Source organism: Chroicocephalus ridibundus, chromosome 2, assembly GCF_963924245.1.
Source record: "Chroicocephalus ridibundus chromosome 2, bChrRid1.1, whole genome shotgun sequence".
NCBI classification, from domain to species: domain Eukaryota; kingdom Metazoa; phylum Chordata; class Aves; order Charadriiformes; family Laridae; genus Chroicocephalus; species Chroicocephalus ridibundus.
The window spans coordinates 122,880,964-124,034,396 of record NC_086285.1 but is presented as its reverse complement, the minus strand read 5'-3'; the positions used below and the strand labels follow the sequence as shown (position 1 = coordinate 124,034,396).

General features: G+C 41.5%; 9 protein-coding genes and 6 non-coding genes across 50 annotated transcripts; 7 read left to right on the top strand and 8 right to left on the bottom strand.

Moving 5' to 3' along the window:
• Nucleotides 1-215,801: 215,801 nt before the first annotated feature.
• Nucleotides 215,802-297,807, bottom strand: LOC134510762 (chloride channel protein C-like). Of its 3 annotated transcripts, XM_063323997.1 has the most exons (16): nucleotides 297,404-297,807; nucleotides 296,366-296,495; nucleotides 292,115-292,195; nucleotides 290,963-291,138; nucleotides 288,606-288,698; nucleotides 285,551-285,794; nucleotides 282,404-282,598; nucleotides 275,723-275,820; nucleotides 272,170-272,270; nucleotides 271,508-271,679; nucleotides 269,759-269,930; nucleotides 252,054-252,220; nucleotides 233,538-233,717; nucleotides 220,423-220,519; nucleotides 219,322-219,417; nucleotides 215,802-217,187 (listed from the first exon to the last, which is right to left on the bottom strand). In XM_063323997.1, the coding sequence occupies exons 1-16, from the start codon at nucleotides 297,805-297,807 to the stop codon at nucleotides 216,936-216,938; spliced, it is 2,658 nt and encodes an 885-aa protein (XP_063180067.1). In that variant the 3' UTR covers nucleotides 215,802-216,935. The 3 variants fall into 3 exon arrangements, with proteins under 3 accessions (XP_063180067.1, XP_063180069.1, XP_063180068.1); XM_063323999.1 differs by lacking the exon at nucleotides 282,404-282,598 and having other exon boundaries at nucleotides 297,404-297,706; XM_063323998.1 differs by lacking the exon at nucleotides 288,606-288,698 and having other exon boundaries at nucleotides 297,404-297,706.
• Nucleotides 297,808-307,675: 9,868 nt separating this feature from the next.
• On the bottom strand, nucleotides 307,676-336,760 carry UBE2V2 (ubiquitin conjugating enzyme E2 V2). Of its 3 annotated transcripts, none has more exons than XM_063326841.1 (4): nucleotides 336,682-336,760; nucleotides 318,697-318,842; nucleotides 315,283-315,408; nucleotides 307,676-308,547 (listed from the first exon to the last, which is right to left on the bottom strand). In XM_063326841.1, exons 1-4 carry the CDS (start codon nucleotides 336,695-336,697, stop codon nucleotides 308,401-308,403), a joined length of 435 nt encoding a protein of 144 aa, XP_063182911.1. In that variant the 5' UTR covers nucleotides 336,698-336,760; the 3' UTR covers nucleotides 307,676-308,400. The 3 variants fall into 3 exon arrangements, with proteins under 3 accessions (XP_063182911.1, XP_063182912.1, XP_063182913.1); XM_063326843.1 differs by having other exon boundaries at nucleotides 308,414-308,547; nucleotides 315,270-315,408; XM_063326842.1 differs by lacking the exon at nucleotides 315,283-315,408.
• Nucleotides 336,761-342,788: 6,028 nt separating this feature from the next.
• Nucleotides 342,789-342,861, bottom strand: TRNAA-AGC (transfer RNA alanine (anticodon AGC)). The gene has a single exon. It is a non-coding gene; the product is annotated as a tRNA-Ala (tRNA).
• Nucleotides 342,862-351,450: 8,589 nt separating this feature from the next.
• Nucleotides 351,451-351,523, top strand: TRNAA-AGC (transfer RNA alanine (anticodon AGC)). The gene has a single exon. It is a non-coding gene; the product is annotated as a tRNA-Ala (tRNA).
• Nucleotides 351,524-352,452: 929 nt separating this feature from the next.
• Nucleotides 352,453-352,525, bottom strand: TRNAA-AGC (transfer RNA alanine (anticodon AGC)). Its single transcript has one exon. It is a non-coding gene; the product is annotated as a tRNA-Ala (tRNA).
• A 2,252-nt stretch (nucleotides 352,526-354,777) lies between these two features.
• Nucleotides 354,778-354,850, top strand: TRNAA-AGC (transfer RNA alanine (anticodon AGC)). The gene has a single exon. It is a non-coding gene; the product is annotated as a tRNA-Ala (tRNA).
• A 504-nt stretch (nucleotides 354,851-355,354) lies between these two features.
• On the top strand, nucleotides 355,355-355,427 carry TRNAA-AGC (transfer RNA alanine (anticodon AGC)). Its single transcript has one exon. It is a non-coding gene; the product is annotated as a tRNA-Ala (tRNA).
• A 6,389-nt stretch (nucleotides 355,428-361,816) lies between these two features.
• MCM4 (minichromosome maintenance complex component 4) lies at nucleotides 361,817-373,608 on the bottom strand. Of its 2 annotated transcripts, none has more exons than XM_063326839.1 (17): nucleotides 373,502-373,608; nucleotides 373,238-373,338; nucleotides 372,883-373,041; nucleotides 371,907-372,070; nucleotides 371,720-371,818; nucleotides 371,474-371,569; nucleotides 371,294-371,389; nucleotides 370,722-370,860; nucleotides 370,066-370,286; nucleotides 369,460-369,580; nucleotides 367,420-367,679; nucleotides 365,585-365,950; nucleotides 365,113-365,240; nucleotides 363,776-363,983; nucleotides 363,042-363,270; nucleotides 362,755-362,888; nucleotides 361,817-362,380 (listed from the first exon to the last, which is right to left on the bottom strand). In XM_063326839.1, the coding sequence occupies exons 2-17, from the start codon at nucleotides 373,305-373,307 to the stop codon at nucleotides 362,288-362,290; spliced, it is 2,583 nt and encodes an 860-aa protein (XP_063182909.1). In that variant the 5' UTR covers nucleotides 373,308-373,338; nucleotides 373,502-373,608; the 3' UTR covers nucleotides 361,817-362,287. The 2 variants fall into 2 exon arrangements, with proteins under 2 accessions (XP_063182909.1, XP_063182910.1); XM_063326840.1 differs by having other exon boundaries at nucleotides 373,434-373,554.
• A 537-nt stretch (nucleotides 373,609-374,145) lies between these two features.
• PRKDC (protein kinase, DNA-activated, catalytic subunit) lies at nucleotides 374,146-460,329 on the top strand. Its single transcript, XM_063326838.1, has 86 exons — nucleotides 374,146-374,320; nucleotides 375,396-375,472; nucleotides 375,586-375,678; nucleotides 376,505-376,579; nucleotides 377,556-377,664; nucleotides 378,960-379,072; nucleotides 379,737-379,836; nucleotides 380,380-380,435; nucleotides 380,528-380,558; nucleotides 381,557-381,714; nucleotides 381,938-382,084; nucleotides 384,280-384,444; nucleotides 385,247-385,415; nucleotides 386,469-386,518; nucleotides 387,126-387,263; nucleotides 387,551-387,700; nucleotides 388,147-388,262; nucleotides 388,990-389,149; nucleotides 390,690-390,776; nucleotides 391,154-391,273; nucleotides 391,637-391,796; nucleotides 392,231-392,337; nucleotides 393,351-393,441; nucleotides 394,808-394,971; nucleotides 395,641-395,793; nucleotides 397,033-397,140; nucleotides 397,947-398,173; nucleotides 398,604-398,698; nucleotides 399,696-399,795; nucleotides 400,957-401,090; nucleotides 401,636-401,890; nucleotides 402,853-403,079; nucleotides 403,937-404,145; nucleotides 404,284-404,416; nucleotides 405,487-405,645; nucleotides 405,968-406,171; nucleotides 407,157-407,342; nucleotides 408,283-408,387; nucleotides 409,360-409,527; nucleotides 409,816-409,943; nucleotides 410,960-411,167; nucleotides 412,707-412,885; nucleotides 414,003-414,171; nucleotides 414,717-414,782; nucleotides 415,197-415,269; nucleotides 415,489-415,637; nucleotides 416,861-416,998; nucleotides 417,189-417,308; nucleotides 418,261-418,404; nucleotides 418,623-418,774; nucleotides 419,379-419,510; nucleotides 419,941-420,052; nucleotides 421,502-421,626; nucleotides 421,720-421,869; nucleotides 422,301-422,474; nucleotides 423,374-423,472; nucleotides 424,148-424,358; nucleotides 424,938-425,127; nucleotides 425,462-425,677; nucleotides 426,985-427,097; nucleotides 428,515-428,646; nucleotides 429,849-430,028; nucleotides 433,407-433,615; nucleotides 434,011-434,149; nucleotides 434,737-434,925; nucleotides 435,413-435,637; nucleotides 436,275-436,383; nucleotides 437,095-437,206; nucleotides 438,768-438,957; nucleotides 440,101-440,275; nucleotides 440,363-440,553; nucleotides 442,087-442,267; nucleotides 442,789-442,949; nucleotides 444,454-444,665; nucleotides 446,066-446,153; nucleotides 447,259-447,402; nucleotides 451,012-451,216; nucleotides 451,754-451,821; nucleotides 452,085-452,305; nucleotides 452,620-452,712; nucleotides 454,641-454,730; nucleotides 456,012-456,083; nucleotides 456,171-456,372; nucleotides 456,812-457,000; nucleotides 457,586-457,725; nucleotides 458,725-460,329. The coding sequence occupies exons 1-86, from the start codon at nucleotides 374,179-374,181 to the stop codon at nucleotides 458,927-458,929; spliced, it is 12,411 nt and encodes a 4,136-aa protein (XP_063182908.1). The 5' UTR covers nucleotides 374,146-374,178; the 3' UTR covers nucleotides 458,930-460,329.
• A 6,471-nt stretch (nucleotides 460,330-466,800) lies between these two features.
• Nucleotides 466,801-468,570, top strand: CEBPD (CCAAT enhancer binding protein delta). The gene has a single exon (XM_063326836.1). The coding sequence runs from the start codon at nucleotides 467,024-467,026 to the stop codon at nucleotides 468,071-468,073; it is 1,050 nt and encodes a 349-aa protein (XP_063182906.1). The 5' UTR covers nucleotides 466,801-467,023; the 3' UTR covers nucleotides 468,074-468,570.
• A 1,395-nt stretch (nucleotides 468,571-469,965) lies between these two features.
• Nucleotides 469,966-675,262, bottom strand: SPIDR (scaffold protein involved in DNA repair). The gene is made up of 20 exons (XM_063326835.1): nucleotides 675,132-675,262; nucleotides 666,352-666,507; nucleotides 665,222-665,300; nucleotides 663,520-663,705; nucleotides 660,728-660,885; nucleotides 620,544-620,800; nucleotides 608,938-609,038; nucleotides 595,031-595,250; nucleotides 542,708-542,918; nucleotides 540,535-540,773; nucleotides 497,594-497,752; nucleotides 487,816-487,903; nucleotides 485,338-485,481; nucleotides 485,184-485,243; nucleotides 481,352-481,550; nucleotides 480,152-480,304; nucleotides 475,332-475,425; nucleotides 473,742-473,856; nucleotides 473,219-473,272; nucleotides 469,966-470,616 (listed from the first exon to the last, which is right to left on the bottom strand). The coding sequence occupies exons 1-20, from the start codon at nucleotides 675,144-675,146 to the stop codon at nucleotides 470,485-470,487; spliced, it is 2,820 nt and encodes a 939-aa protein (XP_063182905.1). The 5' UTR covers nucleotides 675,147-675,262; the 3' UTR covers nucleotides 469,966-470,484.
• Nucleotides 675,263-675,407: 145 nt separating this feature from the next.
• Nucleotides 675,408-743,518, top strand: LOC134511963 (ethanolaminephosphotransferase 1-like). 4 transcript variants are annotated; one of them, XR_010070013.1, is made up of 13 exons: nucleotides 675,408-675,506; nucleotides 683,634-684,138; nucleotides 699,972-700,040; nucleotides 706,015-706,123; nucleotides 708,416-708,490; nucleotides 712,266-712,534; nucleotides 720,764-720,872; nucleotides 731,234-731,282; nucleotides 733,797-733,977; nucleotides 737,806-737,988; nucleotides 739,133-740,338; nucleotides 742,623-742,752; nucleotides 743,386-743,518. XR_010070013.1 is itself a non-coding variant. In XM_063326828.1 (11 exons), exons 2-11 carry the CDS (start codon nucleotides 684,082-684,084, stop codon nucleotides 739,196-739,198), a joined length of 1,167 nt encoding a protein of 388 aa, XP_063182898.1. In that variant the 5' UTR covers nucleotides 675,408-675,506; nucleotides 683,634-684,081; the 3' UTR covers nucleotides 739,199-742,048. The 4 variants fall into 4 exon arrangements, 2 of the variants coding, with proteins under 2 accessions (XP_063182898.1, XP_063182899.1); XR_010070014.1 differs by lacking the exon at nucleotides 742,623-742,752 and having other exon boundaries at nucleotides 743,386-743,405; XM_063326828.1 differs by lacking the exons at nucleotides 742,623-742,752; nucleotides 743,386-743,518 and having other exon boundaries at nucleotides 739,133-742,048.
• A 109-nt stretch (nucleotides 743,519-743,627) lies between these two features.
• On the bottom strand, nucleotides 743,628-847,926 carry MAPRE2 (microtubule associated protein RP/EB family member 2). Of its 4 annotated transcripts, XM_063326832.1 has the most exons (9): nucleotides 847,856-847,875; nucleotides 846,977-847,021; nucleotides 820,846-820,907; nucleotides 782,910-783,037; nucleotides 770,582-770,727; nucleotides 768,382-768,595; nucleotides 755,733-755,872; nucleotides 751,148-751,306; nucleotides 743,628-745,771 (listed from the first exon to the last, which is right to left on the bottom strand). In XM_063326832.1, exons 4-9 carry the CDS (start codon nucleotides 783,028-783,030, stop codon nucleotides 745,700-745,702), a joined length of 852 nt encoding a protein of 283 aa, XP_063182902.1. In that variant the 5' UTR covers nucleotides 783,031-783,037; nucleotides 820,846-820,907; nucleotides 846,977-847,021; nucleotides 847,856-847,875; the 3' UTR covers nucleotides 743,628-745,699. The 4 variants fall into 4 exon arrangements, with proteins under 4 accessions (XP_063182902.1, XP_063182903.1, XP_063182901.1 ...); XM_063326833.1 differs by lacking the exon at nucleotides 846,977-847,021 and having other exon boundaries at nucleotides 847,856-847,926; XM_063326831.1 differs by lacking the exons at nucleotides 820,846-820,907; nucleotides 846,977-847,021; nucleotides 847,856-847,875 and adding an exon at nucleotides 804,048-804,288.
• On the top strand, nucleotides 840,299-840,372 carry TRNAN-GUU (transfer RNA asparagine (anticodon GUU)). The gene has a single exon. It is a non-coding gene; the product is annotated as a tRNA-Asn (tRNA).
• A 32,521-nt stretch (nucleotides 847,927-880,447) lies between the features above and the next one.
• On the bottom strand, nucleotides 880,448-1,107,879 carry DTNA (dystrobrevin alpha). Of its 25 annotated transcripts, none has more exons than XM_063326811.1 (25): nucleotides 1,107,602-1,107,879; nucleotides 1,052,489-1,052,562; nucleotides 980,335-980,402; nucleotides 975,237-975,317; nucleotides 952,593-952,806; nucleotides 944,716-944,801; nucleotides 943,003-943,157; nucleotides 938,309-938,414; nucleotides 935,615-935,781; nucleotides 933,014-933,138; nucleotides 927,845-927,925; nucleotides 925,847-925,936; nucleotides 920,222-920,299; nucleotides 919,506-919,598; nucleotides 912,641-912,728; nucleotides 910,077-910,174; nucleotides 908,595-908,708; nucleotides 905,214-905,310; nucleotides 903,725-903,742; nucleotides 898,584-898,743; nucleotides 895,695-895,784; nucleotides 894,984-895,152; nucleotides 894,120-894,252; nucleotides 890,776-890,822; nucleotides 880,448-883,980 (listed from the first exon to the last, which is right to left on the bottom strand). In XM_063326811.1, the coding sequence occupies exons 3-24, from the start codon at nucleotides 980,399-980,401 to the stop codon at nucleotides 890,805-890,807; spliced, it is 2,328 nt and encodes a 775-aa protein (XP_063182881.1). In that variant the 5' UTR covers nucleotide 980,402; nucleotides 1,052,489-1,052,562; nucleotides 1,107,602-1,107,879; the 3' UTR covers nucleotides 880,448-883,980; nucleotides 890,776-890,804. The 25 variants fall into 25 exon arrangements, with proteins under 25 accessions (XP_063182881.1, XP_063182882.1, XP_063182880.1 ...); XM_063326812.1 differs by lacking the exon at nucleotides 1,107,602-1,107,879 and adding an exon at nucleotides 1,063,529-1,063,671; XM_063326810.1 differs by lacking the exon at nucleotides 1,052,489-1,052,562.
• Between the last annotated feature and the right edge of the window lie 45,554 nt (nucleotides 1,107,880-1,153,433).

The window sequence follows — 1,153,433 nt, the reverse complement described above, 5'->3', positions numbered from 1 at the left end:
AAGCCCGAGTCCTTCTGCAATTACAGACATCAGTGGTTACCCATGGAAGTTTCTCTTTCAGCAGTATTTTGGTGAACAAATATTTGCTTGTCCCCCTGTTCACAGAAAGAGCATTAAAGAGGCATGTCAGTTAGAGTGTGGGCTGTCTTTGAACAGATATTATGAATACTGTTTTGCAGGATTTGCCCAGCAGTAGATGAGAACAAGTAATGAGGAAACTAGGAACATGGGTAACGAGGCCAGAAGGTGTGGAAGCTTTCCAGGAGCAGGGGGAGCTGGGTGGAGAAAAACTTGCCTTACCAACAAACATATAGCCATGAACCTTTCTCAGACTTTATTTGTACTTCTTAATGGTCACTCTCAAGAAAAAGCATTTACCAGGGCTCATTCTCTTGAGAATTAATTTTCCTGTGGCTTAAAGGTGAACACAGGAACATAGGCTTCCATATAACTCTTGTAATTCCATAAACATGGTACATAAGAGTGGGAAATTATTTGGGATTGATCTATCTTATTTAATATTTGTAACTGTAATCTCCTTATAGAGCCACAAAGAGCTCCTTCACCTGTGCACTTTTCAACCAGTTTGTTAGTTGATCTGTATAAAACATAAAAAGATAATTAATGGGCTGAATTGTAAAGCATTCTCCTTATCTTTTAGTGGGCAGCATGGGAAGAGGTAAAATGACCCAAATAATAATTTCAATCAGTGAATGAACAGATGATATCTCAGTTCAGCTTCAAGCTCTATCCAACGGTACTTTAGTAGAAATACCAGCAAAGCAGCACACAAATAACATGCATATCTTGTAGATTACATAATTTATTTGGAAATGTTTTCATACAGTTAAATAAACTTCAGAAAACTACAGTGGAGCCTTCTTATAAATTAGCTCCAGTGCCTAAAATCCCATGAGCTATGAAATGTTAAAAAAGAAAAAAAAATTAAATACATAGTGTTGCTGAGCAACACAGCTCACTCTTAAACAACTTTCCCTTGTATGAAGTGCCTCAGAAAGGAACTACTGTGGATTCTGTGTAAGTACTTGCCCTATAGGTAGTGAGATTTTCTTACAATCCTTCAAAAAACAGCTACACAGACTGTTACTGAATTCAATTATAAGGAGTCTCCAGGGTTATTCCATTACCTCTGCCTTTAGCTCACAGTCTCAAATCAAAACTTAAGCTATTCCTTTTTAATTTCATTCATTAAAAAAAAACATGATATGAACTTTCAACATGGAAATGGCTCAAAAATTCTTCTGCAGTTTCAACTGAATAGGAGTGCATTAGGAAAGTTCTACCTTTACAAACTTTTGCTAAGGGCAGGGTAGGTTTCCCGCAGCCCTGCCCAGATCCGTGCTGGATGTTCAGGGTCTTGGAAAGTGCAGAGCAGAAGGACAATGCCTGACGGGCTTTGCTCTGGAGCGGGTCTGGGCTGATGCTAGATTGCCGGCCCTGGGTTGCTGTGTGAGCATCAGCCCCAGGAGGACCAGCCCTTTCCCTGCCTTGTGGGGTCTCTCCTAGTAAGCCCAGAACCCCAAAACTGACCCAAACTATTAAAAAAAAAAAGGTTGTAAAGTTGTTTCCCACAAATCAGAAATCTCACTTGTTATTCTGTTCTCACAGGCACTGAGGTGCTTAGTGAGGTCACATTGAGTTTCTCAGTGCTGACTTCAGCTTCCGTACATCTGTGTCTCATCTGCATGCATCTACATGCGTCTGCAATGAGGTTTTTAATGACAAGGAAGGGGTTAACCCAGAGAGCAGGTGGAAAGCAACCCAGCTGCAAAAAGATTTTAAAAAGTGGTAGGAGAACCCAGCCTGAAAGGGAAAGAGGCTGGCAGGCAGGCCAGGAGAGGAGAGGAGAGGAGGGGATGAGCCGGAGGGGGGGAGGCTGCCAGGGCCACCCTGGGGCGGGGGGAGCTGGCAGGCTGTTGCCTTGAGTGAGGCAGGTGTCCGCTGGCAGCAGCAGATGTGGCTTTGATCTGTGGGCATACCCGGGTGGGGAGAGGTCTCCATGGGGTGGGGACACTCTCCACGGAGCTGACGTGTTTGCAGGGTTTGGTTCAGCTAGGCTTTAGCTCTTCTCAGCTTCTCCAGGACCTTGCAAGAGGGATACTTTACCTGGTTGGAGCAATGTTGTTATTTACAGATTGCTTTTTAAAGGTCTTTAGGGCTCTTCTGCCCATAAAAATGGCAACTGAGCGCTTAGATACCTCTTTAAAAATTGGGTCTTGCTAAAACTCCTCCCTCAGACCAGACCAGAGCCAAGCTTTCTGCTGAGGTTTGAAACGCTATAAATGAACCTTCTATATTGTTGCTTTATGCTTTCAACTTCAGGCACCTCATCCAGACAGAAAAGTAATGAAAGACCTGAAGAAAGTTGAGGGTTGGAAAGGAACAAAGCAGTCCTGTGGCCACAGCGCAGGACGAGGAATCGGTGGCTCTGGGTCCTGTTCCCAAACCTATCGCTCACTTGCTGTGTGGCCTTGAGCAATCCACTAACAGCCTGATCCAGCTCCCAGTAAAGTCACTGGGAATTTTCCCATAGACTGCAGTGAATGCTGGATCTGGCCCTTAGATTCCTAACAGTCCCCTCATTACCCCCCCTGCAAAGCTGGGATAACAATATCCTTGTCTCACAGGGTAGTAAGGGGACTAATTCATTAATGTTCATAAAGCTTTTTCAGATCTACAGATGGAAGGCATTATGTCAGCACAAATTATTCTTAGTTATTATCATTCTCATGGTATTTCCAATTGTCTCTTCTCACTAAAGCCAAGAAGTTCCAAAAATCTTGTGAGAAAGTTTCTTCTCTGGAGATCAGACTCCATTTCTGGCCCAATGACACTTGGAAACAGATACATTCAGATGGCACTGGAATGCGGGAATATTTACTGAAATAAGCCTCCAAATCTTTGGGGTTTTTGCATCAATCCTGGAAGCAGAGGAGTGTGCAATGCTGCAGAAAGGGTCATCCCTGAATTTTGTTAAAAGCCCCAAAAGCCAGTAGACTAGCAAGCAAAATGCTGAGGCCAAAATGTTCACATTTGACTCTCAAAGCTTACTGCCAGTGGGAATCCTGTAAGCTCTGCTCACTGGTATGTCAGAGCACTTTCAGAGGAAAGGTGGTCTCCGGCTCAAGTTCCTTGCTGAGAGCAGGACAGGAAGAGTCCTTTCTATCCCCACACCCCTATTACCTGCTATGGGTTAGTCAGGCATCAGGTCCAGGCACAGAAAAGCAACCAAGTCAGCTGAGTAAGCAGCAGATAAGGGATTTTATTGAGGGAGGTCAGCATGAAGAAGGGATAATGTATCCTTTGGGAAAAGGAAGAAACATGCTGCAAATCTCACATACACACACACTCACTCATTTGTATGTCTTTCTGTGTGTATATATGTGTCCCATAACACTCCCTACAGCTACTCTCTGTTCCATGTCCCCTGACCTGACTTATGGATCTATACGATTCTATGATTCTATACAGCTTTGTATAGAATTTAGCCATCCTCATTACTAAAGGTGGACACTGTAGAAATTCTACAGGTGTAAAAGTCATCTAAAGAGATTGCGACAGATGCTATCAGGAACACTGTACTGTAGAAACCAGTGTCATCTCACTCCTTCCCCACACGTAACCACCCCCTTGCAGGTAGAGAGCTTGCTACACTGCTTTGGGAAAGCAGGTAAATTTTAATGTTCTGATGAATCCAGCTCTTTTAGCTCATGCATTATGTCAAAACTGGTCAAAGACAGGAAATTATTCTCCCTCCCTCCCCCAACTGTGCACACACGCACAGACACACGCATGCAGAGCCACAGCCAAGGCCTTCGGCAAGCCATCTGATAGCAATCAGTATTTTGAGAAGTGATAGCTCATCTGTAGATTCAGCATTCTTTTGCAGCAGAAGGTATTATGCAAACTAGCCCCATTAGAAAAGCAAACATCAAAGCAAAACATGTTTTCGAAGAGACAAATGCATAAACCATGTGGTACCTGACACTGAAACAGAAATAGAATAATTACCCTTGCTCTCAATGGAAAGCATAGCTCCAGAGGATAATAAAGACGCCTCATACACTGTACCCCGTAGTTTCCTGTACTGTGCATGAAAGGGAGAGCAGTCAACTAGGGAGATGAAGCCAGGAAGACCCTGAAAGGGCTGATACCGTCCTCCTCCTCAGTGAAGGACAGAACATGAGCTAGGCTGCAGCTGGCTGTGGAGCAGTGCAGCTACGCCATGCCCTCGGCACCAGCTGGAATGCAAGGTGCCACTCCAGCCTTAGGGAAAAAAAAAAAAAAAAGAGTGCAGCTAAGGTTACACAATTACCTGTCTTGAAAGTGCACAACTTTTAAAAATATGCATACCTCCCTGACCATAAGTAGCCACGAAATATGCTCCGTGGGTCCTTTGACTGAAGTCTAAACAGAGGAAGCTCTCTGTAGGCAGCCTTTCACTTAGCAGTGGATGCTGTTTCTCAGTCACTGCCACTGCAAGAAAAAAAAAAGTCCTCATGGGCAGGATGGAAGACGGAAGGTGTGAAATCAGGCTTGGATGATGCTGTCACAGTGCTGGTAAAACAACACAGCCAGGTACCACTAATTCATTTAAATCAAAAGCGGAGTAAATCAGAGACTATCAGGAACTCTGCAAAAGTCAACAAACTTGCTTTAGGGAGGAAATGTTTGCTGAAGTTCCCGGGACAAGTTGGAAGTGCATACACGTGCTCTTTCTTTTCTTCTCCTCAGCCCCCCTCTTTTCGTCTTTCAGAGCTCATTTCTCCAGCGTGCAGATCAGCTATCAGGCCGAGAGAAAGAGAGAGTGTGAGATGGCCGACCTTGTCCTCCAGTGCCGAGGGCCTGTGGGTTTGGGCCAGGAACAGGAATTCCCTGTACAGACACTGAGTCTGCTGGAGGAGACAGGAGAGCCTGCTCCACAGAAGAGCACTTTGTTCACTGCCACCAAGGAAAACTTACACAACAGACACACACAACCATGGAAATATGAATATTTTAGAAGTGTGTTTTTTTCCTAGAATACACAGTGCTCTTATTTCCTTAGGGGGGCAGTAAAAATTGGGCAAGAGCATATTGCCAAATGCATAAGAGTTCGTGAGGATATTAATCCTGCATGCTGTAGTTACAGAGAGCAGGGCACCAGAGCAAGGTCTGAATAGATCAACAATTCAGAATGAATTACTGACAAATGAAATGCCCACTGATCATGTCTAGCAGAGAGATTGTTTAGGTCCTCTCTGTTTTTTAATATCTTTTCTGTCAATTCATCACTTCTCGAAAACTGCCAAGAGTTAAAATCTTTTCCCTTTGTGCCCCAAAAGTATATGTGCATCTGTGTTTGTGTGCATACATAATTTCTATGTGAAAAATTTGAGGCAGATATTGATACCAGATAGTGCTGTTCTGCTTCTGTTTTATGCTGCATCACTAGCGCAGAGCAGCCCTTAAGATGGCCGGAGCAGGCCCATGTTAATATAGATAAGATGGAGAGTTAAGACTGCAGCCTTTGTATTGGGAAACCTAGCCTAATTTCACATGCTCCCTAAGGTACCTTATTAAACTGTTTGGAAAGGAATTCCTCTTGCTTTAACCATCTAAAAGGTAGATGCCACACTGGACACTCAGGCTTACCATAAATGCAAGCAAGTGGTGAGCCACCTTATCTTCACAGTTACTCCATTTGTCTTCAGAGTTACTCCATATATCTTTCTCCCTTTGTCCTGCCTAGAGAGTGAGCCCAAATGGATAGTTTAGACTTGATAGCTAACTTTTAGATGTTTAATGTTAACTGATCTCTCTCTTCCTAGTCCATACTTCCCTATCTCACAGGGGTCATATGGGAAAACATTCATTAAAGATTATGGGCTGTTTCTCTTTTAAGAAGACACCTAAGGAGATCTTAGATGGTGTATTGGTAACTGTGAACATCCTGATGTTATTTTCCATGCAGCCAAGGTTACAGCTCTAAACAGCAGCAAAACACAACCCAGTTCACAAGGATATATGTCTGGATGTGGAGGCCACAAAAACACGCTGAGGCCCACGGGCTGGAGCGGCCCAGCACACGAGGCTGTGGAAATGGAGGATGGCTGGAGAAAGTTCCGATGGGGACACTAGGCAGGTATTCCTATTTCATTCCTAGCACCAGGTCTCCGACAAATACACTATGCCACTGTTTACTTGTGGTCTTCTAACTTAAATTGGGGAACTGGCCTAGCAAATAGTCACCACAGGAAACAAAGTCAGCTTTATATCACCTTTCCAAACCCAACCTCCTAGACCAAGTCAGGAGCTTCTTGGTGAGAACCTCAGCTGTGGTCGGTAGGGTACATGGATACATTACCCAGTGGTTACCATTAAAGTTAGTTTCTGAGAACCACTGCAACACTGTGTATGCGTGTATATGCACATACACAGAGACTCTGTATATTGTACATAGGATCATCGTTTCATCTTTACTCGGCCCTGTTTTAACTCTATCAGTGACAGATTTGCTCAAAAAAGAAAAAAAAACCTCATCTGAAATCATGTACAGTACATTTTAAAAATCTGTGACGATACTAGTCAAAGAAAATATATGCTGATAGGACACAAAAATACTACAGTCGTATGAAGACTGTTGTGTTGGAGATGCCCTTTGCTTAGGTTACAGGTATCTTTTTGTGTCACATCAGGCTGGGAACGTTACATATCTTCACCGTGCTAATGTAAATAACTGCACAATGTAGAGTTGCATCCCCCATTCTAGAAAAGTTTAACTTTGTCGATCTCAGACCTCTTGGCTTGTAAGAAGTTTTAGTATGATATTCGTTGACTCATTTTACTCTTGCCTTTCATGTCACCCGTCTGAGGATTTCAGTAGGGTTTTAAAAACATGACTTGCTTCCTCCTGCCCACCACTCCCCTGTCTCAGTCTTTCCTTCAAAGTTGTTTTCATGGATTGTAAAGGATTTCCTAATCAGTGTAGATGGGGCATTATAGTATGTGGTTGATCAGAGAAAGCAAAGAGCCCATTAGCTGTAGATGGAAATAAGGGAAGAGCATGCATTCAGTAGTTATGCTGATGGATCTATCAGCTATGAGGTTGTCCAAAGGCAAGGGAGTCACTGAAAAGGGTGATGAGAAAAACTGCAGAAACTTTCCAGTCAGCTGGAAAAACCTACAGATTTCAGTGAGTAGGAAACTGAGGAAAACCCATTGGACATCACACAAAGGAGGGGGAAGTCAGTGCACTGTTGAAAGGCAGTGGAAAAGTGGATGCCTGGGGTCAGGAAGACCAAGTCAAAGGCTGGAGGAAACAGATTGTGTGGTTCAAATTTTTTTTTAACCTAATAAATATTAATTTTGATTCAAGGAAAGGGCTTAGGTTCCAAGTTGGTTCCTATTTTAATTGGATCAATTCACATGTTTATAACTACAATAATTCGAAGGTATGTGATTTGTAAATATCAAATAAGATGAAATCTAGCATACTGAACACTTTTTGCTTTTTAATAATATCAGCCAAGTTTATTGGCTGTTGCATATAGTTGTATTTCAGATGTATACATAAAGTTGTCTTTCTTTTGTAGATTAGTATCATTACAAAACATTACAGATGTTTCATCCTAACATAAATTATATCATGATGGTCAAGATACAGTTGTAACATCCACACACTGAACAGTGAAGGGGTACATGCAGCTTTTTATCAAACTTAAGCAAGTTCCAAAGACCTGTGGAACCCTGTGCCCTCAGGTGAGTTGGCATTGACTGTAACACATAATTTGGAGTCTGGGGGAATGTTTAATATACGTAAAAAGTTATGCTTTCATTTCTGTTAATGCCAAAGCTCAAAACATGTGTTTTGAATTCCGCAAGTGTACCAGGTACTTGGAGATCATAGCCTACTGTTTTGCCTTTAATAGATGCCTTTTGCATGCGCCAATAATGCAGTTGGATCACAAATAGAAAAACACAAACAGAGAAGTGGAAAAAAAAAATCCCTTGCTGTTTTAGAGACCTGGCTGAAGTACGTTACAAGTAAAAATGCTGGGAGAATATCATACAGTGTTACATTTTGCACAACTTCATAACCATTCAGAAAGCAGCATTTCTGGAGGCAAACTGCTGCTAAATAGTGTTTTCCTGAGCATCACTAGGATATGCAATTATTCTTGTTTTCTAGGCATCATTCCTTCACTTTGGGTGGTGAGCAAAAGACCCTAATGTGTAGTTATAGAAAATACCCTTTTAGTGTTTTTCCCTTGGCACACACACAGAAAATTCAACTAGTGGCTCTGGAGGAATCTCAAGTCTGCTACATAGGTGGTCTGCTGCCTGATGAAGTCTGGATACCTTTATATTTGGGACATAATTTTTCTGTCACATTATGCTCACTGCTCAGAAATTCCAAACTCACTCTTTAAATCAAGCCTGAGTTTTCTCAAACACATAATTAGAAAAAATCCTGAGGAATCATTTTTAGTGCTACCACAGAAAGGTTCAGAGAATCCCCGCAGAGGTGAGGTTTAGCCTACGTATAGGTATGGCAGTTACCAGATTCCTAGGTGACTGTAGGTGACACATTTTCTGTAGATTCTCACAGAAAGTCTCATTTCTTCCAGTCTGAACTCCGCTTCAGTCATCGCAGAGCTAAATGCTATGTCCTTGCCAAAAAAGTAAAACAAAACAAAAAAAAAATCCCCAAACAGTAAGCAGGACTGAGACTTAAACCAGGATACTCGGGTTACAGAGTACATGTGTGTGAGCACGTGTGCCTGTGCGTGTGTGGCTGTACACTCTGACACATACACATGCACACACAGGCAGATACGTATATTGCACGCTAAAAGCATGTAGTATCTGGGGTGCACAGAAACAAAATGTTCTCTTTCACGCAAAAAGCAGCTACTCACCTTGTACAGAGTGCCTCTTCTGGGAGGCACATATCCCCTCCGACAAATAGAAACTGAAAAAAACCCCCAGAAAACAGCAGCAGAATCATAGCATAGCCCGAATGTATTCTGGTCTGGAGAAGAAGCAGTAATGCTGCTGGTTGGCATAGATAATTAATTCTGAGACAAAGAAACAAAGTCCTTACTATTCACTCCTGGAAAAATTCTAATTGTTAGAAAACACCAATATTCTTAGGAAATATGTTTATATTCTGTAAAAACCTGAAATATTTGTAGTGCCAAAACCACTGATGATTCTCTAATTATGCATAAAAAGTCAGTTTTTTTCTATTTCCTCTGCTCTCTCCAAAAGTTTTTGACAGCTTTTAAAGGTGTTATCCACAAGAGAACAGATTGTTTGTTCAAGACTTGCATCATTATATAGGTACAGACTGTGTTTACATTATATGTTAAGCTTGAAACCAAGGAAAGGTGCATCCAGTTGGGGATGGAGTAATCCAGAACTGCCAGAATTGTGGCACTGTTTCAACGAAGCCACACTCAACTATGACGCAGAAAGGAAGAGATCCACACAGAGAGAAAGAGTTCCGGCATGGAAAGTAATGAATCTTTCATTAACCTCAAGAAAGGTTAATTTGCTATGAGTAGTGCCATAAGTCTGATTTCAGTTGTATGGCTTAATCATTACATGAAGCACAACAGAAGATACCTGGCACTGAAAGAAAAATTCACATCTAAAACAAGTCTCTATTCAAGGATCCTAAGGAAAGGAAGGATCAACTAAGGAGAAATATCCAGGTGGAGTTACTTTTCTCAAACTCATCACCATTGCATCTAGAAAAGGAACATGAGAGCACACTCTCAGAAGCAGCTGATCAACAAAATACTCAGAAACCTATTTGCTCTGGTTCCACTTTGTTTACAGGCAAACCAGGTCAATAGTAGACAGTAAAAGGAGTACAGCAGAAGAAGAACAATAAACTGTGGTCATACACAGAAAAACTGAGGGTCCCTTCCTGTTTCTGAGCACGTATGCCAGAATATGTAGGTGGAGAGCATCTCTCTGTCCTCCTATTTTAGGTAATGTCTTCACAAAACCAACACATGACATATTGATACAATTCTGACAATTCCACAAATATCTCCCCCAGAGAAGCCTTCTGATGGGCAGTGTTTTTAGGAATTTACCTCCTTTAGTCCAGCATCGCTTCAGGTGACCCAGGAGAATATAAAAGCAATGCATGCTAAGCGATGGATATTTGGCTTGAAATACTAAGATTTCTCTGAAGTGGAGTCTGCTAGTCTCCCAGAAGACGGTGCAAAATCCCGTTTGAGTAGAACCAATCTCATAAACTGTAATATGACATCCAGTGGAAATAAACAAATGACTTCAAGGACCAATTGTTCAGATTTGATTCAAAAAGTAGGTCTGTAAAAATGAATCATGGCTAAAGTACCTGCCAACTTTTATTTGCATATATGTAGATTAAGAAATTAAATTTTAAAAGCAAGTATTCCATGGAAAAAATTACATTATTGCCTATACTAGTTAAATGCACCATTGTGCTGATTTTATTTTCTAGTCTATCAAATAGTAATATACCACATAGGTTATCAATTTCAGTATTACGTGCTCTTGTTCATGATTTTAAAAAAGGGAGAGAGGGGTCAAACATATATAAGCATGGTTTTAGCTGTTTGTGTGAGGTACTTGGGATTTTTTTTAATGCATATTTTTCCTATAGGATTTGAAAGCATAGTTGCTATCCAGTGAAATTATAGCATGAAAACCCTTATGGATTGTATGAGAGAAAGATGCCTAACGTAATCCATTTTGATAATCTCACTCAGTTAAAGGCTCTGATTCAAAGAAATCCTTTAATGACCACCGAAAGGCATATTCAAGCCCATTCACTTTGTCCATCAAGTAACACTATACTTAGTGCTAAGTATGAGCATAGCTGTTTTACTGAATCTGAACTGTGAAGAAAAAAAAAAGGGTTTATGTTATTAAGAAATTATTTTATATGAAAATAATAATCACCTAAAATCCTCTACATGGATATTGATACTCTTTTTCTAAAGGTGGACTTTTGCAAGGTTCTCAGGGTAACCACTAATAAGCATATGTTACAAATCCTCTGCATTTGTCAATCCACCCTGGATGTATGTTCCTAAAGCCCCCAGCTGCAGAGCCTTGGCTCTCAACTCAGGCGCTAAAACTTGGGCTGTTCACTTTGGGTCCCTGGTATGTCAGCTAAGAGGGCAGCTGACGCATAAACTGGGACCGATCCCAGACTCAGGCTGCTGTGGTCCCGCATACTTGGATGAGCCACCTTGGAGCATGTAACCGTCTAGTTAGTGTGCATTACAAACCCTCCCAGTCTCAAGAGCCCGATCTGCAGAGGTTGTGAGATTTTACAACAGCCAGCTTAAGAGCTTTGGCTTCAGTTTTATGGCAGCTTATGCTTTGTAGCTGCATTCAAACCCTTCATGTCAGTCTAAAGGAGGTTGTCACTTTGAGTGCTCTCCACTCCTGTCAATAGCTGTCAAAGTTAAAGACACTCAAGGATTCCTAGCTGCAAATCAAAGTGATGCTTTAACAAACAGAACTGCACTGAAGCAACATACAATTTGGGCTGCAGATCATAGAATCATAGAATCTTCTAGGTTGGAAGAGACCTTTAAGATCATTGAGTCCAACCATTAACTTAACGCTGACAAAACCACCACTAAACCACGTCCCTAAGCACCACGTCTACCCGTCTTTTAAAAACCTCCAGGGATGGTGATTACACCAGTCTTATTCTGTCTTTCAAATAAGCTTAAATTAGTGAAAAAAATTTGAACCTATTTATTTATTTGATGCAAGCCTGCACATTAAACCAACCCTAAGTGAATAATTACAAATTGCAGAACTGTACTCCCATTAGTCTCAGGCTACCAAGGTACCACACATGTGTGACAACTTTTATTCCATGTGCTAAATCAGGACGAACTCACTGACGTGTGTTCTTTTATTACTATAATTTGCCTCAAAATCATTTTGTGGAAAGAAACTGTGGAGAAAATCTGCAGGGCTGTATTTCCACTTGAAATTATAGAATGTCTTGGCTACCAGTACAGCAACACTTGGATTACTCTATCAGTGTCAGTGAGTTGCTGCTGGAGTCTTCAACTTGAATAAAGGAACAGAGAAGCTGCATTACTTTCAAAAGTTTGAGCACATCCAAGGTACACCCAAATAAAATATCTGTAAAGTAAAATGGGACAGGTATTCATACAACAAATAGGAATTAAAAAGGCCCTTCTATATGAGAAAAAGCATAATGATTAATGTTGCCAATATCTTGCCTTATAAACTGACATCATCTACCTGGACTTATGCAAAGCATTTGACACTGTCCCACATGCCAGCCTGGTCTCTAAATTGGAAAGACATGGATTTGATGGATGGACCACTCGGTGGATAAGGAACTGGCTAGGTGTCCGCACTCAAAGGGTTGCAGTGAATGGCTCAATGTCCACATGGAAACCAGTGACGAGTGGCGTTCCTCAGGGGTCAGTACTGGGACCAGTGTGGTTTAACATCTTTGTCGGTGACATGGACAGTGAGACTGAGTGCACCCTCAGAAGTTTGCCAATGGCAAAACGGAAGTTTGGCACGGTCAACAAGCTGGAGGGAAAGGATGCCATCCAGAGGGACCTGGACAGGCTTGAGAGGTGGGCCTGTGCAAACTTCATGAAGTTCAACCAGGCCAAGTCCAAGGTCCTGCACCAGGGTCATGGAAATCCCAGGCACAAATACAGGTTGGGCAGAGAATGGCTTGAGAGCAGCTCTGAGGAGAAGGACTTGGGGGTGCTGGTGGACGAGAAGCTCAACATGAACTGGCAATGCACACTTGCAGCCCAGAAAGCCAACCACTGCATCAAAAGAAGCATGGCCAGCAGGTCGAGGGAGGTGATTCTGTCCCTCTACTCTGCTCTGGTGAGACCCCACCTGCAGTACTGCGTCCAGCTCTGGAGTCCTCAACACAAGAAGGACATGCACCTGTTGGAACAGGTCCAGTGGAGGGCCACTAAGATGATCAGAGGGCTGGAACACCTATGCTGTGAGGACAGGCTGAGAGAGTTGGGGTTGTTCGGCCTGGAGAAGAGAAGGCTCCGGGGAGACCTTATAGCAGCCTTCCAGTACCTAAAGGGGGCCTGCAGAAAAGTTGGGGAGGGACTCTTTATTAGGGACTGTTATGATAGGACATGGGGTAATGGTTTTAAAATGAAAGAGGGTAGATTTAGATTGGATATCAGGAAGAAATTCTTTACTGTGAGGGTGGTGAGGCACTGGAACAGGTTGCCCAGAGAAGTTGCGAATGTCCCATCCCTGGAAGCGTTAAAGGCCAGGCTGGATGGGGCTCTGAGCAACCTGGTCTAGTGGGAGGTGTCCCTGCCCATGGCAGGGGGGTTAGAACTAGATGATCTTTAAGGTCCCTCCCAGCCCGAACCGTTCCGTGATTCTGTGGTCTGTCATTCTGTGACCTTGAAGTTCTAAGATAAAATAAAAACCTGCTACATTCCATTAAAAAAATAAAAAAGGAGGAAAAGAAAGGAGAAAGAAAGAAAAGTGGCAGCAATAACAGAATAGCCAACTGGAATAGATATTTCCTTTATGGAAAAACTGTGGTTTAGATTTCCCTTTGGAGTCCTCTTCTTAAATGACAATATTCAGGAACTGTTAGGAGAACACAGACCCCAAAAAAGTGCATTGAAAATATTTCTGTTCACTCTGAAATACTCATATTTATGCTCATAAAAAGTTCTCCTCCCTTTTTTATACAATGACCAAAAGAGACCCAAAAAAAGGAAGCAGTGTTGCTGTAATTATATTTTGTTTTAAATGACACCTAGAAGGGTTTTTTTCCTTCGCACCAGCTATGCACTGTATTGAGTTTGTCGGTTCTCCAGAGCACTGCTCTGAAGTGCATTTTTTCCTCTCCTCAAAAAATAGAAGCTAAAAATATTATAAAAAGAACCATTGCCATTTGGAAAATGAACAGACCTCATTTAAATAGATAAAGCCTATCTGGTAACAATTACACTTATATTGAATAAGTTAAAATGTAGGTCCTTCATCAGCCCTAGTTAGAGAATGGTGAGAATTGTCTTCCTTAATGTATTTGATGTGAACAACTTGTATAGCATGCATCTGTCGCTGCAGAGTTCAAAATTTCTCAGACAGAGAAGTATCTCCATCACTTGTTCCCATATGGAAGCTCTTTCTCCTCCCAGTAGCTCGTGGGACTAGGCCAAGCCAAGCCAAACACACCTACTTGGCTTTTACAGTTCCACCTGCGGCTTCATCACAAATTTAGTAAGTCACAACCATTGATGTTCACATAACAAAGTGGCTGCCACTGACCCTCATACTAACACAGGGTCTTATTTTCTTTCCTTACCCTCAGCTACAGAGGCTTCAGTCCCAAAATACCTTCGGGGACTGTCAACACCTTTACTCCCCGGTAACAAGAGCCTATGTCTAAAGAGCATCCCTATTCGCAGCAATTAAATGTATTTCAGATATTCACATGTGCTGTGGTTACCCCATAACATAAACATATTGGAGTATGAAGAGATTTAACTTTTCTGAGCCGCTGTCATCTTGCCACCCATTTCATTTTAAAAATAACAGTAGCCACACATCGCTTCATGGTTGTGTAGATCCAAGTTTAACAGGATTCCTTGGGGGACACTAAAAAGGCACATCAAGAGTGAGGCTTCAGGGACACAGACCGAAGGTTGATAAATATTTTCCACATGCTGGGTGCATTGGGGAAAAGCAGAAAAAACAACAGCAGCCTTTGTATCCTTGACCCTTCGCCTACTGTGCATTCTGGACAATCATATGCATGCAATCAGAGCCTAATGAGAGCCTGCATGACTTGCCAAAGCAAAAGTTTGACCTCAATCAAAAAGTGATTTCTGCAGAGATGAAGGAGGATTAGGAAAAATGTATTCCAATTTCTCATTAGGCCAATGTTAACCAAGCCGAGGAAGTTATCTTGCCCCTGTAGATTCAATATTTTATTAAAGAAACCCCTGCCGAAGTTCTGAATTACACAACCAAGTGCTGTGCCAAAAAGACTCTCAGTGGCACGGTCACATCAGATCCTTCCCCCCTATAATAGGGGACACTGCAGCTGGTTACGTCTGTGCTGAACTGCCACTAGAGTTGATTTTTGGCTGAATCCCAGGGGAGATTCTATAAGACTGACAACAAACATCTTGGTTGGTTGGTTTTTTGGGGAAAAAAAAAAGATAGCTACAGATTTCGACTGTCTAAATGTATTATGCAACTCAAAAGTTCTCAAGGTTTCATCAGCTCCAGATATTTCATAGGGCATTCTCCACATGTAATTTAAATATACTATTTCAGTTGGGAATGTAATCCTGCCCTCATACAAGCAGCAATCTGCAGAAGATGCTGAATATTCATCTCATTACTGTAGCATTGTAAATAAAATAACATGCCTAATATGCTTGCTACCAGCTAATTTAACATGATTGCAAGGAGATGCTTGGAAAGGGAGTAAACAATATTGCATTTTTCTTCACAGAACAGCAGATGCCTGCATCCGCAGAAAACTATTCAGCTTAAGAGCTGGAAACAACTTCTCAGGTGCACAGTGAGATGGAAGATCTGAACTTCTGTGCTCCACTTCTGCCCACCAAGAGAGCTAGCCTGTGCTACAGAAATGAGAACAAGATGTTTATGGCATGAACTCAGTTAACTTGTGGAGTGCTGAGACATAGTGTACATTCAAGGGTTGGGCACCATTAACGTTAATGAAAGGCTAGGATGTACTTCCACAAGTTTTTACAGATGATGCATTAATGGATATGTATCATACTTCCTAAGGGCACTAAATCAGCAAAACGGCAAACCCAAAATTAGACAGCTCTCACTAGAACACAATACATTGAACAACTCGTTTCTTTGAGCAAACAGTTTTGTGTGAAGGAAATCAAAATTTAGGAAAATATATATGTGGAATGAATATAAGGATAAGCAAAACAAAGGGCTCTGCTTGTGACCCTGTGTAATGAAATTTTACATTTAGTATTTGCAGTGTTTGCAACTTGCTGGGGTTCGGGTTTTTCGTTCTTTCCTTCTTTTTTTCTTTTTTTGGTGGGGTGGGGGCGGTGTAGGGTATAAAAGCCCAGAGGAAAATAAGGAAAACAAAAAGAAAAGAGAAAAAAAAATCATAAAAGCATTTGAAGAGGAAAATATGGCACTCAAACATAGCATGCCCAACAAAAGAAATACCATACAGCGTAGTCATATACCAGCATTAAGTGATTCAAGAGTGCCCCTCCTGACTGTTACTGTCACACTGCTGTAACAATGGCTTGGCATGAGGGGAGTGGAGAATATATTTTAATTTTGTATTCCTTTTTAGTGGGCCATAAGTCTGTCTTCAGTTACACATTTGCAACACTGCCGTTCTTCCATGGGGCCTTGGGTTGCATAGTCACCTGTAAATAATATTTCTGTTGAGGCAGCTAAACTGTTAAAATAGAACAGCAGAAGTAGTTTTCCTACATTTTACTGTTCAAAACAACACTCTTGAACTCAAAAGACAGGAAAGCAATTTAATTTATTTTATTTCTGATGTGAGGAAGGGTGTTTGCCAGCAGGTGGTTCAAGCCGTGCCCTGAGGTCCCCTAGCCTTTGGTCCCTTCCATCTGAGCTGCTGCTTTTCCTCCACAGGAGCAGCTCTCCCTCCCCCAGAGAGGGAAAGGGGGCAGGACTGTGGGTCTGCAGCTGCCTCCGAGTGCACCCCAGCCCACCACCTTGCTATGGACCTGATGCAGTGGGGGAGAGGGAATTTGGGGAAGAGGATCGTCTTCACAGATTTCTTCACAGAAAGGGTTATTAAGCATTGGAACAGGTTGCCCAGGGAAGTGGCTTAATTACCATCCCTGCAGGTATTTAAAAAACGGGTAGACGTGGTGCTTAGGGACATGGTTTAGTGGTGGTTTTGTCGGTGTTTGTTAGATTAATGGTTGGACTCGACGATCTTAAAGGTCCCTTCCAACCTAGACAATTCTATGATTCTATCTCAGAACTGTGGCCATCTCCAGAAAGGTCAATCCACCCTAAAATGCTACCATTGGCCAAATCTGGAAAACAGGGGATCTAATCAGTACCTGTTCACCCAGGCTATTCCCTTTAACCTGTCATGGACAACCCTGATCTGCCCACCAGGTATCTGTTTTCCTTTGGAAATTAATTTCACATTCTTTATCCAGGCAAAAGGGTCTAGGAGCAAGGGATCAAGAAAGCAAGCAAGCAAGAGAAAATGAAATAAGGGGAGAAAGCAAGGGAACAAGACAGACGGAGGGAGATGGAAGGAAGGAAGGAAGGAAGGAAGGAAGGAAGGAAGGAAGGAAGGAAGGAAGGAAGGAAGGAAGGAAGGAAGGAAGGAAGGAAGGAAGGAAGGAAGGAAGGAAGGAAGGAAGGAAGGAAGGGAGGGAGGAAGGAAGGGAGGGAGGAAGGAAGGGAGGGAGGAAGGAAGGAAGGAAGGAAGGAAGGAAGGAAGGAAGGAAGGAAGGAAGGAAGGAAGGAAGGAAGGAAGGAAGGAAGGAAGGAAGGAAGGAAGGAAGGAAGGAAGGAAGGAAGGAAGGAAGGAAGGAAGGAAGGAAGGAAGGGACAACCCTGGCTTAGACACTTACAACAAGTCATGACACCTCAGTCCAGCCCTGGGATCTACACTTAGTATCCACCCAACCCAGCCCCCCTGCTTCCCACCCCTGGCACCTGAGGCACCAGCCTGCCATCAGGCCAGAGGAGCCAGACATCTAGCCCTGCCGCAGCCAGCACAGCCGGGACTGGGATGGACACCATGCACAGTTCTGTGGCATGGCCAGCACCTGGAGCTTGACTGCCCCTTGGCTCTGGTCGGGCAGCACCACAGCCTGCCGGGGTCCCCTGAGCCTCCGGGAATAACAGCGACCACAACATCCCGAGAGCCTGAGAGACTCACAGAGGCATTAGGCATCCACCATGACATGGGAACTGACAGCACTCATTTTTTAGATACTAGGTTAGTCATCTGAGCATTCAGCCCAGCAGTGATCCTGCACTGATTTGAATCTACCCAGGTGAGGGGAGCTCCCTTACACAGACTTCACAGAGGTGGTCTTATTAACTCAGGGTCTGACAAGTGGTGTCTTCCTTTCCCTTGTTGAAGGTGACCAGCTATATATAAAGCCCTATGAGACAGTAAGACAAAGGAGCAAGTTGAAAATTAAGCCTATAAATCTATTAATTAAGGAACCTTGACAGTATCTAGAAATCCTTCCAGGCTCAGAGTCTCTGCTCTTAGAGGTATTCCTTTTTCTTATTAAATGACTGTCTAATGTAAAACATGCAAAAATGCAGAAGAGGGGACCAACATGGAGAACCACATATGAAACAGAAAAGGGTAAGCCCTGCATGGTTCTTTGGAAAGGGTACCACGTGCCAGTGTTCATGTTAAAACCCTCTGCAATGGGAAAATTAATCATCCAAGAAGCTGATGGGTTCAAGGTGATGGAGGTGCATTGATCTGGGCATTTAATCTCCAGGCAGAGGGATCATGGTTTCAGTGTTCCCTAATGCAACACTGGGAAAGAGCTGCACCCTGTCCATCACTGGGAATTTTGATCTCCCTTCTGAAGCCCCAGCAACAAACTTAGAGGTCCAGGTTTCACTCTAGGGGCCAGGCCTGTACAAATTAGGCATTACACTGTATAATGTGTAGACACATTTGTCCTCCTCGCCCCATCTCCCACAGAGCTAGTAAAGTTTGGTTTATTATTCAAACTTTTCCCTAAGGTCTGATTTTACTGAGAATTTTCTTGCTGTACATCTCAACTGCATTGCCTCTATTCAAGCTTGTTTATTACAGGGTTTCTCAATAAGATCTCTCCATTTCAGTTATCCCAGCACAAACAAAGAATTCATTTTCTCACCTTAGCTTACATACCCTTTGGTGCTAGTTGGCATGGTTTGTACAAAAGTACAAAATTTAATGGAGGTTTTAATATAAAAAATAAGTTGACTCAATAGAAATATATTTCTCTGTAGCATACACTAGTAATTTATTACACTCCTGGTATACTGCTACAAATATTGGAAAACACTTATCTCTGAGAAAATTTTATGAAAAGATGTGTGTGTAAGTTTTTACATAGGTTGCTGGTGGCATTTCTGTGGCTTCATCAAAACAATGCATGGAGACTGCAACATAATGTATCCTGCCTCATTTTCATTGGAATATCTGTAGGGAGAGGACTGTGATTTTCTCAGTTCTTTTAATGGAACTAAAATCCATTGCTTCCAAATGGAAAAACAATATCATCTTGATTTCCCTTGTGATAGCTATTTTATATAATAGAAGGGAAGTATTATTAGTAGTACCACTGTTATTAAATAAAAAACTGCCTCTGTTCTGTGGATGATTTTCTGCCTTGGAGGACAACAAAGAAGCAGAGTGGTCAGAAAGGAGTTTGAAACAGATGTGGATTTATTTCCATACTTTGGGCTTAACTGAACCCTGGTATTTAGCATGTATGGTTCTGTCCAACTGGGAGAGCTGTGCATCATCATGAGCAGCCAAGTTTACTCATGTTACTTCGAAGGGGTTAACGTCTCCGCTCTGACAGAGATTTTCCAGTTCCATTAATTAAAAGGGGCTTTGTAGGCAAGTAACCATTGTTTTAAAATGCCAGATTACCCTTGTAGTCGACAAGGAGATAAGATAGTCATAGACCAGAGCTAGTTTTCATTTTCATTTCCTCATTTTATTAGGTTTGAAACAGTGAGAGTGGGCTGCAGTGATTAGTACAAACAGGAGAGCCACACTTAAAAGCTGTTAGGGTTTTTGTGTATCTGTTTAAGCTCCCCAGGCTAAGAAACAAGTCTATCCTTGCATGTTTACAATGCCTGCTAAGCATAACTGACAAGGATTTCCAGGCCCAACTCTAAGGGCAGAGCTCTTGTCCAAGCCTTGGACAGCTTGTGTCAGTTTTTTTGTAATCCGCTCTGCTCTGCTATCAACAGCTATAAAAGGGTCCCCCTCGAGATAATTCAAAGCGCTGCTGCTAACCTCTGCTTTCCTACTTGTGGCTATGTGCTACCTTCAGTGTAAGCCCTTCCCCTTTTTCACCATATCCAGCACAAATTTCTTGGCCTTATCTTCAAAGCCCATCACAATTTCGCCCCACCCTACCTCTCCCTCTGGGTCCTAAACCGGGGTTAACTCCCACCTCACTTCACAACGCTACGCTTTGTGCTCTGTCCCACTCACAAGCCCTCACCAGCAAAGTTTCAAGTCAGATGCGTCTCCTGACACATAACCTTCACCCTCCCAGGCCCGCGGCTCAAAGCCCAATGAACAAAGCAGGACTGAGCCATATTTAACAGTCCAGGCTACTGGTTGCAGGGTTCCTTCAAAAGGAGGGTGTCATGTCACCTCCTTCCAGGGGGTACAATGTCCTGGACTCTGCGCTGAGGTGCTGCCGAGGGGTTGCAGGATCGCTTCTTCTAGCAGGAAGGCTGTCCTCTGCTCGCTTGAAGTATTTATGCAACTGCAGCCTCGCGTTCAATAGGTAACAGGATCTCAAGCAATGTTGGTATTATCAAGTCAGGTTTATTATAGTGCAACGAGGTCTGGGGATTTAGAGATTAGTGTGCAGAAGAATTTATTCTCTTGCTTTTCTATCATTTAGGTCAGAGTGTAACCTCGGTTATCCAGGGAGATTTCTCAACATGTACATTTATTATTGTTTGGCATCAGACTCAGCAGTCTGATCCTTAGCTGTCAGAGATCCCCCATCTATATCACTTTTTCCATTGCCGGGCAGTGGAGTTGATTGGCGCTCAACTTTCAGCTTGTAAAATAAGAGCACGTTACTTCACACTGTGCTTGTGCTCCTGAGCAAACTCCCAGCAAGATACCACGTACGATGTTTGCAGAAAATTGTTGACACTTCCCCTAAATGTGCTGGCTGCTAGTGTGGGCTTGCATATCTATCCACCTAATACTCAGGTTTGACAGTAATGTGTATTCAGCATGTCAGGGGAGGTGGTACTTAAAGATACTGGCACGAGCAGGGCAGGTGGAGACTAGGAGGCTTTTCCGTTGCCAACAACAGCTGCCCTTTTTACACAGTCTCTCCCTTTTTTCTCTTTTTTTTTTCTCTTTTTTTTTTCTTTTTGTGTGTGTGCGTGTGTGTGTGTGTACACCGAAGATTTGCTTCATTGCAAATGCTTCCAGGAAAGTAACATTTCTGTCTACAATCCAAGTGGCTTGTATAAGCATTGGCGATTGGCATTTCATACCTAATTACAGTTTTAATGAGATTCATATGAGCACCCAGCCAGCCAGTTCAGTGGGCTATCTAAAGCCTCATTCTGGAGACATCTTTTTAGCCACATCTATCAGTCTAACAGGAGCAGGATGCCAATGCTGGACGGAGAACTTCCACCTGAGCTTGCGTTACTCAGAATTAAAACTGAGATCAAATTTATAAGCGTAAATTCCATATGTGTATTCTATTTATCTTTTCCTTATAAGAAAAATAATTTAACTTTCAGGTTTCCTGTGCATGTCATACATGATGGATAATTTGGCCAAAGCAAGAACTAGGTCTGGCACTAAAGCTATGTGAAAAATAGCTATTCTTTTTGAACTCCTTTATGTGAGTAAATAGAAGCAAGTGATCTATTAATTCACTTCCTGATCCTATTTGTTATGTATTCATGGCAAGGACATGCAGAGGTTCAGTGATTAAGAAAAGGAAAAACTTACCAATCCAACGCTGTCTACAGTTATTAATTCTCACAGATCATGATTCATCTTGTCAGAGAACTTGTCCATGAGGACACCTGGCTTTGCTATGGCTTTTCTTCTCTAATTTTGTTTGTTTCCTTTGGTTTTTTTTCCCTGTCAACAGATATTTGCCCTCAATCTATTTGGATTGTAAATGCCCAGTGAGCTAAGACCTGAAATGGAAAGTTGATGTTACAAGATACCACCACAATGAATCTCACCAGAAGCAAACATGACACAACTTTAGACCCAAAGTGAGGCTATTTTATTGTCCTTTTTAATCATCATCACAATTAAAACACAGCCACACTGCCTCACACTTTTCCCACCAAACCCCAGAGAGACTCACTCTGCTTTTGATGTTTTAACGCTAGTGTCCCTCACCTGCACCAATGGTTACTGATGTTCTCCTGGCATTCACAGGGAGACGATGTATACTTGAAGGTGTAGTCTGGTGAAGGTGTAGTCTACCTGAAGGAAAGGATCAGTTATGAAGTTGCAACTTGCTGGCTATATGAAGTTGCTGGCAACTTGAACAGCTAGATGCGTCTTGATTTCTAGGTTGATATTCTCAACAGCACTTAGGCACTGCTAGATGCACTCACGCTGCTAGGAGACCGGTTTTGCCCATACTTAGAGTTTATAATTGAGCCTGTAAGCTCCACAGCAAGGGATACTGCTTTGTATGCTGCCCAGAAGCATGTCTATGATTTTAGGCTGGTACAGTGATCCAAAAGATGATAGAGTGTATATATACATGCGCGCATGTGCTGTGTGACTGAGGAAGATACGAGTAGCTAAACACTCCTAAAGTTACCTTATGCATTTGCCACTAGAATGAATCAGGATATGCATAGAAGATGGGACCTTTTAAATACTGAGTAGTGTAGTGGCAGACAAATCATACCAAATAGCACAATACTTTCCATTATACACTAATCACCACATTTAAAATTGTTATCATCAGATTATGTGGATGCATGATTCACAGCCCACTCCCTGTCTCCAAAGAATCGGTTTTTAAGCAGGCTGCCACGCGCCTACTGCACCTGATTGTTTCATCGGCACATTCCAGCTAACAAAGGCGGACGAGCCGGGGCAGAGCCCGAGACACTGATACACTTGTTCTATCCCCACAGGTGTAGCAGCCTTCTGTTTTGAAAGCTTCTGGGTGTAGGCGTTAGGGCTGCATTCTTTCTTTAATTTGTACTCACTTCTTTTGGAGTCAGATGGAACAGCAGCCAAGTGGGGAGTGCACAGAAGGAGAAAAACCTGCGTTCAAAAAGCCCTGCTAGGACACGGACCGTTACGGCAGACCCTGAGCTCTTGCTCTCAGCCAGAGGAAGAAGCAAAAGAAAGGAAGGGAATGATACCGGGGGGAGGTTAACACTAACAGCTCCTTCTTATCCTCGGTCAATATTGCTGGCAGAAAATATGTTCTCTATAACATGCAACAACACGCAGCCCCATGTGAATGTACATTTTATGTATTATTATTGATAAAAGCCATTTTTTACATGGTAGTATAGGTGTACATTCCATATATTTTATATATGATTTTTATAACCAGACGTTATTTATATGGGACTACAGATACATGTACTATTTTATCGTCAAACAAGCAAAGGGGAGACCACATTCTCCTCCCAGTTTACACCATCTCAGGCCAGAATGGACCATTGTACCCATCCAGTCTGACCTCTTGCACTCTTATGCACTAATTTCCTCAGTTGCACCAATTCTAACTCTGAAGTCCCAGTCCCCAAAAGCCAACAGTCTTCTAGATTAATGCTTGGGCAAGGTGTTGAATTGGTGGCACTAGAAACTGAAGTCACTTATGTAGCTGGAGGACAGCTGTGTCAGAGGTAACACGTCACTTTCTGAGGGGAGGGGAGAAGTCCCTGCCACTTCTACTAAGGTGGCCCACAAGATTTCTTGCAATGAGTCTTGTGACAACCACCTGTTCACCAGGCGGTTTATGGAGTTTTACCACTGTCTTGTAGATTAAGTTATTTTGCCTGCATTGCATTGGAGCCCTTAGCCAGCCAATTAGGAGATTAAATTAGCTCACCGATGCTTGCAAAGTGTCTGTGAGCAAACTGAGGTTTGTATGAAAATTCAATTTGAGCAGGAACAATTTTTCATGGTCCATAAAAGGTAGTGTAAGATGCGCAAATCTGACATTCATGACTCCTGCTCATAGCTCAGTGCTCTGTGTTTAATTCCCCACGGATGGAGCTAAGAAATTACCCTCACATTTATTAGAGAAAATATTCAGGAAGGCAGATTTCTTGCAGCTCCACCTGTTTTTAAAGCCAGCTTCGGATAAACGCAGAATTCTGCAATTTGAGAAAATAGCTTACAAATATCTTCTATTTCCTTTTCTTTTGTTTTGTTTTGTTGTGTTTTTTTTTCACCAACCTAGAGTTCTGTTATCTTATACTTATTTTGATAAGTTACCTTCAGCTTTTCTGTCTGCACATGCAAGGAAACAAATCCAGCCCCACTTCCAATGCAAGTTTAGACAACGTGGTTAAATTAACAGCTTGAACATTAGAAAAGAGATTAGGATAATTAATGCCAAGATGATAGAACTAGGAATGTTTTGTACTGTAGGTAGGGCCACTATTTGGGAGGCCAAAAGAGGAGTTTTACCACCAGCTTGCAACAGGTTCTAACAGTGAAACTTGAAAACTGGAATCACGTTTCCCCGAAATGCTAGAGTCATGCTTTCAAAAACCTGTGCCACAAGCTGGTCCTCCAAACTAGAGTAGAAGCACCTGAAATATGCCCTATTTTCCCCATTTTAACAAGAAGAGTTATTAGATTCCCACACTATTCTGGAAAATTAAGCATTTCTTTGGATTACTTTGTGTGCTTCAGCTCAGAGTTGGCCAAAGAAACACAGGTTTGACACCTTAAAGAACAGAGTAGCTACTATCTATCAAAAGCCCAGAAATTAAGTCAGGGTTTTTTTGGAATTAAAGAAACATTTTATTTCCTTGCTCCAGGGCCTGTTCAATGCCCTCCCTGAAGACACTGAGATCATGAAATAATTAAGAGCATATTTCTTGACCTGGAATTATTATTCACTGTCAAACTGCCAGGTTCTTCGCACAAAATGCACTACATAAAATTATACTGGGAATTAATGGCACTGGTTATACAGACCCAGTCAAATTTCAGGAAGACAGTTTCAAAGCCAAGGGGAAAGGGAGATGCTTGATTCATGTCTGAACCATTTACAATGTGCTAACATTGTAAATAAGTGAATAAGATGGACAAGAATTTTAGTATTTTAAGAGCTATTTTTTCAAGAAACAAATATAAGCTTTGCAAAGTCCAGTTTCAGAGTTCTTCAGCCTTCCCAGAGCGTGTAGCTGTAAAGGCTACTTCCTAAAAAGAAATAAAATCACAATTCCCAGCCTCATCATAGTGCTTGATTTGTACAGAGGTCCACTGATGCTTACCCAGAAGGTCCTCAAGGGGTGCTGTGTAGGCCAGAATCCCATAACAAAAGTGAATTTTCTCCGGAGAGACCCTCCAAATCCCCCAAAAAGGAACTAAAAGATGTGAATTTTTTTCATTAAAGTAATAAGTTTGGTTGTCCTCTGTCTTAAGGTGAAATTTTCTGTTACTATGTCTGCAACCTCCTGTGACAGATGCAAGAAAAATGGATTTAGAGAGAAGCATGTGAAACAGAGAAGCAGGAATGCTGGAAGTTAGATCCATGGTTAAACCGGTAGGTAGAAATGGCCTGATTCTGAGAAGTGCTGAGAACTCAAGGTCCTATTAGTTCCCATTCACATCACTGGAAATTTAATACGCTAAAAACATTTGAATTTACATTTCCATAACTGTCTTTCTTACCTTGGCACCGGAATACAGGTTATCAAAAGTTTCTGTTCTTCTGTTGTAATGCCCAACCTGAGAGGACATAAAAAGACTCATGGCTCAACAGGCTCAACAGTCCCCCAAACCCCAGCTTTCCTAATGTCTGGAGTTAGAGCTGCTCACCCTAAACTGGAATACCCAGAAGCATTCATTTCGTTTGAAAACCCAGACTTTCGGTTCCCTAGTGTCTGCACCCAAATGTGAACCTAGAGTAGAAGACAAGTCAGTGAATGGAGAAGCTGCTCCCTGAATCGCCAGAGCTGAGGCCACCAGAAACACATTCAGAGTCATTCTCCCATCTCTTCTCAGAAGAAGGTGCTGGAAAATCACTTCATCAGGGCCATTACATCCCAAAGCAACATTAGCTTCGTTTGATCTGCAAACTGCTCTGTCCTCAGCAATTTGTGGCTTTCTGTGTACCCTTACACCTCCAGCTTGAATCCATCCAAAAAAATATTCCTCCCCCAAAACACACATCCTTTTGTTTATTTTTACCTACCCTCCTGCGTGTTTAGCTGTACACTGCTCTATTATGTGGTCTCTGTGTTTTCCAGACAGATTTTCCTCATCTAAGGGATCTCTCAAATGAAGGCTGTTTGAATAAATGAGGATGATATAGCCCACCCGCCCTAAGCCCCCTATCTGTCTTCTGAGAGCTGGCCTTTACCAAGAGCCAAGAGCTTGTCTTTGGACTGCAAAAGCCTAGAGGGATTCCTTTACCAACAGACTAGCTCTAGAGGTTTGCAAATTAATAATTTAGATATATGTGTAAAGAAAGGCCAAATATCTTAGAAACGTAGACTTTTGAAGACTTCTTTTCTTGCCGCAGAACATGAGCTAACCCCAGAACTAATTTTATGATATCCACAAATCTGAAATATGCTTCTGGGAATCCTCAGAGTCCCTAAGTCCAACCATACCAAATTACAACATTTTAGCTTGTGTATGCACACAGAGAAGGTGTCTTGGGCCTTGTGGCTGTGTCTGTCCAAAGGAATACTTCCCTGAGATGTCCATGCTGATATTTCACTGGGCAGTAGATTTTGATTTCTCTATCAAACTCACTCATATCAGTGTTGCAAAGCTTATACTTGCAGAAGTAGGATCGAGTTGTGGCTGAAAGAAACATTGACAGGGAAAGGTTTTATGTATCGATACATTGAGCAGCTACAAGCAGGATCATGCCAAGTGATGCTTGGAGGTGGGGGCTGGGAGACGGAGGGGCTCTTTTTGTACTGAAGGAATTGCTGAATATCAAATGACAGGTATCAGAGTGACAGCTTTTGTTTCCATGGCCTATTGAAAAGTTAACGAAGTAAAGAAGATATAATCATTCAGGTAAAGCAGGATACGAAGCAGGCCAGGGCTTGCACTAAAAATGCATAAAGTTATTTCACTAAAAGACAGAGGCACTTGCCCATGGCAGGTGCAAAACTTAGGCAGTGCTCTGATTGCCTCGAGAAAGGAAAAAACCTGCAGAAAATGTTGGGACATGTTCTAAGCCTCCTCAACAGCCGTTCTCCTTTCCCTGCCCCCCCCCTTCTTACTTTTTTTTTTCCTTGTTGAATACTTTAGGTTGTATCTTTATTGTCTGCCAGCAAAGGCTGTGGTTTTCAGGGCTCCAAGCAATTGGGGAAGGAGAGCACACACAAAAATCTTGAGTGGTTTAGAGAAGTCTCTGAATCAGGAGATTTCTTTTCATGACAAAGATGATATGGCAGAGCTTTAAAGTAAGTGTCTGCTGTAAACCAGAGAAAGGACAATATTTGAGGCTGACTCACGTCTGTCTGACTCTGGTCATGGGCTGACGGAAAAATGTCAACCTCACCTCAGCTGCCGCTTGAAAACTCTTGAGTGTTTGGTTTCCTTGGTTTCCCCTTGCTGTTAGGTGTTCAGGCCCTGCTTCTTTTGAGACACAAGTGCCCCTGTTGCTCTCAGCATGTATCCATATTGTCATCTCACAGCATGCCCTGGTTCACACCAGGCCCCACACCTTCCAGGCCCCCTCACCTTCCAGAAGGTAAGCAAAGCCCCTTGCTTGGGGAAGCCAGAGCATGGAGCCAGTCCAGGATTCGGCCCCTACCTGCGGCTCAGGTGTGACCTGTGAGCCACCATCATCCCCATGGCATGAGTCCGGCCCCCACAGTAGAGCCCTGCTGACCACTCGGCTCCCGTGGGGACTGAAGGGTCTGTCATGGCCGTCAGGACACTCTCACCCCCTTGGCTTTCCAAAGAAAGGGTCTAGAGTTCAGGCCAAAGTGTTGCCACGGGACATGCTGCTCACCCATCCCCTTCCAGTTGGACAAGTTTGGCTCTCACCCGCACTCAGCAGAGACCACAGCCGACACCAGGAGTGTATGGTTTGTTCAGATCAATGCCTATAAAGCAAGGGCGAAAGGACACATGGGAAGTGGTGGAAGTTCTTGCAAAGTAAAATCTTAAGATTTGATGAATCATTGAGTGAAGAACCTCTCAAAGCTGCCAGAAAACACAGAAACAGACAAAGAAACTTGTCTGATATCAGAGTAGTCCAGAGATGCCAATTTGTTCGGCCAAGCCCATCACTGTGTGATAGCACATTGATATCTGTTTTGCTAGCTGCCTTCTTTTGAAATGGTTGGAGACTCCCACTGTAAGCAAGAAGCAGTGGGGATCGAGTTGAAAGGAAATTACTAATTTGGACTGGAAATTGAAGGTACTTAAAAACAAGTTCAACTTCTCACTATCATTGGGGGGAAAAAAAAATGGATGCAGCCAAATTTATGTTATGCCTTATTGCTCAAGCTCGGCAGTACCTGGAAGACTCAGAAGCAGGCACTGACCTGCATGCATTTTTCCAGTCCCAGCCCTTGATGATATGAGTAAGAGACAGGAAAACAGACGAAGCTTTGAAAAACACAGGCTCAGAGGACAAAAGTGCCCGAGTGAGTCGTTTCCAGCAGCAGCAGCCGCGCACTGAGGACTGTACAACCTCTCAAACTTCCTCCCAAAGCAAGATGGCACAGGCACTTCAGCCGGGAAGAAAATTCCCTCCTGGATGTATTTTTGTTTGTTTGTTTGTTTGTGTGATTCACCCCCACGCACGCAAACACACACCTGTCTCTCTCTCCTTTCCTCCCTCACACACACAGCCAGGAGCAGATTTGTGTAGGAGAGCCCTTCGGTAATGCAGCTCCTCCTGTCCCAGCAGCTCCTGACTCTCCCTGGCAGCCACCGAAGCAAATGGATCATGGAGCGCTTCCCCGGAGAGAGGAATTTTGGTGCCTACAGGTAGACGGTGTGCAGGGGAGAGGCAGGGTTATTGCAGTGGTTTCCTGTCAGCCTGCCGTTCACCAGCCTTCCAGGCACGCGCCTTTCCTCGCAAGGCAGGCCACAGCACACTTGATCTTTCCACATCAAACCCAAACGCTTCTTGACTTCTACCTCCCTGCTGTCCTTTTCCCCTCATTTCCCATCCCGAGTTCCTCTCTGCTCCAGGTGGGTGTTTTGAAAAAATTCGCTGATCAGAGTCTCCCTCTGTGAGCCAGATAAGCCACAGGGCCAAAGGAGAAAGAGATCAAAAATACCACTTTTCTTTTGGCAAAGCTCAACAGCCGGCAAGCTTGTAGCTACCAGCCGGCTAGAAAGCAATTGTGGTGACTGCTTGGACTTGGGCCGTCTGTCATAAGCCAAGGGCTGTAGCTGAGAACAGAGCTTCGGTGTAGTGCTAGGAGCAGCCAGTGGATGGAAAGAGCTCAGGCAAGTAAAATGAGAATAAAGGTGTACAGCCTACAGTCATGTCTATTTGAGGTAATGGAGTTGCTGCACTGCTGCAGGTCTACTCCGTGTAAGACTCGGTGCTTTTAAAGGCATGTAGATATAACCTACAGTCTTTGTGGGGTTTCAAGCTCCAACACTTTCAGACTCCAATTCAGAGTCACAAACCCAGGGGGATACACCTTTATTTGGCCAACCTTATTGGGAGAAGCACTTGAAACAAGAAAATGACTAAAAAAGTTGTGTTCGGTACTATCTTCACAGAGGTTGATAAGCAGTATGAAAAAAAGCATTAATAAACCACCAAAAAAGATACATAATAAATAAAGACATGCAAGAAAACCAGTGGGAATGACACAAGAGCTTAAAAATTATGGAAACAGACTGGCTGAGAACAGAACATCAGTGAAAACCTGTTTGCAGATGAGAGACAAACGTGTCCGTAACTCTAAAGGTCTCCTGTCACCTTTATACAGAACACTCTAGAGCGTAAATAAGATGATACGTCAGTGAGGCCTGCTCCAAGTAAGGAAGATGTGAACTCTTGCTGATAGCAGGGGATTTTTCCAGCACAAAGGAGGATAGCTTGGCAGGGGAGACACACGAAGATACTGGACTCAGAATTCCAGTGTGATCCAAGATCTTCTCAGAGCAGGATCTCCGTCCAGATTCCCAGCTTGCCTGTCCACACTCAGTCACTTGGGCCAAGGATTATTTTATGTCAATAAACTCAGCCCTTTTCCAGGGAATAGGAAATTCATCCAGTGTGGATGAGTTGGCTGAGATATGAAAGGAACAGCTCCAGAGAAAATCATTCTAATTACACTGTAGGAAAGGCAATGCAGGGAAACAGTAGAAAGTAAAAAAAACTCAAGGGAAAAGGAAAAGCTGATTCCAAAAGAATAAACCCAAAAGAGGAGCGTGTATCTGACGTGTCTTCAGTGTACTTTGCACTTCCCTAAGATGGAGGGATAAAGATGTGACATGTTAACGTGTTGTTGCCTTCCTCTGAATAAAGAGCGTACCACACTTCAGGAATCTCCCATCCTCTAGCCAAGGACTGACATCTGCAGAGACCACATATTCCACTTGATGATAGGTAAAAACAGAGTATCTGCATTTTTTAGCAGAAACCTTGAATCTAGAACTGCCTTATTTTTTTTAAAAAAGGCAGCAATCACTTATGCCTATTATACGGTGAGAAGGAAATTCCAGGGAAAAAACAAAGAAGAAAAAATTTCCCCATTTTAAGTCATAGATAGCTATCAGATCATTCAGATCCTGGGCTAGTAGGAAGTGGTGGGTATTCTGAGCTCTGTTTAAAAGGAAAAATAGACTTTCTCAAGCTATTCTTCAAAAGCAATGTGAGAGGACGGAATTTTTCTATGAAGAGCTGTTCTGACAAGCTTTTTACTACTGAAAGTGGCAGCTTACTTCTGAAATTTGCCCTGCTTTGCACTCAAATCTGAGGAAAGGTTTTTGTAAGAAGTCTTCTCCACTCTGCTGAGCGAGCGGTCTTAGCACTGGTTTAGCCTTGAAGCCACACTTTAACTAAAGGCCCAAATCAAACTGGCATCTGAAGAGTGCTTCCCTGATTTACTCATCTCTGACTGATATATTGCAGGGGTGAAATGCCACCAAATGGACTAAAAAAAAATTAGAAATTGTTTTGTAATTGTCTTGGCAGCACATTTATTGCAATTACGAGGAAATTGCATTTAACCATGTTTTATGGGTTTAATTTTCTGTTCACTTAATGCAATTGTTTTCCAGTTGCTAACTCTTAACTTTAGCTCAAATATTTAATACCAAGGCAGAACAAATTTTTTAAAGAGCTTTATGGAGCTGATTTGTTGTGTGTATAATAATGAGATCAGGTTGTTATAAAATGAAGGAATTCTTTATTAAATAGTCAGCTTTACTGATCTTAATTGCAAGCTGCATCTCTACATGGCACCTGTACATTCTCATGTGTTGTCATAACCCTCAGAGCTATGTAAACAAGCAAGTCCTGTCGTGTTGCTGGCTGACTCCAGCAATCACAGAGACAGACAAAGTGATCTCCAAGGAGTCAGGTATACCTACGTAGATAAAAAAAAAAAAAAAAAAAAAAAAAAGAGAGAGAGAGAAGAAAGAAAGTAAAGAAGGAAGAAGCAGTGGTTAAGCAATAGGACAATTTAAAAAATGTATATGTTTAATGGGGAAGACGGTGAATCACTTCAAAACTCAAGAGGAGTACAAGATGAACACATCTGAAGAGCTAAATTCCTGATTCCAAACCCAGTTTTCACAGGTGCTGTGGGATTCTGTTTTCCACAGAGGTAAAACTGGCACCTCTGGGAAAAAGCCCACTTCAGTGTCTTCACTTTTTTTTGTCCCGGTTTGAAACTGGGGCTTTCCTATTTTCTTGAGGCCAATTTTGAAACATGCGGCTCTCAGCAACAGTTCCTCTGGTTCATCCACAGGTTTTTAAAAGAAAGATTTATAAGTCAGTGCATCGCTGGTAGGAATACAAGCAGCCAGATTCTTAGCTGGCATAAATCAGCATCGTTCCACCAAGGTATATTGTGCAACATTGATTTACACCAGCTATGAAATTAGCCCTCAGTGCTCTGCCATGAAAAAAATATAACTCCCGGCAGCAAAGAGGTGAAAACCTTCAAGCTAGCCTGATATTTATCTGTCTGGACCAGACAGATTTTGATCACTGTCGCATTCCCCCTTCATTTATCCATCTAGTGCTGCTTGGCTCCAGAGATGAAATTTTCAGAAAAGACTAATATTAGGCTAAACTGCTTACACAGTGGGACCAGTGTGAAGCTGAAGCTAAGCAGTTTCCGAAATCTTGACACAGGCTACTCCTTCCCAAGTTACAATATGCACTGGGAACTTTCTGACAGAATATGATGCACCCAGAGGAAAAGTGGACTTTCAGGAAGGAGGCTGAGGCTGGTGGTGTGTTTGTAAGGGAATGACCGAAGAAAAAAAAAAAAAAAAAAACAGAACAAGAAATTTTGCCTGGTGATCTCTGCCAGAGTTTGAGTTGGACTGTTCATGTTCTTGTCGTTCGACCATTCGCATCTGAGAAGCTGGTAACATCTCCCTGTGACGTTCCCTCAACCCCTTGTGATACCAGCTTTGAGCTTCAGAGAAGCATAAAATTTTGGGCTGTATTTATTTATATCCGGCATTTTGCACTTCCTTTATCTGCAGCACTTAATAATCCAAAAGTACTTAAACAGAATTAAAATATTGAGGCAAACATCAAAGTTCTGACTCCTCTGGCTCTAATGTATGCATTGTAGTGCATGCTTTTATTTGATCAGACCATCTGTAGCAACAAGGAGAAACAACCTGATTGTAAGTTCAGACTATCCTTTGAAATAGCCAAAATTTGCCAGAAAGCAGTCTTTTGAACCAGCCACAGTGTTCTCAGACACTTCGGGAGTCACTGGCAGATAAACCCTTTCAAACAGCGATTATTCAGGCCTTGCCAGCAGTATCTGTCTGCAGCACAATTTCCTTTGCCTCACCGTGTGATCAGAGAGGAGTTTCCATAAGCTGTTTTCTTATTGATGGAAATCAGAAATGATGCCTTCACCACTCCTCTCTCAGACTTTCTCAATACTTTTTTCCCAGGGTCAAAACTCTTTAGCACATGCACAAAAACCAAACAGTGTTAGCAGACATTGCCTTTTTTTTTTTTTCTTCAGAGTTTCGCCTTTTTTTCAGATTTTGCTTTGTTTTTACACCAAAGGCAAAGCAAAATACAAACCAACAACTTGCTGCATGGAGACGCATGTGATGAAGGGTGGCTTCAGCCGGGCTCCCAAGCCCATACCTCCCTGCCAGCCCTCTCTGAGCTCTGCTGCACAGCTGTGCACACCTGCAAGGTGCTGTGCAGCTCGGGGAGGTGTACATGTTCATGTGAGTGCCCCCCTGTGGTACTGTACTGTCAGTTGAGGTTTAGGAAAGAAAAGCCACTTGTTACCCTGCAATAACCTGTTCCTGCAGAAAGCATCAGGTTTCACGGCAGGTTACCTTCCCTGCACTGTACGAGCAAAACAATTAGAATAAGCTGTTGGAATCACCCTTGGTAAAGCCAATCTGGAAATGCTCCTAGGAGCATGGGAACGAAGCGATGAAGCTCTTCACAGTGTTGAAGCTGTATTGAACAATGTCATTAAGGGCTGGGTTCAGCCGCAGTTGTGAGTTATTATGGTTTGTTTATTGTTAGCATTGCCTGGCCAGGCCTTTGAGGCACAGGAGCTTAGTGTGTGAATGGCAGCGCCTGAGTGAGAGTCACCACCGCCGTTCGCTTCTGATTTCAGCAAAGCTGTGCTCTTCGACACTGGGTGACAGGGAAAGGGGGCCCAAATGTGAAAACAGGTTCTAAGCAAGGGGAGCATCAGAATTCCTCAATCGACTGCGATACCCCGAACTAAGCTTGGGCAATCTTCTAGCTGTTTCTCTAACTGAATGTAATGGCAGCAGAAACAAGCTGGGGTAAAACAGTGGAGAATTGGGCCCCGTGCTTGGATGCTGCTTTCCTTTCCCCAGTACGGTGGGGAGCAAAACGTGGCCTGCCCCAATGGAAGGTTGTTTCAGCCCACTGGCAAAACTCCACCAGAGTCCTTCCCCTGAGGCTGACTGAAGCAGGAAGGGAGGAAGCTTGAAACCTTGCAAGGCTGTCACCTTTCACCTTTACTTCTGTCACCTGCTTTGGAAACCAAGGTACTCAGTTCCCCTTCTTTCTGAAGAGTGAAATTGCTCAAGTCTAGATCAACTCTCTCCCTTCCTGATCTTTCCACCCATTTGTGTTGAGGGTGGCTCTAGGTTCTGGCTCACACCTTGGGAAGCTGCAGAGGAACAGTCACTTCCATTCCTTTTCCTGGGACCTCTTGGTGATGATGTTCCTCGTGTCACTTGTTCAGCTGCTGACCTGTTCTTTGCTACCAACAGTCCTTTAATCCATGTCTCCAGTCAAGAATTCCAACAATAGGTTGGGTGTTCTCAATCAACCGTGTAATAACTCCGTTTTCTCTTGCTTTGATAATAATTTGAGGCTTTTTTTATGTGTAGTACAATGCAGTAAGAATAGGGTTTTTTTAGACTACACTTTTAGGCAATTTAATTTTAATTCTTAATCTCAATTATTCTCTGAGAATCGGGGCTGAGACCTTGAGCTTTCACTACTCTTAATGACAGTCTGTGTGAAAAACACCCCACCTTTTTCATATCTTCCTTTGGATATTGTGTCAAACTTTCAGAACTCAGTTTTGAAAATGTAGCCCATACCTATTTACTCATCCTTGTAATTAGATAACAGTGATGGGAGGAGTTCATCTTTCTTTTACGAATGCCTTCAAGTAAGGGCACGTCCACTACCTTTCTCTGGAAATTACTCAGCCTAATAGCCTTGCGTTTCAAATGTTTTTCTTGACAATTGGGTGACTTAAAAAGCTTGCTCTCTTTTCAATTCGAAAGACGTTTCATTCTCTGTTCTTAGCCTTTGTGAGAAGCATTTCAGCATTTGAAGGAAATAGTAGACCAATAAGTCTGGATTATGAACTCCACAGAGCAAGTTTCCTGACGTTGCTTTGCCAAAGTACCTCAAGTATGATTTGTAGAGGTTGGTTTAAAACTATTGTCTGTTGTGTCAGATCTCGCTCTACCCCTTCTTAGCACTTTATCTTTCCATTAGGCCCATGAAAGGGAGGGGGAGTGACTGGCTATTTTGTTGCATATATTAGGATATGGAGATCCCCTCAGGACCTGACTGCAACTAGTTCCTTGCCAGCTTCATTGCTCGAAATCTCCCAGATGGCATGTGATGTATTTTCAGTCACTACCAGACTAACTTCACTTTGAACAAGTGACCTAGAATGGTATCTCATCATCAATCCACTGAACCATCCCATCCCCATAAATACAGTTTCACTTAAAAAAATTGCATTTGATGATTAGTTAATCCAGTTTATGCTTTAATCCCTTTTGGTATTTCAAAGAAAAAAAAATCAAAGCAGCTAAATATTGAGGAGTTTAAATCACAACTGAGAACAAAGTAATGCTCTCCTGCTAAGGATTTCAGGAGAAACACATTTTGGGAAGGAAGAGAGGAGAGGAGAGGAGAGGAGAGGAGAGGAGAGGAGAGGAGAGGAGAGGAGAGGAGAGGAGAGGAGAGGAGAGGAGAGGAGAGGAGAGGAGAGGAGAGGAGAGGAGAGGAGAGGAGAGGAGAGGAGAGGAGAGGAGAGGAGAGGAGAGGAGAGGAGAGGAGAGGAGAGGAGAGGAGAGGAGAGGAGAGGAGAGGAGAGGAGAGGAGAGGAGAGGAGACAACTGAATTTATTCTAATTTAAAATGCCAGGATGGCAGGTATCCTTACCTCTGCTTTTACATCACTTATTCTTACATATATTAGAATTATAATGTCAGACCATTCCACAGTTGCATATCTTTAGCCAAAACCTGTCATATATTACAAAGAAGATTACAAACAAACAAGATATCTCCCTGTAAAAACAAATAAGGACTGACCCTTTTTAGGGTGCTATGCTTATAAGTATCTGTAAAAATCAGAGGTCTGAGTGCCCTTTCAGATCTGAGTATAAGCAGCTTGCCCAGAGAACGAACAAGGTTTTTCCAAGTCCCAGGAAAACACCTGAACCATCTTTCTGCCTTGCTAATAGTTACAGTAGTTTGAAGAACCATAGAGAAGAGTGATGCACTTGAACACTGTGGGTCCAGATTATTGGACTGGGGGTTTTTGGAGGAGTGGAGGAAGGTGTAATTATTCAATAAGATGTGCAAGAGAGAAAGAAGAAAATAAATCTTGAAGGATTTTGAGCACGATACAGATATTAACAGGGCAATACAAGACCAGTTTACAATACAAGCAAATACAAAGTTATGTGATATGTTTTGATCAGCAGGTACAAATGCAAATACTATTTTACAGTGTGTAAGGTAGAAGGCACAGGAGGCAAGATACCTCTGTGAGCCATCTACCTTCTGCTTTCTAGCTACCACTTCTTTCTAGCATGATGATAAGAAGCCCCTCCAAAACAACTTTGGGCCTCCAAGGAGGAGAGAGGTCATGCTTGTCATTCCTCAAACCCATCCAGCTGGTTTTCATTTCCGCATCGGAAATGTCCATGATGTTTTGTCTGACACTATGCTACCTGCACATCTATGCAAAAACCTGCCCTGCCCTTAATCAGAGAAGATTCACAATATTCTTGAGCAACACTGACTCTATAGGATTGCAAAAGGGAACCATTAAATGCCAGCCACCATCCCTTTGCCTGTATGCTAGAGGAGAGTGTTGTTATAGTATCTTAGATATGTTGGATGGAGGGAAAACCTCTGGGGTTTGTCTATGCCAGCCAGAATGAGACTGTAGCCAACACGAGGTCAGGTTGGCCACGGCTTTGATAGATGAGGCTTGAAAACCTCCACAGATGGTGATTCCACCACCTCTTCAGATATGCTGTTCTAGACCCACACTACCCACTGATAAATAAACTGTTCAAAATTTATGGTCTGAACCTCCATAGTCACAAGTTCCAATTTTTTCCCCTTGGAAGTTTAACTATTTGCTCGTGTAACTAGCCTAACTGACTAGTAACTAACAACTGGCTGTCTGGAAAGAGCTTGGCTCGTATCTTTATAACTTTCTTTTCAGAACTTGTAAGCTACATTTGATCATCCCTTTTTCTTCTCTATCAAATGAAACAAGGTCATGTCTCGCAGCCTTCTCTGACAGGCCATGTCCTCTACATCCCTAAGTATCTTTGTAGCCTGCCACTGGACCTTATCCAGTTTCTCAGTATCTCTTTAATTGGAGAAACCAAATTTGGCACAGTATTTCACGTGCAGCCTCACCAATGCCAAGTAGAGATAGTTCCCTCAATCTGCTGTCCAAGCTCCTCCTAATGTAGTATGTGGTTTCCCCTATTTACGCTGAGAGCACATTGCTGGGTTATTTGCAATTTGGCGCCTGTCATAACCCCCAGGTCCTTTTCCACAGCACTGTTTTTCAGCCAGCCGGTTCCCAGCCTGCACTGATGCAGAGGGTTACCCCACCCCACCTGCACAACTTTGCACTTCATGCAGCTTCTGTTGGCCCAGATCTAAAGTTCCCCTCAGCCCTTGCAGTTCGGCCGCACTGCTTGTCAACTACTCCCCCTGACATACTGCCATCCACAAATCTCCAGAGAGTGCATTTTGTCAAATCACCCAGGTCACTGATGAAGATGCTAAACAAGTAGCCCTAGTATCAACCCTTTGGCTACTGTACTTATTGCTGTCCACCAAGCTGGCCTCAAGATGTCAATTACCACCCTTGCAGCCTGCCAGTACTGCTAACTTTCAACTCTTCTACGAATCTATCCATCCCACATTGCCTCAAACCGCTATTGAAAATGCTGTGGGAGATGGTTTCACAAGCCTTCCAAGATATATTGCACTCACTACTCTTCCTTCATCCACACTCATTTTGTCATAGAAGGCAATCTGGTTGGTGAAGCATGATGGCCTTGGTATTTCTATGTCTACTGCTCCTGATTACGTTCTTGTCCTTCATGTATTTGGAAATGCAGTCTAGGAGAATGTACTCCATGATTTTTCCAAACGCTGAAGTAGAGCTGACCAGTAGTTCCCTGAAGGGATTTGGGTCTCTTCAGTCTGGAAAAAAGACGATTGAGGGGGGATGTTATCAACGGTTATAAATACTTAAAGGGTGGGTGTCAGGAGGATGGGGCCAGGATCTTTTCAGTGGTGCCCGGGGACAGGGCAAGAGGTAATGGGCACAAACTTGAACATAGGAAGTTCCACCTAAACATGAGGAGGAACTTCTTTCCTTTGAGGGTGGCAGAGCACTGGAACAGGCTGCCCAGAGAGGTGGTGGAGTCCCCAACTCTGGCGATATTCAAAACCCGCCTGGACACGTTCCTGTGCAACCTGCTCTGGGTGACCCTGCTCTGACAGGGGGGTTGGACTAGATGATCTCCAGAGGTCCCTTCCAACCCTATGATTCTATGATTCTATGATATCCTCCTCTTCCTTTTGTAAAGGTGGGCTCATTATTATGTTAATCTTTTTCCAGCTATCGGGGACCTTCCCCAGCCACCATGATTTTTCACTGAGGACAGACAGCAATCTTGAAATCATGTCTGCACCCTCAGTACCTTCGGGTGCATCCCACCAGCTTCTCCCTAACTTTTTGCTCCCCTGTTGTTGGCTGCCCCTCTCACTCTAATTTATGCCAGTACGCAGAGAGGTCTGGGAGAGAGCTCTACCTTTGAAGGATGAGGCAACAAATGTGTTGAGTACTTCATCATTTCCCATGCCATGAAGTCTGGGAACCTCAACAATTGTTTATATGATGTGGTGTTGCCACTCAGGGTGCACATCAGTCCTTACGTGATTTCCTAGTCCATGTAAGTTTGGAGATGAAAACCGTGATGGAGATGATCTTTTAGACCTAGATACTGCTTAGAGTGTAACAGCCAGTAGCCATTATCTACAAAATCCCCAAATTAAGGCAATAAATGTTAGGTGGAGCAGGAGGGATCACACAACTCTCCTATTCCACACAATACTGAATGTTTACATCTGTTCAAAGGGAAATTTTCAAAGGAATAAAGGAAATTAGGCTGCCACTTCCCCCTTTGAAAATCAGTAGGTATTGCCATTTTCAGCCATAATTTAGGTGTTTAATTTAGAAGATTGCAGTCAAAGGAGAGAGAGGCTTCCAGAAGGCAATTCAGAGTACCTTAAAGGTAGGTCTCTACTCTGAAAAAGCTGGGAGTTGGGGTGGAAAGCAAGCAGGGATGAGAAGGGGTGACTATCTCCTTAGATGTTCTTCATATTTTCTTGAAAGGCCTTATCAAGTATTTGTATCAATTGTGCAGTGTTCTTACTTCACTCTAGTCTCAAATGTCGTACACTCTTGATTGTGAAGCTAAACTCCTCTTACGAAGTGTTTAAACACAGTTTGTTGCTCCACAACTGTATCTTTTTTCCACAAGAGAGAAAATAGCAGCACATATTTAATGTGCTAGTGCCTAGATAATTTTTTTAAGGAGGGCTAAGTAAAAGAATGATAGATAAAAGCTGGATTTTCCCAGCATATAAAAGAAAAAAAATCCTTTTCATTTGTCATTTTTTGGAAAGGAGAACATGACAAGTATGTTTGATGTGGAAGAAAAGATTGTTTGTAGATTTTGGAGAAATTATTCAAGGACAGTTCACTCATATAAAAAATGACCCCTGCATTACTGCCAAGGTCAATGAGACCTAGAGCGACCTGCCACAAAATTGTAATTTTGTCTGCTTGTTTGGGCCAGTTTATCCCTTTTCTCCATTTCCTTTTGGCTCTTTGGAGACGACTAACACTCCCCCACTTCCAGTGTACTTGGCACTTTCCCCAAGATGCATGAAAATGCCTCAGAAGGATAATATAGGCCTTATGAGGTCATTTTTTCCCACTCATTCTTTGGAGGGAGGTATCAAGTGATGATATTACATTGCCTATACATCAGGTGACAGATGCCACCTTGTTTTTCACTAGTTCTCTCTCCAGCTCTTTTGCTAACTTCCACTAAGTCTTAGTATGCCAGCCATTGATGCTTCGTATGATCATAATTAGTTGCATCCTGCCAAGGGTTTATCTGCTGCTATCCTCTTAAGAAAATCTGTTCCCCATCTCATGGCTCTCAGATCTTACTTACGCCTGTATAAAATACTACTGTTGAGAACATTAGGCACTATACACTCTTTATGGTTAGTATTCTTGTGACAGCACTTTTGTTGCAGTGCAGTTCTGTTCTTTCCCCTCCCTCTAACTCAACGGAATTTGAAGCTGCTCCTTGAAAAATTCACAGGCCACATAAAACTACCAGTGACATCAACTGGAGCCGGTTAAGTACGTCAGAGGGATTAAAAGCTGATAAGAGGGGGAAAGAGTACGACTGCTTTGACTGCTTTTTCATTTGTACATTAATCATACATTCCTCATCACTCACCTTTTTTGAATTCTTCGTTATAGTCAAATGACCCTAATTATATGGTAGTCTTTGTTATCTAGGAAATGAAATACAAATCAGACTTTGTAACAAAGGACAAAGAAAACACCAGAAGTAATAATCACAAAGCAAAGACAACCCTCTTAACTACCCCCACTAAACCCCAAAGACAGAGTTGCTGCAATTTTATTTATGTTCTAGACTGTAGGAATTAGTAGGTGAAAATCAATGGAATGTGCCACATAGAGAGTGAAAACGCAAGAGCATATTCTTTCTCTCTGCCCGTAAGAACTATGAATGAAAAATTTAAGGTGGTAATCTACAATGTATTTTCATTCTCACACAGTATTTTAACCTTACTCAGGGCACAAAAATCTCTTCTGTTACAGTTCCATTTGCCTAGTTATTTACTCTTCCGAACATTGAGTACTTATCAAGTGAAAAATGTCATACAGAAGAAGCGTGTGCATGCATTTAAGTGTGTGGACATTCATCGAGGGCTTTGGCTTCCTCCTTAGCACTGATCACTTCAGCCTCGCTGTGCATCGTGTGTTGGGGTCACAGCTGCATGGCCCTCCCCTGCCCTTCCAGTCCAAAAGATCCCGTTGCTTCAGCCTCTGTCCCTGCATAGATGCATACGTACGCACACATATGGACACTTACTGCCTGCACGCACCCACGCATATACGTTGTGCAGTCAGTTTACCAGAGCCCACTTGAATGACTGCACAAAGATAGTATATGGTTAAAAGTGAACTAAGTGAAGTAACAGTCATTTGGAGCTCCAGGAAAACGAAGTGTTTCATATGGAAGGGACGGCATGGAGCAAGTTTTTATGTCACTAGTATAATATTAAGAAATCTTACCTCATTTCCTTAATTAGTCTTTTCCCTTTGTGCCTATAGCCCAAAAGGTTTACTTACTTGAGCTCAAAGGGGTGGATTGTTTTGACAGCCACATTAAGTTGCTTTTAATTGAGGTTTTTGGCTGTCTGCTTACATTTCTTTACTATACTTGATGTTGTGAATGTTACATAATAACTTTGGTACGATTCTTTTTTCTTGGTTGCTATATTCAGCTAAATCCAGACCAAAGTGCCACTGAGGCATTGAGAGTGACACAAAAACGTACATCAGTCTTCTGTCCATATGAGCATTTACAACTACTGCAAACTTTCAGACTTTTGTGGGGACTTAAAAGTGTAGAGATGATCAGGTTCTGGACTGACACCATCCAGTTATGAATTATTGGAAACACACTCTTCCCCCTCACCAGAAAGGCCACAAAAGCTTGTGCAAAAGCCATGTCGAGTGCAAAAGAAGAGGGCTTGTTACCAGTTTAAATGGACTATTCAAAATTAAAACCCAATTCAATTTTGTTAAAAGTGATTTGGTTTTTCAGTAGCTGAATTACGTGACAAAAATATTTTTTTAATAAATATCACTATCAACTCTACTGTTCAAAGAAAATTTAAAATATCATTGTAACACTTTGCAATATCAACTACTTATATGTTTTAAAAGTATCACAAAACAAGAACTAAAATGCTTTTACAAAAGTTCTAGGGTCACCTATTGGACATTTACGTTCTTTTTAAGACTTCAGAGAGAGACAACAGTGCTTAAGACTAGCTGCAGCTTTGAAAGGCATCAGAAGCAACTCCATACAAGTTCATGGAGTTAGATTAGTGTAAAACCAGATTCATAGTTAATGTCTACATAAGGCAGGTATGAGAAGATAGCACTGAGCTTCAGGGCTTGTATAGACAGAAAGCCCAGGTCTGGAGCTAGGGTATGAGTTTGGAGCACACGGTAGCAATCATGTGCTATCATAGCAGTATGGGCTCTCTTTGTGCACAACCGTGGGGGCTTTAAAGAATAAAACGTACTTCAGTTGCAAAGTATTTTTTCAAACTCATCCTGAGCCATATAAAACCTGCCTTAGATTCAGTACAACAGCAAAAGAAAACTTCAGTAGTCACCACCAAGTTTTACAATCTCAATTTGCCCTATGTGTAGTTGAGCCCGCCTTACCGAGCAAAAAGCACTTTCACAGAATCACAGAATCTTCACAGTTGGAAAGGACCCTTAAGATCATCGAGTCCAACCAAAAAACCTACAATCTCTGCCACTAGAGCATGCCCTGAAGTGCCACATCTAGACATTTCTTAAACACCTCTAGGGATGGTGACTCAACCACCTCCCTGGCCAGGCTGTTCCAGTGCATGACCACTCTTTCAGTAAAGTAATTCTTCCTAATATCTAACCTAAACCTCCCCTGCCGCAGCTTCAGACCATTTCCTCCGGTCCTGTCATTATTCACCCAGGAGAAGAGGCCAACACCCACCTCTCTACAACCTCCTTTCAGGTAGTTGTAGAGGGCAGTGAGGTCTCCCCTCAGCCTCCTCTTCTCCAAACTAAACATGCCCAGCTCCCTCAGCCTCTCCTCATATGACCTGGTCTCCAGACCCCTCACCAGCCTGGTAGCTCTCCTCTGGGCACGCTCCAGCACTTCTATGTCCCCCTTGTACAGAGGGGCCCAGAACCGAACACAGTACTCGAGGTGAGGCCTCACCAGTGCCGAGTACAGAAGCACCATCACTTCCCTGCTCCTGCTGGCCACACTATTCCTGATACAAGCCAGAATGCTGGAGCTACCAATTACGATATGAAATGTCGGCTCAAGATTCTCTAATTAACTTCTTCCCATCGTATCCTTCCTACTGGTATTATATTTATTGACATATATTTATATTTATTTGGGGCTTTTGCTTCTCCAGAGATAAATCTGGGAAGGCCTTATCAGTTAGAGAGAGGGGCATAAGTGGGGGCTCCTCCAAAAGAGGCATGTGGAAGGGACAGCTGGTTCCTCATAGGCTTCCTGCTTTCGTACAACAACAAAATTGGGCTATACCAAGCCTTTTCCTCAACTTTTTTACCTAACACAAGGGCACAAACACAGAGGTGTGCAGGCACACGCTGGGGAGAGGACACGCAGCAGAATGGGGTGTAATGACCCAATCTCAGACACACTGGCTCTCCCATCAGGTAATGCCATACCTTCCCCTAAACAAACTCATTGCTGCCTTCCTGCTTTCTGTAACTTTGTTGGTCTGCCTCTAAATGGGACTTCCCCTCCTGTCACATCATCTGCTCCTGGGGTTTCCCTTTTTGTTCCCCCTCCTGTTCACTCCTCACCAGTTTTATTAATGTGTAAGAAAACACTCTGTTCACCCTCTTGTGTCCTCAGTCTTTCTCCTAGTGACCCAATATGGTTTTCTACACCACTTCTACAGTCCCACTATGCACAGCTGCTTTTTCTCGTATCTTTCTCCTGCTGCCTGCTCCTCTGCCAGCGTCCCTCCTGGGATTGTCCCCTCTGTCCAGCTGTCCCACAAGCTTTCCCCTGCACGGCAGCTGTGTGTAGTTGCACACTGTATATAATCCCAGGGTGGGTTGCACAGGGATGCTTGCAGACATATAGCCGTGCTGGTGATTTTTTAAATTAGATGAATGGTTTCACAGAAATGATCCCCAGCAATGTGCTCCACAGTTAGCACTCGAACCAATGCTCCCAGCCTACCATTGCCCGTTTCTTTCCACCCCTCTTGCTCCAAGTTCAAGTGATAGTTGGTCATGGATGTGTTTTTTTCTGAAGTAATCAGCATTCTGTACAAGTGGAGGCTGTTAAGAGATAATACTTCTGTCTCTGAATCTTTTCCCAGCTGCTCCTTGCTGTTGTTCCTAGCTTCATAAATTGACTTCTAAATGTCATATCCTTCATTCTAGCCAGACTAAAGTTTTCAAAACAAATCTGAGCATATCTGGACTATTTAGTTGCTATATATAGACCAAAATAATCCCCAGCTACAGTGTGAGCTAGTGAGAACATATGGAATGCCTCACAGGCTTTAGAAAGAAACAACTATCTGTGGAAAAGTGTAATTAACTCACAGGAAGGCTACTGTAACGTGAGGGAACAATTTCTACCAGGTTTTGCTACTGGATATGATTTGGTCTTGTGGAAAACTATACTCTGATGTAGGGAACTTTTGAGACTTTTGGAAACTTTTACGTATACATACACACACACACACATATATGAGGCATAAAGGACAAAAATGTTAGAGGTGCTGGATTTGATCCATGACTGTAGATGAATCTTGGGGAGGAGGGGGGAATACCACAATTTTGGTAATGCTTCTGTTTAAATTATCAAGTCAAGTCTACCAAAATTCAAAGTATAGGGATATTGAGACTGATGCCTTGAGAACAGAATTTCGTTTTCTGTACTGAATCAGATCTGACTTGTTTTGACTCTAAATGAAATAATTGCTTAAAAAAAATCGTTGCTATTGCAACCAAAAATTTTAGTAAATGCATACGGTCACATCATTGTCATTTAAAATATGCTTTATTGGCCATGGTGCAAAACAGTGACTGAAGGACAGGACAGGACAGGACAGGACAGGACAGGACAGGACAGGACAGGACAGGACAGAATAATCTCAACTCCCAGAAGCTCTAGGATGGGTGGCTACACATACTGGCTCTAATCAAACTCTTGGCACAAGCGATGGAAGTATGGGAGACAGAACGAAAAATCGGAAGAGCTTTGAAGTGCCCTTTGAAGTGCAGATTTTGAATTTCAGTACCACTGCCACGTATTAAGGGAATCTTCAGAAATGCTGCTAAAGTTTGGCATAAGGTAAGACCGCATATGCATACTGGGAGAAAATATAAGCGCTGACCAACGGAGCAACCAGTGAAGAAAAGTTGCAATCAGTTTAAAAGCAAACTGAACAAAGCCAATGACTGCTCCACATATTCTCAGCTGTGATACATTAGTGCACAGCAAATAGGTATGAAATGTCTGAGAAGAAACACAACATAAAGAGGATTTGATGGATTAGAAAAGATCAGTGACAAAATTCATTTTATTAATTTCACCAACATCCCTAAACACTCTGAGCAGATCCTTAGCTAATTTGCAGCAGCTGAGGTTCTGCTCCCGAATTTTGGATACTAGGCACTTCTTAGCAATATTTAATCTAAGGTTACTTCCTATTTTATTGTTAATAATCAGCCGCAGCCCACTGGCTACGCGCCACCGATAGGTGAAAAGTCAACAGACTTTGCAATATGTTTGTCCTGTTTCAGGCTAACGTTTGCAGGCCGCACCTTGCAGGAATGTTATTATGGGAGTTATTAAAAATCTATTTTTGCTGAAAACAATGCAAACGGAAGGAAGTGAGCCTGTCAGGAGACTTATTTCCTATTCAAGCCGACAGGTAGTTGGAGAATGGCCATCTGGAGTTTAAAAATTGCCAGTCAAGCCTCTCGGATTTGTCCCTTCCTGGATTAACACACTCGCTCTGGATAGCGCAGCAATGTTGTCATGGCACGACAAACAAGAAGCGACTTTCTGGGGGGGGGGGGAAGGAATCGAAGGAAGTTAGTTAGCCATGAGAAAACTTCTTTGCTCTCGCAGCACTAATAGCCAAAAGGCAAACACTTGGACATGATCCATTCATCTGGAAACACTTTTGCATCGTGGGAGCACCGAGGTACCGAGGGCGAGAAGCCACAGGGCGAGGGCTTGGCTGCCGGCACGGCTCCCTCCCTTCAGCCCTCCTGCTCCCGGGCCCCCGCACCCAGATAGGCCAGCGTCCCGGCTCCCATTGCTCCTGGAAAGATCATTCCTCCCACCCGCAGTTCCGGGGTGCTAAATCTTCATTTCCTGAAGATTGGAAAACTCTCTGCCTGAAAGCCAGCCTTCGCGCTGAGTCCCGCCGCTCCTTCTGCGAGGAGTGGCACGGGGCCCCATCCCTCCGGTCAAGTGAGTCTAACGAAATCACAAACAATCAGCCTGGAGAGCAAGTGAAGGTTTCAGGAGAGAAAAACTCAGCAGCCCTCCATCGCCTCCCCCCACAGCTGACCACCCTTTTTGCACTTCACTGTGTTAACAGGATTACCCTACAGTTTTAGGCTTAAAGCAACATAGGACTGTGGAGATGAAGTTCATTTTTCTCACTGATGAGAAAATAGGAAACTACCCATGACCCTGGTTTGCCTGGCTTGTGGCAGTTCTTGTGCTAGCTCCAGCAAAACTTGTTTTCATCTACAGCATCCTTAACCTCGTGGCTAAGCAAAACGTCACACTCCAAGGGTCTATCACCAGAGCATGGTTTGGCAAATGCATATGTTGCAAAATACTGCCTGACCTAAAAAAGCTTTTACATAACAGTAAGGTGTCCCACTTTACAGTCTTATCTCTCCCCTTCATATGCATCATATGCCTCAGTAGTTTATACAATACACATAACACAAAGGCAGAGTTTGGCTTGTAGAAGCTAGAAAAAAGGCAAGAAATAAAGAAGTCAGAAAATTTTGGAAGCAATTCCATTGGACAGGGTTGAAAATTATGGAGGTTGGTGGGGTTCTTTTCCAGCTTTTAGAAACATAACATTTTGGGGGAAGATTACCCCTTTTGCTTACCAGAAACTGTTGTACAGCCTGTGTACTTGGGAAAGAAAAACATCTATCTTTGAAAATATTGACCAGCTCCATGAGAAAGAGCCTGCTCTCGCTCCACCAAACTTTCGGCCCCATTTCATCACCCCACTGAATCAAGGCCCTAGCGTGCTGAACAAGGGCAGCCGGCATTATTGAACATTAATGCGGTAAGGTAATCCCTCAGCGATCCACGACACTTATGTTTATGGTTTTACTTAAGTTGTAATTTTCAAAGTTGGACAAGCTTGGAGGAAAAAAACCACCTGGCAAACAAACAAACTTTAAAAATTAAAGGAATTTTCCAAGTTTGCTGGATTTGCAAGGCTAGGCATACTGCAGCTTAATTACTAGTCAATGAAGGAGAAACAATTACACACCAGAAACTAACATTTGAGAGCTCATGAAATGTGGCCCCAATGTGTTTCTAATTTTTTTTTTAAACATGAAGGACTCAGCTGCCATGGTGATAGGCAAATAAAATAAATAATTATAACAAATATTCCATGAATCGGAGTAGTGAAATCTGTGAACAACATGTTATTTTCTCCTTCCATCCTCTTTACTCCAGATTGGAGGAAAGAGCTGGTCAAATGTGCTTCCTTGAGCCTAAACTTGACTGATCCTCTTTTATTTTCTTCACAACTGTTCTGATGTATGCTGCCAGCTGGAAGGGACGAGGTGATGCAAGGTGAGAGTCTGATCTCAAAACTACTTTTGGAGAATGCTAGGAGACAGGATTTCTCACAACATCACAGAAATATGCATGAGGCTTATACAGACACAGTTCCTTACCCCAAAGAACTACATTAAGAGCTACCTACATGCTATGTAAAGATACTTAGACTGGCATGTAAAGTGTGTATTCCTTATCTTCTTTATTTAATCACATGAAAATTAATGTAATCAGGTGGACCTTAGGCTAGCCATCTGATCATAAAATCCATTTTCTTCCTGTATTTGCAGTGCAGAGATCCCATTCTGAACATTCCTTTTCATTTCAGTCGCCCCATTGGATTTTGCATGTGTAGTTTATACCTGGGTTATTTCAAATTCTGTTTATTGTTTTTCTTTTTAAAAACTTGTTCTTCACCCCAGTTGAATGATAATATTATTTGAATAGCATGTTCTATACTCAGCCTTGAATTCTTGGCAAACCGTTTACTCAAGATCCACTAAAAATATTTTATCCTTGTGGAGATAGTAAATTCCCTTGAGCTTTTTCTGTAAAGACAGATAAGTACCATAATCATTTGCCTCAATTACACCTGCTATGCCATTTGCACTTTGATTTTGAAAGGTGAATTTATTCTTTTTAATCATTATTAAGAACATATGTATTTCCTGCCAAGGCAGTCTTATAAAAACATTGGAGGCATATGAGAAAAATTCCTCTGAGGCCTCAGGCATATTGAACTGTCCTGAGAATGTGAAGTGAGGAGAGATTGATGCATGGACTACCTGTCCAGGAATTCGGTAGTACTGGATTGGATTTTCCATGGTTTCTCTCTCTCTCTATGAAATTATACATCATTCACATGCATGCATCCGTGCACGCATACAGATGTACGCATGCACACACAAAGTGCTCTTACATAGCAATGAGGATAACGTTAGACATGATCTGGCTGCAGTTTAGTTACGGAGGGAAAAACGAATTTCCACACCTTCATATATATTTTTGAGAGTATAATTTCTGTTTTAGCTATATGGTTATAGCTATTTGCAACTTAAATATTACATATGGTCAATGTCCCTCCAAAGTAAACTAGGTGAAAGGAATGAGTAGTTACCACTGGAATTATAATTGTCACTAAAGCACAGAGCCAAGCCAGGCAGTTCCAAAGAGATTCTTTGATTTTAAAAAAAAAAAAAAAAAAAAGAATCGTTCCATCTATTTATCTTTCTTTGTTATCTCCTGGAAAACATGTGCTGAAGCCCACTGATATTTTTTCCAGTGATGTGAATGAAGATGTATACAGAGCTACACAAAAGCATTTCAAAGTGAAGTCAGCTACTATTCCAAAAGTTCACCTTCTATTTTTGAAATTCCAACTTGGGACTGTAGCCACTTCTGGCTATTGGTACAAAATCAAGAACATGAATACCTCTTCTGCCTCTAGCAATATGAATTATTAAGGCCAGAAGACAGACAGTTATGAGCCTTTAGTCTGACCTCCTGCATAACTCCAGTCTTTGAATTTCACCCAGTGATTCTTGCAAACCCATAACTCCAAGTTGACTTCGATCATAGTTTTAGAAAGATGTTCATTTTTGATTTAAAGACTTCAAGGGATGGAGAATCCATCAAATCCCTATGGTAATTTGTTCCAACGGATAATTACCCTCACCTTTAAAAATATGTTCCTTATTTCCTCTCTGTATTAATATAGCTTCAGCTTCCAGCCACCTGATCTCTATTTTTCCCCCTTTATTATTCAGAATTAAAAAGCATTGATCTACATAGGTTCTTACAGATAGTGATTAAATCTTTACTTAACAAGGACAAAAAATTAAGAGTCTTTCTTACCTTGGATTCAAAGGCTTCCCCTTTCCAGTATGAGAAAGGAGTGAATACTGAGTGGAACTACTGTGAAACAGAAAAGACCAGACTTTTCTCTCAAGTGATTTTACTTGTACAGGCAGAAACAAGGCATCTAATCCATAAGGATCTATATTAAAATCAACAGCTTTATAATGCCCTACTTTGCACTCTATTTCCACGTGTCCCACTGTTTTGGTGTAGATTGAACAGTGAGCCTCGGCTCCAAATTTTCTGCATTCGTCAGACTCCCAGTATCACTTTAATGGGATATTTAGACCAGCAGAAACTTGTCTTGACTTCCTCACTTCAAAATGAGAGAAACTACCTCTCTAGACGTAGTAGCTTCTCCAGGTGGCGTTTACTTGAAGCCAGATTGAATCCTAGGGGACAGTTCCAGTGCTGCCTCGTACCCTCTACCACTCAGTTGCGTGGGGTGGCACAGGACGTACATCAGTACAAAACTTGGCCTACAGGCGCTGAATTTCTACCGTGGGCAAGGAAGCAGAAGGGACAGCGTCTTCAGCAAATTAGATTGTTGCCTGACTAACCGTTTGTGGTAAAATTAATGAATGGCATTCCATTTTTCAGCTTACATTTTCTTTGCAACCATCATGGTAAAAACACATGTTTTGTAGTCTACAGTCTTTTTTGGCACGGCTGAAACATTCTGCATAGCTTACTGATTTATTGTCTTGATGATCTTTTCTTTTGTCTTAGCAGTTCAAGATGTCTCTTGTGGCATTGCTCATGTCAACCTGATACCTGAGTAGAATTCATTCCCCTTTAGCCACTACCAAAAGGCAACGATATCAGTGGTAATTTAATGGCTAGTAATATATACATAAGCCGCACAGGCCAGATCAGGTGACATTCACATGAAATGCTAGCCCCAAAAGTTGGTCCCTAAATCCCTGTGTAATTACAGCTATCAATGTGTTTAGTGCATATGTATCCACCATCTCCTATATAAAAACTTCCAGTGTTCAGTTTGATCCTTTGCATGCGGATTTGCAGCTCCTGTTTGGTAAAGTCCAAGCTCAGACACTGTGTGCAGGAATCCTAAAGTAGAGCAGAACACAGCAGACTCACTCTGATGATTTTTTTGTTTAATTTAAAGAGCATATACACTGCCCAAATGTAAAATACTATTTTTCTCACTGGTTGGATAGCCTAAATTTATTGCAGATGAATTCCTTCTTTATTCCTAGTTAAGTTTGCCTTTGTTACCAGTGCCAGATTTGCCAGCTAATACACAAAACCATCACAGCCTTACAGTCCGTGGATCAAGAACAGATCCTGGTGCTTCCTTTTGTCATTAAGTTCAACTACTAACAAAATACAACCAGTAAACCACAAATAGACTCAAGAAATGTTCAGTTCTGAACTCATTAACTGGTTTTCATTCTCTTTGCAGCATTTGCCTATAAAGGCAACTTCCTAAAAAGTTGCATGGTCTTCTCTTTGGGAAGCGAAAGGTCTAGAGACATGTCGACTGGGTCCAAACATGAAAGGATTCACTCATTTGCACAGTTTGTTTCTATCTACCATACCTCAACACACCAGCGTTCCTTTCTGCAGTGCAAATTGATGTCCCAGTGCATTTTCAGTATCCCAGCTTTTCTGACAAGACGGGAATACAAACCATCTGCTTTTCAGAGAGAAAGGCGAGGGCTCTGCCTAATATCACTTCCTTACGGACAATCAGGTTCGTGCCAATTTGGGAGGGGGGCAGGAGGGAAACCTGCACTCCTGCCTTGAGCCCTCACATGCCAAGCTGCAGCCTGGAATTTTTACAGCTCCGTCCTGAACCTCTGACAAGAAGGGTTTACAACAGAAATCTTGCCAGACCCTTAACTATAGCGACGCCACTATAATATTTATAAGTACATTATACTCTTTCCAAACATATGTGCTTATTACTTATGTCTCCGCTCCTGCCTCTCTTCTAGGGGACTTTTCTGTATAAACAAAACAGATTCTCTTGCTTATACTTAGAAAATCTAATTGCTCTGCGTCTCTAGCTGTTATGCACAAGCCCAAACAGCCAAGAGATTCTTTCAGTGCATTTACACAGCAGCGAGTCTCTACAAAAAACATAAACTTCCTTTTCCACTTTGCTCTTCTTTGCTTTCATAAATCTGCCCATTTCACTAGTGTTTGGATAAGATTCTTCTTTTAAAAAAAAGAAGTAAAAATAAAAAATGCAAGTCTGAGGTGGATGGGCCATCGGTTACGCAGCCCAGCCTTACAAGAGCTGACAATTCTGGCCCATTAAGTAAACAGAGGAACAGAAAAGATACATAAACAAAAAGACCACTTGCAGGGCTGACAGCTTGTCTGCTCCAGCAAAAGCAGGTTCCCAGGGAAAGTGATTGCCTAATAGTAATAGGGAGTGACAGGGATTTCCTAGCTTTTCCGTGAACATCTCAAAGCAGTTTGGTCCTGGGCACAGAGATGCCCGTTTCTGCTGATGAGTTAGACCGATGTGGCCCGCAGGTGAGAAACTGCTGGAAAGCAGCTAACCCAAAGCAGCAGAAGTTCCCCTGCACAAGGTTTTAGCTGGATTCAAAGTCATCGGAGCTTTTAGTGAAGGCAGACCGGGATGTTCTTAGCTGCTTTTGGGTTGGGTTTGCGTCAGGGGTTCAGGTTTGGAAATCACAGTCAAACTGAGGAACAGTCTGAAAGTGCCTTCAAGTGAGCTTAAAGCAAAATGAAATCGGATTCAAAGCTGAAATAGTAGAATTTTACTGAGATCAAATGTCTCGTGAGATTTTAGCCATGTTTCAAACAGCACGTAAGATAGGTCTCTTCCAACTCTACACCAATAGGAAATCAAACATGTAAAGATATGAATATGTAGCCTGATTCTCGTCAGAGGTGCCAGGTACGTTTTTTACTTCAGCTACCTTTTTACCCTGGCTAAGAAATAGCAGTTGGATTGTTGTATCTATTTGAATGCTTAGATAATTCAGAAAATAAACTACTTGGAATTATGGTATGTATATAGCCTGTAAAAAGGTGTTTGGGGAAAAAAAAACCTTTAAGTAAGAAAGTAATACCTAGAGCACAGTATATAGAGGAATTGTCTTAAGTCAGGTACATGACTCCTGCCTGGGATTTTGCAGAAAACAGCTTCTCTGGTCTGTCTGCTGCAGATGCGGTCTCTCTTATCAGGAGATAGATCAGGAGAAAAGCAGAGTGGTCAGCATTTTTCTTCTGCAGTTCTTCTGTAGTCATAAACAAGTCATTAAAAAAAAAAAAAAGTGAAACTATTTTTTCAAAGAAGCTACTATCACATAACAAAAGCTCTCTGAAAATATTCTTTCCTGTTGCCATTTATTCTTTTTGAGCTTTCGTTTTCTCAAATAAAGGATTTAGTTTTTGATGAGTAAGCTATTCTGTCTACACATACATGACATATGTGATATGGCTGCAGAAAGAGTGAGGAAATGGTAGACTCAAGCTATCCTTAAATTATATGATGAGTTGTCTGTATGACCGATCTGATCATACCAGTGAGAAAATTATGTGATGTTGGATGAATGTCTATGTTTCTAACCCTGATAATTCTGAGGACATGAAGACGAAGTTACCTGTAGGAAAAAAAGAGAAGAAAAAAAAAAAACTAACCAAAACCAAAACAGCATTATGGAAGACCAAATATAACCCATATGTGGGATGAATTGTATATAAGATTGTTCTGTAAGTATATGGAAGATGTGATTCCTCCCTCGAAATATTTGCATTAAATTCTCGGGATTGACCTAAGTGAAACTTCCCACAAACCACCTCAGAACTCAGTCACTAAAGCAGAAACCTGGTGTTGATAGTATAAGTTAATTTTATTATCTGAAAATATTTCTGCTCACTCCTGATTCTTCTGAATTTGGGGAATTCAAATAGGAATTAAACACTGCACTGAAATGATAAGGCATAGGTATAAAGTCTAATAAATTGTTTTATTTTCCACTTATTTTTGGCATGGATTATGTCAGAGCACTTTAGCCTTGGATGAACTGTATCCTGACAACCAAAATCAGGAAGTCAGGAAATTCAGACACTATTAAGAAAAAGGAGACCAAGGGGGAAAAAACCATACAAATAGGTTTGATGACAAGGAACAAATTTCATTAAGAAGAAACCCACATGAGGAAAACCAGTTTTTACTTTGCTGTTTTAACGGACAAAGTCAGCAATATAAAAAGACCAGGTCATCCATCTATTCCTGCAGGAAAACCACTGGAGCCTTCAATATCATAGTGTCAGCTGCTTTTCTATAGCCTGACCTCATGAGCTAAGAAGCATGAACTCTGCTAAAAAAGATTCCTTTGGGTTCAGTAAGACTGCCTCCTGTTTTTAAGTTTCCTCTATGTGTGTGTGTGGGTATTGTGACACCTGCAGTCTGATAGAGCTGTTATTGCTCTAACTATGCAAACTAATTTAGGCACCCTGGGTTTTTTTTTAGTCATGCTTAAGTGGCTGATTTTAGCCTTTGAAAACAGGAAACAAGTGCTATAATTTTAAAGAAATAATCTGGCAATCAACCCATTAAGAACAAGAAATCAAGGGCGGCTTTTTGAGGGTGGGGGTTTTTTGAGTCAGAAGCTTAAAATTGGACACAACTCAGACACAACTTTCCTTAACTAACCCCTGACTCTGCTTACAGCAGTAAGGAAGCGGAGGAGGAGCATGACTTAAATGGACTGAACCAGAAAATAATAAAAGAAAAACAACGCTATTCTCTGGAGAAAAGAGTGTCATGATGAAAAATCAGTTTATTCTCATAAATAGAAATAAATAGAATAAATTTTGAAAGAAAGAAAACACAAGAAGATAATTTTCAAAGGAACTGCTCTCGTAAAAAATTGATGTGTGTATCATGGGGATAACTTTATAAAGGAAGCAATAATTTAAACACTATTGCCTTTCCCAGAACATTTGCTGCAAATTTGTAACAGAATAATCAAGTGCAGAGGTGTTAAGAAAAGCAGTCAGATTCACCTGAAAGTGATTTGGGCAGGTTTTGTTTTCCCCCCTTTTGTTAATTTATTTTGATTAACAGCTAAAATGTATTTCAGTTATAAGCAGATCTAAGTTGTTAAGTCAAATTTAGTAAACAACAGTAGCTAGCCAGGGGGAATGCTGAATTCAAGAAAATCTCACTTTGCCTTCCCAGTGCCCAGGACAAAATCAAAAGCTCTGCTTCTGCAGTCCATGGGTCAAGTCTTGACCTCAGATACACCTGTAATTGAAAGAGCAGTAGGAACTATAAGTGCATAGCTAATTAATAACTTTGGTCCTGGGTGTTAGAAGATGAAGCAAAGTTCCAGTAAATCTCACTCCTGAGAAATTCAACCCAAATTTTTTGAGAAACAGGATGACAGATGTATGTAGCCAGCTATGTAAATCCTTTACTTGGCTTGTCAGTGATGGCATTAGGCAGAGATCCTGGGCACTGTAGGGATACAGCCATCCCCTGTCTTATGCTTTGGACTCGAAGAACCCAATTTTACTCAATTTTTCCTTTAATGCTTATTTGCTGATGGACAGAAGCTGCCTCTAAACTCCTGCCTATCTTCTGGCACTACTCACCTGATCCGGTCTACTTTCACCCACACTGTCTCCTCAGTATTATTCGACAGGCATTTCCTCCCGCGCCACTGATACAACAGATCACATGAAAATGGAACAAGTCCTAAGACACTGAGTATTTCCCCTCCCCATCCTGGATGTTTACAAGCATTCTTTGCTGTCAAAACAATATTCGTACAAACCAGTGACTGTGCTGGGGTATTTCACTCTAAGCATGTGGCTAGATATATAGAGAAACACTCAGAAAACAACTTTCTTAAACAAATAAACAGCTCAGCTCTTGAACTTTATGCTCACAGTAATCTCTGTCATCGTTAATCACACTCAGTGTTTGACTTAGCAGCCGACGTGGTGGGGGGAGGGGGGAGGCAGGGGAGGAGGGCAGAAAAAAGTCACAACCCTCTGCTCAAACCAGCTGAGAACCCTTTTCTTAAACGTGGAATATACCATGGGCCTGATCCAGCCGCTGGGGAGCACAGATCTTGTGAGGAGACAGACCTGATATCTTTGGCATGGGTGTTACCACAAGAACACGGAGGACTTTCGTAGATAATTGCTAAAAGCCCCAAAGTCCCTTACGAGAACACTCCACAGACCAGCAATATGTCTGTGGCTGTATATTTGCTGTTCAGAGTCTGTTTCTGTTTAACAAATGATAAAAACACAATCCAACTCCTAAGACAGACAGTTTCTGCATTAAAAAGATGCTTGGGGAATAGGAACACTTCAGAAGCCTTGAAGAGAAGTCGGATAAGGAGCTCACAAAATACTCTTTCAAGCAGTACCCTTCTCCTAAAATGAATCTCTCACCTATAGTCACAAATCCAGTTGGAGAAGCTGAGGTAGTCTCTGTTGTCAACATTTATTGTTCTCATTATTCTCCTGTGACACCAGAACGTTCTTGATTTATATGCAAGCTACTGGAGTCATCCACATCATTTTCTTTGGGAAGGGTGAGGAAGAGAAGATGGCTGCTGGAGAGGTCGAGTGGGGAAAGAAGTGTGGGCAAGGAAAACTGATTATTCCTGCTCGCAAAGCTTGCTTTTTTTTCCCCATCATTGTCAAATAGTGCTGTTCAGCTGATGAAAACCAGCTGGGACCTCAGACACTTGTCGGAGCAATAAGGTCCACATGCTGAAGGCTAACATGAAGCAAAGGTGCTAATTACTGGCTTGTAGGAAAAAAAAAAAAAAAAAAGAAAAGAAAGGCTCCACCTGCACACTATAACTTCTGAACCTTCATTTTCCCAGGAACAGGAAAACTATAATTTAAACAACCTGTCCCCCTCATTGTTCTTTTATGAGGGAAAATTTGAATTTTAAGGCAGATTATGACCCTGAGTGACAGGAAAAAACTATGCAACCAGGTCTGCACATTGAACTGATTTAAGAATCAAACGGCTTCTAGATAGAGAGATTAGCTGACGTGCAGTGTGGGACCAGCCGTGTCCCTCATTATAGCCTCAGCCTAGACAGAAATAGATTCTGAAAATCTTTAGTCTCCTGTAAACAAAATTACCAGAGTCCCACAGCCTCAGCAGATGGGCCTGATTCCCAGCTGCTGTAAGTCAGCCGTGGATCCTGTTACGAGACCATGGACTTTTGCATCCACTAAGTTACTGCTGCCGACGGAGCTTGTTCTGCTGCTGAGCTTGTTTGCTTGTTTTCACAAACAACACGTGCTAACTGAGGAAGCTACAGGAGCCAGGAAGGTGACAGCCTTCCTTCACCTCCTCATCCTTACTATTACATCCCATGATGCCACCATAGCATGATTAAACCTTGAGTCAAATGATGTGCCGTTGGCTGCTGCTCACATTACCTTCCTTGCTCTGGCCCCTTTCCACACTGTCCCATTTCCTTTCTTAGAATCATAGAATCATAGAATTGTTGAGGTTGGAAGGGACCTTTAAGATCATCGAGTCCAACCTTTAGCCTACCCTGACAAGAGCCACTTCTAAACCATGTCCCTCAGTGCCCCATCTACCCTTTTTTCAAACACCTCCAGGGATGGTGAATCCACCACCTCCCTGGGCAGCCTATTCCAATGTTTAATAACCCTTTCAGTGTAAAAATGTCTCCTAATATCTCCTAAACTACCTCTTTGTAGTCGTCTTGAGTGGCCTGGCCTTCCTTCCAGAGGCCATAGATCCTCTTTTTTTCCCGAAGTTGTAACACTAGCTCCCTGTTTAGCCAGGCCGGCCTTTTTCCCCGACGGCTTGTCTTCTGGCACATGGGGACAGCCTGCTCCTGCGCCTTTAAGACTTCCTTCTTGAAAATCACCCAGGCTTCCTGGGCTCCTTTGCCCTGGAGGACTGCCTCCCAGGGGACTTGGACTGCCTTCTCTTGCCTTCCTTGAATTTTATTTCAGGAGAGGTTTCCACCTTCCTTCACCATTCATTTTTTCTTCTCAGAAGTCCCTACACCACAGAGACCTAAGTGTGGCTGAAGCAGGGATGTAGGTGAAGGCATGGGACCAGCTGGATGCGGATGAAACCCTACCTCCAGGGCAGTGCTTGGAGTAAAGGTAGGATTGCCTCTGGCCAGTTATCATTCAGCAGCACCGCCGTGTTGTGCCCCTGCTTCTGACACGCTTTCATTCAGCAGCTCTACATGTCAAGCTAGAGAGGTGGGCCCAAGCAAACCTTATGAAGTTCAACAAGGCCAAGTGCAAGGTCCTACACTTGGGTCGGGACAGCCCTCGTTATTAATACAGGCTGGTGGATGATGTGATAGAGAGCAGCCCTGCAGAAAAGGACTTGGGGGTACTGGTGGATGAAAAGCTGAACATGAGCCAACAATGTGCATCCAGCCCAGAAGGCCAGTCGCATCCTGGGCTGCATCAAAAGAAGCGTGGGCAGCAGATCCAGAGAGGTGATTCTCCCCCTCTGCTCTGCTCTCGTGAGACCCCACCTGGAGTACTGCATCCAGCTCTGGAGCCCTCAGCACAGCATCAACAGGCTTGATGAGGCTCTGAGCAACCTGATCGAGTTGAAGACGTCCCTGCTTACTGCAGGGGGGTTGGACTAGATGGCCTTTAAAGGTCCCTTCCAACCCAACACATTCTATGATTCTATGATGGGGAAGGCAGCAGCAAAAACATATTCATCGGATGTGCCTGTCTAAAATCAGCAGAGCAGCGCTCTCCTTGTCAACTTGTACCCAGCTTCCTGTTTTGAAGCACTATTCCCTGACTGCTATTTAATCCCAGTTTGGCTCTAAAAGATTGCAAAATACGTTTTTTGGCAATAGCTTTTTGAGATTCCTAGCAAACAAAACTCATTTTTGGGAAGATGCCGAATTTTAATAAAGCTCTTCAGGAGAAATATTTTCTAACTATAGCTACTATGACCACTTACTGCATTTAAGCACTGATGTCGAAAGTCAGCCGTTAAGAGACACATTGAAACTCGCTTTTCTGGAAATTATTTATTAGTACTGTTGTCACCAAAAAGACCACCACCCTGTGGGACAGTGTGGCCTCAGAACAAGATTAGACATGAGGCTCAAGTTGAAACAGCTCTTGAATTTGATTCAGAGAATTGTGTCCTTTCACAACTGAAACTACAATAATAGGAGACATAGAAGTAACAAGTGCCACCAAATCATTTCTCAGATACTACTAACTTGGAGATATTTCTATAATGTGGTATTTTAAGCCAAAGGAATCATATGGAGTAGATCTCTTCAGAGTCTGCAATACATAGGTATGCAGCTTCTGAAACTAGAGTAGGGTATATGATTTTAAGAAAGGTAAAATTAAACAATTACAGTAATATTTGTGATACAATCCTAATAATTTGTGGGGTAGGAAAATATACGGTATGAGAGTACTGCTCCACGGTTTCTGGTTGGTAATTTCATCTGGTTGGTATTATTTTCAGCTTGAAGGTGGTGGTGGTGGTGTCTGTCTTCCTTTTATTTAAGTTTATTTTTTGTTGTTTTTAAAGAGTTGTCACATCAAATAAAATTTCCTCTGATGTTTGTTAATGTATGGGTAAGATTATTCTGCAAAATGAATGTAAGAAGTAGCAACGGACACGCTCTGGATCCAGCACACAGCTCCCTTGGTCCATACAGGCAGAAAGATCCCACAAGGCATAAGTGGACTGAAGATCAGCACTTTCTTCATTTCACAGGTTTGCGAAGTCCATTGCATATTCTGAATTTTGCTGTAATTCAAGGGGTGCTTTTTAATCAATTAGCAAGATCTCAGAGGATTTCTTAGAAGCATAGCAGTGATAAACAGTGCTCAGGTTAGCAGGTATTCTGTTAAAACGTTTGGAAAGCAAATGTTCCTCATGTTCCAAACAATGTTTAAGGCATACAGTAATTAAAATCTAAATACAGCCACTACATATGATTCCTACTTTAGTTCTCTCAGAAAATGGTAGGAGACCAATTTGTATTAATTTTCACTTAGGACCCAGACTCTTTCTTTGTGGTACTCACTCTCTCCTAGGTCAGATCTAATAGAAATACAGTTGCATGGCAATACCTATTTTCTTATAAATCCACAAATATTCTACTTAGATAGCCATAGTAGAAGACCTTTTTTTCATTCTTCTTTTTTTTTTTTTGGAGGAAAGTCAGACTACTGATTCCTACAAAGGCAGGAGGTATGAGCTTCAAATAAAACAAGAAGTTTGCAAAGGTTTGGATAATTCCCATGTTAAAATGGCTGGGTCTAGTGCACTCAGATGCTAGACCATGTAAGATTTTAATATGCATAAAACTTTTAAAAGGCATTACAAATTGACTAATTAAATCTTGGAACTACTGACAGATATCATTAGAAAGATGTGTCTGAGGTGAGACAAAAAAAAGACCGGGAAAGAAGATGTGTCTGAGGTGAGACAAAAAAAAGACCGGGAAAGGACGACAACAGTGTCCACCTTTTAAAAAGAGGCAGAAGAGGAAAAGGGCGATTTTTACACTACAGCTCCAGGTTGCCTGAGAAATGCTAGAACAAATAAGCAACACACCATCTGTAAATACCTAGAAAATAAACAACGCGATAAGCATGAGCCTGTTTACATTTGCCAGAACAAACTGTGCAAAACCAAAGTAATTCCTACAACCACATAACAGAACTTGAGGATAAAGAAGTCATAGTTGTTATACAGCTCATCTTAAGAAATGTACCAGACGGTGTGACATGATGTGCTCTGGGGAAATTTATGAAGTGTGGAACTAGGTAAAAGGAAAATAAAATTCCCTTTTCAGGAAGGACCAATCGATGCTTAAATCGATGCTCCTACATCAAGTATTACTCAGTATTTTCACTAATGATGCAGGAAAGAAAAAAAAAATTATTTATCAAATATCAAAACCAACTTATTCTTCAAATCTGAAGATGACACCAAGTAAGAAAAACTCTTAATGTACTAGAGGACAGAAAAGACACCCTAATCCTCCTACATTAGTGTCGACAGTCAGAAAGCCATAGGACACTGCCCACAGGAGAGAGGACTATTTATCTCCTCTGTACAGGAATAAACTGCTGCAGGAACAACAAATAGAGAACAGGTGCCTAAGAAGCATTTAGGTAGGAAAGAACTAAGGGTTACGTAGGGGATCGTAGAGTGAACAATGACGCTGTTCAAATGACACACAGGAGTAGCCTGCAAAAGAAGATACACCGACTGCAAGAGACAAGATTCTCCTTCTTTCCCTTTTAGAGCTTGTGAGACCTCAACTACTGTATCCAAGTAAAAATATTGAGCATTGAAGACTCCACAGGAGAGCTACAGATCAAAAGTCTAGAAAATATGCCTTAGAGGAAAGATTGAAAGATTTGATGTTGTTTGTTTACTGAAAAGAGGATGGAGGGAACTTGGCAATTGTCTTAAAATATACAAAAGAAAGCTGCAAAGAGAATTAACATGTTTTCTGTGCCTTTGGTATATAGGACTAGATTAATGGAAAGATTTAGACTAGGCATTACCAAAGGCTTCCTAATAGTATGAACAGTGAAGCTCTGGAGTAAACACATGAGGAGGCTGTGGACTTTTCATCATGAAGCATTTTTAGAAAGGGATCCAACGCGTTGAAGACATGATATGAATATGGTTGACGCTGTCTTTCCTTGTCCATCACTTAGAAGTCCGCTTTATTCCTGCGATCATATGAAACCACAGTCCATAGCAAACTGATTGGTTCTGAGGTCACGGTCTCTAGACCCCTACAAAACAGTGCATCTCTGTAGTATAGTTCTCAAACAAATGTTTAATGGTAAGGGAAACAGTGGTCCACACAAAAATTTGGGGGTTGGCAATGGTCGGTTAGCTGAAAAACTTGGAGATACTGGCACAGGCCCTAGCTCAGAGTCTGAACTCATTTTAAATCCCACCTTTATTCAGCCAGAATCTCACTGAAATATGGTTAAAAAAAAAAAAAAAACAACAAAAAAACACTTTCCCCTCCCTCCCCCTTTCTTTTTTAAACTCATGGAAACCAGGAAATTCTCCCCTTTTTGCCAGCAGTACAGTGGTACAATTTTTATATTATTTTTTTTTTCACACAACTAAGGTGGAGTAACTTTAACCACCCAAGATGTATAATTATCACCCTGAAACGCACTGCCTGGAATGTATTATTGCTGTCATGAAATGGAATTTATACACAGTAAGGAAACAGTTAGCCCCACAGATTTACTGGACATTATTGTCAGGGCTATGACATCAAGGGCAGCCAATCCAACAGCTCCAAGCAAGCTCAGCACTCATAAGCTATTTCATGCTTCTAAGTACTTATTACCAATAAAACAAATGTTATGACTGTATTTTTAGATAGTCCAGTTGATTTGTCAGCCAGTACACTGAAGAGGTCCGTGTGGCACGGTGAGGCTAGCTTGGAGAACTTGAAGACAAGGTGTTTTCTTACGCAGCTTTGGTTCTGCATTTCAGGAGCTGCTTTATAGCAGCGCTGCTGAAGCAGAAGGTCACACGCAGAATAAAACCGCTGCAAAAAATCATTTCTGCTAATGGAGAACAAATCCTCATGCCATTTTGACTTTTCTGGGTATCAAACTGCAGCTGTGCTCAAAGAAGAGGAAAGAACTCCTGGATATTCCTGCTGCAGCCCCAACCACAGCAAGCCCCAACAGGCAGGCAGTGGTTGCGTGTGTCTCTGTGTCACCCACCCTGGTCCGATGGAGACACTCTGAGCAATATCTCGGAAAGGCTCCAGCTCACCAGCACCAGACAGACCTCACCACGCATTAGGAGCTGGCGAAGTTTTAGAGCCATGACACATTTTGGCAGGTTGGCATCCGGCGGTTCAAATGCACCTGCTTACAATTAGTTACAAGAAATTCCACATAAAATACCTCATTGCTTGGATCAGGGTACCTTGTTCACATACTCATATTTTAACCCTTTCAGTATCCTAGTTTTATTAAAGGGTCACCACAGAGGATTCCTTCAACTTTCCTTGACCTTCTCTTTGTCACGGCTTCCCTTTTAAGAGTTCGATTTAAGGACCTGATATTGAGGACAAAAGAGAATAGTCCATTAACAGCAGCGCAGGAGATTGAATTGGACTGGCTGAGGACAATTAAAGTAAACATAACCCACTGAACATTCTCTGTGATTCTGAGCAGAAATGGATTAACTCCTAATATGGAGTTAATGCTCTTCCAAAACATACAATAGCATTTCCTTGTACTACTAATTATGACAATAAAACAACTGTGTTTGGAGAGGAAATGAAGAAACACCAGAAATCACCTGGTCACCCAATACACGTGCATTATTGAGCTATAAACTTCCATTTTTGGTTACCACTACCATGTTCTTCTGCTACATCGATATTTTTAATGCCTCTCAATATGAACTTTAAGAGGGACAAATTGCCTGGTTTATATACTAGTGTGGGGAATAGAGATTTTTACTGGGACAAAGTAATGAACTATCAAACAAGCATGCTCTAATTGTAGCTAATAAATAGTCACAAAATCCTGTTAACTACAAATAGCCTGGGGCAAAAATTTATTTATTTCAGGAAAATAAGAAGTAAATTAATTTGGGATAGGATGCACCTGGAGGAAGTTTAGATCTAACTGTTGGCCCAAACCAAACATGAAGAATGTCTGGATCCAGTTCCATATTCATATTCCATCTTGCTTCTAGCTCTATAACATGATGGAATAGGAAAAGCCGAACTCCAGATCCAAGAATACAGAATATTTCAAGGATCAATAGAAACTCTTCTTCTTCTTCAGTGAAACATAGAACATCCTTGTAGTCATCATGGTACAAAGTGAATGCAAACATAAGCATATGAAATTTAACTGTCTTCATCCATGTTTTATTTCTTTTGGCAACTCTGACTTCACGTTATTCTCTCAAATGAAAGGAAAGATATTACACCCCTATAACAACAAGAGATACGGATTAAAGATTGAGTAAAAAACCTTACCCCCCTGCTTAAAAGAGGGTAAGGAGATTCATCACCACAAAATCTTTTGTGCTGCTGGTCTCCCATTCTTTTTATTTTTCACTTAGTACTTCAGTTAATTTGAAAAACTATCTGACAGTTAGACTGAATGGGCATTTAGAATTCAATATGTTGACAGTGAAATCAACTCTTTCATGTAAAACCATGGGATTAAAAACAAACTATACTGCAACAAACTTTTTTTTTCTTTTTTCTTTTTTTTTATTTTTTTGGAATCATTAAGGTCAAAATAATGTGGTATGTTTATCCTCCCCTACTCTAGCTGGCAACCCTCCTGCTTCCTTTCTCCAACTGAAGGGGAAGGTGAGAGGCTGCTTTGCATTGTCTGGCAGGGGACGTTTGTCTCATGGGAGAGAAAATGCCTTCCTACAGACTACAAAAAAAGTCTCTGTAGACAGGATATACAGCACACTCCATGTAAACTTCATTTTGATGTAATTAAGTGAGACTCGCGAGGCACATCACTTTATGTGTTACTAAGTTTGCTCTGGCATTCTCCAGGAGCTAAGCCCATCTGGGGCCAGAGAGCAAGGAAAAGGCTGAAGACTGCAGACTTCCGAGTGCAAAACCACCTGGTAGGTTTGGGATGCTTAAAGCAGATTGTCACATATAAAGGCACAAACTGTTTTAGGCCACATGGATCTCAATGGCATCAGTGTTAGAGAAGCTATCTGTTACACTTAGACAGGTAATGATAGATCTATAGGGGGGCACATAAGGAGGACTGGAAAGGACACGGCAGTCGCTTACAAACTTACACCATTAGTAATAGGGTTAATCCAGAAAACATCTCTGACACTGTAGAAAACTTTCAATCTATCAAAAAAACTAAGAATCACTGTTGCAATGTACCAGAGGAAGGGAGCAGGAAAATTGCTGTCCACAGCTTTAATCAGTTCAAACTTCTATATTACCAAAGCAACACAACCAAAGTATTTTTTCATATCTAGTCCACAGAAGCCAGATGCACTTAGAGAGTGTGTGTGTGTATATATAACGCTAATTGAAGTTGGTGAGAGTTGTGCAGCCTCACAAAAGGGGCACAGGCCTCTGACTTGAAGCACTTTAGCCATGGAAATTACAGAGAACTTCTCTCTAGTCTCTTGGGGTGCCTCTGTCTCCCACACACTTGTTCAGGTTAAGCAATTAAAAAGCTCTGTGAGGTTTTATTAAAGATTTTTATGTAGACTAGGGTTCAACAAGACGCTTGCTACACCAGCAAAGGTTTATGCCAACAAAAGCCAACTTGGGTCTTCAATATAAACCAAATCCCTCTATATTTACTGAGCTTAAAGGATTCAGTATCACATTCATGTGAATCTAATAGCTGAGAGGATGGAATCTATAACTTATATTTCTCTCCCTATAATTCTTGTTGACTTGACACAGTACCACTCCCTCCTAACGTATTCTTATTTCCCCAACGTTTGAAATTCTAGTGAGAGCTGTAACAGCATCTCAGTCCAACAGCTTTCTGATTGCTCCATCTTCATATAATGATTTCCCTGAGTTCTGTGCTTCCTTGACAGCTCTTTCTCATTACAGAGCTTTCCCTACCTCATCACTCAATATCCTAACCTAGCCTGTCCTATATTGTCCTTGAACACAGAGACCTCCCCCATTTCAAATCTCAGTAGGAGCCCATGAGTCATTTTTATACTCCCTCCCCAGGAACCATGAGTTTCCCAGGTGCATTTCACAAGGGAGAAAGCAAATGGTTGCTTAGGCAAAAACATCTTTCAGGTGAATGCACATTGGGGCAACAGACAAGCAGCACGGAGGAAGCAGATTTACCTTTCCCATTGTTTACTTATTCCCAAATCTAATTCCCTTCATAGGCTTTATCACCAATTCCTCCAGTTCTTCTTGTTTTTCACAGTTGGCCTCTGCCTTCCTATATCCTCTTCCCTCTTAATTTTAGCATGCTTAGGAGAAGCAAATCACCCCAAAGAAATTCCTGGGGGAAAGTCTTTATGCAGCTATGTAGTACATAAAGAGGAGCTTGTTTGCTCAGCTTATTGACAAAGTAGAAGCTTTGCCAAGCTATAAAGAGCAGGAGTGTTACTACTGATTACGGACAGCTGCTTCACACTGTTACAAAAGTCAGTTTTGCTGAATATTTGATTCTTGGCTGGTTTTTTTATAAGTACTCTGTAAATGCTTGTGAAAACCTCCAAAGCAATAGCCTTAACAAATGGTATTTACCATCCTTCTTTTCCTAGGGGAGTCATTCTTACGTTATCCTCACAGGTGTTTTCCTTATAGCAGCCCTGGTATGCAAAGTGGGAATCAGCAGCTCCGCTGCATCATTTTCATTCTTTCACTTGCGCAGTGGTGTCAAGATCATTCTGCCTTCCCCGCCTGCTGCCTTCTCTGATCTCTTTTTCACTGGTAACAACAGTCTTTCCTTTTAATTCCTCGTGTATCATAGAGGGATTTATTTTCAAATGTGCCTAATTTCCTGTCGCCGGTTGTGATGGATCTTCCTAGAAATCACTATGGTCAGATCAGCAAACTGTGGCCTTGTTCCCCTATCAAATTTCCTTGGCATTGGAAAAGAGTGATGGAGCTCCAACATGAGCAAAAGTACTTGGGCAATTTCTTAGCTGGTATCATCAAACAAATTAATTCCTCCACACTGAATTCTTACAGAAGTTGAAATTACGCAAGGGTTTGTACTACAAACTGAGAAAACTTTGATCTCCATCATTCCATCTGAAAGTAGCAGAAATATTTTTAATTTCTCCAGCCCTCATAGGTGGTTTCTGAAAGGCACAAGACTCAGCAGGAGTGTAAGAGAGGAGATCACGAAATGGAAAGGGAAAGGAAAGGAGGAGAAGAGGCCCTCTATAAGAACAGCTGGGGAGAGACAAACCCTTCAGTTGCCTCAGGGCGGCTGTGCTGGCTGCCTCCAGCCCTCTCCTCGGAGTCCGCCCAGGTGCCGGGGCCACTGCGACCTGTGGGCTGATGGCGCGAGTGATGAATCACATGCTGAAGCCGGTGCTGGCCGGTGACCTCCAGGTGGGAGCCCTCCCCGAGTCAGGGGTCCTTCGGCGGCCGCGGGAGTGCGGTGCAGACGCACGTGGCAAAAGAAGATGGATGAAATACATCTCGCCGGGGGTGTGAGGTATGCTGTATTCCCACGCACAGACCGTGCCGCTCTCTTAAAACCTAGGTTGGGTACGGCTCTTTTCTTCAGCAGGTTAATGAAGCACATTAGGAAGGAGGTCAATGCTATTCCTTATAGTTCTCTGATGGGGAAACTGGGGTACAGGTGAATGCAGTTACTAAGATCACCCCAATTCTAGCCCGGTGCCTGTGTATGGCTTGGGTACAAGATTATCCATTCTGGCCTGTCATGTATAAGAACAGATATTTTACAAGCAACCTTTCCTAACAAGATTTTTTTTTCTATTATTATTCCTCATAAAATTATCCTGCCGTTAAAACACAAGTGAATTCACAGGCATAAAACTCCATTTAAATAACATTACATTGACAGAACCTGACACAAAGCCTGGAAATTCAGAGTTATGGTTGGCATTCCCTGCTGAACTCGAGTCACTGTGCCTTTTATTTTCCACATGAGCATTAGTGTCAGCCTTAAGTGTGGATTTCCTGACTTTTTCAGCCTGTGTCACAACCTTCACTTTATTTAAACACTGAATTTTTCCTGCAAATATCTACTGAATAGGTCACCAGAATTACAGTGTCATTTTGCTGCTTCTAAAGTAAGATCTGGCAAATAAACTAACAAACAATACAAGTTTTCTTCCAAAAGCCTAACCAAACCCAGTCATAAATTTTCTGTCTTTATGAAGAAGAAAAAAGATGGGCTGTGGGTTTCCTTAAAAAGCAAAAAAAACAAGTAGTTTTTTTGTCTCTTTCTCTCCAGGACTGGAAGGAGAAATTAAAAATCAAAGGGTCTTCTTGCATTGCCTTGCTCTGCTTTTGCAAAGGCAGGAAGAGCAGACAGTTCAGTCACGGTCACTCATCTGAACAAAAGCTGTTTATCAGATAAACCCCCTGGAAGAGCTGCCAGGGCTTCCACCAGTGTGCTGAATTACTGGCCAGGGAGAACCAGCTGGGCAGTTACAGTTCCTGCTGCACACGAAAGGGAGATGTGTGGTAAATATAAGCTGTGGAATAAGTAATATGGAGGAGAAACGCATGCATCTTACTGTCAACATGCCACCCTCTCCTTGCTACTTGACAGGCATGTGTCCAGATACATGCCATCATGTGCACTTGGCACGTGCCCAGGTGATGTGCTGGGTACACAATCAGTTTGACCCAACAGACCTGTCTCATGAGGTGAGGACTCAATGTGTACAGTCGCGCCTGCGTACACGCGCTCTGTCACTTGTGCCTGATGGAGGTGACACCAGCAAAGAGCATACTGCCGCAGGAGTGAAATTAGTCCTCCAACCCCGTCTCTGCAGGACATGGTAAAGAAGGTGATGGGTGATCAGGCCACAGGTTGGCTGTTTGGTCCTGCAGTGTCAACTTTGGATCATGAGTGTGACAGGTAGAAATCATCCATCCACCAGCCCTATAACTTACCACCAATGTATCTGTAGTGCCTTCACTTTAAAGCTCCCTAATGCCAAATCCCCTAATTTGGACATTTGGCCTATATTCTACCAATTAAAAGTATATGTGTGCTGGGACCACTCAGCTGCACCTGTACAGGACTGAAGACATCAACAGGGCTTTCCTGCTTATAGCTTCACTGAGCCCTGGCCCAAATCTGGCCCACAGCCCAGAAGACTCAGGGATCAGCTTCTCCTTCACCAGACACTGACCCAGCACGCAAGCTCCTCTCCCTGTGATGGCCAATAGTCTGGTCCAGAGAGCTGGAGGGGATGAAGGAAGAGCTCAGAGCAGTGGCCAAGTCCCCTCCTCTGCTGGCAGCCCCCCTGAGGTGGGCAGCATCCCTCCTCCCCTGCACCCCAACCCTCTCCTGCCCTGGTGAAGCTTTCTATGGCACATGTGGATTTTATGACTGTTGGTGCAAGGGATGGAGATGCAGAACAGAGATCCTAAAACTTCAGTCCATCTTTCCAGGGTTGGATCATCCAGGTATAAGTCATCTTCCGCTAATCCTGTGGTGTAAATGCAGGGGAAAATCATTCTCTTCAAATTATGCTGAATTTCATATTAGCCTTTTAACCTATGAGTATCTAAGCATGTAACTTTATTCACATGAGAATTCCCAAGGAATTACATGAGTATTCTTACCCAAACATAAGTATGGCCAGAGCTTGGGCCCTTGTACTGCCTTCATCAAGCACATGTACAGTCTGCACTTGCATAGATTGCATTTGTACAAATCGACACAAGCAATTAACAGTTCCTCATGGAAACTCTTTACCACGTTTGCTCAGACTCTGTCATTACTGGCTGATTTCTCTCTATATTAAGGCCATATCTAAGTTAAAGTTCTTATTGCTCCGAGATGGTAAATTGAAATTTTTAGGTGTTATTTCAGGTTATCAGAATTTTTTTTGTTGCCTAATTCCCAGCTTCTCAAAAACATGGCTTTAGAAAGTAGCTCAGTGGTAGAAGACTGGGAAGATTATATCTTTATTTGTCTCAGACATAGCCTGGTATTTTGAAACAAAATACCAGATAAAGACTATTTCTATCACTTACGCAATTTCTCAAGTCCATATGAGAAACTACAGGAGAGGGTCCAGTTCATATAATCCTCTTTAAGACAGAAAATAAGACAAGTCCTTATCACATATTTTATATATAAGATCACCATATACTGTGTCTCATTTAAGGCTTGGTAATGAAGCTGCAAAGCTGAGATCAAAGTAGTATTCAAAAACATAATCTTCTTCTTTTAAGAAGGATCTGTAGATTATGCAGTGTTTTCTGGGTACACATAAACAACCAGCTTCATGAAACCTAATCATTTAGTAGCCTTGAGAAATGCTACGTTCTCATAAAGCATGTTTGTGACAACTCATTAGTATAGTAGAAAGCTAAACTAACACGTCCTTAGGCCTTACCACTGGAAGGTCTATTCTTAGCTTAGGATCACATTCTGTCTTACACACAAAGAACACAAAAAAAAAAGGTGCCGTATAGCCAAAAGAGAAAAACACAGCCCAGACTAAGGACAGCGTACACTTGGACTTACGTATGCCTACAACACATCCCAGTATGAGGATCCACAGGTCTATGAACATGATCCAGAAGGCAAAGAGGCCAAACGCTTTGCATCTCAGTTGTTTCGGGGCGAGAGAGGCGTGCAAGGCTGCTGGAACTAGAGCTGTCCCTGGGGTTTGCAGCCACACTTGCTTCCCCAGGGCCAGAAATGTGCGGCGCAGAGCTGGCCCGGCACTGCTGGCAACCGTGAGAAGTTCGAGGGAACGAGCAGCCATAGCCAGAACCGTGCATGTAGCATATTTTTGCAAGATCTCAAGACTTTACTCACTCTGGACCAAACCAGGGGTCTCAATGCCCAAATCCCATCTATTTGGTGAGGAAGCAGGCAGCTGATTTCCACTTCTCCAGGATTGGTTCATACAGGATTTGATAACATTATTTACTTCACATCTCTGTTAGTGCTAAAGCACAACTGTATACGTTTTGGGGTTTTTTTGCTGTGTGCTCCTTTTCTTTTTTATAAGCAATTAAAAAGGGGTAAGATCATCATACCATTAGTTTCCAAGATTGCTTTCGCACCATGAATAAAAAACTATATACAGAACCAAGCAGCGCACTGAACTCCATTCCTCACACGGAGGTCCCGAAGATGGAGCAAGCAGAGGAGGAACAAAAGGCCGATCCCCATCTCATTTTTCCACTGGGCCGGTGCACGGTGCCGCACAAGCACTTCCCACATTGCACAACGGCAGCTCCTGCTCGAACGCAGCCTTGAAACACTGCCTTAAAAAGTCATATTTGTGTTTGAGCGTCTGTAAAGGCTGTGAAGCCGCCGGCCAGGAAGGAGATAACACCTGTCAGTCGAATTCAAACCACCTGTGGGGACTGGGTGGGAGTGAAGCCTGTGCCCCCCAGGACCCACGCTGGCCGCGGCTCTTCTCCCACATCAGGAGACCCATTGGTAACCGGCAAGGGAGGCTCCAAACCACAGGCTCTCAGCTGGGAAAAGAAAAAGTGGCAGAAGTTTTTTAATCCGCAGGATAGCCTTTTCCTCAATACATAGTGTTGCGAAATCCAGTTTCGTGCTTTTGCAATGCAGTAACCCACATGCAGTGCTTGTTCCTAAAATTACATCGGAAAGACTTAAGGACACGATGCATAAACATGCATGTTAGAACATAAAGGCTGTTCCCAAAAAGGTAAAACAGAAAAAATCTATTTTTTCTCAAATCCAGAAACTTTGACATCACATGTATGCATAAGAGATTAAGCGAAAAGCCAAAAGTAACAGTTCCAATTGGATTTCATTACTCTTGTGATGAGGTTGTCCTCTGTTATTTTTGGTATAGCTCTTAATGAGCTGAGCAACCATGCCAGTCTAATAAGCATTTGCTTTACAGTCTTTCTTTAATATAGAAAAAATAGTTTTAAAAAGATCACAATTCATTCTGAAGAAGGAGTGACATAAAAGACTCGGTTACAGAGTAAACTTTCCTTTTGTGTTCACATTTGTGTGGATAAGAGGGTTATGTTGGTGACCTCCCTAACATTTCCTTTTTTTCCTTTCTTTTTTTCCTCTGGATTTCCGCAAAGAATGAACTGTTCTTTTAATGGTCTGGAACTAGAAATTTCAGGGGGTGGAGGTGAAGAAAATGGGAGAGAGGAAAAATGATTTCACACTTAATACCTGATAGGGTGGGTCATTTTTGCAGAATGGAATATGATTTTTTTTTTTTATTTCTTCACTGAGTAAAATACATTTGTCCCATGTTCCTTACACCTCATTCAGACATGAACGTCTCCTTTCTTCACGTACGCTGGAGAAAGATGTCTTCACTTTGGAAAAGACTAAGTTAGACAAATAAGAAGGAGATTCTCTGAGCATGAAATTGCTTAAGAAAAATGGCATATTTCATAACAGAAATGAAAAATCAAAAAGACCTCTCCATGTCTCTGGATGAATTCTTTGTCTAAATGAGTGCCACATGTCAGGGCTTCTCATGGAGAAAGGGGAATTTTTCTTTTGGAATCTCACATATGGTACACAGCCTAAATCAGAGGGAGATAAAAATGCAACCAAACTATGCAGTTTCATTATGTGGGCTCTTAGGATATTAATGCTGCCTGTTTATCAGAAAAAACAATTTTTTAAAAAATGCACAAAATACTCAATTTACAACGGCCAGGCCCACTCTTTGCTTTCCCAGTGAGATTGTTAGTGGTAAAGTAGAATGTAATCTCATTAAAGCATGATTTAATTTCCACTTTGGATGCTTTTCCACATGCTGCAAGCGATAGGCGTCATGAGACTTGAAAATCTGTAGAGTTTGTTTTCAGTACCTCATAAACCTTGTTATTTTCAAGGTCATGGAAGACCTTTTGATGTATCAATGCAGTGATGCTACTCTGCAACTGGAGGCCTTGGATGCAGGACCTCAAGTGCAAAAGACTGTGGGATTAGGTCCCAAATCTCCCTGTTTACCTCCTTAAACAGCTTCTTCAAAGAGACCTGGAAGTTCTTGGTGGGCTTAAATCCCTTGTTTAAAAATACAAAAAAGTTAGTAAAGGGGAAAAATTTTCTTTTTTTTTTTTTAACCAGCATTTGAGAAGCAAAACTATATAACTAAGAGTATATTACCTTAAAATTCTCACAAATAATGATGTTAACATATATCTTTCTAAAATAAAATTCATTCTGATATTCCGTCAGCACTAACCATATAAAAAAAAATAAAAAAAACCAACCCATGATTGCCTCTTGTTTAATAAATTACTTTTTCTACTTACCCTGCCTTTCAGTCTTCCAGGAATAGCCTGGCATATGCTCGGGTGTCTGTTATAAATGGAGATTAATAAAGCTTATGTTTTAAAGGAGTTTAATAAAGTCCAGAACAAATTAAACCAGAAGTAGCACAACAAAAAGCCTATTAATATCGCTCCACCAGGGACCTTTTAAAGGCACATAGCTTTGGTGTATTCCAAGTTTCATCTTGCACACAGTACCTTGAACAGGATGTGGGTTGAGAAGGATTCACAATGCGCCTGGTTCTCAGTAAATCAGTCATTAACTTTTGGGTTAGTTTTCACTGAAATTGTCAAATGATCATTGTTCCCAATGTGATTTCTAGAGCATTTTATTCCCTTATTAGATGTGTATTTCAGGGCACACAATGACACACACTGGGTTTTGTTTGATCTACCTCTACAGAGTCAGTTAGTAAGTTTAATTATTGTAATAATAACCCTCACAGTTAAGAAATGTTTCTGCCTCGATGCAGTACTTATACCCTCTTGGACCACCCCAAATAATTCCTTTTACCATGAAAATGTAATATGACTTTCAAGTTAGTAATTTGTTACTTTGGGAGTCAAAGAATAGAGTAGGATGTAGAATACATCCCTGGGATGAGAAAAGGGAGAAGAGAAGGAGTAATTCAGCCATGTTCGTTTTAATTATCTATTAATATTTAGGGCACTTCACTGAATTTGAGATGAAGAACAATTACATGAATCAAAATGATGAGCTAGTTAGCTGCTTAGTTTGCGTTTTCAAAAAGCTGAATATATTCATGAAAATTTAATTAAAGTTCAAAACAACAAAAGATAGAAAATAACTTTTGAATACGTGTCATCATTCACAAGTAGGAACAATCACGTAAAGGAAGCAAAAGCAAAGATGTCCATATCATATAGTTAATTTACTAACTCAGCAAAAAAGTATCCCATGCACAATCAGAGCTGTGTTAAGTCAGCTGGCTATTTATGGTTAGGTATCTGAGGCTAAATCCACAAATGGGTGTAGGTATGATGACTCTTCCTCTTTCCATAGCTAACTTTTGGGGCCAGTCTTAAATCACAGAATCACAGAATCACAGAATCATAGAATGGTTCAGGTTGGAAGGGACCTTAAAGATCATCTTGTTCCAACCACCCTGCCATGGGCAGGGACACCTCCCACTAGACCAGGCTGCTCAAAGCCTCATCCAGCCTGGCCTTGAACACTTTCAGGGATGGGGCATTCGCAACTTCTCTGGGCAACCTGTTCCAGTGCCTCACCACCCTCACAGTAAAGAATTTCTTCCTGATATCCAATCTAAATCCACCCTCTTTCAGTTTAAAACCATTACCCTGTGTCCTATTGCTACACTCCCTGATAAAGAGTCCCTCCCCCTCTTTCCTGTAGGCCCCCTTTACGTACTGGAAGGCTGCTATAAGGTCTCCCCAGAGCCTTCTCTTCCCCAGGCTGAACAACCCCAACTCTCTCAGCCTGTCCTCATAGCATAGGTGTTCCAGCCCTCTGATCATCCTCGTGGCCCTCTGCTGGACCCATTCCAACAGGTCCAAGCCCTTCTTGAGCTGAGGACTCCAGAGCTGCACACGATACTGCAGGTGGGGGTCTCAGCAGAGCGGAGTAGAGTGGTAGAATCACCTCCCTCGACCTGCTGGCCATGCTTCTTTAGATGCAGACCAGGATGTGGTTGTCTTTCTGGGCTGCAAGCGTGCATTGCCAGTTCATGTTGAGCTTCTCATCCACCAGCACCCCCAAGTCCTTCTCCTCAGAGCTGCTCTCAAGCCATTCTCTGCCCAACCTGTATTTGTGCCTGGGATGGCCATGACCCAGGTGCAGGACCTTGGACTTGGCCTGGTTGAACATCATGAGGTTCGCAGAGGCCCGCCTCTCAAGCCTGTCCAGGTCCCTCTGGATGGCATCCCTTCCTGACAGCATGTTGACTGCACCACACAGCTTGGTGTCATCAGCAAACTTGCTGAGGGTGCACTCAAATCCATGGTATTGACAAGTCTGAGTCAGCTGCCTTACACCCCTCTCACCATGAGCAGGAAAATGGGCAGCACAGAACAAGGCTCACAGGGCAGCAGCAGGGACACCCATGGAGTCAACATAGATTAAGGAAGGACAGAGCATGTCTGCTGTCCTGCCTCTCTCCTCCTCAACCTAACAGCACCGATTTAGGTACTTGTGGGAAATTCATCTTCAATTTCTTGCACTGGGCACCCACGGTTTCTGCCTATGCGTGTGCACCAGTTTTACGTTTTTTCTTGTATCACAGGTGGAAGAAGCATCAGCACAGCCAATCTTATATACAAGTACGTGAGCAGCAGGCCCTCCTCCTGGTTGCTAAGATGCATCCTAACTTGGAGCCTGATGTTCTTCATACCTCTTAAAGCTGGGACATTGCAGAATCCAGCATAGAAAATATGCTGGACTCACGCAAAGGCTGATGAGGAAGAAAAAACAAGACAATGCATTACTTGTGCCTTAACAGTGAGAGCAGTCTTGCTGGGAGAGGAAAGATGTGGATGATGGCCAGAGAAGCTTATATAACACAAATTTCTCTCCCATTTGGTTCGCACACACAGAACAATACATACCTACCTTTTATTGACCTTCACTTCTCCCCTTGGAGGCCCTTCTCAACTCTCCATTCACTCCCCATGAATTCTAGGGAGTTTTCCATCCTCTGTTATCTCATGCTTTTGGTAACCTTCCCTCAGCCTCTCTGGACTTAGCGCCCTCTCATTGTTTCTGTTTGAATGAGACAGACAAGTCACTCACTCCAGGTTGTTCCCTTCTTTTTTCCTCTCCCACGGCCTCCTTGCCTGAAGTGGAGCATCCAGCTCAGTCACTGCCCAGCCCATCTCAGCACGACACCGTAGCACACAGCTACGGACCAACTGTGAGCTATTAGAAAGCACACAGTGTGTATTGAATTCCTTTGCTGTTAGGGTCAAACTTTTATCCAAATACCACATTCAGCAAGAACACTATTCCTGGAAATCGTTCTTCACGTGAGACTAAAGACCCTGTTCTGCCATGTTTTCTTCTTTCAACAAAGAAAATTATAGCACGCTAGGAAATAGGTTGGAAGAGATGTCAAAAGATTCTTTGAAGAGATATCAAAAAATCCCAAATTTTTTCTCCTTGACACAGGCTGGAATCGATTTCATCTGAGCTAATCCTGATAGGATGTCTGTTCAACCTATTCTCAAGCATCTCCAGTATAGCAATTCTGCAGCCTTCCTCAATATTATATATAAGACCTAAGTTATCTTTACAACTGGGAAGTTACTCTGAATGTATTATTTAAATCACTCTGGAGTACAGCTTATTGTTTTCCCCTTCTAGATGCCTTTTATGTGTTTAAATACTGTTATTGTGTCTCTCCTCAGTCTCATTTTCCAGATAAACAAACTCAGTTTTTCCAGTCTTTCCCATATCTCAGATTTCCTAGCCTAGTCTGGATCCTTCTCAACTGTTTTATGTCTGTCTTGGCACACAGTACCCAAAATGGTCACAAGTCTCCAGCTGAGGCCTTAAGAGAGGAAAGATGGAGCGGAAGAATTATTTCAAATAGGCCCACTAAGATGAATTTGACTCATTTCACAGAGAAGTGTGGGCCTTGATGAGCGAGGCTGGCACAATCACAGTGAGATTTTAAAAAGTACATAGTATTTTCTTAACCCCTGTTATTTTACAACAATGGTAGAAGCTTTGGTACTTTTTGAAAATCAGAGATTTAAAATGCATGTAAGCAGCATTATGTAGAATCAAACTGTCATTTGAAATGAATATCCCTGAGTAAGGGATGGCCAAAGGCTGATGTCAGCTCTTATATCTGATACTACTAATCATTGAACGCGCTCCTATAATTTTTAGTTGGAGGATGAATTTCAGTCTTGATCCTGCAAAAGACTGTATACACCACCTAAGCTATATTTATGCCTAGTATTAAGGGGCACCCTCTGCAATGGGATTAGTTTCTGCTATGTAGAAAACCAGATGACTTTATAAGGTGGAAGGGAAGAAAGAAGAAATTTGGGGGTTCCCAGAAGCTATAAAAAAATTTTACTTTGAATATCGTCTTAGCCAAAAATAGTTCTCGTAGGAAAAAAGCATTCTCTTTTTGTCTAACACTTTCCAAAATGGAATAAAACCTTTAAATGCGCTAAAGTTTTTATACCATGGTATTCTACAAGGTTTTAAATTATAGGTTCCTGATTCTTCCATCCCTAAACAGTAGCCAAATATAATAATGTAGGGAATATAATGCCAGTTTAGCAGGTTTGGAAATAATGTTGTTGTGTTTCTTAATACAGAGCACTTTCACATGCTCCCTTCTGTGTGACTTTCAAGAATGGTGATGTGGCAATGTATAGTTGGCAAGGTACACTCCATGACAACGGTTAATTAGTAAATAAATGATCCCAGGCCCATTTCCACTGAGTTCCAGTTGTAATAGCACAGTATGCAGCTTTAAGCTCCAAGTTGACTAATTCTAATAGTTATAAATGAAATGTTGCTTTGCTTTGATATATCCTTTAATTTCTTCCCTTGACAAGCAACGGATCCAGGATCCAGATATAGTTCTGGTCTACGGTGCAGCGACTCTAAACTGTAGCAACAGCCAGTGAAACTTGTTGGGATGGTAAGACAATTTATACATTTACAAATTATTTTAGAGAAGCTAAAATTGCTGTTAATTCAGAGAAGCTGTTAATTCAGAGAAGATCTACATAAGGAGCCAGGACTGTCCCCCTGCCCCAGCCTGTTTTAAACGTACACAGGGAAGACTCCCGCACATCCTCGTCCTGACATCAAGCACAAGAAAAGAGGCTATAGGAGCTCACACAGGGATTCACCACATCATGTGGTCGTTTCTAGCAGGAATTCATGCTTTCCTCTTTGACTCTGCCCTAAGGCAGAGTAGGAGCACTTACACGGCAAGTTACAAAAGGGAGACAATTCAAGAAGTTACTATGCAATAACAGCCAAGGGAGATCTCTTAACACAACGGCACGGGAGGATTCAGCAGGCACAATTCCGTGGACACTGGCACGAATTTTGCACGCTTGCAATGATGGCGAATGTGGGCTGTCATCTCACGGGAGTGGGAATAACCTCAGGAAGAAAGGCTCACCTGGCAGTCTGGGATCGGAAGTCTCCGTTGGACTCCTTGCTCTTGTAAAAGTCCTCTGTGTGACCTGGGCAAGCCATCAACACTCACCGCGCCCAGCAGGACCTGTCTGTCCCGCTCTCTCCATCTCCCTCCCTTCTCTATGGGGGCACCTACCTTTGGTACCGTGCTGATACAACACTATCTTGGGTACAATGCTGACGCAAGCCTTCTATTTTAATAACCTAAACAGCAAAATCCCCTGCAATTTATAAAATACGGAAGCAGCTAGTGGCCTTTTTTAAATTGCTAAGCACACTATCTAGGTCAATTGAGCTTCATCACAGATTCTAGGTCAAGATTTTCACATGCTGAGGGAATTCATGTGTCTCTTTCCTGTCTTGTTTCTCTGGTCTCTAATAAGGGAGAAATTTATGCTTCAGCCTTAGGATACTTCCGTTAAAGTCAACAGCAAGGTACAAATGCCTTAAAAAGCAGGCTTGATTAATTTGTGTGTTCATCAAACCACTTGTTTGGTCAAATCCATATGCTAAACGTTGCTACCACCTTCTAAATAACAGAACTTAATAACAAGGAGACCAAATTTTCTGCTGCTGTACATCAGCAAAACATCAAGGCACTCAATGAAGATTCACACCCACTGTGAATCTGACTCAAAACACAGCATTTTCTGCATGTACAAGTCTGGAGGTTGGCTGAAGAATAAGATCCCCTACATTCATACACAGAATTTCTATTGATGCCAGTGGGAAGGCCCGGGATAGTATAAATATTTTACACACATGCTGGTATATCCTGTGTTTGTAGAAGAAAATGTTTATTTAATTTAAAGTAAATGCATGTAGTGGGTCACATCCTCAACCTGACTACACTGGCTTCTCTGCCAGAACCAGGCTATCTTCTGACACTGAAAGACTGTACAACTTTTTGGATGCTAAAAACCCCAGAGAAGCACGAGGATATTTTAAGAATCATAATATATAAAAATAGTTTTACCTTTCATATATTCTGTAACAATCATTGCCACGAAATATTAGAAAGGCTAAAAGGAAGACAATAGCATAGACACTTCCACAGTCTGCTTAAGATGAAATAGAAACTCATGATCATGCAGTCACATTCCTATACTTCTCTGAAAAGGATATCTTTAGGATTGGGGGGAAATTTAAATATTCAGTAGATGTTTTCCATAAAAGAAGATGTATGCATCGTAAACCTTGTTGTCAGAAAGTCACTTAGGTAATCTTCTAACTCTCATCAGCTATTACTCTCCTGAAAAGTGTGAAAAATCCACCTATTGCTATGTTTTCTAATAACTAATAACATACACAGCGACAGTATATTTCCCCTCCTTATGTTAACGTCAGCTGAATAAATGTAAGCACAAGTGATTTTTTTTTTAAAGTCTATTTTGTTATTTTTAAGGTGCAATTTCATTGAAAAGGTTTGTTTCCTAAGGCACATTTTGTAAAATACCCTTAAAAAAAAAAAAAAAAAAACCTTAGCCAAACTTCTCTGAACTTCATCGTACCAAAAATCACACAAACTACTTGACAAGATCTGTTTTCTATCTCCAATGGCCAAAATTTCTTTCTCTTGAGTTGATTTCAAATATATAGCACTACTTCGTTGCAGCCCTGCTTCGTCTGTGTGAAAAGCAGGTGCAACCAAGTAAAATCTGAAAGACTGTCATGAACTATCTGCAGTAGAGTTCTAAGCAATGGTTGGCTTTGATTTGTACCTCTGCCCATGCTTATTCTCCAAAGAAAGAAAACATGCAAAGGATGCAAATATGCTGCTTTAAGATTAGAAAAGGCATCTTTGAGTCTGATCTCTTCCCTATCTCTGGTCAAAAGATTTTTCAATGTAGGCTGCTTTTTTTAAGACCAGCAGCTGTTTGACTAGAATGTATCTTTAGAAGAATAGTGATCTTATTCATGTCAAACAAGTCTATAGTCTACTGATAGAGAATGTAAAAATGTAACTCGTCTCTAATACCAGATATCCACAGTTAAACGACAGGCCTTATTTCTACTTGATATGTGTTTGATTTTAACTTCAAGCCTTCGGATATTGCTAGAACTTTCTCTGCAAGACTGAAGAGTCCACTGCTGATGATTCCCATTGCTTGTGTAGGTATTTCAGAGTATCATCAAGTGACCCTCTAACCTTTATTTTGGAAATAAATGAATCCCTGCACTGCCTTTGTTGTAAAAATGCTTCTGTAATGTTGTTTTCATCTGAAACTGTACAGTTTGTCTTCGGCCTTCTTGAGTTGTGAATACTAGAATTGAACGCTATAGCTGTAGCAGTGCTTCTCCACCAAACACAGAGGTAATGCAACCTCTCAGTTCCCAGTCACATACCACCATTCACATATTTTTTCATCTCTTTTAGCCAAACGTTAAAATGAGAACCCAAGGCCACAAAAACAGAACTTCTACAATTTTCTTACTTCCCAAGATAGACCACTCAGCCTCAATACCTTTCTGCAAGAGTGACATATGTTTCTTGATGTATGACCTTAAATACAGTCGCACTAAAAAAATATGGCCTATCTTTATAATTCATCATTCCTGTCTTTTTTTGGCACCAACAGTTATTATTAGCATGAAATTCATAGGGCTCCCTGCAAACCATTGATGAAATTGTTAATGTTAATGAACTTCCATGGGAACATTGTCACGCAGTGATGATTTCCCATTTCAATTTATAGCTGAGCCCTATGACTTAATGAAATCTTCATCTATTTCACATATGACACATTAGTTTTGAATCAGCCTATCTTGTTAATAATCACTATGCCATGCAATCCCATGTCAAACAGCTTACACAAGTCTAGCTATATTCCATTAACATTTATTCATTCCACTAACCTTTATTCAGGGCCAAAGGAAGAAAGTTAAAGACAGACTGAATCACATTTACTAGCACGAAATAGTTTTGCAAAGACCCATAGGCTGACATCTACTTCCCATCCCAGGGAACCCTTAATCTGCCATGCTGGAGTCCAAGTCCAAGTTTCAGGTCAACTTTTGGACTCTGGCTGTCAGGCTGGAGTCACTTGCTTTGACCAAGGAAGGGTTGCTTCTACCATTGAATGCCCATTGTACCAGTTTATTCATTTTCAACCGTATTATCAAATGTTTTCATATTAACCAATTTTTCAAACTTCCAGTGGGTGGTTGGTACGGCTGAAGAAGCCTAATGTAATTTTATACAAATGGTATGACAAACAGTTAAAATAATTGTACTAAACCTAATTTTTTTTATGGTATTAATGGTGATGGTGACACATTTGTAAATGAGAGAAAAAATGGGGAAGGCTCAAAATGGAGATGGTAGCCATGGGGTGGATTTAAACACAGACTCTATTGAGAGCATTCGCACTATATTGTGTCTCACTCTGTGCTGAGTGGGCACAGAGTGCTCTGGGGCAAAACATTTATCAACATAGTGCCATAGTGATTTACTCTTCAAACAGTGCTACTTCATGGAATAATACTTGGGTAGTAAAACAATTGGGTCCAGTATGGAGAATCACACAATCCTGCCTGGAAAACCATACCAGTAAACTTACCACACTTTCCACACCCACGATACCATTGATCCAAACTGTGTGAGGAGGCCTGCTGAAGTCAGGGAGGAAACCCATTCAGTGGCAGCTTCTGCATTGCATCTTTGCAGCGTGGCTGTTTTCCCAGCGGGTGTTGCTGCACTGTTTGAGGAAGATTCGGCCAGCAATGCCACAGCAGTGTGGGGCCAAACTGTCAGAGGTGTGACATTGCATTCCTCAGTGTCACAGCGGGAGGTATCATTGGTGCAAGGAACTGGGGAGTAGCAGCGTGTCCTGCATAGCTGGCCACTGTCCTTGCTACCTGAGCATACTGGTACCTAGCACACGTTCAGCAGCCATAACTCAGGGATCATCCCAGCATAAAGTAGTCTTAGGCTTGCAAGAGTTCGGAGATGATTTTTCCCTCTCCCCTTCAAACTGCTTGATGAGCAGATCAGCCAGACCCTGGGAGCTGGCATTGTGTGCACATTTATTCAATCTTCTCTGTATCTCTTAACTTCCCAAGAACCTCCACCCTACCCCTGAGAAATGCCTTTGTTAACAGGATTTATTTAGAGATTCAGGTGCCAAAGCCACTCAGCAATTCCGTCATCTTGCTGATGCACTCAAGCTCTCAACACCACTAAAAGAAATACACAAAAAAGTATGATTTCAAAATCTGCACCCTTAATCTCTGAAATAAATACAACACAGTAGAGAAAGTCCAGTAGAAAAGAAAAAAGCAAAAGCAAGACAAAGAACAGAGTAAGTAATGGGGAGCTGACCTCCTTTCAGATGAATTACAGACCTTTGGAAAAGAGGAGGGAGATGTAGTCATACAGACATCCCAGAAGAGTCAAGCTCCACACCCAGGACTGGAAGTGTCTGTCACCTACAGATCATGCATGGGTGCAGACATCAGTAGAGATTAGTAAGCATTAAGAGAAGGAGAATTTTGTGTGATTTTTGAAGTTAAAAAAGCATACAGAGTTCATGAACAGATTAATGTTTTATGGGGAGAGATCTAATTTATCAGCCTAGTATATTATGGTTTACCCCTAATGTCTCTGTCACAATGCTGCGTTAAAAATCATGTGCTATGCATACAGTAGGATTATAATTCGCAATGCTCAACGCCACCCTTCGTATATAAATGCATGTGGTGTTTTGTGGAAAATATTCTGAATTCAGGACAGCATGAGTCAAAGTATAGGAGGTGCACAAGTAAATGCTCAGCGCAGCGGAGTTCAAAAAAGTGGCAAGAATTTACTCTGCCAGCTCTCGCAAGGAGGCGAACGGTGTTACCAGCTTCAGCTGCCTCTACCGTCCCTCTGATCACGGTACTCATGCAGAGCAGAGCTGCCAGCAAGGAACATGTGCCTGAGCTTTAGCTTCCCCAATTTACACATCTGCAATAACAGCATGCTTGTGTAACCACAATTAACATCCACATGGGTTTACTGAGATGGTATTTGAACATGGAAAAGAGCAGCTTGTGGGAAGGAGGTCCAAAATTGATCCCGCCATGACCTAATTCTGAAATTACCCCAAGCAGAATAACAGTCTAACGTCCAAGGTCCTGACGTAATGGCTAAATTATGGTTCAAACACCAAGCTCCTCCTCTGCAGGTACAAACGACTGGCCTCGCAGCCTACTTCTAACAGTTTAGCGGCCACAAATTTCACACGCACAGTTAAGAGCGCTGAAACGCGCTGGCCTCTCTCCACCTCTTGAAAAATGGTTACCAAGCACCTGAACCTTACTTAAGAGTATTAAGGCATGAAGGAAGAAAGAGAAACGTGGATAAAACTACGTGAGGCTTTAGTTTCGCAGTCAGAAATTAATTCTCTTTTTCAGTGTTCAGGGAGCCTTGACAGCACCCTGTGAGCACACACCTATGTAAGAGAAAGACACCCTTCAGAATGGAAAAATAGATGCATGAAGAATTCCTCATCATATCTGTCTGTGAGACCTGCCCAGGATCTCTGAAAATTGCCTGTGTCCAGTGACCATCTCCCCATGGCTGATCTTGGCAGTGGCCGGGAGGGAGGGAGGAGACGGGAAGAGCCACGACTCCCAGCTTTTCACACAGGCGCAGTCCCAGCACGCTGTGACAGCAGAGACGGGGCTGCTCCAGGGACCTGGGAAGTGCAAGGCATCCCTGGAGACGTGGCTGGCACCAGCTGGCCAAGCCCAGCAGATGCACCAGCTGCAGGCAGCCCAGAAAGTCCCTGTGAGACAGTGGCTCCACAGCTAACAAAATATCCACCCTTTTGTCCACGTTGACGCTTTCCTTTGCTGCCCCTTCCTCACTCTCGTCAGTCGCGGTGAACCCCCCCTGCAAAGCTGTGATGGCTGAAAAGAGTCAGGAAGAGCTGAAAGGGATGGGGCAAAGTTTCCCTGGGCAGCACAGAGGGTGCTGGCACCAAACAGGAGTCTGCCAAGGCAAAAAAAAAAAAAGAAGCTTACGCTCCTTTTATCGCTAGACCCATGGGAACTGCCCTGGGCTCCTGCCTCCTTCCTCCCCCACCATCTTGGCAGCCCCCTCTGTGCTGTCAGGCACAAGCAAACCCTCCATTAGTCAGAGGAAAAACATTCAGAAGTACTTGCTATGGATTTATTCAGTATAGCTTGTAACCGTATTTTGAAATGCGAGATCAATGGCTCTGTATATATACCATTATTTTTTATACGGAACAGATTCATTTTCACACTTGGCATGCAATTAAGCACCAGAGCCATGAAGAAGCACAATTTCTAAAGGCCAGCACATTTCATGCTGGGAGAGCACCATATAGCTACCCCTTAATTACATGCAATACAGACCACAGCAAGGCACATACAGCGTGTGATAGTTTGATTAAAGTGAACACCGTGGCCAATAAACGAAGTGCCTAAAACTGTAAATATTACCTAAGCTAAACACATGAAAAAAAGAAATGCAGAAAACACATCTGACAAGTCCTTGAACAATGTCTCAGCTTCTCATGGCTTGAAATCATTTTCTCATGTTGGGACTGTTATTTGCTCTAAAGTGATTCTTATGCGAGGGCAAATTCACTGTAACCTTTCCCACACGCCTGCTCTGCAGCATGTACATGGCTTAAAGAGAAACTTCCACGCTCTGGGAAGCTCACCAGCGCACCGGCATTAACTGCGAATTTCCTTCACGTCCCTCACGCTTTTCTTCATTAGTCTCCTCAGAGGTGCTAATTACCCACGCTAGTTGTGTCCAAAAACAAGCTGCTTTCTCTTGCAAGCCCATTTTCTCTCCTCAGCTGAGTTTTCACAGACAACTGCAGGAAGAGGGGCTGCGTTTTACCCAGAGGGTACATTTAGACAGTGAGAGAGACCCTCGCTTCTCTGTTCTTACTCCATGGAGCTGGTCAGGACCCAGTTGCATCCCAAAAGTCGTATGGCTCTGTAAGCCCAGGACTGTGGCAGGATGAGCCTGGCATGTGGCCACTGCCATACCTGACCAGCCTGGGGTACAGCAAAGCGAGCTTCTGCCTAACATATGGCCTGAGCAGGAGTGGAAGGGATTTCTCAAGGTCCTGCCTACAAGGGGCACTTGAGCTGCACGCTCCGTTGGCGTGTTGAAATCCTTTCCCCTGGGAGCACTCAGCCTGCCCCCTGCACCGGAGCCCATGAGGGATCCGTCACCCCGCATTCATTCACCCATTGCTATATGCTTTGGGACAACTTCCCACCACGGGGCTACACAGAAGATGTATTACCTCTGCGACCCACAGTGCTGTCTTCTTTCACTTTTGCATAAAGTGTGCAAGGTGATGGGGAAATGCTCTGTTTGCTCTCACCCTAAGGACCCACATTTCAGGCTGAGACAATCTGGCAGTGTCGCCTGGATGTTTCAGGGCTTATGCAAATCTTCTGAAATTTCTTTCTTCTATTCTGAATTTATTCTTCCCAACATAATCAGAGTCTTTCTACCCCCTCCTCATCCTCCCCTCTGCACCTAAAGTGGCTCCGTCCCTACAGCTTCCAAGAGCTCCCCTCTCCAAGCCATATTTTATCAGGGGAGTCTCAGTTTTGGCATGTTTTCCTCTGGTCTCAGCTGGCTGATGTCTTCCCATCCCATGCATTCCGTAGGTCAAAGGTATACCCCAAAATGTACTCACTCCCTCTAACCCAAGGGAAGCATTGGAAATTGTCAGATTTGAGGACAGCAGCTGGATCAGCGAAGACAGCCAAGACTGCGGAGTCCACATGATTAATTTCAGGGAGGTACTTATTGAAATCATGTTAGCTTTAAAAAAAAAAAGCCCGGGGGGGGTGCAGGGGGAGCAGAGAGAGAGTTCAAAATTTGGGCTGAGGTTCATGGCAGTTGCTATTTTTATTGAAGTAGTTTGCCCATCCCTGGTGGATTTGTGCTATCACAATCTTTTCTATGCTGGCAACAGCCTTGCGATGTCAGAAGCCCAGAAGTATGATTTCACTGCAGCGCTAAGCCAGGGGAGAATCTGGATCGTGAAGGAGCAAGCTCTGACTGGAACACAAAGAGTTTAAGAGCTCACAAATACAGTTTTAGTGAAGTAATTTTGTTTTCCTGAAATGCTCGTTCTCCCCACTTCCAGCCCACTTCCAGTATTACAGCACGTGGCCACCTCTTTTGTGCCTTTACGCTCCAGCCTTTGGAAGAGGGGGCTGAGGGTGACTCACCCTGGGAACAGCAAAACGGGTAACAGAGAGGGGATAACGTTTACCTTCAGTCTTCAGAAAACTGCACTGTAATCTTCCCTTTTTGATGAGTGAAATAACAGCATAAAATACCATCTCTATATAACTGAGATTCCTGCTGCAGAACCTCACCTATGGTAAAGCCTTTTGTCTCCTGGGAAATAAAGAAAAAAACCTTCTATAAATGAATATATGTTTAAGGAGCATGGATGAAATTAGTACAAGGCAGCAGAAAACTTATGGAAAATACGTGTCTCCTGCAATCAGTTTTCCATGAAGGAGGATCTTCTGAGGCAGCAGAAGCAAAATGGAAAGACTTGAGTATTGCTGGAAATAGAGATTTTATTTCAACATTGAAGAAATTAATTTGTGCTAAAAGAAACGAAACTCCTATGTAACCTGATGATGATGATGCATAAATTATCTGTGCCCTACAGACCATTTAAAAAACAAAACCTGACTTCTTTTGGTTGATTTCACTCTTTCTGGTGCTGCAAACACAAGTGTCAACTTACATGAAGCGGAAAAGGTGTTTAGTGGTCAGGAAACGTGTTCTTTCTAGTGCACAGGGAGTGCAACTCTCAGGCAGAAATAACCCACACATAAAAAAAAAAAAAAGGCTTCATGATTTATTATTTTGATTTACAAGCATGACAACTGTTACCTTTTGTAAAAAACACACCACTTGCACATCATTGCAGAAAGCTATAAACACCAAAGAACAAAAAGCAAAATTTTGCTATCTTGCAACAGCAAAGTAAATTAAAGAGTGCGTTGAAAGAAAAAGGACTATGTACCCATTTCTGCTTCTGAAAAGGTGTAGGAAGGTGCTGTGCTTACATTATGTCCGAGTGATCTTCTCACCATGGCCAACCTCAGCTCAGCTCCTCCAGAACTGATGCCGTTGTGTGTCGTGATGCAAATTAACAGGTCCTGCCATTAAAACACGCAGTGCCTCAGAGTTTTAATCAGCACGGTGCTTAAAACAGCAATGGCAGAGAGGGGCTTACTGCCGCTGCCACGTACCTGAGCCGCAGCTTGCAACAGTGAGAAATTTTGAGAATAAGCCTTTGCGCCAGGGTCTTCGCGAGCAGAGCGCAGCTTAATCTAAAAGGTAGCAGGGATGTCTCTCCAAACAAATGCAAACTGCAAAACGCAGGAAGTCCTACTGCGAGGAACCAAACAGCTCAAGGACTTGCACAGGCATCTGTCAGAAATACTCAAGATGAGAAGCCTTGGGTCAGAGGGCTGAAGCAGATGTATTCCCTCCTAGTTCTATTTTTCTACCATTTTTCTTCACTAGGATGCAGGGAAATTCTTTACCACCACTAAACGCAGTCATGTACGTACTGCGGAGTGGCTATTTTTTTAATAAATATTCCAAGAAACCTTGTGTTAACATTTTTAGGATTATGAAATAGTAATATAAAAGACAAATGTATACTTTAAAAGTTCTATATGCTGTCAGTACCTTGGGAGTACTGAAGAATTTTATCATGAAATAATGAAAAATGAACATATATGATGATAAAAAAACCAGCTTTGATTTCTTGACAGTTACCATCCACCATCTAAAGGTACGTAACGCAATTGTGAACAAAGCAGTAGAACAGATACCATGTGCCACAGGTTTTCTCTTAGTTGTTTTTCACGAAGTTCACAGATCTTTTCTAAACTAACAGCAAATGTAACTTGACAGAGCCATATGTCTCCAACGTTTTGCAAAAAGCCAAACACCTTCGTAGATGAAGTAGAAATGGAGCAGCTGAGGTCTCCTGGCAAAAATTTGGGGGACATAATATGAAACTTCGGGCCTAGTTCAAGAAGACTAGAATGGACAGTCACTTCCGTTTATTGAGATATATTCCATTTCATGGCTTAGTCTAAACGCTATTAGAGCAGCTGCTGAGTACGAGAGTAAGCTGATGTACCGGACCAGCCCCAGTGTCAGAAAGGGCTGGAAGAAACTTTTTTTTACATAGGTCACGTTAGCATTACATCAACAGTAGTCACTCATCAAATCCCAGCTAATATTATTTGGGAACATGTCAGAGCTACTATAATAATGCAAACATTTTGGCTGCATTGGGAATACACTAAGTATACGAAAAACTATTCCCAGTACAAAAACCATGTGGGCAGTTTTCTGGCTGAATCAAAATTAACAAGAATAAAAGGAATTGAACCAAAAAAAAAAAAAAAAAACCAGCAGCAAATCTGGTTTAACAGCTGCACAGCAAATACGTTAATAATGTAAAATCATTGAGTACATCAATCCATCCACCCCTCTCCTAATGTTTTCCTGTCACATGATGGTTAATTTTCAGAAAACTACAGAAATCATCTACAAAAGTCTGTTACAAAGCCATTCATGCTGAAATGCACAAATACAGCCTGACTTGCAAACAGCAAGGGAAGCTAATAATAGGGTAATAGAGAAGGTGCAAAAAGCTCTGATCTCTTACGAGCTGCTGAGTCTTTTTATTCAAATTATATTTCATATATATGTGGCAGGAAGAATGTAGGTGGTTTCTTTGACCCCGGCTGATCCGAGGACCCAGGTGTTTCTGATAACAGCAGAATCCTTTTGTCCTCATACCATTTCATCTCTCTTGCTTCGATATCTGGTTTCTCGCTAAACATTTGCCTTGAAATCTGTCCCAAGGGTGCAGAGCGGTGTGATCCCCCGTGACAGCAGCTGTAAGGTAGCGTGCAGAGGGTTAGCTCGATTACTGCGGGGTACAACTTCCCCAGACTCTGCTATCCTCTGTCCTCTTAAGGAAAAGTCAAAGCCTACTGGTTTCTTGAGAGGCTCTCCATTAGCCCTCCTTGCTGCATGAGACCAGGGGGAGGTTAAAGCCAGTTTCTCCCTGCAGTGACAATGGGAATCAGAACAGCAGCTGCACTCTTTAAGGAGACAACTTGGTTTTAACACAAAATTATCACAAAGACTTTTAAAAGGTGAAGAGAGAGGACAAAGATAGGACTGCATTACTACACTGGCTCTCAAGATGAAGCTACTAATAGTTGTACTATTAGAATAGAAAGGAGACAAGAAAAAGGCTGATTATATTTAAAGAAAGAAGGAAATGTGATAGAAGACACACACACAAAAGCCTGAAAACCAAAAAGCCTGCAAATCCTCATTTCTTTCAGTGAACAAACACTTAGCCAAAGATAATCGGGGTCCTTTGACTGACTCCTCCTTGCACACTGCCGTTGTTATCTCCTCCTGCTCTTGCAAAGGTTTTTCTCTTCCCTTTCTCAGCAGCTGTTGCTGCAGGCAAAATCAGCGTCTTCTTCACCATTTGCAGGAAATTACGGCGCTAGACATCACTCCATTCACAAATCGTGGCTCCACAGTGACTACAATGATGTGAAGCCCGAGTAGCCCAACTGGTTTTAATTTACATCAGGTAACTGGATTTGCACTTGTGCCAATGGGAACAGTACCCGGCCCAGAGAGCCAAGCCATTAACAGGTGGGAAGAAGTTTGGAGAGAGTTCATCACCAGGGATATGAGAAATGTGCGCGTGAAAACAGTTTAGTCAGCAATCAGTCACCTCTAATTTTTTTTTTTTTTTTTTTAACCACAACAGGTTTATCCAAGAGCCTCGTAGACTTTAATCTGGGTACATTACGCAACTCTGTCTACTCCGGCATTAAAAGGCAGGTGTATTCAGAGACGCGCACGCAGAGATCATTCTCAATCTCTGAATCACAGCGGTGTTTCTGCTGGCTCTTTGCTCTGCCACCTGTACACTCATCGTTAAGTCAGAGAACAGACCGACCGGCCCATCGTACAAGTTCAGAAAATCAAAGCCAGGCAGACGATGGCGTGGGAGGCTGAGCATGAATTGTTGCAGGGCTCTGACTAACGCTCCGACAGGGAAGCGCGCAGGAAGCTGTGCAGAGCCAGGAAGGACACTGCCCCGGTGCTTCCTTTCTGCCACTTCAAAAATATCGACTAACAGACCTCTTTAAAAAAAAAAAAAAAAAAGTGCTTTGGACAGATCCTGACGTTAGCTCTTGGCCTTTGCCTCATATTATCTTACCGAAAAATAGAAGGAAAGTACTGCAAGTAGTTAATAGCTTCTCTTAAACAGGATGCTGAGGATAGCGATTACAAGGCACTCTGTAGAAAAGACTTTGAAACATGCAAGCTGTGTATTCACAGTCTGGGCATGAATGCAGTTTGTACAAGTCCTTGTTGCTGTTTTGTGAACACAGAACACAGTGTTTTCTTTTACTTACTCCCTTCCTAGTCCCTCTTCATGTACTCTCTCTCCACATATTATTTTAAAAGAGAATGTCAAACAATAGAAAAAAAAAGTCTTTGTACTGGTTACACTATACGCAGCCATTTGTATTGCCTTTATTTTGGGCGTTCAGAGAGGCTGTGTTATCGGAAAGTTGGAGCCATGCTGAAATCCAAGTTTGAGACAGAGCCACCGAATCGATCTGTGACCTTGAGCAAGGCGCTTGATCTCCTGGTGCTTTGATTAGTCATGTCATAAAACTGGGTAAAAAGCAGCACCCGATGAAACACAGATGCTTCATCAGAGATGAAGCTACCTTCCTGAAATAACACACGGAGAGGCACATGCACAAAAGGGTTTCATACTTTCTTGCCTCGTTTTGGCAGCCGCTTTGCTAAACTTCTGCACAGCTTCACACCCGTCCTAGTAGTATTAGAATATTGAATTTATACACAAAGGCATATGTGACTCACGGCTGAAAACTAGCCCTGATAAAATTCAGCTCTATGCAAAGTGCCATCCTAAGCCTCCCTGAGCACTCAGCGTAAGCCATGGCAAGCAGGACTTAAAGTAGCAGGAAGCTTGAACTTAAGAAATGGCAGCTCTGTTATTGCTCCTTGTTTTAAAATTGATAGGTTTGACCTTTTACATTTATCTTCTGTGGTCATTAATCAGCGCCGAGGTGAAAGCTGAAGTTACAACATACTACGTCCTTTCACTATTCATTTTTAGTTAAAATTCTGATCTTGCACTTTGTTTAATATTGCACACCGAGGGTGGGGTGAAATGGTCCCCAGGAGCTCAGCAATCCATGCATACCAAACCAAGTGCCAGGCATTCATTGTTAAATTAATTAACAAAAGTGCACACCAAATTATATTGTCTTTTAAGGCTGTAAAGGGATTTCACTCCTACCTACCAGCTACCTCCAGAAAAAGCTTTAGGATTTATAAACACTATTCCAGCCACTGTATCCTCTACAAAATTTCAGACAGAAAACCTCAAAATCCTTCTTCATAAATTCTTGAATCTCGGACCCTTTGATCAACATCAACTGTACCATTCAAGGATTTTTGTAAATCCTGAGTGCCTTGGGAAATGCACTGTACATGTAGCAAAAAGGCTACCTAATGGCCATATGGAATGTAGTTTATTCTTGCCCACTTGCAAGTAACACAGAAATGCCTGTATGAAACCTCTCCGGGGGCCTGGCGCGAGACAGATGAAAATTCAGGAAATGGGTAGAGAGGGGAACAGAGGAGTAGCTTTGAATGTTGAACTGCCATTCACATCAGCAGGTTTTGAGTCAAAAATGAGGACAGAAATGGATTATCACCTTTTATAAAGAGCAAAGTCTCTGACATGATTTAAAGTTTGCATCGTAGGTACAATCAGACCTCAGTCGATGCACGCTGCGCTATCTGCGGGGCTGCGCACACAAAAACATCTAAGCAGAATTTAGGAGACTTAATAATACACAAGATTCATTGCATGACCTTCATATTTATTTTTCAACCAACAGCCATCTAAAAGAATGAGCGTTAAAGAAGTTTGATGTTGATTAACCAGGTCTGACTGTAATTAAGTTTATGAATAGAGAGAAAAATGCAAAATTTTATTAACTGTGGAAGGAATGTTAGGTCCTTAACTGCCCAGCAAGTTCGTGAAGACAAAGGAGATCAGTTTACAAGGGTTAAGTAAACATAATATTTTATATTACAGTTCAAATGAATCCAATTTCAACAAGACTGTGTAAGAGTCTAAAAATTGGTTTACCAGATTGAACATTTTTATGAACATTAAAACCCATTACATTGCTCTGAAGTACAGCTACCGAACAGCCAGAGCCACATAAAGAAACCATTTGTTTCTTAGCCCTATGGCTGAATTGCTTCTAGCCTCTTTGCTATTCATGTCTGGTGGGTTCCCTGTATTTATTTTTACACGCCTACATGTTGTGCATTTTGTATTCCATTAAGTTTCCAAGGTCATGTCAAAACAAAATGCATTCCTGAGTGGGTCAGCATAGGAATAGCCGCACCAGACGTTAACGTAATAACTTGATGCTTACTGCAAATCTGAGAAAAGTAACCAGCTGTTGTGAAACACAAATTTCTGGTAAGGGAAGGAGGCAGTACATGAACACAGTGCTCTGAAAAGTGCTGGTTTAGCAGTAATTGACCTTAAGGTCCTTTATTTATCTATAGAATAGACGTGCGTTTATAGCCGCCTCAGTCTGTTGAGCTAATCACTGACTCTGATGAGGCTGCAAACAAAGCTGCCAATTAGCACTAATTATGATAGCAATATTTCATTCAGATTAACAAGTCTGAACCACTGAACTCCCTTGGAGAGGAAAAGTCCTTTTAAGCATTTTTCAGAAGATTTCCGGCACCCCAAAGAACTAGCCCGCAGACACTATAAGCATGTATCCAATGGTGATGGCTCACCATTTGAGGGAAAATAAGCATTAGATAATGGAGATACTGTTATATAGCGTGACACAGAGTGGATCCTGTGTACCTCCCATAGCATGCAGAACCATTCCCCATCAAACCACAACTACCTCTGCATAACACACAACTCATTGGGAGCCATAAAATTCAAACAGGCCTCCTCTTTCAGCCGATCATTCCTTTTCCGCACTGCTGCTGGTGTTACAAGCGTTATCAGTTGTCTTGGTCTTCATTAGGCCACGCCTGCATCAAGGCCACCTCTCACCCCACTGAGAGCCGATGGGCCAAACACTGCCCTGCCATACGCACCAGAGGCGGGTCCTTTGAAGCCTATGTCGAGGAAAAAAAATTGACCTTGGGCATTTTGAGCTATGCTTTTTTATGGCCGAATTCCAGGGCAGATAAACCTTTAATGTACCTCATGTGCAAGGCACACCATTAATCCAGGCCTAAGGCTGGTGGATGAAGAAAATCAAGGAAACGAAAAGGTGTGGGTTATACCGCACGCTCAGCTACGCCGGCTCAAGCCCTGCTACCCCAGCAGCAGCTCTGAACATGGACGTCCGTGGCCATACCTGGTCCAGCACAGGGGTCTGTTTGGATGCACTCTGAGAGAAAAAAATCAATGTCGTCACCAGCAGCTCTGCACACCAGGAAGGAGCCGTGTTTTATTGCACCTGAAACACAACGCTTGGCTTCCCAGGATGTGTAAGCAACAGATTTGTCCGGTGAGCCAAAAGGGATCCTACCCTTTGGCAGGCCAGCAGAAATGAATGTCAGGCTTGTCTCGTCCAGGACTCACTCTTGCAGCTCTTACACTGAAAGGATGCATTGTGAGAAGTGAATTAACACATTGGCATCTGTATTAGCTATATTAAAACCACCCAGAGCATGGACAGGATTGCCCATACCATGTATCCAGAAAGGGAAAAGCATGGTTTTGTTTCATGATGAGCTGTGGCTCTTCCTTGCTCTCCTCGAGGCCCTGCTGGAGCAGGTTGGTGATGGGCAGGCTGCCTACCTGCACGGCAAGAGCCAGGCTGGGAAAGGGTCCAAAATCCAAAGAAGAGCTAGGGAGTAACCCAGTGACTGAAGGTCTGGTTTGACCAGGAAAGCGCAGCCTTGCCAGTAAAGAGGATGATGAGTTGCAATAAGAGTGGGTGGGTAGGGTGGGGCGAGAGAAGGCTTGAGAGAATTGAGCCCAAATGACTCCCACACTCCGTAGAGCTGGAGACTGGGAGCCGTCCTTTCTGGAAGGCAGCGTGCTGGGGTGTGCGAGTAGCAGAGAAAGACATTACTCCTAGCAGAGATGGGTGGGAGCTGCAATGTTTGGCCTCCAGTTTTCAATACCACCAAGTACAGAACGTGTACGGGTCTGAGCCTGTGGACCTAACAGACCCATCTTAATTTCCTAAGAGTCGTAAAGGCAAACTTTTAGCAGCGTAAAACATAAAATGTAATTTGGAAAACCTGTGTTGCTGGGGGAGGCAAAAAGGCATGCCTTAGCCTTCATGGAAAAAAAAAGCTGTTTTGGCAAGGCCGATAATTAATGAGCCAGCGGTCATTTAAGGTGGGCATAAATATTTGCATCCCAGAAACATTTGCCACCTTCTCCACGCTCCCCTTCTCTCGGTCTGTTTTTTCCCTTCTCTGCAGCCTCCTCTCTCACGCGCTCTTTTTCTCTCCCCTCCTCTCCCTGCCTGCCTGCCTATCATCTTGCTCTAATTGTTTCCAGATTTGTGTGGGAGGTCAGGGCCCGGGAGTGCTGCTTCATGCCAAGTTTATAAACAGAGCAGTGTTTCCAGATGGCCACTGGCTCCAGCCTGGCTAGCAGGTTGATTGGGACCAGAATAACAACAGGTGGAGAACAGACAATGAATTCCTTGACACTTATTTTACTCCCTCTGCTTTTTCCCCCATTCCCTCCTCCCTGCAGCCACCACGGCTACCACCAGTAGACCTTCAAGCACTTGAATCAGAGCAGGGAGTCGGGACACGGGGGAGGGAGAGAGGAGGAGGAGAAATGATGAAAGAAAGCGCAAGTGACTTCCTTGACCGAAGAAATGGCAGGGCAGGAAAGACGACACACGCTGCTACCTCCCTGCCATCCATTACTGCTGCTGTTAATTAAGGTGTCCTTCAACCCCTCATGGAAGAGACCCTCAGAGATGAAATACAGAGAATAAACAAGATACCTTGGACAAATAGAGATAATTATAAGATTGATTTAACAATGCTCCTCAGGCAATTGTATGCTCTCAGTTTTTGGCAAGGCCACCAAGCCTACTGGCAGCGACGACACTTCCTCAGTCACAGTCAGCTCCGTACTCTTATTTTTCCAGACAGATCTAGTCTCCCCCAGGCTCCAGTTTGCCACCACCCCTCCCAGGCTCCTGCCCTTCCTAGTCTCCGTCGCCTCCTCCGAGCTGATGTTTTCTTCCCAGGCTCCACACCAAAATCCCACTTTCCTCATTGGAAGCTGTTTATAGAAATGATGGGGCAGGGAAAAGAGGTTCTGCAAGGCAGTAGCAGAGGTGCTTTTCTTTCTATTTCCTTGTTCTTTCCAGTGCATTTAGGGGAGCTGTTTGGCACTACTGCATTGCTCCAAATGACTGGGTTTAGAGCAGATCAAAAGGTGGCCACAGATGACACAGAACTGCAGGTTCAGGTTCAGGAGAAGCCTCACTCCAGCTGAAGGAGAAAAAGGCATAAATTAAAGCAGACAACAGCCTTGATTTTGGGCCTACAGTAACATGAAGGCACATTTTACATGCATACACAGAGTACAGGCAACCCCTACTATCATATTTCTCCTGGAACTTCCCAAAAGGAAGGCAGATCCTGGGAGCGGATGGGAGAGAAAGAGCCTGGGTCACAGGAGTAAAGCTTAAACTTTGAATGCCCAGGCTGCTTCAAGCTATGCTCAAACCTCTAGGAAAGCATGCACAATAATCCATTAGGAGACATTTGCAACAATGCATTTTGGATCTGGTGGCTGTGATTGCCACCTCCTCTGTCCCCAAAGACACCACCAGGATGCAGGAGCTGGATCTGGTTCCAGGTGTACGCCTGGGTGACGGGGCTGCTCCTCATCCTCACTGAACCTCCAGTGGGAGAGACTGGGAGGGATGCACACGGTTCAGAAATTCATACGACCGGGACCTCAACTGCAGAAGGAGGAGATCAGGAAAAGGGAACGAAAGGGGTACTAATGAGGGGAAATAAGGAGAAACAATCAATCTTCCAGATGAATTCATTTTATATTACCAAACTGCAAATGTTCCTATTTCCCTGCCTGGCCCAGTTCTGCACTCCTTAGGGTAAGATGGCAGAACCAGTAAGAAGCAAAACCGTAAATGATCAAAAAACATTATAATCTCAAGAGAATTAATGAATAATGAGACTAAATTATTGAAACTGCTGGACATGACTCACCAGGATAGGCTCGACACAGTTGCTATACACAAGGGAAAGAAAAAAGGGTAAAATTTTCTCTCCATTTCCCACTTGTGCTTACACTCTCCAGATGGCTAAATTTAAACTAGGATGAATATGCTAGCAATAAACCCATAGAGAAGTATAAGGATTGCAAAATTAAAAGCGGCTTTCTTAGGAAAATTATTCCTTAAAAGTTCAATGGCTGCTTTTAACAGGATGTTATCCAAAGTGGGTAAATAACCCAAGACTCCAAAGTGAATTGTTTATTTTCTTTCTATTTGCTGCACTCCTCACATGTAAATAGAGAAATTCAAAAGGCAGTGAAACAGCATACACAGTCTTCTGTGTTCAAACAAAGTGATCAGTAAACTGACTGAATTGCTCACATCGGTGAAGCAGACAGGATTTACCCCGTTCATTACTAATAGCATATTTTCTTATTTGTAACCTTATATTCAGATCCTTAATGGTTGACACGTACTCTTGGATTGTCTATAAAATACCCCCCAAAACCATTTTCGGCACAAGTGCCAGCATAAAGGTGAACTGAAATTCAATAGGAGTACAATTTGCTGCTACTCAGAAAGCTCTTATATAAACGGTGTGTGAAAAGTGAGCATCATTTAAAAAGCATTTGCTAATATTTGCAATGCAAAAGACTTCAAATTCTTGCATATGAATACCTGGAAGCAGATTTGGAAGTATTTAGGGGTTTTCATGAATGTCAGCAAATTGTTAACAGGTTTTTATTTTCCTGGAGAAATTTCATGACTAGTCTTAGCTGTCAAATTTTATACTGCGTAAGTTCTACATCTACAAATAAACACAAAAACATATTAAGCCAGTTAAAAAATCTTTGCACTTCCAAAGCTTCTTATATCTCAGGATCTCAAAATACTTAAATAAACATTGTGCCTAATCCTCAGGATTGGTTTAAATGAGGTCACTCAGCACCTCTTAAGTAGATGCTTAGGATATTTTGCCAGAGCAACTTTTAAGATGGATCATTTTATAGCAATAGAGTAAACTCCAACAGTTTGGAGATTCTCCCTGTTTCAGACTGTAAATTCTCTGGGGCAGAGAATGGCTTTGACCGTATGCTTGGGCAGTAGAGTCTTGATTTTACTGGCAATTCTGGACATAACTGAGATGCAAGCAGGATAATAAAGGAAAAGGATAGGAAGTGTGAAAGACAAGATGCTCGCCAAAGCAGGATTTGCATCTGATCAAATATGCTAATTATTATGTTCATATAACTTCCAAAATTCTACCTATACGCAAAATTTCCAATTATTTGTGGAGCATTACTGGGACTGTAGACTGATCATTCCTCATGAGGCACTAATGCTACCACTTTGGCACAACACTATGGTTTGTATAACCCAAAAACTTTAGGCCGTGCCTTTCCCGTTACTTCTTCTGTGTTCCACAGAAATCTGTGTACTAGGTTTTTCAAAAAGTAATTTGGTTCTTTGCTTGGTTCATATATGTTTTGCAATCTCTTTGTTTCTCCTGAACAGAATTATCAAACTCTGACATATCAAACCCAGGACAAGTAAACTTGAGAGCTGACTGCACACCAAACTCTAAATTTCTGTACTGAAGGTATTGAACTGACGCTGAGCTATGGATACTTATCTGCCATCTTGGTTTCTCTTTCAGCAGCTCGTCATTGACAGGGATAACTAGTCACTTGTGGACCTCTCTATGGAGATAAGGCAAACGACATTTGTATTTTAAACCAACAACGAACAGCTTTCAATAGGTGGAAAGCTGAATGATAGGCAGGCCTAAGAATTACTAGCATAAGTGATTCTTTTAAGGAGAAGAGTTTGTTTGCATAATGCTGATTTGCAGTGTTGATGTCCACATGAAGACAGCATGGTAAGCAGATGTTCTTGTTCTGGATGTGACTCCTTGCAACTTTTCACACCCAGGCAGCACAGTGGGAAATGCCAGGGAGTCTGGCTTCAGTCACTGGCTCAGGTATCAAGTTAAGCTTGAAAGGTCAGGTTCTGGGAATCCACATTTCAGAAGATTTATATGCAAATGTAAGCAGAAGGATTCATGTCACCTAACTTCCTAAGTCTTAAAGTTAAGCATCTCCTGGAAGAGGCTTAAATTACAGGTGCTTCTTCTATAATCGGTAGAGACAGACATCTCCACAGGCATCTTCAGTGGAAGGATCTCTCACTTGCACACTGTTGACTGTAGAAGGACTTCAAAAAACTAAGATACTAGACACATAACTTCTTTTAGATGCTAAAATACATCCTACTCCATGGATGGCAACAGCTTTTTTGGACTTTGCCAAAGATTAAGCTCTTCACACAGACGTAGCTATTGAGATCTACTGGTGCAAGCGCATTTCCAAATGTGAATGTTTCTGAACATTCCCGCTGTAGAGAGATTACATAAATGCTTCCTGAAATGTAGCTTATTTAGAAGCGAGGTGCATACCTGAGCTAACATTCCTGCAAAAAAAAGCTAAGCTTCTCCTCACATAACTTTTGAAACACCTCAAACCAGAATGAAGTTATTTTTCCCTTCAAGAAGTTGGCAGAGTAGTGAAAAGACTTGTGTGGAGGAGGTGAGAAATACCATTTCTAAATGCTGAGAAAACCAAGTAAACTGTCCACAGTGACAGCCCATATTCAGTGACTGTGGATTATTTATTATGCTAGTCTGAACTGCTACTCTAAACCAATGATACAGGCAGTGCTGTGACTGAAGATGGGAGGGAAAACATGCAAATATTGTTCACAAATGCTCCCCTAAATTTTTTTACTTAGACTGCAACTCATGTTTGCGCAGTCACAGAGTCCACTCACAAACATTCAAGTAGTTGGGTGCACTCTCCTGAGACAGCAAACTATGGCCCTGTAAGAGCACCACTGCAAGGCCTCTGAACAGTGCAATGTATACAGACTCCTCATAAAAGCTTTTTTACAGGAAGCACCTTACAAATTCAAATAAACACACAGAGGATGAGATAATCGGACTGGGTGAGTAAGTTAGCTTCACTTGATGGTGCCCAGTGACCATTACTCTGAAGAGCAGCCTACTACCTTGGGCATTAAACTATCAGATTTCTGGACTTCTGCTAGCCAGAGTCCAAATTCCCTGGGCAAAGAGGCACAACATGATCTCAGCGGGACACCACAGTCCGTCCCAGGAGGTCTGAGAGCTACTCAGTAGGTGCAGCAGGTCCCGGAGATAAGTCTGGCACCTACCCCAATTTGTGTGTTTTGAAAGGTGCACAAATGCTCTAAGCAATTTCATTGCAAGGAGTCCTGCTAATGAGCACAGGACTAATTAATAACAGACGTTCTTCTGCTATGTTTTCTATATAGGAGCTCAACCAAGTCACCTCAGGCTGTTTTTCTTTTCTGTTCTTTGCAACCTTAAAGATAAGAGAGCAAACAGATCAAATACACTTGACCAAAATGGACAGTATCTTAAAGGAAAAGCAGGTAACGGTGGGAGCGGCTCCATCATAGGAAAAGGCAGACTAAAGAGACACAGGCAGAGAGACTATAACTATGACCACTAAACATCGGATGTAGCAAGCACACTTAGTAAAAAAGGTCAAAGTGAATTGTGGATTGCGGGGAACATAACTGGTAAAATTTAGATAAAGCTTTAGCTACACAGGAATTTATTGATTACAAGGTCTGAGCAAAAGGAATCACCTGGGAGATTTTTCCCACATGTTTAACAAGATATTAACTGCAAGATTTTGTGAAAAAATATGTAAAGAAAAAAAATAATGGTGCTTTGTTTACTCTAAATTGCAATACCTATATAAATACTCTGATGATAGAATAATCTGCTCCAACCCTTCCATCTGTATTAGTACAACTGTTGCACTGGACTGCTCTTTTGCTGAACACTACAGTATGTCTACAAGCATTTGCATATCTCCTACCGCCAGATCTTCTAATGATGCAAGACTCCAGTTGAAGGAGTAAGTTTGTGGCAACATTCTGCAGTACATAGTGTCATAAGGGCATATATGGTATGAACGCAATTTAAAAAAAAAATAAAATGAAATGAACCTCAGATATTAATTGTAATCCCCTACTTATTTTCTGATTTAGCTGCAAGTAGAGTGGTCGGGAAACTACTGACGAATACTGACTGTATAATAACTAGCACGATGCTGTTCTTGTACCTTTTGCATAGAACAAATTGACATCAATGGAGTTCTACCTAAGAGTTGCTGTGATATCATGGGCTGCACGGCAAAGCCCTAAGATGAGCCACTAATGTCTGTAAACCATTATAATAGTAATACTTTGTCTAAATCATAGAGCCTAAAAGGTCTAATAGATCAACACGTTCATCTGTCTGCCAGAGGACTGCCCATTTTCTGAACCTTCACAACAATTCAAAGGAGAGCAAATAATAGTGATTAACGAGCAAAGAACAATGTAGTTATTGCAGTGGAGTTGATCTCTGAAACAAAGCAGAATTTAGCAGCTAAATAAAGTGGAAGCTATTAACTTCATCTTTATTACTATGCAAAGGCAAGTAGCAACTGTGTAATTTAAATAGGTCCATTATGTAACACTTTTTTCTAATTCATTCCTGATCTGCTAAACTAATCTCTATTTTTTAGGGGGTTTGAAAATGAATTAAATGGATGAAAAATGCAGCTGAAAGCCAGGATTATTTAAGGAATGGAGAACAATAGGAAAGCATGACAAGGAAAGATCAGCCATTTGACAATGAAGCAACATCCTGAGCCTGAAGCACAATACTATTGAGTAAGCATCTGAGAAAATGTTTTATTTCTTCACCCAGGATGTGTTCTCTTTCCTCTTTCTCCTCCCCTCCTAGCAGTGGAGTTTGACTTGGTGTTAACCTAGAGAAGTTTAACTTGAGGTTTCCTAGACTGGACTAAGAACTCCAATTGTTACATAGCTCTGTAATTCCACAACCTACATTTATAGTGTATATTGGAAGTCCCAGTTTCATCCCACCCAAATATGGGCACTGAATGGAGGCAGCTACCTGGGGGCTGTAGGACCCCTACATGCCCTTTATAGTCAATGGAGGGAAAGAGAGACACACCAGCAGCCGGCAGTTCAAAGAACCAAAATATGGCTCACCTTCTGAAGATCTCTCATCCTCCGCTGATTGCAAAGGAAACCTAAAATAGGTACGCTCTTAACACAAGTCGCTAAAGTAAAGCGGGAAGATTTCCACCCCAATTTAAATGTTCTTGTGCTTTTCCAACTCCTCCTCCTTACTAGACGTGAAGCTTCAAAAGGTTCTTCTCTCCACAACATTTGTTGTATGGGTTTCAAAAGCTGTTCCTGTCACAGTTTTCCAGGCAGCATGAGCAAGGATGTTTGTCTGGTTACAATGCTAACTTCCTCCAAATAATGTCTTGTAACATAGTTATCAGAAAAGAAATCCTTGTCTATCCAAAGATTTGGATATGGTGCTGCATAATATGGTATGATAATGGTGCTGCAATCATGCAAAATTTTTATTTTCCGAAGACACCGTGGTGCCTATCAGGATTTAGGTAATTTTCACCTTTTTTTTTGGTCGCACACACTAAGCTGTTGCAATACATAAGAGTAATGCAGCACTGACAGTTAATTTAGTGCAGCATTTCAATAATGAAAGTCAGGGACTTTTGAAGATTTGGAAAATATATTCAAAGGCTATATATTTAAAACTAACACCTTTTCATTTAGGCATGTAAAACTAGTGTTACCCTTTTATCTAATTTCCTGCCCCTTTTACTAGCGATTCAGTTACAGCTCTTTTCTGTTAGGAACTGGCAGTTCAGTAGTTCAGTGGACCAAAAAGTAATGTAATATTTTGCTAGTTTTGTTGGAAAAGTAATATAGTAGTGCTATTACTAACGAGGAACATGTTCATACTACAACTGGACTTTACTTTAAAAAAATAATGAAAAATAGCAAGTACAGCTCTGCCCACTGCTGCACTTGTACAATCCTTTGTCATTAACGAGAGCTGTACATGCTTACCTAGAGATACGACTGAGTCCTCTGGTGGCACTGAATCTACTAAAAAGCACCAAATTTGTTCAAATTCACTTCCAGGAATAATTTAGACTCACACATTATAGTCACGCTCTGCATAAGAGGTCCATTATATTTTCTTCGTTGGTGGACAACAGAATTAGAGATGGATCCGGCTTGGAGCCCCAGCCAAAATGCATCTTTGTTTTACAGAGGTTCAAAACACAAACCTGTCCCTGTACTAATTAGATTCTCCCTGACAAAAACAGAGCTTCCAAGTATCATTTCTTCCTTCAGAAAAATCTGAGAAGGGGATAATTCTTTAGAAAATTGCAATTCTTATTTGTATAACTCAATTTAAACTTTACAGAGAAAAATGCCTGGCCTGATGCAATTACTAAATCATCGTTTGATGATCACTGAAATTCATTGGAATCTTTCTTTAATCTTGGGCATTTAAAAGCCCTTGGGTTTTATTTGTTGTGTTTCAGGACACCTGACTTGACTGCAATGGCTGCAATCAGAATCTCACCTGCCTGGTAATAATAAATTGTGCTTTTGCAACAATTTTGTGGATAGTTTTCTTTCTCTTAACTTCATCTTTAAGCTCTTTTTTCACATCCACTGTATTACTTAATGCCTTCATTTTTATTCTTGTGGTTTTCTTTCTACTTTTCTTCCCCTTTTTTCCTCTACTTCATTGTTTTGCTGTTCTTCATTTTTGCTTAGTCTAACATTTATTGTGGTTTATTTTTAGTATACATGTATATTTGGGGTGGAATTATAATCTGAACCTTTATAGACTGAGTATATGTTTTTGTTGGAGAAATATGTAATTGGCGACTGTTCTTATTCTTCTGAGAAATGCCAATAACAAATGGCAGGCTCCAGTTCAATGAATCGTCTTGTGCTTTAACAAAACAAAGCACCAAGAGCAGGCAAAGCAAGTACAATAAAATAATTTTTTAAAGTACAACAGTTTATCCGGGGGTCCAAAATATTGCAAATGTTGGTGTTTGACTGTTTCGCATCTGTCATAGTCTTATGCTGAAATACCATTTAAATGTCAATTACATTTTTTGCAAAAAACATGGAACAGATACACTGTAAATAATCACACGGAGAGGAAATAACACACTTGAAACTGGAAATTCCTTTTTTACTTCTAGGCCGATTTCTCAGTTTATTTAGATGTTAAAGAGATCTATTGCCCTTTAAAGTACAGTATTAATAGCTGGGTTAGTTTAACTGCCCTTTTCCCACACACATATGTTTTTGCAGACTAACACCTACTGATACACTTTTCAAACCCTTAAATCTCCTCTGATTCTCAAAATACTCTTCTGTCTTCATTTCTGGATGATGGTCACGAAGCACAAAGCCTACTGGAATAAACACAGTTTGGGAATGCAAGTTCCAAAGGTTTCGCAGCTGCTTGAGCATGCACATAGGTCCCAAAGTTGCGCTTGCTTAAAAAAAATCCCACTGCGTTAAGGCCTCTTTAAAAATTGATTATTATTTGCCATCAACAATCCCCTTTTAAATCTAATGTAATTGAATAGGATTCAAAAGAGGCATTACAGAGTAAGTGAGTGAGTAAGGATAGGCATGGGCACATATTTAAAGTGAGGCACCCACGTGAGCCAAAGGGACATACCAATACACAGGCAGGCTCTGGTGACATTAGTGTCACCACTCAGCTCTAGTAAATTTTTTACTTTTACCTTTGCTACATTAATCCACAACGTTTATATTTTCACAACTGCTCTTTTGTTGTTAGATGTAGAACATCTACTATGAAGTAGAAGTTTCCAAAAGAGAGCACTGGGGAAGGGGGAGGTTGTTGAGTTTTGGAAGGGGGTTGTTTGTGTATTTGTTTTCTTACAACTGGCAAAACCCCAGCAGCTATTCTCCAGAAATTTCACAAGAAACATTCATATGGGCAGGAAATCTACTGGCAAGAAACGGCAGATGAAAGAGTTATGTACTGCTGAATGAGAGTTTTGCACCTGCACGTTGCTTAAGTTGGAGAACACGCTATTAATATAATCACAATAGCATAACCAGCAGGATGCGTAGTCATCCACTAAGAAGATTTCATTTCGAGACTTCATGGACACTTTTGGCATTAGTGCAAAACAAGGAGTTGAATCAGTTTCAAATGTGCGCTAAATGAAAAGAGGAAAAAAAAAAGGTTAAACAATTACTATCAGGATATTATGTTTAAAATTAAGACAAGAACTGTGTAACTGAGCCCAGACCAGTCTACTGGAGGTCCAAGGGCACCAGAGATGTCCAGTAAGTAGGATCAGAGGAACCCTGCTTCACACTCATTCACTAGATTCTGTTTTGTTTGTTTCTACTTTTTTTTGGAGAAACCATTTTTTTCCCCCTCAGGGTCATTAAACTTAGACTGGAATAGAGCTATTCAAAAAAATCCTATGGAACATTTTTTGGGGTCAGGATTTGGTAATTCATTGAAATCAAAATATTTCCAATGCATATCAAAACATATCAACAAAGTTTCAAAACAAGTGTTGTCCCAGTTTCAAAACCTGGAAGCCCTGAGGTCTCTAGCTCAAAGGTAGGCTGCTTGGTGGGCCATCCTGCAATGACAGGCCATCAATCCTTTACCCTGGCAGTCAGAGGGTTGAGCAACGGTCTGCCAGCCAGGCAGGACTCCTCCAGAGCTCTGCAGGCTTCCAGAAAAACTTAGCCAAAATTCAACTGTCCCTGCAAAAGTCTAGATTTCAGTCAACTGCCAAAGTCTCTCTGATGTTTGCCAAACAGCTTTACTTTTGAGACTGGTTCCATCAGCTTTTCTGTGTAGAAATGTTGGGTTTTTTCCAAATAAATCATTTCACCCCAAAACAAACCATTTTATCTCCCTCGGTAATCACCTAGATCATTCAAAATGGTGTACCATCCCTGGATTTGTCCCTGGACCCATGATGCTGCTTCAGGTTTCAGGCACAGAAAGGCTATGTGCAGTTCAGTCTTTCCAAGCTGAGCAATGGCTCTGCCACGCAGTCAGTCCTCTCCTTACTGAATTTCACCTCCAGTGGTTTTACACAGCCATAGGGAGATAATGCCCAGTGCTTTCCTGGGTGAAAAGGCTGTGACCTGGCCAAGGTGATTCATGAGAAACTTTGGCCCTTTCCTACTGGCATGTGAATTGCCAGGAATGTAAGAGAGAACATAATTGTGAAGAAATTGCTAAAATCAACTAACGGTATACGTTAAAAACAGTAATACAAGAGTATGCAACCTATATTGCTATCTCTTGTATAAGTATTATAGTATACCAGGACACAACATACAACAGCAATCGTAAGAGCCCTGTCGGGGGATGCACTGCTGACACTTTGCACTACCATGGTGCAAGAGCTGCTGCCCAGCCACACTTGCTGCCCAGGCCAAATTTTCCCACATGATAGATAGGCTAGCCTCCATCAAGAGTCATAGGGGTCATCTCCTCATCTGGAAGGTCACATTTTAATCCACCAAAAGGCTGAAATACCAAGCATGGCTTGTGAACTGAGGGGAGACAATGAACCAACATCCCTAGAAAACTGTGCTGGTGATCAAAGAATTTCTACTCCTACAGACAAAAATGTTTTGGGGGCTGACCCACGGTGGTTTATTCATAGATTTACGGTGCAAGATTGTTCAACAGTCTCCATGCCGGGTAAGCCACTGTTTTCGTCTGAAGGACAATTTTACTACGGCTTTTAAAGATAGCTAAATCAACATACTATGCGTCGGTATGTTATCAGCAGTGATGCCTTCTGAGATTTGTTTTCACTCCTTTATCCACTGCAAAATCCTATTGAGTTGCAAGGAATATTGGGTGGGAAAAGCCATTTTAAATTGCATGTTTATCATTTTAATGTCATTTGAACAACTAACCTCCAAGCTTTATCATTTTTCTATTAGAAAGAAGAAATGAAAACTATATAAAACTTGTGAAGAATCGCAGAGTACTTGTACAGACTGCAGACAGTCAGTCAATATCTCAAAAATCTCTCCCACTTCTTTACAGAGACTAAAATTCATCAGTCCAGTGAACTGGACTATAAAATCAGCGTATCTGCCCCAAAACGAGCATGCTTTTTCTTTGCAGTAACGTAACTAAAATGCATTTGCGGGACAGCAGGCTGGCACTGGGCTGTGAAAGGTATTCGCCATTTTGTAAAACAAAGCAGCTATCCATAATCTTTTTCTTTTCCAGATAAAAGGAAAGACTCATTTTGTGACTATAAAAAAAGTTAAAGCAGTACAGCTGTAAGCAGAAATCCAGTCCACTTGTGGTTTAAAGAGCTCCACGCCTACTGTACATAAAATAATACGCTGGTATCATTAGCATAGACAACAGCTTGTTTTCAATTTGGCTGCAGATAATGAAATTATCCCCCAAATTACCATAAAGTGGAACAAATAAACACAAAAGCAAACTCTTTCTTTTTTTTTTTTTCTTTCCCCCCTTCAGCAGCGCTGGCTTTCAGCTATTTAGAATAAAAGCAAAGCTTCTGTTTTTCCAGAGCTCCGGTTTGACCTCGAGCAGATAAAGAACATGAGATGACAAACACGCAGCAAAGAGTTACTGTGTCCTTCCCCCCCTGGCCTCTGTTTACATTAGGAAATGTACCCGGGGAGGAGGGAAGGGGAGGCAGGAGGGCTGCCTTTCAGCGCCCCGCTCAGCTCCGCTGGCTCCGGCTGGAGCTGGCCCCTGTTTCTGAGTAAGCTTACTCCACTCCAGATGTGCCTCGGCTCCAGTGTGGCTGCCATGTACAGTAAATCGGCATCTGAGGGCTCGTCAATCTGTGGGGTAGAGCAATTGCGGTCTCGCCAGGCCGCCCCACTGGCACAAACAGAAATTTGCGCCGCTGAACTGGAAAAGGAGAAGGAGGAGGAGGAGGAGGGAGAGGAGGCAAAGGGGCGACGGGGAGGGAAGGAGACAAAATAACGGGAGAGCAGTGTGTGAAAGGTGAGGGGCTGGAAGGTGTCCGCTCCCGGGAGGAGAAGGGGAAGAAATAAACCCTAACAGCCAACGGGGGAAATGTTCTTAATGCATTTGTAAATTTACTTGTAAATGTTTTACACTTAGAGAGAAAGGGGAATGCTGCGTATCATTTGGCAATGTTGGCTGTCTATAGGTCCCTGTGGATATACCGGTTTAGTACGACTTGTAACCAGGGCAGGAGAAACATAAAATAGCTGGGAAAACACAGCCAATTAGTCATTACATGTAGATTGTAAAAACAAGAGAGAGAGAGAGACAGAGAGAGAGAAATAAATACCCTTAGCAAATTGAGTCCCTCTTGTTTACGCCCCTGCAACATGAGTACGAAAAAGCAGAGGCAATGACGCCTTCTAATCAAAGTGCAACCTGCAAACCAGTCAGTGCTCCCATTCAAAATCCTCCAGGATTTCCTGACGCTCACAAGATTTACCTATTTGCTGTCATTGTAAAATACAAATTGTCTCGCTAATCAGGCAGTTTGCTTTGGACCTGACCCCAGTTGTACAAACTCCAAGTTGGACGCTCATTTCTGATCTCCTGCCGCCTACGCAGCCGTTGCTAACTGAGTTTTAATAGGATGAGAAAACGATCTTTTCTTTTATAGTGGGTTCAAATGAGCTACCCAGCTTCAAGCTGACTATAGCTGTGTTTTCCTAATCACCATTTTTTTATAGCAATTCTGAGGACCAAAATGCCTGCTCCCCCTCCCTTCTCTTCCAACAGCGCCAAGTCTAAGAATGTAAATAAGTGTTAAATTGAAACACAGAACAAAAATGGGTCAGATTTAGTGTAATTGAGTCATAGTTAAATTTAGGCTGCTTTTATTTGCAAATGTGAACTTTAACAGCGGTTCTATACAGCATCTCTGGGTAGAATGAGATGCCTCATTTATTTATTATTTTTATTGTGGCTGTGCCTGAAATTCTCAGCAAAGGTTCCCAAGTCCCATTGTGCCGTGCACTGTAAAAGAGGAGCTGTGCATTTTAAAGACTCTCCTTTGCCAGAGAGCCCATCCTCTGGGTACCATCTGGATTACGTGGCAGCACCTTAAATGGACAGAAGTAGTGTCGGCTGTTCCAAATTTTCAAAAATTGTGAATCAAAGCTGAAAAAAATCATGAGGCTGCAGGAAAAAAGTCGTAAGACTTTCCAAAGGGTATATACAGCAACCTTTCCTGTCTCTTGATTTGTGAGTTTTCAAACTTTCCCAACACACTGTAAGAGTATGAAAGCTACTTTTTAAAAAGAAATGCTCAGATTCTTGCAGTGTCCTGCAATTTAAGGAAGGAAGGCTTAAAAGCATCAAATATCATTAGATTTGAAATAAAGCCGTAAGACTTGGCAATACAACAAACAGTTGTAGATGGGACTTGATTTTCCTTAGCTCCCATTGACAGAATAGTAAGCTCTCTTCCCTCTAGGTTAAATCGATCCTGCAATGTACGAGGTGCTCTGATTCAGACTGCAAAGAACACATGTAATCGTCTATGATCGAACAATTAAAGTCAATGTGATTATTCTTATGCATAAGTTTCTTACTGGGTTTTCAAACACTGAAGGCACTGAGATCATTACCTTGGATGCAGGGCAACAGAGAAGATCAACCAGCCCTGTCGACCAGGAGGAGTCGATCTGCCTCCCACTTCTTCCTCTCATCTCTGTGTCCAGCCCGCGCCCAGCTAGCCTCCACGCAGAGGGGACTTTAGGCCTTCTACAGTCATTTACAGCCAGAGAAAGTGGACATAAAACAAGTGTATCGAATCAGGGTGGCAAGATTAGGATCAAAATTACCTCAAAACCTGATTGTTTAAAATTAGGCTGGCCAAAGCACTGGTAAACGTACAACAGGGACTTCCCTGACACTGACAGAAATATGAACTGGATGATCGAACAGGTGTTTTCAACGGCCGGCATTTCCATGCAGAAAGGCAACACAGATGGGTCTCATTAGACAGTAGCTGAGTTTAGTGAGGAATGTGACTTTTTCTACCCAATGTTGAATGAGTGGCCCAAGGGAAATGCGATACTTAGAGGACACCAAGAGCAGCACAGTTCTTAGCTCATCCACCACAATAATGGCACTAATTTGAGAATAAGCCAGAATAAGTCAGCATAAAGCTGATAATAGTTGTCTGTAAAGAACCGTGTACGATGGTAAGATGATATCAGACAATGCTAAGTGACCATGGAGGAATGTATCTAGAAGCCAGGACACAAAATGAGTGAAGCATGAAGAGGGTGTGGAAAACAAATCCCTGAGAGAGATAAGAACATCAGAGCAAATAGCGCAGTCCCTCCTCAGAACAGCCCCTTTCGGTATCATGCTCCTAACTCACAGCAACAAGCAATGCTCTTCCATTTAATTTTAGCCATGTTTTTACAATGTAAAGTCAAGTCCATGTTTACATGTGTATCGCAAGTGCATCCACTTAACCTCAGGTTTATCATGCATATGGTCAGAAAGGACAATTTCCCTGACAAAAGTTCAAAAAGAGACAACATCAACTGATCATCTCACTAAAATATGATAACATCTTCTTTCTTTGATGGCTCAACTAATGCCATGTGCCCTCTTACAAGACAGCAGCTACTCAAGAAAAATTGCCTGCAAAAGAAATTATGCTTCATATTTCCAACTGTAACCACCTTTTAACTGTGCATTAGAATCTTGGACCTACTTTTTTCTTTGGTTTTTCTTCTATACGCATTCCAATGCACCTGACAACTGAAGGAAGGACAGTGCTGTCCAGCCATTGTGTGGGCAGATGTTGTGTAAATTTCCACAAAAGATTCTGCCAAGCCTCCCTCTTACACAGACCTCTGACACCTGCATTATTTGGAAGGATTACTTTCTGTATCAGTGAACTCCCCCCAGGGACTGAGACAAGATGAGCAACCAAGGACCTGGCTGCAGAGCAATCCTGTGGAGTACTGAGGGGTGCAATTATCCTTCCTACTTAAGGAAGGAACCTGGCTGCAGAATAGGTAGGGATGCAATTACCGTTCCCTGCTTAAGGAATATGCGGCCATTCCATCTGCCAAGGAACACAAACATGGCTCACTTCATGCATCTCCTAAAAAATTGGAGATTAACAAAAGTTTGTTAAATATCCTGTCCACAATCATTTAAAAATAAAATAAAATCTAAAAGGACTGCAAGAATAGGCTGTGTTGTAATTTAAATTGTCTATAACAATTGTCACTTCTGTTCATAAAAGAACTATCAGTAAGTCCACCAGCCAAACATTTAACATCACAGTAGCATGCTCTTTATGATGCCTTCGACACCTGCAGAGAAATTACATCAAATCTGTAGCAGCAGTATTAGGTAATGCAGCAGAGTTCAATGTTCAAAACATCCTGTTCTTTACATAGCCTCTTGTCTTACACAAAAGCAGTTAAAAATAATAGAGCTTGTTCAAGCGCCAGATTTACAAGATTGTGTTCATAGACTCTGTAAGGCTCATCTTGCAAGGTTGTTTTGTTTTACCTGTAGGCTGGGAAGGGGGAGGCAGGGGAGAGTACAAGAGGAAGGAAAGCTTTGTGAATGGATGGTTTCAAGTTTTCAGGAAAAAATGAAAAGTCTTCAACCACTCTGCTTTTATGACAATTAATTTACTTTTCTGAAAAGTAAAATTAATAAGAAGTGAAATTTGTAAGAAGTGAGTAACAGAATACGCATCCTGTAGCTGGATTGGAGATAGATTAAAGTCACGGAATATTTATATTTGTAGTTTGAGATCTGGAGGCTTGGATCAGTTAATTAGTAAGACAGATGCCATTTGCAAAACTTGGATGCTGATCCTGATGCAGATTTTGAGCTCATCAATCTTTTGAAATGTTTAGAGGACAGGAAGCTTGGCTCTCCTCTCAAATTTCACACTAGAAGGCTCTAGCTGGACTCAGCGCTGAAAAAAAAATCGGAAAGAAAAAATAGAAAAGTAAAAAAGAAAAAATGGCTCCATGTAGGCTTCTACGGCCTTGCTATGTAACATGTACATTGTAAAAACCTCAGTGTTGCTGTTACAAAACTGTGTGAGTAATAGGCGCTCTCCTTATTGGGATCTGGGGTTCCTGTTGTTGTTGAGGGAAATCTGAGCAGAACAATGTGATCCACCAGTGCCTTTATGTTCTTGTCACATTCATGAGTCTTATGACTAATCTCTTTGCAATTAAGACTCAAAGCTATAATTGATCACTTTATTCTCATTTTCACAAGCTGTTGAGAGCTTTGCTGTTACTCATTCTGTTTATGAAACATTCATTTTCACTGGGAAGCAACATATTGATAGTGTGTTGGATTTTATTTACAGTTGTCAAATCTAAAAGCTGTAAAGACCTTCATTATTGCTTAATAAGGTTCTTTGAGATCACAGATGAAAAGCGCCAGGAAAAAATAACAGTAATTTGCACCCAAAAAAAATATCTCAGTGACACAGAGTGAAGCACCAGGTCACAAATAAGACGAATTTCACACTTCCATTGAAAAGTCTTCAGCTTCTACCAGATTAGATTTGAGCCCAGCTATTTTGTCCAAACACCTACATACAGTCTATTTGTAACGCATCCCTCATAAAGCTCTTCCTCTTACTTCCTGTGAATAGGAATATTGCAAAACTGCACAGAGGAAGTGGAAGTTTAAAAGCTTTGCAGAGACCAGATGGAAAATGTGATAGGAAAGTGAAAAACAAACATTTTGTGTTTTCATATATATTAATTACACTTAACAAAGGTTAACTTCCACTCGTATCTTTCCCTCAATTTTTTTTGCTCAGAACTTTTAATTCTTGCACTAACAGTTATACATTGTAAGGGCTTCTACCAATAACAATACTAAGAGTCTGGTAAACGTTTTATTATCAAAGGCAGAAAAAAGGTCTTATTTTATGTGGAGGAAATAAGCCAGAATCAATAAAGATATAACCTGTTGCCTTTATTAAATCCCTGGAACAGTACTTCTCAATTAATCTTTACCAAAATGCAGTTCCCTTTATTGGGGTTCTCTGGGTGATTTTTACCAAGGTTTTCTCTGCCGGAAATAGTGGATGAACTCCAGATCTCTGAAAGAATGACAAAACCGTATGAAATACAGTGTCTTCCACAAGAATGCTAGGGACTTCATCTCTCGTGGACCTGGGAAACACCAAACAAAATTTACACATGGCCTGAACCCAGACTGGGGTCTGGCATTTGAATAATCCTGGAGTATTTTCAATCCATCTCATTCTACCTTAGTAGCTGCTATATTTTATAAAGCGGGCAAAGCTCAAAAGATCTTACTTAGGCCCCTGTTAAATCAGCTGACTTTCTAATTCTTAGCATCCACCAGAACACCTGAAAATCAGAATACTTTTTTTTTTGTAAATTGTGAAATAAAATTTTTACCATTTTAAGTCTGTAAAATCAAATTATTCAGAATGTTTTTTCTTTTGTAGTTACTGGCTACTGAAGACTGATGTTGTCCTGTAACTCCTTGCTGATTAACACATTCCTCTGGATGCCTAATTTGTGAGAGATTTACACTGTGCAAACATAATTTACGGAGAGCACTTGATTCTCTCTAAATCAATTAGATATGCCTTTTCAGGCGCATTTTCTGTTGGAGACTGCTAGAAGAGGGTTCTCTATTTTACCTGCAATGGGATTCCAAAACCACGTCACCTCTGAGAAGCCACAGGGTGGCTTGGAAATAAAATGGTCCTGCCAGGGCAGCCTCCTGTATAATTGAAATGCAATTTAAGGGGTCTTCAGAGGAATTTCTCCAACTCTGGAGGAGGCCGATCAGCAATCTGACCTCCAATAAAGACAACAGAAGGAAGCTCCCTTTGAAAGATAGAGGAAACTTTTTTTTCTTTGAAAAGCATTATTAGGTGCTGTCTGCTGGTACAGCACAGACTTATCTCCTGAGGTCCAGACAAGTCTGTGTTACTGATTATGCCAATACACCTCATGCGGTTCTCACTGCCCTTATCTAAGAATGGGAAAAGTCAAGGAGAGCAAGTGAAAAACAAAACAGAACCCTACCTAACGGATAGGTTTATCATCAGAAGTGTTCTAAATGCACCCAGGGATATCTCCCTGCATACATATGACGTTTAGGAATTTTACTGTTTTATTGCTCTCTGGAAACAATGAGGCAGTCAACAAAATTAGCAAAATATGTCTATAACATGGTGGATACATGTACAAACAGGTAATCATATTTGTAATTATTCATTGTGTGGGCAAAATGAGCAGCTGTACCTAAAGGTATACATGAGTTCATGATGTTCAACAAAGGCAAATACTAAGTCCTGCATCTGGGATAGTCCAGAGGCCAACTGATTAGAAAGCATCTTTGCAAAAAGGACGTGGGGCTCCTGGAGGACAAAATGAACATGAATCAGCAGTGTTCCTTTGCAGCATTAAAAGCCAACCTCATACTGGGCTGCTTTATTAAGAAAATAACCAGCAAGTCAAGGAAGTGATTATTCCCCTCTGTTCAGCACTTGTGAGGACACATCTGGAGTTTTGCATCCAATTGTGGGACACTGACAAACTGGAGCAAGTAAAGCTGAGGGCCACCAAGGCGGACAAAGGGCTGCAGTACGTGACTTGAGAGGACAGCTGAGTGAGCTGGGTTGGTTTGGCCTGGAGAAGAGAGAGCTGAAGGAGAGGGTCTCACCACCATTGTCACAACCTGAATTATTCAAAAAGTACATCAAAAATGTCACAAAAGTTCATCTGTTATCATGGCTAACCTGTCTTCCATCTCACACGAGGAACAAAGTGCATTGTCTGTGAGTTTACCATTTGTGGGACAAAGACACCCTGCTGGGGCAGAGTAAGACTAAAGAAGACCTGGAGTCAGGCCAGCCAGCATGCCTCAAGCAAGCCAGAGCAGTGCAATAAACTAACCAAATCCATCCAAACACACAGCAAAAATTCCCATGACTCAATGCCTCCGTAGCCTGTCAGCTCTACCTCCCACCTCCACAGCCCTATCTAACACTACAGCCCAAGCTGCCGGATACTTCAATCCAAACATTGTGGTTATACAGGCCCCCTCCAAGCCCAAGGCCCAGATCCATGAATCCTGCTTTAATCCACTCCTGAGAATGTGTGTATTTTTTGGTCAGAATTTTGGTTGTCTATATTTGGAAAGTCTCACCCACAGTCTTCAGCTGACTAAAGGAAGCCAAAGAAAATGCAAGATGTAGTGGTTACCAAAGCTGAAATCCTTCCTGGATATGACTGTTCCTTATGTATTTGTGCACTGTATATGTGCCTATCAAACCTCTAGGAACTCAGTCTGCTCCTTATTGCATTTGTAGGGAAGGGATGAGAACAAGCCCATTTCTACAGAATCCCCCAGATACAATCTACTGCAGAGTACATCATTAATAAAGGATTTTTCTATTTATTTGTTTCACCCAGAGCAGCTGGCCAGTCATATCTCTCTGGGGCATGTCAACTAATACATATTATTTCATAAGCTGAGAATTTTTGAATACTACTATCTTGTCCCTTCCATTTGTATTACATTACATGGGAGTAAGGAAGTATGTTTGCATTATACTGTAGAAATTTAAGGGGGAAAAATATTTATAAAACATTAGAAAAGGATTGAGCAGAACTGACGATTATAAAAATGCTGATAAACCTTTGTATAAGAGGTTATGTTTCATGCTGGTAAAGGAGAAAGCTAGGAATAAATCTGAATCATGCTCATGTGAGGTAGAACTAGTGAATGACAACTGAGGAAAATTATTAAAAGCAACAATTAGCTTTTTTTTCCCCACAGATCTCAAAGCACCGGCGTGCTACTGAACTCAATAGGAATCCATTATCGATTTCAGTGAGAAATGCTGGCCCACTAGCCTCATTTTCACAGTTGGAGAAACTGAGACACAAAAATGTTAAATGAGTTGCAGGATATTACCCAGCAAATGGCAGAGCTGGGAATAGTACTCAGCTCCCCTGGAGGCCAGTCCGTGCGTCATCCACTGCACCGCTTCCTCATACTAGAAGGCAGTAACAGAGCACAAATTTCAGGGATTTTGTTTAATGAGAATGGGAGATGGGGAGATCTGGAAGCTCACCTCTAAAGTAAAGGAATGCCAGGCTTGTTTAACTGTTACATCCAATGCGCAGCTGCTGACACTAAAATATGAACAAGTCTTTGCTCTTATGCAGACTATTAAGGGAAGAATCAGAGAATCAGGGAGTATCACAAGGAGAAAAAAAATAATTCAATTTATTGTAAAAACAAACACACAGCAATGCAGATTCTGTACGTACTGAGTCAGGAGGCGAGTTTGCAAATCATAATCAAATCTGATTTAAACACTGCTGAATCAACTAGTCGGTTAATGTAAAAGGAATACAAGGCAGGGGTCTTACTTTACATCAGATGCCTACCAATCCTGTTTTTATGGATGACTTCTCTTCAGCTTGAAATGGGTGATATCAGACTCTTTAATAGAAGACATGACTTGTAGCACTTTTATTTATGTCTCTCTACTGTATGGGTGGCATATCACTTTACTTCTGAGACAGATGCACTGACTTTGCAGCTTATCCTACAAGGATATTTTAATAATTTAAAATGATGAATATTAATTCATTTTCACAGAAAGCGCTGCTCGACAATTTCCTCTCCCTGTGGTCGCTCCTGCAGATGATTTGGTATTAGCCTCCCATCCTAGGAGGTTCTGCATCCTCAGAAGAACACAAGGGATGGGACAGGACCAAAAGACACCAATTTTTCATTGCCTTGCTGAATGATTTCAGGCCACGGACACAGAATATTTCAGGCTGACAAAATGCACATAGTTGAGAAATTCCCCAAAGATATGCCAGTCCCAGGTGGGGATCCCCTTCCTTTTGCCAGCAGGTCATACCCCTGGTTGGATTCTCCTGGTACTGGGAGAAGAGCAGCAGCTGCAGTGCTGACACAGCTTTGGAGCAGACCCACCAGCCCCAGCGTGGCTGATGGCTGCACTTACTTACTTGTGCTCACCTGTGCAGCGCATTTTTTCCAGAAGGTTTCAAATCACTTTACCAAGCTGACTGCCACACTTTATTATTGTGATGGTTTTGTGAAAAGGAAGGTAGGAGTTATGGCCATGACTATCTGAGACGGTTGCTAATTTCAAGTGATACAAATCGAAGGGCAGTGTAAATATTTAACATGCTACGTTATGTGTAGGCAGTGTGCGAATGGCAGAGCAGCAAAAAGATTATAGAATTCATATCTTACAGTTCAGCAAACTTTCAGATGGACCACACCAAACACAATGATTCAGGGGCAGAAAATCCCTGCTCTTTAATTCACTTTAAGCCTTCTGACTTTGTTGCTTTAATACAAAACAACTACATAATTTAGCTTCATGACTGCTAGTAGGAAATAAATATTACTGAAGCTTCAGACTTTGAACATTTCAACCTTTTCTTCTGACTTTAATCTTTGAAATCTTACAAATAAACTTGTAACTTTGACATTTTAGCCGTTATACTGTTCCCACCTACCAGGAGCTTCACTTCTGGACTGGGTTTGACTTTTATTGTTTTGTTTTTAAAAAAAAAATCTTGCCATTATGCAGCTGTGTAATATATGACAATAGAGGGTGATAAATACTGCACAGCTGAAGCTGAAAACAAGTTGAGTTAATGGAATGAAGTGAAGGTGATGACACTTTTTTTTACACAGAAAGTCATGAGATACTTTAAACAATATGTTTTGCACAAACACAAAAATAATTCCTTCATTTTTCCCTGAAGATTCTCTGGTGCAAAATTCGTTCCCACTGGAGAACACACACACAAAAAAATAAATCCTAACCTTTATTTAATGACTTCATGAATTCTCACAAAGCGGGACAACATTTATGCTTCTAAAATCCAGGTGAAGTAGCAGACCTCCATTCTGCTGTTAAAATCCTCTGTTGCTGGTGGATGTTAGAAATTAAAGAGTTAAAGTGGAGACCATTGAAAAAGAGTAAAGCATATGTTATATGCAGCACGTTACTTGCTCACTGGGCTTCCCATGGGCCAGTGAAGGTTGGGAACCACTTCTGTAAAGGAAATATATATGGTGTCAAGTTATAGACAGCTCCATCTCTGCAACTGATTAGTCCCAGAATGACTTTGGCCTCACATAGTTTCTTACAAACATTATTTAGTCAGCCTTCAAAACTTAAGTAGGCAACCCTGTTATTCCCAGTTTACAGACAAGTTATAAGTGCAACAGGGTTAACAGCTACTGCAAAGGGACACATTAAATGAGCATCAGGAACTGGAATAAAATTCAGTTTCCCAACCCTTGCCCACTCAACCATAATGTCCACAGTCTAAACCACTTAGATGAAAAAAAAAAAACAATAAAAATTAAACTCCTTCACTGAAACTATGTCCCCTGAATCCACTTCTGTTGCCTAAGTAAGCATTATAATTTTTAGAGCTGCTGTGCACCTGCAGCTTCCGAATAGTTTCCAAAGGTCACCTACCTATCCTAATTTTTCCAAGCCTCAGCTTCTTAGTCTTTCAAAACATGGAAAGAATAGCTATCTGTCTGCCAGTCTTCCTGCCCACTGAGGTCAATGAGAGACTTTTCTTTGATTTCAGTGGCTGTAAGATTTCCCTCCCATATTCTTTTGCTTCAGTTTTGGAAAGCAATTGTCTCAGGGAGGGTAAATGTCTGCTTCAAGAGAAACTGTTGTGTTGAGAATCACTATCTAATCATTACCACCCATGCACCACACAATACAAACAGTAAAAATTATGAGCGAATAAAACGGCATAAAAATAAAGAATAAGAAAACAGCACAATCATCCTAACAGCAATGGCTGGAAATTCATCTTGGAAGGCTTAACTGTTCCTGTGGCACAGAAGCTAAGAGTGATTGTTCTGTGCCATGATGGCGTTGCCCAATAACCCATTCTGTCTAAACTAACAGAGCTGTCTAAATTATCCTGTCTTGTGTTCTCTTTTAATTAATTGTTTAGTTTAAAGAGAGGATAAAAAAGGCTGGCTGAGATCCAATTGCCTGCTGCTATGACAGAAAAAAGTACTGATCAGAATATTTCTCTGCAGAATGAAATGTGTATCTCCTGGGCTTTTAGCAATAGCAAAACAAGTTTACATTTCTGTCTCTAATATGATTCTGTCCTCTAAGTCATTAACAGTTCCTTGATCCCTTCTCTTATTCCTGCCCCCTTTATCTTATTTATTGAAACTTGTAATATAAACAGCATTTCTTCACCTACTGTCTTTCTGAATTGTTGATTGTCTGGAAAATGGCACTAGCGCAAGGTTTCAGGGCATTTCCTCTGCATAGCAGTGGTGTTTCAGTTGCATGTGGGTACTGTCAGACACCAGCTATCATTTAGGGCCATCAGGGGAAACTCGGGGAGCAAATTATGGGACCGGCTTCTCCTCCAGCTTAAACGAGCACACCACACAATGTGACCTCAGGAGCATCGGGCAGATTCGCACAAGGCTGACAATCAGGCCATGTGACTGTTTCCAGCTAAAATCACATTCTTCCCCCACCACACACTGGAAAATTAGAGACTGCAAATCTTTATAAACATGCTTATGGATGTAGAAAACCTTTTCATAAGGCAGGGGAGGGGGGAAGGTTTCTTCTGCAAGGCAGCATAGGAAGGCATTGGAAGTGCCAGCACTTTTGCCCCCTCGTTGTCACATTCCTTTCCCAGGCCCAGCCGATGAGGCGGTCTGCGAGCCGCGCTGGCTGGGAAGGATCGCATTGCTGAACGGGGACGGGAAAGGGAATGTGGTTTCCTGAAAGGTTTCCAGCAAGTACATGGGAATGGAGCTCTTGAAAGAGACATGGAGCTGGAAGCACTTCCCTTCTGAGAAACACTTCCAATCCACTCCCTGGGCCAAATGTAATAACAGCTCTGACATTATTATTACAAAGGGGGGAAAAGTCATTCTTCCAGCTCGCTGCTGAGATTTCTCCATTTTGAAGCCACACCTTCTTCAAGACCTGGAAGTCATGTGGTTTAACAGGAAAGCCTGCTCACAAGGGATGCTTCTTGGGCACATCTCTACCAGTACTTATCACCAAATCTTTCTGGAGGTGCCAGGAATGCTTCTGGGAATGACAAAAAAAAAAAAAAAAGAACTTAAAGATGTGTTTTCTACTTGGGTCCCTACTTCTATCTCTTTTGACTTATGTGTAATATGTTGCAACAAATTGTCTGCAGTATAAGACAAGCTTTTTCCTACTGTCAGTCATGACACAATATATACATATGAGGGAAAATTCTGTGTGAAAATCAGCTATTTTGCCATTTGATATGGCAAATTTTAAGTTTGGTAGGATCTTTCTACAGCTGCAGTCTCTGCCTTTCCTTACTTAATACACCACACTGCATAACAAATTAAGAGAAATTATTTGAAACGTCTCTCTAAACAAGCCTATCGGAGACTATGCAAACAGGTCCTTACAAGTGAACACTAATGGAGTCGTGCTATTCAGACTATCACTAGAAGGGTTAGGAAATAACGTATGAAGGAAGAAATGAAGAAGCAAAAGCAGCAAGGGACCCAGTTTCTGTTTTACCGTCCAGGAATATGCTGGAATATGCACAGAAGAGTTACAAAACAAGTGCTGTTGACAGTACAAAGGGGAAAATAAAGCCATTAGAAACAGCATAAATTGTGTTGGCATGCATAATGTTTCTCCCCAGACTTCATTCTAGAAAAAAAAAAAGGGTGGCATTAATTCAGCAACCTCTGTTTCTAAATAGGTTTAGTTAAATTGGTACAATTTTTGTTTAGATTAGGCCTCAGACTCACTGACTCTCTGGAACCCCCTCTTAGTCTTACCTCTAACCACTTTTTCCAGCCCATGGCAGGGAAAAATGTACCACAGGAGGCAGAGCCAGACACCAGTAGTATCGTAAGAGCCTCAACCAAGAGTGTCTCAGCAAACACAGGGCCAGAATCCACCCTTGCTCACAGTAAGCAATTCATTTGATTGGGACTACTTAAAGAGGCAACTTTTAAGCTGCCAACTTACTGACACCTGACAGCCATCAGCCTGCAGTGCCTAAGCTGCTATAAAACATGAGTCAGTCAGTGAATTACATGATTTTTGGAAAATAAGAGTCATTTAGAACATTCTATTCACATTTCTGTGTATGGATCATTTAACCTCGTGGGTGAGTTTTTTTTTATTATTATTTTGTTTTAACTAAGTATATAAAAGGAATAAGAACACAAAAGTTCTTACTGCAGGAAAAAGTAAAAGACCATTTTTTACGGTGTTATGTCCATATTCTAAGTAAGGGCTCTTTTGGCTTTTGAGAAAATATAGCTGTAACTATACAACCCAAAACTGACAGCATACTTTTCTTAAAATTCAAAATACAGGATTTTAAACGGTTGATGGTTAATTTTAGCTGATGTTAAAAGTTCAGGTAACAATCGAGAGAGCCATTTCTGTAGTATTTCTGGGTTTGTAGCTAACTCATCCATACACTTCACAGCCTCATTGGCATGGAAATTTTTTTTTAGGAAATAAAACCAGTACACTTTGAACAAGTATTTCTTCTTTCAGTTTGGTTCTTTCAGTCAAATAGAAACAGAAAAGAATACAGAAAATACCACTAAAAATACCAAGTAGCAACAAAACTCTCATAGGTCAAAGAACTCCTAAACCGCAACCAATTTATGCAATAGGCTGTACAAATATGCCTGAGAACACATGTTCTAGCAGTCAGAGGTAGGTGGATGTGAGGCACCTAAATCCAAAACTGACAAAAAAAAAACCATTTAATCTTGAGGATGGCTAAAGTCACTGGGAACCCTTCTTAACTGAGGTGAAGTACACCAGGTTGCAGGAGATTGCTTCCTCAAAAGTGCGGGATTGCCAGAATCTGGGTTGACAAACACCTCTACTCCTGAATACAGTCATGATTTAGAAACAAGGTGTATCTCCGTTTGCATCCTTCAAGGAAACAAATTCAACAGGTGCTTTCAGAACAAGCTCAGCATACGCTGATAAATTTGAGTCTCCACAAAAAGCCATTTGTGGACACCGTGTTTAAATGGAGCAGGAGGAGGAATTTGTGTCATTGCGCTTCTCATTCAACACCAGGTTAATAATATACAGACGGGGGCTTGGAAGTAGGATTCCTCCCTCCCAACAGAGCACCCTAAGCTCTTAGCAGCAGTGTCACGCTACCTTTTGCTCACTTTGGTTCAATGAATCTCATGGTCCTTGCAAGCAGCCAACAGTGGCACAAGAGAGAAACTACACCAGGTCATCCTGTCTCACACCTCGTAGAAGGACACATTTTTAGAGGGGAAGCCTAAGAAGAGAATTCGATTCCTTCTTCTCGCTCCATACAGGCTAGGGAGAAGACAGAAGCCACTTGTCCCTCATCCAGACAACCACTCTAACCTGAAAGCTTTCCCTCTGGTTACACTGTGGAAAAGCAGTTGATTATTTGCTCTTGCACACTTCAAAGAGGATGCTGGGTTCTGGATCACAGCTAGATAGAGGAATCTTCCCGCAAACCCTGCTGAGGCTTGGGGATGCCTATGATTTCAGGCACATCCCAGCTAAGTTCAGTGCTCCTTCTTGGACGCTCTAGACAGCTGGTTATTCAGTGTCAGGGTTTTCCGACTCATCCTTATGAATCACCACTTTTTGGTGTACAGTCTGGCGTACTTAGACTGATGATTTCCCATCTGGTGAGGAGATTTCTGAGATCATCAGACAGCATTAATTAACAATGCGACAGTTACAGACACACTCTTCTGGAGCCATAAGCAGCCCTTCACATTTGCCTTGCTTTCTGACTGACTTTTCCTGATGCAAAGGCACTGGAACGGCACGTTATTAGCATCCTCTGTTTTATTAGTATGACGGTCCTCATGTACGTCAACAAGAGATTTACATGGCAGGCCAGCATGAGACTGACATTCTGAATCACCAGCAACCCCATCTGTTTTTTGCAGAGTCTCATAAAACCAGCATGTGTGCCCATAAACTCAGAAATGCCATCAGCACCATGGAGGAAGTTGCCACTCAGGCAGAGTTACCTTCATGTGATCTTCAGGGTTGCAGAGCTGAACATAATTTTCATCAGATCAGGCTCAAAAATTCTGACAGTGCAGCCTGTGCACGAACCAGAGGAAGGGAACCTAGAGGGCAAGCCATCAATAATCATAAAATGCAAGATTAAGTGACCAAGCAGCAACTAATTTAACCAAGTTTAGGAAATTAAGGTCACACATTTTGATCTTGTATTTGAATATTTCCTAACGTCTTCTATAGTTCTGCTTCAGCTCCCATCATGCTTTTCAGCGAATAGTCTGTAGAGGCCTCACTGTTTTCCATCCCTGTGCTTGACACTGTGCTCCCTGGTGAATTAATGTGGCATCCCTGCTGGGCATGCTGGGCCTGCCACTCCAATTAAATAAAAGGAGCTGAGATAACGCAGCCACCAAACCTAGCAGAAGTCTGTCTGAAATGATTCTGAAATGCTCCTGCCATTTACGCTGCTCCCTGCCAAGTCTCCCCACCCTCTGCTGTCATTTTCTCCTCTCTTTTATAAGAGGAAATGGATGCTAAATCAGCAAGTTACATTTGCTCCTTAACATAACAATTACTAACAATACACCTTTTCCCCTTTGTTATAAATTACTTTAGTGTGTAATTCAGCCAAATGAGAAGACAGGCACCACTTATACATACTGTCTCCATCCTTTTGTGTAAGGCCAGGACTAGGCACATTCACCAGCCTAGAGATCTGCAAAACAAGAGCTTTTTCCATCCACTCTGGAGGCATCCGTAGTTCTCCTTCTGCTACTACCTCTCTTCATCCCCAGGGAACCAGGACCCCAAGAAAGGAACTGTTGCAGACAGAGGGAGGATGAGACTTCAGTCATTCAAGATGCTGAAGACTAGAGCTTAACCTCCAGTTATTCCACAGATTATACTTCTTTCTGTGAGGCTGGACACAAAAAAAACCCAACATATTGACACACTGAACTCTATTTATTTGAGTTAAAAGAATACATATCTTTGGAGACTGTCCTTAGTTTCTTCAAGCTATATAAAACATGCCCTGTCAGGTCACTCCAGCAATGGTGGAGTGCACCTACAGCACACTTAGGCACAACATCAGTCCCACAAAATCCGGTGACATCCTTGATAACCCCTTTCTAGCGCCTACCTCACAACCCTAACACAGAGCACTACCTTGACTCACGCTGCTGATTGCTAGCCCTGTAGCACAGGGGGACCAGGGGCCATGAAGGGAAAATGTGAGCCAAGGGAAAGTGTGGGTCAGTCACCTTCCAGACTCCCACCCCAGCCTAATGATACCCCTACCAGGCAGCTTATGTAGGAGAGAGGAGGCAATACCTGCCTCCATAGGCTTCACATGCCTTAATGTCTGCATGGAAAAGGGCTATCCTTCCCCAAAGGCTCTGTACTGGGTTACACATGCCTATGTGTATTTACCTTGTTTCCTTAACATATTCTCAAAGGCTTGGATGTCCTCTTCCTGTAGGGAACCTACACAGCTAGATGGGATCAGGAGGACTCACCAACACCCATGCGTATGGCAAAGCCCAGATGGAGACCTACCTCAGAGGTTCTCAGAGTTGTCCCCAATGGAGAACTTCCTCAGAGTATTATGTCTGCATGTGCACAGGGGATTGGGAGTGAAGGCCTTGCCTCCAAAAGTCACACAAAGCGCTGGACAAAGGAGACAGCCTTCCAGCCCATCCTGACCTGCTTTGCAGCCAGGCAGCTCACATGGAGTCTGGCTTATGCTACTAAAATCCTGATTTGTCAGCTTTGGAAAAGATAGGAGACATCAGGAAAAGTGTCTTTGTCCATGGCTCTGCACAGATGTTTTGTCAAATCTCTGGGCCAGCAGGATTTGGCTCTAAGTCTTGCACAACCCACTCAAGAAGGACACGTGCTCTCTGTTCTTCACAGGCAACCTCCAAATCAAAAGCAGTGATGATCCAGGTTCTTGGGCAGATGACCTGGAGAGAATAGCACAAAGGTCCTCCTAATGCCCACTTCCTGACAGAATAGGAAGGAAAAAGGGACACGTGCTCTGTCCTGCTTTGTGGGGACTCGTTTTCTCCAATGCCTTGCACAGAGGAGCCACTGCAGTGGCTATGGTGCTGCCTGCAGGACACAGCAGAAAACACAGAAGGGCTGTTGGGAATTTGGCACAAGGCACAACTCCGATCTTCAGCTCCTGCCAGCCCTCCCAGGTGTTTCACTCCAAATCTGATTGTTTGAAACCTGTCGGCAGGCTGAAGAGGTGAATTTCACACAGCCTAGGGATACCAAGTGACGTGGATGTGACAATGCCTGCATAGTTGGGCCCTAACTGACACCATCATAATTACCTGTAAGAGCTGAACAACGATCTATAAAAATTAGGAACACTTGGGGCATAATTACCCACTCTGAATAGATCATGAGAGCAAGTTTTTCTGAGGACTTAATTCTCAGGTGAATGCACACACTGCAGAGGCTGTTGTCCCTGATTTGTTCAGATTTCAGGTCCTACACTTCACATTCTTTTCAGAATTTAGTCAAATTTAAAGGCGATTGTTGTTTCCAGTTCATTTGAGAGAGCAAGTCTGAGGTTCACAGCTGAACACATATTCTTTATGTGCATACTGTGTAATTTTGACTCCCTCTTGACTTGCTTAGTTGCAGATTCAATTGTAAGAAATGAATGTACATTATTAAGTGATTTATTACAATATTAAACATTAAAGGCCAGGTCCACAATTGATGTGATCAGTGTAGCTGCGCTGAAGTCCTTGAATGAACGCTAATTTATACCAGTGGGTAATCTTGCACTTACAGTATCAAGATTTTTAAAAAGCTTAATTTTATTTTTCCATTTGTCCAGCTGAACTGGTGTAGGGAGGGAGCAGTGTCATTGCTCTTTGGCAAGGCTCTTTCAGCTTCATATCTGTTCTCATGAAGCTACCAGTCAAGTTTTTGCAAACTCAGACATTTAGTTACTGTGATTTCAATGCACACCTCAGCCTATAGATGCTCAGCTGAAGAAACCACCAATTCCAATCCTCTGGTAGTTCACCTATCATCAGTAGTGTAAACCAACCCGCCTTTCTTCCACCAGCAGCCTAAATTCCCCGAAGCGCTGTTTCCAGATGGGGAAACTGCCTTCACAGACACCTGTTACATCTCATAATATCAGATAGCACAACGTCTGTAATTCTACCTCAGACTCATCCTACAACTTTGTGAGTCACACTACATGTTTCATGTACCCACTGAACTAAAGCAAACAAACAGGAACTATTTGTATTCTTCTTATTTATGCCAGGACTTATAATAAACCCCTTTGGAAACACTTCCGAACAGGTAGCAGCCGGCACACAAGTTTTGCCAAGGATTTAAACTAGTCGTTACCTGTTGCAGCTGTTGGGAAATTTCTAGCTGTTGCTAGAAGCGTACTTGTACCTGCATGCTGGGATTGGGAGGGTGAGCAGGTGTTTGCAAACCACAGTTATATTGCTAACCATGCTTACTGTCTCAGACTCAATACTAATCATACTAGCAATGTCTGGTACCTGCAACATCTTGCTGCAATGATTCTCATTCAATTTGTCTTACAACAGCGATCAGAACTGCTCTAAGCTATAAAAGCCTCTCCAGCTAATTTCTGTGTGCAGCGCGATGCTCCTTACCCTGAAGGCCCTTTAAGATTTGACCCCTTTCACTGTTTTTCCTGCTGTCAGCCAGGACAGCAAAAGAAGAGGTGGTATGCGAGCTGAAAAGCCTAGCAGTCCTCAATCAGCCCTTTGTCTTTCATGACCAGCTTTTTATCCAGGGGCAACAGTCTTTTTCCATTACCAGTAAAAATGAACCCCCCAGTAGGGGTGATGAAGAAACAATAAAACTAATCATTAAGCAGGCCTGCTGAGAAGTGAATTCCACTCCCAGGTCAGATCTAATTGCATTCTGACACTGAAGCAATGGTCTGGTCATTTATATTAGCAATGTCATGTTTCTTTTTATTTATTTGTCTCCGTTCTGCTCTCCGTCCCCATAAAGAAAGAAATATAAACGTATAGATCAATGAAAAGATGTACGTAGAGATCAAAATACACATACTGTCCTGTGGTGTACTTTGCAAGCTTTCAAAATACTCTCTTTTCAGCCAAGATCAATTGTGGAAAAACCAAAAACAAATATAGCATTTTGGAAAATGATGAGCAACTCTAAAAGGGAGATTTAGTAAAAATTATGGTAGTGTCATGGCCTATTACCAAGGAAAACCATGTACACAGGGGAGGAAAAACAAATTTAATCATGCATATAAGCACACAAGATATATATGTGTAGCTGTGATTTTTGAAACTATGGAGATTTAGATACCTACCTTTGAGTAATTACAAGAGAAATATGCTATTTTTGAGTTCAAGTAGAGCACATGCATGCACGTGGCATACACACGCATTCCTGAAATGATAATTGTCTTTAGGTCGCTTTCCTTGCTTGCCACCTCCCTTTTACTGCTTTCACCATTAATGATGTTGTTTTGCCCCCCGGTTTGCATCCTCAGCCTCCTCCCCCACTGTTTTTTGCCCAGACTCCCGGCCAGCCTCCCAGCCCGAGACTCTTCCTTCGAGAATCTAAACAAGATGCCTTTGCATCTGACTGAACACAATGGGCTTCTCTTCAAAGCCAAGCAACATTTTTCCTATCATTGTTTGCAGGGGAAGAGTCACTCTGCACTCTGCTCAGATATTACGGTCACACAAGCTTTATTAGCTTACGGGTAGATTTGCTGTCATAAGAGGGTTTGTACAACTAACAAGATTGCTTCATCCCTTCCTAGGTCCCTCAGCATTTGTAACAAGTTTTGTAATTGCTTTTTTAAAAAAAAAGTGCCCTTGGAAATTCATTTGCAAGCCAGTTCAATCCTCTGGCTTTTTTTCCCTTCATATAGCTTTTATGACCTCTCCTATCTGGATATCAAGCCCTTTCTCAGAAGTATCTTAGTCCAATCCTCTTGATGCTAACCAGAGCTAAAAGCCCTCAGCATGTGCTTTGGATCTGATCCCTACCTGGCTGCTGTGCTTAGAGGGGCGTTGATCAAATCTGGTAACGACAAATCAGGGCCCAGAAAATGTATTTCTAGAACCTGGAGTTGTTCCATCTAATTGCAAGCAGGCTTTCACAACTCATTTACTGAAGAAAACTTCCTTATCAGGTGAGGATGTGACTAACTTCCACCCAGATTTCATGTTGTGGTTCTTATCAAAAACACTTGAAAAGATTTTTCCTTTATCCATGGAATCAGCTTTCAAAACTTGCTTTATTGAAAGCCACAGCATGGCACAGTGACAATTTTGCCTAGTATTTGTGAACATCAATCATTGTTGGGGCAGACATGCACTCCCTGTTGCATTTGTGTGCCCATACTGGCTTTTTTTTAGTTAACTGCAGTGAATCTCTTAAAAGTCACCCATGGATGCCAGGCTGAAAACCTCTGTGTTGCTCTAGGGCACTCCAGTGCTCTCATGTAGACATGCCGTAAGAGGCTGGAGTGCCTGGGTTCTGCTTCCACCCCTGCCACTGAATCGCTGAACAAATTTGAACAAATCACGTAACTTCTGCTTACGTTTCAGCCTTTCATCTAATGTATATAGGGGAGTTCCTTACTTGGCTAGGGTATTCTGTGGCTTAATAAACACTTACAGGGTGGGCTGGATCAATGTGTAACAAGGTGTGAAGGACTGGGACTTGCATCTAGAACTACTAACCTACCGAGGATCTAAATCACATTAAAAGCTACGAAGATTTCATTCCCAAGAAGGTCAACATCTAAAACATACCCAAAACATTATAGACATTACTGAAATGTAATTAAATAGTAAATATTATTATAGTAATAACTTAGCACTTTGCTTTCCAAGACTGAAAAAACATTTTGGTAAACTCTAATTAAGACTCAACTCCTGAAACACGGCCTCTTTGCAGCGGATAGCAGTATACGTGTAATGGTGCGCGGCAACATGACCCAACAGATGAGAGCAGGAAAGCGAGGAAAATACCACATCCAACCTGCAAGTTCAGAGGGAATTAGGTAAACAGAAGGATCCCAGGTGGAACTGGGATTAGGGCAACCTGAAGTAAATTAACTCTACTGCCAGGGAAACGATTACAGAACACTTAAGACCAGCAATTGTGAAGAAGCTTTTTAATATCTTTTCCAAAAAATACTACCCGCATCAGCAGTGTTCCCTACGTCCTATTGAGACATGCGTACTGACTCAGGTGAGGATGTGCCACCTACAGAGGAACTACTGCTGACTGCAGCGCTTGAGGGCTGCAAGAACTACCCCAGCCCTGCTGAGACATCAGAACAGCACCAGGCAGCAAGAGCCTCTTGCACAAGGGGCTTCACAGGATCCTCTCTCTTCTCAATATCAAGTTGCCCGGGACCTTTTTCTCCCATAGTCCCACATATCTCAAATGTGCAGAGGCACTGAATTGCAAACAGACTCCATTCCTCTTATATCCATAACTATAAGCTGCTATTATATTTTATACCTTGCATAAGTAAACTACATTCATTTTCACCAGTTATTTTCCTTTAATCTCCATGCCATTCCCTAATCTTGATAAAAATGTTTGAAACTTTAAATCCATTTCTTTTTTCAGTATTTGTCATTAGCACCATGAGATTACTGTTTTTCCTGAAATTGTAAATTGTATCTTAAACTCCTTTTCTGTTATAATTTTCAATTTTCTAAAATGTAGTTGTGCACTGGAAGTTATTTGTTTTTATACTAAACACACCAGTTAAAACTCTTACATATTATTCATAAGAAATAAATGAAAAATTGCCATTTCATTATTTTTACTAAGCATGTAACACATCGCAGGAATATATCTACACAAATGTGCCCTAGCACTGAAATTTCAACCACCTTCAAACTCAAGACTACTTATACTTCAAACTGAGTCTGTCAAGTCTTGATTCAAAGCTCTTTGAACCCATAAAGAAACAATTCATTGATTTTATTGCTTTTGTTCTACACTTTTAAAGGTAGCATCGGAATATTTGGAGGTAGTTAGAGATGAATTTTAACACACAGCTGACCTCCAAAGTCTGGGAAAGCCAGGGTTTGGGAATGACAACCACAAAATATCCATATACATGGTCCCATGTAGCTGGAAAAAGTTGGCAATTCCTTATGTCCTCTTTCTCCAGACCATCTTACCCCAAAGAAAAGACTATTGGGAAGACTTTCCATGTGCCATATAAAATCTGTTTCATTTTGTGGACATCTCACCAGCATCTCCCATCCAGAAACAGGTACCTCCTCATACATCAGAGCACCCTCCCCATTTCACTTGCGGGCTACCAGCTGATACCAGTGGTAGACTGAGCTCAGTGGAGTTATGTGAACTTCAAGATACATCACTTAATAGATTATCATCACTCACACAAATCACTGAAAACCTCTGCTACGACACTTGTGCTTTTAAATAAAATCGCTATGCAGATGGAGATTGGTAGACCGTACCTATGCGTCTTTAGTCAGACCCTCTTCTCCCTCTGCTGCTGAATTTAGAAATGTCACCTCTATAATCAATGTCTTCAGACAATGGTCTCATACATTGTCTCCTAAGCTACCTTGAGGCCCTTGAAAATTCATATCAGCTTTACTGAAGGGAGAAAAAAAGAAAACCAACACATAAGTGGGTTGTCCAACATCTATCAGCCCTGAATTCAAGAAAACTCCTTTTAAATGTACCAGTAGACAATCAGGAATTTTCTAGGAGCTCTGAGAACAAACCTTTCATAGAATCATAGAATCTGTTGGGTTGGAAGGGACCTTTAAAGGTCATCTAGTCATCTAGTTATCTAGTTTTACTTGTAAAAGCTTGATTACAGCTAGATTACTAAAAATCTATTTTGTAGGACAGCTATTCTGACATTTTCTTGTCATTTATGATATTTATTAGCATTCATATCAGCTTCAGCTCACTGTCATGGACTGAATTTCCAGAAGCTCCACTTCATAAGGTTTGTTGAAGCCTATTGTATACAAGAAATGACCTGGATAAAAATGCTGGTGTCAAGACAGAAGACAAAAATCCTCCTCTCCTCTTCCATCCTCCAAAAGATTTCCAGAGACTCAGTGTAAAAGCATATTTTACTAGTAGTTTTCTTACTCAGGAGGAAAACTAATTTAGTAATCCCATTGAAGAATTGACAAGTCTGAATGTCTCTGGGAGAGAAGTGAAGGAACAAAGAAACCTTGTCACATCATGTTTTTTTGGATTATTCAAGCCCCACACCCTTGCCAGCAATTCCTCATGAATCATTCTCCTCTAAAAATGCTGTTATTGATCTTCTATTGAGACAATGAAATCTGACTGATTCAGTGTCTGATTCTGTTCAGCTGGCCTTTCACAGAAGCAAGAAAATAGTATCTAGATGCATATAAAAATAGGAATGTAGTAAGAAGGTTCTGGGACAAGTTGTTATGCATAAGTATGATGAATAAACAGAGGGCAAAAGTTACGGAGGAACTCAGGTTTCTTCCAAGTCTATCTTTTCTGTGGAAGCAGCAGAGAAAGAGACTGAGGCTGACCTTGATCAGAGAAAATTCAAGTTGCAGTCTGTTATCCGTTAAGATCCACCAGACCATGTTCACTAGAATACCAAATGCTCCATCCCCAGCAGCTATGTGTTAATCCACTGAGGATACCACCACAGAAAAGAAAAAAGCTTTTTTACTCTCCGTACACCAGCTAAGTACTCCCAGCCACTTGAATTAGCTATTGCATGTCTACAGTAATACCAGAATGGGCAATTTTAGAGCATGATCTTGCTTGTACTGAAGGCAACAGTAACCTGATTTTGGTGTGAGGCCCCTTGGGCATCACCCTTGCTCAAAGAAAAGCCAGAGGGTAAAGGTCACTAGAAGCAAACTCCAAAACTGACTTCAACAGGGGTGAAGAATAATGAAAAAATGAGGACTTTAATCCTAGGTGCTCCACCAAGATTCACTGTGAAGCAGACAATCTGCTGAGCATCCCTATACTCCTTGCACAGCTCCAAGCCTTCAGCCCAGCTCTGAAAGAGCCAGGTTCCCTCAGGCACTTTCTGCTGCCAGAGAGAGCTCTTGAAACCTCGCTGGAGCTTGCTCCCTCTCCTGAAGCACCAGGTTATTAAAGGGCCTGTATTCCTCTGCCTGCCCCCACAAACATAAATCCTCATTTTACATTGCCTTTCCTTTAACACTGAACATAAAAGAATGTACTTTTTATTGGAGTTTTATCTTTGCCTGGGCTTCTAACAACACATACTGAACACAGTTATTATGGCCCCTTCTGGATTTAGAGGCATATAAGCTGTTTGTGCTTGGCTGCATACATTGGTATTTTTATGTTCTTACGTATCTTTATCTGTACAGTATCTCTGAATATGCTTAAAACTATTTCAAAAAAACACTCTAAGACTTCATTCAAATAAAACTGTAGGAAAAGTGGTCTGCTACACGCATATTTCCTCATCACTTGAACTTTCACATTCAGCGAGGGCTGGAGTGTTTAATTTTGGCCATTTGTTTTAATTTGGCCATTACAGTTAAAAGGCCGTGCCCCAGATTTGGCCTTGTGAAGAGGTAGTTTGCTCCAGTTTAAATGGGTATGAGGCATAGCTTTTCACATCATAGAAATGCTTTTCTCTCGTCTTCTTTTTTTCTTTTTCCTAATGTAAATTTTGCAATGCTAATTCCTTTCATAAGAGACGTAGGGATAAGTGGTGGTTTACAGTTCAACCTTCCCCTGGTACCCATAAATATTTATTGTTTCTTGCCCTGTTTCAAGGCGCAGATGAAATTCATCTTCCTGGGGGGGAGGGAAAGGGGGGTGGAGAGGGAAGGGATGTGGAGGGGCGAACATCATCTTTAAAGTATAAACGTGAAGAAAACGAAAACAGATGCGTGGAGAGGAAAAGAGAAGCTGGTGGGAACACGGCAGGGCTGGAGCACATTTTCCCCAGGAGACGGCGGCGCTGCGAGCTTCCACGGGACGGCTCCCCTGCGGACAGCTTCCCGGGAGGAGGTGGGAGGCCGCCAAGGGCCAGAGAGGCGAGAGGCAGGCTGGGAACCGGCCCCGCTCCCCAGCCAGTCCCCCGGCACCACGTTTGCACTGTCTCCTCTCTAGTTAAACCTCAGTCCCTTACAACCAGGGAGGAAAATGTCTCCCGGGCGGAAAGCAGGACGGCCTAGCGCCGTTCCCTCACCCGGGACCTCGGTGGGGCTCTGCAGCAGGGCGATGGCAGCCTGCCCCAGCGGGCACCGCCATGCGAGGACAGGGCTTTGAGGGCCGAGCGGCGGGCGGGCAGCAGGGAGGAAGGGGGAGGAGGTGGTGCCGGGAGGGAGACCGGGAAACTGTAACTCATTGTGGATGGGCTGGACTGGCCAGGGTGGCGAGCGCTCGCAGCCCAAGCTCATCCATCAACCTGCCGAGCGGCCCGACAGGCTGGAGCCGTGGCTGCTCCCTCTCTCTCCCTGTGTCAGGCGTGATCCAGCCCAACTGCGCCGAGGCGGCGGGGCCCAGCCAGGCGAGCTCCGCTCGGCACAAACCATCGCAGCCCGGACGGCTGCCCGACAAGCTCAGCCACGACCGCCACGCTCCCTGGGCTGTCTGTGGGGCTCAGCCACCCCCTGCGCCCCGGCTCTTACATGGACAAAGTGATCTGGAGCCTAATCCCCTTTCAGTCCCTGAAGTTGCACCCGGGATTAATTAAGCCCAGTCATGTCCACTTGCATTAAAAGCCCTGTTTGGTCTCACATCACCTTTAAAAATTGGCCAAACACCACCAGCTCCCACAGCCTCCGTGTGTGTGAGGGAAGGGCCAGGCCCTCGGGCTTCCTCCAGTACTTCAAACCAAGTGCTCTGTTTTCTTCCATTTTATGAGGTAATTTGGGTTAACTTCTTATATTTATTTTTGCAACCCTGCCGTAATGATGTTGCTCTCTAGCACGGGGCTATTAAATGCTTTTCAGCTCCCCGTCAATGACTTGCTCGGCAGAAGTACCGTGGCCTTCCCCAGGAGCTGCCGCCATGGCGTGGTGCAGTTGCCATGCTCCCACCGCTGCCGCCTGCTCCTCCACTCCAGGGCACTGCCCTTTCTGCTCGCTGGTAAGGCCTTAAGAGCCACAGAAAGCCAAAATGCCCGGGCATGAGGGTGAATCGTCATTTGCAGCTTGCCCCTCCACCCTCTGGCTGGCCAGGACGTGAAGGCGCTGGCCTTGCTGCGGTGCCTGATATGGATCAGCTGCAACACCTCGCCATGTCACCCGGCCTTCGCTCACAGCTCCCGCTCTAAACTTCCTGCACTCTGTCTGCTAAAAGCAGAGCCAGAACACTGCTTTACTGATGGGGGCGGTGAGAACCATTTGTCCCATTTCAAAGTTTTTGCTTGAAGGATTTCGGGACTTTTTAATTGAATTTTTTTTTTTTTTTTGGTAGAGGCATTTTGAAAATATGTATAATAGTATTTCTTAAATGTATTCAATTTTCCCAGCATGGTAGGCCAGCTAAATGTGATACAAACCCATCTCATATATTTTCCACATCATTCCCAAATTTTCATTGATCATTTTGTTTTGTTGGAGCTCATAAGTCCTAGCATGCCCACACAAATTAACAGATTTCTATGCTATTATTACTTATTATTCAATAGTGTGGTTTTTGTCCTACGGGAGGAGATACAATGAATCATGAAAAACACTTCTTTCATCTCAACAATTCTGCTGCAGTTTATAAGCTTAGGTCCTGCACTAGGAACACATCAATACTCAGGAGAGCAGTTAGCATATTTTAGCTTTAGATATGTGCCCCCATCCTCTTGAAGTCAAAGGTACTTAAGTTCACTATCAAAATAGGGGAAGGGAGTTTTTATAAGAATAAACCTCAAAATACCCAAAGTGCTTTCCTGCAAGTGTCTCTTAAAGGGCATTTCTGCCTTTAAATTATTCCACCATCACCAAAATGCAAAGAAGGAACAAAATAAGTAGTATATCAGGGGAGAAAGTGAAATGGGATCCTTCATTCAAATGAAATGACAGGCAGAATTGTAGATGGGCTAATAGATTCTTCAAAAAGGAGTTCTACCAGGAAAAAAGGCTTAATATCCCTGTACTTAAAGAAATACATGGTCAATAGCCCAGTACAATATTCATCCAGAATCTGGAAGCTTTAATGGTTCCATTTTAAGCTTGCTCATCCGTGCAATATCAGCTCAGGAGGGCTGGTACAGACATAATGATTATTTCATCATGATGTCTATATTTTGATATAACATGACAGTAATGCATATTACCAGGACAGGAGAAAAGGAGGAAGTACAGGAAATCTGATAAATTCGCCTATCAAACCTGAAAGATTAGTACTGAAAGCACTTGCAACATTTTAAGTGTTTTCCAAGAACCCTCAGCCTCTGATACCAAGCCAGTCCTGCCCTGTTCAATGTGCTAGATCTGACAGGATAACACAACAGAATGATTCCCACTGCCTCCGATATGAAATACTATATGTATGATGCGAAAGGTGGCTCTCATGTTTATGAATGAGCACACCTCTGCAGAGGCAGGCTCACCTCCAGCACCGTCATCTTTCTGCCCATGTAATTAGCGCTATCAGCCTAGCATTTTTCAAAATGATCCCTCTGCATTCTGAGGACTGCGTTTTCTGTTCTCAGCATTCATACAAGTGGAAAAGCTACAGCTATTAGTAGCCAATTTAAAAAGTATCTTTATTGCAGTCAGCAAGGGCAACCGTTTCTGCAGCGAGGCAGGTGGGAAACCAATGGAAGAATTAGATTTAGGGTGGTGATGTTGCAGTTTGTAGTGTAGCTGCCGCATTCTTAAGAAATAACATCAGGCTTTCGCTGGTGTCTGGAAAACATCATCTGCTGTGCAGGTACTCTCTCTGTCAGCTGTTGCAGGACAAAGGACAATAATGAAAAATTACATATGATGTGCCACGCTGAAAGACTACTGTTCCATCAAACTTTTCCACTTCCAGCACTACATAATGTCAGAAAACACAGTCGGGAAAAGAAAAAAAAAAAAAAAAAAAAAAAAGAAACCAAAAAACCAACAAATATCACCTAGGAAATGTGAAAGCATAAAGTTATACTCTCACCAATTTAGCATTCTCATCAATGCAGCAAATCTGCTAAAATTTATGGAAAGAATGAAGAAATATACATCAGAGAAATAAATCCTGTATTATCTCTCAAAAGTGACCATACATGTGACAACTTTGTTAAATCATTGATTGTTGATTAAAAGGAAGTCAAAAATCTATTAAAAGAGAAACATGTTTTCCTCAGAAAACCCCTTCAAAATGTTTGGTGAAACTGCTGGCTTAAAGTGAACCTATTAAAAGATGAGCATAGGCAACTCCTGAAAAATATTTAGGGGTTAAAAACGTTTTACCGAAATGCCAGCAGTCACACAGCAGTATTTATGCTAGGTGGCTGCCCTGTATTAAATGATACAGGTTAAAAAGACTTCAGCTAGTCAGATAACATCCAAATTATAATTGAATCCAAGCCAAAATCCTAGATCCAGATACCCACAAACTTAGATACTTATGAAAACTAAATCCAAATGTAACATGGCTTCATAGCTAACAAAAGAATAACAAGTAGCTGTTGCTAGTTACTGGACCTGTCATACATTATTAATTGTGAAGCAGCCTTGCCAACTCTCATGGTCGTTCTGTGCTCGGGTCTTACAACAATCAGTATTTTTCTTGAAGTACTAGTTGCTGGAGTCATATCAATATATACAAATATCACCTGTTTCTCTATATTCTTTTAGCATGTCCTAATGAATTCTCACGATAAAGTACTACGTCTTTTCTATACAGAAGGGGAAATTCAGGGCCTTGTCTTACTTCCTTTAAAGTCTACAGAGAAACTCCAGGTTTATTTTCATTAAACTTTTGGCACAATACCCGGGCCTGCAATGCATGTCTTACGTAAGGACACACAACCCAAACTGACTGAGATACTGCATCTTAATAAGCTACTTATTAAGTGGTAGTAGCTCTCTGGGGCAGTGCTCCTACCATGTCCAACCTGTGAGGTACTTTCGAACTAAAAAGCCTATTCTGCAGCTGACATCGAAAGTGCCCCAACCCAGGAGCTAGAGGAGATCATAAGCAGGAGCAGAATTATCAGCAGAATCAGAATCCATTCCGAACGAACATTTTGTGATCTTTAATTTAGTAGATAAATGGTCCTCCATTTAAATGAAGTAGACAATAAAGTACACTTGGCTTCTGGCCACGTAGAAAAAAAAAATTGCAAATATTGGTCCACTGCTTCCACATCCATTTAGTAAAGCAGAAATAAGCCCATTGTAACAGGAGATTGCCATAGGATCCGTATCTCCAGCTTTGCAAATGAACATGCCTTGATGTTTAATTTTCCGTGAGTTCCTCTGCATTTAGGTAGCAGCAGGAGACCATTATACTGTGACAGCACTCAGTTCTGATGACATTATCTTAAACTTTTCCCAGTTGTCCGTCCTCACCCCTGTTGTGCTGCCGCCATCTATTAACATTCCACTGACAACAATGAAAGATGTTAGAGCAGAGCACGTTAACGCAGTAGCCAAGCTGGGATGCTTTCACCTGGATGTACATGAATGTTTGGCAGTAGCTATATAGTTAATTAGCTGGTCGCATCATGCCCATTCCTCACAAGGTTCGTCTGAGGTGCTTTGCATTTATAATTCATGGATTCATAGATTTTTATGGCCAGAAGAAGTCATTAGATCATCTGGCCTTCTCTTCTCTACTCTAAAGGCCATACAATTGCATTCACTTACTCCTGTTGTTAACCCAATTACTTGTGTTTCACTGTCTTCCAAAAAAAGACATCTAAAGACTTCAAAAGATGGCAAACCCACTTCTCCCTTGGAAGTTTATCCCAACAGCTAATCACCCTAAGTATTACACAACTAATGTAGGCTTGGGACTAATAAAGCTTAGTCCCCTATGGATTCGTGTTTCATGGTTGATTGACTTCGATGCCTAACAAGCTGTGAGCTCTGATTAAAGTTTCTTCCCATATGTGGAACATTTTTAAGGTCTTTTCCCCAACTCCTTGTGGATCCTCAACTCACATTACCTCAGACGATTATAGGTCTCTGTCAGGATTCTTCTAAGAGAGATTTCACCTATTCTTGACCACATACTTTCATGAAACCTGTAGAAACATAATTGCTTTTCAGACCTTCCCTCCCCCCTGCTAAAAGTGGCTGCAGAGAAAGAAGTTCAGAAGTTATTGGAGGCACCTGTACATGTACATGCATGCACACATACACACAGCATGGTTACCTGCATCTCTTTTTTCTAAACAATTGTGCCTTTTTTTCTTATTCATTTGCATTTGTTGCTCTCTTCCTCACTATGTCTTTCTTTTCCGCCTCAGTACGACTTTCATCTCTGATTCAGAGTGCCTACTAGCATTCAGAATTTGCTCTGTACTGAAGACATTAATGCACTCAGTATTCTTTTTAATATAATGAACACCTTGAGTTACTTCTCTGTCTTACTCTATTGTACTTTTTTCACAGGTTGGAATCATTTTTATTTCTCTTTTCTGTACTATTGCCAATTTTTCCTAATGCAGATGACGTGACGTGAAGAAGGGCCCATATACCCAACTGTTTTTCCATATTTTTCCAAGTATGTTAGCTGGTCCAATTAAAAAAAAAAAAACAAAAAAACAAAAACAAAAACAAAATCAAAAAAAAACCGCATCCCTTCCTACAAATCTCCCTTGTATCCTTAGACCACCATAGTTACAACAACATTGCTAAGAGACAGGAACAGTATGCAGTATTTTCAGTGTTAATCTCCCCAGTGTCAGATAGAGGTAAAAACACCTCCTTATGCTACTCACAACTCCCCTTCTTATATATCAAAGGACCACATCAGTCTTTTCCCAGAACATCTCACTGGGAACTCATGTTGAGTGACTTGTCTTCTTTGACCTCTAAATCCTTTCCAGAGCTTTCTAAGACACAGTCTTCCTATTGTTCAGAGAGAAACTGCTAATGTTCCCAAAAATGCTATACATATTACACTAGAAGAAAGGCTTGTTGCAAATGATTATTTTGGATGGAAGAAGAGTCCATAGCCAAGTTTCCCAAAATCAATGTAAGAAATATCCACCAGAAAATCCAAAAATTAGGGAGATGATTGAAATCTTAACACATTAAAAATCTGCTTTGATAGTGTTGGAGAGACAGAAAGAATAGAAATTGGAGTTCCCCTGCCAATTTTAATGATTTTTTTTTTGGAGTGAAGGACAGAAAAAATATGTCACAAAGTTCTATAATTTCCCCTCTTCTTTCCCAGGCTTTATTCAGTAGTACTGACAATCAAGTCTTATATGTCTGAAGGTAGTGAACTGGAATTGTGCGAACCAAAGTTAGAGGCCATTTTGAAAACCAGAGGCTTGGCTTCCATCTACCTTGGCTTCCCTTTCAGTAATCATGATAGTAAAAATGAATTCGTATCTCATAGAGGTGTTGAAAGACACTCAGATTACAGCCTTGACAGTCTCAGAGAAAAGCAGATCTATAACCACTGAAAACATGTTTAAATACTTTTTTACTGTTTTGCATATTACTTGTAACTAAATCATCTCTTCCAGAGTTCTTTTTATTATTCAGTTCCATGCCACCTAACCACTGTCAGTTTTGCTAATTAAAAAAAGTTATCTGTTTGACACTATACTCTTTTGCATCTATAATGAAATCTAATGAAGACTGAGGAGAAAACCAGTCATTTTCTTGTGGGAAGATTAGGGCTAACTTTCACTGGGTCATTTGACAAGAAAATAAAACTTATCAATGCTCATTTTGGTAATCACACACCAGGCTCTGAAACAACTATTCTGCTTGCCGACCGGCTCCTTGAAGAGCTATCTGTCTCCAGGAAAGGACAGAGAAAGCTCAGCTCACATCAGATAAAAAGGAACTTGCTATGCCAAATCCTAAATTTGAGGAAACTATTCAGGGAAAAACCTCTGAGCAGGAAATACAGTTAGATGGTTTTTAGAGACAGTCCTGTCCATCTCTTGTACCTTATCTTCTATCAAAGATAGAGCTAGGTTTAAAAAATAAGACGATGACAGTTAAGAAAAGTTGTTGTTCAAAGGAAGGGTTGATCAAGTTGCATTTGACAGAAGCTTGCAGACAAGAATTAATTTTAAATATAATCTTTATTACAGTAGTAGTAATAAAGCAGTAGTACGATGCACTAAAGATTTGATTTTCCTTTATACCTTGTTTAAGAATATGCAAATGACCCTCAAGGAAAATGAGAATCAAGCCTTTTAACTGAGAGAAATTAATGGCTATTCTCTGTCCTGATGGTTCTAGCTGAGTTTAATGGTTGCAAATATCTGATTCTGCAAACACTGATGCATAGAAATTACTTACCTGCATCAAGTTATTTTCATGATCAGAACCTGATAATGGCTCGTTTGTACAGCTGTTAATATCCAACAACAAATCCAATAAAAGATGAAGTTAAAAAAAGTCTAAGCTGAACCTGAGGCAGTACATAAATCTGCTGAGACTGCAAAACCAGCACTCATGGAGGAAGAAAGCCAAGGGAGGCAAACTAGGCTTCTAACTATGGAAGTTAATTAGCCCTATTTTTAGCTAGAAGGGGATTTCTCTTTAATATTCACCCAGGTTTTAAGTTACAATGATTTAAGATTACAGACAAAAAAAAATTTACCTGGAAAATTTGGTTTAAGGCCTTAAACTAAAAAAGAAAAAAAAAAAACTAGATAAAATTCTAAAGCAGCCTTAAGGATGCACCCATGTGCTCCTTCCAGCCATACTTGAAAAAATATTTCTCATGAGATTACAAACAAAGATGGATTAATTAGTAAGAGATAATTCTCTTGCATTGCACAATGCATTCATCTCTCTCAACTCAGCACATTTTACTGAATGATAATGTCAACAGCATAGGTTCTTACTGGTCAAAATTACATATGCATGATACCTCTCAATTTTAAGACTATAATCTTAAGCGTTTTGAATCTATGTCAAGGCATAAGAGACATCAGTAATGCAAAACAATTTCTAACATGGATTCGTTCCTGGTCTGAACAGTTTTTAATTAGAAGTATTGATAACGAACACGGGGGGTCTTGCTTTTGATTTTGTCAGCTTTGGGAACAAGACCGTTGGAAATGTCATCAATTAAAGCTGCAGGTGCACATCCCCTCTGAATATGATTAACTAGAAGAAATGCTAAGATCCCTCTGAAGTCAATATGTTGTGAGAGTTATAGGAGGAAAGTTCAGGTACAAACTTTCAATAGGAAAAGCAAAACTTTTATCATAACTTTTAGATGGAGCTACACTGGTTCATGAAAGTGTTCTGCGGTGCGGTTGCCAGGACAGCAGAGGACTGCTGCCCTAGAGGTCTCCTCCAGTCTTATATTCCTGCATTCATTGGAAAACACCTATTGACATGTGTCCTGAATCTGATTGGAAGTCTAGCCCTTCAGATATCAAGGTCACATTTGAAAATACAGCTTTTAAATCTTCTGCTTCTTTAGTTATTAAATAGGTACACCAAGATTTATATGTACATTTGCAAAAAAAATCAGTGATAGGGACAGAAAAATGCTATGTCACTGTGCTGTGCCTAGACACAGGGACATTTAAACACAAAACAAAATATACAGCAAAGGAGGTTTGAGAAAGAGCAGCCAGTCCTAGCAGTCATTGGCTGAACAGAAATCTCTGGCAATCTGTAGCTGGGATTGTCAGACAGCTCTAAGGAAATCAAGGATAGGTATCTTTATCATTGAGCAATTAAGCTCAAAGGCAGAAGAATATACTTGTGTATACCGTCTCTCTAACCATCCCTGATAAATTGCCTTCACCACTTTTCCCACTTCTGTTCTCCACCCGTCCCATCTTTTCTTTAAGTGACTACGCCCTTTCACCTGCTTCACCCTCACCCCTTGCCAGCTTCAGTGCTTAGAGCAATTCAGAGAGCCCTGCCAGCAAACCTCCAGCTCCGCTCATTGCTGCACTGCTCCACCTCCTATCTGCTGCTCCACGGCCTCTCTGAAGAGCCAGGGATTGGCAAAGGGGCAGGTGAAACACGCTGAGAAGGCAGACAGAGGGAAGCGGCAGGTTCCCAGCTGGTAGCAGACAGAATAGGACTTAACTTTTCTCCCACGAGACCTGAGTAACCCATAGCTAGATGGAGTTGCCCTCCAGTCACTATTCATTTTCCAGAGAACATCAAAGGTCTAGCATGCTACATTATGCACTGCCTCTTCAAAAAAGTGAGATGCTATTGAAAAATCTGGTAAATGCACAGCATTTTCGTGATAAAAAATTATAATTGCCAATGAAGTAGTATTTAAGAGTAATAAAAAAAAAGCTCTGAGGCATTCTAAGAAAAGAAATATAGGAGTAAGAATCCTCTTGTAATATAATGCAAACCCCTCACTCAATAATATATTAACAAAATGTATTTAATTAATTAATGGAAGTTAATGAACATTTAAACATACTGTGCCTTTGGCTATCAAAGGGAAGTATTCTGGTCAATGAATGCAATCGAATTACTTGAGGAACTGCAAAGAATTGGTTTTTTTAAAGCAAGCATGAAAAGTTATCTATAAAAAAATTATGCCTCAAATATGAAAAATAAGTACCTTGTATGTGTAGTGCTTGTGTCTGAGGTCACTCTCATTTAGAAGCTCACTAGTTAATTGCAATTATAAATGAACAGCTTTTCATTAACACTCATCTTTTTGGACATAAATAATTGCATCGTAAAGCTAGGGAAAGCCCTGGCTCCAAACCTAAGTGGGATGCAGACGAGTGGTCCCTGGGATCATAGCAACTAAGTACAATACTATCCACAATATCTATGATGATAACAACAACCATACACAACATTTCACACCAAGTCTCATTTGCCTGAATTTGCTAGTGCACTAAAACAGCAAAAATTTTCACCATGTTCTTGAATTAGCAATGTATAGATATTTTTCCAAGTTTTATTTTCCAATTGAATTATTAGAAAGAAAAAAAAAATAAAACAACCAAAGAGTTACAATATCTGAAGGAAAACATATGGGTCTCATAGGAAAAGTCTATCAAAAGCATCAGTTTTGCTAGAAATTTCAGATAGGACAAACCTCCTAGCCTTTTGCTTGCAGCAAATAATCATCTCAGCCAAAATCATAAAACTTTCTGGAATGCCAAGTTACATGAAGAAAAATGAGATATGAATCATGTTTATTTAACTTTTATTTAAAGATAGCAATAACTCCTTTGCACTCTTTGGCAGCCTAGGGCTGCTTACAAGTTACACCTGTAACTTCCATTAGGTTAATAAGATTATACCTACTCATTAGCCCTCAGTGTATTACTGGCTAATTATGTGTCTTATTATTTAAAAGTGGATGCCCCCATGCAGGTTAAGGGGGTATGGGAGAAGAAGGGATGACCTAATTAGAGAGAAAAAGTTTATGTGCGTGAAATGAAAAGGTAATCTACAAAGGGTTCTTAGAGGTTAAATATTTCAGGGTAAGAGGATATTCATTATAGCATATTTAGATTAAATGAATGTGCAGGTGGAATAAAGACAAAGCACTGATACTGTAACTTGCAGCACCCATTCACTCCAAAGATGCTCCTGATATCACAGTGAATTTCTTTAGTGCCAGTTTAATCTTCTCTCAAGAGCACTCTTATATGCCCTGTAGCATGTAAAAGCACAAAATGTACAAAAAACCTATTCCCAGTTTGCCCTCTGAGACAGTATTAAATACAGGTCATTCTAACTGGAGTTAGACAAAATTTGCAGCTACAGCCCCTTTTCAGAATAGAGGTGTCGAAATATGCCATGTACTGTGCAGCCATTTTACCTAATTGTTTTGTGTGGAGGGAAATTAAGGATATTTTAAAGCATTTAAGTATCAGTACAACTTAAGCATCTTCACAACATTTCAATGTGAAGCATTTTGATCTCTTAATTAAAGAAAACTTTATTATGAAATTCTCTTGAAGTTATTTCTCAAATAGTAAAAAAAATCTTCCTCAAAATCTTGTCTGACCCCTTTTTATTCAGTTTTTTGAAACTGATAGCAAGCCAAATAACCCATCCTTCACAAAGTCTTTTCTCTTAAACACAGAACTTCTCAGACAGGGCTTAGCCTGCTGAACCCCATTTAATCACTACCACCAAAGCCCAGTTATGGTGTCATGCAAAAGATAATGTCACTGAGTATGAGAAAGATGATTTGTTTGGCTTGATTTTTTCCTCATAGCACTGAGAAATCCCTTTAGGCGAGAACTTTTTTTTTTTTTCTTGCTTTGTTTTAATTTTTCCTTAAGCAAAAAGGAGTGGGACTCATTTGTTAGGTGTGTGAGACTTTGCAGGTCTGGTTTTACAATACGCCATTTAGTCTTTGGTGAGGCTTGTTAAACCCTGAAAGAAAAGTCATGCATTGACTGAGTGACGCCACCCTGAGGTTGATTCCCAAGGGAAAATAAAGACTTGGTCCTGCCTTAGAATCGTTAGAAGGTGACCGAGAACACCTTCTAGCAAGTGATAGCGTACCAAACCTTGGCAAGCTGCATAATAACATTAAATCCAGTGATCTAATTATTCACCTCTAATATAAAGGGCAGGGTTCCATGGGAAATCAGGAGCCGGGCTGAGAAATACACCCAGCAAATACATTTCACAATACAAACGGAGGCAGTTTGTCAAGACTCTAACCTGGGAAAATTAACTTACGAAGCTGTCCTATGCATCCACTGTGCCCAGTTCAGGATGATTTCACATTTATGCAGGGAGGCTCTTTAAAGTGCCAAATTATCAGACTTGAACACCTTGTTTAAAATATCACTTTAATTTGTTGTGGCTCGGGGATCTTTAGTTTTTTATTAATCATGGAGATACATAATGTAAATATCTAGATAAATATAGCGTAGGAATTTAAACTAACCCCTACTGACCTGTGAACATAAGAGAAAGTCACAGGTGGAAAAGCATCTTTTATATAAGCCAATGAGAAAGTCAGCAGCACTCAAGATGATAGTATGTAAGGCCTTTCTCCAATGTTATACTTCTTTCTCATGATTGCTTCTTCATTTTTTATTCTCTGTAGTCTAGTGTGTTGCCATGTACCAAATTTTTGCCGTGTAAAGGTACAAATTTCCAAATATGTCCCTAAATACACACTGAAAATATTTGCATGTTCACTCATTTGTACACCTAAGACCCTGTATTTGTTTGCAAAGGAATAGCTACACATGCCAAAGAAGTGACTGTTCTATACCCTCTGTACACAGAAAAATAGATTTTTCTGCAAGTATATTTCAAACTGTGGAATATTTGAACTGCAGCCCAAGTAATTACCTGAGCAGTCTACTGGGAATGTACACATTAGAACAAGTTGTAAAATAATCTCTTCGAAATAGCTATTAAAAACAAAATTACAGTTCCTGGGCCAGATCCTCAGCTGTTACAAATTGGTGGCTGTTACAAGTCTCTTTGACTTCATGTGTGCAAAGTTTGAGCTCCAAGAGAAATTTTACAGTAAAACTACAAATTACTGAAAAAAGAGGTTCAGAGTAGAAACACAGGTGGTATTCACACCATCCCCTGCAAACTCCTTTAGGCATTGAGTTTGGCTTCTCTGAATCACGCCTGCGTTCTCTACATCGGCCATATGAGGAATCTCGGTTCCTCCAAACTGCACCTGAACAGATGAGTAAAGTAGCCTCAGCCAGATAATGTAAATGCCCCGGATACCACAAAAAAAGGTCATGTCTTCTGTCAATATATCTGAATTGCTAGAGAGACCCTGCTTTCAAGCAAAAAAAAAAAAAGTATCAAGCCATTTCATTGTAGAAGTTGTGGTTATTTGCAAAACCAAATCAGTTGTTGCACCAATTTCTGCATCACTTTCTAATTTCTTTGGGGTTGTCTTAATTAAAAAGTGTTCTGAATGATGTCTTGCTGTCTATAATAAGAAAGATTTTTATTTTCTTCTAATGATGGTCTAAATCCCGTGTAGTAACCAACTGACTAACACAGGGAAATCCCAATCTTTCAGCTCCATTGTATAATTTATACAATATGTTCAACACTTTCCCACATAATAAACGTGGGAATCCCTTACAACCAGTCCAAGGTCTGAGGTTTTTTCTATGAATCATGTTCACTGCATCCTGGCTTTACCACACCCCCCAGTCCTTCTGCTGGGAGCCAAAGAGTTACTGCAATCACCACTGGTAGGAGATACCATGTGCAAAAGCATTATTTACAGTAGGATGCAGTGAAGATGAGAGCCAGAGTCTGATAACTTTATCTCAGGGGTTACCTGGGAAAGACTCCTCTAGGTCTATTTAAAAGAGTAACTTTAAATAATGAATAAATTAAGAGATATTATCATTCAAATATTACTTCTTGCTATGACAAATCTTTCTCGTAACCCTCAGCCAGGTTGTGTTTATTTAAGGTGATGCTCATTTGAATAGTTTGGGAAAGAAGTGCTTTCACCGTACCTGTTATTCAATTTGACAGTTCTTTGCAACACGGGAAAGAGTCATGTTTGAACTTGTACTGAGAAATGTCATTGTCTTGTCTTTAGAAAAGATATTCAAGATACCTCCGATAATGTTCACACGCATTTAGCCTCCCTGACTGGCAAATTTACTGTCTGGCAGCAGTTTTTATGTAAGTGGCGGGGTGGGGGGGGCAAAAAACAACAGGTTGCTCCATTATTAATGCAAAACTAACAGTCTTAATCAGCCCTCAAAAACTAATGTACACTTTCTGAGTTGCGCTCAGTGCAGGGAATTGAACTGGAAGGTTGCCTGTAACATATATATCTCCACTATACATTTAGTCCTACCACCTAGAGCTGTCATAGGCATAGTCCCCTCTTGGTCTTTTCTCTGTCATATGTATTTCACTTCTTTTATGCTGTATTATCAGATGAATCCCAGCTCCACCTATTGCAATCTGGGAACAAGAGTTTGTCAAGGCTTTAGGAACTCAGTCAGCCCAAATCTGAGCACCTGACTTCTGCTCTGAATCATCCTCTGGAAGAACCTCTTAGATACGTACCTGTCTGTTGGCTCCAGAGGGAACCAAATCTAAAGACTAACTTAGCCACCTAAGTCAGAATCTGAATTCTGAATGTTAAATGAACTATTATGGGAAAAAAAAATTAAGAGCAGAAAGGGGTCTGTGCTACACCTATAAGAGTGAGTTTTTAGGGCATTTTCCCAGTCATTAAAGCTATTTTTTGAAGGGGTAGGAGGAATTTGTAAAAGGAATTGCTTTTGCACTATTATGCAAAGGTGCACAAGCCGCAATCCAAACACTTGTTCTGTTAAGTATTGGGAGTTTGCCTTGTCTGCATTTACTGTACAAAGCAAGGGGGTCAGAAATAGGGATCCTGAGTTTGGTTCTTATCTGCATCACTCATTCAGTTTGTAATACTAAGCAAGTCAAATAAGTGGTGTCAGCTAGGCATCACAGATTTTCCCACATCACAGAAGTGCTGTTTGGCTGAATTAATTTATGCTTATGAAGCACTTAAACTTTTTTTTGAGAAGGCAGTGTAGTAGTATGAAAAGGAGTTTCTCGTGGGTTCCAGACTAGCTGGGATCTGTAACACTGTGGCAATCAATCAGCGCTATTACAGAGTGAGAGCACTGTGCCTCCCTGAAAGACAAGCATACACAAAAGTTAAGAAATTGTTTATTCCAGCCGTAATAGGAAACTTTTGTATATAATTTCCCTGCTTACTCAGAGGCACTGTAACATCTGTCAGGCCAGGCCTAGCACTTAGCGTACAGATCTGAGGAGAGGAACACATACCCCATTTCCTGACAGCAGCTCACCCGCCACTGCTGCCAAACTCAGTGACCACGCATGAGACACCACGCTCAGTTCCACCAGCGCACAGTTAGACTTCATGGACCAAATCCAAATTTGCACAGGTGTAAATGAAAGCCACCCAATCCGTTCAATGCCTTTAAATGACATTTCAGCTCCGGTTGCATGGCACTCTCTTCCTTTTAACCATTCAAGAAGTGATAAGGACTGAAGCCAAAAGCTCATTACCTTCCATTCCCTGCTTCTTCGAGACACACAGTGTTCTGATCAGCATCATTCCCTAATGTATCAGCAACTCTGAACTTCATTCCCCCCACCTCCCTGCCTATTCAGACAGTGCCAGCCAGTTCAAACAGCAGTCACCGCAACATTCAGAGCTGTTCATGGGAAAGGTGTTTTAAGGGGATCCACACTTTTCTTTTAGACTCCTGATTTCAGTCAAAATCTATTCAAGCTCTGTAACAGAAAAAACTGCAGCTTTAGCCCCAACATCACCAAACCACTCTTCCTTCTTGTATTTATTCATAATTCCTGTTCACTGAAGTTGTTCTCTTCTCCTGGGTTTATACACCTGCGCTCCTCTACGCTTCTACGCATAAACTCATAACCTTTGGGCATCTGGTAATGTCCAATGCTGCCAAGTTTTCCTAGGAGACCGAGTGAGCTCAGAGTGCAACAGTGACAGTAATCACTGTAACAGACAATTTCAAATATCATACCTCCCTCTTACACAACAGGGACACTTTTCCCAGCCTAAAAAAAGAAAAAAACAACCCCAAAAAAACCCAACCTGAAAAAGCTTAGAGTTATGTAAAAATATGCCTTTAAAGCCAGTCAGGAAAGATATGCAGTGGTTTTAATTTTATTCTTTACACCTCCAGACACCTAGATGTATTCACACACCTATACGTCACAGTATTTTGTCACCCCAGTCATATTTTAGAATTTTTAGAAGGCATGCAATGCAAGATATTATTGCAACTGATTGCAATCTATTTCTGTCACCCAAAGACTTTGGAAACATAAGCAATGTTGTATTCCTTATCTGCTATATTTCCTTCTCTTTCTGTATTACAATACATTTTGCACCCTGACAGCGGATTAATCACCTGATGGGAATACCACAGACTGCAGAGATCTGCTGGGAAATATATTTCTGAATGACTTCACACTAGTCAGAAGTTCATGATGTCTATGATTTATTGTCTCTGGTGAATTTCTCATTGCTGTTGAGAATTTAAACTGCTTCAGCTGCTCCTAGTGATGAGGCACAGAAGGCAAATACAAGGCCACAGTAATGTCTGTGAAGCTCAAATTTGGAAAGCAGCTTTTCCAAAATACGCAGAGAAATGATGAATTTAGACCTAAGGAGGAGAAAATCAGCTTACTTTTCAGCTGTTTCCACATTCCTTTTTGGCTGTGTCGTAAAGCCGTATATGTAGCAAAAAGATAGAAGAACTGTGGCCAAAAGCTGAAGTCCTCGTTCAGTTTTCATCACATTTTTACATGGCAAACTACCTCTCAGCATACTTCCATGTAATAAAATACACACATGGAAGAGCAGAAAAAAAACAAGCCCGAGATGTCAGGACTGCTCTTTGGCATGTTGAGGAGGTACCAACTGGAAGCTGAAAAAGAGACCAGCTCCGGTAACTGACACTGTTGGACAGATGGGGTTTATATACCCAGGAGCATAGAAAGGCTCAGTGGGATCAGCCATAAGCAAAGGCAGACGGCAACATGATACAAGTTCTACCTTGAATAAGGATTTCAGGTACAGAGCCCCGAGCAGAAGGAGTGAATATAGCTTGACTGACATGGCTCAATGTTTCAATTCATTTTTAAAGCAATTTGTATTTCTTCATGTCTTCCTCATTGTTCAGTTTTGACGTTCAGTGCTATGCCTTCTCTTCAGCCTTTTATACAGTTAGCAATTTATTTGGGATCATGAATCACTAAAAGCAGCGTTTATTCATAAAAAATAAGCACTTAACGTTTTGCAATCTCTAAATATACTTCAGTGAGATATACACTATCGGGTTTGGCCCAAAAAGTTTTTAAAGGCTGTCTTCACTCAGCAACGGTATAAAAGAACTAAAAGTATTCAAGATACTTGCAGTGGTTTAGGGCTTAAAAAGTAAAACACATTTGATCATTTGCAAATAAGCTAGGGTCTGACTCTTGGCTGATTTGCCCCTATGTAAAGGGGACATAAACCCTTACCGTCCTGATGCGAACAATTTCAATTGACAACTCTAAGTGAAAGTACTGGAAAACTAAGGTTATTGACCAATCAACCAAGCTAGTGAGTCGAGCAGCTATTTCTCCATAGTTGTATTCATATAAATGTGAGAGTCTTATAAATCTGAGAGCCCAACAAAAGCAGAGAATCGACCTAAGGCTTGACCTAGGAGAAAAGAAACAGGAAAGGGAAGCACACTGGGAGATGAATAGGTTAGGCTTTCTTCCCTCTGTCGTTCCCCTACAGTCTGGATGTGCCTGTCTTCCATTTTGAGAATTTATGTGTTCCCCTGCAATGAGAGGTTTCGTCTCCTTTCAGCTATCACATTCACCGCTTTCAGAAGGTTTGCTTTGCCCAAATTCTTTGACAAGGAGTGAGTGAAATCGCAACCCCACTAAAGTCAGTGGGAAACTTGCCATTCACTATAACAGAGCCAGGATTTCACACAAAGTTTATATCCATAGAAGACCAGACTGAATCTAGTCCAGTGTTTGTGAAGTGCTTTGAAGTAGAGAGTGTTGCAGCACTGAAAGAATTGCTCTTATTATTATTGCTATTGAGTGCATGACAGAGAAGAAAGGTAGAAACCTCAGAGTGAACTGGAAGGAAATACTGATTCTGCAGATCTTTCTCAAAGGTCAGTACATGACATTTTTCTAAACAGTTTCCTCTAAAAGTGTCTAGTAAAATTCTCTTTCAACCTAAGTACTTTCTTGGCATGTTAATCAGAAGCAGATCTTCCTACCAAGTACAGCCATCCTGACTGAAAACGTCCTATCTTTTCCTCTGCGTACTTTTCCTAGAGCTTTATTATTGCTCTCTAAGGATTAACTGAAATACTCTACAGAGAGTTTAAAATCTTTTCAGAAACACTGCAAAAGCCCAAGCGGGAAGGTAGAAACAATGGTTTCCTTTCAGCCTGTCTGTTCTTCCTCTGAACTACAGTGAGGCCTTTGCACTTCACTGGTCCATGGAAACGAGAGCCTGGGATTCAGAAAAATGTTGGCGATGATAAGTTATTTCACTACTTGTGGCTGTCGTGTAATACAACCACCAGACAAGACAACGGTTGATCATCAAGGAAAAAAAAATTCTCTCCCATGATCTCATTAACTAGTTTATTCTGCCACAGATTCATTCAAAATTCTTTTCAAGTTACATGGACAATACAGCAGTCAGGAAATGTGTTAGCTGCTACCAAAGGAACTAGCATTTGGGTCTTGGCTGTCGTTTTCCGTCAGGCTGCAGCAGAGGTCTCACCCTCGTATCCTCAGATCGCAGTCCCTGCAGTTCCCCCGAACATCTTGCTCATTAGAAAAGAACGCTCCCTGTAGGATGCAGACACCCAGGGACAGATCTTCAACTGGTGCAAAGCGTCAGTGGTCCGTTAACCTCAGACAACCCAATGTTTTAGGCTGTAGAGGATTTATCAGCAGCTCGGCAGCTGTGAGAAGAGCACAGCGTTAGGTCAGAGAATGAACAGGCCAGCAACTGTGATTCAGCCATTGGCACACTCAGCTCAGCTGAGAATTCCCAACCACAGCCTACAAAAGGGAGTTGTTACATCTTGATTAATTTCAAATTACACTGTCTTCTTTCAGACTCTACCTTTTTTGGTTATCTCAGTGCGCAGCAGTGGTCCCAATGGTTGCAATCTGCACAGTCGAGTTCTTGACTCTGATCTTAATCATGTGGCCTGTGATGGAAACAGTGACAAATTACTGCTATCTGTCAACTACAAAGAAAGGACAAGCTTGTATCATCTCCTAAATTTAATCCCTGGCACTATAATCCAAATAAAGGCAGTGATAGAAAATTTGCTATTAAATACTTCACTAAATAGTAGGTATAATTGCAGATAGAAAGAAACATTAAATACCATAAGCTAAGAACTTTTTGAAAACAGTTTCTACATCTGTTCTTGACCCAAGTGTCACTCATTTAACAAGGTATTGCCGCTGAGCCACAGCATGTTAAATGTCTGCTGTGCTTGGGAGACTTGCCTGCATTTTACTTCTCTGGGCACCATCCTTAATTCAGGACTGATACTCATATTTTTAAATATGTGTGACAAAGCTAGGTTCTCCAGTGCAGATATCTCAATGTAGGTAGGCCTTGACGAAGACAATTCTATAAAGACTTACCTGTGTAGGCAAAAATCATGTCTTAATAGCTTCATCACTGCATCAATGCACCTATACGGTTTCTGGAATGGAGTCTGGAATGGAGCTGGTTTCTATATGGACAAGTCCTTTTGCAGCAGAGTAGCTCACATCTATGTGCATGCAATCATGTCAACACCTCACTTGATGCTCATTCAATTATTTTTCAAGAAGTCTCTTAGTCTTTCACTACTTTCACTTTGGAAAATGAGACCACTTCTTTGTAAGTTGAAATACAGATGCAAGTGCCCAATTTTATACACATAGATTTTAAAACATTGGCAACAGTGACTAGTATACTAAAGACAGCAAAAGCAAAAATAACCACCTATTTAAGTATTTGCTATAAGTATATATATATTCCCAATTTAAATTTACCGGTATGAAATGCTAGATTCAGACATAGCACTGCAACCAATAAACACGTTCTTAAGGGAAGATATGATATGCGTTTCTACCACTCATCACATTAAAACACAACAGCTGCATGTGTTCAGGACAGTTCATATCGCACTTAGTTCTTAGTGCTACTTTTCATGGCCAGTGACATAAAAAAGGAGATAACTAGGCCCACTCTCCTTCCTCAGCAAGAGACACAACACTGCACAAATCAGTACTTCCTTCGCACAGCTCTGCTCTTAGGCATCTGTGTGTGACTTCAAGAATGCAAATAGTTTTTTTACTCCAACAGAACAAGCAAGGGCAGAATTTAGAAAAGGAGAAAGTCAAACAGATAGGTATCCGTCCCTCTCTGTGCCCTCACAAACCACACAAACTGCTTGGGCTAGAGAGACTTGGCAAAAAGGATGGGTGGTTTGAAGTCAATAATCTAGTATTTTACCATTCTCTGAAATCAACTGTATCATCCTTATGGATTTTAGTGAGATCAGGATTTCACTCGCTCTGGTTTTGCCTGACAGAGGAAGCCTAATCTTTTGCTAAATTAACTTCCTAATTGGGCGCTTCTCCCTTTTCTGACATTTGGGACAGTGAAAGACCTAGTGCTGCTAACAGCCCTTTGGTGTGACAGCCCTTTACAGCTTCCAGGTCCATCCCGCCTTTGGGGATCACACCTGCTCGCAGCCCCATGGCTGAACATTACCCTCAACGCGTCTTCCCTGCCTTCCCTACTGCTGGGAACACACAGGCATCCTCCAGAAATGCATCTCGCCTTCCCAGCAGCACTGAAGGCCTGTGGTGGGTCGGCTCCACTGATCAGCTGGAGATTTTGTTTAGAAGGCTTCTTTATGCTGTTTATGTTGCTGTCAAGTCTAGCTCACCACAGACCTAACACCGCCACCTCTTTGTTTACATACCTCCTCTCCAGGACATTATAACCCTCCTCTACTAACACTGCCCAGTGTGTGAGGGCGCAGCTTCTCTTTTTTTATTTTTATAAGGTTTGTGAACCGCATTGCTATAACATATTCGTTCAAATTCCACCCAAATAGACCTCTTGCTGTCAGCATTTAATTATGCTTGCATTCCTATGTAAATAGAGCGTTAGCCAAAATAGAGCCTATTATAGAAGATAAGGTCAGGCACATCTTTACAAGAAAAGGAAGCTTTGGAAGCTTCTGTACTTTTGACAAGAATAACTTTCTGAACGTAAGAAAAAATGTGGAGAACTGAGCACGTTCTACTGGGGATAAATCATGCTATCGAAAGCAGTACTCAACCCATCTTTATGCATCTTTCTTAGGAAGTTTAAGAGGGCATATTTAATATGTGTATATAAAGTATGTCCTTGTAGGACTACAAGGTCTTTTCAGACTTCCCTTGAAAAATAATATACACTTAAGGTCATTCCTTTTAAAGATTCACAGCTCAGGAAAGATTTCAACCAAGGTTTTCTCCCAGGCTGCGTATCAAATTATTTGACAGTCGTCTTCTCAGTTTGGCTTATGTATGTAAACATCTGGGGAAACATTATGTTCTAAGTTTAACCACAGACTTCATATCATAAGATAAGCGTACACTTTAAATCCTCATTTAAATCTAAAAATACTGAAATCTCATAAATTCAAATGGGTCCCTGGTCTTCCAGGTATAAATGTCCATTTCCCTTTCAAATAGGTTTAGAAAAATAGCATAATCCTTCAAACAAGAATATCAGACCCCACTGTATTTAGATTGACAGGAGTCACAGCAAGCCTCATGATTTTTCGTCACCAACATGAGTCTTAACTCAATTGTCAGGTTTTCTGTCACCTCCAATCTAGATTACTGTGAAAGGTCATACAGATCTAATGCAGTGGCTCAGCTTTCATTGTACTGGGACATCGTAGTTGACTTCAGACTGCCAGCTAGCATTCGCAGTAACCATACCGAGAGGTATAACTGAAATCACACTGATCAGCTACAGAGCTATTTCCATGACAGTAGCTTTTGAAGTTAAACTTGTGCAAGTTTCTGGATGATGAAAAACTGCATCAACTATATCAGCATCTGTTTTGGTCAAATTCCATTCACCTTGAACAGGAATTAAATACCAATTAACCTGCTGCTGCTCCAGAAATCCTTACAGAACACAATTCAGTGTACTCAAAATTAGACTTGGCCCTAAGATTCATTTTACATGTTATTTTCTTGTGACACATTTGCCTTGACAATACAATCTTAATTTATCCAGAGGTTCCTATGTTTCTAGTAGTGTCAGAAGTAAGTATCAGAATAATTTTTACTATAATAGTTTATATGGATCACCCACATTCTTTTTTCTGAGACCCCAGAAGAAAATAAGTGCAGAATTTGGCTCACTGTATTTTCACTTGTAGACCTCTAAATACCCTAAAAATGCTTCACAATGAAGATAATAATGAAGCGTTTGCAATTAACTTATTTTATTGCTGAGCACCGCCCTAGCACTGTGATGTAATTCCCCCGTGCTGTTTGACCTAAAGGTAACTTTGGCAGTTGAAGCTGCAATGTTATTCTCACAGACCTGCCCTGTTACCTAACGTTGCCTACTGCTGTGTTACAGAAGTGTAAAAATGATTTACATATAAATATAAAATCAATTTTATACAAAGCACTCTGAGCAAATGTCTTCTACTATATCCTTTAAAAAAAAACCCCACATTTTATTTCACTGGAAATGCTTTGATAAACAACAGGTCTCATTGACTGCAACACTGAAATGCTCTAATGAATTTTTAATGTCTTCAGTTGTTTAACTGGATCTTATTACAAAGAAGCTGAAGACACAGAAGCATGATGTTTCCTCCACTGGCACATTTAAGAAATCAGCAAAGGCATGCCAAGAAAATGTTCTGCTTTCAAAACAAGGCTCCAAGACTGAACTCAGGGGAAAAAATAAAAAGCATTTTGTCGTGGTTTCTAGAATTAAACTACTGCTGTTAATTTGAAATCTATATTACCATTTCCTCAAACTGACTACACTTTGTTCTGTCCTTTAACTCACTGCTGGTACGGTATTGCATCTGTGACTGGCTGGCAGGTGGCAGAAATCGATCACATTTGAAAACAAATTAAAGGTCAGAGATCTCTGATTGCACAGACAGTAGAAGGGAAATTCTCCTATTATAATATGTGTGCCATTTCCCCATGAAGTTAAAAAATGATTTTCAAGACGATGCTGTCCTTCACTGATCGCTATTATTGCACAGGCCTGCCGACTGCAGAGATCCTTCCTCTCTCTTCACTAACCCCGTACCGATTAACAAGATTGAACTGGGAAAGTTCACCTTAAAAATTTTCCTCCGGTCCCCCATTCAGTGCTATTGCATTACCAACCACCCCATGTCTGCTGCAGGTTTTAAATCTCACACGCAGTCCTGGGCGACAGAAACCCACGCACATTAAGACGATAAATCGTTATAGAGTCCTCAAGCATTCTGCTCTCTGTCTGGCAACCAACCCATTCTGCTTTGGAGAAGCCTCCCAGCTTGCCTGGAGGCTTTCTTTGCTGGAAAAAACCTGTGTATTATCATCACCAGCAAAACAATGGAGTTGGCTGCCGGCATGGTGGTAACACAAGCGCGCAAGCCGAGAGCAGAGCCCCATGCAGAGCTCGCAGAGCAGTGATCGTGAGGAGCGCCACACAATGAGGCCCGCAGAGCGCTAATGCACGTTGGGGTTGCTGTGCCAGCGCTCCACTCAACAGGCTGCATCTCCTGGCAAAGTGACAGGGTAGTATTAGTGCTGGTCAGAAAGCCAAGCTACTTGCTCAGCTTCCTCATGTAAGGAGGAGACAAGTAATACAGCAGGGATAGAAAGAGCTCCAAAGCATACAAGAACTGCTTCCATACTAAAATAAAAAAAATAAAAATTCCTGCAATGCTGCTTCTGAGCACAGTGAGGAAGGTCCCAAAGTTCACCTGCCCATAGATTTCCTTGAATGAGAAATAACACGTAGAAAGTGGGTGTCTTCTTCCCAGAATACACTCCACAGTGTTTGAGTGTCTACCTCATCCTCCCCCACATTTGTTTGTTTTATCCATCTGTTATTGCCCTATATTTGATTATGAATTGAAAGCATTCTCCCGGAGCTGCACTCTGAGCTTTTTAAACTGAAGTGTTTGAATAAGGCTTGTCACTACAGGAAGGATGTAGAGGGCATCGCATTCCCCAGCTGCCTCCCATCACCCTTTCCCCCTCCCTGCACCTCAGAGCCAGTGAGCAGCTCGGATGCAAACGGAGAGCTTTGAGCAGCTGCCACTTCTTCCCTGTTTCTCCTGCTGAGCAGCTTCCATGCAGAAGACGAAGAGAAGAGTGGCTTTGTTGCTTGCTTTCAAGCGAGTTGAAGGAGCCTGAGGGCAAACAGAATGGTTCACTGGGCTCTGTCTAAGCCCACAGTGACACATTAGTAGAGGATGGATTCCCCCATCCTACACAGCCACGAAAGAAAGCCAGGCAAATATGTGGAAAAGGGGGTCCCTGTTTCTCCCTGCCTCAGCCACAAAGCCTGGATAAAGAAATTATGCTAATTTTTCCCAGATGAGTATCCCAAGGAACCGTGCATGGTCCTACAATGTATTTCTTCTGGAAGGGTTTGCAGAAGTGGGATGTTTTGGCAGTACTCTAAAGTTGGAAGTCCCCGCTTTCAGAGGACTTTCCAGGAAGGAGCATTGTGGGGAAATTTCCACTCCCTCTGCACTGGCTGAACTGACATCTGAAATAACCTGCTGAAGTCTTGGGCTGAGCAGGATCTTCCCTGCTCCAACCAAGCACCCTGCAGAGCAAGCTAAAACTCCTCTGCTCGGCCTCGAGCTTATCTCTCCGCCACTGACAGAGTGTGACAAAAGCCATCAGGCTGCATGGCAGCCAGCAGAGCTGGGAACATCTGTATTTCTTGTGCACTGTTCTCGAGGGAGCAGAATATAAATCTTTTAAATGTATAGCCTGTTCCTTAAGAAGTTGTTTGGATTTTTTCCTGAATTACTCCAGTAAGCCATTTGCATTTGATAATTTAACTGATACTGGGGCTGTTTCAGGTAGCAAATTTGTTGCTTTGTTCTTCACAACATGAGGAAATTTCATTTTAAAAACAGGTTTTCAACTTCAAAGCTTTATAACCTGACACGAAACACACCATGCACAAACTACCTGCGCTTCGCGTTTTGGCCATTTGCAGAGCCCAAAAGCGGCGTGGAGCCAGCCGACACTAAGGGCGACTGAAAAAGAGTTTCTGTGTGGGCTTCTGCAGCAGCCAGATTAGATGAGGGAATTAGAGGCAGGGTGCGGTTCCCACCTAGAATGCCTCTCCTGCAGTTCACAGACCTTCACGCTGTCTTATTAACACGCACTTCCCTCTCTCCCTCCAAATATGCAAACTGAACCCTCTCCCAGGTCCCTCCTTAGCTTAAGGGTGCTGGCATGTTCTCTGCTGACTTTCTGGAACCCAGGGATTTCCAATTATTTCCACATCCTCCTCCTGTTTCTCTTCTGGCTCCGGTGCCTCTGGGCTGCCTGCTTAACTTCCCACTCTGCAGGTCTGCAAGGCAAGGACAGAAAGGCCAAAAATTAGGAGCGCAGAGTGATATTCGCACAAGGTAGAAGGGAAGAGGAACAAATAGAAATTGCCTGGGGCCAGATCTGCTTATTCTCTCTATCTTGCTCTTCTCTCCAAAACGGCAGCCTTCATGTCTCCTCAGGTTCTCGTTAAGTTTCCCAGCTGTCTTTTATTCAGCATCCAGCTCTGTTAGTTCTTAGGAAGACAGGAGTGTCTTCTTTGCCTTTAGGCACAAAAGGCTGCATCAAGTGAGGTACAGGCAGCATGTTTTATTACAGCATGTGGCATAACACAGTGCAACACATCTGAGAAGTCTTGAACATAATATTGCAATGTTTGAAATTATTGCCTTAGGTGACATCCCCCCAGATCAAAAGTTGATCCCAATCTAGACAAGCGATTACAGTAGAGCCTGGACCTCAGGCCTGTCCATCACTCTATCTAGCAATTCCCTCACCCAGTTATCAGCTCAGCCCAACTACACAACCCTAACTCACTCCCTTGGCTTTCCAATGCTTGCTTAACTACTCTTCCATTTTGCAGCGTCTCAGAGATACTCCTCACTCCACACCTTCCAGACTAGAAAGCTGGTGGCTGCGGGCAGTCTCCACCAAGCCCTTCCCTGGCCAAGGTTACAAAGGACCTCCACCCTCTTGCATGCTGTGGGTACAACTACAAACAACCCCCTTCACCCTGTTCCCAGGCCAAGTATTGCAGGGAGGGAAAGGGAAGGAAGGAAAAGGAGATAGCAAACTGACTTATTGTTCACAAGAAGGGTGGGGGAAGCATAGAGAAAAGCTGACCTGAGATGCAAAGCCCTTTTAGTTTCCTTTCTCCCATATGGACGATTTCTGCTGTTCCCACTCTTCCCCACCCCACTCCCCATACTGTAATCCAACTCCTGCCCCTATAGGAAGGGGAAGAACTGTGCCTTCCTTTTGCAGAAGTCCTGGTTTGATGCTTTTCTGTAGGAAGTCAGTCAACCAAAGCAGCACTTCCCACTACCAAAGTTGGGGATCTCATGAAGGCCTCAGGTCAAGATATTGAGAGCATTGTAGGTCTTTATATGTCTGCCTACTAGATTGCCACGATAAGAAAGGAGCCAAGCATTTATCTGGTTAATTACTCCCTTCATTTCCTACATTATTCCCATTTCAAAATCTGTACGTATACATTTGCGGGTCCTAACAATGGCATGTTTGTGTGATTCCAGCTGACCAAACAACAGAAGTTATTTATAACTACGGATGACCGGACCCTGCTGTATTTTCATTTATGTAGTTTTCCTTAGATCATTCATTGGAAAGTGGTCGCACTTTCATGTTTCTCACACGCAGAGGCCCTGTAGGTTAGCACACAGGAGATTAACCTTGGCAGTCTGCACTGCTGGACTGCCTGAAGAGGAATTCTCGCTGCAGCTGCCTGACCCAGCAGCCCACCGGGCCTGGGGGGTTAGATAGCTCTTCTCAGTGCCACGCCAAGCAGCAGGTGGCTGCAATGGCAGTACTGATGATTTTCAGATATAAAGCTTTGTAAACCTGGTACTGGTTTGTGTTTTTTACTTTTGCCAAGGCTCACTGGCAGTGCAGTGGAATCATAGAATCATAGAATCATAGAATCATAGGGTTGGAAGGGACCTCTGGAGATCATCTAGTCCAACCCCCCTGCCAGAGCAGGGTCACCTAGAGCAGGTTACACAGGAACACGTCCAGGTGGGTTTTGAATGTCTCCAGAGTTGGAGACTCCACCACCTCTCTGGGCAGCCTGTTCCAGTGCTCTGCCACCCTCAGGGTAAAGAAGTTCCTCCTCATGTTTAGGTGGAACTTCCTATGCTCAAGTTTGTGCCCATTGCCTCTTGTCCTGTCGCTGGGCACCACTGAAAAGAGCCTCGCCCCATCGTCCTGACACCCACCCTTTAAGTATTTATAAGCGTTGATAAGGTCACCCCTCAGACGTCTTTTTTCCAGACTGAAGAGACCCAAATCCCTTAGCCTTTCCTCATAAGAGAGGTGTTCCAGTCCCCTAATCATCTTTGTAGCCCTCCGCTGCACCCTTTCCAGCAGTTCCCCGTCCCTCTTGAACCGGGGAGCCCAGAACTGGACACAGTACTCCAGGTGCGGCCTCACCAAGGCAGAGTAGAGGGGGAGGATGACCTCCCTTGACCTGCTGGCCACGCTCTTCTTGATGCACCCCAGGATGCCATTGGCCTTCTTGGCCACAAGGGCACATTGCTGGCTCATGGTCAATGGTCAATGCCGGAGAAATTCCAAAGTGAGCGAGTGGGATATGGAGAAGTGGCATTAATGAAACAGGATAAATGACCGTAAGGTGAAGCATCTTTTTCTTAGACAGTAAACAGAGCCACAGCATGCCCATCCATGCTAAGAGAGCAGCACTTCCCATCCACATAAATGCACTAAATTCAAAAATGTTTTTAACATTTTCAGCTGCTTCTCTCTGTATGAGCTTAAATGGAGACAGGCATGAATTATGATGACAGTTGGATATCAAAGGCTACCTCTTTGAAGCCATTCTACCTACAACCTTTCCACATTATAGGGAAGGGTTACAGTAGGTAGAGCATGGTCTATAGACCCTTCGCTAGCTGATAATGCTATCCAAGGCAAATTCATTCAAACAAGCATATAACCAAAACAGACAATTTGCAAAATCTCTTTTTTCTGTCTAGCAAGTAGAGCGGTTTTCCACAAGGCTCCTACAAGAGAAGTGAAGTTCAGAAGAGACCAGGGTCACAAGGGGAACTGCAATGTCCAAGGTCTCCTCTTAGGGTTGCACATCAAGATTTGGAGCAGCCAGATAGAGACAGCAGCATATTTTACAGTATACACTGTATGAAATAGGCCTAACAACTAATCCAAGCAGACACATACCCAGCCAGAGCAGATCTACTAAGTAAAGCCCCAAGATCTTTTCCTTAAAATAGAGAGCATTAAGGAATTTGGTGATTAAAAATACACAATAAAACTCATAGCTGGCAGTAAACAGGACAGAAATGAAGTCATGGAGGTTGAATTCCTTTATCTTAAAGCAGCATAGGCCTTCTTATTTGGTCCAGCCAAAATACCGGAGAAAAAGGTATTCAAACACTCAAAGAAAAAAGCAGGGATCTTCTTTGGGGCCTTGAAATATTAACTGGCACTGACTAGGCTGTGTCCATGCAACAGAATAGCAGTGCTGTCCTCTAGAAAAAACCTTTTCCTACTTCCCATCTTTTCCTTTTTATTTTCTTTTTTATTTGTGGGAAATTTATGCGTTTTCTGAAGAGTTCAGAAAAAGGAAGCCGGCTGGTATTGGGAATTCTGATATCACAGCCGTGGAATGCCACACACTTATTAGCCAAGTGTTTCCATCCCTTTGTATACATGACTCTTCCCTCAAGCTAATCATTTTCATAACCTTTTGCCCTTTCCATGGCATCATAGCTATTTAGTAATACTTATTTTTTTTCCCATCTTGTAAAACATGTGACCCCATTGCCTTCCTAGTTTGTGGCTGATCCCCACGTAGATCAGCTCAAGAGTAGTTCACACAGAGTCTGTGTTCTCTGATATACTTCCTTCCAAGTATGTTAGTCAATACGCGCAAATGCTCCCTAACAAAAAAGACATTCAAATGATTAGGAAGGAAGAGGAGGTACCACAGCTTTTTAAAGCTGTTGTCTGGTGCCTTTCGTCTCAGGCCCAGTCTCACAACTGAATTTTCTGGAAGAGCTTTTCTCTTTTGAAAACCAGTGCCTTCTGGGCTAATACTGGGAACATGTACTTGGCACCATATCCAACATAGGGTTGTAATTAGCAGCCAGTATAGCACTTCTGTTGACCAAACAACCAGCTGCGTTTATTGCTGAGGACCTATTCACAATATTACTATCTATTAAAATTAGACATTATTGTAAGTGCTATATGGTGTAGGCCGGATAAAGTTCTATTCTCTTCCTCATGCCCACGCACAAGAACCATGAACACTACCTAAAGTGCCAATATTCATCAACGAGTTAAAGACTTTCTTTAGAGAAGAGCAGAAAAGATCCAGCTGCAGCATTTACATCAGGAAGAAGACTGAAGGTACTTTTATCCTAATCCCAAATGTAGAATGGCATAAGAACAATTTTTTTCACCATATGTATTAAAATGGATGCATGTCCAGAAGAGTTGAATCAATTAATCAACTTAAGTGGCTACACTTTCAGTAAAAGAAAACTATGTTGACTACTGACAGTTGAGAAAGCATCTTTTAAAGAATAATAACAATTTAAGAGTATAGTTTGTATTTTTTCAGATCCTGGAAAATCCATACTAAAAGAAAAACTGATTTGAAATATGCACACCTAATTTTTTACCAAGACCAGAATTCTGTCTGCAATAGTACGTGCTATACAACATCTGTTTTGCCAGGAAACTCCAGGAGTATACACCTTCCATATTTCAAATCAGAACGGAAGTGTCACAAACCTGCCAAAGCTCCATGTGGTGCCATGTGGGTATCTCAGAAGCTTTGTGCTTTGCAACTTCTCTCCTCTGCGTGGGGGCATCTGCAATCTCTGCCTCTGAGGAAGGTCCTCTGTGGCTTCTACTGCCTCTAGGAGACTCATACAAGGGATCTGAAATTCAGAAGCATAGTTTGTGAATAGAATAAACCAAAGTAAAACTCCTATTATCTCTTTAGTGCATTGGATTTTCGTAAGTGTGAAAACTTTCTTAGAAATCTTACAGACTAAAAAAATGTATAGAATGAAGTGTAATACTGACCCTTAGTCCTTCTTTTAGCCTTGAACAGAAAAAGTGAAGAAACAGTCCATTTGGGAAAGCTTACGACAAGAAATGCATTTCTAAAATGTTTCTAAACAGTCTGGACTTTACAGAATTTCTGCACTCCCTGGTAACCTTGTCTTGGTGATGAGTCTCTTCTTTATCTATTAGAGGTCAGTCCTACCACAGCAAAGCAATCATTGGATAGTCACTGATTATGTAGTGAAATCAATGCAAATGCAATAATTTTCAGGTGAGTGAAAGAATAACAATATAATAAATTAAGAAATGCTATGTTCGGAATTCATATATAAACGTCGAAACACTGCAGAGAATATCAGCAGTAGCCAAACATCAGGAGGAGCACAGGCTAATTAAGCAGAATTTAACACATGTCCTTCCCTGCCTGTATGGGATCTCAGGTGTTAAAAACGTAGTTTTCAATCAGGGTGCTGGTGCTGCTGTTGGGATTTGAGGTTAGCAGTTCAACTGTTAAATGTCAGCCCAGCTTTCACAGACTTCTTTCCTGAGAAGCGGGAAGAGAAAAAGAGAGTTGTGGGGAGGAAGCTGTAAAGAACAGGACCTGCGTTCTCCTCCAGGATGTTCACACTGTATGACACGCTGCCCGCAGCATTGCTGCTAGAGACATTCCTGAGAAGCCTGAAGGAATGCAACAAGTGTCTGGTAAAATATGCAAAGATCTCTGCAAGATTCAGGCCAAGCACTGATTTTTTTTCTTCCTGCAACACTGCTGCCCTTTTGTTAGTTTGATGATAAAAACTGTAGTCATTCTTCTCTGGAGGATCACAGCAACATAAAGGCGGTTTAGACTACTCATCGAGTATGGGAAGCCTTGGGTAGGGAATGTGCCGTACAGGTTTGTGTAGCACCTCTCCCCCAGCTCCAGAAGTTGGAGGGGAAGCCATACAAGACAGTGTCACAAACCTCTTTAGTATGCTTGGTCTTGTCTATCCCTCATCCACCACCAATGCTAACGCGGCAGATCTGTCCAACTTGGAAATCCGAGTTCAGAAGCCTCACCACTCTCTCTGCTGACTTCTATGCAGCTGCTAAGCTTGTGCTTGATATGTTTATGTTAAGGATTTGCTGTAAACAGGGCTTATTTTGCATAGCTGTCGGAAAATGTCTCCCCCCATCCCCTTTTCAAAAACGGGCAAAAGACCAAATATTTCTGTAAAGCTTTTAAAATCCTATAGTCTACAGAAAACCTTAAATCTTCTATACCAAAATTGAACATTTGCAGAGAAAGCAGGCATTTTTCTGGAAAAATGTTATATTATTAAAAATGATGAGTTTAAGGGCATTCAGATAATTCTTATCACTAAACCCAACTAAAAACTGAAGAGAGCGATTCTGCATGAATTCTGCAGCTTTCAAATGGTTATAGGTTCCTTTAAAGATTTGCCTAACAGAGGCAGTATAGTGTAAATTCTTAGTAGAAAAGAGGATTAGTAACAGTATTGCACACACTGATGAGTTTGTAATGTACCTCAAATTTATTTTGGTCTCAGATCCAGCATGAGAAGAGAAAGAGCTTGTAATTTCTTGACGAAGTAATTTAGTGAATGGGGGGCAAAGAAAGTAGTTTAATGACCGGCTTAAGGAATTTATGTGACGGCCATGTAGTTCTTTTATCCTCTGTTACACAATGTGTTCATTTTTTTATGTCTAATGCTTCAACACAGTGTGTCACATTGCTAAACCCAAGATATGCGGAAGACCCAGGGTCTGCGACAGAGAATCACACTGCAAATGAATGAATTCCTCCTTTGCTGTTTGGGATGGGGACTGGTAGGCACAGCTTTTCCCAAGTTTTTTTCACCCTGAACTACGTAGGTGTATTTAGGCATTTTCCAGCAGCCAATACAGTATCGCAGCAACACTCGCACTGGATGATACTGAAGGGCTCCAGAGACAAGGTGGGGAATGGTTTGGGCTGGGCTCAGCTCAACGCTGATGTGCCTTTCTCTAGGCAGTCAAGAAATCTGGTGATGAGGGCCACATGCAGAGCTCAGTCAGACCACCTATGGGGATGCTATATCACCTTAAGAAAATGCCACAGGATAATCCAAGGCCGCAGGTGGCTGGAATCTCAGTTTGAGTCTACTCATTGACGTCATTAGGAACATTCATCTCCAGCATTGGTGAATCTGGCTTTCTTTAACTCCGAGACCTGCAGAAACATTTAATAGCCTTTTTGACATTTCTGGCCCATGGTTACAGCACTTATTCTGAAAGAAAACTGACCTTTTCTTCATACAGATTGCATTCAGAAGCTCTTGTTTTTCAAGGATTGAAAATCACAGAAGTGGAACACGGGAACAGGTTGTTCACAGAGGTGGTAGATGCCCCATCCCTGGAAACATTCAAGGTCAGGTTGGACGGGGCTCTGAGCAACCTGATCTAGTTGAAGACGTCCCTGGTCATTGCAGGGAGAGTGGGGCTAGATGACCTTTAACTATTCTATGATTCTATGAAGTTGAAAATCAAGGACAAGAAGTAATCCGGTGTTGTTACCTCTCTTCGAAGACCGCATTTATCTTTTAGGCCAGAAAAAAATGAAGAACAAGACATAGGTGAACCAAGCCCCTTTACTTCTCAGAGAAGATTACATGGGAATTCAAATGTCCTGGTATAATTCACAGATTCCTGAGTTCACATGAACAGCAGCAAAAGAGGAATATTGCTCCATATCCTGTAGAGAGGAAATGAAAGGTATCAGGAAGAGAAGAATGTGCTGTGTGGTGCGAAAATGCTGTTTTGATTCCTGATGCTAAACATCTGCCATATTTTTGTGCAGAATCACTTGACTTAGTGAGAGAATAGCATCTTCAGGATTGTGCAAAGCCTATTCCAGACTCGAGCTGTCTGAATTGGCAGCTGTGGGAACACCCACAGGAAGCATGGGACCCTGGAAGAAAAAGTGTAGGAGTACATCCTGTGGGGATAGATAAAAGTCAGAGCCGGGCTATGGGAACCTCTTCAGAACAAACATGCAAATACAGTTTCGCAAGACAAAGTCCCAACTGTTTGTTTAGGGATTTTTTTGTTATTTGTTGCTTTTATTTGGCTTTCACAGAACAGAAACAGAAAAAGAACCTCAGAAAAAAGATGAATGAAATCAAAACCTTAGATGTTTTCTTTATTGTTTGGTGTGAGCTCATGTGCTTCATATGCAGTGCCACGGCTTGCTTTTTTTGCCTTGCAATAGAAAAATGCCATAACATACCTATTTCTGCTCCACCGAGTTTGATAGTCTGTCTCCACACACAGCCGGTAAGAGTAGTGCTAGAGCAGAGCTGCCCGTAATTTCTTCACTGTCACTGGTTCATGGACAAATACCTTCCCTCATCCATACGAAATCTTATCACTACCTGCTATAAAACTGATTGTGAGGAAGAGTAACGGGAAGGAATTCCATCCATTTATTAATTATTAAGTGCTCCCAGTCACTGAAATCAAGTAGAAATTGATGTCATGCAAACAGAAGGCTCACCATTAATACCGACAGGTGACCGAGACACTCTCTGCCATAAGAACACAGGATCCCTTGTACTCCCATCATCACGGTAATGTGCTCATCTTTCTTTTTACCTTTATATGCCTTGCTGAATAAAGCTAGATGGATTTATTTTTATCTTACCTGGATGACAGGTAAGATTTTCATTTAATATTTGTTTCTGATATTTTTCTCAGTCTTTCAGCCAACTTTCTGTTATTCGTACAAATTATATTCTGCCAAATCCATGCCCATGGATGGATTACACATTGTGTCAATTATTATTTCCTTTTGTGTCTGAACGTTCCTAATTCCTGTATCACTGAGAAGGTTGAAAAGGATTTTTAAAGTTGGGTTTCTGCCTGCTATTTATTATTTCTTGCGTGACACGTGCTGTATGTTCTCTTGTTCTTTTTACTTTCCTGAGTAAATAATCCTAATCTTTTCAATTTCTTCCTACGAGGAATATGTTCTCTGTAGTTCTCTGATATTTTCACTACCTGCCTGGAGTTTGTTGCTAGTTCTGTGCTGGTCTTTTTTTAGATGAGGTTACTGAAACCAAATGCAATAATCAAAATGAGGACATGGCATCTTAGATGCAGCATGTACTACTCTCCATGTGATTGTCTGCCCACTTCTAACGTGCAGTCTAAAAAGTCATTTTTTTCTGTCGCACACCCAGAACAGACATTCACTGTGTTGTCCATGGTGACTCCTAGGTCATCTTCTTTCCCAGGAGGTTACTACTACAGTCAGAACCCATTCATATGAAAGAATAATTTAAAGTGTATTTCCATGTCCTTCTGTTGTTAGTTTCTTTAAAAAATAAAAAAAAAAAAAGAAAGGAAGAAAGAAAGAAACAAATAAACCACCAGCTCGGTAGAAGTTTAAAGAAGTAAACATTTTACAAGTTATCATGCAGTGTGGAGAATTGGTGACCATCTCTCAAAGCGCCTTTTGATTCCCCAAATGCTGATGGGAAATATTCTGGAGGCACAAATAGACTGCAGATGTTGGAGAATACATCTTAGAATTCTGCTGAACATATTACCCTACTGGGAGGCTGTTTCGAGTCTCCGGGGACATTCCTTTGAGAGCCCAGCTGATTGTCTCATATTGAAACAACATGTCCGAGATACATTCCAAGTAAAAGAAAATAGAACAGGGGTACTCTGACCAAATATAAATCATGGGGCTAAAGGGCAGTTTATCTGCCTTCTTTCTACCATTCCTTTTCTCCCCCAATGAATACTCCCCCCAGGGAAACAGACCACTGGGTAAATGACTGCCAAACATGATGACTCAGACATTAGGCACTGTCCCCAAGTGCTTCACAGATGGTGTCTGGATGGGAAACCCAGAGCTTTCGGCACCATAAGCCTTGCTACTTTTTTTTTTTTTTTTGGTCTGTTTTTTCAAATTCACTGCAGCATTACTTCTGATCTCATGTCAAGCCCTTACAGCACTGTTGCCCCCCACAATGAATTCTGATCCTGACCTTATAACAACCGATGTCATTGGCACATAAAAAAGATAGGAGAGAAATCCTAGCAGACCTAGGGGAGTGGGAAAAAAAAAGCTAAAATAAACACGTTACTTAAAAGATTATCTCGTGTCTAATTGACAAAAAAGAATACTAGCATACATTTAAAAGGAAAAGAGTCTGCTGTAAAAGACAGGCATACTGTGAAACAGAGTACATTAGCACAATTGCGTAATAGTAGGTACTATGAAAGAAAATGTTCTCTATACAGTTTTTATTGGTCTGCTTCTTTTTGTGGAATCCTGTTTGTTTCAGTAAAATCCTGTTCCTTTCGGTTTGCTTTATGTTCCCTAAAGCTAGCACATCTTGGGATGCACATCTGGACATGGGCAAGCCTGAAAGCAATGGCAAATTTCTGTGCTTCTCCAGTACTGCATGGTCACATTAGACACTGGAAAAGTCCTCCATGAAAAAAAAAACACCAACCATTTCTCCTCCCATGAAGAGAAGCTCAAGAAAAGCCCTGTGAAGGCCTGCAGATTATGCACAATGAATCAAGCTATCACAACCGTAAACAAAACTTATCATGGGAAATGTGAAATAGCCCTTCCTCTCTCTCTCCCTCTCTCATACACACATGCACACACATGCTCACACACACACAAATCCAGCTGCAAAGGATAAAAAAGGAGGAATTGCACATTGAGAAGAACCAGGTCCAGCACGTATTTTTTTTTCTTCCTCTTCTTCCTCTCTGTTTTTTTTTGAAGATTTACCACCCTTATCATGCATAAAAAACAAAAGAAAAAGGAGAAATAACTAGGTATTTTGCGGGGTTTCATTGTGTTTCAAAGATATGTAGCAATTCATTTAACTTCTCCAATTTACACAAATTCAGCTGAGTAGTAATTCCTTTTAAATCAATGGAGTTATCTGAGCGTGTGTATAAAAGAGAGAAAAATCAGACGTTTTGCTTCCAGATTCAAAGTAAAAGGTCCCAGAATCAAAAGCATCAACTCTTAGGTCAGCTAATTTCTCTGTTATTTAAGAAGGAGCCTCTGATAAAAGTTGATAGCATTATGCAGAGCCAGTCTCCCCAACCCCTGGCTTTTATGAGTTGCATGAACTCCTGCAGCACTCTGCCTGGTGGACCAAGCCAGGGTTACAGACAGAATCACAGAATCTTCATGGTTGGAAAGATCTTTGAGATCATCGAGTCCAATCAAACAACCTACAATCTCTGCCACTAGAGCATGCCCTGAAGTGACACATCTAGACGTTTCTTAAATACCTCTAGGGATGGTGACTCAGCCACCTCCCTGGCCAGGCTGTTCCAGTGCATGACCACTCTTTCAGTAAAGTAATTCTTCCTAATATCTAATCTAAACCTCCCCTGCCGCAACTTCAGACCATTTCCTCTGGTCCTGTCATTATTCACCTGGGAGAAGAGGCCAACACCCACCTCTCTCCAACCTCCTTTCAGGTAGTTGTAGAGGGCAGTGAGGTCACCCCTCAGCCTCCTCTTCTCCAAGCTAAACATGCCCAGCTCCCTCAGCCTCTCCTCATATGACCTGGTCTCCAGACCCCTCACCAGCCTGGTAGCTCTCCTCTGGACACGCTCCAGCACCTCAATGTCCCCCTTGTACAGAGGGGCCCAGAACTGAACACAGCACTCGAGGTGAGGCCTCACCAGTGCCGAGTACAGAGGCACGATCACTTCCCCGCTCCTGCTGGCCACACTATTCCTGATACAAGCCAGAATGCTGTTGGCCTTCTTGGCCACCTGGGCACACTGCTGGCTCATGTTAAGCTGGCCATCCACCAGCACCCCCAGGTCCTTTTCTGCCGAGCAGCTTTCCAGCCACTCAGCCCCAAGCCTGTAGCGTTGCTTGGGGTTGTTGTGACCGAAATGCAGGACCCGGCACTTGGCCTTATTAAACCTCGTACAGTTGGCCTTGGCGCATTGATCCAGCCTGTCCAGGTCCCTCTGTAGAGCCTTCCTACCCTCAAGCAGATCAACACTCCCACCTAGGTTGGTGTTGTCTGCAAACTTACTGAGGGTGCGCTCAATCCCCTCATCCAGATCATCGATAAAGATATTAAACAAAACTGGCCCCAAAACTGAGCCCTAAGGGAGACCACTGGTGACCGGCCGCCAAGAGGATTTCACCACCTTGGCGTTCCTCACTTGGAGACAGTCACTTGATGGGATGCTTCATAGCCATTACACCTGGAAAGACACACTTCTTAACAGCCAGTTGGTGAACCGCTACAGAACCAACGGTGTAAATCAGCAGAAAACTAGCCAGGTTTCTAAAATGTGCCTGGCAGGCAGTTTTCAAGCTCTGCCTGGTTTTGGAAGGAACTTTGTCAAAATTGGACCCTCTCCACAAAGTGCTTTGATGTTGATGAATCGGTAAATTCCAACAAAAACTTGTTTAGTCAGAATTTTTCTGACCAGCTCTACTTCCTCCTTCTGCCAAGTCTATTTACTAATTCTCAAACTTTCTGCATGGCTCCAGGCGAATGTTTTCTGCCAAGACCATCACGGCTGGAGACCCCTGTGCTCAGGGGTCTGCAGGCACAGCTGACCCCAGGCACTCGCCCACTGGGGTCCTCCCCTTTCACATCCTCACACGAGAGCAGCCCCATGCAGCAGCACAGCTCTCCGCCTCACTCTCCATCCATAGCACAGCTCCAGCCAGACCTGTGTATCTTGGGAGGCTTTGTCATGGTGATTAAAGTACCATTACCCTCATTTTACAGGAGAGAAACTGAAGTGTAGAGAAATAGCCAGTTAGAAAGTGTCACAGCCAGCAATGTGCACTCACAGCCCAGAAAGACAACCACATCCTGGGCTGCATCAAAAGAAGCATGGCCAGCACGTTGAGGGAGGTGATTCTACCACTCTACTCCGCTCTGCTGAGACCCCACCTGGAGTATTGTGTCCAGCTCTGGAGTCCTCAGCACAGGAAGGACATGGACCTGTTGGAACAGGTCCAGAGGAGGGCCACGAAGATGATGAGAGGGCTGGAGCACCTCTCCTATGAGGACAGGCTGAAAGAGTTAGGGTTGTTCAGCCTGGAGAAAAGAAGGATCCGGGGGAGACCTTATAAAAGCTTTCCAGTACTTAAAGGGGGCCGACAGAAAAGTTGGGGGGGGACTCTTTATCGGGAAGTGTAGCAATAGGATGAAGGGTAACGGTTTTAAACTGAAAGAGGGTAGATTTAGATTAGATATTAGGAAGAAATTCCTTACTGTGAGGGTGGTGAGGCACTGGAACAGGTTGCCCAGGGAAGCTGTGGATGCCCCATCCCTGGAAGTGTTCAAGGCCAGGCTGGATGGGGCTTTGCACAACCTGGTCTAGTGGGAGGTTTCCCTGCCCATGGCAGGGGTTTGGAACGAGATGGTCTTTAAAGTCTTTTCCAACCCAAATCATTCTATGATTCTGCGATTAAAAGAAGGCTCCCACTCCTGATGCTTGGCACCATATGGAGCCCAACAGTTAGTAACATCTGTTCACACGTTTAGATTCACGGCTACTGTTGTGAACTTGAGTCCAGCGTGGATGTGGCTGAGCCTGAGTGTAAAATGGGGAGGGAGGCTGGGAGGGAATAGGCCAAGATTATATTAAACCGTTTCCATCCCGGGCTTGCAAAAACAATGCACTGCACTGGGACGAGGTGTTATTGTCTGCTTTTAAGTGTACCCTCCCTTTCAAGTTTTTCTTTCTTAATAAAGTATCTGAGGTCATGCTATTGTCATTAGAGCTTGGCGGGTGCTCAGCAGCTGTCACCGTGGCAGCAGGAGTGTGCCTGGTGCCAGTCCCCTTTGTCACGACAGCCGCAGCAATGTAAGGAGAAGGGCCTTGCAGGATGCAGGACAATACTGGGAAGGAAAAGGAGGGAATCCTCGACCTTGGGCCAGGGCCTGGTGGCAGACTATTGAACCCTGCGCGTCTCGACAAACCACAAGGAGTAAAAAATTCTTGGAAGCTGCAAAGGTTGCAAGTGAAAACAAAAGATTCTATCGTGTAGGAAATAGAACAAAACGCAGAGAAATTTGTTTTGTTTTCAGAGATAAAATAAGCAAATAGCACTCTGCTAGGGTCAGGAGTGCTGCACCCTGCATGCAGCACTCACGGCAGGGAGGAGAGCAGAAAAGCTGGGGTGAATCTGGAAGCAGGTAGGAAAGTGCTCCATAGCTTTCCAGATCTTGCACTGCGGGCAAGGGACTCCCTCACCAAAAATAAACGACGATGACGCTCTCTACTAGAATCTAAGACATAAAATCATCTATCCAAAAAAAACCCTGATGATGTAATACAATCAAATAATTGTCTTTTGAGCCCATAGTGGAGGCAACTGATAGAAGCAAATGAATCACCGCTACTGAGCTTTGCTGGTTGGGCGATCGGAAAAGCCCAGTGCGGGATAATTGGCACTGAGTTCCTTACACTTCAGTTAAAGCAAGAATAAAGCCTGCACCCGTAAGTGGCTGCAGGAACAGACACTGAGGATGGTGTTATTGGTCCATGTAGACTTGTTAACTTAATAAATGTTTCACAGCTGACACGTTGGAGCATTTTGTCCCCTTTTTTATTTGTGTTTATATCAGCAACACCCAGAAAAGTGGCCTTGACTAGGAGCTCCTTAGCTATTTCTTTCCTGCTCGCTTCTGATCTAAGATCGGCTCCAGAAATACCAGCAATTCCTCACCCACACCTAGTAATCAGTGCAGCCTCTTTTGCACCAGAGATCCCAGCGTACTCTGTGTGCACAACTTTCACAACTTTGTGGGTGTTCCTTTAGGACAGGAAGCAAAGAAATAAATCATATCCCAGTGGAATTGCCAGTGGAGCTCTGAGCTGGTGGGACGCTGCCCAGGCTGCAATTTGGCTGGGATGCCTGGGCCAGCACCCCTGTATTTTGAAAAATACCGTGGCGCTTTGAACGACCGCAAGTGGCCAGAACCTCAGCTTTATTCCTTATCCAAAAGAAAAATACCTTTTGGAGCAGAAAAGCCCCGCAGCGGGTGAGCAGGACTCACAGTGCCACCTGCTGAAGCACCAGGGCTGCTCAGAGTGGCAGCTGACACCCCTTTGAGAGGCCGGGGAAGACCTGGCTCCATGGCCGTTGCAGTCAGCCCGATATTAGCACCAGTTTGTCCTGCCCAATTTCCTAATGTGTAAAAATCTCCCCTTGGAAAAAAAAGCGCACCTCGGCAGATGGCGGGGGGAAGGCACAGGATGCTGTGGCACTGTGGGAAGGTGTCAAGGGATGGGGTTTTGTGACGTGAGAAAGATGCTTGCCTTTCAGCAAAGCTTTGGGTCACAGCAGCCTCCGTGCCAGCAGCCAGGCTGGTTATTACCCTGAGACAATACAACTTGTTCTTTTTCTTTCTCAGTAATTTTACAGTTTCCAGCCCCAGCTGGAGTCCTTTGCTCCCCTCCTCCCCACACTCTAGCCTGTGGATCCATTGAAAAAAGATGCTGGTAAAGCTCCCTCATACTTAAAAGGGGGCGGTTAATTGCAACAAAGGACGCATCTTTTAACCAGCTCCTTTTGCCTTTTTCTTGTCTTCTCCCTTGTCAGTATGGGACTGCTAGCAGCTAAGACCTGAAAAAAAGAGCACCTGATAGAGAGTTCCCCCCATCCCGATAGCGTTGTGTAGTCAGTCACCAGCTCCTAGGAGCTCACATCCAGGAACAGCAGTAGGACTGACCCATCAATTCCCCGACAGCAGGTGCATTATTCCCCTGAGCTATTTCCATCACAACAGCCCTCATGTAGAATGTCCCTCTCTGGCATGATACCACTACCTGAAATGATACAAAGCATCTGAAGAAGGGGAGAGTGTCCCTGATGCATTCAATAACAGAGAGGAATGACGCCTGGACGTGAATAAACAAGGCTGGTTTTGTCTAGGCTCACGTACTGTAAGCCTTTCAAGATAAAACCTCAAAAATGAAGCAAGAAGGTAAACATACAGTATCTTGCCTGTGAGGATAAACCAATCGCATGGACAATCTACCGAATAGGCTGGTGCAGGGAAAGGGGGAGTCCAGTTGGTGGGCAACAGAGACTTTGCACAGTCTGAAATGACTTTGGGAATGTGTGTGGCATGTATTTTTCCAGGCATGCCAACAGCAAAGAGGTTCACAAGGTACTCACAAATCAGCCGTCCTTTCCTTTGTACCCTGGTTAACCTTATTTATGCTTACCATCTTTTCCACTTCTTTTTACATTACTAGTAATAAAAAAAGAGGGGGAAAAAAAAACAGTTACTCGTCTGCTCATAAACTCTTCTACAACCTTTCTGTCGAGAAGAAACAGAAGGGGGAAGGGACGAGCAAATGTGGCATTGGCTCTGTGACTGTGGTTTTTGTTTCCATAAACCTTAGAGCACAAGAATGCATGAGATATTTACACAAATCTTTCCACAATTCCTGTGGCCTTTGGGAGCATTGCATTTGCATGACTTCACCACTGTGGCTGGTTTGTGCTTTCTCAGCAGCATTGCCTGCAACAGGGAGCAATCCTGGCCATTCCCAGTAGTTCTCCCTCTCCCACCCTCAGATACGATCACACCAGTGCATGTTTAATACAAGCTATGTTAATGCAGGAGTTCCTGTCCTGCTTGTTGTCCAGTTTCCCAGGGATGGTACAGGAAGCTTCCCAATTCATCTCATAAATACAAAAAGAGAAAAACGTTATACTCGGAGAAAGTGGTGGTCATTTAGATCTTGAGGGAAATATAAAGGGATATGAGAGGGAGGAGGATGCTTCTGAAAGGTTACTGGAGCAAGGCAGAAGTTGGTCAAACATGTAAGGAAAAATGCAAAACATAGCCCAGGTTTTGCATCAACAACTCACCTGACGCCTACTTGCCCTTCACCACAGGATGGTGGGAAGCCAAGTGCCATGGAGACAGGCTGAATGAGAACTTGGCTACCTGGGCTCCGTCCTCTGACGCCCTTATTGGGAACTTCCAGCAATCACTTTGGTCTGTCTATACCTCATTTTTCTCAATCTAATAAAGGGATGTTGCTCAACCTTTACAAAATTCTTTGAGTCACTGCACAAAAAGTGCTGTGTGAGGACCGAAGCTTTTTTTTCCCACTGAATGGGAATATCGGGTCACTCAACAGACAGGCTGCCAGTGGGGGAAACAAAGCCACGATGTCTACAAAGCAAGGCAGTCTTGCCCATTCTCACTATTGCAGCTGGGACCATTTGGCTGCGGCAGCCCTGGCTTCTCCAGTGCTAGTCGATGTCTTTAAAAGGGAGGTTGCACCCTGGGTGTTTGCTCTGGAGGGCTTGAAGAGTGAGGGGAGGCTAGTGAAGGAGTGCACACGCCGCAACGCCTAAATCTCAGGACTGTTGCTGTGGACTTTACAGGGCAGCCAGGTTGCTTGAAACCATGTTCAAAGCCATGCCGCATCTCCCTTCCTCACCCTGGCTGAGCCTGCGGGAGATCCAGCCCAGAGGCAGAATAGCAGACTCATTTGCAGGAGTTTAACACTTGATATCAGAAACAGTGTGCAATGACATAAGGCAGAAGCATAACCACAGACGGCTTGTAAAAATTCAGCTTTGTCCCTCGCAAGCGAATCCATAATTAAAACTGCAACTATAGCCCATTGTACTTATCCAGCAGGAGGACTCACTCCCGCTATCACTTGAGTCAGCAAGTTTCTCTATTTACAGTAATCCTTTACTTTGTCTTTCTTTCATTATTATTAAAACAATTTTAAACTCTTTAATGTCAGCCAAATGGTGTTTCGAATTATATTTTCCAGGAAAAAAAAAAAAAAAAAGACAGCTGGGTGTTCAGGGGGGAACACTTAGTTATGTTATAGTTCAGCCTGAGACACTCTGGTGACTCTTAGAAAGTGTTGAAATTACAGGTTCATGACGTACACAGTGTTGAAACTCCCTGTTACTGCAACACTTGGTCCAACACGAACTTGCAATTTCAACACTTCCTAGGTCTTTTGTAAAACTCCGTAACTGACCAGAACAAATGTAAATTCCCAAAGTCTAAAGCAATGTGCTGTATAATAGCACAGAATGGAAAACCCATTTAATTTCCAGCGCTGCTACCCTTACACAGGATAATCACTCTCAAAGTATGTTTAATTTGTAAAAAAAACATCATCTAGAATTAGCTGCTCTCACAGCAAGATACTGGTCTCAAGGCACTACTGGTCTGATCCAGTACGGTATGTATTCCATATTCTTCCAACTTGTTCACTTTTTCTTTGGTGTCACAAAAAATCCAACAGGAAAGTACCTGCCACAGACTAAGCAAAGAATATTTATCAGCGACCTCCAAAATGTGCTGTCCTGGAGCTTAGCAGAGACCATAATAACAAAACGTTAAACACAGGGATAAAACCTTCCCAACCAAAGGGAAGCTGCAATTCAAAAACACAGCAAAATTTGATATTTAAAAATACACCATGGCATTATTTCGAAATACCATTTGCTATACAAGCAGGAGACAGCGGAGCAGGCAAGATCACGGCTCGCACGGTGTTTGTTTTGAAGATGAGGAGAGTACAGGATTTGTGCTCGACCTCTTCACAGGTTACACTTAGCTCATTCGGTTTCATTTACAAAAGAAACGAGTTTTCACTCAGGGGAGCTGCTGAGAAACAACAGCTTTATGCCCCGGCTCCTGTAAGCAGCTCGGATGAGGAGACTCCTCCACCTGAAGCCAGCAGAGATGCAGCCACCCGGAGCGCCTGGCAGGACGGGGGACATCCGGGTTCCTGCCCGTGCAAGCAGACAGGGGACGGTCCATGTGTGTCACCACTCAGGAACGGGGAAAGGGATGGAGTAAAACAAACCCTCAGGCTGAGAGTCCACACAAAAGCCAGGTCTCATGTGTGGGTTAAGTGTGACTGGCCGGGACGCTGGCCTGCTGGAGGGGTCCCACCGCTAGCAGATACCCTCTTCAGCACTCAGGCAAAGCACCCTCCAATAGTGGAGATGAAAGGGGAATTTTAACAATACATTTCCTTTTGTTTATCTGGCTCCGTTCTGAATATTTAACGCTAATTGTAGTACTTGGGGGCAGCTGGCAAGGGGTAAAACAGAATATACGTGTTGTGTGTATTGGGCTGTAAATATATAGCCCCCTACATACCAGCTTGGGTTTCTCTGCATCAATCAAAGCTGGAATAACAGCAGAAGCAGCATTTTTGGTGTTATATACAACTACAGTTCTCATTTATTTTTAGAGAACATAATTTCTTAAGATAGCAGAGAGCTTACTTGGAAAAATCATGATAAATTATAATAGTCTCTCTTCTCTGTGACTTCTTACAGAAGCTGCTTTTTTTTGGACCGTTGCAGTGTGCTGCATACTAGGAAGAAGGTACTTACGATAGGATTTATTTGTAGCTCTGAGCCAAAATACATATTGCCTTAGACGAGAGTCAGTATTATCACAAAGAACCATGCTGACTGGGGTTTAATGAAATTGGACCTGGGTGTCAGACTTTAGCTTGGTAAAGTTAGCAGCTGGGATGAATTGGACCAGAAATGTGCTGTGTAACAGGATTTCACTGGAATTCTTGTGCAAAAAAAAAAAAAAAAAAAAGGTATGTGGAATATGTCACGCTAACAGTTGACAGTGTAGCTGCAACACCAAACATTAAATAAATAAATTCCATACGTAACACGGGCACAGAAAAACTTTTCAGGAAAGCGCCTCAGAGCTGCATAGCCTCGCGTCTATAAATCTCCATTAAATCAGTTTGAGTGGGGCGAGTGTTAGAGACAGAGCTGCCAGAAATAGCTCTTTTCCTGCAAGATGTAGAAAAGATTACAGCTGAGATTGAGACGGCGGGGTGGGGAGGGAGAGCCGGGCAGGGGTGGGGGGGTGGGAAGAGAGGCAAAGGAGGAGGCGGGGGAGCTGTGAAAGGCATCTCATAAAAGTCCCATTTGTTGGAAGGCTGCAGGAAGTGGAGGCAGCTTTGGCACACGTGTCCACGGTGCTAAATTAACTGTTAACACAAATAATCAAAGTGCAAGGCCCATCAAGCCGCTGGCGCCAGCGAAATGAGGGAGCGGGCAGGTCAGCGCTGCCTCTGGAGCGCGGCGGCGAGCAGGTGGAGACCAACCAGGGACCCGACAGGATGGAAGTGCTTACAGAACACACTGACCCACTGACAGAGGAAAACACGGCTGCACTCCTGCTTTCCACCTATTGTGTGCGGAGCCTCTTCCTTGTGTATTTTTATTTTGCATTTGTTTATTATAGTTTAGGTAAATTTTTTTTTTTTTTGCTATTTTATTTTATGTCTTTTTTTTTTTTTTTAAATTAATTTATTTAATTTTTTTCGGCAAGGCCCTGCAGTTGAGAGGTTGGACACCCCCCAGGGTGAGTTGTAGCACAGCTCAGCCTTTATTTGTCAGCAGCGATGGAGGAAGAGCTGAGCAGGGCAAAGGAAGAGTCACCGGGCCCAAAAGCAGCAGTTGCCCTCCAGCGCTACCCCTGGGAAGAAAAAGCGCTGCTCTTCAGAAAAGCAACATGGGCAGGGGTATTTCTGCAGGCTTTGAAGAGTCCATAACCCCTTCCCGTTGCGCAAACATGATGCAGACCCTTGGGCAGGTATCAAGGCAACCCAACCGCGAGGTGCAGGAACCCACCGCAGCCCCACGCCGCTCTCTGCAGCGTGGGGGCCAGCAGCGAGGCCTACTCGCCCCCGCTGAGTAGCATTAGGCTTGTAAGCGAGCCGGGCTGCTCCTACAATCAAATTTTGACATGCTGAGGTTCACTGAAAGTCTCAAATGATCTCATTGTATTGTACTGTGGAAGCAGAAATCGCTGCAGCTATCACCCCGCTTGGTGGAAAGGCTGCCTGGTGAGCGGCTTCCACCACACCGAAACAGTCGGAGTCTTGTGCCGGATTCATCGCCTGCTTTGCTCCGCTTCCTGACACAAGACAGCCGTAAACCCACTTTAGCTGCCCGGCAAAGCCAGGTTTACAATTATTTCGCACGACCAAAGCACTGCAAAACAATCACAGTGCAATGGTGAATCAAGCCCTGGAATTACCAGGACCTTTCACCTCCTTGCCCACGTACAATACATACAGCTAGGTGCTATAATAAAGCACATATATATCATATACATGTGCTATGTACATACATATTTACATCACACACTTTGGTTTGGTTTTTGTTGGATATACATGTATTCTCTACGGGTACAGCTGCAGGCGCATATATTCACAAAAAAAACCCCACTTGCAGTTGTAAGGTGTTACAATAGAGGGCATGTATCATTGCTTACCATAAAAAATGCCCCAGAAAACAAAACACAGAAATGAGCATTCGTTCTGAATCAAATTACTTACAATTTATAATTACATATAATATTAAATGAGTAACATGATACAAAAAGTTATCGTTTCAGTGAGGATACACATCTTCAGAGCATCTCAACCTTAATTGTGCCTTTAATTCATAACTGAAAATATAAAAATCTCATATACCTTTAAAAAATTCTCAAATTTCTCTCAGCCAACACATAGTAAAATGCTCAATAAAAATATGGGGGGGATGGGTGTATAATCTTATCATAGGGCATAATCATTGCTTTTAATGAAGAAGTTACTAATAACTAAAATTACAAACAAATCCATCATTAAGTGTGGAAGTAATATTCACACATCTAGAAACAATGTTTTAGTGAGGTTTAAATTTACAGAAATGATATGTAATCTTTCCTATATTCCATAGGGTCACTTTGACATCTATCAGATACGAAGTTTGTGGTAGATCCAAAGATGTATCACAGTTGTAACAGTATTTTAGACCAGTGCCTTTAATATAGGACATCATCCTTAGCTAACTGTGTAAACCTGAACTGAACCATAGCCAGTCGCATGATCTGTACAAAGAATATTCAGGAACTTTATCAGAAGACAAGTGATGTGATCCAAGGCGCAGGTATAAAGATTATTTGCTCATAAGTCAGTTAGATTTGTGTAGACTTCTACAGGACAGGAAAATGTAAGACCTTCAGGAAAAGAAATGTGGAGAGAGACAGAGACAGAAAAACAGACATAGAGAAAGAAATAAAAATAAAATAATACTGTCATAGGCCAAAATTACTTATTATTACCCTTTGCTCCCTTCTTGATAAGGGTTAAACTAACTTCAGTGAAACCTTCCATGTGTAAAAGTCAGCCTGACACAGACAGAAGTTTTCTGCAAGGGGAGTGGGCAAGGTGACAAAAATCTGAGAACGGTGACTTACACCAGAGGCTGGGTGGCCCCTGTTGTATGCAGCGCTATCACGTTTACCTCTATGGACACATTATGGCCCCCCTTAAAGATGCCACTGAATGTGAGTGGGTGGGTGGGTGAGTGCACGCGTGTGTCAGAGATGGCAAGTGCTATCACAGACACGGAATTAATGGAAAAGTTATAATCACTTTGAAAAATGGAAGCCAAGCACTTCCTGAGTAGGCAGGAAAAAGGGTAATTGCAAATTTTTAAGACTGGAGAATCTTTGTTAATTGAAGAATAAAATTAAAAGAAAAGGCCCTTAAGCAAAACGTGTATGATTAAGAGCCCCTTTTCGGACCCTAAGCCAAGGTAGAAAAAGAATGTCATTGTTACAGTTTGATAAAAACTATTGAAGATACAAAGAAACCAAGTCAGAAAAACAAAGTTCCAGACATATAAAGATGAGATCGCTCCAAACACATCAAGTTTGAGTAAGAGCTAACTTGGCCCCTGTCCTACAACTCATAAATCTAGTCAAAATTTGTTATTAGAGTTTTCAGAGTATATTATAGTTAGCACTAGCTGTGTAAGGTTCAGCATAGCCGTTAAATGGCTATCCCTTTTCCAATACGCCCATTTGTAGACGCCCCAGCGTTGGGTCTGGTGTTCCCTATGCCCAGGCCTTGGAGTAGGGGTCTCCACAGCACTTGTCTACATTATCTGCCTCCTGGTTCTTGTGGGACCTGCTGAAGCCTGCCACTGCTTCATTTTGGCCTGGGTTTCCTCCCAAAGAATGCTCTGCCATGAGAAGAACAGTCCAACAGGAATTTGGGACATAACTGAGAGGAATTCCTGTGAGAAAAGATGGGCATAGGGGCAAGCAGATTTCCTGTTAAGTGATGCAACATATATTACTCTGACCCCACTGCTGATTTACACCGGTGTGATATAAGAATCACACCCTCCTTTACATACTTATATTTCTGAATTGTCTGTCCTTTCAACTGTCAAGAAGGAATTTCTCCTCCCCACTGCTCAAAGACAACAAGAACAAGACCTTCACTTCTGTGTGAGAGAGGGGGAACAAAAATTCCTGCTTCTTTTTACGAGGACCTTAGACAAAATAACTCAGGAGACTGCTGTAGATCCAGACTGGGAAGGAAACCAATCACTCCTTAACACATGGGAAAGAATGTCTCCTAGCCTTAAAGAATAAAGGTCAGATAAAAGGGGAAAGTGAGCCTGGGCCCATTTAAAAAGCCTTATCCTGGGGCTCAGAGGCTTTTTTATTTAACTAACATCTAAAAATCAGGAACCCTCCACCAACATCTGTAGATGAAAATCATAGAAATTCTCATTCCACCCATTCTTTTCAGTTCTTAGTAAGACTCAAAATATCCAGAATAGGAAATATCAATGCAGCAAGACATCCAAAACCGTAACAAACAAGGAAGAAAGAAGCAGAAAGTGTTTACCAGACACAAAGAAGTGAGTGGGAAGACACAGACAAAGTATCCTGGGCAGAGGTATGTTCTTCCCACTCCCCATTGTTTGTTTAAATCATTTTTGTGTACCTTTTGCAAGCTCAGTTCTAAACTCTCAAGAGCCCAGAGTTGTAACTGGAGAACACCCAGTGTAATGTGACCAGTACTTTTGGGAACAATCTGTGATTTGACCCTTATCTTCACAAGTAAAGAATACCTAGTCTGTGGAAGATGAGAGTCACAAGTCCCACATGACACCAACATTGTGTAATGTCCACCCCTAGTGAAAGCTCTTACATATGACCCCTAGCAACCAGGCTCCTGAAGCACAGGGGTGCACAGACTGCAGAATTAGTTAGCATAGTTTGGGACAAAGGCCATCTACCAACACATTCTCTCAAGTAGAAAAAAATGCGGTGGTTTTCTGCTGCTTACTTCTGTGTTTAATTTCCTTCAGTCATTTTCCAGACAGTATCAGTGAAGCATCTTCCTCTACGGGGCACTACAAGACCGGTGGGCTCCTATAAACTACGTATGTTAAAATTGGAAGTCCTCAGACTTACATTAAATCCTTCCGCTCAGCTCATCCAAACAAATGTCAGTTCATACCACACACCATCTAATGCAAAAACATTTCCAGATCTATTTCCAAGCAAATTTTTGCCAACCTCCTTCTGACACAGCATCGTGCACCATCACTAGTTCAGACCCTACAAGCAGTAGTCATGTTAGTACTCTATGGCACCAACGCAAACTAGCCCTGTGTCCTTCTCCCAATCCCTAGGAGGACTAATTAACTCAGCTCTAGAGCTAGACTACAGCTTTTGGATCTCAAGCTAGCTCATCTGATGGTGGTTCAGGGACGTCTACGCTGCTTTACACCAGCGATATGCACTTTCATACCCCTGCCTTTCTTACGGACATGATTGTCCAGAAATGCAAAGCTCCATGGGCACAATCAAATTGTCAGATAATAAATCTAAGAACATCAAGAGGTCTGACAGAAAGCCTCCATCTATGCAACTCACATCCATGTGGTAACAGAATAAGCATGTATCTCATTCCAGCAAGTTAATAGCTCATTTCTTCAATTTCAGCTTTCTTGCAGCAAAGATGAAGTGACACTGGCACACTTGTACCAGTCCAGAACTGGAGACACACAGCATTTAGAACCTTTAGCTGATACAGAGAGAGCAAAAGCGAAAATAAGATACTCCAAAGGCAGCTCCTGTCCCGGCGCAGACATGGATGCATCCCAGGGTACACTCGCTTAAATTCTTATTTCCCCCAGGTCCTGCCAGGCTGTGAAATGTGTTTCCAAGCAGCCCTCCAAAGGCTTGAGAACTGTTTGTATTTGACCCACAGCCTTTAATGAACATGCAGGAAAACACAGCAGAACAGATTTGCTGAAGAAAGCTTTCCCATTGTTCTGAAAGGGGTAACAAACCCAGGCTACAACTTTCAAAGAATTTACAACTCCCAATTCGGCCCCGTATCAGTACACAGAATGAAAAGTGAACTTGATTTAACTTTGACTTCTTATATCTTCAGCAGAAGTCCACTGAAGGTGGAGGTCACTGAGAGCGGTCACTAAGATACTATTGTCTGGAGCATTGGGTAACATACTACTCCTATGTGCCTTCAGAAAGGCTGACTGCAAACCACCACTTATTTCATATCCGTCTTTGAAACAAGCAATTCTAGAACTACTGACAAGCAAACCCCACAACTCCCTGTTTCATAACCTGGGTGTTCACCTACACCAACCTAATGTGGTTTGCTGCCTTCGGTTTCCAGGCTACGTGTGATCCTAAACTCACACAATAGGCAGTATTTAATATTGCCCAAGTGGCCTTAAATAATCCTTTCATTTTCAGTTGCCATTAATCCATGAAAGGAAAGAAGAGGCCGCCTGAACTAGCACTTTCTCAGTTTGTTCTATCATGAACTGGTTTTTCTCAATGGAATTGTGCACAAGCAGTAAAGATAGCCATGCCAGAAGTGGGGGGGGGGGGGGGGGGAAGGAAAGAGGCTTTTTACTCCTGAGGGCTTTTCCTCTTTCCTCATCGTTTTCTGCATGATATAGCTCCTCTTTTCATTGCCCAGCAGGGAATCCCAGAGGCCAGAGGCAAATTTTCCCTTTGGTCTTAGAGCATTCATGATGGATTCTTGTTTTAAGAAGAGGTTATTAGTTGTTGGCTCTTGAGTATTATATCATCACCATTACAGCAAAACTGGTCTCATTCTAAATTTCGTTTATTCTTTGGCACACACGAGGTATCTTGGGTTACACAGCTAACATCCCTTTATGCACCAAAGTCAATGAAACCCTTTCCACTGGCTCCAATGGTGCCAGATGAAAAGTTGCAAAGGTGCTGAAAAAATGATCTCTTTTGGGCTTAACTCTGTTTCCACTGGTAAAATTCCCTCTGACTTCAACAGGAGTTGCTTTAAGTCCACTGATTTAAACAGATTTTTAGAAACCGTGCAACTATTTAGTTATCATATAAGCTGCTTCTTGATAAGGAATGCTCATAGACCTTGAGGTCTGTTTATGCTGTGCTTTGTTAATAGAAGTTATCACTTAAAAATGTCTTGGCTTCTGTTTATATTTTCCCTACTTATACTACAGTTCATATAAGTTACTGTAGAAATAGCAAAAGGTACAGGATTTAGAAGAGGTATCCAGTTAGGGACAGTATCTAGTTAATTTTTTAAAACATCATAGCACTTCCAAGTTCTTGGTAAATAATGGGACATTGCTGATCCTGATCAGAAATTTTACCAGTGAGTATCTATTACCTTAAACAGCAATTTTCAGCCCCATTTTTATCTGTTACACAGTTTGGGAAAACATAACCTAGCCTCATCTCAGTACTTAACTTCCCAAGGCTCATACAGCAAGCAAAAGATTCCTTTGATGCTTTTCCAGTTTTGCAGTAACACTGACGTGCAAAAAAAAGATCCATTATTCAAAAAGACTCTGTAGTAGCCATATGCATGGATTAAACACTATTTTTATAATTTTTCTTTTTTCAATAAGTTTTTGCTTAATAAATTAAGACATTTAATCATGAACAGAGAAGATCAATTTTTCATATACTTAGGGTCTGGGTAGGAGGTGCTCTCTCTTTATTTTGGTTTTTTGTTGTTGTGCCTGAAGGATTTTTTTTCCCGTCCCAAAATAGTTTGTGTTATCATGTATTAACTTCAACAAGTTCAAGAAACTACAACCAGCAAACTCTCAACGTTCAAAGAAGAAAAAAGGCACCTTTTATCTTATCTGTTGCACACATACTTTTAATTCTGAGTCTGACATCATTGCTGGCAAAACCTTCATAGTTACCAGAGAACTAACAAGTTCACTGCGGTAATGAGCTTCAAAAAGTAAACTTACTGAATCTCTGTTTACAGATGTCAGCATCGAAGAGTTAGAAAATTCAGGGTGTTACCTGATATTTCTCAGAATACTGACTTTAACTATTCCACTCCCCGTTGCTTTGCCACCTCCATTAGCTCTGGGGATGGTGTGTAAGAAAGCCAATACAAATGGCCAGGTTTACTTTGCAAAGAGTTTCAGACCCGAATACAATTAAAATCAACCTAGCTGATTTCAAATTCCTTCAAGCTTGTCTGTACACTTGATATGATAAAATTAACTAGCCTTCCCTTCAGTTCTGCTCCCACCACCACCCTCTGGGACCGGAGATTCCCATATTCCAATACTTTAATTCATAATGCACAACAGAAGAGAAATGAAATGCAGGTTCTTGAAAAAAATATAATTTTACCCAAATATTTCAACAGCTACTTTAAGACGTTTCGCTCATCTCTAGGTTTGCCACTTGCACCAGAGCAGGATCTAGCTATGCCAGTTAATTACTTGGATAGACCGTCCATATTTATTAACCACCTAATTTTTGCAGGGAGTGTCAGCTATTGATGCCTGATATTTGTGAACAATTGTTTCCACAGAAGAAGCGTTTGCAATACCTTTGAGTTTTCTTTTCAAAGTTAGCAGGATGAGATCATTAAGAGAAGTCTGTGTCCTGTTATGCATAACAGAGTGCTCCCATCTGCTTTCTCTGCTTTTGCACAGTATTCCTGTTCTTACACAGGTAATGCATACTGCAGGAGCCAACAGCCAAATATGCCTTGTGTGTTGACATCCCAGCAGAGGTTTGGCCAAAATTTTCAAATGTGAGCACCTGCCATTAGACCCAAAAAAAAAAAATAATCATTTTTTGAACACCTACTTAAGTGCTGGGATCATCAGAGGTGCCAGCAAGCAATCACAAGGTTACATCTTGCGCCCTTTCCTTGGGCTGTGAAACAACCCTGTGCTCTCTTCTACCCACAGCTAAGGCAAAGCAGAAACACTCGCACAAAGGCCAGCAAAGGCAGAATTAAGAGCGGCCTCCGGGGCAATGGGGATGGCACTGCAGCAGAGCAGCAGGTGTTCGGCTCGTCCTCTCCTACCCCACGACAAAAGCTCAGTTTCTGTCTTTATTAATTTCTTTCTGAGTTAGTCACGCTTCATCTTGACTTTGTGTTTGTTTGTTTTGAGGAAGAACAAGGCAACAGCCTCGTCAGGGCTTCAGATGCTGCCATTATATGCCACAAGTGGGAAGGAACTGGTTAGTTGGTTGGCAAGGGAGCCGCTTGGGGAGGAGGGGAGGGAAGAGGGACTGCGGACAGGAGGGAGAAGCAGGATGGTTGCCACTGGGCCCCTCGAGGCCATTACACAAGCTCTCCTGCACTCTCTAAGCAACATGACCTTCTCTGGGTATTAAAAAGGGCTGTTTTGTTTTCTTCAAGCTAGGATGATTCCTGCCACGTATTTGATATTAGAATCTCTCTCTAGTGGTTTGCAAGTATTTGATCCCCTAGGGCTTGTGATGCTGGATCCACTAATGATTCACACAATGGCATTAATGTCATTCATGGATGAAACCACATTTCCTTACCCTACAGGGTGAGAGCGAGATGGGAAGACTGTGGCTAACATTAGGAAGGGACTGGGTGGGAAATAAAAATTGAAGTATTCAGGTCAAAAGACAGTGGGTGGCTAAATAAAAATCCGTGATTTCTGATCATTTTGGAGGTGGGGTGAACAATAGAGATTTCACCCTCAAATGCCTGAGGACCCAGCACTAAAAAAATAGACAATAAATGACCCCCCAAGTGAGCAATTTAAAACCATTCTCTTTGAAAACAGTTCTTGAAAACGAGTTGGCAGAACAGTTAGATCTCCCCACAGCAATGCATCATGAGATCACGTACAAGGAAACAGCAGAAGTATCAAAGCATGCTTTACTAGAGCATGCCCTTAGTTGCTCTGCTGTCTTAAACTCGGCAGCCCAGACTAGTGCCTAATGGCAGAGGCTGCGTGAGGAGCTGGGTGGACATTGCCAGCTAAATGGTGGCTCGAATCCTTCTTGCCTTTGAGTGGGAAACAGGGCTTTTAATTTTAAATTAGTTAAAGTAATCACAGCAGACTGGAAGTGGGAACTCACATTTAATTGCTAATGTGCATGCAAGTTTTGAAGAAACATTTCACACACTCATTTCCAGGGGAGCTTCCACCTATAAATGGTATGAGGAAGGTTAGAAATAACACAGGAATGTAGAAAACAACAACTTCCAGGAGGATGGAAGGACTGAGCCAGCCAACTAAGGCCGGCATGCAGGAACACCTTTACCCAAAACACAAAGAAAAAAAAAAAAAAAAGATTGAAACAAAAGCAAAAGACACAAAAAAAAGAAGTCCCTGAAGAAGTGCATCGGAATTATCTGCTTGGGGGAGGATGCTGAGAGGACCAGAGAATTCAGCTCAGAAACACATTCCAGAGAAATTTCCAGCAGAAAGCTCTGTTCCAAGGCTGGGACAGACGTAGGTGACTCAGAGGGCCTTCCCAGCTCCGGGGTGGAAGAAAGAGGAAAGATTTCCAGTTCCTCGCAAGAAGAGAAACAACACTTGGATCAGATACCAGCCTCATAACCAAGGTGCACTTTTTGTAATCTTGAAATGTCCAGACTGAGAAAATATACATTGTTCACTGGTTAACAAAACACAGTAACTGTCAGAAAGGGGGCTTGCATCTTGATTTGTGGATATAATTTATACGCAGGAGCGTCTCAACTCCAGCTTCAGTTTTGTGGGTGCCAATCCTACAATTTAAGGATTCGATCTCGGAGACAGCTACTCCTCTGAGCCACGCCACTGACGTAATTTCCTGGTGAAGTCCCCTTACACCCACAAATCAGGTGCTGAAATCCCTTTGTGGGATAGTAAAAATGCTGGCACAACTAACCGCCAATGTAAAATTATTCCTGAAAATGAGAGGGACAGGTCAAAGCCCCTTTAAAAAAAAACAAGTCTTGGTGGCTATGCAGAAAAGGATTATATTATGCTTAGCTAGTGCGTGGGCGTAGAGAACAAGGGACAGAGACAGTCTTCCTCGGTATGCCTTCCCCGCAGCCCCTTGTGAGGCAGAACGCATAGGCAACATTTCAACCTCAAATCCACAAACAGATTGGGATACACTAGAGGAGAGAGAGGCGGGTTTCTTGTTTTTTAATAAAAGGTAGGATTAGGAAAAGACGTAGGTGGGGAAGGTGTAAAACAAGCAGGCAGCCCTTACTCAGCTTCTCTCTCTTCTATTCATTTCTCTGAAAAGTGGACAAGCCTTAGGAAGAAATAAGACACATGGCTGTGGGTAAAGGAGGGAGGAATTAGAAACTGTAATTCAATCTAATATTTGAGGCTTGGCAAATGCACCTATGGGATTTCATGAAAACCCCCGAATCTTTTTCATTTCGGAGCAATTAACCAGATCCCAGCATCGCTGGCTCCAGTGAGCCGCTTAGCTCTCTGTTTTATTACCCATTTCCTTTCCCCCTCGCCAGCACTAGCTCCCATCCTCGCACTTGGGAAAAAAAAAAGGGGGGGAAAAAAAAAACCCCACACTGTTACAATGCCACAAAGGGGCCACCACAAACAAGTGCCAGCCAGTGCATTTCAGAGCAAACACAGAACACACATAAATGAGGCTCACATTTGGATTAAAACGCTGTTGTGTTCAGGCATTTATGTGTGGCATAATTAAAAACATCCAGCCGTAATTTAATAGTTCCCACCAAGCACAGACATAAAGTCTAGCAATTTTTTCCCTCTGCATATTTAACCCTTAGAGACAGAAGGAAGAGGAGGCGGGGGGGCAGGGGGAGGGAGCAGGAAGCCGGGGAGAGACAGAGGTCTTTTGGACACGTTTTTTTCCCCTTCCTTTGTGTTACTCTAGTTTGCTTTTTACCTTCTCTGATCTTTTGCTTCTACAAAGAGAAAGCAAGTATCTTCTGGATGCCATAGAAATAGGAATCACATTCAGATAGCATTTCTGTAGTTCAACGGCTGGGTACGCGATCCTCAATTTGCAGAGGATAACATCTGTAGCTGGATGCACTGATTCACAATTTGTGAAGATGCCAGATTTTTCAGGCTTAAAAATCAGCTACTAAAAAGACAGACTAATTTCACCACCATTACTCACCCTGAGTGCAGCCTTCCTATTCAGAGCGGCCCTTCTAAATCAAAGGCAGCAGTGACAGGACTAAGTACAGTGTTAGGAGAGGAAGGATAAACCAGCATTTGCAGCACTAGCTAAGCATCCGGGACGCCAGGGTGGGTTCAAGTCCCTGCTCTGCCACGTCGCTGATTTTCAGCAAGACATCTCTAGGGGCATTTTTAAAAATGCCTAGCTATCGGCTATGAGAGTGAGGCACCTGAGTAAGGTCCCATCTGTACCACTGGAAACCTGAATGGTTTAAATTTTTTCACCTCTCCCCATGTCAGTTCCCTACAGGCAGATTTGGGAAGCTGACATTTTCCTCCATCCCAAAGCATGTTACAAAGAGAAACGTATTAGAGATTAGGATGTGCTCAAATCCCACAGCACAAAGAAAGTTAATAAAGAGTAGAAAATCTGCTTGGCCCTATATTTCTAAATGCTGCAGTTTTCATTCAGGCAACAGCCCATTACCTTGACTCAGCTGCACAGCAGGACTTTGCTTGAGCAAGAAACACGGAATCCCACCCTTATTCTGGAAGAGTGAAAACTGAACTAAATGCTCTGCATAAGTTCATAATCATGGTCAACTGTGTCCCAGTTTTCCATCAGGTATAAAACAATTAGCCTAGGACCTTAGATCTATTAGTCTCCAGAGGCAGACTACCTATGCATATTTCTATCCCTAGCTGTTCAGCTCTGCCCTCTAAACATGTTCCTGCCCAACAGAAGATATGTGCAAAACTACAGAGAGGGGAAAGGAAAAGGGCTTACAGAGCAGTTATGTAAAACAGAGGAAACTGGGAAACAAGCCTCTTCTGTGCATTTGATTCTGAATTTTAAGATCATTCAATCCTCTTTTCAGCCTTTCTTCGCCACATCCAGGTCCGTATCTACTGCCATGAAAACCTGCAGAAAGTATATGTCAATCTTGCCATCCTGAAGAATAAGAGAAAGCATCCAACCTGTCCACCCAGGATTGTAAAAGCAAGTAATGCTGTGAACTGGTCTCAACTAGGTCAGAAAAAAGACCTTGAAAGTCCTGGTACCTAATTGCAAAATAGCAACAAACAAGGCTGGTGATGCTCACAGAATGTGAGAAAATTATGACCAGCTCATACACACCTTGCTTTTATTATATGCCTGCCAATAAAAGATAATACATCAACCGTATTCTGAACTATTTTCTCAGCTGTACTACCAGGTGAGAAGCACTGCTGTCAGTGTCAGGTACTGTCCTACTATCGGTATAGCCAACTAACCACAGCTGTGGGGTGAAGGAAAGGATTCCCTCGTGGCTGCAGCAACAGCTCTGGACTTGTGAAATGTAGGATAACAGGATCATACAGTAATTCAGGTTGGAAGGGACCTCAGGAGGTGCTTTCAGCTGCTGTGAGGCAAGTCACTCAGAGCACCCAAACACTGACAACTCTGACCCCCGTGGGCACCGTTTGGCTGCAGGGCAGCACAGCGTGGTGCAGACATGGAGAAGCTCTCACTCAGATGTGGTGGCAGGACAGCCCCCCAGTCCCAGCACATCTCTGAGAAATACGGGTTTCTTCTAAGGAGGGTCAGTTAACCTGGTATAATGTGATGCTGACGCAAGCGTATTGGCTGGCTCCAGAGGCATTACTGCCATCTCTGTACTCCCTACCTGCAGTGCCCATATACCTTTACCTCTCTGCGCTTCCCCTTCCCAACAATAAAGCCTTCCAGGCTGATGTGAGAAAGAACTAAACTTAAGATTCTGGTGGCCTCAAGTATTCCAGAGAGGAGACTCGTGTAGGTGCCTAGGACAGATAGCTGTGTGGGAGGGGGTTAGGTAAATAAGTTCCAAATGAAATCCCACAAACTGCGGCTCAGGACTACTGAAGCATTGTTTTTGATTGCCACTTTATTACTGCCTTTATTGCCTCTCAAATAGATTGCAGAGAGCATGGCATGCCAAGAGAGAAGAATGAGCCCCCCTGTCCTAGTAAAATCATGGGTTTCTTCCAACTAGAAATCCTAACCCTGATCTCTTTTTATATAAATAAAAGTCAGAGCAGGTCTTGCACTGTAGCAATTTCTTACAATGTCATTTTAAAAGTGCTCTGCTGCAAACCTCTCTGCAAATGAAAACAATCCGTCTTCCCAAGGCATCCTGCAGAGTGTGTAACTTTTCAGGCAAGGCAGGAGTGGGTGATGCTGAAATGAAGATGGAACAGGGTGACACAGTACACCAGCACTTCATGAGATCTGTTTTCTGCATACTGACTCTCGCTAATGAGAAAAAAGCTCCGCTGTGCCTTAAACTCATGAAATCGCAGACAAGAACAACTAGCTGATGATGTCTGCCAACAGCACTTCTTTTCTTTCTCTGTATCTCCACGCTAAGCAGAGAGTGCTGGGCTTCAGTGACACATGTAACACGGACTAATGACATGGGGGCACCCAGCAGCAAATCTGCCAACCTGCTGCTTTTGGTGTTCTGCTATAATGATAAAGTCCCCAGCACGCAGTGGAGGACAATAATGTTTTACGTTGCAAGATATTACTGTCATAAAGCTTCCCAGGTTAAAAATACTTGAAAAGCACTAAAAGTGGGGAGAGTCACAGAATGAGCAGTTTTTATGCCTGACTGAGCCAGAGCTGATGCTGAGGTTCTAGCCAGTCCTAGCAAAAAAAAAAAACAAAAAAAAAAACAAAAAAAAAAACCCCAAAAAAAACCCCCTTTGTCTTAGTTCCAATAATATGGGCAAATTGGAAAGCTGCCATCTTTCCCACATAGCTGTTCTGCTCTATCTTCCATCCACCTTCACCATTCGGCATCATTTTAATGCAATAGATTGAACCTGTATCTAGTACTAAGGGTGACAACAATGTTACGAATAAAGAAAAAAGCAATCCTATCTGTTCTATACATCTTACGTCACCACAGCACCCCAACAACACTGTGATAAGAAGCACTTCTATCACACAAGCTGAAGCAGCGAGCCCAGCCAACCTAAGGACGTCAGTAAGGAGGCTTCACCATGTAACTCACTCACTGCTCCAGAAACCTGCATCACCACCAAAACACAACCACTGCTGGACTGGAATGAGTCAACTGACTCATGTCTTGCTGCCCAACGGTTACTGTGGGACACAATTATAGTCAAGAACTCTGCTACAAACCACTACTCTTAGGAAATAGCATAGCGACGTCTTTAATGTCCTCACAGAGCAGATGGGGACTGGGAGTCCAGCCCTGCAAGCTTGACTAAGCACATTGGAGAAGGCTGTGAACCACACCATGAAGCTTCCTGGCACAGTGGTAGCAGAAAATATGAGAGTGAGTTGTGAGGAACTGAATTCACACACAGAGTATGGCTCGCCAGCACTGCGAGGCCATAGGTACGACTAATTCACACTCATTTGGGAGGCCCTTTCCCTCTGCCAAGCTGGTAACGGTATAAATAGGACTCAGGATCCAGGGCTTGAAAGAATGAACCATTGTTTTTCTTAAGGCCACGTTTAAAAAAAAAAAAATAATAATAATCCCCCTATGTTTTTCTCCTGCGCTTTGCATGCTAGTCAGAATGCACTTTCCTGGGAAATGCATTATAATAACGGGCAATGTTTAGCATCACATTTGAAGTGCGCACATCCCAGTGATTAAAATCCAGGCAACAGAAATAAACACATCAGCAGGACATGCTGCACAGTACTGAATTGGGACTTCTTTGTTTTATGACTTTCTTGAACGTTAAATACTGTGTGAGAAAAACATTGTTCAAACTTAACCATCTGTATTTGGTTTCTTTTGAGTGCATTACAATCATCAGTAATCATTTTAAGCCTAAAATCAGAAAACCTGGTTGTACTTGTGGGAGACTAATTGCGGCAGTAAAAGGTGGCTTATGTAGCAATAGAATTGTTTTATTTATTTTTTTAAGTGAATTTATTAGAAACTTGTTGTTTTTAAATGAGGCTACTCCATGTTAAAGTGGCACAGTCCATTATGTTAAGCTGAGAGAGAATGGTAAATGGTTTTCTAGATATCAATATTTTTTTCCACACTTCAAAGTGGGAGGAAAGGTTTAAACTATTAAAACTTTTGAAGCTAAAGACCTAGAGCAAAGAAAAAAAAAAAAACCACTGGAGTTCAAGGCCAACATTTTGCTTTGACAATTTCAAAACATATCTTTTCAATGCAACTTCTTAAATATGCTATTAAGTTTGATTTTCAAAACAAAAAGTAATTTTGAATGAGAAAGACATTCAGTTAGAAACTACCAAAACATTCTGACAGTTACAAAACTTTTTTTTCCACAATAGTTTTCAAGTCAAGATAGTTGTGAAAGCCAACCCTTTCCCACAAACGGTCTCAGTTTCTGTGAATCAGCATGTTCCGTCTTTGAATACTTTATTACCAGCGTGACACAAAGGCTCCCACCTCACAAGACCTCTTCCCCAAGAGCCTGTTACTCTCGCACCCTCCTGGGAGGTGCCACTGCAGCGAGCGCACTGGGCTTAACTTCTGCCTCTCACTGAGAGACAACACCCTGCTGCCAGCTGCAGTTCTCAGCAGAAGTCTTCTGTCTTGGCAGAAGTCTTCTATCTCTCCAGCCAAAGGCCAGGAGATAACAGAGAGGAAGAACACAGGGCAAGAGAAACGCTGCACCTGCAAGCATTGCCTCATATCCACCCCTTGGGTAAAGGTTCAGATGCTTAAAAAGGTCACTTGAAGAAGATCAGCATGAAGAGAGGAAGAAGCTGGCCATCCCACCCACAGCTCCTTGAAATCTCACAGCCCCATGTACAGAAGTACAAAAGTAACAACTACCACTGCATAGTACCACTTGGTGGTATCACAAACACGTTTTAATCATCCACACTGAAAAGCATTGAAATGGTCTCACTCATCATTCGTCCCACTCACTGGACAATGTAACTCTGGCTTCCAGCTCATCTTCTGGGCCTCTCTGGCCAAGTCAATGGTCACAGGATCTCTGCTACCCCAGACATGTCATCTCAAGGCTCCCCACCCTTAGCCTCAGCACAGACCCCTCGGCAGTTCAGCTTACAGCATCCCAGGGATCCTCTCAATTTCCCAGTTCCTTGTTCCTTGTACCAGACTTAGTAACTGTTCTCCTTACTCTAGAGCTCTACTCATGGAAATCCCAGCCCAGGCACAAAGGCTGGGAAAAAAAGCCTTAATCCAGGGTAAAACCTTCTGCTCCTCACATTAGATCTACTTGGGTTCTGAACAAGCGACTAGCTGGTTTGATGTGCCAGCATCATTCTGCAGTCCTAGTAGGTCAACCAGTTCAGGCCATGCATAGCAAAAGGCACAGAGGAGATAAAGACCGCTCTGTACCCAAATAGGATAAAATCAAAACTTGGTTTCTAAACAGCATGCAGAAAGACTGCCCACACCATCCCACTCTTCTTTTCTCTAGCACTGTCAGCATTAGGGGTTTTCTGTGTGTCTTGGGTGATTAAGGCCATCCAATCTTTGGCCTCATGCCTTCTAACTCCACCCAAGGCATGTTGTAATTCCCTAGAAATGCACTGTTTGTCATGTTTTATTGTTTAAGTACACTCTGGCTTTATTTTATTGATACATGTCTGTTTCTTGACTACCTACATGTGAGTTTTTATGCCCCCGAAGGCAAGACTGGGAGCACAGATGCCCTACAAGCACTGCCGTTAGAATCACAGTGCTCAGCACTCGTCCTCTTCTATTTGCCAGCCTTGCTCCTGCTCCCACTAGGAGAAGCATGGCCCTACCAATTAGCACAATGCTAACAGCAAACTCTACATGGTTCATTTCTCAGAGTGGACAACGTCATTGTGTCACGTTGTACATCCCCAGACTCCCAATTATGAGTTATCCTTTACAACACCTTGCTAATTCCTTAAATAAACAGAAGTGAGCAAAGGAAGCAAATGAGCATTTACTGGAAATATTGTCATTTTGATGCAAGTAGGGAGGTATTTTTCTTCATAGATTTTTATTCCAAGAAGTGACATCAGCAGACACAAAAAAGAACAAATGAACACCACATCTAAGATGGAAAAGAGAGGGGGGAAAAAAAAGAAAAAAGGTGAGTGATTTGGTCAGTCGTTCCCAGGTCTAGGAATGAAGTTCGCACTTTCTAGAAGTGTACACTCCTTAGGATGGAGGAAAAGCAAACATCATGATGCAGCTTCATTTCTCAAAGCTTGGCCTAGCCGAGCACACACAGAAATCTCTGGTAGTACTAGACAGGCTGACAAGGTAGCATCCAGTAGGAGTATTATTTCCACATAAAGAATCCCAAGGTCATTATTCATATAAATTCCCATGGAAGTTAGCTGAGCAAAAGTTTGAAGAATTCCCCCAAAAACATGAAAGCATCACAAGGGTATTTACAGCAAATTGCAAAACATAATCATAGCTGGACGGTATGCTCTAGCATCACTCCCATTCTTATTAGCCGTGCTGATCCTCTCTTTATTTTCCTCCAGTTTGATCAGTTGCGAGATACTGAAGTCTTACCTAGCTGAGAAATCCTTTCCAATAGGAAACTGTGTATTTAGAAGTGCGAAGAAAGGAGGAATAACAAGCACTCTGTAAACATCCCTCACCTCCTTTCATTTTGCCCTTTCAAAGATGGGAATTTGCCATTTGGAGCCAGCAATGTCTTTTCGTTGCCTGTTTCTGGGTCCCAGTTGATCAGTATTTCCCAAAACACAGCGCTGCTGTTTGAGAGTTGCATGTTAGGCATCTAAAGTTCAACAATAACAGAATTCTTTCTGTTTTGGCAGGGCTTGTCTCAGTTTGGAAACTTTCAGCATGAGTTTGATGTCACTTACAGCAGTCAACGTGCCCATCCAAAAAAATAATACTAAGCAAATAGAGTTACTGCAACTTCTGCTAAGGCAACGGACATCAGTATGTGTTTCCAAAACTTTTGGTAGTCTGGAGGTAACAAACAAATTGTACAGCTTTCATTAAATCTATATGCATGTATAGATATATTATACATATTTATTTAAATTAATGGAAACTATTAAATCTGTGCAAGTCAGATGTCAGCCACAGGGAAGGCCAATTGTCCTCATCATTTCTGCCAGAGCCTATAGAATCTATGCTGACATTGACGAAATAATAACAACCTAGTCCTTTTGGCTAGCAGAAATCCTTCTGAATGTGAAATTGCCAACCATGAACCAGAATACTTTTGTGAGTCTGCAGAAAGAGAGGCTGAAACAATAACTGACAATGTGTGTCTCCTGCGTTAATTGTTAACTCAAAGGACTGCCCCAGGACATTGAAAATGCCCATGTTGTTAACTATTTATTGCACAGGGAGGAGGGGGAGACACAGCTCTCTCTCTTCAAATCCCAGAAAGCACAGGAATGAGAAAAGAAAGTTAAGGGAACTCTTAATAAAACTCTGGCTAATATGCGTGACATTTTCATGCCTGTATACCTCTGTTCCTCTCACAAGAAAACATTACCTCTGCTTCTCACCTTGTGTCTTTTTTCCCTTTCATCCCTAATAAAAATTAACATTGAAATATTCTGCCTTTAATCTAAAGATTTGCACGTGAAGTGCCATTTGCTACAGATTGATTTTTAGAGTTAGCTTCTAACCTCTAACATAAAACATTATTAAACATCACCCCATACCATTACAAGTCAAAAAGCCTAATGATGTTTTCCCATTCAATGATCACGGACAACTTTACATGCTAAGAGATGTTGAAATGGCTCCATAAGCGTTGTAGGCTGCTCACTGGACTGTTTTCCCTGATGTTTTTTGGTAGTGATGGTATGACACATCAATCATGACACTTTTTAAGTATAGCCAACTTACGGAGCCTGTAAATCCCACAGCTGCAAGGGCTTGGAGAACTAATTCGCAAAGTGACTTCAAAAAACTTAATTTTTGAGGGGAAAAGTTTCATTTAGACATTTTGACACTTTTATCACCCTTTGAGCCTGCTTTTTTTAAATTGGATTGGCTTCCTATGAAATCAGTCAATACTTAAGTAAATGTACATCTATTTACTTGGCCTGTTACAAATAACAAGAAATCTATCCTGTATTTAAGCAAAGTCAGGGATGGTTTCTGTTTAGTTGTCTGTCCCCTTCCTATTCATTCATAAAATTTATTTATCTTTTTGTCTAGCTGTGAGCTAACGTTTGCACAGACCTGCCTGCAACTCTTTCAAGGTCTCTTCTCTGAACAGTAACAGCCAATGTAGAGTCTAGCATTGAATAACATACAGTCGCAGCTGGTTTTCCTCCCTAAGTGGATTATTTTACATTTATTAACATAGAATTTCATCTGCCACTTTATCTTTCAGTCATTAAGTGTTACAACCTTTTTCTACTGCCCTGCAAAGGACTTTCCTGCTTGAATAAGCCAACCTTGTCCATCCTCTCATAAGACAGGCTGAGAGAGTTAGGGCTGTTCAACCTGGAGAAGAGAAGGCTCCAGGGAGACCTTAGAGCAGCCTTCCAGTACCTGAAGGGGGCCTACAGGAAAGCTGGGGAGGGGCTGTTTGCAAGGGCATGTAGCCATAGGATGAGGGGCAACGGTTTTAAACTAGCGCAGGGTAGGTTTAGATTAGACATTAGGAAGAAGTTCTTTACAATGAGGGGGGTGAGACACTGGCACAGGTTGCCCAGAGAAGTGGTGGAGGCCCCATCCCTGGAGACATTCAAGGCCAGGCTTGATGAGGCTCCGAGCAATCTGATCTCATTAAAGATGTCCCTGCTTGCTGCAGGGTGGTTGGACTAGATGACCTTTAAAGGTCCCTTCCAACCCAACACATTCTATGATTCTGATTCTAAATACAGCGATAGGCCCACATACGCAGACTAACATAGTAAGATCCTAATGGTAAAATCTCTATACTCTGCAAACTTAATTTTTCACTTCTCAACTTGTATCAGTTCTAAGTTCCTCCATACTGAATATCAGTACAATGCTACCACATTTCTTTCATATACTTTCATATACAGACATACCAGTAGAGTTTCAACTTCTAACGTGTTTGGAACAGGAGAATAATTTATTTTTACTTTTATGTCTTTCATAATTTTCTTCAAGATCATTTTGGCCTACCTTACTACGGTTTGACATGCATTTTATGAAAGTTTATTCTCTTTTATATGTTCCTTATTTGGAATAACTTACACATACTAAAATATGTCCTTTTTTTTCTTTTTTTTCTTTTTTAGTCTGTTTAGAAACTAATTTTCAGGGAAAAAATGCACACTACCTATCAAAAAGACCCTAAATCCACCCCCTACACTTCATGGCACTTCAAGAAATTTAACATTTTGGTTATTTTAATTTCCTTTCAGAGAGGTTTCCTCAGTTTTATCTAACACCTCTGTGGCTCTTTCACTCCCACAAGAATGTTGAGCTCCAGTACATGGTGATCGCTACTGCACTGACTCTTTGATATTTACCTTTTGGGCCATGTCCAGCACAGTAACTCAGGCCTAAGTCACAAGCTGTTTCTCCTCGTTTGTTCTTTGGTCATTTACTCTAAAATGTAATTCATGGTGTCAAACAAACAAAAAAAAAGGCTCTGTCTTCTCCGCCCAGATGATGTTTACACTGTCTATATAAAAACAAAATTTTTCATTATTATTTTGATTTTTTTACTCTCTCAGCATATCATATTCATTGTTAGTTGCCCAAGTGATCAATATTGTAACCACAACATTATAATATTCCTTCTAATTGAAATACACAGGCATACTGTGATACAGTTAATTTATTTAGCTTCTTTTAACCTGTATTTTCCACTTGTCCACCAGCAAAATTATTCTGTTATTCCTGTATGTTTTCTAGTCTAAAATTACAGCTGCTTTTGCTCCTTCCACCTATTGGCATACTTATATTAATATAATTTCTGAGCTTCTAAGTATGCCCAACACAAAGAGGATGCTTCCAGAGGGCTGAATAAATTTAGGGCACTTCGTTGTGGCTGATGAGGGCTGGTGTGCCAGCTCTGCCTACGCTCCATAGAAGTGGGAGAAGAATTTCACAAGCAAAACCCCATATTAACATCACTGTCATCATTCAGGAGATCCATTATTCCTGCTTCCTGAACTGACAGTGCAAGAGGAGAAAGGATGAAGTCTTTGGTGTCTGCACAGCAAGGCACGCCCCCAAATCTGAGGTCAGGCCTTGACAGTCCTGAGAGAGGGAGAGAGCTTTCCTCTCCTACCCTACAACCTCAGAAAAGTCTCTCAACACTGAAAACTAGCACAATTTAACAATTTTTAAAAATTAGAAGTTACTAACATGGCTGTTTTTCCTGAAGAAAGCCTACCTTTTCAGTTAAGAATGAAATACAGTAAAAACCCACAGAGTTTAAACATTTGTCATTCTTGTCAAGATACAACACATCTTTAATAAGGTTTATTTGACAGAAAAGCCAAGAGGTATTGGTAACTTTAAAAGGAGCAACAAGTCCCTTCTTCCTTACTGCTTTTCTGTGGTACAAGCTAGAAATTCAACAGAAACAACCATCGCCATTTGGACCAGTCTCCTAATCACACAGGCTATAAGTTCTGGTTGATTTACAATGCATATCTTTTAGAAAGATATCTTTTTTCAAAGACTTCCTTATGGATAGTCCACTATATACCTTAGCAATTTTCCAGTAATTACTTAGCCTTGCTTAACTTATTTTTCAATTTCTTCCAAGGTTAAATCAGATTAGCTTTAAACGTCCAGTATTTAGATTTTGTAAATCCCCTTTGCCAAAGTAAAGAACCCTAAAGTATCACTTACTTTTGCTTAGACACATACTTAAAAAATGGAGATCAAGCCATGTTTAGTCCTTTTTTTTTTTTTTTTGCACAGACCAAGTTATGATGCTCTTCTGCTGTCGCATTGAGGAAAAGAAGTGAGAAGCTAAAAGGAACCTGAGAAGAACTGAAGTGGGAGTGAAGATGAATGGTGATGATGCCAGCGTTGATTTTCTCTCGCTTCCCTGAGGCAACTACTGTCCCAGTGTCCCATGATGCTGTGAGATGTGGAACACAACCAAACCCTCCAGCCTCTTCAGTAAGTCCTCCAGGTATCAAAGCCAAAAGCAACATCATGGGTGTGTCAACTTCATTAGCGATGATTCAAATGATCACACAATAGAAGCGTTTTGCATGGCTCAGCAAAAGATTATTCGAAGACGTAAATCCAAATCAAAGACACAGACATCTTTGTTTTACTGTTAACTGTTTGGCTATTAATAATTGCTTATATGATTCCACAAGTGAATGCAGTATTTGAAAAAAAAAAAAAAAAAACCAAAAAAACCAAAAACAGGATAAGACCTGTTCTTTACAATGAAACATGATTTTAGCAAAACACCTGCAAAACAGACATGCTTCTTCATTCAAGGAAACTAGTAAGGAACCTGGCAACTTAACAGAGCAGATTCTGGACATAAAAACAAACACAGGATTTAATTTCTCCCAATACTACAGCTCATGCATTATGTGTACATGTGAACAGGACATTTCCACTCTACAGTCCATCACTTGAATAAAGAAGGCACCTTTCAGCTGCTGAAGCAACACACAAGCCAATCAACAGTAGACTTTTTTGAACTTGTCTGTCAAGAGAGCCGCAAATACACTCCTAATGCCTCTTCCTTTGGGCCCTGAAAGGAGGGCACTGACTTTGCAGTCTCCCTTTACCGCTCTGACTATAATGCAAGTAGCCTGATGAGACTTCAGTAATAAAGCAAATTCAAAGAGCAGTTCTGGAGGGCCTGGCTGATGATTGAGATTTTGGCTTACAAGTTCAGATTGTGACTGGACAAACCATCGCAGTGATTTCAGCTGCATTTCTCTAACAGACATGATGCATTCAATACAGCACCACCAAGAGCTGACTCCAGGAGACCACCTGTTGAAGTCACGAAGGCTTTTCTCCAAAGTAAGGACTAAATAGAAACTGCAAGCTTAATCCAAGGTACAAAAAAGGAATATGAACTTAAACTAAGTTAGAACGGATGACCATAAAAATATGGGTTTGGAAAAAAAAAAAGGAAAAAATAAAAAGTGATAGAATTTGTCTGCAAGTATAAGCAAAAGGCAGAGAAAGGACAAAAGTGTACCACAATAAATGAAATACGCTTAAGCATGTTCCCAGTAGCAAAACAGAAAGTGTACTTCCTTTTCTATCAATCAGTCATGCTACAGCAAGCAACAAATCAAAGCAGATAAAATGTCGTATAAGATCTGCACTGATTTATTTCTTTGATTTGTTATTTTTTAGAAAATAGGCATTCACAAATAAACCCAAACCAACCCTGCTATTGCCCTTCATCAGCAGGAGGGCGGACTGTAAGATTGGGAGCTTTTCAGATGTTATTTCCCTGCAATGCCGGTGGTCTTAGGTTCCTGGCCTTTTTAAACTCTTTGCGCAAGCCAGACCAGCATAACAGAGACTGGGAAGAATTAACACCATCACAATAGTAAGAGTCCAGAACATTATTAGCTACACCTAAAGAAACGGATCGTATTTCCAAGTTACATTGAAATATAGGAGTATTTCATGGCAATGTGTAGAATCTGTTTAAACAAAAATCATCAGTCACCATAAAGCATATTGTTGTTTTCAAAAACTATAGACTGGATAAAAAAATAACATGTAAGAACATGAAATTTAGCTAAGCAAAAAAACATAACCAGGGCTTCTGAAACCCCTCTTTAAGACCAACATCTAATTTACAGAGCACAGAGACACTACATTTATCTGCTAATTATCTGCTCATGAAAGCTTAATTCTGCTTGACTTCAGCATATGTAAGTCCCAACAACAACAATGGAGATCTGTTGGCATATCTTGAGAGAACAGACAGTATTGTAAATAAAATATTCATACAAATGTTCAGCTTTCTAATAATTTTCCCCCTCAAGATACTAAGTTTTATGAAATTCTTTAATTGCTTATATTCATCCTTGGATATACAGCAGATTTTAAGGACTGTAAAAGCATAAAACTAAGGAAATTAAATTCTTGAGCATAAACCATGTGTGCCAAGGTTGTAAGAATGACATAAAAGACAACCATTGTATACCAATGCCTTACAATATCATCGTAACTTCAGAGCTGTCGTTTGCTTCCTATGTATATACCTCTTTCTAACAGCACAGGCAAGTTGTGCTGAAGCAGCAGTGCTTATCTTGTTATGTGCACTGTGTGACTCTAAAACTGTCATTTTATCCTGATTAAAAAGCAACATAAGAAAATTTATTTTCACACTCGGCACTCGTAGACCTAAAATGATGTGCACTGAAATACAGACGTGCCCTATTACTTCTACATGCACTGATGCCTTAGAACAAAGATGAAAGAATATTGAAATTATAGCTCAAATTCCTGGTATCCTAAACTGTAACTTCCTTCACTGCTTTGTACAGGCTTATGTTTTAGGCAGATGGGATTCTGGCTTTTCTATTTCAATTCATGCAAACTGCATATTTTCACAAGATTTATCTTAAAGTCTCAGACAAAGATTTGATAAAATGTCAGCGATTTGATTTTACTAATTATTCACAAGTATTTTAATGAAATTTCATTCAGGTGATTACTGATAGAAACTAATAATCTGACATTTCTCTCATTTAAGCAGTAGCTGAAAATCAAACACCAGCTCATTACAATAACCAAAATTTAACTCATGTTCATGTTTTCAAAGGCCATTTAGAGGACATTTCATATGGCCAAAAGGTATGCTTGGTTTTCCTACCTTGTTCAGAGGGCACCGGTAATTGATCCAGATTTGGGGCTAAACCACTAAGAAACGTACCAGCAAGTCTTCTCAGAATTCTTCTGCTATCCTTATCCTACATAAACATCCTAATCATGATATATTATCACTAAAAGCTAGACAATACTGAATTATTTTCTGCCCAACAAGCAAAAATAGATAACAGACTAATAGTTAAGACACAAGTCCTCTCTAAATCTATGCCTGTTTTAAACACAGATTTCCATTGTCAAATTGCTTGTCATTTTTGATATCTGTGGAAAGTTTCTGCCTATCCAGTGCATGGAGAGTCCAGACAACCAACATAAAATAGAAAATAGTGAACTCCACTGTGGAAGGTGGAAGAATAAAAATTGCATATCCAATTGCAATGGGCTGAAAAACATTGCCGAATCTGGACCCGTGTATGCTACTTGCTCCAAATAAGGTAGTTTCTTCAAAAGAGAGGCTAAGCAGCAAATGCACAAAGAAAGCTGATATAGGAATCCTCTGGTCTTACTGCTCTCTACACCATCAGTGCCAGAGAAATGGCTTCACAACAGCCACATCAGGAATATGAATGAACAATCTCTGTGCAGTCACTAGAAGAGAGACTAACCACAAAAGTCCCAGCATAATAAGACGTATTTAGTAGAAAGCTGGATTTTCATCATTTTCCTCAAAAGATTTGGGCTCTTTGGAAGTTTTTGGTTTTCGCTTCTTTTAAACATAAAGGAAAACATGCATCTCTTAGATGCCTGTTTCTCTAACAATGAGAAACCACTGAATTCAGATAACTTCAAATCCGCTATTCTCAGTTTCTCCCCCCAAAGAAATAAGAATAACTTGAAAAGGAAACAGCTATGTGGAACTAGTGACCACCTGCATCTAAGCAGGTATTACAGTCTACTAATTTAGACAAAACCACACAATGTTATTCTTACCATGTCCTCTCATCACCTTGTCTTCCCCACTGACTAGTCTAACCATTCCTTGGTCAGATGGCTAATACTAGATGCCAATTCCACAGAGGATGGGACTGTCTCTGACTGTTCCATTCAGTCGGTGTTTACAGCACAGAAAACACACTAGAAATAATTATGAAAAAAATCATTAAAATCATCTTTTATACTCCTAAATGACCTCAAGGGGAAAACTACTACAAATATCAAAATTCAGCATCAAGACAAATGACATGCTTTTTTGTTCACACACCAAGGTTCCCTGGCTCTCTAACGAAAATGCATCTGACAGACGTCCTAACCACCAGCAGAACCACCACAAACACGCCAGAGTCTGACCAAGTCCTTGCAGAAGATGGGAAAGCAAGAAGTTCCCGGTTCTGACTTCCATAGTCTAACTTTCTCCTGCCCGTTCTTCCTGATACCTGGGGCTTATTTTTTTTCTGGATTACAACTGGTGAGGGACAGCTGATCTCCCTGAGCTGCCCTGCTCACTGCAGCTGGGTAGCAGAACCGTGACTCCTTGGTGGGCTGTCAGAGAGCTCACATGGGGACCGAGGTCTCCCGGGCAGCTCGCTCCTGCCAGTTCTCCAGACCGGCTGCGAAGGCCAGGAGGGCAGACCACACAGGCTGTGTAAGCACTGCCACAGCAGACGTCTTTGCTCTTGCAACACACTAGATTCCCATGCCTAGGGAGCTGCTGGTGTAAGTAGCCAGTCGCTTTTCATCCTTAGAACCCTACCTCAGCAAAACATCCATACGCAAAGATGTGCGTGCTTACACACACTGCTGTGCTGCAAAGCGACACACTGAAGACTGTTCAATCAGAGATTTACGTAGAAGTAGGTTAAAGTTTCAAGTATTTTAATTTTTTTCCGGAAAAATTAAAACTCAGAAAACAGAGAAAACACCAAAGGGAAAAAAAAAATCCATAAAAATACAAAAAGACCTTTCATCCAACCAGAATCTTGCAGTAATTATTTCAATATTGATTGAAACACTTCACTGGATATTGGAAATTGGTGTGAGTATGCAGTTGGTCTGGTAAGCTTGTCCACCTACACTAAGCTTTTAATGTCTGAAAAATTTGGTCTTCAGGACGAATACCCTAAAAAGCCCTGGTTATTTTGCAGCCTCAAAATAAATTAGCTCTTCATCTGTCCCAAGTACTCCTTGAACATCTTGGGTGAGCTGAAGGCAAGCCTCTTATTTGTTTTTTTACTCATGGCATTTATAAGAGGAGACAAAAATCAAAATACTGATGTTAGTTAACAATTTATGGTTTTACTTATCATAGACTTGAAAGTATTTTATATTTGCTATATGAGCTCTTTCATTCTTATATATTTGTCTTATCATACACCACACATCATTTCATGGCTACAACAGCACATGGAATCCACAAATATCATAAACCATTGCTCTTTGTCTGCAAACTGATGTGTGCCAACTACAGCGTATAAGATAATGAAACACTTCACATATTATTGGCAAAGTATATGAGCTGTTAAATATGGGACCTCACAGTCTTACAGCCAAACACCTGGCAAAGTTCAAATGAATTCCACAGGTTTGGTAAAAGCTTATTTTTCGTCACTTATTCCGTGTCTACTCAGAGGCATTCTGGTTGTATAAAAGTCAAATATTTATAGTTCAGTGCCTGGGGAAGAAGCATCTTTCCCATCAGCCTCCCTAAATGAAAAGCAACCCAAAAAGCATTGCTTAACATTCTGCCAAAATAAGCCTTCCTTGGAGGCTGAAAAGGTTTGGCAAGACCGCCATCCCACAACCAGCATTTTCTCTCCTGTTTTTGCCCAGCCACTGAACTCAGCTTGGATCAGCAGAACATAATGAAAAAGGTCCTTCTAAACACCTTCTGTTCAAGGCAAAACAGGAAGCTCTGTCTTAAGTGAACCTGCTCATCGCTTCCTCTCTTCAGCCTGAGAAGTTCAGGCAGCCTGGATGAGTCACAGAGAACTTAAGATGACTGCTGGGATATTCATCCAAATAAATCCCAAATTTCAAGTGTCTTGAAGCCTAACCATCTGTATGAGCAACTCTTCAATGAGGCTGTTTCTCGAACTTCATTAGAAGGCGCTCTCATACATATGGACAGCCTGCTCTGCGGGATCAAGTGGTTTGAAATCCCCATTTGACTTCAGAAAATCTAGTCAGTGCTCAATGCACCTTTTGTTTGCTAAACGCATACTAGCATATGTGAAGAGCTTTCTTTTTCCAAACCAAACATTTCCAAGTCTATGGTATATTTCGCTGCACAGGTATGTTCACTCATATCCTACTGTCAACGTTGAAAGTGACACGCATGCCCACATTGACAGAAATAAATTCTCAGAGATCTCAGCTCATCTGCCATTACAGTTGCTTGTAATGCTATCCTGGGAATCCTCTTTTCATAGTTTTATGATTTTAAGATGTAACCTTGTACAGCATAATGCATCCTGTCAAAACTAATACCACAAAGTCTCTTAGAGATAAGACACTAATGGATAGGAGATGCATTGAAGTGAATGGATCCATAGCAATCCAATGAACTCAATACTCCTGTCTAATCTACTTGAGCTCTTTAGGAGGATAACATCCAGGACACTCCTGTGTATTATTTAAAAGTGTTGTAAGAGACTCAAAACACATAGCTGAGAAGGATTCATCCCAAAACCAGCAAAGTCAAGCAAGGATAAAGGCATTCAGAACCTCTTGTATCGAGGACATTGGTTAAGACATGCGATAACCAAAGTTATTCCCATCTGACAGCTGTTCGGTAGCCTACACAAAATAAAATGGTGGTTTCAGTGCAGTTATAGATGGATGTTTACATTATAGATGGAACTATGTGGCAAGCTCAGCAGAGAAGCTGAGCAGTTTTGCTAGGTTAACACACCAGTGATAACAGAAGAAAGCTTCCAAGTCCAGTACTGCTCATCCCCCACTTGCTGTTCGTGGGGTCAGTCCAGGTCGCAGCCAAGAAGCCCTGCAGGAAGCGCTTACACTTCTGCTATCTGCTCTGTTTGCAAATACAGGAGCCCAGACAATACAGCATTTCACACAGTCGCTAAATTAGCAATGGTAGGCAATTTTTAAGCAATACAAACCTCTCCCTCAAAAAAAAAAAAAAAACAACTAAAAACAACAAAATGTGACAATTGCTTATATTCCTTTAGCCCCTAAACAAATTTATATTGCAAACTGGCTTTGAAATACGAATAATCCCAAGTCTCAGTGGCCTTGGCCTCCTTGAGAGCCAGTCTTGAAGTGTGGACTAACTGTTCCTGGCTTTTTCCCTGATGAATGCACGCAGCCAGCCGGCTGCTACAGCAGGGGCCTGTGTTCTTCAGATGATTTTGCTCCCAGAAATCATGCATGCAGTCAAAAGAACCAGGCAGTTCTTTTAAGGAGAACGCTCGATGAGGGAAAACTGAAACACGCACGGTTCAAAAGGGCAACACCAGGCAATTGCCACCAAAATCCCAACAACCAAACTACTCCCTCTAATCCATTTGAGGGCTGCTTGTTGTCGGTTTGTCTCAAGGAAAGTTCGTTAGAGAACCCCTCTAACGAACAGAGCGCACAGTTTCAGTCACTGGCACCTACCCCTCTGTCACCATGGGATGACCCCCGTCCTGGCAGCTCTGCGCTCCCTGAAGCAGCCTGATGAATCGATGCCAGGGTCCCTGAGTGCTAGAATTCAGTGGCCTTGCCCAGCCTCACCGGGGGCCACCTCCAACCCTACCCGTGGCCCAGGAGCCCCATTTCCCCTCAGTTCCTGTCACAGCCTCCACCCCCCCCCGCTCCCCCAGCCCTGCCCTGCCGACCCGTGAGGCTGGTGGCCCGGCCTGGCCTCGGCCAGGCCATCTCAGGGCGGCGTCTGGCCCCGTCTCCCCTCACCCGGCCCGACCCTGACCCCCCGCGGGCTGGCCCCGTCCCCAAGGCCCGGACCCGCTCCGGAGGAGCCGAACGCGACAAGCGTCCTCCTCCGGAAAACACGGCGAGGCGACGCAGGGCCCTGCGCCGTTCCCCGGGGCGGAAAGGCGGCACCGCCAGCGCCCGGCTCGGCGCAGGCGGCGGGGAGGCCGCTCCCCGGGCGGCCACGCCGGGGCCGAGAGGGCAGCCGCCACCTCGCCGAGCCGCCGCCGCCGCCAAGCCGTTGGGCAGGGCGGCATCTAGCGGCCGCTGCCGCCGCGGGCAGGGGCCCCTCCGGCCCGGCGGCAGCTCCGGGCCGCGGCGGGGGACGGAGCCGAGGCGGCGGGCGGGCTGCGGGGAAGCGGTTGGGGGGGTGGAGCAGGTGGTGCCTTCCTGCCCCCCTTGGCTGGCGTCGGTGCCATCTGCCTCCTTTCGGGTCGTGATTCACCACAAAGCCCAACTTCATCCCCTTAATCAAAAGCGACGCAGGTAGGAATACTGGGCGCCGTAAAGTGCCTGCTCCAAGCTGTGCTCTGAGCGGCGGCCCGCCTGACCGCTCGCTCCGCCAACCCTCCTTCTGGGCACCCCCGCAACCACCAAGGAGTGCTCTTCACACCCTGACTGAGGCCTCTTCTGTTCCTGATAAACCGATCAAACATTATAGAAAATAATGAGCGTGTGACAGGAAATTACAGCTATTTAGCAACCGTGCAAGGAACTTCTGGGTCGAGAGCTACGCTGTGGCTTTGGTGAGATGCGAGGCAGGCACATAACAGGGCTCGCGGCACTGGGATGGAAAGCCGGGCCAGGAAGGAGACAGGGTGCATCTATGCACGCTGCCGGGAGGGAATGGTTGCACAATACCAGCGGCCACGCTGGGGATCAGACCAGGATCTGAAATCCGTGCTCTTGAGAAGACCCGGTGCGTTCTGCTTAACGACATCAAATGGTCACGACCTAAGCTTGAAACCTCATCTGGAGGAACAGCATCTCCACTAAATCCAATTCCTGCCATGAGCACACCAGGGCAGTGGTTCAAGGATGACTCGGAGGGAAGGCTGCCATTTCCTGACTCACCATCCCCGCTTCCTGGAGCCTGGCCTTTCAAGTCTCCGTCCCCGTTACCAGTTCCTGAAGTGAACCCTCTTATCGTGTGAAGCGCGATGAAGTCACAGGCCCCCACAGACTGTGTCTATACATACTCTTCCCCCTCCTCCATGTTTTTGTCTGGAAATTTGTTGCTCATACTGTTCACATGAACATTTTTCTCACTAAGATCCAAGTAAAATTATTCATAAAATGATTCAGGTTTGCCAGTAACTGCATGGATTGTGAGAGCTGATTAAGTTTTTTTGTACCTGTGGATTCTCTGATGCTATGAAAAGGCTTCCTATTAGGTTTTATTCATAAAAAGTTGAAAACTCACCTGATACTGCTCTCCATGTCAAAAATACAAGTAGAATGAACGCAGAAGTATTTAGTTAAAAACCCACCCATTAACAACAGTGGATTTGAGATAAGGATGCTACTCCCAAATGATAAAAAAGTATTCCTCACTATTTCAGTGATACGGTGCATGCTTTATCTGCCTCCTCAAAAAAAAACGGAAGAACAGACCTAAACAAGAACATACACTGAGACATTTCACAGTGAGAGGTCACGATCTTTTAGCTATAATCTTAACCAATTAGCTCTGTCTGTTTTAGGCTGTTCAGGCAAACCTAATTAACAACTTCAAACAGCATTTTGCAAAATGCTAGCTCTAATCTTAAAATACATAAATCACTAGGGAAAACCGCACACAGCCCCTGATCTGTTATGTTTATTTCTGCAGAGACGTTTCACACAGCCCTACTCAAGTTCATGAAAGTGTGCAAAACACTAAGGAAACAGGTGAAATTCACTTAGGTGACATCTCACCCCAGTGGGGCCGTGAGCTTGCCTTGCGTAGTCTTAAGGAGGTGTATTCTGAGCCCACTTGGGCTGGAGCTGTGTAGTCGTTAGCAAGCGAATGGACTCGGAAGGAAGCCATTCTGACCACACTTGCAGTGCCAAGCAATGGAAATTCAGAGCCCTCTGTTTTAAAAGTGAAAACAGGAGCGCTCAAAGCCTGGCACAAGCCTAGAAAACTACTTTGTAACAGGGAAAAGCGAGGAGAGACCAAAAGGGATTCGTTTTCTATGCCAATATCTAGGCTCTGAAGTTCAGCAAGGAAAATTTCCTGATATTCTGCAAACAAAAGAATTCCCATGCGAAGCAATGAGCAAGAGGCAATCAGTAGCAATGACGAAGAAATAATGCCCCACAAACTACAAAAGAAAGAAAAGAAAACAAAGCAGAAATATATAGAGAAAATAACACAGTGAAGTTCATTGTCGAAAAATGCTGTTAATACAACTGCCTTGCAACTAATGTACAGCTAATAGGAAATAAAAAGATGCTGCATGAGAGAGAAACAGCAAATGCTCACAATACGAAAGAGAAAGTGGATGCAAATGAACTATGAACTGACGGGGCATTAAGGCATCTGGCCTGCAGTACTCAAACGTAGTTTTAGGTCCCTGGTACATGCACCAAAGTCCATGCCATGTGAAAACCTTAGTGAGCACCAACCCTACACAATAATTTGGTCTCGCAAGAAGGAAATGCAGACGGAGAGGCCAAAAGGGCCCTACGGAGCCCTTTGACCTGGCCTCCATCTATGCCAGGAGTTTGCTTTTCAGGGAAAGCACCTTACAGTATGCAGCTGCTGCCATAGGTCTGCTTCCTCTTGTGGTGCTTGGTAGCCTTACGTTCCATCCCGCACACTGGAAGGACCCCATTTGCAACATTCACCGTGGATCTCTTATTTATTTTCTTTGGTCTTCTATCTCCATTGCCACCAATATGCAAACAACTTACTTAAGGAGAATTCTTTCTGGCTGAAGGAAGCAATATGACAAAGCAGGGAATAAGAGATAGAAAATGAGCGTCTGTGGCTGAGGAGGGCTCCACACTGGGCAGACGTAAAAATAACAACAGCAAACAAATACAGAATCAATTAACCCATGCCAGAGAAATTACCCAGGACTACATGAGAAACAAGATGCAGAGGTACAAAGCTCTGCCTGTCCTCCTGAGAAAGCCAGAGAAGCTGTTGACAAGTGAGTTTATCATTCTGTGTCCCGCCAACCTCCTATTACAGCATCCAGCAACCATCGGCCCACCCAAGTCCTACTGTCAAAAGAGCTGTATGTTCTCACTGAGAAATGTAGAGAGTTGTGGAAAAAGATGTCCAAACCCCAAAGCCTCACACACAGCACCTTACGTTTTTTGACTGTTATGAAACCGCCCTGAGTAATTTCCAAAATCATGGCCAGACCCTAATGAATAATTTTTCAAAACAATGTTGTGAATGTTTCTGTTAACATGTTGAGTGTATAATTTTAATTTCTTCGTTTGGAGTTACTCTGTGCTAATAGGCATTATGTTCCTTTCAAGAGACAGCAGAGAACAATGCGGCTGCACTCAGTCAGGGGGCATCTTCTGGAAGGAGAAGGAAATTGTGCTTTTCCAAGAGCAATTGAGCAACTTTGGGGGGGAAAAGCTTTCTGGAGTGCAGAGCAGGTCAGACAGAGTGGAGAAATGCACAAGGAGGAGGAGCACAAGTTAGTTTGGGGGTGGTGGGAAGGCTCCACAGTACAGGAAAAATACTGACATACTAGGGCAAGTCCAGCAGCAGGCCACCAAACTGGTCAGGGGGCTGGAGCACAGGCATATGAGGAGAGGCTTAGAGAAATCCTTGAAGCATCCTGGGCTGCATCAAAAGAAGCGTGGCCAGCAGGTCCAAGGAGGTGATTCTGCTCTCATGAGACCCCACCTGGAGTACTGCGTCCAGCTCTGGAGTCCTCAGCACAAGAACAACATGGACACATTGGAGCGAAGGGCCACAAGATGATCAAAGGGCTGAAGCACCTCTCCTGTGAGGACAGGCTGAGAGAGTTGGGGTTGTTCAGCCTGGAGAAGAGAAGGCTCCAGGGAGACCTTATAGCGGCCTTGCAGTATCTAAAGGGGGCCTACAGGAAGGATGGGGAGGGACTCCTTATCAGGGAGTATTATGATAGGACACAGGGTAACGGCCTCAAACTGAAAGAGGGTAGATCTAGATTGGATATCAGGAAGAAATTCTTTACTGTGAGGGTGGTGAGGCACTGGAACAGGTTGCCAGGGAAGTTATCAATGCCCCATCCCTGAAAGTGTTCAAGGCCAGGCTGGATGAGGCTTTGAGCAGCCTGGTCTAGTGGGAGGTGTCCCTGCCCATGGCAGGGGGGTTGGAACTAGATGATCTTTAAGGTCCCTTCCAACCTGAACCATTCTGTGTGATTCTGTGTGTGTGTGAAAAGAGTCCATTCAACTTGGAGAAGAGGAGGCTCAGAGGAAACCTGACTGCTGAAACTACCTGACCTCAGGCTACAGAGAAGACAGAGCCAGACTGTTCTTGTAGGTGCACAATGATAGGCAATGGGCACAAGCTGGAGCATGGGAAATCCTGATTAAATATAACAAAAATATTTTACGATGAAGGTGGTCAAATACTGGAGTAGGCGATGTGGGCTTTCCATCTTTGGAGGTGTCAAGGGCTTGACTGACTGGGCATGGCCCTGAGCAACCTGATCTAATTAGACATCCTCTCAGCAGGGGGTTGGACTAAATGACATCCAGAGGACCCTTCCAACATAAATTTTTCTGTGAGACTGTGAAACAGCTTTCTAGATTCAAAGAACTGATGTTTTTAGATGTTCTTCACCTTAAAGACAAGGTAGAAGAAAGATCTCTGTCAGAGACCCAACCCATCCGGGCTGATAAAAGAAATATCATGGCATTTTTGTGAATAATATTTATGTTTTACACAGTTGTTGGGATTTCAGATAAATAGCACTCCTTCTTATTTGTATGCCCTGCAAGACACTGCTGTCTTAGGCACTTAATTCACCAAGCTATTTTAAATCCATTCTGTCTGTTTTACCTCTGTGCCTTGCTCTTAACCCATAACTTGCATCAACACTAGTCCCCTGAGGTAAAGGTTTCTACAGGTATCAGTCATATGATTGTAGGGTAATGAAGCTCAAAAGATATAGTTTGTTTCGGTTTTTTTTCCTAAAAGGAAATGCATATCCTCATCCAGTGCTTAGCCTATCTCCCTACCTTCTATATTACAAATGATAGTAGCAAAATTATAAGGTTCCTTACCTGCATATGCACACACACACACATCTGTACATATATACACATACCAGACATATCAAGTCTTGTGCATTTACCGTTTTCCATCTCATGCTTTCACAGAATATCTATACCTTCTGCATTTACAATGCAGTGACTCAGCAGTGGTCCCATCTTTTGCTGTGCTGACCAGCTCTACCTGGTGTATCTCAGGGAGGCTTCCAGGCTGCATTTTCATTGAGAGCACTTAAACGGGACTACAGTGCCTCCTGCATAGGTGCGGTCTTCACAGCCTTCCCTGTTGCATGGGTGGCTTTGCTCTGTAACCCAGGGACAGCCCTATCACACAACTGGAAACAGTTCTCTCCTGCAAATCAAAGCTGACAAAATGTGAGAGGACAAGCAAGTCACGCAACTCGCCATGCCTTCCCTTAATGCTAGCTTTTGTGTTTACCTTACATGTAAGAGATTGATACCGAGAAGAAAAGAAGTTACGAGTCTGAAGTTCTCCTTCTAGATTTGACAGACTCACTTTCCGATCCTCAGTAGGCTACTTCATATCCACATCTGAGCTCCACCACATACAAGAGGGGTGATTATAGCAACATCACAGCAGAAGCCGTGGGACTTCACACCTACAGAGCTCTTTGCAAACATAAACTGCACAAAAATATAAATTCTTTTCTAAAATCCCTTCAAAATAAAATATGCAGAAACTGGTAATTCCTCACAGTCTCTCTGCTGGCATGGAGTAAGGAACGGCCTCAATGGCAGAATGTGGAGCCTTTGCGCACAATCTATGATCTTAGACAAGCAAGATTCACCAGTTTAATGAGATACTGCAAGTTATTCAACCGTTTGATTGCTTTGGCCCCTCAGAAGTGTGGTAGGCATTGATTACAATCACATAGTGTAAGTTATTCTGGTTTGTTCAGTACCTCAAGTAAGCAGCAGTGACTCCTCATGTGTTTGAACTCTGATGCTGGCATTCCCACGCCATACCGTGTTAGACATTCAGACAACTGTGCTGATCACATATTTCCTTTTGCTTTAATAGGCCTTTCAGGAATGAACAAGCATTCCCTTGTATACTACTATGGTTCCCATCACTTGATGGTCACACTTAATTAACCACTAGTTAAGTAAAGAGCTGGTTACACTTCATTTCATTAAGTGATTTCATGATCTCCAGAGGTACACTGACAGCTCTGTTAGCTGAAGCTATGTGAAAAGGGGCAGCAGAGACAACAGTAACATTTTGCAGCACTTCCTCATCAGTGATTTTCCAGGCACTACTCTTACAGTATATGCTCTTACAGCATTCCCACTCCCGTTTAGCTTTTTGACTCGAGGCCTCGAGGTAAGATAGACCATATCCCATTACTAGTACCTTTAGCAATGTTGGTCCCCACGTCCTTAAAGTCATTATTTTAATATGACGTATATACTAACAATTTTTCATCTGTCTTCCCTCCTTTAGGCTTTCCTGTTCGTGGTCAGCAAACAAATGTGATTAAAGGGCACCATCCCATTTGAAAATGTAAGCAAGAATCAACTGGAAAACAGAAAAATGTTAAAAGGTTCTACAGCGGGATAAAACCAGGCAGTTTAAAAACACCAGGCAATTAACTATAAAGTATTTAAGTATCACATGACCGGAAAAATACCGCCAATGTTACATACATTAGCATAAGAACATGCACATTACAGGATACATGTAAAACTGTACATTAAAGCTGCGCACCACAAAAACCTTGTCACAACAGTTTGTGCTCATTCATAGGGATATGTAATGGACGTGGCGTAATGTTTCTAATGTGAAAACATTTTCTTCTGATTGAATGGGGAGAATCTTGCCTCACTGTACTTGAAACCTAGATCTAAAGTTCAGTCTGCCCATGTTTTAAGCGATATTTCAGTGTAAGAGAGAAAGTGTTGGGAAAACACCATCATAAAGTAGGGTGAGATGAAAGAGTTACAGGTGCATAGCACAAATCAAAAATAATGCCAGTGACTTGACTTTTGTTGTGAAGCCCTGTCTGTCACAGATTTGTGTTCAGAAATTGTGAAAATTCATAAGCAAACTGTATTTCATACAAAAACAGCATCTTTGCTCTACTTACGCAGACTTTAGTTCAAATCACATGAAGAAATAGCAGAACCATTCACTATAAACAGACCAGAAGAAAAACAGAAGTGTCTTGTGCCAAAGTCAAATGATGTGTCCACTTGTTACTGCCATTCCTTAGAGACCTGACCTATGTAAGGATCGTGAGAATCACGTATTGACGAAAAGCTTCCTATAAATTTCATCTGTTTTTACTTTCCTATATGTGTTATGCTATTATGGTTTGTGATGAGACAGATTTGTCATTGGAGTCCAGAATGTAAGGGAGCTACTTGTTTCAGGAAGTCCTGGGAGGAATTCTTCATGAATTCACATCTATTACCAAAAAGAGCCCTCATCTAGCTATGGAACTAGACAAGAATGTGTGGAAAAATGCAGCATGCCATTCCCCACCCAGCTCACAACACAGTTACAAGAAGTTCCATGTATATTGTGTGAACTTTTGGTTAGAAATTACACTTGTTACTGACAAGGGGGGGAAAAATCAATCCCACGTTGCTTTTTATAACTGGCCTGCACAAAGTATTATTATAAACCATTTACATTCTTATAATATTTTTCACACATATACTTTTCACAGTAACTGTGGTGGACCCATATCATTATTCCAACTTTAAGGCAGAGTAAATGATATGCCAAACGTTTAAGTGACTTGTTCAAAGTTGTGTAACGAGTTACAGATATTCTGGCTATCTCCAGCCCTCATACTCTGCGGAGTACCCCCCAACTACGGTTTGTACTGAGTCATTTAGCCACAGATATTGTAAGTAAAAAAGAAATTACATTACTCGGGTCTTAGAAGGGTGATACTTTGTGTACTCAATAAATCAAGGAAAAGGAAATCAGCAACGGGCTTTGAACCAAAAATGCAAATTTATGGCAAGGTTATTCAGATTCAGTTATCAAGAGAGGAAGACATTCTCACTGCCTTAAGTTGTTCCGCTAGCACACAAACCCTAATTCCTTCAAGAAAAACTTTGCATTTCACAGGTGAGACATAGATCAATAGTGACAATGACCTTACTAGTGTACTAATTAAGAAAAGATTACTAATTGTAACAGGATCTAAATAAACATCCGCCTCCATGTCTCTTGGATGGATGATTTGCAAAGCGTTTCTCATCCTGCATATGACATATTTTAAGTGACCATTTAAAGAGCCTTTCTCAAGTACCTTCATAAGTTTCTGGGCTGCCAAGTATTTGCATTGATGGGACATTTAAGTTTGAAAGTGCTGTGCATTCGCATTCTCTGTGGTGCTACAGAAGCAACATTACTGATAATAAAGGCAAGATCCGGCAGGGAAAACAGGAGAAAACCCAACAAATCTTTGATTCATAGGAGACTCAAAGCTGCATGATTCAAATACCAGAAATTCACTTTCAGGAATTTTGGCAAGTTTTTATAACCAGTAAATTATTACTAGCTTTCCTTGGTATTCATTATAACAACATTAATAGCGGTGGATTCCTTCGTACATGTTTGATTTTAATATCCAAATCTGTGGGAATCCCTCTGGTATTTAACAGAACAAAATTAAACATCAATTGCAAAGTCACAGAAGGAAATCTAAAAGTGTCTTTATCCAAAAAATTGTTCACATTAGTTTATTAACAAACAACACTTTCCAAGGCTTCAAACATTGTATGATTCCAAAATCATGAAAAATTATTTCATTTGTGCTCAGTTTGTAAATATGCTGCTATATAGACAAAAACTACTCCCACAATTTATCATGTTGCTTCCCCACTATTAGAATTTGCCCCATACCTCACTGCACATGAACTTAACTAAAAATGTTATTGTGTCAAGTGGAAGGAGGGAAAGAGAGCCTATTCCAGGAGTTGCAGAAATTGAAAGAAATGTAGGCAACAGAAAAGCACGGCGGGTTTCTCCCACTGAGAAGTGTGATGGGAATTTGGCAGGAGCCCCACAGTCGATATCTTTCTCTTGCATACAATTCTTCCTTGCAATTTCTAATACACGCAGGCCAATAAGAAAGGTCAATCCCTTGTTCCTTTCAGTTGCTCATCTACCTCAAGGTGGCATTTCCTCTCAGTTAAACATACATATTTCCACATAAACATGCTGATATCTCCTTTTTAAAAGACAGATACTCAGAGGTTGAACATTTAGTCCTCACTGAAGGACTTTGACAACATAACTTTGCTGCTAAGGGTCGTGACATTTTTTCATCGGGAGGCATATACACAGTGTGAGAAAAGCATTCTTGACATCCATCCTTCACATCTGATTTTATGTACATCTTCCATAAACACATGAATTCTTATTTTGTCTCACAAGCATTTAAATTAATGAATTTTGCAGTCACCAAACAGCTGAAGAGACATAGCTCTGGGCTACAATCCCACATGTCTAGATACAACAGCTTTTAAGCATCTCTTCTCCAGAAGGGATCAAGCGGAAAAGCTCTGATTATTTTTTCTTGAAGAACATGTGTTCAAAAAGAAGCGGCAAAGCCTAAGAACACATCCATGGCCTCGAATCCAGGGGCTGCTCACCTGCATCAGGGCTCTGTGGTGCCAGATGGAACCTGAGCTTCTCCTCCAGCGGGAAAGGCATCAGGTCCTTCCTGGTGATCACACCAACCACTTGATTCTGCTGGTCAACAACGGTGAGGTGGCGCAGCCCCAGGGTGCGAAAGATGATATAGGTGCGTTGCAACGAGAAATGAGCTTGAACTGACATTGCCGATTTATTTATGTATGGCTCCTGTAAGACAAAGAGACAAGACATGGGGAAAACGCAAAAGCATGAGTGTATCCCTTGCCATAGGGTTGGGAAAGAGAGGCAGAGAAAGGAAGCCGGGGAGAGAGAAGTAGCAGGCTTGAGGGACAGGAGCCAGTAAGAACATTAGGTCTTCTCTCCCGGTTCCCCATCCCCAATTATACCTAAAACATCAGGAAATACCATAGTAAAAAAACACTTTCTTTTTTGGTAAACCATCAGGTTCACTCTAAATAAACTATTATGACTGGAATGTACCCAAATCTCACAGGCTAAAACAGCAAAGTTGAGCCCCATTGATATGGTCTGAGTTTCTACTTGGAAATCTTTGGTGACCCCAATATTTACTAAGTCTTAAGATTTTTTATAGCTGCTATCTCATTACACAACCATTTATGACATCCTGTAATATTTTGCAGTAAATGCTTATAAAAGTAAATTCACATAGAAGCATAGTCTGCGAGGAAGAGGACAAAGAAAATAATCATATGGCTCCGAGAAGAAGAGGGCCTGCAAGTACTAAACTTTGCTCACTGAAAACTATGAGGGCTATAACTGTTTCTTGACAGGAACAGAGCTAAAGACCTTTTTATTGTTAACCAAGCTGGTCTTTATAGCTTATATAGGTGTTCACTAAGTTTTTATTTCTTGCATACTTCTACAGTATCCTTCTTATGACTTGACCAGTTCTGTCAAAGGAGGTGTATTATGCTTCCCAAGCGTATGCTTCCCCAGACAGAGGAAAAATTAAACAAAGACATGATAAAATAATATAAATAAATGCACAGTACAGAGGGACACGTCTCTTCTCCCTCTTTCATTTACAGGGCTGACAAGACATTCAAAGACATAAGGAAGAAAAAAATTAAAGGTAAAAAGGTTTCCTCTTTCTGTACTAAATACAATTTTGCTGTGGAACAGGAAATCATTAAGCCTAAGAACTTCACAATGGATATTTCTGTGGGTACCAAAAACAAGCTTTCGTGAGTAATAATAACGAGTTGTTGGAAAAGATACTCAACCTTTTGCTACAGGGATCATATCAGGTCCTAAAAAGTTAGGTATCAATGTGAAACCTAACTGAGTGCAATAGGTTTCCCATAACAGAAAAGTTGTGTGGCCCAATGGCACAAGCACTGGACTGGGTCTCAGCTGAGCTGGCTTCTACTCCCGTGTATGACCTCCTCTTGAACTTTGGAATGCCGTGTTTCCATGGGGATCTCCACCTCAGTTTCCCCATCTATTAAAAGGAAACTCTTAAACCAAAGTAGATAATGGATATTAGGAGCATTGTGGTTTTTAACACTTGTCACTCCCTCTAGCAATTCTCAAAGCAAGGAATTCAGACTAGGGGGATCTCAAACTTAGCCCCATCTTCTTTACACATGAGTGAATAGGAGCAGATTTTATATCTTTTTAAATAAAACCTATCTGGCTTAGGCTCTCTGGCCTGGATTTCCCAGTGTCCCCCCAACTTAGGTTCAATGCTGTAGACTGGAAATTCACCAAGGCAGAAACTACATTTATTTTGTTTATAACATATTTATTTTAGGCCTTATTCAGTATACCAAACACATTATTGCTTTTGGACCCGATATTTCAGTACAGTATTTAGGAAATAAATGTGGCAATGTCATAGCAGGGATTAAAAAAAAAAAAAAAAAAAAGGAAAGGGGAAAGAAATATAGTTTTATTTATAAGTTGATGTATAGGCACTGTACGGTAATGGAGCCTAAAATCTCAGAAGTGTTGCTTTATATTTGCTTTATAGGACTATAAGAGCCAAATAATGACATTTAAATGATCTATTCCATTAACATTGTATCATTTTGTCAATCTGGAATGTATTTTAATCAAAAGTCCCCTTGAAATGGTCTCCTTTGTTGTATTTTCTTTTTGGCTCATTTTATCAACATCTGTTATGTTTATACAATATGAATTAAAACTTCGGAATGCTGTTTGTACTCAGCTACTTTTGTTGAGAATGTAACGTCCCAGGATTGGCAGTGTTTATGTAAATCAGTGCGGCTGACACAGCCATCATAAACAAATGAGAAAATATAACAAACACATTGTTCATGGAGGAAATGTTTGTTTTTAGAGTTGGCTTCAGTCTTACCAGATTGATGAAGAGTTGCTGATACTGGGGATCTGTAGTGTAGCGATTCAGCAGCATGGTTAGGCGCGACAGATTGGGCAGCTTCTCCACTGTTATCTGGAATAGGCAAGAATCCATTTCTCTTTCCCTCTGCACTGCACGTTAGAACCCACAGCTCAAAAGCCTTCCAGTTTGACTCCTAAGAGATAGTTTTCTAGCAAAACTACATTAGCAGAGCCTGTCCAAACATTAAAAATTATTTTGCCAATAAGGTTTAAATTAGCAATTTAAAATAAAACACTCTTTACTTACAAAAGGATTTTTTTTTTCCTTTAGCGTAACTGTATCTCTATGAAGACAACATAAGTTATATTGGCTTAGGGGTGAGGTTTTTCATGCTGTGAAAATTCACACACTAAGCGGTAATTACATGATCACATAGTGCAGAAAAAAGCAACAAAACTGGCATCAGCTGAGCTTCAGCCCTCGTCCATAGGAGTACCTGTTTGTATCCTGGCACCTCATCCCACACATAATTGCTCTGCTCCTTCTCAGCATTGTTTTGCCAGCCAGATTTCCCTGTGCAGACCAAGCTTCAGTAATATATGATAACTTTCCAGTTGTGCCTCTATAAATTGCTCAAACCTGCATTACTAGTCTTGCCTTGGTAACACATGATTTTCTTCTACCACACTTAATGTTTACTATTCCTAAAAATCCTTTAGTCATCTATCAAAGGGAAGAACGCTACATGCTTTTCAAGTTTGAAAGCTTTTATAAACACTCGTCATTCAGAGAGGTGTTATCCCGTACAGAATTAAATATTATAGTAATTCTGCTATCCCTGGAGAAGTTGAGAGAGAGAAGATTGGAACAGCCTATCAGAGCAAGGAAATTCTTTGCCAGCAGTCTTACACAACTTTCAGACTCTGAGTGGCATTATAGCTTATGACAGCTGTCCCTGGAAGGTCTCTGGTCATCCTTTAATTTAAATCGTACCTGACCACTTCTTTATGTCAACCACATATATTACATCATCTCTTCGTTCATGGAGAGCTCATCCTAAACCACCCAATACACATGCTGATTAAACAAGGGAAGAGCTGAAAGAGAAGAGGTTACCTTCTCATAGGAGAGAGGATGAGAAGAGGAGAAAGTACCATCGTTTGTCTCTGGTTCAAAGATGTCCTCATTCTCCAGCAGCATGCACAGCTCTAACCTAAAGTTAACAAAGAAATAAGACACAGAAGAGGGAGAGAGGAAGACTACAGTCATTATGAGGGGCAAATTTTAAAAAGCAAGCTCACAATGCTTTACAATCAGATATATGATGGACAGAGTATTAGTGGGCTGACCACATATTTCACCTTCCTATATTTCCATCAGCAGTAGCAGCATCACACAGGTGTTTTCTGGTTTAGGTTTGGCTGATTAGATCATAAGGACATCAGCTATCCTACATGTTCTTCTTGACCTGGATCAACCTGCTTGGCAGGAACAGCTCATGCACTGTCTAGTTTGCACCCAACAAGACCATACAACTAATAAGCAAATACAATTACCTGAATATACCCACATCCTTCTTAAGTAACATCTACATTAAAACACAAGATCTGCCAAAAATCCATGTCATATTTTAAATCATCAGTGAAACCTTCTGTCACAGTATTGCACTCTAGAGTTCATTAAGGCGTTTAATATTCTTGCTAACTTAGTCATGTGAAAATGGATATCTTTATCAATTATTACATCATTCCAAACCTTCCCTTTGTCCTCCCCCTCTGCATCACACATAAAAAGCCTTGACAAGCAATATATTTCAAATTATCATTTATATCTTAGTGTTTCATTGCTTACATACACACACACACTCTATCTATGCTATCCACTTCCAGCCTTCTAACTTATATTTAGATAACAAACACCTTGGAGACCACCACGAAGCTTTTTGTTTTGCATCATACTTAATATCATGTTAGCCCTGGTCTGTGATTACAACTAGGAGCTACTACAGTGGTACAAAGATGAGCAACACACTGCTAAATGATGCGCTGGAGGGACCCAGAGACGAGCAGACATGCAACCTTCATTAGGGCATCAGAGAAATACAAACGAGGTACAAAGTGGCTTTTGTGAATGGAACACCAAGCCTAAGCTGGGAATATTTCAAAGAAATATTTCCGTATTAGAAAATATTGATTCGTTCAAACCAAAACTTGTTACAGGAATTTACTAGTTTTAACATAATGTCTCCTGGGAAAGATTAATCAGCTTCAAGGTGGGATTAGCACTCCACAGCAGAGGACTTACAGTAAAATGACGTGCCTGCCAGCTCCAAAAGTTGGTGGTTAGAGCCCTCCCTAGGGACAGGATATGGAAGAACTGGGTTCAAGCCCTTTCTCCACACTCTCCTTCATAACGAGCACATTAGTGGCTATGAATGGCATGTCTTAATTTCTCCTGTTGGAGGGGTTCCGTGCTGAATAAACAGGGATCTGTACAACCAGGTCCCTCCATTCCTGCTGGCTGCCCTGACCAGCAGGCTATTTGCCGTTCCATTATTTTCTTTCCAAACAGTCTCCCCTTCACTATTCCGTACTTCTTTGTCCTGCATTTCATGAAGGTCGATCAAAACTATAAGGAGTGCAAAAAAAATAGTAAACTTATTATGAAATACCATTGAGCTCTCACACATGAAGACGTAACATTAAACTAGTTTCCAATATACTATATTGATCTGTCTGGAGTTTCACACATTTCAGGTCCATAATATAGTCCACCTTTTCTCCAACTTAAAAACAAGATACTTTAGGAGCATCTACCTCCACGTTTTAGTTCAGATCGGGAACACACTTTTGAAGGAAACAATCCTATCACCTCCACCTCCCCTGAGTTGGTTAGCATCGCAGAGCAGTCCCCTTTCTCCTGCAACAGTCAGCGTTTCACTCTCTAGGTCCAGTCTCAAAATCTGTATTGTGTTAATGCAGACACAGCCTTGATCTCTCTTCTTAGATTCTCAATGGGATTTATAAGTAAGTATGCCTGTGGCTGGGATACAGGTATCATCCTTTTACAGGTGAAGACCTGAGAGTGAAAAGAACTTGCGGGGGAAAAAAAATTTAAAAACAGTTCTGAAAAAAGTCACCGCATAGCTGGGAAGACTAAGGGTCTGTCATCTGCTCCCACCTTTAAAGCACATTCCATTCACAGGACAAACAAGGAATACAGTATCCTTCATAAATATTGAAATGTTATTTGTCTCAATTCAATATCTAGCTGGCTGTGGTTTTCATAAAATCTCTCTCAGATTACTAAGGAGAGCGCAACGCTGCAGCAGAACGAACTGCTGAGAAAACTCCACTGAGGAAATACTTTGTCCTGAGTTCACATCTCCCTTCCTGGGAAAATCACTGGCTTGCCCTCAGACTCTTGCCATGTGCATGCCAGCATATGGACATGTCGCATAGACAATTAATGGACTTGGGTTTGAGGACAATCATGAGAACACACTAAAAAGAATAGTATAGGCATGCTACAACAGGCAGGATCTATCCCCCTCAGGCTACATTTGGAGAAGGAAAGAGAGGAAAACACAATATACTCATAATATATTCGCTACAGCAGAGGACATGGAGAAGAAATTCATCCAGTCATGCCCTATGAATTACGTTTGATGCATTACACTCTTTGTTCTGCAGGGCGCTCTAAAGGTTCACGTTTTATGGTCTTTCACAAACAGGTCTGTAATCATTCTACGTGAGATATAAATACACAGATCTAAATTCTGCTCCGAGATCATCACGTACAGCTCCAAGAAGTCAATTTCAAGCATGATCACTGGGCCAGGAATACTCTCAAGACCTTAATCCTAGCATGAATATATAGACGTCAAGTGCAAAAGTTATGATCCACCCTGATCCTTTGCCAGGCTCTGTATGCTCACATCCAAAACACTGTTCAGGCCTGTCCATAGTCCAGACTTTTCTATTTTCCACTTGAAAATCATGGGGTAGAATTAAAAAAAACAGCAACATTGACCGTGAGCTGAAAGAGCAGAAACATTTGCTCATCACCAGTGGTTTGTTGGCCAGTTTTGGCAGCTTGCAATTTGCTCGGCACCGCTCTTAACTAAACCCAGCAGGGAGTCACTTAACAGGGCTTTGGGAAGTGTGAGAGAAATTTGGCTAGTCAAAAAAAAAGCACATGCAAACACAATGAAGGAAATCGTTGGAACATTTCTGATAAGAATCCAAGCCTATTAAAAACTGCCATATTGAGGAGAAAAATGAACATACATTATTTCACTTGGACTTCCAGAAGTCATGCTTCAGAGGTATAACACCACCACTCTTTGATGTTACATACAACATCCTTCCTATCACATCATCAAGCCTTAGAAAGCAGACCAAACATGTTTCTTGCACTATTTTGTGAGGTTTAACAGGAAGTGCTAGGATTCAGACTTGGACTCTGCAATTGTTCGTTTACTCTTTATTTATTTAAGAAGGAAGAAAACCCTTAAGTAGGGAATCTCATTTCAAAGATACCCTGGCAAGGCATTGCAGTAGTTTCATATGCTCTATCTGTTATAAAACATGCATCGTGAAGATACACCTAATTAAGATAACACACTATTATCCCAATATCCACATGTCAGATTTGGCATGGAAGTCAGGAATGAAAAGTATCTGACAGCTGATTGTGTCACTCGTCTTGTCAAGATGGCCAATTATCTGAGGAAACTGCAAATTCTAAATATTGGGGGAGTGACATAAAAGGAACTGCAGCTCCAAAGTAGCTGCAAATGAACAGAAGGAAGATTAAAAGGTGATGTCACTGGCATAAGCATTCAGGGCAGGACTCTTCCCAAACTGAATGGATAAAATAGGTACAGAGTAGGGTGGGGGGAGAAGGGAGGATTAGAGAACCTGAAGCATCACTTTTAGCTTGCTTTAAGCTTTAGCCTTATTTCTCCTGCATTAATCCACCAAAGGTACCTGCATTCTTTTTAATCTTTAACTGATTATATCTGATGTTTTGGCCAATATCCAACTCAGTGGGGGCCAGTGATTAATGTATTCTGACCAGAATAAAACAAATGTCCCTTCCATGCATTCAAATACTGTCTCAGGGCTTCTCTCAGACATGTTTAAAACCCAGTGACATCAATTACTAAATTTTGATTGTTGTCAGTCAGTTTGAAATAACAATAAAGAAGAACCGGAACAATAAATTGCAAACTAAAATAACCAAATATGGCACCCTGAAACCCTTCATGGTCCTTCCTCATTGTGATACCTGGCTGGTGTAAATTATTTTACAGTATCAACAAGGTTTTGAAAACTCACTGCAGCTAAGACTTGGGGTCTTGCACCTTCAACTTTCACAGCGGTCGAAACAAAAGGAGCGTTTAGGGGATTGTGCAGGGTTTGATCACTGCTCTGCTCTCACCAGAAGTTCTAGCATAAACATGCAACGCTTCCAAAAGGGCACAACGAGAGGCATTTTTACCATAAAATGCAAATTCTATTTAAGAATAGTTGTTACTTTATGGTCTTGGTAAGATAGCCGCTAGTATATTAAATGCATTTTCCCTGACTTCAGATAGCATTATGCCTTTTTTTAACTGGTAAAAGAGAGTATGATGCATATGGTGAGCTAGACAGTAGATAAGGACTAGATCATCACATACCAGGAACTGTTTTAAAATCCACAAAATCTTCGTCTGTCACAGCAAAATCTCAGGGTTACAGGGTTGTTTCAGGTTAGGCAGCCTAAATCATTACTGTTTACTTAATATTTTGTTCTTCAAATGAAGAAGGAGCTTTGCAGGAATTTTTGCCATTTTACCTACAAGATGATAAAAAGGTCATTATCAAGTACTGGAGTTTTCCAGTTTTCCAGAGGAAAGATCAAATCCAGTCCATGACACAGCCTTTCAAAGGATGCTGAATAAAAGTTTAATCTCTGTACCTCCATTTTCAGATCTACAAAACAGGGATTTTGGTTTTTTCCACCCCAGAGCTGTTTTGAGGTCAATATTCATTACTTGAGTTGCCAGAGGTCTGGTGTTATGGGCACCATCATCAGGATGAATAAGCAGACAGTAAGTCCACAGCCTCAACATGAAAATACAAAGGCAACTGCAAATAAATTGTAAATGCAAACCTAGCCTTTGAAACCTACAGAAAGGCTAGATTTTAGAAAAGGATAAAGACTTAGGATCTGATTTGTATTTCCTTACAAGCTGGCTTGTAAGATTTTCAATTTCAGAGGAACCTACCACACATTTCAACGACAGGACAAGTATGCGATCAGTCTTTCCATTCACACACCAGTTTTCCCCATGCCTATATTTGATTTCGACATTTAACAACACTCTGCACTTGCCTAAAAGCCACCCACATGCTGCAGCGAGGCTGCATACGTTTTTAATTTAGCTTTTTGAGTTAGCACACAGCCTCTGCACCACTCCGGTTTTCCCTCTAAAGGGCTCCGTCACAAAGTCCTACCAGCACCTGCACAATTATTTGTATGGCCAAACAGGCCTACTAATTTTAAAAGTATCATATAATGTTCTTGGGAAGAAAAGTTTCGCACTTTGGATACAAAATAAAACCACTGCCACAGACTCTATAAACCTTCCTCCATCTGTGTTATTCATGAGCTGCAATGCCCCAGGACCCTGACAATACATGAGAGGATCATAACGTCAAGGGCTTTTGTTGAAAGTGCTGGATTCCATTTATTTTAATAGGCAAGATTGCTGTATAGTGTATCATTGAAATTAACTGCATCAGCTTTTCAAAAGCAGAAGTCCGGACAGTAAAAACAAACAATGTGCTGACAGACTCTACCCTCTCACAAGAAAACCAAGTAATCACAAAAGCACTTTGATATTACCGTCAGCTCCTTCGTCTGCACACCTAAAAATAGTTTTCAGGTCGGTAACGTGCACCCCCTCCCCTTTTCTTCTTCTTTGCTGGCTGAGTTTAGACGCAGCCTTCAAACCACTGCCAACGGTGTTTCCAGCTTTGATCAGACCTGGTAGAATCACCATGGCTCAGAACTCAGGGCAAAGCCACAGGGAGGAGGAAGGGGGAAAGCTGTCCATGATCCTCTAGTAAGAAACAAAACCTCATTTTTGTCTCCATTTATTGCATGAACTTTGCAGACTCCTGTGTTTGATTGAGTAACTTTGCATTCCTGTGATCTATACTTAGCAACCTCTCCACAACAGTGCCAGAAGGAAAAGGCTCTCCAAGAAGCTTTCAAATCTGTATCAGTTATTTCAAGAGTGCCAGCAGCAAAGGCTGTTGCAATATTAAGGTAGATCTCGCTAAACTCAGTGATTAATTTATGAATTAAAGGTATCGGGTCTCAATTTGTCTTTAACTTTCTCCATTTGTCACTAAGCTGTTGCACCACATTGCTTACTGAAGGCAAGTACTTCTCCTCTTGCTAAGAAAAATAAAGGTATTGCCTTATTAAACAAGTGTGTGTGGACTCTCTGCACACGTGTGCGTGCACACGCCTTGAGAGTAGTGTTTCATTAGTCCCAACTGGGAGGGCAGATTAAAGAAAAATACCAGAAACCATACCTACAGCCTGACATCTCTACGATATGTTGCAATGCTAGATCTCCTTTCCCACGGCACGTATCAATACGCTCTACTCAGTTTTACTGAAGCGCTTGGCAGAAAGCATTCCTGACTCACAACGGTTTCTGTTCACTGGACTGACCAGAGGCGAGTCATACCTAATAAACTGCCATAAAATACACATACACACACCGCTTTGGATCAATGATTTCTCTGCTAAAGGATGTTACTAGTGTAATACAGCTTTAAGTTTTCAACTTTGTCATATTTTCTAAACTCTGATCTCTTCAATTTACTTTCAGTTATGTGACATTCCCCTTTAGCGGAGTGAAAGCATGCATTAGCTAAACAATGTGGTTTGGATTTAGTGTTCCCATGCATCATCGTGAAAATGTTTGTCTCAGCAATAGTGTCATTATTGTTACTGGGAACAGCTGCTCTACCATGTCTTCTGATTGTGGAGAGCAGAGTATCTCCCTTCCCATACCAGTTTACAAGCAGGGCGACTAAAGCAGGGCCACAGAGTAGGAGGTTTATGAGTACACACTGTTCCGTACCTGGCTTCCTCCTGCCACGAAGGAAGCAGAAAGTGCGGCGCAGCAAGAACAGCAGCAAAATAAATATCGCCAAGAGAAATGTAGTTTGGCTCCCTCCACTGGCAGTTCTTCTGACTCCGGACCGGGGACTAACCTGAGGCAGAAATCCTCCTCTCAGCTCGGCTCCATTAGCTGTGAACATCCTTTGAGCGAGAATTAGAGTGGGGAAGTTGCTGCTATCAAGCGGCGGTTTAATATGTCGCCCCAGTTCGTGAAGTGGAAAGATGGAAGCCCTCGGCGTTCTTGCCAGTGCTCCCAACCTCGCTGAAATAAGTCTCCACATCCAGCGATGGAGCCCTGCGGAGTTCGTCGGGAGAGTGGCGGCAGCGATGCCGTGCTCTGCCAGCCCGTCCAGCTTGGGTCCAGCCAGCCGCACGTTGTTAAGGAAAGCTCACAAAACTTAGAGCTATTTGGGTGATTGCAGAGAGGAGCAGGCTCTAACCCACCTTTCAGAACAACATCTCCAGAAGCTTTGCTTTCCAGAATATTAAACCTTTTGAAATGTCTTCAGATGGGGAGCCATGCTTTCAGTCATTAGGCATTTATGAAACTCCAAGCCTTGGTAACTCTTCAACTACACAAAGACCACAGCTTTTAAATATATTTCTTTTATGATTTAGGGCACAAAGTTCTATTTTTTGAAAGGATCTCAGATTCCCAACTTTGTTGCAAAAATGGGAATTAGGCTCTCTGAACACTTCTTCACTTCACTTGTATCAAACAAACTTAGTTTGAGTAAGGCAATTACATAGCCAATACATTCCCATATAGCATATTAAAATGTGTAATAAAACAGTTCAAACAAACATGGCAAACTACAAGGATTTCTGACAACTTTGCCTACAGTATTTTTATTGAAATTTCTTTTTGGCCCCAAAATAAGAGTTTCCATCGACCACAAATGCTGAAGTTTCAGTAAACTTGATGGGTGGGAAGAAATGGGGTTTCCTAGGTGAAAAAATACACACAAAAATGTAGGCACAATGCCAGAAATGTCACATCCTGTACAAAAGTAGCAGAAAACCAAGTTTTACCCATTTCTGCTTAGACAGATATATTCTGTACAGTCTGCTTACAGTCAGAGATATTGTGGTTTCTGCATAATTACTTTCTCCCAATCAAATTAAATCAAGCACAAAAAAAAATAATTTTACTTCAGCTAAAAGATAGACAAACAAAACGCAAAGTAATGGCTAACAGCTGTGTAGGTAAGAGTGCAAAGGCAAAAACAGGGAATGCAGCCTTCAGCCTTACAACAGGAGAGCTATGTATGGTACAGATCTGAGAGGTTCAGGCATGAACAAAATGGCTTATTTGTTATGGTAAAATTCCCAAACAGGCGACTCAGTGGTATTTGTCAGCCCAGTAGTTTCTCCAGAAAAATTGTCTCATAGCTGCGTCCAAGGCAGAAATTAAGATTGCCGGGCAGCGCTCCAGCTTCTGCCTCTCTGCTCAAAGGAAACGGAGGGGACAGACCCTGGCCTAACAAGACATCAGCATCCACCTGCTTTTCTTCACTGAATACCGTGAGGATTTAACTGCAGTCCAGAAACTCTGCTCCTTCATTTTCCTTGGCAAAAGTGAAGGCAAGAAAAGCCACCAACATCAGAACAGGCCCTGGGAGGAACATGGGTGTTCATCAGTCACAAATATGGAGGAAATCTACATATAATGAGGGATAAACAGCACCTCTGAAAAAAAGCATCTAGGTAGAGAGCACATTGTTATCCATTTTGGTGGGCAAAATCAGGGAGTACATGAGTGTCACGCACGCATGTGGAGGGAAGTGATCATGCGTGGGAGGGTGTGCAGCGTGGCAACAAAGACTTTGCTGATGACCATGAGGTACCATCACCCTTCACGTTATATCCCAGCCATATCCACTGCCAGGGAAAAAAAAATTCGTTACCTACAGCTTTCCTCCTCAAATCCTCCATGTCTTCTGTTTGTACTGTGGTTTACATTATAAAGTAACCTCTGGCAAAGAAGATGGAGCAGCAAAACACAAGTGATGATGTGTCTAATCTCTTCATCATGGCAAAGAACCACTTCATTGCCCCACAATGGCCCTACACCAGTACATTGTAACATATGTGGAAGTGAAAAAAATAGCTCTTTTTTCAGTTTTGGTCTCACAGAAATTAGGCAGAGGCATAACTCTATCTTTTCCCACTGGAGAAGGATCTGGAGCCACAGACCAGAGCAGACAAGGCAAGAGAGAGCCAGGGGACCTCCCAACAACTCCTCAATATGCATTTACAGCCTCACGCAGTGTCTCTGGCAGAAACTTCCTGGGAAGGGAGGCAGTGGTCCTATCCTCGGGTCTCTCTGAAGAATGAAATCCACCTAGCCAGGAGGGCATGCCATTTAGGGCACGACATTTATAGCTCTCAGCAGACTCTGGGCTAACACATAAATAACAGCCCGGCTCCCTTCCTGCAGCCGCTGGGGGGAGATGGGGGAGGCATTTCAGCTGCAGCGCAAAAGAATAGCTTGTTTTATTCTGATGTGCAAGTATCATCATTGCTGTGGGAGAAACAAAGAGGGGAAGCCAGTCCCTCAGTCCTCTGCCTTGCACACAATACGTTGATGATCCCCATCAATGCTGTGCATCAAGTTCACCACTCGTTCCTCAAACCGAATTCTGCGAGGGTTTCCCAGGCATGCACAGAGCGCTGCCTGTGGCAAAGTGTCAAAAGTATTACTCTAAGGAGATCTTTGTTTTGGAAACTTGCTTCTCAGCTACAGTTTGCTTCCTCTTTAACAATGTTAAAGCCAAGGAGCTTTCTTTAGTAGTTGCTTTTGTTTTCAGTCTCTACTGCTTACTCAACCAGGGAAGATAACATCTTCAGATTTAGGTCACCCATGTAAAAAAGTGTTTGGTGATCTCATCTTGATCCCCACTGGGTAGCCATCCAGATCACAAAGAGTAGGAGAGAAATCTGGCCCCACTAAGCAGATCTGGAAGATTTGGGGGTTTAGTATTTTTGCTGTTTTTTTTTTTTTTTTTTTAGCAAAATTGGAATATCTGGGTGTTTGCTGCAGACCAGCACTGAGGTGCATTTGTAGGCCCATGCAAGTCCCAGCCAACATTGCTTGGCCACAGTCCTTGCTTTTGTAAGAACTGACATTGATCTTTTCTCTTCAAAGGGTCAGAATCATGCGTACATATTACATAATGTAGTAACACTTTGTCCTTGTACAGCAACTGTCATCACTACAGTTTCCAAGCGTGGGCAGGTACTGAATAACTTTTACATTTAGTCCAAATTTACAATGTTTCACCCATGCTTATTTCATGAGAAGAGACGGTACAGAAACACATATAAATGAGAAACAATATTAAAAAATTATGAGCTGCTGCTGCTGCCTTCATGCAAGCTTAGCATTAGCATACAAACTTAGTTAGCTTTCCCTTCCTTAGCTTGTTGCCCCCTTTTTATTTTTAACATTTTTGTACTGAAAGAAAAATAATCAAGAACCAATAATAATGCCCAAAGCAACTCTCAAGAAAAACATCACAGCAATTATTCTTGCATCTTCCCTAATCCACCTTTTTTAAACCATGCCAGGCAAGCTACATTTCCTCCACTTCAACATTGTTGATGTATAAGATGGAAAAAAACTTAACTTGTTCTGCCTGTGGTCATGCCACCTCCACATGGGATTGCATTGGAACTCATAGGGTAAGAAGCTGAACAGCACCCTTCTTTAAGGAGTTCACAGCATCCCTCATCTTGGTCTGAACAGTTATGTGCTGCAAGAACTGCAATTGTATGAGTGAGACGGAAAACCTGAATCCTAACTACTTATGGTTATGGATACACTAATTCCATGACACATCACATTTTTGGTGGGTTGTTTCAGAGGATGGCTGCAGAGCATTCCTTTCCTGCTGCTGGTGAGAACAGCAGAACAGCGAAGTCACCCGTGGTCCTTGCTGGGTCAAGGCACATAGAACTCAACACGCAAGTACCCAGGCTGCTGGGCACGCACTGAGGCAAGAAGGGTTGTCATCGGAGCACCCCAGAACGCAACGCTTGCTCCCAAGAAAACCTCTCTGTACGGGTTTCGCTGGAGCAAGCAACTGACCAGCCAAAAAGAGCCATTTGCTGCTTCTTTGTAAGCCATCTAAAACGTTATTTTATTTTTACTCAAAACAGTCTAACACCAGCTCATTTATGCTGAAAATGGCAGGGAAACAAACTTTTTCATTCATCCCTGTTAAGGCTCTAACAGAATGTATCATAAAAGAGCTCTGGGGATTAAGCAAACCACAAACCTACCAGAGTTGTCAGGTAGCATCAGCTTTTGTCTAAAGGCCCTCTTTTTGGGATGTGCTAATGACCAGCCATCTGTCCCCGCTTTTTGCTTGCTCCCACACACTTTGCTCTGCATTACAAAGCACAGCGATATTTGCATAAACTCAGCAGCCTGGGATGCTTACTGCAAGGTGATTTGTTGAATTCATAAGGAAATGATGAGACTATAAATTGAATTTAAAAGGAACTTTGGCTGTATCAGTTGTTAGGGTGCTTTCTACTTTTATTGCCTTGGACATCTGAGAACTAGAAGCACACCAGTTTATGCTATATAATATCTTCAGATTGGTGCACACTGCAGAATATCACTCAGAAATTTAGGGTTTAGTGCCTTAGCACACTTCCTACTAATAATGTTTATGATAGCGTCACCGTGAGGGAACAAATATACACATCATATACAAGTATCTGATACTGCACTTATTGATGTCATTACTCCTGCAGGCCGCTGTGACCCTAACGATTTCCTCTGTACAATTCTCATTCCAAGCAGATATTTCTCTTCCTAAAAGGTTCATACAAACTGTTTCGCTTGTCAATGAAGCAAGTTCACAGTTTTCTTTAAACGTTCACTCCCTTCCCGTTGTCATGCTCCAAAAGGGCAGCTGACCACATTGCTATGAGGTAAGTTCTTGTGATCCAGCTGCCAGCAGTTCATCCTTGAAAATTTGTTATAAAGCAGACAAGCCCTAACCAAATTTCCACTGATGATGCACGGATAACATTTTTCCCCATCCAGATCAACAGAAGAAAATACTTTTATCCTTGTTTGCTCGCAGATAGGTCCCAACTGCCACGCGGTTGAGGCATTAAACCAGAAGCGGATGAAAAAATTCTCTACAAGAAAAGCTGTAAGAACACTACGGTCATTCAGGACAGAAGACACCATGCAAATTATGAAAGATGATGATATTACAATACCTAGCTGGCCATGCGTTTGGATTATAGTTATTAGAAGCATAATTCCTGGGGCCCTGCTGTGTGAACTCAGCTCCCCTGCAGTAGGAGTTGGGTGTGCATCTTCTCCTTTCCTCTAGGATACTCAAGGTGGAAATTAAGTCACCGCCTCTCCCACTCACGACCCGCAATTCAAAGGACAGTTTTAAGATACCTTCCTGAAAGGATGAATTCACTCTTGTAGTCATATGAAATACAGTATCATAAATACTTCATTTATCAGGAGGTTTTATATGCCTTTTGGGAGTCCCCCGTATGGCAAGGATTCATTTAGTCTAATTCTTGTTTACCCTAGCATGTTACTTCCAGTGACTTTGTTGCTTATCTCGTCTGTGATATGATTTATGTTAACTCATTTCCTGTAAAAGCATACACTAATAAAATGAAAAAAACTGGGAAGAAAGAGCAGGCCAGCTTTAAATTGGCATGGGACATTTCATAAGTAACTAGATTTTATCCTTTTAAATTATTGTTTCACTGAATCTTTAAGGGTCTGAAGGGCAATTTTCCCTTTTTCTACAGTTCCCATAAGATCATTTCATTGGTGCTGTTTCAATAAAACCTTGATGCAATAGGTAACCTTGTACTAGAAAAGACCTAGGTCCTTTCTTTGAAGGACACCTGCTGTTCATGCCAAAGAAAGTAGGAACAAGTTCCATATTCATCCCAAATAATCTTCACCAAACAGATGCTTAAAGAGAAAAAAAAATCTGATAAATGGCCAGAAACATCACATGACATCAATTTGATAGCATTTTTACCTTTTAATAGTTCCCTGGAACACCTCTGCATGGTCTGGCTTGGGCCTGCAAACCACTGGGAATCCGCCATGGCTTGTACTTGCAAGAAGCCGAGCCAAGGAGGCAATGTTTTCCTTCAGGTGAAGGACTCTGACGCCAGGCTCCATGACGTCCCTGGCAGAGAACAATTCCAGGTTCAACCTGAAAGACACAAAGCAGACAGCCAAAGGATTATTTAGTAAACAGGAAATGAGGCGTACTGTACCACGTTAGCGTTTGACGAGTTTATAATGTGTTAGTAAATTACTTCAAGATGGAAATCACTCCGCTTCACTTGCAAATGTAAAAAAAGAAATGTAATTACCCAATAAAACTGCTTATCAAGCATTGCCTTTCTTTGTGTGAGATACATGATAAATTCAACCATATGCATGACATGGTCATCCCAGGCAGGATATCGTAAGACTCATTTATCAATTTTCATGACTTTTCACATTAAAAAAAGACTTTTAATCTGAGCTGAAATCCTCTGGAATTCTGGCTGATATCAAATAGTTTAGAGTTAAGCACTTTGGAGAAATCCAGGCTTACACTTATCGTTGCAACAGGGTTTTTTGCGGCAGTAGCAGCTAGAAAGATAGCCACTTCAAAGACAGCTTACAAATCATATACGTATTTTCCAGTTCTTTTTAGTTCTTTTTAGGTTCTAAGCAAAGTTTCAGGAAATATGAACATACAAAATTGAAAAATGTGTGTACCCACTACTTCTGACAGTAGGGTGAAATGAAAAATAAAGATACTTTCTGCAAAATTCAGGAGTAATTTCTAGGGAATTACAGTAGGCCAGATTCTTACAGCTGAAGTAAATGAACTGCTCTAGTTTTAATCTTGTTTTATATCTTTTATTTAAAAAAAAAATACATTAATTATTCTGACTATCATCTGGACACACCATAAGCCAGAATCTCCTGTTCAGACACAGGCTGACACAAACCACAGAGACAACTGGAGCACAAATTTGCCCACATCCTGTTTTACCAATGTACCTTTCATCCCTGTGGTAAAAGCAACTCTATCCATATGCTGTTAATTACTGTCCTCCTTCCTGAGAGACACAAGGTTATTTTTTCAAGCCGGTTACTCTGATGGTTTGTGATGTGACCAACCTGCCTAAGAGTAACCGAACTGAGACGACATGGCACCTACACAGCTGTGAAACAAGTTTCTTCTTCTTCTAAATGGGGATGGATTTAAATGAATCCTGAAAAAGAACAGTCTTATATGCGTCCAATCACGTCATACCCATCCCCGGTTATATGAAACAGACTGCAGGCAATGAAAATTTGGAACGCCATCTTATTACAGATCCATGTTTCAAGGGACTAGAACACACACCAATTTATGGAAAAACGAACCTCTCTGAACCGCATTTTGTTTCTCAGTTAAAATGAGCAGTAGTTTATCTTGCAAATCAAAGTGGCTGAGTGCAGAATTCAGTACTAGTGAAAACAAAACCTAAAAATCCCAGAGAGATGGATTTCTTCATTCTTAATCTCACTGAGCGCTACCAGTTGATCCAGTACAAGTGAGGGAACTCAGCGGGAACCACAGATGCTGCTCAGGATGAGTTGCTAACAGAACTGTGTCGCTCTGGCTGTTTGTTGGGTAAAACACTCCCCCAGAGGAATTTCACTTTTCCTAAATGAGTAGATTCCTGTTCATCCTCTGCCTCTTTTCCAGCTCCATAGGTGAGATAAAAATCCCTATTTGCCTGCCTTAAACTTTGTCTAGAAATACTGTACACTGGTTTACTATTAAAAGTACTGTACCTAGCAGAGTGGACACAATGTGAAAACATGAGTAATGATAATAGCTACTTCCTCAACTGCATGAAATATATGCAAACCTTGAATGATTTTTTAAATAGGAGCAATGTGAATATGGTTACATTCCAGCAGTTTCTAGAGTGTATTTCTTAGCAGTACATAGGTTTTTCCATCTTCACAGTTTTGCTCTGTTGCACAAAAAGGAAATGTTCCAAATTATTGCAAAAGTCCATGAAACATCCTTAGGTTTTGTCAAATCAATCATTTGTATAAAAGCGAGGGATAGCGCCTTATACGGTTTTGTGATCTTGGCTTTGTCTGGGATTATAAAGTGCCTGTATTGTCTACATTAACTATAGACCTTGCGTTATCACCGGTCAGCTTCTTCAGATGTAACAACACAATAAGGACTGGCGCTGATTCACTGTTCACTGTCAGTGATATTTCTTTCAATTAGTCTTCTGTCTGTTGCTGTAAAGAATAACCTTGCTTTGGGGGTGGAGGAGAAAAGCAGGCAAAAGAGTTGTTTTATGAAAGACTGTTAGAAGGCCAAGACATCTTTAAATAATTGGCTAAAGAAAGCCTTTACCAATATATTGCTTCTCAGAAAAACACCATGCCAAACTGGAGTTGTATCTATAGGATCATAAGAATCAAGGATTGTTCAAGTCAGAAGGGATCTCAGCAGTTCTGTAGTCCAGCCTCCTGCTGAAGCTAGACTCAGCCATGAGCTCAAGTCTTAAAAACCTTCAAGGATGGAGACTGTGTAACCACCCTGTGCAGCCTGTGCCACTACCCCACTGTCTTCATGGTGAAACGATATTCCCTCATATCCAGTATGAGCATCTCTTGTTTCAAGTTGGGCCTGTTGTTTCTTGTCCTCCCACCACGCACCATTGTGAAGACCATGGCTCCATCTTCTCAATGATCTCCAATAGTTACTGGGGGCGGGGAGCACACTGTTAGGTGCCTCCAAAGCCTCCTCACCTCAAGGCTGAACAAGGCCCAGTCGTGCAGCCTCACAAGGCAAGTGGCCCAGCCCTGACCATCCCAGTTTGGCAACATCTGCAAGTCTGATGAAAGTGCACTCCATTGTCTCCTCCACACCATTTATGAATATGTTAAACAGTCCAGGTCCAGGGATAGGCTCTGCACTGCTCCACTTGTTAGGCCTCCAGGAAGTGTAGAATCCATTAGCCACCACCCTCTAAGGCCAACCATTCAACCAGTTATTTTACCATCTGGTTGTTCAGCCTCTAAACTATAACATCTTACCTTGGACGCAAGAACATGATGCAAGACAATGTCAAAAGCCTTGCCAAAGTCATGGTAAATGACATCCACTGCTCTCCCCTCATCCACAAATCAAATAATTTCTGCATAGAAGGCAATCAGGTCAGTCAGGCATGGTTTACCTTTGGTCAATCCATGCTGGTTGTTCCAAATAATCACCTTCTCCTTCATGTGCCCAGATACCTGTTCCAAGAGGACTCACTTCATGATTTTCCTCAGTGAGGATGACTAACCTGTAGTCTTCTAAGGCTGAACTTTTGGTCTTTTTTGAACACAGATGCAATAGTTGACATTCTGCCGTCACTGGGGATCTCCCCCAGTTTCTACAACCTTTCCAAGATGCAAGACAGCAGCCCTCTCTGCCTCCTTGGATGCAGCCTATCTGGTCTCATGGAGTTTTATGGCTCAAGTTCTCAAAAGTAATCCTTCACTTGGTCCTTACCTATTGCTGGTAGTTCTCCTTGAATCCTTAAACTACATTCAGAGATTTAGGAGTCCTTGTTGGTAGACAGTGAAGCAAACAAGACATTGAGGCTCTTAGCTGTGGCTGCTGTCACTAAATCATGTGTCCTCATCCATTTACTACCAGACCACTAAACCTATTCTGCAGTTGCAGACCAAAAGTGGAGAAGGAACAATTTTCTTACTGCCAGGAGTCACAGGTCTCTAGCCTTCCCCATCATTGCAGTCTCCATTTGCCACCCACAACCTACTGTGTTCTCCTGGGGCCCCTCCTTCTGTGCAGCTGGGGGTTCAGGCTGTTGAATGGGTGCACAACGCGCCTTTACAAGGATCAGCCTTCCCAGCAGCATCCAAGATCCAAAGATGGCAAAGAAAACTCACAGAAGAGCCAGAAGGAGAGTACAAACAGTGAACAGGAACCTAAAAACCATCCGAGGCACCTACATGTGCACTAGCCCACAAAGAGCCATGCCAGCTGCCCAGGCCATGCTCACAGCCCTCCAGGTAGCAGTGCTGCCCATGGACCAGTTAGACAGGAAATGTATGCCGTGCCCATACGGCACAACCCCCGTCGGTGGGTCCCTTCTCCCGCACAACTACGAGCCTGCCCAAATGTCTCCCAGGGACACTTTGCTTAGCTGATGAGTGCCGTTGCTGCTGCACGCTTGTGTTTGCATAACAAAGCCCTCATTTTCACAACGCAATTTCAAGCAAGTACATTTCATTTACCATTTTGAAAATGCCTTTTTGTGTGGAATAACAAGAGTTACTTGCAGTTGGATTTTATCGAGTAGATCTTTCTTACATGATCAGATTTACCTCAAGGAGAGTCACAGAGCCGTAGCCACACTACTAAAATACATCTAGCATAAATTTTTCTTTTATAGGACATGTGAGAACATTTTCTACCAAAATGTAATTCACTATATTAGCGTAACATGTTAGAGTATTAAGGCTATTTCACCAAAGTTATGATATCCAAGTTTCAGGTTCCTTTCAAGAGCACATCCATGAGACTGGATATAACATGGAACGAAGACAATCTGCCTTATGACCTAAATAAGACGGTCATTTGGTAAGAAGCCAATATCCCTGAATGGTAAACTGTCTTGAAATGATTCATGGAAATGTAGTTTGGGCCCTGTTGCTATTAAATCAAATGGAAGTTTTCCCACTGAAATAAATTGTTAAGGATCTAACCATAACAGATCTAATCATAACATGGAGGTTTCCTTAGACAACACGCAGTACAAGAGAACTTTTCTTCAAATGGGGTTTACTCTATATTTTATGCAAGTTCCAAATGATTAAAAGGACTTAAAGGGGGGGTGGGAGAGAAAGTAATCCTAACTCAAATACACTTCAAGGACCAAGGTGCATGAGAACACAGGCAGTGCGGCTTGCTTGGATTTATTCACAGACTTGCCCTCGTCTTTTTTAGCTGTCGCTCCCGTCCTCCTCTTTCTGTGCTGAGAATGTTTACCCACTGACTCGCCACAGGCCGTCCTCCTCAGGACAGCTCCAGGTTTTATTTGGGCTTCTTGTAAACCATTGTTTTATCGCCCTGACTGGCCATCGCATCTTGTATAAATAGTTCTCAGGAGGTTGTTTTGGGGTTTGCTTAATGCTTGTGGTGATTTTTAGTCTGAGCATAGTCAGGACTCTAAACAATTGAGAGGGCAGGCTAGTTAGGTCAAGGGAACATTATTGGGTTGGAGGTCATTAAAATTACTTACCTGTGTTATAAACATCCCCAAGCATTAGAGCTATTCAGTTCTAGTTTCTACTGTTCATGCGTTTTCTGAGATAGATAGAGTGGGTTTTTTTAAATACACTTCATTTGGGCAGAAAAAGTGGACATATTTATTTCCTACTTTTCATCATTTCAGAATTTTAATACAGAACCAGCCTCACTGCTATGAAGCCCTGTAGCTGCTACTACATTATTAATATAGTTTATTTATATTAGCTTGCTTTCACTCTGTTGTCTTTAAAGAAAATCCATTGTGAATAAATTCACAAAGTTGCAGGAAATTGCTTACATTTAAATCCAAATAAGTTTTTTTTTCTTAAAAAGTTATAAAAAAAGGTTTCTGCATACTTGTCACAGGCCCACCAATTTTCTTTTCAACAAGACATTTGGTAAAAGCCAACTACGAAAAAGCTTATCCAAAAGTTACATGCCAATATTGATCTCACTATATATAAGAATAGTATATATATATACACTACAGAAATGTTAATCATGTGCAGATGACTGAACTCAGTAGTTTTGCAAGTGAATTCTATGAAAAAAAAAACGGTTCTTTAAGTATGCTCACAGAATACCATTGAGATCAATAAATGGAAACAAAAAGCTCTATAAAACCTCCTTACACTGGAAAAGGACACGACTTAAATTAAATTAATTTTAAAATTTATTTGCTCCACTCAGTGCTAACCCCTGAAATAGACACATTTAAACTGATTTAAAGTTAAATTAAACCAATAAAATCACTGCGTGCATTGATGTAAGCACACGCGCGCTAGCGATGTGCTTTCATTTAATTAGATCTATTTAAAATCAGTTTTCAGTGGAACTTTGCACGGCAGACAAGGCCTATGACTCCTTGCTGTCTCTATTTTAGTTGCATACTAAACTGAGTGAGAAATTCTTCTGGTTAAATCAGGAGCCAAAAGTTTGGCACAGTTCAGTCTCCATTCAGTATATCTACAAATATTTATATTGACTGTAAGATGACAAGCTTCCCAGCATCCCCTGGTCCTGGCGCCCTCAATATCCTTAAATGAGGGGACATTCAGCTATTCAGTCTAAAGGCCTTTGATAGTACAGCACTTACTGTGAAATGCGTTGTTTGGGTTAGCTGAATGTCTCTGTCACTTATTTCCCAGAGAGGATTTGAAAGTTATATATGTTTAGCAACTACTGTATGCTAAAGACAAATGGATTTCCACATGGTCTCATAATCTGCTGGGAAACTGTCTCTCTCTAACGCTTGAAAAATTGCAGAACAAAAAAGAAACAAAGGAAACAGATAAGAAAGCCTTTGTGTTTTGGAAAAGAGATGGATTGGGGGTGGGGGTGTATGTTGAATGTTTGGGGGGTTTCTGCCAAGAGCTTGCTTCTCCGTTCCTTCATCCTTTATGAAGTTTTTCCCACCAGCTCTGTCAGTATAAAAAACTACTAAGTTAGAAAAAAAACAGCTCCTACCCACTTTGCATAGATGGAGCTGTTTATACAAGGGCATTAACTTTAAAAAAAAACAAAAACAAAAAAAACCCCAAGAATTAGGTTGTGCATAAGACCTTGGGATAAGCAGGTAAAGGATCGTGTGAGTGGATCCACGCCACGCACCAGAGTTACTCTAACAGCAGCTTAAAAACTACATCCTCAGCAGACCACATGCAGAACTGTAGATAAAAACATAAAGGTCATAGTTCTTGACTTCGTTTTCACAGTGCAAGTCCAAAAACAAAATTTACAGATTGTATCTAGCAGCCTGCTTTAGCCATGTCAGTATTAAGGGGAGTACAGGCACCTAAACATGCAGAGCTATTGACAGTGCCACTACTTCCACCCTGAAGGCATCTGAACTCACTTGGTGTCTCTATTCAGAACCATGCATTTCCCCACATGAGTAGTAGTATGTGTGGAAATATCTTAGTCCAACAAGCAGCTGCCTGGCACGCACCTGCTCTCAGCCTTTATGGGCATATTGACAGCTCTGTGAGTCCATCACAAGGCACTGCACCATGGCCATTGAGGAGTGGCATCCAACAGACACGACCTGTAGGAGACTACATTTCGTTGAAATGTGGGAGATCCGAAATGGGTTCTCACCTCAGCCATGGGTGATCTGAACCCTAACCTCCAAGATCTCCAAGACACGGGGGATGGTGCAGCACTCAGGCTCTCAGGGGGCCTGAAGCAAACACCCCCCCCACTGAGGATGCTCAGCTGAATGGTCAGGAAAGGAGGACCCCCACCAGCAACGCCTACCAGGCTCTACAGAGAACACACATGAATGTGTATAAACACGCACAGAGAGAAAGATCCAAAGACAGATTAGCTATCTTGATGTCTAATGGGTTAACCCCGATGGACATACTACTTATTATTACTGTATTCAGAATGGGAATGATTCAGCCATCCTTGTATTTTCCAAATTATTATCTGAGCCTGTAGGAATCTTTTCTGGGGGAAGGGAAAAAAAAAAAAAAAGGAAGAAAAAAAAGTGTTAAGCTTGTGTTAAATCCATCTGCCCTGGCATTATAACCAACCAGAGGCAAAAAAAGTAATTTCTCAAAATAACACCAGTACAAGCTATTTAAATTCAAAGCAGCAAAGAAGTGTTTCAAACAAACTTCCATAGGAATAAAGTGAGAGAAGCAAGTAAATACCTCGTGATCTTGCTTATAACCAAACAAACGGGGAAACGCATGTTCTTTGGATAGATCATTGCAGAGCAATTTCCAAGGGAAATTCACAAAATACTAAGCTGGCTCTTGCAGTTTGAATGCAATGACATGATGAGTTTCTTGCAAATGTATGCCAAAAAACCTAATCCAAACTGGAAAGAGGAGAGGAAAGCTCCTATGAGACAGTTTTTATAAAAGCTTCATTCAGGGCCTCCACCCTCATGGACTGTACCAGCCACCTTCGCTTTTCCGCTCTGCCTGGTCCAAGAAAGCACCGACTAGTATATTAAAAATGCTGGCTTTAAAATGTTTGGGAATGGACAGTGACAGCAATATATGTTTTAATAATCAGACACAGATTATCAGATGACCTTTTAGTCAAAATGAGGTATGGAGATTTAGGTCTAACAGATTACAAAATGAATAAACTAAAGTAATATGGATGGGGAAAAAAATATGAAAAGATTTCAAATTGCTCAGTCCCTCTGAGAATCAGGGATTTTTCTAGTGGAAAAGTGTAGTCAGGTTATTAAAACATAACGTTGATTATCTGGAGATACAGGTTATACCCTGTTCCCAGTCTAGTAAATAGAAGTTTTTGACACTTATAACTAGGATTTCAAGCAAAGGCACTTCTTACAGCTGTACAATCAACTTCCTTAGGAAAGGCATTTAACCCCTCAAACTTCAGCATTCCCATTTCTAAACCAAAGCTAGATCATTTCTTACGCCACAAGCACATTGGGAACCATAACTAATTTTTCATAAAAAACTGTAAGCTACAACTTTCTACATATAATCATCATTTTAAAAAAATACTTCTTTAACTAACCCCCCTGCACTCTAAGTACCTTTCACGTGCACCACAGGTTTTTTTCCTCAGTTATGGCTTTATAGCAAGGACCCACCACTACAAGCGGAGAATATGCTTGTACTTAGATCCCAGTTAAAAATAAGATCACGAACACTGGTATGACTTATCTGCTCTTCCAGAAAATGAGTGGTCATCTATCTACATGGTCAAGATACACAACCGAATCTCTGGGAAGGGATTTTCTGTGTCTGACTTGCTTTCTTTCTCTCCTTCCTTATCCCCAACACCAAGACTTGGCTTCTTCAGGCTCCTTCCATCTGCTGCAGCTTTCATCTCCCATTCACCTGCTGTCACAACTCTGTGTATTGAATGGCAGCAGCTAATAAAACTATGCTCATGGCTTTATAGCCTTTCATAAAACTACTCCATTCTGTGCCCTTTTTTTGCCTCATTTCTGCTGTGGCTCTGTGTACACCCAGTGTATTGAAGAACAAACCTCCCTTGTGACTGTGTGAAATAGCACTTAGTGGCTTCACAAAACTGGTATTATTTTTAAAGGGGTATTTCATTTCTCAAACATGCTGAAATTCATTGAAGTGTTTTGTGCCATCTGTTTCCTCTTTGTAAATAAATAACTCTTTCCATTATGACAACCACTATGACAAGCTACTAATATTTATGAGGCTGTAGCAACACTCACAGGAAGGGAAGAAGTAATGTATATGTGAACAGCAAAGAGAATCCCTTGCAGCTTTAGGTGAACTCGGAAGCAGTCCCCAGCTCCAGAATGAAGATGATATCCTCATGAGTAACTCGGGAACACCGAGGTGTAATTCTTACATAAACGGATGTCTGTATTCCCATATCCACCAAAGACCCCCAGGGGATTTCAGCCCGCTTCGAGTCAAACCCACCCTTTCTTGAATGAGTTCAAACAGTGGTTCAGTGACATCTCCATGAGATCGGCCGCTCTGCCGGCACAGCTGGCTTTCCGGTGAGGTTGGCTGGCTTTAAGTGGAAACTGTCAGTATCTGCCAAATGGTGGCCAGACACTGGAGCAGACTTAACCAATTAGTGGAATACCCCATCTAATGGCTGGATGCGATTTCCCTGGGTGTGTGTGTGGGTGTGTGTGCACGCTCCACCTGCGTGCTACCACATCTGAAGGCTGCGGTGGTACCCGCACAGGCAGCCTGTCCTGCCAGGTGAGCCAAATGCCAGGCAGTCTCCTCCTGGCTGGGCCAGCAGAAGCCGTTTCAAGTTTGCCGCAGCTGAAAAGTCGCTGTGTGCATGTTTTACGTAAGGGCCTGTAGGAGCCGGAGTGGCTCGCTCGCTGCCCACCAGTGAGCTGTGAAACACAGGTGATTAGTTCCAGATGCTGTTTCAGCGCCTTTCCTGCTGTGGAAAGTGTGCAGAAGTCACTTCTTTTGGTTTCATGGGACTCCCCAGAAATGGAAAACACAGCAAAAGTCAGGGTGGATTTGTTATCCCTCCCTCAACATCAGGCAGACTGCAGCGGCAACAGAGACAGCTGTGGAAAGACTTCTCCATGTGCTGCGGGATCTGTGTTACACTCACTGTGGACCTTACAGCTGATTCACAATGGACCTTACAGCAAGAAGCAGAACCTGATGTTAAGTTCCTATCCATTGTCACAGCATGCCCAATGCTTGCAGCAGGTTTGCCAAGCCCAGGACAGTCCCATTCACACTCTAACAGGGACCTTGCTTTGGACAGGTAAGAGAAGTGCCTTGTAGCAGAAGGCACAGGAACAGGATAACTGCTTCAACACTCACTAGATATGATCCACCTGTTCATGCCTCCAAACTTTCTCCGTCAGGTTTTGACCAACTGCGCCAGATCAGTCTTTCAAACTTCTTCTAAGTTTGTTTCTCTTTAAAAAATCTCACTACAGGAAAGCCATTTTTCTCACCACTTCTGAATTATAATAAAAGCATATCACGTAGCTGCATCTGATAACTGACTGTATAACAATCACTTGTAAACTCAAAATGTTTTCTTCCTAGCACACTGTGATCACAATCAACATGTAATCTTGGTAGAACTTGCCGTTTACATTTTGCATATTCAGGGATGGGAGAGAATCCGGGGGAAAAAATGGGGCTGAGCCTGCAGTTTTCAGCCATATCAGAAAATATAGTTTCTTAGAGCCTGAAAACGTTCCAGTGTAAAACATTTTGGGCTCATGGAAAGGTAATTGTGCAAATATACAGGCCCTGTGTAAACATTAATGTATTTACAGGCTTCTCGAAGGATTTCAATCAGGCAGCTTGTTGGCTCGTCTTCGCTCTCCTTGTCGTTATTTTTCTGTACTCGTGCTTCTATTGTATACGCTTGGTTATGAGGACTGCAGTCAACTACCAACACAGTTCCAAGTGCAGTGGGTCAGCAGTGAGCTTTTACTCGCCTCCAGCCCTTTCTCGGGAAGGAGGGTGCTGGTGGCCCAATCGCTGGCAGCCCTCCTCTCGGCCAGCTCCACACTTGCTCCCCTCATCCACTGCTCCGGGTAAGCCTGCAGCTCCTAACCTTGAGGGCACAGCGCCAGCTCCAGCTCTCATCCTGGACATTTTAGGAAAGGGAACGGCTAAGGGTGGGAAAGGTTTATTTTAGGTTGGAGGAAGGGTTATATCTGCTGGTATTTATTGTAGCATGGGAAGTTTAATTTGCTTTATTTGTTCAGATTCCGCTCTAAAAATAAACAGTAATGCAACCAGAATCTTGGGCATCTTTTTATATCGCTTTACCAATCTAAAGAAATAAAGTCATTTTGATTCATGTAGTACCTTTAGGTAGTAGCTTCATTAAACAGTCAAAATTAGAGCAGGTCGAAAATCATCTTCTAGAGTTCACAAGAAATTTTGCCTTTACATAAGGCCTTTCGTTTAAGAACTTGACAATACTCGCAAAGACAACAGACGCTGAAAGCCACATAAGGTACATAGGCACTATTTTCTTTCTGTAACTGAGAAGACTGAAAAATAAATTGGTTTGGCCAAAGCAACATAAAGAAATGGGGCAGACCCAAAACCAGAACAGCCATTCCCCCCCAGTCTCCTGCGTCCCTCCATATAGCCGACCTCTTCCTATCTCACATGAAGACTTATATTAATATGATTATGCTGTTTGCATTGACTTTTTCCCTAAGAGACATTATTCTGATTTTGACACTGAATCACTTCATACTGAATTTTGAAATTTTGGGTGAAATTTAACATTAAAAAATTCTAAGAAAACTGTGTCTCTGAAGATTAAGGCTGAAGAGGCCCGTTAGGTCATTTCTGTAGATCACTCAATGTCACTGAGTCATGTTTTTCCCCAAAATCCTTTAAGGGGAGATAATCAGATCTCCTGAAAACTGCACAGCTAAGTTCATCACCACCTGTGATAGAGCAAAAAATGCATCAACAAGGTAAGTATTGAGGTTAATGTACCGCAGTAACTCTGCCCAGCTGGAAGTTCACCGCGTTTCATGTTTGCATTAAGACAACCTTCTTCACACAGATTCACGTGCACCAAGTCTTTCCCTCTTTTTTTTTTTTTTTTTTTTTAGGAGCAGTCCTGGATAATTTGGAGCCAAGCACGGTATGAAGGCCTGAGCACAGTGAAGCAAGTGAGGATCAGCCTCTTCCCAGGTTAAAAGGATTGCGAAGGGAGACACGCCGGACTTCCCAACAGAGATCTGCGGGAGCTGGTGCAGGGGCAGGAGGGAGCAATAAGTCCTTTCAGTCATCCCATGTGGGCACCACCAATCCCGCGTTAAAAACAAGGCAAGGCCATGCTGCTGTTCTTCCACGCGCATAAAACGACATCTGGCTCTGCCATAGCATTTTTGTCAGGGGGTCAACACCGTTTATGGCTCCGTACAGTTGCTGCTCAGGTAATGGGATCACACTAAACTCAAAACCCAGCACAGGAGAATAGGCAAAAAAATGGGACTAAAAACAGTTCTTTGCCATGTTTTCTTAGCCTGACATAGAGGCAACTTAAAGCCCAAATGTAATTTTAATAAATCTCACCCACATCTCAACACCTTTCCTCCATGTTTTCTGTAGCACCCCAGGTTCTCCCCAGACAAAGCGTGGCCTTGTTACAGCAGCTCCCTTTTTCCTTTGTGCAGCCAGAAAAGGATCCAGCTTCCACTGCAAACACTCTACAAAAGACGGGCTGGATGCCCTCTGATGTGAAAACATTGCCAAGTCCACCCCCTAATGATGCCTCTCAGGATGAAAGTGCTGAGCAGCCATGAAACACGCCGGCTTCTTGCTCAAAGAAGTGAGACGGGATGCACCACGCGTGTCTTGGTAAGATGTCTTTGAATGAACACCTGTGTCAGCAAGACGGGTAAGGAATCTTTCAGTGTAGTAGCTGCTAGTCTAGGCCCAAACCAAAAACACCTTCCTCCCTCCGCAAAGTCTGGTGATTTTCAAAATCCAAAGCCTCATCTAAAAAGTTTGCTAATTACCACAAATTTTATAACAGGCCAAACCAGGACCTTGGATCCCAAATAACCCTCAAACTCAGGTTGTCTCAAATTCTGGATCCAATGTCTGCGGTGTGGGCTAAGGCAAAACGAGAAGGGAGAAACAAAAAAAATCAACCTTGCTCCATGGATCTTTAATACAGGGCCACCTCTGATACACTTTAAGAAAATATAATGAGACCACTATAATATATATTCCAGCCAAAATTCTTCCCTCCCCAAAACAGCTTTATATGGTATGCAATACAGAAACACCCAAGAGACGCTATATGAACTTTGACAAGGCTAATATTAAGCTAGAACAAAACAGAACTACTGGCACCAGCTCCACTCAGCTCTTAAGTAAACTTGTCCCATTAAAAAGTAGCCTCTAAGATATTTTCTCTCTGAAGTGTATAGTAGCTTATAAAAAGCAGGAAGGGTTGCCAAGTCGTAGATGTGTTCAAGTACTCCTTACCCTCATTAAAGAACATTGCCTGGCAGCCAGCAGCTTGGAGTGTTCCAGTGAACCAGATTTTATAAGGGGGGTGTTTACAGTGGTGTGCAATGTAGCTGGAAATCACGGTGCACCGTAGCAGCCCTGTACTAGATACAGCTGTGTTTGGAGCATTATCAACCAAAGCACAGAATACAACAGGCAGGGTGATCAATGAGGTTCCAAAAAAATAATGAGTATTAAGAAAACTCAAATCTCAAGCCTCTCTGCTCCACAGGAATAAAAGCATCCAGAGATGCCAGCGCCTAAATACAAATTAGGTAGTGAAATACCACTGAGGGTCTAGGTCTTGCTTCCACCAGTTTCACATAGAGCAGTATTTACAGAGATATCTTCATAGTGAGCATGTACGTAACTTAGCTTCTTAATGTACCCACTGATTTCCACAGCAGTTAGGATTTAAATTCTTTTCTGGATCTGGGCTTTAACACCACCCCACCCCCTCCTTGTTCATGTAAAGGCTATTTTCTCAGCTCAGTGTCTAACATATCTTCCCCCTAGGGACACTATCCAGCCCTGGAAGGGGAATTGACAAATGGTCAAACACAGGTCTTTTCATCCTTAGCACTGATAAAGAACTGGGAAAGAGAAGACATGCACTGTCTCTCTAACACTACAAGTGCCGAGGACCTAAAAACATGCGTTCTCTTCAGTTTCTCCTTTTTCCTCCCTGCTACCAACCAGCCGCTGTTTTCCAAAGGCTTTTCCATTTCATTTGAAGGATTCCAATTTGTGTGGCTTAAGCAAGCTGTTAGTTATCCAAGTCTTTCACTCTGCGTACACAAATACAATTTATCACCTATTTATAAACACATGCTAGCTACCAGTTCCTACACAGCCGACCTCTGTCCCTGTTACGATTTGGGGAATCCAGAAATGCATAGTTTATACATTTGCGATCTTACAGAGTAATTAATATGGAACAAAGAGGTTGTAGAACCTGCCACACATGTAACTGTGCCGCCTACACTTTTCCAGAGCAGCAATAATGCGGTTGCAAACCCTCAACCCATCTGACACAACCAGAGGAATAGGATAGCCTGCGCAAAATGACATCTGGGTATAGGCATCTGAAGATAAAAAATACTCCCAAAGTGTAGCAAATAAGTGGAACTTAACAGCAGCAGAGCCTCACATACTCTGGGTGGTCACTCTGAGATAAAAGAAAGACTAGAGAAGCAGATAGGCAGGCTCCCACAGCATCGGCCAGTCAGAGAGAAAACAAATGAGAAATCTTGGTCTGCAGGGAAAATACATGTAAAGAAAAGCCATGGCCAGGCACCTTTTTGTAGAATTTTGACTCAAGTTTCAAGGATGCTCAGAGGTGATGAGGAAGCAAAGATAAGGAAATATGTACAGAGACTATTTTTTTTTTAACTGTCTTGCGTTAATCTGTGTATTTCTCATGCTAGGTAAAGTAATAGGATCTTGGGTTTAGAATTCTTATAAAGACTCCATGTTGGGCTTTGTAATTTGTTTCAATTATGAAGTTTTTGACTTTAAGAGGCAAATTATAAATCCAGAGTTCCCTTGAGTCAATATTCAGGGTTTGGAATGCCTAAGCTATAAGACAGATCTAGGGATCAGTCCAAGCCCTGGAGGTCTAAAGTGGCTGAATGGTGAAGGTTCATTTCTTTGAGGAGATAACAAGGTAACAGAGCATCCCAGAAGTATGCTGCAGAGACCAAGAAATGGTCCGGTGCCATAGAATCACAGAACCATGAGAACGGTCTGGGTTGGAAGGAACCTTTGGAAATCACCTAGTTCTAACAGCCCAGCTGTGGGCAGGGACATCTTCCACTAGAACAGGTTGCTCAAAGCCCCATCCAGCATGACCTTAAATGCTTCCAGGGATGGGGCATCCACAACTTCTCATGGCAACCCGTTCCAGTGTTTCACCATCTTCATCGTAAAAAATTCATTCCTTATGTCCAATCTAAACCTACCTTCTTTTGTCCTGTGTCCTATCACTATAGGCTCTGGTAAAAACTCTCTTTCTTTCCTATAAACTCCCTTTAAGTATTGAAAAGCTGCAATTAGGTCTCCCCAGAGCCTTCTCTTCTGCAGGCTGAACAACGCCAACTCTCTCAGCCTTTCTTCACAGGAGAGGTGAAGATCATTTTCGTGGCCCTCCTCTGGACCTGCTCTAAAAGGTCCGTGTTTTTCTCGTACTGGGGACCCCAGAGCTGGATGTAGTACTCTGAGGTCTCATGAGAGCACAGTAGAGGGGGAGAATCACCTTCCTCGACCTGCTGGTTGTGCTTCTTTTGATGTAGCCCAGGATACGATTGGCTTTCTGGGCTGCCATTACGCATTGCCACGTCATATATAATTTTTCATCTACCGATATCTCCAAGTACTTCTCCACAGGGCTGCTCTCAATCCATTCATTACACTGTCTGTACTGATATTGGTGATTGTCCCGACCCAGGCGCAACTGGGTTAAACTTCATGAGGTTCACAATGGCCCACTCCTCAAGCTGGTCAAGGTCCCTCTGGATGGCATCCTTTCCTTCAACTGCACTACTCAGCTTGGTGTCATCCGCAAACTTGCTGAGGGTGCAATCCCACTGTCTACATCATTAATAAAGACATTGAGCAGTACCAGTCCCAACATGGACCCCTGAGAGACACCACTTGTTATTGATCTCCATTGGGACACTGAGACATTGACTGCAACTCTTTGGATGTGGGCATCCAGCTAATTCCTTATCTGTCGAATAGTCCATCCATCAAACCCATATCTTTCTCCAATTTAGCAACAATAATGTTGCGCATGACTGTATCAAAGGACTTACAGAAGTCCAAGTAGACGACGTCCATAGCTCTTCCCTTGTCCACTGATGCAGTCATTCTACAGTAGAAGGCCACTAGATTACTCAGGCATGATTTACCCTATGTGAAGTCAGATTGGCTATCTTTAATCACCTCTCTGTCTTCCATATACCTTAACGTAGCTTCCAGGAGGATCTGTTTTATGACCTTACCAGGCAGAGAGGTGAGGCTGACTGGTTGGTAGTTCCCAGGGTCCTCCTTTTTACCCTTTTAAAAAATGGGTGTGATGTTTCCCTTTTTTTCCAGTCACTGGGGACTTCACCTGACTGCCAAGGACTTCTCGAATACGATGGAGAGCAGCTTAGCAACTCCATCTGCCAGTTCAGATGTGTATCAGCCTATTCAGACTGTGTCTAAGAGGATTTAGACTAAAACTTGGCAGTCTGTAAAGTGTCTAGCTATAAAATCTTTACCAAGTTGTGATACTATGTATTTTGCTTTAGAGTATCAGTATATTCTGTGACCAAGTTATCCAGAAACTTTCTTTAATGATCCTGGAGAGGAAAGGGAAAGGAGTGGGAGGGAAATGAAATTTTATATATATGAAAATATATATGTATTTGTCCTTCAAATGAGTAGGACCTCACTCTGAACCAGGAAAGTAGCTATAATTCTTACCATGGACTTGTCGTCTAACTGGAATACCATGGGAAATTTTATGACTTCTTCCTCTCTGTTTTATCTGCCATGGTACATATAGAAGTCATCCATAATGTCACAGATTGTTTTTATTTCCTCCTACCACATTGCTGGCTCTTTTTCCTCTCATGTCAAATGCAGTTAGATTATACCCAGCATTCAATGTGCCTGCTAAAAACTTTCAGATATGGCTACATTTGGAAGAAAGTTATAAAGTGTGGACAGAACAAGTCACCAATATTTTATTCTTCTACAGGGTCATTTGAAACTAAAAGATTGTCCAGTAGACCTTAATACTGGGAGAAATGTCAACTAATGTCCTGCAAATAGCTTTGGTTGTGGATATATACCACACAAATATGCCTTGAGAAAAACAAAAAGTCTTTCTATAGTAAATAAATAAATTATTTTTACTTGTATTTCTTCACCACATTATCTAATTAATTCTTCAGGAATATCTTAAAGAATCAGCATTTCTTCTAATTTTATAGAAGACAATAGTACAGAGTTCTCACTACCTACAGATAAATGTAGACCTAGCACGTACATTTAGGAGAGAAAACAGTTCTTATTACTGGTTATAAATCCCCACAAACAGCCTTAAGGTTTTGATACTGGCTCATGCACTGGAAGATACACAGGATAGGTTGGATTAATGTAAGTTAAAAAATATACTTTTTTACAGCTATTAATTTAATATACAGTCAGTGGAGGCACTTCCAGAAGACAATTCATCCTACCTGCCTTAAATTGCTACCCTGGGATGGCAGGAATTGTTGCCTGAAAACGTCATTTTATGGTACCAAACACGCAGGAATCCTAGACTACTAATCTAGAAGTTGGTTAAGGCAAACTCCACCATAAGGGATGCTGCACACCCTGTTGTTGTTCCTTTGCTCTACGGCATTGGCTCACAAGAAACAGTCACAACTGTCTGTGAAAACCTCTACTAGATTCTCCATTGGACCAATTGGACCACTAATAAACAGCATCTCACTAGGCACTATAGAGCACTTACTGCTCTCAGGACTCTGGTGACAGTGGTAATTCAGATCCTACCAGAAACTCGAAGAGAAAGGCAGTCTCTTTTGTTGTATTTGTACGGCACGTTGCACTGCGGGGATGTCATTCAGGATCAGGGTCTCCTTTTTGTCCTCTGTCCCTACAAGATCCAGGTCTCAGAGAACCCACACAGTCTCTGTGCAGAACTTAACACAGAAAACTTACAGATCAGCAGTGTAAGAGACCTCACCATTTTCTCCTGTGATGAACAAAAGGTTCCACGTCCAAGTAGGGAATGAGTTTCAGCTTCAGGAGGGAACTGTACAGGGATGTGTTGAACAAGTCACCAACCATCTTGGCCACCATGACAGCCAGCATTATCAGCAGCAAGGACTGGACATCATTTGTGATCTCCACCTAAGGAGAAAAGAGAACAAGGGACTTTCCATTTTTTCATACACCTGGAGAAAATGGCGATGGTCCAGGCAAGGGACTACCTACTTCTTTCACAAGGGAACAGGAAGCGATTGAGTCTGCTAAAAGTGGAAGGGCGCTCCCCCTCCTTTCCCAGGGATGGGTAATCAATCAGCACTTCCACCAGAGAGTCTTGGCTGGTGCGGTGACAGCTCCCCCTCCCGTTCCTATCAGCTTGAAGCACTGCACTTAACATTAAAACTCACATCTGATTCCCATATTTCAGGTGGCTTGTGATAATTTTGAAGTATCAGAGGAGGGTAAGTAGAGATGGAGTAGCCAGATTGCTTAAAATAGCTTGGCATTGTGACAAATAATAAAAAATGCAAACAAATCCAAATATTTTTTCTTTCTTGCTGAGCTCAGGAGATATAAAATTGTTTTCCCATACTGCTGCTTCCTGACAGAACAAGCTCCTTGTACAAACATTGTCTTGAAGAATGCCAGAAAAGGGAACAAGAAGCTTTTAACAGAAGTCCAGCTCAGGAGATCAAGCAGCAGGAACATCACACAGTTACTGTGCTGAACAACATGCGGCAGCAGAAGGCATGGTGCAGGCACCCCTCTCCCCACGATCACGAATCTACGGATGTGGCACTGCAGCGCTTGTTGTAGAGAAACACGTGCACAAGTTATGGTACCTCAGCCAAAACACCTTTCCTAAGTACACTTGCACTTTCTCCCTACGTAATGAGGGTTTGGTCAGATGAGTGGCAAAGCACGTAGCATGTTTTAATACTTTATCCCCCTTCAGCTATTTGGGTTTGCCTGTGCAGTTGGGCACGGCCATCACACCGGTACTGCCCAAAGGTAGGCTGAGTTCCCTTGACTGCACATGTCTAACAGCTGCGGGGGCAGCGACCTAACAAAGCACACCAGTACAACTGCCTTTGAATAAAGCATTCAGAGTGAATCCTCATACACAAAGTAATGTGAATGCACTTCATGCTATTTATGCCCAACTCACAATAAAGTCACATCTTTTTCTTGGTGAAAATGACTGCACAGAAATACTCTCTTTACGCTACCTTAATAAGACTTTTTAGTAAAAACTGCTACCTCCTTTCACTTCCCACTATTTCCCGTACCATTGCATCCTATTAAGAAGGGATATTCATTAGCAGATACCCTGGGATTAAATACACAAACTTTCCTCATACCACTAAGAGGCTTTGGCCCAGAAACTTCTCTCCAATTCAGACAAATTGAATTGCAGCACACTGCCGTTTAATAGACCTCATTAGCTAGAGATTGTTAAGTAGTCCAAGAATCTACATTCAAAGAATGCCAATAAACACATTTCTGCCTGATAAGCTGTAGCAAATTTATCCAGGCCTATACTTTCACCCTCCTTCTGTCTCTGTTCTGCGTTTGGAAAGATAATGTCCAGGGTGATTTACAGTATATCCCAACAAGGGACTCACATGGCACGGTCAGCCGTGTACCACAGGATCATGTAACTGTCCTTTCTGCTTGGACATAGCCAGGGATTTCTAATAACACCACGGCATTCTTTGAATGTCTCCTTAAACCTAGTATTCAACTGTTTTATTTAAAAACACCAGGAACATGTCAGTTGAAAGGAAAAGAGCAACTGTGGGATTTTAAGAATTGCTTCATCATATCTGCCGCAACTCATTCACACAGATGGAGACTCCTTTATTGTGGATTCCTTTTGGGTTTTTTTTTTAAAGAATCTTGCTATGGGCAACTCTTCTGGAATAAAACAGGCATTAAAAATTAATATAAAAACACTCTTAAAAGCTATAAAAGCACTCTAAAACTCTAAATTTAAAAACTCTTGAAACTCAAACTCTAAAAAAACACTCTCAAGTGATTGCTTTAACCTATACAGAATATCTTCAGAAGAGCAAGAACCAGAGCCGGGCTTTCCAGGCTCCCCTCCTTGTTTTTCATCCCATTTTATCCCTTCCTCCTATCCTCCCATCCTCTAGTGGGAACAGTCAAGCTGGCCTGGCCCGGGCCCTCATCCTTTATTGTCACAAACATTCAGCAGCATTTTACATCTGCTATTGAGAAACTCTGAGGCTTGTGCTGGTTTTTCCCCAGCCCTGCAGCCCTCCTGAGTGCTGGGGTCTCGGGGGGAGGGTGATGGCTCCTTTCTACAGCAGCACATTGAACGCTGGGAGCAAGTGCCTCTGGGTTCGGCATCCGACTTCACTTCCTGCAAGAGTTAACGCCTGGCGAGCAGAAATGCTGTTTATCTTTGGCAGGCTAGCATGGCTGAGGTCATTAAAGAAAGACACGTTAAAAGCATTTTGAGCAATATCTTTTGTATGGAATTAAATTGAAACTTTGGCCAAAGTAGAGGTGATGGAGCTGTCCTGAACTCTCACTACAGAGGGAAACTGGAGAGGCAATTTTTGTGATACGAAATTTTCTTGGAAATAGGCAGTACTAGAGCAAAAACCATAAAAGCGAATCTGCAGATGACTTAGAAATCAACTATACAAAAGCATGGAAACCAGATAAAATAATTTTAAAAATTTCAAGAAAATTTTGCATGAAAATTTAACCCATTGTGATACCTTAAGATAAGGTGAAGCTGACCAGTAATTATAAATCAAGTTATTCATGAAGCCCAGCCTAAAGCAAAAGTTTTATTAAGAAATTGATTTGATTTCACATCCAAGTATTTGGAGAACTACAGAAAACCTTATTTCTTTCTTACTGGGGGTTCTCAAGTTGTGGGATAATATTTATTAGCTATAAAAGTCTATCAAATACAAAAATAAACTCCAGAGATCAAATAAGAAATTGCTGGGTAAGGGAACTGCAACAAAGAAAGATTCACACACAAAAGATGCAGTCACTCACGTAAGAAGAAGAAAAAGTATGATGCTCTTGGCGCAGAAGAAAAAGGAAGAATTCATCAAAACCTGCCCAAAACCTGTAGCTAAAACTTAAGTCCCCTAATGACAAGGATGATGGCAATGCAGCAGCAACGCTCTCCTTAGGGTATCTTGATAAAAATCAAGGAAGCACAAGTTAATCCAAGAACCGCGATAAATTCAAGTCATCTTATATAAACATATGGACCCACACAAACCTACACACACACACACATATATATATGTGCTCTTCATAAGGCTTTATTCCCTCTTTAGATAAGGGCCATCTGCTGCCTGCCGAGAGAGACAAAGTGCAGAGCCTCGGCACGCGGCTGCATGAGGAAGTTAGGTCTGGGTGAGCTTGGGTGTGAATTTACTGAGTATTAGCTACTCCACACCAACTGCCCCAGCGGGTACCCTCGGTGCTTGGGAAGTGAAAAACAACACGCTACACCTCCAAAGAGGAGCCCACCTAACCCACGCAAAAGCACTCTTAACGCTAACCTGCACACAAGCCCTTGCAGTAGGTACTAGAAGCATCCACCCAGGGAATTAGTGCCAAGTAACCAGCAGGCTGTAAATTCACGCTGGAGCTCCCCGCATACTAATTCTCCCCGCAGACAGGCTCTTGTAAGCCCAGAACAGCAGCCAAGCAAGCCCAGCCACAGCCCAGCACCATTAAGGAGCCCAGGGCTGGAAGGTCACGCAGCCTCTCCTTTAAAAATACCTATCTGTTCAAACCAGTTCCCAAGGAATCTAAGGAAGGAACAAATTATACAGAGTGTTAAAGAGGAAGAGATAAAATAAAGGTGACACAAGCAGAGAAAGGAAGGGGGGAAGTTGGGGGCAGCCACCAAGCACCTATAACTCTTCAGCCATTAAACGTGATGTTTCATTTCTTGATATTCATTCCAAGCGTGCATTTTAGGGGCTGCTCTTTAGGATGCAATTTACCCTCTGTGCACATTGCCAGACTTTTTTTTTTTTTTTTTTTCTTTTCTTCCTTTTGATCCTACGGGTGCAGCAGGCTGTGCCAAAAAATGTCTTTGCCTAGGGCACCCGTCTATGTAAAGCCAGCAGCGTTAATAGGCGCTGGAAGCACTCGGTGCTGACACTTCATACATCAGCAGCCTAGTAAATTGCACCTATTTTTTTTTTTCAATATTCTCTCTATATACAAAATCTTGAAAAATGTCGTTTACACACATACACAACACAGCCCACAATTAATTTATTAGCACAGTTATTCAAACCTCTTTAAATATCATCTTTGTCACTGGAGGCACTTTTCAACAACCCCCATGGTCCTGAGTTTCTCAGGCCCCCACATCATTATAATCTATTAGGCACCTTCATGTTAGCTCTGTTTTATTATATAACACATAATTATGCATTTCATTAACAGCATCACCAGGCACGGTACATCAAAGGGAGAAAGGCAGCTGCCCAGGAAATTCAAAAAGATGCAGTTTACTTAAAGCTCACTGTTAAAAACCCTCCCCCTACTTTTCAATCAAATTGTGGTTAACATGTTTCAAAGGTTTTACCCCAGCTCACAGAACAGGGTCCAAACAAGCTCATTAGATGCAAGGCTGCTGATACAGTGAATAGTCCCTGAACCCTGGATATTTCCAATAATGTAAAAGAAAAGATGGTCAGCCAGCTACACAGTACAAATCAATTGTCTTTCTTCTACTGAAAAAACACTTGGCAAGAGAGCTCCCTTGCTACTTGCAGCCTACAATGACAAATGCAGAAGAGAGGGCCTATCAAAAAAAAAAAAAAGAAGTAAAAAAGATGTATTTTGTAGTCAAATTCGTTTTTCAAGATTTGTTCAAACAAAAGACAAAATCTCCTTCCCTCCCACAACACACAGACCATCATCCTTGCTAGAAGAAAACTCTCCAAAAGAAAATATTTTTGTCATTCTTCACTTAACTGAAAGGCTGGAATTTGGAAAACATTTGGGGGAAAAAACAAGCAGCTACCGGACAAAGGTACAAGGCAATATGTCTGAGAGCGAGTTTAAAGAGGGAGTAGACGGGAAGGGACATGAAGTCTTGGTACTACCATCCAAACCCAGTAGTTTTGGAGTTGAGGCTGCAGCTGGCACAAAACACCAGCTCTGGCCACAGTTTCCTGGTCTCCATGCCACCAGATTTTGTGGAAGAGTACACAGTCCCCCAGGAAAGCACCTTTTGTTTCTCTCACACACAACCAGAACTTCTCTCATTTGAAATTTTTGCTACTGTTGATTAAAGGCACCAAGAAAAAATTGTTCATGATCAACAGAACACTTTCAAAGGGTGGAGGGCTTGTAGCCAGAGGAAAACTTTTGATCATTTTTCTCTTGGAGCAAATGCCAACAAGGTTGCAAGCTGATCGCTTGACGTAAAGAAGGGAAGGAGAGAACAATTCCCAATTCACAGCAGTAACAGAGCTGTTCATGCAGCTTTCTTGAGAACAGGAGTTTATGGAAAAACATCTCCCAGGATTAAGTTATTTATATTGTCACAGCCGTTTCATAACAATGCAGATCTGCATTTCAATTTCTTTAATCTCTGGATTATGATCTGCTGGCCCTTAGCAACCTGTGTGTTGAACACTTGAGTCACTTTACTTCCCACTTAATAATGTCATGACAAACCATGACTTGAAATGCTGTTATCATGGTCCACTATTTTCATCTGGGATTATGCCAAAAGAGGCACCTTTTTCACGTATCGATCCAGCTCAATACTCCCTCCCTGAACTTCCATGAATCTCACTCTTTAAAACTGAGTGAAAAATATTCCTTTCCTGTGCACTTCACCTTTAAAGAAATCATGTATAGTCCTAGGACTACATCCATTAACTCAACTCACTTTACTGTATCTCCTTATCACTCACCACCACCATTGCTGGAAATTTTTGGAAAAGTGGGATGCTGCAATACAGTAAACATAAATCTCCTAAAAAGACACGATCGTCACGCTAGGCCCAAAAAGTTATGCATTCAAGTTCCCCTCACACTGTTGAAAATGATTATTTCTTGCAGCCTGAGGCACATGAAGCTGTGCATCGTGCTCTACAAAGGGCGGCACACCCAGCGTAGGTTCACTGTGAGGACGTCCTGCCAAACCCCAGTGCCAGGAGGGTTGCACAATTAGTGGGATTCTTCCTCTTCCAGAGCTCAACCCCATTAACTGTTCCAGGCCATTACGAGGAGCAGGCAGCCTCTAGCACCCTAGAGCTTAATTAATGCCAAGACAGAGCACGAAAAAATACCTTAGCACAGGGCGCGTACTTTTTCTCTTTAAGCAAAGTAGTTCTAATTAATCACACTCGTCCACCACTTCTTAATTTACCTTAATTCATAATGTTCCGTGAGATCTCGTCCCAGTTTTCTCTGATGGGGATTTAAATATTTCTGTGAGCTTTTCTGAAGCCAACCAGCATTTTGTCGATGATTTCCTTGTTAAAAGAGAGAACAATTTTTTCTAATTCTAAGATCTAGTACGGCAGCAGGAGATTGCTAAAGAGAACATAGAAATACCCAGCACAGCTAAGTAATCCCTGGAAACATATCAAAATCCTTCAAGCCTCGGTCCTTGGGAACTTGGATGGAAGATGCTATGCAAATGTTTGATTTCTTGTTTCAGTCCCTCAAGGCCTATAAATACATCTGTTTTGACAGGTTGTGGCAATGGATGCAAGTGATATCGGAAACAGTATAGGCGATAGCAGCAACTCTTGCCAAGATCCCCTGGAAAGATATCTATCAGTGATTTTTTTGTAATCTGGCTCTTTATCTTACATACATAGCAGACACCAAACCCTGAAAGGAGGTTTCAAAGCCGCCTAAATCTGTGTCTCAGGAAGGTAACACTGGTGCGTGTTGTGTCAAGTGAACCTTCTATTAATAAAAATAGCAGCATTGTGTATGTCTGTTGCTGAATATGCCTAAACATTCAGCAGACTCACGTATTAAATCTTTTCAAAACAAGCACTGCACTGTATAACAACCCAGCTAAGCAACCTTGTACTTTTTTAACCCACAGTATCGCAGAATTCTTTAAGTCGTGATTCATGAGGATTTTTTGAAATAAGATAGACAAGTGCAATGAATCTGTGTCATAATCAAGCAGCGCTAAAACCAACATCTCCAGAATGCCACGATTCTCATGGCCCCAGCTCCTGAGGTCTAGACAAGGCTGGAGAAGAGAGAGCCCCATGCCTACAGACAGCTGCAGACTGGACAGTGGATTTACCGAGGCTATTTGATAAAAGCTCTACACCACGGGCTTCAGACTTCATTTCAGCTTTAACTTCAGTCGGAGATTAGACCTTAAATATCAGAATAGAAAACTTACAAAAGCTTGTTTTCTCAAAACAAGCGTAGGTATTCACTCCCTGAACCTCCAGTTTCTTAAAGAAGTGCATTACGAAATCTAAGGACCTGAAACCATTCCCCATCCTTCTCCCTGAGAGTACAGTTTCACTTGTTTCATTTTCCAGACAAACTACTGCCAAAAAACACACAGTGCTCTTCCCCTAGTTGGGGCAAATTCAACAGAAAATAGTAGGACTTAATGTATTTAACAGTTTGCTGATCATGCGTTGTTACTCCAATTATTTTGGGGTTAATTTGAATAAGAATAGGATCAGTACAATGCTACTCTGCATCTCCCCTTCTTTGTAAAAAGGTGACATCGCTTGCAATCTGAAATAACTTTAAATACACCATTCAAACACACCGGGCTCCTCCTGACAGGCAGTGTAAGTAGAGCAAACACTTAGCCTGTTAGGAATAACTGTAGGCTTGGAGATTCTGAAAAATTGTTTTGACTAGGGTTTAAACTCTTCATTAGAAAAAAAAATCAGGCAGCTTAGTAACAGAAAATTAGGCCCTGTCAAAACAACTTCTGTGAACCATCTCAGGTGTAATCAATAACGTTAAGTGAGCCCTAAAGTATTTAAGTATGACGGGCTGATGCATTAAACAGCCTAGCACTGGGAAGAACCTGCCAGATGAGTTTCCAAATAATTAAGCACTTCCTCTGCCTGCTTTGAAGGAAACATGATGTGAAAAAAATCTTCAATACTACACGTTTGTCCCAGCTTCTGCATAAGATTTTCCTTTCCCCACTAAAATCAGGTGGAAAATCAACCACGTGGCATTCTTTCCTGGGGAGTTAGAATGAAGACTGTGGCTGTGCGAAGAATCCTGACCAAAGCTAAACTCAGTACAGAATAACCCTGCTTGAGTAACTGTTCTGAACTATTTTTAAGCATCTAAGGAGAGAATAATTTGAACCTGACTGTTGAGTGGCCATGTACGCCTTCCTGCCCTTCTAAGTAAGGACCCCATACTACACACCTTATAAAAGAGCAGTGCAAAAAAATGCTCCCTGATCCAGAGCACGTACCTGCGTACTCATTCTAACGCAAGGGTCAACATCTTCTCTCGCCTATACCAATGTAGCATGACAGATGCTGACATGACCTGTCATGAGCCTCTATTACTTTCTCACATGGGAATGGCTGTTCCGACAGCTGTGTGCTCCTTATATCATTTTCTCTCCAGAGCACTGGGCTATGTTTGCCCCAGGAGCCCAATGTCCCTTTCACGCCCTTCCATCTTAAGCAAGCCAGAGGAAGGCACGATCAGGGATCTCCCAAGGTCTGTGCTGCCAAAGTGCGCCGTGAGGATGCATTCATTTTTTACAGTCAATGCTTTCCCTTGCCTTTGTCTGTTCCCTCCCAAGTATTGCATACACTCTGTTAAACAAGGAGGAGAAAGCAAAAAAAGTATGACTCGAGCCTTCCAAATAAATTCTCTTTCCTTTGAACAAGGCTCAGGCTGAGGAAGAGTGTGAGATGGGAGCAGTTTAACCAGAGTAACCGGAGGTCAGTCTTCATGCTATATAATCTGAAGTACCAGCTAAGTCCAACTCCCACCATCTCCACAGCTGTGCAACTTCATCCTTCCTAAAGCCAGGCACTGCTGGTTCACAAGTTGCACCAGCAACTGCAGAAGCCACCTGCTGCTGCATAACTCACCAGTGGACAACCTGGGTGGCCACTGCCAATTTGGGATAGGTTGTTTTCTTTTAGAGATGCAAGAAGTCAGTTCAGGTCTGGCTCTGCAAGCTTGCCTGAGACACAGCCATCAGGCACTCAAGAGTTTTTCCACCATCACTCTTTCATATTTCAAAATGAGAGAAGAGCTGTCATTTGGACAAGTCCCACTGGCTACCATTTATGCTCCTCTTTTCTGCAATGCTTCTATTTTTCCAGATGCTTTTCACAGCTTCTCCTCAGTGCCTGCCTCCGTTCAGTCTTGCTCACAACAGCAGCCCAACTTTCACCAGCATTCGCCACCACCACTGTGTGCGTGTCCTGGACCCAGTCTTATTCCTCTTCCAAAAAAAAAAACCTGGGGAAAACATTGAAACTTCAACAACAAAATGCGTTGTCCTGCCCATCTTGAGCAGAGGGGAGGCCATGCTCTTCCTTAGGGATTTGCCTCTCTGAGGACCTACAGTAGGACCCTCCTTCCCACCGACAGACCGTGTTCGGCCCAGCAGCTGCCGGGCTGTGCAACCACTTGCTCCTGGTTCAGCTGGGTCCAATAATCAAACAGGGACTTCTGGCCCTGAGCCCCCACTTATTAGAGCGCCCGGTTACATGGGGTTTTTAATTCAAGATGATAATAAACCTCTCAGGCTGGGGAAAAAAAAAAAAAAAAAAAAAAGACATAGGATTATTGTGGTAGCTTTTGTCCCAGAGATAAATCATTTTCTCAAAATTTGGAAAAAACACTATTGGCAAGATTCTGAAGGTTTTAAAGTTAAAAATACAACAAAACTTAATGGTTTCAGATGCTTTTCGTGACAGTGTAACTGAAAAATGTCTTTAATTTGGAAACAAATTAAAGTTGGCAAAGAATTAGTACATAAGACAGCCCAATTGCATTTTGTAATTTGAAAAAAATTAAAAACAGATAAGATACTGTGAATTAAAAATAACTTTTGCACATTAAATTCTCATTAACTTTCATTAAGGTTTGTCTTACATGTCCCAAATGTACAATTGTATGTTGTAATACACTAGATCACTTTATTTATAAAATACCTTTAAAGCTACTGAAAGCTAGAGCCAGAAAAATGACTATATAATAATGTTATCTTCTCATATTACAACTTAATTTCCAATGTGTGTATTTAAAACACAGATGCAGTCTCAATTTCAATATTTCAGATGCACAACTGAACTTTCTAAAAGTTCAATGCCAATTGAACCCATGTACAATTCAGTCATGTCTGTTTATTTTACTGACAAAAAGCTGGTGCCAAAGCTGAAAGATATATTAAAGATAAAGCTAGATTCTCTTCTAATTTGTGAATTACCTACAGACTAACCAACCGTCCCATAGTTGCAGTTCTTCTCTACAGACAATGAATGAATGAACCAGAGGGGACTTGTTCTGACTTTCTTGGGCTGGGTTCACAAGGCTACCATCCAGAAAGGCAAAGGATTTTCTTTCATTTTTCCCTACAAGCATACATTTTTTTATGGAACGTTCCAGTGACTTGACAAATTGTTTATCATCCCTATAGAGCAGTATTTTTTAGGTTACAACCCAAAAAGCTTTCATTTGGAAGGTTCTTGTGGCGTCTCTTGAGAATTTTAAATTTGGATTTGACTTGGCCTCTCAGATTAAACTACATCTCCCACGATGCACCATGCATTGCCCCCTCCTTCCTCGAAAACACCAAGAAAGTCTCTGGTGTTTCATGGGAAATATTTCATTCCTTGCAGGAAAATGCTGGCATGAAACAACAAAGCTTATAGCAAGACATTTTAAAGATTTTTTCTTTATTTCTGTTTTTCAGATGTTCAACTTTTTGATGAAGTGTCCCAGATTTTTGTTAAAAAAAAAAAAAAAAATCTGCAGGCCTCATTTTCAGTCAAAAACAGAGTAGAAGGGAATTTTTTGAAATCATTCTAACCAAGGTGATGCTGAAAAAACAAGTTATTGCAAACTTCAATATTTATAGTCACTCCCACCACAAAGCTAGGCACTGAAGAACATTTTGCTGTATTTGACCATAAAAATCACATTGATCTTATTTGACAATAAGACTTTTCACATGAACAAGAAATTCGTGTATTTCAATCAGCCTGTTCTGCTTGCTGGTACACCAAAAGCATACTCAGCACTCAGAGGAGTTTTCACACCTATGATCCTTATCAAGGACAGGACTGCACTTTGGATGGCATTACAAGTTTGGAAAGGAACCCCTTTCTCTTCAACTAGTCAGATGTTACACCACATTTTATGTGTTGGAAACAAGACTGGTTTCTTTTAAGACCAGAAGGACTGATTAAATTTGACATCTTGCAAAATATCCTGCTTCCTGTAGTTATTCATGCTGTAGGACTTGCCCTGAAGAGCTGTCATGGACCGAAATCCAAGAGCCTCCATTTTCTGAAGCCCACCCCACAGCACAACAGTGACACAGCTCCTGAGCCCCGTCACTTCGGAGTCGCCTGCTCCTCTGTTTGGGAAGAACACGAGGGCACCTGCATGCACACCCAGCTTTGTGCCAGTGCTCATTTTGTGCATTTAATAATTTGCCAAGAAGAAGTAAGACAAACTAGGTGGGAACTGTGCATTACAGAAAAGCACCCGCACTGTATTTGGGAGTTAAGGGTGGTTTTGTCGTGGTTTTGGCCGGATTGGCCAATCAGAATGACAGCTGGCCCTTCCCTGCCTCTCTCCTCAGAGAGAAGAGATAAGGAGATTTACGAGTTTAGAAAAAGAACTAAACTACTTTAATGAAAATAATAATAATTAAGAAATAATAATAAAATAAAATAATTTTTTTAAAAAGTATACAATATATACAAAACTGTATCCAGCTCCCAGGATGACAATCGCGTCACCAGCAGACACAGGGAAAGTCCCAGAGTGGAGCCGGAGACGGACAGGAGCTGAATTCTGGAACTAGAGTCAGGAGCGCTCAGATCGGGATCAAAGGCAGACGAACAGACAGGGTCCTCCTCAGACATCGACCATTGAAGAAAAAGCGAGCCAGAGCCACCTTGCCCCTTTGATCCCTCAGCTTTTATACTGAGCGTGATGCAGATGGGATGGAATACCCTGCTGGTCAGTTTTGGGTCACCTGTCCCGTCCGCTATTCCCTGCAGGTGGGATCCCTCTGCACTTCTCCACTTCCGACCCTCCAACGGGGCAAACAGCGAAGTTAGCTGACCTTGGTTGTTATAGCAATAAGTCTAAGCAAGAGCCTCTGCGCATACCGTTCCTTGGTATAATCAGGTCTTATCACTCTGAGAGTGAACAGTTTCTGAACAATATGCTGTTAATTTCAGACTTTAGTCAGCTGGAAGAAGCCCAGCTAAAAAGTAAAATTAAAATCAGAAAATTGGTTCTGTTTTACCTCAAACCAGTACAGGTTTAAAAGTCCACTGTTTAAAGGGTATTTCTATTGTCCCCTCCTCTTACTAATGCAAGATCCTAGAAAACTGCAAGTACACAAACAAGTCTCACATAAGGCACAGTTTGCACTGAAGACCCTTTGCACCTCTGAATCCTGTCAGCTCTTCAGGAGCACCTCCTTAAGTAACATCCAGCTCCTTCGCAGGCTCTCCTTGTTGCCTACACAACAGCCCTAGGCATTCGCAAACCAGAAGGGGACAAACCCCAGAGAATGGTAAAACAAGACAACCATTTCATGCCATGAGCACCTGTCGTAGAATCACAGAATCTTCATGGTTGGAAAGGACCTTTGAGATCATCAAGTCCAACCATACACACACACACAAAAAAACAGAAAATACACACCCCTACAATCTCTGCCACTAGAGCATGCCCTGAAGTGCCACATCTAGACGTTTCTTAAACACCTCTAGGGATGGTGACTCAACCACCTCCCTGGGCAGGCTGTTCCAGTGCATGACCACTCTTTCAGTAAAGTAATTCTTCCTAATATCTAACCTAAACCTCCCCTGCCGCAACTTCAGACCATTTCCTCTGGTCCTGTCATTTCTCACTTGGGAGAAGAGGCCAACACCCACCTCTCTCCAACCTCCTTTCAGGTAGTTGTAGAGGGCAGTGAGGTCTCCCCTCAGCCTCCTCTTCTCCAAGCTAAACATGCCCAGTTCCCTCAGCCTCTCCTCATATGACCTGGTCTCCAGACCCCTCACCAGCCTGGTAGCTCTCCTCTGGACACGCTCCAGCACCTCAATGTCCCCCTTGTACAGAGGGGCCCAGAACTGAGCACAGTACTCGAGGTGAGGCCTCACCAGTGCCGAGTACAGAGGCACCATCACTTCCCTGCTCCTGCTGGCCACACTATTCCTGATACAAGCCCTTTCCAGCTCAAGGAGCAGAAGGGAAGAGGGAAAAGCAGGAGGTCCAGGTGGCAGAAACAGCCCCCCACCCAAATGGAGTTGGAGGCTGCCTGAGGCAAGCAGACGCTCCTGTTTTGCACGACAAAGGGCACATGCAGCACCAGAGCCATCCTCCCTCCCTTCTCCAGGAGACCTTGCCCTGCTAGCAGCCAAAACAGCTACGGGTAACAGGGAGCAGCAGGCAGGCAGGACCTGAAAAAATGAGGAAATGTTGTTCACGAGGGGTAGCAGTTTTAAACTGAAAGAGGGGAGATTTAGACCAGACATTAGGAAGAAATTCTTTACTGCAAGGGTGGTGAGGCACTGGAACAGGCTGCGCAGAGAAGTTGTGGATGCAGCATTTTGCATCCTATGACGACTGTGCAACACCGCTCTCCTGTGAAAAAGTTGCACTGGATACTGGGCAGATTTCACATGTATTTTAGAAGTCTTGTGCTTATTTTTCTAACATCTTATATCACCATTTTGCTCATCTTATGACTTCCCTCTAGTCAGTTGAACTGAATGGTGGGCTATGCTGTAGTCTCACATCACGTCTGTAAAACAAGATGTGTCTGTCATCTATGGTAATTGCCCACGGCTGATGTTCTACTAAAATTTCTTGTGAAAGGACTTAAGCTTCTCAGAGGTCGCTCTTTAAGAGGAAGTGAAAAGGGTAGCCACAGAATTTGCAACAATACATCCTGCCTATAATTTGAGGTAGGCACATTTTGCCTAAATTAAAAGTACTGAAGAAATACAGAGAGAGGGGAGAGATTAGAGTTTAATTGCTGCTACCTGCTGACACAGTTATTTTATTGCACTTATTCAAGACAACCTGTAACGCTGCTGTGAAGCCTGTCAGAAGTATACATTACAACGGAGGAATCCAAATGATGCAAAAAATAAATGTTTATTTTCATTTCTTAATGGAATGTGTACAACAAATATACCAAATTTCCTAACTATAGGACAGTGGTGACTTACAGCAGTGTAGTTTGTTATAACCAGTGCTCTACCAGCGTGCCTGTCTTGGTGTAGGCACCAGAGAGCAGAAAGCACAAACCAACCTCATCTCTGAGCCTTCAATGCTGTCTTATGAACCAGACGATTGTGCATACAGCATGTTATTTCTGCGGTATTGCAGACTCAGACAGACATCAACAAGCAAATTTTCATAATGCTCTGAACCCCCATGAGATGGTCGTTTTATTTCACTCAGTACCAACACCATGCCCATTTGCACAAGCCACTCATTCACAGCAGCCACAACTGCTATTAGCAAGACTCAAGGATAGGCCTTAGGCGATTTAATCCCCTGGAGAGATTTCCCTTTGGTTTATATAACAACATTGCATTTCCCCTTCCAAATCCTAAGGAATCCTCTATTTTCTCCTTTAGTCTACATCTGTCAGAAGCCTGATAGTGTTTCGGTGTTTCACACTCAGAGGAGGGTTTTTAGTCTGAACCTCTTCAGAATTAATTGCGTTCCCCATATCCATCAGAAGACATTTCTTGGAGAAATAAATTAGGCCGATAAACTGATATACTGCTTTAATTCTGTTTGAACAGAACAGGCAAGAAAGGGGAGAGAGTCAGGGCTATTTTCCATCTTGTGTAAGAAAGAACTCAGGAGACAAAGGATCCAAATCAGTGTAAATCAAGCTTCTCTCAGCTTGCACACGGGGGCGTCATCAGTTCTGGACAAGAACACTAATCCTAGGCTAGCCCAGTGCCACCTTTCCTCTTTAACCTTTCAAGGCAGTGTTATTGAGAGGTAAAAATACAAAAGGAATGATAAAAATACAGAATGACCCAGAGACAAAGCACGCTGTAGGAAGATGCTATTCCTCTTCCCGCATCTAGAGCTCCCCGAGGCCAGCAAGCTCAGGAGACGTGACACTTAAAAGGACGTGGGAGACAGAAGGCTGTGGGAAGGCAAGTCATAAGGCTGGTCCTTGTACTTGCCAAGGAAAATGTCGCCACATGTACCGTCTGCCGCAAAGAGCTGAGGATGAGGGTCAAGTGTCAGCATGGGGGGTAGAAAGAGGCAGCCAAGAAAGAAGAGGTGGGCAGATGCCTGTGGGGTCTGCCTTGAGAAAGGAAAAAGAAAAGCATCTTACAAACCTGTTCGCTACAAGTCCCACATTCATAACTGTTTCCAAATGGAAGGCTGCGTGAAAAGCCAAAGCAAACATTCTCAATTCTTTTTGAACCCATCAGACAATATAGGAAAAATATGTGCATTTTATGGTTTGAGGGCACAACCTTTTAATTATGTTTTTGCATTGTCATGTCCAAGACCTTTTTTCTCCTCAAAAATTAATATTTCCTCAAGCAAGGCAGCTATTTATCTTGGATGAACATGAATTGAAACACAATCTGCCTCTGCAGAGAGAGGTGCAGAAGAGTTATAACATGACACCTAGGGGAATTCAGAACACATTGCAATGCAATCCTCATCATTTTTCTAGTGCCTTTCCAACTGAGTTTCCTACAGTTCTCTTAACAGTTTCCAGCTATTGTTTTGCATGTGCCATACATGCACGCTCATGGAGGCATTTGGAAAAAAAAAAAAAAAAAAAAAAAAAGAACAAGTGCAGGTAATGGGGAAGGCAGGGAGAAATTGAAGCAAATGAACTGTAGGCTTTTTCTCTCTACTAGAGCCGAATGAAATCCAGTTCTGTCATCCAAGACCAGCAAGTGTTCTGGCACATAATCACCTCTCACTTCCCTGCAATGAAGCACAGCCTCATGAGCACAAAGCTAAGGAAGATGTCAATCAACTGCTTTTGCCACTAAGGAATTATATCTGCAGCAACACCATAAAGTAATGGTTTACAAACGATACTTAAATTAAGATGTATTGAGCCATTGCAAGAAAATTCAGGCCTACTTTGGAAAAGACATTACATTTAGTGGTAATTGAGGCTCTCAAAAAATGTACACCCAGCGTTCAGGCACCAACTTTCTCCCCTTCAAGTCTTACAGACTTAGAGGCTGGCCAACAAATCGTAAAGTAACTTCCAAAAGATGCATAACAGCAATAATAGAAGCAAAAACATCAGAGTACTTAATGGATAAGGAAGCGCTGAAGTGCCAAGAGGACACTGAAGGAGGAGTGTTCCCATAATCAATCTAATTATTATTTCACAATAGGGAAGTTTTTATGCACATACAACACCTTCCAAGCTAAAACATCAAAAAAAAAATGCTTCCTACACAATTTACACAACCTATGACTAAAATGAACCCAATTTGGAGCAAGTGCCGATAAACAGCTACTTTATCAAGCACTGCGCAACAGCATACTAGGAGGGAAAATCCTGGCTTGGTCACTCCGGGTAAATTCTTACGTCTGCAAAGATTTTAATGAGAGCCTTTTGGGCAAAGCCAGCTGGGCAGCCAAGACTGGGTTTAGTCATAGGTGAAATTTCCACACACTCATAGGGTTTGAACGTCCTGCCATCGAAGGGTGAAAGCTTCCCCCTTGTGACCTCAACGTCACTTCTCTGTTGACTAAGCTCAATTTCATTCACCGTCCCCAGGTGTTGCAACCGGGGAGAGCAAAGAACATCTTCTCGAATTTTAAGACTATTATCTGCAAATCCTTTAGCTTTCAGAGGTTTGCCTGGAAAGTGTTGTAGCGCAGACTGAAAATGTTCTGCTATAAAAGGACGGGGGCAGGAAACAGAAATATGAAACGTGTTCCAAGGGAATCTCAAAATTTTGAAAACTATAAGGCATAAATTTACCAGAGAGACCTGGGAGGCTTCCCATTGCATCACTTGCCTACACTACTGCAAATCCTTCACTTACTCCATCCAGAAGGCCATATTCAGCCCTAACATAAAAAGGTGCATTGTACAAGGCCCTCAGAAGTCAATTCACAAGCCAAGCAGCATGATCTACTATTTTTTTGTAATCCAGAAGAAACAAAACATAGCATATTCTGTTTTCTTGTTTGTAAACCACTGGATGCCATTATTGTACCTGTAACCCCCAAAAATTAAAAAAATAGGAAAACAGATAGATTTCTCAAGGTGCTATTTCCAAACTTACATTTCACAAATAAAAGGTCCCAGAAAAAGAAGAATTCTACAGGCAAGCTAGATAGACAGGACAATAATTTATTTCTCTGTGGGACCCCACCTGTGGTTCATTTAGCTGCAGCAGCAAAAGCTCAACTCAACTTTGGCCACACAAATAACTGAACACTTAACATACTTACCATTATCACAGTGAGGGAGATGGTTAGCCTTGACACACCACTGAAAAAGGAGGCAGCTCCAATCGCAGCAAAGAGACCTGGATCAATCCACGCTCCGTATTCATTAGTTTGAACACCAAAAATGGAAACAAGGATCAAACCGACTATCCTGCCGTACAAAGCTCCTGTGTACCTGTATGCAAGAAGAAAAAGAGCACTCCTCTTGCCAATGATAGCGTTTTCTCAAAATCCTTCTAATATTCTGCTGATCCCAGACTAATTTTGTCAACTTTTATAGCAGCTCCTTTCCCAAGGAAAGCTATAGCATCCTTCCTTAGGATGAGCATTTATTTAGTGCCAATCACTAGCACAAACCTGCCAGATTGACCATACTTTGAAGAAAAAAGACTATCGGCGTGTCTATTTTAATGTTCTTGAAAGCCAAATGAGAATGAACCTTACAGGAATACAGTCAAAAGTACGGGTCACAGACATACACACGGCGACATTTCAGATAAAAAGCCCACACTTCTAGAGACCCAGCCTTATATAATTTCTTAGAATTAAGTCTACCTGTGCCCCATAAACCTGGCAAGTAAAATATTACAGCCATATAACAAATGGGCAAAATGGAGTAACAGGTATTAATGACCTGCCCAAAGCTAACCAGGAATGAAGCTGTGAAAAGAACCTTGGAGTCCTCAAACCAACCTTATGCTACACTGAAGAGTAAAACCAAAATTCAGCATGCTTGGGCATATAATTGCTGGAATGAGACATTGGATTTCATTTCATATGCAAGGAATAAAACATATAGGTCCAAGTGTCAGCCAATGAACTGGATTTGTACAGACATTCACCTTCCAGAAATAGTGAATTATTATTATTTATACTATAGCCATATATGATATATATTATCTGATTTGGGGAGCATCATCTTGCACCATTACACAACTTTTTCCCATTTATTCATGCAATCGATTCATTTTATTGATGGATGCAGTTCTAGTAGTTCTAGAATGATTACAAAAATTATGGTATTGGGTCAGAAACATGAGAGCTGGCTGATAGACTTCACTATCAATATCTCTTCAGCCAAGCGTGCCATGTTTCAGCAAACACTGCATACTAAAAGCTGATTTAGACAACAGTTTGGGGATTTTAAGAGGTGAATACTCAGGGGTGGGGCAAAGGCAGAAGGCTGTACACACAACTATTTCTTTTTAGAACTTTTTCGGTATTAGAATTGCATTATGCTGGATACCCACTCTCCAGCCATGACTCCTTGCCTGCTGAACATTAAACCTCTTTGCTCTAGTCTACCACAGCTTTCTAAAAAGTACAACAAAAGACCTAACTGCCGTTTTCTCCGAAGTCTAGGGTGTTGATGTCCAAGATTAAGATTCAGGCTATTATGTGCATAAGAAACAGATGAAAAGTCTGGATCCGAATCCATATTTCTACAGTTACAGAGATGGAGCCAGCAGCCGAGACTCTCTCTGGGTCCCCAAAGGATTCAAATGATCTACACTTGGAAAGTACACGGTTTTGGCTATGGTCCTTCCACAGCTATTCTCAGATGATTTTTCTTCATTCTTTTCCACAATTTTAGCATCTCTTTCCAAGCAAACCATCCTGTTCCACCTATATAACCTCCTCCAAGCAATTACAGCTTTGCTATTGCCAAGATTTCAGCTTACAATTCAGATTGTTGCTGCTCAACACAGGCCTTTTGTATAGGAACCTCAAACCAAGAGGGGTGATGCTTACAGCATAGGAATAACCAGGCCACTGGCAACAGCAGAACCCGCCGTCCAACAGCTGAGGATGAAATAAAATGCCAAAGCAGTGCAGAGCGATGCGTATCCAAATTCCTCATGAGTCCCACGTTTGAAAAGATATGCGATCCCTTGCTTCCCATTTTCAACTAGAAGCGCAGCAGCTGCAACACAGAGGAAGAGATGTGGAGAGATACAAAACATTAAAAGGGTGAAAATATAGCATGTAGTAGTTCTCATCTGCCTAAACCTGATAAAGAATTAGCAAAGTACATAGATCAGTTAGTTGGAGTTTACATGACAGCTTCAGCATCTGGGGCACTTTCAGGAAAACAAGGAACATTCGTTCTTTCCAGTCTGGTCTGCGTGATCTTAATCTTGATCTAAACAAGGAGAAACTGCAGCCATTTAAGCCAAAGAAAGGCAACCGTAATACTTCGGCAGTGCTCTTCCCCCATTCCTTTCAGCGGTGATAACTCAGGAACTTACCAACACATTTGGCTCAAATATGGAATTCAGTTCTGATATATCCCTCAGAAGGGAGCACTGCATCACTTTGAAGAAAATCTACGTTATGAATAAATATACTTGGGTATCACCTCAAGTTACATAAATTCAGTTTGTTCCCAGTTTGTTCCACTTAGCTCCCCTTACCTTGATTAAAGGTTTGATTAGAATATCTGACTCCATCTGGACCAACCCATGTGCTTGATGAACAGCTATATTCTGAAATTTCCCTCTGGAACTGATTTATGCTTAAATATTAAAAACAAAACAAAAGTATTAAATGAATTAATATAACTTACTTAATGTGTCTATTACATATAATTTTACACAAAAAGCCTACTTTCCCTTACATCTCCCAATTAAGTTGTTTTATTAACTAATAAATCTAGTTTACTAGATCAGTTTATTAATTATTCTACTAAACTAATAAATCTGGTTTATTAGTGCTCATATTCCCCTGCATAAACCTCCTGCTGCTGAAACGCAAAATTTCCAAAAACGGGAATCACATTACACTGCCTAAAAACAGGGGAAAAAAAAAAAAAAAAAACTGATCAAAATGCCCAGCCTGGCCTTGATCTCCTTGTCCACACCTATCAGTGTAACTCCATAAAACAGGATTAGCAGACCAAAAATTTATCATCCCTGACGAAGACTTCGGTGGGTAAGCACAGCATCCCCAGCTGACAGATGCAGTTAGAAAGCTTTGCACAGGAGAGGGCCATGGAAGGACTTCAGAGGTTCCCTCTTCCACAGCAGCACAGTCTATTCCCAAACCACACCTAAAGGATGTTTGCCCAACACGTTCTTAAAAGCTCTTCTTCGGTAAATACTGGCAACGGTTATTTCAACCTCTGGCAACTTAGACTGCCGGTTATCGTGCTGACCGTAACCAGCCTTTCTGTACAGCACAGCTATTCCCGGACACTTTCACAATTTCTGTCATCTGGAGCAATTGCACTCTCCAAGCAGGTATGACTTCCTTCTTCCAGTTTGGAAAGCATCCAGCATGTTTCGGACATCACCACAACCTAAACAGTAACAATATGAACTCTGTTTCTGGAACAAAGAACAGGAGATCCATGGGATTTGACCCACCTGATCCCCACTCAGAACTACAAGGAAAACTTAAAATGCAGCCAACTTCTAGCGCAAGAAAATTTCTTCCAGACCCCAGATTGGCAACCAAAGGAACACAAGATACTTACCAATCTTGTATTTGCTTTTTATATTAATTTACGCGAACAAGAATATATTCCAAATTCATAATGGTCAATAAAAAATAAAACACTTATTTACTGCATCCTGCTTTAGAAATCATATGACTCTGTAATCCACTTAAAGCAAAGCTTCAAGTTCTATACAAATGTCTTTACTAGCAGCAAAGGAGTGCACACAAAAAAACCAGCACATCTGAGAGGTAATGTGAAGCTTGCAGCAATGCCAAAATAACAGAAAGAACAGAAGAAAGTTGGTTGGTTTTTTTCAATTAAAATACACGGTTCAGCAAGAAGAACAAAGCACAGAGAATGGAGAGGTAGGACTTGTTTACACACAGGGTTTTGTACCACTAACTCTTTCCGCTTGAAACCAGTGCATTTAGTAGAGAGAGATTTCTCCCGGGTGCCAATGGGAGGACTGGGCTGCCACACCGCGTGCTGCAGGGATACACGTGCTGTACCGAGACCTGCTAATGGAAGAAGCCCATCGCTTCCTCACCTCCTTCTCCTGCCTCCCCACGATCTCCTATTCCCCCTTCTCCTAGAAATATCGAGGCCTGCTGGAAGCGCTACCAAACGCTACTGAAAGCGCTTGTTCCAATATAAATTTGTGAGGATAAGCTATGCCAGAAGGAAGCGCTGACAGACTGGCATAGCCACATACAGCCTCATCTGGAGCTGCAACTCTTGTACTATCATGGTTTAAAAGAAAAAAAACATACTCTTCACCGAGTTGGATCAGCGCTAAAGACAAAATTAAGCATCTTAATTTTTTTTTTTATATATATATATAGTTCTTATTGGGTATCTTAAAGTGGCAAGGGAGCCTACTACCAACCTCTTGGATCTCCAAAGGTTAGTATTTACCTGCCTCTGGAGCACTGACGAAGAATCTCGGATTACGCTGAGATGAGCCAAATCTAAATGATCCTAACTAAAGTCTCACAACTGCAATCATAATTCCCTTTTTAAATTTCTAAGAACAGGAGAACACTGAACAAGCTTCTTTTCCACATTTAGTCTTGTACCTTATTACAAGCTTACTAGAGACATCGTCACTACCTTCAGCATACACGTGGCCTTGCAAACTCCAGGAAAATTTCATGCTTCATTCCCTTCAGATCTATCCATTTTCAACAGGATGTACTCTTTGTAACTTGTAGCCACACCAAATGAAAAATTGGCACTGAGACCATTTAGCCTCTAGGTTGGATTAGCCTGACTATTTTTGATTCAGAGACAGACAAAAAAAAAAAAGCCATGAAATTATCATGGCTTCAGATGTTTTTCCTTCAGAGCGAAAATAGCTTTGTTTTGAAAAATAACATTTTGCAAGCATTTAGTCCTTAAAATAAAAAAAAAAGGATGTCAGGCTGAGGAAAAAGGCTTTTTCTGTAGCAATTCAAACAGCCATAGTCACTGAGTCCTGGTACTAAGTAAGTGACAAAGTTTGCTTTTACAAACAGCATGTAAAAACATATTATAGCAAGCAATACCTGGATTGCAAACCAAATGACAGTCTAGAACTGGTGACAAGAATGGGAAAGTATGTTTGCTTTCTATACACTTAAATAAGCTGTTCAGAGCCCAGTCACCAATGGCAGGTTATTCAGTATTTACAGTGCATATTATGCAATATATATGATGCTGCACTGGGAAGGAGGAATTTGTAAAACTACAAGTTAGTAGTGATCATTTACAATGGCTGTGGCATCAAGTTGTCGTTTAAACTCAATCTGAGCAATTCTTTTTCTACTTCCTCTGGATTCCTCATAGGTATTTCTCAAGAAAGATACTCGGGCTGCAAAACCTGCATCAGATTCAAGGATCTCTTCAACTGTATCACCCATAAAACCCCCAGCCACTCAGCCACATATTCCCTGCTGGTTTATTAACACAATATTTGTCATTTCAAGTCCCCAGTTACAATTTGTGCTGTAGTGGCACAAGCCTCTGATTTGTTACCTATTGGTTTTCTTATATAGAGGATTGATCAAACCATGTCCCCCAGTCAATAGTAGCTGACCGAAGCTGAGAATAACAAAGGTTTTCATCAGTTTCCAGTTCCCGCTTTCCAGTTAAAGCACAGCCTGTCTCCTATAGCCTTACATACCTACCCATAAGGCCTATATACCTTTTAAAGCAAAATTAGGATTCTAAATTGAAAAACTGTTTGCATGACACAAGCCATGTTTCAGGTTCTTTTCATTTTTTAATTGCTTTTCGTTTCTTTCTCCCTTTTTTTTTTCTTTAATTTGTCGACACGGCAAATGCCTCTCACTGGAAAAATTTTAGTGTGAGTAAATTTCAGTGATTAAAAGATTAAGTGTGATTCCTGCCTCTACATGAATTCATTTTAAACATTCAGCTCTGATGCACCTTTGAATTTTTCCATCCCAAATCCTTGTAACAACTAACTGCGAGAAACAGTTAATAATTGTATTTACATAGATATGCTCCTGCTGACTCTCCCCACTTACATTTCTGAGTTGTTTCTCAGCCGGTAGTTTCTCACGCTCATGACTGGAGTGCAAGGGAAGAAATATGGTAAATATACTGTAACAGTCGTCGTACATACCTGCAGGCAGTAAAATAAGTAAACAGGCTATCATGAGATGTAGAAACAGACAAAAACAGAAAGAAAAGTGTCTAAAAATCACTAGTGCCAGCAGTTTACCGTAAGGAAATTGTTCTTTTTTTCTTGCCCATATATCCTAGAAGACGAGCGTTTGCTCATAAACAATGAGTAAAGCCCAGATTCACCTCATCTCTCTTCAGGGACTCAACCGTTGCAATTAGGTAATTGGCCTCCAACTCTGTAGCTACCAGAGACCACCACTACCTCCAGAAAGACTTGCAGCATGTGGGATGCTCGACAGATGTCCAGCCTCCCCACCATGTGCCATGGCAGTCAGTGGAGATGTGGCCGGCCACAGCTCCTTGCAGGCTACAGGCCTGAGACTGCAACTCACGCACCACCAGGACTCGGGATCTATGTGTCTTTCGTTAAGGACCTAGTTTTTTGGTTAGTACTTGAAATTATAGAATCATAGGATCATAGAATGGTTCAGGTTGGAAGGGACCTTAAAGATCATCTAGTTCCAACCCCCTGCCATGGGCAGGGACACCTCCCACTAGACCAGGCTGCTCAAAGCCCCATCCAACCTGGCCTTGAACACGTTGAGGGACGAGGCATCCACAATTTCCCCTGGGCAACCTGTTCCAGTGTCTCAACACCCTCACAGTAAATAATTTCTTCCTAGTATCTAATCTTTCAGTTTAAAACCGTTACCCCTCGTCCTATCATTACACTCCCTGATAAAGAGTAAAGAGTCCCTCCCCATCTTTCCTGTAGGTCCCCTTTAGGTACTGGAAGGCTGCTATAAGGTCTCCCCAGAGACCTCTTCTCCAGGCTGAACAACCCCACCTCTCTCAGCTGTCCTGATAGCAGAGGTGCTCCAGCCCTTTGATCATCTTCATGGCCCTCCTCTGGACCCGTTCCAACAGGTCCATGTTGTTCTTGTGCTGAAGACTCCAGAGCTGGACACAGTACTCCAAGGTGGGGTCTCCCCAGAGCAGAGCAGAGGGGGTAGAATCACCTCCCTCGACCTGCTGACAATACTTATTTTAATGCAGCCCAGGATGCGGTTGGCTTTCTGGGCTGCAAGCGCACATTGCCAGCTCACATTGAGCATTCAGTGACGAGTGGTGTTCCCCAGGGGTCAGTACCGGGCCCAGTCCTCTTCAATATATTCATCAATGACCTGGATAAGGGGATAGAGTGCACCCTCAGCAAGTTTGCTGATGACACAAAGCCGGGGGTGGGGGGGGTAGCTGACACACCGGAAGGCTGTGTCACCATACAGAGAGACCTGGACAGGCTGGAGATCTGGGCAGAGAGGAACCTTATGAAATTCAACAAGGGCAAGTGCAGGGTGCTGCACCTGGGGAGGAACAACCCCATGCACCAGTACAGGTTGGGTGCTGACCTGCTGGAGAGCAGCTCAGCTGAAAGAGACCTGGGAGTCCTGGTGGACAACAGGATGACCATGAGCCAGCAATGTGCCCTCGTGGCCAAAAGGGCCAATGGCATCCTGGGGTGCATCAAGAAGAGTGTGGCCAGCAGGTTGAGGGAGGTCATCCTCCCCCTCTACTCTGCTTTGGTGAGCCCACACCTGGCGTACTGTGTCCAGTTCTGGTCTCCCCCGTTCCAGAAGGACAGGGAACTGCTGGAGAGGGTGCAGCAGAGAGCTACCAAGATGATTAGGGGACTGGAACACCTCTCTTATGAAGAAAGGCTGAGGGATTTGGGTCTCTTCAGTCTGGAAAAAAGAAGACTGAGGGGGGATGTTATCAATGGTTATAAATACTTAAAGGGTGGGTGTCAGGAGGATGGGGCCAGGATCTTTTCAGTGGTGCCTGGCAACAGGACAAGAGGTAATGGGCACAAACTTGAGCATAGGAAGTTCCATCTCAACATGAGGAGGAACTTCTTTCCTTTGAGGGTGGCAGAGCACTGGAACAGGCTGCCCAGAGAGGTGGTGGAGTCTCCGTCTCTGGAGACATTCGAAACCCGCCTGGACGCGTTCCTGTGCAACCTGCTGTAGGTGACCCTGCTCTGGCAGGGGGGTTGGACTGGATGATCTCCAGAGGTCCCTTCCAACCCTATGATTCTACAGTTCTCGTCCACCAGCAACCCAAAGTCCTTCTCCTCAGGGCTGCTCTTAAGCCATTCTCTGCCCAACCTGTATTTGTGCCTGGGATTGCCATGACCCAGGTACAGTGTGTCAAAACCAATCCCTTGCTTCAATTTAAGTTACTTCCTGATCTTTGCAAATTTGAAGTCCCTGGTCAGTGTGAACAGTTAAAGACTTGTTTCTAACTTGCAAACTTAGTCCTTCCCTTTTAAGGAGGATGTTATGAAAGGACTAATATTCAGGTAATCAAAAGAAAGAAGTTCCCAGACTGCAATACTGGACAGCTATAATGCTTAAAGCAGATTACACGCTATACAGTAGAGACACAGACATTGCAATCCAAATGGATGAAGAGACGTTATCAGGTCCTTCTACTAGTTTTCCATATGCCCATTTGAAGTAAATATGAATGAAACCAAAAATGTTTGAAATAGAGCACAGTAGAAGATGTTTTCACTGGCTGCTTTGCATTTGCCAAAAGCAAAGGAAGTTTTTACATGAGATGACTGTATTTCAGTTATGCGTATTTTTCAACATATCATAGTTCAATATAACATCATTACATTTAATTCAAAACTAACGTTAAGGGGTTTTTATCTTAGTTGAGATCAATTTACAGTTCTAAATAAATGAAGATACACCCCACCAAAAAAAAAAGAAATTTAGAAAATATTTCAGCAGACATCTGGAGAGAAATTACTGGAACACACAGCCATAATAACAATACATTTTCCAAGCACAAGGTTTCCTGCACTCCGTGGATTGTTATAAAACATCTCAGGTAGCACATTTATAGAAACCCTCAAGCTGAGACTCAGCTGTGTGCAGTTGTGACGATTCGTCAGACAATCCTATCTCAAGCCTTTGTTTCCCTGTATCTCAAAGATTGTAAGTTTACGGGCAGAGCGTGTCTACAAGAGATAGATGAAACTGGGAGTAGTTCAGTCTTCACAAGGCTCAGGTCAGGTTTTGTTTCTGAAACCTTAACTACAGGACAGTTCAAACACAGGTCAAGTTTTTGCCAAAGCCCCGAAGTCCAAAGGGAGCTAGAAGGACAGCTAGCCTGGAGCCAGTGGCTACATATTTAAAGCAGTAGCCTATCTTCACAGCAAGGTAGAAAAAAAAAAAATAATCCTTTCAAGTAACCTTTTAAAGCTATGACAGTTTAATATATAAGTATATATGCATATATCCTTAAATTGTTCACCCTGCCCATGGAAACACTGAGCTTTTGGAACAGAAGCATTAGTCAATGTGATAAAAAAAATCTGAAAATGAAAGATAGCTCTGCCAGATTCTTGGCAAAACATTATCTACGTTGTGATTTCCTCACAGAGAGAAAGGTGATGAATTGAGGAGAAGCAAACGCAGGCCAAGGGGCAGAAGGGCACTTAGGAAGACGGCTTCGCCTAATCTACGGGCTGAAGATTAGATATTCAATTCCAGTCAAAGGAATGGTACTCCAGGTTATGTTGTGGGTGTGGAAGATACCGTGATGGGTTCTTTCCAAGTTTAAATGCAGACTGGTTTATACAAGATTATTTTTGGTTAAAGGCACTGTGACATACTTTCTTTCAGTTGCCTGATTATGTGAGTTTATGTAAAAGAAAAAAAAAGAAAAGAAAAAAAAGATAGTCGTATGTTTCTCTCTCAGATCAAACAGTTTCTTTCCTGCTGTTTTTTTGCCAAGTTATAATAAAATAAGGACTGTGACCTGAGTAGGATCTCCTAGAGCTAATAAAAAGGAAAAACAGTCCGAATAAGAGTTCATGATACAAAGTTAATGTAAAAATACAGCATTGTTAAAAAAAAAAATTTAAAGGATGAAGACAAAAATATATAAACAGGAAACCTCTTGTAAGCACTATAGCCCTGCAAAACACATGCTGTCCTCCCAGTTTCAGGTATGATCTGGCAAGGTGCTAACTGCTCCATGAACTTTTGGAGTCAGTAAGGCACCACTCCTCAACAACGTAAAATAACTCTTAGGAGGCATTTTCTTTTCGTCTGACACTAAATCTTTGCTAGCTGATCTTAAGTTTAATCCTACAGTATCTTCTAACATACTGGGTCTTGCTGGCTTATGTTGTAGCTTGTTTTGGGGTTGTTTTTTTCTGAAAATAAAGAGCTGTGAGGTTTTTGCGTGTTTGAGTAACTTACGCAAGGTTTTTGTGATGTACTATGAGAAAGCCAAACCTTTCCCAATAGTATGGGAAGCGGCTGTCAAACACAGAGCTCCGGCTCCAAATTGTTAAATAATAATTGTTACAAACCTGACCTCTCACAAACACAGGTCCTTCGGAAACCGTGGAGTGTACCCAGGACTAATGGGAGTCACACACGGGACTCTACACCCCATTCTGCTGGTTTGAATGATGGATTTTTGTTCGGATTTCTCATTGCAGTGCTCGGCAGCACAAAGTCCTGAGTCTTTTGCAAGACCTGGGAGCAAACCTGTAGCACAACGGAAGAAGGCTGGGCAGTGGGTAAACTCTCCCTAGGGCTGAGAAAACCCGTCTTCCCCCACCTACCTTACCCACTCCTTCAAACGTGGAAGCTACGAGCTCCAAGTGAGCTTCCTCAAGGCGTCTCCCCTCAGCGAGATGCTGGACAAACGCAGCTGCAAACCGAAGAGCCGACAACCCGCCGCTAAGAGGAGCTAAAATCCAGTTGTCATGGATGGCATGGTCCTGCTCCAGCGCAGCCCGCTCACCGGCATCCCTCCTCCTCCTCCTCCTCTTCCTCCGACCGGAGGTCAGATTTCACCTCTGATGTGCCCACAGAGAACCCAACCAGCAGGATGCTGCTCCGAGCGGGGCTAGGCGGAGGAGGGGGAGCTGGACTGCCATAGCACGCATAACTTTCAAGGACTAAATAAAATGCCTGCTTTTTGACCTTACAGAGAGGGAAAATAGTGCAACCTATGGGAAACGCGTGCATCTCTCTACCAATCTGTGGAGAGCTTGCAGAGAACTGACCATGTGCCTCAACCTATGGTTATTCATATTTTTAGCTCCAAGAGTTTCCCTTTTCATATTTAAAACACTCATCGTTTTCCTCCCAGTAACATCTAACTTGCTGATGCGAGCCAAGGGGATTGCTTTTCCCTGAAGCTTATGTCCTTTTTTTCTTTTTAGAGCACAGGCTGCTGAAGGAATGTCTGGGCTGATGGGAGGCGAGCATCTATATGGCCAACCCACTGGTCTATAATTGAGCAACCCTCTCTCCAGGAGGAAAGGAAGAGAAAGTATACAATAGTATATATAAAAATATATATATAGCATACATTAAATATACTGGCAAGTCTGTCTAAGAAAGGGCAGAAGAAAGGGGCTTCGGTATGCATTAATTTCCCTAAAGAAATACCATCTCAACACTTAAAAGGTCTAAAAACTCTTCTGAAAGACTTCCTCAAAAATGCCGGGGGAAAAAAAAAAAAAAAAAAGAAAAATTATGACAAGCAAGTATTCCCTAGAGAAAATTTGCACAATTTACTAAAACTGCAGCAGAAAAGCTCTGAAGGTTTCCTTCCTCAACATTTAACAACACACTTAAGTTATAACCAAAGCATAAAATTGAAAATTATTAAAATGTCCAAAACATAGGAACCTTTTGTCCATATACTTTTCGTTACAATGGCATGGCCCTCCTCAAAGCCATACAATGCCAAGTGGAAACTCCAAAGCCTAGGGGTAGGTAAAATGGCCCCATCATGCCTTATCAGGACATCTGAGGCTCCAGGCTGACCTCCATCAGCAACAACTAGGGATAACTGACTCCAGATACATACTTAGCCCAGAAAGTTTTCTGTACCTATCCAAAACTTTTAAACATTCTACAATATCTATTCTTCACACATCTATTCTTCTCAAAACAGGCAGAGATCTCCTTTGTTGTCTTGAGGCAAAAATACATATGGTTATGGTAATAGTCTCCTAGTTGTTCTTTCCAAAGTAACAGCTGAAAAAGTGCTCAGGTGCAGAGGTGCGGCGGAGGATGTCTGCCTGGTTCCGCTACACTGTGGGGGAGCAAGCTGTGTAGGGTAACGAGAGGGTCAATCACTAGCAAGGAAAACTGGAGAAAAATGGATGAAAACTACTTGTGACAGCCCTCCACAGATTGCAAATAAATGCAAATGCGCACCAACATAACTGCTACATGTCACTAAGTTGATGTAGTACCATAGCAGTAGAGCAGCAGTGGGAGAGCAACTCTACAGGTAAAAGGCTTCAAGTATTTAAGTGCAAAACAAAAAAAACCGAACAAACATGTCTTCTCCATTCTTATATACCCACCAACATTAAATACCTATACGTACTTTGGAAATCCATGTTTGTTGTACTCTGTTGCACATTATCAAGTACCAGCAGGCGAGGTCCATTTTTCCATCCAGCCAATTTATGACCTGCCCTCATTAGCCAGTTTAAATATTATATTATCAAGAGAACTGTATTATTTACTTACAAGGATGAGCACAGTTTCCAACAGCTTGCTTGTTTTTCTAAGGGATAATTTTGGAATCGAATTAAAGAACCACATGCGTAATTTATTAATCTTTATATTTAGGGAAACAAAGAGAGCTCCCAGAAGACCTCCAAGCATTCCAAGAAGGATGGTCGGAATGAAGGCCAAGACGTTCATGTCCAGCAAGTTCTTAACCTTAGTCAAAGAAAGAAGAAAAAAAGTGTTCCAAGCATCCTGTCAGTAACATGAAATATTACACCCTCTCTTACAAAATCTGATACCACAAAGTAATTTCCATACAGGAAACAAATCTACCTTGCGGTTTAGTGAGCTCAGCTAATTAATTTAAAGCTGGTCTCATGAGAGGTGGTGTACTCTTCTCGCACACCTCACAGGAGTGGAACCAGCAGGTAGACACTGACGCTGGCACACATAGCAGAAACCTCTATGATGCACTACAGTTACCACAAGGACTCAGCACTTCAGGTTACATCCAAATAACATGTCATATTGGCCTTAAGGAACACTTCAAAAGACTCTGCTGAACCAGAGCTTTGCTCGCTGTGTCTATACCTACATCATAATTTGGGAAAGTTCATTTATTAAGTCTCAACCTGCCTCCATGTGCATTGAGATCATTTACAAGTAAATTTATTTAAGTAAAACGGTGAAAATTGATGCTGATCTGGAACAACTCGCAGAACAACAAATCACAAATGCAGAATATAACCTGGCAGCTGGAATACTAATTGATGCTGATCTGGAACAACTCGCAGAACAACAAATCACAAATGCAGAATATAACCTGGCAGCTGGAATACTAATTGAATTCTCTGCTTCATTCCTCAACAGGCAGCAAGGATGAGAGCAGTATCGTGTTTTAATTTTATGTTCCAGCCAACAAAAAGGGGTATACGCATAGGTGGCAATCTATTAAAAGCTGTGAGGATATTATTTCCTTAGCCCAGACTTAGAGTTACACAGCTTTTTGCCAAGATTAGGATCCGGACACAGTAAGAAATCACAAAGTGCTCAAAAAGCTACTGGCAAGAAGCAGTAAGGGTGCATGTCAAAAGATACCCACAAAAAAGAGCCTGAACTGGTATAATCTTGGGGGCAGCAGATAGGAGAAACTGTCAGTCTTCCTTAAATTGTTTGAGCAAGTGCACAGGCCCTCTTACTGTTCCAAATATCTTGCATTATATTCTACTTAATTCCAATCCTGCATTAAAACTAAAAATGGACATACCTGGTTTTATTGTTTTCTCTCCCTACCTCCATTTGTCCCAAGGGAAAGATATACTGAGGTGTTTGTTTTAAAGTAATATATGCACACGATGCTGCGTGTGTGTGGCAGCAAAGTCAAGTGAGCACTCCACACGCTGGGAATGAAAGGTGGCAAAGTATATTGTTTGTTTTTGATGTAGTATCAACCACAGGCTTTGGCCAGTCATCAAGAAAAATCTGTAACCTACAGAGCAAGTTTCACCTTTACAAATAATCCAATGGTCCACGTAAAAACAAAGTGAAGCTTCCTGAAAATCTCACGCTCTGGAGTACAATAAATTCCCCTCGTAACATTATGTTAGGTGGAATGAAACTAAAGAAAACAAATAGTTTTCTTGAGAAACATAACCCACAAGCTTTCAACTCAGTTTATCCACTGTAGACTGTGTTGGTTAATGCCACAAAACATGAAAGGAGCAAAATTTCCCCTGAGCCCCACGTTCAGTGAAATGAAAATGTTTCTGGTTATCTGTACCACACTGAGAGCCAAAAACTACTGAACCCTGCCAGAAGTCATGATGGTAATAATTTTAGGTAGCTTTTCCCTCTACTGACACTAAGAGAAGACAGAAGGAGACAGAAACCACTGCTCTTTTCAGAAAACACCCTGAAAGGAGTGTTAGAAGAGCAATGCTTATTGTAAAATTGCAATTGGAGTGAATCCACCCTCCCCTGTGCATGCAGCTGTTCATTACACAATACTTTGGTGTCAGCAATGAATCTGGCTTCAGAAGGCCTGACCTCTTCCCTGTCCATGTCATCTCACCTTTCTGCCTCAAATTTTTATCTTCTCGGTTGTGTCACTGCGACTGCTTGGGGGACTGCACTGTGAGCTGGCTCACAAAAAAGGATCTGGGTTGAAAACCAACGTCTTCTCCGTTTGCCCCAGCTAAACTTCTGGCAAAGCAAATACACCTCAAATACTTTTGCATAGCACATGCAAAATCATTGTATCAGGCAGCATGCACACAAAAAAATATTGCCCGTTTTCCCAACCAAGGTATGCCTACATGTGGAAAACATCATAATCTCTGGTTTCTGCATTGCTAGAGAAATACAAGCCAGAGAAAGTTCAGAGATGAATGAAAGTGATCAGGGAATTACCTTAGGAAAAATTTAGCAAAAGAGTTGACTGGGGTTCATAAGACCAGGGTTTTATTTCTAGTTTTCTAATTGATCTTCAAGTCAAATATAAAGAAGGATATTTAGAAGTAAAGATCATGATACCTACACTGTTGAATCATCTTCCAATACAAATGAACGAAAGACATGACGATATAAGGAACTAGTTTTAGGTGGACACAAGGTAAAATTCAAAGATCAAGGTTGTGTTGTGCTGGAAGGAATAAAGTAAAGGTAGCTGAGGCTGAAGGTCACCTCCGTTGTGCAACCAGGAACAAACACTGTTTATATGTTTCCAAATGTTTAATCTGTAAGCACCGAGGAACAGGGGCGCAGTACAGCAATGCCAGCAGCAACAACGCAGACCTCAAGCCAACTACAGAAGGAGAGGACGCCCTATTTAAGAGCTTCTCTGCTTTTTCTTTTACTTCTAAGTATCCCTCTCCCATCCAGCACCAAAACAGAAAGTTACCTTAACTTATACGATTAGCTAATAAGCACACAGTAGATGCTCTGTCTACTTGTTCACTTTAATTTAGAACAAAACAACTCTGTGCTGTACCTAAGTGATTATTGGATGTAAAGTGTGAAGTCTTCCATATCCACTGATCTGATAATGGTACATGTACCATCTTTCCCCCTTCTCAGTCCTCCTCCCCCACTATTCCCCCAGCAACAATGCTGAAAGAGACCTAAAACGACTGCATCTGTTTCCTCCCACACCCACACAGTACGTACCCAAAATAGAATTCTTTTCTCCGCTTCAAAAAATCCAAAGTGACCTCTGTAAACAAACCCACAGAAAGAAGAGGACAGTAAATCCATGGTGAAGGTAGCCATCAAGCAGCAGAAGAAGGTTTGCCAGGCCAGCCTGATGTCCCAGAATGAAGACACTTCTTCTAACGTGAACAAGAGCCCGCCGATGGGGGCGCGAAATACTGAAGCTATCCCTGCTCCCGCACCAGCCGTAATGAAACTGCGCCTGCAACAGGTAGAAGAGTCAAAATTTAGGTAATGGGGGAAATAAACAGAACCAAAAAACTTCCATAAACATAATTTCCCGTCAAAGCTGGGTTTATGGGGCTGAATTTAAAGACCTGCTGGTTTATTTTGGGGTTGTTATAGTGCCTTGCACCTCTAGGATTTGAGTTCAGATCTGTCTTGACCTCTGGCCTTGACAAAACCCTCAATCCTCTAATGACGCATGGGGGACCACCGCACCGTGCCAGCGAGTTGATGAACTAATGTCGACCAGGCTAACGCCAGGCAGGCGTGCCACTTCATAACCTGGAAGCAGCGCAATGACAGGGGTGAAATACTGCAGGGAAAAAAGATAAGAAAATTTGGGATTCACTAGAGAATGAGAGTACAGCCTGTAGGCTCAACATGACGCCTCAAGTCTATACATGTCAGAGAAATTCCCAGGGAATACATATCCTCATCTTCCTCCCCTGTAAAGGCATGGAGCTCACACACACCCCAAAGGGCAACTGTTGCTGTGAGCTGCACTGGGAGCTCAAATGGCAGAGATCTCCACTGCAAGCCAGTTCCAGTAAAGAAAAAAAAAAAAAAAAGAAAAAAAAAAAGAAGAAAAAAATAGTGTTACAAAGGCAGGCGTTAATGCACAGTCTTCCTTTATACTTTTATTATTATTTATTTTCCTACACACAACATAATTTTCTTTCCAAAGCACCCACTGCATTATATGAAAACAACATCCTGCATCAGACAAACGTCACATTCTTAAGGAAGGCCACAGTGTGCAAAACAGAGGGAAGGATATAGAAAGAGGAAATAAAATTATGCTTGAATTCTGCCTTGGAAAATTAGATTCTAGTCCAGTTTTTGTGGGGGATACTGGGGTGATGTTGGTACATAGGATGCACTAATCACTAGTGCTCACCAGCTTCTAAAACTCGCATCCTCTGGATGTGCTACCGGAGACCTCAGGGATAATTTACAGAAATGCTGAGCATTCCGTACTAGCTGAAGTCAATAGGTATACAAAACACTTCAGTATTTTTAATATTAAGAAATGCCAAGTTCTCAGGAAAAAAAAAAAACAAACAAACAACAAAAAAACCCAAACAAACAATGGATCAGAGGCATCTTCAAACATTAGGGGGCCCTTTTGACTTCTCTGTGGCATCCACAAATTTTATTAGTAGAAAGATGGGTGGCAATGAGAATAATTGACAGAAAATAAGGGAAAAGATTAGAGAGTTCATGTGTCAAAGCCCTTAACAAAGCCCACCAGTAAAGCTACAGAGGCTACTTCGTGTCTGATATTTCCCAACTCACAAATGCTGAATTAGACGCTCTTGTGCATGGATTTTTACTTGTCTTATCTTTACAGTGACATTGTTTCCAGCAGCAGAGAACGCAAAAAGTACTGCACACGGCAGTAAAAGCTGGGCGAGCTTTGGTTGGACATCTCCAACTTCTTGTTCCGGTCAGTTGTATGTGCTACACGTCCCACTAGTAGTATCGACAATTAAACTGGATCCCTCTTCCCTCTTCCACATCTCTTACAGCTGCCTGATGGAGGGACGCCTTGAGGTCCTTCAACATCCTAATGCTTTGCTGAATTACTGCTCTGCCTATGACTGTACCTGGACAAGGTACATCTCCTGAGCCTACTTAACTCCAAAAGATAGAGGGGCGGTGGGAATCTTTCATCCTGGTCTTTGTAAAGAAGCGAGGTCTCACTTAGACTGAAGTTTGTCTCTGCTACTTACCGACAACCCTCTCTGGGCAGGGGACTTCCACACAACCTGTCTCTCCCAGGATGGCTCCTGACTGCAAGCTAAGGCTTCTTTCTAATTATACTATAACTGGATCCTGCAGAGAAGAACAGAAATTCTCGCTGCTCCTCTTACCGCAGTTGCTGATTTGTTCCATGACTAACATTTTGTTTAACCAGCACGTCTCAGATTTATTTAAATGAGTGATCTTAAAAGGCTAAAGGCAAAGGAGACCCCGTATCTTCCCTTTGGTGTTTTTTGATTTTCTTTTAAGCTACAGATAGTTCACAGTGGCTGTTCGTTTGAATTCTTTGTATTTCTTCAGGAAATTAACACACAAGAGTCTTTCTTTTCTTCCTTGCTTTAGGGAAAAAAAACCCAAATGTATTGTATAGGGGTTTTGTATGTCAACATGACAATAAATACCCTCCAGAAGACATAAACTAGTTTGTAATTTCTTTTTCTGGAAACTAATCTCATTAATTTCCGTAGCACTGTTCACAAGAGAGAGCTTACCGCAGTCATTGCACAGACATGCATAAGCAGAGAAGAGACAGATTGAAAAAGTGTCACAAACAATTTCCTTTTTCAAAACTAGAAAAACAAACCAAGGGCCTCTGTGCACATTGTGCAATCCTCATCGTCTCTTTTTTCCTGGGCCAGCATCATTAATTTGAGGATAAAGCCCATGTGTAAAAATCCTGCATTTTTCTCCCTCCTTATACAACCCAGAATGCAATGGGAAAAGGTCTTCAGAATTAATGTATTATTTCGCAAGCATTCAATAAAACAACTTGTGAACCTTCTTTTAATTAAAGAACTTTAAAGCTGCTTAATTAAACAACTTCCTTTTAATTAGAGTAGGTGGCTTCTTCCCCTGTTCCAAAGTGACAAGCAGCAGACAGGCTGAGTGATTGCTGCTGCAGCAGCATCTTTGTTTCCCTTCCAGACGCAACGGGCACATCAGCAACCTGCCGGACACCCCCAGGGCACCGAGGGTGGGCAGTGGGGTGCCCCCGCAGCGCCCCACAGCTCTGCCCATCACTTACTTATCAGCTGAATTCCGAAATCTGGTGAAGATGGGGAGGTGGATGCCAAGGGTGTCTGACTGCAGCTGGCTCAGGCCACAACCCAGGAGAGCACTGAAAGTGATGTTGTATAATTGAGAGCACTCTTTTGGTAAATTATTCATAAATCAGCCAGGGTTTAAAGGCAGGGGAGGACAGAGCCTTAGTCGGCATGCAGCAGCAAAGCTAGCTTGGTTTCAACAGATTTAAACATGGAAAATGTTGAACGTGTCTTTTAAATATGCAAAGTCCCGTTGATATAAAGCAGAAGGCTAGTAAAGACTTTCAGATTCTTGACTGAAAGACTTAAATGTCTCTTTTGCAAGGAGTGTTGCGATGATAGACCATGAAATGCCCTTTGAAGAACTGCATGTTAATGTCTGCCCAAGTGCGGTGACAACATCAGACTATAGCCCGTTGTTTCAATCATCTGTTCCCAGGTTAATGACCACGGCAGCCGGAACAGTCACACTTCTAACAGAAGATGTGTAACGATTTAAACTATTACAGCGTGTTCCCAGGCAGCACTTCAAACTGCATTTAAATGGGAAGGGGGAAATCCAAACCCTTAGTGAAATGAAAAATCTATTCATGGTATAATCTTGGAAGACTTTTCTACAAGACTTAAATTAGGACACTTAGCGAATCTCTTGGAGGCTTTTAGCTACTTACGTGTGTTTATGTTTAATAAAAATGGTGGAGGGTTCCAGATAAATTAAATTAAACTAGCCCTTAATTCCTATGTTTTGAAAAGGCATCATGTTAATACTGTGCTGACTTTCTTCATGGAAATGTGATTCAATTCTTTGGCTCACACATCTCTGTTACCAACCCAACACAAAAGAAAAAAAAAAATAAATCACAGCTGCAGTCTCTGAGCTCCCGGAGACGAATGTCTGAAAGCGAAGAAAACAAAAGAAACCTAAAGGGAGAGTTAAACCTTGGTAATCATTGTCTGGAAGGTTTGTGGCTGCTTCTGACTAACCATGCACTCCTATTTTTGAATATCTGAGTCATCCCTGAGGCTGCTGCACCTCTGTGCAAATAAATAAATAAATATAAACCCACGGAGTAATAGAAAATATGCAAGGGTGGTGGGGACGAGGATAGGTTTGGTCAGGGTGGTGAAGAGGAAGGGAACAAGCCTCAGGGATGAATACTTTCCAAAACCAAAAGGGATCAGAAATAAAACAGTAAACCAGCCAACAAATGATCTATAAGATATTAGCAGAGACCAATTTTACCATCCCTACTCAAGATACAGTTTAATAATGGTAATAAAGTGCAGTAGGATTCTCCTCTAAACAGTGAATAAAGAAATTATGTCACTTACCAAAACAGAAAAGCCCAAAATCTGGTCTGCAGTTACTAAGTTTGGCTGTATTGCAAAATAGTAAATTTTAAGAACCGCTCTGACCTACAGAGCAGGACTGGGCAATCCTCCTCTCCCCTTCTCACAAGGCCCTGGACCACCACAGGATGATGGGGATTCTCTGACTTTGTATAGAGCAAGCGGGGGGAATAAAAACATTATCCTTCAAAAAGACTATAAAGTCTACTTTTCCCTTCCTAGAATCATAGTACTGCACTACTGCATGAACAACAAGCAGCTCCAGCCTGACTTGCCATCGTCTGCAGGGCGTGCAAAGCAGAGCCTGGTTTGCCCCATCCCTGAAAGTGTTCAAGGCCAGGCTGGATGAGGCTTTGAGCAGCCTGGTCTAGTGGGAGGTGACCCTGCCCATGGCAGGGGGTTGGAATTAGGTGATCTTTAAAGTCCCTCCAACCCCAACCATTCTGTGATTCTGTGGTCACCCTTAGCTGACGCCAGCGGCTGCCGTGTTTGCAAGCTGGAAACAGGAACCCCCAGGTCCTGGCTGTCCATCACTGGCCACCTCGCACAGCCACTTACAGCATTTCTGCAGGTGGCTGTAAAATTTTCACCCCTTTCGTGCGCAGCCCCTTGAGACTGGCTTTGGTTTTATACAGACTTTGCATAGGTAAAAGCGGTTACATGAGATGCAAAGCAGCCGGCAGGCCATAGCTGCAGGACAGGTTGCTTTTCAGAAACAAAACTGTCTGCAGTTGTCCAGATAACTGCTTGCTGAGCCTCGCAAGGAATCATATTAGGGAACCAAACTTGTATTTAAAACACACAGCAAAAAACCTTTTGTCTTCACTGCATGGCATGAATAGTTGTGCTAATGCAAAGGAGGGGACAAGCACAGGTGCAAAGAGCTCCCAATGCAGGGTATTTTTTAAGCCAGTGCTGCCACCAAGACAGACATTGCAAACCCATCCCCTCAGCCTGTTAGCTTTAACTTTTGTCTGCCATTTCTTACCCCAAATGGATCATGGGACCTTCTGGCCCGCAGAAGAGCCCAGAGGCTACAGCCAGCACGCACGAGACAAACGTCCCTAAAAAGGTCTTGATGTTAAAAAGATGTCGAATAGAAGTGCCGTTCAAATACCCAATGATTTCTGGCAAGCCAGACGGTGAACCTGCTGGGCAAATGAACTGCAAAGGAAATAAAGAGGGGGAAAAAAAACAAAAAAAAGGAGAAAGAGTCAACAATCGTCAGATGTTGTGTTAGATGTGTCTATGGACACAGTTTTTAAGTCCAGCCCTCACCTTGCTCTGTTCATGAACAAACTTTCCCAGAATTAACAGATGACTTAGACACAGATATAACTTCTGTCAACACACAAAAATTCAAGCTCCCAATAGCATATTGGGGGTAATGAGAGAAGAAAAGGACTGATGAGGGTCCCTGCCCCATCCCCCCAATGCCTGAAGCCCACCAGCCTCTTGCCTTTGCACCGGCTGTCTCTGCAGGGCAGGGTGTGCGTGGGAACCTGCATCATTTGTCCAGGCAGTTCAGACTTTAGACAGCTTAAAACTGGTCAGTTATCACCCATATAACAGCAAACTCCCTTTTCCTACTCTTGCTGGATTTTGGGCTAAGTTCAGGAAAACATTCACTTTTTCTCTCACCTAGGCTGTTAATTGCCTGTCTGTAATTGAATTGAACACAGCAGGACAGTAAATGACAGAAAGGCTCCATGTTTTAGCCTTGCTGCCTCGTAAAAGTACTGATCTGGGCTACAAGCGAGACCCCCACAGCACAGCTAAAAGATCAATCTAAACCCAACAGTAATTTTTATATGGACTGATACTCTTTGGCTTAGGCCCCTTCCAAACACCAAATTTTCACAAGTTACACCAGCTGCCACTTGTATTTATTTTACAAACACCACATGCTAAGTGTAAATTACATCGCCACCACGACTGATTTCACCCCAGACACTTTTATACAAGTTATGGGTGGCGGAATCCAGCTTTAGGCCGAAGGCCAAGAAAGACCTCTCCAATTGGGTTGTGTAATAGACAGGGTTTTTTAAATAAAATACTGAATTAACCAGTGTCTGGAAGAGCAAGAGATTTGGTTTATCACAGCGTTATAGGCTTGTTGCGTAGGAGATGTAACACTTACCAGCACTGAGCCTGAAGAGAGAACCACCATGGCCAGCCCAAACCCAAGCGCACACAGCCAGGTCATGTGGATGTTCCCGTCCTGTCCGGTCAACAAATACAGATTACTACATTGGCACCTGTAGACCCAGGTCCTGCTTTTCAATGATCTTTTGTCCCCCAGATTTCTGCAGGCGCAAGGCGTACCATAGGGAAAAACCAAAACAAGCAGCGCAGGCTCAGTCCTCGGAAGGACAGGAGTGAGCAAGGGTAAGGTGAATGATGACTTCCAGAGTCAAGTCACGTCTTTTTTCCAGGACTTCCTGCCCATCTCTAAAAACACTATAAAGGATACATTGTCACCCATCAAGGCCCTTTTCAGGTCAGAAGCAGGGTCAAAGGACCCTAAGGACATGCACAAGAAAACACTAAATGGTGTCTTCGGGAGACATTTTGCCTGAAAGGAGGCTTCAAAGTCTTACATCAGTAATTACCTTTATGAATTTGCAGCTATTATTAGTGGACAGAACATATGTGGAGCAAGCTCTTTCCTGCTTTATTTTAATCAAAAGGACATCTCTCATACTTGGCCTTCTCACCTTTAAAAAACATGTTTCAGTCTCCGTGGGTTTTCGGTTTGTTTGTTTGTGCTTGGGCTGACCACAGCCATGCCGTCTCCAGAACTCCTCAAGCTCCCACACGCTCTGCCGCCTTCCGCAGCGCTCAGCTGTGATTCATCGTGTGAGCAGGTCAAACGCATCCCTTGCATTTCTGAGGTCACGGCGTTTCAGCCGGCCACAACAGCCTTCCCGGCAGCACATCCCATCACGGCTTTTCTGAGTGCCTCGTGCAGCGCAGCCAAACGGCAAAGGAAAGGGCACAAAAATGAGTTTTGCTCATCCGCAGCTGAAGGAGGCATTTAGATGCGAAGGTCTTCCAGGGCAGGAATTACGTGCTTGAACTGATGTCAGAGCCTTACCTCCTGTCCCTCTGTATTAGGTTAATACAATAGGACAAATTTTATAATGCAACAGGACCAACAGCGTGTGTAACAAGTCATGATGCCCTGGAGCCAAACTGTGGTTTCTTTCTATATATTATTTATTTATACTTTAGTGTGTGTATATATACACATGCATGTATATGCATACAAATGCATATATACATGTATGCATGTGTATTAATCCACTGTTTATATATTTTATAAACATACACGTAGTTTGTATATAAGAAACCTCAGGGAAATAATATTCCAAGAGAATTATATATGCTTTCCTCATGGAAAACCTAAACTTTTTCGTTTCTTGGATATTCCCTCTGACATATTCAGCCTCCATCTGTTCCACAGAATAAGTCTTCCCTTGCAGTTCTGTGAAGTGACTGAGATCTGTCCTTCAGCATTTGGCAGCATTATTCCATTATCTTGATTTCACAGGATAGTGGAGGATACATCCAAGTATCCTGGAGAGCCCAGAACTGGACACAGTACTTCAGACGCGCCCTCACCAGTGCTGAATAGAGGGTAAGGATCACCTCCTGTGATCTGCAAGCAACACTCCTCCCAGTGCAGCCCAGGAGGCTGTTGGCTGCATGGCAACATAATCATCTGGCCTACCAAGCACTGTTTCCTTCCAGTTTTGCTTTTGTCTGCAAGTTTGCTGAGGGTGCACTCTGTCCCACCACCCAGGTCATTGGTGAAGATATCCAACAGTGTTTGGCCGCAGTATTGACCCCTAAGGTACACCGTGGTGACCAACCTGCAGCTGGACTTTGTACCACTGATCATAATGCTTTGAGTGCAGCACTTCTGGCAGTTCTAAATCCATCTCACTATTCACTTATCTAACCCATACATTATCAGTTTGCCTATGAGGATGTTATGGGAGACAGTGATGAAAGCCTCGCTGAAGTGAAGATAAACAACATCTACTGCTCCAATCATCTCATTGTAGAAGGTTGTTATCCACTGTAAATCCGTGCTGACTACGCCTAATCATCTTCTTGTCCTTCATACAGTTAGAAATGGTTTCCAGGATTATTTGCTGTACCACCTTCACAGGGGTTAAGATGAGGTTGACTGGCCAGTAGTTCCCTGGATCCTTCTTCTTGTCCTTCTTGAAGATAGGAGTGACACTGGCTTTCTCCAGTCCTCAGGAACCTCTCCTCAATTGTCATGACTTTTCAAAGATACTTGAGGCTGGCCTCACAATGACATCAACCAGCTCCCTCAGAGAAGGCATCAAATACCTTGGCCCTTTTTAAGTCCTTTGTCACCAAGTCCCCTACCCAGTTCAATAACAAGCCCATGTTTTCCCTAGTCTTGGTTTTGCTGATGATGTACCTGTAGACACTTCCTTCCTTTCTTGTTGCCATTCAACATCCCTTATCAGATTCAACTCCAGGGGCACTTTAGCTTTCCTAATCCCATCCCTGCACACTCAGACAGTGTCTCTATATTCCTCCTAGGTCACCTGTCCCTGCTTCCACCTCTTGTGCGCTTCCTTTTTATGTTTCAGTTTTGTGAAGAGCTTCCTGCCACCTTTTACTTGATACACTGCTCATTGGAATGGAATGTTCTTCACCGTGGAGGAGATAATCCCTGCAAACCAACCAGCCCTCTTGGATGCCTATTCTTTCCAGGATGGTCTCCTCTGAGATTCTTCCAAGCAGATGCCTGAACAGACTAAAGTGCTCTCCTCAAGTCCAGAATTATGATCCTCGTTTTTGCCTTTTTCCACCTTATCTCAGGATTCTGCACACCACCATCTCATGGTCAACTGCTGCCCCCAACCTTCACATCCCTGACCAGTCTTTCCTTGTCTGTAAGCAGGAGGTCCAGCAGAGCATGTCCCCTCATTGGCTTCTCGATCATCTATCAGGAAGGTGTTATCAATGCACTCCAGAGTCCTTGTGGATTGCTTGTGCCCTGCTGGGCTGTTCTTCCAGCAGATACTGGGGTCGTTGGCTAAAGACCCCTATGAGGACCTGGGCCAGTGACCATGAGACTTCTTCCAATTGTCTGAAGACAGCCTTGTCTAATTCTTCCTGAGCTGGCTGACTATAGCAAACACACACAACCACATCACACATGTTGGTGTGCCCTCTAACCCTGATCTGCAGGCTCTCTCAGCTGACTCATCTGCCCCAAGGCAGAGCTCCATCCATTCCCACTGCTTTTGCACAAAAAAGAGCAACTGCCCCTCCTAGCCATCCCAGTCTGTCCTTCCTAAAGAGCCTGCATCCAGCCACTCCAGTGCTCCAGCAGTGTCAGCTACCCCACCATATCTGTGCAGACAAGGAGCTCATCTGCCATGCTCCAGCCAAGAGGTCCCAGACACTGCCTGCAGCCCCAAACCTGCAGAGCTGCACCATCCCTTGGGACGTTCCACTGGGTTTTGGCCTCTGCTGAGTCACAAGTAATGTCTCCCCTGGGTGATGGGGACCATCTCCAGCAGCTCCTCACCACCGTTGCTGAGCACAAAAGCACTGTCAGTCCAGACCCTTGCCCCTTCTGCACAATTTCTGCATCTGCTGGCTGCATGCCATGCTTGATGGTTGGACAGGCTCCCCCCAGCAACAGCTGACAGGATACCTGACCCTCCCTGGACAGGATTCAGCAGGAACAAAAGCTCAAAGGCCCTTTCTCACAGGAAGCTCTTCAGTATTCATACCAACTACCATAGGTACTACAAACCAGGTGAAAATTTTACCACCTGGTTCTCTCTACGGGTGAGAAAAATAAGCAGTCCGGGCCAGGTGCCTTAACATTTACATTGGTTTTAGCCATTCAGTGATTTTACCACCACCATCCCAATTATCACAGAGATAATGATAGTCATCAAGGAAAAATTAATCACTCCACTGCATTCTATTACAGCATTAGCAAAAGATAGCCGCCCCAGACATAGAAAGAAACAACATATCTCCCACCAGGTCCACAGTCACTAAGTGCCTTAAGAGAAACCTAATCCCTTCCCTTGGACATCAACAATACCTAAAGCAGCACGTGCCCCTTATGTACAAGGAGGAAGAGGAAAGCCACAATATTTTAAAGACCGCCTCCATCGATCTCATCACAAGAACACCATCAGATATTATATTGTACCTATAGGCTAAATTGTAGCAAAGGACACCAAAGCATGCCTACACCAAGCACCGCAGGAGATCTGATGTCCACACACATCTAGACAGGCAGCACCTCTAGTCAGTTAAAACTTGTGGATTTTCTAATAAACAAACACAGAAGAGGTCACTCTGACTTTCTCTTGCTCACCTGCAGGTAATTTTCCACCAGGTCCCATTTCAATTTGATGAGAGAGTCAATTATCTGATGAATAAAAAAACCCAGCATCCCAACAGCTGTTCCGATTAGCCCCATCAGCAGCCATCGATCCCACTCTTTTCTAGAAACAGGAAAACACAGTTACCTCTCAGCCTACAGGACAGGACTATTTGCCATGCTTCCTCTCACAAACAGGCAAGTTCCATTTTTAAAGCATTTTGCTTATTAACTGTGGCTGCATGAGCAAGAGGATGCTTTTGCCAATATCCCTCTAAAAAGTGTTCAACCAACGAAACTCTACCTTCAGGTGAAAGCCATTGCGATTTGGGAAAGCAACACGGTTCGTTTTGGTTTTTTAATATATAAGTAGCAGTGCAATCTGCTTTCAGATGCTGACTGCTTGGTGCCATCTCAGAATTCAATTATGTGACTCAGTAATTAAGCATTCAGTACAGCACTCAGAACTCACGTCAAAGTAATTCCTATTTTCTTGTACTGCAACTAATGCACTGAGCACCTATCATGTAAACGTGCAAACCTTTACATCTAGTTTCTGTCTTTCCTAAACTTATACTTCTAAGAATAATTGAGCACCAATTACAATTTCTGATTTATTTCTTGTATCTTCTAGGACTAGAGCACCCCTACTGAGAGTCAAACACCACTTTTCCTGCAGATTACACTAAGAGGCAGTGAATTTCACGAAAAGTCTCAGTAAGAGAACACTTCCTCAAACCTCTGCAAAATCTCTTCCTTTTAAGCTGCATACATTGAGCAGTTAATAACACTTTTTTTTTTTTGCATATTCAATAATTTTGCAAGAGCAAAGGCATAAGCACTTTCAAAAAACGCTTCTTCATCAAAGTTGCTTGCCATTTGGCCCCCTTCTACATTCTATTAAAGTATTTTCCCATCCACAGAAACAAAAAATAAAGTTTTCTTAATTCCTTCTGCTATCAGGCATCTCCCTGCATTGTCCAAATTACCCATCGTTTAGAGGCAACTTAACGGTATTTAAGGCAAATTTACCTGTATGTTTTCTCTTGTAGCCACTTCTTATAAACTTTACTGTGTGAAGGCAAATAATCCAAACTCTCATGGGCTATCGGGTGTTCTCTCTCCTCCTCCTTGCAGCGATAATATGCTGAAGTGCTCCTGCTGATGCTACGCTGCCTCCTAAAATCCTGAGAATGAATCAAATCAGGCCCGTGATCTTCTCCCATCAACATCTCCTCTTCACCATTTTCCATGTGCGTCCTATGAGAAAAAAGCGATGACATTACAGCAGCCTCCAAGAATCTTTGGGATGCCGACAAAAGCGATGTGAGCCCAAGACCATACTCCTTGAGACTGAAAGAGAGGAGAGTGGGAAACTGCATGAGGATGGAGCAGTTTTGGGGCAGAGATTGGCTGGCTTGTGTTTGGCCACACATAGACCCAGCACAGTCGAAGCAACAAAAACTTGTCTGAGCCAGAGCTCTCCGGTGAAAAAGTCACTCCAAGAACAGACCGACCACCGTAGCAAGATTATCGCCCCAGCTCCTTGCTGACTGCTCAGAGGACAAGGATCTTGAAGCCGTAGGGGCTTTGTCTGTTTTAAAGAGAAGATCACTTGCCGTGCTTTGTTCCGTCCAAAGATCTTGATCCACTAATCTAATCACACAATTTGATTAAATAAAACAAAATCTAGGTTGCAGTGACATTCATTTAAACCCCAAATTCTCAGTATCATATAGGCGCCCTTAAAAAAACCTTATTCTCTAACACAATTTCCTTTGAATTTACATGTCAAATTTCTTTCTAGATAGATAAAAAAAAAACAAACTCACTACGGCTTGCATACTTTACCCAAGGTAGTTTGCAAGTTGGCAATTCAATCAAAGTACAAAAAGACTGTCAAATATTTACTGTAAAGAAAAATTGGTAACATGCTGTGTGCTTGCCACCTCCAAGGTGTGTTTGTGGTTACGGAAGACAGAGCAGAGAAAGATTTCTGCTGCTCTCCACTTACCAGCATGTGGACCAATTTGGAAAGGTCTCATCTCAAATAATGAGGAAACAGAAATCGCTCCTGGTTGTCGGTCAGTGGGTACTAAGTGGCAAGAGAGAAAAAAAGATCTTTATATGAGCCACGTGCAAATTATCTGGAACCAAGCCTCTTGGAACCTATGGTTTTTGCAATGCTGGAAGTTTCTGTGTGGTCCACTGCTCACACTTCTCAAACGTAACGAAACACATCGTCGAGGCAATCCTGCCCGGGGCAGGGGAGCACCTCCAGATCAGGATGTAGCAATGGCCTAAGTCCAGTTTCTTATACCATGACTCTGTTTTTTTTGCCAGCTCAATCAGGCATTTCGTTCTAGAGATTTCAAAAGCACTATGCAAATTCCAGACCTGATAACTCCGGCTTAAGAAAGAGGAGAAAGGGTTAAAGAAGAGAAGAAAAGCTGTCTAGGTGGAAACCAAAGATTTTACAAAAGAATTGCTGCTGGAAACTGTGCAAATGGCTACGAGTAACAGTAAATGCATTAGAAAAGTTAATGTTCCTGTCCTTACAGATGTAGGGAAAGAAATTGACCTTTGCCAGCAATACATCCGTAGAGAAGTTATCCGACAACAAACACACATTGTGTGATCAATTAAATCTCTCCAGTCAAAGGTGAACTGAGGAGGAATAGCCAGGTTCTGACTCTGAGAGGTCCGATTTTGACCTTTTCTTAGCGAAAAGGTGCTAAGTGCTTTAGTAAACACAGCAGCTCAGACCTTAGTTTAGGGTTTAAGCACAAAAATTTTTTGAGATTAGACTGATAATTTGTGCTTGTACAAAAGTGGGGTTTAACTCGTCCTATTCCAAGTTTAAAGCAGATCAAAGGAAAGCAGGGGCCAGATGAGAAAAGCAGACACCTGAGCAGAGCGCCTGGCTGGACCCCGCCACCGCTTCCTTCAGGGATGCCCAATCTGGCTACTGTGAGGTCTCCATTTAGCCCATTTCTTTATTTCTGGAACACGGGAATTTATGATTTCATTTGCTAGTTGCGTTAGATCAAACTTGTATACATTAATAGAAATGGGTATTACAGAGACGGCAGCATAAACAGAAATCCAAAGTCCACTGAACAATACAGAAAAGGGGGGAGAAAAACCCACTCTGCAACTAAAACTACCTTTCTAGGGGAAAGGGATGAGGCCAAGTCACACTGCCCACAGACAACACAGATATCCCTCATTCCACGTCACGATGATTTGTTATGCAAACAGGACCGCTGTTTTTCCTCAAACAGGAATACCGTTGCCATCCGTAAGAGCACACCTGAGCATTTGCTGTTGCTGTCTCTCGTTGCCAGAAGACCGAAGCTGACAACTCCTCTTCCATCAGACACGGATCCAACTCAGTCTCTGCAGCAGCAGCTCAGCTGTACAGCAAATCCTCACTGGCACCCACTCACGCATTCAAATTTTAAAATCCAAAATGGAGTAAGAATGGGTTTTCAAACTTTGACCCCTAATTCTTTCTCCCCTCCCGCCCCCCCTCCCCCCGACTCCTGTATATTTAAGTTAAGCCCACCAGTACGCTCACTTATCTGAAATACATTCCAGATGCAGTGCACAAATGGCCAGGGTCCAAAAGCTAGAAGGCAAAAAGCAGAGATATTTGAGACTGCAGGGGGGCACAGCTGCACCCCAGGGATGCAGGAGTTGAGACAACTCTACAGAAGACAGAGAAGGCATTACAAAATACGTGCACACACAGCACATTCATTCATTATTTTCACAATAAAACCTGAAGACATTTTCCCTCCTTAACAGAAAAATAGTTATTTTCAGAATACTTAGGTGAAGAAGGCAAATACAGACTGGGGTTGTAAAAGCATTCTGTACCAGAAATCCCTCTGCTAGAAATGCATACTGCTTAATTGCCCCATCAGAATTTGACCCAAAACCTCTACATTTTGGCTGTCCCACACACGCATCTCCCAGTGCCAAAAAGAGTTTTCATCTTTCTTATGCCAAGTATTTTGGAGGGTGTATTTACAGTCCTGTAAAGTCTGCATAAGGACAGTCCTACTTTCTGCAATACGTTTTCATCTCCACACATCACACAAGGATCTCTCTGCTTATCCAACTGCTTCCGTAACTCAAATTTTGCCATGGATAAAGGCAACCAGAGGCAATGATGAAAGAATACCTTCTCAATACTGGAAGATGAAATTCCCCCCACTCCAAGGAGAGCAGAGAATCCAGGCTGTGACCAGTTCCCAGGTTTTCCACTCATTTCTGACTTAGATACCTGCTTCTGCAAGGCCTGCTACCTTACTTGTAGGTGTTCTTACCTCAGAGGGATCACAGCCTAATTGGGAACCGCTGCTTTGGAGAGAAGAAGGGAAAGGACCAGTCCATATTCAGCATTCATCACCACAGAAAGCTGGTGGCAACACACTTCTTTGAGTAAATGCTTTAAGGATCCAAGTTATAAATTGAATTTTACTTAGTTGGGGGAGGGTTACGAAATATCAAAGTGAGGAAAAAGCTTGCTTTCAAGCTGCCAAGACCCCACTTGGGAGCCACAGAGCTCCTTGTTCCACTCCAAAGCAGCTTCCATGCAGACCGTGGGACTCCTGGCACAAGGGCGAGGGCAGAGTAAGGAGGGTGGGCAGACACCAGCGCGGCATTCTCCTCCTCGCTGAGCATCAGCAGGCTGAGCTAGGCTGCCTCCAGCCAGCACCTGGAAAGTAGCTCCCTTGAAATGAGAAAGATCAGCAAAGGATGAGACCACTGCTACTGGGACACCTGGATGACAGGTGAGGCGCGGTGAACAGAACTGCAGCTGCCACACGATTCTGACTAGCTGGCCATTCCAACACGAAGTTTTTGAGCTACCCCATCTAACTCCTCTCCCAAACAACTGGGGAGAACAAGCAACACAATTTTATTTGCCTAAATGTTTTGTTAGCGTGAGAGTATGGGCGTGAATGCACACACCCATGTTCTTTATCCTTTAGAAGACCAGGGTGGAATAATCCCAACCAATACTGTGCAAATAACAAAATAAGTATCGCTAAATTACAAGCCACAGCAAATAAGAACCACCCACCAAACAGCATTAGCGATACGGCATGAGTTTAATAACAAAACATCTTGCCGCTCGTCTTTAAATAGTACAGACATAAATCATATTCCAGCTATTACACACAGAAGCACCTAGAACAGAACTCTAATTCTTGCTATAGTTGTGCGAAACTACTCCTACCTGGGCACAAATTACCGGTCACCCTTATATCTAGATGGCTGTGCAATTTAATTTCAGCTATGTAGTAGCAGGCATGTAAAAACCAAGCAAACACTCAGTTGGCACCCCAGTTTTACATAGAGAACAGCCTATTTTTCAAATGGTGTCAGGAGTCGTATATACTTAAATTATATTAATTCCTTCCCTCTCCACTGCCCCCTTTGTCTTCAGCTACGGACTTGCTAGCGCAGTGTATGCGGTCTGTGCATCTGTCAAGTAAGGCAGCGCACCGCTTTTATTGGCTTCTGTTTTGATACTAATTATCATACAGATATTACAAAATCATAAAATGCAAAAACACAGTAAAGCATTAGAGACTGAGAGTTAACGTTGTTACACTGAATGAACGACGCAACAATTTCAAACAAATCGGAAAGTAAAGCTGAAGAGTATTTGAAATTCTAAAAGAAATAGTTACTCCAAGGAACACGAGCAGTTCAGAATATTAATTTTTTTTAACAGATTGAGAGCATGGCAATAGAATGAAGAGCTTCCAAAGCAGTACTCTGTTCACAGCATCCCACCCTGAAGATCAAAACCATTACGCTACTAAGTGAGGTGACACTCAAAGATTTTAAATAACGAGTGTTTAATGTGCAATCTCAATGACAGCTCAAGGAAGCAAATAATTATCATAGTGGTTGAATAACGACATAAAAACATTGCTAAGTAGAAACATCATGGCCATAAATGTTCATTTCATGCTATTTCAGTACTTTGACATTACAGCATTTAAGGAATGAAAGTATAGGACTAACTTAGCGTAAGAATTTGCTATAAATGCAATGACTCGTACAGTTGATGCTGACTAAGGACACAGATGTTTCAAACATGTTCTGATAAAGCTGTAACACATCTAATATATTGTTACAGGTTAGTAGTACCATACGAGACTGTAAATTTAACCAGTGAATCTTCATACAGGGGAAAAAAACAATGTACATACGATAGGAAAAGGTTCCAGAGAACACAAACCAAGGTGACTGTAACCCTCTCCACAAATCCTGAAACCATGATGATGTGGCAAGGAATTATTTTAGAGATTTCTCAGAGGCAGATGGTCCCATAGTTCAAAATGCAACACACCGCCCAGAGATGAGAAATAAGGCTCTCTCCTGAAACTCCGCTCCAGCAAACAACAAACAGCGGAAGAAACTGTCAGCCAGAAAAGGCAGGAGTCAGCGTTGCTGGCACTTCGCCTGGTGCCATGACAAAAGCAAAGAGCTTTTAGTGTAGACTTGCCTCATTAATACTGTTGACTCTATTACCTACAGGCATGCATTTAAACTTAAAGCTGCCCATCACCAATCACTGAGATTAACCTGGGAACTGAAGAGCCAGCCCCAGCATCAATCACGCGCTTCCGTGCTTTTGGTTTACGCAGCTCCTCATGGTGGGAAGTTTTGCATATGAAAACCTAAACGAAATGGAGTCATCTCACCCTGCTGTACTTCACCATAATCTTTTACAATTTTAAATGCAGGAACATTGCATCTCACAAAAGGGAAAGGGATGAACAGAACAGTGCTAAGTCCTGTCAGGCTGAATTTAGAGAGTTCCAAGTGCTACTTCATCTCCCAAAGTCATTCTGCGAGGCTCAACCCTCGCTCCCATATTAACCCAATTTTCATGACGCTGATAAATTCACAGCTCTTGTTTGAGCTGCTCTCATCCTAATTGTAACAGCTTTTATTCCTGTGACAACTGGGAAAAAAAACAGCCAATTTTTCATGCTCTATTGTCAAGTCGGTAACAGATGTGTTTACCAGGTTTCTTCTTGACAATTTTTAATCAGTTGAAATTGCAGAGGGAAATCAAACCCCCACTCCTTTTCTCATTCCTACATGCTTAAAAAAAACAACAATAAAAATTCAAAATTAAAACAGCCAATGTGTTAGATCAGTATACCTACACATCTATAACAATCACCAGGGTGCAGAGTGGAAAAAAGCACAAAGCAGCTAATAAAAACCTTCCCTGTTTATGTCTGCATGGACATTCCTTCAGTACTTCTGAGTTAACAAATATACAATATAGTCTTTTAAACCCAAAACGCATAGTTTATACATTATAAAACCACGTTTTATCCATAGTACATATATTAAAAGCAGAAGGTTGGGATGCTTCCATTAAGAGATGGTGGAGAGTCCTAAATCAGTACAGAAAACATGCATTACATCAAGAGATCCCAAGCACTGGTTATTTGTGCTTAATCTCAACAGCATCCATGAAGTTATCCATTTAAATAGTTTGGCACTAGTATAAATAATAAAAGGCTTTTTATATTTATCACTATTTTAAAATGGTAAAGACTGAAAAAATTCACAGAACTCTTTGAATACAGGAATGCTACTTGAGAGCTGATATATGACACGTATTTTATAGAATGGAATTAACTACACATTCATCTACGACTGTTTACCAATTGAGCTGAAGGTATACATCCATTTAGTAAACAATAACAACAAAAACCAAACACAACCAAAAAAACCCACCCAACAAAAACTCCCACTTTAAGGTAATGTAGAAATCTGATATTATAAGCATTGAATAGGGTACTTCATTCCTATGGAAGTTGAGATCAGCTAGTAAAATGTGTTTCTTTGTATTTTCTTAAAGCAGCATAAGTAAGTTATTTTTATACTTCCAGCACTACAGGCCGTCCATTCTTCATATCATTTTAGCACATGATCAGTTGGGTCTTCAACAGCAGAGGTATAACACACTGTTTCAGGGAATAACGCAATCACCAGAACAGGTAAAAGAAGAAAACCCTCTCCCACAACCGTTTCATTATGTAGAGTTTACACAGATGCATTAAAGAAAAGCAAAACGCAAAACGAAAAAAGAAAGCTTTAAAACTTGTTAAATTGTTATTAAAGACCTCAGGCATTCATCATGGTCCTCCAATAGCTCCCCACCTCAGAAATCTTTCTAGGCTTCATAAAAGAGTTCTGAACACATTATTTGGAAAAATTTATGACAAACATTTTTGTCCCACTGCTTCACTTCTATCTAGAATTTTACTTGCACAAAAGACAGACCAACAGTAGTTTCAAGTCACTTTTTTCTATTATAGTAACACATTCAGACTTGCTTAATAACAGTCTCCAGGAGCTGAGACCAGCCACAGCAGGGGCAATCTGGCTGTGTTTTCAAAAACTAGAGGTCAGAATAAAAACAAGTATAGTCAAAAGATCCTGCCTCTGTCATAGGATGACTACCAGGTGGCCTGCTGATAGCGTAAGAGAAGTGTAATAAATATTCTTAGGCCCTGAATTATCGTCCCAGAAGCTAATAATCAGGAAATACATTTCAACAAACTCACCATCTAAGTAACCATGTAGAACACAAATACTTGTCCAAATTACAGTTTATTATCATTATAGTTGATCAACCGTCATAGGATGCACTAAAATTTTCCCTTAGGTGTCCCCTATACAATAACAAACATTTAGGAGGAATGTGCACTACGCACGTATTTCATCGTGGCTGAGGGATTCATTCCTGACTGTGTCTTGCTGGGCGTCAAGTATTCTCGACTCGCTTTCAGGAAGAGCAGCGCAATCAAGGCAGTCGGTAGGTGCACACCTTGCAACGTTTTACGTACTTTATTACCAATGAGTAAGGCACATTGTTTGTAACGTGGATATTTCCATAGGCTTGCTCATTATACCTTAAGTTTTATGAAGCATGAATCATACCATCTTTGGTTATTGGCTTTTTTCCCTTTGCTTCACAGTAAACCTATCCCTCCCTCAAACAACCAGAACACAAGAACTTTGGCAATGCTTCAGAGCACAAAGCCAGTTTCAATCACGGTTGATGACCACCACCATGACATGAATTTTCAAATGCAATTTGAAAAAAAACTTTATATTTAGAACTTTCGCACTTTGCCCCTCACACAACTGGCTTAAAACGGTGCTCTGCTTTGCAAGATGTACAAATATAGTTTTGAGAAGAAAAAAACCACACATTTGCTAACAGCAGCAAATTCAAATCTTGCCAAAAGAACACCCCACAAAATAAATACTTCTAAGAGGAAAGTTAAAATTCTGGCATCTAAGTGGGTTACCTAGAAAAAAACACAAGAACACGAGGAAACAAATTACTAAGTAAACACCGATCAGACACAGATACCTGTAAAACAACATAGCCCTTCTGGAGGAGAGTAAGCAGCAGTGCTTCAAAAATCTTCTTCAGGTAATAAAGAGTTTCAAGGAGGTTCTCAACTTGATGCAGTAGTCAAAGACATTCCAAAATCTCATAATTAATTACACTTAAGACTTGTTCCAGTGTGAGCAAAATGGAAAACCAACACACTTAAAATCACTGCAGGAGTATTTTTACAGTCATCCTTTATATTACACGCCCTGGTGTCAGAGATCGAGTGAACTCCCTCCGCCACTCTTTTTTTCTTCTGCAAAATGTACCTGTTCACAGATGGACATGCAGATTTTCACAGATGCAAATGGCTAAAGTACAGACACGGAGGAATAACTGTTGCGGGATCAACTTGCACCACATACAACCAAGCAAACAACCAGCCTTTTTTCACGCTCTGTGAATAAGTCAGTCTCTTAAATTATATACCAACCATATAACAAGTCCACGAGTACTTCTCATTCTCTCAATAGTTTATGCTGAAATTTTCCCAAAAATTCACATCTCAGAACTGCAGAGTTCCATTTTTTTAATTGATTAAATATAGATTAGCAGTGTTAGTGTAAGAAAAAAGATTTAATGGCACCAAACTCATTCAGATTAAACCAAGTAAGAAAATGTTGCAATGCACTTCAGCCAAACCATGACAAATGATACGTTATATAAATACACGGTATCTGGCAGCTACAAATACACCAATTCTGGAACTGTCCAATTTGTCTAAAAAGCATAAACTGACAAATGCTATTTAAACCTTTCCATTAAAAGAAAAGAATGCCTAGTTTATTGCTTTTTAAGATTCATTCTTTACATCAGAAATAGGCACAGGCATATCAAAGAAAGTTACCTGGCTGTTGATGGCTTTTGATTATATTCACTTTTTCAAAAGAACCACTAAATAAAATCTTGAATGCAAGTAGCTGACTGGCTCCCGATGTTACATGTTCTCACCAAAATGAATGAAGGCTTGCATTTTCCAAGAGGGAAAAGTTGGTATAATTTCCAAAAGGATAGCATGAACTATTTTCTTGTGAGAAATCAGTAACAGAACCTAAACCAGTGTTCCCACCAGACAGAATACACTGGAAAAACAGACCAACGATTGCAGTAGAGGCAGAAGGCATTCTAGCTACAAAGACGGGGTTGTCACAACATATGATACATGGAATGCAGATGGAAATACAATGATCTGTACCGCAGGTGTGATTTTTATTAAAGCTTCCTGAAGTTTCTATTTTTTTGTGTTTCAGAAAAGGCAAAAGTGGAACAGACAAGAAAAAAAGGTAAGAAGCATAAAAGAGGCAAAGATGCAAGAAAGCAAGAATTAAGGCAGTAACTGCAAAAGCAAAGACAAAGGACTGAGAAGTAGGACAGACTTCAGCAGTGTGGTCTGAAAACTGCTCAGAGGTCAAGTAAGCAAAGTGAAAGTTATGCTCATTTCTCAAAAGAATCTGGAGGGGAGGTGAAGGGGAGGTGGGTAGGAAGGGTTTTTTTGTTTTTATTTTGGGGTCAGTTTGGGGGGTTGGTGGTTGTTTGGTTTTTTTGTTTGTTTGGCTTTTTTTTTGTTTTTTTTTTTTTTTTTGTTTTTGATTTTGTTTAGTTTTTTTTTAAGTATATATACATACACACACAGTGCAAGCTTGTCAAAAGAAGTCCTACTACAGAGGACAGAACTTCCTCCCCTGCAACAAATGGAATACCTTGACCTCTCAAGTAAACTAAGCATACAAGTGGTAAGAATAAAAGGTGCGTGTAAAACCAGCAGCAATATTATGTTTGGCTTTCCACTACTTCTGCAAGTTACTGTACATATATTATATCACTATTATAGAAATGGCACAGCCTCAGACACTTTCCACATTTTATTTACATTTTAAGACTAACTTTAATCTCAATCACATATCCATACATTTCCTTTGTTTCACTAAAACTTAAATGCATGGTTTATTAGAACAGAGACTGTAAACAAATATTTGCCATGTCCGATACATGTAACACACAGGAGCTGCATAACAGAAATTAATCCCCCCATTTTATAAATACAGGTATCAAAACAATCTTGAACATACTTTGTGACACTACTAGTAGTCGGCACCCACACCCTTGCAAAATTAAACAAGATGAGCAACGGTATTCACTGTACCTGCTACTGTAAAACAAATTTAACTGCAGCTCTTTTACTAAGCAAGATGGATAAAGCATGCCATTTATATTTTGCCTTCTCAAGAGATTATTTTCAGAAACATATATTATTCCACAGCAATCTGACACTTTCTGTCATGCTTTCATCTTGAAAAACCTGAATTCCAATTTTAGGCTATTTCAGGCTTATACTTAAATGACAGTGCCTCGATAAGAGAAAAAAAAAATAATTGTGCTGCCTTTTTCTCCCATAGTGCCTGAAAACATATTGGGCATACATATATTATATATATTCTTACAAATGTCCAGGTCATGTATACCAGCTGAAATTCTTTTAATGTGTGGGTGTTTGCATTGTGAGATTTAATCAAGACATTAACATGAGTAGAAGGATGTTGTTTTAAGACAGAAGTTTGAGAATCAGCTAAAATTAATTGTTGTAAGTTTGTCCTTCTGGAGGTTGTGGAAGCTTCATATTTTCTTTGGACATCATTAGACGTCTTAGCTCTTGAAGTACAACTTTAATGCTATAAGAATTTTGCCATTTTGCTAACACTGGTATGCTCCGTGCGTCCACCTGGAAAAAGAAGAGAGAATTGTAAGTTATGATGAAATACAAAATCCCTACATAAATAACTGCTATTGACCTAATTGTTCTAAGAAATGGTCTAAGCATTCCCTGACACTTTCTCTGTGGCATAAGGTCCCAGTGTTCAGAAAATATTTTAAGAAAATCAATCATATACTTACACACAGATACATATTCTGCAATAAAAATCCATGCAGGTAGACCCTTCCATCTGTGCTGATACTAATATTAGTGAGAAGGAAAGGAGTCGGGGGGGAGAGGAGATCAGCAAACTGTTCACTGCAAAACCGGAGCTGTATTTTATAAAAAGCTATTAATTTGTTTCAAATTACACCCAAAAAAGAAAAAAAGTAATCACCTTCATTATGCCAATATATACACTTGGGTTTTCCTCAGTTCTTTAAAAGAACCTGCAACAAAAGAGTCTGTAGAATACCTTTCTAAAGGAAAATTTCCCTTGTTTTTCCCTTGCTGCAAGTATCGTTAGAGGTTTATTTCACATCACTATTACACGATGTTTCTAATACATCAAGAGTTACTAAGGATACTAATAAATAACTTGAAATATTGAAATAACTGATTCATAATGTCTGGACGTTTCTTAGTTCTTTGCATTCTTCTTACAGTAAGTCATCTTATGGAGCTGTGAAGATTACTGTACATCACTTACCAATTTGAATATGAACTGAAAGGAAAGGACATGGGACTTCTCCTATGCGTTTATAAAACCTGTGGGACAATTTACACAATTATATTATAACAGGGAGGTTTCCATAGGAAAGTCAGCAATTGAAAGTCAACTCGGGAATTGTTTTGGCAGCAGGTAAGTCCTGGCCACCCAGCCCCTGCAAGGAGGAACTTAATAAGACAGAGGGGCCTACAGCTGTGCAACTGCAAATCAGGCCCGTGGGCAAGAACAGGCCTATTGCACGATACTGAATTCCATTGGCAGAGTCGCACAGGCAGCTCAAGTGGCCATAAGAGTGCTGGAAAGCACTGCTTTATGATTTAGACAGCATAGAACATCAAGAAATTTCTTATCCCATCTTAATTAGGGCAAACTGAAAGAAAAAATAACACTGGAATCAGAAATAGGAACATTAACACAGATGTTTATTTCTAGATTCTTGGAAGTGAGGCTATTTTCAGAACACCAGATGAGTCTAAACCTTTCTGTAGGAGGAAACTGAGGCCAAGATTTAACAAGATGCTGGCCTGGGCAGCAATACTAGCCCAAGAAATTTCTGCTCCCTCTCACTAAGCACTTGTTCATCTGAGGTGAACCATGAAATGTATGTGGAGCTACTTTCTGACCTGAGCTGACAGAACCCACACACTTTAAAAAAACACCTTGGAAAGAAGTCCCTAAGCAGGGTCCTTGATGCAATTCACAGCTCAGCACGATAAGTATTTCTCTTCGCACAAATAATGTTCTTGCTCAGAGTCGGGAACCCCTTAACAGTCAGTAGAGCTGCCAAAGGCAGCATATCATCAAACCACAGTACAAAAGGCAGTCAGATTACTTATTGCAAACATTAATAAAATAGGACAAAAAAGAGCATCAAAAGAAAAACGCCATTATGCAGCAAAATCATGCCAGTTTAAAATACACGAGTATATGAGCTAACAGAAAGATTTTGAAAGTAACACTGGTCAGACCATCGCTGTAGTTCCTGGACTACTACTACATCTTTTTTAAAGGGGTATTTGGTTTAATGCGGCAGATAAGAGGCAATATCAGAGCAGAATAATCTTTGCAACTCAAAAACAGGTTCTCTTTTCTTAAAAAGCAGACTATTAGATAAAACCACCAGTGAGTAAAAGGGAAATTCTGATAAAAGATCACATGTGTTATCAAGTAGCATCTTAAGTAAGGCATCATTTAGCCTCAATCTTTGTTCTGAGGTACCGAGCTCTTAGAGATCTCTTCCTCTCCAATCCTTCTAGATATGATTAAAAGACACTCCAGAGTTTCTACCACACAAACTGGACCCAGCAAACTAGGAACAACATGAATTCATTTCAAAAGTGAGAACAGTAAATATCACACTACGCAAAACTGTTCTCCGTTTAGAAAATGGCATGAGAAATGCACAAGACCATAATTTTTCCTCATGGGATCCTACAGAAAGAAGAACAACTTCAGGGTGGTTAAGCATCATGGTAACAGAAGAAACAAGACCTCTGTTCTTATATTCACTTAGCATACAACTGCAGATGCTCAAGAGCTTACTTCCCCTGCCTCACACACAGACATGCTTACTAACATTTGTTAATACTTCACTGCGTCTAACCCGGCATCTTCTTCAACTTAGCAAAACAGAACAAATGTGAGAATACTCCCTGAATGCTTTGGTATAAGTCCTTTGGTAGATCAGTAGCTTAAAAAATTTCCACATTAGTCTGAATTACAATACTTTCTAACTAAAGTAGCTAAGAAGAGATCACATTATGTGTCATTGACCTGCATAAATAAATAAATAAATAATCAATAGTCTCCCTGAGAAAAAACAGGGGAGAAAGAAGCCACAGTACCAGGTAATGGTTGCAACAGAAGATTCCCAGCCAGGAGAGATGTGCACTTAGGGGTGGAAGCCTGTGTGATGATAAACTGTTTTAGAAGACCACTGGTAAACCAACATGGATAAGAAAAAAGAGATAGTTTTAGATTTTGGTAGGTTTGAGAAAGAAAATGAATATAATTATCTGTTCAGATAAAGACAGTTAGGAAAAAATGGCTGGAAAGGCAGTTGCTCTGACACTCCCCAAATGAATGTCTCCAGCCTGGCAATTCTGCTTTCATACCATCTTCCTTTTCCTCATTTCTCCTCAACTGTGCCTTTGTAGGCTCTCTGAAGTCTGGAGATCTGCCTCAATTACAGCACACAGCAGTCAGCCGCCAGTGCTGTTCAAACAATGCAACTCTACATACACTGGCTGTACTGGAATATGAGACCTGATCACTTAAAGTAAGCTCCTCCAGCTTTTCTTTCTTGGTCCCAAATTTGTAGCAACAAACTCCCAGACTGTAAACTCTGCTTTAACAATGTTATGAATCTTTTCTGAGCAAAGACTGCTAAACATGACATTTTCTTTATCATTTGTTTATCTCAAACCTCTTCTCTGTAAGTCACCAACTTTTTTTCATGACATCTTGCAGCAGTAGAGATTTTGGCTCAGGTTCTGTTTTCTGTGTCGCAGAATTTATTTCCAAGTCAGTGCACAATAAACTCATTTTATGGATAACAATTATGAGATATTTCGAAAAATGACACAAACTATATTCAAATCACACAAAAACATTAGGCAATACTCAAGTACACATCCTGGGTCACAGAGGCAGAAATTTCAAGGTCCCATAAAAGCTAATAAAGCTGAAAAAAGGAACCTAAAAGCTATTTTATTCTGGGCGTACACCATTGTAAATCTTTAAACGACAGCAAGAGAAGCAATATGCATAATGCATAACTTTTTCTAAACAACTGAAATCAAAACAAATAATTTTACACCATGTTGCAAAGTATTCAGTGTTTATAATGTTCCAAATATCATAACTTTAAGAACTAGCAAACTGCTTAGTCTACAATAAACATACTCAGAGCAATAACTGGACAACAGTTTACAGATTTATAGCTGACAGAGTCCCAAGTGAATTTAAAGGAAACAAATATTTCCAGCTGAAAATAGTATTTAAATGACAGAAGTGATTGCAAATCCTGCAAGACAGACTGCTGAAGAGCTCTCGCAGATGCAAAAATTAGCATCCTCAAAAGAGCATATAAATATGGTAAAATAAATAGCATGTCAGAATGCAACCTGTGTTTTATCAATACAGGATACACAAGCTGTCCAGAGCAGAGACGCTTCAGCATTAAGAATGATAATTTAAAAACAATTTTACAACAGTGATGCCATTGGCACATAAAGGCATTCTGTCCAGCCCTACCTAAGTACTTGGACTAGCTTTTCTGAACTTGGTACCCTAATTCTGTATACAAACGCAGTAGCTCCATAGGCAAACTGAAAGGCAGAAAAACAGATAAGAAAAGGAAGGCGATTTAACAGGGTGACTCAGAGCACTTAATTTCAGTCTTCAGAGATAACACACTCCTGAAGTAGTCCTCTCCTTTCCTGCACTAAATTTATCAAACAGCAATCTCTGGGATCCCTGAAGATATGCTGCTGATGGAAAAGTTACTTAAAAGCAGAAGTCCTCTCTCAGAATAATCAAACAAAAGGTCAATAAATTTGTAACTGCCAGTACAGATGAATTTATCACACACACGAGTGCACTTCCCATACAAAGCGTAAAGGGACTTTAAGTCAAGAAGGTTGAGAACCACTGCCAACAAGGCAGTTTGAGACTAGTTTTAGACCACCATAAACTCTAGCACATACCCATCTCCCCCCTCCACCACTCACACTCCAACTGAACAGAAGTTATCGCCCTCTGAACTCACGCTGGGGGCTCTACTTTTCCTCAGGTGTCAACAGGAACACACCTCCTGTAAAGTGTTCTTCAACAACATTACAGATGTTTTGAGTAGTATGATGATACTATGGCATACAATTTTGGTTGCCGTTTATCTTTTTTGCAAGTTACCAAATTTTTCAACTTTAAGTCATGTGATTAAAAGCTGGCCACGTGTCAAAAAAAACCAGGATACAGCAGCACGGATAGTAGGGCTTGTCAGAGGAAAAATCCTGTCATTCATTAAAAGAATGCAGCAAACTGCTTATGATCTATTATATGAAAGACAATCAGAAAGTGAGACAGCAGCTTGGAAGAAACATGAAGGAACTAAAATAGGAAGCAGCAATGTGAACCATTCCAGGGATGCTGAAGGTGCCCCCAGTTTATCTGACACATTTAGCACAACTCTAGTGGGCACAATGGTGAAATAAGCTAAACTGCAAGATACCAGGAAAATGATCACATTAAAAATTATATAACAGTTTAAAATTCATTAGATATGAAAACTGTTTTCATTACAAATCCTATCTAGTCCTACTTAAATCCATTAAAAAAATGTTATGCATTTGCATAGCAAATCCTTCATAAGATACGTTAGTTTATAGAACTGTTGGGGAAAAACTGAATGAAGGTTTTCTATAGCTTATAAACTTATTAAAATAAAATTTTCCTATTGCAATGACCGAGTTTTAAGAGTGCTTTTAAAACCACCAGGTGGATTTCCTGTCACAGTATTCACCACGGTCCTCAACAAGCTGAGTAGGAGTTTAGACTTCTCCAAACAAAAGCTCAAGCCAACTGGCTCCACAAACATGAGCCTTCACGCTCTGCAGGTCTGAGATTCTGCTTCCAGAGACCAACACCTACACTGTCAGGCACGCACAGGTGAAGCAACAAGAGCATACTTCTTTACTGATTCAGAATAATGCACGTTACTAGGGAGAGGTATGAAAATAATATTATAAACACACCAAAAGCTCTTTTGCATTCCAAGTTTGCAGCTTTTGCTAGTCACAACCTCTTAATAAACACATATACTTATAAACAAGCCACAGTTGTGATGAAGGGCAACAGCTGGTTTGTTGACAGCAATTTTAATACGATCTTCAAGTAGAGTAAAATTGTTGGCTATGCAAAAAGTATTTTCAAAATAATTTTAGACTATATCTGAAGTGTTAATGCGTTGGCTTTGGATGACCAACCAGTACGCTATCCCACCACCTACAACAGCTCAAATGAACCCCTGAGAACCTCTCCCTCTGCTACAGTCGTTGAGATACTTAAGCTTCACATTTCAGTACTGTTAATTACACAAATGTAGGTCCATCTTTCTTTAATATCTTTGGATTTTAAAATCCAAAGATGCTCTCTGACTCACCTTTAAGTATTACCTTAACCCAACTACTTTGCATACACTGAAGACAAACATACACACAGACAAGCGTGATATATTATTCTATGTCCTGCTGATATATGCATATACCATTGTAATAGCAAGACAGCTCACACCTCTTTTCACTGGGTAATGAGGTACCTCAGACTTACTCACAGGATTAAAGTACCTAGTGAATAACCGAGTAACAAACTTGCTTGAGCTGCTGCCATTGCTCATGTACATGAGCTCACCCCACCCTAAGTGCAGGATCAGTGAAAGTAACTCATTGCAAATTGATCTTTAAAATGAAAATGATTACCATCTATATCAAAAGATCTTAAGACCAGAGCTCAGAATCACCTTGGATTTGAATAAACCCAGCATAAAGAGAATAAGAGTTTAAATACATCAGTTCATTACAGTGAGTTACTGCATCCAGAGCGAGACTCATCAGGAATAACCTCCATTTTTAATTAATGGAAACATCAGATAAAGTTTGTAATACTCCTATTACGATATGAATCTAATTCCCTTTTATAAGAGTATTATAAGGGAAAAACCTACACATGGTTTAAAGATTTATTTTTTTTCTGTTCAAAATGAAAATCTTCATCTTCATTTAAAAGAAACAACTGTTTCAATACTACAAATAATGATCATCTTGTTGATAAGCCACTACGAACCACTAGCATACTGAAAATGCCTAAAGATTTGAAGTAGTAGGCAGCCAAAACTTGATTTAAACCAAGTACTTATATTGTAAAATTTAAATATGAAAGCTCTCTCTAACATGCATATTCCTCACCTGAGTTTTTCACAGAAATAATTTATAGTACAGATTAACAACACTGTTGATCTTACCATTTCAACTTACCATTCCATTGGAATTATTTATTCCATTCATATTAATTTTAGTTACAAATCTAACTGTAGGAGGTGCTTCTGGATATTTAGGTCCACACTCTACTTTCAGACTGTATATTCTGTTTTCATAGTTTGTCTAGAAAGCAAAGAGACAGACTAATGCATCTTACTGAAAGCTGAATATTAATTAGTAAAAAAACAGCAAAAAACAAAGCAAAGGCAAGAGGAACAATAAGAAATATGAAATAATTATCAATCTGTTATTATTACGTATCAACTGATGGTCTTGGATTACTGATTCATATTCCATTGGTTTGTACTTGATGAGTATGTATAAATCACACTACTTACTGACTATACCATACCCAAGTTTTAACAGAATGCAATTATTTTTTTAATTCACATATACTTTTAGCCTTCCTACCGACCTGCATTCCCAAAACAACTTTGGCACAGTAGGGGGCTGAGATAAAAATCAATAATCTTTAGGAAAATTACCGCTTTCCCCTGCAAAAACGTATCTATAACTGCAAAAAAATTGGAAATGGAGAAAGACAGAGATGCAATTAACCCAACCCAATGACACAACCAAGAACAAGATGAAAATAGTATTTGCAAAAAAAACATATTCTAGAAGTAATTAACACTCCAGAATACATCTAAGACTTCCACAGCGGAAGACTGCTTGGTTTACTACAGGGTTTATGAACTTTACTGTCATAAAGTGACACCTAGTTTCCAGAAAACATCACTCCAAAGTGACCATGGAACAGATCGTTCTAAGTGCAAATGTATTTTGAGAAAGGCCAATTAGAAACTAATACGGCTCTACCTTTTTTTTAATCTTGTCAAGTAGGCCAAGCATGAGTAGCTTTGCTGGTCACTGATGCACAAGCCTCTGTGCTCCGGAAGTTAGATAAACCCAGTTTCTACACCTGTTTTTCCATTGTCACTGCAAAGACAGCCAACATGAACCAAAACCAGTAACATGCCTCTGAACTTCCCAGAAGTAATGGCACTTCTGCTTTTCCGGTACTACTGCTTCTCCAGAAGGAATGGTACTTTAAGCTGTTCTGCATCAGCCAGGTGTCATTCTCTCCACGTAAAAGTATCAACCACGCAGTCAAGTTATCAAGAGACAGTCACTCTGCGATCAATTAAAAGGCAGAGTGGAAAGCAGACTACTGAAGCACCCTAATCATGTCCTATAATGTCAAGAAGTCACAGAGACCAAGCAGCAAGTCAGCAGCTCAGAAAGAAGACAAGGCAAAACCTTTTGTTAGAAAAAAAATTTTCTGTTATTTTTTCCAATTAAAAGCTAAAGGCCCAATAAAAGTAATCTTGTCCTGCTCCAGGTAACATGGCTGCTACCAGAGCAAGAAAGCACAGTAACAAAAATTCTCATTATTGACTCAGATAAAACAATTTACTTCCCCAGAGAGGGATGCTGTCAGTTATAGTGAAAATAGGCGAAAATGTCTACAAAGTGTATACTGCTTACAACTCTGAAAAATCCTAAGAACAGCACTCATTTTCCTTCCCTTATTCCTACTGAGGTGGCTTCTCAATTTTGCTCAGTTTTTCAAGTCACTGTTTTACTGCAAGCCAAGCATCCCTGGCCAGCTCCCCCAAAAGCCTAAACACCCATTCTTTTGGGGGGGTCAGAAAAATGTCTCCTTTAATCCAAAACAAATTTTGCCCTCCTCCCTCCACCTTGGCTCACCTTTCAAATGAAGCAGGAAAAAAACCAAAACGTGATAAGCAATTTTTTCACAGCTTTAGAGAAGCCACGCATGTAATGAACTTAATGATGTGGACAGTATTAGCTACTTTCTCTGTGTTCTACCTAACTGCACACTGTCTACATAACACAGACAATTCCAAAAAACACTCATCTTCTATGAACCCTGAAAGCAGATATGCAATTCTTTTCAAGGTGCCACCACTGGCTTGGGAGCTGGTGGCTTTCACTTTCCACAATCACCGTGTACTGCAAGTCACTCTATCAGCAAGACTCCATGTCCCTGAAACGGCCCAAAATATTACTTCTGTGCACTCCTTCATAAAGGAAATAAAATGACAACAATTAAATTGACCAGAATTAAAAGTGCATCCCAGGTTGCTTTGGTTTTGTGTTTGGGTTTGTTTTTTTCTAAACATATTGGTCCCTACATAATAATCATTCCTTTCAAAGATGTGTTAGGAATCTACCTTAGACTGCACCAGAAACTAGTCACAGGCAGTTCTGGAGGCTGTTTAGACAGTCAGGGAGACACTACTTTAGTCAGCTCACATTTGCAAGTTCTTTTCAAAACCCATAAGAATACAAACTTTCTTCAAAATGCATTCGAACACTGTGATTCCACAGAAGCTAGTACCTATAGCATACCGTCATTACGCTTATATTTTAAATTGGTTCTCTCTCAAATGCACCCAAACCTTAGGAGCTCAGCACAATTATGCAAATATGCAAAACAGTCTGCTTCAAGTTGCAACTAACTCTGACTTGCAGAAATTTGAATTACACTGCATCTAACTGTGGAACTCTGTTACTCTGGAAGATGTTATCTTCACTGAGGCCAAGCTCTGATCTCAGTTCTTGTCTTGAACAGTTCTTCCAATAAGCCCTGATGCTGAAGGACACACAAAATAGTAACCTCATGTTAGCAGTGACAGACATACGCTAACTTAGCACTACTTGAAGTATACTCATTTAAAGTTCTCATTTACACAGTGATCTTTCGTATCGTATTGTAACTTCTCATGAAAAAGTGTGCACAGAAGTCAAGGAAAGATGTGTCCACTCATATCTGATGAGGCTGATAGTCGTATCTCATGTCTGAGTATTTCTCTTGCAGGTTTTATCAGTCTAGATGACATTCTATAGAACATAAAAGGTCAGAAAGATTTACCTTTATGTACATATTTTATCTTACTAAAGGTAGTAAAAACCAGCTTGGACTTCAGGCATGATTTAACTGAAATGCACAAACCGCTACACTGCAAGACTACTTGGTAAAACTTGTGAAAGTTGAAAATATATTGCCAGTTTACTACACAATTTAAATTATTAGGCACATATGATAAACTGTGGAAAGACAGTTACCCTGTTTACTGTACTATCACCGTATACTCATGTGCAGTAATGGTGGAAATACAGATTGAATATATTCCTAACTCAGTAATAAGTTTCAAATCACAATTGGCTTATACAGACAGCTGCAGAAACATGTACTAAGGGAGGCTAGACTGAAAACACTAACATGCCAGGAAGCGATGAATTCTAACAGGAATATTCATTGTTTCTACAATTTCACCCATAGAATTCCAACTAATTCCTTTACGCTGTAGCAAAGTAACATTTTTTTGCATTTTGTATTGCCTACAAACCTAAAAAAAAACCTTTTTAATTCATCACACTTACCCTTGGTGGCCCAATAATCATTCCTGTCCACCTGGTGAGTGTCATATCTTCATCATCTTCAAGGCCCCAGCTTACTGTACCATCACCTACTCCTTTCTGCCCTTCTTCAAGTTCTTCCAACAAGCGAAAATTACGAGGTACTTTAACTAGAGAAAAGGGAAGAATGTAATTAATACTGCTCACATTAAGGAAAAGGTAAACAATTTAATTGCTTTTATATGCTATGCACTAGCAACTGCCAAATATACTTCCAAAGCCAAACAAATATTTCCTGCATTAATGTATTTAGCACTTAAATTCTTTAGAAGCAACTAACCACTTCACTGGAAGGTAGTTACTACCAAGTGACAGCAATACAAACTACAAAATAGAAAATAAGAAAGCTCTCTTTAGTTTGAGATGGCTTAATTCAGACTCTTTCCCAAGTACAGTACTGTTTAGAACCAGTACATTTAAAAATTAATTCACTGTCAAGTTCTACTCAACTACAATCCACATAAAATTGATATAGCAAAGCCCTCCAAAAATAAAGACGGCAACACTTAACACAAATGACCTTAATAAAGGTAAACTGCAAGAGAAAGACTGAAATATTTTCACTTGATTTCATTTGATTAAAAAAAGGTTTAGTATCAGAAAACAAATTAAAAATCAAGTCTTTTCTAATCTAGTTATTATTCACACTTAACACGGAAACACTGATTAAGTTATTAAAAGAGAGATAATGACATATTCACAAGAATATGAAAATGTACTGCCTCTAAAGAGACCCAAGTAATATTCACTTACTGAACTATAATTACTGGATTTTGATTATTACACATAAAAACAGACAGATATTGATAGGTATTAAACAACTGTATGCTTAATTGCTTTATATCACAAGCTAAAATAGTATTTCAGCACTGATGTAGAGAACAAATATAATCAACACTTGTGGATGTAATCATGGTGTGCTTTTATTTTCAAATAAAATATGCACAATGATGTAGTAGTAATATTACAATACAATGAAACTTACAGCTACTTACAGCTATACTGTTTTCCATGATACCTACTAAAGATCCTTTCTTGTACTGGAAGAATCCAGGTACCCTATAAAACTAAAAGACTATAAAACTCTAAGACTGGGGACATACAAAGTTGTTAGCAAAGAATACATACTATGCAAGTTTGAAAAAGATGAGGATCAAAGAAAACTGTTTTTTCTTATCAGTTATTTCATCACTGGGTTGTCAGGTTTTACATTATCCTAGTCTGTATTCCAAGTGGTCTCTATGCAAAAAATGAAGACCAATAGTATACAATATCATTATTTAATCAATATGTATGCATTTGGATCAGTATAGATAAACATACCCTTCAGCAACTATTCAATAGCTTATCTTGTATAACTATGCATAACTGTGGTTTCTCTTAAACTGTGTTTAAAACTTTTTTTTTAATTAGATATCACAGACTAGGGAAAGGCTCCTAAAAATTGCAGAAAAAATTGCCAAGTTCTCCAAATTCCCAGAGAAAAGCACTAAGATTATAGTATCAGGACAGTGCAAGGAAATTAAATCACTCATCTATGGCCTCACCTTCCTTCCTGCTTTGATACTGCCACTCATCTGAGCCCACAATGAGCTACTTCAGCTTGCTAACTGAGCAGAAAATTATACATTTTGGTTAGTCTCCTGACAGCTTAACAAACCAGCCCAGCTCACAAAGAGATATGACAAGTACTAGCATGAAAGTGCAGCCACGGCAGCAAAAAATCAGATAACCTCGATGTAAAAATATGTTTTAATGGAGTTATCCGGAAGCTTATTTTCACAGATAAGAGTTCACATCTGATTACCTGAAGGTACTAACACAGTGTATCGAGGAGAAGATAATTTCTCAATACTTTAGCATAGATCCTTTTACAAAGCTTCACTGAAATTTATTTGCCCATTCCTGTGGTCCCATCCTTACTTGTTATTAGCATTAGAACTGTACATTTACATATCTAATTCAGACTAGGGATGATAACTGACAATCACGCTTCTTTTACATTACAGAGCACAAGGTTTTTACTTTTGCTCCAGATTCATATGGGCACTGGAATGGAGTGTGCAAGTAAAAGGTTAATGCTAACCTTTTAAAACAAACCAAAAAAGCATCAGAATAGACCTACTAAACTTCTTGGTTTGGATCACACGACTGAATAGCTTTTGACTGGTACATGGAGCCTCAACAACCAAAGAAAACCCCACAAACAACTCGTATCCTCCAAACCCATGTACTTTAGCATACAATCATTATCTTAGCCTACTCCAGTGGCTTAAATACACCATTTCTCAGAATTCTTGCTCTAACTGCAAAACTTCAGATTTATAGTTTACCTCTTTAAAAAGCACATAAAAGATGGCAGCAAACAGGCTTTAAGTTTATTTCTGATCACTTGTCACCACCTTTCAGTGCAGCTAAGATGACCCAACTGTTCATTGCCAAGACAAGAGGTTCCATGCCTTCTCCCAAAACTCTGTTGCTCTTGCACTAACCAGGCTCCTCTATTAGCCAAACTGGCACAGTAATTTAGCAAAAAGCTGTTTTTCCTTTAGGCAAAAATCAAATCCAACCAGTTAATCAACTGAATTGACTCAGGAAGAAAGATCAACAAATACCAGAGCAGACTGTTGTGTCTTTCAGTGCCTTCCTTTGCAAAACCATGAGTGTGAAGATGAGGGAGACTTTGTGGCAAAAAGCCATTGGACTGGCTCAGTTGTATCATAAATTTGTAGGACATGACAGTTACTAGAAAATAACAACCCCTTATGACTAACTGTCCTGTGTTCATCACATTTTTTCCACTATGTTGCCTGTGCACACTGGTTCAGCAAGGGGAGCAGTGAAGAACTTGGGAAGCCTCCAGAACATCTCCAGAAAATAATTTAGATCTGCTCTGAAAAGAGACAAAAACATCTGACAGCAAGTGCTAAGTGTGCTCCCCACACTAACATTCCTATCAGTGCCAGAACTAGGTAGCAACACACTACTCTGGAGTTAAAAATAAGAGTCAAACCACTTAGTGTTCTTTTAAAAAAAAAAAAAAAAAAAAAAACAAAAAAAAAAACAACAAACCAAACAAACCAAACAAACAAAACAAACAAAACAAACAAAAAACCCCACACCACCCTACCGAGCTTCCAACCCAGGAAAAAAACACCCAGAAAAATAAGATGTTAGTTCTCAACTAAAACTGGACCAAACATATGTTCCAACAGGATCCCTTTCAGAAAAGTTACACAGTCCTACAAGATTTTTGTTGGGGTCACCAGAAAGGATTGTATAAATTAAGATAAAACCACTATTTCAAAAGAGCATTTCTATATTTAAGGTACTTCGGTCACTTCCGCAAACATATTCTATTCCTTTATTTATGAATCCGTAGGAAATGCACAAAATCTTTCTTTTTATGCAATCCTGTATTTAGGATCTGGACAACAATCTCTCCTACCCTATTTCCAAAGAGATACCCTGGTCTGTCAACTGACATTGAAGGGGCAGAGCAACAAGCTGTGCACATCTTAATTATGAAGGCCTATTAGAGCTTTTTGAAACAAAGGACTACCAAATTACTATTTCCTAGCTTGGGGGGGGGGGTAACCAAACCCACACACCACCCTAAAACAAAAAAAACCAAACACATACCAGAAAACCCCACTAAATTGCTTCTATGTCCCTGGCATATATGATTAATGTTTTATCCTCAATACTTTAAACTTCAATTGAAGTTACTACTGAATGTTTCATTAGAAAACCACTGCTCATAGATTTCTGACAAGTGACATGGAATACTTTAAAAATTAACACAGTGGATAAAAAAAAAAAACCACACCACAACCTTACCTTCATAATTACAGTCTTAGAAACTACCATCAAAATGAACTGGAATTAAATGCTAATGCTGTCCTGAGTGTCCACTCATGCACCTACGCACACTACTGCACTCTACATGTTTGCTTTGGTCATGTTATGACCTTTACATAATACAAATCTACACAGCTTGAAGAACAGAATACGTGCACAAGATTGCACCTTCGTTCCAGTAAAACAGCAAGAACTTCTATCTGGAAGATCAGGTAATGAATGGACCTTTTGGAAATTCAGTTTCTTCCTAGTATAAACTACAAAATTCTTGTTCTTCTCACTATTTCACGTATTCCAGAGGGCACAATCCAAATTGTATGTTAATGGTGCATACACAACTTGCAGTTTTGTCTCTAATCCAGACAATAAAATTTATCAAATATTTGCTAAAAACTTGAAATATTCCTGACAGAATCTGAATTAGAATCGGTCCTTCATTTACAGAATTTTGACAATGAAACAACATTCTTCTGTTCTAGTTTGCAGCTCATCAGCAATAGGAAATGACAGAAACCACCCCTATCCTTTCCTTCAGTTGGCTAATAGACCTCAGGTGTACCTTCTGGAACAAGTGGTGGCAATCGAGGAGAGCAATGCCTCTAGCCTTTCACCACCATGGGCCTGCCAATATTGTTCACCCCAATTCCACCTGCTGATGGGACCACTAACTGGCTCCAGGCAAGTGCAGACAGGTCATTTTTACTCCAGGTAACAGGCATCCCTCACCTAAAACCCTCTCACTTCCAAGTGAAGGGGATTAAAGGAGTCATGAGATTTTATCCGCGGCAGAGCTGTAGGAGCAGTAAACTCCACTCAGCAGGCTGGGATCAACAGCAGGGTACAGCACTGCATCCAGCACAGCTATTTGCTATCACAGACTAAAGGCTCTCCAGGTGAAAAATATATCTGGGTCCGTCAAGATTAAAAAACAAAACAAAAGCAACCTCCCCCCCAAGCTTTTTTTGATTTATCAGCAAAGCTTACCTCACTATGGATTTTACTGACAAATACCTCAGGGAAAGAAAAAAAAAGAATCTTCAGTATCCTCTAGTCGGACCAACAACTTTCAGTGGAGCAATAAAGGGGAATTGCCTGGATGGACCTGCTAGTATGTCAAGACATAGTTCCACAGCTGGTAATGCCAGATCACCCGCTAGTTTAAAGATTTAATCAGAATCAAGACAGAACACACAACTGCACTTATGTCAAATTTGACAAAGCACACTGGCTACACTAATTAAACAATTAACATGGACACACTCCTCCAAATACAGATGGAAGTCCCAGCTTCCTCACATCTAATGACTCTTTGCCATGTAACAGTTAAGAGTGGGACAACCTACACTGTAATCTTCTCCCTGCCGCTTATAAAAGGGAGCCATAACCCTAATTTTTCATAGATTGGCTCAGTGCCTAACGTGTGAGGTTTTCTTTTATATCCCAAACTATTTTTTATAATAATTGTCTATTACAGTATCTATACCAGCATTCAGTTTCTCTAAAAATCTTCCTTAGCTCTTGGCTTCAATCACTCCTGAAAGTTACAGCCATACCAGGAGCCTTTTATCATAGTAATACCAGCATATCCCATAGGGCCAGCACTCCCCAAACCAGCTATAAAAACAAATCTTAACCCAAATGGACCCAAAACCAAGTCATATCGGTAAACTATATATTAACACAGCTAGGATACTGTCAGGGAAGCTATTCTTCATGATTGAGATAGCTATGTCAGGAAAAGTCTGTGGTATAAACAATTCTGAATGTAGGAGTTATCTTTTCCCCATTGACTTCCAGCTAACAGAAACTGAAAAAGTATGTATAGCTGGGTAACAAAAAGGAAAAACTCCCAAACCCCACTTAACAGCTTCAGGGTGGCAGAAAAATAAGCATTTTTCGATGACAGGGAAGGGGACAGGGATGTCAGCCTTGCAAATTCTAAACCATAATACAATTTCTCCTGGGGCAGGGAGGGGAAGAAATGCAAAATTCCAAAGAGAAACACAGAAAATAACAGGTTCCTTTCAGCTTGAACAATTCAGAATTCATCTTACTCTGGACAAAATAAAGCAAGAAACCTGAAATACTGTACTAACAACAACAACAACACACCACACACCCACAAAAAGAACATAAAACAACAAAAGCCTTAAATAAGCCCTGAAATAGATGACACACAAAAAGGAGAGGAAAGAGAAATGTGAAATGCTAACACATTCTATTCTTTCTGCAAAAAAAATTCCTGTGGAATTAAGTTTTTAGAAGACACTCTTCTCTGAAAAAACTATTTTCTTTAAAAAACATTATCTATATTTTTGTTTGCCAGTTACCCTGCTCACATCACATACTCTTTTGCCTAGTAAAATATTCTGTGAATACACAGAAAAAAAAAAAATGTTTGACTTACTATCATGAACCTACTATCGAGAAGTATTACCGGGTTTACTGTAACTACCTGAGGTTGATCACAGTAACCTGGCTCCAAAAACCAGAGCTATCTCTAATACCTTGCCTATTAATGAAGTTGGACATGGGAATTTGTCTACAAAAGAACTCCATCACTATGGTTAGTAGTGGAATGCAGCAATTCTGTAGCGAACGTGGGCTTCCTTTTTTGTTTTAAATCAAGACTGTTACTAGATACATAGTAAAAGCTCTGTTTCCTATAACCAAGAAGACAACACGATTCTTGTTCAAGGCAAATACGCATTTTCAGTGAAAAGCAACACATTTTTTTCCAGTAACTACGAAAGCATCCAGCTGCTGCTGTGGAACTCAGTCTGTGAATCATGCGATACTGAATGTACAGTGAGCCTGCACTGAGAAAACTGTACCTTGATTAAATGGGCTTAATGGGATTAAATGGGTTTCATACATCTTGATATTTCTGATAATTGAAACTTCTGCTTTCTTAGAATTACGGGTACGTCCCACTTCTTTGAACTGCTTTCCAACCAAGCTTTGATATGCTTCAGTAAAATTAAAATTCAAAATTCTGTATATCAGTAGTATTCGTAAAAGCTACATTTACTATACCCTATGCACTATTTTTCTTCAGCAAGTATGTCCCAAAGCAATGAAATATGGGCAACAGAATACTCTGCATTAACAGTTTGAGTGTAAATTGGGAAAGTACTATGTTATCTAAACTGGTGAAATGAAGGTATTTAGCAGCAACATGTGACCCATACACGTTGATGAGGGTGGTGAATAAGGTACTAAGCAATCTGAGCATGTATGGATGAAAGATCCATATAACCCAGGTAAAGTATTTTCTATAGGAACACTCCAGTCATCACTGTTTTTGTCACATAAAAACAGACACATTTCTATCAATGATAACAGAACACAGGACTTTACTAAAGCTACTCAGTACAGATAGTTGACATAAAAAGAAAACAGGTAACAGAGACCCAGTAAGTGCTCTGTGCTTCCAAAATTAATCATGGGCAACTCCTCAAAAGCAACAGTGATCCTGAATGCTTTCTTCTCCATTTTGCTAGTGCCTATGCAATGTGTCAGACTAATTGAACAGTGTCTTGTCATTACCGTCTGCAACTGGCAAAGCTGAAAGCAACAACCGTTTAGATCTGCAGACTCATGAAGACTAACCTAACAAAGCTTACCCGTGGAAAATTTCTAGGAATAGAAGTTCAAAAAGAAAAACAAGTCTGACATAATCAGGTAAAAATACATTTCCACATAAAATGAAATTATTCATCCCAAAACAAACACAAAACGAGACTACTAACTTTAGGAATTAACAAGAAAAGAGATGAGTAGTGAGTAGGCTTTCACAGCTCAAGTAAAGATGTAGAACAAGGGGCACATATAGAGCAAATGGCCATTTATTCAACGCGCTCAATGTTTATGACAATTTAGAACCAGTTTTGCTGCAAGCCTAAACATGAGAAAACTGCCATCTCACAAGAACTAAAGAAATTTCCTGTAGTCAACACAGCTGGTAAGAACTGGATGGGCTATTCTGCTTCTTTGCAGGACTAAAACTATAGATAGAGAGATAGATAGGTAGATAGATAAATATAAAACATGATATATTTGATTACGTAGGAACTCTGTAACTGGTTAATTTCTTTTGCCTTTTACAATATTTAAAATAAAAAAAAATGACAGCACACAGGTTGGAAGACTTCAAGTAGGAGGTGCAATTCTAGGAACTACATTGGAGTTAAAGTATGCATTTCATCAGTTTTTGGTTTTTGTTATTTTTCTTCTTATGAAGATACATCACTTACCAAGAAATGTTTCTAAGCAGGAGCCAAGAGACAGTCACAGCAGCGTGAAAGTCATAAACCTTCATCTTAAAACCTACCTTTTGGTTAAAGCTAACTAAAGTAATATTCCTTTTCAGAATTACATTGGTGATAATTTCTACTTATTCCACTTAAGTGAAATCTTACATTTGTTGATATCTTAAGACACAGTTCAGAACTAAAGTCAGGCTTTACAAAAACAAATTCCACAGGCATTTCCTTTATATTTGAGTTTAACCACAGCCATAAACATTCTACGTACAGCTTATATTAGGAAGGCAGATAATGAGACACCATGTTAATATGGCAGAAGCCTCCGTCATTTATTGCAACCCACCATGCCCATTTTGGCTGAGGGGCATAAGGGTGTTTATATCTTTAGGGTAGGGCACAAACACTAGTGTTTAAAAAAAAAGAAAAAACACAGTAATTTCACTGAAGACAGAACATAGATTTAAGGAAGCGGACTTTTTCCCCTTACTTCTAATTTCATTATGCACATTCATGATATTAAGACACTGTCAGTTATCTACTAGCAACAATGATCAAAAATGATAAATTCTAAACAGAATGCTATTTGCATGTTGACCTGTTTTTTCAGTAGTTCTAGTTACACTGTGTTAAAATCTGCATTTAATACAACTTAAACTCCTCCATCTCATACTTTGGGTTCATCTGCCAAATACAGTACAACAGGTTTCCAAAGGAAACCAGAATTTACTTTATACTTGCACCTTATCAGCTGCACTCACAAAATAGAGAACACAGTATATAGTGATGGACAGCCTCATGAGGAAGGAGATGTGGCAATACCAGTTTGCCTTGCAAGGCCCCAGCTTACGTTTAATAAAAAAAAGGTGCATTTAAACACCAGAAAATCATAATAAAGCTTTTGCTACATGAACTGTGTTAAAGCCTATTTAGTTTGGGGGGTGGGAATGGAAGAAATTAATTTCTATAGATCTGAGCATTAGTAGTTGGGATGTCATAAACATATATCTGATTTACAAACACATGTTAAAATGGCTTAAACCACAAATCTTGATGCTGGAGTAAGAGATCTCAGCATATCAGAACTGCAAAAGCGACATCAGTTTATTCAATGTGTTCCAGTTGCTGTTGGTTTCACAGTAAGAATGATGAGACCTCAAACTTAAATTCTCCAGCAGAGCAAGGATTCCAAATGCATAGCTTGATAGGAAAAAGTCTGTCCAATTTTAGGTTTTATTAATTATGTTTTTAAGTGTGAGAAATTACTAGCAAAACAAATAGCTCCATTATCAAGGCATCTTCAATTAAGAAGTCCTCCCTTCTTTTCTCTTACCCAGACTCTTAGGTAACCAGAAGGAATTGAGCTAACTGCTCCTAGTAATTTTGAGTTCTATCAATTCTGTTCCATAATTCATCGGGTTATTTAGTGAAGGCTGCCTTGTGGACAGGACTCTTCTTGTGATGGTCAACATCCTCCATGAAAGTATCTTTTTTTTAGTTTTTACTCACTTCTAACCATGTTCATGGCCACTCCTCTCTCTCTCCTTCCCTGCTCCCCACTGTCACCCTTTTCCCCTTACTCATCTTTCTCAGAAGAGCAGCAGAGAGGGAGATGTGGCTGCCATTAACTACCCGATTCATCAGAGCTGCTCCACCCTCTGACCAGCATCCATGGAGAAGGCATTTCTCACAAATACCAGCAAGTTTTTGTCCATTCTGCACCATCTCTCCTTACAAAGGTTCATGTCTCCCTGAAAACCTCCATTCCCCTATTCCCTGCAGTCCAACTTTCAAAGGCCCTCTTCACTCTCCTGCTTTTGTATGTAGCAACAATACCCTAAGTATCCCAAAGTTGTACAAGGTACAACAATAAAGAAGCATCAGAGCCATCACATGCATGCCTGTGAGCAGAAGCACACAGGTAGTTAAGACTGGATACATGCACACATAGAATGTAGCCCAGATCTGAGAGAAACTAACTGGACCTAACTTTATTAGCAAGAATGCAACAACAGTTAGTTTGTGTCACTCTATCTTTGCATTTTCATGCAAATACGATCTTCTTGAGTACAGCTGCTGGCATGAAATTACTAATACTGCTCATATAAATTGTATTAATGAAAAAACTTGCTCTACTACAGATACAAACGTTAAGACTACAAAACAGTGAAGGCAAAAGCAAGCTCTTGATTAAAAAAAAAAATCAAACAAATACCCCACAAAACCTTTAAAAGCTCCCACAGAAGTCTTAAGTAATTAAAACCTTATCCAGAAAAAAAGAACCAAAAAATAGTTATCACACCAATAGAAAACTATAGTATAAAAAACACTAAACTAGACTGCAGTCCTAAAAGAAAATTGGCATAAATTGGTTAAAACTAATTTTACAAATTTGCACCAATACAAATGGCATAAAGGTATCAGTCTACATTACACCTAAGTGCAAGTCTTTTGTTATAAACAAGATCGTTGTTAACTCAGTTTAGTTATGTCAGACACTGCATGTCTAGTTGTGTCTAACCATAACAAAAACCGTACAAGAATTAAACAGTTAAGTCACTAAATAGCTCATCAATTGACAACCAAGCTGTTTTGGCAAAGGGTGGATAGGCTGACTAGGGTTTAAAAGTCAACTCTTTATAGGCAACCACTGAATGAAACACAGATGAGATATTAAATGGTTCAACTATCTTCCTGTATGCTTTAGTATATGAAGCAATAAGTTATGAAAAATGACACGTTGTAATGCTTATCAAATTCAAATTTTATTACTATTCCAATTTCGTACAAAACAATGTAAGGCGGGAAGACAGTAAAGAGAGTTTAGAAAAGATATCTGTCACTTCAAAAACAACCCGCAATATTAATTGTGATTTAATACTCCAAGGAATAGAGATTTTATCAGAAAAAGAAATCTTTCCATTTTTCTCTCCTCAGAAGCAAAAAAAAAAAAAAAAAAACAAACCAAAAACCACGAACTACCGAACCCAAACTTCCCAAACTTGTTTAGTACAAATTAACCCCACTATTACAAACATATAGCTATATAAAGGAAAAAAAGGCTAAAGGAAAGGTATAATGGCAGATATGCTCCATTTTTGAAAGCTTCATTTTAAACCTGAGATTATGCTGGCAGAGAGGAAAAAGGATTTCAAATACATACTTTTTAAGCTATCTTTTAAAGTATGATGACATTTTTTTTTTTTTTTTTTTTCAGATAAAGGGACAGGAGGAGTGGGAGCCTAGAGGAACCCAGCAGAGGCCAGTATCTCTTGCTATGAGATGGCTTTCACAGGGTCTGCTTTAATAGTTAAGAATACAATGTGTGACCCAGATAACGAGACCAGCATCAAGGATTTAGTTTAGCAAAGCTGTAAAGCTGTTTAAAACGGGTTACAAGTCATTGATTAGCAAACAGTTGTTCTGAGACTTGCACGAAGGTCCTTTCCAACATGACTCAGCACCCACCCTCAGTCCAAAACATAAAGATCCTTTATCTATGTAAAACAAATAATGTGATTCATTGTTATTCCTTCAGGTATACACATAAGCATACACTTATGGATGTAATCAGCAAATGTACCTATCACCACATATTTAGTAACATGATGTGCCATTAAATTATTTCCCTACATTATTTTTGTGAGTCATATTTCAGCCTGCTATTTTCTATATGCCATCGTACTCAAAAGTTCAGATTATCTGATATTTATATGATCACATATTCCACTTCATTGATAAGAAGAAAGCTTACAATTTCTTCCTTGAAAAAGTTCTAATTTATATGAATAAAACTGGACATTTTACTAAGACTATACTGGTATCCTGAGTAAAGGACACTATTTTTACATGTATTGGGAAAAAATGTTTTTTCATTTACTCAAGCAAATTGCAAACACACTTAGCTCTCCAGTTATGAATAGTCAGAAATGCAATGAAAGGAGATGATTTTTCTTCGTGCACTTTAAATATGTCTAATGCAACATTTTTTAAAAAGGGTATATTAAGTCTATCTAAACGTTGGACGTAATTTTTCGACAATTTTTTTTTTAAATCTAGTTGATGCTTCTCATCCTTCTGAAATAAAAGATTAATTTAGAACTCTGAATTTCTAAGCATTGAAGGTTACATTTGTTCCATAATGCTAACTAGGAATGATTTAGAGTCACGTACCTAAAGCACCACACATTTTTGAAAAGGCTGTAAAACAGAAGCTCATGTTATTCAGAACCAGTCTGACAGCTTCACAGTCATAAGTTTTTGCACTGATGTACTGATTTTATTCAAAATATTGTTTGAATTATACCTCATTAGTGTCTTCCAAATGACAAAGAAAAACACTGTTTTGGGCAGGATAGCATACAGCAAAACCCTTCTGAGTACAACCTAAATCAAGACCATTTTAAATGCTTTTTCCCCATAGCACCTTCTTGTCCTTCCACAGACCGCGCTAAGGTTCCCACAGGCTAGTTGAGAGAGCAAGGCAACAAAACCCAAGTGATATGAGTAGCTGAAGCCGATCTAGTACTTTACATATAGTTTTGGTCAGGATGAAGTACAAGTTATAGTCTAGGAAAAAAAACATATAAGAGTAGGGAGAGACAGGAGGAAGGGTCTGTCAACAAAATGAAGCTGAACAGTTTCACAGCATGTACTTAACACTGCCTTTGGAGAAATCTTCCACAAGGCAAAACACAAACACTAACAAGTATGTATGTAATTCAACTCCACCAACTTACTCATATGACTTGGAAATCTAATTCTCACACATGAGAAGCTTTCTCATCTGTGCTTAGATTTACAGTATGGACCATCTGCCTCCAACTGCTGAAAGGCATTATCTTCCTGAAACTGTGTGTTGCATCTTCTAGTGGGAGGTGTCCCTGCCCATTGCAGGGGGGTTGGAACAAGATGATCTTTAAGGTCCCTTCCAACCCAAACCATTCTATGATTCTATGATTTATCCAGGCCAAAATTTTCCAGGATTGTACAGAATAATTTAGGTAATGGGCTTTAATACTATGCCTGATAACATCCTTGAATTTCAAACAAACTCTTAAACAAACAGAAGATTACAAAGTAGGCCACGTATCTTGGAAGTACGGTGTTTAGCCTGTGAGCATACTCTTACACAGCTACTGTGGCAGAAAGACATAAGCTGGGGTTTGTATTTAAAGACAGAGTTGTAAAACACGACCAACAAAGATACAAAAACGATACAGGCAAAGGTCAGAGAAGAAATAGGGTATCTTGCCTATATATGCCAAAAAGTTGGGAAGAACTGATGGGCTATATATAGTTTAAAAGTAATTTGTACGCTAGATTGTTCGTAACCCATCTGAAGCATTTCTAAATTATATGTGGCTTGCCAAGATGTTTTTAAGCAGGCAGAACAATCACAGTTGCAATTCCTTGTGCATAGGACAGGATGGAAAAATGCCCCACACAGTGTTTGCTCCCTCACAGAACACAGTATTTTACTTCTTTTGTTTTGTCTGATTACTTGCAGCTTCAAGAAGTCTGTCTTGCAGAACTAAAGTTATAAATACACAGAACAGACTTTGAGGACTGTAAAATTCTAAACAGCTTTTAAACTGACTTCTCAGAGAGTCTGGGTAAGCCAACAATGTGATGAAAGCATAATAGAGAAAACAGGAGGGAGTAATACATCCTTGAAGGTAAAACATGCTAGATAAAAAAAAACCCAGACAACTATGTCCTCCATGAGGGAGAAAAAAAAAAAGGAGGGAGGAAACAGGCATCCAACAAGTCACAGGAGAAAAGAAGCCTACCTGTGTCGAGTTTAACACAAGTTTTCCAGATACAAAGCTTAAATTATACCATCTCCTATATGGAAAGAATAGTCTTTAAAACATTACTTCTACATCCCACTTATGAATAAATTCCTTTATTACTCCTCTGAATGGCTCTTAATATCTAGGAGTTTCCATACAGGCTGTGGTGATCCATCAATCTCTATCCCACTAAGCACAGAACAGACAAACATCAGCTGATTTTGAATGGAGAAGAGTTTCAAAGGATTTAAGAGAAAGTATTACAAGACCCTATCTCATATTATGGAATATTTTTCAATGGAGAATTTTAGGGAAAAAAAAAAGCAGCTTTAAAACAAAACAAAAACAGCAACAAAACCCCCAATCACCAGGAAAGATACAGCTAGTTCTTGCTTCACAGCTCAGAGAGTTAGACTGAATGCACTCAAGACCACTCGCAGCCCTTCATTTTTAATATCAGCTTGCTTACAGCTGCAGTTATGCACTCTTAGAACTGCTCTCACCACCATTAAATGTTTGCAAATAGAAGCAAAACCCAAAGTTAAGAAAACAAGCCACTGACATTGAGCCATTTTTATGCAAAGAATCAATCATATATAAATTCAAAGGGAAAGATATTTTTGCATGGGCAACATAAATCACGCAAAAAAGCCAATCCATCCTTAGAATATCTGGAAATGAGAAGTATGTGTTTTACAGAAAAAAAAATATGTTTGGGATCTAGCTGTGCTCCTTCAAAGGCATTAAGCACACTTTCAAAAAAGGTTGTTTGTGACTACATATTAGAAGTAAATCAGGAATCTCACATATAATTGCTGACTGTAGATCAGTTGATTTTTTTCCCCCAAGTACACACTTTCAGCAAACCAAGGGGAATTTTCATTAACTTAGCTCTGTTCGCCCACCCCCAAGCTACCGAAGCCCTTGGTCGAAGAGGAAGGAGACAAAAGGTTTAGCAGCCCATAGAGCACAGTATTAGACACCACTGCCTTACTTCTCATCTTTTCACACCTAAGTTCTAGCCACTTAGTGACATCATCACTGTTTTTAGGAAACATTCACATTTTATACAGATATAACTGTATCCTATACGTGTAAGGTAATTTTAAGTAAAATCCAAATTGTGGAAATGCAGAAATTAACTCCTTTAAAGACGTTACTGATCTGTTTATTTTTCTCAACTTACACAAGAGATCTTAAATGATATTATTTCTTTTAACCCGAAACTATGTTTAATTACATCCTCTGCTCTGTATTTTCAAAGAGATTAACAGAATGAATCTCCAGCTAATCAATATGAAATTGCCTGATTATATCAACAATAACTGTTCTCTTCTTTACAAAATTGACTTATTTTTCCCCAGACCTCCAGCAGTACCCATACAAAGAACCTAGGTCCAGCTCCAAGCAGGAGGAGATGGAATATCAGAAGATCAAACAAACTGTAGCTTACAAGCATCCATTTCTAGGACATGCAATATCTAGATGTAAAATTAGTCAATAGAGGTGATTTTAGAAAGCAGGTAAGATTGATAACTTGATAACAATATAACACATTAAAGACCGGCTATTTTCAAACTAAATTATCTGTTGTTAAAGGCTTGTAATTTTTTACATGATTTTTTCAAAGAACTAATGAGCTCAGGAGAGGAATTTCTGGGATAAAACTGAGACAGTTGACCTTAGTGAAAGTTTTGCTGTTGACTTCCTTGGGGCTAGAATTTCATTCCTGGACTTCATGCAACCAAAACATTCATTTTTTTTCTGAAATAAATAAGCATTAATTTGAACTTTATAGCAAGAGCAGATTAAATTCACAGAGATAGGTAGAGTTAAAGCTTATGTCTATAGCAAACCATTCCCTTCCCTCCTCCACAAATGAGTAAAACACAGCTGCCTGGCAAGAGCAGTTCTGGGTGAAGTCTTAAAAATCTAGATTTCTGACTACTATAATAAAAGAACAAAACAAACACCCCTCTGCCCCCCAACTCTATGCATATACCAATAAAAAGCCAACAGTATTTTCTCCACAGGAGTAGGTATTTTGATTTAGAAGCCCTGACTAATTTTCCCAGCAGTTCTGTTGATGATTCCGTCTGCTCGCTTCATTTTACTAAAATGATTTCATTTCTTGAACAATGCACACATGCAGCACTAGCACTTTACATTGTTTGGAGCAGATACGTGTATAAATAATTTTCTACATCTCCCACTTTTTTTGGAACTTTAAGGTGTGGCTATATCTCTGAGACAAACACAACCATGCTGGGTAAGTGTATATAGGAGGTTTTAAAACATCACATGTAAGACTGTGGAGAGCACCTATAGCAGTAAAACTATGAAAGTTTAGTCAAAAAATATTTCTTCTTACAGAGTTGAATGTTCTGTAGGAAGAAAATAGATTTTTTTACTAAATTTATAGTAACTGATATTCTACACTAGCTAGACTGAATGTACTGTGATGCCAAACACCAGTACTCAACACACATGACCTAAACCAACTTTACTTCCTGGGCATTACAGGATAGCCCAGGCCAGAACCCAGACATAAGCTGAAGTCTTTGTGAGTTGCTGCATAATAAAACTAATAATAAATCCTTTTAAATTTAGACACCAAGAAGTCAATAAATTTTAACAAAATAAAATGCAGCAGTCCACAGCCAAGTAAATACTCGTTTCTCTAATAGAACCCTTCTAGCTCAGTTTATCACAGCAATAATGTATCTTTTTGGACTGCCCTTTCACAGAGTTGCAAGAGCTGCTCTACACCCCAATCTGTTGTAACCTTACCAAATTCCACATCCCCAAAGTCATATTAGCAAGCAGAGAGGAGGACTCCTACCCCAAAAAATCTGCCCAAGCTCTCCTCACAGAATCAACAGTAAGGTACCATGGAGAGTTTCAATACACAGAAGTTTCTTTTGTTTTGTTATAGTCCCAATCCCTCAATGATCGAGGGGATTGGGACTAGAAAGAAATCAGTAGCAAGCGTTCACCCTAGACTGACCCCAGAGGTCAATTAATTCCTCTGTCCTGAGCTCTGTCAATGCTAGTTACAAAGTCTCAGAGGTGAAAGAAGAGGAAATGAGGCCCTGAAGACTTCAGCTTTTTGTACTGGGGAAAGATCTTTTTATATTTCAAGCCTCTCACAAAATAAAACTGAGACAGTATAATTGTGCTGCTTAAACTTCTGCATTTAGTACTTGAAGCAATATTCTTTGTCTCTTCTTTGCCACCACCTTCCACAATACTCTGCCATGCAAATGCTGAACACATGCTATATTGGTTACTGATATGGGATTCCTAGGATGACTTGCAGCCCTCTGCCCTCTCATTTGCCTATAAGAGAGACCCTTTGGCTCCAATGGCTGTCTAGTGAAAGACAGCAAGATGCTTTACTCCTCTTCCCTACCACACTGCAGTCACCACCAACCTGAGGTACCTTTGCCCCAAAACACAACACAGGTCTGATCCCTTTTCCCCTGCACCAAGGGGAAGAGACAATCCTTTATTTTAGATACTGCTATACCATGACTTCTATACTCTCCAGATGGTACACTGGTGCAAATCTTTGGTACAAATCTTTTTCCTCCAGCGTTTTTACCAGGCTAATGACATCTCCTCCACTCCCTATATGCACATGCATCTATCGATTCTAGTTATCCAGCAGATAATGTCTTTTCTTCTACATTCTACGTTCTTCTCTAGTACTTTCTTTACAGAAGTCGGAGCCCTTTCTCCCACCAATCACGCCCCAGGCCAGGCTTTCACAGGGCTGTCGCCGCCCTACAGACGGCAGGGACCGTGCCCGGCGCCCAACCTGGCCCGGCGCCCCTGTGGCTTCCCTTTTCCCTCTGTCAGAAGACACCTTCTCCCCGCTCCGGCCTCTCCCGCCGCAGGCAGCTCCCACCCCTCCCCGCGAAAGGAGACCCCCCCGTGCCCTGCGGGGCCGCCTCCCCAACGCCAGCCCAGCGACCCGCTCTCCCGCGCCAGCCCCAGGCCCAGGCCCACCGAGCCCCCTCACAGACCTGTGGATCCGGCCATCTTGTCCAAACCCCCCCCACCGCTACGGGCCTGCACGCGACGCGCGTCACTTCCGCCTGACGCAGCGCGTCACTTCCCATAGGGCAACCGCAGCTCTGGAGCGCGGGGGAAAGGCACCGGGGGGCGGGGCCAGGGGAAGGGGCGGGGCCCTCAGGCTGCGGCCCCCCCTATCCTCCCGGGCGCCGCCGCCGGGAGCCCCGTCCGCCAACGCCGAGGGCTTCCGCCGACCGAGAACCGCCACCACCGGCCCGCAGCGCGGCCGGCAACGCAGACAGGCGGCGGAACGAGGCCCGTGAGGGGCTGTGGGGGGCGGTAAGAGCGGCCTCCGTGAGGGACAGGCTCACCGCGGCCACCCGAGACGGGAGAGGATGTGCAACCCGCGCTGATGGCCGCGGAAGGAGGGTCGGGGCCGCCGCTGCTGCGGTATCCCGGAGTGTTCCAAGCGCAGGGCTGGTGCCAGCAGCAGTTCCTCACAAGCGCCTGTCCCGCACATGCCTCACTCACACAGAGCAACACCCATACGCTGTTCTCGACCCCCTCTCCTATTTCATAAGATGCCTAATTCTTTGTTTTACAATTTATACAGAGAGAGTCTTAAAGTCACTTACAGATTCTTCTGGGAATGATCAAAAAACAAGGATGCAAAATATTTTTCCTCCAGCTAACCTGAAAACTCCACCGACGAGGAATTTCTAACATCCTCGCACATACATCCCTTCATGTTCCCTTTGTTAGCTCATTATAGATCAAACACTGGTTGCTATCTGTGCATATATAAAAATGGTAAGTCTACCATAGATTGTAGTTGTTCCATTGATTCCTATTTCCTTTTACAGCTACTAGTTTTGACCAAAATTCTGTAACAGGAATAAGCAGAAGTTTCAGTATTAACACCAAGAGAATTAGATGTAAGCTTTTCAAGTACAGTGAAACTGTTTCCTAAGCTGCATTTCTGTTGTCACAACAAAATGATCATAGGGGTTCTCTTCCGTAACCTATTTAAATATTTCTTTTAGTGGAAACAGTAAGGATACTGAAAAAAAAAATCCTAATATTTAAAGATTTTTCTGCTCTGACTACTATAACATCACTGCAGAAAACATCGTGGCCTGGAACAGAAGGAAACATCACATGAGTTGTCCCTCTTTTTCCTATTCTTTGTGATCAAGAGCCATAAAGGAGCACTACAGCCACCCAACGCCCATGCGTTTATTTTTTCAGAAGGATTAAGCCATCTTTCTTAGGTGATCCTATACTAACAGTGAACAGTACACATGCATATCTTTGGAGACACCGTACAGATACAGCCGTAGGCTTACGAAACCAAAGCCGACTTGTATTTCCCCAAGTCTCTGAAAGCCCACAGCAGACTCTACAGTCCGTCTACGGCTACACCCACCCATTAGATGTAGGTGTCATCTTATGATTATCAGCAATCACAGGAAATAAAGAAAAAGCACAAGGCTGCTGACCTGGGTAAGGAACCCTGCACTGAATGACTCTAACAGCTGTTTTGTTTCACTCTGCTAATGTTGTGGGAAGTTTACTGGGATAAAATGTATTCTTCTGCAACACTGAACTTGAGGACAGATACCCAACAACTAGAAGGTGAACAAATTCAAAGTTTAACTTCCTTTTCTTCCAAGCTCTCAAGAATTTACACATAGTAATGAAGTCACCGCTCACTCTTCAAAAATAAAGAGAGTTCCTTGAAATACAATTTCTGCTTTACAACTTGGTCAAAATAGGGTAATGGTGATCACGGAATCACGGAATCACGGAATCTTCAGAGTTGGAAGGGACCTCTAGAGATCATCTAATCCAACTCCCCTGCTAGAGCAGGATTGCCTAGAGCACATCCCTCAGGGCTGCATCCAGGCGGGTCTTGAAAATCTCCAGAGAAGGGGACTCCACAACCTCCCTGGGCAGCCTGTTCCAGTGCTCTGTCACCCTCACTGTAAAGAAGTTTTTCCGTGTATTTGAACGGAAATTCCTATGTTCTAGCTTGTGCCCATTGCCCCTTGTCCTGTCACTGGGAACCACTGAAAAGAGCCTGGCTCCATCCTCCTTAAACCCACCCTTTAGATACTTGTAAACATTAATCAGGTCCCCCCTCAACCTTCTCTTCTCCAGGCTAAAGAGTCCCAGCTCTTTCAGCCTTTCCTCATAAGGGAGGTGCTCCAGTCCCATAATCATCTTGGTTGCCCTTCGCTGGACTCGCTCCAGTAGTTCCCTGTCCCTCTTGAACTGGGGAGCCCAAAACTGGACACAGTACTCCAGTTGTGGCCTCACCAGTGCAGAGTAGAGGGGGAGAATGACCTCCCTCGACCTACTGGCCACAGTCTTCCCTATGCAGCCCAGGATGCCATTGGCCTTCTTGGCAACAAGGGCACACTGCTGGCTCATGGATAATTTGCTGTCTACCAGGACCCCCAGCCCCAGGTCCTTCTCCTCAGAGCTGCTTCCCAGCATGTCCGCCCCTAACATATACTGGTGTTTGGCATTCTTCCTTCCCAGGTGCAGGACCCTACACTTGCTTTTGTTGAACCTCATTAGGTTCTTCTCTGCCCAGCTCTCCAGCCTGTCCAGGTCACGCTGGATGGCAGCACGGCCCTCTGGAGTGTCGGCCACCCCTCCCAGCTTGGTATCATCAGCAAACTTGCTGAGGATACACTCTGTCCCCTCATCTAGGTCATTAATGAATATATTGAACAAAATTGGTCCAAGTATTGACCCCTGAGGGACACCACAGGTTACAGGCCTCCAACTGGACTCTGTGACGCTGATCACAACCCTCTGGGTTCTGTCACTCAGCCAGCTCTCGATCCACCTCACTGTCACCTCGTCTAGCCCATACTTCCTCAGCTTCCTAATGAGGATGTCATGGGAGACAGTGTCAAAAGCCTTGCTAAGGTCAAGGTAGATGACATCAACGGCTCTCCCCTCATCCAGCCAACCCGTTATAACATCATAGAAAGCTATCAGATTGGTCAGGCATGATTTGCCCTTGGTAAATCCATGCTGACCACTTCCCATAACTTCCTGTTCCTCTATGTGTTTGGAGACGACATCCAGAATGAGTTGCTCCATTACCTTCCCAGGGACAGAGGTGAGACTAACCGGTCTGTAGTTCCCTGGGTCCTCCTTCTTGCCTTTTTTGAAGATTGGAGTGATGTCAGCCTTCCTCCAGTCCTCAGGCACCTCTCCTGTTCCCCATGACTTTTCAAAGACAATGGAGAGTGGTCTAGCAATAACATCTGCCAGCTCTCTCAACACTCGCAGGTGCATCCCGTCAGGGCCCATGGATTTATGAATGTCCAGCTTGGCCAAGTGGTCTCTGACCCGGTCCTCCTCAACTAAGGGAAAATCTTCCTCTCTCCAGACCTTCCCCCTTGCCTCCAGGGTATGGGATGTGTGAGGGACGGCTTTATCAGTGAAGACCGAAGAAAAGAAGGCATTCAGTAGCTCTGCCTTCTCTGTGTCTTCCACCACTAGGGCACCCGTCTCATTCATCAGTGGACCTATATTTTCCCTAGTTTTCCTTTTTCTGTTGATATACTGGAAAAATCTCTTCTTGTTATCTTTAACTGCAGTGGCCAAGCTGAGTTCTGATTGAGCTTTGGCCCTTCTAATCTTCCCCCTGCATAGCTTTGTTATATCTTGATAATCCTCATAAGTTGCCAACCCCCTTTTCCAGAGAATGTAAGCTTTCCTTTTTTTCCTGAGGTCCAGCCAAAGCTCTCTATTTAGCCAGGCTGGCCTTCTTCCCCGTCGGCTCGTCTTTCAGGACATGGGGATGGCCTTCACCTGTGCTTCTAAGAGCACCTGCTTGAAGTATGACCAGCTTTCCTGGGCACCTTTGCTCTTCAAAACTGCCTCCCAAGGGACACTCTCAACCATGCTCCTAAACAGGCTAAAGTCTGCCCTTTGGAAATCCAAGGTGGCAGTTTTGCTGGCTCCCCGCCTCCCTTCACCAAGAATTGAAAACTCTATCATTTCATGGTCACTCTGCCCAAGACGACCTCCAACCTTTACATCCCCCACAAGACCTTCTCTGTTAACAAACAGTAGGTCCAGTAGGGCACTTCCCCTAGTAGGTTCCTTCACCAGCTGTGTTAGGAAGTTGTCTTCCACACACTCCAGGAACCTCCGGGACTGTTCCCTCTCTGCTGTGTAGAAAAACACTACATGAAAAACCTTTTATAAGCTTTCTTGTCAAAAATCACACAGCATCCCCTGTAAGAAAACTTAAAACTGCAGTGTGCTCAGCTCAGAAAAATCAGTGTACTACAAGCATGTTGTGGAATACATTTATTTAAAAACAGCGTTTCACAGAGTTGAGATTTTTGAGTGCAGATTCTACAGACAGCCCTCTTGCTGTAAAGCACTGTCTCCAGAGTTGCTAGTGATGATTCCCAAGCTCCATCCCATCCTTTAAGTAATATTTGGAACAAAGTATTGATAAAACACAAGTAAGGAATAATTATTCCCCTTTCTCAGACTACAACACACACAGACATAGGACAACAGTATCTTCCAGAAAGTCTAGTACAAGAAAATTATTTTTCACAGAAAGACCAACAGATCAGTTTAACTCATTTAAACACAGTATTAGAGGGGACGTAAGTCTGCCTACAGAAGTAGGGACAAAAAACACCACATGGTATAAGACAAAGCTCTCACTTCTATTCATATCATGGTGCATTTACAAGTCCTAACAGACAGAAGAGACCCATTACAGAAAGCTGGGCGTAAATGTAATGAACGGTCATTAGTCTAGAGAGCTTACAGTCAGAAGCTGTAGTTCTGCAAGCGACCGCAGACTGGACCTGTACAGAGCCTCACTGAATTCTTTCATTTCAACTGTGCACAACTTGGGTCTGATTAGCCAAGAAGAGCAGCATTACTCATCCTTTTTAAAAGCACAGAAAGTGACAGGTATTAAGCAACAACAGAAACACAGAAAACACAGAAGTAATAATAATGACATAGAAAACTACTACAGAGTTTCATTCCAAGCAAATGGACATTTAAATCATTACCTGAGCCCAGAGAGGACTCTTGAAGACCGTAACATGCTTCTCTCCAATAGGCTTCATTTTAATGACAAGCATTTAGCAGTCTTAAAGTTACAAGACCTCTTTTCTCTCCAGTACACGGAGAATACAAGAGAAATAAGCAAAGTCAATTTCCATCCCATCCATTCAGAGGTTAACTCCTTTCTTGTCATGTCATGGGAGGCTCTTCGAGCACCTTTATTTTCTCCACAGGTGCTACTTGCACATCCATGCAGCACAGTATCTCCTCCTTCCTTAACTTGAAACCCAATTCATAGTTTTTATTTCCTGATTTCTATTTATTTTAGTATGTGTGCTTCCAAGATCCTGACTGCACAAATTCACTGTATTTATAGGAAGTACATTTTGTTCGTTTCCTCATGTTGCCTCAACCTGTAAGTACAAGCAGTTAAATACCTGAATGGACTAGTAAAAAAATAAGATTAGAATAATAATAAAAAAAATCTTATGAAGACTTAAAATGTGCAAGCATAGATTTACAGAGAAAATTTCCATGATACTTCATGGAAAATGTGAATGTGAAATGATGTGAAAATTCACAAGCAAAGGACATAATCTTGCTGCCAGGAGTGACAATTATAGAATATTCTAGCCCATTGCTTCTAATAAATAGCCTACACAAACAAAATAGAACAAAAATAAGAGTATTAGTCACAGCAGAAATACTAAATTTCATAAACTATACACTAAAATATAATATCAAATATAAATTTAACTAATGAAATCATAAACCAAAGGTTTAAGGGCACATAAAAAAAAAAACACTCGCTTTTCTCTATAATTTGTTCCTGTCATTTATTATTGTATTAAAATGTCAGTAAGTTTCATTTTTTCATGCAAGGATTGTGTTTTTTTCCTCCCCATATGCAAAAGAACAAATATATGATTTTGAAAAGATAAAAATGAAATATTCAAAACAATGTGTTAACGTTTTTTCACATTTGGTGTAGATAGAAAATATTTTTACATGCTGCAGTTTGGTTTATAATTAAATAAATGTTGAAAACATACACTGGAGAATGCGGGCATCGATCCCGCTACCTCTCGCATGCTAAGCGAGCGCTCTACCATTTGAGCTAATTCCCCACCTGAAAAAAAAACTGTGAAACTTACAGTTGGACATTTCAGACTTACTGAGAACTACAAAACAACTACTTTCAATTATAAATTCATTGTTTCTTGCTGAGTCATTCCTTCCACTCACCAACAACTGACTGCAACTCACAGCTGGAATCATGCAATACATCTTTCAGTGTATACACTACCAGAAAAAACCTTATTCATCTCTTTTGCAACGCAAGTCTTTATTATTTAGTCATTTTCATGCAAGAAGCTCTTCAAAAGCTCAAGCTATTTACATGAAACCAAATGTCTTATTGAAAAAAAAACCAAACTTTTATTGAACAACTGTTCCAAATTCAACAAGGAAACCCATGTTCTTTCCAGTTTTCAAGACATACACATGAAAAAACTGGTCCAAGAAATGTTTAATGAGTGAAACAATATTATATACCTGACTGAAACAGATTTCTGTAGTCAAAACTTATACATATATATGTGTATATAGATATACAGACACATCCTTTTGATAGGTGTCTGCCTTCTCTGGCGTGACAGTCAAATCAAATTAAAACATACCTGTATTTTCCTTATTAGCTTATTTTTCCTTATTTATTACCTCACCAAATGCACTTATACAATACATTACTTTTAACAGCCTTAAAACACCGAATTTTTGAAAAATGAACACACACAAGCATGACAAATGCTTGCATGACTTGACGCCAAGCATAAAACCTACATCACAGACCAGGAACGTAATGACGTATAGCAACAGTCCATTTTTAACATAATAATTGTCACCTTTACTTGCATACAGCACATATTTAACTCAAAACGCAGATTGAGAGTGATAGCTATCTATTACTACTAGCTCAACTGGTGCATTTGGAAAAAAATCCTGATTGCACAAATTCCTCTCCCAACATTTCTCAGAAAGTTGGAACAATTACAGCAACTTAATGAACAGGCCCACCCACACCCCCAGCCCAGCCCAGCCCACCACCCCGCTGCTCCTCACCATGAAGGGCAGGAGGGCCAGTGCCTGCATGGGGCCGCGGTGCCTCTACCCTATGCATAGGCCCTTGTCCTCAGTATTTCCCAGTCTCCCTGCCACCCACCCCTCTCTTCCATCCCCTCCTTCCCTGAGCCCAGCACATAGCCTGAAACAAGAAGGAAGCGGGTGTGGGACCAGGGAGTCAGCAGAACAGCATCACGCTTGAGCTCAATCACGATGTGCTGGAGTTTGTAACAACCTGCACTTGAACATAGCTGATGGACCCTGGGTTTCAGACCTCAGCCAAATGCAGGCTGCGTTTGACTGTACAGCTTCCCCCTCCCTGTTGTTTTAACAATGGAAGTTTCTTGTGTATCTCTTTGAAACATAAGCTTGCTGCCATGTATACAGCAATATACTCAGGGAGGGAATGGCGACTCTGGTTCTCTGTAGGGTGAAGAGAGTTTACGAACCTACCTGATTTGATGTGGTAGCATGCACTCCTCCTCCTCTCTGTAGACTCTATGTACCCTTGCATAAGCAGCCAAATTATACAGCCCATCATCTACCACACAGTGACGTTCTGACTGTTGCTTAAATTTCTTCATTTACAGAGGGGATTGTTCCTGTGCTGTCAGCACTACACCAGACGATGACTCTTTGCTAAGTTAAGACACATTTCTCACACCACAGGAGTATGACAGCAGAATGGGAGGTGTTACTCATCCATCACATCTCAGTCAGGCTACGTGGAAATCAAACCAGAACATGAATGGAGGTAAGATTGCTACCGGACTGGTTTCTAACTGGCCTGGCTTGTTTTCACATTGTCTTACTGGCTTCTGGTGACACTGAATCTGCTGGTTTATGTACATTAGCTCTGACATGTGATGGATGGCTTGGAACTACAGTACATAAAATGGTTAGAGTTGGAAGGGACCTTAAGGATCACCTAGTTCCAACACTCCTGCCATGGGCATGGACACATTCCACTAGACCAGGTTGCTCAAAGCCCCATCCAATCTGGCCTTGAACACCTCCAGGGAAGCAGATGTACAAATTCAGTTGCTCCCGGAGCTGGCTGCTTTGGCAGGTGACAAGGCAAAGTAGGAACACCTGAAAGTAACCCACTGTCTTTACCCTGCACAGCAACATTCACTCAGTGCCTGACACGCTTTAGTGTTGATTTGTTACAGATTTCCTGATGGTGCCAGCCCAAATAAAAGGAGAAGAAAGAATAATGGTATTCAGACAAAACCATAGTTATCTGTCAGCTCTCTAGAAGCATGAACGGTGCGAGTAATAATTACAAATAAAGCTGCTGAGGATTTATGGACATCTGTAAGTTTAAGCTATGCTAGATGCTGCTTTTTTTTTTTAATACTAAAGCTATACCAGCCAAAGTTAAAAAATATGTTTTTTTTTTTTTTTTTTAAGGTGAGTGAATGATTGTGTATAGTTTTTTTTAATGTTTGCAGACTGTTTTAAAGATTAAAACCAGCATGAAATTTAAGTATTCGTAACACTTGTGAAAGAAGGGGAGATCTTTGCCATATAAATAATTCATTTTTCTATGGCAGTTGCTAGAACATGCACAGAAGATTCTGCATATTTTCTGTGTTGAAAACACTGACCGGAAAACTTTATAGCTTTCTGTATCTCTAAAGTTCCTTTCTGAAAGTTAATTAAAACAACTGATCAACTACTGTTAACACGAAGCTTACGCAGACCCCCTGAAAGGCATCATCAGCTGCACATAACCCACAAGTGCAGTCTTCAGATAGTTACAAGGAAAGCTACAAAAGCCACAACCCTACTTCTCACTTGGGGAACCCTTCTTATTGCAAGCATTTAATTCATAATGGAAATTGCAGTACAAAAAATCTAACTGAATTAAGGTACATGTGTTTTTCATGTAGTCTTATTTGTGCAGAATCAACCACCTTTGGACTCTCATCTGGGCCTAACAGCACCTGCTTACTTGACCATCTGTAGGAATTTAGAGTGAGGTAGTTAACCAACACTAATTATTCCCTGGTGAAGGCCTATCATTTTTAGCAGTGATGACAAAGAGCATATTTAGACCACATTCCTGAGTAACTTCCTGGTTGGGTATTATTATTCTAAAATAAAGGGATTTTTTAAAAAAAATAATTTTATTTTTGATTTATCTTCAGAAAGATAAAGCTTTCCTCACAGAAAGTTGTTTTAGAGATGGCTACTATCAATTCAAATGCTGCTATAATCTTAAATGACTGGTAAATCAAAGTCTGCACTGATCTGGTATACCATTAATCTTAATACCATTAATATCTTTTCATAACCTTTTTGTTCACCTCAGAAGTGTTGAAGTAGCTGTGATTTTATAAACAATGTTTAGCAAAAGGAGCACTGATGAGCTGCAGAAAGGCATTAGCTTTGCCATCAGATAACCAGCTCAACTCTTGCCTAAAGAGAAATTTTCCGAATTTCCATTTTTCCTTCTTTTACTTTTTTTCAGGAAAAATATTTAGCAATACACAAAGATAAAGTTACAAATGTGGAGGAGATGAGTTATTCCCAAAACTTTCAGAGGCTCCAACAAACTGAGAAAGAAGGGAGCAAGCTGGAGCAGCTTATCCTACACAATTTCATCAAATCTGCTAGCAGGACAGATTAAAAGCGGGTTTTCCTACCCTATAGTGAAACTGTCTTTTCTTGCTAGCAGTCAGTCTGATGTCTGGTGTCAAAGGTTCAAAGGCCATGATTTTTTCTAAGACAGGAGAAGCTTTTACAGTTGCAAACCAGTCTGAAGTTTTTCATTACAGAAAAAGAAGAAGGAAAATAACAGAAAAACATATATTGTATATCCAAGTTATTTAAGAGTCATACCCTCAACTGCTAGAAACTACTAGGAACGTGGCTGTAACATAAGAACTCTGTCCTCCTTAAACAAAGATCAATATACATATTTTTAATTACTTTTTCCAGCATTCACTCTCAAAGCAATGCCTAGGAAAATGCATGAGCATAATCCTAATTATGAATTTACATACTGAAAAAAAACCCACATTTACATTCATTTAAAGGCACACACACCCTCAGATGTTACTCCTACAACTTACACGCATCACATCTGGGAAACCTAGGACAAAATCCTCGCATTCCAACACTGCCTTCTCCCCCCAAAGACGGAGCAGGTAATTTTAGTGCTGGGCAGCTCGAAGGGACCACCGGAGCTAGCCACCGGGCAGGCTCACCACTCGGGCGAGGCTTTTCTTTTGAGGACTTACCCAACGGCAGCCTCGAGGAGGAGGAGGAGGAGGAGACCGAGCTATGACATTTCCCCATTCACACGGCAGCAAACCTCCCAGCACAGCCTCTTCACCACACCATCTATATGTAAAGAAGAAGAAAAAGGGAGGCAGGGCAGGGATGCCAGCTGCCCGTGAGGAGAGAGCGGCCGCTGGGGGGGATCACGCGCCGCCGCAGAAGGTTCTAGCAGGGGGCGGGGCTGAGGAGGCCGGGCCCTGAGGGGGCGGGAAGGCGGGAACCTGCGGGTCCGGGGCGAGCGCTGTGGAGGTTGTTGTCGGCCGCAGGGAGCGAGGGATTGGGACTGTCGGAAGGCAAAGCTCCGGAGGAGGTTTGGTTTGTAGCCTTTTACTCAGGGGTATTTCTGGTCGTGATGGTCATCTTAGTGGGTCTCACGAAATCCAGTTTTGAGGCCTGGGGGGTGCTTGCCTGAAGGAGGAGGTGGAGCTGACGATGCTGCTTCTCAGGAGCCGGGGGTGGTTTTGTGGGCTCTTCTGGGGCGCTGCCACTGCTGTACTGTGCTGCCATGACTCAGGCTCCAGCTCTCCTTCGACCGCTCTCAGCATCTGCCACACCACCAGGCTTACGCTGTGGTAGTAAAAATTTGATAGCTGTTGTTCTCTTTCTCTTCTCATACTCTTCAGACAGAGTTCACTGGGTGTATCATTGAGCCCAAGAAAGAAGTGAAAGAATCAAATCAGAGGATAACATGGACTGAAGAACTTGTAGAAATGGGTGCTAACTTAAATGTCCGTGTTTTTAATTCAGCTGGGTTGTGATGTTTTTGTGCTATACACGTGTTCTGAGTACACTGTAAGCAGGTAGCTTCATCAGTGAATGCAGCTCTGGTCTGGTTTCTCTGTTCTAATTCTGAAATGGCTGCATAGTATGGTGGTGTACAAATCTAAAAAAGGCAAGCTCTCAAATTTTCATACGGACCTAAATTGTCCGATGCTAAACATACACTGAATTTCAGAGAGTTCCGTGTACCTGAAACCTCTAATCTTTGAACATCGCAGCCAAAAGTATTTTTCAGATCACTATATAACCAGTTTTTTGGGCCTTTTTCTGTTTTGTTTGTTTGGAGGAGGTTATTGTTCTTGAAACTTCTCTATTCTGGAGAAATTCTTATTTAGTGAGTAGATGTTATGTTCCTTAGTAAAATCCACAGGATGTAGGAATCTTAATCTTCTTGAATCTTCTTCTAAATTAGGGAAATCTTCGTGACTCCCATCTCTGTTAACTTTTGGACCAAAACTGAAAGATGGATAAAAATCTGAAAGATAAATAAATCGTGCAGTGTTTTGTGGAAGGCGATGTTCCTCTAAAGGAACATGAGGAAAATGCTGTATGTGCTGTTTAATGATAGCCTATTAGCCAGGTGGCCTGCACAGAGCTCAAGGCATAACCAGCACACATTCTCTCCTTTCTGGAGTTACAGGGAATGTGGAGAAAACTGGGATTGTTACAGTAGTGATTTAGAAGACAAAGGTTGCAAATCCATTTGGATTCAGGCATAGTCAATCTCACTGCTTTTGTAACAGATTTTTTTTACTATTATTAAACACTTTGTTTGGAAGGGGTATCTGAATCTGGATAGCATATAAAGTGAGTAATACAGTTTTTCTGTATTGCCATCTTAGTTAGTTCAAGGAGGGCATGGTACATGAACCCTATGAGGCTGAAACTTTTTTGAAACCATTATGGTAGAGATATCGGGTCTTCCAAAAAAATCAGAGAAGGAAGTTGTGATGTGAATACAGCCATTTTCCTAAAAAACGAACCAAAATGCATAATTGTATTAACACATTACTTACCGTTTTCCCATTTGGAAACATAATGAAATCTCTGCATATCTGGAAGCCTTTTGATTATCTGGACAGCAATTTAAAGCCCATTGATCTTTTTAGAGAAAGAGAATGATAACTCAGATGTCTTGCTCAGTACTTGCAACTTTGCTCTCAAGTATGGGATGTTATGAGTTGAAATCATGATGGTGATTTTTGTGTGGTCCATGTAGAGATCCCAAAGAGCAGCACAAAAGGATAATCTGGTCTCCCTCTGAGCTGAGATCATTGTCTCCTTAGCACTAGGGTAACTTAAATGCCAAAATGGTAAATACACACAAAGAATGTTATGGTTTTCTACTTCTTAGAAAAGCAGCGTATTTAATATGAATTACTTTGGGCCCTTGCAAGCTGCTGTTGTGGCTGCTAATGCTGATTGAAGTTACTTAGGTTGTCTGGGTAAGCTGTTTCCAATGTTGATTCTTTGATCGGTATTACAGCGTTTTGTACCTTCTAGGTAGACCACTAATTTTCTTCGAACAAGGTAATAGCAGCGGCAAATATTACTAAAAGTAGGAAATTTTTCTACATTGTTTTTTGATGAGTTTCTTTATTTTTGTTGGTTAGTTGTTGGGGTTGGTTTTTAGCATGGTTTTGTCATGTGGTTTTGGGTACAAAATGATGAATGGTGGTAAAATGGAGACAAAATGTTGTGAACAATCAATGAAATCTTCATCAACAACTGAAGTTTTATTCTTATTGTGGCCATTAAGAACAGAAGTAGTTCTGGGAGGAGGTTTCTTTTCACTGACGGACCTGCTGTGTGGCTTTTTGTGTGATTCACAGTACAATTTTTTTTTGGTTTGTTTAGTTTGCCCCAAAGGAGGGTGTTGATTTTGTTCCCTAATTCCATATTTTGATACTGATTTTCCATGAAATTATTCCTGAGGTCCAGAACACATTTCCTTTGATGCTTTAAATACAGATTTGGGTACAGAACTGGAGACATATATTTGTTTAATTTTAATGATAAAGCTATCAACTTGAAGGTTAGGCTATTTAAAAGAATGAATTAAACGTACTGTAGCCGTCCATAGGATATTTTGTCACTGCTTAATTTATAGTTAGTTCTGGGTTTTAAGTAAATTTTGTTTTTAAGTAAATTTTCCTCTACTTGCTGTGTTAAAGCCCTAAGACTACCAGTGCTTAGTAACAAATTAAAAAGTTTAGGCAGCAGTACTTGCCATTTTGTGTGCAGTTGTAAGCCTGTTTGGGGCTCCCCTTAATTAAGCCCTGTAGATGTGCTTTACCATTCAAAAGCTGGCATGATGAAACCCTGTTCCTGTCTGGGATGTGTTCGTACAAGCCTAATGCAAATACAATTAGAAGGGTTCTGTTTGTTTTATAATATAGGTGTTTTTAAGATTTTTGCTTGCTTTATTTTATGAGAGTGTGAAATCATAAAGAGTTATTTTCTTTTTCGTCTCTAAATGCTACTTTCAAAGAAAGATGACTCTAGTACAAAACTTCTAATAACAGGAAACATTGGACACCGTACATTCTTTGTGTTTTCTGACTCTGATCTTGCAGAGCAAGCACTGAACAGAATTTTCACTGCTGTTTCATTATAGCCATGATTTTTATTTTTTTTTTACATTTTAATTATGTATTCTTGATTTTTATATGTATGTGTGAGTGTCTGTGTCTGTCGGTCTAGTGGGAGGTGTCCCTGCCCATGGCAGAAGGGTTGGAGCTGGCTGATCTTTAAGGTCCCTTCCAGCCTAAACCATTCTATGATGTAGTGATATAGTCACACCTTAAAAATTCCTGAGAAATAAAGATAGATAATGTGAACTATTACTTTGTTTCCCATTGTTCTGTTTGCCTGGGTGCTTTTTTTTTTCCCTTTATATAACCTGGGCCCAGAACTCCATTGCACCAGAGAAAGAACTGGAAGAACTCTACCTATTCAGTCACATCTATTATATTGTAAAATCTGGAAATGAGTAAAGTCATTTAGCTGATTCTCTTCAACCTAGGGATTATAAATAGGAAAAATCTGTTTTAGAAAAACATAATCTTTATATCCATATTTCTCTAAACAGTCGTAATTGTTTGGTGCGAACATAAATCTACAGTTGCTTGGAAACACAGACCTTCTGTTGTCCAGATGCAGCTTAGCTGAATAAAACACATGCTGTTACATCAAGGAGTCCAGGTTTCGTGTTAGGCAAAATTCCCACTAAGGCTGTCAAAAGCAGTGTACTTTAAGAAAGACCAAATTGTTTCTGCATTTCACTGAAAAGTTGTGTTCTGTTATTGCCTACCATAAACTTCGGTAGGGGATTAGAACATGAGCAGTGGAGTCTGATTGCCCAGCTACCAGTGTGATACTTGGATAAAAAACAAATCGATTTCTGGTAGAAAGTTTTGTTTGAACTTGAGACAGCAGATCAAATTTCAGTATCATTTGTTGTGTTGTTCTGTCAGTGAGAAAGACGAAAGTACCAAGTGACAGTAAACAGAAAGTATAAGTCACAGGGGGAATTAGCTCAAATGGTAGAGCGCTCGCTTAGCATGCGAGAGGTAGCGGGATCGATGCCCGCATTCTCCATTTTCTACTTCTAAGTGTAACTTTTTCTTGCCACTGTGAACTATACTTCATTTATTCGGTTACCAGTTGTAATTTTTTTGCTGTTTTGGAAAAGAACAGCTTGTAAACTTCTGTTTTGTCTAAAGTTAGGGTAATTGCCTGCACAGAAACGAAAGAAATTCCTGTTGATGGGTTTTAAGGAATGAAACAATAGCGCACCGACAGATACCACCGTTTTTTCTGATTTTTGGCTGTGATATAGTTTTAGTGCTCTGTATATACTACCTTAGGTTGTGGGGTTTTTTTAAATTTAGATGTATTTTTCTGTGGCAGTTTTGTAAGCATTAAAATTAATCAATTTTAAAAAGCACATGCTCAATAGTGCATAGAAATAGAATATTTTCAGTTGTTAATGTTGATCAAAGATGAGCATTTTTTTTTTTAAAGTGCAAATTATTTTCTTATATGGAGTTGAAGAAGAAATTGAGTGAAACTGTGAGAAATTGAATGTCAGTTGAAACTCGGCTTAGGAACAAGTCTGTCATGCCCATTCTAGCTTCAACAAGTGCAAGGGAGCTGGAGAGACAGAAATTCTATAGTGAGCTGGTGATTATATAGACAACACATACTTTTACTTCTTATAGACAATTTCTCTAACTTTTAATATAATTAAAAGCTAAAAAAATATAAAAAATGCTCACATTAACATTCAGCACACTTGTAAGGGACAGAAGTTAATTTTATTTCATGTATTACAGAATAACAACCTTAGTTTTTCTGTTTCATTTTCAGAGAGCTCACAAGTGTAGTCTGCTAATTGAGATTTTTGTTTTGTTTTTGTTGCTGTATGAAATGGTGTATATTACTAGCTATGTATATTTTCTTTCAGAAACCTGAACAGTTTATGGAAGAAAATCTTACATTACCATACATACTCACTCTCAAAACACTGGAGAATGCGGGCATCGATCCCGCTACCTCTCGCATGCTAAGCGAGCGCTCTACCATTTGAGCTAATTCCCCTTGCTTTGTGACATCAAGGGCAGATTTACTTCTGCTGAATCATACCTTGGCCGCTTTCGATGTAATTACTTTGTTGAGTCAGTCTGCTTGTTTAATAACACTGAATCATCATTGTATTTATGTGGAAAGCCTGTTAGTGTAAAAGAATACTCACTTGACGCATGAGAAGCAGTAGTACTGATGCATTTTCTGCTATGTTACTTTGATAAAACAGTACTTACTTTCCTGAACAAAACCTCCTCTAGTGTTTATTCGGGAAGGAGAACTATTTTTTTCTTTTTTGCCTCTCTTAAAATGCAGATACCAAAATACTTGTAAATCTAGAAAGTATACTGTTAGAAGTCATTGAAGGGCAATAAGATTTTTCTTCACTGTGTTTTTCAAATCTCTTTATTTTCTTTTCCAACTTTATTTTCTAATTAGCTGTATGTAAATGAGAAATATAATAGCTTAAAAGTTCGTATTTATTGTAGTTTGTGGAGAGAAAGCATTTATTTATACCTTCCTAAGTTATATCCTAGATACTTCTACATTTTTGTATTGACTTTGATGATTCAGTTAAAATTGTATTGCATCTTAAATATATGGGTGTTTTTATTTATTTATATATTTATTTTTTATATATATATATAAATAAATATAAATAAAAGTTCCTAAAAACACTTCAGAAATGTAAAAATTCAAGTGTAGTCGTACTAAATGACATTGCTGTAAGAAGCACATTGACAAAGCTCTAGTCACAGGTTATTAAATCAGGGAACTTTCTGGGTTTAAAGAACAAAAATGTAGTTTACAGTGAGAGTGGTTACACTGATACACTATTAAACAACAAAGACAATGAAAATGGCATAATGAAAGATTTCTCACTTGCTGTTTAAATGCAGAAAAGTAAGTTCTGCTAGTGAAGTAAAACGTGTGCAGTAATGCAACAATGCATGTGCTGGTGGTTTTCTGTAATGGATTTAACTTACTGGATTGACAGCCTCTAGTCAAAAGAAAATAAATTACAAAATTAAGCATCAGCTAGTTACAACTTGTCTAAAGTTACTACTTCAAATCTAGCACAATCCAGATGTGCCCAAGATGTGAAACTAAAACCCTAGTATCGCTGCAAATATTCTCTTAGAATTTAATTATTCTCCTGCCTTACCTCAATCTCTGCACAACAATAAATGAGGATTTGTTCTTACTGTTTCTTGCAATATATTGTAACTGACTTTATCTACTTCACTGGAGTAAATTGTAGGGGAAAAACAAACATACAAAAGTGGTTTCAGTCCTTCTCACAGGCATATCGTAGTCTCAGTGATGGCTCACTGCACCCTGGGATCTTTCCCATATCATGTTTCACAAGGTTCAGCTCTATGTACAGTTTTGTTTATCTATCCTGTGCAGTCTGTGCCAGTATGAAAATGGCAGATTACCTCTCCCTATTTTTACCTCAGTCTGCTGCCACTGAAAAGGCCTAAAGCTTGCACAGTTTAGCTCACAGAAAAACAGTTTATTTGATGCTAAAGTCAGATAAGGGTGAGGAAAGACCTCTTCAATAGTACTATTTTCAGTGATTAAAGTGCGTATTTTGTATAATCAACAGCCTGTTGTTTTGTGATCTTGAATTTGTTGTGATGGCTAAGTTTTCATGTAAGATGGTGAGTAAAACTTTCTAATTTCTCCACTCGATTGGGAGAACTTCCTTACCTATGTGGCTGAAAATAACCTGACCTTCTTAATTCAATTTTTTCATTTCTCTAGGGTATTTCAGCTGTGAAGGCTTTGTGTCCGCATACTTTCATTTAACACAGATCACTTCAATGCATCTCTCTGGCAATGCTAATGTAAACTGATACCAGCTAATTTAATCAGGTTTGTCTTTTGCTTTCTAGATGGTCATCTTAGGGAACGTCTCTCCAAGCTGCTCCACTGCATTGTCGCTGATGTGACTTGCCTCAACACAGAAAAAGCAGCTGCCCTCTTCAAAGAAGGATAAATCTAGTGTGAGTTGGGTGGCACTGAATGGCTGCAGGTCGTTTGTCATGCAAGTTAGCAGTAGGAAGTGCCTTATCACATTACTCAGGGAGTTTGTCATCTTGGACGAAAAAAAATACAAGCTCAAGGTCAAATGCTAGTAAGTGTTCTGAACAACTGCCCTGGGGTTACCACACATGGTAAAGGAACAGATTTTGAAAAGGGAAGATAGTTTGTGTTTGTGGTTGTTAAACTCTACAGTTACAGGATAAAATAGTGTACTATGGGGGGAATTAGCTCAAATGGTAGAGCGCTCGCTTAGCATGCGAGAGGTAGCGGGATCGATGCCCGCATTCTCCACTGTATATTTTGTTTGTGGTGGGAGAAAAAACAGTTCACTACGAAAGACATTTTCATGTATCAAACTGAAATTTTGAAGTGAAATAAGCTCTTAGTTTTTAGATGTGCGTAGTTCGTTGCTTAAATGCTGCCATATGTTTGACTAGAATAAATTAAGATAATTACTCATATTTTGAAAAGAAATAAATAGAAACTGACTTTTTGGGGGGAGAAAATCAAATGCTGCAAAGTACTTCCTCTCAGGAATTGCAAGTAATAAATTTTAATTTTATACATGTCTTTTCTGGTTTGTCTTGTTTCTTACTACTTCATTTGGAAAATGTTAAATTAAATAGTAAGAATTCATTATCTGACACCTGTTTTGGAATTGCAGTTGAATGTGTTTTCATTTGTGAATGGACAGACCAGTACAAAACAGAAAATTGTATTACATGTGTGGAACTGCAGATTTTAAATCTGCCTTCAAGATCAGAATTTTGTGATGCCTATTAACAATAAGAGGAGGGGGAATTAGCTCAAATGGTAGAGCGCTCGCTTAGCATGCGAGAGGTAGCGGGATCGATGCCCGCATTCTCCAGTGTTTTGTTAAACAGGAATTGTTATACCTAGAAGTAGAAACTACCAAAACAGAATATGTAACTGTTTTGGTAAAATGTTAATTTTGTTTTAATTGGGAAGACTGATTTCCTTCCTTCCCTCCCCCCTCCCTCCCAAAATCAGGCTTATATAACTGTATATGTCAATCCTCTGTCATAACTGTTAACTCTTCTTGGCCAGTTTCAGTCCAATTTGGCAGAAAGAGAATTCTGCAATATAGTGTTTTTCCAGGTTTTATGAAAAACAATGGATGAATGACAGTTAGAGACCTGAATCAGCATGTCTTTTCTCCTCTTGTCCAACCAGCATACAGTTTGATCAGACAGTGGAAAATAGAAGCTTAGGAATGCTTGTTCTTCCCCACCTGCCCATTCTGGTCCCTGTCCAGAAATATAGGATCTTCTTTTCATTTACGATCTTTGTGAAGCCATTTTATGAACTGCATCAGTCAATTCAAGTTTAAGGGTAAAAGTCATCACTTCTTTGCCCCCAGGTCTGTATCCTAGAAAGCACGCTACAGCTCCTGTGTCTTTTAGCTATGGCCTGTGTGCAGGTTATAATTGAGCTCCTTAGCCTTCTCTCCGACTTCTGTTTTCGCAGAGCTGCTTTAAAGAGGCTAATGCCTGCCACACTTATGTAGAGCTTCAGAGATAACCTTGACCATCTAATTGATTCACTGACTTCCCCTAACATCTTACTAGTTTCTTCTGATCCTTCTCCAGGTGTTGTGTGCTTCTTTGTGGTGCACTTACCCCTGGCCCTTCTAGAAGCAGCTGCATAGCAAGTGCAGCTTTTTAGATCTTAGTGACGAGTGCTGCTAAATCTGCTGTGTCTTGAGTGTTAACTAAGCACTTTACAGTGTGCAGAAAGGCTTACTGATTTCCTCACATCTTCCCTCTGTTCATGGTTGAGCAAGAAAATGTGCATGAAACTAGCAAAACACTGCTATTATTCCACTTCTTGGGTGTGTCTCCTTGTACTTTGGAGGCTGAAACTTTCCCCTTGAACTCTTGGGCATACCTAAAAAAGTGTGTACCAGTCTTAGTGACTACTTCCAATGTGATCAGTAGACAGAAGATGCCTGGAACTGTCATACTTAAATGCCTTCCTTCTGATGACAGCCTGGGATGTGCTTACACCTACTGTGTACACAGTTATTTTCAGCAGGGTTGTTCTCAGTGCACACTGTGTTGATATTGGGTTCTTCTCCCACCAACATCCTTTACTAAACCTGCTCCATAAAAAATATTCCTGATCATTGTCTTTGATGTGTGATTTCTTACCTCATCAGCTGTTGAAAGGAGCATGGACAAAGATAACTTACACATCTTGTCTCTCAGGAATATCTAATGATGAGTCTTTTCAGACAAAGAATACTTTTCCTTCTTTTAGGATGACCACTGAGTATTCCCAGATCTCTTCAAATAAGTGAATAGAATGATTTTTTATTTTTTTTCCTCTTCATGAAGTGAAGGCACAGTACACAGTTTGGAATGTTTCTCGGTAACATCTATCTTCAAGTTTTGCTGAATGGATTATGCTTGTTGCACTTAGATAAAACAGCCGAGGGAGGTCTACATAGCATTATATTTTGCTATAAAAAATCACCAGTACCAGACACTTGGCAACATTATTGTTTATCCCAGGGGAAATAGCTTACCTATTGGGGTCATTCCCACATTTGCAATTAAAATGCTGTTAAGCCTGCTTTAGCTTCCTGATCAGCCTGGGGCTGCTCTTTTCAATTATTGAGAGGAAGCCGAGAACAATAAGGAAGTATTTAGATGGATTTCTACAGCTAGCCCCTGTATTGCTGAGAAGCTGTATCAGGCCTATAATGATGTTTACTTTGTACTCATTTGTTTATATTGATTTCAGTTTGGTTTGAGTGTTTATTTACCGTGTAGATTCTATGAGAGACTCTTCTAATAAGGGTCACAGAGGCAATTATTTTTTAAAAGTATGGACAGGAACTGTGTAATCCTGGTATGTAGCTGTTACACAGTGATGGAACGCTAGTAGAACTGTGAACCAAGCAGATGTTGCCAAGACTGCTTACCTAGAAAGATACTGTAAGGAGATGCCCGATTAATGAAAAAAATTGTCTATATAGTGTCCTTAGAGCCTCATTGTTACTGAATACAAGCTTAAGAGCTTAATGGGTGTTCTTTACACATGGAAAGATGGTCTAAGAGCCAGCTGGATGATGGAGGTGCCTCTCCTTTCTTCATCTTCCCACCCACGTGTACAAATATTGAAAAGCAAAGGTAAAGTACTGTGTGACTAAAGCGGAGGTAAGGTCATAAATACCAACGCAGGTACCCAGCCTAGCTTTACTATATTGTTTGAGGTTGGAGGCTCAGCTCACTTGATTGACATTATATGCCCGGATACTGAGGCTCAATTCTCTCTGGCTTTAAATTGAGGATGTAGTAATGTGCAATTATGCTCTGGAATGGTATTTGCATTCTCCTGGTTCACTGGAAAGCACTGGAAAGTGCTCCTAAGAACTAGAACGAGGAATTAAATCTTCCCTGGCTCCTAGCTCAGTAAGCTTGTGCCAGCCATTTCTTCATTGGGTGAGAAATGCCAGACTCCGAGGGGTGTGTTGTGGTTACTTCTTTTGGGGATGAGAGAAGGAAATGACACTTGAGTATACAGCATTGGGCAGTATGAAAGACTATGACAAGAAAAAATAATTTTCAGAACAGCTTTTTTTTTTTTTGGTGTCTGAGGTGTCCATCCAGGGTGTCAACCACACCATGTAGCTTGGTGTTGTCAGCAGACTTGCTGAGGGTGCACTCAGTCCCACTGTCCATGTCGCCAACATAGGTATTAAACAGCACCAGTCCCAGTACTGACCCCTGAGGAATGTCACTTGTCACTGCTTGCCACTTGAGCATCAAGCCGTTGACGCAGCAATTTGAGTGTGATCATCCAGCCAATTCCTTATCCACTGAGTGGATAAATTGATGTCTCTCCAATTTAGATACAAGGATGTCATGTGGGACAGTGTCAAATGCTTTGCACAAGTCCAGGTAGATGACGTCAGTTGCTCTTCCCTTATCCACCAACGCTGTAATGCTGTCGTAGAAGGCCACCACATTTGTCGGGCATGATTTGCCCCTAGTGAAGCCATGTTGGGTGTCATCAGTCATCTTGTTATTTTCCATGTGCCTTAGCAGAATTTCCAGGAGGATGTGCTCCATGATCTTGCCAGGCACAGAGAGGAGACTGACCAGCCTGTAGTTCTCCAGGTTTTACTTTTTTCCATTTTTAGAAATGGGGGGTATGTTTCCCCTTTTCCATTCAGTGGGAACTTCACCAGACTGCCACAACTTCTCAAATATGATGGATGGTGGCTTAGCAGTTTCATTTGCCAGTTCCCTCAGCACCCATGGATGAATCTCATCAGGTCCCATGGACTTAGGAACCTTCATGTTCCTTAAATGGTTTCAAACCTGATCTCCTACAGAGGCCGGTACCTCAGTCTCCCAGTCCCTGCCTTTGCCCTCTGTGACTTGGGCAGTGTGTTTAGAGCACTTGCTGGTGAAGACCAAGGCATAAAAGTCATCAAGCACCTCAGCCTTCTCCACATCCCAGGTGACCAGGTCTCCTGTTTCCTTACGGAAAGGGTCCACATTTTCCCTCGTCTTCCTTTTATCACTAACCTGCCTATAGAAGCTTTTGTTTTTCTTGATGTCCCTGGATGAATTTAATTCTATGTGGGCTTCAGCTTTCCTAACCTAATCCCTGGCTGCTCAGATAATTTCTCTGTATTCCTCCTAAGCTACCTGTCCTTGCTTCCACCCCCTGTACGCATCCTTTTCAATTTTGAGTTTCTCCGGGAGCTCCTTGTTCATCCATGCAGGCCTCCTGGCATTTTTGCCCACCTTCCTCTTTGTTGGGATGCATCGCTCCTGAGCTTGGAGGAGGTGACTCTTGAATACTAACCAGCTTTCTTGAGCCCCCCTTCCCTCCAGGGCTTTATTCCACCAAGCAGATTCCTGAAGAGGCTAAAGTCTGCTCTCCTGAAGTCCAGGGTGGCGAGTTTACTGTACACCCTCCTTGCTGCCCTGAGGATCTTCAACTCCACTATTTCATGCTCACTGCAGCCAAGGCTGCCCTTGAGCTTCACATTCCCCACCAGCCGCTCCTTACTGGTGAGAACAAGCTCTCCTTTGTAGCTTCTCTATCAATCATTTGCAGAAATAAGTGACTTCTTATAAAGTTCTTTTCATAGTAACGAATACAATGCTCTTGTTTTCCTTATCACTTTGGAGTCCAGAGATGCCAGTCACAAGGAGAGTCTGGTTGTGCTTATTGTATAGACAAGCTGTACTGTCAAAACCTTCCAACCCACAATTAACTAGCTTTTTGGTTTTGAGCATTAAATAATACAAGCTGGTGCCAGGCTGTCTGTAAACATTATGCTGAAGAGGCATGGATGACAGCTTCCATATTGACTGTCAGTTTACCTCACAGATGATGAATCCTATGTTTTTTAAGTAAACTATGCATGTATTTTTACAAGACTGCATGTGGTCTTGCCAAGTCAGGAAAAAAAAAAAATACAAAATGCTTACTTTCTTCAGTCTGTAGTGCTGTATCCAGGCAGCAAGTTACATAGCAGCTCTAATTATGAAATTACATACACTGCAAAAATGGGATACAATCACCTCCCTGATCAGCTATTTGGCATGCAATTTTCAGTGTGCTTTCTTCTTTTCCCGAGATAATCCTGGAAGTCTTAGGGCCTTCTAGGAAGATAAAACCGTGATTCCAGACTGACTGCCAAAAATAAGACTGAAGTTTGATGAGGCCAACTAGAACGTAGTCTTACAGAGTACATTATCTCAGTTATGATGAGCAGGGGATAATCTTGACAGATGTTTCTCACTTAGGAGTTTATGCCTCTTCCTACTGAAGCACCTAACATAACGGGATAACTAGGATTGAGTCACTTTCTAATCAAATCTGTGCTTGCAGAGAGATGACATAGCAGCTTTGAAACCAATAGCAGTGGTAGCAAAAGACATTTTTTAGTCTGTCTTGTACTGATGCCCTGCCCACCCTGAGTAACCAATGACTGCAGGAAAACGGAGGGTACCATTCAATTTCACTTCACCAGCAGCTTCTCTTTATAGTGTTAGTTTCCAAGACAGCAGATCACTTCAACTATGGTCTGTCAAAGTGACATTACAAATAATTTCTGCCAGTAGACCTGTAACTTTTTTTATGCCTTTTGTAGAATGTATAGAAGACTTTAATGCCTTTCTTCTGTATCATTTCCGGTGCTAAGAATATCAAGTTTCTGGCAGGAATGCTTTCGCCTGGTTGCATATTCCAGTCTTTAAGTGACTTGAGTTTTTTAAATGAACTTAATTGTAACTACGAGCAGCATAGGGTAAATACAGTAGTAAATTATGATATACAGTTTGAAACTATTACACAGGGTAAGGAAAATAGTCTAAGGAAGTTACTTTTATCTTACTTTTGCTTTGTGTACATTTCAAATTAACATAGGGATGGTTAAGATCTTTTAATCAGTGGGGTTTTTTTAACCAGAAGACTGTTTACAAGCACTTCCATTCTGTATTTACTTAATTAGAGTGGCACTTGCAGTCCTTGCTTACCTAGAAACCAAAAAACCACTACAGACTGAAAACAAGTCATCTCTTATCAGCTACTACCTACAGACTTTAAGAGCCCCCTAGTGGGATTATTCTGCAAGTAACCTTGTACACACTAAATACAGTAAGTCCTAATGAGCATTTTATTTTAAAAACCAAAACCAACCCCCCAAAAACTAGAAGATGGTGAATTAAGAGTCATCTTGAATTGGAAGGGAGCCAAAATCCATTTTACACAAAAACAGTAAGAGTACTAATTTCATCTTAAAAGGGTTAAGTGAGCAGTTGAGATAAGTCTGGTGCTGTCTGCACTGAAGTGAATTAGGGAACTGTTCTGCTAGCTCAGCCGTGAAAACAATAGCAGCTATTGACATGCAATGGCTGAGAGCATCTGCCCTGCCTTGAAGGAAGGAAGATTCTCCAGTCATGTGCTACAGGACCTTGTTCTTTCTGGACTGATTACATGAGATTACACTGAAGGTGGGTAACAGTTTATCCAGTCATGCTTAAATGTGTAGTAAGAAAATTTGGTTTCAAGTAGAATCTATCTATCTGCCTTTTTTACATTGAGGATACTACCAATGTACACTCAAGTATAAACAAAAAAAGGCACAAAGCTCCTTTCTGCTCCCACAGAGCTTACTAAAAATTGCAGAATTCTAGACTGAAAAGTGCCCAGCACAGGATATGTTCTTTTTCACTAGAAATGAATGCTAAAGCCCCTTTTTAAGTCCAGTAACTTTATTTCAGATTACAGCAGTACTAACAGTCAAACTGCATTTAGTAAAAAGTAATTTAAGATGAATTTTTACAATTCAATTTGAAATACATACAACATCGTTAGCATGTTCTACAAAACCTCATAAAAATACGTGGCACAGCATATTAGTAATTACATTTAGCTAAAATGTAAATAGCATTATTCAGCTGAGGATTTTTTTTAGGTCCTTCGTAATCTTTTGTGCTGACAGAAGTGCCACTTAATTGTCACTACACTTGTCATAGCAAATGATAGTCCCAAATCTTAAAAATCTTACAGATTGGCAATATAGTAAGGCAAAGTAAAGCCCTGAGAGTTGGCTTACAAGGAAAGGCTGTGCTTGTTATAGCAAATGATAGTCCCAAATCTTGAAGATCTTGCAGACTGACATTATCTTAAGTAAGGCGAAGTAAAGCCGTGACAGCTGGCTTGTAAGGAAGGGCTAACTTACAGCAGTCTAACAGTCTTTCCAGTCACAGTCAAGAAGTCATCATCAGCCAAGGCACGAAGCGCTTCTTCAAACATTTCCTTAGTGACAGCCTGAAAGAAAAGTAGTAAATTAAGTAAAAATTAGGCGGGGGAGAGGGGAAATACTTTAAAGGCTGTAAAAATGCCTTCCTTCCTACTGATTTTCTTCATAGGTTTTTTAAGCTTTAGTATGTCCTTTTCATAATTCATAATGTGGCCTGAAACCCTAAAGCTGCGTTTGCTATTTCAGAAGCCAGAATAAACTAATGTACAGTAAAGATTTAGCTCATTTATCCATAGAATTAGCTTTCTGGTCACGTCAGCTGAAAAAGGTAGTGTCTCCCTTTCCCCTCCATAATGCGATTTGAGAACAAGGTAATGTTGACTTGGAAAACCACCATGCTTTTAAAGTTAATGAAAATGTAAAAACAAAGCAGGAAACTTACTGTATCTGACTGTGCTCGGAGATCATCAAAAAGCTGTTGGTATTTCAAAGCTGGTGTTTTACCCTTTGACTGGATAAGTTTCCTTAAGGCTTGAGCCAACTCCTCTTTCCGCTTACGAGCTGTTGCACTCATTCCTTATAAAGGAAAGAGAACACCTTTTAGAAATAAACTAAGGAGGACAGGCTAAGTTATGTTTAAAAATTACATAATTTATACGTTTAAAAATTTATATAAAAATATATACAAAAGCCCAACAGCATCCCAGCTTTATCACTATGGAAACAAACCTGTAGTGAGAATGGAAATGTCCACAATTCCGGTCCTTGGATCAGTAGCAGACTGTTTCAGTGCTTCCCGATGGAGGCGTTTTGCTTCTTCTACATCAATTGTTTCAACTTTCTCAGAAAAGCGTACTTTAGCATGCGCTTCTGCCAGTCGGATCAGAGACTCAAGTTGTCGAGGATATGCAGAAACCATTCCCCTGCCACTACCAATCTTCCTCATGTCCACGTATGCCTGTCAAGAGAGTCATTAAGTATTTCAGTGAATCCTGTTATTTCTAATATTTTTCAGAGTCCCCTTTATCCCTCGTCTTTTATTTCAGAATATAAGCAATTCTGGCAAGCTGTTCCAAACACTATTTATGCTCATATCCCTTCAGAGTTCTTCTGCAATGCAGGATAACCACATCACGTTTATACATTTACCTTATAAAGCAATGAAGCCATGACAATGAGTCAATTTTTAAATCCCTTTAAAAACTTAGGACTAGTCTTACATAATAGTGCTTGTGTCTGTACTGACACATTTCATTTCAGTAGAATTTTATGCTTTTATTAATGTGATAGAACCAAAACCAACACATCTGAAAGCTAACAATCAGAGGGCAGAATGACTTTTGTACTGATTGCTCTCTCCTTTATAAATGCTGGTGATTTTTAGAGACGTTTGAAGAGTCTTATAGAAAAGTTATACATAAATAGGATGTATATTGGAACATTACTAACAGCTACTCCTTTACCTCAATAAGGGCTTGACTTGCTTCTTCACTTAACCTAGGATTTATGTAACTACGAGCATATGCAATGTAATCCCTCAATACTGCCATGTCCATGTATTCTTCCTCCATCTTTTCTTCACTTTGGTAGTACAGTGAAACCAAATGGCGAGCAAGACGTCTGTCATAAGCTTCATCACGTGGATCCAACATTAAAAAGATCAAGTCAAATCTGAACAGCATAAGAATCCAGTATTAGTACGTATACTTCCCTGCCATTTAAAGTAGTTTGATTGAGGGTTTTTGATTTACAAGTAGAGGAGTTATCTGACTGTTAACTTCCTACTCTAAGTAGGAGTTGCTCTATTACACTGAAAAGATAATTTTTCTGGAATTACGAAAGTACAGAACAGCACAGTGGATTTGTTTTCATCCTATAGATCTGAAACTTTGAAAGTGACATACATTCTGCTCTGCTAAAACTCAAGATCCCGTGTTCAAGGATGACAGTTTTTGTTTTCTAAAACAACAAAAACCCTCCACACGTATACCAAATACACAGGAACAAACTTGCTGTTAAAGAAAGTGCCCCAAAAGGCAGCAGGACATACCTATATGGTTATTTTATGCATTTAAAATCCCTAAGTAAATAAATACATGTATAAATAAAAAAGCACCTGTGATTTAATCCTGAAAAAAAAAGATTTCTAATTTTACAAACGATATATTCAACTACGCTTAACTATAGGCAGACATTTTAGCCAGCCCATCATGTATTTTCCTAAGCTTAAATCCAGTAAGTGATGGAACTGAGATGCTGCTCAAGCCTAGTTTCATTCAGTACACCCTGTACTAAGGTACCATTTGTCACTAAATGGCAAAATTAAGCAGGTATTAATTAAAACCTAAACTGTAAGTGTCCCCAGAATATCCAGTGTATCAGTGCACTCCAAATCTCCAGCTACTGTTGGAATTCCTCACAAGATGCAACTGCAGCACAAAGACAGTTCAGTTTTAGATCAGCAGATGCTAAATGTTGCTCTAACGGCTACCAGCCAAAAGGCTAGCACTGTCACCTCCCCAGCTGAATTTTACAGAACATGAAACAGTCACAGATCTTCAGAGAGAAAGAGATCCTACAGATCTCATCAGATCTTCTGTTCAAGGTCAATATGTGAATACGAAAAGGCAGTTCTCTGCTCACGCAGAAGCTGTAAGAACTGCATTTAAAATAAATGCTACACAAGTTTTCCACTACGCTACAAAGAACACAATTGTTCTGCTCTACTGTATTTAATCATTTTCACAAGGGGAAGTATAGCATCTCATAAAAATGAGACATGCAAGTGGGAGCTGAGTACCTTGACAACAGTGTATGAGGAAGCTGGATATTTTCAATAGTTGTCTTTTTCGGATTCCACTGTGATTCTATAGGGTTAGCTGCTGCTAGGATAGATGTACGAGCATTCAGTTGGCAAATAATTCCAGCCTGTCAAAACAAAAAACATTTCTGAAACCAGCTGCAACTATGTGCCACCAAACCCCCTCCCCCCTGCTGAATGAGACCAGCGGTGTTATTAAATGGGCTCTGTAGTAAAAAAACTGCATTGCAAAAACCTTTCAGAGCCAAGCAAGACCAAAACAATAAGGAAATACTACGGCTTCCTAAAAAAGCTGCATTCTTTTGTAAATGAGTTGTTATATAATTTAGGATTGATCCACTAACAACAACAGAAAAGTAAAATCCTTTGTTCTTCTGGTAACTTTTTGGTTTCATCTGCCTAACTGATACCATGCGTAGTGCAGAGAACCTGGAATTAAAGAGGGACTTACCTTTGCAATGGAGAGAGTCTGTTGTTCCATTACTTCATGTAGTACTGATCTTGTGCTTTCATTCATTTTATCAAACTCATCAATGCAGCAAATGCCATTGTCACTAAGTACTAGAGCACCTGTCTGAAGAACCAGTTGCCGTGTTTCTGGATCCTTCATCACATACGCAGTAAGACCAACTGCACTTGAGCCTTTGCCAGATGTATACTGGCCTCGAGGAACCAGGTTATACACATACTGGAGCAGCTGTGATTTACTAGTACCAGGATCACCACAGAGAAGAATGTTGATCTCGGCGCGAAAATTGCCTCTTCCCGTGTGAGTAAAATCCTTTCTTGATCCCCCAAAAAGCTGAAGCAGAATACCCTACAAAAATATTCTCTTTTAAGAATCAAAGCATCACCTCTTGTATAGTTAACAGAGCAAATCCAACTGCTGAACAGAAACATCTAATGAACTGAAACTGCTAAATTAACTCAGACATACAAGAAAACACTTCAAACTTTTTAGAAGTCTTTAAAAGGGTTCATTCTTTATAGATATCCTCAACTCCAGTTAATTACAGACATATAAGTAAACTGCTAGGTCCTACAAACTCACCTTGTAATTACAGTTTCAAATTAGAGTTGTTCCAAATCTATTCCAAAATTCCCAGTACTTTTCCCCCCCCCCCCCAGCATCATATATATAATAGGTAGTTAGGTAGTTAATGAAAAAAAGTGACAGTCAGTGACAATGACAGCTGGAAACAGCAAGGAAAAGAGCAAGGAAAACTGTACACTACTTCATGTAAAGCCTTGGCACAATTTCTTACAGCACAGAAACCTTGCAGAGGCATGGAATGAGCTATTTGTATTAGTCCCGTTCTCATTCACTTACAAGAACTTGCAGAGGTCAGTAGAACCTGTGCGGTAGTTACAAGAAGCATGACCTGCCCCGTTTTATTTTCCTCAAGGCCCCTGAGTATTGATGCTCCAATACATACGGGCTTCAAGCACTTTCAATTTTGTATGTTGTGAACAGATTTTGGTCAGAACCTGAAAATCTCCCTTGTTGAAGGATCCCTAGCTTTTCTCAACTCCACCCACTATAGTTGATGTGCCTTATTAGCGTGGTGAGGAGGTAATGACAAATGGAATTGTCATTATTGTGTTTCCATTTCAGCAGGAAATCATTATATGGTTTTGAGTTCAACTTTTAGCCATTTCAGAAACTTGGGAACTATGATAATGTACAAATCTATTTAAAAAAAAAAAACAAAACAAAACAAAACCAAAAAAGGAATATACTTGAAGTTTGGTGTCTGACATTACCTTGAGACACACTACTGACTGTAGTTTTTGCAATGATAAAGTTCTAGTACCTCGGTTGAACATTTTATTGGAACAGTCCCTTCTTGGACACATCTAAGTAATTGTTTTAACATCCGGTAAGCCAAAGTCAATCACACGTCATTTTAAAGCTACTGTTCTCTTGTGGATGCCTCTTTTCAGCAATCATTTACTGTGTTATAGCTACTTATTTTTCTTTGATCACCCATAATCTGAACATTCAAGAAGTGTTCAAGATGCATCCTGCATTTACATTTTCCCAGTTCTGCTGCTTTCCTACCTTTTCAGTATCTTCCCTCTGATTAACACTCCTTAATACCATGAAAAGACTTATGATACACTTATAACCAACTCCATCCTGACAAGACCATGGAGTTTTAAGACTGCTCAAGATACATTTTTTTGAATTTTGAAGCCTCAAGTCATTTTTATACCAAACACTAATTACCAAATTAATTGCGTATAAGTACATTTCTTTCAAGAGAAATACAGAATCTGATTTACCTTTTTGATATCTTCATGCTCATAGATACTTGGAGCCAGTGCTGAAGAAAGTCTGTCATATATGTCTGCTTTTTTAGAAAGCTCTTTTAGAATTTCCACACGTTCCTCTGTAAACATTTTTTGCTCCGTTTCCTCATCAACACCATGCAGGCGTTTTGCATCTGTCTTGCGATAGTGTATGACATCAATGTGGGTCTTATAGACAGATTTTACGTTGCTGACCCTTGGATTAACTCGAATTGGGACTGCCCTGTAGATACCTAAATACAGTTTTTAAATCACAGCATTAGATATAAAGAAATATAAGAATTCCAGAACTTGAAAATTTTACATTCTCCCTTGAAAATTCACCTTTCAAAACAGCCTAAATACTTTAGTCAGTTTATTTCCCAGTACCAGTAAGTCACGTAGAACTCAATGGAACATATTTCAAGTCATCTACACCCTATTTTTGCAGGTATATACATGTTTAACATGCCTATCACAGGTGTTCTCAACAAGGAAAATGCTGAAGCATTTTTGAAAAAAATTAAGGCTTGATGCTTTTGAAAGTCCTGCTGCGCTGTCAGCATTTCCTCCATTTTTGGTGCCAAATTTAATAGATTTCTAATGTATCTGTAACAGCTAGCAGTACAGCAGTTGTTTTAAAGCAAAGCGGTTTATAAAAATGTGGTTGCTGTATCACAAGACTTATTCTATGTTACCACTCTCCTGACAGCAGCCGCTATTTAAGATACTGCCTCTTCCTCACCAACATTCTCAGAATGACTGAACTGTCAAGGTCACAAGGGACGTCTGGTGATTGTCTAGTCCAATCATGGGCCCTAACTGTTATCAACTAGAACAGGTTGCTAAAGGCCACGTACAGTCACGTTTTGAGTATCTCTAAGGATCGAGACTCCACACAGCCTCTCCAGGCAACTTGTGCCAGGGCTTGACCACTCAAGCAGTAAAAAAATTCTTATGTTTAACTGGAATTTCCTGTATTTCAGCTTGTGCCCACTGCCTGCCACTGGGCACCACTAAGAAGAGTCTGGCTCTATCTTCTTGACCCCACTACCACCCACACCCCACATCAGGAATTTATGAACACACTGGTAAGATCCCCTTGGGCCTTCTCTCCTGAGGCTGAGCAGTCCCTCCCAGCTTTCTCAGCCTTTCCAGAGGCTCCAGTTACCATCATGGCCCTTTGCTGAATTCACTCCAGTATGTTCACGTCTCCCTTGTCGGGCGACAGCCCAGAACTAGACCCAATATTCCAAGTGTGGCCTCACCAGTGCTGAATAGAGGGGGAAGGATCGCCTGCCTCCACCTGCTGGCAACTCTTCTAATGCACCCCAGGAAGCTGTTAGCACCACAGTCATGAGGTCTATCAATCACTGCTTCCGTCCAGTTTTGGTTTTGTCTGCAAGTTTGCTGAGGGTCCACTCTGTCCCATCATACAGGTCATTAGTGAAGATATCAGCATTTGGCCCCAGTATTGACCCCTAGGGTACACTGATGGTGACCAACCTCCATCTGGACTTTGTACCACTGATCATAATGCTTTCAGCCCAGAAGCTCTGCCAGTTAATTCCATGTCACTGTCCACTTATCCAACCCATACACCATGAGTTTTCCTGTGAGGATGTTATGGGAGACAGTGATGAAAGCCTTGCTTAAAGTCAAGATAAACAACATCCACTGCTCCAGTCACCTCACTGTAAAGGCTGTTATCTACTGTAAATCCGTGCTGACTACACCTAATTCCCTTCTCCTTCATAAGGTTAAAAATAGTTACCAGGATTATTGGCGCTATCACCTTCCCAGGGATGAAGTTGACTGGCCTGTAGTTCCCCAGGTCTCCTCCTTGCCTAGGAGTGACATTGGCTTTCTTACAATATCTTAACCAGTCACCATGACTTTTCAAAGGCCATTGAGTGGCCTTGCAAAGACAGTGGCCAGCTCCCTCAGCACTTGCAGGTGCGTCCCATCAGGTCCCTTTACAGACAGTTAAGATCAGTGAAAAAGGAGGGTGCAAATACTCAAACCAAATTTTACCTGTGACATTAACTCTGTCACCTGGCTGAACTTTATCAACAAGGTCATTGTGAGCAAATAGCGCAACAGTATGCGGTGTCTGTCCAGCCGGCATATCTTCAGGAGACTCCTGCAGTTTGATCTAGCAAAAAACACTTAAAAGTTTTAGTTTCAGAAAAGCAAAAGTTTTCCACAGAGCATACAATAGAATCTTGCATTAGCAGTCTTAAGCATCATTTTGAATCAGGAACATTGCTCAAGAACAAGATACCCCCACCCAAACAGCAAAAATGATTGCTAATAGAAAGATTTGATGCAAATGAGAATTCTGCTGGTATGGTTCAAACGCTGTTACAGACAAGGCTCATCCAGTCCAGACAGAGACAGACATGCTATATATAACGGAGCTTCCATGTAGACACATTAAGATGCGTACAGACTTCATTTCCTCCTTATGTCTTCTCCAAAGTTTCGCTAAGTTGTTTCACCCATTTTCACGTTCCAAAACGCGTTTCCCTTTTTAAAACCTTCAGCTTCAAGATTAATGCTACTGATGATATTAGGAGGGGCGCGAGAGCAAAAACTAGAAACCGTTTTCATTTTAGCCACTACCTAAGCACAACATACCATCTGTTTGTCAGAGAACATGGAGCGATTGTGAATCAGTGCCATACTGTGCGTTGTGTTACAGTTCTTGCATACTGATGGTTCAGCAATCCTGCCACGATCGATTTCCACTCTGGTGGTGAAAGCGCAAACCTGGCATTTAAAGAATGCTTCCTGCATCTCAGGAATTAACTGGGAGCTTCTGATGACCATACCGCTGATGGTGATAAGTTGATCAATATCTACAAAATATAGAGACTCATGTCATCGCTTTGTACTCTTAAAATTTAAATGACCTTCAAATTTCATGTTATGTTTGGTTTTAGGTGATAGGTGGGCTTTTGGTTAGGTATTAGTATTTTGTATAAGACAAAGCATAAATGCGTAGTACAAGTATTCTAATTTACAGAAGCGTTTATATAAAAGAAAGAATCCTTCACATTTGCAGAACTAAGAACATCAGTAGCTGGTGCCAGGAAGGACTTCCTTTATGGATAGACTATTCTGCATTTGGGCTGTAAAGCATTTGCTTCTGAAACAGACTTACATAAGGAAAGGCATTGATTTGGATGGACCACAAGTACACTTTTACACAGCCTTCTTGTAATTCTATGTTAAGTCGGCAAGTTTATAGAAATCCTTAAGATTCTTTTCTAACACGGTAATCAGAAGTTTACCTTCGGGGTTTAGACTTCTCATATTCCTAGTCTTCAGTGCATTGTATGGCCTTACTTGAATTTGATGTTCTAATATTGAATCAGGGTAACGATCAAAAAAGATCTCATTGGCAGCCATGTCAAATGTTGGGATGACTTCCTGTATAAAATTGTTAGAAATAGTTGAGCTTACACATTAAATAAAAATAAAAATCATAGAATGAAGTATTTTTGCATGAAGCATTTTATGTGCTGCTGATCAGCCAGGAATGACTAAAAGTTATGCCAGCTAAGCATTTTCCTACGTAACAGAAAACTTGCTGTTTAGATCAGATTTATTAATTTGAGTATTGCAAAGGAGGGGGAAGTACAAGACTCTGGACATGGCAGTTTATCAGCTAGTTTTCCATGCATGAGGTACCCAGTGTAACATCTACAATGAACTACTATGAAACAAGACATTTTACGGTAAGTAAAATAAAGAAGCCAGAGATTACACTGACCATACAAACTACACATTGCATTTAAACAAACATATTAAGAGCCGTAAATATGAAAAGGGCACTTGAAAGCCAGAAAGCGCACCACTTCACCTGAGGATAGCAGATCAGTTGCCTGTAAAGATTTTCATCAAATGATCGTAGATGGTCACAATTTACATTCAGGAATGGTTCCCCAACCATGTTAATCTGCAAGATATTTGAAAAGAAATCTTTACTCAATGGCACACAAGACTAAAAAAGAAAAGTTGGATTTGGCTGTGATGCAAGTACCTCTTCAAGCCGTTGCATGTAGCGTGGCTCGTTAAGATCCAAGCCAATGTCTTCATCCTCTTTAGCCAGCGGATCAATGAAGCGCTGAAGGAATCTCTGAATGCCCAAGGTAACAAGGAGACAGAAGGGAAAGATGAGCAGAATTTAGTAGTACAAACACCTTCTTTGTATCAGATTCCACTAATGTTTGTTTAACTCAAACTAGCTTTTCATTTAAAAAAGGAAAAAAACAAGTTGTTAACCTACCTGGAATTTTTCTTTGCACGAGGCTACGTTAACATCGGTTCCCCAAATAACAAGCTTCTGTCCAAGAGATTGCTCGGTTGCTACTACATCCTCAGCTGGCTGCGGGGAAATAAATGAAGCATATGCAAACACGCCTATAGTCTTTAAAAAGAAGTTGTCTGATACGAGATCTGAGACGTCTACCTACCCCATCTGAGTGTAAATCAACTTGTCGGGCTTTACGGACAGAGCCGAGATCCGGCCTCTGCCTAACCGGAGTTCCTCGTACACCACTTCGTGGGGTACCCTCTACCCTGGAGCTGGGTGTGCCGTACGTCAGCGGGGAGCTGATGTCGAAGTCAAGGGGAATAGCTATAAAAAAAACAAAAATTCACAATTATAAAGACATTTTACATTTAGAGCAAACTAAAACTCAGCCCCTGCATTTGTCTTGTCATTCTTTTCACTCTGCTGTCATGAGTAGCACCCATCAGTTCCAGTGTCTTGTTAAAACAGAAATAATAAAAATGTCGCAAGTCTAGCCAGAACTTTTCTTTGCATCAACATCTCTTCTGAAAGATCCCAAGCTCCAGTAAAGCTTTGCTAGAAAGTTTTAAAGTGGTGCTGCATTTAAAACTGCATTGGTCTTCAAGCATAAAAAGTCAAAACTTATCATTTTAGATTAAACATTTCTCAGTATTTTTGAGGCAGTACAACAAGCGACAGGGCAATTACCAGCTATCACAATTAAGAACAAGCCTATTCATAAAAGCAAGAAAGGCTTTTTATAGCAATCAAACTAATTCTTTCTGCCCTAGTAATTTTACTCATTTTATTCTTTCTAGAAACACACAAGAGAGTAAAGTATAATCCGTGATATGTGCTCCCAGCACAATTTGAAGCTAAAGCAGCAGATCTGCACTCCTGACACCCACAACGCTCCTGCGCTAAACTCGAATGACAAACTTGAGGCAAAACCCAGTTTTTTTCCTCGCATGTTTTCCAGCCGGATCCATTCTCCCGCTCGCTCCACAGCGGCACCGAGAACCCGCACCCCACACACACACACCCCGGGGGCGCATCGCCGCAGGCCGGAGCCGAGGTCGGGGCCAACCCCAGTCACCGTCGCTGCTGCCCGGGCGGCCGCGGAGCTGCCCGAACTCCCCCGCCCCCCGCCCCCGTACCGGAGTGGCGGAACTGCGGGGGGCTGGAGAAGAGAGCGTCGGGGGCGGCGGGGCTCTGCGCGCCGGCGGCCGGGGAGGTGGGCATGGGCTGCAGCTCGCCGGTGGAGGTGGAGTCGTCCGTCCTGCGCTTCTGCGATGGAGGAGACCGAGCATCTTGCGCTGCAAGACACAAAGCGGAGCCAGCGTTTAAAACCGTCGCGCGGCCGCCGAGGATGCGGGCCCGGAGGACACCCCGGGGCAGAGGGACGGCCAGAGCCTGCCAAGCAGCCGGCGCCCACCGGCCCCTACCCAGCCGGGAAGCCATAGGCTATCTCCGGCTCCGGCCGCCTCCCCACCTCGTCCCCAAAGCACTTACGGGTCGGGGGGTTGCTGCCCCGGCCGCGCTTCCCGCGGCGGCGGCTGGGGGTGGAGGCAGGCGACGACATGGCGCTGCTCCGGCTCCCACGGCGGTCCTACCTAGGAGGGGGACGGCAAGAAGAGCGCGGGCTGCAGGCGCTCCGCCAGCGGCCGAGCCCCGAGCCCAAACCGGCGGCTTCCCTCTCTGTTCCCACCCCCGCCGCCGAGATAGAGAAGGGGGCAGCAACTGGCCCCGACGAACCGTCCCTCCGCGTCCCAGCACCTCTGCCACCCCGAGCAGACCCCGAACACTCCGCGCCAAGCTGGGCGGCGTGCGCGCGCTCTCGCGGGCTTTCTGGCCAATGGGTAGGGGCGATCGCAACGGCAGCGCCCAACCCATGCAGAAAGGGGGGAGTGCTGGGGAACGGAGAAGGAAAGGAGGAAGGAGGTGAACCCTCCGGGCCCCCGAGGGGAGGGTCGCGGCCTGTTTGAGCCGCTGCGGTACGGAAACGGTATACTGCTAGCCATCCTTGCGCTACGGGACGGAGGATGTCCCCATCAACGGCACATCCTCCCCCCAGCCCAAAGTGGAACCGCCTGCACCTGACCGAATTTCGCGGCAAAACTAGTCCTGCGGTCGGGCAGGGAGGTCGGAGCAGCCTATTCCCCGCGAGGGGGGGGGGGAGAGAAACTGTACGTGCGTGTACTGAGCCGATCCTACGGCAAGAGACACACAGATGCTCCCAAATCCTCTTCCCTGTCACCGCCACTTAGACGACCGTGCCTCCCCCCTCTGCTCGGAATGGTCTGGCCGAGGCCTACCCGCGTTTCTCGGAGCGATGCCACAGTGTGTCGTGTTCCCCCCCGGCTGGCCGTGTTGGATCCGGCCGGGGGCCGGCTCTTGCCGCCCGCTTCCGCCTCCCGCCGGTGCCGCCGCTTGCAGTGCCGGCCTGCGGTAGCATGGCTGGCGTCCAGGAGTGCCTGCTACAGCTGCACCGCTGCCTCCAGCCTGACGATGCCGCCGGCGCCGCCCTGCACGGCTACAGCCTGCTCCGCAGCCTGGGGGAGACCTGCCTCACCAGCCTGGCGGGCGGCGCGCAGGGTGCGCCCTCGGGCCCGGCCCGGCCGCGGGGGTGGCGGCGGGGACTGGGGGGAGGGGACTGGGGGGCCCTGAGGGGCGCTGAGCGGAGCCTGGAGAGGCTGGTGCCTCGCTGGTGTCTTTAAAACAGCTCCAAAATTGTCGGAGCAAGTCGAGAGGAGGGTCGTGAAGATGATCAGAGGGCTGGAGCACCTCTCCTGTGAGGACAGGCTGAGAGAGTTGGGGTTGTGCAGCCTGGAGAAGAGAAGGCTCCAGGGAGACCTTAGAGCAGCCTTCCAGTACCTAAAGGGGGCCTGCAGGAAGGATGGGGAGGGACTCTTTTATCAGGGAGTGTAATGATAGGACAAGGGGTAATGGTTTCAAACTGAAAGAAGGGAGATTTAGATGAGGTATTAGGAAGAAATTCTTTACTGTGAGGGTGGTGAGACACTGGAACAGGTTGCCCAGGGAAGTTGTGGATGCCCCATCCCTGGAAGTGTTCAAGGCCAGGCTGGATGAGGCTTTGAGCAGCCTGGTCTAGTGGGAGGTGTCCCTGTCCATGGCAGGGGGTTGGAACGAGATGATCTTTAAGGTCCCTTCCAACCCGAATCAGTCTACGAACTGCTGAGCTTAGGGAGGGCTCATCAATGTGAGGGGGATGCACGCCAGATCTCAGGTCCTGTGGGGTGTCTTTGCCCTCCCTCTGTCCTTCAGTTCTGAACACAACACCTGAGGGCTGCTGGCATGACATAAAAAGTTGATTTTGAGGGAAAGGTGGCCTCTTGCCCTAAATAACCGTTTCCCTCAGGAAAAATACTTAGGTCCGTGCCGCCCTCTGCCAGCCTGCCCCAGGTTATCTTTCCCTGGTCCCTGAGCAGGGGCAGGGGCAGGCCCCTGTGCGAGGCCAGAGGCACAGGGCCTGGGCCCGAGTCCACAGGGAGGTCAGAAGCACCGACATTAAGGGGTAGGTTTTTCTGGTGGCAGGCATCAGTCCCCTCCGAGGCGTCTTTCTGCACAGGGTGACACGCTGAGTGGTGTCCAGCTCTGCCTGCTTTAGAAAGGAAACCAACCCCCTGATGGTTTGTTCGCTTCCCCGCAGCGCTGCACCTGTCCCTGGTGTTCTCCCAAAAGCATGGCTTACTCGTCTTTATCCACAGATCCCTCGGCATCGAGGAGGTAAGTCGGTAAACTGTAGTTTTTAAAGAAGTGTTGAGATAGTGCTATATAAATAGCATATTGTGTTCTACCTGTTAAAACCAACTTTTTTTTTTTTTTTCTTACCGTGTCAGTTTCGAGATTGCAGGGAAGAAGCACTGAAGTTTCTTTGTGTCTTTATGGAAAAAGTTGGTGACAAGGTTCATCCTTATGCCTGTAATATTAAGGTGGGTAAAGGAAAATTGTTTCCTAAAGGTCTTTGCTGAATGGTTGAAACAATTCTGGTGGATCTCATACCGTAACAGATTCATAACTGTCCTTCACCCCTCCCAGTCTGCCTTTCCTATCTCTCGTGTTCTTGTTAAAGTTGAAATAGCTTGATTGACATGAAGTGTAATTAATACGACGGGGAAGTGTGGCATTGTTTCTTCAATTATAGACTTAATTTTATTAACTTATTTGTGTAGAACGTAATAGGTATTGATTTTTCTTGAAAAAAGTTATTGATATTGAAATAATAGTTATAACTTCTAATGTATATGGAGTAAATTAATAGTTTAGAAACATTTAAAATATTACACTTATAGGTGATGGTTAATTTTAAATATTGATTTTTAAAATTTTTTCCTGCAAAGTTGTTACTTTTGCAATGTATACAGAAATTGGTGGAAACTGTCTCTAAATATGAGATTCCTTGAGTCTAGATTGATGAATAATACCGCTTTGTGTAGAAATGCTTGACTACATCACTGCACTTTGATCTCAAATTAGTAGCTACATATTGTAAGGAATGATAGTACAGAGGCAGAAAATTTGTGATGTGTCCAGAAACTGCACTTCATTTGCTTGAGCTGGGATTTGTTATTATGTCAGACAGTGCTGCAATGTTGTCATTGAAGCCACTTGCAGGACTGAATATTTTTGTTGTTTTAGTCTTTGTTAAAAACCTGAAACTTGTTAGGAACAGATACTTTAAAGATGTAGATGAGTGTTATCTTTGAATTCCGTGCCCTACTTACGAGTATTATAATCTCCATTTTCTTTTCTATCTAGCAAACTTGTATTAGCGTTTATACAAAAGACAGAGCAGCAAAATGTAAAATCCCAGCGCTGGAACTTCTGATTAAGGTAAAATGCATCTTATAAATCTCTCTTTCTAGAAAAAGTAGAAAACTGTTGTTTTACTACAGTTGTGCTATATCGTGCAGAAAATCTGTAGTCTGCAGTAGCAAGAGAATAGTGACTGTGTAATATTTAGGTGTTAGTAAGAGATATGTCTTAACAATAGATTGTCTTTGATATTCCTCCGCTAGGTTGCTTAGATGTGAGCATGTCATTCCTTCATCTGCTAGAGCAAGATATGATTGTTTTGTGTGCAGTTGCAGATCTCTCTCCCAGTTTATTATGGTTCTTTAAGGAGAAATTTTGCATTTCTATTGTATTCTTACTTTAAAATTATTATGTATTAATATATAATATTATAATACAATATATTAGAGACAGCATGTGAAAGGTGTGGAGGAGGAGAAGGACTTTTTTCAGAAGTTGTATTATTGTGTGAGACAGTAGTTTCACAATATGCTTCCTTAGAATGCATTAGACCCTTGTTTTGCAAATGCTTTTGCACCTACTTAATTTTGTTTATGAGAAATAAACCTCCCTTCTGAGTTATTCTGAGTCAGTTCTTCTGTGAATTGGATTGGCTTTATAGCAGCAGGGAGAGAAATACAATATGATAAAGACTACTGCAGACTTGCTAAGCCTGTGCTCTTGTGCCTTTTTTACATACATTTACATATATAGGTATGTGTAAAAATATACTGTGTATAATTTTCATGTAGATTATATATATATAATATGTCTAATATAAATTTAAAATGACAAAATTTATATTTATACATCTATAGGAAGGTAGTTTGTTGTTAAAGCAGATTTCATGCCAATACTCTTTCCTGGACCAGTCACCTTAAATCTCTTTAATTGAATAGCATACTTCAGCTGAAGTTACACATATGAACTGTGATTTTTATTTAGACTGATTAGGTTTGGGGTAGTGATATTAATGATTTTCCTAAGTTTTCTTTTTTTTTTTAATCTATCTTAGTTGCTCCAAAGTTTACGACGTTCCTGTCTGATGGAAGAAATGAAAGTTGGGGAGATATTTAATAAATTTTATGGGGAGCTTGCCACAAAAAGTAAAGTTTCTGATACAGGTAGGCTTTACTTTTTCTGTCAATGTCCTTTGTTTTATTTACACTCAGTTTTTGTTGGATTATACCCCATGGAAACGTATAGTTGTTATTCCTATGGCAAATCTGTTTAAAAATGGTAGCTGTCATGTTTTGAGCACGTAAAATTTGTTCAGGTCTTCCAATCATGGTCATGCAGTTAGCTGTTTCTTAGCAGACTTGAGTATGCGTATGAGCTAACATGTAGGAGAAATCGTGTACTTAAATTTAGTGGCGGCAGTTCATCCACAATTTAAGCGTAGGTCTGGTTTAGGATTCCCAACGTAAGAGTATTTGTATGTCTAATCTGTTATTATTAGTCCCTGAATGCCTAAGTCCTGAAAGTAATTGAAGCTTTCTTGTTGTTAACCAATTTAACTTTGCTAGACTCTTAGATTATTATTTTTTTTCCCAGCTTCAGTGCTAGCCTGGTCTAGCTGAACCTTTGAAGTTACTCTTATGCCTGTTTTATAACTATACACTCACACCCCCCGCCCCCCCCCCCCCCCCCCCCCCCCCAACTTTGGGCCCTTAAAAGTACTCCTAGTCCCTCCAGTGGGTGCTCTTATCAAAAGCAGAGACTGCCAGTCCCTGCCAAAATTCCTGTAAACCCCAGCTCAGTTCCTAAAGCTCTTTGTAAGCTTATTCCAACCCTGGCCAGTTTTGTCCTCAGAGCTGCAGTTTTAGTACGTTAGTTCCTGCATTGGTCGTGCCTAATGTGAGCTCATTGGTTCCTGCTTTGCCTGATTATGTTATTTGTGATGTTAAGCATACTGATATGAGCTCGAGTTTGATCGTCTTGGCTAGTTCCAGCTGAAATCTTCACTTGGCAGGTGTAGTCCTCACAAAACTTGCTGTGCCTGCGTAGAACTCTTTAGTCTGAACTCAAGCTTAGAAACTTCTGCTAGCTGTTGACCTTAACCCTGATGGTGTTTAAAAGACCCAGCATAACCTCAAGGCCAACAGCAAACTTGGATTAGTGGTAAATGCTTCCTCAGTGGATATGGTCTTTATTAATTCAGTTTTCTAAGTCATGTTTAAAAAGAGTAAACGTATTTAACTTAATAATGTGAGAGGAGGATGCATATCACATTATAGTATATAGAGATATATATGTATGTACGTGATAAAGGGCTTTCTTTCCCACATGTTAATCGCCAATTAAAATTAATCCATCAGGGATGGGTTTGCGTGGTTGCAAGTTACATAGGAATAGCAATGGAAATATCAAAGTAATGGTTTCAGTAATTAATATTTAATAATATTAAATTACTTCCTAGTACTGGAGAAGATTTATGAGCTTCTGGGAGTTTTGGGAGAGGTCCAGCCTAGCGACATGATTAACAACTCTGAAAAACTATTCCGAGCTTATTTGGGAGAGCTTAAAACACAGGTATGATTGGAATTTCTTTTCCGACCCTTGTGTTGCTTTGTGGTTTTTTTTCCCTTTGATGTGTGTAGTGCTGTATGTTGGAATACTGTTGTAACTAGTACCATGTGTAGGGATTTAACTGGACGATCATAAATGCTTCCTTAAGGACTCTTAAAGTCTGTGTTCTCTGGTTCTGAGAAGTTTTCAAAGTAAAAATTCAAGGCCATCAGTGACAGTGAATTAACCAATTTGCTGTGAGAAAAGATGGCACGTTATGACCATTGCAGTAGCACCCAAGAAAAGTTATATGGCCATGCACTGGTAGTTTCTGATTTTGTCCCTACTAGCTGCAAAATCCTTGCTCTTCAGCTAACAGTTCCAACGAACTTTGCTTTCCTATATTCTGCACTTTTAAGACATTAGCATGTGCTATCTAAGTTTTGCTATGGTTGGTCTTGGTGGAGCATGTTTTATGCTTTTCAAAGGATTTCTTAAATCCCTCCCAAATTATATGAAACTTCTGAGTAGATGTTTCTGGGGACTTGTGTTCACAGAGGCGGGTGCTGATATAACTGCATTAAGTTGGAATATGTTATTTTACCTACACTTCTAGGAACTGGGAAGCCTTGGTGTGACTTTGTCTTAGCTTGAGCATAATACTTTTTTCAATTCCAACTTTTTTTAGATGACATCGTCTACAAGGGTACCCAAGCTACCTGTTGTGGCAGGATGTCTGAGGGGACTGGCTGCACTCATGTACAACTTTACCAAGTCTGTGGACGAAGGTATGTTCTTTTTCTATGTGAAAGACAGTTATACAATTTGATATATTCTAATTATTACGCAGCCAGCAAGCAGTACCATTTCTCGCTGTGAATTCAGAATGAAAATTTCCCCACTGGTAGATGGTTTATGCAGAAATAAGGCCTATCCAGCTACATGGTCCTTGTAGACTGTCTTTGTTTGGAGTGGCTTCATCGGTGTGTTTCTGTACATAAATGTTTGAAGTGCTATTTCCTAACCAGAGATTGGGCAGCTGTGAGAGCCACATTGAAGCTGGAATGCGGTTTATATGGAGCTGTATTTCCCTTAGAAGAGACATGTCTGTTAAAACACGGGTGTTCAGAAAAATCAGTGATTATAGATGTACAATTTTTTTTCAAATTTAAGAGTATTTCAGGAAAAAGCATCTCTGCCTCTTAAAATGAGACATGTAAGGCTTTCCAATATTGCTTCTTCATACCAAGCTTTGGGTAAAAATATCTTTGTTCTTCACTTTACCTCTTGGGTGTCAATAGTGAAATACTCATTATTGGATTGTTTCACAGATCCTCAGACTGCAAAGGAGATTTTTGATTTTGCAATGAAGGCAATCAACCCACAGGTAAATCTGACACGTGTTAATTGTTCTGCGTAAATGAATTAGCCCTGATGAAGAATACATCACATATGACAAACCTTTTTCTGATGTTACAGGTTGATCAGAAGCGATATGCAGTACATCTAGGTAAGGTTGTAAATTATTTCAGTTTTGCTGAGGTGGATACCACACATACAGTGGTGTCTTTTGTCTGGAGTTGTTTATTCTCTATGGGCTGTCTTTGGTCTTCTAAGCTGATTGGACAAAACTGGTGTACTTTAAGTTGGACTCTAAAGAATTAAGCATGTATTCGGTTAAACTAGGCAAGGTCTAATCAGCTTATGAACAGTAGCATTGCACTTGATGCCATTTGCCTCTCTGGAGCAGTACAAAACCCTGGTATGAGAAGGGAATCGTGGTAGGAGTAGAAATATGAGGAATGTAGCAAATTAAGATAAAAGAGAAGATGGTGGATTGTGTTAAAGGCAAAAAATAGAAAGAGAAGGGGAATTTCACTGGAAGAAGGGGGAGGAAATTTTGAACAAATTAGGTTCATGAAGAGAACGAGAAATTGGCCTGTGAAATGCAAGTGGCTTATGCACAAATTGCAAAAATGCAAGGCTTGGGTAGGGGGAACTGTGAAGGGGAAAGCCCTGTTTAAAGATGTCTGCCAAAAAAAATCATGCGGGATCTTGAAATTTCATTTATGCTTATGTCTGGGTTTGTGAAATTACCTATGTTCTGAGCTTTTTATTTGTCTGCATTGCAGTTTGGTGGAGGAGGGGACTTGGGCATATGTCCTGACCACAGAAACCTAATCCTTGTGAATTGTGTGATCAAGTATTATTACTAGTAACCAGTAGACTCCATTTCTTATTCACTGTTAATATAAATTACTTCAGAACACAGCTGTGTTTTCCATGATGGTCTACATTAAAAAAGAGGATTTTGAAGAGTTGTTTTTGTGCATAAGTTCTTAATAATTCGATACTGATACTGTAATGGCTAGAAGAAAACATTTTGTACCCTCCAGTCATGGTGCATATGCTTACCTAAAGTCTTAATGTGTGCTTTTATAGTCTGGTCTGTTTTTGGAAGGTGGAATATAAGTCTGGATTCTAATGAGAATTGTTTTTAAATTGCAGCTGGTTTACAGTTGTTTAGCCAGCATGCTGCTCAGTTTGGTACCTTACTCCTGGACAACTATGTCTCGCTCTTTGAAGCAATGTGTAAATGGTGTGGCCATGCAAATCAAGAGCTGAAGAAAGCCAGTCATGCTGCACTAGATTCATTCCTTAAGCAGGTATTGTAACTTCAGTGGGATCTCTGAGACTAAAGCAAAGTCAAATTTCTTGTAATAGTGAGTATACTTGGTGCTTGGAAGTTCAGTGAATCTGTTTAATAAATAATTATTTTGTTTGAAGTGCTTCGTATTACAAGCTAGGTATCTTTGAAGACTTACTGTAATTTTTTGTGGCTTTTTTCATGTTTCTGGAAATGCTGAAATCTTTGTATCTTCTTTACAGATTTCTTTAATGGTAGCTAAGGATGCGGAGCTACACAAGAGCAAGTTGCAGTTCTTCATGGAGCAGTTCTATGGAATCATCCGAAGAATGGATTCGAGCAGCAAAGAGCTGTCCATTGCCATTCGCGGATATGGGCTTTTTGCAGCAGTATGTGCAAGAAACTTACTCTGACAAAGCCTTAAAGCTTTAGAATCCTAAAAAGTATTTAAAGCTAGAATTCATATACCACTCATTTTACAATTTTACATAGCTTGCTCTATAGGGAATGCTTCTGTTTCTAGATCAAGTGTTGAACTTAATTAGCTACACTGCAAAATACATTGTGGTTGAAATTATTAAAATGCATACTGAATTTAGTGGGAGCATTTGCAGAATTGATGATTGTAGTTACTTCTGCTTGTGCACTAGTTCTGAAGTGGAAAACCAGGGGCTTTGTATACAGCTGTCACAAAGCTTAAGGATGTGCTTAATTGATTAGGTACAGACAATACCTTGTTAGCTCTGTCTGCATTTAGAAGGTAGAATCCAGGCCATGTCTGTTGTGGAAGCAGTTCAGGTATGTTTCCTACAGAGCAGGAATCTCAAGCAGAACAGCCAAAATGCACTGCTGACTGCAGGACACTAGGAGGTAATTTGTGAAACAAGTGCAAATTAAAACAAACAAACAAACAAAACAAAACCATGCTTATATATATATGTGGAGAGCAGGTATGTTTGTCAGGAAGCACCATTAAGAACCAGCTTCTGATTTTTGTCATATATTTTTGGAATATAACAATAACGTTATATAAAGAAAGGGTCGTGTTTATGTATCTGCAACCTATGTGCTTGATGGTGGTACCCAAACTTTTATATAACAGAACGCGAGATGTTCCTTTTTTTTTTTTTTTTTTGCCTCTCTCAAAGCAAAGATTAGGTTAAATAAAGGTTCTTTAGAGAAGATTAGGAAATGTGATAGAATAGCTGATTGCTAGCTGAATTTTTTCCATTTTGCTACCTTTTGAGCAGAGCGCATTTGTTTTGTAGAATTTTCAATATGCTTTGTTGAAACCTAGTCTTCCTCTTCTATGATATGAGCTAGAAAGGAATTGAGTTAAAGGTATCGTTTCCAGAAAAAATGAAGTATTTCAAATTTCTGAGAGAACCTTGTTAAAAATATCTGTTGTGGAATACAAGAATTAATTAAAATTCCATAATGTAGATACACACATAGGATAATACTGCAAATTATAATAGGAAAAGGGGATCTTAATGCTCCAATGCCTATAAATCTTTAATATGTTAAGACACACTAATAGTTTTTAGCCTGTTTAGAATAAATCTTGTCCAAGCATCAGATGCTAGGTTGTGAGGAAGCAGAGCCTTGCTGCTGCTGCAAATAGTGACCTTAGCTGGAACACAGGATCACTAATTGATTTAGTTTCAAGGCAGAATATTTCTTTTACTGTCTAATCACTAACATAATTTTAATGTAATACTTGCAGTTCTACAAATGATAAATGGTTAGTCTTAATTTTGTCAGTATGTTTTTAGGCATATTAGATTCAACCTTCAGCCTAACTATCATATTCTGTCGTTATCTAAATCAGTCCATTCTTTCTCCATGGTCAGTTCCCTTCTAGAGGTCTTGCCTGTGACATGTTTCCTTTACCACGAAGAGTGCTTTTTATCCTAGATCATGCTAAATACTGTGATTTACAAATCGTTCTATAGAAACCTGTATGTATTATTACCTACTGTCTAGTACTGTTTGGGATGCTTTCTGCTTGTTCATTAGTTTAGGAGTAGTCTTTATCCTCTGTTTCGAGAGATCCCAGCACAATAAAAGTTCAGAATTTGGGCTGCTGGGTTAAATGTTAAATAGTAGTAGCCTGTGAATGATAATTGGTTAAACCATTAAGGTTTAATCCTAACCCTTTAGCCAAAAATTAAGGTAAGCCACTTACTAACTTAATGCAGCTAGGTCAAAATATGAGTGAGTATTAGCAACCATAATGCCATATTTAAGATATTTACAGTGATACTTACAGCCCAACTCCATGCTTTTCAGGCTGAATTTGAAATCGTGCCACTGAAAGTTCAAGTATTCTTACAGTAAATTACACTGCGTCAGTGAACTATTGTTTTAGTTCATTGCAGGTACCATGTTTCTCGTACGTGTAGCAAGTAGAATACTTACTTAGTTCGTTCAGATGTATTGAGTTCCTGGCAAAATTTAAAAAATTATAAAAGATTATTCTTATTATGATTCAGTGAAGACTTGGCTGGGTTTTAGCGCTACAGAATGTGTTTGCTTGACTGTACAAAGCTGCTAAATCAGTATTTTATTTTTTCTCTGTAAGCCCTGTAAAGCTATACATTCTAAGGATGTTGACGACATGTATGTTGAGCTCCTTCAGCGTTGTAAGCAAATGTACCTCACAGAAGCGGAAACAATGGATGACCATCTGTACCAGCTACCAAGTTTCCTCCAGTCCATTGCAAGTGTGATATTCCATATAGATACAGTAAGTAGAGTATTTAAAGTACCAGTCATGTTTGGGTTTTTTTTTTTATGCAGCTACAGATATGTTAGGAGGTAGTAGCTCCAAACTTACCTATGATAGAAGGTATTTCTTTATCTGAAATACGATGACATTTATCTCCTAGGGGATGGGAAGAATATCAGGAGAATACTTTATTGGATTTTATTTGAATAAAGACAATACACAGAATATACTGAATAAAATACTACAGTGCATTGTAATGAAAACCACGATAGCCAAACGGGAATAGGATTTTATTTATTTTAGGCGAAGCTATTTATTTGGACCTAGCCTTACCCTTGTCTTTACGTGATTTATACCACTGTATTGCTGCTTTTTTTTCTGGTACTGATACTTAGCATGTTCCCTGAGGCTCCTACTTTTGTTTTCCTTTGCTGTCGGATTATACTGCTGTGTTATTATTATGTGAATTATTATGTGCGAATATACGGATTATACTGCTGTGTTATTATTGTTTAATTCAATTGGTGCTTTTCTAATAAGCTTAAGACTGGTTCCACTGAAGCACTAATCTATTCAGGAGCTACTTTCCATAATGTGTTCCAGGAAACTTTCGTATTCTGTTTGTTTGGTTTTGTTTTAGGTTTTTTTTTATATCTAAGATAAATTCATGTGCTGAGTCTTACTGTTCTCAGAGCAGGTCATGGTGTAAACTCTTGTAACAAAGCATCTTGCTGAAATAATTTAGCATAATTCTTCACATTGATACTGAATTATAATCATTATCCCTGCATGATGAGTGTTTTGGTTTTATTTCTTCTAGATTCCTGAAGTGTACACCCCAGTTCTTGAACATCTAGTTGTGCTGCAGATCAATAGCTTTCCACAATACAGTGAAAAAATGCAGTTAGTCTGTTGTAGATCTATAATAAAGGTATTCCTAGCCCTCTCAGGAAAAGGTCCAGTTCTCTGGAGTTTTATTAGCACTGTGGGTGAGTCTGATACGAACTTTGTTGTGGTTTTTGAGGGGGTTTGGTTTTTTTGGTTTGGATTTTTTTTTTCTTTAAATTTATTAACTGGTTCTAAGAAAGATTTGTGGAATAGCCATTTGGGATCAAAAATGAAGCTTTTTCCATCCTCTAATAACGGACGTTTAGGGTTCTCATTGTGTTGTTATTCAATATCCATTGTTAAAACACTTAAGGAGTACATTTTACAACAGATGACAGAGTGGTTATCATCAAGGGCAGGAGAATATATTTTTGTGTTAATCTGTTTAAATGTAAGACTTATGTTCCTGCTTTGAAGGAATGTGGGGAGTAGGGGATTTCACAGAAAACTGTATAAAAATCAGTTCAGTTACCCGTACAAATATTACAGAAAGTAGGGTGAGTGTCATCTCTATTAGAAAGGCCATCTTTTTATTTGGCAATCTTTTTAATTTTATTTATCTGGAGTTTGTACATAGTAAAAATGAAAATTCCAAATATGCGGTTAGTCAGATACAGTCCTGCAAATGTAATAATGGATGCGTAACTGACAATTCTAGTAGCTTCCAGCATGCTGACATTTCATTATAATAAATATTTTTAGTTTCTTTGTTATTTACAGTGGCTTTTCAGTATTGCTGTGGCATTTTCATTGTTTTCCATGTTCTCCATTTGGGATGTGGTGCACCCAAGCACCATGCTGGAATGGAGATCCTAAGGCCATGCCTGTGAGAGTCTCTGGGAGTTGTTGCCTTTTTCAGTACGGGCATTATCAATTTGTCATCAATGCATTCAGACTCAGGAAAAAGTCAAAGCAGTCTTGAGAAGAGTAGTAAGAAGCAAGTTCAAAATTGGTTCCCTGTGAAACATCGTAGTTATGGCTCTGCTTTTGTCTATATTTGTCCTTAAAGAACAAGTGTTCTTTTGCCTCTCCCTCATCATGACAGAATGTAGAAAACAGAAGACTGATTTAATTAATTGCTAATGTAATGAGTGATATGGATGCTGTGCCTTTTGAAGTCTGTTCAGGCAATTATTTTTTTTTTTTTGTTTCAGTGCATCAGGGATTAATCAGAATCTTCTCCAAGCCAATCACATTTTCAAAGGTAAAATAACTGTTTAAGCATGTTTATTTCATCTAGATTGCTAGAGTATACGTTCCAGTTTTTGAAGATCTAGTCCCGTAAACAGAGGAAGGCCCAAAGAAGCAAAAACAGCACCATCTATTTTGAGTTGTGGCTCAGTTGCTGTTAGTCTCTGGTCCCTGCATCTACTCAGCATAATGAGGATGTGCCTCTTGTACTAGGTGAAAAAAATAACATGAAGTAGACTTTTGTTCTCTGCAGTTCTTGTTTGCTTGGGTTGTCTGTAACAAAGTATGTTGTACTTAAGGTCATCTGTCTTTCTTCCAGGTTAACAAATTTTGGACACTTTAAAAGTTCTACTGAATGTTTGTATTAAGGGACAATTGTAAGCTTTTTAATCCTGTGCAGCAGGATAACTATAGAGTTTCTCAAATAACTGACCACTGGAAGGAGAAGAGCTTTAGAGATTTTTGAAAGGAGCTGGTTGTTTTGTGCTCTTTTCGGATTGGCAAAATGAGAAAGCTAAACATTTCCAGTTTCTACCTGCAGAAGTAATTTTACATTGTGTTTTGGCTTGAATCAGGTAGTTACATACGCAGTGTTTCTGAAAAATATTGTGTCCTTTCAGGATTTTTTTGGAAAAGAAACCTCTGGATCGGAAGACTCACGTGAAACTGGAGAGGTTGGGACAGGGAGATGGAAAGTACCAACATATAAGGACTATCTGTTCCTCTTTAGAAGTCTACTGAATTGTGACACAATGAAGGTAAAAGCATAGTTAACATGGAAATACAAAAGGAAAAAATAATTCTGAGTCTTACTGTTGCTTTTCTAACCCTAGACTTTTTCCAAATATCATGCTGCAGAAGAGCTTTTTCCTGGATTTGGTTGGAATCTGTGGTTAACGAATTAATTAAACAGGAATGAATTTAGACTGACATAGCTGGGGAACGTCTAAAGCCGAATTCTCGGAATCATTCAAATCTTAGTTTGTAAATTCAAGAAATAATTCTCATTGGTGTTTTGAAATGTGAACTTTTTCCTTCTACAAAGGAATGTGGCTTTGAAGATGAAAACTTTCTTACTGCAAATTCACCACTGCAGTCCCTGAATCGCTTGCTGTATGATGAACTTATAAAATCTATTTTGAAGATTATTGAGAAGTTGGACCTGACTGTTCAGAAACTGGATGTTAATGAACAGGTGAGACCTGATGACTTGTCCGTTACTTTCTGCTGTTGTAGAGGAACCAAAATCGCATTCCCTGCTTTGTGTTCATTATGCTTATATACCTCCTCATAGTATCCTTGAAGTAAGGTTTATACTAGTCAAAATGTTTTACTTCATGTTTCTGGATATTGCATTGCAGTGTTAGGAGATGGGAACATTAGAATCAGAAGAACTTCGTAGATTCTGTGATGCCTACTCTGGCACCTAGTAGTTTCTGTTTTTCTAGTGGCTTTTACCTTATGATCAAGCATCCCATATTATTTCTTTGAAGTATTGATGTGTCAGTTAGTCATTTGTCGATGTCCGACTAGCAAGTAGCACCTAGAAAAAGAGGAGGAGACTGTTTATCTGGAAAGAAGGCCTAAATGCTTTCTGTGTTGTCACAGGCTCAGTGTTCTTGCTTCAATATTTATTTTCAGGATGAAAATGAAACTGACAGTGTTTTGGTTGGTCCTACTTCTGACCCTGCTTCAAACCTTCAGCCAACGAAGCCAACAGACTTTATTGCCTTTATAAATCTGGTGGAATTTTGCAGGTATTAGTATGTTTTTATGTAGTTTGGAAATTACAAAATTATTGGAAGAAATTTAAAGTGAGATTTACTTAAGGTGCCTGTTTCTGACTTTATGATGATGTACTGTATTTCAAAATGCACAATGTGATTAGCAGGGAGACAGTAAGTGTGTTTCAGACATCTGGGTCATAGGTAAAAACATCCTAGCTCATCGGCTCAGTTCTTCTAAAGAGTACAGGAAACAAGTAATTCTGTTACTTGGGTGTAATTGTCTTTCAGTATATGTTGTAAGTTTTAGTATTATACTGGCCATATATACAAAATGCTTCAGAGACCAGGAATACAGTCTTCATAGTCGTATGGGGCATTAAGTGAAAGGTACAGCGTTGTTTGCCTGTGGAGGTCCAGTTGATTTTCCCTAGCAATACTGCAGTCTCAGTAATTAAATGTGCTATGTGAGTATGTGTGTTTGTATAAATTTAATAACGAGATGTAATGAGGAAGAAATGGCTTTGCACTGTTAAGCAAAATAAGAATCTTTCAATGCTTGTGTGAGAAGGCAGCATGTAATTATTCCCTCACTGTCTGTGGAGCTGCTCTGTTATAGCAATGCGTCTTTTTTTTTGTACTGACTTGAAAATTTGAAGGGGAAAAAAAAATTATTCAGTTTCTTTTTCCTTGTTTCTTTTATCTTTTTTTCCCTTTCCCCACCCCCACCCTCCTTATGTTTTCTGTGCATCTGTTTTAGAGAGATACTTCCAGAGAAGCATGTTGAATACTTTAACCCTTGGGTGTATTCCTTTGGTTATGAGCTTGTTATACATTCAACGAGACTACCTCTTATTAGTGGATTCTACAAGCTGCTTTCTGTTACTATGAAAATTGCCAAGAAAATAAAATATTTTGAGGTGAGATCTCTGTTTCCCAATGGAAGGGCAACATGTTGCATGAATGATGATGCAGTTCTTATATATAGTCTTTTATGCGCTATGGAAAATAGATCATCGAAACTGTTACCAAATTGTTTCAAATGTTTATAGCATCCTATGCCTCCGTAGTTATAAGCACATAGAAAGTCAACATTTAGACTAGAAGCCAAGTTTCTGAAGAGACACCATCCATGCGTAATGGTCTTTCCAAAATCCTGAGCTGAGTAAACAGAGGGTTGGGGATTCTTGCAGTGCAGACAGTACAGAAGATGGCTTGAGTATCAGAAACAATCTAGCCAGAACAGCAGAGGTACGTATGGGTTAATTACTCAACTTCTGGGGTATACTTGTATTCTGCTCGCTGATTTCCACAGGAAATAGGTTGCTCTGTTAGTGGATGCACTGTTTGCAGCATGGAAGCTATTGTAAAGTGGCAGCGCTCCATCCCACGTGTGTAGCACACCATAGAGCCTAGAACTGTCCCTGCCACTGCTGTTGACGGCACCAAATGAAGAAAATCTGGGAACTCATTGGTGTAGATGCTTGTACTGTAGAGACTGTTGTGAGTTGCCCTTTTCTTATTCTGCCAGTGTTCTTGCCGCATGGACATCCACTGTTAGGGATTTTTTTTTTTTGATGGTTTGTTAGATGGGAGATGTCAGGGTTTCAGCTGGGATGAAGCTGACTTTCTTACTAGCAGCTGATATAGTGCTATGTTTTGGATTTGGGGTGAGAAATAGTGTTGGTAAAACACTGATGTTTTGTGTGTTTGTTATACAATCAGGGCCTTTTCTGCTTCTCGTACCGTCCTGCCGGTGAGCAGGCTGGGAGCACACAAGAAACTGGGAGGGGACACAGACGGAACAGCTGACCCCAAATGACCAAAGGGATATTCCGTACAATATGACGTTGTGCTCAGCAGTAAAACTAGGGTGAAGAAGGAGAAAGGGAGGGAAGTTCGGAGTTAGGGTGCTTGTTTTCCGAAGTAACAGTTATGTGTGATGGAGCTCTGCTTTCCTGGAGATGGCTGAACATCTGCCTGCTGATGGGAAGCAGTGAATGAATTCCTTGTTTTGCTTTGCATGCATGCATTACGTTTGCTCTAGCTATTAAACTGTCTTTATCTGAACCCATGAGTTTTTTCTCACTTTTACTCTTCCGAATCTCTCCCCCATCCAAACTGAGGGGAGTAAGCAAGAGGATGCGTGGTCCTAGTTGCTGGCTGGGGTTAAACAATGACAGAGGGCAAGGAGAAAATTAAGCCATTGAAAAGATGTTTTTCAGTCCTATGTATCTTGCTTATTTGGGTAGTATTCCGAAAAGTTGACCCTCGAGGCACAGTATTAATGTTAATTATTAAAATTAAACTTTAAGAGAGCAAACCTACATGTCAAGTTTTCACTGATGCCAGTTTCATATTGGACAGTGATGTATATATTCTGAGTTGAACTTATGCTTCATGTTCATACTGTGTACTACGTTTTTCTAATACTGTTGTCTTGTGTTTTCTGTTTGGTAGGGTGTCAGTCCAAGGAGTCTCAGAAAATGTTCTGAAGACCCAGAAAAGAAGTCTTGCTTTGCCCTGTTTGTAAAGTTTGGAAAAGAGGTAAGTGATTTTGCTGGCTATCTTTCTTAGTTTGAATATAAAAATACATGACTCAGTCAAAGTTATCTCCTGACAAATCTTGCATATATAATAGAAATATTCCAGATCTTTGAATTATGCAACATAGTGGAGGTTTAAGATCTTTTTTTTTTTTCTGTTTTTTACTTAATGTCAGAAGAGGTCTGTTGCTCACCTATTCATGTACAATTAAGAAATAACTGTATAATTGTGCGTTAAATACTTTCTGGTAACCGTCTGCATGTGAATGAGATTCCAGTATTGGTTTTGAGTTGTTTGTTTTACATGGATATTGATATAGCTAAATCAAGATCTTAAAAAGTTTATGATTATTCTTGACCTATTTATCTGAATTTTAGGTTGCAGCAAAAGTGAAACAGTATAAGGATGAGTTGTTGGCATCCTGTCTGAATTTTTTGCTCTCTTTACCACATGACATCATCATGCTTGATATCAAAGCTTATATTCCTGCGCTGCAGGTGGGTCAAAGCGGGGTATAGCTAACACTCTTTTTTCTAAAACATGTACAAAAATTCTGGAGCAAAGTTAGTATCCTGTTGAGCAAGCCTTCAGTGAGATAGAATGCAAATGACTTGACTTTTTGGATAAACAAGTAAATTGTTAGAATGTGCTTTTGCACTAAGCTGACTCTCTTAGTGCCTGTGTTGCAATATAATGTATATCTCCTGTGCTGATCTTGAGTGAGATGTTAAGCAGACAAGTTATTAAGAATGAAGATGTATTATATGCTGAAAGCTTTCAAATATGGGTGGTTTTTTTTACCTTTAAACAACAGCAGTCAATAAAAATGAAAGACTGATAGTTTTATATTTGACGCATAGAACGCATTTAAGCTGGGCCTTAGCTGTACCCCAATGGCTGATCTGGGACTGGATGCTTTGGAAGACTGGTCAGCTCACATCCCCAGACATATAATGCAACCTTACTACAAGGATGTTCTGCCTCTTCTTGATGGTTATTTGAAAAGCTCTACATCTACAGGTACCTACAGGCAAAAAATTGTTAGTCTTGAGGGAGAGGAAACTAATTTTTATGTAGTTACATCTAGAGATACGAATGTGACATACTTCTCGTCTATATTGTGTGCTTCCTGCGGTTGGAACAATATAACTTCTCTTACACACCAAAATTTACCTTTTTCTTAAACTATAATTTGTTTGCTGCTGCTGAACAGTCACTAATTGTAGCCATTTCATATGCCACTTCTCTGTGATTTGTCTTTTGTATCCTTAAATCAGCTTGGTTTTCACTAATAGAGACTTATTTTCCTTAATAAAGATTTTAAGTGAAAGAATAATTGTCACATCTTAAAAATAAAAATGGGCAAAACCAGGGTGGGTTTTTTTAAGGAAACTATGCATAGGTCCATGAGGTGCAGGTACTAATATTAATACACAGGTTTTTTTGTTCATCAGCTGAATCCCAGAATAATTGGGAAGTAAGGAAACTTTCTCGAGCAGCCCAGAAGGGATATAATAAAGTTGTGATACAGCGTTTAAGAAAAGCAAAGACTTTTTCATTGGTAAGAACACTGTTTCTTTTTAGAGTTAAATGTGACTTAATCAATCCACACTGTTTCTCTTCCTTCTTTGGGTATATACGTTTTATCTGAGGGTTATTTCTGCTTTAGATCGGTTCAATGAATCCCATTCTACAGTGTGGCTCGAAAAGCTGTTAAGTCTGCACAGCTGGAAAGATGTCGTATTCTAGGAGTCAGCATCACTGCTAGACTGATATATTAGGGAAACAAAAATTTAACTCCTACACCTAAAATCAGGTCCCAGCTCAGCAGTGGTGCCATGTGCAAATACCATTTTGTGGAAGTGTAACCTTTTTTTTTTTTTTTTTTTTTTTTTAAAATATCTTGTGGATAGGTTCCTAGTCTTAGATGTCAAACATACTGATTATTTTGACTAGGGCTTCTCAAGTAGCTCAAAATAAGTGTAGTTTTATTTGTATGTTCCAGTGTGCAAACTGACTTAGAATAAACATTTTTTTTAGGTGTGAAACTAATAGTTACTCTCATATATACATATATAAAAATATATATATATAAACCTCTTTCCAACCTAGTGGTCTTTAAAAAAAAAATGAGTAAATTTTACATCCCATAAAGGCTGCTTATGAAAATCAATTGGCTGCTTACATATAGGTACAGGATCTAGACTTTAAGTTCTGGGATCAAAGCAAATGAAAAAGAGTAATTTTTACTTCAGATTTCTTTCCACTTTTCAGACTATTATGTTATTCTGTAGGTATGTGTTACCTGTGATGATAAAATTTTAACCTTTACTTGAGAAACAGGGCTTTCAATTGCTTAAAATGTGATGAAAATGCTTTCTGGTCTTCCCCTCTTCTGCATGTTGAACCAAAACTGTTCTCTTGTTTGATGCGGTTCTTCCCCACACGTTCTTCATTTTACCTTCTTCATCCGTACATTAATAAGTGCCATAAACCCTTCATTTACTATATAAACCAACTTATTTCTGTATAGTAACTCTTCCTTCACTAATATAAATCTGTTGAATTATTTAGGATGACAGTCCCTCCTTGGAAGCAGTAAGGACTAGAGTGGCACGCCTTCTTGGATCTTTGGGAGGGCAGATCAACCACAACTTAATTACAGGTGCGTGCCCTATCAGTGTAAATAAAAATATTTACATGCCTCTGCTGTCTCTCTTGAAAGTTGATTTCAGTGAAGTCTCAACATCACTTTCACTTTATGAGAATGCATGAGCTTTTTAAGGAAAGCTATTTTTTGTTGCGCTCATTTAAAACAAGATTGCTTTTTTTCAGTTCTGGAGTTTAGGAGAGCAAAGTATTTACTAACTTACAATGGAATGCAGAAAGTGTGTAGAAAACTTCCATTAAAGGCAAAAAATTATATACATCTTTGTTTATGGTTTTATTTATTCCCTTCCTTCACCCTCTGTCTGCAAAGCCATTTTAAAACTTTGCCTCAGTTTGTAGCTCTTTAGTGCTTGTTTCCACCTTTTTACTACAATGTTCTACAATTGTGCAAGTCTTGGCAAGTTCACTTATTCATTTGTGAGTTTAAGGTGCACCATGCCTTTAGTATGTCCAGGTAGTAGAGCTCCATTTGAGTGCCTCCTCAAAAAAAAAAAAAAATGTATGCTCTTCACTGTTCAGTGTGTGAATAAGCTTTATAATTTAATTATTAAATATCATAAAATCTAACTAAAACAAAAATGGAAAAGCATAGCGTTAAGTACCTGGCCATAAGATTTAAGGGATAAATTCAGCACAAAATTTAGTCAGTCTAAAAACTAATCTCATCCTATAGAAGTTTTGTTCCTTTCATTTAGTGCTTACGCTTGCTTTTACTGCCTTTACAATAAATTTTCTTTCTGCCAAGTACTTCTCTGTTGCTATTCAGAAATACTGTGTGAAGGGAGCATTATTCTCTGGAAATTAAATGCAAAGCGCGGTCAGACTTTGTTCACCAAATTAACAGATACAGGACTATAGGGAGAGAAGGGAGTTTTCCTTGGAGGATGCAGCCATAAATGGAGTTGTTTCCTGTGCAACTGCAGGAGCCTGTATGTTGGATCTTCTTGTCTGATCTGATCTTCAAGCATTGTTTATAACAGTAGAAGACAAAAGTTGCCTTATTGGTTGTCTTATTGGACATCTTAAAGAAGTATTTTAAATAACTGTGATTCAGTATCTTTATAATTGTCTCCAAACTTACCTGTATTGAAACTGGAGGCTGCTGCGGTTGTCTCCTGAAATGTCTGAGATTATTTTTTCCATGTCGCGGCTAAACGTGTGTTCAGATGTGCAAATAAAACCAGCCTTCTAACATACTTCTGGTACTTGTAACATCCAATAATTTATAAAACGTTAAAATTTTATGTCAATCTAACTGAAGTTGAAAGGTTACAGATTTTTTGACTGAACTATGGAAATACTTCCTCTATGTTTGTTATAGAAAGCTTATTTTTTGTTCTGGTCTTTTTCAAATGCATTAGCTACCTCTGCAGAAGACATGATGAAGAAATGTGTATCCTGGGACACTGAGAAGCGCCTTAGCTTTGCTGTACCGTTTGCAGATATGAAGCCTGTCATCTACTTGGATTCATTCTTGCCTCGTGTGACTGAACTGGCTCTTTCTGCAAGTGACAGACAAACAAAAGTATTGATGTTTTTTCTGCATCTTTTTTTATGCTAGCTGATAAGTACTGCATAAAATAGTATCTTCCTTGTTAGGAAAGACATGTTTTAATTAATTCATTGGTAGCAATGTGCTGCTTTGATGCTCTTTCATTATGAGGTTATTCTAGGCGTTTAAAAACGGAAGAGCAGAAATTGCTATAAGCTCTGTCGGACACCATTGTGCTTTGAGAGTTAGACTTGACATGGAAATGAAAATTTTAAGCTAATTGATCTTCAGTGTTGTTTGGCCTCCTTCTCGTGCCTAGCCCATGAGCTTGTGGGCCTGGTCCAGCAGAGCAGTTAAACAAATATTTTGCTGCTTTGCTATATTGGGATGTTGATATCCAAAGACGGTCCAGAATGGAGGTTGTCCTTGAACACACGATAATGGGTGACTTACGCGGTGATGATTTTTCTCCAGCTAAATAGTGGCTGCCCATGATAGAGACTAAAACACAAGGACAAAGGCCAGTTGGAACATGTGTAAATTATTTCTGTGGACATAATCTGTTCCTGGAGCAGTGATTTAGCATAGATTGGAATGTTTTCTCAAGTACATCCTTTCTTTTGACTCATTCTCTCCTGACTACAATTTTGTCTTCTCTGTGAAAGTAATGGATGCATAACCAAAGGGATTTTTAAATTTCAGGTTGCAGCATGCGAGCTGCTACATAGCATAGTCACGTATATGTTGGGGAAAGCATCTCAGATGCCAGAAGGACGTCAGGGTCCCCCACCCATGTATCAGTTACATAAGCGAATATTTCCAGTACTGCTTCGTCTTGCTTGTGACGTAGACCAGGTAAACAGATTCATTTATAAGCGTTTTAGCTTGTTTAGAATACATCTGAATTCGGGAATGAATGTATAATTTTATGTGGAAGTTATCCTGTTAGAAGTTATCCTGACATGTTGCCTTTTTGTATGCTGAAATTCTATTTTAGGGATAGTTTTTCGGGATTTTGCAGGGGGGGAGGGAAGGGAAGGGGGGATGTAGACCTTTTCAAAGACTTCAATAATAGAGCGTAATTCAGAGTAACTCAGAGGAATGTACAAATACGTGAGGATTTCAAGATTGAAGATCCATTCCAAGAGTTTGTGGTGGTAGCTGTTCTTTACTGCTGTATTTAATTTCCATATTTTTCTTTTCCTGTAATAAGTTAATATGAGATGAAATTGATCATGTCGGTATTGAATGAGTTCAAAGCTACAATCCACAAGAAAAGCATTTGGGAGAGAATTTGTAGCTGTCTCATTGATACCTAATGATGATATATTTAATTCAAACATCTGAACTTGGTATTTCTCCTCCTTTACACAAAACAGAATAGACACATAGGTTCACCTCCACTGAAACGACAGGTCTTGTGCCTTTTCAAACTGCTGTTTGGACCCAGCTGTCCAGATTCTATTTTTAGACCAAAGAGATTTGTGTCTGTTAAAATATACAGGAAACTACGTTACCAATTTAAGTGAAACCCTTTTTGCTGGCATATGGCTGAATGTAAACTATAGGTAAATGATGTCTGGCTTGGTCCAAACCAATGCATACAGGCATACACGCTGTATTACAAGCAAGTCTATTTAATGGTTCTTTCCTTTATGTTACCATAGGACAGTAGTTGATCAGGTTGACTTACAGGTAGAATTGTTGAAATCCAGCAAGTTAGAATAATGTATATGGTAAAGATTAAGAGAGATTTTAGATCAAAATACAACTTAAAACCAAACTTCCCTGTTTCCCTGGCTGTATATTGGCATTTCAGTCCATAGCATGCAATGTTTTTTTTGTCTATCTCAGAGGGTCTTACTGAAAGTAGGCTTGCAGATCATTTAAGACCCGTTGAATAGAAAGCAGCTAGCCAGATTTTTTAATTTTCTTTTAAATCCTTGATATGGAAATGTAATATGAAGCGGATTATTAATTTTATAGACCTTTTTTGAAATAAGAGGGGTTTTTTGGTTATTACATATTTTGAATAGCAAAATAGCATAGAAATATAGTAATCCTAGAAATGTAGTTGGCTTTTGCTCTTTTCAGGTAACAAGACAGTTGTATGAGCCTTTAGTCATGCAACTCATTCACTGGTTTACAAACAACAAAAAATTTGAGAGTCAAGATACGGTGGTGTTCCTGGAAGCTATCTTGGTAGGTCATAATTCTTTTTTTTTTCTGTGCCATATGACTTTATTTTTGAACTAGCATTATTTTACTACTGAAAGAACCAGGAGCACATAAACAGATGTACTGGCTCCTTATTTGTCTGAAAGAAGGAAAGCAGATTATCGATTTTTGTGATCTTTTAATGTTTCCTAACTGACACTTTGATGATGGAGTTCTCTATTTCTTTGACGGTCTCAAAACACAGGTAGTGTCTTTAGGGTGCTTATGGGATTAATGAAACACTATTTTTATCATCAGTGTATACAAGGAAATACTGAAATACATAATATTTCTCGCCCCATTCTCAATGAAAGTTTCTTTTGATGTGTGCTTAATCTTCCTCTAAGCTTATTTGCTTTCACCAGGCGCAAAAGTTTTAAATTTAAAACTGGCTTTTGCACTGACCTGAAGTGGATGGAGGGAAGATAGATCAGGAGGTTTTGCAGTACTTCTCATAAATTAAAATCAGTGTTGCCACACCATTTCTAAAGCAGAGGAAACTGGGTCATCGGAAAATGAAGTGATTTACACAAGGCTTTTACACTGTTAAGTAGCTGAGATGGGAATAGAAATCCAGATCTTTGAGGCATAATCCAGTGCTGTGAGGGCTGGAAATGCTGCCCCTTCCCTTGGACAGCAATAATTTCATGGCTTTCTTGCTTCTGGGAAAGTACGTTTTTTTAACTTACAAATAATACTGTGTAAATAAGCTGCTCTAGTAACCGCAGTGAGACCATGTGTTGGTGGGGTTTTTTTCTTTCTTGTAATGAAATAATGTTGTGTAATTTCAGAGTGGCATAGTGGATCCAGTTGACAGCACTTTGAGAGATTTCTGTGGTCAATGTGTACGTGAATTTTTGAAATGGTCTATTAAGCAGACAACACCGAGACAGCAGGAGAAAAGCCCAGCAAACACCAAGTCTCTTTTTAAACGGTTGTATAGTCTTGCTCTTCATCCCAGTGCTTTCAAGAGACTGGGTGCAGCACTTGCTTTTAACAATATCTACAGAGAATTCAGGTGAGCAAACAGAGCTCAGAACAGTAGCTAACTTGGACTAAAGGTTCAAGGACGTAAAAAGAATTGAATGTAGAACTCAAATAGTCGTCCACTGGCACTCATTCTATTAATGAATACAATAGCTGTAAAACTGAGTTACTCAGATTATTAATTTTTAATTATATTTTTGTAGTTCAAGCTTTCTGTAAGTGGAGAGTGTAGAAGTTTAAATTTCTATCACAAGTTTATGGGAAGTTACTTAGGCCTTTTAAACATGGTCAGTGAATCTTCATTGCTATGCGTTTAGAGTGGTTTGGATGTATTTTTTTTTCGTACAAACATTTTGTGTAGCTTATCTCTATAGTATTTGAATTTGGTTTTTAATTAGCATTTCACGTTCAGTGCTTCTTCTGCTCATGTTTCTCATCATATTTATTCCTGATTTTTAAAGGGAAGAAAATTCTCTGGTGGAACAGTTTGTATTTGAAGCATTGGTTGTATTTCTGGAAAGTCTAGCCTTAACCCATACAGATGAGAAATCATTAGGTAAGCTATAATTAATTAACTGTGAAATGAAGAAAAAAGCCATCTTGTTGAATCTTGGATTAAAAAAGAAAAACTAAACCAAACCTTGAATCCATAACTGGAGGAAAAGTAAATGTGCTTACTTTTGCAACAAAGTAAGGTTTATTTTTCATTACTGTTAGAGAGGTCATTTGATATCTGGTTAGGAACTCTTTGAATCAACTCCTTGCAACATATAAAGGTGGAAGATTTTGTGCTCAAGAGAAAGAACCTTTTCACACTTAAAACAATTTACAGTTTTATAGTTAAACTAAAAATGCTAGTGGTGCTTTTGATTTGAGTTCTGATTTTGCAGTTACACACTGTAAAAATGTAGCTTGATGAGAAGCTTGAAGTCTACTCTTTTGTAACAAACAAAATGCTTGAAAAATTGGCATTTCTTTATGTTCTGTGGAAGATTTCCACAATTTTGTAGTATCCTTTCCTGTTTGCCTTGTCATTCTTCTCTACAACAGTATGTAGCTGTGTGAAGAATCTGTCACCTCTTCCACAATAAGGATGATTCTTCAGTAAACTTGCTTTTCTCTACTTTTTTTTCATGCTCTGACTTTCATCAATTAATGGTAATTAGAACATAAAGCAAAAAACTGATGTTACAAACATTTGTTTATTTCAGAGAAACAGTTCAGGATATGACAGAAGTGGCCCTAGAAGAAATACTCTTGTGGGAAAGTTTTACAGTTTCTTTACAGTTTCCATGCGTGAGCATGGAAAATAGAATACACGGTTTTATAGCAGAGGTCTCACGGTTGGCTCAGGCCATGTTGACCTGTCTGCTATTTTATGATCTTGTTCTGTAGCCTTGAAGAATTTGCTGTAGAAACACAGAGTAGTGGGGGTGATAGACATTATCCTGTGTGTAAGTCTCTCGCACCAATTCTATAGTGATAATACCTTCATTCACTTAACCAAGTTACTAGCATTTATTTATACATGTTGATTTCTCTCTTTCTAACAGGTACCACTCAACAATGTTGTGATGCTATTAATCACCTTAAGCGCATAATCAAGCATAAAGCGCCTTCTCTGAACAAGGAAGGAAAACGGCGAGTACCACGGTTAGCAAGTTGCCATTCTTTTGCTTGTTAAATAGTACATTTTGGTTAACAATGTAAGTAGTTCCATTAATACCTAGGAGTGAATGGGGGGTTCATCCTGTGACTGTTGCTGATAGACACCTGCTGGTATGTCTGTTGAACCACTGGTGAGAAATGCTGCATATGATAAAAAAGGGTCGCGATGGTCATTTTTTATTCCAGCGTGGTGAGCCTCAGAACAGAGAGCTTGCTTTAGTTTGGCAAGGACAGAAGGGAAAGAAAAGCATGTGCCCCTCACAGCAGTGTTTATAAGGTTGGCACTGGTGTTACAAAGTATTTGGAGGAAACTCCTCCAAAGTTTTTTGGCGTGGGGGGTGTGTGGTTTTTTTATTGCTCTACTGTTAGCAGAAGTAGGACAAGCTGCAGTGGGACGATCATTGATTAAAGAGGGGTAGTGAAAAAGGTGGAAGAAGCAAGAATGGATTCAGTGTCAGGCTGGATATGCAAGAATGGATTCAGTATTCAGTCTCCTTCTCTGAAGATGTTCAAAATCTGACTGGACATGTTCCTGTGCAGCCTGCTCTAAGTGAACCTGCTTTAGCAGTGGGGTTGGACTAAGTGATCTCCAGAGGTCCCTTCCAGCCCCTACCATTCTGTGATTTTGAATGAAGCTCTGAGTCACCTGGTCTGATGGCATAGCTGAGCCTGCTTTGAGCAGGAGGCTGGACCAGAGACCTCCTGAGGTTACTTCTGACCCGAAATGTCCTGTGACCCTAAAGAAACAGGGAAGTGGAGTCTGGGAGTTAGCTCACTGCTGTGGCTTATGGTAGATTACGAAACTGGATAATTAGGGACAGGGGAAAACTATGTGGGCTTTTTTAAGCTTGAATCTCCATTTTTGTCTCTTTGAGTGTTACAAAGAGAAGGAAAGAGACCTGATTCTCCTTTTTAAAATTTTGCCGCAAAGACTGTGCTCTGGGGATCCACAGTACAGTAGAGAGAAGGAAAGCAGCACAGGATGTGCTTGTAAAACAGCTCTTCCTTGTAGCGCCAATGGTTGTGGCTAGATAGGTAAAAGGACATTCATAATGCTTCTGAAACAATTTCATTTTTTTCAACTGGAGGACCATGGTGTCATGGTAGATGTCATGAGGACTGTTAATCCCTAATATTTTTGTGCAGAGGATTTCCAGCTACTAAGTCAGTGTGTCTTCGGGACGTTGTCATGTGGCTCTTAGTGCAGTGCGGACGACCTCAGACAGAATGCCGACATAAAGCCATGGAGCTTTTCTATGAATTTATTCCTTTATTACCAGGTATTGTAAGTCACAATGCACTATTATCTTTGCTTTCTAAATACTGTGCATGCCTTCCCTCTCTTTGCTGTGCAAACTATTAATTACAAGAAAAATTATTTTTGTGGTAAATGTCTGTTCACTCAGTGCTGTTAAATAGCGACTGAGTAGTTGTTCGTATTGGAAATCAAATATTGTGAGAACTGCGAGGTTTTGGGGGATTTTGTGGGCATAGAAAAGGGTTTTATTGCAAACTTCCTTCCGGCCAGGAAGGAGAACTTACAGGCCGAGAACTGCTGCTGTATCCAGCTATGAAGGCAGTGCTTGCTGACTGGGAACTAGTGGGAGCATCTCACAAAGTGACCTCTTCCTTGTGGGTAATTTAAATAGTATGATCAAGGCTAGACCAGAACCAGTAACTTCTCTGCTAGAAGATCCAGTTCAAAACACAACGTTTGGGCGGTCTGTTTGCCCAAATCCATATCGGTCCATTTGCCTCTAATTCCTTGCTAGATGGAATTGTTTTTTTCCTGGACAATTTATATGTCTGTTTTTATTTCTATCAGGAAACATGCCTCCATCTTCTTGGCTGGCTGATGTTCTAAAAAATAGAGATGTTTCTTTCCTCATTAACAAATTTGAAGGAGGTGGCAGCGATGCCAAAAGTCCGTCTGGGATCCTTTCTCAGCCAACTCTCCGTGGTATGCAGGAGCCCTTCAGTTTACAGACTGTCATGCGGTGGATGGATATGTTCTTAGCAGCACTGGACTGCTACAATACATTCTTTGAGCTGCGAATGGTCAAACCTCATGAAATATTGGGTAAGCGATTAACTGTTGCATTATGTTCATTCATGTGTTACAGAAAGCCCATCCAAGATGAGTTCCCCCATCCAAGATGCATTCCTAACTTGGACTTTAAGCTTTTTTCTTAAATGTAGAGTTGATGAATTTTACAAACTCTCCCAGAGGTTTCAGTGACATTTGTTGTACTGGAAGTGTTTTGATGAAGTAGTACATTGTTAATAGTGTATCTTAAAATGTTTCCTTTTAGTCCTAGAAATATACCTTTAAATTTCTGTCTCTGTCATCCAGTCACCAGCAACTTCTTTTACTAAGAGATAGATTTATAATTTTGGGGGGTTTTTGTTTTGTTTTGTTTTTTAATCCTTCCAAAGCTGTTTACCTGCTCTTTATTAATGTCTGGAGGGAATGATTAGAAAGCAATGAAAGAAGTCCCCTTTTCATTTTGAGCCCTGTACATGTTACCTTCCTTGAGTTCGTGATGCTTCAACTGCATCAGGTCCAAAAGCCTTGTATTGCAATTTTGGTCAGGTGCATAATAATAACCTGTGTAGTCACTGGGTCTTTTAAAAAGTTCTTTTAATTATTCATGCAGGACTAAACAAAATGCTTTTTATCACTGATAGTGCAGTTGTATAGTTACTTCATATATGAAGTCTTGTACAAGTTCTAGGTAGCCCATCTGTCATAGGGCTGAATTATTCAAAACTAGGGATTTAAAATGTTTATCCTTTTTATTACACATGCCTAAGTCGTCATCATTAATAAGTGCTTGTGATGATAAGTGAGTAGAAAGCTACCCTTCACTGCCTAGAATGTTAATATTTGGAACTGGCATAGGACTTTCAGAAAATACTGGTGTGAGATGCACTGGATTTCTGTTTGTTATCTCAATTTGACTGTTTTCTTCTGAACACAAAATAATATATTTAAAAGTTGAGAGCTGCTGTATCATTTGAACTTAGTATGATTCTTCTTAGGTGTAAATGAAAGATCCTCATTCTTGGAAGCTGTGCAGTTCTTCCTTGAGACTATTGCTTTGCATGATATCCATGCAGCAGAGCAGTGCTTTGATTGCGGTTCAAAAGGCAGCGTGTTCAGTCCACAAGAGAGAGATGTGTATAATTACAGCAAGTGTACCATTATAGTCCGAATCATGGAGTTTGTCACCATGATCCTGGAAACCTGCCAGCAGGATTTCTGGAAGGTAGGTGCTGAAGTCTGTAGTGGATAAAAGACGCAAATTTTGTATGTAGTTAGAGATTTGGTTTTTTATTGTGAGGTTAGTTTGCTGGAGAACATCATCTTTAGTGGTACTTTAATTGAAATTGATGACTGAGTGTCGCAAACTGTTACGGTCTTCGCATCTCAGTGAAAAGAATTATATTGCACAGTTGAATTTTAGTGGCTTGTGTAGTTTTGATTAGAGAAATTAATATTTCCTGTATATTCCAGTTGTATATTGACTATGAGATTGTCATTCTTTATGGAGTACTTGCAATGAATATTTCTTGCATGACTTCTGATGGCCTTAAATGTGTGAAGGTGATAGCTGCTTAAAAGGCAGAAAGGCAGATTGTGGGAATTCTTTCTTGAATTCAGTATAATAATAGAGTCTCTCCATTTGCCTAGCTTTGGTGCAATATAAACTGTATTTAACTATATGCGGTATAGTCCTTTTGAGTCTGTTATGAAATTTACACTGTCAGGTTTAGTTCTGAGACTGTGACCATCTCTTGTTTTAAATTAATCTCTAATAGAGGAGTACATCTGGATTTCAAGGTGAAACAGGCCTGTGTGGACATAAAAGATCTTACGTGCAGTTTGATGAGACAGCATATATCCTATGTATATTTTTATAGATAACTTAATTTCTGCGTATTAGCACAATCGATTGAAAGGCAGACATTTCATAAAGATAATGTCACTTAGTGAGAATAGTTACTACTCCGTGTTTTGTTTCATTTTAAATACAAGGACTAATGATAAGTTGTGAAGAATAAAATAAGGAAATCTAAATGGATTTTTAAATAAAGCTGTTATTTACTGGTTTATTCTTTCTAGCTACTTGAGAAGGAATTGCTTAATGCAAGCCTTATAGAGCTTCTGGTGATGACAGTGTGTGATCCATCACACGTAGGCTTTAACACTGCTGATGTGCAAGTTGTGAAAAAGCTCCCAGATATCTCAGTAAGACTCATGAAAGCTTTGATGAAATCTCCCTATAAGGAATCTTTGAAACTGTGCATAAAGAAAAGAATCACACTGCAGAGGTAAGTAGGGGCTTTCTGATGAGCATGAATCCAGAACAAATGCCACTCACCATGGAAATGGAAAGTACATAATGTTGTGTACGGTTTCATGTGGAGCTCCCCACCAATGTAATGTTACTGCTTCTCTTTTCTCATTAGCTTTGAGGACCTTTGTTCTGTTGATCTGTTTAATTCAGACGCACGTTTTGATCAAGTTAGGTTTAGTGCTGTCCTTTCTGCCTGCAAGCAACTCCAGAGATCTGGCCTGCTTCATTCTGTTCTTCACAATCAGGTAACTGTTTACCCAGAAAATAATGGTGAATATTTTTATGCAGTGAAGAGCTTTTCCTGTGTGAAAGGCCAGTATGAAAACAGAGAGCAGATCAGATGCAGAAGTTGTGTAAAATGAGATCAACAGTGAAGAGCTGGTGCTAAACAGGGTCAGAAATAACTGTTTATGTTTACTCTACAAATCTGAGTAGTGCAATACTACGGTTTGAACAATCTTCGTAATTATGTCTGTCTTTTTCCAATTTTCAGGGTCAGGACGCAACCAGAATCTACCTAAAACTTTCTTTTACTGAGCTTCACAATTTTGAAAGCTTAAAAAATCGGGATTTACTATCCTACAAAGGAGGCATTTTTCAAATGTTTTGAACAGAGAACATTCAAAGTGATGGGGGAAATTAGAAAAGGAATACATTCTGGCTGATCAGAAGCAATATAGTGGGTCTGAGTTGCAGGAAAACAGGATGGAAAGCAGCTGGGGGATGGAGGTCTCAGCTATATTACTCAAAAGAACTCGTTCTAAGTTTCTGATTGTAGTCGGTTATTTTACTCTGGGCAATTGAAGGAAAACAGGCTATGCAACAGCCACAAGCTCTGAGAAAATTTGTCTACTCGTGAGCAAGGCTATATTTAGCAAGTAACAAAATCTTTAATTTCTGTGGGGTGTTCGTCATATATCCTCTACGTCTAAACAACAGCTAGAGCTGAGATTGTAGGATGGTGATATTCAGGGAGCTGCATGGTTTACCTTTTCTGGCCCACCCATTCTGACTAAGCTGTTTGTTTTATTTCTGTAGTAGCGTTTGTTATCTGCAAGCAATCTGGAGGAGGATCAGAATCTTGTGACGATTTTCAAATGACTATTGGTTTGTTCTGAACTTTGTATGCAGTGGGGTGGTTTGGTTAAAAATCTTTGTTCCTCAGTTACACAGATGTCTTGTCCTGGTATGTTTGCATTGCTTTGCAAGAAAATGACCTGGAGTTCAAGTGTTTTCATTAGCTATACAGGTGGATTGGAAGGTCTTTATGTTATTTTTTCAGGTTATATTAATTGTCACTTGTTTATTTCAACAGGATGAAGGGCCTCATTTCTCAGTTGGCTCTAAGCTTCTTTCAGTTGTTTATAAAGGTATTGCACCTGGGGGTGAAAGGATGTCGCTTCCATCGTTAGACATCAGCAGTAAGCGATTAGCTGATAGACTCCTGCAGCTAGCCTTTGCTATTGATGACCAGGTAGGATACTGTTCTCTGGTTTTAATACTGAATCATCATTTAATACTCATTATCAATACTTTTCTACCCATATTTTGGGTAGATGAGGCTGGTGTTTTATTCATAATCCTACAGAGGAACTGTAAGGATTCTTTGGCTTAATTGAGTGACAATTGTAGATAACAAGCATTTCAGTATTCTGTTTGTGCTTTATTTTTGTGCTTTCTGGTAACATAAAAGAGTTCGGAATGGAAGTTTTAAAAGAACTCATGGGCTTTTATAAGAAATGAGTGGAACTTTATGTACCTGAGATAACTCTGTCTCTATACCTTAATTTTCACAGTGTGAGGAGCTAGTAAGCCTGCTGTTGAACACAGTGGTGTTATCTGTGCCATTATCAGGAGCATCCCAGAAGAACCTGATCAGTTTCTCTCATGGACAGTATTTTTACAGCCTGTTCTCAGAAACCATCAATCAACAGCTGCTGAAAAACCTGGATGTGATCGTAGTCCAGCTTATGGAATCATCTGCCAGCAATCCCCAAATGGTACTATACTTCTTTAAAAAGACAAGGTCAAATGGGAATGTTAGAAGTAACAAGTTCTTTGTTGTTATAGATGGATGTAACTGAGTGCGTAGTGGGGGAAAAAGTGCATTTGGTTGCACTTCGGATAGCATTGCATTGATAGGTGTTTTTTAATTTTTTCGTGATTGCCTACTGGTGCTACTTTGATCTCCAACAACCTGACATAACTTAGGCTGTCTGATGTCTCATGTCAAACTAAGTGGAAGGTGCTTACCTGTTACCTATCCTGAAGTCTATGAATTTCAGGATGTTTTTATGTAGTACTTCAGATCAAGAATGTCCTTTCAAAGCAAGTCTGCTTGTTCCTATTTACTGTGCTTTGATTTTCATTGTAGAGTGGTCCCAGAGCATGTGGACTGGATTCGTTTTGGATAAAACTAAACTGGAAAATGAACTCCAACCAGTAATGGGCATTTAGTCCACAGAACTTGAGTAGAGCTAGATCAAAGTATTAAAAAGAGAGGCAAACACACACACAACCCTCTGTGACCTGAAATAAATACAAAGTAGATGTCATGTACTCGGTCTCAGCACCACTTGTTTTGTTCCACAGATTTTCTCCTGTTGGTCCACACTACTTAGTTAGGTAGAGCTCACCTTCCGGTCCACAAAGGAAGTGTGTTATAATTTAGAAACCTTCTTTCAGTGTTGCTGACAAACAGACGGGTCAAAAAGAAAGATCAGAAGTCTACTTTCCCTTTTGCTTACAAAGATGCTCAGAAAAGTAGATTATCCTTTTAAAAACAATTGGATCTCTTTTTTATGCTTAAAGGTGTTGTTTCCAAGTTTTCTTCCTTTTCTTTTAACAAAAGCCTTTCAGTCAGGTGTTAGGTTCTCCTGAATCTCTGATTATTTTTTTTTTTTTCATGATTGCCCATACCAGTGAAGAGATCCTATCATCATTTCACTTAGGATTCAAGAACCCACCTGTTGGTTTTCCTTCCAGGTTGGCAACATTCTGAACGGCATGTTAGATCAGAGTTTTAGGGAGCGTACCATACGCAAGCAGCAAGGAATGAAGCTGGTCACAGCTGTACTAAGAAACTGGAAGAAGCTTGACAGCTGGTGGGCCAAAGGTTCAGCTCCTGAGAGCAAAATGGCAGTCTTGACCCTGCTGGCAAAAGTTCTCCAGGTATGTGTTGCTTTATAAAATCCAGGTAAATTTTCTAATTCTGTAGGCATTTTATCTCTTTTTAAAGAAATGCTTTTCATTCTCATTATTTATGTTGGGTGGGGGGGAGGGGGAGGAAAGTTGGAGAATATCAGAATCTGATATCTTGCTAATTGCAAAGCACAGCAAATATTTGGATAGACAGAAATTACTAGATTTTGCTCTTCTCTCCCCCTGTCCTTCCCACCATTTTTTTTTTTTTTAACTGCTTTCATGCTTTAGCTTCATGTTTTCTTTCTGGAGAACTGGCACTGGTACAGGGAATAAGCTGTGAAAGTGAGCAGCCTCTAATACCGTTCTTTGTCATGTTGGCATCCAGAAAGTCAAAATGGGGGAGTTCTACTCATATCAACAGACTGCAGAAAGATCTTTATTTCAAACACCTTTAATTTCTGTTACACTGGGGTTTGGGTCTTTTGTTTTTTCTTTCTTTATGTTGAAAAGATATTTTATCCACCTATCCTATTGGTGGTTTTCGGGAACTTGTAAAAGTAGCTGTGCACAAATATACAGAAAGATCTCTTATTGAGATTTTTTTTTTATAATTAATTATTTTAAACTTTAATTGTTTAAAGGTAAGTTTCAGGACACAAAATGTGAGCTCTATTGCTATATTAGCTGGCAGTGAAGTGACCAATAGGAAATCTGAGGGAGGGAGCTTAATATTTTTTTGAACTGGAAAATATGCAACAATATGATTGTACTGTGTAGCTTTTAGAATTCTTTTTGATAGTCCTTTTAAAACTAAAATCACTCTGTATGTGCTTTCTGTTAATTCGGTGTGGTTTTGGAAGTAAACAAGTCTATAGCTCATGTTTTTATTGTTCATTAATACAATGATCTCTTTGACTAGTTTAAAAAAGAGAAAATCCTGATTTTTTTATTTCTTCTATTGTTCCAGATAGACTCTTCGGTTTCTTTCAATACCAATCATGAAGCATTTACAGACGTTTTTAATACCTATACCAGCCTACTTACTGATCAGAATTTAGGCTTAAATCTTAAGGTAAATTGCTCACTTCAGTGGTTTCCACACCCTCCCCAGATTAGAATGTTCATGACATTTCCTGTTATTCGGCTTAAATTTTACCTTAGTTTGCACAGTAACATGGACATCATTTCCATTTTTTTTATTCTGTTCAAAATCCTAAAAATTGTAAGTCATCCTTTTTGTTCTTTAAACAGAAGGCAGTATCACAGATCTGCTTTGTTTTTAGGTGTTCCTTTTTTTCTTTGCCCTACTGAAAGGCATGTAATTTTTAGGAAAAACCTGTCAGTTGCAAGTAGTTTAGAACTCTGAAGTGTTCATCTGAGAAATGACAGCTAATCAGGCTTTTAGCACGGAGTGGCATTTACTACATGTCAAATTACAAACCTATGCCATGATTTTAATGTCCATGTCTGCAAGCATGAGACCAGTACTAATGGATTAACTGCTATATGTGGCTTGGTCAGGAGGGGGAGATAAAGTACTGTGTACTGAAAGTGGAAGTTCTCAAAGAAGCTGGATCATAGGCTTTGGACTGGAAGAGTAAAATTTTGTACTTATGAAATAGCTTTGCATGGTTGCTGCTCAGTCAGTCTACCTTTAGCTAGACAGACTTTTGTACTTTCCTGTGCATTCAAAATAAATAAAGTTTGGGATCTTGCTTTAGCTGCCAGGTGGTGTGTTACATCAGTGACTTGTGTGATAATGGGTGCTTGCTTAAAAGAACAATAAGGTCTTATTGAAAGCCATGTCAGCCATGAGATGTTAATTGGTTTTTAACTCCCATCAGCAGTGACCAAAGCTGTTTTCTGAACTAGCACCTTAAAGATGAGCAGCTACATAGCTGCTCTCTGATCTTTATCAGCACACTGAGACATTGAATCAGTACACGCAGCCATTGCTGATTATTTTGTGGTTCTATTTAGCTTGCTTCGTAGAGGACTTTTTTTTTCTTTTTTTTTAGTGTAAAACTACATTTCTTTTCTTCAGGGCCAAGCAGTGATAATTCTGCCGTTCTTCACTAATTTGACTGGAGAAAAACTTAATGACCTTAAGAATGCTCTTGATCAATTTATTGCTCTCAATTTTCCCATGAGGTCAGATGAGTTTCCCAAAGGAACCCTGAAGCACAATAACTATGTAGACTGCACTAAGAAGGTCGGTATTTTTAATGAATGTGTAATTAGAAGCCTAAGTGAACTATGTCTAGAAACAGTGTTTCGTAGGATCTGCAATTAAAGAGAGACTCCCAGTTCACAGAAGAAAATTAGTTTTTCTGTTTCTGAGTTACGTCTTTATCCAGAAGTTTAATGTACAGAAACACATTAAATAAGCATATCCTTCTGTGCATCTGCTTCTGATCAGTACTGAAAAATAATTACATAATTGGATGGAATTGATTTGATCTAGTGTGGCTCCTTATGTTATGTATTACTCCCTTTTCAGTTTTTAGATGCTTTAGAATTGTCTCAGAGTCCAATGCTGTTGCAGCTTATGACAGAGGTTCTCTGTAGGGACCACAGACATTTCATGGAGGACTTATTTCAAGCCAGCTTCAAAAGAATTTCCAGAAGGTGAGTTTGGTCTATTGGATTTTGCTCTTGTTCTCATTGAATTTTTGCTGAAGCAAATTTGCTTCCTCTATTATGTTGTCCATGTAGTAGTGATGATTTACACAATAAAGTTTTACATAATGGTTTTAAGTCGAATTTTGCTTTTGTCTTCACATTTCCAAAATACTTACGAAGTGAGAACAAGTGGCGCCAACTTCCATATGACACTTCCAAAGCCTAGGCAAATTTTATAAGCCTCCTGTAAATTAGCTTGTTCTGGCAGAATTCAGTTAAAGATAGTAATTGTGTGTGATACCTATATTTGCTGTCCCTGTATAACCACACAGTCACTTAAGTAGATAGCACTTAAACTGACAGTGGATTACTTTATTCAACCCCTTTGGAAATACATCAGCACATTTATTTAATTGAAAGTTTCCAGGGTGATATACTGTAGACACAAACATGCTCTGTCCACAGAAGAGGTCTTCAGTCTCTTCTAAAACCAAACATTCCAATTCATGATGGGCTATTAAGTAGTGACTATTGGAGCATGTCATTTCCCGGACAAAGTAATTTACCTTAGGCCCAAATCCCATTTTTTAAGTTTTACCTTTTATAAAATTATTCAGAACAACAGTTCATCTAGTAGTGGAACACTTGATAGGCCACAAAAGGACCTGATAACAGTGAAGTCTCCTTTTTTCCTTCTTGTTTGCCCCCAGTCTTCACCTGTACCAGATAAATATTTTTTTAGGTTGTTCAGCAAAAAAGGGACTGAGAAAGCTAATGGTTGCTTTTAAATTAAACTAAGATGTACGAACAAGTTTACCATCTGTTGCAGAGTAAGAAGCTGAGATTTTCTTTAAAGAGCTCCCCAGTAAGTGGCAATTCAACCTGATCTTGCATGTGTTACAGGACGATAAACCAAGAGGGTATGAATGCAGACAACAAAAAACTTTAAATGTCAGGGGGTTTTGAAACATAAATGGAGTCTGGTAAAAGAGTTTTTATCTTGAGGTTTCCATCTTGTTTAGGAGCACCACTGACAAACAAGTGATACTGTTGGACACGGTTCACAAAATGTTCCAGAGTGAACACCTTCTTTCAAATACTACCCGTCAAGCCTTTATGGATCGCTCCCTCCTCACTGTCTTGTGGCACTGCAGCTTGGATGCACTGAGAGAATTCTTTAGCAAGATTATAGTGCAGGCTATGGATGCACTTAATTCCAGGTTTACAAAGGTATGAATTACTTTTCTTTAGGATTGGGGAAGGTCTAATAAAATGCTGGTGTTGGTATGTACATTTTGCTTAACTTAGAGTGAGGCACTGATTGAAATCATTTGCTCTCCAGTTACCTGTATTTTGGAGCAGAAGATTGTGCCAATTACATGGTTTAGTTATTAGTGAGAAACATTTCTTTATTCCCTAACACACTGTTGCGTTGAAGTTAATGTACGTTTGCATATCTACTGTGTATAAAAATCAAAGTTGTAATGTTATCTATATATATCTAAAGGGGTCTGAAGTTCTGTCAAAAGCAAAAACCGAGTCTAACTTTGAAATATAAAAGCTGTATAAAATTTTAGCCTGGTCCTATGCTGTTAAGAGAAGTATTCAACCTCAGTAATGAAAGCTCTTAAATTAGGTGCCTGCCTTCTAGAGAAAGAAACACCTCTAATCATTGCAAAGATCCTTTGGCAAGGAATTAGGAGCACAGATCATCCTTTGTCTATTTACAGCCTATCCTCCAATTTAAAGTATAGTTATAGCCAATAATTTTGTTGTCAGTGGAGGTCTCTGCTCTTGCTGTAGTTCTTGACTCCCATGTTTTTGCTGATGTGGCTGTTTAAAGGCAGCAGGGCAAACAAGATGCTGAAAGGAGGGCCATGACGGTGATCAAAGGGCTGGAGCACCACTACAATGAAGACAGGCTGAGACAATTGGGGTTGTTCGGCCTGGAGAAGAGAAGGCTCGGGGGAGACCTTATAGCAGCCTTCCAGTACCTGAAGGGGGCCTACAGGAAAGCTGGGGAGGGGCTGTTTGCAAGGTCATGTAGCAACAGGACGAGGGGCAATGGTTTTAAACTAGCGCAGGGTAGGTTTAGATTAGACATTAGGAAGCTCTTCACAATGAGGGTGGTGAAACGTTGGACCAGGTTGCCTAGAGAGGTGGTGGACATTCAAGGTCAGGCTTGATGAGGCTCTGAGCAACCCGGTCTAGTTGAAGATGTCCCTGCTGACTGCAGGGGGGTTGGACTAGATGACCTTTAAAGGTCCCTTCCAACCCAACACATTCTATGAAAGGATCCATATTTAGTAATAGTTATTAAAAACAAGACGCTAAACCCAAGACTTACGTAGAGTTGCCCCCACCATGTTTCTGTTGCTGTAAACGTTGGCACCAAAGTGAGGTGCTTAAAGAAAATCATGAGTGATACCCAGTATGGTGACAGGTATGTATGTTTTGCCTACAGTTGTCATGAGTCTTAGCTGTTACTTGGTATTCTGCTTATTTCACTCTGGTATCACTATAATGATTTAGGCCAATTGTAATTAAGACAACTCACCTGATAAAGAGCAGGTCATAATAGTTTTAGTAACTGTATTACACAGGAACTCGGAATCAGTCAGTCTTTTATTGTCATCAGCTCTTTTCTCTGTTTTAGAAGGTAGAGGTAAGCTGAAGGCTGTTAAGTAGCTCCACAGTTACTCTAATTTCTACTAAGGAATGGCAGGATCCAGGAAATCTCTTTTTGAGCTTTTTCGTATTTGTTTCCAGTCCAATGAATACACTTTTGATACACAAGTCACCAAGAAAATGGGGTATTACAAGCTGCTAGAAGTGATGTATGTGCGTCTTTCAAAAGAGGATGTTTACTCCAAGGACTCTAAAATTAATCAAGCTTACCGTGGCTCCATGAGCGTAGAAGGAAATGAACTTACCAAGACACTAATAAAGTAAGACTATTATTTCTTTTATTTCCTTTTAATTCCTAATTGGGTTTTGGGCAGATACAATTTTTAAGTTTGCCATATAAAGCAGAAGATTGATTTGCTCAAGGATAAATGTAATCTCTGATGTAGCTTTTGATTGTACATGGAATACACAATATTGAATTTACATTGATAGAATGATCTTTAATGTAGACTACAATCTGATGGCAGGATAACTTTTGCCTCCTCTTTTTGCCATTTCTATTTGTTAAGCTTGTGCTTTTAGTTTTGTTTTTCAGTATGATTCTTGGCCTTTAATTTGTGTTTTCACAATTTCAGTTTCAGTATACTTACACTTTCATGTAGAGTATGGTTCTGTGTTGTAAGATAGGTGTTGATATGATTGACTGAGAAAATGGGATGGATTTTCATTTACATTTCATAATATAGCAGCACACCTAGTAGGTGTAATTTTAATCAACACTGCAGAGGGGGACAAAAGATTAATACTGAATATATATGCTAATTAATATTTTTAGTTTGTTTAATGTTCTGAAAAAAAATAAGATGTCTGAATTGCTGTTTTGGTTTTTTTTTTCATTTGGGTTTAATTTTATTTTACAACGCCATTTTCTATGAGGACTTTAAAGAATTTCTTGGCTATGAATTGCAGAAGTTCTATAAGTGGTTATGGGCAAAAAACCTATAAAAATTGCATCTAAACTGGTTTTCTCTGGCTGACCTATAGCATAACTTAGCATGCCAGTCCATTCATAATTTCTTGGGAAAGGACCATGAGAGAGATTTATGCGTGCATTGGAACATATCTCCATCTTGTCTGAAAACGGCCTGTCATCGTTCCTGACATTAAGGACGGCCGTGTAAATACTTGAGGCAGTTGGCTTTGTCGTTGCTGAATGGTTCTGTTTCAGTGCAATATGCCCGCAGAGAACTGGAATAAGTCTTAGGTGGTTTAATGCTGATACTCCTATAATAATAAAGATCTCTTGAAGTTCTGTTGATTCACTGGTCTCTGGTTGGGGCCTTTCCTGTGCTTCCTGTAAAAAAAAAAAAAAAAAAAAAAAAAAAAAAAAAAAAAAAAGACTTCTAATGGTGTTTCCTTGCCTGTTTGTATTTTAAGGTCATGCTATGATGCATTTACGGAAAACATGGCAGGAGAGAGTCAGCTGTTGGAGAAGAGGAGACAGTATCACTGTGCAGCATATAATTGTGCTATTGCTGTTATCAGTTGTGTCTTCACCGAAAGTAAATTTTATCAAGGTTTTCTTTTTACAGAAAAATCAGAAAAGGTGAGAAGCTGTTGTTGCTGTCAGAAGGCTTCCAGAGCACGAACCACAAAGTGATTTTACTTGATTGCAATAAATGAAAGAATCAAGCCTGAATGACATGCAGTTATATTAACAAACTACCCAGTGAGGCAAGAGAAGGAGTCATAGCTGACTTTCTTGCATCCTTCATGCAATATCAATTGCTGATGAAGGTTTTATTGTCTGTTTGGGAATGAATGAGTAGTGATTTGTTTACCATGTTTTCCCTCCACTCTCAATCCATTTTCTAAAATATGAGAAAAAACCCTATTGTTAAGTTCTCCAGTGCTTGCAATATACTTGATTAAGAGAGAACCTCTTTATAGAGCACATTGTGCTGTGAATTCTTGTGTAGTTGAATAGCAGAATTTTCTTCAAAGTATTGATCTAGGGGAGTAAACATGCCATATTTTCTGTATTGTACATTGATCTGGGTTTTTTTAAGAAGAAATAAAATACGTTCAGAGCAATTTTTATTGTGTGCAGAAGTATAATTTTGCACTTTCCAAACATGCTTCAATTTGCAGAACTTGCTGATTTTTGAAAATCTGATAGACCTGAAGCGTCAGTATACATTTCCTGTAGAAATTGAGGTGAGTGGAATTTCTGGGCCTTAGGGTTCCTAAGGAAAAAATTAGTATGGCTTTAATAGTGTCACTGTAGACCAGGTCAATTCTCACATACAGAGAAAGAGAATTCTGTGGTGAATAAAAAATAGAGTACTCCTCTAATGTTTTAAAATACATTTTTCTGAGAGAAATACAGACTTGAAATTTAGAACACGCCTGTAGTACACATAACTTTAATACACTTTTTAGCACACTGACTCTAGTAATGAACAGCTGTAGGAATAAGTAATTTAGCTGTTGTTCTGTAGCACTAACTATAATAATTTATAACATGGGATTTCCATTCATGTTAAATGGTTTTGATAATTTTCTGGCAGTTCTGTAAATAAACTGTAAATTAAAAAAACTAATTTTCAAACTTTATTTCCTGCTGTTTAGGTGCCTCTGGAAAGAAAGAAGCGGTACATTGCTATTAGAAAGGAGGCCAGGGATGCAGGGAATGGTGATCGGGGTATGAAAGTCATTTATGACTATGGAAAAAAATGTCTTCTTACCTTTCAGTGTTCATTGATGTGTAGCTAATAAGCCTCTACTGTAGCAGGAACAAATAAAAGCATTTAATATACTTCATCTAACAACCAATTCCCATCCACCCTCAAATTTTAGTGGCCAATAAAGGCTTGTTTCTTGTAATTCCCTTTATTAATGGTCTATTCTTTTCCCTATTTAGATGAACCCAAGTATTTAGCTTCTGCATCATACATGATGGACAGCAGTTTGAGTGAGGAAATGAGTCAGTTTGATTTTTCTACTGGAGTCCAAGGTTTTTCTTACAGCTCCCAAGATGTTACAGCTAGCAGTGCTCGTTTCAGGAGAAAGGTAATTTAGTGATTTATATGCTATGAGGAGGAAGAGTTTTATGCTTTCCAGCAATTGCATACGTTTATTGGAGTTGAGAAAGAAAAATTTCCAGTTTCCTGTATTTGTTCTACTTGCCTGAAAATGTGTTTCTCCAGAAGACGAGGGAGGAGGACTAGAGCTGTGTTCTGTTGGTCATTTTTCTTCTTCCCTTTCTCCACTGTCTGTAGCTGGAGAAAAGCAATGCCCTACCTTGGCTTTCTAAAGTCGAGTAATGTGAGTGAAGTCCAGCCTGAGTTGTAAAAACATGGCTTTTGACTTTGAGTGTGCTCAGGATTATCCTGTGATGGTTGTATTTCTGTTAGGCACCTAGTTTCCTCATTTCCCTCTTCTTTAGGTCTGAAGGCACTTGTCCAAGCTGATTGTATCGAATGTATGGATTGTATCAAACGTATGGAATAAGTGATCAAACACTTTATTATTTTTGTATTGCTGTTGTGGCATCTTGTATTTAACTGTGGGTCTTGTTATCTTCCAAGACTTTAGGTTGTGTTCCTTCTGCGATCAAGAGATGTCTCATCAACAATAATGCTGATAGGACAGATAGTTGCTATAAAACAGAAAGAAAACTTGTAAAAGTGTCGTCAACATTGAAGATGAAATTTGTCAAAATAACTGTTAACATTGGGAAAGATAAACTGTTTCCATGTTTTGGAGCAAGGAGGTGTTTTAGCTGCAACGAGGTTAACCAGAAATGTACTTTCTATCTGCTTTGCGTAGTAGTGTTGCAATTTCTCACTGCGAACAATTTTTTCTTGTGATTTACTCTGTGTAGCAAAAGAGAGAGCTGCTGTGGTTGCTAGTCAGTGTGAAACAACACATCCATAAAAATAGGGCTTTCCCCCGTGGAAAGTGTTAACACATTCTCTCACCTGTGAAATGAAATAATTTCTGAGGTTCAGCTAACTCTTCCCACTTCCAGCAGTCGCCACACCTATCCTGGCAGGTAGTAAAGTCAAAGTAACATGAAGTTGACGTCTGTTGGCACAGAAAGTAAAAGATGTCCACAGTTGGTACATATATTTGGGAGGTGTCTGAACAATGCATTTGATGTATTCCCTGCTGTGCACACTGTGCGTGTAGTCAAAGCTGTACACACAGATAAGATCAGAATGACTCATGGCATTGTCATGATTTAAAAGAAAATACAGTGGTGTTATTAATCATAGTAAAATTTCTTTCAGGAGCCCACAGAATACATGGTTTTAAATGATGAGATGGAACTGGAAATGGATGAACTCAACCAACATGAGTGTATGGCTTCTATGACCACTCTGATTAAACATATGCAGAGGAACCAGATCACACCCAAAGTGGAGGAGGCCAGTATTAACCAAGAAATTGGCAGTTTTTCACTAATTATACCAAGAAAAGGGAGTCATGGTTGAATCCATTCATTTATTAATTTTCTTGGCTATGTTATAATGAGAGCTCAAGCTGGGGGCTTTTTGGCTTGGTAAGCCTGTTTGATCGAAGAAGTGAGTTGATTTTTGCTCATCTCTTAAATTTCAGGGGACGATTCCAGTAGATCTTCCTCTTTGGATGAAGTTTCTGCATGGCAAATTAGGAAACCCATCAGTACCACTAAATATTCGCCTCTTCATAGCAAAACTTATTGTTAATACTGAGGACGTGAGTAATTTTTTTTGTTATATTTTTTTCTGTTAACAGAACAGGTTGTGTTATAATATCAGCTGTGTAACTCCTCTGAGGTAAAATCACATCACCTCAGCTGACGCTTTTGCGGCATTCAAATTGAGTAGTGTGCTGTGATAAAAAGGAGTGCATTCATAGCCCAAAATTCCAGATAGTGCCAGTATTTTTAATGTAATACAAATACTTTTTTTCCCAAACTCTACTTCTGTAAGTAGAGTGTGTCCGCAACATGTGTCTTCTGTAAACCATAAGTAATTGATTCATTGATACTGAGCAAGAGGTATGGCTGATTATGTTTGCCATCTTTGCAGGAGCAGATATAATGGTTTTTTAATGGTCACAGATGAATCTTATGGAAAACCTTAGAGCTAAATGATGTTCTGGTTGCAGAAAGATATTAAGATAGAATAATGTGTCTTTGCCTGCGGAGCACGTTTTCTAACTCTTATTCTGGGGTAAAACATTCTCATCCTATTTCACACAGTGGTTTTAAAGTATAGTGCTTCTGTCTGAAATATTCCAAGTACAAAATACAAAGAGTCTGAATTTCAGAAGTAATTCAGGAAGCTTTAACACTTGCTTAATGCTACTTTCTTAGTAAAGCTGTCTGAAATGGGAGGCTAGATGAATGGCATGCTCTTTCAAATCCTTTAGGGACAGGTTTTCTGAGCGAGAGCCGTATTATGTGGGCTCTAGTGAAATAATTAACTTTATGTGAATACTTAGTTAAAAGTTTCTATGCAGAAGTGAGGAACGTGGTTATGGATGCTTTTTATTTTAAAGTTATTTTAAATTTTTTGTGGTTGTTGCTTCAGAGGTTAAGCAAAGTGGTAAGAGGTTGACTTAGCAGTCTAATGATTATTGAATGACAAGTTATTGAACAGTTGGATAATTTGTACTTGATCACTGATTCTCCTGTTTTCCATAGGTTTTCCGACCTTATGCAAAGCAATGGCTTGGTCCATTGCTGCAGCTGGTTGTTTCTGGGAATAATGGAGGTGAAGGGATTCATTACATGGTAGTGGAAATAGTAGTTACTATCCTTTCCTGGACAAGCGTAAGCACTCCCAAAGTAAGGAAATGTGACATTCCTTTTTATTATTATTGTAACTATTTGGTAAGGAATGAGTGAGGTTTTTATTATGCATTTGTAATGATTTGCTACATAAGCTATTTTTGAAGTTAATACCTAAAAGAAACAGTAGACTTATTTACTTGCTTGCTTTCATAAAACAAGGTATGTCTTCATGTTGGAGTCACTATATTTGTTTTTGCTTCTATTCACTGTAGGGGAATATTAAGGATGAGATTTTAGCTAACAGATTGCTTGAATTCTTGATGAAGAATGCCTTTCACCAAAAAAGAGCTGTGTTCAGACACAATCTGGAAATCATAAAGACAGTTGTAGAGTGTTGGAAGAACTGTCTCTCCATACCTTACAGGTAAGCATTTAGACAATTTCTTTCTTTTATCAGTATTTCAAGAACGTAAGTGAACATTAGCAAAGGAGATGAAAAGGTAAATTCAGCTGCGATAGTAAACTTTTTGCCCTAGTGTTGACAGTAGAACTTCAGAACTGAACTCTCCAAAGGTTGTAACTTAATTTGCAAAACAACAAGGAGACACAAGGAAAACAGGAGGTTTGCAACAAACAATAAAAACAGGAGTAATCTCTGCAAAGATTTACATTTCATTTGAAATTTGGGATGTTATCATTGAATATTGGTGCACTGTTAGTAAGACTTCTGTGATCTGCTGTGCTCCTGAACTTGTTGCAGAGAATTTGTGTGGGCTTACAATCTCTTTTTAGAATATTTTTTTTTTTTGTCAGACTTCTTCATCGAAGATAAATACTTACTTCGTTCTGAGTATATGCTTTCTACTGGTTTTGATGGGAGTGTGTATGCATATGTACATACTTTCTGCTGGTTTTGGTAGGGTTGTATGTGTGTATATATCTTTCTATACACAGAGAGTGAGTGATTTATGATGTGCATATTTTGGATTTTTCATGTAAATAATTACTTTCACGTTTTTATCCAACAGCTTAATATTTGAAAAGTTTTCTAGTGGAGACTCTGATACAAAGGACAACTCGGTGGGAATTCAGCTGCTGGGAATTGTTCTTGCTAACAATTTGCCTCCCTTTGACCCGAAGTGTGAAATAGATCGTGTCAGGTGAGAAATGCAGCTTTTTCGAGAATGATTTTCATAAAAGCTTAAGACAGATCTAACTTGTCAGCATGAAGTATGAGAACTGGATTGTTCGTTTATTGGAATTGTTTGTCCCATCACCCCTCTGCTATTGTCTGTCAGATGTAATGCTTTGCTAGCTGCAAACTGCAGACCACATTTATTTTGGAAAATGCCTAGAAGGATGTACACTTTTTTACAGTGGGCCCCAGGGTTACAGTTTTTGTGGGAATTAACAGAGTCAGGAATTGCCAAGTCAGGGATTTTGAGACACTGCAGGTGGAAATCCATGTTGCGCTGTATTCAGCTCTTCTAAAAGCAGTCACTGTTGCCGTAGGGAGCTCAGGTAAGTTTTTTGAGTTAAAAATTGGATGCTGGAGTAGTGGCTTACAGCAGGTCTACCTTTTTGTGTTAGGTATTTTCAGGCTTTGACCAGCAACATGGGCTGCTTAAAGTATAAAGAAGTTTATGCAGCTGCAGCAGAAGTGTTGGGACTTGCTCTTCGATACATTGCTGAGAGAGAAAATGTAAGTGAACTGTGTTGTGTGTTTGAACATTCCTGTCCTGATTCTGTGTACATCTTCTGTATGACTACTCGGTTCAGCTGCAAAAATGAATGTATTGAAAATTCAACAGTCTTTATCCAATAGATCGAGTTAAAGGTTTAAACTCAAGAGGAAAAGAATTTGAGAGCAGATTAAGCGCAGAGTTTTTGCCCTGCTATTTTGGAGCTGGCAGTGAATGGTCTCTTTCTGAGGCTTTCTTCAGCTTTTGCCAATCAGCAGCACTGGCATGGTACATTTAAAGTTGTTTTTCTTTTCTAAAGAAAAAAAAATTGCAAGGTGGGGTATTTGGGGCAACCTTTTGAATATGTGTATCTGAGGATGTTTAATAACTTGTAGGTTTTGGTGTAAAATTTAAAGGTATTGTATTTAATTTTGAATCCAGTTATTTTCTAGGTAGTGATAGGGTGAATGCAAAAACTGTTACTCACCAAATCCTACAGTACTAGAACTAGGGGACAGTGCTTGATGATCACAGAAATCAGTTTGAGACAGATGCTAGAAGTACTTCTTTACGCAACAGTTAGGGAACTTCTGGAATTCGTTGCCAGAAGAGATTCTAGGGTTAAGTAGCATCATCAGGTTCAAAGAGAAATTAGGCAAATTCACACACAAAAAAAATTCACGAACAGGTTTTAAAAACAATAGACAACAATCTACACTCTAAGATCCCTAATCTAGTGACAGATGCATGTTGGGTTGTATGAGAGAAAAGGACAAAGTGCAGCCAGGCTCATGTACTCCCCCTAAATATCATTCTGCAGCTGCTGTCGGAGACAAAGATACCAAGATAGTGGCTAGGTGAATTATTACTCTGACCTTGTAGGTTATTCTTACTTCTCTCCCTACTACTTTTACTTCTTTCCCCACTTAATTGCATTCTGGTTGTTCATGCACAGTTTGTAGGGCATATTTCATAAATTTAATTCCTGCAGTTTTCTTTTTCACAGTCTTCCAAGTTCCATTATAAGCAGTATTTTGAATAAATAAGCAAAGATGGTGCCAATATTTTATCCGATAGAAATCTTATTTCTTTGATGTTAAGTGAAAGTTGCTGATTATTTTTCACCAAAAATGTCTAATTTTTTACATTCATTAATTGGAAATCTGCCATACCGAATGAGAAGCTACTTATTTATGTAAGCACACTAAGCAACTTGAATTTCAAAATTAAGGTGTTGGTTCCAAAGCAATCAAACAAAGCTCACAAACGTATTGTTTAAACAGGCAATCATGTGTTTCAGCCAGGCATAGCTGTACGGCAGCCATGAAGCACCATAAATGTCAAGATGAGGTGGATGGATGGATCTTTCCTAGCGAACTGCACTAACAATACAGCAGCAGAACTATGTGTCTTTAAGGTGGTTATGAGTTTCATGGCTATGCTTGTCTTGCCGTCTGTCTCATTTTCAGGTACTTGAAGATCCAGTTTATGATAGTGTCATAAAACAATTAAAACATCATCAGAACACCCAACAGGATAAGTTTATTCAATGCTTGAATAAAGTCGTTAAGAATTTTCCACCTCTTGCTGACAGGTATGTCATAATTTACATGGTATGTTCATTGTAGATCTAGAGGAATCATAGAAAATAACTTGGTTTTCTTTCTGGGCTTCTGGTTGTGTTAAGGTTTGTGAACGCAGTATTCTTTTTGATACCCAAACTTCATGGTGTGATGAAGACTTACTGTCTGGAAGTGATAATGTGCCGGGCAGAAGAAATACCTGATCTCCACTTGCAGTTAAAGAGTAAAGACTTTATCCAGATCATGAATCACAGGTGAGTGGTCATGTCATTACAAATGCGAATGCATAGTCTAAACTTCTTGGTAACATTTTCTGTGCTGGCCACAACATTTTTACCTTCAGAAGCATTTATAATTCATGTTCACCTTCTGGTCACTGCTCTTCTCATTTGAGCTAATGGAATCTGGGAGTTAAGATGGTTAGCTCACTGTGAAAAGCAAGCAAAAACCCCTAATCACCATTAAGGTGCAACACCGCTAGAACGTGAATTTCTGTAGTATGTATTAGTTTAGTTATATTCTTACTCTTAGGTTGAACTCAAAAGTATTTTCCTGAAGCCTTTTATGCAAAAATAGATATTATTACAAAAAACTAAATTGATCTTCTGGTTCTGTGTGTAGCAGTGAAGAGAAAAGCAATGTAACTATTCTTTTTTTTCTTCTTCCCCCCCCCCCCCCGATTTAGGGATGATGAAAGGCAAAGGGTTTGTTTGGATATAGTGTACAAGATGCTGTCTAAACTAAAACCACTAGAACTTAAAGAACTGCTTCCTGGAGTGACAGGGTTCATTTCTCATCCTTCGGTAATATGTCGACAGCACATGTATGATATTCTGATGTGGATTTATGATAATTACAGGTGTGTATTCACTGCAGATGTTGTTTTCAGTGGTTTGTCACAGGCAGAGTGAAAGTGCTTGTAACATTGTCTTCCACCTTCATGTCCCTCGGTACAGAATTTTTACAGTTCTCAGAAGAGTAAAGCCCGTGGTTTCTCTAAGTAACTCCAGCCTTTGGTGGCAGTTTTATCATTTCCACTGAGGGACAAAGACTTAGATATGAACTTTAGCCCAGAACCAGGATGTTGCATCACCACAGCATGATGGGATAAGAGGTCTTTGCTCTGATGTCCCCCCTTTTTTTCTTGTTGCCAGAATTGGTAACTAGAAAGAATTGTACACTGGAGAAATTTGCTTATAGGTAGAATGTGGATTAAGGCACTTCAGCATGAATGATCTGGAGCCTTTTAATCTGCTTGTCTAAAGATGTTCTTTCTGTTTGACTCCTTAGTAGGGAATAAATATGTACTCAGTTTGACAAGCAGGTTGCTATTGAATCATCTAATTTAGTTGGGTTCTATTATATGCTTTTTCCCAAGATAATGTAACTATTTGAATGGACAGTTATTGTGAAGAAAAAGTACAGGTAGTTTTTACTCCAGCATTCTTGGGAAAAGTTAATTCTCTGCCTTTTTCTCAGTTTTAACCCTGCAACCTCAGAATTATTTCTGTTTGGCCTTTGTAATAACTAACTAACATGTATTACTTAGCTTTCTGATTTTTTTCTTTTCTAAGTAGTGGAGAGAGGAGACACTTTTTGGCAATGAAGACCTCATGTTGTGAAAAACACGTGATATTGTCATGCCAAGTTGAGATTTTTATGAGAAGGGAGTGTTCCTCCTTTTCTCCCACCATCCTCTTGTTTTACTGTGGATTGTTTGAGATGAGTCATTGAGAGACATTTTTCTCCTTCCATCAGTGACCCAGAAAGCCAAGCAGATGGTGATTCTCAGGAAGTACTCAAGCTGGCAAAAGAAATCCTGCTTCAAGGACTAATTGATGAGAATGCTGAACTGCAGTGAGTAAACTGTGTTGTGGTGACTGCCCGAAGTAACGCACCCCTAAATTGCTCTTTCTGTGTATAACAGAAGAGTTGATCCTTAGAGGTTTTTAAAGTGTTTTAATATACAAGAGTAACAGTGATGTAGCGTTGTTTCCTTTTCTTCCCATTAGTTAACTCATAAATTGTATCCCATAGTGTTACACCAAATCCAAGTGATGCACAGAGCTTTTGAACAAACTTCTAAACTGTGGAGAAGTTGTGTCAGTATGTTAGACCTAATTCTGCATTAATGTTCTAGAGTTCTTGAACAACAAGAAGGCCCTCGCTACATGCAAACACACAAAAATAGATTAAATGTTGGAGGATGTTGGATTTTTTTAAAATTTTTCAAGGAAGCAAAAGATAGAAGAGGAGATCTCTGTGCTTATCCACCCCTAGCACTTCTCAAGAGGAAAACAACTCAACAGAAAAACTTTTTTCAGAGTAAACCTTTAATATCAGTTGAATGGCATAGAGCGTGATAGATGAATGAGGAATTTGGTGTAATTAAATGGAAGATCCATGGCATGAAAGGATTAGTTGAAGCCTTTATCATCTTACTGTGTTTTGTTTTCTTAACTTGATTTTTTGATAGTGTTCTGTTTTCTGTTTGCAGATAACCAAGAATAACTTTATTCCTTGCCTTTACAGATTAATTGTTAGGAATTTTTGGAGTGATGAGAGAAGGTTACCTGCAAATATTCTTGATCGCATGCTGGCATTGTTAAATTCTTTATATTCCACCAAGATTGAAACACAGTACTTGAGTCTAATCACAAATTTTCTGCTTGAAATGACTAGCAAGAGCCCGGATTATTCCAGAAAGATATTTGAGCATCCACTGTCTGAATGCAAATTTCAGGTGAATTGTAATGTTTTATCCTGTGTGCAACCATGTGACAAATGCCATCCCTTGATGTAGTTACCACTTGAACAAGAGTGGCGTAGTGAAGGAGTTTTTCGAAAGCGCGTTTTGTACTCCATAGTTAACAGCTGCAACAGTCATGGGTTATGCACAGTATCAGAAGTTTGATGATTTTGTGGGGGCAATGATTTTGCTTTCTTTTCAAAAAAGAAAGGTTTAATTAAAATAATTATATATACCAAGTATAGCTGGTGTGTAGAGTACTGAAATACCTAAAAAGGAGGGTGGTGGAGAGAAGCACAATAAGCTAGAGAAAAATTTCTGAAGGAACAGCAATACTGGTACAAGAGCTGTGAATCAGTCCTCAGCTGACCAGTCCAAATTAGTGAGCTTTTTTGCTGAGCTATGGAGAACTTCTTTGTTTGGTTTTGTTGGGTTTTTTTATAGTCAAGTTCTGTCCCTATACCTGGGATGATGTTTTATTCTGTACTTCAGTTTCTGGTATCCTGTCTCAAGGAAGGAAGGCAAAAAGCCTGCATTCTTATTGTTCTTATTAAAATCCCTTTTTGTTTATAGGACTTTGTAATTGATTCCAGCTGGCGTTACCGAAGTACCATGCTCACACCTATGTTTGTGGAGACTCAAGCTTCTCAGAGTACCCACAGGAATTTATCACAAGAAAGATCCCTTTCTGCTTCTGGGTCAGTCGGTGGTCGAGTGAGGGCTACCCAAAGGCAATATGAGTTTACACCTACACAGCATATCAGTAAGTTATAACAAGACCAGTGTCTTCTGAAATCTTCTTGTTTGCTAGAGGAATGATTTCATTCTCTTCATTCCTGTTGCATATGAATAGTTAATGTGAAAGTGTAAAGGCATTTAATATTTTGTTTTCAAGGGCACTTTTTTTTTGCGTTATGAGAATAAACATCATCCGGTCACATTTTTATTAGTCATATATATACCTAACGGCTTGAAATCTGTTCTGCCCATAAACACTGGGAATGATATTTTTGGGGCAGGAAAATTACATGTTTCTTAAGTGTTTTCACTTGATTTATATGTGGATACATTACAGCTTTTTACAATTTTTTTTACAGGTGGTAGAAGTTCTTTTAATTGGCTAACTGGAACTAGCATTGACACGTTGGCAGAGTATACAGTTCCTTCATTCTCTGAATCCTTGTCTTCATCCATGCTGTTGGTTAACAAACAGAGTGAAAAATTTAAACAAGCAAGCTTTAAACCAGTGGGGCCAGATTTTGGGAAAAAAAGATTGGGTTTGCCTGGAGATGAGGTGGACAGCAAAACTAAAGGTCTGTAAGCTTTATGATGCAATTTATATAGAATTACATTTTTATAGACCATCTTTGTCAGTTATTTGGCCGACAGTCCATTATATTTAAGACATTCTAATTGTGGTTCAACTTGAGAGATTTGTGTTTGCGGTAATGTGTGGTGATACCTAACATGTGGCAAAAAGCTAGAATTGTGCTAGGAATTGCAAAACTATATGTTGCTAGACAAAAGAACTGACTGGCTAGAAACCAGGTGGTGTGATCTTTGCATTCCTACCTTTCCCTGAGACAATCGTAGCATGAGTGTTGGGCAGTTCTGCCCCTTCTGTTTTAAATTCAACTGCGTATCTCTTTAAAGAAGAGACTCTTTAAACATATTTTTTCCAAACCATTTCAGCTGTGCTGACACAATCTACAAGATATTGCAGTCTAGCATTAGAATTACCTGCTATTTTCTGAGAATGCTCCTTCGTCCACCCAGTCGATAACTGAAAAATCCAGTACTGTTCTGGAATGGCTTAGGCTCCTTCTCCCCGTTCGCTCCCCGTTTCAGCCTTGCCTACCTTGTCATTAAAATTTTGACCAGAAGGATGAGAGTAGGAGTTCAGGCAGAGAGTTATAAAGATTGACCTTTTCAATACCTGAGAAGTGTTTAAGGGCAGTTTTGAATGGACCATGCTGAACTGCAAAAAGAGAGAGGTCAGTGTACCTTCCAGGGAGTCCCTGATCTTCTACCACGAAAATGCCAGTTGTAGTGATGTGTTTTAGTTTGCTCATTCTTTTTTCCTAGGAAACGGACTGAACAATCTGTAAAGTGGCCTTTCTCCATGACTGTCCGGAGCAGGCGTTGATCCAGTGACAGTTCTGTAACAGTAACTTAAAAAATACAGTACTGGATTATTATTACCTAGTCTTGGAATATATTTAGCACCTCTTTTATGTAGGGAGCTATATACTTTGTGGAATGTGGTGCAAATGCCATACTTGCCTTTGAGAGCTTAAAATAAATCTGTCACATGGGGCAAATTTGTTCATGAATTTCAGTGCCTTTTCTGGTACAATAGTTTGACCCTTATACCTCATCCGTGTGCTTAAAGTTTCTATACAAATGCTTATTACCTCTTCTCCTAAGAACAACTTAATTTGTTTTAATTTGCGGTCCTGTTGAAAGGCCTTGCTTTGAGTTGTTGGATACGAAACTTACGAGACTAGCTGGCAAGCTAGTAAATACGAAGATTGTGTTTGTTATTATATGATGCTCTTGCCTTAAATCTGAAGTTTGCTTGAGAAAGGAAAAGCTGTGGACATGATCATGTGTTCCCTAGGTATAGAAGAACGAGCAGAAATTCTAAGACTGCGAAGACGTTTCTTGAAGGACCAAGATAAACTCAGTTTGATTTATGCTAGAAAAGGTGTGGCCGAACAGAAAAGAGAAAAGGTTTGTCAATCCAAATAAGTTTAAAACCTTAAGTGCCAGTGCCATTTGCAGTCTTGTACTTCATCTATAGAAGTAACTTTGTGAAGAAAGGGTAGGTGTAAGATTCTGGTCGCTACTTTAAGAGCTTTAGAAGGTTTTATCTGGAAATGGTGCTATTTATGTGTGTAAAGCTAAATGATGTTACTTAGCATGAGAGTGAAAAGAGATGGATGGTAACACTTCCAGCCTACAGCTTAGTATGTATGAAGGGATTTTATATGATGGAGTCCCAAACAGCTGTGGGAAGCTCTTTACGACCTTCCTGGAAACTAGGAGCCTCAAAGCTACAGTACTCTATGAAAATAGTTGGAGAACTTCATCGGTTGTCTGAAGACCAACTCAAAAACGTCATACAGCCGATGGACTAACCAGAACTGTTGTATAATTTTAACCTGAAGGAATGTTCATGATCATTTGCTGAGTGTTTATCAAAGCTAGAAACTTAGTAGTATGTGGGTTTCCTGGTTGTGTTATGTACTTACAATTAGTTTAAGTATTTTTAAGCTCTGTAACAGTTTTTCAGAGATTCACATTGCTAAAAATAACATATATTATCGTCCAAAAATGATAAGTTAGACCCAGAGCGAAGGAACCCAGGACTGAGAGCTATGATTTTGAGACACTCTTACAATTCTTTGCAGATGCAGACAACTGTGTAAACAGAACTTACGTCTAGAAGAACCACTAAAATCCCAGTCTCTGATTTCCTTATAGCGTATTAGTGCTATGAAAGGAGGAAAGGCAGAGGAAGAGATAGTTTTGCCTATATGCGGTAGTAGCTCTCGTTCAATTTAAATGTATTCTTTTAAGCCTCAGCAAAAGGCGGGGCAGCTATTTAACAACTGCAGTTTGCAACAGTTTTATTACAGTTTGGTTTAAGTTTTACTAGGAATCAAGTCTACCAGGTTTCGTCCTCCATCCTTCCATCTCACTGTGTGAAATACAACACGCTAGCTGTAGCAACCACATTTTACTTTGCACCTGGGCCAGCCTGAGAACCGTCGTATTTTGGACTACTGTGGCTCAGCTGGCAGGCAGTGAATTATTAAGCCATAGCAGCCCACGAGCTGCCAGTCATAATCCTTGTCTTAAAAAGTGACTTCAAGACTGCGTCCATGGAAGCAGGAATTACAAGGCATTAATATTAAACAGTTAATGGCCTAATTAAGTCTATGAACAAGACTTTGGAGTTTTCAATTGACTAAGATAATTTTGGGTTTAACCATAGTACAGCTTTATAGAAAATGTATTTGTTCAATAAGCATGGCAAAAGTTTATAAAACACTTCAGAAATGCTGTTGCTTATTTTGTCTTATCTAGATACAGCTCTTTCTAAGTAATACGAATCTCTTTTTTTAACATGAGCAATGCATTTCAGGAGATGAAATCTGAGCTGAAGATGAAGTATGATGCCCAGGTTACTTTGTACAGAAGTTACCGAGTAGGAGACCTTCCTGACATCCAGATCGAATACTGCAGTCTCATTGCCCCTCTGCAGGGCCTTGCCCAGGTCTGTCTGCTTTTCAAAGGTCATTCGTGAAGTTTTCTGTTCTTTCTTTTTCTTGTAGAAAATCATGTGTACCTGGGCAGCTGCTTTCAAAATTGATTTGTTGGTTTGTAGTCACCTGTGATACGCATTTAAAGTGTCTGTTTTGAGGGAGTGTTTCTCCTACCCCTTGGCTGGTGCAGTGGTGAGAGAAGATGCCTTGTACCTTGCCTCGCCTGAGCAGTTGAGTCGAACACTGAGGACCTGAGACATCGGCTGTTGTCCATTGCCTCTGGGTTCCTCTGCTTGAGGAAAAGATGGTGGTGGTCTTCACAGACATTATTGCAAAAGACATCTCGCTGTACAGCAACAAAAAAATCCATTTTTATTATTTTATGTGGCTACAGTGGAGTTGTAAAAATACAAATGAAGTTTCTGTGTCTAAGACTGGACTCGGACTACTCAGTAAAGCTGATCCAATATTTCTTTTCCTACCTGAGAGCATTAGAAACTGTAGGCTGAACCTATCCTATTTTACAGTGTTTGGGAAGTCACAGTGTTCCCAGTTACCTTTGTATTGAATTTCTTTTGATGTAAAGAAATGTGTAAAGGGAGTACGTAGCATAATTATGAGTTATCTGAATAGCACTAGATCAGAACTTAGACCAATCCCCAGTCCCATGATAGACCGGGATTCATGGGATTGTTACACATACAAACGTGTTTCTGGGTTGAAAAAGGGCCTATATATCTCACATGGAACTGTCTGTCTATACAGACAGTCTGTCCCTCCTTCAGTGTTAGATCCGGGTCTCCTCACACATTGGTGCCTTCTGCTTTTTCCTGAAACCCTCTTCACTGGCAGCGGTGTCCATAAGATGGTATCGGGTGTCTTTAGACAGAAGAAAACAGAAGAAACGGTTGGTTTCTGTAGTGGGAATTGTGAATATGTGAAAATTGTAAATTTCATCCTCTCTACCAACACTCTGGCCTGAAACCGACATTGTCTGGAGTTTCTTTATGAAGAAGAATTAAGATGGGATTTGAATGGGTAGTACGGTAATTACCGACATAGGTGTGATGCATGCCAGACTAATTATTCCACTCCCAAAGAGTGTCCACATAGGGATTAGGTACAGGGTGGGTCAAATCTCTTAATTTCATTTATTAGTTTATTGTGTCACAGCAAAATTCAGTTGCCTTATTGTTTTTGTTGTAATTTACAGAAAGATCCAACATTTGCCAAGCAGCTTTTCAGCAGTTTGTTTGATGGAATTTTGCATGAGGTAGAAAAATCTAAAAGTCCTTCTGAGAAAAAAGCCATTATCCAGAAGCTGCTGAACAACTTCAATAACTTCCTGAGTATGAGCCTGTCTTACTTCCCACCATTCATTGCGTGCATCCAGGTAAATCCTGCTATATGGCATGAAAGTGGCCGAACATTATGTCTTTGTCTGAATTGTGTGATAAACCCGGTGGTAGTGAAGCTTAAATACTGGAATTTAGACAGAGATGGAAAGAGAATTGTTAACCAAATGGATATTTCAAGTGACTCTTGTTAAGGTGAACAAGGTAATTCATGCCTCTGAACTGATTTTTTTCAAGATTTCTACAATTTCTGATCTGTAGAGTTTGAGTCACCTTTTAATGTCTTAATTGAGCCAGTAACAAGAAGAGACTTGACTTTAAATGAAAGGCACAAGAACAATTGAAAGGGTTATGTGTGGGTGTCATGTGCTTATCTTCCTGTTTCTGGGAAGTGATTACTGAGGAATACTTTGATGTCGTGAGGATATCAGTAGCTGTCAGACTGTTGTTAGCATCTCTTATTTATTTTTTCAAATTAGTCCCCTGAAGTTGTTGTCTGGAGATTTTCAGTAACGAGGCAAGGACTTGCTCCCACCAAAGGGTGAGTGGGTGCGCCACAGCTGTTTCACTGGAAAAGAAACACGGGCCTTTCTGCTATGAGAATATACTGACCTGGAGTACATTGTGAACTTCATCTTTTACCCCAGTTTTCAGGGAAATAAAAAAAACTTACCCAAGCACCTGTTACATACTCATTGTCACAGTATTTAATGTTTCTTGTCAACTTGTTGATCTTAATGTTGCATCAGATTTGTAGCTCTCAAAATAATCTTTTTTAGTGGTTTCTTCTTTCTGTTATGGAAATTTAAATACTCTGTGACAGTAGGTGTCATTCGTAATACAGGAGAAATGTCTAGTTTGGATGAGCTTTTTAAATAGTGACAAACTTTGCTTCTTAGTACTTGTATTTACACATCTGAAAAAATGTAATTTCTTGTTTACTTTTTTTTCTGTGCAGCTGCACAAAAGGTCAAATGCTATGGGGATTTTTCTGGGCTGTCTTGGTATTTTTCGAGCCAGCATCTTACAATAGCTATCTGTTAATATTCCCTCTTGACATTGCATTTGTTGGTTTTCTGACTTGATATTATTATTTGTATTAAATTATTTTGTCTGTTAGACCCTATTCATAACACTTTTCTGTTAGGCTACTTTTTTTTTTTTTTCTGAGTAGACATAAAATGAATACTCAAAAAATAGAAAAGTTAAAATTAGTCAAAAATACAGACTTTTTAAGAGTGGTAAAAGCATCTCATTGCCATCCCCGTTCAATAATAAAAGAACAGCAGCATGAAGGCAAGCTTCAGCCTGTGTATTTGAGCATCCTGTGTAACAGTGAAAGGAATTATTTTCCCCAACAGGGAACAGAGTTCATATCGATCAGGAGAGAGCTGAGAGGGTGAGCGAGAGCACACAGTGCTGAGGCTGTCATTTGGCTCACAAAGGCTGTCCTAATGGCTTGGCCATTTGGAAATACAGCTTCTGCTTCCTATATACCAACAATATAATAAGTAGTTACTTGTTTCAGAAAGCCTTCCTACTTCACTGCTATTTCTGTCTGGTTGTTTGACTTTTTAGTCTTCTACAGGTTCAAGTCCCATCAGGAGAGTAACTTGGTGATAAAAGGAGCTGTTTTTGTACACGGAAGTAATCTTAAAATTGGTTATAAGGCTCTGGAATTGGCTTGCAGGACAGATTAAAAAATCAGCAGAAATACTAAGAAAGAAGTTAACCCCACAACAAAAGTTTACATAGACTACATAGAGATACTTGGCCTCTGAAGAACATATAATTGTCTATAAATATTATAGCTGTCAGGCCAGCTTGGATGCCATTCATCCTAATTTTTGAACATGTGGTGCAAGTAAAGACAGAATGAATTGCACGCAGAGCAAGGAACATTCCTGTGCTTTCAGAAGACAAACGATCAAGTAGTCACCAAAATGCACTAAATGGGAAGATACCTCCTTTGATGTGGGATGGTGTCTGTAAATTGTGAGTTTGGGAGGGTATTCATTCTGTGCACGTACCGTTATATTTGCACAATTCTTGTACCTTTTCCTGGGCATCCTTGAGAAAGAGCTTTTGGTCTTACCTTAGCAAAGCGCTATTTGTAAGTTTCTAGATTGTGCAGTTGGCACTGCATCTCTGACACAAGCCCTAAAAGCTGGCAGGCAAGGCGTGTGTGCCTGTACGTAGGAGCATCTGGGGCACATGGGCAGCTTTGAGAGAAGCTGCTGGTTGAAGTTGCCTGAATAGCAGGCGACGCATGTGCTAACCTCTCGTTGGGATCCACTTGGTCTGTAACTCAGGAAGCTATGAGAAGCTCGAGAAGCTGTTCTTTAATTTTTTTTTAATGAATATGAATGTATTGGTGTGAGAGTCTCAGCTATACAAATTGTGTAATGAGTTTGCTTATGCCAGATGCCTGTTCTGCAGTTTTTGTGGTGGTTGCTGTTGATTAAAGAAGCGTAGCTTGGTTGTTCTCACAGCCTCCTGTCACCATTTCCAAATAGCAGTTTTTTTCAGTTAGTCTTCTTGAACATACTGGGTTGCAAAAATTAAACTTTAAATTTTTTGTCCTGAAGCTCGGTGCTGGTTTTTGCAATGAAAGTTACATTACCGTGCTTCCATGTTGTAGATTTTTGTTTCTTCCTGTTTGGTTAAAGTGTTATTGCAACTTTCCTTTAGGTTCTTAAGTGGCGGGGTGGGGGGGGAAGCCTGGCTTTAATAAACTTGTCTACGTCTTTCTTGATATATTGACCTGTGTTTGGGACAATGATTTAAATATTTAAAAAAACCTTCAAGTAAACAAGAATGTTTATCCCTGAAAAAGAGGTTGTTCTGTAGTTGGACTGATGTTAAATAGGATAAAGATCTGCTTAAAATATTGTCATGTCTTTAAATCAGGCAGGACTAGACAAGTGCAGTACTAAATGAGTCCAACAGGAAGCTGTGGTATGCTGGGTAACTGTGGCTAGAAAGCCTCCAGCTCAGAGAAGACATCGTGGTTAATCGTGCCTTTGGCTTCTGGTGGGGATGCACCGCTCAATAGATGAAGTGAAACGCAGCTGTTGTGTAGCAGGCACCATGCTGCCAACAAACAGAAGGAAAGACTGAGGCTGTGAATGTGTCCATCTACCTCTCCCCCGCTTCCCCTGTGTTTCTGTCGAGAGAGTTCCCCCGTGCCCTGGGGACAGACGAAGTCGAGGGGTTATTCTCTACTGCTCTCTGTCCAAAGAGCAACAGCACAGGAGGAAAAGCATTCCAGTTTTCTTAAGAGTGGGGAGCTTCAGGAGATTTAACCGCTCATTTCCAAAGCTTGCCCTGTAAGAAAAGGGATACCCAGTAGGTGATCTGTAAAAGGAACTATCAGTATAGTTTTAGACCAAGTAGACACTTGTTTTATTTTATAGGAAATGAGTTACCGGCACAGAGAACTGCTAGAGCTGGATTCAGCTAATGTGAGCACGAGCTGCCTTGCAAGTTTACAACAGCCGGTGGGCATCCTTCTTCTGGAGCGCGCCCTGATGGCTCTGTCCCCCGAGGAGCAGCCCCCGTCCAAGCGGATGCGCGGAAGGACAGAGCTTCCCCCAGATGTGATCAGATGGATTGAACTTGCTAAGTAAATTCTTGTTTGAGACAATTTACTCCCCTTTTGAGTTTGCCTTGTGGAGAACTCCACCTTTGTGGCTTATAGGATTTGTTTTTAGTCTTTCCCTCTTTTAGAATTAGATGTGCTTTTAATTTCTTGTCAGTTAATTACTGTCGTTCAGTTAGAGCTGTTAGACTTAATAGCCGTGCACCCTGATGGTGCTATCAGGCTGCTGAAAAACATCTTACTCATAGCTTTTCCACTGCAGGAGTTTCCACAGTTCATGTATTACCATACAAGATGAAGTGGATCTGGTTAAATATATATTTATGTGCTTATTGAATTATTATTTTTCAAATATCTTAGTTTGTGTTGATATACCTCTGTTCAACTAATTAAAAGATTTCACTTTTCAATTTTACTAGGCTGTACCGATCTCTTGGGGATTATGATGTCCTTCGTGGCATTTTCAGTGGTAAGATTGGGACTAAGGAAATTACACAGAAAGCGTTGTTGGCAGAAGCAAGGAGTGATTATGCTGAAGCAGCTAAATATTATGATGAGGTAAAATGACAACAAGATTTTTTTGTTTCATAAGTCTCTCATGGCTTAAAACTAATAAACCAAAATTAAACATTTTGAGAAACAGCATACTGTTTAAAGTGTCCTTGTGTCTTGCTTGCTTGATGGTTCAGTCTGTAAAGACATGGGAACAGATGAGCAGTCACAACAGAGCAGTAAGCGAGATACTTTTTACGGTTTGCTACAAAGCTTCCCATGTGCCATCACCTAGGCAGACAAGTGAAAAACACCACAGGCACAGTACCACCACGAGAGAGCAAACTGCATATGTTTGTGCCAAAGAAAATTTGAGTTACAGTGGGTAAATATGAAGAAGGATCTCTTTTAACCTTTTAAAGTCTTAGCTGTTTAAAAATGCAGGTTTATTGAAGATGGCTCTCTGAAATTAATTTATATATAAATACTGACAAGCTTCAATTTTCTGCATTTAATGTTGCTGTCACATTCTGGTAAATGGATAGATATTTTTATGAGACAATGAATTATTCTTAAGTTCCTGGTGACTTAGAATTGAAACTAGTGTCAGATTCCAACTGAGAGCCTTCCTCCCCCTTAAATTCATTCCCTAGGCACTCTCTAAAGAAGACTGGCAGGATGGGGAGCCAACAGAAGCGGAGAAGGACTTCTGGGAACTTGCATCCCTGGAATGCTATGACCACCTCACAGAGTGGAAGCCACTGGAGTATTGTGCTACCATTAATATCGATAGTGGAAAACCTCCTGACCTAAGCAAAACGTGGAATGATCCTTTTTTTCAGGTTTTTAGAAATTACTTTGTTGATACTGTGCTGTTTTTATTTCTGCAGGGATGTTCTACAGTAGTGTGATTGTGGGTGGAAAGAAACTGCATTATTTGGGTTACTTTTATTATGGAAATTAGCAGAGAGTCTGATATATACTGTAATTGAAGCAGTTACTTCTGTTGGTTTTATAGGTTGTTTAATTTTTACCTTGAATCTATGACTGATCATACAGCACCAGCTTTATAATCTTCTTCTTGCAGTGTTTTTGTTGCTTTTTATCACTTTTTGTTACGTGTTTTACCAAACCACTGGTTTTGAAACTGGTGGAATTTGCTGACAACCTTTTGAGCCTATAAGAAAAGGCTGCTGTGATTTGTTAGCAAATTGGAATTTGTCTAAAGAGAAAACATTTAAGAAAATAGGTCAAAATATTTTTAATGTATTTGAACTGCCACTGACAATGAAAACCTGATCATGTAAAGACTATATCTTCACCTTGTAGGAGACGTATTTACCCTATATAATACGCAGTAAGTTGAAGTTACTGCTCAGTGGGGAAAATGACCAGACTTTGCTGACTTTTATCGATGAAGCAATGAAGACAGAACAGAAGAAAGCCATTATAGAAATGCATTACAGCCAAGAGCTTAGTCTCCTTTACATCCTGCAAGATGATTTTGACAGAGCCAAATACTACATTAGCAATGGCATGCAGATCTTCATGCAGGTAACAATCTCTGCTATCTCTGATACGATTTTTCTGTATAAACTCATGGAACAATGAAACTGTTGTTCCTATTACTGCTGCTAGATTACACTCTTGAGAGAAACACTTGCCCAAATACAATGAAATCTAGAAATCTAGGTGCTTTCCAATCATATGACAAAGCTTCCTTTGAATTCACGGCTTGCAGTGATGAGAGTTGAGCGAGCCAGTGGAGTGCAGCCTCCCATTTTCATTTGTTTTATTTTGCTGATTTCATCTATTAGAAATTTTTCAGAGTAATTGTTTGTGAAGATTAATATCAGTTTTGTTTCATTCATCTTTTCAGAAGCCTGCTGTCCCCAGAACAAATTTGAAAAGAGAATATTACATTGAGAGGTTACGTTCCATCCATTACCAAGTTTTGATTAGACTGTAGGACTATCCTAAAACCTAGGATAGGAATTGCAGCTAGAATATGCCTCTATGCTTGTCCAAAGCAGAGTTGCTCTCAGATTACAGGTTACTAAATTACTTGTAAAAGGTTGGTTTTTAGAGCATAATGTATAGCAGCGTCAGATATATAGTTTGTAGGGCACTGAGTAGAACCATGTTGTAAATTCTGTATATGAAATCTTCCATTCTCCCCTTTTCTTTTCAGAGCTATTCCAGTATTGATACTTTGTTATATCAAAGTCGAATGACCAAACTGCAGTCTGTACAAGCTTTGACAGAAATACAGGATTTCATCAATTTTATGACCAAGAGAAGTAAAGATAATTTTTTTCTTAAGTGATTTTCTTTTCATTGTGTTAAATAATAGTGGTTTCCTGAACTTTGAATTTCTGTTTCCACAATCAGAGGACTGAACTCCTGTTTGAAGGAGCATATGTCTGGAATTACTTCTTACTGTCTTCTTGACAGTAAGGACTATTACAGTTGCGTAAGATAGGCTTGAAAATAATTCTGTGTTCTATTGCAAAGTTTTATTAGCCTAGCTATTGTGATAGGAGTTAGGTATTGCTTTTAAAAGTGTAAGTAATAGTTTTAAACAAAGGTTTTTGGTGAGTTCACTTTTGGTAGCAAATAGTGATCAGCAGAGATAAAAGATGAATGTGGTATATAATTTATAGCTAGTGAGGTAGGCGTAAAATATAAATTTATGTGCATAAACTGAATTATATATTAAATCTAGTTAACAATGCTACTATATGCCAGCATATTCCTGTATGGGAAGGTACCTGCCCAGTGGTGATTCCCAGTGACAGTTTGACATTGATGTCCTTATTGAATCTCCTGTGCTTAAGTAATAAACAAAAGCAATCTGATCACCAAGTAGTCTACTTAGTGCAAGCCTGGAAATGCAGTTGGGTGGTTTTATTGCAGTTTTGTGGTTTGAATGTTAGACTATGTTTGGTTTAGACTTTTTTCATGCTGTTTGGATTCAGATGCATTTAAAGTACTCTTTAATTGATTTCTAGGTAACTTAGCTTCACAGGCTTCCCTTAAGAGACTTCTCAGAATTTGGACAAGCAGATATCCAGATGCTAAAATGGATCCTATGAACATCTGGGATGATATCATTACAAATCGGTAAAACTGCATTCCTGGGTTAGCTTTAGTTCTGTCTGCCTGTTGAGTTCTGAGAGGTGCTTTTTCTAATGCTGCTTGTTTTCATATGGGAACATTGTTGATCCAGTATATGACTTCTCTTTTTTTTTTTAACTGTTGTAATAACTTTATCAGTATAACTGGTTTTTGCGTGACTAACTTATAGTGAGAAGCTAAAGGAGGCTGAGAAATGGACAGGGAATAAACCACATTTTGATATGGAAACATAACTTAGTTTAGGCATTTTCTTGCATCAGTAACTACATGCGCTGTACAAGCTGGCCCACTTCAGCAGCCCTTAAACACATCCACTTGTAATTAAGTAGATCAGCTGCATTTAGTTCAACAAAACACCACCCAAAAGGCCAGTCTGTTATGAATAAAAGTACCTACTTTCTAGGCAGTTCCAAAGTTATGGAGTGTACAAAATGAGCTCAGCCCTGCCACTATCAGTTTTTCACAAAGTTAATGACCAGTGCTGTAATTAGAGACTTCTGCTGTGTGACTGTTGCTAGAAAGAACAAAGGCTCTCTGGAGACTGCTTTGGATTAGCTCTGAAGAAGCTGGAATGCTTTTTTGAATTTGAAAGTTTTCTGTCTTCTCTGTGGTGTCTGTGTTCGTCCCAATCCATTCTTCCAGTGCACATCCAGATTCATTCTCCTTTTCTGGGGGACAAGTGCTTCAATAGCCCTGCTCATACCCACAGAGTTCTGTAATTTATTTTAGTATCTCTGGGTGTCAGGAAAGCATGTCTACGGAAGAGCTTATTGCAGTTAAATATTAGGTAGAATACAGGGTATGGCTTACTCCTTTATGAAGTCTCAAAACATTTATGACTTGAAAGGTTGTCAGTGTCTCAAACACTTCTATGTGCTTTTAGAAAACCTTTATCTCATCTTAAATGAGTGACAAAGGATGCACCTTTATTCAGTGTCTACCCATGTTCCACACTGCAGTGCTTTCCCCTGCATTAAATAATGGTCTACATAATCAGAGATGCTATTAAATTAGAAAGGACTAGTTGTAGAATGGAAAGGGTTTAGCATCGATTCATGGCAATTCCCTTTCAAAAGTTGAGTATGGTCACTGGTCTTTTCTGCAACACAAATTTCAATGTTTACATCTGTTGGTGTCGTAGATTTGAATTGCAGGTTGACATAAAATACAGCCATACGCACTATATAAACGAGACTCCTGTTTGTTTGCACTTGTGGCAAGTTGGACTACAAATTATGGCTTGGTGAACTTTGAGGTTGTAGTTATGATTTTAAAAAGAACAAACTAAGAAAAAATCCTACTCTATTATGGACATTTTCTAATACTTAATCTCATTGATTCAAGATTCTAGAATGCTCTCAGGGTCTCAGTCCCCAGTTGTGACTTTCCAGACTCTGAGGACTATGTCTAGCCCTTGCTAAAGGTGATAGCTGTAGCTTGCCTTTTTTTATTAGCTTTGTTTACTGTCAGACAGATCAACACTTGTGAATATCCATTCCCTTGAATTCATACCAGAGTGATTTGTACTTCTGTTGTCATCGTGCAGGTGCTTCTTTCTTGACAAACTGCAGGAGAAACTTCTCTGTGATCAATCCAATGATAGCATGGAGGTGGATGAAGAATATGGTGCTGGTGACCAAATGGAAGTGGATCAACAGGAGGAAGACATTTACTCAATGATTAAAAGCTGCAAATTTGACATGAAAATGAAGATGATAGAAAGTGCCAGGAAACAGGTGACTGTACTGTCTGAGAGCTTCCGGTTTTGTAAGAAAATATGTATAAACTACAGCTGGGAAAGCCTCGTAGGTGGTCTTGGGCACCTTTTTGCCAGGGCAGACCTTGTCTGTCTTTGACCTTGCTGTCCAGGACATTTTAAAAGCTCAGGAAAGTAAGTTCCACAGAGAAAGAAAACAAATGGATAAATGTTAATTAGAGACTTGATGATAATTTGTCATTACTGGAAACGTGCCTGAAGGCCTCTTTGATCCACAGATGGTTTCTGACACTCTAAAGGGTAGATAAATAAAGTATCTGAAATGCTTCAGCATTTAATGGAAGGGATGCTTGCAACAAAACATTATGCTTTCTCGTTTACAAATAATCTCTTTACAAGAAAACAAATCAAGTTCAGATTAAATCAATATAATTTACTTCAATCAGCAATGATGAAACATTTTATGATTTTTTTTTTTATGGTTTTCATTAATGCTGTTAGGTTAACACTTCTGTAAAGAACTAAAGCGAAGTGACTCAGAAATTTTGATTTCCATGTGACTGTTAAAATGACTGAAACAGCAGTCCTTGATAACGGGCCTTTAGTGTTTAAAGCTTGAGACAAGACAAATAATATTTGAGTAGAGGTTCTCCTCGTCTTCTGAGATGCTGCAGACGTCTGCAATCAGTGACAAAGTTTATTTCAAGCATTCTAATAACCAAATATAACATTAGTGCTGTGTGGACTATACACTCTTAAAGACGTAAATGAAAAATAAGATTTGCTTTAATGTTACTTACATGAAACTTTTCATCAGAACACAAACATAAGTCATTTGCTTAATGGTGCTATAAACCAAGTTACATTGCCCGTACGTGTTCATACTGCAGAACAGTTCATGCCTGTTCAGTCATTCAGGTAGAATTGTTTTAATTTCCTCAGTTTGTTAAACCTCTGTTCTTCTCTTTCTTTCTTTTCAAATTTCTCCATTAGCACAAATCTGGTTTTGAATATGAGACCCAACAAGCAGTGGACCTCTCTTCATTTTATTATAGCTTTACATGAGTTACCTAAATCCTCTCATCCATTAATTTGGTTGCAGAAAGCTCTTATTTCCTCTTCGGATATATTATCTGAAAATTCTGTCTTAATCTGAATATAGAACTGCTTCTCAGTCGCCAAGAAGCTTCTGAAAGACCTACGCAAAGATGCCAAAACAAGGGAAGACTGGCTGGTGAGATGGAGTTACGCCTATTGCCGCTTTACACATAGCTGCAGCCGGAACCAGAGCTGTCCTGAACGTGTGCTCGCAGTGTTAAAAACTGTCTCCCTGCTTGGTAACAGCCTTCTCTTTGCTTCGCTTTGTTTATTATACTAAGCGGCTTTGTTGTCAAATTACTGACTTTGTTTTTGAATTCCAACAGAAGATACCAAATCTGACTATCTTAGCAAGAACATAATGGCCTTCCGAAACCAGCATCTTCTTCTGGGTACTACGTACAATATCATGGCCAATGCTCTTAGTCAGGATCCAAGATGCCTTGAGCAAATCGAGGAAGAAAAAGCTGTAAAAATATCAGTGCTATCAGGAGAAAGTCTTGCGAGTCCTGGAAAGGTAAATGAGAGGGGGAAAGCTTTTAGGTATTTCAGTATTGTAATCACTAGTAGTGATGGATATGCATAGATACAGAGAATGTGAAACCCATCTGTTATTAGCAGTGATTTGTCCAGTAGGGAAGAACCAAACAAAAACTGATGTGGCTGCTATTTTGTCTGGTTTTTGCGCTCCTGGAGTTCTGCGCCACTGTAGCCTTTTTAATTGGGAGAGTGTTCTTGTGTTTCTATGAAGTTCCAGCATTTTGTGCAGAGGGGAAAGACATAGTCGTAGCACCTGCATGCACAGTGGCAAGACAAGGCTTGGGAACGTGATCCTCAAAGAATGCCTTTATTTCAGCTGGCCATTTCTGAGCTGCTTCATTCTGTCGGACTATCCTATTTCATAAAGAGATCTTATAATACTGATAATGATACTGATACACTTATTTTATCTAAATAATTTTAGTGATAGAGAAGAGTGGCGTTTTTAAGACAGACCATATGCAGGTCATCTTTGCCTTTTTTGGGGAGGTGCACATTTGAAGAATACAGTGACAAACTGTGCTGCGTCTGAAACCGAATATGTTGTCAGTTGTCCCAGATGCTGTAGCACTGACTTCTTGTCTATCAAATTGATTAAGAATTTGAAGTACTTATTTCTACTAATTTGTAAAGCCACTATGAAGGCTCTTAGATATGAACGGTGTCAGTATAAAACAGCAAAAAAATGTTCTTAATTTGTGGTTTTATGGTTGTTAAAGAAAAGCAGATAAAGAAGAGATTCATGCAAAAAAAAAAATTTTCAAGTGCGTAGGAACCTGAGCAAAAGCTTAAGCTTCATTTAATAACTAATTATTAAGAGCTTTCTTTGTAAAGAAATCTAAAAGATGAGCATAAAAGCTCTTCTGTGCCAGATGAGTCAGATTGGTATACCAGATATTTCTATAAAATTAAGGAGCTTAGCCTTATTTTAACTTAGTATTAAGCAGAACTCTGGCCCTGTTAGTTTACCTACCTGAAATTCAAACTATTTAATTTCAGTTACAGTACTTTTCAGTTGTTCCAACTTGTTCTGCAGCAGTTTTGTATTTTGCTTAATAACTACAGTAGGTACAATGTCTGAGGTTGGTAAGCTTGTTGGCAATACGTTCTAAGTAGCTGTGATGCAGATGTTGCAGATATGCCTTAATAGGAAAAAAATAGCATTTTTTATCATGTTTTCTGTTAACAGTTTGCCAAAGCTCTAGTAACGTTAACTTTTTTGCAGTTATAAAAAATCCACATAACATTTCCAGAGACTAATTTCAGTTAAAAGTGTGTTTTATATTTTTCCATTGAAAATTGTGGAAATCAAAATTGTGGAAATTGAAGTTCTGGAAACTACTGCTAGAAATAATGTCCCAGTTTTTTTCCTTTGTATCAGCTGCTCAAAACATTTAATACAGTTAAAGTTTTATCTATTCAAGACTTGCAACCAAGCTCCAGTTTCAAAAAGAAATGTGGAACGCTACTTGCTAACGGGTCTTTTTTTTCTCTTATGGTTGAATTTCAGGTATTGGCAGGTCTCAACAAGAAGGCTTTTCAATGTTTCAGTAATGCCGCAAGGAAGTCCGATGAGGAGGTGCAGTCGCACTCCGTGGAACATGTAGATGTGATAGGAGTTATCGATGCGTATATGACTTTGGTCAGTTTCTGTGACCAGCATCTGCGTAGGGAAGAAGAAGGCTTGCTTGGTGAGTCAGGATTTCTCCTAAGCATGTGAGGTGGATTTATCTGTGATACGTGAGCTTTTGTGATACCCAGGAGGTCTCCCTGAGCAACGCAGTTTGAGTCACAGTAAAAGAAACAGTTTGTCCTCCAGTTCAACAGTATTTATATTGCTTTTTTCCCCCAACTATTACTGCTAGTTTTGGTACAAGTGAATCACTCGTAGTCTCCCTCTCACTTGTGAGATATATATCACATCCAGCAAATGCTTCCCTTGTTCCTTCCCAGACTACAGCACTGCTGTGTTTAAAGCAGGCGAGATACCAGCAGTGGTGCAGCTTCCTGATAAAGTTAATCCTTACAGTCCCCAAGTACATGTGTTGCTGATGCGTGTGGTTGAAACAGATGGGAAGGAGAACAAAGTAAAAATACAAAATATACCGGGGAAAAAAAAATACTGAATTGTAAAGATGAATGTTCCAGATGATCAAAGACATGGAACAAGTGATGGTGTTTCTGATAATTCTGGTTTAATGTCTCTTGGCAGAAATTAACACTGCAGATCTGCAGCTATTCCCAGCTATTGTGGTGGAGAAAATGATAAAAGCTTTAAAACTGAACTCCAGAGAAGCCAGGCTGAGATTTCCTAGACTGCTGCAAATAATTGAAAGATATCCAGCAGAGACATTGGGTCTAGTGACACGAGAGGTTAGTTGCTTCCATTTTCCTGGCAGCAAATGCTGCTATAAATCCAATTTAAAAGGTGGGGGGGTGGAGGTTGGATGGACAGAGAGGTTAGACTGGTAAGTTTTGCTTCAGGTAAATCAGATAAAATTTATCCCATCATTGTTCCTTGTCTTTTCTCTAACTTGCTGAGTCTAATTCATATGGGCAAAACTTTTTTTTAAAAGTTTAACTTTTTACCATTTTTCTGATTCCAAATGCTAGTTTGAGAGCTGCTGGAGAAAAATTATGTTGCAGTTTTTCTTCCTTCTGAACGATTTAAGTGGGCTGATAAAGGTGCATAGGATTAGGGTGAAGAATGTATCTTATTTCTGTATGCTGAGTTTCCTGTATGCAGGAAGCCAAAAGCTTTTTCAGGCTCGTTTTCCCCTTCTCCCACCTCTCCCTGTCCTGCTTCGCTTCAGAGGCTACTGCAGCTTCTTCCTCCTTTCCACGTCCTCTCCCTCTGTGGCCGCTCCACAGCAGGATACCATGAGCCACGTTGCCTTCCCTGCCGTCCTTGGACAGATAAACTGAGAGGTCCTCTGTGACTCATGCCTGTTCCTGCCGTGGCCTGCTCACGTTTTCAAGCCTTTTGTGCTGGTGCTCACGGAGTGCCAGGCCCCGTCAGAGGAAGAACTGGAGAGAGGCCGAAACACAGCTCAGTTATCCCAAGAAACTGGGAACATAGCAGAAACAGCGGAGGTGCACAAGGTGTGGCCACAGTGAGACTCTGATGGTTCAAACAGAACCTGACACCTGGTCCAGTTAACAAACCTCACCCAGAAGATAGTTTCACCAGGCATTTCTTTGTTGTCTTTCTTTCTGTGAGATAAGTACTGGCAATCTGATCTTAAACTCTGTTAAAAAGGTAGGAAGGGATGAGACAGGAGGAAAGGAATCGGAGTCTAGTCTCTTGCTATCACAAGAAAACATATTGTAGCACTCCTTTCAAAAGTAACACAGCTTTTGGAATGACATGAGCATGAAGTATATTGTTGGGGGGTGCTCTACTGCAATTAATATCTGTCAGCAAGCCCAGACCTCTTTAAAGTTGAAGGAAGTACAAAACTGGTAGGAGTTCCAGGGTTCTCCTTCCTGGCTTTTTTTACTCAAATAGACTTCAACCCAATGGTATTTGAACTGTCTCTTCAAATTTTTGAGTTGTTTGTATGTGGTCATCAAACATTATTATATTGCACCCAGACAGAAAAGCCACAAGTATGAGTATAAAGCTTCCTCTTGATCAACAAACTGCAAATCTTTGGAAAGGAAAACCTATTAAGCAGCAGTAGTTAGTGGTGGTAGCGGTAGTGGTAGTAATAATAATAAAATCTGCTTTATTGGGGGATGGTTTTTTGCAACCTGATCGACATTCTCTGTTTGCTTTTCATGTGTTTCTGTCTGTCAGGCTGGGCCACAGAGCATTTGCTATGTTTGATATTTTCGAGGAGAACCAAAGTTGAAAGCAGTATCTGTGTTTTTGCAGCTTGCTTCGGTTCCTTGTTGGCAGTTCATCGGTTGGATTAGCCAGATGATGGCACTACTTGACAAGGATGAAGCAGTAGCCGTGCAACACACAGTTGAAGAGATCGCAAATACCTATCCCCAGGCAATCATCTACCCTTTCATGATCAGCAGTGAAAGTTACTGTTTCAAAGATACCGCAACTGGTTGTAAGAACAAGGAATTTGTACAAAGGTGACTTTGCAATCAGAGTAGCTCTTTTGTATGTTTTTCTTATTCAGGAGTGGAGAGGGTATGTATTTTTTTTCCAATGAAACTGTTTTCTTTAGAGGACATGAGAAACATTAGGGATAGTCCCATGCACACTGTGTTCTCATTTAAAGGCACGGGGAAAACCAATACATAAGCTTTCTTAGTATTAGACATACTTGGGTTGGTGGCCTGAATACTTTCTGAAGTGTTGGGTACATATAGTCCCCAGGCTGTGGGAAGTTAGAATTTTTTCAAAGAAAAACAAGAAGACCACAGAGAGGCAAGCCTCTTCTACTGGTAATTCTGCAGTAGTCAAAGTCTCTTTTTCCCTTTCCTACTTTGCTGAGGCTGAAGGGAAAGCCAGTGCATGAAACCCAGCTCTTTTCAGTGGTGCCCAGCAACAGGACAAGGGGCAACAGGCACAAACTTGGAACAAAGGAAATTCCACCTCAACATGAGGAAAAACTTCTTTACTTTGAGGGTGACAGAGCACAGGAACAGGCTGCCCAGAGAGTTTGTGGAGTCCCCTTCTCTGGAGATATTCAGAACCCACCTGGATGCGTTCCTGTCCAAGCTGCTCTGGGTGACCCTGCTCTGGCAGGGGGGTTGGACTAATGATCCCTGAAGGTCCCTTCCAACGCCTACAATTCTCTGATTAGGCTCTTACCGTAGTAGACGTCACAGCAGTGAGAGTCAGTACGCATCAAAGATGAAGATGAAACTAGCTTGGACGTTTGGAGTCTTTTTAATACCAAGAGAGAGCAGAGATATTTAAGTAGAATAGATACTCCTACCAGGCTTCAGAGAGGGATGCACGTTATCTTTTGGGGAATGACAGCTCTTTGTTGTCTTCTTTTCTACTTATTCAGAGTGCAGCACGCGCTTTCCTCTACAAGCCATCCCCTTGCCTGTTTTGCTGTGCAATAAAACCTGAGTTAATCCCCAGGCAAAAGTCAACTTTTATCATGCAGTGCTGTAGAACCACTAATGCAATTTTAGGTGTCCTTTTGCCTTTTTTCAAATCTCTGATACATTTGCTGAATTTCTTCACTTAAAATAAAAAGATAAATTTTCGTGCTTCACAGACTGTCACCCTTGTTTAACTGTTATGACAGGGTGTATAGTCTGGGTAATGCCCATGTCTGGAATTATGCTTTCCGCTCCCCCACCAAGCTCCTATTTTCATAGTGGGACACTACATTAAAAAAATTGGGAGCCACATGCCGCCCACAAAAGAATTCTGAGGGGGGGCTCCTACCTACCCCCAGATTATTTTGCCAGATTCTTGAATATAGTAGACAATCTGGATCGTTGCTTATATGCAGGCTGGGTGGTGATGGTAGTTCCTGTTGTGTTGTGATACGCTTTTTTTTCTTTTAAAGGATCAAGAATAAGTTGGACAGAGGAGGAGTAGTTCAAGATTTTGTTCGCTCCCTGGAACAGCTCTCTAATCCCATAATGCTTTTTAAGGTAAAGTGTGGGGGTTTTTTTATTCCCCCCTCCTCTTTCCCTTCATTCCTCACCCTCTATTTAGGAAAGAGAGTGCTGGGTGGGGCTTGCTTGCAGTTCGGTTGACACCGCAGCCGTGGGATGCGGTTCAACCCAGAGTCAACTGGTGATGGTGTCGGGCTGCTGTCAGCAACTTTCGCTGGTGATGGTGTTCCTCCCTCGTGCCAGCTGGCTTTTTTGCACTAGCCCTTTTCAGCTTTCTCCTTCAGAGTCTCTGTCCTGCCCCATGGTCAGTCAGTCTTCCTTAATTGGTTTCTCTCTTATGAAGAGAGGCTGAGGGACTTGGTTCTTTTCAGTCTGGAAAAAAGACGGCGGAGGGGGGATCTTATCAATGGTTATAAATTCTTAAAGGGTGGGTGTCAGGAGGATGGGGCCAAGCTCTTTTCACAGGTGCCCAGGGACAGGACAAGAGGTAACGGGCACAAACTTGAGCATAGGAAGTTCCACCTAAACATGAGGAGGAACTTCTTTCCTTTGAGGGTGGCAGAGCACTGGAACAGGCTGCCCAGAGAGGTGGTGGAGTCTCCGTCTCTGGAGACATTCAAAATCCACCTGGACGCGTTCCTGTGCAACCTGCTCTAGGTGACCCTGCTCTGGCAGGGGGGTTGGACTAGATGATCTCCAGAGGTCCCTTCCAACCCCTGCCATTCTGTGAAACTGTTACAGAATTCTTATCTGTGGCCATCTCTATAATTTCTAACTGCTTGCGTTCTTATGCCCTTTGCTGGCTCTCTGATGGGCTTCCCTGTCTACACTCTGACCCCATTGTTGAAAGGATTCTCATCTTGTCTTTGATACCACACCTGGCCCCACAGAGGCTTTCTTAGTTTGCACCAGACACTATGGTAGTAACCACAATTATGTTAATAAAGTAGAAGCATTTTATGGAGAGACAGAATGAAAGGGAAGTATTTCCATAGCCTTTTGATTGCTCTTTTGGTTGTCAAAAGACATGTTAATTGACTATTAATAAATACGGTAACCCAAATGCAATTTGAGCAGATTATCAAATACTGAGGGTCGGTAAACTTTTTCTCAGTATTCATCTGTTTCTTTCTGTTTGCAGGATTGGGTTGAGGATGTCAAAAATGAGTTGGTAAAAGCTCAGAGGAATAAAAATAAGCTTAAGGAAATGTATGAAGGAATGTACAAGAATCTGGGAAACTTAGAGGCTCCTGGCCTTGGATTGATGAGGAAAAGGTTTATTCAGGTATGTGTGATTACTGAGAAGTGCTGGCAACGCATGCTTTTCCAGAAGGCACTAGATAGTCAAAAGAGGGGACCAGATCACAGCTTTTACAGGTGCTGCAGGACTTGATGAGACAAGAGATCAAGTCAGGAGTACAGGACTGGGTTTTCTTTGCTAGAAGCTATGAACTTAGTATAGTTCAACTTCCACTTCCGACTGCCCCATAAAACTAAATGTTCCCTCTTACACAGCTTCTGCCTCCACTCCCTGCATGCTGGCAGGTTCTCAGGGCCTGGGCCTCTCTGACCATCCATGAACTTGCACAGGAATCTGGCCTTGGTTTTGTTGTTTTTTGTTTTTTTTTCCCTGCTGCCAAGGATGTATGAGCACTTTAGGGTGTTTTGCTGTACTATGCTACTCAAATTTGCTGCTGATACCAAGTTATTTAGGGTAGGTTGTTCAGAAGAGTTACAACTGTGAAGAATTATAGAAAGGACTTTACAAAACTCACGGAGATCTAAAATAGTGAAAGTCAGTGTAGAAAAATGAAGCGATGCATGTGGCAAAAAAAAAGAAAGCCCTAGTTTTGTATATAAATTCTTTGTGTTTGAGCTGGCTATTGCAATTCAAGAACCAAACCTTGATTTGTGATAGTTCTGTGAATACTCAAGAGTGGTCAGGAAAGAAAAGTGACTGTTAGTCGTTATTAAGAATAGAGAACGAAACATGGATTCATGCACTGATGTAGCAGCCTTCTCTGACTCCTGCTTCTTGAACACTGTAGTCCTCATCTGTAGTTCTCAATATAAGTATAAAGAAACCAAAGAAGGTTCAGAGCAGCAAGAATAATCAGAGGTACTGAGTAACCTCTGTACAAGGAACAACTTTAGCATTCCTCCAGTTAGAAAAGACACAATGAGGGCAGATACAATAAGGCTCTCAACATCAGGAGTGCCAAGCATGGAGTAAATAGTCTGTGGAAATGGCAAGTTCAAAACGCACGGGAGAAGTGTTTCTTCATTCAGTACCCACTGAAGTGCTGAACTCCTGCTGCAGGGTATTATGGATGCTTTTATCGGTTCAAATAGCAAGTAGACAATAGCGTGGGGAGGAGGAAAATGCTTGGAGAGCGTTTACATACCAGTGCACCCTTTTGGGTCCAGAAATCCCTGAGCTGCAAATCCCTGGAGGCCAGGAGAGATGCTCTTATAGAAGCACCGACATATGCTTGTACTGTATGCGCACAGCCCAGTGGCCAGGTCTCTCCCCTATGGCCACTCTTATGTCACATTAGCATCAGATAAACTTAGAATGCCTCTTGGGAGACTACTTTTCCATGAGCAGGGAAAAGGTGCAGGATGAGAGTAAGGCGTGGGTTCGGGAGGAGGTGACGGGATACAGCAGCAGGAAGGTCAGCTGGGAGTTTGGGAGCATACTAGCCCTTTGAATATGTCGCTGCAAGATAAGCTGGGTCTCTGATGATAATGACTTTAGAGTAGAATACAGGGATAAGAATTTGCAGGGGTGGGGGTGGAGGGAGAGGAGCAGCTGTAGGTTGAGCCACAGAGGGTACAAGCGCAGCAAGGGACCTAGCAGGCACAAGGACAAAGGCAGCCAGCGCTTGGTTTCTGGGATGGTTTGTGTCCACTTTGGCCCACTTGAAAAAATCCATGGCTCTCTAAAAAGCTGGAATGTGTGCCGTAGGAGACAATGCTGCAAGTAGTGCTGATGGATTTTTTTATTTTTTTTTTTTAAATTGTTATTGAATTAACAGAGTAGGGAGAGATGAGCAAGGGAGATGCTGGAAGGGGGGTGGTGGGGTTGTTCCCCTCTGTTGGAGAAGAGGGAGAGCAATATCCCTTTCACACACCAGCGGCTGCAGGAGAAGAATGTAAGGGGGTGGTGAACAGACTCTCAATTCTTTGCCTTCTTGCTTAGTGGAGAAACAGTGTGCTGTCAGGATAACTGTAGTTTCTTTAGCGTCCTTGCTGGGGAAAGAAAAAAAGTTGTATCTCTTGACTGACACATAAAATTGTTCTAATATGCCGAGCGCTTCAGGCTTGTAATCTTCACATTTATTATTTATATACAGTTTCAATTGTAATTTAAACAATAAAAAAATCTTGCTTTTATTTTTCACATGAAATTCCAGTAATGCATAAATTAAACGCTGCTGATGGATTGTGTTAATTAAAATACAGTATTAAGGCTATTAAATGTTTGCTGCCTTGAATTTTAAAGGAAGTCAAAGAACAGAGCAGAGAAAGCAATTGGATGATCATCTGGAAATAGATTTAAAGTGATAAAGAAGTTGACTGTAGCAGTCTTTTCTTCAGAAGGATAATATTTTCTGTATTTTCAGTTACTTCAGAGAAATAGCTGTGTCCTTCTTAGCTTGAGAGAAAAATGATCAGGCATTTAAAAAACAAGTGAGCTTACATATCTTTCCAAGCCATTAATACCAGTGAGGTCCAAGAGGGGACATCTGTTTTTTTTAGAACCTTGAATTATGAAGACAAGAAGTCAGTTCAGTTAACTGCTTGCAGATAATACTTACTTTGTTTATTAAATGGATCAGTATGAAATGTCTTTGCAGTTCTCCGTTATCAGGATATTTTAAATACTTTAAAAATATGGTTTTATACATTTTACATTCAAATTATCTCAAAGCAAGTCATGAATAATAAATGTGATAGTAAATAAAAAATTGAAATTGACACTTGCTAACACAATGCAAAAAAATTCTCTTAATACCTGAAGCTATATGGCATGCATTACATATACGTGTAATATATCTTTTGGTTAGCAAAAAAGGTATATATAAAATTAGCTAGGCTCTATTTGCTTGCTATTTAGTATGGTTGCTGCTAGTTTAAAAAAAAAAAAAAAAAAAGGCAAAAAAACAACAACCAAAAAAAACCCACCAAAAAAAACGCCTCAGACCTCCCATAAAGCACAGAGTATTCAAGTTCTAAGGGGGGAAGAAAAGGTTAAGTAACTTATCCATCTGTTTGGGCTTTTTTAGCATTTGTAAATTGAACAGTTGAGGGTTTTTTGGTTTTTTTGCAGCAGTTTGAAAGTGTGGTAACACCTAAAGACTGGGACGTCAATTAAATGTTCTGATAATAATCCTATAGTTAGCGTCATAATGGGATTTGTATTTGTTTAATAGGTACAAATTTAAATATTTGTATTTTATATTAATATTTTACTAGCTGTTCTTAAATTTTTGTAAGCAGGTGAAGTACACGTATTAAGTTTACTGAGCAGCATTATTGATATGCTCACTCAGAATCGAACTGCAGCCAGAGGAGGTAAGGAGGGAAAAGCTTCTCATTTTGGTATGGCAAAAAGGTTTATAATCTAATTCTACAGATCTTTGATATCACTGCATTGGTGAAATGTAGTTATTTCTGTTGATGATAGCTGGTGGGTCTACCAACAGGCAGTCAAAAAGTTTTGACAGACTAGAAATAATGGAGGAAAAAAAGAACTGGAGTGGAAGGAAGACTGATATATTTTGGGAGCTCAGATGAACTTGTGTTTGTAGATAGGAAGGTACCGTTTTGGTGTTCTTGGGGAGTTCCTAGCACTGTGCTAGCACGATTCCTTTCTGTAAATGAACCTCAGGCTTTTGGGAAGGACTTTGACCGTCATTTTGGAAGAGGTGGTTCAGAACTGTTGGATATGAAGGCCAGTGACTTTGACGAGATTGCAGTTTCTCTCCTCTTAAAAATGAACAAAAACCATAAAGAACCTGGAAACCTGAAAGAATGTTCACCGTGGATGAGTGAATTCAAAGCTGAGTTCTTGAGGAGCGAACTAGAGGTTCCTGGTAAGTTCCCCCTCAGTGTCAATGGTGACCCATCCCTTAGAAGAAAGTTGCTACTTTTGAGCTCTACTTCTTATGTTGGCTGTACGGCCCTTCTTTCTGTCAGAGGTAGATTTCATCTGAAATAACTCTGATCATTTGTCTCTTAAATCTGTTCTTAAGCTGTAGTCCTGATTTTTAAAATTGTATCTAAAATTTAAAAGGCTTGAAGCCAGGAAATCTGGTCTATAAATCTAATATAATAGGTCTATAAATCTAATATAAGTTTAAATCCAGTTCAAAAGGGATGTGTCCTCTTAAACCACTAAGAGCTGCGATACTAACAGCTTAAGAAGGAAAAAATATTAGTAATTCACAGATAAAGTTATATGATGTGTATAATGGATTTCTATGCATTTTAAAATATTTTCTTCGTAGTTATCATTCTGCCAATTTGACAAAGTATTAGGAAGTGTGTTCTGTTCTTACATGCTTTAAAAAAAAAATAAAATTGGCCTATGTAACGTTTTTCTTTTTATTTGTTTTCCACTACCACTTCAGGGCAGTATGATGGAAAAGGGAAACCATTGCCAGAGTACCATGCAAAAATCTCTGGATTTGATGAACGGGTATGTTTATAAGCTTGAGTCAAAATCCTGTTTGGTATAAATTTGAGTCTGTATTCCATTTGAAGAATTTGACAATAGCGAGGTTGTTGCTTGTGTACGCATCTTGGAGCCCATAAAGGAAATAGGCATTTGTTCTTCTGGTAGTAATGGAGCAACTTGATTATGCCATCTAAGAATGCCAGATATGCTTAATTTCAGAGATGATTCTGTAAGGCCAAGTCTTCTTTCACAAATATTTTGCTTTTTCCCTGTCTTTTTCCAAGATAAGCGTAATGGAATCCTTGAGGAAACCAAAACGTATAACAATCCGAGGCAGTGATGAGCAGGAGTATCCTTTTCTTGTCAAAGGTGGTGAAGACCTGCGACAAGACCAACGTATTGAGCAGCTGTTTGATGTAATGAACATCATCCTTTCCCAAGATGCTTCGTGTAGCCAAAGGAATATGCAGTTAAAAACTTACCAGGTCATCCCCATGACAACAAGGTGGGTGTTCTATCTTGAAGGGACAGAATGTTCACGTCTATTACTGTTGAGACATCGGAAAGTGAAATTTCCGCGTGCCAGATTCTGGTTCAGAGTGCTTTGAGTATTGGTTTTTTGTTTTGGTTTTTTTTCTTTTCCTTTTAAAATAACATTGAAATTGCTTTGTCCGCAAGCTGTTTTTCAGAGTGTATTTAAATTGGTAGCTTTCAACCTTCTTTTAGCAGGGCCTAGAACATGTTGCTTCCTATTTGTGGTGTTCCTCTAAAGTTCAACTCTGAGCTACTTGTTCACATCTCCGATTACTTTTGTTCCAGACTGGGACTCATCAAGTGGCTGGAAAATACTTGTACTTTAAAAGATTTCCTTAAGAATAGCATGTCTGAAGAGGAAGACATCAACTATAACAGGTGATGCCTGGTTTAGCTGTCTGCTCCTACAGAGACCACTACTAATGGCTTTCTCGTGATACCGACAATTTTGTGGCCGCATTTTCTTTTTTCAAAAGAAAGAAATGAAAGCACCTGTAAGCAAGGAGGCAGTTTGTATTTCCTGACCCAAATTAGTAATTGGCAACTGTTTGTTTAATGAGTACTATTGTACCTGGAATATCCTCCACCCAGCCTGTTTAAACAAGAGGCTTATAATCATGTGTGACGTCATCATCATCACCATTTCCTTATCAGCAAATTGGTTTTACAAGCAGAGGATTTTGATCTCTTGATTCGATCAGGCAGGAAATGGACGTAGGTCAGCGAGGAGGGGAGCAGAGGGGAGGGGAGCGGAGCAGAGACAGAGCTTTTCAGAACCCGGGCTCCTCAGTGAGTGACGGGGGAAATTGGCAGCAGATGCACAAATCACAACTGTAAAAGAACACAGTCTCTGGCTTTATACAAATACCGTGTTTGAATAAATCAGCTTGCTTTCTCTTGATTGTAATTGGGGGATGAATCTTTGTAAAATTGATTTAATTCTGGCATCTCAGCCTGTTTCTATCCTGGAATTTAGAAATGTGGTTTTATTTACCAACGTTGTTCTTAGTACATTGTCTCTGTTTGGGTTTGTCAAAGTGGTGATGTCACCATTTATTTTCACTAGTTCTCTTGTTTATGGGGTAGGTTGGAGGAATCTCCAGTGTGGAAGTTGTGAACCCCAAAGAGTCTTTATTTCTATAATAGCTACTTGGTTTCTGAGCAGTTTAGGAACTGCTATAGTTCCTGCATTACTGCTGTCTGCTTCACCTTTGTGTTGGTCTCAATTCATTGACTGGGAAAGTGAAGGAAAACTCACGTGGAACGAACATCATGAGGGGAGAAAATTTCTAATGTATTAAACGTAGAAGCTTAGTGTCTTTCTAAAGAAAGTTAATGAATTATCCCAAAAAATAACTTTATTATATTGTTCTATATAGACTTTAAATATTTTCCCATATGTTCTTCAATCAAGTCAATTAAGACACTTTATATTGAGCTATGGTTGAATGACAGCACTCACAAAGGAAAATTCTGATTAAATCCTTGCTGGCAATATCCCGGTTGGGGTGGGGGAAATAACTTTCTGAAGTTTTGAAATCATTTTCTTTAGCCCAAAGTGATGGGCTGTGCAGTCTGTAAATGATGAATACTTCTTACATGGAAAGGATCTCTCTATCTCAGAACATGCTTTGGAAGGAAGAGAGAAGGCAGGTGCTCTGCTAAGTTACTGCCCCTGTGGGATAGAAGTTTAAGGTCTAGTGTATTTAGTTAAGATGGGAGAAAAATATCAAATTATTCTATAAGCAGTGCGACTAATGAAGACTGGCTTCTTATGGATTAATAGTTTAAGTCCAAGCCCCCCATTTCGCCCCTCCTGTACACCCTGAGGAGATAATGGACTGCCTTTCTGTGCTCCCCACCTGTTTGGATGGACAAGCGGCAGCACGTACTGTGGTAGGCTACATAAGCCTTCTCAAATGGATGCGAGGCTGCGTTAAAAATATCTTTCCCTCCCTGGAGAATTTATTTCGGGCCTTTCTTCTCAAGGCAGCGTCTAATTTTCACGGTACCTATTGACAGATTAACACCTTTGAGATGTTCTTAATCTTCTGTCAGATATGACTGAAATGCATTCATGGCTGGGGGGAAGGAGGTGGATGGATCAGCGTATGCACTGACTGCATAAACTTCATTTCCATAGCAAGGCTAAAATTAATGTAGGCTGTAGCTTCCTGACTCCTGTGCATGAAAATCGCATGGGTCATAGCGGCACGCAGCCTGCAGGTATTCGAGTACAGAGTGGTAAGTTAATGAAGGGAAATCATCAGCCCCCTTTTTTTTTTTTTTTTTTTTTTTGCCCCTAGCAAAAGAGGACCTCGTGCCACCTATACGGAGTGGCTGTCCAAGATGGGGGGGAAAGCGCAAGGCATCTCTCGATACCACGTTATGTACAGGTAGGTTTCAAAAGAGAACTGCATGTAAAATGTAGAAAGTAGAGTGTGCACACTCAGAGTTGTAGAAATTCCAGAGAAATTCCAGGAAAAATATGATCTGCATTATAATACGCTGGCTGGATCTGATTTTTGCCCATTTTACTGCTTTGTCTTCATGGAGGTGCTCTGCAAGTGGAGTTATGTACTGCCAAAATCCCACCAGAGCACAGGGGTTCTTCCAGAAGCTTGCTCGCTTCCTTAAGAAAGTGTCTAGAAGCAGCTGCTCCTCTTCAGCTTTATTTTCTAGGTGTCTTGTTTGTGATGATGCCATTTGGTGGGCTGCCTCAGAGCCAGAGCCCCTGCTGAAGTTGGACAAGGAAAATCACTGTGATTCACTGAGAATTTAAGACTATTTGATCGTTTGGGTCACGACTTGAGCATCCTCTCAGAGGAATTTCCACACCTGCCCAGATCTAGCGCCGCAGGGGGGGAAGCGAGGTTTCCAGTGGGGCGTTTCTGATGAGCTCATAACCTGCTTAAGGAAGCGTCGTGCTTTTTAAAGAAAAACTTTGACTCGTTTAAATGAGTACATCTACATTAATACTTGTATTCAGAGCCAGAATGTGCTTCACCCGCACTTGCCTCACGTTGGCTTGCAATTGCGGAGCGGTCCCCTAGTACACAAAGTTGCTCCTTTCACACAAAGCTAGGCTGGCAAGGAGAGAAGGAGAGCACCCCTCGGCTGGAAGGAGAGCACCCAGCACATTCCAGCTGCTTGGGAGCATTCAGTTCCCAGGAGCAGACATGGGCTAGGGCAGAGCAGTCACCTTCCCTCCCCAAATGTGTGCAGCGTGGTTGTCCTCAGCACCAACCATTTAGTTCTGTTGCCTGCCCTGGTGCCGCGCTACTTTCTAGTACGGATCCAGCCCCTGCGTGCTGCTGAGAGATCTAATTTGGGCCTCGGCTTCTCTGCTTGGAAGAGACTGTCCAGTCAGAAAGAGCACAATTGTATTGCTCTATTAAAACTTAACCCAGCTACTTACTTTGGGGGAAACTAGGCAAGACTACGTACTGGTTTTTATTGAGGAGTGTCAGTCCTGGAAATAACTGTTGGGAGAAAAAGAGAGGAAGGGGTATTTTTAATATCAGATAAAAAATATGGGGCAAACGCTCTGTGCAACTTCCTGTACTGTGTACTGGGGTAAGCAAAACGTGCTAATGTGGTCATGTACACATCTTACCTTTTAACCTCCCGTGGGCTGGTATTTCGGTAGCTAACATTATTCCTTCATTAATTTGCAGAAATGCTAGCCGTACAGAAGCAGTTACGTCTTTCAAAAGCAGGGAAAGCAGTGTTCCAGAAGACCTGCTGCGGTGAGTGCGCCGTTAATGACTGCACCTTGTGAAACGAGTGCGTTGGCGTTTTAGCTGTATGCAGCAAGTGACTTCTGTTCCGTTTAGGCGAGCCTTTGTGAAAATGAGTACGTCCCCTGAAGCCTTCCTGTCTCTGCGGTCCCATTTTGCCAGTTCTCACGCACTGATGTGCATCAGCCACTGGATACTCGGTATTGGGGACAGACATCTGTCCAACTTCATGATTAACAAGGAGACAGGTGGTATGGTGGGAATAGACTTCGGATACGCATTTGGCTCAGCTACGCAGGTATTTGTTTTCTAATTAATTTGTTACAGCTTTTGCGTTTATTATGCGCGATGACACGTGTATTCTCAGTACTAAATTTGATGTTCCTCGTTTGCCATCGTTCTGATGCAAAGTAATCTTTACGAGTTATTTCTAGTTAATAGAATAAAATGTCTTTTTCCAGATATTGTCAGACAAGCAGGGAGCTGTAGAGTTTCACAGAGTCTATATGGTGGTGTTTTGTGTAGCTCAGCCATGCTTTCGACCGCTATCACTAAATATTCATGACTAGAGCTTTGATGTCACAACTTGGTCCTGTTTTACCGTGTTGCACGTTATTTTCAGTTACGTGACCAAGAGGGTTTCAAAGCTTAAAAAGAACAAAATATTTATTTCTCATCCTTCTGTTCCAAGGTTTCTTAATTCTCATTTTCTTTTGACTGTCCTTCCCCTTGGCTAGTTTTTGGGCGTGCCGGAGTTGATGCCTTTTCGTCTGACTCGCCAGTTTGTTAATCTGATGATGCCGGTGAAAGAGTGGGGTCTCATGTACAGTGTGATGGTGCATGCCCTAAGGGCTTATCGTGCCAGTCCAGATCTCCTCATCAGCACAATGGATGTCTTTGTAAAAGAGCCTTCTTTGGACTGGAAGGTGAGATTTTTCCTTTTTATTCATGTGAAAATTCTTAAACTGTGACGAGGATACAAATCTGGTCAAAGAGAATGTATTTCTTGATGCTCGCTCTCAGTGCTCTTTTTATCTTTCTTTTTTTTTCATCGAGTTCTCAGAGAAACTGAACTTAAAGGATTTAAAATGACAGAATTGTGTATTGATGGACAAAGAATTGCAGCACATGTCTGTGTTATCAGTGTACTGTTCTTTATCTGCGTGATAATCCTAAAAATGTGGCTATCTCTTGATCACGTTATGTCACTTATGGCAGCAGCATAAATATTTTCAGCTTTTTGCATTGACCCTCTTAAATTTACCTAGCAACACTGTATATATCAAACTAAAAATTACAGAGGAAAAAAATCTGAAACTAGTTGCACTTCAGTAACTCCAGTTGTAAATTAAATTTTAAGTCACAGGCAGGCTAGATTTCATCTCACTGCTTTGTCCTCTGTTGCGTCCGCAGTTAAGAGTTACTGGCTTGACTTGCTGTGATGTGGCAGCTTAAAGGTCTTTTTAAGTATGTGATTTATGATAAAGAGGGCGAATTTGTTTTCTCTTTAGAACTTTGAACAAAGACAGCTGAAAAAAGGAGGCACGTGGATTAAGGAAATAAACACATCTGAAGTAAACTGGTACCCCTTGCAAAAAGTCAGCTACGTCAAAAGAAAGCTCACAGGTGCCAATCCAGCAAGAATCACTTGGTAAGATGCTCTGCTTTGGCTTTAAGCTGCTCCACTAAGAGCTTTGGCAGTCTCCTCCTTCAGATAGAATGGCAGCTAGGAGAAGAGAAGAGGCAGACAGGGCAAAATTTCAACAAACCTCCTGTCAGAATCGTTTTGGTGCACGTACAAGCTCTCTGAATCACCCTGCCAGCCCAAACACCAGATATCTCCCTGTGAGTCGTCTTGCTCCAGCTCAGGCCTCCTGAGCAGTTTTACTGTTCCTGGCAACACACATATCTCCACCCTGGAAGCCTGCTGCACTTCTCACGCCTCACGCTGCTGTTCTTTATGTTCGTCTCCACAGCTCTTAGGCTAGGGGGTAGTATTTAAATGGATTCGCTTCTGCTGGGCAGTTGCTTGAAATGGAACCTGAGCCAGCTGTATGGGAGGCACGGAGGTAAACTGCTTCCCAAAACCATCCAATTCAAATCCGATGGCGTTCTCAGCTTATTTATGTCAGTCTGGTCGAGTCTGGCTCAAGCCAGAATGCCTTTGAAGTTCAGTTAAAGTACAATTAATCCCTTCCATCCTTTTCTAAAAAGACATTTTGTATTAATCAAGGAAAAAAAATAAATGCAAAGAAAGCAAGTCTGTTTTAAAACCATACAAATAGTGAAAAGTGCAGGACTTGGGAGGAGTCCCTTTTGCAGTCAAGGCTGAACTGGAAAAGGCAGCAAAACACTTCTTGCAGACGCAAATCAGCAGGACAGGTGAGGAGATAAACCAGCTTGGATGTGAACTGCTGCATCCTTCTTTCTGCTAGAGACCTTTGACAGGATTGAAACGGTAAATATTCAGGCACCTGAAATCACCGGGCTTCACTGACTAAGGCTCCTACAGCTCTTGAACAGTCTCCACATCTTGAAAAATAAAGCTGCTTGAACGCTGTTCAAGTACCGTTTCGTATTTTAAAATCAATGTTGGATTTTTCGCTTGTTTCTGTTAGTAAAGAGCTTATTTTTGTGTTCTCAATTTCAGTGACGAACTACGCCTGGGCCACGAGAAGTCGCCTTCTTATAATGATTTTGCAGCTGTGGCTCGTGGCAACGCTGATCATAACGTCAGAGCCAAAGAGCCAGAGGACGGACTTTCAGAAGAGACCCAAGTGAGGTGCCTGATCGATCAGGCCACAGACCCCAACGTTCTCGGCAGAGTCTGGGAAGGTTGGGAGCCCTGGATGTGAGGGACCGCTCTCTAAAGCCCAGTCTGCCAGGGGGAGCGTCCCCTAAAACACAGCTTTTAAGCCAAAAGGAAATTTTTAAAATCCATTTTAAGGCCAAAAAGGGAAAAAACAAAAGCTCTTAACCACTTTTATCATCATTGGTTAACTTGAATAAAATGGAAAATAATTTATTTTTTTTTATTAAAGCTGTATTCAAACCGCGATTTTTAGTGGCAACAAAGCAGCTTTATTGTTTTTGTGTTAAAATCAACGTAGAAAGAAATTGAGAGGCTCTAGAGCTTAAAGACTTATTTGAAAGGCACTGAGATTACTCGGAGGAAAGCACAAATTCATACTCTGCGAACTTGTAGGCGTCCTTCTGGTGAAAGTCTGTGCTTTTGTCTTTTACAGAGACCTCAATGACAATCAGCTGAAGCCATGCTGCAGACGTGTTATTTGTAATTAAAACGAGATTTTCCTGTCAATAGAAACGGTGAAGCACATGGTAAAATTAAACAGAAAAGGGCTTTTAGCTCTAGGGAACACCTAAAGTATCTGGATGGTTATTTCATTAGCGGATTATGAAAAGCAACGATTTGTCCCTGTTTGTCCCAGCAGATTGTTTTTTTTTTAACAATTGGAAGTTATACTCTGTTATCTCTGTCCTTTAGAAGTCTGCGCTCCTCGTGTTGTGTTCATTTCTTCGGCCAAAGCCAAAAGCCGCCCCTGCGGAGGCAGCGGAGCGCTGGGAGCTTCTTGCCGTAACCCGCGCCGGAGCGGCGGCTGCGCTCTGGCACTGCCGAGGCGGGGAAGCGGCGCCAGATGTGGCTCTTCCGCCCTGGCAGCCGGCGCGCAGGTAACCTTGGGGGCAAGTTCGGCTCAGCACAAGGCGGCAAGCGGGGAACGAGACGTCTCGAAGATATTACAGTTGTTTATTACCCACAATTCACTGTGGGAGATAGTTTCCATTGAGGCTTTTAATAATTGTCATAAAAGGGGTAATAAAAACGAGTCTTTGCCCTTTCCCTGCCTGGCAGCTTTCCCTGCTGCCTCGGTGGCCATGTGGCACTCCTGGGCTCGCTGAGGGCCACGGCTGCCCCTGGCACCAGGCTCAAATGAGTCTTTCAGCTGGAGAGCAGAGGAATCTGCCTCCTGGATACAACTCCATGAAAAACTTGGGATGGGGAAGATCGCTCGCTGAGGCCTCATCCATAGGGAGGGAGCGCTTTTATTTCAAATAGTTCCCAGCAACAATTACAGTTTGTTACCTTCCTCCTCAATAAAGATGTGCAATTCTTCATGTTACAAATGAAGAAATTCAGAATCTTGGCATCGGATTTTATTAATTAAAAATACTGTTTGGCTGTATTTTTGTAGAGGAAACACCTCTTGAAAAATAAAAATAAACTTTCGGATGTACACTTCATTTCAAAAGTTAATTTAGGGCACTTCAATCGCAGAAAACATCCACGTTTACCCATAGTGATAACTGAGGGGCAGCCTTTTTTTTTCGTAAGCGGGTGGTACGGTCTGTTTTTATATACACTTGTGTCTTGGTGTATTTTGTTCTTTTGATCTCTGGTGCCAGTAAGGACGGTGGCACCATGACTAAAGCTTGGCGAGGTGAGGCACTCGCCTTTCACATTGTCACTCCACCACTATAAGAAAGTTAAAGCACAATAAAAAGCTGCATGAAAAGGCTGGGGGCCCATCTGGAAATCAAGTGGCCGCTCGTACGAGGTGTTTAATTGCACTTTTGGCACATACCTCAGATATTTACTGGGTACTTTGCCCTGTACTGCGGAGGACAAAGTTTAGGTTTATAGTTTAACGAGGCTCTTCTCGTAGGACTTTTGATACCTTCGGCACCAATTGATGTTTGTGCGCGGCAGGCCTCCCTCCGCTGCCAACTGAGGTTTCCTTGGACTTTTGGAAGGGTCTGGAGCAGGAATGGAGCCCGGCTCTTACAGGGGCAGGGGCTCTGGTGCCTTCCTCTCCCTCTGGTCCATAGCAAAAGGCCCTTGGTGGGGGGTGAAAGGCTCTGAGACAGGGGAAGGTAGCCCTGATGGTGCAAAAGAGCTTAGAATACGTCCATGATACTAAAAATAGTTAAAAGCTCCATCTTGGCTCTAAAATAAGTGCTGTAACTGGAAGCCCCAGCTACATCAGTGCTACTGGTGGTGTATTGGTGGAGCAAGTGGAGTTGCCCTAACGGCGCTTTCCCTGTGCAGCCCAATGAGCCCGAAAATACCCTCCAACGTCTGTGGATCGTGGCTGCTCTCCCCAGCCCCGACGGGGGAGTGCTGCGCTCGATAAAATCCAGCCGCTCACCGGGGAGGTTGGAGCTGGCCCACGAGGCAGCAAGGAGGGCTCCGACGCAGGGAGAAAAGAATACGATGACGAGCGGCTCGGAGTCGGAGGCTGCTTCTGGTCTCACCATGCAAAACAAACCTTAGCGACTATCCAGAAGTACGGCAGAATTTTTCCTTCCCAGATTAAATAACCAGATGTGCACTATGTCCAGAAATTCATTAGTTGCATCTAAGAAGCAATGTCAACCATTAGCATATATTCTCAGTAGGTTTTTCTTAGCGTTTGGGGTAATATTCGTGCTCAAAGTAGTCATCACCGTCCCTGACATCTTATAATTTCTCCCTAACTAAAAATAATAACAGTGCTCAACGCAGAGGAGAGCTCTGCAGCTGCAGCCCCCTTTCCCAGCTGATAAAGGGGCTCCTGCATCCCGCTGCTTGTGCTCAGGGTTGTTCTTAGTGCCCACCAACACCCCCCCGTTTAAATGCTGTCTTCTCCCAAAACTTCACAGTTTTCCAAATCAGGGTGTTGAAATAAGGATTTGTTATCGCTGCTTTAAAATGCCTTTCCCCCCCTCCCCCGCCCCTAAATACTGAGGATGGGGGTCTGCTGAGTCACTTATATTAACACCGTGTGCCTCATTAGGAAATAACCTGGAGTTTAAAAATTTCATTTTTAAGCTGTGTTGCTTGTAAGAAATGGCACCTACGTGGAAAGGTCGCACCCTGGCAGCCACCCTCGGCACTGAACGGTGTCACTGGTCTTGTAGCAAAGCTACCAAAGAGCTACATCTCACGTTACACCAACAGTGTCCAGAATAGGGTGTTACGGTTTGGGTTTTTTTGTTGCAAAAAGTTTTGGGAAGGAGTGGCCATAAGGGATTGGAAATGATTTGGTTACAGTTTCCATATTATGTACAGGGGTTTTGGGTTTGCGTTTTGGTCACTTTGGGTTTTTTTCCCTTTTTGATGGGACAGGAGAGGGGGACGCTCATCTCCCTGTCCGTTAAACTCCCGGTTAAGGCTACTGTGCAAGATTTCATTTGGTGAGGCAGAAAGCGTAGCTGTGAATTTGAGCTCACGAGTCTCGTCCCTGCTGGAAACTCGGGCAAAACCTGTAGCAGGAAAAGGTTCAGAGCATCCACCAAAGAGCGTGAGAAACAGAGGAGCGCAGGGTCTGAGGTTTTGCTGCTGGGGCGCTGGGCCTTTTGGGAGCCCAGGTACGTGGAAGATTTAATTCAGCAGCCACAAGCGCAGCTGAACAAGCCGAGCTGGGGCTGGCACCGCTGAGCTCAAACGCCCGCAGGGAGTCAGAGCACAGAGTTTAAAAGAGCTAAAAAGAAAAACCTTTTCATTTACCAGCGAGTTCTTCAGCCGCTAACAGTGGGGTGGCCGCGGGCTGGGTCACTGCAATGAACTGACCCAAGTGAGCGCAAGTGAGGAGCAAAACGCTGTCAGAGCCCTCCAGGAGACGGAGCCGGCAGCAGCCCTGGCGATGGTGGGACAGGAGGCAGGGAGGGTCCATCCAGCAGCCACTGCTCTGGCTTATGATAGCCAACACCAACCTCGAGGAGGTTCTGTCCCTCCCCTAGGAGTGACTTGGCAGGTTTTTAACTCTCCCTGGACAACTTGCACCTCCTCACCTGTACGTCCCATTCCCCCAAGTCCCTGGTCAGCCCCCACGTGCCAGTCCTGGCTTCTAGCTCTTGAATGAAACCGTCACTGCACCCCCTGCTTCTTCCTGGGGGAAGGAGAAAACCAGGCAAACCACCCCCCCACACCTTTTTCACCCTTATCACCTGGCTCTTTCTCACCTTTCCCTCTGAAACCTGGTGCTGTGAGGTGCTTCCCCCAGACAAGGTGTCCCGTCCCCCCCCCACCAGCAGTCCTGCTCCGCAGCTGCCTCACCCCAGCCCAGGAGTCCCCCAGGAGCCGGTGTCCTGCTGGTGCTGCCTCAGCCCCGTCGCACCCCAAGAGCAGCGAAGGGCTCCGTGGGCTCCGCAGGACCAGCCCAGCCCCACTGGGCTCCCAGCCCCGCTGCCCCAAAGAGCCCCGCGCTTCTGGGTTGCCAGGGGCCAGCATGCCGGGAGGAGGACAGGGAGGCTGAAAGCCAGGCTGAAGCATTGCCCCGTGTCCCCACCTTCCCTGGGTGGCCTGGCTCTCATTTACCAGGAAAAACGAGGCAGAAATAACAGTGGGATTTAATTCCTGTCCCTGGAGGGCTCAGTGTCCTGGTGCTTCTCTGGGTTAGTGGAGAGGGACTCTATCAGGGAGTGTAGCAACAGGACAAGGGGGTGGTCACAGTTTTAAACTGAAAGAGGGGAGATTAGATACTAGGAAGAAATTCTTTACTGTGGGGGTGGTGAGGCACTGGAACAGGTTGCCCAGGGAAGTTGTGGATGCCCCATCCCTGGAAGTGTTCAAGGCCAGGCTGGATGGGGCTTTGAGCAGCCTGGTCTAGTGGGAGGTGTCCCTGCCCATGGCAGGGGGTTGGAACTGGGTGATCTTTAAGGTCCTTTCCAACCCAAACCATTCTATGGTTCTGTGATTCACAGCCAGCACTCTGTAGTTTAAAGTTTTGTCTTTTTTCTGCAAAGTTTTCTCAGAGAAAGGTTTCTTGTCCTCTCTCTCCAGGTGCAAATGCTCCTCTTTGCTTCATTTGGAGCAGGAACCTCAAACAGGTTTTAGCGAAAATATTCTGAAACTCAGATGCTCAAATATTTCTCACTGCTGTTCAAAACTGACTGGAGCTCAGAGAGAAGCCGTGATTCGGTGGGTCAGGTACTCAGCAGGACGGGTGAGGGAACTGAGGGCTTGGCTCTGCTTTGCTCTCCATGACATTATTTATGCAAATGGGAACAGATGCAGCTGCCGAGATGCCAGGAAACAGCACGGCGTGGATATAGTCCTGCCTTCAGCCCAGCGCTTCGGTAAGCGACAAGTATCCCTTACTCACCTGCTGCCGGCTGCTTGGCTGCAGGTGTGGTACTACCCCGGGGCTCCACACCCTCCTTGGCACCCGGGGGAACCCCCCGAAATGCGCTCCTGAAATCACACATCTCGGTTAGGCTCCGCAACCAACTCACCTTCCAGGGGATGGCTCTCGCCGCTCGGTTTTGGGGGCCGGGTAGTGACACCTCTGACCACGAGCTCCGAACACGCCTCCGGGTCCTGACGACACCACGAGCAAAGCTGCACCCTCCACAATGGGGCGTAGGTGTGACACGGGTGGCAGATATCGGGGCTTACACAGGGTTTCCATACCCAGCAGGTCGCTGTTTATCGAGGGATTTGGGACTCTCATTGCCATCCGGCGGGGTGCCCTGTGGCGGCCGGGCGACCTGGCTGGGAATTGCATCTCTTTTTTGGGGTAACACGTGATGGGTGTTCAATGAGACTGTTGGGGCTGGCGCAGTTGTGCACCGACACCATCTGATGAGCAGCTGCCCTCTGGGGCTGAGGACCTCAGTGAGCTGAAAGCACAACACAGTTCCACGCACAAACAGTTCCACGAGATGCGTTCCAGGACAAATTATACTTTTATGGCTACAACAGGTGAGATGTTATCGCCTACCAGCAATCCACAGACCCTGTCGCAGAGAAGGGGGGGAGAGAGTGGGTGTCACTGCTTCGCACGTCTGAACCACCTTCCCATGCTTGGTGCACCCATCTCTCTACGCTTCCTGCAGAGAAAAAGGTCCGGGAAGACCATGGGACAGTCGCAGTTCCCCGCTGGAGAGCCAGGCCAAGGGCAGGTGGCACAGAGACACAGGACGTGAGCGCACCCCAGGGCTGGAGGGCAGAAAGTAACAACAGGCAGAACTGGCTTTGGGGATATGTATTTTTGGACAACGTGGAACAGGAAAATTGTTTGCTCTAAAAAAACCCAAAAAAAAGCAACCGCTTGTTGTGTCACTAAGTTCAGTGCTAAACGTTCATGTAGATAAAGGTTGCGGGATGAAGCCTGTGATGAGCAGATCAAATCAAGTTTATTTAAACACAGCATCTCCCTGGGGTGAACTGCAGCGCCGGAGTTAAAAGCAAAGCAAACCCCCACCCCCCTCCATGCAAAACCTCAAACCTCACCTGCCAGATGCAAAACCTCCCCTGCCGGGCAGAGCACCCCAATCCCCATCCCACCAGCCTTCCCACGAGGAGTTCACGGCCAAAAGGCGAGCGGGTACCAGTCCTGGCCCCACTATTTATGTTAAAATACACACCCCTTTGGTAAGCAGCCGCGTTACTGCAACAGCTGCGGCAGCGGCAGATGGAGCCTGGCCCCGAGCCGGGCAGCGGGGCCTGGCACGAACCTGGCATGAGCCGCACGTCCCCACAGTCCCCAGAAAGCCACCACCTCCGGGCGGCACAGCGCTCCGCAGGGCACACAGCTTCACACCAGCGGTGTTAGATATCCGAGGGCTGGGCTGAAAAGTCAGCGGCTGGGTTAGTCTTACCGAAACGTCGTAAATTTAGCTGGATCTGCTGGAAAAAATATAAAAAATTAAAAAAAAAACCCCAAACTTAAAATAGATTTTTTTTTAAGGGTTATTTATTTATTTATGTAGTTAGTAATTCGGTCAATGGAGCACCTGAGGGTGAAGCCAGGGTTGTTTTTTTTTTTAAACAACCTGCTATATGTAACTGGAAAAGGTAGCATTTCACACCTTTGAAATGAAAATATTTTCATTTCTCTGGTACTTGCCAATTTGATAGTAGCAGTTTACTAGATGGGGGGGGACGACACACACACACACATAATCACTCACCATAAGTTTTTAAGGGAGGTTTAACTTCACGCAGTCAGCGTGAGGCAGCTCAAGATGCCTCAGCGACCCCTTTCCCACCCGAGCATCCTGCAAGGAGCCGACACCCTGTCACTGGGGGAGCCTCGGGGGGGGGGGGGTGGGGGGGGTGGGGGTGCGGAGTTACAGCCCTCTCGGGTGAGGCTGCGGAAGGGAGCGGAGCCTCGGGAGGGCGCTAGGGTGATGCGCTGGGAGACACGCGTGGGGCCGGCAGCATCTTTCCCGTATCGCTTCGTCCAAAGCGCCGCTGGGGAAAGTGGTGGTTGGGGGGGGGTGGGGGGGTGTAAAACGAGCCTTTTCCGCCAGCTTTTCCGCTGTCACGCGTGGAAATAAGCCAGGAAAAGGGAAAATTAAGGGTCAATCGGAGTGTGGCAGGGGGAAATGGGGGGCCGGTACCGGCGGCGGGGCGGACACCCCCCCGGGGGGACGGGACGGTGCGGGGAGGGGGCAGGCGCCCTTCTGGCGCCTGCCCCCTCCCCGCACCGTCCCGTCCCCCCGGGGGAGGGGGCCACCCCCGACCGCGGCCACCCTCCACCGGGAGGTGGCAGCTCTCCGCGGCGGGAGCCCAGCCTCCGCGGCCGCGCACCCCACCCGCTCCCGCCCCCGGGTCCCCGGGGGTGCCGGGAACAGTCGTTCCCCGTCATTGGGGCAGGAGGCGGGGCCGGCGCCGTATAAGAAGGGACCGAGCGGGCGTTTCGCTCCCAGGTCCAGAAGACGCCTTGTCCCATCCCCGCCTCCCATCGCGGCGTGACCCGAAGGCGGATCGACACCCCCCCCCCCCTCCACCCCCCTCCGGCAACCGCCGCACCCCCGCACACACACGCACGTCGGGGAGGCGAGGGGACGGCAGCGGCAGCACCAGCGCCACCAGTGCCCCCACCAGCAGCACCAGCACCGAGCCGTCCCGCTCCCCACCTGCCCGCCGGGGGAGGCTGGAGCTGCGATCGTCGCGGAGCGGCGGCTGGTACCCGCGGCCCGGAGCCCCCGCGTCCCGCTCCCCGATGAGCGCCGCCGCTCTCTACAGCCTGGACTCGCCGGCATGTTATAAGAGCTGGTGCCTGGAGCCCGCCAACTTCTACGACGCCAAGGTGGGCAGCGGCGGCGGCGGGCCGGGGGCCGCCTGCAAGCCGGGGGGCCGCGGCTGCGGGATGAGCGGCGAGGAGGCGGGGGGCGGCCCGGGGGGAAGCGGCACCAACCTGGCGGAGCTGAGCGCCGCCGCCCCGGCCATGTACGAGGACGAGAGCGCCATCGACTTCAGCTCCTACATTGACTCCATGTCGGCCGTGCCCAACCTGGAGCTGTGCAACGACGAGCTCTTCGCCGACCTCTTCAACAGCAACCACAAGCCCGAGCGGGGCGGGGATTACGGCGAGTACCTGCCGCCGGGCGGCGGCGCCGGCCGCGACCCCGCCAAGGACCTCGGCGCTGCCATGACCACCCTGCTGGGCGCCGAGCCCCGCACCGCCTCCTCCTCCTCCTCCTCCTCCTCTTCCTCCTCCTCCTCCTCCTCCTCCTGCCGCGGCGCCCTGAAGCAGGAGCCGGACTGGAGCGACAGCGACCTCTCCTCCTCCCTGCTGCCCTCCCAGATCGCCACCTGCGCCCAGACCATCATGAACCTGAGCGGGCAGCCCACGCCGCCCACCTCCCCCGAGCCGCCGGGCAGCAGCTCCCCCTCCAGCTGCAGCACCCGCTCCCCGGGACCCGCCGCCGCCGGGGCCGCCGGGACCGTGTCCGGGTCGGGGCAGGGCGTCCCGCCGCCGCCGGCCGCCGGGGGGAAGGAGCGGGGCGGCAAGAAGTGCGTGGACAGGTTTAGCCCCGAGTACCGGCAGCGGCGGGAGCGCAACAACATCGCCGTCCGCAAGAGCCGGGACAAGGCGAAGCGGCGCAACCAGGAGATGCAGCAGAAGCTGCTGGAGCTGTCGGCCGAGAACGAGAAGCTGCACAAGAAGATCGAGCAGCTCACCCGGGACTTGACCAGCCTCCGGCACTTCTTCAAGCAGCTGCCCAGCGCCTCCTTCCTGCAGCCCGGCTCGGGCACCGACTGCCGGTAACCGGGGGGGAACGGGACGGAGAGACGGACTCCGGGAGACCGTGGATAAATACCTCAGAGGGCCGGGCCGGGCCGGGCCGTGCCTGTGCCGCGCCGTTCGGTGCCGCGGCGCCCCGGGCCGGGCCGGGCGCGGGAGGAGGCGCGATGCCGCGGTGGGACCCGCCGGCCCCCGGCCGCTTTCTGAATGTTGTAGCGACGTGGGGCGATGCCTGAGGGGTCTTTCACCACGAAACCTGCAAAAAAAAAAAAAAGCTAAATATATTCTTTTTTTTTTTTTTTTCTCTCTCCCCTTAAATTATTTTTGTAATGGTAGTTTTCGTCTTTTCTACATTTTACGCATACCGATGCAGCTATGGTACATCTGTTAAAATGATTCAAAACCCCATGTATTTTAGACAGTAGTAGGATGAAAAAAAAAGACTTGAGCATGCTCAACCTTTTATATCAATTTTTACAGCATTTCTAAGAATAAAAAAAGAAATAAGCATTTTAAATCAACCCTGCTCTCGTTTGCTCCGTCTCTTGAAAGCAGAGGGGAAGTTGCGCTTCTGGGCGGGGGGACACGGGATGGGGGGTTCCAGCAGCTGAAAGGGGTGTGGGGGGATCGTGAGGAGAAGGGGGTGTGTGTGTGTGAGGTGCAGAGTGGTTGTTTTCTAAAGCAGCCGAAGGGCGATGCAGTGGTGGTGATCGCTGGGGCTCCCGCAAAGTCGACTTTTCCCCCCCGGAGTCGCACGGCGGTGGCAGAATGCTGGGTCCGGTGTTGGGCTGAGCTGGCTGCTGGGGCCGAGCAGCAGTTGCGCGGCAAGAGGGGCTGCTCCTTGGCCAGGAGTCTGCCAAAACCATACTATTTTAAAAGAAAAAAAAAAAAGTCTACATCAACACAACACCATCATTTAAAATTCCTGTTAAAACCCCTCGTTTTCCACTCCCGACAAGGCGAAGCTGCACCTACGCTAACGCGCTCCCAAGTTCCAGCCAGCCGCAGGCCCAGAGGAGATGCTGCTGCACACACGCGCTTCAGCCCGCTCTAGGCTACCATGGCAGTGCAGGGGCTGGCCACTTTCACTGACTGCTGCTAGTGAAAGTGAGAACAGGCAACCACACCAATCTCTTGAGTGAGTGAATAAATTACGAAAGGTTGGGCTACTTGTCTGAATTTTGATAGTGCGTGCACAAAGACGACAGCATCTGTCAGGCACTGGCAGAAAAATGGCCCGTCAGGACAAGCGTCTCCAACGGCCAGTGCTCCTCAAGAGAGAGAGGAATCTTGCTGGTTTCGAAGGCCCACTCTGGTCACGTACAGGGCAGCATCCCAGGCACAGGAATGGGCTGACGTCCCCTTCTTCCTTACGGGGAGGCAGGTAAGGAGACTGAAACACTTGGAGGAGGGGGGAGAAAGGGGATTCAAAAGCTGGGTCATTCCTGTAGTGCTTGTGACGTATATAATACTTTCCACTATCAGCCTCAGCCACAGGAATGATCAGTGTAGCAACAAGTTTGCTGTTCCTTTTCTGCTGGGACATGCACAAAACCATTCATTCCTCCTCCTCTGACCTGCACATTTTTTTTTAAATACCATGAAAGGGGAAGAAACAAAATACCTAATTTCTGACTGAACTCTTACGTTAATTGCGTCTCAAACAACACACACGTAGGAACATTTTGATATTATTTTAACTGATCTCTAATCCATGCCTCTGTAGTCAGGGTGAGGATAGTTTTGTGGCCTACAAAGCAGTTTACTCGTTACCCGTAACAGAAACTGTATAATGAGACACTCGCCTTGTGGGAAGCTACAGATAACATGGTACTTCTATGCTTAGAGACCAATTAGCTGTAAAACATTAACTTTATATATGCTTGACACTTCAAAATATAAGCTTTGTTCAAATCTCCGTCTTTATAACATTTATTGCAAGGTGATAACAAATGTTACAACTCAGAATTCGCGCACAACACAGTGTTTTGCAGCCGGTGGTACGTCTGGGATCCGCTGATAAAACTCAGCTTAGACCAATGTTTGCTGCCCATAGCAAAGTATTTATTTCAAAAATATCAGTAAAACATTTTCCATCGACACACAATAAATACAGTATTATAAAAAAAATATACAACCATTCAAAACTTCCAGAACAAGAGGTTTTACATACATGAATAGCAAACACGCTGAAGAACTGTATGACTGTATGCTTAAATTCTGAACTGATCGAAAAAAGAGGAGTTCAGAACGCTGAACACATTGTTTTAATATTTTGGCTTTTCCAGTGTTAGCACAATGTGCTTTTTAAATCACAGTTTTAATAAACTATCTCAATACTTATCACACTTGCATTATACATTATCTGTGTACTAGTTAACAGATAACCAGATTACAAAGTCCACAGATACTATAGTAGCTGACTAGAGTTCAGCTCAGTGTCTCGCTGCTGCTTCCAGAAGAACAATTTCCTCCAGTGCAACACAGTCGGGGTGGCTGGTTACGGAGTGGACGTAGCAGTTCAATAACCCCACCTCCTTTCCCAGCACGCTCTGCACCTCATAACTCTGCAGTGATAAAAGCATGTTGATTAAAACAAACAGTCCTGGACATTCTGTTCTAAGCAGCATTAGGCTCGGAAGATGCAGGGTGTAAGGTCCTCTTCCAACAGATAATTTTTTTAAGGACTCAAAAAGAAAGGTGCATTAGGACTGACGGAAAGAATGAATACATTACATTTTCAATAATTAGATCTCACTCCTGCTTAAAGTGCTGCTTCCTTAGCAGGCTTTTAAAATTAGTTGTTTAAAAAAAAACCCCAAAACGCTACTGTGTCGTTGAACTCAATTTTACTGCAGCGTAACCTGCATGTGCTGCCTTTATCTAGCTTTCTGATACTCGCAGGAATTCATATGCGCCAGCAACGTGTATATACATAACCTATATCAACTGCCTTAGCTAACAGATCCACTAAAAAATATTTTGTAACTCTCTTTAACACCCCCCCCCAACTTTGTGTTGTACCATTTACAACCACTGGCACTTACACAGTCCCTCCTGTTTAATGATCCGCCTGGCACTTTACCTACGTGAGCCGTGCCTGAGCAGATTTGTAGAGACTGTATTCTGCGTGAAGGAGAGGGATGCCAGGCTGGGATGGTTTCTCTAAGATGAGAGAGCACTTTAACAGAAGAAGTGGTTACAGTGACGGCTGACACCTCGCCCGAGAGGGTACCCATCTCAGATGGCAGGTTTACATCCATTTCTCTCCTCAATGGGACTTGTCGATGACCATGTCCCCGCTTTCATCCGGGCTGTGCATTTGTACAGGTATGCGACACCCACGTCTCTTGCCTGATTCAAGGTATAAACAACCCTTTTCTTTTTTTTTCTTCCTAGATTATTTTTACCCCAGACCGGTTCTGCAGTCCAATCCACCACGCAGCTGCACAAACAGCTACACTGGTGTAACAGAAGGGTTGTCACAAGGTAAGGAACAAGTGGCCAGGGGCAGTGACGGCCTAAACCAACCTCCCTGCCAAAAGAAGTGTTACAAAGCTACACCCTTAGAAACTTCAGCAGCACTGGCAAAAAAATGCCACATCAAGTGGTATTTCTTGTGATGAATCTTTGTTGAGATGTGCTGCTGTTTAAAATGCAGTGGTTCAGAGATATAAATGCTTATAAAAAAAAAAAAAAAGGAAAAAATTATCCCTGCATTTCAGCTAGGGAAAAAAAATATGTTTCTAAATTGCCAGACTTCTAAATACTAGCATTATAAATACTGAAACATGAAAAAGAGGTTGTTTGAATTCTTATAACTTGAAAAAGAACTATGTTTTGTCGGTCTGTAACCAAACCAGACACATCCTGTAAAACTTAGCAAGACTTAACGGCTATTAAAAGAGCAAACAAATTTTGGAAATTTCTTGTATCTCTTTGTTTAAATGAAATAAACACCCTCCAGTGCAAGGAAAATAATTTACAGTTTCAGAGAAGTGTCCCAATTTAAAAATGATCCACAAATTCCATTAAAACCATGGAGCACGTAATAGCAAAATGCTAGAAGACTGTATAAGCCTGGGAAAGCAAAATGACCCCAATACGTGTCACCTAACCAAAGATACTTAACTGGGATGATTAAGCGTGACAACGAGCTGACCTTTGCTCCCTTCCATGTGCATTGGAGAAGGGGGGGATCTCGGAATCCTAATTGGACTTAATCACCCTCTGAAGGTGCCGCTCCTTCGCTGCTGACCACCCGGCAGCCAATGCCAGCCAGGCACCTACTCGGGTGCCTCCCTCACCTGCGATAAATCTGGGTCACTGTGCCAAATGTCAGGGCTCTTCTGATATCTCAGATTAAAGGAATACCTACTTCACGATTACATAAACTGTACTTTAGCCCGTGGATCCCTGTGGCCTACACGTGTTTCATTCATACAACTATAAAGTATTATTTTGCACGTGTTTTGCAAATTTCTCTACTATTACCGCCTGCCAGTAATTTCATGGTTGTGCTATAAGAAAGTAGTTGTGGCTTACACGGTTTAGAAGACCAGCCCAAAAAGGTGGGATGCTTGGACCGTGTCTTTGCTGTCTTTGGATCTTCAGCCAGAAAATGAAGCAAAGCCCAGCACCTTTCATCGCAGCTCTGAATGTCTGGACATTCTGCCATTTGCAGATAGCTCTGCAGATCCACAGCTGAGCTAAAGCTGTCTACACATCCCACCTGCGGGATCCCTCTGCTAAAAAGGAGTGTGTCAGCCTGACGGCAGTCACGCAATAGCAGGGCATCAGCAGGTGGAAGGTGGGACTGACAAAGGGTCCAGCCAAATCCCAGGCTGGACACGAGAAAAAAAATCATTATTTCCAGTGAAATCTCCTACTGCTCCTAGTGCAGTTTTGAAATGAGCTGCCTGGAAAGGTGGTGGAACCTCCACCCTCGGAGCTTTCCAAGACCCTGCCAGCCAAAGTCACATCTGACTGGCCCACGAGTTGGCAATAGCCCAGTGTGAGGTGTGAGCGGTGGGTCGGATGACGACCTCCAGGAGTCCCTTTGATTTCTATAATTCGAGTATCTTCCCACCTGATCCATGTCTCCTGTACTCTGCTTCTACAGTAAGTTATGTAGTTTAACTTTCTTTAGTCAACATTCATTTCACCTACCCCATCCTCACTGGCTGCGGATGTCAGGAGAGAAGAGATTGTCCTTTGTAACAGCTGGAATGAGAAAACGAACAAGTTTTGTTTATGGCAAACATCTTGCAGGTTAAAACACTCATGTTAAACAAAGATTAATAATTTTAATATAGAATGGTTTTATGTCTCTGGCCAAGAGAGGCGAGGAGAGGTGGCACAGAAGATGTTCAGAATGGGAGTCTAAAAATACACGTTCCTTTTAGGCTGTGGAGATTGAGGTTTCTCGAGGGCCCAACCCATCAAGGCCTTCAGCTGGAGCACAAAACAGTTTGGAAACCTCAGGGTGAACTCAATGACTGTATTATTTGTGTAAGGTCTGGGAACTGTATTCTTAGTCCAATGAAAAACAAGTCTAGTATCAGATTAAGTTATGGGATACTCTTACATCTGCTAATTTTTCTTCCCAGCTGTTTATAAAAAGTGTGGCTGTATCTGTGTACATATCTAGTCTCTCTATAGTCAATACACCAAAGCTTATTTTATGCCATACCTTTACTTTTACTATACTTTGAGATCGGGATGGACAACTCAAGAAGACTTCCAGCTGCATTTTCAAAACTGGTGAAATGACAACTTCGGAGCACTGGTTGCAGTATACTAATCCTCTGAAACGTGCAAATAATGATGGAAAAACACAGAGAAATGTAAAAGTTATCAGTCGTAAAAACAAAATACACAAAAAACCAGTTACTTTGCTGGTAGACTTTTAGTAGGAAAACCCTGGTAGACATTCAGTTGATAACAGCAAATAGAGCTCTTCTGTTGGTAGAGGTGAGTAGTTCTTGGAAGACCTAAACTCTTCTAGCAAAAGGATCTTCCTTTTATACATTTTGGCAACATGGGGGCAGGTCGATATTTTTAGTCACCTCACTTAGGCAAATATTGATCTCATAACCTTCTAGAAGCTATAGCAAAAGAAAATTTGCAGTATAGATTTGGCCCAAGTGACTTATTGATTTAGGCCCTCGTTCAGCCAACATTCAACATTTTCAGCACACACTTAAGTCATGTGCATAAAATTAAGCTAAGCCATAAGTGCTTCTTGGAATAAAGTCTTAAACAAATATTGATGCTCCATTGTTCTCCAAATGAAGCAAAAGCGTCCTTCACAGTAAAGAGAATTTTTTTTATTGAACTACACTACTATGTGAACATACACACATCCTTCTTTTTTGCATGATAGTATAACATAGGACAACCTTTTTCTATTTTCATCCTTTTTCTCCCGGATGCTATACCCAACAAAGCCTAAGCGGTAAAGCTTCTCATATTTAGGAAAATGTTACCTATTTCAATGGGATCAAGCCCATCCAGCTTCTCCTTATGCTTTTTTTAAGCTTTTCCAGTAGAAAGAACCCCCCTTTCCTTCTTTTTTAGACTCTGACTACTCTCTTATCCTCTCGTGATTTTATCCCATCAGGTATCTCTGACTCCGCAAGAGCAAGCTGGCTAAGCAGCTGAAGGGGAGGCTTTCCAAGAGCACGCCAGTGTCGACACGGGTTTAGCAGTTCAGGCAGTAACAGATCCTGTGGGATCAAGTCTTCACATCTGGGACAGTCGTACTCCCAGAATTATTCAACGTCCTTTTTAGAAAGGTTACAAATTTAATAGGTCTGAAGTGATTCTCTTTCACACCTACATAAATTACAGTGAAGATCACAGTTCAATATAAAAATGAGGTGAATTGGTGGTACACAGGGTAACAAGGTAGGGCAGAGAAAAACAAGAAACTACTTTTCAAAGAGTTTAAAACCAGATCTGTGATTTATGTGGATGTTTATTAAAACTAATATTATAATGCAGTGGGTTATAAAATGTTCATAAGCAATACTTTAAGATTAGTTTGAAAAAAAATGTGATAACTGCAAATTAAAACCACTTCATATCTACTTGTATCTTTCTTAATAAATTAATCTAACCTTGCAGGTTTTATCAGTTCATCAGCAATAAAAATACTACGTCTTAGCTCTAGGAAGGAACAAAGTGCAGCCTGTGCCTGCAGGAATCATTGCATCACCTACTGCTGTTATGGCTACATCTGCAGAACACCTGGAGTGCTCTGGAGCATGCTGACTCTCACCTGTCCTGAGGACACAGTTCCAACTTTCCATTGCCACATCTGTCACACGCAGGCCAGGAGAAAGCAGTGCTCTCATTAACTCCAACAACAGTACCTGCAGAAGACGAAACTCTTACAAACTGCTAATGGTAAGGTAGCAAACGCAGTTACTCCTGGCTTCATAGCAGGTTTGACCCTTTCTGATACTCATTCTAAGAGTAAGACTTGTCGGAGCAAGCATCAGCTCTTCCAACAATCCCACTCCCTTTCTCCTTCGTCCCTCCAACAAGAGATGACAATAGGGCGAAGTGTGTTACATTATAAAAATATCACAAAGTAGATAATTGATAATTAACTTTCCAAACAGGTTCAGTTCTTTTGGTTTGCGTTTTATTGTTTTTCTGATTTGTTTTCGTTTGTTTGCTTTCTTTCTGGTCCTCTGATGTTTTCTTGGCAATAAATAGCTATAAAAATCATACGGTCAAATAGCTTGATATCGATATTTAGGAAACACAAACTAATGAGAAGACCCAATCCCTTCTGAAAACAACGATGCAGATTAAATTCCATTAACAATGGAGTTATTCTTCATTTATACTGATTTAACAGAGATTAGATCTGGCCCACAGATTTAAGTGTGTGCCTAAGAAGGGAATGCCAAAGATACTTTGGACTAATATAAAGGGCCTTGCTAGTCTTGGCAAGAAAAAATATATTCAGAGCTTTATGAGAAGCCAATAAAGAGTTTATTATGTTTTATGGTAACGATATGCTGAAATTATGAGCATTATTTATGGAGAAAATACTTCCAAGTATTTTGAACCGTACAAAGTGGATCACCTGTAAGAATGAAACTACACTAAAATAAACCCTCACTGGTACAACAGAAGTATAGACAAAAAATTCCAGCTCCCATTGAGCAAGAATCTCACAGTTTTATAGCACGTTCAATAAAAGAAACCCTTGGAGACTAGGGAGCATTTACACTGCCTGTAAGACAGGGGATGAATCCCTTGCTTTCCTGGTTCTCCTGGGACAAGGACTGACAGGAAGGAGGGAGCTCCGCATAAACAACAAAACTGTAATTTTCTTCGGGAATTCAAAGGACAGCAAGTCTGAAGATCAGGAAAGGTACTTCTCAAATACAACATCATAATGAAACAATACGGATTTCACTGACAGAATAAACAATTCTGTGTATTTTACCCTTTGGACTGTTACAGGAATAATTTTGATTCTTCAGTTTTTGTGATAAACTGGGAGTTTCCATCAGTGTTTGCTGTTACAAGGTAGGATGGTTTCTGCCACAGCATGGGCATGTTTCTCTTGTTCATAGAAAAGAAAAGCTACCAATTAGTTTGCTGAAGATGTTTCCTTCTTCATTAAAAAATCATTTTAAAAACAAAACAAAATCCCCCTTTTCTGACAGATCTGTTTCTCTAAGCCGTTTAACTTTCCCCCAGTTGTGTGCCCTATTGCAACTGCAGGATCACAGCGCACAAGTAACACAAGTACACTTGAAGAAAATGAATCAGGATCACAGTGACGAGATTATGCCTAGCGGAGAGGTTTATTCTGATCACAATGTAGAGTTCCCTTGAGAAAACCATCAGAGATCACTGAAGTCAGAACAACTAAAAGCAGCAACAGGTCTAATAATCTAGTGACAGTCTCGTGCGTCCTGCATGTAAAGTGATTTCTCAAGTTTAAGCTGCTGAACTGCTGCACATCTTTGTCAAGACTCAAGATTTTGCTTGACACTCACAAACCTTTTGGATATTCCTCCAAGATCCTTCTTTTAAATGGAAAGGCACATAGCCAAAATTCAATTTTTGCCACTTGTCTATTTTTCTAGGTTGTGGCTCACATCATTAAGAAGAGACTGATAACAGGACAACACCAGGAGAAACAGGTCTCTAGTGAGGAATACAAAGAAGGGCTGAGGATTAAAAGTAACATTCTGGTTGAAACGTTCAAAAACTGAATGTGTTTGTTAGTTGTTTGCTGTTTGTTTTTTTTTTCCAATCAGTTATCCTGATTAATGGACAGGAAGGGGAAAAGTTCAATCAAAAAGAGAAATCTAGGTAAGCTGATTGACCCCATTTTGTTCACAGTTAAGAGGGAAACTGAAAAAACCCCACTCCTGAGTAAGGGCTTAAATATGAAAATATCCAATGTCAAAATGCAATCACTGGTGGTGAGTCATATAGGCAAATATCATTAATCAAGTAATATTCCCACATAACGTATGTGGTATGGACTAACCAGAATTTGCTCATAAGCATGGTTAAGAGGAAAAACAGTTCTGTGCAGTATGACCTGCCAACATTTAAGTCATCCTGACTGCTACTACACAGCAAAAAAAAAAAAAAGGTTACAAATTACTTTGCAATGCATAGTGATAAGAAAATAAATCTATTAACCCTGAGCTCACAGGTGAGAACCACAAACTCATCTTTAAAAGAAGAATAAACTTTCCAGTAGAAAGCAACAACAGGGTTTCATTCCTCTGTTGAAGAGCAACACAATCCATTCCAGAGTTGATATGGCTGGAACTCTCTGTAACCAGGATTTCTTTGCTGGAATTGCAACATTGTCCTTTCAAAGCTGGGCCAGCTATAGAGTTGCACCAGGTTGCTCAGTTGCTTTGAGCAGGAGTGAGGAGTGGAAGAACTCCAGAGGCTCCTTCCAAATTAACTGACCCTATTTATACACCTTCCAAAAAATGATCAATCTACCTAAACCCCATCAGGCAGCATGGCCTGCCCCCTGCCCAGTCCCGGCACTCCTGGAAGCTCTGGCACTGTCACCAATTGCTCTATCTGGGGATGAGGACTTGAATGACCACCTGTATTTTTCACTGGTTAAAAAGAAGTTTTTACAGGGAAGTGTGAGCCTGCTGAACCCCTGAGAGCCAGGGGGAGAGCAAAGGAGCGGGAAGCAGCACTACTTCAAGAAGGGCTAGAGTAAAGCCTTTGCAGCTTTTCTGAGCGTTAGGTGAGAAGAGGCCCACGTACAGCAGACGTAGGTGACCAAAAGTACAGGAAGTGAAAGGAGGGCATGAAGAAAAAGAATGAACGAGGTAACACTGCTTCTCATTGAAAAGCCAGACTAACAACTGAGACAGGGACAGTGAGTGAATGTTAGAGATAATAAATTTTCCTTCATGTGTTACTCCATCAAATACATATTCTCCCACCAACAAAGTAGGGTCAATGCTATTAGTTTCACTTCTTCAGTAGGCAGATGGAGGCAATAACTAACTGAATTCCCAAACACTGGATATGTATCTTAAACACTATTAAATAATTTTAGTTACACATGAAAGTGAGAGCTATCATCTATATATGGCATTAGCATAGGTATAAAGAAGACACTTTATATTGGTACAAATGTGTGGGAACATTCTGATAACAGTTACCCTGGACAAATTTCAGATAAAGCAAGACAAAGTTGAAGGATTAATTTCGCCTTTTGTCATTCTTCCATCTGTAACACAGAACAGGGAAAGCATGATATGTCCCATGTGTGTAAAGTAAGTACTTGTTTACACAATAGATCATAAAGGTGTATTTTCTTTGCTCTACTGGAAAAAGAAAGGACAGAGAAATGTTTGCTTTATCCTACTATGTACACTGTCAATGGGACAAAAGCAGACAGGCACTTCTCATACTTAGTTATAAAACTAAGAGTGCAGAAACGATAACTCTTAGCGTAAATATTGGAGAGGTTAAAACAAAAAGCCAAAAAGTATTTCACACCCAGTGACAGAAACGCCTTTCAAGTAACTCACAATATCAATGTGAGATGTACATAGCAACCAAGGCTTTGAGGGAAGTGCTTGTTTTTCATTATGCATTGTTAGAGTTCAAGACTTGTCATTGGAAGGTGCTCATTTATTAATCACAGAGGCGTTGCTAACTTGCGGCTCTACCAGAAGAGAAGGTATGTTTAGTAACAGCTTTGCATAGTTCAAACTGTCTTTTCAGTGCATCACGTTATAGCTGGAAGGACTCACTTGTAACCATTATCTGCTATTACTTTAAAGCTCATTTCAAATGCTCCAGCGAATACTCGAAGGTGCAAAACAGTATCAAGAATTTTCTACAAGGGCTACTGGAATCATATGAGTTAAATCAAGAAAGGAAATTGTCTTTTAAAGCCAAAAGTTATTGGGCTTTTAAGGACTTTTCCCTATAGGCACTCTACAACTGGGAGGTTTAGAAGCTGACTGGACAAAGCATTAGAAAATACACAGTAGGAAATGTTTCTGCATGATTAGGAAATGTTAGAAAATACATTGTAAGAAACCTTTCTGCATGGTTAGTGGTAGGACTGAAATATTAGACAAAGCAATGATCCAAAGTGGATGGTGAGCAAATATTGGCCAAGTTATGCTAGATGACTATGGTGAAATATTAAATTGCCCCACTGCAGCAAAGCTCCAGGGAAATCAGACACTAACCCCTACCATTCGGGATCTGGCCAACATATCCATCTGCCTAAAAAATATTGGTATACCTTACTGCTGCCAACATCAACAAGACTGGTGTGAACAGAAGGCTCCTGAAAGAAGTCGGTGAAGGAAGGAATATAATAAAACAGATTGTGCATTAAACATTTATTCTGGGGTATGAATGAGTGGGAGCAGATCTTGGCCAGCAAAAGGCAAACAGAGCCCACAAAGAAGTATAAAAACTTAAATATCCTAATGACCCACAGCAATGCTGTGCTTTTTTACCCCTCCACGCTGTTCGTGCAAGAAATCAATACGAAGACACACAAGATTAAAGTGAGCACAAATAATTAACCACATTCATTTCAGGAAAGGCCATACAAACCTCTTACAGCACAAACGGAGTTGGCCTGTGTTGTAGAATCCAGCTCATCGAGTCTGACAGGGCCAGTCAGCTCACTGAGGTCAGCACCGGCAGCCGAGTACAAAAGAGGCTTTTGTAATAAGAGAACAGTACGTTCAACACAAATAATCCTACCTGCCAACAAAGACATTTCAACTCAGTACAGTAACAAGGAAAAAGGTGACCATGTTAATTGTCACCGCCAATAAAGACAACGATCTCTGCCAGCTACTAAACAGATGGATAGACTCCATCAAGTTTTCTCAATGACAAAATATTTTGCTTTCAGCGATACATGCATCATGCTCTCGTTACGCTTTGCAACTCCCAGGTAAAAAAGTTGTTTTAGAAATTCAAACATGGCAGGAGAGAGTCCAGTTCCACCTGGACTGCACTGCACCACACAGCTTCACTGTGCCTTCCCCGGTAATAAGCTGGGGCACCTTCAGGTGGTCTTACTTTGTTTTGAAGATTACAAAGTGTAGGTGCAGGCAATGCTTTATTCTCCGGAACAGAGATTTCTGCTTCAGGACACACAGCCATTTACACAGGTTGGTGCTTCCAGTCCACTTACATTTTGGAAGTGACTGAAGGTTTGAGATGTGAACTACCCACACAGGCACCATACAGAACCCGACCCGAACCTCAAAAAAGAGTGACTAAAAATGAATGTAAATTGAACTACCATCATTACATGATCTGTATGGTGGCAAAGGCCCATAGCTATGATAGTATAGGAGAGTTTGTAAAATTTCTGTATCTATTGACACACAAGTCTCTTTTGGTCCTTTCAGAGATCAATAAAACAAGTTTCTGCAAGAATATAAAAACAAATAAAACCTAGTTCCTTAATATTTGTGAGTCTTCTGTCAGACAGCAAATTTGATTGACACTGGTCATTAGATTTGACAGTCATCAGGGAAGACTGAGAGTAATATTGGTGGACATACAGCAAGATCACTGAATTTCTCATTTACTTTGGAGATCAAGCGAAAAAAGTATAAAAGAAACCTTACAGGAAAGCTCTGATTACAACCCCTTTCAAATTTCTCATCCCAAACTTGCAATGCCTCATCTTCATCCGAGAATGAAAGTCTCTGTAGGTCGCACATTGCAGTGTCAGAGGGTAGGATGCTACTGCAGTTTGATTCCAAGTGCTTCAGAACCTTGTGTAAAGCTTACCATTTCCCCACAGCGCATCCTTGAAGAAGACGAGTTGCGAGGCTACGCTGAGGGCTTCTGTGATTTCTGTACCGAGAACACACGGTGCAGCAACTGACACAGCAACAACTTTTGGAGTCATATGAACCACATTTTGCAATGTGGAGTCAGTCACAAACAACCAAATCTCTCTTTGATTTATAGGAACATTGTGTTTTGTCTGTGATTTAAAAAAAAAAAAAAGATACAAAATCAGAATGCAGTTGTTAATTTTTAATAGAAGGAAAGACTAAAACATCCTCATATTTAACTACCTAATAAAACTTAGAGAAATTATTATGTTTAGGACTCATACAGGATAATGAATCAAAGCTTTATTGGAATTTTTCATTATTCCTTATTGCAGATACAAACACTGCTACCTTAAATTAACTTTCTGGGGTTGACCCACTGGAATCTTGGCTTTACCTCTACAAACTATCATGCTTCATCATACATAACTCACTTGGACTGTCCTACCGATTTGAAAATATAATTTATTTTTTAAAATATTACATGTTATATATATTATATATTGTATATTTATATCATATATTCTGATATATATATATAAAAGTTAATTGGCTGTTTTTATGAACAAAGACTTATATAATTTTTGTCTTAAAAAAAAAAAGGCTAATGCTACTACTAATATTATTCCTGAGTGAGCAAACTTTCCAAGTACTGTTATCTGATTCCCAAGTGCACCAGTTCTTGTCTAATAGCTACTGTCCAGTCCTTGGCTAATAGCTACTGCAAGTCACAAAGCTGCAGTTTTTTCTTTCTGATGAACAAACATCTCTAAATATTTGAATGACGCACAGAAATAGGAAAGTAGAGAACTCATAAGTAAGAGACACAGGAGTCTGCAATGACAATGTAAGTTTTCTGCCTAAGACAGGTATAAAAATACTACGGTGTGACTAAATTAAGGTATATCACAACTACTGATGTCACAACCAAAATACCTACACTTCACCTCAGCCTTCATATCTGAAAATAAGTATCACAAACTCACTAGTATTTTTAAAATTTTTCACATTGTGATGATGAACAAGACAGACTAGGCAGACATTGCGTACACATCAGTGCTTATTCCACAGTCTCTAACAAAATCAGACAGGTTACAATTTGACAATCCATGCTTTTCTTCTCTGTTTTTTAACACAGCTTTTATAATATCTGTGTGCGTATGTGAATTTTCCCATGCTTTAGAAAAAATAGGTTTAAATAGAAAGGATATTTCACATTTAGTAGTCCAAGCAACTTGTAAAATTTTAAGATTCTAATATTTGAAAATATTTAACAAAGATTAAATTACTTTCTTAATTTAAAAAGTTTTTGCTACTATTTTTAATTAGTCTGCCAATTAAAAATTTATACTTAAAACATTTAAATAAGAATTAAATACTACAATGATTGGAGAGACACAGATCACATAACTACTTTATTCTTGAAGTTGCATGTCTCTAGTATAAGGTAATGCAACGAGAACCCCAACTTTCTTTAGTTGAATTCAAACCTTGAAACTGTTAACCGCACTAAAATTAACTTTTTGTTCACGCTAGCAGCTCTTAGAGCAAATACAGTAATTGTGGCAAAATTCGTAACTCAGGTATTAAGGGTATGCTTTCATACAATATATGCTGCCTATTGCATTGACGTCGTTTCTTTGCCTAGTAACTACATACATTTGAGTGCCTCCTCCGTGTAGATAGCACTAGGACAGCTTCAAAGAAAGAATTTTTACAGCTGTCCCAGGAGAATTACTAACACATTAAAAGCTGGCTTTCAGAAGAATCATCCAAAAAGTAAATAATAATAACAGCAGAAATCACAAGTTAGTATAAAATCATCATCTTGCTATGTGTGACAATTTGTTCTGAACAGAGAGGACACAACAGACAAATAGCAGCAGGATTGAGTTACAAGGAAGGACAGCTCCTTAACCACAGATGGAATATATTTCCTCATATTCCTTCTGTACCACAGTACAGATTCTGAGCAATAATAAAAGCATATTTCCATTTGTCCTTCACACAAATGAAGTATCTCAGAATACTGCAGCTACATAGAATAAATACTATTTTTTAAAGTGCATTTGAATTAGCTCACATAACAGACTATCTAATAATAATAAATCTGCAAAATAAACCAAATCATAGTCCCTTCCTCACTTATTACGACTTGATGGTTTTGCATGTGAAAGGATACGTCCTCTTGGCAAAGGCAACTGCAGTAAACAAGCTGCTGTTCGCGACCTTCTCCTGGGAGGATTAGGCAAGCAATACACTAACAGCAGGTTACAAGGATTGGGCGAGCAACGCACTAACACCTTTACATTCCTAGAGCAGTTATCCAGAAGCATTATCTATCAGTTATCCAGAAGTTATGCAGAAGAATATCTTCTATTGCTTTTCCAACATTACTTTCAAAAAATTTATGAGCGCTCATGTCGTTAACTTACGAAAACTTAGTGCTTACAGTTCAGTAAGCAAAGGGCCATTAAAAAAACAGCTAACAAACCTCCTAGTAGCAAGAAGAAATCATAGACCTTTTTTCTGCTAGACAAGCTTCCATTCTTCAAAATCACATCTGTTCCTGCATGCTTCATCTTTTCTCTAATTTAGTGATGAAGTGCTTCTACACAAGAATACTGATGACCCACAGCAGGTCAGATGTAGACATTCCTGAATATAAAAATGTTTTGCCTAGGATACCACTAGTCTGTAATTTCATTTTATTTTTTAATAGAATGGGTTTCTTGAAATAGGAGTTTGCACGTGTACGTGTCCATCTTTCTGTTAGCACCCTAAAGAGCCCATCAAGCTAGCCCTATCTTCACGTTTGCAAATGCTCTGTTAAATTCTCACTTAGCGTGGAGAAAACACAAGCCATACTCCTCATCTCAGGAGTTAAAAGTACTTCCTGACTAAAAATCAAATCATAACTCATTGGCTTTTTAAGCAAAAGGGCAAGACCTAAATTAAATTTATGTCTCACACTGGTGGGAAGCATGTCCAGCTCTTTCGCTGGCCGTTCTGGAATTTCTTTGTCTTTGGTTCATATGCTTTGATTCACACTTTGTTTCTTGTGGAGCTGGTGGACAATTGCAAATTATTCTCCACCAGAATTCAGTGCTGGCTGTACTGAGAATCCAGTCGCCAGGAAAAAATAAATAAATCAGCAACAAAAAATTCCTTTAACTACTGAGGGAGTTAGCAACATTTTGAAAGAAAATTGTAGCGCCATTCAGAAACAAATAAATAAAACATAATTATAAGCTTTCCAACACAGTATGGATGGCAGATGTATTTACCTAAGAGTTCCTCCTTTCTACTAACTGGGCCATAAAAGCCAAATTTGCCCCAGGGGCTTCTATTGAAGTCAACAAAAATAGTCCACACGCTTGCATGCAAAGAGCAAAACTGTATTTTTATATAACCTTCGTCTGTTCTGTTCTATCCCCAGACACTCAACTGCCTGGGAACTTTTCACTACGTATCTAAGGATAGCACTTAGCTATAAACCAAGTCTCAACGAACTTCCTGCAAGCTCCCTTACCAGGGTGAAATATTACCTCTGGTTAGATAGCTGTTTATTCAGAAACAATTTGCTTTCTAGACTGGATGGTATTGAAACTGTAGACGCAGTTCATTTGACCCATTCACAAGCATTTTAGACCTGGTGATAGTTCTGCTCATACAACTCTTGAAGATAATGCTAGGAAGGTTTTGGTTTTTAACCCTAAACAAGATAAACGCTGGCTTCTTCACATAAATATACAGAAATCATTGCTAAGAGGAAAGATTACCTGCAGCCTTAGATATAGCACTCGTGCCCAAAAGCTACAACGTTCATTACAGCCATCGATCTGAAAATAGTACAGAAACAGGGAATGAGACAAACATGACACCAGAAATCCAGTGGTACAAAGTATTTGTTATCCGAGTTGTAAAGCATATTACCTGAAGAATTTCCTTTAGAGCATGAACAGCTGGTGGCTGGTACAAATTAGAAATCTGTTCTTCCTCATCCACTTCCACACGTATTTCACCAGACTGAGCAGTAAGAATATAACAGAAGCTTGGAGGAGAAAGATGAGTTGTCATCTATTGAAAAGTAAGGAAAAGAAATGTGAACTTAAAAAATGCACTTTAATATGGCCAGTTGGGTTTTATAATAATAGCCAAAACAAACCACACAATTTACATTTTAAGAGACATGGGAAAACAGGATTATATGGTTAATAACAACAACTCTCTGAAGTAGAGGTTGAGTTAATAAACTGGCATTCACAAGTTACGAGTGAAATCAGCTTGTGCTTCTCATTCTTTCCATAATCTGACATCGATCCTCATCACAAAAACATCGCATGATTTGGCACACTTGGCAAACACTGCGACTAGTTCAAGGTGCTTGTTGTTATTTTTGCATTTTTTTGTTGTGTGGTAGGAGTACCCTGATTATTTATTTATTTTTTTAGCATCCATAACTTTTCTGAGATTTGAGGACTTTTGCATGTGGGTGGGTTTTTGTGATAGTAAACAGCTGACGAACTTTGAAAGATGCCAAATTAAATCCAGGACAGCACAAGGAGATAATGAAGAACAGGAATGCAACAGCTACAAGAACTGCTCTCTTTGTGCTATGCCAGATTTTTCTTTCCCCTTTAAAAAGTACCGTGACGTAACAACTTTATCAATCCCCACTTGAAGAAGTCCCAAACTAGAAAGGCTTCTCAGGAAAAAAAAGACAATGCTAGAAAATAATTTTTATTGCGGATATGGTAAAATATTCTTCTAGCGATGTTTGTTGTTAATAAAACATTTCATTTAATAAAAGAAATATGAATCTATTAAAGACAGCTGCCCACCCATTAAAAAAAAATCTGCATAAGGAGAAAAAAAGCGCAAAAGACATCGACTCAAATTCTGTTTGCTTCTGACAGCGCTACAGAAGGTATCCGACCGTACATATGTCTCAAAAGAAATGAGTTCCACAGATCTCTTCCCAACAATGTATTATCAGTGTGCTGGCAATATTATTTATGTACCTATGTATAAAACTGCTTCCATAAAACTGTTCATAAAACTCTACTGTTTGTATCAAGAAAAATGCATATCTCAACTGAAAAAACTCTACTCAGCCAAAAACCTGCAGCAGTAGAATGGAAGTCTTGATCCTCTGTGGAATGAATTAGTATTTCAAACCCAGGACAGAAGTGTAAATTGCATAATTATGGAAAGTTTCCTCCATTTTTAGATTGCTAATAAAATAGAGAAAATGAAGAGCAAATGAGAGTCATAACAATGCTAAACTACATTTAAGAGCTTTGGTCCATCTGTGGATATTCCCATTTTGCTGTCCACAGTATTTCAATGCACAAAACAATCCATTCCTCTGAGACTTCCAAAATGTTTAGATGAAAGGGAGAATCAAGGAGAGAACAGCCATTTCACTCAGTTTCTGTCTTGGTTTTATATATAGCCAACCTCTGAACTTTTTAGTCTTCAACACAAACCCCTACACAACGCAAAGAACACTCTACATTGCAGAGAAAAGATTCTCGGACTTTAGAAATAACTAGTAATATCTACTTTAATGTCCCCTACTTTTGAAACTTGTTTATTTTCTTCTTTTCTAGAATTTGCATCCTGATTGACTCCCCTAGGCTCTAACATAAATTTTTAATACCACAAACTTCTTCCCCAAAGAACAGCTATACAAGAACAGCAGGACAGCACAACCACTTGGTTACCCAAAAGCTTCTCAAATGACCTTGTATTACTAAATGACACGTGATATGACAGAACTCTTTTTCAATTACAAAAGCTAATTAAAGGAAAATTAAAGATGCAATTTTCGATTTGCAAATGTATAGTAACACACTTTAAATCCACTTTAATAACTCCCCACCCCTTAAAATCACAGAAACATTCATTACTTTTCAGGACATTATTTTTGTGTTCATCCTTTGCCTATCTTCATGAGAGACAAATATCAGTCAAAATCACCCTAACTAGTAAGAGCCCCAATTCCAGCAGTCAGTCTGTCCTCACAAAAATTAATGTTCAGAAAAGTGCTTTTGAATCTAAGGCTGAAAAGTGCTTCAAAGAATGAGTTAATGTCCTTGTATATAGGTTTCTAAGCTGGCTTATGCTATCTAATATCTCTTTCCACATGCAAGGAGACAAATAATCTGTCTGGACATCCTACCATTCTAGCTCTAGAGGATTAAAAAGGGGCTAATTGCATCATTTTGGAAAGATGCTGCTGATCCAGAGGGTTTCAGGTTAGCCTAGGAGGTTGCCAGAACTAGTAAGACAAAACTCAGTAGCTAAAGAGAGGGAGAGAATCTGATTCTTAAAGTAAATATGATTACACTACCAACAAAAATAGTAGTTGTGAGTGAAAAAATACATTTCCGTAATCACAAGACTTACCATTTCAGAGTCTTGGCTTTGTCCAGGAACTTTTACAGGCACTACTGGAGGCCACAGGCTGTCTATCAGACTAAAAAGTCCTAATGCCCTTCAAAAAGACCAATAAAATCAGGTTTAAAATGTTCCCCAGTGTTACACGTTATATTTAAAAGATTCATTGAGAAATATAATTTAAACCATTGCATGATTATGAAAACAATTTCAAATCATATTTGTTTTCTGGAAGCTGGTTGTGATTTTGTCTAATTAAACCTCCATCATTTCTGCTGCAGGGTGGAGAGGGAGGGAAGGGATGCATCACATTCAGTGACAAGCAAGTCATATTTAATCCTTTTCCACGAACAGCTTGCTACATGATAAAATTCAGGGGAAGTCGGGTAAATGCTAGCTTGGGAAGGACACAGATACCAGTACTTTTTTTTTTTTACATAAATGCTTTCAACTGTTTCAACTGATAGATTTAAAAAAAAAAGAAAAAGTTTTGCTTCTAACATTTTCATTTCTTGCTTTTCTCTAACAGCTGATTGTAACTGTTTTCAGGAAAGTCAGCAATTATCAGATATGGAGAAACAGGCAAGATTTTGTTATCTTAAGTACATGTGCAGAGGACCGTCTCCTTCCGACACAGTGTCTCATTTAGTTACCGGTTTTATTTATTTATTTTGCAGGTTTCCCACTTCTAATTTAGAAACAAACATAAAATCAACAGCCCATCATATTAAGGTAAAATGCTGCCAACTCTTTAGCTTTAGCATGCAAAGCTGTACAGGGGCTGCTTTGTGGGTTGACAGGGCACCCTGGCAGGACAGGCAGGAACACCTGAGGGAGAGGCCGAGAAAACAGCTGAGGCAGGGGAAAGAGCTACAGATAACCAACTTGAAGCAGCATGCATTTTTGAGTTACAGCTCTCAGTTATCTTGTCCTAGTACTCTGCTCTGTGTAGTGGAAGCGCAGAGATCTGGATTTTAACCCTGCACTGCCTCCAAGAATGGGCTGTTTGTTCCTCCAATTAAGAAAGCCACTATTTCTGAAACAGCTCTAAAAAATGAAGTCCAAAAGTTGCTAAAAGTAATACTAGCTTCTCAACTCAACTGTTTAGAAGAAGGAAAAGGCACAGAGGACTGAAGCATGCTGCAATATGCTGCTTCTCTTCAAGGGGTCACGGAAACTCTCCTTTAAAGTTCTGCTTTAAGCTCACTTCTGCTAAAGCTTATTTATTTCTGTATTTCCCTAGTCCTTCTCCGGATCCCTAAGCGGTGTCTACAGGCGGCGAATTTCTTCCCATGTTTTTTCATAAAGCGCCAGGTATCACCTATGATTCAGTGTTAATAGTGATGTCTTTGGACCGGCGTTGTAAGAAGTTTTATGGATGTAAATCTCAGTGTGGATCTTGTGGAATAAAGCTTGTGGTTCACAATTCACGTAACAAGCTGGTAGATTAAAAAGATGATGTTGCTATCTGTAGTCATGTTCTCCACAGTAATGAACAGACCAGAAACACAGATGTGCTGCTCTTTGACAAAAACGAACTTCCTGACTTACAAGGCATCATCATCGAGTCTGTAAAAGGAGAAGGCTGACCTCAGAGGCTGGGGTTTTTTTTGTTTGCTTTTTGTTTTTAGCAGTGAGAACATTACGACATACAACACCACACTTCTTGGGTATTAAAAAGACTTTACAGCAAATTGACCACTTCTTGAATCTTGGATCAGGGTGGCATTTCCTGTCCTGTATCACACAGAACGATGTCCTCTCTACAGTCACAGGAGAGCCAGTGTCCAGAGGAACAAACTGGTGTTACTAACTGGGACATGAAAAAGGAGAGTTACAAAAAGCGAGCACAGCCTTTGGTACAACTCAGGCAGTTACACAAGTGGCCTTCCTCACTCGACGTGCAGCAGGAGGGCAAGGGCAGAGCACGGGTATGAACATACCACAAATTCTCTGCATGTGTGCGTGTGCGCATACAGAGAGCTCTTATTTATCCATTTATAGCAAATAAGATGTGTTGTTGCAGTGCAGGTGTAATCACATCTCCACACGGACTGTACATTGATCCCTCATCTGTATTTTTAAGTTTGCACAAAGGACATGAAGTTGTCCCTTCTTTAGCTCTTTTGCAGATTGCTACCCATATCAGAATATCTAAGACATACGGTACATTTTCTGCAATTACTTGTGGTCTTTTGAAGAAGGCCATCTACTGCTTGAACTAGGAGCACTTAATTATTAGTAAATGACAGTAAATGTTTACAAACAGACAGAGAAGCAGCACTGTGTAAAGAGTGTCTCCTGAATATCTTGGCCCCATCCTTTTCTTTGACACCAGTCAGTGTGACATTTGTGACATTTGCCACCTGAAGGATTTGCATGCCAGGATCCTTCTCTACCAAAGGGGATGTTCTCTCCTGAAGCTGTCACTGTATCCATCAGTGTCCATGGTGAGGAGCTCCCCTCTTGCCCTACCCATTTGTATGCCATTTATATGTTACGTCTTTACATTTACGGACTTCAACTTAGCAGAACAGGGAATGAAGGGGGCAACAACAGTGGAGAAATGGCAAGACATTGTGTCCTACTCTGGAGAAAATCACAATCCTCACAGAAAGAATAAAATTCATTCTCTTTATTGGCCGAGAAACACTCAAATCCCACTTCAATCTGACTTGAACAATGGGTGTATTTTATCCAATATGTGTATCCTTCTTCAGCTATAGAGTTAGGACGAGAGATGAACAGCTGGCTCTGTGCTACAGTGAAGAGACATGGTTATACCCCATGTGCACAAAGAGCCTTTCTGGCTACAGAAGACAAAATAAAAACTTCAAAATTTTGCTCAGTGAGTGTAATTACTAGTCACTATTTAAAAAAAAAAGTTATCACAAAAGGACAGACTTCTAAAAAAGGAAAAGTACAGTATGAAATGAGAAGAAACATGTAAAGAACATGTAAGCTATTTTGAACAACATTTTTTTATTTCAGAGACAAGGACTTTATTGTAATATTTTAAAACTTTTCTTCAAAAAAAGAAAAAAGACTGAATCCCTACCAGGAGGGCAGAAATCATCTACCAGATTCTAAATGATAGATACAACCCCCTACTTCCCATGCTAAACTGAAATCTATGTTTGGTAATAAATACTAAATAAGCAGATGTCCACTGTTTATCACCGTCAATAGCAAGGCCACCAGTAACTCCAATGGAGTATTACAGTATAGACTTCCATAGAAGTATGGACTTAGAACAGGCAGTCCTCTACATACAGGTACTCTCCTCTTCTGTAAACCCACACCTTCAAGCTTCGCTTATATATAATGGTACTTTTATATATGTGTGTCTGTGTGTGTATACACACACAGAGACACAGGTATGTATACACAATATGCAAAATAATTCTTTTTAGTATCCTTAATAATTTTTGTTATCCAACATGCTCAAAAGGCATCCCTCTCAACATAAATTTTGCTTGCTGAACTTTGCTATGTCTTTTCTGTGTATCCATAAACGCAAACTGCCTGCTGCGTACCCAGACAGCAGTCAGAGAATTTTAAAGATTTCGTACTCTTAAACAGGCTAAATACATGGCTGAGAAAGTGCAAAATACACATGCAACACGTGCAGAAATTAATCCCGACCTATTTAACAAATTGTCTTAAACTACTCCGGAGAAAAATAACTGGAAGATAGCAAGTGATACTAATAAAATAGCATTTACTTCTCCCTCCCCACCATTCTTGCTATAGATGGTGACTGTGCTGCCCTGTACAGAAGAAGCTGCTTTCATTTGCTCACCTAACCACCTTCCTTCTCAGTTGTACAACTCAGCAGGGAACAGAAATCACCTTCTGCTTCTAACCTTCCTGGCTTGTTTAGCCCTTCACTGCAAAACCAAATGGCATACATTCACGTGTGCACACACGCATACACGTTTGCCGTATGATTTTTGATAAAGACATACAAACTAAAGAGAAAAGCCTTTGTAATTGTATTTAGACCCAGTAAAGTGATAAACCAGTATCTACAGTCTCAGTACAGCTAATCTGATCCTACAGAAACTTCATTCATTTCACACTACAAGCCATACTACAAAAATCAAACAACTTCAAATTTTGATTTTTCAAAACTGGATTTCACTGACTGATCTGACAACTTATTTCATAACTTAATAAGAAGATTTTGTTTATTTCTCTCAGAAGCATGAAGTTTCATCTTGTTCTGGTCCAAGAACTTTGTGTGTGACGTGCCTGGTTCAACTTTGAACATTACAGCTTACAGTTTGGGGGATCTTTCAATTGTAATAATCATACCACAGCTGCAGGAGAAAACTACTATAGGGAGAACATATCAGCGATATCAAAGAAAGTAGAAGGAAAACAATGCCCATAACTAAGAGAAGAAGAAAGACTAGCTAAGGTTTATGGCAGGGGACAGGAAGAAAGATGCTAAGATTCTCCTCCAATGTCTTCCACAGCTCTGCTCTGGGGACTTAAGACTTGGCACTTCTCTCTTTCCTCCTCTCCTACTCTCCCAATTTTAGTGTAAAATGAAAGAGTTTTCTTTTGGCAGTACCAGTATCAGTTATTAAGAACCCAAAAATAAAGCAATTTCTGGCCCTCTGTGAAACATCTCCTTGCTCAAAACTAAAAAGGAATTCAGTAATAATCACCTAGGCTGCATAAGCTTCAACTGTCAATGAACAAGCAACCCAACTATAAAGCTGATACTGTAGGCTAGCTCTCCCTTTAGTTGACCTATTAAGACATTGCGGAGCACAAGCAGACCTGAGCACTAAAAGCAACAAAATCATAAAGTAAAAATCTGAGCCTACTTAACCAGCATCTCAGTCAAAATACAAAGTACAAAATACAAGGGCTGCTGGCTTTTTTTCCCCTAAGTTTTCTTTAGATAGATGAAATTATTTTGTTGAATAATTTATTTAAATATGTTAATAACTCAAATTTCTACAGCACATTAGAAATTACACATACTACATTAAACCACCAAAATTATAATATAAAAGTACTTTTGATTCAATATGGATATGCCTATGTTATTCGCCAATAGTGGTTACCAAATTCATGAGAGAAGCACTGACGATACAAGCAGTAGTGAGTGCTTGTTAAAGAGAAGAAAACTCAGGGAAAAAAGTTAATTTCTGATACATAAGCAGTCATCCAAAAAAAAAAAAAAAGTAATGCAAATATTCTAAACTTTAATGCGATTACTTAAATTATGTTTTAAATGGAACTTGACTTTTAACCACAGCAATTACCAAAGTGTTTCAGGACCTCAAAACGTGAGAGACGTGGGTGGCTCTTTTAGATGGCAGTCTTTCTGGAGGAGGGAAAACCAAAGGAAGGAAGTTATGACTTCCTTGCTCTGTGGAGGGTTCTTACTATTACATTTCCTGTCAACGTCTAGCACTTGAAACACTTTCTTCTACAGCAGTTAGCGGTGGTCCTCTCTTCTGAATGTAAAGCAAAAAGAGAATTGTACAGTGAAGAGCAGAGGAAAAAGCAGAGAGACAGAAGCCAGAAAAGCATGAGACTTAATTAAAAGAAAAAAAAAGAAGAAAACTCTCAGTTGCAATAGTGACCAACATATAGACTGGGACAAACACAGGGAGATTTCATGTTTCAGTGCCTAACATTTGAAAGTTTAAAATTACAAACAACAGAAGCCAACTTTACTTGAAAACGCAGTAATTTCTCAGAAACATAGCACTGGTTGAACTCAATATTCAGAGTCTACTTACTTTAGAGGAAAATGCAACAAATAGTACAGCAAACTATTACAAAACAGTCTGCCATGAATTAAAGGTTGGGTCATGTGCCAAAGCTTATGAATTGATGTATCCTTCAAAGTATTTTACCCTATCCAACATAAGTATGGATTTTAGCACTACCCTTGCAACAGTTGCATCTTCTTTTGAAACTTGTTAAGCATTTTCCATTTAGGCACAAAATTGGTACTGACACACTGTGTTAATTATGTATTACCTTAAAGCATTTCCTCCCCTCCTCCTTCAATTTTAAAGTGCTGTCATCTTTCTGTTCTGCTGAATAGAAACTCTTCCTATTTCTACCTTATGAGAAAGCATAAAGAGAAGAAGGAGGACGGTCTGCTATACTCAGCACTAAAACAACTTAGTGCTTGGCAAATCAGGTGAAAAGACAAAAATTGCCAAAATTCAAATTATTATTCTGTGTGGAACTCCAGTCAAGGCTAAAAACATAAATGAATATTTCTGTTGATAAAGACAGATATCTAACTCCAAAGTTTATCCCAGCTCATTGAAATTAATTTCTGGTAGGAAGCAGCAGACTATGACAATTTATAGGTTATTTATTCCTGAGGCACTTTAGTGAGTGCTCAGTCCCTGCATCTAATTGCATCCATTTAGTTACTGGTTATACCGGACATACCCGAAACATGCCTGGGATCTATTAAAATAGGGGGGTTACGTTAGTTGTACTGCATACAGATTCTTAACCAAAATTCCTGCCTCTAGCAGTACACCACTGAAATCTCACTTCCTCTTTCTCAGGGGGCTGAATTTGTAAGACTGACAGATGAAGTAGTGGGAGGACAAAAGAAAGAACATACACCTCTAAGGGGCCAACACCACCAGCGGTAGATCAATGAAGATTTTTCAGTCTTCTCTCTTTAAGCCACCATATCTTTCTTTTCTGCTGATACTAAGTGTGCAGTTCAGGGAACAGTTGTAGGAAAGGGTAGGAGACAAGTATGAATGAGAGGGTGAAGAGAAATGGTGTCAAGAAACAGATACCGAACCACATCCGTGCTGTTAATTCAGCTGCTACAATACTGGTTCCTACCTTAATCAACAGCCCCATGAAAGACTAGAAGAACTGCTGGAAATAAGACACTGAACCAGCCACGGCAACTTTGCCATGACTCAGCCATGCCCATCTGTCTTACAGAATTGCCAGAAAGTGGACTGCAAAGGGAAACACCGCTTCCTCTGCTGGACTGCAAAGGGAAGGATTTTTTGCAGGGATGGTATGTTTTATGTGAGGGGTAGGACTTGTTCTGAAAACCACCTAAATCAATGAAACGCCTTCAAATGACCTAGTACTAGACCCTAGTACTTGTTAAAGCATACAGGTATTCAAAGACAATATTCAACATTAGCAGTGTTTCTCTCAGTGTAAGATTACTATAATTCTGATTTTTCACAGGGTTGATCTTGGTCAAGACAGGACATGGTTGTGTAAGTTCTTAGCCCATGTTTCTTCTGGAACGCAAGTGTCTTCTTATCGGGAGAAGAAATGGATTTAGTTTCTTTAGCACGTGTTACAGTACAGGTCCGTTCCAAAGATCAAGTCAGCTTTACAGCCTGTTTTTTGCCTGGATGTAAAACACACTTTATTATAGCTTTTTAGCCCTTGAAATGCAACTTCAGCTTACAACAGTGACCCTAAAATTGCATTTAATGGAATTATGTTAAATAGTACTTTAAATGAAATACTTGATGATAAGGATGGATGATGGTCAGGAAAATTTTTTGAACAATAACAGTGGCCTATTGAAGCAAAAAACTTGAGAACCTCTTGTATCTGTTAAAGGAAAATCTCCTCTTTCTCACCGAGGGGCTGAGGAAGCACTCTGTCTCTGTAAGAGAGATTTCAATTCATGTGACTGTGGGACAACATGCCCATGTGGGATCTTATTAGCCATTCCTGGCTTTCTCCAGATCATGTCCTTCAAAGGCACACAGAAAAAAAAAGTCATGACTTTTCCTTCGTATTTCCTACATTTTATTCCCTTTTATCCATTTTAAAAGTCACTGTTAGACTCCAGGAAACAAACAGTTTAAAAGCCATCTCCTTCCAAAAAGTAATTGGCGTTCTCAAAAAAAAAAAAAAAAAAAAAAGGCAGCAGTCTTTCTCGCAGGGCAGACCACATAGTTCTTATTCACTCATGTGCTGCACGCCAAGGTTGGGCACTCACAGGCATATCCCATCATGTGCTCGGATATACCACTGGCTCTGGAAACCCATTTATCCAGTGGCAATGAGTTCTACAGCCTAATTATGCTCTGTGTGAATAAGTACTCCCTTATATTCATTTCAGCTATGGCTTTACTGTGGTTTCCATCACACCTGGAATGACAAAAAGTGTGTCCCAACACTTAAAAGTAATAACAAGTTATAAAGCAGAACTTAGGCTAAAACAATTAAGAAAAAATAAATCCCTGAACAATACCCCCACCCACCCATCTTGTACAATGAAATCACGTTTTAACCACTGCACTGTCCCCGAAGCTACACTAGCCTTTTTCTTTTAATGTTTCCTAGCAGGGTTACCACCAGCACAGCTCCAGCTGAGCCACCAGCATTTTCAGCAGTGTGTCTTCTAATCGTCCTCAGAATAGCCAGAAGTAAGTTACTGCTGCTTTGAAACACAATTTACATTAGAAAAAGTCTGTCTCTTATTAGCTAGGCAGAGTACTGGAAACACCAGCAGCCAGTTGTAAAACTTCATTTGTATCCAGAATTCCAACACCATTATTTAATTTGTTTGGAAAAAAATGTAACTTGAAAAAAAAGCCAACAAAATAATTAAATAAGAAGACGTGTTTGTTATTAAAGATCCATAAAAATGCAAGTAGGCTTGAAATCCAAAGGATCTGAAAATTAACACTGCAAGTACATTAAAAAAAAGGCATACTGAATAGTGCTGGCTGGGAAACAACAATTCCATTTTGCTAAACATTTCAAGGCTTTGAAATTTGCTTTTGTTCCAATATGAAACAAAAACGAGACTTTCTGAAAGTTTTCATGAAATGAGAATGAGAAAGAGAGTATTCGCTCCCTCTGGACCTGAAAAAAACTTCCCAACAAAATTGTCTCCAAAATAGATAATGTTTCCATGAAACATTCTGGTTTTGATGAAACAGCATTTTTCAACAGGAAAAAAAAGTGTCAGCAGAAATATCATAGCCATTCTAATACCAAAGGCTTATCTAGATCGGATGTTTGTATGAATAAACTATGCTGAGAATTGAATCAATCTAATTATAAATATAATTAGGTCCCCATCTGAACACCATATCACTTTCCTTAGAAAGTTACTCTGTAGGATAACTGATCTATTTAAAGGGTTTTTTTCTTGATTAAAGATATTTTATTTATTCAAGGAATGTAAAAGGAATCACAGAATAAGCAAAATCTGGGAGGTACCACGCATCAATTTGTTACTTATCTGGGGGGATTTTTCTATAAACCTGTGGACATTCTTATCCGAAAGTAAGAATGGCTTTACAATTTGTGAGATTTTTTTTTAAAGAAACTTAAACTGTGTTTCCAAAAACCATACAAACTTAAATTAATTAAGCTGTCATATACTAAGGGAAAGTCTATGCTCGAATCTTCAACCTAGACTGGGCAGCACTGCATATAAACATACTGTAATAAACAGTTCTGCAATGGAAGGGAGGTGAACTAATGTTTTTAAGTCTTTGAATCTACTGAAGAGGAAGAAAACACTCATATTTTATGAAATATTGCATACAGTAATTCTTCTTTATCCCTTGCTCTGTTAAGTGTGTATTTATGTTTTAGCTTATTTATGCTCATTTTGGAGTATGGTTGGCTCAAGTACTATTGGATGCCCCAAAAATGGCAATCAGGCCATTTAATCGAACAAAGCCCAACTCAGTTGATCCAAAGAATATTGATCACAGAAATAAATAAAAAGACAGATCATCTCTGCCTGCCACAGCATGCACTACATTCTTCCATGAATTCTCACCTTCCTCTTGTGGTTCTTTGCAAAATTTTCATTCCAGCTAGGCAGCAGAATTTCCCTTCCCATCTGCTGCAACACCGCTCGATGTCATCTGCAGAACTCGGGGACTGCAACTGCACTTCACTGAACATACCATAGGCATCCTGGACAAGGAGGCATAACCTGCAAAACATTCCTCTGTTACTCATTGGCTCCTGTTCATAACAAACTAGTTAGCAAATTTCTGAAAATCACATTACAAGCTTCAAAAAAGAGCTTATCCTCTACAATATCTGGAGAATTCCTACCAAATGATGAATACCCGTATCAATAAAGAAACCTGCTATCGTTAAAGGTTTTCTTATGTATATTTGCAAGAGCTATCATGGCCATGAAATAGAGAAGCGTGACTGAAAAAGTGCATCAAGGGCTTGCAGTGGGGATTAGATGAACTAACGTCTACGCGCTATGTGGTTTGTGTACCTATAAAGAAAGAAGGCTGAGTTTTTGCCTAACTTGAGGTGCATTCTGCAATGCAGACAGAGCAATGATGCAAACATATATGTGTGTGTGTGTATAAATATAACAATTTTGCTTAGAAGTAAACAAAGCAACATATTTCACAAGTGAAAATTACCAACATTGAAACTGGCAAAGTGGCAAAGCAAGCATTACTTTTTCTATAACTTTAAAAAAAAATCCTGAGGAGGCAAAGAAGAGCGAAATGTCAATTTTTCTTAAAAAAACCCAAACAAACAACAATCCAGCATGAAACTACAGATTAGTACTTTCAACACTGCGTATGAAGAAGCCCAGAGGAACTATTTTAAGGAGGTAGTTAAAGAACCTGCTAAATAAACAATTCGATTAAAGTAATCTATGGAAGTAGGGGCTGTAGGGCTGGGAAGTATTGCTTAACCAACTTGCTGGCATTTTGAGAAGATATTACTGTCATAGCAGATAAGGCAAAATCAGTGGATGACATACATTTAGATAGTCAAAAACGCATTTCACAAGATTCTGCACCTGAGATGAGCAGCCGCGATAGCATGAGTCATGCAGTGCTGGAGGAAGAAGGCTGCTGTCTACAAGATTGGCGTAATTGCCCCAGAAAGAGACAGTTAAGCATGGAAACTTTTCAAGGGAGACAATAATTGCCTTTGAGGGTAGCACACACATCTGTATTTCTAAATAAAACTCAGGAGTGCACTAGGCAGCAGAATTCAGTTGCTTTCAAAGGTACATGCCAAAACTACCTTCTCCGGAGCAGTACCATTGTTAAGATCAAGCCAACTCCAACTGCTTTTGGAGCACACCATATAACATAGTATATGCATCCTGAAAGCATTCAACAGTAGTCATTATATCTTTATAAAACACATTTTAAATGAAATTAGCTCCTACGTTTCTCTGGAAGAAATCCATGTATTTCTTTGCAGGGAAGTTTAGGCGCATGGAAGATCATGAATCACAGTTTTCTTATTTATTATGAACCATCTAACTTTGGCTTACACCCTTGAGAGGGCTGTATTCAGCATAGGATACAACTCCAAAGCCTTTCAGACATCAGCAGCGGTGCAAGCCCCAGCTGAGAGTCCTCATTTTTCAGATTCTGGTGCTGGTTTTGCGAAGCAGAGAGTGGTAGGACTGAACACAAATTAAGGCTCCCATATTTCCCCGTTATCTCTGTCTACAAAAGTCCCACACAAACAGTCTTCACCAGGCAAAGAAACTTAGGTACAATTCCTCCACAGCCTCCCAGAGTTAAGAAGTCCTTTGGAGCCATGAAACACTGTTTCTACTCTGAGCAACGACAAATATGAGGAAACCAAACATGGCTGTGATGTGTAGGCTGGAAGGATATGTACCCTCACCTCTGGGATGACTGTTGTTCCCAGCCTAGAAAGCGGGCAACTGTTAACAATATAAACCTGTGTCTTCAACAGCTCTATCACTCTTTTCATTTTCTGTGTAAAATAATCCGCGAGATCCCGTCTGGATTCGTACCACAAGATCATCTCCAACTCAACAGAACAAAGACTGCTGTGCTATGAACACGACAGCCCAGAAGCAGAAAAACTAGAAAAACTATGGTTGCCTGCCACTTTCCACGTTAGGACCTTGCAGTCAGTTAAAAACTCTCCCAAGTAAGTTTTAACTGATTGGACTGAAACTCCTCATGCAATTGTTTTGTTTGGAAAAACAGAGCTAATATTCTCTGGACATTTCTGAAAATCAGATTGAGGGGAACAGGAAAAACAAAGCAAACAGTTTTGCCTATGTTAACAAAACATTCAGTGACTGTTAATTGTGAAAAATTAGGCTTTTGTATCTTGGAGCAAGCAAGGGCCAACTGAGTTAGCGTCTCAGATCTGATCAGTTCAGCAGTCTCTTAACTGATCACTGGAATTTCTCATATCTTTAGTGAGACATAACTGAACGCAAGTAAGTCTCAGACTGGCTGGCACCAGGCTCATATTAAGTCCTCTGGGACATATTAATTGCCCAAATAAAATTAGCTTGGTTGGTGCCGAAGACATCAGTCACTAAAAGTACATTTTCCCAGTCCTTTTAAGCCTGGGAGTCTCAACTCCCTGCATCCCTGGCTGCATATTTCCATCCCTTTGTGGTGGCAGCATACATGGCTGAGATAGGAAACTGAACCGACCAAAAAAATACTGTAGCCAAATAATCATCCTCATCCTCATCATCAGATCAGCCTCTTGAAAATTAACTCTGTAGAAGTAAACTCCAATTTGCATGGAGTCCTATTGTAGACAAGGATGCATTTTCCAGGCAGGATTAAGAGGCTGAAGCTCCCACTCCAGCTGTCTAGTGTATGCACCACAACGTCCCAGGTCATATGATGGGAGAATGGTCATCATACGACCAAGCTTCATATACAGAAGTAAAGAACTGTGTAACTTGAGGCTTATATCACTAATGTTCCCATTCACCCTAGTAACGTGTTGAAGATTATTGGCATCATGAAGAAACACAGAGCAGCAGAACCTCTTGCATTAGAGCCCAAGTACTTTTGCTCTATTAGGACTGTACACATGAGCAGACATCCGCTATGCTACACTTGTTCTAAGAGTATCCAAAAGGTAGTCATGATTTCTCTGCTATATGCATTTAAAATGAAATTCACTCACTTGGAAGACAGAGTTACACTAATAACCTTCAGATGCCCAACTTCAGACTAAAAGATGAGGAGCATCCCAAACTAATGCTTGTGAAGGGAACTTCACAAACACGTTCCCTCCTTCAGCACACTTTTAAAACAGCATGAATGAAATGATGACAAAAACTTGAAATATTCTCAGTATCATTTGATCTATCTCACACTACTTAACTAGGTAACGCTATAGGTATTAATGAGTGACAACTGATTTTCCTACTTAATGACTACAATGAAATCAGCTGAATCAATCCAATAACGGACTCAGTAGTGCATTTGGGGAGCTATTGTCATGTTCTCTGAAACCTCTAATGGATTTTAACATGCCGTTAGCATCACTAATGGTCGTTCAGCTGCTTTCAGAGGATGTTGATTCATGGCCTTAACTTCCTCACCAGCATTGGTTTTTCCCTTGATTTCACTTTATTCCCAGAAAAGCGCATTTGTATTATTTTCCCAGGTTACAGTGTTGCTTTCATATTGCAGCAAATGTTCTTGCAAATTAAGTTTCCGGAGCAAGTCTAACTGTGATTAAAGCAAAAGTTTGTCAGTTTGTCCCACGATTTTTCCCCCCTTTGAAGCTCATTACTAGGATGAAACCATACATCTAAATTATGAGACAAGCTGCAAATCCAAAATGAGTATTTGCCCCCAGGAACTCAGCATTTATGGTTTGTGCACATCTACCACAAATACTTTTTTTTTCCATTAAATGTGGTGTTTGTACTGAATCGGTTATTCAGCTAAAATATACCTTTACCAATGCCTTGTCAGTATGTATAGCAATGAACTGTTAAAAAAAAAAGAAGGGCAACATCTCCATTTTTATCAGCAGCGCTCATATAGGGAAGAAATAAGGGACGTTTTTATTTTTGGAACAATAGGATTCAACCCTGCGCAAGAGCTGAATTTAAAATACAGTTTTGGAAATTGAAATTTCTCATGCAGAGGAGCACAGAACTCACTCCAGGAGCGAGGGGTGGCAGGAAAGCCAGTAGAGGAGTGAGTGTGGGAGATGCAGACTAAGGAAAAGGTGAAGTATGACTCACTGGTAATAACAAAGGGGGCGAAGATAGGGAATGATAAGAAGTGAAGCAGAGATTAGTCTTTTTTTTTTGTCTTTTTTTTTTTTTTGGTAAAATAATGACCCAGTGAGTCTCATGCACAAGCTTGGGAAGATTTTGTTAATTTGCTAATAGCCAAGAGCAAGGATGGGGGCTGGGGAAAGATGAGACTGATTACTCTGCATTATTTCTATGACTGTGCTGATCTTTAGGACAAAATGTCTCGCAGTAGAAATCTGAAAAGGATTATAGGATTACTCTGCCATGCCCTTCTCCTAGTTAGTCACTTCTCATGGGTAAAGGGCAAAGTCTTCTTTTACTATTACTTTTTTATGCATGAAAAATCACATCTCTCCACACCGCTGCCTCATATCGGGCAGCTGACTTTCTGGATGGGTAATAGTGACAAAAACCTTCTTCAGCTTTGGTCACCTCCAGCCTCTTCAGTGGCTAGTGGAAAAGAATAAGAAAAAGAAAATCTGCCGGCAGAGATGAGAGCGCACGGAGGCCAGAACTGATCGAGGATACAGGAACTGCCTTTACTGAGTCTTGCGAAAACAAGCAGCAGAAATTTGTCACGAACAGATCTCAACTACCAAATAATTGTTTTACCCTAGGGTAGAAGGGCAACCATGTGTCCCAGAGCAGCTTTTCTCCATGCGTAGCTAAGCTGTGCAGTATGGCATGAGGAGCAACACAGCCAGGCAAATGCTAACACCTTCGCAGTGCTCAGCAGGGATTTCATTACTCCTTCTTTGGAAGGGAGGGAAAGGCGGGAATTGGGAAAATGCCTGAAAACTCATTGAATTGTATTAACTCTGATATTTGCTCATTCTTTATCTCAGCCATCCAAGAGACAGCTGCTGCTGCTTTGTTTGTCAGAAGGATTTCTTATCTCTTTGAGGCGCGGTCCTAGCAGAAGCATAAAGCACACGTACATAAACACACATAAACAAAAACCCCCTCTCCCTTAATCACCAGAGGCACAACACTACCTACACAACTCCAATTCAGCAACTTGTCTGGTCAAGTCTCAAGGTGGAGCTGATTAACTCCTGCTAATACGGCTCAGATTCAAATTGTAACCTGCAGGACACCACCCTACCATGATTTACGCACTCCTTGCCTTCACCATACCCATATTATCTCTGAAAAATCAAAGCTCAGGACACAGGTGTAAATGCGCAGGGACAATCATCCATCTCCCCCACCCCACTGTAACACCAGCAGGATTTTCCTATTAAAAGCACCTTATTCACCGGATCACAAACTGCTTCATGTTCCCATTTGAAGAGTATGTAGCTGCGGTAGCCTTCTTTAGAGAGACACAAGATTCAGAGTTTTCTGCTTAAAATCCATGTCATTTGCTGCCACTAAATAGTACAGAGAAGCAATAACCATGGATTGAACGATACAAATAGAAATTATTGATGATGATGACTAGCCCCTTCTATGCATAGGTAGCAGAGGTACACAGGTTCAGAAGAAAACACAGGCATTGCTGCTTCCAGTTTATTCAGGGAATGTCAAGCTCGAAGAAGAATGTTTATGACAACTCCCCCCAAGCACAGACATTCCTAGCACCCAGGCTGGTGCTCTGGTTTGAAGCACTGAGACAACCAAAATGGCAATCATTTGCTTTGAAAACTGGAGGTTTAAAATTAGTGAAAAGCAGAGTTTTTGATCATGTCCGTTTTTATTTGGTAATTGTGGAAGGACGCAGCAGGAAAGGAAGGAGAAGGCAGGTCAGGACTGCTGGACCTGGCGGAGCGGGAACAGCACATACAGTTAACACCAGACACTCCAGTTCCTTCCAGCGACAGACAGACTGTCCTTGCAGAAGTATTGGTGGAAACTGCACATGTGACAGGGAAATCAGCAAGCCTTATCTCAGCATCTCAAATAGAAAATACGTAGCAGAGGCCTCCCCAGTCTCAGGAAAGCAACTCTTTCTTTGCAGGCACTTCTTAGCATGTGTGTAACAGAGTATTTATGTAACACACTTTGCAAATAACTCCCTATAGTAACTATACCAAGCCCATCATTTTGGATTTTCCTTGTTTTTCTTTACATTTATATATATATGTTAAAAAAAAAAAAGGAAAAGAGCGAGAGAACTGATAAAATAACTATTGCTTATTTTTATTCACTTCCTTGAATAATCACTTACTTCAATACAAACTGGATTGAAATGCAGCTTCCACAAGGTCTTTCACGACTCCCCACCTGCTGATTGCTTTTTCCATTTCTTCATTGGTTAATGAAGAATCCTTCCACCTACTATTTTCTGCCTATGACCTGAAGAAGCAGCACTTCTGTGGGAAACAGTTTTTGTGCGTAGGAAGAGACCTGTATGTACGAGCCAAACACATCGGCAGGGCTACCTTTTTTAACGCAGAACATGCATGTAGAGAATGGAGCTCCACAGCACTGTAAACGTTCCCACTCAAAACACGGAACACCACCTGCCTGGTGGGAACTACGTACAACTTCTCAGGAACGGGTTTAGCGCAAAACCAGGCAGCTTTTTGTACTTGCAATGACAATCACAGCTTCACGCGTGACAGTTGTTTCAGCATAAACCATTTCTTCCATGAAGTTTTCACGCGGCACCAAATGAACTTTTTAAACTCCCCATCTGACACTGTCTCTAAGTGCACTTCCAAACTGAACTGCTGACGTGTATTTCATTTGTATGCAGAATTTTACTCAAAAGTAAACAAAAAATTTTAAACCTTGAAAAGACGTTCTTGACATCCACTCAAACACAATCTGGAGCCTAAGCTATAATTTCATACAGTTACAGAGTTGCATTTGAGAAATATTTTCAGTATCAGCCCATAGCTCCACTTATCTCAGATTCATAAATGAATATTGAAGTTGTTCTATATTAATAGTTTAAATGCAATGTAATTATGCCACGTAAGTAAAAATTTATAGTGACGATTGGTTTGGAAGATGCAGAAAGTTAAGGAAAAATAACTTCCCAAGTACTGCCTAGAAGTTTGTATCCAGGTTCAGTCACAAGAAACCAGTAAGGCCCTCCTCCCTCCAGGTGCCCCAGGCATCTCCCCTGTACAACACCACTCTGCACGTAATGAATGGGCCTTCTGCGAAGATCCATTCCATACAGCTTGTTATATACATGAAAACAATTTCAGGTGGTTAACAAAAAAGCAAGCACATCAGATCATCCCAGCTTGTTTTGGACTCTCTATGCCGTTAATTGTAGTTGGTAAAAAAAATAATGATGCACAGACTCCTCAGGTTCCTCAGTCTACCATTACTTCAGCATGGAGTCCCATTACAATCCCTTGCTTGTTTCACTATACAATTCGGAGAAAATATTATTTTCCCATACTTCATGATTTACTAATCAAGAGTAAAAATGTACATTCAAGAAACTCCCAGGCTCAGCTGAAAACTGCAAGTCTCTCTTATGGATGATCTCCAATAGAAAAATCATGTTCCAAATATAACGTGTAATTACCACCCAGCCATTTAAAGTACTTATCTATGAATCTGAGGAGGGGTTCTTTGTTTATTTTTTTAATCTTAAGACTTTGTAATTATTGTTTTGGCATCCAAGAATTCCAACAGTTGGTGAGGTCCTGCCAAAAGATCTTCTCTTGCAAGGTGCTCAGCACCCTCCTTTCCAAGAAAATCAGCATTCAGTTGCTGGTTCTGGCAACATTTCTCATCATCTTTGCCACACTATGTTTCCTCCGCGCCTCAGTTCCTTATACGTAAAAATCAGAATAAAAGTCCTGTCTTCAAGGGGTGATCTGAAAGCAACAGCTGAACAATACGGGGGAATTTAGGAGGGAAGGTCCACAAAGTCTATTCTGCGTGCCAGATCCCATTTGAGTTGGGGGAGGAGGCTACATATATGTATGTATATATACGTAGAGAGAGGGCTTCCTTGCAGTATCAGCCCATTTCTTCTGCACTACGGGGCTTGGAGACCTCTCAGCTGCCCCCCGCAATACCCACGATGAGGGCTTTACAGAATTACAGCATCTGGGATGAAGCAAGAACACTGCAGCAGCGGTACTGGGGTCCCTTATCTTTCAAGACCATATGACTTGTGGATTCACCAGATTTACTTCTGAACCACACAGACCATGAACAGGATCCTAGAAGATTTTATTTTTAAAATAAAAACAAACCCCAAAACCAACATGAGGCGAGTATTAAAAAAAAAAAAGAACTGTCTATTTCAGCGGGGACAGAACATCTCAAAACACATTCTTGGTAGGCTAGCACTGCACATGTGCTTCCCCAGTGCATGTGAAAGGTAAATGAAATATAATAACACTGCAGGATTTCTTACAGAGCTGCATCTGTATTCAATAAGACATTCTGCTGTTTCAATGCCACATCATCCCACTGAACCAGAACAAAAATATAATATTCATTGAAATATAACGCAGAATAAAGAGCAAAGAAGAAAAGCAGAAGTGAAATCATGTTGGGGCTCCTTTTCTGGCAGAAAGGCAATTTTCCACTCTTTCTCGCAGGGTCCGCTGGTTCTGTTTTTCACTCACGCTGTTTTTCTTTACTCTGCTTTAGTGGCTGCCTTTCCTAGGTGTGTTTCTAAATGAGGGAGAGGGAGCGTGTTTGTGTGTGCACGTCGCGTGTTTACAAGAGTTATGGTAGCAGTTCTCAGCAGTCCACTGAGAGTTCTAGGAAACGGCCCCTGTTATTTTATTCTGGGTCAATGTCAGCTCATGTCAGGCAGTAAAGATCACACAGGACAGCTCGCTCCATCTCGCAGTCCTGGCCGGAGGCCTCAATGGGAGAGGGAAAGGGAGCGAGCTGCGAGTGGGCGGAGAGCCTTCCCAGCACTCTACCAACCACCGCACGAGGAATTATGATAAACACCACTCTGGAAACCAGATACAACAGTACATTGTGTTCTTCTTCGGAAAAACAACCAGACTTCGGCTCACTTAAAGTAAACAGTTAATCCTGTTTATCTTTTTTTTTTTCTGCCTTTCTTGATGAGTTGTTAACAGAACAATCTCTTCTGCAAAGCAAATGAGAGATCCGTCCCTAAATTCATACTGATTTTCTCTTCCTTCAAGAAAAAAAAAATCAATTTGATATGTAAACTTTCTACTATCGGCAAACAGTGTGGAATAACAATCTTTCTTGGCTTAAACTGACTTAACAAAGCGATGCCAAAACTGAATGAAACCTTTCCCTCACTTACATATTTTATTTTGGAAAACTGAAGTCCCAAACAGAGCGTTCTATTCATCCCTTTTAACTATTCCTTTTCTGACAAGAACAAGCAAAACTGATTAAAACAGAAGAACTCGGGCTTCCTGGTGTCCTTGCAGCAGGAGAGCGGGGTGCCTGGGGAGTACCGATCAGCTACTGGGCAGGGGGAGGCTGTTCCCAGGTTTTCTCTGGGAGGTGGAAAGGCAGGAGTCAGACTAATAACTGCAACTGAGGTAACAAACTGTTATCCTCCTTTTCAAAATACTTACTGTGCAAATTCATGATGTCCCCGACTTTCAATATTGAGGATGATTAATTAGAAAAGCAGATGGAATTGATTATCTTGTTTTGCTGGACTCACCACAGTCTACCTATTAACTACTTCTTACTGGGGGCTCCAACCGAGTTCACTGAAAGCTACAAGCTTTTCCAAAGGGAATTCTAATTTTTAGCACTCAGGAGCTTCAATAGTTCTGAAAGTCAACAACAGAAGTGTGCTTAACATCCCCAGTCAGTAAAAGTTTGTTGATTTAGCTATTTATAATCATAAAAATACATGATTTGCAAAACTGAAAGAGGAGAAGGAAAATATTTCCCTGTTTTATTTTTACTTGTCTTGCAAGCCCTAAGATTCTGGGTTTTCTGTGCAACCGATGTCATCAAGTGCAAAAATGTAAATTCAGGTCTGGGGATGAAAATCTGATTTTCAGATATTTTTTTCCCCAAATATTTTACATTTAAAACTTTTATAATTTCTATGCTTTTTCTGCCTTGAGATCTTGATTTATTTTGCATTTATTTTTAAACCCTTTGCAGCAGTTGCTGAATTTACATCACTCTCATGAGCTCTAAAATGCCGGGGCAGGACAAAGCAACGCAATTTCCCATTGGGGAGGCAGCTGTCAGCAGGCTGGGGCCAGAACCCCAGAGGAGCAGCCTCAGGACTATTCCCCCTAGGTCCACCACTTCACCCACCATGGCCTCCAGCCAAGACTGGAAGAGCAAGTATGCCTCCAGCCAAGACTGGAAGAGCCAGTATTGGTAGGACGGGACTGCTGCTGAACACTTCATCTTGCTCCAAGTGCACCCTGTCGTTTAACCCCTTCCCTCCCAGTGCCGCACCTGCACAAGAAAAGCACGTTTGCTCTCTTATGATCATGGATTTGGCCTGACAAATTTGTCCCCAGACTGACTGACAGTCCACAGGGCTATCTATGTAAGACCCAACTTAGGCTGAGGTGCTGCAGCTCTGAGCAGAGTGGTTATTAGCCGCAGGACTGCAGGGAAGCAATATATTTTGGTAAAAGTTCTCTCTTGGCAAGCCAGAGGAGAATGTGGTGGTGCTATGGCCTCTGTTAGTTGGAGAAGAAAGCAATAAACCTAAATCGTTTAGGGTGCAGTTATAATCTATGTACAAAAGAAGACTCCCTTTGACTCCCCACATTTTGACCCCCACCATCACACCCTACACTTCAGGAGGTAATGTATCAGCCAAGAGGAATGCGGACGAGAGGCAAATCGATGGGAGATCGTTAGGAGGTGAAGCAACAGCAGGAGGAAGGTGAAGCAAACAAAGATCAGGAGGAAATGCTCTCTGATATTACCTCTTTTCCACTTCCTTTCTTACACCTTGCTCTTCTTCATGTCTCTGGTAGTCAGAGATTAGGGGAAAAAATGTCAGTCTGTGGCAACACTAGTATAACCCTGTGGATGACCTATGAGCATTCCTGATGGAGAATTTTCCCCAGATACATTTGGATTTTCTATATCAGAAATTATGGACACAACAAGCACTGATGAAAGGGAAGTGCAGATGGCAGCAGTTTTCCAATTTGAAAATAAAAAATAAAGTTTTGTTACCCTTTTAAGCTTCCATTGGAACTTTTCAAAATGAGAAATCCCATTTTTGGTTATAGGTCAAGTAAAGCCTTATAAATGACTTTTAAATAAGCAGCAGGTTTGAGATATTACCCAAACCTCACTCAAATTAACATCTTCTCATTGATTTCAATGATGAGCTTCATTTCATGCCGTGTAGCAGACAGAAAAACCACCTGAGCAGAACCACTAACATTCCTCTACCTTGATTTCATTCAATCATTCATGCAAACTCCATGTTTCTCTTTTAAAACTATCTAACTGAACACTAATAAAGGATCAGAAACTGAAGTAATTTTATAAACATCGCACTTAAAATTTCCTATCATTTCAAGGAATCATTTTTTGCAAGATCAGATCTCGGAGGACAGCACACAGTACATAAAAAAGAAACTTAAATCTGCCATATTCTGATGACTTTTTTTTTTGTATTTAATTGGACAATCTTAAAACATGCATTGAGAATCTCTCACTTATTTCATCACTTTGGTTATCTTTGGATGCATAGGGAGATTTCAAAAATTATGTGTACTAGTGGGAAGTGTCCTAAAAGAAAAAAATCTCTACTACAGCATCTTAATCACAGCTACTCTGTACAGATGGTAGTCTTTATATCTCATGCATATGGAATACTATTTTATTGTAATGACATAATCAGTTATTACACTGGATTTAATATAATAACCTTGGTCACATACTGAGAAACTACATGCATGGTATACTTGATTCTCATTTTCCCTCCCCCCTATAAAAAGAAAACAGTCATGAAAGTTAGAATCTGTACAGCATAGTTTGTTCTCATTATTTGTATTCCAAAGGAAATAAAAAAAGAGGACCAATCTAATCAAAACTACAGGAAGAGTTTAGAGAGACAAAAGATAATAATGTAAATTAGAACTGGATTAGGGCCCTTAGTAAACCTATCTATTCATGCCAAAAGAGGTGATTTAATATTCTGTGGTTAAGATTCTGGTTTTGTGTCTTATCCAAAAGAATATCAACAATAGCACATTGTTCTCCTACCATCACGCTGGTGTTACGGCCTCTGATGTGATTCAGCACAGACTTGAAGGGAGAAGCATCGCTAAACACAGTTTGGATTTTCCTGAGCTGTCACCCATCGCAGGCCAGCAGGAGATACAACATCACAGTCAAGATAACAAGATACCTTTTGTCTTTAAAACATGCAGTTTCCTGTTGATAGTATTCTGTATTGTCACAGCTCTTGTCTCATCCTCTTTTTCGTGTCACACATACCTTCTCTAATTGAGGCTTCTTGGTACTGCACTGAGGAAACATAAGGACAGGGACAACTTCTACATGCCTGTAGAGCATCTGATACAGGGTACAAGCCCTGATCCTCACAGGAGCATCTGTGTCACAAGACCAGATCAAAGCTTCGGTGTAGCCATTTACACATCAGTCTCTGCTGCTTATCCTTCTTAACCACAGGCAACAGGGCTAATATTTGTATTTTCAGAGTACTGTCAGCATCTTAGCAGTTGCATTTTCCCCTCTCAGGCTCCCCACTGAGTAGGATCTTTTTGCATCAACGGGTCTCAAACCAGGCTGCCAGACTGCTCCTCCAACCTGGCTTCACCCCCATCTCCAGAACAGAGCATTCAGGAACCACCAGAAGAAGGTGTGAAGGTTGCTTCAAGGGGGCTCCTTCCTATTGGATGTGTAATATAAGACCCAGAGAATCCCCAGCATACAAAAATTATGATATTTTACATAAATGTGGGCCACATTTTCACGCATTGTCTGTTGTCATGGGACACACTGTCCGTGGTGTTATCTCCACTGTCACGTACTGTCAGATACCCTTGATTTTGGATCATGTGACACCATGTAATTTACGTACTCCTAAAGTGAAGCATAAATAGAGCCTACGTTTCAAAAACGGGAATACTCTAAACCAAATACAGACAAAGCCTCCAAACGACATTTCAAGAATAGGAGACAAAATGCCTATATTTTTAATAAATGTGCTTTCTGACCAGCCATTTTTCAGACACGTTTCCTAACTTGCACCACTGCAAGAAGTGTGAAAATATCGACAAGACAAAAACGCACTAAATGAAAATGCAGGAAGTGAATCCCACTTGCATCAATCAAAGTATTTTGTTTTACCAATTTAAAAAACTAGCTTAAAAATCATAACTGAAATGGAATTTCTAAACAAGTGGGTTTAGAGTAGGAAAATGGCATTGTTTCAAAACATAGCGTTTCAGCAATTTCACAATTTTTCAATTGCTTGTACAAGCCTTTCATAAGAAAGATTTCATCTTTTTACAAGATGATCTGACAGAAAATAATTTCTTTGAAATATTCCCAACTATTTTTCCTAGAAATATTTTTCAAAACTGTAATGCAGTAACTATTCATTAATTTTCAAGGCTTTGTTTTGGAAAAACATAATTATCCAGCATACCGAAGAATAATTACCCAGTATGCCTGTTAAGTAGAAGCAGTGCTGAACAGGGAGAGAGATGTAACATGTATTTTTTCCCCCCTCTCTTTCTCTCAATTGCTGTAGAAATATGTTTGAGCATATAACTTCTTTTTAAGCAGAAGCAAAATTGTAGGTAAGGCTCTAAGAAAACCTCTCTCGCGTGCAAATTTTAAATTACAGAACTTACACAAAATGTAAGTGAATTTCTGTGCTTACATCTCTTCCTTGTTGTTAAAAATAGCCTTTAAAAGCTTAGGAAAAGTAGAAACCTAGTGGAAAAAAGGTAAACTTTAAATTTAGAAAGCAAACAAAAAAGCCCGGGTCCCCTACAGAAAAATCAAGAGGTTGAGAGTGCCGGCGTCACCCCTGGAGATCCAATGTGGCTACGTCTGTCCTCCTGGAGGGCTACTGGGGTGGGCTCTGGGCCCTGATCCTGAACAAGGTAATGGGAGAACAGACTGCTGCCTTCCTACGCACCTGAAACGAAGGTACTGGGCTGCGTGTGGGACCAGCAGCCTGCCTGAAGGCGACTGGGTATTTGGGGGCAGCCAGGGGAAAAGCCCGGTGAGGATCCTGAACCTCACTAAGAAAAGGGGTTTATTCCAGCCTCCTCTGCTGCCTTGCCTCACCTGGACTCTCTGCTAGGCGTGAAGCAGTGCTGACTGCCAACAGCAACTGCAGGACCTGATCTGGATTTTACAGTGTAAACGCACCTACGGATTTCAAAGGTGGTTTACGCACATTTCCAATGAAAAGGGGGAGAAACATTCATGAGAATTTTCTCGGAGAAAAGGTGGTAACTACCACCTGTACCTAATCCTATTTGGATGTGTCATTATCACCAATTTTAATTCCCAAATTGCAACAGGCATGAACTGTATTTCACTGCTCTTTTTAAGCTGGTTACCTAAATAGCTTCTTTTAATGGCAGTCCCACAAAATATGATAAAAATGTTCCACACATAGAACTAGATTTTTGATTTTTTTTAAATTTGTACGGAAGTCTCATTCACCACAAACTTTCCATTCTTGACCAAAAGCCATCTCTGTAAGCACAGTTACTTGTAAACAAATATACATGTATAAAAATACATTTTTTTTTCATACAGTGTTAAACCAAATATGTAATTGCAAAGGCACAAAAAAGCATTCTGTTTCAGGGGTACATTCCCAGGTTAGCTTGACCTGATATGACAAGACAGGATGCCCAAGAAAAGCTTGAAGACTGAGAAAGCACTGAAAGGTAGCAGAACAAGGAAATAGGAAGAGCTGGTTTTCTTTAGAAAGGCTAATGCTTTCCCAGTTGCCAGCCAAATCAATGTTGAAAATCATATACTGCATATTCAATATTTTTTTTAAAAATTGAATTTTTATACTCCAAAGAGTGATTTATCTACAGCACAGACAAGAATTTACATTCTTGTAGGGCAAACAAATGCAATATCATCTAATTTGGGATAAGATACCAAGAGAACATTTAATTTCATCCTACAGTTGCTTAATTTGAATTCATAACTCTGTCTTCCTGCATCCATTTCCCCTTTCTCCCCAATCTGCCATACAACGTATTTTTCACTGCTGCATATACTGACCTTTGTATATATACTGACCCCAAATTTCAATATAAGGTATCAATGAAAGATTCCCAGTATTCCTCATTTTTTCATTCCACAGTATGGACACTAGCATTTATTCTATAGCTGGGCTGTTAATGCGTTACAGCCCTTGTATAAACAGTGTAATTTTTGTATATTTTATATTATAATTTTTAATTATTATGAAATTGATATGAAGTGGTAGGACCTGGGACAAGTGAACTTTATAAATATAGCTACAGGAACAACATCCATTTGATGAAGTGGCAAGAACGTTTTGTAGAAGTCAGTTATATTTCCCTAGCGGGCAATATTGTTTTCTAGCTAAAATACACCAGTTAACAAAAGATTATGGTGAGCAGGGTAGGAAAAGAACCCAAAAGTGAACAGAGTTTGTTTCTGTTTTACATGCATGAGTCAACGAGAGAGTAACAGAAATCTTAAAGCATCAGCACAGGTTTGTCTTGGGACTCTGGTTAACTTCTCTAGTGTTAGTGCTTGTAAACCTTGGTCAGAAAGCAAGCAGCCCCCAGATGCCAGAGAGGAACACTGTCTGCAGTTATTCCAAAATCAGGTTGTAGGAACAGCTTAACACTTCTGAACAACTACTTCAACACCTAGATAGAAGGTGCTGATGCCAGCCTGGAAGAAGACACACTTGGGAAAAGCACTGTCCTCACCATCTCTATTTTTGCCTACCTGAAGAACAATAGAAACAATTCATCTACTTCAACAAGGTCTTATTTATTCAGGTTTAGAAACACATAAATGGAAACTACCGTTGTAACTGTTAAATTATGATAATTGCCACACTGATCTTCTTGTTCTACTAACTCAGTTTATTAAAGTTGCCAGAGAAGATTGCCTAACCCTGACCACTGCGTTAAGAGTTATGAAGTGGTTCAAACTTTGGGTATTTGCAGTTGTGGAATGGGTTGCACGATGCCAGTATCAGAGTGGGTGAAATGGTGTAAGAGGGAACGGATCCTCTGGATTTTGACTTGACTAACATTACATTGGAAAACAATTAAAGCATTGTTTGTCCTGTTCACTGTACAAAAAGGAATCAGACTGCACAATTTGTGAGGAATAATTAATATTAAAATAGACTGTATTTACATCAGAATCTTAAGATAAGTTCTTTACCTATTTACTTCTCCTTCATGGTCCTTAAAATCTCCAAAGAGATTTGGTATTTTAAATACCCAGAGTAAAATCTGCTAGAAATCATCTGGCATATATTTAAAGTAGCTCATCACATAGTTTTACAAGTATACAACCTTGCTGGAAAAATTAGAAATGGTAAATTGTGGTTTATAAAAATTATACAAGAACGGTTAGTGGGTGGCCAACAAAGCTGTGTGTTGCCAGCAGAGCATCAGTAATGTCTCCAGAATTCATCACAACAATCTTTGTGCTTTCCTTACTTTGTATGTTGGTGTACAGGTAAGGAGATGGTGCCACTACAGAAATATCTCCTACAGTTCCAACTCTCATGTAACTTACATCATGTAAACAGAAATTTCAAAATAATTTATCTCAAGCCTACACCAGGCAGAGATAAAGTACTACATATTTACACATCACATAAAAATTACTTAGAATCTTATCATGGCTGCTCACAACTTGACGCTCCCAGAAAGCAAGAATATTATCTTTTAGCGCTGCAGCAGCATTTTAATGTGCAGTAAGAAACTTCCACACAAGCTTTGCACTTCACCGGGTTTCAGCCAGAAGTTTTCCCAAGACACAACCATGCCAGCAGGAGAAGGCAAGGAATGCCTATCCATTGTCTTTCCAAGTCCTTTCCAACACCTCTGTAAAATCAAATCAAAATATAACAATCTGTGATGGGGCCAGTTTGCAGTATGTGGGTAAGACACAGAAGAACGCCATGTGAAAAGAAATAAAGACAGCTGCTATCTCTGATGACATAAGACTGTATTGATCTAAGTAAAATTGCTCAATACAACAGAAATCAGAATTTGCAATGCTCAGGGTCAGAATACTAGAAATAAAATCACCTTCCATGTTCAACTTGCTTTTTATAAGATTTGTGATATTAAAAGCGGTTCTGGATTGAAATTTAACATAGGCAATTTCAGGACACGGCAAACTTTTTACGTTGTTTTCAAATTTCTAGTTGAGTAATGAAAGAAATATTAACATCTCCACCTACACTTCCCCACAAGCTAAACTTCTTAATGACCAGACTCAGCTAGGCAAATGTCCAGCTTCTCATGACATGCATTTGAGTGCTCTGTAGATTTCAAGATAATTTTTGTTTTCTGTACTGTGTATTCTTAACTGTGACTTGAAATCACACCCACTGAAAGTTTTTTCTGTAAAATCATAAAATTCTGTATTTTTCATGCTCTGCAAGAACAGCAAAAGTTTAAACTAAGCATTTTTTCCATATGCAAAAATACATCTATATAAACACACCCATGCATATATATATATATATTTATCTCTATATCAAACCTGCAGGCTGAAAATACTATTTGTCAGGCGGCATCAACATTTAGCATCCACAAACTAGAAGTTCTGCAAATTTAGCATCCACAAACTAAAAACCAGTTTCATGTCAGGAAGCATTCAGTGGAGATACACCTTCATCTGGTCTCGGCCCTACACAATTGATTCCCCACTCCTAAGCTGTAGTACACTGTCCCCCCTCCTCCCTCATAATTGTGACGGCAAAACAAGTTGAGGCAGCATGAGAAATCAGATCAGGGAACTGATCTGGCTTTAACAAAAGAATCTCAGGCCCAAAAATCAATTTATTTACCTGGAGTCCTCCATCCAGCTCTGGAGTCCTCAGTCAAGAAAAACATGGACCTGTTGGAGCAGGTCCAGAGGAGGCCACAAAAACGATCAGAGGGATGGAGCACCTCTGCTATGAGGAATGGTTCAAAGTTGGGGTTGTTCAGCCTGGAGAAGAGAAGGCTCCGGGCAAACCTTATTGCAGTCTTTCAGTACTTAAAGGGGGCCTACAGGAAAGATGGGGACAAACTTTTTAGTATGGCCCGTTGCAAATAGGACAAGGGATAATGGTTTTAAACTAAAAGACGGAAGATTCAGACTAGATATAAGGAAGACATTTTTTACGATGACAGTCATGAGACCGTGGAACAGGTTGCCCAGAGAGGTGGCAGATGTCCCATCCCTGGAAACATTCAAGATTCAGGTTGGACGGGACTCTGAGCAACCTGATCTAGCTGAAGTTGTCCCTGCTCCTTGCAGGGGGGTTGGACTAGATGAGCTTCAAAGGTCCCTTCCAGCCCAAACCATCCTATGATTCTAATTTACTTTTGCATCTGTTTGCTGACTTAGCATCACAAACAGCTGTTCTAGCTCAACCGAATGGGCACCCAGGCACGTAGTGGTGACAAGACAGCTCACCAGCGCGAGGAGAGGTGGGGAGATGGAACGTGGAGTGAGACTAATTTTAAGCCAGTTTAGAGAGAGAGAGAATAATTTATCACGGACTTCCTCAACAAGAGATCACAGCTTCAGTCATACTCGAGATGAAGCAGAAAAACAAATGGGTCTTCTGCTGCTGGTTGAAGGTCCATCATTACCCTCCTGCCTCAAGTGGCTGTCTTTTGGCTTGGTTTTGATGGAAACATTGGTGTGAATGCCCCCACCTTGTAAGAATAACTCTTGTAAGAATAATTTTTACACAAAATATTTACATAAATGATAGCATACAGTGTAACATTAGAAAAAATATCACATTTTAATTTTCTAACTGCAGAAGAGACAGACCAATTTACAAATGTAAGCTGCATAAAAGGAACAGCATAAACACTTCAAAAACACAGAAAGCCAGTCTAATGGAAAACATGCTAAAAGCCCTACAAAAAGTTTACATTTTTGCATATTTTAAAGTTCATTTAGTCTTTTCAGTGTGCCAATGTGCATTTACAGCTATTCACTACTAAAACACACAAACACATAACCTAATTTCCCCTAGCAGAATTTGTTCACTAACACTGAATATTTAAAACACAGCCTTCAAAAGTGAAGTCCAGGCTTTCAAACTCAAATTTCAATTTGCGTCCAAGTGCCAGTCACTAGATTTCTGACTCATATTTCTTCTGATGTGTCTTCTGTATAGTTTACTGAATTCGTTTCAACTTATCTAAAACTTCAAATGTGGATGCTATTTAATGGACTGCCTTATTGACTTTCTATTTTCTTTCTAAATCAATTTCATAAAAAAATTGTTTAAAAAAATCCTCAAGTGATAGCTGCAACTGTTGAAATATACTAGAGTGAAAAATTATTCTGTTCAAATTAACATATTAACTTTAGCTTTTCTTTTTCTCAGACTGAGGCAGATCAGACAGTAAATGAGATGATTTCCTTTAGTTTATCACTTTGTACTTGCAAGAATTATGGACAGTTAAATTTTTATTTTATTTTTTCATAATAAGCAAATACTACCTATTTGAACGTTTTATAATCAGGAGGCAGTGACAAAACCAGCAACATTTTTTTTGCTGATTTAAAGGGAAAAAAAAAGAAAAGAAATCATGTTTGCTGTTTTTAAAGAGCTAAATGGATACAAATTGTCAGACTCTGGGTCATCACTAAGCATAGGCCAGAGCATTGGCACGAATGACTCTGCTGTGAAGCCTACAAGCTTTCTTTGGTTTTCAGTTCACATTCCTGTAGAGTGAGACATTCTTAATTCGGGAGAGCTACGGATAAACATTTATGGGAAAAAATTATTAAATATTTCCTTTCACAAAGGTAGCAGGCAAAATAAAAACATAGACAACCCCTCCACGTAATGCTAAGGGTGGTCTTTAACTACCAAAATTCATCAAGGCAAATGAGGTATCCATGCTCCTTTCTGACAGACACTCAGGGTTTTTATTATTGGGAGACTAATCTTCCCTCCACCGTTTATCCTTCATGAACTCATGTTTATTTTCAGATAGGGATAGCATTATCCATATATGAATATGCATATCAAATAGGCTGCTCCATCATATGGAGATAATAGTAATTATTTGGGTCCTATGTACACTTGCACTTAGATTTAGCATTACAGAGGAAGTGAAAATATTACAAGGGTAATGATACTTATTACAACACCTGATGTAATACGTAACTACTGGTCACTTCCCAAACCTCTCGCTGAACTCCAGTAGCCTTTGAGAGCTGTTTATTGCAATTCAGTTCATGACACAATGTTTTAAAAGTTCTTACTCCAAAAGACTCTTGAAAGATGAAGCCCATCTGAAGATTTTCTCTCTAAATACGAAACATGTTCTGCTTGCAGAAGATTTCAGAATTTTAAACAAATACGAAACACAGTTTATTCACCCCGATGAAAGAAGTCATCCCGCAGATGGGTCTGAGGCTGGAGAGGACAATATGCACAGTTGTAACAAAAGGCAGAATACAGGTTTTTCTCCTGGCTTTAGCCCTCGGCACTACAGCTCATTTCTCTAAGTTAAGTTTGAGAAATCTACAGGAACACCTAAGAACGGCTATCAGATGTATTTTGATCAGTGTGTACAGAGAACAGAACCTTACTCTAACTCTACAAGCAGGAACATGCTGGCCTGGCTGCGTGTGGATCAAGGATATCAAAGCTCTCTTCCTCCTCTGACCAAAGTAAGATACAAACTTTCTCTACAGAAAATTCAAAGGCACACACACCACCCCTGCTGCACATTAAACCTTATGTGATTTTTAACTATTAAAAGAATAGAAGATTGCCTCCTCCTCTTCCTTATATCTACAAAATTATGCATGCCAAATGGCTCCTGAGCCAAGAGAGACCAAATGCCATGTCCTGCTTTCCTGGGCAAGCAGATGGATTGCATTATCACTAAATTAACGGCTTTCACATTATTATTCCAGGATTAAACCTGCACCATTTACACCTCCTGAATTCAGCAACTCTAGGGCAAGACCTGCATGAAACAGACCTATTCCAAACATGCGGCTAACCCAGGAGCAGTTCCTGAATGTAGAGCGCATGGGTACACCAGAGAGTACATTACTTTCCCCAGCAGCAAATAATTTCCAAAGCTGTTCTTCTCTGGCTCCTCAGGAAGGGTGCTCCTCTCCTGTTCCCCCTCTCCTTGACAAGACTGAAGTCGAAAAAGTTTGCACTAAATGGGCAAATCTCCCAGAGCAACCTGGTAGCTCCTTCCAATCAGGCTGCAAAGATGAGGCAGCTTTTCCGAATTTTATCATGACTGTGGGAGGGCCAATGTTTTATTAATACTTCCAATATTTGATGCAATTTCCTATAAACTCCCCAATGTGGCTCAGAAATAATTCTGGGGCAACGTCAGTATAGTGAAAACTAGGGCATAAGTTTTCCTGAAATGTTAGGCAAATATCTAGAAGATTTCCCTGTGTGGTACCACCAGAATGGTGTCATACCTGAAAAGGAAAAGTCAGTAACAATAAAGCAAATTTTGCTCCTCAGATGTCCAATGGAACAATATGCCAAAGATTTAACCTTCCCAAAGAACAGACAAGGAATACATAGCAGAATTAGTTTCACAGCACTGTGTGCCACCAGAGCAATGCATAAAGGTGTCATACAGCTTGGCCTTTGAGGAGAGCACAAAATAATTCAAAACCAGAACCGACAGGAGGAAAGCAAACTACTTTTTCCTGGGAACTGAGCTATGCTAAATGACTGATCCTTCTCAAAAAGCCTCAAGTACCATACTTGTCTGACTGTTTCACTAGTCAAACTGTTGCCTGTTTCTCGGGGAAACTGGGAGTATTTATTAGCTGGTATTGTTAGTCATGTGACTTCAAACATTAATCATATCTGTTCAAAAAAGTTGGTGCAATAATTGCAGCTTCTTACTGATGAATGATAAAATGCTGCATTCCACTTCAGTTTACTGGAGATTTCAGAGCTCAGTTAACTGTTGCCTAATAGATCGAAAATATAGCCAAAATGAAGTCTTTTTAAAAAAAATGAAAAGTGTATTCGCATGTGGCTTACTATATTTATTTTAGGAAACAATAAAAGGGCAAAATGCCCTAACAAAACATGAAGCTATTATGACACGGTGAAACAGATAATCCTACCTGATTGCCACACCTTTTAAAATTATGCATAAGGAGTCTTTTGTCCCCTGGTTTTCAGAATGTCAAGCAATTCATAAGTGATAATCTGGACCTAAATAAACATATGCTGGTTAAAAATTCTTTATTTATTTAAAGCGTGAAATGAATCATTACTTCAAGTATTCAAATAGCAACTTCTTTCCTCAGTTTCTTACCTAAACTCTCTTTTAAATAGCCACCCTAAGACTATACTAACAAGCTAATGGCAAGCTGAAATTTTTCTCAACCTGTTTAAAACATTCACCAGACAGTTTTAAATGCCATCAGAAATGCTTAATATCACTATCATTATGCTAATTTAAAGCGAGAAGGTAGCTGTAAGTCCTTATGCCAGGAAAAAACAAATTATAAGGGTTTATTTTTTTTTTTTAGCATTCCCTTAATGCAATTACCTCAGTTCTTGTGTTTTGTCACTCTATCAGTAACATCAAGAATTGTTAGCAGAATTACAACAAGTGTAAAGATGAAGAAAGTAAAAACACGCTGACAATGTAATCAAGACTTAAAAAGCCCTACATGATGAAAGGTTTGGGTTTGTTTTTCTTTTTTTTTTTTAATAAGAGGAAAGTATCTTCACATAGGGGTCACTTCACCTTTCCTTCCCCTTCTCTCATAACACACCTATATAGGCTTAAAAATGTTCTTTTATTTAAAAGAAGGTTTCTTTAGTTACTCATAAAGAATTACTCACACTTGGCCAGTGGTTTGTACCAATTTAAGAGAATAACACGGAGAGATGTCTTTTTAAAGTGGGGAAATCCCAGCAACCCACAGACACGAGCAACGAAGGTGCACGCAGCCTCTGAGAGAGGAGATGAGGGGACAAAAAGGAAGCCAGGTCAAATCTCAGGTCAATTCACTATGAAAACCAGGGAAATCGGGATTGGAAGAATTCCTGGACAAAGAAAGCAAAACTGCAATGTCCAGTAGCCCCCTCCCTCCAGCCCCCCTAAGTAATAAGATCGTTGTTCTCAACCAAACCCATGCTTGTTTAAACATACAGTTTCTCTACCCTCCCTCATTATCTGGACAGAATTAATGATTATCTGATTAATAAACTGTTACTCAACTACCACTTAACCCAATCCCCATCAATTAATTCTAGGCACACCTGTCAAACCACAATAAAAAAAAAAAAAAGAATGTTCATCTCCTCCTCTTCTTTTCCCACATTCTCCTTCCCCTCCTCCCTTTTCCACTCCCCTCAGTTTAACACATTCTGGCATTTATTTTCCTGTATCAGATCCAAGAACTAGAGAGTCCTCTATACATTTTCGATACAGGGTGAATAGGAAATGCTGGTCCCAAGCCTACCCTCTGCACAGAGTATTCTGCTCTCCCCTTTTGGAAGAACGTCAGTGACTGCTGCAGGGTTTCAGATCTAACAGAACTCCTCAAAAAGGGGTCCCACATTGTCCAAAATCCCCTGACTCTCCTACTCCTCCAATACTACTTTTTGGGGTTCTTTTTTATCTCTCAGCTCCTTTCAGAGAAGCAGTTCCTCAACCCAGCTCATTCATTTGTTCAGAGAACACTTTATTCATCCTGAATGAACAAACTGCTTTAAACATGAAACAGTCAAAAGAAATACAAATTCCTGAATAATATTCTCATCACTGCACTGCCCTATTCCACATGCTCTCTACGTGGTGTATATTGTATGCCATATGCCAAAATGATTTATTTGTATATAGTGTTGACATTTTTCATGTTCCCCACAATGTTTGGAATACCACACTACACAGGGTGCAAGAAGATAAGATCATTTATGTAAGCAAAATATGACCTTACAAGTGTGCAAATCCCTTATTTGCGTATGCAAGAGAAATAACTGTGAGCACAAGTACTATTTGTATGTGCAACTATTTGCTTTACATGCCACATCAATTCTGCAAGCAAATAGTGACTATTTAGCAATATTCATCTCTTTCTGTTGTATAATACTGAACTAGGGAGAGAGAGAGATAAGACTTTAAAGTCCGTGGGTAAATAGTCTGGCTGCAAACTAACTAGTATAGAAATCTCAAGTTTGTGCTGTGAGAACAGAAATCCATGGCTGACAAAACAGCAGAAAAAGGAAAGAGCAGCCTGACCCAAAAAACAGAACTGCAAGAGGCTGTGCTGCTCTAGGAGAAAACACCAGTCTAGAAAGAAAACACAGCTTATATGTACCATTCATACATACAAATATACATATAAACCCCACACATTCTAAGTCCTTGTTGTTTTTTTTTAATCCATGAGGCAAATATAAATAAAACTTACTAAGGCTTCCTGCATTGGGAATCCGAAGGTGGCAAGGTTAAGCACTCTGAAATCAACAGATGACACATTCCATGCAGTTTTTAGTATATATATATTCTGCACTGTAGGAAATCTGGTATTACATCTCTTTTGAGTAGCTTACACCTGTGCTACTCAACATATGTTTAGAGAGTATCTATTTGTATGAGCAGGGTCTATAGCTTGAACAGTCTGTTTGCATTTGAATTGCGGGACATTTGAGTCCCACTACTGGGTAAGAGCGGAAAGCTGTCGGCCTTGAGTCTGACTATAGGTGAGTGCCTCCCACGCTGCTCCTTCACACATACGGAAAGTATCACGTGATGCCCCTACAGAGGTAGCTGGACCAGCGTGGTCTATGACCTAATTTGGAGGATGGTTTCAGAAGAGCTTTACTTCAGCTCTCTGTCTCATCTTGAAATATTTCCCGCCTCAGGTGGCATGAACCTCTTGGGCTGGAGGAGGAAAGTCTACCTCTTATCTCTCTCCCCCTTCTCCCTTTCCAACCCCAACTGTTTCCATGGTAGAGCCAGCTGTAGCTGCTGCCAAAGAAAACAAGGCATTTTCCTACCTTAAGGGCATTCCCCTTTGAACATCAAAAGTCTATAGCAAACAATGGAGTTGAAACAGCTTTGCAAATAAAAGGTCAGAAGAATTTTTCATAATGGAAAATTATCAGACTATCTACAGGCAGGGGTTGCTTCCAGCTCACAAACAACACTACACATGCTTGCAATACACTTCATTTTGAGCTGAACTAGTCTTTGCTGAGATATTGCACGGTCCCAGTGATGTAACTCAAATTCATCCTCCCTCTAGCCATTTTGTAATCACCTTAATTGTCAGGTCTTAAAAATAATGGATTTTTAGTTCTTTGGGAAGGGAATGCACTTACGGTAAGAAGCCAAGCAAACTGTAGGGTGTTCTGAAATAGCAGTTCACAAACTAAGCAGTGCACAAAGTAGGGGAAAGGAGAAAGGGCATGTGCTACTGGAGAGCTTCAGGGAGAAGAGCAGAGCATGTGATAAGCTGTTGATGGAGCTGTGCTTCGCAAGCTCTAGCCAAAGGACAAATGAGCAATGCAGAGAGCCCTTGGCTGCCAGGAGCTACTGAACCCATACTAGAGGCCTCCATGGAGAATTGGCAGGACGGGACTCAGCAACAGCAGGAGCCACATGTTTTCTGGGCTCCTGCTCTCTGCCCAGCCCTGCGAGCGCAGCAGTCCCCCATGGTGTCACATTCCCCCGTGGCCACCCTGGCGTACGCTCCCCGAACATCCCCTACATTCCGCTCCCCTATGGCATCGGCATCCCTGCCTCCTCCACAAGCACATTCTGGTGGTCTTCCCTCTCTCCTGCCTCTCAGAAGTGGAGGGGTTGGCAGGAAGTCTGTGATACCCAGTTTGAGTGCTGCTGCTATAAAGATGAATAGAGAACTCTTAGTCCCTAAACCAAGAGCAGAAGATGGAAGGCGACTCAAGAAGCATTTAGTGGGAAAAATGCAGGACAAGCTATGGCTGAACAACTTTTTGGCACTAACCCTTAGCTAGACTAAAATCCCTTCAGATGTGCATAACAACATAATTTTACCGTCGGAAATTAAGAGTTTAAATATGCACCCCAGACATTTGGCATTAATCTCCCTGTGAGTTCTGCACATAGGTAAGCCTTCAGTAAAGGGGGAAACTATGATTATATGCATTTTTCTGCATTGCTGGGGCAGCTGAGGAACAGAGTCAGGGGCATCGGTTGAAGGCTCTGAATTTTCAGGGCCACTCATGTTGAAAACCAAAATTATAATACTTTCATAATAAAAAGAGCTTGCTTCGGATTCGTCTCTTATTTTCCCACTCCCCTACTGTACAGTTTAGCAGACACAAGCCAGAAGAGCTAGTGACTGGAAGCGTAGTTGCACACTTGCTCATTGGAAGAATTACCCCTACCACATCTTTCACATATCACCATCCTGCCAACTCCCACGGGAAGCTGCCCAACAAGACCATCACTCTCACTTACTGCCTGCAGCTTCTCCCAAGATTTCAACACCTTTCTGTACATTTATCCTGGACCTGAAGTGCCCAGTATGGGAATACGCTTCCAATCTTACCTTCCCTTCTCCTTCCCCACCTAGAAAAGCCTGGTCAGCCACACTTTCTTCACAACAGGATGAAGCAAACACGTGAGTTTGACTACTTGCAAGAACACTCAAATAGACTAGAAGAGGTACTGCTGAGAACAAAACATATGTGGTTTTAGGTTTTAAATGTGAGGGGTTGAGAAAATGAGACTGGATTGGTGGAAGAAACTCGTAGTTAAAGGTCACTGACAACTGGGGTGAAAAAAAAAAGACTAAGTAAGATATTCTCAAAGTCACTGGTATATAAAGACAGTTTCCAGTTGATAGTTTTCAGAGCTCAACATGAAGCAACAATTGGTTTATAGACATTGTAACTTACGTTTTAGCAGAGACCATCAGTTCATATTAGTCTGGAAGCTTAAATTAGCTCAGCATTTCCAAATAGAAATAGAAATAAGAAACTGTTATTGTTAAATTGCTCCATATGAATTGTAATAGAGGGTTTTTTTTCACTCTTTCACCATAAGGTACACATGCTAATTATCACAGAAACCTCTGGAAACCTTAATCAGGTTCATGCCCCATCAAACTCGGCACATGAGATACGCAGCAGTTTGCTTAGGCTGCACACATGCTTTAGCAAATTTTAACAGACGAATGAAACAAATGTGTCTGTGTGAGAACAACAGGCATGAAAACAATCTACAGAAATCAATTTTTTTCTGCTACCTCTTATCTTTATTAATGTTGTAGTTTGTATGGATGGCTTTCCCAACCACACCAACAAGGTCTCCAATTCCAGTATCTCCTTAAATCCCCCTCTTCTTCAGCATCCAGTTCATTTGTACATCTGACCCCAAGACAATCACCTTTTTTTTTTAAGCAGGCAACACAATTATTTCTGAGATCGGAAATATACTAACATAATAGATATATATAAAGAGAGAGAAAAGGTGCATTACGATATTTTGCAAAGGGGCCAAGGGAGTTTTCTGGCAATTACTCAGCATAAGGAGTAAGGTATATGGTGAATAAATTAGATAAAATTAGTAATTGTCAACCCAGTACTGCCTGATGACAAAACTTGCGGCTTTCTCTCTCTCCTATCCATGCCTCCCACATATCGTGTGCCTCATTAGGATGCTGTGGACAGAAGATGCAAGAAAAAGGCCATCCTCTAGCCATCAGAAAAAGCCATCAGAAACATCATGGAAAAACTGCCAGATTTGGCCAAAAAGATTTTGTTTGGTTGCAGGGCTTAATTACGTACCATCCTACATTATCACAGCATTTGAGGAATGGGAAAATCAATGCTGTAACCAGGTGCCCTGCCAGGGTCAAAAATGCCTCTTTACCTCCAAACGCACATTCTTTGCGTGTTGGAAAACCTAGCAAGACCCATAAATTATCGAGAACAGACAACTGACTCAGGGAAGGGACTGATCAGTCAAGGTCTGGCTATGTTAAATTTGGCTGTATTAAATTAGATGTCACAGAAGCATGGACTTTGAGAAAACACTAAAAACAGCTTTGCCAAATGTTTGGAGAAGTAAGACATTGGTTTTTAGGCTACATGGTCCTCTAATACAGTATCTGCTACACTGATCTATGTCTGCAATATCCAAAGGTAGCAGCACGATGCTGACTGGCCCAGCCATCTTTGTGGGAAAACTGTGTTGGATGAAACTGCTTTTCCCAATTCTCCACATCCCTCCAGCACAGAGGTTTTCATGCTGGAGGGAACAAAGGAGCATGAGGAACAAATGAGAAAGGACCCAGAATGGCAGAACAGGCAATTCAAAACAAGCCCAGAGGCCTGCACATGATGACACCACATAGGTCATTTCCACATACATAATAAAAAACGCTTATGAAGCATTTAGGAGAATAGTAAATATGAACAAAAATGTTTTCTATCAGATCACAATGAACAAAAGTCTCCAGCAGATTTACCGAATGGTGCAAAACATTCCAGCACAATTTTGCTGGTTTGCATTAAAAGGAAGAATGTCAGCACATCAAAGCTTGACTTTGCCTGAGTAAGAAATGGTTCTTACGGCCCTCAAAAGACTAGCTGAGTTCGAAATTGGAATGAACTGAGACTTGACCCACATTTGTAAAGGTAATAAGGTGCCAAATCACAGGACATGCTCTGTAAGGAAGTGTCGATACTGGTGATAGAAGTTTTCCCACCTGTATTTTGATGGTACAGCTGTAGGCACTGAACACGCATAATTCATGAGCTGTGCTTCCACAGTCTCACAGGGCTTTCAAGAGCCTGTCACATTCTTTTCAAGTGGATCATTAAGGGTGGTGTACCTAAATGGAAGGGTGGAGGAAATTTATCTGAACAGGAGATTAGAAGTGATTCAATTTTGGGAGATAACCTGACTTTTTGTCTTGGTAAGACTATAGTTCAACCATGTGAGCTGACACTGGCATCTGAGGCTACTCAGCAGTTTCACATACAGATACTGTTGTGCAGATGAAAAAGAATAGCATTATAAAGCTGCTCTTTGTGAACCATAAAGGTATAATTCTGACATGATGATGGCTGATGTAATCAACGTTTTCATGAGGAGGCTAGGCTTAACAAGGCAAACTAAAGCTTTTTACAACGAACTTTTTGAATTCCCCTCGACTTGAAGAGTTCATCACTGACAATCGGAGGGGACTGTGACAAAGATAAGAGGAATGGAAATTCATGCTGAGATCACTTTACAATGGCTCAGGAATCTTCTCCAGTCTCTGTAAAACACACTGCAAGTAGACACAAAAGATCTGGGAAGAAGAGGAATAGCAATGATGATCTTCAGTGCAATCTACCTTCCTCAGGAGAAAAAACTTGAGCGGGAAGCCAGTCCTGAAACTTTCCATTCCAAAGCTTTGACTATTAAAATGACTAAATTATCTGTGAGAAAGCAATAAGCTCCTTCCACACCTTCTACAGAAATGCAAAGCAAAGGATGGACAAAATTTCCTGCTGCTTCTTTAGGCGCCTCTGCCATTGCCTGGACGAGCAGAGCTGTCAGAATTGTTTGGGCAACACTGACTGACCAGGAAAGGAAAGTGTTGTATTGACGCAAACGCCAGAGACTATGGTGCTTGTCATACTGGAACTCTAAAAACGGCACTTCTTATGCCTTGTTCATTCTCTGCTTTGCAGTTGCTTTTGTTATTTATTTTTAAATACCCTTCTGACTAACTATCTTCCAGAAGAAGAGGGAAAAAAAAGAAAAAGCAAGAACTGGGAGAAACCAGAGAAGGATAGCTGAGCCATCAATTCCTCTGGGTCAAACCCTTAGGTCCAATTCATCCTGTGCTACTGCCAGCCACTTACATCATTCATAGCAAAAAGTTTAGCGGTCTAAACTGGTGTGTTCAAGACTTGCAGAAATCCTGCTTATTCCTAACTCATTCTAAAAGCTAAACAGAAAGTATTTTTTGCATCCGTGTAGCTGTAAAGCATTATTTAAAAAGAATAGCTTTTAAACAAGGAATAAGTAAATCTTACGATTTGCTACGCTAAAAGTTTTTACACAAAATCTTCTTGAATCCTGGAAAAATTGTTCATTAAAAAGGTGCATGCTGTTCTAATATATATCCTATGTCAGCACAAACAGCCTTCATGTAAACACACGGCCGTGAGTACCATGAGTAACAACTCTGTTTCCATCAGAAGCCCTTTATCCTGCGTAAGAGGTCTGCACGCTAATAGATGTCCTAGGCTAATGTTAACTAGCTACAGCTGGCTCGCAGCTATAAAAAGCATTAATGAAAACATAAATACTAACTTCTCCACTTCCCTCAGCCCGTACGTCAAGGCTGCGCAAAGGCATCACTTTCCAAGTGGTCTGTGTGAATGAACTGGCTGCTCTGAACCAGCTCGCTCTGGTTCTCCGAAGTTTGTTTACTGAACAGCGTGTGCAGAGACACACTGAGCATGGGGGACGCAGGGGGAGAGACAAACCACGTGGCCACCCGCCTCGCCCAGCAAATCCTCCCGCAACCCGGAGCCCTGGGCTTTCAGTGACGGCTCGTCACCAAAGGAAGGAAATATCTATTAACCAAGGGACTGACCTATGGGCATAAAAATGTCAGTCCGCACTGAAGCTGAACACAGCCCAATTCTTGCAATATATTACTGTGTTTTGCTGGAATATTACTTTGCTTTGCTGTACTGCTGTTCTGAATTCGGTTATAATAAATAATGCATGCGGTGACATACACGGAGCAGAGAAACTACGCTTCATCCTTCGGCGTTCTGCGCGCTCTCAAAACTTACTGCAGGATTTATATTTTCACGGTGCAAAATATAAAACAAAACAGCAGAAAAAAGAAAGGGACTCAGATTTATCCAGTATGCATACAGAAAAGGAAAAAAAAAATCTATTTAATGGAAAAGAGGATGCATGCAACTCCAAGGTTACAAATTCAGAAACACGAGGATACTGAAGTGCTACAACACTCAGCAATTTTTATTCAGCCATGCTGCACACACACACGCATTCTTCATTATTCTTTGACTACTGGATTGTTTATCTGCTATTTTAAAATAGTTTTAGTTTTGTCCTGAAAAACGTTACTTTGTCACCGTCTGTTTCTATGCATTTCTTCAGCAACTGACCTCAGAGGGAGAGAAACCCTTCAGGTCTTTGCTGGGAGGGCAGGCACGCTGGCTTGCTCTCCGTGCTGCCAGGCTAATGACAATTCCTGCCAGTCCTGTGTTTGCTGGTTCCTAACAATTGTCACAAGCTGGCGTTGTCTGAACATTAGCCCACCTTACAGGAAAAAGGGGAGCCTTCTTTTAGAAGCACATAAAGCATGTAACGGTACTGCCTGTTTTCAGATTTCTTCTCCATTTCAAAATACTGGATGTGCATTTTAAAACCTCAGCTTCTGAAGTCCCACCAGTAAGTAAGAATCATACCCAGCTTTTTTTTCTTTTTCATTTTTATAGAGGAAATCCTTTACATGAGGCTGATGAAATGTTGGGTTCTTCACCCAGAAAGCTCAGAAATGCTCAGCATTATTTTTTTATTTTCCTCTGATTTGCACAACCTAAACAGAAACCGCAGCCATGTCAGTCACCCCCAAATCCAGCTTCTACGTATTTAACATGGATCAAACAAAGGTTAGAACACAATCTATTTGGCTATGCAGGAATTTCCTAAATCTAACATACAGATGTTATCCAACATTGGTGCAACCCTTCGCAAGCATTTAAAAATAAATTAGCCGATTGCAGTTTGTTGATTTGCTGAAGTTACAACCTCCAAATTACAGGTGGCACCTCTTTTTGCTTTGAGTTCTTGCCCTTCTACTTGGTGCGTATAACCTGATTTCTAACTCATTTCTTACAAATCTGTGACCTTTGCAGAGTCCCTCCCCACTTACACTACTGAAGTGCCAACAATCTGAGCGCCACCAATTTTCCTGACTGTCGAGGCATCCTCTTCAAATGCCTGTTTTCTCAGGAAGTTATTGCTACAGTTCTCCCCCAAACCCTGGCAGTCCAAATACGGATGATGACTCAGATACACAGAAGCACCAAGGTATAGATGAGCTCCTATCACAGATATTTTTAATCATGACTAAACAGCCCAGGCTGCAGGAGGAAAGTTTTTTTTTCAGTTTTCAGCTCCTTTGCAAAGGAAATACGCACTTACAATTAAATAATGAAATTAAAAACACTTTTGCAAAGATTAGGCACTGAATGTTTTTGCTAACAAGCTCTTCCACTTCCTATTTACATTATGCTACTACAGTTAATTTATAGCTCTATATTGAAGATGTGACATAACTTGTTGTTCCAATCAAATTAATTTCCTTGAACATTTTTCCTCATGTCAAAACAGAATTTACAAATTTTGGCACTTGTTCAGAGGCAGGGGAAAATGCATAATCCCATTATTACAGGACAAAGACAAGAACATCTGTATCTGTCATGACTAGATCATATTTGAGTTCAATAGTGGGGAAAGTTACAGGAACTACATAGGCTCAAGGGAAATTAATGGTCAGACAGAAAGGTAACTCACACAAAATGGCATTTAAATATCTTATGACCACTCCCATATTCCTCATATGAGGACCTCAGCTTGACACGTTACCTCCTTCTCCCATGACCCACCATGCACTCCCTCATGTGGGACTCGACTTCCATGATCCCAACCACGCTTCCCACCTCTGTGAAGCTGGGACTCCAGTGCAATCTCTTATCCCACCTCACTAATGGTGCATTCTTTCCAGTTCCCCTGTTCACTCACTCAGCAACAGAAGTGAACGTCTCCTTGCTGGTGGAGCGCCTGCAGCACATGCTGAATCGGGACCATGACTGCACAGCTGTGGAAGGGACCATAACCCACCTGCCAGGCAGGTACTCGTAAGTACGTGGCTGCCCTTAGTCTAGAAATTTGGGAAACTATGGAGAAATAGGGAATAACTTTATACTTTTGTAATAATTTCCTTAAAGCCATCTTCCTAGGTAAGGATGATGCTGCTGTACAGGAGAAGACAAGATAATATCATGCAGTGACAGCACAAGTTCCAAGTGTCACATTGCAGCACAAATGCATGGGAAGTGGTAATACCATAAAAACTTCACTGCGTCTTGCACTGAAACTTCACTCCTACCTGCTGTCTACATTTGTGTGCACGTGAAAGACAGCAGACAACACCTTCCTGGGCAGAGGACCCAGCACAAAGTCAGGGAGAGCCTGCCTGCTGCTTCCACTTCCAGCTTTGCCTCTTTCCTTCCTCTGCTGCAGACACAAGGAAGGCTACTGGGAGCAATCAACACCCTCACCCCACTCTCAGGTGGCTGCGTGAAGTCAGCTTTCAGACGTAGCCCTTGCACCTTTAGTTGCACAGGTCAGTAAGTGCCTCTGAACTGGAGTAAGCAGCTGCAGGAAGGTATTCAGTGTTGGCTGGTGGTTAACGGCCTGATGGCTCAGATTAGCACCTCCAGAAGGGCAGGATCTGGAGCTGCTTCTGTGGATCCTTCTCAATGACTGGCATACCACCAAAAGTAAGAGTGGCAAGAGTTGGGAAATCACTGATACGGAGAAATAATTTTTAAAATATGTATATAAAATCCTGTTAGCATGTGATATTGAATAAACCACAGCCCACAACGCAAACACAACCAAAAATTATACTCTGCAAGCTTCATGACATCATTCTTGGTCCATTTAAATGTGAAACCTCTCTGAAACATATTTTGCATTCATTCCTAGCCTTAAGCACTTGCAAAGCAGGCTGTCCAGGGAGCTCACGCTGCAGCCAAAGACAGGCCTCAAATCAAGTATCTAAATTCAGTGAGTTACAAAACTATTTTGAACATATATCAGGCATATGTATCAGATGAATCATTTCCTTTTTTCCTACTGGAGGACTAAAGTTACAAAAATAACTAAATCTCTCTTAACTACCATTCCACTCCAGTCCTTACACGGTGAAGTATCATACACGGTAAGTTCATCCCAGGCCTTTGCTCATCACTTTTCTCGTTTGAGGAGTATGTTCTTCTCCAAACCTCGTGAAACCCCCCTTAGCCAAAGAGGCGGTTGAGGCATTAACTGAAAGGAGTTTGAGGATTTCAGCCCAGCCTGTAGCGGATCCCTACCCAGTGTGGTGTTGCTGACTGCCTTTGGCTGCGAGAAATGGAACAAAACCAGCAGGCACTGCAGCCAGTCAGGACTGGCACATGAGCATAAGATAACTTTGTTAAGTGCATTTATAAGTCACATACTTATTTTAAACCACAATGCTTACTGAAAGAACTAATTAAGTTTGTCTTCTCTGAGGAACTTCTATTCATATTATTTGCTGTATCTTAATCTTTTGTGTTCTATAAAAGAAAGTGTATAAAAGCTTAAGATACAGACGTACAGGCCTGTCTCACAGGAATATTGTCCCTTTCAAAGTCTGTCTTGTCTTAATTATTAGAGTGTGCCCATAATTTTAAAAACACATAGGACAGCGTATTGCTGACTCTATACTCTTTGGGACAAAAGACCTCCTTATTCCCAAAAGAGTAAGAGTATGTTCCTAACACCTTTCCAAGGAGTATTGATTTGTTATATCCAAACAGAAGCTTTTACAAAGCTGATGAAAAAAGTTATTTCTAAGAATCTTCCTTTTCAGAAACCTGCTATTGTATTAAATCTAGGCTGATGTTTCTTTGCACGTCCGCTGATCTATGCAGATACTTAAGGCTGTGCACACAAAGAGTGTCTACCTGCCCAAGTTGCACAGAAATTATGTGCAATACTCGGGTGGTTAATTTTCTCTCCCAACTGTTAGCTCAGCATGTGTCCATCTAGGCATTTTTAACTGCTCATGGTCCTTGCCTTATGTACCGTGGTAGCAGGAAAACAAATCCCAGACACACAATCTGGCTTTTATAAAAGGTTCGGAGAGCTCCAGCACAACTTTAACACTTCCTCCAGGTCAGAACTGAAGTCATGTAGTCAGTGAAAGGGTATAAAACACACATGGAGGATTTCTCCTCTCAGTCCTGTCAACCACATAACTTTCAGAGATACAAAAATTCAAGTGGAAGAAAGGTCAAAACCAAGGGAAAGATTCCATACCTTTTACGTAGGCCATCTTAGAATAATTCTTGACAAATAGCAGGTGCTGGAAAATTACTATTCCTGGTTTAAACCAGTCAATGTACAACAGCACATACCTTGACTGTGGCTCTAGGGCTGGAAAACTACCTTTTCAAATTGCTCGCTTTCTACTCCCTAGACTGGTCTCCACTATAGGATAACATACGGGGGGCCACATCACTCTTCCCATTCCCCCCATTTACATACTACTTCAAAAAAGATCAGTTGGGTGGATACAGCCACAAACCAGAGAGCAGCGGGAAATGAGGTGTTCAGGTGCAATAAAGCTCCCCCAGCTTTCTAAAGCCCTGTATGCAACCATCAGATGTGGGAGGTGTGAAAAGGTACAGTTACAAGGTAAGTGGTGGTCAATACACAACTCCACGTAATGATGCTTCCATACCATTTATCTCTGTGTTATTTGGGTATCTATCTCTGCAATTTCTCTATCATGGGGAATACATCCATAACTAAGAGCTACTCCTCCTTCTTGACCAACAAAAGGTTTGGGCGTGGGGGGGTGGATGTGTGGCTATCTTCTGTGATCATATGGGCACTTTACTGATCAGTCTAAGCACCTGAGTGTGGAGGAAATATAAGGTAGCAATCAGTGTCTCCTTTTTGCCAGACTCATACAGGAGCCTGCACACACAGTGTTGGCCATCTGACAGTTGGCTTCTATTCTTGCCCATTTACTTTCCAAGGAGACCGAATACCTGTCACACTTGTGGACTATGACAGCTACTGTCTTCTTGAGACTCTTTTCTGTATCAGCACTTTTACCACTGCCCTGACATATTTTAGAACAACGGCAAATTATTTAATTGCTTATTCCCGGCGCAGGATCGAAAAACAGTAGTGTATGTTGAGGGGTCCTTTTTTTCCTTTGTACAGAGTATATCAAGATAACAGTGCTTTCACCTTGCCCTTGGACAGAATAAGATTATGTAAATATTTAGCACTGAAAAATAAACGTTAATGTCAAATTAACAAATTGTTGTACTACATTGGCACTGGAAGAAGCCCAAGTTCCATCTATCCATCTGCAACATCAGGAGCAGGGAAAACGGACTTTTAGGGCAATCTGGGCAAAAGCACAGGGAAACTACAGTGTTAAATATATAATACAATTTAATGTCACAGCTGCAAAATGTGATATCAAAGCTGTTTTTCCAACAGTCTTTTGTCCTTATTCTGTTTTAGTGGCTGCAGTTTGAGAATTACAAATAGAGCAGGGTGGAGGCAAAAGGGAATAATCCAAGTGCCAGGGAGTCTTAGCTGTGAATAAAAAAAAAGGAAACAAAAAAAGGGAGACTTCAAAGCAGAAACAGGTTACTAGACCCTGAACCACAGCTGTTAGAAGAACTACTACAAGTCTGTCAAGTAGCAATTAGACTACTTTGTAAGAATATTAAAAGCATGAATCTTCACTTCTGAGAAGGATCTGAAAAGGGGAAATCAGAGAAAACTCCTAGCTTATGGAGTACTCTCTACTGCACTTCAGTTACCTATTTCCTGTTTATTTCCCACTTGAAAAATCACATCCCAGAAACATAATGTAATTTTTAAAAACTTGCATTTATGACCATTCCATTTAAAATGTTTTGTTGAAAAAACACGAAAAACAAATGGAATGCTGTAAACAGATTTAAGTCAGCCACAAAAAACATTCTGACAGATGTTAGCATCTGTGAACATGGATCTTTCACGACAGTCCTTTCCAATCTGGGCTCTTTTCAAATAAGAAGACCTCCAGGGTTTCCTTTGTTGTTGTTTATTCAATATGCTTTATAAAATTTAAGCTAGGTTTTCCATACTGAAAAGGTGACTTTTCAATAGATTAGTCCACCTACTTGGAATTCTAGTTGTAGCACTTGACACTAAACTTTTAGTTGTGCATGCTGCCAGACAGGCTAATCCATTGACTAGATTTGTCTTAACATAAACAGCAAAGATCATTAGATGAAGAAAAAGAGGAAATTCAACTTTGAAATTAATTAGTTTTACAGGATTACCACTTGCCAGTAAAACCATTTTACACAGAATTACGTAGGAACAGACTACTCAGAAATTTGCTAGAGTATAATGAATCCCAGCAACTGACTATCATGTTTCTGGGGGCCTGCTCAGAAAGAGAAATGTGACTTTCCCCACACTTCTATTTTTTCCAGCCACTCAAACAAATCCTTGGCTCTTCTAAATATTTCGCTCCCCAAGGGTCCTGCTTGCATGGTAGCAGGCCTTTCCACTTCTCTAAGGTCTGGCAAATTGAAAACAAAATCAAGAGCAAACCCAAAAGAACTATTGATGACTAGTGCATAGAGGCGGATCACATTATTTTCTAAACTAAATGTACTGTCTTTCTTTTGTTCTTGGAATAGAAAGTTACAGCAGGCTAGAGTGCTAATGTTCAGGTAGGAAGTAGGTCAAAACATATGCCAAGAGAAGCGAATGGAAAATTTCTTTAGTCACCCACAAAGATTTCAAAATGTGGATTCACAGCTATAGCTAGCATTGTTTTATATTAGCAGTGGTTAGCTTTTCCTTCTTAACAGACAACACCCTTTTCTCTCCAGCCTCCTCATCCAAATCTTCTGAGTGCTCTGACCAGTTTAACTGCCTAATAGTCCTAAAAATGCATCTATTTTTGTTTCACCAACTACCATACCACCAGCCCTGTCCTTTAAGGCATAAAACTGACTAGCTCTATTTTTTACTGAACTCACGTGGCCCGCTCAAAACAAACAGATACTGGCAAGAGCAAAATCCAAATTATACACTGCTTTATCCCAGGAACACAAAGTACAAGGCCGACGCAGTGAGTCAGACACCTCAGCGCCAGCGAGCTCCTCAGGTTGACAGGAGTCTCTTTGGGATCCTCATATGTGTAAGCCAGCCCTTTTTCAAAAAGAGTCAAAATAATCGGGTTTAGACAAACATGTGTTGTGTCATTAGCAAAAGTATCTCTCTCATCAGAGAGGAAAAGGCAGCAAAAAGTATGAGAGGAATGCTGGAAATGGGCAGACAGTCACAGCGAGTCACATTTTCTTCTTTCTTTTTTTTTTTCCCCATGAAACTCCTTCAGCATGAGAAGTCCATTTGCGAGAGCAGTTAAGTACACGGGGGAAAGGCAAATGATTCGATGTAATGCAGGGAACATGGGACCAATTTATGTACGACAGAAGCCAGAGAACTTCTCAGTCTCTGCAATGATTTCTCAGCGTCCTTGGAAAATGCTTTCTATATTTCAGATAAACAGATGTAAACCTATCAGATGCATCCCTTTGTCTATCAGTAAAAGGCTAGATGCCTACAGGCACTACCGTAATTTCTATGCTTTACCCGTGTTAGTTTTAAACAATTAAATGAATCCATTTCCTTACTAAGAAAATAGAGATTTCTCTCACAATTTGCCAGTCTCTTTCTGGAAACTGGATGCCTTGAACAAAATGCATCACTTCCTCTGCTCCACGTTTAATTTCATGCCTCTTTTCATCTTACAGTGTATTTTATGCTTCCCTGTGGCAACAACATCTAGGTTATTGTGGAGTGCTACAAAGAAAACATAATAAAACAGCCTGTCTAAAAGACAAATCAATTAACTATTCACCTTGATATCTAATTAGAAACTTTTGTTTACAAAACAATCAATTATCTAACTCATCTTGCCTCATAAAATACAAACGTTGCTTTCATGGCAGTTTTACTTTACAAAACTAAGTTCACAGAGAAGAAAAGAGGTTTTTCTTAATTACAAAAGAATGAGCCATCATTTGGTTCAAAGGACTGCCAGAGGGCATTGGACCCTTTTGCTCACTATCAGGCGACAGACATTTTTGATAGAGGAGAAAAGTCTCTTGTGGATGCTTATCAGCCATGGAAATAGCAGCTGATAAAGCCGTATAAGGTGTTTTCCATTCCTCAGTCTTTAAAAAAGTGTTCGTTCTCTTCTTTGCAAAAGAGAGAGTGGGTTGATTTTTCTCTTCAGGATCCAAAAGACTGTCTGATAGCTGCAAATGGCAACAACCAAGTTCTTTTTTGAGCTGAGACACCTTAAAATTTCAGAAACTTCCAAGATGCCAGTTTAACAACTGCATGTGAGAATACCCAGCTACAGCATGTACTCAGAAGCAATGGACCCTCATTTTTTATTTTATTCTACTTCTATTTCAAGTTTGACATAAGAAGTGCAATCTGAGATTCCTGTTTTCTTTCACCCCATTGTTGTGAAGGGTGTGGGCTCAGGCAAGTTACCTACCTCAAATTTTAAAATTTTTAAAAAGGGTAGAAAGGAGGACGCTGGGAACTACCAACCTGACAGCGTTAGCTCTGTGCCTGAGAAGATAATGCAACAGAACCTCCTAGAAGCTACGCTAAGGCACATGGAGGACAGGGAGGTGATTCGAGACAGCCAGCATGGCTTCACCAAGGGCAAGTCCTGCCTGACCAACCTAGTGGTCTTCTATGACAGAATGACCACATCAGTGGACAAGGGAAGAGTTATGGATATTGTCTATCTGGATTTCTGTAAGGCCTTTGACATGATCCCCGACAACATCCTTCTCTCTAAATTGGAGATATGAATTTAATGGGTGGACTGTTTGGTGGATGACGAATTAGTTGGATGGTTGCATCCAGAGGGTAGTGGTCAATGGCTCGACGTCCATATGGAGACTGGTGACAAGTGGTGTTCCTCAGGGGTCCATATTGGGACCAGTACTGTTTAATATCTTCATCAATGACATAGACAGTGGGATCGAGTGCACCCTCAGCAAGTTTGACGAAGACACCAAGCTGAGTGGTGCAGTTGACACGCCTGAGGCATGGGATGTCATCCAGAGGGACCTGGACAAGCTTGAGAACTGGGCCCGTGTGAACCTCATGAGGTTCAAGGCCAAGTGCAGGGTCCTGCACCTGAGTTGGGGCAACCCCCGGTATCAATACAGGCTGGGGGATGAAGCAATTGAGAGCAGCCCTGCCAAAAAGGACTTGGGGGTGCTGGTGGATGAAAAGCTGGACGTGAGCCAGCTATCGCTGGCCCAGAAGATCAACTGTATCCTGGGCTGCATCAAAAGAAGCGTGGCCAGCAGGTCGAGGGAGGTGATTCTCCCCCTCTACTCTGCTCTGGTGGGACCCCACCTGGAGTACTGCATCCAGCTCTGGAGTCCTCAGCACAGGAAACACATGGACCGGATCCAGAAGACGGCTACGACGATGATCAGAGGGCTGGAGCACCTCTCCTATGAAGATGGGCTGAGACACTTGGGGTTGTTTAGCATGGAGAAGAGAAGGCTCCGGGCAGACCTTATAGTGGCCTTTCAGCACTTAAAGGGGGCCTACACGAAAGGTGGGGACACACTTTTTAGCTGGGCCTGTTGTGACAGGACAAGGGGTGATGTCTTTAAACTAAAAGAGGGAAGATTCAGCCTAGATATAAGGAAGAAATTTTTTACAATGAGGGTGGTGAGACACTGGACCAGGTTGCACAGAGATGGTCCATGGTACATGCACCATCCCTGGAAATGTTCAAGATCAGGTTGGACGAGGCTCTGAGCAACCTGATCTAGTTAAACATGTTCCTGCTTATTGCAGGGGGGCTGGACTAGATGAGCTTTAAAGGTCCCTTCCAACCCAAACTACTCTATGATTCTATGAAATTGTGTCATTGCAAGTATACTTTTGGTTAAAAGTTGAAAGGAAATACTGAGAGGTTATTGTCATTTGAACTCTGCTCGAATTGACAGTGTTAAAAATCACCCTGAATAATAGACTGTCAGCTACCCTGACTTTTGATCAAATCTAGCCCTCTGGAAGAAAATCTACATGGAGGAATGCTATCCTCAAAATCACATATTGATGTGGGGCTGATAAAGTACTTTTCTTCTCACTTTTTAAAAAATACATGTTGTAGCAAGAATGAATTAAATATAAAGCAATGAGTTCACTTTACCTTTTAAAAAATAATGCAAATTAAGGTCAATATAACTATTATATGTAAAGGAGCTTTTAAAAAATATTGGGGACAAGGCTGTTGATAATTACTTTTCTGTGGGTGATGAGCCCGCTTGCATTTTAGGGAAGAACAACCTTCCTAAATTCCTCCTGGAGGAATTTTATTGATCAATGAGTGCTGTAAATTATCCAGTGTCTTACAAGGTAGGAAGAACTGGGAGAATTCCAGTATTCCCAAAGCTCAGGAAGAAGGACCTGTGAACATGCTACTACCCACCAGCAGGGTGGCTTGAAGGAACTCAAATTATACAAACCTTTGAAGAATCACTTCAAAGCCTATTGCAAATTACATCTGTAGAGTTCTTAATGGGACCTTTTAAACTAATTGCATGTCTCCATTCAGGTCCTAAACTCTGCAGGAAGGTAGATCTCCTGATGTCCCAAAAGGCTGAACTTGGAAGCTTTATATAAGCTCTGCTGCTGTAACTCACTTTAATAAACTTCCTGAGTGAAACCAAAATTGAACGTATCTTACCATTCAAAATTTTAAGCCAGCATGAACTAAAAGTTAGTGCAAAACCAAAGGAAGGAAATTCAATAATAGATACAGTGATCTCTGATCCAGAGTTGCTGAAAAAGACTTTGAAATCAGTCTTTGGTCTTAAACCTTGAGGATCATAAAAGGAGAAGGAAAGGATTCAACAGTTCAGTACTGGTCAGAAGGGAAAACTGTGTCTGGCACATCTTTTGTACTTAAGAAAACAAGGTCCCACTCTTGATTCCCTACACTGAAAACAGACCAGTGTTAGGATGCAAAGACTAAAACAGAAGAGACTGAAACCACTGGTCTAAAGCTGTGTGCTCCAAGGGGTCTGCGTATAAGATTTCTGCATTGGTGTTAATGTTTTGACACCAGATCATTTTCTACTGCAGAGGAGCTGAACTGCTGTGACCTCCAGATTTCCAGAAGTCAACAGGAGTTTTTTCCACTGGCTTCACAAGGTAAGTTTGCATGCATACATCTGTTTCTCTAATGGCACCTGTGTGAAATCCACATTTCAGAAAAGCCGTTCATTTCTCCATCTGTCTACGTTATTTCTCTTTTGTTTAAAAAGACCACTCTATGAGCATAACTTACTAGCAGAGCATACTGGAGACTGAAATAGGTAAATGGGAACTAACAGTTATTCTGTGAAACTCAAGGAACAGTATAAGATGTTGATAATCATCACTGGTTTTAAATTAACTTCCCGTTAATTCATTTTCAGTCTTCCTGTCATCTGTTGAGGCAACACATGAACTATAGACAGATCCTTCCCTCCTCTGGGCAGGACTACTATTATGTCATACTACACTTACTAAAATACTACACCACTTCTATCAAGAGCCCTGTGCCTTGCTGAGCGTGCTTATTCCCCGCAAGCTGACAACTAAGAATGACATTTCCGAACTCCTTCTCTTTGGTTTCTCATACATCACGGCCTCAACAGGAAAATTTCCATGCATCTTATTACTCACCTAGCGTTTGGTGGATCTGAATTTATGATGGGTGTTGCACAAAGAGGCTTGTTTCCTTGAATGTGGCTTCTGTAACCTTCTCTTGCAGGCAAACAGTATACCCTTTGGATAACAACTCGTACCTGCGCTTCTCCCCATCCCGCTGCTCCCTGGCTTTCCACCATTTCAAGCAGAGAATCATTAACAGCACCCCGCTCTTTTGAATCACAGTTGTTATGGATTTGTGGAGCACAAGCAACCTGGTAAAGGAAAACCCATTAATAGAAACATTTCAGGGGACCTTGAAACTGTCTAGTGCTAGAGAGTAAAACTTCAGCATAAAAAATCACTGCAAGTAGTGCAAAACCAATTTCAAAATACTTACTGCACTTAAACTAACTCACAGACTAGTGGCCAGTATTTATTGTGGATTTTTAATGAACACTCAAGAGAGTTGTGCCCACAGCGCTCTCCTGTATTTCCCTGGTGCTCTGGACTGAGCTAACTCAATCCAAGAGAGATGAGGCTGACATTGGCAGGAAAACAGAATTGATATTAGTACTTCTGATTCTTCCCCTGGAACTGAGTTTCATTTTTAGTTCTTTGATGTTCTGTTCCTTCCTCTTTTAAAAAAAGGGGTAAAATCCATCTTGAATGCTTCCGAACTTTCAGATTAAGTTTAAAATGAACAGGTGACTAGTTTCACAGAACAGTGTTAGTTTTCAGACTTACACATTTCAATGTAAAATATTTCAGTGTAAAAGAACGAGATGATTAATGAAAAGTATAACACTTTAAAAGTACAAACTTTAAATTAAGGTTTGTAATAATAATTAATATTATTATTACATAATTAATTATATTATTTTTATATATAATTACATAATTAATATATATTATTAAAATAATAAAATATTATTTCATTACTCCCAAAACATATTTTATGAATAAAATGTTCCAAACTTTCAAAATAAATGTTATGAATAAAATAATGCTACATTTTGCCTTAATCTAAATGATTAATTTCAGTAATTTTAATTTTAAAATAAATCCCTCTTAGTAAAAGTTGTATGCAAGTATAGACTAACATGGTCTATATATATATAGGCTCCTTCCCAGCACGAGCCAAATTTCTACTTTCAGAATAAAAGCTGTTTTTATAAAAACTGTGTGCCAAGAAAGATTTTCAGAGTATTACTGACTGTGCCATAAGTACTATCCACCAATAGAGAAAGAAAATTGGGGTACGACACTACCCTTTGTCTACAAAGAGATTGCAATAAAACTTGTCTGCTGAGTTTTAAATGAAGTGGTTTTGTTTGTTAGGAACCATGAAGGGAACAAGTGAAGTGTTCTGGATTTTGGATTTCCACAGCAGAAGCCTTTAACAAGGTAGAGTTGAAGCAAGAAAGGAGATTAGGATTTGATTTATGTAACTTTTTCATTCCCAGGCCTATAATGGGAATTATATATAAGACAAATAAAAAATGTTGACACTTGGTGTTGTTCATCAAACTTGTAGGGCCAAAATTCTCAAAAATTAAGTATTAAGAATGATTTTGGGTGGCTAAGATAAAGCCTTTATAAGAGCCTTACTTTCAGAAAGTGCTGGCACAGACTAATAGAAAACCAGATCCCTTAAAATACCTCAGCTTGTACACCCACGGCTAGAGATATGCACAGTCAGTAGTCATTTTAATATAAACAAAGTCAAAATAGGAAAGAAAACAAATTGAAGGGACGGGAAGGGGGGTGGTGTTACCAACTGATGCTTTAAAGAAAGGATAGGATCAATTAGGAAATGAGTTAAGAAATAGGAGTGGGGAAAGGGAATGTTTATTTAAAATATCTTGAGCGAGTTAGCAGAAAACAGATTTTATTTCAAATAAAGCTTAGCTATTCAGCTATAAAGAATAAGAGAACAATCAATGAAAAACCAAGCTACAACTACTATTTAGCACAGTAGTGAGACTTCAGCAAAATAACCTCACAGCAGTTCAGCGTTTGGATGGGCCAAAAGCCTCCGCTAAGAAAATATTATTAAAATAAACACTGCATATTATTCCGCCTTGGCTAAATGAAAGTGGAAACTGAGCAGGTCAGTAATTTAGAATTTTTGGTTTTGTTATGATTTCCAAACATCTGTTCAACAACTTCTTACCAGGTGCTAAACTGTGAACCAAATGAACCTTACCTGATTATCTGAAGATTCCTGGCACAACTCAGCATTAAGGTCATCTAGTCTGAACGTCTGTGCCAAAGATATAATGTTCTTCCTAATAAGCATCTTCGTAAGACCGTATGTCTTCTCTGTTGTTTCTGAATGTTCACTGAGTAGCACCTTCTGACTAAAATATGTGTTCATAATAACAGGAACATCTGCATTTTTGAGAAGCAGTTTTTGCCTGGAAAAAAATAATTTAAGTGTCATCAAATCCATTACAAGCCAAACTACCGATAAGCACTATTTTAAAACATGTGTTATGTTGTATTTCTCTCCCTTTTTTCTATAGTTACCACTAAAACACCCAAAGGTGTATCATCCAAATTGCAAATAAATCACACCATAGGTACATTCACCTTGGATCAGCCTGTTAGCTCAGGCAGAGCTCTGGGCAAGTGGAACTCCACTGTACCCAGGGACAACTTACACGACAACTTACACCTGGAAGCCAGCTGAGCTGATGGCTCCTGTGAACCCCACCTGGAACCCCATCTGGCTTCACACAAACACTACTTGGTGTCTCCGCGTTGTCAGCGCAGAACCAAGAGCATAAGGAATCCCTGCATACGGATACCGAGGTAAAAGCCATGAATGAAACATTATTAATCCTGCTCTGTGTTAATTCAGACGCTGGCTCTGCTGGATGCAGCCTGGCTCTTGCAGATAGGGACGTCCCTTGCCCATGAGTGCTTTGCACTGACCCAAATTCATTCCTACTGCAGCCAGCCACAAGCTGTTCCTTCCACTTTCTCCTCTCTTTTTCTAAAAGCGAAGTCTTATGCTTTTCCTACGCTATGCCACGTATTATTTTGCCTGTATGTTTGATGATGTCATAAATGTGCTCTCCAAGACCCAGTTTTGGTTTCCAGAGACAATATAAGTTCCAAAACAGCTTCACATGCAGGGATTTCTTGCCTATTAGATTACGGTAATGGTTGCAGAATCTCTAAATACACAGTAAATTAATGCCAAAGCATGTATCAACTTTGGGATTATTTCATATGTTAGTATCACAATCATACATTTAGAAATACACTTTTTATACTCACAGGATAAAAATCTAATGAAGTCAGCTAACAAAAACAATCAGTAATCTCATTTTCTTGAGACCATCAAAACAGAAACAAAATTCACTTAATGATTTTATTGCAGGCTGTGTTTTTCTACTATTAGATTTGTATCGCTTAGGAGTAAAACAAGGCCCCCTGCCTTGGCAGCAAATCTAAGCTGACCTAAGTTCAGAAGTAACTTCAGGACTTCAGTCTTCAGACTGTTCAACAGTCATATTATGGAGATGAAGCAAGTTTTCACATCTATGACATTATTTGTCACTATGCAACGGTACAAAGTTAAAAAAACAAACCAAACCGAAACAAACCCCACTCAAAAATACTTATCTCTAATCTCAGTCCATACTAATTTCTGATCTCAGTCCATACAATATCTTGACCATGGTCTGTTTTATAAGAGACTCCTTCATTCTCTACAGAATGGATAGCTAAATGGAAATTAATGCATACATAGTTTCAGAAGAATAGGAAGAGTTGCAGCAGGTTATTAAATATAATCCCCAGTTTTTTATAATTAGGAAAATAATCTCTGCGTTTTCTCTATTAGGAAAATAATTAGGAAGATGATCTCTGCCTTTTAGAAAAAAAGTACACATTTAAAACTAAGCTTGCAACTTAAAACTATGACTCATACACAGAAATTATAAAAAAGATATATTGCTTCTATCTGTGAACACTCAGGGAAGTTACGATTTGAAACAGAAAATTCGCGAAATGTTGCAGCATAAAATGAAGTACTGAACTTCACCACGATGCCTTACTGCCGTCTGTGAGCTCTTCAGATCTAAGTGAGCAGTAGTTCATCCCTAAGGGACGCTGAGTCCCTTGACTCCAGGTGAATTTGCTAACAAAAGTCTCGGTTAGGCAGAGCATGACAGTAGCTCACAAGACTGCCAAACTGACACTGCCTGACAATTTTCTGCATTACAGGATTAAAACTGAGGAATTAGCTTGGTCAGCAAACCAAGACAACTCTGATTTTCTGAGATTTTTAAACTGTCACTACCCCTTTTTTTCTAAAGGACAAAAATATATACTGTCTGCTACCGACCTCAGAAGTTTGGGTTGTCTTTATATGCAGATGTGGAATGAAAATTTTAGCACCTACTTTCTTGAGACGTCTGCGTTCAGACCCAAAGTAAACAGGAAATCTCTCTGAACACGAGACTGTTACGTCACTAATGTCAGAAGAATGTTTGCTTGATCTAAATCATCTCATTCTCTAAAAAAATACTGACGTTAGTAGCAAATCATTCGCAGGAACTCTGAGGTTTATGGTTTTATTTTTATTTTCCTGTGCAGATATGTGATCAGCTTTTTTTTTTTGAGGCAGGTCGGTTTTACTGATACCCAAATTACATGTACCGTGGTTTTGCTATGCCTGGACTACGTTTATAACCACCAAGAGCCTTCTCGGCTGAGTTTTCATCATGTCTTGACATGGGTAATGCGTAAATTAATGGCTATGCGGCATTTCCACAAAGCAAAAAAGGGACATACATATACTGTCAGGAGAAGCCCCCGATTTCTTAGCTGCAACTAGTTCACCAAATGCACTCTCCTTCAGGAATCATTTGTTTTAGACCTGCATAGGTATCCACAGACTTAGCAGCAACTCTTCAGTTAGGTCAGAGGAATAAACATAGCAGTCTACTTAAATCTTCCCTCTTTCTCAACGGACACATTCCTCACAATAGGAAATGAAAAGGACCAGCAATAAATAGAAATAATAACCAATGAAATGAAAGAAACAAGAAATAAGTTTGTAATAAAGCTCACTATTTTGTGTACAGGTGGATGGCTAAATGGAAATATTCTATATTTATATATGCATATATGTAATATATATAACATATATTCTATCTAATATATAATAAAGATATATTCTATTATATATATTATTCCCAAATTATAGATATATATTCTTCAATATGAAGAATAGAATTATTAATATAATATGAATGAATGGAATGAAAACTCTGTCCTTTTCCAGAAATTCTTCCTAGTATTGCTCAGCTCAAACAAGCTCTGCAGGAATGGGAATTCTGCAGACATGGCAAAAAACTCTGCATTGCCATTGTATATTACTCATACTGTTCTCTTTGCAATAAAGGCAACCATGTTAGAAACGCACATCCACCCCTTAATTCTTTTTGTCTGCTTGAAAGATACAGACTGGTGCAAAGAAAGCCTACCAAGCTGGAACAGCTGGGGGGAAAAAAAATCACTTTCCCCAGCAATCCCTGCGTCCCTGAGCTGCATGTGTTGCCCCGGTGCCTGAGACATCATAACCGATCACCTCAACCTTCTGTATCTCTTTCAGCTGCAGACTCTCTACAGCCAGAAGCAGCCCTACTCAGTCAGATACAGAGTACAGCCTGTGGCATCCTCTTAACAGATAAAGTGTTAAATGGGTATTTTAAGTCTTCTGTGACCTCTCCTAAATGTCTTCTTTTCTATCTGCTTCATTATATTTAAAAGCTTATTTTCAAAGAATGAGACAGCATCTCATTCAGCAAATCACACACAGACAACAGAAAGAAAATAAAATTCACTACAGACTTTAAAAATCCCAACCCTCTCTTGTACTTTTCTGATTTTCTTCTTGCTCAGCAAAGAATATTTAAATGTTGGATTAGTAGTCAACTTCCTTAATAACTGCCTTTAGAGGAAAGGTCATTTGTAATGACCTGAAGTAGAGACTGTGAACTTTTTATACTACAGGGCATTTTTTTTCCTGGTATGCAGACAACCAGCAATTGCCGTAACTGGTCACATGCTAAAGGAACATGAGGCAATAATGTTATTTTTTTTGTTTTCCAGCAGCAGCTTGCTTCTCTCTCCAAGGACGTAGCTTGCTTTTTCTCTTCCTCCCTCCTATGATGAAATGGCTATCTGGCAGAGTAGAAACAGGAGATGTCCTTGCCTACGTCTCCGTTAATCGTGGTCTATCAGCATTCGAGTAGGAAACACTGCAGAAACGTACAGCACGGCACAGTGTAAAGTAGACGAAGTTTCAACTTGAGGCAGGTCTTCATCCTGCTGCCGAATAGTCGGCAGGTTTGCAGTGCGGTCTGCCCCGCGCAGCCCATCCTCAGGCTCAGCCAGCGAGAAGTTGTGACTCTATGGCAGCAGCAAGCTCACAAACCACATGCTTCCGCTCAGTTCTGCTGACATCAAACGGCGGTGCTGGTTCATGAACTTAAGATGACTCTGGATCACTTTAAATTAGAGAACATATTTTTTTGTTTGCTCTCCCTGGGTATTTTATTGGGCCTTTTTTTCTTTTCTTTCACAAAGTGTTAAATGCCTAGAGCATTTTTTGGAAAAGTACACCGCATTAACTGAATGCTCTTAACATTTCAGTGACCTACAACATGCACTGTAATTATGAAACAGGCTAATTTCAAGTCTCAGAACAATGATTTCTGCATAAAGAAGGTTTAAAGCCCACCAAGTAGAACAACAGTAGTACATGCAGGACAAGAGCATGCTAGAGCCTTACACTGCTGCCCAGAAGCATGAGGAATCATCCCCCACAGGAACACCATACAGGGCCCATCCCTAACTTCCTAGGAATCACTTATTTTATCTGATATGGAGGAAGTTGCTTATGCTGCCTCTCACTTGGGGTTGAATCCCATTTGCAATGTTTTACCTGTGAAAAACTGTAATATGTCCAAGAAATGTCTGAGCACCGAAATAATGATAATAACTAAAAAAAACCAACAAATTTCCCAGGTCCAGATAGATCTCTGCTCACCTACCACCCAAGGACAATAACTACCTTCCCAATATGTCAGCCAAATCAAAAAGCCATTTGGAACAGATCTACCTTCTGCCCTGCCTAGACATTGCCCAAGCACAGAATTTTCATCCATGAGTGAGTAATCTCACCACTCGCATATGAGCCTCCATCAGCATCATTTACCACCGCTTGAACGATGTGTATGAATACTGTGTTTGTGAGATCACACTTTCATAAAGCAAAACTTCTTCCCCTGTCCCAACCTCAAAGACAGAAAACAAAAATCAGCTGGTATCTCTTTCTTTGAAATTATCTTATTCAAAGCAGTACACTGTTGTGGAACAAGTTCTCAACGTTGATTGTACTCTTTTCTCCATGAAGAAATACTATTACCCATCTAGACCAATGTCCAGAGTCATACATGTCACATACACAACTGTAAACTGTGTCAGGTTTCCAAAGAAATGTAGCATCAGCACCTCAGAATAGCAGCTTTGCAGAAGATGTACCAACAAAAAGCTACTCAAGCTATGTCTGAAATGTCTACTTTTAGAGTATGATGCATTTTGTTTGTGAATAGCTACATATTTGTTTTGTTATCCTACTGGAAAAATATTTTGTCTGAGGACTCCTTCCATGAGTACAACACACAAAGAAAATAATACATAGCTTTTAAATTTACATATTGTTACAACCCAATCTGTTACCATTTTTCACTCAACCTTAAGTAAAAAGCAAACTCTTAAGGAAATTGGTAACACAACTCAAGTGATAATAATAAGAAAAATCTTCTCTATGGCAGCACACTGTATTTTTCAACAAAATTACTTGTAAACCTAAGAAATCACTCCAGCAAGAAATTACGGTACACAAAGCCAACACTTTTATCACTCTATCATTTTACTAATTTCAAAGTAATCATATAAACTAACCACTGGCTTGCCATAGCACTGCCTTTTGAAATGTGACACCCTGTAGCACAAAAAAAAGTTGCATGGAAATTTTCACATTGAAGAAGAGCACTGCTATAAAAAGCTTGTGGTTAACATCATGCACTATTATATCACACACCCAGTGCTCTCACCTCTGCAGGGAGGTGCGGTGCGTGCTAACTGAAGAGGATGTACAGGTCTTCTGATGTAGGAAAGCGCAGATGGATATCAAAGCAAATCTCATCCACCTCCAGAAAATTACTGTAATACCAAGCTTTACCAAGACTGGAAAGCAGGGAAGTTTCTCAGAGCTCCCCACCAACCACTTGCTTTGGCTATGAAGAAAGCACCTGAAATTTCTAGCATTCTGGACCACAATTTATCATGACAAAGCTTAACCTTTGGCACCACCAAACATAAAATTCCTCCCACAGGCTGCGCTTACACACAAACTGGCACGAAAACAGTCTCTTGAGCTCACTGGGGTAATACTTTTGAGAGAACTTGCTAAAATCTACTCCAACAGTGATGCTGAGATTTTTTTTAATACCTAACACGTCAGGCAGAAAACAATTTTTAAAGGATGTAAAGTTCTATTATTAAAATAAACTGCACACCATAAAGCATTAAACAAGAAAGTTGCTTTAAAAACAAAATAAAAACACTCCCACACGCACAGTATGAGGGTGTTACAAGTAACAAGGGAGATATAAATATCGTGGTTCTCTTTTCATAATCAAGACGTTATGAAAGAATTCCCATCTGTGTGTTTACCCCATATATCAACTTGTGTCTGACTGGCCACGAGCTCATTACTCAGATGACTTCTGCTCTCTGCTCCCAGTGCTAAACTGCACGTAGGGTTTGAGGTGGCTGAAGGAGGATGGCTGGAGCCATCAGAAAGTCCAGGGATATGTCAGAGGGATTCTGAAAGGTGAAAAAAGGGAAGCAAGCAAACTGCAAAGTGACATCATATTAAAACTTGTGGTGAATGTTAGAGATAACAAAAATGGCTGTACTGGTATGAGATCAGAGGCCCATCTACCTCATATTCTAGCTTACAGCAGCAAACAGCAGATGTTTGAGGAAGACTACAAAAATAAAAGCAAGCATCTAGTGAAAGTTCTCCAGAACACTCTCTAATAACTTCTAAGAACTTTCAGTTTAGGGACTTCCTAAGGCAGAAGTAATAACTTTGTAGTTAACAGTCCTTGGTAGACTTTTCTTCCAGGAACTTATATGCTTGCTTTTTTACCATTTGTACACTTACAACATCCTGCAGCATCCACAGTGCTCTACAGGCTAATTACACTCATGTGAGAACCCACTTCCTTTTATTTGTTTTGATCTGTCACCTAGTGGTTACATTACTGACCCCACTTCTTGCTTTTAAGAGGCAGCGAACAACCATCCTTCTCCGTGCACTTCCTAATACAAACCTTTATCACATCCTCTCCCAGCCACCGCTTTTTCAAGGTGAAAAGCCCTAGTCATCTTAGTCATTTCTCATAGGGAAGCTGCTCCACGCCTCTCCTTGTCACTCTTCCCTGATATTTTTCCACTTCTGCTACATATTTTTGATTTGGGAGACTGAAATTACAACCTAAAATTGCGCCATGAATTTCTACAGTGACATCATGATGTTTCTGATTCCATTTCTAGTAAGACTTACTATTCTATGTATTCTTCTGATTATAGAATCATAGAACGTGTTGGGTTGGAAGGGACCTTTAATGGTCATCTAGTCCAACCCTCCTGCAGTAAGCAGGGACATCTTCGACTAGATCAGATTGCTCAGAGCCTCATCAAGCCTGGCCTTGAATGTCTCCAGGGATGGGGCCTCCACCACCTCTCTGGGCAACCTGTGCCAGTGTCTCACCACCCTCATTGTAAAGAACTTCTTCCTAATGTCTAATCTAAACCTACCCTGCTCTAGTTTAAAACCATTGCCCCTCGTCCTATGGCTACATGCCCTTGCAAACAGCCCCTCCCCAGCTTTCCTGTAGGCCCCCTTTAGGTACTGGAAGGCTGCTGTAAGGTCTCCCTGGAGCCTTCTCTTCTCCAGGCTGAAAAATCCCAACTCTCTCAGCCTGTCCTCATAGCAGAGGTGCTCCAGCCCTCTGATCATCTTTGTGGCCCTCCTCTGGACCTGCTCCAATAGGTATACAGAGGTATATTGGAAAGATGAAAGTCCTTGCTATTTAAAAAAAAAAAAAAGTACACACATCTCTGTTTCTACATTTCTTTAAAATCTTCAACATCTACCAACCCAATGAGCTAAGTTTACCTACCACAATTCTCTGTGTTGCACAGTCATATGAATACAGCTCCTCGAAACTAATTATAAGCCAAGTTGAAAGAAGGGGGAAAATACCAGGCAAATCATTACAGAAATAAAACCTCAGAAGAATTTTTTCTGTATTTTCCTAGAGAACCAAAGAAAACAGAATTGCTTGAAGCACTATTATAAACATACTAAAACTTCTACAAGCCTGATACAAACACACCCACCAAAACAGGGGGCCATTGATAACGTTTAGAAACTGGGAAGAGTCCTGGCAGCAATGAGGTTGTGACATACGGTCATGCATGGAGGGACGGTTCTTGGACAACCCACTTCAGCTAAAGAGCTCTGCAGAAGCAACACCCTTACAAGAGAAAGGAGCATTTTGGAGTGTGGGTATCTCACTATTGCACCCAGCCCTCTCCTGCCAAAAAGAGCAGAAACAAAGCCTTTGAAGTTGTGGGAAAACACCTGTGAAAACATACAGATTTTGGAGAAAACCAGTGAGAGAGACAGAAGGGAGAAGGTGTGCCATCATGGAAATCTTGGCCCTGGCAAAGCAAAAAACCCTGAAGTGTGAAGTTAGAATGACATTCCAAGAACAATTAGCCAGTACAGAGAAATGTTTATACAATAAAAGGTGAAAAAACTCCTCTACACACATGTTTCCCAAGCAAACAACTGTAAGCTGATCAGGGGCTTAAACATATCGCATATTGTTTAATAAAGGATGTCAGCCCTATTCTCAGGCCTGGAAGCTGCATACCAAGTTTCAGAAGCAGGGATTTTGCAGCCAAATTTGAAAACCTGAGAAATATGAACCTAAAGAAGGACTGCTGACTGCCTTCTTATAAAGGAATCATCATGCTTTTTTTTTGTTTTTCCTTTCTATACTTTTCACTCTGTATGTACTTCAGTAAATAACAGCAAATACAATATCACTGTACAATATGCCAAGCTTTACAATACGTACACAGGATCAAACTGGCCCCTGCTTTTATGTAGAGTCACGTGCTATCACAGGCAAAACCAGGAGAAATAAATCTTTGACAAAACAATCAGGCTCCAGCAAAACTATCTGCCTTTCCTCCTGACTACTCCCACTATGACTGAAATACTATTGGTAAGAAACCATCTTCTAACTCCAAAGAGAAATATGTTTGTGCCAGCTGATATTCATTCCTATGTGAGCTGAAATTCTTCATTTTTCCCACTTTGGTGGCAAGACCCTCCCTGCTTGCTTATCTATTTATTTTATTTTTTATTTAAAAGAGTGTCCTCTTCTTGTTCAGCCAGGCCAAGAGCCAGCTTCTCTTAGTCTCCTTTCCCAAGGAGCACACCCTGGTCTGCAGCTACCTGGCTAGGCCCTTCCTGCGCTGCTCCTCCAGGTGCTGGCACTCTGCAAGGGAGGAGAGAGCTTCACTCTCATATTCATCTGCAATTCAAGATGGACCTAAATCAAAATTATTCTCTTGCTTGACTGCATCACTGAACAGGATGTGGAAAAAACGTATATAAATGCAATAACACTAGTGCATTCTTGCTTTAAGTTGTACAAGTAAATATATTTAGGATATTGTATTTTAACACATATTTATGCACCTGTTTTTAAAGCAAAGTTACTTGTGTTCTGTATTTTCCTCTTTATCGGTTGTTTCAAAAAAAAAAAAAAAGAAAAGAAGCATACCTGAAATCAGTGCAAAACTGTCTCGTACAAATGCTGTTTGAAGAGGAGTCTTTGGGCTCATTTCCTGTACGTAAAAGTGCTCAGCTGAAAAAACGTCCAGGGCATGATTCCTGGACTATGATGCAGAAAAAAAGAGGAGCTCCCTGACTTAGTTAACATCAGAGGGAAGACACAAGGGAGTCATCAAGGGAAAAGAGGCCATTCTGTGACTCTAGTATGTGCGTGCACATACACACAAAAGTACATACACATGTGTGCGCGCTCCTTTCCCTCCCCTGCCTTGCCCCTGCCCCGGTGGGGCGGGTGAGCTGGCGCAACATCCCCTCAAGGGAACAGCTCTTGAAAGATCTGATACGGCATTTTTACATTCAACTGACTGCATGCAACATTCCTTTCAAAAAAAATATTATCTGTTTGCTTGCTTGAAGCGTCACAAAGATAATATTCACGTCTATGACCCTGACTGTCTCTGGTCAAGAGGCAGAGAGATTGTGCAGACTGCGTTGCTTTCCAGCACCCCTGGGACGCCCGCCAGAGAACAGCGCTGCCGTCTCAGAGGAGAGGGTCAGACCCCTCGGCCTTTGGCTAATGCTGTTAGCAGTCCCTCTGGCTAAGCGCTGAGAAGGAGAATGGCATGCACGGGAGACTTGCCTTCCTCAGCCTTACACCTGTGATAATGACATACAGAGCAAAACCACCGGAGTCCTAAATTTGGGGAGAGAATATTATTTTTTTCTATAGAGAACCTTACCCTCAGATCACTTGTCTTCCCATTTCTTCTTTATCATTGTTGTCCTCCAAATTCCTACACTACCATCCTCTTTAAGTATCTGCCAAAACATTCACATCTGTTTTCTACATTGTGGCCACATGTACACGTGGGCTGAAAATCTTACAAAGAATCTTCTTTAAACACAACTTCATCGTTCAGATATTGTTTGGGCAACCAGCTATAGAGCAAACAGCATTACAGAATCTCATTTCAAAGCCTGATTCAACTACAGCAGCACTCATTTTAAAGTGAATTTAACTTACTGTCCTTCCCATAAAAACTTGCCTAAGTGTATTTTAAAAGAAATGTTGCCAAGTGCAGAAATGCAACCTCTGCCCTTGGAAGTCCTTGAACTAAAGTTTGCTGAAGGCTGGCAGGTTAATCCAGGGAAGAATCTGTCTCTGTTTGCCCAGTCCTTCTATTCCCCCACCAATATGCACTCCTGGAGATAGAGTGCCCAGATAGACAGAACCACTATCTCACCTGATAGGGCTAGTCTGTTCATCACACCCGCCCCGTTTTGCCTCTATGCCAATAAAGGCATAGCCTAACAGAAAAGCAGATCATGAAAATCAGTTAAGCATTATGTGCATTTTTAGTTTGTCTCAAGCTCATCCCATCAGGACACTGTTCAGTATAATACCTTCTGCTACCACAGAACACGACCACAACTGATCACGTATTGACAGTAATAAACCTATGTTTGTATGGCTATGTATATGACTACACAAATCCCTAATTTTATAAACTTGTCACGGAATGCATGAAAGGCTTGAGATTCAAGCAGATTTCACTTTATTTTATTCTAAACTTGTTCTGGCGCTGCCATTTTTATTAAAGTCTACTCTATAAAGGTTAAAACAAAAAGAGTTTGAAAAAATTCCAAGACCCTAATAAACCCAAGAGTGTCTGCCCAATAGAGAGCACCAAAATACGTACCACCCACAACAGCTCTCCGTAAATGTAAACCCTCCTAAGCCAAACCCTCCCCCTTTCACTTCAGAAAGTAGGGGGCCTTTACAGGGCGCCCTGAATGTCTGGCTTTGTCTGATCAGGAGAGCACACGTTAGTTTAGAAAGCCTCCTGAAGTCATCCAGGGAGTTTCTCTTCCATGCTGTCAGAGGGTATCCGGCACACACTAAACACAATTGTGGCAGCTTAGCAGTCATTTGTACGGCCTTTTCCAAGCTACCCTTTTCGGGTTCTTAAATCACCAAAAAACAGGCCTAACAGCCATCAAGCAATTTTTAACATGAGGTAAAATTACATGTCCATTACAAAATAAGTGCTTATGCGCAAGTTTGTCCGACTTCTATTTAGATAATGCAGCCTCTGGAGATCACTGTTGCATTTTAGTAACAGGATCCACATGAGGGGCAAAAACACTTGCAACTTTTTGAGTAGGCATAGAGAAGGAAAAAAAGGCCACGCTAGACCAGAAAACACAGCAAAAGAATATTGAAAATCAGTAATTCATGCAGCAGAATGAATGGCTGGTAAAATTTTAAGCAAACACTTTGCCTCTCTGCTCACCTGTATCATCGTCTCTGAGGCTGAGCTTTTACAGGCTTCCATCGCACCTAGGCTCGGACTGTATCAAGCACGCTGCACTTTCTGAAAGGGTAATAATATCTTTTCGCTACCATAACAGACTCAGGCGTACAGAGAACACTGCAGGTGAGAAGATTAAAAAAAAATAATAAAATCATCCATCTAAATACAGACTACTGAATGCTGTCTTCTGTTTTTGTTTTGTTCTTGCCTTTTTTTTTCCTTTCTTCCCAGAAAGATTCTTGCCAGCTGTTTCGCTGTTTCTCAGTATTCCAACAACGAGCGAACATCACCCCGTGGTGCCGGATCTCAAAGGCAGAGTTATGATTAACAGTGTCATGATTAAGCGCCAGCTGAACAGGCGCAGCCACGAAACCAGACTCTGCGGCTGAGAGCTCACGGTCCCACTCAGGATCCTCCCGAGCGCTGAAATTTTCACGCTCTTCCCCTGTGAGCCAGGGAAAGGGATGGCACTTCCAGAAAGAACAGAACACAGAGTCACCCTTGGATGACAAAAAGGGTTTCGACATTGAGACCGATGAGCACTGTCCGGTTCCCCAGTCAAAGGACATCGTTCAGCTCTATCCCGATACAGGCACAGGGAACCCATGCATGGGAAACACAGGTCAGGCGGAGACCTGCAGGACAAGGACTGTGGGTATGCACAGCCACGGTACCTCATGCTCTATACGGAAAACATTGCAGAGGCTGGCACATTCTTCAAAGTTTTGTGAAATAATTATTACTATTTAGTTCAGTATAATTTACAGTAAGTAAATAAATAAAATAGATAAATTCACTTGCTATGTCCCTTAACCTCACCTATTTACCTTGAAAACAAATTCAGTCAGTTTTACTTTCAGTGCTCCTTCCTGCCAGATTAAGGATGCTACAGGGCACACATTATTTGATAAAAGCAATTCTATCTACTGGCATATACCTATGTGTTTGTTTTATGCCACGGAAATATCCCTACGATTTTCACAGAAACTGGATATAAAAGTTACATATGGAAAAAGCAGTACCTGAGGATCCCCTCCTCCCAAACTGTAAACATAGCAAGAGACTTCTAATGTTTGTTTGAAAACACTTGTCCTAAGTGATAATCCTGATGGAAAAAAGGAAGTAATTTTGCTTACTCTCTGCCTTCAGGTGGCTCATTAAAACACCTCCTATAAAAGAAGAGGATATGAGTCTCTCCTGAGAACTTTATGCTTACACTAACCGTCTTTGGGGAAGGATCCTGGCAGCAAAAGAGTGTAAACTCAATTTCTTGTTTTAATTTTGATTTTAATTTGTCAGCAAAACCAAAGTTCATAAAGAAGGCAAATTTTGACAAATTGCAACTGCCACGAGCTCTGCTAAGAGCAGGATGTAACATGAATGTAATTCTTCAAGAGAACAAATTATAATCATTGCATCCAAACAAAAATGCTTACGTTAATAAGTTTATTCTATAGTTTGCCAACTCTTCAGGCTGGGTGCTAAGGAGAATTTGCTAATGGGAATCTCACTTTTCACATTTCATATGATAAAGTGATCTGCAGCACATCTACTACATGTCAGCAGTACAAGATGACAGTTGTCCTATCGGGGTTTTTTGGATTACAATTAGCCCTTTCTTTCTCTATAGTTATAACACCTTAAATCTGGGTGCATCTGTAAACAGAAAGAGGTAATATAAACAAAGCATCAGTCTTTCCAAACACAACCTTAGAAGCCTTGCTCGCCTACGTAACTTGAGCCAAAAAAGAAAATGATTGCTTATAAAAATAGTAATTTATTTGTATATCCAAAATAAAATACAGCACATATAATAGGTATATGGTAAGAATGCTTGCTGCTCACTTCAGCTACAGTACACTCATAAAATGAAACCTTTAAAATATACTATGTCACATGGATGAGCAGAGGCACAGTCTGCAGGGAAATGTGAAGTATTACATTAGACACTAAGATATCAGTAAATAGCTGGAGACGTTCCAAGCCTAAAACATTTCTCAGACATTTAAGACTGCGATTTGTCTAGCTAACCTTATGAACCGGTCCCCTGGCCTCTCTTTACAGTTGATGAGCAGAAGCGAACAACTTCAGAATGAGGTTCATTTGATGTCCTTAAGAGGAGAGGAGATACACTCCAGAAATGCCAATTTTCTTCTGTTTCCTACAGAAGGATTAGGGGCCCATACTTGCACAGCCGTACCACAGCTGCCTTGAGCTGTACGCTGCCAGCCATGCTGCTCGGGCAGGGCCAGCGCACCTTAGAGGCAATCTGTAACGCAGTAACCCCCTGCCAAAGCAGGAGAGATGAATTTTGCAGAGGTGAGATGTGCAGAGGTTCTCACAGCATCAGCTGCTCTCAACATTGCAAGCTCCACCATTACATCTCGGGAGGCTTCACTGGGTTGTGAAAAATTGTAACGAAACCTTACTACAAACCGGTCCCCGCCTCCTGTAATTAAATGTACCGCTTGCCCAAGAGGGAGATCTTCCTGCATCTCTGTCTCCTTGATGCTGGGAAGAGGGAGGTCTTCTCATCCACCTACTTTTGTGGATAGAGACACACAGCTAAGAGAAGAGATCTCTGTTACTATTTCTGCTTTCTTTTACTTTTCAACCATGAGAACACTGTAGTAGAATTGCATGAAAATTGAAGTAAATCACTCACAGACAAACCACACAGGTTTTTTCATGTCCCTGAAAGCCAAATCAGATGTCACACATCAAGGAAAACACCCACTGAGAAACCAGCATCGTATCACACCAAAGAATTACACACTACGTTCTCCTACGAATCTCCAAACTGTGGGAGCTAAACTGACAAATGGTTGCACAAACAGGAATAACATTAGCGCTTACCGCAGCCCCGTGCAGAAAAAGCACAAGTGACTCTGAAGAAGTGAACAGCACAGCAGATATGGTGAGGTTAAAGCCATGGCCATACAGCCAAGAACTTAATACATCCATGAGCATACGGTGTGCTGTAACCATTCATGCTCTTCTAGACCCAACTGCAGTGGCTGAACAGGATACCTACCCCTCACCCTACCCCTGGTCAGCACTGGGTACTGCCAGGACTTTACCACCCCTATCGCAGAGCTCTAATCCTTTCAGTGCAAAGCCAGCCAGGTTAGCATAAACTACTTTAAATCATCAGTTTCCACTCAGCTCTCAGATTTCACACTAATGTACATGAAGGACTTTTCACACATTCATCTCCACTGTCTGCTGGCATGGGGCAACGATCTCCATCAAGACGGCAGGCGTGAGCGGGCGTCTGCCACCCGCAGAGCAGGCAGCAGCGAGTGACGATCCGCACCACAGACAGACTCGCTGCAGCTCAAACCCGTCGCCTCACTTCCTTTCTGCCTTTTGCCCCTCTGCTACTCTAGGATATGCTTGATCCTGCTGAGCCAATGTAATGCATTAGAACAACAAAAACTCATACTCTTCCCCCCTCCCCATGTTTTTTTTTTTTAATTCTCTGATTAGTTTTCTAGTGGTTTAGTGATATGAACCACAAGCACTCAAGCCTTGCAAGAGGATTTCATGCTGTAAGCATCTGCAATGGCTAAACTTTACCCTATATCAAGACTTTACATAAGTCATAGAGATGTAAATTATGCTGGAAAGGGGTAAAAAAGGTTCTTCTGCATTTGTTCAGGATGAGCAATTAATTTGTCAGCTTTTTTCACTGTCAATCCACATTAGGGTGATAACTGTACATGCAGCTCACAGCATGCTTTCTGAACACTTCAAGCAGACATGACTTCTTGCTTCTGGGCTACGGTTTATCATCTTGTTTTTTTCTGCTCAATGCAATTATTTCTTTGAGAGGACAGAACAGAGTGAATGGGGATAAATCAGAGAAAAAAACAGGAGCCAAAATCCGTCACTGTCTACAACAAAAAACGCGTCACTAGCAACCACAAAGGATATTAAAATCAACAGATAAAGGTCAGATAAAGCACAAGATAAGGTAGTGCGTACATTAATATCTCAAAGATGCTATTACAAGGTTAATCAGTTATGCTGGCAAGATTTAGGTTTGAGTTATTTGGTGCCTGAGAAACAAAACCAAAATAATTTAGTTTTACTTTAAAAGCAAAACGTAGATCAGCCTCGAAATTACTACTTTACAAAACAAGATGAATACAATGCAATAAAATCAAAGTCTTTGAGGCATAGCTATCTTTAGAGATTTTTATACTAGTATGGCTATACACCATACAGGTAAGGGTGCTTTGCCTTAATTCAGCCCCAGGTCCCACCACTGTGCTGCCTCTCTTACAACCACGGGAAGTCAAACAGAGAGGTCGCATCAGAGTTTAGCTGCTCCAACGCAAAAAAGAAACCCAAATTTTTAACACAGAGAAGCCCCGTGCCGGCTGACGACAAATAGAAGAGTGCTTGGTTTATTACATTTTGGACCTTATTTAGTTACCTAGAATAGGACCTTTCCTTGCCTCCTTTCGGGAATGCTACCAAATACCACGAACTAGAGATTTATTTGCTTTTTCATCTGACAAAAATCAGAAGTTCAGGATTTGCATTAAGACTGTTTCTGCAATTTCTCTTCATTTTCGATCCTACTATATTTGTATGACTGAAACTTAAAAGTTGTGAAGAAAATAACAGCTGCCTGTTTTACCTAGAGGTTGGCTCCAGATTCTCACTGACTGTTCAACTCAAGGGTAGCTGATTCTTGAACTGAGGGGGAACTACTTAGGTTCATGCCATTACAACAAAGCAAAGAAAAAAAGCGATTGGCAGTATGTGTTCAGACAATCTCATTGTTGAAATGGCAGTTTTCACAGAAATAAATGTTGAGGAAGATATGCAGGTACAAACCAAAACACAATGCTTTTCCCATGGCCTGCCTTGCACTCATGGCAGTGTTCGCTTTTGAGCCCGCTCAGCGTAGCGAGCAGGTAAGTCACAAAGACAGGGTTAAGTCTAATTCTTCAGCCGGATACATCAAAGGGAAAGTTACCGTGAGTACAACGTAAGTCATATTTTAGTATTTAAGAGCCCATTTTAACTCCACCTTTATCAAACTATTAACTCTGCTACGTATTATTCACACAGCAAGTCTTAATCACCCAGACACTCTGCCAACTCTTTCCTCCCTGTTGAAATCAACCACACAAATCTAAAACGCCTATTTTCAACTAAAGTCTACTGAAACACACACTGCAGATGTTAGTGCCAAACGTTAAGCATAAAGTTTCATGTTTTACTAATTAAACATTTAGATGGCTCCGCGAGCCTGTCAATATCGGTGAGTCTCAGTGATATCAATCCCTCCCTGCACAGCCTTCAAGAGAAATGTCTTAGTCAGTTCATCGCTTTGTTGATTGTTTGTAGATGTATATGGGTGTATTGGCCTCTATCAGACAAAGAAAGTGCGTAAGGAAATTGAGGTAAAGCTAAACCGAAATAAGGACTTTCACATTTAGGACTGAAAACACTTGCTAGTTCCAACGCTTTCACTTAACTCACTGTAATAAAAAATGCTGCAGTGCAGCTCTGGAACTGCATTTCCAAAGTGCAATAATCTTGTTTTGCAGCTATTCACTTTGCAACAATGTTTTAAGAAGGTAATGGACAATTTAACTCCAAAATCGTGTATCTTATGCTATTAAACAATTACATTTTTTTTTTGCTCATCAGTGTTACTGCTCCACTGTAACTGATAAGCCACAGAAAATCTGGGAACAAGAGTTCGTTTTAAGCTATTCCTACAGATTTTAAGAGCACAACCATGCTTAGTGTAGAGTCAAAACAGAAAGGAGAACATCAGTGACATCTCTGAACCGCTGCTAAACTGAGAGATTTGCTGAACCAATTGAACATTTTTCTAAGCACGTAGCTTCAGTCCTCAGAACAAGAATGAGCTACTGAGATGATGACTGGGAACCCAGCAAGGGTAGCTCTGTGTCTAAGAGTGTAAGATCTCTCCTCTACTGAAAAAGGTGTTTTATAAAATTAAACCTGTTACTGCATCAACATCTAAAGATGCAGGTGGTAAGCCAGCTGAAAGCAATACCTAGTTCTTTAATAGTAGCTTTTCCTTGAAGATTTTAGAGCATTGCACAAAAATTAAAAAGCTCACCCAACAGTTTAAATAAACAGGTGTCTTATAACTCCTGCTATAATTAAAGTATTTCTCCTTTTATCTCATGAAATGAGAAATGAAGGTAGAGAGGATGGTAACTTGTCTAAAGCAACACAGAAAAGCAAGCTCTGGCTTCACAGTCCCCTCTCCCTGTGGTCCACCCCCCATCCCATCCTGACGTGTCTGTGGGTCGTGCTGCAAACCAGATCAAGAACTCATACAACTTGAAAAAGAAAGTAAATGAAAACTCCTGGCCTCAAAAAAATAAAGAAAAAAAAGAAAATCTTATAGCTGGAGCAGTCCCCTTGGTGGCTGGCAGAAGCGTTACGCTGGCAGAAGCGAGGTGTGCCATAGTGCGGGAGCAGGAACAAGCGGGAAGAGTTGGAGAAGGCTGGAATAGCCAAGGCAGGGGTGTATCATGGGCCTTGGCCTCGGGCGTCAGAGCGCCTGGCTCCCAGCAAAATCCTCTACCTCATACTCTTTACTGCCTTAAAACCCCCCACACCAATGAATACATTCGAAAGCCAACTTCCAAAGGAAACATGCTCTGCAATGCTTATGCTAATTGTGACTTGTTCCTTTGCAGTTGCGGTAGGCAGACAGGAACTGCTAGTGCATGCAATAGCTGTTTCCATCATTGTTCTTATAATATAACCTAGCTCCTGTCAAATCTGAAGCACGAAACGGTTCCAATCCCAAGCTAGCAAAAGTCAAAGAAGTAAGGTAGCACAAACACTAAAACTGCAATCTAAATGCTTTTCTCAAACTGTTCTGCCTACTTTCATGTCAGTGTAAGTCATTCACAATTTATCCAGAGTTAGTGTCAGTCTTCTTACAGCAAGGATTTACACTCTCTTTTCTTTAAAATAGAGCTTGTTATAAGGAAGCTCGTCATTACACCCAAGGCAGTGCTCTGAACCTTTCAGCAACTCCTGTCAAGTGTCTTGCGGCCGACAGAGAAGCTGTAGATATTTGTTCTATGGTAAAATGTGAGTGATCATGTCGAGAGTTTGATGGCCTCTCAGCAGATCACATTCAGGCTCTTTGATTAAAAAAAAGAAGACAACAGAAACCTTTGCCGCAGAACTGATGTCATTTCTTATACCAGTGTTTGGACACCAGCCTGGCAGAGACAGGTAAGCAAAGCCCTGCTGTTTGCTGTCACCATCACAGACAGCTTCTTGCAGGTAGCCAGCTCAGAACTAGCCAGTTACAGACCTGTGAGGTATAATAAAAACAAATAGTCCCAATCATAATATGAAGTATAGACAACAAAGCAAGAGAAAGAAAGAAGAAAAATAATGCATGCCAAACCACAAAAGAGTAAAGTAGGTGAAATATTCTACTGCTAATGCATTACAAAAGTGTAAGGGGATGATGCTGTCCAGAGAAATGCTTCTTGACTTCCCTTTCACATGAGAGGCAGGAAAAAATGCTTACAAGAAATCTAGAAATGGAGATGCTAAGTTTCAAACAGTAAATATTATAAAACTGAAACTGACAGGACTTGCACAGAAATGGTTCTGCTCATCATTGAGACAGTCCTTTAAATCACCAGAATAGACTGCACGCAGATGCACATAGTATGTTACCTCAACCTCTAACAGAATCCCATTTACTCTTTTGTTTTAAAGAGTTTTTTACTGTAAGTTGTGAAACCAAAAAAAACCCCAAATGCAAGGAGGCCAACCAAACCAACAGGCAGGAAATTACTTTTTTTTTTTTTTTGCTAAGCTTTTATGACAGTTCTTTACCCAGAATCACACTAGAGAGAAAAGCAAAATGGTTGCTCTCCTTACGATATCCTTTACTACTGCTAATGCAAAGAGAGATGAATTACCAATTAATGGTAAATCCTATATTGTCCAAGCAGAGACAAAACCTCCTTTCATTACGGGAAGTCAGAAATGGTTAGAAATTGGTGTGGACTGACATGATGTATTATCTGGATCGCAAGGAGATCAAAATAGCTGAAGTTCTTCATACCAGCTAAAACCTGAGCTTTGTGGGGGATACTCATCTTTGGCATACACATCTTCAAGTCAGCAAACTGCCTTCATTTGATTTTCAAAAAAACCTGTCAGGGTTTATCTGCTGAAGAATCCCCTTTTTCATTTAACACAAGGAATTAAGAAGTAATTACATTACGTTTACACATTTATAAATGATGGGTTGCCTTTTGTTAAGGGTACTGGATCCTTAATCCTTCCTTAATCTAATCAAAGAAGTTGGCAATAAATAAAGCACAAAGGGATGCGGCAGCCCAAGGGAGAAGTTGCAAGGAAAACGAAGCAAGTTTCAGACTGCTCCTCAAACCAGCGATGGAGGGCAGGCAAAATGCAATCAATCGGTCAGCTCCAGTGGAAACAGGGGAGTAAAGGGTGCAAGACAAATACTGATGGTTTATATTCAAAGTTGCAATGGTATAACTTACGTGGTTGTCATTAAGTCCCTATATGGTGATCACATGTATTTCCACTAAGATCATTACCTCACATACAGGTACGGTAATTTTTCCTTCTAAGCTTTCACTCAAAGGTTTAACACAATAATTCATGATAATACAATGCCTCAAGCTCCAGTATCAGACAGTGAGAGACCTACAAAATATTTGGATTAAAAGGCCGCCTTATTTTTTTAATGGTCCGAGAGCACACAGTTACCATTGGAATTGATCTTCCACCTCTAGGAGCGTTTGGTGTCCTTTTGGAGCCAACTGTTCAATAAGTGCTGAAAAAACTCCAATACGTTTGGGTCAGGAAAACAAATAAATAAAATCCCTCCCTCACTAGTATGAGGAAAAAAAAGACAGAACAGTGAAATCGTTCAAGTAGGTTCATATTGCAAATGTTTCAGTTTGGGCTACTGATGGCTTATTACACAAACCTTTCCATCAGCTTCCAGCAGAAGGACTTACTAAATGTAAAGATGCTTTAAGCCTTGGAGAAAAGATACAAGGACAGATTTTTCTCAAGCTGCCTTCGAGGTGAAGGAGAGAACCATGGCATTGCATACCTCACAGGCAAAATTGCATGCCCCCATTACACAGAGTGTAAGTTTTCAAGGGAGAGTAAGAAAGTGGATCACAAGAGGGATTTCTGTGCTGAAAATGAAGAGCCTGGCTTCTCAAAACCTTCAGCCAGAAGCCTCAGGACTGGGCAAACGCCCACCTCTCTCTGAGCAAGCACCCTCAACTCTGCTGAGGTTGGCACATATTAGTCCCGTATTAGGGCTTGCTAAAGCTTGTAAGGATTTCAGTTTCTTTCTTTCCCTTCAGCAGAAAGTTTATTTGCCCGGGCCAAAACCACATACAGCCAAAGCGAGCTTTGACAACTGTCATTTCTGAGCTTTTCTACTTAAAACCAAGCTAAGCATATACTACACATTTTATTTTTTCAGACAAAAATCCCAAGAGAGCAGACCAAGATGAAATGCAACACTTTGTAAATCAGAAAGGTTTATCTTTACTTGGAATTGGGTCAATTACAATGGTTTAAAGCTATTTCTTCGTTTAACTGTCATCCAGCCACCAGCTTTGAATTTCTTTGTTTAGAAGAAAGGGAGCTCCTTTCACCGTAACTGAAAAATCCAGCAAGAGCAAAAATTGCTAGGCATGTCCTTGGTTGGTAGCAGGCAACGAGAACTTTAATCATATAACAGATAAGTATTCGCTTTTAAAAATTTAAATGAAAAATGAATATAAACACGATCTCAGTTTATAATCCTTGATCACGCAAGATTCCCAGAAATGTGATGATGTTTTGCTTTAATGGTAACCATAAACCAAACAAAAATTCCAAGATTCTGTGATCAGCCTACGCAGACTCTTTTTTAAACTGTATTTTACTATTTTGCGATTAAGTCTCGATCTTTATGATACGCTTTTATTTCTACATAAACTCAGATACTGTTTCACAAATACAAGATAAAAATTCAGCTTTCCAACAACCAGAAACAAAATACGCCTGTTGCAGTACAACCTCCTAAATCACTTATTTAAAAGTACATGGCCACAAAGAAAAACAAGCAGTGATTTAATTCCTTTCTTCTTTACTTAGTTATTACGAAGAGGAGAAAATTATAATTTCTTCACTGAAATTTTAACACTTTGGCAGAAAACAAGCATTTTTTGTGTGGAAAAGGAACACATTGCTTCTAAATTAAGAAACAGTGGTGAAAATTATTTACAGTCTCCATTTTACCTAGACTCTAGTAACTAGAGTGCTGAGTCATAAATTAAACTGGTGCTCTGACCTTTAAGGAACAACTGAGATCATAATAAACACGTCTCATATTTTCAGTTGAGCCCAAGCAGAGAGAAGTCCCACAGCTCTTTGAAAAGTATCAGGAGATGCAGTTTCTTAAAGCACACATAAATCTGATTAGCATTCAAAGTAACTAAAAACATGTGAAGAAGAGAATAGACTTCATTTACTTTGAGTTTTCACTCTTCCCCCCCTCTTATATACTCTCCAAATTAGAAAAGAACTGATACCGCAAATTAATCATGCGTATGCAGAACCACCAGAAACATGCAAACCAACCTGAGAGTAGAGGAGATCAGACAGTACAATAGTTACGTGCAGCCATGCACGTAATTTAATTTTTGTAATTTAATTTTTGTTTGGGAAAGTAGGGAGATTTCTTACCCAGAAACAATCATTTTAGAGATGTATGTCCCCTGAAGGTATCCTTGAACATAAAAACTTATAAGGACAGAAAACTTAGGAACTACCATGCTTCACCAACATTGCATATGGAAACTTTTTCTCGTCGTTTGTCATACTGATGGTTTTCTCCTCTCAGCTCCATCTTCCCTCAGCCCAAGTAAAACTAACCTCTTTCTCCCGAAGTCAAATCCACTATGGACCTTCTAAGGTCTGAGTGCATGAACAAGTGCTATATCTGTACTGAGGCTCAATATACTTGTATAAGGGCCTCCGTTGACGCATGCCATTCAGCCTCTTATCTGTCAACATGAACTTGCACTTCTTTGCCTTTACCAGTTCAGTTACCAATGTTGTATTTCATTATACAGACACAGTTATATCAGTGTAAGTATACTTATTATTCTAATGCAATTTATTCTTAAACAGGGTGTACTACAAGCTACAGTATTGATAAGTCTGTTATGCTACTAAACAACATACTTTACAACAAGGCCTTCTTTTTTGGCTTGGTTGATGTTAAGTCATGTTAAGTAAGAGGTTAGTACTCCACCTGTGTGTCACCCAGTTGTAACAGGTTACAGTCAACTTTCAGTCAAAAGGATGTAAGTAAATTCAGAAAAGAAGATACAAATGTTTTCCTGAAACCCTTACTGCATCCAGAAAAAACGTCTTAGTGTAGACAAAAGCATAAGGTTAGGTGATTCAGCTAAGCCTATCTAAGGGCTGGTTAACCCTAAAAAGGGGAGGGAGGGCCCAGACCTGCTCCCCTCTGTGAGCTGGTTCACTTCACCAACCCAGGAAAACACTGGTGCAGAGCTGGTGAATGGAAACTGCTCCCAGAAGGGTGTGATGTGTGCTGGAGACAGCACAGGCGAAATGGCAAGAGTACGCGCTCCACCTCAGGGTAGCAGCAAGGGCTCTTTGCTCAGGAATGGAGTTAAACAACATAGAAGAATCCAGTTTCAAAGGCAAAAAAAAGTGTCCAAGCGGATGTCACAGCACAAGATGAACATCAACGTAGCTCATTTTAGGTGCTTCTGATCGCCCTTTCCACCTAGCTAAGCCATCAGCTAGACCGTAAGACTCACAGCAACACAGATCTTTAAGACAGGAATGATAACAAGTATATCAAATACTTCAAGCATTAATAGTAATGACAAGAACAGGAACAAAACAATAAACATCGGATATTGTCACAGCTCTCTGTTCTACTAAATGGAAAACCATGTTATTTATGTAATATTTATTTATGTTATGTAATTAAGTTATAAAGCACTTTCACTCTTGCTTGTGAATAAGAAATTTCAGACTTGGATCTCTGCAGTTTGAAATGCCTCTCAATGGCTTTAGCAAGTTCACCAAAAAGGTTCACTATTGTATCACGTGTTGAACCATGTGCTGGACCTGGCACAGTATGGAAATGAACTCACTCACCTCCTTGGGTTTTCCCCTTTCTTTTCCCTGATCTTTAATGAGGATATCGAGCTCACAGGGAGTAGCAGGCAGGAGTTTGCTCTGTACTTTCACAGTGGGAAAGAAGCCAAAATACAGACACAATGACTGGATTCAGCTTTTTCAGGCAAACGCAGCAGAATAGCATACATCCTCCTCCGGGAAGAATGCTTTCCACCACCGCTTTAACAGGAAATTTAGCTCAAAACCAAGGATGGGCTATCCCCTCATTCACTTTTCACACCTGGCTATTAAAGCTATTCTCCCACAAGAAACGCTTTCCAGTTAGAGAAGCTTCAAAAACTGCTTAAGAGCTATTTTTTTTTTGTTTGTTATGATGACTTCATGTGCTAAGATTCTAAATATTACATGCAGTCTTCAATATTTGTCTTTTACATTGAAGATTTTAGTAAAAACATGGTTAATGGTACCTACTCAGAAAATAACAGAGAAAGAAAATGAATGCAGCATTAGCCAGTAAAACACATATTTATACAAGAAAATGTCTCAGAGTTCAGTGTATTCATTTTCTGCTTTAAAATGTATCCCATTTGACACAGACTGTACATGCTAAATTCCAATTTTCTTTATGTTCCACCTACCCTTTCCTTAATTAGCCTCTCTTTAGCTGCTTACAACACAGACAAATTATTTGGTCTGAGCTGAAGTTCTCCTCTTTCCTCTCAAATCCAAAGCGAATTTCTGTGGCTAGTTGGCAGTAAATAAATTTAGATATGTTCTATATTCTCATATTCCATTTAAACAAATACATCCTAAGGACGAGTCTGCACATGCCTCTAGAGAGAAGAAGGACAAAATTCAGAGCTTATAAAGAAGCAGCCAGAAGCATCTTTAAGTCTCTGTCAACGTGTTGCTGCTCTTGGAAACTACAGCAGCCTCTGACATAGCTCATCCAAACTCCCTAAGAAAAGGGGATTTTTTTTCCACCCCTTTCTGGCCTTCCCTCAAACCCAGTAGGCCAGTGTTTCACTAACATTAATTTTATTTACTAATAATATGATGGAACTGAGAAGCACTATTATTTTTGTTTTTTATATGCCAAATCAAGGTTCACAACAGGTAACTTGCTAGAGGCTTTCTGAGAAGCCTGTGGCATAAGGCAAATGAAATCAGAATGTAAAGAGTATTTTGAATAAAAAGTCTGTTTTTCCTCATCTAGTAGTCTTGATTGTGCTCCTTTCTCATATTACAAGACATTCAAGTGTGTGTCAGGTCAAGATCCAACAGAGGAGGGGATGAGATTTTGACCACGTGAGTGGCATACGTCCAGCTGTATGACACAGACTACCATGGTGCGGTGGTAGCATACAAGGTCACAGCATATGATCCTCCTCTGTCCCTAGACAAACTGTGAACGCAGGAGGGCTTTGGCAGAGTTGAGGTTACATGCACTGTCTTAAATTTAGGTCTGCCTAAAGAGAAAACTGTGACCTCGTGCTGTCACAGTTAGGTATCCAGGCTAGCTGGCATCTCCTTTCTAGACCCCAAAATCGGGTTTACAGTATCTTAAAAATTTTTACATATATTTGCTAGACCACAGAATTGTCCATTTGCAATGTTACATTGTTAAGAAATTTGAGGTTATCACCCAAAATCTTTGTTCCAGGCCACTAACTCTTTCCTACCAGTTCAGAGAGGTTACAGAAAAGGTGTATCGATTCAGATAGCAATTATTTCCATGCAGGTTAAAACAAAACAAGTATGTTTAAGACAAATGGGACATTCTTCCTCAGAGAAACTCGTGGTCCTTAGTCAGAAGAGAATAAACTTGCACTTTATTACTCTTCCTCAAAACAAGGAGAGGGAAAGAGGAGATGGAGGACAGGGAGAGAATTAATCAAGATAATATTTGCTGATTTTTATATTCTGAAACAAAGGGAAATAAAAATACAAGAAGATGTATTACATGACTAAGATAGGAAGTAAGTTGCTACATAGTAGAATTACTGGAGCCACATCCCAGCCATAAGTCATGGATACAAACACAGAGATTATTTCAAATGAGGTTACTAGCGTTTCACTGTTAGGGAAATAGAGGAAGCTAAGAAGGAAGGAAAACTAAAAACATTGTTTGTTTTGAAGTTACTATATTCTGACCAGTCTGAGGGAATGCTGTCAAAAGAGGAAAGTTGTATATCCTGATAATAATTGACTCCATGATACCCGCTTACAGATGAGCAGATTCTGATCATGTTTGGTTTTATATGAGGCAAAAACCAATTTGCTGCTCATATTGCCGTAGTTTGAAGTTGCTTCTATAAAAACAAATATGACACAATGAAAAACTGCTAAAAGATTCACTGAGCTACGGAATGTCCTTCCTGCTCACCCTGGCTCACTTTTCACTTCGAAACGTAAAAGGAATGTCACGCATTTCTAAACTATGTCTGGGAGCGAAGCCTCAAGTATCATGAATAAAAACACTCGAGTTCTTCACTATACCAATAAAAACGCTACGTGACTTGTATTCGAGCGCAAGCTCAGATGTTTCTAAATACAGACGGTATCCATCACATGAAGGAAGAACATTAATTACTGTATTTGACATCTTTCTTGGGAACTGCACCCCTCCTCACTGAGCTGAACAAAGTCTGGCATACCAGAAGCTGCCAAGACTTTCTGTATCTGTGTCCTCAATGCAATGTGTACTCTCTATGGAAAGAGGAAAACAGGAAAAGGAAAAATTCGTAAGGCAACCATCCGTTCTGCATGGTACACCAGTTGTTTTCTCAGCACAGTTTTTATTACCTAAGGTTACTGCAACCCTGTCTCCAGGCAATTACATACTGAGGCACTTATTGACAACTCAGTTTTTCACTTGTATAAAATAAAAGTTTGTAAAAGCCTACTACTTCCAAGTTGGCCATTTGTAGCTTCTATTCAGAAGAGCAAGCTGTAACAGTGTGTTAAAAGCTGCCCAAACCTGAGAGTCTGATTGACCCATTGCTCTGACCTGCTTATACTGCCCAGCTCTAACCTGGCCCTGTAAAGGAACAAGGTGAAAGTCCCCACAAGCCTGCTTACTTCTGCTGGAAGGAAACTCGGCAGCTGAGCTGGATGCTGCGGAGATCAAGAGTCTGCAATTGCTGTGGTGTGTGCACTTTATTCTATCTAGGTGATACCTCTATCCTATCATTTCACCACAATTAAGCCTGAAAGAATCAGAAATTCTGTATTTACATCAACAGGGTAAAGGATCACCATCTTACATTCCTTAGCTAACATATACAAGTTTCTACTAGGTGTCCATGTCGCAGTAAGCTCTGAACTTGTTCCTCTATAAAAAGCTAGAGTGCTTAAGACTGGTTTCCCTACTTATCATTCCAAGTATCTGTTTGCTGTACCGTCAACTGTATAGTACGGCACAAGTTTTCAGCAATTTCTGGGGTAGCCACGGGAATGAAAACTTGCCTCTTTTCAAGTTAATACATACCAGCCACAAGGGTACAATGTTAGTATTTTAGCACAGTTTTAGAGACTCCAGAAGAGAAAGGATGCAGTAGGACAAGATCTAGAAATTTGTCAACTGCAACGATGGCTACTCAGTCACAATCACCAGACTGAGCAACACCCAGGTATTTAAAAGCTGAACATCTACTATTTTTTTTTTCTTTCTTTCTTCTTCGTGTTAAAAAAGCAGCTTATTGCCTGGGCTTTATCTGTTTACTGCTGTGCATCTGTGTATATGTATGACAATAGGAATTCTCAGTGGAAGCCAAACTGAGAAAGATGGATTGGTCTGATGTCTGGTCATCCGTGGGTGTGTCCACACCAGTCCTGCCGTTCAGATGAGCGGTGTGCTTTTGAAGCAAATCTCTCAATCTTCCCCGTGCTTTGGTTCGGATTGTGGAACAGCTTTCTGAGCTCACAAAATGGTCTTTTTGGATGAAACTAAACCTGAAGATGTACTCCAACTGCTAAAAGGCACTCAGTCTGCCATGACTAGCCTACAGCCCGTCTTGAGTAAAACCCCACAATGCATATAGCAGGACCGAATCTTCAACACCAACTTTTACTCCACAGAGCTGCTCCTACCACATCACATTACTCGCTAGTACGGACATGTCTGTGTCAAAACCACGTTCCTGGTTCTTGGCAAGTTTGTCTTCTATACACATGATCCCACCTGCATTCTTTGATAGCTTCATTATTTCAGAAGGACGTATTACTGTGGAAGGCCAGGAACACAGACAGACAGATAAATTTTCCCAGCTATACAGCAGCACAGACATTTTGAAATGGACTCTGGAATCAATGGCATAGGAAGGAAATCATCAAACTATGATGTTCATGGTACCCAGCAGTGCTAGACACATGGATGATCAGATTTTGGTATGCTCCATACTCCACAAAGCTCTCGATGCAAATACGTGTTAAAAATGAAGCCCTTACCAGCCTACAACCAGCAGTGTTGGCACAATTGTTTTCGACAGCTACAGCTGCAGATGTATTCATTTTTTGACATATTGATTAGTGGGGCCACAACAGACGTATGGGAATCCCGAATCAGACCGACATCATATTTGACTCACTGCTACCTTGGAAGAGGAAAATCTTGATTTAATTTTAGTTTTAAATGAAAGTTTGTGACCCAGTTTGTAATTTTATTACACCACGGAATCATGATGGTAATCAAAAGAAAATAAAGGAAAAAGATTAAAACTCGAAGAGAAGACTTAAACCCAGGAGAACTGAAAAGATGACTGAAGAGGCTTACTAGGAGTTGAGATGAGGCTGAGAGAGGTGGAGACCCTCATGAAATAACGGTAAGATATTTTTTCCTTAACCACCTCTTCCATCTTTCTGTCCTCAGTATCTATGTATTATGTACTGGTTCAAGCAAAATGTGACTGATTTCTATGCACTGTTTCAAACTGCTTATAAGTATTCTTGAAATTTATCATTCATATATCCAGATATACATATACACGTCTACTGTGCATACTCTTTAAAATTTCTCACGAAGGGTTCCTCTGATCTTCATTAACAGAGTCACTACTTAGGATACTCAAATTCTGAGTATTAATTTTTAAAATGTCTTATTTTTTACCACCATAATCTCTTCTTTACCTAGAAATCAATGTATGATCCACCTTACCCAGCAAACATTGAAGTAATATGCAGTGCAGTTCTTGAACCAAGTTGTTCTGAACACTATCAGAGACTACTATGGACAAACAGAGCAAGAGACAAGTAATGATAATGCTATCGTGGAAGTGATGATCATGATAAAGCAGCTGACTACTCCAGGTTTATCACTAATCTGGCTTTTTTGCTCTTTTTGGGCACCCGCTATAATCACAAAGAAAGCGGTTGTCGTGATGACCCTAAGTGAAGGTACAAGAAATACGAAATTCCTCAAGATCAACAGTAAAAATTATTTAAGACAATGACAAAATAACAAAAAGTAGCATGACAACTGAAGCATAGACATGAATTGCTGAGATTTCACACAGCTACCAAGACTATAGTGCAACTAGCAGCAAAACATATCAAATAGTGGAGAGATCAGAAAGCTATGCAAGAACAGGTAGCACGAGGAGACCACGATATCTGAGAAGGCACAAGCTTACACTGTCACAAGCAGAAAGCTCTTTGCAGGGCACGTCTGTATTAAAGACAGGAACCAGACTGTGAAGTATGATATTACTAGAAAGGACTCCTGGGTTCTACTAGGGCAGATTCAATTACAAAAAGCTGACCGTAAAATGAGTAGATGTTCTTACTACACTGATACAGGTCGTACCAACATGTTTCCTGGAAAGCTGGACAACATTCATGTATAATTTTTTTTAAAAAAAGGTTTGGGGACAGAATCTTTGCAAAAAGGTACGTTCTGTGCCTCATCCAAACTAGAAAAGGATCAAGCAGCAATGGATTGCAGAAGGGGTTATCTGGAGTCAGGCAATCCAGTTGAGGCATGTCCACCCAGGTCGGATGACACATCTATCTAAAGGGGGCACAAGCAAGGCTATTAGTTCATGGCTCTTGGCCTGGATTTACTGACAGGTGGCTAGAAATAATGTAAGGCCTATATTATTTTTCCCAGTATAGTGGCGGGTGCCAGGACACAACCAAAGAAAAGATGCTTATGCAACTCTTATGCAGCTGCTATAAAATCTTGGAAGGAACTGGCAAATACGGGTAGGAGAATAGCTTTCTTTTGGAGACGGGAAGCTGGCAAGGTTAGAGTCATTAGTAAAAGTGGATTTGATTGTGAAATGTTGTGATATATGGGCAGCCTACAATTATTTCTGTCCACAAAAATCAGCAGCAGCTCACATGCAAGGACTGTATTTCCATTAAAATGACTAAGACTGGGACTTTCTCACAGTGGTGAGCTAATAAATGAGCTCACTGCACATCATGGAAACAGCCACGTCCTATGTTCCTCTACATCCTGCACAGAAGTATCCCTTTTCTCTTTGTTGTTGTCGGATGAGGACCCTGCTGGACACATACCATCATTCAGTCCCAGGCCAAGAACTGAGGAGAGAGTTAAACATGATCCACTTACAAGAGGGAAATGTACTTCATCAGGGAAGCTGTGCATCGGTTATTGTCAAGCCAGATGCTGTAGGGTTGCTGTAAGAGGTGTGGATTTGGTTTTTTTTTTTGGGAGGGGGGGCATTATGTGCTAAATGTGCTGGTTTGTGCTACAGGTTCAAAAATATTGTGGTTAGAAGTAGCTTGCAGATCGCTCATTGCTACATAGTTCACTAGTGAGATGTAAAAAAATAAGGCACAAAAGAGCTCTATATGCAGAGGTACAGAACTCTGAATGAAGAATAGCTGATATCCGATTTTAGAAATTAGAAGCAAGTGTAAAAGAGTTTTTACAAATTTGTATTCCATTTATGATACTCTGTGGGACAGTACATACATTGGAGATCATCCCAAAGTAATCAGTGCTTGTTCAACAGAAAAACAATACGCACACACAAGAACACGTTAAAAAAATTTACTGAATGTAAAACAAACAAACAAACAAAAGAACTTTGCCCCTGCAATTTAATCACCAAAATTATATTCTGAGAGGTGGTACAGCTCGAAATGACTCCTCCTTCACTCTAGTTTCTCGATAACATTAGCAGAAAACAGTACAGGGCATTTTCTGTCCAGAAAGCAAGCAAGCAAGCACGAAGCCAATTACTTGTGAAGTGACTGCTAAAAACAAGGGAGGATGAAACCCAAGCACCAAGCTTTTACAATGATCTCGTAATAGCAGCAATCAAATACCTGGCTGCATTTCAGCTCTAACAATTGGAGCTGTAGTCCCACCTCAGCAGAAGTGAGAAATACATGCAAGTAGGTGCCAACCGAGTTTCAGTCTCAAATACTTGAGTATCTCCTACCCTGAAGGACATTTTGAACTGCAGTGGTGGTAAAAGCCTTCCTGCATGAACTCCTTAAGCCTCCTTTACAACAACTCATTTACTGGGGAAACAGAGAAGTGTCTGTATTTTAGCAAAACAACCTGTTTTCCAAGTTCTAAAAATAGAAAAGAGAAAAAAAAATATTAAAAAGTGTCTGTCATTTTGAAACCACTCGCAAGCATTTCATCCTAAGCAATGCAGCCTCCCCCCTTGCTAAAAATAAAACAGTACATCACAGCAACATTTTTTGCTGGCTTCAGCCAAGGACTTGAAAACCTCCCCTCAGCCCAGCCGGGGCCGTAAGCTGTGAGTCAGCACTTCTCAGCATTGCTGGAAATTCCTCAGCGGAGCATCCACCCTGTAGCAGGAAGCCGCCTGTCCACTTCAGCCGGTACCAGGAAACAGGCGGGAGGTCACGGGCCTCACCTGAGCTGGGGACACAGCTCAAGAAAACTTCACCAGAACTACCAAACGCTTCCCGTCCCCCCCAGCTTTCCCGCATACGCCCCCCAGAATACATTGCCCGGAAAATAAGCTCATCTCACGCCTCGGTCAGCAGACAGATACGGCTTCATGCAGTGCCAATGAACAGGAACATATAGGATTAATTAAAAAAAAAAAAAATCCACGTCGGACAAGGATGCTGGCAAGTCTCTATGGTGTAATTTAAATCGTATGGTCTCTCCTAGCCCAAATCCAGAGGCAGCTCCATTCCATCAGCCCCGGGCAGAATCTGCCCCCGCCTGAGGAAGTCTGAATTCTTAAAAACCAGAGTCGTGCCCCACCAGGCAAAGAGGGGGTTCTCCAATGGGGTACAGAGAAAGCGATTGCTTTCCCCTCTAGAGATGACAAAGAAGCCGCGGGTTGAGGGCATCGCCATGCCTGTGAGTTGAAAGAAGACATGACAGCAGCTCCCTCTCTCCCTCCAGCAATCCTTGCTTTAGACAGAAAATCTTACAACCCACATACAACGGAGCCTCACGCTGGGAGAAGAATGCTCGCCTGCCTGGGAAATGCCCCAAATCTGCCTGCGTCTGTACAGGCTATGGTGTCGTCAGGTATCACGTCCCCACTGAGACACTAACGAGAAGTCCCCACGGAAGCTCTTGGTGCTCAATACTCCCAAATGCGTACAACCACCAACTTGGAGACACAGCTCTTGAAATGGAGATGTAACATGCACTCGGGTCTGTCTTATATATAAAGCAGTTACTTCACAAGTACTGCCTGTAGTGAACACAGTTTCTACATTACCCACCTCAGACTGAGCACCTACTCTCATTTTACTTTAAACACACACTTTGACAGGGACATTAAAGAAAGAGAGTTAAGGGAATAGGAAGTACTTTGTGAACAAGAGTAATTGCATGTTCTGACCTCTCTGACTTACATCATATGCGTTATCCAACAACCACAAATCAAGAAGAAAACAGAATTTAAAGACATTAATTTTCAGCACAAAACATATGTTAAAGCTAGCAGAAGAACAAGACAAATGTTGACTATTTTCCTGCTTGTTTCCTGCTTTCATGTATGTTGAATCTTGTCTTTTTTTTTTTTTTTAAATTAACATTTGTATAAAGGAAGCTGCCTGAAGTTGGGTACAAAAAAAAATAAATCTGTTTTTCTCAACTGTTTTTAAATACAGAGCAATAAGATTAAAGTGAGGCAGATAGCCAAATACCTCAGCCATCACAGTCATTAATAGACGCATTTAACATTCGTGCAGCTTTCGAATGCAGAACATCTGGTTCCAATTCCCAATCTGGCTTTTAATAAAAGTGCCTCCCCCACAATACTTTTATTATAAAGTGTTCTTTTCCTCCTCGCGCACTCACCCCCCGCCCCCCCCCCCCCCTTATTTTTTTTCTTTTTAGGTTTTTGGTTTGTTGGGTTTTTTGTTGTTGTTTTTTTTTTGGAAGCTTTTTGGAAGCGGCTGTTCCTTCCTTCTTGCTGGAAGCCACCTGACCACTGCCAGGAAGAGGAATGCAAAACATTCCCAGGAGCAGCTCCTGACGTCAGGGCGGCAGCATTCCTCCTCCTCCTCCTCCTCCTCCTCCTCCTCCCCCCCCCCCCCCCAGCTCCCCGCCAGGGCCCGGCCCGGCAAGCCCAGGCCTGGGCGCCGCGGCGGGGCCCGCCAGCAGCTGCCGCCTGGCCCCGGTCACCCCCCAGCCTGTCGAGTTAGAGGCGGCAACGGCAGCCACCGAGTTTTCAGTCCTGGAAAACCGGCGTTTATTTAAGAGACTGTATAGCCTTCCCGGTGTTCGCTGGCTTTCCCCGCAAATAGAGAGTGAAGGACAGCCAGGGAAGGGGCGAGGGTGCCCCGGCCGGGCGCCCGGGCATGGGCCGAAGCCACTCTAGAGCCGCCCCGCGGACCCTTGCGTCTTGCCCTTCAATAGGAGTTTCTGCAGCTTTTATGATTGTTACATTTTACTTCTCATTTCTTCACACAAAAGCACGCTGCAGAGGGGTGCCAAGAAAAACACGCGCTGTTGCGGGGTGGTTTGTTTTTTCACTTTTTAGACATTCCTGGGAGACCCTGACGTGATAAGGATACCTAGGGCAGGTGGCCTTCATCAAACACGGCTCTGGAACACACATCATCTTAGTTTTTTTCCTTTTCATACAATATCTATGTTCTAACACATGACAAAATGAGACAGATGGGGTAGGATTTCAACTCTGCACATCGCTTTAATTTAATTTATCAGAACACATTAACAATAAATGGCGTTATTTTATTGTACTCTTAAACTCGCTGTTAGCTAAAATTATACAAGGGAGATTCTCAGTGGAGTTGGCAGTCAGTGAGTTTATTCCTTTCAATATGTTTAGACCTGTTAGTCTGATATTTTTGGGATGTAAACTTTTAAAACTCTATAAAATGTCCTGCCTGGGAAAAAAATAAAACATCTGCATATTTTAATAAACAACTGTAGCAAAGACAGTGAAGAGTAAAAAGAAACAGGAGCTGTTACCAGACCTATGATGGTCTGGTAGGACCTAGGCTGAAGATGAGTTCCCCAGTTCCACCACACCAAGGGAGCAGGAAGGTAGGTTAGAGAATATGAAAAAAAGGGAATATGGAAAATCCTTCATTTCTAGAGGATGTGAAAAAAGATCTCTTCAAGAAACACTTTTCCATTTCATATGTCTCTAATCATATAACAAAAAGTTTAAAATATATAACTTAATCACTCCAAAACCAACAAAACCCTAACATGTGGATGTTAGTTTAATCATTATTTTCCAGGGAATACAAAGAAAGCCAAAACTCATCCTGAATAGCTAAGGAGTATGACTGGTGGTAGTAAAGTGTTTGCATATATCACTTCCCCCCCAAATATTTACATAATAAATATAAATTTCTCAATGCTGACTGACCACAATGAAAAAACAATGTTCTGGAAACACTAAGCAAGACAGTTGTATCATTTTCAATATTAATTGTAATTAATCAGCTATGTGCAGTGAGGGTTATTCTATCTGTTCAGCTGCAGTCCTACACGTCAAGACACAGATGGCTCCAAAACCCGCAGGTGGTCTGCCAGTCCCAGTTCCCCAGCTCCTCATGCCATTTGTGTCAATTTAAGAAATAAAAAAATGTTTGGGTTTCCTCCTAATGTAGCGACTTGTTACCAAAAGGTCAAACAAATATGTCTACCCTCTGACCAACCTCATGCTATGACTTTTTTAAGGAAACCTGCTCTCTCTGAAGAACCGCATGGTAAGTAAACACGTTGCTTTCCTGCAACCGTCGGTTACACCAGCTGGCCACATCTGACCAGCTAGAAAACCCCAAACCACCTTTTTTGCCCTCTTCTCCAGAGGTCACAAATATTCAAATGATACATCATATAAATAAATTGGCGTTGTTGGAAAACGTGACAAGACAACTCTTTAATTTTATTATATAAAACTTGATGGGCACCAGAAAAAGCACTAGTCAGCTTCCTGCAGCCATTGCAGCCACCGGTTACTTAAAAAAAGAACTCATCTGTGCTCTTATATAGACATATATAAATTTAACTGAAGTTCACTGATGTCAACAGACAGCCATTAGTATATATGACTATTAAAAAGAGTGCCTTTTTTTTCATGTTTTGCAACAAAATGAGAGAAAACGAAAGTGCAAGAAGTTTCTGTCACTGAAAAACAAAAGTAGGTGGAAATACAAGAAAAATGTTCTATTACCTAAATAAAATAAAGTAGTGGCTCAGTAGAACTGGTCGATTTTCTTAGCTAAAAGGCGAAGAAATACGTACTCAGTACCTTCTAAAATTAAGCACAAGCTAAGGTGGCCTGCAGCCATTGAAGAATACTATACAGTTTTTGGTTCTTGACATTTTTTCTTCATATTCTCTTTTTTATTTTATACTATATGCAGCGATACATATACATGGGCTTTTTTCAGCTATATATTAGGGATTTAAAAGTTCTCCCTTTTTCTTCAGAAATTTTTTTTTTTTTAATAAACTTAGCCTTATCAAAATGTAAATACATGCAAATCATACTAAGTCACTTATGAAGAGCAAACTTTAGAATTCCTAAAAGATGAACATTTTAAAATGTTTGACTATTTAATCCCTAGTATTGAAGTCTGGATGGGGATTAGAATGGCCATAGCATACACAAATGATGAGAACCGGGGTGTGTTCGCAGCTTCCCTGAAGCTTAAATTCATTCTCCTCTCCTGTGTTTTAGCTGCTTATTCATTCTATTATTCTTTTATCTCCAGGAATAACATTGGGATGCCAAAAGCATGAATGAAGTCACAGTGAGAACTTCCTTCTGTGCGTTGTACACAGAATTAAGCTTCAGGTGTGTTTCAGGAGGCTGCCTCAAGAACCTGTGACTCACGAGCCTTGTACCAAGCATGCCATGGGCAACTTTCTCCTGGCAAAACCTGGTAAGTGATTTGATCTCTGTCCATTGATCTCCACAGATGAAGTGGACACTAGGTTGGGAATTCAGCCTCAGAAGACTACAGATACTTTAATGAAAAGAATATTTTTCACCGGAAGAGTAACACAGAGTAGCAGAGAGTGATATATTCGCTATGAATTGGCACAGCCACAGCAGTTTACCTGACTTCTAGAGGGAGAAGCATCTTTCTTTTCTTGAACTTATAGAAAAGGGATTCATTCATGAGTAACAAGGTTTAGAAAACAAAGGGTATAGAGAAAGAGAGACCAGAAAATTGAGTAATACCCAGAGATCAGTAAGAAAAATACATCAACCCTCTTCTCCTGGTTACTTTTCCATACCTTTCTTGCTTACACTGCTGTTTGAGTGGATAACTTTTTCTCCAAGACTAAAATGTCAATTGATAAGTGTGCCCTGTAACACCTGAAATACAGTTATACTTTTAACTGCAGAGGATCAGAAGCAGGGGAAAACCCCCTTAATTTCATAGGTTTGCTTTTACATCTGGTGAGCAAAACAGCCCAGACACCAGCTGCTAATGATGCACAGCCCTGTTTACACAGGGCTAAGAGCCCTGAGAACCAAACTCCCCCTGAGGTTTTGGAAGGCTGTACTTGGAGAAGGTGGCAATTTCTTCAAAGGTCCTCACCTTCGAGCACAGCCTACACAAACTCTGTTTTGAAGTGTGTCCATACTTTTTTGAAGTACGCTCTGCTCCTCTTCCCTCTGATTTTTCTTTTTATGCGTCTCTGTTTGCTGCTGCTGGCTGGACCTGGCAGTGGAAGTGCTGAACAACAGGAGCGGGTCCAGCCCTGTTGCTGACTCAGATCTGAGAGCCTGTGCTCATCAGATTTCACCGCTGTGTTCCAGATTTCGGTACCCAAAAAAATTCAGATACTTATCTAAACCAAACTTCCTGAGGGTGAACTATCCCTAGCGAGGATAGTTCCTGTGAGGGCCGATACAGGCTTCAGCAAGAGCCCATCAGCGTGCAATAGAGAGCATGCCAACTGCGCTTAAAGCAATATCTACCTACAGAACTTCAACTCAGTCTGACTGGATACATTACCGAGTTAATTGCCTTGGTATTCATATTTACATTCAAAAAAAGGATACGCAGATCTGAGGTCAAATCATTAGGTTGTTCCATTAAAAACTTTGTTTTAGGCAAATGGACTTCAGAAAACTTCTTTTGTAATGTCAAATGGAACCATCTGTACATAAATTTTGTGAGTTATTTTGATGTTACATTTATTGATATAATTATGTCATTACTAAGCTGTTTACTGTTTCAGACTCCTAATAGCTATGAGGGCTTGTTAACAATACTCTGAAATCACAGGGAGGCCTCTTCCTTCCCTTTGGTTTGGAAAGAGAAAACAAAAATTCTAAATGTGTTTATTTCCGGGTTTTATATTTGCATGTAGCATCTACTTCCTTTAATGTGAAAATTTTACAATCACGAAATTTTACAATTTCTGCCTCAATTTGTTTAGATTTATTGCTTGGACAGCCATATTATTTTTAGCACAACAGTATGAGACCGCATTACTTGGGAGTATTTAAAGAAAGAAAAGTCCCAAGATGAAGTATTTCTTCATATTCACTTTATTCTTCTTAAAGCAATAAGACGACTGATACTGTAATTACTACAAAAAGAATTAATTACAAAAATTATGGTAGTAATACCTCACTGTATCTTAAATTGTTTCCTCTTCGGAGTTGGAGATTATTGGGTTTCCAGTTTCAGTTTTGAAAAGGAAAAGTCTCCCACACAGCTCGGCAAAACAGATTTCTCAAAAGAAAGCTTTCACTGGCTCATCATTTGATTTGGAGAGACAGAATATAGCAGATTGTGCCAGAAAAAACTGCTCAAAACCCCAACTGGCTTCTGAAAGCCTTTACTCTCCTGTAATACTACGGAGCCATTTTCCAGGGCTCCCGTGGACAACTGCTGGACGATTTGCACAATACAGTGAAGAGCAGTGGTAGGCAAAGTATCCGTACAGCAACAGATTTGGCTACCCAGCAAACAATCTTTGTCTGACGGAGACCAAAGCAGTACCAGAAGCCTTCAGTGAATATTTAATTTAGTAAGTAGCACCACCAAGAAATACACCCATCAGGAAGAGGACACACACACACAACTTTACAGGTTGATTATTTAAACTCCTAGAAATTGTATGGTATTAGGCACCCAAACTCCGCTTTCCCTCTTGATGAAAAGCAAGTAGCTAGATAAGAAGTCCAACAAAAATTGTCATTTATATTAAAAGTAAAGTTAAGTAGAATGGTGGGGGACTACAAGGTAATGTCATCCTATTTACTCTCTGCTTACGGTAAAGTAAATCAAGAATTTGTATTTTTTGCCCCATTTGACCTCCTAAATGGATGAAATCCATTATATCTTGTCAGAGAGGCTTGGTAAGGCACACAGAGTGAGAGGTGAACCGAGTAATTAAATATGTTGAAAGCTTCCATGATAATTTAAAATCAATGATGGATTTACCACAGCAGAATCAAGAGACGAGAGTCAAGAGGAAAGGAATGGCATAACATAAACCAAGAACTTGTGTACTTTACCTGGAGGGTGGAGATTTAGCATTAGACAGAATAAAATGTTAAAAATGACAAGACACAAAAGTCTTAGGATCATTTGAAGTAGTTAAAAAGATTCAAGGAGTTAGTTGAAATATGAAAAGAAAAACATCCCCACCAAACGGTCTGTTAGGCTTTCAACAGTCTAAAAGCCTGCCATAGCCAGGAGGTAGCTCTTAACAAAACTTGTGGCACGCAAGGAAGTTCTCAGTTTCTCCCCTGGCAAGCTCACTTCAAAGCAAAGTTTGTAAACATCTTGGGGGAGGGGGGGCAGAAAATTACAGTGGGTTTCAGAAACATTTACAAGTGTTTTGCAGAAATGAATCTTCAGTTAACGAGATCAGTTTTGCTCTCCAGGTGGAGGATGGTTTGTCAGTCCCCAAGGTCAATGACAACCAGTACGGAGAAGTCTCCAGTACGGAGTGTTAAACTAAATAGCACACGGCCTTCTTCAGCGTTATGGAGGAGAAAGTTGTGTAAACAGTTGCAGTGACTGTCTCACGCACGTCCTACACTCAGTAACGTTATTAAAAGTTGTGCAAAAGTAATAGCGCACAAACCTAAACAAACGCCCTTTTGCAGACTTTTACTTCACGGACATGAAACTTTGACGCCAGAAAAAGTTCTGGACAAATAAGCACCGAGGCTATCTCGGAGAGATCAGTCACCCGAGACCAGTTTTACCTGGGCTTCTGCTGACAACATTGCCACCTTCTGCAGCCGGCGGGAAGGGCAGGGCGGCGGGCGCTGCCGGCCCCGGAGGCAGCGAGCCCGGCTCGGGGACCGGCAAGCCAGGGACTCGGCCAGCCTGCCACCGCCCCTGGGAACGGCCGTGGAAATGCTACTTAGAGAAGTGTTTTCCCACCGCTGAGCTGCGGAAAATGACTCCTGTTGGCAGGGATTTCTCAAAGAGAAATATACGTCTTTATAGAATGTTCACAGCGCTACCCGAAACGCTCCCAACCCGGCGAGGTGCAGCCCTGGCCCGTGCCCAGCCGCACGCCTGTTCCCTCGGGTCTCTGGTGCCGCGGCAAGACCACACCGTAAACCATACTGCTCAACACCCCCAACCTAAAATATGTTATTTTCAAAGATTTAATTGATTCAGTGTTCAGCACAGTCCCAAGAACAACTGGGCTGGTACAACCGAGGGACAATGAGCGCAGCACACAGAAGGGAAATAACATAAAGGGAAAGCAATTTTCACCACATAGTAAAACAACCATAATATTGAATGCATTGCCAATACGTCACTTCCAAAACAGCTTAGGGAGCTGAGGAAAGCCAAAGCAGAAGGTAAAGGGAGGAGAGTACCCGCTCTCTCGATGCCCAGACTAAGGAGCTCTCATTCCAGGCTCCAGCCCTAACGCGTTTGATTACGATCATGCCCAGTTTCAGTCAAGCGCGATAACAAACCACTGGCTTCTGTGTTTTCATAATGTAGGATTTACACATGTCAATATATGCATTTTATATAAGTTTTAACATATGAAGAGGTTATACGGTAAGGCTGGATTTTGTCTTCCTAGATGGCAGGGAGTATTTTCCTCCAAATTGTTCACAATATATGTATAGTTAATAAAGCAGTAGCATCATGACAGCAGTTAAACAAACAAACTACAAGTAATAATAATTTAATATATTAACTCATAAATTTAGTCCACATTCTGGATGGAAAAATTGCTCTACCTAGACATCGCCAAAGTACATCAACACAACTGATAATGTAGGATAGGAAATTACTTCAAAGAAAAGCTTCAAAGAATTCAACACTGCTACCAAATAATACCTATATTAATTTAGAAAATGTGTGTTGAGTGTTTAATCTAAATAGACACAGAGGGGCTTTACATGTAAGATTACACATATTTCCAAATGTCAGACATCTTCCATGAAGGCAATTATCACTGTGTAGGGTTTACCTAAAAACAAGACTTGGGATATGCAGTCTAATCTAAAAAAAAAAAAAAAAAAAAAAAAAAAGATATGAAAGTTGTCCCCCCCCTCCCCCCGTAAAGGTGTCATTTATGTTTAGGTTGTGGAAATACTTTCCCCCCGTCCTTGTTTTCTTCTCCAAGCTGAGCTGGTGCTAAGAGCAATTTCAGGATAACCAGTAAACCACCTTATGGGATTCCATTCCTTCCTGAGTGGCAGTCCTCAAAAATGAGGAAATTACAGCCATATCTGAAGTGACCAGCAACCAAAGGCAATTCTCAAGCTTAGGTGGACTGTTCTAGAAGTTGATAACGTGGTATGTTGATGTTTGTTTTTAAAATGGGTTTGGTTTTGAGTATAGCTAGCTATACAGCAAGATTGAAAAGTGAACTCCTGGAGTCAAATATCTCCCAGCAAAATTAACCAATCACCTCATGCACAACTTCTCAAACCACAAGCCATGAGTGTCAGCCAAAGGAGGCTGCAAAAAGACAAAGAAAATACTGGGCAGCTTATTTATTTCTGTGTGAGAGATGGAAGGAAAGAAATATTTGGGAAGATAATGAAGAACTATCGGATTCTATATAAAAAGTTTTCAAATAATTTGGAGAACTACTATGATATAAATATACTGTAAATCTGGGCTCCTTTAAGCCTACAAACCCTGTAATTCCAGCAACAGCCCATATCAATAAATTTATCTCTTCCTCAATCTGTACATTCACAATGCATAAAATAGTACCAGCCCTATTAAATTAATATTTATGACAAGCTCAGGGAACCAGAAGACAAGCAGTATTTGCTAAGGCACAAATGCAATGTACAAGTCTCACATAGTTGCATTGCCCACGTTTCTCAAAAATGAACCTCAACTTGGAGGAGTAAGTAATTTGTTTCTGGGAAGCACACAAGGCAGACATGCTGTGCCATGCTGGGAAGACAAATGAAAAAACAAATACAATCAATGCAATTTACGGTTTTACACTGAATCTAAAGTGTTCTCAAGCTCAGTGCTTTCAGTGTGTTGTGGCATGCAGCATTCTAGGAGATATTCTGCCATTAGTTAAGTTACGATCTACAGTGTCTGTCCCAACAATACTTCAGAGATGGCAAAAGGGGGTACTTCTTCACAGACTCAGTTCAAATCACACACAGAATCACAGAATGGTAGGGGTTGGAAGGGACCTCTAGAGATCATCTAGTCCAACCCCCCTGCCAGAGCAGGTATTAGCTGAAGATGCTGACAGACTTGGGTCTGCACTGACAGATGTGCTGTGAACAGCAGCAGCAGCTTCAAGGTGGACATTCAGGCCTTTATTTTACACCAGCCAAGGACCATGGAGACTGACTGTGGACAATGATTCCCAGGAAGATTAAGCAAAGCCCATCATCATGATCTGATTTACAACAAACATGCACCACTTGTTAAAAAAATAAGAATCCAAGACTTAAGAAAAGGGGAGATAAAGAAACGTCAAAACCAGAAACATCCACAGAAAAGTTCACAAGGCTTCTTAACTCTTTTATCAAGGAGAGAGACAATAGATATCATTTCAGGAGTCCAAAGAGGTTGAAGAGAAGAAAAAAAAAAAACCCGCCCTAAAAAAAAGAACACACACACACACACACAAAAAAAACCCCTTCCCACATACTGCCAAGTATGATTTTTTTGGAGGCACATCAGTGATTTGGCTTTCAAAACACAAAGTGAATCCCTCAAAGGTAAAATTAATGGTTGTACACCAGTTCTAACGTCATGGATATTGTTCTGATACTTCTGCTGGGAGAAACTTGGTCTGCCAGAAGCTGTCAAAGGAGTCTACCACTCGGAGAGAAGTAATACGCTGCAATTTGCATGGTTAATGTTGACTCAGAAGACTGGTAGGCAGAGAAGCTTCATCAAACACAGAAAAGGCTGCACTGAATGTTTCACAGCTGAACTGTTTTATATACCAAAGTAGGTCCTTGCTGCCAAAAATACATAAAACCATGGGCATTTTTTCCATGAGCTTTACTGACAGGAAAGCAATCTGCCTGGTAGAAGTAAGAGCAGAGTTTTTCTGCCCTGCCTCCCCACCCCTCAGGATAGCAGAGATGTTTTAAATACTGCATTTTGGGTAGCAACATTCCAGATTTTTCAAATACTTGAAAGCAACATTCCCCTTTTGAAATACCTGGGGTTTTAATTATTATTTCTGCTAGGAGTATAGTCATTAACTTTTGCTTACCTACACTTAAATATGACATTAAGGAGGAGGAGTCTGAGAAAGCACACCTTCATGTTGAAGGGAATCGCCAGATATGACAATTTGGTAAACTCACACGTTATCCATCTCTTTGCCCATACAAAATTGCATAAGGACAAAAGCATGTTTAGCATGAAAACCCACTGTGGTATAAAATATCCAGCATATTCAAAGTCCAAGAGAACTGCATAAAGAACTACATGTAAAAATCTTACTGTAACTCCACACCTACCATTACAGCAGCAAATCACACCTGCTAAAGAGAACGGTACTTGACTTTAAAATTGCTTCTCTACCACGAGCTATGGAAATACATTGTATTTCACAAAGCAGAAGTGCTGAACAGCAATCCAAGAAGAACAAATCATCATTTTTCAAAATGTAAATTTTTTTTTAAAAAAGCAGATTGCTGATAATGTTAAAACATTTAAACAAACACATTCACAGAGTCAAAACTTGCTTTTTAGTGGTTAAACTACTGCAGGAATTTTGGCACATAGTCTTTTTACAAATTAAGTATTGTTTTACATGTCCCAAATGTGTTAGTCATGAACATTAGCAGAGGAATACAAATCACAACTTTTTAATAACCCTGCAGTAATTCTGAACTTGTTCATCTGAACTTATTTAGCTTGTTTTTCCTTCATGACTGGATAAAGCAGACTGCAGGATTTTATGCAGTGCCAGGTCTTGGCTCCATCAGTTGCTCATTAAACAAGATCTGGAATTTAGCATTGGATTGAATGCACATGGGAACTCATGTGAAGCTGCTCGTATATCATTGATAGCTCCGTTGCTAACACAGAGTTTATCCAAGACTGTACATTTTTCGTTGACTTGAACAAAGCTGTTTGCCATCCTCTGTTTTTGACGTCAGTGGACAACTACCCACTAACAGTATCTGTCACTACAAAATGCTTGGAATTTCCTCACTTATAAAAGCTGGAAAGTTTCAAGTACAGACCTTTCATTTAAAAAAAAAAAAAAGTACACATTATTAGATTTTCAGGATGAGAATATTTTGTGATTATTAAGATAGTACATTTTAATTCTCACTAAGTATTTTTTCCAGTAACTTAAGAATTCAAACATAAACAGCATCACTGACAAGGAATGGATGTTTAAAAACATAATTTTCCTCTTCTGTTCCTAAAATCCAGGGACTCAAATGCTAATGCCTCAACACAGAAGTACCATAGTGAGGTGATTAAGATTTTTCCCATTAACTGGACACCACAATCATTCCAGTAGGATCAATGTTGGATGGTATCTAATATTTAACAAAAAATATAGAAAACCACCTCCCCCAGCATAAACCAGGCTATTTACATTCACAACCTCTTTTCTACACGTCCTTTATTCTTCCAAGTGAAACAGCCCATATTGAAGAAAGTCACCCTGCTGGAGGCTTCCTGCGGAGCACAGAATTACCTCCTGAGAACACCACACAAAGCTGTGTGCAGGCTGCCTGGGTAGCCCTCGCTGCTCGCGTGAGCCAGGAGCGTACAACTGACTGCATGTACCCAAATCAGACATCCATCTGGATGGAGATGTATTCTAGCCCTGATGGAGGCTTTTGTGCTGACAACAATGCATTTCAACCTTGATCTAAAAACCAAGTTGCTGCTTTGCAAACACACCACTGGCTTTCTGACCCCTCTGATTTGGTTGAAAGCAAACAAACGTATCGCCAAAACCAAGCGCTTCATTGGTACAATACATTGGAAAGTCCCCGTTTTCAGCACGTTAAGATACCATCAGCTATTAGCCCAGAGACAGTCAGTGATGTTTAAAAATCCAGTTTTAATCTTCTACAGAACTCTGGATCTACTATCTTGAGGCTCCCATCTTCCCCAAGCGTGTTTCCATTCTTTTCTCCATGGAAACCCCCTTTCATAGAGAGCAGTTCTTTCATCTTTGTTTTACAGGGTACAAATATTTTATGTATGACATTCATATAATAACATCTATCTATGCCATAGTTATAAAAATAAACAAGTCTATCTCACTGTAAAACTGTGATCATGTTACTATGTTTATTAGACATAGCCCACATCCGAAATACCAGGTCAGGTGGTTGTGACGAATCACAGAAATGGCATAAATGACTTGTTCTCCTTTTGGAATCAAAGCTTTGTAATTCTGTATTTTTCCAATTACGTCATCCACCTATGAATGAACATAATTATTTATTGATTTGATTACTAAGAAAAGGTGTAATTTTGCTTATCTACAGGCAAGGTGAACAAACACAAATAATGTCTTTAGTTCTAGAGACATAAAATAGGATATACCCGAGCAGCTCTACAGATACAACTTTCTCCCTTTACATGAGGGGATGGATTAAAAAAAAATATTTTTAAAATAGAAAAATGAGTAAAATCCTAAGTACTATTCTGTCCAAATGGATAATGCAACAGAAGTACTGAAGAAATTATATTAAGAGCTTGCTAGAGACAACTTTCAGTTCACAAAAAGTATACATATTCCTATTTTCAAATGACAACTCATGTCTTTTGAAGTGATTGCACTAGGGAAGGTATATCCTAACCAAAAAAAACCAACAAGGAAACAAACCACTTGCAAGAAACCTGCAGCTGCTTCAGCTCCTTCTGAAAGAAGCTTCAATTTTCACAACTGCATGATCTCTGAGAAGCAATTCCAAGCAGATGATCTGATCTTTGTCTCCTAGGTCATTCCTATATGTACTTTAGAAATAGTGCCCACACTGGCTTTACAGCTCTGAAGGTTTGTAGAATTTTATCTTCTGAGTGAGCCTCGTCCCTCTTATCAGGGTTCTCCCACTGTGCTATTGTAACATCTTCAAAGAAAGAATGTAAAGGCAGAGCTAACATCTTTCCGATGGGAGGGATCTGACTGGCAATCTTTTTTCCCCCCTCTTTCCCATCTGTTTGAATATTTATTTGTGTATGTATATATATATATTTATAAATGCTTAGATTTCATCAAAGGAAGATGGTGAACATAGATTGGTTTTGTCCAAATGATCAATCAGGCAATTCAAAAAAGCTGCCTCTCTGTGGAGTAAGTAGAGAAACTGAATTCATGCAAAAGATGTTCCTTACATGTCTTTAATTGATATTTGTACCTTTATGGAATGAGAAAATTTTAAAGAATATAGATGCTTTCCTTCTTACAGAACAGCAGTAGGTCATTTCTGCATTTCGTTACTATATGAGGCCCAAGATCCTACTTTCACATGATCTTTCCTGTGATAGGGAGGTATTCTGTAACAGTGTTCTTCCCCTGATGGTGAGAGCAACAGTGATAAAAAGTCTCTATCTTCATCAAATGGAAGGCAAATCCCCTTTAACAGCAGTCAGACTAGTTCAAAACAACTGTTTCATGTTAGCTCCCCGTGTTGGTACTCCTATTGCTCACCAAGATTATGTAAGACCATGCAATGTAAGATAGGGTATTAAGTAAGACAACGCAAAAATCATGGTAACATATCCATTTATTGTAAGTCCTGTTGTTGAGCCAATAAAACAGCCTACGGCATATCCAGGATAATTCTAAAGTAGAAGAATACGTAAGTCCATAAAGCTAGATTGCTTCCTGTACATAAACTTGCTCAGAGCTTGCTCGCATATTTCTACAGCAACTTCCATCATTGGCCCACCTTAAAGGACTTGAGATACAAGGTTTCACCACTGTACAGCAGCTGATCTGCAATGTTTTGTGTGAGCTCTTCTTGGCAGTAAATAATTCAAACTCTTCTAAACCTCTTTCATTGAGGAGAGACCTAATCTAGTGTAACGCAAGTAGAAATGAGAAGTCCACATTAAACACTTTCACCAGGCACTGGAACACTTTCAAAGCTGAGTAATAATGATTCCCCGTGGTTTCATAGGTTAAGAGAAACTAAAGAACAACTTTGAAGTTGCTTGTTGGTGTCAGTGTTAAGCGTTTTATATACTTACCATATGGAGCTCCTAAAGTAAACTCTCTCTTTTTTTTTTTTTTTGGAGCACAGAGAAGTTGCATAGGGAATAGCAGCTATCCAGCCAAGGATCCTGTCTTCTGCAGTGCGTAAAACAGCCAATGTTTACAGGCAATGTTAGAACAGAACACAAAGTGGTTCTGTCCCATTCATACCGTCCCAGCCCTCCAGTTATCAGCAGCACATGAACCTCCTGAACTAGAGGTTTCATACCAGACCATCGCATTCAATAGGCATGGATTGATCTCCAAGCCTGTCCAAATCAAAAATGATCTGTGGTTTATATTGCTATTGCCAACAATTGTATTAACATCAACATAGTTCTAGTAGTTTAACTTCAGAAATATACGAAAAACATTTCAAAGTCATTAAATTTAATGACAAGAAAAAGAATTTTAATCTGCACAATTTTATTCAGGTTAATTTATTTTGAATACTCAACAGTAGGCATATCTACAAGCAGGAAGCAGGAGTATCTGAAGGAAACTGTCTATCCTCAAGCCCTGCTGTTAGCAGAAAAATGAATCCTCAAGTCTCTAAAAATATAAACTCTTACCACTTTTTGTTAGGTATGGTAAATTATTTCTGTCATTTTTATAATTAAACAAAAAAATCCACCCTGGGTAATTTGAGGCCATAAAATCATCAGCAGTGAAACTGGGAAGCCTTTGTTCCCATTCTCTCATGTCTTTGCAGTATCAAGCAGTCTTCACTTTTTGCTGGATATGTATTTCTGCAAAGTGAATAAAGACTTAGTAATCAATTTAATTACGCTCAGTAGTAAGCTTTTCCTTTTCCGGCTGTTAAAAACACTTAATGATTCAGATTCAGTTTGTAAAAGTTATGAGGTGTTCACTTAAAATCTTAATCCGAGAAATTTCTCAGGTACTGCAAAGACAACCAAAGGCAAGCCTACGCAGGCAGAGGCAGGCAGGGCTGAGTTCTTTTGCCTGTGGTGTTCCCAGCTGGCCAGACACAAACCAGGTCCAGCCCAAAACACGCAACTGTTTTCATGTGATGTGTCCAAGTTAATAGGCTTTATTTAGATACAACACTGCAAGAATACTTCTATATAGCCTCAAGATCAGAGCAGGCTCCCATCAGACGCCTCAGAGGCCAGGCTGAGCTCCTTCCTCCACTAGACACACTGGTTTGAAAAATGTTCATCAGCCTACTGGGATTGGTTTCCCTATACCAAGTGACGATTCTCACATGAAATCCCTTTCATTCAAGACTGTAAATATCACAAAATGATAGGGGTTGGAAGGGACCTCTGGAGATCATCTAGTCCAACCCCCCTGCCAGAGCAGGGTCACCTACAGCAGGTTGCACAGGAACGCGGCCAGGTGGGTTTTGAATGTCTCCAGAGACGGAGACTCCACCACCTCTCTGGGCAGCCTGTTCCAGTGCTCTGCCACCCTCAAAGGAAAGAAGTTCCTCCTCATGTTTAGGTGGAACTTCCTGTGCTCAAGTTTGTGCCCGTGACCTCTTGTCCTGTCCCTGGGCACCACTGAAAAGAGCCTGGCCCCATCCTCCTGACACCCACCCTTTAAGTATTTATAACCATTGATAACATCCCCCCTCAGTTGTCTTTTTTGCAGACTGAAAAGAACCAAGTCCCTCAGCCTTTCTTCATAAGAGAGAGATGTTCCAGTCCCCTAATCATCTTCATAGCCCTTTGCTGTACCCTCTCCAGCAGTTCCCTGTCCTTCTTGAACCAGGGAGCCCAGAACTGGACACAGTACTCCAGGTGAGGCCTCAACAGGGCAGAGCAGAGGGGGAGGATGACCTCCCTTGATCTGCTGGCCACACTCTTCTTGAAGCACCCCAGGATGCCATTGGCCCTTTTGGCCACAAGGGCACATTGCTGGCTCATGGTCATCCTGTTGTCCACCAGGACTCCCAGGTCTCTTTCAGCTGAGCTGCTCTCCAGCAGGTCAGCCCCCAACCTCTACTGGTGCATGGGGTTATTCCTCCCCAGGTGCAGCACCCTACACTTGTCCTTGTTGAATTTCATAAGGTTTCTCTCTGCCCAACTCTCCAGCCTGCCCAGGTTTCACTGTAATATGTACCATAAGACACTAGACATCAACCCAAAGAAATCTGTATCCAATTATAAAGACATCAGGGCTCAGTCCTGCAAATTGTTACTCTCACACAATGCTCCCCTTAAGTCTGTGGGACCACTCTCATGAGCAATGTTCAGGTTGACAAGATTCTTATAACCATCCTCCTATCAATATTTTATTTTTCAAATTAAACTGCTTGTATTCTAGTGCTGAAGTATCATGGGATTCTGTATGCAAACAAATACCAACAAATATATCAACAAATCTCTAAACACTGCTTCCCAAAGTATTTATGCAAGTCTACTGCCAGGGACGTTTCACGTACCAAGCTGTGCACTGAGTTCACAACACATATAAATACAGTTACAAAAGCAAAGTCTAATTTTACAAAGGCTCCAAAATGATGCATTCAGATTTTGCCCATGAACAGTCACATAGAGAAGCCAGTAGCCTGTGTGTTTGCATCTTACCTACTCACTCAGCTGCCTGGTCAGAAAGCAAAAAGCAAAGTCAAATCATAAATCTGGGGTGTTATTTTGAAGTATCAGAAAATTCTACTCTCAGGACGTTACTTTACAGCAGCAGAAGCAGTCCACTCATAAATCACCCCATCTCATCCTATTCTGCCTTACCATACAAGTAACTCAAAATACAGGACAACAGTGCAGTGTGCTGTGTGTCCCAAGTACACACAGGTCACTCAAGGATTGTCTTACCATGCATCTACTTTTTTTGTTCCCTTTTGCTTCTGACTGGTGATTTCAATAAGATATGTAAATATGCTTATTTCACCATGTCAGGGTTAGATTTAGTTAATTCATTTTGACACTAGTCACACATTTGAATCGACAGGAAAGCATTTCAATGCAAACAGTATTTGCTTTTAACGACAGAAGTACAAATTCAATGCAGAGTAACAGAAACTACACTTCAGCATTCAGAGCTCTCAAGTAAGAGTTTAACAGAATAGAAGCTTGGAAGTGTAATAGGGGAAACTTCCATTAAATGTACAAGTCCAATTTCCAATTAATGTAAACTAGAAGTGCCAAATAATAATCTAAAACAAAAACATCCTTCATCCTCCTCCCTCCCCGCCTCCAGTAGGTTTAGTTTAACAGTATCCAGGCCAACTTCTTTTGACTTCTGGTTGAGTAAACAAAGAGACGACTGACATTAAGATAATGCCAAACAGAAAATAGGACTAGAGATGAGATATAATGCAGTTTTGCCACTATTGAGTAATGTCTTTATAAAATGCCTTGAGAGCCACATAAGTAAGGAGAGCAACTCTGCCAACACAGACATATCCCCTGCCCAAACGTTCTGGTTTTATGAAATAACCTTTTGCTTGCATGAAAAGCTCAACCTACTAAAATAAAAAACAAAAGCAAATAAAAAGTGATGTTTCTGGGAAGACAGACAGCTATGAAGTTTTCTCAAGAAATCTCAATTTATGCATATGTGTATATATATATATGTGTATACGAATTCATATATATATATATATATAAAAAAATGAGTTTTATGTCCAGAACATCTTAGAATTTAAACAAATGAGAAGACTACACTAGTGCTGTTATAGACACTTGTAGTAGTCTGGAAAGAATCGTATCAGTGCAGTTAGACCTTCCCAGAGCACACATGCAACAAGCTGGAGCAGTCTGGGACTTACACATGCTAAGCATGCTGACAGTAATCATTCAAGAAAAGAAAAAAAGGAGCAAAAAAAAGTTTCAATTGTACCCTAACTAAAACAGTTTTGCTGGTACAAAAACCTTTGTGTAAGTGAAGGTCTATACAGAAAGATACAGCAGCATAAATGCAATGCCTCGTGGTTTAAAAACAACAGAGGAGACCTGAAGAGAAAAACAGAACAAAGATGGAAGTTTGTAGGAGAGACAAACAAAAAGAAAACAGGGGGAAACAATAGTAAATGTAAAGCATGACAAGAAGCTTGTTGAAGGAAAAGGTAAACAAGAACAAACATTAGTACCTTGAGGGGTGGGAGGAAGGGGAAAAAAATCCCCAAAACAATGACTTATTTCATATCAGACTAGGACTTAATATTCAGCTGTATTTCTGGAGAAAGAAGTGGAAAGAAAGAGTGAAGAAGAGTGACAAGAGAAGTAATATTCCCACTTCAAAGTTCTCTTGAATTTTTATGAAGACCAGACCTTCCAACCTACAGCCACTAACCACCAGCTGCTTTACTAGAATCTCATCACTTTATGCTACCCCCTTAAAATCATGAAAGTAATCCAATTCAGAAGAAATCACAAATGTAGACCAAACATTTTGAAGAATTCCAGAAAGGGCTGCGCTGAAGAGGGATTTGGGGAACCGAAGACAGCAGCAACGTGGAACTACTGATAAGGTGTCTACCAATTCCTTAAGAACAACGTGAATCTCTCATTTCTTGGGGTTTTTTCCCCATTTTTTTAGTTGCATGTTGTTTTTGCCGAACGCTCTACAGTTAATACAGACTTTTCCACTGAAAGATTATACCCATACGCACAGCAACAGATGAGCATTCCTGAACTACTTTGCTGCCAGAAAGTATGCGCTTTATTGGCCTTATCATTGATAAGACACTGCTCAGGCCTTTCTATCACTCTAAACATGAAAATATTAAGTGAAAACAAAACTGAAGCCCTGAGCAACACTAGAGGCATTATGCTACACATTTAGTTGTTATCTGAGCTATCTTTAAGGTATATGTCAAAGTCTCTCCAGCTGCCAGAGACAGATGACCACAAGAGAGTCCTAGTCCTCCCTCTACCCTCAAGGTCTTTCCTACAACAATGCAACCAGCATTCTGCCAAACCCCCTTGTTCTGCAGCGCTAAAGCAAACGTGGTCAGTTCTCTCTACTCACCATGGAGGGTAGATGTGGATGACATCCTGTGGCCTGCTCTTCAGGTGAGCTGCTGTCTCTCTTGCAAAGAGGACTTTGAGTATTGGTTCTCCTGCATTGACGACAGCATCCTCAGATGAAAGTGTAGCAGGAGACTGTTCCAGTTGCTGGCAGATGGCAACTTGTATTGTACACTCCTCAAACATTTCTAGGATCTTCACAATTAAGACACCAGACTTATCTGGAAAGTAAATTAAAATGAAAAATAAAAATGCAAAGTCTGCATGAGGAGAAATAAATCCTGGCATTCTGAAGATGTGCATCCCTCTGCAGATTTGTCTGACTCTGAGAAATCCACATATGAGTAGAACAGATTGCCCCACCAAAAGACTTATGTTCAAGTTTTCTGGTCATTTTTCTTTTCTTTATAGATACTACTAGCTGTGGAGACAAAAGCCTACCTGTGCTTCTTCCAAAAACCAATGAAATCAGAAACTCCTTACAAGAAGCCCTTCCGCACGATGTCTGAACTTTTTAATCCTGCAACTCATTCGCTTTGTTCAGTCTTTTTTCATTAGATACTGCACAAAATAAATGTATTTAAAAACAGAATAATCACACTGTGTTAAAAGTGAAGCTGTGTTTGCCCCCCTTGACCTTTCTCAAAGCAACAGTTGTCAGGGACCAAGTCAGAACAGTACCTGTTAGGTACAAAGCATCTAAAAGCTGATGATTCACATTTAGAGATGAATGTGGAGAGAGTATGATAGATGCACTGCCCCAAAATAATTATTTTATCAGTAGTCAATCAGGATACAGAAGGGTCTCTTGTTTTACAGCAACATGAACAGATACCAGCATCCCCACAGTTTGATTCTAAGCGCTTTTGTCTGTGCTGAACATGAAACAACTTTGCACTGCAATCAAATTACTTCTGTCTCCCTTTGCAGCCTGCACAGGGCAAAAGCTACTCGGACAGACCTGGGTCTGCACTGCAAGGTTCTGTCAGATTTACTCTCCTTCTCACTTAGCCCTGCTCAGATTTGCACTTTGGTCACAGAGGGAAGAATTGTCGTAATCTACCTGTTGAATGCTATGAGCATTTAGTGGGGAAAGACAGACTGCCAGAGGACAGAGACAGCAGAGCCCCGATTCTGCCCATTCTGATTCACAAGTTGCATTGGGAAAAACACAGCATCCCAAGAAAAACAGCTGATAGAAATTACTGTCCTCCCACAGCAAAGAAGAAGCAGGGGAGGAACTGTGAACGTGATACTGGAACTTAATGGCAGAGCTGTACTAGTTATTTGTTTGTTTATTTTAAGGCCCATTTCACAATTGTGAATGCCTTTCCTTTGAAAAATAAGTAAAAATATTTTAGTTTCAGTTTATGAGAAACTTCAGAAAAAATTAACCCAACCCTCAAGAAACCCAAACCAAAGGAACTGGGCCCTAAAACCCTTCAGGTTTATTAAAGTTAAATTCTACAAAAAACCCAAAATGTTTTGTCCCTGTTTTGTATTCCCCAGTCTTTATTACATTTTATACTGAAACTGAAATAAAGTAATTTTGAAATATAAAACTGAAACGTTCTTAAAACCACTTTTATGTGAACCAAATTTTCATCACATACAACATGCTTCTGCAAAGCATTCTGTTTCCCATGAACCAGTATTTTCCAGCAGGATAAAGGGTTCCACCAGAGAGTACATCAGCCATTTCTGTCCAAGCCATTACAGCTCGACCTCCTTTTCCAGATCTGAGAAGCACGAATCAGAGAACCGATCCTTTCTGCCAAGTCCTTTGAGATTGACTGATGAAGAGAGATGGTTGCCACCGCTATTACTCCTCACCACTGCCACCTTCTCAGGGAAAGCTGTAAGATCGCAGTGCCACTCCAAATACTCACTGCACTATGTTAAGGTCTGCTTATGTGCAAACTTCTGCTAAGTGTGAGTGTGGACTAGTTTTCTATGCCTGAAGGCAAGGACTTAGAATATTCACACTTGAATTCTGTTTTGCCTGACTAGCTGCAGTTGTGGTCCTCTCTCAACCCCAAGTCATCTGGCACGCATAAACAAATTCTCCCAACCACAAAAATTCTTGGCCTTCAAAGTAACTGAGCATTTACCTCTCCCCTCTAGACATACTGCACAATTTGCATTTCCATCCACTTAAAAAACCAAGTCACAAAAAAAATCAACTTCAATTTTGAAACACACCAACAGTTTATTTAAAAAAAAAAAAAAAAAGTATTAAGACAGCTCGTGAGAGAGACTGTTCATCACTTCCAAACTACACCTTTCTTACGTGCAGAATTTTACGACAATTCTTACTGGTCAGCAGCATATAGTTACTCAGCTGATAAAGCAGGTCGAAGACAATGAATGACAACCTAATAACATTTTTCTTTTGAATACCTCTGACTATAAACCAGTTAAAAACACTATGTAAATAAAGAACTGTATCTCTGTGAAAACTTCTAAAAGACATTGGAGGAAAAAACAGTACTAAGGTACCAGAGATTTTTGCAAGCCGGTCTTAGAGTTGGTGCAAACACTGGGAACTGATGCTAAATGAAGCTGAATGCTTCTTCATTAAAAGCGACAAAATTTCAACAGCTAGCCAAGTCTCACAGTTGGCACACATGCACATTCTACAGAACCACAATCTATTTGTTTATTTAGATGCAAAGAGATAGTTTAATTTAATTACTCAAAAAGTATTATTACTGCTGATGATAGAATGCTCTCTCGAACAACATGGCAAAGCACTTCGGATTCCTGGCATGTGATGAAACACCAAAGTTCAGAATGTAGCTTCGTTTTTAATTCATTTGGCTCTTCTATTGTTAGGTCAATCAAAAATAAATCAAACATGTGTGGCTGCACATGGAAGGGAGAATTTGTGGGTGAGGAGATGGGCTGGATCACTGCAATTTCTACAGTTTCCAGAGAAGTTTACTTGTTTGTTCATCCATACAAAAAGCTTACTTTCAGGTTTTGCAATGTTCTCTTTCACCCTCAGATAATTCACAGAAGTTCTTGCTTGCTTGCTGAAGTCCTCATTCACTTAATTTCACTTGAAAAGCAGAATTACAGCCCAGGAAATTCAAATCTGCAGATGTGCAGGTTTCATGGTAATAGCTAGTAATCTTAAACAAGGAAGAATACCTTACAATAATATGTATTTTAAAAGGTGCAAGCAATAACTGTGCTGCAATTGTGCCCCTTCCTACACTGCATATTTCTTCATTTCCCATTCTGCTGTCTAGAGCACTCGTGAATTTCTTTCTTCAGGGATGGTTTTTAGCAAAATCAATGAGCTAATCCAGCTAACTGCAAAGCCACTGAAGCAGAGAAGCAGATACTAGGGAGAAGAAAGAACAAGTGATGGAAAGGGTGGAGGTAGGGCAAGCAAGGACTGAGGGAAGATGGTTCTTTTCAGTGACAGCCCAACCAGGCTGGGTTAAGCCAATTTCAAATGCTACCCAGTTGCTTCTTTTCCCCTACGGTGCCCAGGCTGGACTATCCTTGAGAAGCTCCTTCAGCGTGCAGGAAGGACAGGCAAGATGAAGTCACTGAACAGAGATAACAGCTGTTCAAGGTGCGTGGTCCACAGGCACATTTGATACCATAAGTGTCTATATGTTCTACAACTCTTGGCCAGACTCTCTTACACTTTTTTTGACCCTCGGTGTCCACAATGGATAGACATCACACTACAGTAATGAAAACATGGGTCAGAGCATACCTAGTGTTATCTTTCAACCACCGACTCTAGGCATAATGATGTATAGTAGAGGGACCCTGAAAAAGAGAGAAGAAATAGGAACTGCATGTACCTATGGAATGCTCGTTTAAAAAAACTTCAGTTTATTTACTTGAAGGTAACCTTTCTTCTCCCATTGAAAGACAAGTCCACATTCACACTCACAGAGAGTGAGCAAACAGCTGCCTGGATGCGTTTAGAAATCTTCCACTCAAGCAGCAATTTGAGGACTCCTTAACAAAGCTGCTCTTTGGTGCCAGATGCCTCTGCAACAGTGCAATGCTTGAGGGAGATAAAGATGGAAACCCAGATAGCTGCCTGATCAGCATCAGACATAGGTGTGTTTCTCAGCAAAGCCCCGGGCACTCTGAGCTCCTGGTGACAGAGAGATGCTGCAGCTTGGTGGTCCTGGAACACAGCCTGGCATGGACAGCTGCCCCTTCCAGCACCTCTTCATAGCCTTCACAGAGTCAGCTGGCAAGTCAGAGAAAACAAAACATTCACTGACAGGCTCAAGGATCGTATGAAAGATCTGGCACCATGAGTATAAACAGAGATCTTCCAAGGGGCATGAAGTATAAATTCAATCCCAGACACACAAGACTTGAGGTGCCACAAAGACAGATAGAAAGGCACGGATAAATCTGGTTGAGTATGAATTTTGAAGATGTATTTGAGATGCACAACATGCTTCCTCTAAAGAGCACCATTTAAAAGGAGGGGAAAAATCAGCAACCAGGGTCTGTAATGCTCCCTCACTTCTAGCAGAATTTTCCACAAGAAGAAAAACCTTCACAAAGACATGCAGCAACATGCTGACTACTGGTGATTCAAAACGTTGCTCACAGAAGGGCCGAGTACAAGAAAAATCAGGTACCAGTGATGAGTTGGGTTAGCTTCCAGACGCAAAGGTCACATCAGAACTTTGCAGAACACTGCTGTGGTAACTGCCACCCACTGAAGGCAACAGACAGAAGTCATTGCTAGATGGACCATCATCAAACAAATGAATTATTCCAGACCTCACAAGTGGTCCAGAATGAGTGAAACCAGGAGGAGACTGACTGGTGGGAGCAACAAGTCATTTAAGGAGGGAAGTATCTCTGGTGAAGCCTCTCTATGATTGACAAGAACCTCCCTCACCTCCCAGCCAAGAAACAATAAGCTCTGACAAAAGCCATCCGGCATCCCTGCCATGAGGGGGCTGGACAGACAGATTCAGCACCACCCCACCAGCATACACAGGAACCACATCTTCAGTCTGCTCAGAGATACAAGAAATCCTGATCCAAACATAGGCAAATGGGACATCAACCTCTCACTGCTACAGGTAGCAGAACCTTCGAAATCACAGGGAAAGGTCCTTTCGGCAACCGTACTAATGGAACAAACCTGGCAAAGACCTTGGGCATAATTTCCAAAAAAGCCTGATAATTCGCAATTGTGTGATCAAAATAGATCTATATTGTATGCATGAGTTCAGAAAAACAACCAGTAACTTCTTGGTAGGAAAAAAAAAAAATACTTTGAACTACTAAGAACACAAACACTAGTTCTGGTTCAGAAAGTGCCCAAGTCACGAAATCTTTGGGAGATTGTTGGGAGAATACTTTGGGGAAATATCATCAAGTGTTAGCCCTGTTATAATTTTTCCTATGCATTTTGGTAGCTCTTGTCACTGCCAGAAACAGGATCCTAAGCTAGAGAAACTTCTGGGTTGACCAACTAGCAGATCTGCTCTTTCTTCCATAGTTTAATTATTTAATTCCAGGTGACCTCTGGGATGTCGGTCTCTCACTCCAATTTGCAACCTCGACATGAAGTAGCTCAATTAATCCACAAAGATATTCAAGCGTGGGGGAGATGAACAAACAAATTTCACACTGAATGCATCAGGAACCTGGTTAGTTCCTTTCATTTCTGTTTATTATTTCAATACACAGGGCAATGCTGCCCTTCAGTCATATACCATGTCATATACCATGACATCAGAACATGTTTTGATGCAGTACTTTGCAGATGTTCTGCATTACTTTGAATTCCAGGAGGACCAAAAAAAAAAAGTTAAAAAAAGTAAAAAAAAAAATAATTACCCATTGCTTTGGAGATCACGGACCTGGAGATCTTGAGCCTTTTGAAAACTTCAGCATGACTCTACAGCCTCTGGCAAAGCGAAGGCCCTTAATCTTCAGACCTAACAAAGTGGCTTCACAGTAATATATTTAAGCCACATCAACATCGAATGTACACGGGTCACGGATGATGCACTGGCCAGACCAAGGGCAGCCTAGGAGGGAGGCTAGGAAAAAAAGCCAGTCTGCTTTAACTCTTAACAACCAAAAAGCAGTATGGAGAGAAGAAAAGGAAAAATATCAAGGAGCATGATTTCAAAATAAATAAATAAATAAATAAATGTTCAGACATTCTGGCTTCAGTGCCTGAAATACAACTCTGAAGTTTGTTTTAGTAACTCCATAACAAGCAATAAGGAAGACAAATGAGGTGAAAAATATAGAAATGACACTCTCTTAGGGACTACGCATTTTACGTTTTTCTTGCTACACGGTGACAGGAAGTTGAGCGCACTGCTGAGAGAGGATCCATGAGACCTGATGTATGGAAATGCATCAGATGTCGACATTAGTAAGACTACATGCAGTTTTACCTCACTCAAGTCAATTTTGCTAAAATGTAACTGTTCAAATGTCCCAAAAGAGCACTTGTAGCCTTGAACAGAAAGCTCTCAAAGGGACCAAACTCTCTTTAGAGTCAGCTGACAGAACTCCAGCAGCAGAGCAGTCCCTACGAGACCTACAGGGTGAGGAAAAGTGCTTCAGGACAACAAACGGGTATGTGACACCTCCCAGGTCCTGAAGAGGAAGCCAGGGCAGAGGGTAATTTACCACGTTCTGCATGATTTGAATGTGACAGCTGGGATAGCCAGTGCACCTCCATGCAGATCAGCTCAGCAGAAGTAACAGCAGTAACACCCACACATCAACAAGAGCAAAACAAAGGCAGGGTGATTCTATGACAGTGGGTAGTCCCGAATTTTTCAATTTTCCATTCTTCCATGAGAATTTAAAAATCTTGCAATGTTGAGGGAATGCATTTCACCCACAGGGCTGAATGACATGATACGTCCACCTGAACGTAACTGAATGTAACAATCAGAGATGACATATGGTAGAAATAAATTTTCATAAAGGCCACAGTACCAATGCAGAAAACAGTGAACTACAAGCACACAGAAGAGATCTTATAAACACAGAAGAAAACTAGACTTTAGTAAAATGCCAAGCAGTGTACAGCTGTGCTCCACTGAGCATTCTGGGGAAAAAAAAATACACTCATATGCAAGCATGAAGTGGAAATTATTATTATTGTGATAGTAAAAAGTCTCTAATAATAAAGAACACACCTACGAGTAAATATACATATGGACTATCACGCAAAGCAAGAATGACAAAATAAGAAAGAAACTCCTCAGCCACAAGACTTACCCCATAAATCACGTGGATGAAAAAAACCAAGCAAGCAGGGCAAGAGGCAAAAGGAAGAGTACTTCAACACCTTCCTTTAAACCAATACAAAAAATAATACTCATGCAAGTTGAGTTTTCCAAAAAACCAAGACAAACTCGTAAGAAAACCCAAGGGATTGGGAGGAAGAGGAGATTGCTTGAAGTCATGTTAATCTGAAAAACTGCTAACAAGTATTTGTTTTGTGCAAAGGCAGTTCAGGACAACCTGTATTTGTTCTTACCAGCTAAACAGTCACAATGCACAATTCTTCATCTTAATGATATCAGAATGATACGGGAGAAGGACAGATGCTTTTAAGAAAATTACTGTTACTTTTGCTCAAAGAGCTATCAAACAAATCCTATATATGAATTGCAGCTTAGAAGTAAATTTGTACTGTACCTGACATAGTTAGTTGACATTTCTAAAGAACAGGGCTGAAAAGTTAAATTATACCCTTACTCAACTGGCAAATTCTTTAGAAATATGAGCTATAAGAAATACTGGTGTTACACTCAAGTCACATTTCTACTAATCCTAGCTAAAAGCTTTTATAAAATAACATTTCCCACTGAAAGTACAAAGAATCTTGGGCAATAAATGTTGGGAATAGTACTTACTGCACTAAGAATGAAAGTCAATTTCTGCATTTGGTTCTGATGGATGGATCCGATACACATTATGGAAATATGAAGGAAACAAAAAAAACCCCACTTTATGCCTTGTTTAATAAAACAAACTAGCAACACACTTCCAAATTTGTCTCCCCTAGTTATTTTTTTCAAAGGCATTATTTCATCCCAGCATCATTTAACTTCTAATTGTCTAATGTGGGTTCCAAAACTGCAGTTGCTAGACACCCTCCTGGGACAGCACTTACTATCTGCAGTGGAAGAATAGCCAAGCCTACATTTTCTGGTTCAGGCCACGAAGTTTTACTTTCATTCTCAAGTGTCAAATGTATAAAATGTCAAATTACAGGCATAAATCAAAAGAAAAACATTCTTTTGCTTGGCATCCCATTATTGTTTTTACTCCTCCCTCATGTAAAATATTGCAGGTGCAGGCATAACAAACTCGCCAAGCAGGTAGATACCCAGCAGACCCTTGCAATCCAAAGTCAATGTTGAAAACCAGGTGGAGATTCCAACGTTTTCACAGCCTGTACAAAAACATCTGGTTGCCATTCTGATCTATACATGTTATTCTTCCTGGGCTGGTGACTTCTGAAGCCATTCAAAAAGTTTTTTCTCAAAAACACACCAAGTCTTGCAGGCATGATGGCTTCTTGCCACATCTATATTCATTTAAAAAGCCTGCTGAATTTGGCTACGCTTTAAACATTCTTTATAAGAACATATGTAAGCTACTTAAAGTGACTGTGCATGCCATTATTGTTTCTCACAAGAAAACAAAAACAATACAAAGAATTCTTGTTTGAAAAAGACAAGTTTACATTTGAATTTTTTTTCCTTCCCAATGCTGTAACATGTTCAGACAGTTGGCTAGGAAAAAAAAAAAAAAAAAAAAAAGAGACAAACAAATTTGGCCACTTGCCCCGTCTCTAATTTACAGTATTAACTCTTAAGTAATAAAACAAACTATCAAGAACTACGAAAATAAGCAACAACTAGCAAAGCTCAGACTTTCGTGTTTTTAGAAGAATTTTGCATGGTAAAAGCAAACCCTGTTAAGGACTACCCTTGTTTTCTTCATCCACAGATACATATCTTTGTGCAAGTCTCATGGCATTCAAGCTGCTAAAATCCTTTCTTCCCGTCACCTTAACTAGTCACTGAGGCTGGAAGGAGGGGAGTAATTGTTTTTGTCCTCTTCTGTAAGGCTTTCAGCCTTCCTTAAAATGTGGTGTTACGTGTGAAACCCTGTTCTCATCTCCAGGGCTTCATCCTCCTCCCCTCACTTGCCTGAGCAAACTCAAATTGTTGCCCCTTGAAGGTCACTTCCCCCTGAGAGGAAGGAACAGTTTAGAAGGAAACATCAATGGCTTGCGTTTATTATCAGTTTATTACTCAAATTCAATTGTAATCCAGTCCCAAATCTTAATCTCAGGCAAACAAATATCAAATATCTTGCATCAGATTACAAATGCTAGAGAATAATATGCTTCTGAATTTTAGGTAAAGAACTGCTTTACCTGAAACTGATGATAATTGTATGGAAAAGAAAAACAGTAGAAAATAAAATTTATAGAAAGTAAAATTTCAGAAATTACAGAAGGAATCTACATGAGTTTGCTTCAAATATTGTTAGTCTCCTCTCCTACAGACAGGAAAGTCATTTCTGAATGTAACTCAGAAAAGCACTATTTTTTCTTCTGCATCATGCAATCCCCATATAACCAGCAGATGTTGACAGGAAAAAGGGTTGGGTTTGGTTTTGGTTGGGTTTTTTTTTCCCCCCTCTCTCTCAACTGTCCAGATCTTCTCTTTGCCCAAACAGGAAACTTCACGGGGAAGTTGCAGCACTGCATACAGAAAAAAAAGCTTGCAATGGTCTAAAAGCCCTTGCATGTAGTACTCTCAAACCATCGGCTTAACTGATCGGAGACTAAACTGTTATGGGGACTGCACACCTCTCAGCCTCCCTTTTACATCTTGTGAAGAAAAAAAAATCATTCTGGATTTGTGGCAAAGAGCCTGACATCAGTCTCCATCAGAACTACACCACAGGAAGCAACACTGCGTATCGGGGCAAGCTTTGGTATTCGCTCCTGTCAAGCCTCTGTCTGATATGGTTATCTTGATTACAGAAGCGGAATTACAAATCAGCTAGCAAAAACGCACATCCTTAGTGAGTTCCTATCCCAACACAGGGACAGGCTGCCAAATGGAATTTTGACCCAAAATTGTCAAAATGGGGAAAGCACAAAGATTTCTTCTACCCTATGGAGTTAGTCAGCCGAAAGTGAGACCCCCATGCACTGTATAAAACCCAGAAAGTGCGTGCTGAAAGGAGGCGCTCTTTTCTGGGATAATGATTCATCCCAGTGACCAAGCGGCAGCCAAACCACAAGGGTTACTTACAGAAAGGGGTCAGGGGAGCAAACAGAAAGGAATTTTTAAAAAATAAAGCCAAAACAATAGTTTTTTGGATAACGTGGATATTGACACAACATAAAAGTAAACAACAGCAAAACAAAGGCATAAAATTCTGTAACGTGAAATGCCTAACGGGACTTGAAACTCATCTAATTTGAAATCGCTCCCCTTTGCCTTAGCAATGAACTGCTGGTTTGCGTGTGTCTGGGATATCCAAATGATGTGACAGCTTTCCCAGCAACTAAGTTACTTCAATACTGCACATTAATCTTCAGGTTCCTTTGACAACAGATTTGAGTTTGTCATTTGAGAAGTTCTTTCCTCTACTTCTGTTGCCGAAGTCAGAAACCGTCCTGGAAACAGTGTGGTTTAGAAATATTACTGGGCAAAACAGAGGGGAAACAAAATCCAAGAAGAATCTCAGATTAGTGAGACACCCTTAGTATGAACCTAAAAAGATGAAAGCTGAAAGTGGTATGCGTTTGCTGTGCTGACGCTTCACATTTCCAGACTAAAAGCAATTAGAAGGTTATCTAGTTACATTACTAAAATTTCAACCATTCGCCTGATGTTTTCCAAACCAAACACTAATTTTATTTTGGTGACTTGAAACAGTATAGAATAAAACTATCAAAAATAAATTTTGCCCTAGATGAAAACATATCCCCAAAATATTATCACAGCAATACTGATTGTTTTATCATCCTCATGCTTTGTAATAAGGATTGGGAATTGGAAATGAATTTTAGGTGGTGAAGTTGAAGTATATTCCTAAATGATGGCATGTTCAGCAGATTTCAGAAATTTTAGCAAATGCTCGCAGGGTAAATGAAACAGTAGTTTGTCCTAAAGACTTCTAACTTGAACAAGTTCCTGTAGATTTTCACCGTGATGACAAAAGGCATATCCCAGAAACAGCTCATCTTCTGCCAAAACTAAATCATCTTGAAGACACTCGTAAGAATTTTTAAAATATACTTTAGAATAGAGCAAGGTATTTTCCCATAGCCTTTTTCTCATAAAATGCTAACTAATTCTGACTCATTTTCTGAAAGAAAGCAAAATAATCAAAGAAAGGAATTCAGCCAGAGGCAGACGCTTAGCATGGAATATTTCAGCCGAGGAGTTAATATCTAACAAACTGGTAAGCAGCCAAACACAAGGCTTTGTAATGATACGTGTGAAGCTAGGACAAAAAGAATATTAGCGTATTAGCAATGTTGCAGATCCATTACTATAGAGAACACTAAAAATTTTTGGTTTAGTAAAGACAGACCTACTCAATATCAATTTCTGTTCCATATTTCAGAAGAAGCAAGAGGATCTCCTCACACCACATGAGAACGATAAAGGAACTCCTATTCCTTAGTAAGTCAGGTGGAGGATAAACAACATGCAGAAGGCTTGATTGGTTTTAAGTAAGCATGCCTGTATAATTTTTCACGTAGCAGTTCTGAAAAGAGTTGGCTGAAGACATTTCTGGTTCCCTGATGTTACTTTCTAGTGAATCTTCAAATACTGGGGAAATTCCAGAAGACTGAAAGGATGATGATATTGCGCTAGTATTCAGGAAGGGCAAACAAAGTGACCTACAATAACCGGAGACCAGCTAGCTCAACATCAGATCTAGGCAAAGTGACTGGAAAAATAAGTAAGGAATTAAGGTCAGAAATGTAACTTTTGTCATTCCACATGGGTGGCATTTTGAACACGTAGCATGCAAGTGGCACAGGATGTAAGCCCTCTAAAGCTTCAGTGAGAAACTGTGAGACTAGCTTTTGCCAGCAGTTTGGGTTTGACTTAAAATCATACAAATTTCCTATGAAAAAAATGGCCATTTCCACTATCAGCAGAAAAAAAAGGGATATCACCAGCCCTTTAAGTGGAATGCAAAAAAACATTTCAGAGAACTAACTAGGAATTACAGTTAGAGTTTTTTAACAATGGAGAATCATAACTGAGTAAGAGCAGATCCAGCAGAATTTGAAAGTAAACACTCATGCTATTAAATGGTTTCATCAATTACATAAAACCAAGTTAAAAAAATAATACAAGAAATGGTGTGGATACCACAAATTCAAGCAAATTTGTGACTAAAAGCGGACAGGCTTGACATACACAATGATCTGAACTGTATGGTTAGCTGGGCATACTCAAATGAAGCAGACCTGGATACAGCACAAATACTTTCCTGTGCTTAGGCAGAAGAAACACAAACCAGTAGGTGGAGAGTGGGAAGCCGGATCTCAGAAAACAACAGCTACAGAAGTTATGAAATCATATTGGACAATCAATTCAATGTGAAGTCCCAGCATCACACTGTGACCAAAGCCAAACCAGACTCAAGCACTTATTAAAGGCCTTGAACGTACAAGAGGCTGAGTAGTGAACTGGACCTGGCCAATGGTTTTGATGAGACTAAAACTGGAAAAATACATACAGAGTAGCTGTCCGTGTTCTTAAGACCACACTGCAAAGTTTGAGAGGGTGCAGTAAAAAGCCATGCAAATCACTTGAAGACTGCAGAAAATGGTTTAGAGTGCCTTAAAGAGATGAGTCTGTTTAGTTTATGAAAATTGTAAGGCAGCATGATTTTGCTATGCAAGTGCCAGAGAGGAAAAATGCCACATACTGAAGAGCTTTTTAATCTAATGGAGAAAGGCTTTACAAGAAACAAAAGACGGGAACTGAAGCCAGACAAACTGAGATTTGGAAGAAAACACACTTTTAAAAATTTGGGAGTGGAATTAAGGACAAACTCTCAAGGCAAGTGATAGATTCCCTCATCCGCATGTTTTCAAATTAAGACCAGAGGATTTTCTGAAAAATAAACGGAAGTTAATATGTGCTCAGAAACAAGCAGTCGGCTTAATAGAGCAAAAATGCTTGAAATTTTGTAGCCTACAGTCACACACAAGTTGATAAAAAAACCTAACCATTTCTTTACACTTAAAATTTATGAATGCATTATCTCTCAAGAATACTACTGAAAGGTGGTGTTTTCAGTCACTTGTAACTAATTTGCATAACTATCACTCCTTTTTAAGTGAAGTGCTCACTGCAGTCATGCTTCACACCCATTTCACGGTTGTGTTCTATTTGTTCATATTTGCTGTCATCCACAATTTCAGCACTTATCGATGAATACAGCTGACTTCAAATCAAAGAAAAATGAACAAAGAAAGAGGAAAAGGTGGTTAGAAAGAAACAACAAGAACCAAAAAACCATCTGCACACCCAGAAATTAAACTTAGAATTCTCCTACAGCCTGCTGGAAACGCCATTTCCCCGGGTGACGCTGGAAATCAGAGAGCTGTGAAGAGTCTAGAGTCTAGACTATTTAAAACAAGTTCTGTACCACTTCCATTCCAACACTTTGACGACTGAGACATTATAAACCATCATATTTAGCTGAAATGCGATATGAGCTCAGAAGACAATCAAGAGAGCATTAATCCCAAGTCAGGCAACAAACACAGAGAATATAAACTTCAGTTGTACCCCTATGTGGGCCATATATATACACATATATATACAGACTTTCACACAGCAGTATATGTATAATGCTTCTTACCTGAGGGGATTTTAGCATCTGAAATACACTGATGCCTCCAAAAGCTAATGGCAGATCTTTCTCTGTTCTGCAGTCGACATAACCTCTCAGCTAGCCCGCCCCTGCAGAGAATAAAGGAATGCTCAGTTTTGCCAAGTGACAAGCCATAGGACAGATGGAATATGTATGCTTTGACCCTTAGAGACAGAAATATACAGTAAAACTACATTCTGCAGGTTAGCTCTCCTAATTTTGATTTTCCAATGGATATACTCCCAATAAAACACACACTGACAGTCAATACACACACTAAAACACTTTCATTATCTGCATTTCCAAAATTTTCACATTTTCAGCCCTGTCTTCAACACAAGGACTGTAATGAAATGTTCCCGACTTTTCTTTGCACTTATGCACATATACACATAGATACTACAGAAAAGTGTGAATTCAAAACAAAGCAGTATAACCACCAGTTATAACAGGTTAAGGTGGTTTTTTTTTTCCTCACAGATTTGTTTGTCTGTTGGCAAGGAGTGATCACAAAAATATTCTTTTACCCATACTTGACCCTATGATTCATTTCACAAGCTGGGTCAAGTGTGCAGTTTCAGTGGTATGAACACTCTCCAAGATGGAATTAATTTAGCATTCCCAAGGTGAGGAGCAGAGGAGTGGCATCTAGCACAAATACATTTAAGGTAACACTAAAGCAATTTCTACCCGTGGATTCAAAACCAGAAGACAGAATATCTCACTTTAAGAACAATAAGATGAATGTGCTGGAAACTATCTTTGGACTACTACAACGAGCGTTGGGCTACTATGGGAGTACTTGAGCATTTTTCTTTGGCTTCAGAGAAGTTATTTGCATAAAAACCTACTTCATTCTTTCTTTATAGTTTAAGTTTTTCCACAAGTACTATCCAGTATATCAATAAAGATTTCTACTAAGGTGAAATACATCCTTGGGTAAAACTGGCTTAGGAATAAACAGAGATAAGATACAACCACCTTATGATTATTTGTACACATAAATAGATTTTTTTTTTGTTTTTAGAAAAAAAAAAAGCCAAATAGCTTGGTAAAGCTCACATTGTAAATGTGAAACTGGGAGGACTCAGACCTGTGGAAACCAAGAAGGAGCTAAAATCATAACCATTACAAGAATTATTAGATGGCATGGCTAAACATCTTAGTAGTAAAGATTACAGAACGAATGCTCTGAAATACAAGAGACACATTTGACCCAGAATGATCCACAAAAATTTTGTAGTTTACATTACTGCAATCTCTTCTATGGCTGGTGAGGTTCAGGTTGCTTGGTTGCAGAATATAAAATATAACCAAGAATGCATTTATGAGAGGTTCTCAGCTGCTTATTAGAATGTTTTTATTATAATGTCTGTTTTATACATTGTGAAATAGGAAAATACAATTCAAGGACATGCCATGCACAAAAGGAATTTCTATGGCTAGAGAGAGTTGGTAGATTATGGTTTGTTTCTTTTAAAAGGCAGAAACAAAGAAATTTAAATACCACCCCAAACCCAGGAGGATCAACCCCCTTTTTAGCTCAAACATGTAAAACAAAAAAAAAGGTGCTTTCCATTATATATTCTAACAGATTTGTTGACAATGGCATTTGGAAACTACTAGTTCCTTCTCATACAGAACAGGTACCCACACTGTTGAAAACTCTTGTGTATGTGCTTTGAGATACTGTGAACTACACAGAGTCACTCATGGCTGCGCAGATGAGAGATAAGACAGAGTTACACAGAGCTTACACAAAGCACAGCATGGTATTAAGCAGGTGCCAGCTTCAGCGTAAGAACCAACTCCATGTTTTGAAAAAAGCTAAAAGGTTAAAATTACTACTATTTTATTCCCAATTGCACATCTGTGGATTGTTAAATACCTAATGAACTTTTATATTCAGTCTTTGCTAGTTAACTGTGTTTACTGGGACTAACAGTCATTTTTTGGCATAGACTCTATCATATGGAGGTAACTTTTTGCTCATTTTGGAAACACAAGGTAGAGATGAATAATATTCACTTTTCACTGCGCACACGTTATCCCTCTGGAAAATCCCCTAGCTTTCCTGGCTTTTCAGACTGCAGAAACTGTTCGGCTTCATTTTGCCAGATATGAGAGGTTTTGTTGGCATCAAGGGTGGAGACTGGATTATACAGTAGCAGGTCTTGGTTAATCTGTAGTCTGTATTTATTTATGCATCTAGCTGCTTCGAGAAGCTTAGAAAAAGATATTCAGTTCCCTCTTTTGAACAGATCTAGCCCTTATGATCCATTTAATTGTCCTTTGTAACAAACCCAACATCTAGGGTGTGGGTGTGTGTGTATATATATATATGTATAAAATTAGCAATTATATTTTGATTACTAATGTGTGATTTCTGTAATCAAGGGAACTGACAAACTGTATTTAAATAACAAAAACTGTAATTTGAGATACATACTTTACTGACCAGCACTTCAAACTTGCCCTAAAAATGTTTTAATATGAACAAATCGAACGCATTTGGCAAATTGTTAGTGCAAAGGCTATTCTGTGAAGCCAAACTGCTCAGATATAATCTCCACTGCCCACAACATTTTTGTTCTTAATCATGAAAGTTTCAGTACAACTATTTTGCTCCTTTAAATCCCTGAAGGCGGACAGATTTAACAAGCAGAAATCCATGTCCTATTTCCGTACTAAATCTGAGCTTGTTGAAATACTGTATTTAAAACAACACATTGCCTTTACTCTCCATGTCCAACAATATCCACATGAAAGACAGCTTTGATGACCATAAGAAATCTCAGCATCTAGTACAAAAGCTCAGTTTTTGGTGGTTGCCCCTTTCCACAAACTTCAACAGCAAGACTGAAGAGTTTTGTGCCACCATCTGACAAGTATCACAAAAGGTAACACTGAGCCCAATCTGTTACTCCCAGGCTGCTGGTCCCTAGCTTCCAACTCCAATGAGGCTAATAGGGGGAAAAAAAAAAAAAAAAAAAAAAAAAAGAAAGACTGAGTAGGCTGTGTTTTGAAAAGTCATTTTCAATCCTTCTGAAGTGCCGAAGATCTCTCTGTGTTTGTTTATCAAGGTTTTCATTCAGCAGGGCACTTACCAAAAATAACCCCACATTCATCCAAGTTTACTCCTTTCCAGATTTCGTTTGAATTTAAGCACAGTAAACACTTAAGCATCTCATTATTGAGTTGTCTCCTCATACACACTACACTCAGGACTCCATGTATTTCAAAACACTGTAGGTTACACAAATATATATCCCCATCTCAGGACTGGGCAATTTCCCTCCTCCTCTCTTCAAAGCAAGGACAGAACTCTCATGTTTCCAAGTTAACTGGTGAAGTAACTGACTTCTGCAACACTCCATGGGCTACTTGCTAAAGAATTAAAAAGGACCCCTAAGCATGCTGGCATTTAATTTGTCAACACTGCAAACCCATCAGCTATTATCAGCTAGTTTACAACTTGCAAAATAATAAGCACCACTGAATGCTGACGGTGGCTACCAAGTGCTCCTTTAGTGTACAAAATAACACGGGTACATATGAAAGACATGATTAAAGAAAATGTTGGCTACACAAATGCAAGTCTCCTCTACAGAGGCCCACATCCTCTCCAGCGTAGAAGAGAAGCTGTTGACTTCATGAAGCAACAAGGGAACAGAAAGAGTAATTTTAGCTCTGCAGATCAGCCCCACTCAAGCTCTGACTCAACAACTAGATTTATAAACTTTCACCTTGGATGAACCACCATTACCACGATCGCTGGCGTTGTTCTGTTTGTTAAAAGTGGGCTACTTTTCTGGAATCAAAGCATAACACAATTGCTTTTCCTATGTGCTAGAACAAGCAAAGACCAAAGGAGACAGCAGTAATTTTAAGTCCCTATAAAACTTGTCAAATAATTATACTCTGCTACACATTCTGGGGTCTTTCCCTTGGAAAGGAATCACTGTTTCTCCTAACCCACAATTTCCATATCAAATCAACAGCATCTGAGGTACATACCTAAAATGAAAGGAAAATGGAAGATCTGTACTGTAACACAAATTATACTTTCTAACACACAGCTATGAAGGGCCAGTTCCATCTGCAACACAAAAATATAGAGAAAAGACCTTCCACATTTATTTGAAAAAAAAAAAAAAAAACAAAACGAAACTGAGTGGACAGGCAATGCAGTGATTTAGTAAACTGCACTGGATGCTGGATTTTCCTGCTCACCAGTTACTCACATTTCAACAGTCTGATCTATTGTAGCCATCCAGAGAGGTTTTTCTACACTAGTCAAATCAACAAGGCAGGCACACTGAAAGCCTCTTCTAGAGTATTACAGATTCAAAGATTTGGAGCCTCTCTTAAAAGGGTTCAATAAACCAAAATTCTTTTCGAGTCCATATAGTCTCTCACCACTCTTTTTTCAATCGTTCCACAAAGGAGGTTGCCTCCATAAAACATATGTGGAACAAAGATACCATTTTCATGAGTGCCCATAGCACAGCAAGAGCCAGAGGTATCTTTCAGCAGCTGCATTAGACAAAAGTGGCCATCTAGAGAATTTACAGTGTCTTCAGCTGTAAATTCCACACAGCATACACCATAGACATCCTCAATACCACCTTTAACAATTAAAGTTTGCAAGTAGTGTCTGGACACTATAATACAATTACTCCTGCAAATCAAAAATAGTTCTTTGTCATAGACACCAAAGCTTCATCATTCTTGTGTAGTGAGGTATGGTTTCCAGGTCCTAGTTGCCTCCTACAGTGCAGAGGAAGAGACATAAGAGGGATTACAGTCGTAACTGCTGAGAAAAGGGTGGGTGAGCACTTTCTACATCCCATATGGCCTTCAATGAAAGATTTTAAGTAAAACTTTATAGGCGGTTGATTTTCCCATGCCTCTACTTAGCCAAGTTATCTCACACAAAAAATTTGAAATAATTTAGGAACATCTTTGGAAATAGGTAAGCTTTTGCGGCCTGCTCCTTTCAGACTTTTCAAAACATTGATCGCTCCTTCTTACTAGCCACTGAAAAAAAAAAAACCAATCCACAGTTGAAAAGTTTACCACAGCACTCTGGCTCTTCAGACTCCTTAACATAAAAAAATAATTTCAGATTATCCTACAGCAGAGGTTCTCAGCGCAAGTAAGACAATTTAATAATGAGAGTCTTCCCAGAAATAAGTTATCCCTTTTTCGGCCTGTATAAAAAAAAAAAAAAAAGGAAAAAAAAAAATCAAATGCCAGACTCATATGCACGATTTATCATAGTTAAAAGGAAGACTCTGTAGGAACCAGTTTTAACGGGGGAACAGCCACACCCCACAAGATAAGGGAAGCACCTCCCCTTCAGTTCTGAAGATTTGCCCGAGCGGAGATCTTCCATAGAAAAGCACGCTCCATAGTTAAACAAACCAAAGACAGCAAAATGACTTCTCTCTGATGGGGAACAACCGTACCCTGCTAAGCCGTTCCAATCAGTAAAATACATTACACATGAAACTGGAGAAATCTGTCATTTTAAGGAAAGTGAGAGGTCTTTTACTAAATGCGGGGATTTTTCCTGTGAACACCAAACATATGGCACAGTAAAACCATCCACACTTCCTAAAAAGAAAAGACATTTTAACTTTCAGTAAGTGCAAAATAATTTGACCATGTATATTGCTAGTGATTACAAGTGGTATATCTGTAGGGCAACCATGATATTCTTCAGTTATATTCTCCTAATCCAACAAGAAAAGGAATCCAACGAGCACGGAAAATTTAATCCAGTAGTTAACAGCAGCATAAGAACACGGTGGTCAAAGGGCTAGTCTATTGCTGTTACGCCCTCATGCTACTTGTGGATGCATGTAGGAAAAAACAGACCCAACTTCAGAGTAAAAGCCTGCTTCATTTGTGCCAGCTCCTTCCTCCCTTGGCAATTTCCTTTATTTTCAGGACCTCAGTTGGCCTCATGTGACAACCGGGTTTCATTTTACTGCACATAGTACCAGGACATTCTGTAACTTTCTCCTCTTTTGATAACAAAAGTTAACTTTAGCAGATCAGATCTCTAAGCGGTCTGCACACAAGTAGATGTAAGATGATTAAGCAGAATTTCCTGAGATTTTATTTTAAACTAAAAATGGCCACTCACATATTAAAAAAAAAAAAAAAAAACAAAGCCAAAAAAACCCAAAAAAACCCCAAAAAGCTAAAGCAGCTATTCTTCACAACTAAAAGCTCTTGCAACATGACAGATTTAGAAGTAGGGTTAACATTATATAACTCAAGACACCCATTTCCTGCACTGAAACACAGGCTTTTCTTTTCCTTTTTTTTTTTCTGATGGAAATAAAATATTACTAGAAAAAGCAAACAATTCATAAAACCTTTAAGAAAGGTTTACTTGTACACAAGAAAAGCTGAGTGTGTGCATTTTGAGTGTTCTTCTTTATAAATACTGAATGAATGCAGTTACTGGTTTAACTTATGTAACAAACTTTGAAACTTCCAATATACTTCATTCCTCCCTTCTCTCACAGGGGTACTTTGAGACTTGGAACTGGTGCAGTTTAGACATTTCACCCCGTAGCATCAACATGAATTCCAGATCGAAAAAGAAGAGCTTCCTGAAAACTGTTATTTGCAGTATATACTCTCTCCCCTCAGGTTTGCAAATCACTTGCGTTATTTTCCCACGTAGTGTTGACTCAAGCTGAGAAACTGAAACTTTGTGGTGAATAAAAGGGTAGGAACATCTAAACCCAACACCTCTTGACCTGATCACCAAGGCAATTCACCTCAGTATCAACTGCCACTATCAGCACTTCCTTATCAACTCTCTTAGCAAGCTCATGGGTGCAGTCCAACGCTCTCAGGATACCTGGGAAAATTATACTACTCCCACTCCATCCATCACCAATTTTGTTTAAATAAAAGAAGACAGCTACACAAGATGGCATATAAACCCAATGTTTAAGGTGGGAACGTCCAGAAGCAGTGGTATTGATGGCTGTGAATGAAAGAGATGATACTTTGCTACTAGCATGGGAGACTGGCACCTCCTACAGCACCGCCCTTTGGGTTGCTTCAGAACCTGCCCAGGACCACCACCAACCCTGAATGACAAACGCCACCATGCAGACTACCTGCCCTCCCCTGTGGACTGCGGTAGAAAAGAACAATTTTTACTTAGAACAATTTTGAAAACAAAAACTAACGTTACAGGGGATACATGAAGACATGAAGAATTTGGCAAAACGGCAGAGAATAAACCAGCCAGTAGGCATGGTGGGGGAGGAATTGCTTCCGTCACACCTTTCTTGTCTGAAGATGCTAATCACTTTCCAAACCCCCCCTTAATTCCTAACAGAGGAGGATTGTAACACACCCCTTCAAATTTCACTCATCATAAGCAACCCTGTATATTGTGCACGTTCTTCTGGGGACATAGATGGGCTTCTCATTTTACTTCCACTCAAAGGTGTTGAATTTACACTCAAATTTCTAACGCTAGCATCAGCAGAATTTATTTTAATCATCCATAATCAGCTTACTTCTGAAGATTTCTGTCATGGTTTCGGCTGGGATGGAGTTAACTTTCTTGCTTGCAGCTGGTATAGTGCTATGTTTTGGATTCGGTATGAGAGCTGTGTTGACAGTGCACTGAGGTTTTTGCTGTTGCTAAGCAGTCAAGGCCTTTTCTGCTCCTCACACCACCACACCAGCGAGTAGGCTGGGAATGCACAAAAAGTTAGGAGCAGAAACAGCCAGGACAGCTGACCCCAACTGCCAAAGGGATATTCCATGCCGTATGGCATCACGCTCAATGTATAAAGCTGGGGGAAGAAGGAGGAAGTGGGGGGGATATTTGGAGTGATGGCATTTGTCATCCCAAGTAATCGTTACATGTGACGGAGCCCTGCTTTCCTGGACATGGCTGAACATCTGCTTGCTGATACGAAGCAGCAAATGGATTCCTTGTTTTGCTCTGTTTACATGCACGGCTTTTGCTCTACCTATTAAACCCACCTACCATCTCAACCCACAAGGTTTTTTTCCCTCACTTTTACTCTTCTGATTCTCTCCCCTGTACCAACTGGGGGGAGGGAACGAGCAGCTGCATGGTCCTAGTTGCTGGATGGGATTAAACCATGACAGGTTACATCTTGATTTTTGTAGTATATGTCAATTACATCTGTAATAGGATCAAATAAACAATACTATTTCCTCCCATCCAGGCAATTACCCATTTCCATTTTAGCACTGAGAGGATTCCAGGAGGAGAGGACAGTAGAAAAGAATTAATTTGAATTTTTACACAGATTGTTACAGCTCTTTTATTTGGCTTTTTATTTGGTTTTGGTTGGGGTTTGGGAGGGGGAGAATCTTAGGGGGGTCTCTTTGAGGTTATGTACAAAAACGTAGCCGTGGAGGGACTGGGAGCACAGCTGCAATCGGGTAATGCAAATATAAATGCAGATTGCAGCATGCCTAAAGAATCTGTAAGAGAATGTTACATATGGTATAAGATATTTTTCAGAAAATATAAGCTAAAATAGTTTGAAAAGATTCTCTCCACTTTTGGTGATAGCTTTAGTCATCTCAAACAGCAAAGAGAGCTGAAAATAGAAATAATGTCTGTTTTCTTAAAAGTGGAAACAAAACCATAGGAGGCCTATTCTACCTACATCAGGACCTTTCCATGGAGTAAGCATACTTAATACTGGATTTGGAGTAGAACCTCTCGCACAGGAATTCACGTGGGAGGACGGCAGCTCTGCCATCTGCACCATCTCTGTTTAACCCATGCTTCCCTAGGCAACACTCTGAAAAAAGAGAGCCTTTTCTTCTCTGGAAAAAGAGAGCCTGGCTAAGCAGAGGCTCTCGGCTCTCTTCTACCTACTGCGCAGTTTCAAATGGTCCGAGTGGGAGCCTGTGGGACAGATCCAGCTTGCAGGATGATTTTCCCTGCTCACTGCTTTTTCTGCTGTGGCTTTGATCTGCAGCAGAGGTGGAAAGGCAGGAGAAAGGACAAGATAACAACTGCTATTTAAGTTTTAGCTATATAACCAGAAAGAAGACATTGTCACTTCATCAATCAAGAAGCCGACAAACATTGCCTCAAACTGGCCTTCAATTCACATCACTGAAACCTGAGCTTTCCTATCGAGAATGCAGACTCTTATATCCACTGTTAGCACACCAATGAAATGGGAATGGGATGGAAAAGGATGGGAGAGATGTGTAATGAATGGCCTGAACAGGAAGAGTGAAAAGATGACAATCACCTGGACAAGCAAAATAACTACATAAACAAAACTCATAACTGAGGAATTTCCTGCCTGCTTCCTTGTTCCCAAAGGAACCCAAGGTGGAACCACAGAATGGAAGAGTGAAAAACTGCAAGCTCTGCTTCTCTGGCGACTCCAGACAGATTACATTCTATATCACTGTGGTTGGTTTGTTTTTCTTTGCTTCTTTGTTTGTTTTTAAAGCTATTTATTCTCTTACACATTTGTTTCAGAGTATCTTTGCTGTAAAATATATTTTTGCACTGAGATTGTTGATAGTAGAGGTCATCAAATGAAGCTCGTAGGTGCGGATTCAAGTCATGTTTAAGCTACAGAAATCCTTACCCTGGGATGTTATTGCAGCGGCCAAATGTTATGGTTTCAGAAAACAACTGGGCAAACTCATGAAAAGACAAACCCACTGACAGTAACAAACAGGTCCTGAGCAGTAAACTGCTGAAAGCTGGAAGTGCATCTGGGCAAAATACCACAATATGCTTCTCCTGTTCTTATTATCTTCACACATACTTGCTTTTGGCCACTAACAGGCATTTTTGGGGGTTACAGCTTTGGTCTGACCTAGTACAGTTGTGTGTTATGTTTTTAAAGTAACAAGAAATAAAGCTTGATTGCATAAGCAGAGCACTTTTAAGTACAGAGATCCTCAGTAATTAGGACTTTCAAATATATTCCCTTAGTCGGCATTTTGAAATAGCCAAGAACATTTTTAGAGAAAAATAAGGCATGGCATTTTAACCGAAGTGAACATTGGTTAAATGTTCACCAATTCACCAAAGTGAATTAATTGATTGATTGATTACTGTACATAGAATCAGCTGTAAAAAAAGGTAAGAAAGAATGACAATGTTAAAAATACAATAGATATCTATAGCAGCACCATTTGTAATTGTAGTCTCCATGCCTTGAGGAACATCTTCACAAATATACCATTTAAGTTAAAGCAACTTTCGTTGATTCAATATAGGAAGTGACCATTTCTGCACTGTAATTAGCTAGAGACATAGTTACTTGTAAACATCAGGCTTCCACTGCTCAGGCTCCGGCTGTTTTCTTTCAGCAGCTAGGTATCTTTTTAATGTATTTAATTTAGTCACAGAGATTTACATTTCAGATTAACAAATACATCCCACCTTTGCCTAAATATCGCTCTGTCCTGTGCTATTCACCACTATTGCTCATCCACCCCTTTCCTACAGTATTTTGGATAATTTTACCCTGACAGATCTGGAGAGAAACAAACAAACAAAAAAATCAGAGCTACAGCATTTTTGCAGGCTATCTGGAGAGGCACAAAGCAATGAAATGATTACAAGCTAAAACAGAAGTATGTCTACTCACACATCTGTAAGGTACTGTGAAGCATTATTAGAAGTGCAAAAACTGTATCTATTTGCGCACAGGAGTTCAAGATTGAGAGCTTTCACCACAGATATTAAAAATTAACTGAGTTCTTTCTTGCCTTGTTTGCTTGTCTAAAGATAAATTACATTCTTTAAGTTTTTGGAATTTGCATCTCTAAAATGCTTATCCTTGTGTCCTGGTTTCAGCTGGGACAGTTAGTTTTCTTTCTAGTAGTTGCTCTGTTTTGGATTTCGTATGAGAATGGTGCTGATAACACATATTGTTTTAGTTGTTGCTAAGTGATGTTTACATTAGTCAAGGACTTTTTCAGCTTCCCCTAGAAGCCGAGAGGTAGCACAGGCAGGACAAGCTGGCCAAAGGAATATTCCATACCATAGAGGTCATGCTCAGTATATAAATGGGGGCTGGCCGGGGGCAGGAATTCGCAATAGTTGCTTAGGATGGGCTGGGTAATTGATCATCAAGTGATGAGAGTGACTTGTGTTGTATTACTTTATTTTGTATAGTCTTTTACCGTTATTATTACTATTATCACTATTATTATTACTTTCCTCTTGTGTTACTGTTCTATTAAACTGTCTTTATCTCAATAAAGACAATCTTTATCTCAAGATTATCTCAATATTTCAATATTGAGATATCTTCAATATCTTCAATTATCTCAATGATTATCTCAATAATCTCAATCTTTATCTTTATCTCAAAGTTGGGGGTGTTTTTGCCCCCTCCTTTTCTCCCTACTCTACTGGGGGTGGTGGGAGGGAGTGAGCACAGGGCTGCATGATCCTAGTTGCTGGCTGGGGTTAAACCACGACACTTCGAAATGCATTCCTACTCTTCTGTAAGTATTCTTTTACTTACAATTTAAAAAAAAACAAAAACAAACAACCATTTTCCGAAGGCAGACAGTGCATTTACCTCAGTAGCTTCCTCTTCTTTGCGGACTCAGTGGGGGCTCGGGGGGCCTTGCCCACCTGCTTCCCAGGGGTGCGGAGAAGGGCCTGCGCAGACCTCAACCACTCGCTGGCTGGTCGTGCTGTAACATCCCCTGTGTCTGCTCCTGACCTCGACCATAATGTCTTAGTGGATCCTGGAGTAGTGGTTGCCAGGCCCATCTCTCCTTCTCCCACGCTGTCGTTATCAGATGAATACTCAGAAATTTCTGTTGAAGTTGTCTAAACAAATAAAACCAAAAGCTATTTAAACAGAATGCTAATAAGATAGTACAGGTTTATGTAGGCAGTTATTTATGTTCCCTAGTAATCCATAAATTGAATGTCAATTTATTGATTAATATAACTTGGACAACTTCACTGTAAATGCACATTAATCTTTTGTAAGCGAACATGAACTCCTGAACATAAGGACCATCTCTTGAGGGACAATTGGGATGAGTAAGATTTATTTTTTCAAACAACCAGACTTGGAGAATTTATCAAAACAGTAAGCCAAACTTACCTCTATCAGGAGAAGTTTACAGATAGGTGTCAGGATTAAAGCAAGTTTTCAGGAAAGCAGAAAGAGGCTAATGAGTGACAGGGATTGTGACCAGCAGGAGAGCTGAGAGAGGAGCTTTGACATTGGGATTCAAGCAAGTAGGAAGGATGGCTTCCGTAGTCTGAATGGAGGGAAGAAATGTGTGCCTCTACTGAGAGCTCGTAGCTGGCAAAAAGTATGACACCTTTTGTTAAAACAAGATTTGGACCTCTAAAGCTGGCCTTCACCCATGTCCCGCAGGCCTATGGTTTCCCATGAAGGTTTCAGAAGTTAAGCATAAGCTATCAGGTCGCATCCAGGTAGCTCCAGGGAGGACCGATCACTGGTCAGCAGCCAGGGCTGCGAGCAAGCTGGAGTTCAGACTCATAAAACCTTGCTGGAGCTCTTCTCCCAGAAACTCACAGGCCACACTGAACTCCTCCCACCAAAGGAGGGATGAGAGTAGAGTATGAGACGGCCCAAAAACAAGCCTGCAAAGAAAAGTGGAAGACTGAGGAGAGGGCTGGCAAGGAAAATTCACCTGCTTTGGCTCAGCTTGTTTTACTCTCTTCTAGGGCTCCCGCACAAGCAGGGCAAGGCAGCTGTGTTGGCACCTAAGGTGAGCTCTGCACAGCTTTTATGTATACTATGCTCTCTTGACCCAGTATTTCTTAAAGTACTGAGTAATAAGTAAAAATACTGGGAAAGTGGCATTTTACCTAGTACAGAATGAAATGATCGAAAACTCTAAAATAGGCATAAGACTAAGAAACGTGAGCTGGGCTCAGTCTTCAGGAGCTAGTTGTTAAAAAACCAACACTGCAAGTTCTGGTGGGGTGAGCGGTCCCATCACTGGGACGACCAGCACTAGGCCAGCTCAAGGAGGCTCGCACAAAACTATTCTGTTGAAGCAGCAAGTTAAGTAACTCAGCCTGATCCTTTAAAGAACCAAAACCCAAGGCAAAACTTTAGGTTCGCATTGTCAATGGGGAACTGGAAAACCCCAAAGACTGACTTTGCTCCAGATCATGCTGCCTGGATCACGGAATAGGTCCTGAAAGAAATCCGCCTGTTCCTCTGGTCTAATGCAGTAAGCAGTTCTCCACACAGGTTGTCTGAAAACTAGCTCAGATAGACTTTACAGATAAAAGAGAAAAGAGAGGGAAATCACTGCATTCACTAATGTTGTTATGCATGTTATAATCAGTGCGATCATCTGAAACCAACATTTCTCGACTGTGTGTAAAAATGAGTTTAGCTGTTGCCAGTTCTTTAATACATTCTTCACGTAAGTGATGAGACACTGCGTTCATGTTCTGAGAGCTTACCTAAGTATTCTGGAAATTGAAAGGGCCTTTTAAAGTTATCCAGAGAAGGAGAATAGCTAAAAGAATGTAATTAATATCAGCCCGTCTTAAACACAACACAGTCAACATTCGTCCCTTGGCAACAATGTTTCTCTGAAAACAAACTCCTTCCACATTGGAAAAGAACCAGAAATAAAAGGTTTCAAACAGTACGAAAGCAGTAAGCAAGCACTTCATTCTTAAAACACCATTCCAATGCACACTTTTGCTTTAGGAAAGCTTTAATTTTGCTTAAATTGCTGTGATATCCACTGCACCAAAAAAAAAAAAAAAAAAGGATGCAAACCTTAAGTTCTTTGAGCAAGTAAAATGCAAATGAGGAAAGCCCTTGGGATGTGCTTCAAGTTAGGCACGTTTTAATCCCACTGACTGTTGTAAGAGTTAAGAAGCTTTCCTAAGTAAAGGTTGTCTAATAAATCATTTAATTCTTCTGCTAATATTTATTATTGTATACTTGTTTAGACTTAACTTCCCCAAGGAAACCGTACTTTGGGTTTTTTGTTTTTGGTTTGTTTGCTTGTTAGCGTTTTGTGTTTGGTTTTTTTTTAATTGGTCAGTTGGAAATTTTTCTTAAAAGAGGAAGCTATAAAAATGGAGAAGAAAAACAAAGAACAAAACCTCAACCTTCTGATTCCGTATATTATTTAACTGTAGCCACGGTCAGAAATACAGTCTGACGAGAAAAATATTTTAAAAATATACAAACATGATTTTTCAAGTATCCAGTAAACAAGCCGGCATGTCTACCAACATTATGGTGGTGGACAGCTGGTAAAAAAAAAAAAATCATTTGATTTCTTAGGTTCACTTTAAAACAATCATTGATAAATAGTGAAGAAATTATCAATTTTTTATCAATTTTTTATCAATTGGTTTATCAATTACCAATATCTTAAACATAATGAAGCTGAATTTTCAAGAGGGCTTTTTTTAAAAAAATAATGTCCACAGTAATATCACTAAGAGTTTCTGAAGAGTGCCATTGCTAAGCACAGAAAAGTGTCAAATTAAAAGTTGTTGACTTTTCCACATTGCTTATTATTTCAAAATACAGTCATTTTTGGTTCTGGTGGCTGAAGGTACATTGCTCCCCACCACATGCAAACTCTGTTTCCCCACCTCAATCCCTTCCTTCGACCCGAGCCCAATCTAATCATCCCCATCCTGAGGTTTTCCATGACTGTTTCCCATATATCCCAATCACTCCAAATACTTGGTAGTAGACTGTTCACTAGGATTTACCTATCACTTCCAATGATGGCCTTGCCACAACATTCTCTTTTATATCATGCTAACCACTCTTCCATGTGCAAGGGCTGAGTTGAAAAAAAGCAGGAGCTGACCTCAATCTCTCTCACTAACACAACAAACATGGCTCATTTTGTTCACTTTTAGAATAAATAGATTTGGTCCATGACTGGTTTCATTTGAATGGTTCTAAATGCTCCCCTTTCATGGCTCTTTCTTTTAAGAAATAAATGACTTTAGTATAAATGCACAGAATACTGGCATTTTTTCTGATAAGATTTGGCTACGGGAAAACAGCAAAGTCAACGAATACTGTAGCTGCGCATCCAGGACCCTATATTTTTAAAGATAAGCACGTTTAAGTCAAAATGCATCAAAAAAGAGGTCGCAAGGTGAATTAATTTATGATGTATTTTTGATAGCACTCACCAGCACTAGCTAATGTACACGATCGTACAAATGTAAAAATAGAAACCAGAATGAGTTAAACAGTTAAGATTGCTAAAGAATATAGGACTACCTGTGTCAATTTAAGTTCATTAAAAAAAAACCAAAAAAATCACCAAAAAAACCACCACTGAAATGGTGAAGTCCTGGGCCAAATTGTTCAAAACCAAAACTCTTGACTTCAGTGAAATGAAGAGAGCATTCCATAAGCACGCAGATTTTGCACACAGGCAGCACAGAAGATACCATACTATTCCTTCTGTGACGGAGCACTCCCTCCCTCACCCTCAAGAGATTTGCTTCAGCTGCCAGTTGCCTTCAATACCTTGTGAGTTCTCTGGGAGTACCTTCGCAATCTGCACAGCATTTGCCTCCAAAAGGTCTGAAAAAATTACCTTTTCACTTCAATAATGATGGAAGCAACAAATATCTGTATTTGACCACTTCAATAAGCACTCAATATTCTTATCAATAAAATAGCAGTAACTTAATATAAGTGTCACATTTCCGTTTGCAGTTTCCAGCTTCAGCACAGAAAGCAGAACTGCACAAAACTTTCTGTACAAAAAGAAAGCTAACATATCAATCCTGTTAAAAAAATAATACACTTTAAAAAGTGTATTTTTAGAAAAGGTGCTCTCACACAGTGATTGTTATTTAGAGGCAAGGAGATGAGCAGCTGGGAGAGTTTCTCACCCCCCTTTGGCTCTCCTCCCAAGATACATCACTCAGTGAAACTTTCCTGCAGAAAAATGTCAATATATACACGCTACTTTTCTATTGGTTAAACGCTTTCATTTTTTCAGTCATTGTACATTCAGAAAACGTTGTAAAACTTTTCCAGTTGATATGAAGCTATCTTGCAGACGTGATGCTCAATAAAAGCTCACAGATATTCTGAACAAGTTCATCAGCTGAAACCGAGATGCTTCAGCATGCTGCAGTATGTCTGAATATCCTCTTACTGACAAAAAATGGCTATCAAATTCTAGACAGACACTGAAATAACTTTTTGCAGATGGAGATCACTTAGTCTGTCATTTCCTTCCCTAAAAATAATAAATTTCTTCCCTCCTATTATCTTACTACAGCTCAGCTCCAATGATAGAAGAATAGAAGAACTATAGAGAGTTTCTCAGAGGGCACCCTTAGGGAACCAGGCTTTCTCAAGGTCACGGAGCCAAGTTATGTCAGAAATGGAAATAGTATTTGAGAGTTTCAGACTTTGATCACTGTACATACAGAGGAAAATTAATCTTGTGGCATTTCCTTTCCTACTTGTTCTTTCACATATCGTTGCCTCTAACTCTAGAAGTATTTTCTATTATGCCCTGCCTGTTCTCTCACGGACTGTCTTTTTCTCTTTCCCAATTCCCTTACTCTTTTCAGAGTTAATGTGCATTTCTCCCAACTGCCCTCTCATGACAGCTCTCAAGATGGGTGGAAGCTGACTGGTATTAACAAACACACAGAGTGAACTTAGGCGACTATCCTACCACCTCTCCTTTTATACAGTCTTCCCTTCTGATAAGCAATGCTGCATTTGCACTGCTGGTACTCTTTGCTGTCATGAATACAAAGGGATTCAAATGCAGCAAACTTCTACCCCAGGGAGTTAGTTACAGGTTGCAAGGAGATTTTATATCTTGCGTGATATATCTTGCTCCAAAAAACAGAGAAAGCAGAAAAGCCACTGGATTTGCTACAATGAATATTCACAAGCATAAATCAACAGTGCAGTACGTCAAAGGCCCATGCTATGCTAATGAATGCTTGAAGCTAACTCCACCAGAAGTTGGCTTGCAGGATTATAGGGAGTAGGGGAAAGGTAAAGGTAAAAGAAAAGATGTTTCCCCTTAATTAATAAACACAGAATTAATTCAAGCATTGTGTGCACAGATAGTACAGGATATTATTCAACTCTATAATTAAAGATACGAAGGATTTAAAGCTTGCAGTTCTCTTCAAAGCTTTGTGTTTTCTGAAGCTTCAAGTGAAGCACTGAAGTCTATGCCAAATATTTTCCTAGCAGCTTGAGAAACAATTTGATTGTTGGTAAGCTAGCTATTTTCACTCTAGAGAGATAAAATTCAGATATACCTTCACACAAGAAACTTAATGCTGAAGTGCAGAGCTAGGCGTGTGCTGCTCTGTGGGCGACACCAAGCTTTCTTCTCACGGAATAACCACAGGAACAGCACGCAAAATGTACAAGATTAGGTAGCAGTGCGTGGGCAGAGATAACCATATGACAAAAAAGAAAAACAATGAAAGACATAAATCACTAATAAGATATTTTTGGACTTGCAAGCCCAAACTGACACAGCAGATTAACTGAAATTTTGTATCTGGAACAACCACCCACTGTTATTACAGAGACAGCATATATTTAAATCTCAGGATCTCAGATAATGCCTAGTTGTTTAGCTAAGTACAGCATTCCTCCTCAGCACATGCGCTCAGACCATCTGATCTGTCCTAAATATTTATCAGTGGTGTTGGTTCAGCGCACTAGGAAATGACACGTCCTGCTCCACGCACATTAGCATTTTGTGGCTGCCACCACAAGAAACAGAGCTGTACACTCTTCAAGGGCACAAGAACGGCCACCTTGAGCATCCCTCTGGGACTCTCCAAGAGCAACTACCACTGAGCTGACAAAGGGTTTGCTTGTTTCTTCCTGCTCGGCCACCACTAAACTTCAGCAACATCTCCCTTCACACAGACATGGGAATGAATTTTTGCTATCGCTGAGATGCCACCACCCCTAGGCTGGAATGCAGTAGTTATTAGCACACAAAATCATTTATGCCAAGTAGCAAAGAAGAACGCTGTATCTACTTGAATATGGAGGAGAAGTGTAGGCAGCAACACTGTAATTATTCAAAGCAGAATTTGGTCACAGACTGCACCCTCATCTCCTCTTAATGGTGTTTTGAGACCTTCAAACAAGTGGTTAGGACTTCTCTTCTATGACTAATTAAAAAGGATTCATTGCATCTAGCAGCCAAGTGCTTCTTATCATAAAGGAAATTGATTCATGATTATCTCTGGAGGAAGAAGGCCAGCTACTAAACCTTAAGCACCACTGCTTACACTGCTGAGCTTCCCTTTGGGAAGTTTTACCCATGTTTCACCCCATTTATTCTGCAAGCTCTGTCAAAAATTACAGCTGCATTAGCTACTGTCTTAAAAGGCTGCCCCAACTATGGTTCAATTCAAAGGAAAAATACCAATAGCTGTTATCAAATGAAAAGCAAATGGGACAGTTTAAGAGATGCCTTCATGGACTGAAGGAGTTGAAAGGACTTTGATGTAACCGCAGAACTGGGGCGATATGGAACGATACGGCTGCTGTCGAGTCCGACTGCCAGTTATCCCCTGATGCTGGGCTTCCTGAAGGATTTTTGTAACCAAGAAAAGGTGTGGAGGGCAACACGGACAGGATAACTCCCTCTTACACTTCAAAGAGCGAGGAAGTTGAAGTACAGTACACAAGACCACAAAATAGTGTTTTATATCACACATGAAATAACAATTAACGAAATAAATAACTTGTATCATCAGTTATCAGCTCCCATATCTGTGTAGATCATACTGCCTTGAAGTGGAAAATGAGGTGACGATTAGGATTACATGCAGTATGTTTGGTTGTGCATTCTTTTTTGTAAGGGAGAGGTACATGTTTTTGTTTGGTTTGCACTCTCTCACACATAATCCTGTACGCATACACTATTGGCAGGCAGTAGCCTGCACACAGCGCTAATTGTTTCAGAAAACAAGAATGGAAAAAATAATAACATTAGAATATGATTTTGCACACACAAACACAAATAATTTTTAAAAAATCAACACAAATATCTGATCTTTGAAAGAAAAGCTTTGGGAGCAGAGTGATTTAAACCACAACAAAATGGATTTTTTACAGACCTTATGAAAAAGATAGTATTTTAGCGACTTTTTTTTTTTTTTTTTTAAAGACAGGTAAAGAATACTCAAGTGGCAAGGGTGATGAAATCAAAGCCGTAACTTCTAATCCTGAGCAGAAACCTCAGCTTTTACAAGGCAAACAGGTTTAGCAGGCTATACCTCTGGAGATACATCCACAAACTGTTCCAGCCTGTCTCTCCCAGAACAGGTTGTTCTAAGGCATGGATCAGCCGACCGAAACAGGTGAGGCTGTGTCTTCTCAGCCCAAGTGCATTTTTATACAAAAAAAAGTCAGTAAAGCAAGAAGCACGGCATTTATTTCTAAGCATACTCTTTAGATGTAGAATTTAACAGCGATGCTGAATGTAAGATGGAACAAAACAGCTGTCTGCTGGGCACAAGTGCAGGAAAGAATAGTAGAGGACAGTGAGCTATTAAGGTACAAAATGGGCAAGAAGCAGTACCCAACTGCAGTTAAGGGATACTGACTTGTACCGTATGAAGTGTAAGGAAAACCCCGCTGCAGTCATGGCATCTGTACCATTTGTGCTGCAACTGCACCTCTTAAAAGCACCGTTTTAGTAGTTCAGAACCTTTAGCATTAAGAAGTTAATCTATCCCTTCCTAATATTCTGCATTACCACTGATCTCTCCATCAGTGTGTGATTAGAGTAATAGTCAACTTCTAATAGACTCAATAATGCTGAAAAATGTCAGTACACAAACAACCTACAAGTGCTTTTTCTGCTTTGTCTAACCCTTTTTTCCATTGTACAAGAACATCTTCAGTTTCTCACAGGGAAAAATGACTGGCTGTTAAAGGCAATTTGGATGACTTTATGCATACTGCTAGCCAACGTTATATTCGAGTGAATTACCATAACCCTTGCTCTCCATTCCTTCCTTAAAAAAAGAGGGGAGGGGGGAGACGCCACTTCACGTGTTGCATCTTGCAAACTATTCAGGGACAGAACCAGGTCTCCTCTCATGCAACTGCATATTATCCCACGCAGTTGAGCTCTCATCTTGATAAGGATCCTCCAGATGACAGAGACCCAGGTTTTCAAATATAAATACCCGACTCTGATAGGGCATGCAGATAATTACATCATTTTGCACAGAAGCCTCAACATTATGCACTGAAGTTTGGGCACAGGAGAAAATTGCAGTCAGCTTATAATACCACTTAAACAGGGTTTAGTTCTTGACACAGAAATAGTTACTTTCATGTTTCCAAGGAACAGATGTTATCACATGGTTTGATAACCTACTTTCACATTCTTTGTTTATAATTATTCACTCAGTTTCATGTATTAAAGCTAGTGGATTCAGGCCATGAAACCTCAGTTTTATTGTCCCTATTTTAGGTGATGCTATGGTAATTGTCCAGGTTAAGGCTTGGATGCAACAAGAGGATTCAACTGAAAGGCATGATTAAAAGCCAAATTATTATTTATGAGCTAAATCCTAAAGCACCTAGACTAAACACCTGCAGGATTCAGTAGGAACTGTTACAGGAGGAAATAAATTTCCATCTTCCAGCAACTCTTTTGTTTTGTTCCAAGCCTTCAGAGAGAACAAATACTTGTAATAAGAGGTAATATCTTTTACAAGACAAACTGTGGGAAAACAGACAAGCTTACAGCACTTAGCCCTTCTCTAGGTCCCAAAATTTTGTCAAGTTTTTTTACTCCAAACAGATCATTTGGTCTAAATAAATTAAATCTTTCCTTATAAAATTGCCTCTCTCATATCTTTAGCCTATACAGTTATGAATAATGATCCTGCAAACTTTTAAAAAAGAAACCGTGACAAAATACCTCTCACAATAACGTTGCTGTTTAGACCAAACAGGGAACAGTCAAAGACTTTAAAACATCTTTCATATTACATATTCTCTTTCAAAAAGTAAGTGATAAGTGCAAGCATGCTATTTTTGAGATGAAAGGAAGCAATTCCAGAATAACTAACTAAATGAGAGATTGCACACAGATATTCAGGGAAGTACAAATTACGCACACCGACTTCTCATCTTTGGTTGATCTGCCTGCAGTTTCCTGTGAAACCCCTTAGAAAAGCACTTATCAAAAAAGGAAAAAAACTAAAAAAGAAAACGAGAGAGAGAGGAAACACAACTGGCACAGTGTTGTATAACACACAAATGCGATACAGGCATCATTTCTGCAATAATGCTCAGCACTAATGGAAATTTTTTGTTCATCATTTCCACAGAGGTACACAGACACGTCTTGAAATTCAGACCGTGTGCTTCCAGCTCCAGCAGTGCCAGCGTTCACAGCTACAGCACTGGCAGCTTAAGGAGACACTGGGCTGCCGGGCAGTGCAGTGCATTACATTCATTTTCTTCTACTCCCACTCACTCCACATTCTTCTCACTTGACTGTTCTCCCCTTTGCCCCATTTATTGCTTCACAGAGACTGTGGTACTGCCCCCAAAGCCTAAAATAGTCACTCCATTTCTTCCCTCCTCATTTCTAGCTCCTTCCAACCCTTTCCCTCCTCTCCAGAAGTCCTTCCACAGCCTACCTTTCCCAGAACATTGTTTCATGGTTTTGCACTGTTAAAACTATTTTAAACAGCAAATATTTCAGGGCAGGAAATGTCTTACCACGTCTAAAATACTGTGCTAGCAATGACAGTACACATACACAAGCACCACCTTCACCTAAGCTGATTTTTAACAATGATGAGAACGCCTATAGGCAGACTGAAGAAATAGAAGACACCCTTAATTGCTTTTCCAAGTAAGCCAAAGAACACCAAACAAGAAAACTAGTTAAAAAAATACATTAAAAGTACTCTGCTAAAATTAATTCTGTTTGGAGAAAGAACAAAGAAAAAGGAGCCCAACACTTAAGTTTACAGATTTGCTTTTAGATCATGTGCCTAAACTTTGGAGGAGCAGAAGGAAACTAAAGCAACTATCAATAGGGCAAGGCATCACAATTGAAAATTGTACTGTTGTTATATATACACATTTTATAGAGAGATACAGAGGTGCTAACTGCTGCAATACTGTCTTAAGTTTGACACATTTATTTGCAACAATTGTTCGTGGATACACGAAAAGATTTTAAAGTGAAGACCAATTAAAACTACTTTGAGATCTAGATTAGAATAAAAACATGTGTGTGCTGCAATATATGTGTGTTACATTGCATACAGTGACATGATTGCCATAATATAGGTATAATGTACACTACAGGACACAGAGACAATCACAGACGTTTAAAACTTTTATTAGTAGATAAGCACACCAGATAAACATACCAGGAAAAACACACTTGAAATGTCCCAGTAAGGCAGTAATTAAATACAATCCTCAAACAATTAAACCTCAATGGACTGCAAGTCTCTAAGAACTGGCCAGCAACTGGCATTCAGAAACTGCAAAGAAAAGAGCCCTGAAATACAAATATCAGTAATTTGTACCAAGCAATTCCTTATAAGGATTATAAAGCTTGCATAAAGTAGGAAGATTTAAAAGAATTACGATAATGCTTCTCAATTACAGGCAAAGAGAAAAAGAGCCTGAGTGCATGTCTGCACACTTCAACACACTTTAAAAAGCAATAGTTGAGTGGTTTCCACAGCAATCACCAGTATCTTTTGGCTTCATGCCTCCACTATCTCAAATCAAATCAAGAGATAGTGATGGCTCAATTGCACTTCCATTCTTAAGTCAATGCTTGCTTTACTTCAGGAAGGTGGGGGGGAGAAAAATCACATAGAACTGTCTTTTTCTTTTCTATTAGGTTAGCATATGTCAACGTGTATTTACACATGGAAAATGCAATCTCTGATAGATTCAGAGTGTGGTGTGTGTCCCCCTTTTCCTTTTTTAACATATAAGGGAAGCTCAATGCTGACAAGATGATGCTAAAATAATAAAAGTTCATACAGCTTCTAGGAAGAGCATTTAAAAATAAAATGTGTCCTTCAAGATACTATTAAATATTCTCTGCTTATTTTCCGCTTCCCAAAGTAAAAACACTTGTGTGATATTATTTGTCCTTCACACTGAACCCTGCAGCTAGCAGGATTTTTAAAAAGTGTTGCAAATCTTTTTTTCTGGAACTCGTAAGTGACCTATTAGCATTCTGATCAAAAACTTACATGTTATCTATGAAGCAACTAAAAATACCGTGCAAGTTGCAATTTCCTGAAATATTTGGGGCCACAAACCCAGGCCCAAAGTTTGTTCTAAAAGTACATGGAAGAAAAATATTTTTTATTAAACAGCAGTTAACTCTCAAACATCAGCAGTTGAAGGTCTTGCTCTGGGAACTCTGCTCAGCACTGGGAAGTTGGGGCAGGAAGAGAGGAAAAAGCCAAGCTGAGAAGGGAGAGGGATAGTAACAGCAGCTTTGAAGAAAGTGCTCAAGCAGTTCTGGGCGTCCGGCTGCACCATTTTTAGGAAGTGTCTGATACAGGCGGCTTTAATGCCTAAATGCAGAAGTGCAAATGTTGGCATCCACTGTACCAATTTTGTGCTCATCTTACTGGCAACTATTTTACGGGGGATTTTTTTTCTTAGTGGTTAGGTAGCAATGTAGCATGCAGTCGTTACTTCAGGTGCAACAAACGGTCCCCAGAGTCTATTATAACTACCTAAAACACTGCAGCATTTTCTATTTCCCACTCCAAATCACTAGAGGGACACTTGTGCATGTAGTAACGTACACTGCCATTTGGATGATCTGCATTCCCCAGCTCACAACGGTAATTTCACTTTGGTCAGAAAGATGGGCAAGACATTGCAGCAGAGGTGGTTGGGGAAAAAAAAAAAAAAAAAAAAGAAAAAAATCAGTCTTTTAAAACCCAAAGAATTTCACATGCTTCAAGGCTCATTTTTCAGGGTACAATATAAGGCAGGACTGCAGTGGAGCAAGATGTTGCTTTATACTTGCAAAAAGCCCCATCAGTTTATCTCTGTTGTTGGTTTAATGATTTAAACTCCAACTCATACAGTATTTCCCTTTCAGTGCGTAGGACAGTAACTAGACAGATCTATCGATGTATTTTAACTCTTCTCAAATAAGGAGAACCAAAGTTAAAACAAGTTTTTAGACAATGGCAGAATAGTAGGTACCGTGTTTTCTTCTAGAGTTATCAATTAATTAAAAGCAAATTACACACTATTTATAAATGTTATTAAAATAAAACAAATAATTCAGTCCATTAAAATATTAAGGATAAAAACTAACGCAGCTGTGTCATACAATGGTGCAAGATGCTTTAGTCTAAGCATAAAGGGGAATATAACTTCAGGATTCAGATAAAAATTTGAATATTCTTGTAGAAAAGATTGTTTCTCAGTTTTAAACTCCTCTGTCAAAATAATGTATAAATACACTCATAAATGCATCATTTAAACCCTTGGTTTCCAAAATGCTGACTTAAATTTCCACTGGAGGTACTATAATTCAGAGCATTAATATAACTATAACACATACCAAGACTTCAGGATAAAAATCCTTTTGACATGTTTATTGACATCTACTACAGCCAAATTTACACTTGGAAATCTTAGACATTTTAAATGCATTTTCCCCCCAAATTGCCAAAAGCAAACGGATTCCATTATGTACTAATCATTTAGGAGGGAGGAAGAGCCGAGTTTCTAGATCAAAAGTTGACCATTTGTGTTGATTTGCAAGAGTACCATCAAACGAGTGATTTTTTATTATTATTATTATTATTATTAACAAAAGTCCTGGAAAATTGCATCATTACAGCCAAATGTAAGTATTATTATTCCTGGAATGCACTTATAGAAGGAATGCAAAGCCTACCCTATGCAAAATAGCAAAAGCATACAATTACATTTAGACTACCTGATGAGACAAACCACTTCTTAAGGAAAAAGCACTCAAGAAATCAAAAATTCAGTTTAACAAATCACACTCTCAAACACCACAGTGAAAAAAGCATGTGTATATGCACATACCCCACTACCTCCCAAGCACAAGCATTTACATTTCTTTGTTTAAATATAAACAAACCTGTCATTTTCCATTTAGGAAATGCCACACACTTTTCTCCCCAGTTTTGGGTTTGTCTTTGTGTATGTTTATACACCTGATGTTAACCTGTTAGCCTGTCCTGCCTAAAGTGTGAGGACTCCGGCTATAAAGGGGTGCCTGAATTCACTCTGCAATTTGCAGAATAGCAACTTCAGTTATCTTCACTAACTACTTCTACGTGAGCCTGTAATATTTCAACATAAATTTTACTAAACAGAAAAGGAAGAACAGTATATGTAGAAAGCAGATGCATGCACCCACACATCCACGCCTCCTTTCCCCAAAACTGAACTCTACATCACTCCGTAACCCACTACACACACACCTATACTCTAGAAAATTGGTTTCAAATATAGAAAAATATTTGCAGGACTTTCACAGTAGCTAACTTTACATTTAAAGAATTACAGAAACATACTGCACAAAAATAGGGAGCAAAAGCAGTGATGCTTTCTCATATTCAAAACCTCAAAACTTAAGGCCAATATCCCCAGAGGTTCTATAGTTTCAAGTGATGCTATACTGATAAACTGGGACTTTGACGACATTAAACCAATGCCTTATTCATGTCCTGAACAGCAAGTATGGAAGTCCAGAAAAAACAGAGACAGATCAGAAAATCCCCTCTATTTCATTTGACAACCATTTAAAAAGTACAGTGCAGGGAGAGGATCCAGAAAGCATATTATAAATCAGGTTTTCTATGAAAGCAACACCACTGGATTTATGTGCATGGGTTACCACATATCATGGCCAAGACTGTGAGGACTGGGTGCACAAATGTGGCCTCTCTATGGATACAGCCCTGGCAGAAAGAACCACAGATGACAGACAATATATAAAACCACTTTGGTGGAAGCAGAGGAACGCTATTTGCTGTAGGTGGCAAGCACCACCAAAAGAGTTTGCTTGTGACCGGTGAAGTAAAATTGAACCAGAAGATTTCTAGGGAGAAAGCACAACGCAGAACTTATTAAAAAAAAATGCTCTTGGGAGAAATCTGGGGAATCCCCTGTTTCAGATACAGATGTAATAGGAACCCAAGGACCTGCTTTAAAAAGCACATAATGTTCACTGCCAGAACACGTGAACCTTCACAATAAAATGTGATTTAGTGGTGTAAGCACACGACTGAGTCAGAAAGCCTGACATTTAAGACTGGATCTAACATCAGTTCCTGTGGTTTGGGGAGACACTGTTTAAGACAAAATTTTCACAAGTGACACTCAATTGTACCTGGCAACTTGGCTCTCAAGCTTATTTTGCACAGGTGCTAGACACCAACTCCCACGTAAAAGCACTGAACACCACTAAGGCTTTACATCCAGGGGTGAGGAAAGCAGAACTGCAAAGCATCTACATTTGAATTTGGCATAAGGAGACATTCAAATTTAATAGACTTGAAATTCCTCACCTAATTGTTTAACTCTTCAAAATAGGAGACTATTGATCAATTTGATAACTTCAGGGAGACCGCAAAAGAAAAAAAACTGTTAGAAGTGTTCTGTGCATGTAAATACATAAGGTTATCTTCAGCTATAAAAGCTAAGACTCAGACTCCAAGAGGCACTTTGATGGCATTTAGACATCAAAGTCTAAAAGGTCAGTCACAAAATCTTCCACTCCTGTTGCCAAAGCCTCCTGACAAATGCAACTTTTTCAGCACATAGTATTTCAAGAGTTTCTTAAAGCACTTCTTCTGGACATGCCCCGATGCAATGCATCTCTGCAGGCTCATGGTTTATGCCCCATTTAAGCCTGTGAGTACAAAGTTGGTACTTCTGTACCTAAGCCTGTCCAGGGGCTTGATTCGGTATGTGTGGGTTTATGCTCTGCAGAGATTTTCACTCACAGCATGCTGTATGCATTCCCTGCATTGAAAAGCACATCCACAACAGTAAAAATAACTCTTCTGTAACACTCCAGACTTTTCAACCTAAGCAGCAAGAAACCCAAATTCTAGCAGACAATCTTTAGCTTAAGAGAGTTTAAATCCCTCCCTCTCAGGAAAGCGCTCAACCTACCAAACAAAGCGATGAGGAGGTCATATTTCTACCTCTCCCTCAAAGGCTGGGCCACTGCAGAAAAAAACCACGAGATTCAAAGGGTGTCTAAGAGCTCCAGTCCCTGCTCCACATCAAACAGGAATTAGATAAAATGCAGGAACACCAGGGAGCTTAAGCGTTCCTTGGTCAGAAAGACAGTAGCAGGGAATCCTGGTATTTAGCGCTTAAGCTCTTCTGTTCATTGTATACAGAACACAGACATCTAAATCTAAGTTTAATGGCTATTTTGCAGGCCAGGACTTAGATTCCTGTAGTTCTGGCATGATGATCGGCTGCACCGCAGAAATCAGCCCGTTTCTGTATCTGCTTCCAAATATGCTGCAGCATTTTTTTGGAAATCCACACAACTCCCAAAAGGCAAATCTCCCAAAGTCAATGCTGATCACAGCAAATATGCAACAATTCAGTCCTCCTTAGCTGCCTAACCAGATTTCAATTACCACAGTTTGGAATTTTACAATGACACTGCATGACAAGGCACAATTTAATTGGATTTTCATTTGTTAGTTAGATGAGTTTCTATCCACTTCTATACTTCCTCAATTCAGGCCGTGCAGAAATTAAAGCTGTGAAGACAACACCAGATTTTGCAATACATTCAGGACTTAAAAAAAAAAAATTCAAATACATCAAAGCGGTCAGATAAGTTAGTACTCAATAGGAAGTTGTTTCTCGAAAGGAAATTGCAAATTTCAGTCAAAGAGGAAGATGGAGAGTTAGAATTAACTAACTGTTCCAAAAACTTCAGAAAGCAGGAAGGGTTTCTGAAGGTTGCATGAAGAAACTGCATGCAACCACATAAACAAGCTCAGTTTAGAACTATGTGAATATCTCAAGAATATGTCTCCAATTTAAAAAAAAAAAAAAAGGCAAATGAAAAGCAACAAAGCAAACAAAAATCTCCCATCAAGTTGCACATATTTCTGAAAGGACATAACAGATATCCTTGCAGTTGTCACATTCAGACATATTTATTTACCCACTGGACAGGCTAAATGCAGATGCTTAAAACTGGCTAATACAAAGACATTTATATTATGCACCTTCTCAGTTATGGAATACATAACAAATGTATTTAAAGCCAGAAAACTTACTATATTTTTTTGAAGTTTTCCCTATATCTAGTCTTCTCTGAAGATCAGGGATTATTTTAATGTACATTCAGCCAGCAGCAAAGCAACTGGTATCACAATTTGGCCAATTAATCTATTTAGCTTAACCTACATTTATATCTAGTGCCCAAATTGTGGGTGTCTGACCACAAGCACAGAAAAGGCAATGGGCTAGACTATATAGCCCATCAGTCTATCCTATATAGCCATTCTTACATCATATCAGAAAATGTTCCTCTGCATGTGGGGAAGAGGTGCGTGGTTGTGGGGTCATTTAATACAAGAGTTAGATAAAAAAGGTACAGACTATGTTCTCTAGTACTTGCCCAGCAAGAGACTTACTTTGCCTTTCATGCCCCAAAACACCCACTTCAAGCTACAACTATACACATACAGTATTGGCAAAACCTTTCCAATTACCTTGTTACTGTACTTGAATGTAACTGGGAATGTGCCCAGTTCACAGACACTGTAATACCTTTTTTGCTGTAATACCATGATAGTGTAGGCTTGGCATGATTACATCATACACATTATCTTGGCAGTCACGCAGCAGCTGCTCCACCAACTGAGCTCAAGGCAAAGCCATCAACAGTTGTGCTGAATGCAGTTGTCTGCACATTTTTACAAAGGCTTTCCCATTTACTGTGTTTGTTTTAATCTACTGCCCTTATCTTAGTGCTGTACCAACATCCCTATGCAATGTTTGTAGACCCAGTAAGTTGTGAGAAAATGAAGTAACAGGCAACAAACTCTAGCCTTGTCATGATCATTTTGCAAATGTGATACTCAAAATTTTTCACTCCTGATGAAATAAAATAGACCATGCATACATAATTAAGTCTGAAAATTATCAGGCGCATGTGTCTTGTAACCACGGATCTGCTCACTTCTGAACTCTGGGCCTTTCAGTGTGAGATCAGTTGCTACAGTACAACTCTAAGCTCTTTCTAACCTTCTCAAATAGTATTCTCAGACATTTTCGACTCTTCTCCCAACAACATTCAGCCTTTTAGCCCCAAACTAGCCTAGTTTTAGAGATGACAACAAAAATTAATTGTATGTGCCACCTTGTGAAATCAATGCATCTGGCTCTATTTGACAGAACTGCCATTCTGGTGTCCCTTCTTCACTACATGACATCTGCCCCTTCCTTTCCTCCTCTATTCATCCTCTTTGCACAAAAAAAAAAAAATAAATGTAAAAGAATCGCATTGCGAAAAACATGAAACAGAGCAGAAGTAAATATTGGAAATAACTGTATTTCAACTAGAGCAAAGATTTCTTTTAGAAATAGCTGCTAGCATAATTAAGGACTGCAAGAAACAGCACTTATTAGGCTCCATTAAAATTACAGGATCAACACTGGGGGTGGACTATGTAAATTACAAAACTGATATGTTGGTTGTAGCAGTACATTTTTCTTACGTTGAGGATGAATCCCAATATGCCAGAAATTAGAGACCCGCATTTAGCTTGCATAAAATGGGACAGACAGTAGCTGAGCAGGGTCTTTGAGGAGCTGTGAAAATAAGTTCTCCTAGCTCATTGTTTAAAGGAAGAGAGACTTTCTGGAGGCCATGCCTCTGAACTGTGTATTGAACAAGTTTCTTTCCACACACATCAGCTTCTCAAAAGCTTCAGTAGCCCAGATGGACTAAAAACTTCTCCCCACATCTTCGGAGCAACATCCACCTTCAAATACAAGACAACAGTAGAAGAAATCTGTTGAACATTGGCAAAATGATGATCAGAAACAGAAGAGACACACTATAGCGTCCTTGCTGATTAAGAGCCAGAAAAAGGAATTTACAGTAACATCTCTCTTCCCTGCCCTCACCACTCCCCCCAAAAGTAAATCATGCAGCCATGTACACTCCTGCACAGTGGCTTTAATATGCTGAGTGATTAAAGGTGACGATGATGACTACAGGCCATACTATGCATCTTTAGAGGGTTTTCAATTCAACACTGAGGGGCCAAATGGGGCTACTGTGTATCTAAAATATTTTACTCTGATTAAAGGTGTAATTATATAGTTAGTCATAATAGCTGCCATACTTTAAAAGAAACCCACCTTTCCTTCAGGGGAAGGGAAGGAAATTATGCTACTTTATTCATCCAAACACACTCTCAGTTAAATTCAAATACAACATGTGGAGTAGATAAATACAGTGACACACAGCCACAAACACTTAGTAATCCAAGATAGAACAAGGAGATGAATCTTTTAACCTATAATCTTCGCAAAGGGAAACTAAATCTTATGATTAAGAGTTCTGTCATATCTGTGCAGGTATCAGTGGAGGCTGTGTGTTTTCTTCTCAAGTGTCATAAGAAATTCATGCTGGTTTTAGGGCCTAAATACGAGCAAAGACACTGCAAACATGGGGTCTGACACAGAGCTTAAGAGATTTAGTTGTTTATGTGGATAGTGCATAACTTCTGTGGATATCCACATATATGTTACACAGAGGGATAGGCTGGAACTAAGAATCTTACTCAACATAAACGAAATAGAAATCTTTTCCTTCTCTTCTTACTGTATTTTCAACCCCGCAACATATTTGCTCTGTTATTGTTACCTTCAACAAATCACCAGGTGCACAGGAATAGTGATTTTGTCTAGGAAGGGTTTCCTTGGCTTAGGTCACCTGACACAGAAAGGTAGTTGATCTCAAATAGCCGCTACCATTGATGTATAAGAAAAGACGAGGGAAGATAGTTTCTGTATGTAGTTATAACTTTTAAACTACCACTTCCGGTTACACAGGAGAGAGGGTGAAAAAGAAAATGCACAATAGACAAGCTTTAGTTTTTTACATTTTTTTTTCTGTGACTTAAAATTCCACGTTTAACACCACCAAAACCATTTAGAGAACCTTCCCCAGTGAGTGCTGCCTGGACACCCTCCAGGAGGTTGTCTCCTAAGGAGACAACCTCAGACACAACACAGACGTAATTCACTTGCACCTGAAGGAGCGGAGGCAGGGTCTACCCAACATCTTGATCCACAGCAGTCCCAGCCCCCAAACTGACGGACAGAACCAGGTTGGAAAAAAGACACGTCACATTCCAAGGCAAAAAAGAAAGGGGAAAGGCGGGGGATACAGGAGAAGAAAACTGTCATCCTTGCCAATAGTTTCCAGTTATCCACACAGACACTTGTACGCTATCTGGAAACTCTCCTTCTGGAATAAAATATTTAGAGCATTTGGTATGCATTCAACAGTTCTGAACAGATCTATTGAGTTTTACTGCTTAACCTTCTTCCTTCTCTCCCCCTTTCGTTTTTTCAGCATTGGTGTTGGAATTTTGAAATATTTTATAGCTCAACAACTGAACATACATTCCCCGTACTAGTCACTTGATGAGGGAGACGACTGACCAGGGCGCAGCCGAGGCACCACATTCCACATAATTCCTTAGATAACAGAAGTATAAATCATCTTTATACGTGCACAGTTTTTAATCACCATCCTTTGCCCAACATAACTCAGTGGTCAAGTCCCAAGAACAATTTTATGAGTCCCTGTCACCTCCATATTTTTTTTCCAAGCATTCTCTCTCGCTGCACCTCCCTTGAGCTAGATTTCTGTGTCTTTTACAAAGCTATCTGCTATTCTTTAAGTTTTTTTACACACTTGATAATAGAGGGAAGAAAACATCATTGAAAATACACAAGAAAATTTTATCTTGTATCAACAGAACTATACAAGAATAGCAAAAATACAGATCAAGATATGCTACAAAGGAATAAAATTACAAAACACCACATACAATAGTTTTATGGGAAAGAAGGATGGGAAAAAATTCTTTTCCAGATTTCACACCATTTCCTTCCCCCACACACGCCCAATTTGGGTGAGGTAGGAAGCAAGAGAGTTTTTTTGTTTCTTTTAATTTTGCCCTGAAACATACTTTAAGTAATTGCAAGTGAGTGACACCTAGTGATGAACACAAATCTGATCATCCTCCCCTCTCCCACACAGAGAAGATAAGCCAGCAAGCACCAACAGGTAACTCAGGAGTGGGTGTCGAATCATGGGAACCTGACACTACTATGTTTCTCTCCCTTAAAAGCCAAACATCAAGTGAGCCAAGACCTAGAAACTTGGTGCACAACTAAAAAGAAAAAAAATTAAAAAAAAAAAGGCTAAGCTGTCCAAATAAGAGACTGTTAAAACAGATCTAAATCATGACCTGTAAATTCACTCTTCGTTCTCGTTAAAACGAATCACCTTTCTCCAGAAACATCAAGTTTTCCCAGAGATCTCAGTCTTAATTAAAAAACAATAAAAAATCCCAGAAGCAAATGGGAAGAATGGGTTTCTCATCAAATACTAAAATATCAACAGTTGTCTTAGAGACCACTTAGTGATGTCGCCAGCATTATAACTGCTATCCTGTTGTAAGGATTTTATGAGCTTGTCAAAGACTCTTATTTTGCCAGTAGTTCCAAAATTATTGCGCACAGAGCAGTTACTGGAAGTGAAGGGAGGGGAGGGGATCTAGTGTGATTTGTGGTAGGGTTACAGGAAGGAAAAGTATGCTACTATGCAAAGTAGCAACAACACAGTCCCCTGAAAGGGAAGCTTGACTAAAGAGACCAAGAAAACTGGCCTGACTTTTCAACACCATGACATGGGACAATCCTGTACACGGGAAGCTCACCCTGAAGAAGAGATTTCTTTACTTAACGCATTTTTAAGAGCTGTCCAAAGCTCCAAGGCTAAGAGCACAAAATGCAAAATCCTGTAGGAAAGGGAAGTGATTAACCCAGCGCAGCTACCGCCTCTTTCGTACACTATGTGCCATTTCATCTATTTTTGTCATGAGCGAGATTTTGTCATTGGTACCTCAGGAGTAGCTCCTGCTCTAAAGACACAAAGTATACACCATGACTAAAAGCCATCCCAAGGACAGGAGTAAAAAATAAAAATAAAATAAATAAATCAGTGGGCAGAGAAAGGAAAACACTTAAACACACTACAACTTGAGAACCTTGTTCTGCTCAGTAAATCCATGGCCATCTCCTTTTCTCTCTTCACAGATTCATGTGAGGTTGAGGTTTTTTGGTTGGTTTTTTTTGTTGTTTCTTTTTTAATCCTCCTGCAAACATTAAAGAAAATTCAAAAGCCTGTAAAATTTAAAGCTCTGAGAGCCCAAGCTCTTCAGGAAAACTAACGCAACAGAGCCACCTACCATGCAAAGGCAGGACTGACAGGGCTCAGACAGCAAGAGCCGCCACTGAAACTTATTTGAATGAACTTGACCCAGGTTGGCAGCCGGCCAGCGCCCTACGTCACCCCGTGACTTAACAGAACACAGTGTTCTTGGCACCCACACAAAAATGTGTTGAAATCCACGCTGGAGAGAGAGAGAAAAAAAGTCAGTGTATGTTTCAAATTAATAAAGGAAAATGGTAATAAAAAGGTAATAAATGCAACGGCGGCATTAGATGTTTTAAAATGTGTCTGCTGCATTTTTCTCCCAATTTATTCATATCGTTTGGTGTTCCCTCGTGTTCCAGAAGCTTGGCACAGTGGCAGTTCTCCCCAGGACGAGCCCTTCCCTGTCCAAATCCTGTCCCACGCGCTCTCCCTCTCACCTCTCCCGGTGCCCTACCTGGAAAATTCCAGTGCAGTGCTCAGCCAGGCAACGAGGGCAGACACCGGCTGCTGTGCCAGGGCTGCCCCTGACTCACTTCCTCACCCAGCCCTCACACAGAGGCAACACGGCAGGCACCTCATGAAATACTTCTATAGGGGATGATCGGTTATACAGTTATGTCATTCGCAAGTGGATTATGCTAACGCTCTGACATGAGATGAAAAGCAAACAAGTAGAAGGAGGACAGGCAAAATGAACTTAATGAACCATGAACTTGATGTACTTCCTCCGTACACCATATGGCTATCATCTCCGTTTTCCACATTTCCTCCCTCCAGGACTCCCCCTCATTCTCTCCAAAGCCTAGACTCAAGTCCCTTTACCTCCTGTCTGCCACCCTTCTCTCTCTGATGTCTCCTATCCTCCTCTTCAGTGACTAATCAAGACATTTGACACACATAGGTGCAGGATCAAAACCAGCTCACAGACACCTGCTGAGAGGGCTTTCCCTAGTCACCAATTCAGGGCCCAAATCTGCCACCTGCAACCCCACCAGTGTCCTGACGGTGCAAGCCTCCAGCAACACCTTCTAGCCAGGCCATCAGCCACAATGGCAGGAAAATGGATCCAGTTTTATCCTCGTCACCTTCTGCACATACATCCTCGGCCTAGCATGCAGTCCCAGAGGTTAGAGGGATACACAGGAGACAGTAAGGCAAACATGCTCCCTAGCTAGACAGCCCACTGAAACTGCCCACCATTTCAGTGCAAACCTGAAAAGCTACACCAGTTAATGGCTGATCCAGTGTTCCACCACCCTTCATCCATCAGCTGAAACATGACAATTTTTTCTAGTTACAGATTCTCTAATGAGACACACGACACATGCATCTAGGAGACGATGCACATCTCTGGACAGTCCTTCCAACATCAGGAGCCTGTGTTATATGTGAAAGTTGCACTGATTATTTTTCACCTTGACTATTACACACTGCGAGCTACTATTACGACTATAGAAATAAACTATCTACTAACCAAAGAGACAACAAAACTTGTATAGGAAGCAATTAGGCCCTTTTAGTAGTCCCTGTTTAGTATCACAGAAAATCCTTTCAAAAGTTCTTTTCTTCCAACCAGAACCCTGTTTATGCCTTTCAAATTAACATAGTATCACTTTCGGTACTGTAACAGTGGGGAAAATAAGTCTGCTTTAACACCTCTAGGATGAAAAAACAAATAATTAGAAAGAAGTAATGTGCTTGATGTTTTGTGGATATATTTTTCTGATGCTCCAAGTGCTGTTTTCTTAATAACTGCATCCTAAAGTAAAAAAATCCAGAGAGATACAAAAAAAATACAATTCTTACATCATTTTTTTTTGCCTCTGTGGGATACACCAAGGACATATTCGTATATGGAAAAAAAACCCCACAAATGTTGATCAGGACAAAGTAGAGAATGGGACCACTTGAAGAATGAATAATTTAAAGGCTCTCTATAAACATTTAACTACCATTTGACAGAACCGAGCATAAGTGAAAATTTTCACAAAGCAAGAGAAACAACAGTGGAAATAATAATTTCTAATCTCTTCTTTCTATGGTCAGACTCCAGATGAAGAAGGGCACCTAAGGAAGTAGCAGAGACAAAGTGAATTCAGAGTTAGGTAAGTTATAGGAAGTAAAGACATTCAAATAAGAAATACATGGATTGCTGATGACACAGATGACAGGGAATTCACATCAAGACACATCAATTTCCAATGACATGCCTTGACTTGATAGGTTATCTTTAAAAATCCCTACGTAAGGAGCAGTTCATATTTATTTAAAAGATGCATTCACACTGTATATATCTAACGTCAAAGCAGTTACCTGCCCATTCCCCTCTAAGCACAGACAGAAACACTACTCCTGCAGCAGAGATGGGGGAAGATTTCCACAGAAAAGGGAAGTTCTTCCACAGTCTCATGTTTACAAAGGAGTTTACTGGGTTGTCAAGGAGAAAAAAACCCCACAGTGATCCCCATACAACATGCTTTGAATACACACAATTAAATTTGTCACTAAATTACAGATGAGGTCTCTGCCAAACTTTGAAAGCCTGCCCTGGTACCCTCGCCTCTTTCCTAATTGGGCTTGGCAAGGAGCACCAAGATACTGTTAAGTCTGAAAGTTTGCTCGAGAACCAGATCCACAGGTTAGAGAAGTTTTCTTGAGCCACTCCCAGCTGGCTAGTGGGCAAACCACAGGGAAACTGCCAGAGCCTCCAAGGAGGGCAAAGTTGAGGGCAGGATGTGACACACTTACCGCAATCATGCAGGCTACTTGTCTTCCTAACACGCAGCATGGCTTACAGCCTATAAGCCAATGCACAGGACTGTTTGCTCAAACAGGGTGAGATTAATTTTTTATTGTATTGTTAAAGAATATATTCAATAAGCTCGTTTGGTCTTACACCTTTCAAGACTGTGAATGGAATGTTTAAAAAAAAAAAAAAGAAAAGAAAAGAGATGGGATCTCTTACAATTAAAAGATAAAGCAATGAGTCCTCATATTTTGTAGCTGAACACAAAAGCCAGCAAGGCTTTTGCCATTCTCCTAAACAACCTCATCTCTCTGGAACATGCAGTATTTCAATTTTTTAAATCCTGGAATATTTTCATTTGTGGTTTAGGGAATCTCAAGTGATTGGATGCAATTAGCTGCACCGGGACCAAAACCAGAGTAACACATTCCCTGACTTTAGTACATACTGTTTGAATTAAAACTTTCAATTGCAACACGTTATGTTTTTATTTAGCATACAAAAGAAAACCCCACCTATCCACCAATAATTTTAATGGTAAAGCCCCATTTTCAAAGCACAGTTGAATCCTGAGCCGTGAATGCATCTCTAACCATCTTCATCTATATAAATATTAAAGCAACCTCAACAGCACACAACTACCGCCAGTTACGTACCTGCCAGGTGAGGGGGGGGGGGGGAAGGAGAGGAATACTTTTATTTTCTTAAATACAACACCATTTGTCAATTTAAGAGAAGGAAGATTATACCAGATGGGTCAACCTCCTTAAAAACAAGTGCAAACAAGACTCAGATACCAAAGAACAGCAACAATACCTTGTAGCTTCGTTAACATGTCACCTTACTCATTTGAGAGTTGGGTCATTTACTAATAAAGCAAAGAGCACTTACTGGACATGTCAGTAATGTTGCAGAACCTGACAATCTAACACATTTGCCTACTTTCTCCTCCCCCATTTTTAAACATAGTTATAATATCTGTTTAGAGGGTCAGAGAAAAGAATCTAGGGCAGATCCATAACAAGAGCGAGTCGTATGTGCAGAAGCAACATAAAAACATGACTTCAGAGGAGCAGGAAGTGCAATAGCACATGAGAGATACAATCACGTCCATAGGTGAGTAAAACCAGGATAGTGTGAGAATTAGGTTAGTGTTGCATTTGAGCTTCTGGAACATTCAAAGTCAAAGCGTTTTAATTCTGTTTCTTTTTTATAACACCCGATCTGTCAGTCCTCATAACACTTTGGTCTGGAAATTACTTATTACCAGATGAAAAGCACAGAAAATAGGTGAAAGGAAAAAAAAAATGTAGCTACCTGTGGGGCAACACAACAGGATTTATGTGATCTGTTGTTACAATAAATGCAGACAGAGGCAGACAAATTGCACCTATCTGACTATGCATGCAAAACTCAAGATCTTTCAATTTATTAAATACAAGTTATTACTGTTTGCAGTGAAGGACACGATGTTCATTGCCAACTACATATAGGAGCATATTTCTAGATATATGTTTTTATTTTTACTAATTCCAGCTTAGGGTTGGGGGTTGTATGTGTATGTTTTCTAGTGTAGATTGATGTATTTTTCTAAAAACAAATACACACACTTGTAGTACTGACCACATTTTAACCATAGTAACAATGTCATATAACTCACCAGGCTTCTGGATTCTGCAGAGTTTCACAATGTTAAAACATATTTGTAGTTACATCTTACTTAAAAAAAATTTCAAGTCGGTTTCTTCATTCTTAATTTCATTCTCACTTTTTATTAATTCCTTCACATCTATAACTATCACCTTCTTCACTTTAGTTTTATGTTTCCATTTCATTATGCACGAGTTTGCCTTAGTTTGTCCCCTGCGTGACTTTTAAGAGTTTTAGCAAGTATTGATTTTCCACATTACAATTTCCTCTCTTTAAAACACTACATAGTTAAGCTCATAAAACCAAACAAAAGAATTCCTTTCTAACTTTTTCCAGCATTGTTTGTTTATATTTCTACACATGCAATTAGTCTAGTTTTATCTAGCAAAAATTAAAGCATTATTCTTTTCAGAAACTGAACATACTGGGACTAATGTCTGCCAGAGAGTTTGAGGCACCAGGTATGAAGTTTCAGTTTCACTAAATAGAAGTAACGTATCAGATACACTCTGCATTTTAGATGTAAACAGCAAACCAGAACTTCCTTTTGTTTTAATCCCATAAACATTGGCATGATGCCATATAAGATAACAAGCTAACCAGACTCTGGAAGCTGAGGACTTAAACGCACAATAAAGCAACAATTAAAAAATTGTGAAGATCAAGGAAACAAAGTAAGAACAGCAAGAACAAGTTAGGCCAGAGACTTGTTGAACTCAGCATCCTGTTTGGGACAGTGGCCTATACGTGATGCATAAAGCAAAGAAGTACAAAGCCAGTGAATACTTCTTCCCTGATATACTCGTCCACAGTGAAGTGATTTGCAACTCCAGAACTTTGCAAGGGAGCATCATTTGACTTATTAGCTTAATGGATTTTTCCCCAGAAAAAGCTGTCCAATCACTTCTAAACCAAACTCTGCAGAAGTCTGATAATATTGTACGACTTCTTAATATTTGCAATGTCAGCAAAGAAAGTAATTGGAAGGGACCACAGGTGGGTCACCAGCCATAGATTTCCAGTCCAGTCATTGTGGTTTATTATTGCTGCAACACTTAAAGAAGCCTCAGAAAAGTTAAGGAGTGTTATGCTGAGACCTGTACCAAAAAATGCAAGAAGTGGCAACCTCTGTTCATTGACTTTGTGCCAGCTAAAGAGCCTGAGCAATGGAGTGCATTTTTAAAAAGTCATAGTGCTGGAGAAAAAAATACATTCAAAGATACTTTTCTTGCAGTTAAACCCAACAATAGTATCGACAGTTGAGGATCTCCTTCAGAACATTTCATTCATTCATTCCAGTTCATGAAAACACATAAGCTACACTATTATCTTCTTTATTCTTTTTAAAACTGGAACATAGTGCTGCTAACAAGCAGATGGAGAATTTTTACAATCTACTGGCTGCAAATCTCATAAAAATTAAATCCATTTGCTGTTCTTCCATTTAAAATATGCATGGTAACAAAGCAACAGAAATTAGTATTCAGTGGTCTCTTAAATCATCTCTCCCTGCTAAAAACGTGAAAATAAACCACCACACATTGTATCACCAGTAGTCTTACTTTTTCAGCTCTGTGATGACGACACAGATCATGACTGTGTCATAGCCAAATTATTACTGTCTACATTATTATTTCTGACTGTTCAGAGTGTCTGGAGAACGCTAGACAGACGCAAAACTTCCACCACCACTTTCCAAAATGCTTACAAATTAATTAATGGCAACTAAGTAACATCTGAGTAGCATTAAAAAAACATGCAATTCGCATGCAGAGAATTTTAAAGTTTCGCTTCTTCCCAACCAGATTTTTGTAGTCATGATCCACAAGAAACTGCTTCATTAAACATGCAGAAATGTCAACCTGAGAACGCTCAAGGTAGTTGAGAAGTTATACATACAACAAAAAATACGTAGACTGCTTCATAGTAACAACGTACAACTTTGAGGTTTTATTTTTCCTTAAATATCACTGTCATTCTTGTCTTCAAAAAGTGACTTGCACCACACAAGTGCAGCATAGAAGTTACGCTGCCTTCCAATACTATGTAAAATCATGTTCTAACTTTCCTTTCCATCATTTCTCCAATTATTTCTTCCACTTAGCTCCCAACACAATGAACCATGCTATGATGATGTTAACTAACTTAAAATTTAATTTATAAGTACCAAGCACCCACAATGGGAACCGAGGCGATACGTGCAATATTTTTCACTTAGACTCATATATGAAAGTGAAGAAACAACTCAGCATCTTTATTATCAACAAAAGCGATGCATTCAACTCTTTTGGTAATTATGTTGTGTTTTTTTTTAAAAAAACAGGTATTTTCCCAGACTTAGTTTCTCCTCTGAGCTCATTAGACTTAAGCAGCCATCAATATGTACAGGAACCATTTATCTAAAATTGTAAAGTCATGCAAGAAGAGAATTCTCTGCCCTGTTCCAATGCTCACTTAACTACTTTTTCCCTCCACAACTCCTGTGGTTAGTGCTAAGTTTTTAAAAATGAGATGCTCCTACAGAAAAGAAAAGCAATTACAGAATCTTTAAATTGTAAGTAATGTAAGTTGCAAATCAAAACTAATGTAAAAGCTACATCTACTGTTTGCATAGGGAAAAAAATGTGGGAAATGAGACTCAAGTACACCTAAAGTTTAAAAAGTAGATGGGAATAATCACCCTCCTGCATTTTTTTTCAGGTTTGCTTCTTGTAAAAACATTGATTTTGTTGTTGTTTAAACTGACAATTTTATAATCTGCTGTCCAGCTCATTGATTTTTAGACATACGAGAATGGCAATTATGCCCTATTCTATTTCCTTGACTTAGGTTTGTACTAATATTCTAACCCTTTGAAAAGTCCACATAACCTGTTATTTTTTTACCCAACCTTTCCCCACAAACTATACAAGAGAACAATACATCTCCTTCTCTCCTTACCTCCTCCTCCAAAAACTACAGGCTGAGGCTGATGACAAAGTTCCTTAGTGCAAACAGCTGCCTCGACCCTTCCTTTCTAAACCACTAAGCCATGTGACACCTCTTATATCCTCCCAATGCACAACTATCTTACATTATAAGGATGATCCTGTTGAGTCCTGTAAAGGGGGAACGCATTAGCCAAAGCTCGCTGTTGGTATGCTTCATTGGTACACATTGCTGAAGTTGCCCAGTATACAGCTGTATGATCTGGTTTTACAAGCAGCTCTGTACAACTGTTTACAAAACTGTAAAACTGTCTGGAATATTGTTATTTTCTCTGTACATGTCTGCAAAGAACAGGGTGAAAGGAAATATGATGCTTTATCTACAATTGCCACAACTAAAAGGTCTTGTTTTCTAATTCTGTCTTAAACACATTATTACATCGGGGTATCCAACCCCCTAAATGTCTGGAGACCATGAACTTAAATTGGTTCACAAAGGGACTGAGCTAGCTACTGAAGGATAAAACTCACAATGTCTCTTAATAATCTCAATGCAACTTCCGGCTCAGAAAGCCCCTAAACTGCAACAGAGATCCTCCTTCTCCCTCTACACAACGTTTAACATAGTCTTACACTTTTCTCCCAATACTATTATAATTCAGGACCCGAGCTAGATGAACCTTCAATATAATAATCCTGGTGTCATCAGTTTATGAATAACTCATTATTTATTACTTCAGCGTTGTGCACCTATTTACAACTTCAGCCCACACCATTATGTACTCAGGCATTCACACATATGTTCCAAAAGGGAGCTGCAATTGCCCAGCTTAACTCAGAAAGTTAGTTCAGTATTTTGGATTTATACTATTTATTTGTTTTATACTGCTAGTTATATTGTTCTCCTATTCCAAAAGATCCTGAAATGCTTCATATTCTAGACAAATCACTTTATTACTGGAACATACCAGATTCACAATGAAACTCAGCAACAACAATTTTTTTTTTTTAATTCATGATGCTTAAATGCACTTCAAAAAATGTTTAATAACAGAAAACCATAGTACTTTTCCAATTAGTTACAAAACGAAAGATTTCAATTAAAAAAAAGAAAAAGAAACAAAAAGCCCCAAACTTACCTTTGCACTTCTCCCTCGTGCAATCAAGCAAGTTAAAGAAACTTAGTCTGTGAAGCCTGCTACCAGCTCACTCCAGGGAAGCTAAATGCTTCCCTCCACTTTCCTTCCTAGGCGAGTCTGGCTACGGCCATCAACCTCTACAAAATCTATGCTGTCTCAAAGGCTCCTCTCCATCCCTATGTCTGTTCAGAAAGCTTTATTAAAATAATGAGGTAAGCATAAACTAGACTATGTGAAAAAACACCCTGCGGAAGCCACACAGAAAAGGAGGTGGTAGAGAACTAGAGCTACAAAGGGTATTCACTGCATTGCACCGAGTGGAGATCCATTTGTAACATCGTCTTTTGGTATGTGACTTCTCAATTGCTCTGCAGAAAAAGCACCAAGAGTGGTGACGGAAAGAGAACAAAATTCATACACACTGAAAAGTTCACAACATACAAACATGGGAATAGCTGTAGGGGAGTCTACCAAGGATCATTCTAGCCCCTTACTTTTGTCTCCAACAACGATTAATGTCAGATGTTTAAGGAAAACTTTAAAACAGGACAAGCGTGTGGCAATGCTGCCACAGAACAGTCTCCCTGATTCCGGTTTGTGGCTTCAACAAGATCTTTGTGTTTAATCCTTAAAAGATTTGTCTTCCATGAGTTTGTCCAATTAGTTTTGAACCCATGTAATCTTTCAGCAGACACATCATCCTGTGGCAAGGAGCTCTGGGGCTCATATGGTGGGATGAATAAACTCCTTTTTAATGTTGAACCAACCTGCTAGTTTCACTTGATGTCTCCTAGCTCTATACAGTACCTAGTTGTTTTGTTTACTTCTTCCTATCTATTTGTGATTCATGGGTTTCTTTCATGTCCTCTCCACAGCAATTTATTTTTGAGGCTGAAAGATTTCTATCCTACAGACCTTTTCTCATGCAGAAAACATCCCATATATCTGATCACTCTTACCAACTTACTCTGAAGCTTTTCTAGTTCCATTGCACTTTTTTTTTTGTGAACACGAAACTACTATCCACAAGCTGATGTGCCAACTTAATGGATTTTTAAAGTTGCAGTGTTTTTAGAGGCTTTTCAGAGTACTTAAACCCCAACAGAAACCTCAGCTCTTCTGGATGGAATGCTAGACAAAGCATTCTTCTATCAGGATGAAGCTGCTCTGCCCATTGTGTTTGCCTTCACAACCAGACAGTTCCAGGCCACTTTTTTCACTTTGCTTCAATGGTCCCTTTCCTATGCACAGGAAGGTGTCAAGGTGTCTGCAAAATACCAACAAGTCATTTCCTCTCACAAACAACAAACTTCCCAGCAGCCTCACTGGGATTCCTGCAAAGGGAAAACAGGGCTTTCCTGCACTAGTTTAATGATGAGAAAAATACACGTAGAGAAACAAGAGTTGTGTGCAGAACACTGGAGGCTGCCACAACAGCACTGCACTGGCGAGACACCTGATGTGAGGAGCTGCCACCATTTCTGAAGAGTTGCAACCACACGAGAGTATTTAGTGGCACAGAACTAAATAGTTGTATTAGGCAAGAGAACCAGTGAACTGAGACCAAGCAATGACCAGGTGAGGGTGAGTGGGGACAAGTGAGTGAAATAGCGACATGAGGGGGAAGAGGAGACAGAGTGGGAGGACAATGACTGGACTGAGTCAAAAAGTATGCCACTGTGCTGGGACTGACCAGTGAATCAACAGCCAGGTGCAACAGCTTCTTCATGTGTCCAGGACGTGGGAATAATAAAGCTGGGCTGAAGTTGTGAGTAGCAGGAGAGATATCATATGAAGCAACAATTTATGAGCATATTTCCAGAGAGACTGAGGCAGACAAAGATATAACCATCAAGTAGTCAAGGCTGCTGCCCTGGTCTGAATGCAAACAGGGGAAAGGGGGGAAAAAAAGAAGCATGGGAGCAGGGTTGTACACAGCTGGCATAAACATGAGAGTGTGCTAACAGATTCCTGCAGAGCAGGCAAAATCCTCTTTAACATGTTACAGTTACAGAGTTATAGCCCATCACTACAGACCGTCTCCACAGAAAGGGTTAATCAGTCACCAGAGTTATTAGTCTGGAATGTAAGTGTCCTGATAACAAAGAACTGTAAATCTGAGTTGTCATCTACAGATGATTCAGACATTTGTATAGAAACTGTTTATCACAAAGCAAGAGCAACAAAACATGACACAGACCCTGTCAAACTGGATATGAGAGACATTAGGATTTCACCCCACCCCAGTCCCATCTCATTGTCCCCAAGAAAGCCAACCCCCACCAAATAAAAGTTCCCACCTCCAAATTTCTTAAGGTTTACTATAAACATTCTCAGTTTTATTCCATTTGTTCTGCCCCCATTTACTCCTCTCTTATCTATCCAACACACTTCCACAATGCAATGGGAGCCAGGAACAAACGTCCTGTTCCCCATACCATACCACCAAACTGCGTTCTTTCCAAGCAAAAGATACAGTGGCATGACTTAAAAAAAAACACAAAACAAAACCCCCACATAGCTGCCTTCTTCCATGTGAGATAAAACCAAACACAGATACATAAAAGCTTCATCCATTAAAGTGAGGGAGAAACATACTGGAAAAACCTTGGGGGGGCGGGAGGGGTTTAATAACCCCAAGGTTAGTATAGAATAGTTTCTAAACTTTGGTCTTCCTGTGTTTTCTCAGGTATTCTAAATTTATTTCCAGATCTTCACAATTCAGAAGATTCTACAAAGAGCAGTATACACTAACCCTCATCACCAAAGGGACAGTTCTGTTTTGGTGAAAAGCAGCGCGAAAATCCTAAAATGATGAAGCCTAAGTACAGGGATAGTTGGCTGATTTTGGTACATCTCATGCTGTACTTGTTCTACCAGGAACTGGATGACCTTGGACATTTCAATATCTTATTTTCACTAAATAGCCATTCTATAAGCAGTATTACACATGCATTTTTTTTCAAGATAGCTGTCTGTCTTGTACTGCTGCCACAAACCCCTAGACCAGTAAGGTTCACTTGTGAAAAGATGCAAGCTGCAACTGCACTATGTATCTTAGAAGGAAAAGAAATGTTTTCTTCACCACTGGATGCAACGAATATGCCTGGTAGTAAAAAAGCATTCTACTTTCCCTGATATATTTGTGCCTTTGCCTGATGCAATGAAACTGGCATGATGGGTGACAGAACCAGCCACTAAAAGATCATAAAATTATTTTTAAAACAAGGTGACAACCCACAACCCACAAGAAAGACAGAACCAAAAGCTTTTAGAGAATTCAAGCCATTACCAATCTACTCCGTTCAGATCTCCTTCCAGAACCACAGTATTTAGAAGGCACATTTATCAGAACAAGAAATTATTAAGACTAGTCCCACGCATTCCCCTAAAACTTCTCTTCAACCATTTCCTTCAAAAAGGATTTCAAACAAATCTAAATCACCCTCTCCTCAAAATTGGCCCGAGGATTCCTGAGACAGTTTGGAAGACAAAGTTAGACAAATCAAAACCCAGCAGCTTTCTCACTGTTCTCGCACCTCTTTGCAGAGTGCAAAACTATCAGCAAATTATCCATAACGGCAAACAACAGAGAGCCTCATTAGAGGAGGGGAAACAAGTAAGAGAAAAGCCTTCAACTTCCTACTAACGTTGCCAACTCCTCTGGCTTTACCCTTTCTCTCCTTTCAAAAGACAGCATTGCACTCCCAGCACTGCACGCTCTGCTCCTTCCTGTAGCCTCTTTTGCTGTAGCACCAAGCAAGCCACCAACAGGAGACAGATGAGACCCTCTTTCTTTGCTTCACCTCTTGAGATGGAGGTCAGGGCCCTGACAGTGCAAGCATATACCACTTTGCTTCTCCCTAATACTCCTGAAGACCCTCTGCAGTGCTGTGAAGAGAGCCATGCTGCCAAGAGGTGCCAGACCTGAGGAAATGCAGATGCCTTTCTGCAACATGCAGCCACAGGAAAACTAACACAGGCCGCTTGAATCTTGTTTAAAACACCAGGCAAATGTGGGGGAGGCGGGGGGGGGGATACAGTAAAGAGCGGGGCATTTGATACGTGGATGCCAAGATAGCAATGCTGTCAGCTGAACTTACAGTTGTTGCTTTCCAGAGCTGTGCAAGAAAGAATACGGGGCTCAGCTGAAGCCTTAAATTAAACAAAGCAGAGGGGCTGGATTAGCATGCACAAACAGCCCAGTGCTTCAAACAACGTAAAAATACAGTCTGGGAATGACAGCACAAAGCAGGAAGGTCTAAAGTCTGTTTATGCCACTGTGATAGCTCCTGCGATTCATCAGATTTTGTACACCCAGGATGTGGTACACTTAGTTACTCTTACACTTAGTTAATACATCCAGGGAACTTCACAAACTAGGCACAAACAAATACAGCTACCTCAGTGACACTCTGGATCACGTACAAGAGTATACACACATATATGCAAGCGCATATATGTATGACAATTGTAATCAAAGAAACTCTCTTCAAAATAGGCACCATGGACCTTCCAAATTTTTACACCACCGAAAAGACACTGAATGAGTGTCAAGAAACTCATATGACTGATTGCGTCATTCTTGAGAAGGATAATGAGTCAATTCACCTACACTGAGTTTTGAACTCTCGTCTCTCGGAATTATCAAGAAAAGTCTTCCCAAGATACTCCAAACCATCAAAGCAAGGAACATCTGAGTCAGTTAAGTATTAGCTGAACTAATATCTTCAATCATAATTTAAAATTAAGGGGGTCATTGTTTAACTGGAGGCTTAAGAGAATCTAGTTACAATACAGATAGCCACAGCTCACCCAGAAACATGCTGTTTCCTCTTCTGGTAATCTGAGGAAATCATGGAAACAGGAAGTTGAGAGGGGAACTATTGTCTGTTACTAAGGAAAAAAAGCTTCAAGGCTTTGTTTCTGGATCCAAAGATGCAGAGACATCCCTGCAGATGGGATGCAGCAGAAAGCAGCTGGTGCGCAAGCTCAGTTTTGTCTAGTAGTTCATGTGCAAATCGTTCCACCTTGATGACACGAATGCAAAAGGCATCTGTTTCTGCACCACTCTCGACTTGCAGTCTTTTGCCTAAAAAGCCTACCTGAAGAGCCCTGGTAGAAGAGACCAGTTCTACCCAGAAAAGTAAGGTTCCAGTTTTTGGAGAGACAGGGAAGGAAGAAAGATGTTGCCCAGACTGGTTATGCTGTCTCCATCCTTACGAGTTTTCCAACATCCAACTGGATAAAGCCCTAAGCAACCATGTCTGACCTTGCACCTGAGCCTGCTGTGTGAAGGCTGAACTGGAGACATTTTGAAGTCACTTCCAACCTGAATTATTCCATGAAGTATACATTTAGAAATAATAGTAAGCTTGTGGGTATGTATTCTAATAAGCTTCCTTTGGTAGCAGACTGACAAAAATAATTGCTTGCAATAACATGATCATACCGTCATCCTTTATCAGCGTTAAGTCATCAGTCTGACAGGATGACACAAATTCCATTTGCCTTAATAGTGATTCCCTACCTTGAGATACCCTATTTTAAATTGTTACACAACAATAGTTCTAGAATCAATCCTAATTACCAAGCCAATGATAGTTGTAATTACTATTACAATGGATCAAGAGAGCAAGGACATAAAAGCAGGCCCAGAAATAACAGCAAAATCTTGGCCTACTCCCTTTTAAGTGATCTCTTCAGAATTTCATTAGGTATGTTGAATCCCCCTAAATATAATGCCACAGAAGGACAGAGTTTGGGGTTTTTTAAAAGCAAAGTTAAGACAGCAATAAATACATGAACTAAGTAACCGAGTGAACCTTATTTTGACAGATGAGGCCTCAGGAAGAAGACATACACCTACATTCATCCACATGCAGGAAGGACTTCTCAAATAATGTATTCTTCCCTCAGAGAAAACCCAAAAATTAACCTTTGGCACAACTTTACAACAATTTTTGCACAAGACTCAACAACATCACATCAGATTGACCACTGTCAGAACACACAGACCACAGCACAGTAGAGACCTTGAGAACACAGCGATGATCCATTTAACAGTTTTGAAACATATAAAATATGGCAATTATCTTTTTCAGTTGTATATCATACAGCAAGATACTCTGGGGGTATTACCATTCTATCTATATTTAAAGGAAACAAGCTCTTAACCATGTAGCTTTTTGATAAGTTTTCAGCCAAATTAGAAGTTAAGATCAGCCAACAAGCTTATTAAGTGTGTTCTGCAATAAAGAGGGTCTGCTATAACCAGTTAAGCTTTATTAATGCTGCATGGCAAGTACAGACGACTATCTAATTCCTACACATTAGCAATATAAAGGGCAAAAAATTCTCCTCACACCATTCTGGGATAAATCTCACTTGCCTTGCATATAAAGCAAGCAAATCTGGCTACCCATCAGAAACTGATAAGTAGATTTAACACATGGGACAAAAAGAAAAGACTGTAATCTGTAAAATACCAAAATTATATACTCCATAAAAACGCTGGCCTATTTTGAGGGATTTAGTTACAGAGAGTGTTTTAAGGCGGGATCTGAGTACAGAAAGAGATGCTACTCCGTGCACAGGGCCAGAGAAAGTTCCCAGTTTAAGAGGTAATATGGCAGAAGACATGAATTCACTTACAAGAGCACTAGATTTCACTTAATTAAAATAGCATTCAAATATTTAGAAGTTGAAAATAATTCAGAGATTAACAATTCTTATAAAATATGGAACTTCAGCTCATGAGAAAGGTCTCTGCGCAAATTAAGCAAAAAGTAGTCATTACCAATGCATAAAAATATGTTAGATCAATTTTGAGGTGATTACATGGTGCAGCTTGAAAAATATGTATGCTGAAAAATTAACATTAATGGTTAATCTTTATTTTAGCACCATAGTCTCCACGAAAAAGGTCAACTAGGCATCCATCACAGGCAACTGAAAGCAGAGGAACTCTCAGAATAAAACCATCTGGGATCAGGCCTTACCAGATCATTGTCCTGCATCACCTTAAGCAAAAATTCAACCAGTTATAGGTCAAAGGAAAGTTAACAATTAAAAAAATAACTCTCCCATCCCCTAAAAATTTACAAAGGAAAGCAAAGCATGACCATGTCAAATCTTGCACGTGTTTTCTTCAAAAATTGTGAATTGAACCGAAACCAAAAATTAGCTAACAGCTGTTTACCACAAAACCAGCTTCAACTTGCCCTCCTCATTATCCTCTATCAAGCAGCTTTATGCGTCAGGGATGGCTAGTTGCTAGAAAGACACAGCACGGGGACTTGGAATAGAAACTGAATCAGGACTGTAGCTTTACACCCTACAGATAAGCAAGAGTTTTATCTTCATACCAAAACAATACATTAAATCTTTCTACGCAGTTAGTTATCACTAAATAGAAGTAATTTTCAAATTAGATCTACTAGTATAAGGGGGGAAAAAAAGTTGTAAAGTTATTCATCTTTTGAGATTTCCCATTAGAAACTTAGTACACTCCTACCATGGGTAAATACCACCATAAAGATATTTTGGCAGCAATCCTAAACCTCCAGAACCTCTTGGTATTTGGTGTATTTTGAAGTGGGGTAAAATAAATTTCATGGTCTTTTGATTATCCACACACTCCACTAGGTTCCAGAGATTTAGTAAATACCACAAAAATGATGATATATCAACATTTGGCTTCTTTTCCTTCCCCCACCGTGAACCAGGCCACAAAATTAACAGGCCTTTTTAAAGAATACTCATACAGCAAATGACCTCCTATAGTGAAAACTGCTTTTCTATTCTCCCTTGGAAACCTCTCAAACAGCTCGCCTGCAATTTTTTCTAGGAAAAAAGCATATCCCAAGTAAAGCAAAACAAAGACTGCAACAGACATAGCGAACGCTGGGGATTTACCCTACTGCATACACCAAATTCCCAAAAGAAAGTTTGCTGGTGAGGCTGACCACTCATGAAAATTACCACCGCATGGCACTCCAACTGGTAAGGGAGAAGGGGTAATCTGCAGGGGCATCCTCAGATTCCCGGTGTACCCACATTTTTTGTAGTAGCAGGACTATTCTGCTTAGGGTTAAAAACTTTTTATTACAGTATGGTTGCATCTGAAAAAGCCCTCTCATGAGCACCAGTTACTAATATGAATATGTCTCATAACATCTATCCAGCTCTCTGTCTACATCAGGGTAAGTCATGCTGATATACTAAAAGCAGAACAACTTTTACTGCTTGCATAAATCCCATTCTGTTTTTACAGGTTTATGCAGACTGTCTGGTCTTTTCTGATGCTGCTGACCAGGAGTTAAGCTATTTTAAATAAATTCTTCAAGAATCTGAAAAATATTTGACTAAACCTTGCTGAACTCTGTGATACAGATGCTAAACTGCTATGGACGCCCATACGAGCAAGTCAGATGCTGGGTCGCATGTCGCTGCAGCAGCTAGCATGCTGCCATGCGCTACATCCAGACCCATTTTTTTCACCCTCCAGGGCAGCAAGGCAGCATACCCTGAAAGGCAACAGGACCCTGCTATGGGACTGATTCACTGGGAAACTGGAGACTTCTCTTCCTCTGTGAGCAGAATACACTATCGTACTCCATCCATACTCTCCCACAGTGATTTTAATAAAGAATCGATATATTAATGTCAATGAGTTTTAGTAAGACTTTAACCCGCTTCGGTAACAGCCTTCCCCATCTCTCTCGCCGGCCGAAGCCCGTCTCGTTTCTCTCCCTCGCCCGCAGGCGGTGGCATGGCTTCACCCTGCGTGCCGGGGCCGGCCGCTGCGCTCTCCGCCCCGCCGGCAGAGCGGCCGCCGGAGGGCCCGGCCCGCGGGAGGCGGCGGCCGGAGCGGCAGGCGGGGCCGGGGCCGGGGCCGGGCAGCCCAGGCCTGCGGCGCCCTCTGCCGGGGCCCCGCCGGCTGCGCCGCCCCAAGAAAAAAAACCCAGTACCAAATCTTAACTGGTATGATTCAGTGTTTACCGATGCCCCTTCCCTGGGCCCCTCAATCCACATCACCTTTCCGTGATGTAGGGAATCCTACAACTAGTCCCTTATCTCATCATCGCTCTCAGAACATGCTGTAGTCACGAAATCTGGATTTTATACAGCCAAGCTCTCAAAGTACTGAAGAGAAATAGGTAACTGCCTCACCCACCACATTACAGGAAATTTGGACACGAACTTGCGACAGGCAGCCAGGGGCTGTAGAGAATCCAGATCATCACATCTCTGGTGAGAAACCTACCCACTTCATCACCTTTTTGCTCAGGCATTGAAATACAAGAAATTCCATTTAAATGTAAGAACAAACTTCAGTACTACAGTCACAGAGGGTGACTAAGTACTACCACAGGTTGCCCAGAGAGGCTGTGGAGTCTCCATCCTTGCAGATACTCAAAACCCAACTGGACACATCCATCCCTGAGCAACCAGCTCCGTCTGGCTCTGCTTTGAGCAGAGGGGTTCAACTAGATGATCTCCAGAGGTGCCTTCCCACCTCAGTCACCCCATGATTCAGTGACCACACCACCAAGCTCTACATGTGGGGTGCTGCTTGGTTTTGAGGTTTGGCAGTCAGAGAAGATGCCTTGGAATTCTTGTGCACAGAATTCCTTCTGGAGAAACGAGGTAAGCAAAAACCTCATGTTCCTCCAAATTAAATGCAATAAAATATGAATACAGTCCATAATTATAGTAGAAGCTTTTTTTTTAAAAAAAAAAAAACAAAACAACTTGAAACAGCTTCTTACCTTGCAAAGCTCATCAATCTTCTCTTTGACAGGCAAAGAATTAAGATTTGTACAGGAGTCCGAGTCTGATATCTCCAGTGAGCTGTCATCTTTTTCTGATCCATCACACCTATCGGTAGAATCACTATCCTTCTCCCAATCAATGAACTCTGATTCATCTAAAATAAAAATATTTGTAAAAAGAATTTTTCTTAATCACCATATGTTATTCATAAGCACGAAGTCAAACAGAGTAATACCACAACTGGTATTAATAGTACAATACTGCTACTCACTTGGGAAAAAGCACTGAGTTATTTTTTACATATATTCAACTGATCTTTAACTATTTTGTGATCCTGTCTCTCATAAAAGCTAAATCCTACTAGCAGGTAATAGAAGCTTCTGTGAAGAAAGATATAAAAATTACATTAAAAAAAAAAAGATTTCAAAGTACTGCCCATAAGGAGGCAGTATATTTAACTGCTTAGGTAGGTAGGGTTTTTTTAGTTTAGTTATTATTAGTTTTCCTAGGTTTTAGTTAGTTGGGGTTTTTTTTGCCCAGCTGCATTGGATTTTCCAATCCAACAGTCACCTCCTAAAACACCAAGGCTAAATACACAGGTCTATAAATCAAACCTCTAAACACATCAGACGGAATTGTTTAGGATAAATTAATAGGAACAGGCTCAAGAAGAGTCACAACAAAAAGGCAATAAGCAAAGACAGAGATGCAGAACAGTCCTTCCACCAACCTCATGACAAGCTGGTATTTCATGCAACTCCAGAAGTCCACTCATACAGGTGAGGATCTCCTGAAGGCACTGGAAGCCTGAGCTGCTGTAGCAGCCCCACCATCCTTCAGGTCCAAATGCCAGAAGGTACCGAGAGGAAGAATCTCATATTTTGTATAAACGAGCATGTTCAGCAAGAGGGGGGATGAAAGCTTTTTTAGTTTTGCTCTTTTGCTTTTGTAAATGTCACATTTCTAACACCAGAGGAGTTATGTACAGGGGAGAGACAGCAGAGAAAGGAGGCACCTGCAGAACATCTGTACAGATCCGTGGAACTGTGGCTGTACCTTCTGGACTTGGCAATGCTACTATAGCCTAAATCACTAGTTTCTTCATGGTACTTCCAAACTCTGAAGTCATTCAAATAAACACATAGCTCTGGTGTTGCCTGCCTTTTCACACACATGAATGTATTTCTGTTTCTAACTATGACAAAGCTTCATCAGAAATTTTAAACACAGACATCGGTGACCAGGTAGCACAAAGAGGTGTCTCTTGAAGCTGTGTGACAAGCTGCATGCAGCTTGTGACAGTGGTATAAATTCTTTAGTAAAATATGAGAATCAGTTTTGTCTTGTCACGCTCTAGTACTAACACTCTGTCTCTGACGGAGGGCACGTCACTTAAAAATACTTTCTCAGCTATTATCCCCATACTTAGAACTGTACAGATATATATATATATATACACACATACTATACTTATAGTATAGTACCCTATATACTATACACATATACACTAACTATAGCATACTAGTATAGTTAGGATATATGATGGTTACTTGAAAAAACATGGAAATTACAGTTCTTTTATTCCTCACTGCTTTCAAGAACTGTTTTCAATATATTTTTGGGTTTAGAAGAAAAACAGGAAATGGTTGGATTTCCTCAGTACCTTCAAGCAGATACATAACGCATCAGGGTTTCTTCATTTACCCAGAGAAACCAAATTTTGCTATCTTACAAGACTAAAAATAAGTCTGTCTATTGTCTCGTAAAAAAAAGAGAATTAAAGACTAAAACCTTGCAAGAGACAAGTGCAATAGAATGATATTAATGGCAGGTTAGAAGGACTCCTGGTGAGTATTTGATTGCAGTCTAGAAAATGGACAGTCCTTCCATTTAAGAAAGAAGGAAAGAAAATTACTAGGAATTACAAAAGATGACCATCAGATATGTCAATGACAGTGTCAAATCAATGACAGAAATATGCATGAAAGAATCAACTCACAGTGGTGTTTGAACACTTTGCCAGACATCTAGGACACGAAGTCTAGCTGTAATACTTCAGATCCAGCTGAAGTATTACAAAGGTAACCCGATTTATTTTCCTGGAAGTAGTCACATTGAAAATGCTTCCTAACAAGTTCTAATGCAAATTAAACATTATCCTAATTAACACTTATGTAACAGAGCACACATGTAAAGATTTTTCTGTCCTCAGCCTCACTTTTTAAATTAATTCCTCTCCCCTCTGTCATCCCCTGCTCCATGAATTAGAAAGCAAGTTTAAGAACAAAACTCATGGTTGTTCGCACAATACAGCTAACAGGGCAAACAAGGAATACTGTGTACCAAAATGAAAACTCGCGCCACAGAACATGATGCTGTCTGCAGCTGCAAAGTCTGACACTTCTAGTCAGTAGATGCAGACAGCAATATCACCAGTAGAACAGTGCAGGCAGAGAAAGCTGTTCACAACCCCAGTATCTGTACCACAGCACAGAGAAGGAAATGGTACAAATAAACTATAATATATTGAAATGAACTGACATCCTTTCCTTGATGGACAACCTGCCTAACTATGCCACTTTACTCCAAGGTTTAGAATTTTTTGTACATAATTTATACTAAGAGCTTATTCCATACTCAGATGCAATTGATGAAAAAAACACCAGCTGATTTAACTGAAATAGGATTAGATCATGTCATTTGGTCAGAATAACCTCAAAGAATTTTCATTACAGCACTTGAAGCTGACAGAAGGTTTCTTGACAAATCTGCTTGCATTTGAACTTACCTTCACTACTACTGTCCTCTAACAATAAATCATGTCTGCTAGGCGATTTCTCTGTTTTGGAAGCATGACTTTTTTTGCTGTGTAACCTTGGAATCAATGTTTTATTTTCATGATCTGAAAAGTCACTGCCACTAGAGGTCCATATTATGTCCTCAGCATCCTTAGAGCTTTCAGCAGCAGCTGATCCTATTAAAAATAATTGTAAAGAGTTAGATTGTCACGCAAATGTGATATTTTTTAAATTTTAAATTCTTAAAAATTAAACTATATTATTTTTGAACTGGAAAAAATGAACAGTTCTGCCACCAGACATCAGAGATCAATACTGGAGCACTAACTCACATGTATTTCTTACACATACCCGCATTATTTTCATTTTGGTTCTCCACAATAAATGCTAACACTTCATTTTAGACAATGAGACTATCAATCAGTCCTTCAGCAGACTGAGGACAAGCAATGACTGTTTGACATATAGTCCTCTACACACAGTCTTAATACTCCCACGTGTGCCCTTTCAAAATAGTAAGTGGTTTAAATAAGGACTGTCCCTAGAATTCTGGGTTTGGGATTTCTCTGGCTTTACACAATGAATAACAAATGCATAAAAGTATGCCATCAGTCAAGACGACTTCCCAGTTCTGTCCTGAGAGAAAGAAACTTTAAACTCTTCAGGAGTAATGAAGAATAGCTGTTGTGTTTTTCAAGTGAGATGTTTACATTCAAAATACCTTTCTCCATCGTTTTTAATAACAAAAGCAAGGAGAAAAGGATTAATGCTTAGCAGTGGAACATGCAGAATCAGCAATCATAGGAAGGCAGAATTTTCCACTTTCTACCACTAAGAAAATTTTTTAGGTAAATGGGAAGTTAGACAGTTACTGGGGATTTGGAATTAGGCAGGAGGGCCCAGAAGAGAGAAACACCACCATATCTCCTCCTGCAACATACAGAGGTTCTTTTCAGAAATCTGCAAAAGCATGATTTTGAACCCCAAAAGGTAGACAAAAGGTGCCCAGTAGGTCACTTAACTCCAACAGAGGCAGCACAGCTACTGGAGCAAGTAGAAATACAAAGACTGAAGAAGTCACTGCCCCCTCTTTTCCTTCCTTTCCTCTGGACTCCAAAAGGGAAAGAACTGGAGGGAGTCAATAAATCCTCCTCCTTATTATGCCTGGAATTCTCTTTTTATCACAATATTAAACAGACTGGGAGGCACAAAGAAGACTGTGAAAGCAGACGGTTAACAAAATTTTGTTTTTCTATCTATTGCTCATACTTACAAATATGTTTTCTCTCATGCCTGCCTGTCTGTCTCTAGCAGAAGAGAAAATTACTTCATCCTCTAACTAGACAGCTAAGCATTGTTTTTCCTTCCCTCTTCTTAAAAATGTGAAGAATTTAAATATCCTGTCCCTGCTAGAACATGCACTATATACAGCATTAGTAATGCTTCTTTCATCTGTTCAAGAGTAATAGCTGAAGTACCTGCAGCTTTGCAGAATACATTTCTGGCACTCTAGGTGAACAGAGGAGCCCAACCACAATAGCACCACAACTGTGTCTCTCATCAAAATTAGCTTCTGATTACAATAACAGAAGTAGAAAACAACCAGTATTTTGAGCCAACTTCTACCTTGATAAAGGGCAAACCAAAGTGACAATCTTCTGTCAATGCTAACATAAAATAGTTATAACATACCTGCTGCACTTTCAGCAGATGTTAACAGTGGTCCAAGATGCTTCTTAATCCTGGATTTCCTATCAGTAGGTCTCAGAGACTATATTAAAAAAAGACACAGACAGATATTTAATCACCAAGGCATTAAAGACAATATTAACATGTAATAATATACTCAAAAATGTTGTTATTCATTTATCACAACTTAGAAAACCTAATTTGAAATTGTGCTACTGTCTTCTACTAGACTGCGATATAATGAGTGAGATAATAAAGCATGAGAACAGTAAAATAAGATCTGAATTTTCATTGTTTTGGAAAACATAAACTTACTGTGACTATGACAGGAATCACATCTGACCTTCCAAAGAACAACAGCCAGTATGTTCAGCAGTAAAATGTCAAAAGTGGGCAGGAAGAGCACACTTGATAAAGCACGCGCCCTATTCAAATGTTACAGAAAAAAGCACTCAGTGCCCCTATCTCTGATTTTATTAAATCCCACAAGCTGTGCAACACTGTGACTGCTCAGTACCAGAAGAAGAAACAGAAAAGCAACTCAGTTGAAGATGATTTTCAGCACAAAGCTCTTCTCAATCAGAGCTGGCTGAACGTCTCTGTTCATGACCAACAAGAACACCACACGCACAAAAAACTTAGCGTAATTTGATATATCATCTAAAAGAGCATCTGCAACAAGATCCACATTTGCAGGGTCATCAAAAAGTGGGATTTTCTACAGTGAATTCCTTATTGCAAACATATTCTTCAGATCTAGCAAAAAAATTTCAGATTGGAATTTCAAACTAGAGTCTTTTTGTTCCACATTTTTCCGGAAATGCAGTACTCCATCCAAAAGGTCAAATTATTTTTGTATCCTTCAGTGCATTATTGAAATTTTCCAAGTGGTAAGTGCTATCTAGAACACTACATATTAACGCATGCTCAGAAAATTAAACTAACAAGTTAAGACAATGCCCTTACATAATCTTGCTTTTCATTTTCTCTACTTCGACAGTTAAAACAATATGCTGTTAATTAAGAAACAACACAAAAAAGGTCAGCATCTTATAATTCAGTCAAGCATGGAAATTGGTTTAACTGCCAGTCTGCATCTTTTTCTTACACTGTTATGTAAGCCAGCATTTTACCTCCAGCGCTGAAGTGCTCTGAAAACCATCCCCACACCTAAGCCATGCATTGGAAATCGAAGTAGCAGCCACTGATGTCCTGGCATTTGACTTTTTCAGCTGTAAGGGAGTCTCATCTGGGAAGGGTGTGCATTCTGCATTCCAAAATCGCTTCCGCTACAAGGAAAAACAAACCCCTTTAAATACACCGTGTACACATAACTCTTTTCAAGTGAATTTTACTTAATCTAGACCACCCCTTTTTCTGAATACTTGCAAATATAAATTCCAAATTTTAATGCGCTGGGAAGAAAAAAAAAGTCTTGAACACTTACAACCATTTTCTATGCAACACCATATAATAATAACAACCCCAATGTCATGGATAAATTTAATTTTTGATAAGTATGCTACTTTCTCTTAATCCAAGTTATATTTGTAGTACTTGTTAGCTGCCCAGTGAAGCTGAAAATATTATCCTAAACAGGAACAGCTCAGTAAAACCCATTTTAACTAAATAATTCCTTCAAACTTGTATTTAATCTGATTGAATTCTGTGTTGTGGAGGAGGTCAAACTAAACGATCACCATCCAGCTCTCCATTAAAAAATCAACCAAACAAACCAAAAAAAACCCAGATTCTTTCAGCTTTGAGAATTACATTTGTTTTAACAACCATTTCCCAGAAAAGCGTAGAGAAAGTGTTGCATTCCCCTTGCATGGGATGCTGGAAGTCATCGAGCCTACTAGATAAGTCATGAAACAGCATGCTGATTATCGTCCAGTGCTAATTTCATGCAATAGATTTCAATGTCTGAGAATAGCTGAAGCCGAGAGAATTGCCTGTTGTCACAGCCAAAGTTATCTTTAAGATTCTACACCAGTTTATACATATAAATTGATCTTAAGCATGATAAATATCTTAGCCCACTCTGCTACTGAAACTTATCTTACAAAATGTTGACTGTATTATCTGCCTGAATACATCTGTCTTCTTTTGATGTACTTTCTCTCAAGTAGCTACAGTTCCTATCTATATTGAAGAATTACTCCAAAGTTACATTAATCAGCACATACATTTTCAGCCAGTCTGGTCAATCAGGACTGTAACATACAATTTGAACAAAGAAACACATGCAAAAAAAAAAAAGTCTTTGGCAACTTTTGTCCATTTTGTAATTGATAATGTGTATTTGTTTCCTCGAGATCTTTTGAGCGCTCATAAGAACAGAACAACTACTTTCCAAAAGCATACGGTGAGCAGCATCTTGCTTCAACCCTCTTGTCAGCCAGTCCTACTGTCACATGGTGAAAAGACAGAGTATAACAAGTCAGCAATTTCCTCTGACAGCAGCTGACCTTGCTATGAGCCTCTTCTAAAATCGTGGGGGTATTTACACCACAAAGCAGCTACTACAAGAGGTCATTAGCACCAAAGACAAACAGCTCCCACTGATAGATAAATAAGAAGTAGTACAACCTTGAATCTGATGGGGTATTAAATAAGGAATCAAAAGCACTTTAATAAGGACATGATGTCAAGTAAGGGGGCTATGGTGGTTTAAACAAGAAGGGTTAACATTATTACACAAAGAGAACTGAAATCCTGCTCTCCTCCCAGTGAAGATGCTGGCCCAAGCCTCCATTTCCAGAGAGCTTAGACACAAACCTCTACATTGTGCTATCCGCTTAGCAAGTATTCCTGCCTCCACAGAGGAAAGCATGGATGGGAAAAATACTAATAACTGAAATGCTTCAAGACCCATTTTTTGGTTCTGTGGCAAAACATCACAGCAAGACCTCACTCCAGTTGGAGACGTTTGCTTCATCTCCACACCCCCCAGAGTGGATGACTTCTGCCAGGCTCAGTGTTAAAAGTAGAGCCAGCAGCGCACCAAGGCTCAAAACCATGCCATGGCTCTAGCTTGCTTTTTTGATTTTGGGGGTTTTTTTTTGGTTTTGTTTTTTTCAAACCTTAGCCAGTGCTGGAAGTCTTGCTTGTACATATGTTTTCGTAGCTTCAAGATGATTTTGCAAGATGCATTTTGCAGACAAAAATTTACGATGTAAATGCAGTTCGCGTAAGTTTCTTTCTTAAATGGGACACTCCAGTTTTGAAGAATGTGTATTTATGCCAGTAACAGCACTAAGACTTGCACACGGGTTTAAAATGGTTTTGATGGTCAACTAAAAGCAGAAACAGTTGCAAACAAGTGAAAAAGCCACACAAATGCATGCACAAAGAATTACATAGAACAGGCTTCATAATATATCTCTATTGTTAGGAAGCCAAATAAACACTGAACTACAGAATTACTCTCTGTTAAGTTTCTCATCCATTTTATTCTTAAAAATCATTAAATACCCTGACAGACAATCCCTCTATTTTTCTGTGCTGTGCAATACCAACAGAGCAAAGAAAGAGCATGGCATAAGAGGCCGGGGATGAACAGCAGAACATGGCAGCTGAGGTACAGCCAGTGGTGCACAACTGTCAAGATTTGGGAAGGGAATGCCATATAAAAATAGGCAGGATAAAACTACATGCAAACTCCCTCTCCCTGGGTGAGAAGGGTTAGGGTGCTTATAGAAAAGGTATGCTTACAGTTGACAAGATTAAAAAAAATGCTAATATGAGTAGAACAAATAGCTGTTTCTACATTTAGATGGTGTAGATGGTTATGCTTACATTTAGATTGTTAGAGTGTAATGTGAAGTGACAGAGGGAGTGACGCTGGGAATATTCCCAGTGGGAACAGCTGGGAATATTCCTTCAGAGGCATTAGACAATTGTGGCTGTGACAGGCAAAAAGAGAGTTTTAATAGTTAATGACTGTTACAGACAGAAGAGTGTTATTTAATCCTCCACTTTGCTAGCCTGGATAAGGGCAGGGCTGCTCAGGTTTTTCAGAGCAATGCTACAGGGATGTCTCAGCGCAGGTGGTCTCACGACAAACCAGAAACAACTGGAGCCCCCTCTTACCCTTCTTCTTCCTGAGAGCTTAGCACTCGTCAGACTCCGTGCAGACACAGTGACAAAGAACCAAACCAGCAGAAAACTTCTTTGGGAAGAAGCACTGGTTATCCACAGCTGGCAGAGCAACGGAAGAAAGGATACAAGGACCAGTGGGACCACACTAGCAGCTGCTTGACACCGTATTGGCTTAATTGCAACCTGAAGAACTGTCAGTACTGCTGACAGTTCTGGTTAATTACCTCTTTGTCTCACCATGCATCCTGCTCCCCAGATAGAGGAAAATCTGAGAGTTTCTGCTACCACCACACAGAAATTTATGGCCACTATACCTACTGAGAAAAACTGAAAAAAAATTCCTGAAATCCTAGAACAAGAAAGTAAAGAAATGCACCCTCTACATGGGCTGTTCTTCAACAACTGCAATGTTCTTCATCTACAGCAAGTTTCTGGCAGATACCCTTTGGAGGGAAGAGAAAGGGAAAAGGGAAGGACTTGATTGTTGATATTGACAACAGTGACTTACAGCTCTGTGCCTTCAATGCAGATACCTTTCCATCCTACACCACCTTAAAAAACTGAAAAAACCCAAACCCTAAAGACAACTCCCCCACCAGCCCAAATTCCCTGACAATTTAAATCTCTCCATACAAGCTGATGTGAACTTGGGAAATTGGACCTACAGCTTCAGTCCACACTTACTGAGTGGGGAGTTTGCCATAGTGGCACTGCATGCATATATATATGTATGGATGAAAGTATACACATTCATACACACACCAAACATTTTTTTTTTATAAAAATATGCCATTTAAAAAGTATATCATGTCAACGTGCATAAAGTAATGTTTATGTGCAGATATAAACGTAAAGCACAGAAACGTATTTTTTGTAAAAATATGTAATATGAAAATTGTGTGCAATAGATCAGAGTTTCAGATATACATAGATATGAAGTTACAAGATGAGTGAGTCAGAATAAAAATTCTCAAGGACACCAGAGGGTTCTCTCTGGATGAAAACTACAACCCAAAGAATAGAGGGGAAACACAGTGACTACACTTTCTACTAGTGTCACCATACTTCGGACTACAAAGGCACTAAGGCAGCAGGGAGGCCAGCTGTGAGTCAGTGCGGCCACGGCCCGGGAGTGGGTGCAAGCGAGCTGGGAGCAGCCATGTGGGGCCTCTGTTCAGCTCTCGGCCTTCAGGCACAGTGGCCCGTGCCTGTGCTGGGGAAGGCACCATCACCCTTCCCCTGCAGAGACACGAGGGCTGTTGCTCCCCAACACCCTTGCACAGAGAGCTGATGTCCAAAGACCTCTGCTGCAGGAATAGCTAGATGACATGCAGAAATGAAAAGTTTTAAAGGCTCTTTGCTTCCACTCCAGCCTGCTCCAAGGCAACAGAGAAACTAATATTTTAAGAAACTTGTTTCTCAGGAATAAATGTTTATAATGAAGCTAATCTGAAGGCCCTGCTGTTCCCAAAGAAATGCAAAGAACTCCCAAAGAGCAAGTTCTCTTAATCTTGAGTCACGAGGTTAATCTTCATCTTTTTCCTCTGGCATAAAAATGGGGCACACAAAAAATATCTCGTATAATTTATTAATGTCATGCATAAAGTGTCTCGAAACAAGATATTGGCATTAAAAAAAATGTATCACTGAATCAGGCTCAAAAGAGCTAGAGCACAAACACCTGGCGTACCTCATAAAAATAAAGATTTATTACAAAACAAAGAGTCAGGCAAAGAAACTTGGGAATTGTATACAGCATCTGAAGACAAACATGACCTCTGAAATTTTGAGTTAAAAAAGTGGAGGCTAGGATGGCTACATTATGTAGAAATTGTTGGCTGACCTCTGTTCAAGAAAGCATTGCATTTTGTCTCTGGAGCAGATCCTTCTAAAGGAGTGAAAAAAAATTAAATTACTCCTGCTGGTGTCAGTGGAATTAGGATCAAGCCCTCCACATAAAAGGCACAGCAAGCAATCCTTCCCACATTACTCCTTTAGTTATTTCCAGTGAGATAAAGGTAAGTCAGCCTACATGCATGTAGGTGTGAGGAAAATGGAGACACAGACTGAAAATTCAATACATGTACATAGTGATTATGCAACAGACTACTAAAAGTATGGGGCTAGGGGTTGGATTTGATTTTTAAATAGATGGTCCTATCTAGAACATCTCCACTCAGCCAATCTACATTGTTACTTACGACAAATACTTGTTACCCAGAAGTACCCTATATGAAGTCACTGGGCCCCTATGTTCAAAGACTACTCACTACACAGCCCTTTACACTCCAGACAATCCCACTTTCTTGGGACTGCTCTAAAAACCACAGAATGAACCCCCAGGAAAACATGACTGAATATATTGTCTATCTTATATGCAAGTACATATGCATAAGCTGAAGGACAAAAATAATAAAATGTTTCACTACATGAAACGGACATGCAAATCCAGAAGTTAGTCACGTCACTTAAGCATCACTCAAAAGTATTCAAATACAATTATTGCGTTCTTCCCTAACACAGAGCAGAACAAACAATTAAGTGCTGAAAATTGCAGCTCCAGTTTCCAGAGACTTTTCGTTGTTTAAAAAAAAACAAACCACTTTTGAAGGGAACAATTGCATAAGAGTACACAGAAATATTGAACACGGACTAACAGCCATCCTCATCTTTCGCCTCTGTCCTCACAGATTTCATAAAAATACTCACAAATTAAAAGAACGGTGTCTGGGGCTTCTAAAGCCCCATTTTAAGATAGCACAAAACTGAATTTGACAACAGGCATCTCATTTTCAGCAAAACTCAATATTCATGCTACTGAGCTCCTGAAAGTGTAATTGCTGTTTTTAGAGCCTGGACAGAAAGTGAAGTTTTAATTTAATATTAAAACATACTTGCATTTTAAACCCTCAAGTGAGCATTTAAATAAAGGTTACAGAATTAAAAACAGTCTGTATTTTTTTCAAGCCAAGATTATTTTTTTATTCCTATGAAAACCAGTATGCATATTTTCCAAAGACGATTCACAAGAATACATATGATCCTGAGAAAGGACCTCATCAAGATGTCATCATTTGTGAAAAAATCTAAATTGTATGACTACAGTCACAATGACCTGGCATACCTCATTCCACACTGTCAGCATGCATGTGGTAAAGAAAAAAAAAAATCATCTCAAAATGCATTTCCTATTGATATTGATCATAGGACTGCCTAGGTTGGAAGGGACCTTTCAGATCATCTAGTCCAACCTAACAACTAACCAACAACATCACTAAACCATATCTCTAAGCACTATGTCTATCCATCTTTTAAGTACCTCCAGGGATGGTGACTCAACCACTTCCCTGGGCCGCCTGTTCCAATGCTTAATAACCCTTTCAGTTCCGAACATCCAGTCTAAACCTCCCCTGGCACAACTAGACGCTATTTCTTCTTGTCTTATCACCCATCACCTGGGAGAAGAGACCAAGCCCCACCTCGCTACAAACTCCTTTCAGGTAGTTGTTGAGAGCAATAAGGTCTCCCCTCAGCCTCCTTTTCTCCAGGCTAAACAACCCCAGCTCCCTCACCTGCTCCTCATAAGACTTGTTCTCCAGACCCCTCACCAGCTTTGTTGCCCTTCTCTGGACACACTCCAGCACCTCAATGTCTTTTTTGTGGTGAGGGCTCCAAAAGTGGACACCGTATTTGAGGTGGGACCTCACCAGTGCCACAGGGGGACGATCGCTTCCCTAGTCCTGCTCACCACACTGTTCCTGATACAGGCCAAGATGCTGTTGGTCTTCTCAGCCACCTGGGCACGCTGCTGGGTCATATCCAGCCGGCAGTTGACCAATACCCCCAGGTCCTTTTCCACTGGGCAGCTTTCCAGCCACTCTTCCCCAAGCCTGTAGCGCTGCATGGGGTTGTTGTGACCCAAGTTCAGGACCCAGCACTTGGCCTTGTTGAACCTCATACCATCAATCCAGCCTGTCCAGATCCCTCTGTAGAGCTTTCCTACCCTCAATCAGATCAACACTCCCACCCAACTTGGTGTCATCTGCAAACTTACTGAGGGTGGACTCGATCCCCTCGTGCGAAGGGGGGGACTGATATTTTTAAAACAGTGTTTTAAAACCTTTCTTTGTGTTTGCAATTTTTACTACTCTTAACGAAAGGCTATTCTCATTGCTTGATATGTATATATAGGTGTATATAATATTACCATTTGAACGTCAGGATTTTTTAACCTATACGTGCTCATTTAAGGAAGACTATAAATTATTATATGCTTACATTGAGAAAAAAACCACACCCTCATGGAATAAGATACTATTGAAATGTACTTTGTGTTAATAACTGCTGACAAGCAGTTAGTTCAACAGAAATTTGCACTCTATCAAAATGGTTAACACAGAAGTATTTTTAAAAAAGCTTTCACAAGAATTATCCAAAATGTTTAGGATACAATAACAGTATCATACCTTTTTGTTATGTATCAGTTTGGTTTGGTTTAAGTTTTTTAATTAATAGTCAGCAAGCGGAAAGGACTACTGTCTTTTCACTTGAGCGGTATAGTTTTCATTGATATAGTAATGAGGAACATTATCTGCTAAAGAAAGTGCTGTTATCAAAAGCTGTCACCACATTGCAACAAGAGTTGGTTAAACCTTGGTAGCTGAAGTGTGCAGTTTTTACACTAGTCAAGAACTTCAAAACTTTTAGAAGAAAATATGTATAGTGTCAGTATTACAAGGTAATTTAAATGTAGAAGGTTATTCTAAGATTGTTGTTGACATTTTCTTCCATAAAAATTGATTTTAAATGTGGTTATATTTAAAAAATGATGTAGAATATACACACCATTTTATCCACATGCTAAATGGAAAACAAAATGCTTTAGAATCCAGATCTGTCATTTGAACTCAATTTGTATTTATATAGCAAACAACAACACTTGTAGTCTATCTTTCAGCAGTACCTCAGTATTAGCAAAAGCACTGCAAACCAGACTATTACTGTCCTGCAGGTACCATCAAATGCACCAAGCAAAATGTCAAAGGAAGGAGATCAAAAAAAAGTGCAGGGCACTTCTCCTCCCTCTAGTTCCACTCATGCCTAAAGAAGCTAGGCTACTCGAAAGAATATTAAGCCTGACAATTCTGGCAAGACTCTTTTCCTCTCATACTTTTACTTTCCCTGCGCTTTTTCCCTGACTGTCACCTAATAAAAAGGCTGAATTACACTTTCCCCTCGGTACAGCTGCGCTTCCACTGTGTAATGAAAAGGTCAACGTTGCGCAACCGAGCACACCACGAAGGCGGTGAAGGACTCGGTTTACCCGCCCACCGCTCCGGTGCGGGGGGTTGCCGATACATGAGTCTTCCCTTAGAACAAGGCCGGAGCCAACTCTCCTTCTTCGGCAGCCGGCGGGGCCGCAGGCGGAGAAGCAACGGCCCCCGCCGGGCCGCTTCCCGGCCGCCGCTTGCTCGCAGGGAGCTGAGGGACCACCCTCCCCAGGGGAGCCGGCTGGCCGCCTTTCTCACACCGCCTCCCAGGTCCCAGAGAGCAGCAGCGGCGGCTCCTCCACTGCCGCCACCGATGCCGCCGCCGCCACTGCCACCAGCACCCGCCCCTCGCACCGGAGCCGCGGCGGGTGGCCGGGGCGCAGGGCGAGGCGGCCACGGAGGGCGGACGGAGCGCCGCCAGCGGGGCAGTCGCCTGAGGGAAGGCCAGGGCGGCCGTTGCGGGTGGTAACTGCCGGCGGCCGTTGCTCGCCGGAGCGCGAGCCCCCCGTCCCCTCCCGCCACCGCGCGCACGCAGATACCTTCCTACTGGGCATCGCCCCCTGACAAGGCAGCCACGTCTCCTGTCACGTGGCAGGGGAGCCCAGAGAGGGGGGAGGCGGAGCAAAGGGAACCCCCGGCCCGCTTGGCGCGCGGGCAGACGGAACAGGCCCCGCCCCGCCCCGCCCCGGCGGCCACGCCCCCCCGCGCCGTCCGCTCCCGCTTTTGGCGCCGCCAGAGTCGCGGCTCCTGATTGGGCGGGAGACGTCGCGGGGGAGGCAGAGGGTCCTCGGGAGGCGGTGTGCGCATGCGCTCGGCGGGCCGCGGGGGTAATGGTGCGGGGTCGCTGGCGTTCGGAGGGTTATGGCCGCCGCTGCTCCGTCCTCTCGCCTTTCTGTGTCGCTGCCGCGGTGCGGGTCAGTCGCTCTCCTTCCTCCCTCCCTACGGGGTTCTGAGGCCGAGAGAAGCCGCACCCCCGCCGCAGAGCCGGGCGGCCCCTCCTCACAGCGCGGCGGTTGTCAAGGAGGCGTTAACGGCCGCCGCGCGGCCCCACTGGAGAGGCCCCGGTGGCGGGGGCTCGGCGGGGTGGCGGGGCAGGCAGCAGCAGCCGACGGGGTTTCCTGAGGGCCGGCATCGCGTCCCTCCAGGGTGGGCGGGTTTGGGCCGCGGCCCCTTCCCCCGCCGAGCTGGGGGTGCTGGGAACCGGGCGTGCTGCAGCTGGGTCCTCGCTGCCCTTGCCCTGGCACTGCCTGAGGTGGCGGCCCCGATCCCTCAGGTGGAGAGATCTGTGCGAAGGGTATTTGTTGTGGAAGGAGAAGTTCTCTGGCCTGTGTTTGTCTTCCACGTCCTTCATGATACCCAAGTGCATGTAGAAGTAAATCTCAAAAGAATGGCACTGTTTAACACCACACGGAAATAAACAAAGCAGTGGGACCTGAACACTGTCTAGCTGTCTAAGCAAGTAATGCCTAAAGACAAGGCAAGACACTTCATGAAAAATATGTTTGCTGTTAATCCATCAATTTAAGATTTTTAACTTCCTAAGCAATAAATAAGCTGATAAATTTACAGGCAAAAAGGGTACAAGGCAGCAGTGTGCCCTTGTAGACAAGAAAGCAAATGGTACCTTGGGTCTCAAAGGTCTGGGGTGCATTAAAAAGAGCGTGGCCAGCAGGTCAAGGGAGGTCATCCTCTCCTATTCTGCCCTGGTGAGGCCGCATCTGGAGTACTGTGTCCAGTTCTGGGCTTCCTGGTTCAAGAAGGACAGGGAACTGCTGGAGAGGGTATAGCAAAGGGCTACAAAGATGATCAAGGGACTGGAGCACCTCTGTTATGAAGAAAGGCTGAAAGACCTGTGTCTGCTTAGCCTGGAGAAGACTGAGAGGAGATCTCATCAATGCTTACAAATACCTAAAGGGTGGGTGTGAAGAGGATGGGGCCAGGCTCTTCTCAGTGGTGCCTGGTGACAGGACAAGCAGCAACGGGCACAAACTGGAACACAGGAAGTTCCACCTCAATATGAGGAAAAACTTCTTTACTTTGAGGGTGGCAGAGCACTGGAACACTGCACAGAGAGGTGGTGGAGTCTCCATCTCTGGAGAGATTCAAAATCCACCTGGTTCATTACTGTCCAGCCTGCTCTAGGTGAACCTGCTTTGGCAGGAGGGTTGGACTAGATGATCTCCAGAGGTCCCTTCCAACCCCTACCATTCTGTGATTCTGTAATGTCAGTGCCAAGGTGTAAGGATTTGAAATTGAAATGCTTTGAATGGACCGTCTCTTCCATAAAATGATAATTGCAACAAACTGAAGGAAAAAAAGGCTGATGGCCTTTGAAAATGTTTTTCTGATACAAGTGGGAACACAGGCAGAAATGGGACAGATAGGGTTTTTTTATTGCTTTTTTATATGCTCTTGAGAAGGTCACTTAGGTTGTCAGTGCTGCTGTTGAGCAGTTAAGAATAATAAACAATCTTTGTAAAATTAGATAGTTGTATCTCATAGCTTAATTAGAATTTGTAAAGCACTTACATTTTGATAGAAGGTACTGTATGACTGCATTTTTGTTATTAGACCCTAATTATGTATATCTATGTCTATAGTTTACAGTTTGTATTTTTTCCAAGGCACCCTGTGGCCAATACCCATCTCACATTCCCTTTATAAAACTGCCACTAATTAAAGTGGATTTTGCAAGGGGAGGAGAGCCAGAAACATCATCATCCAAACCCTATCCTGCCTTTGATTGTTATGTTCAAAACAGAGTTAAAAGCACCGTGTTCTCATCCTTCCAAAAATTTGCAATATTTCTTCTGAAATTACCAGACTGACAAATGAATTCTATTATATATCATCAAAGTGGTTTTCTTTGAAATTTGAAGAAGTATGCTATTGCACTATGCAGTTAAATAGGCTGTGTTAGAGCTAAACCGCAGAGAAATATGCGGACCACAGAAGTCTGGTCTGCTTAGTGAATCTGCATTGGGTTTCTTCTGTACATAAAATCCTTCCAAGGATTTCAAGGTGCTTGCATCTGGGAGGAACTTCTATAGAATCCCAAGGAGGTGACCCAATCAATAGATTTCCTTTATTTGTTTTAATGTTCTTCACAAAGAAGTATTGGAATGACATGTAAATAGAGGAAATGGGTCAGAAAACAACCCTGTATATTAGGAATGAAAATAGAGCTGTGATTGTTTTTTAAAATAATATTTCTTCAGAGAAAGAATAATAGATGCCAAGCTTCTTCACAAAAGCTTGAGTTTCATAATACCAGTACCTTACTTTTCAAGTGTGTTAAAAATTCCTGTGCATTATACTTTTGGAAGTCATAATTAATGCAATTGGCTATATAATTTTTGAAGAGCTTTTTTTCATGTATATATGCAAGCATATCTGTGTTTTTGCAGGCTTAAATAATAGTTTGAGTCTGCTTTTTTATATGATGTACTGGTGGTGCTCAATATCAAAGGTGCTGCTGCTCAGGGAACATTAAGCAATTTTATACTTTTTGTGTTTTTATTGCATGAAAATTCCATGAAAAATATAAAATTCCTGTTAACAATAAAGCTGGATTTCTTTAGTGAAGTCCAGAAAAGAGCATTTATTTGTCAGTCGATTGCATCAATGTTTCTGAATCCATGTGTAGAAAGAAATTCTCTCCCAAAGAAACAAAATGTATTTTATACAAATGAACAAAAAGATAAGGAGACTTAAATTACTGAAGTTTGGAGAACTTGTTTATATTGATTGAATGTGCCTGTCCTTCGTTCTAACATAGGTTTATGGATTCATTTCCTCTTACGGAGCGTTAAGTTACGTCTCTAAAAGCTTTCCAGTGTATAAAGCCTGGTACGGACAATGTCAAATCCAAACGTAGAGAAAGGTTTTTTGGTTTGAGTCATTTCCTTAGTAAAGTTTTAAAAGTCACAAACATTCTGGCCACTTAACTGGGACGAGGTGGGTGAGGAAAAACTCATTATTTTAGAATCTGTTTTTCAGGGTCATCTGGATTTTTATAAATCTGTCAGGCAAGAAGTGATCCCAAGGCCTAAGCTAGATTGCAGGCAGATCCCCAGTCTAGATCCAAAATAACATTTTCTTCTGTAGATGGTGTTACAGTTTGAGGATTCCAGGCTTTCTCAGGTTTCCTAGGAAACAACAAGAAACACTTTCAGACTTTTTAATCCCAAAGCTGCAGTGTCAGTTCCGCTATAAATTAAACTGTACCATTTCACAGCACGATGCCTGGCTGTGCCGAGGCAAGCTGCAGACTTATGGAAAAAAAGAAAAAAATACCCTCAGGGGATGACAGATTTTAGTGAAGCAAATGCAGTCAGGCTCTTACATTCATGCAAATTAAAAATTCATAGCTGATCGTTTAAGAATCAAAAGCAAAAATAGGTTTTAAATGAATCAACATACCCAGGGAGCATCTTTTTACCAGCCCTTGACCCCAGGCCATGAAGCAACAAGGGGCTTCAGCCTCAGGGGCTTCCCAGTTGCCCACCAGCACAGGGTGGCTGTACACTGGGCATCTCAGCGTCCCACCACCAAGCACGGCCCATGGCATCTTAAAATTGCTGGCTTTTTTATGTCTTCTCCTGCTATTTCTTTGTATTCTGCGCTATAAAAGGACTATGGGTACGTAACTTTCTGACAGATGGTAACATTTGGGAAGCATTTTGCCTACTTTTTATAAGATGTCTCTGTAGTTTAAAGAGATAAATGCAAATAAAATAAGATTTTCCAAGCTGGAACTGAACATCTGTCATCGAAGTACTCTGTTTTGGCTCTAACAGGTGAAAAAAAATAATGCAGGCACATATTCAGAGCTGCAAAAAAGTGGTACTTTTTAAACTTCAGTCATTAGACCAGTTTACTCCCACCAAAGTTCTTCCTCTTAGTTTAATTCAACAAGATTTTAAAATTACTGAGGTACTGACAAACAGCACTTTATAATTTTTAGTAACTTCAGAAACTGAATTTCCTCTTCTAGGTCCAGTATTAATACTACTTTAGCATAATTGGTTCTATCATGTCTATGGTGTACCCTTGTATTGCAGACTTTACAAAGACTGTTCTTGAAAAACCTTAAGCAATGCCATACCCAAGGAAGAAGAATATGTTGAAAAGTGGATGGGGTCTGCTGTCTGTCTACAGTCAAGATGATCTTTTGAGTTTGAAAAGTTCACCTTAAGCACCACTTAAGCCCAACATACCTATACTGCTGAAGGAAAAAAGGCCGATTGGCATGGGTTTGTGTGCATCCACACTGTTTGAGGTTAGCTGCTCCACAGCAGCCTGAAGAGAGCTGGCATAAGCCAAAACGGAGCTGGGCAGAAGGAGCTGGGCAGAAGGTAAACCAAACTGAAACTGCAAATGGACGACTGGCTTTGGAACTGGTACAGCAATTTTTGAGGACAGATTTGATTGTTTTCTTGCATTCGGTACCAATGCTAGGTTAAACAGCCATGACTTCTAAACCAGGTTAACAGACTGAGATAATTTTACAGAGTCTGTAACAAGTCGAGCTTCTAAACTGATTCTAGCCACCTTAGAAAAGCTTTCTTCTTTTGCAGCATAGACACCCTGAATATCGAGAGATTTGTGCTAGCCCGTGCAGTGATGGGGAGGGAAGCACCGCCTGAGTCCTACATGTTATATATTCCACGGAAATATAAGGTATCCCACACTGCTCCCTCTCTACCAGTTCCTCCCAGTACATTAGTCCCTTCTTCAGCTGCTTTGGCAGCTAATCATTTGGGGTTTGCTCTCTGCATGATTTCTCTCTGCTTTTTCTTATCTTCTTGAAGTAGGCAGGGATGTACTATTAGATGCCTTCTAGATAAAGACTATTGCATAGCAGGCAGCTTTAAGTTGGGGAATAAACAAGACACTGTCATAAATTATTAAAAGCTGAAGTTGCCGTATGAGGCAGTTTTCCCTATGCAAGAAACACCATAATTATTAATTTATTAATATAACTTGTAGCAGAGAGAGTGAAAACTGGAAGAAACTGGAAGAAAATTCATTCTAAGCCATCCTGAACCCTCATCTCTTTTCCTACCATTTTGATGGATGAAGAATATAACTTGTCTTGATGACTGGTTTCTTTCCTTTCCTGTTTTTCTTTTTTTCTTTTTTTTTAAAATACCATTCATATCTGTGGAACAGTTACTCTTTCCAACTTTTTCTTGCATGTACCAGTGGTACAATGTGTCCTCTCTTATAAAATAATAAATCACTGCTTTCCTCTCAGTGCTACACATAATTAATAATCAGCACTGAAGACCTGAGAATTCACCTATTGATTTCACTGGATTCAAATCCAGCCTTGATTTGTTTTCCCCAGAGCTGCAGAAATCCATGTTCAGGTAATTTACTTAGTAAAGTCTGAACTGTCACAAATATCCCAGCCACAGTTGATAAAAAACTTAAGTTTTTTCTACAGTGAAAGTTAACTGTGCTCTGATTTGGGCTTTTGTCTTAATGTTCATCTCGTTCACACTCAAGGTCATGAAATGGAAGTTTGTTCAGGTTAAAATAGCCATGTACTGGTGCCAGTTAGAGCTCCTCTTTACTCAGGCTACAACTCGTACTCATTAATTTTCCAGAAAGGACACAAGGGAATGTGCTACAGCACTAAGGCTGCTTTCACTGCTCTTCCCACAGTCCTGCATGTAGGACACACAGCTTGGATCGCAGCTCAAACAATTGGAAAAGAACCCTAAACCATGGGATAACCTCTAAACATATACACAGGTGTGCATGGAAACAGTGAGACCATCAGGTGTAGCAGTAAACCACGCGGCTGTGGGTTTTGCTCACACCTGGGCTTGGCTAACCTGCATGCTTGGTCTTAAGGGCCAACGATTTGTATGAATCGTGATGCCTAAATCAAGGACGTTTCTCAAATCAAAGCCTAGCACAAGTCAGTATAATTTCCACAGTATTCTCAAATGTCGTGTTAGTTGTGTCATAGCTTGCTCAGTGGTGTTCCATATCCAGTCACGGGTCTGTTTTCCTCTCTTCGGTATAGCTTATCTAATGCTGCCTCCTTGGATGTGATCATTAGTAGACACAGAACTTGCTGAGGTACAAAGTCATGAAATTACATTTTTACATATATGCAGTCTTTTACATTTTCTGTTTAGTGGAGTATTTATGACAGGGTTTTTTTAAAAAGAGTTTCATTTATCACCAAGAGAGTTTTGAGAGACAAACAGGAAATAAAACTCATGTTCTATCTGCTATATCTATATATCTTCTCCATCTTCATAACAGCACATCTTTTAAAATACCTTTAGGGGCCTGCAAAGAGAAAAAATGCTTTGCAATCTTCTAGCTTTCAGAAAAGCAAGCATCTTTTCTGCCACTGTCCATCACACTGCTAATAGCTGTTCAGTCAAATTTCTGCTTTTGTATTTGAGGCTTATGAGTGTTGGAGTTAAGAACTGAAAGTGATAATTATAAAATGGCTTGGTCAGTTTCAGTAATGTACTTGCCTAAAAAAATTGCGCTGAGTACAGTAGTAGTTACGAGTCTTTTCTTAGATACCTCTGTAGTTTAATTCAATAGCATAATACAACCTAAAAACACAATAGTAACAATGAGAGGTGAAGGGGATCCCAAATCGAAATCCAAGGTGTGAACACTAATTAAAATTAAGAGTTGGCTCCTGAAAAATACGAGCTCCAAATACTTTAGCTTTCTTGACTGGAATCAATAACCTGAAGCCAGGAGCTACAGTTCTGGGTTGTTTTCAAGAGCAGAAATTCAGATGATGCTGCTGGAAGCAGAATGTAGGTGTAAGCACATCTCAAGTGATTAATGTGTAATTAATAATAGAGAACAAGAACCATTGTATACAGTTTGCACTTAGTGATTTTAACTTGTATATCATTCCTATTAAACCTGCACATTTTGTAAAATAACACTGGCTCTTATAATGCATTAGGTGCCTGGAAGAGCTCATGGGGTGCGAGTAATGGATTTTAATTGATTTCCTTTCTGGATAGGTTCCATTTGGTGAATAAGATCTCAGACCCTGATGTGTATTCTAATTCTAAGTCTCCTTCTAATAGTGTACAGCAAAGGTAACACAAGGTGTCATGCCATATGCTTAAATGCACTTGCAGCTGAAATATTACTCGTGATGTATTCCAGTCTTTTGCCTACACCAGTGCCTCGTTTCCCTGGAAATCAGAAGGTGCAGAACATACTGCAGGCTGATGTGGTATGAAGGACTCTGGTGCAGGTGTTTTAATAAAGGGGCAAGAGGCAGATTATTGCTGGAAAGGAATGCCAATAGAATCTTTAATCCTCAGTATCACCTGTTTCTAAGATGTGTTACTTAAATCACAGAATCATAGAATGGGTTGGGTTGGAAGGGACTTTCTAGATCATCTCGTTCCAACCCCCCTGCCATGGGCAGGGACACCTGCCACTAGACCAGGCTGCTCAAAGCCCCATCCAGCCTGGTCTTGAACACTTCCAGGGATGGGGCATCCACAGCTTCTCTGGGCAACCTGTTCCAGTGCCTCACCACCCTCATAGTAAGGAATTTCTTCCTAATACCTAATCTAAATCTACCCTTTTTCAGTTTGAAACTGTTACCCTTTGTCCTATCATTACACTCCCTGACAAGGAGTCCCTCCCCATCTTTCCTGTAGGCCCCCTTTAGGTACTGGAAGGCTGCTCTAAGGTCTCCCTGGAGCCTTCTCTTCTCCAGGCTGAACAACCCCAACTGTCTCAGCCTGTTTTCATAGGAGAGGTGCTTCAGTCATCTTCGTGGCCCTCCTCTGGACCCACTCCAATAGGTCCATGTCTTTCGTGTGCTGAGGGCTCCAGAGCTGGACACAGTACTCCAGGTGGGGTCCCACCAGAGCAGAGTAGAGGGGCAGAATCACATCCCTTGACCTGCTGGCCATGCTTCTTTTGATGGAGCCCAGGATGCGGTTGGCTTTCTGGGCCGTGAGCACACATTGCTGGCTCCTGTTGAGCTTCTCATCATAACACTGTTTTGTATACTGTCTTCACAGGCACATCTTCACACATGCTATAAACACGGCATCTTTAATACAACTTTAACCACAAAAAAAGTTCCGGGGCCCGATACTGCAACGTTAATTGGATTACGGCTTGCTGTGACCACGGGAGGCTGCTGCAGACCATCCCCAGCACCGAGCGCCGTGAGGGAATCAAAGGTTTATAGCAGATGCTGACGGCAGGCTGCCGCCGAGCCCGCACGAACCTGCCGGCGCCGCGGGGAAACGCCTGGTCCCACGGCCGTGGACGCCCGGGAGAAGCCACCGCCACCGCGGCCCCACGGAGCCCCGCCGCTGCCCGGCCGCGGGGGCCGGCCCATCCCGCGGGGCGCGGCCGGGGAGCCGCCTCCCGCCCGCCCTCTCTCCCTCAACCCCTCCCGCCCTCTCTCCCTCATTCCCTCCCCTCCGCCCCTCCCGGCGCGCCGCGGAGCACGGCGGGGCGATGTGGCGGTGGCGGTATGTCAGCGATCGGCAGCTGGAGGGATTCCGCCGGTACAAGGTAGGGGCCAGACCCCGGGGGTTTGGGGGGCTGCGGCCGGTCCGCCGGGTTTCGGCGTGTCCGGGCTCCAGAGGGCTCCGGGCTTGCGGGGAACCGTTTGCTCCGCTCCGCGGAGCGCCCAGCCCGGCTCTGCCGTCCCTCCGCCACCGGAGGGGCTGCCGGGCTCCTACCTGTGCCCGCAGGGTGCTCGGGACCTGGCCGGGGTCTCCCTCACACCAAGCGAGTATGGGGGTGGGAGCCGTGTGTTTACCGAGCGGCAGGTCGCGGTGGAAACAAAGTTAGCTGGGTTTTAGGTGAGTAGCAACATCTTGAAAAGCCTTGCACCTTTCAAAGAGGCATGGGTTAGGAGTAATTCAGTGTTTCGGTAAGAAAGTGTGCGTTGGTGGTGCTTGTCTGGCTCTACGCAAGTTCTTTGTACACAGGAATGCTTTGGCTTTGAGAAATAAAAAAGAAAGCCAGGAAAAAAAAAAAAGAAAAAGCTTACTTTAAGTAATTTGAATGAAACCTCATGTTTGCAAATAACAGGCCTGCAGAATTCAAGTGAATGGGTGGATCATTAGATATTTTGATTTACCAACGTTATGGTGCAGACTTATGAGGTTCCTGGGTTTTGTTCCCAGGTGCAGGTGGGTTGCAGGGGGTTATCCAGATTTGCTGTGGTTGGGGTGCAGGTGTCCGAGGTGGGCCGTACCACCCTGTTCACGCATCCTCACCCAGCTCCCTGTTAAAAGCATGGGGGTCACACTAGCTTCCAACAGCACAACCCCCAACCTTTTATTTTATGTTCAGTTTCCCAAAGCAGCCCCATCCCCGTGCTCCCCATGCTTCTTGCCTTCACCACACACCCTCCCAGCCTGGCCTTCAACCAGGGCATTCGGCTTCTCCCGGCTCCGACCAAATCTCCCTTCCCTGGGCCAGCCGTTTTCTGCCTGTGCACTGCAGGGTGAGTGATGGTGGAGTAACTGTGGTCTCAAGAGCCGTCTCCAGGTCATTTACCAGGAACTTGTTATGCACAGCAGCTTGTTAAAATGTACCAACCTGTTTTGTGCGTCTCTGGTGTGAGTGGGATAAAACATGCTGCAAGCTGCGTCTGGCCACTGGGCGTAAGTTGCGCAGGCCTGTGCTTGAACAGGGGAGCCGCAGTGTTGACTGAGATCACTAGAGGAAAAAAAAAGCTATTTTTAGCATAAGCAGACATTATTATTATTTAACTTTCCTAAAATATTCGAGTTTGTAGTACAAGGAACATTTGTAATACATTCTTCCTTATCACTTGAATGAAAGTAGCAGCAAACAAATGCATATGGGGAAGAACCAAAACAAGATTTTTTTTAAAACTTGTAAGCATTGTGTACTACTTATGAATTACAGGGCAAATGATTACCAAAAGATAGAATCACATATGAAAACATTTCAGTTGAGTATATTGAAATTACTTTGGTTTCTTGGGAGCATTGCAAAGGCCAGAAAGTATGTTAGGTAGTTTTCTTAACTGCAGGAATTAGCCAAGACACTTGACAAGTATGTGTTCAACTATGTTCTGGAAAACTATGGTAAGTACAGGTTTTAGAAAGATGAAATCAAATAGTCAGTTCTCTGTTACCCAAGGTGACTCGGGACTGGGGCATTCTGGAAATAAATAAATGAATCCAAATGACACAGGTTTCACCCTGGGAAATCCAGCTGCGTGAGGTCAGTGCTGCTGAGCTGGTGGGGTATCTGCACCGTCTGCCTGGTGCTCCAGGTTGCAGGAAGACAAGGCAGGTGAAAGTAGCTCTGCCCATTCCCAAAGTACTGCTCACAAGGGTTAAAATCCTCCAAAAATGCAAAAGAAGTGCAGGAAGGAGAGGCAAGGAGACACTAATCACTGCCACCATCTCCTCCCCGCCTCCTCATCTCACCCTCCCATGCTCAGGGCTGCTACCACCACAGCTTCTCACCACCTGCAAAACTTGAGACATGTTCTTCAACCTCTTATTGCCCTCCGGCTGCCATCTCCTCCGTTCTCCCCTTCAGCCTTGGGCATTACCTCATCCTGCTCCTCCAGCTTCCCAGCCCTGCTGAGGTGATTGCTGCCGCCTTTGCTGCCGAGTCAACAGGACTGGCACTAAACTCAGATTACTGTGCCCAGGAGACACAGGTTACCTCTTTCTACAACCACTTGGACATCTCTGTAGCATGTTCCCTGGTGGACCCATCTCTAGAGTGCAGTGGAGGGATGCACAGGTTGGCCCTGTGAAAAGCTGGATAATCTCTGGAAGGATTTATTAGCACATGTTCAATATTTGGCTAAAACAATTAATTGCTTCCAGAGCTAAAGTGTATGTAGGAAATGAGGTAGGGGCAGGCATCCATCTCTGAGTTGTGCACCACATTGCAGCATTGTATCTGCACTAGTATCACTAGCTCAATGTGCTCCACGCTTTGCACAATTTATCTGCAGATAACTGGGAGCTGATTGTAACGCAGCTTACAAGAATAATTTGTGTAACCATAAGGTCAGTTTTTGCCTGAAAAAAAAATACTGCTCAGTTTTCAAAATTTTCACACAGCTGAACTCATTTCTCTGCCATGAATGCCGCAATTGTATGTCTTGGGCACTGTCTGTCTCCTGTTCGCAGTTGGAGGAGGGCCTTGGCAACAAAACCAGTGCAGTTCTGTGCAAAGGGAATGGCAGACCTAATGAATGCAAAGACTTCTGCACCCTTTAGTGTCATCAGGTGTATGTATATTTTGCTTTTGAAGCGAGTTTCTCCCAGTTACGAAGCTTTGGTTTATAACACAGAGTGACCCCAGAGCACACAAAATGCTTTCCCTTTGTATGAACCCAAACCAGGTGTGCTAGGAATGCACAAGTACCCCCAGTACATTCAGTCCGTAGTATCATGCTGGAACCAGTTGAGCGTAAAACTGCCTGAAACCCTTGTAGCGTGGACATTGGATCCTTAGGGCTAGCTATTTCACTTTACAAATCTGTTCCTGTTCGTTCTGAGTGTTAACGGAGATTCAGAGACTCAGTTTTCCTTTTTCCGCTCAAAAGCGCACCAACAACAGGTGGGGATGTGTCGATGAGACAGTTCAGATGGAATCCTGGGTGTTGCTGCTGTGATAATTCTGCCATCTTCTCGCCTGTGGGGCAGGTGGGCAGGTTCTGGTTTCAGGAGAGTTGCATGCTCAGGTGATTTGCTGCATCTGTAGAGCAGCTGATACTTGGATTTTGTGCTGTTCCTTAGGATCTGGAGTGACACAGCCAAAATGCTACAACCAACTGCAGTTTTAGGGCTCGGGTCATGTCATTCCTACTTTTATGTTTCTGTTATCAGCACTTTGCAGTTCTAGAGGAGCGCCCGTGGAATTTCACAGCTTCCTTCTTTCCACCTCTTCGGGTTTCTGTTGGAAACAAGTAGCTCAGGGACAGTCAGGTGATGAGTACAAATAAAAGCAGAATGTGGTTCTTTATTTTTATCCTCCTCTTCTCAACAGAATGATGAGCTCTTGTTGCCATTGCCTCTTCTCATCACTCTGATCTTAGGATTTCCCTTGCAAATCTGCATTGAATCAGCTTTTCTACAGCACCTATGCGCGGAGGTTTTCCAAGCCAGAAAACTTGGATGCCTTGTCCTCTTTCAGAATAAAACAGATCTAAGGAAAAGCTATAGAGGCTTGACTCAAAGAATAGGCCTTGGAAAATATGATTTGAAAAATCAGAGATGACATTAAAAACAAAGGTCTACGATTCCACATTTTCATCTTGGTATGTCCACGCTATTTCTGTCCTCTAAGCCAATTTTTAGAGGGTAACTCCCTGTGCAGAGAAGGGGGAGGGCAGTGATGAGGTATACGTGGTTTCATTTGAGTAAGACTTCTGATATTGTCCCACATTCTCATAAGTAAAGTAGGGAGAGGTAAGCAAGATTAAATCAGTGTAAAATGGAAGCACATTACTCTAAAGAGTAATTTTAAGTTCTCGGTCAAAGTAGTAGGTTCTATCAAATGGGATCCTACCTACAGAGCTGTCTCTGTCTCAGCTCTATTGCTGTTCAATACTTTCATTAATTAACAGAAGGGAGACTACACTCTTGTAAAATTTTCATGCGATACTAAAACACTTTGAAGAATAGGCTTATGATTTAAAATGTTCTTGAAAAAGGGATATAATGGCCAGAAATCAATATGAAGAAATTTGGTAAACAAGCTACAGTGCTTAAGGGAAAGAAAATCAACATTTAGAACACAAAATAAGAGACAACAGGCTGCAAAAAAGATACCTGGGGATCAGAGTGTCAGCAGCATTGTGGCTGTTATAATAAAGAGAAAAAAAGCTATTAAGAGTGAAGAGTCATAGATATGTCAAAGGGTTACATATACTGCTGTAGCTGATGTACTTATCGGGCATCAGCTGGAATAACGTGTCCTGCTTTCTTTGGCATACAGTTTACAATCCACAGAATGGCATTAGGAATATTAAGTGACTTAGAAAAGATGAGAAACAGTCTGAGTACTGTGGGAGTAAGAGCCTAACAGCCAGTTATTCTTCAAGCATGCCCTTTTAAAGAAAGACAATACGTAAGTTTTGGCTGCGCAAAGAGGAATTGAAGGCAGATGCTGTGTCAGTCTTGTGTTGATAAGGGTATTTAAGTGCCAGAACAGGTACTAAGGGGGATTGTGCAATCGTTTTATCAGTCTTAAGAAATGGTTCGATTTTTCCGAGGGATGATCTACAGTCTAGTACTGAGTGTTAATAAGCAGGTGCTCATACCTTTTTTAGCAAAGTTTTGGATAATGTGTTCTATTTTAACCTGCTGACATGGTCATTTATCACAAGCAATTACCTCATGGTAACTTGATCTGCTTCCTGAACGTCTACTAAACGTGACCCTGCATTAGGTGAACGCGCTGGACTAGAAGACCTCTCAAGTTACATCCCAGCCCTCATTTTGGTAGGTTCGAGAAACAAGATCAGACGTATGATGATCACATTGCAAGGCTGGATTTTTTCTCTCATACTGACTTATACCAAAAGAGCAAAGCGTGTTGAATATGATCTAGCGAATTACTTTCTGGAAGTTCAGAATCGGTACAGATACAAGGCTGGATTTCGGTTAAGTCTTTAGGCATTTCTAAGGCTACCTGTGTAACTGTGAGACTTAGAAACATAATGGGTTCTGCTCACATTATTGACCAGTTTTGCTTTCAACTCCAGTAGCACAAGGATTTTCATGATTTTGAAAATTTAGGACATGAGACTTTCATTTGCATATTTTTCTGGAACTTTTTAGGAGACAGTTAATACTGTTCATGATTGCACGTGGACAATTTTATATGTGTTGAGTACATACATTACATGTTTATTAGATAGTGGTTTTGCAGATGGTATTTTAAGGGGTTTTTTTCCTAATTTTTATCACCAGTTTTATCTGCTGTAGTTAGTTTTTTTACAACCACCTCAGTTTAATAAAGCCCTCGAATATCTGAGGCAGTGAAGACTAACATTTTCTACCTTTCATAAAACCAGTCAATCAACAGCCCACTCTTCTACAAATAAAACCTTGTGGTCTTCTTCGTATTACTTTGATGGATCGGAAGACTGGGGTTGTAATTAAAAGTTGTTGAATAATATGTGAAATAAAACAAATCACTCATTACCCCTACATTTTCTGTTACTGTATTCATGTGCAGAAGAGTTGTGGGCCAACTGAATTACACAATTCTGAAAGACTGTCTTCATGTGCACACCATTTCTTATTCCTCATCCTGTTGTAATGGTAGCTGACATAATGTAGGATTTCAAGAGCTCTGTAGGCATTACTTTCCTTCCACATATCATATGCTAATGCTAATGAGCCAACAACATAGTGAAATCACATCACAGAGATGTTGCATTTGATATTACTTGCCGCAGGACTTTTTTCCCAATGATGGTGTAATTGTACATGGTTTTGAGTGACACATTATACCCATGAATTTAAAAAAGGTTCATTAGATCACTTTTGGGACAAATACACTGGATATAAAGAGTTGTATGCCTTGTTGAGTCTCATAAAAGTGCAAACACCAACTACATAATTTCATTTTATTGCTTTATCAAGAGATGTTACTGTTCTGAAATTCTGTTGGATTTTTATGTGTAGGATATGCATATATACACATTTATGTATTCATATGTATTTATTTTTGTGTATTCATCTGTGTTTTAATAGAAGGCTAATTGCAAAGATGTAGCTGTGATTTGGATATGGCTTATTTGTTATAAATCTAGGGGAACCATTCTTATAAGCATTGTTTTGTAGAGGGAGGAACTGGGTTTTTGCATCTTTCTGTGAAATATCTCCTCTCTCGTGCATCAGGATACTAGATAACACAAGTGTTTAGTGTATGTGGTACAGAAGCCCTGTTTAGCATCCCTCATAAAAACTGCACTCCACTTTTAATCTGTCTGCCTGTTTGGGCCTAGAGCAGTTTCTTTGGGTTCCCCAGAGATTTAGGTACAGACAGCTTCAGCTGCGTGGGAATCCAGTCTACTCTTTGATCTTTAAAGGGCTGCTGGCACCTCCGAAAACACACATGTTCGTACATGCACACAAATAAATGTAGCACAGAATCCTGCTGTCGTTTCCTTTACCAACTGTATAAGACCAGTCTACACAAAAAAAATACACAGAAATCAACTTCCTCGCCGTGTTAGAGCTTCTTTGAATAGGGATGGTCAAGGATCTTTTTGTGCAGTTCCTTGAGAGTCTGCAATTTTTGGTTTTTAGCAGGATTTTTACTTTTGCCAGTCTGGGCCAGCCTCTGCCTTTGCCCCTTTACGGCAACAAATGTGCATCTGCCTTCTGTTGTCCCTTTCTCAATATTTTGTTCTACCTCTGTGTTCTTTTCCATCATTTTGGCTTTGTTGTTAAGTGTTTGAAAGTGTCCCACTAAACGAAGCCTTTTCCTGAAGACAAATTAAGCAGCATACTTAATATAACTACTGTCGATTGAAAAATGGTTGCTGACTTCCAATGTTATCCCCTCTTCACCTCTTCTTGGTCTGCGTGCTTACAGTCCTGTGAGTAAAGAACCAGATCTATCTAGTATCATGTAGCGAGCAAGAACCTCACTGTTGGGGGCAGCATATTATTATGACTACTTGCCCCGAAATATGCTTCTCAGTTGTGGTGTGGCTCTGATGTCTCTCGTAGATCCCACAGTTCAAGCATAGCTAGTCAGCAGATCTGTGATCCATCAGCCCTTTACTCCTGGCAAATGGGATTGTGGTAGACAGAAGGCTGAACACCAGCCCTTGGCGTGCCCTGGCAGCAAAGAAGGTCAACAATATCCTAGGTTGTATTAACAGTAGCACAGCCTATTAAGTAAGGGGGAAGTAATTATGCCCACATCTAGAATGCCGTGTCCAGTTTTGGGTCCCCAATACAAGAAAGACATCAACATACTGGAGCAAGTTCAGTGGAGGCCACCAGGGTAGTTGGGGCTGGAGCACTTGTCCTGTGAGGGGAGCCTGAGGGAATGGGGCCTGTTTTGCCTGGGGATGAGACTGCTTCAGGGGCACCTAGCAGCAGCCCCCCAGTACCTATGGGGAAGTCCTTGAGAAGATGGAGCCAGGCTTCTTATGACAGTGCATGGTGGGAAGACAAGAGAACGGGCACAAGACATCTTCATGCTGGATGTAAGGAGAAAATTTTCCCCAGGAACACAGTAAGGCAGTGCCACAAGCTGCCCAGGGGCATTGTGCAGTCACCATCCTTGGAGCTTTTCAGGACCCAACTGGATAAAGCACCAAGCACCTGGTCTGAGCTCATGGCTGAGCCTACTTAGAGAAGGAAGCAGGACTAGAGGCCTGCTGAGGTCCTGAATAATCCTGTGATCCTAACCCACAATTCTGTGATCTTGAGGCAATGGCACTTCTCTGCAGGCAAGGAGATGTGCCACTAGCAGGCATGACTCCCTAAGAGCAGCCTGTCCCAACGCACAACTACACCTGCCCCATGACCTTATCGACACGGGTTCATACATACCTCTATTAAGTGACAGGATGTGGTATGTGGCCCAATGCATTCAGGATTCCCGAAAATGAGGAGGTCTGAATGATGAGTTTATGTCTACAAAGAAGCACCAACAGGACAGCAATTTATGTAATAACCACTTCCTAGCAACTTAGTAATACCATCAAGAATTGTTGAGTTGTCCAAACCATCATACCAGGCTTTGAGTATTTTCTAGGAGTAGTTTAAGATGGAAGGAAAATTTAACCATATTTCCTAGCCATAGGTATGCACAGGCTAATGGAACTGAAGGGGACAAAGTTAGGGAGGAGATAACTGCTCAGGAGCCCAGCTTGAGCAGCCTCTTCCCTCACAGTGCAGCCACCTCCAGCCCTGGCACAGGCAGCGCAAGCATCAGTTGATAGAGTCCACAACCTCAGAACCCCAAAGAGACAAGCATTTGCATCTGAGGATGCAATTACATGCCCACCACTACCTACTCTTTTCCAGGCTAAATTACAAACCCTGTTCTTCAGTTTCTATTCATATGTTATACTTTTCAGCCCTAGATCTCTTAGAGGCTTATAACTCCTGGACTTAGGTATCCATGATGTAATCAAAATATAGATATAAGGATGCGGGGAAAAGGCAGAGTAGTCCAAACTATTTAAGCAATAGGAAATCCAAAATCCAAGCCATTATTTATGAATAATTAACTAAATGATGATACAACCTGAAGTAATTTTATTATTAGAAATAGCATGATTGTGTTTTGGAATACATCAGCACTTTTAAACTGCCGAACAATTGGTATTCATTTGGCAACCACAATATTATATATATTGTTGTATATTGTTGTCTTATAGTGCACTTCTCTTCTTTCCCTTTGTGAAGCTTTTGTTAAAACCCAAGACTGTGTTCCATAACATCTACAAACCTGTAAAAACATATATAAAGTAGAATTGAAAACCACGTGTTAAATGTATTCTAGGAATCTGAAAGGTGGATGGAAAATTGTTACCAGATGTATCGCTGTTTCAGTATTTTCTTTAATTTTTGTAGAGTTCCAGAAGTGTAAGATACCCCAGAGGCAAAGTTCCTGTTGCCTAAGTGTGAAATAACTTGCCCAGAAGGGAGAGTTCCTACCAAGCTTTCTGAAGTAGCGACTGTTTCACACCCTGGATTGGGAGGGTCATTTTGCAGCCTTCAAAACCGCAAAAAACCGTTGTCTAATCCAAAGGAGAATATTCCTGTCCTGATCCATCATCATTCCTCCTATTCCCTTTTCTACCAGTTACAAAACACAGGTACTGTGAAACTGCATAATCAAAGAGGAGATGTGATAAAAGAGGCCATAGGAAGGTATTGATAGCTGTCAGGGTGTGATGATGGCTGGGGCAGAGGTGGCCCTGGGGCGGCAGCGCAGGGCCTGGCAACTTGTCCTGTCCCACCGGCAGAGGCCGAAAGCTCCCAGACACCAGGGTTGGGACCCAGCTGCTCCCCTCAGCAGCGTCTACCCATGGATGCCCGAGGAAGGGGATGCCAACTCTTTACTGGCCCTGGGAGGGATGGCTGGGTCATACATGGTAGACAGTAAAACCTCATCACTTGCTTAAATCTTTTTTAGTTTATTTCTAATATACGCTGTGGAACATCAGTTTTTCAAACCTCTTCCATCAGCAGATCCTTCAAAATTTTCCATCTGAGATGTAGGTCGCCATGTATATGTATAGGCCAAATGATGACAAGCTCACATTTATATGTGCTGGAGAAGCGAACAGTAGATGTCCAGGTGGCATTGTGGAAATATGCCATCATGCAAATATTGTGGAAAACCATTCTGCAGAATTATTATTTTCAATAGATCACTTGTTTAAAGACCATAATTTTGCCTATTTTTAATTTGATGTATTGATTCTCAGCTGGTTTAGGCCGTCTTCAGTTATCTTCATGACAAGTTAATTTAGGAGGAGGAGAAAATTATTTGTTTCATTCATTTTGAACAGATGTAAATGACTACGGGTTCAAAGGCCATTTAAAACTTTGATAGCACTTTAAAAGTTTGATAACACTCTGAACCAGTTTTAGAGGGATAATTTATGTGGAATAAGACGTGGGGAAACCTACTGCATTTCAGCTGCTCTCATTTTGGTGCTTCCCCCACAGAAAATACCTTATCCTTTTACATTTAGGTAGAGGTTACCTCAATCCATCAAATACTCATCATGAGGTAATGACATGCACAGGTACATCTGGTGTGTTGCATTGCGAGGCAAACACTTGGTTATTTTGTAGTAACTTCTTTACGTGTTTTTACCCTCTTTGATCGTTTGCTCTTTTGTCAGGTATTGCTCACCAATAGATAGAGATTTTTTTCGCATGGGTAACACAAATACAATGAACACATGACTTAAGAGGAGGTTGGTTCCCCAAGCCTGTGGGACCATTGAGTCGTTAGAACATCAGCACATAGGTACAGCTGTGGCTCTTCCGTACCTGTGCCTGACCTGGCTGAGTTTGCTTGCAGGAAAAGGGCAGGTATGACAATATTTATGTTCTTCATCCAAGTCCTTATGTCATCGTTAGACAGTTCTCATGTTTTCCATGTGGGAACTGCTAGTGTATTCTTCCATAACAGGCATCTAACTTCTTAAGAAATATTCGAGGGATCACAGAACCATATATTCAATATGCTGCAAGCTAAACCATGATTACTGTCTGATATATAGCCGTTTTAAACATTAATTTGTCTGGGAAAGAAACTTTTCAGCCTTTACATTTTTAATAGACTTCTTTTATCTCCTTTTGTAAAAGTGAACTGAAGTATAAAGTTAAGCTAATATGGGTAGACTTTATTTGAATAAACTGGTAATGCTTATACTTAAATTATGTATATAAATATGATACCTCTAACAATATTGTGGCTGTATCCTTTGCTATATACTCTTAGGGTGAATCACAGCCCATCTGTGCCTCAGTCTTCCAGAGTATACAATGGAGATGACAAATCCCGTGCTGATTCATGAAGTTAATGAAAAATTAAAATTGGCTGATTTCTGGGCAGGAATGTGAAGTGTTGCAAATGTGTTGGTACTAATATGAAATTAAAACCTACAGAGTCATTTTGATGCCAACAATTTGAGTCTAAACAATTCAAAACAGTTTTACTGCATATCTCTGAATGCATATGGCTGTATGGCACAGTACAGTGCTACCTGGAATAAGATAATTTAAATACAGGAAAGCAATAGTACCATTCATCTTGTATTTAGCAGTGCAGACCTTGGTCACTGCGAGTGCTTTTGACCCATGGGTGGGTTGGCTCTGCTCTGACACTCCAGAACAGTCGTCTGTCTTCTGTGTAGCCAAAACTTTGCTTTGGCGCATTTTTCTTTCCTTTGTTTTTCCTCAATTACTTTTTCTTTCCTTACTCTTACTTTTCTTAGTGTTTATACCTTTTTTTCCCCTTCACCTTAATCCTCTCATCTTTCCTCTTCCCTCTGACACAGCTGACCATACAGACGCTGCGTCGGATCCCCTGGATGGAGATTAAGATGCAGAAACACAGAGTAAAAGTAGATTTTACGTCCGCCACCCGAGTCAACATGTATGTGTGCACGTGTGTCTGCTGTCTCTATTCACATTTTTAGCTTTGCTAGAAGCCATTATTAATGCAGGGAGGGAAAGCAGATGGCTTTCAAGGAGATATCAGCCATTTAAAAAAGAACAGCAGAAGTATTTTTGAACTTGGGGGTAAGATGGAGATTGATGCCATTTTTCCTATTCCCTGACTACTGCTGTTCCCTCCCAACTGTTACAATGTCTTTTAAAAATAATTAACAGAAGCTTTCTGATTAGTCCAAGCCCTTCTTCTTTGTATGACAATCAAGATCCCTTTTCTAGTTGTATACAGTATATATTTCTAATTGTACATATATATATGTATGTATTTCTAGTTGTACAGTTTCTAACTGTATCAAGCTCCCAGGATGATGATTGCATGACCAACAGGTATCAAAAAATTCCCATATGGGACTCAGCAATGGACGGGAGCTGGATTCAGGATCTGGATTCAGGAAGGCATGGATTGGGATCAAAGGCAGACAAACAGATAGAGTTCTCCTTGGATGCTGGCCATTGCAGAAAGAGGGATGAGCTTTGATCCCTCAGCTTTTATACTGAGCATGGGGCAGCTGGGATGGAATACCCTGTTGGTCAGTTTTGGGTCACCTGTCCTGTCCGCTCCTCCCCGCAGGTGTGACCTCTCTATGCTTTTCTGCTTCCGATTCTCAATGGGGCAAATAACAAAGTTAGCTGACCTTGGTTGTTAGAGCAACAAGTATAAGAGCGAGCCTCTCTGCATACCATTCTTTGGCATCAATTATAAACAATCAGGTCTTATCGCTCTGGAAGCAGGCTACGGTCTTAAAAACATGCCGTTAATTTCAGACAGTTCAGTTAGTTGGAAGAGGTTTAGCTGAAAAGTGAAATTACTGAACAGAAAATCGGTTCTGTTTTACCTCAGACCAGGACACTAGGGCAGAAAGTGTTTGCTGGGGAGTGCTAAGCACTTGTATCAGCCTTGTGCTTAAAAACCTCCAACAGGTTTATCCTCCACTTCTGTCTTTTGATGTAAGTGCCCTGAAAAGGACAGAATTAAGCAATAGCAAATGGCAGTACTTTTTTTACATCAGGTTCGGTGCGCTCTCGCATTCATGTTCGTGTTACTTAGTAATTTGCTTTTCTGAGCAGCCGTGCACATTAAACTCCTGAGGATTTCATGGCCTTGAGGTTAGTAGCTTCTTGGGAGCAGAGCAAAGCAGAGTGTTAAACGGTATAGCAGACTTTGTTTTTCAAGTTTTATTTTTGCCATGACAAAAAACTAGCAGAATGCTTTTTCCATGGGTGTTTCCTTTGGTCTGGCTAAAACAGATCACTGACGAGGGAAGAGCACATTTCCATTCTTCTGCACATCTGCTGTATGTTCCTTCCCCGCCTAGAGGACCATGGTTCAGCCATAGACATAGGAATGAGCAGAATGACGTTTCTTGAAATATCTTTAGGTGACAGAAGCTGGCTGTAATTTACTTTTTTTTTTAATATAAGGACTGTTTTGATTTTTGGTGCTTGACTTTGGAAACAGTCAAGCGAACAAAAAGCTGACTGTGTCTTATGTTCATGTCTGTGATACAAAGATACGATATGCTGGAAAACTACATAAACTCTTACACTTCTTATATCTCTTATATTCTCTTATATATAATTTTTTAAATTCCTATATAATCTCTCTTATTTTCTATGTAAAAAAATAATTTTAAAGAAATGAGATTGTTTTTCCTTTTTTTCTCCTGGGAGCAAGTGATAGTTCTGGACAGCTAGTGAGTACTTTGGGTAGAAAGCCTCATTTTACTGTTGTTATTTAACGAGCATTTTGTGCTTTTTTTTTTCTGACTTTGAAGGCTTGGGGTGGAAGGGAGAATGAGATAGCCAAAGCAGGAGCAAAGATCCCATATTTTGACTTTTGTGCGTTTTTATCCAGGTATGGATTTGCTGGTCAGCAAATTACCACCTCACATAGTCTATGAATACCAGCTGAGGTAAGGAAATGGGCAATAGCTACAGAGAAATGTTGGGCAGAATCTTGATTACCTGGAACCTGAATAGTGCTAATGGATACTTTGAATTTTCTTAATTTTCAGTGGATTTCCACAGTTCTCATGTGAATTAAGTACTACCTGACTGTTCTATTGGCATAAGTATTGTATGGCTTGGTATTATTGTTATTTTTGGCATAAATATAAGCAAAGCCCACAGACAGTTCAAACAGGGTTAATTTGCATGCAAGCATCAAAAGATCAATCAGTTGTAATAATCAATGTTTGAAAGATGCAGTATCAAATACAGCATCTGGAGCTGCAGATACATACAGAACAGTGAAAACTTTTGTTTTACCTGCAAATTCATTTTTTCTGAGCTAATGTTTTTAAGAATTGCAATGTATATTCTGTCAGAGAAGCTGTTGGTGACAGGATTGTTTCATGTTTTAAATAATATAGGTATCAAAAGCAGAGAAAAATTATACACTTAAGTGACATTTCCAATATTTTTAGAAAAAAAAATCAGTGATGTCCACTTCACTAAACTGTACTTTTTATTCCTATTTTATTCCATACTATTATGGAAAGTTAGTCTGCCCAGTAGCTGTTAGGTGATTTCTTGGATAGTTGCCAATAAGTATTCACAACATGTAGCTGTGTTATAATAATTTTACAAGTATGCTACATTTATTGTCTGTGATTAAAACTCAACCACAAATAACAAAATAACTAAGCAAATGTTTTGTTTTGTCCGGAAAGTAATTAAAGCATATCCTTTGTATGCAGATAGAAAAAGGAAATGTGTGGAAGAGTTCTTAAGCGCTCCCTAGCCCGATATCCTCAGACAGATTAGATGAAGGGTTATAGGCTGTGCATTCGAAGGCTGGGGCGTGCTGCGTTCATCTTTTGTCCCGCTTGCACTTGTCCACTGAAAGCTCTTAGCTCAGGTGTGTGCCCGTTAAGTGCGGGTGTAAAAGCTTGGAGAACGGGGATACTGAAGCTGCGATTAATCTTGCCAGACTTCAGTCACCTAAAAGATACCTAAGTTTAAGACAAGTGTCTAAGCTCTTTTGTTAATTAATGACTTGAAACAGGTACTTCCAGAGTGCAGTCTTGTCCAAAGGGTAGCTGGCAAAGGGAGGTCGATAAATTAACTATAGAGCGAACAATTAGCTGTTAGCTGAAGTTAGGTGAAATGAAAGCCTCTCTGTCATTGGCTCTTCTGCCTGTGGACAGCTTGGACAAATTGTAGTCTAACGCATCCCTATCTTATTCTCATTATCCGCACATGATGTTTGGATAATGCTGTATATAGATATAGCTGAATCTTTATGTGAGTCATATGCATCATGCTAACAACAGAAACCATATGTGCACTTTCAAAGTCCAAGAATTTCTTAAAGAATTATGTGTACCACCCCAATGATGCCTGACTGCTTCCACCGTGGACCCGTTGGGGCTCAAGAACGTGGCTGTGAGTGGCTTTATCAGTTAAGGTCGTTCTTCTGCAGATTGTTCTGTGTTCTGCAGCCTCAAGGCAGGATAAAACTTGATACTGGCCTCTGAGGAGAAAGGGTAGACAACAGCAATCCGGGGTAGGCTCAGATTTCTGGAATATTTTGTTTGCCAAAGATACAGATGTGTACTTGTTGAAATTTATGAAACATGTATAATATTTTTACAATATAGGGAAACTTTGTTGTGGTAATGAACTGTGCTATTTTAGAACTTATTTTTGTAGTAACATCGCCTTACATGAATTAGCATAGTGCAAATGCAACTGTTATACTATGTAAAAAGCTGTGTATCTCTGCGAGATAATATTGCACCTATGACCATATTCCATATGCACTATCGGTGCTACATATTAGCAATGAATGCTGCTCAGACTATGGATTACTGGTAGTGCAAATAAAAGTATTAAATCAAACATACAGTAGAAATGTGGAATCTTATAGGATAATTTGTAAAATGAATAAGAATTTAAAAGTAAAATGGGACTACAGAACTGTTTGCCATTTCACCAGCTTAAAACCTTGGTGTTAGTACACAGCGTTGTTAACAAGGTAATTGGAAACCAGGCCAGTGCTTTTAAATTGAATTAAAACTGTATGAATGGTCATCAGAATAAAATAAATTTACACCAGCCACACTCAAGAGTGATTGTTTTTAGATGCTGAAGGATATACAGTGGTGGAAAAATACGCATTGTTCAGTGCTTTGTTTAACATGTTTGCTTCTTTCTTCACAGTACAGTGCTGTGGATACAAATCCTTTATCTGTGTATATTATGCAGCCCATCTGGAACAAAATTATTAAGGTAAGAGTTTTATTTAATCTTACATGATAATGGAAGGATTTGTTCTAAATGCAATCTAATTTGATTAATAAATCTGAAATGAAGACATGTGTAGAAAAGAAATCAAATGTTACAGGATATATAGCTATATTTAAGATGAGTATGGCTGGATTTTGAGTGGGGTTTTTGTTAGAAAAATAAGGGTGGGTTTTTTCCTGATCTCTGTACGAAAGGCATCTGTTTCATTTTTACATCTTTCATTATTACATCTTTCATTAAACAGCTTTGCAGACACTGAAGGGTTTACTTAGTACAAATTATTTTTGTGCAGCATATGCCGCCTAACAACAGCACGGCTTTATCTCTGTGCTGTGCACATGATTTTATGCAAGTGCTGTCTCTCTTTCTCCCAAGGGTACTTGCTCCAGGGAGCAAGGCGTTTCTCTAAGAAGCTGAAAATGAGAGCGGTTGCCATGATCACCATAACGATTGGAAGATGGCATCTCTTGAATGCATTATGATCTGCAGTTCTTAAAAATAAAACTGCTCACAATTAGTTTTGCTCTTGTCGGCAAAAAAAAAGGGCTGTACCTCAAATAATTATGAACTGTATTGATGTCCAAGGAAGCAATGATTTCTGCATCTGCCTCTTAAATGGAAATCTTTAGATTGGAGCAGATTGGAAAACAGACCTTTATGCAAACAAAAGAGGATGAATGTGGTCAGAGTGCTATTGGATCTGCCATCTTTGGGTTCTGTAATTCAGGTATTGCTTGATATTGCAGGAAAATCATAATCTCTCATTCATAACCTCAATGTAACTTCATTAAAGTGTTTATCGTAGAACCATAGAATGTGTTGGGTTGGAAGGGGCCCTTAAAGGTCATCTGGTCCAGCCCCCCTGCAATAAGCAGGCACATCTTCAACTAGATCTGACTTTGGAATTAAAAAACAACCCGAGCAAGGTAGGAAACAAAAGCAATTCAAAGATGGGAAACTGAAGTCAGTAGTTCAGTTCAGGGAGACTGCTCCTGTTCCCATCATAATATCGAGGAAAGCAAGGAGGCAGAAAAATCCCCCCAGCACTCTGGAGTCCCGAGCGGAAGAGGAGCAGAGGCTTTACTGTGCACTTGCACTTTGGTTTAGGAGATCCATGGGTATTCATCTGCCATCAGTGAAGGGAGAGAATTATCAGCAAAAAACTTCCTTTGGAGACAAGTTCTAATTTTTTTTTCTAATGATTTTTTAAATTAATGATTTTTTTTGAACCTCCTTAAATTTTAGCTGAGCATGATTTTGTTCGCTTCTTGCTGGAGGAGAACCCAAACCAGAGCACAGGACTGAAAACTTCTTCCAAAAACTGGGAGATCTGAGTACAGAACCAAAGACCAGAGCTGGTGCTGTCTGTACTTCGGCATTTTGTTCAGCGTGAGCCTTGAAGATAGAGCAATGAATGTTCTGGTTTGCCTTCTGGTGCAAGGCTGTTACAGCATAATTCTCAGTGATGCATCACAAGGAATTAAAGGGAAATTATATTGCTCTCAGCTTTTGTAGTGGTCATTCTGACGTTAAAAGATAACTGCCAGGTAGAGTCAGAGTCCTGCGGAGGAGCTGGGAATGCACAGCTGCAGAGGGGAAAGCAATGTGTATGCAATGGCGATTGCAGTAGAGTCCTCTTGGTCGCTCTTAGAGGTAAAACTGAGAACTGAGGGAGCGCCAAACTTATTGGCCAAAATTCAACTGTTTGTAAAATATTAGTAGAAACTGGGGTTGCTAGGATGGTTGTGTTCCTGGCTGGGTCCTGAATCCAGATGTGGCAGTAACTGTTGTCCCAGGCTCAGTCCAAGAAAATTCTGCTCATCTCTTTACCAAAAAATACTTTTTTTTTCCCCTCTTGAATTGTAAGTAAAATAGTGGTATCATAATAAATGGGATCAAATCTTATTTTTAGAAGGAGAAGCCTTGAATGCATTTACTCATAATTGATTTTTTTGTAGCTTGAACCTGTTGTATGCATTATAACTAGGATATGAGTGTGATCTGGAATATAAAATTCAGTGACCTAGCATATAATATTGAATTTACATTTTACAGTATATCATCTTATTTCTATTTAAATAGAACAATGCATTGCAAAAGTGAGATATTGTAAAGCTAGGGTAATTTTTTAAGAAGAAATATTGCATCTAACCCTTTCATTCAAAGTTGGGCTTCTTGATGACTGGGAGAAGTAATTTCTCTCAGTTCAGACATCCTAATACATCAATTTACATAAGATGGCAGACAGATATGAATCAATAATCTTTTCATTTCTAATCTGGTGAAAATAAGCATTCCACATGGACTATTTTTAACAGATTCTAGAGGACTTTAAAAAAAAAAAAACCAACAAAACACATTAAATTTCCCAGAGCCAAGCAAATGAAAAACCCTATGAGAACAGAGGTTTGGGATTTAGGTCTGGCTTTTCATATGTCAATTTAACCCTAATGGCAGCGCAAGTTTCTCTGTATTCCATAACACAGAATTCATTGTGAGATGTGTTTCTTATGTTTTGAGAAATTAAGGAGAGCCAGACATTAGAGAATATGTGTGAATTTATGAGCTGGGATGTTGACATACGTATGAACTGAAAATATATTATCATAATCCAGTTTATTTACCTGTGATGGGGACATCAGGAAAGCAAAGAATTTGTGCATTTAGGTTAGAAATTCACCTGGGAATCCTGAGGATTACCTTCCTCTCTTTCCTCTTCCAAGGATGTCTTTCTTATGCACTGTATGTATCACGTGCCTGTATCAGTTTGTGTGTGATTTTTGGATGTATGTGCTTCAGAAACCTGTTGAAGCTGGTGATAAAACAGAAGGGTAATGTTTTGTGCCTGGATTCTATAACGGGCTTGAAGTACTCCGAGGTACTCCTGTACGTGGCAGCTTTTCCATGTTGCATGAAATTATAGTAAGACCTATATGAAACTATAGAGTAACAACTAATTTTCTCGCCATCTTATTTAAAGCTATTCTTATTATGCAAATGTACATATATCTTCTTAAGTAAATAATTAATTCAATGCTTGGTCCTTTTCCCTATAATTAAGATTTGTATTTTATAGTAAAGCACAATCACGTGCTCTCTGACAAATAACGGACAGTATTACTTAGCTACGACATGAACTGAATATCCCTCCTCTATTCATATTCATGAGAAATCGCATTTGCGCAGGACAATGAGAGGAAAAGGAGGAAATCCCACTGGGATACACAGGTGTATGCCAGCCCCATTGAAGTCAATTAAACCCCCCCAGTTGCCGTTATGAACTTTGATTTTATCACTAGAATTGGACACGAGTAGAATTTTAGTGGTCTCAAGTGACTTAGTTAAGGAATATTTCAAGTTTGAACAGAGCTTTATATAAATACGTGTACTTTACCATTTATTATCCAAATAGACATTGGCTGTTTGTATTAAGGCTTTTAGCCTGAATGGCTGTAGACCCGTTAAAACAGAAATCAGGATTTTGTGGAATTAAAAAAGTTTTTTTTAAAGGTCCAAGCATACAATGGTTTTGCCAGAGAGCAGACGTGATTCTGCCCGGTGGCACCTCCAGTTGTATGAATCACGTAGCAGGTTGATGCATTAGACTTGTACTCTCTGCTAACTAGATAATAAAGAATGCAACGTATCCTTCTATAGGGTACTAGTAAATTCAGGCTGCATTTTTCCAGCATGTGAAAGAAGTTAACCTTTAACACTCTGTACTTTTTGAATTGTGAAATAGGGTGATGATAGTGTAATGCCAACTAAAAGAATAAGGGGCTTTAAATATAACAAAAGGGATTTTGCAACTGGAATACTTTCCAAATACCTAGACAGATTAGGTTCGGTAAGGATCAAAAGAGCATGCTTAGGGGTTTAAACGGCAGCAGAGGCTGTTTTCCTGAGGATCGGTCTCCTGTAACTGTTTTTCGTGGTGTGTCTGCTAGCCAAAGGGATTGCCAGTATAGCAACGTGCTTCGATGGTTTCCTTCTTGAAACACGTTAGCAAGAAAGTGAGTTAAAATGTGTCCTCATTTTTGCACGGTATAAGCATAAGTTATTTCCTGTAATAACTTAATAATGACATTGTGACTATTGAGAATGATGAACCTAATTAGAAAGCAGATGTTTATGATGCCCCACTTTATTTAATAGTCAACAATTATCATATGGGAGAAATTTGTTTTAAATTTTATTTAAATTAAAATAATATTGTTTTAAAACAATATGTTGGATGGCACCTGTATATCCATGTAAACAATTAATCTACAGGTTGTCTTAACGCACTGTTTTCGTCTATGTTTTGGATTAAGAGAGACCAATCTAGAATTTCTCCAGCGTCTGTCCTTCTTGTTTCATGTAAGGTCATAGACATCAAACAAATTCCACAGCAGGTGATTCATACCAGGCCTCCATCTTACATCTGCATCCCCAGGTTGCAAAATTAGGAGATGTCACGCTGTCACAGCATGCTGAGCGCGCCGTCAGTTCAGCAAGAGGGGACCGTGCAGTGAAGGGTTCCTCCACAGGTGTTCTCCTAAAGGAGCTGCAGGGAACATTTGCTGTCACTTGTTCTTAGGGATTTGGAATTGGGCTTTTGAAGACTCAGAATGATAGATACTAAAAAAAATAGTTTATTTTTTTTATTGTAGCTGTATGAACTCCATGATCTGTTTTAAACACGATAAGAGCTGGCATACAGTGTTCTAATGTTAGTGATAAAATCCTGGTCATAAGGAGAGCAATTATCAGATTTAATATTTTTCCCAAGGTTATTAAATAAAACATCTAAGAATTACAGCTGAAAAATATTCAGCAATTTTCATCTGATTTTTGAAAGTTTACAGTGTACACTGTACAAAATCAGTTGCACAGTTTCTCCTGAATATTAGTTGTTCTATAGTAGAAAAAGAGGATCTAGTCAGGATGATCAATGGGTCCAAGCATTCAAATTTTATATGCAAATTTTTTCATGTAGTAATAGGATAGAGGAAATGTAAGGATGTATATAAATTGGTATGTATTCATCTGTCTGTCCATCTAGCTAGTCCAAAAAAAAAAACCCAAAACATTTGATTTCAAAACTATTATTAGTAACAGAATTTGTTTAAATTCTTTTTCTTTAATATTGTTTTGCAATACTGTATAGCATTGAAGTACTTTATGTACGTTTTCAGTCCTTACACACTCCAAAGAATTTGATTCTAAGCCTCCAATATTTTTTAAATTTTGAAAATATTGATACTGTGTTTGAGTGATGGTAGTGGTTGATATTTAGTACTCCTGAAAATATATTCTGTCTAAAAATCATGTAGAAAGCTGTGTATGCTATTTCTGAAAATATTCTGGAGAAACTGTGTTACTTGGGCAGAGTTTTGATAATTTATGACTGGAGAGGGAGACCTGCAGAAAGTTACTCTCTAGAGGAGTAGGGAGCTGCTTGTAACAGGGAGATCTTCTGAATCTAAAAGCTTAATGGACTCAGTGTCTGATTTTGTTGATGTTTTCAGTTGGAAATTATGGACCTATTTCAGAAGAGGAAATTTCCTTGTTATAGCATGGGAATGGACTACTTAAAAAAGAGCTGCCACGTGGATGCTGAATTACCACACCGGGGTGCTGCAGTCCTCTTTCAGTTGTGATACACACAATCATGAGAAGCTTTCCTTGGTGGCTGGGAAAATAAGGATAATGTGTAACACAGGGAATACAAGATTTTTAAATGACATTTTTCCTGCACAAAGATCAGGCAAAAAGATTACATTGGAAAATAGATTTCAGAAATGAAAACTGTATTTTAATTTGAAAATGGTTAAATATGCACAAATCTGAACATTGCTGATGTTATATACAGAATTCTCCTTTCCTGACAAAAAATATAAAATAATTAATTAAAATGGGACTTAAATTTGAAATATAATTTTTCTTAGTGTTTTTTCTCTTTCTTTTTTAACAGATAGTGCCTTTGTGGATTGCCCCCAACCTGTTAACATTCTCTGGATTTGTCATGATTTTAGTTAATTATTTTCTAATATCTTTTTATGACTGGGACTACACTGCCTCAGGTAAATATCCTCCTGTTGTAATTTTTCAGAATTAGTGAGCTGCTTATGTCATACTTCTGAATGTTACAGGGAGGTATCCAATACTTGAATCTTCTGCTCATTCCCTTAGTGAGGCTCCATGTGCACGTAGGAGGATCTGACCTCACACATGGCATTATAAATTTAGATCATTTTATTGAAAAACGTTATTTAATTTCATCCCGAAATAGGTGTTTCAGCATGTGCTGAACAAAATATTTGTAAGAAATAAATTATTTCTGTAAGAAATAATTTGCAGCTTGAAGTCTATGATGATATCTCATTTTAGTTAAAGTGTATTCCAGGATTTAAATACACAGCCAAAACCCACCCCAATGTTCATAACATTTTCACTGGTTTCACTTTTCCTAATACCTAAATTGATGCCTGAATGAGTTAATTCCCCTTTCATTACTCCATACACCCTGACATTCAAGACTGCTTCTAGACAAAGAATAAATAGTTTTTAAACAAATGTCTCTTGAAGCTATGACTGTCAAAGTCCAAGTCCATATTTTCTCCTCATGGCAGACCAAGTCAAAAGCTTTTGGAGCTGAGCTCCTGAGCACGCTCAGTTCTGCACTTCTCAGACCAGCTGTTGGAGCCTACAGTAAATAATAAGCATCTCCCAGGTGATTAGTATATAAAAAGCTTTGCTTTTCTTTAAATTAGAAAATTTGGTAAGACTTAACATTTTTTTTTCCTGAAACAATTAAGTTTGGGGTGGGGTTTTTTTTGTCTTTACTTTCTTATGCCCGTAGTTTGATTCAGGAGGTACCTTTGGCACGAGCTGTTTATTGTTTATCACAACAGTTCTAGAGGCAGGAATACTTGTTAGCAGTTTTAGTTCAGAAGTAGTCCTGTTATGAGCATTTAAGTTTTCAGGACCAGCATGTTTTGTAGTTATCTCGCCTCATCTTTAAACACTTGTTCTTTTTTATCAATGCAGGTGATATTTATTAAGTTCTGTAATAAAAGAGCATCCAGCACAGAACTTTTAATGGGATAGTTTTATCTTGACACATTCCCCGTAGATACATGTTGAACTTGAAGACATTTGAAATGGTGATTAAGTCTGTTAGAGTTAAGACTCTGTTACAGTCTGTTAGAGTTGAGACTTACTATGTGTAGTTTGCAAGCCTCTTCTCGATTTCACACGAGAACAGCGCCCATCATTTCCCAATTGATTGAAAACGTTCGTGCAACCTAACAGGCCTTTTGAGTATCGTATATCAATCCCATACCTAGGATCAGAAATAGAAGGCTTAATTTCCTGGACAGCTGGTTTTCATTCTACAGTTTGAAAATTTGCAGTGAGGAGTCAGGAATTGGATGGGGCTTTGAGCAGCCTGGTTTAGTGGGAGGTGTCCCTGCCCATGGCAGGGGGTTGGAACTAGATAATCTTTAAGGTCCCTTCCAACCCGAACCATTCCATGATTCTGTGATCTTTTCTTTCAGCGTGGCAAGATGAGGCATTGAGAGGAGGGGGAGAAGGGTGGTGAGGGCACTGCTTTAGGTACTGGCGTCTCCCCACTCAGCAAGGAGTCACCTCTGTGTGGTGGTGTTGCCTGCGCTGGCTGCCGAGTGCCAGGAACCTGAGAGGGCTTTGCATATACAGTTGTTTAGTGCTGGTGTAGTCCTTATTGGATTATGTTTTTAGTTAAATAGAACGCTCTTTGGAAAAAAGATTGATTTCTTTAAAAGAGCAACAACAACAGTGGGTTATTGCTATCAGCAGAGCAATAACAGAACCCAGAGTTCTGCTCAATTTGGTTTTCTTTTCCCTTTTTTCCAAGGAAAAAAAAAGGTGCTAATATCCTGTGTCCGAGCATAAGGACAAAAATTTCCTGTTCAGATCAGTATAGTACCAATGCTATACAAACCCCACACTGGCACTAATAATAATGATCATGCTTGAAAATGGCTTTTTTTTTGCCTTTAGATATTACACAGACATTAACTAAGTTGTTGATGGGTAGTCTTCCCATGACCTGTGAAAATTTTTGCCCAGTTGCTCTCATTATTTTGTGCAATACTAGAGTCATTTCAGGACCGGAAACCCCTCTACCTTATCTCCTCTCCTTTGCGGTATAAACACATTCGGGGCTGCTCATTGCTTCTTCGGTAGAGCTCGCTGATGACTTAAAGTCAAAACCAACTGTTTTGACGTGGTGGGCTAATCAGTGGCAGCTTGTTCATATGTATATGCGTTTCTGGGTGGATTTCTTTGATGATAACCGCTGTTGCACTGACTCTCTACCCGATTTATTTCAGGTACCAGTCCTGGACTTGTTCCCACCTGGGTGTGGCTCTTCAGTGCTTTTACCACCTTTTGTGCTTACGCATTAGGTAAAGTACTGTGAAATAATTTACACGTCTCACGCCTTCATATAGCTTTATCTACTGGTTCACTAGTCCTGATATTGAGGTGAAGAGGCATCGTGGATATAAATCATTGATCTCTTGCCAAAACAGTTCTCTGAGATTTAAAAAAAAAAAAAACCAACACGCTAAAAAACGTCCATAAGACTTAAAAAACCCCAAACAACAGCATTCTAAGTTATATATTAGAGCTTCTATGGCTGTAGATCTTATCCCCCTTGAAAATTTAAGTTGTTTTAAAGGAACAACGGAAATCATTCCATAGCAGCAGTCATTGCTGTTGGGTTTCATAAAAATCTTTGGCCCCCAGTGATGACATTCTGGGAAGGTCCCTGACAACGGCATTAGCAGAGGGTGCTTTCCAAGACAGGGAAAATAAAGAGCAGAGCAGAAAAAAAGGAAAATTAGTGTAGCATTGTGTTCTAAACTGTTAGACGCTTCAGTGCTTATCTTGTGGTCAGGAGAGGTGGTATGAATGTGGTGACAGGCCTGAGCTTCTTATGGAGGTGACATATAATTTTTTTAATTTTCTGTTGCTGTTTTTCTCCCATAACACCTTCACCTCGGTTTCAGTTTCATATTCCGTTTTTACCTTCTATATCATACCATGATTGTATTTTTAGGTACATTGCACCTTGCTGTGCAGTGGTTTGAAGGCATAGGCCTGAACTGCTGCAGATCTGGGATTGAGATCCACATTAGCATGGCTCTTTTCCTTTCTCTTCCGGAGCTAACTCATTCCAAACTAGTCTCTCCACAACGTGGTGCAGCAGAGTTAATTTCTGGAGGGACTCAAGGTCTTATATTTACATGGACTGCACTGTGCTGTTGTAAATGTACCCTCTCTTTGGAGCTGGTTCTTGTAAGGCCTGCATTGCAAAGGGTAGCCATGCATTTGTGTGCCATGCTTAAGATACCCAGGCTAGATATAAATGCATTCTAGCTGTACACTGCAGTGTTGTGGAAAGATGCTGGCCTCTTTTGGTAGAGCCATGTAGAGCCATCTTGGTTCACCTGGAGGTCTCCCCTTGTGCAGACATCTCCCTCTGCACTGTAAATGCCTGGGCATTTCTGTTCACGTGGCAAGTTTGTGCCAAAATCACGGTGTCCAGAATTTCTTTGTATTTGTACCATAAAAATCACTGCGACAACCGTCCCTTGAAGCTGACTATCAGTCAGATTTCCCTAACAGCTCTCGATAATCATTAGCAGAAGCAGCAGTTTCTTTTGTGGAAACCATTCTTTACGTAATTGCATGGAATTTAATGAAGTGGCTATTGTTTCATAAATAGGAATTACATATTGGAACTGTTAGTGTATGACAGCCCAGCAAGCTCATTGGAAATTCAGCTTCTGAGATTCTTAATGTAGATGTTATTTGTCAGTGAGGCCTATAGTTCCTAATACTTGGAAGACAAGGAATATGATGTCGACAGTCTAAGCTAGAATGAACTGATGTATATGTAGATTTTTGTGTGTGCTCTCCAAGCCACTTCATGAAATATTTAGTCTCAGATTTAATTCTGCATGGCCAAAGTTTTCCCTTTGGAAGACTGCAAAGAGCCATAATAACTAACCAAATATGCAGCTTTAATCTCTCTCAGCTTTTTTTTTGATGACACAGTTACTCTCTCGGAATTCCCTAGCACGCTGCTCTTTTTTCCCCGCTTTGTTAAGGTGGTTTGGTATCTTTTCCCTGTCTGTAAAATGGAATGCTCTTTGCTGTTATTTTGAATTCCACTATTTAAAAGTTACATGAACTTTAATAAAACCAAAGATTTATGAACCTTCATGAGACAAAATCATAATAGAAGAATTCTAAAGCAATGGGAGCGTGGGAAAACGTATGTCCGCTATTGAACATACACCATTGTTGACATGAATGATCTCAAACTGAAACCTAAACCAGAAAATATTTTCACTCTCTTAAAAAGCTAGGGAAACCCACATGGAAAATGTGGTAAAGATTTGTGAAAACCCAATTTTATATACGTGTTAGAAAGTTCCTGTGTTTTTCCCTATGCCCATTATAATTAGAAGTACCGTATTTCATGACACCATTATAAGCCTAACTCTTTAGTAAAACTAAACTTCCTGCAAAATGAAAACCACTCTTTCACTGTGCTGTGCATATTTTAGTATCTAATGTGAATATTCTTTTGTGACAACCTAAAATAATTCATGAACAGACCAATCTTCTATCATTCATGTTTAAAAAAATATTACCCCTATAACAGAATTCTCTCTGATTTGGGATAGATGTTCTTGAAATATAAAAGACCATAAACTGTTTAGGGGTATTTACATACCTATATGCTAGTTAAGTTTCAGAAGCCATCCTTTAACAGGCTAAAGAATTTCTACATTTATAGTAACACTATTCTAGTAACCTCAAGCTCATAGAGTTTTATTTCTGCACATTTCAGTAAGATGCCGACAATTCAATGGGAATGTTACTGGAGGGAGACTGCAGCTCTAGAAGGGGGAAAGACATATTTGAAATCCTCTATGAGATCTTTAATTTTTTTAGAGTTGTGAGAACTCTCTCAAGAGATATGTATCTGAGCAGAGGATATCTCACAGCTGTTTAGGTATTACAATAGGGAGATAGTCTAAAATCTGTACAAAATGAAATCCCATGTTTTCCTGGTTTAGATCCCTGAAGTATATTTACATTAAACAAAACTCAGAGTACTGCCAAATGATCTGGAGAAGTAAGTAGCGTATGATCTGTAACAGCTGTGGAGTCTTTGGTCTCACTCTGCTGAATTGTCTCTCCAGTCAGTTTTGGGTTACTAATGCTATCAATGGCTAATAATTGTTAGCCATAGTACCATCCAAGTAACATTAAAAAAAAATAAAAATCTTTCTCCATGTTATGTTGAGATTCAGGAAAACAGTAAGTAATCTGTGAGGTTTGTTCTGTGTATTTTTCCTGAGAGGTTCACCCTGCATATTTACACTTAACTTTAAGAGGAAAATATTCCTAAAAGCCTCACCAGCACAGTCTCAGAGAAGAGACCAACGGTATGGTTTGACAATACAACTAAGAGAGGTTACAGCTGCTAGAGCCCCTTCCTCCTCCTCCTTCTCCCTGCGTTCACCGCCCCTCCCTTGTGCCATCCCCTTTGCTTTTTGTACCATTCACAGCGCCAATTCTGTTCAGAGACCCTGAAGAAAACGCAATGTTTGCTGCCTTTCCACCAGCTGAGCAGGCTGCAGGTCCTCCCCCGTTCAACAGCAGCGAACTCTCAGACTGACTCAAACCATGTTATCCAGCTGGATCTTGAGAGCAGGAGCCAGTACAGTGTTTGGGTATCTTTCAAGCACTCAAGTGCTAAAAGTGATGAACACATAACTCACCTTAACAGCAAGGTATTCTTGCTTCCTCAGATTTCAACCAAAAGACTTTAAAACATCTTATGTAGGTACACACACAAATAAATTTTGTGAAATTTACTCCTTGAGGTTGCCGTTTAACTGTAAGTCATTGAGGCAGTTTGCATCAGGCAGCCTAAGTGCCTTCCTGAATCTAGCCCACCAGCAGTCTTCTTGAGTCGGAAATCTCAGAGGGTCCACAACGCCAGTGGGCGGGCGAGAAGCCCTATGGACACTTCAGCACTGTCATTGAGAAACCGATTGCAGTAGTCTTCATACGGCAGAAGTGAAGTGTATATGAGGAAAGTGACTCCTTTTGTTGGGCTCTAATTCTTTGTTTCTTTTCCTCTCCCGATCCTTCTAGACTCCATAGATGGGAAGCATGCTCGAAGGACTCAGTCCAGTACTCCTCTGGGAGAATTATTTGACCACGGGCTAGACAGCTGGGCTACCTCCATTTTTGTGCTTTCTTTTTTTTCTGTCTGTTCCCGTGACAATGGGAAGACTGGAGTTTCTGTATATACAATGTATATATATTTAAGCATTGTCTTGTTTAACTTTATGTGTTCACACTGGGAGAAATATAACACAGGAGTCCTTTTTCTTCCTTGGGGATACGATATAAGCCAAGTGGTAAGTATTTATCATTCCTGGTTTGGTTTTATTTTTTTAACTATGTTAGTGTTTTCATAATATTGCAGAAATAGAAAAATAGAGCTCAAGGCAAACGTATTTTGCCAAAAGTTTGAATGTGAAATAGCATAACCCTGAAAGTAATTCAGAAATATTTCCTGCATTTGCAAAGAAGGGATGTGCTCGAGCAAATTGTCAGCATCAGAGATTCATTGCCTTGCCGGAAAAAAAGGCTTGCAGCAAGCCCAGCAGTCAGATAGTGCCCATGAGAATGTCATTTAACTGCATTTGATTTGTGGTATTAACAGAAATTATTATGCTATCTGAAGCCATAAGCAATTTTCCCACCAACGCTAGGTTCTGAGGCATGAAGTGAATTAGTCCAAGTAGTATTTATTAATAGTAATTATACAGTTATGCCATACTTCTCAATTCTACCGCCTCTTACATCAAATGTGGTAATGGAAATAGCATTGTACCTCTACAGTGAGCATTAACTGTTGACAAGTGAGTTTTATCTTTGAAAAAAAGTCAAAGTCATACCATTAGAGGTTTCCTCTCTGGGAATGGCATTTAGTAACGTGAATTACCTATCAGTCCACTGCCAGTCCCCAGCTGAGTTCTTAACCAGCTTACAGCCCTACCTTGAGGTGGACCTCTTCAGAAACACGCCCAGGGCACCACGGTGAGTGGTGGCCTCAGCGCACAGATAAGCAGCAGCAGTAACAAGCTCTTTGCACTGCCAAGGGCCCAGCGCTGGGATTTTTGGGATGACTTATCTATTTCTTAGATAGCCAGGCTCTTGCAGGCCTGAAGAGCACAGTCCCGGTCTTCTGAGCTTCCTGTCACAGGCATGAGATGAAAGGTACAGCCAAATATACATAATTGAAAAGAAGCTTGACAAATATTCAAATATGTGTTTTAATAGAAATATAGTATTTTAATTAATGGCTGCAGATGGATTGCTGTAAACATAATCAGAATGCAGTGGTTTGAGAACAACTCGGAGACGGTGGTCCAGCTGTGCTGCATCTGTTTTGCCCCTAGAAAATAGATTTTGGGAGAAGAAGTTGGCTCGGGACTACGACATTAGGCAACCAGCTGGTCCGCAAGTTTCAGCCATGTCTGTGTAAGGCTTCTTAGTGAAGTTCTTCCAGCAGGAGAGGAATAGCTATGTTCAAACCAATTTCACTTGTTGCTTAGATGATCACTGTAGATATATATGTGAATGTTTAGAAAGCTCTTTCGGGTTGCTACAGCATCCAAACTGTATTAGTGGTTAAATCTGGGAGTAGGTATCAACTAGCAGAGCAGTGCTGTTAACTCTGTCAGTGCCTTTTAGTGACCTATGCCTCTGTCACTGCTTTCCCATCTGGGAACTAATGGTAGTAACATTTCCCTGCCTGACAGATGTGGTAAGGCTGAATTTCAGTGAAGTTTGTAAACTGCTTTGATTAACTTGGGTGCAAGGTGCTAACAAGTGCTATTTCCTGTTCCCCTCTGATGCTAAATTGCTGTCCTGCATGCTTGCTTTCTAGCAACTTCTGTGATGATTTGCCTACAGTTAAAATGATAAGCAAGTAAATGTAAGGATTTTTTTGATGCTATATAGCCTAATCATCAACAGTGCTGGAAGACTGTACTATTGAAATGTCTGTATGTCAGTTTTCCCATCTGTAAAAATTAGCTTTTGTAGTTGTGATTGCCTGTGAACAAGGACAAGACAGGATTTGTAGATCAAGGTAGTATTTTTTCCATTGGTCCAAACTACATTTCACGCACACCAGAAAGTCTATAGCGTATTTTTTTTTCCAGCTGTACTAACTACTCTAGTAAAAGATCTTAATTCCCCTATAAGCGTAGCCTTGCTCTTGTTTTGTAAGCCCATTCAGCAAATTTTCTATGATGTGTGCACTGTTAAAGGTAGCTTTTCACCTCCAGCTACTTGGAGGAGAGGATACCGGGGACGTTAGCAAATGGCTGATGATGAGTAGGAAAGGTAATGCTCCCCTTGCTGTATTTTTCCCCACCACTTCTCTGCCAGGTATTGCCACAGTCACAATCAGAGCCTCTCTGCTCTGTCTTCAATAATCTCACCGACAACACGATGCTATTGCATTGGCATCTCAGACATTCAGATGGTCTAGGCCCCAGCTTCTGCCCTTAAAATTTATGGCAGCCAGGAACTTTGGACTTCGTTATCACCACAAAGCTCAGGAAATACGGTAATTAGTGTAAGTGTGCAAATAGCTAACTGTTGGCCTTAATGAAAGCTGAACTGGCACGTAGCTCGCAGGACGCTGCTGCTGAGTCAGCTGGGCTGTCTATAAACACAGGCAGCCCCTCACCGGCTCGCTGGTAACTCTGGTATGAAAAGAGCTGCTGTTCCTCACGAAAAAAAATACCTCATCATAAATAGAGAAATTTGTGGGACTTATGCAGATCACATTTTTCTGCGACTTGATGACTCATCAGATTTGCTAACCTAATTACGTGAGCTGGGCTGTAATTGGCACTCCAATTAGCTTTGATTACAGCAGCCTGCCATTTATAAGAAGCTGTGGTTTGTAAACTTGAGAAATGGCTGTAATGTGTCTGAGAGATGCTTGGTCAGAGGAGAGGACTGTTATGTTTGTGGCTCCAGAATCAAGGAGGAGGCGTCTGCAGCAGTGAAAACTCTTCCCCTCTCTCCTGCCTCCAGCACAAGGAGCTATCTCCTGCTGGGCAGAAGAAGATGCGGGGAAAGGAGCCTCTTTACACCAGGGCGTCTAGACAATTTTCATACACTTTTAAGTAAGCACCCCTATTAGAAACCCCAAAAATCCTGGGCTGAAGAGAAGCCTAAAAAAGAAACCTTTGCTATATTCTGTGACAAATGCTCTTGGATACATCTCGTGAAAACACACACTTAGTTTTGTCACAAGCCCAACTAAAGAAAGCTAGTATCTGCAAATGAGGTTTCTTGGAGAAAAAAAGACAAAGCTTTCCTGAGAAATTAAAATTACAGGCTTCCTGCCAGATGTTAATTTTCACAGACATCCTCTTGATTTTTAAGAAAAATCTGTTTTCCTCCTGAAAAATTTAATATTCCTCTAATGAAATACTCCCCTAATCCTGCTGTTGCTTTTCATAAGCCACTGCAGTTGAGTTCATAGTAGGGGAACAAAATATTCATTTTTCCTTAATATGTTATAGTGATAACCTCTGCTTATATCGGTGCTGCCTTAAGTGTAACAGGGAGGTACCCTTTATATTCTAAAATAAAAGTTTAAAAGTGAAAGTAATAGCTTCATGGGAGCTGGATTGACCCAGGCGATTCCACGCTGCTTCCTCTCACTCTCCCCTGCCAAGAGGGCACGCTCCAAAAAAGCACAAAAGCACAAGCAGCAAATGTGAAAGGCAACAGGCAGCTCTCTCTGGCCCTGCCCTAGCCCTGTTAGGAGAGGATGACCAGAAATCCTATATACAGTCATGGCTGAAGGCATGGATGCTTGGACCACAAGCCCCAGGTTTTTGGTTTGAGGTGCTTTCCCAGTTGGTCCTGCCCCATGGCTTTGGACGGTCCCACCGAGGCTCTTGGGGAGAACACTCTGCCTGCCCTGAAACTCTGAATAATTGAGGTACACGATGCAAGTAGCAACTGAAACATTGTAGAACATACTTTTCTCCTTCCTTTCAGTCAAAACAGGGGAAGGTTTTTTTTTGGATGCCATATATCAGGTTTTCTTTTGACAAGCAGCTTACAAAAGTTATGCTGAAATATGTTTCATATGACCTTTTCCTGGGAAGTACTGTGGCAGACGGTGTTTCAGGAACAGGCAGGGAAATCCCAAGCAATGCAAGCGCACATCACATCTTTAAAAAACTTCCATGTCTTCTGAGGGTCAAAAAAAAAAGTCTCTATTAAAATTAAAAATGAAGACACAAATGTGTCATTCTTTGGTCATGCTATCAGGATTCAGAATCTTTTTTTTAAATTTTAGTTAAAAAGATAATTCGCTTTCCAAGTTTTTCTAAGAAAATTTGAAACGTCTGTGGAAAGCATAGCCTGTCCTGTGAAGAAATGATGTTGTTATTTAGTTCCAAAGGTAGGAGCACTCTGGAATTGTGGAAGTAAAAGAAGGCATGGCGGTGTGGAAGCAGTGCTGGCCAGGCCATGGTGTCTGCTTCCAGCTGCCTCCCGACACAGCTGGAAACCCGACTCGGTACTCAGTTATCTGAGGGAAAGCCCATAGTGTGTCCATGTGAAATTTAAGCAGGAGAACCCACGGTGTACAGTCTCTTTTCTGGGGCAGATTGCTTCATTCTTAACCACTCAATTATGATTCTACTCAAACCTTTCTTGGTTACTTCATCTTCCACATGCCTTTAGCTGTTTGCCTATCACATCCTGCATATCTAAATGCAAAATGACCTTTTTAAGACATATAAAACCCCATTTTTATAGGCTAAATTTGCCACCTTTATTTATTGAGAGAAAAAATACTGAGAAAAAAATTTAAATGGAAAAATTACCCATCACGCTAAAGCGAACTCCTATTGAAATGGCTTGTAGGAAATGGTCAGGTTTTACTTTTTTAGGCAAGTGTCATATTTATTTTCAAAGGAAAAAATTAACCTTGTATTTTAAATTACTTTGCTCTCTAGATGTTCAGTTTGAGTACTATGTTAATGGAAAATATTTAAACACATAAACAATTAATGCTACTGGAATATGCTAGTGAAATTGAATATTACAGTAAAATAAATGTCATTTTTGCAGAATCATAAAGAATTTAAAAGCATAGCCAGTATATTTTAAAAAATATATTTAAAAAAAGATGAGAACCCATGTAGTACATCATACAGCATACTCAATGTGCCTGTTTGTAAAACAGAAATGGGAAATCATTAGGGAGAAAAAAAAATGTATGTACGTACCCAATCTTGAATATTTTAGTCACAAAATTTACACCTGCAGTAGTGGAAAGACATGAAAGAGATGATGATTTTAAAAAATCAAGTATTTTAGAGAACAATTAAAACGATAGAAGCTAGGAGATTTTGAGGAGTTATACTGCCTTATGGTTATACAGAATTCTCCCAATGCCACGTTAAAGAAGTAATATTTTCCTGAGTTTACTGGGGGAGAAAGGTGACTGTTGTTGTGATTTACAATGCTGTGACAATACAGGGAGCCCCTGTTTCAAGGCCAGCTGTCCTGCTGTTCAGCTGTAGGCTGCCATATCAAAGTGCCTACAAATTAACACCATGCCAGGTTTTTGTCTGCATTAAGAGCTGTTGCCTCCTCATGGATAAGGCCTTGAGAAGCCAAAAAATTTGCCTGGTCGGATGCTGCAGCGAGTTGGAATCCAAGACTCTATCTATCTGACACTAACTTGCTACATAATCCTTACTTGTGTCGTTTAATTTGGACCTCTCATTTTACAGAAGGTTGTAATTCTTTTGACTTGCTGAAGACTAGATTTATATCTGGAAAGTACTAAAGCCGATCGATGCCAGAGAGAGAAATAAAAAACCTGTCTGTCTTTTCTTAAGTAGAATTATTCAGTTGCACTTGGGAACACTGCTGTACATTTGGATTATTATTTTTTTACCAGCAGTGCCTTTGAAAACAGTCATAAGTTTATGCAGCTGACTAACATACTTAGCTTTTGTCTAATAATTTTGACAATCTTCAAGTTTTTCTAACATAGCTTAGATCAAGGGACACAGCCATCTTCTCGTCCTTCCAGCCTTCTAAAGGAGGTCTTTGAGACTGCCTCTGTGGACTCAAAAGTGATACTTACTGATTTCAGTGATACCAGGATCTCACTTATGAGTCCTTAAAAAACAATCCACCAAAAATTTGAAACCAAAGAGCATTTTTCAAACACAACGTAGAATCGTAGAATGGCCTAGGTTGGAAGGGACCTTTCAGATCATCTAGTCCAACCATCAGCCTAACTCTGACAGAAACCGTCACTAAACCATATCTCTAAGCACTATGTCTACCCGTCTTTTAAATCATCTGTTAAATAAGAGGGAATCTCAACCTGTGAGTGCTGCATCACCAAATCCCAGGGTAAGGGCTTCCCCTGAGGGAGCTGGTTGCACCAACGCTGCTGTTCCTAGAGGTGTGCTGACTTCTGACAGCGATACGTACTCATGACTACACTGCCAAAAGTACCAACCATATTAACCGACAATACTGAAGTTCCTCTTCTATCACTTGGCCAAAAAAAAAGTCTGTTCAGCATTCAACGTGTGAGGGTAAATTCAGGCTCCATCAAAGCCAGTTGGAGTCTTGCCATCAGCTTTGATGGGGCCAGGAGTCCATCCGTCATGTCTTATGGATAACAGAATGCAATTTCTTCAGAAAGCCAAATGTTAGCTCTCTTGTAGTTGGTTATAAAACCCATTATACCTGTCCTTCATTTAGACAAAAATTTGACTCACTGTCTTCAGTGGCCCAAGATACAACTCTCATACTAATGCCTGCTCTTCTCCATTGAGGATCTGTTGTGCTGCTTGTTCTTGCAGAGGCAATTCAACCATACAGTTCTGCAATGCCCCATTCAAGCAAAACTCTTTAAAAGTTACGTACTGATAGGGCAAGAATCTTTAATTTAGATACAGAGAAGTAAGTGAAGTCAAATATAGTGATATTTAAGTGTAACAGGGAGTTTAATGGACATCAGTGTTCTGCTACTAACCTGTGATCTTAAGCAGCCAGCCTGGTATCTAGAAAAAAGATCTTCAGTGGACCTTTAAATTAAAGCAATTAATTTAACTTAGAAGACTGGAAATGTGTTTTTTGAAGTTAAAAATGAAGAAAACCAATAATATAGTAAAAAACAGGTATTTAAAAAACCTAAACAAAAAAAGGTAAGATCTATCATATGGGTAAAACTGTAAAATATCTGTCATCCCAGAGTGAGAAGCCGTATTGAACAGAAAAAAAAAAGAAAAAAAGTTACAGAATGTTACCTGGAAATAGATATATGAACATAAAATCTTTTAAATGGCATTATAGTTAACATAGTTAATAATTTAGAGCTGAAATAAATGTTTGCAGTTCGCTGTTAATTCAAGTCTAGAATAGTTCAGGAGGTTGAGACGTGTAAAATGAAACACCCGGCTCCTTATGAGTCCTATAGCAAAACTAAACAGCTGAGAACAAACCAGCCTAGAGAAAGAGCTGGGCAGCAGCCCCGATAGCCAGGTGCCAGCGGCAGAAGGGGTGCAGGGGGTGGGTGGCCTGTGCCAAGCCAGGAAGCAGCTTTCAAAGGAGAGGGGTGTCCCTTGAGGAGGTGGGATCAAGGGCGCAAGGGCTTGGGAACCGCTGCATCCCGGTCAGTGCTGCACTTGCAGGTTACACACCTAAAAAGGTAAAACTTCAACAATTTGTTCCATAAACCGTCACTTGACAGTGCTGCTGCAAGCAGTACAATGGGTGTGAAGGTTACAGCTATAGGAGCTATAACGTTTTGCTTGCGTTAAGTCTTCTGACCTCAGCTGGGTCACAAAATTAACTCTGACGAGGGAGAAGAAACTACGTTTACATCACTACTGAAACTGGTGGCACTTCAGCATGTTCAGTGACTCACGAGTCTTGTATTTGAGTCCTTTCACTCCTAATGAAGTTTGACTACTTGTTTCTTTTCGTGTCCTGTAATGATGTTAGCTGTCAAACAAATTAAAAATCAGGGAAGACTTCAGCTCCCTCCCCTTCTTTTTATTTCTTCACATTCAATTGATTATTTTGTTTTTATTATTTCAGATGAGCTTAGATTTTTTTCCCCCTCTCAGTTATTCTGATATGATCAGTTCAGGGGGCTGAGCTGCAAAAATAACCGCATTGCTAATTCCGAAGTCTGTACGCAAATACAGGAAAGTGCTTTGTGCAATGGGGTGACCTGACATTAAATAGGGATTTAGAAATTAGGTGTTTTGAAAAGGTAAGTCAGAAATACTTACCACATGCCAACAGATGCACACATTAGCTGGGAAGTTGCTTGCTTACCGTATTTCAGGTGTTTAAAATAATTTTGTTGGTGACCCTGGCAGCTGCTTCACTGCTTAGAGGTAATTGTTTTGGGATGGCAGCATAAGGTCCTGCAAAGTGGAGACAGGAGGAAAATAACCAATTATTTTTTTTTTTTAATCTTGCATTAGCATTAAGATGATAAGTGAAATTCTGTGCCTTTAGAAGTAAAGAACTGAAAATGCATTATCTTTTTTCTATAGGTATTAATAGCAGCATATCTGCTCACGGGTGCTCTTGGTGTGGAAGTCTGGCAGAAGCCTTTCCTGTTTGGTTATTACATTACGGACGCATTAGTAATCTTGCTTATAGGTAAGTGTCCAGATCCATGCAAAATTGTACTGCTTTCTAATTATTTTGATTAGATATTTCTTATATTTCCTTCATGCTTTTTTTTTCCTTTTCTAAGTTCTTTGTTCTTCTGTTCTTTAGAATTACTTTCCAAACAGAAGTGATGCATTTTTGATACACAGCAATAGCCTGTTTGCTCAATATATGATACCATCAATGTAGTTTGAAATAAGCATTGAAAATTTTTCAGCTGCTATAGCCAGGCTGAGAACAAGAGCAGTTTTATTTCAACGAGTTAAAAACACGGTAATCTTAGCTAAAAATGTGTGTACGTGAAACGGCTTTGATGTGTTGCTGGGAAGGTGAAGAAATTAGCATATAAATTTTAGGAATTTTTATATAGGTATACAAGTGATGAGAAGAGGGCACCAAAAGACAGTCTACACTTGCATTCTAAGAAATGTCTTCATGCCTTGAGTCAAATGGAAAGCTTGGATATAGATGTTCACACAAAGTTGACTCTGACTAGGAGCTGTCTGAGCATTCTGGGGGCGACTTTTGAATCCACTGCATTGACACGTGCTCTCACCACCCTTTCCCCTGGTGAGGTCTTCAGCAGGTACCTCCTCCAGCCTCAGCGCTGCTTCCCAGAATTCCCAGATTGGAAAGGACCCTGCATTCAGGCTGTGCTCTCTATGAGCAGCGTGTACAAGGACATGGTTTTGACAGTCCTTTGTGCTTTACCCAGACTATAAAATTGACCATGTGTGATGAAGATGGTACAGTCTTTTTTTTGGTCAGGTGTGTTTTAGGCACTTTGAGGAAAAGAAAGAAAGGAAGAGGAAAAAGCTGGTTGCCTTTTCAGTAGTACACGAATTATTCGGCTTGACCGAGGTGTAGCTATGCCATGCCCTCTGGTGGCTGGCAGGGCAGTGAGGGATAGGGAGTGATTTGTGCTCTGGAAGGAGCACTGCAAGTCCAGGAGAGATGGATGGTGGCAGGTTAGGCCTGCGCTGGTGTTAGGTACCAGCATGGGCCAGTCCATTGAACACGCTCGTTCTGTGCTACCCACGTCTCTGCTTTTGTTCCTGCCACTAAGGCACATGACAGCCTGTTCAGTGAGTACACCGATGGCTTCCCTTGCGCTTGGGAAGCCATGGATGAAGGTTTAATTCAAACTGTTCAACATATTAGGCAGGTTTGTGGTAGGGAAACATGTCAGTGTCATCAGATCTGCAGAAGCGAACATCCTTTTTCATACTCTACCAAAAACAGCTGCAAAGGAAGGTTTGATGGACTATGCCATTAGCATTAGAAAGAAGTACTGCTTCTGTCTCATGTGGTACACTTGCATGAATGGATCCGTGAGCAGAGAATTGAGTATTTCTTCCATAATTGTCCCAAGCAGAGTAGGCATAAGTAAGAGTCAAAAGATTTCTTTAAAAACGTTGTCTCTCACATGTTATCCACAATGCCATTAACAGGGCAACTTTTGCAGCTTAATTATAGTTAAAAGTATTCAAGAAATTATCTTGGTTGACTCTATATTACAAAATTGTCACAGTGCTTAGTAAATCTCTTAAAAACAGGCATCAAATTTAAATAGTAAAAAAGCAGTATCTTTCCACTGAGGATCACGATGATCTAGAAAGCACTGCCATTTCACCATAAGTTTGAATATCAGCTCAGCAATAGTGATTAAGGTGGTTATCATTGGATAAACTGTGTGCAGTGAATATGGATAAATAACATTTTTAGAAGCTTGCAGTAAATTGCAGGACCCCACTGTGACTGCAGAAGTATCGGTCTAACCTACTTCAAGGGCTGAGCAGCTGGGAAGATTAAGTTATTTTCTCCCTTAGAGAGGCTGCAGCAAGTGTCTTGCTCAGGCGGATCCATTTGTACCAGAGAACCCACTCTCTGGTGTGCTCAGTTAAATGCCTTTGTGGCTAGTTAAAAAACAAAGGGATGTAGTGGGCCTCTGATTCATTTTACGAGTTAGTTTCCCAGGACCCCGAGAGGAGCCATTAAGCCGTAACTGGCTGTCCTTAACCATCTGATGTCATTTAGTAGTCACTAGTGGTCCTTCTAACAATGAACCTGTAGCTGCTCCATCAATATTTGGCAGAGGTTTTGCAAGTCATTTCGTGTTCTTACTATTCTGTACGCAACAGGAGTTCAGCTGCGGAGCCGTCACTTCTCTGAGAACAGCTGGGCTTCAGCTAGTACCTTCCGTAGTGGGAAGAAGTCCAAATGAGATGCACAAGGGTGGAGTTTTTTCAGATGTCTTTTCTGGAGTTTCTGTGGGGGGTAAAAAAAAAAAAAGCCCACGGATAACCTAAGGATGAACTCTGCAAAAGCACTTCCTCAGAGGAAGCTGTGGTATCAACCAGGTGACACTCACTCACTGAAAATAATGGAATTTTTATCAGGTGCCAGAACACACAAAGATATACATAAAAGTGCAGCAGTACCAACGTTTAGATTAGATGTTTTACAAAAAGCGCCCAAGAGAGAGCTTTACATACGTCCCTGGGAACCGCCTAGCACACTGTGAACACCTGTAGGAGGGCCAAGTCTTGGGCTGCTGAACAGTGACCTCGGAGGACTCCCCTGTGAAGGAGAGAAACTTTTGCCTAGTATTTTATGGGAATTTTTCAGCCAGGCAGTGAACAGAAACCCATAATTTTCACAGGCAGTGAATGCAATTCCATCCTGCAGCTCCAAAACACACACCTAGCAGAACACCAAACAAAGGAAAGCGGCCACTCTCCTGTTTCCAGAGTGTATTGTCCTGGCTTCTAGACAGAAATGCCTTTTCTCTCCTCAGATGAAAGTAGCCAGACCTTTCTAAAATTATGTGCCTGTGTGCTCAGATGGAACTAATTACCTGTGCTCTCAGCAAGGCTCCTGTGAGTGACACTCCAAAAGCTCTCTTGGGATTTAACCACAATTGTCCCATAGCATTATCTGGCTAACTAGGGTCCCTTCAAAGGGCAGCACTGGGCTGAGAGCTATCATTTATTTTTGCCCCTCTAGGGTATCCTGAATGTCTAGCGTTCCCTGACACTGTGCTATCAGGTTGAGAACAATATAAAATATTTACAATAAGCATTTTAAAACAGTCACTTCCCCACATAAAGTCTAGCACCACGAATGATGCTATAGACTTCATGAGAAGCTTTTCACTGACAGGTAAACATTGGTAATTCAGGGAGCAGCATTACTAATTGATGATGGTTTCTGTCTCACATTGCAATTAAATGACCTGTAATAGGTGCATGTTCTGAATGAAACATTTCCTATTCTTGGGACATTCATACTTGCTCTTTCTGAGATGGATTTTGTAATGTCAAATAAAATTTGAATTTAGGCTTCAGTCTTCTCTTCACTGGAGACATTTATATGTCTGATTTCCTCCACCTGACTGTTCATTTCCATGAAACTTAAAAGGAAATTTCGTTTGGTCTATTTGTTCAGAATTGACCAGAGTGCTCAGAAGTTATGGTGGGATCCACAAAACCAGGCAAAGTGTTATCACATCAGCTTCATTCCTTAGGAAGCCAGGTTAGAAAAATGATTCCTGGATGCACAGAAAGATTCCTGCTCCTCCTTGGTTTTAATTGCAACCACAGGAACAGGCTTTGTGGTTAAAGGACCACTAAAGGATGGAGGGGATATGTTATACTTCATCAGTGTGTGGCACATGGGTCAGACAGTTCTGTAATCCAGACGTGGTGGCACATTTGAGACTACTCTATCTGGTCAACAGTGCCCAGATCTGACTACTGAAGCCTGTAGCAAAGCTGAGACAAATTTACAAAGTACAGGTTTGAACATGAAATGTGAACGGAGCACTAACATCTGTCAGAGATCTGAAACTTGAACTTCTTTTTCAAGGTGAGGCCAAAGCATTCAGAATTTTTTCCTATGATGTGTATTGGACTGGGCTCTGTGCTGACTTTTGCAGAGTGTGTGTTCCTTGAGGTTCGCTCCTCTGAGTACTAAAGTATATAAAACAGGGAATAAATACATAAATGAAAACATAATTGCAGGAAAAAACTAATGATGAGACCAAGCAGCAACATTTGAAACATGCCAAGTATTTGAATTCTGTCATAGTGGGAAAGCACAGTTAGCCATCTAAAACGCTGCCTTGTCCTTAAACTGTGTCCTGTATCCTATGTATTAAAGGAGAACACAGAAGTCCATACAGTGGGTAATTATACAACAGGTTTCCCTTTTTTCAGTGTCACAAAATGTTCAGAAGGCCCTGGCCAAACAGCCATGGTCTGACACTCACATTTCTTTGGTTAGGAATGGATTATTTTTTTTGTCCCTAGAAATATACCCATAATTTTATTTGTTTGAATATCTCTGGAAGTCCTTAAGGCTAATCCTTAGCAGAACATTTATCTCCTATAGATCCATTCAGCATATCTGCATCCCAGCAGGCAGGCAGCTTTCTTTTGGCTGGAGCAATCTGAACGTGGTCCTCAACCCCTGCTCCAGGGAGCTGCTGCTGGCCTTGGAAAGTCCTGGAAAACTTGTGATCCTGTGAGCCTCCACAGACTCCACCTCAGGGGGGTTTTACAGCAAAGCAAAGCAACAATCACAAAGTCAACTCAAATGCATTTCTGACAGTGGAAGGAGTTTTTCCTTTTCTTTATTTGCATATATTACTTATAAACTGTTTCTGCCTCACAAGCATAAGTCATTCTGTAGTGCTTTCCTATAGTTCCCCTTGCAAAGTGGCTGATGATTCTGCCTTACTGATGGACAGTTGAATGATGAGATGTTAAGCGATATGTTTTCAAAACGTTATCGCTCCGACAGGCCCTGACTAGCTTTGTTTGAAAAGGGTGGTTAACACACGTTGGCTTCTACGTGTCTGTCACCAATTTAACATTTATTAAAGCATTGTTGTGACAGATTGTACGAGACTTTGTTGAAGTAAAGGGTGTGAAATACTCACCTGTCACTCGAGATATATACATATGTATAAGAAGCAGCTGAGTTCATGGTTGGAGTAACTCGTCTGAACCAGTCAGAACGATAACCCAAAAAAACAGAGCTTTGAAGGCCAGAGGCAGAGCAGTGTCACGGGCTGCTAATCACAAGTGGGAGTGGGTTCGGCGATGTTAGCTGTGAGGAGACATTTCGCGGGCAGTGGGAGCCCCAGAAGAAAGTCAAACAAGGCAGCTCACCTGGCGGAGTCCTTCTGGGAGCCAGCCTGGGCTGTTCACATAAAGGCACCATCTCTCTGGTGTTCGATTCTTGCTGTGCCCAGGAAAAGAGAATACTGCGGACATGCTGTGTGAACAGGACTACATCAAAGAAGCATCTACATCCATAAACTAATTTCCCAGTCTATAAAAAAATCCCTCCAAATGCTAATTGTTAGCCTACAGCTCAGTTAAAGAGAGACAAATTAGACATTGAAAATAAGCTATAAAATCAACAAGCATGATAAACGCATCCCTTTACAATCTTTGTACTCAAGAAGAATCTTAAATGCTAAACGTCCAAAACGTACATCAACTTTGTGCATGAAGACAGTGCTCATGTTTACACTGTGCTCTTAATCCCTGTAAGGTCATTTCATACTGTGGAGATCTGTTTGGCTGTATTTTTCATTCGTCCTTAAATTGCTTAATGTATTCAGACTTTACAGGCTCAATTAAGTCTGAAAATTATATTCTAATTTTCTAAGGTTTTATATAATAATAATAAAACGTAATTTTATAGTTAGTGGACAGCTCAATATGCAATTATCTGTTTACACAGCCAACTAAAAGAGTTGTCTTCTCAAGACATGCCTGAGAAAATCACACTGCTCCATAAAAAGCTGCTGTTCCAGTTACAAGTGCTTCTAAATGCTCACCTTTTGATGAAGCTTGCTTTCAGGCACTGAGCAGTGTGCTAAACATTCACCGTGTTAAGATATTTCCATGTGTCTAGCTGCTCTAAATGTGGAGTAAATTTGGGAAAAAAACATGGGAAAAGTATTTAAAGCTTTTTTTCCAAGCTAATATTGAGGCCTAAATATTTTTAATCTTTTTTTTTTTTTTTTTTTTGTCTAAATAATGAACTATTAACCTAGAAACAGAAAGGCCAGGCAGTATACTGAAGTGGGCCATGTGGAGGTGTGGGCAACTGAAGGATGAGAGGAGGGTGATCATTTATAGGCTGAAATGCAACTGCAACTGCCTGCTGTTAAAGAGTTGGTTTTTACTGAGCTCACCTTCTGCACTACGCCCAGGAGGAGCTCTGCTCTGCACACCCTCCCTCACTGCCTCCCAAATGGGAGGATGTTTCACTGCTCCTGGGGACTCTTCTGTGGGGGGAGCGCCGAGGGACGGAAGGATCGTTATTTTCTTGATGAAATTCCCACAGTTTCCAGTGCAGTGTTCACCTAAAATTACATCCCTGTACTGCATGGTCTTATTTTTTAACTTTTAACTATCAGGAAGAGCCTATTCTTAACAAATAATATTTCAATGCTTTTCTTAGGACAGTTCACTTGTCGGGACCTTACCAACAAACATGATTTACGATAGCAAAGGTGGGGAGAATAGATAAACAGCCAAGATAAACATTGTCCTTCCTTTGAAGCAGTATAATTTGTTTAAAAAATGGTGGTTCAGGTGTCTTGGCTACCTGCTTGGAGTTCCTACTTTATTTAGTGGAGTTTACAGCCTGTGAGGTTTGGTGCATTCAGGAACCTGGCTACCTGCAATAGGCTTTTTAGCTTTGTCTGAGCGCCAGCGTGGGGCTCTTCTGTTGGTTACTGAAATAGCGTTTTCCAGAACTGAGTGTAGCATCAGCAGTTCGTTCCTGGCTGTACCCTCTCTTTCTCTACAACAAGCAAGTCTGCATTTTGCAGAAATGCCTACATGAACTCGGGTGCAGCAGCCACACTGAGTACCTGCAGTTTGTCACAGAATAAGCATAACCTGTCTGTCTGCAGGTCTTCAGTAGTCTTTTAGGGCACAGATTACGATGCCCTCCTGTAAATAAACCTAAATACATTACTGTTAGTTTAGACTAACACAGGGATCGAATGGACCGTGGTATCCCCCACTTGCTAGCACTTTTTTTTTTTTTTTTTAAATTCACCCAGCAGTATCACACAAGTAACATCTCAGAGTTTTGGAACTGACTTTGAAAGCACCAAAGGAAATGTAAAGCTGACACTAGAATTGATGGGAATTATCTTTTTGATCCGTTTTACAGACATGTATATATAAAAATCTATATGTATGTGTGTGTATGTATCTGTGTGTTTATGTATGTATATATATTTGGAAAACAATATATAGCTTTATTTCTGACGTGTCTCTAATCCTGGATTCGTGAATGCATTAGTTTTTGTTTGCTTGTTTGTTTTTTAATATGGCCAAAATAATTCCTGATAAAGAAAGAGCTTTGCAAGTGCTTATTTCTCTGAAAAGGCAGTCAAGATAGTGCAAGGCAGAGGACTGACCATAGGATTGTACCTAAATCCGAGGATTTGGGCTTGATACCTTCAGCCTAGCTTGACATTCCCTGTGAGTATCTGTGCCACCCATCTGTGCTTTAGTATTTCTGCCTTTAATACAGGCCTGTGTTCTTACAGTTGGGTCTCAGAATTTAAATCAGCTGGAAAACGGGGGAAAATATTAACGGAGAAAATAAAAAAAATACTGGAGCAGCAGTAATACTTCTAAAAGACTCTTGACGAGCTCTGTTTTCTGCAGTGTGTTAAAAACGTCTAGTACACTAAACTTTGGTTTTTTGTTGTTAATGATTTTAAAATAAAATCCGTGCTTTTAGGGCATTAAAAAAAAAAGGAAAAGCTCCATCATCATCACTTGGGCAGTGCCTGGGTGGCTGAGCGCCAGAGAGGCAGCAGTGGCTTTGCTTTCCAGGCTGCACCTTTTGTTCCCCAGAGCAGCAGGGAATGGCAGCAATGCGGAAGCAGCAGTTTAGCTCCTGGGCACAAAGGGATCCTTAATGCCAATTAAAAAGCAGACTTAATGAGTACCAAAAGCAGTCGTCGTCCCCCCCCCGCCCCCCCAAGCCACACCTCCTTAGCTAAAAAGAGATGGGAAAGCAACATGTAGTAGGAAATGATGGAATTTTGAAAATCCCATAAGAAATGGGGGAACACCCTTTGCCTTCCCTACCGCATCCTCAGCTCTTGCTCTGCTAAAGCTGTATAAAAAGCTGGATAACAATACAGAGGAGTCACTGGTGTAACTGCCCCATTCGTAAAGTGGCTTTTAGCTAGCTGGGGGATTGTTTGTGGTCAGTGTGTTATTTCTAACTAAAATGGCACTTCATAAAAATAACAAATTGTTGGCAACCATTGCTCTTTGAATTCTATTTCTAGTTCTAGTCTCTATTTCTGTTCCTCTCGGTTGCTTTTCTCCTAACAAATCAAACTTCAGGATTGCAGCAGGAAATTTAGATTTAACCTCAAGAGTCAATGTTTTGTCTCATGTCTGCTCTAATGTGATACAGATGTTGGAACTGCTGTACGTAACTCAAGATTTTATTGAACTAGCCCTCCCTGCCTAATAGAAAACATAGCTAACCGGAGTGCACATTAAACACAGATCATTCTGAAGGCACTAAGCTTGCGAATTTTCGAAATATATTTACAGAATACTTGGGCTATTACTTCAATTGCATATCCTTCAGCTGTTTGATACAGAGATTCTGCTGTGGTAAAGAAGCAAAGTCCTAGATCTTATTTGCTTTAGAAAGCAAAACCAAGGAGTAAACACATAAAAACGCAATACCTGAAATTATTTACAAGCTGGATATTCTCCGCCCCACCCCCACCCCCCCCCACCCCCGTCCTTTGTTTCTTTGTTTTCTCCTCTTTATCTTTAAAAGATAATCAGAAAGACTGGAGAAATAGCTTATCCATTGCATCCCTTTTTACCTCTGTTTTCCGACAATCCTGATCTCCACTATTCCTGCTTTTTTAGTTTTTCTTCTCTTGAGCTGCCACTCTGGCCAGAGTGTGCTAAACACTTGGGTATGTCTTTGATGAGGACTGAACCATAAACACTAAAATTTCTTGAGAGTCTGCTATGCCACATTAGTCCCAGTACAAAGTCATCTGAAATCAGTTCTTTCCTCTGTTCATTCTTATTTTTCCTTATTTCTAATAATGAGATTAAAGTTTGCCACTTTTCTGTGCAAACAGTACACTGTGCTTCTTAAATGAGATTTATTTTTTTTTAGGGTAAAAACAGAAGGTTTACAACATCAAAGTGCTTTTTCTTGCCCATAACAAGATAGGAATTATGTATTAATTTAGTGCACCAAAACTAATCCTTATTCCTTATAATATAAAAGCTGGGTGGAAATATGGTACGCAGAGCAATCTCCAAGCAGCAAACAGACCAGGGAAAAGCCCTCGATACACAGAAAGCGGGGGAAAAAAACCAAACCAAAACCAAAGAGCCGTGCAGGGAAACACATGGGAAATGGGTGTCCCGTTAAAAAAAGATTATAAGTATTTTCACCAGTTAGACTGACTAATACTGTTGCTTTTTTTTTTAAACCTTGAAATTGCACTTCTTGCTGGAAGTCCTCTTTGACCCTTGGGTGGACCAACATATTTGGGATGTGGGTGTTGGACGGGGTACAATGGGGTCTTCAGGCAGCTCCAGAGCTTTTATCTGCTGTGTTGGTTGTACCAGCAGCAATGCAGATGGACACGGCACTAGCAAAGGCAAATTCCTCGTCCTTCATGGGTTAAAGCTAAGCTCCAGAAAGGTCATAGCTGTATTAAAAAAAAACAACAGTAAAACTCCTCACTCCTTCAAATAATGGCCGTAGCACAAAAATTAATTAATTTCAGCTGTTGTATCAGCAAAGCAGATCATTAGCTGGACCTTAGTATATTGAACTATCAGCGTGTTATTTCCCCAGTAATATGGGCAGCACTATTTGAGGTTAATTGTCTTTATATATTCCATTGCAAAGCTTTTGGTGTCAGGCTTGGTTTTTTATCTACATGAACAGAGAGCAGTTCATGCAGAATGGGGCTGTGATCTTTCTTGGGTCCAGCAGAGCAACCCGTATGACAAATAACCGATCCTACCTACTAACTACATACTCCTTTTTTAAAATCCTCCTGGTCTTCTCACTCATTACACAAGAAAGTCTGTATCAGCAACTATTTCTAGCGGCTAACTTTTGGAGAAATAAGGAAGGTTTTATTATTGCCTAAAGCCTCCAAACTCAGTCCGTATCCTGTAATGAGTACGCGAATACTGAGTCGGTTTTAAAATAGCACACCGGCTCTGTTATATGAGAAAACTCTGAGGTCATCAATGTAGCAGGACCATAAATCACTACATATGAATCTTTTTCTCTTCCAGGCTTCAGTTTATTTCTTTCATTTCCACAAACGCTATACAACATTCACAGGTAAGTTAATTAACATTTAATAAGTTCTATCCCCTCCCATTTAATTCTGTATGTTTAACGGTTTCCTCACTTGAGAAATAAATTTAATGCTTGAAGTAGCCTAGCTTCTTTCAGCCAAATGCTGACCTGATTAATGTAATAAAAGGTTTTTCTGGTCAGTTTCGAGACATTTTTTTTTCCCATGTCTATAACTCCTCTCCTTTTCCTTTCACTTGCCATTCTCCAGGCGGGCTCACACTGGTCCTGCATAGCAAATCGACGAAAGCTCTGTAGTTATAAACACTGCATTTTATTTGCAGTCAAATGTGATTTGTAACTTCTACCCGCGCTGGGTAAAATTCTGTAGCTGATCATCCTGTGCTCCATGAAGTACTTTACTGTTCTCCACATCCTTCTGTAAAACTCTCCTCTGTATGAAGTCTGCAGATAATTGCCGTCAGATACAGGCTCGGCAGGTGGCAAGCTGTGATTACATCTAAGAGTTGGCTTGCTATACCTAGGAATTTTATACACGGTTAGTTTATACTCCGATGGCCTATTTTTATTAATGCTGCCTGCCTTCCTCTAGTATTTGCAGGCTCATCTCACTCTTCTGTCACATCAGGTCTCTCAGATCCTAAGTGTCCTGGAGGAGGGACTGTCACTGCCTGTCTTCAGGAATTAGTGGAAATTAAATTAGTATTAACATTTAAATTTTGGAGAGACTATAAGACAGTAACGCATCGCGCCTACACAGCCCTTTTCGTGTTGCAGTACTCAGTGTAGTTAATAAAAGCATGAATAGCCCCGGGTTTGGGGCAGGAAGAGTGGAGAGCTGGGTGGTGTGGGGCAGGAAAGGCTAAGGAATCATAGAATCATAGTATTGTAGAATCATTTAGGTTGGAAAAGACCTTTAAGATCATCGAGCCCAACTGTAAACCTAACACTACCCAGTCCACCACTAAACCATGTCCCTCAGCACCACATCTACAGGCCATCACCTCCTGGGCAGCCTCTTCCAATGCTTGACAACCCTTTTGGTGAAGAATTTTTTCCTAATATCCAATCTAAACCTCCCTGGCACAGCTCGAGGTTATTTCCTATCGCAGGGTAGGCTCATCCTATCACTTGTTGCAAAGAAATGAACATTTCCTCATTATAATTCATGTACTCTGGAAAAGCAGACCCACAGAAAGGCTGGACTTTGGGTCAGGGTGTGGGGAGCAGCAGCAGGAGAGGGCTGGGGACCAGTGGTGCAGGGGACTCTGGTTCGGGGAAGACGGGGAGAAGGAGGACAGCATCTTGGGCATGTCAGTCCCTGCAGTAGCAGCATTTGCCCCGATGAACATTTAGTTTTTGCTTTCTTTCCTCTCATGTCAGGACTTTTGTTTAGTGTTTTCCTTTTCAAGTCATCGCTTGACATAGTTTCTCTCAAGCCTTCCGGTGGATTTATCATTCCTCTGAAGAGAAGAGCACAGTAATTCTAAACATCCAGTCAGGGTTGCTTGAAGGATAGACACAGAAGCTATTTGGTGATGAGGAAATTGAGTTTTCCAATCGTCTCCTCTCTTTCTTCATCCTGATGCCTGTTCTCAGTTGTTATTTTATCAGAACAATATTCTTTTTTGGAATGAGAAAGATATTTATTGGATTTTTGTCTAGCTGTTTCTATAAATACAAATGTTCGGAGATTTAAAACAGGACATTTCCAAGTCCACTTCAAACACAATTCCACTTCAATTGCTCTTCTGAACTATTGGTATGAAGAATGGATTTGGTGATAGTGAACTTTAGTAAATTAAGCCTCCTACTCCTTTTATAACATTTCAATGAGTTTTGCCCAAGTGAGAAGGATGCAAGATAGATGCAAAAGCTCTCAATCTTACAGTTACCTTTTTCCTAGCTGACAGAAAATCCAGTCATTTACTACCTTTGATAGTACTACCTTTAAAAGACAGCGTAAAATAGCCAAGAAAACACAATGCATCATTAATTTTCCTGTGCTCTAATTAGCAAAAAAAGCCTCCCCGTTAGGCTGTACTTTGGCAACGGTGCAGGATTGTCTAGCAGCATCACCTCGAGACCTAAACAACAGCAACGCCTGCCAGCCGTGTGCTTGACTGTCTTGGCACTGAAAACGTGGGCTGTATTGGCGGGAGTAATTTCATGCCTCATGGCAGAAGTTTCATCCTCTAAAAAAAATATATATTTTGAATTCACCGCAAGCCTGCATGCTGTGCATTTGGATAACTACAACAATGGAGGTATTGCAGCTCACTTTGTGTGTAATGATGAGCTGGTGAAGCTGAGCAGGAGCTATGTGAATAAAACTGTGTAATTTTATCCCAGAAACAAATGTTACTTGGGTATCATTACAATTTCTCATAAAAAGTCTGGGTACGTAGCACATTTGCACAGGTAGTTATGTTGTAAGATGAATTCCTGGGCTGTGTTTAGGCTAGAGTTTGAAGTTACAGTGCGGAAATAGAATGGATAAATTTTCTTGCTCCATAAAATGATTGTATTTATTTACAGAGCACATTTAAAGAAAACACTGAAGAATGAATCTTTGTATGAAGGACTCCTACCTCTTGTGTCACCCCTGTTGCTCTTCGTTCTTCTTACAGTCTGGGTGGTTTTATCTCCAAGCAACATATTAGCAAAGCAACCAAGATTGTTTTTGTGGATGGTCGGGGTTGCTTTCTCAAACGTTATTGTAAGTATGCTTGTGGTGGTGGCATTATTTAGAGATAGCTTTGTGTTTTTATGTGAATAAACAGAAGGGAACAGAAACTGTAGTTAAACCTTAGCAGAATCACACCGCCCTTCTACCTCTGTGTTACCCTCTCATGTATAAAAATACACCGCAGCAGTTGTCTGGACACTAACAGTACCACAATACCCGCTCTACCACAGCACAACATTTTTATAGTTTTTTTTTTTTTCTGGGTAGTTTATGAGTAGCCCTGGGGAGATCTTGCTTCCAGAAAAATAGCAGATGTTCCCCAACACATAGGCAGGACTGAGGACTTGTCTAAAATAAAAGAAAGCTCAACACAAGCATCGATTTGCCAGCAAGAGTAGGGAGGTTGTAGCCTTTGCCTGCCGTTATGTCCATTAGCGCAGTACGTGCATTCCCGTATCCTACAGCTCAGATGATTCACAGTTTTCCCGTCCCTGTTTGGAATAAGCGTTTTTTAGGGAAAGACATAAAGAGGAGCAGGGGCCTTGCAATGGCTCTCTGACCACAGGTTAGTTTCCCCAAAACCACATCATTGTGGCGAATTTCCCCCTTTTAATGCTCGTGAGGCAACATAAACCTCGGTGAGGCAATAATAAGGGCAGCCAGAGAGTAGTGCTGAGCACTGCAGTTAACCCAGGGTCGTCTTCTCTGGAGGAGGCCCTTTGCTTCTTTTTGCCAGGAGACAGCAGGGGAACTGCAGCCAAGTAGAAAGGTCTTCTTCTAGTTAATGCTAAAATACCCTAAAGGATAGCAACTAGTGTCATTTTTGGAAGATAGCCTCCAACACCATCTCAAATTGTGTCACTGAGCAACCCTACATCCAATTGAAAAAGTGAAAGCCTTGAAGTGCCTTGCATTATGAGAGAGAAATTTGGATTCAGGAATGGAAAAGGAATCGTAATTGTGATGCTTGTTAGATGTATCCTGTATGTTCCCTATATCCCTGTATTCCCCTGTATCCCTAAATGCACGTTACTGAGGGTCACAAATCAAACAGTTCCATTGTAAGGACTTAATCTCAAAAGCTAGGTTATTTTCAGATGTATAATTTTTGTTGTATGCATTTTTCATTATCATCTAATCTACCTTTTTTTCTTAAGAGAACAGTGTAGATTCCTAAATGAGAAATACAATTATTTCATAACTGTGGAGAAAGTTCTTTCAGAGTTTGTCAGGCAGCAGGTTTCGCACATAGGTCTTAACCAACTGAGAGCAATTGTGGCAGGATGCTTGCAGAAGAAAAATAGTGTGGCAAACTAGAAGTTTCTTTCTAGACTGCAGTTTGTTAGAGATTGAGTGCAATGTACATTCTTCAGGCCTTGTTCGTTCTTTTACCAAAACACCTACTGCAGTGTTAGAGGCTCACGTGAATTAATAATGTATGCACATTACTTGAAATTTTTAACATTTTAAAAGCAAGCATTAAAAATGTATGGGTGTTAGTTGGAATTTATAACATTTTAAAAGTGAAAAACAAGCTTGTATTTCTCTTCACCTCCCTTCACCTTAACGCACGCCCGTTTCCTCCAGCATCAGGGTAAGGCTTGTCATGGCAATGCTTTTCCTCTCCATGATAGCCTGACACGCTGTGCGTCCATTATCTGTTCTGTAAACCACAAACTTCAGCCCAGGTTTCTCTGCCTGCCAGTATCTTGAACTTCTCATGCCTTTGACAACACATTTAGTTGCCCAGCAGATCCCTCGGGCTGGCCGCCTGGTCTCAGACCTGGCCTCGTAGCCGTGCAATGCTAGGACAAGTAGGGAGGGCAACGGCTTCCTGGGATCAGGCAGAAAGACAGGCCATTTCCAGTATTTTTGGCTAAACTAAGGAAAAAAGGCCCCTGAGATCTAAAAGAGGAAAGCTGCTTTTGAGAGGAAGACTTCTTTCCTCAGTCCACATGGCCTGCAGCAGGACTGCTTATGGGTTCACCACCCATCTTGCTGAGAAGCTCAGACCTTGCTTTCCCATTTGCTCATAGGGCAACTCTCAGAAATATCCAGGTCTGAGCAAATCACCACGGAGCACAGCCATCACAGCTCCCACTTAGGAAGCCCTCAGAGGCATGTTTTTGAGTGGAGGGTCCAGGTCTGGCAGGGGGGACTTTCAGCCATCTCCGTCAGTGGGATCGCAGTGTCTGACGTGGTGGCCAGCTGAGGAACAGGGGCAGCTCAAACTCAGGAGATGCTTCATGAGCAACCTCCCAGGGGAGATCATAAAAGAGAAGACACCAGAGACCTGCCCTGGGGTACAAACCACAGCTGCTGGAGGTTTAAATTCAGGATGGCCAGAGTAGCGTTGCAAGGTGTAGGCAAGGGGGATGGAAAAGCACAGGGCATAATCCCTTTTCTTTCCAGTCTGCCTCTCCAGGCTCCAGCGCTTTCATCTCCTAATGCTGGTTTTGCCTCACTTGTAGTGTGAGTGCTTCAGGACGGGGGGGAATAAGGGATGGCGGGAGGTGCGCAGAGCGTAGCCTGTTTTGCAGTCCTGGGATACACCAAAGGTGAATTGTTCCAAATATTAATAAGCAGTCTTTATGAAAAATCAAGCACCGTACTTAACATGGTGTAATAACGGTTTAGAACAACGTGAAAGCCAACCTCTGGACAGGTGCAATTATTCAGCCAGAAAAATCGTAGCATATAGATTGCTTTAGCAATTTCTGATACCCTCTGGGATGATTCCCAACGGACTCATAAAACTAGTTATTCAAAAAAATCATAATCAATACTGATAAGGCATCGTAAGCAAAAATATTTACATTAGGTACAAATGCTTACTTCTTGCATTATTAAAAGTTAATTATTTTTTCATGGTTTATTTTTGCATTTTTCCAGCTTTCACAGCGCAGACAGTAAAGCCAGTGTTTTTCCCCTATGGTCAGACTCCTACTGCGGCTGTCATAGGATTTCAGGCACTGCGCAGGGAATGAGTTTTTCATTCTTCTACTGTTCTCAGGATACATAAAATCTATTTTTAACGACATTTAAATTTTGATAGAAACGTAAATCAAAAAACTGTTTCAGCTGTGCTTTTTTACAAAAGAGAATAGTGTATATGAGACACGTATCTTAAGGAGTATAAACCAGGTAAAACACTTAGGCATGCTTAACTGGTTTTAAAAATCTGAACTTCAACTCATTATGTTTCAAGAACTTAGTAAAATTAAGCTAATTGCTTTCAGTTAAACAATGCAGCATATATTCATTTTTTCTGCCATTCTGAGTGGGATCCCTTTCCCTGGGCCCCCAGCTACATCTCCAGGGAGTCCGCTGCCATAATCGAGCCAAGAAAATGGTGGTGTAGTATATGAAGGAGTGCTAGAAAAGAAAAACAGGATTTAAAAGTGGCGTATGGTATCTTCCCTCCCTTCTGTACAATGAACCAGAATGTATTTCTGTCACGCCATGTGATTAAAATACCAGTACGCTCTCCCAGCGATTAAGTGGTGGCACGTTTGATTTGGGATCACAACTGTACGAGCCGGCGTGAAAGCACGAGGCGTCAAACAAACTCCCCTTTCGTGAAGATGTACTTCGGCTCGTAAAGCGGTGTCAAAACACCGTCTCCGGAAAAGAAGTGTGTAATTTAAATTACTTGTAATAAAGTCCTTTAAGACTCACAGGCAATAAGGCAGGAAGGTGTAGCGATAGCAGCCTTCTCACCAGAAACCAGCCTCATTTCGAACGCCAGCCTTGTTTTCCCCTCACCGAAAGCAACCCGTGGAGAAAATGCACGCACTTTTGCCAAGAGCCCCCGGGCTGACCCAGCGCCTCTCACCCGGTGCCTTTTTGCTCCCACAGTGCAAGGTGATCATCTGCCAGATGAGCAGCACCCGGCCGGAGCGTTTCCACTGGTTCCTCTTCCCGCTGGCGCTGGTGGTCTACGCAGCCATCTCCGGGCTGCTGGGCTGGACGGAGGAAGCGGTGCTCGCCGTCCTCACCGCCCTGGTCACAGCCGCCCATGTGCACTTCGGGGTCTGCGTGGTGAGCGGGAGCCTCTGAAAAGGACACGGGGGACGGGGAGGAGGATGGGCTCTGGGAATGGTTTCTACACCCTCTAGTCGGGGCAGTGTCTGGGAGTCTGAACGTTCAGTTATGGTGGGGTTTTTTTCTGTGTATTGTTTTATTTAGTCTAATTTTTGTTTTTAAAAAAAGCTTACTGCAGTCAGAGCCTTTTTGCACGTGCAGCAACTTCAGTGACTTGAATGATTCCAGTGCAGCCAGCTGTTATCAGCTTTAAACCCATCACAATCAGATGTTTTTATGTAGCAGTCAATCCACGTGGCATGAATTCTTCCACCATTTTTCCTTTTCTTCTTCCTGAGGTTACATGACTAAAAAAAAATTGGAAGGTAAAATGAATAGAATTCATAAAATAAGGTTAACTTTGCTTTGAATCTGCAAGCAAAATAGCTGTCCCGGTTTCTAATCTTGTCTTGTCCCTCTATTAGTGTTTCTCAAGCTGGAGATGTGAATGGTTTTCCAGTTCATTCAGTTTTACCAGCACATTTTTGTGTCTGCTAGATATCAGTTTTGTCATCTGTTGTCATCTGAATTACAGCTTAAATTCATTTTTTCTCAGTTAATCCCCTCTTTTCTAAAGAGCATTGTCAAGTAATCCTCAGGAAAGTGTTTTAATGGGGATTTGCGTTCAGATAAAACACCTTGTTTGGCAAATAGCTCATTTCACAGGGAGATGGCCAGCATGCTTTTATTTAAGATACACCGTTGGGATGTAAGGATGTTTCTTCCTGCCTTTGAAAGAAGGAGTCTTTTTGCCAGCAGACACTGGCGTTGTAGTAGATTTTACCCCAGCACCGATATGGACTAGTCATTAGAGGTCAGAATGGCGATCCCTGGTCAAAATTAATTATTGACTGAGCGGGCCCAGCTCCATCAGAGTTTATGTCATCTCTGAGTCTGGTCTATAGCGACTTGACTTCCCATCAGTGTGCTGCAAGACCACAGCTGTCTTGCTTGAGTACTCGTAGGTGCCCATGTCCTTGTAGGTCCCCAAGTACATAAGGACTCTGGTGGGGTCCTCCCCCCTCTGACCAGGAGAAGAGAGACAGTGAATTGTGAAACATGTGCACAAAACTGGTTGCTAATCTCCGTGATTTCTCTTTAGGGGAGGCAGCTGAGCGAGCACTTGAACATTTACATCTTTTCCCTGAAGAAACGTGTCCAGGAGTGAACACCCGCCCTGTGATCAGACTGTAACACTTGACGTGGAGATTCGCAACTCTTCTGATGTGATAAATAGTTGGAATGAATCTGATTAAAATAACCAAAGAATAGAATAGTGCAGATACCCGAACCACTACGACAATGAGCTATGCAGCAAGATGCTTCATCTCAGACGAAGATTACCGTCAGCAGAGAAGTGTTTACCCAGTTGTTCTGCTGCTAATATTTATTCTCTTCATTAGTGCTGTGTTTCTACCCTTTCTGAAGCTTTTGTCTTCCTCCTCCTTGCCACTGTGTCCAAAGTCCTGGATAAATCCATGCCGGGTTACGTGAGATCCTTGATGTTTTATAACCAGGACTGGTTTTGCCCAGCCTAGTCACCAGTGGGACCCCGGCAATGCAAGCCCTCCCTGTGTATCCTTCCCCCTCAGACATCTGTGCCTGCTTCATTTTCCATATTTATTTTCTGACAACTCATTTCTTCCATACAACCTCCTGAAGGGCTTACGCACATTCGGTCTTTTCCTCACCTCAAATGAATGCGTGAAGGAAAGAGAATGAGCTCAGAAAGCTATGGGCACAGCAAAGTGTTTTTGAAACCTACGACTATTTTTTCGCCTGCCCCAGCACTGAGATGAGTCTCAGCTGACCTGTATCTGTCAGAAATGCAGGCTCCATACAGCAGCAACTGGCCTTTACGCTTATTTTCTAGGCAGTAACAAGCGCATTGTTGATATTTCAGTAGCAACAAGCAATACACCCGACGTAGGTAACCAGCTGAGAATAGATTTGGCCAACAAACCTTTGAGGATTCTCGTATTTCACTGCAAAACTAGTCAAACCTCATCTATGACCGCAAAATGCTAAGCAAATCATTATTTTCCTGTGTGCTTGAATCAAATTCCTGTGGTTTTAGACAATGACCAAAAAAAGGAAAAGAATTGAGACAAGAAAAGCTTTTTTTAGACATTACACGTTTGCATGCAGATGTAAACTGCTCACTTCATCTATAATACATGTAGGTTTTCTGTGTGCCTTGGAGGAAGGAGTAAGAATTTGAGTTTCATCTCTTTTCATACGCTGCCCTAGCCAGAGGGACTTTGTGGCCTTGAAGCACTAATGAAACAATCTGTCCCTTTTCCCCAAGGTAAGCTTCATATTACGGTTCTTGCGCAGAGGGATGTGATTGACTGACTGGCGTGTTTATTAACTAGTTAACTATCTATCTCACTTGCCAGATGCAGGGCAGAAGCGTAGCTGTCGAGCTGCTGAGCCCTAAGTACACCTTTTCCCTTAGACCAGTTCTCCAGCTTTATCACTGGTCTGATCATTTTTTCCCCAGTTAATATACCCTTACATCAGTAGCTCCTATTAATATTTTCAGCTGAGCATCGACTAGCCATATCTCATCGTGAACAGCTTCAATTTAAGTCCGTGCATCCTATTACAGTAGTTGACCTACCACAACGTCAGCGGGGCAGATTGCCCCCCGGCAGCCCTTACTGTAGGGACCGGGGACAAGCCTGCACATCAGCTTCCCCCCTTCACGAAGCAGAAATACCACGCCGACTTGTAAAGTATCTTATAGTTTGAAAGGACGCGTGTTCCCCTTACCCGACAAGCACGCTGAGGGTTCCCACCCCCAAAACGAACATCATCCTACAGTCGCGGTTCAAGCAGCTTAAGGCTCCAGTTAGGCAGAGGACACGGGTCAGCCTGTTGATGCTGGGTTGGAGATTTTGGTGAGCACCCTGTAGGGAAGGGAGTCTCCCGCACCCTCCAGCATCGCTGTGGTCCAGCTCCAGGGATGACAGGAGTCTTCCAGGCTTCCTCCCTGGTGGCAGGGTGGTTGCGCCCCTGCCCTGCATGATGTCCAGGGAGCGTGGGGGGTCCGCAGAGGTGCTCCCTAACCGCCCAAGGACTCTCTTAGAGTAAGGCTGATGGCTGTTCATTTAATGAGGGATGCTAAAAAAGGCAGTCCTGACTGCGCGTGAAGGGGAACGCTGAGTTCGATGTAGGCACGCACCCAGCAATCTCACTGTTCGATGAAGTTAAATATTACATCCCGTACCAGATACACCGCCACAGAAGTCTCACCTATTTCAACAGTTTATATTTAACCCGCCCATCAAAAGTATCTGGAGGAAGTCCCAATGAGAAAAGAATTCGAATAAAATGGATTGAAGGTGGTTGTGCTGGAGGAACTCTGGACAGGCTTCCCTTTTCCCTCTGTCTTGCAATTATTTATGATAGCTGGAAATAAGAGGCACAGAAGCAGCACGATTTGATGCACTGTAATGGAGTATTTTGAAATATTTCATTAAATGAAATTATAAAACTTGAACTGCTATAATCTGCCTGCACTTCTACCTTTCTAAAGAGAAATACAGTATCACTTTTAAGGGAAATTAAGCTCCGGCCAGTTTTTTCACATACTATGTGAAGACATAACAAATAACTTACTTTCTCCTTTTTAAAGCAACTTGTCCATACAATCTCTATAAAGACAAGTATAAAAACAGATCATGTATTGCACAGTGTATATATTGAATTGTTAGCCATCTTAGATGGCAACTGGTTCAAGGAATGGGAATAAAAGTGCTTTGTTCATAGGGTGGTATGATCACAGATTTATTTTTTGAAGTCAGATAGTGGTATGAAAATGACCTAACAGTTAACAACAATTTTATATTTTTTTTTTTGTCACAACATTGTGGCAGAAAAGCTTTCAACTATTTGAACGGGAAAATACATTACTACTTTATGCTGTCAAGCATTCGCAGTAGCCCAAAGATATGTCTCCCTCCTAAGTCTTGTGAAAAAGCAACTAAACTAGCGTTGCTCTCCCAGGCTTGAGTGCCTGGGTTGGAAACAGGCTCCTCTGGTCCCTGCTTCATCCTCCTCCCTTCTACCAGAAGCCTTCCCTAAGTGGGGCTGGGCAGTGGTTCAGCCTCAGCCCCGGGGATACCTGGAGGCAGCAGCTGGGCTTGTGCTGGCCTCTCGGTGGCACACAGCCAGGGAGCTCCGACCCACGGCAGAGGGAAGCCCTCACCCACAGCTCAAAGCCCTGGAGACTGAGCAGCAACTACTGTGGCAGCATCGCTCATGCTGCAAGAGACCAGAGCTGTGAGAATTACAATGAAGTTTTCCCCCCTTTTCTTCCAAAAACCTAGTATTTTAATCTAAAATTTGGTGACTTCTAGGTACTGTGCTGAAGATTCATCCCTGAATACTCGGCCATTGCAAGAAAAGGCCGCTAGGAGCTTCAGTACGCTCTTCACCTCCTGGCTGCTGCGAGGTTCGCTCTTGCTGTATCAGAACGGAGATACAACAGGCGATTTAGTACTCTGAAATCAGAAAGCATTTACCATAGAGAAGAAGGATCTGTTTATGGGCACATACATAACATGCGTTTGCCTTTTGATTTGTAGGAGGCGATACAGTTGCTGAGCTCTGGGGGAAACCGGTACTCTCTACTCACACAGAATAAGTGAAATTTTTCTAAAGCAGCTGCCTTTTTCTTCCTGCTCCCACATGCAATCACTGATGAAACAAAAATAGGTATTTAAAGCAGAAAAGTATTATTTTAGAATGTTTTGAATAGTCTCTAGAGCTAGACAGATTTTAACATATATTTTTTTATTAAATATGTAAAAAGATAAACGCAAGTCAAGTTATTCACATATTCAGACAAAAATCTACTCTACCATGCGACAATTTGTGGATAATGTAAAATGACTGATACATCTGAATAAGACTTTTTGTATCTATTATGCCATTACTTATCTATTTATAATTAACAATACATATGTTTACATTCCTTTCAGTTTACATTTAATATATAACCAAAGCTTTATGGTGTGCTATTTAGTAAAGGTAATTACAAATGCATGTTAAAACCATAACGGAAGAATGGGTTACTCACGGGGGTGGGGGGAGGAGGACAACTCTTTCCCCTTTCAGAGCATCGCTCTCCCCTCAGCACAGCCACGTTTCCAGTGCCCAAGAGGTACCTCACTGCCCCGGCTCCCTACGTCCTTCGCTTCCCCCTTGACACAAGCAGCGAGAAGGCTACGGTCCTCAGACCAGAATTAGGATAGAAGGAATTTTCAGGAAACAAAGTTCAGCTTTTTTTAAATTTCTTTTTTTTTCTTTCTTTCTTTTTTTTTTTTTTTTTTTAAATGTGCTTAAAAGAGAGAAAAGGAGAGAGGCACAACAGCCTAGCTATGAACCCAACCATTGCACACCTTTAGAAGCTCTTGAAGTGCTCTCCATGCTTCTGCTCGAGTATTAGCAGAAGGACGAACCGCAGTAAGCAAAGACCGGTGCTGATGAAATCAAGTTTATAGCCTGGATCCCAAAACTCCTTGCCCCATCAGAAATCCCATACAGGTTTAAAGGACATTCTGGAGACTGGAAAAAATTAGTAACTGCTCTTCGGTTCAACAGTATTATGAAGAACTACCGTTTATTACAATGACAATTGTAATAAGTACACATGTTCTAATAAACACAAATACAACAAAAATGACAATTCCCCCATTTGTGGTGACTCTTGGAAATACTCATTTTGGGATATACACATTTTTCTAAACCAGACCTTATTCGTAACCAATCGAAAGGGGAAAGAGGAAGTGGTGGCCCGCGGGTTGCCGTACTTGCACTTCATCACCAGGTAGGATGCGAGGTCAGTGCTGGAGTCAGGGCTGGGAAACCTTCAGCCCACAGGGTCCAGAAGCTCTTCTGCCGAGCAGGGAGAGCAATCAAGGAACTGGAAACACCTGCTCTAGTGCTTAAGAGTATTTTTACATATCGTCTGTGGCGCAACACGACAGCAGGGATCTCACATTTAACTAAGAGCCACTTAGCTGCAAAAGATTGATTAGGAACAGAAAACTGCGCATGCCTGTGTGTGTGCAAGCTGGGAACTTGTGCTTTAGCAGCACATGAAGGTCTACGATGATTTAGCTGTTCAATAAGTTTGGGACTTTTTCAGTGACTGCCGATTGGGGTGGGACTTCCAGGTACCTGCTAAATCAGCATTAACAATCCAGAATGAAGAAAAATCAAGTGAGACACCAAGAATACCAAGCATTAAATATTCAGAGAGACTACAATGCACAGTTTTATGAGAAAAACAAGGAATGCTTTATACACTTCAAGATACCTCTGTTTATAAAATACCATCATTTAGAACAGGGCGATGGGGCCACACTGGAAGGGAACACTCTCACTGCGGACATTCCAAGGCAGACGTGGTTCTGCACCATGCCGGCCTCGCCAGAGGGAGGTCAGCCAAGCGCAGAACCGGCTCTGTGCCCCTCGGTCACCTGGTCCCCCTCTGGTGTGTGCTCAGTCTCCAGAAGGACTCCTCACTGCCTCTCCACACTTCAGAAGCGGCCTCACCACCCATAAGGTGTCCACCACCATCTTAACGGGAGGTCAAGGGGGTTCAGGGCTACTGCTGTTGCTGTTTTTTTCCCATGCCTTGCACTAATGAGGAGGTTTTCTGTCCTCCATACCTGTATGGCTAGGGCAGCGGAGGCGGGGGAAGGATAGCAGAAGAAATGGCTGGCCTACTTCGTCCTCTTCTGAGGGGTGGGAAGCCAAGTATGACAGCAGAGATCGTGTCCTGCAGCTACACTGGTGTCAAGGAGATTTCTCTCCTCCATCAGCACTGAGCTCTGCGGAGGCAGAGCTGCAGCTGAAGGCTGGGACTGGATTCCTCAAGGAAGGAAGGAAGAAAAGCTGGGAAATGTCTATTGACTAGTCAGAAAACTGGGAGGGTTTTCAAAAAACTTAAGTGGTTGTCTGTTCCTCCCGAAATATGCCAAAAAACATACCATGCAGCTTTCTAACAAGCTTTCTAACACAGGGGTTTAAATCTCCTAGTGAAACAGATGCTCTGCCTTCCATTTCGTGAAGGCAGGAAAGGAATAAACATGAGCAACACGAGCATTTTCTTCCACAACACACCTCTTCATTATGGCTTGAGTATGACTTCCACTGCATCCCTTTATTCCAATTGTTTGTCCGAATTTATGCCCCGATGCAGATGTACTAGAAAACGCGAAAGCACCACAAAGTGAGAGACACGGCTAGTGGTACGGTACTTCTTGCCACACAAAATGCCAATATAAATATGTTAGAACAAGTTACAAGTGTATCATACTTAAGACTAAAAAGAAAAAAAATAAATATATATATACTTTTTTTTTTTTAAAGAGCAGAACAAATCTCAAGCAGCCAAGTGGTGAAGTTGCAGTGATGTACGGTAGGTGACGTAGCCCTACAACCTCTTGGGAAGATACACTGAAAGAAGACGTCTGCAAATGCATCTTGGCAAAGTATGGGTACAGAATGCAGTGGTTGGCTGGCACTCACTATGGTACATAAATGTTAATGGCAGACTGGGAGTGAACTGATTTCAAGTTTGAGGCCACACATGTTCCATTCTCCAGAAGAAAGTTCTCACACAAAACGAAAATTGTCAGAGACGCTGGGTGAGTCAGTACTCCTCCTGCTGCTGGGGCTGTTCGTGGACTTGCTCTTCACCTTCATGCTCTTCTGTGTGGCTCTCCTGCAGGGAGAAAGAGACCCCAAAACATTCTTCAGCAGAGATCATTCCTCGTGTAACCTTGCCACCCCACAGCGCTCTCCATAGCCTAAAGCTTAACTTCTAATTTTCATGCACCTAAGTACAAAATGAGCTGTTACTTGAGAAAAGCAGCATCTTGTAATATTACAGTAAAACATATTTACTCTGCTTTTACTCAAAGCATACGCAGCACTGATACTTGCCCAGAAAAAGCGTCAGTTTTCAACATCACCGAGTGTTAACCGTGCTAATAAATGAACATTTTGACTAGCTAGACAGCGATGTGCTCAACAGTTAGATGCTGTGTCACAGCATCCTGACGTCCTCCCATTTTCAGTTTGTCCAAGGATTTCTGAACCTGTCTGCTATAGTTTTCACACCATCTTCACTCTAGGTTTATATCGCTAAATGGACAAGACACTTCTGCTATCACCTGCTTTAAAAATTAAACTCAGCCTCCTTTTTGAGGTCAGACATGCTACTTTCCGAAAATAACGTACGCATGCTAGAACAGAGTTCAAAGGCTACCAGAACAGTGATATTTAGCAGTAGCCGCAAAATAGCCAAAGACTTGCAAGCACATTTTCTTTGGACAAAAAAGAAGATTAAAAAAAACGAGTCCAGTATTCACTGATTTATAGAGCTACTGTTAAAAGTACTAACCACTAATAATCACTTCCCTTTTGCAAAGGGTTATTATGCATAGCATCTTCCAGAACTGTCCCTCTGAATATACATTGCCCTTGTGAGAAGAATCCCTGACCAAAAGGAAGGCTGGATCCTCCCTGCAGGTGATACCACTTTTAAACAATCTCCAATTCAGAGACAACAGACCTGGTATCTTGAGTCGGCCTGGAGTTATCAGAGCTCATAAAGGCTGGCTGACTCTTAGGGCATTACTTCTGTATTCCCATGAAGCGCAGCTGCATTTACAGCTTTTCTCTCGAGTGGTTTCCGTCATTCCGGAGCACGGTTCACTGAAAAGATCCCCCACATCTCCTCTCTGCCCTGCATTAGCAGCGCTCCGCTGTAGGCAGCTCCGAAGGAAAAACGCTTTTCCAAGACACTGAGCTGCCATTAAAAAAACGCGGCATCGCTGCTGCAGGACCTCTGCAGAACTCGCCTGGCTCCCGGCAATTTGTGTTAGAAGCAAGCGACTTCAACGACAAACTTACAAATTGATACTGCCAACTTAGCAAATTTCAGGCAAAAATTAATAGAAAAGGGAGGCCATAATTTGAGTTTTCCCAGAATAGTTCAGAGCAGCTTATGCCATAAGAAAATTCCCTTATGGCAATAAAACATTCACGCTACTAGAGGGCAAGAACAGGAGAATATGGTTCCTAACATTTGCTGATAAAATGGGAATATCCGGCTCTTTACCACACACAGAAACAGCCAAATTGCCATCGAAAGCAAGCTTTCCATCGCTCAGGTGCTATTTTCAGGTAGCAGCCACACATGTCAGGACAACTGCAGTGTAGCACCTTATGGCCCCTGGGGGGAACAATTCCCTTAATTACATACAGGAGGTACATCACGTCAAAACAGCTTTTTGCGTAGTATCTAAAAATCGCAACTTCTGTGATGGGCTGCAAGGGCGCAAGACTTGCGGAGAACAGGAGTTTCACAGAGAGAAGCTGAGAGCTGCGAGAACGTGACCCTGCCTTACGGGGTGAGAAAACTGAAGCCTGTTTAGCTGCTGTGAGCCATGTTCCCTTAACCTCAGCTGTCCTGACCTTCCTTATGTGTTGAGGTGACCTGCTCCAGAATGTACCTGTTCCATAGGCCCTATGTATGCAGAGCTTATGAGAGACGCCTATTAGAAAGCCCACTCGTGCAGATTTTATAGGTCACATACATGCTACCCTTTCATGCATATAATAGGAAAAGCCTCTAACCACAGGGAGCGGCCTGGGAACCTACTCTGCAGCTCTGAAGAAGAGCAGTGGCTCCTCTCTTGCCAGGCTTACTTTTGACAGAAACGGCAGATCTTATGTGACTACCTCAGAAGTCGTTCTGAGACTTGGACACGTGCTTCTCAGTATGTAGGCTTGTATAAATACATGAAACAGGAACGACAAGAGTAACTATGCCCAATTACCTTGGGACTCCGGAATCTCCTTGAATAGCATCCCCTAACAAGGAAAGTAGTGGAAGATCTATTTAGAGCATTTATTTCTGGCTTGGATCACACGACCATGGTCATCTATGTCTCCCAAAACAATGTGGGAGGTGCTCTCTTTCGACCCTTCAATCCATCTACCTCAAACTCTTCAGGTGTACCTGTAGACTGAAGAGCTAGGCTTCATGAAAACCAGCTGCTGGGCCAGGGCATGGGTACCTTTTCCCAAAAGCAGCAGCAGATGTAGTAGCTGCTAGAGCAGAAAGATACAAAACCAACTGCATTTGAGCCATTGCTTTGGAAACTTGAGCTGAGAAACTGATAGACGAAACAGCAGCAATCCGCCCAACTTCTGCATGAAGTGAACCAGAAACAGCCTATGTAGGAAAGCAAAAGTTTTCCTACATTTTTGCTTTATGCTGAGACCTACATGGCTCCAGGTTTCCTATCTGGACTCATGGCCTCTTCTGGTTCATCAGTCTGATGCTCTCCTACTGTAAGACCATATGACCACATACTTCACATACTATCCGAGGTATCAATGCTGTCTATAGAAGCCATAGCATGAGTGCTAGGGGCCACTTCTCACCACCACCCAAATGTATCCTTTTTTAACACCGTTCTCTGTCAACTTTGAAGTTTTTGACAAAGAAGTAGAATAACAAATGAGCAACTTGTAATTGTACACAGAATTCACCTGACAGCCTACAACGCTCACGGGGGACCTATGAGCTACTGAGAGATGTGACCACTTAAAATGCTGTCCAGAATTTTTATTCTTATTTTGTCTTTTAGGAGGATTAAATTAATCATAAGAGAAAATTAAATATAAAGGGAGACTTGTCCCTTCTGAATAAGAACAGTTGATATGAAAAATAGGACATGGTCTCTATGCCATGTCAAATATAGTAGAAGCCTGTCAAACTACAGCTAGGAAGTAAGAGCTCAAGATTTCTAACAAACAGTTATCGGAAGTATGAACTGAAAACAAATTTAAGTCAGGATATTCAAGCACAAGGCTTTGGTGAGGGATCACTTGTGCAGTATGCGTGAGCTGCATCACTGCGCATCCCCTTCCTGGAGAAAAGCCCCATAGCCACAGTATCATTTATAAATGTCATGAATCCTGAAAATTAATGTAATCCTTTTTTTCCACTTTGCCTCTGTATACTTGAGATGCTCTGAAACAGAGATTAAAAAAAAAGTCTAAGCTGCATTTACGATGAACTCATTAGCAAGATACTAGGAGCTGCTTGTGGTTTGGGAATTTGGGCTATTTCCCATCTGGGGATTGGGAAAGCCAAACTGCTGTTACTGAGGGATTAACCTGAAAAATGATGCAAGATATAGAATTTAACTTGGGAAAAATTCAGAGAGAGAGAAAAAACAGAACTGAAGGGCAAAGCAGGGGAGTGAGACAGCAAAGTCCGAAAACAAAAAGCAGGCAGGATCTGCATCATCAAGGGGACCACAGTCTTTGGTTTAGTGCTAACGCCTTGGGGTATTTCCTCCGCAAATTACAGTCCATCTGCTAAGATGAGGAGCAAATGCACCCCAGAAGCTGAGAAGATCAAGTCTCCCACTAAAAGGTACAAAAAAACTGTGTGGGGAATGGCCTCTGTATTCTTCTCTGGGGGAGCAGCGCTCTCCTGCTGAAGTGACGTACCCGGCCTCCAACTGCAAACACATTTGAGATAAAGGCACGGTCGTCGTGTGTGTGTAGTTCACGCACAGACACGGGTGATGCTTGCAACAGAGAAAGGCTCGGAGGGAGGAAGCAGATAAAACACTGGGATGTGGACTGAAGTAGAACATTTTGTAATGTGTTCTTGCCAGTAAGGAAAACTGCATGAAGAAAAGCAACAAATGCATTCCTTGGCGGGGAATCACTTGGTGTTTAAGCCAACAGACAAGACAGATGTGGTAGGGGTATGGGAAGAGGAGGGCTTTTTCTGGCTTTGCCTTATAAATAAAATCACTGTTTTTGAATCCAGAGGACGTTTTCTCCAACCACTGTGTGTATGTAATTCTTTTAGCCTGTTATCATGTGCCTGGCAAATTTGTCTTATTGTTTATTCCTGTGAAAATAATGGTTTCCTCGTCCTTTCCCTCTCTAGCACTCACGCTGCACAGTTGATCAAATCCTCTTTCCCCTGTCACTTCTCATCTGAGCAGTGGCCCCTGTCAGCAGCAAGCTCCTCTCCCTCTTGCACCCAACTTTCATTTATGCTCTGTTAGTCTTTTTTAGAAAAGCATGCGAGTTAGTAGTTGCTTCGGCACTCCTTTTGATATAAAATTTTAAGTCAGCTGACTGCTGCCGCAACAGCTTTCTGGGAATAGATATAAAACAGCCTAGGCTACCGCAGCGCTGCTGAGAGATTAAGTTGATGCTTATACACTCCGGAGCCAAAGCCATCATCCGCTGGAGACTGAAGGGTCAACTGTCAGTACAGCACATACAGGGATTTAGTTAACATGAATGGGAGTAGTTCAGCTAAATCTCCACTGAATCATTATCCCCGATTGTACCCGAGGAATTTAACGAGCACCCTTTGCAGCTTCTTGCTTTGTTCCCTGTCTACAGCGCGCTAAGTCTAAGATGCAATGAGATTCTTGCTTAAGCTTGCAGACAACACATTTCTGAAATTTTGGTAGTAGAGGATTATTGGGTTTGCACGAGGAAGAATTTTGCCTATAGCAACAGCATTAAAAAGATGTTAAAGAGCATTATCTCTGCAGATATAATTATGTATTTGGCAACCTGCACTGTACACATTACAACACTGCCACATGGGCTAGAGAACGTTCACAGCTGTAGACATTGAACAGCACCTCTGTCAGAATTTCTGTGATTTTCAACATGTTAAAGAACATGAGTAAAAGACTTTATGCAGAAAGGCAGAAGAGGAAAACACAAAACTAAGGCCCAGAACCATATGAAATCAATTTGAAATTGTAACACACACTTCCCTTTCAGATAAACTTCAGCAAATTTGGAGTACAAAAGCTACATCGAAGCAGTGAAAAGCACATGGTCTCCTGAATCCCTTCCCCAAGCTGAAAAGTCTGTTGCTTGCAAATGCGATCTCCCTTTTTGGGGGAGGAGGCATGGAAATCCTAGCCACTACAAGTTCTGCTGACCTAAATATAGGACATGACCCAATACTGTGCCAATAAATTTTTACAAAATTAAGCTGTTTTGTCTAAATAAAAGACATTAAGCTTCAACTTACATGTTCGTCTGAAGCATAAAGGACTTCCATTAGCCGATTGACAAGGTCATTATTCTCTCCCCCGTGTTCTTGGCAGAGAAGTTCAATCTCCCTTAATTTGCCAAAGTAGAAATCCCTTTCCTTCTCCACGCCTTCAAGTGCAAGTTTTAACGAATGTACCTGCATAGAAACCAAGATGTGATGCATCAGTTCTGAGGTGCACTACAGAAAAAACAACTCAGTCCGAGATACAGCACGTGAAACCGTCTGAAGTATTCATATTACATTTTATAGCTTAAAATGAAGCCCCTTTATCTTTTGAAGTGCTAGATGGAACCTCACACAATAGACAGCATGAAATCAGGCTCCCCCATTACGCCTCTTGGATACATCTTAACCTTGATCCTTAAAGGTCAATTTTTTCAGGGTTCTTTTATATCAAACCCCAAAGAAAAGGTTCAGGAATTGGGGCAAATGAGGACTTGGCTTCTAACAAAGCTGCCAGAAGTGTCATGTAATGGTAATTAATAAAACTTTGAGCTCAGTACTTGTATTGTTTTGCCTAGATTAATGTGCAGTTCTCGGGAAACCTACAGTATCTCCTTGCCTAAAAACACATAGCTCTAGCAGAAAAGCTCACAAAGGGAAATGGTCCAGTTAGGAAATTAAAAGTTCCTCCAGTTGCAGATCTGAGTGCTGCTGTGTCGTTTTTTCACCTCTTCTCTTTTCTGCCTCCCTGCTTGCCGTACTGTTAGGGACCTGCCTTTTGGCACCTTGGTGCTGCAACCGGCTGCCCCACGGCCTTTCTGCTCCGATTGATGCGCTGCTGCTGTCAACAAATTCTCCCAGATGCCAAGTATCTTTCTCTTTGCAGCCTTGTTCACAAGAGTCTTCAAGCTACACCGTCAGTCTCAGTTTCACCACCGAGACTGCTGCAAATCATTTATGGGCAATGGAGCTGTTAATGATTAGGCTTCATATAAATCACGACAGATGTTGCAATATATTTTTATACATACATATACATATAGATATATATAAACACATGCATACATATTTAAAAAAGACCAATTTTGTGGGAGCATAACAGATAAACTACTGTCCAACGGGGTATACGCGATCAGGATAACATGCAAGTGGCTCTCAAATTTGGAAGACAGCAGTGTAACAACCAACAGAAATAATCACAGATGAAGCTGCTACAGTAAATACACTGCCCCCAACCACGTGCAAATTACAGCCAAATTAGCATTCACGTTTTAAGGCCTGCAGTTATACAAATTATTTTGCAAGTAAAATATGCTAAATAAATTAAATCGCAGGCTACATTTCAGTGAACTGATACAATTTAATAAAGTTCTGTGTTGCCAGTTCTACGACAAGCTAATTTATTCCTTCCACTAGTAAAAAATACCAGCAGAGTTCAAACAATGCTTTGACAGCCTACTAAATCCTATCAGTTCATTTTTTCCATAGCTGCTGAGCTAGTAAAGCCTTTTTCTGACCTTTGATTGCACTCTCAGAGGTGTCAGACAGCAGAACCGCCCTGTTACCAGTGCCGGATCTCGGAGCATCTCATTCCCATACTAACCTGTTTCTGACCAGCAGCTGAGTTTAACACCCAGGTCTTCCCTCGACAGTTTGAGTCTATGATTGATACAATGACCAGTCACCTTAAAATTAACTATTTATTCATGAAAGCAGGAACAGAAAAATGGAACAGGAGTTTACAATATTTTGGTCTAAAGATGAAGACCTTACATTTAAGGCGTATCTCCTGGATCTGCAGCAGCGCATTCCGAGAGGAATACCTGCATCCAGACAGAACGAGAACGTAACTGCTTCCAGATCTCTTGGAATCAGTGTTTGGTAGAGCTTGGGAAAACAACAAACTTCAGCAGAAACATTGGCAGCTAATAGCTCAGACTGTCTCCCCTTCTGACCTGTTTACCAAGAAGGCATTCTCCCGTTTTCATTCTATACATTCATTCCTTTTTAAGAAAAGAATCATTAAACTGTGCATATATGCACACGGTTAATTAGCTACAGTATACGGTAAACACTGTTATAAGCAAACCAGATATGCTTTTCTTCAGTTGCACATCAGCTACTTGTCTGTGACACATTAATTTGTTTTTCTTCAGATAATTAGCACATACACATGCTACTTTTTCCTGGACCAGAAGAACATCTCTGCAATACCGTTAGCGGGTTGAAAGGCGACAGTTCTTACTACTTGGTCTTTCCTCTGGTGGCACTTATTGGTAGTATGAAAACTCACAGGACTGCAGAACCAGGCTGAAGATTTAAGCGCGTGCTGTAGACAAGCAGCCAAGATGGTGCTGTTTTCAGAAACTATGTGTATACTAGCACGCAGTTAATGGCTCCTGGGACCATTCTCCATATCTAATGGTCCCTGGTCTGTGTTGTCTCCTTAACTGCACTCAGAAACTCTTTGGGAGTGCTAGTTGGCACAGACCAAAACCACAGCGGGGACCACTCTAGCATTTTAATGCTACGGGTAATCAAGTTCCAGTGATCAGTGACATTCCTTGGAAGCGTTCAATTTGCTAGCACAGACCAAGGCAATAGCTAAAACCATTTTAAGAGAAACTTTAAGATTGTTGGGACCCATTAAAATAGCAAATGTTACAGACGGCTTGTGATTATTGCAAATAGCTCATTAAGCAATGCTGTGGTAAAATATAGCATATGGACGGTCCCGCTACTTTAATTTTTCCACTACAAATTGCATGGACGTTCACATGTTTCAATCTCCCTTAACTGCCATCCATGAAAGGGCTGGGGAAAAAAAATAATCTGTTACAGACACATAGGAATTTGATATCCAGTGACACCATTCAACTTTTCCTACTCATAATCAAGAGAGCAAAGAGGTAAAAGTGGCTGCTGCCCTCATCTCCCCGTTTGCTGCAAAGTGGTAAAAGATGGGCAATTTTTCTCTTCCAGCATGTTCAGACTGGGGGTCAGAAAAACCTGGCTCAGAGCTGCTTGCAGCATAGCTTTTTTGGCTCGCTTTATATGCCCAGCGTGGACAAGTAACCATTAGTGGGAAGTGAAATACCAAGCGCTGCCAGCATTAAAAAACCCCCACAACCTTCCAGACCATTCTAGCAAGAAGAGGTCTCTTAAAAACTAGCTATTAAAACACCAACTTTCCAAATCCTCAAAATTTCTACTCCTCTTTGGTGATGGGGGAAATCATCAGTTTTCCCTCAGGGTTATTTGTATTTAAAGCTTAAGGTTTTCACACATGGAATGTGCTAGGAATACATTAGCAGCGGACGCGATAGTGACTGCCTATTTTAGTAAAGATCAAGTATTTTTATGTTGCTCAGATCCCAACCAACTCTCCCTGCTGAAGCAAACACAGTCTGACTTCTGAATACAAACATCATGGTTTAAGTTGCATTAAGCTGATGTTTGAACTCCACTCTTATATTGTTAAAAAAAAAAATAAATCCATGAAAAATACATACATCCATTCCTCGTGCAACATTTAAAAACTTTTCTGTTACAGCAACAATCAAAAGCCCTTTTGGAAGGCTGGTGGACCCTGTCGTGCTCTCTACTGCTCAGAATTATACCCTGAGCCTGCAGTATGTTTGGGATGTTGCTATCCATCCGCTACCTTTAAGTGCATAACAGTAATCAAGAATTTGCAAACAATGCCCCAACAAACTGAAATCTTTGTTGTTCAGGTCAATGAAGGTCTGAAACCAAAATGCCCTAAATTATGGAAAATTACACTTGATCCAGAGTAATGACTTCTTCCTGAATGCAGCTGCCAGGCAGCTCAGACCGTAAAATATGAGAATTTTCCTTTCCATTTTCCCTCACCCAGGACAAATACAGGGATCAGGCCTCATTTTGACAGCAGTTGTGGGCCAGATGCAGGTATTTATTCATGTCCACTGCAGACGTTCTTGCATGTCCAGGAATGACAGTCTGATGTAAAGCTCCATAGCATAAATGAAAATTAAGCCCTTACATTCTAACATTAAAGAAATTATGAAGCTTTATTACTTATATTGCAGAACGTTATTTATAACTGAGTATTCTCACAAAGGCAGATCACATTTTTAAACGAAAAAGGCATATTACCTTCTTAATGCCTTCCTTCCAGAAACCAGAGTGCAATGAGCTAGTCTCAATTCATCCGCTAGTCTCGATTCAGCTGCAAATCTCTAACACCTTGGTATTACAAACAGGTTTGTTTTCTTCACAATGACACATTAAAATGATTTATTTCAAATTTGTAATACGCATGAGCAAAGACACTATTGGGATTTTTCCTATCCAAGTGAAATAAAAGATATATATCAAAATCTATCAAAATTATCATACCTCAGTGAGACCTACCTACCATTCCTAAAATAACCTTTTAAAAATACAGGTAAACACCAGTCATCTCTGTCAGGTGTTATTTTTAAGAATAAATCACTGTTTTTTCTTCCCAGCTGACCTATTTCAATCTTTTGTCCCTTCATATTTCTGGAGAGCATCATTCAACAGAGGGCAATATTAGATTTCATGACTGCCTGTGACAATGAATGCATCTAACTTATGCCTAAAGCAAATTTACCTGTTCGCTGAGCTGTATGACTTGAGTTTCCAAATCTTTATCTGATTTGGATGCTGAGCTGCTTGGTGCAGCTTTTTTTGCTGAAGATGGGCGAGAAGGTGTTGATCCTGGTTTAGAAGCTGGACTGGATTTAGCAGCACCTGAAAAGTACAATAAATAAATAATAATCGAGATTTGTCCCCATGGTAAATACATTCCTATTAACCTGGTGCTGAAACAAAAGTATTCGTTTTCCAGACAGACATTCTCTCTGTTACTTCAAAATGACAGTGGAAGAAGTTCCAGTCCTGCTATACCTTAGGAAAAGAAAAAAAAACATTTCCTAGCAGTTGTACTTTGAGTTTGCTACTGAGAATGAAGTAACTCTGGAACTAAAAAAAAATAAACATAAAACTAAGAATATAAAGTTCCCTTAGCTATCAGCAGCTTTCAGCTTTAAAAAATATGCCGTTCACAGACCATTCCTCCAGCCCAATATTTAGCGTACAGATCTATCTTCAATGTCCCTGGAGAAAGACAGACTTGAAAAACTCAGCTAAACTGTGCTTTTGTCATTTTCAAATGCAAACCATCCCTGCGACGAGGGCATTGAAATTCAGACAGTGCACACAGAATTAAATCCATCAGTGAACTCACAGTTGCCATAGTGACCAAGAGATGAGTTTTGATCTGCTTCAGTTTTGCTATTTGTTTCTAATTACTTGCACTGCAAATCTGCCAGAATAAGAAGCAACATCTTCACCAGCAAAAATGGCAACTAGGAAGCGTGCACAGGTCCTCTTTCACCATGTCTGTGGCACACAAATCATAGAATTGCCTGGGTTGGAAGGGACCCTTCAGATCATCAAGTCCAACCATCAACCTAACTCTGACATCACTAAATCATATTCCTAAGCACTACGTCTACCCATCTTTTAAATACCTTCAGGGATGACAGTTCCACCACTTCCCCAGGCAGCCTGTTCCAATGCTCAATAACCCTTTCAGCGTAAAAATTTTTTTCCTGATATCCAGGCTAAACCTCCCCTGGCACAGCTTGAGGCCGTTTCCTCTTGTCCCGTCGCTCATTACTTGGGAGAAGAGACCGACCCCCACGTCACTACAAGGTAGGTAGAGAGGTGGTTGTAGAGCGCGATAAGGTCTCCCCTCAGCCTCCTTTTCTCCAGGCTAAACAACCCCAGCTCCCTCAGCCGCTCCTCATAAGGTTTGTTCTCCAGATCCCTCACCAGCCTCGTTGCCCTTCTCTGGACTCGCTCCAGAATCTCAAAATGTCTTTCCTGTAGCAAGGGGCCCAAAACTTTGGAGACAGTGCTCGAGGTGAGGCCTCACCAGCGCTGAGCACAGGGGGAAATGCCTGAGCAGAGGAACATTTGTGTGAAAGGGTTTGCGGTGCCTTCACACAAGCCTCACAGCCAGCTCCTCACACCTTGCTCTGCCTCTCCAGCTCTCCTCTCCTCATTGCTGGCCGTTTGATTTAGTTGCTCAGCCCCAGTAGACAAGTACGCGGCTCAGGGCAGTCCACCTTGCCTCGGCTCCCACCAGCGCTGGACTCTGACTCGCAGCCTTCTCCTTATTCCCACCGACTAGGAATACATTTCAGATGCAGTGAACATACATCTGGTACAAAAACGCTTGGGTTAAGATGACAGAACAGAAACCCAGCCCACTCTCCGACCTGTTTTGTTTGATTTATTAAGTAGGCATGTGAATCAGAAGTCCTGCTCTGCAGCACCCGTGTTTATCACTGTTTCTCACAAAGAGCAAAAACCAGTTGTCTGGACGTGTGGATTGGCTCCATGGCCACCCTCCACCATCAAATACTGTTCGCTCTGAAGCCTGGGACACACAGACAGCAGGAAAAAGCCCGAATCCAGCAAGCACGCACCTCCCAGCTGAGCTCTGAGCTATCGGTTCACCAATTCCAGAGGGATTTGCCCCAGCTTTCTCAGCAGCCACCTTCCACCCCACACCTCCCCAGCTGCTCCTCCCATAAGATTATTTCATTTATGGCACACTACAAGTTGTTCTACGTTGTCATTTCCACAATGTATCCCCAGTGTCAGACAACACTTTAATAAAGCAATTAATTGTAAAACCAGTGTTTTACAAAGGCCTTACTAGGAAGAAATCGCAAGGAGGCAGGGAAAGGCAGTAGGGGTAGAAGGACAACTTGTGAGGCTGCCAGTACGACCAAACCGTGGACCACAAACAGTCTCACTGACCTAGAACAGGGTATAGCGGTCCCTTGTAGGAGCTGAAAAGCAATGGGAAAGGACAGCAGTAACAAGTTATTTAATCAAGCTAGCTTAGGCTTTTTTGATCAGACACAGGCCTCCCTCTGTAACCAGCGTCCCTTCCTGCCTCTAAGGATAACTCTGTATTAACTGGGTCACCTAATGCCAACAGAACATAAACAAACAACTTGATAATTCAGTTGACTTGTGTAAACATTTCTGTGCAAGATGTCCTTTCTCCTGTTCTATGCTCCTTAAAATGAGACAGATAAAAAATAAGATTTATTTTTTTTTTAGAAATTGGTGAGTCCAGTCCCATAACTTCCATGTCTAAATCCTTATAAGTACAGAAACTCACTTCTAGCAGGTTTCAGATACAGTATACAGACTCGCTAAAGTTGAGAAAATTCAATGTTGTGTACATGCCTAAAATTGAACCTTGTTTCACATCATACTTAGATTGGCAAAGAATAAATCATTTGTGGGAAAACATTAAAAATGCCAATATCTTTTGCTGCTATTTCTTTTTTTAAATGATTTAATAAACTTTATCACCCTGACTTCCTTACATGTTTTCATTAACTTTAACACGCTGCCCTCATTACACATTTTCCAGGTTCAGTCCACATTTTGACTAAAAGTCATCTGCTTAAGAGGAGAATTATCAAGGTGCTCTCAAAGCCAGGAAAACAGTTTTCATTTGCTTTAGCAGATAAATAGAAGAAAACCAGTGTCAAAATATCCAAGATAAACATACATGAAATAATCGCTTTGCCTATAGCATTCTAGTTGGGCCTGAAGTTATTTAATGAATGCTTGTATCACATGCAACTGCAAAAGTTACCCATACACAATTTAAAATAAGATGGATGTATACTAAACCAAGGTATCAATGTTTATTTCTTCTTGTATTGTACACCTGCAAGACACAGTTCAGGATATCAACTGAAAATTAAACACTATAAAACCAGCTATGGACCTTCAGACGTGAAACCTTGGCTGGTCGATGAAGCTCCCCATCCTCTACCAACTACCCTTCTTCTACCTGAAGGCAGCACTGGACTTTCTCTAGGCAGCACGCACCCGCACACGAGCACAGGAGAAGCTGCTCTGCTTTTCTAGGGCAGCATCCCCTGGCTTATCAGCTCTTCACCATTTCTCATGGCGGGGTCATGGTGCAAGACCTAAGCAAGGCACGTCGTGTTGTGCAGCCACGGCATATTGCTCCTTTTCATGCTCAACAGCCCTGCAAAGCAAACTGGTTCTTTGTAGATCAGGTTACTGATCACAGAAAGCCAAATCATTAAGTGCACACCTCTTTTTAACCTGCAGAGAGAGTTAAGGGCAGAGCTGGCACAAACATTTAATCCCCAGGTATTCTCTCTAATTTGCAGCTGAGCAAGACACATCACCGCCGTCTGCAGACAGAGAGGGCTGGGGATAGCACCGATACACTGCATTATATTCTGCCCTCCTTTGAAACCAACAAAGCCTTTTGAATTTCTACAGCAAAGTGTTACTAAGGTCCAGACAAATCAAAAGAAATCGACTTTTGCTCCGCTGCTCAGGATCAGCTCTTAAATGAACACGATATTCCAATTTCAGTGACACAGATAAAAACCAGCTAAATAACCTGAGCATTTCAGACGGTATCAGCGACAGCTGGATAGAACTTAATTGCAACAGAGAATGCCTAGGGATTTCTAATTTAAAATTTCCTGGAGGAAAAAAAAAAAAAAAAAAGCTTTACTGCACATCTATTCTGAAACATCAGTTTTAGAATAAGCTCAGAGGTAAACCTCTCATTTCTAACAGAAGCTTAATTTCATAAAAGAATGAAAGGATGTGGGTTGGTGGAGTAGTGCAAAGTACTTGAGATGGCCAGATACCTAAGTGGAGATGAAAGATCTTGGTAGACTTAACGACTTTGTTGTTGAGCACCACAATGGCTTTGCAGTCAATTAGTGCAAGTGCATTGCGCAGAGGGACTGTATAATCCAAGAAGTTTAAATTATGTCCAACGTCATATCTTCTATGAAAATATTTATATATAACCCATTCACACATTCTGAGAAAGCACAAAAAATTTATACAAATATTTTACATACAAAATATCTGATAACCAGCTCTTTTTACTGACCACTGAGAAAACAGCATTGTAAACTGTGACATAAGTGTTACCCATTACCAACTCCTTTTCAAGCTTACTGTCAATTCCAAAAAGCAGTGCAGAGCCCTGCACCTGGAGAGGAACAGCCCCATGACCCAGTACGTGCTAGTGGCCAATGGTCTGGAAAGCAGTGTGGTACAAAAGGACTTGGGAGTCCTGGTGGACACCAAGTTGAGTATGAGCCAGCAATGCACCCTTGCAAGCAAGGACGGCCAGTAGCCTCCTGGGTTGCATTGGGCAAAGCATTGCCAACAGGTCAACGGAGGTGATCGTCCTCTTCCTCTGCTCAGCACTAGTGAAGCACATCTGGAATGCTGGCCCCAGTTCGGGGCTCCCCAGTACAAGAGACATGGGCATACTGGAAAGAGTCCAACAAAGGGCCATGAAGATGACTGAGGGACTGGAGCACCTCACATATGAAGAAAGGACAAGAGAGATGGGACTGTTCAGCCTGGAGAAGAGAAGCTTCAGGGGGATCTTATCCATGCCCAAAGGGTGTGCAAAGATGACCGAGACGGGCTCTTTTCATTGGTACCCAAAGGACAAGAGGCAATGGGCACAAATTGAAATACAAGAACTTCCATTTAAGCATAAGGAAAACCTTCTTCACTGTGAGGGTGATCAAATATTGGAACAAGTTGCCCAGAGAGATTGCAGCATATCCGTCCTTGGAGATACACAAAACCTGACTGGATGTGGTCCTGGGCAACCAGCTCTAGGTGATCCTGCTTGGAGAAGAGGGGTGGGACTGGACAATCTCAGAGGTTCCTTCCCATCTCCACTGTTCTGTGAGAACATCTATCACAGCATGCTCTGATTTTAGGTCAGTGCAGGGTCCAATTGGAATTTTTTTTTAAACTGTATCGCAGCTGCTTCCATTAGCACCTGGATAATTTTTTTTGTACCTGCCCATATAACACCAGCAGAGATGGGAAAAAATAAGTTTACAGTTGAAAGACAAATTATTTTGTTCTCGTACTGAAATAAGTTAGATGAATCATCTTTGAAATGCATTACAGTTTTCTATCTGTGGTGCTCCAGAAACAATTACTGGTCAGTCCATTGTAATTAAATATATCCCTCTCCCCCTTCTCCCCCACCCCTCCACACCCCCAAGTTTCAGCTTTACTGTTCTTTCTGCTAAAGACATCTGTTTTACAAACAGAGGTACATTGCTGAAATTTAAAACAGTGGATGTTGGCACTGCGTGGGTTTTGGGTACAACAAAGCTAGGCTGTGAATTCCAGGTCCCTTTATATCACAAGCACAGTCTTGCAGACAAGAGACCTATTAAATGTTTAGAGAGAAATCTTCTTCCTTGAAGCTATATGAGTAATTAGTATGCTGTTAAATATTTATGTAAAATTCCAAGGAAACACGTGCATGAATACAATGTGGACGTGCGTGAGGACGGCGTGGAGAGCAATGGAAGCCCTGAGCAAGCACGAGACTTGGCTGAGCCCTCACCACCACTGCTTCAGTGGAATTTGAGAATCACTCGCAGTATATCTTCAGTCAAATGAAAGGACTTCATAAAGTGAATATTCCTGACTCATGCAAAAAAAAAAAAAAAAAAAAAAACAAACCCACAGAGCTAGCAATTTCTTCAGGAGCTAAAGAAAAACTCTTCAGCCAATTAGAACAAATGAGTGAGAACAGCAGATGAATTAATATTCACACATGCTTATCGTTGCTGCTACACCGGGATGCTTAGAAACTGCTCGATTTGGGGACACTTCATGGCATAACTGATGGCAAATGATGCTTAATGGGAATGAAGCGACCTCAGACAAAATCCGACTTGACTTTCAGCACGCCAACACGCTGCGGTGCAGACGCCTAATTATTTTGTGGTACCAACTTCCCTGGGGTGGCAGGACCCCTCTGTCCACTCAGCTGCTCCATATATGCTCCTCATACCTCCCATTGTGCTCCTGCTGCTGGCTACGGTACAGTCTGATGAGCTCTGAATTGATCAGACTCATCAGACGATGAGCTCTATGCTGATCATCACTGCCAGACAGCGGGCAGAGAAGGGTGTACAAATACTTGAAACTGAAGCATCTTTTACAAATTTCAACAGAGCGATCCAAGCAAGAACATACAATGGGGGCTACTTGTCAGATGAAGAAGTTTTCTTGATGGCACTACTCCCTCAGTTCATCTTTAATAGATGGCAACTAACCCCAGCTTTCCCCCCCATCATAAATGAAGACTTTTCTTTAGATTTATAATAACCAACATTTTAACAGCAACTATTAATTTTTCTCGGCTGAGACCCCTATTTTCTCTAGAAACATCGTCAAGAATGCAAACATCCATCTTCAATGGATGAAACCACCCCACATAGGCTCAACAGAAAAATAAAGTTTAAAATGCTCTTAAAAAACTGCATTTCATAACATCCAACACGTTAGCTATACGGAAAAAGCAGTCTCAAAACTTAAATGTGAAAGAAAGCATATGAAGAAAAGCATATTGAAATAGAAAAGATCGTGCAAAATTTAAGCAAGACGGGCATTCAAACCACACCCATAATACACCAAAAATTAAGACAGCAATTTTCACCACTGGTTTTTCAAACACAGTTGTCTTTCTATTAAAAAAAAAAAAAAGAAAAAAGAAAAAAGGCCTTGGCTCCTGCACTTCAAGCAGCGTTACTTTGTGGTCTAAATTCTTGGGCTCAGTGGGTTTAAAAATTAAACTCTCCTCATGCTGGCAGAGGGGGTGTGTGCCTCTATTAAGGCTGAGCCACTTTCCTCTCCACCTCCCAGGCCAGCGCTGTCACTGCACATGCTGTTCCCGTCGGCTAGTACAATTCCTTGGCCTCGTATGAACTAGGCACTAAAGCATTTTCGGTTTATCACCCCACAGCTCTTCCCATCTCCCGGCTCTGCCACGTCGTCCCGGAGCAGAGGTTGCCATGGCCAGTCCCAACTGCCTGCCACCTGGGGAAAGAGGTGGCACGTTTTGGTGGAAAGCAAAGAAAAAAAAGCAGCATTGGAAGGGGTTCTCTAGTCCCTCAGGAGTCTTAATCGTATCAGTGGCTGCTAAAATAAAGACTGGTTTGTTGAATATTTTTATCCCTCAAAATTAATTTACAGCACATCTGCCACAGTAGGATATACCATTTCCCTAAAGAAAATCGGTATTTTTCTTGCATAATTGGCTCTTTGATGGCATGCACATTATATATAAAGCACTCGTGTACAAACAGTTCATTCTGCCCTGGTTATTTTCCCTGTCATAGCGTGAGTATTTTTAGCCCTCATGTGATCCTCCAGTATTTTCCAGCTCTGCTTTAGTCATCCCTGCTCTCACTGAATATTTCAAACTAAAGTGCCTAACAGCCTTCATATCTAAGAACCTCTCACATTTTTAGCTTATATGTAAATAATTAATTTTATTAAGCTTCCTTTTACCCGTGTATTTTTGACACCCCACACCCATACACAAAGCAGTGCTCTGCGGAGATTTGCTCCGACACACGGGAATACTTACATAAGACACTAAGCTAAAATCCCGACAACCTGATCACCATTTTCAATTTGATCAGATGAAGCTTCTTTTTTTCCCCCCTGCGATTTTCCACGGAGAGCATTAGAACTGGCACAAACAACGGTGCCCTAGTATTTTAATCCCTTACCATGATTTTGACTCTACATCTGTAGGCTGTTTACCACTGCATTAGAGAAGAGCGGGGGCTGGAGGAGATGGAAAGGCGGCTCAGGGCTGGCAGATGGCGTTCTCTCTAAAAGCAGCTGTGGTGCTGTTGGCAGGGAGCCTGCAGTGGTGGTCTGTGCTGCTGGCTCCACTCCTCCAAGGATGAAAACATACTTCTTCCCCCAGCAGGGAGCTGCATTTACCTGGCAAATCCTTGCTGCTCCTACTATTGCTAGAAGGAGCCTTTTACATGCGTTACCGAAACCATTCGCCCTCCGTACAGCCATCAGCTCGGCAACAAATCGGCTCTGCCTCTTAAGGAAGGGACGAGGCGATGCAAGGGTGGCACAGCAGATTAGTTGTAGGGACCTATTTACGCTTCCATTTCCGAGCTGCATTATCCTTGACCTGCGCCGACTCCCCCGTCGGATCGCCTTTGGGAGGGGTATGGCCATGGCTGTTGGACTGCTCTCTCCGGTTAACACAAACCCCCGTGCATTTTCAGATTTCTCAAGTTCCGGTTTGTTTTAAAAGCGTTTTTAAAAACGAAATAAAGGCCACACTCAATATAGGTAAATACGCATGTATAGGTATGGAAAGCAGCTCCCTGATGCCATGTGTCTTGTCAAGCTTTAGTGTCAGATTAAAATACCAAAAATAATTCCAACTCATGGCAGCTACCTTTTTTGGGTAAGCTTTCAGAGCAGGCTTTAGGGATTTGACCCCTTTCTTGTTAATTGAAAGACACATCTTAGTCTACCTCTAAAAATACAGAGTTAGAACAGAGTGTTATAAAGTAGTTATGAATAATTAAAGAGATCAGCACCTCCTAAATCACTCAAAACCAAAACTCTCGCAGAGGGCACTGGGCTTGAGTCACCATCCCTAGAGGTATTTAAGAAACGTCTAGATTTGGCACTTCAGGGCATGCTCTAGTGGCAGAGATTGTAGGTTGGGTTTTTTTGGGGGGTTTTTTTGTTTGTTTTGGTTTGGTTTTTTGTTTGGGTTTTTTTTTTTTTTGTGTGTGTGTGTGTGTGTGTATGGTTGGACTCGATGATCTCAAAGGTCTTTTCTAACCATGAAGATTCTATGATAAGAGTTATTCTGTAGAACAACAGGAATCATCTGAAACACATATGAAATTGCTAATAGCTGAATAAGTTATTTCTTTAGAAATTTATATATTTGATCAATTCAGAATAGGCATATTTAAAGGTCTGTCAGAACAAAAAGATACGCGTACTCCCATGCCCACTTGCTCCTACCACTAAACAGTAAGCGCATGCATTTACGTATGTTCGCTGCACACTGTTTAAAAACTTTTGGATTATGTTGAAAGATCTTCTGGATTCTTTATTTTCTCTCACTATTGTTTCTTTTTGTTCAATTAATGAACTGAAACAAGACAGTACTAAAATTTCAAAGCTTCAGTGTTAATGTAGAGCAAATCACACAACTTAAAAGTGACATCGAAAAAAAGAAAATGTACAAAAAAAGAGGTAAGCTACTGTGGTAAACTGCTACAGATGCTGGCAAATGCTTGATGCATTGGTGTAAGAGGTTATTGCATCAGGCAGCCCACAACATTTACTGCTCCCACAACAAAGTCAGTGGAAGTAAAGCCGTACCCAAAACCTCAGCCATTTCACTGAAGACCCGAGAATGAAAAACAACAAAATAGTCAACATAAAAGTTACAGATAGCAGTTTAAACTATGCCACCTGATGTTGCACTTACTCATGGGCACGTATTCCCTCTTTGTGCTTGTATCATCAAGGAAGACGAAACTCCAGATGGGGTGGGGAATTCTTAACGTGCCCCGGGAGAACTCGTGAGGCTATCTTTCTTGCCTTTTTAGTATAAATGGCTAACCTTCTTTTACTCACATGTGATTCCTGTAACAACTGTAATGAATACTCCTTCATTTCCAGTTAAGCGAACATGAGCATGCACAGACACACACACACAACAGAGGTACAGAGGCACATCCTTCACGGCAATTTCCCCAGCTACCCAGGACTTGCTTCCACATCATCCCAATTTACTCCCAAACGGCAGGAGATGAGGCACACACAAGCTTGCAGAGGCATATGGCACTCCTCCCACAGTGTCCTCTACCAACAGGCCCCCCCGTAAGGGCTCCCATCCTTTCACGCAATTGGGGTACATGACATGGTGAGGTGAGGCACAAAGGCACAGCGCATCAGTGAAATGAAAACATGCTCACCCAGAAATTGAACAGGCCTAAGAAGGACTGACAGCTAAATGAAAGAGTGCTGTTCTAAAAGGCAGGCAGCAATACAAGCTACAACTTTCACTCACCTAGCACCACATAATGGCTACACACCCCCCCTGCTCAACAAAAATTAAACTAGTGTCCTGCCTGTCATACTTCTGAATTTATATAAGTTAATAATGAAGGAAGCTTTCCATGAAAAAGCTAACGTCCATAGCCACAGAATCTTACCAAAGTTCATGACATTATCTCTCAGTTATCCTATTCCATACAAGGGCTGAGGAGGCACGGGGCATGTGCTCCACACAACCAGCAACACAACACGAGATCGCTACATTATCCTCCATATCGGCTCGCTGGTTCCACTCCAGTAGCTATTCTATTTCTCTGGGATTGCCACCCCCACAACTTTAATTTGGATGGCACATTTGTGACTTCGGTACAAACAGACCTTCTGCAAGGAGAACTAACAAGCATGGTAAAGTCTGTGTTTAATAAAATTGTCTTTTCCTATTTCTCAATTGGATAACACCATGATACTAGCACTTGGGGTTTTTTTGTGTTCAAACGGAGTGCAAGATATCACATAGGAAATTAAAGCATACCAGGCCCCGAAATGGAAAAGTTTAGACACAAGATGGTGCAAAACAAAGACGTAAACAAGCTTTAAAAGCCCAGAGCAGCACTAGCCTGCTATTACGTGCTCAATTTCCTGGAAGCACTAATGAGCTGAAGGCAGCTGGCCAAGTATGCCCCACTTTGACGTCAGAAGTGATCAGAACAGAACTCTGAAATCTGGGTATGATTCCAGAGCATAAGCCAGTCTAAAATGGAGGGTGCCTCATACCTGCCCCTTCCCTTTGCCAGCGCTAGTGCCTATCTGAGCTCATGAGAAGACAGGTCACAGAACTGAGCCAACTGAAAATTAATGATTATTTGAGGACTGGGTTAGCATGAATAAAGCAAAGGCAGGACAGAACAATAAAGGAATTGTGTGTGCATATGTGTTTCTGTATGCAAACACCTGTACACGTACAGGCAGCCAACCCCAGTTAATACTTGTTTAGTGATTATTTTTGTAAATGTCAGCTGCTGCCCTGTTCACTTAACTCTCAAAGAATGGCATCTGCTTAGTGACCAGTCGTGCCCATATTACACAAACACCAAAGACCAGGCTTAGTCCTTTGGCCTGTTCCAGGAACACCGTTGGGGTTTAACCCCAGTGGGCAGCTGAGCCCCACAGAGCCGCTTGCTCGCTCCCCAACGCTGGCAGGATGGGGGAGAGAATCAGAAGGACAAAAGTGAGAAAACTCATGGCTTGAGATAAAGATGGTTGAGTGTGTAATGCAAAAGCCATGCACACAAGCAAAGCAAAACAAGGAATTAATTCACTAGTTCCCATCGGCAGGCAGGTGTTCGGCCATCTCCAGGAAAGCAGGGCTCCACCACTTGTAACAGTTACTTGGGAAGACAAACACCATGACTCCAAACTTCCCCCCCTTTCTCCTTCTTCACCGTAGTTTTGTTGTGTGGAATATCCCTTTGGTCAGTTGGGGTCAGCTGTCCCAGCTGTGTCCCCTCCCAACTTCTCGTGCACCCTCAGCCTATTCACTAGCAAGGCAGCCTGAGAAACAAGAAAGGCCTTGACGCTGTGCAAGCACTGTTCAGCAATAACTAAAACATCCCTGTGTCATCAACAGTGTTTTCATCACAAATCCGAAACACAGCACCATACAATCTCCTATGAAGAAAATTAAATCTGTCCCAGCAAAATTCAGTATAAACACAAAATAAAAAGTTAGGAGAGCAAGTTTGAGAAAGAGCCATAGTTGTATGTTCTCACTTAAGAGGACTCATGTACCTGAACAATAAGCACATCTAAAACCACAAATCAATTGATTTTTTCCTTCTGGTCAGCTCTTAAGATCTGGAAACATTTCACTCCCCATAAAAATTAATAAAAAAGAAATCAGCCTGTGCTAGCAATTTCCTGTAAGGCTGGAGGTGTGAAACACGCTTCGTTTAATGTTCTCGAATACGCTTATACACATCACATTTGACAAGAAGGTTAAATGCCTTTGTCTCCACCATCAGACATCACTAGAATCCACATAATTTACATCAAGGGTTCAGTGGGGGAGACCCTATGCCTGATAGGGCTGGGTCAAACTAGAATGCACCACAAGAAATTAACTTCTGCCATTTCAGATGCTAAGCCTATGACAAGGCAAAACGAATGGCCCACGCACATGAGGAAATAATTTTTAACTAGTATTTATGTAAAATGGATCACAGTTTCTAATCCTCTTCAGAGGCAGAAATGGAATTCTTGAAGACGCAAAATACCTGCAGTCGGAGAGTTTGCGTGGTGAGACTTTTTGGGCAGGTTGAAGATTTGTTCACCAGGATCTGGTGGGGGAAGAGCGTCTTGGCCTTGTCGAGCTTCCACAGGATCATACTCCTTCCCATCATAGTTAGCATCAAAGAACTTCTTAAACCATTGAATGAAATCTAAGTTGTCTTGGAAGCGCCCTTTGACCAGTTTTTCCACGGGAATTACCTGAAAGGTAGAATAAAAGGTTCCAATAATATATCATTGCTGTTTTTAAACATAAAATTAATATACACGCTTATTTGAAAGAAATCTACTGATTATATCAGCATATATTCCTCCGCCATTGTTTTCTTCCTAAAAGAAAGGAAATTATGGCAGATTTGGAAGTGCTCTTAAGAAATAAACCGAAATAAAACAAAGACCCAGCCTTTGAAGTGGCGGTACAGTGGGTGTATGTCAGCCTTTATAACTGCTCTTCCACAGACTTACTCCCTTCTTATTGCAGTGACAGCCATGATGAATGAAGCTGCTCTGGGAGTAACACTGTGTTCAACCAACTAGGGATTTCTGGTTTTAACGGACATGCTAAAAATGGACAATTCTTCAAAAGGTCCAGACGGGAGTTTCTTGCTCTCTGTTCTACTGTTTGAACTACAAAAAAAAAAAAAACAAAAACCAAAAAAACAGCAGCTTTTCCAAGACATGCCGAAGTTCAAAACCAACTTACACTTTGGTAGTACATGTTCATCATATGAACTAACCCTGAGGTTTTAAACCTTGTAATTTTTTTCCCTTCCATATATTGCTATACATAGAACAGTTTAGGGACATGCAGAAGTTGGCTAAAATGCCTGTAAGGTTTTAGTAAAAAGGCTACGAGGGTGTCTCCATATCTTTATCCTGCAAAATTTTTCACAGAAATGAAGCCTCCAAAAGGTGCCTTGGGCCAATATGGGAGTGTAAGGAGATGGTTCAACATTTTTCTGCAGGAGGCTCAAGCTTCCCAGAAGCTGTGGGCAGACAGGGACTACGAAGGGAACGCTGCAGAAGGAGAGCTGCCCTGCCTTGCTTAATTCGTGCAGCTGATTAAACAGCCAAGTTAAATGGGTCTTAATGCCTCCTGAATGCATTCAATTTTCAGATGGAAAAAGGGTACCTAAAGCCATTGCAATTTTCATTTCTTCAAGCTTAAGACAATTGTGCAGCATTTTATGAGTCTATGATACTCCTACAAGGATTAACATAGCCTTTTGCACGTCCTTTCAGTTTGTTCCTTTCATATCTTAATTCTGCATTGAGAAAGTACAGCAAGTTTGCTCCCTCCAGAAAAATTGACAACGTTAACTTTCCAATGTTTCGCTAACAAGTTACACTGTAAATAGAAACATCCACAACATTTCAGGAAATAATGAGGGTTTTCCACTGCTTTAAAAAAGTCTTACAGGACTCTTTATTAAGACTATTTAAATTTTAGAATAAGGCAACACTGAAAGTCAGAGCAGAACTGTAAAAGAATATACAGGTAGTACATCTGCGTAAAACAAAAGTATGACAACTCTCATTATTCATTTTTATCAAGACAGTAATTTCTACTGGTAAGCCCGTCAAACCCACACATTCAAGCATATACCAGTACCTTATGCCTGAACAAGCCATTTTCTAACTCCATTCTTAACTTTACAAGACCACATGTGCTGGCCAGCCCATCCAATGATTGGATAAATTATTCCAGCTCTTGAATACTTTAAGTTCCTAAAACTCCATTTTAGACAAGAAACATGGAATACTTGTAAGAACGGCATATTTCCAAGTTAGTTGGTTGGAAATTCAGGTCACCAGTAATTTTACTATCTAAAATTAAGGTTCACCGACAGTAAGGAATTTCCAACACATGGTATTTTATCAAAAGGGTCTCTGATATTAAGACGCAATGAGTTAGGCTGCAGAATTCCTCAGCAGACACACGGACTCAATTTTCACTTTGTACCTAAATGGAGCACGCCAAATTTCTTCCTTCATGACTAAATACCATTTTCAGATAACCAAAGGTCAAGAGGAAGTCTTCACATACAACTTGTACTCCATCTCTCAGTACAAAAGTTGAAAAAGTGGACTTCAAGTATTTTGATATTTCCCCTACTTATTGACCTCACCCAGTTTATACAATTTTTGAAACCTGTAGTGATTGAAATACAAATACGGAATGCCTACCTTATCCACATTCATTCTTTTAAACGATGCTTGCAGAAGTTTGAAGTTGTGAATGTATTCATGCTCCAGCTTTGCTTGAAACTTTACTTTCTTCAAGCTAATGCACCCTGGGAACAACATGTCCATGAACTGGCAGTAAGCTGCTCCTACAACAAGAGAATGCATTGACGTTAATCCAGATGCACCCAGCTAAAACCAAATGGCGTTTAATGTCATTAGCAGAAAGCATGAGCAGAAAGCCACCATGCTGAATGAGTCCCAGCTGTAATTCAACCTAATGCTGTGCACCCAAGATCTACTTGTCTAACGTACATTGAACAGTGTGACACCCTAATGTGGGTTTTTTCCATTCAGTCTGGATGCACGACGCACTGTTGTGTAGCATCTGAAGAACCACCATGACTAATGCAAAGTAAATCTTGCGTCTATTTAAAACCAATGTTTTTGGAGTCCCTACACACAGTAGGACTGTCCACACAGTGAGAAGATCACAGTCAAAATGGAAGTCTCTTAATAAGCTCCCTCAATCCTCACAGTCCCCTGAATTCAACCAAGCCAAGGTCTTCTTTCTTCCAGCACTTGTAGCCGAATGCCAATCAAGTGCAAGGCAATCATTTAAAATTATATCAAACCAAGATTTAAAAAAAAAAAAAAAAAAAATCGTAAAGCTCCAGCTTGTTAAAACATATTAGCCAGTTCCCACCCCTCTAAAACAAACATCTTTCGTCTCCTGAGAAAAGCATTTAAATAATCAGAGTTTAGCGTAGTCCAGTCCACCCATCGATTCCAGAAGAGGGGATAGCAGCTTTAGCTCTCACTCAAAACAATAAGGTTTCTAAGCTCAACTTTGAGGGCAACCTGAACTTCATATTAGTAGGTGGGGGGTTGTGTGCCTCTGTGGGTGTATAACTAGTCCAGCACAGAGCTGCGAGTATATGGAAAAAAATCTTAACTCCGTACTGAGTAGAGCTAACAGGGCGCGTTTCCTGTATGCAGGGAGCTTCCTCCTACAACATCACCATGTCATTGTCATTTGCAAAATAAGTCTTTATTGTTGACACATTCAAATGTTTGGAAATTAAAGCTGAAAGTGTTTTAGGAAATCAGAGGGAAACCAATTTCAGTTCTTCAGAAGAGAGTTTCCTAAAAAAATGCTTTGCACTCAGCAAAGATTCAGTGAAGGCCATTTCTGGAGCAGAGGGCTGTGGAGCCTGCAGCCCCTGAGCCTGAGGTACAGGGCAGGGAAGTGATCGCCCGATTCCTCCTGACAAGTTCAATTTCACTTCCACAAAAAAGACTTATGTGCATTTAGTGGAGATCAGTTTTGACAAACAAGAGCCCAGATGTCACCTAAAAGTTCATCTCTGTATCAATGACAGTGATTTTTATCAAAAAATAATTCTGCCGAGTGCTCATACAGAAACCAGATTAACAAAGCAGACACCTGGCTTGCCCAGTTTTACGGGAGGGGCAACAATAACTTAAACTTTAAGACATTTTCTGCATGGGTATGCGTGTGTTTTGACAGGACCCACTTTACGCATGAAAGAGTTCTCATTCTCTCTATCCACTCAACCATCTTATGAAGCTCATAACTTCCCCAAAAGAGATGCAGAGTTTAAGAGTGGAGTCCAAAAAAGCTTCCCAAAATACTGATAGGAGTTTTGCTAAGGGACTTAGCAAGATCAAGCTTTAAGTGCTGAAAACCACTGCCACTTAAAACAAAAAAAAAATCCCTTCACATTGCCTAGCTTTGTGGGGGAAAACTTTTGGAAAAAAAAATAAAAATAAAAAATCTGATTTTCCAAGGACACCTTGTGCTTAGCTGTTTGCAATGGTTTTGATATGATTATGAATCAAAGTAAAATATTCCCTAAAGGAAAAGGAGCCTTCTGGCAAGTTACAAACATCAGATGACAAATTTGCATCTTCTTATAGAAAGCTATATAAACACAATTAGTTATTCAAAACTCATCCTTAGCAAGAGAACCGGTAAATATCTGGCAACAGAAAAGTGACATTACAATTAAAAGCATGGATATACAGATAATTCATGGCTCGACTACATTTATTACTATTACATTTCATGTAAAAAGGATTATTATGCAATCACTTCATGTTATAAATTGAATTTGTTCCTAACTCTGTCCTTTCATCCTCCCCCCCAATTATAAGCTTTACTCTGATATCTAAGTAATTGCCTGGAGGCCTTGAAAATGCACTGCGCAACCTTTCATCTAGATCCTTTTAGAAAACTAGAAACCCAAAGTGTTCACATGAGATTTTTCTCCTTCTGCTGGTAATGCAAATTCCTTCTACACGCCTTTAGACAGAGCCTTGCTAGGTTTAATACTCTAGTTACGGTATTTCCTTGTGTTTCCTTCCCATCGTGCTGGCAGTTGTTTCTGCGCTTTTGCCAGCCAGGAGGTGGTCCTGGGTCTGCACCACACTCCAGGGCAGAAAACACTGGACTCCAGCCACATGGCAGCAGGAACCTGGTCTCTGATATGACACCAAAGCCGGCTGCTGGGCTGTTTTTCCCCCACAGGAGGATTTTATTACATCGGCAAACACAATTCATTAAAATCCTCCTTCCTGAAGTACAGAGGCAACATGCAAACAAACGTAGACTGAACTGAACACTGTAGACGACAAAGAGAAAACTCTTCTCGACTCCCAAAAGGCAGAGAGCTGCCTACAACAGCAACAAGAGAAAGTAAAAATAAATATCATTACAGTCAAGTGGGACCACCTGATTTTGGACATTGATGTTAGGTACAAATTTAATATTATACGGGTATTTATTTATCATTTAAAATTTTACCCCCTAAAGCTTGTCGCTATCCCATTGCATTTGATGCTAAACATCATAGCAGCAGAATGGGGATGCTGCTTTCTAGACTGCCCATCACTGAGGTTTCCTGCAGAAAGAGCCCCCCTACCTAAGTCATGCGAGGCTGCGATGCCTTTACCTCACAGCCACAGCAGACAGACACGTGGTCCTCTGCGTACTGGACAGCACTTTAGGCCTATTCGATTTACTATACAACCGGTGCTTCAATGTGGGTGCATGGGAAAGGAATATTTTTAACACAACGTAGAAAGAGTGGCAATAGAGATAACGACATCCTGACTTATGACATACCCCTTGCATAATTTACATGAACAAAAGGATTTTTATGCCACTATATTTTGTTTAAGATTTTAAAAAATTCCCTACGTCTTTTGCAATAACTCTCACCCTGAATACCAAAAAAAAAAACCCCAACCTAAAAAACTTAACAACACTATACAGGAGTTGCACACATACTACCTGTCCAGAATGGCGCTCTCAAATCTGTCTATGACCAAAAAATTTTTATATGCATAAACATGCACATACACACACACACAAACAGAAATAAGTTGACATCTATTCAAATGAGATGAAAACTACAGCTGGCAGCACTGCAGAAGAGGGATCAACGTTAAAAACCCTCTTATCCTGCATTAGCTAACAAGCATTTTAGAATCACTGGCTAAAATTCTGTCCGTGTTTTGATCTAGAATATTGATCCATTGAGCCATTAACTACAGGAGATACTCACAGGCCAGACTCCAAAACCAGCCAGCAAACAGGGCTGAGCTGGATTGCACCCCCAGCAGCAGCTGCTTTTGGCCTGATGAACTGGCGGAAAGAGCCCCACAGCATCACAGAGTTTTGCAGGTGTTTGCTGGGATTCCCGCAGCAGGCTCAGGGCAGAGCAGGTGGCAAACCCCAGCGAGGGGACTTGCAGCCACCAGGTGGCTGCCAGGAGGGGAAGGGATGCTGGGGCAGAATTAAGACACAAAAGAACAAACCAAGAATTGAAAAGGTGGGTGTTTAAAGCTATTACAATTGAAGAGTTTCGCCACAAGCTAGGAGCTCCTACCCGATTTATAAAATCACAACTTTTTTACAGCACTTTCAGAGCTGTAGATAATCTTCCACTAGTCCCCCTTGCTGTAAACGATGCTGAAGTCATTCTGGTTTTTGCCCAATATTTTTCTTTCCCTGCTTCTATGTTTCCTTCCCAGGCTGTCCGTACTGACTTACACTTTGCTCTGAAGCACATGCACTCTGCAACATTACAAATTTTCAGTTTCCCTCCTTTCTCCTCTTCCATCTGGAGGCTGATGAATCCAAAAAAGCAGACAAGTATTTTCTTGATAATCAAAGGTACTTCGGCATCTGACTATTCAAAGCACAAGGAAATTAAAGGAGTTAACAATGAAAAATGAGAGAATCCTGTTTTCCTACAAGCCTCCTAGATTTCAGCTGGAGAGCAAGATTGGATCCTTGGTATTTGGGGTGTTTACGTTTATATATTTATAAAGGAAAATGAAAATATTATTTGCAAACTAACCTCTTTATATATACTATATTTAGTACTCAGTATACTAAAAAAAAAGTACTTAGTAGAAATACTATAATATAAGCTCAGGTGTGCCCAAGTTAATATTTGTCCCCTATAGGAGGAGTCTGGTCACTCCTTCACAGCAAATGCCAGAGGACACTCCCTCCCTGTTCATCCCTAGAGTTTATGGGAGCAAGATCCCAGAAAGTCACATAAAACCACACCAGCCAACACGGGAACAGAAAGGGCCCATGAAAAGACAGGGCCTGTCTGTGTGTAGGGCTACTTTATTTTAATTCTGAGCTCCTTTTGCTGTGGTTCGGACCTAAGTGCTACACTAGAAATTTGCTCTAAACACTTAGTAAGAATTTTGTTCTAAAATGGCATGCAATTAAAGTTTAAACCTTTTAACCAGGCCTCAGTTTCATTTTCACATACTTAGTTTTGAAAAATCCCATTTCGGAAAAAGGCTGACCTTATCTCTTTCTGCAATTAGATTTTTTTTTTTTTTGCTGTTTGCTTTAAGGAAATATTTTTTTTTCAGGTAATCTGAAAACCATATATCCAGTCACATTAGATATGATTTCCCTCAAATTATTCATTCCCTCCAAAGCTGCAATGACCTGACGACGCATTTGGAAAATGCAGGATGATTTATATGCGTGTTAGTCATCAGCACTTCGGTTCGCTAGAGCGACGGTTGCTAACACTGACGGGAAACGGCACACACCCGGCATTTCTGTTGCTGGGACAACAACAACAGGAAAAAAAAAAAAAAAAGGCAGTGACTTGCAAGGAGCATGCGTGACCTAATAGTTTTGATAAGAAAGGGGTAAAAAAACCCAAACCTCAAAGGCTAGTAATAATTGTTTACAGAACAGCAGCACTCAGGGCTTGCCTTTTACCTCAGGCTTCCTCGAATTGCTTCCGTGGGAGTGATGTTAAGATAGGTTTTTGACTTAGATATCGCAGTATAGATTTTCATTTAGATTTCAAATATGGGTGTTCTGTTGTGTCACTGAAAGTTTGTTTTGGTTTTTTTTTTTTTAAACTGGGCATGTCTGTGAGCATAAAGTTGTGTTACATGTAGCCGTACGTTTAAGAAATAGCACAATTCATGTTGAGCGGTCCATTGGAGAACACGGTCTTCAAATCCCTATTTGCATTTCCAGTAGCATCTCTATATGACCTAGGATATAGGTCAACACAATTCTATTTCTCCAATTAAAAAAAAACAAAATCAAAAAACAAACCAACCCGATTTAAGGGGTTTCAGCCCATTTCCTGGTGAATGGTCAAGCCCGCGTCAATTTACTGCCCACCTAGTTGTAGAGAAGCAAGCGTTCATGAGGCTGTGCATCAATGAAGCTCTGTCCTGAGCTTCACCCTTCCCAGCAACAGCCTTGGGAAGGCGCTTAATAAAATGGATGCAGATCAGAGGGCAGCCCTGTACTCTTGCAGGTAGTTGCGTGAGCACAGCTGCCTCAATGAGGGCAGGGTGAGTGCCTGCATACAGATGGGAGCTCCTCAAAGCAGCGCTGCTGCCGCAGAAAGCAGCCTACAGAACCACCTACCTCCTACCAACCTTACCGACGGTCACTGAGATACAGGCGTCTAAATGACATCTGCTTCAGAAAGTCCTTTTTCGCACAGGTGGGGCATTTGTATGACACAGTCCAGCACATCCACTGATCATTTTAAATAATGCACATGGGAGGGAGGTTTCCCCCATGTTAACTTGTATTCTCTTTTTCTTAAATATGTAAATCATTAAGCTGCTCATAAATTATACATGGCAGAGTTTTTAATACTTAATTTTTAGCAATAATTTATTTTGGAATTCATTAATTTTTAAACGGGAAGGTCAGAACAACTTCAGAAAACACAATTCCCATTTAACTTAAAATAGCTGCATAACTCATCATGCCTTAAAAAAAAAAAAAAAAAAGCAGCACACAAAATCTAACAAGCTCTTTCCAAAGGAGGGATATCAAGTAACTCACTAAGTGCTATGAGTAAATAAATAATAATTTAAAGAAGCAGTAAAAAACCTTGTTTAATTTCTATTCCTCCAGAATTCTTAATGAATGACATCTAAAAAAAAAATATTATTAGCTGAAGATGTCATGATACTGCTTTGCATGCTTCCTCAGAAAGTTTTTGGAAATTATCTTAAACTAAATCATTAACATCCATTGTATCCCTCTAATCCTAAACATCATATGGAAGACATTAGAGAATCATTGACACTAAGCATTCTCTGTGTTGCATGACCTCAGGACAACATGCCAGTTCCCTGAAACATGGCTTGGTTACAGGGTGCAAATGGGATCAAGCCACGTTTTAATCATGTTTCCAAATTGCTCCAGAGACCCAGCCTTTGCAAGGCTGCAAACTGGAAAAAACTCCAAACCACTGATGTTGAAACATGCTTCAGCTTTGCAGGCACCAGGCACACCAGGTTGTACAGAAATCATGCTGATACCAAATGCTCCAGCAGGGTCATAGATTCATAGAATCGTTTAGATTAGAAGGGACCTTAAAGATCATCTAGTTCCAACCCCCTGCCATGGGCAGGGACACCTCCCACTAGACCAGGCTGCTCAAAGCCCCATCCAGCCTGGCCTTGAACACTTCAGGGATGGGGCATCCACAACTTCCCTGGCCAACCTGTTCCAGTGCCCCACCACCCCCACAGTAAAGAATTTCTTCCTAGTATCTAATCTAAATCTCCCCTTTTTCAGTTTAAAGCCATTACCCCTCATCCTATTGCTACACTCCCTGACAAGGAGTCCCTCCCCATCTTTCGTGTAGGCCCCCTTCAGGTACTGGAAGGCAGATTTTAGTAATAGACATGTTATGGGTTAATATAGGCATTGAACAAAATATACCTGCTGAGACACGAGAAAGCAAATCCTATGCAGCTAAGGCCCAGAATAAACCTGTTTGAATGTACATATATATATATACACGTGTGTGTATATATATATATACACACACACACACAAATGACATGGAGAAGAAAAGCCCTTCTCACCATCCCTCTGCCTGGCTGGTACCACCTTCTCCAATCACCTCAGCCCTGCTGAGAGAGATCACACTGCTCCGAGATCTTTGCAGTGTGCAGGAGCACCCGGCACCCTCTCCCCGCTGCCACTGAGGGGCTGCAGCCGGGTGGTGCCAGGGGCACGACGGCCACCTTGCGAACAGAGCTGAGCCCCAGCGTGCTGTCCCTGGAAGCAGAACACCTCAGACGCCCTCCCCAAGCCGGGAACGACCTTCCTTCCTGCACAGTGCCAGTCATAAGGGACGACAGCCCAGAGGGGCTCCCCCCCAAATCCCGAGCCGGAGAGGCAACGCGAAGTCAAACAAAGAACGACATCTGCCCTATCGTCACAATGCCTGGCTTCCTCCGAGATCACGGCAGCGGAGTACCAAACAAAATGTACGTAAAAGGGGACTATATTTTCCCAGGAGGAACGCCAACTGAGATACGGTACTAGCTACAGGAAAAATTCCCCGTGGCAACACCCAGGGCATCTGCAGAGACAGCAGCACAGTCTAAAATTCGAAAATGCCAAGCCACATGCTCGCTTTATAACACGTGCGCTTATTAAAAGGGGGACAAAAAAAAAACCCAACAACAAACACCCCACATTTAATCCTTGATCCTTGCATACAAATCCTGAAAGACAGAAGGTCTGTATGCACTGGAGGCCAGACAATTTGCAAGTTTATAATTCTACTGAGAATTTTCAAATGCAGGAGAGGGGGGGAACTCTGTATCTCGAAGAATCACACAAGTATAAGCTAAGCCAAAAATTACACCTCACTTCAGGCTGCGTTTTCCTTTCTATATACATTCACCATTACGAGCTTCCTTGCTCATAATTTATGTAGCTTGTACACTTTGTGTTGTTTCTTTTTAATTCATGTGCAAGCCCTCTATAGTCTCCTGCCTGACTCTTATTTTGAATATACTCTCATGTAGCAGCCAAACACTTGTGAAAAACCCTGTAACACGTTCACTTGGTGTTCCCTATAGATGAAAAACAGCCTTAGTAAAGAAAATTCAGTTCTAAGCTGTTTAGTCAGAATTCTTTTTAAGAAGCCACTGTGTGTTCATTACAAAAATAGCGTGACTCCTAAGAAACAGCTACTGTACAGAATTCATTTGAAACTCCTATTCCCCAAGCCTATGGGTGTTGCACACGGGATCCTACTACATGAAATCTACTCAGTTTTTCTCTATTACTTTTCACTCACGTATCGAATTAAATGTTCTCAAGTCTAATGCCCATCTAAAGGCAATGCACTCTGCCTTCAATTAAAACCATGGATTATAAATTTCATATTCAGGTTAACACCCCTGCAGGAAGTCAGACCCTGAGACCGAAAACTGACAAAATGACACTCACCTGAAACGAAGAGAATCGTATTGTTTTGAGATGCTCAGAGAGATTTTCTCTCTTGAGTTGTCAAAACTAAATTACCAGAGGAGCTGCAGACTAAATTTAGACTCTCCAGGGCTGCATCCATCCATAACCTGGCCTTTTTGGCACATCACAACTACAGCAGGCATTCAGAAAGCTCAGGGGACACTGCGCTTTGCTCGGCCTACTTAGCAGGGACAAAAACACATCTAAGACTCCCAAAGAATGCAAACACTTTATGACTAAGCCAGCCTCTTCCTTTGCTGCTCCTCATCCTAGCAGCTCTGTTCCTGTAACTAGCAATTGGGGAACAGGCTGGTATCACTACAGCAGGCGTATTATCAAAGCTACTTCTCCACAGCAATGAGAAAGAGAAGGTCTGGTTGCTTTTTCTGTCTTTATTATGAACTGTCACGTTAAGCTTTAGGTATGCTCTGAATAAAGCCTTTAGTAAAGGCAGAACATCACGTTATTCCTTCTTGCTTAAGGTCAGAATGTCCAAAATTATTGCTAGGTTGGCTGCAAAACATGGGTACTCATGAGGTCTCACAGCTAGGTGCTGAACATGAGCGTATGCCGCATCTAGGTACCTCATGTCTCCTAAAAGTAACGCCTTCGAGCTTTTCATTCTAATTTAGCATCCTCCCCTTTCCCTCCCCCAGCTTTTACTGGCCTTTCAGTTGCTCCTTATTAACAAAAATGAATGAGAACTGAGTAGTCGTATAACAGCATGACAAATCTTAATGCTTTTTTCTAAAAAAAGAAGAAAATGCCCATACATTTTTAAAGTAGGTTATAAAAATTCAGTTACAGTGGCTCTGCAGCACCCTGGTAATGCTGCAAAATGCTTCATAGTTGTAAAGAGTTTCCCACATATTCTTTCTCTTTGAAGTCCTGGAGAAATGCTTATATTTTTGGAAACTAATGTTAAGCTGCCTGAAAGCTGCCAATGCTTCAAGGAGCACCAGCCAAAGGCACGCCAGAATGAAATGAGTTAGATCGGCCGTTCACAAACTACTACCGTGCTTGCCGGTGCTCTGCCTGTCAGATGGCTGGTCATTTGTGCCACTGTTCCCCTAGTTTCCACCCTGTAAACTAAGCTAAACAAACTATATGTACATTAAATAAACTCCTTGGAGTTTACAGGGTAAACTATATTGAATACAGAGAGACTCCCAAAGCTTCTTGCCCTTCTGTCTTCAGTCCCTACAGGTGCAAGTCTCGCACATGAGAAACGGACTATCCAGTCTCTAATGGAAAGGACCTAGTAGTAGATAAGACCACTGTGCTCTGGTGCCTGCAATAATCTAGCAGAGTTTAGATTCATCAGTTCAGAGAGTAAAGTCCTCTGGGCCACAGGAAGGACTGCACTAGAATGCTTCTTGAGATAAGGAACTATTAAAGCTCCTTCTGGGATTGTAATGAACATTAACGCAAAAATAAGACTGTGTAAGTATCGAGCTTGACTACCAAACCAAATGGGGATATTCAAGTTTACACCTTTGACCTTTTAAGATACTAATGTAAAAGCATCAGGTAACAATAACAACCAATACAATCCAGGAAGTTCTAAAGGAAGAAAAGATGTAATTTTGTACAGGATGGAGTAAGAGCTCTAATGAGACGACCCTTTTTCAGTTTTTCCCTTGTGGTGCGTCCCAAAATCCTCAAAGCAGGTCACAGAGTTGTATAACCAGCTGCATAATGAAACGGGACAGTGGGTTTGTGACAATTTCCATGCTTTTCTCCTGCCTGCCCCACCCAGCTGAAGTGTCTCAATCTGAACGTCTTAAATATCTTTAACTCTGTATTCTGCATAATCAAAATTCTTTTAGATCACCTCTCCCCTATTTTGGGAAAGGGTTTTGGGGTAGTTTGCTTTGTTTTCTTTTTTTTGGTCTTTGTCTTGTTCTGCAAGCCCACACACATTTAACTTGATGGAGTATTCACTTCAAAAGCTTCCTTTCAACTATTTATGAGCATATAAATAGCTATGCAGGAACAAGTCAATAACTTGTCTAGTATGCTTCCTGTTTCAAACAATGGCCAACACTGGGTATTTTGGTATGAAAATGTCCATTTTCTTGTATCTTTCTATCTCCTTTAAGTGTGTGTGTGTATGTGTGTATCTATATATATCTATCTATATATAGCTACACCCATATTTACACACATGTGCACACACATCTCCACATGAATATGTTCTTGATGTATAATTCACCAAAAGAAAATACTTAGGCTAGCTTCCGGACATGTAAATCTAGCAGCAGCTAAATATAACATTTCAATTTCAAGTTTAATAACTGTTAAAAAGGTTATTTCCCATGTTCTATGTCTTTAGTTATTTAGTTTATATTAGTTACTTACATGCACTTTAACCTGCGCTTTTTCGTCCTCAATTTTATAGTCATTGTGCAAGCCTGCTTCTGCAGCTGAGATTTATTTTTTAAGTTTTGAAGAGTAGACTATAAGGCCTACGTGAAGGATTTTCTGTACCTTTCAGGGAACATCTCTGAGACAGAAAATTTACGCAGAATGGTAGGTAAATTCAAATATATGAATATAAGGCCCCATTTATGCATTTCAGCCGGACCAGTAAATAGCTGAAATGTGGTAATGCGGTTTCAAGTTCTATGTACTTAGAGCATTGTCTTCATAAGTAAGATATTCCCAGCATGTCAGTTGTCTGGAAGTAGCAATCTAAGTTAGATCTCCTCCAACACAAACATCTCCAAATTTAAAAATCACAGTAGGAAATCAGAAAGAATCACTCCCCAGGGGGATGTGTATTCTCAGTGAAACATCAGCCTTTGTTTGTGTCATTTCTAGTCATCATCTAGTTACAGGCCCTGTTGTTTAACACGTATCTTGTAGTTGCCACTCTGATTAACCAAAGTGTCCGAAGTATTCAAACCATTACCCTTTTTTTCAGGGCTCATTACCAAATTACTTACAACGAGAGTTCAGTTACATTTTAAGAGAAACAGGCAGCTTTTCTTGACAAACGTCTAAAGCCCTCGCAGCAGCTAAACGCTCATTTCCTCAAATCCGTGTTTTTCTTCACAGCCACACTTGTGCTCTTTTCCTGCAAACATCAGCAGGGATTTGAGGACCCTTACCAAGAAGGAAAAGGTGCTGGAGAGTTTTGTTCACCCAGGGCGAGGGTTCTCTATTTGTCTCTTTTTCAGCGATGTCCAGTCACCATTTGAAAAGATACCACCCAGGTAGCTTTAAAACAAAAAGGCTTATCACTGTATTCTGTTCTTGCTTAGTCAACCTTTTTATTACTTCTACATATCTTCTGCTACATTTGTCCCATTCACCTCTGTGTTTGTTATGCTTTCTTAAGGCACCTCATCTTTCCATGATTAACCTGAATGAAAAATGCTTCCTTTGCACATATATTAGTCTCTTTTCTCAGAGTAACTGTTTTATGTCAAAGTTAAAAGATTTTCAACAAATCAGACTTTTAAAGTGGTTTTAAAATAAACATTTGTAGACCATACCGCGCTTTCTTACCTGAACAGAGCTGTTCGACTTTTGTGTAGTTTAAAGCTAATATATCATTAACCCATGCGATGATGTCATGTCTGCTCATAGTCTCTTGGGTTATAGAGGTAGAGTACACGTTGACCGCCATTCCCCAACTAGAAAAAAAAAGGACAAAAAATATTTTTGACATCTTGATGATTGTTTTCTGAATACAATGAATTTACACTTCTCGTTAAAAAAAAAAAATATAAGGAAAAGCTGCATCACTGCACAACCTTCTCTTATTTATTGAGAAAAGAGGCTAAATTTTTATGCTTTGATGATACACGACCTCCTCAATGTCCTCTTGGAATTTATGAATGTGTTTCTCCGGCTGTCATTGTGAATTTGAACACATAAGCGTACAGCATTCTGCTTAATGCTAATAAGGTATGGAAAAAAAGGATCAGACGTAGACTAAAGATACACAGACAGGATCAGAAATCTGGGATTTCGTCACATAATGCTGCACAAATAGAGTGATCTGACATATATGTGTCATTTTTTAGCCAATGCAGGATGATCAGACTGCCTAAACCAGTAATTAATTTTCAGATAACTTCTAGAGGATTTAGCTGTTCTACTTAGTCAAATGCCGATTTCTTACTGGGACGGGGGCCTTTTGGATCATTAATTCAGTTCCTAATAGTCAGAGTGAATACCAGATAATCTTTTTGATCAATTTACCAACCTCTATCCTGAAAGTAACTGACATTTGCACTCCCAACCGTCTGGTTGGAAAGCTGCTGCGGAGGCCCAATTCTTCCAAGTCATTAGGAACACTTCGTCTCAGCTTAAACCCATTTGTTTTTCTGCCAACATCATCCTCCAGCTCTAATGGCTTTTTCTTCCCCAGAGCCGATTTCATATTGCGTTAGGGACAGCACTCAAGAGTCTGTCCCAGTGCCCAGGTAGGCTAGATTAAACAAATCAATCCTCTGAGTCTCCTATAAAGTCAGATCTTCACTTACTGGTCATGCCAGCAGTCCTCCTTGAACACAACCAAACAGTTTCAGACTGTGTTCAAATAACATTTCACCAAGACCTTGGAAGATGGCACTCTGTGCTGAAAATTTTCATAGCCTCATCATCTTAAATAGGTCCTAGTTAGCTACTGTCCCTTCCTGCAAGTAGGTCTAATTCATAGTAGCTTTTATCATCAGTTCCCAAGCGCATAGGCTGGAAACACATACTGCTTGATTTTATTTCCCGTTTTTCTACCTTATTCACATCTTTCTATTGCGAGACATTGCCAAGAGAAAAGATGAACATATTCAAGTTCATCTCATCAATAGTTTCAAAGAGCAGAGTCGAGTTCATTCATGAAAAGAGTAATAATGTTCCCCAGATTAGTGGGCTTCAGGAAGCCCACTAGTAACAATCTGAGTATGAGGTATCTCAGAAATGATGTAATAGTCAAAGTTGCGCTATTATTCTTGGAAAGAAAGGGTTTGGTGGGGATTGCACACCTTCGTCTCTAGTGACACCTTGTAGCTAACACTTCACTGCCCTGCCACCTCAGCCTTGGACCCCAACCTTCTCCCTCAGTGAAAACCAGCAGGATCTCCTCTGTGGGATCCGCGTGGACTATTTCCATTGACAACTTGCAAAGATGTTAACTGTTTGAAGCTTGATAGACAATTCTACAGAGAACACTGCAGGTTCTCTGAGGTTAAGTTCAGGTAACTGCAGGTTAACTCCATCCATTTTTTAAGGTGTGCTGGAGCAACCCCAGACAAAAAGTGTAAAAAAAACCCACTAGTATGAAACTTGTCACAGTAACACAAGTGTGTAAGTACGTACAGCAGGGATTATATTTAAAATACAAGATGACAAAGTTCATAATATAGGTCACTTTCTACAAAACAAATTTCACAAACACAGAAGATCATTCAAATTGTCCCCATCTACTTTAAGATCCGAAACATAAAATCTCCAAATTTGCCCGGTAAGAAAAAAAAAAAAATTTAAAAAAAGACAATAATGACAGACCAGTAAGGGAAAGTAGGCTTAAAAAGTTCATGCACTGCTAATCAGACTACTACTGCCAGCAATTCATTCTGAACCAGGCTGCCCCTTACCCACTTCTGTACGGGCACCTCCAAAGTATGGAAGAAATCAGCCTGCCCTCAGTCTGTTCAGTTCTTCCTGCAGGCTCCCGGACAGCACAGCTAATTGTATGAACATAGCACTGTATTCACTCTAACAGTTAGCAAAGGTCGTTTTCTTGGCACACACTGAGTGCTTGGATTGAACCGAGCGCTAGGAACAAAGTTTTAGAAACAGGGAGTGCCCTTTTACTCTTGAAACCACACCATAATGGCTAACCGTGAAAGCTTAACGTCAACATCAGGATGGAAGGGACTAAGCACAGCATAAAGGCAAACAGCACCTTTGTCACTAATGGCATCTGAAGTTTCAACCATCACTGTTAGTATGGGTTTTACTTCGTCATTCCTAGCCTTTTTATATAGGTAAGAAACTGACAGAAAGATACCGCCACCGTCACTATTAAACTAACATTTTCGGTATTGTTCGTAAAATCAGTTGAAGTAACAGCTTAATAGTGTCTTAATATTCACTTCAGATTCAGAATAGTGAGTTTAATATTAAAACCAAGATACCAATATGGAACAGTCCACTCACTTCTGAAGAAATTAAAGGTATTTCATAGAATCATAGAATGGGTAGAGTTGGAAGGGGCCTTACCTTAAAGATCATGCAGTTCCAACCCCCCTGCCATGGGCAGGGACACCTCCCACTAGACCAGGCTGCTCAAAGCCCCATCCAGCCTGGCCTTGAACACTTATATTTAGGTGCTAACGCTTGAAATAAAGCTACTCTGATCTGCAACTGCCACTACTTCATCCGAATTTTAATTGTCCTCTTGAGCCAGGCAGAACTCAGAACAACCATCAGCTACCAGTAGTGAAAGCAGCGAGTCTGCTCTGTTAAAAAGATCAAGAAAATCCACACACAGGAAGGAAGCAGAAATTCCCTCATCATCATCTTCCAAAAGCAACTGGCAAAGACAAATACCTATCCTCTGTGAGTGACGGGAAAGCAAACCACCTCCTCTGCTGCAACGCATGGGATGGAGAACTCTACTTCAGGAAACAGTAAGTGAATAACCTTGAGTTTTACAATGATACCCTGAAGGATATCTGTAATATAACTTATGTTGTGTCTGCACATGAATTATGGTCTATGGGTCAAATGAAAGTTCAGGCTATTTGTTAGAGACAATAGCTTCACATTTGTACACACAGATAAGCACGATCAATACAATTTTAAACTAATATGTGCAAAATGAATCAGAATTTCTGTTTAAAAAGCATCAACAACATGCCATTGCCATTTATTCTCAGTGGCTTGTTAGCATATGTCTGAATCTTCCACAGCCTCGTCTCTCAAAAGAGTTCACCATGTCTTTGCTTCTTCTGTCCCCCACCCTCCTCCTAATGGTTACGTTTTAAATAAACTCAGCTGGGAAAGGTTTCCTTTACAGTAAGCATGTTCTAATTTGGTGCTCATATACACACATATCCTGTTTGCCACACAGACTTCAGGGGAAAAAAAAACCACAACAAAACAAAAGAAAAAAAAAAGAAAAAAGAACGTGCAGGCATAGGTAGAGGAGCTGCCATGGTCAGCGATGGACAAGAACCCCAGCGCTCGACATCCACAGCTAGGCCCGGGTTTTCTCCAGGACCCAGTTCCCCACGTCTGGAACTGCTTTGAAAAATGTGATCCAGATTCCAAACACAAATTAATAAACATCTGTAAGGCAACGGCAAGAGAACAGCTGGACAGGTGGAGACTCACAAGCTGTACTCCATGAATGGCCAAGTAGCTAACAACTTATTTGTATGTCCTCATACACTACTTCTTCCCAATAACATTGTTTACATTTTTGACTTGTTAGGCTTTCCCTTGTTTAGGCTGAAGGCTCTCAAGCATAAGGCTGCGATGAGGCTTATAAAAGCCTGAAAATCAGCATCTACCTCACTGAGATCTTTGAGCTTCCAGCCTCTGTAGAGATGCCTGGCCATTCTACAGCAACTAAAAGCAGATTGAAGATAGCACATCACATCCGCCACTTCCCAGCACGCAGGTGGAAATCAAAATCCTCTGGCTGTTACAGCACTGCCTAACCACAAAGGCCTCTGCTTTGTTTTACTCATAAGAAAGTGAAATTCAAATCCCCAATACATACAAACAAGCCATGGGGAAGTCTTACGTATTAGTCCAGGACATTTCAGAAAAACACGGCACAGGCATACAGCTAAGCACCACAGACCTGAGTTCAGAGGATTCGTTAGGTGCTGAAAATCACACATATATGCTTAAGCAGTTTCCCCAATCAGAAATATACTGGCTCAGCATGTCCAATGGTAAACATTACACCCAAAGCAGTGTTAATTTAAGGCATTACCTGCAGCACTGAACGTTCAGCTATTAGGCATTTTCCACTGCTCTTGCTATGGATAACTGCAGCTGTTACAAGGTGTTATCCAGCTGTGTTTAAGGACAGTTTTGCAAGAGGCATATTTATTTTTCTGGTGAGAAGCTAACAGTTGTTGACAGCAGAAGCTGTATTACGCCAAACCAGTAATAACGGCAAGACTGGAAGGATTGCAGCAATGAATCTATCTGCGGTGTAAAAGCTCAGACATGCCACCACCTCTGAACCTGCAAGGCCTTCACGTTTTGTACCATTAGGCACAATATGATGTTAAGTTTTTAAACGCAGCAGAAAGCCTGGGTGACAATACAAAGACGAACCTTCTGGAAGCTGACACCTGATAGCATCGGGGTAGATACTGTCAGTAAAACAAAAGATACCACACAAAAAATTACTGAAGCGGAAGATACAGCATATAAAGGCTAAGATGTAGCTGAGACTGCTGTAGCTCCTGTTAGAAAGGATTTCTAGATGAAAGCTACTGCAAAACAAAAATCCCTGAAGGAAGAGCCCTGCCAGCCTCAGCATCCGCATCCCCGTAGAAGGAAAATTCATCCTTTCCTGTCACCCTGAAATGGCAGGTGATTTGCAGCCGGACCTTGCCTGCTGCTTTAACATTCACCGTGTACAGCCTTAGCTGTAGCCATTAGAGGCCAGTTATGCTCAAAGCCGTCTTTACCAAAAGGAGTCCTGAGGACAGAAAATTAACAGGAAAAGCCCCAGCAGAGCTCTGCCACCACTGCTCTTACCCTCCCTTTTGACTTACGCTGTGCTCCCCCAGCAAATTCAACAGCCAGAGCCAGAGCCCTCACATCAGAGCGCTGCAACTGGAGCGATATTTGCAGCAAGCAATATAAAGGCTCTAGCTAATCAGAAACTCAATCGGTTCAAGATTAATCAGAATGAGGTATTGCCATGGAAAAAAAAAAAGAAGAGGAGGAGAAAAGATTCCTCTGGTTGTAATACTGGGGGAATTTCACACCTTTTAAGATGCTGAATGTCAAATCTCTTGTGCGCTGTTCTCATGTTACTAAGTGGCCCTGAATTGTTAAAAATCCTTTGTTATCCACATACCTCATTGACTCCTGAATGCCATTGTAGCTTCACAACGTGGATCTGACTTGGAAGAGCTAAAATGATTTGTGAAGCATACGTCTAGACAAGACCAAGGCAATCCATGTACAGTTTGATTGCTTCAATGTTGCAGGATTACCATTTAACACAGCAAACAGCATATTTCCTATTGTTCTCATCACAGTTCCCTGTTTAAATGCAAGGGAATTTAGAGTACTAGAGATTTCCTTTGATTGGATTAAGGCATGTTTTAAGTTTTGTTCTTTTAAATTAGAGGCTGCCTGCCAACACTGGGATGTTCTGACCTACATAAATGTTTATGATGGGTCTCAAGGACTGGTTTAGACCCAGATCTGAATAACTTAAAGATTGGTGGTAATTCTGTCTTGTGGTACACACAGCTTTAGAAAAATTTAAAAACCCCAGAATCGTAGTATCTGCGAGGCAAAAAAATACTGGTTCTTTTCCAGACATTCAGTTCCCACAAATCAGAAAAACACAATCAGAAGTATTCGAACAATATACACGGTTTGAGCCAAACCCTCTGAGATGGCCCAATAACTAGCAATGCATTACACTGTCTACAGCATACTTTTTGCAAAATAGTTTTAAGTGTATTCTCACTAACCACTTATGAAATTAGGGTAGATCACTGAAATCAGAAGAACAGTTAGAAATTCCAAGAAAATTATTTAGTGCTTGGAATATTTTAGGGCACCTGAGGAGGACAAGCCACATTCACTGACTAGCTTGAATTTGACTTTTTTTGATCTGCCAGTCATATTTGCATAGCATAAGTAAGATTTTTTTTTTTTATTTTTCCAACTATCTTCTCCCGCCTTCATTCCTCCTGCTGCCACTGAAACTGTATGGCAATGTAATATATAATGTCACGTCTCCACAGCAATACTAACACTTTTTTTTTTTCCCTTCAGGGTTCACCTTTGAGTCCAAAAGTACAATGCAACATTAACACATGATATCTTAATAGTGACTGAAAGTATTTGCATATCCTGAAAGGCTCCTTATCAATTCCTATGAGTAAATGAATCTCAACTAAAAAAAAAAAAAAACAAACCCAAAAAAACCCCCCACCACATTCTTGACAAAGGACAGAGGTTCAAGAAAGGCAGACACTGGCAGCTTACAGAAAATGGAAGCAATTCAGACTCTTTGGCCGCCACCATTTCCACAATGGTATATTCATTCCGACTACTTAGGCGTGAACCACAGCAGCGCACGGCACCCTCAAACCGCACCTGAGTCCAACAGAGCGACAGCAGTGCTCGGTGCTGCACAGGCACTCGCTAACACGGGAAAAAGGATGCACAAGTTTCGGTATAAAATGAACGTTACTACAAATTAAGAAGGCATTTTATTAATGGAGAACCACAAAAACCTTTGAAGTGGGCTGAATGAGAGGAATATAAGTGTGGCATGGCTGCAATGTTAAAAAAATAAACTGCTTTTACTTACAGTTATTACCCTCCCCCCACCCCCGGCTTTCAACTCCAAGATCTTAAACTTGAATTGCTGCTCCGATGCCCTGAAGGAAGACATTCAACCTGTAAAATTTTCACAATAGACACTGGCAACTAGTCTACCTTTTACAACAGACAAGGGAATGGTAAAAAAAAAAAGTTGATTCAGAGCAAAACAATTCTCAGACTTATGTTATATAGTAAAGCCAAAGCAATTAGAAACACCTACGCTTTAGAAAACAGAAGAGGATCTATGAGCATTCTGTAACTAGAACACTTTGAAAAAGCTGATGAACAAACCAACATCTAATCTTCTGTGAAACAAAGTCTCAATTCACCAAGAAAAACATGGGAGCTTTAATTATCCTTTTATTATTTTTTTTCCTCTAACGGAAAATAAGAGATTACTAAACATACATGCAGACATCACAGAAGGATTTCTAAGAGGTTAAAAACATACCATAAACCAAGGTAACAGCAGTGCTGAGTACACTCATCATGGTGGAGAAAGGATGCCTTGAGAGGCAGCACGTTCTAGCAAGCCTAAGTTCCTGGCCTGGGTTCTGCAAGTAACAGGGGAACCTCCTATTATTTGCTCCTGCTAGACGAGCATAGAATCATAGAATGGCCTGGGTTGGAAGGGACCTTTCAGATCATGGAGTCCAACCATCAACCTAACTCTGACAAAAGCCATCACTAAACCATATCTCTAAGCCCCACGTCTACCCATCTTTTAAATACCTCCAGGGATGGTGCCTCAACCACTTCCCTGGGCAGCCTGTTCCAATGCTTAATAACCCTTTCAGTGTAAAAATTTTTCCTAATATCCAGTCTAAACCTCCCCTGGCGCAACTTGAGGCCATTTCCTCTTGTCCTATTGCCTGTGGATGAGTAGTTGTATTTTCAGGCAGTAGATTTCCAAGTGTTTTAGCAAATGTGGATTTACTGGAAAATGAAGGCAGCAGCTGAGGAGAGCTTGTCCCCAAAACCACTGCCCACCTGAGAGAGCAGCAAGTCAACTCCCAAGGCAGAACAACGTTGATACACCCACGCACCAGAGCATCTACACCAGGGAAACATCTGCCCCCGATGAGGAAGGGATAAAAATAATCAGAAACCCCGATTAAGAAAAACCAACGCTGCCGGGCACCCGAGGCACTATGCTGGAGGCATAAACCCACCGGCAGAGCAGCCACGCTGCAGCCCAGCAGCAGCTCTGTCAGGGCAGGCAGCCCGCTGCTCCGGACTCCTGCCATTTCCGCCTTTTAAGTCCAGAAAACGCTGTGGGCAGGCTTGGGAGCTGCAGCACAGGGATGAGAGCCAGCTAGCTGGAGTCAGATGAAGTCACCAAATGAATTTGGTTTTGACCTATCCGGGGTTTTGCCACCCCCCCCCCCCTCCTCCCCCGACATACATACATTTGGAGGTGAAAGGCTAAAGTCACAGTGCGATTTACTCCAAGCATAACGTAATGGCAAATGAGATTTTGTAATACTACACAGTCCCTCCTGACAGGGGGCCGGAGCAGCCTCCAAGCGCAGAGCCAGGCAGTGACTCAGCAGGAGACAGGCACTCAGCATCCAACGGGTTTCAGCGGAGGACAGGTCTGGGAAGAAGGGAAAACGGCCGGATTAAACAAGGGGAAACTTCTCCTAACACATAGCTGCTGTTTCTGAACAGGAGGCTGCAGTACACACTTAAACAAGCCTGGCTGCCCAAGGCACGCAAAGTTAACCCAGAGAGCACTCTCATGGGAAGGGTCTTGTGCTAGCTAAAGAGGGACGACAATACACCGTCTTTTCTACTCGCAAATGATGTTGTATGATACACAGAACAAGAACTCTGTCATGCATCAACTTTTCTCTCTTTTACATCAAAACCAAATGTAAATACACACTGGATTTATGTATTGCAACATTTCCTAGAATCATAGAATGTATTGGGTTGGAAGGGACCTTTAAAGGTCATCTAGTCCAACCCCCCCGCAGCAAGCAGGGACATCTTCAACTAGATCAGATTGCTCAGAGCCTCATCAAGCCTGGCCTTGAATGTCTCCAGGGATGGGGCCTCCACCACCTCTCTGGGCCACCTGTTCCAGTGTCTCACCACCCTCATTGTAAAGAACTTCTTCCTAATGTCTTATCTAAACCTACCCTGCTCTAGTTTAAAACCATTGTCCCTCGTCCTATGGCTACATGCCCTTGCAAACAGCCCCTCCCCAGCTTTCCTGTAGGCCCCCTTCAGGTACTGGAAGGCTGCTCTAAGGTCTCCCTGGAGCCTTCTCTTCTCCAGGTTGAACAACCCCAACTCTCTCAGCCTGTCATTAGCTTATTTATTCTAACCTTTAATATACACATGTTAGAATCACAGAACATCCCAAGTTGGAAGGGACCCATGAGGGTCATCAAGTCCAACCCCCTGTTCCCGCAGAGAGCAAGGCCCTTTGAAAGTGGCCTTCTCAGTAGGCATTTTGAAGGCACATGGTGTGATACCTGGGAAAGGACAAGAAACAGCACAGACAACTGCCTGTGCAACCACTGCAACCATACCAGGACCTGTGGGCAAAGGTACCAGAGCACAGCCTGCACGACAGGGCCACCGAGCTGCCAGGCAGGCAGCCAGCCTCACTCCATCCCTGAACCAGTCATCCTGGCAGGAAGGTGACAACACTGAGCAGGGGTACAAGACAACATTTCTTTTAAGCCACCTTTACCCCACGGTTGTAAACAAGCATGTGACAACAGATGAAGCAACAGGCAACCATGCTAGCTGCTTTCACTGGTGCATCACTCTCTAAAACACAGCTGTGTATTTTTGTAGCATAAAATATTAAGCTCTGGTATGGTTGTCCAGGGTTCCCACTGCTACCACAGCTCTGCTGGCATTTGGGTTCAAAGGAGAAGTGCCAAGCTTTCTGCAGGGCATTTGGTGTGCAGGTTTCTAGGACCAAGCTCCACCAGACATCTGCTACCTGAACCACGTGTAAATCCCCTTCCAGCGCTGCCTCTGCAGACCACTGGGCCAACACACTACATAGCTTTTACTAGGCTCTGCCTTCAACCTCTCTCCCACTTCTCCCTCCACCACTGGTGAAAGCTAAACTAAAAATAATGATAAAAAAAAAAATCTCACAGTTTTGACATCTCTGATGTTGTTGAAGTAGGCACAAATAAATACCCCTGTAATTGGCTTGTACAAAATCCCTGTAAATCATTATTAGTATTATACAGATTTCAAACATGAACACTACCAGCCACGACACTTAATTTTGGGTTTGGATAGCAAAGTAAGTTGACCTCTTCCCTCATTCTCATGAGTTAATACTATAACATACAAGGAGACACCCTGAAATTATTCTGGTGCTCAAGATATTACAAGTAAATGACTTGCACTTAAGAATTAATCCTACCAAGGACTATCTAGAAGAGGGATGAACTTTTAAGTGCAATTGCTTAACTGCTAAATTAATTTTGGAGCAACTAAAACTAGAATTCACTAATCCTTCACAGAGTAAATTGCGCTTTATGAACATGCTAGCTCAACCATCTGTGATTTATGTAATGTATTATTCTCACTGTGTGCCAGTAACCACAAACGTATTTTACCACTGTTGCATGATCAACGCAATTGCTGAGACTACCAGTATCAAGTAAAGCTTCCCTAAAACTGATTTATTTTTTTTTCAACCAGACCTTTGAAGGTCTGTGAAGTCGGATTCTTCTTTTGGATTTTAGCTTTTCAAATCTCCTGCCTATCTAAAGGGGGAAATCCCCAAAGCTTTGTTTTCCCAAATAATGTTCTTTAGATGGTGCTTCCTCCTTTGATGCAACCGGGATTGTAAGAACGGAATTACTGGCAGTTAAAACAGTCTTTATCTATGAGCCCCCGTAAAGCTTTGTACCTTAAACTAAGAGAAGCATAGATGCCCTGTTTAACAGGATTTGACCTCCTTTCGTGGAATATCTTGAGGTCAACTCCTAAAGCATATTGCTTCCAGCTGGCAAATGGTGACATTACCAAGTTCAACTCCCACAACAAACAAGGCCAAAAAAAAAAAAAAAAAAAAAGAGTTTATTGCTTGAATTACCTTTGACTACATATAAGTGCAGTTAAGAAGGTAATAACCTGTGCTGCAATGTGAATATTTAGTTTCTTCAACCCTCCCAATGCTGCTGTAGGTCATGCGATGAGACAGTTGTGCACCACTCCCTGTAAAAGCACATCAAACTAAGCACACATCTGACAGTTTAAGAGCTGTGCTTATAGTTAAACATTTTCTGCAGATTAAACTTATCAATAATATTAATATTTTCTGCATGAAAAAATACACAATCCATTAAAAGCAGAGGGAGTAATTTATCAGCTTCTAACTTCAAGACATAATCTTTAATTGCAGCGTATATAATTAATTTTATGACATGGTAAAACTATCCCTTTGCTCTACCGTGTGTCTATGAACTTTCAGTCATCCCTGGGTAATAAATTGCAGAAGTTGCTCCCAGTGATTTAGAGAATGCAATATGAAGTAATTAATACACTACAGTAAGCAGCAGAAATAACAGCTTTTGCAAGAACTAAGCTAGAAAACAGTTGAAATTGATGCAGTAGAACTGAGATTGCAGGCACACATTTATCTTTTCCATTTGAAACCTTTGACGATAGGATGATTTCACCTTGGTGGTAGTACTAAATTTGTGTTTATTAAAAGTGATATTCCTTTCGCTTTTAAAGCGCCTGATTCCACAACTGTTTTGTGTGCTGTGTTTTGAACTCCAGAGCTGTTTATGCCTATTAGAGTTACAGAATAGGATCATAAAGTGACTCGGGTGGATGGGGAACTCCAGAGGTACCTGTGCCAACCTCCTGTCCACAGCAGAGCCAGCAAGAGAAGGCTGCCGAAGGTCCCATCTAGCTGAGTTTTGAGTCCCTCCAAGAACAGATATTCCACAGCCTCTCTAGCTAAACCTCTTCCAGTGTTTGACCATCCCCACTGTGAAAACTTTTCTGCCAATATTTAAAGCCATTTCTACTGTTGCAGCTGCTGACTGCCGTGGCCTCTCATCCTCTCCCTGTGCACCTCAGAGAAGAGCTTGGCTCCATCTTCTCTACAACCCCTGCCATCAGACAGCTAAAGACTGCAATGAGATCTTCCCCCTCTCCTGAGCTCTCTCTTCTCCAGGCTGACCAAACCCAGCCCCCTCACCATCCTGGCAGCCCTCCACCCCACTCACTTCAGTATGTCACTGTCTTTCTCAAATTGGAGAAGCCAAATTCGGACACAGTATGCAAGATGCAATCTCAGAAGCACCAGAGTGGAATAATCACTTCCCCGGAGCTGCTGGCTATGCGCCTGCTAATGCAGCCCAGCATGGGGTTGGCCTTCTTCCCTGCAAGAGCACATTGCTGACTCATGTTCATCTTGTTCACCAACACCACCAGGTCCATACTGTATAGCACTTGAGGAACAATTAGAGAGAGAGTGCTTAAGGTGGTAGTAGAAAGAACCCCCTCACTGTATTAAAAATAGAGATGCTTAAGAGACAAGGCAGTTCTACAGCATTTCTGTTGCTGTGAAACTCATTTCACACTTTGGGACCACAGATTAAAAAAGTCCATTGGAGAGCCAAACTTCTGCAAGCAGAAATATATATGTTAAAGGGGGAAAAAAAAGAAAATATTCCTATGCTTCCTTCAGTCTGACAACTGGCACAAGGTGAATGGGTTGACTGAAGACAGTGTTTTCAGATCCTGATTCAGAATCTGTATCTTATGTAACTTTGAAACATTAACCCCAAACAATAATTCAGTAAAATTTAATTAACGCCTTTTTGCATAACAAGGTTTTCAACAGAACAACTATTTCCATGTGAATACTGTCCTTTTGGGAAAAGGTACTCCTTCTACTCAACCAATTACCCTTTCACTGCCTCCATGTTCCTACCACTCCTACACACCATAGTATCACAGAATAGAACCATAAAATGGTTTGGGTTGGAAGGGACCTTAAAGATCATCCAGTTCCAACCCCCTGCCATGGGCAGGGACACCTCCCACTAGACCAGGCTGCTCAAAGCCCCATCCAGCCTGGCCTTGAACACTTCCAGGGATGGGGCATCCACAACTTCTGTAGGGAACCTCTTCCACTGTCTCACCATGCTCACAGTAAAGAATTTCTTCCTAATATCTAATCTAAATCTCCCCTCTTTTAGTTTGAAACCATTACCCCTCATCTTATTGCTCTACTCCCTGATAAAGAGTCCCTCCCCATCTTTCCTGTAGGCCCCTTTTAGGTACTAGAGTCTTTCTGTATTCGGTACTTTAGGTACTGTAGTCTTTCCGTACACAAAAACTCCTGCGGGACTTTCATATCACTGGGTTATGTGCTCCACTTCCATACAAACAATTACTTACAGACTGTATAGTTATTTTAATAAGCTATGATTTGTATAACACTGAATCCATAAGCAAAACAAATGCATATTCTACTTCAAATATTTCAGTGCTTCCTATTCATGATACTACTGGACTAGCTCCACAGAGATTAACCTTAAGAAGAGAAGCATAACAACCATGTAAAATTTGCCTAAAATGAATTTTCATCCCCCCCAAAACTGTTTAATACATATTGCCGGCAAGCTCTTCTGAGCATCAACACTGCATTCCAGAGTGACAGGCAAGAATTTGCATTCATGTGCATCTCCGAATAATTACAGCTGCTTGGGTAGGAAATCTGTACAGTACTAAGGAACCCTGCCGTAGGCGGGATATTCACTTGGGTTACTCCTAAAAGATAGGGCTGAAGTCCCCGGATCTTGTTAACGAGGTCTCAGGGTTCCAAATTGCCAAGAAACATAATACTGAAAACTAAACCTCTGAAACAATATACACAACCATATGGGAAAAAAGGAACATACAGCGTTGCTTTACGCTATACCATTAGAGAAAAATAAGCTATTCCTTTACTCTGTCAACTGCCACACTGGAGAAGGGCCCGGTTTTTACACAGAAGAAATGCCAAACAAACTCCAAACTGAGGATTTTTCAGTTTGCATCAATTATTTAAGTATATTTCCAGACCACTCCAAGTTTCTGTTTAAATTCGCATGAGCTCACACCAATGTTTCAGTCCTTGCCTCTCCACGGGTGCAGGATCCAGATTCACAGGCTCCATCTTCCACCACCTCACCCATATTTCAAACCCCTTCCCTCTCACAAGCAACATGTGTAAGCAATGCAAAGCTGCCGTACGCAAGGCCAGAAGATCAAGACCGAGACCGGCATGCCATATTCCCCTCCAGGCAGAATGATTTGGCACAGTTGTAGGATTTCCTACGGAAGCTACATCCTTAAGTCTGTACTCACTGATGAATGTTTACATTTCCTGTTTGGATAGCGTAGCAAAAAAACAGATCTAACACAAAAGCACCCTCCACTAAGTATGGGGCCCTAGAGGAAACAAGAAATAATTTCAAAGTGGTTAAGATGAGCCATTTAATAGGTGCGCTTTCAGCATACAGAGCCCTCTCTATCACGTATTTAATAACAATAACTCGGTATAGCACCAGAAAACTAGACAAACTTTTGTCAAAATATTCCAGGCAAGATTTCCATTTTGAATTAAACATGCAATAGCACGAAGACAACAGACCTGTGTTAAAAATAACAACGCCACCACTTTTAAGAACCCAACAGTTAAACTCAAGTTCAGTAAACTTTTATAGCTGATACAATACTCCCCTTCCCCTCCCACCTTATTATAATGAAACAATAGGAAGAAGATGCTTTATCAGTGAGTCAGGCAGCAGAGTTTGGAGCAAAACCCAAACAGTTTTGCAGTGCTCAGCTAACATCATCCACAAAAGACACGCGGATGTTTTCCATTTACATTCCCTAGCACTGATACTGGGAGGGAGCGATCAGTGCCACTAGCTGGAGGTCAGGATTCAGCGAGCAAGGAGGTATCCGAATGCCGTCCCGGTGCAGCGTGAGTCTTGCTGCCACCACGCTTACGCCACACTACAGCCTTTGTGCCATCCCGCGCAGTGGTTTGCGTGATTGAGAGCAGATGCGGCGAGACCGCTCGTTTTCAATTATCAAACAAAGGCTGAAAGTTGCATCTCCAAAATGAAAAGGCTGGCACACGATTTGTCTTCTTCCTTACCAAGCCTTTGCTATAATTAGCTTCGGGCGTGAGGAAGGAGAAAAGACTGTCAAATTAAACTGGCCTCCCCCTGCAAGGCCCAAAGCCAAAACCTCGAAGATATTTTTAAAAAGTCACTCGTTCAAATGCCAAGGCTTGAAATACAGACCTATTACACTTATTTTTTCTTACTGCCTCCCAAAACATGTTTTATATCTCAAGAGGTTAGACCAGGTATGTCACCAGAAAGAACATTCCTGTGGTCCAGACCGTCTCTCATGTAGTAGCTGCATCTCCCTCAAAATAGCTGTTCATGCAGCAAAGGAAAAAAGTCAAAAGAAATAGCTTCAATCCGGCTCTCTTGGTCCACAGCCCCACCTCCAAATCACCTTTCTTTCACGACGCAGCATATTTTTCAGTGCCTGCTTTCGAGGGAGGCTGGATTGAAAACACTAGGCAGAAGCCAAAATGTCTGTTTCTAAAAGTGACAGCATCAGGTTCAGTTCTCGCATATCCTCAACTCGCTCCTTTTTTTTTTTTTTTTTTGTTAGCATGCCAGAAACACAGTGCTGTTGCTATGCAGCTCTACAAGGTAGTTTAAAAAAACCACACCACGCAACAAAAAAAACAGAATGCAGCCTCCCACCTACAGGACGTTTCCGAAACCCACGGAGGCTGGGTGCAAACGAGGTACGCTCAGACCTTTTTGGTGAGAGCGCTTGGGTGCAAGCTGAGAAGATGGTGCTGTCTGAAAGTTACTTTCATTTCCTTACACAAGCCGGGGTGTCTGTGGAGTGTTGTTTTCTTCTCCCCCCCCCCCGCCCCCCAAAGCTACCTCTCTCTTAGCCCCTGATTTTAAGAAATAGCCTCAACTCCTAAAACATTGAGAAGATATTCCCATCAAGGAAGGTCTAAATCCAGGTCAAGAGAGGTAGACCAATAATGTAGGGACAGACTATCTAGGCTTCCAAATACCAATGCAGTATTGAGCCTCCTCATAACCCTCTGAGACATTTACACACATTCACACGTGATTCCCAGTAAACTTCAGTTTCACCCTGCACTTTTTGAGAGCTGGACCTGCCCAGCAGAAGATACTCACCAAAACACCTCTCCCTAGGCAGAGCACTCCCTAATCAGAAAACAAGATTAAAGAGCAGCAGCAGTGACAGGAAGCCAGCTCTGTGAAAGTGAAAGAAGAGAAAATAGGGGGTACCTAAGCCCACAGGAACCAAAGATTTCTGCGTGGTACCTTTTACGCTGCCTAGTAGCTGCTGGCTTTAAGTCATCAGGATGGTCTACTCTTGGATAGCTAGTAACCATCTTGCTGCAATCCACATGCTTGACAGACAAGGGGGTTATCACAAATACCATTTTTAGGAAAGCTCAAGCCAAGTTTATGAGTGTGATTTATGCTTTATTTAAAAAAAAAAAAAAAAAAAAACCCAGAAAACAAAAACCCCACAAAACATCCATTATTGCCTTTCTCCTGCTTCCAGTGAAATCTAGGACAAAATTCTCATGATGTTAGGCCAAGAGCAAACATCTCTGGAAGTAATGTTTCGGTTGCTAATATATTTAGTAAATTTAGCATTCACTTTGACTAGCATTTACAGTTTCAGAGGATGAAGATCCTCAGGCCCAGCTATACTATGAAGTGAGACGACAACTCACTGCTTTGCCTCTGTATCTTCTTCCCAGCTCCCAGCAAGAAAAGTTTGGGCCTCAATCTATTAATTTGAACACCACAAATGATCTTCTTTTACTTCAGTAGAATTACCTGCTTACCATATTAAATGGAACCTAATTTTAGAGCAAGAAACGCAAAGCAAAGACCAAAACAGATTTTGCTATAAGTTAAGTCTCGACATCCAGCGTGGAAGTTATCAGCTCCCACCACAGTAAACGACAATGGCCAGATACACTCTGTTACACCCCACAATATTTCGGCAGTGGGTGAGGAAATCACCGCTTCCGTCCAGCTTTCGTTATTATGCACTGCACCGTTGCACATCGGCAGCATAATGATTTCTAAAAGCAAGGTGGCACTTAGGAAAACCAAGTATTTAATACAGATATCATTAGCAAGGTACATACTCAGAGGTAGGAAAGTATTTTTTTGTTTTAGTTTCTTTTAGCTTAGTGATTTGAAGAAAAATCATCAGGAAATTAGTCCCCTTCCCCCACTTTGTGAAAATTCTGGGTGTAAAACTAAATATAGCCAGTGTACAAAGGACCAGAAAACCATTTTTCTAGCAGCACATAGATACACCACAAGTTCAGTGTGGTATCCTGCAAAGGAGGGTACAACAGTTTGTCCCTTTTAGACTGGGGTGGTTTAGGCTAAGTATGCCATTCAAACCTGAAAATATTCAAACTCTTTGTACAGCTAGATTTAAAAACACGATGAGTTGATGAATCACACACGATGCCTAGAGTCTGGCAAAAAAAAAAAAAAAAAAAAAGTACTGCAGACATGCCCTGCTCCACACAGCTGTTGATTTGGTTTCTCATTGAATTTTTTCAGTCGTCTTTGAACATACAAGTAAAACTATAATTGAATGTAATGCCATTCTCAGAAATAATGAGCCCAAATCTATTTTGCGCCAATGAAATGACACCTCAGTTCCAACCAAGTTTTACAGTCAGGCTCCTGAAACAGCACATTGCTACAGAAATACAGATTTATTAGAGTTATTTATTCTGAAAGGTAACATCTCCCTGTGACTAAATTTTATGCCAAAGTGCCTGGTTTCCATTTACCAGCTAAGTGAGGCTCGATGAGAAACTGAACACCTCAGGCCTGTCCATCCCAGTCTGCAAAATATAACATGTCCTTTGGAAGGCTTGGGAAAACTATTTGTGGCTTTGCATACAGAGCACATGGTTGGGACTCATGTGGTGTAGGTTCAACTCCCTGCTGCCTCCTTAACTCAGTGGATAACTCAGGGCAACTCCTTTCACATCAGCTTCCTAGTCTGCAAGACGGTATAAATCTCACCTCTTTCTAAATCTGCTTTGGAAGCTGGATATCAAATCTTTGGTAGGAGCTGATATTTGAAACGGTAAACTTTTTTTTTTTTTTTAAGAGGTCTGAGAACATCTAAACAGGAACATCTAAATTGGTAAACAGGTTTTTTTCTGTTCAAACACTATTTTTTTTATGAAACAGTACATTAAAAGTAAAAATGAGAAAACATTTCTGATAGTACAAGCAAGAAAAGTGAAAGGCAAATACTGAACCTCTATACATCTGGTAGGTGCGCTTTAACGTAAAAGCAAAGCTGCACTATGCAGAAGTGTATTGTGAGCAAAGTACGTACTTCTAGATCTGTACAACTGCTGATCTGTTGTCATGCTTCAGGCTGTGTTTAAAGACATATTTATTCCATATTTCTAGATGCAGATGGAACAAACCAGCCCGACGATCAGAGGCATCGCAACTTCATGCATCATATGGTGAAGTCGTGCGGGCTGCTCCATAAGCACGCTCCAAAGTCAGCATGGCACCAACGGTCCAGCGTGGCAGTAGGCACAATATTGATGGTAGATTAAACCAGGTTAAATTTTATTTAACGATCTTCTGCTTCAACTCAAACCTAGCAAGGACCAAACTACCCTAGCTACTAAATATTTTTATGGAAGCTAAAAGCACATTATATTCCAGTATCAAGGAGAAGTTCCACCAGTTTTCACATTTTCTTTAAGTTTTTTTTTCCTTTTATGGTTGACATTTACGTCACAAAGTACTTAGAGCTACAGATTAAAACAAATCATTCTCAGAGCTAGGGAATCAACGCATTTGGGTGCCATGACTCTGTAGATCAGGGTAGGTTTCCACAAGGAAAAGAGAACCTAAATATTATTCCCCAGTAGAGATTTTATTTGAGCATTAAAGGTTTATTTCTGCAAAAAATGAATTGGATGATTTATTTGCTGCCCCAAAATAACATGCAACATTAGCATTAATAGTTCTGCATTCCTTTATATTGCTCTAGATATGAATACAAATTGATACAAAGCTCTACAAGACTAAGGAGTACTCCTGTGGACGAAAGGCTATTCAGATGCAGAATAACTTTACACTTTCTGGAAAACTGGGCAAGTGATATAATTATTTCTGTCACCATGAGCTTAACACAGCAGCCTCAAAAAACACCTTTTCTACACCTAGTTCAATGTATGATATGACAGGCAGAAGGACAAGGAAACTGACTTGTTGATGGCTGCAGAAAATTACATACAAACATATTGCAAAAGGATAATGGAGAACCCCATTAAACAGAGGTTTTCCAAGAACCCTTCTGAAGGAAACAAGATAGCAATCAGTAGCACCTATGACACGTCAGAATAACTAAAGATAGATGCACAATAATTTATTTCAAATCTATTCCATATTTCTGTTTAGGTGCATGATAGAAATATAGCTTTCCTCTAAAACAATCTCGTACTGCTCAGCTGAAATTCAGATAAAGAAAGTGAGAGCTAAAATCTTTCTGCAGGTCTTTACAAAAGCAACGTTGCTACTTTGCGCCAAATGTGTGCAGCGGGGCTTCCTTACACAAAGTATCAATAGATTCGAAGAGAGGGATAGACTAAATTTTGTGGTATTCAAACCAGCCACACACTTGGATCTCCGGCGGGTTTCACCATCACCCATCAGTGTGTGATCAACAATGAGATTCACTGTTAAGGTTATTACGCCGGTAGCAGCTCTGTTATTCCTCAGCAGAAGGAAAAAAACAACAACAACAACAAAAAAAAAAAAACAACCACCGTAATTTTCTCCACACAAACAAGCCAAGTCATCCACGTTTGTTTTCATCTAATCGAGCATACAACTCGCCGCTTTAGTCAGATATTTGAAAGCAGCATCATTTCCTGCGGTTTGAAAAATCAGCTTTAAGGGGCGTGTTCTCTGCAGAGGCATTGCTTGCTGTCATCCAGGCAGTATTTAAAATAACTGTATATTAACATAAGGGGAGCTACCGGCCGTATTATCACCCTTCGAGTCGGCGGCAAGGAGCACATAAAACCAGTTGCGTTCCGGGCTGCGCCGCGACCCTTATCAAACAATGCAAACAATTTTAATGAGCTTATCTGCCGGAACATATTGTCGGAGATGTTAATGCAGAAGCGCTGCCAGCAGCGCATGCCAAGCGATTCATCAAAAATGCCTACAACTGCGACAAAGGACGTGCCCGCCCCCCCCCCCCCCAAAAAAAAAAAAAAAAAAAGAAAAAACGATAAATAAATACAAGATGGGGCTGGCTCCCACCGCCGCGGCGCGGGCGGATGGAGCCGCCCCCCACCACCCCCAAAGCATCGGCGGTGGGGGCGGGGGGATGTCACCCCCGCCCCGATGAGCGGGGGGTGGCTGTCACCCTCGGACCGGCGTGCCGGGGGTGGGGGGCCCGTCTCCCGTCCCCCACTCCGCGGTGCGGGCTGGCGGCCGGGCAGGGGCTGCCCTCGCCCCGCCACCCCCGGCCGCCGCCTCCCGCACGGCGCCGCCTCCAAGATCCGCAGCGAGGTGCTGCGGCTTCTTCCAGGGGGAGCTGCCTGCGCGGGCTTCTCCCCTTCCTTCCTTTTTTTTTTTTTTTCTCTCCCCCCTTTTTCCCCATTTTTTTTCCCCTTTTTATTTTTATTTTATTCTTTTTTAGCCGCCTTTCTTCCGCCCGGGAGCGGAGAGCCCCCCCACCCCGCCAGACATCCCGCCTATTCAACCAAAGGCTTTTCCAGCCGGACAATGCGAGCGCCGCCGCAGCCCCCGTCCCTCCGGCGGGACCGGAGGGTGGCGGGGGCGGGGGGGCTGCAAAGGGACCGCGCGGATTGCAGCGGTATCGGGAGGTGGGGGGGGGGGGGGGGGGGCCGTAGCCCACCCGCCTTATGCAACCGCCCCCCGCGCTGCAGCCCTCCCCCCCCTCGCCCTCGACTCGCCGCCGCCCCGCTATCCGCCGCCGCCGTACCTGTAGGAGCGCTCCCCCCGCACCGTGTGCTTCCTGAAGGGGATGATGGTCCCGTTATCCTGGATGATGTCGTTGTTGTTCTCGCCATTTGGGGACAGGGCTTGGGTCGGTCCGGGCATTGGCGCTCCCCGCCGCTCCGCGGAGCCCCCGCGCTGCTGCTGCCGCTGCTGCTGCCGCTGCTGTGCGGAAGGTGGCGGCGGCGGCGGCGGCTCCCGACTGCCCCCCTCCCGCCCCGCCCCCGCCGCGCACGTCAGGCCCGCCGCCGCCCCACGTGACCGCCCCTCGCCATGGCAACCGGCCGACTCCGCGCCCTTCGCCTCCCGCCGCCCCGCGGTGGGGGGGGGGGGACGGAGACGGGACACCCGCTCCGCCCCGCGCCCACGCACAAAGAGCCGCCCGACACGCGTGTGCGGGGACGGGGGGGATACCCGCGGGGACGGCGGTGAGGGCAGACAAAGCCCCGCGCCGCACACTACCCACCCACCCCCCCGTTATCCCGCCGCCCCGCGCGTGTCCGTGGGCGGCACAGAAACGCGTCCTTCTCCCACCCCCCCCCGCCTTCCCCACCCTCCAGGAACGGGGAGGGGAACCACGCCGGTCCTCTGCCCACCTCTCCCCGTGACAACGGCAGCCACGGCTTCGCCACGGTTTTACGAGAACAACGGAGACCTCGATGCCCAATACCTCGGCATCACCCTCCTGCCCCCGGTACCTGAGCATCCCTCCCTCCTTGCCCTGACACCTCAGCATCATAGAATCACAGAATGGTTCGGGTTGGAAGGGACCTTAAAGATCACCCAGTTCCAACCCCCTGCCATGGGCAGGGACACCTCCCACTAGACCAGGCTGCTCAAAGCCCCATCCAGCCTGGCCTTGAACACTTCCAGGGATGGGGCATCCACAGCTTCTCTGGGCAACCTGTTCCAGTGCCTCACCACGCTGGCCACACCGCCCTCACGTCACCCTCCTTGCCCTGGTACCTCAGCATCGCCCTCTTTCCCCTGACACCTCCCACCTTGTCCTGACACCACGGGGCTGTTTCAGGCTCTGGGTTTGGCAATTAGCAGGAAACAAGCCGCCACACCACGCTGCTCTGTTGCACTGCCCCGATGGCAGCAGTACAGACCAAATGGGGAGACACCACCCAGCTGTCCTGAACATCCCCCCTCCCTTTTGGTGTGCCCAGGGTAATTACGGCCATCTCCACCACACAAAGCTTGCCCTGGTCTGCCAGCTCCACAAGAACAGGTTTTATGTTTATTACAGTAGACACTTTAGTAACAAAAATGTGCATAAATATTAGATGGTACAAGGATAGACTATGTCAGAAATCATGGACCCCTAACCGTACACAAAATACAAGGTTTAAGTTCATCGATGTTATTTTTTTTCCTGTTCCTGTATCTGCTACACCACCTGGATTTCCACCCGTCCTCCCTTCCCACCCCCAAGCACCAGGATGTCCAAGTTACCAAGCTCTATATCCCTGCTTACAGCTTCACCAGAGAGCACCGCAGAACACCTGTCAGGCTTCATTGCACATTTCCAGCTTTCTCCTGCTCTCAGGCTTACACAGAGAAACCATTTGATGGCACCATCCTTTAAAATCATGCTTGGGTCAGAAACAAGAAGGGAAAAAAGCCTGCCAAGGCAGCAGCACTGAACTGCTGGCACTGCTGACGCTGCTAGCACCACCATTCACACAACCCCTCGTCTCTTCCTCCTCTTCATTTCAAAGGGTTTCTTATTCCCGCCCCCCACCCCCGTTTCCCTCTGCCTATCTCTATGATTTCCACATATCTCCCCTTGCCTAAATAGCATCCTTCAAGGTTTGACATCAACCACAGAGCAATGCTGGTCATCCTTGGAAGGAGATCTGAACTCCATCGCGGCAAAACCTACCCTCATGTCCCAACAATGGATCAAAACTCACACATTAACCAATTAGAAAAACAAACTATCCAACTGTTTACAAATTGTTTTCTCTAAACAGAGACCAGCAAGAGTGGCCATGGGCACAGTCTCTAAACAGCTCTGACCTCGAGGCTGTTAGACACAAAAGAGTAAAAAAAAAAAAAAAAAAAAAGAAATATTAAGGCAGATCTGCCAACATCTTTAAAAAAAAAAAAAAAAAGGCACCCCCAAATCCAACTTTCCTTCAAAATGAGTTTTAAGGTGCCAGGTCTAATGGAAGCAATAAGGATATTTCTAATATTTTCTCAGAGGCACATGCTGATATTTTAATACAGCTCAATTTCTGGAGCATGAGTTTGATCAGGTTTATACCTCAGATTTTTTTTCTGCACAAAGAAAGTGATTTTACAAAATTTTAACTAATCTATATCTAATCTTTCAGACCGAAATGACACTTTGCTGAAAGCTTAGTTTACATGATTATGCTCATGATATAGACTTTGGATTCACAGAGAGCTTGTCAGGTGAATGCAATCAATAACTAAAGACCAACTGCACAGCACTTGGGCTGCTGAGAAACTACTTGGATTTAAATCAGATGTATACATTCACAGACACACAGAGCAATCTCTAACAAAACTCAAATTAGTCTGCCAATTTACCACAGTCCTCTGAACAACAAGAAAGGAGGTTTTATTTATTATTTCTGCCAGGTTTTCAAATATACTCAAATCTCACTTTCAGTGACCAACCTATGGACATTTGCAGTTGACATATTTTATTGAAAAATGTTCCATTCATCTGGCAACAGCAAACCCCCTGGAGAAAGCTGCCTTTGAGTCTTTTTCAAAAGAAGCAGCAAAATACATTCTGCTAGAAAGGCCAGTAAGTGTCTTAGTAACATTCAAGACCATGGAGAAGCCAGAAACGGTACATGGTGACAGAATATAAAAATAATCTATAGCAGGTCTTTAGGGGCCAGACATAACCCTACCTGCTCTGCTAGGCGGCGAGCAGTAAAACGCGCTGCTACCCTAACTTGTAAAAATATTTTTATTTCTTCAACCGGTGGCAAAGAACAGAAGCTTCTTTATTGCAATCTCCAAAGCTGTTTAAAACACGTACTGGCAAAGCCGCAGGAGAGGAGTGCAGGTGAGGACAGCACGGCAGACTCGCTCCAGACCCCTTCTTGCCTCTGTATTAGGATTCAAGGTCAGAAAACACACGCTGTCTCAACGCAGTACCTTACCTTTATGGAAGCTGAGCCAGATCTCGGCAAAAGAAACTTGGCGCTGGTTTTCAGAAAGCACATGCTGCTTCAGTCCATCTAGCACAGCCTGCCGGGCGCAGGGTGCAATATGGAGTCCATAGGCGTGGCACTCCCCCCGCTTACATCTGTTTCTGAGCACCATGTAGCCCACAAACACGACTGTCTACATGCAGGAAGCCAGCAACCTCTTCTTCCCACTTTCATCATGAGCAAAGAGGTCTCGGATGCGGATCCAGCAACACGGAACAAGAAAGAGGAACCCGTTGCTGTTATTATTATTACTTTTATTTTTGTTATTTTATTGTTGTTATTAATGCTGTTATTACTAGGTGCCCATGCATCTGTGCTGCCTTTATAGGTTTTACACACAGCAGACGTACAAATATAAGAGCAGCTTGAAGAATGAAAGGTCAGCATGGCATTGATAAAAAACCCCCACCTATTGTATATTAAAAGTACTGAAATCTAGGACCCACAAGTGATGTGCAGACTAAGCAAAGCAAAGAGCCAGGAAAGAATTAATGCTGAAGGGTGGAATTACAAAACCTGATGTAATAGATCTTCAAGCAGTGAGAACCACAGAAGCAATGGCTGGAAGGGACCTGTGGAGGTCATCCAGTCCAATCTCCCACTTGGAGCAGGATCACCACCAGCACGAGATGAGGTCATGTTTGGTGACATGATCATAGCCTAGCCAAATCTTGAAAATCTCCATGGATTGAGATATCACAATCTCTCAGGGCAACCAGCTCCCGTGCCACATTAGCCTGCTGTTCCTCATTTCCCATCTGACTTTGGCTACAAGGTGATCCCACACTTCCCCTGGAAAACACAGCAAGTCCCAAGGCATGCTGAGGATGAAAATGGCACCACGCCAGCACATGCATCCCAGTGCTTTGATTTCTGCTGTGGTGAACCCGGCAGATCGAGCACTGCAACAGAGTTAAACATCATTCTCCAAAATCTGGTTCCTTCCTCCTCAGAGCTTTCGTTTTCAGTTCCTCTCTCCTTACTTGCTCTAGGCCTCGCTTACTGCGGTAAAAAGGCCATGCAGCGTAATTTATAATGCCTGAGAGTGAAATCCCCTAAAAGCCCGAAATGCAGTGTAAGAAAGACCTCAGGCATGCTCGACCCAGAATTTTATACTAGGCAGCTAATGTGGAAATAAATTATGGGTATTTTAATGCTGATAAGAAGTGACCAATGCACAGCCTCTAAAAACAGAGGTGATGGCCACAGTAGAGACTTCTGCTGACATATTTGTTAGAAGATTAAAAAAAAAACCAAACAACCCCAAACACATTTTTAGGGAGCTTTGTATGTGACACAAAGTATAAATACAATTAATGATTTCAGAAATTCCCCATTGCTTGGATAACTTTGGAGGGGGAACAGGGGGTGAGATAAAGAAAAATGAATTTAACACCACAGTGGCCAGTGAACATCCCTCATCTGGCATCTCTGTTCAAATTCATAACAGAATCAGTGTGATATTCCTTGCACTGCTCTCAGAATACACTTCAGCTACAACTTCAAACTGCAGCAAACATCACGCAAGTATAACTATTTTGGGCCACGTACTTCACTTTTTAGAGGAGTTTCATGAACATTTCTGTCAGAAGTGTAATTTTTCCACTGGGAAACAGAACGAGGAAACTGGATTTCAGGCCAACAAGCAGTTAGAAGGTAACAACAGGTTTTATAAAGCAGCAGTCCTGATCAACGTAGTCTGCTTTTCTAATTTAACTGTTCTCATAGTCCTCCTCTATCAGGATGAAGATTAAGAGAATTCTGCAAAGCAACAGATTTACACACTGTAGAACAAAATCAAAGTTATTTCTAGCACTCAAGCATGCGTATTTATCAGAAACCCATGCATAAACGGCTCTTCCCGAAGGAGTTGGCCAACAGCATTTAGATTTGAAAATAAGTGAATAAAGCAAACCAGGAAGAAAGTCTGGGAAGAGCTAAAAAAAAGTTACTCTGTTAAGTCTTGGGCACAACTTACTTGCTCAAGGAAGCCCCAATTCATTAAGGTATGCAGACGTTATTCCCAGCATGAGGAGATTCAGTAAGATGGATATAAACATAAGCATACTTAACTAGGCTGCGTCAGGACCAGCCTAATTTCTGATAATATACACCATGAATGAAAGTTTCATTTAATAAATTAAGAAGAGAAGACTTAGGAGGATCCAGATTTGCATGTTATTTACGGGAAGTACAAATGAGGTGTCTGCAACTGCAGGTCTATTAGAGAGCACGGGCTTGCTCCAGCCCAAATTAGTGCACACTTCTAACCTGCGATGATAACGTATCACACAGAAATGTCCATAAAGGAATTAGCAAAAGCAGTGTTACTAACACAGTGAACGTGTATCAGATATGATGTGGTGTATGATAAGTTTCGAGCTAACCTGGGTTATGCAGAAGAACTCACATTTCCTGTTTCCCTGGCACTGTCAACGCAACTGACCAGCCCAAAGGAAAGCTCCCACCGTGGCGTAAAATCACTTCAAGGGAAAATTCAGAACTATAACTTTATAGACTTTTTTTGTTTACACAGCATTAAATAAATCCTCCCACCTCCATCCCGTTACTTCATTCTATGCCTTAAATTTCAGGGCACGTTGCATTTAAACTCGCCATACCAAACAGCAAATGATAGTTTTGTCAGGACAAAGAAACACTGCATGAGTTTTAATAAAACAGCTACTTATCACTCCAGACATCCTGTAGATAAAGAATGAGCTTCCCACCCTTGGGGATTATAGTGTGGCCACTTTAAGCAAAGTCTTGATTATTTGCCTTCCCTGGAGAGAGACAGATAAAGAGAAAGAAAGAGAGGGCTGTCCCAGTTACACAATGTGCATGGACCACATCCCTATGAGGTAATTCAAGTCTATTTTTAAATACTCGGACATATTTATATTTCAGAGGTCACATTTAATATTTCAAGAAGTGTTCTGTGCCTGGGAGGAAGAATAAAATAAAACTTGGGGTCTTTGTCAGCTAAACATTCCTGAAAACTTAGCCTAACAAGCTGCAAATCCAATCTGACCATTACCGTATGAATTCCTCACTAAAGACAGAGGTCTTGAAGAGCCACAGCCTGTGGCTATTTTTCTTTAAAAAGGCAGCAGCTACCTTTTATAGTTACTGTATAAATCAAATAGAAATCAGAGGATTATTTCAAGATTCAAATATTGTCTACAAAATCAGGATTTTTTTTTTGTTCACAGAAACAGGATTTCAGAAGCCTTTGAATAGAAGAGATATTTTAAGACTAGTTTTGTACTTTTAATATTAATGGTTAGATTAAAATTAATAAATAGCTTTAGTGGACACTTATTAAATCCAACCCTTTCAGGGTTTAGCTAAATCCATGTGTTTTAAAGAAAAAAAATCCTATTTAGAAAGAAGCATTTTCCAGTATACATCAAAGGATTCTGTACTTTAAAACATAAGAAGTTCCCACTGAATACGCAACGCTTCCTACGTAACAAAAAGCTCCAATGAGATCAGGAAACACTCAGTGAAGAATGGTTCCAAAGAGAAAAAATTTTTACTTCCATTAACTCCAGACCAAACCCAAATTTTGAATTTTTTAGTGACCATTACGTTTGTGTTCTGTGATATCCACTGGGCTATAGCAGAGTTTCGGGCACACCTTGGGGAGCTGCTTTCATCTGAAAACCCATAAATGGAGCCTGCGATCAATAAATGCTTGAAGTAACAACTCCTGTCTCTCACTCTGTCTTTAATACCAACTGAAAGGAATTGAGGCAGGAGGCTGACTCATGGCTCATTCACATGCATTTACACGGAATTATCTGTCTGGAGCTGTTCTAGATTTACCATCACCACATCCATTTACAGCGAGGTGTTAACTTTTCTAGGCTTGTTTTGTCAGAGTTCAGATGTAATGACCACAAAGGGCCAAACAAAAGACATTCAAAGTGTTCAGGTAGTCTGGATTCCCAGACTTTTTCAGAGAATGACAAAACCTTAATCAAATGAAAGTGAGATTTGTGTTCTAGGAGGGATTTAGGATTTTCAAGTTTCCATACAGTACAGCTTCTGACTGTTACCACTGGAAAACATCAGAGCTTCAGGCACTCATATCCTAAACAAAACCAATGAAACAACTTACAAATGGTAAGAGCCTGGAAGGATTTGGAAATGTGAGAGAACAGAAGAAAAATCTACTGTTTCTTTATATATTTTCAGCTGTTGGGAATCTTTGGCTTTCTTGGGGCTAAAGAGACAAATAAAAACCACATATTACCTCTGATGTTCCTTCTTACATTCTGTACCGAAAATATTAGCAATATACTTTGAAGACACTTCAGTCTAATGACTTATTTCATATAAGCAACACTGGGACAAGGGAGAGGACAAATGAGAAGCTTTGCAATACCATTTGACAAAGTTTCCAACATGAAAATCTGATACGGTTGTATCTCACACTAAAGTGATGTCTTACTTATTGATGACAACTTTCAACATTACTTGTTACTCTGCTGAAAACTTGGCTTGGCAATGACACAGCAGACAAAGAATTCAAGAATAGTTAAAAACAGCTCTTTGATTATCTGTTAGTATTGTACAAGAGTTGTGAAGCTCACAGCCATTTGATTTTCACTTCTTATCCGAGTAATTTAATGCCGCACTTGACTGTCCAATACCTGCACATAACATAAGGATAAGTTTAAATGCTTTGGAACGATTATTGGCTAAGACCTGTTTGGCATTCAGTGTTGCACCTTGTCTCATACCACCATTATGGATACTGAACACGAGGCTTACACAGCGTTTGCAAACCACCACAAGGAACATTACATTTGTCAACATTTACCAAACTGTCCAAGACACTCAGACACTCACCACTGCTAAAGAGGAAGGGAGGAGGCTGGCACAATAAAGTCATGGTTCCAGTAAGATGGTCAATTGAGTTTTTTGGATACCTATTACGAATCAAAAATGTTTCAACCAGCTGATAGAAAGGGCTGGACCATTACAAACCAAGATCTGAAGGGGTTACTTTGTCCCAGGAAACTGTTAATTAAATGCCTGTCCTCCCACTGCCAGCAAAAAGCCAACATAAACATTATTACATACTCTAGCTAATGTGAAAGAAATACAGAGCGTATTCATGCCTGACCGGGATCAAAATCCCACTGCCAAGTCATTCAGTAGTCTGCGAGTGTTTCTGGGATTGCAAACCCTGGCCCAAGGATCCAGCGCCTCACTGCAAAATACTCTACAAATAGTTTCCTCATGTCCTTACAGCGTACTACAAATCATCCTCTTACAAAGCAAATGTGCCTCACATGCCCATCAAATCAGCAAATGCCAAGAGGTCACACGGAAAGCGGTGTGCTTTTTTGTTTGTATTCTGCCTGCCCTTTCTCTTGGTAACCGCTTTTTATCTGGTACATTCATAGAATTTTACAAAAACTAATTTCTGTCAGCTTTCCGCATTTTACCAGAAACAGGCCTCGCTGCTATGACCAGCTTCCTCAACACACTTACTGTCACACATCTGTGCAAGCTTCCTCTGCTTCACCCTCAGCACCACCATGGTTGGTCCCCATCCTTTCCTCCATGGTTTGCTTCCTGATCCATGCAGTACTTCCAGCTCTGCAGCTACGCAAATGCTATCCCTTTTCTCCATTGCTACAACTAGATGAGCTCCTCCCTTTTATCTCGGGATATTTCCCACACCTGAGGTTTCCCCATTGTTCTTTTTCCCATTCTTTCCACCCTTCCTTTGTCAGGCATAATCCTTTGTAGCACTTGGGCAATTTCCATTTTCCTTCATCAGCCACCTGCAGAGAACCTGGATCAAATTGGTTTCCTTCCCTTAGACAAAGTCCCCGGTGTACCTATTGTCCAGCTACCATACTGTCATTAGCTAATTATGCCTCATTTCATCCAGGCTGAGAGGAACGTGCTGCAGTACTTGCCTGGTAAGCTGCACACACATTTGCATGCAGCCATCCCAAGAAGTGACACCTGTATTTAAGGGCTGAATAGCGCCCAGGGTTCACACACCTCGCGTGTGACACATTGCCACCATCAACACACTGAAGAGCTGAACACCCTGGGGCACAGCTGAAAACACTTGGGTGCAAGGATTTGCTGTTGATCACCAGCTCACAGAGAAACCTAGGAGCGTTCCTCTTTGCGCTAGAACAGATTTATGTATTACACACACAATTTATCAGAAGTTTGTCTTATCATTCATATAGACTTGCTTTTAGTTATTTCAGGCTCCTTATGGGCCAAATGCAAGCATCTGAGGCACTCTGTTCCTTACTTTCTGATAATTTTATACACACATGCTTTTTAACTTACTGTTAAGTATTTAAGTCTTTAACACACTTGTAAGGAAATAGTTACTATTTGCAAATGCTAGAGCATTTGGGAGCACGAAACTGTTCTTCTAAGTACAACTTCATTGCTACTTTACACAATACCATTACTAATCATGAAGTTTTTGTTTCCTTACTTATTAATGGAAAACAGACTTTTTCCAATGGCAACAGTCAATGTGCATTATTATCTTAGCGTTTATCCAAACTCTATTCATAAACTAGCTTTCAAATGAAGAGGAAAAATAATTTTCACAGACAGCTTTAACCATGTTACACTTCTGTTAGCACTGTGAATTAAAAAAAGAAAAAAAATAATTCGCAAACTGTGTCAGGAAGCTTCTCTCGCTGACAGGCGTTCCCTAACAGGACTTCTGGAACCTGACATATTAGACCACGTTCCCATGAATGCTTTGAGCCCTTTATTAACCTAGTGCCACAGCTGCTTTATTTAGATACTAGCACCCTACAGAAAGCTTACCAAGCGTTTTCCGAAAAGCCTGAAATTTCAAATTAGCCAAAGAATGCCCTTGCCTGGTTGTTAAGAGGCAAAGCTAGTTGGGAGAAAGCTACTGCTGGCTTGCTTTAGTGGAAGGTGCATCTGCTAACAGCAACGCACTCCAATACTGGAGCTTGAGGAGGAGAAACGAGGAAGGAGGAAAACTTGCAAGCAATGTACACTCAACTTTGCCTATGAAGTCAAATTAACAACTTCTTAAAAATCACACCTAGTGATTAAATTACTAGTACCACAACTGCTACCATAAATTTGTGGATCAAATGTGACACCAGCTGAAGTACTCCTGTAACTTTTATTTTCTTTAAATATAGGGAGCAGATGGAATGTAATATAAAGCCCACACCCCTACTCTAAAACATAGGGAGGATCATTAAAAATGCACACACCTCCATTCTGAGCAGACAAGAGCATACAGAAAGTGCGTGGTCTTACTGGAAAGATAAACAGCTGGATTTAGTTGCTTCCATTAACCAATGACCCACTTGTCAAACATAAGCTGTAGATTTAAAAGAGTGATTACATGAAGCCTCTTATACTAGACAAAAAAAACCCTAGCTGTGAAATCAGACCAAGTCTGAAAATACTTGAGTGCAGTCAATATTGTTCTTTTAGACAGACACAAGACAGGAACCAGTTATTCTCTTTAAAAAGGGTAATATAATGTAAGGGTGTTTCCTATAGTGCCGTTCAGAAGGTGTTTATCCCATGCAGCCCACTCAGGTCATTAGCGGTGAGCCAAATCCAGGCATCATATAAGAGGATGAAGCTCTCATGGAAGCCACTGCATAAACCTTAGTGTGGGGGCACTGCCAGCTTCCTTCTGTGAGGAACTGGTATTCAGAGAGAAGTAAAACTGGCACTCCCCACAATAAATGGTAACCACGACATCTACCTGGCCTATCTTATCACTCAGAGAGGATTTTTAAGGGGGGTTGTGGCTGTGCACGCTTTGGTGGCAGATCTGTGGAGTACTGTGTCCAGCTCTGGAACCCCCAACATAAGAAGGACATGGACCTGTTGGAGCAGATCCAGTGGAGGGCCACGAAGATGATCAGAGGGCTGGAGCACCTCTCCTATGAGGACAGGCTGCGACAGTTGGGGTTGTTCAGCCTGGAGAAGAGAAGGCTCCAGGGAGACCTTAGAGCAGCCTTCCAGTACCTAAAGGGGGCCTACAGGAAAGCTGGGGAGGGGCTGTTTGCAAGGGCGTGTAGTGATAGGACAAGGGACAATGGTTTTAAACTAGAGCAGGGTAGGTTTAGATTAGACATTAGGAAGAAGCTCTTTACAATGAGGGTGGTGAGACACTGGAACACCCAGAGAGGTGGTGGAGGCCCCATCCCTGGAGACATTCAAGGCCAGGCTTGATGAGGCTTTGGGCAACCTGATCTAGTTGAAGATGTCCCTGCTTAGTTCAGGGGAGGTTGGACCAGATGACCTTTAAAGGTCCCTTCCAACCCAACACATCCTATGATTCTATCTCCAGATGGGGCTCTTAAGGCTTGATCCAGCTGCCACTGACTTTGCCCATGTGTCAGTGCCTCCCACCACATGCCTGTTTCTGTGCCTGCTCCAGGCTCAGGTAGGAACAAATATGCAAGACGATGCAGATGATTACAACATTTGGGCTTGAGTGCAAGCCCTGAGTTAACAACAGAGGAAACATAGGAAGGACAACAAATTATAGGTCCCCAGACACTGAAAACCTCTAATTTTGCCACCTTGTAAAGCAACAGCAGAGCACACAACAGTGGCCTTCCCACACTCTACCTAAGGCTAAACAAGTCTCTAAGAAGGCTGAAGAAGCCATTATTCTGAGCAACGTTTTTACTGTAAGGACAACTTATACAATTAAATGTGTGTTTGCTTCCACCTGACCTCACTAGCGTGCTGCCAGCGACTCACGCTTTACTGTGACTCAGCGTACAGGGTGATTTTCTGGAAGATGCAGATCATGGAGCAACTTAATTATATAAGAATCCCAGCAGTCAGCTAATGAAAACCAAAGCTTCCAGCCCCGGTGATTGCAGACAAATATTGGAAAAATGCTAATCCTTGGATTAAGAAAAAAACAAACAAGCAAATCCAAGAAACAAAGCCAGAAAAGCCAGCAACAATCACGCCTCGCCCCCCTGAAACCCATCCTTAAAATAAAGTGAAAAATTTGAATTAGCTCTTTCGAGCCTTTCTTTCCCCTTGGGCTCCTAGCAGGCAGGGTGGGTTTCTGGGAGCCTGTCCACCCCCTGGAGTTCACTCTGCCGCTGGATGCCCTGAGCAGCGCAGCTCAGCATCGCAGCGCCTGACGTGCAGGTACCTGCCGCAGCAGCAGCATCAGAGGCGAGGCCAGGTAGGCTACACGGCACCGACCATGCCACAGGACAGGGACGCATGTACTTCATAGAAAAGAAGGTACAGGTGGGAACACAGCCATGGCACTCCGAGCTCCGCATGCCTCCCATCCCACCTGCAACAGCATTTTGGTTTGTAGCTCAGTTCTTTGTCATGTTCCTCAGCAGCACTTGGGAGCCACCACTGCGTGCAGTCACCACTGTGCCACCCCAGCCTTCTCTCCCCATCTTCCTTTTACGCTCCTCCATCTGCATTCCTTTCTCCATCTCTCCTGCCTTTGCCTTTCCTTCCCTGGATGAAATCTAGAGTTACAGAGCTACTTACTGACTTTGCTGTTAGCGCTTTCTGGACATCGAAGTGATCAGCAAGCGATCACACTCACAGTCAGTATCATGACCACACTAGCAAGACACAGGCTACTAGAAAAAGGTCCTCTGTTTCCCTAACAGATCCAGCCTGATGGCAGATTCGGGGTAACTGCACAGACTCAAGGTATGTCCTGCTCATGTTTGCAAGATTAGATTTATAAAATCTAGAAACTGCTTTGATAAATGACACAGTTATTTTTATACCATCTGGGTGCGCTACCAATACTTGACACGTTTGACAAGGATTAATATTTTTTTGAGGTCCTTAAAAAAAAATAACAGGACTTTTTTGCTGCTGGAGCAGAACTCAAATCATTGCTTGAATCACCTTTCGATAAACATTCTCCAGTCTTTTAAATGAAGCACCATTGATAGGCAAAACGCAGAAGGCAGCAAAAGACAACTAGAAATAAGGGTATCATTATTTTTTTTATATTGTTGTATGTTGTCACAGCTTCTACACTCACACTCATGGCACAAGCAGCAACATTGTGTAACCTCTGAACAGTCATATTCTATATAAAATGAAAAAAGGCTTCTGTTAACATTTTGAGCACAAAAGGTACTGGTGGCATGAAAACAGTGTCTTTTCCTCATTACAGTAGAAAATGAGGTTTCTATTTAATAAAAACCCCAACCACAAGGCTATGTGTTTTTGTAACTGTGAATGTATGTCAGTGCTGTTGACAGCTTCTGCGTTGGAAAGGATCTCATTATTAACGCTGAACAAAACCACACGTTATCTTTTTGAAGAGCAAAGTTACGTTCCTGATGAGTCAGCCACTTTGCTGAGCTCCTGTGGGATAATTTTTGCTATGGGGCACTGAAAAAATAAATATCACCCCAAAGTTCAGAATATTTTCAGACAGCACCATAAAAGGCTATCCAAGCTACCCAATTCCTAAGTTAAAAAGGGAACGGGGCTGGTGAGTGCGCAGCCATAAACAAACATTCCACTTCGGTTAACTTTGCTCTCTTAGGTTCAGGATTTAGGTCTCCAGTTTTCTCACGTTGGATCAAAATCAGCTATAAAGCGGCTGTGTCCCATGCAGGACTGACCCCTAAAGAGATGTCCTCCACTACATTCTGGGGGACCTTGCGGTGTTTCCACAGAAAGAAAATGCTTTCAGAGCAGTCTGCTCAGTCCAGAAGTTCACCAATTCCATACTACTTAAGAAGGTCTAAAGGTATAAGTGTCCCTTAATAAAGTCACATCTTCTTTGGTGGACATTAAGAGGACCAGTTTAGGGAAACGAGCAGTGGGGAACTGAGTGGGAAACGGAGTGCTCTTAGCTAGAAGTAGTATTTTACTCTGCACCAGTGCTGGTGCTGGAAGGTAGGGAGAAAGAAGCGAGAGGAAGTACTTCTTTAGTCTGCCTGCTTTAAGTACTTGCATGCAGCTTCTGCATGAATGACCAGAGAACATTTGTTTCTTTGCAAGAAAAAGAAAACCTTGTATGGGTCTTTTTCTGAACACCTCATGAATTGGTAGTTCATCATACAAACATACCTTTTTTGTGTATATATATATCTGTGTGTGTATATACTTTTTAAAAATACATATTTGTTTTCTATCTCAAAATTATTGAAATATAACAGATCCCAGAACTGCTTTCTAATGTTAGGGTATATTGTAAATATTTTAGTGATAATACATCAAGCAAGGAATTGTAACTGCCAAAAGCCCAGTGTAAAAGGTGTGAAATTCCTTGGATGTTCCAACACCATTCCTCATGCTGTTGTCCATATAGCTTAACACCATGAAAAAGTATGCCCATTTGTCAGGCTCAAAGGCACCAAAACCAGATCAGAAGGTTTCCTGAGTGGAGGCCGGTACATAATAGCATGTTACATGGATTTGGCTTTTGCAATTGTAATAGCTCAACTAATTCTCTAGCAATATAATGAATCTCTGGTATTAGAAGGCTGATAGATAGATCTTTATTTTGACGTATAATAGGCCATAAGGACTAAGGGATTTGGAGACGAAAGGCTACACAGTAAGCAGCAATCCACGGGGAATATGCTGGAAAACTATTTGTTGCTTCATGGAGAGGGTTACCCATTGCAGGAAATCTGCATGTGTCAGATAAATCCTATTAGACAGGTAGGATGCAGTCTGCTTTTATAAGTGTCCATTTTGTGGCTGCACATTATCTCAACACTCACAGTTTTCCTTAGATTTCCTGTTGTTTCAAAGTACTTGTGACAACACCAGTAAAACCACAGTGACTTTAGGTGACTTTAAGCAGCAGCACTGCTCTGCAAGAGTAGGAAGTGACTGATGAAACCCACCGTGGCTCAGCACGGAGCATTGCCCCGCAGCACTTCCATCTGCACCACCTTCACGGGAAGGAGTGTGTCCACAGGGGGAGGACGTTTTACATTTTCCTCGTTCTTGCTTTCAAGGTGCCTCTTCTAGTCTAGAGCTATTGCTTCATCCTTGAGGCATACAAGCCTCTTTCAGCTCTAAATTATAGATTTCTGTTCTTCTCCTGAGAATCTCCAGGTGCACTCAAGCCCTGCGTAGCTTCTAATTGCTGCAAAAGTAACTCTTCTCTCACAGCCTGACGAATCTGAACTCTTTGGCTCTTCTTTTAACTCTCCCTCTCCCAGTGTCAATCTCTTCTCCTTACCTGCCTCTGTGCCAGAGAACATAGGCAATTCTTGTATTTCCCATAGAACTTACCCTGAATAATTTCTCACGTCTATCATGTATGTGGCAAAATCTTTCTGCAAAGATTTTTAAGGTTTTTTTCCAGGGCATTAAATAACTTGGAGCAAATCCCTAGTTTTACTGTGAAACAAGTCTTTAAAATATCTCAGACAAACGTTTTTACTTTTAACTACAAAGCACAAAGAAAGTATCAACGCAAACTGAGATGACTCCTACCTCCAAAGTTCGCATTTGTATGCTGCAACAGCTTTTCAAGCGTTAGCAGAAATGCAGGAGTATGTTTTCAAATGAAAGTTCTTCGTTAGGCAGCCCTAGCATCATTTCAGTGCTACGCGTATTTTCAGCACTAGCTATGAATGAAGAAACCCCACACTGTATCGCAAACCACTAATGTTGCAGCGCATTCCTTGCCGGGGGAAAAGGCACGTAGAGTATCCAGCACAGCCCGGTGAGCCCTGTCAGTAGTGAATCTCTTCAAATAGGAGGTTTATTACCGGGTATCCTACATTCCATTTGGGCAACAGTGAAGATTTCTTGTTTCAGAGCACAGATGCAGCAGCAATGACACCAGGGGAACAAGCGATGGCAACCGCCGGGTGCCCGGATCCGTTCCAGGCGCATCCTTTCCGAAGGCTTTCTAAACATTGCCACCTTGTGGGCCTCCCGTCTCCTCCTGCCACCCATCTCCGCTCGCCACAGGTGACTCCCTGCGCGGACGCCACAGATGCCGCGCCGGAGGCCGGACAACTGAAATTAACATCCAACTTGGGTGGGATGCGATTTAAAGGCCCGTAGTCAGGGATCAAAAAAAGGGACAGCACCTTACAAATTCTACTTGAAATCAATTACTAACCCTGTACAGTGGCGCTTGCTGTAGTTTGCTCTTTTCCCACTTAACATTATGAAGGTAGCACTAATAATGTGCAGAAGAGCTAACATTTAACAAAACAAAAGCAAGAATACAATTTCTCAAAGCTCCCAAACAGAAGGAAAGAAGTTAAATTCACTGTCTACCTTTAGTTTCCCTTTTTTTAAATTATTTCTTTCTGCCAGCATTTCCTTCTTACTCCAGTCAAAAACCCACATTATTTCCAAAAAGTCTGTGGCATCTAGTTTACCTTTCATCAGTTCTGCTTCATGAATGAGTAATTCCTGATGACTTGAATCTATTAATTACACAGTCAAAGATGTTGCAAATGAATATCACTTATTATTGATACCAAACTTATCTAGCTACTGCGTTATAGACATCAAACACAAGTTCTTGTGTACTTGCTCAGTCTCTAGCACTATAAAAACCACATACGAACACACAAGCATACTTACTTTGAGCATCCAAACACTTTCCCTGGTTGCCGGCTTGAACTATTCCTTGCAGCAATTTGGTACTAGAAAAAAAACCATGAAAACCTTTAGTTCAACAAGCAAACAGGAAAAAATGCAACCCCTCACTGAATGGTCTTTGTCTGTATCGGTTGGGCAGTGATGCAATAGCCGTATGCTAAAAGTGAAACAAGAGGAGAAGTCCTTCATTACAATACCCTAATTCAGGGGTGTTCACAATGGTTCACTGTCTAACACATCTGCACAACAATCAGATGTCCCTCTGATATAGTAGGAAATCTATGAGGTCCCTTATGCAGTGCTACATTCAGAGTTTATTCATAATGGCCAGGCCCGTTGCTGTTTCTTCATCTGACCAGGCTTTTTTGGAGCACAGGCAATCAGTTATGACCGTTGTGTCATGCAACTGGGGCCTTGCTGCGCTTGTCCATACAGCTTTTCAGAGGAAAAAAAAAATAAATCCACCATTGAAAAACACATGAACTGGTACCCAGCAACTATGCTTTTGCCAATACAACACAAAAACACTGGCAATCCTCTGAAGTGTCTCATTTAGCAATGAAGTCATGATGCTGCCCACTTGTAGCAGCCACATTATGGCCCGTTCCTTTCTGTGTTTCTAGATGTGATTGCCTGCAATTGCTAGATTTGTCCTCACATCCATTCTCTCAAGTCCTGCATCACAGGCTCCAGAAACATAAGCAGGAGCAGCCATTTATGGGTTTTAATTTGTACCATGAATTACATACTAGCGTTACGTGGCTGAGTTTCTTAATTCACCTTCTCAGTCAGCAGGAAATATCATTCCTAGCAGGTAAATAATGGTTTACAGTCAGACCAGGGCTCTCGTTATTGCTTGTTTTGCATTCCTAGTCAACTAGTTGAGACAGCCCAGCAGGGAGGGGTATTCCAAAGGCATCTATCTCTGCATAACAGCATGAAATTCCACCAAACAGGAGCCCAGTGGGGCTTGGATTGAATCAGGACTGCAGGATACAAGAAGCTCTCACAGGTGAATTTATATTCATCATAAACCCTGTTTTAAGAGAAGGAAAACATAAAGCAATTCCCACTCCAATTCATTATCATCTGGGAAAGGTAAACAGACCTTTAAAGATGGCTTGTCTAAAGGACTGGATCCCAGCTCCAGGAGCTGTGACTCATCCTGGCAGAGAACTTAGGAAGGCTGCTAGCAGACTGGAAGGATGAAGCTACCTTAAAGCCAAACCAGAATGAGAATTTGCTATTAAAGATGTTATTGTTTCATTTCTTTGAATCTCTTCAAGCCTCTTAAGCTTTGCTTTTCAATATGCTCTTTTTCGTCCATTTTTTTAATGCGGAAAGTGATTCCAGCACAGCTGACAAACCTCAGGCATCCTACTGGCAAAGGAACAGCAAACCCATCATGGTATATTGGCTTTTGCTCAAGTAGACACCCCCCTCCCCCCCAAAACTTAATCTGGGCTCTAACAACACTACTCCAATAACTTGTAAGGATGGGACACTCTTAAAACGATGGTTAGAAGTAGTAATCCTGCATTAGAAGGTATTGACCAGAACTTTAACAGGCAACAGCAGTGGAGAGACACAGTGATTTCCCTTCGAAATGTGAGACTTAATTTGCTCATGGAACATTTTCTGTACTACGCTTTGAGGAGAGTGATATTTATGGCATATTGAAGACAGAGAGAACCATTTCGTTGTCTTCAGTAAGTGGAAGGTTTGAGAGTGACTTGAATAACACTACACTGAACTTCATTTGCATAGTCTTAAAAAAGAAAAAACAGAAGTCCTCACAGCAGAGATTCCTAACACTTGAAAACTGAGGATGATGTACCTCTTTGGTTTGATCTGTACGTGTATCTCAGCAACAGCTCCTGACTTTTTGCCTGGTTACAGGTACTTACCTGAGGTACAGGGCGCAGTGCGATGGCTACGGCCAGATGAGATAATTAGCACTTGCGTGCTGCTGTGTGCAGTAGCACTGCCAGGTCTCCACCTGCTCCGTAAGCCATGCCAACACCTCGACCTGTACTTCTGGCTTGAGATGCCGGAGTGGCACCCAGGCAAGGGAGTGGTAGGAAACATTGGATCATTAAGGTGGAATTTAATTTAGGTGGACAAAGGAATTCAGTAGAGGTCCTAGTTAGTGGGTGTGAGGAAGGGTAACGATGGGGAGCTGGAATCTTCTTTGGAAGGGTGGAGGGATAAAAGTGTACAATGAGAACAAGGGGGAGGAAAGGATGCCATATTTCTTCCCACTACATGCCAGGCCATGCATAGCTCTCAGCTGCAGACATTGGCATCACGTCAACGCTCTACATTAGCCAGTGACTGCAATTCGGTTCCTCAGAATTCCCCAACAGAGGGGGTTCCCATCTCCTAAGGGGTAACCTACAAAGACATCTAAAGAACTTACTCCTTCCACACTGGTACACATAGGAAAAAGGTCAAGGGGTAAGAAGCAAGAGGATAAAGATCTAAAGAATCCGAAAAATGCAAAAGATCTTAAAACAGGAAAAAAACAATACTACTTTAAGAACAATTTAAAGAGGAATCTCAGAAAATCTCATAAAGTGAAGCAGGTAAGAAAAAAGGATTACACATTTTTCAAACTAGGAAATCACAATTTGTTCAATGTTTTAAAGTCATACATAGCTGCAAGTTCCCTGTACTATACTATCTGTTCCCCTGATGGGGATTGTGCTGGGAGAAATGGGGCCAGTATTTACTAGAAAATGTTATAACAGAATTGGGCAGATTTTGCTAATAGCTGATGACTACTCACACAGTGCATTCAAGTTATGCCCCTCCTACAGTCCACTCCTGCAACAACTCGTGTCACCCTGCTGGAGCAACAGCCAGGAGGCCAAGCCCAGCCAGGGGGGTCAGACTGGTGGGCCACTGGTTTCCAGTTGGGTGTTCAAAAAGTCTCTCAGGGACTTGCTTCTCCAGGCTATGGACCTACGGCTCTGTAGCCTATGCTTGCCACTTTCTCAGATGAGGTTGAGTTACACAACCTGCTGTTGATCCTAGTGTGTGCTGCTGGTGGCCTTGGATGGGTTTGGCAGACTCTTGCTGTCTGGAGTTTATGGGAACTTGGGATGTTCAGTGGACCACTGTTCTTCAGGATTTCTCTGGTCTTGGGAGGCTTTCACCTGTTCCCTCTCAGCACCTACTTCTCCTCCCTGTGAACTTGTTTTCTGGTAGCCATTGCTACATCCATAAACTTAGTTACCTGTTAAACCCGTTCACAAAAAGTGACACAGAAGGGGCTTCTATGACAACATGCCTTGAAATTCTGAAAAATATTGATTTAATTCTGAATGAAAATGGACTGAAAAAAGAAAAAAACCCAAACAAAATAAGGATTGGACAGGAGGCATATGAGAAAGCAAGCCGAAAGCCAAGCAACTAAGTGAAAAAAAGTCAGTAAATCAAAGAATCTGCAGAAAACAGGATACAATACCTTCTAGAAGCACATCATAAACTCATACTATGAAAAGTAGTACCCACAGCTGTAAGTTTGAAGGACCAAGGAGGAAGAGTTAGGACAGAATGTTATTAAGGTGATTTAAATCAAATGCCTTCTACTACATTTCATGACATATTTTCAAAATTTTGTTGCAGGGAGCTGTACGACCCATGTGGGTACAGAGCCCTGACTTCTGCTACTGTGTCTCAGTGAACTGGGTGCTTTCTACCGTACTGCACAGATCTTTTTTCCGCCCCCCACCCGCCAAGGGCTGGGAATGTGATGTTGCATGAGAACAATTTGTAATATAGGCTGACAGTCACCTATTACTGCTTCAAATATCCTCAGCACTTACAGAAAACAACTTCAAACCCAACTTATTTTTAGCAACTGAAAGAATTCAAGCAAACCCCTTGTGGCTGCTATCCAGGCATTTGCTGAGTGGAGAATAGCTTGACAAATTACAGAAATGGACAAACTCAGAGTGTAAATCAGTAAACAGTGCATATCACTATTTACGTATGCTTTCCTGTTGAAAGGATGAACTTAAAGATTAAGGCTTTCAGCATCAAAGGAAAGAACGGCTGCTTTTATGAACTGTGCATGAATCACAAAAACCAAAACAAAAACCCCCATACACTTATAACAGTTGTGCAGATTTCTCAACTTACTGTTAACTACCAGCCCAACCCTACGCTGTCTCACTGCTCCCCGGTAAGTCCTCTGCCCCTATTCACGGCCAGGCTCTGCAGCAGTATATGGAAGGCACAAAGACACAGACTGAAAGCAAAGAAATCAAGTAACAGACCTGAGTTTAGTGCTATTCTCCAACTCCAAACCTGTGAGAAATACCCTAGTTTGACCTGGAGTGCTTCACAAGGAAGGCAGTCCCAGAAGACACAAGACACTGCCACCGAGCACATGACAGAGCTTCCCACCTCTTTTCCTCTTGCCATTTCAAACACAGCTTTGTCCCAGCGCTTCTGCTGCTCTGCCAGGGCTCTGATTGCAAGTCATCTATTGGCATGAAAAAGGTCCCAGAGACTTCTTATAAAACTCTGTTCCCTCCCACTCATTTACAAAGCAACCAATCTTTTTTTGGTCATTTACATATAAAGTAAATCCAAGCATGTCCTACTTAATGACTTACTAGGAAAGAACATGCATCCTTTCTCAGAAAGACTTCTTCTAACCCTGCTTGGGAAGCCACTAGGTTTTTCTCCCCATAGAGCAGTGAACCAACTTCTGTCATTTTTGTTGTCCTCTCCCATCCTCAACTTTTTGTAAACTGGAGTTTCCAAGATGCAGGTGCCTTAGAGAGAGTGTTGGGTTCAAAGCTCCAGCCGACTGCAGTGTCACACCTACCTTTGCGCAGCAGCCTACCTGCCTGCCTGTCCTCCTCCTGCTAACGAGCACCTTCCCTGCCCTCCTGCCCAGTAACTTTGAGGCACGGTAATTATCTTTCAACTTGAAAAGGGTGTAACAGAGCTCAGTTCATGGGATTTTAGTTAGTGTGACAGATTTGGCACGCTTTTTTTTTGGCATAACAAGCAATGCCAAACCAGTATATCAAGCAGTAGGTGGCAGACCTAATAGGACAAACAGAGGAGAATGTGTATTTGTCACTACTCTGTCAGATCAGCAAGCTGACACATTACACTGAGCTCCATTTCAACCAAAAAAAAAAGTTTATCTCTGCACCTTTTTGAGAAAACAATATTTTTTTCAATTATTTGAGGCATCCTTTTGTTTAAACTTTAGTTCAGAGTCATTGATGTCCATATTTCAGTTTCTATGACACTAACTGAAAATCTGTTCTACTTCTATCGCCAGCGCCTACATCTGTTGGCTTCTGCATCCAATACCATCACCAGTTTTGTTTGGCATCTGTGTGGTTTGCACATTTGACTGCAGTTTACTATTGATGCACTTCTGTATGTAATATGCATTTCAATGTGTTTTTCTGGTAGGCGTTATGCCATCTTACAGAACGCACCTGGTTTGAGAATAACTGGAGTTGATCAAGTGTCTGCCTCGTTTCGTGTGCTAGAATCACTTAACACATATCTTTTTAATACTTTCCTCTATAAACAAAGTTATGCTGCGGTGATGCATATGTTTTATAGCGAGGCAGGAAAAGCCAGCACTGACTAAGGTTTCATATTATGAAGAATTTGGCAATAATATTGCCTTAAGGCATTCCAGTCTTAACTGTTCCCTCCTTATTTATATCCCTGGGCTGCCCCTCAGTTTTTCTGGAACAACTCTGAATCCAGTCTACTCTGAAGCAGACAGAAAAAATGATTTAATTTCAAAGTTACCTTTTGTTTTTGCAGATTTTGAATAAATAAATCTGGGGCAGTTCCCTGTTCCAGTACACGGCATGGCTCTGTCAACAACTGAGAGGGCAGGAACTTGCTGGCTGGTATTGCTGACCAGAAACTGGTACAGGGAACAACTCCAATGAGTGGGCTGGAATATTAAGCTTTAAATCCAGGCATGACTTCCTCTTCAAATATGGCCTGGAGACCGGTGGGTGCACAGAACACGTATCAGCATTTCCCTCTTTGATATGAAAGGAGTGAAGGACACATGAAGGCCAGCTAGCAGCCACTACTTTGGTCCAGGTTAACCCACCACAACTTTCCAGTACATTTATTTTCCTGTGCCCAGCTTCAGGCTTCATTTTGTGGCTAATTTTTATAAGCTAATCAGCAACTTGTAATTATAAACAAGATTCAAGGAAAAAAAATTAAGGTATACATTCAGATGTTAAAACACAAACACCTGTATCTGTGTGTTGACCCAAGACACATTTTTTGAAGTTCTTTTAAGACAGCTAAACCTGAAGATTAGCAGGAGAAGTCCTGATAGCATAATATGTTGAATTACCCAGGTTGACATTCTTTGAAAACAAGCCTGCTGAACAAGCAGGGTAGGAAGAGCCCAAAGTTAACTTCCATGGAAGTGTTATCAGGCAGCTGCAGCAAACTGAGGGACTCTCAGAACAGCTTCAGGGATCCAAAATGCACCAGCTTCGGGACCAGCCAAATATTTAGAAGAACGAGTTGATTTAAGAGCTTTAAAGGACAGATGTTGAAACTCAAGAAATAACTTAAATTTAAATGGCACCTTTCACTGTAAGCCTTACACATCTAGATATGCCTGAGAAAAATGCAGGTAGCTCAGTTAGGGTGCCTGAGGTTAGATGGGCTGAAACCCCCTCTATTGTGGATCAGTTTTTCAGATCTCTTCACAGTGAGCGAAGGAAATAAAGCATATCAGAGAATACTCAGCAAAAATCAGTTAGGTGGCCACAGAGGGGGACAAATGCTCCTGCCAGCCCTCTGTTCTAACACACTGCTCTGTGATGAGCGCACAGCCATGCCTGCAATTGTCCAGCTTACTGATCACTGAACTTTGCCAACTTACAGAATTCAGTACCTTTCTTTAAAGAGTAAAAATAATCTCTACAGCAGTGCAACATTTGCTACCTATGCCTATCTCACACCAGGAAAGAGGCAAGGACAGGCCTGGATAGCAAGTATGCAAATTCTTGCCTTCAGGAGGGAATGATCCTGTGTGGTGCCAGCTAGCTGGAGACCAATGTCAGGGGAAAAAAAAAGATCTGGAAGCCTTAGTGGACAAGTTGGAAAAGACTCAGCAGTGTGCCCTTGCAGTAGAGAAGCACAGCCCTACGCTGGGCTGGGTTTGCAGATCCAAGGCAGTAATTATTCCCCTGTGAAGTGAAGTACCTGCGTACTGGGTAGCCACAAACCAGTGATAGACATCCTGGAGCCCAATCTACTATACCAAGATGATTAAGGAGCTGGAGCACATAATGCAGGAGAGGCTGAGAGAGTTGGGTTTGTCCAGCCTGAAGTAGAGTAGGCTTAGGGTGTAGGGGGATGTACTACTGCAGCCCACAGCTACCCGAGGGGAGGGTGTAGAGAAGATGGAACCAGGATCTTCTCAAAGGCACACGTTGACATTGCAAGAAGTTAACAGGCAAGTTTCAACAGGGCAAACCCTGATCACATGTTAGGAAAAATGTTTTCATCATGAGGGTGGTTGAACATTGAGTCCAGTGAAGCTGGGAAGTCTGAATGTCTTTGAGACATTCAAGAGATCAACAAGTTCCCGAGCAACCTGAATTGTTTGGGATGCCATTGAACAGGGGCTGGACAAGATGACCTCTTTCAGCGTGTATCATCCAATGATTCTGTGTAGAAGTACCATAACTGCAGGCTGCTCATTGCCTGTTTGCCTCACCCAGGAAAGAGAGCCCTAGTTAGGCTACTGGACTGCCATTTCAGCCCTTTTAACAGTTCTGGCATGTCTTTCTCTGCCTCAAGTGCCTGAACAGGAAATGGGATTAGCTCAAGGATGTAAAGATAGATTCCAGTGTCTGTGGCAAGGGTAAAAACCAGCTAAAGTCTTGTCTCTTGATTTTTATTTCTGTCCTTAAGAATCTAAATATATAAAACAAATATATTTATAATACATAATATCCAACATATAAATCTGAAAAAGTTTTTCTCTTTACAGCACTGGTGAAGCAGATAGGGCTCATGGACTCGTCTCTTGTGTGAGCAGAATGGATTACTTGCAGTCAATTACAGATGTACAAACCTATGAAGGCTGTAAGACTATAGCTTGTGGAAATGTCCTGTGAACTTCTGATTAGACAAGGTGCCCACATGACAACTGAAGATACATTGAAGGGTGTAGCATCACCTCCTTTGTACAGCACAGATCACCCCATGTGCTCTGAGTCATAAACCAAAAACATTTGAGTTTTTTCCCCCTCTCATTTTCACCTAATCAATCCCAACCATCCAGTTTTCCCAGGTGGTATGTAAGAGTCACTTTTCCATAGATTCACAGTGCAGCAATCATCCCTGGATGCCAATCTCTGCTGAAAGGACTGTACTAATCTTTTACATTAGCTAATCAGTGGAGAAAAGTGGTCAGCTGGTCCCAATGACATTATCACAGCCAAGTGATCACGAAACTCTGAGAAGCATGTTCTAAGCCTTCTCCGAGCTCCTGAGGGGCAGATCCCCTTTAATTTCTCATGTTTTGAGTCAGTCCTTCAAGCATCCTCAGCTACAAGGTGAAGAATGGCACACCATCATTTCACACACTTCTGCAGGTATTTTGACAGAAAGCAGTCAGCAATCGCTGTGTTTGGCACAGGTAACATGATCTGGGTATGTTGATAGGCAGAGAAATGCTATTTCGTATTTATTCATGTTTCAAAACAGTGAGTGCTGATTTGCTTACCCTACCCAGGCGGCCATAGCTCTGGTCACTAAGACTGACAAATATAATAGCTACCTATATTCTCAGGAAGGATCGGAACCCTGCGCTTGTAAAAGGTCTATCAGAAACTGGGGGCAACCTTGCATCCTGCCTGCAAAATGGGAAAGCTAAAATGCACTATAGCTTGACAGCACCTGCATTGTGGTAATGACCCCATGCAAGTGATTAATAGAGCTAAAATTGCAAAATCTGTGTATTTGACACAAAGGGAGCAGAGCGCCAACTGAGCGTTTTTGGATCGTGAGTGTTTATAGAGCTGGAAACTAGAAATGTCTCTCTACTTTATATTAAGGGAAACAAAGAGTGTCATTGAGGGGTCCTTCAGAGCAGGAGTGTATTTGAAAGCTGCATAAATACCTTTTACTCCTTGAGTTACAATAACATTGCCACCTGATCACAGCTTGTGAACTTCAAGTTGAAGGAAAACATTCCAGTCTGTGAGATAAGAGTGACAGCTTGTTATCTCATTTAGGTACTCCATGATACTACACAATTAAAGCAACTCCTATGGGAGGGGGTTCAAAAGGTTGGCTGTCAAACTTCAACCCCTCAAGTTAAGGTTGCTTTGTTCTGAAAGGATGGTTTGTATTTGAAGTCTACCAAATCAAAAGTTTCTGGGTTGCATTTTAGATCTGCAGTATTTGTTCCAAGAGGCTGCAGTACAAAGCTCACAGGAATTATTTTTTCTTTACATAGTTCCACAGACAAGAACTACAGAAAACAGTGGACTGGTCCACTAGCTTGAAAGCACAAGCATCACTTCTGCTCATTAGAAAAAAAGCTAATTGGGAAGTTTCCAAGTTATTCTACAGTATCAGATTGAATTTAAACTTCCACAACATTCTGCTCTGGAAAGTTTTTCCTTCAGTGCACTGCCTGTAAGTACTGGTTTGGAGGAGCATTAAACTCATTTCCGTAGTATACACAATTTAAGTGTAGATACTTCTCTCACTGCCTTTCCCTGACTTATGTCTTCTGTTTGCTGTCCAAACTAAGCAAGAAAAGTCACCACTTAACTCAATGGATATTTTGGATTGATTTGCCATTTACATGCACACTGTTGCCCTTACAGTTGACTAAACTTCTCTACTGGCCAATTTTTCACACCTAGGAGACAAAGCCTGTTAGCTTAGGTTGGGAATCAAAACTCTGGCAGTTTTCCTGGTTTTTTTTGTTTGTTTGTTTTGGTTTTGTTTCCCCTCTTTCATAAACCTGCCAGAAGAGCAAATCCTGCGCAGAAGAACCAGTCTTACTCTTTCTTCTCAGGCACGTGCAATCTGCCCTAGACAGCCTAGGCCCTCTTAATGGTGCTAGAGAAGCTTTCTTCAAACTGTGGCACTTTCTGCAGTGGCAGCCTCCTAGCAGCTGTTTTGTGACCAGAGTGTCCTTCAGCTGAGCCTGAAAGAGTGCTCGGCACACCTCCTGTCTCACGTAAACTCACTTACACTCTCTTTGCATCCAGGGCTCCCAAGATGGCAAGTCTCAGATATTTTCATGCACAACTGCTTTAATAAACAGTGCTAGAGGTAAAATACACGTGCAAAAGGTGAACATGCATTTTGGGGCTCTCTATAAAAACTTCTGCAAATGAAATCCTTATTCCCCAAGCAAAGGAAGCCCTTCTCTTTTCAGCAAGATTAGTCAGCTATTGGAAGTCCCTGCAACAAGATATTACCGAACCAAACATGCCCAAGCTGAATCAAGGTAGTAACTTGTGGAACAAATGAGCAGTCGGATAGCGTCCACAGCTGAAACATCCAACATCAGCTGAAAGCAGGTCTCTTTCTCACAGTCCAATGAGCAGTTTATGTATGCTCGTGGTATAAGTCCAATTTTTCTCCCTTTTTGGTAGTCAGCTTGCTTGTTAACTCACGTAGCAAAAATGCAAGATTCAACCTACGCTTTCCCATAAGATTGATTTCCCTGCAGGACCTGTCTCAGGCTGTGCTGCGCTCTGCTGCGACTCTCTTACGCCCTTCCATTCCTGGTCAAAACACGCCACACCTTCCACATGAGTCAACAGAGCAGGGCAGCATCTCCCGCAGCAAGCTGGGAAGCAGCCGAGAGGAGAGCCCCGCTGCGCTTCTGCAAACACCCAAGTCCTTCCCTTCAGCACTGGGTAGGATGCTCAGAGAAACGCAGTCTTGGTCAAAAGTATTATCGGGAGATTGCAACAAATCGGCACGTGAGCTTGAATTAACCAGATCGGGCAAGGTCACTTCTGGTGAAATATTCACAGGGACAAATTCTAATTGACCCAGATATTTAGTTAGCATACGCAAGACAGCTGGAAGTCTTTGCAACGCTCTCAAATGACACTGTTTGGCAAGTTATCAGACTAAATGCCTTTTTCCTGTCGAGAGCACAAGCACATCATTTTACTTCAGCGTTATTCTGTTCTCCCTCAGTGTAATGTGTCGGTTTTGAGAAACTGCTGTATCCCAGAGAAGACTGTCAGGGTTCAGCTTTCCTACTCCTTTTTTGGTGACTAATTGACGTTGAAGTTTAATTTCCAGAATATGAAAATGATTGAGATAATATATTTTGACATACAAGATGTGTGGAGAATAATATAACTGAAGCTGTCTCAACTTTAAGCAAGTGAAACAATGTTACACTGGGAAGTACGTTATTTTTAATCCCAGAAATCCCAGCATCTCAGTAGAGATACAACATTTTCTTGTTTGAAGTGCTGTGTTCTTTCCCCCTACTATTCCACACAGGCAAACAGGATGTGCAAGCCAGTGTAAAAGTTTTCTGACACTAAGAACTCAATAAATTCAGGAACGCAAGTTGCTGCGTCTTTTACAGTCGATTTGTTAATTTGGAATAAAGCCACATGTTTTGGCAGTCCACATCCCTGAAGAGGTGGGCCTGTCTCTGCTTGATACCAATGGAAAGGCATCCGGTAGCACGGCAAGAGAATCCAACTCAAAGAGAGTTTTTATGTTTGTACACACACAGAGCGCTGTTTATTTGGCTGTTGTGGGACTTAGCTGTGGGTGCACGCCATGGGGTGAGCTGGGAATGAAACCCCTCCATGGTCAACGCGATAACAGAAGTGGGCAACAGGAGATGTCTGGTCAAAGTATTGGTCTTGTGCCAGGGACTCGCACCAAGAGGCAAGCCCAGCACAAAGTGAAAATAAACTCTCCTGGGGACAGCGCAGGATTTCTTCAACTTCAGAAGCCAAAAAAATTAGAGAACTAGAAAAGATAGGAGGGAAGGACTCTACTGCGCAGGATACATTGGGCACGGAAGGCACATATTATTAAAGAGCTTTAATCTCACCTACCGGATCTCTCTTCTGTTGGCAAGTGCTTTATTTTCTAACATGTATTTTTATGTTCTAATAAAATCAGCTTTGTGGGCTGGAAGCCTCTAACACCTCACTTATGCTCATGTAATAGAAAAGAGTGGGTGGTCCCCCCATAAATCTCAGGCCAGCTCCAGGCCCTGCAGCAGCGCACTGCAGGCACAAAGGCTGATACCCAGCTCCCATCGATTAATTACTCCTGAGGGGGCTCACCAGCACCTTCCAGGACCAGCCTGTACACTTAGGACTATGGGAAAGGCAGAAAAACTGTTCAGTTTTACCTCAAACATCACTCTGAGCAAACCTTTTCCTGCAATTTCAAGTTTTAGAAGTGAGTTATCAGGTCATCATGAAAAAAAACACATAAACACCATACTGTACAGCAGGACATACAGGAAATAAGCCTGTACCACCAATCGTAGTGGATTTAAATGGATGCACTTACGCTACTGCATAACATACATATTTTATTCATGTCTTACTGCGTATCACCGGATTCAGTAAAACCTGGAATAAGATCTTCGTGGTCAAAGACCAGAAGGCAGCACTTTGAATTTCTTGCAGTAGCGCACAGTGCATGCTGCGACAAAGCAGCATCAACCCCTCTGTGCCACATTGTTTTAATGGACAGAACTGTACCAGTAGCTACGCGTTCCTTTCAAAGGAAGACAAGAGATATCACTGCCATCAGTCAGACAAGCGTTGCTTGTTGCCCTGTTCCACAGCTACATAATAAGTTCCCTGTCATTCGACAAGCCCATCGCAGGATTTCTCTGTCTGGTTTTCCAACATGATCACACGTTGCCTGTACTCCCTGCATCCCAGTGAAGGATTATTGCTGCAGCACAGATGATGCATCATCCTAAAGTCATACGCAGGATGCTAATCACAGCCTTTACCTGATGTGGCCTTCAAGCATCTTACAAACATACCTCAAAATCATTGTCTAAGGCCAAGTGGCATCTGGCTGGAAGTTATATTTCTTTCTCTATTTGTTATTTAGATCTCAGTTATCTGAGCAGAGTTGTCATTGTATACCACATCCTTTGTGATGCCTGTTTCAGCTTGCACAAAGGAGCTGAAATTCAGGCTTCTTCCTTCTGATGGAAATTGTTCCCAAAATACGTGATTGTCAGGTGGCTAAAAACTGAAAAAACTCAAGTGTACAAGACTTGTTGTTTGAACTCAGCAACTTGGTTTGACTTGAATTAAACTAGGGCAGCAGAAGCCAGCTGACTCCTTTCTCTGACAGCACCGTCCTGAGGAAAAAAATATTATTTAAGGAAATCCAGTCATCTTAAAGAAACTGCAGTGATTTCAGGATCTGTAAAACCCTTCTGATTTCAGGATTGCACAATCTAAACAAACGACAGCTGAACAGGAGAATCCATAGTGGTGTGGTGATTCATAAAGCCATAAGGCACCCAGCTAAGCAGGGTCAGCTTGGGTCTTCTCAGAGGTACAGGTAAAACTGACTTTGGTTGACCCAAGAACGTAGAGAAAAAAGCATTTCTGTCCTCATCCAGGGGTCAGAAAACTCACTTTCTTGGTGATAATGGAAGAGATGATGGGAAACAAGACGACACATTGAAGACTGTGCAGGGACAGAAAGGTTTAAAGGCTGGGCCAAGACTCAGAAGCTGTCATTGTGACAGGGCCTCTTTCCCTCCACTCTGCCATCCCCATCCTCCTGGGAAACTCCCTCCACCCAAGTAATCTGAGATTTTGTGCTTGAATCTTCTGATAGTAGAAGTACTGAAATGTGAAGGTACTAACAGAATACCGCCCCAGAGTAACCCAGCCATCACTGTCAGTCTTCATAGACCACCTCAAAGAAATAAGTTAGTAAGAGATTGTCATTGGCCATCTGCCTCTTAATTACTTGGCTGGCCACTAAGAAGTCATCTTTGTGGACTTTCTGCATTTAGTACATGCGTGGCTCCAAAAATCAAATTAGAAGAGGAAGACAGCACCCTAAGGCTTGTAGTTTGGCTACCCAAAAAGTAACCTTTTGAAGATTTATCTAAATTTATCGAATATAGTGAGTAATCAGCCATAGGACAGTTAGTGTCCCTTGACTCATTTGTGTTGAATAGCAGATTAGTGTTAGAATTACCCTGGATAAGTATTTTATTCCATAAACAATGCTTTTCAAGTCACAAAACGACAGAAGTCACTTTAATCCCTGCTTAGAGGGGTGACCAAATTTACAAACACATGTTAAGCTACGCAGAGATGTCAAAAAATAACTCTACATTACCCAAATGAAAGAGCTCAAGCTTTCTCCCTGATTCAGAAAACCCACCCAAAAGTATCCAAAGAGCCGAGGCATCTAAGATTCTCTGACAGTGTTGGCAGTACTTTCCTCTTCCTTCATCTGTCCCATTAACTGTACTAATACAACACAAGATAACAGCAAATATTTTTTAACACTTTGGTCTACACCAGGCACTTAAAATAAATGCAATGCACTGAAAAATACCTATGAACAATCTAACTGCAGCACATCAACCTCCCGGAAGAATGGCAGCGGATAAAGCCAAGGGGACTCCCTCCCCGGACACGACTGTGCTGTCAAACAAGACTCCTCTCACCACAATCCAACACAGACGCAATTTGTTCCATATCAGTAAAAACATATGGTAAAAAGCAGAAATGACCACACTGCTCAAGTTAAGCACCCTACAAGCTTACTGTTGACAGCAAAAGCTCCAAAGAAAAACCACAGCATTATCAAGGTGGAAAACGTGTCTATTCAAATGCAAGATGCATTTATTTTCTTGTGTCTACTAATCACACAAAGTCAAAATGCTCTGACAGCCTCTTCAACTTACGTCATACCATTTTGCCCACCACTCAGCTTTTTGCCAGCTACATTAACTCACAGTTTTGCTTACAGTTTGAAAAAGAGAACCCATCAACACCACCAGTTTTGTGGAAACCATTACTTTGGTTATTTTTGTAGCACATGGTAGTTACACCAGTGTACTCTGGAGAACAACTAGTAGGCTAGTGACCCTCAAATACTTCCCGTGTTTTGTGCACAATGAATAACAAAAATGTTAGTAACTTCTACTCCTTCTAAATTGAAGGCTCACAAGAGAAAACTTATTCTTCTCCAATCTAGTTAGGTGCAGATAAAGTAATTGGAGGAAAAAGTTAACTTTTAAGACATCTGCCTCTGGTTGCTTACTAAGTTTTCAAAGTCTGGACTTTCTTCTATTTTCCCAGAAGCCTGAAAAGAACTCCTAAAACACATTGTCAAGGTTTATTCCCCTCTCTCCAGTTCCTTACAATTCTTCTTTAGCATCACACCAGCAATAAGCCCAGAGCTAGGTAACCAGTGTCATGAGACAGGCTTTTTTTTATGCTGACAAACATCCTTGGCACATCCATGCTACGCACCCTACATTGTTGTGATCACTTTTTGATACAATGCATTTGACTTCAGTTGATGATTCTGAAAGATTTCACCCTGTCATCTTGTAAACTGAGAGAGACCTGTCTACAGAATTATTGTACCAACATGAACACCCGTGTTCAATAGCAAACAAACCTTTACAGCACTTAATTTCACTGAGGGACATCCACAGTAACTCATAAGACCTCTACTGAACAGAATAGCTTACAAGCAATTATTTGCATGTATACATAAGGAAACTGCAATGCAGTCTAAACCAAAAATTATGGCAGGAATCTTGGGTGTATCAAAAAGTCATGACTAAGTCATAGCAATTGTGCAATAAAGCATAGTGTATCTTTTATTTGTGTGCTTGAGAAATTAATGTTGGTATGAGTTACAAACAGCAGCACAATCACAACAACCACGTTAACCTTAGTGTTGTGGCCAGGTGGTGCAAATTAGCCCTCAAAGTCATCAGTCTTGAAAGCCTGACCACCCCGTGACAAATAGCAACCTCTCCAAACTCTAGTAAGTTTGGGGATGCTTTGTTAAGGTTGTTTTTTCTCCATTTGAGTTAGTGTTACAGGAATACAAAGCTACAGAGAACAAAATTCCTATTACACATGGCAGAGAAAATACAGACCTTTGAAATTACAGTAATACTCAGCTCTCTGCCACAGAAATATCACATGTGAAAGTGAACTAAAATAGTAAAGCAGACTCCATGACTTACCTTACCCTGCTGTTTCAAAGATTCATTTAGAGGAGCAGCCCCACTATGGGAACCTTTACGAGGCCTTGACATAGCAGAATCTTTATATATATATTTTTTAAAAAAAAAAAAAAAAGAAGATAAAACCCTGTTAAAACTGCCAGTTGTCATTGACTGGTAGAGAAGAGCTTTCCCCCTAGAAAGCTTCCTTTTATAAACCTCACCATGGGAGTGGCTAAATGACTGGTTCCACCCTTCATCCCACTGAGAAACCCAGAAAGCCTATAAAATCTTCTCTGGAGCAAGATAATAATTTTGTCAACTTGTCACCTGTTCTGTTTTAAAAAAAAAAAAGATAACTAGTTGATAGTTTCACAAGCCAATGGGAAAAATTTAGGTAGATAAAATTAAAGTTGTCTCTAGTATTAATTTGCAGTTCCTCCAACATGGTCTACAAAAGTTTAGTGGGTGAGCTTGCTTGGTTGTTTGCTTTTTAAAAGCACTCCTGTAACCACCTGAGGGAAGTCTAACAGCTTTCAGTGTTTACTTGTATTAGAGATGCATTATATGGAAAATCAACGCGTTTATGAACTTGCAGCAATTGCCACTTGCATCACCACTTGATGAACCTCCACCACCAGTGAAGGCTCTTGTTTTCATCACTTACATCATGAAAATGATGCAAGATCAAAGCCCTTTGCATGCCTCGTTAAATCACACACATGCCCTCACTGTGGAGAGACCATGACCAATAAAAACTAGAATCAGTGCTTTTGTCCTCTTAACTCCTCTACATCTTATAAAAAAGTCAACTTTCTTTTTTCTCAAGGCCTAATTGAAGAGGCTGGGGAGATGGACTAGGATGTTACCACTAAGGCAATATTGCCTGCGGAGTTATATATTGCCTTGCTGTGTAATACAAACACATCTGCATGTCTGCACTCTTGTTTCTTACTCAAGTTTTTGAACTATGCCAACTGATAGCTTTTGTATTTAAGAATACAAGTATAAGGAACTGTAAGCATAGCGCTCAAGGTTTTATTTCACTGAATAGTTGAGGTTATCCTGGCACTCCTGCAAGAGCTTGGGTGTGAAATCGGAGTTCTTGATGTGTTTGGCAGGAGCTCAACTATGCTTCTATCATCTGGGTTTACTTTCAAGGGAGTGATTAGGAAATTATGTTCTTGTTAACAAGATCTGTGCAAGTAATGGCTATTATGCCCAACATTTCCTGTATTTAAGCTGAAGTGATTGTTCCATCTTGATATGAAGAGTTGAGGTATTTTCTTGAGGATTAGTGATTTGGGCCAAATCTTAACTTTAAAAAGTATTACAAGAAGAACATTCACCCCTTTGCACAGTACCAGGGCATTTCTGTCTGAAAATGCTAGCTGGTCTCTAAAATATATATATACCAACATGGCACTTTTACTATAAAATTAGAATATCAGCCTGTGCTCCTCTTCCCGCACCTCCCAGAGTGTCAGATGAAGGTAAAAAGTCACCTTCATTGCAACAAGAAATTTTCCTTGTTAAAGTACAGCATTCACTTTTCATTGCTTCTGTACCTCTGCAGGCAAGATAAAGCATCTTTTACTTTAAAAGCCATGTTTAAAGAACAGATATGTGTGTCCCTTTCTGCAGCTGAAAGTCGGCAATCTCATGCTCTACTGTATGTGAATGCAAAAATTCTGCAGTATTCTCCGAGGGCAATAAAACCATTTCACCCTTTAAAGAAAGTCTGATGATTTTGGGAAAAAGACAACATCTTGGCAATTTCACAAATGGAACACAGCATGCAGGAGTAAAGAAAGCAGTGCTATTTAAATGCAGAGGTGGGAGAAATAGAGAGGAGCTCACTTCCTTTCCTACCGCTGTGAGGTCCTCCAGCAGAGGCGCACACCTTGGGCAGGCTTCTTCTCTATCTGCTTCAGTAACAACTGACATAACGGGTCAGCTCCGTCGCCCTTGGTTGAGTTGTCGCTTATTTTGATTTGATAGTGGGGGAATCCACAGGTGTGGATGAAGGAGGAAGGATATCATGGGAGATGGGCAAGACCAGAGCTCAGGATACGAGTACTGGCCTGTTGTGCTCAGTGCAGCCAACTCTGTACTGACGCACTTCCTAGACTGGGGCTTGAAGACATGCTCTGTTTAGAAATACAGGACTGGGAAGATACCAGAGATGATGCTTTAACTTTTAAAGGATCTGCTGGTTTAGCTGGTAGTAACTATACCCCAATACTAAAACATGAAACGGTGAAACTAAGAATGGCCTCATCTGTAGCAGCTAGCAAATAAAATCAAGAGAGAAAATTCTCAGCGCCTGGGATTTGCTCCTAATAAACCCCACAAGTGGGGAAAAAAAGAATAAGTCTTATTTTCTGAATATCACCAACGCCTCTTACAAGTATGAGGGCACACCTGCGCTGCCTGCCAGAACTACTTTGTTACTGTCCTACTGGCATCACAGCGCTGTGCAGCTGTAAGGGCAATCGCACTTCTCGCCTTTATAACCAGAGGAAATTGGTAAAGCTTAGTTGACCAGATTGTATTTTAGCAGCCGAAACTAGGAGAGGTGAGGACACAGCTGCAAGCCAGGGGCTGGTGGGTTAGTCCTTGCTGAGGAGGCATTTTGGTCATCCCCATCCCTGTTGATGTCACCTCGCTTTTGCCAGCTGCTGCCGTGCAAAGGCAGGCCTCAGAAAGACATTTGCTTTCCTGAGCAGGGGCGGTTGCAAGAGCTCCTGTAAACCTGCTCATGTTCAGCAAGGCATCAGTGTTTAAAGTACAGGATCAATGTGTCTGCTGACACTTCAGGCTCAGGGGAAACTTAGTCTGAGCGTTAGTCCCGTTTTGTTCCCCTCCCTCGTCACAGCCGCCCGGATCAAAAGCTCTGGGCTTGATAAAGCAGCGTGTTCAACCCCTGAAGGCAAAGCAAGCTGCTCGCTCCTCTGGGTAAGGCACGGCGCCTTCTGTCTCCGCTGCTGCGGCTACCCTGGAAACCTCTGCTGCCCCCCCCTTTCCCGGGGCCCTGCCTCTGCTGCTGACCCCGCCGCCGGGCCGGGGACAAGAGGTAGGTGGCACACGGCAGCCGAGCCCCTGCCTGGGGAAGGAGGGGTTTGAAGAGTCGGGGTGAAACCACCGCGGCCCTTCACAAGCGGGAACACAGCGGGGCAAGGTGGGCGGCATCATACGCAAGGAGTCTCTGTGGCGCAATCGGTTAGCGCGTTCGGCTGTTAACCGAAAGGTTGGTGGTTCGAGCCCACCCAGGGACGAGTTCCTTCCTTGCCTCGCAGCATGCGGGTTGGAACGAGGGATAATCTTTAAGGACCCTCCGCAACCAAAAACCATGGTCTTGTTAAAAAAAACCAAACACACGCAACAAAAAATAGCTGGTGTTCGCTCCTCTCAGTGAAAGTAAACTGATGCAATCAGTGCTAGTTTTGTGAAGGAAGGATATGCAGCTCAGGGGAAGAGACACAACCCAGATATTAAGAACGTGAAAAATCGTCCTATAAGAGATGCTCTTGTATGAGAAAGAAAGGGGCACTCTGAAGCAGCGGTAGTGTGCGAGAGCGCAGGGTTCCTTCCAGGCACAGAGAACAACCACCCCAGAGTGGCTGAAAGCCCAGACCTTGTGTTTTTCTTAGCAGAGTATTTTTTGGGTCATCATCTGGAATTGTTTAATTTGCACTTCAGAATTCTTCCACGGGGCAGCCAACCCAGAGCTGCCGTTCAAAACTTCCGCAAATGCAGTTTTCCTCTGACATTCCCCCAGCTGTTTTCAGCTGCACCTTGCACCCCTCGCTTCCCCTACAGAAACGTGTATTCCTACCAAATTTCCGGTGGCTTGCTAACGAGACGTAAAGATGTTCACAACCAACTGCCAATGTCTAGTCTCTTGTATCTCTAAACTTCCTGCTTTTTTTTTTTTTGGTAAATATTTGGTAAATTTTGGTAAATATTTCTTGTTATTATGACTGATACCAAAGTTCATGAGGGAGTTAAAGAGTTAATGGAGTCGAAAGAAGTAGAGTAGAACTGACTATAAGAAGTTCCTGCAATTAATAATGGGCGTGAACTTGAGCTGCAAGAAAAAGATGTAAAAGTTAGCAGGAAAAAAAAAAAGAACAGTTTTAATACTTAGTCTGTATATGTTGCACACTTTATTTATGTCAGACATTTTAAATATCCTTTCCAGCAGGCCTGCAGGCTAACCTGTTGAGGTGGAACAGAGATGGATGAGTGGGATGTCCTGCCCTGGCCACTCGTCGCTCCAGGGAAACCCCAAATTTGATGCTGCTGTATGAGCATCAAATGCCGAGGCAAGTGTTTGCTCTGTTGGTGCAGTCTAGTGGGTGGAGTTTAAACAGTAATCCTGGTAAGATAGGAGCTCTCTGCTGCCTCTGTGATTAGCTTAATTACAAACAGAAGTCACCTGTTCTCCTTTTGTGTGTATGGGTCTATTAATACTAACGATGTGCTCACGCCATCTGCTAATGAGCCATTTCCAATTTTACAAAGCAAAGCAGACAATATTGGCAGGTGTTTGGAAATGTATTTATTTGGCCATTAAATCCACAAGAGCTAATCATTGCCAAACAATATTTGCCTTTGCAGGCCCTCCTGCAAGGCAGTGTCTTCTGAATTAATCCCAGACATGAAGAACTCAAGACTTTGATGGAAATTAAGAGAGGTATTCATCTCTTGCTTCGGTTTTGCCTCTTAGTCTGTGTCTTTGCCTCTGGCTTGAAAATATTCTTGGATTCAGAATCATAAACTGGTCAAGGGATGCCACATTCCCAGCAGGAGATGAGTCATGAGATCCAAGGTTAGTTTCAAGTGCCATATTGCAAGGAAGCTTCAAGAATGAGTTTAACCCCAGTGTTTCTACTTAGTCAGAATATTGTGAAGCCAAACAAAACATAGTGTTTTCCTTTGATAAAACTTGACATGGTTTGCTTGCAGGGTGATTCAAACTGTCCGAATAGATCGTTACTACTATATGTTCAAGCCGGTATTAATTGGGACATAAAATGGTTACCAGATCAAAGCCTATTTTAATAAAATTCCTCTGAAAGGAGTAGCCCACGATGACATTCGGCCATTTCACATTAGATGTTGCACAACCAAACCATGCAGTGAAATGAGAGACAGATTTTTCCCTGCTGACTTTAACAATTTAGGATTTACTAGATTAAAGCAATTTAGGTGTCTGATGCTTGCAGCTGACAGACCTGCGTGTTACAGCCTTCTTCCCTTCTCACCTGTCAAATCTATGCAGGATTTGTATTTTCTGGCAACTTGTTATTTTTATGTGGTTTGGCATTGGTAATTAGATCAACCTGAAAGCTTGTCATTTATGTGCATGGTAGATTATCTAGTGTTAGGACCCTACTAACTTTATCCCTTAAGGAAAAAGGAGTAAACTTGAGTAAATGTTGTACTTAGTATCTGAAATTGCCTTGCCTTGAAGAAATACTACTGGCTTCTTCCTAGAAGGTGGAAAAGCAACATGGTGAGCTGTTCTCAGAAGGGATGAGGTTAAAGATCAGGCTCCTGTAAAGCATTAAAATTGTTCCTAAACTTTAAACAGGACAAACTTGAAATCTGGAGTCATTCAAGATTCAGTGGAATGAAAGTGGAAAACTCTTCAGCACAAGATGCAGGAGCTTCTGGGACTGAGGCGGCATTCAACCAGGATCGTCAAGGTTGTCCCCACAAACTTTGTCATGTTTTCATCTTCTCTACCGCCCCTCCTCCTCCTCTTCACCCCCATTGGGAATCTTTGCCACGCCACCGTGAAGAATTGCCCCCTCTTTAGGGCAGCAGTTGCTGATCAGATTTGAGCATACTTCCTCCTCCTGAAGCCCTGCTCTTGCTACAGGGACTCTGTCAGGCAGCAGGGTTGCTTTCCTTCAGCCTTTTTAAAACACTTTTTGGACATGGCCATAACAAAAATAGCACAGGGCAGCCCTGCTGCTGGCTGCCGACTCTGGGCAGTGCTCCCAGAACAGGCCTGCGCCTTAATCCTGCCCGTCCTGCAACTGCGCACCGAGGCTACGCTTCAGCCCATCGGGGACAAACGCAACGTGAAACTGTTCTGAGATCCAGTTAGATAACAATAGGGTAAATGCTTGCCCTGACAGCTTTTCTAGAGCATTCTTGTTGTCGGGATCTTTTCCCTGCAGTTCAGGTTCTGCATTCTCTGCCCTCTCTCGAGCCCTGCTGACAGTCCCCTTTTCCCTCACCTGACTTTCTCAAATGCAGAAGATGAGTCACTGCTTCTTCCTTACAGTCCATGAAGCATCTTTTCAAACCCCTTGAAAAAAAAGACCTTGTTTGAGGCTTTTTCCCCCGCTGTCCTGGTTTGAGGTAAAACAGAACCAATTTTCTGTTTTGTAATTTTACTTTTTAGCTGGGCCTCTTCTAACTGACTAAAGTCTGAAATTAACAGCATATTGTTCAGAAACTGTTCACTCTCAGAGTGATAAGACCTGATTATACCAAGGAACGGTATGCGCAGAGGCTCTTGCTTAGACTTATTGCTATAACAACCAAGGTCAGCTAACTTCGCTGTTTGCCCCGTTGGAGGGTCAGAAGTGGAGAAGCGCAGAGGGGTCCCACCTGCAGGGAATAGCGGACAGGACAGGTGACCCAAAACTGACCAGCAGGGTATTCCATCCCATCTGCATCACGCTCAGTATAAAAGCTGAGGGATCAAAGGGGCAAGGTGGCTCTGGCTTGCTTTTTCTTCAATGGTCGATGTCTGAGGAGGACCCCGTCTGTTTGTCTGCCTTTTATCCCAATCTGAGCGTTCCTGACTCTAGTTCCAGAATTCAGCTCCTGTCTGTTGCTGACTCCACTCTGGGACTTTCCCTGCATATGCTGGTAATGCGATCATCATCCTCGAAGCTGGATACGGTTTTGTATATATTGTATACTTTTTTTTATTTTATTATTATTTCTTACTTCCTTATTTATTATTACTTTCATTAAAGTAGTTTAGTTCTTTTTCTAAATTCATAAATCTCCTTATCTCTTCCTCACCTCTCTTTGGAGAATATATCCAAGGAATATATTCCTGCGGAATATATTGTTATATCCAAGGAATATCTGCGTCCGCAGGAAAGGTGAGCGGGTGTCATGGTTTTGGCCGGATTGGCCAATCAGAATGACAGATGGCTGCTCACCTTTCCTGCGGACACACTAAACCCCATAGTTCCTCTTGCTGCCCTTAGAGGAGCCATTCCTCTGTCAGAGCTGAGTCTTCAAGTTCACTGCTCCTAGAGATGGCCATCGTGGAGACTGCCAGCAGGGAGGACCCCAGCCACCCCGTGACAAAAAGGACGCAAGAGCCGTGCATGGATTTCCCCAAATCGCCTCACCTTTTCATCAGGGAGAAGCCAAGCCCTGCTGAAGCTGCAAGAATTTCACATTGGCAGTCGTAGCTATCAACTGAGCCAAGCCCAAACTGACTTTTATATACATACACACATACATATGCATGCATAAAAATAAATAGATAATGCACATAAAGGCGCTGAAAGGCTCAGGATCTCATTTAGACCTCACTCAACACCACCACATGTGCCGTCTCGCGATGGTTGGGTCTTTGGGCCACCAGTGACTCAGAGCAACGCTGTCGGCACGCTCCCCACCGGGGCTTTCTGCCCCAGCGGCAGGTTGCCCTCCCGTGGCTCACCCAGCCACCGGCCCAGCCCAGCTCTGCCTCAGAGTTTTTAACACGATATAGTATCACTCCCCAGAGTGCCTGAGGGAAAAATGCATTCCACTCACCTAATTGTGTTAGTCTGCTGTTTCTCCCTCTTCCAGAATCAAGCTATGTTTTTTAAAACTTGACTTTATAAATGTTTCCATGTTGCAAGGCTTAAGAGAGGAAGGGCCAGGATTAAAGCTATTTTAAGGTAAATTTGAATGACCAGTTTGAGCAAAAGTTTTAGTAATTTTGAAGGCCCCCAGATTTTTTTTCAGGGATTAACTGAGGATGAATTCTTGTGATTATCCATTTGGGGGTGTGTGTGTTTGTTTGTTATCTTCTCCAAATATTTCACTGGCATTTGGAGAAACGGTCAAAAAATAACACAGAAAAATGCCAATTAAGCCAAAAGAGACAATAACGAATAGCTGAAAACACTTGGACTTGTAAGAGCGGAAAGAGACCCAATTTGAGAGTTTTATTGTCAGAGAGGGATTTAGAGTCTAAAACTAGCCTAAAGCTAAATCAGGCCATTACAAATGAAATCATAGGGCTGAAATAACCATCCCAGCCCCAGACTGCCAGTCAGCGTCGGCAATGCCTAGGTCATGTCCAACCCACTTTAGACAGAGTCTGTGTCCTCCTGAGCACGCTGTCCCCGCTGCCCTTGTGGACAGGAGGCTCCTCCTGCCTGAGGAGCCAAAGCGATGGCACCAAAGTCCCTGTTGCAGAGGAAGGGGCACGCTACAGGAAGACTTAACCTTGAAGAACAGGTACCTGGTAAGCGGCCAGTTGCTAAAAGCTTTAAACAAGCAGAAGACACCCCAAATGACCAAACCGTACTCAGCACCAGTTCTGATACAGCCTGATGGGGCAATCAGCCAAGTCACGCCAGCCTGCCATGGCACACCCCACAAAGTGAGGTCATAGAAAAAATATCTGTATTTTCCCGTCTCTGAAACATCTCCAAAAGGCGTAGGTATCTCAGAGACGCCGAGCCCACAAGACATTAACTGCCCTGTATGCTGCTGTCCCTGACGCTTCCCTCGCTTACTAAGCTGATAATTTCTCTTTGTGGAGCTGAAGTAGCTCACAGATTCTGTAGGCTGAATTTGAGGCAGACTGAAGGAAACCACACTTGCCCTCAGGAAAAGTCAAATTTATTAACTGCTAGTCATTGCTGAAGCCTTTGATTGTACTTAAATAGATTATATTGCATCTCAGACAGCTTTCTCTGCTAGGGACAGTATGAAACTCCACTGTTGCAGCAGCAGCACCATAAGTCTTAAGCGTTTTAGGAAGATAAAGAGCTTCCTGTAACTCAAACACTGCACTGACGGGATAGGGCAGTAGGTGAGTTAAGGGGTGATAATCCTCCCATCCTCCACTTTGGGGACGATTTTCACCACCAGGGCTTTACTAACAAGCAGCCATTGAATCTCAGCAGTGGTTGCGGACAACCCTTGTGTGAGACAAAGACATTTTGTGCTCTTTGTATCTTCTCGCTGGTTGGGTGAAGGCCCACCCCACATCCCCAGTTGTGTGAGCGAGGACATAAACAAGGACTAAAGCAGGAGTCGCCGTATCTCAGGGAAAAAAGACAGACTGAGCATGCGTGCACCAAGGATTTGGAGAGCATTGAGTCCGTGACCTGGGCATCCTGATGTGACAGTGCATGTAGTTGCTCATACAGCCGTTGAATAATAAATATCTCAACGTGCCCTTGAGGTGGTACTTCTAAATACTTAGCTCTTCATTGAAGCAATCAGAACCCCGACTAAAAGATTTACCCTGTGATAGTGTTCCAGTAGAAGTTTTTACACAGTTCATTTGACTTCAAAAGACAGTATCTTTTAAAAGAGCATCTTACAAAATAACCTTTAAGCTGTATGGTGCTCCGTTCGAAATACCATTCTGCTGTTCCACTTCTAAAATGTCATCTCTGTCTCAGTGTTTATCTTCTCTAAAAACAGCAAAATTGCTACAGTATTTCTCGTAAAAAGTTTTCACCTTCTTTAATGCTTTAGATTTCTAGCTATGTTAAGTTACAAGCTTATACTATTAGCCTCGATTAATTTGCTACACAGTTTGGAACCACAGATAAGCAAACATCTCTTTGGGAAGCAAGTAAAGTACAAAAAGAACTATAACTCACTCACCGTAGAAAGCACCAGAGGCTTGCTTGTTTGAATTATCAGAAGAAGCTGTTTCAAATGAAAAACTGGTGGTAAATTTTTTGTTTTTTTCCCCACAACCTCACATGTGCCGCTACCGCATAAGAAGCTCGCAGCTTCAGGTAGACCTTAAGATCTGCCCGTAAGCGCTGCATCCTTCCTGGCAGGAGCCGCCACGCTCGGTCAGTGAATGCAGCAATGCTGAATCATCAGGCTTTTTAGGTGCATTCTCTGGAATGGGATTTATTTATTACGGGAGCTTCCCAACCATGCCGCAGGAAAGCTCCTTTCAAGCCTCCTCTTTTGCCAGCGAGCCGTTTTGGGCCACCTCGCAAGGCGCAAAGGGGTTAGATACCGAAGGATTTATTAAATTCACGCGGTTTAGCAAGCCCCTTCCTGGTTTTTTGGCACAAGAGCCGGCCGGCAACTCCTTCTGCTTCCCAACTCTTCGCGTCCACAAAACAAACACCCTCCCCGGTCCCCTTTAAGCCCCCTCAACCGCGAATTATTCTCCGGTGACGCTACTCGTCAGGCTCCAGAGGTTTTTCTGGCTGAATTGACACAGGGTAGCGGAGCGGCTGGCTGCAAACCTCCCCCAGCTGCCCACGGGTGAAGGGATCGCCCCGCGGGGGGGACGGGACGGGGGGGCTGCGTGGGGCGCCGCCGGCCGGCGGCGCCCCACGCAGCCCCCCCGTCCCGTCCCCCCCGCGGGGCGATCCGCTGGCCCGCGTCGCCCAAAGCCACCCACGCCCCGCAAAGGCCGCCCACGCGTGGCATGGCAAAGCCACCCGCCCGCTCCCGGTGCCAGCGTGGCACAAGTCCCCGTCCCCCCGTCCCCCCCCGCCATACACAAGGTCGCCTCACCTGCTCCGCGGCCGCCGCTTTTCCTTTCTCCCGCCCGCCCCGCTGACAACCCCCGGCTTTGTCCGCCCGCCCCGCTCCCCTCCGCTCCGCTCCGCCCCGCCCCACGCGGGAGGCGCAACGCGGAACCTCCCCGGGCACGGCACCGGGGACCCGAGGCGGTGTCCCATCCCTGCCCCGCTGAGAGCACCCCGCCCGGAGGCTTTTCCACGCACTGGGCAGCGAGTGCGCCAACCCACGCCTGGCTGCATTGTTATTATTGTTTATTATTATTATTTTTTAAATTTATTTTTCTCTTTTTTCTATTTTTTATTTACTTCTTTTCTTTTCTTTTCTTTTCTTTTCTTTTCTTTTCTTTTCTTTTCTTTTCTTTTCTTTTCTTTTCTTTTCTTTTCTTTTCTTTTCTTTTCTCCTCTTTTCCTTTTTTCTTCTCTTTCTTTTTCTTTTTCTTTCTTTTTCTTTTTCTTTTTCTTTTTCTTTTTCTTTTTCTTTTTCTTTTTCTTTTTCTTTTTCTTTTTCTTTTTCTTTTTCTTTTTCTTTTTCTTTTTCTTTTTCTTTTTCTTTTCCTTTTTTTTTCTTTTTCTTTTTTCCTTTTCCTTTTTCTTCTTTTTTACTTTTCTCTTTATTTTTTCTCTTTATTTTTTCTCTTTCTTTTTTCCCTTTCTTTTTTCTCTTTTCCTTTTGTCTTTTTTCCTTTTTCCTTTTTTCCTTTTTTCTTTTTTCCTTTTTTCTTTTTTCCTTTTTCTATTTTTTCCCTTCTCTTTTCTCTTTTTTCTCTTTTCTCTTTTCTCTTTTTCTTTTTTTTTTCCCCCGCTTTTCTTCTTCGTTTTTTTTTTTTTCTTTTCTCCTTTCATCTTTGGCATACAATCGAGCTCTGCGCCCTTCTTTCACCCCACAGGCTCCGGCGGCTTCTGAGGGAGCGCAGGCGGCTCCCGTCGCGACCAGGCCCCCAGCGGCTGCGCAGCCCCCGCGGCTTGCCCCGAGCCGCCGGTCCCCGGGCGCCCGCGGGCAGTCGGACGGACGGACGGACAACGCTAGGGCTGGGAGGAAGCTCCAGCATGGCCCCTCTCGGCCGGCTTCCTCCCTGAATCCCGGGCTTCCTCCCCGGAGCCTCCTGAGGGGCACAGCACAAGAGCCGCTCTGCAGAAGGAGACGCAGATTCCCACGGGCTCTCGGCAATCGCCCCCGGCACCCAAAGCCTCCCACCGGCTCTCGAAAACAGAGCCCGCCGAGGAAGCTGTCAGGCCCTGTCTTTAGTTCTGTGCACCGCAGATGGACTGTTAGTCAAGTCCTGCCCACGTGGAGTCTAGTGTTTTATGTTTTTAAGCTCTGTGTCGTGTAGCCATAAACGCTACATGGGGAGGTGATCTCTGTGTGGGATGGTTTTTCCTATTTTTGTAATGGTAACTATCAAACAGGGCTTGGAGAAAAAGAAAAACAGTGCAGAACCTTCCCTCCCTTTTAACGCAACCTGAATTTCCCCCCGGGCATTATGTTAAGTCCCATTTAAATGAAGACAGAATTAAAAATGGGGGGAGGGAAGGGAAGCCCCAAAGCTATGAAATAAATAACTTGAATTTGCTCTAAGTCCGTTAATTTTAGAGACGGGAAAACATTATGCGTGTTAAAGGAAATACTGCCATTCCCTTCTGAGTAGCTGTGTGCGAAGGAGCAGGGCTGAGACCCAGCTTCTTCTCCAATGTTTATGGGATCTCTCCTGCTGCATAGATCCTGGGATCCTGTGTCCCTAAGGATGCAAGGACCCCATATAGACCCTCCATAGATAGCTCCGCTGTCCCAGTTAACTGATGGCAAAAGCAGCCTGGAAATGGCGAGGGGGGAAACCCATGGGTTCTCCAAACCTTCCCATTGCTAGGAAGTGTGACCACCTCCTGCCTTGGGAGGGGGTTAGGGCAGAAGCTGAGGCACAGAGGGGTTCACCACCAGCGAGCGGGTTGGGGCCACCTGCTCTGAAGGGTGCAGGGTTAGGGCTCACGGCAGTTGGATGTTTCATGGTAGGAGAGCGATGACAGTGCCATGCCGCTGGCACTGCTCTGCGCCGCTGATGAGACAGTGCTGAAAGGGTGAAATCGTGAAACTCGGCTTGTAGGTAATTATGCCCCTGAGCCCTGCTCCTCTCCACAGGACACAGACACCTCTCAAAGGGGAAAAAAATCCCAAATATGAGCGTTTTCAGGTAACGCAGCTTGTCCATCCCCTCTAAAACCTGCCACTCAAAGCCAAAAGAACTTCCTGGCTTTTTTGGTAGTGTCTAACAACTGCCAAATTTCTTCCTAGCCCTGTTGCTTTGTGTTGTAGTGACAAGAAACCTATTTTTGTGCCCAAAGAACAATTCGTGGATTTTACTGCATCTGCAGGCTGCATTTAACAGAGTCTGAAGATCAAAAGATATGCTATTTTTGTATGGTCTTCTCTGGAACTCTGCACAGCAGCGTTTGAGGTCCTGGTGGATGATTTTGTCATCAGTGTGTGCCTGAGCGGTGCAAGAATTGTTATCTTCATTGTGCAGAAGGGAGGCTGTGGAGCAGAGAGACAGGGTCAAGCTAAAAAACATCCCCTTGTCTTCGAGCATGTCCAGTTTTAACGCCCGTGAGGAGACCTGCTGACTCAGGAGACCTGTGGTCTGGAGATTTGGCTGCAGGTCACTGCTGGCTGGTCCCTCTCTCCTGCCTGAGGCTCTCAGCATCTCAGGTGAGAGGTGTATTTGGTCTCAGCTATGGCCAGGTGCTTCCGTGTCACCACCAGTCATGGTGGACAACATGGCTCAAACTGCGCCCTGCACAGCTGTGACTTCCTAAGCCGAAACAGCCCAATCTGATGGATATCATCTCCCAGAGCTTTCAGGTACCAAATGCCCAGAAATGAGGACTTTTAAAACTAGAGGGACTCATGCTGAGGTCCATGGAATGTCTGGGCTGGAGATTTACCATTTATCTACAGTAACATGGAGGCTGCCACAGAATCACAGAATGGTAGGGGTTGGAGGGGACCTTTGGAGATCATCTAGTCCAACCCCTCTGTCCTCTCTGTAGACATCCTGACATGTGTTCCCTTCCCTCAGATATTTCCTGTGTTTCCATTCTATGCTAACACCAGCATCAGCATAAGGACCAATGCTGCAGAAAGAGCCACAGCCATGTTTTCCTATCAATCCTCTTCAGTGGATTTTGTTTCCCCCAGCAGAGAGGAGCTGGGGTCACACACCTTCCCCAGAGCCACGGGGCGCCTGGATCAGGCTAACGATACGTTTGTGGCCAGTTTGGTTTCGTGTAACTCATTTGCTGGTTTCCACTAGCGGTGCTGGAGGTCGCAGCTGGCAGCAGGGCGGGCTGGCAAACTGGCTTTACCTACCAAAACTGTTTTAAAAATGAGCATTTGTCTCATCTCTAAAACTGCACGCTTGCTGGTTATTTCTTAACAAAACTTGCTCTGCAGCTCACAGACGGATTCCTGTTTATAAAGTGAAAAACTAGAAGATGACTTCAAGTTGACAAAGGAAAGGACGAAGCAACCCAGTTGGGTCCTAGCTTTCCCTCAAACGCAGTACGAGAAACACCTACGGATGCAGCTGTGACCCGGTCAGGGCCGCCCTGGGTCAGAGGAGGCTGCCAAATTATCTGCCCTGCAGAGCCTTGGGGAAGCACATCCATCTTCTGCCACACTTTCCTTGCAGGGAGAAACAATGACTTTTAGTTTTTTAAGAGCTCTTTACACTTGATCTTTACCTGCTGATGGAAGAGTTGCAGTTAGGTTACAGGACATAATCTCAGTATAATTTATTACCAAAGGCTTTTTCCTGAACTCCTTTGACCCTGTGACCTCCTTGACGTTAATCCAGTGCAGGGTCATGGCTGAGGAGGGAATATGGCCCTTTCACTTTCATTCTTCATAGCTGTAATTAATTATCTGCATCATCTTCATCAGTGAGTGCAGTTAAAGGAGGAACAAAAGAGACATCCATCTCTCTAATGCAGAACTGATTTAAATGCTCTTCTGTCAGCTTGAGGATCTTACCCATTACACAAACCCATAGTAAAAGCAAAGTGTGTGGCTGAGTCCTCTAGCAAAGAGGTACACTAAAACATTCACGAAAATACATCTATTTGAATATAAAACTTACCTTTTCCATGTGCAGATGCTTCTCTGTTTATTCCTTTACTACTTCATTAACTACAGGAAGGGATTTCTGACTAGTGATTTCTTCTTACAGTCATCAAAAATGTGCGATATATTTCCCATTGAAACAAATAGAAAGAGTTCAAATTAAACAGACCCTATTATAATATACAGCAGCAGCCTTTGTTTACGGAACATATAAAACTGAAATTTGTCTCAGGATAAGTAATAGCACTTGTTAAATGCTACAATTAGATAGGTTAAACTGTTGTTTCGTAGAACCCGTTGGAAGGAAGTGTTTGGGGTTTTTGTCCCTTGTGCAAAATTTCCATCTTAGCTAAAATAAGGCTTTTCGGCCTTTTTTTCCCCCCCTTCCCTGACCTACTGTCCTCCCAAACCACAAGTTTCCCACAAAATATTGCGTTTGGTCAAACCTTACAATTTGGTATCCAGAAACATCTGAGGAAATCCTCAGAAAACCGTCATCTCTTACTATTGCTCATTTCTCTACTTGCTTTGTTGGTATGTTCATCTCTTTTTTACCTGTTAACCCAAGTACCCCCACTGTGCCTGGGGCTCTGGCCCCAGAGCCCTTCCCACCCAGGAGGCACTATGCAGCCAACAAGAGGCGAGTACACCCAGCACCCACAAAACTTACTCTGGAACCCAATAATGAGGTAAATTACCAACTCCAGTTTAACATATAGTCCACCATCACACGCTACGAGTGTGCAGCCTTACACGCCGCTGTGCCCCAGCGGGCACAGTACGTTGAAGACCACGGGGTCTCTTTTCTGCACACGGTGCCTCTGCCACCTCCCTCTTACAGTAGCTGTGGTGAGCAGAGCATGGGGGTGGGTGGAGGCCTGAGAAAGCTGCACTTCGCGTTGCATCAACACTGTAATCTGATAGATACCTTGTACGATATTTTTATGGAAGGTCTTTTCCCTGCCGAAGCCTTGAGAAAACAAACCCCAAATTCATTAGTGGGCTATTAAATTGTTCGGTTGGATACACGCAGCCTATTTTACATGGTGCGTGTGTGGAACAGAAGCAATATAGTATATCAGCTGTCATTCTTAATATTTTATAATGAAGTATATAAATCGTCAGGGGGCTAGGTCTGAAAAGTCTTACTCAAGGGCATCAGCTTCTGTGTTCTGTTGCTCAAAGGCAGGCTTGGATAAAGGAATTCCTGGCTCTCCAAGATACAATAATCTGTTTCTGTTGCTGTCCTGATACATTATTTCTAGTTGGACCAAAGCAGGACTTTTTGGCACAGTCCTCCCCTCACTCATTTTACCTAACTGGCTTGCCTCAGGGAAGGACAGCGTTAAGTCGTAATTGCCTCAGCCCAGTCTCAGCATTAAAAATTAGGTTCTTAGCTGTATTTACATATTTACCCACTTTACCAGCATCCCTGGAGAGCAATCCCTCTTATCTAACCTCGCTGTGGCCCTGGTACACCCTATCACTGGAATGAATGGATGAGTTTTAAGAGTGTGTTTAAATTAGGGGGTACTTTGTGAGGTTAGACCCAAGTATGGCCTTTTAAAATAGTTCTCTCCAGGGAGGAGTTTTTCTAACTCTGAAATAGTCGGACAGTGGTGAGAAATGTATTCATCTAAAGGGAACTGACAACACTTGAAAAATAAAAATGCTACACCCAAGTTCTTTACCAGGGGTTACGCAATGGTACCTGTTAACCGAGGTCCTTTTTGGGAAAGCTCCTAAGTATGCACTCGTATCAGACACACATCTAAATGCTTTCCTGACTAGGATGGTTTCTTGAGCGCGGGCCAAATAACTAATTTCCAAAGGGAGGCCCAAGTCCCTCTTGGGCATTCTCTCCTGATTCACCTTTGACCTTCAGATTTCAGGATTTGGGTGTATTCTCTTTCATTAGGTGGAAGAAGTTTTCCTCAGTGAGAGCCTGGCTAATTAAGTTGCTTTTCTGCTGAAATTGTGATGTTAAAACTTTCAGGGTCTGTGAAGCGTGAAAGCTTTTCGCGAGGTCGGTGGCTGATTTCGCAATGCCAGGGGGATTTCTGGATTGGACAAGTTGGGAAAGAAGCAAACTCCTCAGGATTAATTTAAGCTTTGCCATCAACAGCAGAGAAATATTAGCTAGCAGTCCAAACGAGCTGGCAACAGGCGGTTGCTTTGAGGGTAGTTACAGGAGGTAGGTCTCCTTTTTGAGTGAAAGGAGACTGTAGCCTCAGTGAGGATGGGGACAGCCCCCAGCTGCAGGGACCTGCCAGATGATACTCCCGGGAAATACGCTGAGAGAGTAAGGAGCAGTGAGGCTGAAGATCTCCTTTCCTTGGAGACTTCACCTACGCGGAGGTGGCATCGTGGTGATGTCTGCGGGACAGATGGCAGAGCAAGCACCGTCTGCGGCACCTAGCAGAGGAGACAGATAGTACCTAACCGAGTGTGAAGCTTGTCCCTGTCCCCCTGCGGCACCGCGGGAAGCACCCACCGGTCCTGAATAGCCTCAGGGAAAGCAGCAAAGGTCTGACAAAACAGTTGCTAATGGCAATGCGCCAGTGAACATGATCTCCTCACCCTCTACAGGTGGCCCCCAAATCATCTAAAATTCAGGAAATCTTCTGCTTTGAAGGGCCAGACTTATCCTGATTACGACTGGAAGAAATTCTGCTCCCTGAGGGAATAATTAGGAAGCAGAGCTGAAACTCGCGTTGAGAGCACTTTCCCTTTACAGTGGTTTTCCTTTGCAACTTGGAGGGTAATTCTTTGGAAACATTGTGCACATCTCACTGTAACAGATGCTGGAGAGGGCTGTGCCGTTCTTCCCGTGACTGTCAGGAGCGGAAGCAGTGAAATGAGGGGTAAAGCGAGGAACCATCTCATCTGAAAAAAAAAAAAATTTTTTTCTGCCTATAAAGCCGAGGTCACTTTAGGTAATCATAGCAGCAAGAGGCATTGCCATATCCTGATGCAAAGTAACGCATTTACCTAGTATCGTGGGTTAAAATGGTTCAGTTTATGGCATCTGACATTGTTTTTGTTTTTTTTTTTTTCTAAATAAGGAAGTATGAGTAATTAGAAATCTCCTGTTTTAGTATTACCATAGAAACAAGCCATGTAAGAAGTAAATGAACTGTGTGTGCAGAGCTGGATCAGGTCTTATTGAACCTATAGGAGTAAAACGAACAATGGTGAAAGAGTCCAGGGGACTGAATATCCCAGTCAGCAGAGCATTGAAAACCCCTAACGTTGTTCACCCTGCCACCATGTGTTTCTTTGTTCTCGATGAAATTAATTCTGCGCTCTATCGGTGTACGCGCATTTGGCTTTGTCTCGTAACAGTGACTTAACAGTAAGAGAACAAAACCAAACACATTTTCCTGTCAGGCTGTAGATTGTCTATGAGCGGTTCACAAATGATTTTTTCTGTATAAAAGGTGAGTTTTTATTAAATATTACATTTGAAAATATATATTCAAAACCAGTAACTGTTCATCCATTACAGTGGGTAATAAGGAAACTAATGACAAGTGACTAAACCTTTTCCCAGAGGACTGAACAATTTGCATAAGCAAGGCCTACCGCCACAAGCCACTTTCTCTCCCACAAAGGGAGTAAATTTTTAAGTTAAATGTCATATGTGAGGAACACTAATAAAAGAATATAAGGAAGAAACACACCAGACTCCTGAGTAAACACAGTCGTCGTCAAACTTAAAAAGCTCCCTGGTTGTCATTTGCATAAAAATATAAATATTCATACCATGCCAAGAGCACAAGAAAGAAGTGACATAGAGGTCTGTATAGTGACTGCTGATCAGAGTTACAGCTTCAGAGTTTGATTGAAAACCCCGGTATGCTGCTTATATAGGATGGAAACTTGTGTAGAAGTACTGGCAACACGCGTACCAGTGCAGTTAAGGTGATTTCAGTGAGGAAGTGATTGTATTTAAGCAGGTAGTAGAGATCTCTGGAGAAAGGTGGGTCAGTATGAGATGGTAAATGCAGTTCAGTTTATATGGGGTATAAAGGAGTTCTGCTGAAATGCTGTCACAAATGCAGAAAAGCCCAAGTCTGGAGAGTTACGAGGGGCAGATTCCAGCAGTCCTGGCCTTGCAGTGCCCTGCTGATGCTGAGAGAGCAGCTTCCCCTATCAGTCACGATAAGAAAGTATGTCCTGTATCCTTGCCCCGCTCTGTTGCCTCCTTTCTCTTCTGCACACCATGTGCACTTGACAGTGCTGTGGGTAGCACAGCGCTTCAGTAACTCTGGCAACAACCTATTTAAATTGTCATGGACTGTACTTTGCCATGAGCTGAATATTTTGGCAGCAGTTTAGCAAAGGGCATTCTCCTTGGCAGAGGTTTGGCTCTGCTTACAGCAGCTGGCAGCGGCTTTGTAGAAGGAAGTGCTGGTGAAGCTGAGGACCACATTACCTGCGTGCCAGGGAGGGGCTATGCTGGACGAGCTCTGGGCTGGTCCTGTGGACTGAAGGGCTTTAGCACCTGACATTCGTTAAATGCATTTGTATTTGTAAATGCATTGCATCATCTGGTTTGGTTTCTTCCTAGATGAATCCACTCTGTGGCTTCTGCACCTGCACCTCAGTGTGAAACAGAGCCCAGTGGGGACAACCAGGTGAGTCCCTGGAAACAAACACTCCTGATGTGAACTAAAACCTTCATGGCATAGAATCATAGAATTGCCTGGGTTGGAAGGGACCTTTCAGATCATCAAGTCCAGCCATCAACCTAACTCTGACAAAACCATCACTAAACCATATTCCTAAGCACTACCTCTACCTAAGTGCTACTTTCCAAAGCACTACCTTTGTAACTACCTCCAGGGATGGCGATTCCACCGCTTCCCTGGGCAGGCCATTCCAGTGTTTGATAACCCTTTCTGTGTAGAATTTTTTCCTAATATCCAGTCTAAACCTCTCCTGGCGCAACTTGAGGCCATTTCCTCTTGTCCTATTGCTTTTTACTTGGGAGAGAAGACCGACCCTCCCCTTGCTACAACCTCATTTCAGGTAGTTGTAGAGAGCGATAAAGTTTCCCCTCAGCCTCCTTTTCTCCAGGCTAAACAACCCCAGCTCCCTCGGACACTCCTCATAAGACTTGTTCTCCAAACCTCCCACCAGCCTCACTGCTCTTCTCTGGACTCAATCCAGAATCTCAATGTCTTCCCCGTAGTGGGGGGGCCCAAAACTGGAGACAATATTCAACACATCTTTTACTGATTGGGGTTGGAGTTCCCAGCTTCTATTGACAGCAAAAGCAGAGCTTTTCAAATGAGCTGAGGAGAATCACTGTGCCCCACCCCTGAAGAGTTTCAGCAACTGCTAAGTCCCCAGAAGCAAGAACTTAATTCCCAAAGTCTTGCTTAAGCTTACTTCAAAAACAATTAGTTGTCTACCATCCTGAAAGCAAAGGAGACACCTAAATAACTCCAGAATTTTGTTAGTATTTGGCACACATAAATATATTGGCCTGTATTCTCAAAGAGCCCCCAGTTTCTGATGATGATAACAAGGAAAGTCAGATTTGTCTTTTTTCTTATAACATTATTCTGGTTTTAATTATTTATTTGTGGGCGAAGAAATATAACTCTTTTGCGGTATTGCTTGTTGGGCTGGAAGTTGGAAAATGAACATTGCTGTAGTAGACACAGAATATACATCATAGACTCCAAACGAGGCAGGAACAAAAAAACCCCCAAAATTATCATAGCAAATATTTTTTAATTATTGGGTTGTGTTGCTTTTGACTTGTAATAAAGGATATTTTCTGCATTGACGAAGAGAGTTGTCTGGGAGCAAAGCCAGGCGTAGCAGTGGTAGGAGGAAGAAAGAAGAGAACTAAACAGATATTTTTGCTACAAATTGTCCAGAAAGTGGCTGCTCCTAATGGCTTAGTTAAACAAATAGTACTCACAATTCTTTGCACTGCAGATGCCCTCATACTAACGAGGCTCCGTGGAAAGATACACAGTAATGATAGCTATTGTTTTTTACCCCTCTGTGCTTTGGGGGAAGTAAGTATCTGTAAAACAAAATAAAAACCCCTCAACTACCCTTCCCCATCTAACACTATTATGTTTTAAAAATCAGCTGTCCACAAAAGTAAGCTTCTCTCAGCTTCATGACTTGCAGAGTAAATATTGTACGGAAGATAAGACTTGCCATGGCCCAAGTCTCTGCGTTTGGGCTGGGGCAGGCTATCTGTCCTTTGCACACACGCAATCATGCTCCCTTTGCCCCCCCAGCTCTCTACGTGTTTCAAAGAGACAACAACACAAGAGAGAAGTATAGGTCACGTGTATGTCCGTCATTGTCGGTCTGCTCGGTGCACCTCGTGATTAGGAGGTGTCGCTGACACAGCAGCAAGACCCATAAGGCAAGTGGGCTAGTATTTCATTGCAGGGACAGGGTCCTCCCCTCTGCAGCTCAGATGGCCCCGCGTCCCAAGAACAGTCACTTGCCAGCCCTGCCAGCACCGTGGCTTGCTGGTCCAACGGGGACATATGGGAGCAACGTGAGCTGGCGGCACATCAAGCTCGGCAATGCCGGGCTCTGGGTCTCTGTCGGTGCATGCAATGCTGTTCTCCACCCATCCCACAAACGCCCAGGAGAACTGGAAGCCAGCCGAAGAGAAGTTGGCACCTATGCCCAGATGAGGTTGGGAGGAAGAAGAAGGAAACTTTGTGTGCAATTTCAGGGGGCTGCGGCTTGCTTTCCGTGGGGAACATGTCCGGCATAGCGACCTGAGGACTGATCGTTACCCCTGGATATGTGAAGCATAACTCATGCAGCGCGTGTCCCACATCAGCCATGAGTTACAAAGCAGGTAGCAGCTCTGGATAACACCTGGGTGTTTTTGACTGGTGGACACCCAATCAAAGGTTTCTGCAAAGCTCTCGTCTCTGTACCTTCAATCCACTCCTCTCTGTGGTGCTAAGTTAGCCCTGACACTGCCACCACCTGTGCAGAATGAACACTCCTGTGCAGTGATAGGTCTCTAGGTTGGTTGAAATAAGTCACACAATCAGTTCTATGAAAACACTCAAAGCCCTTTTCAGTAACTGGAGGTATTCCATGATAAATTTCAGCTTTTGGCAGGGAAGAACTTCAGCTGTACAGATACGCTGAAAAGTTATTAAAAACAGATAAAAGCATCTGTATTTTTCCATTTGTCCTAGTTCTTATGCTTGAACTGAAATGATCTATGCCAGAGTAGAACCAGAAATATTTCATTTAGAATCTTGAAAATATTACCAAAGTTTGAGGAGTTGAAAGCAAAAATTGAGCCTGAAATCCTAGCTGGGTGATGGGTACAGGTTGACCTAAAATTGGCATGTCAGACTGGAGTTTATAGTATTTTCATCATTTCATAGAATCATAGAATGGTTTGGGTTGGAAGGGACCTTAAAGATCATCTTGTTCCAACCCTCCTGCCATGGGCAGGGACACCTTCTGCCAGACCACTTCCGGAAGAGCACTAATTTCTAAAACAGGTGTAGTGATTCAATAACAAGTGCATCTTTTTTAATTCATGGAAGTGAAGTTGCAAATGTGATTAAAATGCTCATATAGCACCATCTAAACTAGATTTCATATGTTCTTCTCTATTGCTTATGCGTCAGCAGAGCTTCTTCCAGCAGACCAAAGATGTGGCACCACTGCTGTTCAGGGAGTGACAGATAGACTAGTGCTCTGCAGCCAGGAGAAAGGGCAATGAGGGGATATGAGAGACACCTCTATTAAGTGCTGAGTGGCACTGAAAAGGTCACTTGAGAGTGACTGTTTTCTCTTTCCCAGAACAAAGGGATTTGGGGTAAAACATCCATGCTGGCGGCAGATTGAGTAGAGATGCAAGAACAACAGGTATCTAGTTGGGGATCTCGTTGCCACGGGATGTTATGGATCTAAAGGGCTTAAAAGGGTTAAAATTGATTGAATACATCAGTGGAAGAAAAATCCTCATGGGCTGTTGAACACCAAGATGCCACCTCCGGCGCAGTCTGAGATGCAGACAGCAGACTGAGCTCGCAGTCACAGAAGGCTGGTAACTATATTAAGAGAATGTCACTCCATTACTGCCTATTTTTGTATTCTTCCCAAAGTAGGTAATATTTGTTACTGCCCGAGACAGGATCCTGGGCTAGCTGGACCTTGAATCTCATCCAACGTATCTGTTCTTGTGATCTTATATTAACCTTCAGTAAGAGAAAAAAAAGGCAGGGGGGACATTTTAGTACTTGGGGCTTTTAAACTTTGAAGCCCCCATGTCCAGTTCCCAGAGTTGAGTAAAAGAACTTAGATATTACAGATATCAAATCAATATAATGATTTTTGAGTTATTTGGGATTCCTAAATACCTGGGCTACTTTGTGTAGTAAACCAGAACTTTGATACACCAAGAGAGTTCAAAATAGAGCATAGATAATAAACATAGTCACATCTGTTTTCTGATAATCTTGAAGTACAATAGATTGCACCATTGTTTTGGTGCAATCTCTGATTTTAAGATAAGATTCTGGCAGTATTATAAAACAGTAGTTCTTTCTCCACACATATTTTTCTTAAAAAATTCCCAGCATCAGCTGAAGCTCCTTGGCAGTTTTTTACAAATCGTTCAGGAGCTCCCTCTGCTAAGAGTCACATTTGTGTCTTTATTACCAAGTGTAATTTCACATGACTCAAATTAAAAAGTTCCAATTAAAAGATTAAGAGTGCGATTTGTTATACTGCAGTTCTGAATCCAAGCGAGAATCACTGAATGAAGTCATTAATTTGAGCCACAGTGTGGTACTGTATGTAGTTTTATTTTCCCCCTCCTCTTTCATTTGAAGCTCTGATTAATAGTCATATTCACAGGGGTCGGAAGGGAGAGAGGGAAAAAAAAGGAGATTATTGCTCAAAATTATCAGACTGTATAGGAAGCAGATTTAACCTTCTCTTTGATTATCTCCCCTGGCCAGGATGAGATATGGTCTACAGTTCATGGCTCATTCCTCATAACCAGTGAGGCAGAAATGCAGTGTAATGAAAATTGATCTATAGAACATACTTGATTAGCGAAATATGAGCAAAGAAATTACTTCTGAAGAAAGTGAAAATTAAGAGCATATACCGGCACAAGCAGATAGATAGACAAACAGACAGTCGGACATATTTTTTTCCTCCAGAAAAGCAGATGGGGTAAGCGCTGGATGGATTCACCAAGGAAAGAGTTCAGTGCTTGACCTACCTCTAAATCTCACTATAGAGATTCAACTATAAAAATAGAAAAGCAAAAATCAAAATACCCAATTTATGATTGTGCTCTTTCTTTCACTAATTATCAGAAGATGGCATTTTGGAAAAATGAAGAGTGGCTTCACTGCTAAAGAAGACCTTGTTGCAGCAAAATACCTCTTCAGTTCTTTATTTTTCCTTCACCTTCTGCCTGTGTCAGCCAAGGCACATCACTGATGTCCTCTTTCTTCCATGTCTAGTTGTAAAATGTGGGTAGTAATCACCAGAATTCTGTGAGGATTAATTTAATACAGGGAACACTTTGATTTCCTTGGGCAGCAGGTTTATAACAGCATAAAAATATGTTGGGGAAATAAATGTGTTCCCTCTTATCTGAAACGTGGATCTCTTACGTGGTCACTTGTATGTTCTCAGCAAAGTAATAACAAATGATCTTCCCATCTGTGCAGGCTCACTCGTATCGTACCGAAGAAAAATAACTTCTGTTGTTTAGATGAGCAATGAGAGAACATGGAGCAAATCAGGATAAGCAAACGCTCAAGGCTAAAGCCACGCAGTGTTCAAGAGCATGCATAGACTGAAGCGTGTTCATATAAAACATTTATGGACTACTTTAAGAAGGGAAAACATAAACAATTGAGTCTAGCTGTAGAGAAATCACAGAAAGAAAAGGAGTTAAGTGTTTAGAATAATTTTTTCATTGCAAATAGCTCAAGGTATTCATATGCATTATGTTGCAAGGAAAATATTTGTTGTTCCCTTTGGATTTGCTAAGCCAGCTCCGGGGATTTCCATTTTCCATGCTGCCCCCTATTTCAGCACCTACATCTGCTTACAGATTTTTGCTACAATTGCTTTCTATGACTGTATTTTTCTGACAGACTTCTAATTGAAAGCAGCATGATAAACTGTGGGAAGCCCTATCTCCACAGACCCACTATCGCTGCTGCGGGAACTCTGTCTGCACAGCCTATTTTTGTGCTGTCCCCAAGTCACGATTGTGCCCTGCACAGCCGTAAATCAGCAGCGAAGGCTGCCGAGAAGCAGCTGGTGGTGTCTCCGTGGCCGGCTCCTCCATGGAGCATCGGCACCGTGGCTGCTCCTCCATGGCACTGCCCATGGCACAGCCCCACCAGCCTCAGCCATGGAGGCTGCTGACACCGGCCCAAGGAGAGGCAGCAATGGGCAAGGCGATACCATCTTCACTGCTTTCTGTGATTTACAGGCATTTTTTTTTTGCTCCTTTGTACTGAAGATCAGATTTCATGTCCCCCCGACCCCAAAAGTGATGCCAAAATAGCAGAAAAGCAGCACACAACAAAACACATCAACAAATCCCCCAGGATGGGAAGGCGCCAGACAGCAAGTAGGCAGGTACAGCTCCTGAAGGGGCCTGCTCCCGCTTTCTGCCAGGGTGAATTTAGTCCAAAGATCTCAGCCTTGGGCTGATCCTTCCCTTTGTTTTCCTGTTCCCATCCAACGAAAATCAGCTAGCAGCCAAAGGACTGAACGGCAGCCTTAGCCTCTTCATTTTTGTGTTGTGTTTTTCTCCCTCTCTCCCCAAAGAACAGGAGAGCCTGCCAGCGACACACAGCAAGTGGGCTTGTCTGTCGCCATGCCTGTGCTGGGGTGGCCCCATGTGTGATTTTGGAGCCTCTCTGCAGCTACAAGACCACCAGACACCCCGTGATTTAAGTTTGTTGCCAGAGAGATGGCAGTTCCTCCTGATAGGCAATTTGGTGGGAGAGGGTGAAGAGCTAAAAATGCTGCAATGGAAGAAGCTCACTGAAAAACAGGTGTAGAATTGGGTACACTTTCAGTCCCAGGACACCGCAGGAGCATCCAAGGACATATTTTTTTAAGCCAAAGCACAGACTTGTGTTAATGCAACACATGCCTGTACACAGCTAAAGAAATCTGGTTGACGCTTCTGTCAGCTCCCAGCTTTTGAGGTGATAGATGCTTGTTGATTTCTGTTTCATGTGCCCATAGGTCTTGAGCTAACATTTGTGGAAGCCAGTGGAGGACCCTTCCCTGTCTTCAGTCATACATGAACCAGGCCCAGAGAGACACCGGGGCCGAGATTACCTCACAGCATCTCGCCTTTGGAAACACAGGGATATCTGGTAGGTTGTAATTGCTTCTTGCTGAAACAGCGATGGCTGAAAGTATGCCAGTGTATTAATATACTGTGTTATTTACAGACTTGCACACTGGGCCAAGGTAAACACTCAGCAACTGAGTCACCTCGATCTGAACTTTTCTCTCTTACTTTGAAATTTCACTTTACATTCTCACGGTATCTACTGCCACTGCTGTGTTTATTCAGTTTTCCGTGTGCCTCAGATTAACCTACAGTTCTGATTTTTCACAGTCAACACAGCCTCGGTGATGAATGGGAGATTCCACGCCCAGCATTACTCATTCACAGAAGAATGACTAGAAGAACGCTCCGAGGCCAAAGGAAGAAATGCCAGGCCTATTTTCTCATTTGCTTTTATTCAAAGCACTTCCATTGATTCTCTCCCACTTACAGAACTATTGTTGTCTAGGAATTTTGCATGAACCAAAAAAAGCAGCAGAACCATCCCCGATTTCTGAAGGACAGATGCTCTAGGATAGATCCTAGCACATGGCTGTATTCAAAGTGCAATGATATGCTCTACTTTGCTACCAACAGGGTGTGGAGGGCAACTGGGCATCCTCTGGCTTTCTCATCAAAATCCCCCAAATTCAGACTGTGACTTAACCCCAGCTTTCTTTCAGTCTTGAATCTGTGTACCTTGCAGGGATGCTTGTGGGGATCTTCCGTATTACCCTCAGATTTTTGATCTGAGCATCTTCCCCGATAAGCTCTGCTGGACTTGTTTACTTGTATTTCTGTTGCAGAACCCAGAACCACTTCCAAAAGTGTGCAAACAGAGGTCACAGTGGTAATGTGCAACAATCATGTAGGTTTTGAGTTTGTTTCCAAAACCTAGTTTGAGCACCATGACATAAAGACTGTAAGACAGTTGGCAAAAGGACAAGGCACCAAGAGATTAAAAGAGAAAAGGAGGAAAAGAAAGATGACAGAGGCGTTTTAGATACCACACTGGATTAATTGTACTTGAATTACATTGTAAAAAGAGAAAATATATGTTCTATATTCTAAAACAAAGTGAATCTCACTCCAGTTTATCTCACTCCAGCCCAGTGATGGGCAGTTGGTGCACATGGAGATTTGGTGGCATACCTGTAGCCACCCAGGAAACCTGCAGCAAATGTAGGAGTAACCCTTGCCTATAAGTACCTTGACTCTTCAAATGCTTTTATCAAATGCTATTTTCTCAATCCTCTGGGGATACGACTGTGGGTCAGGATCGGCCTTGCCAGGGCTGTAGGGTCGTCCTGGTTTCAGCTGGGACAGTTAGTTTTCTTTCTAGTAGTTGCTCTGTTTTGGATTTCGTATGAGAATGGTGCTGATAACACATATTGTTTTAGTTGTTGCTAAGTGACGTTTACATTAGTCAAGGACTTTTTCAGCTTCCCCTAGAAGCCGAGAGGTAGCACAGGCAGGACAAGCTGGCCAAAGGAATATTCCATACCATAGAGGTCATGCTCAGTATATAAATGGGGATTGGCCGGGGGCAGGAATTCGCAATAGTTGCTTAGGATGGGCTGGGTAACTGATCATCAAGCGGTGAGAGTGACTTGAGTTTGTTATATCACTTTATTTTGTATAGTCTTTTACTATTATTATTTTTTCCTTTTTTTTCCCTTACGTTACTGTTCTATTAAACTTTCTTTATCTCAACCCGTGATTTCCCCCTCCCTCACTTCTCTCCCTCTTCTCCCTGCCCTACTGGGGGGCGGAAGGGCAGGAGTGAGCAAGTGGCTGCACGGTCCTAGTTGCTGGCTGGGGTTAAACAATGACAACAGTACATCAATATGACCAAGATTCCGAAAACTATTAAAAAGTAAAAATATCTTTGAGGATCTTGGCTAAGTTAGTATTGGAAGGGAGAGTAGGCAAAGAGGACTAGCTATGCTAATACTTGTGTTAGGTGTTTAAGCCTTGATGTGCTTGCAGTCGTTTGACAAGGCAGAGCTAAATACTTACACAGCCTCCTATGTCCTGGGCCACCACTCCTGACCAGTTAAGCCCCAGGGTATGCCGTAACCAGTAGCAGGACCAGTAGAGCAGCCTGGGGCAAGCTAGCAAACACCTCATCTTGTACAAGTGAATAGCAAAACCCATTCATCAGAGCTAAGATTTTACCCAGGATGTTTTCTCAGGGTTTTTCTTGACTGCTTTGCTTTCACAGGTACGTGTTCCTTCTGCCTTCAGTCTGGTACACAACTGGGGTAGAAAAGTAAAGTTTTACCTTCAAAGACTTTTCTCTCCTTATCTATTTCCATCACCAGTGGCTGTCTGTCATCAAGTAGAAGGAAAACTCCTTTGTATTGTATGACCTGGATAGATTTTTCCTTATTGCTTATGTTCTAATGTAGTATTTGAAAAAAAAGAAGCATTCCAAAACCAGCACGCTGTTTTTTGAAAAATACAGAAAAAGAAAATGACTTTAACACAATCTTTCAAAAGAAGATATATATTTGTCTGTCAACTTCATGTGCCAAAAATTCCATCTTTTTTACCAAAAACTTCACACCTCCTACGAGCTCAGAATGTTACCAGACCTAGAAATGCGCAATGAAGCCATCCTCCCCACCGCAGACGACTTCGTTCTGTGCATCACATACAACAATTAGGACTGGAGATTAAAGATGGGTACAGTAATCTGAACAAAAAGCAATTTAAGCTGAAATGGGTAAAAATGAGAAGCTGAGGCTCAGTGAGATAATACTTTCTCTGAAAATCAGGGCCACGACTCCCTTGAACTGAGTATTTAGAATTAGTGAAAACTTTGCACCCCTGCTGCTTTACCTGTGGAACAGAGCTAATGCTGCTGATTTATTCATCCCTGTAGAGGACAGTGTGCAGCACAAGTGCCAAGGATTAGTTCAGATATAACGGTTCTTAAAGAGTAATCTAGGCATTGATTTAAGGACGTGCTAGCCTTTCCGTGCTAGCCTTTCCATGCTAGCCTTTCCAGAGGCAGACGCTGGTGTGAGAAGTGCTTTTACTAGGAATCTAAACTAGTAATGAAAACAACAAAAACAACAACAACAACAAAAAAATCACCCCCAAAAAGGAAAATCCCTTCTTAGTTTATGAATTAGTAGTGTTTTGTTGTATCATTTGAACGTAAAGCTGGCAGCACTCAGGGAGTATGACCTCAAAACCAAAAGGAAGAAATAACTCCCAGGTCTTGCCAAACCCACTTCCCACAAAGGGCGGGCTGGGGAGGCCAGGAGGAGCTCTCTTTAAAAAATCACTATGCCCAAACTTTATTCTCAGTGATTTTCCTTTTGTTTCTCCAGAAACAGATCTGGAAAGCTAAGTGGCTGCCCAGCAGAAAGCAAAAGCTCTGCTCTGTTTCTTTCTCCTGTTGGTCGAAAGTCCCATTTACACACGATTGAGGCTAACGCTGGGGGAGGGGGTGGGTGGTTTTCTTTGCTAATTTTTCTCCCTAGGGTGGGTAACGATTTCTCAGAGCTAATACGTCCTGACAGATGCAGTCATACTAGCGCTGGCACTCCGCATCTTTGTTGGCCAACTGGGGTCAGGGTTTGGAAAGCTGATCTCTTAATCATTTTATCTGATGGATGTCGCCTGCTGTAAATGGACATTTGTTTGAGGTGCTGATATTGACCTCTTCTGTTCTCCCTGATGCGGGAGACAGACTTTCTGTGGGGCTCAATCAGCCAGACACCAGGGCGTATGTGACAGCATAGCTGCTTGACAATTGTCTTTCAGATATAAAACTGCATTTGAATTGTTTTGGTGGGGTGGTAATTGGCAGACACCAAAGCTCTGCATGGCACAAGTCCCATGTAGTTATTGAACGTCACGCCTTCTGTAGGACTTTGAACTTAAGGAACTGCAAATCATAGGTAAGGGTTTACCATTCAATAGCCTCTGCAGGCGTGGAATTGTGATAGATCAGAGCAGCTAAAAACCGGTAAAAAGCCAACATTTTCCCAGAATCCAAGTGTTCCCTTTAAGTGAAATTATTCCCTATAGTTAAGAACCACATTAGTCTTTACGTTTATGTACGAATGTTATTAAAAACAACATAGGCCGTGTACTAGGTGTAAGTCAGTAGCTAGAAAAAGTATCTCTTGGCTCTTGCACTATTCCATACCATTTTTAGTTTGTGAATTGACTGTTAAAACTGAGTGTATTTGCTGATTAAAAACCAGAAAGCAGAAGTAGGGGAATGACCAGAATTCTTCATCTTAGACTGTTTCCTTCATGTTGGAGACCAGCAGATGTCAAAATACCGTCTGTACTCTACAGGAATCATACCTCCCCTTTTTTCCTCCTTGCCAGTTCGGTTTTACTACAAGAGTCTTGTCCTGAAGTAAGTTTGCAGAAGGTGAGATACCTGTGACCTCAAGCTTAGTTTGCCCGGTAGGTTGTGGAGCTGTGCCAGCCCGTCCCCGTGCCGGTCTGTCCCTCCTCCTAGAGGTGCAGGGCAGGCGCTGCAGCAGCCAAATATCTGGCTGATGCCTCCAGAAGTGCCTTCACCCCAGAGCCTCGGCAAAGCTCCCCCCCAATGTCACCGCCATCTGGGAAGTCCTCCCCGCCGCTGGGGACATGGCGGAGCTCCCTTGCTCTCTGGGATGCTGGTGTGGGGCAGGGCCAGGAGCTATTCAATACCTTTGAAGGCAGAAGAAGTGTCCTAGGGGAAGACGTGCCACAGGCGGTGGTTGCTGCCTTGATTATCCCGCTGTGGTGCAAGTGGCCATAGACAGGACATCCACAGACAAGGAGGGTATAAAAAGATGTGTGGATACAGCAGAATTTTTATGATCTATTAGCCTGAATGGCTCCACGATTTTACCTGGCGTTAGTGGACATTTATATAAAAATTAAAGCAGTATTTAGTGCAGATAGGAAAGGATAAGATTTTAGATCTGAGCTGTGGCAGTGAGATTAATGATGTAGCAGGAGCTCATAGGCCAGACCTGGTCTGTTCGGTGAACTGTACACTCCCTTTTTAGAAGTGTGAAAATAGTGGAAACGGTGCCTGAGAAGACGAGCCAGAAATACATCATTTACATTACTGAAGCAAGTTAATACCAGGAGGTATTTTTCCCTTACAAATAGGCCTCAAGAGATTGATCTAATTAATCAGCTTTTGATTGTACAAAACCGACCCTTCTGGCTCCGAGCCGCCCCAGCAGAGAGGCGACTGAGTGCAAAGGGCGAAATAAACGGAGCTGTGTCAAGAGAGCGAAGTTGGAGCGCACACCCAGCCTGGGATTTGGGCCGAGGGCATCTCCAAGGACCCGTAATGATGGGGTGCAGGTGGCAACAAGGCTCCCTCGTGAGCACTCGGGGGAATGAAGCCTTAAAATACTCCTAACAGCAGCTGATACAGCGAGGTGCGGCACGGTGCTCCCATTCGAATAAAAATCACTGCTCCAAGCATACAAGTGGCTAAAGCATTTCTACGGTAATTCTAGAAGAAATACAGAAGTCCTTGCTTTGAATAGTTGAAATTGTAGGCTGGCTGAGAAAATGACTAACCCTTAAAACTGTCAAAAACGAGCGGCTGCCCTTTGCTGCGACGTCTTCGCCTGTTACTCCTTGTTCTGGGGAAAGAGGGTCTGAGGTGGTGACAAATTATTAGTAGGTGCTGGGCAACCACATTACCCTTGCTAAAAAGACATCGGGAGCATGTCTCGAGAGATGGTAGAGAGGGCAGAAACATCAGGCTTTGGGGCCGTTTGGCTAAATTCGATGCGAGACGGGAAGGCTTTTCTGCTCGCCTTATCCATGGAGAGCCCCAGGTGTGTGGGGGCAAAGGGAGATGCCTCGCAGCAGGGCTGGTGCGTGCCTGCCTGTGGGTACACTATGGCTGCGGTGGACCCCATGGACGAATGAAAAATCTCTTAAACTTTGTGATAAGGAATAAGGATGAACTTCGTTTTGTGCATTATGAACAATTATCCTGACACCAGCAGGAAAGGGCCATGCAAAGTGGGGCACAAGTCTGACTCCATGGTATGGTGATAATATTTATTAATTTTGGGGTCACTGGATACCCCATGCATTTACACCTATTACTTAGCAATTTTAATATTTTCCATCACTAGTTCAAAGCATGATCTAACTACTACTGAAATCAATTATTTGTAGTAGAGATGTCACCATCTTTGTCTCATTCTTTGGCAAAGCCTCAGTGGGAGCAATATGATCTATGGTTGCTGGAGCTCTTAATCAACCGATGAACAAGAAATTTCCTTAATAGTGCCTTGCCATCCCATTAAACAAGTTTTGCTTGTTGTTATTAATTGTTGTTATTAATTAAAAAGCTTCTTTACTCCTCCTGGAAGTATTGGCGTCAGAGTCCTTAACTCATGAACGCGTTTTATGGTGATTTCTGCTAGGAAGCATCACATAAGGACGTTGCACAACAGAAGGGATGAGGAACGCCTATGGCAAAGGACTCAGTGCAGAGTACAATGGGATTTAGCTGTTGGGGCTATGAATTATCCTGGCTTCTGACTGTATGGGCAGAGCCAGGGGGCACATGGATAATTCTGGCATGTTCTCCTCAGCAGAGAACAGAGATGTTGCTGACTGAACCAGCTTCTGGAAAGTGTGAATTTGGATTCAAGGGAGATTTACTGGGGGTTCTTTGTGAGCTAAGTGAGGAGAAATGTGACCAGAGCAGATGTATAAAAGCAATTTTGCCGAGTAAGTAGGAGGATGGCATAGCTGGCCAAGGAGTTGCACTGTGATCTTTGGCTGAGCTTTGCAAAGCATGACGGCAGCACATCAGAGGAGCCGCGGCAGAAATGAAACCATTTACTTATGCATAACTTAAAATTTTACTCGCTTACTCACCAGTTGGTATGTTATTCCAAAACAGTGGATAAAGTAACTTTGAAAGTCCTGACGGACTTTCAGGTCTAGCAAGTGTACTGCAACAGCTTCACCAGTGCAAAAACAACTACTAATAGACCGGAATAACGCTGTCAGCATGTTGTCTCATGTCTGCTAACATCTTCCAGCATTGCCCAGTCTCCTGAAATCCCCCTCTCCAGCAGCAGCATATTTGTAGAACAACACTGAAGAGTTTGGCGTTTGCGTGACCTGGACAGTCCCACAGGAATTAGGAAATCTCTGCAACAGCATTGCTCCAGGTCGCCGTGCCGAGCATGTGTACGTCTCCACACCATGCTTTCCAAGCAATCGACAGCCGGGAGAAGGATGGATGGAAGTGCAGAGGGAGGAGGCGCCTGCCCTGCCTTCTCACAGGGCTTCTTCGGTGGGGCAGCCGGAGCTGCTGGAATTAATGCATTCCGACTGTTATATTCTGCAGTTTGTGTTTCAGCTTCATTTCTGTCCTGTGGTAATTATAAATAGAAACCAACAGAAAAGAACACACTTGACAGCAACTCAGTTTTGCTAGTTGGAGTTTTCTCTTTAAAGCAGAAATAAATCTGGAGCGCAGAAGGCACGTGAGTGTCCCCCCGCCTTCCCCCCCAGGAGTGTGCGCACACACGGGCGCCCTCTCCCCTTCCCTGGCTGAGGCTGACATCAGCCGAGTTTTGGACTGATTGCACTTGTCCAAATGCAGTTTATTAAAAAATATAATACATAACTTAATGGTAAAGCTCTCACTGTAGAACAATTTAATGCTACTTTCTTCAACATTGCGTGGGTGCTTCTGGGGATTTTTTTTCCCGTTTATCAATGCCAAAGTCTCTCTGAAAACGAGACACATTCTCTTGCAACTGTTTTTCACCTGAATCCATTTTTAATCTCTAAAATAACAACAACAACAAAGTGTTTTTCATACTAAACCTGTGTACAAAATTGGACAGAGTTATTATATGTGATTCAAATAGATTTTAAGGGTGACCACCCATGACAAGTACGTTCAAGTGGCGGTGTGGCTCTCCGTAATCATTGTTTCTGGTGTGTTTTAAAAGATCAGTTGCAGCTTTTTGAAAAAGCAAAAAACGTCTCCACATTTTTTCCCCTGTGACCTCAGAACACTGGTGAAGCCGGTTCTATTTTCCTCTGGTTTTGCAGGTGCTGAGCGGCCGGGAACCTCAGCTGTCACCGGTGCCAGTAAGTGCTGCGGCCTATAAACTTGAATAGAGGTACCATAAAATGTTAATCCGTCACTGCATTAAAGCAGGTATTTTAGAAAATAAACAAATGAACAAAGGGCTTTTTCACGTTTGCACCTATGCAGCAGTCTTGTGCTGGAAGGGACTGTAAGCTTGAGCAAGTTTACATTCTCAGCCCCAAGAATTTACAGGCTGCCTGGAAGCTCTTCTCTTTCTTCATCGCTTAGTCTTGAGGCTCCTCTGAAGTTGTAATTTCTCCAGCTTTCCAGACACATGAATTTTCGAGGCTAGACAAGAGGTAAATGTCTCACACAAAAAACAAAGACACCCTTGAGGGAGAAAAACTTCAAAGCCGTGGAAGTCAAGGCCTTTGCCGCACCATGGAAAGAGCAATGGGGAACAAACAATTCATCTTTTCTCTTTTGGAGGTCACAGTTAATGTCTTGTGAGTCTCTCTGAACTTCAACGCTAAGTTAAGCTGTGAGATGGAGAAGGCAATAGGCCCTGCTGTGGGGAGGAAAGTTGTGACTCAGGATCAGGTTCCCTAGAGCAGGGGTGGAGAATGGTCTCCTGGAGAGCTCATCAGGGTGTGCTTCAGGTAGATGTTTAGCCTCAAGCCAAAGACAGCACACGGACATGAGCACACCAAGTCTCCTGGCTGCTGGGAGGAAGCGAGACCAGCCATGCAGGACCAGGGTTGCTGTCCCTGGGGTATGAGGAGGCAGCTCTGACCCTACCATGTCCCACCGGTGAGATGAGCCAGGCCAACATGCAGGTCATGTGGATCGACTGCAGCCTGGAAGAGGACACCATGGAGCAGAGATGGGCCCGTGCTTGGAGGCGCTGGGAAAGAAAAAACTCATTAGGGTAGGAGAATGAAGGAGGAGATGAAATGCAGCAATGGCAGCAAGAACGATACTTTTTGGCCATAAATTGAAAATATATGCCAACAGTGGGGTTTTAGGTATGACTTTATGCTTACGGACAATGTTTAAATATCCCTTATGTCTTAATTTACTGTTTGCCCACAAAAACTCAGGGAAATGCTTCAAAATCATTCCAAAGTGATTTTTATTCTTTCCTGGTCTCATTCCCTACTTCTCTTTAGTTCCCCTGTTTCCACCAAAGACCCACTGGGAGGCAGAGCAAATCATGGGACCGCGATTTCACACCAAGCGGTACAGGAGCTGGGGCTGCAGGGTGGAAGGAGAGGACGGCTGAAAATCGTGCTGCATGCCAGCGACTTGGCTCACATTGCGCCAGGATTATTGTCTCTACATGCAGTGAAAAGGGCTGTTCAAAATCTCAAGGCTAATATCATGCCAAAAATCTGTGCTGCTTGTGGTTTTGGTTTTTTTTTTTTTTTTTTTTGTTTGTCATGAAAAATGTGACATGACTTTTCCATTCCTACAATTATTTTCTACAGGAAAGTCCTTATCTGCAATAAATAAACCCTGGCCTTTTGAGTTTATTTTACTGCTTATTTATTTTTCTGGAATTCTTCTAGTTTTACAACTTTGCTACTTAATTTCTGCTTTACTGGGTGGAAAGGCCAGGATACAGCTGTTAGTGGAAATGCTGCAGGCTTTTTTCAAAGACAGATGTGCTGATGACTACTGTAAAGAAATACATACACATTCATGTCTTTCTGCATTTTCTATAGTTATTTGAACGGGTTTTGCATTGGTGCTCTCTAACCACCATGGCTGCAGGTCCGTACTTTTTTAAAATCAACTATTTATTTTCCTGTTTCGTGTCTGTTGGATGTTACTTTTTAGATACTTTAGAAATGTAAGGAAAAGCTGAAAATTCCTCCTTATTCTATGACCCAACAGACTGCCATATTGGCCTTGATCCCATGCTTCCAAAAATAAGAGCTTTGTCTTTTAGATGCGTGGATAATGGATCAGGCCAATATTCTTCTATGAGGACTGTACTTGTATTGATTAATTTTTCCAAGCCCTATTATATCACATGTAAACAAGTATATATAATGTCAGCAGAGTATCAATAGTGTTAATTTCAACTAAGATAGAAAATGTAACCCCTATTAATAGATACAACAACTAATGTAGAGAAGATTTACATCTCCAATAAGTCCCCGCCCTTGGTTTCCAAGACACTTATCTATCCTTCCATAGTTTGAAGGCGTATCGGTTCTTGTAGCTGTGAAAAGTAGGCATACAAATGAAGTCTCAACTATGACAGAGATTACTTCTTGCGTGATTATGTTGTATCGCCCCTATTTAGCGCCAGATCTTCATGGACTGTAGGTTTTATGAGATTTCAGACCTTGCTTGACTTTGACTTCCCACAGTGAATATAGAAGGAATGGCATCAGAGGCAGCAAGGTGTGGACTAGCACTGGACGGGGTGGGTATCTCTAATTTTCACAACGTGACCTCATTTATGAACACTGCCAACTTTCTGCTGAAGACAAGTGCTTCCAGAACAACAATTTTGCAGCTCTACAGGGGAAAGAAATCACACTTTCAATCAATGCTGGATTTTCAAGAATACTTAAGACTTCTTTTAAGACCCCATTGTATGAGAAAGACTTCATCTTCAAAAACTCGTCTACTCCATGAAAAACACTTCTTATACCTGCAATTTACTTATGCTAATGTAACCAGAAACAGAATGTGGTTATAATAAGGTGGAATCCCTTCAAAAAATAAACGGATTCAGTTCTACGCATTCCTCTTGCTAATAATTTCCAAATTAAATTTACATAACAATCTTCCTTTTCAGACTGCTGGTCCAACAAATCAAGCTGCAACATTTCTGGTTAAGCTTTGTTCTGCAAGTATTCTGGAACAGTAATATAATTGTCAGTTTTGGGGCTGCGGGAGCATAATTAGGTTTATGCAGCTAAAGACACGTCCACATGCCTCTGCGGGAAATTAAATGAAGGGAAGTGTTGGGTTGGGCTAAACTTGCCAGAATTAAGCCCAGGAATTCTGGAGCAAGCTTGAATGTCTCTGTAAGACATACAGTATATTGAAACTAGGTTTACCTGGAGTTACAGCTATGGTAGCTTCTTATTTAACGTAATGAGAAGAAACTCATGGGTGTATATGTGCGTACCTCTGCCCGTGTCAGGGATTAGAGCGAGCCAGGCATATAAAGCCGGCTGCAGCGAGTACGGGAAATGCTTCTGCAGGGTGCCTACATTTCTAGGCCATCGTTAGACAACAAATGTCCAAATCAGCACAACAAAGTAAATATAGCAAACCAAATTTGAGTCCTCCTCTCTTCTGCATCCTTAAAAGAGCTTGTTTATTTCTCTAGCTCATAACTCCTAGAAACAAGCCCCTGATTTTTAAATGCAGATACCTAGGCAACAGAGCATGACGCAGATACTTAGCAAAACTCAAACCTCGCCTTTCCCAGTTTTTTTTAATGTGTCGGCTTAAGTTGTGTTGGCCAAGTTCTATATTCAGAGGTGAGACAATAAATATTATTACTGTACAGACAGTTCATAGAGAAGAACAGGGGAAGGACCTGATAGAAAGGTTCTTGCTCTTTGAATTATCACACAGCTCAGTGTGAAACCTCACCCCAGAATTAGGCTGGCTCGTGCTTTCTGGCCAAGGCCACTGGCTTTTCTGTCTCATCTGTTAGGTGGCTGGAGGCATGAACATTATTCCCATCTTGGAAAAGGTTTCAGCTGCCAGGGAAAACACCCCATGGTTATTCATCACGTTTTATCAAAGGGTTGACCAGATGCAGTCCCACTATCAACTCGAGAGAGCTATTAGGGTAAACCTCTGCCTGCTGTACCTCAGCTGTACCTAATGGCCCAGGCATGGCAGGAGCGAGCCCGCTGCGTCCTCGCGGCAGGAAAACCACCTGCCCCTCGGCAGCGTTAGCCCAGCAGATGAGATGTATCGCTCCCGGCAGCGCAACACGTAAGGGGAAAAACAGTTTGCTTCCCAAGGAAAGCAGTAGCCGGCCACTGAATAGCTACTTAACCAGTGATCTGGTTTTCATTTGGTTTTCTTCCTCCAGGTTTGCTGTCTTTAGGCCAAGTGATGGATCCCCAACTAAATATAAGAAGCTTTAATTTTTCTACTTCCAGGGACCATCAGTCTCAGTAACCCCAACTTGCAGCCAAACCCAGTTAATTTTTCTGTTGATTTGCTTTGCCAGAAAAACAACCAATGCCAGAGCTGTATGGGCTTTGTATAACCTCTATAAAACCAGTTTTTAATTGGCGAACAGGTGTCTTTCTGCATACATTTCTCACAATTGCGACCTTAAGTGTGTGTTCTGCGTTCCTCCTTCTTGCATTTATACATGAACTCAATTAATTTGTGAGAGCTTAGATCCAAAACGTAGCAGAAAATGTGTTTTCTGGTGCGGTGTCCTCCAACAAGCCTGTGACTCAGAGCGAGTGATGAGAGGATTCCCTGGAAGCAGCGCTCCCTCAAGCACTAATTTCCATCTGCAACAGCTACAGCATCAGCCTTTCAGCCGAAACAAACTGGGCTCGAGCCCGTGGGTCTGTTGGGGGGACTGGGGACTGCGGGGTGGCTCTGGGCAAACAAGCCGGGTGCAAGAGCGCGGTTATAGGGAGCCAATGTAAAACCAGCTCTGGCGAGCACACAGTGCCATTTAAAAATACTTTGCTGCTTTGCAGAGAGGACAAAAGGGTGGCTTTTCAGAGCTGAGGTCTGTTGGGGTTTTTTTCTAAGTTTAGTTGCACCTATGTAATATATATGGTGACGAACGAAAGCTGCTTCTTACAGAGCCCGCAGCTCTTGCTTTTCCACGTGAAGGCAGACATAAAGGAAGTGGAGAGACAAAAGCGCAGATCTTCAAGGCTTGTGAAGCACATGATTCCTACTGACAGCAGCGCTATTACGTGCGTAACATCACCGGGGATTTAAGGCCACTGCCAGTGGCCTTACGAAACAACAGAGCAAGAAATTAAAAAAATGGAGTGTAATTGGACTAGGCAACAGCGAGGAGTGCAGGAGGAGAGGTAAGTCTGCGGAGCAGGGCGGGTACAAAGGTTTTCGGTGAAACCAGGGAAGAGTTTTGGATGTCCAAAAGAAACTTTTTGACCCGAGCGAGGAACCCCAACCCAGAGGGAGGGGCTCCAGCCCCTCCAGCCTGGAGGGGAAGCTCCAGCCTGGGCCCCACGGCAGCTCCCATGGGAAGTGGGGCAGGAGCGCGGAGAGAGATGCTCGCCGAGGGTGAGAAATGTGCTTTCCAGGCGAGCAGCAGCCCCTGCCCCGCCAGGCGAGGCCCGACAGCTTTTGGGGAGGTTTCAGGCAAATCCTGTTTCCCCCTGGTGTGAGAGTGGAATGCCAGCAAAAATATAAGGACAAAGGTTCGTGCAGGTGTGGAGAAGTCTCCTCTCCTGCTGTCACACCGAGGGGCAGGCGGCGGAGGGAGGAGGAGCAGGGAGGCTTTTGCACCCCAGGCTGAGTTTAGGGAATGCTCTCAGAGATCTGTGGGATGCGAAGACCAAAGGCTGAGAAATGCAGGTACGCACGCTCACATCCCTGGACTGGGAACCACTTTGACACGCATTTTTTTTAGACAGGAACATACCAAGAGGTGCCAAAACCAAACCCAGCAGTAATAAGAAAACCTCTCCAAACATGCACTCGCAGGTGCCTCTTTTCTGAAAGAAGGTGCAGACGCAACGCTGGGCTATGACAAGCAGAGGAGAAGAAATGTTAACTGGGAGGCCTTTACGGCTGACAATCAGCATAACGAGCAGCAGGCCTAACACATCTGCCATCTGGCCACTGCTGCGCGTAAAAAATGTAAGTCATGAGGAAATTAATTTGCTAGTAGTAAATTATGTTGTATTAAACAGCAAACGACATTCTGCAACATCGCATAACAATGACAAAATGCACAGTGGCCTCCTCTATTTCCTTCCAAGACACGGAAAAGCAACTACTCCTTCACATTGCCTAGCTTTTTACTCTTTATTATCTCCAAGCTGTATTAACCATCTTATCTCGAAGTTTGCATGATGTGGCCCCACCATCCCCCTGCTTCCCTGCACACATCCCCAAGCCTTGTCCTGGGAGGTCGCTCCCCAAAACAGCTTTTTCTGGAAAGCTCCAGGCTTGTGGGCTTCAGAAAGGTTTATTCCAGTCTGGGATCTGCTCATCATTGGCTTGTACCTCTCTCAGGGGAACTGGAAGCTAGTGAGAGGCTCATCTTCTCATCTTCTCATCTCATCTTCTCGTCTTCTGCTGCTTTGCCTTTTGCAGCCAAAGGCGCATCGGTGCTGTGGGACAGCTGTCCTAATCCCCCGACAACTCAGCGGTGGCAATCGCTCAGGAGAAAGCAAAGGGGAATCCTTAATCTGGGGATTATCTGGGGTATTAGACGGGATGATCCTGAAGCATATGAAATTCTTCAATGCATTTTTTCATCATGGAACAATAGAGGAGATTTCTTTTCCCACCCCACTTAACCTATTTCTGTGACAGACTCGGCGCCGTATTCCTGTGAGTTTTCTCTTAAAAGGTTTCACTCAGAACTAAGGGCTGCTCGCAAAGGAATGCGCAACGACTGCGCAAGAGGCCTCCCAAGCAAACTTTGGAAGAGCGGCCATGGATCCGTGTGCTGATGAATGAAACTCCCAGGTGCCTTCAGAAAGTTCCAGGTGCTTTCATTCACCTAGTTCAGTGTTGGTGCAGCCAAGGTGCCACCTTCCCCGGTCTAAAGACCACTTATTTATTTTATTATTTTATTTTACATTTTATTTTAAAAAACTTATTATTTTTGCACTATTGTTTTCATTTTAGTATCTTTATTTTATTGCCTTTTGCAAACGTAACCAATTTATTTCTTCCCTCATGAGTCTCTTTCCCTTGTGGGGAGCAGAATGTAGCAAGACTAACCAAGAGGTAAAAAGGAAAACAGCCTTTGCCTATAAATTAGTTTTCACTGGCTCCTTTGTTCCCCAAAGGCCATACGCTGATTGTAGGTTAGGAAGAAATACAGCAATTTGGGATTATGCATGGATAAAACAGAGTTATCCTCCTGCGCTGTCGATATGTCATCATATATTACAATCCCTTGGATATGAATTTGGACTGGGATTGTGGAGGCAAAGTTCTGCAGTTCTGGCAAATAATTTACAGTGTAAAATGATCGTCTTTATTGAAGAACATCACCGTGTAGACAGGGGAATTAGGGCAAATAAACCCTGGTGATTTATAGGTTACCACAGCAGTCAGCGTCGGAGGAGGAGGCAGCAGACTGGGGTTTATCTGCTTCCCGACGTACTGGGCTATGTGGTAAGTAGACGGTGGATATTTTGGGTGTGCTGCGACTGCTTTCCTTCTAACAGCCCTCACGCCGGTGTAATTAATTGGCCAATTAGCAACATCGTGTGTACAAGCAGGGACGTTTCAGCTGCGCTGAGCTGCCAGGGACATGCTCTGTGGTGGCTGGCTGCAGTGCATCTGCTGGTTATTCCTCCTTTGGGTCCTGCACCTAGGGAGAATAATCCCACATACCAGTACAGGTTGGGGGCTGACCTGCTGGAGAGCAGCTCTGCAGAGAAGGACCTGGGAGTCCTGGTGGAAAACAAGTTGACCATGAAGCAGCAGTGTGCCCTTGTGGCCAAGAAGGCCAGTGGTCTCCTGGGGTTCATTAAAAAAAGCATGGCCAACAGGTTGAGGGAGGTCATCCTCCCCCTCTACTCTGCCCTGGTGAGGCCGCACCTGGAGTACTGTGTCCAGTTCTGGGCTCCCCGGTTCAAGAAGGACAGGGAACTGCTGGAGGGAGTCTAGCGGAGGGCTACAAAGATGATCAAGGGACTGGAGCACCTCTCATGAGGAAAGGCTGAGAGACCTGGGTCTGTTTAGCCTGGAGAAGAGAAGACTGAGAGGGGATCTCATCAATGCTTATAAACATCTAAAGAGTGAGTGTCAAGAGGATGGGGCCAGACTCTTTTCAGTGGTGCCCAGTGACAGGACAAGGGGCAATGGGCACAAACTGGAACACGGGAAATTCCACCTCAACACGAGGAAAAAGTTCTTTACTTTGAGGGTGGCAGAGCACTGGCACAGGCTGCCCAGAGAGGTGGTGGAGTCTCCGTCTCTGGGAATATTCGAAACCTGCCTGGACGCGTTCCTGTGCACCCTGCTCTAGGTGAACCTGCTTTGGCAGGGGAGTTGGACTAATGATCCCTGAAGGTCCCTTCCAACCCTGACCATTCTGTGATTCTGTGAAAGGGCTGCCACCACGGGCCAGCAGCACACCCTCAAAAGGCTGCCCTGTGGAGTACCAGCAGCACCACGGGCACAAAAAGCACAGCCCGGCATTGCCTCCTGACCGTCTTTGCCATGCTTGGAGGTACTTCATCAGGGCAGAAACTTGTTGCTTTAAGAGCTCTTGCTTTGCAACTCTGTGCTCTTTTAGGTTAGCAACCAATCGTTATTACCAACACCTGATATGGAAAGACATCTTCAAAGTGTCATTGGAAAAACAAAGACTTTGTGTTCTCCTGCAATGAAAGATAACGTGTGACTGTGTATGGTAAAGCCGTTAAAGTGCACCTCTTCCACGGTCTGCCTCCTTCTAAGGACAGAGAGAAACACAGTGGTCAAGAAAAAATACACTACTGGAGATAGTCTGGGTTCCTGAGGACCAGGGTTCCCTCACAGGCCTGTACCAGGCACCTTGTCAGGCCCCTGCTGTCTCTGCTCATGGTGAGTGGAAGCAGGGGGAGATGTTTTATGGACAAGGGAACTGCATTTTCAGGTTGTGAAACTGCTGAAGATACAGAGAATTAAGAAAGGAAGAAACTGCTTGGGCCACCGAAAGCAGGCGCTGCTCAGTACCATGCTCAAAGTGGTGGAAGTTGTTCCCACACACAGAGGTGGAGGAGACAGTGTGGGTGAAGCAAGGACTGCGTGCTGCGTCACGGGGACACGTTTTCCCTTCCCTATGGAAAAAGACCCACTGCTTGGGCTCCATGGAACAGGACTTCCAAAACCAAAAAAAGCCACAAATACGATGCTCCAGAAATTACTTTTAAAAATCTTTTTAATGAAGAAATAATTCCATTCCAAAATATAGACACACAATTAAATAGTTTAATCACTTCAAAATATAACATGTCCCCAGTAGGTTCCAACACACACACACAAAACAATACTTAACAGCAATACAAAAAAACCCATACAATAGCAGTTCTGTTACAATACCAATGAATATCGTGACATCTTCAGTGTCTCTGTATCTGTCTCAAGTGGTGTCAAGTACAGTAGTTTTAAAAATGCCTTACAGTTAGTAGCCTCAAGATGTAACTCTTCATACTTTTTACTTCTTTTCTTTTTTTTTTTTTTTTTTGGTTCAAAGGTAAAAATGCCCTTTTGTCTTCAGGACACAGTGGAGTGCTTGTTGTTCACAGCTCCGTCTGCTGAATTGAACCAACGTGATTACAGCAACCCGAGGTTGCAATATTTACAAGGTCTATCTACAGTAATTGCCAAGAACCAATAAGGATGGGAGAAGATGACTGAAAGTAAAGGCGGACACACTTATGATAAATTATGATGCAACAATTTGGCTCATGCATATAAGAAAATACATATTATATCACAACAAAGGCCACACACCTTTTTATGCAGTTTAGTTAACATCACTACTTACAGACAACCCATTCTCCACCTTCGCTTTGGACATTCAAGGACCCTATACATCTTCACATCCCTGTCTCCTGATTCCAAACCACTGGTTTCCCTCCAGTGACAGTAAAACCACCCGGAGTTTTGACTGCTGTGGTGGGCCATTGGTGGTTAAGAAAAGGCCCACGCCAGGGGCCTCTTCTGTAACTCTGTTTGTTTTAATGACCGCAAACCACAACCAAAATAATATTCAACAAGCAGACAAAGACCAGCTGGGCGAAAACGCAGCCAGCTCAACAGTTGGAAAATGCTTAAAATAGATATTTGGCAAGCCAAGTAAGAGGTGCTTCATCTCAGAGCTCCAGGGCGTAAGGGACCCAGAGCTCTGCTGGGGATCACCTTGTTGGCACCAGCCTGAGAGAAAGGCGCTTGATCCGTCAACTTTTTTCCTAACTCCTAGCCCGGAAGCCCTTGCAATGGATTTATTCTATTGCATCTATTTTAAGCACAGCGATAATGAGCACGCAGACATTAAGATGATGGGAAGGATCTACTACTCTGGGTACAGTTAAACACGACATGGGTTGAATTAGTCAGCCATTGCATGTAGCTGTGTTCTAGCTTGTTTTTGTCTCTGTTCAGGAAATGCTTGCCTGGAATCCTGAGCTGACAGCAACATCTACAGCTTCTCTGGAGTAGCTTTAAATGTGGAGTGCTAGGCACTAGTGGAGGCTCACCCATTCCTGAGAGGAGGTTGGAGGAGGGGGCATTGGAGGATACGGTGCCTACCTTGACAGGACGGCACATACCCCAGGAGCGAGGACCAGCGATTGCAAGAATGAAAAGCTTACATGAAGATACCTGGATGCCTTAGTATGCATTTGGATGCCTGAGACCGAGCCCAGATATGCAAGGAGACGTGGACAGGAGATCTGCATACGCAATGATACACTATGAAAGTGAAAAATGGCAGCAGCTCTTTCATACAGATACTCATTCCCTAACACATAGTGCCCAGGGAACAGCCACGAGCCTAGAGAGTGCATGCAAACAAGTGGACTTACTGGGTCGAGCTACGTAGCAATCTCATGTAAATACGGCAGCAGCGCACATCCACGTCACCATGAAAGCGAGGACAGACCAACCGTGCTAACCTGCTTTAGATGGGTATCTCATCACTTGCTGGAGGCAAACTGTGCTGGTGTGAAATTATCTGTATGAAACGCTACTGTTTTCAGGGCTGTTAAGCAGTGTCACTTCAGGTCAGCCAAAGACTGGAAGCCGTCATGTTGTACTAGGGCAGTAAAATTACATTAGCCCAGCGGTGGCCCCAAGCTAACAGGCTGAGCGGCCAGCGTGTAACATTGCGCCGTGTTACTGCCTGGCCTCTGGTCTGGCTGCTCCTGGCCTGGCTCCGACTTCTCCGCAGGGCAGTGCTAGGTGCCATACAGGGTTCTTCTTTATTTCCAAGCAATACGCCGTGGGGAGGACGTTCCAGCTAGTTTGTGTCAATCCCCGCTCGGGAGTATCTGCAGGTTTGTAGCCACAGCAGAGCAAACGTAGCCAGCGGTCTCACTGCCTCATCCAAAACGGCCAGGTAAGTCCTGAAAATGCCTTTATACTTGAAAAATACTAAACCGGACAAAACTCCAATTCTGTAACTGTATGCCTGTCCTTCCGAAAAAAAATCCACCGCTTTCCTTGTGCTTTTCACTGATAGCTATTTCTCCATCCAGCTCCGAAAGAGTCTCACTACACATTTCCAAGAGTGCATGCAGAACATCTGGTGGCTGGCTAAGGCAATACACATTCGGAAATCAAAAGAAAACAGTTGCAAGCGCACTTTAAGCCTGTACATTTAAAGCTGAAGGCCTCGAAAATAACATAATGGAAGGGTTCGGGGGACGGGGGGAGGAGGAGGGGCAGGGAGATGGAAAGAGCCGGTTTGTTGAACACATGCTTACTAAAGCTAAAACATCAATGAAACAATACCATGGAGGATTATACGTAACATCAGTCAGTTCAGGGATCTTATGGCACCTGTGGTTTATAAACAGCTTTAGCAACGAGTATTTCAAAACATAGTTCACAGTTTTAAGAAGATCTGTGCTGATTTAAAAACTAGATTCTATATCATTTGAATGTCACCTTTTGTATATGATATCTATTTGGAAAAAAAATATTTACACTAACTTCTATGGCTGATTTGTTAGATTATTTTGAAAGAAACATTCCTAAGTTACACATTAGCCCTAAATTAGAGAAGTTTTTTATATTATTATTAATTATATTATTATTATTTTAGTACATTTTGTATAAGTCTTAATTTAAAGACTTGCAAACAAATTGCAAATATAGTCAGGTACTTTGTGTTTTGGGCTACTAGATATATACACTCAGGAGTATAATCATTCAATGTTAAATGCATAATCGTAGCTTTTTGTTTCTTCTGTGGAAAAAATGTACAGTGTATAGTAAACCGATCTACTAAAATCTCAAAGTATTCAGAAATCAAATTTCTATCTATAAACAGTATTGTCATTGTAAACTGAACAGGTTCAATATCATGTGCAAAGGGTTTAGGTGAGTTATTAATACCGCCATCCTTTGTAACAGCAGTACGTACGTCAGTCTGTTTTCTTCACCGGTAATGAGCCATGTTACAGAAGATGTAGCTAATATAAGTTAGCTTTAAACAAAAGTCTTGTTGTCAAAAACACACATCTACAAACTACAACTCTTAGAACAAAAGTACTGTGCTACAGTCCTCAGAACTTAGTTATGTGATTTTTTTGTCAAGAGACGCTGCACCTCTTGGTTCCACTCTTCTGTGAAGTTTGCAGCCGAGTTTTCTTCATCGTCTGTCCGAAAGCAGCTCTCCTCATCATCAGTTCTTACGTAGCTTTCGTTGTCCGTCTGACTGCAGCTTGCCTGTTGAGAAACGTTGAGGGAAGGTTTTTAAAAGGAGCGCTGGTTCTAAGATGCTGCACCCACACAGGCAGAGCAAGTAAAGCCTCTGCCTGCTGCTTTATTGAGAGACAAGAGGAGGAGCTGGCCAGTTCCTGTGGTTATCCCTGAAAAAGTTAAAAAAGTGAAAAAGCCATTCTACCTAGGCGAGCCATGGGTATGTGAGCTGTAAAGAGAAACTTACAAGGCTCGTGGGAAGCTGGGAACTCTTCCTACCATGGGTGAGAAGGCTGTTGCCTGCTCTGCTGCGGGACCCTGGGGTAACTCAGTCTGCACCGACACAGATTTGCAGATGTGCCCATTTTCCCTTCCATTTTCCCCTTCCAGGTTGCTCTCTATATAGATTATTAGTAGTGAAACCATGGATTATTCCCCTTGTGTGCAGTGTTCAGCCACTCCGTTAAGAGTCACTCATCAGCATGAACCTCCCCTCACATGTAAATGTTTCACCCTCGATTTACGTGCCTGGGTATGTTTTACTGTGTCTAAAAAGAAATGTAGTTACTTAAAAGGATGATTCTGGGTGCTGTAGCTCATGAACAGCCTAATCCGCTGGTGCACCAGTTTCTCCTTGGTGCTCCTCCATACCCTGAAGCATCAGTAAGGATCTCAAATTCCTGTATCGGAGGCATCAAAGTTTTAATTGGCAATGGAAAATGCTTACAGACAACTGCTGCTCTTTCTCAGATCTGTGTCAGGATGTACAGTCTGGTTAACATAGCAAACTTCTGGTTTTGGCATATTTATCGTAAAAGCACTGCTTACACGCTTGACCCTTGCAAAGTTAAGGAGCTCATCCTTTTTCTCTTGAACTAGGTTTCTTTTCTAGACAGAAAACCAACTCGCGTTGTATGAGATCTCATAGTAACAGCATAAAGGACCAAACCCTACTGACACGAATTCTTTTCTACTCATTCCACGGCATAAAGCTGGTCTAACAAGATGAGATATGAAATGCAAATTACTTCAGTAAAAAATAGTTAAATTAAAGCTGACGAATTAAGAAAGGTCAGGTAGTTTAGCTTGCTCCTTCTCCTTCCTGACACCATTTGATTGTATTAATTATTCAAACACAAATGCTTCCATCCGATTCCTTAATACCTAAGCATGCCAAATGGTACGATGATCTTAATTTAGTATCTCCTTGTATCAGGCAGTTACAGAAGACCTAGCATTAACATTTTGCTGATAAATGGAAAGGAAACCTGCACTGCAAGTCTAATGACAGGTTCACGAAAAAATTTTTAGCTACATTTTAAACAAGTAGTTTTAAAAAATCAGACATGCATCTGCACCACTTAAGTCTGCAAACTAATTTGGAAATCTTAGTAAAGGAACATTTTGCTCTTCACAATTCAGTCAACAAATGCAATTGAAAGGGACGGAAGAGGTCAGTTCTCAGCTGCCTGAGACGGATTTTTATTGAATCAATTTCAGGGTTATGTAAATATCGGTACATCTCATATCTCTTGATGGTATCATAAACCACAAGAGCAAGATAAGAGTGGCTTGTGAAACACTGGATGCGTTAAGATGCACTGACAGTACTGCTAAGTATTTGGATTTGTTTCGAATTTTCTGGATAAATTACTTCTCTTTGGTGGAGTGCAGAGAGGTTATTCTGAATTCTCTCAAGGCTTCTCTCTGTTCCACAGCCAGCGTTGGGATAGAGAGATTTTCATACAAGAAATAATGAGTACTAATGAACAGCGTTTTGGAAATGCCAGAATTCATTCCAAGTTAAGACACATATGATTTGTCATGTTACAAAACTGTTTCTTGACCTTTTTTGTAATTTAATCCACACATTCTTTTCTGCTACTTATCATTCAGCGATTTTCAAAACCCATCTCTATCACTTGTGTAATTTTAGAATTAAATTCAGAAAACAAGCTGCTTCTTTCCAGCTAACTTGGTCACAGTTCTTTTACAGCTTTTTTACGCCTACACGCTAAGAAGAGGAGGACTTCAGAAGAAAAATACAGAGGAAAACCAAAATATAGCTGAGTGAATGTAGCAGACAGTTTTGAAAATTACTGTGCTGTCAGCCTGCTATTATTTTCAAATGGAATGGTCCACGTAATACCGTCTTTTATGTATTTGTTCAGAAAAAACCCCAAAAGAAATGCTGAATCATTTGGTTGTGCTAGTAGAGAATGACTTCTGGATGTGAGCAGTTCGTCCAGTGACTGTGTCCTGCTTCTTCACTTCTGCATCGCTGACATAAGAGGAAGAGGCTGAAGAAACTGGGCTTGCTGAGGATGGGGCAGAGGTGGCAAGGGGGGATCAGTTAGCATCTATTTGAGGGGTAGTTACAAGGATAACAGAGCCAAAATCTTCTTGGTAGTGGTTGGAGCACACAAAAAGGACAAAGAAGACAACCTCCATTTTGGGAGGTTCAGGTTGGACACTAAGGGAAAAAAAACACAACATGAGGAGCATGGCACCACAGTACAGGAGGATGCCCACAGAGGTGGTGAAATCTCCATCTGTGGAGGTTTTCAAGTCTTTCCTACAGAAAGCTGTGGCTGACATGGTCTCGTGTTGGAGCTAGACCTGTGTCAGACAGGACAGTGGACCAGATGACCTCTTGAGGGCCCAATCAACCAATGCACCTGCACCTGCACCTCCTGAGCTCTTGGCATGAAGCCCACACTAGGAATGAACCACGATGCCTCAGCTTTAGAGGCAGCCAGTCAAGTCTGTCTAGCAGTTTGGGGTTCTACAGGCAAAGGGAGGCCAGGGCATGGCTGGGAAAGGTGACCTCAGGCAGTGGGCACAGCAAATCTGAAACCCACACACCCATTAACTGTGGGCTAGCAACCTCACTTGGGTTAACCTGGGCTACGGATCCTGCCTCTCCTCTTTCCCAAACAGTAAATGGCCAGGTTCGTGTCGCAAAGGGCTGAAAATGTCAGTGGCCAGTGAAATGTTACACCAGCTCTAAAATCTTATTTCCTTCCCAGAAAAAAACAGACATGCAGGGCAGTTGTGTCTTCACAGCACTTCAACGAATCGCCTGTGACCTTCAGCTTAACCAACAGCCCTTCTCACAGCAGCACACTGGGCAGACTGGACTGATCACACCATCTCCCTTGGCCCGTGGGTTTTATCATCTGGCATTTGGCAATATTCCTAATCTCTGCTGGTAAACATGACAACAGAGTTTGGAGCAAAAGGGAAAAGATGAGAAAAACATGACAGAATTACTCCGTAAGACTTTGATCCTGGAAAAACAGCCAAGTTGAATAAATAATAATTTAACAATGTATTCATATAAAAAAGTTGAAGGAATTAAGGGGTTTTGCGTTTGAAAAATTTCCACCTGTTCCAATACAAACCATTCAGTCACTTTCGTAATGGAAAATGTCACCCCTGATCACCCGAAGCCCCAGACCCCGCAATTTGTGTGATAAGGTTTAAGGCAAGTGAGAGGGTTTGCAGTGGGAATGGAATTGAGTCTTCAACTTAAATTATTATACGGTTTTGTCAACATAGAGAAAATGTGATCACAGTTAAAAAATCGAGAACGAGACCTCTAATAAAGACTCCTCCCTGCACTCCCTCTTAATGAATGCTTAAGGTCTGATTTTTATTAGGTCTTCACACCTCCTTTCCTGTTATAATAATGCATATAAATGAATTAGACATGACCAAGAAAAATGCTGCTATGCCAGACTAAGAAAGCATTGCTTTAGAAAATCTAGGAAATTGTAGGTCTCATGGGAACACGTCCACTGCACAAGTTGACAGCTCTTCATTGAAAACGACAACTTCTTAACCACTTTCAGAGATGGAGGCTTTCTGCTCCCACTGGCCATCCTTGGCAAAAAAGCAACTGCTATCAGTGGGATAAAGGCAAAATAACATGAAAGTTGAACGTTCACCTCATTTCAAGATCTGCCTAGAGCCTGCTGAAAACAAGCTCAAATTCATTCTGCTACTCTATTAAAAATAAAACAAGTGGCATTAAAGTACATTTAATATAAAAAATAAACTGAAAATATGATTAAATTGTTTTACGTATTATTGGAACCACTTGGTCTCTTGGGAATTTGTTATAGTAGATGTTATTTCAAAATCAATTCTAAAGAATCGTACATAGCACTTTTTAAAATGCAAATGCAAATAGAATGCAAAATGCATTAATCAAATGACATCAACACCACTTGTCCATGACTGAGGAATGAGAACATGAAGAAAACTCTCTGGTTGTCTATCAGCGGCAATACCACTCATAAGACACTACGATAAACTGTTTCTATTTTTCACAGCTTTTTCTAAATAAGCACAAATATAATACTGTTGCGAGATAGGGAAGCGTGTTGTCTTTCTACCTCATATGGCCATCTAGGCGATGTAATACTGACTGTATTTGTATCATCGATTGAATAATATTATCTTAGAAGCAAAATTCTTGATGCAACTGCTAAGCTTTGAGCAAGAACCCAATGTAAACAGCAAAAGCTCTTTAGATGTTGTGACTAGTATGAACAATTTTGGATTTAATTTTCCAAGACTATGAAATATTAGTACCAAATAAAATGCTTTAATCTTCCATATTCACGAAAGAGTGAATCTTGAGAAGACTAAGCCACGCTTATCATGTGCAGATGTCTTTATCACAATGTACCATAATACAGATATGTATTTGTTTTTGTGGATATAGGTGAAGTTCCAAGTTCATTGATTTTTGTTGCTAATTTCTATAGGGCCAGACTTTTACAACTGGTGGGAATGTTTCAGTCTTTGCTAGTGGCTGAAGTGCTCCCCTGGGAGCTAAAAAAAGTTTCACTATGAAATTAACCAGAGCACAGTGCTTTAAAAAATGTCTTTTTGACAGGGTTTCAAAAGGTTTCAAAAGCTTGCAGGAGATGAGATAGTAGCTCAGTCTCAGATCGCTGCTAATTTGAGACAGGATGCATATTTTCAAGAACGCTAGGCTGTATGGCAGTATGCGTTTCCCCACATCACGATGTTAACACTGCTTCCTGAAAATAGTAGAAACCTTAAATGGGATTTCCTGAGCTTTATAATTCCAATGAATAGGATTTTTTTTCCACTTAATACTGCAAATGGTTTGTCTGAATGCTACTACCCTTTAAAGTCATAGTTACTCATAACTGTAATTTAATTCATTTATACTTAACATTTCCAGTATGTACATAGTTATACACACATACATTATTGTTGAGAGACCTGTTTTCCTTCTCTGATCTATAACTGGTGACTGTAACAAAACAGAAGAAGAAAACTTGCTTTTCTGGCTGTCAGTGTTTAGGAAACTCTACACGGCTCATGTTTTTAACAAGGCTACTGAGAAAATGAATGTAACCTGAGGGGCACTGTTAGAAGAATTTTTATGAGCACTTATTTGGTGTTTATAGTACTCTGGGTATTGCTGTTTATTTGCTTTTCACATCCATTTATTCTGCTTTAGCTGCTAGAGACACTGAGACGGATGCTTGAGAAATACCGAACAGCTTTTAACACTGAAGACTGGCAGCTGCTTTCATAAGGTCCACACTTTAACATCCAAATTCTGCTGTCATCAGAAGTTACAAACCCCTTGAATCAGGGTCAAATTTTGCCATCAAAATTGCTATATCAACAAGGAGGTCTAGCATAAAACATGGCATGCAGAACCCAGCAACGTGAATTCCTGCTAAAGCTGGCACAGGCTAGTTCGCTGATTTTGCTTATCTGAACGTGACCCTGCTCCCAACTTGAAGTGCCCATTTGGTAGTTGACCTTTGGGTGCCTTTAATTCTGGCTTTGAGGAAGAGACTCTGTTTGCAGACCGGAGTCAGACCTCTATTTGGATTTCTTCTCCCTTTCTGGCCCTGTTACCCCATGGTTTCAGTGTCACAGTAGGACGGACAGCATTGTCTCACTGTCATCTCCACAGCAGGGCACTGCACTCTCCTAGGACGCCAGAAACACAGAGTCCGCAGCTTCAGATGAGGCAAGAAGGAAACGTGTGGTCTCCCATTTCCTGGGCAAAAGTTCAGAATAACAGGCTACTTCATAAAAATGGCTGTTGTCTGTGTTCTTGAATAAGAACACAATTGCTGAACTTGGCACTAAACTCAGTGCTGCAACTGTGAGGTTGGCACGTGTAAGGACCATGACCTGAATATGGGCCAGCAGGGAATTTATAGACCTTCTTGCCTTATCTCTGAATTGCCAGACTCCAGCCAGTAGCTGTACCTTGCATTTTCGATTGGGGCATTTTAAACTTCCACCATGCATCTGAGGACACCTCTATGGTAAAGCAGCTGGTGGACTGCCTTCTTTAATATTTGCCTAACTCCTGTTTCACACACTAGAGTAGATGTTCCAGTCTCACCAGAAATGATTTATTTCAGTTATCCTAGGAAGACTAAAGCATTGTAAAGAATTGAACTCAGGTCTCCTGAAATGTAATCTGATTCCTTATCTTCTGGATAAGGTTTCTCAGTACTGCCTGATATATTTGTTATCATCCCCAGGGAAGAAAAGCCCACATTCTCACCCACGGTCAACAAAGGAAGAAGATGAAAAGGGTGGTAGCTTAACAGGAATATTCAGGACTAGGCCCGTATTTCAAACAGATTATTGGAAATTATTTAGAGGCATTCCTAGGCATCCAAACACAGGTTAAAAGAAGAAAGAAACTGCATCTCCACATACACTCAGGCAGCACAAGGTGCATTGCGACTGAAATACACATTATGAGGATTCATTCCAAACGTTCTTCTAAATTATAATGATACTTACTTGAGAGGAGAGAGAGAAGGATATTGCACTCAACTTTGCAAACTGACCTGTAGATAACAAAGGATAGAAAACAAGAAGATGACAAATTAAGCCAGTGAGCAGCCAGGCAGTGTATTATTCTGAAGAAAGCCATGCACAAGCCTAGAAATAAAGGGAGCGATTACGGACCCAGAAAATAAACCCAATGAAAAGTGTCTTACACAACACATCCAGCAAAAGACTGTAACAAGAACACAACTGGTAGCAGATGTGGGAGGATAAGCACTGTTAGCATTTACACTTGTGCACTAAATGTGATTTTTCCTGGTACAGATATTTGTTATTTACAACATGCTTCGAAAAAAGAGAGAAAAAGAAGCCTCCTTTGAGGTCCTCTGTCACAGATTTCCTTGTGTATCTTGTGTTTTCTGCTCATACTTTAATACTAATTTGGAGTTTAGCTTGAAAATCTTGCTTGGAGACAAGGTGACACGAAATAACAAGAGTGGGTTTTGACCAACCATCTTCCATGCTACACTACATCTACACATTTTTCTAAATGTGCTGCTTTTACACAAAGTGAGACATTTAATAACATAAAAATGGTTACCATATTGTTACTGAGGTTACCATTCTGTAACCTTAGTAGGAGGTTCCTCCTCGCAGATTTTTTCAGCTGACAATTGCATTATGATAGCTACAGTCACCAGCTTTTTTTGGCTATCCGGATGAATGCAGTGTACATGTGAGTACAAAGAGTAAAATAGCCTGTAATAAATTCCAATCGTCGGATGCAAAATGAGAATAGTTGACCTGGCCACTGTTCAATAGGATACCCTAAACAGAAAATTTCCCCATTTTCCTTTCTTTTGGCAAGTAGAAAGTTAGTTGTGTCTTCATCTTTAGAGACTACTCAGTGACACTAGAAGAAAAAGGAACAGAATAGCAAAATACCACAAATTAACTGCAAAGTGCAGAGAACGAGCCAAAGCCAAAGCGTGTGTCTCAGGATCACTACATGACACTATCCAACCATCCCCTAATCATCCTAGTGGTTCCTACTAACTTAATACATATTCTTGCTTGCTTTAAACACATTCCCTAATCGAAAGAGCATCACCCACACTGGGAAGGACGTTGCACACTTTGGGTCTGCGGTTATCAACTAAAAATAGTTCCTACTTACAAGTCCCTACTGTCAAATCGTTGCCTGATAGGAGCTGACAATCTCACAGACAGTAAAGTACATAATGAAATTTCTTTTGGAAAAGTGCTATTAAACAGAACTTGTCTACAATGAGGACTTTCTGTTCCCTCAGTGAATATATTTTTGAAAGAAAAAAGCCTTTCTCTTTTGCTCGTCTGTTCCCCCCCCAGTGGAAACAAATTGTCTAACACAATGGGGAACAAAATTCACCTGGGAATAGCATTGGCTGACCTAAATTCAAAAGAAGTTTTCTTCTGACATCGATGGGGAGATTTCCTCTCCTCCTTCTGGGAACGTTGTCAGAAGACAGTAGCCCTGTCAGCTCTGTTTTGACTGAAGCAAGAGTAACACCCAGTTCCATTGAGCAACATGTATAACTTCTACTACACAATGAATGCCCTTATTTCGCAGTGCACGTGCATACTGAACGTTGTGCATGTACAAAATCCCCTTGTATCTTGTGAAACTCATGTAACACTGTTGCCATATATTGCATTTCCATACTGTAATCAAAGTACAGTCAAATCGGTCTATCGTTCTTTCTGGAGAAAATGGAATTTTTACCAGCAATAATAACATTTATTATTTGATGCTTGACAGCTGTCACCATTGAGGTACTCCTCCTTTATAACTGACAATTACTTTCCATTATGTCAGCAGTAGCTGCTCATCCTGTTCAGAAGTTTAAAGGCTGTCATTTTTGCCATTTCCTACCTTGGATGAAAAATTGTGACAAAAACCCCCATGTCACCCACTGTTGCCTTAGTAGATAGTCTGTAATAATTCTGCTCCTGTCACCATGTCCTTTAAGACCTCTGCAATGAAATGACTTCTGGCAGGCTACCATGGGCAGATAGCAGAACTAGATAAACAATAAAAAAAAAAGATGCTCACATCAACCTCAAAACTGCCTGCAGTTTTGATGTGAGTCAATGAACTTTTACAAGAATAACTCATCCTAGCAGCTTTACAGAAAAGAAGACCAAAAGAGCAGCCATTCTTCATTAGATCATGAACCTGTCAGTCCCAGATTCTTATCTCCAAAGTGACAGGCAGCGGACACTAGAGAAAAACTACCAGAAAAATGACTAGATCTTGTTAGCTCCTACCAATCAGCAGTTTAAAGAATTCCGGCCCAGAAGGTGCTTTTGAACCCCATTTCCATACACCTGTTCTCTCAGTACCTGCTTAATCCTTTTTTTCTTTTTAGCCCATTTATACTTTTGGTCGCTGTTATATTCTGTAGTGCCAAGTTCCAAATTTTATTTGATCACCATGTGGGAGAAGTTATTTTTGCTTGCTTCAGCTCTGCTCCAAAATAACTGAACTGGGTGTGCCCTCCTACTGACATTACTACCAACATTATAAGAAGTAATGAATTTTATATTAGGATGATCCAAGTCAGAATAACTTAAAAACTGGTGATGGTACATTACACTAGGTAGAAGTGGAGACCATTACACAGACAGGACAGGATGGATATCTGCAGAATTCCAGCTCCCCCTGGCAAATTTGCTTTACTCAGATTCTTAAACAAATGCCCTTTGAAAAGTTCCTCAGGGGGTGTTTAATGACAAATCCCCAGGCTTCTCTATACTAGATGCTTGTTGAATACTTGGTCCTCTGGGATACAATTCATTTTGGACCCTTTCCTCTCCTTCCAGAGTCTGACAATGACAATAACACACAGACTGCACTTGAGCTTCAGTTCACGCTGGAGAAACCACTATGAATGTTTTTCGCTACTGGAGAAAAAAAATAATCTAAATATAGCAAGAACTCAGCTTGACACCACCAACCAGCCTCTGTGGTACAGGGGAATGAGGTCTAAGTAACTTGGTAGACGCTGGCAGGAACAAGCCCAGAGGCAATTCTGTCCCACCTGATGCCCTGGGTAAGCTTAAGGACTACTGTTGTGTGGTCTTCCTGGAGATGCACAAAGGCTAGATGCACTTGTGTCTGGGGAAGAGAACAACAGCCGTTTTTGGAATGTGGCTGCTCTAGTAACCGAGAAGAAATCATGCCCCAGGGCCCAGGACAGGTTAAGAAGTGCACTGAGCAGCTATGGTGCATTACTGTTTCTCACATCATCATTCTATGATTCTATGATTATTGTTTCTCACTTATGGAGATGTATGGACAGCTTGTGTCCTCCCACCTGGTATGCCTCATCCTGCAGCTTCTGTTTCAGGTACTCCTCCATTTTCAGTTCGTTCTCCAGCTGGCGGACAGAGTCATTCTCGTAATTTTCATCATCTGCTCTGACATAGGGGTCTCCATCTTCTGTAACCCTAAAGACAATTATTAATAAATAGCCCCCTGAGATGAATGACATCCAGAGTCAATAAAACTTCCTTTTCTTGTAAGCTATGAGGAGAGTGGGATTTTTGCATCCAACCACATGCTCCATTGGTCAGCATTTTCCTGGCAGTGGAAAACACTATTTTCCCTTTCCAGTGGTCTGGTATTGATGAAGCAGACCGAAGGGCACATTCTGCTGAAGGCATTTTGGGGGTACAGCCCAATGGAAATGAGTAACAGAAGTTATCAATAACTTGATACAAAGAGGTTGAACTAAAAATAACTGGAAAGATGCCTATTGTCTTTGATAGGAAGATTCAGGTTCTAAAAATAAATCTGTTTGTTGATCAATTGAGTTGGTCAATAAAAAGCATTCTGTCTTTTCCATTTACAACAGTGGGCTCCAACAGGCCCCTCAGTCTGGATAAGCAGGCAGTAGGACTGCAGGGAGTATCAGGGAGCACAGCTGTCCCACAGCCGCCACGCTGCCCGAATGTACCAGACTGGATGTGAGACAGCTTACTCCTGAGGACATCCGAAGTTCCGGTCTTTATTGTTTACAGAGCTCACTACTACCTAACCATGAAGCTGTCCTCACTTGGATTTAAGCAATTGGTTTGGGTGATCAAATAGTTGAGAGGGAGTGAAAACATTACATGATGCACATTGCTTTCAACAGACAAAGGATGAGATTAAGAAGGCGAATCGAGCAGGTACCCACATGTCACTGCGGATGGAGCCGGTGGCAGCAGCGCTGTGGATGTACCCTGGCTTCCGGGCATGGATCTGTGCGAGGAAAGCCTTCTCAGAGGTTGGGGATGGAACGAGGTCATCAAAGTGAGTCCGTCCAAATTCAGAATCCACATTGCTTTCTGTCTCGCTGCCCACTTCTGGGAAGCAAAAGGTGACACATGGTTCCATTTAACTTTCACAAGAGCAAGCATACTTGCCTATTTCTCTAAGCCTTTCTCTGCCTTTCCAACTTAGAATGAGACATCCTCACAGTGAACAACAGTATATCATTCTACATATATCAGCAGAGCTAACAGTTTTTTTCTTGTGGTGGTACAGAAGAGTGACACTTTTACTTATCTGGGTTATCAGGTACAATACTTTTATGAGAATCCTACAGACCGCGTTTTACAACAGGTCCTATATGTCTTATACTGAACAAAATTTCTAAAGAGTGAAATCCCGCTCCATGTGGAATCACAAACTTCTCAAAGTTTTCGCTTTACCCAGCTGCATCTCTACGTCCATGGCTTTCAGAACTGCTGTATTCCTGAAGCTGTTATTTTTTCTAAAAGCATAAAAAGCTTTGAAGATACATTACACTGCTTTTCTGTTGGTTTATATTTTCCTACCTCCTATTTTTTCAAATATACGTGAACTGTCAACGTGGTGACTACCCACCCTCGTTAGCCTCACTCACCAGAATTTAGTTCTTTTACCAAAGAAGACATGGTGTTGGTGATCGAATCTGCTGCCACCAGCAAATCATTTCTTAAGTTTCGTCTTGCACCTGAAGCAAGAGACAGACAAAGCACAGTGTTAGTATTCTTCACATGACATATGTTTTCCTCTTGAAAGCAGTTTTAACCCTGTTGAAAGCTGCCATTGTGATAATTCAGGGTATCAAAGTCCTTACGAGGGACACGTGCAGAAGAGTTCTCTGCAGAATGGCCTCATTTACTTATGCTGTATGCAAGAGCAGAAGCCTACTCTCATGCTTCATTTAATCACAATGCCAGATATGTGGAGATTATTCATTGCCATCAAGCTTGCATTTGTGTGGTGACACCAGCAGACCAGGCCTGGAAGATTAAATCCAGCGTGAACTCATTTAAAATGTCTGTGGGGGAGGAGGGAAGAAATGAAGTGTTTTCTCTAAGTTCCCACAGCTCTGTTTAATGACACCATTATTGTCAGGTATTCACCAGATAATTATGGCAAACGTTGAAGAAACATACTTGACCTCATCAAGCCTGATAGGGATTTTCCCTCTCTGCTCCCGCTCAGCCTGTCCTGTAGCTCAAGGACTTTCTTGTATATTCCATAATTTACTGTCTCTTTTTTTTTTTTTTTTTAATAAAGGAAGCACTATTGCCTCTCTAAACAGCCCCAGGCTGCTTTTAAACTCTTTCTAATAATGGATCTGGAAGTGCTTCCCCGCTGAACCTGGCAATATTCCCTTACCCATCAATCATGAAAGATCCTGTGAGCTGCATGAAATACTCCTTCCCTAGGAGCAGGCTGTGGGTAACGCATGCTTAACTCCCCCAAATCCCAAACATAGCTCCTATTGTAGCTGAATAATCGATATATCCCACAGAATCTCTAATCTTCCAGCCTGGATTATTCACAGGAATTGGCAGGATTCAACTGCTGTATATTCTTTAAAAATGGCTGAATGTAAAACAATACATCTAAAAAAATTCCTCAAATCCTAAAGAGGTTTTTTTTTTAACATAGCCATTAGCAAATGGTTACTGGGATGTAAATTAAAGTAGTTAATCTCTCTCATACCCACACACACTTCTAAAGTCTTTTCAATTTTGTATCTCTGAACTATTGCAAACACTATGAAAGAGAAAAAAAATCAACAAGAGAAACCATGCTTTAATCATGCTTGTCTGCATTATGCATATATAGCCAGATCTCTGTTTGTGCAGCACAGAATGGAGTCATAAAATCTCAGCCCCCCCCCCCCACTCACAAAGTCGTATGTCAAGATGTGACAGAATGGTTGGCTTCAAGCTCTTTTGGTTTGACCTTCCCATCTAGAGAATATGGTAAATAATGACATAAAGCTAGATATTTGTCAAATACAGCAGTTTTTAAATGTGATCGCTTACCTTTTTATATTGCTTTTTCTCTTGAACAGAACACATTTATTTACTTAAGAAGCATTTGCCTGAGGCAGACTTAGTATTATTTATGGATATTTTATTGTGGCCACCACATTATTTCTCTTACTCTCAGCTCTGGAAGAAACTGTCCTACAACAGCATAGGGGTTAGTGGTCCATAATTTTGCCTGCTTTGATTTTTTTCACAGCAGAAAAAAGAAAAATATGTCTTGCCTGTTTCTTTTACCACAGAAAATGAAATATCCAGCAACCTGTTACGTTGGGACTAGGTATTGTGCCTTGGTAAAACCTGTTCAAGATATGAATTGACTACACTTCAGGAGAAAGTTCTTGATTGCATGATAGATTCAACCTTGTTGTAAGATACACACAGACACAACTGCCATGAAAGTCAAGGGGAAGGGTGCATGAGAGGGCTGAACCGGGCTCCTGGGAACAAACAGGCTTCCACTGTAGCAGGGGAACTCCAGAGCTCGACTTACATTTGATTTGTATTAAGGAAACAGGGGAAAATGGATTCAAATAAAATAATTGCAGTGATGTAAATATTTTAGGAGAGCAGGTTAGAAAAAGAAGGAATATTTCTTCATTTAAATCACACAGACTATTTACTTTCTTTAGTATTCAACATCACTATTTAATCTGTGGCCTTAGAAATTCAAAACAGTTTAAAATTTATTTTTATTTGACAGAAGAGTGGAAAGAGAAATGAGAAACATGGTGCAGCCTACGGCAGTCTTCTGGAAACGCAAAGGAAGAGTTCACCTAGACTTCCAGACTCGATTCCTGTCTAGTCTAGCTGGACCTTTCTCAGAGGCCCAAAGCAAAAGGACAAGGAACAACAGTCTCAAGTTGCACCAAGTTCCAAACAGGTAGAAAGACAAAAAATTTACACAGTAAGCAGGGTCAAACACCGGAACAGAGGTTGTGGAAAATGCATGTCAGGAGCCACCCAGAACTCAACTGGTTAAGGTCCTGAATGGTCTGATCTCACTTTGAAGCCCTCTTTCTTGGAGCAGGAGGACATGGTGACTTACAAGAGCCCTTACCACCTGAACTAATTTTACGACTGTGTCATCTATTCCTAGTAAAGTCTTTATTTAAAACCAAACACACTGATAAGGCCTTGCTGAGGTCATCAGCAATTCTTCTTCTTCTGGTTAGCAGAGCACTGATAACTGGTCTGACCATCCTGCATCAAAATTCCCTCTTACCACAAAATCCGTTAATTGGCATCATCGTCCAGTTTCTGCTCACCTGCTCACTTTGACAGCAAAGTCTGATGGCTGACAAAGTAGATTTTCAATGGCAAAACACAGTCGTTGAACATTTTTTTTGGTTTTGTTTCATTGCATGCAACTCAGAAGTTCAAGTCCATTGAGTCATTAACCACAAGTAACGATTCTTCAGACAGTCTCTGAGTACCTCAGACGTGATATCGACGAGACTTACTTTGTGCAAAGGCTTCCTGCACGTCTCCTCCCACCCCGGTCAGAGAGTCCTGAGGTGCGTGGGTTGGGGTGGAGCAGGCAGAGGCAGACCTGATGGGCATTGGAATCGGTCGGCTGATAGTGTGGCTGGGTGAGGAACGTGGGGAGCCTGCCCCTTGGGTCTGCAAAACAAACACAAGGGGTTAAACAGGTCATCGAAAGAGCCCTCGCCTGCTGTCCTTGTCACCCATCCCTCAGCTTAAAGGCATCATGCTGTTTGTAGATCAGTTGGGTAATGTTAATTTTGCTAAAAGAAATATAGTGAAGTCAGTTGTTAGCAGACAGCAATGCCTCCATGTAGAAAAATACTAAGTAGGAAAATATGAGTCAAGATCTGACTTCCTTTAAGCATGGGAAAATGTCAGGCAGCTAAATCAAAAAAAATCCAAGTTAATAAGCACCAAAGTATGGACCTTCTCTCTGCCCTCTTCCCTCTCTCACTCACCCAGTTTGCACGCACGTTTGATAAAACATAACCCATTCAGGCTGTGAGAGAAGGGGAAAGATGCTGGCTCCGACATGGCTTTGAGCCTGGGCAAGGGACTGAAATGGCCCCTTCCATCAGAGCGCTGCTGCGAGAGCTGGTCACAGCCCTGCCCTCCGCCACCCCCAGGAGAAGTTCACAGCACACGCAACCTCTCAGTCACATTAAGTCTGACACTTGCAATAAATAACATAGCTTTATGCTTTTTATTTGGAGCTAGAAAACTATTTTAAGCCACTATTAAATCATACGCTATTAAATTGTTCACTCTACAGGATATACTCAGGCACTCCCCAAACACTGTGGGGACGGGGCAATATAAATTCCTGCTATGGCTTCAGCTGCTGGAAATGAAAATGTTTTAACACCAGTCATATAAAATGCCATGCTGTTAGCACCTCACAGTTAGTATTTAGTATCACTTAGATGAAATTCAAGCAGACTTTACAAAATAGTCATTTTTACAAATGCGGCTGGGTGAGTGATAAAGAAAGACAGTGCCCTTTTCATCCACGGTTTCAAACCCCCTGGGAATGTGTATCCATGTAAGAAAAACAAATGCTGGAGCCCACACCAAACTGCACACGGCTTTTGACTGAAAACCTGTGTTTGGTAGATGCCAAGGATGGAGGTGGCTTGAGTGCTGTTAAAGGGGAACTACAACACATCTGCCTGGCTGTTTGCAGTGAAAAGTAACCTGAGGGCTGGTGTTTCCCTCACCCTGGGTTTATTTTGAGAATTCAGAAGGATTTCTTAACTCTTCCCATGCCATTTCTTTTGACTTCTGTAGTGGCTGTCACTGCAGCCCTGATACAGTTTGGCAAGTATGTTCTAAAAAAGACAATAGCAGCCCATTGTAGAAGGAGTGCTGCATTGCCCTTGAGATTTTTATAAATTCCTGCCCCACACCATAAATAATGTATCAGAATACTAAGCCATTTGTTCTTTTCTTCTATCACCCCTTTCTAAGAGACATTATCACCAGAGAGACATCAAGGGCAAATTAGGTTTATGAAGAATAAGCACATTACTGATGGGAGAACGGAGGATTTAATACTGATAATTTCTTTAATGATCAGTTTTAGAACATTTAAATGATGGATGAAAGGGAAATCAAATACACCAGGGCCAGATGCTCTCCTGTTTCTGGAATCATCTGTATCCACTCCAGCAGAAATGCAGATCTCTAGTCCTCCAGAGGCAGGGCACAGAGCAACCAGGAGATGCTCCGAGATCCTTGGAGGTCGCACCCCCTGCACACCAGGTGGGGAATCTGGGAGCTACAGCTATCTCCTTTCATGTCCTGACAGGGAATGTTTCATCCTCTGAGACAAATTTGCGAAATAATTTCTGGTTCCCAGCTCCCTCTTTCACTTGCCCTTTTTCCTCAACTTCTCTTTGCCTTTGATCTGAGTTCTAGGGAACACCAACAACAGTGGGAACTTTCAGAGAAGATGAAAAAAAAAATGTACAAAATTTGCTTCCTATAGTCAAGTCACATTTAAGGAATGAACTTCAGAATAGGCATTTTATTTACTAAAAATAGCAGATGCCTGCCAGTAATTCTTTGCTGGAATTTTCCCACAAGAGCAATGTAAAAGCTGCTGTGCACCAGTGCTTACCCTTGTGTCTGCTTTGCAGCTATGACTGAGATCTTGTGTTTACGATAAACAGTGCTCTCTTATCTGTAGCCTTCAGTGTTGGAACAAACTGTTTGGGAAGCACAGGGAGATGAAACATTTGGAGTCCCCCGTCCAGTAAAAAACTCTTCCCTTTTTATATTATATGGGCAGCATCAGACAGAACTGATGAACAGCAAGTTGAAACACGAGGATATTAGGGAATGCCTGATTTCGGAGAGGTGAACACTTTAATTACATTTAACTCATCTAGATCCACCTCAGCCCAAGTTTGTGGGGAGGGAGTGCTATTAGGATTGGATACTTGCTTAGTGGTTAACAGGAGAAACGTGGTTTTCACAGGCTAGAGCTAATGGCGTGAAACCTGCTGTGATAACCAGTAGCGACTTGTGGTAATCTCAGCAGAGAAATTGAGCACCGAATTGCTCCCAAACCTCGGCAGCCCCACCAGCTGAGGTCTAATGCGTGCTGAAAGGGGAGCTACCACAGCCACCACGGATATGTGAATGGCTTCAGCTTTTATGTTGTACTTGCTTGCAGCTATCAACATTCTTGTGCCTTTTAGGAAAGCTTCCATGTATTTTATTTAATTCACCATCCCTAGTTGACCTGCTATGGATGTTAAGTTAACTCTTGCTAGACAGATTTCCCACTATCAAGTGTCACGCATGCTTAGGATAAAATGCTCGAAACTAACATTGGCTTTACAGGAGCTTTAGCCCATTGCTCCCTCTGCCGGAACTGAACCGCGATGACAGATGGGGAAAGCCCTCATCAAACGACACAGATGTGAAGAACTCATTATCCTTTCTCAAGGAAGGGCAGTTGAGAAATAGAAAGTTCATGAGCGTTAGATGAATTGCCAGGCTGCTCATTCCAATTGAATTCCTCCAGAAATTAATTTAATCCTGTTTCTCTCAACAGATCATGAAATGGCATGGCGTAATGGGGATCATTTAATGGAAATTGTGAGAGTAATTCCTTAGCATCATCACCTGGTATTCAGCGAGGCTATTACTCTCATGAGAGAAAAATCATATCTCATAACAGCCTGAAAATGTGCTTTCACTTATACTGTCCAGTGAACATTTTATATGATAGGGTAACTCTTGTCACATTGGAAACATCTCTTGCAAACAGAAGACTTTTAATACTGCAAAATCAAAAAAGACAGCCCTTACACGGAAATGATGTTTGGTCAAATTTATTGTTTCATATGCAACAGTGATACTGTACAAAAATTAGCCAAAATATTAGTTTTATGAAGGTAAGCATTACCTAAAAAATCTGCATGCTCTACCATAGAGAGAACACATCAGACTTGTGACATGGACATTCATGGACAGTGAGATCGAGTGCACCCTCAGCAAGTTTGCCGACGACACCAAGCTGTGTGGCACGGTTGACACACTGGAGGGAAGTGATGCCATCTAGAAGCACCTGTACAGGCTTGAGAGGTGGGCCTGTACAAACCTCATGAAGTTTAACCAGACCAAGAGCAAGGTCCTGCACCTGGGTCATGGCAATCCCAGGCACAAATACAGGTTGGGCAGAGAATGGCTTGAGAGCAGCTCTGAGGAGAAGGACTTGGGGGTGCTGGTGGACGAGAAGCTCAACATGAGCAGGCAATGCGCACTTGCAGCCCAGAAAGCCAACCGCATCCTGGGCTGCATTAAAAGAAGTGTGGCCAGCAGACTGAGGGAAGCAATTCTACTCTGCTCTGGTGAGACCCCACCTGGAGTACTGCGTCCAGCTCTGGAGCCCTCAGCACAAGAAGGACATGGACCTCTTGGAATGGGTCCAGCAGAGAGCCACGAAGATGATCAGAGGGCTGGAGCATCTATGCTATGAGGACAGGTTGAGAGAGTTGGGGTTGTTCAGCCTGGAGAAGAGAAGGCTCCAGGGAGACCCTACAGTAGCCTTCCAGTACCTAAAGGGCGCCTACTGGAAGGATGGGGAGGGAGTGTTATGATAGGACAAGGAGTAACAGCCTCAAGTTGAGAGAAGGTAGATTTAGACTGGATATCAGGATGAAATTCTTCGCTGTGAGGGTGGTGAGGCACTGGAACAGGTTGCCCAGGGAGGCTGTGGATGCCCCATCCCTGGAAGTGTCCAAGGCCAGGCTGGATGGGGCTTTGAGCAGCCTGGTCTAGTGGGAGGTGTCCCTGCCCATGGCAGGGGGGTTGAAACTAGATGATCTTTAAGGTCCCTTCCAACCCAAACCATTCTGTGATTCTGTGACTGTACTTCTGCTAATGAAAGCAAGAGGAAGCGTGTTTTATTAAAATGAAACATTTTTATCGGACTCATAAATCAGACTGCTGTCTGAAAAGTGCTTTTTTTTAGCCTAATATCTTTCCAAGATCCATTTTAACACTAAAAAGCTCCAAGACAATCAAATCTTCTAAAATTTACCATCAGTAATACAAATACTGGCCCTTTTTGATCTAGGTTGCAGAAGCCATTTAGCAACTACATTATTTTCCTGAAGTCTCATTGTTAGCATCAGTGTCAATTTTAGAAGATGTGCACAGAATGCCCTGACTTTTTTTGGATAAAGTGGGATTTCAAACTCATTGTCCTGGTCTAATTTAAACTCAGTTATGTTTTTCTTAAAGTTCCAAAATTCTCATAACATTTTCAAAATGTTATCTATGGTAGAAGTGTTAATTCATATTCTAGGTTGCTTTCATTACATTTGGGTGGTGGTTTCTGTATCCGTATCTTGTGTGCTCTTATTTAGAGGAGTGAGAAAAAGATTAAGACTCTTTGTAGCCATGATCACCTTCTAGAGGACTAAGGTGTTTAATTGTGAAAATTGCCCCAAGATACTTTGAAATAATGTGTGAAAGAATTGCAAAATATTAATTTTGGTCAAAAGAACGCACACACATTTCAAGCAAAGGAAGTAAATAAATTACAGAAACACAATCACTTTTAGGAGTTAGTGAGGCCTCCAATAAGGAGGTAACTTACTACCTGTTTCAATTCTTCTTCCTAAAGAAAAAGAGGATCAGCAAGATCAGCACATGAGATTAGCCAGGATGTAAGTGAAGAACAGAAAACAAAGCAAAATTTGGAGTACAGGGTTAAAGGTACAGTCGAGATAGCTGAAGGTTTTTCACCAGGTTATGGTCCCACCTCTGCACACTTGGAAACACCAGAACAGTGCAAAGCGTGCAGAAAGCTACTATCTTTTCCTACCCAAAATTTTCTTTGTCCAGGCAGTGCAATGACAGCAGACAGCTCTGACTACTAGTTGTAGCACTGCAGCATTTCATAAGTAGAACAAAAAGTATCCCATCTACTTCCAGCTCCCAAAAATCTGCTGGCTACTGCTGCTCAGGTGCCACCAATTCCTGCATTGTGGCTGTGCCTGAGGAGATGCAAATGACATGAAGGGTCAAACTCATCCTTTGATGCGAATGTATGTTGCTAACTGGATTTCAGTGAAATTATTTCTGCTTTTATCAGTGCCACATTTGACACGAGTTGCACTGAATTTCCATGCACTCACTTTATCTGGTGTGGCCAGCAACAAAACAGACTCTTATGCTATTCAGAGCACCTTCTTCCAAGGTGAACTTCTGCCATCATCTGTCCTGAGGCACATCAGGTAAAATAGGGCTGGACTCTGCGAAGATGGACACCTTTTCCATCTTACCCTAGCCTGTCTTAAAAATGCACATGCTTTTTGACATCTTCATTTTTAACTGAGATCCTTTATTGAGATGTGTTTCATCTGTTTAACAAGGGCTTGTTTCTGTATTTATGATAACGATCAAGTGTTGGGGAAGCATCTCGAAGATCAGAGAGTTGGATGTGGTTGTTCAATGGCATGTCTGACAGAACGGCAACTGAATGGGTGAAATTAAATGAAATAGCAAAAGCATTTCTGGACTGTCAGCTGGAGTAGGTAGTAGTGTACAGCGCTGAGTTGTTTTTCTTACAGTTATTAGTTAACTTGTTTTACATGTCAGTTTGTTTCTTTTTTGGTATTTGATGTCCTCAACAGAGAAAACTTGAAAAACACTTGAAACTGCACCACAAAATATTCTGTGTTTGGACATTGTCAAATGGTTGATCCAGAGATTACTAGCCTGAAATCCTGAGATGCGGCCAAATCCTTCTACTAAAGAGCAAAACAGGACTGTTTTGCACCATGCTGCAGTATTTTTTAAAGAACTGTATTAATTTTTCAATAGCTCAGAGCCTGTCTCTGATGCTCCACTTAACAGTAGGTGACAATGATGATGCAGTGTTGCTACAGGAACAATAAAATCTGAGCATCATTTGAAACCCCTAAATGGAAAGACTAAGGCAAAAAATAGAAAGGGAAGGAAACAAAACCAAATTTTATGGATAGAAACAGTGAAGTTCTGCAGATTTCTGTCGCCCTATCTCCTTCCTCTCCTCTCTTGCTTTACTCTGCTTGCTCTCCTTGGTAGTACCCGGTGGAGCTCCTTACCTTCAGCAGTTTCATGAGGCCTTCTAACTGAACCATAAGCTCCCTTCGGCTTTCCTGGAGAGCAGACATCCTCTGTTCCAGCTCATCCTTCCGCTGTCTGAGAAACAAGCAGATCCGATCAGAGCTTACCCCTCACAGTGTCAGCAGCTTTTAACGGCATCAGTTCCCCAGCCTGACTATGAGGTACATGCCTACAGACCACAGGAAAGCAAACATGCTGCATGAATTCAGTACAGTGCTTAGAAACGGGGCTACATGAAAGCTAGGGAGTTACCTCATACTGAGAATATTCATGGGACAGAATACAGTGATTAGGAAAAAGACAGACACTGACAGAGATCCTTCTCCAATGAACAAATGAAGTTCAAACAAATTTGTGTTATACTCCCTTGTGGGAATGCCTGTCAGTTTTTGTCTTTGGATCCCTCTAGTCAATAACCTCAACTAGCCGACAGGAGAAATTAAAGCCATGCCCTGAAGGACAGGAAATTACAGCAGGGGCGCTGAAGAAAGTGAGATATGAGAGAAGCTACGAGAGTTCCGAAATTCAGCCAGAAAACCACACCGATCTGCTTTTGTTGCTATTTTTTTCTGGAAGCGAGAGTAAGGCTATCACATAGTAGAGATATAACTGCTTGAAAATAGCCCTTTGGAGTCAGAGTCCAGCGCTGGTCCTATGGCGGTGTGAACGCTGAGCCACTCCAAGTGCGACAGCCAGTTTGTGCCCACATAAACGGGAAGAGCTTTGATTCTGCACAGCTCCGCTGCACAGGACGGGGGTTCAACCACTAAATCGAGTGAGAGGTCCCTACATACATACAAAATAAAATTGTTGCCTCCTGGAAGCTATGATGTAATTAACAACATTACTGTTGAAAAACATACATATTAGGTATATTTTATACACTACTGCGTTGCAAATAACATAAAATCACTATGTCATTAGCCCTGTATTACCTACAAAATATGACAATGTAATCCTAAATGGAAAAGCACCAGAACCAATAAGACTAATTACATTTCCTATATTTTGGGAAATATGAAACCCTGATTTTGAGCCTTCTCTGTAAGTGAGCAGTTACTGATAAAAGCAACACTGATTTCTACAGGATTGCTCATGCGTGCTATCTCTCACCTATATAATAGGATCATACAGTAACACTGCCAGGTTGCATCTACTCTTCTGGAGGATTAATCTACTTTCTGCTACAAATTGCCTGGCTTTTCTTTTCTAGGCATGTAATGGTTGGAAATGCTATGAACTGGACAAAGGCAACTGAGTTTAAGAAACCGCTAATAAAAATAAGATACCCTGTCCATGTAATTCCAAGTGGCAGGTCCTAGCGCAGACCTCTGCTGGGTTTTAGATTCATTCAGTGGGGAGAGAGGATCTAAGCAGCGTGCAACGCACAGATCGCTCCTCCGACTTTTTTCTCCCGCTGTACTCCAAAGCAAGTTCAAGTAATGGGCTTTCCAACCTGCCTCCAAGACAGCACTGGTGATGTGAAGGAACGCTGTGTTCAGAACCTCATATTTCAGTGAGTTTGCAGCGCTACAGCAGATAGTGAAAGATGCTGGGACAGGTACCCACAACGTAATTTACAGATTCCAGCATTTCTTACTATTATATGAACTAAATTGCCCTACTGCTCTAATTGTTTCAAGCCCCAAAAATCTGTGGGGTAACAGTCGTAAATCAGTGCTGCTGTTCTGAGTCCTGCGGTTTTACACATGGTAAGAACAGCCTCGTGACATCCTAAATGTCTAGGAATTTGAGGCGGTGTCGAAGTTCCACAGTAAATCAAAAGCCAATCTCTTGCCTTTCAAATGGTGAGCACTTTAGAAGGTATGCAAAGCAGTACAGAACCATAGATTAAAAATTATTTTCTGACTCTGACACTGCACATTAAATCAGAAAAGATACCGTAATTGAGCAACTCGGCATCACTGCCCTAGGGACATCCCATGTCAGGAAATTCAAATAAGGATATTATGCGTTTAATATGTGTAGCAAAATTGAAAAGAGGGAAAAATTAAGTAGTCAGTCTGCTAACACTGCACAATAATTCGATTTTTTTTTAAGGATAATTAATTTTATTTGTCAACTACATAGAAAGCTAATCTCCTAAACCTGCTTAAAATAGACTTTAGGCTTGATGCACAGGAGCTACATTATTGGTATATTTTATGCAGTGTACACATTTTCATCACAGTCAGTTTTGTATGTCTCACAGAATGTCACTTGCCTGTAGATATCTAGAAGTAATTACATACTAAAATCACTCATAGAAATGAAGAAGCTAATTTGTCTTCAGATTGGAAAGCAAATGTAATTATTTGTGAAACAAAAATATTTTAGTGTGGAAAACTCCATAATAAGACCATACAGTATTTGTAAACTAAAAATTTAGCACAATTTCTATAGTAATTTCCTTTGGTCATGAACCAGACCACTAAAATATTACTTGTGTGACGAGCGGCTAAGTGGCCAAAAATATTCTTTAGTCTTCTCATGAGAGAACTGCTCTACGGTGGAAGGGATGAAATTTAATTCAGCATTGTTTCACTAGAAAGAAAGTGTTTACATGAAGTGAATTGAATATTTCTTATTGAATTCTCTGTCTGGCTCTCACAACACGAACTTCAGGACTTGCAGGCAGCCTACAGATCTGAGCCAATGCCAATTGCTCTTCTTCAATGTGATACACATGACAATTAGTAAATCCATGTAGAGTATCCTAATTAACTTGCAGACACATCCATATCAATGTTTTTAGCTTGGTGGGATAATTGGAGAAATGACCCTCTAAATCTTCAGCTGCTGCAGAGGACATTACTCCTCACTCCCCACGTGACAAGGAGGATCGTTCTGCAGCCTGGTTTTGCAGGCTGAAGAGAACTGACCTCTCCTTGCAGTTCAACACATCAGGGCGGGGGGTGGAATTTCCAAAAATTAACTTCTAATTCTGGCTGTATTTTCATGTAGCTCTGCATTTACTTTAGCATAAACAAGAAGTCTTTGTAGAAGCATTTGTTCTGACAGAACGACGTTTTTCCCCATATAATTAATGGCATTTGGACAGGGCTGTGGGGACCTATTCCAAATGACCTAAGGGCCTAACTCTGCAAAGACTAATGCACATGCTTCATTTAATGTAGATGAGTAATATGTGAGATTCCTCATGCATACTGTTTAAAGCATAAGCTTAATTACTTTTAGGACTACAGCCTGCACTGAAAATGGAGAAAAAAATACACATTGCGCTATTTACTCAAAAAGCCCCTAGACCCGTAAGCCAGGCTTATCTCTTATTTCTTCTGCCATTGAGAATGACTCGCGGGCCCCAGTCATCGCCGGAGGTTTTACTGCTGCGGACTTACCTCAGGAGCCGGAGCTCTGCAAGGAGAGTGGGATTTTGTTGTGCCTTCTCCGGTGTGGGCTGAGAGGCTTGCTCATGTTCAAGTCGCAGCCTCTGGATCTCCTGTAGGATTTCTCTTGGGGAGGAGAATAAGCAGAAGACCACAAGTCAGTAATTTACCACAAAACCAGCTCACTGGACATTGCAAGGGGAGAAAAACTGTGACTGCATGTAGCTCTTCATCAATGTGGATACAATGACCGGGCTCCAACCAACAAAAGAAGCCCTCAACACTGGGACAGATCTCTGGACATTTTTTAAATAAACATTTAGGATTTCATCATGAAGTGAAATATTTCTTCAAGACCCCCAAAAATCAGAGTCAGACGTGAAATAGCAATATACTTAAGTTGCTCTCTTCTATTTATTCCCCATGAACATTTCAAGCATCACATGAACTTCACAAAAACTAACATAATATCTGGCCCCTCTTGAATATCAGAGGAAATATTTTGCACTTAAGAAAATACTTTTAGTGTAAGTAGAGATCTGAGAGAGGTCAACAATACATGGAGGAGCCCTGTAATAGGACTTGTTATGGCTGGCTTGCCAGCCCTGGAGCGCTGTCAAAAGGCTAATAGAAAGCTCCGCAGCAGAAGGTTGAAACCTTTGTGGAATTTTTCTCTTCTTCCCAACGTGCTGGATAGCAGACGGTCAGGAGGCAGCCTCAAACTACGAAAGACAAATCGAGACTGGAGTTGGTGGCTCATTACACGGCGACAGAAGGCAGTGCAGAGTTTGGGAGAGGAAACCATCTGGTCTGGGCTGGCCTCTGTTTTACGGTCCGGCAGTAAAAGCAGAGCTCTGCTGCCATACATTTCATGGCATCAGGCAAGTCTGACACCCAGGGCCAGACCCTCTGCTGCTAACAAACGGGCATCGCTCCTTTTTGGGGCCGGCTGGCCTATTTCTTCTGGACACCCTTTCTTGGTCTCAGTTACATCCATACCTAGTGTCTCATTTATCAGCAGCCTAACTTGCTGCTAACCTTTCTGCAGACCCTTCCCAGGCAGACTGTGTTCCGGAGAGCTTTAATCATCTTTTTCACAAATAAAAGCAGGAGAGCATAACATTACCAGTGTGACTGATCCTTTTATCATTCTGTTTTATAGTGCTACAGAGGATCCAGCTCAAAGTTAATCTGGTTTTGAAACAGGATAGGGTTTTTTTTTAACTCTTAACAAACAGCAGCTGCAAACAGTAAAGTGTCAAGGATTATTTCATGCCATTGAACAGTACATTCATTAAAACACAAGGTGGCTGTGGATTTTAAAGCCTTTGTCATATTCTGCAGACCTTTTTGTGCCCTATGCTTTTTGTAGAGTGAGGTGTATGCGCATGTATGAGCACACTGCGCAGAAGTAGGTGGTAAAAAATGTTAGGAAACAAAGAAACATACACAATATATGGGACTGAACAAAACCAGGTACTTGGGGATGCTTACCGGTTTTTATTTTCAAGCTCTGCAATCAGCTGCCTTTGTTGCTTGTTTGCATCAATGGTGAAGGAGATATCTGATGCCCCTCTCTGCTGACCCTGCTGCTGTTGCAAAAAAAGAGAAGGCTGTGTTGAAGGAGGAATAGCCAGCATGCATCTATGTGTTCAACACAGATCTGTTCTGTGAAATCTGCTTACAGAAAATGCAGCACGCTAATGCCTACGCTAAAAAAAGAGCATCCATGTTGTGCTCGTACCAGTATGGCTCCATTGCTAGTAAAAGCAGGGTAAGTGCTAGAGTAAATAAGACTCAGTGTTTACCATCCTGTCATTCATTGCTTCAAGGAGCTTCCTCTGAACCCGTTGCAAAAGGCAATGGCACTGCTGCAGGCAGTTGCTGTAATATGGCTCTTAATTTCAATACTACAGACAAGAGGAATACACTGAAGCAAAAAACAGCGCTCCTCTCCAAAAAGAGGAGTATGTGTTTCCAGTGCGGTGATGCTTCCTTCTTTTGAAAGTACGGTTTTATTTTCAGTCTGAAAGCTGTACTCAGCTTTCAGTCTGGCTGTGTGGTCCATTTGGCCACATTTTCCTATATACTTCGACAATATGTCAGGAAAGCTCTCGTTTTCCTCAATGAAATTGAGTGGTAATTAAACTATTTCTCACAAAAGTAGGCAGTGCTCACTACAGCTTCAAAGGACTATGCTCTTTTTACCATCTTCATCGTCAAAAACCAAATACTGGGTTGTTTGTTCACACTCCTGTATTTCAGTATTGTATCAAAGACAATGCAGAGCAAGACATTTAAAGTTTCACAGCTATTAAAGATACTCAGTTATTTCTAACTCCAACCTGAAAGAATCGGACATTAAAAAATACTCTGCCGGGTTACCGCTGCGATCTGAGTGTTTCTCACCGTAAGAGCCCTGTGAAATGCAAACTCTGGAGCCCAATTTTATGTGATACCAGGCACCCCCTCCTCCAGGAGGTGGCACCTTGCAGGCGTGGACACTCAGAAAGGATGAAAATACATCTCAGTCCTAACCTTTGTTAGCACTTGGGGAAACAGCACGTTATGCCTGCAACCATTTACCTTTTTTTCTGCTATTTTCCCATTGTTAACACTGCAACCATAGGGAAACAGAGGAGTGCATAAAGAAGAAGAACTGATACACGCTGGTGGATGTCACGACTGATACAGAGGGAACCAGGATCTTTATCCGGAATGCTCAGTGTTATTAATACATTTCATCCCTTAAAAACCAGAATGACCATTAGCAAAGCTTTAAAAATTTCTACTGTGCTCCTAATGTGGTGCCACTCTTGTGCTTGGAAAGATTTCTGTAAACAGAAACCTCTTTTCCTTATGTCTCTCTTGTTCAAAGAGCACAGGTGGATGGCAATGACAAATTCAGTATTTTCCTCCAAACCAGCTGTATTTAAAAGCTAAATATTGTTTCCTAAGTTTTCCCCCTTATCACAGACACATGTTATATACAACTGATTTCTACCAGTTTCTACCCAGAGATGTAATGGGAAATCCTGCTCCCATAAAGAATTAACGTCCTTCAGAAACAGGCCCATCACCTACAGGTTGTCTTAAATTAAAAAAAAATGTGTGTCGCCTCTGGAAGGGACTGATTTGGGCTGGGCTGGCAAACCAGAAGCACCCCTCTCTTTCCCCTACAGGTAGTGAGAAATCTTCCATGACAGACAGCTGCACGGGGCGGCAGATTCATCTCCGCCGCCTCCACTCCGGATGAATGTGTCACAGCGCTTTTACACGAAGAGCGGCGCCCGTTTATGCCCTTTCAATTGACCCCACAGTGTAAATCTCAGCGTGAAAATATGCTTCCTGGCACTCTGGACCGGCTGCTTTTCACTTGACTGTCATTTATGGTCCCTTGTTCTATCAAACGTGCTGAGATGGATAAAAAGTAACTAGGCTGACCTTATTTGTGCCATTTAAGATTTTACATACTTTGATCAGGTTCCTGCTTCACTCTCTTATTCCTGTATATAGTTAGCGAGGTTTTAGCCTGTCATCACCTTCTATCTTGGGATACATAGAGCAGAATAATCATTGCTCTGAAATGAAAATGGGAGCCAGGGCTAATGCAGGGGGTCATTATGGTCATCCTGCTGAAGATCATTCTTTAAAATCCTCAGCACTTAGGGCCCTAGTGTCCGTGATATTTGAACTAAGGAGTAAAATGGATTCACCAGCCCATTTTTCCATGGCAGTAAATCATTAACCTTTAACCAAAGCTAGTCCAGACAATATTTTCTAGTCTTTTCCTTGAGTTCAAGATGTCAGATTCCCTTTGCTGTAATTGTTTAAATACCATTGCATTAGTATATAGATTAAATGCATTAGTATGTGGATTCTTCAGTTTAAATGGACCGCATAAAAGTGTTATTACTAAAGCATAACAACGTCTGATGAAAAGGATAGGGAAAAATAATCCATTAATCAGTAAGACTGTCAGATGTAATTTCCCAGATCTTGCCAAGCCCCTGGAACACGACAGAAGGAAAGTACCTTCCTTTAATTAAAACACTTACTGATGAAGAAGTTTCTGCTGCCAGCCTTGCTGCATACCTGGCGATCAGCTTATGCTCTTCATCCAGACGACTTGCGCTGTCGAGGACGCTGCTCAGGGTTGGAAGGGAAGGAGGGAAGATATGTTAATACACGGCAAAAAAGACCATTACTCTGTCATGCTGTCCACTCAGACACCCTCACTTACAGAATTTAGAAGCAAAATGTCACCAAATTAATAATGGCAGATGTTAATTGAGCAAAGGGGAAAAGTGGAAGGGTGATTTCCCTGGAAGGATAAGCTCTTGGGGCCAGGCAGCACCTTCCCTTAGGGGGAAACAGCAGCAGTCTGCAATCCCTGGCCAAGGCCATGCAAGACGCAACTCGCAGACTACTCTGTCCAAGGAGGGGTGGGAGGTGGTCAGGGCCACTAGTCAGCATTTGTTTTTACTTCATAGCTTTGTCATACCACCTAGAAGAGCGACTACTTTTTGGACAATGTACTAGTGGGAACCTCAGCATTTGCTGAGGTCAATTTTAGAAGCTTTGTCAGATTTGCAACAGAAAACACTATTTAGGACAGTTTTGCAGGGCACTTACCAAGGCCTCATGGAGCACATGATCTAGGAATTTATAATCAGACTCTTTCATACTTGGATTCTTGATAGTTAAGACTAAGATTTCAGAGAATCACACAATGTTGCACCACTGATCCCAGACTTGGACTGACTTTAACTTAGAGCCAACTCCTGCTGCCAGGATGCAGGAGACTACTAGCACCGACTATGAAGATCATGTGCTTTTGGTCTCCATAAAAATTACTCAGAAAGTGTAAGAACTTACTACAAATATGCTGAATTCCTTTGAAATACTGAAATTTATTACTTTCTTTTTTTCTAACAATATCAAAGGCAAATATTTCTCTCAGGTTAATCCCTTGCCCGCGGTCCTTATTTTAAACGGAGGCTATTATTTAGTCAGATGAGCAGGAAAAAGGTAATATAGTGAGAACTTTTGCTATTTCTAAATATCTAGAAGTTTGCAGAGAACCACCAAAACTAATAAACTGTCAAAAAATGAAATATGAAGAGGATTTAGCTGACCCTGGATAATCCTGTGATTTAGAAACCTACATCATGTTACTTTTAGTATATTTAAGAGAAAAAAAATGAAGCCCCTAAGAAGAGGCGAGAAGAACGCTTTGTTGTGTGGAATACAAGACAGCCTGCAGACTATCCCAGAGGGTAAGTCTGACCTCTTTTCTTCTTATGCCTTGGCAACTCCGGTGTTTTGGCTGAAGGGAGTCAGGCACACACCTCCCTACCCATGGGATCTCCAGGGCACGCGGCTGGTTGCTGGCAAATGAGCCTCGCATTTCAAAAGAGTGCACAAAACAAGGGTTATTTGGGGCATGGACATCTTACTCTGATTTTTGCCAGAAATTATATCTTGAACTTGAAAAGTCCTCCAGACAAAAATGGCACTTGTGCAAAAAGTTCTGCTTTTGAAGAATCGGCATCTTTAAAAGGAAAAGGAAATATTTCTCAAAAAAATCCTCAGGGAGTCCCTACCCCAGGTACGTTGGGGAACAACAATGTGCATCTTATGTTTGAAAGATGAGTAGTGCTTGATATTCACTGATCATTAAACTAAAGCTGGGTGTCACATGGATTTGTTATGGCTTGCTGAGGTAAGGGATAAGAGACAAACACCATCTTCCTCTCATTCTGACAATAACCTACGAGCCCACAAACATGCAGTTTAGAAAAACAGTAAGGCTATGAAAAGTCAGACCCAGAGGGGTTCGGTGTAAGCTAAGCTTGCACGGCAGACCGCACTTAAGACTTCTGGTGGCAGATGAACACTGAGTTTTTGTTTTTTGGTTATGTTTAATTTATTTTATTATATATATAGCTTAATTCTATGCGTACTCAGACTCTTGTGGGATAAGTGTTTTACTTTCTGAAAAGACCCAAGCTAAAGGTATTTTTCTAAATTTATGCAGTTCTGCTTCTTACGTACTCATGCCTACTGTCCTGACACGTTATCCAGAGAAAGAAAGGGGGAAGCAACTCTTACAGACACATAAAATCATGTGAACCAGGGTTACTTTCCAGGGTTACTTTCATGACACTGTATTTCATTTTTAATTTTTCCATAATGACTAAAACATCATATCCTAACAGATGGCTGTGAAAACAGCAATTTCTCCTTTTTTACAGCAATGTGCAACCACATTATCTATCCTGGAAGAATAACGGATTATGGTTCCACTTGTTGGCATAACACAATCTGCAACGCAGTTCTGAGATGTGAGTTAACCCCTGAGACAATGTCTTTACTGAATGAACTAAGCCACTGCAACTTTTTGATTCTTACTTGCTATCTAATGTCTTTGATATATATTTATGTGTAGGTGGATGTCATAAAATAGATGTAACAGCGTGTCAAATTTGGTCTATGAATGCCACAAATCACAGGCCCCAAAGCTTTGTAAATTAAATTTCAGTGTCTGAGATAAATTTAATTCTGGAATGTACCTATTCTGTGTGAACATTAAGCACAGAGGTATGCACAGCAGGATTAGCCTTGACTGCCAAGACTTTTATGGCTCAGAGTTCTGATGTGCCATAATTCACTTCTCTTTTACTTCAGCAACTTCACGGACAATGATGCAGTGAAATACACACAAGCTTTAAAACATTATGAATATGTGTGCAGAATTTGGGACCCTCGAGAGAATGATTCAGGCATCCCTTTGAAAGAAAACGAACACTTTGCATACAAATATCCGGCTGCTGATCCTACTTTTCTAAAAAAGTTAAACAATGGTTTTAATACTGCTTCTCCATTAGCGACTCTTTCTTTAAAGACTTTATAATTATTGGCAATACTCGGTCTGGTAGAATTATTATCATTCAGAGGTAGAGTGAATATACAATCTTATTGCCTGTACAACCGGACTTCTTTTTTAGGCTTTAGCTGAACTGTGTAATATCCCACAGTATAAAGGAGATCCATAAAAAAAAAGGATCTCAAAACTCCAGGCAAAGGATGAAAAATATGATAGCCTGTGAACAGAGGAGTGACACTGGAGGATTTTTGCTTTTTCTCATGCTTTAAATGTGTCACATCAGCCTGTTCTGCAGTAGGGACCCGGCAACAAGGTGATATGGACATCCCCTGATGGTCTCAAAATTATGTCACTGCTGGTTAGAAAAGCCTCAGAAATGCCAGTCCCTCATGAAATTTTTGCAATAGAGGTATCAGTGTGGTCTTCATGATATGCTCTTATTCTACAAACCTTCACTTAATAAATAATTTACGATAGAAAATACTGACAAATTAAAGGGTAGGTTTCTAAGCCTCAGGGTTAGAAGAATAATGTCCTAGCAACAGCCCAGCACATCTATTCTGAGGATTGTTTATCTCTGACACTTTGAAAAATTGCCCCGGTGTTAAGGCACTTCAAACTGAGACACGTCATCTGAGCCCTTTGCTACTGTTATTTTGCCATTTACATTAGAATCACCAAGATTTTACCACCAAAATGTTAATACCACTAAGGTACGTGGGCACAATCACAAAAAGTAACTCCGTTCACGGGAGCCAAATGTCTATATGTTTCCTCTGCAATCGGTGTGTTTCAATTTTTTTCTTCTTTCAAGGGACGATTCCACTGGCTAGAGTTAGTTGTTGTGCACATCCCCTTAATAAACATTTTTTAAAATACCATAGAATGGCACTGCACTTTTATAGTACAGAAATATGACTCACCACAGTACTACAAAGTATAACATAAAAAAATTAGAAAGTAACTTTCTATGGAAGAAAAATAACCTCCTACTTTATATAATATATTTTATCCTATTTTCTTCTGCACCTGAAAAGGAAAAGATTGAAATACGCAGAATTAATACTCAAAACTAGGTAATGTCTCTAACTTACATGAACAAAAAGGAAAACTATTTGTAGTTAAAAGTTCTTTTTTAGAATCAGACACTAAAGATGAACTAAATGATGATTAAACTAACCAAAATGACTGTCCAAGGGATACTTTTTCTACCCAAACAGTTACTATAAATAATGAATTAAGTCTTTCTCTTGTTTCTTAATTTGCCCTGGAGTACTGGATTCTAAAAAACCCTCAAGTAGCTTATTAGCCTGTGAGGGATGGAAAGGAAAACTTGTACTTCTAGTTGTGGTACCGAATAACTGCAGATGAAAAATAAAGATAAGCCGTGAAAACTAATTAAATTAATTAAAAAATCAAAATATAAATACTAGCTACACTTTAAACAGAAAAAAGGTGTACTGGGCTATATTGGACTGATCGTTACCTACTATAAATTAGCCTGTCAAAATATCTAAAAAATCCCACCTCATTTTGTTTTGAAATGCTACTATATTGCTCTCAAGATAATTTTATATATTATGCTCACAAAGTTTTACTTAGACATGGAAGTCCAGCTACAATCATTCCTCTTTTCACCTTTGGCTGCCAGTAGGACTTCCAAATAGGTGATGGCACGTAAGGGTATGTACACATGGTATCTCCAGGCAGACACAGCAGCTCACCTGGCTGCCTGCAGCCTCCCCTAAACCAGAAGCTACCTGATTATGGCTAACTACATGCGTTACTCAATTTACCAAATCCTGTTGAGCTGCAGGGTGAAGTAACTTGAACTCAGCACCATCCTAACACAGCTGTGTGGGTTTTGGGCAAACTGCACCCAGCCCCTTTGGGGCATGGGCAGGAGGAGTTCACATTTCCTGCAGATGCCACCTCAGGCTATAGGAGATGCAGCAGTTGAGCCTCCCGCAGAGGCCTCGCCTCCCTCTCCTGGAAACTGTCTTCACACAGGACCTTCAAGGATGGCAACGTTCTGTTTGTTCTCCTTGTCTTGACCAAAATATAACCATTCGCTTTTTCTACTACCAGTCTCATTGTTAGTAAAGCAAACAATGGCAATGCAGCATGGTTTGACGCATGACTAAGACTGCTGTCCCTCTCAGTTACATTTCTGTCAAAATCTAATCAGTACCTTATATAAATAACTGAGATATTGTTTCTCGTTGAGGATGCTGTGACTGCACTGATTTAATATCAGTAATTAGATGTTATGTACAATGCTTTGCATTGGTTATTTAAACAATTAAGGCCATTATCAGTCACTCTCCATTCATCCCTCAAAAACATTAAATTTGAAGGATGTTATGGCACACAATTTCTATATGCATATTTGGATACAAATGTACCATGACTTGGTGAGGTTGGCTCAAAAGCTTGAAGGAACAGGTTGGAATATACTGAATAAAATTTAGAGGATGAAGATTTTAAACATGAGGCTAGGCACTCACAGGGGATTCAACTGGTGGCCCTCACTGAAGCTAAATCAACCATAGACATGGCATCCAAAACACCATGTCTGGCAAACCAGCCAATACCAAAAATTACTCTAACCCATGTTCATTCTTTGCTTGCCTCTTGAACAACAGTATCAAGTCAGTCACTTGTGGCAGGCAGGGTCACATTTCCTTCTCCCTGTCAAACGAGACCGAATGGTAGCATGCTCCTGTCCTCAATCGTGGATGGGCAATGACTGGTCTACATACATGCCCCCAACAGCTTGTTGTCACAGCCACGGTGTATATATGACTCAGTAAGTCTGCTTCCTGGAAGTCCTTCTCCAGGAATGAAACTCCCCTTCAAAACATTTTTGTTTTGAAGAAATGGTTTTCATTTTCCTCACTAAAACCTAGTTTGCCTTTTTTTTCCCCACTGGCACATTCCAGTGAGCTACAGAGTAGAGAAGCAGATCCAGAACAACAGAAGGGCAGACTTTTTTCCCCACTGGGCATGGCAAATTACTCCTATTTTCAACTGAAGTTCAAATGAAGTTCCTTGTTGCCTTCTACATATAAGAGTAAATGAAGAGTTTCTCCTAACCTGGGAAATGTTCTGCAATAGCAGTACAAGAAACAGAAGGGTTCATTAGGTTAGAAGGTTTCAAAAGAAACCTCATGAGCATAGTTTTGTTGGAAACACTGTACAGTTTTCTGTTCAGTGCCACGTTTTCTAGGGCTACGTACTACACTGCTCACCACCTTGCTGGTACAGGGCTGCAAAGTCGAGAGTTTTGTTGCACTTGGAGAGGCGAGCCAGCATTTCTCCTCCCTGGGATGGCCTGCCGCAATGCCACCATCCACAAGTGCTGGGACAGCAGGTGGGTTTAGTAGACAAAGCTCCGTGTTCATTCCAGCATAAACTATGTTCAAGACATACTTGAGTCTGAACAAAAGATAAGGGCAAATTTATATACAAGATTCAAACAATGCAGAAATCAGGCAGATTTAAAAACAATGCCTGACATACATAAAAATTGAAATTAACTCCTTCCTTCACCAGGCTAATAAGTAAATTCCTATTATTATTATTATCATCATTGTTTACATACTATTACCACTTCTTACTTTCAAGGTAAGTTGAAGCTACAAATTATATATCACCTCAAAAATCATTACCTTGAAAACACGGACTTGTTGGTCATCGTTATATGAAGATTTCTGTACTGTCACCAAGTGCTGCACTGACTAGTGTCCCAACGGTATCCCAAAGCATGGTATCCCAAATCAATTTCTATAACCATTCTTAACCGAGCAATTACTTGCAATACTTGCTACTTAGCATCACTAGAGAGAATAACAGCAATTTTGCCCCAATCCACCGACTTTGGGAGGACATACCCTGTATTCACAACGCATTCCCTTTAGGTTAGTGCTCATAAAGAGCTGCTTCAACTTGTAGCCAGGAGGAGAGAGTGAGAGCATTTGGCCGACCAACGTTCCCTTTCCTGGGTTCCCCAAAGGTGCCAAACCTGCACTAACCGTGCGGGGTTGCTCTGCAGCATGTTGACATACAACCCGATGAGTACATGTTCATCGGCCAGCCTGTCTGCAACATCGAGGCTGTACTGTAACCTGAAACGGGGTCGGAGGGAGAGAGGGTGCAGTCCAGACAGACAGAGGGAAATAAACAGAGAAAGCAGGAGCAAGTGAGACTGTGAAATGGGAATTTAGGAACGAATACTTAAGTGTTCTTAGGAAAAAAAAAAAACAACTCCAGAAATTATTGTGTTATTATTGTAATTTATATGTTAAGTATTTAATGGCTTAAGATGGTAAGAATCCCACTCGATTACAGAGCCAGCCCCAAAAATCAGTGAGATGCCAGATCAGGCCATGGACTGGAGCTGTACAGTACCATTTACTTCAAAATACACCAGATTGTGAGGTCGGCACTATTGGCCTTAATATACTATGTATTGCATATATACATTAAATATACATATGTTACACACATGATTAATGTACTGAAATCACAAATTGGATTTGTTCAGAAGTGTCTGATCAAGACCTCACACATCCAGTTGTAGATAATACATATTTAAACATGCCCAACTTAGCTCACTGGGTTAATTGGTTATCACAGTTTTCTTAGGAAAGATGTTTATAGAATATATTAAAAGCAAGAGGAATAGAGGAAAAGGTTTCGGTTTAGCTGTATTAGTGAAAGCTATGAACAGATTCTCTCTTTAACTTACCCTTTGCCTTTCAAGAAAGCTGGAGCAGCCCTAGCCAGCAGTTTGCTCTGTTCTACTTCTGTATTCTTGGAAGGAGAGCTAGTTAATAAGACAGGAAAACTAAGAAGAGGGTAAACAGTGATGACGTCTGAAATTCATTACAGAACAGAGTTTGGAGAAACTCATTCAAGTGCCCTGGACTGAATAAAATGACAATAGAAGCTTTAAGGAAATTTTAAAAAACTTCAGGAAACACAAAGTCAGGAATTAGAGTTTTCCCTCCCATTCTCCAATAGCAAACTATAACGCCTTCACTACAGAAAAAACAAAATGTGCTTCTCTCACAAATGGAGAGCTGAAGGCCTGTGTAGTTTCCAGGTGGAGTCTGAGATAAACATCATCTTAAACACAGCTTTCAAACTGGGATAGCTTCACCATAACAGCTAAATTGCCTTTCTCTACATTTGCCGTGAGATAGTTTCAATAATCTATGGAAATGTGCTTATTTAGATCCAGTGATGGCACGCACCAATTTAATTTCAGAAGTACTGTTCTTCCGCTGTTTTAAAAAAATATATAGTTCATCAAACCCATTTTCCCCCCCCAATTACAGTATTTAATGGATTGCAGTAACTGCATCTTTCCCAATGCTAAAATACCCGTGTCAGTAAGATAACACTGGCTAAAAATGCAGAGATTGAAATATTAGTTTTTCTTTCATGCTGCAGCATTTGTGGTTTAAAAAACAACAAAGTGAAACAAAAATATATTTTACTTTCTTCTTTTTAAAAATTATTCGCCTTTATTTTTTGGTTTGGCTACTGATACTGTTAATGCCTTTGATGAAAAGACAGGGGTGTGAGTGCGCATGCGCCTGCGCATCCCGGGCAGGGGGTGTGTGTATAGGCAGATGCACATGATACATCTGAGCAGATGTGGCTCTGATGGACTGAAGATCAAAACCTTTAATACTGGGACAAAGAAAGTGTTCAGTAAGACAAGGTGTGTGCCATTCCCCTCCTTTTGGGAGGTGAAGGTTGGTAGCAGGGTTCTGAAAAGGATGGTACCGAAGGGTGTCATAAGAACCCAAGCCCTATTGGTTTCTAATGAATCTGGAAGATAGCTGAATGAAATGCTGTACTGCACATCAAGGAAAAATGCTTGCTTCACGTTTCTATGCCCATCAGCACGCTACTTATGTGTGTTGTGCTTCCACTGAAGTGATATCCGTGCAGATAAACATGCTCCATGCCATCTAGAAGGATACAATTTTCACCCATGTTTTCTTTCCAGTTACAGAAGGAAAACGCGTTCAAGGGGTACAGGGTGTGCCATTTCAGCCCAAAATACAGCTTTTGGGGCTTAAAGATACGTATGTTGCCACAGTGAGCGACCAAAGACCCCAGGGCAGGTTTTTTATTTGCTTTCTGACAGCGCAGTGTGATGACCCCTCTGCCAACCATAAGTTCTCTCCTATTCTCCAGAAGCAACATAGGGTGGAGGGACAGGCAAGCAAACGTCACTCATTGGGCAACTGATATCATGGCTATCAATGTCCATTTCCTTCTTAGTTGATTAAGCAAACTTAAATCGTGCAAACTCTTCTTATGAGTTGTTTTCTAAGCTTTTCTGATGTTTGTGTCTCTCCTCTGGACTCTGTCAGGCTGATTAGCATATTTGTCCCTGTGCTGTTGCCCTACACTGGGTGCAAATCTCTAAGCAGATGTCTCCTCCTCCAGGGAACGAGTTTTAGTGGCTTTCCACATGATGCCCCAGGGTCAGATGCAATCTACAATTGCATTGCTGACTTCAATTAGTTTGTGGTTCACTGCAACTGCCAGGTCCTCTGTTAAAATATTTCTGTCCATCCAATTATGCTCCATCTTTTATTTGATTATTTGCTTCCTTGATACAGCACTTTTCACTTACAATTACTGAGTTTCCTCTAACGGATTTCAGATCATTTGGACATCAATTACTACCATTGCAACTGAGCTCATTTTTTAATCTAGAAACTGTTCTCCAAGCACTCCTTCCCGTAACTATTTCAACCTTTGCACCATCTACAAATTGCATATACTCAGTCTGTTGCTCCCACTAGGTCATTACAAGAAACAGTGCATAGTGTCTGACTTAGGATAGCCTTCAAGAATCCCAGCTGATATGTCCTCCTAGAACAACAGAAAACTTTTGAAAATGCAATTACCAATTTTCAATGTTGCTCTTATACTAATTTCCCCATGTCCATATTTCCTTTGGGTATCTCTGTGTCACCTGGGACTATGTCAAAAGTCCTTTTAAGGTCAACCTATATCATATCTGCTGCTTCTTTTTTACCCACTGGACCAGTTATCCCGTCAATGAAATAAATTAGTTTGGGTTGACATAATTTTTTCGTGACAAATCCATGCTGGTTATTTCTCATTGGTTTATTATCCTCCAGGTGCTTACTAATTCTTTCATAATTTCAGTATCTTTGGATACCAAGGTTAAACTGTCTCTTGTATAAACTCTTCTATCTTTGTCCCTGTTTCTGACTTCAACCTTCCTTCATTTGGAAGGGCTGACATTTGTCCTTCTTGTTCTTCCACATCTTCCTACATCCTCCACATCTTCCCCAAAATACAGTTCATACTTCAGAGATTGTTTTGGTCACAGTGAGTTTTTCTGTAACATAGATTTTAAAGATATAACCCTGTTAAAATGGAATGTTTTGTAAAATGCCGAAGTATGCTTCCCCATCTAAATTAAGAGACAAAACCTCCAACTCTGAGCAGATATCTACAAAGACGCAGACCTAACGATATTGGTGTGTTATACTCTCTTTAGTGTCTACCTGGCTACTAAACAGTAAGACATACAAAGCTTTCCTTTACCAGGCAGAATATTGCCCATGAAATAATGATTCTCATCTTGTTCTGAAAACAACATGCAGTTCAAATATACCACACTTAGAGATAGAAACACGGACAACAGCAGTGGCAACCAGTATGTTTTGCTCCAAGGCTAGTTGTTATCCAGAAATTTGGCCTAATTTCTTGCTATGCCCAGGCAGAACATCCAATTCTTTTTAGCTTTTATGTGGAATTCAAAAAAGGCACCAGCTACTCTGACTCAGCATTAAATAAGACTCAATTTCTCCTTGGCTTTGGGCATTTAATACCATCACGCATTCCATCTGCCTACCACAGAATTGCCAAGTAATTTCAAGTTCATCAGAATGTGCTGCATCACTCCATTTATTCCAGTTTATTACTTCTTCAGAAGAACTAAATGTATTATCTGTGAGGGGGGGGAGGGCTGAGAAAAATGCAACAAAACCCATTCTGTTTCATCTCATCCCACCGTAGCTCTATAATTCAATAGCTTAAAGACGTCATTTATAGAGAAAGCGATGGTATCCATTACTATGGTAGCTAGGTACTTTAAGGCAGCACTGACAGACTGCAGCTGGGGAACAAAAGATTCCAAATAAGGAAGAAAACATTAATTCAGGGTATGGAGTTATTCCTCTTGACTGGACAGAAGTTTCTATAATGCTCAATTTACCTGTTTTGACATAACACATTCAATTCATTGGGTTTGCAAGGGCGTTACTGACTCTGCAGCAATATTCCCTTGTTCTGCTGCCCTCTAGGTAATCAGAGATCACAAAACCAAATGGGACATTAAAAACTGAATATTAGCTACAGTGAAAAAATTACAGGATTTGTGGTTTTAATCACACATTAGCTGTCATTGCAGCAAATGACTGTGATTTGGTATTTGGGAGAAGACCACAGATTTTTTGTTTCTTTTCTAATATAAGTGCTTTAAAGTTGTTCTTGAGCTGTACAGAGCACATTGCTGATCTCAATTTGCATGCTGTATGTGTTTAGAAGAAAGGTGCTTGTGTTTTTATGCCAACCTCCTAATGAAAGCTCTCTTATGGAGATGGTGGCCCAAACTAAGCAAAGCAATCAGAGAAATTTTAAAGGGATTTTTGATTCTGAAGTGGCTTAAAGAAACTAAGAAGCACCTCAGGGAAAGCCTGACTCCGACCTCCTTCGAGCTTTGTAATAATTGCATACACACCCAAAATGGGTGCTTTAGAGGCAATTACACTGCAAAGAACATATAATGTTCAATCTCCTTGCAGTTGTTCCTCACAATTTGTCATTGTATTTACTAGTTATCAAAGATCTTTCCTCTAATAAGATTCTTCTCCTTCCCAGTTCATTTCCCTTTCTTGCCCATGAATCCAGAAATGAAGACGATATTGTGCTGAACTTATGAGACCATATCCATTTCCAGCAGCAGAATGACTCGCTGTGCTGAATTCAGCATTTCCAGCTACAAGGAGAAACTGGTTGCGAATGGTAATGTTTTTGTATGAACACAACTAGCTGAAATAAATACCACAGTAATGCTACAAATGACAGTCTGTGCCAAGTCTCCTTTGCATAAACATTCTAATTACATAAAAACTTTCTTTAAAGCTATCTGAAACCTCTGGACTAGACTGCAACACAAATTAAGGTAACCGTTAAGTTATCTGCAGTGAAAACGCAGCCAGCAGAGCTTTCAGCATTGATTACGTTCAGCCAGAAATTTCACCCTGAGTTTGTACAATTTTTGTTATTATATAAGTCATGTAGCATTTAATATAAAATCATCACAATTGCAAACAGAGCTGCCATAGTCTGTTTCTCTGATGTACGAGAGGATGAGCTTCCACTAATGAGGCCTGATTTTCCCAGGGCAATAATAATAGTAAAACCTAAAAGAATGAATGAAGATACCATTATTAGTCTAATACAGATTGAAGAACTTGGCATTTAGCAGAAAAGTACCTTGGTCTCAGTACTTTCTTGCTGAATTATAGCTAATACTCATGGTTTAATGAAAAAAGAAAAAAAGAAAGGTCATTAGACTCCACAGTAAAAAAAAAAAAGCGGGGGGGGGGGAACTGTTCTTATCCAACTGCATATTTCTTTTATGCAGAATGAAACAGGCTCTTCCTTTAGGTCACTAAGATGAGAGGGAATGCTGGAAAAAGGGTGCAGCAACCAAAGGCATCAGTCCAAATCCAACGCTTACTATGTAAACGGGAAGTCTTCATTAGTCTCAGTAGGATTTAGATCCACCTTTTCTGTGGTCATTTTGAAAAGCAAAGCAAAGGGGTCTGGGAAAGGTTATTGGGAAGTGGCACTAACTGCAGAACAGTAACCACCAGCAGTGAGAGCTGTAGAAGAGGAGGAGGAGGCTGGCTGTGAGACCTGGAGTCATTTCCAGGCTCTTGTGTGAGTCTCTCTCGTTCCTCAGTCAAGAACGCGTCAGGCAAGTCATACACTGACGATGAAACCATAATGGTGTATTTTTTTTGGTTTTCAAAAACAGTGTTTCCAACTTCCTCTAAATACATGAATATTAATCCTACATAAAAGGGTAAAATGAAAGATTTGTGCTCTGCAGAAGCAAGAGAAGTTGGCAAAGCCCACAGCCAGCAGGAAGTCTATTCAAAAGACTAATTAGAGCCACAGAAACCCTCTAGCCCACCAGAGTCTTCCTTAAAGAGTATCTTTAGTAGTTTAGCAGAAATGCTAATGATTTAGTGCATGAGCTACAGAACTACAGCGATTAGTGGTTTAGTGCTCTCATACTGACCGTGAATTGTTGTGAAGCTGATTTACATACAGCTTTATAAGAGAATGCTCATCAGCCACAGGACTGGCTGCATTTATACCCCCAAGTAACCTGAGTGATTCAAACAACGAAACCTTGTTAATACCCTAAAAAGTACACACAGAGACCAGCCTTTTCAGAATGGGTTCATGACAATAAAGGCGATTTGTAACCATTTTAGAACGGATACTGACTTGACAGCTGGTGTGGTATTTTTTATTTTATTTTTTGAATTAAAAAATGCAAATTAAAGTTATAAGAGTTGAAAATAAAAATAATGAGAATAAGTTGTCAAAAACTTAAAAATCCTGCTAGGTCACTGAAACATAACTTACAATAGCTTTTAATATACAAGCAATGTGATTGCTTTACATACCAGGGTACTGTTAACCCTAAAAAGCCAGAACTGACTGCTGCAGCATCATGGAAACTTTTTGTTGTGTAAGGACGTCATACTATTCACTTATAAGAAAGTCTGGGTACCTATGGTTGTGGGGTATTTTTTTTTGTCTCCTGCCTTCAGGGGATTTGCCATTAAGGAGTTCTTCCTCTAGGAGAACCGGAATTCTAATGGCTCAGGGGTCATATATGTTTAATCCTCATAGTTCAGGAAGACAATCAATTGAATTACTAAAGAACACAAAAGTAACATAATCAGGATTTTTTTCATATGTAAAGAAAAACAAGTAGCACAGTAGATAGTGCTGTGGTTATTACTGCAGGTCCCTGGCCTTAAATGGCAAAGCATACGTTTGTTGAATGAGCACAGGGACCTCTTGGGGATAAACAGAAGCAACAGCTACACTCTTAAGGAACATTGCTCTTAATGACCCGCCCTGGAGAGGCCACAAATAGATTATCCTGCCTTGCCCTGGCACATACAGTTCCATATACTCCAACAACAGAAATGAATATGCTTTTGCAGTTTCCCTGCCTGCACAGGCAGCAGATCTGGTCTTGGGGCCTGTGTTGGGAGTAGCTTTCAAAAAGCATCTCGGGTCACACCAAGCAGCTACTTGTGTTAAAATAACCCTGAGAGCTTACAGTTTATAGCTCCTGGTAACAAAATTCATAAATCAAAGTAGTAATAAACCATCTCTACTCTGACACTGCAGTGTTGTACACTGCGGGTTTGGTTTTGGTGTTAAAAAAAAGTAGCCACACATACTCCGAGATTGTGTTTAGTTATTCAGGAACACTGAAGCACTGACATGTACAGCAGAAACCAAGCAATAAAATGCACCCAAGGAAGACATATCACTCATCTTCCCCAGTACAGCAGGAAGTTATTTTTCTGGCACTTTCTCATCTGCGTGCATTGGTAGGCGTACACAGATCTGGCGAACAGCTAGCAAACGCTACACACGTATTTTGGCTGCCAGAGTCAAAATACCAGGCCAAAAAGTACACTCGGCTGCAAGCACCTTCTCTTTGGGATGAATGTTTCTGACCACTCTTTACTGGTTTGTTTGCTGAAGGGTCACCATACACCAAGACTACTTTTTCTCTCTTGTAGCCTTTAATGAAAATCTGAATGGCTTAATGGGAGTAAGGAGGTCTTGCTATATCTTGCAAGTATGAGGACATTTTCCCTTTGTTCATATCACATCTCGCAGTACGATGCAGGCATTCCCAGTAGGGAATGGCATGTCCCAGTTTCTATTCCCACAGTGCTGCTGCAGAATGGCAGCCCATTTTCAGCCCCTACGGGAGGGTGCCTACGTTGCATGTGAGCATGTTTAGTGGGACATAATGGTTCAAATGAGAACTGAAGTTCCGTGCTCTGTTGTGAGGAGCTTGGGGTGCCCTAACTCCAGCTCTCCATCCAGGTATCTTGGTATCAGTCCAAAATAAGCAAGGCTTTTCTCTGCTCATGCCTGTAAATTTTATTTTGGGTTTGTTTTTTCTGGGGGGAATTGAAAATTGAAACCTCTGCCACTCTCATATAATGGTTTAACACAAACGAGGGTAAGAACTCACCTTCTGTTTGCAAAAGGACTTCCTGAGGGAACAGAGTGGGAGAAGAGTGTGTCGTTCATGCTGGTTACAGGTCGGGGGGGCCTAGAAGAAGGCAAAATATCCTGTTGCAATAATTTTGCACAGAAGAAAACTCATCAGCAACAGTATTTACAGAGAATAAAATCAGCTTCTTGTGTAAGTAACATTACTACTAGCATCTTCTACTTTAGGTAGCAAGAATTCCAAATTAAAGACGCTGTGTTTTTAACCAGAAGTCGATAAAAACACACTGTTACTTAGGCCTGGAAAGAAATAATACTTTTGTGTGTGCTGAGCTGAGCACTGCTAGCAGGTTCCCTGTGGCAGCGTGGAAGTCTGCAGGGGGCGACTGCCAATAAATTACACATCTTTTCATGAGGTCATCCCTGGCTCCAAGCTCCATGTTACCACATCCACACAGTGACCACAGTGTACCCACAGCCCTCAGTGTCCCACAAAATACATGTAGTACTAAACTGGTTTAACTGCAAAGCTTTCCAACTGGTATATCAAACCCCCAAATCAAAATTTAAAATAAGTGTCTAGTTTAAGAGGACCCACTAATAATGATGGTTTTATTATTACATTCTTTATTTCCTGCTCTTACTAAAAATGAAATGAGAAGGAATATTTCCTCTGCTGTCTTTTATTGTCTACTCTTAAAAAATACTTTTTGCATATTTTTTTCTTCTGAATCCATTAAGGAGAAATTTCCCCTTCTTAATGGACTTCTTATGCAACACTGGGCAAAAAGCATAGACACTCTGGAAAAACTATGTTATTAAAATCACAGGGTTTTCAAACAGATATGGCAGAACCTGAAGCCATCTATAATTCAGACTTCAAATTGCCTAGATTTCAAGACAGTTAATATCTCCTTTAAGCCCTGTGAAAGATCTGTCTTGCTTTCTAAATTCTGCAGATATGCAAATCAAAATATAGTACCCATCTGCAAGATACTCACTGGGCTCTACTTGTGCAAGACAAGCGGTCATTCAAAACATTTGTAAGAAAGGAAGAAAGCCGGTTTTGCACAGAAGTGAACTATTACTATGTATTTTCTTTCTTATTTTGTAACTGTTAAAAAACAAGCATAAATGTAGTCTTTGACCAGTCCAAATGGATTTCTCAGCATGACAACACCACACCGATTTTAAGAAGTTTAAAACTGCTAATAAAAAGATGGCATGTTATTCATTTATATGAAAACATAGTTTTAGCCTAACCCTGCGTCTGCATACCCACACGAAAAACTCCAGTTCTGGTCTGTCACCGATTTGAAAAGCAGCACTTTGTGTTCTGTGTACTTATGGAGAAGTGTTTAATATTATTTTTCATGGACTCCATCAGAGCTAGGAAGAGGCCGGATACTTAGAAACTAATTTTATTTAATGGGTAAGCAACCAGTATTTTGCTGCCTGGGAACTGTAAACTAGTAATTGGTGTAGGAGAAATACACACCAACTACGTGTGACTACTGCATTTTTCCTTTTCTCAATGCAATCAGTGGCCAGTGAACACATTCAAAAACTAACTGGGCACAGGCTGGCGTTTCTGAAAGATGGGTCCAGCCCTGGGCTGTAGAGTCTTACACAGCAGAGGAGAAGGGAGGAGAGGCTGGTTCTCAACGCTGTCCCAGAGAAGGTGGCAGGAGGAGAGGTCCTCTGGCAGAGCTTGAACTCTGCTCTGCCTTGCACCCACCCAGTCCACCTCTGCTGACTTGAGTAGGAAGAAGGTATGTGGCACTCACGGACTTCAGCAGATCTCCACATACACGCTTCAGGTTAATGTCTTCTCCAAGCTTTATCTCAAAATAGTCGTGGAAGAGAAAGTTTCCAACCCCCAAAAGAGCTCTTCCCTTTCACTGTCTATGCAGGGACAATTATTTATTTGGCTCTGGACTCTGATAAAAAGGACTGGTAATAATGAGACTATTGCATTTCTTCCAAGCTTTTTCCTCCAATAAGTGTACTAAAGAAGAAAAATACTCACCAAGTATCTCTTTTGCAGCCAAAATGAAATGGAAAAGACATCATTAATTAAATTGTCAGTTTAATATGTATGTGGTCTAAGTAGTGCATTGGACATACTCCATTCTTATGGCCCTGATTCTGCAAAAAGCATGAGAGCCTCTATGCATAAAAGCTCATTGATCTGTTTACATATGCAGAGTTACTCTTGTGTACAAACATTTATAAACTCCAAGGCTTTGCTAAGGTTTTGTGATTAGCATGAGTTTGTCAACTCTTACATGAAGAAAACTATATTAAACTAATCTGAGATTTCCCAACGCAAGTTTCTTAAAGGCTGATGCCCACTGTCACATTCCTCAGGTTCAGCTTGAATATCAAATGGACGTTCAAATGTACATATACAGTTGTGTGAAGCAATAAGACAAGAAGCAATAAGACAAGAACAGACTTTAGGGTAAAGTAAATGAAAACTCAGCTGTTGAGTAAAAATGTATATCTTTCTGAGGTTATTTCTAAACTTCTGGAAGGGAGAGATTAACTTTTCTGATAAAAGTGAGATGATGATAATCAACTTTCCTCAAGGAGGCAGAAAAGACTTAATACTATTGAAATACGTTATGTAATAAATGCATGCCTTGGCATAACACATACCCGCAGTAATAAACCAAATGAAACAGGAGGAATTTTCCAAAGTTTCCCATGCTGGTCTAACCTCTTCACACGGATGTCAAAAATAATGCTCCCACAGGCTCAGATGGAAACGAAGTCAGGCCAGTGCAGAATGCACTTGAAAAATCCCTCCGTGATGCACTGGCCACGCCATTTCTCATCTCTGCAGTCTGGTGTTTCTTTTCGATTGCCGATCTCACATATAGAAAGGAAAAATGACTCCTCCATCAGTGGGAGGAGCTCCTCCATCAGATTAATGACACCTTGGTAACTATTTCTCTAGATGAGCCCTAAATGTGTTTCCTGCTTAATTGAATTTTTTGTGTGGCACCAGTAAACCAAAAAAACCGATGCAGTCTTTCTGTCTGGTACCACTCAAAGGTGGAATAACGATGAAAAGGAAAGTCTGTATAGTAACGCAGAGAGTACTTGTCCCCATTAAGAAAAGGATACTGTTTTGCTGCCAAAATTCTTCCATTTAATGCACATATAAAATCCTTTTTGCCTGGATTCCTGCCCAGAGCTGTTTGTCTCAACTTCCATTATGTTTAAAAATAAAACTCACATCAGCGAGAAGATATTCTCAATGAGGTACTGTAACATATCTCTCCCCTCAGTTAATGTACGTGAATTATGCTGTAGATCATGCTACCTCCACAACTTACAGGTTTTTCACTCATGTATCATTATAGCCAATATATATTTCCAAGTTATATTGCCTTCAATCTATGAATAAAGAGAAACTCTATCATAAAACAAAATTGATGATGGTTTGTTCTCACATCCAATCACTCTAAATTATGTCTGTATAGTTAGGAAGAAGGGAAGGTGTTAATTTCACAGCAAAGATTTGGATCAGATCCTACTCAATTACGGTACCTTCCCCTTGCCTTGCCCAAACGCTTTTAAACCATTCACAGTAGCCCAGTTTTCACTACCCATTATTTTCTGACATACCCTCAGGCCTTTGAGGGCCTCCAGCCAACAGGGAACAGAGGCTTCTCTTTCAGTTTCATGCTCTCTGTCTCTTTCCATTTCTCTTAAGGATGGCCAAAATCTGCCCCATGAAATTATCCCTGACTCGCCAGCAGAGCCAGCCTTTGACACCACACACAGCAGTGGGGTAGCTCAGCAGATCCAGCTCTGGGTGATTTCTTCCAAAGCAGAACATCCTCCCATTACACCTCCATAAAGAGGTGTAAGGGTGTTATCTGACAGCCAAGTGTAACAGGGATTTGGCACTATCTATCTGTCAGAAGCACCTCGCATTTGAAGAGCAGGGCACTCTTTTACGCATTGAAAAAGTTCGGCCGTAACCACACCATCAGCATGATTTATCCTTAAAACGTCAGGCTGGTTAGATGAACTTTCCAGGTGTCACACGACCCACGTTGGCCAGCATGCAGATGCCCTTAAAGATGCTATATACGAACATTCAGCACTGACAAAAGTAAACATGTATAATAATTACAGACTGGAATAATTCCAGCAGCCAGTGACACAGATATGGAGCATGCAAATACAATTTTAATGGCTGTTGCCTGAAATGCTTCAGCCAGGGCCTCTGGGAAGGCAGTTACGAAAGATCTTTTCTTAAGATGTATAGCAGAGCAAGGGAAATACTTTAAAGACAGTATCTTCAAAATAATTTTTCCAAGTTAATTTATTTGTAACTTTCTTCCAAACATTGTCTTAATTTTTCCTTGAAAATTTAACTTTTTTTTTTTTTTTTTTTTAAGGACCCGGGAAGCAGAGGTAAAACTGATAAATGAGAAAAATCTGAGCAACTGCCACTATGGACGGTGGACACGCTTTAGAAAAATAAAATCCAAAGTGATGATTACCCCACCCTGCACAAATATGTTTTCTCCCTGATTTGGGTCTCTTGCTTCCTGCAGAGAAAAACTAGTGACACAAACTACTAGATCAAAAACTAGTTTTGCTTTCCCAAAATATCAAAATGTAAAGATAATAGACCCTTTTCAAGTGACTTGGCAATTAAAGACACAGCTCTTACGCAGAATCGCGTAGCTAGCCTTCAGGGCTGGATGAAGCCACAGCTTCACTAAACTCAGTGAGAACTCCGACACCGATTACAACAAAATTGGTAAGACTTCCCTTTTCCCTGGTGCTTTGTGTCAAGACCTACCTGCCATACACTGAAGTTGAGAGCCTCTAGATGACAAAACTAACGTTCTCAGTGCAAATACACCCCAAAGTGCTAAAACTCATGAAATTGCATGGTTATGTCTTGAGAAGAATGGTGACATACCAACACCATATCCCCATATTTGGTTATCAGTACATATCCCACTGACTTTTCAAGTGAAGTCACCCCAGAATAACATTTTTATACTAAATACCCCTATCAGCAAATTTGCACCTGTGATGCATTGAGCTTGATATGCCACAGCTGCCTCCCATTTTGTTCAGAGCTCTAGTATCTATCCTTGGTTGTAAGCAACTCCTACAACAAAGCTTACTTTCTCTACAGCACACAGATACTTACACAATATGAGCCAGGTTTAGAGGTTTTTCAGGCTGGTCAGGGAACATTGGGTGCAAAGGTTCACGGCTGGAAGCACAGCTTAAAGACTTGCTAAGTGCATTAGTTAGCTTCTTAGCAGGTGATTTCTGGGAGGAACAAGGAAGGTAGAGGTAATCTGGACAAGTAAGGTGCATACTGTTTCTGCTATAGGAAGCACAAAACAACAGGAAGCTCTACAGCTTACATACTATGGACTGACATCCCCTTGCCCCCCTCCCGCCCTGAGAGTCTGGTAAACCAAAGACCACTCAGTTTGGAGGAAAGATTACTCTTACCTTCAGGGGCCTTTAGAGTAGGCTTGGGGGAGGTGTATCTATATGGACAGATGCAGTGGCCACAGCTTCTTTGCAATGCTGCGCTTGGGTAGTATGGAAGGAAGGACAGCACAAAGTTCGTGTCACCTGGACTGGAGCTGGCTCATACCTCGCCAGCTTGGAGAGCAAGCAGAACAAATCTGTCTATGCTTGTCCATATAGATACACCGTATGGGACGCCGCTTCCTTACTAAGTTGTGGGCCAGGACAAGGCTGCTATATTCCTTCTCCTCACTAGTATTTCCCTCCTCAGTTCCCTGTACTGTTTTGCTGCTGTTATAAAGCTCTTCTTCCACCTCCCGTGGCCGCTGCAGCCCCTGTCATGCTGGGAAATGGGAAATTTCAGACACACGCATGGTGGGAATTGCCCCATCATGGTGACAACGCGGCAGAAGAGGCTGATGTACTGTCACTGTCACCAAAAGATGGGGAGGTTCTGCAGAAGAAGCATGCTTCTCACCCTGAAGTCCCATCAGTGAGTCTTAAAAAAAAATAAAAATCACTATTTTCTGCTTTCTAGTTTTGTTTGGACACTCCTGCAGCTGAACATTTTTCTAAGGAAAGGTTCAGAGATCTAGGGTGTCTTTTAGGCTGTGTGAGATATTCTCAGGGAATCCAACCCACCTCTCTCCGATTCAACTTCTCTGCCAGTAAAACAGGGGCAGTGATGCTTACACTGGCTCCTCCCCCTGAACACAGCTCTACACGCTGAAATTTAAAAATCTTTCTGGAACTTTACAGGAGTGGTATTGTATGTGTACAAACACATCCTGTGCCGACTTATGACTGTAATCAAGATAATAATGAAATATTTCTGTTACAGAAATCCAACCTAAATATGTAAAGTTCAGGCTTTTTCTCTTTCATTATAAATGTGACTTCACTCCGAATTGAGAACAGCTGAGTTCCACTGCACCCATGAATGCCTTTAACCTGCACGTGGAGCTCGATGCGGATGCATTATGGAGAATGCTAACCAGGTTTGAACAAATGCTAATGAATGCTACAGAAAGGCAATTTCAAACTCGAAGCAAAACATTTGTTTCTGACAAGGAAACATTTGAAACCACTGGGCATGTAGTCACGTTTTTGTCTTCTGCTGAGCAGGAATCTTAAGTTTTCCAACTACTTCCTGCCTATAATTACAGCTCCCCGGCTACAGCAAAAATGATTTTATAGCACAAATTGCTATTAAGAATGGAGTCAGAGCTACATAGTGGGCACTCTCCTATTCAGAGACTAAACTCAAGCCATTCCTGTCTATGCAGCAAGCAGCAATTAGGACCCACAAAAACAATTAAAGACCCAGATCTGCTGGGAGGCATTGAAGAGCCATGTGACTGGCATACAGAGCAAATCACATCAAATTTAACCCTTGCCTGCCTCCATCAACAGAAAAACAGACATTTTAAAAGAACTAAGTTTCATAACTGTTAAAATATACACACAAAGTGCTATACAAATATGAGTCATTGCTATATACATAATTTTCTTTTTTAAATAATAATATGCTTTTGGAATCTTTGAGATTAGTTAGGATTTTTCTGCTGGTCTCTGGATTTGAACCCTGAAGGATGGGGCTGCTCCCTGACCCAGGGCTTCTTCTGGGGCTTTGCTCCAGTCCATGGAGAGCTTCGCCTGCAGGTCTGATGCCCTTTAGAGAAGGTAAACGTAGCTGTTGATACCCCTCATTCAGCTTAGAAAAAGCACTGAATTATTTTATTTAACAACGGAAAGACTGAAATGTGTTTTTCTCTGCAGTAAACACTACTGTGGATCTAAGCCTGTGACCACGCTCAAATCTACAGTGCCAGGACCATCCCAAATGCTACGCATATGCTGCAGCCACTCGACTGAAAATATTGATGAATGAGCGTTATGTATTCACCACTTCATTTACACGTAGCCAAACAGAGCAAGCCAATGACAATTTTACCGTGACTCCTGTGGGAACGGGAGAAGTTGCCGTGCGCCTGGTGCCCTGCTGCCAGCCCTTCCTGCACTGCCCTCCCACCAGCACGCACCCTCACAGGCGCCCCAGATCCTCACCCAGAAGGGACCATTCCCACCTCCGCGTTCTCCTGACGGCTCCCAAGGCTGGAGCGTCCCTGACAGGGTTGCTGATCCAAACCGGCAGCCCGGCTCCCAGCCTCCCCTGTGCCGGATGGCTGCCCGGAGCTGCGGCCGGGGGCTTCTCCACCGGCTGGAGGGCAAAGCAGTCTGCAGTGAGGCGTGAGCCTTCCCTTACCCATGACGTGTACTCTTTCATTTGGTGCTGGTTGCTGTGGGAACCGCTGGCATGGCCCCTCCAGAAGCAGTCCTGACAGAGCTGGTAATTGTGACACTGCTGGCAGCGGTAGCGAAACCCCATCATGCTCTCGCTGTGGCAGTAGGAACACTCGACGGGGTGGAAGACTGCACAAGAGAAAGAAACACCGAGCCGTAAACCAAAGCAGAGAAACCCCCAGCAAAAGTTTACGGACAAAGCCCCGAATCGAAGGGTAAATCCCTTCATTGTTTCTAGCATCCGCAGCATCAGATGCCACCTGCAGCTTTGACCCGTGAAAACTAGAGTCGGCGCCCAGCTCCCCATGCTGAGCCAGGGGCTACGCTTCCCACGCTGGGCCACAAACCCTATGTCACTTCTGAGCTGATACCTGCACCTCCCGCTCGCAGCAGCGAAAAATGCGTTCAGTGTCCCACAGAATCCATGATACAGGAAATTCACACGTGGGAAAATCCACCACACCCTCAGCTGTGTTAGTGAGGGAAGCTGAACGTTTTGCTGTGCTGTGAGGAGCTAAAGCGATGCGCCTCGGAGGAAAAGTCAAACTCAGCTGTCTCATTACTGGAAGCACAAAAACATACTTAGGCATGTTGTTGTCTCTTTAATTACTGCTGTCTCATCTGTACAACTGGCATCATTTCGGTACCTTTATAATGGAGTTGAACACTTAGCTTTGGATGCCCAGATTTGGAAAGCTGGCCATTTGAAGGGACTCTTGTGGCCCTGTTCTCTGTTCCACTCAGAAACAGATACTAACGAGGACGTAAGTCACTGAGCATGCTAAGGCACCAGTCACGACGTTTTGAAGCCCTTTCCTGGCAATACTGCTATTTCTGTTCCTTTCCTCTCACTACAGCCTGTACCCAATTTGCCACGGGGTACTGAACATCTCCTTGTTCCCAGACACCTTCTGCTCTCCTACTGTAAGGTTCAGCCTGGGAGGATTTGGATCAGTGCTGAGCGCGTCAAGGTTTTAATTACTTGCCAGAATTTTGCAGCAGGAAGGGTTGGTGCTTTAGGCTGGGAAATGGTGTGAAGCTGGTGAGGGACAGGGATGGATGACAAGAGCTTGAAGAAGGTGGGGTAAATAGGTAGCTCTGTAGCCAAGAAGGACTTAGGAACATCACCTTACACTCCCTGGTGCCTTTCAGTAGAAAGGGATTTATTTAGTACAAGAACACATACAATTTCCTCCTCCTTGTCTTATCACCTAAAAATGGCTGCACTCCTCAACCCCCCAGCCTTTCTCCAGCCCCATTTTCTTGTTGGAAATATGGTATAAATGTTTTTATTTCTCAACAGGACGAGTACATATGATCTTTTCTTCCTCCTGGCCCCCTTCCCCCATTTCTTTTTCCCTGCAGCGTCCCAAAGCTTCAGTTATGCTACAGGTAAACCTTCAAGGGAGCAACAACAGAGGAAAATTCAACAAGTCCCTTACATAACAACCTCTGAGGCAAAATATTGGGCTGGAAAATTGTTTACCAAAAAATCTATTTATCTTGCTAAATTAATGTTTTAACATTTTTGTATAAACTTCCTCCATTTTAAAATCTTCCTTTTTCTAGATTTACAGTGTTGGAATAATGACTGTCAGCATCACTGCCTCCTGATGATCAAGAGCAAGAAATGCCACATTAGGAACAAGCACACCCAGCTAAACAAGAGAGTAAAAACGCATTTCTTGTCTTGTCTTTTTTTTCCTATTTTATATTGGCAGTGCTGGTCCTTGTGGACAGCAGAAGCAGGCTGCTTTGGAGCTGAGGAACTCCTCCAGAACTACACGAGGAACTGTGCAGCATTTGTGAGCTACAATTTGGTGGCGCACACGGTGCGATGAGATGCACAGGCTTTCTAGCTCTGCCCCTGCACCTCCAGAGTGGCAGCACCTTCTACAGAAACAGGCTTTGGCTGGAGGACTACATTTGTGAGTCTGGGAACTTTTCCCCAGGTGCTCAAGAAGTTGGAAGGCTGAGGAAGATGCTACTCTTCAGGGACATGCAACACACACTGTCCAATAATCAAATGGGTTGATCTTCATGGTCCCTTCCTGTCTTTAGTATCTGTGATCTACTCATTTCGGGGAAAGACACCCCTTGAGGAGAAAAAGGCACCTCACAGTTAAATACTCATCATCCACACAAGTAAAGGATAAAGAAGAATCTGGAACTTCCTTGCTCCTTTTCAGAGTATATTGTCTGCCAGTGTGGGCTTAGGAGGAGATCCTTCATAAGGACTTTTTGGCTAGTATTTTGCACTGCACTGGACATCTCCTGCCAAGGATATTGCATGAACGGAAACTGCCAAGCTGTTCCTTCTCTGTTGCCATATGTCATAGCTAATAAAAGTTGTGGCCTTGATATTTTACCAAATGTAAGTGTGTGAATGGATCAAGTCCTATCACTCTTTGCTTATCCAGAGCACAGGAGGAAAGGACATGATTAGGATAATTTCCTGAGCATAGCAAAAATTAAACCATGTTCCTGGCCAAATGACGAACAGGATTCTTTAAATATTTTACCAGTGACTGTAAAAATAGCAATGGAAGTCAATGAACTCAGGACAGTAGCTCTTACAAAACCACCTACAGAGTGAGAAAATCATCACACAAAAGTTTACTTTTGTAACTCTTCTTTGGCAGCAGCTCTTACTTACCATTTTCAACATTTGCCAGTCGATGCAGAAGCGGTAACCACACTAGACACTGCGGCGGAGGATCAGACATGAGAGTATCCAAGAAAGTGTTTAATGTGACTTTTTTCTGCTCAAACAAGCAAACAAACATGCACAAAGAATCACTAATTAGACACATCAAAATGATTTTATCTTGCCCTTACAGAAATACTTGGGAATGAGTTTCAGACACTGTTTACTTGTAGCCCTGGTTTACTAAGAAGAAAAAGTGATACCAGCAAAGATTTTCTGGACTATTTTTAGTAGTTATGTATACTACTGATGAGTAACACTCCTTTTCACAAGGCTGGGATGGGGACACCTAGCTCCCATTTCCCTGAAGACTCTCTTCTAAAGTCATTGCCTGAAGATGCTTTGTGAATAAGGCCGGCACTCAACTGTTCATGTTCTCATGTGTTATGAATACCCTATAATGAGTACAAGTGCGTGTAGGGCATCGCTACGTATTACCAACTTTCACATGAAAAGCCACTGCAGAGAATGACTGATGGTACTCCAACAAAGAAAACGAAAGAAAATAATGACAAGGGAGTATAATTTCAAAACAAATATAGGGTAAGGACAGACCATCACAGGCAATTGTGTTACTGTAATTTAAGAAACTACGCTTGTCTTTTGAGTGAGAGCAACTAGTTCTGGGTGGGCTCTGATTGTGGGACGTTGTGTTTGTGTACACTCAGGGACTGCAACTGTTCCTAAACTCTCCACACCTGTAAGCACTTAAAAGGCCTATGCCCCTTTATCTTTCAAAGACATTTAAACGCTAAAATATCCCTGTTGATTTAAAAAATGTAATCTAGGGCCTTAAGCTTCTTAGGCATCTGGAAAAAGTCAGCACAAATCTTAGTCCATTTGTTTTTTTCAGACCTAGAGGTGATATTTCAGCCTGAGGTATTGCCACCATAAATACTTGCTTCTTCCGACCTAGTATACCGGCTACATAAGTGTGTACTAAAGTACACAGCTACTGGGTGGCCAAGGACAGAGAGTCCTTAAGAAATTCTTACCTGTGAGGGTGGTGAGACACTGGAACAGGTTGCCCAGGGAAGCTGTGGATGCCCCATCCCTCCTGGAAGTGTTCAAGGCCAGGCTGGATGGGGCTTTGAGCAGCCTGGTCTAGTGGGAGGTGTCCCTGCCCATGTCAGAGGAGTTGGAACTAGATGATCTTAAAGTCCCTTCCAACTCTAACTCTTCTATGATTCTATGAAATCATCAACTAAACCTTCCTTTAAAATAAAATTAAAATGCAAAAATATTGAGCTCTGTGAAGAATGTGTGCAGATATAATTTATAGACGTACATATTTAAGTAGCATTCCCATATCCAAAGGGATTGCTAAATTTTCATATTTGATTGCATAAGCTACTGCTTTAACTTGCTAAAGAACTGTGGTTACCCCATGAGGAAGCAAAACAGCAGCTATGCAGTGACATGTATCATCTCCGTGTGTTGTGGAGTGCTTTTAAGAGCTGAGATTTCCAGATGGAGTCTCTGTACTGCATTTATATAAATTGACACCAGATGTAAAGAAAATCATTATTTCTCTTATGCACTGATTGATTAGTGGAAAACATCTCACTCTGCAACAGTCTCAGGGCTGAAATATTGCAAGATATTGGGAAATACATGAAGGTATTTGTCCTTAAAAGAAGAGAAAACACTTCAGGCTAATTGTGAAAATGGTCTTGATTCTTTTGTAAACAGAAATAGCCAGAATATGAGTTCTAAATCTCACTGAAATACTATCTTTTCCCACAATACTTGTAGCTTGAAAGTCCAATCAACCAGTTATCACCTGCTTGTTGTATGAATGATCTTCCCAGCCACGGAGAGTGGATAACCACTCCTTGAATAGGCATCCTATGCTATAAGCTCAGGGAAAAGCATCTTTCTTTTGGAGATCTGCTGTGGACGTTTAGCATAGCTCTGCTGACCAACGCCGCCAGCAAATGTCTATACTGTCTGCAGCAGAACTGAGAACAGGAGGAGAAAAGGCAGAACAAAGTCTATGAAAAGAAAGGTCCTCCAGTGGCCCGTACTGCAGAGCTGAGTAGCCTTAAGTCTTCCCTCTGCTCTTGAAGGCAGCTAAGTTGGCAGCAAACACACAGCTGGTCTAAACAAGCAAATGGATGGGGAGACAAGAACAGCTCTTCCACAATGCAGTAGGCCTTTTGAAAGCAGCTATAATTTAAAACCTGATTTGCACCAAATAAAAGCAATTTAGCTTCACTGACAGCTTTATGGCCAGACTCCTCTGGTGGTCACTGATTTTATGGATTAGAGAGTGTCCCTTAAAAGGAGCAGAGCAAGCCCCATGTATTTTAAAGGCATATTTTCCTCCTGCACTTTTTTTCAGCTGCTGGGAAAGCTGAAACTGAAAGCTGTTTTCTAAATATATGCCACATGCAGATGGAGTCTAGGTTTGTGGAATAACACTTAGCCAAGTGCTAAGAAAACTAAGTTCATGTCTACCTTTTTAATTTGGGATAAAAAAAGAGATAAAAAGTGGGTTTTTTTGTAATAATAACAACACTTCTAAATACAAATACAGTATAACATCATATTAAACCTACCCATGGGGGAAAGTGGTGGCTGTAAATTCCCTTTTGAGCCACAGATTTGTATTCTGAAACATTAAGTCACTTGCTCTGGCATTTCTGTTCCATAAATCTGCTCATGAGGAAATGCGATTGTTTCTATTTTGAATAGCCATTCAATCTAGTAGTCGTCCACAGACGGAAGAAAGTACATGGTTTGATCAAGTAAACCAGTAGAATGGGGAATAATAAAACATTTCTGCAATAGGAAAAATCCTTTCAGATGCAAACAGAAATGGATTTGACACCATGAGCAGAAAATCATTCCCAGAATTTTTTCTTTCCCTGAAACTGAGGAATCTATGTATCAGTGGGCTGAAAGGCTTCTGGTAAACAAAAGTGATCCATACTGAGAACAACAGAGAGAGTGCCAAACTTATTCCAAGGTATCAACTTTTGATAACACTAAGTGCAATATGAGGGGGTGAGGGAATGACCTACAGTGTGATTAAGACTGTGGCTATCATTTATCATAGGGATACGTTGTTCTGAGTCTGAAGATGTAATGAGAATTACATAAAGTGAATTTCAGTGAAAAATTAGACTAGATTTACAGGAGCACTTGACTGCCTACAGATGCAAAAGGGCAGCTTAGTAAATCCACTGTGTACCTATATCAGTCAGAGACCTAACTCTCGTTAGCTTTCAATGGAGATTGTGAACTAAACCGTATAATGCCTATTTGGAGACTTTGTTTCTTAAGGTACCTTAGTACATCTAGTCCACTCATTTGGATGCAATGTCAATGAAAGTGCCATTTCTGATGGCTGCTTAGATAGAAAATGAGGCGTGAATGACATTTTTTCAAGAAAAGAAACTGCTTTCTTTGATCTTTAATAATACTATGGCCTACATACAAAGCTTGAATGCCTTGTTGCCATGCAAGAGCACTCTTTTATTATTTTAACACAAAACTACCAAAAGTCACTTCACTGTGTAAATTCTTCAATGTAAGATGAAGTGCTGTCTTAAGTCCCCCTCTGTGAAACAAGGCTAGTTTCATATATGCAAACATTATGATTTAAAATTATTTGGGAGATGATTCAATAAATGAATTTCAACAATGCCTTTCAGTTGACTGGAGTGCCTATTGATTAGTAAGGAAACTGAGGGAAAACAAAAAATAAGACTCTGTTTTGCATGAAAATGACACCATTTATGCTCCATTCAACTTATTTGTTCAACAGTATTCAGTTAGCGAATGGAAGGATAAAGACAAGGAAAATACCACTTTATTTCTAACATTTTCCCAGTTTCAGCATCTTCCCTTACTTTATATTTATGGAATTGCACAGTGTCATGTGTGGCAAGAGCCAGAGGAATCCTCTCTTTCTCCACTGGAGAAATGGACAACCAGCCCCAATTATGGGTTCTTCTGCAGTGCTAGGTATTAGATGCAGCCAGCGTACTGTACTCAGTGCACCTACAGAGTCCCGTGAGTTGTGGAAAAATCTCGTATTTTCTTCAGGATCAATTCATTGCTTTCCTGACCCTATCTCACTGATGTTATCTGTAAGAGACCAGGGAATTTCTAATACCTACTGACGCCCATTTCAATAATGTTTTAATGCAATTTTCTTCTCACCCGTAAAGTTCTTGTGTGTGTACAATACGTAGCTTGATTTTTCAGTTGGAGTTGAGCTTTGTATGGAGAAGTTAAAATCTCATGTACGTTTACAGCAACAACAACTAACTGGAGTGGAGGATTATATGTCTTGGGGTATTTACATCATCTAAATGTAAGCATCTAACTTAGATGCTTAAATTAGGAAGCTAGTCTCCTCAGCCTCCCTAATTTAGGAACATGTAAGTTAAGATCCTGCTCTGAGTTACCTTTTGACTAAGCCTCTCTCTCCTCCACAGTGATATGGAGAACCTATGGATACTAGCTTCCTATAGAAGGCATCATGCCAGAAATTAGCACAGTGGACCTCCCCTCCACCCAGCCATTCGTTTCCTGGGCAAATATGTGCACATGTGTAAGAAAGGAAGAAAGTCATGGCCTGCTTAGAGGGGTGATTGAGATCCTATGTCTAGGATGCTCACTCTTCCATTTACCTGTTGCGAGAAACAGGATTTTGCTGATTGCTCAGTATAACCAAATGAAGGCCCTTCGAAAACAGCCGTGGGCAGCTTGAGAACCTCCCGCAGAAACATGTCGTATCTGCCATAAACCATCACTCCACTGGAGTCAGAAATCATTGAGAAAATATCTGAGGCGGGAAAAGACAAGAAAAAGACACAGCAACTTCAGTGAGAGCTACATATTTGCTCTGAATTCAGTATCATCTGATTTGAACCAGAAGTGCTAAATAACATGTTCTGCTTATGGAAACCTCCATAGAAACCCCTCTCAATAGAAAAAAAAGGGAATGATTTACATATAAAAAAATCTAAAATAAATTTACATATAAAAAAAATCAATAGCTGATTTTGATATTAAAATATGCCTGCTTATTTTTCATTGTGTGTGGTCATTTTTTAAAGTGAAGTCTGATGCATGGCATGAGGTTGTAATTTAATCAGATAAGAAGAATTTAATTTGACAAGATACGCAACATCAGTTCTTTGCCTACTGCCGGCTTACCATGTCAAATCTAAATCTTGACAATAAGTTCATTAAGTCAGTTATTATTGTTTTGGACGCACAAAGCACTGAAAGTCTTTCAAATGCATTACTTTTCAGTCTTCTTTTTTTTTTCTTTTTTGCTCATGTATAAAAATATTGCAGTTTTATTATTCCAGAGGTGCACGTTTCTCAGCCTTTACCTTTCTCTTTGTTTAAAATTATCCTAAGTTTAGCAGGGGATCATAGACTAAGGAACATTTTTCATTTTTCAGGCTGTCATGTCAGCTACAGGAACCTGGAAGGAAAATTCAGACAACAGGACCCTGGGACGTGGCACCTGAAGAATTATCATGACACTCCGGTCTTCCGCTGGATGGACCCTGCTCCTGTTCTTAAAACAACCTATGGAACAGTGCTCAATTTATGACAGTGTTCAATTTATAATTTAAGTTCAGCCTGTCTTTGAGTTTCTACATCGATATAATATATTAAAAAATGGCACCAAATCTGGAAGACTACATTAGCGCCTGGGATTTCTACTTGTCTACTGTAATCAACAACAATTCGTAAACTCAATTTTCTTTGGCTGTGGTAGAAGGCTCGGAGGAAACTGAAGGTTAACATTAATCCTTTGGTCAAAAAGTCTGGAAAATGGTGTTCTGGACCTGAGCTACAGACATCATAGCACTTAACAGAAAGTCTTTCATTGCAGTTACAAGTAAACTATGCCTTGGCCATTGGGGAACTGTGATTAAATCCTGTGAAATGAGAATCTGTTCTCCAAAACAGATGGAATTAGTATACGCCCTATGGGAAGAAATATAAATAGTGCATAAATATATTGTACTTCTAAGTGTGAAATGAGAGGGATGTTATTCAGAAAATGTCTGAAGAAATTGCTAAATGATGCTTCATGATGTTGAACATTTGAGGCACTTACCTGTACTCTGAATTCAATCATCCCAAAGGAAAAAAAAAATAAAATCCACCAATCAGAACCTCAATATATGCAATTTGCCTTCAAAAATGTGAAGTTCAGCCAAACATTTAAGGGTATTTTCTTGGGAGATATATACATAGTGCAAACCCCAAATCCAACCATCAAACTATAACTTATCCAGATTTCCTCTTTCCTACCTGTACTGTTATCTCTCAAGTACAACAATGATTAACAGGTAAAAAATGCCACCCAAAAGACTTACATCTTAACTTGTCCATGATCTTTCCTCCACAGAGAGTTGCCAAGGCCATTTTGACAGCAAAAACGGAAATTTTACCATGTCCTTCCCTGTTCAAAAGTAGAAAGTAGACATATTTTATATGTTCATTTCATAACATGGACCTCTTTCCATTTAAAAAGTGTATCATTGACGTGATGACATATTGTAATCCACACTGTATGTGGATTGACATACAAAGAGATAAGGCCTTTAAAATCAAAGTTTGTTTTGTGGGAACACACATCAGTACATTGTTCTGTAAAGATCTCAGAACAGATTTATTATGTATGTGAAGCTCAGTATTAAACTGCTTATCTCATTATACACTAAGGTGATGATTATTACTGCTATTTGTGCTACAGTGGCACTGGAAGGCACCTACCACATTCATGGTCTCCCTATCCTAAGTGCAATGTGTATCTTCTGTCCCTAGGAGATTACAAATAAGTGCAAAAATCAACACTGGGAACAAAAGTGAAAAAGCAGAAAGGGCTCACAGGACTAAGTCCTGACAATCGCCTTTTAAATGGTACACCTGACCCCCATGAATCTTTAAGAACTTTGCTGAAAAATGGGGAATATACCTGCATCCAGAATGACATTTGTTGTGATATGCAAAAGAGTGCTGTCCCTGCTTTGTTCAAGTTGGGCCTATGCCTGGCTCTCTACTTTCAACTTAAAATGCATAATGCTATTAAACCCCAAATGCACGCAGGAGGATGCCTTGGGGCAAATAGACGCAGCTTTTTCTGTAAATGCAGTCACTTTCAGGTAAAAATAAAAGCCTTTTTGTTCTCCCTGGAAGGATCAGACCATATACTGCACTCTCAGGACGCCGCGTTCACCTTTAGCACATTGCCAACTCTTTCTTCCACTGTCTCAAAGCACGCAATGGCTTAACTTTATTGCTCCTCTTGCTATCTCGTTCTCCCTCTACAGTCATGATGGTCCCCAATGATTACCTGCCATTATAGAAACCTTGGTATATTTGAGCTGCGTGAGTCATACATGACTTCACACACTGCAAGGTGCTCTTACCTCCTAAAAGACCTATCCCCCCAATTTAGGCAAAACTAAGCCCAGTGTTGACAGGAACGTCAGAACAAAAATGCCGTAATGTTCAGTCCCTTTGCAAAGATGAGAATGAACATGGTCTCCTAAGTTCATCTGCTTTTTAATGTTCTTTTTTTTTTGGCATCCAAACGGTGAAATGTGTTTTTTCTTGGAATTCTCAGAGTCTTACTATAAGGCAGTAAGAGTCCACTGTTGCACTGGAGCAACTTTTATCTGTCATCCAAACTCCTTTGCATTACTTAATAGCTTCTCATATGCCTGTTTAATGACATCAGTGAGAACACATTGTCATCATGCTTTAAAAAAGGGACAGTCATCCAATATTTGTGAGCTTAGCAAAATGGCACCTGTGTCTCCTTCTAAATTCTGCTGATAGGGCTAATAATGACCAGATAATAAAGTTTTGTCTCATTTTTTAGAAGCAGAGTTTCTGTGATCTTCAGTCTTTATCAGGGAACGTTACGTTTCTAAGAGATTTCCTGTTAAAATATATACAATTATGTCTTACATAATGTAGTCTAACTGCACTGGCAATAAAAAATATAAAACACAGAAATATAGAAATTACAGAAATTCAGCTCTTCATCAATATTTTTGAAATTACTCTGTTGATTGCCACTCTTAATTCTAATGAAGAATACTGTGTCAGATAAACTGATTCTGGAAAGACACAGAGTTTATGACTGTGTCTGTCTCTCTGCAAGCCCCAAAGCAGACTAATACAGTAACATATACGTATATAGCAGACATGAACGGTATACCCATAACAGTACCTTAAAGCATGCTACATGCTTCACTATTCTTTAAGTCACTCAGACTTTAGAAAATGAAGCAGTTCCCTAAGCTTGGCTAAGTAATAATCTTTAAAGTTCGGTGAATTGAATTTTGTTCTACATCAGCCTAACCCATGATTTGCAATATTAATTCTAAATATTCTTTACACTCATTTAAAATTCTGCTTTCTGTCAGAAAATCAAATAGAGATATAGACAAAACCAAATAAATTCACGACTTCAGTATTTAAGAAATAAATCTTTACTATGTTCTTTAATGATGGGTTTCGTGCACATTTTCATTATATTGTGTTCCCTTTGACTGGCTTCATAAGATTAAAATCACAGTATAGGAATTTCCAGTCTTCTGTATTTCCATCCTTCGTTGACTGGATTCTAATTTGCGTAAATCAGGACCTACAATGCTACGGCTGAGAATTTGGTCATTTTCTATTCTTCTTGTGCGTGCTACCTTTTAGACCTTTGGGAATTTTTCTGCACTGTTTCATCATGAGCTTTTCACCTGCCTTTAAAAGAGCTAGTTATACTTAAGAAAAATAAATGCTAAGTGGAAGCAATGGTGTTATTAAGATGCAATGGAAGAATTACAGGATAAAATAAAGCCTGTATGGAAGTGCTTCAGATTTAGAGTATTCTTCCCAGTAGGTTTAGTTACATTTACTAATAGGATTCTATTATTGAATGGCAGACACATATCAACTTGCCTTCGGCTTTCCACCCCAAAGCCATTGGCTTTTTCCATACTTAAACAGTTATGGAACAGAAGAACAGAAAAAGAAAAGATTTGATTTATCTCTTCTATCTCTCTGTTTGAGCTGATTAGTTTTGACACTGTATTTTGTATCGGTCATTTGTATTCATAAAAGCATCACTAGAGCCAGTATAAGTTCAATTTGCCCTTCAAATATATATGTGTGTGTGTGCGCACACATATACACACATACATATTTAAATATATATGACTGATGAACAGACAGGATAATGGGGCCTGAGAATTGCCAATATCATTTGGATCCAGAAGTGCCCTAAGCTATGTCTAAGCGCTACAGATGCCCTTGACTGGCAGCATGGGGGCCTCGCAGTGTTTGCTGCGTAAAAGCAAATCCTGAAACAGTGGCTCATAGCAGCATGGAGATCTCTATTGAAGTCGGTGCTCCCTGCAAGAAGCTTTAGGCTGGCTAATGCAAAGAGATAAAAATTTTACTAGTGGAAATAGGAGAGGACAGAAAACATTTTGATTTTCTACAGCACCTCTCTTCCTGAGGTTACTCTTCAGATCCCTACAGAAAAGCACTAGAAGCATAAATGATGGCAAAGGCAAACCTTGACACTGATGTGCACTTAGCAACAACGCAGGATGGAGCACTTAGGAAAGGGAATGATGGCCAGGGCTTAAGGTTATCTCCTGCTGCTTGGGGAAAAAAAAGGGCAAAAAATAACACAGGCTTTTAGACACCAGAGAAGAGCAGAAGGTTTCCTCTTCAAATGCATGGCTGCAGAGAGAGACAGCATCTCCCCAGAGCAAGGAAGCCCCATGGACTGACTGCCTGATAAATCCACAGACCATACAAGGCTAAGTCCAGCTCCAGGGCCTGAATTTGCCTTTTGGGTCAGCAAGGAGAGCGGTACCAAATGGGAGACACTGTCGTTTGTCAGGATCTCTACAATACTTGTACTGAGACAGCCATATGGTGGGAAGACTATAAAGAAATAACGTCACATCTTTTAGAAATAGCAAATGTGTCCCATGAAAGGGACAACGAGAAAATATGATTTTCCTCATTAACTAGGCATGAAGCGGTGCTCCCCAATACTTTAAGTTATATTTTCCAAAAGTAACAAAATTTCTTCAGCTACTTGTGAGCCTTCTACTGCCCACCTTAATCAGGGCAGCCAATTCTGAAATGTCAGAGGCTGTAGTTACAAATTCCCATTTTCACAAACAGGTTTCAGAGAGGGAATCATGGAATCAATAATGGAATCAAGCAAAATTCTTTCATTTAGGAGAGCAAAATGCATAATGACCAAATCTCTGAAATGCATTTTTTTTGCTGGACTTCCTTCATAAAAGCTAGCTGGCCTGTACGGCTTTCAATGGTTAGTGGAGAAGGGAATTAAACACTTGACAGCTCTGAACAGATGGATGAGCAAGAAGTTAAACTTCCAAAACAGATACATCTTTATGTATTGAACTCAGTATGATTCAAATGTGCATTTGATTAAACACGGGCACGAATATTTCCTCTTCTCTTTGTAGAAGTCAAGCCCCTCCAGTTAGACTGGGTCTGTTTCATAGCCCAGAGCTCACAGTTCCATTCGTAGGACAGGTATGTCAAGGGACAGAGAAAAATCAGCTATGATCTCCTCAGTTAAACTCTGCAGCAGGAATAGCCGTATTGCAATACTGAGCCAGTGCTGAAGATGATCTAGCACAGAATATTTTACAGTCTGTTTAAAAAGAGTCTTTTTGGGAACCGCTCGATTGAATGAGGCTGACATTCCACCCAGCTGCCTGCGCAGGCTTTGACGCCAGCCTGGGATGAATTTTTCAGAGAGGTTTGAACTTGTCATTTTTTTATATACTACTTGTGTGCCAGTGAAGGAAGTATGCTATTATTTCATAAACCCAGTTAATCACCTTAGACCTTGAAGCAAAAGCTATTGCCCAATTTTATCGTGCAGTCAAAAACACAGGTCAGGCATGTTTTTGTCCAGGTTCTTTAAAGTCTGACCGCCTCATTCTGCTCACTGGTTTTGGTCTGTCGGGTCCTCTACAACATGATGCTGACCTTCGTGCGCTAATAGCAAATCAATTTTAATGACATTTCTGTTTGTGAATTTTGATTTTGTTGTCTTGCAGTTCGATAAGGTTGCACTTTGGTTTTGGCTGAGCATGTAGGAGCACCGGAGTCAGTGTCACATGAAATCTTATACACTATAATTTTTCTTCCCTTCAGGGTTGAGCAGCAGGGAAATATAATTATCTGTAGGCCTAATGAATCCCCAAGGCTGTGAAAAAATCATCAAAAAATTGGGATGAATGTTCATACAGGCAGTGGGCAAGTTGGCCCACATGCCACCGCATTGCACCATGGTTCCTCTTAAGTTTCTAGCTCCTGAGAAGACATCTGTGTTGCAGGCCTAGGGAAATACTCTAGAAAATACTCTAGGTGGAGAAGCCTGTCAGGTTTTCAGCAGGCTGTAAACAAAGGAAGAAGCTCCGTTTAAAGCTTGGAGGATCTTCAGCCAGCACGGTACACGTGGGGCAATATATATTAACTAGAACTAAATAAATGACAGTGGTAGGCTTATTAAGATTTTAAATCACACATTAACTTGTCCCTTGTGGTCCTTTCATATACGCTAAGTCGCAGACTCCATTTCTCCACTCTCTTTGCATTTCAAACAGGACGTGAGAAACTGCACAACCTTTTCTGTACCTGCCCACAGTATAGGAGGAGCAGCCATTGTTCTGTGTAGCCACAAATACCAAAACTATCCATGATCACTTAGAACAGCCTTCTCATTTATACTGAAGAGCTATTTGGTCTTGGTCTACTGTTTTGGTCTTAGAAAACTATTCTGGGTTTTTCAGGGGTTTGGGATTTTTTTTTTGGTTGTTTGTGTTCACAGAATGAAATGTGATCATATTAACATTCATCAATAAACATAAAAAATAGTTCCTCAGTAGCCATCTAGAAATTTGGATAGCCTTTCTGCAGGTCAACAGTTTCCTTAAAACACAAGGCTAAGAAACAGAAGAGTGAACCCATATCAAAAATAACAAGATTATTTTAGATGTGATGGTTGTGATTTCAGTATGGTTCATGCACCTACTAAAACTCCTTTTTTTCATTGGAGAAGACTGCAAGCAATTTAGTTTCACTGTCCAGATTTTACAAATGGGGGGAGAGTGAGAAAAAGACTTCATCTCACCTCACAGTCCCCCTCCTGCTCCCCCTATATGCAATGTATTGCCTCTCTGTGAGCATGGGACCACAAGAAGACCTTGCTCCTCCTACCAACTTGTAGCCTTCATCAGTGAAGGACCTTTCTGCTGCACTGCAGGGGACAGGAGGAAAGGGAGCAACACGGGAAGCAGAGCTATCAGGTCTGATTAGACCCCAGCAGCTCTCACACCATCCCTGTAGCATGTAGAGCCACCTCCCTCCCTCTGTTTCCCAGATACAGGAAAATCTGGACCACCAGATCTGTTGCTAAACCAACACCAGACCCAAAACTTCAATAATTTGAACCATACTAAAGGGTAGGGCACACTTTGAGAATGAGATGCTTAACTTTTATGTCTGTATCTGTGATAGGTGTCCAAACTTCCATTACAGTAAAGAGAGATCTTGTTGACACACATCTCTGTGAAGCCTGAACTTCGATATCTCAGATTGCACCTGAACATCATCCCAGATGTTTGGTGCATTTAAAAAGGGGTGATAGGCTGTCAGTCCCTCTCTTGGTTCCCAGAGCTGGGAGCCTGTTCCTGGGGGTCCTTTGGGTGTCTCTGTCCTTCTGGGAAGTGCATCCTGTGCACCCTGCTTGGAGGCAGCGCGACAGACTGAGTTTCTGCTCAGTGAATGGAATGCGGGTCACAGCCTCCTCACCCCTGGGAGGTCCTTACTGGAGCCCAGAAACAGGTCACGACCCACAGCACATGGGATGTTTCCAAGGAAAGCAAAACCTTGCGCCTTTAAGGACATTCTCAGTTTCCCTACAGGGGAGTAAAATCCTCTCCTCTGCAAGTAGCCTTGACGTCTGGCTGAGTTCTCCACCCCTGTTACAGCAAGCTACAAAACAAGCACATTATTGCAGGTCTTGCTTCCACAGTCCTGGGTCTTTCCTTGTGCTTACCAGCCGGGAAGCAGTTTGCTTGCGGCATGCACCAATCCATGCGTTCGGACATTTTTGTTGTCCTTTAACATTCTTGTCACAGCCACAATGGTACAAATTAAATTGCCTGTTCCTTCTTTTACTGCCCTTGAGGGGAGAAGAATATTCCTGAAGTTTAGGGTTTCACAACGGCTTGGCTTCTTTTTTTTCCCCTCGGAGGGGCCAGAGTGGAGGTTGGGTGCAGCCTCATCATGTGGAACATCTACTTTTTCTCCCTGTTGCCATGGCAACTGAGCTGCTGGCTGGTCTAGCTCTGAAAGGTTCTCGATGGTACCCAGCACCAGGGCCCTCAAGCGAGAGGACAGGAAAGAGGGAGGGGGAGAGGGGCACCATCCTTATTTTAATGCGTCATGGCCAGTGTTTTCAGATGGTGAGTTTTTGCCATAAAGAGGCAATAGGTCATCTGCATCTGTCAGACTTAACCACTGTTCTCCAATAATTCGGTTTTGAGGATTGCAAATACTGCATTATGGGTTGATGACGTGTATTCAGAAACCGTAATACGTATCCACAGTGTATTTGTTACGGTAAGTGGCTTGTTCTATCTCAAACTTGTCCTTTTTGTAATATGGGTCCCATGCAGTAATAAACAACATGAATTTCAGCATCACCTCCAGGTCTTTATCCTATTTCTGTCACGGTTTCAAAATCATGCTGCACTGGCATGAGCCAGAAGAAAAAAAATTGCTTACAGCTGCAAGAACTTGCAGGAAAATGAGCTCTTTCAAAATAATGAGCTATTAACCCATGTCACTGCTGCAAAGGCATTGCAGTGATGTCAGCCACTGGTGTGTCAATAAATAACAAGGCAAATTAGAAGTGGATGTAAATTTGTTTCTGTAGATAATTCTTCTTTGATATAAACTGGAACAAGTCTGAGTAACTGGACGAAAACACAGTTGTGCTGAATTTGGCTCAACAGAGAGGAACACAGAGGTCCTTAATTTAGGTTCTCTCCCTGGTTAGCACTATTCACACACTCATTATTTGGGTCAGAATTTAGCTTGTTCAATTGTTTTCCAGAGATATTTCCAGAGCAAGTAAAATCCTTTCCCCAGTCAGGAGAGGAGGGAAGAAAGGCAGACTTACGGATCAAAGGCCGCTAGCAAGAAGTTGAGCAGTAGGCTGATGGATTGCTCCACGTTGATCTGGTGGGTTGTTGGCATCCGTTTGTTGAGCTGGTAGAAGATAGTTGAAATCACAGCTTCCAGGCGAGCCACGTTCAGTTCGATGCTGGGGTCCAGGTTGTTCAGTGCGTTTTCCCGCAAGGCTTCTATCACGTTCCAGATGTCCACCAGGTGCACTAGGGGACAGGACAGAAACAGTCAGCAGGGACATGCACTCCCGAAAGCAACTGAGAAAAAAAGCCACCTCATCCCACAGGGTGGGGAATGACACAATCACACAAACACTTCATGAATAATTAAACAAATGAATGTATTTTCCTTCACTGAGAAGTGAGCTCGGTAAAGGAAAGAGCAAATAAAATTCCAATCTGTTAATAAGCAAACAATATATTGATATTATTAGTTGTAGTAAGTACAACTTCAGCTCGGGAAATCATTCCTCATTGTATAAAGCATTCAAGTCAAAGTCTATATTTCATGGAAATCACTGGAAGGTAAACATATCCTAATTGTTTTTCTGAACCATGCCTCTATGAACTCCCATTCAGAAATTACTCTTAGATATTAATTTGCATAGCAGATGGGCTTTTCAGTAGATCCTACGAATACTAAGTGCTTAACACATACTGACATTTTGAAAATTCTTTTCAGCAATTTGTATGGAAAGCAAAATATTTTACAGAAACAGAATTGTAATTGAGTCAGGGTAGACAAGCTACATTAAGCAAACAACATGTAATGAAGTGATCCCAAAGTCATATTTCGTGTCTTCTAAATACATTTGCCAAACTGTTTGTTAAATCTCTCTGATAAAAGTCCCAGTCTAAGCTGAATTTCATGGGGGCTTTTTTTACCTACAATGAATGGCTTAAAGGACAATCTCTGCTCACCCTTCATATTGTACCCAAACAGAAACCTTGTGTGCATAGCACTGTTCTTGTGTCAATATGATCGGCTTGCCACAGATTGGCATGTCCAGAAGTGCTGCACCATGCCAAAAATAAAAAAACCCATACACTCATTCAAAATTTGGATTTAGTTCAAACCTGAACTCAAAGAATCATCCCCCTTTTTAATCTTAAGTATTACCTATTGTCTTATGAAACTGTCAATCAGAAACAAATCACGAGGTTCAGGGTGCAAATTCTCTTTTTTTTTTTACCAGAGAAACTACTGTATAGTTCTTATTACTTAGCATTTTGATATGTCTTATGACATATCAAGAGCCATCTGTATGTGGAAGGAGATGCATTTTTTTGTGGATAGAGAAATTTAATTCTAATCCTCATCATTTCACTTCTACTTGCTTGGTTTGCAGGTGCTGTCTCAGACTGCACTGTGACATGATGGTCTGATGGCAGGGAAATGTAAGCTGATATTAGATAGATAATGAAACCAGATATAGTTGCATTACTTAGTCTAGAATTTTTCCCTGTGATTGGGTTTCTTCTCTTCTACCGCAGGAAAAAAATAATCTCTAATACCCTGCTACCGCATGTGTAAGCCCAAAGAGGAAGATACACCATACAGGCGAGCAGCAACAGCAGCAGCAACTACTTCAGGCACTAGACAAGGCACTTTTCTACTTCTTCTTGCTGTTCCCTAGCAAATAATTGGGAAAACCTGAAAGATGCGGTTCCATTGTGACACCTAAATATTTATTTGGCCTTTGTATTAAAAGGAAAGTTCTATCTATAGGGAACTTTGTACCCTGGCAGGTTGTCTTCAGAGTGTCATCCTGAATTAAGCCAGGGTGGGTGGAGCACACACCCTCTCTGAACTCCTCCTTTTTGTCTCCTAGCTGGGGGAAGAGCATCTTCCCCATAAAAGAATCTGGCATAGGTCTCAGATCCTTTTAATGCAGCCATTCCCATTCCCAGTCAACTGGTTTTCACTGTCAAGTTGCGACAATCTGGGTAAATGAGAGGTGAACAATCTCCAGGAAGACAGCCTGCCCATAAAACCTGATCCTTTCTGGGCAGCTTCGCCACACGGCTCAGAGGTCAGACTAGACTAGGAAGAAGTCACCAGAAAGCAGGCTACTGCCTGGTCCAGGACAGAAGGGTTAATGAGCATTTCCCACTCTGGGTCACCATCATAAGGCAGCCAAGGAAGAAATACAGAGCCATATGTCAGAAGATGCAGCAACGGGCTGGACCATGCCCACGTATTTTGTGACCTTGTTAAGAAGGCAAGGGCAGGCAGAGAGCAGAAGGTTAAGCATGATGTTTCCCTCAAGGTCTAGCTGTTGCTGGTCTGGTAATTCAGACCAAGTAGATGAAGGAGAAGGTGCTTCCACCAGCAGTTTCACCAGGCTGGCTTCTGGGTTCGAGGGGATGTGCACAAACTGTCGAACCTGAACTGTAGCTACACTACGAACAAGATAGCGACTTGAGAAATTACCAGGCATAACAAATAGCAAAAAGAGAGTAAGGCGTATGCAGATGGTTAACCCTGACTTGAGGCTACATTACACTAACAGGGCAGCAACCCGAGAAACAGCACAAACAGGGGCAGTAGCTCACACTAGTATGACTAGTCATACACTGCTGACTGGGGCAGAAATTTCTAAGGCAACCCTATCATAAATACTGAATAAGGTTGTAAAATCAGCAACATTAGAGCTAGTGGGAAAAGAATAAGAAAGGACAGGCTGTTTATCTGGGGGCGCATGAGTGTGGCAGAGGAAAAAAGCGTGGGAGTGGAAAAGGGGAATTTAAAGGGTAACAAATCATGTCATCAGAGCTGCCTGGGGTACCTCTCAAGCATTCCTGCACCTGATCAGTGCGGAGGAAGGAACACAGCATTAAGCCCGTTGTTTTGACCATACGTGTTTACTTCTGCAGTCGCGGGGAACTGCGATGGTTTCCCCAGCACCGATAGAAGGACATCCAGGGAGGATGAACCTGACAGGCAGACTTCCTGACAGTGAGAATTTCATGCAGCAATTTAACTTTAATTGCTATAGCCTAGTAGTGTAAAACTCTTGGATAAGAGAGCATGGAGGAAAACAGCTGGCACAAGAAATGAAACTGAAATGGGGCTTGGTGTCTTTATTCTTCACATGATCCAGTATTGATACTATGTGATCATCAGATTTTCACTTTTTTTTTTTTTTCTTTTCCCACTGATATAATATTTTTCATAGCATAGTCATGTCCAGAGTTAGTTTTGATGATGGTCCTGGGAAGGGAAATATCCAGAGGCTAGCAGACATGGGACTAATAATATCAGTACACTAACACATCTGAGAGAAAAATATTGGGTTTAGTGTTAACTCTAACCGGAAAGCCTCATAAGCTATCCTGACATTCATTGGTATGCCAGAAAGCTAGGGCACAAGAATAAGAAAATGACTTATGGGAAATTACACAGCAGTAACAGTCCCCCACCCACCATGAAATATTAGTCTCGAGGAACTGCTGTGCATTTGTACTATAAATAATTTTACTTGGGCTTTTTTTTTCTTTTTTTTTTTCAGAAACACTTTGGTTCCACTTGAAGCTGAATAAACAACAGTTCCACTGCACCATTTTATTTTGCATTTTATTCACAAATTTCAAGTCTCTACACAGAGGCTGGAAAGTAACACTTCCTGGAGGAGGAAATGGAAGATGGACAAGAGCCAGGCTTTTTTAACAAGATCTGCTAATTTTTAAAATATCTGTTCAAATGTTTGGCTCAAAATCACAAGAAGTGTTTGTTAGACTGGTGTACAAAGGACTGAAGTCTCTGGCCTTAAGTCAGTTGTTATGGACAGGAATCCACCCACCTAAATTTAAATGTCAAAAATTAGGTGTCTGCTGTCAGCTGGTGATCAAGGTTCTTTTTAACATCAGTGGAAGAAAAATCATAGAATCACAGAACGTGTTGGGTTGGAAGGAACCTTTAAAGGTCATCTAGTCCAATCCCCCTGCAGTAAGCAGGGACATCTTCAACTAGATCAGGTTGCTCAGAGCCTCATCAAGCCTGGCCTTGAACGTCTCCAGGGATGGGGCCTCCACCACCTCTCTGGGCAACCTGTTCCAGTGTCTCACCACCCTCATTGTAAAGAACTTCTTCCTAATGTCTAATCTAAACCTACCCTGCTCTAGTTTAAAACCATTGTCCCCCATCCTGTCGCTACATGCCCTTGCAAACAGCCCCTACCAAGTTTCCTTATAGGCCCCCTTCAGGTACTGGAAGGCCATTTAAAGCTGCCATCTGGAGATAGGTGGGATGAACCACGCTTTGAAGGTGCCCATACTTCTTCATTGACTACAGACAATGCCTAAAGCCTCAAGTTTACATGAGACATGTAACCTCAGAGCTGGTAAAGTTAACTGAGATGAATCCCACACCTTGCTCTTTAAACATTAAGAAAGGATGTCTTTTCTGTTCTGACTACTACGTGGCCTAGAATAATTCAGATTTTATATAAAATATGAATAATAAATACTTTAATCTGTATGAACAGCTACCAGATCCTGTCATTGTCACAGCCTCTTACACTGCATTGCTTGACCTTGCACAGATTACATTTGGGTTTAGTGCCCTACTGATCACTTTGAATCCTATTTTTTTTACATTTATTCACATAGTAAGCAGACTTTTACATATTATATCATGCTGCCAATTCAACCTATCAACATTGGGAAAAGGCAGAGAAAAACACAGGCCTCTGCAAGCTCCACTCTATTCATTTGTACTATTAGAAATTTATGCCTATAGCTAATATGATACCTATGGTATTTTCAACATAATAATAGAATGTCAACCTTGCAAACTTTGCATAAGCTTACATTCCTCTCTTTTTAATTTTCATACTCTCTGCTACCCTTTTTCTATAACATCTGCTATGCCCATTTGTTTATTTATCCATCCCTGAGATTGTTTTCATCTCAGTGAAGAAGGCATGTCTCCTTGCTTTGTTTGCACAACGTGCAGCGCAATAAAACCCGAATCTGATTTCTGCATACTACTATGATGCTAACAAAAGGAGTCTGCAATGTAACGTACAGTTTACAGATGCAGGAGAGCTTTCTCTCTCCTAAAATCTGCCTTAAATTCCTTCAAAAAAGTCAAACTCTACAAGTTTGTTTTTAACTTCTTGTTGCTGTTTCTGCTTTTGTTGCCTTAGCCACGTTTCCCTCTGAAAAGGGAATTATCCCTCAAAATGAGAAAGAAGGCCTTTCTGAAATGGATCTGTAAAGCTATAGAAATCTGCCAGTTGTTTCTTCAGCGTCAGCAGATGATCGCTAGGCAGCGGGAGTAAAAGCTGCTTGTATCTAGCACCTGTGTGGTATAAGGCAATCCAAAATCCTGCAGCCCAGCCAATCTTCACAGACCCTTCGAAGGCCTCGCACTCTGTAAACAGCACAGCTATCCAGGTCCAGACGATCAGCCTCGCTTACCTGATGTCTGAAAAAGATGTAATGATTTCCACGAGCAATTGCTAAGCTACACATTTCCCCTTAGTTTTTCTGTTAAGTGATTTCTGAAGTCAGAGGTAAGCCTAACAGCTGCATTATTAGATCTCCTATGGCAAACACTGTCTGCTAATTTAGGTTTTATGAGATTAAGTAATATTTAAACACTGTCATAGAGGGTTTCGTATTTGAGCATGTTCCATAACAGGTAGTGATCAGTGAATGTAAATAAAGTTCAGCATTGGGACAGAAGTGGGACGATGCAGGTGAGCAACATTACAGATGGCTGCCATTCACTCCACAGCGATCGTTACCAACACACACGTACTTTGAGGAGAGCCTGGCTGAACTGCAGAGAGTTAAGATTAACGCATGAAAATATACCCCAATTAACAAACGGTATTTCCTTCAGTGGACTACTCCGCCTGATAAAACAACATTTGGAGAGTGCCTGTTGCCAACACATTGTAACTGAATTGACGAGTCCCTCTCTGCAGGATGTAAGGGTGAATGAAGGCGGCTGGCTCAGTTTGAAAGTTTTATATTTTCCTCAAACTAAAAAGTTTTCAAACACCCTTGCAATTTTACATCCTGCTCTTCTCCCTTTACCTATGTTCAGAACACCTTTTCCTATTGCCTTTTACTACTTTGATGATGAAAAAGAGTATTTAGTGTTAGAGTACAGAATTGCATCACTTACAACTCTGTCAACAGGTCAATTTGTGGAAGAGGTGTACTCTGGACACGTTTTGAGAAAGCAGAACTTAGGACAAAACTATGTTGCTTACTGTAAATGCATATGTCAATTTTATTGATCTTCATCCTCCCTCTTTTCTTCTTCAAGTGTTTTTTAGTCTCTTCATTAGCAGGAAACCAATGTATTTTTAATTTATTGTAACTAGTAACTTTAATTTACTTGGAAATAGTAATTTTCTGTTTCGTAGATAAAGGTTTCTTAATAGCCAAAATGTGAGAGAAGAGATGGACTACACTCATTTTTTTTCAACTCAAAGCAAAGAACTTTTAAAATTTATTTATGCAGCGAAAAATGAAGTCTTCTTCCTATCATGCAGTTTGTTTAGAATCACGGAAAGGCTGGAAGATATAGATAATCTTGGATATATCACTAATCTCAAAGGAGGCAGATTACTTCAAACATCAGTTATCAAGACATGATGTTGCCCTAAGCAAGCATAAAAAAGAAAACTGTAGTGGAAGTTTATCTTCTAAGTAGCAAAAAAACCTATTAAACCCAGTCTGTGTGCTTAAGCTTTCTTACCATTAAATGGATCTACTTATGCAAAAATCTTCATCTGTTCTACTGCATTTTTGGTATTCCACCTGAACCATGAACTCTACAATGTTATCTTTGCGTTTATTACTAAATGAACATGGAAGAGAAGATCACGTGTAATCAAACAAGGGAAGCAACGAAATTAGGGCTTAAATAATCAATCCAAATCTACTTAATACACAGTAGGTCTGACTAAACCTAGATTAAACACGCCCAATTCATAGTTAGGACAGAATTCATCCTTGATAGATTTTCCTTTGTTAGTGAATACAGGAAAAACTTTGAAAGGAGTATTAATTTAAATTATTTCCAAAATTGTAGTATACATTTCCTTAAGATTTTACTCCAGCAAAACTCTTACAGATATGCTGGAGTTTAAACATACTAGTACTGTCATTTGAAATCAATGGCACTTGAACGTGTGCCAGGTATTTCAGGTGCATTTCATTAGAATGGAGAGATTCATGCTTCCTTGTCTAACAATCCTAAAAGTATTATGAAGTATGTTAGATGATTCTTCTTTTTTTTTTTTTAATAGAATCTATGAACCCGTCACAAAGCAGGGTATTGGAGCCATTTGTCATTGCCATTGCTGTGAAGCCAGAGGAAGTCACTCACTCTTCACTGTGAATCTGTTTGTCTCCCTCTCTCCCACTGCCAGGAGGGTAATGGAGGACTGTGTTTTGTTTTTTTGTAGTGGAGGTGTGTTTTCCCTCTAAACTACAACTGTTTGGGGCCAAACTGCCCCTTAAATCAGTCAGCTGTAGCATGATCACCGAAAGCTCTATCTGCACATCTCACCACTACACAGACTGATGTGCCAGCTACGATGGCTTGCAATCTTTTACCCTCTCTGGTGCCAAATCACATGAAAAAGAAAATGTACCAGGGTGTTGCTTCTGCTCAGGGCTAGAATGAGGTACCCAGCTCTTTGGCTTGGTACATCTGGTGACAGCTGTCACACATAGGCTACTCATTGCCCAAATATCTGAACCTCCACTCAGACTGTACCTGGAAATGTCCTGTATGTTTCTATTCCTGCTTCCATGTCTCAGGCTCCTCGTCTACCTCCCTTGCCAACCTCTGCTGCCAGACACAGTTCATACAGGCCAGTGATTTCTAGCATAGCTGGCACCTGCTAGGCAGCTGATCCTGACTCTTCTCAGGGAAAGGATAGTGAAAGGACAGAAGGAAACAGACACAAATCAAAACACAGGAAAGCATTTAAACATAAGAAAAAAATTTTCCCTGTGAGGGTTGTCAAACGTTGTGACAGGTTGCCCACAGAGGCTGAGGAGTCTCCACCCTTGAAGATATTCAAACCTGAACCAGACACAGACCTGAGCAACTTGTTCTACCTGACCTTGCTCTCTCCAGAGGTCCCTGCCAGCCTCAGTGATTCCATGATGTCCTTGTCTAGTCATTGACTTATACTGCAAAAACATAATAACCCTGATTGGAGAGGAATCAGTGATGCCCCCCTGATTTTTCTCCAAAGCCATTGCTCAAGTAAGCCATCCCTTTTCTGACTCACACAATAAACAAAAAAACCCACACAGCCTGCCCCGTGGCCCCTTGAACACTTGTGAAAGAGTCCTCCATATCCTCAAGAGGTTCTGTGTGAGGTGTACAGAGGGCCTTCGTGATGCTCTGCCTACTCAAGCATTCCCTCAAGCTTTCCTTTGAATGCTGAGGGATCTCAGGGTGAGGTCATGGTTTCATCATTTAGTCCCGTCAGACGCATGCATTCCTCCTCCTCGTTATCTCTTTGCCCGTGCTGTGAGAGTGTGCAGGTGTGTGGTACGCACTGGCCCAGCGAGAAGCTGGAATAAGGCCATCCACTTCTACCTGCCCACCCCAATGATGGACACCCAGAGAGAGCAGGAGTGCCTTGATAAGGAATGAAACATTCAGATCAGCCAACGGAAACATCCCTCTTCCCACCTACTGTGCACGTGGACTAAGTCAGCTGCGTTTGGACTCACTGAATGCAGGCAGATACACCACAGGGGACACGCTGGACTTTGAGCAAAATGCTGCGTGGAATCAGTCTGCACAAGCGATGTCCTGCCCATCAGGAGCTGGGCTCTCTGTGCACGTGCTGGGCCGCTGCACGCTGCTGGCATGGGAGACATTTCCGAGTGGTTGCCAAACCTGGCTGCTGGGGGTCTGGAAATCTGCAGGATGTGATGTGTACAACCAAGGCACTGAAAGTTTTGGGGAAAAGTTTTAAAGGTTCTCCTGTCCACATACCCGGGCTTGCATCCTTGTGTCCTCACCTACTGTTCTGCCCTGGAGGGAAAATGAGTTATTCTAAAGCCTTCTGAGATTCTGATCACTACAGCACATTGAAGAAACGTGGCCTGTTGGAAGTGTCTGTCAACTTGGCCAAGTGCTATTAATGAGGAATAACTATTAGGATAACAATACACTGAAATATGTTCTTTTTCTACTTTTAATATGGCACCTGACAAATACACGAAGCTGTAAGAGTATGTAAAGATCTCCAGTAAAATTATTCTCTTTTACATTAATTTAATTTACAATAAAAGTTCCTTCCCCCCACCCCCGTCATTTCCCGCGTATTTTGCCTCACCTATATTTAAGTGGAGCCTGAGGGGCTCTCTGTGGGTGGCAGAAGAGGCCATCAGTCTCCCCAAGGAGCAGCACTAATGACAGTTGATTCTGCAAAAGGGAACAGTGGGCGACGTACCCTGCAGTGCTGGGCTGAGAAACTGTTGTCATCTACTTGTCACCCAGATGCTGGGAAAGTATTTCCTTTTTTTAAACACACTTTGAAATCATTTATTCGCAATGCTGAATGAAGTATGACATATATAAAATAAAATAATGAAAAAAATCTAACTCTAAGCTGCTTAATGTTTTGATGACAACCACAGAAGACCACTCAATTAAAACTCTGCAGTGTTGCTAATAAGTCACATAGCTTAAATCCATCGATTATACATAATCTTCCCATTTTAAGACTTAAGCATATTTATGAATTAAAGACCAATGTCTAAATAACAGACCTGTTGCTACCTATATTCCATAGCCAGCGACTTTATAAATGCCCCCCCAACAACGGTATTCCTAGATTATGCATCTCTGTTATTCTTGCTATCCCACCATAATACTATTTTACTGAGAACGACTTTATCTGAGGCATTGTGCAATCAGGCCTCAATCTGACTAAATGTAAATAGTTCCTTCAAACGGGTTTTGCAAGTGTCAGCTTTAAATTAGCCAAAGAATTCATGGAGGCATGGGGTAACAAAACTTGGTCAGTAAATACGCATGACACACAACGGCTTTCTCATTTCTCTTAAAATAAGGTCAATTTGCCTTATATCCGAGTTCATATTTCAATTAGTAAAATTACAGCATTTCAAGTTTTTTAATGAAATATAACTCTTTTGTACTATATTACATCAAAACATATATTAGGAAAATGCTTCTGCACACCCAAAAGGCGGCAAAAAACATCTCCAAGGCTGGGTGATTCTGTATCTGGAGTTGATTTTCAAAGTTTTCTCCATTATAGATCTGGTGACAGAAGCTGAATTATGGAGACTTCCAAAAAACGTTTGGAGAGAAAAGAAAAAGCCATGTCCCAGCCCTCCTATTTAGGAGATTACACTAGAAGTTCAGAAATGACTGAACATACGAGAAAAGCCCTGTAATTTTAGAGCCTGGCATAACTCAGATTTTGTGTAACAACCCAAGACAAACCAGCTTTTAGAAACCAGGCGGGACACGGCGCACAAGCCTTGTGGTAGCCACAGTCCTGACCACAGGATGGCACTACTGGGTATATTTTAGTAAACGCAGCACACATTTGCTATAACATTTTAACTCTCCACCGCCACAATGTCAAGTGAGCTAACACAAATCAAAGGCTGTGCGTCCCCACGGCTGGCTCCAGCAAATGGCCTTGTCTACGTATGTGGTTGAATAAAGACTATATGTGCTTGGAGATCTGGAGGTGTGGACGTCCTATACAAGCAATCACATGTGATAGGGCAGAATGTCTTTATGTTGAATGTCCTTATTACAGTGATAAAATCTCCTCCAGAAGGACGTTTCTTCAAATGCCAAGTCTGACTAATCTTACATCTTTCTCTCTCAAATACTTCAGTTTTTTTCCTTTGATACGACTGCTGCCAGCTCCCTCTATCCCTCCTAAAAACCTCCCCATGCCACAAGAGTAAGACAGCTTGTTTTGGCACTGTTACCAGCAAAAAGCAAGTGTAAAGAATACAAATATTAACAAATTGGGTTATTTGTATTTTTCATTAATTTTGAAGCAGTATGTGTTACCAGCTCTAAGGATATAGGGTATTATCCCCAATCTCATATTAACTGCTGTTTTCTTTAAAAGATAGCTCACGATGACAAGAAAATATGTGATGTAACAGTTCTTCTAACAATTTCTTCCCTCATGGATATAGAAAACAAGTTGATATTACATTCTCAACCTTTAAGGTTCAGTCATATCACGTAGGTCAATGAAAAAGAATGAGCCCATATTATACATCTAGAACTGCTTGAAGACGAAACCCCTTCTTCGCCTACTACCTGTTTTTCAGAGTTTGACCCATGGCTATTTTGTCTTCTGTGATTTTTCTTTTTTTAATCATTTAGGGTTGGCAACACCATAAGCAGCAACACGAGGTACAGAATACTAATGAAACATGAATTGTGTATTTCCTGTAATATTTTACATATATGCATATTCTTAAGCTGACACTTACTATATTAATTTAAATAATTTCTTATGTAATGTGGACTGAATTTGGCCCATAATGTTTTCAATTATTAAAAATAATTAGAGAAATACTAAAGCTGAACTTAATGCTTGGGTAAACTGCCTGATACAGAATTGCATTTTTCACCCCCAGAAGAGAAGAGACACACTAAAGAGTGATGGCATGTGCTTCTCTCTTCTGAAGAGTTTGGGTCCAGAGTTCTAATCCAGAGGATTTCTGGGACAAAATCCCAATAATCAAACTCAGCTGTTAAGAGCGAGCGCATTGCAATGGAACAGGACATTCATGTGACACGCAGGACTTCGGTGAAATAGCAACTTATGCCTGAAGTCATAAGGACAGTTCAGACTCTAATCTTATTTAACCTTTTGCTGAGATTGGTAATGGAGGTGCTAATTACTGCCACAGGTTCAAGCTTTCATAGGTATTTAAAGACTTACAACACTGAAAACAACAGGATTTATTTGCCCCAAAATCTTTTGGGATCTGAGCTATAATCAGCTTTGAGATAGGGAGAGATGGATCCTGGTATCTGGAAGATCCGTTTTGGTTTTTTTAACAATTAATTTGAGTAGACAATATCTCATTCAGACAAACTGTAGAGAATATGTGACTAAACTCTGGCTTTGTGTTCACACAGTCTTTCCACGTTTGCCCTCTGCCATTACTCATATTCAAAGCAATGTCTCCTGCAAGAGCCGCACGGTGCTCCAGTTCCCTGGCTGATCTGTTCAGTAACCAGAACACCAGTAACCAGGAGGCAACTGCAGCGGCTCCCGTTGCAGCAATTTGCAGTATCAGGCACAAAAACTTCACATCTCTTAAGGAAACAGGTAGGAGGAATAGGCCAAGAAAGGGGAAAAGCTCCAGTTGACACAAACATAGCTCGACAGTCAGCAACAATGAGAAAGGAAACAACACTGCAGAATGGGAAATGACAGATAAATGGGATTTAGGTGCAGTCCCACACATCTATCCTCCCTCCTCTCTGTGACAGAAGCTCTTTAATGATGTTGTCAGGGCCCCTAGATGGAGTAAGAGTCTCAATGTACATGGCCACTTATCTGTCATCCTTTATTTTACGCAAGCAATCCTTACAGATATCCTGCAAATCCAAGACAAAATAAGAGCTTCAAGGCAAAATACAGATGAATGAAGTGCGGAAAATTAAACTTGGGGAAGATCAGCACCTTTACAAGAGATGCTGTATGATACCAGTGTCGGATTCATTTATCAGAAATTGAGTTCAACCTCTGCAAACAATATACACCGAGAGACAAATTCATTCCTTCCTTCGTGCAATAGTAATGTCAGTGAGTTCAACAGAGTTACTTCCAATTTACTTTCTGTCAGGGAAGGAGACATCCATCTATCCGTCCACATGGACCAAAGAAAAGGCTGAGCATAGACAGAACTTCTCCTGGAATTAGCCCACACTTTGCACAGTGAAGGGCCAAAGACTGATCGCAAATACCCTGCTAGAAATTCATTGCGGCCAACAACAATATCACAGACATAATTCAGCCTGAATTCAGCGTAGAAATGCCTTAATTCAGCACAAGAAAAACTGTCTCTCTAAAGCCATTGTATATCACAAACATTAACACCAGGAAGTTGAATATTCACTGTGTAGAGTCCCAGAACTGTATTAATAACAACACACGCTGAGGACATTATATTGTGAAGTCTCTTCACACTTATAAAAGCAGGAAATTTTTTCTGTGGCCAACATCTTCTGTTCTCACAGTTTGTCCTAGCATACCAGATACATGCTGTACGAAATCTTCCACCAAGACTTACAGAAAATAATCCTAGGTGCAGCTGGGGGATAAAAATGTGAGATAACAGTTAAGCTAAAGCTTCTCTTTGAATATTCTGGGTGTTAGGAAGTTGATCCATACTGTTAGAGGTACACAGACTGACTTACCATGTAACTCTGCAAACAAATGAACATGGAAAAAAACACTCTTTGGGAATTACAAAAGAAGAGAATTATACTAAAAATTATGTCAGGCCCCACACTCCAGTGTCCTTCTGTGGACTATTTGCTGTCTTCAACCTGAAGAAGCCCGTAATTGCTGAAAACATGGACAGCCAGCATCCTTGCTGGCTCCACAGCAGTTTTAGTTGTAAAAGTTACTGGAAATGGATACTGAAAGGGAACAAGGAAAGGCTGGGGACAGTTTGGACCATCCATGGGAGGCTGCAGCAGAGACCATTGTTTCAGCAGGAAGATGGTGCAGACTGTGCGGTTTAGGTGGAGGAAAGCTGCACAGTGCCTACTCGTTCTCCAGAGCTGAGTGACAGCATCGAAACCAGGAAAAGGCAAAAGATCCTCAGCAAAAATCCCAACTCAGCAGATGCGTTGGAGAAGGACACTTTGAATGCAGTGCTACAGCAGATGAGTAGGGCAAAATGCTGCAGCTTATCTTCTTAGGAAAACAATTTTCTGCAAGGACATCAACAGTCCTTTACTCTCTACAGAAAGCACATATGGACTGAGCTCATGTATGACTCCTCCAGACTTACTGCTTTGAGTCCAGAACGGAGGCAGGGCTGGTTCAAGATGATGGTCTGAAGGAACAAAGGACCACGATCACCAAACTCACTGATACCTGCTCCAAGGAAAAATTCTTGCTTTTTTCCTCCATTTTCCACATAAATATGTTGTCATACAGCAAAAAAACTAAGAGAATGACCCACATGTAAGTCACACTCCTTAACGCATTCTGGCACACTATGGAGGTGCTTGTGAGACACCAGGACAGGCTCAGCAAAATATCCAAACCGGACAGACCAGAAAAGCCCAGGGGAGGGGAACAAAGGCTCAAGTGTAAGAGAGGGTTTGCCTGAAGAAAGGTGCTTGGAGCCGAGAGGGTAACAGGAAAGGAGAGAGCAGCCAAGAGAATGAGGGTTGCAGAGAAGTCAGAGATAAAAGCAAATGCAACAACTAATGACAGGAAGCTGAAGAAAGGACAGGGGAATGATGAAGGAGACTTAAATACACAGTTACAGTTTGAGGGGAAAAAAAAAGAGGGTGAAAGAAGAAAAAAACTCACACGTGAAGAAGAAGGGTCCCTCAGAAGACATGCTGATCCTGTCATCACCAAGGTATCAGTTTGTTTGCATGAGACTGTATGTCTGCATATATTTTGCAATTTTTAGACTGCCTAGAAGAGAACTAAGCTAGTAATAATTTATTTTATTTTATTTGAAGTGTTCATTATGAGGACCGATGTGAAATAAGATGCACAAACTTTCTGGTTTTGTGTCACTAATCCAAAGCCTGCCAGGCAAAGGTGACTGACGCCTGTTACCAGCAGCAGATGTTCAGAGACATCGGTGGGGAACTGAACAGACTGTCCAACCTTAAACCTCCATCAGGAAAGCCATCAGAAATAGCACAGTGAATGGCAGCTTTAGCAGAGTTCAGGAAGTCAGTAAGAAGAGATTTTCAGCTACGATCCAATTACAAAAGCTGTCTGCGTCAAGGCAGGGCCGAGCCACCTGCATAGCAGAGGGCAGCATGTAGGTATACTTGGGACGTGGCCTAGCCTGTGTGCCTGTCAACTTCTGACTCAAAGGAAGTCAATTCGGTCATTTTTCTCTGTAAAGGGCAAAATAATATTAGCTGACAAACTTCCGCAACTCAGTTTTTAACAGGAGCCACTTGGAGTCGTGTTTGAAAAATCAGTCTCTAAGCAAATAAAAATGTGAGACTTTAAGATATATATCCTTGTCTGGTTCACTCTTTTTGACATTAAAATGAATTCCAAATGTTCACTGATAGTTCTTGTACCAATCTTGTATAAGACAGGCTTGCAGTGGTAGCTTTCAAGCGCAAATACTCAGGGACATCTGAGATACCACAAGCCCTTTAGGTAGTAACAGTCCACTTTGTGCTAATATTGAAGAAAAGGCTGAATAGCAGTCCCTCAATGAACATGCCAGATATACAGGTTATATGTCAGCTCTCTAACAGCTATTATGGTCTGCCAAGTATATTAATAAACTTTAACAGTTAAAAGGAAAAGAAAAGAAAATCTGAACCCATTCTCAGGATATTGTGCTGTGAGTGAACACTTAACAGACTAAAATCCTTATGAAGGATTCGTCTGCAGGGAATATGCTAAATCAAGCCCTTTTGAACTTTTGATTAAATAATTGATGCATAATGCAGAATGTATAATATATGCGTCCTTTCCCCATAGTTGCCTGGAAACCCATATGGAACAGTATTAGCAGTTCCAGGAGCATTTAGTCTCTAAGTCGCTGGTAAAGACAAAGGAACAAAAAAAGTTTTTAAAATCATTAGCTCATCTTTCTTTCCATTATTCAAGTACTGCAGGATACCCAAATTAGTAATTTACACAATGGCATCATGATTCTTGTAATACAGAGTGCTTTTCCTTTTTTTTAAAGCCAGATGTCTCGGAGTCATGTGAGTGACTGTAAATCTCAGCTTTTGTTAAAATAGAAAACAAGAACACAACTAATATTTTCGGCCTTTTTATTTTAATAATAATAACAATAATAATAGTCTAACCAAGATGGTCAACAGAGAAGAATAAAACTAAGAACTAAAATTGTGGTTTTTTTCCCCAAATTATAGGATTTTAAAGCAAATTTCATTAGAAGACCGACCACTGAGGGTTCAAAAGAACAGGAGAATGCCATGATCAGAAATTCAAGAGGCAGATTATTTTCCCCAGGAAATAATGTTTCAAATTGCAGCCAAGCAGACCTTTTGCACTTCTCGAGTAGGCAACATTGCTTGTCATTCAGTTTGATTGCTCTGTGACCCAGCCTGAATCTATCTATCTCGTGCTTCATTGCTTCCAAGATGGAATGAAAAACACGATAAAAACCAACAATGAGAAGAGAGCACTAACCATGGAAACCTACAGTGATTAAGTTACTTAATCTAAACAATTCTGTAATCATGATAACTTAGTGGCTCTGCTTCTGATGGTCAGCCTGAGAAAAAAAGGACGGGGGGCAAGCACAAAATTGCACAGGCTATATAGTCCTTGAGAAGTAAAAGGCAAGATATTGAGAATTAATGAGTCCTGCCATGGCAGGGATCTTCATGGGATTCTTGCACAACAAGGACACCACCACCAAGCATTTCTTCTGCACTCCATTTCATTTTAGAGAAAATAAATACTCGCTGAGTCAAAGAAAGAACGGCTTTATACTATGCTGGCAAGAGATCTCAGTTAATTAAACAGAAGCAGTCATCAGTTCCTAAATCAATTAACATATAAAGATGAAGATTTGGTGGATAAGCGTCAACATGAGAGAATGGAACACTTCTGACTATCCTCTACCTTTGTGTTTAGGGAACTTTTTTGGCTATGTAAGATCAGCACATATTTTGTCATGCAGAGAGAAAGCTGAACCTGGATCTCTTGTTGAATTCCTCGGCCACTGCATAACGCAAAGGTCACAGCACCATTTCCAGTGCGGAATCAAGACTTTCATATCCTTTCCTTTTACTACAAGTACCATATACTGTGACTTTTCATTTTGTGGTGAATGGCATGTTGAATGAGATGGGATAAAATGGTATTTTAAGTGTCAGCCCAGTAAAAAAAACAAAACTCAGATCCAAACCCTAGTAATTTTATTTAGGTTTGATCAAGTAATTTTTAGAAAGTGCTTGCCATCCTGATGGGGGCCAATAGCTCACACAGGCTGATGTCATCATTTGATACCAAATTGTCAGTTTCTAGGACAAAACCAGTTTCAGCAGCTTGCTGTGGTGTTACAGGAGGTATAACAGTACGGTCGGAAAAAAACTTTAAGAAAAGCATCTAAAAATAGTGTGCTTACAATAACTGTCATTCATTTTCAGTGGGGAATTATTAAATTTCAGGAGGGTGAGAAATTATTCTAACTTAAAACAAACGTAAAAAGGCAGATCAGATCAGAGAGGCACCCAAGAGCATGTATGGAAATTAAGCTGACATGCCCACATGCTTCAGCTGTGACTACTTAAGCCCAGAGGACGCAGGAGGAAGAGCAGGGTGGAGGTGGAGGAGACTGCCCTGGACATGCACGAGGTCTCCACCACAGTCATGGCAGCTGCGCTCCCTATGTGGAAACAGCTGTGCCACAACTTGGATAAGATAAAACAATGCAAAAAATAATAAAAAAATACTAAAATGGAATCACTCACACAGAAGAATACTGAAGGGAGAAATAAAGACACTGAAACCCTAAGGTGCTGGGATTAAACTGCCGGAGAAGCAAGCTCCCTTTTTGTCTGCATTAATTAAGCCCCATATTATGATCATTGGCATGGCTTTAGATTCAAGCTTTCAACTGCCAATGATTTATTCCGATCTAGGGAAATCAGCAAAATCTGCTTTTTGCAGCCAGAGTCATAGAATAATCTCACAACACATTCAGTTTCACAACACAAAGTTCATAAGGACAGCAGCAGTTTTCCAGCTGTACAGTTCTGTATTAGTGAGTGATGTTTAATTGTATAATGGTTTTGATTACGATATGTTGTTATATTCTACTGCTGCTGCCACCACAGCCCAGAGGGAATTTGCATTTGAACACGATATTTCATCTCAGCTTGTTTTTCGGTATAAACAATTGGGTTTTAATAAATTCACTGAAACCCAAACATTAAAATAAACCAACCGCACAATGATCACTGGGGATAACTATGAATTGTGCTTTGTGGTAGTTCCTGAATACTGGTGAACGTTGAGAGATGCGTGCAACAGCTGCCATTGGTCCTTCATGCCTTGTTTTAGGAAAGCCTATTGCACTTCTGTGTCTGAATGCTATAGATAAACAACTGTAAATCAACCTTGTCAAGATGGCATTTTCCTGGCGGTAAGGGGAGCCGAGCAGGAGTCTGTATGGTGAGAATGTATGCCAGATGCTCCAAAACCTGCTCTGATGCACTGGAGGTAGGAGTGAAGGACAATACCCTAATGTCTGACTTGGTCAGCGCAAAACTAGTTCAGGGGGTTTTCAAGTTCTGCGACTGTTGCAGACCTTGTGGTGCTCGCCTCCATCTCCCTCCTTTTCTGCAGTGTGCACTATTTAGGGCCACCTTTAAAACACATTTAGAAAATTTAGATGATGAAGAAGTCAGCTATTCGCATTTTGTCCATTTTGTACAGTACAGACTGGAATAAACACATAGCATGTTTAATCATATTTCTGCACCTGCTTCCTGTCTGCTTTTATAATCCCAAATAATGAAATTTAACCTCAAATGATTAGGGTGCTGCTATTTCTGAGACTACATCCAACACCACGACCCAGCAGAGCAGCCACAGTCAGCTCACACACTCTGAGGTCTGAAGATGGTGTAACCACCAGCAGTGTTTTCTCCAGGGTCCGTCTTTCCAAGACTCGTGGCATTCATTTGGAATTACTCATGCCCAAATCTCAAGATCTTCTCAAGACTTCTTTAGTATTTCTTTGATCTTTTTATTTTTTTACAGAAAAGCTATGTACATCTTGTGTTATTATTTATGACTAAGAATACCCCTATTGCAACAGGCCTACTGCTACAGGAGCTCTGCAAAGTAACGAGCAAATACCCTGCAATCATCTCCTCCTATACCCACCACATCCTCAAAGGTACTTATATTACCTACAGAGTTTCTCTTTTCATTACTTCCCATTTTAGAAATTGTCAGCAGAAATACAGAAGCGTAAAATGAGTTTATATTCATGCTGCACTAATAAAGCTTCCCAGCTTTTAGGATTCCTGCATGTAGAATTTTGTATGTCTCTTGCTTTTGGGATTTTTGTCACATATTGCATCCCATGTTTGGGCACTTGGCAGATTCAGAGGTGTGCCAACAATGATTTTAAATGTTTTTGTTGTTATTGTTATTTATTTGTAGCATTAACATAAGCAAAGGGAAATCCTTAAATTTGAAGGAATTTTTCTTCGAAAGATAACATTACAGCTTTTTCAAATTTATCTACTTATCATTTTCTGACCTCTTAAGAAGAATTTCTTGTTTCTCTGAAGAACGAGGCTGGACTGAATTCAATTCTATCCTGTTTGACAAATAATTGCTATTTTTCTCATTTTTCTGACTTTATTTAAACTGCCTTTTGGTTTGAATGCTCAGAGAGATTTTTATAGAAGAAATACTTTTCACATGCATAGTAGTTTTCCTGAAGTTTTATGGAGTTATCAGAAACACATATATTTGCAATTTTGAAGACTGTTTGCTAAATATCTTTAAAGTAGTCCTCCTCCTGTGAAAATGAAATAATTCCATGGAGCAATTAATTTGACAGACAGTGTTAGTACTCAATGTGCAACATACATAGCGGTATTCTGGTACGTTGTAGTGAACAGTGACTTCCCCAATAACCTAGACAGTTCAACTAGTTTAAAGAGAAATGCTGCAAGAGAGAATGGCTCTTAGATTATGAAGGCACCTTTGCGCATTGCACATTGTCTACTTCACCGGTAAAACCCATCCAGCTGCTGAAGGTTTCAGTAGAACACCCTTTTGTACTGAGAGAAGAATTCACAAAGGGAAGCCAGGAGAGGAACCCGTGTCTGTGTCTGCATTAAAGACAACAGAAACAAACAGTGCATTGCTTGGGACAAACATAGCTGCCTCTTAAATGATATCCCGTGACTGTTTATGCTAATGGGCACCTTCAGGTAAAAAAGATGGTGTTAATAAAACCTCTGCTCTGCTTTCCTCGGAACAGCCACTTCTGGCATTCAAAGCAGCTCTCTGCTTCCATCCTCATACACCTTCAACCTGTAGCCAAGAGCAGCTCCCTGCAATTTATTAAATTAGCTCTTTAAAAGAACCCCTTAAACACACTCTTTCCAAGCAATTTTTTCCTAGTAAGTCTGGGCTGGTGTGCCAGGCCAGGGCAGAGAGCACAGCTGAAAGAAGACAAGGATGGCTTGAGTGACAGGAGGTGCTATGCACTGGGAGTGGAGCAGAACTGCCTTTGAGCCTTTTCTTTTTGTATTCTCCCCTAAATGAAACAGCTCAGATGCCGCAGAAAGGTTTTTTCCCATGGCCTTTTATTTTTGTCCTGAACCTACTATTGGGTGGTGCATAATGGCAACTTCTGTAGGGAAAAAAAAATAATAAAAAGAGTAGCTGACATGAGTCGGAGGTCTGATATTAACTGTTTTGCAGCAGTGCTTGGTTCAGCATCTCTACGTTTAGAAGCTCTGCCTTGGAACACCATTGCTTGAAATCGTATCAGGTGAATGAATGACTTCTTTTCCCACTAATAAGCAAAAGCCATCTGGGAGAGCAGCAGTCTAACAGAAACGATCAGAAGAAAGCTGTACTTGACAGTGAAAAGACACACGCAATTCAGCCCATTCCAGAGCAGCAAGCATTACTCCTTAAGTTGCATAGAACCCAACTCTTACGACAACATTTTTCTTTAGGTCTCCCCCACTTCCCCGTTTTTTCTTCCTAAGTCTTGACATAAGACCAGCAAATCACTTCTCCTAGGTTATCAATGGCAACCAGAAGGCAAGCACTGTCCATAAGCGCAAGCTGGCAAACTGAGGGGCATGTGTATTCGTTCTCCACAAAGAGAAACAAAAGTTCCACAAAAGCAGATCGTGGTTGATAAATAAGAGGAACAACGTTAAAACTAACAACCAACGTTTTCAGCCAGCCAGCCACTCCCAACAATGAGGCTACTACTGCACCCTTCTGTTTTTTCATTTGCTTTGTATACATTTATCAAAGCAATTAGTATTACGACTTTGCTATCACTGTCAACTTAATTGGATACTTTTGTCACCTCAGACTATTGTACTCTGTTACCATGAAAATGAAGTGAAAAAGTCATCCTCTTAAACATAAAATTTAAAAAATTAAAATAAACAACTGAATACAACATAATAGTGTCTTTCAACGCATTTCCTCCTGAATGGGAGAAGCCAGCTGCTGGGCAGGTACTAAACCCCTCTTGGGTTTTGTGTCTGACAGCCTGCTTATAATGTGATACTGATCCTTCCATTCATACTTCGGCTAAACACATATTAAAAACACGAGCAATGTGCTGCAGAAGTGATTGAACGACAAGCTCCATAGCTAATAACCCAATACGTACTTTCCAAAGTCTTTTGCGCCACAACTTGGCCTCTGCAGTATGTTTGGACCGCATAAGCTAAACGTTTCTGTAACGCAGATAGATGTAGCCTGAAAACTGGGAACTCTTTTCCTGGGTGGCTAATCTCTAACTGCAGTGAGCATTTCTTAACATACTTACCACTGTGCATAGCACAAGCGTAGCCAGGCTGTCACTCCAGTTTAGATATGAAGACTAAAAAACTTGTTTTCTCTGCATTAGTCCTCTCCCTACTGCTACTGCTGACAAGGGTTCCCCTGGTTAGGATTCCTTTTTTTACCTTGGTGTGGAAAGGTCTGGTAAAATGCATAAACCAAAACCTGCCATTCTAAGTATTTGCATACTATTTTGGATGGAGAAGAAAGGATACACTCCATTACAGATTTTGTGTTTATCTCCCCTTTAAGGTTCACAGCGCATGAGTGTGCTAATAGAAACTGCAGCTGTAAAGGAAGAAACACTGAATCCTAGAAGAAACCTTAAAAAAGTCACTAATCAAGTGGGAAACTTCTCAAGAATGAAGCCTAGACAGAGAAGGACAGACATGCAGAGATTACAAGCAGGTTCACCCTCTTAGAGGAGATGTCTCTAGCTGGCCTTCTGGAACAAAGGGGGCTGACTGACATTGCACGCACTTTGCTGCACCCCAAAGAGATGAGGACTGGAACCATCATTTCTTCTCCATGGAGGTGCTATAAAAGCATTTAAGTTGCAGGATCTTGCTGTAACCCCCAAATGTTATTTTACAAGAAAACTGGAGAACGTAGTTAACGTACTTATTAAATAAAGCTGTGGCCTGCATCACGACCCACCTTCCTACGACTGAATCACTGGCCTATTTGAGACAAGTGCCTTATATAGACAGGTTAATATTTAAAATCTGCCCAGGCACTCTGATTAACGTCCTTTGCAATGCCGAATCAAACAGTCCCGACTTGTGACTGATCTGAAGGACAGACTGGGGAGTGCAGGGGAAAGCCAATAACCATGGGATACGAACGAAGTGCTGACATACTTACAGTTGCATTTCTTCTGAACAAATCTAAGCTTGCATGCTGTTCGGTAGGTGGACAAACGAATGCGATCCAGATCTTGAGCCCCTAGTGGAAGAGAATAACAGCGACATTTGTATGGAATACGACCTGTGTGTATCTTTGCTAGCAGGGAAGCCAGAGAACAAAGAAGACACGTGAGCCGACTCTCTTTTAATAATTTTCAAGGCTATCTCCTTTGCAGGCAGAGTAGAGAGGGGTGAGGAGAAAGAAGGGGAATGGCAGGAGCTACAGTGTTAAAAGACTTTTATGCAAGAAGGCAAGGAATAGTCAGCCCACTGTGTCTGTCACTTTGAGGAACAATCTGGTCAAGCTGCAGGCTAAAAGACGCACTGGCCAGGCTCCAACAGCAGGGAAAACCTCCATCTAATTTTAATATTTAACAACAAAGATTGTAACAAATATCTTTGGCTGACGTGCCAGATTAGAACAAGGTATCGCCAGCAAATCAATTAGAAACAATACCATGCCATAATGAAAAGACTGACAGCAGTGTGCAGAAGCGGGTAAAAGTAACACAAAGGCTGCGAGGGCTTTCTCCATTTTGTGGAGGTGTGTACTCTGCAACAGAGACCTCTAAGGGTCACCTCTCTGCTTCACACATAGCTTGGCCCAGGCTGCTCCAAGTTAAAGATCTGGCAGCATTTCCAAAGCAGCTGCCCAGGAGATGGGTATAAATTCACCAGTAGATATTTCACATACAAGTGCAGCACAGAGGGACCAGGATGGGGGCAGAACCTGGCACAGCATCTTTAGGCCTCCTGCTGTTGTGTACCACTCATAACATTTCCCAAAAACCTCAAAAAGGAGATTGTGATTTCCGTCTTTCTCCTTCTTGGCCGGTATGTCTTATGTAAAGGAGTGTTGCCTCATAGCTACAATATGGCCTGTGAAATACAAGACTGCTTATTAATTGTACCACACATTTCACGGAAACACATTCAATTACATTTTTGCGTATTACTTTTTCACAGTGATATGCCCTGTAACAGGAGTAAAACCTGTTCTGTTCGGTTGAGCAAGGTACCAAACTACAAAAACCAGAGTTTCTTAAGAAACTGTCTGGATGAAACACATCCAAACAAGGTACAATCAGGTAAGAGAAGTGGAGTGGAATATGGCCCTATTCTGTTTTACACATGCTTCCCAAATGCTTTCTTTAAGATTCATCTTGACATTATTAGATTGGCTGCTCAGTTGTACATATGGCCATGTCAGCATCATTCACCCACACTTTCTTAAATAATCTGCCATCCTTTGGACCCAAATTTTTCAAATGTGCTCTGACCTGCGAGATGAAAATGAGGATGATACTCTCTCTCCTCTCCCCAAACTCTGTTCTTTTCCTGACCGGATTCTCCCACACCGCCTTCCCAGGGTTCCCAGCCACTCCCTTTTGCAGTTGGCTGTCTTAACACCATCTGCTCCTGGGAGAAGCTACCCTTAACTACTTAACATCAGGTCTGGAAAGTTTTTTTTTTATTTTTTCATCATATGCTTTTTTGTTAAATTACAGAGGTTTCTCCCTTCTCCATTAGTATCTCATTGACAGCTTTTGGAAAAACTTCTTTACTGGTAAAGGGGAGGATAATGCTTGTAACACTAAGTCTTTCCTTTTTTAATAGGACCAATAAGTAAAATGAATTTAACTTTTTCCATCTTAACTTTAGTGAAAGATACTAATAGAAGCTTCCAATGCTCCTTTATAAAACTTCAGCCTTTTAAGAAGGTGTAAAGATTCTAAGCAAAGTGAGACTCTGGCTCATTGACCTTCCTATGTTGCAGTATTAATCCTAAGTAAACAAATTTGTTGACAATAATGTTGCTTTTTTTCTTTACTATTTACACACACAGTGGATGGCATTGTTTTGGGAGAAGGTGTTTTTCCTGGCAAATCCCTGGAGCAGACAATTTAATTTTATCATGATTCACATTTTGCCGCAGTCAGAGATCTATTTGTCAAATTACTTCTGTAGAAAAGTGACCTCACTTACATGAAGAGACCTGAAAAACAAGTGGAAAGATGTGCAGGACTGAGCACAGCAAACGAGACTGCGAATTTGTAACTTGCCTACAGGATTGCCAGTGGCCTCTCCTTCCTTTTGCCCACTGGCAGCGTTTCGCCATTTCCTTTGAATATGGCTCATCTCATTTAACACTGTTTGCAGTTTGCAAAATAATAAAGGGATACTTTGCAAGCTTTGGCCGATGTTTTCTTGCTGGATAACATGTGCCGGCAGCACAACAGTGATGTACACTTTGAACTCTCTTCATCAGCCTGGATATACCTGAGCATGTCAGGTGGGACGAAAGGTAGCCTAGTGATTTGATGTCAATGGTGCATTTTGAGATATAAGACACAATTTAAGCTTTAACCACAGGACTCTACAAAAGATAATATTGATTATGACACTAATTTACAAAGGTTTGTAATTTGGAACTAGAAAGATGCCTCTTCTGAAGGAAAGTTAACAAAAACGTCAAACTAAATTTCTTTAGATACAGGGAAAATCACATAGTGGCCCATATCTAAAGTCAGAGTCAAATCCATCTACTCCTTGTTCAGAACAAGTTTCCTACTAAAAAAACGCAGAAAAACTTGGATTTTTTTTTTCTTTTCTGTTTTGTGTAGCCTGGAACATGACCCATTTTCTAAAAGCACCGTGGGGTTTTAGTCACAGACTTGCAGATATGACTGCAAGAACCTAAAACACAGGCAAAGTCCTCTATATTATGAATGTTCTTCCTCTAACATTGGCAGGTTGTGAAGTTTAACTTTTTACCAGAAGCTTATATTTGTTATAATGTGAAAAAGCTTTGCAGGGCCCACAGTATGTACAGTGTGTGGACTGTTTTTTATTTTTTTTTATTAAGCATGGACTGTTTGGGCTGAGGGCACGTGAATGCACGGACAGAAGGACGAGTTCTGTTTCAGTGAAGCACACCCTTTACATACACAGGAATCCCAGGGACTCTCAAAATACAAATTTGAGCATTTTATATCAATCTGGACATTTCTTTGCTTAAAACATGCTTAGTTTTTTACAAAAGTATAGTATTTTCCCCTCTTTTTACCTAATTGTAACTCAGTTCTCTGTGTGCATGTGTAGTAGGAAGAGAAAGGGAACGAGGCAAATAGAAACAGGAAGCACACATGAGATAAACCAGACACAAGTAAATACGTCAAAATACTAAAATGTGTGAGAAAAAAAATACTATTTGCGTACAGTATGGGAAAATCATCCCTCCTCTGCCTCAATTGCTGACTGTAAATTTTCCCAATACCCCTTAACTCCTCCACAACCCAACAGCAAAACAGCCTTCAAAACTGCGGGAACAAACCATAAATCCTCACAGAGAAGTCTTAAGCAATTATCTTCCATTTTAGGAGTAGTTTAAACTAAGTGAAGTTAATGGAAGTTGTGCTATTGACTTTGGCTGATATAAGCTCAAGTCCGCTCTATAATTCTAATTAAAAGTATAGCATGTTCTGATAATGGACAAATGCCATCCTTTTTTCTTTTTTTTTTCTTTTTTTAGTTATGGCCAAAGAACAACCCCTCCCTCCACTGGTCCAGGATGTTGTACCCAAGCGACAATCCATCTGAGTTACAACAGCAAGCCTTTTGTGATATTGAAATAATTACAGGGCACAACAGAGCTAGTGGACACAGTGGAATGGGCCAAGACTATTTTCAGTAGGCCATCTGAATCCATCTGAACGAGCAATCCTTAACTTCAGAGAGCTCAAGAGCGCAGAAGTGGGGCATTCAGCCCCCCATGGGCTCGCCCCTGGAGAACAGTCCCAAGCACATTTAATTCACCAGCACAGACCTGGCCTTTCAGTGTGCACAGTTGCTCAAGTCACAGTAATTCTCATCTTTGTCTCCCCCAGATGATGGGGGAGATGTTCTGTCATTTTTTACTATGTTGCAGGGAACAAATAATAGGAAGGTTAGTAATTACAGAGAGAATTTAGGTAAATCTAGTACAGGGCAACAGTCTCAAACTTCATATGTAATAGAATGTCCTTGAGAAACAGTGGAATGTTTGTCAGAGAAGTAAGAGATGAGTGTCAAGAGAACTGCAGGAACACTGTTAGTATAGTATATCCCCAACACACTATTCTGCAGGGAACACAAAGCTTCACTAGAAACTATAAAAAATATGCTGAAGTGGGGCATGTAGTACTTAAGTCCCTGTACTGTGTCTGGCTGGGATGGAGTTAACTTTCTCAACAGCAGCCTGCATGGTGCTGTATTTTAGATCTGTGGCTAAAGAAGTGTTGATAAGACACTGATGTTTTAGCTATTGCTGAACAGTGCTTGTGCAGCATCCAGGCCTTTCTGCTTCCTACTCTGTCCCCTCACAGAGTTGGCTGGGGCTGGGCAAGAGGTTGAGTGGGGACACAGCCAGGACAGATGACCCCATCTGGCTAAAGGATAGCCCGTATCATATAACGTCATGATCAGCAATAAAACTGGGGTAGGGAAAGAAGGGGTTGGGGAGTTTTGTCTTCCAGGGGGAACATTGCTCGGGGAGAGGCTGGGCATCGGTCTGCTTTTGGGAGGTGGTGAGTGACCATCTTTGCATCACTTGGTTTTTTTTGCTGTCATTTTTTCTCTTTTCATCACTTAATCAACTGTCTTTATCTTAAGCTACCAGTTTTCTTGCTTTTGCTCTCCTATATTCTCTCCCATCCCACTGGGGGGTGGTTGGGGATTAAGCAAGTGTGTGGGTGCTTAGCACCTGGCTGGGGTCAGCCCACTACAGACAGCCCCCTAAAAGATGTAGTCTTTTGGACGCCTTTATCCCTCTTCATTGCAGCATCTTTGTCTCAAGAAGCTACTGACTAAAACAATACAATCACAAAATCTGATGTAGAAAATCCCTCTCTCCTGCTATTTGGTCAAATCAGCCCATTCTCCTGCAGTTTTGGTTTCATGACATTAAACCATTTGAGAAATGAAGATATCAGTTACTTGAGGTGGAAAGTTGGCATAAATTTTACTGGCATTGCATTGCAACTGGCTGGGTCTATCACAGCAAAACATGAAGTACTTACGCATTTCTGCAAACAGCTGCCTTCTTTCTGCCATGGTATTTCCTCTTTTTCCACAATCTTCAATCATTCTGGAAGACAAAATCATGTGAAAATACTGAGTATTATTCCCAGACTGTGCATACGTACATAAGCATCCATAATTGATCCTGGAGAACCTTTGAGGTTGACTGGTGCTCCATGTATGCCCAATGCCTTTTGTCAGCCTCTCTGTGGCATGGTTTGTGGAGAAGGTGGTCCCCAAATTGTCCTCCATTCCCTAGACTCTGCTTCCAAGCATTTGTTTCCCCCCCTCTCTCTCCCAAAGGCAATGTTCAGTTTTTCCGCTTGATGTAACTAACTGACTTACATAACACAAGCTCTGAAATTCATTTTAGGTTTTCTTAAATAAGGAATCTTCAGTTTAAATTATGTAAGAGAGAAGAAATCATAAAAGATTTGGATATTATTTTATAGTTTAGAAAATGCCTTTCTAGCCAATTCCGGGTGGAGGAGACAAAAAAATAACACAACAGCAACTACATCTCTACTCTACAACATAATACCCTCTATCTACTCAAGCAAACACACTCCAAATATTCATTCAAATGCAAGACAGTATGTCTCTGATTAAATGAGTTCCAGCAAAAGGCTAAGAAGTAAGAGTATCTTTTCCTGCAGTTTTCAGACATAAAAATCTTCAGAATGTTTCGAAGAGTGCTACTGCTGGATAGGGCATAGAGAAAAGAGACAGCTTCCCTCACAGCCAGCATTCAAACCACAAAAGACTAGAGCCTCCAGAGTAATGATAAACATCTTTAGCAGCACTCAAAAAATGAAACCAGTGTCAGCATCACCACTTCCTATGGGTAATCACTCTAGCAAGCCACTATCCTTTCCTCCCTGCCATGTTTGGTTGGGGCTTCTCAGCTGCATTGTAATCTACATCCTTATCTCAACTAGACTGTGTAAAATAACATTGGACCACCTGGGGTATAAAGGAGATGCTCTGTAGAAGCCTGCAATCCAAAATATGTATATAGCATATAACACATATGTATATAACAGGAAGGATAAAAATACGGGATGCTGAAGTCTACCATCACCAAAGAACTCAGGATCGAAAAACAGTTTCCTTTTATTTCTCGGAGAACGAAAGGCAATCACATAAGAGGTGTTCTGTTGTGTGGTTTTTTTTTCCCTTCCAAAATGCACTGTTCAAATGAAGTGGTGGTACATTATAACTGCCTTTTCCAAACAGCCTATTCATTTCCCAGAGTACTGATAAAGGCTCTGCTAAAGTGCTGTCTATGCTGGACATTTTGTGATGTGAGCAGCAGTCCCACTAGGAAGCGGACAAAGGGTACGGCTGCATCCTGTTTGCAGCGATATTCAAAAGTTCACCCTTATGCTCTAATTTGGCCGGGAGAGACGCGGATGTGTGTAGCGTGGCATGAAGCCTGAGCTAATATAACCTGCCTTTCTGCAGAGGTAACAGCTTTCAGTATGGGGCTTTACAAAAGCGGCCACACAGCCTCTAACCTGGAGGTGGCTGGCGCCTTGCTATTGACTTCAGCTCAGAGGCGCCAGGGAAGACTCACACCTCCCTGCAAAATGACATATACCTCAAGATACGCCAGACCCAACCTGCACCCTAATTAGACAGCAAGTAGTAATATCTTTTGTACCCGGATCAGCCTTAAATCTCTGCCCATAAAAGACGAAACATGATGTAATCCCACTAACCCCAGTCTGCGTTCCCCGCACTCCGTTCTGTTTCCAGTCGAACACAAAGTAGGAGACAATTTTGCCACGGCAAATGACCAGATCTCATAGGACAGCTGGGTTAATAAAGCCCTTTGAAAAGATAGTACCTTTTACCAGGCAGGGCAGTTGAGGGAATACTTCAGAGCGAATACAATTTTAGATTAACTTTTATTATTTGTAGAGTGGGTCACAGGGCATCATTTTCTCTGACTTCTCCTGTATTCAGAATTATTCTACAAACAACGTGCAACTGGTTTTCAGACTATATACTGTTCATATTCATTGACTGAAATTGGGCTATGTTGATTTTGGCACAAGGATTACATCATCATCTTTCAGTTTCTTGATACAATTTACACTTAAATCTTACAGACTTTTCTCCACTTATTAATTTGCTGCTTTCATTCCACCGATGTTCTCTAACATTTGTGAAATAATCACTGGCCTCAGAGTGATTGCTCCAAACTTTATCGAAAACAAAAGGGACGCAACTTTATTCTCCCTTCCCTCATACTGCTGCTTGGATAAAAATATTCCTTAGCTACCGTTTTTAAATATCTACAGTGCATCCAGTGGAATGTGTCTCACCTGTGACCTTTTACACCATGCGGAAGAATTTTCCCAGTCAAAATTAAGTAAAAAAAGTTATTTTTCAAAAAATGCAAATTGTTCAGCAAGTTCTCCACTTCCTTCAGAGAACCCATTCTTAAAGTGTCCCTTCAGTGGGGTAAAAATCATTAACGCGTTTTCCCTCTTCTGCAGTTCATCCTCCCCTTGCTTTTACTGATGTTTTAATCTCCTTATATAAAATGTTCCCTGGATGTGATCATCATTTTTCAGAATGTCCCATTATCTACTGAAACTGAGTCGCCCTTTTCACTGCTGGGGCTTACGGGGGTTCAAGGGCCTGACAAATAACTTTATATTTATACATGCACAACTCAGACTTCCTTGGAGAGGGAAGAAACTTTGTATTTATATTTTTAAGACTCACTGCACCAGATATTTTGCAGATTTTAAAACAGCCTTCATCCCAAATGAAAATCCTAAAATCCTCTTCAATGGGATATATGCCATTAAGCTAATGAGAACATTAGTGGTGGCAGTATTCTCAGATAGATATCTTCTACCCCTCCTTCGCTTCTTTTCCTGATAGAAGAAAATGATAGATGATGCTCATTAATATTGTTATTTTTGAGTCATCATTAATAGTAATTCACCTAACTGTGTCTTCCAAGCTTTTCATATGCATTTTTAACTCCAGAATGTGCCACAGCCCAGGCTCGACTAATGCTGTTGGTCATGGGTGTTGGGCATCTCCCTTTCCAGCCTTGTTCACCTTGATCCAGCTCACAGGTACACAGCCCAGCTCTTTAACTCAGATTACGGAGACTCAGGCTTTGAGCCTGGGATAAGCTCAGCTCAGTCCCTGGGGCTGGCCGTGAGCATAACTGACTACAGTCATGTTTCAATACTTCTCATTTTGTTTATAACACGTGCCAAGTCACGGAAAAAAAAAAAAGTACAATTTGTTCTACAGGGGAAAAGAGCAAATCACAAAGTGAACTTTAATGTACTTTACAAAACAGAATAAATTTTCTGACATGATTTTGAAAAATATTAATTAATGTACACTCTTCCCATAGTAGGGATTAGATTGTATTTGTCTTCTATTGATCCCCTCCACGATCTTTTTCCCTTCACTTTTCTCCCCAGGAAACAGCTCCTCCACTACAGGTAGGGAGAACACCTACTGTGCATCTAATTAAAATTCTTTTCACGGGCTAATTAGTAAGGTACCAATTAGCAAGGTATTAAGGCTTCAATATATTAAAGACATTCCAGAGCAGAAATCATTCCAAGCATAAGGCTTCCAGCCTCTGAAAAAGATATCGTGAATGTTTCATTTCTATCAGCCTTTCAAGCTGAAAACTTCCATGATGTTAGTAGTGCTTAAAGGAAAATAATAAATACAGAAATAATTTAGTTTTATTTGAACTCTTTTGATTACAATTTCATCTTCGTGCTTACCATGTATCAGAAGCATAGTAGGTCTATTTTTTTAATATACTTTATTTGTTTATAAAATCTGGGAGGGAATAACATATAATATACATAAGGTAAGAACTAAATGCCTCATTTTTCTTTCCGTTGCTCTTGTGCTGCTTTGATTTATAAGTACGGTAATACTCTCTCTCACATATAAGTGTTTTTCTTGTTTTAGTATTTACAGGGTAAATAGCGTAGTTTATTAACCCCCATTTTACGTCATTCTTCTTGTAATTAGTATATTTCCATTTCTTGAGCTATCTGTATGCATGGTAAAAGCAATGCCTGTCATAATTAAATCAGTAGCTCCAAAAAAACCCCAAAAGAAGTAATTGCCTGTATACCTGGAGAAGGAGCTCCCCTCCTGAGAGTTTCATACACTTCACCGGAGACTGTAAAAATTCCCGACCTGACACATGCGCGTGCACAGTTTGATGGCTGTGAGAAAAGCCACCCCATTAACACTTCCACAAATCCCCATCCCGTTCGTCCGTGACGGATGAAGAGCCCCGGGGAGGCGGGAAGCACGCCAGTGAGGAAAATCGTCTGCTGAAATTGATTAATTGTGGCATGAAAAATTTACCAAGTCCCATGTGATGGCTGTGACGCAGCCGCCTGTTTGACAGAAGAAGCTCCGAATCCTGACCGGTGACATTCCTGACAGTCTTTCAGGATGGATAAAAGCTGGTTTTTTCCATGGCAGTAGGCACAGAGGAAAAAGAGAAACACTTGTCTCTGCCCGAGTCCTGCCCAGCCGTGCTCGCTGCGGCTCTGAAGCGCTTGGGAGCATTCTGGGATGCAGCTTCTAGCTGGAATTTTTGCTCCAGAAGACTGGTAAAGCTGTCAGTGAGTATCTTGACATCACTTCTGCAGAGAGTACCATCGTTTGGTAGAAAATATCAACCAGGCTCGAGCACCCTTTATTCTGAGCAGTCTATTTCCCTAGCAAGGAAATCTTCAACTCCTGATACAAACAGCTATTTTTTTTCTTCCATGAAATGTCAAATCTTAGATATTCGCATTGGTATGTCTGGGAATTGGAAGCATTAGGATGCAGAGAAATGTGCTGGTTTCTCAGTGGCTATTTTCCATGCTGTTGACAAATCAGATGCCATTTTCTATGCAGCTGGTCAATATTTAAACCCAGCTTTGAGCAGAAACAGTAACATTTTTCAGCTGCACAGGCTTCTTGTCTGCCATTGCTTGGGACAGTTTTATCAAAATGTCCTCTATATGTAACAAACTGCTATTCCTTTTCAGGATTTACCAGCATCAGAAATTTTGATTTATGAAAATGAAAGAGCCTGCTAGGGTCTAGCTTACAGTGACTTTATGAGGAACTTAAAAGCTAGTCAACAGCTAGGTTTGGAGTGCCCTTCATGCAGAATTCATAGCAATATGAGAGAGAAAATTTTCCATAGATTTCTTCCTCTTCTCCCATTTTGCGCAAATTCAGCCCTGGTAGGTGGATGCTGCTCAGCTAACTAGAGCAGAGCTATGGCTGCTTATTCCAAAGTGAATTTGGGCTGGAGAACAGAGAGTTAAAAGGGAGAGTGAGTGCTAGCTAGAACTGTATTTGCAAAGTCACCAACCTCAGCAATCCTTGAAGTTAATAATGAGAATCATGAAAGGCCATTTCAGAGCCCTCTTCCCCTTAATGGATTTACTGGTGCCGTATGAATGTCTTGTTCCACATCTTCTAATGAAGCAGGTCCTTAATAGGTCTCTCTCAGCTTTACATTCCAGGACTAATCTTTGGCACGATAATAAAATTGTTCAATGCTCTTTCCTGAGGCTAGGTATAATTGCATTTCACTTACAGGGCTTGTTTGTATTTTATCTAGATGAGCTTTTTGCAGTGAAGAAGGAAAATAAAAGCTGTTGCTAAGCTCACCTCCAACATGAGCCTCAGCAAGTCTGCCTCCTCTTATTTTTGTTATGTTTTGCAATTTTAATATTACCAAAACCCTGAAATTCTCTCTTGATTTATTCCTTTAGCAAAATGTATCTTTCGTTTTTAAGAAAGAATTTTCCAACAGATTTTTCATCGGTTCCCCTTTTGGGACCTTCATATCCTTAGTAGAACACTGTCAAAAATGCCTAATAAGGCACCCACTGCAACTCATTTTCATAACACTCAGTCCTCAAGGAAGTCTGAACGCTATGCAAATCTTATCTGTGAGGCCTAAAAAGCAAATTGTGAAGAGGTTCATCACTAAAGGAAAAAAGGGCAATGTGAAGATAGAAAATATGAGAGTCAAAATAGACTAGTTTCATACTTAATACCGTAGAGAATCAGAACTTTAGCAGAGGATGCTGTGACTGGCTTCAGGTAACAAAGGAACCACCAGTCATTTTCCACGTGCACTAGGCATTATTAAGTTTAGGAATTCAAAATTTTGTTAACCAGACCAAAATATATCCCAAAAGCTTTGTTTTTCTGCTTTTTATGGGTGCTCGTAGAGTATAATTTTCAGCTTTTCGCTGCCACACAAAGGAGGACTTCTCTTGTATAACTGAGAATCTTACTACTCCAGACATGAAAGACATTTGAGAAAACCAATACTTGAGGCTTACAATATGCATGTGAAACTTTACAAAACTGTCTTACGAGAGTTGCTTAGATATATTTTTCCAACCATACTTCTTTAGAGTCAGGCTTTTTGGCACTAGAAGAAACTATTCTACTGGATGAAATAAGGAAAGAAAGCTAACATTCAGTGCTTCAAATATGTTTTCACCCATTGAGAGATAAAAATGATCCAAGAAAATAATTTTGGTCAGCTCCAAAAAACTTCACCAGTGCGTCATTGCCATCACTTCTGATAACCAGTTCTGATAAACAGTAGAGACTGATTTTAGCTAACTGGCACAGATGCAAATACAGCTCTTCAAAGCTCTGCTCAAATGCTATTTTAAAATGATATTTTGTCTACTTTTTATTAAATATTTTAAAACAAATAAAGCAGATATTGATTTTCTTTACACTCATGCACAGTGTTTCAGAGCATTAGTTCAGATGAGGGGTAGTTAGAAAAAAACTCCGCTACCAGTCATTTCTTTTTTGTTGCACCCAAAACACATTCCAGAAAAAGAAGAAAACCCCAAAACTCAGACACAAAAGTTGACGATATACCGTGCCAAATCTGCTTGTCTGATGTGTTAATCTGTTCATGAAGTTCTGCCATGACCTCATCAGGGACCTGTATTTCATCCAAACTATACTTTTTCCTTCAACTTATGTTTTGGATTTTTACTATTTTTCTAAAAAACATGACCAATAAAGTATTGATCACCTTTAAACACTCGAATTTGCAGTTCTACTTCTTTCAGTTAGTTAGGCAAAGAAAATTCATAGAGAAAATCATAATGAAACTAAAGGGCTAAAAAGTTATAAGGACTTTATCACAGGAAGCATGTAATTGATACTCTTGATGCTTTGGTACTCTGGTCTTCTCTCAGGTCTTTTTATTTGCCATTGAAGAGACACAAAGGAGGTTGCAGGATTTCACGTATAATTAAACTCCTACTTAGTCAAACGGATCTTTCAGTACTTCTTGTGCTGCCATAATTAAACCCAAAATCATTTGAGTAAGCTGTCAGTGATGCAATTGTGTTGGGAAGCATTTCCTGGCTTCTGCCAATTTTAATAATACAAGTTGTCAGTTTTTGTAAACAGGGATTTGATGATTATTTGCTTTAAGGCAGTAGGTACTTTCATCTCCTTAGAATTATAAAAACATCTAAATAAATCAAATGGTAGCTGTGGGAGAAGATACATTCCTAGGTGGTTGAAACTATTGAGCTCCTTTGCATGTACTCTGAAAATCTTTCACTAAAATTAAGTATTGTTGGGTAGTCAAACAAATCAGTTAATAGAGAGGCTGTTGGACTTTGTCACCTTACCTGATCAAAAGTTTTGGCATCCAAAAATTAATTGAATAGCCATTGATTTACGCAAGTTGAAAAACCCTTTTCAGCTAAGAAGAGTTTTCCATTATTCAACTGAAAACCAAGAAGAATTTAAACTTTTTCATCTTTATGTCTGAAATAGACCCCTCTGGCCTTTTTCCACTTTTTAATTTTATGAAATATTGTAACAGATAGATTAATGAAAAAGTAGTCTGAATTATATCTAAACAACACAGCTAAAAAATTTAATCTTTAAAAACATTCCCATGGAAACCCAAGTCTCTCCAGATCTAATTGGGGAAAGGTAGAAATTAAATTACAAATGAAAGAATAATGAGGTACTGATGAAACTGTTCACATATATTCTTTCATAGTGGTAGCCATTAATTTGTCTTAAATTTCAGTGAGACTGGGCACTAGGACAGAGGAATGGCAGTAGGATGGGAATTAACAAATTTATGAGCATATTTCGGTTAAGTGTACCTTCTGAGACAAAAAAAGCTTTGATTACTGAGTTGGTATGAATCTCATGCAGAGAGAAATCAGATCCTTAATGCAAGTAAGAGCAGCCTACAGGCTGATCTAATTAATATCTGAAGAAGGCATTTTTAGCAATTAGCTGTTGTCAGAGAATAAGGAAATTGGCGATTTTCTCTTTTTTACCTGGCCATATCCCTTCTGTGAGTGGCCTGATGGCTTGGGTAAAAGTGATACAACTCGATCATTTTGGTGGCTGCATTCAGTTGAAGATTCTTTTACAGCGGATGCCAACTTGTTCTTTTTAATTCTGTTTTCAAGTACCAAATCACATTGAAGGACACACGACTAAGTCTCTAAGTTTGCGGTGGGAAAAAAAGTTCCATGTGCGTTGTTAAAATGATTTCACTTGGCAGCATTAGTTATAATAGTTATAATAGTTCAGTCCTCAAGACTCTCAGTCAAGATCCTAACTGTCCCAAAGTCAGAATGATTAAAGTCAGTGTCTGTGTATTCCATAACTATCTGCCTGCACACCCATGAATAATCACCTAAGCAGTACTGCAACACAATCATTATATCCAATGGAAACAGAACAGGCAGGCCGGCAGCACCATGTGATAACAGAAGAAACAGCAGAAAAAAAATCCACGCAACGAGATATCTAAATTTGTAAAAAATTAAGTGACATGAAACTACAGGCCGACACAAACATTCTGCGTCTCGTAATGGCGAATGCATAGGAAAGGCAAACTCCTACGGGCTCCAGTTCAATGAAAGCTTTCTTTAATCTGTCCTTATTCTGCAAAGCCTTTACACACACACTGGACTCAAAGCATATGCCTGAATTCCATCATGCTGACCGAGTACTCAGCTGAAGAGGAATGGATTGCTGAACCGGGCTCAAAGGTTTTTCTACTGAGTCCTTAATAAATGTCTAACAAAAAGGGCAGCCTACAAACAGTGTATATAAAAGGGAATGTACTTGCAAATGGCACTTCAAGCAGGAGTCAGACTATCTCCCAGCACAAGATAAGCTTTAGTCACGTGCAGAGATATATCTAAGAGAGAACATACCTCCTCCACATGTGATCTGGAAGTTTACAGAGTACTGAGGTCACTTGGAAAGCAAAGGGAATTAAAGAACTAAAGAGAAGGATGTAAGAAGCACAAGAATCCTTACCCCTTTCATCCTTCTCGTCTTCATTATTTGGATGTATGTTGAGATGCTATTCATGACACTCTTACAAAAAAGTGAACTTTGAAGAGAACTACATTTTCTCTCAGGCCATACATTGCTGGTCATCCCTTAAGTTTCCCACCACAGAAAGTCAGCATAACCTTTTCTGTTACAGAACTGTCTTTGATGCAAATGTATTCTGTCTTTGCCTCACAGCAAATTTAGGCCTCCCATTGCTGGACTACTTTCATACAATATTACCACACCCTTTCACGTTAGTCTAGTTAATCCATTTCAGTGACTAATAAGGTACAACTGTTTATTAGAGGCTGGAATTTTTGCAAAGCTATCCACTGAATAAATAGTAACTCAGGCACACCTTATGTCCTCACTACAACATCAATATGTTAGACGCAAGGCTGTGAAGGGCTATAATAACTTAAAACAATTCAAGAAAAAATCCCACCCTTATTTCAACAGGTAAAGTACAACAGGAAATGAAAGCAAATGCAAACATAAAAAGACGGAGAGCTTGATATGCACTATCGGCTAGTTTATTTTCTCAAAAAACCTAATATACCAAATTACTGTTAACCTAATTAAAATCTGACATTATTTTATTAGGCAATATCATTATTACAATAGCATACAGAAGAAAATGAAATACAATATAATTATGTAGCAAATAGTCTCGTACGCTAAGCCAGAACAGAAAGCTAATGCTTGAAATATTGAATGCAAAGATAATGGCTGGTGATGCTTGTAAATGGACACAGCAGAAACTAGGTCCTAGGTATGATTCACTGATCCTGTTCTTTCCTCTCAGATATGCACATTACCTCTAACACTGGTTGGACCCTGCTAAACTCGAGTTACTGTTGTATATGCAAAACATGCTTGAAGAGGAGCATTTTTAATAAAACAGTATTCATTATATTGTGAAAGAACATTTAGGTTATAAAAATCCCTCCAGTGCAACATAAACATTTCAGCTGGTACAAATATATTTGTAAGCAGACTTGCGTCTGAAGAAATTTCAGTGTCCTGAATTTACCTTTCCCATGGCGAGGAGGGAATGTGAAGAAAACCAAGGGGAGCACAGGAAAGCCCGAAAGAAGCACAGCTATCAAACCAGCAGCTACAGTTCCAAAGATTCCTGATGTGCTTTGAAATCCCCAGATGGTTGTTAAAAGACATTTTTCTTCATGTAAAATGAAGTAGATAGATAGCTTTTTAGAAACACCTATCTGAGGGGCTGCCAAGACAGAAGACACACTCCTATGCAACCATTGCGCTAGAATGCACCAACTTTTGTGGAAAAATGACTTTTGTAACATTAATGACAGGTTACAAGAGGTGCCAAAACAGTCAAGACATGGTCACACAGCACTTTACGTCTGTATGTGCTTCTGTCACGTTCTGCCAAAGACTAAACTTCCTGGAACAAATTTTTCAACACCTCTTTCCTTTGCAAAGGTCTCATTTTCCTTCTGTTTCTGCTGAGGTCTATTATTCTACACACATTTAATACAATACCAATAGTTTACATTTAAACGCACACATAAAGCCATAATGGAAGATGAATGCTTTACGTGCTGTATGTCTCCCATAGCCAGGAGGAATTACTGGTCTCAAGCCAACATCTTCACCTGTGCAGAGTATTTTTTACTCTGAGAGAACTGCTGTGGACTTCAGTGAGGCTAGTCAATGAATGAATAAGGACTTCCCTGTCCTTGTGTCGTGGTTGCATTCAGTAGGAGTTTTTTTTCAAAGACCACACAAGACAGCATTTCTAGGAGAACCGCCCCAAAAACCACTCCGTGGAGCAACCCCAATCAGTGAACTCACAGCTGTGAAGCTGCCGTTTCCAGGATCCACCACAGTTACACAGGTATTTCACAAAGACCGGTCACCAAAAACCAGCTGCCATCAACCATCAGAGAAGCTCACAGCCAACAGAAGAGGGGGAACGGATGGTCAGCGCCAAAAAAAAGAGACATCCTATAGAAAAGCATGGGGCATTAGGGCCTCCAGCAGCTTGCAAGGAGCGATATATTCTGGGAGAGAGTACCTGTGAAATGCTTTGGTTCTGAACAAACAAAACACTGTACAGATACAGACAGTTATGAAGACAGGCTGAGAGAGCTGGGATTGTTCAGCCTGGAGAAGAGAAGGTTTTGGGGAGACCTTATAGCAGCCTTCCTGTACTTAAAGGGGGCCTATAGGAAAGATAGGGAGGGACTCCTTATCAGAGAGCATAGTGATAGGACAAGGGGTAATGGTTTCAAACTGAAAGAGCATAGATTTACATTAGATATTAGAAAGAAATTATTTACTGTGAAGGTGGTGAGGCACTGGAACAGGTTGCCCAGGGAAGCTGTGGATGCCCCATCCCTGGAAGTGTTCAAGGCCAGGCTGGATGGGGCTTGGAGCAGCCTGGTCTAGTGGGAGGTGTCCCTGCCCATGGCAGGGGTTTGGAACTAGATGATCTTTAAGGTCCCTTCCAACCTGAACCATTCCATGATTCTATACATTCAGTATCAAGTACTGACCACCCGTAACCATGTACCACAGAAGCCCAGTGGGTGCACCCCAGCCAGAGCTGCTGGGGTATTCGTGGCTACTGCAAGGGCACTGCCAATTGTGCCACAAGAGCAAGGGTATTACATGAATCCTCTCAGAGAGCAGTAACCTCGCTAGGCTTGAATTTTGACAAGAAAATGTACTTGAAGTGACTGTCACAGGTGAGAGGCACATTTACCTAGGTAATTACAACGAGCAGGCAGCTACAGACCACTTCCAGCCTCAGAGGCACTGGGTACAACGAGCCCTTTGCTGAGCCAGCAACCAGCTCGATGGTGTGATGCTCTGACTGCATGCCAAATGACCGCTTTGAAAGCGACGACCAGCTTACTTCAGAGAACAACAGAAACTGAAACCGAGAAGTCCATGTTAGTTAGAAGTGACACACCACCCCCTTGACAAAACCATGTCCAGTTTGAACCACGCTGGCAGATGGATACGATCCTTAAATTGGTCCAGAGGCACTTAAATTGAAGTAGTTTAAGTTGGTAATAAGCAGATTTAAACTAAGCTGCTTAATGATATTTGAAAATGAGAATAAGTGCATTAGCACCTCAAGTGTCATTTGCTTAATTCTGAGACCATGTCTAATACTCTTCTGAGTATTTTTGGTCTGCCTTATCAAATGTACCACATCAGAGCAGGAAGTAAGAGACCTTCTCCCTTCGTTTGGCTCTGGCTCAACCACACTCAACTGCTACATTCTGGTTTAGGCACCAAGTTGTCTGGAAGCTATTGACAAAGCGCAAGGAGCGAGAAGGAGAGATGGGGAAATACTCAGAGGGTGGAGACCGGAGGGTCTGATTTCTGGGAAAAGAATTACATCAGATCTATACAGTTTTGTTAAATGCTGATGAGCTGGGAATAAAATAGCTATCTGCTCTTCATGTAGTGGAAAGAATTATTAGGTATGATACAAAGGGTTTAATTAGGAATAAAAGGAATGATATTTAAACATAGAAAATGTCCAATCTCGACAGGGGAACTCTGAAGTGAAAGATGTAGTAAGCTGTGGACAGTCTCTCAAGAGATGTGGTGAATGTCCTACAGTCTGGCATCCTTCTGATGGAAGAAGAAACAACGGTCAGCCTTGCTCTGCTGTCACAAGGCACTATTATGAGGTATTGGCTTTGAAGAGCTAGGGACCAAACTATACCCAGGTAGCCAAGTCAAAACCACTCAGGATCAGAAACCTGAGAAGCAAGAATATAAGAAGCCCAGGTCTAGGGGCAGATGTGGTCCGAGTTGGGGCTCCACATCAGGAAACCAGGTGCATCTTGTGTAGCAGGATCAAGAGCAAGACAGTGCTGCACCAAAGTCATCAGGAAAAGCAAAAGCATTTCAGCAGCACAGAACGAGGTCTATGCAGAAGAAGGGCAGGACCAAGAAGTGAGATGAATTAACAAAGCGTAATACACCGAGCAGCCAAGAAAAATGGGTGAGATTATCTGCTATAGCTTCTGGTGAGGTGAGTGGCCAACCCTTAGCTTCTCCCAACCTGTGTCTGGCCTGTTCTGTCAAGGAGACTGAATACAACCCATTGCATGGCTGAGGGTCTTAGAGAGGCTTTGATTCAGCTGACCAGGGCTTTTTGTTATCCCTTAACCAAGGCACTTCCAGGAAGACAGTGTCCTTCCACTTGTGCGGGCTGTCACCATGTGCTGCTGCTGATTTCCCACAGAAGAGCCTGCCTTTCCTCTTCAACTCTCCCTCTGTTGCAGGAGGTGGTGGCACCTCTCCACGTGCATCGCTTTCTCTCTGGGAGATCCAACTTGTGAAGGGCTGGAGCTGACCTGGAGGGTGCAGGAAGCCTGACAACACAACTGAAAATCCTTCTCAAGCACCACCTGAAGGACCTGAAATACCCCAGTCCAGCCTGGCTTTTCAGCTCAAAAATTTCCACTTCCAAGCCCTGGAGAGACAAAGGATCATTCTGTCTTCTCAATCCATTGCCTATTGACTCAGGTTATCAGTTATCTCAACTCTATTTCAGCTCTTCTAATATCTGCATTTCACTACAGATGCCCAGAGGCAAAGGGTATTTAGGAATTAGAGGTGTGAATTAATTTCCAGAGGCACTAAAACAGATTTAACAAAATCTATTGGGTAAATATTTATCTGCAGGCCTGGTTCTAAGCAAGCCTGTGGAAGCGCAGTTTTACAACACAAATGAGTTGAAAAGGGGACTTGAAAGAGCCAGAGAGGCTTTTTCTCGAGTGCTTACAATTTTATTTTACTTATTTATTTTATTTACAATTTTGCTACTCAATCCTATTTGTATAGCAGACAGAGGGGACAAATACCTTTGCTTGGAACAGACTTACATGCTGTAAAGTGTTGAAATATTTGGCAAAGGAAGGCCTTTTGGTGGTGTTCCTTGTGTGCGCCTCATTTTTCCACAGAGGCACTGAAAGGATTTCCACTGGCAATCTCCAATGCCAGGAGATTTGTTTGTATCAAGTGCCAGTCATTCCTCACTATATCAGCAACAGGCTATTTCAGGTTGTATCATCCAATGCACAACATCACAGAGATTTGGGTGAGGGAGAAAAATACTACAGGGTGGCACTTCTGAAGGTAAGCATTTGGATGCCAGTCATATGAGCTGGCTACATCAGCAGGGCTTCCCAGAGCAGAAGCCCCAAAGGGTCCATGAGAAGCCAGGGTGTAGCAGATCCTACTCGGAAGTAGCAGCAACCCTGGAAGTCTTTCAAATACGCAGTTTCTGATAGAGTCAAGTCTGCCTGCGAAGGTTTTAACAGAGCAGTCATGGAGCTATAAATAACCTGCAGCATTAATAAGGTCAAAATAACGAGGGCAAAAGAAATGTAACAGGATCCCTTCAAACTTTATTTTCATCTAAGATCTTGAATTACGAAGAAAACCAGTATGTTTTTTTTGAAAATCATGTTAGCTATATAAGGAAAATACTCCAGGTTGAGACACAAATAGCTAAATTTTCTTTCTTCTGAATCATCTGCTGAAATTGTGCTAACTGAAATGGTCAGTAACTTGAGGGGGAGGCTAGAAATCATTAAAAAACTTAAAATTTTGTAAGATCATAAATTTATAAAACTGTAAAACTACATACACATGATTAACTAATGCACTTAAACAAGTTGGAGAATCAACATTTTAAAGCCCCTGGAAGTTGCTGCATCAGCCAGCAACAGTTCATGGCATCAGCCGAACTCTTGACCAATGTTGGAAACTTGGATCCTAGGACAGTTTTATGTGAGTTACTCTGAAGAGGAAGAATACTGAGCATGAAATCCAACGCTCCATACAGAATGTTTTCTGTTTACCTCTCAAGTTTCAACAGAAAAGCTAGGTACAAACATTTGTTAAAAAGCTCACCTTATCAGACCTGAATAATATATTTGCTGGGATCAAAAAGACACACCACATAATCTTTGTCTTGACTGCTCTGTTTTTGATACGGCGAAGGATTAGAAAAAACCCCAAATATGGTACTCTCTCCAACGTCCAAAGAAAAGCTGTTCCCATTCTCCTCACGCACACCAAACAAACAGAGATCACATCTGCACACGTTTGGTTACATCAGGATAAAAGTGAGTTTGCTTTATATTTGTTTCCCTAGTATTGCAAACACTGACTGTAAAACAGATAACACCTGAATGTATATGGGATAGAAAACCTTTTAAGATTAAACCTTTTAAGCTTGCTGCGGGCAACAGCTACTCTGAATAATCTTTTCTGCTATATCCCTATCCATGAAAAAGATTTCTACACAGATTTCCTGGCCTTCCAGGCAAGATACCGCACCTGGACTGTTTTTGTCGTGGTACAAAGGTGTTTCCCTTGTTCTTGAAGTCACAGATCTACAACAAATGCAAAGTTCAGTATATGCATCAGTTTATGCTGATATTTCTGGGGAAAAAAATACAGATTTGGAAAGAAAGGGACTTTAGCTTACACTTCTCATCCTTTTTACAGGGTGACTTTAAAAAAGAAAAATGTCATTTATTTGGTTTTTTTTTTTCAGTAAACAGTTCTCTTGTATTCCAGGCAGGTAATCGTGTGGGAAAGTAAATGTTTGCTCTTTGAAATAAAGGATTTAGGTTTTTTCAGGGGCTCGGCCAAAGTTTTGCCATGAAAGACGAAGAGCAGACACTTCAGAGATTTGTGTTCGAGGGCTCCTGGCCAGAGTTACCATGAGTACTGGAGCAAAATATTGTGGCAAATTTCTCTTGGCTGCAGCAAATGCTGCAAATTTTATTTTGAAAACATGGCATCCTGGTACAAGCCCTGATTCTTTCTTAAGGATGTCCACTGTAAAATGTAATAGTACTTATAGAATCATAGAATTGCCTAGGTTGGAAGGGACCTTTCAGATCATTGAGTCCAACCATCAACCTAACTGACAAAAAACATCACTAAACCATATCTCTAAGTGCTACGTCTACCCATCTTTTAAATGTCTCCAGAGATGGTGCCTCAACCACTTCCCTGGGCAGCCTGTTCCAATGCTTACTAACCCTTTCAGTGTAAAAATTCTCCCTAATATGCAGTCTAAACTTCCCCTGGTGTGACTTGAGGCCATTTCGTCTTGTCCTATTGCCTGTCACTTGGGAGAAGAGACCGACCTCCATCTCTCTACAACCTCCTTTCAGGTAGTTGTAGAGAGTGATCAGGTCTCCCCTCAGCCTCCTTCTCTCTAGGCTAAACAACCCCAGCTCCCTCAGCCGCTCCTCATAAGACTTGTTCTCCAGACCCCTCACCAGCTTTGTTGCCCTTCTCTGGACACACTCCAGCACCTCAATGTCTTTTTTGTGGTGAGAGCCCCAAAAGTGGACACAGTACTCAAGGTGGGGCCTCACCAGTGCCGAGTACAGGGGGACGATCACTTCCCTAGTCCAACTCACCACTACTTGCTCCACTGCTTGGAGGCCCCCAGGCAGTTTCCCTCAGGATCAACACCTGGAACAAGACAGACCTCACACTGGTCCCTGCTCCTCAGATTTCTGACACACAGAGAAAGGGCATGGAAACAAGCACTTTTAAAAGTCAGAAGTCATTTACTCTGAGTATTGCTATGGCATAACTTGCGGCAGACTTACTCCCTTGAGTTGATATCCGAGATATTAAGTTGCTATAACAATATACTTTCACAAATGCAGCCTGAAAACCATCTTACGGAAAATGTCTTGCACTGACCTCAAAAAACCTCAAAAACAAAATGTCTGAAATTTCTGCTTTTAACACTGGGAGTTGAAGCCTGTTGGAAGCTACCTGGAGTTTTTGCTGCAGCCCTGTCAAGTGAAATACCCTCTCGTTTGGGAACTAAAGGCGCTGGCTGAGGTGCGCAGCCATGCTTGTCCTGCACAGCTTAATGCTTCTCCACTGCTGGCGTGCCACCTTGCCTAAAGGTTGTGAACTTTTAAGTGGCTCTTTTCCCGCAGAGTACATTTAGAGCAGAGAAGGGAATAGAAAGGGTGCACATGTCTGCATGTGAAAACAGTAAAAGCTCTTAATCTTCTATATAAAATAGCTTAATCCCAGTTCCACTTAAATCAATGGAAAGACTTTCATTGACTTCAGTAACAATGAAGTCGATTTTGCCAGGATTTTACCTATGTTTAATTTTAGCCATAATGGCTTGTGTTTTCAGAAGTAACCTGTGATTTAGGATACCTCTATTTCTGGATATATTGTAAGATGTCCATTAGGTGTCTGCCTTTCACAAAGGAAGAGTTCTCATTCTCCCCCCAAAAATCAAGCTGGGCAATGAAAATAAACATCGTCTTTTGAAAACAGAGCCTAGTCTGTATGTTTGTCTATTTTGTAGCGTTGCAGTGTTAAAATTAGAATGCTGCAAGGTTAAATTGTAATGTGAACAGACTCCCAATCAAGGTGGAATCAAGACAACAGAACAGCAACATCAGAAATAACAATTGATAAGCAATGAATGATGGCAATGTGTGGATCAACAATCTTCTGTTCTTTAATTACTGTAAGATTCTCAACGAAAAAAGTGGCATTCGTTATAAACCACACAATCGTGTGTTAAGTGGCAGATGTGAAATACTGATGGGAGATTTTACGCATCATTATATCAGCTCATTTTTTCCACATCTTTATCCACTTCAGATAATTTTGGATTTAAAATTATATGCTGTTTTACAAAGATAGGAAATTAACCTAATGACCTTGATGTAATAATTTCAGTCACTGATTTCAGTGAAAGTAATCTATCCTTTAGCTCTCCAGAATTTTGATAGGAAAAGTGTAACTACCAAACAGTGAATATAGAAAAGACAGGATGAATAGGCACAGAGATTGTGTGGGACACTCCCACAAGAGAGAGGTTTACAATATTGGCTCTTTTTATACAATAAATCGTGGTGGTGGGGAAAAGTTATTTTAAATGCAGGCATAACCACTTAAACTCTTCTTCCTGACCTGCAGGTGTTTTTATACACCAATTTTTCACTTGATACAACAGGAATTTAAAGGGACAGGACTCTAATTAGCAGTAGCTCACACGGTCCTGCTCTTCACAAGGAGCTGCAAAAGCCATATGGAGTATGTTGAAGACGGCAGAGTTCTGCCTCCAGCACACCAGTGGGACCTTTCTGTTCGCATCTGACCAGCTGTAGTGGAAGGGAAGATGGATTAGCATTTTCCCAGGTAGAATGCACTTAACAGCCCTGGTATTACTTCCCTAAAAGATCAGAGTTTCAGAAACTGGAATGGGGACTTCAAATTTTTACTATCCCCTTCCAACAGTTACGATTGCACAATATTAATGTCCTGGGTTCACAGTTAACTCAAGATCAGAAGTATCATTATGAAGACATATTCCCTCATGTGGCAGCACTCAATTTAAAAGATACTGTGTATTTTATTTCCATTAGAAATCAGCATTTACACATAAAACTTTAGTTTTATGGACAAGGGCAGAACATTTTGGGTAAACAGAAAATGTAATTCTTTTCTTAAAAAAAAACCAAACAACTGTTGGGATCATTGCAACATTGTCCTTATTCTGTTTACAACTTTGTATTATCCTGGGTTTTGGTCAGAATTCAAAATAGAGATGTGAGCTTAGTAAAAGGGAGCAAAGGCACTTTCTGCTTCTTGTGTCACTATTTTCAGATCTGTAGCTGTTCTCTATATTGCCAAGTCACACCCCAAACTGAAGAATGTTTTCTGAGCTAAAACTAATCACACTGGTGGACTGCTGATTAAACTCCAGAATGGCCTGGCTAGATTCTGAATTGGCTTTCTGGAAGGGTTTCTTTGAACTTCACCCAAAACTTAAGGGCCTCGTATGTTCTGTTATTCAAAACCTATTTCTAAACTGCGAGATCTATTTCTGCACCTACCTGATGCATACTTTGCCTTACAAAAAAAAGACTCAGTAGTTTTAAATCACTGCTCTCTCTCCATGCAGCTCAGTTACATGTGCTGAGATGTGCCCCTTGTTTAACTGAGAGGCAGCAGAGAGCAAGCTGGAAAAAAAGCCCCAAGAAGAGCACACTTCACTGTTGGCCATACACAGGCTGAGTGCGATGAGTCACAATTTTTCATGCAAGGAAGATCCTCTTTTTCAGCTTTTGACTTAGAACTCTTACTTCTGTTGTAAAAAGTGGTGGTTTAGTGTATATTTGTCATAAACTCAGGCATTTAAAGAAAACGGAGGGGAATAATCTTTTTTCCCCTGACAGCTGGAAGGCTGTTACACTTACCCAAGCCTGCAACCACCCAGTCCCATCGCAAGTCTAAGCTGGTGATGCTCCAGCTCATGGGACTCTGCCTCACCACTTCGCCCAGCCCAGCGTGCTTGCTGCTTCCAAGGCACAAGTTTTACTGTTGCAGCCAGCTCTGTTTGCTTTAAAATCATTAAAAGGTCCCTTGTGCCACAATAATTACGCTTAGGCTCTTAAAAACCAAACCTGACCCAAAATGAACAATTATTTCATTCTGCTTTTAGTCCTTTAGATTATTTATGTGATTTACAGATTTTTACATTGCCAATTGGGAGAACCCCCCCCTACTAATGGCTAGCTTAAAACATCCTCCTTCTTCAGTTTCTAATCATGGCTCAGGATTACGTCATTTTCCTGCATTTAACATATCACTGTAATAAAATCACTCTGAAAAGGAGACTCAGCAGTGAGGTGCAGCAGCAACAGGAAAAAGGCGGCACAGCAGGAGCTGGTTTCATCTCCTTATGCATGGTGCAGCAGTAATGGGTTTCCTCTTTTGCAAGCACGTAGTCCCCCGTCTCTGTGCTCACGATCCCCCACCATCACCTTCTCTCATTCACCCACAGATTTTCCTTTCCAAAGATCATTGTTCAGTGTTCAAGGTGCAGAAACCAGACTTGTTTCCCTATTTCACATTATTTCAGCAGTTAGGGAAGGAGTTTCCCAGTCTCTAGGATATGAGCACATAGGGGTACTTCAGAAATAAGTATTATGCATTTTTAGGGAATGCGCCTACCAGCCTTTGTCAGTGTTCCTGAGGCTGCCCTATAGACAAGGGCCCAGACCTGGTGCCACAGCCCCCACCACCTCCAGATGTCACGTTCCATATCAGGATGGAAGGCCACTGAGGCTGACAGCTCAAAATTCACTTGGTGCCCAGTGGCCACCTGGTGAAGCCCAGCAGTGCACACAAGGCAGCCATATAAACATCCACTGCAGGTGGATCAAGACACACACTTTGCTCACAGCCTCTCCAGAGAACAGCTTCTCTTCAGGAGAAGAATGACATGGGCTTCATTATGGGAAAGGTCTAGCCGAGGGAAAGCTCCTCGGTTTCAGTACTTTTCCCCTAACAGAGAACAAGGAAGTGCTGGGCTCTAGCAATGCCTTGTTTCAATCAGACACGTAGGACACCAAATAGGTTGCTTTATCAGGCACAAAGCAACACTATGAAAGAGTGTGTGTGAAGTCCAATTAATAACTCTGAATAACATCGGCAAGTGTAAACATAATTGCAGCCACAATGCTTGGTAACAATCAACACTCAATAAGAATCATACAGGTAACTAGCGCTTTGTGAACACAGGAAAAACTTGCCACCAAAACCAGGACAGACACAGACAAGACATAGAGAAACAAGTTAAGGCAATGAAAAGGTGCAAGGATTATTGGTGATGAGAGCTAGAAAAAGAGATTCCTTGCATAAATGTTAAAGGACAGGTTTGAAGGAAGAGCATCTGGCCATTAGAAAATGAGAGTCTGCTCCAAGGAATAGAACCACAGAGGCAAAAAAGTGCATATAGGCAGTGAGGATGGACAGATGGGAAAGAAGGCAGTGGCAAGGCAGGCAGGGGAAGGCAGTAAGAATACCAGAGGAGAAGGGAAATGCAATGAACATACAGCCTGGAAGCTGAGGGGTACCTAGCAGTGCCCTTCACGCTAAGGTGTTGGAAGCATTTCCAAAGCCCACTGAAGGCACTGAATTGTACCTTCACACACAGAGTTTTCAGAGGTCGACAGTTAAGTTTCTAACATGGAACAAGCACAACAGGCTCACGGAATAAAACCTGAAAACCAGGTATTTTTGGTCAATCTACTCATGAACAACGCATCCCTTTGAAGCAATGCGCCAGAGAAGCATTTGGGCACCTCGTACCTGCTGGGTGACCATCATCCAAAAAAACGATCATCAAAATCAAACAGTTTGACTCTTTTGATTAGAGGCCAAAGGACTAGGCTTTGTTTCTCAAGCCACCTTGAAAAAGTTGGCTTCTGAAGTTGCTCAGAACTGACGCAGCTAGTTATAGGGTGGGATAATACTCTTTGAAGAGAGCTGAAGCCACCCTTCCATGGAAAAAAGGAGGCATCCTGACCTTCGTGTCCACCTCACTGCCCAAGACCACCTACTCTCCCCTCTCCCGCAGTGCCGCTGAGATGCATAAACTCACAAAATCATGTTGGGGGATAAAAGCGCCCTTCCCACTTGTCACACACTGGTGTCTTTGGTAAGATACTCTCCCAGCATATCCATCTGTATAACTGAAGAAGATGCTATAATGGGCAAAATACCTAGTGAGATCTGAAGACAGGTTGAATGCCACAAAGCCAATGAGGTCTAACTGGTTACTTGCTAAAGATTAAGAATTACCATAGTTTCAAGACCTCAGCGCTTAAGTGTATTCCCTAAAGCCTGATGATGGAAATCCTGTCAGAAAACTAATACAGGGGATAAAGTAGAATTTAAAATAGTCCATCTAGTAGATATAAAAAAAAAAAAAATAATCCATTTGTGTTGCTATTTAGGGCCATAACATTTCTTTGAATAGAAAATTACACAATATCATTTTTATTAAGCTTAGATGTTTTCAAACATAAACTTCTTTAAAATAATCCCATTAAAGCACATTTTTCATGTTTAAACATATTCCAAATAATGTGTTACTCCTTATTTTGGAACATACTGCAAGCACTTGCTCTCTCTGAAAAACCATTTGTGTTCATACAGACATAATCTGATTAGTTTAATTTTGATGTTACTATTGCTGTTGAATTTGCCCCCTAGATTGGGAATACAGTTCTTTCAAAGGAAAAAAAAAATCTTCATTTGATTGGGCTGTTAAATTAGGCACCAAGGAAAAGCCAACTAAATGAAATCTGTTTTCTTCCAGGAAAGCCAGAATGAATCACTGTTTTCCTTTCCTGTCACCAACAGAGCCTGACCCCTCTCCAATTAGGGAAAATAAAAAGCAGAGAGATTTCTCTAACAGCTCTTCCTCACAAGGATCTTCCTGGTCAGTATCCAAAGGTCCACAAAAAAGACAAGAGAATATATTTGGTCATCTTCTGTCAGGCAGAAGACCTTACCAGTGTTTCCTGGCCCAAGAATTTGTACAACGTAAGCTCTTTCTCTTGACACCTTTGAAGACTTCAGTGTGCTCATAAATCCTAAAGAATCATAGAAGAAACTGGTGACTGATAGGAAACCATAAAAAATTTGGCCTTTGGCTACAGAAAAAAGTTCTATTTTTTGGACATATACTCTTACAAACTATTGGTTTTAATGGTTATCAGTAGCTATTTACCTTTTGAATACAAGTACATTTACTTTTGTGTGTGTGGAAACACATGCACAACTTTTTTTGCCTTGGTTCTGTAAATATTCGATTAAGCTAATAAACATTTTAACTGAAACAAATTAACTGTGCCAGTGCCATATTTCAGTTTCAATTAACCTTTTAATTTAAATGTTCATCTGCCTACTTTCAATATAATTTAAAGCTGGTAAAAATCCAAGAGATCTTCAATATAAGTGAAAGATAGCCTGACTGGAATGATAATAAATTCTTAGGTGAGATGTCAGCAGTGATTTCCCGAGCAAACTGACAATAAGGAAGTGTGATGCATTTATGAAGCCTAGGGGTTATGAAAAGGAAAAAAAACCACCTTTTTTTTTTTCTGCTTTGCTCTGCTAACTTCAGCAGAATTAACAATCAAGATGTTCCTAGTTTTCCAGTATTAGCATTCCTCGGTGCACCCTCAGCTTCACTGCCGTTGTCAAAGGGTGCTTGAAAGTCTAATCTGCCACTTTTCATTCTAAGCAGCGCTCCACACAAAAATACCCGTAACTGAAGACAGCTAACAGGCTTTTAGTCTTCACCTCGTGACATAAATGTCTGAGAAATAACATTCTTAATTACAGTTAGTAGGTACGTGGCACTTTGCCTCTCAGCCCTGCAAATCCAGTTGCTCGCAGTCCAGCGTTTGGTTGCAGCTGGCGGTGAGTGTGGGATGGTCACCCTCAGAGGCAGACACGGTTACTTCACTGTTGGCACAATTAATAGGCTACCTGGCTATTAATTTCGGGGAGACTTGCAGTTTGCACCTGTTTTACTCTCCTTGACACAATGTGATAGCACTTCTTACGTCACTTATCTTTAACAAAAAAGCTCGTGGAATTTAGTCTTTTCTTCAGCCATTTTTCTCTTTGGAAATCATGAAAACCAAAGTAATTCAACCCAAACTCAATAATTTGTATCTGTTGACACGCACGACTCACTCAAAGTATGTCTGTGTGTATATGCAGACACGAAAGCATGTATATGAGGGTTAGGTTACATGGGATGAGCAGGGAGGGAGAAGGAGTCTTGTTGTAGACTAATTAATTAGTATAGCCTGAAGCTGAGGGAGGAGGTAATAGAATCACAGAGAGGAGCTTTCCTTAGGACAGGATCTGGATAGGAGCTGTAGTCTTTGATGTTCAGAGCCAGAGGCTATCTCAGTACAGGTTTACTGGGGGACAAATCTGTAGGAAGAAGCTATGCTCCCTTTCCACTCAAAGACCTAACATCTCCAAGAGCCACCAGACGTCCTGAGCTGTTGGTTAAAGAAGCTGTTTTCACCTTCTTTCAAAGGAAGTTAATTCCTCACTGGAAGTAATCATCTGCACATATTCCCAAATGAGCCTCTAAGTTTTAGGGTCTCTCCACTGTATGCCCAAATTGCCCACCTCAGAGAGCTTTTCTTCTAGCTGTACCTCTACTGCTCCAGCAGGAAAAGGGGATCTCTTCTCAGGGTGTTGCAGCATTTGGCACTTTTCCCTTAACAAACTGTAGTACAGGAGGCTGAACAGATTCTTTTGCTCTGCAGTGAACTTAGAAGTTCTCCACGGTTCACGACTGCAGAAAAGAACATGCAATGAGCCAGAAAGTAGGGTAGCTCTAACATCTCATGACTGTTCCGCAGCACAGACTCGTGATCTGTGAGCACTTGGGACTTGGCAATATTGAAGGCAAGTTCCTCAAAGGAAGAATTATAGGAAGTTTGACCACAGACAAATGTGGCCAGGTAGCAGCTTTACATCTCTCCCTGAGACATTCAAACAGAAGCCTCCCTTCCTTGCTTAGTGGCCATGGCAGCCCAGGAGTGAGAGCCTCATTTTCCACAAGTTGTGTGTGTTTGACCTGTTTCAGCACACCCTTAAAGCTGAAATGGGAACTGATTGTAGCTAACCCTCCAGACATCCAGGATAAACATCCTGATGCCACAAGCTCCCGTGCTCTATGAAGAACAGAATCACCTTCTCCTGGGATGATTTCATAGCAGGCTTCCTTCCAAAGAGAACAGATTTCTTTAATTCTCCATTTTGCATGCTTAAAGTGGCTGGACCTTTTGGAAATAACTGGTCCTGAGAGCATGGCTCCTGCACGTGGACTGCTGTCAATACACCCACTCTCGGTCTGAGATGTGGCCCTGGAGATGTTAGCTCTCCCTTTGGAAACACTTTTGCCCATTTTGTTTTGAGCCAGATGAACATTTGGATGCGGAGCCCAAGCTCCTAGAGTTAGCATCTGCTACTGTAACCATCATTGTACATATTTATCCCTAGAAAAATATCTCAGCCATCTGACAGCTGAGTGAGGGACTGGCCTGCTCCTACTGGTGCACATATTACTACATCTATTAGTCACTGCAAGTTGTTCCGTATTGGAATTTTGCCTACGTTATTATTTGCATACAAGGCATACACACATCATATTACGTAGCCTTAACATTTTGTGTCTGTTTGGATTCCTAGTAATCAAGATCCCAGATTTCTTACATTTCTTTCTTCTCAGAGGCTGACACACACTCATGTCAGTCCAATGGATTATTTTTTTTCTTTCCAGTGGAGTCAGTTTGTTTTTTCCGCTGTTTTCCATGAATTCAAAACTAGTAAAAAGTTATTATGTTAATAAATTGTGTGATTTTAATCTGTAGGAGTAGGCAGATGAGATACCTCTTATAAATTTGCTGACATTATCAGTGAGTTATAGTTATAATGCTGGGTAAAATCTGAATAGTAATATTGTGCAGTGAAATTATTCTGATGGTACAGTAGCACATTTTAGCAGTCTTCCATGAATTTCTCATCTGGTTCATGTACAAGAGGTACCAATATGTTATAAAGAATTATAATTTGGTTTAGTGCACCTTTCAGAGGTTTCAGTTAGCACTGGGTATTAATAAATTGTGCAGTCTATAGACATATAAGATACTGTCCTTTGTTTTGAAGGTTTTATAAAAGATTCAATGGGATTAATGAGCCAGCAGAAAGTATGTGGAACAAAAGTCCAAGGGGGGAAGGTTCATATTTACTCACAGATCCTAAAAATGGACAAAATGTGATACTTGAAAATACGCTATTCATCACCAAATCATGACCAGGTTTGTCATCTTTAAGAAGATTTGTGGAGGCTAACATAATCCTAGGAATACCTTGCAAAGGAACAACCTTTGGTGAAGGAAACTACCTTTTGCTGACAGTGCTCATGTTCCTTCTATTTACCAGGCTTCACCAAGAATATGATTTTCCATATCCATATTTCCATAATCTCTTACCTTTTTGCTACTCTAGCAAAGATGACTAGCGAGACACCCTTTTCTATCTTGTTTTGTTGTTGTTGCTTAAGAATGAAGCCCCTAACTAAGACTGTCACTTCCTTTTCTGCTTTCAATGCAATAAACCACCAGAGCTCTGATTCCAAAGACAAATGAAACTCACAGAGAGGGAAGTACTTTTTAGGGGGGTATTTTGTCTCCTTTTATCTAGATTCCTTAATTTTTGAATTCCCTGGACAAATTCACCCCTAGTGCATCTCTGGGACAGTCAGTTAGATGGTTAGTGATACAATGCTATGAATCACTTGCATCCCTGGTGCCTTATGCTTTGGGCCACAATGAACGTGCTGCATTAGTGATAAAGAGCTCTTGGGTGTTTGAATTAGATTCCTCATTCACCCAATTGAACAAGGTCCCTAAATCTAGATAGATTAAACTTCTTTGATTGCTCTGATAATTTCACCTGGATTTTCCTTGCTGTGCTTGAACTGGTGGAATCCGAGCTAAATAATGGTCCTACTTTGCCTGAGTTTTCCCTTGTACAGCTATTCTTCCCCTTCAAAGATTTCCAAATCCTCATTTTCAAGAATCACAACTCAACTCCTTGCAAATCTGTCTTGTTCTGGGATCATAAACAGGCTGGTCATTTATACACTTCTTTATCTCACAAATCCTCTCCTGGGAGCCTATGGGCAGGACGGCTGCTGCTTTTTTCACCTCTGTTAAGGTCACCTCATGACAGCCGGAGAAGCCTCATTTAAATCTGAGCTCCCACCATGCAGTTCCTACAGTGTCACATAAAGCACACTTGCTCTTTGCTTGTGGCAAAAAGTTGCCTATATCTTATACTTGGATTAGTTATACCATAACTTATACCATAACTCAGGGTGTCGCTTCTCACCACTAAAAAGGGTGAGTGGAGGGGAAAGGCTGACCTTCACACCAGCCCTCAGCTTCCACAGGAATGCTTCCCATTTGCCTACAGTGGCAACGAGGGCTTTTAAACAGTGCCTCACCCGGGATATAAATATATCTGGAGGAACTGAGAGGTTGCTTGAAATCTTTTACTTAAGAGCAGTGGGGAGGGACTGCATATTTGCATACCCTTCTTACACCCCATGTAAAAGCAGTGAGCCAGGCCACTTTTTCCTTATATTTTATATCAGTCTACCACAAAACATGCTGGAGCCTTTCCTATGGGCTGGCTTTGCACAGACATCCATACCATGTGCCTTGTGCCTTCTGACAGAACCAGGGAGTATATGAGTCTTTAACCTCACCACTCTTCCTAAAGTGGCACAAAAAGCACTTGGATTTCTGCCTCTGCCTTTTGTTATCTGTGTAAGCAGAATCGTCTATGAAGCAAAAGTTTGAGGCTCTTAACCACCTTCTAGACTGTCACAAGAGAAAAGCAACCATTTGGTGAAGCAAGCAGGAGGCCAGTGGTTAGGTAGAAATATGTTTTAAGTTGCAGATAATAGGAAGTATTCAAAATGTTGGAAGCACCTCATGGGAAGCAGGAAGAGTACTGAACCACCTAACCTGAATTTCAGGCCTGCTCTCCATCCTCTCCACTACTGTTTGTGTCCCTCAGTTTTTCACCTTTATAAAGTACTGCTGTCTTCTTCCACCTAATGGATGCTACTTGAAAGCCTGTTGCATTTAACCTAATTATGTGTAAAAGCAAAATAAAAAAGTGCATAGAGAGCATGGGAGAGTAAATCTTTCTTTGAAGTTTAATATGGGTCTGAACAAACAGATAAATTCAACGCTTACAATAACTATTCCTATTTACCTGTATACGGATGAATGGTTATCAGGGTAAAAACCATAATATCCTGTGGCACTGTTTCCACTTTCACATCCTTACAGGTGCACTGAAGTTTGCTTAACTGCGTTAACAAAACCGCCACACTTAAGGAGGCAGCATAAAATCTGAAGGAGGAAATGATATGAAAATTCATTTCCAAAAAGACCCAGACAACCCAGCTGATCGGGAGGGAGGAAGAAATGTTAATAAATGCTAAAGACATCAGATGGTTAAAAAGTACTGATAATAAAAATCACTAAGTAGGTAAAGCGCTAGATTCCGACTGAGAAGAGAGATATTCTGGACCACTGTGAAGATAGTAACAAAACCAAAACTTGTTCAACACCTCAAAGTAAAGCTTTGAGCAACAGCAAAAATCTACATACACTTTTGCACTGACTTGACACCTCCTAATCTGTAAGACTGGTCTCTCTGCAGTAAGACAGTCTGTCTAACAGTTTTAACCACTATCGGTGTATTCACACTGTCACGTTAGCAAAGTAACTTTAAAAAAGACCACTTGGAAAAACTAAAAGACTCTCTGGGAAGTTTTGCTGCCACACCGAGGAGGGTAAGACCTCAGGTTAATTGATGCAGTTGTACCTTACCTGGTTCTGCAGTTTAACACCGCCACGCACCCCTACTTCTTCACAGAGCACATGTGCTGGGAACTGGAGCATTTGACCTTCCCCAGCTCTCCGGCAGAAACACCAGCATAACCTTTACCTTCAGCAAGGAGCTGTGCTCATTTTCCCCCTCGTGCTCCGCGCAGAGCAATCTAATACACCTCATCATGTGGTATGTTGCCATAGCAGCAACGAATCCAGCTGCTGCAACACAAAAGACTGACAAAAAGTTGGTTTTTTTTTTCCTGTCCACCCACCCGGTAAAAGTCAGGGCTGTTTTCTTGTGCAGTAAATCTAATCCAGAGAGACTCATGCCACCTGTGAGAGCTAAGTTGTGGCAAAGTCTAAAAAGAATGACACAACTAAACTATACATTTTGCTTTGCAGGACCTGAGGTTTATTTTTAAGAGAAGAAATGAGTTAATAGTATGAAATCACCACTGATCCCTTAAACAGCTGACGATTATTTTTCTGCTCCTGTCATTCACTGGTTTCAAAATTTAGGTCCCTATCTCCATAGGAATTGCAATCACCTAACCATGCTTGGCAGACAGAAATGTAATGGTACAGCTGCAGAGCTACTACAGGTGAAATTCAAATTTACACCTTCAGAAACAAAACAGCCACAAACTCCCACCCTCTTGAACTGGAAAAAAACTTTTACAAATTGTTTACTTGTGGAACAGAATTGTATTTATCTGGAAAATGCTGAATAAACATTATTAACACTGCCCTACTGCATTAAACATGAGTACCAACCATAGCAGAGCCTTTTGAGTTAAACATTGATGCTTTACAGCTTCAGATGAATTCTTGCCCTGCTGAGACATCTTAGTAATACCATTCAAAGTCTGCCTTAGGAAGTGTACTAGAATACGTGAATTATCACCTCTAAGGTCCCAGTCTTGCAATTTGAGAACAAATTCTTCCTGTGAACCAGGGCCATAGCCTTCCTCCAGCAGTTTCAGTAGACAGAAGAAGACTGAACGTGCAGCGGAGTCAGGCCTTTCACCTGTAGGGAGTTTCTTCAAGAGCAGGGACTGAACTGGCAGCAACCTGATATGTGCCATACGAAGTTTGCCAGGCTTTTCTGAAATGGTTTTAATGGGTTTCTCAGCAACCAGCCTTCCCCAAAACCTGCTAGGCATTTTCAGTCAAAATAACTGCTTCTCTTCTCATTTCCAAGACAAAAAGTCTGTTCAAGGTGTGAAAGATACTATCGCTCTAGGAGAGTCTTAAGTAAGAATGTAGTCCTGCAACTATATCATTAAAAGGTCAACTTTTCTACTCAGTTTTCCATTTGTCTGAACGTGATGTGATGGAAGATGCAGAAAAAACAGCTACTGCTATCATGGATCTCAACTTAACCTGTTAGAGAGTCCAAAATAAAAATAAGACTAAAATCCTAACTACTAATTAATTCTCTCTTACTGTTTTATGAGCAGAGTCATACTCTGCCTGAGTTAATCCATAATATTTTTACCTTATTTTCACATAGGACCTGCCAAAGCTGTTCATGGAATCTGTACCTCACTGCAACAGTCAGCGAAGGCTGGCTTTGGAGTTCACAGATCTCCAGTTTAGTAGATGTTCAGAGCCGCAGCTGTTCTAAGAGACCCCCAAAGATGGAAAACAGCAATGCAGGCTCCTGGAAGAGCTACCTTACTATGCCTTGAAGTAGGTGTTTATTTGTTTATTCACTTTTAAAATTCTCTCTGGCATTCTGTATACAGGGACAAAACACAGTGCAAGAGGATTCTCCTCAGAACAATTTCTACAATTACTCAACATATATCCTCTTAATTGTTACCACATGGTGAATTTTCTTCCCCAAATACTGACTATCATGAGAACAGATAGGCCATAAAGCACATCCTGAAGTTGTATAATGTGATTGAGTTTCAGTTGTTACATAGTCGTTTGCAAAGTCTGTGATAAGTACTTTACACATAAAAAATTGTAAAAAAAAAAACCCCAAAAGCTGAAAGGCAAGAAAAGCAAATCTTCCACGCACGTCTATTAATGTTACTGTCTGTCTTGTATACTTTTAGTGACTTCACTCTAATTGCGCATATAGTAAACAAGAAAAAAAGAAAACATATTGAGGGAGCCTAATGGACTATTAATGGACTAGTAAAGGATGTCACCTGTTTTAAAAGAAACAAACACAGGCTTTTGAAGAGCAATATCCCTCTGTCTGAACCAACAAATGATCCGGGTCATGCAGCTGAAGCTGCAGGCTGGAGCCCCAGCAGAAGCTTCCCCACTCCCTGACCAGAGGGCTTTCCCACTCAACAGGACTTGCGGGCGCACAGCACCTGCTCACTGTTTATAGAAGGGCTGACAACACAAAGACTAACACAGCCATAATTTCAATAATTCATGTCCGCTCTGGTATCCCAAGGCTAAAAGCAGCCTCCTGTGTCACTCATGATTTCATATGCTTTCTTCTGCTGTGTTCCCCCACCAAACTCAGTTCTCCTTCACTCCTACAGGTCTGTAGTGAACTTCAGGGGACCTGCAGGAAAAGCATGCCAGTTTTAAAAATTGTGCTTGTCAGTAACAGGGAACAGCCCTGAACTCATCTGTAACACAGGCAGGCACCTGGAACGTGCTCCTAAGGTGGGAACCAGCTTCCAGGTAGCACTTAACTTTTGTATGGAAAGGGTCAGGCATGGCTTGAAGCATTGCTGTGTAGTTATTGTTCTGGAACAGAGTCGGTTAATACACTACCTGGAAAATGCAACAGGAGATCAAGCCAATGTCAAATGTACTCAAAGGAAGGTTACTCTGCTGTTCTTTAAACACCTGTTGGCCAGGGGCTGCCTTACACAGATGGCATGAAGCCCATTTGGACTTGTAAGGTGAATGGCCACTTTTCCATCAAAATATTTTCTCACCAGAAATGCTACTGAGCCTTCTAGAGGGCTCTTTTCCTACTGCTGTGGGATAACCAATCCTCTCACACAATACTCAAGCCATGCAAAATAAAGGTAAAGGCTGGCTCCTATGAGAACTGACTCCCTCTGGAGGAAATCGGCCTGTAGCAGCCATCAAGACTTGACTCTCCCTCTAAAACACAGTGTGAGCACAAGAGATGGCATAGCGGCACTGCTCCAGCACTTCTGAAGGTGAGCAGGAACCAGCACAGGGAATCACATCTCTTCTCGCTGTCCCCACTTGCCTGACAAACAGTGTGACATCCTTCCTCCTGCCTTCCCAGCACCCCTGCCCTGGCACTGGGCAGCTGCTCAGGTTGATGAGTAGAAAAGGCCTCCACAGTGCTGCCCAAATGGCCAAAAGTCAGGCTGCAGACCCCAGGACATTGCAAGATATTAAAAGCAAACACCTGTGCTTGGGTCTGTTTGCTGTCTGATTTCTGAGCCACAGATGATCACAGTTTTAGGCTTTCCTCTATATAGAGGCCAGCACTCACTCTTTTTTCCCCCATTTAATTGCTTTCACAAGGAGCCAGAACTATTAATTAAGCTGCATCCCGGCTGAGCCAGCCTCCGTGTCCTGGCAGGGCTGGTGGGCACGGCACAGGGGCACCCAGCTGGCTCCCGAGGGGGTCAGCAAGATGCTGTGCCAGCTCTGGCTCCCGCTCTGCTGTGCTGGACCCAGGCAAGTCCTCATACAGCCGCCTGGATGTCACCACCAGGTGCTCGTCAGAGATCTGGGTCTTGCAAGCCCCAATAGCATGGGTCCAGCATGCCTTTGGAGAACCCATGAGCTGCCTGCAGGCTGGAGCATGGGAGGACAGAGACAGCCAGAGGCATGGCTGCAGCTGCCCTGGCACTAACGAGCCAGTCTGGACTCAAACTGACTTGGGTGCCCTTCTCAAATGAATAATGCTTCTTGCTGGAGCGGTGGAAACACAACGCAGAAACATCTTTGTGGCTGAGCCGCTTCACGGCACCACAAATATTTCGTTCTGGCAGTGCCGGGGAGGTGGCATGCAGAGACAGGAGCGAGCAGACAGTTTTGCATAGGGGGAGACCTTGCACTGAGGCAGGCGGTCAGAGAATTTGTGTTAGGAAACTGCAGCCTTCATCTCCTAATAGCTGAAAAAAGGCTGTGACAACTGAAGTCTTTACAGCCCCTCCTTCCCCCTGCTCCCTCCTCCCTGAGGATCCATGTATCCCAGAGCCAGCCAAAACTCACTGTCAGCCAAAACCCAGGCAAGCCCTACGCTGCAAGAACCCACGATGCCCCGAAAAATTATTTTGATGATTTGAATGGGATTTCTCCCTTGGTGTGTGCCCCTGGTTGTGATTAAACTCTGAATGCAAAATGAAGCACTATAACCAAAGCAGGTCAGAATGAACAAAAGCTCTTCACCCTGAAGACTGGGCTCAGCCTTGCTTTTCACATACCAGCAATGAGCCGCTGGGGTGGCCGGCGGGACTGGCGTGCCACCCAGGTACGCACTCACGCCAAGCCAAACGAGGAACTGTGCCGTGGCAGAGAGCGAGGACAGTGACCCTGCCTGGGCACACCTCTGCAGATGCCCCTGGGAAGCCTGATGGTTTCTCAGCCGGCTCCTACAGCCTTGCTGGGCGACTGGGGAGAACCACATAGACGGTCAGGGGAAGAGACAGGGAGAGAGGCAGGAAGAAAGAAAGAGAGATGGATATACACCATTTCCAGCCTCTTTCCTATCCTTCCTACCTCTTCCCCAAGGCGAATGTGCTGGTGGTGAATGACCCATAGGCACTGGGAGGTTTGACCTGGATTCCCCATGATAACACAAGCATCCTTTTCCACAGAGGACTGCTCACTTGGCACCAATCTGTGCAATCCCTTGCTAAATACCGGTGAGCCACTCATAATTTTTTGCTCCCTATTCTCAATTGCTTATTTACTTCTCCTTTCATTAAGGACAACTCACTGTCCGCCACCAAGCGTTGTCAAGTATTTATCATCCACGTCAAGAGTTTGTCAGGTCTGGCTTCGTGTATTCTCTCTCCAGTGCTTGACATGTTCCTTGCCTCGTCCTGCTGCCCTTCCAAGGAACGGTTACTATGGCACTGAACACAAGGCCAGCCATCGCCGTATGAAGCAGCACTACAGCATGGGGGAGAACAAATGTTTGAAGACCGGACCACGACTATGCATCACAGTGACAGCTCGAGCACTTCCAAAGCATGGGAACAAACACGCAAGCACAAGGGCCCAGGGAGCCGTTTGATGAAAAGGCCCTTTTCTAACGGTTCTCAAAAGGACACATTTTTAAAAAACATCCACAAAGAAATTAGCAATGAGGTTCCCTACCACTATGGTCACTTCTGCACTCCTGCAGAGAGGGCTTTATCCAAAACACATTTCTTCATTTATATTTTAACATGTTTCTACAAAGGCAATAGCTCAAACAGCCTCAAAACCCATCTGGGCTAAATCAGCCCAACCACTGGCCTCTCGCTGCTCATCCGAAAACACCGTGGCTGTTGCTGGTACCCAGCAATCCTGATGTACCACCTCCCAGGCAGCTTAGGCACGACGCGTGTGCCTGTGCACGTGTTGGCACGTGGGCACACGTGTTGTAACGGGCACGTAGTCACGATCTGTTTTAGATGCTTTGGTAATTTTTTTTTTTACATTGGGCAGGCAATTTGAAAAGAGTGCAAGGTTTCTTTCGGCGGCGCGATGATAAATCACATTCAAGACATAAATAGACGTAAGCAATGAACTAGGTGAAGAGAGCAGACGACGTGAATTTGCATATCTTCTATTTTAAGCATCTAACATGAATGACCTGAATTGCCCCTGAATTGCCTGCGTAGAGACACCTGCCTCTCTACAATGAAGTTACAGGGATTTGCTGCTCCTAATGCTGTCCTCTGAATTGCATCCAAGCTGGATGCTTAAAGCAGATGGTATTGGTACATCTCCTAAGGCTCTGCTTTGCGTAGACAAACCCTAACCTCTTCAAGAATGAATAAAATCAGTTACAAGAGTGCAGACCTAAATCCAGGTGACCTAAGGGATAGAGAGACCCTCTGCAGAATCCCCTTATGCTGGAGTGGTCCACACAGATGCTGACAGAAGAGCGCTGAGGGCTTCTGCCAAAAGCTCTAGGTTACTTCATCCATTTATTTCCCCTTACCTCAGCTAACCAGCATAAACTAAAGACAGTCAAGCCAGTACAGAAAAACAAACCTCAGGGGGAAAATGGAGGCCAGCCGAGGAGGAGGATGGAAGTCAGGAGGTGGCACCCTTCCCTCTGAGTTGGTGCCTGCAGCGGTGCCGGGGGCGGACAATGAGTGCCAGTGGATGTTCTCGAAACCGGGGCTTTTAGGCAAGAAGCCAAACAATATTTCTAATTACCTATCATTGTGGATCATGCAGTTCTTCTCCATAATATTCTGGCCTGCAGCACTGGCCAGATTACGTTATCAGTAGATAATTCTGGTTGCTACAGTTCCCCCGCCAGTTTCAGTTGGACACAGCAGTCTTCCTCGCTTTCTGACCCTAGATCCAGGTTCCTCTAGCAGGAATGGGTATTAAAATTCCTGTAAATATAAAGCTTTATAAAATCTCCCAGAATGTTTAATCCCTGCGATTATTATGCATATATCTATGTATCAACATTATCAAATCTTGTGTGGTTTTGTTATCATTTGGGGTTGGTTTTTTTGCTATATCTGTCACAAAATATAAAAATTCTGCCTTGTAAGAGATCTAAGGATTTTCTGTCCTCAGCTTAGCATAAACTATACATGGTGATGTTTGCCTCTGTAGTTATGTGGTAGGAATCCTGTTAGCATTTATATATGCCTCCCTAGATAGTTATTCCATGCTTTAATTAACCCTAGGATTTGAGTCTTTCATGAGAAAATTATCAAGTAGGGCCACTGCAGTGTGATTTAACCACTTAGCCAGAGGGAGACAAGGATATTTTGTTTTCAAAATTATGAAGGATATGCCAACAACCTTTCAACTACAGTAGTTCACTGGCAGTAGTAGCACCATGATAAAACCAAAGTCACTGAAAATAGTACCATGACATTAGTAGTTGAAAAACTAAAAATTATATGCATGTCTGGCCATTTTGTTGCACTTAGTTTAAGGATATCAAGGGAAGGGTGCCATATATATTAGAGCGCTTTTATAACCAGAACCTGGCATTTTATATTCACAGCTTGGCACTAACTACAAGGGAAACTGATGTGGAGAGTTCATCCCATCCCTTATCTGAGATAATCATTAAGCTGCCACAAATTTTACAACAGTTAAGCATCTGTATTTGAGAACAATTCTAGGGGCTGGCAGGTAGAGTGGGACTGGGGCAAAGAGGCCACCAGCGAGGCCATTCCCTGGGACCACCCCTGATTGCGCCCAGACCTTCCTCCCACCGACCTGCAGGAGCTGGGAATCTCATTACTAGGAGGAGCGGCTCCACCACCTGTCCCAGGCCTTGGGGACAGAGGAAGCAGCAGTGGCACTGTCCTCCCTGGCAGCTGCCAGGACCGGGGAGGGAGCAGCACCCATCTCTGTGAGGATCTTGCTGCTAACCAGGGCTGAAAGCCCCAGCGGTCGGCTGACAGTGTGCTTAGGCGGGGTTTAGGCTATGTGGAGCACCGCTGAATGGATAACGCACGCTTCACTGTCTGGACTTCTCCTCCTCAGCCACAAATGCCAGAAACCTTATTTAAAAAAAAAACAATAAAATTTTTGTCCATGTGCTACTGGGACCTGACTACCTATCTGGGGCTGAACCTCGCTACAGGTTAGGGCTGCATGTTTCCAGAAGAGTGGGAAAGAACCAGACCCGGCTGACAGGTGAAGTAAACAGTGTCCAAACCACCATGGCAACGAGAACAAATTCCTACCAATCTGCTTTTATGCATGTCCTCTCAAGCTCGCTGCCATGTTACCGTGCTGCCAGGCAGCATGTGTACTCTGCTATGGGGCTGCAACAGCACGCATCCTGAATGCTATGGAAGTTATTTTGCCCTCAAGCAACAGTAATCTGCACAGGGTTTTGTTTGATGACGCTTCTACTATAAAGAACCACAGTATTTATATGAACAATATTGTGTAGGTCCATTCTGCTCTCAGATGGTGAACAATATTATCTTAAAAGATATAATCAACCTTTTTTTTAAAAAAATCACCTCTCTGACTTCCAAATATGTTATTATTACGTGATACTTAAAAAGTATCTTCATGTAATTCAATGTACTTCATTGAATTGAAGTACATGAAAATGTACTTCAAATAAAACAATTCTATAAATAAATAATTTTTTATTTCTTTTGCTTGCTTTATGGTTTGCACACCACTTTGTGCTTCTGTTTGCACGGCTTTTTAATATAATAGCAGAGGAGAGAGAAATTAGTAATAGCATAAAAGTAATCTTGAAATAAAAACATGTACAAGAGATTGAGGGAAGTGCACCGAGTGAAACTATTTTTAACTCTTACTTTAATATTTGATTATACTTCATGGCCCATCTACATTTTTGAAGGGAGAAAAAGAGTGAGATTTTGCTGCAATTTTACATACTGCTTTATTATCTTACACCAAACGCTTGTACTCATAGTGCTTTGCCAATAGCCATCTTCTGTCCTTTTTAGCAACTTGCTTTAATAAGTTTGGAAGCTCAGTAGGAGGCGGTAACACGTCTGAGATACTTCCATCTCCTCACTACTTTTGCAGACCTTACCACAGGGAGAAGAGCCCCACTGACTACGGAGCTCGCAGGACCTCATTGCTCCCAGCATTACAGAGCGGATCAAGACCCGCGCTCAGGCACGGACATTAGAGAAACACAGACTGGACGTTGCCTTACCTGTTCCACCACTCTGCTGCTCGTGCTGGCACAAGACAGTCTCCACCTGCGCCACGGACAAGCCAAGCACATGTAAGGCCATGTGTACCAGCCTAAATCTTCTGCCATGTAACCCATCATATTTTGCAGAGTACGTCTCCATCACCTGCTTGACTCCAAGCAGGCAAAACAGATGCAATCTCCCTCTTTAAAAGGCCCAGCTTCACATCCAGCAAAGCAGGTATCTCTGAACAGAGACACTGCCAGAGGTCGCCATGCCCCCACGCAGGAGAAGCCAAAGCTGGTGATGTGAACACCAGTGAGGCTCACGGGATGTGCTGAAACGTAGCCAGCTCCTGCACCCCTGCTCTGCAGAATGGAAGAAACCCTGTTTTTGAATCCAATGAGTCCAATTAAGTGCATTCATAAGCCTTGGGAGGACTGGAAACCAATAAATCTTGCATTGACGGAGATGCAGCTATTAAATAAAAACAACTCTTAATTTTCATTTATGAGCCTATTTGCATTTTTTTTTAATTCATGCAGTGGGATGTAGTGCTTTCCCTCTCCCTAAATCTCTTTGAAAGCATGTTAATGTGTCTTTTTTTTAATTTAGCAAAAGTAAAAATAGACAGATTCAGCAAATCTAATACTACTCAGAAAGAAGGGACATTAACTAAATAGGGCACCATCAGCAACAATTACAATAATGTGTAAGTATAACTGCTTATGTCTACAATTAGCCTGAAAGGTAAGTATGAGGAATAGCACTGTGACGAATGTAAAAGCCTTTCTAAAGAAACCTTTAAGGAAAATGTGATTACTAACAGTAAGTAAACCACAGTGCTGGTTTTTACATGACTTTAACCAAAGCAGGCCTGACGTTAATGCTGAGAGTATGGTAAAGTACATAGTTATACATACTTTATGAAAGGAAATGATGGAAGAAGACAGAATGACATAGGTGATCTGAAATCGTTAACTGTTGTAAACTAATGATCATGTTTCAGTGAACTTTGTCACTGTGCAGTACATGAAGCACTCTCCAGTGTCCAACTGAGGGCACTGCAACAGGACATCTCAATCCCTTCATCTGGCCATACGATTAATTACTACACATACCAATGTCCAAAGAGGTCCAAGTTTGTGAGTTGGGACCTCGTTCATAATATCCACCCCTTCTCTCATTTAGACTCATTTACGTGTGAAATGTTGCGCAGGAAATGGAAGTGCATCCTGGCTAAAATTAGCTCAGATGGTTGAGCGGGCTCCCAGCTTCCTCCAAACCGGGGAACCCGTTTGTTGCAATCTTCAGACACGAAGCCTGAAACAGATTTCAGAATTACTGCAGCAACCCTATTCCCAAATCTATAATGTGCCAGTGGCTTCACATGTGTCTCCACATGTGTCTCTTCAACCAGTATGCAGTGGGCACACCTGGAAGACCCTTTCCTGTGCCTACCTCTGTCCCTGCGTGTGGCTCTGCAGGGGAGGGAGGTCCCTGAAAAGGCTGCAAGAGGCAGCACCAGCAGCTGCCCACTGTCAGTGCACAGAAAGGCTCTCAACCCCAGCTAACAGCAGCTGGAAAACAGAGGGGCTAGAAGATGAGACGAAAAATTGAGGGGCAAGAGGATGAGAGAGAGTAGGAAAGGTATCACCCCTGAACTGGGTCACTCGGGAATCCGTCTGGGCCCGTAGGATGGAGTCAAGGCTGTGGGGAACACAAATGCCGCTGAGGCCAGCTGTCTGGTTTGCCTTCTCCTGACATTTACCCAACTGACTTCCCTTAAAAACATCCCAAAAGGATGTTTTGGCATAAGGGGTTCTGGCAGGGAATTCTGCAAAGAGTTAATACATTTGGTTTCCAGCTCTGGTAGGCTGGATTCATTTTCTACTTATATCACAAATGGAAATAAATTCAATCTTCTCCCTGCACTTTTCCACAAAAAAGAAGTTCCCACTCCATTTGAGTAGATAAGCAGCCTCTTGCTCTGGAGAGGCCAATGCAGGAAAGCAGAGGAGTGATGTTGATTAAAACAAGAGGCAAAACAGTCCCTGCCTTCCTGAGGAGACCTGCACAAGTCTTACGACAACCACATTGAGACCGTCTGGTGCTCCAGATAGATTGTGTTCCTGATCATTAAAAAATATAGCATCAACCCAAACTGCATTTGTACTAAGTGAAACAGTAGCTTTAACTAATTTTCACTGAACATGGACATGTCTTCATTAAATTCTAAAGGACGTGGTCAAATAATTTTTAGCAATTTCACTGTTGTTAATTTAAGCCCTACTTTTAATATCAGATGAAAAGTAGAAAAGTCTTCTCTTAAAATCAGTTCATCATCTTTGCTTTGGATATGTTTTATTTCTTTCATTCTTACCTAAATTTAACTACAGCTGTTTTTGGTTAATAGCAATATTTGGTATTTGTAACAGACAATCACTAGAGCAAGGAGCTATCTGTAACTGTGAACCCAACTGAACTGAATGTTACCAAAACAGTTCTAGAAATGATGTTTGGCAATTTATAAATTGCCACATATGGCAAAATCAGGCCCATACTTTTCCTGAAAACAAAAAGAACTGAAAACTAATTTCTGTCTTAAGTTAGGAATAAGGTTCAAAACGTAACTGATCAATCCCTCTCACCCCTTCCTCTGATCCCCCCAACAAGTTAAAATTCTGCATTCAAATGGGAGCGTGCTCCCTCAGCCTTCAAATTTTGTGCTAAGAAGCATATACAGGACTGCCATCTGTAGTACAAAAGGTGAAACAGGACAAAAATGATAAAATGGGGTTTTGATTTGACTGCGTATGAAAGGTGAGCAGAGACATCTGGGAAGCCAGATCTCCTGGTGCCAGGCAATGTTTCACTTATAGCTGTCCTAAAACATGTCATCGAACTCATGGATGCTACTATCTTCTTTCACAGACTCTGTCAATCGTCTGGTAAATGAGCTATGTCTAATAATTTATCACTTCATCTGCATTCTCAAATTTCCCACTCTTAATTCCACCAAAAGATGCAGGCCAGCATGAACCTGTGGAAAAGACAAGAACTCCACAATATTGCACGTATTACCAAAACCCACGCAACTTCTTTTCTGCCTCTGCTCTGAGAAATCATCCTTATTTCATGTGTACCTTGCATGTGGGAAGAAAGGCCAGCATCCTGGTACTCGCTTCTTCACACCTGAGAGACACTGAAAGTCCCGGACTGTGGATGGGAGCTTGAGGACATGCTGACCTATTCCTTTCGATCCAGCCCCTTCTGAAGACAGGGGAGCTGCCAGGCCCAGGCTCATGCTGTGTAAGCCAGCAGTTTGACTCCTGCTTCCCTGGCACACAGGTGTAAAAGGTATGATGGTATTTCTGCCCACGGGGCATTGATGCATTGTGAAATTCCTCCCCATGTTCATGCAAGAACCCCTAATCTCACCTTTCTTCTGGATGTGAATCAACAAAACATGAAGCATCACAGAAAGGATTTATCTCTGCTACTGCCCACCTGCAATGGAAGCTCTGAAGTGCCCCTAAATTACCCTCTAAATCCCATACTTATCCCAAGTTTCGTGGGTTCTATTTCTCCTTAGCCAGCTTTGTACATCTTAAAAGCAGCATCTGTCCTCATCCCACTGTGGAAATGCACAGTGTTCTTTACCCTAAGGCACCTCTTCAGCAATTCTGGACAAAAGAAAACCTGTGTCACTGGATGTGTGTATAATTAGCAGGAGAAGATGTTTACGATGCACAAGAACCCTGTTCTATTTACACCCGCAAGGGGAAAGGACGGAGCCTTTCAGGTGACTAACAGCTGCCCATTCTCAGGGCTGATTCTCCACCTGGAGCACTGCAGTAGAAAACTCTCTATGATCTGAGGAGTTAAGTGCACAGCGGCCCAGGGGATGGAGGTGACTGTGCCCTCTTGGGACTCAAGCACATCGAAATTAATTACACTGTGGACCTCCAAATGAAGCACTTGCATAAATATAGATAATCTTGATGTTACCCTTATCTATCTTTACAGATATTATTAATATATCTAAGGATAAATGTTGGGGAAAGATAGCTAGGAATTTGTATTCAAAGCAATCGAGTTGAATACAGCTGCAGCTGATTAAAATAGTTTTAATTTAACTAGTACTGAGACAGTCGGTCAGCACTTGGGAACAAGAATGCAAATGAAGTGTTTGCTTGTCCTGTAAGACTGAGAGCAGGGACTCCTGGGCATCCCGCGTCTCCTGGTCCCACCTGTGCAGCCAGGGCAGCAGTCAGTACAGAAGCAGCCCTGCCAAAATGCAAGCAGATCATAAAGCAACCCCAGGTAATGTGACATATCATCCAACTGTGGCAAAAAGATGCATAATGAAACAGATGCGACCTCCTGCATTTTAGAATGAAAGTTTTTTCGGGCAGGGTAAGCAATGCCCAAAATGCAGATCACATCGAGCAATACATTTATCTCATTATACTGTTGGAGATGGGAGAAATAAAAAGGGCACCAAGTTGCTCTTATTCCGTAGTAATGTCAACCTATGTCCATCCTGACTGTCCTCAGGTAGCATCAGCCCAACAGACCTGTTTATTTTGCCTACAATGGATTCCAAACTATGACAAACTTTTCAGAGATGCAATAAACTAAAATTAGCTTTCAAAGGATCTGTGTGTGAGTGTCACATTCACCTTGAAAATATCATATTCACCTAAATAGTTAAAAATCAAAGTTAACGATGTTCAGGAAAAGCTGAGAATTTCTCTTTTTTACTTTCTCTTTTGAATACTCTCCTCCTGAACTTGCCCCCCCTGACACCAAGCCTGTTGTTTGTCTTCAGTTCGGTAGCAACAAGGTTGGTCTCAGTAAGGAAATTATTTTAATAGTAAAACATACTGGATGCTTTGCGTAAATACTTCAAAATGAAATGTGGCTTTTACATGAAAGCCAATTATTATTTATATTTTAATATCACTGAAAAATTTTATTTTAAAAACTGTTCCAGAGAGGGATGAGAGGCAAGCTGTAAAGTCTTAAGGAATACAATAAAAGCAACATCATTCATAACTGGGTACATTTCCTTTGGGTTACAGCAGGAAATTGGTTTTAGAAAAAAAATGCAAAAGGACACTTCTGTTAGAAATCACTTGTATTCATCAGTATTTGCAATAAATACTTAAAACTAGTACCTGAGTGTGGAGGGAACTTTACAGTTCTACTGCCATTCTTCATTTGTGGTGGTCTACAATTTTACCAGATAAACAGGGGGATCCTGGGCTCAAATTCCCTTGAACCCAGAGGAATGAGTGGGGATATGCACTTAAGACTTGTTTCCTGCCTCCTGATTCTCACCACAGAGACACATAATAAGGGCAAGTTTCAGAGAATATGCCAGACACCTGGATACCTTACCTATTCTGCAGAGATCAAATGCCTCACAGATAGTGCATCAGAAAGTCCACGTAGCTCTGATTTTCCAAACAGGAAACTCTACTAGGAGTTCTTACGTTTGGTCCATGTTTCCTGCTTAGTATAGCTGGGAGGAAGGAGAATGCATCAAATGAGAGAAGGGGAATCAGGACTACTCTCGCCATTGCGTAGTCGGCCCACTCCTGGTGTATTTGGAGCTCAGGATTGCAACCTCTCTGTTTCCCTTATGAGCATCTCAAAATCTTTGTTCAGTTCCTGATTTATTCTCCTGTGAGGTCAGAGTGTAGACCTCTATTCCCCTCAGCACTGATTAACTTCACTTACTTTTGCTACAACGAAGTCCAGTACTGGTACCACATATAAATGTTGGTGGGGTTTTTGGTTGGGTTGGTTTTTTTTTTAATGACACTGAGCTGAAAACAAATAGAAAGCAATCAAATGAAAGATAATTGAAATCAGCTTATCTGCTCAGACACTGTAGCAAGCATTACTAACAAATTGAACTTGCGCACAAAAGATGAGAACACTTCTTATAATACAGTGTGGAAAGCCAAGTTGGCCGGGACTTTTTCCAACCAGAATTTGTAACAAGAAAATGCTGATTTATCAAACACAGCACCTATCTTCTGCATACCCTAGTTTTGGTAACAGTTCTGTTGGAAAGGTTTCTCGGGTCTAAGGTAGATTTTTTATTCAAAGCCCAAAAGAAGCCCGTGCAATGTCCAGTAGTTAGGACTCCATCGATGACTGAGAAGACAGATGCTTGGGTCCCTAGCTCTGTCAATGTAGCTTAGGAGCCTTGAAACTGGAATGCCACCAGGGAAAGCCATCCTTCTAACTTCTGGGCTGTTACAATGCATAATGTAGGAACCCATTTCTGTGTGATATTTTTGTATATCTGTATGAAATGATTCCGTATGGTATTTTGAAAATAGCTTTAAACGAATGGTCAATGAAAAAAACCCCAATACTACCAACAATGACAGATTTCAACATGAAGAAGACAATACTGTGTAAACTTCTGGTAACAACATAATTCCCTAACTCCTTCCTCCCTCCTGCTATAGTCACCCTCTCCAAACCAGAACAGCCTTGTAACTATGCTGGTTCCCTCCACTTTTCACATTCTTTTGCAAGCCTACTTAAAAAAAATTGTCCAGGCAAATTGAAACAAAGAGCATATTCATAAAGATGGCATTATCATACTGATTTGTAATTCAGGAGACCCTGGTTTAATTCCCTATTTGTTCTGATCTCAGTCCCTCGTCTATAAAGGAGGATTAATAGCACATCCTATCTCACAGCATTTTTCTGGGGACACAGATGTTTATGTGCCTGATGTGATAAGACAATCACATAGACAAGGAGCTTAGAAATATCCAAGACAGACCTTTGCCAGAGCATTTCTGCAAGCGCTCTCTGGACTATAACCAACCAGGTCCAGCAGCGGCCTGACATTAAGAGAAGTCCCTCTGAGTCCCGGGTTAGTGTTTGTTACACCGGGGAGGACAGCGAGAAAGCCAGACACAACAGCAGCAGTCAGGAGAAAGGGGGGATCCCAGGGAGGAGGGTGGCATGGGAAGCCAGAAGAGGCTGGGGAGGAGGAGGAGGAGGGAAGAAGAAGGCAGAGTAATAGGTAAAGACATGATGAAAGACAGGATCAGAGCAGGAGAGCGGGGACACAGTGGAGGCCAATGATGGTGAAAATACAGAGAAGCTGCAAGCAGCTATAAAGGAAGCTTTCTTGCTCAAGGCGTGTGTGCCTCACCTATGAATCATAAAAGGATTAACTGTCATTAATTGATGCTCATATGAGCCTATCAGTAGTTTCTAGAGCTGCTCAGGAAACCCAGCTGGAGTCAGCTCAGGTTTTAATGCAGGTTTTCTCAGAAGTTTCATTCCTATGTTCCTTGTGTCTTGTAACAACATCTGCAGCTTCAGCTCTGAGCAGCCTGAGTACATCACATTTCTAACTCCATACAAACATGCAAAAGGACAATTAACTTATCGCACACAATACACAAAATACATCGCCCTGAAGAGTAGCTCCATAGTGTCAAATACTTTTCCTTCTTCACCAAAGGCATCACTCCCTCCAGCAGGATCAACATAAAGATTAGCTGTGAAGAGTCTAAGTGAGGGAAACCGATTGATCGGTTAGTCACCCACCACTCACATGATACATATCCTGAACACTCAGCCCTTAATATTTCGTCAGTTACATGCCTGTTAGCCTCTCTCTAGACTACCACATAAATAAGGAGATAAGAAAACAGCAAACAGTATTGCAACACGCCTTGGATTTCGCTGCTCATTGTGAAAACATAAACGACCGCACATAAAGGCCGAGCTGGAGACGAAGGCACTTTCTTTCTCTCCCTAACTCACTCAGACAGTATAAAAGCTTTTAAACATTTCTTCCCTGGACATGAAAAGAAAAAAAGCAGCTGCTAACAAAGGCTATTATTTGGAAGGCTGTTAATAGAAATCAGGCAGAAATGTATAGCTCTCCTTGCCTCTCACGCACCATTGTTAGGATGCAGTCTAATAAATGAGCAATAAATCAAGCAAGCCAAAAGTCTAAACATCCCTCTGGCTCCCTCAAGCAACCACAGCTTTCACCCTTCTGGTTAATAGTGCTTAACCCTCACACAAGTGACAGGAAAAGCATAAGCATCATCTTCTGATGAAGGCAAAGGTTTCCCAAGGAATTCACCCAGGTAAGCGCTACAACCACTAGTTACAGATACAATGTGTGTGCGGGGGACACACACCTCTTTCTTGTTTATTTTGACAGCTTGAAAAATTTATTTACTAGAACAATAAATACAGCTCTGATGTTGTATAGGACCATTAAACAGTACAGGATTTTGTAGTAATTTCCAGTGTCTTATCACAATTTCCAATCCACTCACCTCGAGAACTAAATGGTAAGACAGGAATCCACAGCCCGTTTCACCGATCAGAGCCCTTCAGATACCATTTCTAAACTGGGCAGCTGCAAAAGCCCTTGGGAAAATCTTTGCTTACTGTCAATAGTTTTATTTGGTTTTTCATGGATTCTGTATGTTTCACTAGCTACTGAACACCTCAGTACTTCAAACATACAGCAAGTAGCATTCGCCCATGTTTTTATAGACCAGGCTTCCCCTTGCCCCAGCCCCCAGAGTTTCAAAGAGATACTGTTCAGAGACCCCTTATTATGTTCTTGTTATTTTCACTAAGGCCTTAAAATTACACTAATCTCTGGCCACAGAGTGGAACCAAAACTATGATTCTTCTCCAAAACTCAAAGGGCACTTGGCTGCAGGTCCTACTGAGCCAACGCACCCAGAGGCAAGTGAACGGGATCTTTATTCACAGCAGTGTAAACACGGTGATTTTACTGATTTTGCTGCTGCATGTTTCTGGACCAGCGGGACTAAGCCGACTGGCTGCTAACTTCTGAAGTGAGGTTTTTCCCAAGATAAAGTCAGATTAAAAATGTCTCTGCTTATTAGAATGGAGAATTAACTTTTTAGGGGAAAATCTCTTATAAATGTGGGATAGAGAGAGAGAGAAACAAACCACTGATACACTGCAAAATTGTGTACCGTCAGGATGGCAGGGCTGAGACGCACTGAAGTAGCAGTAATGCTGAAGATTAGGATTCTTACATCAGATTAAAAAAATCTTTAAATGGAGGTCACTCATTTCTGTGCTGGTAAGACCCAGGACAAGATGTAGGCTTTTTTCTGCGAAGCCCCTTTGATACTCCCGTTGTGTGTACACACAGTGCTCAAACCACTGCCTCCACTCCCCAGCTGAAGCCAGGATGCCATGACCATAAAAGCAACCCGTGACTGACAGGCCACTCGGCAGCAGCACAAACCTGACCTGCAGCCGAGACTGTCACACAAGCACACTGGTGTCAAATCCGCCTCAGCATACAACATGCAGCTTATGTCGCCTTGACACCACACACAGGTCACCCCCTTAGTGCTTTTTGAGCGGCTCTGTGCCTGCAGAGCGGGGATCGGTGTTTTGCCACCTCCTCCCCTGGTGCTAGGTGATACATGCCCCGAGGCTGGCTCTGGAAGCGGAAGGCTGATGTGCTGCACTGTCAAACAGCAGCCGGGGAGAAGGTGGCCAACCTGCAAAAGGATGCTGTCAGTGCTGCTTGCTTTCTTTACAGCTCTGGCTTTTTGCTTTTTACTCTTGATCCAATACGTGTTTCTGGGTGACAAAAATTGTCTGTGGCCAGTAACAGAAGGAGGCTTTTCTGTTACTTTTTTCCTGATCACTGAAAATGGCAAAAGACAAGTCTCTGTGATGGAGGTGCTCCCTCCCCTGTCAACGTTTGCATGGTTGCTGCTTGCTCTGGTGACATCTGGCTACAGCCTGGGCAACGTTATGGGTACAGATACATCCAACATGCATTTTAAAGTCCGACTTTGTTAAGCCAGGCCTAGGCAGTCCTGGTTCCAGCAGTGTCTTTGCATTTTGCTGGGGAGAGAAAATGCAGAGGAAAAGCGCCACATACAACACAAACCAGTAGGCCTGGGTCAGGGTATGAAGCCTGGGGACATTCACACCACCATCTAACCATACCTTAATGCTGTTAAACATGGAGACCTCACCTCTGGCTCAGGAAGTCCTCAAGCCACAGACCTCTCTGCGCTGGGAAAATATTTTGGATGATCTTCAGTGTATTTTACCTACTTCTGGTACCCCTGATGGAGTCACATGTGACACCCCAGGGCTGTTTGCAAGCTCGTATATTCACAAAGGACACAGCTGGACATTACTGCTACTCCGTCAGCAGACCTGGTGTGGGAGCATCCTGGCAACCAGAGGGATAAACGAGCTGACACAAAGGTGAGAATGGTGACCCCAGCATGAGGAGGAGGGATGAGGAGCATGGGGTGGAGAAGTGATCTCCCACCAACAGTAAAGTAACATGGACCCAAAGCTGTGCTGCCAGTGCAGGGCAGCTTTTCTCCTTGCTTATCAAATGGAGAATATGACACCTGTCTGAGGACGCTCCCTTGACTGTTAGCAACCATCACACGCACACTAGGCTGTGCAGCCTGACAAATTTCCCCATGGACTAGAAAAACAAATCCTTTCTGTCCCTCCTGCCAAGTGACTTCTTGTTTTCTTTGTTTTAAAGAAAAAAAAGGAATTCTTGTTCTTCTGCAGAATAAGATACCTGGTATTCAGCAGCAACTTGTTTGTTCTGGGGGAAGCAGAAAGGGCTCGGGATAAGCTTACCACATTTTAGCAGAATTCAAAACACAAAGGATGCCTCTTCAAAAGCTGTGTACAGTCTCTCTTAAAGAGTGGAGCCAATGCTTTTACATATTACTGCGTGTTTTCCAGGAAGGCTGTGTCTATTGTGACTGCTAGGGACGTCCATCAGCTAAGGTATGAAATCAGGATTATTTTTAGAAAAATACAGGCTGGTGGAGGAGGCAGCATGCGATCAGAGATGCAAAAGCCTTTCTTGGCAGTGGATCTTGTCTCCTCGGGGCTTAAAGGATGTGGCTGTAACAAGACCTTTTTGTGCACAAAAACAGGAAAAAATCTGGCTCAGCCTAGAGCTTCATTTTCCATGGCATACTCCTTTTCTCCTTCTATGGTCCAGTTGGATACTCTCCTCAGTAAGCAGCTAATGGATGGCTCCCTTGGTTTCAGAAGCAAAGACTCAAGCAATACTTATTTTTAAATGTAATTTGCATTTTTTAGGCACTGATTGGTGGACATCCCAGCAGTTCTGCCTTGGATGGTCTCAAAACAGCTTTCTCCAAAGGAACAATTTCTCATCTCTCCCTTGATAGAAAAATCTTCCTTACCTATTTTTAAAAGTTGCATGCTGAGAGGGTCTCTGCTGTGGGATCCCACTCACACAAAAAGGAAAAAACTAGCATAATCTAATAAATCCATTAGCTAAAATTACGCACTGCCAGTAAAAGCTCACAGCGCCCTGGAAAGTCATTCTGAAAGTCCTTCTTGCCACCCATCCAGAAGAAGCCAAGCCTGTAAGAAGCAGGCTTCTGCTGTACAGGATGTTAACATTTAACTTGAAAACAAAGCACCAAAAACTAGTCCTTACTTTTAGTATAAAGCTGAATGCATTATAAACTGTGCGGCTTGTGAACTAATTTCAGGCACTAAAAGACTGAATTTTCTCACTGTCAGAAAAAATGCATATTTCCACTGCACAGACAACTGTGCTTTCAGGAGTATCTCAAAAGGCTAATTTGCACCAAAGTTCTGTTATTGAGCTTGGTTCAGGCAAACATTTTAGACATGGCCCACCCAAGTAGCTTCTAAGCCTTCCCAAATCTGAACCTGTATGGTGGTCACATTTAAAAAGATTTGGCCACTGCCTGTCCACCATAGCTTGGAGACCATCCAGATTTCCCTTCCTAGCTATGCCACTGGCTAAGGCAACAAAACCCCTTTTTTTTAAGGCACAAATGCTCTTTTCAAAGCTAAACTTGAACATCCCATCTCAATGACATACAACAGGCCCTACAACTTCAAGCACCCCTCTTTGCAGTTTGAGATGCTACATCATCCAGATGTCCTGAAGAGTAACAGACTCAGCCTTCCCCACTACAAAGGGTTTGAAAATAGGTCCCACGGCAAGTTATTTTCACATTGAAAATCCTGTTTTCAGCCTTTTCCTCTTTCTTGGTTTGGCCCAACAATTCGAGTGCTATCAACAAAGGGAGAAACACGATCCCCAAAGAAAATGCAGCCCGAACAGAAACTTGCAAGTTAAAATCCAACACTGAATTGCAAAAAGAAACAAGCTAGAAAACAACGCAAAGTCGAATATAATTTGTTTGCTGTTTCTCTCAAATACTTTTTTCTGCAGTAGCTGAAGTTTTGCTGGCCATATACAAACTATACATAAAGGCAGAGTAATACAGTGATATGTGCTAGACAAATCCCATTTAAGCTTAAAGCTCCTCCAAGTGCCAGAAGGAGCTGAAGTCAGAGTGCTTTATTTGTTGGAGGCTTTTTAAGTAGACGAGTTAGAAAGTGGGCAAACAATACAATCTTTATCCTCGACTATGCAAAATCAAGAGTAACTTTTACTTCTACATATAGAAGTAAAAGCGGAATTGAAAGTTTATAAAATATTCACCTGACTTCAACAAATCTAAAAGGTTGTACTTCAAGAAGGATCCCGGAGAAACATTTTGGTATAAATTATAGTGTTCTCCTTTCTGACAACACCTGAAAATAGATCTCTGAGGGGGAGTGAAAACTGGGGTGTCTCATGAAGATGTTGCCTCCAGACTTTTGTTAGCTCCATCTTTCATCCTGGTCTTAGCCTACAGAGTCTTAGGTTTAATGTAACTGCATTTTCCAATCCCATATCTAAAATTAAAGTTGCTGTTACCTAACCATATGTATCCTTTTTGTGCACCGCATGGCAGTTTTTAAGGAAAGCCTGTCATGCATCCACTATATGGTCTCTGATATCATAAAAACGTTTGACAAAATGTCATTTAGGACACCAGTAATCGCTATATTAATTTAGTTTAATAAGGATAGCAAGAAGAAAACACATCAGTAGCAGCATTTCACTACCCCTGGTCCCCATGACCCAAGCAGTAGCAAGTGTGGGGTGAGTCCTGTGTCGGGTTTGTTCTGCTTCCTGTGTAAGCTGGGTCCTGGCAAACATACTGGACGTGCAAGGGGCATGTGAAGTCTGGTACACAAATGTGGGCAGTGGGAATACAAAGTACCCAAGTAATCCCCCACAAATGGGGAGCGTCTGAACATGTCAGGTCACCCAGTAGAAAGCAGCCTAAACCTAGGGCCAAGAAGACTGGTATACTCAGATACTGACAATGCTTTTACCGTACCTGCTAAGCCAAGTCTCTATCATTTCTCCATAACAAATGTCAAGATGGAAAGTCTTCATCAGTATTTTCGATGTGATTCTTTTCTGGCTGCATGAAGAAAGACATGCAACAGTGTATGGCAAGCATTAAATCAGGAGGTTCCTTTGCTTTTGGCCCTTGTGTGTTCTTTGTGTTGTTTGTAGAGCTCTGCTCACTTGTCCTTGCTTTGTTTGTGACCTTGAGAAAGAATTTGTTATACGATGGAACAGTGCAGGGAGTCAATAAGTTGCTACTTTACTGTTAACTTCGGATTTCGTCAAGGTTACTTTTGATTCCCATCGTTCCTGTATACGGAGAGCCTCTCACTTTATCTGAAGAGCCGCGTCCTCCCTGCCTGTTCCTTTGCTTTGCCCTTTGGCAGGCGAGACACCCTAAAATAATCTGACGAACGGAAACACAATTGCTTTTACAAGCACAATACTTCATTATATATTTGTTTTGAAAACAGCTTCCAGAGCCTAGAGTATGTCAGCAAAAGCCAAAGAAAGAGTGTTGATGTTGTTACAAGGTCAGCTCTTCAGAGACGGTAGGCAGCAATGTTGGCACGCTGTCAAATTATCACCATGGCAAAGATGGCAGCTCGCAGGCAGTGATTCAGCTGCTTTGACAATACCAAGGCTCCAGCTAAATGTGAAGATAAGTTACTCATACTCCCTCGCGCGTGCACACATACACACACACACTCGCTCTCTACCTTGGGAGTTTCTTAATGTCTTTTTTTTTTTTAAAATGAAGTCACAGGGTTTAAGAAGAAATAGAAGCCATGTGCTTAAGGCTGACAGACCATGGTGAAAGCTCCTTCTTATAAACATATGTCGTGTGCATATATACACGTACCTATACAGACACACACCTCCTATGGAGACTACTATTATAAATAAGTTTTTCCGTAAGTAGTTGAAACAGTGAAACCCGATTCTCAAAAGACCTCCTTCCTTTGTGTATCATTTCCAGCTTTCTCTCTCGTTAATGTAATGACTCCTGCACCTTCATCTGTGGACAGACAGGCTGCAACAGCCTTCCCAAGCAAGAACCAGCAGGTGCGGGGGCTCGTCAGGGGCTACACACGTGCGGGTGGCTCAGCTCCCATGGCCAACAACGTGTAACTGCTCAGTCCTGCTCCCCTTTTGCTTTCCGGAGCTCATATTTTGGCTTCTCTCCTCTGCTCACTTGACTGCATTTTTATGACAGTAATACGAATTTAATAATTCTGGAAATCTCTTTTACACATACCTTGTCCTCTTCCTCATAGACAATGACATTTGCATCTATAATGTTAACAATGCCATTTACTATACCTCGAATACATATCCCTGTACTCCGTACAACAAGAAACAGAACAACAACAACAATCAGAAAACCCTTATTGATGCATGGAGATGCTTGGAGGCTATGCATAAATTGCAAGTCCTCTTAAAACTACAATGACTGGCAGCCTTGGGGAGCTGCTCTGTAAAAATGTACAGATTTCACTTGAGCTTTTTTATTGGGATGTTTCGTCATGAAGTCACTGCTTTTGTTTAATTTTGAGGGTCTGGGAGGACAATTTAAAATACGCAGGAATGAAAAAACAGCTTGAGATAAACTACCTCCAGTAAACACTGCAGGGTTGTGAGGAGACAATGCCAGCACTATTTGCTCTGAAAAGTCTTTTTCCAGGCTGAAGCGAGCTATAAAATTCTCTTTGCTATACAAGGTGCTTTGTTCTTAGTTTTGATGTAAAAAAAAAAAGCTTTTGTATCTGTGTGTGCCCTGCAACCATGTCCTCACTCCATGTTAGGGCAAGAACAGGGTGTGCATCAGCTGCCTCCTCTCTGTGTCTTGGCCAGTACCCAGTAGCTTGTAGCTTTTGCAGAGGAAAGGAAACCCAGCGCGGGAAGTTCCTGTACACCCTCACCAGGCCCCAGTTGGGACCAGGAGGGGAGGATTCAAACCTCGATTTACCATCAAAGATGTTCTCCTACAGGGAAAATAATTCGGTGTTTCTGTGTGAGAAGGTTTTTCCCCAGGAAAGGTGCAGAGGTGGCTGCTCACCTGTATGGTGGTGCACGTGCAAGGGCCAGGACCAGGACAGCCCTGCAACTCCCAGGGTGAGGGGCAAGCCCACGCCAGCCAAGCCCACAGCGCGCAGCAGAGGCTGTGCTGCTGCCTCCTTGCCCAGAGGCTACCCAAGGAAGGATTTTTCTCTTTGAAGCAGAATCATGACCCAACCGATCAGCCCCCGGGGGAGTGCAGGTCCCCCCTGCTCTCCCCCTGACTGTGGCCCTTAGACTCTGCAGAGGGTACACAGTGCGAAGCAGGAGGATGCAGACACCTGGCTGCTTATAAAACAGCAGCATTAATAGGGCGTTCCTAGCAGTACTAATTCCAGGAAGTCGTCTCATTTTCCTAAGAAGCGCTCTTAAGAGGGGAACATAAAAAAATACCCATCCCTTTGAAACATAAGGATTTCTTTCTGGAAGTACTGGGGTCTTTGAATGCTTCAGAGCTCTCAGGAACTGTCTAATGATGACAAGCATCTCCAAGTGCTTATCCAACTTACAGGACACAGAAAGCTGAAATTTGGCACAAAGTCCTCCTGCACCAAAAGGTTTGTGTGGCTCACTGCAAGTCTCCATCCTTGCAATTGGAGGTCGTGCAGCCATGCACTGGCTGCCTCATTGCTTCTTTATCCTTTGGTGGTTTTGGTGCTCGTGAACAGAACAGCCTGCAGACAAGCACATCGTAGCTGACTGCTGTGCTGGTCTGCCTACCTTCTCCCCTTCCTCCTCGGGATGCCTTTCCAGCCAGACCAGAGTGTGGGTTGCAGGAAGGTCTCGGTTTGCTCAGGCAGAAGCAGCACAGGAGGAGAGGCAGAAAGCCAAGCCCGCTTCCACACTTGGCTGTTTTTCCAAAGGAGAGATTATCACTTTTTTTTTTCCCTTTCAAAAAGATACTTGTCAAGTGAATATTAGTGGAAAATGAAAGACAGAAGCTGTGTTCCTGTGCCTGTGATCAGGTACGATTACGGAGAGGAAAGATAAATGTACTTTCAGTGAGTACAAGGGCCACTGTCAGAGCTGCAGGAAAGGGGGAAGCATTTGCCCGTTAGGGGACTACATAAAAGGCAGGAGAGAAGTAAGCCAGGCAGTGTGTTCAAAATGAGAACGTACATATGGATGCAGGAGTCTAATTTTAATCATCCACGTATGAAATGTTTGGCCCAGCTCCCAATCTCTTCTGAGCGGGAGCAGTTGTTTAGGATTCCCTTTCCTGGCAGGTGTGTAGGCTGTTCCCTCTCCTCCGCAGCAGGGTCCAAATAAACACTCCTGGTTCTTCTCAAGGGGAAAAGAGATACACAAAGGAGAAGCTCGCCGTGCAGCAGAGCGGCGTTGGTTCCCCTCCGGCAGTGAAAACAGACATCAATCAACACTCTCAGCTAGCCGGCGGGTGGATTTCCCTCCCACTGCCATCGCTGCTCTTCAAGCAGGTGGCCAGGTCTGGAGGAAGCCTTATTTCCCGTCACCCACACGCACACCGCTCAGCACAGGGATGCCAGTAATTTTCTTTTATGAGGGCGGGAAGCAATTGCTAACTCCTTAAACTAGGGAAGTGTCTCTGAGAGGCATGACTTCTTCCTTGCTAGCGTTGCCATATGCTATATGCTGCCTTTTACTTCAGCAAACTGTAAATGCACAAAAAAAAAGATGTTCCTTTTTTTTTTAACCTGATACCTATTTATCTCAGCCACGCTGTTCGACACGTGCTGTTTACAAGCAACATTAAGCCTCTGATATTCTTCTTAGAGGTCTTAGGCCTTAAAATAAAAACAGCCCATGCCATAATGAGGGGAAAAGATACTACAAATAACTAGAAATTACATTGCCCAGACACAGAGCTTCTCCTTTTGTTATCATTAGGCATCAGTCTGAAGATAGGTAGAAATGTGTTTGCTAAAAATTGATAATCACTGACTTCCTGTTTTATTTTTAATGCATGCTTTGCAGATTGTCGTACCCATTCGGGAAGACGATGGCTCTCTTTTCATTGGTGCTCACCCTGTTCTGTTACCGCACAGGAAAGAAAAGGAAGGAAAAGAAGGGCAGCCCCACAAGGAGGTCAAAGATGCATCGGAGATGTTTGCTGACCCAGGAGTGCTGGACAAGAGGTGCGAGTATTGACCAGCAACATCTTGCAACCCCATTCATTACCCAACTGCTGGAAAATGAGCTATCATAAATATTTCATTGATTTTCAGGAACCTGAAGAATGAGGCATGGTACTGAAGTTCAGAGACCAAGGAGGAGGAGAGGGGGAAATGCAAGAGAGGTTTTGTCAGCACTAACTATAAATGAGTAGCTTATCTCATCTCTGCTTAAAGATTTAAGGCCCAGTCACAGCATTACTATTAAAATCCTGGATGAAAATATTCCTTTAGAAAAAAATAAGTAAACAAACTGCATATAATTTAACAGGAGCCAAAATCAAAGCAAATGGTAACAAAAGCTATTCTGCAATAAAAATCTGAAAATGCTTATGACTTCCTGAAAGCAAGACGCACCCGACTATATACTGTGGATCACAAATCACTGCCAGCAGCAGAAAGTATGTTAACACTCTACTGATTTTGGAGTTTGGAATCAGTTCTACTTAAAATTTTATAGGGGAAAAACAATTTCAGTAATTCCCCTTTGTAAAAATAAATTTTCACAGGCAGGCAAGTCTTGGGTTAAGTAGCTCCAAGACTGCAGATCCTGCCTCAGTGAGAACATTTTCAGAGATGAGATATAAAGGAACATTAAATAACTCTTGCCTTGCAAGCTAAAAATAAAACACGTGAATTCCCGCTTCCTTTCAAGATGCTAAAACAAGCCTTCAAACAGTTACTTGAGACAGTGCTTCACTGGTTCGTGCTACAACCCATCCTTCCCTCCAATTTATTCTCTGCCTGTCCTTGGCAATTGTCACAGAAAGTTCAAAAGAAGACTGGGTATTGGTCCCCTATGGAAAATATGATCCCTCAACTCAACAAATAGCTCTTGCTACACTTGTTATATTACTGGACACAGAAAGGACACTCAGCTCCCAGTCTCAGGTGCACATTTTGCCAGTGTCCCAGCACCTTACACAGGCGAGGCTTCCCTCCCTCCATGCCATGCCCATCCTGCTTTCCACACACACCCAGGACAGGAGTTGCTATGTGATCCAACATATCCCTCAACCAAAGGGCAGGTCCCCACAATACATTTTGCAATGGCCAGAGCTGGATACTGCCCTGTGCAACCAGCCCTGCCAACTCAATACCGCAATCAGCCTACACCAGGTATCTATTTCCCCACCACCGAAGTCTTATTTGTGTGCAAAATGGAGTTTTAAACCTGCTTCCAGCCTGGTTACATACCTGAGGGTGGATTCTTTGTGCTGAAATACTGCAGAGGAGTCTCCTGATCGCCTGCCATTGATTCAAGGAGCATCTGCCTGCCTGCCTGCCTGCCTGCTTGGAGGGCCTGGGGCAGTGAGGAGAGCTGGAGACAGCTGTGGGTTTGCCCTGGCTTATTGCTCTCAAACAACCAGGATCTGGCCCGAAAGGAAATGAATAAACCAGGCCATGACCAAAGCGTTTTGAAATCTCATCTAGATCTCCTTCCTTGACGGCAGGAGGGGAGGACAGGGTCAAGGCAAGATAAGAGCTGTGGCACATCTCCCCAGGAGTGTGATGGAGGAACACCCATGCCACTGGGCAGCCCTGCCAGCCCCACAGGGACGGATCCAGCTCCCGGGGTCCTCGGAGAGCCAACGTTGGGAGCTGACAGACGGGTCAGTAGATTTATGAGGAGGTGGAGGTGGTGCCGTCTGTGCTCCGAGGAAATAAACCCTGTACCCTCCTGATTCATAGCCAAGGTAGTAAGAAGCCTTCCAGGGCTGAACGTGGGTCAGAGATGATCTTCCTTAATCACCTATTTTGTCTTTTAAAAGTACTCTGTCAAGAGAAAAGGCTGAATTACAAAAAACCTTTATCTGTGTTTTTCAAAGATGTCAGATTACTTTAAGGATTGGTTAATTTAGTCTGAATATACAACTAACCATGTCCATTTCATCCCGAAGACCTCTTAAGCACATATAAGGCTGTACTAGAGCCCCAAAGCCCATGTACTACCCTATAAAAATCCTTTTAAATTGAGGTTAAAAATGAGTATGTAAATTATTTTCATTTCCAATTGGTTAAGAATTAAAGAAAATGTATTTATTACACCTTGATGCTAAGCTTTACTGCATAACAACAACAATAACAAACAAAACAATAAACTTTGGGCTTGCTTGCCATAACTTGAAAGCTACTTGCAAATATTTGGAAAATGAAACCGTTCCAAGAGTCAAAATCGTGACAGGAGGTACAGAATATTCACCTCTTCTGTCTTCTTAGTAATTACTTACTTTGTAGCCAACCTTTGTCTTTTTTCTCGTGCATTAGAATAACTATGAATTTCATCACCTATACACCTTTTTTCCCCTCCTTTTCTTTTCCTGCTAGTTTTTGTGAGTCTCACAGCCTTCACAGTAAACTAGGTCCCTCTCCAAAGTATTTATCTGCTAGCAATGTAGTATGTTCAGGGTGTCTAATTTGGGGCTGAAGGTAAACCAGGAAAGGAATGAAATGATGGGAGAAATAGTCAAAGATTAAGTTGGAACTATCTAAGATCCATTAAGTTTCACGAAAATCCTAAATGCAGTGCATTCCCACAAATAATTTAGTCTTCAAGAGTTAATTAACTGCTTTCTTAAAGAAGAAGATGAAGTTTCACATAAAAAACCCTACAGTCCCACATCTCCAAAACAATTAACTTGGCTAATTCTGCTGTGGACAGCAGCAGAAATAACAATTTCTGTCTCAATCATAACAATGTACATACATTTTTCCAGTCTGAGCTCTTACTCTCTAGGGGTTGGGTGTGTGTCCCCCTCCACATTTGGCCTTTCTAGCAATTAGACAGATTGCTCAATGACCCCAATGCCATTACAAATGAAATGCTGAGGACACCAACAGGGCTTGGTGGTCAATAATTGCATGACATGGGACAACAGTGGAAAGCAACTACAATGGTTAAACACATGATTAATGATGATCAGAGATCACCCACAGGAAATCTGGGAAGGTCTGGCAATTCCCTGGAGGTAATTCAGCTCTCCAGAAAAAAGCAGCTTGTGTAATTCTCCAGTGGCTCTCAGGTTCAATATGCTGGAGCAGAACAGGGGAGACTTAGTGAGTTAGTTGCTAGCTCTGGTCATCAGAGACAAAACTTAGCAAGAGAATCCCTCCTCTTCTTTTAAGGGCATTGGGTGAAACTGAGAAACCAGACTCTTCCCTCTAGACCATCCATTTAAAACAAACAAACACGGGACAGAAATAACATTCCAGAGGGAATGCCTTTTTTTTTTCCTTCTGAACTACATTTTTATAGAGAGTAGAAAGCACTGCTTCATTTCCTAGGACCCGCAGGACCTTTCCTACAGATAATATTACTTGTTAAAACCACTGAAGCAGGCTGTTGTGTAATGTCCAGATCTCCCAGTACCAGCTAATCCATATGGCCAGAAAATGCAGATCTACAGCTTCCTAAGGAGACAACACCACCATGCATGTCTGGAGTGCCACCAAAGAGAGATTTTGATTTTTAATCAACTTTCTTTGCAACTATAAAGAATGGAAAACTGAAGTGGTCCAGTTCTGGTAGTTAACATCTGCGTTCAGGTGGCTGCTCTCACAGGAACGGGAGCCTCAGGAAGACAGCAACTGTGTCACAGAGTCACAGTGGTTGGGGCTGGAAGGGACCTCAGGGCCACCCAGAGCCACTTGCCCAGGACCACAGATATCCTACCCAGGAACTTGCTCAGCTCTTTCTAGCATCATAGTACTACATTTATAAAATCCTTCTCAGGGTAAACTTTAAAAGCAGGGAATTTGTAAATGCCAGGACAAATAGCGACATTAAAAAAAGAGTTAAACTGATCTTCATAGTTTAGTTTTTAAGTAAAACAACCATTTCACAGTGCCACAGTTCTGCTATATGGCTCTGCATGGATGCAACAAAAAGCTGTAACGCGAATTTTCTGTTTTGAAAAAAATCTTGCTATTGACGTTAAATAACAGTTGAACCACAGAGAACCCAGGAAATGGGGCAGTCTATTTAGAGCATTAACCACATTTTGTTTACTGCTTAGGATGAATTCATCATGCAAACGGTCCAAAGTGAGATCCTGGCAGGCTCCAAACGTGCTCAGAGAGGCTGAGGCCAGAGACATTCTACATCCATATTAGGCTGTGGATCAAGTGCTGAGCTGGATTCATCAGTTATGCTTTTCCTGAGACTTCAATTTACATGCAGAATCGCCACTATCTTAAAATGCATTTGATCGCACTATGGGAGTACTAGCTGTAGATGCATGAAACTACAAACACTGAACTGGAAACCAAAGCTCCCGTATTAAAAGACTCAAGAAGGATGAGTGGAAGGACTCTTGTCCCTAAGGAAAATGAAAATATTTGCAAATTAAAGTAGAAAGTTTAGACCAAACCATGAATCTAATATACATCTGTCAAATCAAATTTTTGATTTATACTAAGGAAATTACAGAACTAGCCTGCTTACTCAGCACAGAATTTATTTCTAGGAAAAGAAATAAATCTACCTCCCTAAAAATGTCACTATGTTTATTGTTACTATTAAACTGCAGAGTGCTCAGCAGTTTCAGCTGGCCTACACAGAAGTGGGTTTTTATCCTCACGCCTTTTGATATTGTGGATAATGTCAGGGAATCAGGTAGAAACAGAACGATGAGCAGTTCTACTACATTTAACTTTCCCGTCACGCCCATTATTATGGTATTTTAATATAGCTACTTCAACAAGTTGGGCAGCCAGCAAACCGATCTTCACATAATAGTTAGAAATGGATACAAACTTTATGCACTTAATTTTAAGAGTTTGTATGGAATGAATTTTCTGCTTAGTATTGGGCATATGAACAAATGCTTCCTTTATAGCCATGACTCAGGAAAATTTTCCTCTGAAAAGGAATCAGAGCTGCGCAGTACCAGTCCTTTATTTCACCTCCTGACTGAGATTCCTCTCGCACCTACATACAAGCACATCCCTGGAAGCTCAGTATCATTCTGAAACCCAATTTTCCCATCCAGCTTGTTTAGCTACTTTCACGCATGCACCAGCAACATCTAGCATCACTGGGACGGCAAGGCTACATGTTGCTACTTAAACCACAGTAACACCACCATGTTACGTGCACTGAGGTACCAGTAAAAACTACCAGTACAAATATTTCTTTTTAAACAGAAGAAAACAGAATGCCGGATACTGAGGAATTCTAAAAAAAATAATGCCAGAACTTAGGGCATCAGTGATTTACTGCAGCACACTGCCTATAGTGCTGGGCCCAGGAGAAAAACTTTTTTGTATCCAATGGCAAGATTTCTCCACAAATATTTTCATTGGTTTTGAAAGCAAATGTGTAATGTCTCTTGAAAAACCCTGCTGATAGCAAGATCCTGCCCAGTAAAAGACAAGCAGTCAAGCTGGGCTCTGGCGTTTCCCAGGGCAGATTTGTTCCAACTTAACTCGGGAGCTGTTAGGGAGGCAGCTTGCCCAGAGTTATTGAATAATCTATTACAGCGTGCAATGGGGTTCAAAACCGATGTCGTGCAATATGATGGTGAGTGACGGCAACAAACCCCTGCTTCTTCTTTATTTGGTCCCACCTCCCTGATAAGACTATGTCTATATTAGTAAGTGAAACTGGGCAAGGGAACGCTTCTGGGAGCTGGAGCTGTTGCCTACACCCCTACAGCATTCCAGCAGTCCCTGGCATGGTTTTGGCCCAAAACAGCCTCCTTCCTCCAAAGGGCTCCTGGGAACAGCTTGGGAATTTGCCGGGACCAGAGACATGTCCATCAAGCTGTTTGCCTGTGGCTGCCCTGCTTCGGAGCCCAAGTTCAGTGGCATGGACACACGCTGGGCTGTGATAGTTTGTCTCGGTGCCAGGGGCATCTCTGCGGCATGTTTACTGGAATAGACGCAGCCTCAGTGTCTCAGTCAGTGAGTTATTTAGTAAGTTGAGGTCTCCACCTCGTCAGCTAGATATATGAATTAGGATGCCAGAGCTCTTTCCAAAATTATGTAAAACTGACAGATTGCTTAGAAAAGCTTATGTTTCAAAATCAGCCTTTTCCTTTTAAAATAATAATAATAATAATGATAGCAATAATAATTAATTCCAAACTAGATGATTTATCTGTAAGAATTGCCACTTTCCCTGCAGTCTTGAATACATGCCCTCCACAGCCATAAGCGAGAATCCGGACAGAGGTTGCTCAGACCTAAAACTACTTTGATAAAGATCGCATCCCTTGAACTCACTGTTTCTGTGCTACTTTTTTTTAAACGAAATGCACACACTAAGGTGCTCCCAGCAGCCAGAATCTGTCTCTATTAGGGCAAACTCTGGCCTTCTTGTCTAGCAATGACCATATGCTAGGAGCAAAAAATAAAGATAAGAGCCATCCCTGTCCAAGAAATTGCCATGCTCTCAGATATGTACAAACAAAACTCTTTGGCAAGCCTAGACAATGCGTCAACAGAACTCATGAAAAGCTGCTGTGCCTCATAAAAGGTGCTTCAGTTTGAATAGTTTCTCTAAGAATCAGTATTTTACACTCAAGTATCCTTAATTCCAGATAGAGGTTATTAAATGAATAGAGGTAGTATTAAGGTAGGAAAATCCTAGGAGAGTATGAAAACAAAGATGCTCTCAAAAATACTAGCTTCAAAAATACTAGCTTCTGCTCCTGAGTGTAGGACTGACAGAACCACATCCTTCTAGCTAGAAAAGAAAATCCTCAAACACCACAGTATTTTTCAAAGAAGTCATTTTGGTATACGTTGTGCTGCCTATTATTAACCGATGACATTAGTAATGGTGCTTTTTGTGAATGAGCCGTATCTATTTCTTTGTGCAGTGCCTACAATGATTTTTCTGTTCTGCTGCTGCGTAAGGTGCAAATTGCTGGGACAAGAAGCACATCTCACAATATCGCGTATCCTGTGAATGACGTATTTTTATCTGAGAGACGGAGTTTTAATTCCTTTAGCATGCAGCCAGAGGCTAAGTTTCTTCTCCAAAGCTATGCTTAATGTCAGTAGAGTGAGCCCACTTGAGATGACATCCTAAATCCACTGCCCAGCTGATCATCTGAACAATCTTGTTGTTTACAGGCTGCTTGATTCATATGATTAGAGAGGAACTGTCACAGATTTTACTTGCGATTATGCAGCCACGGTTTCAAATGGTTTTGGAATCTAGGAGGATTTTTTTTTCTTCTTTCTTTTAAGCCTTTATTTCTAACCCCATTTGTACACAGCAACCTGAATTTTGTTTGCAAATAAACTGCTGCAGGAGGGCTCTGGTCAGAGCACCTAGTACATGGCAGGACAACAAGAGGAAAATCGCGCTTGTGTTCTGCCCTCCCATTCCCCTCCCATTCTCCTCTCCATCCTCCAGCAAACACAGCACCTTCCTCGCCTGTCTGTTACTTCTCATCACAGACACGCAGGGATTCTTATCTGTGCTGCTCTTTTTGTAAAGAAGTCGCCTATATGCTGTATTATATTTCAGACATCGAAGTGATCATTGCTAGTCTAGGCTTATGCCAACAGCTACGTCAGGTTTGGGGTAAGTGCTGGCAACCTCAGCACCATACAAGCAGAGAAGATGACTTTGGCACCCAGCCTGGCCTGCACAGCAGTTATTTCTGTGCACACAAAACCACTTGCAACAGCAATATAAGCTCTTAGTTGCTTGTATCTGCACATCAGCTCATTCAGTTCAGCATCTTTCCTTTTTGTAACATGAAATTCACAATTTTCCTGTATTACCTAAAACCTGGGAAATATGTTTGTCCATGGAACTTACCGGTTACTCTCCTGTCTTAAATAAAGTATTTTTGTCAGAGCAGCTGGTAATCCACTTATTCAGGTAGGGAAGCTGAGAATGTATTTAAATAATGAGTGAGTTCTGTATAGCTTTCTGAACCCCTTAATATATCGCTATACTAAGGCCTGTGGCTTAACACACCAATTACAGTACATGAAATGCACTGTTTTCCTGAAGAAGTCAGGAAGGCAACCTTTGTCTGCAGTAAATTGCTGGGATGTGCAATTTCTTCTGATTTGTTTCCACAAGTGGATTTCCCCATAGCGAGAAAATCTGCCTTGTGTTAATAAAAGACTGTGCCTTTAATAAATCACTTAACTATGGATTGTTTTGCTTTTTTTTAGTTGTCCAGATGATGAATTATTTTGTAATTTTGGAGACTGCAGACGTAGAGTCACTGAGATGTATTCATACCCTGTCCGTGTTCTTTATGCCTGGGTCAGAATATTTCTCACTGAGCAGTCAAGAAACATGAGGTCCAGTGAGGTGAAAGGCAGGACAAGAAAGCACAGAAAATCTTGTGAAAGAGATCAGAAAATATCCCAAAGCCTTCTTATTACAGATAACTGGGGAGGAGGACTTGTTGATTTGTGTATCTTTTTAAGATGCCACCACTTGCAGAATTTTGTTCGTGTTTTCAACAGGTACAAGTTGGCTTTGTAAAAAACACTATTTCATGCAAACTTTGCCTATTATTTATCCTTAAACCATGACTACCTGAGAGAAAACTGGAGCAGGAGCAGTGAGTCTGAAAACAAGAAAGGACTATATAAATAAGATCTTTTGAGGGGAAAGTGATCTCACAGTGTTATAAATCGCAAAGTTATTTTCCATGATAAAGAATTTATTTAGGCAGACGCAAGAGGATTGGGAGATCAACAGAGAAATATATCCAAAAGTATTATGTAGCTCTGTAAAAAATATTAACTCTTTGCTCCCCTCATCAAGCAACTTTCACATTGTTCTCAAGCAAACCTATTCATGTGGATAAAACACAGTAAGCATGGGGTATTTAATAAGCGGGAAATAACATTCACCAGACCACAATGAACAAAACAGAAATTCAATCAAAAGGCTCTTCCTGAAGAAAAGGGAGATTGCTAAAAGAGAACAGCAACAACAAAAAACTGCAGAGCTGAAGAGGGGTGTAATCCTAATGTCAGACACACTGATGACAGCAGGATTATTTTCTACTCACTACTGGCCAATGCTCCATAACCAAGGTTTCAAACTGTTCATGTATTTATTTTCCTTCTGTTTGTTTTTTCCCTTCTGAGATCTGCTTAGCTAAAGGTTGGACATATGGTAGAAACTTGGAAGTTTTGAAAAGCACTTCTTCATAAATCAAAATGGAAATGAACTTTGAACGTAAGCCACGTTACCTTGAGATGCTGCTGCCCAGGGTGGTCCCTGCTCCCCTTCCCCACCTGTCCTGACAGAGAGCTGCCGTAAGCGTATGTGCTACGCATACCTCACGTGGGTAATACGTGGAAGCCCCAAAGTACTTTGGGATCCTTGATCAAGGTTGTTTGGAATGCTAAGAAGTACTGCAAAGCACTAGAGGTTCTATCACCTTTATTCATCAAAACAAGGAGCAATGCCACGTTATATACAGAATTATTCCAGAGGAGTTAGTTAACAAAAATGTTACGTGATTGTTTGCTTTAGCAGCCCCAGCATTTAAGAGACAGGAGATACCTAAGTTCCGGCTGCCTGTGAAACTGCAGCGCTGCCCTCGATGTGTGTAAGAAAGACTTACGGTACAGCCTTTGACTCCTCGGTACACATTTCTTTTCACAACCACTTCCTCACTCGGCGCATCATTCTGCTGTAAACCAGAGACTGGAGCTCCGTGTGTCCTCAAGCTGTGTAAAGACAAATACAGCAGAAAGCTTCCCAGGTGCTCCAGGACTAAGGAACAACTCAGGTGCCAGGAGCAGGCACGGAGACTCTACAGCACGTGCAGAGGGGCTGGATCTGTCAAAGATCTTCACCCACTGCCAGTTCTCAGCACAGGTAAGCTGCTCTGGATTTGTTTTCCCCAGAGGGCTACTCTATAGGCCAAACGTGGGCAGATTTGCACAGGGACAAATAAAAGAAGTGCTCCTCGTGCAAAAGCTGTGTGCTCTACTGAAGTCTACATCCTTGCTCCAAACTTCCAAACTACAAGAACACCAAAGAAAATATTGGAGGTTTTCTTTTAAGGTGAAGAAAAAACCTTATTTTTATGCTAGCCTTGTTGTCAGTCTTACTGAATCACTCAAGCTGAAATACTCCAAAAATACGCCGGCTGAGGAAAACAGCTGGCCTGAAAAATATCAGCTCAAATGTTAGAAGTTTCACAAAACCCCTGAAAACCAGGGTACTATAATGGGACCTGCTGAGCAGCTTTCCTAATTGGCGGTGCTACCTATTACATAGTCAGGACTTTATGTGTTTTGTTTATCACAGACTACATTATCAAGTACCCACAGTGAGCTAATAATAAGCAGAAAAATAGAGAGGAGGGAAGCAAAAAGGAGGCAGAGGTGCCAACTGAACTTCGATGAGCTCAGAAAAACTGATCAGTTTGGCAGTGACAGACACTGAAGGACAGTTTCTTGCGTCTGCCATGCCCTTACAAAGTTATATCAGACACATGCACACACACGTCACTCCAATACAGAAGGCTTTCACAACACGAATAGTCTGTCCCTCTCCCAAGGTCATGTGCCTGAAGCCCACAGCCAGTCAGACTGCCGCTTAAATGCAAGTGGAGCCATACAGGCTGTCGAGATAAAATTATCACAGTCATATTTCAGCAGATGAAAAAGAAACCCCAGATACGTGCTCGGATTAGATGCAAGAAAGAGGATACCTGGACAAGCAACAGGCAATTCTATTTGTGTGTCGAAAAGAAAACTGGAGCAAGTTTCACACAAACCGACCTTCAGAGAAAGAGGAGCAAAACAATTCCTTCTTCCGAGGCAGCAAACGAGCATTTCCAGAGCCACGCAACAACGGCATGGTCGGTACTGTACCTCAGATCTATCTGTGGGACTATGAGGAGCTCTCAGCACTGAAGTCACCTCTCCTGATTCAATGGATGAATTTGAAATGTTTCTGCAATGACACATGTAGGGCCCAAAAGGTTGCAGTTCTCAGAACAACTCCAAGGAAGTGAAAATTGGTGGAGGTTTAACAGCTTGACTTTTTATTTTCTGCTAACTCCAAAATTAAAAACGACAAACAAGTAGCTTGCAACATGTTCTTAGATGCTTCAATGCAGTTGTGTTGTGTGTGAGCTATAAAGAAAAGGCAAAGTTTTAGAATTTTTAAGTGTCCATTGTGTAATAAATAGTGGGTATTACAGAAATTTTAGCATCTTCAGGCAGGGAAAGACTCATTTAGAACTGCAATAATGTATTTAATTTCCTGGGGTCATAAAGTTAAGCTATAAAGTTCTTGCATCAGACCAAGAGAACTCCTGGCACACCAGAAACTATTGACTTCATGATGAATTACAGTCAGATAGAGCTGTCATTTGGAAGATTATAATACCAATGTCCTACTCCATAATCATACTTGTACAGGATGTTGCTTTTAAATTTGTAAGTGGGTTTTTGCACCTCTTACCTTTAGTAATGTGTGATCCTATCTTTGGACTGCCTGTTACACTAATATGAAGTGGCACTTCTTTACCAAGGGTTCAAATTTAAGTTGACCTCCCATTCTGCCCTGGACAGGTGAATGAATCGGACTGTCAACTTTGTAATAACTAGTTGAATTTTACTTTTAATAAGATTTCCAGTGGAGATTATTTTCCAAGTAGTTCTACCCATCAGTTTCCTATAGGGTCAGAAGAACTATTGTTCTGGACCATGAATTGCGTATGACAGCATAAAACAAGGATAAATTACAAGTACAACATTTGATAAATAGGAAACAAAAGATAAGGAGTTCACCTTTATTAAACAGTTGAATTGCGAGTACTAAGGTCTAGTGTTAGAAGCAAAACAGGAGAAACCTGGCAGAGAGAGCTACGCTTCAATAATGTGCTTGCCACATACATTTTCCATGGACTTCATCCAGAGCTACAGCAGCTCAGCACCTCTGAAAATAAGACACAAATGGTAATATTGCACTTAAAGCTACGGAAAGTATATGCGTGCAATGCACTGTCCACCACCACCAGTATTTCTAGAGCATGAAACAGGGTTATTTTATGAATGAAAAATTGATGAATTTATGAATGAATGGATGTCCTTTCCCAAAAAGCCATTAAGGCAAAGGGCAGTAGGGTGTCAGAAAGTTGGGTCTTTTCCTTACCTCAGAGAGTCTGATCTCCTTTGGGGTTTGACCCCATGAGGAAAGCTAACCTTCACTTTGGTCTCTGTCAAAGACCATCTCCCCACCCTGCCCCACAGCCACACGCATCCAGTTTGCATCAAGATTGCTGCTGTCCAGGTGAAAACAGAGGGAATGCCGGCCCTCTCATCATTTCTCAAACAGAGAGGCTGTGAAGGGCACATACATGCAGCACCTTGGTCTCAGAGGGGTCACGGAAAACAGAGAAACAGAAGAATCACTAGAGATCGAGCTGGAAGCAGAACGCATGATCCACTTGGGGTTTTCACCACAACGGGGCTCAGGATGGCATCAGAGCCAAAAAAAGATTTGTTTTACACTGTAAAGCTCTCATGGTACCACCATGCTGGCGTGATAGTTTTAGCAAAGTTACACTAGACAAACTCAGATTTAAATATGCTTGTCATTTTAAATACTGCTACCAGAATCACAACTGCTGTATTTTCCAGTATGAAGAGTGGAAGCGACACAGGTGGGAACCAACTAGTCATTACACACTTTTCTTCCTAGGAGAACTGCAATCTCTTTTGCCCAAACTAGCACTTAAAAAAGAAGATTATTTACAAGCGTTAAATCTGTTCTCTCCTGCTGCTTTTGCCACTTTCTGCAATACTTGGAAAATCCTGCTCTTTATTTAAAAAATAAGTTATGAGGCGTGGCTATTAATTCCCCAAACCACCTCTCTTTTCCAATTTGTTGCCTACATCAACACAGGAATTTAAAGAGATCCAGACTGTACCTCCACTCTATACACGTGGTGTAAAGCTGCTTCAAAACAACTGCAGTTCTGCAGCAGGTCCTTTCCCTTGCCCAATTTTCACCCCAAAGCAAGGGAGCTGAGGGAGAGATGCCCAGGGAAGCAGAATGGTCCTCTGCATCACTGCCCAGTGGTGAGTGCCTCTTAATAATTGTAATCCTGCTCCAAAAGCAGGAGCCAGACCAGACCCTGCTAGTCTCAAATTCCAAGAAATGCTTCAAAGGTCTCCTGCCCTGTTACCTCCACCATGAATGAGCACCACTCAACGAAATTCTCCACTGGCCACCACAGACAGACCCCAACTTCTCCTTCCTTCCCGAGCCACCCAGGTACAAGGCAGCTGTAAACTGGTTCCAGCTTCTGCAGTTGCTTATATCCTGTATATCATCACTGGGCACAGCGTGGTCCTAACTGAGTTCTGCAGCTTGTGACTGGCCTTGAAGCACATCCCACCAGCCTGTGGAAGGGCCAAAGGTGAGCTCGCGTTGCCATCTGCAGACACGTGTCCAAATGGGTAGTGAGAACACTACACCTTCATGCAGGCAATTCGAAACAAGATTGCTTGAAGCTCTCTCCCTTCCTGTCTTTCCTTTCCTTTCTTTTTCTGTTACCAGGGACATTTAAAATACATAAGTCTGAAGCCAACCCAGCGATAAAGCCTTGTGAAGAAACAATAGCTAAGCTAGATTTATGAGTTTTGTTCATTTGAGAAATCTGCTTACAATGACCACAGATCCTGACTGTGAAAGTGTTTAAGCAGCCAAACCCCTTGCCCATGAGGAGTTCTGCTGAAATGGAGAAGCACCAAGCACACTGTGGACTTCCCTTAAAGACAAAAGCTTGTAGAAATGGCGCAAAAATATACGTTCCCATATATGTACAGATACATATATGTACATATGTGTATATACACATGTATACATATATACTTACACTGTAGAGGTACCTTAACCTGGAGTCACCCAAACTAGTATATTTGAGCTTTTCCTTTTCGAATCTGTGACAAGAGCGTGATGATGGAAACTTAAGAAAGTTTCAAAAGCCCACAAACATCTTCAGTTAAAAGGCTTTTCACATCATCTTTGTACTCAATGTACAGTATTAAAAAAAATCATTTTAATAGCTGACTCCTTATAAATGATTAATGTATTGTATTGCACATAAGTGCTCTCCTGTTTCTAGGAACATCTAGTTGGGTAATATTCTCATTTGTGATTCATATGCATGTTCTTTTATAATTACAGTGAAATAACAGTTTCTGGAGAAGTGGTTTTTAAAAGTATGTCGGGTACTACAGGAGAAGATCAAAGTATAATAAAACTTACATGGAAGCAAAAATTGTGCATGAATAACAGCACCAGCTTTAACAATGGACTGAATAAACACATGTAATTCCAAACAGGATGGACTGAATTTTTCATCTGAGCAATTAATCGCGGAAGGCTACATTCAAATGAACAGGCTAAGCAGATAAGCTTGCACGTATCACCATAACCATTTGCTTCAAAAATATATGCATATACGTGCCTAGGTTCCCATCGGCAGGGAAACTCTCACTACAAGATGTTAACACAGATCTTTACACATAGTGTTTGGGACCCTATGTAAATGCACATGTAAAAGCAGCCTCAGCAAATAGTAATGACTAAACCAGGCAGTCTTTATTTCAGTGAGCAGAGAGGCAGCCAGAGCAGCTGGAATGACCTCAAATCATATCCCGGCATTTTCAAGAAGCACAAAACAACTGCAAAATGTGCCACATATGGCACATCAGGATCAAGTCACCTGTTGTTTTGCTTTAGTGATGGAAGACATTGAAGCAGCGGTTGGGAATGATATTTTGCTTGGTTGTTTGGAATAAAAGGAAATACTTTCTGTAAACATGCAGTAAGCAGAGCACTGAACAATTCTACCAGCAGCTCACACGCAAGTTCAAGCAAAATTCCTCATAGCGCCAGCAGCACTTCTACTACTGCCCATGCAGCCCTGGTGGGGACTCTGAATCTCATTTGTCAGTGCTAAAAACTACAAAATAAATGGGTTTCCAGCTTAGCCATCTGCATTCGGAACTGAATTGTTCAGCTGCGGGGCTTTGGCATTTATCTTAGTAAAAGTAAATTGCAAGTGCAGCGATCAGCCAGTGAGCAGTAGTCTTTGTGGAATTACTCGGTCACCCAGACTGATCACAGAACACACAGGTTAGCTTATTGCTTCCCAAATACCAAATAAAAACAAAAACCGGAGAGGACAGCCTAAGTCTGACTTAAACAACTGAGGCACTGAGCACAGAATAAAACATATCAGAATTAAAGGGTTTTCTTCCAGAAAATTATACAGCTAGAATAAAACTTACAGATTTGTTCAGCATAAAAGAAATGCAGTAAATAATATATTTTACCTACACGAAGTTTATTTTTGAGTAATTGTATTGAAATGCAATGCTTTGAAGGCAATATCCAAATATCACAATGGTCCTTTAATCCAGAGCTATACGGATCTTATTTTGCCAAAATGAGCTAGAGAATAGAGAAATCTTTGCAGTTTAAATTGCTCTGAGATTTCTGTATAGCCTCTTTGCAGAAATACTAACCTGCAATGTATTGTGAGAAAAGAAAAGTAGAAACTAAGGAGATTCAGCCTGAATGCCTGCCTTTATTCCCAGGTGAACAGAAAGCGCCATGACTTGTGTCCAAATATTTCAAAAGCATCAGTGCAGGGGAGTGACAGGTATTAAAGACACCCCCTACCTTCCCCAATTACATGAACTATCAGATTGAAGAAAGAAAACTTTTTTTTTCCACTTTGTTATGCTATTTATTTTCATTCCCCTCAACAGAAATCTAGTCTTCTGTGGGATGTAATGGCACCTAGAAACCTGAAGTGTGAAGGTCATGAACCGAATTAACTCAAACGCTAAAAAATAATTTAAAAAATCTAGTACCAATTTAAAAGGTTTAAAAGGACATAATTGTTATGACGTCTGTGCGATCGTTTGTGTATATGAAGGTCTTCAAGGGGATGGAAAATGTGAAAGATTTTCTCTGATGCTGATTGTAGTAAAGTTGGACGAGCCTTGTAATCCTTGGATGTCCTGCAAGGCTCTACCTGTGGGACCAACTCCAATGCTAGAAAATGCTGTTCTGTCACTGGGAGGGATACACAGGGGAGGCTCTACAGCTACAAGTCAGCTGTGGATGCCAGGAGCCCTGCCAAGTCCCTGTGCGTATGCCAAGCTACCACCCGATGGCGTGGCAGAGGCAGAACCAGGTGGGACCATTGCTACACCCTGCCCTCAGGCTGTGCTGGGGGAAAATCCAGAAATACCAGCAAAAAGAGAAGAACAGTGCATTCAACAGGCTCCCTGCTCTGGACAGAGGAGGGACCAGGACTGTTGGCAGCACTGCGAAAAGTAACTGCCGTGCTGCTTGCACCCAGGCTGGGAGACGGGGGGCCTGTTCTCACCACTGCTGTGGGATCGCATGTAAAGGGCGGTGTGTTCCTGTATTTCTGTCTGCCCTCTCGGATGCCCGCTCTCACCCATCCCGAGTACAGTCAGCAGGGTCACTCTCTCACCATGTCTGCACGCTATGTGACTCCAGTGTTGCCCAGGCTTTCATGCTCTGCTGTTATACAGTAAAAACAGTGAAGGTTTTCTGCTGAGACAACAGTCAGTACAAAGCACTAACAGAAAACCCCCAAGCAAAAGCCACCCCCAACAACAAAAGAGAATTCAGAGCGCATAAAACAAGTGTACATTGTTAACAGCATTGGGTGAATAACTTAATAGCCCCTTTCTACCTCTACCCGCTGTGCAGTAATACCAAAAGGTTTTAAGAAGCACTCCGAACGCCTGAGCCTGACCCTAAGAGACTAAAAATCTCAACAGAAATTGCACATGGAATTCCTTTTCTTTCATAAGCTTCAGAAACACATTCTTTGAAATCCCCAGTGCTCTTCTGTCAAACAATGTGGAGGTGAATAAATGTAGCAAAGAGCAAAGGTAGTATGGGGCAGATTCTTCCCTGCCTTTCATTGCACTGTACAGCCACTCGCATCAGTACCACGAGTTCAAAGCTTGAACAGAAACTCTGTCACTGTCTGGCAAAGACTTTGCACTCTGTATCAAAAAGCAGCCATTCACATTTTCAACACTATTTTTTTCTCTCCAAGAAGAAAGTTTTCAAACATAAATCGTATTTCTCAAAGCCGCTGCCAGTACCCAAGTGCTCCCCACGAAGACAGTTAACCGCACCCTACCCGTAGAAATGATGCTCCTCCGATCGCTTGCTCTGTTCCCTGCTTCTTCTGCCTCAGAGTGCTCAGATCAGATCCTGCCCCAGAGAAAAAGCAGAGTCAAAGGCTTGGGATACTCAAAAGCCGAGTCCTGGAGTCAGGCTGCAGGAGGATCAAGGAGTACTGGGCTGAAGCAGCACGGAAGGGAGATATATCAAAGTGCACTATGGTTCAACCATCATGCACAGGTAATTGAGAGCATCTTAATTTGAAACTGCTGGACACCACCTGGTGATAAAATAAGGAGACACCAAGTGAGTTAAAGCAAGCCTGTGCATTCTGGGATATTTTACTCACACTACATAATGAAACCCATCGCCACCTCCTTTCATACTGTCATGTCTTTCCCAGTTTAGCAGTTTAATACAATTTGTGTTAGCTTTGTCTCTCCTTCACTTAAATTACAAGCTGATTTCATCTTTCCAATAGATTGCATCGCACACGCACGTGCACATAACCTTCCAATTCAAGACACTTCTAATATGAAGTTAAGCACAAAAGAGAGCAGCTGAGACTGTCACGTTGGGATGAACATGTTAAACAGGCAGAATTAAAAGGGTTAAAGAAGACAGGACTCTGGCTCTCTCCCTACTTCACAACTCTTACATGCATATTTATGAGGACAGTGGCAAAATTAGGCCTAGCTGACCTTTAAAAGAATGAATAATTTCCTAACATGGTGAGACGTTTTAAATGTATGTAACAGCTTTAAACACCTGAAGTGCTCTGCTTCTAATTATTTTTGCTACATATGAAATATTTGGTCAAAATGTATACGATATCTTTAATTTGTTAATTACCAGCTGGCTCCTACCGTGCATTATTAAGCTACTATGGCAGTGACTAATGCTTCTGACAATATTAAATTACCAACAACACCTTGTGGAGGAATGTGACCTGAGCGGCCTAGAAAGGACTAGCTGCAGGTGTTTATTTTCATATGAAGACGGTTTATTAACCCAGGGATAAAGTAACAAAGGTGAAACACCACATGCACAGGTTCTGAGGAGGGGGCTACACCCCAAGCCCCTCCATGTGGTGTCTATCCCATGGGCACCACCATGTCCCACGGCTCGAGTAACCCAGACATCTTCATCCCATACCATTTCAGAGGCTCTACATCTTCCCTTTCATTTCAGTAGTTCTCTGATGTGAAGCAGGTGAGGGAACTCCTGCTGAAGCGAAAGCAGGCTGCAGCCATTCCCTTCAGCCTGTGAAGGGACGCCAGTCAGGGGGTCTGGGGGATGGCAGGGACTTTGCATCAGGGAAGACGAAGATGGAGGAAATGTGACTGCCCATAAAAGGTTCGTCTGCACGGCTGCAGCCCAGGCACAGCCCTTCTCCTCTCACCTCTGAATACAAGTCTTTTTTTTTTTCCTTTTTATTTTTCAGATAAAGCACTTTCTGCCAAATTGATAAGATTAATAACATTATAGCTTAGACAGGAACTTACATGTCTTAGTACTCAGTGTGTGAAATAACGTCACTCTCCTTTCCAAATCCTCCTGGAGTGGTTAGGAAAGGCAGTCTTCTCTTGCGCAGTTGCATTATAAAACTGCTGAACAAACCTATTCTGCTGTAACGGGAAGGGACACATTTTCTTCCCTACTGTAAGTAGGTCAATGAAAACATGATGTTGTGAGGATGAAACTGTTTTCCTCCATCCTCTTCCCCCTAATGGCAGTTTCAAATCATTCCGATTTAATTATGTTTCTAGTGTTAGCTATAATAACATTGTAAGGTTATTAACAACTGATATATGGGTGGTCCTAAAGTCTGGGGTTTGTGCTTCCTTGTGGGTTTATTCTAGCCTCAGGTACGTGCATGCAATTCCTACACAGTCATCGCACAGTTAAGAAAAGCCTGCAAAGAAACCTGGATGTGGAAACGCAACGATACATCAGGAGGCAAAAGATTTTAATTCTCTGAGATTCACATTGAGCTTTTACATCAATGAGATCCCTTTTTGAGGGTGAAATTCTGACTGTCATCTACCCTAAACCGTGAACAGTGAACTTGCTCTGAATTAATATCGGCATAATCAAAGGCAGAGTATTTTCCGTGGAACTATTCCAATTCATAGCACCTGGAGACTTCTCTGCATGCATTTCATCAGGAGGGATTAACCAGTAGCTGGAGAAACATTTAACTTGCAGATGCAGCTACCTGAATACTAAATGCAAATCAGAGGCCACTGGCAATAAAAAAAACCCAAAACCCAACATTTTGAGGGAGAACCACTCCCCCCAAAACAGAAAAAGGAAAAAAATTACATTACACTAAAGAGAACACAGAATGCCTAAAGTCTTATCAAATGAAATTTAAAAAGCCAAAATAGGGGTTTCTTTTTTACTGACTGCCTCTATTTTAGAACAGATGGTGTAAATTAGTTTTGTTGACATTATCTGAAAAAAAAGGAAAAAAGTAATTAATTTGCCTCACATAATGCCTGTTGTAAACTCTCACTCACCCACACAAGCACTCCAAAGGTTCTCTTCTGCAACCACATGTTTGCCATAGCAAAAGTTACACACTCTTATAACCCCATTCTTTATATCCTCGTCCTGAAAACAACAGGCCTGCCTAGGACAGTAAAGCTGAGCACATACAAGTGGACACCACTCTGTCCTCACTATGAAATTTTTCCCCTATAAAAACTCATGACTTCAAAGGGAACTAGGATTTCATCCTAAGAATCCAATTACATGTTTCAAATTTAGGATGGACTGTCAAGTGCCAGCTGACAGTGTGATGTCCCCAAGTATTTCAGGACAATGATATCTGAGCTGAAATGCAAAGGCAGCTGTTTATGCCTTAACCACTAACCTAAGGAACATTTCAAAATGAGGAAATTATATGATGATTAAGTGCCTCTGCACCTCAGCAAAACACATCCCACTCTGCAGAGAGATCTTTCCAACCCGCATTTAGAAAGCATGTCTTTCATTAAGAAACTAATTCTGTGGGCAATATTATCACCAGTATCACCAAATCATAAGGTTGGTAGAAAAGATATGTAATCCACCTCCCACTATGAGATAAAGTCAGATACACTTCACTCATGCTTATTAAAGCCATTCCTAACACCTCCAGTGATGGAGACTCCACAAGATCCCCTGGCAGTGTATTTCAGGGATTTTCCTGGTGTTTACCTCACCTTTTTTTCTTCGCTTCACACCCATTTCTCTTTGTCTATGGCACAGAAAAGAGATCACTGGCCTCATCTTTGCAACAGCCTGTTCTGTGCTACCTGCGCTTGAAAAACTGTCTGTCCCCCATCCGCTCCCCCGCAGGCTGCTCTTCTTTAGGCACAGCAAACATAAACCTTTCAGTTTTTCCCCCTAGGGCATGTCCTCTGGATCTCTGGTCATTTTTACTGCCCTCCTGCCTCTCCACTTCCAAAGTGGCCAATGTTTTCTTGAGGAGTGGTGCTCCAAAGTGAACAGAGGACTCCAGCTGAGCTGGTGCCAAGAGCTACCAACATACAGCTCAGGGAACCTCTGGAGCTACGCACCACCACTGCTGGCCTCTGAGCTCCTGATGAGCCAAGCGTGCCCTTGCGATGCAGCCTCATGAAAGGCATCGAGTTGTGTGTAGTTCTTAATTAGCACACAGTGAAAAATACTGCAAATCCAGCATGGACCAGGCCAATATTTGCATAACCTTCCCCTCTTTTTATTTGCCTGCTCTGTCTGCCAGGGGCAGGGTGGGAAAACAATTAGGAATATTTCTTCCAAGGCTGAGATACCCTATTTTATTTCCTTCTCTATACTGACTCTGTCAGTATACGTAGTCATGCCTAATACAAGCCTAAGCAGTCATCTACGATAGTGTACAACACAAAAAGGATAGGACTAATGACCTGTGAAATAGGTATAGCCAGACCTGGCTGGTCTGATGTTGCTTTCTGGCATAGTTTGGTTTCTCTTGGACATAACACAGTAGATGACTTATTTAGTACTTTACATGTACAGTTACAAATTCTGAGGCTTTGTGCACAAGAAATTTATTTCCACTTTCAGGAAAAGTGAGCGGCCTGAAAAATTATCAGTCTTTCTACTTACTTCATGCTTTTTTCACAGAGAATACACTGTTTCAATGTATGTGGATATTAAACAGTGTAACAGCAAAGATTAGGCCTATTTAGTCCAAGTTACTGCTGAGTTATGAGTAACTGCGTGACTCTCAGCAGACACCTATTCACCTTTCAGTGAAAATGCACCATCCTGCTAAGAATTCACCTAAGCTGGGAAACTATTTTTAAAAAAAGACTTTAAACTCTAGCACTTTTAATTCTATTTAGAAGCAGAGCACCAGATTTAAGGCAGATGAAGAACTTGCATTTGCTTGGATTCTTTTCAACCATCAGATACCTGATTTATTTATGTATCTGTATGATTCCTGAAATTGTATTTACTATCTCCTAGACTCACATAATTGTTTCCTGCCATTATCATTTTATCAAGTTTCCTCTGCTTACACCCACTTCCTACTACAAAACTTGTTTTCAGTTGCTCTTCTAAACCTTATGTCTGACCTGAAAATTTACATACCAGATATTACATTTTCACCAATTTTCAAAGCTAAAGTTATTGAAAAAAAATAGTTTTACCTGTGCTAAAAAAATAAATAAATAAATCCTTTATAAATCCTTTGCTGAGAAGCACTCATTCCTCCATGCTTTCACATAAAAACTTAAAGTCTGGCAGGTACAACTGTTATCTTTCTGCTGCTATCAGCAAACAGCCATTGAACTTATTAACAGAAGGCATATTTCATCCCCCTCCAAGGATGGTTCACAGGGAGCTTTAGAGCTTACGAGTGCAAGCAATTGCTCTACCCAGCTGAAGGTCTGAACCTTACTGATGACTTCTGTTTCGAACTGACACGGGTCAATGGGAGATGTGCTCAGCCACACACAACCTCTTGTGTTTGAAAATGTGTCTCCTCCAGAAATTTCCTCCCTAACTGAGACTCTGTAGGCAGAGGAGGTGGAGCAAGGACTTTTGCTGAATTACCACCTCTGGATGTGCTGCCAGCCTGCCCTGTTTGCTGTTACTTCGTGTTCAGTGGCTCAGCCAAAAATTCATCCAACTCTACGGCTGGAATTGGAGGGAAGATGACCTGGAGGTTTGGATGAAGAGCATTACCAATGGTTTGGCAGGTGGCAGAAAGACGTAGGAAGCCAGGAGGATGCAGAATAGGTTGTAGGGGAATTAACGTGACAGTTGGCATTTTCAGAAGTGTTTTTTTTTTATTTTTTTAAAAGAAAAGATGACTTGTTTACAGAACAGCCTGAAAGAGTACATGACTTGAGTCTCAGTTTCGTTAAGCCCTCCTTGTATTCCTGTACCAGCATAATATAATTTGTACCTGCATTAAACTGATGTGATTTATTTTCCCTAATAATACATGCAAATTGATCAAATTTTTAAGGACAAAAATAAAACAATAGAACACTTTGCATTTTGTTTGATCCATTTGGAAATCTGTTTAATCTGTTTGGAAACACATTTTGTTTGTGTATGTTCAAAGAAAAGTGAAATATTTGTAACTGTAATAACAATTATAAAATACACATTAAATACCAAGATAAATGCTTTCAAACATGGATCTATGAAGTGCCTTTTTTCCTGGGTTCTACTCTGCAAAAGACTGGCCAGCTCTCCTAGATTAAGTTTAATTTCTCAGGTAGGTGAGGAAGCTTTCAGTTACACAAATTAGTTAGGACTCCATGTTAAAAGAGTGTCAAGGTTTCAGAATTATCAACTCAAAAGTTAGAAAATGTTTAAATCAATGTGTTGCCTTTGTAATCTAATGCATTTTTCTAGATGTAAACTTTGTAATTCTGAAGTCAATTTATAGGAAAAAAGAATGATCTGAAACCAAGGAATGGATTATATTTCCATATCAAACGAATTATACAGTTGCTCTCTTGATTCAATATAAATGAGCTGTGTATAAAAAAAAAGGGGGGGGACAGAAACACATGAGAGCCAAACTATCATTGCTTTATAAATCTGGAAAGAATCAAAAGTATTTCCTGATGTTGTTCCAAGGACAATGTCACATTAAGAATGAACACGGACTGAAAAGGTAGTAATTACTAGAAAGCATATACTCTCATTCAACGGTATATTTTAAAAATGTAGAATGAAAGGATAAGATTACTAACTAATTCCATCTGCAGCTGTTATTTGGTAATGAGAACTCAAGGACAGCTTCACTCAAAATACGTTCTTCTGGGCTTTGCCTGTGCTTACTTTCATTGTGTTTAAAAGAACTAGTCACTAGTTGTCAATAAATTGTTTTTAAAGCCTACTTGCTCACAGACTTCTCTGTCTCTGCTTCATTTTTCTCTTTTTTTTTTTTTTTGAGGTTCCACTGAGAGCAAATGTTCTTACAAATTTACAAGAGTTATTTTATATCAGAGTAGTCTTACAAAAGATATAAAAGAAAATAAGAATGCAGCACTTCGGTACCACTTCCCATCCCTTGATCTCAGAGCACTTCATAGAACTGGGCAAGTATTACTGTCATCGCTCTCAGAAAAGGATATACCAAGCTCCCTACATGACTTGTCAAAGATCACAGGCATAGAAGCCGACTTATTCCCCCCATTGCCCTAGGGAAGGTTATGTTCAGCAAACAGCCACCACCATGCCAACAAATAAACTAATAAATAAAGATTCCTTATTTCCAGTGCTTTCCTATCTCTTCTTTATTACTTAGAGTATACTCCCCAATTCAGGTTTTAGAGTTAAATGCAGTAAGAGGCCATACAATCGTTTCAGATACAGGAAAGACACAGTAAAACATAGCTTCCTGTAATAACCCCCTGCCAGGGAGGATGGTTTTCTCGAGACTATTAGGTATTAGGCATTCTCTCAACTACCACAGCTGCAATTAGATGCATTTTTAAGCATCCTATTAGTGGGAAGTATCACTGTGTTTCCAGGTAAAGTCACTTCATACAGTAATAATTAGCTCAGGAAATACTTTGTTCCTTCATACACCAGGGGCCGGAATGAGTAGTAAGTGCAGGAGGTCTGACACCGCTCAGACTGGCGACTTCCCTGGACTTCCACTCATGGACTCAGAGGTGATAACATGGCTACATAGGACATCATAATTTCATTAGTTTCAGTTGTGGGTGTTTTGGGGGTTCTTTTTTTTACGGAATTACAAAATTACAGAACTGAGGCTTTCTACAGCATGTTGCATTGTATAAGGCATTGCCTGTCGTACTCTGCCAAAACAAATCAGCTGCCATCGCTGGGAGCAGATTCATTAGGACCCAAAGGAAATTACATCACTGTGAGCTGCTTCTAGGTACTTTTAAGCTCAGAAAAATGCCAGTGCATTCTCAGGGAACCCTGGGGAAACAGTCCTGATCTTTACCACTCTTTATCAAGTGGTTCCTGATGACACCTCTATTTTCTTTTTTTTAGGCAGCATCATAACTGCAAAAAGCTTAAGGATGAGGCTAGGAACAAAGATTTACAAAGGAAAAAAAGATCATGACAGAAAGAAAGAAAATGGGCACCATATACAATAATTGTAAAGTCTAGCAAGCAAGGATTTTAACACCCATATGCGTATCCCTGCCACTGGTTTTCAGGGTTTACAAAGAAAGAAGTGTAGGATTTATTAAAGGAAAAAATGTCGCAAACCCATTTTAACCACAGAGAGCATGATTTTTCTCAACTCTTGTGACAGAGTCACTTCCAACTTAATGGTAAGGGAAAGGGAGGGGCCGTTATCTGCCTGCTCTGAGAGCAGACGTGTTACTAACTGTGATGAAGCAGGGCTTGTCCCTAAGCGACACTGAACAGGCAGCTCCTCAGAGCAGGGAAGCATGGCACGGGCTAGTGATGAACACCAAACCAGTGTCAGAAAAGCACCTCAGCCACTCACACAGTACCCAAACCCAGGACACACCAGTGCTTCAGCTGTAGGCCTGTGCTCCCCTCGTCAATGTTCCGTCCCCTGCTTGATGTCCCTGAAGACCAGGACCTCTGTGATCTCTCCTATCTGCAGCAGCAAGAAGCAGGAGCTGGGGGCAGGCACCCTTTCACACTCCCATTGCCCCTGTCCCAGCAGCACTTCTCCATCTCACCCTGTGTGGGGTTAGTGGGGGTCCTGGGAAAGGGGAGGGAGGGAGGGAAGGGAAGGCTGCAGTGAGGCACGAAGTTCGGGAGATCAAGGAGAAGAGAGTGTCACCACCCGCAGCAACACCTTGTTACAAAAGCCTTTAAGAAAAAGATGTCTCCCTCTCTCTCCTTCCTCCCTCCCTGCTTCCCAGCAAACCCCAGTCACCTGAGGAGCACAGGGCTAGTGGGGAAGAAGGGGGCAGGGAGAGAAGGAGAGAGAGGAAAGGAGAGAGGTCCCAGTCCCTCTGTCCTGCCCTGATAAAGCTACCACACCCTTTCCCAAAAGCCTGGGTAGTATTGAGCTGCCATGTGGTACCATCGTCACTGAACATATGTGGTACTGCATGCACCCTAACCATGACAAATTCACCCTAACAGCTGGCCAAGGATTTTCCATTTCAGAAAAAATGCCCACATTATAATAATATATAAACTACATCAAATATAGCAACATTTTCTATGGGAGAATATCAGTTTATTGAAGATTTTCCATTTACTGCTAAGACAACTGGAAGATGTTACTTCAGGCAGATCAGACACACCAGATTATATTTTTTTAAAGTCAATCCAACACCAGCACCGTAGTTCCTTATGCTGGGACCTCCCTGTTCCTGGGTCAGATGCTCATTCCCTCCCAGGAACAAAGTTTTTCAGGCAGCTTCACTTCCCAGAATACAAAGCAGGTTTCCTTCTGACGAGGCTCTCCAGTGCCTCTTGGACATTTAATTATGGGAGAAGGGTCTCAGATAATGAAATGGGAACACCATGCTCCTGAACTATAACTTCTGAAAAGCAATACACTGTGGTAGGGAAATGCAATTTAATTTTGAACTGACTCAGGAATTTCCCATGGAACATTAATTCTATTTTCTGCTCACCTCTGAATGTCAGTCTATTTTTCTCTTTCAGTTTAGGATGCTTATAAAAGGTGCAGCGAACCTCTGCTTCCAAATCTGTGGATTCCTCCTCCCTCCCGCTGTTTCCCATAGCCCTGGGGAGGGTGCACGTCACCTGAAAACAGAAGCCTATTGTGCCGAGCCTTATCAGAGGCGATGCCTAGGCAGTACAACTGTTATCTAGATACCTAACACAGAAAAGTAATAAAAGTATTTCCACCCCCTTCAGGTTTACATGCTCTCTGAGAGGTCACACGACTTGCCTGAAGCTGCACAGGACCCTGCGTAAGAGCCAGAAATGAACCACAGCTTTGCTAAGCCCCACTGCAAGTTTTTACTCATGTTGACACATTTTGTCTCAAAGTTCTTCCGCTTCAGTACCAAAACAAATATTACAGTGATACCTTAATGTAAGTAACTGTTGGCCTGGGAATTTAGCGTGGGACTGAAGTATTTAGTTAGACTAAGCTAGTTAAAAGAACACCCAACTAGTACAAACTGTAAGAGAACTGGCTTGAACGACATTTCTCACCCTTGCTGTTGGTTTTTTTTTTCCAGATTTACCTTATAGGTTATATATTTCCTTCTTCTCCATCCCCTACATTTAACCACGCAGAAAAAACTTCACAGTAGATTTGCTCACCCAAATATACCCAGATGTTTTGCAAAATTCAGGTAAGTTGAACCCAAACAAATGAAAGAAAGATAACAAAACATACCAGATGCATCACCTTTCCTTCAAACAGAGGAAACATTTCTATTTTAGCTCACCCAGTTCCACATATTTTGCAAGGCACAAACTGACATTATGTGAGTGTCTTCGGCACTGATATCTTTAACCAAAAATGTTAGGCGTTTCAGTTATCTGCAGACAGCACCTACTTCCTACGGGTATTATGGGCAGTACTAACACGCCAGGAATTCTGAGTATGTTTGGGTGAACTGCTACCAAATCCAAAGTTAGGAGCTCCTCTACTATGAGTGTAAAATACGTGTGCCCAGAATAAATGGTAAAAATGATGCTGGCATTTAGGCAATTCTCATTCAAAGCACAGATTCAGATCAAACTCTCAGAATACAAGTTCTTGCTATATCACAAATATGACAACTAACTTCCTACTCAGTTTCAGATATTTCAAAATCTTTTTGGTCACAGGAACACCACAACTTCACCAGAAATATTTGAGAAAGAGTCTGAAAATAATACCATTGATCAATGAAGTGACATATCTGCTAGATACTGAAATTACTTCTGATAAGTTGTAAAAAGAATATGACAGCCTGAATCCTCTTTTACTCGCAAACTCAGTATTTAAAAGTGAGGACTATCAGGGGAATGTGCATGTTTTTTAATTACTACTAGAAGGACTTTGTTCAGAGAAAACAAAAGGGTCAAAATGTTAAAAAAAATAAATCAAAACCAAATGCCAAGTAAAAGCATTATTTGGGAACAAACGAACAGAAAGGTTAAATGTAATTAACCCTGTGTTGTGATCAAATTCACACATGAGGAAATGGCAGGTAAGTGAAACCACAGCCAAACAAGCATGCAAAAACATTGATTACATCCTCTCTAATGTGGAAAACAACTAGCTTTTCAACTTTGTAATAATAAGCAGCATTTCAAACAGCACCTTCCAGTAATGAAGAGCGAAGGTATTATAACAAAATTCAGCTGATAGGAAAACAGCATTCAAAACTGCAACGGTAAGATTATTAAAGCTCAAGACTCCCTAGGTATGCCAAGACAAGTAACCTTGTGAGTTAACAGTTCACTGAAGAATAAAGTTCAAATAATCCATATGGGGAAAACAGGGGGGGAATAAATCGCACGGGGAAAGCATTACGTGAAGATCTACCTCATCCTACAGTAACTGCTGAGTGCTCTGAAAGCAGAAGCAAAGCCCAGAGGAATCACCCTAGCAAACGTATGCAAAGGCAAGCTTCCTACTTACCCTATGGTATGCACCATGATCTCTTTTGCCACCTTAGTAATTCCAAAGAATCCAGAATGATGTTATTTTTTAAGGGAATATTAGAGTCATTAGAGGAGACAGAGGCAAGCTGACAAGCAGAGCTTTGAGAGAAGCCAAGCGGAGAGGGATGAATTTAAACCCTGGCTCAAGATGCTGTGTATTCTGCGTCTATCTTTAACTTGTAAATGATTTGGTTTCACATTCCTCTGAAGTCCTGCTGGCAGATGCCTTTGCGGAGCTTTACCAATCGCAGCCATCCGGGCCCCCTCCCCTCCTCTCCCCCTTTCCCTCCCTCTCTCCTCCCTCCCTCCCTCCCTCCCTCTCCCCCCAAGCCTGCCACTCCACCCCCGTCTCCCCCATCCCCACCTCTCCTTCCTGCCACACGCACGGAGGGTTTGGCAGGCAGGATTTCAGGGAGGCTGCCAGCGCCGCCCCGACAGCCTGCGGCAGCACCGGGGCCGCCGGCGGGCACCGGCGGCCGGACTCCGGCTTCCCCGGAGGGAGCCCCCTGCTCCCCCCGCCAGCAGCTCGAACCCGGCCTGTGCCTTCCAAAAAACTGCTGGGGCATGGGCTGTGGTTGGGAGTGGAGGTAGCTGCAATGATTCGTTGTGCCCCCGAACCCAGGCAAAGTCTCTGGGTTTGGATCCCGGAGTCGCCGATTGAATCGCCGTCAGAAAGAGGACAGGAAGAAAGTCCCCGCTTTTTTGGAGGGGACTCCAAAAGCAACCGGCTGAAGGAGCACAAGGAAGCACTTCACCCTCTGTCACATCAAGCTTCCACAGAGACTCATATTTGGATGTTTACAGCACTTCTGCTCATGCAGAGAGCTTTAGTGAGCAGTGGCATATAAAAACAAAGAAACCCAAACGGAACAACAAAAGATTTTACCAAATCTTAAACACAAAGCTTCTAAACATCCACTCAGTAAATTTGTGTCTCCTTACGATAACAATGCATTGCAATGTTGTTCAGAAGTCAGACTTGGAAATAAGGAGACTACGGATTACTGGCAGCATTCGAGGTGATTGAGTGGGGAAAAAAAGTCCTTCCGTGTAACCCAGAAAATCAGCATCCCCACCAGAGGCTTCAGGAGTCATTTGTGTTGACAAAACCCCCTGGCTCTTAACGCCAGCCTTTTGAAGCAGGCCTGTTTTTAATTTGTAAATGCGCATTCAGTTGAATACTGCTTGCCATCGAGACTGCCTTATCTCAGACATGGGTGCCAATGGAACAAGCCACAAGACCGCATGTAAAACATATGAATTATTGAGCACTTGCAACTGAAACTGGAAAATATCAATTGACAGTCACTCACACCAATTCAAACAGAATAACAAGGTACGTATCTCCCGTTTACAGCCTTTGGCCTTTGTCTGAGCTGCTGCCAAGGGGGGTCCATACTGGGGGATGCAGCCAAGCAAGCAGCAAGCACATGTCGGGGTGGAGGGGCAAGGTCAAGCTGTGCCTAGAATCACTTGGCTAAAAACATGGTTTATAAATGCCTTGATAAGGCATTACACTTTTCAGAGCACTGGTGTTGAGAGGCTAGGCTGATTTAGTAGTAAAAGTAATCATGCGTTTACTTCAGGCTAACGAAGGAAATGGCTCAAATAGAAAAATGCTTAAAGAGGGTTAAAAGAATCATCCAAAGGGCTGGATCTTAGTCCACATGAAGTAAGCCTGCACTTCATTGCCTGCCAGCTACTCTTCATGATGCTGTTCGATATCAGTATGTGTTTGGTAACATATATATAACACACACATAAAAACTTTGATAAAAGCAGTAACTCCACAGCCATTTTCATGGTCAGTCCCACCAGCAGGAAGGCAAGAGCTCCTCTTAACCTGGAGTCAGCTCAGGTTCACGGGCCTGGAAAAGTTGCCAGCAACATACAAATATTAAAGAATAAACTAGCTGATGGCTCCTGAAAAGTCGAAAGATTTCTTTTGAATCACTAACCTTTGTTACTCAGACATCAGTATGTTTAATGCCTGACTTCCAGAGCACTTCAAAAACTCCAGCAAGAGAAAAACATGCCACGGACTTCCTGCCATAAAGGGAGGAAGTCACTTTACTTCTTTGCCTCAGGTCCTAAAACTCTCGATTGCTGACACAAGGGTTCAGGGAATGTGTCCATTACTCAGATTTAGGAGCTGCGGTGAATTGCAGGAAGGCTGCCTGGCATCGCTTCCCAATGGAGCCGATTCTAAGACTGCCACAAATCTCTCAGAGCGGAGAAAGTCACTGAGCCACAGTGTCTCCCAGTCAAATGGAGCAACTTCATATAATGGAATGAAAATACAATACCTCAAATCATGTTTTTTTCAATTGTTTTGTAAGGATGTCAGGCTGGAAGGGATGATAATCACTAGAAGCAGAGAACAAGTGTTAACACAAGGTCTTCAAACGCACAGTGCTTCAGATGCTCGGAGAGACAAAAGGGAAAGAACAAAGAAAAGTCATGCTTTTGTGGCTGAGGGCTCCTTTTTAATTAGGGCAACAAGGAAGGAAGGAAGGAAGAAGCTCCCCATGGAAGAAGGTACGATGGACAAATGTGGTGATTCAGAAGGGAAGTCATGAACAGGAAGGATTAAGACCGAGCTGTTTCTAGGACTCCAGCCTACCTCTAGAGAGTGCTTAAGTGTGGGGAAAAACAAAGGCAGGGAAATCCACAGAAGCATGTCCACACTTTTATCTTAACTTGTGTATTTCCCTTACTAGATACAGGGAAGAAGAGAATGGGTTTGGGATCCTCTGAAAGAACACTTAAAGTGTTTGCTTCCCATGTCTCTTAAGAGGTTATTTATAAACTTAACAGTATGTGGGAGGTGGAGCTTTGGGGAACAGGATGCTGGAAATTACTGTGAAACCTTGGATGTCAACATGGACGGCATGATCCCATTCCCATGAATGGGACAGTCAGAGGTCATATGTCCAAAAACTGTATTACATAAGCCAAAGGAGAAGACAGGTGTCCAGTTTCCTCAGATGAAGAGATGTGCAATAACACCAGTGTCTAACATGGAACGCAAAGTGTACAGCTGGGAGAGATTTACCACAGCTATGAGAGGGAGTAATAGCCTTTCTCTCTCAGTTGCGTAAAACCATCACCAAATGTAATACATCAGGGACCTCTGTGGCATTACATTTGAGATACATGAACATCTATCAATAGCAAGCTCTTGTGGAGGAGCCGGAGCCGGAGCTGGCGTGGGAGCAGAGAAGGGAGCGGCGTGGAGCAGAGAGTAATTTGGTACCACTGACAAGTGTAAATATGTAACATGTTTGGAGCCGCATGACTTCCTACCCATTCCCAATTTAGACCGGTGCCTAAGAGGCATGGTCTGTCCCTTCACATTTAGCTATTTTTAATGTGCACAGAATTTGCTCTTTGTCTTCCCTTGTCTGTCAGTGTCTTGAATTCATTTGTCTTGGCAGTCTTAAGATTTGGGCTTACTGGGATAAGCAACATCTTCTACCCTACGGGCTCAGTCCTTCTAGGTCTTACTCAGAGTACTTCATGCTCTTAGGAATAATCTTGTTAACCTCTGCAGATGATTTCAGCACGGGTTTGATCAAGAGCAAGAGCTTTGAGTAGGGGACTAACATTGCGTTGACAGGAACGCAGCTCCTGCCTGTCACAGCGGACCCAGCACACTGACTTTACTCTGTATTGCTCGGTCTATACACCCGCCAGCCCCCCCACCTACCTCAGCCCTGGCTACTCAGCCACTTGGTTACACCATGAGCCCTCTCCAGCATGGTCCAACAGCCAGGGTTTGGCCGAGCGTTGACCCATGAGTTGCTTCTCTCCCACCTACCACTTTTTTACTGGAAGAGATGGAGAACAGCTATTAAAACTGGTGGGAACTGGGGGCTCTTGGTAGCACCACCCAGCACCCACTGCCCCTCCATCCCCACAATGCAGCGTCCAGCAGGACAGGGTACCTTTGCTCTTGAAGGCAACCAAGGGACTGAGATGGGCTTACACGGGGCAAAGCACCGCCCTGGACCCCCAGCGCTGAGTCTGACTGCTCCAAAGAAATCTACTGCAACACCTTCCTCACGGAGTCCCATCCTCCTGTCGTTTTTGGGAAGCTCACTGGATAATGGGAGGAAGTTCAGTCACTAAAAAGGTTCAAATGAGTTAGCTCCACTCTTTGCAAAACATTCAAATTGCTTGAATTCTCGGTACGCATTAAAAAAGTAAATGGGGAATGCAGCTGGTATACACTCCATGAGCAGTTTTTCAGCAACAGAGGATTTTCTGTGCTGGCTGTTCTGGTTTTATTTTTTGTGTTTCTGTGATTCAAGCTATATGGGAAGAAGGGAGAATGTCCATGGTCATACATCTAAGATTTGGAAACAAATCACATTTTCGGTCAATCCATTTTACTGAATAAAGAAAAAAAAAATCCATGATTTACTTTTAAACATTTCTTTCCTTTTCCAATGTTTTATATTTATAGTTTGCTGAAGTTTTTTTGACAAACACACAGTTTAAACCACTGTTTATCATCATATATAAGCACATCACACCTACAAGAGCCAGGATATAAAGGATTTGGTGAAAGGAAAGTGAAAGGAAAATATTTTTCTAAAAATAATAATAATAAAAAAGACAGCTAAACCTAATCCCACACAGTGCTGAGCCCTGGAAAAGCCTTTCCTATCTATGATGGCACTCATAGATAAATAAAAAGACTGTATCATCCATTCTTGGTTCCCTACCTGAAAACAGGCTGAACTTGAAAGGTTTGCAGTGACAGCTGTAGTTCATTAAAGTTGCCTGATGAGCAGTGCATCTAATGAAGATTGTTTTCCTAAGGATTTATGATCCTTTGTTATTTACTGTTCCCAACGACAGTAATCCCCATTTCCTCTAAACTCTCACAACCACTCCTACCCCTCAGGACATGAGCGGTGCCCACCTGCACTTTCAGCTTCTTTTAATGTACCATGCAAGCAACGTGCGCTGCCATCTGCACAATAATCCCTTTCATTTCCCCAGGCCTCCACGGTTGCCCTTCTTCCAGGTGCTGCCCTCATCAGCACTCCCACCCTCTTCCACACACCCCTGTGTACTTTCTCCCTACCTGGGGGAAAAGCAGCAAGCAGGTCGTGCAGCTGGTTGAGAGCTGTGTGTGCTCAGACTGACCAGCCAGCACAAGCAAGAGCTGCTTCAAGAGGGGAACGTTGCCTGTCCTGTCCTTACTGGGGTGCTGTCTTGAATCCCACTTCACGAGAGTCAAGGAGAATCGGTATAGCTGAGATTTCTTCCTCTGTGTTGAATTCAGCAGAAATGTCAAATGAGTTCAAAACTACTGGCCGTGTCCAGCAGTGTGAGACAAACAAACATAGCATGATTGTTCCTTACAAAGCCAAACTCAGAAGGAAAATAAACAAACACTCCACATGCCAGCTACAAAGATTCGTGACACAGCCTTTGCTCCAGCACGAGATGCTCTTTGTCTCCTCAGTGATAAGAACCCTCTGCTTCACGGCTGCTCCAACCAATATACAAAAGGTAGCAAAGACTGCTAATTAAGAGAGCTCATTGCAGCCTATTCCTGAAAAGAACAACTGAAATGTTTGTGAAAGTAAAGATTATGACACCAAAATTTGTCTTGCCGTAACTTTCTCCTGAAATGAATGTCCTGATTCTTGAAATTATGAAATGAATTATTTTTGTTATGGAAACAGCTCTGTCATCCTGTCTCACTCCAGCACCTTGGTTTCATTGCAGTGCTATATTCTACACTGAAAAAAGGTTTCCAGTAAGTTATTTCATAAAAATGCCACAAACATTATGTATATATATTTGCCTGGACAGACAACCACAGGCCTTTCGTGGAAATTTGGCCAGTGCCTAAAGTGTGCGTGCAGGCAGACATGCATGTGAATGGAGTGACACACACACACTTTTTTCAGAACTGGAAGAGGATAATCTAGGAAACAGATTCTCTGTTCAGTTGAGCCAAAGGCAGGAACAATCCCCTTTCACTCATTCCACATACCACTGAAAAACTCTCCTGCTTTAAAATAAAACTCACTTTATTCAACCCTCCAGACGAAAACCTTGGGAAAAAGGGGAAATGGCTTTTTTTTTTTCTTTAAGAAAAAAATACATAGCAAGAACACAGAAGGAGGCCTGGAAGTCTCAGAAACTGCTAATGAGAGCTGGAGCATTAATATATAGGCCAACAACACGAATCCCATCAGATCAGTTATATAAAAGCAAGCAGTGTCTGACTTGCTCTCTGAAATGAATCCATGCTGTGCAGGGGCTGGGGTCGGTGTCTCTGCCACACAGTCATCTCCTTCCCTCTCCCTCCCCGCCCAAGGTGCCCACAGACCACTCGGGCTTGGCGGCGCGGTCTTGATGCTGCTGAGGCTATGGGGACAGAAGGGGAAAGGTTAGATCAGCCGGAGGGTCTGGGCTGCAGAGACAGCCTGGGAGAAGCTTGTCCTACTACTCCCTCTGCTGTACCCATCCTGTGGAGAAATCCCAAATGTCAGTGCGAGAAGCTGCGATAAAGGACAGCAGCTTTCTGCAAGAAATCTGCAGGTAGGACAGACCCAGCCAGACTTGGGAAAGGGATAAAGTCATGGCTGGTGAGGAAGAAACCACCGTCACGCTCAGGAGATGGCACGACACGGATCTTTGTGCATTTAACATATCAAATCTTTTTTGCTCTTTACCTGCCGGTGTTATTCTTAGGAAAATAACGCCTCTCCTTGTGCACGATCATCTCGCTTTATTACACATATTTAGATAATGATCTCATCTTATGAGATGGATGGGTGTCAGGATCAGCTGCAGAGAAAGGCCCACGAAGCTCCCAGAGAACGGCTGCCAGCAGCAGCCCAGCGCCACGTTAGGCAACACAGGCAGCAAACGCCTCCTGCACCCTGGTGCAGCCAACGGGAAAAAAACACCCCACCTCCGAGTCACGTTAGTGCCATGTTAAATTCAAACAACATGAAGCACAGGCAAAAAAAAAAAAGTGGGGGGAAATGGCTTATGGAGTCAATTAATCATGTGGGAATTATCAATCTCACTGTCGGAGAGAATGGGGATTTTTTTAACCCATGACCACCTGAACGCAACTCCAGGCAACACTCCCGCTCTGTACACTATTTCTGAGGGCTGAGAAATTGGCAGTACTGGGTACCACCTGTAAAAGACGTTTGCAGTTGCTATGAAAGCCTTTCTTTGAACACAGTGAAAACCCGTACCCCAAGAAAAAAACATCTTTTCAAACGTTCAAACATTACACTGTGGTTTGTGCGATCTTCAGAGCAATATTTCAATCTACACTTTCCTTTTAGCACTGATTTATGGAAATCCAAACCAGAATAGAAAACATCTCAAAGGAAGAAATCCCTCTCAAGCACTTTTCCCTGAGAAGGTGCACACTCATCAGAATACGGAGGAATTATGAGAAGAGTCAGCACTTTCAGGAGAAGTGGACACTTCCCATAGTAAAAGAGTCTTAAAGGCTGGATGCAACATTAGGTCTTTGACAGACCAGTCATACACTTACCTTAAACCTTCTGGAGAATTCAGGAACTTTACACAACTTTTGCTAGAAACTAAACAAAAAGCCTTCCCAATACCAATATGAGATTAAAAAAATCAATCAGTGAATTCCAGAAAGGCAACGTTAACAGATTAACTGCATTCCCTTTTTTCTCTATGCCCCAAGTATTATTTCCTTTTATACTATAGAACATCTACCAGCTAATAAAAATACTGGAAACTGGACTTTATGATATAACATGGTGATAAAGTGAATTACATTTAAATGTCAATGGAATCTATGGAACAGAGCAAATGTGGAAGAAACTCATTCAGTAATTTTAAAGTTGTGAATAATTAGGATGGCATTTTCAAATGCACTTGGTCATGACCTAGTTCTGCTCTAAATTCTTCAAATTTAGTTTTTGCAAAGCTATAGGAGCCATGCAATGCTACAGCAGTAGTAGAACTGCTGCAGCAGCATTGAGTCCTGCTCAAAAATCCCACCCCTAAATGAGTGGCCCCAGCAAAGGAATGGACCTGACAATTTGGGGCAGAATCCAGCCCATTCTTTTCCAAGGCACTGCTCCGGATTTACATAAATGCAAACAAATGCAGTTTGGCCTCAGGACGGACACAATGTACCTAATTCACACTTGCCCAGTTTACATGGAAGAAGCTGGAATGGAACTGAAAATATAAACTAAACTAACAACTTCCACAGGAAAACTGAGATATTGAAAAATATTTTATCTGTAGTAACTCAATAATAATTACACATTATTTTGACATTGTTCTGTGAAGTGTCATAACAAACAGCCTGCAAATATACAATGCGTATGGCACAGAGACCAAGCATAGGTCTGGACTTAATCTGCTCGCTGCCAGATACCACAAAGCTGCTTTGAATAAACGTGCTCCTCATTATAGCACTTCCTCCCATCTTTCTGAGTTCATCATGTTTATCTCCAAATAAAAGAAATCATTTTTTTGCTTTGTTCGGAATAGCATATGCTTTATCTAAGAGCCTCAGACATTACACCGTAAATTATCTGTATTTTTTGCTACAAAAAGTCTTGCTCCAGGACTTTGTGACCGAACACTGACTACCTGAGGGAAATCAAATTAACAGCAGCTCAGACAGAACTATTAAAGGCATGTTTTCCCCTATGTATGGTAGTCTGTTAGTGTATCCACAGGCACCAAGAGGGTGAGGATAAAGCAAGGACATTTCTCTGAACCATCACTATCTTTCACATTACTGTCTATTTTTGTGAAGGAGCCGTGGATGTAGTGATATTGATAGGCACTGGGGTTCCTCAAGCCTCAACTCGAGCATGCAGATTTTACAGCCACGCACACTATGAAGACACTAGCTTCCAAAATAAATCAAGCAAGCTTTCTGCTTAAGACTACAGAGGTAACTGCAAGGTTGTTTCTGGTTGTACGCATAATGATGCAAGGAAATGGCGCACCAAAAGCCTGTCTTCTTACTGTTTTCAGAGGAGGGCAAATACACATTACCAAAATGTTCAGGATGACATTGGCTTTTTAATTGGGAATGCTCCTGTGAAAGCAGGCAGTCATGGGGTACTCATGGGGTACACATGGAGACCACCACACCGTACCAGTGCTGCTCAGGTGTTACCAGAGGGATGAACATGGCAGGGGCAGCATGAGCTCACAGCTAAACACCATGCTAGCAGTGGTAGGAAACATGATCAGGTCTCAGCTTGCCAGAGATTTGTCTTGTGAATTTGGGAATTTACAAATTTACCCACTTTTTATCTGTTTTGTTCTACCTAGCCTTCAGTGGCTTTATGATGGGTGTCATGTCACAAGGTGCTCAGAGCAACTAAAACTTTGAGCTGGGACCTCCTAGCACTGTGACTAAAGTACTGGAAATTGTTTAGGGAGCATTTTTATTCCATTTAGTAAATGGAAAAAATAACTAAGTAAAAGAAGAAAAAATGCAGCTTCCTTCAAAAGCCTCTTTAATCAGCCCCAGAATCTGAATCAATGCTGAGCACAAAGATTTAAATTTGGTTTAATGAAAACTGAATAGACCAAAAAACAACAAAAGAAGTCTCTTTACAAAAGGTATGGATTCGACCTAGCCAGTAAATAATTAAAGCTCCTCTCTGTTCCCTTCCATTTTCTATTTTAAGGCTTTTCATTATAGGGGATCAAAGTCAGCTCGAGTTGGAGAGAGTTAGACGAATCCATCACGGAGACAGAATGAATGTATGATCTCATCCCCTGTGACAGCAGCCCGACGGTACCACCTGTTTGAACTCCAGCTCGTACCACTTCAGATGACACTGGCAATGTCAAGCCTGCAGCTTGAAATTCAAGGGGGTGTGCGGAAACCCTCTCCACCTAAGCAAACAAAACGAAAGAACTGTAAATCTAGTATGAGGAATGCTACAGGTAGTGCTAGCCAAGGGGCTGCAAAAAGAGCAGCCAAAGAAAGGGTTCGGACCCCGGGAAGAAACCACCAGGAGTCTCAGGAAATCAGCTGTATGAAGAAAGGACGATTTTTGTTTGGAGACGAGGCAAATGAGGAGAGAGATGATGAATGTAGGCTAGCTGTATAAAAATTATAAGCAGTAAAAGAAGGGAAAATAAACATTCATATTTATTTTCTCCAAAGAAAAAGAATACGTTGCAGTCAAAAGACAAAATAATTCATGAGATATGGAAGAAAAGTTAAACAGGGAGTTTAAAACTGACAGGCAAATTTAAAAGAGATTAAGGAAAATTCTGTTCTACCTTTTTAAACTTAAAGCATAGTTTACCCTGTGGAGCTGTCTGCAGCATAATATAATTGCGACCAAAAAGGACTATATAGAAAATATTCATTAGATTGTTAATGAATTCCTGCTTGTTCCCATTAGAAACTCATTTGTTTTAAAAAGAAACAATATAATCCTTAATGAACCTTGCTTTTTTTAAGCAATAGAAGACAAACATTTATACCTCCTCACACAAGCAATGATTAAATGTCAGGGATTAAGACATTCCCCTTAAGGGGAATCCCCAAGGATTAAGAAAATCCCCCTTTTGTCACATTATTCCATAACTATCAGCTGGCCAGTTCCTGAGCACTGTCAGGAACAATGTATTGGGTCAGATCCAACCCGCCAATGTTTGCTTAACACTGAAGTTCAATCAAGAGATTTCTGTCTAAAAATTTTGTTTAAGAAAAAAGATTACAGACTTGGGAGTGTACCATAAAACCTTGCTTTCTAAACAATTTTTTGCTCTGTCTGCCAGTAGCTAGCAGCACTTGAAGATGAAGGCAGCAAGCATACATCAACTCTACTTGCTTTGGTGTGTAAAAACACTTTGGCCTAGATTTGGGCCAAGATACATTATTTCACTTCCTTGAGCTGCTTGACATCTTCCGTGCAAACTTGACTTCTGGTCTGCCACGGCATTAAGAGTATTTGCAGTTCTAGGAGTTCCAGGGTCTTCTAGCTGATGAAATTTGCCGCTACACTGTGATATGAGAGTCAAATTGTAAAATTATTTCAGATATAAAAAAAATAAATCTCACTGCTGTGAAATTTATGCAATTCATTTCTCGGAGTCTACTAAGATGAAAACAAAGAGGCAGTTTAGCACATCATGAGCTGGAAGAGCTACTTCAAAACATGCTCTAGATTAAGACTGCATAGCAGGACCTTTTCCCACTGAGAAAATGCACCCTGGGGACAAGTGGAGGCCCCAAACAGCAATGTCCTCCTGAGTGACCTCATTAGCATCTGATGTGTGGTAACATCTTCTTTAAATGTGTGACTGTCCTGTTTACTTTGAGATGGTTCTTTAATCAAATTCATAAGATTATTTTCGTTTGATACCAGACATATAAATAAAACCACATTATTCAGGCCCAACAGCTCTTCAAATGAAAAAAAAAAAAAAAAAAAACACCAAAAAAACCCATCTGCAATAAAAAATTAGCTTGGAAAGGTTCTGATGCTTTATGTGGGAGTTAGCTGTATGTAGAATTGAACTTATTTTCTCGGTTTAGCTGAAGTAAGCTGTACTGACAAGAGCGTGCTGAATTAGATCCGGTTGTAACCTGAGGTGAACCTGCAGGATAAACCTTACGTCATTGTGTTGCTGCAGTTTTCTTTTTTTCCGTGAGGAAATGTGGCTTGCTTCCCTCAGTCTCTGAAATGCCGTATCGGGTGTGCTGGCCATGGGGTGTAAGTCTAAATAGAGCATGTTTGGATTTATTCATTTCAGGCCTCTGGGAATGGAACTGAGCTACTAGGAGAGACTGAAATAAGACTACGAAGGCATGAGGGAGGCAAAAGTGAAGATCTTTTAAAGATAACAGGGGGTATTAAAATGTACCCTGTGCTGAAAGACGTTGACCCCCTTTTCTGATTTGGACTTTGGGATTTTTGCCTATCCAGGGCAATGCCAGCCCTATGTTTCCGCCCCCACAGGCGTGTAGGGACATCTTGCCTTGCGTTGCAAGGTAACTGAAACTAACTGGTGATGATGCCAAGCTCTTTGTGGCTACAAGATGTTAAAAATACTTCATTTCTACAGCACCGTTAACACAACTTTGTAGGATAAGATATAACTCTCTTCCAAGAGACTGAGGATTCCTCAGCATGAAGAACTATGACGACATTGGGTACTCAGGATGGCAATCCCCTCTGCCAAATTTCCATACTGTATCATTGCTTCAGAGAGATAAGTGAGCATGTAATACTGCTTCTTATATTCTACCTTACAGCCAGACCTACAAAACGTGCTCTGCGTTCCTCCTTCAGACACGTTTCTGAGCACAAATCTACTTTCTCTTTGTCAGAGTCAGTTGGAAGCCCCTGTGGCACAAGGTAAATGGGCACATAACTCTGTATCACCTCAGCACCTGGAGGCTCCTCTCTCTGTTAGGATTATCACTGACTTTCTGTGGCATGGCTGACCACACAGGAGCCCTCCCTGGATTAATCTGTATGCTTACAAGAAAAGCAACTCTATCTGTAGTTGCACTAGCTAGCTAATAGACAGACCCCCTGGCTCCATCGCACAAGCTCTTTGCCCGCAGAGCCTAGAAGGAGTCCTCTCCCTCCTCAGATGGAATGGTAGGGCAATAGAAAATTGATTCAGTATATAGGTTTGGAAAGGAGAAGAAGACAAACCATTCAGCATACACCGCTGCTGACTGCAAAACCTGGGCCGCAGTCTTTCTGCCTTCATCACTTTCCGCCTTCATCACAAACTAAGCCAGCTGGGCAACAGGGGTGGTGCAGCAGGGACAGGGGATGCAGCCAGCCTGGGACAAGCCTGCAGCCACCAAGGACATTTACAAATAATGACCATCCCGCAGAACTAGCCATTCTTTTGCCCGAAATCATCAGGCGTTTCCTTTACGTGAAAAATGGTTTTTCTTTTCCCTTTATACTGTCAGTGGACAACATACAGTCTGTTTTGAGGACCTTCCGCATTGTCAGGAATTACCTTCCTACTATAGGTTTCTCCCTCTTAAGAGCTATGGTGCTAAATGTTATTTTCCAACCCTGCATAACAATTTTTAAAAAGAAATTCAGGTACGTAACCTTGATAATGACTTTTCTCATGTATATTCAAGCTCATATGCAATGGAGATGTTCTGGAGATGCCATGATTTTGCTTAATAAAAATATAAATCTTTGTACAATTTCAACACTTCAGGCCTTGAATAACTGGAAATCCTCCTCCTACATAATTTCTCATTATTTCCTCTGTATGAGTTCAATGTAAGAAGTGCATAGTTAAATTATGTAGAAATATAAACTTACATAACTGTTTGTAAGACAGAAGAACACAAAAAATAAAGCAGCTTTAATAGTTAAGAATATAGAGAATTCCAACACAGAGCTGAGGAAAAGATGATTTGTAATTTGTCCTTTAGGTGGACAGTTTTACTAGCATTTAATTAGTATAAATAGAAATAAATCTGAGAATATACTGTCATTCCTTAAGACATATGGAAACCAAGCACTGGCAGAACTAATTATGAAGCAGCTATATGAACAAATATAAACATAATATGTAGAAAGGTCAATTTACATTAAGAGATCACCTATATCTTGCCTTAGTTTCCCCTCTTGGAACAGTGGTGGATGCACCCACGTGACTCACTGGTATCCCTTACACGCAATCTATAGTTATTAGGCATCCACAGCAAGCATATGTAAATTCTTTCATTGCCTATCAGGAGTTTCATCAATAGTCCACCCTGTAGACCTTTTGGTAGTTTGCATTCTCCCTCTTCTCTTGGAGCAGAGTCTCACATTACCCATGCTGCCCTCTCCCACTCTCAATGCAAAAATCAGAAAGGAAATAAAACCCATCAATCCTCTACTTGGTTTATTAAATCTCCCTCACACTGCTCATCATTCCCCATGGTCCTGCAACTTGAGCTCTTAGCTCGCTGCCTGCAGGGCTCTTTAGTCCTTTAGCTTTCTATCTGGATGGCTATAGGCAGATCCCAAGCACAATTTGCCCAACCCCTGGTCTCTTTTTCTAGTCCCTGATAAGAATCTTTGCTCTCACTTGTGGTCTGTCCTATCTCTGCTGAAACAGCAAAAAGCCTTTACAAGGTCACATATATACCCTTAGATGGGTGTTCTTTGACTTGCAATAAAAACTATGGAATAGCACAAATGAACATAGGGTTCATGATGTAAGGCACTGTTGTTATAAATTATAATTAGATACAATCAGAAATGGGGATGAAAGTGGGCTCATTAGCAAATCTCAGCTTTTCAGCACACTCCACATATGTGCATTTGGAAATTCTTGTTGCTGTACCTCATGCGAATTACAGTTTGCAGCTCCCTTGCACCATTCTCCCATCAGGTGTGTGAATGAAGCATAGAAACAATTTGTTTTATCACCTCCACTCTCACAAAAGAATTAAATTAAAAATAGCAATAAGGCATCATATTTAACAGGGCAATAAAACAGAACTGTAATGATCACAGGCTCGCTCCTTCCCTCTTACAGCAAATCCTGCAATGGGAGGGAGGCTGCAGCTCTGCTTGGGATCCTTCTACCAGATTTTGCCCTGGGAAAAGGTTTACTGAGAGGGAAGTCACTGTGGGACAAGCGCCAAAACCCACGCCTGTCCTCAGTCCATTTGGTTGAAGGAGCTGATTAATGTGCTTTGCTGCTTCATCTTGCTGGCAGCCCTTTTTTCCATGGTGATGCTTTTCTAGAAACACCTGCCGGCCCAGCATCATGGGGATCCATTTTCTTGAGAAGGCTCCTTAATGTATAGGAGCTTTACTGTAAACCTAATACAGGTTGTTATTTTTTAATTTTGTCTCTCCCTTGTGTGGACAGTAGTACCAATAGTCACAGTTTGCCCACTCCTTTCCTACCATACAAGACGTTGCAAGTCTACACCTTAGGAAAATGAGGGACTAGCAAAATAGCAGGAGATAACTTGTACTGCTGACATCTATTTGAAACAACTAATTTTTTTCAAAACCAATGGGCATGAATCAGGTCCCTGCAAAACTGCAAACATTAAACTGACCTTAAAAAACCCAAGGACTAAAGATGTCATACGAACATCTCTGTATGACATTCCTTTTAAGCAAATATTGCAGTAGTACTAGCAGAAGGAAGAATTTTGTCTGCCGTATGCAAGTAATATCCAGCTATTAAGACTCCTCATTTCATGCCTAAAATGCATGAACCTGTGCTCACTGCTGGATTTCCAAAATGCACCAAAATACTTATCTGCATATCTTGAATCACTGTCAGATCTAAGATGCAGACAACTGGGGATAAAAAAAAAAGGAGATGGTGACAATCTGGATAGGAACTTGGTGTTTTGGCTTATTTAATTTGAACGCTTTATACTTATATTTGGCCCCTGGTATTTAAGGGGTTTCTCTATAGAACGCTCATATAACAATGGCAGTATATCCTACAAGAAATGTATGTGTGCCATTCCCATCAATGCTACTGGGTTTATAGGTGAGATGAGATTCACTCCTGGTTCACAACTCTGGCACAAAGGCCTTTTGCTTCCTGGAACGTGTGAAGGAAGATCAAGGACAGAGGAGCTACACAGGGGGACTTCTCTGCAGTCTTTCACACAGCACTCAGAGAAGATGCTTGCCAGCTGCAAAGAGGCTGTTGTATAGCAAGATTTAGGATCGGGGTAGGGGAAAGGATGATGGGAGCCAGCAGTTCACAGGTTCCTGAGCACACAGCACTGACAACAGCAGCCAACCCCAACCCTGAAAAGCAGCAGCGGGAGAGACAACTCCAAGTGTTAAATCTCTTTTAGCCCTTGGCGAGTGATCTGCTCAGTCTTACTATGCACACATTTGTCACACAGGAGCGGTGACCCTCTGAAAATTTCATACTATGGGTAGGAAAAGCAGTTAACATACTTCCTATAGTTTTATGCACAAATGCCTACAGCTTCTCCATCTAATGCATACATAAATTAAACTTCAGTAACTGTGAATTTTGTTACTGGAAAAAAACACGAAACAATACAAGTTTTCCTAATGCAGAGTCACATGCAGAGTAAGCACTGTTGTGAAAGCTGTGTGCTCGGGATGTGTTAATTGCCAGGTCCCAGGAGCATTCCCTTTAGCATACTCCATATCTTCCCGTATGACAGCCTTTACTACAGTGTGATGAGAGTCACTGACCCGTATTTTGAAGGTGGATTATTGCAGTTTAAGTTTGTAACATAATCATCAACTATAAGGTCATTTCTTAATAAAATTCTGCTGTGGCTTACTATGATTCTGCACCAGTAATAAATATTTACTTACCCTTAAATTACTCTGAAAATATGTTTCATAAGACTGAACCAGGTCCTTTTCACTAGGAAACAAGTATTTTTCACTCGAAAGATAATGAAGATGGCAATTAGAGATTTATCTGTACCCTATATACTAAAACCTTATTAGCTGCCATTTATGAAAAAGTATTTTGAACAAGGCAAAGAACACTGCAAATTCAGCCCCTTAGTGCTCTATTCTACATCTCTGTTGGACATGGCATCAGGACACAAAAGCCATTAACCTCTTTTGTTGAGGGTCACTGCATTTATGACATGACAGAAGTACCAGCAGAAGAAGTCACATACACTTAATTGTATAGGCTATTTGCACATAAACCAACCAAATAGTCAAAGTAAAATAGCTTGCCAAACTCTGTATCTGTACTCTATACACCACCACACAACTATCAAGAACTTGCAGGTTAACTTGCTAGTAAGAGTTTGGAATAGTTTTCAAACTCCTGGAAGTTTAGAAAAGGCAGATTTGTAGGTAATGAAATTGGGTTTTCTATCTGAAAATGTGACACTTCATTAGTATGTGACAGAATTAATTTTTCCCTTTGCTAAAAAAGGCTTGTTTTTCTGTACACACTCAGGTTGGCAATTGCTTTTATTGTTCCACTAAGTTGTTCTACAATATCTTAAGAAGAATTTTCCTCGGGCAAACTAAGACAGCAAATTACTTTAGAATCAATTTTCCATTGAACTATTTTGTGCTTTAGATCGCAGATAAACATGCTTTCACAACTGCTGTTCTCAACTTGAACCTTTCCCTTCCACCTCCAGTGATGTCACTGTCCTACTTCCTAATTTTTTACTGCTGTGAGGTCACAAATTTTTTATCACCTGACTTCACCACAAGATCTACCTGAGGATATGACATGACATCAGAACATGACAGCTACATCCCATAGTTAGAAATCTCAACCCTATACACTTCTACAGACATATCTTTGTTGGCTTTTTGCTGTTTTCTCGCAGCTATTAAACTGGACCCCCAAAAAAATCATCTGTCTGCCAACATAAACGTAGAGTTCATAATATGAATCTGCAAAGTCACTGTTTTCAGAGCATACATTCAAAGACAAATTCATATAAATGCTTTATATAGCCAATTAAACCTGCATAGCAAAATACACAGTATACCAAAAGGGTGGTAGAATATGGTAGAACTTAAGCTGAATGTAAATGCTGAATAGGGCAGTAGTCCAGCCTACTCTCTGCTACTTTACTTTTTACCATACAGCTTTCATTTGATTTGCAAAGCCAACTGCTGCTTCTTGACAACAATTCCAACAGTGAGGTTCATCTCAACAAATGTATCCATTATAGTGCCTTAGAAAACTTACTTGCTCTGGACTAATCTTTGCTTTCCATGCAGAGCTGCTACTTCACACCTGGTATTTTCAATGGTATTTAATCTGGACCTCTCTCTTGGCACGAAGTCTACAGATCCGAGTGAGACAATGTTAAGGTAGGAGTAAATACTCTCAAAACACCCAATAACTATTTTTACCTTTTCAGCACAGATCCTGTTAAGACTCTTAAATATATGGAATTTCCATATGTTCTGCTCACCCAGACTTCAACGAGAATAAAAGGGACAAAAGTCTCATTTGTCAGGGTGTAATTTACTACATGAATTTTATGCATGGTCAGTTATACTACATAAAATAACCCTAATGCCGTTTCATGCATTTTGCCCAGTCAGCTTTATCAGATAAAGTCTGAAGATCCAATTAAAATTTAAAAGAACAACTACCTTTTAAAAACTGTTCAAGTTAACAAAAGGGACAGTCTGATCATTCAGTGGCAATGAGGTCATATTGTAGGTAAAGACAGCCTGAGCAGCTAAGCTATGGAAAAGCCTGTTCAAACACTGAACGTTTGACTGTAGTTTTTGTAATATATTCACAGAAACCTTAGCAGGGCCAATTAGAGCAAATATTGGGACAAAACCCAAAAGACTGATGCAGTTTTGACTTTCATTGTATTCCATTTTACAGAATAAAATAGCACACTGGCTCTTGAAAAGGCGCTAAGAAGAACTTAGCTTAGATTTGTTATCTCAGAAGACAGTATCTCCCTTCTATTACCCAGCTTTTGTGAGTAACCTGGCAAAGACTGAAGAAGTTAGGACACCCGGGTTTTCTTAACTGTATGATCTTTTGTCTTGTTGCCCTCGTATGGCTTCCCTGGATATTTAGACAGGAACGCTGAATACACCAAAACAATGAGAGATGTCATTTGCAGTCTTCTCATTGACTTCAAAGGACTGATAAGCTGGCCACTTAAGATTCAAATATTTCAAGAAGTGAGAGATATTGTTGAGCAAAGGGCAGAGTCAGGTTTGATGTCTTGTTGTCTGCATTTCAGGTATTTATTTCATCCTCCATAAAGCAAACACCGCAACTACAGAACATATTCTGTAAAATCAAGTTCTATTTATGCTCTTGCCCGCATTTAGCCTCAGTTAGAAAACATTTCCGCTTCAAAATCCTTGAGTTCTACTATAACCATTTCTTAGGGAAAGACTATCACATAAACATAGTCACTTCCTGGGAAAAGAATGACAGATCCTTAATAAAACTCACGAACTCTAAAGCTTTTAGAACAAGGTCTCTATTGGAACCTGCTATCCCAGGGTAAGACATCATGGCTGCATCTTTGTCCAAAGCAGAAGAGGGAGTGTTGCGGACTGGAATTATATAGGAAATTCAGCAGAAAGAGGGCTGGCAGTTTGCACGAGGTTGGTGCAAAACAGACTTGTCCAAGACCAGGAGAGAAGGAAAACAGAGAAGGATGCCAGAAGCATGCAGGCCGCCTCTAGGTTGTTCACACCATCTAAAGTTTGCAAGGAAATTCACGATGGCAAATTTCAAAGCAGAAGGAGGGAAATGAGACTTGCTGTGTTCTGTTTGGTAGAGCCACTTAAGTACATACATATTTACAACAAGACACTGTAAAGTTGCACAATTTAACTCAGATTTTATTCCTGCATGCAGAAGCCAGCTATGGCAAACCTGATGTGTGTTATTTCCACTTAAGAATTATTTTTTTCATTCAACTGATACGCATTGAAAATAGGTTTAAAGTGTAGTCAGGTGAGTGACTGTCTGATGAATTTTGACGTATCTTATGCTAAGCTTACCATCCCTTATCTGAGCTAAAAAAGTTAATCTGAATGCAAAGCAGAAAGGCATCTCTTAAACCACCATCTTGTACCATGCATTTGTGATGAGTAGCAAGTGGTCTTCATCCATTTCAGGGCAGAAATAACAAGTAGCAGAAGCCAATACTGACTTTGGTTTAAAGCAAAGTTTGCACTGAAACAGCCTAGGGAAGCTCACATAGGAGCATACCTCTGTTGGGAAACTGTAAACTCTTCAGCTGTCTGAAGTCTCCTACCAATCCTCTAGATAAACTAGAAAACTCCAACCAAAATCAATGTTTACACAAAGTTCTACCTTAATTTAACTCTGCCTGCTTACATTCAGATAGTGCAACCTGCCTTTGTAAAAAGTGGTGTAAGAAATAAACTTTCAGCTCACATGAAGTTTTTAGCTGTTGTTTGTAATTACATCTGGAGCTCTTGCAAAGATGCGTTGCTCTAAAATGAACCAATTAATTTCAGCAGTTTTATTGCTTTACTCCTACTAAACACAGGCCAAATTTATAAGCCTGTACAGGTAAATTTTTACCCCTTCATACGCTCATATATAGCTGAAAATAAACAAGGCACATTTGCAGGGTGGAAAGCCTAAGTTTCAAAGTGAGATCATGGGAAAACGCTCAGAAGACAGTAGTTGGTGCAATGAAATTAATAAAGAAAAAACGAGTATCATGAAATTAGTATATTTCTTGACAGTAGATCTATTATGCTTTAGAACATTTTCCTTAGGGAAGTGTTAAGAACTCCAGTACTTTGATAATTTAAAATTAGACTGAAAAAAAAGTAGTAAATGTACAGCACAATACAGAATAACTCTATAGGAAGGACAATAAAGTAGATGACTAATAAGTCTTTCTTGCTAACAGCTATGAATCATACAAGCACAGTTGTGGCTTGACATTGGAGTTTGTGCATGGATGGTAATGCAGACAGACAGGCTCTCACGTGGTACTAGCTGGTAATGGTTGGAGGAACCAATTCTTTTTATGCAATAAACCATAAATACTCATGTTATTAGAGTGTCTGCCTAAACTCCACAGAAACTTCATGTAGTGATGCTTTACTTAGAATCCCCTCTCCCCCAGACAATAAAAGCAATGCTGGTTTCATTATCATATGCACACTCATTTTGCTAGGAAAGAACATCCTTAGCTGAGGAGCATACGCTGGAGCTAATTTATGAGCTGAATGTTTTATGTGTAACCAGAGGTAAGAATTTTTGGTCACAGGTTACACCATGTTTTACTTGAGTTTAATTCATTCTGTGTTCAAAGGCATATTTAAGACAAACATTTGATCTTTTGAGTACAAGTTCAATATTTTCACATAGAAGTTGAGGGAAAGGAAGAAACACAGACTTTTTATTTGATTCTTCTGTTTTCCAATATTTTCTCTGCTATTGTAGATAGGCAAGTGTTATTTGAACTAATCCGGCCAGGCCAAGCTGTTTGACCCAAGCACTTTGTTGCAGCTCCATGACATGCAGCCACAAGAACAGTTGTGCTGTAACAGCCACATGCTACTCAGAGCACAGACCAGGGGTTAAACACTGGCCACTACAGCAGTACTTTGCAACTCAAAGTAGGGCAGAACTAACAGTTTTATCTATATACAGGATGGTGTCTCAGATAAATCTGAACATGATGTGACCTAATTTTGCTGAAAAGCAAGATTGGCCAAAACAAAGGCTACTGTGAGCACTTTTTGTCAAGGACCATAGAACGTGAAACTTACTGTGATGCATATTTCGCTTTTTTATAAAATAATCACCTTCAACTACAAATTTACAAACAAAGATACCAAAGAACAAAGGTTGCAATTTTCCCCAAACCGTCTAGGAATTAGGGAGAGTAGGACAATATGTTCAAGTATGTTTAAGTCTTGCATTTCACCATTTTTGGAAAAAGTATGCTCATGAAAAAAAAAATTTCCATGCTTCTTCAAACATACTGTCATTGGAGCAGGCTGAGGACGGTCCACCACACCTGATGTCTTGATAGAAAGTAGCTTAACACTCAAGAGAAGAGGAGCAACAAGTGCTGCTTGTTGCACTTCGGAAATGATCTGTTTCCCTTGCAGGCAGGTTATTTTGTCTTTCGAGTCTCCTCCCACAGAGTCTAAGCTCTCTATTGGGTTACTATTTTTCAACCACCTTAACTGCCTATGTCTGGGTGTCACTGTTCAAACAATTTCATGATCAGAAAATGATACACTCAAGTCTGGTATTGAATTCAGCTAGACAGTAATGCTCAGACATCGCTGTGGATCCAATATAGAATAAACCACAAAATTTTGGTTGTCTTTCTCACAGGAAAAGACATACCAGCATATAGTAGCTAAATAATAGTCTTTTCCTTCTTGTGTTCTCACAGTAGCACAGGAAAACTGAAATAACATGACAATCACTACTACGCCAAGGATATTTACCCACTTTTTTTTTTTTTTTGAAGACTTTGGTGGAAATCCACCACAATGCAAATGGGGATAGCAGTTTAGCCAGGTAGGTCTGCAAAAGTAATGGACTAGAGAATTTAGGTTTGATACAATTACCTACCTTGGGAGATAGTCAGTTGAAGGACCATTTTTAACATATGTGCACAGCACAGTCAATGAAACAATAAATATTACTACTGTCTGAAAATTGTTTTATTTTCAGTGAAAGCTGTATGAATTGTTCCTGTTTTTTCCAGTTTTCAAAATATTTGCTTTCAAAATGTACTTCATGTTCTTTATATTTTTAACTACTGTGACTGAAGAAGGGGTAGAGTTAAAATAAAGGAAGACAGAAGGCAAAACAAAAGGGAAAAATCTGTAAAGGCATAAACTGAAAAAAACCAAACATGTTTCTTACCGTCCTATCCCCCCAAGCAGGAACTGCTAAACTCTCAGAATAACCTTCATCACAGAGAAAAAGCTATGGCTGACCGGCAGTGACTGCCGAAGAGAGTGTTTTGTTGTTTTCCTGCAGCACAGGGAGCCAGGGCTCTGGGATGCTGAGCTGGTGACCAAATCCATAGGGTAGCCTCGAAGGGGAAATGAGGGGGAATGCAGGGAGGGGTAGGATGGGTGAAAAGGAGGGTGAAGATGAGGAGGTGGTATCATTAGAGGCTCTCACACCAGCTGGTGGAGTCTTTAAAGGCCCACCTTCAGCTGAGCTGTGGACTTCTACTGTACACACAAATGTATCAGGACTTTACCCATGAAAGATGTTGAGTACCTCTACAAGATCTAAACACCCCTACAAGATCTATACACATTCCTTTGCTATAGCAGGACCTGAAGATGCCTCAGCATTTCCTAGTGCTGTGTCTGATGTCATTATTACGCTAAAGAAGATAAGGAAATGTCACATGTATCAACAATGTTGCTTAAAAAAAACTGGCCTGCACAAAGCAAAGAGAAAGTACAGAATGGGTGAAAATGAGTAAAATCTCAGCCTGACCTAACTGGCATAACCCACTGACTTCAGCCAGCTACATAAACTGGTGACAAAAGTGGCAAAAAAATTTTTAGTGATTAATACCACAATCTGTATTTTTAACCTTGTACATTTTGCTATTGTGAGCTGGAAAGCACAGGGAAACTTTTAGTGTCATGAACACTAGTGCCTATCTCATACTTGCTGTCTTGCTGATTTTGGTTATCTGATCATAGCTTTTCTTTACATGAACAGCTTCCAAGGTACTGATTCCAGGATCACTCAAACTCACTTTGTTTTGTGAACATGAGTAATCCCATGATGTTCAGTACAGTTACTTACATTAATAAGGACACACAACTTTTAGGTGATTTTAGGATCAGGGCCTTTGGGTTGTGAATAGTCATTGGCTTCTCTGACACTAACAGGTCAATGATAAACTGCAGTTTCCGTCACATCTGACAGAGGGATACTAAGGTACACATACATCACTGTCATTTTTCTGTTAAAACTTTTTAAAATGCAGAATCTGATTTGAAAAGCAATCAATAGCAATCCAGTTGCAAGCACCTCTAATGAAGCACAGCAGAAACAATTTGGTATTAGATTTTCACCTAAAAGGTCTCAGAAAAAACATTTCTCAGCGCCACTTTATCCACCCAAAAAGAAGATCAAGTTGTTTATCCCAGGCTCAGAGCCAGGGAGGATACACACCTGCACTGAACCTCACACATAGCAAGAAACTCCACTGGGTTGCATAGCACGGCTCTTTGCATAAAGTTACTGCTGCCATAGATTGTTTGTCCTACTCACGTCTATTCTTCAAGTATATATTTCTACTATTCTAATTATTATAATTGATTATAGTTGAAAGGACACTGGTAACTACCAATTCTTAGAATTATTTCCAAAAGGAATTAAAAAAAATGTTTTTAAAAATTGAGAGCCTCTGCTAGGATACTCTGTCAATGTATCTGTTGTATTTTTCACTCATGTTTGTGAATAATGATAGACTGGTAGCAGTTGTATAGGTCAAGTTTAGAGCAAATTTCTCCACACTGACCATGTACGGCAGCTCTCCCTGTTCCCTCACTCCTAATCCATCCTCAGCAAAGTCTGGAAATCACAGTAGATTCATATTTTGTCAAATACTGAAGAACATCACTAATTAGCTCTTCCTCCTGCTGTGGGAGCTAAAGATAAAGGCAGAATGAAACCTGGCACACCAGTTGACTGAGCCTGTTTTCAGCTTTTCTTTCTTGAATAAATTTTCCAAACACACTTATATCATAACTCTCTGCAATCCAATGTGTCTATTCACAACACAACTCACAGGGAAGAGTCAGCAGTGATTTTCACTTGCCTTCTAAAATGTGATTATTACTTTCTAGTTTTAGATGATCAGTGAACATCCAATGATGCTTGACAGCCAGCGTGATTCCCATTTTCAGATACACAAGCTAGAAGAAGAGGAAGGAATAAAATCCTTCACACAAAAGGAAGTACACAAATAATTTCCTCAATGAAAGTATGAAAAATACTAATAAGTGTACACTAATGTAAATTGGCTCATATCTCCTACACCCCTACTGAAAATACATTATATTTGCTCATAAAGTAGATTCGTGCACTTGACTTTCACTTCCTAGAATCAACTAATTTGGATTAAGGGATACTGCTACACATGCAACTCTAATCCATACTGCTATACCTAACTGGTAAAAATTACTTTATTAAGCCCTAAACTTCAAATAGGTCTGTGGTAAAGCTGTACTGAAATGCTCCAGACGAGCTGCTTGTTTGGTGCCTGATCTAATTCCAGATAAAAAATATGTTTGATACTAATCTTATTTTCAAAAGAAAATGGAGAATATCAACACAAATCACCCTGAAATCACAGTACTGGCTCAGAAATTTTGTTTTTTGATTTTTATGTTTTCCTAATATATTTTATTTCCAAGTTTTTCTGTAATACCATAAAGGATAACATTGTTTTAGTTTAAAAGCTTGTACTATCTAGCAGTTCTATGTTAAAAGAAAGTCCAGTATTCTGAGGGTTGCAACAAAGCCTGACAACTTTGTCTCCCTAGTAGAGATGCCAGCAAGAGACTAAAGCCTAAAGCTTCTGTATTCATACCCCCAATTCACCACTAAAAATTTCACATCAACTGTTTATTCACATGGCAGAAATGCAATGAAGGACCGTTGTATCCCAACTGCTCCTCCTAGACCCTGAAAAGCCTCACAATGACTCCCCAAGCCACATCACAGCAGACTGGGAACTGTTACCTGCACTGCCATGGAGCCTCTTTCCTTGATTTTATGGTCAAAGGCTTTTGGATCTGGACACTCAACAGAACAAAGTCTTCACCAGCAACTCATATGCCTCTGGTGCCAGGAACATCAAGTCAGGTGTGTGGTTACTCTCTCGTTCTGAACGTTCCTCTGAGATGACAGTCTAGGACCAAGAGCCGGGGAATGTCCTTCTTCAAAGTGCACAGAGCAGTATGTTTTCTTACGGCTAAAACTGAAAATGAAAAGGGAAACAGAACCATGCATAAAACCGTCCCATCTGCTTGTGTTGGAATCAGGATCACTATTCTTCTTACAGCTTAAGACCAGCAGCAGCACCTGGGTTCACAGAAACCTTAAGATGGTAGAAATGACTGTAAGTAAAAAGGCTTGCTAAAGCACACAAACATAACAGAGTTTTGTCAAAAATCAAACACGTCTCCAAATATGCAGTAGCAGACTAAGCAGCTCTGGGAAGCATCTGTCAGGTGAAGTACCCATAAGAAGAACCATGAAGAGACAACTCTCGGAAAGGTTGACGTACCTCCCATTCAGAGGGAGGAATAGCTTGTAGCAGTGGGAGAGTGGGAGCAATCAAAAGGCAAGCCCTTACCCTGGCTCTACTGCAAGGCAGCACAGGGCTTAAAAAGACAGCAGCACTCATTAATGGGTTTCCAAATGGGAAGTGCCAGGATTCTTATAAAAACAGCTTATTTTTAATACATGGGCTTGCACCGACCCAGAAGACGACACAATAGTTGCAAACCAGAAAAGCAAAATACAAAGGAGAAAAAAGAATGATAGACCTCAACTCAAAAAGAAAAATCAATTAAATCTAGATTTAATGAAAACACTGCAAGGATACATGTTCATATGGCAAATCTTTCAAATTTATTTTGCAGATCACAGTTAGGAGCAGAAGAAACACCATTCCCCAAAATGTTCTTTAGAATGAGGACAAAAATTCAGTTATAGTAAACTGACAGTTAAAAGCAAAAGCCAAAATTAAATGAGCTGCCCTTCTATATATTTTGTAGCCATCAAAAGCTTTCAATATATTTATCAGCCTTTTCTTCTTCAGCTGAAATTTCGCTTTTCAGCTTTCTTTAATCCTAGCTTTCTAGGATTAGCCCTTTCTTGGATCTTAATTGCTCTCATCCCACTTTCAACTAACATATTTTTTGTTGCCCTGGAAGAAACATTGCTTGCCTAAGAAGAGCCACAAAAGGATTTTTTGCCTATTCTAAAACAACACTGCACTATTTCTACCTTTTTTTCATGAATTGCCTTTACAAAGGTCATTTAAAAAAATACATATGATGTCCTACATCAAAGAAAAGCTAGTCCATCAAAGAAAATGCTAATAGGCATATAGCCAGGACATTAAGATTGCAGAAATTACCCCATTCTTTGTGGTGTACATTTATTTGCATGCATTCACTCATTCAGCGTGATTCTCTGCTGCAGCTTCATGACTGAAAGGTAAATTCAGTGCTACAGCAATTGCTGGGGGTTGGGAGATTTCATGGCACAGGAGGTGAGGCCATGGAGAGGATGTGGGTGAGTCTCATTGCACACGGGGCAGGGAACAGATTTTTTCTGGGACTCTCTGCACAGGCTCCTCAGCTAGAAGGTGGGGACCAGGTCTGAAAGCCTGTCAGAGACCATCAGCTCCAGGGAGTACTGATGAGATGTTCTTGGCATCTGGGGGAGGTCTGTAGCTCATTCTGCCTTGCAGCAAGGTTCAGCAGCTGTGGTGTGGGTAGGGTCATTAGTAATGCTGCATTCATGACTCATCTGTGAGCTATTCCCTTAAATACACACACACACAGAGACAGGAATTTTTGTTTCTCCGGGCTCCAAGTTGGGCAGGACCTTCAACATAAATGTGTGTATCAGTCTGCAAGAAAATTTATCATCTGACCTGGACGTGTTTCTTCCACTGTGAGAAAGAGTACTGGTTCCATAGTTCCCTACTTGTAACAACAGCGAATGTATCTCAGAAGAAGATAAGCCTTCACAACAAGGATATTTCCCAGTTACAACCCATACAAACAAAGTATAAGAGAATCTCAGAAGAGAGCTGGTCAGCAGAACAAAAGTGAACAGCGGGAGTTTTAGCACACAAGTGCTTTAACTTGAGCTGGAAACTGAAATCTTCCACCAGCAAAATCCAAATGACGTACTTCATTAAAAGCCAAGTTTAATTCATGCAGAAAAAAATGTATCCCTTTCAAAGCTGACTGAGTGTTTTTGTTTTGGGATAAGCTGCGTCTCTCTGGGCTACTGGAGTACCCCACTGGACTTCTCATTTCGGTGCCTTGTAGACTGGACTATGGGGCTGCTTTTGGACAAAGCATCATCTCAGCAGCAAATACAACCTCCTCACTGGGCACAGAAGCTGCATAGTGGTGACACACCATGAAAGATGTATGTCTGGGCTGGACAGCCTGACTTACTGGGAGACATGGAAGAATGGACAAAGTGCTGCCGTAGCTTAGGAAGAAAAAAATAAAATTCGGACTGTGGTAAAAGAAAACAATGAATTTGGAGAACTCAGAATGTTTAATTTCAATCATGAATTTTTAAAAGAAATGTTATGAAATTTCTGAAAGGGAAGTTTCAGATCAGTTGTTTCTAGAGAAAGCAAATACTTTTTGCAAAATATTACACAGCACTGAAAATTATTTTTTTCATTTTTTCAGTCATGCCAATTTTCTGATTTTTGAATCAAATTCTATATAAACTATGCTAGAATAAAGAAAAGCACTATGAAGTCCATCTTCATATTCAATGATAGGACAGACTAAAATTTCAATTGGTTGTTCTGATGCTTCTTACACTTAAAAAGCAGTGTGTTTATTTCAGTATCAATGTTACATGCCTAAAATTCACTAGTACTGAATATAAAAGCACGTCTTTTTAGAACAGGGAAAAATTCCCTGTTTTATTCTCCATGAGACTCCACAAGGTAAGAAATGCAAGTCAGGACTGAATTCAAATCCATATGTTCTTAGACTCACAAGTGTTGCTGATAATTGTCTAAAATATGATTAGTACCTCAAAAATATAATTCTATTTCTGATCTTTTTCAAAGATAAGACATGGTAAATTGTTGGTTTTTTCCTACCCTAACAATGTGGGTTTGGTTCTTTAAAGCTCTGTGTTTTGTATGTGTGAGTTTTTCTTCCTCTCTTTTCATAACAGCTGCTTTTTTCTTTGCCTTGCTTTTGAGAACAGGCTATGCAATTTTTAGAAAATAAGCACTGCAAATGAATCATCAAATGATAGTAGTTAAGCTCCAGCCATTGTGGATGCTCCTGCTGAGGGGGAGCACACGGGTTTACTCGGGTGCTCACGCTGTATGGGTGGGTGACCTTTGGTAGGGGCTGCACACGCTCAGGAGGTGCCTCTTCTACAGTTACTGCAGGTTATGAACATTGTTCATCGAGTTCATACGCTTTTGGTCAACACAAGCTTGGGCAGAGTAATCAAAACCAAAACATCCACAGGGAAAGGACACTGCCATCTGGAAGAGGCACAATGAAGTTACCCCCTGGCTCCTCAGGAGCCTCGCAGGGGTGTGAACAACAAGGTCACTTTAGCTAGGATGGCATGAAAGCACCCTGCTAATATCTTCTCAGGGAAAGGGGATTGTAGAGACTTTCTGCAGCCACAAACCTCTCCTTGTATATTTTACAAACAAATCCCGTATCTGGATTTAGCTCAGCGTAAGCTAACATAATCTTAAAGTCCTGGTGTGTGCAGCAAAGCAAAAAAATCTTATTATGGCAATAAAATCGTGGCTGAGGTAAATATATTCAGCATCTCTACTTTCAGACATTTGTAACCGACTGAAAAATACTGTCCTTTGGTCTAAGGATTTCATGTCTTGTCAGTTCAAAAAACTACTTAAAAACAAACAAGCAAAAAAATGTTTGCCAGTTATTTTCGATCATCTGAAGTGCTCAGATAGGAAAATAAGAGAGGAAATAAGTGTATGAAACATGAAAGGTTGCAACTTATTATCGTCCAGCCTTGAGAAGCCTTCCTTCTACAACCAGGGACTAACTTGGCACTTGGATCATGCTAAACCAGCTGGGATTGCACACAGAAATTGCGATGGGAAGTCAGCTCTAGTATCAGCTCCCAATGTTTTCATTATGTCATTTTTTCCTACTTAGGCTGAAAGAGTTATAAAGGAGATGTATTGACAGAAAGAGAAGCATTTGTTATTTGTCAGTGTTGTTAAATAGATCTAAATCTGACAAAACCATTATTCTTAGCAGTGGCCAGTATTATCAGCGATGCAGTAGTTAAATACCGCAGGAGACAAATTCACTTGGCTGGTAAATAAAACAATGGATGAACTCCCACCTGTTTGGGACTTGAAGACTTAATACAACTCCAATTACAAGTAGGAAATAATCAAGGGACTGGAGCACCTCTCTTTATGAGGAAAGGCTGAGAGACCGGGGTCTGTTTAGCCTGGAGAAGACTGAGAGGGGAGCTCATCAATGCTTATAAATATCTAAAGGGTGGGTGTCAGGAAGATGGGGCCAGGCCCTTTTCAGTGGTGCCCAGTGACAGGACAACAGGCAATGGGCATAAGCTAGAAAACAGGAAATTCCATCTCAACGTGAGGAAAAACTTCTTTACTTTGAGGGTGGCAGAGCACTGGAACAGGCTGCCCAGACAGGCTGTGGAGTCTCCTTCTCTGGAGATGTTCAAAACCCGCCTGGTTGCATTCCTGTCCAAGCTGCTCTAGTGAACCTGCTTTGGCAGGGGGGTTGGACTAGATGAACCCTGAAGGTCCCGTCCAACCCCTGCCATTCTGTGATTCTGTGATGTGTTCATCCTGTCAGGTGACTGAGAACAGAACAATTCTTGATATTTAAAATATTCCCGTCTTACTGAAACAAATCACTTTGAGATTAATGCAGGCATGGACCCCACGCCATTTGAAAGGGCCTCTGACTTTGCAATCCATGTTCTTAGGACTTTGACCTTCTCTTTGTTGTTGTGTTTTTGTGATGCACTGTACAAATAATTCCAAAAAGCCTCCAGATGTCGATTCCTTTCCTTCTTTTTTTTGGCATTATCATTGTCTTCTCCTCCCCACCCCCATCCCAAATTGCTAAGAAATCCAGTTACCCGACTTTTGCAGACATGCATGTATGTATATATTCAGGCATTTATTTCCCTTCTCTGATGCAAGTGTAGTTTGATCCTGCCCCAGTGTGTGTGCTGGTTGCTTCACTATTAATAGCTTCACGGGGAACACACAGAGCCAGGGCAGAGCCCCTCAGAAGTGACTTCAGTGGAGCTAAGAATCTACTGCCTAGACTGTGTGTTACACACTCCTTTTGTACGAGAAGGCACAGTTTAGCTGCACTGCTTTCTATTTTGCTGTAAAGCCTTCTGGACTGGGGTAGCTTTTTTGCTGCATTTCTTGATAACTGTTCCATGTATTTTCTTTTTAAATGGGAGATTTAAAAATAGAATATTAAAAAAACAATGGTAACGGTACAGTTACCAGTAACAAATGCAGCAGTTTTAGAAGCAACCAACTGCTCTAGTTGTTTCTGCTGGGAATATTTGCCAAGTAGAAAAATGCAATAGTTAAGAAGACAGTTAATACAGATGCAGAGACAACATGGAGCAGAGCCTTATATACCAAAATTCAGCTGAACACCTTGAAATCTAATGACATTGATGATTCATGAATAGTATGGAATTGTATGCTACCACTTTCCAAAACAAAGTCACATCCGACACTCAGCTCTTGCAAGGTAGGGGAGGACTGTCTTATTTAAAACAAAAAAAAAAAAAAGGAAAAAAGGAATAAACTGTGAAAAAAATAGTAAAGGCCCTCTCAAGGTCTAAGCTTCCAGCCTAACTGCTCACATAACATATGCTAACAAATGTTGTAATACTCAAGGACTGCATAAGAGTGTATTCTGGAGCTTCAATTTAAACGGGTTAACATTTAATAACATTTCATAAATTATGTCCCAATCGCTGGCATGTTCTACCCAAACACAAGTAGAAGTATGAGGTAAAGCATAAAGAGCAAAAATATTCTTAATAAATTTTTAGCCACTTGTTAACAAAAAGATTCATTGGACTTAACCGCGCAGACAGCAAGAGGCCCAGGAAGTTCCACTGCTGTGAGGCTACCAAAGACAAGGAAGTGTTAAAAAAAACACCTCTCCTTTTGGTTTAAGGCTTTGTGAACAAAGCAATAAATTGTTCTTAACTACTGCATTTTAAGACCGCCAGAAAAATGTAGATTGACCCCATATCTTATAGTCCTTAAATGAAAATAGATACATGAAGAGCTAACTACAACAATATGCAAGCTTTGCTGATTTCAGTTGAAAGAAGTTGATAAAAAGAAAAGCAAGGAAAGGAAAAATACCACCATGAAAAACCAAACAGCCTTTTCCCCCTCCCAAAGCCCCATGAGAGACACCCAGATGTATGCTGGTAATTTTGGATAAGTGGATCTGATGAAATAAGTTTGTTTGTCTGTAGTTTAGCAAAGATAAGTATGTTGGTATTAACAAATTGGGATGTAAATCGTAATACTAATGGGACAATCATCGCTTTTTTCTCTCTGTTAGGCAGGGCCATCAAGAGTCCTCTGAAAAAAACAGTATGAAATTCAAGTGCCCTGGACTTCGTTGGTTTCAGAATAGCTTCCTCAGGAGGACTACAGTCAGGTCATCTATTCCCACTCTCCTCCTTTGCATATTAAGTGAGGCAGCATGCCACAGGACACACTTGTGCCAGTCGATACCTTCCCCTTTCAAGCATCACTGCTTGAGAAAAAGTGAAGTGTTTTGGGCAAACAAAATGGGAGGAAACCAACAGCCCACCTGCTGATGTCAAGGGAACGATCAGCCACATCCTGCTGCCCTCTGTGGTAAATCTGCATTTCCCCACCTGGCCAAAGGGGCAGCCACCCGCTCGGTGCCGACTACCCGCCTGCACACGGCAGCTCCCCGGCTTCAATCTGCAGTACCGTAGTGCATGAAATTAAAGCTTCTGATCAGCTCCCGATAACCATGACCATCTCGTAGATTTGGCAGCAGTTTTCAGCTCTCCTTCCATTGTGTAGTTTCAAGGTCTTGCAAAACACATGTCACTGTACGTAGGGGAAATTTGGGTTTCAAGGACAAATCTTGACAGCTGAGTAGTAAAATGAGATTGACTCATAGGCATAAAGTCTGCTGTGAAAGACAACGTCACATATTTTCCTCAGTTTTGAGCAGCAAACATCATACTGATATGGGACTGCTAAGGTTTCTGCTTGTGTTTTTTATTTGTTTCTTTTTTTTTTTCTCCAAACTCCCATATTTTCCTAAGCCATGTCCTTAATTGGATGTTCAGACTAATGTGAGAGATGTATTAAAAATACATAAACAGTAGGATCATCAAACAGAGTATATGCAAAATGGTAGATTTTAGAAGTATTCCCTGCTAAAACTTCAACTGTTAAATGTCTTTTGGTAGGCAAAGAAGACTCCGCAGCTTTTTTAAACATGAGGAAATCCAAAGGATTACATCAAGTCATGTTACAGACACTGACAGATACAGGCTTTCAAGCAAAACAGCTGTCATTAAAGCTCCTGTGACTGCTTAGAATACATTACTGCAGTCTCCTAAAAAACAAAACCATGGGGAAAAAAGAGAGGACCTTTATTCTATACTTTAGCTTTAGAACAGAGATGCAGCTCCATGCTTCCTCCTTTTCCTAGAAACAGACAAAAGCAACGTGAACCATTTCTATGCCTGCGGTCACCAGCAAGGGCCAAAAAGCCACAGTATGCCCTCCAACAAGCACACCCCTCTTAGCAGTGACCACAATCTCACACATACTTTCCTAGGACTGCACTTAACTGCTATGCGTCCATGTTAATTTTATTTAACACTAAGAACTTCCGGATACCACATAACTTCCTACCTTCCAAACGCCTGCACTACTTGAAATGAAGACTGCGAGCACTGGGTATAAGGTGCCTGAAACAGCATCTGTTATCAATACTGCTGCAAAAATGCTGTTGTGTCATTCCTTTCCTCGGGCGCCCGTAATTAGCTCTGTGCTGGGGTGGGAGGGAGGCCAGCATGAGCACGGCTGGGATGACTCTTCTATGGTGGATTTCTATAGGGAGTTGGCAAGACAAGAAAACAGCTGGGTCCAGGACACATAGAGATGATTGAAGGTCACAGAGAACTACCTAGAAGGAAGTGTCACCTCTAAACCAGCCTTTTTGCTGAACTTTTGATTACCCTCATTACCTGAAGGTGGTCAACTTTGATCCAATGTTCATGTCATTACATGGCACAGGAAGGAGCACATAGCTAATGATTTTTGTATGTCTCAGCTCTCAAAAGCATCGTTCAGGCCTAGTGTAATCTATCCTTATGTTAGAATAACAGGATTGCCAACTTGCATGGTTCCCAATTTTATTTATGGCATAATAATTGCACAGAAATACAGACAAATAAACATTAATGCCTTTAAAAGTAGTTTTCACAAGAAACGCAAGACAGATCTGCTTGTACGCATTTTAAACCTTCCCTGTTCGTATCCTGCCCAGAGAATCAGAATCATTTATTGGGAAGCACATGCCTTTTCTCTCTCTCCTCCCCCCCCCCCCCAAGGTCAGTATCCTCAAAGCCTTTCTTCTAGTCCTTCCATCTTGGCTACTTGGTGAACTCCAGAGGCATTTGCATTGATGGCGCAGGATTTAGCAGTAGAGCTGTCATATATGGTTAAGCTGCTGCTGGGCTAAGCTCCCTTTTTTATCCTGAGTGGTATTTTCTCTTTGAACTTGAGGAATTTATACAGTGTTTTATCCTTTCAAGTATCTCTACAAATTCTTCATAGGATCTACAGCACAGGCAGGGCCTTTTTGTGACAGAAAGACACAGCAGGTTTCCGTGCTTTGCAGTCACTGTAATATAGCCCACCGCTTCACTAAGCCCGCTAACATTACATTAATTATTCGGAACAGAGCTTATGGTAAAGAAACCATGGTCGTTTGTTCTGATAGTCAAGCACACCATCGAAAGTCTGATTGCCTACAACAAATCAAGAGAGTTTTATCATGCCCTACTACATGCTTTCATGTGTTGAAAGAAAAAAAAAAAAAGCCACAAATTGCACAAGAATAACTATACTCCCACTAGCTTGTTTTTAAAAGTAAGATGGCAACATTTAAGCGTAAATGCAAATAGCAATGATAATACGGGGCTCCTAGCCCCATGTAGCATTCCCTGTGAAAATACAGAACAGCATTACAATGGGACTAATGAAATATACCTGTCACCAAAACATAAAGGTATTCTACCTGTTCTTCTACCTAAGAAAGATGACTGGCTGATCCACGGTGCAGAGAAATGTACTAAGTAGCTGCATTTTAAGTTACTAATCTTCTACAACAGTTATTGTTTATCTCTTCTGTGCCAACAAGTTTCATGCAGTTTTCCTTAATAATGTCAGTCTTAATATGAATAGATTGAATATGAGGTCAGGAAGGAAAAATTAGCAAAGTGCCTTTTAGGATAGACTGATGCAGTGTTCATGAACACTGATTGCTTTTAAATCTTCTGTATCTGTCTAGAGAAACAGGGACTACAAAAGTAATACCTCTAATATTACAGTATTTGACAGTACATATCCCCTTTCTTTGCAGAAGGTTATATAGAGCACGACGTGATGCAGTTCAACTTCCCATGTGCCTGTCTACAGGCTTAAAACATACAGCAACTTAACTTTCCTCTTTTCAGTGCCAGTGCTTAACGGAGGACAAATACATTCCTACCTCAGCAGACTCAGTAATAAAACGGAAATCAGCATCCTGTTCTGTTGGCATAAATAGATACAGCTTGACCCTGCTGCTGCTAGCATTGGTCTTCAGCCCATAAAGGTCTTCTCAAGCAAGTTCCTCATGTGAGTAGTCCCATATGGTCAAATGAGACCCTTTTCCCAAAGAAGACTTAGCAAGATGAATCCTGCTCTGTCATGTTAAAAGAAAAGGAACTTAGCTGGAGCATGTACTAATTTTCATTAACACAGTACGGTCTTCATCTGATAATCTGTTTTTTTTTTTTCTTCTCTTTTCCTCTCCCTCTTTGTTTTCCACTGGTTTCAGTTTTTTTCTTTCTACTCTTCCCATTGCCTTGCTTTCCTTCTTTCACATCTCATTTTTCTCCATTCCACTTTTAACAACCCTCCTCCCTCCATCCTGTTTTTCTTTCACTTTGCCCTCTCCCAGTCCCTTGGAGGACTGCACCTGTGTTTTTGTAATAGTCCCACCAGAAGCAGCTGAATGCAGGTGATAAGAAAACTGATAAAAACCACTTGAGATTTAAGGGTTATGTTCCCCTTAATCTACACAAAGGGGAATGGTAGAGTTGGGCTAAGGAGACTGGGATTAAATGAGTTTCAACTTGCAGAATTCCCACACAGGGGATTTAAATTTCTGTAGCTCCCATTAACTAGTGCACACTACCATTAAATGCTTGTTCTGGTTATTATTTAAGAAGGGGAAAAATGAGCAGAGTCACATGGTAAACACATCTGAAAGACTAAAAGAAGAAGAAAAAGTTAATAAAAGCGTGTGCACGTCAGACATTATACTCACATCCTTCCATTCAATATTCAGAACGCACCAGGCATACTCTTGTCATTTCCATTATGGGAGCAAATACTTGCCTCTGAAGCCTACAGGTGTTTTTAATCATCTTTTGAAACCTGGGCCCTAAGAAATTACCTCATTATTGCCCTTCTTCAAAACAGTCTTTTCATTGAACTCATTTTGGATGCCTTGACAGGCAGGTCAGCCCCCACCAAAAGCCTGGACCCATCCTTTAAGCCAAAACGTACTCCCTAGGCCTGCTGCCCCATTCAATGTGCTGGCTTGCAAAATTTCGCTGTGCACTGTGTGCACTCTAGAAGCAAGCAACTATAGGACTTCATTTAGGAGTCACAAAGACAGCTGTGATGTCATCAGGTTAAGCGTAAAAGGATTACATTAGATCTGGTAAATATAATTTATTTCCAGGATCTGAGAAAAGATTTTTCTTATCCCAATAATTCCTGCTAATCTAACTTAAGAGTCCTAGAAACAAAGCTGAATCTCTGCTTTTATACTGAGGGTATTGAGAGCTCATTACAGATTTTGCCAAAAATCACAAATCCTCAGTTTCCTATCACATCAAGGAAAACTGCATCCACAGATCTTCCAGAATTTTAAGCAGAGCCCAAGGCAATTTCCCTGAGTAGCAGGATGTTATTCGTCCTGCAATCCACTAGTGCTCTCTCCTAGTAAGGAGAGATGGACACTCAAGCAAGATATACCTATATGCCCTGAAACAGCAAGGCCAGGCAATTCTCCACCATCACACTGATAAATTAGGAAAATAGGCTCAAGCAAAATGGGTTTCTGCAATCAAATCCCTCTGCAGACAAGTTCAAGTCACCTAGCTTTTCTATCTCCCTTCTGTAGAGATGCAACTAATGTTTAAGTCTTCAAAAGACTTACTAGTGTTTAATTATCACTTATTACATGGCCCGCATGCATGTGTCAGCTGACCACCATCCATGGTAGGGGCTTAGCATTTACTCGCTAGCCAACTACACACAAAGATTTTGGAAGCTACGACCTATAGAGAAAGTTTTGTTACATTCAGTACTGGTAACTGATTTCCATGCAACTCTTGCTCAGCGAAGTAATTCAAAACAAAAAGGATGGCATTCACAGATTTCCACTGATCTCAAGCTGTACTAGTAAACATGTTGGTAGAATGTGAGCTGGTAGCAAGCTTCAAGCAGTTTGTAAGCGGATCCACTGCAGTAAAGTGTCATTTTCCACATTCCCAGCTGTAGTAACCAGAGTGCCGGAGCTCAAAAGACTAAATAGCCTCCTTTGTTTATTACATAATCTGCAAAACTGCAAGCAGAGAGCAACAAGGAAAGCACAGATCCTTCCTCTGAGCACTCTGACGCATACCCTCCCCAAAAGAAGTCTCTCTTCAGGCTCATCCCTTTTAGTACTCAGCCTTTCGCTTCAGCAACTTTTTGCAAATTGCAGAGATCCCTATTTATTATGCTCGTACATACAATTATCTACATCTACACGTATGTATGTGCTTTCCTGGCTGCCCACATTCAGGCCCATCTGTTCGGCTGGCGCTCTGCCCACCGAGAAGTTGGTTGGTCCATTTCACTAAAGCGTAACTGTCAATCCGTGATGGGCTTTGGTGGGCAGCCAAGAGCCCTTCTTTCTTTCTCCAGGGAGGCAAGCCTCCCAGCGCAACTCAAGGTTGTGTTGCACACCACATGACCGCGCTTCATTGACACGCATGCCAAAGCAAAGAAGATTTCAAAGAGGAAAGAAAAGAGGAGAGCTGACTGGTACTTCAGCCTGCGATCAAGACCTACTTTGTGGCGGTGATTACCGTGGACAATGCCGCTGTGGCTAAGCACAGGCCAGCCATCATTTAACTTTAGCTCTGGCACCAATCAAGTACAACAGGGCAATTGTGAGAAAACTCAATAGATGTAAATAGCCGCTATACTGGGCAATTCTGCGAGGCATAAGGGCATATACAAATGGCTTACAAAAGGCAGCTCCTTTCACACGTGCCCAGACTTGGTGAGTAACTACTGTTGCCCAGGAACCAGGGGTCAAGATCAGAACAACGGGCATCAGATCCTCAATTCAGCTCAAATCTTTCCAGGAAGACCATACCACCACCTTGCACACACCACCCCCTCTTACATTTCTGATTAAAGCCTATCTTTACTTTTCTACTTGCGCTGTGTTTCATCTTTATCACAGAGGTGGGTCGTAGTTTTCTTTTGGGTTTTAATCTTTTAATGGTAATAATCGCATTCCAGAAAACGTTGCATTACTTTCCACTTTTCCTCTAGTCACCTGTGGACTTAGCCACTAGGAGGCCGCTTTGGAACCACCTGACGTGGCTCTTCCTCCTGGATGGAACCAGCTCACCCATCCTGTCTGCTGCCAAGCACAATGCAAAAACACTTCCACCTTCCTGCACAAGCCAAGATGAACAGCTCAACGTGGTCTCACTGTTCAATGGATCTATTCACCCATAAGTATGACAAACAAATTCTGTCACTAAACCAGCAGCTCCTCAGTTCCCTAGGAAGGCCCAAGGGCAAAATTATATCAGGCTTTTATTTAAACCAACATGGTCAGACTTTGCTATAGAGGAGTTTCACCAGTTAAATGGGCCTTGGCTCACACCCGCTGTGCGAGGAGTCGGTGATCAGGAGGAAGGTCTGGCTGAACTTTTGAAAAGCCACGGATAATGCTGAAAGATTTCCTTTCCCCTGTTAATTTCCATCATGTCAGAAAAATCTTAAGTTACGATTCTTACATCACGGAACAGTTTATAGAAGTCGCTGTCACATCACATTTTACTTGCTGTTACCTCTTTAGACAACAAAGCCAAGGCAGAGCTTGTCAGCGCCAAGAGAAAAGAAAATCAAGTGTGCTTCTGAAGTTTGGATCTCATTTTAAGCAAAATAAGCAGAGGCATACAGACCACTACATGAGGAAATTCCACATGGATCTTCTACTTCATTTTTGTAGATCTCCACCCCGGCTCTTCTGACATCTCTTGCAGCTAAGAAGATTAAAAAAGCCCAAATCGTTTGAGATATTGCATTGCTTCTTGGCATCAGGCTGGTAGAGGATTTAACTGAAAAGAGCCTTTATTTTTGTACTTTGTACATTCTAGGATGGAATTCTGTTAAATTGTAATCTCTTTTGAACAATTATAAAAATCTCTGTACTTCCCTTTACAGGCTACTCTAGCTATACAGAGCATCCTTATACAAATGCAGCCTCTTCACAACACAAGCTACAGCTCAGAATTTCCCTCTGAGTCCTTGTGGCATACACACAGGTGTGTAAACTGTCAGTGGTACTTCACATATAACCAGTATAAATATAGCGGATACAGGAGGAGAAGATGACATCACACAGTTAATGGTACAGGTTTTGAATAGCACACAGGAACAGCATAAAATAATTATATTCCCTAACAGCAATTGTGGATACCCTGCGGATAGGTAGCAGAGTTGCAGCCTCTTTCTCTCTCCACTGTGAGGAGAAGAAAATACACTAGGACTGGATTTACATCATCATAAGTAAGAGAAGGATTTAGCCTCATATATTTCACTCGCGGCTATCTGAAGTAGTGGGGCAAAACCCTGGCTTTACTGAAGACAACAGGAAAATGCTATTGATTTCCAGGGTGCTCATCACCTTGTGACTCCTTGCTGTTCCAATTCTATGGTAATTAAATCCAAACAAAAGGTATTGGAAAGCTTTTCTTAGATCTCCATCTCTCAAGAGTTGAGATGGGTTTCTCTGGAGATTCCCAGTTCTGGTGTCACTTTCTTCGTCAGTGCAACTGGTCTCAGGTTTGTTGATCTCCACACCAGGACACAAAGACCATTGAAATTTCCAAGTTTTTGCAATTGGCTTTGCATTTCATCTCAGTTCCTGAGACTGCTAAACCCTCTCTGTGACATTCTAGATATCTATACAACTAGAGAATGCAAAAGGTGTATCTGATAACTTAAAAAAATTTAAAACATTTACGCTTTAATTGGAATTGGTATGATTTAGACGTAAGTGGGCACATCTTTCCTGCATGTTTTCCAATGTGTCTTTGTTGCAACAGTTTTCCAGTTTAAGGCAATGTGAGAACACAACAGCTTTTTTTGCAAGACCACTAACACACAAACCCCCCACCCCAAACCCAGTGCCAAGGTCTGTGGTGATCACAAAATGGTCACTGGTTACATTCACGAGATTTAAAAATATACAAATCAATAATGTTCTGCTACGACTTTCAAATAAAAATCTCCTGTATTTTCTTCCAAACACACTCTCTCTAGTAGCTTTTGTAATGAATTAGGAGAGGGAGCCGTTGCATTACGTTCTTCCAGACCATTCTGATTGCCCTGCACACAATTGCCTCCCTGCACCCCTCCCCTCCCCTCCCCCCCCCCCCCCCATTTTCAGCAAAAACGTCATTCTTGTGCTGTTTGTGTAAGTGGACAGAATTGTGAGCATCTGCTCCCAAATGATTATAAATCAAGGAACTTTCATGCTCTGTTAGCTTGAGGAGATGATGTTATTAATGATTGCTATTCGAGGAAGTTCAGAATAAGTGCTTAAGTGAAGACATCTCTGATGTAAAGCTTTGTTTTGTTTCTGAAATCAGCTGAGTGAGCAGTCTTCACTCTCCCTGTTTAACATATTTCTGGGGCTACCACCTCTAAGAAATTCCAATTATTTTCATTAGCTTAGCAATAACACCAGCTTCCTCTGGAATCAGAAACAATACTGTCATTCCACAGCAACACTCATAAAAGTCATTTGGCGTAGACGAATATTGGGGCCTACAAGGATGCAATGCTGCTCTTACTCCTCCACTCTTTATCTGGTTTCAGACATCTGAAAAAGCTGATGCAAATCTACAATGCAGAAAGCGAAAATCTACGTATGAGGTCACACTACTATTGGATTTGAAACAATGCAAGAAATGAATGCGTATGGCCTGTCAGACCTGATTTGCTCATCAAGTTAATATACTGTGATTTCCCACATGATCCTAACCAACAGCCTTTCATTTCAACAGAAGTAGGATAGATGCAAGATACATTCAACAGATACAAAGAAAAGGCATCCCAGAGCCAAGGGACTGATTAAATGAGTTTTTCGCCTGGTAGTTACCTGCCTAGGTGCACAATGAGTGCAATACATCCTGTGCGTGAATACCACATAATACCAAATGTAAAGATAAGAGGTCTGACTCATCACTTCATTGCACCAGTTTTGTGCCTACGGGGCTCCATGTTCTTCCATGGTGACTCAGTCCCAAGACTCCCCTCTCTCCAGGAAAAACATGACAAGTCATGCAGTACATGTCAGACTTACCCATCAACTATAATCCTCATTTGCACGGCAAAACTAATTGGAACGTAACATTCCATACCACATACATTTTGCTGTTATGCCTAGAGATAGGAACATACATAATTAATGTAAAGAGCTGCAGTTTAAAACACAGTTATTAGAATTAACCCTGTGACACCTAGCAACACACTTAAGGCGCCCTGTCTAAGAAAATAGTCCTTGCCAAATGTTCGTAGTGTGAGTATATGCACACTAAGATTAACAGCACAGAATTAAGGAGAAGGAGATTAGTCACGGGAACAAAAAGTTTCTCCAGAACAGTTCTCATTCCAAGATTGCTGCCTTCACTTTGCTAACCCAAAGCTGCTGAAACAGAAGAAAGAAACTTTTTGGACAAATGTAAGATAGACATTGACTATTTCTTCTGAAAGGACACAGTGCATTTATGACAGCTATTTTTGGCTTTCAGCTATACAAATATAAAACACCACGGGGTCGATCTTCTCACAGTTTCATGTCAGTATATATTCATTGATTTCAGTGCAATTATATCTGATTATTTGCCTGGCATGGAAGTTAGACAGATCAGTGCTGGCCCTTATAGACAATTCTGAATAGACTTACGCTGGGCAGAATGGATAGGAGGAGATAATCTATTCTACAGTCTTTGACAGAGTACAATTGTAGAAATCAAGAAATCACTAATAAAGGACTAAACCTTCAAAAGCCACACAAAACAAAAAAATGCATCCTCTGCCTTCCTCTAAACCTTAACAGATTGCTATCTGGCAGCTTATTATAATGTACTTTGTGCTTTTTTCTGTTTGTTACTTGTGGGATCAGTAGGTTACCCTAGCACGCAGAGATCACAGCCACACATTGATTTTCAGGATTGGGTCCTGAGGTATTTCCCAGAGTGAGCTGAATTTACCGTGGTTAAGCCTGCACAATTTATCCATCTTGGGCATCAGTTCACACCACCAAGTAACACACCAAAAACTGCTTGTGGAACTAATTACACACCACTGGGGAGCCACATATACTGAGTATTACATTCATGAATTATCCACTTGCCTGTGATTACAGTATGCACACGTGTGTAATTTTGTATTTACTACTACCACCGCAAGACTACAGCACCTCGTTCTGATTACAGTTACATCTCATTGAGAGGTCAAGTCAGGAACTGATATTTTATGTGTGACTTTTTAGAGGAAGGGAAGACTTATTTTTAGGCATTCAGTTCTTTGAATATTAACTTTGCCTTGTGATAAAGAAATAATAAAATCCACACGAAACCACAAAAACATCTTTGAATGAATACAGGAACATGACTGGTGACTGCAACAGGAGGATGAAACCCAAAAATGTGTCAGTAGGATCATTCTCTTTTGAGGAGCAATACAAAGACAGGAACTTAAAATAGACATGGCAATGCTTTTATCTCATGCTCACTTAACCTTTGACAACCAGGCACCAGAACAACTTAAAAGTCTAGCACTCACTACTCTCTAGTTGCCATCGTTTTATTAGTTCATAGGTGTCCAGTCGTGCGTGCATTCATGGGTGAGACAGAAAACCTGGCGTTCAGGTAAAAGTTATGGAAACAGCTCCATAGCTATGATAGGATTAAGCCACAGAATCCATGCCTTGACCCCCCCATTATTATTAAACTACTTCTATATACCAACAACAAGGGGAGGAGCTGAGGTACTGCGTCCAGAAATGAGCAGTAAGTTACAAAACTTCAAACACAACAAAATAAAATTGAAAGTCAACAAGCACCAAGTTTGTGATACGTCCCCTTACTTGGTGAGCTTCTCATTTTGACATCTTCTGGGTCACCAGTAACGATCAAAGATTATCAGACAATATTGATTCCTGCTAATGTTTTAAATACTACCTGATCGCCCATACTGGGAAGTGGATCCAGTGGGTGAGTACCCGATTCCGCTGACCACCACAGTGGCCAGCGGTATTTAGTTTTCGGTGGTAGCTACTCTTCAGCATTGGGAGCGTCATACAAGCTAGTTTGCCTGCAATGACTAAGATTTCCACCACCAATTACCAAAGTCTCCTGACAAGCTGGTGAACCTGTGAGGTAAAGGCACCGCTGCCGCCCTACGGGCTGCTGTCCTCCCGCAGCCCTTTTACCCCAGTGGGGCGTAGACAACGTTGGAGCAGGGGACAGCCCACCCCCTTGCTGAGGGAACTCAAGGACCTGCTGCTGCAGCGAGCGGCTGGGTGGGTCGGTGGGAGATAGCCAATTACCAAAGTCTGCTGATGAGCTGGTGAACCTGCGAGGTGAAGCCACCGCTGCCGCCCTACAGGCTGCCGTCCTCCCGCAACCCCTTTTTTTACCTCAGTAGGACGTAGACAACGTTGGAGCCGTCCTTCTGCACCCTTTTACCTCAGTGGGACGCAGACAACGTTGGAGCAGGGGACAGCCCACCCTTACTGAGGGAACTCAAGGACCTGCTGCTGCTGCGAGCGGCTGGGTGGGTCGATGGGAGATAGCCCGGCTGTCCCGCATCCCGGTGTGTGTTCACACGCACCTGACAGGGCTGGGATCACCTCAGCGGGAAATCGGGGTGGCCTCGGCGGGGTGGGGAGGGTGGGGGGGGGTGGCCCCGGGCCGGCCGCCGGCCCGGGGCCACCCCCCCCCACCCTCCCCACCCCGCCGAGGCCCTGAGGGGAGGAGGCACTGAGGGGAGAAAACCCCGGGCAACCTCCCCCCCCCCGCGCTGCCCCTCACAGGTAAACGGCAACAGGCATCGCCCCCCCGCCCGGGATGGCTACCTCAGGAAGGCTCCCCGCCTCCTCCTCCTCCCGCGGATCCGCTGACTATTTACCTGTGAGGTAACGCACCCTCCGTAAGGTCACCGCGCACCCGCCGGTGCCCGGGCGGGAGTTGTTGTTGCTGCTGCTGCTGCTGCTGTTGGCAGTGGTGCCGCTGCCGCCGTTCCTCTGCCACCGCCGCCGCCGCGCACGGCGCCGGAGCGGGGCGGCCGCGCCGCGCAGAGGCAGAGGCGGCCGCTGCCGCTGCAGCTCCTGGCACATGCTGCAGGTGTCAGCGCAGGAGCTGCCCCGCCGCCCGCCCAGCCCCGCCGCGCACCGCCTCCCGCCGCCGCCTGCGCATGCGCCCCACCGCCACGGCGCAGACGCCGGCCTTCTGCGCATGCGCCCTGCCCGCCCTGAAGCCGCCGCGAAGCCGTTGCCCGGCCCCCGACGCTCCCCACGGCACGGCGGGGGGGTAGGGGGGGCCGGGGGGAGCGGTGGGGCGGGAGGGATGATGTCATCCTCTTCTCCCGGGGAGGGGCGTGGGCGGGGATGTGGGGAGGGGAAAGGAGGGGAGCCGGGGGGGGGGGAAGCGGCGCGGCGGCCCCCGGGGACGGTGGGGTTCGAACCTCTGAGGGTGTAAAAGCGGCACCGGGGCGGGCTGGGGGGGGATGGTGTCCGGCGGGCCCTTGCGGGATGGACAGGCGCGGCGAGAGCATCCCAAAAAACGGGCGGGCGCTCCCCCCGCATCCCTGCTCCCATCCGCGCAGGGAGCCCGCCGCCGCCGCCGGTCCCCAGGCGCGACTTTCTCACCGGCGGCGTTACAGGGCACAGAGCCCCTTGTTTCTTTCGGCGGCGGTTTTTCGGCTTTTTCCGCTGGATTTGGGTGCCGCAGGTGCGAGCGGCTGCGGACGTGCCCAGCTCCAACATGGCTCGCTGCCGAGGAGCAGGGGTGAGCCCCGGGGCGTGCAGCAGCCGCCCGAGCACAATAGGTAGCCCGGCTGTAGGAAGCGACGCACACCAAAAGCTTCTGCTCATTTTGCGGTTCTCAAAATCAGCACGTTTGGGTTTGGTGACGGAATCGAATTGTCCCTAGTGCTGAAGTTCTGTGACCCGCTTCCCCCCGCCACCCCCCCCCCCAACTAGTCAGATAAACCGCAGGGATTAACCTGAACGTGCAGGTACCTGGGAAGAAAATTCAGCAGCTTTCAGAGAAGCAGCCCCGTGTTTCCTTTCATCCATCACGTATGACCTGAAAATGAGACACAGCTATCTGCATTAGACATGCAATGTACGGTCATTAAAGCAACGAAATTTGGAACTTGGGTGGCTTTTTTTTTCTCTTCAGCTTTCACTGATTTGCCCATCCAGTTACGAAAATAATCAGTGTGTATAGCTTTTTAGCTACGATACTTAACCTTGAGCTCAGATAATGCTTAAAGGTCTGCATCACGCTCGTCACTTGCTGTCAGGAGGGCTGAAGGCTTTTGGGGTGCCACCACATCAGTCCTGTGTCGGGACTGATCCTTTGACTAAGCTGAAAACAACATGAGGAGACCCCAGCTCAGACTAGAGAAAGAAAGCAGAAAAGTGAAAAGGGAGCAGGTTTGATCATGCAGGAGGCTAAAATGTGTCTTGTTAGATAGCCAAGGCGTTACACTATCCAACTGCATGCAAATTCTTAAGAATCTAGTAATTCTCATTTAAAAAGCAGTCTGAGGGGTTGAGCACAGGAGAAAGGCTGGACACAGACAACACTGGATTCCTACACCAATCTCCTTTGCAGTTGCTGGCCTCCTCGCGCTGCCAAAGCAGTGGGAAGGAGAGGTGAGAAGAGAATGAAAACGTGACTCAGACATAGTAGATACCACAGAGAGTGGCCCAATGGTACCCTCTGGCTCAGTAAGACACACAGGGAAAGTGGGAGGGATGGAGTGCATAAGAGGTGACAAAACAGCTGAAGTGAGGTGTGAGGTTGTGGAGGACACGGAGGTTGAAATGGGAGCTTGAAATGAGGTGCAGTGGGTGATGGAGAGCCAGCAGGGGAAGTCTGTGTGTCTGCAGATGATATCAGTTACAGAATTTTATTATCATTACCAGAGTATAATAGAAAAACGCGGGGAAAAGGCAGCGTCACAGAGGATGAAATGAGTGAGCCTGCAACCAGGGATTCTGTCACTGTATTGAGGAGGTGAGTGAAGACTTGCATTTCAGCAGGGACGTTTAAGTGACAGTAACCTTACTGTAAAGGAAGAGTGACACATAAAGGAGATCAGACCGCAGGAGAACCTGTCCTTCAAATCTCTGTTTCCAGTTCACAAGAGAATATACCAGGAGACCTCAGTGCGCAGTAGGGATCCAGTTAAGATGGTAACGGGGCTGAGGATGTTCATAGCTCTCTGGGCTGCTAACCGGGAGGGCTGCTATAAATTATAGCTTCCGAGGCTTTGTCAGGGAGCGTTGCTTCACTTCTTGAAATTATGGGCTAAATTCATCACTGTTTTAACACGGCACTAAATTATTTGCACTTACGGGCAGTTTCACCCCGATAGACCATAATCTTTCATTCTCTAGAGCATGCCCTTCCAAGGCTAAGCAGCCAAAGGACTGCCCTCTCTACGGGTCACAGACCTGGCAGTGACGCTCTTTGCATGGCAGGAGAGGTAATGTTTTCAAGGAGGATTGAGACCAGAGTTAGCAGGCTGCTTTTCAACAAACTACTGGCACGTAGAAGGCAGAATTCCCATAGAAAAAGAGCTTTGATGCCTGGCAGAGCACGACAGGAACAAGACGTCAGGGCTTGATGCTACTCTAGGTGCTGTAAGCAGTCTTGGGACAGACAAGACAGCCTGACAGAGCTGCTGTTGCATCAGGAAGGTTATTTTGTTTAGGGTACATTGTACATCAGCATATTTTAAGTGAAGTTTTCCTCAAATGTCCAGTTTGCAGGAAAACAATGTGTTTGTTGGGGCTTGCTTGAAATGGATGAAAACTAAATGAAAACCAAATCAAAACCTCTGCCAAGGGAAAATCCCACTTTTTAGCCAGTCTCATGGAGGTGCTGATGGTACAAACTCAAATATGGAGTTCCTCTGGGGTAGTCTGAGTGTTGCCTGTGATTGCGAGATACGTCTCAGACGTATTGGCCTATGTCTGGCAGAGCAGGCTTCTTTCTGCAATCAAACACCTGAAAACTCTTGTCCCCTCATTAGTTCTTGTACCTGCAAAGCAACACACTCCATTTGCTGATCCTTTATACATATCTTGGGGAGCTGTTCCTCCAGAAGCTGCATCTTCACGCCCCTTTATGTGGATGCATTTGGATTATCCCACAAGACAGAAAATACTCTGAAGTTTGTTAGCTTCACCTAGGCTTGTCATCAACGCTACACAAGTGCAAACATTTATCAAATTAAAGGTTCTTTCCATCCAGGCATAAGGTCAAGTGCCTAATTACAGGGCTAGAAAACAAGAATGACCAGGAGTCATTTAAACTCAAAATGTAGTTCTAGGGCAAATGTAACAACAGGTTCTTCCTTAGCTGCCCTATTATCTTTCACCTTGAGTTTTTAAGATGTCTCATCCCTACAAAAAGAGGACTCTAATTTGCACCTATACTTGGTGGCTTGTCTTGTTCCCTTCCAGCACAAGGGAAGTATCTCAGGTGTGGCCACCTGTGGTTTTCTTTGAAGTTCAAAGTAGTTCCTGCACTCCTGACCCTTCTTTCCGTCGCACCTTCTAAGCAAGCTGTCCTATCACCTGTTGACCAGCTCTTCTTTCCAGCCAGCAATTCACAAAGCAGTTTACAAGCCCTTTACCAGCTTTCCTATATTTTACATTTAATAGCATTAAAACCTCTGAACTCTATAACAGTCCTCTCAAGTTTTCCACGCATAGCTGATTTCCTCTTGGCTAACGTAACTGGGTCTCTGACAATGAAGTTGACAGAGGTGATAACGACACGTTTTGACCAAGTAGCCCTCCCACCATTTGGTATCAGCCTTTGGGGTTCCTAATTTGACATCACCCCACTGCTCAAGAATGAAAGAAGATCGCACCTCCTACAGCTAAAAGAGCATGAGGAATGCAGGGATCACACTAGAGAGTGCTGATCTTAACGTCATCGTTAACAAATCTAATCTTTCCCAAGTTCATCTATCACTGTGCCAACTAGGCATCATTTTGTATGATCAAGTGTCTGTGAAATCAAATAATGAACTGATTTTGCTCCATTTGGGTACATTATCCAAACTGGACTTTTAGATACATCATCATTACTATGATCTTCAACTTGTCGGAAATACCAGAATACAGATAATAATAATAAAAATACTGACACTATGTGTTGGTGGCTTGCTTGACTCATTACAGAACAGAGAATAAAGTCCATACTTCACTCTGGAAAAATGCAGTGCTTAATACTGAGATGTCACAGAAAGAAATAAGATTCTGCTATATACGAATAAAAGATTTTAGTGGGTGATGTCCTGGCAGAGATCTACAAAACACTGTACACTGTGTTACTGTAATGTTTTCATTAATTTTATTTATTTGCTCCTTAGAAGAAGGAATTGGTGTCGGCTGTTTAGCACCAGACTACACGTGTAACTCTGGTCTTTCTTAATGACCTGGAAGTTAGAATTGTGATTAAGTCTTTTACAAAATTAGTAGCTTTGCGGTAGCTGTGTGAGTTTTATTCAGAATACGATGGCAGTCCCAGAGAGGTCACGTTGTACCAGAAATACATTGCAACAGGCATTTATTCGCTTGCAAAATGAGGGGACTATTCACATCTAAGACTTCTAAAGCATCTTCTGAGAGTATCACTTATTCTACTCCAAGAGGAGTTTAAAACCCATTTCGCGGTGAGTGTTAGTGGCCATTACTCCTACCTGGTGAAGCCCGGAGACGTCTGCCTTCCCTCGGTTTAATGCTGTGGTTGTGTGACTGTGGCTCAGCTGAGCTCCAGTGGGCTCCCACCCTCGCCATACGAGTCCAGCCTGTCCACCAGAGAAAATAATGGTCCTGAAGGGAATCTGAGAGGAGCACTACTGTTTTAGAGAGAAAGACGGACAAATACATACCGCGGGAGGCTGTGAGGAAGCAGAATGGTCTTTCACCAAAAAATTTTCGTTCCTTCAATCAGATTTCAGGTTGCCCGAGAGGATGAAACTGTAAAGGTCACCAGTTACAGCAGTAAAATATTTCTTTCCCTTTAGTTTTTATCCTCAATAAATAATGCACTCTAGCAGTGGCAGTCATCCTTTGAGAGAGTGAAAACATTGTGCTACACAATTATTGTCAGCCGATATATGCAAGTTTACAACTGTTATTTGCATTAATGTAGTGTATGGTGTATTACTGTGCAGTTGTGCTCTACATCTTGCAAATGCAAAACTTTAGCGTTAAAGAGTTTGGAATCTGGATATTGTAATGATACTTTGGAGCATATAGAGCTTTAATTTCATTAGCACATTGCTGCTGTCTGTGCCAAACAGCTAAATAGTATGCAGCGTTTTAAAATGGAAAGTGAAGTTAGACATGTGTGTCATCAAGACCACTCTACACGTAGTGAGGGAAGCCAGTGGTTCATCTGTGGAGATAATGTGATGATGCTGCTGCAAGAATGTGGGATGGGGATTTGGCAACCTGGTTTGACTTCCTAACCCAGCCTGAGCTGAATGTTGCCCTTCTGTACCTCAGTTCCTCCGCCTGCAAAAGGATGGGGTCCCTTGCAAATGCTTTAGGATCTGCAAAGGAAAAAATGGGAGTTATCCTTAAGGTAACTAGATGTATCCATACCCACCATCTAAAAGAGTTACAAGGAAAGATCTTTATGGGAGCAGGCACTTGAAACAAGTTGGCTGCACTTCACAGACGCTTGCAGGATGTGAATATGAAACTGTACGATCTTGAGAGGATAACACATCCATGAATTAATCTACTGTTGGCTCTAAAGAAGCCAAAGCTGCTTTGTCAGTTGTGTACATGCTACATTGCATGACAGGGAGCTACTGTGTGACGGCACAGCCTCCCTTCTGTCCTCCTGACTGCAACGAGCCCTGGCACCATAGAAATACCCTACCGCACTGCCAGGTTCACCTTTTAAAGTAAATAACACTGGAATCACACAAAAGCAACTGTAGAGAAAGGGATGCAGGATGACAAAAGGTGCCTGAATAGGAAGGACACGGAAAGGCTAAGGCACAAAATGAGTCACAAGGGACAAATTGTAACGACAAGTTTGACAGGACATTAGAAATGGGGGAAGGCTGAAGGAAGGTCTGCTGCTTAGTGGGGAATGAGAAGAAAAGCAGGTGACACCAAGACTGACATATTCAATGGTTTTTAGTCACAGACAAGGTGCTGGTACCCAGAAACTTAGCGTGCCTCATTTTAACAGGTGTATAGAAAAGTCCAAAATAAGTACAGAATACATTTTAAATGTTTAAGAAATGTAGATACATTGAAATCAGCCAGGCCTGTTGAGCTCTACACTGGCAAATTTAAAGCACTGGAGCAGTCTTGGAAGCACTAACAATAATCTTTGTCAGCTGCTAGAAGAAAAAATCCCAGTGGATAAACATAGCACCTGTCATTAAAAAGGAGAAAATGAAGAAAGTAGGGAGTTTCAGAGGAGTTGGGCTAGGACTGTCACCAAGAAACATTTTAAAACAAACTAAAACAGTTTGTTACTAAATATGTAGAATACAGTAAAGCAACAAAGCCTTTTGAATTAATCCTATTAAATGGATCTAATCTCCTGTTTAGGGCAAACAGCCTAATGCCATAGGCACCTACCCCTATTGCTGCTGGTGACATGATGCCTCTGGGAGGCACCCAGGAGCTGCCTTGCTTTCCCCTCCTGTTATGGAAACTGTACCCACAAAACACTTAATGTCTGCAAAAGTCCACCCCTTTCCATGAGTGCTGGATCTACTGGGCAAGTGGTACAAAGATCCTGTGTCCAGGTGAATCCCTACCCACCCTCTGACCGTGTCTGGGGGAAGGTGGTCAGCTGAAGCCCTGCTGCTGCATTATTAGGACACGGTCATTTGCTGCCTACATAGGTAAGGCAGATGCCTGGCAGTTGGCTATAGGCTACAGGAACTAACTTGGAGGATGCAGTCCATAAGCCGTGTATGTGGGGCATCCCTGACCTAGCTGGTATATGGTAAGCATCAGGTGTGAGTAAGGCTTCTTAAAAGCTTTTGATGTGGTCCCACACGATGTTGTTATGCGCTGAACTAAAAAGAAAATGAGGCGAGGCTAAAATCACTCTGCAGTCTGGTAGGTGCACAAGTGGTTGAAATACCACTTGTCCAGAGTAATTATCAATGATTCACTGTCAAACCAGGGAAACGTTGTAAGTGAGGTCCCACAAGGGTCTGCCTGGGGTCAGTTTTACTCAATGCTTTCATTAATGACTTGAACGAGAGTAATGATTTGTATAGAGAGTAAAATCTGTGGATGACATCAAGATGGAAAGGTTTGTGAGCACTTTGGCGAACAGGATTAGAATTTAAAATAATCTTGCTACGCTGGTGAAATGTTCTGAAATCAATAAGATCAAATTCAATAAAGAATGCAAAGGACGCCTCTTAGGGGGGAGAAGTCAAACGCAGAAGTGCAAAGTGGAGAACAGCTAGCTAGGCAGCGGTACTGGAGGCAAGGCTCTGGGTCCTACAGTCAGTCATGAACTGAGGATGAGTCAACAGTATAATGCTGCTGGAAAAACATTTACCCCTACAACAGCTTTACCGCCCCGTGAGCCAAACAAATGTAATTCTGGTGAATATAAGGATAATTACTCTGCACTACTCAGCACTAATTACTAGGGTTGTGTGCCCGGTTTAGAGTACTATAAGAAAAAAGTAAAGCAAGAATGACCAGAGAAGAGGAAAAGGAATGATGAGATTTATTTGATCTAGAAAAAAAGGAAACTGAGTGATGACCTGGTAGCATTCTTCACCTGTGTAAAAGACTTGCAGAGAAAATAAAGTCTTCTCCATGTCTACAAAAATTAAGATGAGAATTGATTTGCAGCAAGAGAGATATATGCTAGAGGATCCTTTTCTCAGTGTATCTCAGCATTTGAAGAAGTTTCTTAAAGAATTCCCGTAGTCAAAGTTTTAGAAGAGCAAGACAGACAAACTGTTTTCAGGAATATGCTACACAGAGTTGAGTCTTTCTCAAAGGAGGTAGAACCTTTACGTTTCTTCCAACCTTATGTGTCCGTGATTTTTGTCTAACAGCTTAAATCACAAGCGGTAACATAATTCTTAATAATCTAATTCTGCAATTCAGTATTAAAGTGTGTAGTCAATACCAGTCAATTAATTCTGAGCTCTTGCAAGATAGTGGTGTACAGACCCAAGAAGCTAATATACCATATTTTGTTATGGCACAGTTGCTTCTACTAACGGACTCAGTCCTGAGAATCTTCACAAGTATCTTCGTACAATTATGTTACCTTCATTGAGGAAAAAAAAAAGCTACTCGGGTCTGTATAAAATGAAAGGATCGGGCTTCTTTTGTATTACCGGTGTGCGCAGTGCAAAAACTTTTACTGGCCTGGTGATATGTATGTCATTGGCTTGTTTTCACTCGTATTTGTGGACTGAGTTCATCTAAAACAAAATCTTGATCCGATTCCATGTGTGAAAAGAAATACCTCAAACATTTGATTTTGCAGTTGTGTGCTGACTGGGTGCGAGCAGGGCAGGCTGGGCGGGCAGCTCGTCCCGGTCGGCACAGCTCTGCTGGGGACAGGACTTGCCCAGGTTGCAGCAGCTGAGGATCTGCCCTGCAGCATCTCTGAAGTACTGTTTTGCAGCTCTGGTAATAGCATTTATTTTTACCATGTACACTCTGTTCTAGCATTTTGCCTCCTTCTCTTCTATCCCCAGAATCCTTGACTTGAGAGTAGAAGAAATGCTGTTAAATCAAGCAAGCTGCAACGAGATGCTGCTTATTCATTCACTGGTTGGTTTCTCTTTTTTCTAGTACCAGCTGTTTGGTTTTGGGGACCAGGTAAGTGTACCAAGAGACATTCGAGGTCTCCAGAGATCTCTGCAGAGATTTGAGATTTCTGGTCAGTTATGCGGAGTATTGGACTAGAGACAAGTCCAGAGGATCTGCACAAAGCTGAGCGGGAAGAAGCAGTAATGTGAGGGTGGCTGGAAAGAGCCCAGAGCTCAAGCTTGAGTTTCTCCTGGCCTCATGGAGCAGGGGTTGGGGTTTGGGTAAGCTGGTCATGGGGGTTCTGTGAAGGAGAAATAACCAGTCCCTTCTGAGCAGAAGCCTGCAGTTAGCTCCACAGATTACTCAAAATCCTGCAGGAACCTGGGCTCTGCCCCGCACCCTTTCTCTAATCCTGACACCAGAAGCTGGCAGAGAGAGCTGTGTGGACATGAGCGAAAAGGACAGATGAGGTGCTGACCCTTTTGGAGCCCAGGCATCACCTTAGCTTCCCCTTGTCATGTCTTTCCTCATATCCACACAGCAAACCTCCACCCCAATCCATTATACAGCCTCGGGGTTGGCCGCCTTCAACTCTGCCTCTGGCTCTTCGGTCTTCTGCTTCCCTTCCTTCATCCTGACCTTCTTGCTTACTGTAGTCTTGAAAGCCAAGTCTGGATAAGTGCAGGTGGTAAGTGCTGCTGTAGATCTACTTATCCAATCTTCTGACCAACACTTATGTCCATTGCAATCATATAGCGCTTAAGAGAAAAGTCATCTGGACTTTGACTCTGAAACTGTAAAAGAAAGAGACCAGCAGTAAGAGGTCGGAGCCTACTATCAACATCTATTTGGCTTTGGAGAGCAGTTGGCTCAGTGACTGAACAAAGTGGATTTAATTTTATGAAGAGATTGCTTTTGATGGAGACGCAGAACTGTTCACTGGGGGAAAGACTGGATAGTTCTATCTGCTCTGAGACGTGGTTAGAGTATTCCCCATCCAATGCTAGTGCCAGGTGTGTGGTACAGTTAGGTAGTGGAAAGAAGGCTTTATTTTCTGTAGCAAATTGCATTAAGATTACAACAGAATGGGTTGAACAGCACAAGGATACATTCAGTATCTCACAAAGTTAAGGTCAGCTGAAGTGCATGGCATTTTATATTTCCTCTTGTGAAAACAGAGACAGAAACAAATAAATAGAGCTCCAGGGGCTAGCTATCATTAGTGTCTGGCAGCAGAAGGAACAAGCGCGGAGGTTAACAGCTAATCACACAGGAGCTGGTTACTGTTATTAGCCCAGTGAATACCTCCCCCTGGCCACTACAGCTTTGGCTGAGCGCAGCGATCCCAGCCTCTCCTGTTTTATGCTGTGTGACACCAAGTGCACACCTACTTGGCTACAGAAGAGAACCGGTCTTTGGGCTCATCTCAAAGAGCAACTTTTTCATGAGTAATACTGTTGACTTTAATCATTACACTCAGACAAGTAGAGACTCCATCATCTGACTGCACACGGAAGAAAAGTGATAGGATTGCTTCCCTTCCCTGATTTATGGAGGAAATGGCAAAGCCCTGATTTATTAAAACAAAATAAGCATTTCTCCAAAATAAAGAACCATAGAACCTCATTCAGTCTAGCATTTCTCAAGCTACAAGAAGACAAAGAAGTAGGCTATGAATCAAATAAATTATTTTTTATATCTCTTCTGTAGCTGTATCTGTGCCTTCCATCTGCAAGATCCTCTTTCCTGTTCAGCTATTCAGTGTATGGAACAGAAACATTTTAAAAGCTGACTAAATTGAAGAATGTTAGGCTTCTGTTTAAAAAATGCCTATAATATCCTCATTTTTTTAATTACCCAGCAACTAGTTCGAACACTTAGTATACAGTGCATTTATTTTGTTGAACTCTGTATCAGTCCAGTGACAAATTATGGTGAATATCATTCTTTTTCTTCCATTCTATGTGGAAGAATTTTCACCAAAAGCAGATTTTGCTCAAATTATAATTTACACCAGAAAGCCGTGTAACATTCAACTGCCAGTCATTGACTACTTTTCTGAGAAATGAACAGAAATGACAAAGTACAAAATAAAGTCAAATAATAATTACACTTTAAGCAATTAACGACAACAAATCAAATAGGATATTTAGTATCAGGGGAGCAGGACAAGAAGCAAAGGCACAAAATGTTTCTTCCTCGACATCAGCACTTTAACCCTCTCATAGCTTCTGGCAGGTAGAGAGATCTAAGATTGATAGGAGAAGAGAGGCCCCATGTACGCTTTGTATTTTTTACAGGTCAACGTATCTACTTCCATTCCCTTTTCTTTCTTCTCCTTTCAAATGATATTTTTCTCTTCAGTGAAATCACGCCTGAAATTTTGGACTTTCACTATCATCCAGTGACCCCCCCTGAAATGTTGCACCTTGAAGCTCTTCATTTACTGCCAACTCTCACCTCCCCCTTGCTAGATTATCCAATTGTCCAAGTTGTGTCTTCCAAGACCCCTCCATTCTTTCTTTGCTCTTCTTGTAGAGTTCATTAGTGGAAAAGCAGGGATAAATACACACATGAGTAGATCGCATCCAGAGCCAGCTTCTCACTAGAATGAGTACAGCCATGTTTATGCAGTGCTGGGGCCAAGCCAACAAACGTTGCTAGAATCTAGCTCAGTCTTCTGCAGCCACTCAAGTGTTCCTGCCTTGCACTGCCAGCTGCTACGGGGCTCATTGGCTCTGCTGGAGGCCTGTGGAAGGATGATTATCCTTTCTCTAGAGCTGAGCCATTCATTTGGCCTGCTATGTGAGCTAATACATTATTCTGGAAAAAGGAGGAATGGGGAACATGTTGCCTAGACAGCTGAGCTGGACCTGCTCTAGTGGAGGTTAGATTTGGAAGCAGCAGTATTATCTCTAGTGATATCAGACAAAGACATAGGGGTTGGATTCTTGCGTGTTCTGAAGTTTTCTAACCCCCCAGTACCTGGGTGATGAAGAGTTGGCAGCGTATGTGTAGATCTCAAAGGTTTACGTACAGCTTCAATAGTGTCTAGATGTTAAAGGTCTTACACTGTGACATCTGTGTCGCTGAGATTGTATTATCTGGGTGTTTGTGCAGTGGTGCAATCACTTACATGACACTCTTCCCTGGACTTGTCCTAGCACATCTCCTGGCCACGCAATGGTGTTAAAAGCAGGCCCCAAAGTACAATCAGCAAATAATGTCAACAAAAAACTTGGAAAATAGCAATAATAGAAAGAAAAAACATATATACATGAAAAATTGTCCACCAACTTGTGTGCATTCCTGAGACAATAAAAAATAACTTTAATTTCAGCCCTCCGGTGTTCACAGGACACTAGATTAGAACCATAATTATATTATTCTGTGCGTTGTTTACAGTGGAGAGAAGTAAAGAGAGAAGCCCATTTAGCGGTAAGCGAGCACGTAGCTGAGAGTAAGCTGTGCTGACAGCCTTCCAGCTGGATCAGGGTTCAGTTTCGTAAATGGTTTTGGGACAGATTAAATAGGTGAGGCTGCTCTATGGGAATTATTGTCTCTTGTGTAGAGAAGACACCATGGACACTTAACACCATGCAACAGGAGAAAGATATTTTCAGATATTGATATAATTCTGTGTTCCCAACCTCCAGATATGTTAGTTTCCCAAGCCATCAGTTCAAACATGACTGGTAAGAAGTTTTGTAGCAACGCTGTGATATCTGGTGTGTCAGCTAGAAAAGAATGTCACCAATGAGATATCTGCTGTTACCAGTCCCAGTGATGACAGGAAAGTAAGACCCAGGACTTTTAGCTACTGTTTAAACCTGTTTGTTAAAACTTATAAATCAACCCCTGATATTTTCAGGTCTCAGAGAGACAATCTTGTATCTTGAGATACCAGACCTGTGATACACAGTTTTGCTTCTACTGGGGGAACATTATCACCACCAGCAGTGGCCTTATGTTATTTACAAAGTCTTGCTTATCTGAAAACTCCTGTTTTATTCACACATCCACGGCAGCCAGGGTCAGGTCCAGTGGCAGTGAGTCGGGAAGGACACGCATCTCGTATTTCAGAGCAACACGGACAACCTGCTGCTGGGCAGCCTCCCTGGTGCGTCAGCTGAACTGCTCTGAAGGAGAGAGATTATACACAACAGGATAAGACTTCACAGTTTATCACTTTAATAGTAAAGCAGATGGATTTTAAAGAATTGGGGACTAATTGTCTTAAGTTGTGGTTCCAAGAGAAATCACGCGAGGCTTTAGGTGCCCAGCAATGGGGAACTGAAGTGCCGCAGCTGGATGATGAAAGGCACTGAAGTGGTACAACTCACTCAACTGCTTCAGATTTGTTTTAGAAATTTTGAAGGGATAACTTTGTTTGCACAGACTGTATGCCAGATCAGGTATTTACTGTCCTCTTAGCACCAATACTCGATGAGGAGTAACTCAGAGAGGCAGTATAAGGCGTTGTCAGTGTGAATCATGTTTTGGGTGCTTCAGCTAACTGAGCAGAAATGTAATTTCCTCCCTGATCCCGATGAGGTTTCTTTTCCCAAGTGCTGTAGTGGTCCAATATTAATAACAGGGAACCAGAGCCTAACAGACAGCAAACAGATTGGGTGAACTTAATAAAACAACCCACCAGAAATCACAACAGAATTTGGGCACAGTAGTTTCAATACTCTGATGTGGTAAAGTAAGGCTGTAACTGTTTGTGTCAGCTGGTGAATTGACACAAATGATATACATGATTTCAGCTTTGTTTAGCCTTTTCACCATTACCACTTCTAGAACTCCAGGGATAATTGTATTTCAAGAAAACAAGTAAACCTTTCCAATGTTTGACGAAGTGAGATCTCTTTTGAATAGACAGTCCTTTTCAAAAGCAATCACAGCTCTAAACATGAGGCGGTTGCTCATAACATTCTTACAAAAAGCCTTTTAAAATTGACTGGCAGATTCAGATCCACCTTGTTCAAATATAAGAAAGCAAATGGGCTGCAAAGAAAACCTACTCAAAAAGTCTCCCAGCAGGCACTTTGGTTACTACCCAGTGTGAGTTACAAATTAGGTAAGAGGAAAAGCAAAGAAATAACAGGCTTTAATAATGTTAGGCCTAAGCTAGTATTAGTCCACTTCTTATTAGAATCATATTACTGTGAGGGTGGTGAGGCACTGGAACAGGGTACCCGGGGAGGTTGTGGATGCCCCATCCCTGGAAGTGTTCAAGGCCAGGCTGGATGGGGCTTTGAGCAGCCTGGTCTAGTGGGAGGTGTCCCTGCCCATGGCAGGGGGGTTGGAACTGGGTGATCTTTAAGGTCCCTTCCAACCCGAACCCTTCTGTGATTCTGTGATTCTGTGATATTAACACGAAGACAAAACATTAGTGTGGCTTACTTGAATAAGTGGAGCTAGATGGGAACATGAACTTCAGAACATTGTTTAAGTGATATCACTTTGTTGTGTCTCTATAAAAAACATAACTATCAGAGTCTTCAGCACACTAACACAAGCAAGGTAGTTTTTAAAGCATCAGAACTCAAGTAGACTGATAACACTGATTTAGAGCGTGACCTGTTTAAATACGAATGTTAATTCTTGAGTATAGGTAGATTGCATTTAGCATTCATGCAAAGCATAATCCTTCCTCACCCCCTTTAGCACTTTTATAATTGAATAAACACTGCTGACTTAAATCATGAATAACCAAGAGCAACAGACTTGGCAGAAAAGGCAGACCTCACAGAAAGCTGTGAGAATCATCTTGTGCACGCACAGTTTTTCAGGGATTTGTCCAGTTCGTGCATGAATACAATGCATCATTTTGGTCATGCTTTCTTGCTCCTAAACACCTTCTTACCGAAATGAAGGTAGTGTGCTGCTGCTGCATCTTTTGGAGGCCATAGGATTTGCAGGCAGGGCTGAGGCACACTCGCTTTGCAGATGACCCTCTTCACCAAGCCACCACTACTCCCATGCTGGAGGTTTCCACCTGAAAGCAAAGCTCCTCATATTTGCCAGTGCAAAGGTGTCTGCTTGTAGCTGGTTTGAAGCTGGACTGTGCTAACCTTGGTGATTTTTACACCAAAGTGGATTGAGAAGTGCTCACATATTTGATTGTGCCTGGGTCCCTCCTGCCAGTGGGTGGTTAGACGTAGGGAGCCACAATAACCTCTTCAGGTGACAAAGCTGGGGCCAGAAGAGTGCAACTGTTGGTGCTCTCAGCCTAAGGGCCGTGACACTGTGTCTATGCACTCACCTACTTTGTAAAGAAAGAGACATGCTTAAATCAATTTTGGTTTCCTGTTCTTCAGCTATCCAAGCCTTCCTGTCAGCTATTACTTTAAACAACTGTAAGTGTAGTAAACAGCTGGCAAAAGGTTATTTGGGCTTGTACCACATCCATCAGATTAACAACTTTTAAACTGTTTCACTTACAGTAAAGCAGCGATGATTATATCGCCTTGTGGATTTAAGGCAGCAAAATTGAGCCCATGGGTAAATAAGGGGTTTTAGTGCTTGCAGTTACAGGCAGCAGTAGCTGCTGGTTTGCTAAATTGGCATTATTGGCATGAATATATACAACCACGTCACCTGGGGGACATGAACACAACAGTATGGAAGTAACTTACTTTAGCCAAATATTCTCGGTTTATAACAGAGCAGCTCAGACAATGCCAGCAGAGAGGTGGACTCCAGCTTGGATTCCACAAATTCTTCCTCCATGTGCCCTGCTTTCCTATCCTGAAACAGCTTTCTTGGGCAATAGTGGAGATACTTTTGAATACTTGGAGTGATTAATCCCACCAGATGTTGACTGTCTGACCCATTAACCCAGCAAAGATTTTAGCAAAGGGGAGGCATTTTAATGAAGAACAAAATGTAATTATCAACCACAAGATCTACTGAGATGCATGGAGGAATAGCAAGACCATTAATCACTTCATTTACACAGAAGAATATTTAGAAGCTCCCTCGAAGTAATTTGATGGCTATTTTGTAGCCTGTCCCCCCCCCCGTTTTTTTTGGAGTGTGATCTGTCTGTCTTTGAAGACTGGACTAGATTTGTCATCCTGTATAAAAACCTCTGCCTTGTGTCTTCCTAACATGCAAGTTTAGGACAGTATAAACCTTGGCTTTGTACAGTCCTGGCACCTACGTAGGGGATACCTTTTCTAATGGGGATCTCTAGTTGCCTCTACAATATTATACTAACTGTATGATGGTAATAAAGGCAATTAGATGGCCTTAAGTTTCATGAGGGACTGTCTGACAAGGGAAAATTTTGGAATTATAAAAACCCCACAGGTTAATTCCACGCTCAGAACTTCTCCATGTGAGAGGATTTCCACTGAAATGAGGTGCTTCTTTTTAACTGCTTCACATTATCTGCTCTGGAATAGGTAGAGATAAAGCAGAGGGCTTTTATCTTGCTGTAAGTCATTGTTTCATTGTGGTGGTGATTCCTTTCAAAGTACTCCCTCAGTGCTGTGAACTAGGATTTCGTGCTCCTTGGGGGTGATGGAGGACACTGCATTTTGGGACTGTGCCACTGGAATTACAAGCATATTTATTGTTGGTCACTGTAAATCTCCATTTTCAATATCCTCTCACATAGGTGTAAAAATGCCATGATTTGTCTTTTACCACAAGAGTTGATTGTTGTCTGATTGAATTTGTGGCTCAGGATGAAACAGCAATTCATGTGGATAGATACAGGACATACTTCTCCTAGGTACCCTGTACCTGAGCAGTCAGAAGGCTGCAGCAGCATCTCCTAGCTTATCTGCAGTGGAGCTTACCAAATCAAAGGTCTGAAAGGGACCTCAAAGTTCTTCCAAGCTAACCCCCTGCCCCCATGTTCAACTGTCCTATTTCAGTCTTGACTCAAGGCTTCTGGAGTCCTGCACTGGGAAAAACTCCAGAGCAGCAGAGTAAGAAAGCAAATGTCAGTGATGAGATTTAGAAGTGTCACCTCTGAAAAACTTCACATTGGGTATGGCTCTTTCCAGCATCAGGGAATGCAAGAACAGAAGCACTTTGGGGGCTGGCCAGGTCAAAGGTTTTGCTCCCTCAATAATCACAGAATCACAGAATGGTAGGGGTTGGAAGGGACCTCTGGAGATCACCTAGTCTGATAATGTGTATCTAAAACCTTGAAATGGGGCACATATGCTGAAAAAGGCCTTATAAGGAATTTCTCATTTGAGGAAGACTGTATTCAGACTATCTTTCTTAATAACATCAATGGGTCTATTTTTTATTAACTTTATAATTCCTTTAAAAAACTGTTTATGCTTTTAACCTGCACAATATCCTATGCCATTAAGGTTCATCATTCAATTCAGAGCTACATGGAAAAAAAACCCTTCATTTTGCTTATTTGAAATTAGAGCCCTGAAGCCCTTTGACTATTGAATTGTGAAAAATAGTGAAAGGATGTTTCCTGTTCACCTTTCACAAACCTTTTGGAAGCTGAAGATTCCCACAGTCTTTAGTCTACCATCGTATGGGAGCCACTCTGTGCATTTACTGTTCTGACACCTTTCTCCTTCCTTCCTGTGCTCTTTGTGAAAGCGGGTGCTCAGAAATATCTGCTGTACTCAAGATGGGCATGCGTGATAGATTTTTACAGCAATATGATGATTTTTACTGTTATTTGCCTCTGCTCCTTTTCTAACAATGCTAATTTGCAATTCGCTTTTTTTTAACCACCAAAAATTACTCCAAGTGCACTTTCTTGAGTGATATTACCTAATTTATGTCCCATCATTATGTATGCATACTTCATATCATTTTTCCCGTGTGTGTTACATTGTATGTATTGGCATTGAGTTTTGTCTGCTGTTTTGTCACAAATTAATAAAATACAGCCAGAATCCATTTTGGACGTCTTCGCAGTCAACTTTACTCTGAACATCTGTGCCATCTGCAGACATTGCAACTTCACTCTCTACCCTTCTGCTATGTAACTTGTAAACGTCTAGTACAGCAGAAGCCCTAGCATAGATTTCCAAAGTAGTATCTGGTAACCAACCTCTGCTGCAAAGCCTGGCCATTTACTCTTGTCATTAATTTCCTGCCTTTTAACGTGTGTGTGTTTGTGCAACGCTTTATTAGGACACTTTCTCTCTTCTCAAGAGGCTTAGCTTCTTTGAGAAGCTTGTTGAAACTTTGGCAATCAAAGTAAACTATATCAAATGAATCACTCTTATTTACATGCTCACTGACTTTTAAAAAGACCCTAATGAGCTGCTAACCCAAAAATTCCATTTATAATAATCATCTAAACCATTTCCCAGAGTGTCATATTTTGGCTTTATGTCTGTTAAGTGTATTCATTACCTGAGTTTCTACTAATTTACCTTGTACAGGCAGAAGCGGAGATTGTTTGGAGGGGATTTTGCAGCAGAATTGGGATGACCAGTGATGACTGAATGACTTCAGACTGTCAAAGGGTATTTTCCTGGAAAAAAGTACATGGGAAACTCACAATGTTAGTTCTAATTAGTTACAAGGAGATTGGCACTGAATGGACTGCTGTGGCTGTGTTGCATGCTGCTGTGAAGAGGTATCTTCTCTGCTTATCACAAGGGTTGTCCAGCCCCGGGAAGTTAGAGACAGCTCTGCAAAAATGCTGTTCCCTCTTTTCAACAAGTAGCGTTTGTCTCCGTACCAACCCACTGAGATTAGAAACAAAAGGAATATTTCTCTGCTAACTCTTATGCCTGATAGCAACAGCAACGTGGATCTATTTGGGAAAGACAGTGAATATTCACAAACTGTCATCTATTTTCCCTAACAAAAACTAAAAAGAACCCAAACTCGAACCCAGAAAGTTTTCCAACATGGTTACTAGTCTGAAGACAAATGCTATTAGCGTTTGTCTTCTTACACCTCTACAATCATGGCTAAGGAAACCCTTCCTTGGACAGAAAAACAGTAACCCCTACGTCACCATTATTGAAGCATCTGCAGTGTGGCAGCAGGTTTTCTCTTTAGGAATTATAATTGAGTGCTATGCCCTGCGCAACACTGAGACCAAAGGTTACAGCTCAAGGTCGCTCGACAGAGGTTTGGAGACTTCCAGGACAGGTTAAACATCCCACAAGATGCCCTTCTGGACAATAGCTGCCAGCAGCACGCAACCTGAAATGCCTGGTGCGCCTGCTCTGGAGAGGGAACATACTGGTTTTCAAATACTGCATGGAAATTTTAAGTGCGCTTTGCATGTCCACATGAGTGTTAAAATGGAATAGGGGCACTGCGTGATGGACTGGGGGGACCATTTTGCAGCCTGTGTGTGCCTTCGTGAATGTTGATCGTTGTTTACCTGGAGCACAGTGTGGGTGATCTATGTGAGAGCCTTTACCAACAGGCCCAGAAAGGTCTTCTGGGGATTGTCCAGATTTTTTCCCTCAGTAAGTTTTTACTCTTTTATTTCAAGATGCATACTCGGTGTGGATGCTTTGCCTTTCAGAATTAGCAGCTTCATTGTCTATATGGATTTGTTGTGAACTTTAGAAGCAGATGATGAGAAAAAAGTAGAAGATGCTTAATCGGTAAACAAGATGTAGCTTCACTAATTAAATAAAATAAGACTGTTGTCCTTGATGTGCATCAAAACAAATAGCACAAAGGTGCATACACACATTTTTGAGACCATTTTGAACTATGCAAAGAGGGAAATGAAGGGGGTAAGTGGCAGGAATATAGTGTTGTAGTTAAGGATGAGATTTTATATAAGAACTTTTTGTGCGAAGGCTTAGGGTCATGGCGAACAGTCTTTCTTACTGGGGATCACCCACATATTTAGGGTCTGTGTCAGATTCATAGCAACTTTGGGAGTAGCTCAGTCTGAAGAGACTGAGCTATGTTGTGGCTGTGGTAGCCAAGTGCCGAATGCCTTTTCCTACTAGAATAAGTACTAGGGACTGGTAGGAGCTGGGCTTGCAAAGTTTTGTGATGTATCTCAAAGTTTTGAGATGCCAGAGTTAAGGGGAGGTGAAGGGATAGCAGCTTTGACAGGCTGTTCTTTATAGTAGTAGTAATGACCTGTTGATGGCCCCCCTGCGCTGACACACTATCTCCGTAGCCACTAGTTGCCCTCTCTGTTCTGGCCAGACCATGCTCTGCTATCTTGAGGCTGTTTTCTGGCAGCTGCCAGGTCAGACTGAAACCCTCCTTCTTGCTCTAGCACTTCCACACATTCCTGTCTTTGCTCTTACCCCTTTTACTTCCACTTGTCCCTTACTTTCTGTAGTCTGAGAAACTCTGTGTAACAGAGAGCTGGAGGCTCCCATGAGATCACTGAACTTTGTTTCACTTTTCACTTTCCAGTTCACTTTAAACTGTGTGATGGTTAAGCCTGATGTTAGAGGTGCTGAATTGGCAAAACTAACAAGGCTGGTTCGTGGGTTTGTGGGTTTGAGGTTTTGGGTTTTTGGGGTTTTTTTGTTTGTTTGGTTGGTTTTTGTTTTGTTTGGTTTGGTTTTTGTTTGTTTGTTGTTTTTTTTTTATCCCATAGTTTTCAGTGATCTAAAGTGCTGCTCAAAATCTTGGGAAATATTTTGAGACATGTCTTTCTCCAGATTCTCTCTGAGATTTCTTAACACAGATACTCTTCTCTGGTGCTTGAAACTACTGAGGTGCGTACTGGGTCAGCGGTATGGGAACGGGGAAAAGGTGGCCCTACCTTACAGTCGGGAACTTTACTGCAGGACTTGTTCTTTGGTGTGTCACTCTGGTTGTTTTGCACTTGGAAATGATCATGGGAGGTTTGTGCTTTGGGCTTGGGCAGTGTATTGCTTGATTCTATTTTGGATGCAAAACTCTTAAATGAACTGGTGAAGGCTTGGCTACTGCAGAAACCACCAGTAGCCACTTAAGACTCTGGCTCATCTAAGAAAGGAAAAGGAAAAAAAAATCATTTTGACTGTTCTCAAATAAAAGAACAAACCAATTTTAAAACAAATAAATTCATAACTTGCTGCAAGGAAGAAAGCTGCTAAACGAATTTACCTTGGACCCTTTGTCATCACCGAACTAATGGGTGCAAAAAAAAGAAAGTTAATGATGCTAAAATGGAAGACTGATTTCTGTTGCTATAACATTGCTCCCAAAACACTTCTCAAAATTAACATGATGATGCACGAATTTTTGGTATTAATACCCTCCTCACCAAATCATACATGGGATAATCATACATGGGTTGTTCTTGATAAACTTAAATTTTAGTTAAGGAACCTAGAAAATAATTTGATATGGTGAGGACCAGAATAAATGTCACAGGGGACTGAGATCAAGGACAGCCTTCACTGTCAAAGAAGACTTTAAGCCAGTTAAGTGGTAAATACGAACGTGATGGGATATGGATTTGGGCCTTATTTTCTCAGGGAAATAGGAGCAATTGACTGTGGTCAAGAAGCATTTTGAAGACTCAGAGGGAAGCAATATCATGAGTCTGGCAAGGAACTGGAGAGGAACAAAACTCTCAGCTGGGCTGTTGGTGACCTGAATCTCAGGCAGCAGAGATGCAGGGCTGAGTGCCCAGCTTGGTGTGAGAGGAAAGCGTGTCACCGTTCTGGGAGACAGAGAATTCCCTTGTGGGCTCTTGGACAGCATCACAGTCTCCTTGATGTCCTAAACTCTTGCCATATCACTGCCAGAGCAGCATGTCAGAAAACTATGTCTGTAGCCTGCCCAGGTGCTCTGAGAATCGTTGGTCTTGGCTGTGCTGTTTCTAGAGGACTTCAAATCCCAGGACTACATATGGCCCTGTAAACAGTCCTTCTCATGTGATGTTCAGCTTCAGAATTATTCTCTATTTTATACACCACCTTTTCCCATAAGCGAAGGGATTCTAGTCTGGAAGATGTGTCCCATCAGAAGCATGGTCTAGAGGTAGGGTAGGCAAACACTCTGGTGGGCTAGCAAGGCAATGATTCAATGATTTAGGAGTGCACCAAAGGAGAACAGACAAGCACAGGCAGACAAACACATCTAAATGCCAACACGTTAGAGCAGGAAAAACAGGGAAGCCAGAAAGCACAAGGAGCACCAAAAGACTCTGGTCAGTGTCTTTTCTCCCTCTGTGCACGTGCCTCATCGCTGATTGGCTATCAAGCTCTCTAAAATAAGTACTATACAAACCCATTCAAGTAACTAGAAAGGTAACTGGTTTAAATAACTGGTTAACTATACTGTAAACTCAGCGCAGAGGGAATTCATTCCTGATGCATATACCTATTTGTTTTTCCATTATTGAAATGAAAGACAATCCAGTGTTAAGCAACCAACCAAGTAAAGTATTTAGACAGTGACAATCCTGAGACAATTTCTCAAAGTCAGTAACAGTGGTTGGGCAGCAAAGAGTCCACCCCTCTGCTGCTGTAGACTGGCACAGCTCCACTGAAGATAATGTTGTCAGCAAAGCATCAATTTTTGCAAGAAAAAAAAAAAGTGGTCAAACACTCAGGATGAAGACTTGGGACAGGCTGAGAGAGATGGGGTTGTTCAGCCTAGAGAAGAAAAGGCTCCAGGGAGACCCTATAGCAGCCTTTCAGTACCTAAAGGGGGTTTACAGGAAAGATAGACAGGGACTCTTTATCAGGGAATGCAGTGATAAGATAAGGGGTAATGGTTTCAAACTGAAAGAGGGGAGATTTAGATTAGATATTAGGAAGAAATTCTTTGCTGTGAGGGCGGTGAGGCACTGGAACAGGTTGCCCATGGAGGCTGTGGATGCCCCATCCCTGGAGGTGTTCAAGGCCAGGCTGGATGGGGCTTTGAGCAGCCTGGTCTAGTGGGAGGTGTCCCTGCCCATGGCAGGGGGTTGGAACTAGGTGATCTTTAAGGTCCTTTCCAACCCAAACCATTCTGTGATTCTATGAAGTAAGAGACTTCTTAGGCTTTAGTTTATTCATGTTGGTCGCCCCAGTGCTAACATAGTTGATAGATGTTTTCTTAACCCACTAGGATGGATTACTATAATATGTGGATGAATCCACATATTACCTTTAAGTATATGCTTCATATGCAGAATAATAACACCTGCAACATTTGCGGTTGGTGGTAACAGTTCACTGGATTAAGAGGCTGGATGTTCCAGCCAACACACAACAGCAGTTGCTCATATTGTTCTAAGAAGTTTGCAATGTTTTAAGTCCCCTTTCCACTGACTCAGGTATCAGCAGGAATCAACAGACAAGTATGGGTGCAGCAGGAGTGGTACACCAGGTTACACCACGGATTCTGAGTTAGTGTCATGTATTTGATGTAGGGAATGGGAGTTTGCAGTACTGATAGCAAAAGGTTGAGGCATCCAGTGCCAATATAAACTATCCCGGCTTTTACTGACAGCTCCTTTTCTTCATTTCCAGAGAAGCATTTCCAAGACACAAGATTTGTATCTCGCTGCTACATGCTTTCTACACACAGTGCTTAAGGGATAATCCCCAATGCACTGTAGTATTCGAAGCAATAAATGGCTGCTGAGATTAATAGACTGAGCAAAGCTGAAGCATTTAATCAATCTCCAAAAAGTACTCATTGCCAGGATATTACAGGCAAGAGAATTTATTCCTTGTGTACAACAAACCTTAACAGGGAACAGCAAAATTTCTATTCACCAGTGAGGACTTAAGCTGCTGAGCTGTCCTCTCGCTTAACAGGACACCTCAGTAGGGGGTGGAGATGAGGGGACTGACTGCAGTCATAACCGAGCAGGGAACGTGTACAGGCTTAGACCTGACTGGATAAATGTGCTGCGGGTAAAGGTGTCCATGCTTTACATAGAAAGGATAATGTCCTATTTCTCTGGGCCGTGATATCTTTATTTAAGACAGAAGAATAATAACAAGCATTAGATCCTCTTCCTGGTGTAGGGGCAGAATACGATGAGACTTTGGACCTCATTGATCCAGCCCAACTTAGATGCAATTTACAGCAGCTGCCAGACTGCTGCAATTTACAGCATTGCTTTAAAGGTCCTAACTGTGCATCAGCAGGGATTACTGAAATGAGGTTTGCTCTGATAGACCTTGATGGACACCTTTCAGCATCTAGGTGTTAGAACACTCACAAGAGAAAGGAGCTCCTGTCCAACAGGCAGCTCTTGTATGAACACACGACTCACATATGTCTTACCAGCGCAGAGGTCAGTAGTCAGGATTTCTGACTTCAAAAGTTCTCTGTAGGCTCCCAGTTTCCCATAGAAACACATTAGCGACCAGCCTCAGAGGACATCACACTCCTCTTCCTGGCCTGAGCCACCACAACAATCCGTATAAGAGTTCAGCAAATCTCTCTCAAAAGAAACTAATTTTTTGTGATAAAGATTAAGATAAAGATGTGAGCCCTGAGGGGACAGGAAAAAGATGGCAATACCTTCCCTTACGTGTCCGCTCTTCACTTGCACACTTTCTCCTGTATCATTACATTATATGTTTTTTCATACTTCACCAATATCTGATCAAGTGGAGAGCTAGAATTTTCACTATGAAACCACTTACTCGTTATTTTACAAGTGGTCTGAGAAACACTGGTGCAGGGGGGTTGGGTGCTCTGAGAAGTGCTAGCACTGCATGCCATCTCACAAGGGACTCTCAGTTCATCCCTGTTTGCACCTCTTCTCTAGATGCCATACACTTTCCTCCTCCTCTCCTTCTCCAGACTATTGTTGCTGGTTGTCCCAGACGTATGTGCCCCCTGCCACAGTCTCTCCCAGCCCTCCTTTAGAATTTTCAGAGGGTCAGTGCCAAACACTTCCAGAAAAATCATACATGTTAAAGGAAATAGATAATCAGTGGTCACTTGAAAGTCTTCTCCTGCATGACCAGTTGATGCTTGCTAAAGGTTGTGTGAGAACGTGGATGAAGCTTCCCTGCTTCAAGCTCAGGTGTTTCAAAAAGAAGATTGATAGACTGGATTGGATCTGAATCAGGTTTCTAAAACTAATCTTTTTGATTCAGCTTCATGGAGAGGGGAAAACTATAAAAGCACAATGAAGAAGATAATTGCTGTTCATTTGTAAGGACTTTGAAAGCAAACAAACAAACAGACAATAAGCAAAACCAGATTTACCTTGCCATAAATCCAAGGTAATCTGCTTTTCTCTGGTATCTTTGTAATGAATTCTCATTAGTTTACGGATTGGGTAGCGGCACTTAAGTGGATAATGTTACATGCCATAGTTTATCTTTCTTCACTCATCTGATGGATGCCCACAGTGTCCCTAGGACATTCTTACTTTTGAACTACACGTGACTGAAATACGTATTAACTTCTAGTCTTTCATATAATGTTGTAAAGCCATGATGATTTTTAACGGGCACAATTAGGAAATAAATTATTTGAACTATACACTGACTAACGTGAACTGAATGTCAAAAGAGAATTGTCCTAGTAAGATAAATGGGAGGAAGGACTTTCTTGAGGCTTTACTCCAGGTTTCATTTAGCCAGGCTTCATGCTGAGAAGATTCTCCAGGATTTTATTTACATCAGCATAAACTTGGAGTAAGTGCAGTATCAGGTACTTTATGTGTCCATACACTCTCCAGAAATGTTTCCAGAGCAGAAGGGATTCTAGATATACTTATCTCTCACAAATGTAGCACAATAGGAATAGTTGCAAGTGTTTGATTTCTTTTGCATAAGAAACATATGAAAGCCTTCGGGAGTTTTCTGGAGCAAATTAAGTTCATCAAGTTATCACTCCCAGTTCCAAGACTTTTAAGGGACCAATTAGAGCAATTGGCATTGCTAACTTAAAGACAATGGCCTAATGTTACATTTTTTATTTTCTATTTCTGATAAATAGTTTAAGACTATGTCCACATTTCGGACCTATTCAGATGTGTATTTTATAGGTTTTCTGAAAAACCCTGACATCAAAATTTACATAGGTTTCTATGAGAACTCAAGAGATGGAAAATGTAGTGCTAATACAAAGAAACAGATTTTGACTGTGACAACCCATAACTAATTTGAAAGGAATATTGCCAATTAGTTTGAACTCGAAGCTTGACCTGCCTTAAAAGTATTGTGCTATGACAAGAAGCGTGTTTTTCATCTTAAAATCACATTTAAATATTATTTTAAAGAAAGAATATCCACTACTTTCTTTCTGAAAAACAGAATAAGCTCTAACAGAGTAACCATTTAAATGCATGATGTTTGAAGTGCTGTTGCGAAGGGCAGAGCTATCCATGTGGAGAAAACAAATTAACAAATGGGAATCCAGTCAAATTCTGTATTCCGTTGGTGAGTAAAGATATTTAGACGAGACTGTACATCCTATTTCCAGAGTACTGTTGACTTTACTGATTACATTGCAGATATTCATGAAAAAAACCCCAAAGTAAACCACATCATATGCTTTTCGCATATGATCCATACAAAGTGCAGAAGGGGGAAAATATTATTCCTATTGACTTTACTGGGAAGAGGGATTACGTACTTGAAAGAATAGATAGGAGTGTCAGAACTGAAGTCACTCAGTCCTTTCCCACACGTTTAAAGGACAGTCTTGCCTTCTGACAAAGACGTCGTTTTTCTGATTTCTTTAAACTGTACTTAAATTTCTACAGCAAGAGAAGCAGATTTGATATTGCCATATGCAGAAATTTACAACATAGTAAAATAAGTGTGAAGCTCACTGCAGCCAGGACATTTTTTTCTGACTGCGTATTAGCATTTTATGCCTACTTTGCAGAAGATGTAATGCAGTGGGTTCAGGGTGGTGCAGGCACCGGAGATATTTCCCGGTTAGCTGCCTTTTAAATTCAGTAAACCAAAAGCAAGTCCCGGTCTGTGCTCGTGCAGCTGATTTTCAATAACAGTTTGCTCTGAAATAGTTACTCTAAAGGGAACTTTTTAAAAATCAAAACACATCTTTCACAACTTTTTTTTAGGTATATATCTAATTGTTCCATGAAGAGATTTTTGTAATCTAAGCTTTCCTGTTCTTAGCTCGAGGCCCTACCTTCTTGACCTGTTATTTTCTAAGACTAAATAATTCCCTTCTTCCATTTATGCTGTTGGTTTGATAGTATTTATAAACCCTGATTTTTTCTCCCTTGAGTTTTCACTATGCTAGACAATACAAAATTTACCTTACCCATTCCCCATGTAGTACAATTTATTTTCCAGGTCTAAAATAATTTTTGTTGCCCTGGACCATATTTTTTTATGGTTCTTTTATATGGGTGCACAGATTTTTACACTGTTTGAACTGGAACTGCTCATAATTCCGGGTGTGCCTGCTACCTGAGCTATGCATAATCATCTTAACTGAAGATTTACATATAATCCTTTCCTTTTATATATAACCATGAATACCTTTGAACTCTGTGGTAATGGAGCAGCACTGCAAATTTTGTTTGGTTTCTTACTGTTCAGAAAAGTCCTAATTCAGCCCCAAAGAAGACTTGATATTAAAGCTACTTAGCTGATTAGGAGGAAAAAAGAGAACTGAGCCGTGCTATAGCCAAAATAGCATAGAAGAGCCAAAAAAGAAGGGGGAAAAAGTGCAGGGAAAGTACGTAGAAGCGAAGTTAGAGGAATTTAAGGCAATTCCATCAAATGTTACCAGGTGAACGGGAGCCCTCCTTACAGAGCAAACTCAAGGTTTCCCAGCAGGATGGGCCAAGCTGAATTTACCACCTCAGGGCTGGGAGGCAACAGTCTGCCTTGGCCAGCACGCTCCTGGAAGAGAAAAAGGGGGAGGATTGTAATCCCAATGCAGTGTATGGGGTGGGGGGAGAGAGAGAGCAGCTTCTGTGTTCATCCTCTCCCCCTTCCTTTATTCCCCAAGCAGTAGCTACTGCCTGAGGCCTCCTTCCACCTCCCCTGGTAGCACCTACACCAGGTCCAAAGCTTGTGGTTTGCAGGTATTTTGCCATCACTAGTTTACCAGCAACAGCTCCCTTTGCCTAGCGCTGGCCATGCTTCTTCATACATGAGAGCTCAGAATGGCAGTAAGGACTCGTTCATGTTTGAACCTTCCGAAACATACACTGGGGAGATTCTCCAGGCTGCTCTTTATCTGCCCGCTTCCTCTACGTGAGCCTGAAACATTGGTTTGAGCAGATCATACCCAAGCAGGGAACCTCCAGCCAAATGCCCTTTCTCCACATCAGGTCGGTTTGGTTTGTGCAGCTTACATAACCTTTAGGAGAAGAGCAAGAGGAAAATAAAATCTGAAATAATAGGAAGTAAAGTACTGTCAGCGTTTTTTATGACTCAGTGGAGTTTCATATGCAGAAGCAATAGAGAAGAAATACAGAGGAAGCTTGAGTGCATGGCTGAGACTCATTCTGCTATTGCGTTCTGTGAAAAACACAATCCGGAAGAAAATCATCTTTGACCTGTGTGTATGCAATGTATGGGCTTTTTCTAACTGCTCTGTCTTTGGTATTTCCTGCAAAGCTTGCACTGAGATCCAGACCTCACCCAAACTGGAGGGCAGCGGCTACTTCTCCATTTATCCTGCTGGCAACAGAACAGCAGACCTCTGCACAGGACAAAACAGGCTTTCCTCAATAAAGTATTTCCAATGAGCATGATTGGAAATCATGTGAAAAGTGTCCTAACGTTTGCACAACACATTACAGAGGGTATAATTCAGCCACCAATTTAAAAGGATTTTATCAGTCTTTTTAAGAGATGCACGTTTTACGCATCGGAGAGGTTTTCCCCCGAAAGACAGCAGGAAAAAATGCTCTATGTACCGATACAGGAAAATTCTAATAAATATGTTTCCTACACTATAACGGTCAAGGGTATTACTCGGAGTAATTAATTTTTGTCATAAGGCATTACAGCTTCTTGCATAGCTTCAAATATAAAGCAACCGAAGATCTTTCACCGCTGGCTCATCGGGAGATCGATCTGTTCCCTTCGGCCACCAAGCAATGTTTCTGTAAGAGCCCTTCCCTCTGTGTCGCTGCAGCCCTTTCCCCTCCTGGAAGCTCATTTGGAACCCGCTGCTCGCAGGGCAGGCGGAAGGAGGCTTGCCTTTCTCAGCAGACCTCCAGTGTTTCTGCCTCTCCAGTAGCCGTTTAATCTTCAGGCCCTCAGGAGACGGGAATCCAGCTGTTTCGGAGCAGATTCCCCAAATTGTCTCTGTTAATCTTGTTATTGTGTGCTAAGGTCCACTGATCTTTCACAGCCCAGGCAGAGATTCTGGCAGCAGGCAGCAGCTCCGCTCAGTGCCCTCCGTGGGGCAGAGGTACAGGGAATGGGAATACACGGCAAATTACTGATATTTGTTACTTGGTATTGTGTTTGTAAGGCTGCTGCCCATCCCCTTACAGCCTGCTACTACCACAAACCATTATCTTTATCAGTCTAGAGAAGGCGAGACACTGTCAGTCAGTATTTCTAACCCACTCGGGCAAAAGGATGCATATTAAATCTGTCTCTACCCAGGGATGGATTTCAGTATCCTACAGTCTGTCACAGCAAACATTGCAGCCCTGTTGGTGGTGATGTTAAAGGTTTTTTCCCTCAACTGGGTAGAGGGACAGCTGCTGTTACAAACAGCAGCTCAGGCAATCAGTTCCAATTAAAGAGTAATTCAGTGACGAATAAAACTCCAGGCATTACTGAGTTCCCATTTTGGTGAAAGGAAAAAAAAAAGAAAAAAAGACTTCTAAATATATCAGATCTACTTACATTATTTCATTATTATTAATTAGGATACTCAGGCAAAGCAGACCAAGCCTGTATTAGCTGAAGCAGCAGTTTGGCAGCGACTGGAGTTTTATTTCTCATTGATTAAGCAACAGATACAAACTGATCCCGTAACCTCGTGTGAAGGGTATTAGAGCTGAATGCCTGGCAGATTTGTGTGAAGTCCTATGGCCGTGCAACGAATAGATCTATATATGTTGTCCAGGGTAAAACTGCATGAATGACTCTGAAAGGAGAAGGCTGCTGCAGCAGATCATGGCAAATAATTGTTAATTCAACTTAGCGTGAAACCTTTTTACACCTCATGTGAAATAAGCCACTTTTGCGGTAGGGGTGATGCAAGAATATTCCCTTCCAGTGCACCGATGGGGCGAAGTGCTTTTTGTGCGGAAAAGATGGACAGCTGTTCAGTGGGCTTCAGAGGAAAACCTGCCCTTCCTTTGATAATCCCCACTCTGCCAGAAATTCTGAGCAGGTCCCTGGAGAAACATCCCGCCACGGATGGACACCCAGTCCTGCACCCACCGGCTGCACAGCACCCACAGAGAAGCTCTGCCACATCCAGTCCTGTCGTCCCCAGATGTCAACCTTGCCCTGGCGCCTAGAAATAACACTTCTGTAGAGGAGCTGGAAGAAGAAAATACATATTCACGGCCTGGTGCGGGCATACTGGTTTAAACCTCTGATGAAGATGAACTTACAGTGGTGGGTCTGCTCTGGCATTGCAGCGGCTGAGGTGCAGACATTTGATTGCTGACTGCGCTGTGAGAGAACTAATCTGCAAAACAGAGCATCCTGAGCCACAGCAGCTCTTCGCCTCAGGGAACGTGAGTCAGGGCGCTTCGATTGCACTGGTTTCTATTAATTGCCTACTTAACTCCAAAGAGCCAGACATGGCTATTTCATTTAAACTTACATTTTTACAGACTTAAAATAGAATGAAATATAGGTTATAGCAAGAGTTGCCTAAAAATCTCATTAGGCTTCATTTCCCCATGTTGTAATGTGATACGAGAATGAAACGATGGCAGATATGGAACCACATGTATAAAAGACCCTCTCTTGAACATTCCCTTTGCCCAATACTCGGGCCTTAAATTTGACGTGAATGTCGTGGTCTTCACAGAACAGAGCCTGTCCAAAAGGCTCAAGCTCTGCCTTGCATAAACTTAAAAGTAAATTATAACTAACACTTCATAAACTAGTAAGTCTACACCGTGTCCTGCTTCATTTTCCTAAAAAGCCAGGAATGCAAATACCCATCTGGATGTACAGAGAGTTTGAAATGGCTACAGGAGAGGTTTCCTGGGCAAACAGAGGCATGCTCTTTATTCGTGGTCGGTGAATTTTCCTCTCGTATAAACCCCATAGCTCGGGCCAGCTATAACTGCAACCAGTTTTTAAATCTGCTCTGTGTTTCAGAGAATGCATGATCTTGGTCAGTAACACTTGGGATTTTATTTTATTATGTGCTGCAAAAGCAGCCTGAGATGCAAGTAAACTGCTGAGGCAGAAAGCAGATATTTTCTCTGTATCTGATTTGTCGTTGCCGCACGGCAATTAGTGGATCCCATTTTGCCTTATGATTTCTGAGCGAAATGCTCCTTGACTGGAGCCCAATTTGTGCTTGGGCACAACAACCTGTGCAAACCAGGGCGGAGTTTCACACGGCACAGAAAAGCCTCCCATGAGCTGTTAAGAGACACAGTTGTTGAAAACAAACACTGGAAGCAGCTTTTAAACGCCTGAAGATGCATTATTCAAACTTTAAAAGCCCTGCTTCGCCACAAAGCGGTGTAGTAGTGGCTGACTGCTGCTGTGCCGTGGGAGGACGCAGAAGAGGTCACCGCAAAAATCCCATCTCCGGGGCTGAGCAGAGGCTCCCAGGTGTGCTGCTTTTACAGCCACCCGGGGATCGAGCCCCAGAGCGGCCCAGGGTCTGTTTAACTTCGTCTCCTGCAGGCAGAGACTGAAACTATATTAGAAGCAGACTGCGCTGGTCTGTAGGAAACTTACAGTGTTGTGTTGGGTTTTTTTTGGTTTTTTTGGTTTTTTTGTTTTTTTTTTTTTCCCCACCGCCTGCCAAAGCCCCTGACGGTCCAACGTTACCCCACCAGGGAGAGAGAGGAAGGAGAGGGAGATGTAATGGCAGATGGCAACCCACAAGGAGGCGAGAACTGCATGCTGCACTTTGGCACCCGGTGACAAGGACAACTTTACAGTAACCTAGTTTGCTTATAAATTGGATGAGGATTATTTGACACTTCCCTCCCCGCCCCTCCCCCCCCCCCTTCAGTCAGATCAGTGCAAGGCATGCAAAAAAAGAACTAATTCATTAACTGACTTAGCTCTGGGAAGCTGTATTCCTAATGCTGACGAAACATAAGACAACCAATTTTAAAATAGTTAAGCTATATATTGTGTTATTTCCGTCTTTCATACAGCTTCAATGCGTCGATGAGCAAATTTCCTTACCGAGTAAAGCACCAAGGAGTTTCTCACGACTCTTACCTGGCCCGAACGCCCCAGAAAGCTGCAGAAATTCAACAGAGGTTTTGCTGGGCTTTCTGCATGTCTTTCACAGAATCACAGAATCACAGAATCTTAGTGGTTGGAAGGGACCTCTGAAATCATCAAGTCCAACCACATAAAAAAAAACCAACAAAAAACACACACACACAAAAAAAAGCACTCACCTACTAAACTCCACACCCACAACACCACACACAACCCCCCACCACAAACCAATAATCTTGGGCACTAGAGCATGCCCTGAAGAGCCATGTCTACACGTTTCTTAAATACCTCCAGGGATGGTGACTCCACCACCTCCCTGGGCAGGCTGCTCCAGTGCCTGACCACTCTTTCAGTAAAGTAATTCTTCCTAATAGCTAATCTAAATCTCCCTTGCCGCAGCTTCATACCATTTCCTCTGGTCCTGGCGTTATTCCCTTGGGAGAAGAGGCCAACCCCTGCCTCTCTACAGTTTCCTTTCAGGTAGTTGTAGAGGGCAATGAGGTCTCCCCTCAGCCTCCTCTTCTCCAAACTAAACATGCCCAGTTCCCTCAGCCTCTCCTCATAGGACTTGTTCTCCAGACCCCTCACCAGCTTGGTAGCTCTCCTCTGGACACACTCCAGCACTTCAGTGTCTTTCCTGTAGTGAGGGGCCCAAAACTGAACACAGTACTCGAGGTGAGGCCTCACCAGTGCCGAGTACAGAGGCACGATGACTTCCCTACTCCTGCTGGCCACGCTATTCCTGATACAAGCCAGGATGCTGTTGGCCTTCTTGGCCACCTGGGCACACTGCTGGCTCACGTTAAGCTGGCCGTCCACCAGCACCCCCAGGTCCTTTTCTGCCGGGCAGCTTTCCAGCCACTCAGCCCCAAGCCTGTAGCATTGCCCGGGGTTGTTGTGACCGAAATGCAGGACCCGGCACTTGGCCTTATTAAACCTCATCCCATTGGCCTTGGCCCATCGATCCAGCCTGTCTAGATCCCTCTGTAGAGCCTTCCTACCCTCAAGCAGATCAACACTCCCACCTAGTTTGGTGTCATCCGCAAACTTACTGAGGGTGCATTCAATCCCCTTGTCTAGATCATCAATAAAGATATTGAACAAGACTGGCCCCAAAACTGAGCCCTGAGGGACACCACTGATGACCGGCCGCCAACCAGATTTTGCTCCATTAATCACAACTCCCTGGGCACGGCCATCCAGCCAGTTTTTTATCCAGCGGAGGGTACACTTGTCTGTGCCATGATTCTCCAGTTTCTCCAGGAGAATGCCGTGGGGGATGGTGTTGAAGGCCTTACCAAAGTCCAGGTAGACAACATCCACAGCCTTCCCCTCATCGAGAAAGCAGGTCACATGGTCATAGAAAGAGATCAAGTTGGTCAGGCAGGACCTCCCTTTCCTAAACCCATGCTGGCTGGCCCTGATCCCTTGGCTGCCCTGCACTTGCCTTGAGAGCTCACTCAGGATGATCCTCTCCATGATCTTTCCCGGTACCGAGGTCAGGCTGACAGGCCTGTAGTTTCCGGGATCCTCCTTCCGGCCCTTCTTGTAGATGGGCGTCACATTAGCCACCCTCCAGTCATCCTTCACCTCTCCTGTTGACCAGGATTGTTGATAGATAATGGAGAGAGGCTTGGTGAAGTCTCCTGCCAGCTCCCTGAGAACTTTTGGGTGAATCCTGTCCAGCCCCGTAGACTTTTGCGTGTCCAGGTGCATAAGCAAATCATTAACTACCTCCTCCTGGATTACAGGGGAGTTGTTCTGTTCTCCATTCTTATCTTCCAGCCCAAGAAGCTGAACACCCTGGGGGTAGCTGGTCTGACTATTAAAGACAGAGGCAAAGAAGGCATTAAGTATCTCAGCCTTCTCCTCGTCCTTGGTTGCAAGGTTTCCCCCCGCATCCAGTAAGGGATGGACATTCTCTGTCACTCTCTTTTTGTTGATGTATTTATAGAAACTTTTTTTGTTGTCCCTTATATTAATTGTCAGGTTGAGTTCCAGCTGGACTTTTGCCTCCAAACAAAAACGTGTTCGACGGAGGTAGGCAACAGGTAAAGGGGAAAGGAAATTTGACTTTCTCATAGTTTTCCAAAAAATTGGTGCTCCTGTCTCAGCTTCTATCCATTAAAATTAACTTGCTATCTAAATGGATCTTGTCTAAATTAATTGTGCTGTCTCTGTGTAGTGTTCCCCCAAGGGATGCACTCAAATACTGTTATGTCTTTGCCTGTTCTTGGCTGATTGAGATATTAATTAATTATATGAATAAGCCTAGGAAAATAAAAGTAGGTTTCTGTCTTAATTCTTCTGAGTAATGGGGGCTAATGCTCTGTATGTGGAGTTTGCCAGGGGTCACTTTGCTCTGTGGGCTGGTCCACTACTCCGTAGTGCCATAGTCGGCTGGGGCAGATGCGAAGAAGAACCCGAGTTGCTCAGGGAGGGGAGGGACGTGCGTGGTGTGGGGCACTGCAGACGGCTCCCGGTGAGCGCCGTACGGGGACCAGTGATGTGGTGGGCATAGGTACCCTCTCAGGTCCTGGCTGCAGCATCACCCTCTTTGTGCAGTGGTGCTCTGATTAGTGCACTGACGCTGCTCCCTCGCTTTCTGCCGAGGGCTCGCTCATGAGGTGATCATTTGGGGACCTCTGCCTTGCCCTGCGTTGCCTGACGTACCTACGTCCCCCACACGCTGGAACCTGGCAGAAAGACTTCAGGTGAGCAGGGAACCTCGGAGTTTGAGATGTTTCTTTTTTTTTAATATATCTGTATATAAAATCATAAATATTTAGTTGGAACAAGAAACGAGCACTTGGTATTGTTTAAGAACGATAAAATTGTAAACTTAATAGTTGCAATGGCTACTTTATGCTGGTCACCAGTGAACATTTCATGCTGCTGCAATATGCCCATTTCCAGTGTGCTTATTAAAAAAAAGCCCAACATTTAAACATTTGAAAAACAGAACTTACTTTGTAATTTAGCAATGACCAGTAACATTTACATTTCAAAACTCAGACTTGATTTGAAAATAACCGTATTCCAGGAGATTAGGTGTTAAAATTGCTTCTGTGTTTGGTCCAAACCTTCCCCTCTCTGTATGCTCTACAGGCTTGTGTAATTCATATTCAGAGGAACCCACTGAGAAGGGTTCAGGCCTTTGCTTCCCGCACCATGAGAAATTCTTTCAGACACAGTTGGGGTTTACCGAGTCGTTTGGTTTCCCATCGCAGAGCTGGTAGAGGCCACGGTAGGGAAGCAGCACTGTTTGTAACACCTGAACACCTCGGAAACGCTGAGGCTCTGCTATTGGCTCCTCTAAATTCAATGCAGAGCAACTCCTTGACTTTGATGCTGCTGCCTTGCATTTCCCCTGACTGACTGAGAGCACGACTTGGTTCTGTGTAAGCGTCACCTTGCTGATATTGCACAATCGTTTTGCTTGAAATGATGAATAATGTCTGGGTAGTGTAAATTCCCCCAGGGGGCCGTAGCAGATGCTATCAACTCTGCCAGTGGTATTGAGGCATCCGGGAAATTCTTTTATTTCCATACATAATGCTTTAAGAACTTTGATACCTGGTTGCAAGGGAGTTTGCTTTAAGAGATTGCAAATTCCAGGAGACACACAGACAGCACTGAAGTTTTCACAAGCAATTAGTAATAAAGACTGAAGAGACTGATGAACAGAAAGGATCTTCTTCTGTCTGTAGTCTACCCAAGGAAAAAACGGATTCACCTCAGCATTAGCATACATCAGCCTGGAGAAGAGAAGGCTCCGAGGAGACCTTATAGCAGCCTTCCAGTACCTAAAGGGGGCCTACAGGAAGGATGGGGAGGGACTCTTTATCAGGGGGTGTAGCAATAAGACAAGGGGTAACAGTTTCAAACTGAAGGAGCGTAGATTTAGATTGGATATTAGGAAGAAATTCTTTCCTGTGAGGGTGGTGAGACACTGGAACAGGTTGCCCAGAGAAGCTGTGGATGCCCCATTCCTGGAAGTGCTCAAGGCCAGGCTGGATGGGGCTTTGAGCAGCCTGGTCTAGTGGGAGATGTCCCTGCCCATGGCAGGGGGTTGGAACTAGGTGATCTTTAAGGTCCTTTCCAACCCAAACCATTCTGTGATTCAATGATTCTATGATTATCTATTTTTCATATGCCATCTATTGACTGTGGCAGGGAGATCGTACCTTTGAACCAGATACCCACATTGTGCAAGCAGCCCCTAGTTTTGTGAAGAGCAAAACCAAATCCAAGCCCTAATGACCCTGAAACTTTGCTTGGGAGTGCTGTAATTAGAGCTTGTGGCTCTTCGCTTCCAGCTTCAAATCTACTTAGCAAACCTGGGGTTTGGTTCTAAACCCAGCATTTGCATTAAGATGCTGTGCTAGTTACATTCCAGATTTGCCAAAAAAATCTAACCAACTCTGACAGGAGGCCAGAAACAAGAAGAAAAAATTTGGCCGAATTCCTACATCCAAATATTTTTACAGCATGAGAAACTGAACTAATAATGCTTCTGTCTGGTTAACAGCTGTCAAAGGATGAAAAATAAGCTACTGGGAATGTAGTCAATCACTCACTCCTTTTAATGTGGTGTGAAATCCATAAAGGCATTTATACTGAATCTTAATGTGTTTTATGGAAAAATCACTGGTAGCTGTGTTGAAGAGATGCCAATTTTTAACAAGCAGCGTCTGGTGCTTTCCGGGCCACTCTACGCATGTGTGTTCTGTAGGGAAAGATGAGTTTGCACTCTGCTTGCCTCCAGGAATGCATGTTTAGTAACATCCCCCCTCTTCCCCCTCTGCTTTGCGGCGGGTCACCGTGATACAAGTTTCATTCGCAAAAAGGTGTCCCAGCTTCACCCCGTTCCTCTCGGTGGGCGACGGCAGTTTTCACCTGCGTGCGGCGGGACGGCTCCTCTCCTGGCAAAGGCCCACACGCCGCAGTCCTGCAACCGCGGCAGGGGTGCGCCCGGGGATGTAACCACGACAGATCCCACCGATTTCGTGAGGCTGTTTTTCTAAGAAGAGCCGAGCAAGCGTATCACCGTCTGCAGGGCTGCGGCCCTAACTTGCGTGCTGTGTTACCAGTGGGGAATGGCAACATTCCCTGCGTGACACGATGAGATATTAATGTGTGTGAAGAGCCCAGAACACAGAGCAGCCTATATATAGCCATAGACAGCAGCTTTTTAAATCAGGATGACAATTTTTTTGTGACCGATGATAGCATTGGGAAGTGGTGTGCTCAGCGACTGTGCACAGAGAATGCGCGGCTCAGGTTGTTGAAGGATTTGTGTTTCCCTGTGGCCCTGCTCTTCCGTGGGGTTTGTTGGATGGATACAGCTGGATACAGCTGTGATGGTCACGCTCCGTGGCGTCTTTCTCCTCCTGCCCCGGAGGAGATACACTGTGTCAGGTGGTGCTAATGTACGGGCTACGGCCCCCTTTGGTCGCCCTCCTCCCCCAGCACAGCAGACCCATGGCAGGTTTTAGGCTGGTGGGTCCTGGGCGACTGCAGGGAATCTCGTCCTGCCCAAAGCACTCATGCATGAAAGGAGAGACAGTCCCAGGGTTTCCTGTCAGTGTTTAAGGTGAAAGCACCGTGTGAAACGTAACTCACGACACTTCTTTCCATCTCCACCAGTTAATCCGACTATCCAAATCAGGCTAGCCATTAAGGGCCAGTCTCGATAGTTTTACACTATATAAATCTACAGTCCTTGGGACCTGAGTAGGTGACGTCTCATTTCCCGTAAACTCACAACCACTTGAACCTCACTCCCCTTTCTCATGACACAGACTCATTTCATGGTCTAAAGGTGACCTTATATGCTCAGTCCAGGTGACTTTTTAATTATTTTCATAGAGAGACAGGAACAGACACGAACCAGTACCCTAACTATAAACTGGCACCTAAGTTCCATCCATGAGAATGGAAAAAAATAGAAAAATACTAAATAGAGTCTTGATGGTTTCCTTTCTTGCTGTTACCTTTACCTAGTGATGTGTAGAGGTGAGCAGTTAATATTCCTCAAATCAATCATTTATTCAGTTTCATAATGTATCTTTCCAACGTGAGCTAAAGCTGTGGTCCATAATGACACAAATCCAGGCAATAGGGATGCTTAGTGGTGGGATCACACTCTGAATATCTTCCTTCACATTGAATTCTCCTTTCCAAACTGGGAAGGGCACGGGCATAGTCATAACAGGTCAGTCCAAAATAGAAAGTAAGTGCCTCAGGATGGCCGTAGGGCTAACACTGGTGTCACGGTTCCTGTCCAGACCGATGCCATCAGTATAATAAAAACTGTGGTTTCAGCCAAGTTCCTTCCAGACATTGGTTCAGAGTGCAAAAACTATCCAGCGGAACCAGGCTCTGTGGAGGAAATGACGAGGGCTGAACAAGCATGATGGTTAACCCCATTCAGAAAGAAGGTCACCTGGAAGACGAGTACACATTATAGAGCTGTCTGCAGGCCGCCAAGCCAGGGAACAAATAGGAGCATTGGGCTTCCCGTCCCTCAGCTCTCAGAAACATAACTGTTTCTGAATTGTTTCTAAATGTATGTGCTCTGTAACATGCAACGACTACTAAATATATTATACCAAACCAACACTTGTGCTCTCTTTGATGTGTTGATTCGTTTTCCTCTTTTAACTTAGATCAGCTACCAGCCTCCAGAAATGGCATCTTACAGTAACATTGTATATTAGTGACATACCAAATCTGGAGGCTTTCCTAATATAATCCCTGTGTTCCACTGTGCTGCTCTTTTACTCAACTAAACATAGTATGGCCTCGTGCTTCTCCCTTTCACCCATGTTGAAAAAGATACATCATTTGTTTCATTAAGGGCATACCTCATAAAATGCTATTTTTCCTACTGGATGACAAGTTCCCTCAGCTTCCGTTGAATTCAGTAGTGATGGAGGATGCTTATGAGACTGAGCCTGAATTCTCAGCTATATGTGAAACATTTGGGATTTATTTCAGTCTCACTGAAATCAGTGGGACATCAATATAATTTTAAACAAACATTTAAATACTTCGCCAAATGCAGCTAGACTGCTGAACACAGGTCTCAGCAAGAAACTGTTTTCTATTTCTTACCAGGATAACATATTTTGACACACTGTTATGGTACCAAGTCAGTCATATCATCTTTAACACATTACAACCAAGAGAGAAGTCAGCCTGCTGTACTGAAATTCATGAACTGTCTTTGAGGGGTATTTCTGAAAATCAGCTATACCCATTTTTTATATTAAAAGTGCAAGGCCCTTCTTTCCCGAGATCTCTTTCACTTGCACATCTCCGGGGAAGTTCAAACTAGGAGTTAGGCAGCCAGTGAAGAAACAGGGCACAATGGCTTCCAGGCAGGTGTTTTGCCTATGTGTGCAGAAGGCAATGGTACGTGTGAGATGCCCATTACGTGCCCGAGGGCGCGAGCATGCCCAACTACGCCTACTCACGTACCACAAAATCTCCTGAAGACCGCTGTGGCGTTGACCAGAAGTTTTATACAGCCAAGTGTATATAACCTTTTAATGTTAATCTTATCCTTTTAATGTTTGGGTTTAGTTATTATTTTTAGTGTATGGTTTCTCTTCCTTTTAACTTGGATCTTTGTATCCATTCCAGCATTACAGCTACAGTGCTGAATATTTCCTTGTTGTTTCTGCCGTTACTTTTGTCTTCCCAGCTTTGATTAATTTTTAGAATTTGTCTAAATTATTCCTTAGAGTGTTTATGGTAATAAATCATTGTCTAGTTGCTAGTTTCCCCCCTCAAATTCAGATAATAAAGCAGTAGGTGTTCTAGAAGTGACTGTGAATGTAACACTTGTGATGGTTACGTATACACCGAATTGTCCTCCCAGTGATCAGCAGCATGAGCTTATCGCATGTAGGGCAATTAAATTAATTCAATCAGCTCTTGGGACACCTGAGAGCCTGTATGCAGGTGGCTAGACTGGCCAGGGTTCCCAAACCCACAAGCCTCCAAAAGTCCTGTAAGGAGAAAGCTTTATAAAGAGAGAGGGACCAGCAGCAAACCCATGCATTTCACTCTATCGAGGGGTGAAATATCATTCCGCTCCTAACTCTGATTAATCTCCTTTATCAGATCACTGAGGATATCCCAAATATTAATTCTTGGTGCCCACTACCTCAGCGTGGGTTCACAGCCACGACAGAAAGCCCTTTCTTTCCCCTGCGGCGCCGCGTCCCCTCCGTCCCCCCGGAGCTCCCGCCGCCTCGCCCAGCCCAGCGCCGCGGCTTTGCGGAGACACCCCTGGAGCCCTTTCCCCCGAGTCCTCTCGGCCCTGCTTCTGTCACCTGCGCCTTTGCCCCCACGGCGCCTGGTAGGAGGATGAAGGGGAGCAGCAGCCCTCCTTCCTCCGGCGGCGGCGGCGGGCAGCGGGGCAGGGTGGGCAGGGGCAGGGGAAGGTACGAAGGGGCTCCCTCCCCGGTGCTTTCCCTTCTTACCAGGAGAGGGAGCAGACGTCTATCTGCACATCCCCCGGAGCTTTTGTTCAGCCTCGCCAGCGGCTCGCAAAGCTCCACGGTTTCTGAGCTGCGGGGTCAGATGGGCGTCCGGCTTCAGGCTTCCTCACACGGGCACAAGCGGCTTTTTGAGCAGTTCTTAAACGGCCGTACAGTTTTGCACCTGTGAGTCATTAGACACAGTCCTGCCACCCTTACTCATAATCCCGAGCTTCACAAAGAATCCCCCTGGAACCTGGGTGCTTTTTTTTTTTTTTTTTTAAAAAAAAAAAAAAAAAAGAAAAGAAGAATTATTCCTGGAATTAAAGAAGACAGGAGTAGGCTGTCCAGAGTATGGTGAGGAGAAGCGTTACACATCTTTAGTTTCAGCAAGTGGAAGGTAATGCATGCAATTGAGGAATGAAAGACAAAAAGACAAATAGGAATGCATTTGAAAAACAGCACCTGCAAGAGGAAATAAATAAGATTTTTCAATAAAAATGTGTGGACAGCTGGGTTCAAATAGCAATGCAGCAACAAATACCTGTGCTGCCGTCTGCAGTAGCGAATACTATGTTGTACAACTCCAATTAAACACAGCTTTACACAATGCACAGCATATTATTTTCCTTTCAGATGCGAGGGATATAAAGCTTTTCTTGTTCTAGATTCTAACTAAAGTTAAATTGCCCAGAAGACACTATCTCTGAAGGGGAAGCTCTTATTGCTGGCAACACTCCCACACGTGCAGGCAGGACAGTGGTCACTCTGGTCAAGTGATGCCTCATCACACACCGCAAAGTAATATTGTGAAAGACAGTAAAGATCATTTGAACTTAGACAACTTCATGAACCCACAACAACTACATTTCATTTGTTACCTGTCCGGAGGAGTAAGTTGTCTCTATGTTGCCTATGTGCCAGTAAAAGCATCCGGTCTGTCTTCACATGATTACCATTTCTTTTAGATTCACAATCAGTTCAATATGGTGGAAGATGCTAGCATTATTGCCAGAGACAATTTCATCTGCAAGTATTGCAGGGCAGACTATGCCTAAGAGTCCAAAGAGGAGGCAGCTCCACTCCCAGACCTTTTGTGCTTTTGGCAAGCTCATGCCAATGCCCAGAAACTGCAGGAGCAGCTCCAGCACTGCTACATGGCCACCCTTGCTCAGGAGTGTTGCATTCTCTAAAAAATAGCTGTTTTCCACAGCAAGCTGCAAAGTGGGACTGTCTGATGCCCCAGGCCACCTCAGGCAAGTTAGACAGCACTGGAAGGGCAGGGAAAGAGAGAGGCCTCCACCTCTCTGCCGTGATTTCTATCAATATAATGCCAGTTCTTCCACAGCTCTTTGCTTACATTTCTGCGTCTGGACTCCCATCTGCAGAAACCTTCGCTGTGCAAGGTCTGCCAGACCTAGGGACTGTGAGAAAGTCTGCACAGCTCTTTGCAGGTTGATGTGCTCTAAGCTGAATAGAAAGAATATTCTAGGTGCCATGCCTGTAGAAATAAAAGGAACCTGAAGACATGCTCTGAGTCAATCCCAGTGTTTAGAAACTAGAGATAAACAGAAAGCAAAATGACTGCTACTGGAATAGAATCATAGAATGGTTTGGGTTGGAAAGGACCTTAAAGATCATCCAGTTCCAACTGGGGGAAGGCTTTGGATTTTCTTCTTCATGGAGGTAAAAGTGGAACAGAGTTCAAGTGGTGGTCCTCACCATCCTGTTTCTGCCTGCATCTGCATCCTGTCTGACTTCCTGTCTTACCAAAAGTCATGCCCAGGGATGAAATAAAGCAGCGTCTTGTGAGTATCAGCCATGCTTTCATGGCAAAGGAGAGACAAAATTCCCCACGGCAATGCCTGCCTCCTCAGTGCAGTGCCCTTCTCCTCCCTGGAAGAGAGAATGGCAAGGGTAGTGGCTCCTAAACCCAGCAGTTGGCCTAATTTCCTGGTTTAATGTTATTGTTAGAAAGGAAAATCAAAACTGTGTATTAAAGAAGTGTCAGCAAGCAAATGGGTTAAGCGGTGCCCCAAGTCCGTGAACGCAGGTGGGTGAGAGCAGAACCTATTTATAAACTGCAGCGACTCTGCTGCCTGGAGATGACTTCATGCCTGAAGAACTCCTGTAACCTTTCTCAATCTACGCCTTTCTTTTTCTCTCACATGAATGTCAAACAGGGACATACACTACATTACATGAAAGTCAGAGACAACTGCCCAGCAATTGTGCTTTCCTTTTACTTCCTTTTTCCCTCAAAAGTGACTCCTCCCTTTTTGCTGCGTGTGAACAAAAATGGGATTTGATGACAAAATCTAACCCCCAATCAAATCTTTCTTTACCAGTATAATTTTCAGAAGAGATGACAAGCAGACACACAAGTGCAGCTCTTTGCTGTGATGATCACAGAGGAGTATAATGAAGATTAATCATCACTTTATCAAACAGTATCCATTTTTTTTAAGCACCTTGATGAAACAACAGCTTAAATTCTATTGAAGTGGCTGAGCCAAAGATGTGCCACGGTGATGCGCTGGTGTCTGCTCTTCCCTGGGAGCCCGAGGACAAATTCTCGCACGCTCTCCGCAGAGGAGCCAGAAGCTGTAGCACAGCAGTTAGCTTCATTCCCACTCCCGTGCTAAGGGCTTCGCTGTGCTGGGAGTTACCCCCAATTAACTACCTTCAATTAATTTCCTGAGTAGATGCTCTTATTTCGGAGCAAGCGCACCTACTTATGAATTGGCATAACTCATTTTCCAGGCAGGTATAGAATAGATGTTCCTACGTAATAGATCTGCAATATCATACCGCTCATCCCCGCCTGTGTGCAAGGCAGTGGGTACAGATGGGACCGGGTGAAATTAGGGCAGGCTGCTCAGGCTGAAGAGGAGATGTTTGAGGCTGGGCAGCATCTGCAGCTCCCCGCCATCCTCATTCCCATGTTATTTGTAAAATTGGCTGAACGGGGAAGAGGGGAAGCAGCTGGGTCCCAAGGGAACACTTGCTCCAATGGTGTTTCCCCTGCCTTCTCCATGCTTTGGCCGTGCCCACGGCTGCCCAGCACCGCTGCACTCCATTACAGATCCTCCATACCCTGCTCCCCGCCTGCCCCCCGCCCCAGCCTCTCTAATGGCTGTATTTCATGCCGTGGGCATCCTCCTGGGGTGAGATGGGCTCCTGCCGCTCTCCCACACCCCAGCAGGACCTTGCTGCGTCCAGGCCACCCAGCAGCTAACCCCCTCCAAAGAGCGTCTCACAAAAAATAATATCTTTTGGAGCTATGGGCTAAAAAACTACCCTGGTTTAAGAAGACGGGTTGATTCCCAACACCAAAATTCCCAGGCCATGAAATCTTCAAAACACCATTTCTGCTCGATCTTACAAATAGCCTTACCCAGGTGGGAAACACACAATTCTCCCAGTTTCCCTGTAAACAGCTTGGCTGGTGGGCAATGCCTTAAGGCCCAGGTTTTCAGGCCCTCAGCATTTATTTACCATCACCATGACTGGTGAAGCCTGTGCTTAAGCCTGTTGTCGGGATAAAGCCCCAAGGGGCTGGGCTACGGCACGGGCGGGCACAGGCAGATGCCCAGCACCCAAAAGAGAACAGTCATTACACCGAATCAGGTGCAGACAGAAAAAAATAACGCCTTCTCCTGTGTTGTCAGTGAGACTGAATAACATTCACGTATAGGCTGACTGCAGAGGCCTTTTTTCCAGAGGCCTCAGTTTGCTGGTCACTAAGGGAGTGTTTGCCCCCTCCCGAAGCATCTGCTGTGACCCCTGTCGGGGCAGGGACCAGGGGGAAGCCTGAGCACCTCTCCCTGTGCTCTTCCCACCAAAGCCCATAGGATACCATCCTGAAATAAGTATCTTTCTCCTAGTTGTGGGATATTTCTGTCTGCTTGCTCCTGCTTTACTCTGAAATAACTTCTCCAGCCTGACTGAGAACTGACTAAAATGCAGATTTTGGCCCTCATTTTTTTCCATCCAATAGATCATTCATCTGATTGACATTTCCGTCATTCTTTCTGATCATATACTGCAATTGGACACTTGAAAATAAAAAAGCATTAGGTGCTCTAAGAGATTGATAGGCCTCCTGACATGGCCATTTTCAAGATAATATTAGAAGACATAGGAAGCATAATCATTAACTACCTGGTAGAGACGTCAGACCTTCTGTTCTCTTGGGTTAGTATATGATTTAATCACCACAAATGGAGGTCTTCAATATGCCCTTTTACTGGGATCAAGTTCTGGTTACATTTTGACATTCATAAAGACTTCAAACAAATACAGTGATCTATATGCAAAATATGGTAATTGTGATAATCCGGAAATGAGAAAGATATTGATAATTATATGTAGTGAAAACGGCTAATGTTGACCACCCAGTAGCATTGCACATTTCACTGATTAACAGTGCTAGTCAATAAAATTCCTGCTGACTTACATCTTACCTATGACTTAAGATACAGAGGAAAAGTAAAAATGAAATAGATAATGTCTTATATTGCAAATGCAGCACAGCTGGCTGGCATTTTTGGCATGACATATGTGCAGACACATCACAAAGCAGCCCAAATTAGCACAAAGCTGATTGCATACATTGCAGGTGAACAGTGAACCGTCACTTTATGCTGGGACTCCAAGGCCCCTGAAAATTGCTGTATTTTATCCTCCAGTTTCCTTTCTTTAGCTCACCCTTGCTCACAGTATGCTCTATTAAATGGGCTCTGATGTAGGAGCACTCCAGAAAACAGAAGGAAAGCTAAACCCTGCGCAAATTCATCTTGCTTTACCGCTATTTTTATTTATATCAAAATGTGGTTTGTGCCTGTGGAACTGGCGGTGCTGGAGGTCTGCAGCCAGTGAGCCTGCCTGGCCACTGGCCCCACCAGCTGCCTTGCCTCTGACCTGCCAGACCCCCATCACGGGCTGAGAAGGCAGCTCGCTCCCGTTTGTCTTCCCTACTTTGGCTAATTGTGGTATAGACAGTTGTCAGCAGGACTTAAAGCAAAAGCATCAACTCATTTTCCTAGGTTAGTGATTTACAGGCAGAGAACAAGTTATGGTCACTCTTGAGAAGGATCAGAGGGCAAGCAGTGACCCGGAGTCCAAAGGTAACGCGTCCGATTACCCACCCGCATCTGACGGCTGCCTTGCAAGCCTCCCCTCGCCCTCCCTAGGGGAAAGCAGATGTCTTATTAGCTCCCATC

Coding starts and splice junctions, on each gene's coding strand:
- LOC134510762 (XM_063323997.1), bottom strand. CDS start 297,807: ATGTGTGGCCAAACACAAGCCAGCCAATCTCTGCCCCAAAACTGCTCC. Junction 292,196..296,365: donor TGGTGGAAAATTACCTGCAG/GTGAGCAAGAGA, acceptor TTGACCGGACAG/GACGGGAACATCCACATGAC. Junction 217,188..219,321: donor AGCAACTCTTCATCAATCTG/GTAAGACTGAAG, acceptor TTTGTCTTACAG/GAGCCATACATAAATAAATC.
- UBE2V2 (XM_063326841.1), bottom strand. Junction 315,409..318,696: donor TGATTATTGGGCCACCAAGG/GTAAGTGTGATG, acceptor TTTGCTTTCTAG/ACAAACTATGAAAACAGAAT. Junction 308,548..315,282: donor TAAATAATTCCAATGGAATG/GTAAGTTGAAAT, acceptor TTCTTTTTCCAG/GTGGACGCACGGAGCATACC.
- MCM4 (XM_063326839.1), bottom strand. CDS start 373,307: ATGTCGTCGCCTGCCTCCACCCCCAGCCGCCGCCGCGGGAAGCGCGGC. Junction 365,241..365,584: donor AGACTCTCTCCATTGCAAAG/GTAAGTCCCTCT, acceptor TTGTTTTGACAG/GCTGGAATTATTTGCCAACT. Junction 362,889..363,041: donor CATTTCCATTCTCACTACAG/GTTTGTTTCCAT, acceptor TTCCTTTATAAG/GAATGAGTGCAACAGCTCGT.
- PRKDC (XM_063326838.1), top strand. CDS start 374,179: ATGGCTGGCGTCCAGGAGTGCCTGCTACAGCTGCACCGCTGCCTCCAG. Junction 398,699..399,695: donor TACAGATGAGAAATCATTAG/GTAAGCTATAAT, acceptor TCTTTCTAACAG/GTACCACTCAACAATGTTGT. Junction 412,886..414,002: donor CTTACCAAGACACTAATAAA/GTAAGACTATTA, acceptor TTGTATTTTAAG/GTCATGCTATGATGCATTTA.
- CEBPD (XM_063326836.1), top strand. CDS start 467,024: ATGAGCGCCGCCGCTCTCTACAGCCTGGACTCGCCGGCATGTTATAAG.
- SPIDR (XM_063326835.1), bottom strand. Junction 487,904..497,593: donor CAAAGAACCACAAGAGGAAG/GTGAGAATTCAT, acceptor GTCTTTTTGAAG/GGCATTAGGACTTTTTAGTC. Junction 480,305..481,351: donor GGATGCGCTGTGGGGAAATG/GTAAGCTTTACA, acceptor CTTTGTTGGCAG/GTAGGATTATTTGTGTTGAA.
- LOC134511963 (XM_063326828.1), top strand. CDS start 684,082: ATGTGGCGGTGGCGGTATGTCAGCGATCGGCAGCTGGAGGGATTCCGC. Junction 712,535..720,763: donor GATACGATATAAGCCAAGTG/GTAAGTATTTAT, acceptor TTTTTTCTATAG/GTATTAATAGCAGCATATCT. Junction 720,873..731,233: donor ATTAGTAATCTTGCTTATAG/GTAAGTGTCCAG, acceptor TTTCTCTTCCAG/GCTTCAGTTTATTTCTTTCA.
- MAPRE2 (XM_063326831.1), bottom strand. CDS start 804,166: ATGCCCGGACCGACCCAAGCCCTGTCCCCAAATGGCGAGAACAACAAC. Junction 770,728..782,909: donor AGTCGAACAGCTCTGTTCAG/GTAAGAAAGCGC, acceptor CTCTTGTTGTAG/GAGCAGCTTACTGCCAGTTC. Junction 755,873..768,381: donor CGCAAACTCTCCGACTGCAG/GTATTTTGCGTC, acceptor TGTACTTTTCAG/GTGCTGCTAAATCCAGTCCA.
- DTNA (XM_063326806.1), bottom strand. Junction 952,807..975,236: donor TGTTCAGAAGAAATGCAACT/GTAAGTATGTCA, acceptor CCTGTCCCCTAG/TGCACCTGGTGGACATCTGG. Junction 943,158..944,715: donor GATCATGGACAAGTTAAGAT/GTAAGTCTTTTG, acceptor TTCCCGCCTCAG/ATATTTTCTCAATGATTTCT.